Here is a 1,127,712-nt window from a genome sequence, read left to right on the forward strand (position 1 = left end):
TTCAATGTAGGACAGCCCAGGTAGAATGGAAACTGAGGAGAGCAGACAGTCATGCACTGTGGAAGCCCAAACAGATACAGTGGTACCTCGTGTTACATACGCTTCAGGTTACATATGCTTCAGGTTACAGACTCTGCTAACCTAGAAATAGTGCTTCAGGTTAAGAACTTTGCTTCAGGATAAGAACAGAAATCGTGCTCTGGCGGCGCAGCGGAAGTGGTGCTTCAGGTTAAGAACAGTTTCAGGTTAAGAATGGACCTCCAGAATGAATTAAGTACTTAACCTGAGGTACCACTGTACTGGTGGACACAGTACTGCCTGTGGGCATCAGAGTGGTAACCCCGCCCCCAAGCTGAATCACCAGATCCACCAAAGATCCACGCCTGTGATATTTCCTGCCATTTCCACAAAAATGAGCAGGTGACCCAGTGAGCTTCATTGCTACCATGATAACCTATGCTGTCAAACTGAAGCTTTTTTAGTCAAGATTTCTTCTTTCTACCCTTCCTGATAGCCTAACAAGTTATTGGATGAGAGCGTTAATTATTAAGTGGGGTGGGTATTTGCAGCAGAATATAAGCTGTTCCCTGAATCAAGGCACAAGTCTTTAAAATGTGCCTTTTCCCATCAAGCTGGAGGGTTTTGTGGTGGTATACAATTCCCTGTATTCTGAAATTAACTTTAACTTATTACATTTTATTAAAGCCTACCATTTTACGTTTAAGCTTTTCAAAAATATTAGCAATGGTCCTTTAAGGCTGCAATCCTAGACTCTGTAGCTAGGGAGTCTATTTAATGCAATGGGAGTTATTGCCAAGCGTTCTTGGGATTTTGCTTTATGTGATGCTATACACAATATAGGCCATTTTATTGCAGTTCTTTATTGATTTTATTAATTAAACCTCTCAGCGTTCAATAAATCTTTGAAGTCATTAACAGCAGTAGAGTCAAAAATAATGTACAGAACTAGCATCAAGAGCTTCTTAGTGTTGCTAAGCTCAATGTCTTCAATGGACTGCGTAGAGAGGTTTGCACTCTGAATAGGGAGATGTGGGTTCAAATCCTTACTTGGCCATTAAGCTTGCTGGTGTTGATCTTAGGCCAGTTACCACCCCCCACTTCATCCTCACAGTAATCCTGTGAGGAAGGCTAGCCTGACCAACCTTGTAGGATTATGAGGATAAAAAGGAGGAGAGGGCACATACTGTATCTGCCACTCTGAGATTCTAAAACAAAGGTCAGATGAAAATGTATGTGATGGTTTAGTTTAGGATAACAGTTTCAATAAATACAATTCTTAATTTTTAATTAATTTTTGACCCTTAGTTATCAAACAGGTTATCATTAAGTGCTTACCTCTTTAGGTTGGTGGAAAATCCAAGTCTCCATAGCCCTTGTTGCTCAGCATGAACCACCCCTCTCTTATTTTTGCCACCTAATGCAATCGTTCCTGATTAAATCCATCTGCAGTTCTTCAAGTCTCCGAATGGAATTGCAGGATCAGCAAGCAATGTACAACTTTGAAGATACGCCCAAGCAATTAAATTGGCATATCTATCATTTTACCCATGTTTTCAAAGGAACGGTTATGTGCTACCTGTTGTTACTTTGCAAAGCAGGACTCAGTCTTCTGCTGAAAAGTACAGCCTTTATTTTGTTGAACAGTTCCCAGTACTAACGCATGGTCTCTGTGGTTAGTCAACACTAACACAATACATTTTTCTTGACAAAGGGAGGGGGAGTGTCAATGTCTGTGTAGAATAACTATATGGCTAACCTTCAACTATTCCCCCTTCCAACCAATCAGGGTTGCAATGATTATTCAGTTAAAAAACACACCGGGTAGTACTCAGCTAAGTATTACTCAGAATAGACTTATTTAAATTAATGACCCTAACCTAGTCATGTTTGATAATTTCAGTGGGTCTACTCTTGAGTATAACTTTGAAACCGCCCATTATGTATACATGCACCATCATAGAGAACCTCCAGACAGGCTTCAGAGTGGTTTCTTCAGCAAGGCAGGGAGACTGGTCCAGCGCATATCTCTGCACCCCACCTTCCAACACACCTATACACTGTATGAATTGGATTTTGGTCTAATTCAAATCCTGTCACCCTTGATGCACTTGTTTTGGGTCCGTCGTGACAAATGGGGAGATGTAAACAGGTATGAATATTCTTTCCTAATTCCTCAGCTTGTTTTTTTCTCTCTCTCTCTTCAAATACTGCATTCTTTCTATCTTTGTAGCCTGGAATCAATTTAAAGATTTTATGAATAGAATCCTTGGTAAAGAGAATTCCGCCTGTGTGTCTATCGCTGGTCTGGCCTGGGCTTCTGTGTGAATTGTGAAATGGAGTAAACGAAATGTGAGGCTGCTGTGTGACTAGGTTAATAGTAAATTTGCATTTTTTCTATTGGAGTGTGAAAGGAGGAGGTGAGAAGCATTGTTAATTCCCCCTCCTGTTAAAAAGTGCTTAGGAAACTAGTCAGTTATCTCACAACTTAACATTTTCCATTGCTGCTTAACATTCAGCCACAGTAAGTAAAACCCAGCAGTGGCTACTATTGTACTTATTAAAGCCAACAGAGCATTGCAGAAAAAGATTTACAGTTACAAAAAAAAAAAAAAAAAAAAAGAGTTCCCAGCCAGAATTATTTGAAAAATTAAATAAGCATAAAAATTGCTTTATTTGGTGGGTGGGTGCCATCTAGTTCATTTGTAAGTGAAACAATGACACACCCAGGAAACATCTAGTGTGTAATAAATAAACTGCACACAATAATAATTATTTTTTCCAGATATTTTTTCAAGTGTCTTACCTAAGAAGAACTGACTGTATTTTTATCTCCCCACAGAGTGAAATAAAGGTACTATTTGGCCTTAGTTATGTTAGGTGCTAGAGGAGACTCTTGAGAGTCCCATGGACTGCAAAAAGATCAAACCTATACATTCTGAAGGAAATCAACCCTGAGTGCTCACTGGAAGGACAGATCCTGAAGCTGAGGCTCCAATACTTTGGCCACCGCATGAGAAGACTCCCTGGAAAAGACCCTGATGTTGGGAAAGATGGAGGGCACTAGGAGAAGGGGGCGACAGAGGAGGAGATGGTTGGACAGTGTTCTCGAAGCTACCAACATGAGTCTGATCAAACTGCGGGAGGCAGTAGAAGACATGAGTGCCTGGCGTGCTCTGGTCCATGGGGTCACAAAGAGTCGGACACAACTAAATGACTAAACAACAACAAAATGTTAGGTTAGGGTAAGAATCTAAAGAATAATTGCTGACTACCGCTGAAGTCCCATACCTACTTATCTGGGAGGAAACCCAACTGAATTCAGTATGACTTACTTCTGAGTAAGCATGCACAGGATTGCATGGTGAGGATTGATCCACATGTGCAAATACTATACAGATACAAATGCAGAAGGTCAGAGTCAGACAGGTCACAAGGCTCCTGTATCACGGGGCTGTTTTAAGCAGAAATGTATTCCTCTGCAGAATGGGAAAACCCCCAGAAATGATCCCCCCACATGGGAACTACTTTTCCATAAAAGGCTCCTATCTTGTGTGGCTAGCGTAATGTTTATGATCCAACCATGTCAGCAGGGACTAATCACATGACCTTTTCCACTGAATTGTTATTTTCCCATCAAAGTATTCTATGAACAGGATCCATAAACCTGCCTCCGCTGTCATGGTTATTTCATCTGAATCTTGCTGTGTGGGAGCTGCTTGTGGAAGAACAGTCCTTATGCAGATAGGGTTACACAAGGATATTTGTGGCTGCTCCCAGGCAGGAGTTTATTATGAAATTGGTGCTGATCATGTACCCACACAATATTAGAAGCACCCACGCAATATTGTTGTCATCAAAATGTCAGCCTGTCTTCTTGTTTGTTTGTTTTTTTGTTTGTTTACATTTAATATACATTTCCCTCTTGCCACAAAAATCTGATAAGTAAAAACAACCCCTTACAGTCACTGCTGGTGTGGAAGCTCGTTAGCACATTTGGGGTAGGAAGTGCGTAATATGTGTTGCACCATTTTCTTTGGTAGCCTCTAATGCCACACCCCTAGTCCCATTTCCTCCTCAGATGAGCACAGACTCCGCATTGTGTTTCCATTTCACAAAACTACTACAGTACTTCTACTAATTGCTACATGCTGAGCACATGCTCAGATTTCAACAACCCGATTAGGAGGAGTTAACCTCTCAAGATTTCCACACGGTACTTGTGGGGGATTACCTGGGAAATTGCAATTGTAGTACATACTTTAGGCATTAAGGCATTAATTTTAGCATACAGTGGTACCTCGGATTAAGAACTTAATTCGTTCTGGAGGTCTGTTCTTAACCTGAATCTGTTCTTAACCTGAAACACCACTTTAGCTAATGGGGCCTCCCGCTGCCGCCGTGGCGCAATTTCTGTTCTCATCCTGAAGCAAAGTTCTTAACCCGAGGTACTATTTCTGGGTTAGCGGAGTCTATAACCTGAAGCGTCTGTAACCCAAGGTACCACTGTATACCTCAGGCAGAGGTTCCAGGCCAGGATTTGATTTCCTTGGAATAAAGGTCAGCAGAGACTGTGGTTGTCAGGATGCTGTCAGTGGCTGGTTGCCCAGGGAAGTATAAAGACAAGGAAAAGTTTCTTACTGTCCTTTTTTATTTCACTCTTTACAGAGAAAGACTATAGAACCCACCCTCTGGGAGAATGGCGTTGTCCCAAGTGACTCTCCATCCCGTCTCTTCCACTTACTCATTTGTCACTTCTATGGGTGCTGCTACGTGCCCTGTCTTGGTGCTCTTTGCTCTTCTACTTTTAAGGCTCACCAGGTTCTGGGAGATGGAGGATGTGGAATGCTTTCTAATGACAATGTGTCAACCAGCTGCTACTCTGGTTCTGCCTGCTCCTCCTTTCTCATTGTTTCCCAACTTTTCCCCTCATCTGCCTCTGAGCTGTGACCTCCCGCAAACCACTGTTGTAAATCTATACTGTCTTCCTCTTCCTCCTCCCTGGGAGGGTCAGGATGGGGAGGCGATCTCCACCATTCCTCCTCTGCCCAGTCCCTGACAGTGGTGTCTTTAGGATATTTGGTTTTATTTACACATATATACAATCTGAGATGGAGGGACTCACAGCATTAACAGCCCAACAAACTTGCTTCTTAATTCATAACAAGTTTGGATCCAGCACAGAGCAAGCATATCTCTGTGTCTCAACTTCCAGCCTGTTTTCTGCATGCTTCCAACTCACTCACAAACCACCCTCCTATTGTTCTTCTACCTAACAGCTAGGTTGGGGGGGGCACCCATTCATCCTATGGCACAGAACAACTGATTTGGTTGTGCTAATCATGGTGATTAAGTAGCCAGCCACAACAATTGTTTAGAAAAGGGACTGGTTTGTTAAGTTTCCTCTCATACCCCCACAGATACAGGAACTCAAGAATTGGAATAGACTCAGGGCATCCTGCAGACTGACCCTTCAACCTAGCTTATTTATTCTAATTATTCTTACAGAAGGTTTGTGCAAGGCCTCTTTATCATTTTTGTTAAAGCTTAAGAATATAAATATAATTCTTGTGCAAGACCTGTTTTAATAGTTTTAAAAAACAAATGGAAATGGATAGTGTTGGATAGATAGGTTAATCACATCGTTTGAGAATCAAGGTCCTATAGTATTTTCATATCCTACCTAAAAACATTAAAGTCCAGCTTAAGTGTCTCATCAAGGTTATAACCGATGCAACCAAAATTTGAAGAAGAACAGGATAATCTGGCTGGCTCTACCAGAATCATAAGTTTCCCCACTCAATAAGTGTCAACTCTACACCATACAGCACCTATGTCACTTGCTTTGGATAAAAAGTTGTGTCAGCTAATTTGAACATTATCAGGATAACAAATTAGCTTTTACTCATACATGCTGATGCTCATACAATAATTACTGCAGGTTTATAAGAGGAGACATTCAGATACAGATGGGAAACTTGGCATCTAACCGCAACTTTGGCTTTATTTAGTAATAGCTGACAGGCAGGTAGCCAACTTGGGTCATGTGGGGGGGAAGGGATATGCATTTTCTAAAGTATTCTATTAAAATGCTGCAAGGGTAGACCTCAGGAATGTCAGCATGTGTGTACATAATCGTCCTACATAGCACTAAATAATTCAAAGGACTGAACAGGAGGGATTCAAAAGGTTAAGAGCCCCTTTCCACCACACCACACCCCCGCTACAAAAAACAGGATTGCTATCTACTGCACATATTTTGTCACTATAGAAATGAAGTGTTCTTCCATAATCCAGTGCTTAGAGAATCATAGTAATATTTATAACGTACCTGGAGCATCCAGTTTCTAAAGGTAAAAACTTTGTTCCCAGGCTTATACTCCAAAAGTAAAAGAATGAAGGGGAATGGCTGAGACATAGGATAAAGGGATTGCAAAGATCAGAACATAAAGCTCTGGAGAATAGCTGCTGTTTAAGCGCAGAAAGAAAGAGGAATACATGAATATGTGGCAATGAATTCCAAAGCTATAGTATGGCAAAGAAGTAAAGGCACTGGGGAATAAAGGGGTGGTTTTAGGTTTAAACAGTTGAAGATGAACACAATCAAAATGAAAGAGGAGAATAATACAACGGACTGAAAGAAAGGAGTAATTTAAAGGCAAAACAATGAAAGCGAATACAACAAAGAAAAGAAGCTGATGTACATAATAAAAAATATGGAGAGATACGGGTAAATCAAAGACCAGAAAAGCAGAGGAATTAAGCAGAACATTTCAGCGAAGAGAGATCCTGAAATATAGGATATGAGCATCTCAATATATTTTAGCAGGGCCAGCCCTGGTGACAGTCAGGTGACAGTCGCTTGAAGCCAGCAGCAACAACTTTCTAATTCCCTGGTTGTGCCACATCTGTTGGAGGGCTGAGCTGTACATGCCATGTGGCCTGTATTGCACTCCCATAACTAGCCTGCTGCTCTCTGGTGTGGTGGACACTATCCCACTATCCCACTACTATTATTGTTGTTGTTGCCTGTCCTGAAATAAGAGTAACTGCCAGTCCAATTGGCTTCTGTACATGGATTGGTGGGGCAGCCATCTTTTCCTTTGCCTCAGACAGCAGTACTGTATGGATGGCTAGCTGTGTCTAAGTTTCCAGAGGGTGCAACCAATATTTCCTTTTTGCAGAAATCTTGTTATTAACACATCCCAGTGCATTAATGTTGCTATTCAAAATGACAGTGCACAAGGATTAACATCTACTGATAATGTTGCATTGTGAGAACGCTACCTAAGCCACTTAGAAATTATTCATTACCAAAAGAAAAAAAACTCTACCAGAAAATTCAAGGGGTTGAAAATTGCACTGGTGCAAAACAACACAACTCTAACTCTAGTGCTGTAATGTATCAGCATCCTGGAAAGAAAAGAAGGTAGCATCGTATGTGGTCCCTTGCCAAACAGAATCAAAATAAGAGGCATGTGTGTTTTCCATCATTGGTGTACATCAGATGTGAACTGGTGCACATACAAGAAATGCAATTCTATATGCACATTTGCTTCAATGGCAGTTGTTGGCATTTGCTTGTTTCCAGAGTGCGCCTCGGGGGCGAAGTGACTTTCATGGCAGTAAATCAAAATAAATTCAGTGAGACATCTGAGTTAACTCAGGATTGCTTTGGAGCCTGTGAGTTCACTGGAGAAGGAGGATCTCTACCCTCAATACTCAAGCTGCATATTTTCTTTTCCTCTGTCAAAAATGGAAATAAATAAATGATGGAGGACAAGTCTGCTAGCCAGGATGCCTTATGTTCTACCTTCAGCATCAGAGGCAATGGGCCTCTGAACACCAGTTGCAAGTGGGGAAAGGGGTGCTTTTTGCCCATGACCTTCTTGTGGCTTCTTATGGCTGCAGGCTAGCGGGCTTACGTGGGCCTGATCCACCACGGGCTCGTCTTTACATGCTGCCCCTTGGGACTGCGGAAGGCCATTGCTTTTAATAACTTTAGGATCGCCTAGCTCTTGCAGAGGATCGGGGCTGCAGCAGCCCCCCTGCGCGTGCTCCCTCTCAAACTCTCTGAGGGGAACATCCCCCGGCGCCCCATGGGGATTTAATTCCGAATAAACAGCCAGGGCAGGATCCCTGCCCGTGTTTGGGCTACTTCGGAGTAAACATCCTCCCCCCCACTCCCGCTGCTTTTGTCTCCTTGAGTTTAAAGGGTCACCGAGCGGCCAGCAGCCCCGAGAGAAAGTGAGGCGGTTCAGTGCGCGGCCAGAACGAAGCCCGCTCAGTCTCCTCCTCCTCCGTCTGGGCGAGAGGCTGGGTCTCCCTCGCTCCCTCCCCGCCCAGGGAAGCCGCTTTCCTGCGAGAGAGAGAGAGAGAGAGCGGCTCGGCTCTCTAATGCGCAGATGCGCCGGCGGAGCCCCTCCTGCCCGCCGGAGGAGAGCGCTGCCCGAGACCGGAGAGCAGAGGAGGCCGGAGGCCGGCGGTCGTCGTCGTCGTCGTCGCCTCAGCAGCCGCCTCAGCCGCCCATGGCTCCCACAGCAGCGGCGGGCTGAGCAGAGAGCGACGCGGGAGGGAGCAGCCAGGGGGCCGGCGGGGAGTCTTGGCCGGCGAGGCGGCGGCGGCGGCGCTTGGGCCCTCCTCCCGCAGCGGGGATTGTGGCCGCGGGGGCTCCCGACTCCTGCTCTTTCTTCTCGCTCTCCCCCCCGTGGCGGTGTTATGGCCCCTTGCTGGAGCGCAAAAGGGTCCCTTGCTTGGAGGTCAGCGCAGCTCCTGCTCCTCGTCGCCTCCTGCTGTGGTAGGTACCAGCCTCTGGGAGGAAGGAGAAGGGGGCGAGGAAGCCAGCCAGCCGGCTCCATTGCTTCCTTTGTCGCCCCCGTTGGCCTTCTATTAAAGGGGCGCGAAGAGACAAAGCAGGCAGCCTTTATCTCTCCTCTCCCCCCCCGTTTGCTTTTTAGGAAAAAGGCTTGATTTGTTTTTGTTTTCCTCTTCTGCTCCGCTTCTTGGCTGACCCCCCCTTTCTTCCTTAACGCTGGGTTGGGGGGTGAGCGAGAGGCGCCCACCCCCAAACAGCCCTTTTTTCATTCTGCTTATTTTTGTTCTTCGGGCATCAGTCTTGCCAGTTTTAAAGCAGCAGGGCTGAAGACGACGACTTCTTCTTCCGCCGGGGTTTTGTTTTAAGCCGAGGGCTGGGACCTTGGCCCAGCTAGTCCGCCTGCCTCTTTGTTTTGTGTGTGTGACCCTCTCGCCCGCACGAAACAACGTGCCCGTTGGGGTGTTCTTGTGTCTTGTTGTCAGGGCGTAGGAGTGGGGCTGGTGGGAGAGAGGAAAAGAAGTTCACAGTGGAAATCTGTATATGCTCAAAGCCTGCTGGTTTAAAACAAGTGGGGCCCGACTGAACCATTTTCTTCCCAAATTTAGTTTTGTTCCACCCACGCATATTAGGAAGAGAGGAAGTGCTTTTGGCCCGTCTAGTTCAGCACTGGCTGGCAGCAGTTCTCCAGGATTTCAGACAAGGGCTTTTCTTCCTGCCCTGCCCTGGAGATTCCAAGAACTGGACCTGGGACATTCTGAATGCAGAACATTACTAGTGGTCCAACCAGTGATATGTGGTCCTTAAACACTTTTTAGTAGGCAGCTATATAAGATGTCAACATAAAAATGGTTATAGTTAATTTGAATGAAGCCCCGGCTCAACAGCATGTGCCTAAATGTCTGAATGATTTGTCCCTTCATTTGTCACCTTTCTTGGATGCCATTAGCACCACAACTAGGTTCATAACCAAAACATGCAGTTTCATAAAACTTGTAGCTAGAGTAACCCCAGATTTTGAAATTCCATTGGCCTTGTTTGTATTTTTATTAGGTGTTCTAGCCAACAATTTGCCTTGGAGTGCAAACAAATGAAGGCCCTAAATTGTCAGGTTCCACTGCATACTTGATTTAAGTGGATTATGTGTATTTGACAGTGGAAGATATATTCATATGTCTTAATATTATTGAGCTCTACAGCAAAGGAAACTTGGTGGTGGCACCATACGTTTCTTTGTACAAGGAGGGACCTACACTGTAATGTGCAACAATGCTCTAGGAAAAGCTTGCTTTTACAGTAGTACCTTGGGTTACATACGCTTCAGGTTACACACTCCGCTAACCCAGAAATATTACCTCGGGTTAAGAACTTTGCTTCAGGATGAGAACAGAAATCGCGGTGCAGCGGCAGCAGGAGGCCCCATTAGCTAAAGTTGTGGTTCAGGTTAAGAACAGTTTCAGGTTAAGAACAGACCTCCGGAACAAATTAAGTACGTAACCCGAGGTACCACTGTACTCTACTTAGACTACACGTAAAGAGATGGCAGTTCATGTAACTTGTTTGTATGTTGTCTAACAATTTGTGAGAGTTGCTGTGGTCCAACAAGTGAAGGCCTGGGTTCAGTTTTGTTTGTGGGATTGGCTTACAGGAGTAGTGTCAAGATGGTCATTCAAGGTTTTTCCAAATTGTGAAAGTTCTCTCCGATTTTTGTTCATCCACAGATCAGATGTAAGGGATTGTATGACTGAATAATATTAAGTTTATTTTAGATCTGGGCATACTGGTTGCTGTCTGAAAGTAAAATCCAAGTTTGCCATTTCTCAATTCACATATTTCCTGAACAAAAGTGAAATTTTAATTGGTTGCTATAACAATCAATACATTAGTATTAATTGACTAAATAAATCATTTATACTACACTAGGTAGTATAAACTAGTCATTCATCTCACATGTCTTTCACGCTATATAATTATATCTGCTTACAGACAAGCTCATAATTAGGAAATTAATGAAGTTCTTCTTTTTCTGTACATATGCAAGGGTGCAAAACAAAACAACTTGCTTGAAGAAAAGGGTCACAAACCAATACAAAGTTAGATGGCAACTAAGTGTCCAGAACTGTCAGAAGAAAGACTCCTAATTACAAGGCAAAAGTAGTGTTTCTCATTAAGTTAGAAATGTTCATGATGTCTGGTTAATAGTTATAAATAGTTACAACATGTTGAAAGAGAAGTTGCTCACTCAGTAGGGTAGAGCTGCAGTTATAACCTCCCAGCAGCAGTACTGCTGTTGTGTACATGGATGAGTGAGGCACTGATGAAGTTGGAACTGTATGGATGCGCTGGTGGAAGCATTTAGTTCTGTCAATATGACTGTTCATACCCGACCTTGCTGCTGTCTTGCCCCTGTGGTGCTGATGCTGCTACCCAAAAGTTATAGCTGTGGCTCTACCCCACTGAGTGAGCTGCTTATGTGCTGTAGTATTAGTAGTAGTAGTAGTAGTAGTAGTAATAATAATAATTTTATTATTTATACCCTGCCCATCTGGGCGGCTCCCAACAGAATATTAAAAACATGATAAAACATCAAACATTAAAAACTTCCCTAAACAGGGTTGCCTTCAGATGTCTTCTAAAAGTCAGATAGTTGTTTATTTCTTTGACATCAGATGGGAGGATGTGCCACAGGGCGGGCACCACTACCAATAAGGCCCTCTTACCAGCCTCACTTCTCGCAGTGAGGGAACCACCAGAAGACCCTCAGACTAACTGTATGTGAGTAACTATTATTACATGACCTTAAAAGTCAAGTTACTGTTCACTGCGACCCCCACCCCTCTTAGATAGAAAATTAGGCTTCAATTCAGTGTATTTGGTGTAGGACCATGGACTCAGGTTTAAGTGATAAGTAACTCATTTCCCCCTCCAAAAAGCATCATTTGTCTTTCAACACTTTCATAAGCCATAGTTTACCAGATATATGAGAAGGAAGGGTGCATTGTATATCTGCAAGTTGTGCTGTCCATTGTTTCTTAGACTTTGAACAGCCTGGAGGAATGAGAATGTTGTATCTGTTTTCGCACACTTGATGTGGACGTGGTAGGTAACTCACTTGGGCTTTATCCATACCAGATTTAAACTGGTTTAATAGTAATTAGCTTTTCCAAGGGAACACTGATAATTATTCTCTGAGGGAGCAGGGAAGCACTAAAGATTGCTTAACAATTTACTTTAAACAATTTACCTCAGTTACTTTATTCCTTTTTAATGTGCAACCAAAGTTGAAGCAAGCAGTCCTATTGTAGCATACGTCCAAAATTGGTTATGGTAGTTTTCCTCTAAAATTACAGTGATAAATACTGACCACCTTATTTTGCAAACATCACGAAGGTCATGTTGTCCCTGGCCTGCTGACTACATTAAGTACTATTTCTTCATATATAAAGGGAAATCCTGTCTCAATATTTAAAATACTTCTATAAGAAAAACAGGATAACGTAGATAAATTTTGGTTTTGAACTTATGCTTACCAAAACAAGATGCATGACTTACTATGACTGTAAAGAAACAAGTATGCAATGTGATCACACTTAATGCAGAAAAGCCTGGCACCAGTAAGATCATATCCATTAAAACTTCTTATGTATAAAAGGCCTCAGGGATCTCCAAAATCCATAGGAATCAAGACTTGTGTTAAATAGTATTGCTATTCATACCATTGGCTAAAGCCGTATATCTGTTCTTCATATTAAAGGAAACAGGAGCTTGGTTTTTAAGAAACCCACTGTTTTCCAGAGGGACATAAAGTAAAATACAATTATGTTCATAGACCTAGAAGCATTCCCATAGATCATTTTAGTCTCAGCAGGGCACAAACAAAAACATTTACTTTCTTGGTTATTGTTTTCTTAATCTGTTTGACCAGTGTTTTTCTTGAATTGAAGTGCTTGGAACAGACACAGCTCACCACATTTAAACTTAAGGAAGTGCTTTACATGTCTAGTCTCTGATAAAGTGCTTTTGTTAATATACAGAGGATGAAAAAATATAAAACATAAATATATGCAGGGAACTAAATCCAATGTTAACTGCAGGGCGTATGAGAGGAAGTTATGTTTGTGCAAACAGATTTATTACTCCAGCTGACCAGTTTTTCTGAGATAATTTTTAAGATTTAACACTAGCCTTTCTTTACAGTGGGTGGTGCCCAGTTAAATTGTACTCAGAGTAACTTTGGTTTCAGAGAATGACTTATTTGAATATCACTCACTATGTTAACTATTTACTGTTTTTGTATCCTCTACTGTATGTATGTGAAAGTGTGCAGGTTATTCTCATCCATCCATGCATTTTATTTGTATGCCACCATAGTTAAAACCACGCTCAAAGCTGCTTGCAACATGAAAAAGATACATAATTACAAATATAACAAAAGTAGTCAAACAATAAATAAAACACATAAAAAACATACAGCCAAACTGAACAGTTGCCACATAAATCATATTAAGGTCTAAAAATATATGTACAAAAAAGTAATATCTAATATCAACAAAAACAGTACCCCACAAACAATACCCCAGTCCAAGGGTCTGTTCAGCAGCCTCAGCTTTTTGATGAAGACCCAGTTGCGACCATGTGGAGCACCCGCATTAGTTAATTAGGTTTGCAAGACTATTAATATGGTGCTTGTTTTTAAACCTTCAGTGGAATTCACCTTTTAGCAACAGCTGTGCAATTATTAAAATTCTACTCCTTTTTATTCAAGGAAAGCTTTTTTAGCCTCTTACTGGGATCTCTTCTTAACTTCCACAGTGTGACCCTACTTAAACCCATGTTTTGATCATAATCCTCAGTGCATTATGTGAAAGTAAATATTATCAATTTCTATAGAAACAACATCCAAACAATACCTTTAGGAACTGGCCCATTCATAGCCTACATTTTAAACTTTGCATATAACTATGTTCTGTACATCTGTTAAGAGGCCACCCCATCACTGCAGCAGTGGGAAAATGGTCATGGGTGGCTTCTCAGGAGATTTTTTTTTCTAAATATAAATAGCAAACTACGTATTTCCTGTTCTTATGAAATTCAGTGTGTAATTAGAAGCATCAACATAGGTTACAGTCTTAAAAGTCTAGCTCTTGAGTCACAGTCCTCAAAAGCTTTGATGCCCACCAGTGTAAGTGACATCAGCCACTTGGGAAGGAAGGAGCTGGAGAAAATGGATGCCGCACCAGGGCAGCTTTGACCATGCCATGCAGTACGGCAGGGATTGCATAAAAAACCATCTACAACTTTTGATGTTGTCCTGCATTATGGTGCTCTGTGCCAGTGACCCTGATGCTGAATAATAGAAATACAGTATGCAGGGTAGTGTTAGAAATTCCCTGGCACCAGGCACGTTTTACTATTGGTACGGGTCTAATTGTGGCTATGTGGAGATTTCTGACATCGAGCCAATTTTTAAAAAAACCCTGCCTTAGTCCATCATTAATTCCATTTCCACTCTGTGTGTTTTTCCTTCTTGCATACTGGGACTATTAAATGGTTGTAAGAGTAATGTACATTGCCAAGCAATGTAGCTCAGGTCATAGGATCAGAATTGTAGTGTTGGAAGCGACCCCAAGGCTCATCTTAGTCCCGCACCCTGGAAAATAGACATTCTGTTGTGGTAGCCACAACCTAGGTTTAAGGTGGCGTTTGGCGCCTAGCTTATATATCTGAGTTTATAACACAGCTGCAGGGATATATGGCACAGCCTTTACACTGATTTCCTTAGTGCTCACTTTCTTCTCCCCTTTCACAGCACTTCTCTCACACAGTACTAGTCTGTCCATTCAATAAGATCTGTAGATTAGGCCCTCCTGGTTGTTCTGGTGGCTGCAGGTGTTCATGGCAACAAAGAAGGTAGCCTTTTCTGTTGTGGTCCCCAATCTTTGGAATTCCCTTCTTGCCAAGTATGACGGACACCAGTCTTACTTGTGTTTCCGCTTCTGTTAAAGATGCTGAATTTAATGCCTTGCTTTTAGTGATGTGCTATTATCATTTCAAGCTGCGGTTGTATGATGATTTTTTGGTGCACAAGGTATTTTTGTCTCCTTAGATGCTTGAAGTATGGGTGAAGAGGGATTTAACAGATTGTGATTGTACGTATACTCACAATGTAGCTATAGCTCTTGAATTCTACCATGTAAAATATTTATTTGCCTCCTCTCTGTGAATAGACTGTGCTCTTTGCAAGCAGATCAGACTCCCTGCCCCCTTCTAATTAAAAGATTTGAAAACCCTCCTTCATTCAATGAATGGAATAGCTTGTTCTTAAATATTTTTGGACAAGGGTGTGTTGATAGCTAAAGCATATGTAATTAAAAAAAAAAAGAAAATATTCACCTTTTTAGTGAACAGATCTTTGTTGATTGATTCTAGCAAAGTGGCCACAAGTGCAGGCATTGACTGGAAATTCAGCTACAGTTTCAGTGGTAGGGTTTTGTGATATTTGAGGCAGTAGGCCCTGAGCACAGATACTTACATTAGTGAGGAGGAAACTTAGGTCAAATTTTATTAGTTTACAAAACGTTAGCTGTGGAGAACAACAGGGGTCTTAAATGTTTTTAGGGTACCCAGGATTCCCATTGACTTCAACAGTTGTTCTCTGTGGATGAAAAATACAAGGCTATAAGTCTTTTAAAGTGCTCCTATAAAAATCTTAAGTGTTTTATCTGTTACGAAGCTATAAAAAATTTTTTTTGAATGGCTTTATACCCTGAAAGCTGCTGAAAATGGATTCTGCTGAATTAAGCCAGAAAATGTCCCCCCTCCACCCCTGTTGACACCTCACTTGTCAAACTTGTTTTGATAAGTTGGTAGGCAGCTAAGAAGGGACTGGGCCAGTGTCTCAGGGTTTTCTTTATTTCAAAAGGAGCTCTCAGATATTGGTATATTGATTGTAAATCAAATTCTTAAAAACTTTTGACTGTTTTTGCAAAACAGGAGTCCTTGAGACGCCTAAGAGGTGACATGATAGTAAATAAAATTATGCATGGCATGGAGAAAGCAGACAGAGAAAAGTATTTCACATAATATAATACTAGAACTCATTGACATCCAATAAAGCTGAACGTTGGACAAGAGGAGGTATTTCATCACACAGCATATAGTTAAGCTATTGAATTTGCTCCCACAAGAGGCAGTGATGGCCACCAATTTGGATGGTTTTAGAAGAGGGTTTGACAAGTTCCTGGAGATAAAGGCTATCGAAGGTGGTTTTGTTCTGCCTCTAACATGCTTCTGAATACCATTTACTGGAAACTGTAGGAGGAAAGAGGGCTGTTCTGCTTAGCTCCTGTTTGCAGGCTTCCATCCATCTGTTATTTTATTTGTATTCTGCTTTTCCATAGTTAAAACCATGCTCAAGGTGGATTACAACATGAAAAAAATTACATAATTACAAACAATAAATAAAACACACAAAAATGCCAAATAAATCATAACAAGTTCTAAAATAAAAAATACAAATGAATTAGTGTAAACAATACCCCTACCCGACAGTCTGTCCAGAGCAACCTCGGCTTTTGTAGCTTGAGTCAGTCAGGGTCCTGTTCTCCCAGGTCAGATGGGAAAAGGTCTGCAAGGCAGGGAGCAGATGTTCCAGGACTCACAGCTAAGATGGTTTCCTACAAGCATCTGGTTGGCCATTGTGAGGCAAGGTTGCTGGACTAGATAGGACAGGGGCCTGATCCAGCAGTGCTACTCTTCTGTTCTTCTCTTTCATTTTGTCTTGGCTTTCTCAAATCAACAACTTAAGAGTGGTTTTCAACCAGTTCTTAACTTACTTAATGATATACCTTTTTTCATGCACCACTATAGACTCCTTTCCAGTGTAGGAACAGAAATGTGAACTGTTGTAAATACCAATTGTAAATGTATACAAGGAGTTAACAGGAATAAAAATATTAAATTACTTCTGTTGACAAATGTAGCAAATGTAGAGATTGCTTGATGACAGAATAAGGCCAAATTATCTGGCAAGTAAAAATTGCATAGACAGGATGAAGAGTTAACTCAGTAGCAGGAAAAAATGAAACTAGAGTGGCTCAGGAAAGTTTTGGTGATACAAAGGATTCCAAGGAGGTAGCTTAATGCTATTTATAGAGGAAGGCAGTTCCATGGCAAAAGAGAATAAAGACAGTTGATTCATATCAAATTAACTTGCACAAAGCAGAGAATGTGGGAGACACAGAATAAGGGAAAACGTAGGACCGATTTCACAGGCTTGCTCCTAAAGGGAAGCCTCTTTGTGCTTCCACTGACTTCCAGTTCCCATACTAGTGTAAACATACCGTATTTTTCGCTCCATAAGACGCACCAGACCACAAGACGCACCTAGTTTTTGGAGGAGGATAACGGAAAAAAATATATTCTGAATCTCAGAAGCCAGAACAGCAAGAGGGATCACTAAGCGGTGAAAACAGTAATCCCTCTTGCTGTTCTGGCTTCTGGGATAGCTGCGCAGCCTGCATTCGCTCCATAAGACGCACACACATTTCCCCTTACTTTTTAGGAGGGAAAAAGTGAGTCTTATAGAGCAAAAAATACGGTAAATAATATTCTGTACATTGTTGTCTCTTTAAGAGATTAGTGTATAGAATTAGCGATTTGCCTCTGTCTCTTTCCTTTCTTGTGGTTGAAGAACTCCTTCTAGTCTATCCTCCTTACAGATTGAGAGCCACTGCCACCCACTCTCCTTCAAAGAAGTCCCAGCTTTTCCTTGTTAGAGAGAACAAGCTGTGATTAGTATTGAGGACATGGACAAAAATAGAGCTAAACTAGAAGCAGGAAAACACTTTCCATTTTTGTGCAGTTTGCTTTTCAGGGTGTATGGACCGTAGTTCCAAGTTTGATAATAAGTGGGAAAGAAGCAGTCTGGCAGACAACGTTTCAGTGACAGACATCCTCATACTGACAGAACTGGATGCCAGTATAGGCACACTGAAGTTTCTGTACAAGTGGTGCCTCATTAAGAGTATAATAGTGAATTGGTCAAAAGAGATATGATAAGAAAGATTAAAAGCTTGAAAGATTAGAACTTGACTTTCGTTGGAAGACAGAACATAGTTCAAAGACATAATGAGAGAGGTGTCATGAATGTAGCAAAGGTGTTAGCAGAGGCATTCTATATTGAACTGAATGAAGTGGGACAAGGGGAGGAACAAAATATAGCAATACTTTGGAGAATGGCCTAAGGGTACATTACAATATTACATTGCCAAAGGACAGTGTCTGGGATTCTGTTGTGAACTATTTCTCAAAGCAACAGCAGAATAGAAGCTCTGTAAGTCTCATAGGATGTTTTTCCCTTCTACCCATTCCCCATCTGACATAATATTGGAGTCCAGTTTCCATCTTTACAAGACAAAAAGATCAGCCAGAATGTATATGATTCCACCATGGAACTTGTTTTAGATTGTATGTGACCATTGCATATCATAGAATCATAGAGTTGGAAGAGACCACAAGGGCCATTGAGTCGAACCCCCTGCCAAGCAAGAAACACCATCAGAGCACTCCTGACATATGGTTGTCAAGCCTCTGCTTAAAGCCCTCCAAAGAAGGAGACTCCACCACACTCCTTGCAGCAAATTCCACTGTCGAACAGCTCTTACTGTCAGGAAGTTCTTCCTAATGCTTAGGGGGAATCTTCTTTCTTGTAGTTTGGATCCATTGCTCTGTGTCCGCTTCTCTGGAGCAACAGAAAACAACCTTTCTCCCTCCTCTATGTGACATCCTTTTATATATTTGAACATGGCTATCATATCACCCCTTAACCTCCTCTTCTCCAGGCTAAACATGCCCAGCTCCCTTAGCCGTTCCTCATAAGGCATCGTTTCCAGGCCTTTGACCATTTTGGTTGCCCTCCTCTGGACACGTTCCAGTTTGTCAGTGTCCTTCTTGAACTGTGGTGCCCAGAACTGGACACAGTACTCCAGGTGAGGTCTGACCAGAGCAGAATACAGTGGCACTATTACTTCCCTTGATCTAGATGCTATACTCCTATTGATGCAGCCCAGAATTGCATTGGCTTTTTTAGCTGCCGCGTCACACTGTTGGCTCATGTCAAGTTTGTGGTCAACCAAGACTTCTAGATTCTTTTCACATGTACTGCTCTCAAGCCAGGTGTCACCCATCTTGTATTTGTGCCTCTCATTTTTTTTTACCCAAGTGCAATACTTTACATTTCTCCCTGTTAAAATTCATCTTGTTTGTTTTGGCCCAGTTCTCTAATCTGTCAAGGTCATTTTGAAGTGTGATCCTGTCCTCTGGGGTGTTAGCCACCACTCCCAGTTTGGTGTCATCTGCAAATTTGATCAGGATGCCCTTGAGTCCATCATCCAAGTTGTTGATAAAGATGTTGAATAAGACCGGGCCCAAGACAGAACCCTGTGGCACCCCACTAGTCACTCTTCTTTATGATTAATTATTGTACGGTATGGTATGCTGGAAGTGACAGATGCATAGATACGATTCAGCATATTGAGCAAACATATTTTAAGTGATTATAGCTGTGTATAGTGTATTTAGCACTTGTGGGATGTTTTCAATATTATGGCAGATGGTAGTAAATTCAAAGGTAGCAAATTTCTAACAAGCATAAACTTTGAACTGAACTATTAAGAATTGGATTTAAGGGATTGTTGAAGACTCCACCTTAGCTATGTATTTATTTTGTGGCTTATTTAGTAAGTTGTAGATTAGGCACTTGAAAAAAAATCAGAGTAGCTGATTTTAATTTTATTCATAAGCTACTATCTTCAAAAGGCGAAATCAAAAGTTAAGTGAGGATGTCTGTTTTGGCATTCCTTTTGTTCAACTATTATATTAATTTATTTGCCAAGTTTAATTTTTTTTACTGTCAATCTAAGGTGGCAAAATCCCTTTTAGTATATATGTATTATCAATAATAGAATAATTGTGTGCAGGACTTGCTTGACCATGAAATGACTGAGGGCCCCACATTTATTGGGTCATTCAAGAAAAAGAATGATGTATTTTGAGACCTGCTGTACAGAGAACTTGACTTGGATTTGACACAGGTCCATTGTGGCTTACTAATTTTGAACCCAATTAAGTTTATAAAGTGCAGGGGAAAACTAAAGTACCATATAAATGTTTACTACTAGTAGTAATCACTGCAACTTGAATATGAGCATAAATAGCTTTAAAAAAATCATTAGGAACAGTCTGTCAGTGGATTCGTGCCAGAATAATCAAAAACACTTAAGAACTTTCATACAAAACACAGCTGCTGACTCAGGGTCAGCAGCTGACTCAGCAACTAATGGTAGTCTAGCTTAGCCACCATCCTGATCTCATGAAGTGTATTTCTGGTAACTGTATTCAGAGAATGCTGAACTAGATGAAGCATCAGTGTGATGCAGTGTGGCAATTCCTGTGTTATTATGATACATTTTGCAGAGAAAAGAGACTTCAATTTGGCAAGATAAAATCAGTGATTGGTATCCAGTTGTGATATCCACTGGCAGGAAGCATCTTTCAATGGAGTGGGAGGGGGGAGAGACATATTTCAGCAACTCTAAGCAATTTGCAATATAATGACATGTATAAAACTGTTACCTATATAAAACCAATTAAAAACAATTTCAATAAAAACTAATTTAAAAAACTGTAAATATAGAAATAGTTTTAAAACAACAATACATACATAAAAATTCAAATCCAGGACAGCTGACAACTGGGATAAAGATTTTAGAAGACTTATTGAAAAGCAGATGCTTCAACCAGTAGATGAGACACCATAAGGTACAGCCATGTGATTTTAACATCACAATGCATAATCTCTGTCTCGCTGAAGGAAAGAAACATCAATAGGGAAAGACTGGACTCTTCTGTAGAACCACTTCACATTTGTGTGAAAAATTAACTTGTTCCATCCTTTCAGTGTTTTGCTTTGCCCACTGAAAAATTCTTGCAGGTGCCCATGTGGAGAGATCTATGTGTGGTGTGTATGCAACAGAAGGAAGGAATGAGAATTTATGAGTGTGGTCTGTGAGAGAGAGACATATTTGAAGTGTGTGTGTTTCTGTGAGTGGTTGTGAGATGTATGAGTGTCTGCATGTGTGCAGGAGACAGTGTGTGATATGCGGACTGTACTTTCAAGTGTAATGGCAATGAAAATCTGTATTTCAAAAAAGTAAAATTTCTTTAGCTTCAAAAAGCTGTTGCATAATGGTAGTTCATCCATCTAGTCTTTAGTCATTGTCTGTAGTTACTAATTAGAACAAATGCTGTGTTCAGGGAGGCTCCATTAGCGAAAGTGCGCCTCAGGTTAAGAACGGACCTCCAGAACGAATTAAGTTCGTAACCTGAGGTACCACTGTATTGTCATGACTACATTTGTTAGTACTTCCTTCTGCACTTCCAGTTTAATGCTAAAACACAATGCCAGCACATAAAACTCTGGAGCCTTTTAAGGTTGTCTGTTAAGAAAATAATTCCCGTGGGAAACATGTCACAGTAAACCATGGTTTAGCAAACATTCAGGAGCAGGAAGGATCTGTAGCAAACCTCAGACTCATGAACGCTCAGCTCCCTCCACTTCCTGTACAGATGGGAGGAGGTCTTCAGCAGTGTTTACTTTCAGTTTCACTCACTTTAGGCTTTCTTTGTAATGTGGAACAGGGTTCATAGGTTATCCCTCAAAATACCTAATTTCAGTTTTGGAAACTGGCCATATCTGGGAATAAACTACTGTAGACAAGCTGAGATTCAGGAAAACTGAAATTCACTTCTGCTGAAGTTGTCATCCTGGAATTGGGAAATGGAAGTGTAGGTGCATGTGAGCTTGAGACATGCTGTGGCTTGTTCTTGCTTGTCCACATCTCAGTAAACAATGGTTTAGCATAACATGAACATGACCACCACTATAGCTTGCATAGCATTGGGCAGCATACAAGGTTTTAGTCAGTACCTGTACAGTTCCAAACTGCTTTCTGAGCCTCACATTACTTTTCCTATTGGTCACTCTCTGTAGCCTTTCCAATGGTTGTCGTTGTCGGCATCCTTCGGGGGTCAAGATGCCAGCTGGCTAGCCCCCAGCTGGATCATGCCCTTTCAGCCGTGACAAACCCCCGAACTCTGGTGCGACGTAAATCAGCGACTCAGACTTCAGAGCCTGAGCACACTATATCAGCAGAGCATACTGCGCAAACAGAAGAGGCAAGAGGCGAAAGGCTTGTGGAAACATACTAACAAGCTACGGATTTATTAAGCATAAATCAGGACAAAATAAATATGTCATCTCTCGTTCCGTTTCCTCAGAGAGAGAGGCAAAAGCAAAAGCTATACACAACGGAAGTTCCCAGCAAACTGTGCTGGAATGTAAACAGACATGTGACACGTAACAGTTCCATGTCTGCAACTAAAGGTGGAATGGACATTTTCAACAGTTGTATGTGTGCTACCTTAAACACATCTGAATACCTCTATACAGTACTTATCAAATTACTTAGGAAAAGCAGTGAAAAACATGTTGCTGAGAACTAGAAATTCATCTTGAGAAACTAGCTATACAAAGTCAGATGCTCATACTTCTGCTTTGATTCTTTGAGAATGCTTTGAAGTAGCTGATAAAGGATTGCCTAGAGGAAGCTGTGCAGTCTAGTCTTCTTGGCACACAGCAAACTAAAGTAATCAAAACTTGCTGATTTGATTCCAGATGATGAATCCTCTCTCACCACACACACATTTAAGAATAAAAACTCTCAGAACTCTTAACTGATTAGCAGTTTTTAAAAGTGACTCTTGCTGATAGCATGTTTTTCAACTGCAAGCTTGACAAATACTATTTTTTTGTATTCTTTACATTAATTAGCTATTTATTGATTTTCATAATGGTAAGTAAAATACAAGGGAAAATAAATTAAAGCCTTGTAAAAATGTGTGGGTGGTGCTGTGGGTTAAACCACAGAGCCCAGGGCTGGCCGATCAGAAGGTCGGTAGTTCGAATCCCCACGACAGGGTGAGCGCCCGTTGCTCGATCCCTGCTCCTGCCAACCTAGCAGTTCGAAAGCATGTCAAAGTGCAAGTAGATAAATAGTTACCGCTCCGGCAGGAATGTAAACGGCGTTTCCGTGTGCTGCTCTGGTTTGCCAGAAGCAGCTTAGTTATGCTGGTCACATGACCCGGAAGCTGTACGTCGGCTCCGTCAGCAGGTAAAGCGAGATGAGTGCCGCAACCCCAGAGTCATCTGCGGCTGGACCTAACAGTCAGGGGTCCCTTTACCTTTAAATATACAAAGGGAAGGGGCTACAATAACATTGCAACAACAAAAACAACAAGATTGTAACTATAACAAAATAATAAAAATGTCCAGGAGATAGAAAAAAACAGTTTTAAGTTTCCTATGTTTCCAAATACAATTCTGTCTTACACAGAGTCAGTCCATCTAGTTCCCAAACTTATTTGGCCTACTGCCCCCTTTTCAGAAAAAAAATCCTCAGTGCCCCCCTGGAAGATGAAACATGTACGAACAGTTTTTCAAAACTATGCTTTCACTGCCTCCTTATTTTTATTCAATGCCCCCTATTGAACCTGAGGATACTACTGCCCCCTGAAATGTTTCAGTGCCCCCCTCCAGGAGGCAGTATCATCCACTTTGGGAAACACTGATCTAGTTCAACATTGTGTACATTGACTAGCTGTGCCTCTCAAGGATTTCTGATAGGGTTTACTTCCAGCTGTGGTGGGAGATGCTGGGGCGAATTACACCTAGACCCTGCTCCATGCAAAGCTCTGCTACTGAGCTATAGTCCAACCCTGATATTATTCCAGATAAAACATCTGGCCAATGTGGCTCATGAGGAGTTTCTTTTAAACAGTTGTTTTAGCAAACCTATTTCAAGCAAACCTACCAGTAAAGCAGAGTCTGTAGTGTTCTTAATAAAATATGTAGTTTTGTTCAGTTCTTTTGACAAGCAAGTAATAGATCAAACTTCAAGTAACTTCAAACAAGTATTATATCAGTTTTGTTTAGAATAAAACTCACCGTTTTTTCTTTTAAAATTGTGTAATGCAGATTTTTATAGAATTTAAATTTTTTGAAGTAGATATTGCCCTCATAATTGGCAGCTGTATACACTTCAACAGCAAAATGCATTTTTAGATTTTTTTTTGTTTTGTCTAGGATTCTTGAATGTACAAGTTTCTGTGTGAAAAATGTCCCCAATGCATTAATTCTATAATATGAGGAATAGATTCTGACTTCGGTTTATGATTTGGGAGACAAGGAAAATTGTAAAATCATTGTGGGTGGCATGAGAGAATGCCGATACAGTGGTACCTCGGGTTACAAACGCTTCGGGTTACAAACCCCGCTAACCCGGAAGTAGTACCTCGGGTTAAGAACTTGGCCCCAGGATGAGAATGGATATCGTGCGGCAGCGGGAGGCCCCATTAGCGAAAGCGCCCCTCAGGTTAAGAACGGACCTCCAGAACGAATTAAGTTCGTAACCTGAGGTACCACTGTATTGTCATGACTACATTTGTTAGTACTTCCTTCTGCACTTCCAGTTTAATGCTAAAACACAATGCCAGCACAAGCATAGGAAGCTGGCAAGCCCTTCCTGAGCTGCTCAACTTTGCTGCTGAAGAAAAGCTTAGTGAACTGAGCTAGAAATATATACGTTGCTACAATTTCTATGCTTTTTTGAAACCCGTGGCAGTTCCTGAATTGGAACAACCTGGCTATGATAACTTATGCATTGGTAACCTCAAGTTTGAATTATTGCTCTATGCCCTGTATGGGGCTTCCATTGACGTTGGTCCAGGATCTGCAGCTGGTGCAGAACCTAGTGGCTAGGCTGACTGGAGCATCCAGCCACAAGGATATGATGCCATTGCTTAACGCATTGGACTGTCATAGCACTTGTTACTGAGTCAAGTAGCAACCAAAGGCAGGACCTTCTCTATAGTGGCACCCAGTCTTTGGAATCATCTCCTTCCTAGATGCCAGACAGGTACCAAGACCTCACTGAAGACTTATTTTACTCGAGTATTTGCTACTTCCGTTGCCTAGCTTTTAGTATTTCTGGTTTCCTGCTATGGATTTTTTAATTTTCTGGTTTTATTTGTATTGGTGTTTATGGTGATGGATGTAAACTACCTTGGAATTTTCAATGAAGAGTGATAGATAAATATGTCAATAGATTATTGTCAACAATCTACTTGAAACAAATATTTTCCAGCTGTGCTGTTCGATTTTGGCAGACATTCTCTTCTAAAAATTCACAATTGCTACTTCTGAAAATAGTTTACTAAGAAATGTGTATCTGGGAATTATTTGGTTTCTTTCTGGCTTATGCTAATTTTATTTGAACAGATTTCTGAATCCTTGTTTCTATTTAATAATAGTACAGATAGTGGTACCCATTTTGTACCCAGTAGAAGTTTTATGAATTTGTTTCCTGATGTTGGTTTGTGATATTGTCTACAAGTCTGCTATTTTTTGGTAGCTGATGTTTGCAGTGGTTTCACTTTCACACTGCACTTAATTTGCTTGACATCCTTCTGATGATTTACCAACATGTATGAATTATGAAAGTTTTCCAGTCTAATATCCTTGTCTTTAATCTGCAATATAAATAAGTTCATGCAAGCCAAAAATCATGTCACATCACATTCTCCCACAATGATATTACATAAGATTATTTTATTTCTAGATCTCTTTTGGCATTAGTGCTTATTTAGTGTAATTCCTTTGCTGAATTTTAGCTCTAGATTATTCTTCCAAATGCAGTGGTTTGTTTCTGTCTAAAAGCCCCCCCTTTTGGCACATTTCCTGTCCTATTTTTATATTGGATTCTGTCCATTAGATGTAATCAACCAAGTTGTGCATTGCAGGTATTAAAATGTGTGTCGGTAGTTGGAACGCTCTTGGATATGAATGCCATAAAATTCATAATTTTTATGGAAAATACATCTTTTTTATGTATCAGCCAAGTAATTTTTTATTTTTATTTTGCAAGTGTGCTAAGTATAGTCGCATACTTATTCGGAGTGAAGTCTGTCAGAATGAAGGTGGGTCAAAACAGTTTTGTTTGTTAAGAAAAAAAGTTAGGTTTAATGGAAAATCGACAGTACCAGTTACTACCTTATTTAGATTTCTAGGTGACCGCACTTCTTTCTGGGACTCAAAGAGTCTTGTTTGTCTCTTGTATATCAGTAACTGTGTGAAATACAGAAACTGTAACACAATGTTCGTGGTAGTTGCTTTAGGCAAATTTCCGTGTTCATTTCCAAGTAGCCCTTAAATGTGGGAGACCCTTCTGTAATTAGGAATAGTGATAAGTGAAATATTGTGTGTGGGTTGCCCCATTATAGGCCCTGTTCTGCCTGATAGCACATGGGACACACAACATGTTCTGCTTTTAGTGAATAAACAATGAGAGGGAAAGAAAGCATCCCCTAAAAGTGTCAGCCCTGATTACTGGTTCTACTATCAGAACACACTAAGGTAAGGGAATCTGGCTCTGCTTTTTACAGCAGAAAAGAGCAGGAGAAGCATAAGTTCTCTGGGAGGGAGCCTGGAAATTACAAGTGGGTTAGCGTAATGTCTGTCTGTAGAAAACTGGTAGAAAGTATCGTTGAATGACCGAGCAGTTGGTTAGAGTGTGGTGCTGATAATGCCAAGGTTGCAGGTTTGATCCCCATATGTGACAGCTGCATATTCCTGCATTGCAGGGGGTTGATCCTCAGAGTCCCTTCCAACTCTACACTTCTATGATTCCATGATTCTGTGGTAACATTACAAAAAATAAATGATGGATGGAAATTGTGTCCTAGGACACACTGCACTCCACATAGTAAAAGGGGATCTTCAAAGATAATGTCTGGGAGTCTTATTGAGTTATTATTATAGGCAGTGTGATATAGTGGTTAAAGAGTTGTACTAAGTCCTGGGAGACCAGAGTTCATATCCACATGCAGCCATGAGCCTCACTGGGTGACAAGTTCATCTCTCAGCCTAGCCTATGTATTTTTTTATTATTATTTATGCTGACGGTCCACCGAAGTCTCAGGCTCGTATTAAGACACGGCGATATAAGAAATAAAAATTATTTAATATTGAAAAAACAATATGCAGAATAAAATGCAGCTTGAACAGGCTGGAAGATAAGAGCCGGAATTACTGAGGCTGCAATTCTGTGCAGAGTAACTTTGGGGGTACTCATCACCTGTGCTGTTTTTCTAGAAAAAGAGGTGCTGGAACTCACTCTTATAATGACCATGGGACCCACCTCAGAGGTGCTAGAACCAAGTTCTAGTGAGTTCCGGCTGAAAAAAAAGCCCTGCTTCTCACTGAACTTGGGGAATTTGACCCCAAGAAACAGGGATGGCTTTGGGCTGCATCTCCGCTTTCTCCGCATCAGCCATATTTCATAGTGCACCCTTAGATACCACTATTCCAAAACTGTTGAGTTAAACAAACAAACAAATGCATGTTCTGGCTATCACCCAAGTGAAGACATGATCCTGGAAAGTAGACAGTGCACATAGGCAACTGCATATGTATTGGTTACCACCCGATTATTATTATTATTATTATTATTATTATTATTATTATTTATTTGTACCCCGCCCATCTGGGGCAAAAACTTCCCTAAACAGGGCTGCCTTAAGATGTCTTCTGAATGTCAGGTAGTTATTTATCGTGATTAATTATTAAGTGATTTAATACTGCTTTTCTACATAGCCAATGCTGCATGTTTGCTGGCCCTGTAATAAAGTACATTGTGGTTGTTTCACTGTGCTGGAGGGGGCCATTTTGGTTACTGAGGTTCTCTGCACCCCCTTCTGTTATCTTTATTTAACTCACTCTGCTAACCTCTGTTATTAGATGGGAGGGGAACAGAATTAGAAAAAATCTTGAAGAGAACTGGAAGAAGAAACTACTGGACTAATACATCTTAATTCCTTTAAAATCTTTTAGGAGGTAATCAAGCTCTGAAGCTGCCTAGGTTCTCCATTTAGCTTGCTCACTGTGTGACAAAGAAGCCATTTGTGTCTTGATTGTATAATCGTTTTATTCTCTTCCTCCCCGCCCCCGCCCGGCCTGGCTTTATTCTTCATTTAAAAATGTAGTGGAAGAAGCCTTGGGATGTAAAGTATTTGAATATTAAAAGTAGCTTGGTTTTTGTTCTTTTTCTTTTCTGTAGTACTATATCTGAAGAATTTTTACAAATTTTATCTTGGAAATTAGTTTATTCATTATGTTTAATTTTAGGAAACAGTGCTCTTGCAGAACGTTCTGAAAATGTGCATATTTCAGGAATCTCAACTGGTAAGTCATTTTTTTGTAATGTTTAAATTTCATGCATGACTTAAATAGTAAATATTGAAAGCCACCTGGTATCTTATGAAGAGATATTTGGCTATAAAAATTATTACTGCCTTTTGCAGCATGTAATAAGGAATGAAGCAACTGGAACATGGACACATTTTCATAAGATAAATTTGATACTTCCATGCTCATGAACAGATCATTCCTTTCTAATGCTTAATTATTTCACCATACAGACATTAAAGAGAAAAGTTAGCCTAACTTGATTTTTCCTACATTAAAGTTTTGTAAAATGAAATTTATTGAAAGATTATTTTAAAAGTATCAATAACACAAGCAGCTTTATTACACATTTTGTTTGATAAGACTTGAAGCAGCATCTGAAACTGCGGTTCACCTGATTACACAGTTTATACCATGAGTAATCTCACGTGGCACTAATGGAACCCTGGCAGAATCCTTACGGCTTGCGTCTCTTCTTTGCCAGCAGGAAAACAGGTGGATTGAATAGATGGCTGAAGGTCAGAACCTTTGTATGCTGTACATACTGCAAGCACATACGAAAGAATTGCTTGGATCCTAAGATTAGTTATTGTAAGGAGCTTTGGTGGGGTGGAAGTTGTAAAAAAACAATATTGTCCCTTTCCTCTCCTCTGCAGTCACCTGTGACTCTGGAATATCCTCTTTGGAGGGGCAGGGCTGGCCCTCCTGAAGAATGTGGTCTGGGGTGTGTGGGGAGCAAAATATGAAACCAGCATAAGGTGGAAAAGCCAATTTAAAGCTTCAACCTGACGTCTAGCATCTTGAATCCACCCCCAAAGGCCAGAGAAAAGAAACGAGTCTTTAAGACTGCTTGTTAAGGGTATTCTCTGGCTTCAGACAAATGCAAAAAAGCAGATTCTCCAAGAGCCAGTCTTTATCTAGCCAAAACTGCACCCCCAACCCCACAAGAGGCAGGTATCAGCTGACTGGCTTTGGGAACAGAAGTAAAAAATGAAGGTAAAAACCCTAATGTGTTTAACACCAAAAGCAGCCCAGTGAGGACTAAGGATGGGTAGGGACTGCAGAACACGGAATGTCTTGTGGGTGGGGAATGGAATAGCTGGCTGACTGAAACCCTGAAAAAAAGCACTACACACGACAACATTTTATTGCAGGCTGTGTGTGTGTGTGTGTGTGTGTGTGTGTGTGTGTGTGTGTGTTTTATATCTCCATAGCTCAAAAAGTTTTGTATTTAACCTTTGGGAAGGCCAAAGGCTCTTTCACTATGATAATTTTTCTTCCTTTCTTAACAAATTTAGGTGCCACCCTTCACCAGAAGGCAGTTTACAACATAATCAACAGCATAGCAATCATACAACACAAAAACTTCCTCAACAGATCTCGTAATAAAGGAGCAGTGTCAAACTGTTATAAATTTATTCCACTGTAGTTACAAAGCCTGCTGGAGGCCTAGTTTATTTTCAAAAAATGTACGATTAAAAGTTTAAGCTTCCACCAATTTCAATAATAATAATAATAATAATAATAGTAATAATAATAATTTTTATTATTTATACCCTGCCCATCTGGGTAAGTGGCATCTTCCGTTCCCTGTTGATGTGTTAAAATCCTATTTATCTGTTTGTTTGTTTGTTTGTTTGTTTGTTTGTTTGTTGCATTATAAATAACCTATAAAGCATGAATAATGATGTTGGTTGATGTTGGTGAAATTCAAAGAACTGTAGGGTTGCTTCTAGGTTCATTGATGCCTTTCGGCCTCCCTCCCCCCAAGCTCCCAAAAGCCAACCATGAGGGTCAAGATACCATTTCTGCATTTGACAAGAGTGTGAGGGAATGTAGCCAGAAGCAAAGTCTGTAAATTATTGTGTGCTTGAGGCATATGTATGGCTGGGTCTGCATCCTAGCCATTGTAAGATTTCTTACATAATATTTTTTTCTAAATAAAATAATTATATTATTTTAAGGAATTGTATACAGGTATGGACGCGGGTGGCGCTGTGGGTAAAAGCCTCAGCGCCTAGGGCTTGCCGATCGAAAGGTCGGCGGTTCGAATCCCCGCAGCGGGGTGCGCTCCCGCTGCTCGGTCCCAGCGCCTGCCAACCTAGCAGTTCGAAAGCACCCTCGGGTGCAAGTAGATAAATAGGGACCGCTTTCTAGCGGGAAGGTAAACGGCGTTTCCGTGTGCAGCTCTGGCTCGCCAGAGCAGCGATGTCACGCTGGCCACGTGACCCGGAAGTGTCTTCGGACAGCGCTGGCCCCTGGCCTCTTGAGTGAGATGGGCGCACAACCCCAGAGTCTGGCAAGACTGGCCCGTACGGGCAGGGGTACCTTTACCTTTACCTTATGGTTTGTGAGCTGTCTTTGTCGACATATATTGCATTCTAGTTGTTATAATTACACTACTTTAGTTGCACATTATGTAAGATAAATTGGTCTTTGGTGTGCTTCTTTTGCAGATTGCATATGCAAGTCTGACTTTCTAAAATCCTTATGTGAATTCTCTTATAAGCACAGCAGTAAAGATCACATGGAGATTTAAATTTCTTATCTATAACTGCATTGGCAGTTCTTTGTGAGTTCAGTAATTAACCCAGCCTTTATCATTCACACTTTTGAAGTTAATATTTTACAAAGCAGAAGGAAGTTGTCAGTAAAGGTGTCTTCCAAGGGTGTAAGCAGTAAGGAAAAAAAATCACGTCTTTCTTAAGCTCCCTTGTCTTGGAAACATAATATAACGATGACTGGTGTTTTGTATGTACATGCAGTTTGACCCTAGGAAAAGAATAGCAGCAGTGATTTAAATTCTGTTGTTGCAGTTTTATCCTGAGCACTTCTTAGATTCATAAGATATTTATTTAACTATATTTGTATACTACCTTTCCTCTCTGGCAGTGCACATGGTTCCCCATCCTTCTTTATATCCTCACAGCAACCTTGTGAGGGAAGTGAGAATGAGTGACTAGTCCAAGGTCATCCACTGAGCTTCATGGCTGAGTGGGATTTGAACCAACCACAAAACCGGGGTAGCATCACTGTCAAGCAAAAAAAGCACCAGCTATTTCAGCAGCGTCTGCATGCGCTGTACACCTGAGAAGTAGGTGGAGCTTTAGAGATCATAGTAGGGTGCAAGAGGGAAAGACAGTCTTTACTTTAAAAATCAGCTGAGTTCTTAACATAAATAGAATCATAGAGTTCGAAGGGATCCCAAGGATCAAGTAGTCCCAATGCCCTGCAATGCAGGAATATGCAGCTGGCCCTTACAGGATTGATCCTGTGACCTTGGCATTATCACCACTACGCTCTAACCAATGCTGGTAATACCTGCTGTTTACAGCCTTTTCCAGTCTGGTGAAATGCTGAACTGTTGTTGTGCTATTGTATGACTTCCAGAAAGCTTGGAGGTTATTTAAAACTACAATAATAGAAGCTCAGCTGTACTGTCGATTAAGAAGGGTACCACTCAATCCAATATGCCATTGTGGTTAACAAGCAGAAACAAGGAAGCTATTTGACAAAGAAGGCTTCCTTAGAAAATGGAAGTCTTTCCCAAGTAAAAGAGGATCTAGGAAATTATACACATATTAGGTTGATAGCTTGTTCTGGATAAACTGATTCAAAGCATTACTAATGGTAAAATTATCAAGCATATAGGAAAATAAGTCCTGTCTCACTAACCTATTAGAATTATTTGAGAGTGTCGTGAGTATGTGGATGTGTGACTCAGGGAACATTATATAGCTGGGGTAGGGGCAGACCTTGGTAATACTGCGCCCTGTGCACAGCCAAATTTTGACACACATTGCTTGGGGGCAATTGCTGAGCGAGTGCTAACTAGGCTTTGGGAAGGAGGAGGGAGGACTCTAGGACTCTGTCGAGCCCCTGCACCTCTTTCCCAAAGCCCAGTGCTTACTAGGCTTTGGGAAGCAGGCAGGCAGGAAATTTCCTAATCTAGCTATATACCGTATTTTTCGCTCTATAGGACGCACTTTTTCCCCTCCAAAAATTGAGGGGAAATGTGTGTGCGTCCTATGGGGCGAATGCAGGCTCCTTGGCTTCAGCGATAGCAACGCTAAGCCTCCGAAGCGCAGAGGGAGTGCTTCCTCCGTGCTCCGGAGGCTTCCCGTTGCTTTCGCTGAAGCCTGGATAGGGAGAGGTGTCAGTGCGAACCGACCCCTCTCTCCAGGCATCAGGGATAGCCGCCTGAAGGCCTTCGGAGCGCAGCGCAAGTTCCCGCTGCATTCCGGAGGCTTCAGGTTCCTTTCGCTGAAGCCAGGAGAGTCTTGCTCTCCCGGCTTCAGCAAAAGGAACCCGAAGCCTGAAGAGTGCAGTGGGAACTTCTGCTGCGCTCGGAAGGCTTCAGGGATAGGCACGCAAAGCCCCTCCGGCAGGGAGAGGTTGCGCGAGCCTAAAGAGGCTTGTACCATAGCCGCGTGCAACCCCTCCAGCAGGGAGAGGCTGCACGGGGCTAAAGAGGAAGCCAAAACAGCTAGCGGGATCCATCACGCTCGCTGCCTTGGCTTGTGCCATAGCTGCGCACAACCCCTCTGGCAGGGAGAGGTTGCGTGCAGCCTGTACGCTGCTCTTTGGGACCGGGGGGAGGGGAGATTTTTTTCCTTGAGTTCCCCCTCTAAAAACTAGGTGCGCCCTATGGTCCAGTGCGCCCTTTGGCACGAAAAATACGGTACTTCAGAATGTAAAATGTCACTATGCTATGGTTGGCGTGGCTGCCAGTAGGCAATCATGCTAACTGCGGCGTAGGCAATGGCAGCCCAGCCCGGGCAAGTTGTTTAATGAGGGGAAAGGAGCCAGGAGTGGAAAGAGCGGGGGGTGGGTGGGCGTTGAGAGGTGTAAATCAGGGGTCAGCAACCTTTTTCAGCCATGGGCCGGTCCACTGTCCCTCAGACCATGTGGTGCGCTGGACTATATTTTTTTTTTGGGGGGGGGGGAATGAACAAATTCCTATGCCCCACAAATAACCCAGAGATGCAGTTTAAATAAAAGCACACATTCTACTAATGTAAAAACACCAGGCAGGCCTCACAAATAACCCAGAGATCCATTTTAAATAAAAGGGCACATTCTACTCATGTAAAAACACACTGATTCCCGGACCGTCCGCGGACCGGATTGAGAAGGTGATTGGACTGCATATGGCCCCCGGGCCTTAGTTTGCCTACCCCTGGTGTAAATGGTGGAGAGTTGGAAGAGGAGCAGGGGGTAGGTGGGGTTGGCAAGTGTAGCAAGCAGGGATGCAGCCTCTAGTTTCACATATGCTGATGTGGTCTGAGCTGGCAGTGACTGACTAGGAAAGGGATCTTGCGCCACGGTGGGTAGCTCAGTGAATATCGAAAAGGGTATTGCAGAGCTGGAAAGATGCAGAAAAGGGCAACCAAAATGCTCAGAGAGCTGCTCCAAAACCATAAAGATTCTGCCAGGTTTCAGAATTGGCTGTAGTAACTTTAGAGGTCTGTTAAATCAAAGTGCTGAGCCTTTTCCAATTAAGTTAAATTCTAATTGATAGAGCTGGCTGAGAGACTGAACTGCAAGTCATGAAGTCCCAGATTGACTTGTGTGTCTTCCATATTCATTAAGTAGACTAGGAAAGCCACTTGCCCTCTGCTCCCAATCCCAGCACCTACAGTAATAACTCTTGTATTGTTTTATAAATGTATTTGCCATGAAGAAGAATCCTGCTTTTCTGTGTTTGAGATTTTTTTTAATGAGTTAGCTTTTATAATGTATGTTCAGTTTTAAAAACATAACTCCGTGACTTTTTTTTTAAAAGGGGGAAACATTTTGAGTGCCATGCATTGACATTTACATATATAAATGTTGATATTCTGCCTTTTTTGTTTTTGCAATATTTATCTGCTTTGTTTTATAACATGAATCTCAAGTAGGAGGTCGCTTTGTTTACATTCAGTCCTATGAATGTAGAATTCCAAAGAGTAATGGAATAAGAGCACCACCTAATGGGTGACTAAACGAAAATAATAAATCTTCTGTAAAAACCTATCACTCCTGCTGAACTGATGGAAAATCTGACTTTTAAATTTTGAGGCTTTTCCCCCATTTTTTAGAATTGTCATATTTTATTAAGCAGAAACCATTTTTATTTTCTTGCAGATAACAAAATAATTCTTCATAATGGAAAACCGTAAAGTCGCTCATTGTGTCAATATTTTATTTACTTGCAGATTGTTCCCTTTACATACAACACCTTTCCTGCATTGGTATATTTTCTGTCATTTGTGGAAGAAGCAGGCATATATGCTTTTCCAAGTGTTTGCAAGCTGCTGCAGTTGTATTCATTTTGTTTACATGTCATGGCTGATTTGCCCATTTTACTTTCTGCTCTTTATAATACAGGCATCCATATACTGTGTGTTGGATTTTTCTGCAGAATAAAAGCATGAATAATTATTCAAATCTATAAATATACTTTGCTGGAAAAAGATATCATTGCAGTGCTTTGCCACATGATCCAGTTGCTCATAAACCTCTACTTTTTTTTAAAAAAAGAAATGATTGGTTTTTATTTAATTTGTGTTATATAACAACAGTGTTTTGCATCTTCATTCAGATGAACCCATCTTCCAAGGAATGGTGTGTTCTTGCACTAAACTTTTGGAACTGTTTGTAAATCTGCAAAAGTGCATCTATAACTAAAGACATCAATTTATATATTTTTCAGCTTGTGGAGATATCCCAGAACAAATTAAAGGTCCAAGTGGGATCATCACTAGCCCAGGTTGGCCTCTTGAATATCCAGCAAGATTGAATTGTAGCTGGTATATCCGAGCAAACCCAGGTGAAATTATTACAATAAGGTAATTTGGGTGCTGTACTTTATAAATATATTGTGGGAAATGTAAGCAATTGTCTAAAAAAAAATGTACATGTTTTACTAAATGTAAATTTAGTCCTTGTAAACATTCCATTTTCTAATTTTATTCTGCTTCTTGACTTTATTGAATTAAATAGCCAGATATATAGCAGCGCTAAATTATGTCTGAGTGTCAGATCTTAAAACTAAAATTTGGTTATGGGTGTCTGGGAGCATTTCATTGAATTTTACATACTAGGTTCTATAGGGAATACTTAATATGATCCGAAGGTTTAGGAAATATATGTTTCCTATATAGAAACTTATGGCAGGATCCAAAAAAGGTTGCTTAGGCTCATTCAAGGACTTTTACTAGCCTTGTGAACTTGTGACTTCTTTCTCATGAAAAAGTCAATCCCCATGCAGTCACAAACTGCTTTTGAAAGTCCTCTTTTTCAGTACAAGCAAACAAAAACACACAACAGTTTGTTTGTGCCTCTTCTGCTATTTGAAAATATCAAGGTTAAAATTCCTTGTGGAAGTAGTTTCTCTAGGTTGGATCCAAAAGTGCCTTTAGGAATACAGGAGGTGTCTTCCATGCATGTAAGTGCTGCACTAAACCTCTCAGTTAAAGTAGCACAGAAGCTTTTGCATTGTTGGTTTTGCTACCTGCAACTTGGAAATTCCTGTCAGGGTTGAAGAGCAGAGTAGAAATACCGTATTTTTTGCTCTATAAGACGCACCTAGTTTTTGGAGGAGGAAAACAAGAAAAAAAATATTCTGGATCTCAGAAGCCAGAACAGCAAGAGGGATCGCTGCGCAGTGAAAGCAGCAATCCCTCTTGCTGTTCTGGCTTCTGGGATAGCTGCGCAGCCTGCATTCACTCCATAAAACGCACACACATTTCTACTTACTTTTTAGGAGAGAAAAAGTGAGTCTTATAGAGCAAAAAATATGGTACTTGGAAGTTAACAGGGCTTTGTTTCAGCTGGAACTGAGTTCCAGCACGTCTCAGGTAGGCGCCATTGGCATTACAAGAGAAAAAGGGAGGCACGCATAGTGAGTTCTGGCACCTCATTTTTTAGAAAAATAGCACTGGAAGTAAATAAAACAAATGCAAATAGAAGCTAAATTGGAATATGTTCTTTCACTTGTAAACTCTTGTGCCTGTGGAAGCATGCAACTTGCTATAGAACCTATGATATGAAATGTGGTATTTGACAATAGTGTTTCAGGTTGCCATTTAGGAAAAGGGCACAAAAAAAAGATGTATATATGAGAAAAGGTTAAAACGTCTGTGCATTGGCTCTGATTTTAGTGGCAAGCGAGAAGCTGAGAAAGAGAGAAAAGAGTCTTCCTAATATACAAATACATGTAATAGATGTATCATATCAGTAGTTCATATTTAGAAATAATTAATAATAATTATCTGTGCTGGATTAAAAACTGTTAAGATTTTGAAATGTATTTTTCCAATTGGGGAGGTAAAAATTAGGTCTTGTTGAACTTCATTGTCTGTCAAAAATTTAAGGATATGTATATTAAATAGTTGTTTGTTAAGGGATTATACTAATATTTAACAGCAACAAAAAAGAAATATAACTCATTATTTACCTTGTGTAGTTTTCAGGATTTTGATGTTCAAGGATCACGGCGATGCAGTTCAGATTCCCTGACGATAGGGGCATACAAAAACATGGAAAATTATAGAGTGTGTGGGTCTTCTATTCCATCTCCATATATATCTTCACAGGACCATGTTTGGGTCAGATTTCATTCAGATGATAGTATATCACGAAAAGGATTCAGACTGACTTATTTTGCAGGTAAACTTTAAATGTTGTAATTAAACATTTTCTAGATTTAGGGGCAAATCTTTTCAGCGTTTTTTTTTAAAAAAAACAAAACAAACCACGGTGCATCAATTAATGGAAGCTTAAGAAAGAGATGATGGTTATTAATATTCTTTTTATTTTAAAAAATGTAGAAAGTAGGACTGCAGTTGCTAACATCCATACGTTGCCATTTCAGACCCATTGTAGAGACATTTGAAACACTACTTAAGGCATTTGTAGTAGGTATATTGAAAATATTGACAACTGTTCTAAAGCTCAGAAAATGAACCCAGTCCTCCAAACAACTTTCTAGAGAGACACACCAGATTTTATGCAGTAGATCCTTCACTCTTGATGGGACATGTTATACATTTTCATGCACTCTTCATCCATGAAAGAACATGCAAACATGTTATGGGGTACAAAATGTTAATCAGCCAAAGGCCTGGTTATAGAGCAACATTTTCACCTGGTGCCTAAAGATGTACAGTGGTACCTCGGGTTACATACGCTTCAGGTTACAGACTCCGCTAACCCAGAAATAGTATCTCGGGTTAAGAACTTTGCTTCAGGATAAGAACAGAAATCGTGCAGCAGTGGTGCAGCGGCAGCAGGAGCCCCCATTAGCTAAAGTGGTGCTTCAGGTTAAGAACAGTTTCAGGTTAAGAACAGACCTCCATAATGAATTAAGTACATAACCAGAGGTACCACTGTACAGTATAACGAAGCCATTACAGAAGAAGGCCTATTCTTGTGTTGCCACCCTCTGAACCTCTCATGAAGGAAGCACACAAAGAAGGGACTCGGATGATGATCGCAGAGTCCAGGTCATAGGGAGAGGCCGTCCTTGGGGTATTGTGGTCCTATATAAATAAAACCGTATGGAGCTGCTCAAACTGTGTGGTTGTTTTTTTTACACCAGTATAGTTCATATTGTTCCAGATAAACTGTTAAAATACTATTTCCAGCTGACTGATTTTTATTGATTAGTGCAGGGCTAGCCGACATAGTGCCCTCCCGAAGTTGATGTGCTGCAGCTCACACCATCCCAGATAACTGGCCAATCCTGGCTGGGGCTGATGGGAATTAACAGTCCAATAACATCGGGGGGGGGCATCTGTATTGGGTCCCAGTACATTTCAGAGCACAATTCAAAGTGTTAGCGTTGTCCCAAACAGCCTTGTCTCTGTATACCTGGAGGAGTGTCTTTGTCCCCAGACACTGAGGTCCAGTTTCTGAAGGCCTTCTGGCAGTTCCTTCACTGCGAGAAGTGAAGTTACAGGGAACCGGGCAGAGGGCCTTCTCGGTAGTGATACCCACCCCATGGAACACCCTCCCATCAGATGTCAAACATAAACAGCTGCACAACTTTCCAAAGACATCTGAAGGCAGCCCTGTATCAGGAAGTTTTAAATGTTTAATGCTTTGTTGTGTTTTTATTATGCTGGAAGCTATCCAGAGTGGCTGGGGCAACCCAGTCAGATAAGTAGGCCATTATTATTATTATTATTATTATTATTATTATTATTATTATTATTATTATTATTATTGGCATGACACTGTAAGATAAACAAGTAATAAATGTAAAAGTGGGCATATGAGAATTTCTTTAATGTTCATTTTTAGGGAAATCCAGCGAACCAAGCTGCGACTGTAACCAATTCCATTGTGCTAATGGGAAATGTATTCCAGAATCTTGGAAATGCAATGACATGGATGAATGTGGAGACAACTCTGATGAAGAAATTTGTGCCAAAGCTAGTCCTCCAACTGCTGCTTCCTTCCAGCCATGTGCATACAACCAGTTCCAGTGTCTGTCTCGTTTCAATGTTTACACTTGCATTCCAGAATCCTCAAAATGTGATGGAAACCTTGACTGTCTTGACTTGGGAGATGAAATAGACTGTGGCATGCCAACATGTGGGCAGTTGCTGAAATATTTTTATGGTACTTTCAATTCTCCCAATTATCCAGACTTTTATCCTCCAGGGAGCAACTGCACATGGCTGATAGACACTGGGGACCACCGCAAAGTTATTTTGCGTTTCACTGACTTTAAGCTTGATGGTACCGGATATGGGGACTATGTCAAAATATATGACGGTTTAGAGGAGAATCCACGCAAGCTATTGCGTGTTTTAACTGCTTTTGACTCTCATGCCCCTCTTACAGTTGTTTCTTCTTCTGGTCAAATCAGAGTGCATTTTTGCGCTGACAAAGTGAATGCAGCAAGAGGATTTAATGCTACCTATCAGGTTGATGGCTTCTGCCTGCCGTGGGAAATTCCATGCGGTGGAAACTGGGGTTGTTACACAGAGCAGCAGCGCTGTGATGGCTATTGGCATTGTCCAAACGGAAGAGATGAAACAAACTGCACTATGTGCCAAAAGGAAGAATTCCCTTGCTCTCGGAATGGTGCCTGCTATCCACGCTCTGATCGCTGCAACTACCAGAACCACTGCCCCAATGGCTCGGATGAAAAGAATTGCTTCTTCTGCCAGCCAGGAAATTTCCACTGCAAAAATAATCGGTGTGTGTTTGAAAGCTGGGTTTGCGATTCCCAAGATGATTGTGGTGATGGTAGTGATGAAGAGAATTGCCCGGTTATTGTACCCACCAGAGTAATAACTGCTGCTGTCATTGGAAGTCTTATTTGCGGGCTGCTCCTTGTCATTGCACTGGGATGCACTTGTAAGCTGTATTCTTTGAGAATGTTTGAACGAAGGTAAGATTTTCCGATTACAAAAGAAAAGCTGCTATTTTATTGTTCCCGATTAACCAGAAAATACTGTCTAAACAATTGTCTGTGGGTGGCTACTTTCATTGAGGAATGCTAGACATTTTCTTTACCGTTCAAAAAAGTTGTCTTAGTACGTAGCTATAAAGCAGCATGGCTGTGAATGCTTCAGATATTCAGGGGGTCTTCCAGTGCCTTCAAATAGGAGTTTGATTAGACTTAAGTAATTAACGCTAGTAATTCAAATTGGATTCACATATTATATAGGTAACAAGTTTGTGCAAGCACAGTTCTTCCTTCCGTAAAATTGTATGAGGGTTGTTATCAAACTGTTAGGGCTGTTGTTATTTAGTAAATTATTATTGTAGCACCATCAGTGTGCATGGCAATTTAGAGGATAAGGGGATAGATGCCTCCCCCCATGAGACTGCAGTCTAAAATTTGACTCCAATGAAACAACAGAGAAAGAAATCACTGATACAGTGGTGGCGCTCTTATTATCTATGAAAACTAAGTTGCAACCTGTTTATGTTCTTAAATAGATCTTTTGAGACACAGTTGTCTAGAGTCGAGGCTGAGTTGTTAAGAAGGGAAGCACCTCCTTCCTATGGACAGTTGATTGCTCAGGGCTTAATTCCACCAGTTGAAGACTTCCCTGTTTGCTCACCAAATCAGGTAAGAACTTTCATATTAACTAAAAATAGATTACTATGAATAAGAAGTATAAAATCACAAAGTACTGGATCAGTTAGCTAGCCAAATGCCTTATTGCAGCAGTTTCTGCTCACTTTCAACAAGTTGATAAAAACTTTTTGCAGATCTTTGAATCCCAGTCTCAATGTGGTAAGTGCTTGTGAAAAAAAGTTACTGTGTACAGCACAGCATCTGTTGACACACTATGTTTTAACACCACATGGTGGCGCTTAACAACCTTGTCTAAGACTCCCTAATTAATACTGTAGCTTGAAATTCAGTGATCGCTCTTAATTCTTACACAAAACACGGGCAAGCTGTTTCTCTTCCTTGGTCATAAATCTGTGTCATCATATAAGATTGTTTTTGTATTGTCACTGGATATAGCTTTCTGCAGTACAAAGTATTTTTATTGTCACCAGAATAAAAACATACTTGGTTGGAAGTCAGGTTTTTTAAAAAAATAAAATATAATGGGTATATCATCAAACTCCACATTAGGAAATTTTGCCCTGCCTTTCTTATCCAAAAGCATTTAAGGAATTGGTAAGCAGCAACTTAATCCAAAATCACTTTAAAAGCAGGCTAGTGATTTGGGGTACCTAAATGTGGATCAGTATAAGTAATTTTGCTCACTTGATAAATGCTATAAATGGGTGCTTAATTTACGAAATGTATTAGATACATGTCATGTGTGTATATTCATATTTTTATTTTGAGAGATTTAAATGTAAACAAAAAAGAACATAAGCACTGTCATTGAACCCAGTCCTCAACTGTTAACAAAATGATTCTCACATACGTATTTAACTGAAGAACAGTCAGAAGACTTAGATTCTAGACTTGCTTGTTGCCAAATTGAATGAAGCTTATCTAGAAAGCTCCTTATTGCATTTTCCCCCAAGTTGTTGTTTCTTCATAGCATCTGCCTTACCCGTGCCTTTGTTTTCACAGGCTTCTGTTTTAGAAAATTTGAGGCTAGCAGTGAGGTCTCAGCTCGGATTTACCTCTATCAGGCTTCCAATTGCGGGCCGGTCAAGCAATATTTGGAACCGAATCTTTAATTTTGCAAGATCTCGCCATTCTGGATCCCTGGCACTGGTTTCCTCAGACGGAGATGACATTGCCAACCCGAATGCTAGCAGAGAAGGTGAAAGAAACGGCTCTCACCGAAACCTCTTTTCAGTAGAGTCTGATGATACAGACACAGAAACTGAACGAAGAGACACAGCAGGTGCCGTTGGTGGCGTTGCTGCTACTTTGCCTCAGAAGGTCCCTCCTGCAACAGCCGTCGAAGCAGCTGTTGTCTGTGGAGCTTCCTCAGCTCAGAATATCAGCAGCAGTTCGGACGGTGGAAGAGAAGCAGCGAGCGTGGAACCCCCGAGTTCCAGTCCAGGGCGCCACCAGTTCTCCAGTGCACTTAGTCGTATGACTCAAGGGTTACGTTGGGTACGCTTCACTTTAGGGAGGTCGAGTCCCGTCAGTCAGAACCAAAGTCCTTTGAGACAGCTTGATAATGGGGTGGGTGGAGGAAGAGACGAAGATGATGATGTTGAAATGCTCATTCCCGCTTCTGATGCGGCGTCAGACTTTGATGCGAATGACTGCTCAAGACCTCTTCTTGACCTCACCTCAGAACAAGGACAAGGGCTTAGGCAGCCTTACAGCGCGGCACATAACGGGATGCGCTCCTGTAATCGAGATGGCCCTTGTGAGCGCTGTGGAATTGTACATACTGCCCAGATACCTGACACTTGCTTAGAATCAGCACTGAAAAACGAAACTAGTGATGATGAGGCTTTGCTACTTTGTTAAGTCTAGTTTGAGTGGGTGGAAATGTATGTAAGTTGGAGCAATATTGGTGATTGTTTTGTACTTCATAATTAAGGAAAAAAGCAGTTTGTGGTTTTGTTTTTTTCATTTCAAAAAAGAATCCAGGGCAAATCATGGGACTTAAGATGTTCTTGTGCATGACTGAATGAATATTTGTCATACGGGCAACTAAAACAAATGTTTTCCCAGGTCAATATACGTAATGTACACCTGTTGCTATTTGGTTATTTAATGGTCATCCTCTGAGGGCTTTTCAAAGAAACTCCTTTTTCTATTATTAGTATTCTTAAAGCAAGTGCAAGGAAGTGACTGCAGACAGAATACCTTTGTAATTTGTGAAACACACTAGCAACAAAAAAATTTCCTTCCAGTAGCAACAGATGAGCTTTGTGGAGCCTCTCAAAATGTTCAGGCTTGTCTGAACATCTGCGTTTAAAGTGTTGCAGAGGTTTGCATCTGTAGCCAGTCCCTTACCCAAACTTTAAAGATTAATGCAGAATGAGGTAATATGAGAAGCCCTCTTGTGTCAGATAGTTTAAACATGATGGTGTAATTTAGAACAGAAACTTAGCTGCTCAACCACTTATGTCTGCCTGCCACTCACTGCAGGTTGTCAGGCTAGTTTGTACAAAATATTTATTCCTTTTTGAAATCAAAACCAACGTACTTTTGCCAATATAATTTTAACTGAATATACTAAATGCTGATTATTGCAAAAAGTATTCTTTTTCTCTCTTGTGGTTTATAATATATTTGTCTAATTACTGATTGTCATCATGCCGAACTTTTTCAGAAGGAAGAGAGACTTTCTCCAATACACTATATATTTTTTTCTTTTAGAAATTCAAACAGCAGTTAACTTAGATAAAACTGATGGCAAAAAAATCTTTTGTAGCTTTTATAACATTGACTTTAATAAGTTGGTCTAGTATGGTACAACCAAATAAGGTGTAAAAATTCAGAGTAATTTTTCATCTATCTTTGAAGATAGATATCCGAAGCAGTTAAAATATGCATTTAATTCTTGTATATAATGTGTTTTTTAAAGCTGAGATAGGTACCTATAACTCTAGAAAATATGTTCCAACTGCTAATGGATCTTCTCCCTAATAGGGTTTAAATTTGTCTGGTCTAAAGGGATTTGCACTAAAACTAGTTAAGGTCTCTAAAGAGCTTAGTGCACAAGCACTATCACTTTAAATACTAGTCTCTAATACTGCAATGAAATATATATAAATATCTAAAAAAAATATTTCCATTGCTCTGTTTTTGGGTTCTTGCTTTCTTCTGTTGTTTGTTGCTGCAACTGAATTTGCTTTACTAATTTCCTATTTATTCGTTGTATTTAAAAAGCTGGTTTACCTGGCATCAGTTTGCGCTTTTTTTAAAAGAAAAAGAAAAAGAAATATTCAGTATATTTCAAGGTTTTTATTTTTGTTACATCACATTTTGGCTGCAAAACACACCAGTGGGGAGAAAACATTCATAGTTTCCAGTTTTGTGACCAGAAAGTGGTTGTTGTTGCTACTAAATGATATCAAGAAATCCATCTTTTGAGAAGGTAAAGATTGTCAATTGCTGTTATATTTATTCTTTGCCAGTCTAAGTAGGCTTAATGATTTAGTATGAAAAATGTATTTGTGTGTGACTGTATGCTATTTATTAAATTTTCCATACATTGCTGAATGTCATTTTTAAAGCATGTTTAAAGTCTTGTGGATTTCTTGTTGTGTTATGCTGTCAGAAAAAAACTGGCAATGTTTTAAGATGTATCAAATTAAAAAATCTTACTATGTATTGAGGTACTTTGTAAAGAGAAACCTGAAGGTATATTAGTTTTCTATTTTTGTAGTTTTTAAAAATAAAAATAAAAATACACAAATAGAAAACATGGTATAAAAAGAGGGCTGCTGCAGTTATCATTATACCATACCAAGAATGGTATGGTATTAGTGTCCAAATCATTCACTTTGTACACAAGCTCTATGCCTTTGCACACAATATAGACTTTACAGTAGCACCCAGAACAATATTTGCTGAGCATGAAAAATTTGCAGGCACAGAAGGGAAAAAAACTATTTGCTAACAGCAGAAGCAGCAGCGGCCAAACTAGTAATTCCCAAGTAGGGAAAAACAGAAATTATTTCGCTATAAAGTAAACAGAAAAAATGTCATAGTGCTCAGCACATAAAGGTCACATCAGATTTCCCAAGCTTGTAGCAATCTGTTGTATGGCGCTTCATAGCATAATAGGACAAACTTGTAATTATAGCTTGCAAACAGAGTTTTTGAAATTGATAACCTGGTTCACATGTACGAAGGGGTTGGTTCTAAATTTGCATTTCACCCCCTCTATTCCTTCGTGAAAACAATACTTAATGTGGAAAGTGTGATAGTGTAGAGCCCTGGTTTCTGTCATTCCCCTAAAAATGGGGGAGGGAGAGATTGCTGCCATGCTGCAAGCCCAGCAAGAGTACAGAAGCTCTGGGCATCCATAGGGTCTTAATCTCTACATTTAAGCACCTGGCCTACAATTCCACCACATATGGGCTACTCTCTGCAGCTGTAACAACTGGGGTACGGAGACATGCTAAATATCTACTGTGCCTTGAAGCTCTGTGTGTGACCAGTCACACTCTTGCTAAGAAGCCCTTTATCTTTATGGCCAGTTTCTATGTGAAAAGGGAAGCTAGAAATTTGAGGTGCTAAGCATTCATTTAGGTACACACATTAATAGCGGAATTCTAAACATGTTTACTAAGTACTTAGTTCCACTGGTGGTGAAACTCCTTGGCAGTGGTGCAGTTAGGGAATTTCAGATGCTGGTCTAAAATGGAAGTTCTGTCTTTAGATGGTAATGTATATTTACTTCAAAATGTAGTGAGATAGTTCTGCTGTATACAGAGGCCTTCTGGCTCGTTTTTCTGACTGGGGCCTTGGACTTCTCTACACTAAAGTTCTGCCATACAGTGATACTTTGGTTTACAACTATAATCTGTTCCGGAGGTCCGGTTGTAAACCAAAACAGGTTGTAATCCAAGATGCACTTTCACCAATGGGGCCTCCCAAAAAAATGGGTTGTAATAAAAAGAAAATGGGTTGTAATACAAAAAAAGGGACACACACTTCAGGGTTTGATGTGGTTGTAATCCAAAACGGTTGTAATCCAAAATGGTTGCAAACCAAGGTACCACTGTACTGGCATCTCTGCTTCCAAGTAAATGTGATTAGGAACACAACACAAGCCTGAAATCCTACATATAAGTGCTCTTTACTGGGAAGTAGAGCTGATTTAATTCGAGATTTGCTTCAGATTGGAGATGCACAAGATAGGGCTGCATACTGCCACTGAATTTTATACAGCTCAGTTCTAAAAACATTTTTTTAAAAAGGTGACCTACTCCATAAGGTGGGATGTGAGATAATTATTTTTGGAAACTGCTACTGACGCCCAGATCCTTCAATAAATTTACCTGGTACCTTTAAATCTGCATTGACATTTTTACATTTAGTTTGCCCTGCTTTCAAAGGAAGATGGCAACGAATGTTCTGAATGCAGTAACTCTACTTAGGACTGGAGTTGCTATTCCCACTAGATGCAGTTGAACTCTTGCATTTCCAGCGCTGCATAAGCCTTGGGCTATTTACTCAAAAGTAAGCCCCTCCGGCTTGCATTTACATTTACTCCCGGGTAATTGTAAGATTTCCGTTTTGCTTCCTTTCACTATCCTGAAACGCCGCTTTAACCAGGCTCGATCCCTTTTTAAAGTAAGGCATAAGAAGCTAATTGGACAACGTACAATCCCGCAATGTGTAGCGCAATTTATTTAATTATTTTGCATTGTTCCTTTAGCCCTCTCAGATAGCGGAGATTCAGAAAGAAGACAGGGACGGAGACGGATGTGTCTATAGTCCTCGTGGAATTGGGCAAAATACTCCCAATTCGAGTTTTCAGAATGGCACAGAATAAAGAGTAAGGAAGTGGCTGCTTGGGGAAAAGCTGTACCAGCCATTTTGAAATACAGTCTTACTTAATTTAATTTCACACAAACTGCTTCCAAAACTACTGACCTAAAACCCTCATTCTAAACACAGCTGTAATGCTGAGCAGCACCCACAAACTTCCTCGTGGAAAAGCAGCGCCCCACCCACTCTTGTTGCAAGGAAAAGGCTAGTGGGGAAGTAATTAGGTGCAGGGAGAGGAAGGGCGATAGTAATTCTCACTCTTACAAACACGGGGGGGGGGGAGGAATAGGGAACAAAGGGTTAAACCCTCTCAGCCCCCGGCAGGGAAAGTTACACGTGACTGCCGGCAGAGGGAGAAAACTTTAAAAGTGCTGCTGCAACTGCTGCCACTACTTTGCAAACGCGGAGCGCCTTTCCCAGAAACTTTACGCACAGAAGCGGGAGAAGACCATGCAGAAGATTTGGATCCGAGGCGGGCGAGTTGTGAACGCGGACTGTTCGCAAGTTGCGGATGTGTACGTGGAGGATGGGAAAATCAAAGCGGTGGGGTCGCATCTCCAGCCGCCATCCCTAGCAGGCGTCCAGGTGATAGATGCCTCCAACAAACTGGTTCTGCCCGGCGGGATTGATCCTCACACGCACCTGCAGTTCCCCTTCATGGGCACGCAGTCGAAAGACGACTTCTATCAAGGGACAAAGGTAATTAGTGTTTTCCTTATTGTAACAGTGCCGGATTTACGTATAAGCTAAGCAAGCTATAGCTTAGGGCCCCACTCTCTTGGGGGCCCCCAAAAAATTAAAAGAAAAAAAAACCTGGATGTACATTTCCAAAATAAAAAACAAATAAAATAAAACCCACATACAGCGACAGTGTTTTGTGTTGTGTAGGCTCCTATTTGTTATGTGCAAATGGCTTTAGATACCAATTAGGTCCATAAATTACCATATAGCATATATTCAAAACAAAAAACAGCGACAATTTGTTGTTCACAAAGGACAGCTGGACATATAAAGGGCCCCATTGCTTTCAGTAGCTTAGGGCCTCATCAAACCTAAATCCGGCCCTGAATAAATATACATACACACACACTTAACAATGTTTATGATAGATCAGTTTAAAAGTCCCCCCCCCTCTGTGTGTGTGTGTGTGTGTCTCTCTCTCCTCTCTCTCTCTCTCTCTCTCTCTCTCTCTCTCTCTCTGTGTGTGTGTGTGTGTGTGTGTGTGTGTTTAAATTCAAACAAATTGTCCACATCATCATTTAGGATTCCCTGAATCCTTTGACTTCTCTCCACCCTTCCATGGTTACCATTATCAATCTTTTTTTCCAACTGCTTGCCTTATTTTCTCTATTTTTTTTAAGAAAAACAATCCGTTTTTGCAATAGTTTTTCGTACATTACAAGCATTACTCAAATCCTGCCAAAGTTTTTAGTTGTTTACGGTGTTCTCTTAAATACGTTATAAATTTTTTCCATTCCTTCTTAAAATTCTTCTCTTCCTGGTTTCTCATTTTCCCAGTCAATTTCACCTTTTCGGTGTAGTGTGTGTTTATTTCCTTGACACCTGATGAATGGGTGTTCCACAGGGCTGTCTATCTGTTTGCTCACCATCTTTCTTGGGGTGGTGCAGAAGGAAGAGTAAGGCCAGGCTGTGTGGCCCAAGTGAGCAAATGAGAGACACCTGTGAGGCAGCCTCTGCTTGTTCACTTTCCTCCTCTTTGGGGGCTCTTCTAGACTATCAGTATTCCAGGTCGGATTCAGTCATGTCCCAGCAAATTCATGTTGTGCAATTATAGTTGCTTGGTGTGCCCTGCACAACAAACCCACTAACCAGGAAAGTTTGGGGAAACACTTGCTTTGATGGGACAGTTATTTAGCCTCTGGAAGTGGATCAGGATGAAACCTCACCAGACAAGATAATCTGGAAGTGCCTTGGGTGGCACAGAATTGAGGATATTGCAAATTCATAAAAAAGTCCTAACATCCAGATATCTCCCTCTGGAATGGGCTCCTCCTCCTCCTTTCTGTTTAAAATCTGCCTTTTAGCAACCCTTTTCCTTTTCCTCAAAGCCTTCTGTTCCTTATCTCCAGTCCAAATAACTGGGATTTGTCCTGATATCAACACTTTGAAAGATCGCTTTCCACAGGTTTACAGGACCTGATAAATGTTTGCATAGATCTTCTTTTCTGGAATTTAATGGCTACGGATTAGTCAAGTGGAACACATATTGCCATTTCTTCACACAACTTTACTGACTGCCCGAGATCTGTTACACATTAACGAATAATACCTCACCATTTTAACACCTCTAATTCTTCAAACAACGGCTATCCAGCAATAGCTTTTTCTCAAACCCACCACACCCCATGATTTGCTTGACATGTCCAGCCTGAAGATGTGCTGGTGAACTTGACAGTTAGCTTGGCCTTGCAAGTCAGTTATTATTATTTATTAAATTTATATACACCCCAGAACGCCCCGGAACTCGTATGTTTCAGCTCCCAAACAATTGAAAACCGGAAGTCAGTGTTTCCGTTTTCGAACATTCTTTTGGAAGCCAAATGTCCGACAGAGTTTCCTGCAGCCAATCAGAAGCCACATTTTGGAAGTCGAACGGACTTCCGGAACGGATTCTGTATTACCATACTAAAAATCTTGTTAGATTTCTCCCCCAACTGAGTTAATCAGATACTTTTATCACTACAGTATTTGTACTTTTCTGACAATCTCTCCCCTAACCAATGTGTGTACAGTGGTACCTCGGGTTAAGTACTTAATTCGTTCCGGAGGTCCGTTCTTAACCTGAAACTGTTCTTAACCTGAAGCACCACTTTAGCTAATGGGGCCTCCCGCTGCCGCCGCACCGCCGGAGCACGATTTCTGTTCTCATCCTGAAGCAAAGTTCTTAACCCGAGGTACTATTTCTGGGTTAGCGGAGTCTGTAACCTGAAGCGCATGTAACCCAAGGTACTAAAGGTAAAGGTACCCCTGCCCGTACGGGCCAGTCGTGACCGACTCTGGGGTTGCGCGCCCATCTCGCTTAAGAGGCCGGGGGCCAGCGCTGTCCGCAGACACTTCCGAGTCATGTGGCCAGCGTGACGAAACTGCTCTGGCGAGCCAGCACCAGCGCAGCACACGGAAACACCGTTTACCTTCCTGCTATAAAGCGGTCCCTATTTATCTACTTGCACTTAAGAGTGATTTCGAACTGCTAGGCGGGCAGGAGCTGGGACCGAACGAAGGGAGCTCACCCTGCCGCGGGGATTCGAACCGCCAACCATACGATCAGCAAGTCCTAGGCACTGAGGTTTTACCCACAGCGCCACCCACGTCCCAAGGTACTACTGTATATCAGAACATGAGAACAGTTCTGCTAGATCAGGACAATGGTCACACCTCCTCCAATACTTGTGGCAGACCAGATACCTGTGGGAAACCCTCAAGGTGGACCCCAGCCCAAGAGCACTCTCCTCTCCTGTGGTTTTTGGCAACTAGTATTCAGAAGCGTTACTGCCTTCCAGTGCAGAGGCTAAGCCTAGCATCATGGCTAGTAGCTACTGATAGCCTTATTGTGCCCAAATTTGTTTTAAAGCCTTCCAAGTTGGTGACAGTCACTGCAAGTTCCACAGTTTAACTATGTGCTGCGTGAAGAACTGCTTCCTTTTATTGTCCTAAACCTTCCAACGCTCAGCTTCCCTGGATGATTCTGATCTCTAGTGTTACAAGACAGAGAGAAAAACTGTTCTTTGCTCATTTCCTCCAAGATTTCCATGCTTCAAAGCTGAAATTGTCTGCATACTGCACTACAGGTGCTTAGAAACTTTCTCTGGCATCCTTGGCACAGTCCGTTTTGGCTCAATGTGAACCTTGAGCTATATTTAAAGAGGTGATCTAGAACTGAAAAGCCTCGATTCATAGTAGTGCTGCGTGTGTGTGTGTGTCCCCAACAGGGACTCCACGCTTCTAATTCCTGAGTGATGGACAGAAATTGAACAGCTGCATCATTTTCAGGAGTAGTGATAACAGTAATGCAAAGAGCTGCACCTGTTCAGCTTCTGTTTCTCAGGCAGCTGTTAAGGGCATCAAGATGCTGTCATCAAATAAGAAAGCAAGCTGTCTAGCCTAGTCCAGAGAAGCATGTTGGAAAGCACTTTTAAAAAACTAGTTCTTTCCCCCCTTTTTTGTTTTGTTTTGAATGACACACACTCTCTGTATCACCAGAGCAGCTGCTTTCAAAAGCCATTTAAGAGGCCTGCAGTTTGGGGGCCAGTCTGTGCCTGGGGGCCAGTCCGTGTCTGTCCTGTGGCTATATATTCAACCAGAGATTGTGTAATTTAATTGCTGAGGACCAAAGTCCATATGACATTTGACCCGGATGCATTTTTCCTTGTTTCATAACGCTAGAATTTGTGGGCATCCAATGAAGCGGAGGATTCTGGACAGATAAAAGAAAGTATTTCTTCACACAGAGCATAGTTAACCTATGGAACTCACTGCCACAGGAGGCAGCGGCAACCTTTAAAAGAGATTCAGACAAATTCAGGGAGAATAAAGCTATGCTGGAAACCACAGGAGGGGAGAGTGCGCTTGTGCTTGGATCCTGCTTCTTCTTGGCCACTGTGAGAACAGATGAGTCACTGGCTTGACCCAGCAGGTTCTTATTACATTCTGATTCAGTTGCCTGTAGCTTTGCCTTGCTTGGCTGTGTAGGAGGCTGCAGTCTTGAGTAGCATATCTCACCAGCAGCACCGCTTCCATTTTCATTCCCACCAATGCCCAAAAAGAAAAAGGAAATTTCAATTAGAGAAAATGAAAGCCTCACAGTTGATGTTGGCAATAGCTCAGTTGGTTAGAGCATGGTGCTGATGATGCCAAGGTTGCAGGTTCATTCCCCATATGGTACAGCTGCATATTCCTGCTGTTGAATGAGAATCAACACTTATGATTCTATCCTAATTTAAACATACATAATAATATTAGGCAGTCCATATAGTTGTTTAAACAAGAGCAGTGGCTATCAGGCATGCACTGAAACATAGAAAAGTCAGTGAGATTTTCAGACCACTGAGTAGCAGAAGGTGGCTGTTTGTCCTTCCAGCCTTGCTATTTGCCACCACAAGGGCTCTCACAATCCACTTTTGTTCATCAGTGCCCTTGATACAGCATGGCTGTGATTAGAAATTAAAATGACCGATCTCATCCAGCCAGTGCAGCTGCTATCAGCCCCACTAGGAACATAGGCAGCTCCCTTATGCAAACCTACTGGAACATCTTGCTCACTGATTGGCAGCAGCCCTCCAGGGTTTCAGGCTAGGAATCTTTTGTCAGTTTTACCTGGAGATGCCGGGGATTGAACCTGGAACCTTCTGCATGCAAAGCAGATGTTTGACCCGCAAAAAAAGGGAAGGTTGACAGCTATGCCTTCTACAGCCATTGTTGCCAGGTGAGGCTGCCAGAGCCTACCAAAAGAGGAGGCACCCCAAGCAAAGTGTGTTTGCCTGGGGCCTCCTCAAACCTAGGGCCTGCCCTCAAAAAATAGACAAAGAACAAGTTCTTAAATCTTTCTTCGCTTGGCAGTGAGGTGCCGCTGTGGCAGTGGGCACCACATCCGCGACCCCTGTTGTGTGGCGCACTCCCTCTTCAGTTTTCCTCTCCTTGAAAGCATAGCTTTGCTTTCCCGTCCCCCACCCCGGATGAAGCCAAGTGGGTTTTTGAATTTGCTGTTTTCTGTGCTTTGTCTTGTATTTTGGTACGGACTTACCTTCCAATTGATTTTCTGCACAGGAGAGAGTGGTTATTAATTTTTATTCTGTTGCAAGAAACAGTGTCAGAATGCTTTGAATAGCTTTCTGAGGGAGTTCAAGGGGGTCACCAAAGCACTCCAAAAAATATCTTATAATTGGTTGGTATGCCAGCCTTGACACATAGGGTAGGTTTGCTGACTTTGCTCTTTGAAACAGATTGACTGGGATGGTGAGTTGACCCAAAGTTTTCCAAAGAAACGTAGATCAATAAATTTACTTTGGATCTCTCTTCCTCTTTAACACGCAAACACACATGCTGGAAGATTCATTGCTGCATAATGTAAGCCTTTCTATTAAAGCATTCCTTTATTCATGTCATTGCTGTAAATATGGAAAATAATTCGCACATTTTTTAAAGGAAAGTAGTATACGGGGAGCTTATATTCAAGAGCATGGCTCCAAACAGACATAGACATCTTAAACTGTGTGATATAATCACAGAACCAAAAGACCTGCTGGATCAGACTAAAGGTTCACCTAGTTCAGGTTTCGTTTTTGTTTTTTTGCAGTGACCAATCAAATTTCTCCAGAAAACAGACTGAAGGCAATAGGCATTCTTATTCCCCATCAAACAGTATTCAATTATTTACTGCTTCTTCCCATGGAGGTTTTGCCACTACAGCTAATAGCTATTGGCAGGTCAACACTTGTTTTAAAAGTGTGCAATGAGTGGCCATCGCCATGCCTTCTGATAGTGAGTCTGTGTATGCAAAGGAGTTGGCCCAATGGCCCAAGCAGAGCAAGCTGTCACTTGGAGCAAGGGAGTTTTCTATGGGAGCAAAGCAAGCAGCCCCATGTCTTGAACTATCCCTGCAGGTCCCAGCAGGAATGTAACTGCAGCAGAAGTTTAGCAAGGAAAAAGGACGCCATGGAATTCCATCAGTGAGTCTTAACCTTAAGCAGTGCACCTGCCTTATGCACCTGACACACACTGGCCTGGATTGTATAGGCCAACAGCAGAGATCTAGGGCTTTCCCCCACTTTGCTTGTCCTGTCCCTGGAAAGCGCAGGTCTGAGTGGTTTTCCACTGAGCAGTTTTGCCTTTCCACCCACTGTTTTCCCTTCGGAAAACCTGTTCCTTAGCACTAAATTATAGCAGACATCAATCTGGAAAAAACTAAGTTGACGTTTGCTCTGATTCCACAGTTAAAGACTGGGTTTCCTCGGAGCATGTGGGGAGCGGTGGGACAAGCAAAAGTATGGATGAGTCCCTATATGATTTTATTTTGAAGCAGGGGCTTGGATTAGATTGCTTTTTGCATCTCTTTCAAGTCACTGAAGCTATAGAAAGAATGGAGCAGCTCTGGGCTTTCCTGATCCTGCTTCCATGATCTCATCCAAGAGGTGAGCAATATCCATGAGAAAGCATCTAAATTTGGGGGAGAGGAGGGGAATGGGAGATGGCAGGTTTTGTATATTGCGATGTAGGTCTTCCCACCTGCATGCAGGTGCTTCTGTGTACAGGTCCCTTCAGTATTCCTTACCATTGGTCATGGGGAGCTGAGACACCCCTTCTCACACAGATGCATGTAGGCCTAATATATTGGGCATTGAGAAATCAGTCTGTGACATTTGGATAAGGTAGAGCCACTAACCTTTAAAGTCAACAGTTCATCTAAACTCAAATAAGGTTTGACATTAAAATAAACAACAAGGAACCCCACTGTTAGCAAAGTTAGTAAACATCTGCCAGCTGGCAAAGATATTCCAGGGTCAGCGAAAGTTTGACATAAGTTACACAAAGGAGCAAATCCACTGTCCACTAATGTGTGCTTACATAAATAGTATATTTGTGTAGCTGTGCTGCCTATAGATTTCATGGCAAACTGTGAGGCAAATTAAGCCCTTGTAGAGGCCATGGGTGAGGGCTTCTGCTGATTTTTTTGGGGTGTGGTTTATGCAAAAAAATATGGGATGTGGGTGGCGCTGTGGTCTGAACCACAGAGCCTAGGGCTTGCTGATGAGAAGGTTAGCGGTTCAAATCCCTGCAACAGGGTGAGCTCCCGTTGCTTGGTCCCTGCTCCTGCCAACCTAGCAGTTCGAAACCACAAAGTGCAAGTAGATAAATAGGTACCGCTCCGGCGGGAAAGTAAACGGTGTTTCCGTGCGCTGCTCTGGTTTGCCAGAAGCAACTTAGTCATTCTGGCCACATGACCCGGAAGCTGTCTGCAGACAAACGCCGACTCCCTTTGCCAGTAAAGCGAGATGAGTGCTGCAATCCCAGAGTTGTCCACGACTGGACTTAACGGTCAGGGGTCCCTTTGCCTTTACCTTTATGCAAGCAAATAAAAAGCAAATAGGAATGAACAAGGTGCACTAACCAAAACGAAGCATGGACAAAATTGTCTACCCACAAACTCTGGGATTACAACAAAAACAAGAGAATTGTTAGAGCTTTCTACCTACCTACACACACACACACACACACACACACACACACACACACACACAACCCCCCCCCTCCATCTCCATCCAGGCAAGCAATAAGCATTATCACAGTTCAAGTTCACATTTCACATACTTTAGAAGGATATGTCTACTCCACTGGTGGAGGAACAGGGGTGCGGGCGGAGTGCATCGCCTCTGGCAGCACGATCCCGGTGGGGTGCCATCGTGGCTGGCCCCCCCTCATGCTGGGCATCATGCCCCTGTGGGTGGCCAGCCATGCCCCTGCCTGCTCTCCGCCCCCGATGGAGCTTGAAGCTCCGCCACTGGTCTACCCCTGACCTGCTACTGCCTTAAATCATGTTAGCATCTCTATTAATTAAACCCCTTACATAACAGTACAGTACACTATGAAATATATGTCATGATTCCTTGTGCCATTATATGGCATGATATGTATACATGCACATACACACATTTATACACACACGGACACATATGCAAATTTATATAAATGCAAATCAATTTGCAAGAGTTGCAAAGCAGTAAGCAAATTAGGAAGGATTTAGGCTCTTTAAGGGGCCATGATATTTTCCCTAAACTGGCCCATCATTAAAGAAAACCCGAGAAAACGAGACTATATCTTGTAGCGGCCATACACAGTGAAGAGATTGCCGTTGTGGTCACCCACTTTACTCTTAGAAGCAGAAGTTCTAAGGGCACATCGCTCTCCTGGGTTTAGTTTCTTTTGGAAGGAGGACGCGTGAGGCTTATGGCATTTTCTAATGGTAGATTTTGTTTACAAATGTACAGGTGGAACATAAGTCCAGGTACATCTTAGATCAGGAAAAGCCCACTGTTCCCACTGTGAGCTGGTGTACGCATTGTACTTTCAAAGCACTTTGGGAGCACAGTTTTCCCCTCAAAGATTTCTGCACAGTGTTGTTAACCCCCCCCCCCCGGTTAAAATTCCCAGCAACCCTTAACAAACTACAGTACAAGGGAACTGACCCTGTTAAAGGTTGTCCCTGGATATTTCTGTTGCTCAAATAATGGGGAAAGTGCCAGAATTTTCTCACATGTCATTCTTAAATCTAAACTAAAAGCAATAATAATAAATGTATATTTTATGTAAAAATGTTTACATAAAATAAACATGTAGTAGATGCATGTTTTTATTGTCCTTCTGTGCATACTTGTATATTAATTGATTTGCAGCTGATATCTGAGAAGCCACACACACTTAGCTCATTGGTCAAGGAGCAAACGTCTTGCAAAAATACTTGCTTTGTCTATAAAAGTTATTGTTGCTATTATTTATTAAATTTGTATACCGCCTGTCATCCAAAGATCACAGGGCAGTTTGCAACGCAAAAATACAAAATCAGATCACAAAATACATAGTAAGACAATAACAAAAATGTAAAGTTCCAAAGTTTAGGAAAGAGGTTGTTGCAATTAACAAGGCTAATTTTAATCAGTTTGCAGAGTAACAAAATACTTTAGTGTTCCATGTTTTGCTCTGGTAAGTGCCGTTCATTAAAAAAAAAATTTAAGGGTCAGTAATATTATTTACAATAATTCAGCGAAGAAATAAATCTTGTACCAGAAATGGAAGGATCCCTGGAAGCTGGTGAATCTGTTTAGTAGACTTTAGAATAAGTGATTTATTGCTCAAAGTGGCAGAACTGGCAGATTTGCAGTCTTTGGCCTTTTCCCCATTGAGTGTTGCCATGTAATTTCTTAACATATAAACATCCCCCAGATTAATTATTTAAAAGCAGAGTAAATAATTAGAAAGGATCAGAGGGCTGAGTTTCATATCACGCCTATTGCAAAAGTGAATTTAATGTTTGCTTTTACTCTAATAATTAAAAAGTATGGCATATCTCTGTCTGCAGATATAAATATATATCTCTAACGAGACATGATGGGGTTCAAGGGCAGAGAAAGGATGGATATTCCCTTGCATATTTCCTTTAAAATGCTTAAATGCCTCTTTTTTTATTTGATTGTATGACATCAGAGGGCTGGATTTTGGTAAATAAAATCTTACTGAAAAGCAAAAGGAAATCAGCATGAAAAGGTGCATCAAGACTGATAAACGAGGCCCACAAACCTTTGCTGACTAAACATCCAGGAGCTTTTGCGCTATGCTCATTTAAGAATATTACTTTGAAACACAGAGAATTTTGGCTAAAAGCTGTAATGGGGGGGGGGGTGTTGCTTGGTTTTCCAGGAGTATCAGAGAATAGCTTTATGCCTCAACCTTTCCTTACTCTCCCACCCTAAACTGGAGACACCACCCACCCACCCACAACCAATGGATGGGTCTAGAACTTTTGTTTGGCCCTGTCAGCCAAGCCAAAAATTGGAGCCCTTCCACCTGTCAATTCTGACAGAAAGGCTGTGGGTATGTGTGCCGTTGACTTTGGGCAGTGGCTTTGAATGGTCCTCCCAACCCCCTTCTCCCTAGGGCAGCTTCCCCCAGCCCATTTCTACCCCCAGGTTCAGTTAAGACAACTAAGTATTACAGAGGCCCACCAGTCACAAAATGGTGACAGGTGGAGGCAGAGTTCGGCATAACCAGTGGCAGTTCCTGACATCACTTTCTACTGATACCTAATCCATCTCTTGAAATTGCTGAATGGTTTGCCATGGTATTTTCCTGGTGGCAGGGAGTTCCATAGCTCAGCTTTCCTCATGCGAAGTTCAGGCATTTGCTCTGGAGGTCTTGTGACAGCCTTCCCACTCAATCTGTTGATTCAGAGACCCTTAAGTGGAGAGAGTTTTTCCTTTTGCCTTTTCCCATATCCCTCCCTATATGCCTCAAAGGATGTTTTTCCCATCTCCTGTCATTTCTTCTCTCATTCTTTCCACACCCAGCTTCTACCTTAACCCAAGGTCATTCATGCCTTCTCCTTGGTCCTTTCACATATTTACTTCTTCCTCTTGTAACGATTTCCTCTCTTACCCCATTTCCTCCCTACTTCCAGTTCATGTGTGATTAATAGCAATACAATGGTACCTCAGGTTACATTCGCTTCAGGTTACATTCGCTTCAGGTTACAGACTCCGTTAACCCAGAAATAGTGCTTCAGGTTAAGAACTTTGCTTCAGGATGAGAACAGAAATCGTGCTCCGGCGGTGCGGCGGCAGCGGGAGACCCCATTAGCTAAAGTGGTGCTTCAGGTTAAGAACAATTTCAGGTTAAGAACAGACCTCCGGAACGAATTAAGTACTTAACCCGAAGTACCACTGTATTGAACTTTTATGCCACAGAAAATTTCCTTCAGCCCCTCCTGCAGCCTTTTCCCCTCAGAGGAGGGAGGCCTTCCTTCCCTCCTCTCCCCACGAGGCTCTCTGTTCTCCTGACCCTGCCAGTCGCTTGGTCCTTGGTCATGGCACAACAAAAGGTCATGGCACAACCAGAGGCAGGGCAGGCAAGTGAGGAGGTGCTGGGTGCAGGAGGTGGTGCTGAGGTCCACTTGAGCATGGCTCAAAGATTACTGGTAAGTCCTGGCTCTTAGTTTGAGAAACACTGCCCGAGGCGATTCAGGCCATTCCATTAAGAAATCAACAGTCCATGTCACTGGTGTGCATTATTCTGCATTCATTAACCCTGAGATTCATCTGCCATTGCAGTTCCCTTACTTGATCTTAGTCCCTTAAAACGCTTTCAGTTCTTTCCCCCCTGATAATCATGCTCTTCACTCTTCACCAGCTGCCCTCGGTAATTTTGGGGTCGCCTGCAGGTTACGCCATCTCCACTCCTTTGTTTACGCGATTGCCCTGCCTCTGGAGAAATATATTTCATGCCCCTTCAAATGGGTTCCTCAGCAAGCATCCCAAGGGGTGTTAGTTTCTAATGCAACACTGCTCTGTATTGCAGGTGCCATATTTCAAAGTCATCACTTCCACCTCCAGTATTGTTCTGCTGATACACAGATTTATTTTTCCAGCTCAGCCGGCACTAGGAAAACGGCCCCTGCTTAATTGAGTGCCTAAGGTGCTTCTGGCTCCCTTCCCCCCCCATTCTGCATACCATCTGCTTGGTGAGGCTCGGCAATGCTGCAGACTTTTCCATCAGGATCTTTGGTGCAGCACAAAACCTCTGGCCTGTACACACACACAACCCCACATGCAACACATGCATGCTCCTGTTTCCAATGCATTATGTCTCCGACATTTCTCCGGTGAAGTGCACTTCAGGTTAGGTTCCTGTTTGCTGCAACTAAAGCCACATATTTGCACTCTAAGACCCATTCATTTGCAGCTGTGTTTGTTGAGAAGAAGCAGTCACCTGGAAACCACAGCCAGCATCGCAGAACTAGCTGCACGGCCGAATTAGTACAGGACCTTTTTAAATAAGTGCTTCTTTATTGGAAGTTTTTGGCATAAAACACAATAAAAATCAAACTGGTCTAAATAACAAAAAGTAATAAGGGAAACCAAGGAATGAGAAAAAAGGAGAGGACCTTTCTATGCTGCCTTTCCTGCAGGGACCACCTTTCTCCCAACTATCCCCTTCCTGTGTATGTCTTCCTCAATTCAAGATAAAGGACTTCTAACAGAGAAAATAGAATAAATAAAATAGAGGTACTTCTGCCTCTCTATCTGTCAATTATATGTATTCCAATTATTCAAAGTATTTAACATATGCACTCCTGTAGTTAATACCCAGCTTTTGTATCCCCCCCCATTTGGCAAGATGGCATTTCCCCAAACTCCCCTCCCAGAATCCATGATATCCAGAGCCATACACCGGTATGCCTCCCTTTAGCCTCTCCTTCCAGTGCTTACCAACAAAAAATTGCTTTCATCCATATAATTGCATAACCCATATAATTACTTAGTCAACCTCCAAGCTTCCCAATAATCACTGAGCCCGGGCTTGACTGGCTACAGCAAAAATGAGAAAATTGATTCTCTCCTACATACACACACTCACACACAGACACAAACAAGTTACTTTCTTTAGTAAAAAAACTGTGAGACAGAGCATGATGGGAATTTATTTTATTTTGAAATAAATGCTTCAACAGTGCATGAATTTTAAGCCTTTCATATTTTGCAAGGGACTGAAAGGGTAATCGGGAGAAAGCAGAACCTTGAGACACTTCCTTCATTGCCAATCTCTTTTTCTTTTCTTTTTTAGGCTGCTGTAGCAGGAGGCACGACAATGATCATTGACTTTGCGATACCTCAGAAAGGCTGTTCTCTCATTGAAGCCTATGAGAGATGGAGAAGCTGGGCAGATCCCAAAGTCTGCTGCGATTATGCACTTCATGTGGCCGTCACGTGGTGGAGCGACAAGGTAAGCAGAAGGCCAGTAGCATGCTTGTTCCTTCCAGTGTGTCCAACATGTGCCAAGGACAGATGCCACGAGTTGCATGGAAAACGGTGTGTGTGGCATTCTTGCCAAGGCACATTTAAATTTGCCTTTCTTCCTCTTGCTTCTTGCTGGGCAGCTACTTGTGTTCATTCTGGGGGGGGGGGGGAGGTACATATTTTGTACTGTTTTAGATTGTTACTTTTCTTTGGACAGAAACATGATGGGTTGTATGAGATGAAGTTGCTGCATTCACTCATGGCCCTCAGCTTGCTCAGTGGTCCTTCCCCCTTCTTCTTCTTCTTCTTCTTCTTCTTCTTCTTCTTCTTCTTCTTCTTCTTCTTCTTCTACCTCCTGCACACTCCACAGATTTCTTTTAGGGTTTCTGCCTGCTTGCTGGAGCAGATTTGACATGGGGGTTTGTGTGAGAATTGGTGAGGAAAGAAGAGGGAGAGAAAGTTATGTTTCTCTCTCTCTCTCTCTCTATATATATATATTATTACATTTTCTGATTTACATTTCAAAATATTCATTTAAACAACCTTAAATCAATGACTTCCCTTCTTCTCTTTCATTTTGCATATAGTGCATCCCTGCATATTTTACATGAACTAAACCATTCAGTAATCCATTGTTACATCCATCAAAACTTGTTTTCACTGTTGAACTTAACTTAATGCTACCAGCATTTTTAAATATATTCAGTAAACATTTTCCAAGCTTCTTTAAACATATGTTCTTCTTGTTCTCTTACTCTATATGTTAAATCTGCAAGCTGCACATATTCCATCAGTTAGTTGCCATTCTTCTTTGGCTGGGACCTCGCTCATTTTCCATTTTGGGGCTAACAAAACACGGGCCACAGTAGTAGCATGTATGTAGTAGCATACATAAATAGTTTCACAAGCTTGCGTAAACGGGACAACTTCTTTAGCTACAACCCTTAGTATTTGGTATCTGTATTCTTTTAATTGAAGTGTTTTATGTATTTAGTATTTCATAACTTTAATTCTCTTCAAGACACTTTTGGATGTGTGAAATGATATATACATGTAATAAACTAAATTTTTACCATGCTCAGGAGCCCAGAGTTGAAGCCTTCCAAGATGGATGTGCTAAAGTAGCCAGAGGATTTAGTCCTGGGAATTTTTTAAAGAAGCTAATTTAAAAGTTATTTAATTATAAAAAATTTAATTGAACGATAATGTAATAGCTTATCTTTTTCATAGTAAACAAGAATTCCAAAAATACATAACCAAAAAAGAGTCATAGTCCCTAAAGGAATTATTTCATGTCATTAAAGTATTGTATAATTATCGGTTACAACATTTCAAAGAGAAATCTTACTGTCTCCTAAAGAATATCCTTTGAAATTTTGGTGTTCTGCCAGTCAAGTAGAAATATCTCTGTCAAATAATACACTCAAATAATTTAGCCAATCAGATGGTAAGATTTGATGCCAAATAAATTCAAGAGGATATTGTGAGGTTTGAACATTTAACAATTTTTTGTTGTGTTTTCAGGTTAAAGAAGAGATGAAAACCCTAGCCCAGGAAAAGGGTGTAAACTCCTTTAAGATGTTTATGGCATATAAAGGTGTCTATATGGTTGGAGATCTAGAGCTACACTCTGCCTTTTCTCAGTGCAAACAAATTGGTGCGATTGCTCAAGTCCATGCAGAAAATGGGGATCTGATTGCAGAGGTAATTATCTATCTCCAAGGTGACACAGGAGCGTTCATCCACCCTGTAACAGATTGCAGCAATACCTGTGTATTTAAGATTGTAACGATTTGTAAATTAGACATCTTTTGCTAACAGACAGAGGGCAGAGGGTGACTGGGCATGTTGGCCCTGCCATCTCTGCCCCTTCTGACCTCCCCACATTCAGTTAATGTCTGGAGGGGCAGACTACATGTCTTCAGCTGAAAGTGCATTGTCTTCTTATATGATTGGGAGCCCTGTGTAACTGGGGCTCTGTCATCCAGAGGAGCCTCTGTATGCACAGCCAAATGTTCACAGACCCCATTTCAGACTTTCACCAAATATTCAGTCAGAAGAGATGGAGCTAGTGGAGGATGGTGATGCTGAAGGCAGGGCTAGCACAAAGGGTCTCATGGCTTCCCCTCCAAAATCTAAGAACTGTCATTTTCAGGGTGCTGTTTGGAAACACCTGTTCCTCTCAAATGTACCATTTTCAGAGTTTCCTAGGAAGGAGGATTGATGGTCAAATCACTATGAGAATTGCATTTCTGAGAGGGGAATAGGAGTCTCCTATCAACAGTCACTGGGACGCTGGTGGTGCTGTGGGTTAAACCACAGATCAGAAGGTCGGTGGTTCGAATCCCCGCGACAGGGTGAGCTCCTGTTGCTCGGTCCCTGCTCCTGCCAACCTAGCAGTTCAATAGCACATTAAAGTGCAAGTAGATAAATAGGTACCACTCCGGCGAGAAGGTAAACAGCATTTCCGTGCGCTGCTCTGGTTCACCAGAAGCGGCTTAGTCATGCTGGTCACATGACCCAGAAGCTGTACGCCAGCTCCCTCGGCCAATAAAACGAGCGCTGCAACCCCAGTGTTGACCGTGACTGGACCTAACGGTCAGGGGTCCCTTTACCTTTATCAACAATCACTAGACTTAATATGCTGCAGTTCCCAGACTTGACTCTTTAAAGTGGTGTGATACTGCTTTAAATGTATTGTGCAGATAGGGCCTTAGGGATGCTTAAAGTAGACCCAAAAGACGGAGCTGTTCTGCCTGGCCTTTGGTCCGGGCCCAGTTTGACCCCCCTCTATGGGACCCTGTAAGTTACCTCTTTGGCCCTTTTATTGGCTCATGGACAGCTGGCCCTGATGAATACTTGAGGTTCCCGACCCCTATGGTTGTAATTTCATGGGCAGTTGTTTAATTTTATCCTGATTCTAATTTTTAAGCTGTATTTTGATCAATTGTTTGATTGTGTTTTAATGTATTTGACATTTGTTGTTAGCTGCCCTGAGCCCGGTCTTGGCTGGGGAGGGCAGGGTATAAATAAAAATTTACTTACCTACTTACTTACAATATACCGGTAATCACTGGGACCAAAGTGACATTATTTCAGTGGGTCTACTCTAAGCATAACTAAGGCTGCAATTCTAACTCCACTTGCCTTGGTGTAAGCTAAATAGAATTGAGTAAGACTTCCTTCTGAATAAGCATGGTTAGGAATGAGCTGTGAATCTGGATCCAGCCCAAAGACATCTCTGAACAAAAGCAAATTCATGTAGTTTATAACAAGATATAAACACAACATATATTTCCAAAGCCTTCTGTGTTTTTTAAAAAATGAAACATCCAGAAAAATCAAGCACGTAGGCATTTGTTCTGATAAACTACAAATCATAGCTAACTAAGTTGCTAACTATCACAGTACAAATGATTTTCAAATCTTGTACTTATCGGGGTTTCTAAATTACTTGGGTAGCTGGACCAGAGTTGCAGAGAAGTCATTAATTTTTCCACTGGTAGCAACATTAACTTCTGTGTCGCTGTGGCTGGCCTGCAGGGTGCAAAGAAGATGTTATCCCTGGGAATAACTGGTCCAGAAGGGCACCAACTGTGTCGCCCGGAAGAAGTGGAAGCTGAAGCCACGCTGAGAGCAATCACCATAGCAAACTCGGTGAACTGCCCTCTCTACGTAGTTCATGTGATGAGCAAGTCTGCAGCCACGGTGATCGCAGATGCACGGAGGCAAGGTACGTTTCTGACCCAGCTTGCTTAAAGATTGTGCAGAGGTGCTGCAGAACCGGTGCTACTAAGATCTCCAGGTTTGACATTCCATCCCTGGGTGTCAGGCAGAAATAGTTAAAACTCCAGGGGGGAAATCTGGCCGGCATAAGAATTACTCTGCCGTACACACTAGGAATTAACCCTTCCAGGATTACCTCTGAATCCAACTTGGGCATCTTTAAAAGCGGATTAGACAAATTCATGGAGGACAAGGCAATCAGCAGCTAACACCTCTCAGAGGTATTAAGACTCTCAGTTGTTGTTCTGCTCAGGTCCAGCTTTCAGAATTCCCACAGGCATCTGGTCGCCGGCCACTTTGAGAAGCAGATCCTGGACCAAATGGACCATTGGCCTGATTTAGCAGGGCTCTTCTTGTGTTCCTAAAAATAGTTGGATAAACAGGGCCTTCACACACTCCAAAGACAGCAGCACTCTGATCTTAAAGGCATTTTCATCTTTGACAGCATTCCGGAGCCCTCACGCTCAGTGGTGTGTGGTGACATTTTTCGTTGGGGCCAGAGGTGCCAGCTTGCAAGGGCGATGGGGGACGGCATCATGATGCCATGTGCACGAGGATCACACCTCCCTCCCTAAGTCTGGCAGAAGCTTCCCAGCTCTGGGAAGGAGGCACCATACTTTAATAATAATAATAATAATAATAATAATAATAATAATAATAATTTATTATTTATACCCTGCCCATCTGGCTGGGCTTCCGCAGCCACTCTGGGTGGCTTCCAACAAAATATTAAAATACAGTAATGCATCAAACATTAAAAGCTTCCCTTAACAGGGCTGCCTTCAGATGTCTTCTAAAAGTCTGGTAGTTGTTCTTCTCTTTGACATCTGCTGGAAGGGCGTTCCACAGAGCGGGTGCCACTACCAAGAAGGCCCTCTGCCTGGTTCCCCTGTAACTTGGCTTCTCGCAGTGAGGGAACCACCAGAAGGCCCTTGGCACTGGACCTCAGAGTCCGGGCAGAACAATGGGGGTGGAGACACTCCTTCAGGTATACTGGGCCAAGGCCGTTTAAGGCGTTAAAGATCAGCACCAACACTTTGAATTGTGCTCGGAAACGTACTGGGAGCCAATGTAGGTCTTTCAAGACCGGTGTTATGTAGTCTCAGCAGCCGCTCCCAGTCACCAGTCTAGCTGTCGCATTCTGGATTAGTTGCAGTTTCCGGGTCACCTTCAAAGGTAGCCCCACATAGAGCACATTGCAGTAGTCTACGCAAGAGATAACTAGAGCATGCACCATTCTGACGAGACAGTCCGCGGGCAGCTAGGGTCTCAGCCTGCGTACCAGATGGAGCTGGTAAACAGCTGCCCTGGACACAGAATTGACCTGCACCTCCATGGACAGCTGTGAGTCCAGAATGACTCCCAGGCTGCGCACCTGGTCGTTCAGGGGCACAGTTACCCCATTCAGAACCAGGGAGTCCTCCACACCTGCCCGCTTCCTGTCCCCCAAAAACAGTACTTCTGTCTTGTCAGGATTCAACTTCAATTGTTTAATAATAATAATAATACTTTAATGCTCTAATTTTCTGGGAACATTTAGGGGACTAGAAGTGTGAGGGCTCTGGGATGCTACCGGAGCTCTTGCATCTTCTTTACCAAGCCCAGCGCCTCGGTTACCCATCTTTGGGAAGGCAGTACATAAGCATGGCGGTGCCTCGCTTACCTGTCTGTGGGAAGGAGTTGTGAGGACTTTGGGAGGCCAGTAAAAAGGGTGCCCTGTGCCTCACAGCATGTAGTTCTGAGGGTTCCTGACTTTGCATGATTCTGCCGTTGCACGTGGACCCCCAAATCCGAACCCTGGTGTAAGTAGCTGGTCCACTGTACTAAATCCGTGAGTTAGGAAAACCATCTTTTCTGTGCCCTGTTGCACTGGATTTGTCCACTAGATGCCACTGTTGACAATGCTGTGGAGCCTGCTTTCTCATCCTCCGTTTTTCAACTTTGTAAAAGCACAAGAAACTGTGAAATCAGCCAAAATATGTAGGTCAAAGCACAAAATAAAAATAAAAAAATCCCCAGGGCAGTCCAAAATCATTGGAAGAGGGAAAGGTAGAATCTTTGCATGGTGTTGTGTTTTCTCGGTCTGAATTGCATACACAACGTCAACAATTCTGTAGACGTTAAAGTGCATATACTATTGAGCAGGTCTCCCCAAACCTTTGGGGGCCTCCCAGGGGCACATCTGGAAATCGGATAACTGTCTTTGTTTTCAGGTGTTCTAATAGTTTTATCATCAGTGCGTTTGCTGCCCTCCCTGGGCTGCTTTGGGAGGAAGGATGGGATATAAATAAAATAAATAAATAGTCCAACCAGGCGGGCCTGCTTCTTTAGTATTTAGGCTACAACTGCCAACATAAGTAACAGTGAAGTATCTGATTAGTTTCTCTGCCTCGGTCTGAACTTGGGCCTGGTTTTTCTCAAGCTACCATCTGCTCTGAGTGCATGGCGAGTTCAGTAAGCATCACCACTAGCCAAGCAGTTGTCACGTAACCAAGTCAGAGATCATGTCTTCCACACAGCCTCAAGCCATAGTACCTCTCTTATTTAAAAAGAATGAAGGAAAAATAATTAGCTGACGGGTAGCAGTGTCTAAACCCAAATCCAGGCTGTATCTGTTAAATGGGGTTGCAGTTTAGCCTGTTAGTTACAGATATGCAGGCCCCATTATCCTCGATGTACCAGTGATTAAGCGTGAACATTGCCATCCTCTTTTCTGTCTCAGGAGTGATCTTTTAAATTAATAATGACATAGAAATTTCTGCATCTTTGTTCCAAGAGTCCCAAGCCGTCTGGCTGTGTGATGTAACTAAACAGTAAAATTGGAAGCCATGCAAGTGGCGAAACAGGTATTTTCTGACACGGCACAGACATTATAAGGACTGGCTGAAGGCTTAAATTGACTTTGATGCCCCTCTGCCCACTGAATCATTGCAGAGAGATTGGACAACATGGTTCCTCCTGAACTTGGAAAAAGGTTCCAAGAATGATGTTGCTTTTATATATTAACAGTGTAATCATAAGCATGCTTTCTCAAAAGGAACTCCCATTTACCGGTAATTCAGTGGGGCTCCTTCCCTAATAATGTAGGGCTATAGTAGATTACTAAAGAATGGAATGGGCTAGGCGTTTTTAAAATTCATGGCCATTTCCACGACTCTGAGCCTGGAAACAGACACCTTCATTTTAGAGAATTGATAATAAGGTGAATGTGTGTAGCATTGTATCTTTGTTTTTCAGGGGATTAATAGTGCTTCAGAAACCAGTAACATATTTTTGACCAGAGGTGACAGAGTGGGATTAAATAATTATTTAGACTTTTTAAAAGTGTGTTTACATCCTGCTTTCGTTCCTTAAAGTGGCATATATGGAGTTCCTAGGTGGTCTCCCATCCAGACACTGACCAGAAATAAACCTGCTTTCTTTCAACAACATGGCTGCCTCATTTGCCCTCAGACCATAGGCAGGAATACCTCTTCATGCCACCTCTACAGCTCTCTTTTAAAAAGCAGCATCTTACAGAAGAGATGGTGGACTGGTGGCCGTCCATATATTTCTGGACTAAAATTCCCATCATCCCTGACCACTAGCTGCACTGGTGGGAACTTGAGTCCAGCAGTATCTGGAGAGCCATGGGTTCCTATCCCAGTCTACAGTGTCACTTACTGTGTGACAGTATCAAACATGCTTTACTGAACATACAGATGAAGTTTCTAGAATCTTTCTGTTAATTTGTCTCCTAATCCAGGGTTGGCTGTAGGGTACCTTCCATATTCTTTCATATGTTATTGGCATTCATACCAAACCCTGAAAGTACAGGTAAAAGGTAAAGGGACCCCTGACCATTAAGTCCAGTCGTGGCCAACTCTGGGGTTGCGGCGCTCATCTCGCTTTACTGGCCAAAGGTGTCGGCCTACGGCTTCTGGGTCATGTGGCCAGCATGACTAAGCCGCTTCTGGCAAACCAGAGCAGTGCACGGAAACGCTGTTTACCTTCCCGCCAGAGCGATACCTATTTACTTGCACTTTGATGTGCTTTCGAACTGCTAGGTGGGCAGGAGCAGGGACAGAGCAACGGGAGCTCACCCCGTGGCGGGGATTCAAACTGCAGACCTTCTGATCGGCAAGCCCTAGGCTCTGTGGTTTAACCCATAGCGCCACCTGCATCCCACAGCGCCACCTGCGTACAGAGAAGGATCAAATGCCCTTTTTCTGCTGCTTAGGGATGCAGCTCAGGGTATTGATCCACTTCTATGCCAAAAGTGACTGTTGGGTGCCAGATGGAACCTTTTTAGTCTTTCCACAGGCTTAATGATGATTTGCTTGTGGTAAAGTGAAGGCTGGGTGTTTCTCTGGTGGCACTGGTATTATGGAATGCACTCCCAGCTAAAAACAAGAGGCTCCATCTTTTTTGGCATTTCACCAGCTTCTGAAGATGTACCGTATTTTTCGCCCCATAGGACGCACCAGCCCATAGGACACACCTAGTTTTTTTGGGGGGAAATAAAAAAAAATTTCCCCCCCCAGGTGCGGGGCTGGGGCGGGGGAAGCCCAAGCTTCCCCCAACCCCAGCCCCCAGAACAGGCTGCTATCCGCTAGCCGTGGGAGAGCTGTGCAAAGTCCGAAGCTTGGGGCGTGCTGAGCTCAGCGCGCCCCAAGCTTCTGGGTGCAGGCAAGCGCACCGACCCCCCTCTCTCTCCAGGTTTCAGCGAAAGCCTGCATTCGCCCCATAGGACACACACACATTTCCCCTTCATTTTTGGAGGGGAAAAAGTGTGTCCTATAGGGCGAAAAATACGGTACCTGGTTACACAGCCATTCTGTTGATCTCTCAACCTGAACTTCCTGTTTTAGTTCTGCTTTAATGGGGAGACTTCCGGGTTGGCGCCATCGCCGAATGGCAGACTCCCTCCGAGCTCCGGAGGGAGCCTGCTCGGCAGGGGCTGGTTCCTACCGCGCCGGCGACGCGGGGACCCTCAAAAACCATGGGCGCTGAAACCCATGGACATGGTGACTCGGCTGGCACCTTTTGCGCTCCCCCCCGGCCCGCGAAGGAGCCTTTTTAAAGGCTACGGAACGGGTGACGGGGGGGTGGTGCTTTGAGTCCTCCGCTTCCCCTGCCGAGTGAAGCCGCATGCCATTCGACGGAGAGCGCTGACTTCTTCTATTGAAAATTTGGACCTAAAAGAATAACCCGTGAGTAATTGGAACCTGGACTAAAAAGGGGGATAAATTTTTAAAAAAATTCGGAGCGAGCGGGGGAGGCGCAAAAAGGAAGTCAGCCCCCCCCCCTGTTGTAGAGGAGTTAAAGCAAAGGATTTGACATCTAAGATCGAGTGCAACCCTATTTTTACAAAGTTATTAATTTCGCGACGGAAAACTATAAGACTGAGCTGGAGGAGAAAAGTGGAATTGATTTAAAAAGTAACCCCCCCCCCCGGAACCCTGGGAGCATTTTGCGAGAGCGCCGGGAGAAGACAAAGAGAGGTTTTGACAGCTGTCAAAGAGCTGTCAAAGCAGAAGAACAAAAATGAGAACTTTGTTACAAGGACTTTGCCGGTTACATTTGTTATAAATTGGATACAAATTGTTTAAAACAAGGAATAACAAGTTATTTGGACTGATTGGGGTGATCCGGAAGGGAACTGAGTTATTGCAACCCACCTAGAGGAGCCGAGGGATATTACAAGTTGTTGACATGGAATTTGAATAGAACTTTCTATCTCCTGGGAAACTGCAGAAATGGAACACTATTTTGACTACAGAGGCTGACATACTAAAGAAGACAATAGATTTATCTATTGAAAAATGGAAGGGACTTGGCATTATGTTTCGTTCCTGAATAACAGAGCCTCTGCAGCTGAATTTGAAGCTTTTGGAATTAGAACATTTGTGCAGGAAAAGAGGAAAGGAAAAAAAAGAAAAGAAAAGGAGAGAGATCAACAAGAACAACAAGAATAACAAGAATAACAAGAATTGGATAAAGTTGGAAGAGAGAACATTTGGGACATCCAGATTTGAAAGGTTTAAATAAATAAAATTGGAGTTTTTACTCCTAATGTATAAAAATCTGGATGGAAAAAATGGGCCTTTTTGAGACAGACTCCTTCCAAGATTGGACATTCGAAATTAAAGATGACTGGTAAAGGACTATGGCTTAAATAATTGTGGGAGCTCCAGGAAGACATCAGATGTTGATAAATTTTGGGAACGCAACCGGGAAAAGGGGGAGGGAAATTTGGAATCCAAAGGGTGTTAAACTACATTTTATTTCATTATATTTTAATTTGTAATGTATGTTAAAGGGGGGAACGCGTGGAAGGGAACAGGTCGATTTTAGGAGATGGGAAAATATTTTTAAATTGGGTCAATGACAATAAGTTCAAAATTTGGGATAAGAAATTGCTGAATTTATAAGTAAGAATTGGAATACAAGAGGGGGAGGGGAGGGGAAGTCCTGGAAAGATGTTATGGAAAACAAGATTTTAAATTTGGATGTTTTGTTTGTTTATTTTGTTGTAATTGGAAACTTTTAATAAATATTATTTAAAAAAAAAAGTTCTGCTTTAATGGGATTATTTTATTCTTTATTTCATTTATTTTCAATTACTACATTTATATGCCACTTTCATCTTCCAAGGAGCTCAAGGTGGCCTACATGGTTCTCCTTCTCCCTATTTCACCCCCACAGCCGGTAGGTAAGGCTAAGAGATGGTGACTGGCTCAATGTCACCCAGTGAGCTTCATGGCTGAGTAGAGATTTGAACCCTGGTCTCCCAGGTCATAGTCCACTACTCTTAACTGTAATGCCACAGTGGTTCTCAATTATGGATCATGGATGTTTTAATGTTTATATAACCATTCCTTATACTTTGTAAACTGCTTAGCGTAACTTTCTGCAGGTTTTGCAGCTGGCACTCTTCAGATTTGTGCATTCACAATCATCCCTGCCTATCAAACTAGGCTTAGACTACAATTCTAAAAGCACTTTTACTAGGCAGTAAATCTGCCATTGAATCCAGCAGGGGTTATTTCAATGTAATCATGATTTGAGCGAGTTATTTTTTGTTTGGAGGTCCTGAGTTTGCTGGTTGTGGTGGCTTCACCCTACCTGCCAAGATTATTATGGGCCGTGTGCGTAGGAGAGACAGCTACACAGGCACAACAACCTCTTTCTCTGAAAGTTGGCAAGCTTCTGAGTTTCCAAGCTTTTAAAAGGAAAACATCTCCTCCTCCTTACATAACATCAGGAGGTCAGAAAAACTAAGCAAGAGAGAAGTGGAAAGGAGGAGTCAAGGGAGCAAGGGAAATAACTATTGCCTGCAAAAACTAAACAAACCAATCTCTCAAGGGCTGCAGCACTCTTGCCATTGAGCGCTGCAGATTAATGTGATGACTGTTTTGCCATATCTCCACTAATTTAACCATTAAGCAACTTCTGAAATTTACAGGGGTACCTCAGGTTACATACGCTTCAGGTTACAGACTCCACTAACCCAGAAATAGTACCTCGGGTTAAGAACTTTGCTTCAGGATAAGAACAGAAATCGTGCATAGGCATGGCAGCGGCAGCAGGAGGCCCCATTAGCTAAAGTGGTGCTTCAGGTTAAGAACAGTTTCAGGTTAAGAATGGACCTCCGGAACGAATTAAGTATGTAACCAGAGGTACCACTGTACAGGCATTAGAAAAAAAATGTGAACATAATACAGCGTTTAACTTCTCTGTGTTTTTTCAGCTTTGGTCATCAGAACTTCCATGTTTCTAGATTCTCTGTAATAAATAATAAATTTATTATTTATACCCCGCCCATCTGGCTGGGTTTTCCCCCAGCCTTGCTCATGTATTTGGATTGAATGTATGTGGGGTTAAAGTAGTGGGGGGGGGGACATGTACACAAGTAGGCACCCTCCAGTATCCCACTGTGAACTACTCTGCTGCATGGAGGCATGAAGCGGGGATTCTAAGCCTGTACAGGTGAACAGGCTTAGAAGCCTCATTGCAATCAGGAACCCTGCACCATCAGAGTTCTGTTAGGCCAGAAGACCAATCTGTTGTCACCCTTTTATACACCATTTCATAGTGCAAACATCAAGATCGATGTGTGATAGAGCCCTATAGAATTCAATATTGGTAGAATTTGGGTATATATATATCTGATAACCAAATGTTGCTATATTGTAGCCAGCTGTACATTGTACAATATTGCAAGCCTGCATTGTTAGTTTGCTCCTCTTAATATATATATTTTCTTATCCCCCTCCACCAGGGAAAGTTGTTTATGGGGAGCCTATAGCTGCCGGCCTTGGAACGGATGGCACTCACTACTGGCATAAGGAATGGTCCCATGCCGCAGCACATGTCATGGGCCCACCCCTGAGGCCGGATCCTGCTACTCCAGACTTCCTGATGAATCTTTTGGCAAAGTAAGCTAATGCAATGTACATGTAAAATACTCATGTATGACTTCTTAGCAGCATCCGAATGCCTTAGCAAGAAGGCCATTAAACAGATGAAGGCAGCCATACTTATTTGGGCCCAGTCTGTGTGCTCATGCCATTCAGCAAATAAGTATGCAACAAGATACCTTGGACAGGGTCCTCTCTGTGGTAGCACCACAGATTTGGAAATTTCTCTCTGAGGAGATCCTTCAAGCTAACTTCCTTCTCATTTTAGAGAAGACATTTCTGTTCTGGAAGGCATCTTATAATGGACTGTTGTTGTTTTTCTGTGTTCTGCTGGTATTTCAACTTACTGTGCTGTGTGCATCTAATGCTTTGTTCATTTTTTTATTTTTATTTTTGCAGTTGTTATTGTCAAAATAGGTTTTTATCCAAGTGGTCTGCTTTGGAAATATAGTATCAGCATGGTTTAGGGATGTATGTATGTATGTATGTATGTATGTATTTATGTATTTATTCATACCCCGCCCATCTGGCTGTGTTTCCCCAGCCACTCTGGGCAGCTCCCAATCAAGTGTTAAAAACAATACAGCATTAAATATTAAAAACTTCCCTAAACAGGGCTGCCTTCAGATGTCTTTTAAAAATAAGATAGCTGCTTATTTCCTTGACATCTGAAGGGAGCGCGTTCCACAGGGCGGGCGTCACTACCGAGAAGGCCCTCTGTCTGGTTCCCTGTAACCTCACTTCTCGCAATGAGGGAACCGGCAGAAGGCCCTCGGCGCCGGATCTCAGTGTCCGGACTGAACGATGGGGGTGGAGACTGCCTTATGCTGAGTCTGACCATTGGTCCATCTGGCTCTACACTGACTGGCAACAGCTATCCAAGGCGCTCTCCCCTCTCTACCTGGAGACCCCAGGGACTGAACCTGGGATGCTTTGTTTGCAGAGCAGATACTCTGCCACAGCCCTTCCCAAGCAAGGTATAACCAGCTTAAGTAAATGATCAAAATAAAAACAGTAGCCATGTGGCAGCCCAACTGGTGAAGTCTGTTGTGTGGATACAGAAGGCAGTTTGTTCTATGGTGGCTGCTCTGCACAGGGACATCCTTAGCTACATATAGCCAAGGCTGGTCCTATGATGATAGGTTGCGCTTAAGGAGAAGAGACTTTAACCATGATCCTGGATTTGTATCTGAAGAAGTGTGCATGCACACGAAAGCTCATACCAAGAACTGACTTAGTTGGTCTTTAAGGTGCTACTGGAAGGAATTTTTTTTGTTTTGACTATGGCAGACCAACACGGCTACCTATCTGTAACTGGATTTGGATGACACGCTGAGCTGGGCTGTCTGAAAAGGAGCAGAGAGGAGCAAAGCAAGTTCAAACTCTTTGCTGAGAACCAGCATGTTTGCACGGTCACAGAAAGCTATCACATGAGAACCAAGCCAGTATCTTGTGATTGACTCTTTGTCCATCATTTGAACCAAGTTCTGTTTCTGAATGTTCAGATTTGGAATTGTTTCTTTTTCCCCAGTGGTGACTTAACTGTGACAGCGACAGATAACTGTACCTTTGACATCTGCCAGAAGGCTTTGGGGAAGGATGATTTTACCAAGATCCCCAATGGGGTGAATGGCCTGGAGGACAGGATGTCAGTTGTGTGGGAAAAAGGAGTGGTGAGTAGGATTTATTTTGCTCTCAGACAGAATGGGGAGCAATATAAGCAGCAGTGACAAATTAGCCACCTGCCTCTGAGGAGGCACTTAAATCCTCAGACACAGGGCTGTCTTAAGCATATGTGGTGCCGGGGTGCAAAGATCCACCTGGCGCCCCCCCCCCCAGTTGCCTAGTCCCAGGCGCGCAGGAGAGCAGACCCAGCTGGCCGCCTCAGCTTCTCGTTGGCTCGGTTGCCCCCGAACTTGCGGTGTAGAGCCACCCGCAGCAGATGAACCCGCCACAGCGCTCCAACCGATGGGCGGGCTCTTCCCCAGACTCAACTCTTGGGCCCCAGACTCTCGGCCCCGTACCCCTAGCACCTATGAGTAAAACGTCCTGCTCAGACACCTCTTTCACTCTCCGTAGCACACAGGACTTGAATTAGATACTTTGAAAGATACGAACTTACTGAAAGAGAGACTGCTATGACACATGCTCTGGGAACTGCCTGACTTGACTACTCTAGCATAATCTGTAAGAGGCTGCCTTGAAGGTTGTTTGGAGGCCACAGTAGCTCCAAAATGTAAAACTGTTTTCTTGTGCTAGCTCTTTGGATTGTACCACACCAGTCTCATGTGAACTCTATTGGTTAAGCAGTTCCTTTCTGAACTAGATTCAAGGTTTCTTACGGAACCAGCGTTGTTGTTGTTGTTGTTGCTGTTGTTCTTTCACTTCAGAATTGTTGTATAGAACTGTGGGCTATGAACTTTCTGAATAAGTGAACAACAGATGACTGAAATTCATTTATTATCCCATTCACTCTGGAGATTGATGGGTAGCAAATGGGATTACTTTATTTGTTATTACATTAATATGCCGTCTTTCCATTAAGGAGCTCATGGTGATTTGCACACCTCTCTCCCCCCACTTCCATTTTATCCATGCAACAACCCTGTAAGGTAGGTTAGGCTGGAATATAATGATTGTCATGAGGTCACCCGCTGGGTTTCGTGGCTGAATGGGGATTCGAACCCTCCCAAGTCCTAGTCCTAGTTCAGCACTGTAACCACTACACCACACTGCCTCTTTGTTCATTCCACAAATGAACAGATAGTTTTAAGGAGCAAGATTATCAATGTTGAACTGGTTATTCCCCAAAATAATATTTCTGTTACAAAGAGTTACATCTTAGGTGCTATATTTGCATACATCAGCATATTACTGGGAGTTTACATTTTTTATACTGAAATTTTCTGCCTAGAGGTTTTCTGGGTAAGGTTATTCCACCCGCACTCCTCAACAGAGAGTGAGTTTGCTTGTAGTAGGCTTATGTATCCCCTTCCTTGCTGATGCCTATTTTTGGTTTCTTTGCAGCATAGTGGCAAAATGGATGAAAACAGATTTGTGGCAGTCACCAGCACGAATACAGCTAAAATCTTTAACCTGTACCCAAGGAAAGGGAGAATAGCTGTGGGCTCTGATGCTGACATTGTCATTTGGGACCCCAAAGCTACAAGGTATGGTCTATGAATAATCAAATCGCACCTGTCCATCCTTCTAGGAATGCATTTTGAAGATATAAATCTTGATGATGGAATGATGCCCCATTTGAATTATTCACAGGATATATGGTGCTAGGCACAGCATATCTATGCAAAGGATTTTGCATGTTTTAAAAATGTTCAGAATGTTTTAAAAATAGTTACCTGGATTGCTGACCATGTAGAAAAAGCATAATTGCTTGTACTTTTATATTAATTGCTATTTTCATGAATAAGATCAGTGATTCCGAGCATTCTCTAGGCTAGCTCATGCCCACATAGTGATGCCCAAAAAGACCTAAATGATGTGCCAAAAACTATCACATACTTTGCTAAAAATACATTAGACCAATTACCCATGGCAAAGCTAGCCATTTTTAAGCCCAGGTTTTGTTGTTGTTGTTGTTTAGTCATTTAGTCGTGTCCGACTCTTCGTGACCCCATGGACCAGAGCACACCAGGCACTCCTGTCTTCCACTGCCTCCCGCAGTTTGGTCAAACTCATGTTTGAGAACACTGTCCAACCATCTCGTCCTCTGTCGTCCCCTTCTCCTTGTGCCCTCAATCTTTCCCAACATCAGGGTCTTTTCCAGGGAGTCTTCTCTTCTCACGAGGTGGCCAAAGTATTGGAGCCTCAGCTTCAGGATCTGTCCTTCCAGTGAGCACTCAGGGCTGATTTCCTTAAGAATGGATAGGTTTGATCTTCTTGCCAGTGGCGTAGCGTGGGGGGTGGAGGGGGGGCCGGCTGCACCGGGCGCAACATCTGGGGGTTAGGGTTAGGGGGCGCAAATTACTTGCCTTGCCCCGGGTGCTGACAACCCACGCTACGCCACTGCTTCTTGCAGTCCATGGGACTTAAGCCCAGGGAAAGGTCCCAATTCTGTGCTGGCCTCTCTCCCTGGACCAATTCAGGCTCTTCCAATAGGCTGCTGTTCTCTAAGTGCAGAAGAGGACTGGGGAGGCTAAAGTTGGTATCCACCTCCCCCCCCCCCCCCGGAATAGTCCTGTTTCTGCTATCTGCCATCCTAGATAATTATGATTACAGAAATGCATTTCTCTTTCTGGGAGAGTTGTTCACTGAATAAGATATTTGTTGGGTGTGTGCTCATTTCAAAGCTCAATCAATACTTTATGGAAGAAATGCAACTTCTGGCTTCAGTTCTGCATCTGCACGTAGCATGTTTTATCTGTTAACTTTGGAATGAATGGGGATGAAATGATGAGCAGCTTGTGAATGTTTAAATCTGACTGGTTACGTGACATTTCTCCAGAAGAGGGAGCACATGGCCTAGAAGTCATGGAAAGCCAACAGGCAGCCTTCATACTGTGTGGTGATAATTGGCAGTTATCTCAAGAGTAACCATGTTTCAGTCATTTCAGAACGATAATGATGGTGATGATTAGATTTATTATTAAAATGCATTAGTCACTTTTGGGCCACAGCAAATCGAAGCGACTTACAATGTTTTAAACAAAAAGCAAATGCATACATTAAAACAAGCCTTAAAAAAACATCTAAAAGGCAATTCTGTTTTTTAAAAACTAGATTAAAACATCTCACCCACACAAAAAGGCCATAGAGAATTAGAAGCCAAAGAGCTGATGAAAAAGGAATGTTTTTGCCTGGTGTCTAAAGATATGTAACAATGGTGCCAGATGAGTCTCCCTGGGGAGAGCGTTTCACAAGTAGGGAGCCACAACAAAATGCTGCAATAAGCAACATAGGCTGTCTGCCTCTTTCTGGCAAAAAGTACTCATGCAAGCATCCAACATAGTGGTCCACTGATGAGCATGTGTGTGCCACACTAGGAAGGAAAAAATGTTAAGAGGACCAGAGCAGGTATCCTAATATAATACTATGGTTTCTGTCTTTTTTTCTAACATTCCTTTCACACTGCAGTTCTTGTTGTGTTACAGAACTATAGCTTTTTGGCTGATACACTGGCATGTCACACCAAATCTCATTCATACCAGTGTGCATTGTGTTGCACAGTAACAAAGACCATTGGACAGAGTTGCCCCTCCTTCATACTTTCGGCACAAGCATGCTTCTGTTCCCCAATGATTCCCCCCATGAAAGTGTCAGGAAAGAACCATATGCCAGTATAAAGGTAAAGGGTAAAGGGAGCCCTGACCATTAGGTCTAGTCGTGGCCGACTCTGGGGTTGCAGTGCTCATCTCGCTTTATTGGCCTAGGGAGCCGGCGTACAGCTTCCAGGTCATGTGGCCAGCATGACTAAGCCACGAACCAGAGCAGTGCACGGAAACGCTGTTTACCTTCCTGCTGGAGCGGTATCTCTTTATCTACTTGCACTTTGCTGTGCTTTCGAACTGCTAGGTGGGCAGGAGCAGGGACCAAGCAACAGGAGCTCACCCCGTTGTAGGGATTTGAACCGCTGAGCTTCTGATCGGCAAGTCCTAGGCACTGGGGTTTAATCCACAGCGCCACCCGCGTCCCTGTATGCCAGTATACCTCCCTAAATTTCACCACATTGCACTCCCGATATTTCAGGATAATGGGATTGCAAACATTCCCCCCCCCCCCGAAAGTAATGACTAATACGGAAATGAATGCCGAATCTCCACTAGATTTCCAGAAGTGACTTCTCTGTCATGTGAAAGCGGAAATACAGTGCAGAAATTAACAGTGAAATGGGGAAATTTAATATACCACTGTGGGCATGAAGCCTTAGTTTGGCTTATTGTACTGTGTAAACCAAGTCCAAGTTGTTTGCCACACAGCTCCTAGTTTAACCATGGAACAAAAAAACAAAACAAAAAAACCAGTAAGATTGAAGTGAGCCATACTTCCCAGCTCAATTGTTACGAAAGGAGGAGAATTCACTTTACAGAAATCAAGGTTTGGAGGATGTGAGGGCATCGTAGGGGAAAATAATTAGGCTATCCCTTAACGTTGAAATTCCAGTTACTCCCTTGACAGCTAGCACATTTGAAAGAGAAACCTTCAGCATTGCTTTAGCATCCTTTTCTACATTACAAAATACAGAATAAAAATGCAAGATGTGATGGCAGCCTAAAGTGATGGGCAGATGTTGATACACGACTAGAGAGAATTGGGAGGCTTTCATTGGAAGCCTTTGGAGAGGATGTAGACATCTCTGTGAAAAATGGTTGGGGATATTATGGGACCAGCAAAAGAAATCCATATACAATCAACTATGCTTGACATTCAGGGTTAGCAAATAACACACTGAGTTCAGGCTGCAAACTTGTTTTCTTTTCTTTAACGCCTGACACAATGATCTGCCACACCAGCATATAAAAGTTTAGGACTGGGCATAATGATCCCCTTTGCGTAACAGCACAATGTCATGATTTATTGCTCTGCAGTTAAGACAGCCAGCTAGCTTTCAGCTTAATGCTAACCAGGTTTCCTCAGAAGTAAACCAAATTGATTCCAGCAGGACTTTCCAAAATCCCTAAGGCTGAAGCGCAATTGTATGTAGGCATAATTAAAAGGGGAAATAAAAAAAAGTGAAGTTCCTGTTACCCACTCTACTTACATCTCTCTCCTTTTATTTTCCATGATGTCAAAGAGGTAGTCTCTGGAATTGAGTCACCTGCTGAAAACATTTGCAATTAAATACCCTGGCAGCAAAGGGGCCGCCTCTCCAGCAGGCTTGCAGAATCAAGCTGTAGTGTCACAAGGGAAGTGATCTGAGAAAACGTATTTGCAGTTGGAACAACTTTGCTCTGTATCTGTTGGTCTCAGATCCTGTGTCTAACTCCCGGGTTTGGGTGTTGTAGGTGAAGCAGGAAAAGACAGAGTAAGTGCCCGGTTCAGGCCTTCACTCATCCCCTTTGCTCATCACAATCACTTTATTTGTATGCCATTTTTCTACAAAATCATGCCCAAAGTGGCTCACAAAATAAGCATAGCAATTCAAAACAAATACTAGAAACAATTTGAAATAACCATCTTAACAACAAAAAGATCAGTCCGTGCAACATTGTGTGAAATAATAAGCGAACATAATTTATTATTATTATGAGCCTTAATAATGACTCATCTCGGCTCGTTCACATCACACTATGGTTTATTGTGAAATCTGACCTTTTTTGTGTTGGTGCTGACCTTTAAAGCCTTAAGTGGCTTCGGCGCAGTATACCTGAAGGAGCATCTCCACCCTCATCGTTCTACCCGGACACTGAGGTCCAGCTCCATGGGCCTTCTGGCAGTTCCCTCACTGCGAGAAGTGAGGTTGCAGGGAACCAGGCAGAGGGCATTCTCGGTAGTGGCGCCCTCCCTGTGGAACACCCTCCCATCAGATGTCAAGGAAATAAACAGCTATTTTACTTTTAGAAGACATCTGAAGGCAGCCCTGTTTAGGGAAGTTTTTAATGTTTGATGTTTTAGCGCTTTATTATTATTAATTATTATTATTAATTATTATTCTGTGCAGCAGGAATTGAGATAATGCTACAAATAAACTATGTTGCACTCCCGTTTAAAATATGCTTATGTGGCACAGTTCTGTACATTTCTACTCAGAAGTAGGACCTATGGAGTTTGAGGGGTCTTGCTTCCTGATAAGTATGCAGAAGATTGCAGCCCAGATTGAGTTGATTTTAACTAAATATGCCTCAAATTAATGTGCTATGGATCGCAATAGGCACCCAAAAAGTCTTTGTTACAATGTCAATACAGACCACACACCTTAGGCTGAATAATGATTAACAGTAAACTTGAAGTAATTGCACTATAATATGACAGGGTTTTTTTTTTATTAAAAAAATGCATTTGAGGGAGGATGTATTGGAATGCAGTTTTAAAATGTATGAGAGAAAGAATTGCCTTCCCCCCGTCTATTCAGGAAATGCCAGTTCTGAAATATTCATTAAATAGCACTTAAGATATCAAGAAACCCTTCACTTTGTGGTATTTATGAATTGCCAAACAGCTTTTTTTCACACTTTGATATACATGACACCTTAAATTTATCACCTGTAGAGTGATGGAGAGCAAACCCAACAAGAAAGATTGTGTTGAGGGTGAAATGTTCTATATTTCACTCTTTACTCTATTACTTTGACCAATGTCATGAAAACGTGTTGTTGTTTTTTAATTGAACAACAACACCCAGTTTATTGGGATGAACCAAAAAGTCTTGTGGGGGTACTGCTTTGTGATATATTGTGCTCTTAGGGTGCAGCTGGATGAATCTTTAAGAGAGCCGTGTTTGGAATCAGTGATTCTCTTAAGAGCATTACCAGTGCAATCCTGTGCATGTCTACCCAGGAGTAAGTTCCCAAGAATAGGCTTGCAGCCTTAATTGTTTAGCCTTTTGACTAGCAAGAGAACGTATGAATGAAAAGTATTGAATCTGAGTGACAGCAGGGAATACATGCAAAAAATATATTTTTTTGTACATTTATATATCACTTTTTCTTCCAAGGAGCTGAAGGTGGTGTACATGTTTCTCCTCCCCAATTTATCCTCACAACAACCCTGTGAGGTGGGTTTGGCTGAGAGATAGTGGCTGGCCCAAGGTCACCCAGTGAGCTTCATGGTTGCCACTTTGATGTTGCAGTCTAAAAGATGAAACTCTTTACATTGAAAGGGATGTGGATGCAGAAATCTGCTTATTTGTGTGCTTCCTTTGCTGGTCTGACTCCGAGTACAATTTAGATCTTGTCTGCCCTATTTTTTACCGTAAGCAGTAGGCACTCTCTTCTTCTGTATGGGCATCCTTGGGAAAATCCTGGAACCTCATCAGTGATTCAGTAGATTCACCAGTGATCCTTCCCTCTATTTCCTGTTATGCCTGATCTTTTGCCTTTCCTCAGTTTTCTTGCACTTAACAGTTCAGTGTGTTTTAAAGGACACATGCTGTGTTGAAACAAACACAGCCCTTCCTCTCTTTTTTTTAAAGGCAGCAATTTAAAATAGCTGCAGCAGAAACATGGCCGCAAAAACAGGAGATACTGTGGCAGGAAGAATGCAGACCAAGGCTAGAGAGCGATGTTGGAGGATGGGAAAGGAGGCTGGCTCGTATTTTTATCAGCCTTACCCCAGCTTTTTCTGAAATGTATGTGGGTTGTTGCAGTGGGGGAAATGATGGGCAGAGCAGAAGAGGTAAAGTCAAAATCAGAAAGAGTGCAGCGGCCGCTGCGAAGCTAGCAGGCTGTCAAGATTTGGGAGGGGGGCTGGGGGCTGGCTGCCCCCCTCCCACCCATTTCTCCCCCCTCCCCCAACTTCATATAAATGTACCTGAATTTTGCAGACTCACCTGCAAATGCTAGACTTTGTGCTTAGTCTCTTCATACACTACCAAAGTAAAACATGTAATTAGGTCTCAATGTAATTTCTGTTTCAGTAAAACAAGTCTTTGCAAGCTTTATATTTACGGCGCAGTATGTTTTGGGCACACTACTATTATAAACCCGTAGCCTATAATTCTGTAATCTTGTGTGCGCTGCCTGGAATTAGTGTTAGTAAATATAACAGATAATGGACAAATATTACTTCCTTAGTATATTGTGTGTATGTGTTTAAATTTTAATTGTCTGCTACTATTTCAAGATACAGGAAATGAAGAGAAATAGGTTACTGGTTTTTTACTTATTGCGCCCATTGAATTAAGTGCAAGACTTTGATTTCCCTAGGAATTTACTCATGTAATTTCATGAAGGAGATTTTACGGCATTGCTTTTTTCTCCTGCTCCCCACAAAGGAAGATCACACGCTTTCAATCTACTTGCCCTTTTATTTTGATTAAAAGGAAGAACAAAGAACGAAGCCACAAAAGTCAGCTGCTGTGTGAACACAGTGTGCATTTCCTCTGACATGCAGTCTCACAAAACAGCTACTTTCTGCAGAGAGAAAATTCCAAGGAAGTCAAAGAAAGCAGTGCCATGTTATTTACATATCTGTAGTTCTCCTGTGCGGAAGACTCAAGTTCCTTGTTCCTTAGAGGCTAAAACTCACCTTTCCCATATTCATCCCCATTTCCCTGTGCTGTCTCCTTTAAAAAACAAAAACAAAAAAACCCAACCAATGTTTAAATTAATTATATAAGAAAGTGCAGGGGGTTCTATTTGCGACCCTTGCCCAAGCTTAATTATATCACTCCTGTTGTGGCCTTCATCAACATGGTACCCTCCAAATGTTATGGACTACAACTCCTATCAGCCACAGCAACAAGAGTTGCTGTTCAAAACACCTGGAAGGCACCAGGTGGATAAGGGCTGCCCTGTTGGGCTCAGTAAATCCCGTATCTGACTATTGTCCACTTCCTGTGCTCAGGTGCACTAGTAGTAAGGTTGGCCGAAATAGACGTTCATGGTCATAAATTACAAATTGGCAGCTGCAGTTTCGTTCAGAAGCTTTTGCCATTAGCTGAGCAATCAATACCAGCCAGACATTCAAAGCAATTGCAGGAACTTCCAGGAGCTTCCTGGCAATGCTCTGCAGCAATGAAGTTGTCAGTGATAACAGAAAACAGTTTGATGTGAAACTTTTATCGAGCTGAGCCCTCCAGAACTGTCAAAGCTGTTTTTTAATCAGAGACTGTGCTGTTCTGCTTCGTTTGCATGTCTACAGGTACTTTCTAATTGTTGTGAGTGTTGCCTGGGGTCCAGAAAGGCTAGCCCAAACTATGAAAGAGATTTCTTTTTCTAAAGAGGGGTGGTGAAAGAGACAGGTGTGCTTCATCACATATACAGCATGCCTCGTAGAGATAGGGATCATGTACCCCTCCAAGATGCTGTTGAACTACAACTCACATCATTCTTGACCTCTGGCCATACTGGATGGGGCTGATAGTAGTTGGAGTCCAACAACATCTGGAGGGCCACAGATTCCCCATTCCTGCCTTAATATGTATTTCATGTACACACAGCAAACAGACAGCTTCAAATAAAGGGTCACTTATGTTTGGAAACATGGGACGTGGGTGGCCTAGGGCCTAGGGCTTGCCGATCAGAAGGTTGGCAGTTTGAATCCCTGCAACGGGGTGAGCTACCATTGCTCGGTCCCTACTCCTGCCAACCTAGCAGTTCAAAAGCATGTCAAAGTGCAAGTAGATAAATAGGTACTGCTCTGGCGGGAAGGTGAACGGTGTTTCCATGCGCTGCTCTGGTTTGCCAGAAGCGGCTTAGTCATACTGGCCACATGACCCGGAAGCTGTATGTCGGCTCCCTCGGCCAGTAAAGTGAGATGAGCGCTGCAACCCCAGAGTTGTCCGCGACTGGACCTAACAGTCAGGGGTCCCTTTACCTTTACCTTTATGTTTGGAAATAAATCAACAAATCTTTAAAAACATTTGTGACAGACCTAGTGAAAACATCACTAGATGTAAAGCCAAGGTATCTCACCTATATACATTTATATCCATGAAAGAGCACTCAGTATACTTTGTTTAAAGCAGCCTGCTACCCTCCAGATATTTTGGACCATAAATCCCATCATGGGCTGATGGGCCTCAATAGTTTAGGACCACCCACTCTTGGAAAACACATTTGTAATAATAAAAACATACAAATAAAAATTAAAATTAAAACATTTATTACTTTGTAAAGAGTTTACATGCCCAAATGGCCTCTATTTAGTTTACAAGTATAAAATCATTTATAAAATCCTTGTGTAGTTAAAATGCACAATAAAACAATTCCATCAAATCATTCAAACCATTCATAATTAAAATTTACAATAAAACAAGTCCATCAAAAAGCATAACAATTCAAACTATTAAAAGATCAATTAAAACAATTGGATCAGGAAGTTTGAGTTCAGGGGAATGCTTGCCTAAACAGCTGTGTCTTCAAGAGCCAGTGGAATGCCAGTACTATTGGTGCCTCTTGTATTTCAGCAGGGAGCCCAGGTGGTGCTGCCCTCAGTGTTGGCTGAATCTGTGATAGGTGGCAACACCTGTAATAGGCAACAAAATATGCTGGCAGTCCAAGTGTAGAATGTCCTTTCTACACAGATCCAACCTGTACTGACCTTGAACATGGAGTTGGGCAGCTTTGGCCTCACTGACTGTCAGGGGCGCCGACTTATAAAAAATATTGGGGGGGCGGGGCCCATACCAACTTATAAAAAATATTGGGGGGGCCCAAGACCTCCAAACCGCTGCTGCTGGGGGAACGAAAGGGGCGAGCCCCGGGCTGCCCCAACCTTAAGTGAACCTGTGAGGGCCCGCCCTTTGCGGCAGCCGATTGGCTGCGGCCGTGGGCGGTGAATATTAATGAGCTAGGGGGAATCCCCGCTTCTCGCGGGGCTGACGCCAGCCCCACGAGATTGTTGATGGGTCGAGAGCCCGCAACCCCACCCCCTCTCTAGATCGGGAGTGGCTTTGTTTTAACTCATTACTGAATGTATTTTAAAAGGTAACTATCGTCAAACAAGGAAAATAAAAAATACCAACATAATTTTGTGATTTTACAAAGCATAATATAACTAATAATTTTCTTAAATTATTGGGGGGGCAGAGCCCCCCCAAACGAATTTTTGAGGGGGCTCGGGCCCCCTCAGGCCCCATGGAGTCGGCGCCTATGCTGACTGTTGTCTTTTATTATGGCACTTATGCTTCCTGGTTTCATGTAATCTATGTTACTGCATATTATACTGTAACCCACTCTGGAGTTAGATTTTTAAAATGAAGAGCAGGCTATAATAGTTTTGGCAAATGGTCATTCCTCGTTGGTAGGACATGTGCTTTACTTGCACACAAGGGGCCAGATTTGTACCTGAAGAGCCCTGTCGGTGGAAGCACTGCTCTAGGACTTCTGCTTGTGCAACAGCCTTCCCCGCTCTCCTACCCCCATACATCCCTGAAAGTGACCAGGGGTGGGTGGGTCAAGAACAGCGCACATGGAAGGAAAGTGGGAGATCATTCCATCTGGCAAACTGAAAAGCTTACACAGGTGGAACGTTCATAATAGTGAGATTGAATTCCACCCAAGGTCCTGGGATCATCCTTGCCTTCTCCAGACAAAGGAGACAAAGGAGTCGTGGGAGAGGCAAGAGCCAGTTGCCAAGAGTGTCCAAGCAGGGTTTCCACACTCTCTTCTATACAGTTGGCCAATAGTAAGTAGGCTGTGAGCCCAGTGAGGAATTGCTAGTGAACTGTGAAGATGTTTGGGATATTGGGGAGATGTGGAGAAGGCAGTGGGAAGAGAAACTAGGCTGTGGCCTGGCAAGCCATGGTTTGCATGATTGGCTGGGAAATGACTTGAGTTTTAACCATGGTTTATTAACCAAACAATGGTTGACGTTAACTGTGACTTAGTGTTGTATGCAAGCAAGGCTGCTGCCAGTTACAGTGGATATTTCTGGGCTTTAGGGACCAGTGGTTATCTGGGTGTAAACCAGCTTCACCCACTTGTCTGTGCAGGCTGAAAACTGCCCAGTGATTCCAATTCTGTATTTAAAAAATAGTTCGCAAGTTTAAAAACCCACACAAACCTCTCTCAACTTTTTAATGATACACTTGGGGTTTATTTGTTTCTTGACTCGCTTTGCATTGTTTCTGAATCCATAAATTGAATGTGCCAGTGGATTTTATATGTTCCCTTCCCTAAGGATGTTCTGGAGATAATTATACTCTGGTCCCGAACTCCAAGCATTATTAACTATTGTGACAGGAGCGCAAGACCAGAATGAACAGTGTGGCAATTATGCCGTAGCCTAAGACAGTGTACCTTGGGAAATGTAGAGGACTGCTAGGCCCCAAATCTGCTACTTGTGCTAGTTGGTCTCTCGGGTATGGGGAATCTTTTTCAGACCAAAGGCCACAGTCCCATCCGAACAGCTTTCCATTACTGCATGCACATGGTGGGCAGGGCCAAAGATGAAAGTGGGTGGAGAAATGAATGCAAATTCTTTCAATACCCACCCACCCTGCTGTCTTCTACCTCAGCAGCCAAGAGGCATTATCAGAGGTCAAGGACACATTCCCACAAGGCAAAAGTGCTTGTGGAAGTGGGGGGGGGGTGAGGGGTGTGGCCTTGAGAGGGCTAGATAGGCATTTAGATCCTGGGCCTGAGTTTCCTGCCCCTTGCCCTACCTGTAACACATTCTGCCCACTTCCAGAGGAAGGAGCCTGGAATTTGGACTCCATGAATCCCTAGTGTACCTTTACTTTGGATTCTGATTTTAAGCTGCTTTGAAAGTCTGTTTTGGTTGAAAAGCAGGGGCACCAAGGCAAACGAGGAAAGCTACAAAATGACAAAAGGGTCTGTTCACTATATCAAGGCTTGGGTTTTATTCAGGAGCACTTCAGGCAGATGAATAAACTAAGCCTGATCATTATTTTTATGCAAATGTGTGAGGCAACTCAGCACATAGATTCATGGCATGATGACAGGTCAAATGCAAATTTCCACTTAGGTTGTGCGCTCAGGTTGTCCTGCTGTAAGGAACGCAGATGGATCTGCTCCATGAGCCACCATTTTGTGTCCAGCTCCCATGTGTACTTGAAGGAGGGACAAAGCAGGGAAATGCTCCAAGGTCCATCTGACAAGGCTGAGATCCCCCAACTTGTTGGTACATATTGCCTAATATCGGTGGGCAGTGTGGCACATGTCAAAACCTCACCTTTGACCTTCAGGGCAGTGGCTTTCTATTCCCAGAATTCCAAGCAGGTAAGCTGAAGGGCTTCAGTGCTGCCTTAGCTGAGGACTCCTAATTTGTGACAGGCAAAAGCTCTGAGTGGAAGGGAGGATGGCTCGGTCCCAAACACCCTCTGCCGCCTTTGCCACCAGGCAGATGAGCTGCAGCAGTTCCTTGACTGAGGGTTATAAACTGTGAGGAATAAGCAGCTGCAGCAGCCTTGAGAGGGAAATGAGTGGACCTTTAGTAAACTAAAAGTGTTCCTGTAAGCATGAAGTACATTCCTATTTAGAGCAGGGTTCCCATGACCTTTAGTCCATCTTTAAAGCTCAGAGGTAAATAAATAATAGATCTGAATTGGGTCCTGTCCACACTGAGAATGAATGACTTTTGTTCACAGGGTTGAAAATTGTGTTTCAAAATTGCTGCTGCATTGGGTTTTGGTTTTTTATCAGGGTGGTTGAGAACTATTGACAAATTTGATGGATATAAGAGAAGACTGATTCATTTTCTTGCTTTTCCTTTTACCTCTTCAGGCCTAGAGGGGTATATAACTGGCACCCCCAAGAGATGAGCCTGCATTTAACGGTGATGGTTTGGGGAAATAGGTTACCTCCTCCAAGCCTCTTAAATAAAGAACAGTTCTTCCTCCTGCTAGAGCTATCTTTGGAGCAAGATTGATCAGGGCTCAGTTCTGGCATCTGATTTTAGCAGGCTTAACCTTGGAACATATGGAGGAAGAAATGATGGGAGGGTTCCTGAGCAGGTGCAGAGTGCATTTCGCTGTGAAATCTGCTAGTGTGTTTGTACACACATGTGTGTGTGAACACACATATTCAAGAAAAAGCTAATTTTGTAGAATTAATAATACTACTACTCTTGGTATCTTTACAGCAGAAAACAGCATGCAGAGAGAGAGAGAGAGACAGGATTGCAATTGCTCTGCTTACTTTGCTTATTGTGAGGAGGGGGAATGAAGGGGATTTAGGAACAATCAATACTAAGGTTCTTGCTCCATAGAGCTGGCAATAAGCACACTAGTTGCAATGGCAACATTTACTTATAAAAGAATAAAAGGTTTAAATGTCACAACATGCCAATAAACAATGATTTAAAAGCAATAAAATGGCTTCGTAGCTTAAAATGCAACTTTACAAAGGCATGGGGCAGGGAGGTGCAATGCCGAATTGCACAGGCTAACTTACCTGCCTGTTGCTTGGAGCACGTCCTTAATTACTATTGTGGTGATGGAGGGAAGAGGCTTGAGTTGGGTAGTTGCCCAATACAGAATTGTAAGGCGGAATCTTAGAGATCCAGTTTTGTGATGGGGGGGGGGGGGATGAAAGAATCTGGAAGATCACATGCAAAGTAGCAGTTTTTCCCATCTCACAAGACTCAGAGGTGAGTGAGATCATGGACATGCCAGAGAGAGAGATATGTAAAAGGGGAAGGAGACACAGCTGTTAGGAAGGGATAAAATGGCAGTGCTGAACTCAGGCTTGCTGTGACAGGTAGGGATATGGTCGCAGCTTTACGTTAGACTCTTGGTAGATGTGGTTAGTTGGTAGAAAGTCATCCTCTTGTCAAATATGGCAAGCAGTTTTAACAGCAGTGGCTCATCATCTGCCTTCAGGGCAAACACCCCTCTGCACAACCATTGATTCCCTGCAGTTTTGTGAATGCACTTGGTTTAAAAATAGAGGGGGGGGGCAGGAATCTTCCTCTTTTGGAAAGACTCTGGTGAGTGCCTTTCTGCTGAGGAGTTCTGACAACTTCCATTGCAAAATAACACACATAGTTCAAAGCCAAGGAAAATGTGAAAGGGTGAGTGTAGAGGGAGGAAAGGAGAGTCTGCCTGAGATAAAGCCATCTCCTGCAGCTGTCTACAGAAGTAGGGCATCTGAAAATCCGTGGCGTGGAACAACCTGCAAGGTCTCTTCCAGACAACCTATTTACTGAGCATTCATCCCGATTTGTTTGCACAAAGTTCATAGGGAGGTTTATTCAGCATTCATTGTGATTTGTTTGTGGGGACATATACAGTGCTGTTTTAAGCAATTGTTATCCCACATTTTGGGGTGCATTTCTTTTTTACTACAAAAAGTCCAATTTTGGGGAAAGGGGGTGCCAAATTCCCTTTATTTGCACAATCTGAATTATACCAGTATGCAGTTGGATCTTGCATGCAAACCCTTGTGTTATAAAAAGATGACTAAAACTAAGGTGCAGTGCATACCCATTTATAGAAAATGCTGTATTATTAAACCTCACCTTGATTCTGAAAGGGCTTTTTCACAGAGGGTCTGGGCTTGGAGCAGAGTGTCACTACATAACAAAAGACATAGTGTGTTCCTGGGACATCCTGAGTCATGCCAATATGTCTTACTTTAAATATTGTGAGGATCCAGTCCCCTTTTAAAATGTGGTTTTGGGGGGTTGTGAGTTATTGGGTTGTTTTTATTTTAAGGTTTTATATTTATATTTTATTCTCTGCACACCCCTGAGACTGGGTAATAAAGGTAAAGGGACCCCTGACCAACTCTGGGGTTGCGGCGCTCATCTCGCTTTATTGGCTGAGGGAGCTAGCGTACAGCTTCTGGGGCATGTTGCCAGCATGACTAAGCCGCTTCTGGCGAACCAGAGCAGTGCATGGAAACGCCGTTTACCTTCCTGCCGGAGCGGTACCTATTTATCTACTTGCACTTTGACGTGCTTTCGAACTGCTAGGTTGGCAGGAGCAGGGGCCGAGCAACGGGAGCTCACCCCGTGGCGGGGATTCAAACCGCTGACCTTCTGATCGTGGTTCAACCCACAGTGCACCCGTGTCCCAAGACTGGGCATAGGGTGGTATATAAATTCAATAAATAATAAAATCTCATGTCACCGGTTTAAAGGTAAGTCACAGGAGCATTTCCACTCCTCAGATCTTACTCTTACTGGTTCAGATTGATTGCACTTTTATTCCACCTTATTCTACTTCTCCTCATTTAATCCCCACAACAACCCTGTGAGGTAGGTTAGGCTGAGAGGCAGTGACTGGCCCAAGGTCGAGTGGGGATTTGAGACCGTTTAGCTTCCAGTGATTGCTTTTAATGCTGCTTTTGCACCTATATTGTTTTCTTTGTTTTTCATATTGCATTGTTGCTGTAAGCTGCCATAGAGAAATACTTTTTCTTTCTTTTGAAGGACGATACACAAATATTTAGAATGAATACATAAATATGGAAAAGCAGTGTTTTCATAATATCTGCTGCTTAGGTGAAATTAAAATGCAAAAAGCATTGAGGAGCGAACGCATTCCTAGAAAGAAATAAGCAATAAATAACCTGGTGGCCTCAACAGATGCAGGTGATGCTAGCTGCATTTTAAGAGAACAGGAGTTACAGTGGTACCTCAGGTTACAGACTCTGCTAAACCAGAAATAGTACTTCGGGTTAAGAACTTTATTTCAGGATAAGAACAGAAATCGCGTGGTGGCAGTGTGACAGCAGAGGGAGGCCCCATTAGCTAAAGTGGTACCTCAGGTTAAGAACAGTTTCTGGTTAAGAACTGACCTCCAGAACGAATTAAGTTCTTAACCTGAGGTACCACTGTATAGGAATCACCTCTCTCTCTCTCTCTCTCTCTCTCTCTCTCTCTCTCTCTCTCCCCACCCCCATCCCAAATTTTGCTATTAAAAATGAGATTGCACTTTTCTCTATTTTTGGGGAAATCCTTCCTCTTAAATCATTTGTAACTACTCAATGAACCGCTGGCAGTTGTATTGTTTTTGGTTGCTTCTAAAGAATATAGTCCAATGGCAGCTCAACCAGGCGTTTCTCTGCAGAAGCTTTTTTACATAGAAGTTAATGAGAGCTAAGTGAGACCACAGCAGAGTTTCTTCCCTAAAAGAGGAAAACTCTTGTTCAGCTCCAATTTATGTTTTCCAGTAGATTTTGCTTCAAATTTGTGATTTAAAAGACCACCCTAAACACTTGGAAGTGAGCACTGCTTAAGGCAGAGTTTCTAATGATTGCTGCCTTTGTCGCAATTCCATGTTTTCCTTAGACTTCAAAGAATCTCAGCGGAATCAAAAATTTGCTGATTTTAAAACAGCCATGGTGACAGTTTGCATCATTGTTTCATGTTCTTTCCAATACAGGACGATCTCAGCAAAGACTCACCACCAAGCCATCGACTTCAACATATTTGAAGGCATGGTCTGCCATGGGGTAGCAGTGGTGACCATTTCACGAGGCAAGGTGGTTTACCAAAACGGCGTGTTCCACGTTGCAGCAGGAGACGGGAGATATGTTACCCGTGAGCCATTCCCTGAATATGTCTACAAACGGATCAGGCAGCGGGATCAGGTGTGTATGATGATAGTAATTCTGTAAGTCTTTATGCATAATAGATTGTAGGAATCTCTCTCCTTTGACTAAAAAGTACAGCACCACCACCAGGAAGGCCCTGCTGCCACTCTGGTGCTGATAAACATGCATAGGTTTAAAAACATAGAATTTCTTACTGTGGTATCTCAGCAGGCCTCTGTTCTTAACTATTTAAAGCATGTTTTTGAGGACAGTAATATCAAATCATAATAAGGAGTGTGGCTTAATGAACAGAGGGCTCGTAATGCACATAATGCAGGGAAAGGGAGAAGAAACATGTGGCAAGGGAACATGTAGAAGAATCATCATGAGGCCATATGAGCTGAGATCTTGTACACAAATCTAATGCGGCCGTAACTTTGGCTGGACGACAACAGATCTCTTTTTTTCTTTTAATTTTAAAATAACCTTTATTATACAACAATTTACATATAACTTAGACAGTGTAATACAATACATACAATCTCCCATTTAACATAACACACTTTTGACTTCCGATTCACCTCATTGTACGCATTTCATTATTATTTTATTTTTCCATTATTTAACATGAAAGTTTTTGCTATATAATTTCTCTGTGTTTCAAGATTCAGTCTGGGTCTTTCAGGAGATTTGCATTATCACAATAATGTTTAATGTATTCTTTAAATATTATCCAATCTTTAATAACTTTCTGCTTTGAGTTTCCTCTTATTCTCACAGTCATTTTTGCATGTTGTAAATACTCTATCATTTTCACTTGCCAGTCCATTTTTGTAGGGATACTTCGCCTTTCCAATTCTTTGCTATTAAGATCCTAGCCACTGCAGTTGCTTACATAAAAAGGGGTGTGATGTTTTTTAAAATTTCCATGGACATAGCTTCAGGGTTTTTTTTAAAATGAGAATTTGAAAATCTTTTTGAGTTTGTTATATGTAGTATCCCACAATTCTCTTATCCTCTTACAATCCCACCACATGTGCATAAAGGTACCTACCCCATTTTTACATCTCCAATAGACATCTGAACTTTTCTTGTACAACTTGGCCAGAGTGAGGTACCATCTGTATAACATCTTCATCCGTTTTCTCTAAAATTGTAACATGCGGTGAACCTTATGTCTTCCCTCCAAAGCCTTTCCCATTCAATCATATACAGGTGAAACTCGGAAAATTAGAATATCGTGGAAAAGTTCATTTATTTCAGTAATTCAACTTAAAAGGTGAAACTAATATATGAGATAGACTCATGACATGCAAAGCGAAATATGTCAATCTCATTTCTGATGAGAGCAGCTTTTGCATCTCATTTGGAAACCAAGGATCCAGAGTCTGGAGGAAGAATGAGGAGGCACACAATGCCAGATGCTTGAAGTCCAGTGTGAAGTTTCCACGGTCTGTGTTGATTTGGGGAGCCATGTCACCAGCTGGTGTTGGTCCACTGTGCTTCATTAAGTCCAGGGTCAACACAGCTGTCTACCAGGAGATTTTGGAGCACTTCGTGCTTCCTTCCTTTTCCACGATATTCTATTTTTTTGAGTTTCACCTGTATATATTGTGTCCAGTATCTTGAGCCCAGCGTACCATAACCAATTTCACCTCCTCCTCCTTGACTTCCCAGTCAAGGAGGAGGTTGTACATCTTTGATAAATGTTTCCCTTTGGGCTGAATTAAGTTCTATTCTAACCTAGATGTTTCTTCAGCGAACCCTTTTTGTTTATTCATGCCTAATTTTTCATTAATTTGGAAGTATTGAAGCCAATCAAATATATACGAAATTCTTCAAAGTGCTTTAATTTTGATTTGTTACTTTTCTCTTCTAATAGCATGTTGCCCTTCATATTTTTCTTCTTCACAGCTAAAGCTTCTATGGGTGAGGCCCACCAGGGGGTTTTAGGTTCTAATAGTCCTCTATATTTACTCCATATTTGTATAAAGATTTTCTTATTATGTGGTTTAGAAAGCCTTTGTGGACTTTCACCTTATCATAAGCTAGGTATCTTTTAGTATCTTTTAGTATCATCCATTCATGGATGCAGGCCAGACCTGTTGCCTTATGGTATAGTTTGAGGTCCGGTAGGGCAAAACCTCCTCTATCCTTTCAGTCTATGAGCAGTTTGTTTTATTCTAGGTTTCTTCCCATTCCAAATGAACCTTGAAGTGTCTCTCTGCCAGCTTTTAAAACAATCCATTCCCCTTAAAACCGGAATGGTCTGAAATAAAAAGACAACAGGACAACAGATCTCTGTGTGGGCAGGAAGTGTCAAGCAATGGGGCACGGGATGCATTAAGACTGTTGGAAAGAGGGTGGATTTTTGCTGCTCAAGGCAGTCAAATCTTGAAAATCTTATCTGTCTCCCCTCAAAGGTCTCAGGTCCAAGCTTTGACAAGTCTCCAGGAGAGGGGCATTCCAAGTAAACACCCAATGAAGGTGGACTTTGCAAGCATGTGAATTCCACCCATGGGTTTTGAACTGCTGTTGATTTTGACAAGTTTCTTGAGGTGGGGGTGGGCAAGGAAGGAGAATGTGAAATAAATAAAAACGAAACATGTCGTTGCAGGTTTGCCAGCCTGTTCCTGTCAAGCGAGCACCATATGTGGGCAAAGTGATTGCAGTTGCTGCGGAGGGAAAATAATTCCCACAATACAGTTCATCTTTGACATGTGAGTGTCTCATTTGGTCATTGGAAACTGACTGGTCCCAAAGCAGTTCTGGCCCCACGCAAGTAACCTGTGGGATGAAAGTCCACACAAGGCCCTTGCCTTCACTGCTTTCCAATCCCGCACATGAAAAGTATTGTTCTGGGGGGTGGGAGGGGTCAGTCTGGGAGTGTCTTTCCGGTCTGTGATTCTGCACCAAGGAGGTTTAGAATCTAGTAGAAGCTGCCATGAAGACAGCTATACTGCAGAGGAGTGACGAAACGATGGGTGCAATTCAACAAAGCCTTAAGTGGTTTCCCTTGCGCCCCAGGGGTTCCCACAACCCTCCAGAGGCAGATTTAGATGGAACTGTGCCTTTGTGTGAACAGAGCTCATTCCACTTATGCAACAATTTAGGGACCCATCCACAGCTGTTTTTTGTTTGTCCCGCAATTTCTAGTCACAGGTCCAAAAAGGGTTTTATTTTTGTCCCACTGCTTCCCCTGAGAAAACCTGTTTACTGCAACATCAGAGCAAAATGCCAATCTGCAGAAAATCCTATTGACAATTGTTTCAACTCCACCGTAAAGAGGTCTTCCAGAGGAAAGTGGCAGGACCAAAAAACAAAACCCCACACCCTACCTCTTGGACCCATGACTAGAAATCATGGGGAAACTGTGGCTGCACACTTTGTTGAATCCCACCCGTTAGTAATTCTTATAAGCTCTTTATTCTTATTGCCTCTCTTGGTGACAGAGACATCCTCCTTTGGAAAGATTGCATCATGTTTTCTTCCTCTTGTCTCTCTAGGTCAAAAAACCAGATGAAAATAATTCTGTTTGCCCTGCTTCTGCAACCGACTCTGGAATCCTATTAGGCTGCAATTTTGATTTCTGTATGATGCACCAGCATTTTATCTCAATTCATAAATGACTATTTTCCTCTACAATTTTTACCATTGCTACCTCTTTTGAAGGTTTACAGACATTTTATATTTATATAAATAAGTGCATTTATATTAGTATAATATAAATGGAATATAAATGCAGTATAAATAAGTGCATTTATATTACTATGCAAACCTTTCCTGAGGTCCATTGTGATTTTATATGAGGACATGGAGGGGGGAGTTGCCGTGCCCCAGTCCCATCTCTGTATTATGTAGTAATCCTCATGATTAAGACATCGAACTGGAAAGCAGTCAGCCTTGCACCAGTCATCACGGAAGTCTCCTACTCCTGGATAGTCATGTGCTTCAGTTTGTAGGTAGATTATTGGCACTGTGATTCATTTTGTTTTGGGTTGGGATCATTGGCACAGCACCATCGGAGCTCATCTGAGGCTGATCTAACTTGCAAAAAAAAAATCAATCTATTAGTACACATGCCTTGGCTATCACTTCAAATTAACATAATCAAGCAATTGCTTGATTCAATACAAATAAGCTTCATAATGGCTAATAACTCCCAATTCTAGAATCCTGCAGCTAGACATACCTGGGATTTAACACAGGCCACATTATTCATTGTACCACTAAGGGATTATCTACTCTGTTGTCCCACCTATGGAGATGAATACTCGGCTCCCCCTACTACTGTCCTAGTGTCTCAATCTTGGTGCCCATGAACCCTCCAATCTGCAAAATTTACCAGTGGTAGAAATTCACGCTACCACCATAGAAATGAAGAGTTCAACCATGGCCATGGCAAAACGCAAGTCTGGAGCAGTTTCTCTGGGGAAATGACTTACTCACAGTCTTTGGATTTTGTAGCAAAGCAAAGGAGAAAAATAAACAAGCAACCCTCCAGGCATTCTGCACATTACATATAGGTCATACTTCAGGAGTGTCAGTGTTCCGGACCTTGCCAGTTTTGATTGCCATCCCAAGACAACTGGGTCAGGCCTTCATTAATTTTTCAAACTGCAGCTGATCTGATTTAGGGGATTTTCCCCCACATCAAATTCAACATCTCATTCCCTTTAAAAAAATGAGGAAGGAGAGGAAGTCCTGCATTTTTAGAATGTGGGTGGAATGGGTGAGTCAGAGGGGCCTCTGTATAGGCAGCGTCACTGGTGTACACAAGGATGGAGTGAGTTTGTGTGTGTGGAATGAGGTCACAGCACCACTAGAAGCAACATTAGGAAAGAAACCCAGTAATCCTAATTGGTTCTGAATAACTAAAACCCTTCGTTTCAAATTTGCATCGTTCATGTTGAGTCGAAAGCTAGAGTTCTTTCATCTGTGAAAAATAAAACATGAAGTGGAAGGTGGCTGGAGGGACTGATGACACTTGGGTGATGATAGATATATAGTGCCAGGCAGGGGGGGGGGCAAATCCACCCACAGAAAAGAACATTGGCAAAGATCAGACAAAGGCAGCAGAAAAGAAAAGAGAAAGAAAGCGAATAATTCTGAGCTCTCCTACTAGAAGATGCAAGGGAGGAGGCAGGTAAAGAAAGAAATATGTGAATTATGCAGTGGTATCACTAAGGGTGTCAGACCGACAAGTCTGTACAGCTTGATGACTTCAAAGCTGAATGACAAGGTGAGAGTCAGAGGTGAAAAGTGAATGAATGTAAGAAAAATCAAATGCATCAGACCGTTTATTCACTTGTAAAACCATGGATTTCTTCATAGAGATTTTCTTTGCGTCGTTAAACGCTGCCGACTTTTGCCACCTCTGTTTGTTTCTTCCTCGAACTCCTCATTGCCTGGAGGATTGGGAACCAGAAATGTAACTGAGGAAGAGAGGAAATATAGTTATATTTACAAGTGAGTGCCTACAATGAATTTGCAGGTGCCCTCTCTACCATCTTTCTCTGTCTAGAACAAGAAGGGGGAGCTAAATTTTTATTTCCTCTCTGAAGAAGTGGGGGCAGGCGAGTGGCTTAGCACCCGTCTCAAGCAAGATGGTAGCTAAACATCCACTCCCCTTCATCCAAATGGAGTTTGGTGTATATATAGTTGACTCATAATTAGCACACATTTAATTTGTGTGATTGCAGCTTTATGCACTTGGTGGCCAATCACAAAAATTAAACGCATGCAAGTCTGACGGCTTTAAAACCTCTTCCGTGCCAGGTTTTCCTGTGCAGAAAGAGCTTTTAATTTCACATAATTTCTCTGGGAAGGTCTCACGAGATCTTGCAGGGCTGTCAGAGATCTTGCAGGAGCCTCCCAGAGCTAGCATGAGAGACTCCCAGAACAAAGCCATTCCGAGTACAAGCTTTCATGTGGCCACTAATTTGGAAAAGAAGCAGGAAGGGGGGAAAAGCCCAAGAGAACAACCTACAGGAAATTACTCCAAGAGGAATCAACGAGGGGCAAATAGGTTGCCTTTCTATCTGTCACCTCCCTCGACCACTCAGTGCTGTTGCTTTACTCCCAACACATCCTTTCTTTGAGGGAAAAGGAAATTTCTAGACCAGTGGCAGGGGACTGCTGTGTGGGCCTAATTAGGGCCTGTCAGGACATTTTGGGCAAACCATGTCCACCTTTACTGCACCTGCTGCTGTATGCAGCATCTGGCATTGGAACGCAAGCTGCAACTGCGGCAAATGAATAATTGGGAAAGCCTGCCTTCCTTTGCAGTCATGGATTGGGTTTGAAGCTTCTCCCTGCTGTGGTCAGAGAGGCAAGCCCTTGTGTCACAGCAGAAGTGGGGTTGTGCAAACAGCACCTGAAGTGAGTCCAAGCATTACTTTCACAGCAGATGTGCTACCAGAATAGCGTGGGATGTTTGGCTTCTATGGTAGTTCATAAAATCCATTAAAAATATATATCAAGATTTCCCTTTCCCCATGTATAGGCAAAGAGAGTGAGCAAATCATCACCATTGCCAGAAACTACAGATAGGCTTGTGCTCTGACTTTGGTTTCACTTTGGTTTCTAGGATCAAGCTTTAAGATTTAGCTTCCAAGCTAGCCCCACATTCCATGCTGTTTGTAACTTACCGTTGCAAACGAATTCAGCTTCCTCTTCTCATTCCTCTTGGGGAGCTTTGATCTTCTCTTTAGTAATTTTGAGTGCAGATACTTTATCCGTTGCACATCTGTGCTAGGATAGAATGATGTTGCCACTAGGATTTTAAGTTGCGTAAACGTAGAGACGCACAGCCCAAGCACTGTTAAAAAGAAGATGATGACACCCAGTTGGATCCAAGTTGCTGAGTGGGGAACATTTGGTCTGGGAATACAGGCATGCTCAAAGAGAGGACTGCTGAAGGAAGTCTTATTGTCCACAATCTCCCCATGGTTGAATATGAATTTGTCAGAATTTTTCTGCACAAGAGAAGTGAAAGAAAAAAATTAAAAAGAGGTTGGTGTGAGCATTGCTTCCTCCTATGAAATACCTGATGCATGATGCTTCAAAGTCAACAAAGCAGAAGCATTGCAACTCAGCAGTGAAATTCCTTCCGGGGTCTCTGTGTGTTTCAAGTCTCCTACAGGATATTAACAGTCGCTTAACTACTGAGTCAAACCTGCTCTAGGCAATTGCTTAAACCAGTAGGGTCCCTTTGACAACCAGCTTGCAAGAGATGTGTGATTTGGAGAATGCTTAAAGGAAGGCTTAAAGCATCATCATACACAGTAGCTGAGACAGCCTTAGGTAAGGATGTAAGAACCATGCTGGATCAAACTAAAGCTCTGTCTGTTCAAAGTATAGGGAACCTTTGCCCCCCTAAATGTTGCTGAACTGCAACTCCCATCATGCTTGGCTCCTGGCCATGCTTGCTGGTGTGGGTGGGAGTTGTAGTTCAGCATCATCTGGAGGGCCAAAGGTTCCCCACACCTCGCCTATTCAAACAGACACCAGTGGAGAACCAGATGCTTATTGGAAACAGACAACAGGACATGGAGACACAAAACCCCACACTGCACCCACCCCCCCATCGATGCCCAGTGGGATACTCCTCTTTCAACCTGGAAAGTCCTTTAGGTATCTTAAAGATTTTCCCTTGGTAAACTTTACCTCTATAAATTTCCCTAATGTCATTTTGAAACCATATTAAGTGTGTGGCCATCGTCACATCCTGTGGCAGTGAATTCTGCAGGCGTGTGATTTGGGGAGGGGGGGAGGAAACCTGAATGGAGCCCATTTGGTTCAACTTCCTTCAAAAGGAACGAGTAACAAATGAGTGAATAGATATGAATGGGTTTGTTTTCACTGTCCCATTCATATCTCATTTGCCGAGAATTCACTAGACATTACAATATTCCAGTGAAGAATTGGCAGCTGTCATTGTAGGCTGTTATCTCCCCTTACTCCATGCCTGGGAACACATTTGCAAACCAGAGAAACTGTTGGTCTCATGCACACACATCAACCTTTCACTCACAACCACATGTGTGCACACACGCTGGAAACATACACGCAGTACAGCCACACAAACACAGGCTTAGGAAAAAAATGTATTGGCTACAAATGATGGTTTCCAATGCACTTAATCTGTTAGCGCAAGGATTTGCAATTCACCATAGACCTTGCCTCTGCTCCTCCACTTGCAGGCATCCCACATCCTCCCCCAAATCTGCTCTGGAGGGTTGGGTGAACCCCAGAACAGATTTAGTATGTGCACATAGGAAGAAGGGACTTTCCATTGCACAGGCAAAAACCCTTGCACTAACATTCAAAGCACTACACTCAAAGGCTTATTTTAAGCATAATTTCAATGGGAGTAGGGGGGCAAATGGTCCCTATGGGCCCCAGAGAAGACCTTTGTGGGTGTACCCATGAGCACCACATTATGACTTTCACCCTGGAACAATATAGCACTTGGGGCATTTTCTGGGGAACCTCCCCAAAAGCAACCACCACCACTAGAGTAGTAGGGCACTGCTAACTCCATCACACCATATTGCAATTTCCTTGCAATATCTGGTGGGCCACAGAGCACTGGATTAAATGGACCCTTCCCAGCATGGAACTTCTTCCAAGAGTATCATCCAGCCAATCTGATACCCTCCATACATTTTTGACCACAACTCCCCTTAGCATGGAGAAGGGTTAGGGATGAGGGAACATGTAGTTGAACAACATAGGAACCATAGGATTGTAGAGGTGGAAGGGACCTCTGAGGGTCATCTCATCCAACCCCTTTGCAATGCAGGAATCTCAACATGTGGCCCCCCACCCAATTGGAAACCAGACCGGACCCTGCTTAGCTTTGCAAATGTGCTAGCAGTTTAACTGCTGCACCACTACATCATCCATGCTGGTGAAGCCTGCTCTAGACTTGTGACCCAAGTCTGCAAGAATCTGCTAGATAAGTTTAGCACTGGAAGGCTTGCACTCACTTTAAACACACCTGATACCTAGTAGACATGCCCTTTCATATTGATATATAGTGACTGATTCTGGTTGCTCAATGGAGATATATGGGCACTTTGCCTATGCACAGAAGCACTCTTTGTTTAACACTTCACATGCCCCAGTCCTGATGATTGGCATTAAAAACAGCCTTCTGGGATCAATGAGTTACCTGCTCCAGTTGCCTCCAATATTTTCTCAGACATTCTGTTGTTACCTTCAGTCAATGCAGCTGAAGCAGAAATGTATCTGCAAGTCCTAATTTGGGCAATGGGGATTGGACATGGGAGGGCAAAGCCTATCTTTGCTCTGTGGCTTTGACTGCTCCCTAAGATGTACTGCATGGGAGAAATTTGAGATAGCAGTCACTGGGAATAAATACACACACATACACGGAGTTTTTGCCTTATTTCCCCTTTGGGGAGTAAATTACCTGACACACACATGGGAGGCAGCAAAGGAAATTTCATTGTCCAATCACACAACAGCAGGTGTTATTTAAATCCCTTCCTGTTTTGTTGTAATTGGAATTTAAGCACTAGTTATGTTGCTGAACTCAAATACCCTGCTCTCTGGAACACCTGAGATTCTTATAATTGCTTCTTGAATAAATGGTTTCTTTAGGGGAGAGAGGAAAGTTGATTGCTCAGCACAACCAGCTCTAAGAGGAAGTAATGGGAAATTCACCTGCTGAGGAGCAAAAAATTCAACGCAAAAGGAAAGAACTTGGGCTGTACTACTAAAGCAGACAAATGTCTGGATGTCTACTAGAAATACTTTAGTTCTTGAGGGTACCAAGGGAGTGTATAAGATATATAACAGAGTTCTCAGGATCCCATTTTGCAAGCTGTCCCATCTATTTCTTTGGAGTCTATTGGCGGGGTGGGGGGGTGGATATCTGAAGTGCATTTCCTCCAGTGAAAAACTTAAACCCACAAGTAGTTACTTCACAGAACCAGTTTGATGAGATAGCAAAAACAGGATAAATTTATCACATTGAGGGAGGGTCATCTGATAGCATGTCACACCAATGAGGGTTGACTCTGGCCAACCTGCCTGCATCTACAGGGGGGAAAAACCAAAATTGGCTAACCCTTTCTATGAAACCTCGATGCTTGTTTTGCCCAATGTCAACCCAAGTATTCTGCTCCTCCATCTCTGCATTCTGCACTGTACGAAAAAAAAGCTCTAATTCATTAACCATATCTTTAGAGCATCCTTTCTCAACCCTGGGTCCCCAGGTGTTGGACTACAACTCCCATCATTCCTAGCTAGCACAACCAGTGATAAGGGATGATGGGAGTTGTAGTCTAACAACACCTGGGGTCCCAAGGTTGAGAAGGGACGCTTTAAAGGAATGGGTTGCAATTCAGTGACAGAGCTTGCAAAACAAAAAACAAAACAAAACATTGTATGCAAAAAGTTACAGGTTCAATCCCCATCATTTCCAGATAGGACTCATGCCTGCAACACAAGAGAGCTGCAGTCAGTTCAGTGTTGGCAATATTGAAGTAGATGGACTACTGGTCTGACTCAGCATAAGACAGTTCTTCCCCCTCAGTTCCAGGTTTGAGGGGGTGGCGGGCAAAGTGTCATCCGGTGGGTCTCCTCTTCTGCCAGCTCTGGAGGTTCAAATCACAGGAGCAGCACTAGGCAGCTGAGTCTAGCCACCTGTTTAATTTCCCAAAAAGCCCTAGAGCTGGGCTGAAGGCATTGTGGGAAATTAACATGGCAACTAGAAAATTGGGGAAGGGGGAGTTAGGCAGAGCAACAGCAGCAGCTGCACAGGAGTTCCAGGTCCTGCATTAGCCCCACAGCACTATCCCCAAACACCTATTCTGAGCTTGAGGATAATTCCCTCTTCTTCCCGAATGGCAATCAGTTCAACCTGGCACACTATAACATAGGGTAGATAAGAATAAATCCCACTTGCATCAGCTGATGGGGTTAGATAAGCAGAGAGGCCTTCTGCCAAGCTCTCCTGGCTCAGCAGGCCACGTACCAACCTCCCCCTTCTGCCAGACCTAAAAATGATTCAGCAGCCAGTCATTGAAATCTTGTACCTTCCCATGCCATGTTACTAGCAATCTTTTAAACTAGAAATGACAGGGATTAAACTGGAGGTCTTTGGCCTGCAAATCATACTTGAGCCTTTGCTGCAACAAGACACCCAAAAGAGGCCTCCCAAATTTTGCACTTCTGTTTCCTCCAGCCACACACAACACTCAGCATAACCAACGTTCCAATCTGCCTTTTGCTGTTTTGTCATTGCTTTATACGCACAGGCTTTTTAAAGCCTGCGCCGTTCCACCACCCAACCTCATTTTAAGGCCTTCTGCGCTGTGTTTTAGCATAAGTTTACTCTGCAGAAAACTTGTATCTAAAGCAATAAAAGCCCAAGAAAAGTGCTGGTAACTGTAGCTAAGGTACTTACATGGTAATACAATTTCAAATGGACCTCTAGCTCAGGGAAATCTTGGAGATGCTTGCTCACTGAAAAAATGAGCCAGTAAAGCAAATAATCTACTGCTGCAAAGAGAGCCCAGATGCAAAGGTTAGCAAGCACAGGGAGAAAAAAGCGTGCCGTGCATTTCCTTTCTTTCTGGGTCTGGCAAAAGGATGGAACCATTGTGTACAGCTCTCTTTCTTCTTTGCTGAGGGGGAGGACGCAGAGCTTCCTTTGCTGCCGCTGCCGCTCATCGTAGCGAATAAACGCTTTCGTAATGTAAGTGTTCTTAAACTTGATGTTGTGGGGACTCAGGAATTTCCTCATGAAGTGTAATGTCCCAAGAACGATGAAAAGAACCCCCAGCAGAGGGAGCACTTTCTTGCCCAGGTAGGGTGGTAGGGCTAGTATGGAGGAAATCTGCCTGGCAACGTTCTGGATGTGGAGCCTCGTCTCACTCAACCTCAGCTTCAAGCCTTCGTCCGAAACGGCGTAAGACACATTCAGCTTGTCCTTCACTGACACAACGTCTTTGAACGGGTTGCCCAAGATCTTGCTCTGATTGTATATCCACCGTATCGCTTCGATGTAGCGGCCGAGGAAGGAGAAACGCTGCGATTGAAGGATGCAAGTGATGCTGTCTACCAGCTGATTTAGGTTGTGGAAAATGTTTTGGATGTTGCCAGCTACCACCGCCCCAGTCCCGGCAGCGATCAGGGCATTCCTTCCTTCGCGCAGGCCACAGGAAAGGAAGAAAAGCGCAGCAAAGCATCGCAGGTGCCTGGACAGAAACAAACCCATGGACAGGGCAATCCAGAGGAATGGGGGTGCGACGGCAGAGAATGTGGGGTAGTCCGCTAGGAAGGAATACCCTGCTAGGAACAGGAACACATTCACCATCAAACTGACGGAGCTGCAGATCGCAAACAGGCACGACCGGCCCTTCCAGCCAGGCTTCTTTTCGCCCACAAAACGTGTCCATATGTGCTGAGCAAACGCAGCAAAAGAAGTCATTTTCTTCAAGGGTCTGGAGATCCAGGAATGGTGACTGGGGATGAAAACAGATAGATGCCAAATTTATCTCTTAAGCAATTTATGGAGGTTATGCTTTATTCCTCAAAACTGAAAGACCTACCAGCACAGTTCTCATATATATCCAGGCGATCTGCACTAATGACACGATATCAAGCTAATTTCAGCTAAGCAGGCTGACATCTTGGAGGCAAGAAAGGAGCACTACGTCCAGGGCATTTGGGCATCTTGCATGGTGATTCCTCAGACTGTCTGACTCTCTTCTCCTTGGGGCCTGTCATGGGAGTTCACTGACCCTTTTCGAAGGGGTGGCTGTACCCTGCATCTGAAAGGATGGTGCAAACGGTTGTTTGATTACTCTGCCACTTAATCCAGGTTGTTGTTCAGTGTAAAAAGAAATAAACCAGAGGGAATTACGTAATTCAACTCAATACATTCAATAGTAATTTTTTAAAGCCATATTTACTACTTCCAAATGCCACTGGGACAATCAGTCCATCTCTTTTTAATTATAAAATAAAATAAATGCATTTAAGAGACATCAGCTACATGGTTTATATTTCACCAAGCAACACAACTCCAGCTTTCACTTGTTATGTGGAAACAATGGGAGCCAAGTAACAAGTTTTCTCTAAAGAGGCAGGCTGATTTATATGCATATTAGATTTTTTAACACAATACAATCAATCAGATTCTAATTAAACAAGATAAACTTTTCCAATTTTGTCCTGTAATGAGAGTCTGTTGCCTTAACAAATACTATTTTATAAGGATAACTTTATCTTTTGTTTTCAGCTCAGACACAGCAGGTTCCTAGGAAGTGTGGTGGATGTTTATACAGACACAGATCTTAAGATTATTAATATACTTCCCATTTGTGGATTTTATCATTATTCATGTGTCTGTATTACTATCTGCTGTGGCTCCAAAACAAGAGTAGGAATTTTCCAAAAGATTACACCCTGGAAATCAATGGACCTTGAAGAACATCTTTCCCCATACCATCTCTCCTCCCTCCCCACCCCAATTGCCTGTTCAGAGTTATCATTAGTGAAGGAGTTAATAATAGTGGTAGGCTGGAACACCACATTTTTCTGTAGCAGCCCTGAGACTATAAGAAGGTGCACTCCAAACTTGGGAAGCCCATCAACGCCTCTCTCTTTTGTCCTTGGCTTTGAATGAAGGCTAAACTAATTTACATGGCAAATCACGGTAAAGGCAGCCATTTAACAAGATGGTGTCCTCCTGGTTTCTGTACAGCAAATGTCCCTAAGGTTTTCTCCCTGTTCTTTTATATGCATTTTCTACCTATGGCGTATGACAAGGCCTTCTTGGTGGTGGCTCCTTCTTTGTGGAATGCCCTTCCTAGCGAGGTGCATCTGCCTGCCACATTAACAACTTTTAGGAGGGATTTTTATAAAGTTCCTGTTCACCCAGACATTTGATGGCTGAAATACACTGTTTCCAGCAACCTTCACATTAGCCTGTATGCACTGGTGGTAACTTGTCTTGAACAAATAGTTACCCATGTTGCTGCTGCTCCCCTGAATGTGTTCAAAGGCCCCAAGGTCCTGCAACAAGCAAAACAGCCTTGTTGGCCAAAACAGAAGCATTCTCTCAGCCCCTGATTAATCATGCAATCCTAAGCACACTTACTAATAAGTCAGTCCGATTGAGCCTATTCACTTATTTCAGAGGTAACTTCATTTGTATTGCAATGCATGCCTGCAATCCTATGTATGCTTACTTTGTAGTGGCGTAGCGTGGGGGGTGCAGGGGGGGCCGACCGCACCGGGCGCAACATCTGGGGGTTAGGGTTAGGGGGCGCAAATCCACGGGTTAGGGGGCGCAAATTACTTGCCTTGCCCCGGGTGCTGACAACCCACGATACGCCACTGTTACTTTGTAATAAGTATATTGAACATATTGGAACATATAGGTTGGGACTCTTAACATCAGTATAGAAAAAGGGGGTGGGGAGCAGGAATGTTACTCTATACATTTCTGGCAGTACCTTGATGCTCAAGTATCTTTTTGGAAAGGCTACTTGATGATGCACTCGGCGAATCCAATTTGTAATGGATATGATGCTGATGCCTTAGATCCCTTTGGTCCCCTGCATTGAGACTTCTGAATATTCTTGCACCTCCTTCCTTCTATTTATTCATAGCTGGACTCAGCTTTGTACCCTGTAACCATCAGCCAACATTCTTGTTGTTTCTTGTTATTGATTAAAACTATATTATAAAACAAACCACATTAATACTCATTGCAGCCTGCTTAAAAAGCATAATTCTCAAGATTTACTTACAGATTCTCCTGCAAGGCACATTACGATTTTTTCATGGAGTGGTGCTTCTTGATTGTGTGGGGAAGGACTGACTAGTGCTGCAAAGAAGTTTATGCTGTATCACCCCAGCCGTTCAACCCACCCACCCATCTAATGCGTCAGACCGTTCGGAAATTGTTCTTGTTTTGATGACGATAAATGTGACTGAAACAGAATGTGGGTAAAATGGGGAAGTTATTTGCATTAAGAACTGTGGCTGATCTAGGTAAAATTCCTTGGCTTAATGATCTCCACTTACAAATAAAAGATGATGTTTAGAGTGGCACATGAAGGAGGGCAAATCCACCTCTGCTAGGGCAAGGGAAAATGCTAAGAAATATTTATCATTACTGCCTCACTCCTTCCACCTTCCACAGAATAATACACTCTTGCCACTGTGCTGGAGAGGCTGTGAGGAGTAGGGTACGTTTTTTCACATGTGGTGGTTGTGTCCTGATTTTGCTGCATTCTGGAAAGATGATTTCAAGGAAATTAATAAAATTACCTTTCAATCCCTCCTCTCTGATCCACAACTGGCATTGATGCATATATTTGAAGGGCAGACTATGTCAGTAATGTATAAAGATGTGGTGGGCCCTTCTTATTGCTGCATGGCTTGTGATCACCAAGAACTGCCGTCAGCCTTTTTTCCTTGCTGGTACCATGAGATCTGGAATTTGACAATGATGGAGAAGTTAACACAGAAACTCAAGGCTTTAAGTAAAGGAACTCAATCAGATTCCAAGATACATCTTCATTGCATTTATTTATTGAGACTTTCCCACCCCCTTGGAAAGCAATGGGAAAATAAATAAGTATTTTAGCTAATGCCCCCCCCCCCGCTGCCGCCGCACTGCAATTTCTGTTCTCATCCTGAAGCAAAGCTCTTAACCCAAGGTACTATTTCTGGGCTAGCGGAGTGGAGTCTGTAACCTGAAGCGTCTGTAACCCGAGGAACCACTGTAAATATTTCTGATAAATGAATAGGGGGAAGAGAAACAGAACATTACTCAGCAAATGGTTTAGATTATCCGCAAGCTGGAAAATCTACTTAGTTACCACTAATTATTAATAGTTTTGAATAAGAGGAACATTGTGGTTGTTTTTACCATCATATATATTGGAATAACAGGGACTGCTTAGGAATTGCTAGAGAATTGAAGGGAGATGCAGTGGAATGACCTCTTCTGTTCCTAAAAGGAGGACCAGAATTTTTATGATAATTGCTTTATGGTGGAATGAATGCACATCCTCCTCCCACATCCTTCTGCTCCTCAGTGTGAGTCCCATGCCTTGAGAAACATTTCATTGTGTGAAAAAGAAGAAGTGCAACTGTTTTGTAACAGTTTGCAACGGCATTGCTTTGAAACTGGGTGTGAATGCAACTGAAAGAAAATTACTCTGTTTCTTTTGTTACATAGATACACTCCACATTTCCATCCAAAATGCCCACGGCAGCTAAACAACAATAACATGCAGAATAAAAAATAATCAAATCACCAACAAGTAAGCAATGTGACAATAAAAACAGATTAGAGCAGATAAAAATGACAGCTAGTTAAAATACAATTAAATGAGAAATGTGGGTTGAAATACAGCAGAGCAAAACAAAACAACCCAGCAGGCCAAGTGGATATTTACATTTTTTGAAGGGCTTTGCCTGTTTGCAGAAGACCATCAACAAGGGGGCCGGACAAGCCCCATCTGGTAGGAAAATCCAAAGTCTGAGGACACATTCAAGAGGTTGCTGCAATCAATATCAGTGAGTATAACTGTACGGTGCATACATTTCTAAACACATTTCCGTCTCATTCACAATTTTGGGTACCCACTTTTTAAAATTCTTAAGTGTAAACCTAAAAACACAGTAACTAAAATCCAGCATGGAGTTTGCCGTGCTTAAAGCCCTACTGATTTCAATCGTGCTTAAATGCACATACATGTGCCCTGGGTTGTGTGAAGGCACAATTCCACATGCAATATTCCTGTAGAGAAATGTGGGAAGAAGAATTTGCAGTGCAATGATTTCAATGGATCTCAAACAGGATAAGATCCCTGAAATGCCTCATCCATGATTGAATGTTCAACTGGGATGATCAAGTTCCCTACCTCATCTTACATGACCCTGGGAATAGGAGTGAAATATAAGTCAACAATAACTGAAAGTGCTTCCAAGGTTTGGGGAAATAAAGGGAAGACGCTAGAATCTTTGGTAATCTTTGGTAAATCACAGAACTAGTTTGTTGTCAATGAAAGTGAACTCCCAGGACAAACTGCAGCAGCCCCAGTCAGAGAAAGTTATTGGCACCTAAGACCAATTGAAAACAATGGAACTTACATTAGTCACGGCTGATTTGTCCTATTGATTTCAGCATGATCTAGGTGGAACTAATTTTCTCCCATTCCTTCTGCTTTCGTGGATTTCTGATCAGGTGTATACATGGAATAAGACTCCACACATGTGCTGGAACAATATATATGCCTTTTGAAGCTCTCAGGTATGGTGTTAAAGTGATGATTACTCTTTATCCTCCCTTCATCCGAGTACAGCTTCCGGGTCATGTGGCCAGCATGACTAAGTTGCTTCTGGTGAACCACAGCAGCGCACAGAAATGCCATTTACCTTCCCGCCAGAGCGGTATCTATTTATCTACTTGCACTTTTTGGCATGCTTTCAAACTGCTAGCTTGGCAGGAGCAGGGACTGAGCAACGGGAGCTCACCCCATCATGGGGATTCGAACCATCGACCTTCTGATCGGCAAGTCCTAGGCTCAGTGGTTTAGACCACAGCGCCACCCATTTAGATGCAAGCTGACCCCCAATACACAGCTCTTCGTTATTAAATATATTCTGCAATGAATAAATACATTCTGGGGGGAAATGTTATTTGCAATGAATAATACGACTAAGAAGAAAACTATCATACTGGAGTGTGATTTTCCTGGCAGCTGGCTCCTCCAGCAGGTGCTGATAACACTGGAGCAAGGGCCCATGCTGGTTCACCATTGGAGCAAGCCAAACACCCACAGTGTGGCTCTGCCCCTGCTATTTCAAGGGCATCTGCGAAACGGGATGCACAGCATGCATAACTCACACTAGTGTCTAGATTGTGCTGGATGCAAGAGTGTAATTGAATGTTGCATTAGAAGTGCCTCAGACATATATCAGTATGTCAATACAACCTGCATTCTTTTCCCTGCAAAAATCCTGCTACCTCATAAGAAACACTGCAAAGATAGCAAGTAAGAAGTACAGACTTAAGAGCTGCCCTTCATACATTCCAAAAAACAATAGTGAGGAAGGCAGGGAGTGGGGCATTTGGTGAGTCCCCCTCCCCCCCCAATACCAGCATCGACAACCAGCACCCTTAGGGAACTGTTGTGGTTCTCACCACCATGGAAGGCCCACCTGTACTGTCACAGCCCAACAGTTTGGTCTGAGAGCCACTAATTTTCAGGGGGTTGGACTAGATGATCCTCAGGGTCCCTTTCCAACTCTATGATTCTATGATTTCCCACAATTCCCAAGGTTTGGTCATTCAGCACAATTCCCCAGAGCAAATGCTATGTCAGAGGCATGGTGGGAAATTCAAATGGTGGATTGTTCACCAATTGAAGCACCGCCATTGTTGGTCACCAGGAAACACAGCAGAGACCCGCAATGTAGTAGAAGGTCCATCAGAGGACACCTCTGAGACAGATCATGAAGATACCCAGCAAAGTATTTCTTTTTGCAAAAACCTAAAAGGTCAGATGACAGCCTGAAATCTGTTTAGATTTTGGTAAACTGCAATAACTATTCTAAACATTCTAAACAGAGAGTGATTAAGCTTTCCCTCAGGTGAACAAAGAGATGAGGAATGATTGAAAGATGAACGTGAGGCAGTTTTTATGTGCATTTCAGAGTCTTGTATATATGTTCCCAAAGGTGAGTTGAATCATGCATTTTCCTGATAGCATAACAGCGTACTTCCTTCCCTGTAAGGATCTGAAGATGAAATATTATGGAGCAGAACATTTTTCTGTGGAAGTAATTTATGGATTTTAGTCCAAGTGTGTGGAGGATCAACCTCTGCTAATTTTTTGAGGCGCTCTCTTCAACTTTTCCTAGTTACATGTCATGCACACCCTGAAAGTATAACAACTTTTATTTATTTATTTTATTTATTATCAGCTTCAGCCAAACTGAACCAAGCCCACCCCACCCCATGCCTGTAGGCCCTGGGCACTCTCAGCCCAAGTTCAGGGGGACAGGTGGGTGTGAAGGACTCCCTGGTCCTGAATGGGGTAACTGTGCCCCTGAAGGACCAGGTGTGCAGCCCGGGAGTCATTTTAGACTTACAGATGTCCATGGAGGCACAGGTCAATTCTGTGTCCAGGGCAGTTGTATACTGGCTCCACATGGTATGCAGGCTGAGGCCCTAACTGCCCGCAGACTGTCTTGCTAGAGTGGTGTGTCTTCTAGTTATCTTCTGCTTGGACTACTGCAATGTGCTCCATGTGGGGCTACCTTTGAAGGTGACCCAGGAACTACAACTAATCCAGAATGTGGCAGCTAGACTGGTGATTGGGAGCGGCCGCCGAGAACACATAACACCAGTCTTGAAAGACCTACATTGGCTCCCAGTATGTTTCCGAGCACAATTCAGACTGTCTGTGCTGACCTTTAAAGCCCTAAATGGCCTTGGCCCAGTAGACCTGAAACAGCGTCTCCACCCCCATTGTTCAGCCCGGACACTGAGGTCCAGCTCCGAAGGCCTTCTGGTGGTTTCCTCACTGTGAGAAGTCAAGTTACAGGAAACCAGGCAGAGGGCCTTCTCGGTTGTGGCGCCCACCCTGTGGAACGCCCTCCCACCAGATGTCAAGGAAATAAACAACAATCTGACTTTCTGAAGGCAGTTGTGTTTACGGAAGTTTTTAATGTCTGATATTTTATTATATTTTTAATCTCCTGTTGGAAGCAGCCCAGAGTGGCTGGGGAAACCCAGCCCCAGATGGGCAGGGTATAAATGTTGTTGTTCCTAGTGTGGCCCATTTGGCTAGCGACTTGACAATTGGCATAGCGCAAAAAGTCACTTCTGACTAGGGATTATGGATGAATATTGTTCCCTTTGGACTACCAACTGCAAAAACTGAGGTAGCAATCTCAATATTCCAAGCAAACATAAGAACATTGAACCACAACACTAATGCAGTCATTCAAGGTGCCCATGCTAGCATTTAAAGCCCTCAACAATTTAGCCCCCAAAATCTGAGAGACCACCTCCTTACCTACAGACCCTCTCAAGTCTGCAGCAACCAGGTCTGTAGGAACACCATGACCACCACCAAGGAGACTGATTAGTATTTGGCATTGATTAGAATTTGTCACACTCAGCACAGACTCACTGAAATTAGTGGATTTAAGACTAGCAATTCTATCAATCTCAAGGGATCTACTCCAACTAGAACTCAGCTGCATACCATCTAACAGAAGCAGCAGCAACGGGACCTTTATGTACACGTTGTTTTATGAAGAGCAGCCCCCCCCCCAAAGAGGCTTACAACCTAGAACTGACCCAGGGAAAGAGGAAGATGGAAATGGAGGCATGGCTAGGCAGGGCATAATAATCCTTGTCAGGTCTTTCTTAGTACGTATGTCCTTGTTAGCCCCTAATAATGAGTTTATAAACAGTAACCTCGGTGAGTGTTGGAGGGCAGAGCTGGCATATAAAACTTGTTCAGGAGTGACCGCTACAAAAGGATTGGAGCTGCCAGCTCACTGCCTTGATTAACAACCCCCATAAATACCATTCTCCGCCGCCGCCCCAAACTTCACCTCTGCCTGCTGGTGCAGTGCAGCTCTGTGTGCACATCAAGGAAAGCCCGCAGTACCCACTGCATTTTTGACCTCTTTTCTTTACATTTGATTCTTTTTAATGCCATGCATAGCATAATTACAGTTTTGTCTCCAACACAAAAACCAAGCGTTCTGCCAAATATTCATTGATGCAGGTTGCAGAGAGCTCTCTCATATGCCCCCCGAGCAACCTGGCTTTGCTTTATGTAAGATTTTCAATTAATGCACAACTGAGGCAAGGAGACATTTCACTGGTGTTCGTTCTGTCTCAGGGAAGGTTTCGCCGGGTGGTCCATGGTGCATCAGGAGGAACGAACAACAGTTAACGCTGCCAAAGACTATTGCAGGCTGCAGCACATTGTCTTGAAACCAATTACATTTATTGTTCTTATCCGCATGAGTCTGTCTGAGCAAAGTCAGCTAATTGGTGACTGCCTTTTTCAGCATTCCGATTTCAGGGAGGAAAGAAAGCCCGAGGATCTGCTTTGGAGATATCAGTGCTCTGCATTTGGAAATGCAGTTTGAAGAGGAGAGGGGGAGGAGAAAGCGTTGGATGGGGTGGCGGTGGCAGTGAGTGTGTGTTATATTGCTTAATGTTTAACTTTTAAACTGAAACGAAGGCAAGAAAAATCAAGTTGTAGGGGGGAAAGCACTAGAAAAATGACTTGATTCTACCTTTTATATTGTATGTATTTACCTCAATGCTCAAATTACAATGTGCGCAAAGGTGGTCGTGTCCCCCTTAGCTACTTTTCTATGAAGGCTATTTGGGGGGGCTATGCTATGCCTAAAATTATATGGCTATGGGGAAATAAGGGGTGGGAACGGTGGGTTTCATTAAGGTCCTGCTATGTCTCCCTGCTCCAAAAAATCAAGCACTGATATACATTAACAAAAAGAAGAAAAGAGCCGTGAACAGTAAGCTCTTAAATTGCTATCCCCCCCCCCATCCCGCCTTTCTCCCAGCACAGGACCCAAAGCAGCTAACAACATAAACAAATACAACTAAGAGCAAATACAACTAAAAACATATCGATCAACTCAAATATTCTTTTTACAAAACAAGTTGCCCTATTAAAAACAGCACTGAATTTGAACACCAAAAACCATTTAAAAACACATTAAAGAAAAGGAAATGTGCAGCACTCGCCGCCCCCAGAAGACCCTGTCACTATAGCCAGAGTTAGTGGCCAAAAAGACCTGAGTTTTTTTTTGTTTTTAAAGTATTTGCCTATTGGCAAAAGGAAACATGGAAGGGAGTTACATGAACTGGGAATAGCTGCTGAAAATACTCCAGTGGAAAGGCCAGACCAGGTTTTCTACATACTGCAAGTGTGGCATTAGGTATGATTTTATTTTTTTAAAAGAAAATAGCCTCCTCAAAACTAAGGGGGAGAAGTGCTGTAAATGCAGACTGCCTCCCCCCTCTTTGCTACCCACAAATTCTGGCAGCAAAGAGCTGGCATTTAGGCTAAAAGGAAACCTAATTCCACTGTGATCCTTTAAGCTGCAAGGTGGATTGCCTATTTGCAGTTAAGGGATGGTGTAAAAGCCCAACGTGCCTGAAACAGTGGTGGGACTGAGAGAAAGGCGACCCCAGATATTCTTAAAGCCTAAGCAGGCTCAACCGGGAGATACAGTCCTTCAGAGAGCCCGGACCCAAGCTGTATAGGACTTTGTAGGCTATAACCAGCACTTTAAATTGTGCCTGGAAACGGGCTGGTAGCCAGTGGGGCTGTTGTTGTTAACAAGGGGTTTCTGTTCTATCTGTAAACGGCTCCAGTCAGCAACCTGGCCCCACTGAAATTCCCAGACACTTCCCAACGGCACATTACAGCAATCCAAACAGAATGTAACTAATGCATATATTGCCACGTCCAGATCAGACATGCCTAGGAATAGGCACAGCTAATGCACTAGTTTTAAATAGGCAAACACACATACAGTCATCTCCAAAACCTGGGCGTTTAGGCTCAGGGATGAATCTAGGAGTGCACCCAAGCTGTGAACCTGAGTTTTCAGGGGAGGAGTAACCCCATATGTTGTGGCTACTGGTCATTGATAACCTTATCCTCTGTGAATTTGTCTAATTCTCTGGGAGTGATTTTAACTATGTGATGTGTGAAAAAAGAGCATCCTTTTGGCTGTCCTGATTCTTCCAACGCTCAGCTTCACTGGATCCCCTCAAGTTCTAGTGCATAATTTTGTCTACCTCTCCTCCTATTTGTCTTTTCTCTAAACAAACAAAATCAGAGTGGAATTGCTCCATCCTGTTGGTTATTTTGGTTGTCCTTTTCTGAACCTGAAGGACTGTGTTTTATTCCAAAATGCACTGAGGTATAACAAAGAGTTTTGCATCAATGAGCACCGCAGCCCATTCTGTGCTTTGCTTTGCTCAGAACAAGCTCTAAACCATTTTGCAACAACAACAGAATCAGGACATTAAACGGTGCGGCCGTTAACATTCCTTCACACCTGAACTGAAGGAAATGGGGATTTCCTCCTTCTCCCAACCAGCATGCAAAAAATGAGAGTGGAAAGGGATTGCGTAGGTTAATGCTTTCTCACTGCCAAAGGTCAAGAGATGTCAAGGCTCATAACCCTCTGGAACACTGTAAGGCAGCCATCGCTAATCTGGTGCCCTGCTGAGCTTTTTGACTATAACTCCCACCAGTACCAGCCAGCACAATACACTTGGCCAGAGCTGGTGGGAGTCATTGCCCGCAACATCTGGAGGGCACCAAGTTGGCAAAGGCTGGTGTAAGGGATGCTTAAGCACTCCTCCCCGATTCTGTGGGTGCAGCAACTTGGGGATGGCAGGATATCTTGGACCAGCCCTACCACTAGCCTGCCCAGATCTGGCAACCATCCGAAGACAGCAATTCTCAGTTCATTAAGTTCTCAAGGTGCCTTAAAATAGCTTTCCCATTGATTTCATTGGAAGCAGGATCAATGTAAAAGGCATTAAAATTCTGAGTGGTCAGTGATTCATAACCCTGTCCGCATTCTGTATCGGTGGCTTGCATGGAATATGTAAAATCTACACGTTAGACAGAGCATTTCTATGCAATTATCCGAGTCCCCAGAGTACATCTGATGGATTATAAATTGCCAAGAAATACAGTTCCCTAGAAGCCAGTTTCACAGCGGTATCTGGGTTAATGCAAATTATTCCCCTTGCCACTAGTGGCTAAACTAATGCAGTGATGGTGTATCTCATTTCCTGAGCTAGAGTGGGAATAGAACACAATAAAGTCGTGCGCTAACATGAGCAAATAAAAAGAAGATGCCCTCTTTTCCATGCAGAATTAGAGGTGACAACTAGAAATTCTGGAACAACCCCAAATGCTTTTTAAAGGATTCAGGAGAAACAGATGCAAAGTGGATTGTAAAAACCATTGCTTTGGGTTAAAATTTTATGTCAGCTGAAAATTGTTAAGGAACCAATAATTCTTATTATTTAAGAGCCAGTGTGGTGTAGTGGTTAGAATGTTGGACTAGGGGCTCAAATCCCCACTCAGCCATGAAGCTCACTGGGTGACCTTAGTTCATTCACTGTCTTTGCATCTAACCCACCCCTCACAGGATTATTGTGAGGATAAAGGTGGGGACGCAGGTGGCGCTGTGGGTTAAAGCCTCAGCGCCTAGGACTTGCCGATCAAAAGGTCGGCGGTTCGAATCCCTGCGGCGGGGTGCGCTCCCGCTGCTCGGTCCCAGCGCCTGCCAACCTAGCAGTTCGAAAGCACCTCCGGGTGCAAGTAGATAAATAGGGACCGCTTACCAGCGGGAAGGTAAACGGCGTTTCCGTGTGCGGCTCTGGCTCGCCAGATGCAGCTTTGTCACGCTGGCCACGTGACCCGGAAGTGTCTCCGGACAGCGCTGGCCCCTGGCCTCTTGAGTGAGATGGGCGCACAACCCCAGAGTCTGTCAAGACTGGCCCGTACGGGCAGGGGTACCTTTACCTTTTTTAAAGGTGGGGAGCAGAGAACTATGTATTCCACTTTGATGGGATATAAATGCAAAATAAACAAGATCCTCCCATTTATTTCCTGGTGCCAGGACTGAACCATCCCTTCTTTGCTATATTTATTCTCACCAAAGTACTTCTTTATTTTACAAATATATAAACCACTTCACAGCCTGAAGCCATCAAAATGTATACAAGGTAAATATGAAATAAAACACAAAAGCTCCACAAAGGGTCGCATCCAGTGCTATCTCCTCTCCCCCTCAAAAAAATCTGTTCCAGATGGAGCCCCCAATTGTCTAGAGCAGATTTTGAGGGTGCAGAAGAGGCTGTGGGGAGACGTAGGGAAAGTACCATTGCATGAACGGAAGTCTGTTGTGTGCGTGAAGCAGCAGCACTGGATAAAACCCAGTAAAACCAACTCTACAAACTCTAAAACAATCAAATAATTTCTACAAAGTATAAAAGCAATAAAACCATTTTTATTTTGCAGGTGTACAAAATGACTGGGTCATACCTCAGGAAAAGCCCCCTTAAACAAGCATCTTCAGTAGGCACTGAAGATCATGATGCTAGGTACCTGTCTTAATTTCAGCTGCTTATTCCAGTGGGCTAGTGCTACAGCACTAAAAGCCCAGTTTTATAAGCTAAGCACACACCCTGGAGCATATGGTACTCTCAGCAGTGCCCCATTTGAGGAGAGCAGTTGCTGGGCTGGGATATAAAGGGCAAGGCAGTCACTTAGGCAACCTGGGGCCAAGTTGTTTGTGTGTTGTCTATCATTAGTCCCATTTTCAAAATCTGAATGCATAGCATTGGGAAACAGTGGAAAGGCCAGACTAGGTTTTCTACATACAGCAAGTGTGGCATTGGTATGAAAAAAAATTAATAAAGAAAATAGCCTCCTCAAAACTAAGGGGGAAAGGGGTTTAAATGCAGACTGCCTCCCCCCCCCCTTTGCTACCCACAAATTCTGGCAGCAAAGAGCTGGCATTTAGGCTAAAAGGAAACCTAATTCCACTGTGATCCTTTAAGCTGCAAGGCGGATTGCATCTTTGCAGTTTAGGGATGGTGTAAAAGTAAGGGAATTGTGTTGGCGTCACTGCCAAGCATCACTGTCTCCCATGGATCATTGCCATTCAGGTTCTCATTCCTGCTCACTCCATGGTGTCACTGGGCAAGTGGGATTGCTGCTAGGCAGCAGCCAGATCCCAAGCAAGGAAAGGATTATCATCATCTGATCTGCACCCTAAAATATGCTTTCTCCAAGTCCTCTTTCCCTGTGGAATTGGACCTAGGGTAAGCGGGATGTGCATACAAATAGACATCCCAGTACATCCCAGTATAAAACACAGGAAGCTGCTTTATACCAGGTCAGATCACTTAGTTCATTATTGTCAACACTGACAGCAGCACAATACATTGAGCACAAATACGCCCAGAGAGACTGTGCACACTAGGGTGTGCATCTGTGTGGGTGCCCTTGAATTTTTTTAAAAAATATGCAAGGAGTACTGTACTTCTAACTTCTGTAAATTGAGTAAAGAGTACATGAGTTAGGATGTGTGGATCCGGAACTGGCCCCCACAGTCAGTTACAGACTCACTGTTAGGACCATGTGCATAGAAGACAATCTTACTGGGCTACGAGTGATCGCCAAAGAAGAAAGAAAACATGAGTTAGCAAAAATCGTATTTTGGAACAGATCTTGTTACAAACCAACTCCAGTATAGGAAATTAAGATTAAAATACTTGGAGTATGGGTTATTGCACATGCAAAGAAAGATAATCAATTTGACTGAAAGCTCAGGGAAGGTTTTTTCTTCACTAATCCAAGTTTGAATGGGTCTTCTATTAGTTAAGTAGCTGAGATATAAATCTCCTTATGAGACTTTTCGTAAATAGCGCTCAGCACCTGCCCACCAATGTCCTAGCTTTCATATGTATCGACCAGCATTTCCATCAGTGCTTATGTAATCTCTGATGGAAAGAAGAAAACAGAATGGGTGGTTTTGATGAATGCACTTAATAGAGTTTCGACAGAGTAAAACCTGAGAAATAAATTGAATAAGTGAAGATGGGAATCCAATTCAACCCTATTAGTTCTCCTCAGAAACCCCAAATACAGAATCACAGAGCTGGACGGTACCTAAATTCTGACTTAAGAAGGGAAATGTTATCAAATACTTTGGATATTCACTGGATAAGGTGGACTGGGGGACACTAAACACTCATAGGTGTGCTAAAACATTCCTCGGCTGTGTGATAGATATACCTCTTAAGATATAGACTCATTCCCTGCAACACAACCTTGCCTTCAGATGCCATCAGGCCAAACCTACCACACGAATTCAAGTACAAATACTTCTGTGTAAACTTCTGTGGAGTCTGGAAGCACCCACTGTGTCACAAAACAAGACATTAAGATTCTGGCACTGCGCTACAATGCTGCTGACATCAGATAATGACCAGTAATATGGTTTGAATAAGGGTGCATGTGTGGAACTGGAACACAGTGTTTTCATTTGATTGTGTGAACAAAGTAAGCAAAGCTAAGGCATGGCAGTGATATGTATGTCAAGCTATGTTTAATTATAATGGAAAGGCCAGTGGAGACGGAAGCAGTGCATACAGTTTAGTTATTTCATTCTATGCAAGCAATTGCTGTGCACTTACTGTCCTATTGACAAAATATTTCTTTCCTTACGCTAGTGATCCTGTTAGTATCAGGGAGCAGACAGTTTATTAGTAATTTCTCAGCTTTCTTGACATGTCCTGCCGAAAGCTATTAACATGTGTGTGTATCATTTTGTGGTTTGCAAGTGCTTATTCCTGCATTTTACAAAAGCTTGGTTACTTTGCTCAGTAACCGGACTGGCATAATGGAAGGTATACAAAACCATGGCCATATTTAATACCCAGAGCAAACATATGCAGTCTTCGGGAAGTAGCCAACATCTTACTTGTAAATTTAACAAATTAATTACATTAGTCTCAGGTAGGTACCAGTAAATTCAATGTGTGGCATTAAAGTGTTACTTTAGTTAAAAAACAAAACAAAACCAGAAGCTTTTCTGTTAGAGATAGTGAATATAAAGATTCCAAAGGACCTTAAAAATTTGTTCATGTATGGTGTTTGCCCAGAGGTGGAAAGAACATGCTGTACCAACTGAGGAAGAGTGGATGATTAAATTGATGGATTATGCTGAAATGGCAAAACCGACAGCTGTAATAAGAAACCAAGAAGGGGGGGGGGGGATAATTAAAGAGTGGGGAAAATTTGTAGAATATTTGAAAAAAAACTCTGGCAAACAAGCTTATTGGGACTTATTGGCCTACAACTGAATTGCCATGAAGGATAAGACCCTCAGCTAAGGCAGCCATGTGCTACTACTACAGCAATCAAGGCTGGACCATGACATTTTGCTGCTTGAGGCAAATAAAAGATGGCACCTCCTTTGCATTCTAGCACAAGCAGACCGGCAATTAAGAACAAAAGAAGAGTCTGCTGCATCAGGCCACTGGCCCATCTAGTCCAGCATCCTGCTCTCATAGTGGCCAATCAGATGCTCCTAAGGACAGCAGGCTAGGTTCAGGGCAGGTTGCTCAGCACCTGCTGCCTGAGGCTCCTGCCTCACACTTCCTGATGGTAGGGCCGGCCCTGACAGGAATGAACTCCACAACTCATCCTGGACTCATCCTGTACCAGCCCACAAACTGTTTCCATGAATATTACCAAACTCTACACATTGTGGAGCTAAAGCAGTGTCTGGAAATGCCCAAGTGAATAACCAAGCAGAAAACCAAGGCTAAAGACAACTTCCTGTTTCCAGAAGGTTATTGCTAGTGATTTGGAACAATCACACCAAGAGTTCTGCTTTCCTAGCTCTGCAAATGTGATGTATCATAAAAAAGGAAGTGCATTTAAGGGACTGTGGTATTGTTAATGCTCACATGGGATACAGATGATCTTTCATAATAGCAGCTATTACTCTCTCCCCCACCACTCTCAAAAAAGCAGACTTTAAAGGCTGCACTTATGGACAAATTGCAGGTGGGGGCCAGGATCCAATGGGTATGAACACATGGAGGAGGAGGAGGAGAAAAAAACAAAGTTTCATTTGTTTGTTACAGCAGCTTCCACTGCCAAAGAGATTCCACTGTCAGGATTCAGTTAAAATACATTGCTAGCCTCTTCAACAGCAGATTGCTGCAGAGAAAACAGCTAGCAAAGTTCCATTGCCCAAGCAGTTCAGTCTCTCACATTAGACAGTTAGGATTCATGAACAGTTGTAACTTATAGGTAGGTTTGTACTGTTATATACTATCATCTCAACTTGGACTGGTCATGTTGTTCGAATGCCTGATTATCATCTTCCAAAGTAGCTACTCTATTCCAAACTTAAAAATGGAAAGTGTAATGCTGGTGGTCAACAAAAGAGGTTTAAAGACTCTCTCAAGGAAACTCTTAAAAAATGTAGTATAAACACTGAAAATTGATTGGGAAACACTGGCCTGCAAGTTCTGCAGTTGGAGAACAGGCTTTACCAAAGGCATCATGGACTTTGAATATGCTCAAACTCAGGATGCAAGGGAGAAATGTGCTAAGAGGAAGACACATTTGGCAAACCCACACCGTGATCAACTCCCTCCCGGAAACCTATGCCCCCACTGTGGAAGGATGTGTGGATCCAGAATTGGCCTCCACAGTCACCTACTGTTAAGACCGTGTTCATGGAAGACAATCTTACTCGGCTACGATTGATTGCCAAAGAAGAAGAAAGATGGCTTACGGGGAGATGTATGTAACTGGCTCCACAACCATTTTGAATCTCACACTGTGCACAAAGGAAGATAGGATACTGCCTTATAACAAGTCAGACCATTGGCTGATCTAACTTAGTTTTGTCTACACTGACAGTGACTCCCCAGGGTTTTCAACAGGAGTCTCTCTCAGCCCTACCTGGAGATATTGGGTATTGAACTTGCACCCTTCTTCATGCAAGACAGGTGCTCCACCACTGAGCTATGGCCTTCCCCCCGGCTCTGGATGGTGGATCTTGGCTTTACACAGTCCCAAAGTTTGCTTCCACCTGGGCAGAAGTAAAATATTTGTGGAAGAAGCGAGTTCTAAGGAACTGGAAGAATATGAGTCAGAATGGATGGCGCCACAGTATATAATATAAATAATGTAAATAATGAAGAAGACTATGTCCAATCTAAAGTCTCTAGTCAATACCCAAGTCGTCTGAAATTTTAGTTGTTTTTTAATTAACAAAAAAAAAAAATCGAAGTAATGCCAGCAATCAGATTGGTTGCTAGTATTGAAATGGATAGCTAAATGCTCTGCTCAGGCCCTCATCCCAACCATTACCTGTCATTAGTATAGCTACTTGGCTGGCTTGCACTGAAATATTGTTTCCAGCAAAGCACTGTCTGGAACATCCAAGGTTGCTGGACACTTTGCATTTTCCAGTATTTGTGCTGCAATGTCAGTCCTGGAAGGACTTTCCTGGCGTGCTGCGAAGATTCCTCAATTAGCTGAATAGCCAACCTCTGCTAACCTCCAATTGATGAGCACAATCTTGCTCCTGTTTAAGTCAACAGCCAATGTTCCGTTTAATAAATTAAAATGCTTGCAATAAGTCCTGATTGTTGTTGCTTGCCAACCACTCTAACCACTGTTGCCTACCCTTTGGGTTATTTTATTTTTTTAAAGGAAAGCCAGTATCCACTCATTACAGTGCTTCCTTTTTTAAAATAGCAGGAACAAATATCTTAAAATACCCTCCATGCCTCTGTATAAGAACAGTCATATTCCTTAAATTCACCACCTATCTAAGCTATAGAGCAGTGCCATAATAACAAAATAATAATAATAATAATAATAATAATAATAATTTATTATTTATTTATTATTTATTATTTATACCCCGCCCATCTGGCTGAGTTTCCCCAGCCACTCTGGGCGGCTCCCAATCAAGTGTTAAAAACAGTACAGAGTTAAATATTAAAAACTTCCCTGAACAGGGCTGCCTTCAGATGTCTTTTAAAGATAGGATAGCTACTTATTTCCTTCACATCTGAAGGGAGGGCGTTCCACAGGGTGGGCACCACTACTTAAAAGGCCCTCTGTCTGGTTCCCTGTAACCTCACTTCTCACAATGAGAGAACTGCCAGAAGGCCCTTGACGCTGGATCTCATAAGGAGAGCCCTGCTGGATCAGGCCACAGGCCCATCTAAGTCCTGTTTTCACAGTAGCCAACCAGATCTCTAAAGGAAGTTGGCAGGCAGGAACCATGTCCAACAGTGCTCCCCGCACTTGTGATTCACACCAATTGACACTCAGAGGTGTACAATCTCAGCAGCAGAGGTATAACATAGCCATCGTGGCTAGTTCATTATGGGTCACAGAATGTGGATTCTGGCCATTCCCTGGAGCCAGGATACCAAACCATATTGTGGCCAGATCACACGTTTACTTATTTCACTTATATCCCGCCATTTTGTTTGACATGCAGGCAGTTCTTTACCATTATGGGGTGGGAGCTCATAACTAATAAATGTTAACGTGTGAACCAGATACAGCCTGTAGCAATTCCCAGAAACCACTGTTTTCAAGCCTCTGCAATCACAGGGATTACTGCTAGCCTTATCAGTGACAGCCCGTGTCATGCAATACAGCTGCCCACTTGACCATATTAGAAAAGTGAAGGGCTGAGCCAACTGATGCAAGAAAGCAATTAGTGGAAAAATTCATTTTGATCCTCCCCCAGGTGTTCCTGCATCCTTTCTCAGATATCTTACTATAGATTTCTTAGATATCTACAGATATCTTACAACAAATTTATCATTTGTTGCAAAGAGGGGCGTGGGGCCAAATCTAGCCATGCTTCAGACCCTCAAAATATAATTTAAAAAAATCAATGGGACAAGCCATTTAGATACATTATTTATATACTGCTTTTGGGCTCCATGTGGGCCCCTCCTCCAAAGGCATCATAAGCATAAATGAAACTATTTTTAAAAAGTTGGTTTTAAAAGAACTTATTCAAAACTTGTTCTGAGCATCTGGAAAAGACTGGACTAAACATACTTGCTGTGAGTAGGGTTGTGTCTGCCCAGAACCTGCTTTTTTTAAAATAAATTTTATTAATTTTCATCCAGTTATACATTTTAGCCCGAATACAACAAATTATGCCTGTTTTGAACTTCCATCAGCGTCTCTAATAGTCATCCATTTTTATATCTTTAATACGCAGTCCCTTTTTTCATATTGCCATTATTCCTCCTTACTCCCATTATTTTTAATAAACAATAATTATTTGTTTTTTTTACAGTGCCTCTTGAAATCCCACTAACGTTGTGTTTATACCACATATGTTTTTCAGATAATCCACCAATTTTCCCCAGTCCTCGATGAACTTTTGGTCTTTAGTGTATCTAATTTTCCCAGTTAATTTATCCAGTTCCGCATAGTCTGTCAATTTTAGTCTCCATTCTTCTATCATCAGTATCTCCTCTTGTTTCCACTTCTGGGCCAACAGGATTCTGGCTGCCGTTACAGCATATTGGAAAAGTTTTAAGTCCTTTCTTTCTTCTTATGTCCTTTCCTACCATCTCTAAAAGAAAAGCTTCTGGTTTTTTCACAAAGGTATATCTTAACATTTTTTTCATCTCATTGTATATCATTTCCCATAAACTTTTTACTTTTTTACACTCCCACCACTGATGAAAGAACGTCCCTTCTTTATCTTTGCATTTCCAACATTTGTTATCCACCTTATACATCTTTGCTAGTTTTACAGGAGTCATATACCATCTATAAAACATTTTCATTACATTCTCTTTCAGCGACGTACATGCCGTAAATTTTATATTCTCTTTCCACAATTTTTCCCATTCCTCAAATTGAATATTATACCCAAAATCCTTTGCCCACTGTATCATTACCGATTTAACCTCTTCATCCTTAGTATGCCCAGAACCTGCTTACTGCCACCTCTGGCTCTCCCTTCCCCTTCCAGTGACACACCAACAGGGGTGAGAGTACTCATGGCCACCTCTCTTTTTGTCCTTTACCTGCAAAGGTAAGTTCCTATGGTTTTGGTGGAGGTAGAGGCAAGGCAGAGTGGGTGATTCTCAGCAAGCTTTCCCGGCTTCGTAAGGGTTCATTTGGAACACACACAAAGCATTGACCTTTTTCAGGGCGGGAAAATGCAAACATGCCTATTAAAACAGTAGCATTATAAAACAAAGCTCTGGGGAATCAGCCTGCATGAAAAGCGCATCTGTTTCAAAAAAATAAAATCTGAAAGCAGGGATAGAAGGGCCTGCACAAACCTTCTGAAAGAGAGCTTTCCACGGCTTGACATTGTGAAGCCACAGCTTGCTATCCATTTGGGGCTTGTGCAGAGCAGCTATGCAGTGAATCGTGACCAGAAAATCCTGGACCCACAGGAGGTGGTGTGGCCACCAACCTAGATGGCTTTAAAAGAGGGTTAGACAAATTCACGGAGGAGAGGGCAATCAATGGCTATGGACCATTATGGCGATGCTCTGAGTCAACATTTGGAGGCAGCAATGCTTCTGAAAACCAGTTCCTGGAAGCCATGCTCTTGTGCTCGAATCCTGCTTGCATGTTTCCCATAGGCATCTGGTTGGCGACTGTGTGAACGGGATGCTGGACTAGACATGCCATTGGTCTTGTGATGGCCTGGGACTCGGGCTCGGACTCAGAACTAGAGGAGTCTCAGTCTGCATTGGATCCTTTGCCTCAGGCATCATCTGAACTATGTCTGGGGCCTGATCCGGAGGAGTCCCAGTCTGCACAGGTTCCCCTGCAACACCAGCTGGGCCAAGTCAGGGGCCTGAGCCTGCTTTGGCTCCAGATGCAGAGATTACCTCGTTGCGTCAGCTGGGCCATCACTTACAGCTGCTCCACTACCGGTTTGGTCAGGGGAGGCTGAGGTGGCCTCTGGGTCTAGTAACCCACCAATGTCTCCCAAGCTGCAGAGACTAAGGTCTGAGAGAGGGAGAGACCTGAGTACTCACAGGAGGAGTGCTCGCCTTCGGGCGAAACAGGGAGGTGAGTCACTGGGGGATCAGGACCGGCCGCTACCCCGACAAAGATAAAAGGCTGTCGGACCCTGCCCCAGCTTGTGGGAGCAACATTGCTGTATGCTAGATCCTGCCTGAGATCCTGTACCTGTCCTTGCCTGGTTTACTGCCTCGTGTTCTGCCTTGGCCCTGTCGGACTGCCTCCTAGTGGTACCTTTGGATTTTGGACCAGTCCTGGACCACGTTTCGCGGGTTACCCCCGGGGCCAGCACAGGTCTGATCCATTAGGCTCTTCTCATGTTCTTTTCTCAACCAGCAATCTCAGGGTTGCCAGGGACAGTGTCTTTCACTCATCAGTCGTCCCCATAAATAGTTGCTTATGTGCTTACTGTGCTCAATTTTAGGTTTGGGCTTCAGGGCATAAAGCCTTGAATGGTCTAGGACCCAAATACTTGATGAGCTGCCTCCCCCAATATGCTACAACCTGGCCTTTAAGATCCGTGGTGGGGGCTGCTGGTGGTGAAGGGAGATTTCACCCAGGCAGTGACACAGAGCAGGGCTTTCTCTGAAATAAGAACCCCACTGTGGAATGCTCTCCCATTGAAGGTACACTTTATCCCCTGTTCTCTTTCTGTTGCCATCTGAAGGGCTTAAGATGAAATTTATGTAGTACTGTATACCATACACGATATACAGAGTGTGTTGAGATTATGTCTGCTGCATGATGTACTTTATGATATTTTAAGCGTGCGTGGTATTTATTCTTACTTTATGTATTTCTGTGTATTATCCTGCAATTGTCAGGGTGGTCTAGAAATAAAATGAGGGTAATAATAATAATAATAATAATAATAATAATAGCTGTTTATTAAATGTTCTATACACATTTAGTCATGCTCGTAATCACTGAATACCTACAAGTGTTGACTGATCTCAGGTGTTGACAGAAACCCAAGCATGCACCATCTTTCAGGAATTGCAGCCAGACATGCTTGTAATTTCTTTGTGCCAAAGTGAGTGTTCCACAGCCTGTTTTCAGAGCAAATGCTAGAGTTAATTAAGGTCAAGTAACTGCCTGGGAAGCAGAACAGAATGTGTTTGCCAGTCTGCACAGTGCTGAATGCTGATTCATACCACGGGAACATTTTTACAATTGTTTTGCAGCTAAATATTAAGATGCCACTACATTCTCCCCAAGTTTTTAATTTTTGCGACATGCATAATCGTGCACATTCAGAAGGCAGCCTAAACTGCTAGAGCAGTGTTTCCCAACCTTGGGCCTCCAGCTGTTTTTGAACTACAATTCCCATCATCCCTGATCCCTGGTCTTGCTAGCTAGGGATGATGGGAGTTGTAGTCCAAAAACAGCTGGAGGCCCAAGGTTGGGAAACACTGCGCTAGAGCAGCCTTTCTCAACCTGTGAGTCCCCAGATGTTGTTGAACTACAACTCCCGTCACCCCTAGCTAGCAAAGCCAGAGCTCAGGGATGATAGGAGTTGTAGTCCAACATCATCTGGGGACCCACAGGTTGAGAACTGCTGCACTAGAGAATCAGCATGAGGTGGATGGCATGTTAGGCTGCCACAGCTGTCATTGTGTCTATGTAATATATGTTCTAGCACAGCATTCTTCAGCCTGGTGCCCTGCATATGGGTTGGACTCAATCCCCCATCAATTCCTGCCTGCGGGGCCAATAGGTGATGGGATTTGTAGTCCAAAACATATGGAGAGCAGGAGGTTGGAGATGGATGTTCTGGTAAAGGCTTTCCATGCAGTGCAAACCATCTAAAATCTTTCACTGCAGCTGGAAAATTATATCCTAAATGAGTCTGGGTGAAAGCATAGGTCAGACTATGGTGGCTGGAGTTGATGCAATTACAACCTCAGACATTTAGAGGGTGTGACCCCAGGCAAGGCTGGCATAGATGATACTCTAAAACAGTGTTCCACAGACAGTGGTTTTTAAGTTGTATGATACAACTAGCATTGCCCTGTTTAATAACAATGATACAGAAGAACTAAGCACACACTTTTCTTTAACCCATCTCTGAACTAAGCATACACTCTAAGAGCAGGACCACCAGATGTAAGCCGCAGCTCAGTGACAGAGCTTTTGTATGCAGAAGGTCTTAGTCAGGTGCAATCCCTGCCATCTCCATGCAGGGCTGGAAGCGGCTCACTGTCTGAAACCCTGAAAAGCCATCACCAGTCAGTGCAGATAACTCTAGCAAGATGGACCAGTGGTATGGCTTGGTATAAGGTAGCTTCCTCTGCTCCTAAGCAACCTGGCTAATTAAACCCGTGCTAGCAGCGAGGCTTTCAAGATTGGTGAGAGTGGAGCAGCTGCATGAGCACAAGTCACTGGCTGGGATTGGGAGAGGCAGAAGGGCAGGGATATAAGGAAGAGCAATATGTAGTCCAAGCAATGAGACAGGTGAATCGTTTCGGCAGCTGTGTGCATGTACATCTACAGGAAATTTTTGGAGGTGGGGCAAGGGTACAAACATTGAAAGGAGAGAGCAGGCTAGTTTCGCACCAAAAAAAAAATTAGAATAGTGCCTGTACTATTTTGCTTCATATCTCAGGCTCTACAAATACCACAAACTTACTCTTTTTTTGATAATGAAAATTGGGAATGTGGGGGATTATGGTTCATCCAGGGCAGGAGGATTGGCCCTCTGGCCCTGCTCCCTGTGGTGACCCATGTGTGTGTGTACGTACGTATGTAGACACTGCAAAGTGTTCTGAGTTCAGATGAAGATTTGAGGGCAATACATCCTTCTAGGAAGCAGCAGACATGTGAAGTGTTAAAGCCCGTGATTATCTCAAAGGGCTTTAAGGCACCTGGAAAAGGCAGCCTGGGCTTCTTCGCAAAGCCCTGCACAGCTGAGCATCCCGACTGCATCTGCTGCTCTCCCCCCCTTCCTTTTTTAATGGTGTGCTACATTCGGAGCAATACATAAGCAGAGCCGAAACCTCCGCAGCACACAGCAGCAGCTCCTCCGCATGTGCCTGGGAGTGTGACTGCTGCAAACTGACACAGAGACAGTCAGATAGCGCTGCACGTGTTAAAAGAAGAGGCCGGCTGTGGGATTTGGAAGCATTGTTGTTAGATAACAGCATTGAAGGCAAGCAAGCAAGCAAGCATTGCCAGGGTGTTGTTTTCGCTTTGCAGTGCGTCAGGATTGGCAATAATATCAATTACTCCCCCGGTGCAAAACACGAGCCTCTCCAAGGATAAGGGGGAGAGCCTAGCTCCATCATCGCAGGCAGAGCAAGCAGAGCCCTGAAAAGCAGCTGCTCTGAGGGCCAGGCAGGCCAAGGCCGTTTGCAGATGCTGAGGCACTGAAAAGTTAATACCATAAATCCAGACTTTTAACTCCACACCTTTGCAACACAACGCCACATCGTGTGCCCTAGTCCACAGTGGCATTTATGTGTATTATTATTACCATTCCATTTCCATTGTGTGGTCACTCCAAAAGGTCACTGGCAACCTCTCCCATTATTCTCGCAGCAATCCCGTAAGGTAGGTTAGGTTAAAGATAGTAGCGGGTCCATAGCTATTTGGTGACAATTACAGCTTAGCGGGATTTGAACTTACAGCATTCTGAGCTCTGCATCACACTGGGTGTCAGGCAGGGGCCACATCCTCCTTCTCCACCACTCACTTGTTTTTGCTGATCTGCACGAGACCCAAAAGGCCTCATCTTGCTAATCTGCATGTCAAAAAGAGAAAGAAACTTCAGGAAACAACCTATGTTTCCTGGCTGACTGGGGTCTGAAAGCACAATAGCCACTAGCTTAGAAAGAGATGGTCCACTGATTCCCAGCTGTGGACTACTGCCATATAGCTAGCCAGCCAGCCAGCATGCCTGTCTTCCTTTCCTCTCAGTCCTTTTCTGCCTGCTAAAGGGCTAAATCTATTACGACCACAGCATGGTGACCTGAAAACAGCTGGTTGCTCTGTGTTGATCAACAATCTCCTGGCTAGGGCACTTCTCGATGCCCTGTTTATTGAGCATTCATCCCAGTTTGTTTGCAGGCAGATTATACTACTGTTTAATGAGCTTTTAATCTGATTTGTTTGTGGGGATGCTGGATGACCCTGCAGTTATCTCACACTTTCCCAGTGCATTTTCTTGTGACTTTCCTCACTGTAAAAAGTCTGATCTTTTGGGGAAGTGGGTTTGTTGCACAAGATCTTCCAATGAGCTCTAATTGCTCAACCTGACTTTGACGGTATGTGACTGAATCCCACCCAAAAATAGAGACATTCTGGAAGCGGGTTTCGGAGCAGGTTTTGAAAGGGTCAGCTCAGCTCAGCCGGTGAATGCACTACAGCTCTTGTGATGTGCCGTTCTAAAATGTTTATAGAAGCACTTTTACAGTTCTAAACTAATAGAAATGTGCTAAGTGGTGCTTTCAGAGCATTGGAGTAAATGCAGCTGACAGGCTAACCCCGCAGGTAGGGTGAGAGAAGCTTCAAATCTGCAGAACAATTTGCAAGACAAAGTGGGGAAGAGCAGAGCAGCATATAAGCAAAAAAGTATGATTTATACTTTTTTATAAAGGACATATTGCTGAGCTTATGCATGCCAGGTTATGTGTGTTACCACCAACACAACCTTCTTTTACTCTCACTGCAACTATTCTCTTCTCAGGGCATTTTGTTTTTCCCATACCTCCCTTCTTTCTGTTCCTCCAACCATGTGTACACATTTGCCTGCCAGTTTAGGATTGTACTTCATGCATCTGATGATGTGGAGTGTGATCCAAGAAAAGTTGTGCCATAATGCTTCTGTCACTTTTAAAGATGCCACAAGAATCTAAATATGCCCAAGGGTTTCTTTGCATCAGTTAACTTGCTCTTTGGCCCAAGAGCTCTCGGAAGAGCAGCAAGGTTCCTCAGTCTCCCATTCCACCAGTGTCTGCCTACTGAATTGGGTGAGAATCCACAGAAACACCTGCTAGAAGCATAGGTTCCCCAGAAAGGGGCAAAGTCGATAATGTGTAACTACAGGCTGCCAACATATGACTGAACCTCACTCACCATGGCATGGTGCTGAAGAGAAGCAAAAAGAGACTATGGCAATTAAATGTATTGAATGGGGTAATAAGTTTCAGAAATAATGTCTTAACAGATTGCTTTATTTGTGCATTTAGCAATGACAGAGTAAAGCATCAGAAAGACATACAGATTTTATTTGTCCACTGAAGAACCCTAAGGCTGAATTTCACAGCTTTTATACAGGATCTGGCGTGGCTGTGGTGAATGCCAGACATATGGTCTGAAACCTTTCAGAGATTTTTTGTTAATGTTTGTCCTTCATAACACAATGAGGTTGGGGACACACACACACACAACAACCAACCCCTCCTCACCCGCCACAAACACCCATGGAAAAAAGGGAAAGGGTGGAGTGGAAGCTCTGTACCATAGAGCTCAAGAATAAAAGAATCTACCATGTTATCCTTTCTCATACCAACAAGAGGGAGTTGCCAGTTCCACTTTCTGTTGCACATAGATGCCACCAGTGCTGTTGAGCTAAAGGTGGTATTATACTGCAGGCAGCTACCAGTTCAGCAGTTAGGTGGCATGAGGACTCAATAGATTCCACATGGTCCTATCATACCTCAGACTTGAGCCAAGCTTATTTGGTATGAGCAACCAGTTACTCTGTCTGCTTCCTACTATCCTGCATGCCTGCTCTGCCCTCAGATTGAGAGCTCCCTGTGCCAATTTTAATATGAACAAAAAGCCAGAGACCCAGGTACAGATCTCCCATGTCTTCTGGGTTCCACAGTTTCCCTGTTCCCAGGTCTGGGATAAGAATCACTTCTTTGTATTTATTTGTGAAGCATATATCTACTTCCCTAGGCCAAGGTTGAGAGGTCTCGGCTTGTATGTCCCTTGCATTGTTTCAAAAGCAAAACAGCCAGGCTGCAAAAACTGACTGGCTATCAGTAATAGACTTGTTTGCTTCCTGTCTGCCAAGGTGCTGAACATCACAATTATAAGCATTATTATTGTTTTTAATTTAATGCACTAAACTGATGGAAGGAAGCCCACATGGAGGACATTTCAGTCCTCTTCTTTTATTGACTGTAGGCTTGTAGGAAATGTCACAAATTAGATTGCTTGGGGATTATATACTATACCCTGGCCAGTGACTGACATGTAGCAGATTTCCTCCTCCTCCACATTAGCTAATGGACTCTAGTTGTACAACAAGCTGCATAAAAGCCACCTCTGGCATTTCCCCTTTCTCACTCCCCATCTTGTATGGGAACTTGCACCGTAATTGGATGTTACACAAGACGTGCATCGTGTACAGAACTCTGCACACCTATTTCACAGAGGCACCGTTCCAGCTGTATACAAATGTCAAACGAATGGCTGCAAAATAGGGAAGGCACAGTGGCAAATCAAGCTGCTGAAGGTACAAACCAAGTTGAGTAAGAATAAAGCAAGTAAACAGCAGCCTCTCTTTAATTACTTTCAAAAACACTCAGTAGGGGGTGTAGAAGAGGCTTTATCGTTTATGTCCAACGTTTGCTTTAATCTCCTGTAGTCTTTCTCCACAACTGCAACAAAAACAGGCTGCAATCCTAACCACGTCTCTCCATATGCCTCATTTAACTGAATGGGCTTACTCCCAGGTAAGTGGGGTTAACATTGCAACTCAAGGGTGGTATTCAATTACTTTTTACTCAGAGTAATGTGACTAATTCGGTCCATTAATTTCAATAGGTCTACTCTGAGTCCTGCAGTCCTGTGCCTGGTTTCCTGGGAGAAACTCCAATTGCACTCAGTAACTTACTTTTGAGTAGACAGTTAGGGCTGCGTAGTAAGGTTGCAATCCTGTGTGTTTTTATCTGGGAACTACCAAGAGGGTTCCCACAGATATTCCTAAAAGCCAAGAGTGTCTTTAGGAAAGAAGGTGGTCTTACAGTATTTGGGGCTGAGGGCGCAATCCTGCACCCAAGAAGCTGCTGTAAAGCAAACCAATGTAAATTAAGCCAGCATGAAGCTACACCAGATCCAGACTCCCATTCAGCTCTGCCTAAGCCTGGCAAAGGGAAAATAAGACTTTAAAATAAGTGTTCTACGGCCAGTTGCCAGGTCATGTGACCGAGCTGAACAGGCTTAGGATCCAGACTGAGTATTCCCTCTCTGTTCTGGCCTCCGGCGCACACACCCTTTTTTTGGATTTACAGGGGCCTCAGATTAGCCAGCTTTGGCTGAACTGAGCTGGGTACAATGGCAATCTTCAGCTGGGCCAGAGCTGGGAACTTAATGGCAGCTTAGCTGGACACCTGCTGCACCCTAAGCTACTCAAACCAGCGGATCTTGCCATAGGATTGCTTCCTAAATCATTTAATGGTTTGGTAACAGATCAAACATTAGTGTTTAAACACTAATGTGAGCTGAGCACCTTGAACTGGGCACCAAACTGGTTGCACCTAGATGTCAGGATTCTATTTTTAAAAAGCACAATGTAGAGCCCACAAACTCAGTTCTGTGCCCAGTTCTGCACAGTATCTATTTGCCACTCACAAATTTAACTTCCAGAAATCATGGAGAATCCCGAAAAATGCAAGGTATACTAACAATAAGTTTTCCAGGGTCCAGAAAATCAGCTCTGCCCCAGGTAAAAGGGCGCAGTGAAATCATACATTAAATCTGTCTTTGCCCCCTCAGCATAATAAAGCATTAAAAAGTATGCATATATGCATTAAATATTGTTTCAATTCCAATTAAAAGACCTGGCTTACCTTAAGTATGCCTCTGATCAGGTGTGATCCTTCTTTCAAACTTCAGGTGGCAGTCTTCCTTAGTACCACATGGAACCTGAATAAGAATTTATTTCGTCTTTGAAAAGTTATTATCACTGGCGAAGGAAAAGGAAAATAAAGCATTTCTATGCCACCATCAACTCTGACCCCTGGTGTGCAGCATCCCTCATCATTTCCCCCAATGACCTTACCACAAATTAGGCTAAAAGAAAATGAGCAGCTAAAAATCCCTTTTAAAAATTCCTGTAGAATCTCTATCAGAATCTGCTGCCTCTTGTTTCAGGTGACTCCCAGCCACCTATTAATTGGCTCGTCTGCTTAATTGGCTCCTGCTGTACCTTTCGTGGGCAGAATTACCAGTGCTCAAGGCTTTGTGCAAAAAACTCCAGCTGTGAGTCATTTGCCTTGTTGCCAACATGCCGAAGCTAGTGGTTCTGCTTTGTCACTCACCTGAGTTTTGAGTCCTGGCCCCTATTATATAATTTTTCTTCCCCCCTATCCTCCTCTATATTGCCTAGTGGTGAAGTTTTGCGCATTTATAACAGTACCAGTGAAACAAAATTTAAAAAATCCTTCCAGTAGCACCTTAGAGACCAACTAAGTTTGTTATTGGTATAAGCTTTTGAGTGCATGCACACTGGATCCCCTGCCATGCCATGAAGGAGGTTTATTTATATAAAAAAGCTATTGAATCTCCATTGGTTTCTGCCTCTAGTCTAGATTGTATGCAGGTCCCCTGTTTTCTCCCTTAATTACGTATTCATTCATTCACTCATATAAGTTTTTTTGTTAAGCTAAACAAGAACTAGACTTGGGGTGATTATATTTGCCTCTTAGTATTTTTTTTTTCAGAGGCTAACAATGAATTCAAAATTATATCTATGTCAATCTTTCTTCATATTAAACTTTATTATACTCTGTGGAAATGATAATGAATTTCATTCTTACCAAGTCAATGTGATAAATAGATGCAGCTCAGTGTTTAATACATAGGTCTCTAACGTCGGCCAGTAAAGTGAGATGAGTGCCGCAACCCCAGAGTCGGCCACGACTGGACCTAATGGTCAGGGGTCCCTTTACCTTTAACCTATCTATAAGGATAGTATTCTTCAGCTTGGAGTTTATATATCTCAAAAGAACAGGCTTTATCTTACAGAATCTCCAGTAGAAGCCTTTGGAGAAAAGGGTTGGTTGATCTGGAAGTATCTACACTAACGACTAATGATATTAATGAATGATTAGTGACATAATTTTAATCTTTAAATGACCAATTTATGCAATTTGAAGAGAATGTGGTTGTTAAGATAAGAGATACTGATTCTATATTGATTAGAACACTAGAACAAAAATATGAAAACTGAAATTGAAAGATGATCAGGTTTTACATAAAAATTAATTGTACTGAAGAACTCCAGGCAGAACAAAAACAAAACAAAAAAGGGAGAGGAAATAGATTCTTAAGGAGAAGATTCAATACAAGTGGGATATATCTTTTAAAACAATATTTTGATTTAAGCATAAGTGGTATACAGTTAAACAATGCCAGCTTACATCCATAACTATTAGGAGAACTTCATCAGATGAGCGCAACAAGAGAAGTTATTAACATTCCTTGTTCTTGAACTAAGTCACTACCTAATTCTTCTAGCGTTTATTGAATTTTGAGCAGGACACTGTAGAATCTGGTTTCTTAATCTGGTCCGCAGCCTAAAGCAGAAGACAGACAGGCCCATCCCACATGCTCATAATTTTCAAACTCTAAGGATCAGGTCACATGAAGCTATATAATCTGTAAACAGGATTCCTGACACTGAAATCAATGTCAGTTACTTCCAGGTAAATGAGATAAGGGTCCTGGCAAGCACCCTTTCTGCTGCATTTACTGATGAAAGAAACCTCTTCAGCAAGGCACTTGAAACAGGGTTTTGCTTCCCTCCCTGCTTAGCATTTAATTCCACAGCACATGCTTACGCTATATTTTTCTTTAATGGCTGCATTCTTTCTGCTTGGAGTCAAGCTGTGTTAGTAGGCATAAGCTCAACGTATGAGGCCCGTAAATAATATGCTGGTAAACCCAAATATGTTATTGCAGAAAGAGCTGGTCTGAATGTTCAGAATGATGAAAATTTCAGCTAGGAATCTCAATCATGCTTCTGCATTCCCATTTCTAAGCTGGGCCTTGTGTTCCAGAGGTCATCTGAAGCATGGATTTTGCTGTAATGATTTCCTGCTTTACAATCAGATATTCAGCAGAGCAAATTTTTCACACTCCTGAAAACCCCAGCTTTGATGCACAGACAACACACATATATTAAGAGGTGGGAAAGCCCTGGTATGTGAGCCAGAGACAGTGTGGATGAAACCTGGGTTCTACTCTAGATCCCCTGCTGACCACCAGCTGTTTGATGTTGTACAAAGTGTGCAATTGCCGCTCCTTTCTTTGCAATAACATGGGGAGTGGAACGACTAGGCTGAGAAGTAGATTTGTGTTTCTTGCCAATATGCCCAAAGTCATCCATGAGTTTTGCAAATACGGGCATGCCGTTTTTCAGGATTCAACTGCATTTTGAGGTTTGAGGCTTTGAATAGATGTAAAGCAGGACTTGAAATTCACATATGCATTGGCTGCATTGCATTTGCATTCCTCTGCTGGGGCTTGGTGAGGTTTTTCAAAACCCTTTGCTTTTATTTTACTACGAAGAAAAAAAAAAGGTCAGGGGTAAAGGGAAGGTGAAACTGGGGCTGCCTGTTTCAGTGGGAAATAGTCCTCTGGGTTTGCCTTAGTGAGAGAGATTGTGTGATTGTTTTAAGGGTGAATGGCTGTGTGAGGGCCTGACCACACCCACATTTACTTATACAGTGGTACCTCAGGTGAAGAACTTAATTCGTTTCGGAAGTCCATTCTTAACCTGAAACTATTCTTAACCTGAGGTACCACTTTAGCTAATGGGGCCTCCTGCTGCTGCCGCGCAATTTCTGTTCTCATCCTGAGGTAAAGTTCTTAACCCGAGGTACTATTTCTGGGTTAGCAGAGTCTGTAACCAGAAGCGTCTGTAACCCGAGGTACCACTGTAGAGACTTTTCTACATCCCCCTGTTAAATATGTCCTCAGAACTGTTCAAATTAAAAGCCAGCAAAATATAAAGTACAATCACAATTCTAAAGCAACCAATCACTTTTGGATCTGGGCACCCCCACTACTTGAATGCGGCCCCCAACAACTTTCCACAGAAAGCTTTCTGCAGCCCATGACTTCTGATGAGGTCAAGGTAGTTGGGAGAATCCACTCAAGGTCAATTCCCCTCAGTCTCCCTATTAAATTAGAATTAATTTTATTGTATTTGAAGTCGGCTTCTCTTTGGATGGATCTATACATTCAGTAGTCTTACCACACGATACATTTTTGTCACCCGCAGTCACATGGTGCAGTCACTTGATGTTTGGCGAGCGTATGGTTGCGATGTCCTCTGTTTAATGTTGAGCAGGTCAGAGGAGTTGAAGGAGAAATGGTTTTATTACAGAACTGCTTAGAGCAGGCCTTCTCTCCCTTAGCTGCCTTCTCCCTCTGCTTCCAGGCCTGCCTGCTGCTTGGGCCTAACTTCCTAAACGACCTATGGGAGCTGCCCTTAAAGGTATACTCACATTTATCCTTAGCAATGACGACCACAGAACTGCATTGAACCCTTTCGCGTCGTTCATATGGATCCTGCGGCGTGACAAAGGCAAAAATAGGTCAGTTGAAGCTACTAGCTGTGACTCATTGACATCTGGGCATGACAAATTGACAAATGACGCAGCAGAAGTAGGTTGGAAGAACAGGCTTCACAAGGCTGTGTCAGAGCTGCCTCTGCCGATTCCTGTTATTGGGGGAGTTTGTCCCCCCCCCCCCCCCGTTTGTAATTTCAGCTGTTGGCGGCAGCTGCAGAATTCTACTTGTTTTCATGAATTAAATGGCAGCAGAATCACTTACTGCACAGTTAGCCAAGTTCACTCTACTGCAGTGTTATCCAACAAAAAGGAAATGAATGCAAAATCAAACAATTGCTGTCTTAATTGACCAGCACATTAGCTTGCGATGTACCAGAGAGCCGTAAATAAAAAGGTTGCCGTTGTCATTGCATATTTGTTACCTGAACACCACAGTTAAGGTGCAGCTCCCCTAACTCAATGAAGGAATGCGTGAGGGGACTTGTCATGTAGACTAGCTCCACTACACTGGCAATCTACATAGCGGCCACAACTCCCACTGCCTGAGCATTTGGCTGGGTGAGAGGGTTCTCCACACCCATGTCCTGATGTATGTGTGCAGAGCTCCCCTGCTCCCCAGAATGGGCCAGGGACCCTCCTTGCCTCCAGCTCTGGGTATGTACACCTCTGTGTCCCCAAAGCCCTCTCTGATGTGCTCCAAATGTGTGGATGGCAGGAGGGCATGTCTGCTGGGCCTGTCAGTGGCAGGGATTGGGATGGATCTATTTCAATGCAGGCCAAGAAACTCAAACAACAGTTAGCCATCACACCAGTAACACCAAAACCAGTTCAGGTTCCTTCTGTTCCCTCCTGTGCTGCCTTTGGAAATAGGCAGATGGGCCTTCTAGCAGCTATTAACTTTTAACTGTCCTAGTACTGTTATTATTTTATTGTGTTTGTTTCTACGGTGAAAAACTCAATACGATGAAAGTAATAATCAGTTAAAATAATAAAATCAGAATTCAGCTAAATGCCCGCTAGAATATGTATTTCATCAGTCTTCTGTAGTTCACCATCTGATTTGAGTCGTTGTTGTGGTTATTATTATTCTGACCAGCAATTCCATACAAGATCAGTGTTTCAAAAATATTCAGTAGCAAAATGCTTGCTGATCTAGCCTATAGATGCCTAAGCAGCATATGTAGCAGTCTGACATAAGAATTCATCTAGGAATACTGCTGAGATGGGGATAGCAGTAACTGCCTGATCAACACACAAATGTGTTGCTCTAGAAGGGTGCTCATTTATGCATGAAACAGTAAGATACTATTTAGCTTCCAGCCTGCTGTATCTGATTGAATAACAATAGGAAGGTTGCCGCTTGCATAGAAGCAAAACAAGGTCACTAAACATGTTCTTAAAACACTTACAACTAAACCCACACTGCCATGACTCTAGGTAGGCTGTATTATGCATGCTGCTTCTAGTCACATGCTGCATTCTCTTCCATCACATTGTGTAAATTTATACACTGAACAGTAAGGCTTTAGCTGATTTGACAGCCATGGAAGTTTTTAATCAGCTCCAAGTTTGTTCTTTGGGTCTCTGTGCATGCTGTTTAGTTATCCCAATTATTGCACAAATATGCTTATTAAGGCTTAGAGCTTTATTAAGCTGTACATATTAGAAATAATTTGTGAGTTTATTTAATGAGCCTTCCACATCACTGTCATTAGTTCCAAGACCAATGCTCTGCAGTTATGTCTGCACTTTAAAGAAACTGCCACACTACTGAAGAATCGCCATCTCATGAATAACACATGCTGATATTTCAAGACTTTAGAGCAGTGTTTTCCAAACTTGGGGTGCCAGCTGTTGTTGGACTACAACTCCCATCATACCTAGCTAGCGGGACCAGTGGTCAGGGATTATGGGAATCGTAGTCCAAAAACAGCTCAGGACTCAAGCTTGGGACACACTGGTTTACAGCAACCTTTGAAAAGGCACAAATACCAAAGAATTCACTTCACAAGCTCCACAAAATGAGAATGGTGTCATCAGTGCTCCTACCCTCTTCAATGGGTCTTGCACAGGAAATGTTCCTGCAAAATTTCAAGTCATTGTTCTTTAGCTTTCCAAGATCATGAATGCCCTTTTTTTTTTGCAGGGTGGGGGAGATGAGAAAAAGAATCACTTACAAATTCTGTAAAGAAAATGTTTTATTTAAAGTGTTAAATACCATCACCAGAATGAATTTGATTTACATTAGTTGGTGTTCATTAACAGGCCTAATCTGCCCTTTTCTCCCCCAATGTCAATTCCCTTTACTTTTAAAACAGACTATGTACAAGACAGCTGTGGTCACTGGAAGAGTGCTATTTACATGACTAAATTATAAGTAGAGTTGCAGACATGTGAATATCTTAAAAAAATACAATCAACTTTTAAAATAAATACTGCATAATGACCAGGTATGTACAGACTTTCCATACGGTCATGTCCTTCTTGTCTCAAATAGAAATAATTTAATAATAGGAATATGCATAAAAGAATGCATTGACTGCATGTCACAGTATCAGGAAGAGAGTCATACGTCTTAAAAAATGGTTTTACTCCTAAAGGATAATGCAAAGGTATGTCTTTAGCATTCATGGGTTGCCATATACAGGTGAATGAAATAATTTAATCACCAAAATTTTACCAATCTTCTTTAACTTAATACATGTAAGTTTGGCGGGGGAGCAGTCATTCCACTCTAGTAATTTTCTTGTGGATGCATGGAAATCCCATCAGCAAGTGCTTCTCCCTTCATTTCAGAAGAGAAGCATCTCCATACCAGAGTTTTTCCCCACTGGTATACAGAGGGAATTCTAAATAGCTGCATGTGTGCAAATCACCAGGCATTTTAGCATCCGTGTCCATGGTGCTTGCGCATGGTTCGTGAATGTACTTAATGGACTGTGCTCTTAATTTTGATGTATGTCAAATTGTACCATATAAAAGAAAAGGCCTTAGAAGGGACACCTATTTTTTTACTTTTGCCATCCTGTGATGCATGTACATTTTGGGATAACACTACAGATTTTTCATACAAAATCAGAGTACTTGTGTGCATGGCCTTAATTTAAACAGTGTATATTCAAATATTATTGCAACACTTAGACATTAAACAATAGGTATGTATTAAAGGCATCTAAAGACACATTGAAAAGGATGATGGACTTGAACATTAACAAGTTACATTCCCTTTCATCAGGAAATAATAAGAGATCAGGACTTAGAATACCCCCACCTTTCCACCCCTCCTTCCAGTGGTACTAAATTATCTGATACATAGGAGACAGATGTATATGTTTCTTCAAATACCTGTGGTATCTGCATTTAGGCTCTTGGTGATGGGTGTCAAAAAATTAGTAAATTGCATGTACTTTATTTAAGGCGTTTAAAAATCAGCAGGTGAAATCCTGCCATCACTTAGGGCATGTAAATACCACTAATTGAAAGACAGATGCGGGGTTGCAGTTTGAATTGTGACTTTTAATGTCAGGCTGATATTCACTGATTTGCCATCACATAGTTTATAAAAACTGAACAGAACAGCTTATTTGCTATTTATTGTAACCCTAAGTGGGTAATAATATGTTTGGCTCAGTGCAAATTATAAGATGCTGATATTTAGCAAGACAAACATCTTGTATTTCTTTAAGACCATCCATAAATGATAGTTCAACCTTTGAATGAATGATGCTGGTGCTGAAAACAAATTTATTGAAGACATTTTACAAATGGCCACATGATTCCAGTATTTTGCTGTAGAATTTAATTTGAAGGTGACAAAAAAAGAAAATAAGTTTCCATGCACTGTACAATAAACTGCAAAAAGTTCAAATTTTTTATCAAATACATGCTGAATTATTGTAATGTACTCCCCAAGCCATGTTGCAAAATTCTTTTCAACATGCTTGAAAAAAGTTCTTAAACAATATTCTGTTCCTCTCAAAGATTTCAGAAATGCAGAATCATCTGCAACCCTGAACCAAATATGGGGCATGAGAGTAGTTAAGTCAAAAAGTAGCGGTTTCAGAGTATAATGATCATCCTGGGAGGTAGGAAGGGAATGAGAGAGCAAAAGGAGGGAGGTGTAGACAAGAAGGGGAAAAGAAGTATACAATTTGCACATATCGTTGAACTTTACAAGGCTTGTACCTTTTACATTTAAATAAATTTAATATATTACACTTATTTCTTGTCACATAAACGTAATTTTAAATATTTGCTAGAAATTATTTATTTTTCATTTATGTCTGCCAAAACACAGACCATGATTGGTTTAAAGAATGATAAACTTGGTGTGTCTTACCACCCTGTTGCATTCTCTCCCTTTTAAAACCATGCACTAGTGAAATTTATTTTTAAAAATAATATAAATTGTTGAAAATGGCTGATTTATTCTTTTTTTTTTTTTGCAAGTTGCAGCCCCAAGAAAATAATTTAAGTGTTCAGCATAATCTGTGTCCATGCAAAAAAGTTTCTTTAATTTCATACAGTACAGTATAGCCACAGAATTTTATTTTTCAGAGTCCACACGCTGGAGTTGACTCCAGCAGTAGCTGAAGTTATGAAGCCTGCCACTATAAGACTTCAACCTTTCTGATAAGGCAAGGTTCCTCTGCTGCAAATAACGGCTATGACAGCTGGCGTTCCTTTAATGGCTCTTTTCTTCCATCCTTCCGATTGTGGCATAGCTTCTTTGGGTAGCTCCATATTTCTGTGGCATAACCAGGCTTGGGTGGGGACGAGGAGAAGGGGCAGGTAAAGAAAAGGGAGCAAGAAAATAGATGTGGCATTGAAAGGGATTCTTGTTGCATGAGACAGCTTGATTCTTTGAGTTTAATCCATGGCTTCAGATTGGACTAAAACTTGAGTGTCACTGAACTCCAAACCATTCAGTTCTTTCCAGCTCCACTCCTTCACCTGAGGACTTCCTTTAGAGCACAATGTGTGCAACTTCCTCTGAGAACACAGGATCGCTTTTGTAGCCCTAGAAACAGGCTCCGAAGACACAACATTAAGCATGCAGTGTTACCAGGGTTTGCGACCTGTTAATTATTTTTTTTGTAACGCTGGTTGCTATGACAACAGTTTCACAGCTGCTATGAACGAGCATAAGAAGGTCCTGTTGAACTTTCAAGAGACGACTGGGAAGCCCTTCTCGTAAGAGGGGCTAAAGTTGGATCTACTAGGGATGAAGGGGGGAAAAGTTTGAACCAGCCAATCACCATATTGGACAATTCCAGTTCGTCTAAAAGTATCTGTGCCACTCCCATAAAGGATTTGTGATCCATGCGTCCATAGTCTCCCCACACAATAATCTGTTGAGTTAAAAAAAGAAGACATAGGTTTTAGGAGCAGGGCAAAATGAAGTAGATTCTTCACGTCAATTAACAAGATGATCTAGAATCAACAAATGGGAAGTTTCAGAATCTTGCCATTTCCTAAGGTGAGCAATCTGACAAACCTGGGCTGGGCTCCCAATTACTGTGCATGGATCCAAGTGCTGTTACACATATTCTGGGACTCTTCCCTTGTTAATCTTCTGACTGAGGTCTCTCAAACTCCAGAGAACCCTGACTTTTGGAATCTGGATTGTGGCAAGAATAGCCTCAAATGTCTCGTTTTTATTCTACTTCTTGTACAAACAAGGATTTACCCCCAACCCCAACACCTTGTAGCTGAGCCTGACAAAATTTCAACCTTTCTCTTCACTGTTTAAAGCAGCTTGATATGAACATGTATTTGGAAACCCAGCATGTGTTTGGTTTATGAGGTATCTGCTACCATGCTTGTGCATAGTGTTATTAATCTGTCCTGAGATCAAACTTAAATTTTGCCATAATTTCTGATATTCTTCAAATCTGCTTTCCACCGAAGTTCACAGAATACTAAGGCACTTATTAATGGCAGGACCTTCCTTTCGTTATAGAGGGGAGCGGAATGAATCCCTAAGAATTGCCAGCATAACATTTTCAGTGATATTCATTTCTTGGATTTAGCTCTCAGTTTGTCTCAGCAGAAAGTGCACAGAATATAAAGCCATCTCACTCAAATTATACGGAATATCAAACGCTGGATGCATCTTCTTGATAGAAATAAATAAAACACAAAGAATGATACCACCTGCTATTCATTATTCATTAACTGGCTATTTGCTCTTAAAGATTTGTTGTGTTAGTAAGATGAGATACGATTCAAAATTAGTGTTGCAGGAAAATACTAATCTGCAGATATTTAGTTTAGAATAATAGAGAGTTTAAGAGGCAGCTATGTGAGAAAACAGCATAAGGGAGCAGTCAGACTTAGGCATTTCAGTTAATGATGCTAGAAGGGAAGGGTTTTAGATATGCATGGCTAAGGGTGCAAATTACCTGTAAAACTTTTCCTTGGGGACTTTCTTCAAATGACAACAGCTGCTGGTAAAGAGGTTCCAGCGTTTTTCTTGCCACCTTTGTTTTCTTTTTGGCTATACAGACTCCATTTTCTAATAGATACACCTTTACATATGGTGCTTTGGGGAGAAAAATATAAAGATCTGTTAGTCACCAGTTTTTGCACATTAGCTATGCAGTTTTAGCACCTTATGCAAAATCCTGACATTTAACTGATAAATACTTTAATTAAACACACACTCATACATTTCATTTATGAGCATTTATTCCCAAGGCATTCTGGATAGCCAACCTCCTTCAGTTCTCTCCCTCCCTTGGCACTATGAAGCAAATCAGGTATGTTTATTTATTTATTATATTTTGCAGTCTTTGCTGAAAAGTTTTCTATACACTATATAGTAAACAGCCTGAATAATTATTCATTTAACTGAGAAAATAGTAATACAACTGTAATAATAAAACATAAAACAGTCAATTATTATTGTTTACAGCTTCATCCTGGCATGACTGACAATTCTGATTTCAAGAATTAATGGCACTACAGTGATACCTCGGGTTACAGACACTTCAGGTAACAGACGCTTCAGGTTACAGACTCCGCTAACCCAGAAATAGTACCTCAGGTTAAGAACTTTGCTTCAGGATGAGAATAGAAATCGTGCGGCCGCAGCGGGAGGCCCCATTAGCTAAAGTGGTGCTTCAGGTTAAGAACAGTTTCAGGTTAAGAACGGACTTCCAGAACAAATTAACTTCTTAACCCGAGGTACCACTGTATTGCTTCATGGCAGAATAAAGGAAAGAGGGCAAGTTTGTTGTGATTTTCAGTATTAAGAAATGAAGTTACAGTTGTACCTCGGAAGTCAAACAGAATCCATTCCGGAAGTCTGTTCGACTTCCAAAATGTTCGGAAACCAAAGCGTAGCTTCTGATTGGCTGCAGGAAGCTCCTGCAGCCAATCAGATGCCGCAGAAGCCCTGTTGGATGTTTGGGTTCCAAAGAACGTTCACAAACTGGAACACTCACTTCCGGTTTGCAGCGTTTGGGAGCCAAAACGTCAGAGTACCAAGGCATTTGGGATCCAAGTTACAACTGTAATGAGATTCTAGATGCCTGGGAACATATACTGGCTGGTAGTGGTACTCCAAGGTTTCAGGTAGGAATGACTCTCAGCCTTACTTTGAGATGTGTGGGATAGAACCTAGGACCTTCTGCATGCAAAGCAGATGCTCTACCACTGATCTACAGCCCTTTCCCTATAGGGGAATGTAAGAACTTTAACAGTAGCCTTGCTGAATCAGGCCAAAGGTCTACTCCAGCATCCTGTTCTCAGACAGGACAACCAGAAGGAAAGCCTGCAAGTGGAACATCAGTGGAATAGCACTAACCCAAATTTTGTCACACTCAGAATAGACTTATGCCCACTGATTGTGGTGGGTCTACTTTTTGTATGCCTAAGGGGTTATCAGTCTAAGAGTATTTTTATTTGGAGTTATTTAGACCCTGTCTACTACCTGAGGTTCTTGAGGTAGTCTACAATGTATTTTAGGGACGCAGGTGGCGCTGTGGGTTAAAGCCTCAGCGCCTAGGACTTGCCGATCGAAAGGTCGGCGGTTCGAATCCCTGCGGCGGGGTGCGCTCCCGTCGCTCGGTCCCAGCGCCTGCCAACCTAGCAGTTCGAAAGCACCTCCGGGTGCAAGTAGATAAATACCTTACCAGCGGGAAGGTAAACGGCGTTTCCGTGTGCGGCTCTGGCTTGCCAGAGCAGCGATGTCACGCTGGCCACGTGACCCGGAAGTGTCTCCGGACAGCACTGGCCCCTGGCCTCTTAAGTGAGATGGGCGCACAACCCCAGAGTCTGTCAAGACTGGCCTGTACGGGCAGGGGTACCTTTACCTTTACCTTTACAATGTATTTAAAATGCAATAAAGTAGTTATGAGTTACTAGGGGGGTGGGGGGAGTAGCAGCGGCAAACATGTATTTGTTTCCTCTCAGTCCTCAAATGTTTCAGCATCACTCTGCAGCTGAAACAGCTGCCAAAGCTACAAGGCTAAGTTCCTCACACTGGGCAGCTGCTGTTCCATCTACCACCAAATCGAGAGAGCAAGGCTGTTAGAAATCTTCCTCCAGTCCTCAGATGTTGCTCTGATGCGGAATCTTTGAACCTCAGCTGGTCTCATAGAAAATCATCCTGGTCCCTAATAGTAAGAACTGCCATACGTTTGCCCATTGATTACGTGGGTCGAAGCTACATAGTTAAAATACTTCTACATTTAATATATGAAATTGATATATCAGAGAAGTTGGAAGGTTCAGTCAATCTGCTTTTTAAAAATAGTTGTATAGAGGTGGCCTATGAGACAAGCCTTTGGCTATTGTGGCTAGAATAGTTTCTGAACCAGAATGTTCATGTGCTGCCATGTGCTTGGGGTTCAGGTGTATTTCTCTCACCTGGCAGTGTCTTTGAACCTGGTTTTACAACAAGGCCTCGGGCTCGTATTATTTCCACCTCCAACTGTCCCTTTTTGTCCATCATTCCAACCTGGATATCGCCTAAGGAGGAAAAAGAAAAACCCATGTATTGCAAATTAAGGATACAAAGAAGTAAGGTAATTCATGGGAAACCATCTTTTCCCACCAATTGCAGCCATATAAACAAAATTAATTTCTTACCCATTGCCGGTGTTGCCAGTGTTTGGCGACCAACAAGCTGTGCAGGGCCAAGTCCATCCAGAAAGTCACTGAACTGGCTGTCCGCAGCCAATCGCACACCAGGAAAAATCAAACTAATGGGAAAACAACCATATTTTTTTTAATAACAAGTTTCTAAATAATAAAAACAAAGCTATGCATACTGTATTACGGATCTGGCCTACAACAGGGTATACACCCTGTCAGTATTTAACACCTCTACTCAGAGATCTGCACTGGTTGCCTATTTGCGATTGGGGCAAGATCAAAGTGTCACTATTAGTATATAACGCCCTTAAGCTTGGGACTAGTTTACTCACAGGATCACCTTGCCCCATTTATGCCCACTTGCCTGCTTCAAGCTGTGGAACTGGCACTGTTACAGGTGTGACACAATACCCATCCCGTAATTTTAAGAAACTGATAATTTAGCGAGCAGCACCTACACTCCCTGCCTGCTAACATCAGGCACTTGCCTTCACTCTATTTTCAGCACCTGTGAAAATGTTGTATTTGGGCCAGCCCTTATACAGACTTGTGGAAGTTAACAGGATTTATATCTTTTTAGCTGCTGTTGATTTTAATCATCTTTCGAATGTTTTAAATACCATTTTTTACTTTTTAAAAAATCAATAAGTTTAACGTTTTATTCTATATTCATTTAAATCTTTGTAAACTGCTTAGAGGTATACAGATTTTTCAGCCAGGGGCAACCTGGATTCCAGGCTGTAACTACCAATAATAATTAATTTTCTAATCCAAATGCAATTTTGTTTATGGCAGAAAAATGACCTTTTATACTTCTTAGGCATCCATTCTTTGACTGCATTCTTTGACTAGCCTGTCTGACGTAAAGCCAAATGTTTCTAGCTTTGGTTCTGAAAAGTTGACATGATTCTGGAAGTTCAAGTGCTATACAAATTTTGTTACATAACTAAACCAACCATTATGGGCATATGTATAATATGAGCTACTGCATTTGTGATGTCCAAACTCAGCAAATATCACTACTTACTCCTAAAACATGAAAAACCCTCAAGGTACTCCCACAGAATCTGTATAACTCTTGCCTCCAATTTACTTATTTTGTTCTTCATATGAACTAGAAGTAGGGAGCCTGTGATTCTCCATATATTGCTATACCACAGCTCCCAGCATCCCTGACCACTGCTCTTGCTGGTCAGGGCCAACAGAGTTCAACAACATCTGGAGGCCCAGAGGCTCCCTCCCCTTGATACAAACACACCACAGGCATATATTAACTATGTCCTTCCTTTACGTTCATTCCCCTATAAGAGAGGAGGGCACACTACAAGCAACGGCCATTTTACACTTGTTCAATGCACATGTGATCATGCACATCACTGCAACCTGGAAATGACCGGAAAAGGGTGTGTGGGGTGTGTGTGTGCGTAATGGGGAGGGCTTACACATTCTCCGCTGACGTGGGTGGGCAGAAATGCAACCCCTGCACAAATTGGGGATTACCCAGCATGACAAACAATCTGCAGTAGAAAAAGGAATCAGTGATGCTTGGTTTCTTTCCAAAGATCGGAACTTTATAACAAACGTCTCGGACTTACTTCCCCTCTGAGCTGTAACTGTTCATGCTGCCGTCTGTGGATTCCCGGCTGGCTTGACGTGTCATCCAGTTTCTCATCTCCACAGCTAACCCAGTTTCTGTGCTTCTCTGGACTGTGCTCTTTAACTTTTTGCCACCTGCTTCTAAAGAAATATAATGAAATGCTTAGTAGTATCGCATCTCTACAATAAACAGAATACCTGGAAGAGAACGACATAATCCCTATTGTGTCAGCATCTTTTTTTTTTGGAAATCATATTTTTTAAAATTATAGTTGCACCCTTGTGCAACTGAATTACATCACAAATGCTTAAAATATAGTGGTTCTATAACTTAAATGCTTTTTATGGGAACAATGAGAGGGAACATGAAAGTCTGATCTTGAAACATATCAAACTCTTACAGTTAACCAGATGTATACTGTATGCATGAAAATAACTTCGCTTAGCGACCATTTCCCTCCAAAAATTGCACCGAAGCAGCATTGTCAAAACCAAAATTTATCATGGCAGCCATTATAATAACCATTGTATTTTACTTCTATTTAGCCAATGCACAGCTTAATTTTGTACATGTCTACTAAGAAGACAGACCCACTGAGCTCAAATCTTAACTAAGCATTTGAAGCTAACCCTCCCCAAAAAATTGAAGTAGGATGTGGATGTAAACATGTCAGTTGTCACTTGAATTCATTTGTATTTGTATGCTTTCTCCTCCATGTCTTCCATTATCAGCATGACCAAAGCTCAAAAGACTTTACAGTCAATTTGTTTCATTATTGTTGTTTTAGTATGGTGAAGAATGCTTTAAATATATTCCATATAGCAGGTATGGGGAAGCTTTTTCTGTTGAGCATTGAATACCCTTGGGGTAATCTGTTCAGGGCTAAAGCTGGCAGTGGGTGGAACAGTAACTGTGTCTGCTTGGTTTCAGCCTATTATGTTCATATGCTTTAAATTCAGCGCAACCTCTGTCAACCTGGTGACCTCCAGATGTTCTGGACTACAACTTCCATGAGCATCAGCCACACAGCTGCACCTGCACCTGGAAGACACCTGCACCTGGTTGGCAGATGCTACCTTACAGTACAGCAAGCATAATGTTATTGACTCAGTAATAATAATAATAATAATAATACAGTAATAATAAATCCTTAAATAACAGAAAAATGCCAGTGGGCTTTACTGTAGGGACAATAAATGACATTCAAACCATGATATTGAGCTTTCTTGCCTCATGTCCCCTTCTGCCACTATGAGGAACAGAGAATGATATGAAATGTGCCATGACTGTAGCTGGAGATCAATTGATGAAGAAATAGGACCCCCTTTTGTGTGAGTGGAAATGCCTTCTTCTACTCATGCAAGTAGCCATTTGGAGTCAACCAACAACAACTTCAAGAACTTGGCACACCTGATCTGCAAGCAACTTGGTATACAAGATCTGCCTGATGAGGTCTAGAAAAGTGCTAAGTCTCAAACCAGTTATGTGTTCATGTTTCTCTTCCACTGCAATTTATCCTTCCAATGACCCTTATGAGGCCCATAAGATCCAAAGCAGAAATTCAAAGTAGGTTTCTACTATGCTGTCTTAGACATAGGAACCAACTCTTAGGGACCGAGGTCCCTTCGGCACCCCAAATAAAATATTTGAGTGGGCCAGCCCCCAGTTGATGGGCACTGCCTTTCAAATAGTGCGCATGCACCGTGTCATGTGATTGATTATGTGGGACAGGCCTTATGTGTTGTTCAAGTTGGCAGCCCTGGTCTTAGACATGGCCATACAACCTGTTGAAGAGAGATTCCAGCAGCTACAACAATATAATTCCAATATAAATATAATATATTTGGCCTTCTGCTTCCTACTCCTGAAGATGCATATAAGGCCTGTAAGAATTTGGAAAAACTATTGCTGCATAATGGAAACAAAGATACTGTACTGACACTGAACATCTGTGCTGTGAACAGCAATAGTTCAAGGACTTCCAAAGTCTATGCCACCACAAGGAGTATTTCTCTTCATACTACAAGCAAAAACTCCTGGATAAAATGCCTGATGTTTCTGTTGCTCTAAGGATCCTCCTCACACTTCCAGTATCAGTGGCAAGTGGTGTGTGATAGCTTACATATACAGGCGGTGACCATTTTGTGCAGAGGTTTCATGCCTGGCTCCCGTGTGCGGTGCACATAAGTCTGCTCTGCCCTCTTCTGGATCCAAAAGGACTGCATGTTGGCGGTCGCACATCAACTGGACGTGCGCAAAATGGTCACCACTGCCTGTACTCAACAATGTTGCAAAAGAGATTAATTGGCTAGGCAACTGTAAGAATCAGCACTGGCCCTGACAGAATCGGTGACAAAATCTGCAAATGAAAAGGCAGGCAACGTAAGATTTTGATGCGCCTGATATCAAAACTTTTAAGGGACTTACATTTTTTACATAACAATGCACAAAATGATTTGTGTGCTAAATGATTTTCTTTGTATTTGAGAAAGATAATCAGAGACTGTTGTATTACTTATTATTGCAATTAAATTAGTGGTTTCAAGTTTTGTGCTTTTCAGTTTTTTTCTACAAGACTTCTTTTTTTAAATCAAAATTAGCATTTGGGGGGCAGGGAAGGATTCAAGTAGGTAGCCTTGACCTGGATGCAAAAGAGCCTGGGACTGGCACTGGGGACGAGGAACTCATGGCCTCCAGATGTTGTTGGACTGCAAGTCGCATAATCTCTGATCATTTGCCATGCTGGCTGAGGGTGATGGTTCCTCGCCCCTGCCTAGAGCATATGTGCTCTGGGGTTTGGGGTTGGGTTCTTCACATGATGTCTCAGAACATTGCTGTATGTATGTCTGCACAAAGGCCACAGAGAAGTATAAATACTTCAGCTGACCTGTAATCATAGTATAAAACTGGGCAGAAAAAACCCTGCTAGCCTCATGCAGGTCAGTTGTGAGAGTCAACTCTTAATGTGACACTTGCAGCAGGAACAGATCAAGGCTGCACATCTGTACACACATACTTCAGAGTAAGTTCCACTAAGCAAAATTAGGCTTACTTCTAAGTAGGCATGTATGTGATTCAACTGCATGCTATTCTTCCAGGGGATCAATGGGCAGCTCTAGACAACCTTGTTCCAATTTGGAACTAAAGCTACATACATAAGGAGGTCTCATATGGAATAGTATTCACCACAAACAACTGCTTTAGATTTGATATGCAAAATTATTTAAGGTCATCTTCACATGATTTAATCATTATTATAATACAAGCTGTCATGCTTTGGAGTAAACATGCAAGTACATTTAATTTATATTCATTCCAAAGGAAGGTTAGGGATGCAGATGTTGTCAAGCATCATCACCCAAAAACCCCACCCAGGAGTTAATTAACAACGGCTGGTAAATATTAAGCAACTCTAAATAAATAACTACTGCTGTATCATTATTCTCCTGTTTTAGGTTGCTTGTGCATTAATTTCAGTAGCAATTCTGTAGTCCCACGGGCAGAAAACATTTCCATAAAGTGTGAATGCTGAATATCACAGGGCTCCATTATTTTGTTTAAAAAAAATGGGTTCTGAAAGTTATGTAGCTTTTTTGTTTTCATTTTGAAGGACACCATGTATTAGCTACAAATATTGATTGTGACACCTGCTGGTGCTCTCATGGATGCAAGAAACTACCACACAATGTGGCCCTAATCCAGAGGTAGCCACTGTGGAATCAAGTGTCATGGGTGACCAGCTGGGCATTTATTACTAGCACCTGGAGTTTCGAATTCCTATATGGATTGAGACATAGATAGAAAATGGGTAGGATTTCAATAGCTGTATGTGCTTGTGAATGGCCATCAGCATGCAAATATGTCTCACTGAACTGCATCTTCATATCTGAATTGGTGCAGCTACCCTTCCAACCTTACTCTAAGGGTGGAAAACTTACAGAAATTTATTAAAACAAGAGAGAGGAGAGTATAAATTAAAAGAATTTAAGGAATTATCAGGGAAATTAACAACATGGATACAATATCATCATTTGAATGAAGTATTTAAGAAAGATAGGATACAAGGGTTTGGGAGAAAATATCACAACTGGAGAGAGACCTGTTGGAATGTGATGTGAAAGTGCTGTCTAAAATGTATAAAATATTATTGGAAGAGGAGACAAAGAATGAGCAAGTAAAATCCTTAATGACACATTGGGCAATAGATATCGGTCATAATATAGACATGGAAGAATGGGAATGATTGTGAAATAGGGATATAAAATTTACAGCATGTTATGGTCTAAGAGAAAATTATATGAAAATGATATATCAATGGTATCTAACACCGAGTAAACTGGCAAAAATGTCTAAATCTAAATCAAATAAGTGTTGGAAATGTAAAGAGAAAGAAGGTTCTTTTTATCATATATGGTGGTCTTGTAGTAAGGTTAAAGCTTACTGGGAAATGATATACAGTATAATGAATTGAAAAGGATGTTTAAAATAATGTTTGTAAAAAAACACACCCAGCTTTTATTTTGGGAATTATAGGGACAGAACTACCCAAACTGTACAGAAGCTTATTCATGTATGCTACTACAGAGGCAAGAATGTTACTCCCCGCAAAATGGAAATAAGCAGAAGACCCAGCAAAGGAAGAATGGATACAAAAACTTATGGAATACGCAGAAATGGCTAAACTTACCGGAAGAATAAGAATTCAAGATAGCAAACATTTTAATAAAATAATGGAAATGGCTTATTGAATATTTGCAGATAAATTGTAAACAGATAAGAACATTGGCAGCATTATTGTAATAACTTGCAGTTTCATAGGAGTATATATTGAAAGTAGATGAATAAATGAGCAAACTTATGTGGCTATGCAGAAGATATTAAAAATAAATTTAACGAACAGCAGAAAGAGGGGGAAGGAAGTCAAGTTTTGAAATGTTAAAATAATTGTGAAATTAGTGATATGTATAAACCTGAAAAGTGTGGGGGGGGGGGGACTGGTGCAGCTAGGCACAGCCTATACATATGGAAGCTATGCATTGTACCATCCCATGCAGGTTTACAATCTGTTTATATGTTCAAACCCCCTACTGTGTAGGCAAACATTGACAAACGTGTGAGACATTTTAAAAACAATGTACTAAATATACTAAAATAGTTTGGTAGCCTTTGTTAAAATTTAATATGATAAATTTTGACCTCAGAGGAGATGGCTGTATGGAACAGATTGTACACAGCTGACCCCATTTTAAGGCCTATTTTTACAGATGGCTCTTGAGAAATGCCAGGATGTTCTCACCTGCTGTCCAAACTTAGCTTCTATTTCTCACACATCAACTATGTGCTAAAGGACTTCAGATTTTAAATCCTTGTTTAAAAACCAGCATGTCTCTACTGTATTATTTTGGCTGAAAATAAAGTATCCATATAGTGTGTGTGTGTGTGTGTGTGTGTGTGTGTGTGTGTGTGTTCTAATGTTAGATAAAGATTTTCTTGGCACTTCAGTTCATCAGCATTTGAAGTCCATTTCAGTAAATGAGAGAAATGGGTAAAAACATCCAGATATAGTAACGTGCGCGAAAGTACTGAACTAGATACAGGCAGATTATGGAGCAGCAAGCACTAAAACCCACTTAGATTGAATCAGCAATTTGAAAAGTAACGCAAAGTTGGCCTGAAAGGTGCTGAAAAAGCACCTTGTGACGGGGGGGGGGGGGTTGAGCAGTTGCAAGAGGTAACATCTGTTGGGAAATGGGCAAATGAATGAGAGGGATAATCCTTTTTAGTTTTTGCTCTGATGCAAAAAACTGTAAAGATAAAAGAAGAAAAATAAGGAAAAAGAATTTCAAAAGCAATTATCACAGTTGAAGTAGTCGTTCTGTCTATGGCATATGTAACTCAGGATAGATCTACATATTGTAAAAAATAAAATGGTTCTGTACCACTACAAAATTCAGGTTTCGCGTCTCCATTGTCTTCCAGATAAAAAAATATCTCTGCCATGTTGGAGAGAAAAGTCCTCATTTAGACACACACATGCACCATGTTTGAATGTGAAGCTCTTGCAGGACTACATTTTTAATATGGGAGAGGCATTTAAAATGTGATCAAATTTGTATTCATGTGAAGATCAGTATGTGCACACAACACAGGCCATATTGTTGCTGGAAGAGGTGGTTCTACATATTCAAGCTTATGCAAGCATACCTGCATCATCTTTTGGCAGAAATACCATTTATTAATATTCTGACCCATGTATTTTGGTAAGGCTGCAAGAGCAGCTTCAGATTTTGAAGACATCATTTGCCTTATAACCACATTTGGACTACTGTGTCCTTCACCCCTGTCCAAACCAAACAGCAGAACAGAACTACTGTCCTTGATTGTACAATAGAGCAGTGAAAACAGAGGATGACATGGATACATTAGAGGAAATGGCCTTGACCTTTCATGAGAAATTTCTGCATGATGCTAAGCAAGCCAATCAATTCAAAGAGGTCACACAGTCAAATCCATAAAACACCAACTGCCAATGAAAGAAAATGTTATTGTTTTAGCCACTGGTCATAACAAAAATACAGTAAGTTCAAAACCCACAAAAGGAATATCAGACTAGCATCCACAGATTTTACTAGTCCAGATGACCAACCTAGACAAATGCATCCACAAAGTATCAGTGGAAAACTCTGCTTTTGAACAAATACTGGGCCACCAATAGCAAGCACAGCTACCCTCCTACACTTTCTTACCTAAGAGTAAGGATCCAATGGGATTTACTTCTGGATTAACATGCATAGGCTTGTGCTGTAAAAGGTTTAATTTTGCAAATGAGGCCAGTGCAACAATTCTGGAAGAAGCCAGCCTCCTACTTGATTTATTATCAGATAGTCGATTTAACTGTGGGGGCAAATATTCAATGCCAGCAGTGCTGCATACACAACACACCAGAAACAAGACTTGCTGAAAGTCCTTCTTCCATACAACTTTTAAAAGGTTCAGGAACTCCGTCCACATTTTCACTGTACAAACCCTGGACACAGGTCAGAGTTGGTGCTGGAGCTGGAACTGGATCTAACGAGTGTTGTAGTCTAAAATATTTAGAGGGCACTGGGTGATGAAGGCTGCTATAGAACCTCAAGAAGTTCAAGTACATTTATACAATATTTTATTTCAGTTTATCTGTATGCTTAGTGCAGAGCAGATATGCACAGTGCACTCAGTGAGAAGTATCATGGAACATCTTCTTTTCCCGTGAGAAGGTGGGATCTGTCCAATAGAAATGATAGCCACTATTTGATAATACTGTCAGCCACAGGAAAATTTCAAGGTGATTAAACCTAAAGCAAACGCTTAATCACTGGTATTAAGTGCACCTATTTCTAAAGATAGTTATGGTATGCTATGCTATTCTATACTATTTGATGGAAGCCGAAGATTAACGTGGCTAAAGTTTAATAAATGAAAACTCTGCAGTTCATTAGTAAGGCTCTGTTTACAAGGTTTACAAAGTTCAGGAGCCCTGAAATCATTTCCACCTCTGATTTGTGAGCATGTCTGAAGGGTGAATCAGGGACTGAAGTGAGCTGAACAAATCCACAACCTGTCAGGGCTCCTGGATGGGTTCTTTTTCATACCCAGATAAGCAAACAGGCAAACCACTGCAAAATTATCTCCAGAGTTGTGTGATAAATATACAGAGCCTGGTGAATGAAGCAATACATATATTTAGAATGGTGCTGGCTATGTAGCTGGTGTAGTGGCTATGGCTGCAATCCTACCCAGGAATAAGTCCCATAGAACTTAATGGTCTTAACTTCTGAGTAGATGTGGATAGGATCGCACTGTGAAGAACCTGAGATGGGAAGTTAGCTAGTTCAACTCTCATCTTAACCAGGAACTCAACAGGAAGAAAGCATTCTCCCCACTTATGATTCCTAGCAACTGGCATTCAGTGGCATTCTGCCTCCTGACAGTGGAGGTAGGAACCATGGAATTGCTTCTTTGTGTAAAAACAAGACTTCTATCTCAGTGTATGAACCAGGAGAAAATATTCAACTACAGTATTCTAAGCGCAAATTAAATTCTCACATTAATGATTACCAAATCACATCATTTCAGAGTCACACTTTCAGCGACAAACAAAGGGCTTCTTTTAAAACCAGTTCTACCAATGGATTTCCAAAACACACCTAAATTATCTTACAATGAAATGAATGGAACTTTAATGTGTATAACTTGAGTTAGAAGTGTTGTGCAATGTGTCCAATACCCCAAGTCCTTCAAAAACCAAACTTCGGCGCATTTAGTTGGGAAAACGGTAAAAGGGATCTATTTCGCATATAGGAATTGACACCCTGAATTATTATGGCACCTTTGCCAAGTTAAATAACGCAGCAGCACAAACGCATTCAAGAGTCTTCGTTTAATGGCAAGGACACAATCTTACTGCCGCGCTTAGGACAAGGGCAACTGAAGCATCCACTCGGGTACTGTCAAACTCAGACTGTGCGGGGCTTGTCGGCCCAGTTTCTGCTTGTTGCTGGGCGCTGCTGCAGGGACCGTCCCGCGCCAAGCAGCCCACCGGTTGCTGCAGCGGGCGCCCCCCCCCCCGCCTGCTTTTCGCGCGCGCGCCTCACCTCCGCCGCCTTTCTTCACCTCCTCTTCCTCTTCCTCCTCCTCCAGGGAGTTCATGCAGGGGAAGTAAACGGCGAGCGCCTCGAAGGAGGCGGACAGGCTGCTCCGGCTCGGCGAGCGCAGCATGCTGCGCCCCGGCCCGCCCGCGCTCTGCCTCCCCATCCCGCCGCCGGCCTCGGCCCTGCTGCTCTTGGCGCGGGACGGGCGACGAGGCGTCTCGGCGGCCGCCGCAGCAGCAGGTGCTCCTCCGGGGCTCTGCGGGGCGGCACGCGAGCCAAGGCCGCTGGGGCTCCGCAAGGACAAGCGGACCAGCGACCGCCTTTCCCGCCTTCCCTTGGCGCCCGGCGGCAGCCGAGGGGACTCCGGTTTGTGGAGAGCGGGTGGGGGCGGAGGGCGCAGCCTCCGTGGGCGGCGAGGCCAATCAGCAGCCAGCCCGCCGCCCTCTCCCTCGAATGGCTGCCCTGGCAGCCGCCGCTCAGGGCTGCCATCCCACCAGGCCTGGCAGGACTGCAAACATTAGAAAGGGGTGGGGGGGGTGCCAAAAGCAGCGACATGTGCAATTCGCGTGCTTCGTCCCCAGATGGCTGTAATAAATATTGACTCCCCCTGAGGGATCGCAGCGGGTCTGAACAAGGGAGAACGATCACAGGCGGACAAAAACGAATCATGCAGCACAAGAAGGGAGGCAAACTTTTTGTTTCTCTTGCAGGCTCCGCTTGTTATTGGGTTAAATCAGGGGGTACCGTTTGGGGCTGACCATGGTGCCCAAGCCAAAAACTGAATCTGCCAGGCGTACGCCACCCCCACTTCACCGGCTGTTCCCAAAGAAAGGGCTGGTAAGGAGTGTGATGGGTTTGGGATGCTAAGAACTTTCAAGCTGCGCTCCCACATCAGCCTCTCGTGAGCTCCTTAAAGTAGCACCTTAAAGTAGAAGAGCTAGTGGGAAACATGCTGGATTGGGCATCACTGCAAGGACACCCCTCTCCCCCACGTGCACCAGTGCCTAACACCTCCACTGACCTTTCCTGAGGGACAGTAGCTACTTGGGTGGTGCTGCCCAAAGGTGCTGAAGGGAAGAGGGCTTCAGGCAGTGCTGTCCAAACTTCCCCTGCCTGTCCTTTAAGGCTCCTAAGCATGGAAGGTTAGTAGGGGGTGGGGTGGGGGGGTGTTTTTATTGCTTAGCCTCTTATGATCTGCATATCCAGGTGTTCATCATATAGGTGCCAAACAAACCCCAGCCTCCGTGCCAATTTTAGAGATATGGAGGTGGCGTAGCATGCTGCACAACTGTTGGATGATCTCCATCTACCTATGCAAGCTACGTACCTGCTCCTTAAAAGCGAGTCTAGGTCTAGGGCACCACCCCATAACAGTGCCTCTGTCTTATCTGGATTGAGCCTCAGTTTGTTGGCTCTCATCCAGTCCACTACTGAGGCAAGACACTGGTCTAGCACATCCACTGCCATGCCTGGAGATGCAAAGGAGAAATAGAGCTGTGTGTCATCAGCATACTGCTGACAACACACTCCAAAACTCCAGATCACTTAGCAGCTTCATATAGAGTTTAAACAACATGGGGGATAGAACTGAGCCTTGAGGGACCCCACACTGAAGGCCCCATGGTGCCAAAAACTCCCCCCAAGCATCACCCGCCGAAGACAGCCATCCAAGTAGGACTGGAACCACTACAAAGCAGTGCCACCAACCCCCAACGCAGATAACCTCTCCAAGAGAGGTCAATGTTGTTGAAAGCCGCCAAGAGGTCAAGGAGGATTAACAGGGACACAAAAACACTCCCCAAGCATCACCCACTGGAGATGACCATTCAAGTAGGACCGGAACCACTGCAAAGCCCACCCCCAACTCAGCCTGCCAAGGAAGAGACAGTGATTAATGCTATTCAAAGACACTGAGAGGTCAAGGAAGATTAACAGGGACACATTGCCTCTGCCTCTTTCCCTTCAGAGGTCATAATATAAGGTGACCAGGGCAGTTTCTGTGCCAAAGCCAGGCCAAAAACCCAGCTGAAATGGCTCTAGAAAATCAGTCTCCTCCGCTGGATCTGGTCAGTGACCAACCGCTCAAGAGCCTTGCTCCCAAAAGTGAGGTTGGCAACTGGCTGGTAATTATTTAGGTTGGTAGACAATATAAAAGTACAAACAAATGGAACAATCCTGACCTATAAAAACGCATACTGGGCTTATTCAAAGAACACTTAGTACCAACTAAATATACACCCTTTCCCCACCTCTTTCATTTGTTGTGAGAACAAATGAAACATTTTTGTAAATGAAAACATTCATTTTTTTGGTAAATGAACTTTGTCTATTTTTACTTTTTTATCATCTCTTGGCTTTAAGCAAAATCCAACATTCATTAGCATTTTCAACCTCCTTGTTCAGACTAAAAATCTCTGCAAAGTACATTGACTAATATAAGTAGGTTATCTGACTAAAAACTTCTGCATTACACAGTATTAAGTGCAAACAAGGTTGTCTCATCACCTTTAGTTACTAGTTTCATTTTTTTATGTGGCATTCTTGAATTACAATACTCAATGTGCCCTACTTATGGGTTACATTCTATTCCCCCCCCCCCCCGTCACGAGCATGATTTGGGTACTTTATGCATCAAACAGTTTTCTGTACCTTTAAAGCATTTTCTTTCCTTCCAACAATTCTGTGCACTGCTGTTTGTTAAGGGTTGCTGAGAATGACTCTGTGTGAGCCTCTGGATCAGGTCCAACAGCTCATCTAGTCCAGCATTCTGTTCTCACTGTGGCCTACCAAATGCTTGTGGAAAGCAGGCAGGCAGGCAGGACATGAGTGCCATGGCACTTTGCTAACCTGTGATTCTCAGCAATGGGTGTTCAGAGACATAATGCCTCTGACATGAAAAAATACTGCCTAAATTAAAAAATAGCTGACCACCTAGACTGATTGGTGAAGGTCAGGACAATCACCTATTTCCTGCACACAAAGCGATACCCTAATTAAAAGTGAAGGCATAAAGTTTGCCAAAGCAGTTCTGAAAGCAGGCTGAAAGCACTCAGATTGATCCATCCACACTGTAAAAACTGTAAGAACAGCAAACAGGAAAAAAATCAGAACCCATCTGAATAATACTAGAATTGAAGGCGCATTATGGGTTGGTGATTCTGTCACGTGGCTTGTAAGTGAGTGAGACATCACAATACTGGGGAAATGTCTAGCATAAACGGAGCCACGTCGCCAGCTTTTGCCAAGTTTGTCAGATAATGCATCACCAGAACCATAAGAGTTGACCATAAAGTTCCAGCCAACACATTTGGATGGAAAACAATAATCTAATCTAGGCAGATGCAAAAGTAAATATCAGAATGCATAACCCAAACACTCATGTCTGTTGCTTATTCCCCTCAAGCTGTTTCAAGAAGCAAAATAGGAGCCCCTAAGAAAGTTCATCCAAGTCCTACATTTCAAAGGGTTCCACTAGGGTGCGTCAGGAGTTGATCACCCATATACAGGAATTTACTTTAGTGGCTCAATTACTATCTTATTCCAGATTATTTGGGTGGAAGATTTTTCTGCACTTAGCTAGTGCTTACATATACATATACTGATAGTTTTTCCAATAATTGATCCTGCCAATGTATTGGTTTTGAACACCATGGGTACTCTAGAAGAGTTATTTGCTCTTCACCAAACACTCTCAACTGCAGAGATTAGCATTAAATAACTGTCAGGCTTAGTTTTTTCTTTTTTTTTAAGGACCTTTTCTAAAGAACTCTTATCTTAAAATTAACTGAGCCTGGAGTTTATGACTTTCAAGCTATTTGCGTGGTCTGGCTCCATTCCGGGGAAAAGCCTACAGTGCAAGTTATGAGACTCACTGGCAGTCAGTGGGGTGGATGACTAGGAAGAGACGGGTCCAAGCAAGGGAATATACAAGGGAAAGGCTTAGTTCCTGGAAGACAGCCAGCCAATGGCTGTACATGATGAAGAGTTTGGATTTGATATCCCGCTTTATCACTACCCTAAGGAGTCTCAAAGCGGCTAACATTCTCCTTTCCCTTCCTCCCCCACAACAAACACTCTGTGAGGTGAGTGGGGCTGAGAGACTTCAGAGAAGTGTGACTGGCCCAAGGTCACCCAACAGCGGCATGTGGAGGAGCGGAGACCCGAACCCGGTTCACCAGATTACAAGCCTACTGCTCTTAACCACTACACCACACTGGCTCTCACAATTTACTGGACCATCCTACACACAGGAAACCAGCATTAGGCTGGTTTAAATTAAACTGGAACAAGGGACACCAGATTCAGAGCTAATTCAGGAGACCCAGAGAGGAGGAAACGCCAGCTGATTGGAAATAAGCAACCAAATTGCAGAGAGCCAGTGCCCACCTGTTGACACGAAAGGAAGAGTTCCCTGGCACCTTGAGTGGATGTGTATGAACTGCAAGGTCACACTGAGATCAAAGAAAGTGGTGTGAGGCGAATGCCCCCTCCCAAAAAACCCAGAAGCCTTCCTGCTAGCTGTAATAGGACAAGAACTCACAAACAAAACAAAAAATATTTCCCTATGCAACAGCAGTGGCAAGGATAACATACCGGTATGCGAAAATTTGGAAAGAAAGGGCAATCCCAACAAGATCAGTGGTTGTTCAAACTAATAGAATTTATAGTATTAGTCAATATGATGGCTACAATAAGGAATACGGACAAGAAAATAACATGAAGTGAGTGGGAATTACTAGAAATGTATTTTTTTAAAAGAGGAGAATAATGTTAAACATACAAGTGGGGTTAGGTTTATGAACAGTAGAAAAGGGAGAAAGGATGTGTACAGAAAAAGGGGGGATACAAACTGAGGCGATGCAGCAAAATTAAATGATTGGACATGACTAGAGATGTTGTAACAGATACTACTGTATTAGATGTTTAAAAGAGATGATAAGAAAAACTAAAATACCACAGAGAAAGAAATGAATGTATGTAATGGAAAAATGCAAAGAAAAAGAAAGTGGTGTGCAGTCAACAGCCTAGGAATGTAAACAAATGGGATAGAGAGCCCACAATCTCCCCTAGCAATACAATACTCCAGCAGCCAATCAGTACACACAGCATATCACATGTGCTAGGCATGCCCACGCCACCAATCACACAGCCACACTCAACAACAGCACAGTATGGCTACACACTGAGGTCCTTCCTCATGACTCCTTATCACAACCAAGTACACCACTCGGCGCGCACCACTATCAAACACGTCTGAAATCTCATTTGCTACCTTCTTCACACCAGGGGCAGGGAGGTATGCACTCCCCCATGAGGATGTCACAGGTGTTGCTGGCGTATAACATGCTACAGAATGTGGTGGTGGTGTGACAGCTGCCCTTGGACACCAAGTCAGGTGAGCAGGGGCTCCAGGGCGCAAGGAGATGGTCAGCTACCTCCTCACCATGGCTAGGAGCCACACAGGACAGCTGCCCACAGCTACATAGCCAGGGTGATATTTGGGCCATGAAGCATCCTCCTTCTGTACCATGGAGTCATTAGATGCCCTCTAGCCATCCCCCAGCTAGATGGCAGCTCATCCTCCTTCCCCATTTGTGGGTCCGTCTCCCTTCCCCTTGCCCCAGGCCCTGTGGTGTGCAGTAGTGTTGGGCTGCTGCTTGGTTCCCCAGCTGGCGGATGGTTGGAGTGTGAGGTGTTGCTGTTTTCTTTCACTGCATGTCTCCTCCCTTGCCCCTGCTGGTACTGACTGTCCCACAGCAGGGGCTTCTGGGAGTTATAGTCAAGAGACCAGGGACCCTGCAGAGCAGCCCCAGTGGTGGGAATGCAGTCTCCCCTCCTGTTGCGACGCATGAATAAATGGGAGACAGAGCGGATGGTTGCGGACATTTGGTTTTTATTGAGCACTCTTTGAACAGGGATCCCCTTCCTTCCAAGGAGTTTCATTCACAGGGCTGCCTCTCTGCATTACGGGGCTTCATGGTGGCTGCAGCATCCATTGACTCGTGGCCTGCAAACAAAGGAGGGGAGTGGTAACACGTGGGATAAACAGCCCCTTGGCACAGTGGCGAGAAGAAGGGGTGGGTGGGACCTGTGAGGTGGGTCCCAAGTGCTATTGGCACATCAGCTGAGACTGATTTTCCTCCTTCTCCCACCATGGGCATGGGTGGGGATGCATACCTTTGTTGGAGTCATGGAGCTTGCAGGTTGATTGGGGCTCCTTGTGTTGAGGCGAAGATGTGGCTCGAATGGCTAAGGAGGGGTGGCTGTTTAGAGGTGTCATCCCCTACCTGTCTGGTGGTGCAGCTCTCCCTCCTGGATCACATCCGCTGGTGGTGCAGTTGCTGCTGTTGCCTCCTCTGTAGCTGCGTGCCTAGTAAGGCAATGGAACAGCAAGGTGACAATGAGGGCTGGTGACTGTACATGCCTCCCCATGACTGGTGACCCCTTACCTCTTTCTGTGCATTCTTGGCGCCCGTGGTGCAAGCAATGCCACATACTGTGTTCAGGACTGGGAGGTGGTGCTGGTTGGGCTTCAGTATTCCCCCACCTCTAGAGGGAGCAGTGCTCCTGGATGCTGTGGGGGCTATTTGTGGGAATGGCACCATTGTTGGGGCATCCTCTGGGGATTCCTCCTCCCAGACTCACCTTGTTTTCTGTGTCCTTGGGTGAGTGTTGCTGCTGTTGACTGAGTGCAGCCTCCGCCGCTGCCGTGTTCCTGTTGGGGAGAACCTGGGAGCAGGGTTAGCACAAAGGCCTCGTTTGTTCCCCAATTCTCGTGTGTGGTCTGTGGCAGGTGCCGAGATGCCGAGTGTTTGTGGAATGTTTCCTGAGCGCAAAGTGCTTTTCACCAGGTGCAAAAGTCTTTATATGGGGAGCTCAAGAGGCAGCAGCCCACACATGGGAGGCAAGAAGTAAAGTGAGATGAGGTTGGAGCATGCTCACTTTATATCCTCCTGCTCCTGCTATGTGAAGTTGCACTGGATCCCGAGTGCTCTTTCAGATGAGTCTGATCTCAATATCCAAGGATTGGGCCCTCACCACTGGCCCCCGTTGTGTGGTTGAGTTGCACTGTTTTTGCCAGGAGAACTTACGCCCAGCTGCCAGGTCACAGGACCCAGCTGAACAGGCTTAGAGTCCAGTATAAATTCCCCTGACCCATTCCCTCCTCTCCCCAGCAAGCTGGAGAATATCTGAGGAAGGAACGACATGACAGCAGAAAGAAAATAGTGATTTGCTGCAGGCTTGCTTGAAATACAAAATGTGACCTATATGATCATTCAGAGCCATTTCTATTGTGAATCTATCTGCAAGTGAGCATTCAAGCCTGCCATTTGTGGCTTCTTGGTCCCTGAAAAGAAGTGTGTATGTGGAGTGTGAGACCTCCAGGTATAGGGTGGTATATGAATTCAATAAATAATAATAATAATTAACAATAAGAGTGTTGTAGGCATATTTGAGACCCCAAAATGCAACTACGCCATACGTTCATGCACAAAAACATTTTTTGGTGATTTAAAACTGAGTCCATGTCATAATTTCTATGAGCAAACTTCTTGTATTTAATAGGCTACAATTTTCAAATTCCCATACAGCAGTCCCATTAAAATCTATTTCACTACTGCAAAGTGAAATGCTTGAGTATTACACAAAAAGTGGGCATATATTTTAATACAGAATTGATTGTTCTCAGAATTGTGCTTCCTTTTATACAATCTACTTCAAATCTATTTTATCATGGATTTAATGTTCTTTCTTCATTTTCTTAAAAATATGATTCAGTAGCTAGCCTGGAGAATGACATTTGAACATTAAAGCCAATCATTCAAGGACAGAATATGTGACACAGTTTGTAAGCAAGTGGTGCTAACAACCCCACTGCCCACTAGGTGTATCAAATATGAACCTTATCTTTGCAAATGTAAGTCAGTGAGACTTGCAGATACTTGATCAAGCATCCAATAGGGAATTACAAACAGAATTAAACAATATGGAACTAATTACTGTTTAAACTACCATGTACTGAATGAAAATGTTATCATAATTTGATTTCCCTTCCTATCCAATATTATGCCTCATTTTTTCCCTTAGTGAAAACAGACAATGCCAAGCCATTTTGCCTGAAAGCCAACTGAAAAATAGACTCATTCCGTCAACCCATAATTTCCCTAGTCCAGTTCTGCATTGCTTTGAGAAACTGTAACACCACAAGACGCTAATAGAGTACGTACTCTGCTCCCTGTAAATTGCTTCTGACTGTTTTAATGTTTAGAGACATACTGAAGGAGGGGATACAATATATGCTCTGGCTATCTTTCTTATTTAGCATACATATTTCAGAATTGTATGATGTTGCCTGTGCCTTTGAGAAACTCAAGTTAAATTTGTGACCACTAACAAATCTATAGAAAGGACATCTATAATCAATTGTGTTTTTGCAGATAGTTGAGGGGGGAGATATTTTGCTTGTTTTAACTATGTATTTTATGGTGATTTCATTAAGTGTACCCTAAATATTAATATTAGAACAGACTATTCATGCTTTTCTGTTCCTCCATCATCTCCAACCTTAAGGATTTCTTTTTTAAAAAAAGAGCTTTGAGAGGAAACAGTCTTCTTAGCCATTTCTCCTACGTTGTAAGATGTTCCATTACCCACCTATTTCTTTCTCAGCTTTGATATATTCTGTTTGAAGAGAGCAAGCAGCACTTAACATAGTATGTAGAATCCTTAATTTTTATTTTCTCCCATTAATTTTATAAGTAATTTTAATCATAGCCAAACCTATGATTCATAGCCAGCATGCATATAGCTTAGTAAAGGTAAAGGTAAAGGTACCCCTGCCAGGGGCCAGCGCTGTCCGGAGACACTTCCGGGTCACGTGGCCAGCGTGACATCACTGCTCTGGCGAGCCAGAGCTGCACACGGAAACGCCGTTTACCTTCCCGCTGGTAAGCGGTCCCTATTTATCTACTTGCACCCGGAGGTGCTTTCGAACTGCTAGGTTGGCAGGCGCTGGGACCGAGCAGCGGGAGCGCACCCCGCTGCAGGGATTCGAACCGCCGACCTTTCGATCGGCAAGTCCTAGGCGCTGAGGCTTTAACCCACAGCGCCACCTGCGTCCACTAGCTTAGTAGGGAGGAACAAATCATATATATTTCTGAAGCATCTTCAAATCTAATCTTATCACTCCCTCTGAATTCCTCAAGAACAGATATTACTAAGTTTGATTAGAGTTTGATGATACAAATTGTTTTTCAAAGTTTATGCGGTATTATTATGAAATAAACATTATGCGAGGAAATAAATTCAAGTATACATAAATATGCACCACCTCACCTCTCGAATTGACCCTAATTTTTAAGTTGGCAAATGATGAGAGTCTGAAAACAGGGGGAAAGAAGCCAGTGAAGCCAGTTACACTACACTATCCTCAGTCATGACCTTTCATCTCTAGGCACCTCTGTAATGTAGGACTGAAAATGCTTTATTCACAGCTGAAGGTGGTATGTGTCACATATTTCTGAATTTCAACTTCATTTATCCTAAGATTTGAACCCCGCCTTCAACACGCAAGGTTCTCCAAATGGCTCACACTAAAATTCTGCAAAGGAAAAATGAAACATCAGCAGAGCAAACAAAAACCAATTCAATTTGTGTTTTAAAAGAAGGCATAGGAAAAATAAAAAAGGTCCCTGCATGGAGCCAAAAAGGCATTAGAGGCATCCATTTCCATCTGTCGGACTTCTGAAACAGTTTCCATCTGTCTGAATTCTGAAGATTGGGGCACCAGGAAAAAGGCCTCTGATGAAGACCTAAATGAAGAGGCAGGTATTTGTGGAAAGAGAAGGCCCTTGAGGTACCCAGGACACAAACCATAAAGAGCTTTGAAGATAAGCACCAGCACTCTGAATTGTACTCAGAAACAGATCAGCAGCCAGAGAAGTAGCTTCACATGACGTGTTCCCTAGGGCTATTCCCAGTTTAGTAACCCACAAGCTATATTCTGGACTAGCTGGTGTTTTGCAAGTGTCTCCAAGGACAGTCCTATGCCACATTCAAGTCTGGAGCCATGGAAAACAGGAGGGATGACAGCAGCTACAGAAGACTTGGAAGTGCTATGCGGTATGGAACCCATTTGGACCTCAAAGGTCAAGGCTGGCTCTATCTGTACCACAGACTGTGAGCCTGAACCCTTTATGGGAAATGCAACCTTGTTCAGAATAAGCTGAACACCATCTTCCCAGGCAAATGAACCACCCATTCACAGTACCTCTCTTGTTGGGACTGTGCTTTAATTACAGATCTCCATCTTCAAAGTGTTTTCTTTATATTAGACTTTGAGCTGAGAAGCAACAGCCAAGCCTTAGGTGTGAAGCAGACTAGTTTGGCCGGTAAGGCGTGTGTGTTGCTGAGCTTCTACTCTGCAACACTCTTGAAAGAATATGGAATAAGAATCCTGTTGACAGGGCTAGCCTGATAAACACTAAACGAACACAGTAGCCTAATCCTTTATTTCAAGTTGTTGCCTGCAGCCACATTCTCAGTGTGAGAAATTCATTGCACAATGTCTGTTGTTCATCATCAGCATTATTCAACCTGTCCTTTGTTTTGCCACAGCTATCATCTGGTGGTACTCAGTGTATGGACTGTAGTAATAGTGCTTTCACTGCTGGTACCTATGACCAGAAATGGATTCTTCTCCCCCTCCCTAGTTGTTTAGGAGTAATCCCTGTAGCAATATTTATATTTCAGTCACCAAACAAAATATCAGCCAGACAAAGCAACAGCCACTCCTGAACATACAGCCTGGTTGCATTTATCCATGCCATGATTAACACCTAGACTAGATTTCTACAATATGCTATATATGAAGCTGCTTTTGAAGTCTGTTTAGAAACTTCAACTGCTATAAAATACAGCAGTTTGCTTATTAATGAAAACCAATCACATGAACCGTATCCTACCAATGTTAAAATATATCTGCTGGCTTCCTAGTACAATATGTGGCCTGTATTCTCATTCATTATTTAAACATGGAAATTAATATCTTTTGACACCAGCCTTGTGAAGTTATATTCAATTAATTGTTAAGTGGTGATTTTCTTTCAATTGTTGCTAGGAAAGGTGCAAGCTGCATCATTTTCATTCCAGATATATAGGGCTAGGATAAAACCTCTCTGAGGATGCATATAAGACGCTTTCTTTATCTCAGCTCCTTTCATTCCAACTTCACTTCTTCAAACCTGCAGTTTGTCAAAAACAATCTTTATGAGCTAATCTGCCCTAAAAAGGATTAGTAAAGAAAACATTTCAACATTCCCATGCAGTATACCCGGAGAGAGCCATGATGGGATAATTAATTTCTAGTGACAGGGCATCAACCACACCACCTAATGAAGAACTCAGGCATACTACATAGTGGTAAGAACTAGAGAATTAAGACTCTTGCCACACACACACAAAAACAAGGGCAAGCAAACTAGTTTTCTGTCCATCTTTACAAAAAGGTAACAGTAGACTCTAACCCAAACTTTGCCAACCTGGTGCCTGCCAGCCAGATATTTTGGACTATAATTGTAGTCCAAAATTGGAATTGTAATCCAAAACATATTGAGGGCATTCTTCAGTGAAGAGTGTTGTAATGTCTCTAGGGCTCTCTGGAGATACATTTCTTAATGCTTAAGAGTCCATGGACATAAAGGTTCTGGACGATCATTCAGCTAAAGATTCAACTTAACAATGTTTGCTAGTTCCTGAGGAGAATCATAAACTAAAATTCCATATTTGAGCATGATGACAGTGCCATTTACAATTATTCCTGCACAAAAGGCTGCCAAGAGATCTAGCAGAGACAAGGACGGTGATCAAGGATCCAATAAATTAACCTGCAAAAATAACTGAGCAGACTTCTCAATCCTCCCACTGTGGATATTCAAAACAAACTGGTCAAAAACTAAAAATCAGTACCTCAGCTGTATTCTTATGTTTAGGAAACTGGTAGAAAATTAACTCTGTGATATAAACAAACAAATCATATGATGTGATTACAAAACTACTTTTGTAAATGACTTTTATCAAACGGAAGGGCATAGTCACATGTAATATGCCCTCCCCTCTTCCACTAAATGTATTAATCCATATAACATTACTCTCTTTTCAGCGAACATTACCCTCTTTTCTTATGCAGTACATGTGCTTCTGCTAATTGTAATAATTTTATTATCTAAGCTTCCCTCTCATGCACTCAGTGCTCAGAAGAGCTCTGCTTAGTCACTGCAACTGGTTACCAGGGAGGTTCTGTTCTGTATCTGCTGCTGGCATGGACTAAAGCAAGATGAAAAACATCTTGCTAAAAGATGCGTATCATTCCAGAAATTCTCACAGGCTCAAGGGGGGGGGGGGTGTCAAATGAACCATAATAATAAGTGCTAGATTTTATTTGCAACAAAGCAATCTTGACCCTGGAGCCCAGTGAGTGACCAGGACACTTGAGTCAGATACAGCAGCACCATCAGTTGAGGGGCTGAAACAGGTTTCTGGGTCTGAGCCAGATGATAGTGATCAGGGGTTCACTGAATCAGGTAGGAATCATGGGTCCACTGATAGGCAGGAGCCCACTGAACCAAATCCCCCAGCACATCAGAGGGACCTTCCCCTAGTCCTGAGTGTTTTTCACATCACCTTGCCAGTGCAAAAGCAGGAGGAGATTAGGAGAAGGGTGGACAGCAGCTCAAAAGGCTACGGTTCACCTCCATCCATCAATGAAAGTTGCTCCCTAGGAGCTCTCCATGGTGCTTTGACAGCTGCTCTCCTTTGCCCTCCTTGCAGGGGGGGAGGGGGGCGTGAACAAATAGGAACAAAGGAAAGCTAGAGAAGGGTAACAAACAGCATGCAACTTTTCTAGAAATAACTGTGCCATACTCTACAACATTTGAGAAGTGAAAATAGGAGCATCCATGTAATACTTCATACTAAGAATTATCGCTCAGTATTGCTGAAGACTTTACTGCACCCACTTTATGCTGTATTCCTTTACAATAACCAACAGATCAAAGGTCATGTATCCGGACATGAGAATATAAAGATATAGTTGTACCTTGGTTCTCGAACAGAATGCATTCCGGGAGTCTGTTCAACTCCCAGAACCGTTCAAAAACCAAGGCGCAGCTTCCGATTGGCTGCAGGAGCGTCCTGCAGCCAAACAGAAGCCACAGAAGCTGCACCGGACGTTTGGCTTACAAAAATCATTCAAAAAATGGAACACTCCAGTTTTCAATTGTTTGGGAGCCGAAACATACACGTTCCAAGGCGTTCGGCAACCAAGGTACGACTGTAAACTTCTCACCTGCCTCAGGTTTTATAGTCACAGTGCCTTTTCAACAACTAGCCATTATACAGAATCAGATGCAAATAATCTAACTAATACAGAATTCCAACCAAGATAAAATGATTATAGTTTACAGATATTATGACTTGGGTAGGATAAGCACATCCACAAAAGGTAACAATCAGTCTCCTATAAACCCTATATTCTTAGCTGTGGAAAGCTGCTGGATTTGCCTTGAAGTGGCCAGAACTCCTTTTTGCAAATTCCACCTGATGATAAGGCCATGACCATTCTGGTCCAAGTCAGTGTGACCACCACCCTTCCAAGGATTAAGGGTATATTGTTGAACTATACTCTCTGTGGGGGCTGCCACTGATAATTTATTAGGAGCTTAATCTGCATTCTATTGTTGAAGGGTCTTAGTGAACAGATAGCGCCAGAGGATCTCCAGGTTACCAGGGCATTACCAGGACATACTGATTTGTTGCTGTTGATTTTGATATTAAAAGTGCTAAACAGTTTGGGCACTACATATATTAGAACAGCCTTTTCCTCTTTATATTTCACTACATAAGGAAGTAACACACAGCCTTCTCTAAGAGAATGCTATATTAACGAAATCATCTGTGCGCAAAATCCGTATCACATGTCCAAAGAGAGATGCTATTTATTGCTGGTGCAAAATTACATAATTCCTTTCCCTCTATGAACACCTTTTTTAGACCTAACTCAAAGGCTATTATTTAAGTAGTTTAATTCTTGAAAGTATATGGGGGTGAATTTAATTATATCAGTAGAATGCTGGGTTACAATATGATTTGATTTATTGTCTTCTCTGCATTTTTACTTTTGTGCTGTAACCTATCATGGGCTGTCAGGAAGGTGAGGCCTAAGAATAAAGTATATTAAATAAAATTAAGCTGCAGTCTTTGAGTTGGAGCTGGATGTTCGAGGCAATGTGAAGGAGGTGAACACATTCCAGATCAGATCAATCTTTCAAGGGACACAGACTTCTTTACAAGGAAGAATATTTATCTGTCTTTTCAGTGCCAGCAGCCAGAAGGAATATGATGGAGTAAAGAAATACAACTAACATCAGGAAAGCAAACACTCCCTGTCCAAATACACAAACCAGAAAGATTTTTTTGTTCAAGCACAAAGACTACTATCAACAAAAATGTCAAGCTTCGTAATAGTTTCACTTGAGCATCAAAGAACTTTACAAAGTGTACTATGTTAATGAGATAAATTATTTCAGTTACTGAACAGGAATCTGGAATAAACACTAAGTAATTTTCTCTGAGATGTAAAATTTCCAGAAATTTAATGCCATTGATTAACAAAGGTTAAAATTCAGGTAGAGGGATGTGTGTGGGTTGGGGGGTGGGATTGAAACATGTGCCATTGGCTCAGATGGGAGCAGTACTTTATAACCTGCCCCCTTCATGCCCCCCAAATAATGCAAAAACTGGCTTACCGATGCTCACTTGTTTACTGTAACTTTTATAAGTATCAGGGTGCATACACATCAAGCAATGAAACTTTTTGAAATGTCTAACTCAAGAGGGTTTCCTCACCAAGCTAGGGGGGAAGAACCTGGAATCTGCCTCTACCCACTGCCGTGAGAGATGCTGTGAAGTCCTAGCCTGGCTGGGGAATTTGGAACTTAGGATCTACAAGAATGTCCACATATTGCTTGAGCAGGCCTTTCAGCTACCGACTACCTGTTAGATCCCATTAACCTCCTCCTGTGCTTTGCCATAGGGACGTGGGTGGCGCTGTGGGTTAAACCACAGAGCCTAGGACTTGCCTATCAGAAGGTCGGCGGTTCGAATCCCCGCCACGGGGTGAGCTCCCGTTGCTTGGTCCCTGCTCCAGTTCAAAAGCACGTCAAAGTTCAAGTAGATAAATATGTACCACTCCGGCGGGAAGGTAAATGGCATTTCCGTGCGCTGCCCTGGTTCGCCAGAAATGGCTTAGTCAGGCTGGCCACATGACCCGGAAGCTGTATGCCAGCTCCCTCAGCCAATAAAGCGAAATGAGTGCCACAACCCCAGAGTCGGTCACAACTGGACCTAATGATCAGGGGTCCCTTTACCTTTACCTGTGCTTTGCCATAGTTCTCACAAGGGTAGAGAACACCCTTTAATTTGGTCCAAAGTACCAATCTTATCCTGAGGACACTGGTCTTATGAAGTTCACTGCAGGACTTCTGCCACAGCGCCTACTCTCTTTCTTCTCCTAAGCCTCCTTTCCTTCTTGCTAGTCTTCTTCCTCTTCATTCTTCCTCCTGCTTTGTCTCCTCCTTTCTCCTCTCTGCTCACTTCTTCTATCGGTTGTCTCTATTCATTTCAAATATGGTTTCTGTCTGCTGTACCAACCACTATCCAGGCACCCATCTGCTCCTTATCTTGTGGCTGAATATCTCATAAATTTGCAAGCTCCTGGTTCTCATGTACAAAAGCACTGGTGGGCGTGTCACTCATGAGCTTTCACTATCACTGTGGCTCGGGGAGCAGACAGATCCACCAAGTCCTGTTGCTGTCCAACAATATGCAATACTTACTTTCTTACTCATTAAACCTAAATTTATTTTAGGAACATGAAATATCACTTAGTTCAGCACTTAAAATTGTACATATTTATTACACCTAGAAGTATAAATGCCTTTCTTTTATTACAACAATAATTGCAAATATACTAAATGTTTAGAGACGAATTTGCAAGCTGCTACCCTATGAAATGCTTAAGTATGTGACAGTTTTTGCGAGTTAGGAAAATAGGGGGGGGGGGCTCAATAAATGTTGTTAATAGAAGCCATCAACAGTGTAAGAAGAAAATGGATTAGAAAAAAGTATGTAGATTGTAGTATTATCAGGCATAAATAGAAGACATCCAGAAAGTTCAGGAAATAAATACCTCTATAATGTAATTAAGTAGCAACAATACATTTGGCTATTTGGCTATATTTTATAATATTATATTCAAATGTATTTTATCATTTTAAATAGAAAATGCCACAGTATTCCAAATCATTGGCCCTAATTTATTGGAATTATACCCTTCTGTATACCAGTAAATAATATATTTTTGAAAATAGTACCATAACTCATATTTCTCTAAATACAATCACCATCTGAAAGATCCATAGCTTCCTATTCTGAATGTACACTGTGAGCTTCATTCAGAAAATGGAAGACTTGCATTAACTTTTTGACTCTTTGTTCCTTGGTTTTGTGTGAGCATTCACAAATAGTCATCAGTATATTTCACTTGATGTGGAAGCTAAAGTAATCTGAGGCCAGTAAAAAGCAAGAGCATGTTATATGAAGGCTTTGCCACCATGTTGGAGGAAAAATAACTTGGCAGACTACAAAGGTCCAATCCTGGGACCAAATAGGTTCCGAATTCTGCAACATTTGAAAGTGCATATGCTTTCGACATTTGCAAGTGTTGCTTTGTCAGCAACCTAATCAAGGGTACTAGTAATGATACCATCACTATCTAACAACTATAGAATGCACATAAATGCATTACTGTACTTCTCCATTACTGCTTCTATATATAATGGGTGAGATCCAATCTTACACTAGAGAACATGATGAGACTTCCCTTCCCCCCACTTTGCAGCCCCCCTGCCATGGCCTGCCAATTTGCTACAAAGGAGTCTGAGGCCTTAGAAACAGATGTAGGGTGGGATGGGTGTGAGCCTGTAGGCGGGAGGTGATAAAGGGGAGATCTCATTTGCATAGGTAGAAGCCTGTTGTGCAAGTGGTGACCATCTGGTGTCACCCAGTGCAGATAATCAACACTGTGCAAGTGGACTTCCACTCGGGGCAATAGGACTTCTCTTTCCTCTTCTCCTCCCCCACCCACCTGTTAACGTGGCCCATGAAAATTGGGGGTGGTTAGGATTGGGCTGGCTGACCAGATCAATTTCCCCGACCAAATCTATAATGAGGTGTGTCAGCAACACTGGAAAAAAACCCTCTGATTTCCAGATGTAACATACAGTCAAGGCATGACTTTAAGGCTAATGATGCAGCAGCTCTGCTGAATTCAAGCGGTCTGGCCAGTGTCTGGACCACTTGAAACCTCTATGTCTTCTGTCTTCAGTTCCACAGAAGAAAGGCAATACATAAATGTAATAATGCATTTTGACAAAGTAAACAAGAAGCAGAGAAATATTATAGCTCGACTGGCACAGAGACATTATTTGGAACCCACACAACTTCCGAAAAACATTTCTGTCATATTTAAAAGAGATGTTGCAGTAGTTGAATTAGCGTGTGCAGTCCTGTGCTCTGTCACATCTATGTATATGAACACTTTGGTTGGTATGTATGAAAAGGTACATTATGGAAACATCTCAAAGCATTAGATTATACTGACGCTGAAGGAGCGTTGTACTGATGTCACAAGCATGCATTTCACAAGGCAAATATTTAGAATTTGAGTATTTCTCTAATGTGGCATAACATGTTTTTGGAGTAATTATTGTTCGTTTACCCTTTGTTGCTTTTCAGCTCAGTATGTAATAGCACTGGTTAGCAGTAATATTTATAAATAAAAATGTACTTCCTATTACTTGCTTTATTCTTTTAGGGGACATCTCTTCCAACTGCTAGGTAAAGATACTCTATCCGACTTCTGTTGACTTTTACAAAAACCTAGCAACATTACCGTAATTTCCATTTCTGTTAATATAAAGAGTGACTAGTTGTTCTTTATTCCTGTTTTCTGCCTATCAAGAAACACATGTACTTCATCTAAGGATAAAGAAAGAGGCCTGGGTAAAAGCTAGTTTTTGTAATTGCAGAGACTGGGAATCAGCCATAATTATGCTTCTTCTTCCCAGAAGGCCTTGGTGTAGCCTACAATGCTCCCCAAACAGCCTCATCCATGTACCTACCTGCTAGTTCCTTTCACATTCTGCCTTAAGACTACAACCAGACGCAAATGCAAGGAATTATTATCCTTTACATATTTTACTCCCCACCTCTGTGTTTTGTTCACCATCTAGCCAGATGAACAGCTCCAAGAAACTCAAAACATTACAAATTATAATTTATCAGTCTATCTATCTATCTATCTATCTATCTATCTATCTATCTATCTATCTCTGTTGGCCTAATAAAGGTATTTTCCTAACCTGGATTTTGGAACTTACAGAACAGGGTCACTTGTTTGTTACTATGGGCCAATTTACCTCAATCTACAGCGTGTAAACACAGCCTTTGTTGACATTATACTGACATGCCATATAATAAGTGCCAAGGGAAAAGAGTAAGGGCAGATAGTAAAAGAAGCTTGCAATTTCCTGGAGCAAATGTGCTAGAGAGCGTAAAGAACTGAGCTTATTCTGTCCCAGTTTGCCCAATCAGCAGGCTATAAAACTTCTATAACTTGGAACATTTGTACAAATAACTTGGAATAAGTTATGGTACCAAGGAGGTAGTGTCAGTTGCACAACTTGGAAGTACAAAAAACAACAACCAATTATTGGAAAATATTTATGTATTATTTATATGCCCTTCTAATGTTGTGTATATTGTAATATACATAACACATATTGTAAGCATAAATTTAAAAAACTGCAATGTAACTTTACAGTGATAAATAGGAGGAAAAAAATACATCTACATAAGATATCAGCTACTGCATGCTAGTTATACAAAATTTACTTCTGGAACATATCTGCCAGAGTCAAATGATTTCATTAAGGAGCTTTCCCCTACAACATTATACATTTATTTTAACCATTAGAGCATTAAGGTAACAAGATGCTCATTGCATGGCCTGCTTAATATAAATGTTATTTATTTTAGTGTCTGGCAACATTTTCTCCAAAATCATAGACATTTGGGGATGGTATAATGATACAAAATTAAAATTTACATCATATTTATTATGCTTTATCATGTTGGTCATCCCACTGAATCCAATGCTGGTTATAATTAAATATTAAATACTATGCAAAGTGCATATCATTCAGTATATGGCACTCCATTCCTTTACTTTTCATTAAATATCCTTCCTGACAAAAAAAACTTAACAATGAAGTTCTACCCAGTAAACTAGTAATTAATATTCTGCAACTTTGTGTGCATACCAGCCCAACAACTGACTTGGAACATGAAAAAAAACCTCACACCATTTTCTTTAAAACAAAATGAGTTTTTTGGATATATGTTTGAAAGGTACATTGTGGGGAACTGTAACCCATAAGGTCATTCTGCGAAGAAACTGCAGTGTTCTTCTGTAATCAGTTATGTTTGCAGAGATTCAAAGGCAAATCTTAAAGGAAGAGTTGTCATTGTATTGAGGGATGCAAAATTGTATAGCCTGTATGAATCCCACTACCTTTTTACATGCCAACTTGACCAAAGAGCTGAAGAGTCACAGTCTTTGGGCTTGTTCACATTGGAGTTTAATACAGAGTTTAATACTGAAGTAGCTTGTGCCCCTATTTTATTGTCTTTTTATATTTTATTGCAGTACCCACACAAGACCCTTCTCATCCAAGTGCCAGGTTGCACCCCCCCCCCCCGCTAAATAAATATCTTCCCAATAATCTGATAAGGGAAGAAAATTCAATATAAAACCTCATGTTACCCAACTGTAGCATGCACTATTTATAAAATGAGCATTTTAATTCACCTGTTTAGCAATCTACATGTGGGAGACATGAAGATCTTAGGGCAGCATTAATTATAGTATGACTCTTTACAGATATGTACTGCTATCTAACTCCATCTTGTGTATTTTGATATGACTTCACATAACCAGGAGAAATGGCTAGACAGTATGATACCTGTAGAAGCAAGTTAGCATTGCTGAAAATTAATCAGAACTCAGCAGAACTTATTTAACAGTCCAAGTAACACTGCCCTCTAGAGACCTTGTCTGTCTAAAATATTCCTTACAATTACACTGCTAATTTAATCTTAAACGACTCATATTCACCTGATCTATCTAAAGATGATGCTACAACACTTGCTTTCGCACCATACTTTAAAACTACATAGCCTTAAAAACCCGGGTGGCTCTCTTAATGCTAGGTGACATGCACTATTAAGTACTCTAGTGTTCTTGAAGACATGCTAACTTTTTCTATGGAGTCCAGAAATACAAATTATACACACACACATAAATACACATTCACAAGCAACATGATTTGCTTGTGCAATAAATTCAATGTAAGGTAATAGGGCTCGCTGTATTAGCTATACACCAATGTTGTTTTTTTCAATCTCCAAATGTTGATTAGACCGGAATATAACCTGGGCATATCTAAAAGCAGGATGAATACCTCATTATAGATTTGTTTTTTTGTTAAAAGTACTTATAAATCCGCCCTTCAACTGAAGGACTGAGGGCAGAATTATACACAGTCTAAACCAAACATTAAACAAAAAATGGAAACAGTGTAAAATAAAATATAGATATGCACTTTCAGTTGCCTGCTTTGCACTTCTGTCTAAAAGTAGACTATTTAAGTATTTAAAAATGTTCCCCCTCTTCTCTAGAACACTCAGAAGTTGGAATTTATATATAGCACCTAACAATCTGGTGGCACCAAATAAATGCTGAACAGCAGATCTAACTTTAACCTGTAACCAGTTACGGTGATTTACTGCAATTATAAGTACATTTTGAAGCTGAAAAGAAATAAAAAGTAACAAGAAGTAGAGTCGTAATTTAGTGTGCCTAAAATACAATGGACAACCTTGAAGATGATAAATACTATCCCACAGCAAAAGAAATGCAGAACACAGTCATAAGACACATTTAAGAGAGGGGACAAGGGGAGAGGCAAAGAAAATGCACCGGCAGCATTTCAGCTGTCTTTCACGAACCATTAGTAACAATTCCCAGAATATAAACCCAGCAAGTCAGGATGCTTCCTGAAAGAGAAAAAAAGATTACTGCATTCAGTGCGGTCCAGTGAGCAGACAAATACGATCCACAGTAGTCCGGTCTGAATGAGGTTCTGGTTAAATAAAATGGCTTGACAAAACACTGAAAGATAATAAGTTTAAACTTGCTCAGACTTTTCCACCTAGAAATTAGTTGATAATAATAATGCAGTTTATGTCTCATGAGTAACAACACCACAATTGGGGGAGGTGGGGGAATCTTGTTCCTACCAGTTTGGCTGAGCTGGGAGGTACTCCTGCTTTTCCGCGAAAGGCCCACGATTGCAACCATCTTTGCACCAATGCTGGAGCGCCGCTTTTTGCCACCTGTCCCCACAGTGCCCACTGCTGTGTCAGATTGGCTGCCATCATTCTTCTCTAGTGTGTACATCTCCCCGCTGATGCTGGTGCTCTTAGTTATGTTCTGTCCTGAAGCGCCCATCTGTCTGCTTTGCATTTTGGATGTAAAGACACTGTCAGCCGGTGGATGGATAAACAATGCAGTAAACAAAACAAAAAGAAAGAAAGTAAAAGGGAAAAAACAGAAAAGGAAGGTTTCAGATGGAAAGCATAGGGAGGCTATAGGGACAAAGCAACTAACAGAGCGCCTATACATGTCTACTCAGAAGTACTGTATTTAATCGAATGTAATATACACCTTTTTTGGCCCAATTATGTTGTGAAAATCAGGGTACAAATTAGATTTGATGCCACCAGCAAATACTTTTTTGGTTTAAAGGGTCTGAAAATAGAGGTACGCGTTAGATTTGATGGCACATTAGGTTCGTGTAAATACAGTAAGATCCACTGTGTTCAGGGGGACTTACTCCCAGGTATATGAGTTGAGTCTAATTCACGCAGAAGGTAGTTAGCTTTGATTAGCAGGAGAAAAGGAACACTTTCAGTTTCATGCTATTGTTAGTACTTGATTGTACTTGTCTTTCTCTGTAAATCTTACTGAAAGTATTGGCTCGCTGACATTATTATAGCATTTTGTTTACACACAGTTTGTCAAACTGTAAAGACACTTTTCTGCTACACAATAAAATCTGAGAATTATACAGTACATGTTATTATATTTTTATTCCAGAATTTAATGTTGATTTTTTAAATTAAAAATAAGTGCTGATCCACTGATTATATATTTTCATTTGTACAATCTACTACTAAACAAGATTCCACATATTAAGAAACATACTGTTTAGGCAGGAGGAGTGAAACAAAACACGGGCCCTTTCTCAGCCAAAATGTTTAAGCTTCACAGAACCATTTTAGGGTTTGCACCAAATTATTGCCCGAAGATGCAATTTCTTATTATTGAAAGACTTGCTTTATTCTGATATTATATTTGAGTGTTACTGTATTATAATTATACCAGGCAAGTATGTGTGTTTGCCATATCAGCTACCCATAGTTCCATACTTTTCCAGAAATGTTTTGAATGTAACATCAAGCACTGGGGAGAAGCCTCCCCTCCCATCCATCAGTAGCCTTAAACCAATCAGCACAATCTTCCTCCTTGGTTCAGAAATCAAATTTAGCAATATAGAAATACAGAATATGAGCTCTGAATGTGAAAGTGGGTGGAAAGGTGACTTTATGTGGACCATTCATGAAGTTCAACACGTTCAACATCTTTATTTTCTTGGAATGGTGCCACACACAACACATGCACACGTGTGAACAAGAAGCTTCCTTAAACAGGATGGAAGCCCACACGTATACATGAATCCCCATACTTATCTAACTCTGGTAGACTAGATGGTACCTGAAACTGGGAAAATGCCAACTTCACTATGGCTCCATTCCCAAAGAAATGCACTCAGAGTGTGAACACAGCAGCTTCTCAACCCACAACTCTCAACATCAACTCACTGTGCCATATGCAAATTCCCTAGTTATCTATTGCACAATATAATGGTGCATCAACAGGACAATATTCCTGTGCCGGTTATCAGAGGATGGTTTCAAAGCAAACACCACTGTTTTGGGGCAGAAACATATTCAGTGGAACACTTTGACATACCTTAGGTAGGATTAGAAGGAGTCAGAGAACAGCTTCTGCCACCCAGGTAGAATCCTGAACCAGGAACGTTACCCACAGTAAAGCAGTGGCTAAGTTCAAGGCCAGGGAACTAAATCATACTTATATACCACACTTTTCTCTTGGGTTTTAAGTAAGAAGTATCATGCTTCTGTGGAAAGCTGCATTGAGAAATTCATGTAAGTTGGTTTTTGTTCTTGCTATGCTTTGTTTAGTGGGGTGAACTGTGGTGCTGAGCAGAGCTCTGGGCATCTATGGTGCATGTATACCAGCTGACATATGTATGTCCTTAACAGGCCGGTGCCAACCAGTGCACATGCACAGACCACAAAATCCACTCCATTTGGTGCTGCTACCAGGAAATACCCCCACTCCCTGCTGCTCCAGGAAGATGTGAACTCGCCGGCAGCACTGACACTGCCCTCACGCTAACATCAGCACCTTGCGGCAGTGCTGGCATCTCCACACCATACTCAATTGTACACACCTCCATCTTCCTTTTCTCTGAACTGCAAAGCCCCAAATGTTTTAACCTTTCCTCAGAAGGAAGTTGCTCCACCCCCTTGATCGTTTCGGTAGCCCTTTTCTGAACCTTTTCCAGTACTACACTAGCCTTTTTGAGGTGTGGTGACCAGAACTGTACTCCTCATAAGTGTATTTCTCCATCTTCAAGAAAAACAGGGAATGCATATATTAATGCACTGATGTACTCTGGTGGTTTCTAGGGAAAGAACGAATGATTTTTAGTTGCTATGGAAATAAATTTTAATCTGCGTTATGACTCATCAAATGAACAGACCTCTGAAGATTTCTTAATAGAGGTTTTCACACAAGCCCTATCTCCTAGTCAGAGAAGCATTTCTTTCATTGATTAGTCAAACAATGTGAATGATAACAGCATGTTCAGAACAATTATACAGCAGAAGCTACTTTTCCACCCAGTATACTATATGTGTTTTCATTGGCCTATTGGTATCAAAAGAAATGGACAGTGTCAGTTTTTAAACTATAACAATCCTAAAGTCCTCCCTTGGATAAAAACCGATCAGATTAATAGGCTTTATTTCTCATGGAGGTGATAAACCTGTGTCTGACCTGAACAAAGACTGTAGTTATGGATTCATATGATTGAATAGTCTTACATATAAAATATTTTCTCCTTCAAAGACAACTTAATGCCTGGGAGAAAAGTTCTAGTCTAGCCTCTCCCCTGACACATTTATATTGTATGTGCAGGGAATGTTTCTATATGCATGTGAGTCCCATCTGCAATCTATATAATATTCTGCTCTGATGTAGTTAGAAACCAGGAAGCTGTCATATACTGATTGGGACCATTGGTCCATCAAGCTCAGTAATGTAGTGTTCTAGCTCAGCCACCAGGTGTGGGAGACTTTAGGCTTATGAGAGCTACTTTGCTTTTCACTAAAACCCCAGAGGGCCACCAATCAGAGCCAGTCAAAATACTAGCCTGAGGACAGGGGCAGACACATCCTCAGAATTAAGGAATAGTGTGCCTCTGAACCAGGAATTAGTGTTAAGTATTGAAAATAAGATCACAGTCCAGTCACAGAAATATCCAGTCCTGGTTTTTACCCCTAACCTTGCTTCTTTTCAGCAGTCTTAGTTTGGATGAAGAGGGGGTTCTGTTGTTGTGTTTATTATAAAAATAACTGAGCTACTGCAAACCAGAGATCTACCTAACTAGCTCCTACCAGACCTTGGTCTGCACTGACTGGCAGCGGGGTTCTCTTCAGAGATTCAGGGCACTTCCAGACAGGGGCTTCATAGGAACATAAGAAGAGCCTGCTGCATCAGGCCAATGGCCCATCCAGTTCAGCATCCTGTTCTCACAGTGGCCTATTCTTCATACTGCAAATGCGTCTTTCAAATGTTGTTGGCAACAACTTCGCAACAAGTTGATTTAACTTCTCAGATTTTCTATGGGAAGATAAATTATCCTAATGAAATGGGGCGGAGTGAATACAGTATAGCATTTTGACAGCGGTGTTGTCAAAAAAGGCCTTACATGAGTAAACAACACAGATCCCACAAGAAACACCCTCCGTTTCAAATACCTGCTGAGGACTGAACCAGGGGCTCTCTGCCTGCAAAGCCTGGCTTAGTAGAACGTTTGAGAAATCCTGGCTCAAAATAATGCTATTATTACCTGGAAAATACATTTCCTCATCTTAGAAATGTAGTTTGGATTCCATTGTGTTATACATTTATGCAAACCAGGGCCTGGTTCATGCAAAACGCTAAGCCAAACCATGACTTAGTGTGAACAGGCAACCATTTGGGCTGCTGCATGAGAGATTGTGACCACTTTGCTCCTCCTCTGGTCATTCTGCTGCTGTGCTGCACTGAGCTAAGCCATGGTTTGGCTTAGTGTGCCATCTGAACCACAGCTCATAGTTTAGTTCTGTCCAAGCAAACCGCAAGCTGCAACCATGGTTTGTCCTACAGTTTACAGCTTGTGGATTGTCTGGGAGAGTTAAACCATGAGCCCTGGTTTGGACCACATACTAACCCAAGCCATGGGTTAACTTAGTGCAGAACAACCAGGGAGGAGCAAAGCAAGTGTGACCACTTCTCCTGGAACCTATATAATTGCTCATTCCTCTGTGTTTAGCTGGCATTGTGTCAGATAGGGACTAGAATTTATAATCAGAATTAGGTAATAACAACCTTAACGCAAACAAGGATCAAAAGTTTTGAGACCTTAAAATCACGCCTAACATAGGTGACATCTAACCTAATCAGTTAGTATTCAGAAGTGCTACCATGGTTATTTAGCTATAGCCCTACTGCACTTACAGCCTGATAATCAGGGAGCTTCCTCCCAGATAAAGGCCAGGTCTCAAATTAAACTGAAAATAAAGTCTCAGTTAAATCTGAAAATACCAAGTAAATGACCTGAGAGGCTGAACAACTTATCAGGCAGTAAATCATTCAAGCCATAAAGTGAGCAGTCTTTCTGGCTCAGCTTGTCAAATAAACATCCACATTTTTAATGGAGTGTCAATGACAATGTTGCTGCCATTAATTAGCCTTTTACAGGCAGAACTACTCTGCAAAACAAAAAATGAAACAAAAAGCCACCCATGCTTTAGAAGAGTGACTAAAATTATGTGCTTAGGGATATGTAATTGAGTTAGATAACTTTAATCATGAGTTCAACTCCAATTGAATTTATGTTCACCCCTAAGTGATTTTCTGAATCAGGAGAAAGAAGAATACAACCCTGCTTAAAGCTAGTAATAAATATTAAAATCAAGAAATGGAAGTAAGGCATTCAGCTGTGTTCTAAATCCAACATGACCCTGAAAGCAAACTGCAAAAAGGAGAATTTTTAATCATGTCATAAAAATGAGATAAATAATATAGAAAAAACTATTTTCACAGTGTTTCATATTGGAGGCAATGAATTGTCAAAAATATCCAAGATAAAGAGAAATCATGACACAGCTGTAGGGTAAGAAGAAACATGGTTGACCAGTTTTATTCAATAAATTAAAAGCTTGCTGAGGAGAAGATTTCTCTAATTAGCAACCACACCAGAAGTTAAGGAACATCTAATATAAATTCTGTTATGGAGAAGCAGAGTGATAATGAGTATGGAAATAACATTACAGGATGGCTAGATTTTATAATACCCAGGAATACCTTGGGTGAGCTAAATTAAGATACAACACTACAAATTAAACTATACTTGATTTTTCCTATACAAATAAAGTAATTGCCAATTAACATAGCCCTAGAATGATTTTGTATTATTTTTCATAATGTTAACATGTAGGATTTTAATTGGGGGGAGGCGGAATCATGGAAGAAAACTGGTATGCATTATACTGATTTTTAAAGGTAAAGGTAAAGGTACCCCTGCCCGTACGGGCCAGTCTTGCCAGACTCTAGGGTTGTGCACTCATCTCACTCTATAGGCCGGGAGCCAGCGCTGTCCGCAGACGCTTCCGGGTCACGTGGCCAGCGTAACAAGCTGCATCTGGCGAGCCAGCGCAGCACACGGAACGCCGTTTACCTTCCCGCTAGTAAGTGGTCCCTATTTATCTACTTGCACCCGAGGGTGCTTTTGAACTGCTAGGTTGGCAGGCGCTGGGGCCGAGCAACGGGAGCGCACCCCGCCGTGGGGATTTGAACTGCCGACCTTTCGGCCGGCAAGTCCTAGGCGCTGAGGCTTTAACCCACAGCACCACCCGCATCCCTAATACTGATTTTTAGGAGTGTGCAATTGCCATCATTCTTTGTTTTTGGATTTAAAATATATATACACTTCAGCCATTGCAATTTTAAGCAAGTACAGGGTGAGAATGCCTCCTTAACCATATCTATTTTCAATTAAAGGTCCTCCACCACCCTAATCAGTTTTTACACCTGCAGAGGAAAGGATGTACAATGTCCTTTCTCAGTGTGCTGAGAGATGGGAAAGCCCCAACCCCCTCATGGAACATGTAGCTTTGCCCTTCACTTTATACATAAACCACAAACAACTGGGCCTAGCTATATGCAAACATGTGTACAGAGTCTGTCACTACCAAGACAGAAAGAGCTTTGGGAGGCCAGAATTTGGCAGTGCATTTCTTACCTGCCATTTCTGTACTCCAAATCACTCTCTCAAACTACTTCTTCCCACTTTTTGAAACCTGCGGGAGGAAAAGCAGCTCAGGAGGGATGATCTGGAGCAGAGAAGCAGCAGGATAGGAAACGGTTGAAGCATTTTATAAGCCCTGCTGGGACAAGAGGTAGTTTAATATCCCTTCTGACTCAACTCTTGCTAGAAGGTATTTGATATAGAGCAGGGGTAGGGGGGAAGCTGCAGTTTCCCAGATGTTGCTGAATGACAACTCATATCATCCCTGATCACTGGTGATGCTGGCTGGGGTTGATGGAGTCCAACAACCTTTGGAAGGCCACATATTCCTTATTCAGTATTATAGAAAAGGTACAAAAGCCAATGGCTTTCTTCACCCTGATCCTTGAGTTATCTCAGATCTTCCATATCTGTTATGTTGGACTGGTGCTCTTCTTTCTAGACTCAAACCTAGTGTCTAAGCTCACAACTCCTTCTCTCTACTTTTTTGAAACTCTCCTATTTCTTTTCTCCCCTCTCACGCAGCATCCACTGTCCCTAAGGCTCCAGTTTATCAGCAGTTTCTGAATCCAATGCTACAGCTTCCTCTTCTAGCTATGTCCGCAGTCTGCTGTCATGTTCAGATGAGTGACAGCAGCTGTGACTAAACAACCTAGATTCTTCTTTGGTGCAGCAGGGGGATAGGAGCAGTGGCAGTAGTGGCACAACACACAGGTTCTCCTTTCTGCCATTTCTGTTTTTCAATTTTACCCTTTTAAAAAATGGCATTAGATCTCTATTATTTGTGTTTAATGCATAAAGGTAAAGGTAAAGGGACCCGTGACCATTAGGTCCAGTCGTGGCCGACTCTAGGGTTGCGGCGCTCATCTCGCTTTATTGACCGAGGGAGCCGGCGTACAGCTTCCAGGTCATGTGGCCAGTATGACTAAGCCACTTCTGGTGAACCAGAGCAGCACACGGAAACGCTGTTTACCTTCCCGCCAGAGCGGTACCTATTTATCTACTTGCACTTTGATGTGCTTTCGAACTGCTAGGTTGGCAGGAGCAGGGACCGAGCAACGGGAGCTCACCCTGTCACGGAGATTCGAACCGCCGACCTTCTGATTAGCAAGTCCTAGGCTCTGTGGTTTAACCCACAGAGCCACCCGCGTCCCCTATTTACTGTATAGTTATCCCCTAACTTTAGGGAGTTTTTAATAGAAACTTTGTGAAGAATTGGACCTATGAAATATTTTATGTATGTAAATTATTTTCAAAAGGTACTTGTCAGGCAGACAATGGTTCACATGTCATGGCAAGCCAAACCATAACCTTGCCAGGACCACACAAACATTTGAGAGGAGGCTGTAGGCATTTTACTCCTCCCCAGTCTTTGTACCCCTATGTCTTTGTACTAAGCTAAGCCATGCCAAGTTTTGGCTAAGCTTGTCATTGCCAGAATCCAGGCTTCTCACTAACCTGAGCCCAGGTTTGGAAGACACACTAAAACCTTGCTTAGCTCAGCATGGCGTGGGAGTAAAAAAAATATTCTGAATCAAGGAAAATGTCAGTTATAAAATGCTTGTGACGGCAAAGTAGAAGAACACAGATAAGAATAAAGAGATGACAGTGGGATGTAAAGATGTCTAATTTAATGGAATAATTATGACTTAGAAACAAAAAATAATCAGCGTAGGAAGCAGAATTCCTAAAGCATAAATGCTACGAATTACTTTGCTGCCACGACTTGACTCATTGAAGTGTTCATTGAAGAAACAGCACAAACACTCTAAATAGGTGAAAAGGCTTCTCTAACCCGAAGGCTGATTTTCATTTTAGCTTAAGATAAAATCTAACTTTTTTGAAAAAACAAAAAGAAAACTTGCTTTGTTCTTATGATGATTCCCTGCCCATGGCTGCAGTCTCTTCACTAGTCTCAGTGGCAGGGGGAAATCAGGGCTTGGGGCTTTTCGATTTCAGAAAGGCCTTGTACATTTCCCCATAATTTGAGCTCTGGATCAAACCCTAGCTTTCACTCCCTGTTTGCAGAGCAAGTGCAAGAGTGGTTTAACAGTTCAGGCAAAATGACACACTGATATGCCTCAAACCAAGAAGGTGGGGGGTTGGATACTGCCACATGCTAAGGATGGGAAAGCAGGGCCTCTTCCACTCAAATTTCAAATCTCTTGAGGAGGACTCTCCAAGGGAGTCTTTTTGCTGGCTAATGAGGAAAGCACTTCCTATCCATACTAGCCCTGGCTATCCGTAGAAGCCCACTTCACCAATCCTTGAGCCCTGACCCTTACTACCACATCCCTTCCCTTGTAAAAGCAGATGACTGCAGTGATGCAGACAATTAGGGAGGGAGGGAGTCCCCCCTCCTGCCTTCCCTGTCCAGTGCCCTGTGCAGTCATTAGCAGCACACTAGAGCAATTGAACCCAGTGGCCCATGGGTGATGTAGTTTTACTGAAGGTTGCTCTATCCGCAATAATGGGGGAGCCATTATCGTTGCTGCCATGCCTATCTGCTTTTACAAGAGGAAGGAAAGGAGCTTGTTTGGGAAGTGGGGAAGGATTTACGTGGCGCTTCTGGGAACAAGGGAGCATAGTGGGGATAGGTGAGGAGGGGGAGAGAACTCCCCTCCAGTTTGTACTTTAAACTCACACCATCAGAAACTATATTGTAAAAATGCAGCACTGTCCACTTGCACACCAAGAAACCACCAACATAATTTAAAAATGAATGATTTCAGTGTACTTCTACAATGTACTCAGAGTTCACATACACTTCTCACTGGGTGATAGTTCTATAAAAATCAATGGGATGTATTATACACAGCAGACTGACATAGAAGTAACTTACAGGAATGAAAAGGAACTTTAAGATCTACACACTTCTGTATCACAAATACGATTACTATACAGATGAGCAAGATCAATAGTTCCCTTCTCTTACATATTAGGCAAAGCACATATTCTTTTGCAGTGATGTCACTGGAAAAGAATACTCTAAAGTAGTTAATGTTTGGAACATTAAAAACTTCTGTAACATCCCTGTCCTCAGTACTGTAGTACTAATAATAGTACTCAGCATTTTCTATAGCACATTACTCAAACTAGTTCAAGACTCCGCATGCACCATTCAGTAGTGAATTCTTAAAACAATCAAGTATTATTGTCCCTACTAATGAAATACCAGCCATTATGGAGGGCATTAAAAAGCGCCTGGAAGAGGAACACATTGCACTCATTCATGGTGTTGCTGTGCGTGAAGATCAAACCGCCCATTGTTTAGGGTGAATATATACTGTATTCTGTTGACAGCAGAGTTTAAGAAAGCTCTGGAGTTGGCTGAAAATCACTTGCATGAGTGGCTGATTTGAACCAAGGATGCTGATTTGAACCAAGGATGCTTGATTTGAACCAAGGATGACTAGTTCAGAACTGGTAAGCTATACAGCAAGCTATACGTGGCTATAATTCAGAATTTTGTTTGCAAAAGCAGTCCACTAAACTCAACTATTAAAACATTATGGCTGAAATTAAAAATAATTGCAGGACAAAGGGAGTATAAACAACAAGCTACTGCGAGTGATGGAGGGCAAGCAAGGAATAGGGTCAAGTCATGAGGGAAGCAATGTTACGGGGATCTGTTTTACCTGAGATCATCTTGTGAGTATCGCCTTTGCAAATCCTCTTTATTTTTTGTTTCTGTCCCTTCCTCAGTTTGCTCATCTTGGGTCCCTTCATTCTCTTCTGCTTCTTTGTTCTCCTCCTTATCACAGTTCTCTGTCACCTCTTCCCCTTCCCCTTTTTCATCCTCCTTTTTCTCAAGATCCTGATTCTCCTCCTCTTCCTCAGGGAATATCTCCCCCTCCCCTCCCTCTTTTCTTTCCTCACTTGATCTTCCAAAGTTAACGAAAATTGAGGAAGCATGCAAATAAACAAAAAAGAAGACAGAAGCTTGTTAGGACGAGTGGACAGAAGCGAAACATGCATTCACAAAGGGGCAAAAGAAAATGAATTGACAAATCATACAACAAATGGAATTATGCTACGATGACAAAAAAAAGCATGCTGGTTAATTACTCGGCATAGTCGAGTGCAATAAGCTAAACGAAAATAAATAATACTCAAAATTAGTTCTTTTAAAATTAATATGGGTACTGTAGTTTCCTAACAGTTAACCGTGTGTGCGCATGTGTGTGTATGTGTGTGTATTGCACATATATGTGGACATATACACATGGAAATTCAGCTTGCATTCTGCAAGCATACATGCACCCATTCTGAAAGTCAGTGTAAGTATGAGAAGTAGAAATGAAAGTTTCACAACCCAGCATCCCTTCCGTGCTAGATTCTGCTAAGAGGCAGTCACTTGTTTCTAGTCCACTGCCCCTGGGGTTGCTTGAAGGTTACTGATGGAGTGCTGAGTCAGCTTTCCTGGCTGCTACTGCTAATCTTTCCTTCTCACAAGAGACTGCTTGTTTGTCAGCAGCACACAAGCAACTCATCCTTTGGACTGCCTATGTCTAGCTATTATAACAATGGGCCACTTTACATGTTATAACAGGTCACAGTTTCAAGCCTTGTTCTTGGCTTCCTCTCATGGCTTGTTGAAAAGAGATACAAACCACAAAAACTCATTTGCACATATCACCAGCACAGTAGTTAATTTCCTCCCTGGTCAGCAAAGGAGAAGCAGCGCAGATATAGTTCAAATTTCTGATTACTAGCTAATGGGAAACTGACTTGGCAATTTGGATAACTGTATGAATTGATCATACAGTCAGTTGTTATCGTCAGTCAATCCTTTGCAGAATGGTTAAATATGTGTTATATATACAGGGGTATATATAACACATATTTAAGGGTAGGGGAGAATCATATAAATGGGTGTGATTAATCAAAAGATGCAAAGAGATTTGAAGGGTTATGAAATGCTAAGGCTACTCTAGTCATGAAAAGGAGGATTAAAAATGGCCTCTGTCTTGGCTGTTCTGTGCAATCCTGAAAAAAATCATTTGAAACCCCTCAATCAAAACTTACTCCCTTTTCCCTGTTACTTTTTAAAAAATACATTTTAAAGCACACAAGCCTTCTATGGCAATCCCAACAGTCTCTTTAATTGTGGAGTTGGCCTAAACTACTGACCTATGGTTCATAGCTCCTTAGTTGGTTTGGAGGAATGTGAACACTTGTGATCAGCTGCGCATGTTTGTGTAATCTTCCTTTTTTTCACAGAGGAGGCTATATATCACATTATGCTGTAGGCATGCCATGAACATGCAAACATTTCATGTTTTCTTTACCACATCCATAGTAAGGTCATGTATGTACTAGATCTACAGTAGGTTGTTTCTATAGCTCCATGACATAGACTTATCGAATGCAGCAACTAAGATGTATAAATGAATTTCTAATATCTGTAATGTACAATAGCTGACTTTAAATACTGGCTTGAATTGTCAATAATAGGTTCATTTTCAATCCAGGAAAACACTCCACTGTCGCAGAAAACTAGCATAAGATTTTGAAAAATCTTTTGGGAACTGTGTTACTTGAACCAAGTGGAATCGGTGGAAAGTTGATCTGCAGTTCAAAAATACAACCTTGTAAGTCAGAGCTTTCCAAACTTTTCATGTTCGCGACACACTTTTAGACATGCATCATTTCCCGACACAGCAATTCAGTCTTACTAGCAAACTGGAGGCTAAACTAACCCCTTTCCAGCCCCAGGAGCGAAGGGAGTGTTCGTGCGACACACCTACACACTGCAGTCAACACTCTAATGTGTCACAACACACAGTTTGGAAAGCTCTGTTGGAAGTGGTCAACTTTACAGTTTCTTACCTAATTTTCTTGTTCCCTCTTGGTCTTTCTGACTGTACAGACATATAGCTAGTGCTGCTGAAGCGGGAAGCGCTACTGGTCCTCGATACAGCCGACACGTCGCTTACATCGCTGTCTGAAGACTTGTTAGAAACATTGTCAGAGCCTCGTTGAGGGTCCCGCCCTGGTCGATACTGTAAAAATGAGTATACAGATGAGTGTACAAATTTAGTCTATGTAGCCACAGTCAAACAACTGTTTACAACTTCTCTGTACCAGTACTGTTGCTGCCAGTTTCACAAAGCTCTTACAGAATAGGGAGGATTCTATTTATTCAGCAACTACCGCAATTGCAGAACCTCACACAGAAATTTATTGCATTTTGTTTACTCTAAAAGTTCTAGGAGTGCTTTTCCAAGCGCTCAGAATGGCTTCAATAAAATAAAAAAGCAATTCAAACTAAAACAAGTTGAATGATATAGTAACAGCTAAATGATCCATAGAGCTACTACTTATTATTTTTTACCATAAACAGTTTTAGTCCTTGTGCAGAAACCCTGCAAAACCTGAAATGTGTGGGATATGCACTACAATGAAAAAACAGTTCCAATGCATTTATATATTTAACCCCCTAAATGCAAACAAAATGTCAGTACATGACAAAGGGCCTATGGTGTTTTTAGGTTATTATATACTGTTTCATCAATACTTCCATTTTACAAAAATAAATGTAGCTGTGACAATTCTTTTTATTTTTTTATATTTTTAAAACTTTGTGCACCACAGCATCTGTGTAGCACAGCTTCAAGTTTTATACACTGCTTCTATGTCCATGCTAAATGCATAATCGGCACTCAGTAATTCAGTGTCTTAGGCCACACAACTTCAATATTCTAAGGAAGTGCCATATTCTCAAAAGAGCATAAAGGCAGCTGGGAATATATTTTGCCCACAAACTGATCTCCTTACAGGGTCCATAAAAAACACTGCCAACTTCTTTTTACAGTGAGGTATAAATAAATAGAACCCTGTGCGATGCCAAAATTTGGCACTCTTGTGCTCTGTTCTAAGTCATTGTTGCGGTACCCCGTGCTGCTCTCTTGGCTTGGTGCCCAGTGCGGACGAATCGTTTGCGCTCCCCTAAATCCACCTCTGCATGCGCCCAGGCATAGGTAGAGTATGACGAATTCCAAAAGTACAGTGGTACCTCAGGTTAAGTACTTAATTTGTTCCAGAGGTCCGTACTTAACCTGAAACTGTTCTTAACCTGAAGCACCACTTTAGCTAATGGGGCCTCCCGCTGCTGCCGTGCCGCAGGAGCACGATTTCTGTTCTCATCCTGAAGCAAAGTTCTTAACCTGAAGCACTATTTCTGGGTTAGCACTATTTCTGTGACATTCCTTTCAGTTGCAAACCTTTCTTTCGTTTTCCTTACAGGTGAAGCAACCTTAACCAAAGCTTGATTTACTTTGGTAGGGACACCAGGGGCCAGCTCAAACTGCTTTCGGGGCTACACCCAAACTGTCAGCTGCCAATGAAACAACCCTGCCCAACAGCAAAGAAAAACACAGCTCGACATCTCAAGGGTCACCGCAAGTTCTTTTGCTCCTCAAATAGAGCTTCATAATTTTTTGCCGCATAAAGAATTTGGCTGAAGAATCTACCTTGGCTGCAGATTGTGATGAAGGAGAACAAAACATATCTATAATCCAGGGTTCAGATAACATGCTACCCAAACCTTGGCTGTACCATATAACTGAACTAAAAGGAGCAGGGAGGAGGAACAAACCAGCTGTCATTTCCTCCCTGGGAACCTGCATCTTCATGGTAAGCCACTGTCTGGATGAAGCATTACATGTGAATACAATCTGTGACTGCCATTTTTATTTAAGGGTATAAAACACTGTGTCTGTCAAACACAAATGCACACATGCAGCTTGTTATACCCTCTGTTTCTTGGGTTTCTTCAGCCACCTATTCTTTATGCCAAGTGCTAAAAATTAAGGGTGGAATTCAAAGTAACATTAAGTATCTTGCTACATTGGCTCAAGGAATTCTCATTGTGCAATGGAACACCCCCTCCTCCTCTCCTTGACCTCCCACACTCCCTAAACCGGTTTTAGGGGTTCCTATAACTCTTTGGTGACAGCAGTCACGAAATTAAAAGACGCCTGCTCCTTGGGAGAAAGGCGATGGCAAACCTAGATAACATCTTAAAAAGCAGAGACATCACCTTGCCAACAAAGGTCCGTATTGTTAAAGCCATGGTTTTCCCAGTAGTGATGTATGGAAGTGAGAGCTACACCATAAAGAAGGCTGATCGCCGAATAACTGATGCTTTTGAATTATGGTGCTGGAGGAGACTCTTGAGAGTCCCATGGACTGCGAGAAGATCAAACGCATCCATTCTTAAGGAAATCAGCCCTGAGTGCTCACTGGAAGGACAGATCCTGAAGCTGAGGCTCCAATACTTTGGCCACCTCATGAGAAGAGAAGACTCCCTGGAAAAGACCCTGATGTTGGGAAAGATAGAGGGCACAAAGAGAAGGGGACGACAGAGGACGAGATGGTTGGAGAGTGTTCTCGAAGCTACCAGCATGAGTTTGACCAAACTGCGGGAGGCAGTGGAAGACAGGAGTGCCTGGCATGCTCTGGTCCATGGGGTCACAAAGAGTCGGACACGACTAAACGACTAAACAACAACAATAACTCTTTGGAGCAGAATTAGAGAAGGTGCCGTGTGTGTGCGGAGGTGAGCAGAAGGGGGAAAGTTCAGCTGTCAAGTGGAATTCCTTGCACTGTTGGGATGTGGTAGCTGAATACAGCCCAATGGATAGAAAATAGAAAATAGAGCTAAATAAAGCAACTATATTTAAGGTTGCAACTATATTTAAGGTTGCAATTGCTGGCCATGGGGTGGGATATGTTGCAACTTGATATAGCAGGCTCAAGTTTAAATCCCTACTCTGTAGCAGAGCTCATAGGATTCTTTTGAGGAAGTCATTATGTGTGATGGCTGTTTATCACAGCCGTATTCATCCCTTGGTCACTTAGTTTACACTATGACACTACAGTATTCATGTAACAAAACAGGGTAAAGTATGTATGCAGAATAGAGGAGGAACATAGTAGCAGGCTTCTACCCATTCTTTGAGACTTCTGCATCAAATTTTCAGGGATGCAGTTTGTATACAGTAGGCTGTCTCTGCATGATTCGGAAAGAGCTGTGCATGTGCAAGTTGTATGCACAAAGGCTCTGCAAAGAAGAGTTGCTCCTGCTCTCCCATGCATGCTTTCACTTTATCATTTGGTTGCATGAACAGAGCTTATGATGACTCACAGCTTAAATGTCTGAAATGACTCCACTGAATAGCACTGTTTATGAGGAGACATTACATTAAGTTCTAACTGCGGTGTTAGGGCATGCTAATCTCTTGGATGACTACATTCTCAGGTTTGCTGTGAAAAAGAAAAATATAAGCTGCTCCAAACCTTACATATGCAACAGAATAAGGTGATGGAATCCAGAGGTAGTCGGGTGGGCTGTGCCACTATAGCTGCTCCCCCCCACAGACCCATTACCAAGCCCATTTTAAGTTGTTAACACATAAGCATATCTATACATATATACACATACATATGTACATATATACATCTGTATATCCCTGAACAACCTGGGCTCCTCCCAAATCAATCTGCCCAGGTGTTAAAATCAGCAAGGCTCTGTTAGCAGTGCCCCTGCATCCTGTGGTTAGAGGGGAGGCAACATGTGAGAGGGACTTATCTGCATTGGCCCCAGGATATAGAATGATTTCCTCCCAGGGGCATCTTGTGCCATCACTGTATCCTTTTTTTGACAATTGGTTAAGGCACACCTCCATTCGGTTAGCTTTGTCGTTTTACTTTATGATTTTAATATAGCATATACTTGTTTTAATTGTGATATCATGCAACCCATCCTATAGCCATTTGGATGGGCCCACAGGTAGAAATAATAAATAATTTTCATGCAAATAAAAACAAAACAAAAACCCATCTAGTACATCAGGGAGAAAGGTTCTAGACCAGGTTCCTTCCTCCTATGCCACTTTGTATTTTCAAACACAAGGCAGTTTGGGAGGGGAACATTAAAAACATGACCTCGACTAATAGGGTCCACTCTACCACTTGAATTATTTATTATTTCATTCTCACATCATTTTGTTCTATGAACAAACCAGGCCTCAGTCGGACTTTATAACCGAAAACAGAATTGATGTTTGTCTAATACAATGAAGATATCATATCCCAGGAGTCAGGAGTTGTCATATGTAATTCTGGTTAGCTAAAGAACCAAATGTGTGTACATTTCTGGGTTAGATGCAGATAGCTGGTCACTGAAGGGCCTTTACAGTAGTGGCATCCTGCCTAGAGAACACCCTACCTAGAGAGGCTTGCTTGCCATTGTGGTTCAAGGTAAAGACCTCTCCTCTCCCCCCACAAGTCTTTTAACTTGGTTTAGCTTGGAGGTGGGGTTTTGCTTTGTTTGCCTTTGCTACTTGGGTCTTTTATGCTTGGTACATTTTTATTAGTATGTGCTTATTGTCATTGAATTTTAATTTGTATTCATTCATCTGTGTCAGGTGCCCTGATATTTTCTTACAGAGCAGCCTATAAACATAGCAAAGGCATTGGAGCCCAGATCAGGATAGTCCCAATCAGATGATCAGCAATATATCATCTGTTCTAGGAGGGAATGAGAAGTATGCAAGCAGCTGTCAAGGGACTCAATGTGTGAAATTATTATAGAAGTATTAAAATTCATGAGCTGAAATATATATATTTTTCTATACCAAACCCTGATATAGTCAAAACTACCTGCACTGCCAATATACAACAAGCAAGGAAGTACAGTGTGTCTGAGGAATCTGCTGAACTGAAGGGGAGATTCTAGATAAAGAATTATTAATGAGATAGCATTTAATGCACCTATCATACAAAAAGTAAAAACAAATATATGGTGCAAAAATGATACATCTAGGTGTGTATATATGTATCTATCTGGTCTTCTCAGAAATCAGTAATGTGAAGTTAAGCCAATAAATGAGCACTAATGTTTTAAAAAACCACGCTAAAGTGGTATGGCTTTTCTTCTTAATTTAGCAAGGTGGGCACTGTGTTTCATAGCAGACTTTTAATAGAGTTAGTAGGAAAGTGATAATAAACTTGGATCATTATCTTTGCATACAAGTTACTAGGAGGAGTTAAATATTTGAAGGCTCCTTTGTTCTGCTGATGTAACCCCAAGTTTTTTGTGACATCCTTAATAATTTGTCACTAGTAAGATGACATTTCATCTTTTTATCTACAGCCTGAAACAACAGAATCGTAGTGTGGACACATAAGAGGAGCCTGCTGGATCAGGCCAATGGCCCGTTTAAGTCCAACATCCTGTTCTCACAGTGGCCAACCGCTTGCCTGTGGGAAAACCTACAAGCAGGATTTAAGCACAAGAGGACTCTCCTCTCCTGTGGTTTGCAGCGACTGGCATTCAGAAGCATTGCTGCCTCAAAGTGTGGAGGCAGAGCTTACTTTCCTTTATCTGTCCTGAATCTTCCAACATTCAGCTCAATTGAATGTCTATGAGTTCTAGTATTATCAGAGAGGGAGAGAAACTTTTCTCTATCCACTTTCTCCATGCCGGGCATAAACTTCTCTCATTTTACCTCCTTTTCTCTGAACTAAGAAGTCCCAAATGCTGCAACCTTTCTTCATAGGGAAGTCATGCCATCCCCTTGATCATTTTGCCTGAACTTCTCCCAACACTACAACAGCCTTTTTGAGGTGTAGTGACCAGAACTGTACACAGTATTCCAATTACAGTCACAGCCTAGCATGGAAACTGGATTTTTCACAGCTGCTGAATGCTGGTTTGACATCGTCACTGAGCTATCTACTATGATCCCAATGTCTTCTTCCTGGTCCATCACTGTCAGTTCAGATCCTATAAGCATATATGTAAAATTAAGGGGGGGTTTTTGGCCTCAACATGCATCACTTTACATTTATATACACCAAATTGCATTTGCCATTTTACCACCCATTCAGTCAGGTTGGAGAGCTCCTTTTGGAGCTTTTGGCAATTTACTTTTGTTTGAACAACCCTGAGCAATTTAATATCATTAGCAAACATGACCACCTCACTCCCAACTCCAGATCATTTATTAACAATCTGGTTAAAAAATCACAGGTCTCAATGCAGATCCTTGGGGGGACTTGAAATTTCACTTGTCTCCATTATTTGCTTCCTGCAACCCATTCCTGAGCCACAATAGAACCTCTTCCCTTCTTCGACTGCAAAACTTACTGAAGAGTCTTTGGTACGGTACTTTGTCCAAAGTTGTTTGAAAGTACAAGTCTACTTTGTCAACTAGATCACCTCTAGCTGTATGCTTGTTGACACTCTAAAAGAACTCTAATAGTTCATGAGACAGGGCATGCCCCTGCGGAAGTCATGCTGGCTCTGTTTCAATAAGGCTTGTTCTTCTATATGCTTGGTTATATCTTTGACAATATTTTTTACCAGTTTTCAGGGGACAGACATTCATCAATATTGGCCTGTAATTTCCCTCCAGATGCACCTTCCAAAACTCCCATCATTCATGGCTACTGACCATGCTTCCTGTGAATATTGGGGACATGTACTCCAAAACATCTGGAGGTCAACAGGTTGGGAAGACCTGTTTTAGACCAAACCCTGGTGAAAAGTACAATACTCTCAGTGATAACATTTTCTCACAGATAGCATTCCCGATATATGTTCTGAATTTGACATTTAACAAATTATTTCGCCTCCTAAATATATATTAGTAATGTTTTGAAGCCAGCAGTTACTACCTGTAATGAAATCTGACCATCAGCCATTATTTCATATTCCAGTTATAAGGCACTTTGTATATAGATATGCAGTTGTGGTAGCAGCTATTACATATTTAATGACAATTGTACTTGAAGAAGCACTTCCTGCTTTCTATTAAAAGTAGTTTTGTTCTTTATTTTTAGATGGCATTTGAGCTCAAGGTATACTGTTTCATGACTGCACATTTAAAGCAGAACTTGCTTTCTCTCTCCACCTACATACAACAGATGCCAAAATTGTCGAACCTCTCTACTAATTACCATTCAAGCAAATGGTAATGGCCCAGTTTTATTCTTAGTTCTACAAGATGTTCCATTTGAAGATCCTGGCATAAGTTCGGCTCCTAATAAAATATTGTTATACCAGGTTCAGGAATGAACTGGAGAGTTCTGTGGGGTCTACTCTTTGTGACAAGTTTAAACGCTGCATTTCAATCTTGATTTTTCATTATTTGTCATTGGATATGGAATTCCAAATTCTGAAAAAAAACCCTGATGTTTGCAGTTGATGAACATAGTTGCAACAGTTGCTAGAGCACCCTAATACATACATACATAATTTTATTTGTATGCTGCCTTTCCACAGTTAAAACCATGCTTATGGCAGCTTAAGACATGAATTACAAGCAGAACAAAAGTAAACAATAAAAAGTATCAAAAAGTACACAACCAAATTGAAACAACTTCCATATAATATACTGCTGCTGATCTCCTAAGGCTAGATCAGTTAGGCATTCAGTTGTGTGAGCAGCATTTTTTGGTGGTTTCCCAATTCCTTCATCAACACACAGGTCTAGAATTTGTTAATGGTATGCTATAGTTGTTCATATATTTTGCACAGTTTTATGTGAACATGGATGGGCGTGGTAAGTGGCGAGATCAATGGTATTGTCATTACTCTTTATTAGTACTCACTTCCCTGCAATGGGAAGTAGTAATATTCAGGACACACTGAACAAACAGAAAGCTGGGAATACATTTCAGAGCTGGGGAGGCACCATGTCTAGAAGCAGCATACAATTTCCCCCTTGGTTTAAATTATTATTTTTTCACACAAAACACTAAATTCAGGGTTTGGCCCACCTTTTCCCTGTCAAGATCCACATTTCTTTGGGGTACCTTATAGAGCCCTGCATGCTGGTGGTGAGTGGAACCACCACCAGTGATGTTCTGGAGTAAGTAACAGAGAATAAAAAAAATGTCCTGTTTCACTTTGTCACATGGCTACCCCAGAGTGACCTCCCAGTCTTGTGCAGGTCTGTTCAGAAGTAAGGCACACCAGGTTTGATTGGGTTGCTTTCCAATAAATATCAATTAAGGGTTTCTTTTTTCTTTTTCTTTTAAAAAGTACAACAGGACCAAACAGCTACTGTTCTAAAGGGACAATGAAAAGAATTTATTGTTTGAGTTTAGTCAAATACCATAGGTTGACTGTACGACCACACACAGGTTCCAAAATTTGCCTTATATCTGTGCATTATAAAATATTATTTACAGCAGCCTCACTACTTTCAAAGCTCAAGGACCTAGAGAAACATAGATAGAGATATATAGGAAAACAGAACTTTAAGGTACTGGAAAGTATAGAAACAACAGGGAGAAAGACCCTCAGATGGAAGCTGAAGCACACTAACAAGCCTAGTACTTCACATAGTACCCAAAAGAAATCAGAGAGACTGCCAAACAAGACTCCAGGGGGAACCACACCAAGTTTCTCCCTTCCTGCCTGTTCTGACAGCAGAGGGTCTCACTTCCAATGAGATGGGTTGGATGAAAGGACATATATATTTTTTCTGTGAAGAAGATGCCAGAGAGGTTTTGCAACTTGTCCATGCAGTATAGGAGCTAAAAGACAGGTGCAGTAATAAATAAACTTGTAATGTTATTTTCGTTCTTCATCAGGTTCAGGTCCTTCAACAGAGTCAAGGAAGTAGACAGCCTCGCCAGAGTTCCTGAAGGACATATTTGTCCCGTGATATCTGCACATTTGTCTCATGATATCTGTCCTCTGTCTGATAGGGGCAAAAACTAGTTTTATTGACTAGTCTCTCAGCTCTGTTAAAATTTCACCTTTGGTCAGCAATTTCTTTGGCATAGTCTGGAGACATTTTCATTGAAATTTGATTTTGACACCAGGTAAACTGCCCTTTTCTTAGTCCCAGAGCAGTTCAGAAGCATACAAAAAACAACAACAATTATGAATGCCATGGATAGGTCCCCCTCAGCTGTCAAACTGCATAGGCCCCATCTGATTTTAGGCTACATAGCCATCAGATCTTTCTTAAGCAGGTTGGTCTCAAATGAAATATAATTCTTCTCCCACACCAACATTTCAGAGATCCATGTAACACACAAATTAGTCCTAAATGCTCTGCTTTCCAGGTTGTTTGTTTTGACCTGACTACTTTACTCTCTTCTGCAAGGGCAAAAAATCTCACTACCATTGTAGTGCTGCTACCTGCACATAGAAGGCTCAGATATCTACTTTCTCATTTGCGTCATGGATGCTTGGAGGCTGCTCAAAGTTGGTATCTTTGGTCATCATTTGCAAGAAAAGAATGGGGAAAATATTTTTTCCTCCTCAGAGTAGGCAATTATCAAGAACAGCTGGTGTTGCAGAAGTCATCACCGTTTAATTCACCTTACTGCCTCTTGACAATTTTTTTTTTAAATATATTTTTTAGAAATAGATGACATTAATACTTGTCCAAACCACTTTGGAAAGCAAAGTCTCTCCAAGACTTTATTATGTAACCAGGGCCAGAGCCTCTGAGTCTCCATCAGTAGGGTGGGAGTGGCCTCAGCTCAGCATGCTGACCAGAAAGCCACACCCACTTTCACCTTACACTGGTTGCATAATGCAAATCCTTTTCTAAAAACCATGGTTTGTTTAACAAGCCCTGCATTCTGTCACATATGAGCAAATATGCCATGACTTATTTCTCCAAAGCTTGGTTCATTTTCTAGTTGCTCTTGCTTTAGGCCTTTGTAGCTTGAGTAGTGTCTGAGGCAGGATGGCTCAACAAACCATGGTGTTTCTGAAACTCAAGAGTTTCCTCCCTATATGTGGTCTTTTTTAAAAAAAGAAAATTATATCCAGTGTCAATAGCTAAGTACAACAATGATGAAAAATCTTGAAGGACACTAAGTTATGTGTAAAGGAGATCATTGCATTAATACCCTTAAGAATAACATAGATCCTTCAAAACATTTTTTTGATGTTAAGGAAAGATTCCATTTTTGTAATCTACTGTTCTTTATATAAAGTTAAGTCTTGCCTTTCATTACATTTTCCCTTGGGCATATCAGCAATTCCTATGAAAATGTCAAGAACAGCTGGAACAACTCAGGGACCATCTGGCCAGTTTTTATTCCCCATAATGCAAGGGCCTCTGGGTAATTTGTGCCACAATTGTTCACAGCAAAAAGATGGGCTCATTTCTTTCTGGTATAAGACACTGAGGGATATTTTAATTATGAACAACTTAATAGACTTGATGAAGGTAGTGAAAGAGAAATAGGTAAGCTAGACTTTATGGAGGGTGAAATGCTACATGAAATCTGTTAATTCTTGTTGTTTGAAAGATTGCACTAAACTGATTAAATAGCTCAAGAGCATCACGGCACAAGACAGCCCTTGAGACGGATGTGGAAAGCTGCCTACACACACTTTGCATATGAGACTTAATTCAGCATTTAGCACCAAAGATTAGATAGAACTGCAAGTCACTGAGAGGCAAATATCATAAAGGGCGTGGGCTAGGGTCTTACAGAAATGGCATACAGTTCAGGAGTGAGTGCTGAACTGCCAACCGATGGGCTGAGTCTGGATCCCAGACAACCTACTGAAATTGTTAGTGGTATTAGAAGTAATGAAGTGGGGGAGAGAGAGACCCCAACTGTATACAGCAGGACCAAGGGAAGCCTAATGGTGGCTGCAGCATCTGAAGGGCTTACAGTCCTTGGGGTAAGATTGGGGGGTGGGGCTGAAGCCACTGCCTTCTGATGTGTGATGAGATTACTTTCTGAGCTGTTTGGTGATCATCACCAGCAGCAGGACATTATTGCAAGCAGAGAACCTAGCAGTTGCCCAAATGATCCACATTAAGAAAAGGGTTTAGTTCCCTGTACCATGACTAGCAATAGCTGCAGGAGCCCAGCAATGGGGACCTAAGAGCAATATGCTTCTGAACATGTTTGTTAGGTAGAGCAAAACTGGTTTGAAAGAAGTCATGGATAGAATTGCCCTCTCCCCCTTCATATCAGTCATCTGATGTGAGAAGAGGGTGGTTTTCAACCCCATCAGGATGCAGAGCTGGGTACCCTGATGTGGGGGGGGGGAGCTCCCTCCTTAATCAGATCAATCACATGATCATGATCATCACATCAATTGTCTGATGAGCAAGGAGGGGACCACAAACCCTGTCTTCTGCACAGATAATCAGAGAAGTGATGTGAGTCTGTGAATGTGTACATATGTGTGGCCTGTGTATGTGTTCTGCACATGTTTAATTTCATTTCATATCTGTGCACGGTGTGCATGTGGGGTATATGCACCCACTGCTGGCATGAGGCTCCCAGAAGACGAATGTGGCACCTAGGCTGGAAAAAGTTATAGCTATTCCTGCTGTGTTTTTATTTATTTAACAGAATGTATATACAGCTTGATTGTAATTAAACCTCTAAGTGGTTTATAGCCAGCTGGAGTCAAAGAAGAGGCCCAAACTCACAAAACAAGGGGGGGGGGCAGGAAGGTAAGCCATTTTGAGCTCTACATTTGTTGTTGGTAAAGCAAATACAAATGGGTTGGTAAAGTACAAATATTAACTCGACTTAACGGTAAGGGCTACCATTACTGAAAATTGACTTTTCCAATTTATAAAAAAATTACAATGTCTGTTTACAATCATAATTACAATTTTAGCATACCCCCCCCCCGAAATTTCAAGGCAAATGCATCCCAAGTAAGCACACCAGGAAAAAAAACATGAAAAACAAAACAAACACCACTTTAAAAAAAACCACAAAAAACAAATATCAAGTGTCCTGTGTAAGAAAGTGACTATACCAGCCCAGATCTAACATGGCAAGGAATGTGCATTGAGATACACATCACTCCGAAAGCAACACAGTACAAACTGGCAACAGATGTGATTTGCACATCTGATTTACATAAGTGACTATTCATCCAGCAAATGCTATGCATGCAGAAGTCTACTTCTTCATGCATATCTCCTGGGGACTGGGGCAAACATCTATGTACTTCCCTCTAGGCCAACTAGACTGATCCTTCTCTCACCACAGTGACCACATATAATCAATAGTCATATGTGAGAAAGCTAGGACAGTGACACAAGTACAGACACCATCCACATACCTGTTCCTAAATTACTTGGGAATTAGTCCTTCTACTGCCTTCCTCCCCTGTATTCAGGGAAATTAAAAATTATTCCTTTATGTGGTGAGTTCAATGATTTAAAAATTCTCCTCCCTCACTATTTCCTTCTCTTTTTCTTGCCTTGTTGATGATATGACCTACATATACTGTGAGTCCTCTAAGGGACACGAACCAATGCATACAAGCTAAGTGTTGTTAGTTGCCTTGAGGCCTTAGGGTAAATAGGACAGGAAGTAAATGAAGAATGAATGAATAAATGTAATTTATTTGATTATATTATTCCAACCATTATATCTCTAAATAGAACATAATGCAATAAAAAGCTTTCAGTCCTGAGCTTCCAAGCTACTGAAGGCTACAATCCAAACCTTCCTTATGTCAGACTATGGTGAGCTTAGATTTGAGTAAAGGGATTCCTCCACCTGCATCAGCTGGCTCACCAGGTCACTAGCACTGAAGGGACACTTGCATCACTCCACCGGTGCAGACCACCCTTATTTGCCCACCAAGCACTGAAATTCCCATTGGCAGAGTCCAGAAGAAGGTCCTGAAATGGCCCGTTCTAAGAGAAGGGCTGAGCTGGCCTGGGGTCTGCTGGCTCACAAGCCACTCTTACAGCTTATGTCAGCTGTCCATGAAGGACCTGATCTAGGGCAGAGTGCTGATCCAGCCCAATCTGTCTGCCCCACACTTCAACTGCCATGAGTGGCTGGGCCACAGATGCAGCAGTAGCTCTGCCATTCCACAGGGCCACGGTAGCACATTAGGACAGCTTTGTTAGCTATCAAGCCACTGGTATCACTATCATTTAAATATCACTATCAGAAAAGCAGTTGTAGTGCACTTTTTTGGAAGTTGGAGTTTGCTTTAATTTTTCCAAAGGACTGGAACCATAGGATCTTTGGCAGTGTCTTTAGAAAGTTAAGATAACAAGGGTTTTTTTACTACACACCACAAAGAACAATTATTTTCCCTAATGCTATTTATTGGTACCCAATATGAGAAGAGATCTAAAGCAAATAACAGTGTTAGAATAGCTATTGCTAAAAGAGCTGAGAGCTATTAGAGGTGGCATCCAAGCAACAATGGTGACATGTCAATATTGCACCGCTACGAGTGACATGGTCAATGAAAAGATCAATGGTGTAAGAATCTTTGTGAAGAGAAATAATGAATGAGCTGGACACTGAATGTCAAAATCTCATCAAGTGAAGACCCCATCTGAACAATTTCTCTCTCACCTCAAAAAAGAAAAAGTAGAAAAGGAATTACTCAAGTGAGAGCTCTGTATGATTAGGCATTGGCTTCTGGATTCATGTTCTTCCCCTCATACAGCTACTGCAACAGACACTTAGCACAGGATATTTTAATTTTATGTACTATAGACTACATAATAAGGCATCAGCAAAGCCTGCAAACTGACCGGCCTTCACTAGACTGTCTGGAGGTTTAATTTCCTTTTGTATATCCTTGCTGGTCATGCATATTAAGGGTTAAAAAGGTAAAGGTAAAGGGACCCTTGACCATTAGGTCCAGTCACGGACGACTCTGGGGTTGCAGCGCTCATCTCGTTTTATTGGCCGAGGGAGCCAGCGTACAGCTTCCGGGTCATGTGGCCAGCATGACGAAGCCGCTTCTGGCAAACCAGAGCAGCGCATGGAAACGCCGTTTACTTTCCCCCCTGGAGCGGTACCTATATCTACTTGCACTTTGATGTGCTTTCGAACTGCTAGGTTGGCAGGAGCAAGGACCAAGCAACAGGAGCTCACCCTGTCGCCGACCTTCTGATCGGCAAGCCCTAGGCTCTGTGGTTTAACCCACAGCGCCATCCGCGTCCCATATTGAGGGTTACTTGTCACCAAAATATTTCTTCGGGTGAAAAGGTATAATCGGTCTACCTGTCCTATGGAATCTCACTTTGACTTGGCAGGTGGAGACGCTCAGTTCTAGTAGGGTTGATAACCTTCTGGACATATTTCATTTCATATCCTATACTGTGATCCTAGGATCAAAAGGCAGTTTACAATATGCATTTCTGAAGGCTTTCCCTCAAATAAAGGGAGGACTCTAGTGTACAGGGATTCAGATTGCAGATTATCATTGGTCTGGGTAAAAAAAAATTATTAAGCTGCCATGGGATAAAAATTTGAGACATGCAACAAAGACATTTAGATTGGACCCTGCTTTGGTGCTTCAGAAAGTGAGCCAATTTGACTTAGGTCACTTTAGATCCCTTGGCCTCAGATGTGAAGTAGGTGCTTGCTTTGAACTTCACTGTTTCATATGTCTTCCCAGTGATTTAGTTGGGGAAGTGAACAAAAGGCCACAATGTTTTTAACTGAGATAAACTGGATGAGTTTGTACAGGTAGAGCCTTCCAAACTTCACAAATATGTGCAAGGGTTTCTATGCAATACACATTTGCAGTATGGGGTTTGTTTTAAATGAGACACCAAAAGCTAGTTTACCTCTTTGCAGAAGAGGGTTAAATTTGAAGGTATTGTTGCCCCTTCTGAGGGGATAATGACAAATTTCAGACAAAAAGGTGCAGAGGCGTTTGCTCTTAGGTAAGTAATCCATAAACTTTTAGGATAGGTGTAGGGATTAGGGAGCTATGATGAATGAAAAACCGTTTGAGGTTGTCTTTCTTTTTATGTTTTGGATTCCAGGTTAATTGACTCCCTTAAAAAATCTATTGCATTTAAATTTAAATTCTCTGCACTCACCCATGAGCAAAAACGCTTCGCTGCATTCTGTTTCTAGTATTTTCTGCTTATATGAAAATGCCTATGGATAGCTACCTTTCTGCGATTAATCAAGGAATCACCTCCCATTAAAAAAGCACCCTATTTGGCATACTGGGGTTCCAACTCAAAGAGATCTGTAAGGATTTTATAGTCCGTACCAGTACTTCATATATACTGAATCCGGAAGGTATTCAGAAACCACTGAAGATAATGGAGCTTAGATACAATATGCTTTGGATAAATATCAAAAATGGAAAGAAAGCTGCCACCTTTTGCAACAACTGAAGTTTGGGTACAACCATCAAGCAAAACCTCTATAGTTAAGCACTTTATAGTAGTCTAACTTTAAATCTGAAGTGAAGGAACAACTACAGTTGATTTAACCAGTCGTAGCTGTGGCACTTGCTAAAATCATTCCCATCCCTTCTCCACCACCAGTAACATAACCTGCAAAATGGATGGATGGGTACAGTTGCTAGGAAGTTATATCTGTCCTGTGTTTTTGCTGGTTCTGCAAATGGTGCCTACTTGGAAAATGAACTTCAAGCCCATCTGCCTCTGTGTCCACACATCCACTCTTTTGTTGTTTAGTCGTTTAGTCGTGTCCGACTCTTCGTGACCCCATGGACCAGAGCACGCCAGGCACTCCTGTCTTTCACTGCCTCCCGCAGTTTGGACAGACTCATGCTGGTAGCTTCGAGAACACTATCCAACCATCTCGTCCTCTGTCGTCCCCTTCTCCTTGTGCCCTCCATCTTTCCCAACATCAGGGTCTTTTCCAGGGAATCTTCTTTTCTCATGAGGTGGCCAAAGTATTGGAGCCTCAGCTTCAGGATCTGTACTTCCAGTGAGCACTCAGGGTTGATTTCCTTAAGAATGGATACGTTTGATCTTCTTGCAGTCCATGGGACTCTCAAGAGTCCTCCAGCACCATATTTCAAAAGCATCAATTCTTCGGCGATCAGCCTTCTTTATGGTCCAGCTCTCACTTCCATACATCACTACTGGGAAAACCATGGCTTTAACAATACGGACCTTTGTTGGCAAGGTGATATCTCTGCTTTTTAAGATGCTGTCTAGGTTTGCCATCGCCTTTCTCCCAAGGAGCAGGCGTCTTTTAATTTCATGACTGCTGTCACCATCTGCAGTGATCATGGAGCCCAAGAAAGTAAAATCTCTCACTGCCTCCATTTCTTCCCCTTCTATTTGCCAGGAGGTGATGGGACCAGTGGCCATGATCTTCGTTTTTTTATGTTGAGCTTCAGACCATATTTTGCGCTCTCCTCTTTCACCCTCATTAAAAGGTTCTTTAATTCCTCCTCACTTTCTGCCATCAAGGTTGTGTCATCTGCATATCTGAGGTTGTTGATATTTCTTCCGGCAATCTTAATTCTGGCTTGGGATTCATCCAGCCCAGCCTTTCACATGATGAATTCTGCATTTAAGTTAAATAAGCAGGGGGACAATATACAGCTATGCCGTACTCCTTTCCCAATTTTGAACCAATCAGTTGTTCCATATCCAGTTCTAGCTGTAGCTTCTTGTCCCACATAGAGATTTCTCAGGAGACAGATGAGGTGATCAGGCACTCCCATTTCTTTAAGAACTTGCCATAGTTTGCTGTGGTCGACACAGCCAAAGTCTTTTGCATAGTCAATGAAGCAGAAGTAGATGTCTTTCTGGAACTCTTTAGCTTGCTCCACAATCCAGCGCATTTTTGCAATTTGGTCTCTGGTTCCTCTGCCCCTTCGAAATCCATCTTGCACTTCTGGGAGTTCTCGGTCCACATACTGCTTAAGCCTGCCTTGTAGAATTTTAAGCATAACCTTGCTAGCGTATGAAATGAGTGCAATTGTGCGGTAGTTGGAGCATTCTTTGGCACTGCCCTTCTTTGGGATTGGGATGTAGACTGATCTTCTCCAATCCTCTGGCCACTGCTGAGTTTTCCAGATTTGCTGGCATATTGAGTGTAGCACCTTGACAGCATCATCGTTTAAAATTTTAAATAGTTCAGCTGGAATATCATCACTTCCACTGGCCTTGTTATTAGCAGTGCTTTCTAAGGCCCATTTGACTTCACTTTCCAGGATGTCTGGCTCAAGGTCAGCAACCACACTACCTGGGGTGTACGAGACATCCATTTCTTTCTGGTATAGTTCCTCTGTGTATTCTTGCTACCTCTTCTTGATGTCTTCTGCTTCTGTTAGGTCCTTTCCACTTTTGTCTTTTATTATGGTGATCTTTGTACGAAATGTTCCTTTCATATCTCCAATTTTCTTGAACAGATCTCTGATTTTTCCATTCTATTGTTTTCCTCTATTTCTTTGCATTGCTCGTTTAAGAAGGCCTTCTTGTCTTTCCTTGCTATTTTTTGGAAATCTGCATTCAATTTCCTGTATCTTTCTCTATCTCCCTCACATTTTGCTTGCCTTCTCTCCCCCGCTATTTGTAAGGCCTCGTTGGACAGCCACTTTGCTTTCTTGCATTTCCTTTTCATTGGGATGGTTTTAGTTATTGCCTCCAGTATAATGTTTCGAGCCTCCATCCATAGTTCTTCAGGCGCTACTTACACTTTGACGTGCTTTCGAACTGCTAGATTGGTAGGAGCAGGGACTGAGCAACGGGAGCTCACCCCATCGCGGGGATTCAAACTGCCGACCTTCTGATCGACAAGTCCTAGGCTCTGTGGTTTAACCCGCAGCGCCACCCGCGTCCCTATTTAAATAGTGCTTATGCCAATATGTAGGATTTCTAATTTTCACTGATCGTATTTGCTGTTTTTCATAATGTTGGTCAACAAAGCCTCTTGATGTGCAGAGAATTTTGTTCCATAGTTACCTTGGAGACGAATTCCCTCTGTTTCTCTCTCAAAATGATCAAAATAGTAATAAAGCACCATCTCTACATATACAGAGTTAGAGTGACTCAAATCTGTCCTCATATATACTCTATCCTAACACTTAAGAAAACCCCGATCTCTCTGTAATAGTTCCATGCAAATACAGGAAAGTTACATTCTGCTACATTACAGAGTTTTACTGCAAACACAAGGAGCACATGCCTACTATCGATAGGATTCAAGCCTGAATCCAGTGCCAAGAACTATAGCTTCACAGTCCCCAGGGGGAATCCTGCCATTTATGTGTCTATTTTCCAAATACAAAATTGTCACAAATTTGTTACTTTTAAAAAGATAAAGAAAAGGACACAATAGTCACTGACAGCAAAACGTTGATAACATTGTCTTTTGTAAACTGTTTGGAGGACTTAAGTTTGTGTGTTATATAAATTCTGTTAAATAAAATGAAGTAACAAAAGCACAAATAATATTTTTCACATTATATGTAGTTCAGAGAAAACTTGGCAATTGTATATCTTTATTGACTCCACTTCTATTAGAATTGTGTATACTTCTACACTAATCTCTAGTATAATACTTAATAATGGTTTCATTTCTAGTACATTCACTCATTTATTCATCCATTACTTCTGACGAGTATTGTACTTACCTTCCAGTATCTTGCCAAAATTATGTTAGCTGCTGCTAATATACTTATGACAAATTCTCTATCCTCTCAAATTTTCATTAATAGTGCCAACAACATGGTTGCAGCATATCTAAAGGTTAGAGTCATGGGGCATGCCCACAAAAGCTGTAACTAATATACATTAATCAAGTTGAATTTCCAATATTCATATAGATTTTGATAAAATATTTTAGTCAATCTCTCATTAATGCAGAAGGTATGAGATAAATGTAAATCAGTTTAAGAGTAAATTGATTAGATCACAGTTAATAGGAGAAAAATAAATGGGAATTTATTACGTATGTCCACAACCTATTTTGCCTTCATCCATCTTTCAAATTGCCTCAGCCGCATTTCCCAGGCCTTGCCTATTCTTATCTATCATTTGGTCTCTAAATGCATTCTAGCCTCTTCCTATAATCAATTTCCCTTCACAAAATCATTTAGTTTTCCTATTAGATTGTTGATGTTTTCTAACTGCTTTTGAGAAGCATTCATGGCATATATAAATTTGACAACTGACCCTCTCCTACCCACTTTATTCTTAGGAAAATACATTTCTTGTCATCCTCTTACTATTTATCCATTACTACAAAATTAATTTTATTGATGCTAAATAATATTGCTGCAGCTTTGATTATAGTTGTAGTTTGTGCTACATATGTTGCTCCTCTGAAAAGTATATATTTATTTCCCTGCTCCAGTCTCAAAATAGAGATGTAAAATAACAAGCTTACCGTGCAATCCTATACATATCTACTCAAAAATAAGTCCCATTATGTTCAATGAGAGCTTACTCCCAGTGAATGGGTAAAAGATTCCAGCCTAAATAGTGTTGACCATTAAGATGTTATAGCCTTGATTCTTGATAGTCATGGATCTGACTTGGTGGAGGTCTTCAGTGAATGTTAATCTTGCAAAGTTCAGACTCCTTTTTTCTGAGTCTTATTAAGCTAGCACTCAATAACTTTGATTGCTTAAGGTAAACAGTGTGATAAACATAGTATGCCAAAGCTAAGGTTTTCCCCTCATAAGTGAATTTACTCTACCAGTCTGCTCATTACAACTGTAGGATACCAGCTTGAATACCAATTCTATTTTCAACAGTAAGCGGAGGCCTACCAGTACTAATATATATATTAGTGCCTTTTCCTTTCCTACTCTTCATTTTAATATACATTGAACAATTTCCTTAGTAACTTGCCAGAATAAATTAGTCACTGAATAACAAAGACAAAAATGTATCAAATAAATAAGTAAGTAAGTAAGTAAGTAAGTAAGTAAGTAAGTAATCTCCAGTTGCCAGACAAAACATATATGGGCATACAATTTCTCTTGGCTTTGAAATACGACTCAATTACAAAATAGCTTTTCTGCTCCTCAGATGGGTATACTACTCTTGTGATGATGTACACCCCAGTCTAGCAATCCAGGCTAGGTGAGGGCTCCAATGGACACACAGAGCTGAAAGTACAGTTCCATTAATTTAACTGGAGAAAGAGCTTTGATGTGAACAGAGATAAATGTATGGAGCTGTGCCTCCCTCTAAAGTGAATGGGTGAGCCGGCATGCATAAGAGCTGACGGCAGAGCACTGGTATGGGCAACAATGCATATCTGTCACCTTTCTAGATATATCTGCCATCCACCTCTGCTCCAACTGTTATGGATGCAATTCTTATTCCCCATTTATATATTAGTTTTTGTTGCATTCATGTTTGATTTGATTATACTATAAAGATTTTCTGATGCACTTCAAGATCCTGTTATCAAGTTGTCAAGCTGAACATAAATGTCGGGATAAATAAATAAATAGTGGCAGGCAGCAATGTAAGGCCATTTACTCAGAAGAACAGACTCCCTATGACATTTGTTCACCTGCAGTGTTGAGTTGATTAAACTAATTACAACAACAACAATTAAATTAACTACTACAACAAATTAATTGTAGTTTGTTAAGGGTGCTGAGAGTTGTTAGGAAACCCCTGTTTCCTCCACAGAGCTACAATTCCCAGAGTTCCCTGTCAATAGGGATTGAATAGCACTCTGGGAATTGTAGCTCTGTAAGAAACTAACAACTCTTAGCACTCTTAAGAAACTACAGTTCCCAGGATTCTGCAACTGTTTAAAGTTGTATGATACTGCTTTCAATGCACAGTGCAGTGGAGCCTTATAAAGGCAAGTCAGGGAGTCTGAGCCTAAGCATGCTTCCTTATGGTAGAATGCCAATGGAGCTCTTGATGGCAGAAGATAGAGCACTCTTGGCTGCAGAAGCAGGATGACTGGCAGTGCAGAGGCAGGTGGCAGAAGGGAGGATTTCTGTTCAGCAAGCAATAAATGGCTGCTGCCTTGTGGTAAGAGTGGCAGCAGTGGATTAGCCTCAGCTGGTGCCAGTGGTGAGTCCTTCTCACCTTTCCCTTTGTGTGTTGTGTTGTATTTGTGTGGGTTTGAAAAAGAGAACTGGTTATTCTTTTTTGTTTACATTTCTATATGCGTGTCTTGACTGAGTTGGCTTTCTTGCTCTGTGTGTATGGCTATGTTGTCAGCTGGTTAGGAGAAGCATCTATGTGTGTGATTCTGAGAGGGGGGAAATATGCATTCCAATCCTTATGTGCATATTTTTATGTTCATATTTCTGAGTTGCTACTGGGAAATATGAATACAAGAATTGCATTGATTAATTCATTCCATAAAATTCAAATGATTAATCAGCTAAGATACCTTTAACTGAGTGAAAGCCCTGGTTTAGGCGTAGAGTCCTAGCAAACTCAACCTAGGAGGGATATTTCTATTTGTGTTTTCACTTTTTATATTACCAAGTGTGACACTTGGATTTGTGCATATGACTGAAATAGAAGTGAAGTAGAAGTCACTTCCTAGTGTTTGTTGATATCTTTGCCTACATAAAAGGAAATCTATTCTTAGGTGTCTGGTATATGCATACTGCATTCCTCAGCAAGAAACGTTTGGAAAAGTACCAGCGCCAGATGATTTAGAACATACATTCCAACAGAAGGAAGTTATTGGACATTCCAAAATATGCTCTAACAGAGCCATAATTTCATTCCAAGGACCTAAATATTTACTTATTCCTTTTGTTTGCTTTGCCTAAATGACATTCTTATTCATATACAAAAGTGTGAAAGCTATTTGTGACAACAAGAAGATGGGCTGCCTCAACAGAGATAGTTTCTAACAGAAGTCCAGTGGCTATCCAAAAGCAGACCACCTTGGCTGTGAGTCCTGGAAGATCCTGAAGGCCTTTTCCCAACTGAGCTGGGAGGGCAGGGCCTTGACTGTGGTGAGGCTGCTGAACAGACTCTTGGGCTGGGGTGTTGTTTAGGGAGCTGGGCTGGTGCGGGTTTGTTGCTGTTGTTGATATTAATTTTTTGTATCTTTATTTTTAGATCTTATTATGTTTCAGGTGAAAATTGTCCATTTTGGTTGTGTAATTTTGGGTGTTTTTTCTATTGCTACTTTTGTTATGTTATGTTTGTAATTATGTAAATTTGTTCCTGTTGTAAGCCTCCTTGAGCATCTTTCTAGCTATGGAAAGGAGGCATACAAACAAAATGATGAATGAATGAATAAGATTAAGCCACAGCTCTCTAGCTACAAACTTTGAAGCAAGAGAGCTTTGCAGCTCCCTACTCATGGCAGCAGCTCATCAAAAGACTTCCTGAAGGTTAAGGTCAGTTGAAGAACATGCTTGATACAAACACATTCAGGACTAAATATTAAGAAGGCTGAAATTGTCCATATTACTAATCATGCTTATTGAGAAAGTTTTGTCTTTCAAATGCCTGAGTGTGGTTTGAGGCACCTTGCCCAATCTTTTTAGCAAGCAACTAATATACAAATATGGCAATGACTTTTTCTTTTTTAGCAATACATCAAAAGTTTTATCTAATAAGATGCTACTCCAATTACCATTGGACGTTAAGAAATGCTCAATAGCAGAACATGAAGTACAGTAATTTTCCAATCATCAAACTTTGAACAGTCAGTATCCAGTTTCTGATTAAAGAATAATTTTCATGTCACATGAGATTAATGAAATCTGTCATAGTATGACACAATCTATTTATTTTGGTAACTTAGAAGAGCAATAATAATGCTATAAACCTATATAGACCCCCCCCCAAAAAAATAGCAGCACCTGAATCCACTGATATGGCAGCACCTGAAGCAACCCTCCATTTATGTGCCTGAAATCTATCTGTTCTTATTAGTAGTACCTAATAGTGAAATCCTATATATGTCTACTGAGATGTAAGCCTAAACCATGGCTTAGCACTCTGTGAATGAGCTATGGCTTGGGTTTGGCTGTTCTTTCCTCCCCTCTCATATACTACAGGAAGATGACTTTGGTTGCGCTTGCTTTCCACTTCCCCCGAAAACAGCTTGCAATTTCACCCAAGCTTGGGACTGTGATTTACAGTAACAATGATGAAACATACTGCAGCTTCAGAAGTCATAATATGACTTGTTTGGAAACTGACCATAGCTGATGATAAACCATGATTCTGGGTTTTGATGGAATGGCAAGCCAAGATTAAGGGAATTTGAAATTGCTTCCAAAGTACTCCTTCCCCTACATGAAAGGATAAATGTAAAAGCTCAAGGCTCACTGCAGCTTATTCCCATAGCATTAAGCATGGTTTATCATTACATCTGAACATAGTAAATGAGTTCAGTGGAACTAAGTTTCAGATAAGTATGTATAGGATTGCAACCTTAAATTTAAAGCTTTGTGAAAATCAGAGCTATACTGAAAACTTTAATGTATTTTATACAGCATAAGAATAAGATATAGAACATAGTAGATTTTTTTAAAAAAATGTTAATTCCAGACATGTACTAAATCAGTTTATCTCTTTACAGTTTACTAAGCTCATTTCCTATTATTGGTACATTCTATCACATGACTAATTGATCATTAATCACTTTCTGAAGCAGGCAACTACTTTACATTCTTTCTATTCTTAGCACACTAGTTCTGATTTACATTCAATGAGAGCTTGGCAAAATTAATTATAGTTTTAAAAATCTGATCAGAATCTCCTGACTGCAGTTCTATACACACTGACATGGGATTACCCTCCTACCCCCTTTGCATATGCAAGAACACAGTTTTTCCAAGTACAGAGGGGTGGGGTGGTTTTTCTGTCTGGCAATAAACCCTTATGCTTTGTAGGGTTCAACTCTTGAGGCCCTAACCTCAGGCAGATACTGCTACAAAAAATGGGAGCTAACAAGCCTTTTAGCAAAGGTCCAACCTATTGAATACAGTGGGATTCACTTTAAAGTAAACATGTCCCTCTTAATCACAAATGCTACCATGCAATGATTACTAGCATTTCACTGCCTGATTAAACAGTTACTCATTTTGCTGCTTTTCAAAACAAAATGCCCTTGCCTTTGAATGATAATCTTGCTCCAGCCTGGAGTCTGATCCTGCTACCTGTTTGTATTTGTTCATTTTCATTTGGCGATTTCTTTCTTCCACATCCATAGCACCTGTCAAATTCAAAATAAAATAACCAGTTAATTTGCAATTCTGTGTTGTTTTTGTTTTAAAAAATGACATCAATATAAGCATTTTTACTCATAATGGTGAATATTGGGAGATTGACTTAAATGATTATGCATGTTCTTCAACATAAACAATAAATACATTCTTTTGTTTGTGATGAATAAGATAGCTACAAAGGCAAAAACACATATACAAACAAAAAACCCAATCATTGAGAATTTAATTGTTTAACACCAACTGTGTCAACATTTAACATGGTTCTAATATAAGGTTTTGACAAGATTTGTTGCTGCTGCTAGACTATCCAAGAGGAAAAACAAGCAAACAAACCCATTATGATTTTTAAAAAGCAGAAACACATGGAACAAGCATATAGATTTTCAAAATGGAAATCTTATCATTTTTGAATGTGCCAGTAATGAAGGCCAGCTTAACATGATCAGTCAACACAAAATGATATTTCCTCATAACTTTTATATACTGTATAGAAGCTATCCTGTAAAATTTACTTCCAGTGAAATAAAATAATCTTGTTATGATATTTCCTGTATTTAAAAAAATGAGTATGGGCAATATACTCAGAGTAGACCTAATGGGGATTAAATGGACACAAGCCCATTCATTCCAGTGGATTTACTCTGAACATGATTAACATTGGATATCCTATGTTTGTGGGCCTAACAATTAATGCATAAAATATTTGGATACATTGCCAAATATGTTCATCTCTAGTGGCATAGAAGAACGACTTATAAGAGTAATACTTTATATCCTAACAGAAAATTTAAAGTGTAAAAGCTATTCTTAAGAGTAAAAGCTACATTTTCCTTCACTAAATATTAGCATGTAGAAGCTAACAAAATGTTTTATATTAATGGCTGTTGTATGTATTTATTTAAGAAATTCCCAACAACCATTTCTGCAACACAACTATCAAATAGTAATTGAAAATATATAAGAATGTGTTTCATGGAAGAAGTTTAGTTAAGCAGAAGGATATTGTAGTAACAATCTAGAACAGAATGAAACTGCAGTCAAGTGTCAGAAATGTATACCAAATATTATAATGGAGGGTGAGAGAACAAGAATATGAATGCAATGAGGTGCTAAAGCATTTTTTTATATATAATGGCAAATTGTTGCTCAAAGGTGCTTCGAAAATGATACAGGAAGCTTTGCTCAGACATAAATATGCTTAAGTTTCTCTGGACTGAAGCCATTGTTCTGTAGCTCTGTGATTATGAGGTCTGCTGTTCTCACTTAGTCATAAATCAGAAGTACATGCAATTATTTAAGAATATTCAAGCCAAAATTGAAAGAAATAACTGCTGCTACTGATAATTAATTTAGGAAACAAAATAAAAGAACTATGACCAAGATTCATGTACAATACCAATGATACTAACCTCTTCTACACTCTCCCTTAATTATGATAATACTTTTAATATCAAATATGGCTATGAATTAACTATGTCCTAGTTAATGTACAAAATACACATCAGAGAAACAAACTATAGAAATGCTATATTGGTGCTTGGCATTTTCTTGTAAGCTAGCTTTATTGGATTTTTATCCAACCATCTCTTAGACAATTCTGATAATACAGTTGAAATGCATTCAGAGTGGTGACAGCAAGCCTTTGAAACTCCCTCCTGCAACATATCAGTCAAACACCATCACTATTATTTTTTTGGTGCCTACTGCAAACCTTCCTTTTCAGCAACACTTTTAAGTGGAGATTTTTTTATCCCAATCGGTATCTGCACTGGAATTTATTTATTTTTTCTATATGGAATGGTTTTAATTGCTCTTATATACTAAATTGTTTTATACATTTTTATTAGTTATGTTATTATTGTTAGTCATTCTGAGATGTTTTATAGGAAGTGGTTAATAAATAGTGTTAATCAAATCAAAAATTTGTTGATATGCTTATTGTTGTTGTTGTTGTTGTTAATATCTGTTTAAATGAATGAACATATGCAAATGAGCAACCCCTTTATCTCCTCCACTTGCAAGGAAGGCAGGTCTTACATGGCAATATTTAACCAAAAAATTATTTTCCAAGGAATGTAAGCCTAGTATTTAACTCTTAAACATTTATTAAGGAAGCCACTGCAATCCGTGTAGTTTTGTCAGCTAGACAGATTTCTATGTTATATTGTTCTTGGGATCCCAATCAAGTACGCCATGTCAAAGATGCAACAGTTAACAAGAGAAAAACATTTCTGCCATAGGATGACACTTGTATTTTGTTTTCCAAAACAGATTTTCAAGTTTGTGACAAGGGGAAGAGGGATTGTTTTTGTTTTGTCTTTAAAGAAAGACACTATGGTGATGAGACAGATGTCCATTGTACTGCTTACCCCAAAGCAGTTTTCCTGAATACAGCCAACTTCACTATTTTTGGAAAATAGCAGCTGGTGAAACATACCACTGCAGCTTCCATTTTAAACACTGAGTTTCTAGCCCATTCTAGATTCAGGAAAGGTTTGAAAATACTGCCTCTCTTAAAAGATGAAGAGATCAAATGTCTACCCAAGGTTCTATACCTGAATAACTGTCATTATTGTTTTCATATAATATTCTGAATTTCTATGGTCCCATCATCATGAGTTAACCTGAGTTGACAACCAATACTACTCTTGTGGCAATATACTGTACAGAATATTTCAGTCTCTGACTGTGTGGCATTTTAAGGAAAGTCTTTTGTATCCCCTTACTCAAAAAGATTTGAGCACAATGCATACTTATACCATGAAGTAGGTAACAAGTGGCTTTGTTGGAAACTTAAGTATGATCCCATTTTTGAGACTATAAACCATCACGTTGATTTCATATGAATAAAATATATTTAAAAATACATATGCAACAGATGCAGGGATCTAGAATAGGTATTCAAGGCCTAAAAATGTGTACAAGTGAACCGGCCCATAAACCTAGCATGATGCCTCTGTAATTCCTTAGACTATGACATTCCACAAATGCTAGCTTCGAAATGCCCCTTCCTACACACTTGTTTGATGATAAAAGCACTGAAGCAGCTGCAGCCTCAATCTGATGAGACCCAGCTCATGGTTCAGCATGCCCATGGCATAGTGGTGTGAGAGCCAGCATGGTGTAGTGGTTAAGAGCGGTGGACTCATAATCCGGTGAACCAGGTTTGCTTCCCTGCTCCTCCACATGCAGCTGCTGGGTGACCTTGGGCTAGTCACTATTCTCTCAACCTCACTCACTTCACAGTGTTTGTTGTGAGGGAGGGAGGGAAAGGAGATTGTTGGCCACTTTGAGACTCCTTAAGGGGAGTGGAAGGCGGGATATCAAGTCCAAATCCTCCTCCTCCTCCTCCTCCTCTTCTTCGGCCTGCTGGCATGCTTCATTGACTCAGCTAAAAATATTACTGGCTCAAGTGACCAGCTAAGGTTGCTCTTGCCTGGCTTAGGACAATGATGAGATGTTAAAACTAATGACAAGCCTGATGGGAGATGTCACTTTCATGACCATTTCAAGGAGCATAAATACCAGGTAATCAGTGTAATTAAGCAGCTGCGATGTGTGGAGGTTTATTTTGAGAGCTAATAAAGTGATTTCCATTCAAAATTCCACCTTTCATACAATTTAAAAGGTCTCTTGCTTCAATAATAATCCTCTTCAGCTTCAATTAGAAATGTAGCCTCCCTCTGGGCATGATTGTTTTAAAGCAGGGGAAGGGGAGCTTGTTTTTTTCCTGCTTACTAACCTATGGATATCCTATTTCCTGTTGCTTATCAAGGTTTTTGTGTACTTTTAAGGCTTTTTACCTTTAGGGTCAAAAATTCTTATCCTCTTAGGTTTTACTCTATGTCATAGCAGGCAGAGCAATCCAAATTCCCTTTGTGACAGGATGGAGGGGGATTGGGCTTGTCTCTTCCCGCAGAGTGACGCCAGTGCAGTCATTAGAACTGCATCAGGTCCTGTGTGATCACGTGACAGCCATAGAGCCAGCTTGGGAATCCAACAGATCTGAGGCTGGCTCAGCCTTGCTCACCCTGCCCCTGGGAGGCCTCATTTTGGTCCTGCTTAAAAGTCTGACTTACTGGCTGTGCATCTGTTAGGCAAAAGAAGGAATCGAGTAAAGGTGTGGTTTCCTGGGCTTCATACCTGATCAGGTGGTTGTGGTGGGGCCTGTATGTTGATGTGGCCATGGCTTTTCAACTAGCAGCTTTATTTTGTTTTATTGTGTTTTTATATATGTTGGAAAACACCCAGTGGCTGGGGCAACCCAGTCAGATGGGCAGGGTACAAATTAACAACAACAACAACAACAACAACAGTTGCATGGGGAGCCCATGAAGTGCTGGTAGGCTATAACCACAAAGAGGGCTATTTGAGGCAATCCTTTCAAAACAATATTTTCAGCCCAAAGCATACAGTCAGTAACACACTGAAGACTATCATAGCTACAGAAGAAATAAAACAGTCAATAAACTGCCCTACCTTCATCCCCATTCTCTGGCACTGCGATGTGTTTAAAAAAGGGAGAGAAAATGCAAAAATAAAAATGAAGATATGGCAGAAATAATGGATTTTTAAAAATAAAATAAGCATGAATAAAATACAACAAAACATTTTTTTTTCTTTAGCTGGTCAACCATAGCTGGTGCTCCATTTTTACAGATGTATCCACATCATTGGCAATGTTCCTGGGTCTCATTTATAGGCTTATCAGAGGAAACTCATGGGCATTTGTTCATTTCTAGAATCATTAAAACTGTCTTCACAAAAAGCAGCACAGGAGGCGTCAGATACAGTTAGCTTATGCTTCTTTTCTCTAGAATGACCGGTGAATGAAAAAGAAGCATGAATGCTATATTTTTAGCACAATCTGTTCAATGGTTAGCCAAGCTGGACTAGCAGAAAACTGAATGATGCAGAATTGTTTCCAATGGCTACTTGAAGCATTTTTGTGGAAAATTAATTTATAGCAAGGCTTCGCCTTCAGTGTTGACTGTGATATGGCTTTCCCTGTAGTGTGAGTCAGCCATGTTGGTTGCACTACTCAAGATGCTTTCCTATATTTTATTTTGTGCAATATATGCTTTCAAGTCTTAAAATGTATGTCACTTAGGAATTTCCATACTTTTCAGCATACAAAATACCTATCAACCTATCAACCTATCAATCAATCAATCAATCAATCAATCAATCAATAACAGTGTGAATAATAATTAGCTGTGTACAGTTGGCTGACCAGCAGACACAGTTCATGGGAAAAGGCAGTGAAAGCTTGGGCAGATATATGGCTATTAAAATGAACAGATGGAGAGTTTGTCCAAAATTCCTTTGGCATACAGAATTATTGGAACGCATTCTTAATTTGTATGGGATGCAAACAAGAAGTATTGCCAGAGCCTGGACTTAAGCACTACATAGTAGGTAGGCTACAAGTGATCACCAAAGAAGAAGAGGAAGTAGGCAATCTTGAATTATGCTGCCTGGTTTGTCTAAATCAGGGGTAGTCAACCTTTTTATACCTACTGCCCACTAATGCATCTTTCTTGATGGTAGAATTTCCTTACCGCCCACCAGTGCTCAATGGAAGGCAGATTCAGCTTGTGCTGTAGAACCCCCTACCATTCTCCTGGAATCCTGAAACGCCCACTAGTGATGCCAGCAGTTAAGGTTTTATGTAGCCAGAGTGAGTCCTTTACATATGTTACAATATGTAAGAGACTCACAAAACACTATCCATGGAAATTCTCTATGCCTTAGTCACACCTTCTTGGGAATGCTGATGTGAATGCTTTGCACTTGATAGTGCTGCAGTACTGAGTCCCTTATATTTGTGTATAAACACACACACACACACACACACACACACACACACGTATACATGCTCATGGAAGCAGAAGGATGAATGCTTGTTAAAAGTGGTAAGTTTCCCCATTCACTGTCCAGCACACAAAAGTTACATTTTTTATACAAGGAGAGGGAGCACAGATTTCTCCATGGATAAAGTGTACATTAGAAAAGCATTTTATGAGAGAAATGTGCTCCTAAGTATTTCATTCTATCAAAAGCACAGTACAGTAAGTCTTTATAAGAACAAATAGCAATGGCTATCCGGAACACTAAGGGTAATGATGCACTTTTCATCAGGATTAATCGTAACTATAGACATATTTTGTAAAACTCTTCTTTTGTTATGTCAGCATCCCATTTTTAAACCTAACAGAACCAGATGGTGAAGAATATACAGATTCCAATTCAACTCTAGTCATGCACAAAAATTGTCCACTGGATGTGGAGGAACAGCACTATCAAAAGATACACATTCACATGAGGTATTTGCATGGGAGATGGATTCCAATGGGGATCTCGTCTTCTGGATTGTAACAGCAGCATTTAATTGCAAACTTGCAAACTTTCAAAAAAGAGGCAGAGAGTAACTAGACAGATTTTTATATATATATAAAAAGATCAAAACATGAAATAACCCAGTAACTCAATAACACGTATGCTTTCAAGAAAGCAGAACATGCCAAAATGATACCTCAAGGAAAAGAATCCAAATGAAAGTCTTGAGGTTGCTATAAAAGTAAGTTTTCACAGCTTTTCAACACCATTATGTGTCTTAAAAGTAATGTCACGCTAATTCAACCCATACAAGCCTGCTTTATGTGTCTAATGAAGGGTAAGCTACACATTGAAAAAAACCTGACAGTATAGTCCTTTTTAACTATACCACATCAGAATGCAGGTGAGAAAATCTAATGCAAGTATTTTGCTGCCTTAGGATAGACAAGATGGCATGCCTCTCCTATTCCATGTACCAAAGCCAACTAACTAATAATTGACTCTTACTTCAGCACTGGTGAGGGGACAGCATGCTCCTCTACACCTGAGGGCAGTGAAGCAGGACGCAGCTGCCTCACTCTGCCTTGCTCTGATCCCACATTTGGATGCTCAAAAACTACATCAAAACTGCATGCCAACAGATAGGCTTGGATTCTTAGGAGGAAGAAAAAGTTTTGCCATGTGATTTTCCTGCATCTGTAGACCAGCTGTAAGAACAAAATAACATGTGAAACAGCATTTCACCAGCCTTTTTGTTTATATTGGGATGGAGAAATTTGTTTAGACTGCTCATGAATGCTCATGGGGAACATTACGGGGGCTACATAAAAATGGTGGGCAGGGCCAAAGGGGAAAAAAGTGCACTGTCTGCTATATTCTACTCACCCAAAAGCTAGATCATTCCACAACACATCTAATCTCCAGCCGGGCAAAGAAAGAGGCATCACCATAGTTCAAGGACACATTTCAGACAGATGAAAGAACACAGGAGGGCAAAGAGCAGGACAAATGAGGACCATGGCCCCAGGATGGGGCATGGCTGGGAAGACTCTTAAAGGCTGGCTAAGAAGGTCTTGAGGGCTGCATTTGACCCCCAGGCTTGAGGTTCCTCAGCCCTGATTTAAATAGCAGGAAACTGTAGTGGTTTTGCTATTTCATCTCTTCTGCACATTCAGAAAAATCACATGGCACAGCTCTCATTGGTGTACATGATTTTTTAAAAAGACATGCCAATGCTTCAAAATGTGAGTCTGTAAGATTTACCTGCTAAATACAAGCTTGCTAGAACAAATTTTTAGCAATAAGAATCTTTTAGCCTTTGGAAACATAATCATCTCAGAGTGGAAGAATGGTTTTAAAGGAATAAAAACAACAATGATATAAATGACCAATGAGACTTTTAACCCTTCTGTTTCAACTGTAATTAACCATCATGATGTAGTTAAACAACTTTTCCCACCATGCAATTGGGCGTCCATCTCAGAAGCATTTAATAACTATGGGTTGTATCCAACAAAGTTGTCCCATCATTAGCCTCATATTCTCTATCTCTCCAAGTGTCAACCGCCACCAGCATTGTATAAGCTGACAGGTTATTTGTCAGGTAATTTATGAATTTGAGCACATTGTCATACATACGTAGTCCCACAAATATGCAGAACATGCTACATTATTGCTTGGTAATATTTTGTTTCCAAACCAACAGGCACTCAACCACCTATGTTCGCTATTAGAGGCAAGGATGATCTGGGTAACGTGACTATGAGCCTTCAATATTTCATAAACAGTCTGGAGTATAAACTACAGTATATATGAGGCATGTAAGAAGAAATTGTTCTAAAATAAAATACCTTTTCTCTGGAAATATGACATACTTAAAGGGAAACCATAACTCCTCCAGAAGACACTGTTATTAGGAGAAGGAATTACAAGCAGCAAAGAAATGCCTCATAAAATAAGTAGAATCTAGGAGAATAAACAGCCAGAGTGTAACCTTTTGTGTGTGTAAGAGTAGCTCTATTTTTCTAAGCTCAAAATGCAGTAAGTCATCTCCTACCCTTTATGAAAACCACAGTTTATTATATGTGACCCTTCAGATTCATTAGACTCATCAGCACCAACCAGTATAGCCAAATGCCAGGATGAGAGTTTTAGTCCAGCATCAACTGGAGGGCCAAATGTTCCCATGCTTGACCTATGTATTTGTTCTGTAAACTTAAAAGCACGCATTAAAAAAAAAAGCAGGTCTTAACATTAATAAAGATTAAACCAAACTCCTGGTAAAAAATATGAATGATGAGACTAAAAAGAACCCTACAAAATATTTAGGTGTATGCTTAATGACAAATAATATAAATTTGTATAAAGATAACTATTCTAAATGTACCTGGCAAGGAAAAAAAACAGAGAATAAAATATAAAATACTGATAGATACAAAAGAGAGAGGAGGTTTCTCCCCGCTGGATATATTATATTATGAAGCATCTTGTCTGTGCTGGTTGAAGGAGTGGTTGTTATTGAAGAATTCATATATTTTAGATTTGGAAGGTCATGATAATATTTGGGGTTGGCATGCTTATTTGTGGTATGAAAAGGCAAAAGTACATAAGGTTCACAAACCATATAATTAGGAAAAAATTGTATAGACTATGGGATAAATATAAAAACGTATTGGAGACTAAAACACCACTTTGGCTTTCACTTTTGGAAGCCATAGTGATGAAAAATAAAAATATGATGGAAGGTTGGGTGACATAGAAATCTGCTAAGAGAGAAGGGTGGAGAATTTAAATTAAAATAGTTTAAGAATTTATCAGGGATGTTAACAACATGGTTACAATATCATCATTTAAATGAAGTATTTAAAAAGGATATGAAGCGGGGGTTTGGGGAACAACTATCACAACTAGAGAGAGACCTGTTAAACTGTAATGTTAAAGTAATATCTAAAGTGTATAAGATGTAATTGGAATGGGAGACAAAGGACAGACAAGTGAAATCTTCAATGTGTAAATAAACCATATACCACAGTCGCTGTCATCACTCATTCTGAGGAAATTGAACACAGGTGAAGCACCTGGAACCTCTGGAATTTCACATTGCTCAGAAATTGGGGTGGTGTGCAACAATATAATGCTGCCATGGGAAAGAGTGGGACAGCCAATTCACTTTGCCACAAATAAGGGATGGATTGGACATTACTCATTTAGTAAATACTCCTCAGGCTGGGTCCAGAATATATCAAGGACCACCTGATCCCTTATATACCTGCCTGATCGCTGAGGTTTTCGCTGTTAGTCCCCAATGGCTCAGGTGCATGGCTTGTATCCACCAGGAGCTGTGCATTCAGTGTGGGTATTTGTTCAGTGGCAGGGCACATTCACCAACTTAGGCTGGTGCATCAATTGCAACTTTCCTTGGACAGAGATTGTCTTGCTGTTGGCATCCACTTCCTTGGCTACTGTAATGTGTTGCAAATGGGACTGCCTTTTAAGATGGCTCAGAAAATGACACAGAACAGAAAGTAGCTGCTAGTTTTAACTGGGAATGATTACCGAGAACACAACTTGCTGGTGTTCAAAGAGCTCTCTGCCTGTTTCTAAGCACACACCAATGTGCTTGTGCTTATATATAAAGTTCTACACAGCTTAGAACCCAGGTACTTCAAGGTACCAACTTCCATATCAATTTTCCTCTGCCCAACAACAATCTGTTCATGCTCCTCTCTGAGCGCCCAAGACATTGGAGGTGAGGTGAATGGCAATCAGAGGGAGGGCATTTTCAGCTGCAGCACCCTGTCTGTGGAAATCACTAGAGACACTTGCCTGACACCTATTTCATTTCCATTGACAGTGATCGCTGAATATAAATCTATGCCACACAGTATTCCTGAATCCCATTTGACAAAATTATTTTTTGTTAGTTTTCTCTATGAGTTTCTATTATGGTTTCTAGGCAGGAAAGTCTTGCTTACTGCAACATTAGAAGCCTTTGATGCTCAGTCATTTCAAGGCTTGATGACTGAGGTTAGATTAAGACCCAAAGCTTTTTTTTAAAAAATGATGATGTTGATGAAGATATGGCTTAAATCTGCTGTTAGCCTTGCCATTTTGTTTAGGCTAGAAGCTGTTTAGATAGACAGCATCTGCTAAAAGACAGAGATCCTAACCAATAATGGATATAGGATTTTTGTTTTAAGCACATTGCTTGAACTCATTATGTTTAGATTCAGTCGTGATGAAAGGGTGAAGGGTTCTGTGTTTTTGAAAAGGGGTTTTGAGGCAGAACAGATCTAAGTGTCTTGGCATATGCTTAGGTAGCAAAACCATTCCTAGCGCTCAATTGAAAAACCAAATTGGGGGGCAGGAGCATTATGTGGGAGTTAATATTAACTGATGATTATACACTTGGAGGCTATTTTTTCAAAAGCTTTGGGAAGACATGCTACTACCAGGCACACAGTATCCCCTTACAGCTCACTGAAAAGAAAAGAAATGTAAGTAAGTGTCAGAGTTTTATTAGGTTCTCACTTTACTTTGGCCAAGTAGATGACAATAAACATCTCATAAGTAGGTTTTTATAGCAGACAATCTGCAACATAAGATGACATAGGAAAACTTTAGAAACCTTAATTTATCAGGGTTCCATAGGACACTTCATTGTACAAGCCTTAGTTAGAAAATAACACTCAGTACAGTGGTACCTTGGGTTACAGATGCTTCAGGTTACAGATGTCTCAGGTTACAGACTCCGCTAACCCAGAAATAGTACCTTGGGTTAAGAACTTTACTTCAGGATGATAACAGAAATCACGCGGCGGCGGCAGCAGGAGGCCCCATTAGCTAAAGTGGTACCTCAGGTTAAGAACAGTTTCAGGTTAAGAACGGACCACCAGAATGAATTAAGTTCTTAACCTGAGGTACCACTGTATTATTACAGTCATACCTCGGGTTACAGACGCTTCAGAATGCGTTTTTTCAGGTTGCGGACCACCAAAACCCAGAAGTACCGCTGCGGGTTGCGGACGCTGCGGGTTGCGAACGTGCATCCTGCACGGATCACATTTGCAACCCGAGCGTCCACTGTATTAGTAGTAGTAAGAATAATAGTAAAGCAACTACCAATGGAAATGAATGCCCATATGAAACATGGTAACTAAGACCAGTAACACTTACTCTTGTCCTCTTTGCACCCCTTAACATTTTTGTTGTTATATAAAAAGTGCATGGGTACAAAAAGGTAGAAACAAAACCCTCTGCATTCATTCCATCAAACCACCCATGGGGTTTATGGCAAGCAACGGAACACCCGTGACTAAAAAATAACCAAGAATGCACGGAAGCTACCATGCCAAACATGCCCACAGAAAAATTGGATCTGAATCATCCACTTACAATTTAACATCTCTGCCTGGAAGTAGCTACAGTGGAACCTTAGTTCTCAAACGACTTAACTGAAGAACAAATAGGCTCCCGAACGCCGAAAACCCAGAAGGAAGTGTTCCGATTTTTGAACATTTTTCAGATGTTGAACGTCTGATGCGGCTGTCAGCTATTGTTTCTGGGGTGCCTGAGCCAATCGGAAGCTGCGCCTTGGTTTTTGAATGTTTCGGAAGTCAAACAGACTTCCAGAACAGATTACATTCGATAACTAAGGTACCACTGTACAAGTAAACTCTGGCAGGAGAAGTACTACTGGAATAATGTGGCTGCTTCATGTATGTATGTATGTATGTATGTATGTATGTATGTCCCACCTTCCTCTCCAAGGAGCTCCATGTGGTGTACATGGTTCTCTGCTTCCTCCCCATTTTAGCTTCCCAATGAGCCACTGGGGTAAGTTAGGCGAAAAGGCAGTGACTGGCCCATCAGCACACAGTGAGCTTCATGGTCAGGTAGAGTTTTGAACCCTGGTCTCCCTGGTCCTAATCTGACACTCTAACTAACCACTATACTTTTACTCACACACATGATCACCTGTGGGTCACAATTTATTTATTTATTTATTTATTTATTTATTTATTTATTTCATAAAATGCATACACCTCTTAACTGTAAAATCCCTTAAAGCAGTTTAGGTAAAGGTAAAGGGACCCCTGACCATTAGGACCAGTCGTGGCCGACTCTGGGGTTGCGGCGCTCATCTCGTTTTATTGGCCAAGGGAGCCGGCATTCAGCTTCCGGGTCATGTGACCAGCATAACTAAGCCGCTTCTGGCAAACCAGAGCAGCGCTACCTTCCCACTGGAGCGGTACCTATTTCTCTACTTGCACTTTGATGTGCTTTCGAACTGCTAGGTTGGCAGGAGCAGGGACCGAGCAACGGGAGCTCACCCCGTCATGGGGATTCGAACCGCTGACCTTCTGATCGGCAAGTCCTAGGCTCTGTGGTTTAACCCACAGTGCTACCCGCGTCCCTTCAAAGCAGTTTACATAAAGGTAAAACAATTAAAATCAAGAAAAAATTACAGTCATATTTAAAAGCATATGAAAGGTAAAATACGAAAATAGATTCAAATTTCCTTAACTTTCAAAGCATCTGTGAAGGCTTCTCTAAACAAGAATGCTTTAAGCAAGATCTAGTAGCTCACCTACTGTGAATGGGAAATGCTGATGCAAGATAAACTCAAGATATATCATACAAGAAAGTGCTATTTTTGTTCACTAGGAAGAAAGTTCTAGCCTCATAGAAAGTGTTTCTGTACATATAAGAAATCCAACAAGTGGAGCTGCTCATACGTCAAACAATCTGAAAAGATGTAAGTTTTGTGGGAAATGTTGATTGGGGATTCTTTTAGCGTTGTTATTAATTACTACTACTACTACTTACGCTACTACTACTACTACTTACAGGAAAAAACAAGAATCACTAAAAACAGTAATAGTATCAAAACTATACACAAATATAAAGTCTGTTTAAAACATACAAATAATTACAATGAAAACTGTATGGCACCACCCGTATTTAGTTGACATATATTTAGTAAACAAAATTGATTATGTATGCCATGCTAACTTTACATGCTGTATAAATATCTCAAAAGTTTTTCCAACAGCCAAAAATATTTGAAATGAAACATTTGCATTGGGGAAAACTTAATACTTAATATGGTTTTAGTGTTATATTCAGATATATTTATTATGTGAACCACCCTGAGACCCCCAGTTATAGGGCGGTATATAAATTCTAATAATAATAATAATAATAATAATAATAATAATAATAATAATAATATGGAAATAATTCTATTGTAATAGTTGTATTCACATTTTCCTTCTATTGCCCAAAGGAAAAATGACAGTATTTTATACCAGATTCAAGTAGTATTGAATCAAGTAGATTCAAGTACTCCCCACAATAATCTTCCCCTTATCTTCAGTGATCCTTATATAATGTATTTGAATGTTTTAATGTATTTTATACTGTTAATGTTAATTTAAACATGCTCAAAGAACTGGTTATCTCTCTCTCTCTCTTTCTCTGTGTATTTCCTAGATTTATTCATCCCTAAAACAGTAAATTACAACTTTGAAATTGCCCGATTTGACTCATATCATAGCGATTCACTATTTCCCTCCCTTAACTTTGAAGCTGATTAAAGACAGGTTTTTACTTCCTTCATGAAATCCATCTACATTTTGTGTCTGTCTTTTAGGAAGTATTGAGTTTTGCTGAGGCTTGCTGCTAAGGTCAGCATGCACTGAAATAATCAGAACCCTTCAAAGTCACCAGAACATAGGGCACAAACCTTACAAAGTTCTCTGGCAACACAGTCCTATGCATGTCTACTCTGAAGTAAGCTCCACTGCCTTTAATGAGGCTTACTCCCTGGTAAATTTATATAGGATTGCAGCCTAACACTCAAACCATAATCTTCTAATACATACTCAAAATTGCTTAATGAATATAATATACTGCTTAAGGTGCTGGTTTTAACCTTCAAAGCCCTATATGGCCTAGAACACTCTGAAGGTCCCAGGCCCCAGGAAAATTAGACTGGCCTCGACCAGAGCCAGGGCCTTTTCAGCTGTGGCCCCGGCCTGGTGGAACGCTCTCCCACAAGAGACTAGGGCCCTGCGGGATTTGACATCTTTCCGCAAGGCCTGCAAGACTGAGCTGTTCTGTCAGGCCTTTGGCCAGGGGGCAGTCTGACCTATTTTCCTTTATATAAGAACAAGCATGAAGGAGGCCTCCCAGCCTGTGCACAGGTCCTTATATGATCAGTGAAAACAGCTGGTCCTGGCAAGTATTAACCGCTCTCAGTCTTAACCATTTGTCCAGATTTTAATTAATTTTAAGATGTATTTTAATTAATTGATGCCTTTTTTATGTATACTGTGTTATTTGTATGATGTTAGTCGCTCTGAGCCTGGCTTCGGCTGGGGAGGGCGAGGTACAAATAAAATTTACTATTATTATTATTATTATTATTATTATTATTATTATTATTATTACAAGCAAGGTGGTTAAAAAGCACATATTTTCCCCACCTTTCAATGTAACTCATGTGAAATGGAGATTCTAATGTGCGTTATTTGTCATAAATAAATATCCAGAAAATTGCAGCTGTATTAACAAGTTGTGTGTTCTTGTATAGGACTTTCCGACCTTACATATACTTTAACACAGATCACTATGGTGCTACCCCACAATAATCTTCCCCTTATCTTCAGTGATCCTTATATAAAACATCACTGCTCAATACCCTGTTTTTATCTATTCCCTGTGCGTAAAATTCAATGAGGCAGTTTCTATTTGGAAAGCAGACTATGACTATTTTTCTAGCAGACACTACCTCATTCAGTGCACAGGACAGACAGTGCTCAGAGTTGCAGAGCAGGGTCACCCATCAAATACTCAAGACATTACGAGCTGACAGAATTAAATTTGCATGTACAATTTAAGACACAGGCAATGCTTCCTGATACAGTTCAACTAATAAGGTAATTAACCATGATGCTGGTGAATAAGCTGCAGTAACCAAGTATATATTAGGGGTTTATCTTTTACAGTGACTTTCAGAATGACATTGTTGTAATTTATAATCTGCATGTGCTGCAAGAAGCTTTACTGTTGAATGCTAAAGCATTCTGAAAATGTAGTACATATTATTCATTCAATGCTGAATAGTCAGACAACCCTCCCCACATTAAAATGACTTAATGTCTCACCACGCCTCACCCCTCACTGGCCATCCTCTGATCCCTCCTTGAGTGCTTTTGCTTTGACCTGTAATAATGCCTCTTGCCTGTGTTACTGGAGGTGGTGTGTGTGTGTGTTTATGTGTGTCTGGATTGCTGCTTACTGTACAAAGGTAGGAGTCATATACACCACCCTTTGTCTCTTCCACTGGCATGTGCCCCCCGCCCCCCGAAGGTTGCCCATGAGGGAACATGGGCCTCAGGCTGAAGAAGACTGATTTGTCTTAGACTAGATCTGTGTTTGAAGCTTTTGCTTTTAGAAAAATGGAAACAAGATGAGGCGATGATAGGTGAATTAAAACAAACAGATGCTGCTGGGGGGGGGGGCTTTGTTAGCATTAAAGATAGTTTCTGACATTTTCTAAGCACAATTTCTCATCCAATTAATCCCACATAGAGGTGTGAGATTTCCAAATCAGAAATACAGATTTTGAGTAAGAAAAATCACAGCCTGACCCATGAAACCTATTCATATGAAGAATAAAAACACAAAAAACATGTTTTGAGTAGTCCATACACATTGATATATTTTGGAGAAACAAAGTTTGTTTGGGTTACGTAACCAACTTATTGAATTTGAAGACGACAGTAAAAAAACTTTCTTGAACCTAAAGCACTTTGCCACCAACTAAGCTGTATTTTCCAACTGCTATGCTACCACACTCCAAACCACAATTAAACACCAGCACTGTTGATGCAGTACCACAAATGTTTAGGTGGGGTATGTAAGTGTTTCTGCTTATCAGCTACTGTGCTGCAAGAAAGAGAATGGGGTAACCGTTCATACTTCCTTAAAATAACAGTGTAAAATGTATGTCACCCTAATAAATGATATATTCTTATGTGTGCAATTGAGGCAGGATAATGTAATGGGGCTATAGACCAGAAACAAAGAATTCAAGAGTAGTGAGAAGAGTATTCATGAATGAAGAGGCTCTGTAATAAGGTCCACAACATCTAACAATGGAAAAACATAAGTAAGTACCAAGGTACCACACACTACTAAAATAAAGATGCAGCATTAAAGCAGGAATCTGACAAACCTTTGGATATACTTTGGATATACTCTTTAGGAGAGAAACTGCGGGCAAAGTTTATACCAAATCTTGATAAAAATTGGATAAAACTGGTAGAAGCCAGATAGCATACTGCATTCAGATGATGTGCAACCAGTTAGCCACTATGGGGAAAATTCAACACAAGATCCTCCAGGCTAAGCAGTTTAGGATGAAGCAGCTTAGGATGAAGCCAGCTGCTTCCTGGTTCAGGTGGCATTAAGTGTCCAGTCACAGCTCAGCTGCAGATACACCAGTGTAACTTGCTCATCCTAGCTCAGCTGGCTGAACCAAACCTAAATGAGACGAAACTGGTGTAAGTCCCCCCAAAATGGGTGTTCTGGTAGTGTGGTGGGGGCACGGCAAGAAAGGAGGGACTTAGGTTGCTTCCTAAGCCCACTCAGCTTGGTCATGTGAATTGGTAACCCAGCATGGAACAGTATTTTAAATGCTTGTTTCCTCTTTGCCAGGCTTAGGAAGAGCAGCAGAAGCAGCCCCACTGCTCAATGGGGTTTGGGTCAGGCATATCTTTACACCAACTTAAATTATACTGGCTTGCTTCATGCCAGCTTCTTGTGAATAGAATTGCTTCATTTATAAACAAACCATGGGAAGTCAAAGTCCACTAAGAGCTATCAATCATACTATTTTATTTTTCGTTATTTAACAGAATTTGTACACCACTTAATTGTAAATGAAGTATCCAAAACATTCTAGCGTTAGGGTCATGTCAAGGTCTAGGTCTTTTATTCTGAACTATGTAAATGTTTTGAAATGGAAGAGAAATCAAACAAAAAAATCTAAGGAATAAAGGGACACAACCATAGGAAGGAGAGGATGGGCTGATGGAGAAGTTTTTCACTTCTATGTGTGGTCCAGGGTGCATAAAGCAAACCTGGCACCTGTGCTGCACCAGGAAGCCAGGGATGCTGCAGGTAGCTTGGCCAGGGGAGGTCCTGCCGGGAGCCCACAGGGAGCATGTCTCCTCCACCTACATAACAGACTTCATGATCTGGCGAGAGCACCTGCCTTTTGACCCCAGCTGCTGCTGCTTCTGACACCACCAGCCCCATACCCCACCACTTCAAGGACTCAGAAGGCCAAGAAACAGGACAGCGAGTTGGTGGTACCCACTGCCCTCCTGGAAAAGTTGACCAATGCATCAGAGATGCTGAGGAACATTCAGCAGCTTTCCCTCTCCCTCAACCTGCCCACCTAGAGAGGCTCCTCAGATGCTGTTGAACTGGGAAGGAAAACTAGCAGCTGCAGCAGTGTTTCCCACTTCTGGCTACAAAAAACAACAACAGCCATGGAACATACTAGAATGGATCATTTCAGGTACAGGGTCCTAGAAAGCAATTTCCCAACATCTTCTATTGGAACAAAGCATGCCAGCAGATAAAAAGACCAATATCGTACAATGAAGAAGCAGTGGCTTTTTAACCCATAAGAATCCAGGAATCTTTAGCCCAACATGGGGCTCAAACCCACAACCCAGAGATTAAGAATCTTAATCTATTTAGCAGCAGAGCTATTGAGAAGTGTTTAATGGTTTAATTGTTTATACTAATAATTTTATTGTTTTATTATTTCTGTAAACCACTTTGAAGTTTTTTATGATCAAGCAGTATAAGTTAAATAAATAAATAAATAAATAAATAAACAAAGGTGCAAATGTGAACCATGCCACTTTGGTAGAAGCAGGAATAGCACCATGTGTGGGAAATTAAACTTCTACAAAAGGTGAAATGGTATATTATTTAATGAGATGTTTGGAGGCACCTTGCCTTGCACTAAATGCTTTGTGCAAGTTTTATCATATGCTGAAACTTGTTACAAGGGTAGCATGTTCAGACACAGAAGTATCATACTGCCCTCTAACAGATCTGTTCCTCTGAATTCTATCCGTGTGCACATAGAGTTGCCCTTTATTATATGGCATAATTCAGATTAATAATGGGCAAGTATAACCACTCTACTTTCCTATTATTTTGTACTGGAAAACACATAAGGAAGAACTGGGCTTCTTTGAACCTTTAATCCTTTTTACATCAGCTATTCTTCTTCTAATTTCCTTAGCCAGTGGCTGCTATTTGAAGTACATAGATCATGTTCAACCTAGTTTTGTGGCCAATGACCCTCTTCACTATGGCTAGAGAATATTTTAATTAACAAATTGTCCTATAGCTAATAATTTAAACATAAATCTTATATAGATGAGTTGTAACTGTTAGGATTACCTAGAAATCTAAATAAACAGAATATAGTGACAGCCAGCTACAAATAAATACAAATGAAAATGTTTTCTCCCCACATTGTTAATGTAATACATCATGAAAATGCCTGCTTTAATTTTCAGTATATTTAGTACCCTATCCAAAATAATTAATCAAATAGCAAACACCTAAGGTTTCATTCTTTTCTAGTGATGACAGAATAAGGGAAAGAAAGTTATGTATGTGTACATACATGAGAGAAATGTGATGTGAGAAATGTAATGCCAAAAATCACAGGACAAATTAGAAGGAAAGTAGAACAGAGAAAACCAATAGAAGAGACAGACCTGGGTTTCTTCTCCTTGATGAGTCCACTTCTTCTGTTATCACGTTGTGTAATGGACAGACAGAGACACAAAGAAGATGGACGTGAGAGGATGTACTCAGAAGGAAAAACTGACACTGAGGGAAAGGGCCACAATTGTTTGAGAAAGAAACCTGCAGCGCATAATCAGTCAATGGGAAAAAGAAAACACAAGAAACACCAAAAGGAACAAAGTATTCATTTGAACCAGAAAGGAACAGAAAAATGTTAGTGATCGGGGGAGAAAAACAGTATTTAAGCTGTCCAACCAGTGTGGCTAGGAAAGAGGAAAGAAAGAGATGTGTTCAGTCCACGAATATTCAGCTTACCTAAAGATTTATTCTGGGATAAAATTAAATGTTAGCTCTGATTTTTTTATTCATTTTCACATTATTAAGTAGTTTAGAAACTTTATATTGTCTATTTTGAATGAAGATGAACCATCTTCCTTACATAGCAGGAAAGCAGTGAAAAAATCACATTTTCGGGGGGGGGGGGAATCCATGCTTTCTAGAATGCCCAGTTAGAATGAATATTAATTGAACAAATGCATATATATATTTGAACTATTAATCAAGCTAAGCAACTAAAGGCTGAAAGACAAGGTAAGTTAAAACTGGCAGCTTGACCGAGTGCAATTGGGCTTACAGGAAGATAGAATTCAGATCATGCATGGCTCTAACCTAACCAGAAAATTATATTTCCCCTCAATCACATACTTCATACATCTGATTTAATGATTAGCAATTAATACAGATGAAGCAAAAACAGTATGGGAGTCCAAAATGTGGCATTAGACAATTTGAAACTAAATTAAGAACTACCCACTTAAAGCAATACAACTGACCTGGGCAGCTTTTCACTCCTTTTTTTATTAAAGTCAGCATAAATTACCAAATAATTTTGAATCCCATAAGCCATTCATATATTCAAAATCTTCTCAGAATTCATCAGCCCTAATATAATCTTAATTCACAGTTGCATCTGGTCCATCAAGGCTCTGCCTGCCCTCTTCCCCAAATGCCTGGCTCTTTAGCAGGCAAAGTGAAGCTGCATGGAGCAGGGGATATTCCCAGCAGACTAAGGTTCCTACAACATTAATGGCTTAAAATACAAAGAGGTTGATTCCCCCCAGGCCCAGATCTGCCACCTGAGAGGACTGGCTCACCGTGCTTCATAGGTAGGCAAGCCCTGGCACAACAGCACTCATTGCACTGTTGATTATCAGTAACTGGTATTCAGAGGTATGTTGCCTCCAATATTGATAGCAGTATATAGCCATCATGGCTAGTAGCCACTGATAGCCTTATCCTCCATGAATTTGTTTAATCCCCTAATCTTTTGGCAGCAAATTATATTGTTAAAGAAGCATTTCCTTTTGCTGTCCTGAATCTCCCAACACCCAGCTTCATTCTAGTTTTATGAGAAAGGGAGAGAAACTTTGCTCCATAGACTTTCTCCACATTATGAATATTTTTATATATAGCTGTCCTGTCTCTGCTCCTTACTCATCTTTCTCCCCTAAACTAAAAAGCTCTGAATGTAATCTTTTCCTTGAATGAGAATTCCTCCACTCCCTTGATTATTTTGCTTGCCCTTTTCTGAACCTATGCCAGCTCTACAATATCCTTTTTGAGATGAAGTGGCCAGAACTGTATACAGTATCCCAAATATAGTCTCACCATATGTTCATATGATGACATTACGATATTGGCATTTATTTTCAACCCCTTGCCTAATGATCCTTGGCATAGAATTAGGCCTTTTTCACTTGCTGGGCCAACAGCTTCATTGAGCTATCCACTACAACCCCAGTCACCACCAGTTCAAACCCCATCATTGCATAGGTGAAGTTAGTATTATTTGTCCAACTGTGCATCACTTTACACTTGCATTCATTGAACCACATTTGTCATTTAATGCCCATTCATCCAGTTTGGGGAGCTCCTTTTGGAGCTCCTTGAAATTCCCTTTTGTTCTTATCCAAGTGTCATCAGCAAACTTGGTTCCCTCATTGCTCACCTCTAACTTAAGGTCATTCATGTGCAAGTAAAAAGCACAGGTCCCAATACATATAGTTGGGGAACCCCACTTCTTAAATCCCTCTATTGTGAGAACTGAGACTTTATCAAAAGTTTTTTGAAAATCTAAGTACTGTATACTGTACATTGTTGGATTGGATCACCCCTATCCATATGCTTATTGATACTGTCAAATAACTCTAAAGGGTTAGTCAGGAAGGATATATTCTCTTGGAAGCTACACTGGTTCTGCTTCAGCAAGACTTGTTGTTCTATGACAATAAAGATGATATTATTATTATTATTATTATTATTATTATTATTATTATTATTATTATTATTTTGGTAATTCCATTTTAATAACGCTTCCCATCAGTTCCACCAATCAGTTGGGTGGAACCTGTCCCCAAGATCCCCATTTTGAATACTTAATAAAGGAATTGTAAGCAGAACCTTCTCCATAGATTTCAGCTGGTGACTATATAGAGAAAGATGCCTCAAATATGCAAGGCCCCTGACTTAGAATCTTTCTTGCAGCTGGTGCAGCTACCACACTTGGACATGCTCTCCACATCCCATGCTTGATAGTCAGTGGGAGCCTGTATCTTATGCTACCTGAAGGTTCTGAGCATTAGTAATCAATGGAACACGTTACAGTAGCCAATTACTAAGATTACAAAAGTTTGGCAAATGTTAAATAAACACCCATATTCCAGATAAAGTTGCAACAAGCAATTTCCTCCTACGGTATAAGTACGGTAGTCTGGTCTGCTCTTTCAGCACAGTCCAGTAATGTGTTTTGCATCACTCAAAGGCATGGGAGATCTTCAGTAATGTAGTTTATAATCACCTTTATAGATAGTTATCATGTCTCCACACCTATGTACAGTTGATCTAAAAAGGGCCTATAGATCAGGCAACCTTGTTTCTACTCCACAAATATGTCCAAACATGATTATGTCTCCAGATCACGAGACTTGGAAGTTATATTAAGATAGAACAGAAAGGTCAGTGGGGTTTTTAAGAAGGTACTAACAACACATAAACAAAGAATTTATATCTGCAAGGAGGTTGGCAATTCTGAATTGGTCTCAAAACAGGGCTCAGTGTTGAGCTATAAATTAATTGCTGACAGAATGGAAAGCTAGTACTTTGACAGTATTTCTCTTTTTTACTTCACTTATAACCCACATCTAAAAGTGAGCGATGGCAGAGGAACATTTTGAGAGAACAAGAGTACAGAGGACTTTTAGTGACACTATCTGGGAAAGGTAGCTTCCCTTACACTGTTATAAACTTGACTTTTACAATCTCATATGTATCCTTGAGAGTAGGAGAAAGCTGCAGACCTGCAAGGAAAAGCAAGGAACTGAATGCAAATAATTCTTTTTCAATCAAATGTATCCCTCCTGGCAAATGATTGCTCATCTATTCAAGTAGATACAATCTGACAGAATAATTAAGGCATATTGGATCCATCTTTTGGGCACAAATAGTCAGGCCTTCTAACCTACTCACAACTTGTGGAATGCTATCAACTTTGCACCAGTTGATGGAACTGACTTCCCCTTCCTCTACTTTCCTTACAGTCCTGCACATATTTCCAAAATCTGTTCCAGAGGCTCCCCCAAGATTCCAGAACACATTTTGGGTATCACATTGGGGGGCAGTAGGGGAGAGAGACAAAGTATGTTGCAAAAGTAGTCTGATGTTGGATATCACCCACTATCCATACATCTAACACAGCATATGTTAGATCTTCACATTCCACACCCCTCTCAGCAAACAAGCACCCCGTCTGCCCCAAATCCCAACTATATAGCTTTCAAATGTAACAATGGCTGATTTCTAGCCATTCAGATTTCCCATTTATTGCATGCATGTTTTCCCATCTTCTTAGAGAAAGTTGATTCCTTTTCAGCATGACTCTTACAATCCACTCACTTCCAAACACCATTGTTTATATATTTTGCTTTCATAATAACCCCTTTCACCAACACCTTGTTTTCTATTCCCCCTCCCGCACTCTTTTGGCTCCACATTCCTTCGCCACTTTGTCATTTACAACCACATTATGCCCCTTTCCCCCATAGTAAAAATAACCCAGACCAACCTCCTAAAACCCTCCTGGCTTTGGTCATTTAATACCCTTGAACATGTTTAATTCCTGATTTTAAAATGTATCAATTATGACAAAAGAATGGAACATTTTTGTAAAAAATTACTAACTTAAGCCAAGCACGTTTTTTAATTAATGGGCTTTCTAACACAAGTGGCTCTATTTTCGCTACTCTAAAAAAAGAAACTGTGCCACATGACTAATCTAAATAATTGCTACAAACTAAAAATAAAAATAAAAATCACAAAGTGAAAAAAGGTACATTAAGCACACACTCATTACAAAAGCATGAAATGTAACAATTTTATAGTCTCATGCTTTCAGGTGGTTTTCCAAACCCTGACAAACCTGGCTGAGTATGATGTTTCTTTCTTGGCAATGATTTGTCATCAGTTATTGTACCATTCACCTTTTTCTGCTGGTCTTCCCATGTAACTTCTAGCGTAAACCAAAAGAAATCAGAGCTTGTCAGAAACATTAATTAACTTCTGTAAGATACCTAACATCATTTGATGAAGTTCAGTCTAAAGTACAATCACTGGTAGGGCCAGAACTAGATTCTGTTTTTTCTTCGTTGACCATGTAGTATTTTACAAGGATTAAAGTATGTTTAGGTTTAGAGCTTCCTACTACAAAAAAGCTAATATAATATATAGCCAATATAATTCTTAAAAACAGCAGTTTTATTTGTATGTTTATTTTAGTGCTATTAATTTACATGACTCTTTATTGTTAGGCCCCTGCACGAAGGATCTTACGATCTAAAATTTGACATAAGGGAGGCAACAGAGGAAGGGGTATAGTCAGGGGTAAAAATGGGGGACATAAAAATTATTTCAGTAACACAAATGTTGACTTAGTAGCAGTAGGCTCATTTATATTTGGCTTAATTATTTAGGCTTGCTTATAGCAAAAGCCTATGCATATTTACCCATAAATAAGTCCCATTGTGGGGCTTACTCCCAGATAAATGTGTTTAGGATTGCAGTATTAGTTATTTATAATGGTGTTCTCCCCCCATCCCCAATTCAAACTAACCAGTATGTCCCAAAATAGGTAGAAAATATAATATATAATATAATGCACATTTTGGAATTCCTTGCTGGTTTTACTGCCAGCTAACAAATTACAAACTACCTTGTTAGATCAGATCAAAGTTTTCAAAAGTGGCTACTCAGAAGACTCTGGAAACTCACAAGAAGTCATGAAGATTATAGCCTTCCCGCTGTGTGTCACCACTGTCTGTGGCTCAGAGATTTACTGGCTCTGAACATAAAGGATCTATTTAGCTGCTTGGCTTACAGTCTTGATATACCCATTCACCAAAAATTGGTTTAATCTTTTGTAAGGACATAAGAACACAAAAATAGCTTTCTGGATCAGGCCAATGGCCCATCTAGTCCAGCACCCGGTTCTCAGACGTTTTAGTGTTCCAAAGTGCTATACTATGCATTTCTACTCAGAAGAAAATCCCATCCAATTCAATAGATTTACACAAAGTAAATGTGCACTGGATTGCACATACTGTACTTGCAGATAAACTGTGATACCTGGATAGCAGTGAAGCAGGAATAAACTTCCCTATGTGTAAAATACCTCTTAAATTTAGGACTTCATGAACAGAAGTTCCAACAAGAAGGAAGGTCTGATGCTATAATGATTGTTAGGCAACCCAACTCTTTTGAAAACAAAACAAGACATAAGTTTCCTCATCTCTTTCATCTGCCTCTCTTCTCTTCCAAGCTGAAAGAAACATTAGTGTATGGCATGGTACTGCAGAGATGCTTAACTGACCACCTGCAGCTACTTATCAGATGAGAGAGGGGGAGGGGCAAAGCACAAGGTGGGGTAGTGGAAACACACTGGCAGGGGCACTGGATTTGCTCCATTAGTGTGTTTGTACCCATACAATTTACTTTCCTTTTTTTCTTCCTATCTCTTTTTCCATTTTGTACTTTTATCCATTAGAGTGTTTGCCATTATTTTAAACCAGTGATGGCCAAACTTGGCCCTCCAGCTGTTTTGGGACTACAATTCCCATCATCCCCGACCACTGGTTCTGTTAGCTAGGGATGATGGAAGTTGTTGTAGTCCAAAAACAGCTGGAGGGCCAGGTTTGGCCATCACTGTTTTAAACTGTAAGCAGCTGTGAGTGCATTGGCAGAAAGGCAACATATAAATATTGTAAGCAAAAAAGCCAAATAAATAAATGATTTGGCACATTAATTCCTTAACACTATAATTTGCATTTATTGTTTTGATTAGATTAACTAGGTTTTATTTTGCTTGCACATTTTAAATAAACTCAACGAGGAAAATTCAACATTGCTTTCTTCTGTATAGATAGCATAATAGATTTGCACCTGTGTTTATATTCTTGTAACAATGCGCTCATACAGAGAGAGAGAGAACCAGCAAAATATACTTGAGTTTTGCAGCTTTTCAGATACCTCCCTTCTAAACACTATAAGCATGGAAATAGGCAAAAGTTGAAAGCTTGATTCTCAGGACCATGAAGAAATTAGACTAAACTTGTAATGGGTGCTCTTTCCTAATGTGGGTGCAGCTCCCATTGCTGGAGTGATGCCGAAAGGGCTCATCAGAACCCTGCTTCTCTCCTTCCATCCCAAATTATTCCAAACTTAACTAGCTTGCACTAAGAGTGGGTAGTGTAAAACAGGACCCTACAGGGATCACTGAATCCATAGCAAGGAAGATCATACACATACACCAGGCTTGAGTTCACTTAATTTCTCTTGGCCTCCTCAGCTTCAAGTGCATTTCAAGACTGTAATCTTGCAGACAGGCTGCTTAAATCCCATCTGTCCCAGAAGATTTAAACAGCTTAACAGCATACAGGATCACAGTCAAAATATTCTAGCTGCTGTTGCATATTGTCCTTTCTGTCTTACATAGTGTACACGGCAGGCCCATGTACATTGTAGCTGTGGGGGGGTGCAGAAGCAGGCAGCAAATGACAACACACACACAATTACGCTGGATTCAATTAGGCTGTAACTTCATTGATTACAATGCAAGAGGTTTAGGGTAGGCATTGGGCATGTATCCATGTGACCAACCAGCCTGCCTGCTTGTTAATGAGCTGTATTTTAGCAGCTGAGGCTGACCACTGCTGGGGTTCACCACAGTGTGAACTACTTCTGCCGAACCTCCTCTGGCCACTGGTGGGGGGGGTGCAATGGCCTGTCAGCACCTGAGCCGGGCTTCTGGACAGAAATTTCCACCCTCCAAGGTCCCTTAGGGGGATCCACCGTTGGGCTGCGGCCAGGTGCCCTTCCTCTGTCCCTCCCTCCTAAGGATCCAGCCAAATGCTTCTTCCGCTGTAGGAAAGTTTTGACAATTGCTGTGAGGTAAGCAAAAGCCCACAGGAAATGATCGGTCTGCCTGTGGGTAAAATTTCCACCCCATCCACCCCACCACGTCCTGAATCCAGCAGCCAACAAATTGTCCATAGGAATGCACTCATTTTAAACAGTGTAAAAATCTGGAAAATGGAATCGCAATTACAATAAATACAAGTAGAGGGTAGGTGGGAAGATTGGCTGGAAGCTGTGATGGTGGAAGCTGGGCAGGTCTGCCAGACTTTCAAAATCTGCACTTTGGTTTGCCCCAGAAGCTCTGCCCCCTGAGGACCCAGCAATGAATCTCTCAGCCTCACCCACAGTCTCTGCTGTCTGTGTCGTTGCAAAGAGTGTAAAGCACTTTGCAGCAGGCATGAGGTTCCAGATACGGCTCCCTTCTTCCCCAACAGCTGTGCTGGGTCAAACGAGCATTCCCGGTTGCAATGTGGGATACGTTTTGCAATAGGTGCAATAAGAAAACTGTTAATATTATTCCCAATAATAGAAGTTAAAGGTAAAAGGTAAAGGACCCCTAAATGGTTAAGTCCAGTCAAAGGCGACAGAAGATCAGTGTATGACAATAACTAAATATTAATGCACTGTTAACTAAGCTAATAGACAACATGCAACATAAACTACAAGTAATATAGCTCTACACAAACACAATCTAGTAGTTATGGCATGAACTTGCCTTTCCTCCCACTAACAGGTGTATGATGTTTTTCCTCACAATCTTTATGGCAATAAAAACAGAGAGTGAAAATTAGTAATTACATAAGAGATGACACAGTGTTCTTCCCAAACCACCCAAGTGTTAATACACAGAAGCAAACACAATCCTCATGTATCATTTGCAATAATAATAACACACAGAGCTTCACACTTGTTCTACTAAAATCTTCTTAAATCAATGTAACCCAACAATTATATCAACAAAGGTAAATAATAATCAATTACAAGGTCCACAATCAAAACAGTTATTTATGTGCAGGTAAGGGAAGTATCATGGGACGCAGGTGGCACTGTGGTCTAAACCACAGAGCCCAGGGCTTGCTGATGAAAAGGTCGGCAGTTCAAATCCCCAAGACAGGGTGAACTCCTGTTGCTCGGTCCCTGCTTCTGCCAACCTAGCAGTTTGAAAGAACGTCAAAATGCAAGTAGATAAATAGGTACCGCTCCGGTGGGAAGGTAAACGGCATTTCCCAGTGCTGCTCTGGTTCGCCAGAAGCGGCTTAGTCATGCTGGCCACAGCTGTCTGCAGACAAATGCCATTTCCCTCGGCCAGTAAAGCGAGATGAGCACCGCGACCCCAGAGTCGTCCATGACTGGACTTAACGGTCGGGGTCCCTTTACCTTTTAAAGGGAAGTATCAGGGCTGTCTCTAGACCTCAGGCACCAGATGTCTATAGGGCCATTTTGATCTCTTCATTGCCCCTCCTCTTAGCCTTCCATTGCAGCTCATCCTCCTCATCCACCAACAATAAGCCTCACAAGCACAAAGCCTGATTAAATCACATTGTCGAATATGGACAGTGCTGGTGGGGGCAACAGAAAACCTTCCAATATCCTACCCACTAGGAAATTAGAAATAGGTCCATATTTCTCAAATTTCCAAAGCAACAGAGTTGGATTCAGAGTTGTGTGAAAAATTTCCCTCGAGAGTTGGGGAATGTTCTGGAATGGTGCATAATATAATATGAGCTGGGGATAAACCTTATGAAAGGAAAGAGGTTTTTCAGGAGTAGCAGTGTGGAGAAGGTTAAGTCCTACTGCATGAGCAGCCTTCCATTTGCTATACTCTCTTCTCTTTTTATATTCCTTTAGAATGTCACTGTTTTTTGGGATGGTGTTAGAATGTTTTTTCCAGTCTATACAGTACTGGGCAAGATACTGGGTATTGGAGAACTAAAGCTTTGGAAGGTCAACTATAAGGACACTGTTGCTCAGAGAGTCTCCTCTCCCCCACTAGCCATCTTCATCCCATACATCCCATATTAGCACCTTGATGATGACCCTCATCACATTTTTCTCAATTAAAAAGTCAAAAACAGTATAACCTTTCCTTGTAAAGAAGATGCTCAAACACTATTTTGGTGCCCCTTTTCTTCATATTTTGCAGCTCTATAACATCCTTTTTGAGATGGGGTGAACAGAACTGTACACAGTATTTCAAGTATGACTGCACTATACATTTGGATAATATCATTCTGATACTTGCAGTAAAATTTTTGATTCTAAAGGCACAACAGTCAACCATCTAAGTCACCCACCAACTATAGATCAATCCATGCAAACTAGATAACAAAGTGTCACAGAAATACTTAGGGAGGAATAGCTCCAGATCAGGTCAAGTTCTGACAATTATCAAAGTTCTGGTGGCCCAGCAGAGACTTAGTAAAGCTCTCATTTTCAGTGGCTTCCCAGAACTGCAAAAACAGAGGGGATTGGTTTGGTAAACACAAGCTAACGGGCTCATTCAACTTGATTCATCACTAGTTGGACCTATCTGCTCCAAATCCAAGTCACACTGCTGGAGAAGGCAAAAATCCAGAAAACCCACAAAACATAATCTATATAACTTTTTAATAAAATTGTTTTAATAATGGTGTTAGAACTCTGGCCTAAAAGTTTCAGATGAATGCGACTGAAGGACATTTCAGCACTGGAGATATTTAGCCATCTATGCAGTAAATAAGACCGCTTCTTAAGAAAACATCCCCAGATTCTGAAAACCTAAGTAATTGCCAGCCAGTTGTCAATCTCCCTTCTGAGGGGCAAGGTCTCGAGTGGGTGGTTGCTGAACAGATCCAGGCACTCTTGAAAGAGACTGATTTCCTAGACCCATTTCAATCAGGATTTTGGCTTGACTTTGGCACAGAAACTTCCTTGGTCACTTTATATGATGATCCTTGGCAGGAAAGAGACAGGGGCAAAGGGCAGCTCTATTTCTCCTTTGCATTACAGGAATGGCAGTGGATGTGCTAGATGGCTTGCCTCGGTAATGGACTGGATGAGAGCCGACAAACTGAAGCTCAATCCAGATAGGACAGAGGCACTATCAGTGATAGTTCCCTAGACTGGATAGCTGGGAGACTGCCTGTTTTTGAGGGTGTTACACTCCCTCTTAAGGAGCAGGCACATAGCTTGGGGGTGCTACTGAATCCATTACTACATGGATTCAGTGGCCTCAGTGGTGCAGAGTGCCTTCTGTCAGCTTTGACTGGTGGCCAAGCTACACCCGTACCTGGACTGGGATAGCATTGTAGTAATATTCAATGGGAGGTACCAGGCCAACAATAAAACGGCTAAATACTATTAAACATATTTAGTGTTAATGATGTGCTTGGTGCTGAAATACAACATACATACAACATGGAAACTAATGCATGATCATTGTATATTATGTGCATAGTATTATGAGACAAAGTTAATTTGGGGTTTGTTCTTTCTGAGCAGCAACTTCCATGTCACATGACAAACTCCTTTTCAAATACAGGAATATTTCAAAGGGATTTTTTGTGATAAGACAACATATGTTCAGAATAAAAACCGTTCCACTGAGATAATTCAAGCATGTTGTGTAAGTCTAAGTGCTTTTTTGGAACATGGTGAATGTATACATATAATATATACAATGTCATTTAGTTAATATGACTTTACCATGGTCCAGATATCAGGGCACAGGACTACCTCCCATTGTTAAGTTGTCTGCATTTTGAAGAACAATGAACTTTATTACCTTCAATCAGACATATCTATATTTTCATCTGATACTTAACGTTTAACTGTTACAATTGTTTTCAAAACACAAAAGACAACACAAACTGGGATGATGATCTCTGAACAAACAGTCTACTGTTTCAATAAATTAAATTTTCAAAGTCCAATATACAAAGAAAATGGAAAATCGCATGACAAGGAAAAATTGACTCTCTGTGACTGGTGCTGGTGCGTTTAGTGAGTGCTTCGTAACACAGTTGTGGATACCAAAATGGTTACATCAAAACTGATGTGTTTAAATTCTGTTACGTTGTTTTCTTTCTTCATCCCACTGTGACAGGTTGCTTTTGACTGCTTATCCCTACATATGAGCATGTGTATGTGTAAATTCAGTCTTAGGCTGCAATCCTAACCCACCTACGTGGGAGTAAGCCCTATTAAATTCAATAGGATTTACTTCTGGGTAGACATGGTTAGGATTGCACTGTAACTATTTGTTATTCTATTTAACTATGAACCTGCTATATGATCCTTGATTCCAAAGGGTACTGTTATGTATCTAAATAATGTAGTCTAACAGAGTTTAATAAGTTAAGCTGTTGAATAGTGCCATAGCTCTGTTGCTATTTATAGAAAGCTAAGTTACAAAAGGTGCAGTGGATGTTGGTACATGCCTCACTAATGTAAAATATTTTAGAGTCAAGGTAAAATCTATACAATTCAGTAGCATCAATTGCAGCAGTCCCCCCCCCCCCATAGAAAGCCTCCTATGGAATAAAAAGGCTTATACCACAAAACAAACCCTCCTTTCTATTCAGACCTTCTCCTTGTCTCCACTGTCTGGGGGAAATTAAAGTAAAACAGAAAAGGGAACCAATGCATGGGATTAAAAAAAACCCATAAACCCCATAAAGTATACAAAAGGTATAAAACGGATCTTCATTTGTAGGCAGCGGAAGGAGTGCTCATCTGGGCAATTAAACAGAATTTTGTAGGAATATCTGAGAAGTCTAATTGTAAATGCTGAAAGTGTATTTTATTTTCATGTCCTATAAGCATAAAAATTCTCCCTCCCAAAATTTCGAACAGGACTCAAACGGTGGAAAGCATGATTCAACCAAACATAATTGAGGCATACGTGAGACCTAAACAATTAAAATTAGCTGTTGCCAGAATCTGACAGTCTATCACACTCAAGAAAAATTTGCTTAGTAGCCAAGGCTCTCCATCAGTCAGGCTTCATATTTTGACCAGATGGCTGATACTGCATAGGAACTTTATATTTGAGAGGTAGTGTCAAGCCATTCATAGATGTCAAACTGCTTATAATGTGGGCCTTTTTCACATAAGAGTAACCTCTGTGGGCAGATGCAGCATGGCCCATTTGGCTAGCAATACAAACACCCATCACTCTTCTTTCTCCAACAGCCACCAATAAACATCTCCCCACAAGTCTCTGGAGGGAAGGGGGAAACTACATGAGTAGAAATGAACATATGACCATAATATGCAGCATAAACTAAATGTCCATCCATAATGGTGAGCCACCATCTTGTGTTTAATCATTTTAGGACTGGCATCATAGAGGTACTTCCACATTTCATCCTTTATATTTGCTTTAATTATCCTTATTTACGAAGAACGTACCGTATATAGGGCCATTGTGTCACATTTTATGGTCCTGCATTAGCTGATATTCCTATGAAATGAATGGGATTAACAAACACTTGCAACCTTTTAGGATGGTGCAGTTTATTATAAGTTCATCGTTAGAAGACTTTACAGATTATGTTCTAACTTATATTTTGATTGCAATGAAGGTAGGATGAATCATGATCCACGTATTAATTCTATAGTTGTGATGACAATTATAGAAACCAATACTGTACAGAGCTTTAAAAGCTATTGAAACAAGTAATGGGCAATATAGAACACATCTCTTGCCAAAATCCAGTTCAAAACCTTAGAGGCAAAGGTTTCCATTCAGCGCTATTACTTTTATATTTAGCAACAACATCTCTGAACTTTAAAAAGCTCACTTACTTCTCTCCAGTGTTCCCTTGGGTGGGAGTTGTGGCAATTGTCTACCCCTGCGTCCTGCTACTGGAGTACCTGATGGGCTTGTTTGGACAGACCCCGTACGAGCATGTGACCTACAGGACACAGCAAAAGAAACCATTAACAGTGAAATAGATTTGTTCCTAGGTGTCTGAAAAACAAATAAACGAGGAATGGTTTTTGTACAAGTTGAACCTTTGTTAGCTGTGGCAGCTCGGCCCTATGCGTTTTAGAAGGCATAGTTATTGCTAAAATGAAGGTTCATCTGAGGAAAAAGCCAAAATTATGCAAAAGGATGATACATGTAATGTTTAAGGAATTGCATCTGCAAATTGTCTATGAAAATGTATGTAGATATATATATGCACACAGATGCAATAACACATACAGAAAGAGATACACATAAAATTGTGTGTATGTATATGTTCTATATTTTAAAGTCCAGCAGAAAGATACGTATGGTTTCAGAATTCAGTTAACATACTGAATTAGTGTTTTATTCCGCTATGAATATAAGGCAAGCAATAAGGCAGATGTACATTTCAGTGACTGAAATGGAGTAATATGATTGGTCTTAATCATCCTAATTCACCACTAAAAGACAAAGAATCATAATATTTTGCTAGAAAGTAATTTCTGTGGACACAATCAGCTCCACACATTTCTATGCTATGTCCACTGTACTTTTTGTCAAAACAGTTTACTTATTTCAATACTGTTTGATCAGAAATACATTACTTAGACAGGAACAATGCAGGACATGCACACAGCAAATCAGAGAAAACAGCGGTTAAAATCGTACATACAATTAATACAATCAAATTTAAGAAACTGTTTTTTGAAAGAAAAAAAAAGTTTCATTTGATGTTATGGTGATAATTCCATAAGCGATGTCAGATGACCACATACAATTTCTCATTCTGTAAGAGAAATACATGGCAGTTATGAGGTGCACATGGTGTGAGAAATCACCCAGGATTCCTGATAAATGAGAAATCACAAAAACAAATGTAATTATTTATGTCATTAATCATTGTTAGTAAACAAATTAGAATGGCAGCCACACCATTATATCCCCTGTGGAATATAAATAGTGTCTTGGCGTTGGCAGGGTTAGTATCTACGGCTACTGGTGATCAGTCAATGATGAAAGGCAATACCATTGAGCTTTGGGGAAAATAAAAAGTGAGCTAGTGGGGCAGGATTAGTCTGATTGGCTTGTCTGTTTCACCTCGATAAGGCAGGTGAGGGAGGGGCAGATCTTCCCGTCATTAATGAAGGCATCGATCTCATGAGATTTGAGTCAGGACGCTCAGTGGATCGAGAGCGGGGGCTGGGCCGCTCTACCACAGGACGCTGTTCTGTTGATCTGGATCTTTGATATGGTAGTCTAGGTCCCCAATTCCTGTAATGTTAGTCAAAAAGCAGCTCAATTGACCTTTATCTATAGTTACGCATTATGCCACATCATACTGGGTTCGGAGGTGATCAACATTATGTACATTTCTAACAGCTTTTTCATTCTTTGTTTTAGTTAGCTTCCTGATAACACAGAAGACGTATGAAGGGAGTTTGTCCCTTTATTAATAATTTGGTATATGAAAACATTTTAAATGGGTTATAATGTCATAATCTGCAGCTTGTGTACTAGGATATCCTGCATTAAAATGAGTCATTTACTGTTTTGTGAAGACTCTCTGAATTAAAAATAAAAACCATTGGCTTGACTAAAAATAGCAAGCCAAGTTAATATTTTTAAAAGTAAGGTCATAACTTGCACTCTCAGTCAGTAAGGTTGTCATTAACGTCAGTACACTTGATTAGGATAACTGAATATGAGTAAAAGACTTCAAGATTTTGATATTTTCATTAATAATGTTTTCCGTTCAAAAGATGCTGGTGTCAACCAATAGGCTTAACTTTAGTCAAGGAAGGTTGCTGGTTTTTTCCTCTCTTTTAAAGCAGATGAAAATTATCTGCTACTGAATATGACCTATGCAGGAATACTAGTTGCACTTCTGAGGGAAAAATATAGATCACATCAAATGGAATATGTTAGTATATCAGCCTAATGAAATAATACCTAAAAAGTCAAAACAAAAAGTTTTCAAATAAAGTTATTCAGAAATGTGACCACACAAAACCATTTTTTAGGGTTGTAGGCTTTCAATGAGGTACTAAATAAATGCCCCACAGACAGGTTCAGAATAATACCATCCTCCAATAGCCTTAATCTAAAGCACGTAACAAGCAGATACTGTACGCTGGAACACATGATCAGCAGGAGATACTAACTATCAGGGAGGTATCACAACTAGCCTCAGACAAACTCACAAAGATTACCTCATGTTTTCTTCTGGGTCTATATATTCACTTTCTGAATAGGAAGCTTGATCTGCCAATACATCCACTGTTTCACTTCTTTAATGTCAAGGATAAACAAAAAAAGGTCACCTTAGCTAATGCTGCATTTAACAGAGAGGTGTATATTTACGGGGCAGCAAGGAAGTGTCAAGTCTATAACTACAGGTCTTGATGGAGGGGGGGGGTTTCCCCTTAAAAAATCTTTTATGTAAAATTTACTTAAGAGCCGCTTGTCATTTTACCACCACAGTGTGGGAGTTTCTGCAATTTCAGAAGCCCCAAGGCCATAGGAGAGAATCTGTGGTTCCTTTCCACATCAGTGCAGTTTCCAGGAGGAGCTCTTCTATAGTCTCCTCTTGTGTATTCTGGGACTTCTGGTGTCATTCTCATGGCACCAAAAGCAATTGCACTGCAGCAGCTCCAACACTGGAAAGGTAATGCAAGAAGACCCCCCACAGCCAAAGGCTTTCTTTTTCCATCTACAGGACACTAAAAGTGATGGTCTAAGAAGAGCGAGACCTTTTTAAAGACACATTTTACTAAGGTACTCCATATATGAAAGAGATAATGCTCTTGAGGGCAGGGTTCATAAAAGGATCTGTGAAGATATAGATTCTATGTTCTCTAATGCAGCCAACTTTTCCTGAGTCATTTATGGGTACATTATCAATCAATACTCTTCACACTAGTTCAATATCCAACCTATAGCTCTTGAATAGCTCTCTGAATTATAAAACTCTTTATACTTTTCAGTGGATCATCCTTGCCTTGTCACATGTTAAGCTTTTCAAGCACGTGTGATTAATTTTAAGTCATTCTAATGATATTCAGTCACACAACTAGTATTTCTTTCTTTAATTGCTGAAAGCTATGTAAAAATAAAAGTAGATTGCAATCACAATGAAAAGTAATACCCAATATGTTTTCAAACTCTTTTTGCATTACAGACAAGTGTTTGCCATCCCACTATTTGAACAATAATTACTTCAACATCAATCTTTACTGGAAAGAACCCTCACTCTATTTTTTTGTCAACTTGTGAGAGATCCAAGTACCGGTACATTATTTCCCTGTACACTGACTAGAGCTGAGTTTCTTAACCCAGCAGGTAGATTCTGCCTATTTTTACTAGGCCAAATGTCATCATGAACTTGGAATTTACAAATCCACCAGACATACAGTATCAGAACTAGAACTTAAATTACATTAGTTAAGATGTAACCTGACAAGTTAAAATGATCTATTTGTGTCACACTGCAATAATCTTGTCTAAACAAAATCTTTATGTACACCCTAAGCTGATTAGATTCACATAACTTTTAAACATAAGTAGAAAATGAATCTTGCACATCAAAGTTATGTATAATTAAGGGAACTCCATTAACATAGAAAGTTTTAACATTATATATATTGCTACAATGAGCAAATTAGGAAACATGATGATGCATGAGCACAGACAATTCATTGCTTCCTAGGCCAGGTGCTATCTGCTTTGTTAGACACAGTATTTGGTTTTCTGTCCATAGTACATGACAAGTAATGGCAGCAGCCAGGGCTAAAACAATGAAGCCACTTAAAGCAATGAATGTGTCAGTGACAAAGAAATGAAAACACAAAAATGCAGCATGGAAATGGTGCATTTTAATGACCATTTAAGGCTTCCTCTACTTCTAGAGACACTGATTGCACTGCAACAGCAATAAAAACAAACAAATACCTAAGAGTAACAAGTGCAAGGCTATACTAGCTACTTTTTACTGGAAGTACCTGTCTGTATCTGTGGAAGGCTGTTGGATCTCAATCCTTGGACATGCTATTCTTCTACTAGCTATTGGAAATTTGCTGTTTGGTCACAGACACAATATCCTTTGTTAGCATACCATCTTTAACCATTGCTACACACAAACAACTCATATTTCTATTTTTTAACCAAGGTAAAACACCAGTATTAAGCTATCAACAAAACAATTTTAAAATAATTACATACTGAGTAACTGAGATTTCATTTTAAAGCAGACCACAGTCACTAATACTGCATAATATAATCATAAAATTCATATGTACTAATATTATAAAATTAAGCTATCATATATGTAATATAAGCAAAAGTATGCTCAGATATACTGAATATAGAATTGAGATAATAAAATAATGTCATAAAGAGACCATATATGATGAATGTATGCTATGGCAAACCAGAAAAAATGAATCTGTTTGCATAAGATTTCATTTTCACCATTATGTACTTGTGATCGCTTCTAAGCAGTATATCCCAAAAGTCTATGATATCAGTAAATAGTTTTTCCAAAATATCTATCACAGCAAGCTATTCGTGAAAATTCCTGATTTCTAAAGTATTTCTAAAAGCTATAAGAAGTATTTCCTCCATATTTTCTTCCCATGAAGTTAAAAACCCCAACATAAACTCTGTTAAATCCAAACAGCTAATTAAATAGGAAGGAAAAATGTGGTTTAATTTTAGGAGTGTTTTAAAAATACATAAAGTGTTTCCTAGATTAGTTTTAACAAATTTTCCACCATTTACTTCAAGGCTGCCTATAAGCAAAGTCAGATATTAAAAATGAACAGATTTATGCATCCAGTCTCTATGTAAGGCAGAGAATATGATTCTTTCCTTTCCTAGTATCCCACCTCTGCACTGTTTCTGTACATTTTATATGCTATATGATATGTAGCATTTTGACTTTTTCTTAATCATCTATTACAGAATGCTCCAGTCTCAACACAAGTAGTAAAAGACAGTCCTATTTCTTCCCAAATATATTTAATTTTCCTTATTTCTCATTCACCTGCCAGTTAAGTAAAGTATAAGATAACTTATAGGCCCAATAATGAACCTCACTGGGTTGTAAGCTTGGGCAGTGTGTATGAAGGTCCTGGGCTGCCCAAACAACAAGACCCCTCTCTCGGCCTCACTGATGCAATATGTTTGGCACCAGCTTGGCTGCAGGAGTTGCCAGGAGGCAGTATACAACCAGCTGTCTTAGGGGCTCCGCTCTGGATTTTCTCTGCAGCATTTACTCCTTAGCCTCTTCGTCTCCTGAAGATATTCCACAAGGCAGCGGGGATTTAGGAACAGAGTTTTACTTCTCCTAGATGGGCTACCTTCCCAGGTTGATGAGCCCCATCTACCGCTCACTTCCCTCTACAGCATGTGCAGAAACTCTTCCTGACTGTTGGAACCACTATTGGTCTCATCCGCTCAATATGCCAGAGCCTGTCTTTGCGTGCAAAGGAAGCTCCTAACTCACCAAGGATGAGAGACCCATTTGTTACTCCCACCTGGTTTGGTTGGCCAGTCGAAACCATTCCTGGGTGTGGCCACTGTCTTATGCTGACAGCTTCTAGGAGCCACAGGCAAGTGCAGGGTGGAGACCAAAGGTGGACAAACTACCACAGAAGGAGCACGATGTGTCCCCACCAGTGGTATTCCCCCTCCCCTAACACCTCATATACCACATTGAACAAAGTTGGTTTTATTGTTAAGCTATGTATCATAATATTTGGAAAGAAAACGATGTAGCCAAGTGCCATGAAAAGAAACTACAACAAAAAACTCAAAAATATCCAAAACAAACAAAAAAAAAATTCCTTCCAGTAGCACCTTAAAGACCAACTAAGTCAGTTCTTGGTATCTGAAGTTCCAAGGTATCTGAAGAAGTGTGCATGCACACGAAAGCTCATACCAAGAACTGACTTAGTTGGTCTTTAAGGTGCTACTGGAAGGAATTTTTTGTTTTGTTTTGACTATGGCAGACCAACACGGCTACCTATCTGTAACTCAAAAATATCCAGTTATTCTAGCTGCATCAAATGCTGTTTACACTATCTAGGGATGCATGAAATGAGACCCACTAAACAAAATCTATTGCTTCTTCAATTTTCCTGTTCCCCAAGCAATATATCTGCATGGCAAATCTATCTGGCAGAACAAAATTAAAAAGGATCGTAACTTCTCTTGAATTGTTTTTTTGGTGGAGCAGTTTGCAAACACCTGCCAGAGTGGACTGTCAACATGTTAGTGTGCAGATCCGTTATTCATTTTTCTCTCTACTGAAACACAGAAATGGGCTACTATATAAGCTTTTGGTGGCCTATAAACGAGTGGCATAAAGTTTGGAACTATTCAGAAGTTTACCAATAATGAAAAAATGCAAAAAAAAAAAAAAAAAAACCAACACCGGGGAGGAAAGGTAAATTATAGCACCACTACCACATAAATTGCAACAAAAGGCCGTTCACAATTCACAACTTCCTTCTTGGTATGAGAGCCTTTATCATACAGAGCAGAGGCATTTGGGTTTCCAACAGACTGCTGTTAATCAGAAAATTCCAAAGTTTTCTGCTGTTGATTGACCACTATCAGCTGACACTACAATCACAACAACACACGTAACTGGAGATGGACAGTGTTTCACCTGAAGAGCTCCTACTATGCTGCTTCATTTTCACTGCCTCTAGACTGTGTCATCTGTCTTCTATGAAACTTTTTCCAATTAAAAACCCAGATTCATATAAATATTTGAAGCATATTTGCTATTCTCTCTCTTCCCATGATGAGGCTGAAACTAACTCTGGAAATAAGGGATACAACGTGACTTATTAATTAATTTAAATGTAGTGTCAGTGCACAGGTAATTTTGGATTAAAAATGAACAGAACATAATCTACGAAAGAGGGTCAGATACAGGGACACAACGTGTACATATGCTTGTGTATGGAAACCTGCTCAAAGAAAACAGGTTTGCTTACCTGTAACTGTTGTTCTTTGAGAAAGATCTACATACAATTAAACAAACTATGTGTGTGATGCAACATGGAAAGAAGAAAATAATGGACATGTCATATTAAAACCTAACCCTCCTAGGTCTAGTGAAAAAATTTACACTTATCAGGTGTGAAACCCATTAATAAAATAACACTACATTTAAATTATGAGTACATGTCTTTAATTATAGAAGTGTAACACTACACTCTTTACTTACCCATAGTTTTCAGCTGAACCATTGACTACATGATCTGCCCATGAACTTGCACCATTGTAATACCTTTGCAATGCAGTTAAAATAAAGACATGTTATAAAGATGAAGCTATTTACATATCAACACTTTTCATGAAAACATATTTTTGACTGACTAATCTGGCAATTATTTCCAGTGTTTTCTGTATATCTCTTTCAATGAATGGATGTACATCTCTGTTCCCCCTTAACATATTGGTGCATTGAATCACTGTCAGCCCATTTGACCTATTATCTTCTAATATTCGGTCTATGGTTTGTTTGTTGGTTTTCTGTGTTATATTGTTTTGATAAGACTTGTGTTTTACGGAATATATTCAAAGAACCCTTTTTTTCTTTTTACTGTTAAAATATGTATGACCAAACAGCCATTCCAATCAAATATATGCACCAGACCATATATCCGTATCACCGACATTATAGTGCTGTGAAACTGAGAGCCACTTCATACTCTATGGGACAGCAAATTATTCTGCCAATTTCTATGCATGTAGAAGGAAGCCATGGCCAATCCTGGTTTGTATGCCACGTGTAACTATGGGATACATACAGGATACATACAGATGTGCTGGCAGCAACAGCAGTGTATAAATGCTTTGCATATATCCATGAAACACATAATAATACATTGCATTTACTGGTGGCATAATAATGTGTATTCTTTAGCCTAACCATACACACATTGTGAGTAACAAATATTTTAACTGGGGTAATTAAAAATATATAACATTATGTGAATACTGTTTGCAAGAATAGTGCATTTTATACAATATAGTGGATTTTTTTGGGTCATATTCAACTAAGTTATATTCACAATAGGCCCAGGGAAATTAATGGACCTCACCAAGTTATGTTCATCAGTGTAACTTATGCAGCATGGCTGCAATCAAACGACTTACTCAAAATTGTAAAATTTTTATAAGATGGGGAAAATATGGAAATAAAGCAATGACAAGAAGATATGACAACAGATGTGATTTGCTATGTCTACCAACGGCATATTACTGTTACAGAAATAAGTAGGTTGACTTATTTCAGAACCACGTGCTTTCATGAAAATAAAATTCAAGAATGAAGTAATTTAAAACAAGATATAATGAATCTTTAAGTGTGTGTGTGTGAATACCTAAATATGTACTTTTATGTTAGCAGATAACAGGAGAAATCCTCAAAAGTATTCAGAAATAACCCCCCCCCCTTTTTTTTACCATGTCCAATGGTAAATAAGCACTTTGGGTATAGGGAAATATCTCTTTTGGTTTAGGAATTGCATAAGGTGTGATGTTTAATAATAACAGCAAAAAAATCAGAATAATGAAACTATTATGCAATTAGCCAAATCATATAATAATTACTCAAATGTACAGATACAGAATTCTCTCACAATAGTGAAACAGCATCCATGTACAGGATACTATTGGGGTGGGGGAACATCCTTAGCATCTTTAGCAGTGGCTAAGACTATCAAGGCTTGCAAAAACTACTTAGCAGGCAGCTGAGAAAGTGACCCGTTTCTAATATTAGTGCATTAGTCTCAACTACCCATAAACTCTCATCAACCAAACTGATACAAATATTAGAACAGGCATGGCTGGAGGTAACCTTCAAGGGATAATAAGCAGCTTCCTGCTCATCCTCCTCCTGTCAATCCAACCAACTATCCTGGAATTGGCTGAACAGCCAGCTGACCATCAGTGCTTCAGTGCTCTGTCCTTTTCACAGTACTTGTGCAGCACCGATTAAGTCTTAGACTGGGAGAAGCCTATGTTTAAAGAGAAGTTTCACAGACCAGTAGCATCACTACACATACTTAGCTCCAATGTACGAATAGATCACCCCTATGCAGAGGTCACTGTTATCTCCTGTTTCTGCAAAATCTCACTTTTGCAGCTATGCATGCAATGCAGAAGCACAGAGCTTTGGATTGATTCCCCAAATGCCTACATAACCCTAACCCCTGCAAATAAGATGCTTAGTAGGGATATCCAGGAAAAACCCAGAGATTTGTGACATTGTTACTTGTGGGGGGAAAGGTATGGGCATAAGAGAAAAGTAACAGTGTTAAGAAGAAATTGGCCGCAGTGCACACATTCTACCAGCAAATATCTTCTGGGTGAAAAAGTACTGTGCGGCTCATGCAATACTAAACTACTCACTGCTAGTTCAAGCCTTTTATAACAGATCACTTGGAATAATATATTGCACAAAGAACACAAGTATCACAATTCTTAGCTATTTCAAAATTCTACAGCAGGGGTGCTCAGAAAATGCTTTAATACAGATTTTTATCTACATCTACTATATGAATCAAAATACCTTTCAGGAGTAGGGGAAATATCAGTGTCATCATAATATGTTATAGGCACTCTTCCCTCCTTTCTATTCCTCCTGAACATAAAATAAACAGCAAAGATATTTCAGACATTTTTGAATTGCCTTAGGTGCTCTATGCTTTTTCTTGCTTTATCACAAAAGATAATGACCATTATGTAATGTTCATCCAACCCTTTTCCTGCTGCATGAGGCAGTCTAGCAAACATCAAAGATACCTAAAGGAGGAAATGTACAATAAAAAGAACAAGTACTGTGCTGAAAACAGCAATTTCCTCTTCTCCTCTGTTTCATCTAATTTAAATTTTAATCTAATTTAAATTATCATATATTCTGATGTCATTAATAAAGCTCACATGACAACTTCCTCAAAGGTTCAAAGTATAACTGAGTCTAATATTCATTTTTCTACCATTTGCAGATGAGTGTGAAATGAAACCACCTCTGACATTTTTCGGAGGGAGGTGAAGAGAGAAGAAATCCCCCCCCCCAAAAAAAAATTTCATGGAGAGGTGCTGCTACTTACATTACTTAACCATGTAATGTGCCTGAGGATTTAAATGTAACCTTGGGAGTGATGCAATGCAACAAGATGTCACTCTCAAAACATTCCAGGAAACATGGATGGTGGCAGAATGCAGAGAGATCTTCATGCTGCAGCCACTTTGCAAGCTGCAAACCTCCCTGCCCACCACTGGGGGAAAAAAACCAGATAAATTCCCTCTGAAAGGCAGAAAGCTTGTCCCTGTTTTTTTCATGGGGAGAATATTTTTGGGAAACTTTTGACAGCTTTTGGCACGGCCATAGTTGAAAGCATCTGTGAGGGGGTTGCATTGACTAGCCTTGCCCTTCCATTGGCAATTTGTGTGTCAGTGACCATGTTAAAGGGCCCCATGTGCATAACAATGTACATGCATAGGGCTATTCCACACAAGGGGGACTGATGGGTATGTGGCTTGCGGGTTGTGTGGCTGGCATGGATAATAATGACAGTAGCAGGGTGAAGCTTCAAGACAGGGTGCCAACTCACCCTTGGGATTGTGGGTGCCCACCGCAACGCGGACATGCAATGTCACATGTACATGCCTGCATGTAGTGCAGACAGTTATCTGGAGCAGGGAAACACATGCCGTAATGAAATCAGGACTTGGCATAAGTACAAAACAGTTACATTTACCCTTAACTGCTGTTCTGGGAGTAGCTGCCTGTAAATTCACTCATATAGGATCTCCATCTGGATAAGCCAGTTCATAGAAACTTCTAGAGTTTTTAGAGAGTAAGGTACTCCTTCCCAAATTGTCAACTAATGCATTTTGCTGCCAGGTCAAAAGATGTTCAAATCCTCTGTATGCTTAGCTGTTTGTAGAGAGGTCAGCTTAGAAATAAGTGGGTAGGGATAGAATGAGCAGAAATTGTTTTGCATAATTAATGCACCCAATGATAAGAATCCAATAGTCCAACACAATGTTGAGCCCTTGATCATCAGCTTACCTATAGTGTTGGAAAAGCCATGGGTGTTTCAGTTTCTTGGTAAAGCATCTATTCCCATAGGAATGGGGACTACATTCCAGCAGAAAAACATGCTATTTGCATCAATTTCCACTGGTAGGGGGGAGGCCCTTCAATGGTCAGAGGGTCTTATCTCCAGCAAAAATTGATGTGAATAGTATCATTTCCCCATGCAGTCCTATTTCTAGTAGCAAAACAGGCACTGCTGGATATCTGGAGTGCCCAGTGTTACCTCTGCTACCTTCTTGCTGCTGTATGTTGATGCATCTTTGGGAAGAGACAACCTGGCTAGTAGATGTTTATACTCTTCCCCCCATATGTCTGCAGCTGCATATACACTGAATGTATATGAAGCCTGAATCAGCCAAATCTCTCACAATGAAACTGTAATGAAATTGTAATTCTTCTTGTTGGTTTATCAGATCTGAGGCCTTCAGATCCAATGGTGGCATGGATATCTGAGCTGCTTGGTCTGGGCTACCTTATTCTCACATCTTCAAACATTTATCAAAGTAGTTTGAGTGCCACAGATGCCAAATCCTCAATGAACGGCCTGCAGAGCTACAGATCCCATCTGTGGAACTACACAGAGGCCACAACAGAGAACTAGATGTTAAGGGGGGGGGGGAATCATATAAAACATGCATCTAATGTTTTTGACAACAACCCTGTACTCTAGGTAATGTAATGCTTAACTTGAAGTTCCATTGGAAAATCAAAGGAACCAAACAGCACAAGCCCCATATCTGCCCTGAGTGATCTAACCATATGCCAGGAAAGATTAGGAGATGATGAAAAGTTATTGAATGATCATAGTCCCATTCAGATGCTGCTGCCCTGCTATCTTAACAAGCTATGGTGAGCCTCAAGTTTGCGTACTCTTTCTTCCCCCGCTTTTGTGGTCACAAGGAGATATAAATTTTCTGTTTTCACTTTTTAAGAAACCATAGTTAGCTATTACAGTCAAACTTGGGGAACTGGTTTGCATAAGCTTAATTAGAAAACAAACTTGAACCAGAACCACTGTTTGATCTTGAATTGTCTTGATTTATTGAGCTGAGAGGAGTTTGCTCATTTTTTTCATTTTTCTGCCTAGCAAATTGTCAACAATATGGTAATTATGTGACCACAAAACAACATCCATCTTGCTAAAACTGATAAATTATCTTCCAATTTTCTGGATGTGGAAGGTTCAAGACTGGTTTGGCAGTAGTTAGTTCATGAGTCACTAAACAACTGGCAGCACCTCCAGTGCAAATGCCACTGCTGAAGTATGTAGAATGCAAGGGTGTACTGAAACGTAAAGCATCTGCAACCACTACATTCCATCACTCTTACCTACCAGGGATGTTGTGTAAAAAGCAATCTGCTTTACAATGTGGGCACATTTATTTTGGAAAATATTTAAGCTATCTCTGGAATCCCTTTGTTACTGGAAAGAAGATTCCATGGAGCCTGATCTTTGCTGAAAAACAACTCTTATTCTTCCTTTCTGAGATAGAGGAAAGGATAACAATACTGGGCCTAGGTATCCAAGGCACATCCTTAATGTCCAGGTATTTGTTTCAATGGATTTGAAAGCAGTTTAGCAATCTACTTTTATCCAGCTCTTTAAGTGAAACCTAAATGGCATCAAATCTTTTCTTTCAGGAATTAATTCTGCTGGATATAATACTGGCAGTTTCCACAACCTCTTTTATTCAGGGATTTTGGAAGTTGTCTTCAGATCCACATCATTTAGGGAAGTCTTATATGATCCTTTTCAAGATTTCATCTATCTGAGGGTCAGGATCCATCTCCATCATAGCCTCTCAGCTACCGTGACTCCCAGGGAATTCAATAATGGGGATATAACTGAAGTTTTCAGATATACCGTCTCTGAATGTGCCAGGACTTTTGCCCTCTGGACAGTTTTAAGTTTGGATTATCTAATTGCCCTGCATTTTTGTTTGTATGGCTTTTTTGTTTTTTTGACTGTGACTTGTTCTTCATTTTATGGGACTGACTTGTAACTGTGACTTGTGACTTTGATTTGGGGCTGTGGCTTGTGACTTCATTTTTGTGACTTGCTTTTGTGACTGTGTGGAACCCTGTTCAGCTACTGATTGATTGATTGATTGTGACTGCAGAAATTGATTTAAAAAACCCATCCAAACAATGACTATCATCAGTGCACATAAGAAAAAAAATATAATTTTAATTTTTATCATCTACAATACTGTCTTATTTATTTTACAGTACAGTATATTGATTATTGCTTTCATTTTGTGGATCAATGGTCTCGTTAGATAGTAAAATTCACGTTAAATTGCTGTTTTAGGGGTTGTTTTTTAAAGTTGGGAATGGATTAATCAATTTTGCATTACTTTCTATGGGAAAACACGCCTTGGTTTTAGAACGTTTTGGTTTTGGAACAGATTTCCAGAACAGATTAAGTTTGGGAACCAAGGTACCACTATAAATACAAAAAAGCTAAAGAACCAAGAAATGAAGAAAATGAAAGAACCATGTTTACAATTTTAATCCTAAAATTGGAGTAGCTCTATAGAGTGACTGACATGGTAGTCTGAAGACAGAGCTCTAAATTAAGGATAGGAGGATTTATATGTAGCTATGAAATGTAGTTTGGTTCTGACAAGAAAAAAATGCTCATAACACAAGAGTGCCACAAGACATAACGAGCCTTGAAATTATGCAACTGATATAGCTAGGGGGTGAAAAAAAGGCACAACATGAAAGAGTCCTAATTAGTCCCTTTAAGCTGTGGAATTCAACAAACGCCATGGTTTACACACAACATCACAACAATATCCTTTTTTCTGGATGCCATTTATGTAAAATTAGGTTGGTATGATACAGCAATACCTGTAATTTGTGCAAAAGGGAGAAAATCAGCTTCTATATTATTATTTATTTGGCCAAATTAATGATTGATACCAGTATAAAAAAGAAAATTTCTGCTCTCTAAGAATAAAGTAAATTCCTAGAATAAATTCTAGGAGCAATGCAGATGATAATATTTTAAATTTACAAACAAAAATACATGATAAAATTAAAGAGAACAGTGACAGTCTATAAAGCAAAGGAAACCTTACTTTTTTTAATCAGATTTTTTTTTATCAGATTACTTACTATTTTTTGATCAGATTATCTTCACTAATCTAATGGTCATAAAATAATATCCCTGTTTAGTGAGTCTTGTTATGTATCCAGTTGGGTATGTTCATTTTTATGATACATTTATCTCTGAATATGATTTTTATTAATGAATTGTTAATGGGTGGCATGTGGATTTTGTTTTTAAGAGTCACCTCAGAGAAAGAGTTAATATCCAACACATCATGTATAATGTATTTTGTGCACCTTTGGGGAGACCTCTCCTTTTACTCCTGCATTTAGTGCCTTTTCTTCTTTCTTCCAATGTACCATTTAAAACTTAAATTGCAGATTACTGAACATCAGAGTACTGTTTGCTTATGAATGATGTGGGAGACTAAACAAACATGCCACACCAATTATACCTCTCAAATTCATAGTAAGCACCCTCAGAATAGGTACGGCACATCGTACGGGATCGAAGTAATCTGATTGCATCTTCACAAAAGATAGGATACATTGAGTGATCCTTGCTGCCAAAACATAAGGGATGAACATGAAGCTACAGTTAAGACATGTACACAAATGAGACACAAAGGTAAACACAGAGAAGCAAATGAAAAAGAAAGGGGAAAAAAAGACCAATTCAGATGTACATATAAAGCATGTTAATGTATAAATGTTTATGATTAATGCAAAGCATTCTCAAAGTGATAATTAAAGCACTATCATGGTTTTAGATTGTAAGTCTAAGAATAAGAGAAACTCAGAACAGTTCCAGAAGTGGCACACAAGTGACTTTGGTGATAGTCCAATCAAAATTCACATAGGCAAAATTTACTAACTACAGAAGTGGTAGCTTGCACAAGTTCCTCTGCGTAAGTTCACCTTCAAATATTACAAGAAGCACTGCCATCCAAATGCAGAAGTAGGTAGTAACTGCATTTGTTGATGACACTTCTTCAATAACATCCAAAGCTACTTTCAGTGCTGACCTTGATGTAATGTTCTCTGATTCACACAACTATCCCACTCCAGGGAGATATAAATTTGTACCTGCTGCTACATCCACAAGATACAAACAGCATTACCAGTGCTAACTACCTATTTAGAGACAATAACTGCATGACCCGAGTCTGAAAGACTTCTATTCCTTTCTAAGAAGTGTTCATTACTGTCAGAGGCTGACAGTGAAAACCATTATGTCAAGCTACAGACACATGCAGTTCATGAGGCACTCTGCTTGCATCCCAGTCTCTGGAATAACAATAATTAAGAATAATAATAACAACAGCAATAACAGTACACAACATTTATATAGTACTGTAGTTTTGAGGGCTGAAAGGACTTCACATGTACCATATTGCAACAAACCTTACAATTATTCTGTAAGGTAAGTAGCATTATTAGCCCCAAACTACAGCTGGGAGCACTGGAGCTAAGAGACAGATGTGCATGTAAAGCTACCAACTGAGTTCATAGCTGAGATTCCAGCTAGTCTTTCCTGGGTCACAGCTCACCCATTTAGATAACACACTACACCAGCTTTAATACTTGTCCTTCATGTAACATCATTTATTCCTTCAGTATGGAAATTAACCTACTTGAATGTTGTCAACACTGCCTGGGATAGTGACTTTTTGAAATGTTATATATAGGTCTAGAAACTACACACACCATACATTTTAAAGCACGTGGCTTCAGCCAAAGAATCCTAGAAACTGTAGTTTGTTAAAGGTACTGGGAACTGTAGCTCTGTGAATTCTTTTGGGGGAAGCCATGTGCTTTAAAGGTATATGGGTCACATCCACAAAATACACTTAAAATACACTTAAATATATGGTGTGGGTGTGACCCATATACCTTTTCTGGAATGATCAATGACCTGACTCTAACATTTGGAAGTTCAAAGAGAAAACCTCATAAATCAACTGCTATTTCATGTATGCCAATAACCAGAAGCGGGTGTTATCAAGTAGAGTATGGTTAGGCAAACAAACAGCTGAATGTTTTCAGTCTTTAAAAATAACACCTACTAATCTTCTAAATATTTGCCTATAAAGCAATCCTGCAATACCCTTCAGTGACCTGAACAGAGTGAAGTAAAAATATAGGTGCAAGCAGGGACATGCATTTATACACACAGAGGCACACACACAGGAAAACAGATACCTGGCATTTCTATGGTGGTAGTCAATGGACTGAGTGTGTTGAGACCAAGGCAGACTGACATAAGGACTGAAAGCATAGCAGAAACAAAAAATGAAAATGTAAGACAATAAAATGAAGACCGATGAACACACATCCTAAAAAGGAAACTGAAGGACAAACAACATGACAACACAGCAGCTACAAAATCATAGTCTCTAATCAGTATAATTCTATAAACATCACAAAAGCATGGAAAAAATGCAAAGAATACCGAAAAACTCTGAAGGAAATGTTAATGGTATTTTTATCACCTAGAGGAACAATTTATAACTTTGCTATGCTGCCCTGTGATAATCTTTCTCTATTGAACATCTGTAAACCCTAGAGATATGGGGGAGCTTAATTCTATGCACTGAGCCTCTTGGGCTTGCTGATCGGAAGGTTGGCAGTTCAAATCCCTGCAATGGGGTGAGCTCTCATTGCTCTGTTCCAGCTCCTGCCAACCTAGCAGTTTGAAAGCATGCCAGTGCAAGTAGATAAATAGGTACCAACACAGCGGGAATGTAAACGGCATTTCCGTGCACTCTGGCACTCATCACGGTCGTCCGTGCGCCAGTAGTGGTTTAGTCATGCTGGCGACATGACCCAGAAAACCTTTCTGTGGACAAACACTGGCTCCCTCAGCCTGAAAGCAAGATGAGCGCCGCAACTCCACAGTCACCTTTGACTGGACTTAACCATCCAGGGGTCCTTTATCTTTACCTTTTACCCAATCAGCCCACAGTTCATATAGATGGGGGCATCAAATTCAGCAAGTTTAGGCAGGAGAAAGAGGACATTCCCAGAGTGAGGACTCAAGTTGTGATGACTGCCATGAAGTAGGTGGAAATCTACAGGACCATGCCAAATTGCCTGGAAGCAAAATTGCTCCCTGACCCTGAAAGCAGAGACCAATGACAGTCCATAGCAATGTCCATCGAGCACTATCCTATCCTTGCAAGAAGGCAAGTGTTAAAGTACAGAGAAGAGGATGGGAGGTTAAACTGGCTGATAACCAAGTGAAAAAGAAAATATCTTCTCTTATATGCTCCAGGAATGTACCTGACAGTGGGCAGTCTCCAGTCAGGTCCATTCCTGAAGCTCTGCCCCTCAGGGAGCCAGGCTGAACGCTGGTTGGCTTCCCTAGTTTCGTTCATCTCTCAACCTCCTGCATGGCTGGAAGGTACACAAAGCGCTTCCCAGTCACATGGGAAATCCTGTCACCAACAGTTCCCCAAACTCCACCACATTGGGCTGTAAATGGCACTCCCTAGTAGGTGGGGCATTAGCATTGTCCGACCCTCAACCTTTCTAGAAGTAATTAAACCCAACGGTCAAGATCTGAAGTATCACAAGGAACCTTGAGAAATCCGCTATTTGCAAATTCTGATCTGAACTCATCTGCACCCTCCTGGACTAATGTCTAAATCAGTACTTAGTTAGCCATCAGATTTTACACTTCTCAAATATTCCACTGTGGTTCTAGGCTCCAAAACATATTAAAATACATGTAGAAATATGCATTAGGAAAATATGCATTTAGCAATAGGTATGTCAGGAGAAAATACATTTTATAAAATGTAATTCTAAAATAAAAATCAAATATTTAATTTGTGAATTTTTTGGTGTGTATTTAAAAATATATTCACAGATTATTATGGAAATGAGATGAAAAGGATTTATGAGTGAATACATGTCAAACTGACACAGACTAGAAACAAACTGATTCACCCATTGCTACTCATATACCTAGCCCTTTTTATATTGGCTAAAAGTGAGAAACAAATATTGAATGTTCTTTTCTTCATGATACAACAAATATTGTAGCAATAACGGATTGAGTATACAAGGTACCCTTTTATGGTATTTCCATTAGAAACAATGGTGGTGGTGCAGGGGAGAGAACAAGGTGAGACTGTAACAAATAGAAAAATGCATAATTCAAGATACCCCACTATCAACGTTTCTAATGTCACCATTCATCTCTAGAGTTATAAAAACAATATTTTCATTTTATATTTAAGACAAAGTGAGATGGGAATATTGCTAGATTCAGAATAATTTATGTGCAGATTAGGAAAGGCGACCCAGAATCAAAATATAGCTGTACATATCAATTTAAATTATTATAACACTTTGCTTTAGCATCATTCCAGTGGCAACTATTAAGAGGTAAGCTGGTTTCAGTCTTTTTCTATTTTGGAAAGACTATCACAAAACTTTTTCCCCAGTTTGGTACTGGTTTTATGAAGGTGACTTTTTATAGCAATTTCTTTCTCAAAGCATAAATTGTCATGGATCATGTCGTAGTAGCCTGTCATTTCAAAATTTCTCATTTTGGCAGATCAAAATCAGTAGCTCTCATCACAGTATGAACAGCAATGCAGCATGATTTGTTGGTCTCGGGAGATACTTAAAGCTAAAGCTTGCATAGAGATTAAGCTCTGCCATTCTGCAGGACTTGACTTGTCTGAGTCAGGAAAATGCAACCTCAGTATATATCCTGCCTTTATCAAGATTGAGCATACCATAACGAGGACCACTATATTCAAGAAATTACACTGGGCAGTAATACAATTCTGTGTTTATGCAGGTAATTTCCCATAGATTATTGGATTTGTCAGCTCTCCCAGTGAAAACAGTTACTCAGAGGACTGATGCCTTAGCAGAGGAAAAATAATGAGTTCACTTAAGCTGAACCCGGCAGGTATGGGTGATTTTGTTCCTCTTTCCTTTCCTGATACCTTATCCCTATTATAAATAAATCAATTTGAGACTTTATCAGCAACATTCATAGCTCTCCTGATCTTATTCTGACTTGAACTTAATTTGCACCTAACTAAGCTTTTACTGAATCTGTGAATATCGGACCTAGAGACAGTTCTGGAGGACACGAATACTGCAAATATGCATTGTTGTAGAGAACAGCTACTGCTACTTTTTCAGGTTCGCATAAGCTAAAACACAGCAATTTGAAATTTTAACCTATATTTCTTCTCATTACAAGAGCACACCATAAATCTTTGAAAGTTAGCATCCATTAGTATTTCTTTTCCCTGGGGATAGCTAAAAGTCAATCCCACCCTTGTTTATTCCCTTTTGGATCCATTCCTAAGGTAGGTTGCAGCAGCAATAACATGTAAATACAAGCTTGGGGGCGGAGAAAATAGTGGGTCCCCAAATTCATGTATGACCTAAAGCTGGGTCCTGGGACTGGAAAGGTTGAAGGCAATGCAGCACAATGATGCCCCCAATAGTAGAGAGAGGTGTTTGTGTTGAATTAAGCAAGCAGAGTGTTACAGTGCCTTCAGGGTGAGTAGAAGATGCAAACTAAGGTGCCATTTTAAATTGATGACATCATCATTCCCACTCCAGGAATGTTATTTCTGAACCAGCCCAGAGTTACTGATACATTTGAGAAGGTTCAATTGTATTAGGCATGAGACATAAATAGTGAAGAAAGGTACATGAAAATATTCAGAGCAACGCTATTGGAGGACCAACTGTACTAATGCTTCTTCCCAAAGAAAAGCTATTAAAATGTGTTAATTTCATTCTGATTTCATGCATCAAATGGAGCGTGCCTCAGTTTTGTGAAATTAATACTTGGTAAATGGAAATATATTGTTTTGTAATATTCACAGAATGCCTCATAATTTCCTGCAGAATTATATTATACATATATGAACAATGTCTGCCCATTTGATACACACAGTCAGTGTACCCATTTTGGAAATATCAGGATATGCCAAAAATCAGTTTGGTTAAGAAGATTATGGCAACTGTGGAGAAATTCACATGAAATTTTCCAAGCCTCTAAAAATCTTAGCTGAGAACCCAGCTGAAAATACTTTCCCCCTCCCCACATTTGGGGAAGCTAAACTGTCAAGAGTAAGAAGCAAATGTTTCTTAGTAGCAAATCTGACTTTCTGGAATAATCTTTTCCAAGTGTCAGTGATCCTCCTTTCGGAACAAACTCCTTCAAAAATCCTATCTTTCCCAAACCTCTGGATTGACAGAGGGGGAGAATGTGTTTTGGGTTTGGTGGTGCTGTTTTGAGTTTTAATGTTCACAGTTTTCTGTTTACGAATTTGTTTCATTCTATGAAATTGGTTTAAAGCTACTTTATACAACTGTGGAATGGAAGAACATAACAGTTTTTAATAAATAACAAACTAATGTCTTGTATATTTCCATATAGAATGAGACAATATTGGATTCACGCTATACAGATTTAGTAGCTTTTGGTGTAACCTGTAATACTAAATTTGGATGCTTTAATGGGCAAGAATCCACTTTGTCAGATAAACAGCTAATCTGCTAAGTACAAGGCTTTGTGTATCTACATACACCACACATGTATAGACTGAAGAGAGATGTTATTACCAAGAGATACCTGTGGACTCATCAATGGAAGAGACAGGTGTGACCTATTACTATGTAGAATGGAATGCAAACAAGTTCTAGGGTAAAAAAAATCCAATTGAGAGAGTGTGACCTTACTAGTAATAAATTGGCACAGCAAAGTGGTGTTTGTTGTCTATTCATCTTGATTTGCCAATTCATTACCTGCAGGAATGGGTCACACTCAAGCTAAATAGACCATTTACCCTTTTCACTGGACCTTGATTGCATTTCACTCTACAAAGTAATAGGACACTCTATCCTTTATCTTCCCCCATTGTATGTGCATGTCATTCTGTTTATATCTGTATCAGAGAATATCGTTTCATGCATCTGGAAAAGTAATATTTGGACCACAATAGGTTTTGCTACAGAAAATTTGTTAGTTTGGGATGCCACAAGATCCTTCAAGGGATAGGTGGCCAATCTGCAAGGGACAGTGGCTAATCTGCAGCATGAGTACCACAAGAGAAATGGAGAGGGAATAATTCTCCAGTGCTCTGCTGGCTTGGAGCTGCCCCGGTTCATCAGAAATAGCCAACAGGGGCCAGAGGGTAATATATATACAATTAAATCTGGATATTTCTGAGCACATTTAGACTGGTTCAAAAATAATCATTTCTTATGCAGAAAATAAGACATATTTAACCCTCAAATACTTTCTGTCATGCTTTCTTCTCATATATAAGAATGTATATTAATATTGTTGACAACGATGTCTCTTTATTTCACGTTGTTTCCCAGTTCAAAATCACTTAGTTCTTCATTCAACATGGGGGGGGGGGAATCCTATAATCTGGAACTTAACGGAACTGTAAAAGCAGGAAACTATAAATAATTACAACATCGACACTAAAATCAATGAGACTTACTTCTGATAAGATATGCAGTCTAATTCTCGTGCTGCCACAATGAGCTAGCAATTTAAAGGGCCAAGTGTTGCTTCCCAGTGTAAGCATATAGCCACTTACCCTTTCAGCCTCAACTTCAGAACTGCAGCAAGAAGCACATGCGACTTAAAGAGGAGAAATACCCTCAGAACTTTTGCTGCAGCCAGACTCTAGAATTAGCGCACCAATGCAAACATATACTTAGTTAAACTGCTAAATGAAACAGTATTTTATTTCTTCATTTTGTACCATGTTTTTCTATCAGAGTTCCCAAAGTGGTTACGTAATGCTACACACTACAACTGCTCAGAAACTTTCCAATAAGCTTTTACTTGACAAAGTACTGACAATGTCAATTTCCCTCCTTTATTCTGGAATCCTAGCTCTTTATACTTTAAGGCCAAAAACAGATGTGACAACAGCAAATCCTATTTGTTTAGACTCAATTCTGCTCCATCACAGATAAATCTGTCTCAGTTTCAACAGCAAAATTAATATGCTTGCCAGGGGAGCTAAACACCTTACGTCCAATTATTATTATTATTATTATTATTATTATTATTATTATTATTATTACTGCTGCTGCTACTTTATTTATTAATCACCATACACTGTGAAGTCTTAAGGGAATTAACATCCGACAGACAACAAGAATAAAAATACAAAAAAATATAAACACAACATTTTAACCTCTACATACCTCAGTAAGACCATCAATTAAACAGCCAAATAAACTACACCAGGTACCAACAACCAAACAACCAAACATCTGGGAGCAGAGATATTTTAAACCTGGTATTGAAATGATGACAAAGTTGACACCAGCTGAGACTCCTTGGAAAGAGCATTCCACAATCAGGAGCCACAACAGAAAATGTCATCTGCCTAGTAGCAACCCTCTGCACCTCTCTCAAATGAGGCATCCTTGCCTCACCCCACCCCAGCTGAGCTCAGGGGGACAGGGGGATGGGGGGACAAATTTAAGAAGGTAAACTGCTCAAATTTTGCTCTCCTTAAGGAGAGCTTTTCCATGTCTCTTTTGCTCTATAAAGTGAGTCACCCCATTTTGTAGACAATTTGGGCAGCACCATTTAAGCAAATGGATCCTTTGAAAACTCTTTGGTGTGGTGCACTCATTAGAGTGCTCAATTTAGACTGGATACACCTGTCTTCAAATTCCCACTAAGCCACAAAGGTTACTGGTGTCAGCCTAAACTACCTGACATGGTTATTTTGAGGATAAAAGGTAGGGGGAGGCAAATACACCAAACTAAGCTCTTTGGAGAAAAGATAGTATAAAAAATAAACAGAGAAGCTGGCCGTTTCATCCTTCAGCTAATGCACTATTAAATGAGTTTTGGAACAATAAATATCTCAATGCAGAGGATATTTGTAAATACATTTTTAATGCACACTAGAGACTTTTCAAGCTTGATAACTTTTAGGAAAATATACTGTTTTAAATTATGGTGCTTTCAGGCTCATAAAACTATTTTGAGGTAATGATGACCATGAGAGTAAGTAACAATCTTTGAAAGTTAGTTTTGGGTGTCTAATGGCAGAACAACAGTACCATATATTCCAATCAAGTGCCAGATTATTGGGACAAAATGCTCTTTTTCTGTCTCTTTCTGGTGAACTGATTTTTGTTTTGCCCTTTCTTTCAGTGTCCTTGAAGAAAAAGGAAAGGGGTTGAAAAAGTCCCTGTTGACACACTTATCAGTATGTGCAGCACTGTGGCTGCATCAGTTATAAAGAAAGTCTGATACCAGGCTTGCAAAGAATACTCAAAACTATCTGTTTAACTTTGGTATATTTTGTTCTGATGGCCCCAGAGAATAAGCAGTAGAAGAACAAATAGGCAAGCTATTATAATTTACCGGGCCAACAACAGTGGCTTAAAGAGTATGCAGTTTCTGGTTCACATAATTCTGTCAAGCATCTGCCTGAAGTCGAGTTTTTAACTCAATTGTCTGCATACTCTTTCAGCGGCATGAGTTCATCCATTAAAAGATAGCATCTTACCTAATGCCACACCATCTATAAGTGATGGCTTAAAAGAGTATTTCGGTGCTCTAGGCCACAGCTTTTTAAATTGAAAAGAACAGCAGAACGTATCAGTTCTGGAATGTGTCTCTTATTTTGGAAATGATGCCTAGAATCTGCTACCCATAGTCTGCTATTTGTTATTTTAAGAATTATGTCTGTCTGTCTCCCTCTCTCTCTCTAACACATGTCAAAAAAGCCAAAGATTTAGCCAGCTTAAATTTGCCTGGTCCAGTTTAACGTGCTAGTGAATCAGGCATTTAGCATTCTAAATTTAAGCACAATGGAGGAATTTGTGTTTAGGAAATTTAATTAAAGCTAAACAGTTCAAAAGCACAATCCACTTCAAATTATACCATTTTAAGACTGAATTACTTCAATAGAGAAAGACACCTTAACTTTACCTCAAAATCAACTGTCATGCTGTTTAAATTCTTAGTTAGGATCCAAACAATCTTTTATGTTTTACTATGTTTTTATATGCACTGTAAGCCACCCAGAGTGGCTGGAGAAACCCAGCCAGATGGATGAGGTATAAGTAATAAAATTGTTGTTGTTGTTATCATTACGCCTGCACTAGAACATTTGCTGCATCCCTCTTTCCACACAATATCAGGTACCTTTAATAGGGAGTACTGTGGGATTTGGTAGATCAGAATTTTTTTTTGGGGGGGGGACTGGTATTTCAACTAGAAGAAAACAACTACAGAGCTCCTGTGAATGCATAGAAGCACTTCAGGAATTTGGATAAGGATTTTTTGAATCCCTGCCAGACAAGAACTTTCTATAAAACGTTAAAACTTGCTACTAGCTGTTTCTGTCATTTATAATTAGAAATTATAGTAAATGATTCGGGCAGTCTGAAATATTACTTTTTGTTTGAAAAACAGAATCAGAAAAATTGTTAATGATATTACTCTTTTTTTTTAAAAAAGCAACTTTAATTTTTGTACATGTAAGATTGTGGAAGATATACTGGTATCTTGTTAGGTAAGGTGTTAAAAATACCGAAGTGCAAGTATATTATGAAACTGGGGGAGGTAAACATTTCAAATTCAGTTTTCATTAACACAAGTTAATGAGGTGAAAAATGTCCTGTCTATTTTTTAAAATGAAAGCAAAAAATGCCTCAGGTAATGTTGCAGAGTAAGCAACATAAGCCAACTACAATCTCTGCTTCACTTCTATTTCATTAAAATTCCAAGATGTCAGTAGATCTCAGGTTGCTATAGAAAAGACTTCTCAAGCAACACTGTTTAAAAGGTACTAACAAAGTGTACTTCCCCATAAAACATATCCCCACCCTCCCCCAGCTCTATATATTAATCATGTGTCCAGCTAGAGCAGGCATCCCCAAACATGGCCTCCAGATGTTTTGGGGCTACAACTCCCATCATCCCTAGCTAACAGGACCAGTGGTCAGGGATGATGGGAAGTGTAGTCCCAAAACATCTGGAAGGCTGAGTTTGGGGGCGCCTGAGCTAGAGGTTTCTTTGAAGTTTTCATGGAAGCAGAGTTCTGACACTGGGAGCTGGTAAAGAGTGAACACCTTTTTAAAAAGCAAAACCCATCCATTTGTGCATGGAAGGGGTGTTTGCACAACAACCAAGTGTAGCATTATAATAATCAAACTGGGAAATCCTTGGATATTTCTACTCTCTACCAATACAATAAATAAATCCAAGTTTTCATTCTAACATGTGATTATTGTCAAAGGTAAAATAAAAGGCCCATAGAATTGATTAAATTATTTGGCTAAAATGTTCTTCTTGCATGCTTTCTTCAAGCTTTCCTGACCGGTAGATGCAAACTATGGGACTATTTATATGTAATACAGAATAATAATAGCAGGAAATAGCATTAGGCAAATTTAACTATTTCACTTTTGTAAAGTGGAGGTGCTGAGGCTTAAATATCAATCTGAATTGATTCTGTTTTGTCTAAAATGTATTATGATTGTTTCCATTGTTTACTCTTTTACATCTGAATATCTACCTCTCTCTGTCTGGGGAGTTGTGGTCATCCATTATTCGATGTCTATCCATTCGGTTCATGGTATTGTAATGTGCAGGAGTAGATCGGGTCCCTCGAGACCCCTGTTCCACATTCCTACTGAAGAAACAAAACCATCAATGTCATGAAGGCGGAAATGAGCAGTTCTCTTTAAAATGAGCCCTGTTAATGAAAATGTTAGCTGTAACCTTTAACATCCTTGACTCTGACAAAATCTGTTCAAAGCGGATATGATTGGTTGCCTATGCATACATCTTATATAAAAATTGGCATGTACTGCCTTCTCGCTGAGGGGAAAAAAATGAAGAAGAAAAAAATCAAACTCAAGGTAGGGGAGAGGTGGGAAATCTGCTCCAGGAATATTTTCACCCCCTCTGTCATGATCCACAAACAATTCACTGCAATATTTAATTTTACTGCACGTCACTTAGCCAATGCCATCTAAAAACAAAATGTGAAATCTACATAATTAACATTCCATTTCAGACAAAAGTGTGCAAATTGGAAGTATTTATGCAAAATAACCAACATTTGCCAACCAAACACTTATTAAACCTGAAAACCTGGAGACTTATTAGTTATTGTCCATTTCTTGACCATGGTTAAGGCAGGAAGGGAAGGAATGCGCAATCCTGTGGCTGGTTTCTGATCGCTTAGCCATCATTAAAAGTGCCAGTGTTGCATCTGCACCAGTACTAAGTGTATTATTTTATTTGAATTATACAAAATATGATTTAGATGTTTCCTTATGCTGGATATTTTTAAGAGGAGTACACAACACTCAGCTTTTCATATTATCTTTCTCTCCTTTAGCAATGACAGGTGGTTAAATGCCTGTCAGTTTAAACAATAACCACGGCCATCCCAAATTAAGGAAGCAATTTCTAAATACTCAGGGTACACACTGAGGAAGCATAAGAAAGAAACAGCCCTGTAGGCATCCAAGACATTCAGAATAGAGATAAGGAAAAGCTAAACTAAGTCATCTCATTGTCAGAAGGGGGAATTTCCAGGTTCACTATGGACCACAAATAAGGAACTCATGTCTGCTGCTACCTTTTGGTGTGGGAGTCTCCCACTAAAGCTCTGACCAGACTTGCTTAGCAATAACAAGGTGGTTGCATTATGTGTCTTCAGATCATGGCTGATTACTAAGAATGGCTTAAGCCTTGAGCAGAAGCAGTCCTGTAAATTTGGATACTTTGTCACTTTTTCCTGATACCCCCCATAACACTAGCATCCAGTTTGCCCATGTACAGGAAAAAATAAACTAACTCATTCAGATACTGTACTTCCTAATCTAACTAAATGTGGCTGTGGAATCTATGGTCAAAGAGGCAGGGTACAGAAGTCTCTCCATATATTGACTTAGCTGCTGTATCACAGAAAGTTTTAGAGGGAAAGTTTCACACAAAATTTGGGGTGGTTTTGCTTGGAACAATGAAGATAAGTTCAGATACCCAGAAGAGACTCTTCCATTTACATCCCATAGACAAATCTTTCAGGGTTTCCCAAACTTGGGTCTCCAGCTGTTTTTCGACTTCAACTCCCATCATCCCTAGCTAGCAGGTCCAATGGTGAGTGATGATGGGAATTGTAGTCCAAAAATAGCTAGACACACAAGTTTGGGAAACTCTGTTAATTATATGATATTTTTTTAAGGTGGTTTGGGACCTGAATTTGATTCAAAAGAAGGGCATAAGTAAGTCTAATAAATAATTAAGACTGCACTCTAGTTTCTTGTGTCTATTAACATTTAGTGTTGCTAGTATGATCTGCGGGGAATTAAGAATAAATTCTTTAACATACAAACATTACTTTCTGTTGAATGTGACTGAATGTGATTCTGTTGAATGTGATTTTGCAAGCTTCCAGTTGCTGATATATAATTACAAGTCTCAGTAATTTATGAGTAACTGACTATTTGTATCTTTCGCTATTTTTATTGTTAGGTAGAGAGAGAAAAAAAGTATCAGTTTCCATGTTGTGATAGATTGATTTATACTAATAAAAAATGGTTGTGATCATGGTCCTCAATAAAGAACTTATTTTCTAGCTTGTATGTTCAATGAACAGAAATCTTCCACCTTAACCATATCTAATATTCCATGACAGGCACAATGGATGCTAGGGTAGGTAAGGAAGTCTATCAAGATAACCAGCCACCGGTGGTTCTACAGGTTATTAATATTCCAACACAGGTTATTCTTTCCCAAATGAAATATTGCTATAAGCTTTCAAGAAAAGGTTACAATAATTTTATACATAACATAAAAAACTAGGCTTAAAAATGGATAAATAATAGAGGCTAATATCAATATGAAACTCCTAACTGCACCGTTGCTCTAAGCTGGAACAGACTGTCCTAAATCTATATTTTACATCAATGAGCTGAAGATTTTTACATAAACATAAGGCCTTTCTTTGCTGAACAGAATTCAAGTGACATTTTAAATGCTAATATTGCAAAAGTCAGACCATATCTAACAGTTGGGGGAAAATATTATTTCATCAGTTTCATCGGGATATGAACCCATATAGGCAGCATAGGATGGCAAATTAGTACAATACATAATCTGTATAAAGCTCAATAGTTACTACATCAGTTGCTAGCAAGGGTGTTTTCTTAGGAAAAAACACCACAGGGAGGTTTTTGTTTTGTTTTGTTTGAATTGAGGATATAAATGAAAGAGCGATCATTCTTGCTCTGAATGGAAAGAATTACACTGTATGACTAGTCATTTACAAAGATAAGTGACAAAACAAGAGGTAAATTATTAATAAGTCCATGACTATAAGCAAAAATATCTGTGTTACTACAGAAAAGCAATTGAATTTTCATTTTCTCTCACCCATTATCTTGAGTTTAAAGGAATAATTTTAGTATCTACATAATTTCATGTCATATTCAAACAAACAAACAAATAAACCAACAAACTCAAGCCTAAATCATTACAATAATTTACCTTTGTAGAGGAGGGACACTGGGAGACCATGATCTTGTCCTTCCTATACTGTCTCCACGGTGAGGGGACCCTGACCGAGAGCAGTGATTGGATGACATCACTTGTTCTGGCACTGATAGTGTTGAGCTTTGAAGATCTCGCCCATTATGTCGGTAATCTGGGAGCGGGAGGGAAGGTTGAGAGAGCTGAACTAACGGTACAGGTATGGGGACATTTCACTTTTTCTGTTTTGTTAGATTTGTACAGATGGCAGAAAAGTTGCACCCTGGAGAAAAGATGTCGTAATATATAACGCTGTCAAATTTTAAAAAATAATTACAGGTAGAATTTATACACCACTTTTCAAATTGCTCACAGTGCTTCACATGTGCTGCCAAAAGTAAAGACACTCATAAGGGCATAATGAAAGCCAAAGGGACATCTAGTTCAACACCCTGTTTCACACAGTGACCTACCAAGCACCTATGGGGAGCCCCAAAGCAGGACAAGGGTAATAGCACTCTCCTACTAATGTTCCCCAGTGAAAATATTCAGAGGTATGCTGCCTTTGTTCCTGGAATATCAGAAAAACGAGTAGCCGTTGATATTGTCCATTAATTTCTCTAAACCATTTTAACGACATCAGAGTTAGTGGCCATCATTACATCCTGTGGTAGAAAATTCCATAGTTTAACTATGTACTCTAAGAATAAATATTTCCCTTTGTCTGTCCTGAATCCCCCATCATTCAGGTTCATTGTATAACTCTGGATTCTAGTACTTTGAGAAAGGCAGAAAATCTTATCGCTATCCAACTTGTTTGCCCCATGCCCGTTACTTGCTCTTTTTCTAAACTAAACTAAACTAAACTAAACTAAACTAAACTAAACTAAAACTCTCTAAAATCTTTTTAGTTTTTCTTTTACTTTTTTTCTAAACTAAAAACTCTCAAAAGTTGTAAGAACTTGTTCTTGACCTTGCTTTTCCCAGCCTCCCTCCCATTCCTGCTCCTTGTGTGTCATAGCTTTTTAGTTTGTAAATCTGAGAGTGGCCACTCGGGAAGACTTTTTGGCTAAAGGGTAGGGTGTAAATGCCTTAAATAAGCAAGGAAATAAAATAACATTTCTTATAGAGGACTTGCTCCAGCCCCTTGATTCTGCACCTTTCCCAACTCCACAATATCCTTGTTGAGATGTAGCAATCTCCGTTTTACAAGTATGGTCATAATATAAACTCGTATAAAGGCATAACAATATTAGCAGTTTTATTTTTAAACCTTTTGATACGTTGCTCCCTAACTCGCCTTTTCACAGCTGCCGCTCACTGTGTTGATGTGTCAATTGTGCTATCCCCCATAATCCCAACGTCTCTTTCCTCATCAGTCACTGCCAGCTCAAACCCCATGTTTTGGGAATTTTTGCCCCAATATGCTTCTCTTTACACTTTCAATGAACTAAATTTGCTTTTTTTAATGCCTATTCACCAACTTTGCGAATATTCTTTTGGAGCTTTTCATAACCCCCTTTTGTTTTTATTACCCTGAATAATCTGGTACTGTCAGCAAATTTGGCAACCTCACTCCTCATCCCTAACTCCAGACCAAGCCCCAATTCAGATATTTGAGGGGTCCTGCTCTTTACACCATGTTCAAAGATTTTCCATAGCCCGGCATTCTTATTGGCTCTCATTTCAACTCCATGTCAAACTTTTCTTTAAAACAAACAAACAACCAAACAAAACCTTGTTCAGCCCACTGATGACTTTTGTCCTGTTTTCTTGAGCCACAGTGACTCCCAAAAATATTCCCTAATGGAATTTCTATATGCATCTCCTCCACTTTTGCCAACAACATGTGGCTTTGGTGCTTATGTTCTATCTGAGTTTTAAAATAATTTTCTCCTTTCCTCATTTTTAACTTTTCCGCAGGCTCCCTTTGCATATTTTGTCCCTTCCTTAGCCACCATGACTTAGGCCTACTGGTCCTATAATTTCCCTATTACACTTCCTCTTCCCCCATATAGTTCTGTAGTCCTCAGCATATTTAAACACAGTTCTTCCTGTCCCTATAATTCTGAGTGGTTTTAATCCCAACCAAACTTTCACTTTTTAAATAAAAGCTGGGCTGTTCATGAACACTGTACAGTACTGTTAAAAGTTTAATTAACTCTGCAGTTGAAATGCCACTGAACATTCCATGACATCACAGAATTACCGCTAAGATGGGTGGCAAGATGACATATTCCTAGCCCCATACATCAGCCTTTGCCAACAGAGATTGTTCCAATAAACAGTATTGTCTCACTTATTTTGAATCATTTAATTTCCTGTACATCAATATCCACTATGACAATTAAACTAAACATTCAATAGTCAACATAAAAAATATGGGGGGGGATTCATGGAGGTTACAGTAAAGTATGAATTCAAATTTTCATTTATCAGGTTTAAAATAAAGTGATCCCTCACTTGGAAAATACTAATTTGTGGTATGTTACAGCTAATATGCTCATAATGCATTTTCACTCGTTCCATGGGAGAGCCCATTAGCGCTGCTAACACTTAGTATCTTAATTAAAAATCTGGAAGGCGGGGGGAGGTTGAAAATATGCCCATTCAATGTGCTGATTATATTATACAGGGAGCTATTACAGAGACAAGGGAAGACAGAAAAACCATGAGACAGCCTTAAGAGAGCTTCAGCCTGTAAAAATGCAACTTGATACATCTAAGGCATAAGAATCAGCAAAATTATTTGCAGGGCAGTAACCATATCCATTACCTTTAGCAGAAGGAACAGATTTACAGCAGTTACTAAATTTATAGGTTCTCAGTAGCTGTTAAGAATTGATTTTGGAAACTGCCAGTCCAATGATACATTACAAACAAAAGCGCTTTAGGTGGGGGCAATTTGGAGCAGAAAAGTAGCAGGAAATACTGCTTCCCTGTTCCATATTGCCTCACTCAAGCCACTTCTCCTGCCATGGGATTGCAAACTGGAAATATAGCTTTGAAGAGTGATTTGGAGTAGAGAAGCATCAGTCAGGCAAAGAGTCAAGCACTGTCTCTCCCTGCCACATGTAATTCTGCAAACCTGTCTCGGCCCCAAATGCTTCTGCTAAATCTGGGTATTCTAATGTGAGGTGGGTAAGGATCTGACACAGCAGTGGTGAATTAACATGGAAATAGCCCAGCAGACAAGCACTCACTTGTATAAGGTGCAATCTGGTGAAGCAATTGTTTCCTGCATAGCAAAAAATCCTGAACTATATTCCAACATTTTAAAGTAGACATGGGGGGGGAGAGAAAGAAAACATTTCAAAGCTCTATTATTATCTTGTTCACCTCCTTCTTTCACGTTTAATTTATGGCACTCCAAGGAAGAACTACAGAGTCTCATCAACCATTTTGTACAGGCATGGGCTCCGTGCATCAGCATTGGTGATCATATGCTTGAGATGGTAGACAATTTTGGTTATGGGTTCCACCATAACCAGCAACCTCTTTATCGACACTGAACTGGACAATCATATTGGCAAGGCAGCCACGATAATGGCTCGTCTCTCCAAAAGAGTATGGGAGAATGTGATGCTAATAACCAATACCAAGATGAAGGTCTACAAGGCTTACATGTTGAGCACACTGCTTTATTGAAGTGAGTCATGGACAACTTAAACCTGCCAGGAAGAACACCTCAATTCCTTCCATGTGTGCTGCGTCAAGATGATTTGCAGGACAGAGCCCCAAACAAAGATGTGCTGTCCCAATCCCACTTTCCCAGCATGTTCACACTCCTGTCTCAGTGATGTCTATGCTGGCTTGGTCATATTCACAGAATGGAAGATGGCAGGATCCCCAAGGACATGCTCTATGGGGAATGATCAATGATCATGGCCAATGATCACAAATAAGGGAGCTGGAGTCTCCAACAACATTTGGAGAACACAATATTGCCTACCCTTGCCTTTTGGCATGTGCCACCACTCTAGAAGTCAATCCATCACTTTTAAACTTCCCCTTTTCACATAGCATAGGCCTTTAAATCTCCCCCACCCCCTAAATTACTCCCTTGAGGAATCCCAACAATAATTGGGAGTACAGTGAGAAGGGGTATTTATCTCACTTCACCCCATGGCATGTTGTCAGAACCACACCCTGGGCTCAGCTGCAGCCTCTTAGAGGTTTCTGCAAAGAGTCCTCCTCATGAGGAGGGCTGCTCCTGAATAGTCCTTTACTCACTAGGAGTCCCCTTCTGCAACAAAACACTCCTGACTGTGAGGGTGTCAGTCTGCCTCTTGAAGCTCCGCCATTCCCAGGGCTTGTTCTGTCTCTGCTTCAGATGCTGAGGTCCCTCTCTGTAGAGAGGGATTCTTGCCAGTTTCCCTTGAGAGTCCTGGCTCGTCCTCAATTGCTGTTCTGGGCTATTCCTAGGTATCTGGGGGCTCCAAACATTTCGCCAGATCATTCTTGGAGGAGGAGTCATCTGGTGAGGGCATGGCAGACTACCCACCCATCTACAGAAGGCTATTTAGATTCCAGAGGTCTGGAAGCAAGCTGAGAAATTCCAGCACAGAAAGAAGGAACAATGAGGAAACAAATGTTTGTCAGCATCTCTACAAAGAAACTATTTTCAAAGTGCTCTCCTGGCACAAAGACTATTGAATTGAATGTGGTTTGCACTGACAGAATATTTCTTTATGTAATATTTGCTAAGAAATACAAACTAGATGGGTACAAACTAGATGGGTTTTTCAAACAAATAAAGTATAAAAAAATTAACACATGCCAATCAGTACTGTATAAAATCCCTCATCCTAAACATCCTAAACTATTTCCTAGAAGAGCTCTCACCTCTAAGCTTTCATGAGTATTTTCTTCTGAGCTGTTATCTTCTGGACTGAATGTCATACACACATTTCCTCCTTATGGATGATAATGCATATCAAAATATGGCACAGCTATTTGACACTAACAGGGTAAAAGCTGTCCAGTTTCCCATTTCATGGCAATATGCTACTTTTAGTGAGAATGAATTGCAGATATGGTCACTGTACTACATGAACCCAATTTGAGACTGATTCTGGAACTAGCACTCTGTTTTATGACAAAAAGGAACGATGAATAGGTACTTCCCATTCTTTTAACATGATGATTTAGAGACCATTTGTGCAGTGTGCCTAGGTCCTATAAACTGATCTGCTTTAAACATGCTACTAAAATCCAAAATGGATGTAACATCTGCTTACTAAATATGCTCAAAAGGAACTGCTAACAATAAAATGTTCTTTTGCCAAATACCTATATCTCTCTATGATGTACTTAACAAAGCTCAGGCAAAAGTGAAGCTAACAAAATCCCAATAGGGGATGACAGCAGTTATGATGAGCTGCCTACAACCACTGTGGATAGCATATTTAGTTTGTAGCTGTACTTGCTGTTGGGGCTCCTGCATAAGATAGCAGAGTTGTGCCTTCCTATATTTCAAAGTGTTAAACTATTTACATGCCAGAAGAGTAGAGGAGGGGGAGGGGACAGAAAAAGCACCTTGAAGTAAAACATACCATGTAATACCTACACTCCTTAGAAGGAATTAACATTTCTGCCTGTTCAACACTTCTGTTGGGATTCCAGATCCCACTGGCATGCCAAGTTACCTCATGGCATGTCTAAACAAGCAGGAAGGTTTTTAATTAAAACACAACAATGAAAGAGTAAGTCAATCAACTTATATGACAAATTATAAATATAAACTTTTTCAGTGTTAAAATCTTGTAAATTTGTTACCTGACACTACTCCTATTCCATCATCACAATCATAGTCTGAGACTTCACTATCACTTATTCGTTTGGACCCTGCCAAAAGAAAGAGAGGATCATAGGATTAATTATAGCCGTTCTATTAAATGAGTACTACATTTATTAAGGCTTGCTGATCATTGTTAACAAGGCTCAATAGCTTTCCATGTATGCTTTTGTCTCCTATAAAACAAATTATAGCTGTGAAAAGCAGAGAAAAGCAGTATTTTATATGTTAATGGAGTGATCACAATACTTACCAAAATAACTAGAGCTTCATCAGCAAAAGCTGGCCCAAAGTCTATTATTAGACCTTAACAGTAGGTCACGTAAGAAAAAATTGAGACTCTGGTTTGATTTTAAATATGCTTACCCACTTCTCGGTTTCTTACACAACAGCAGGCAGATATTGTTCAACAGTTTACAACTTCATTTAACCTATTTGTCAACAATAAAATAATCCTATTGGACAGGAGGGGTCACTTTAGTCCTCAATGAGTATACAAATAAGATATGAAAGGACTAAATCATAGAGCTGAACAAGCTAGTAAAGATAGTCAAACTGATGATATTGAACTTGTATATTTTATATACAGTAGAGACGTTTATCTCCCTCAGCTGTTGGTTATTTTCTAAATATAGTGAAATTAAGCAACAGGTAGCACAGAATAAGCTCCTCTGCTTCTTCCATTTTTGCAAGGAGCAAGGGTACTGTTATTCACTGTACACTGAAACACAACATGACCTCAATAAACATGTCCTTCCACTTAAATACCTTGCCTTTGTTTTGACAGCACAACTGTTCTGTATTCAGTGTACAAATAGAGCTCAATACTTTGGGTATAACATAAAAGCTATTGGAAATGGAAAACACAAAGAACGGGCAACCAATTTTATATGATTGATATTCTGAGGCTGAATTCATGAACTGAACGTGCTGCATTTGAATTGGTATGTAACTCAGCTGATGAATTATACAACATGCTATAGGATCCACATTAAGAATAAGAAATACTTAAGCATTCATGGAGCAGAAACAAGAGCTAAAATATCTGAAGAACGAACATCCTACTTATAATTTCTCAAAGCACAAAAGGAAGACAGACTACAGAACCAGCATTCTACAGTTATTTGTACTAATTTTAAAGCAACCCTTTTGTAAGCCCCTAAAAAGAAAAGAAAATTAATGGCTAGCAAAAGCAAACAAAATCAAAACAATTTGATTTTCTTCTGTGACTAAAGATAAAAGTAGCAAATGCAATGTAGTCTGTCATTAGCAAGACTTTTGGATTGGTTTTACCTCAAAGTTTGAGCTAGAGAACACTGACCGAAAGATCTTGGCATCAAATTAGTGGTATCAAATTACTGGTATCAGCTTGTAGAAATTGAACACTAAAATACTATGAATGGATGGTGCAATTGAGAAACCATATAAACTCAAGTCTCAGAAGTATTATTGCTGGGCCTTATTGTTGTTCAACATTGTTAATGAGTTGCATTAACGGAGAGTTTGCACATAAAGTGTGCACATGGCACAGAGTTGGAAAAGACGACAACTATTTTTAAAAGTAGACTTAAGATCCACTAAATGTAAACGGAAAACCTAGCTGTAAAGGAAAAGGATAAGATCCAACATAATGTTAGCACAAGCTTGAAAGTTGACATCATTGTGCAAGCAGTAGCACACCAACTTATCTCTCACTAAGAAGAAGAAGAATAGTGTTTGCACAACATGATTTGCAAGCATCAAAAACCCATTAGAATTGGCTCTTGTGCTATGCTAACAAGGTTCTGATGAACAGACTAGCTGTTGTGTGAGTGGACTGCGACAATTGTATTTTTGACATTGTCAGTGCCAAATAAAAAATGAGAATAGTGATTTTTAGAAGAAAAATACTGATTAACCAGTCATGAATCAACTTTTATGCAAAGGATCTGGGCTGTTTATGAAAGAATATTGCTAAAAATTAATGATACCAGCTGCTGTACAAGATTCAACCTGTTTCATTTTTGTACTATTTGCCTTATGACAACTTATGCAGTAAGTTTTGCTTACCATGAGGATTTGTGAAGGAAGATATTCTAGGGGACAAACCCTTCTCTCTCTCACCCTTCAGTGGGCAAGAAACAAATAAAGCTGAGAAAAGCTGAGAAATGCTCTGTACTCCCATCGCTTAGCAGCCTGCCCATCCCACCTTATTTCTCTTGGTAGGGTCAGCCTTTTGTTGTGGTGGTGGTGGTACTTTTAAAAGGAACCATGGATGCATTACCTTTGTCAATTATGTGAATTAAACCTGGTTATGGTATTCCAGTTTTGTTCTAACCAATATAATACAATATCACATTTCTTGTGAATTCCAAAATACTGAAGTTATTTTTTCGCTTTTACTTCAGCACTTCATTGTCAAAACCTTTTAATATGGGATGGCATTCAACCAGATTTTGCTCAGAGTAGACCCATTGAAATTAATGGATATCAGTAAGTTGGGTCCATTAATTTCAGCAGGTCTGCTCTAAGTAAAACATAGTTGAATATCACTGATGGCTGTCTCACCTCACAAACTGTATACCAGATTCAACAAATCTACTAATATTATTATACTGTATACACCTTCACATGGCGACAAAACAAATAAACAGTCCAGAAAAACATTGGATTTTTTCAGCAAATGCTTATAATACTAAGCAACTAAAATTAGAAATAACGCAAGGGCAAGGGCCTATCTCTGAAAAGCAGAATAAGAAACCCACAGCAGTTGAACTGGTGCACAACAAGCAGCAGAAGCATTTTATCAACAAAATAAATGGTGTATATGAAGCAAGCAATACACAGCATGCTCATAATTTACCTGAATTATATGAATAAATGCCTTTATCTGGAAAAAATGTTAAAATGAAGTGATATCAGAAACAAATACATGAGGACTTGACATGCAACAGGCATGTGTATCATCTGGCAACTTAGTTTTGGATAACAGTTTTATGTGGAACAGCTAGTTAAATCTTTACACTACAATCCTATGCATGTTTTTCTTAGATTGAAATCTCACTGTGTTCAATGGGGCTTACACTGCATTAAGTGTATTTAGAACTGCAGCCTAAGAGTGAGTTTGTTTTTTAAATCCATACAAACCAGAAAACGATAGTTCCTGCAAACTGAACCACAAATGCTATTCCGGCAACTATTATGATATTATTTTCAACATATTATAACAAACAATGTAATCCTATCCTCAAGCTACACCACCAAGCAGGGTCAGGGTTGGTGAGGTGGGCCCCCGCCAGGAGCGCAGGCGATGGGGGGGCGGTGGCGCAAAATCGGCTACAAAATATGTCCATAAATATAAATATTGATTATTGCCTCATAAGAAATGGTTTTAAATAGGGGGTGAATTGAATGGGGGGGTTGCAGGAGAGGTGGAAAGAAGAGCTAATTTGTCTGTGGCTAGGGGGCACAATCTGGGCGTTTCTGCCAGGGGCGCAAGATCACCTAGCTACGGTTCTGATCTTATGACACCAAAAACACATCAAGATCAGTCCTGGGCAAGTCCCCCTGGAGAGGACGTGACAAAGTTAGGATCTTACAACTGAAAGGACTCTACTTCCAATCAATACCCGCCTTATCTCTGAAGGCAGGAGGAACCTAAGAAGGCCCTTGTTGTTTTGAAAGTTTATACTGGAGCAGGCAGGCCTCAAGGTACTCAATCTCAAGACATCTAGCACTTTGAAGATGAAGTCCAACACTTTGAATCATTCTTAGAAATGAGCTGAAAATCAATGAAGCAGCCTACAGAAATGCTTGTAATGTTTTCCATAGGCCTGGTCCCAACCAGCAATCTATTTAAAGCAACTGAAGTTTTCTAACAGGGCTGTCCCACATGAATTTTCTTTGCAATAAGCTACCCCTGTTACTTTCTAGGAGTCATATAGCTGTCACAGGAATAGGACCCTTAAAAGAACAGAAAGGTTGCAAAGCCTTTAGATATGTTGATTTCAGACTCCATTCCCCAGCTGACATAGTTCATTAAAATCTGTGGACATCTGTCTCTGCTTCTTTGACCATGAGCAGAGAGGGGGCTTCCCCTTTCCCTTTTCATCCCACCTATCTTCACAGTTTTGTTTTAACTTTAACAGCCCTTTAACATTCTTTCTGATTTACTGTTCAAATCCTATGTATATGCTGTGCATGTTTTCTCAAAAGTTCCCCAAATTCAATGTGATTTCCTCCCAAATAAGTGTGCATAGGATTGCAGCCTCAAATAACTTATCCGTGCATTACAATACAAATTATAGTCATAAACCTGCGAAGAAACCATTCAAACATGCAAATTAACAAAACATGCCCAAAACACCAATTTCATATAAGAGAAAAAATATGTGGACATATGAAGAAGAAATAATGTATATCATTCTTTTGCTTTGGCCAAAGATCTAGCTAGTTTAGCATTCTGTTTCCAACAGTCGTCAGCCAGATGTTTCGAGGAAACTTACATGCAACATCCCTTCCAACTCTACAATTCTATGATTTCATATGAAACCCTCCCCAGTTTGTTGCAAGCAACTGCTATTTTGTTGCTGCTGCCTTGTAACATGGGGTTCCATCTCAATACCATGTCTAATACTTTAGCACTTCCAACATTTTGAAACTACCTATCCACTGAGGTGCATCTCATCTCAAAATTATACTTTTAGGAGGAAGATGTGCCCTGTTCATCAGGCTTTGGGAGGTGAAGTATAACCTGTCTCAGGTTAGTTTTGTACTGAACTCCTTGAAGTTGCAAGTTTTCTTGTTGTTTTTTAGGGTTTTTTGGCCTTTTCTACACATGCAACACAATGATGTAGTCAATGAACTGTAAAGTCCTGAGATGGTAGAATAGAACATATCAAATATGCAGGTGACGGTCACATTTTATTGGTCCCCATGTAAAAAAGGGGGGGACTTGTAAACAGTCAAGAGTAATTTTTGCATAGAACTTTGTTTATATGGGGGCAGATTCAAAAATGTGACTCATACCCCTGCAGTCTGAGGTAGTATAATTGACTGTATCACTTGAGGATTTCACGTCCTCGTTCTGCTCAATTTGTGTGTGAGGAAATCACATATAGAAGCAGAAGTCTCATTTAGGAAAGTTGCATTAGAGGTAGATTAACTGTCTGTTTAGTAATCAAATTTCAGCATATCATGATTTGAAGCATTCTATTCTCCTGCAGATGTTTGTGCATGAATCCTCAAATTATATATATTCACCATTATGAAGTGCGTATTAGCTGTTGCAAAGGCTAATGAATGATATACGAAATACATTATATCAACATTTTTCATACATGATTGTATGGCTATGAGAAGGAAAAGAAACCAGGGGAGGCAAGCATGACACTCCATCAATAAAGTTCAGTAAAAATACTGAAATCAAGAAAAGATCAATATTTACAGATGCTGGTTTTTCATTGTATTCCACATAGAAATTAATATGCCTTTAAGAGAACAGAAAACCTACTTTGCAACCTTCGCGTGGGACTCTCTCCATGAAGCTGTCGGCGTGGCAAATACGGTGAAGGGTGGGGAAGTGGCAATGAGGAGACATCATGTGTCTGAAGTTTGTACCAATGAGGCTCATCATCCAGCAGTGCTGTTTCTAATTCAATTAGAATCTAAAAAGAGAATAAAACATGTCACAGTGCAAAGCACCACTTGCACCATAAATGTTTCATAAAGTCTACATTACGTTGTAGTCACATATTTCCAGCATATCGTGAAAATTTAATGGCCACTTTAGTTTCATAACAAATCTCTGTATTAGAAATCAATACGAGGAACAATGCAGTAAAAATGTGTTTAGGTTAGAAAGAGTAAATGTGACTAAAAGTGCAACCTATCCTCAAATTACCCCAACTAGATGAGGATTACTGATGTTGCCAAAAATTGTATTTATCTAGCTCAAAAACTGAACTTAATTACAAATTGAGCACTATATTCTCAATAAATTATTCTCTGGCTTAGAAAGTAAATTGAGTTTCCGGTTAGATTACTGCAATGCATTATATGTAGAGCTGACTCTGTAGATGGCTTGGGAACTTCAGCTGGTGTAGAATTTGGCAGCCAGATTGCTCACTGGGGCATGATGGTTTGAGCATATTACGCCAATCCTGGCCTGACTACACTGGCTGCCAATTAGTTTTGGGGCCCAATTCAAAATGTTGGTTTTGACCTATAAAGCCTTAAATGGCTCAGGAACGCAATACCTCAAGAACCATCCCTCCCCATACAAACCAACCTGGACCCTGCAATCATAATTAAAAACAAGTACATTTTACATTAAATAATATAAAACTACCCATGACAACATAACACAGGACCACAGAACAGAGCAGCAGTTCACAGAAATGCAGAACAGGAGAAGAAATCTCAGTGGCTGTTTATGTCAACAAACCCACAGGGTTACTCTGCCCAACAAAAATTACATTAAATATACTTTTGATTCCCCCCCCCCAACAACTCTTAATAGTCTACTTAAAATGCTTTGAATACCTCTCCTAAAAATTCACTTTCTTCCTCACGAACACGTGCTTGGTCCCAAAGAGTAATTTCCAACATTCGTTCTCGAAATTCTCTCCGATGAACTGGAGAATAAATGAATGTTTGGTTCCATTTGGGCTCCAATGTTTTCTTTACTGTTTTTGTTCTTCTTTTGTTCTTATCACTGTAATTGAGAAGTATAGATTAAGTGTTGCTATTCCATTGAATATGTGATTTATAAAACAAATGGCTGCCAGAAGAAGATTACAAAGGCTTGCTTGAGACTTGCCTTCAGAAAGTTCTTTGCAAATATATACAGCAAATACAAATGAATGCTCACAAGGCCCCAATACTTTTCTTTATGTAGGCATGTTCCTTATATTGTCTGAAGTAATGCTTTTAGGCTGAAATCCTTTGAGTGTTCAATGGGGCTTACCCCCAGTTAGTGGGTTCTAGCCAAATAAACGAGAGCAAATCCACTGAAATTAATGTACCAGTACCTATGTTAGTCATGCCTATTAGTTTCATTGGGACTACTCTGAGTACGACTAACACTTAATGCAACCCAGTGTGCAGGGTAGCCCTCCAGATGTTTTCAGATTCCAAATCCCAGTATGTCCAAACACCATAGCCAATGGTCAAAGGTGATGGAAGTTGAGTCTAGTAATATCTGGAGGGCAGCACATTGGCTGCCCTAGTGTGCAGGACTGTATATGACTGTGCTGTTAATTTAATACTGCATAGGATTCTAGTGTTAGCTTCATATTTCAGGCACAGGCCAGTATCCAAATAGCGTTTTTACACATATCTAATGACACTATTTTACTTGTTTCTTGAAGCAGCAGACTCAGGTGACATACTAGATACAATTAACATTCCAGTTCCAAAAATGGTTTGCCATTTGGCACTTGGGAGTGCTTTTTGAGAAATCCAGTGCGAAATCCAGGTATGCAAAACTAGTGTGCAGTCCTTTGGATCCAATCCTTGGTCTAGTTGTTTACACAATGAACATGCTCATCTTTATCTCTTTATTTGTAGGGTAATTTTCCACAGAACTGTGCCCAAAGTGGCTTACAACATTATTGCAGAGTAAACTTTCATGCGTAAGTCCACATAAAATGCAGTTAGTCTTTAAGGAGCCACAGAACACTCTTTTAGTATTATTGTAAGAGATGAACATGGTTCTTCCCTACTGAAATTGCTAATACACCTATGTATAAACTTCTGCTAAGTTTATTTTTAAAACAGCAGCTCAAGACAAGGTTTATTATCACTGGCACAACTTAATCTAAGTTGATAAAAGAACTGGCTCTCTGGATCTTACCCAATAACAGAATCAAACAACTTACTTCAGAGTAGCTCTCTTATTATCACTAAACTCCTTTGGAATATGTGGATTTTTTAATGTAGCCTTAATGACTTTATTTTAGACACTAAAGATTTGTTTACTTTGGAGAATTGAACTAGGTTATATTGGACAAGTTTCTCCTGTATAATTTGTTTAGTCAGAACTTCACAGCCTCACCTAATTAAATGCTTGAGTTGTTTAATTGCACTTTATTTCTAGCAGGTTATTTTTCCATATAAAAGAGATTTATTTTTGCCTACTAAGCTTATTCGGGGGTGGGGGAGGCAGGGGAGAGACTGCTTCACTGTTAGAAGAAAACAAATTCAATAGAACAAGCTACTTTTACTTTTGAACTTGAAAGGAAACACCCAGAGTAATTAAAGGAAAACATCTACACTATTTGCCTTAAAAGAAAAGCAACAACTGTGAAAATTATAAAAAGGAAATATGCTGCACTATAATTTCAAAGTATGTACATTCTGGCACTGTCTTAATAATTAATAATAAACAAACTGCATTTCTTCTATACATACATAGTATACATATATGATACACCTACAGATGGTAAATTGCTTGGAAAAAATGCTTTCTGATAAAGATATCATAGCAGTGCCTTTTAACTAGCCCACTTTTAAAATATATTTTGGAGGGGGGTTATATGAACACCGACAGCATATTGCAAACTAGTATCAAAATTACCACAAGATTCAAAAACAAAATGTCATAATTTTGTCTCATGTTTAAAATGCCTAATTTGGATAGTTATAAGAATTCATAGTTGGTTGAAAATTGCATGTTCCGAGAAATATGGATAGTTCTAAAAAACTGAAATCACATGCAAAGCAAAGCAAAGCAGGAAAACATCTAAGTGACCCTGTGCTCTTCCATTTTTTCCATTTGCACAAATATCTCTGCTTAGCCATTAGAATGATTCTCCCTCTCCTCCCACACCGCATGCTGTTCAAGGGGTCATTCTGACTCTCTCCAGATACAATTTCAGGGCATGTGGGGAGAAGACAGGTGGGGAAAACCCTACTGAACAAGCAGAAGTTCTTACACAGGGCTTTCAGTGGCAGGGCTGGTTAGATTAAACCCTACTACAGTTAATGCAGTTATACAAAGTTATTTTTTTACTGATCACTGACCATAATAAAGAGGTTGATCAACTGATGGTTATATAAATAGGGAATTACTAAGATTTGGCATCTCTCCCCCTCCTGCCACAATTTATTTCTCTTGATCAAGTTTCTCTTGGGCTTTAGCAAAAAGCACTGCCAAATCCAAGGTGTTCGGACTCTTGCAGCGGGTTCAAGGCCAAAGGGACTCCACTTTCTCCCCACTGCTTCAGCTCTGGACCCATAACAAAGATCATCAAGCATTCCATCTGCTCAAACTTCTTCGATGACTTCAAGGTCAGATAGCAGACATGGTCTTGTGCTTGCTGAAGAAAAACAAGCAGTAGGCCACTTGCATTCATTCTGCCACTCACATTTCTAACTCCACTAGGAGGGCAGTGTGCATGTGCAGCCTTTACCAATCTAGAAAGCCTGTAGGACAGCGAGGGGTTTTTTCTGAATCATCATATTTTTCTGCCACTAAAGACCCTGTAAAATATCTCTGTAACTCTCAACATCCACTCACAAATTCTCATTAAGGGTTATGGAAATATATAAGATTGTTTATTGGGTTAACCAGGATTACTGCAAGCTACCACCACAGTCAACATTCCTTTCTCAAATGTCTGAGAAAAGCATAGTTATTATGACTTAGATAAACAATGGTAATCTGAATAGGCACATCATTCTGTGTATTATTATTTATCTTCTCCTGCTTAAAAGTTTCAAAATTTATTGACCATCATTAATAAGATCATCATTTATTTTTCCCTGCAAAGAAGCTAACCCTTACAACTTCCTCAGATATTTGATCAGGTGTGCTCCTTGTCTGGGATTTCTTCTCTGACAAAAATACAGTAACTGAGATATTATGATCAATACTAGTTACCAAACATTACTATTTTTTCACAGAAATGTAATTTAAAGTAGTTAAGCCTTTTTTTTTCATCCTACCTTCTGTCAGGAAGAAAGTAAATCTTAACATAGGGATTCCTCGGCCTCCCATCTTCCCTTGAAGGAAGATCCTTTGCACCCAATATTGTGACTATCAACTGGTGACCAACCTTGTCATACCACAGTTTTATCTGTAAAGAGAAATTATAAATTAGTCAATCTACTTCTTTCATAATACAGTTATCCTTAAAAGCAAATGTAACTTTTAGACTTCCACTGTATCTGTTTTACTATTACAGTATAGGTAAGTTCATGGCATTCTAATTTGTAGCCTTAAGGCCCAAAATGATAAATGTGATGAAATTTATTTTGTATGTATAATCTGTTTAGCACTACATTACATATGTAAAAATATGCAAAATTGTTTACTTTTGTTATGTATATGCTGTAGATGTGCATGTGTGGAGCAACAGATATCCTAACATTTTTATATGCAATATGAATTCATGAAAGACTACTTCAGATTTTGATTAGTATATGTAGAAAGACCATGAAATAAAGTTGTGTACACTACAGACCTGTTCACATTACAGTAATTGACCTGTTAAGGCATTTTACATTCAGTTTACAGAAGTCTTCTACATGCAAGTATATGGCAACCAACTTACTACTTCAACTCTGCACTGTACTTAAAGGTAATATGGCATTCACTCAGCCTTTTTTATTTCAATCTTTATAAAACAAATTCATCTCCTAGATTTGGAATAGCTTACAATTCCTGAAAAAAACTAACCAATAGAATGGGGAGATGACAGAACGGAGGTATTTAAGACTGAGACTATCATCTGGTGATCTATGATTATTATTCTCACATGTCATTTGCCATTTGCTTCGTTTTGATGGAAGCAGGAACTTTCTCCATAGTGCTGAGCTGTGGCCCACACTCTTTGCAAAGAAAGACTGGCCAGCTTGTCAGGGCCATGCCATTTCGTATTTACTCAAAACAATGCTAATTCATTTAGATATACCTTTAAATGTAGCAATAATTTTAGGAAGTTATAATCGACTAAGAGCGTTTACATTTGTAGAAAATCAAGAAAATGCTATATTGGTTTCTTGATTTCTATTTCAATGCAGATAGGATATCCATACTGCTGAGATGTAGTCTGATTTGAACGATATTGTCAATACTGGCTAGATAACTTTGCATTACACAATGGGACTTCCTCTCCTTGCTAACAAAATCTGCTTCAGGGTTTGTCTCAATTCTCTGGAGTAGATTTTTTAGGTGAGGGGTGCAGTTGGAGGAAAGGGAGGGGGAGTGCCGTTGAGCAAGTGGAAGTCTATTCATGCAACACTAGATATCACCCATTATTTTTTAAGATTCTTTTCCTTCGATCGGGATTTTAGTTAGGGAGCAGGAGCTTGCAGGAGCTGAACTGGAACAGTTGTCTGAATACATCTTGATTAAGATACATCTTAGCATTCCCCCATACTGTCCACCCAGCACAAATTAACAAAAATTCTGTTATGAAAATGTTTGCAAAAACATGCCCTTATTTTTATTCTGAAATAATAATTTTGCATTTTAGTGACATAATAAATTCTGAGAATGTTATGAGGCTTAATGCTAGCCAAAGAATTGAGAACGCATTAGGATTTGCATGTAGACTTGACTCTCTGTCTCCCATTAAGTTCTCTGTGGCCTGTTTCATGTGGTTATCTTTTAAAATAATAAGTGCTTTCCTTTCTAAACAATAACAAAAACTATAATTCATGTAACTCTGAACTTTCAATTTTTATATTTTCTTAAGCAGTGAAATAGCATGAAAAGAATAAGCTTATACAGCATTTATACAAATGATGAGCATTTACACAAAAATATTTTATAACAAAAGCAGGTAATGTTCTCTATACAAAAATATAAATAAAATGGTAAGCATGCAGCAAAGCAAGATAAGCATTATGACATTCTTACAACCTACAGTTGGGTTAATCTACAGTACCTTAAGGGATTCCTAATGAAAAAAGGCAAACAACTTGTACCCAAATAAGATCAGAATATAGTCATCCCTAGTAGTAATGGGAAATTATTTTGTAATCATTATTGGTTTTAATATTTCAACTAATGTGTCAAAATGCAAGCAAGGTACACATTCCTTAGACAAGGTACAAATTTATTTGCCCGTCTTCTGCTCAGGGAACTACTGTCATTTGGAAAATGCAAAAAAGGAAATTTTGTAATGAAAATGTGTGATTTAAAGAGACACCAAACTTGATACAATGAGGCCAAACATCCAAAGCATAAGATCAACTAATTCTAGTTCAAGGTATGTAATTTATGTAACACACAGTTATTATCATTGCTGAAATCTGTGCTTGTTTAATTAGATATAGAAAAAAAGTAAAACTAAAAACTAGTTGTCTCTTTAAATTTTAGTTTAGTACAGTATTCTAATCACCATGCAGTTTCAAGCTGCTCACAAGACAATATGAAATTTGTTAATATGGCTTGAAGCAACACATTAAAATTAAAATGGGAAAATGGATCAAACTGTGACATTTCCCTACTATGCATTTTCCAAGTCAAACAAAACGTAGGAGAGGGGAACACAACTTTAGTTTCTGTCAGGCAGATGAAGCCTTTACCTGAACCCTAGGAACAAAAGGCGCTGTTCTTCTACTAAGGCTTTGGCTCTGGTAAGCAAAATTAAAGAAAAAGCAATAAAACAAAACCAAAAAGACAACACGCTGGAAACTAAAAGACCAAAAGTAAAACAAGGACACACAACTTTAATAAAACACTGCTTTACACCACGAACAAGTTTATCTAATGAGAACTGTTAAATATGCAGTGCATAAATAAAATCTGCAATTGCATTATTAAAAAACTAAAATTCATGTATGATCCTCCACCAATCATACTTTCAACTGAATAAGAAATAACACAACCTGCTTCACATAGTGAGTGGCTTGCATTAAAAGCTGCCTTATTTAGAAGAGGGAGACATTTGTCTGTGTGCAATGTCGGTTATAATAAGTTAAGACAGTGGTGGGAACCTGTGTTCCCTCCAGATGTTGTTGGACTCTCATCAGCCACTGGCAGCATAGCTAGCAGTCAGGGATACAACAACATCTGGTGGATCACAGGTTCCCCACCATTAACTTAAGGTATAAAAAACTAAGGTTACAATCCTATACACACTCATCTGGGAGTAATTCCCATTGGACCAATGGGACTTAGTTCTGAGTAGACATGCTCAGGATCGCACTATAAGAAAAACTGAGTGGAATTCAACATGCCACAATTACAAACATTCCACCTGCCCCAGCATATCTGCTTGCCAGACATAATGACCCCCCCCTCCCCCCCGATGCTGTTCTCGGGGTTATCTCAACCCCCCAAGGCAATTTCAGGGGCCACAGGAGGGCGGAATGAGGGGAAGCCCTCTTACACAAGTAGAAGCTCTTGTACAGGACTCGTTAGGTGAATCTGCCCATAATAACCAGTATAAAATGATGTATCAGAGACATAGATGCAATTCATTAGCAGATCTAAGACCATATATTTCATCATTTCTCATCAACGTTTTTCTTTATGGTTTCAGTCAATGGTAATGGGGGGGACTGTGTTTGTTGTAAGCACTTAGCATTTCTAAAATAAAGCTATACTACTCCAAGCTTATCATAATTAGGGGCAAAGCACAGCTAATGTTAAGATTTTCAATGTCTGAAGAAGTAACATAAGACTACTCCTGAGATTATACAGAATGCATTTTCTCTAGCACTGAGCAACCACAGATTGCATGGATTTTAAAACCAGGGTTTCCCTGCATCTTGAGCTTAAAAATAAACCAATGCTAAAGTGGGAAGTGGCAATATAGATATCTGGTTGAAAAGAAAATCATACAATAGTGGTAAATACAGCTGTGAATATATACTCTTCAAAAATATGCTGCATTTCATAGGAGAGAGCATAACAATATTTAAATTTTCTTTTAAAATAAAGTTTACAAGTTGAGTAAGCATTGTGGGGAGAAACAGAAAAGCAAGCACTGTTGGGGTGCTTCCAGGCGAATTTACAGCAGAATCAGTGCTACTCATGCACACTTTTTTGCACCATCCACACAACATTATCATGCTCGAAATGCCAGTCTGTACTTTTTATTGGTTAAATCCAGATTTACCCATCTGATACAAAATCTAATGACTAAAAACAACCTGTTATACACCCACAGTCATTGCTGGTATAGCTAGCCCATTTTAATGGGCAGTTTGTCACCTGTGTGGCAATGTTCTGGTGTATGACCTCTAACACCACATCCTTACTTTCATTTGCTTCTCACCTGAGCAACAGCTGGCCATTTTGTTTACAGTTGACCAAAGGATACCAGGAGCATGTGAGCCTCAATGTGTTATGTCAAAAGAATGGACCCCTCTGCTGTCGTAGCAGTTTCCCCACTTCCCATCCACAGCATTGGGAGGCAGCCAAGCCAATATTTAGCTGCTCAACCACAAGTGGGGGCAGTGGGGGGTCAATGGTTGCATATTTCACAGGCAAAATTGCCCTAGCATCTCCCGGTAAAATGTTGTGGGTCAGTACAGCTGGGAAATGTTTTATTTTACTTAAAGCATTTCTATTTTGCTCTTCAATTTCCAAAATTCCTAGAATGTCCTATAAGAAAAGTGTAAAAAGCAATACAAAGTGCATATATTATGGGGAATAGAATGTAAGCTGGGTGGTTAATGTGAAGAATCAGCAATTATGCTCATTCACTGGGTCCCTGAAGAGTGTGCAGATAATCTGTCTGCAAGGAGAAAATTCCACACATTTCCAAGTCAATGTGCACCTATCAACTGGCTCATAGTGGTTCTGGTCCTTGAACTCCAAGGGAGGGCTTCTTTCGGAGCAGCCTGTGACTTGCTGCCTTTTTCATGGTAAGCATCCTTATTCCCAAAATAATATCAGGACTGTACTTCTAACTCAATTAAATGCTTCTTAATTCATCTCCTTTTGCCCTCTGCCTGACCAGAAAAACTGGTTTCAATTTAAGGTTCTTTCTTGGATGCAGATGATGATGGTTACTATTTAAATTTGTATACCGCACTTTATCTGAAGATCACAGGGCGGTTCACAACACTCAAGATACATTGCAGATCTCACTAATAAAGGTTGTTTTGCTACACTTGCTAATTAGTTGTCCTTCAAAATGTGCTATATCAACATCAAAAAGAAGAATCAGTTTATATTGAGTATATTTGAGGAATGTTAGTCTATTTACATAGCCTGTGTGTATGGATAAACCCCAAAGTAATTTAGTTGTACCAACAGAGAAACAAACATGCTTTGAAATGGTTTAAAGTTTCATTACAGTCAAGAGTGCATAAATGTTGTGAAGTAAATAATAAAATACATGACCAAATGGATTTTACATTTTGTTGTAAAATGCATACGCTGGTAAATAAACTGTACAAAAGTATTCTGAATAGGATTAGCTCTAGTCCTAATCAGAGCCCCATCTGAATTCTTTTTGACTTCATGATAAGGCGAATATTTTTCATAACTATTGCTTATGCTAGCAAACCAACAATACATTTCTGTTCGTTTCTTGGAGATCAGTACATTGCTAGTAGCTCTTCTGACATTACAGAGCAGTTATATAATTTTAATTCATTATGAATATTTTCTTCTTTACTGATTATTTTTCCTCACACTTCTACAAAGATTCAAAATGAGCCAATGCATTCAATAAATAAATAAATAAATATGTAAGAATAAGTATTTGAATCTAATCAACTAATTAAACAATATAATCCCTTCAAACCACAATAATCATCACCACAACACCAGCATCTCGAGATTAATTCTGGTCACTGAAGGTTTGCCTTTTGAAAAATGTCAGGAAGAAATTCCACAATTACGGACAGGATCTCACACAATAGTACAGAATTGGCTCAGTTTTAGGAGGTTATGACAGTAGAACAGAGCGCAGAATTGCTCTATTAAGTGTGTATATAGCTGAAGCAATGTCAGCTTTTAAAAACAAAACCAGAGGTGTACATTTCTTCCAGGAGACTACAGTAATGTGCTTCCAGATAAGCACTTCACAGTTAGGAAGTCATCACATACTGTGTTCACTACAATTTCTGAACAGTTTTAAAAGTCAGTGCCAAGTGGAACAACAGTCTAATCCCCAAGGTTACAGAAAGCTGCCTTATCAGACTAAATTAGTGAAAAGACCCTTTGCCAATATTGTAGTTTCAAGTATCATGAGAAATCCAAGAGTATGCAAAGCAATAATACAAGCCCAGATAATAAGAAATCAAAATATGAGTATTTCTATCATTCCTGTGTTTCTGGCTTTAGTTTCTATTAAGCTTATCTACATGAACACCCACCCCCCTTCGGCCGCCCCTTATTCTTCAGATTTTTGATGGCTGCCAATGGGTGACAAAGTTGTTTTCACCACTTTTTATGTCAGTCATTATAGATGAACAGCATATGTGTCAAAGAACCACTTGGAGCTAAAAGATTGTCTATCCACCATCTGTGTTTTCAGGTTGAGCCTTCATAACAGAATTGTTCCACACGTGTTGGTAATTTAACTGTTACAGTTATTTAAAACTTTGTTTATACATCTCCCTTGCAAGGTTCTTAATGATGGCCTACAGCAAGTTTTTGCCTGAACCACAAGGAAGGAAGAGGGAATCCAGTGACTCACTTGTACTCAAGGGAACAGTGCACAGTTCATTTGTGGTTCCTGAATACAACTGCAGCATATGGGTCAGATGAAAAAGAATGCAGAGTTGTGAGTCATCTAAATATTGACTCCACTTCCATATTATGCAAGATTTCCCCAGCTGAACAGTAGGATGAGCAAGATGGACTCCTGCAGTACTTCATACGGCAAATTCCTCTGCAACCACCCCCTGCAACCTTTTGAGACATTTCTGCTAGGGCCGACTCGAACTAATCATTTAATGAAAACCACTTGGCAGGTCTCGACATCAACATGTTGATATTTCAATATCAACACTGTTAAAAGGTATCAAAAAGTCCGAGTGGACAACATCAACATCAGGGCAAAAATCCTAGACCAAGGCCACAACTAATTTCAGTCTGCGGTGCACCCAAACCTACTGCAGAAGACAAACCAACAGTATCAGTAAGGCCACTTCCCCAGAATAAAAACTGATTCTAATAGGTTTTATTCAGTGTAAGCTAGAGGCGCGCCAAAGGCACTTTAGAATATTCTTTGGTATAGAACAGGGACTTGGGAGGAATGAAAGGTTTTACAAAACTGCTCGCAATGCATTTTTTTGCTACCCCTGTTGCCTGTTCATATGGTCCTAACAGCAGAGGTTACTCTTTCCATTGTTGGATCCTGGCAGAAGTTATATTTTGCTCCGCTGGGTGTTGTTTTATTCAATATTTCTGTCATAAGACATCAGAATGAGGGTAGGAATCACTACCTTCTGTTCCTGCACTCACTCTGATTTGGCTTCATGATGATGCCATGCAGAATCTGGACTTGCTCTGAAATGCTGTAGATTCCATATAAAACTCAGTCACGTTAATGATTTTATACCACTTCAGCTCATTTCAAATAGATATTGCAGAAAAAAATCCTCCTGGATTTTTAACTTTCTTCTTGAAAGGGCTAGTCTTTATAAAACATAGGGCATGATCAGCCAAAACTAAGTATTGGAAGTATTATGCATTTGTTTCAATTTCTCCTGATGAAATAAATAGGTCTTAGAAGTGTTTAAATAAAGCTGGTTGGAACATACACTTTTTATCTTTCCAAAAATATATTCTGTCAGGTGGATTATAGTGAATTAAAGACAATTTGTGGGACACACGTGCTAAGAGAAACTTAAAAACACACATCAAGTTTGGTCTTTAGTGACCAAATTAATGGCTGTTTGAAGAAAAAGTGTTAGGGACACCTGAAAATCACTACACTGCCTAATGGGTGGGATACTTTCACTATGAAATGCTCTTGCACTGGTAGCCCAAAAGATACAACAACATAGCAAATTAACATTGGCTGTAGTGACAGATGGTACTGTAGTAGTGGAACCCCTGTAACAGGGGTAGGGAACTTTTTCAACCCAGCAGGCCAAGATCGTATCACCACAAGCCCCACAGGCCAAGTCTGCCAGGAGTGCATGGCCATCACCCATCACCTGACATCATAATCACATCAGGTGACAAAAATGCTACTGAAACAGCTTAGAAATGCTGTGCAGGCAAAGTGCAGTCCACACTTTTACCTGACTCCCACCTGATGTCACACAGGATGACATAACAGGGTAGATGCGTGTGGCTGTGGGGGAGAGAGAATGATCTCACAGGCCAAATTAGGATTCCTGCTACACCTAGTCAGGCCTGTGAATGGAAGGTTCCTCATCCCTGTCTTGCACTGAAGGAACATTGCCAGAACCAGGGCAAAATCTCAGTGGAATTGGGGGAATGATGGAGGAATAGCAAAATTTAGTCCAGATACTATGCTCAGGTGAAGGTCTGGTGCAAGCCCCAGCAAGCCCCAGCAATGACAGGATGTTATACCTGCAGAAAAGGTGATACAAAACACTCACACTAAAGTCAGTGTGAAGGCCCAGATGACTTTCCTACCTCCTCTCCCACTGTCCTCAAAGTCACAATGGGGAAATAGGATTTTAAGTAAATCAGCAGCAAGTCATGGCACACCAGCTGATCACCCTCCAACTAGGGAACACAGTACACATATCAAGAAGCATGGACTAGTGTTATATTAAATTTTCCATGTTTAGAAAATTATAAGCACAGAAGGGAAAACCTAGTGATGGAACACATTGTACAAAAATGGGATCACTTTAACAAGAGGTCAGCAGCCAGACAAAACATATATTGTAGATGAATCACGCTTATAGTTAACAGGTACTAAACGTATCTGTCAGGACTGCCGCTAGGTCCCAGCTCACAGAGGACCAACGCCCAGTGGATATTATATACAAAAGTCTTTATTGAAGTTTAGTTTCCATTTCCAAGCTCTGGGCGCGCAGACCCACGTCTTAACGCTAGACCGGCTAAGTCCCCTCTGACTCACTGCTCCACCCACACCAGTTTAAGATTCTAGCCCGGCTCCACCTCTTGCGCTGCTCTTTCCTGCGTTGGGTCCTTCTGCCCTCTGGGGTTCCCTCCTTCCTGGACTCCTCTGACGCGGAGCCTCCTGAGTCTTGCCCCTCCCTCCGGCGGGCTTTAGGACCTGGCTCCCTTCCCGGGCTCCCCGCTGTGCCGCGCTCCTGTACATTTGAACTTGGCGCGCGCGCCCAGCCGGTGACTTTCCTTCTGACCGTTTCCCCGCTTCCTGATGTGGGTGTTGCCAAACCTGACTCCTCTCCTCCCTCTGGTGGTGAAGACACTGGTCCCGACTCCTGGGACTCCCCCTCCCCACTGCGCTCTGGTGGAGACGCTGGTCCTGATCTCCAGCTGCTGCTCAGGGACTCCCCGCTGGCCCCTCCCTCTTGAGGTTTCTCCCTTGGAATCTCCCTTGCTCTGGCCACCGGCGCTCCCTTCTGTGAGTCCTCCGATTCGCTAGAGAGGCTTGTGGAATAACTCTGGCCACTGTCACTGCCTGCGCCCCCCTCGTACTCCTCCTCCTCACTCTCCATTTGCTCCCCCTCCTGTGTCTCTCCTTCTGAACCCCTGACAGTATCAAAATAATTTAGAGATAAACGCCAACAAGGAACCTCAGCCCTACTTTTTGCAAACAGTACTGAAAAGACAAGGCACCCAACACTGATAAGCAAGAGAAGGAGGATCACTAGTGAGAGAAACTATGCAAAACAGCATGACTTCTACACACCCTTCATCCATTATTTTCCTTGCGAAAAAACACATGTGTGCACTCAAATACCCATAACTCACCCATTTTGGGAATTGAAATACAACTATCCTTCAAAATCTGAACTTTTCCAAAATTTGTATTGTACTTCTCTAGCCAACATGTACAAAAACACATATGTTAGGTAAAGGTGTGCAGAACATGGATACATTAGTTAAAATAATCAAAAATGCATTATTTGGGGGGAAGTTCCTTTAAAAATCTATTTATTAGCCAAAACTGCATAAAAAATGTGTGTACAGGAGAAAATCACACTAAGATGCTGCCAAATTTTCATGAGGGTTTTAAAAAATCAATGATAACAAATTGCTGCAGAGAGACTTGAATTTAAGACTGAAAAATGAGAAATCAAGAGAAACAAACATTTGCAGATTTGTCTACACCAGGGGATAAAATGGATGTGAACAACAGTCTACTGTTTCCTAATGTAGGGTGAGTAAGTGCAGCTTCTCCCTCCAGAGAATTAGGTATTGTTCAAGCTTTTACAATCTGATTCCTATGTCTATTGAGGACTATAATCCATCATGTCAGACCAAAGGGAAAAGTAAGCTATGCTACTACAAGCTAGTTCCAAGAGAATCAGAGTCCTTGTTCTCGTTCTGTCACAGTAAAACTCTAGTGGTTTCAATATAAGCAATGTGGGAAAACACATGGGAAATTATTACTATTATTATTATTGAACAAGAAAATCTCAGTCCCTGCCAAAGTTTCCCATTCTTCAGCAAATCCCAATGTTCTTTGTCAGAACAAGTTCCCGGTGGACTGCACATCCTGCTGCCAAAGAAATTGCCTTCCAATTTCCCTATATTTTGTGTCTTCTCTTGACATAAATACATTCTGTATTCATTCTCTACCTGCTACCAGTTAAACATCAGCACTTCCGAAATTGCTGATCATCATGCTCACACTTTTCAAACTAATATCACTCATTAATATTATGAACTGTTTTACTGGAAGCACTGGTGTAGATTTCAAATGTCACACACTTTTGAAAATCATTTTCGCGCTTCCAAGGAAAAAGAATAGGTTCACAATCGCCAAAATGCTTTGTTCTCTGTGTGAAATCTTGTGCCACAGTGATAATTAGTAGAATGAATATGATCAAGAACTAGTGGCGAGATTCTCAGACTAGCTCAGGAAAGGGCTGCGGAAGCTTGTGCTTCAGTTCTTTCAAATTATTGAAGACATGAATAATTTTTCAGGCCCTTACATGGGACTCTACATTTTCCTTGAATATGTTTTATAGAATCTGTAGCCAACAGATTGTGAATAGCTGTAGCCAACTGTGCACATTCATGATTTACATATGGAAATGAAAAATATAATTCTACAAACAGAAAATATTAGATATAAATATCCTGAATACAGGAGGAGATTGTAATTACAGGCAACTCCGATTTTGCATATATTTGATGCATGCACAACTGTGCACCATGTTCAGCACCAGAAGAGGGTGGAACAGGGCCAGGAACAAAACAGGGTGGGGTGGCCTTATGCATGCTCCACCAATGCACACAATGACTTGGAACATAACCGCTGCGTAAATGGGGGTTGCCTGTAATTCATGTTGAGAAATAGCTGAATAAAATAATTAAGGATAGTAACAACTTCAGTATATAGTTACCTGGCATTTTTCCATTAACAATACATTATTACAAGCAACAAAGTAAATAAGAACAAACTGAACAAATGTTTACATACTGAAAGTTGTCCAGATAAGAACTGTGGAACATCCCTCAACATGCCTGGACTCATGGGAGAAGTGACTGAAATAGAAGGCCGGTCCATTTTTTGAGATTCAAACGAACTAGAACCTGAAAGTAAAATTTATTTTACTTTATTAAACATATTCTGATTATATAAACATTAAGAAAAGGATCATTTGAACAAAAATACATGAATACACAGTGTGTTGAAAAGATAACAGATAATCTTAAAATTTGATTTAATCTCTAAATATGAACACGATGAGCAAAACAATGGGTATAATTTAGCCAAAGCTAAGCACTTAAAGATCCATTATATTAATGGAAACTTAAACATATGCTTGAATCATTGGGACTGGATCGAAGTCAAATGCTCTGTATCTTGAGGACTGCAGCTCAATTGCTATCACCTATATTAAAAACGCTGCAAAACAAGAACTTGTTTCTGAATATTTGGGTTTGGCAGGATAAAGTCTCCTCAAATAAATTGTTTGCTTGTTATATTATTTTTAGAGTAAGTCAAGGAAATAACATTTTGCATCTTGAAAAAAATATTTTTGGTTACAAGCTTTTTTTTCTCCAGTAAGAAGATGCTATAGGGGGTCTTAAAATCATTATGGTTTTTACATCCAACAATAAATTAATGGCTGATACAATTAATTATGGGTTGTATCCAATGTTGTACAAGTGGAAGTCCAATCATGCCTCCAGATGGTCAGGGGGACGAAATGAGCATTGTGGGCTTTATCTTCCGGGGCTGGAGTGGGAGGGAATTCAATCCAAATGGTGTGGAAGAATCTGCCCTGTTTGGGATGATTCCCCCAACCAACACTAAAGTGAAGAAGAAAACAGCATCTCAATCTTACACAGCTGCGCAGATGAATCTGCCAAAACTTAAGGTTTTGAGCTGTCACTCCGACGTTGCTGTTGGCATGCTCTATTCTTGATACCTGGCATATACCAAAACATTAATAAGATCCATAAAGGCCAAATATTCAATTACTTTAAAATATTTGTATGGTGTAGTATTTTCTCTAAAATATAAAAATAATGATTTTAAATATTGAACATAATGAAATGCATTTTATTTAATAAGGCTGCAGCACACAGCATTAACAAAAAAGCAGGAAATTGAAGTTAGGATTGACGTCAATCCTATTTTTACCCACTAGGTTGTTCTTCCCTTTTTAATAAAGAGAAGAGTGAATTTATAAAAGAATGCCAACCCCAGCATTAGATTTCCTGACTTCTGATAGTTTATTATTGAAGAATGATAGAAAACATAGATAAGACACATAGAAGAGTGATACCTATACAGATACAGACAAAGAGGCAAAATTTAGAAGGAACACAAACATCTTTTCAATTTCCAGCTTGCATCCAATCGAGAAAAATGAAACTTACTGGACTCCAACTGTGCATGTGTACTGTCAGGTATTCTGGGAATATCTCTGCAATTATGAAAAACAAATCATGTTTATACTTTATGGAACTTGAAGATAGAATATTACACTGCAAAATCACAGAAAATATACTGTTGTTTTTTCTATAAATATATAAATATTTCCATAGGTGTAAATATGCAGTTGTAAAGTGTGATAGAGATAGTTGTATAACATAAAAACTAACAAAAATATCTTGGAAATTTATTTATTTATTTATTTATTTATTTATTTATTTATTTATTATTTATTTATTTATTTATTTATTTATTGTCTACCCTTCACAAACAGACCCCATGGTAAATTACAATAATTCAAAATTCAAAACAGTCAAAATGAATTACAGTCACAAGAACAGTGTACAACTGATGAAGTACACTCCAACTTCATATATATGTAGCAGGTCCCACAAATGTCTACTAATATCCGATAATGGGCAACATGTCAACAAAACGCACTGAAAGTGATCCAAGCAAACCATCTAAGTTGGATATTTTCTAACAATGGCATCCAAATCAGGTCAGAAGTGAGCAGCATTTTTTGTTCCGGCAAACCAAACTACCTCTCACCTCTTCAGCTCTCTCTACAGCAATATGGAATGATACACACACACACACACACACACACACAATATGCACAAATTCTATTCATTTCAATAAGACGCAACTCTGCTTAGATTTTATTTATTGATTTAGTTCCATAAATAATTACATCTAGAGTTATTTAGCTTTTGAATGTAACTCCCTAGCTCTGCAATTTGAATGGTCTGGTTTACATGTAACAACAGGAAACTATGGTTTCATTAAGAGAACAAGCTTGTAAAATATTCTTGCCTACATCTTTCCAATCCCCTCTGGTGAACAAAGCAGGATATCAAACCATGGTTTCAGTCTGCTTGGGGCTTTCAGAATGCTCCCTGTTGTTGCCACTGTCACCAGACCAGGGGAAGGGGAAGAAGGCAGGATGGTGGCCCAGGCAGATGGCACAAGCAAGCAGACTGGTGGAGCAGGCAGGCACGCACACACGCAGTTTAGGGCAACCTTCCTCCACTCCCACTATTGTAATTGTTGTTGTTGCCACCACTGTTGTGGGGATGGGAATGAAGAGGATAAAGACTTTTGTCCTTCCATGTTGTCACTGTGCCCCTACCAGAAAGAAGCCTGGATTTTGCAGTGTGGTGGTAGCTGCAGGGTGGATGGGGTGAGGGGAAGAAAGGCTTTGTTCTACCAATGGTAGAAGGACAGCGGGTTGGGGGAGCTGTGAGGAGATGGAGAAGAGAGGTATGGAGCAAGGTATAAAAGAAAGGGAGGTGGCTGGCAATGGGCTGGTGTGGTGGCAGGAAGTGGATGCTGATAGGCAGTTTCAGCAAGCAGCACAAGCTCTAATCTATAGCTTTAGGCTTACAAATGAATCAAATGAGGGACTATTTGCTTTTTATACTTAAACCAAAAGGGGGAATTTGGGTTTGAATTCCAAGAGCTTATTCTTAGGGAAATCATTAAACTCATCTGTGAGTTTAAACTCATATGGGAATAACTAGTGGGATGAGAAACTGATTTTATTTATTTGCTTAAAATGTATAGTTCATTTTTATACTATTAAACTATCCTCAGAGTGACTAAAAAAAATCAAACAATTAGATACTCTAAAACTGATGTCAGAGTTGCCTCCAGGTCCCAGCTCACAGAGGACCAACGCTAGCCAGTAATAACGTATAAAAGTCTTTATTGAAGATTAGTTTCCATTTCCAAACCGCAGTGTGCAACTCTACGTCTTAGAGCTTAGATTGGCGAAGCTCCATCTGAGTCTCCGCCTCCTAGACACCAGTTTAAGACTCTAGCCTTACTCCACCTCTTCCGTTGTTCTTTCCTCCTCTGGGTCCTTCTGCCCCCTGGGGTTTCCTCCTTTCTGGACTCTTCTGACGCTGACCCCCCTGAGTCTTGCCCCTCCTTCTGGCGGGCTTTAGGACCTGGCTCCCTATCCGGGCTACCTGCTGTGCCGCTCGCCTGTACATTTGAACTTGGCGCGCGCGCCCAGCAGGTAACTTTCCTCTTGACCGTTTCCCCGCTCTCCGATGGAGGCGTGGCCAATCCTGACTCATCTCCTCTCGCTGGTGGTGAAAACACTGGTCCCGATGCCTGGGACTCCTCCCCCCCACTGCGCTCTGGTGGGGAAGCTGGTCCTGATTTCCAACTGCTGCTCTGGGAGTCCCCGCTGGCCCCTTCCTTCTGGGGTTTCCCCTTTGGCACCCCCCTTCCCCTGGCCATCGGCGCTCCCTTCTGTGAATCTTCCGATTCGCTGGAGAGGCTCATGGAATCCCTCTGATCACTGTCACCGCCTACGCTCCCTTCGGATTCCTCCCCCTCACTCTCCATTTCCTCCCTCTCCTGTGCCTCTGCTCCTGAGCCCCTGACAACTAATAATACAAAACTAGAACCGCCATTCAGAATAAATACCGACAGAGTCACATGAAGATTAAAAGCCGTCGGTGTTCATTAAAAGTTTGGGTAAACAGGATAGACTTAGCATGGTACCGGAATGATTATGATACAGTCATGTCATCAGACCAGACTTCTCTGGATACCAAATTCCAAAATGTGAACCGTCACAGAGGCCCTCTCTCCAAAAACCATTTGCATAGCCTCCAAAGATGGAGAAATATGGCCTTAGAAGATTTTGTTAATCAGAAGTCATGTTTGTGTGGAACATGAAGGGCTTCAATCTCAGTCAAAAGCAGCACTTTACACTCTGCCCAGAAATAAATTGAAAACTAATTCAGATCTTTCAATATTGGCAAGATATGATAAATTCTAGGTAAATAAATCTGGCAGATAACTTTTGAACTCGTTGATATTTCCAAGCACTTCAATAATAGCCCCCTATAGAACAGACTGTAGTAATCAAGAAAGGTACCAAAGGAAGAAGGAAGAGGCAAGCTGAGATTAAAGAAGCTGATTCATTACGGAACATTCATATGTACAGAAACAAAGCTGTGAAATTCAGTTTGGAGCCTGATTTTGTAACGCCTGTGTGTGTTCTAAACAATTCATGGAGGGAACCTATACTTACCCAATTGGCCTTGAAACTACAAGTTCCACTTGTGGCTCTGGTTTGGATTCTAGAATGATGTTGTACACTTCTTCAAAGGTGGCTCCTTGTAAAAGCCTTCCATTCCATTCTAACACTTCATCACCTGCAATGGTAGCCATAAGAGTTTGTTTCAGAAGGAAAACTTGCCTGTAGGTTGTGTTCTTGCTGAATTGCTCATGTCTGACTCTTTTTTAATCTAGAAAAGTTTTTTTAAAGTTATGTATCAGCCCAACATTAACTAATAACACAGAAATATAATTCAACCCAAATATGAATTCCTTCTAAGAGAATATATTATTCTACAGGAAAATGTCTGTGAAGAAACACAGTTTTCCTACTGATGTAAATTAAGAGAATAGCCTCAAAATAGAACAGCTGCTCCATTGGTTCCCTTCCTATTGTTCACCTTCTCTTATATTCTACAGAATAACCCAACTGAATTTGAAGGCATCCATTTCTAGATTTTTCAAAAATGAACACACTGAGATAATAAGCCATCTGTATGTTAAACAGAGATGTAACAATCCTGTACCTGTGGGTGAGACCATCAAGTTGGGAGCATAGTTTAAGCAAGCTCCACTTAGGTTGAGAACTAGAAACAGTATGTATATCTTCAAACAAAGGAAAAACTGTAATTGGGTCCCCCTAACAAAAGAGCGGGAATCCTTGGCATATGACTTACATGGTCTATATATGAGGTACTTTCAATCTGTTTTAGTATTTTAACTTTGGTAATAAAAAAGGGTTGTTAAAGTAGAGTTGTAATGTTTTCTTGATTTTATTGCTTTATCTTTTGTAAACCACTATGAGGGTTTTTTTTAAACAATCAAGCAGTATGTGAATTTTATGAAATTAAATAAATAAATAATATGACATCCCTGGGGGAAAGAAAGCAACAGAATAGAAATTGGTATAAATTAACATAATAAAAAATGTAAGTAAGCTATGCCACAGAAGCAGAACAACTCAAAGAATGGATAATCTCAGCTCTTCCAAAGGAATATAAGGTTTGATTTAAAAAAAAAATGTTTAAAATACAACCACAACTTTTAATCCTCAAATAAAATATAAGAATTAGAATAGATGAAGAGATTAACAGTGTTCTCAACAGCATAGAAGTAAATCACTGCATTTAAATCACACAATGCACCAAAAAACAATCATTATTGACACTGTCCAGTTACATAATTCAGCTGAATGTTCCTCTCATACCTGGCCTAAGGTGTCCCACTGTATCAGCTAAACTTCCTTTTTTTACTTTGGTGATAAATGCACATAGCCGACCTGATTCAGTCATTTTCCCTCCTACAACCTGTTTGGGAGAAAGAGGGGTGGGGGGACACAGCAATTATTCATTCACTCAATTTCTAGCCCATTCTTCCTCTCAAATGAGCCCTTCAAAGCAAAACACTTTTATAAAAAATTTAAAGCATTTTAAAAATCTGAAAACATATTAAAACAATCAAATATATTCACTGCTAAGAATTTCAAGAAATAACTCCAAGTGCCCCAACTCACAACCCTCTAAGTTCTTCTAGAAGCACACTATGGACAATTGTATAGAATGTCACAAAAGATCAAGGAGAACCAACAGGTTACAGCCTACCTTCTTTCTCCTAATAAAGGTAATCAAAAGGCTGTTTTGGTGCTAAAACTGAGTCTGAAACCAGACCTATTTCCTCCTGGCGCCTGTCCGCAGCTGACTGGCTCCTACACTCTTGATAACCCAGGAAAGGCTGCACCCTGACTCTTGAAAGAAAGTGGGCATAACTGCCTTAAAGAGTAGGAACGAACTCTTCAGGCCCGAGAGAGTGCACCTCACAACTATGGGTAACAAGAAATGGTTGGGCGACATTAGGCATGGCCTTTTGGAATGGCTGTCAGATTGTGAAGGGCCTTTTCAGGTGTAAGTACCGTATTTTTCCTTCTATAACACGCAGATTTTTTCTTCTAAAAAGGAAGGGGAAATGTCTGTGCGTGTTATAGAGCGAATGTGTGGTCCCTGGAGCCGAAAAATCATGCAAAAATCAAATCGCGGCGATGCACGCTGCACGAAGAAACGAAACCTGAAGAGAGGAAGTGGCTGCTTTCCTGCATTCTGCCTCAGGGTCTTACTGCCCACCCTCCTCTGTTTCGTTGCTGTCTTTGCTGAAACGGAACAAAGAGCAGGGAAAGCCCCTCCCCTCCAGGCAAGCTCCGGTGCTGCTGGGGGAGAGGGAGAGAGAGGGGGGAAGGGAGAGAGAGAGGGGGAGGGGGAGGGAGAGAGAGAGGGGGGAGGGAGAGAGAGAGGGGGAGGGAGGGGGGAGGGAGGGAGGGAGAGAGAGGGAGAGAGAGAGAGAGAGAGAGAGAGAGAGAGAGAGAGAGAGAGATGGCTGGCTTGGGTGGGGGGAAACTTTTGCCTTTCTTTCCTCCCTCCCGTTAAATCCCTCTCCTGCATTCTTAGCCAGCTGCTTCTCTGCACACCCCTCTAATGTCCCTTCTTTGTTTTTCCTTCGCTCCCCACTTAAAATGTGGTTACAAAGCATGGATCCTCAGGATCTTTGCATTGGGTCACCCCAAATTCACCATCAGATCACATAGCATGTCCATGGCTACAGCCTGCACCAAAAAAATCACGCACCCACTGTTGCCTGGGGCTGCAATGGTGCAAAAATGTGGTTAAAAAGCATGGATCCACAGGGATTCTCAGGATCCTTGCATTGGGTCACCCCAAATTCACCATCAGATCACATAGCATGTCCATGGCTACAGCCTGCACCAAAAAAATCACGCACCCACTGTTGCCTGGGGCTGCAATGGTGCAAAAATGTGGTTAAAAAGCATGGATCCACAGGGATTCTCAGGATTTTGGCATTGGGTCACCCCAAATTCACCATCAGATCACATAGCATGTCCATGGCTACAGCCTGCCCCCCCAAAATCACGCACCCACTGTTGCCTGGGGCTGCAATGGTGCAAAAATGTGGTTAAAAAGCATGGATCCACAGGAATTCTCAGGATTTTGGCATTGGGTCACCCCAAATTCACCATCAGATCACATAGCATGTCCATGGCTACAGCCTGCACCAAAAAAATCACGCACCCACTGTTGCCTGGGGCTGCAATGGTGCAAAAATGTGGTTAAAAAGCATGGATCCACAGGAATTCTCAGGATTTTGGCATTGGGTCACCCCAAATTCACCATCAGAGCACATAGCATGTCCATGGCTACAGCCTGCCCCCCCAAAATCACGCACCCACTGTTGCCTGGGGCTGCAATGGTGCAAAAACGTGGTTACAAACCATGGATGCACAGGGATTCTCAGGATTTTTGCATTGGGTCAGCCCAAATTCACCATCAGATCACATGTCTGTGGCCACAGCATGAAGCACAAAAATGATACATCCACTGTTTCATTCAGAATGTTTTTTCCCTTGTTTTCCTCCTCTAAAAACGATGTGCGTGTTATGGTCAGGTGCGTGTTATAGAGCGAAAAATACGGTAGTCTTGGCGGCGAGACTGCGATTTTGCGGTCTCGGATGGTGGTTTCAGGCCTTGGGCGGAATCCTTTAGTCTATCTTCCCTAAATGGGGGGGGGGGTAAGTGGTGGCCCACGCCCCCCCTGCGGCGGCGATCCCAGGGTTCCCTGTTAAAGGGGTTGTTTTGAGGGGAGTCATTGGCCATACGCCAATAGGTTGTCAGTGGTCTCTCCTGCGTTGCAGCAAAATGGGGGGCGGGGTCTCTACTTAAACATACGTTTTCCAGAGTCAGCCCAATCCCCACACATTTTGGATAACCTTGATGTTCCCCAGATCCCCGGCTGGGGACTGGGAGGGATAAACGCCCAATGCCTAAGCCAAGGTCTCCCTACATCTGAATCTTTAATAAAGTTGTGGCCAATTTTAATCCCATAACACGTTGTCATGAGTTATTATTCCACAAGGAGTCGCTTGGGGTTGGGGGGGGGGTCTCAGCCTCTCCATACAAAGAGTGAGGTGTTGTATCTTATCCCCTCCTACCTGATTTTGCCAGCCATGATGAGTAGGGATCAAGAGGGCACATAGTTAGCCTTACTGCTGCAAGTGTCCTGTCCATGTTCTCAAGCAGCAACAACTGAAGCTATAAGAAGATATGGACCTCCAATAGATCTGCACAAATTCTGGCATCAAGTTTGATATAGATCGAAGTGATTTTGCCCTCAAATTGCTTCGCATATCACGCACAGCAAGCTATTGACTGAACTATTGTTAATAATACCAAATACCATAGTCATGCAACCCAATTTCATTGAAATGGATGTTGCCCAAAATTTTAGTAATGTATGAAAAGGTAATATGTCTGTATAATGTAGGTTTCTTGCATCAGAACTATACCTTTAACCACTAGCATTCAACTGATAAATATATTTAAAAGCTCAGTTACCAACCTTCAATCCAAGCATTGCTCCAGAATCTCTAGGCACACTTCCATCTTTTAGTCGCTTGTTTAACAAAATCCGACCAATTAAACGGTCTCCATCTTTGGATGGTTGCCAGGTTACAGGATGCTATAGAAATATAGTTAACAGAGAGGGAAATCAATAGAATTCAGTCTCTGAAAAAGTCTCAGTATCAACTTCATTCCCATTTGCCAGTTTTAAGCATTGTGAAATGGCTATGATTACACCACTACTGGCTTTATATTTATATGTAAAGAATTAGAACTGATATCAACCTATTAGGTCATCCAGTTTCTCCTTAAACATTTTACATGATTTTATTCCAAATGTGTCTACACCAAAGCTCTACTCTAAAGCAATTATCAGTGAAGACAGATCATTATGGATTAACCATCATGTTATTACTGTTCTAGATGTCACATTCCTTTTGTATCTATTCAAAATATTATATTTAAGCTACATTATGGATTACGGATTAAATCTTAATTAAAGAGATTGAATTAAAATTTAATTCAACTGAGATAATCCAAAAGTGTTTCATTACATTTCTTTTATTTTATATTTTTGTTATACTATACTTAACAGCCTAAATCCAGGCATCCTTGCCTGAAATAATTCCCATCATAATTTTTGCAGAACTTGCTTCCAACTGCAGGTACCTAAGTTCACAGTCTAGTATCAATTTAAGTTTAAGAAATGCACAGTAATTTCATTATTAAATACTTCATTTACCACACACTCTTTACTTTATAGTGTATGGTAACTTAAAATATATATTTTAGCACCTTTGGTTTGTGTAATCATAGCAATTTTTCACAGCTGTCTATCAGTTTCATGCCCTCACACATGCAGAAATCAGCATGCACAAAAATTATCCCTCATTAAATTTAATAACACTAAAAAGCCTCAAATAAAAAGTGAAAACAACAACCAAAAACACAAAGCAGATGGCAAGGACAAATACTACCCCATGATGCACAAAAATGACATGGCAACAAAACAAATGAACAAACATGACATTGAAAGGGAAAAAAGAAAAACAACTTTTCTGTGTAAACTTATGTAATTTTGTCCCCACCCATTTTTTCCAACCTGGGAATTAAACTATTAATTTAATTTCAGCCCCAGGGGCATTTAGCAGTAATCAAACATGCCAATCCAGAGGAGATCTCATTTTTTTAAATCACTTTTCTGGTTTAAGGTGATGATCACCAAATACTATTGTGTGACCATAAAAGTGATGTTTATTTTTAGTGCCTAAATAATGTTTTCTCCTTATGCTTCAAGATGTAGAAACAAGAGAGCAATCCAGTGTTTGTGGTTTTGTTTTTCTTTTCTGCACCTGAAGAAATGTTAGATTAGACCTGCCTTATTATTACTGATCTGGTTTAATGAGTGACAGAGAGCAAACAAAGACCAAATGAGCAGATTAAAATGCAGGCACCACAAAGCCAGTACCTTTTCACTATGGCTATGCTCCTCATTTAGAGTCGTGCTACTACAGGTGTCTACCCCAGAGTCTTTAATCTGAGGCTCAGACCATTCCAAGTCCTCTTCCAAAGAGTGGCCACCAAAATACACCATTTTCTTTTGTCTTTCAGATAAGGTGTTAGAGTCCGACAAAACTGCCTGCTCACTAGTTTTTCTTTTTCCCCTTTGACTGTCCCCTACAGGTGTGGGATAAAAAGGATACAAAAAAGAAAACATGCAGAGATGTAAATAAAACAAAGGAAACATGAAATGGTAAAGGAAACTGAATGGTAAGGCTCCACATGTCTCACCAAAGACATTGGGGATGCCTCACTGCTATGCCAAGACGTATGGTCCCAGTTGTAATCCATGTCTCCTGTGAGGATCAGACAGACAAGATAGTGCAGTAACGGAAAAGTGAAAGAAAGGACAGACAGATATAATAGACTTTGCATTTGTGTATCATCCTGCCTTTAGAGGTTTTGGCTCACTACCGTATTTTCTAGAAAAAAGCAGAAATTCCAAAAGAATGAAGCATATAAAGTGTGGAAGACAGTTAGTGAGAGTGTGCTTGCACATTATCTAGATACATGGCATGTCAATGTGAAAGATTTGGTGTTTCTAACATCACTTTACATTCCAAATTTCACAAACGTGTATGAGAATATTAGAAACATTATGAACCGGGGACGACGACTTAGGGCTGATATCATAGAACATTGTAAGTTTTCCATTTATTTCAAAAGGGCTTACGCTTAGGTGTATGTGCTTAGGATCAGGATATTTGGCTGTGCTTCTTAGATCATTAAATTGGAAATAAGCTCCACTGAAATCGCTGGGATGTAAACAGTAGAATGAAACAGGCTGCTGCCAATATAGGTTCATGACACAATTGGTTAGCACAATGCTTATTTATTTTATTTATATTAGTGACAAACCAATACAGCAATGCAGATGTATTAGGGCGGAACATTGGATTTTCTGCCACATACGCAGCCCCTCTAGGAGGTGTGGGGCAGTTTCTTTACCTATTTTGTTGCACCAACACCAGGCTGGCACAGAATATCAGATTCCTCTCCCGGATAAGGTCCAGCCCTACTCTGTCCTCAAAATGTTCTGCCACAATTTTAGCAGGTGAATCAGGGGCCTTTGCTGTGGCCAAGCCCCATCACTTACAGAGCCAGCAGAGGAATATCTCCACCAAACCCTAACACCCAGAAGCAGTGTGGATAGATTAGTATTAGTCTGCCCTTCAGCTGAGATGTATATCAACTTTGTTAACACTGAACTAGAAAATAGCCTTAGAAGAAACTTTTTAAAAGTCATGTTCAAACTTTTTTCCCCTAACAGCAATAATATAATAATAAATATAAACAACTACAATGAGGGGTTTAGAAATCTGCTTGGTTGAGAATGTGCTTTATAAAATATGGCTTCTAACACCTGACAGATTCACCGAAACTTTAGTTCATCAACAGTTACATTAGAATAAACAGCAAGTTTATAGCTTTCATGGTTGCCAAAGCAAACCTGAAAATAAGTAGACAGCTTTTACAAATTTAATTTATTTAAATTATAATAGTGCCATGGTGGTAGGGCAAGTGGGCTCATGCATGGGACTCTCTTTACTTTGTACAAGTCTTATTCTACTGTACACCACACCCCATGTAAGCAAAATTACCTGCTTCAGTTCAGAAGACATATATTTCAAATTTTGGTTAAAAACATCTTTCAGGTGATGCAACAAAAATTAGGTCATAAGATGTGCAATATATCTTTCCAAAAGCCACATTTTAGTTTAGCAGTAGTGGAATTTAGGGATTTTTTAAAAGTGCGGATATCTAAACCCCTTAACTATAACAATACATCTAAATAATGTAATGCTATGCTACATCCCACTATGCTGCCAAAATGTTTTCAAAATGACATACCTGCCAAAAAATGATAGACTGTTAAGAAAGAGTACAAAATAATCCTAGAATTAAATTTTGTTAAACTGAACATCAGCATTCATATGCTAAATTATAAAAATTATAAAACTGTTTTTAATCTAAAACAATCTTTAAAAAACTATGTAAATATTATTTTATTAAGACAGTGACATAATTCTATGCATTCTTTCATGTTTCGTTCCTCTTCTCCTTCACCTCTTTGTGTGGATGCAACAAGCTCTAAGTAAGGGATGGGGATAAACATGTGGAGGGAGCTGGAACAAAGAGAGGGGAAATAGGAAGGAGCAGAAGACATTTTTAGACCTAGCACTTTGACAACAAAAACATCAAATGTTATTGTATGTGTCAAAGGTCACTTCCCTCTGCAAAAGATCCACCATATTTTCTGCAGTGTTCAACAGGGCTACAACCCTGCATTCTAGGAGATTTAGCTGTTCAGGCACAGTTGAGACCTGTAATAAAATGTAGTAAGCAGTGCTCCTGTTTGCAATTCCAGTCTGTGTAATACTCGCTTTCCACCACCCACCATTCCCACCCACCCCATCACTTAGCCAACACTGCATCTCTATTGCATTGGGCTCTTTTGGATCCCTACCCCTAAATATATTTTCACTTCTATCAATTTCCTGGCTCTCTCAAACCTGCTGATACCTTCCTCTTCTCCATGGGTGGTGCCCTTTCAGCTGCATAAGGATTCACACTTCGGGAATACGTTTGCTTTTAGTATGTAGGAAAGTACTAAACACTCTAAAGTGTGATTTCTGGGACATTAAACCTTCTGAATTTAATTCAGTTCTAAAAATCCTGTGATGGTAGTCAGAGGTAAGAAAGGAGAGATTTTCACTTCCCCATAAGTTCTATCCTCACCCCTAAACAATTTTCTGCTCTAACTTTAATGCTAAAGGGAAAGCTTGAAGACACCAACAACAACTCATCAGTCTTCAATTCTTAATTGTGCACAGGATTGTGGTTTTGTGGACTGAAAGTTGTACAGAATTCACACGCAGAGGATTTATAACAAGGACCTTAAAATTGGCAGTTCAAATATGCAACAAAGAAAAATGAAGAATAATTTGGCTTCAAAGATACAAGGCAATAAGGGTGAAGTTCTACTCAAAGGGGAAATACAACTTGAAACCCAGCCAGACAGGCAGGGTATAAATATAAATAATAAAAATTATTATTTAAGAAATCTGTTTCAAAAAGACATAACTATCGTGAATAAAATCCTGTATTTGTACACATAGGACTAAACTAGGTGTGACACTAAATGCATCACTTGCAGTTACATTTTCTTTTTCCACTAATAGAAAGCCTGAGAGCCCCCAATTTAATCAGGATCCTGTCACATGAGGAAAGGACTTTAATACTTTCCTCCATTTCCACAATCCTGACAAAAAATGCCCCTCGGAGAACAGTCACTAAACATGCTCTGCAGCCCTAACAAAAATCAGAGCCCCCACACCTTACACACACACCCTTGCAAATGATGGATTTAGTGTCCTGTCCAGTTTAATTCCGAAAGTTATTTTTAGCTAGTACAGAAGACAATCATCTGAAGATTACTGAACACAAAAAATTGGTTGAATGGGGAATACCTGACTAGGCAGAAGTACACAGATCTCAGGACTGTAGCTGAGTCAGCAAAGTGATACAGCTGCAAAAGCAGGCTAATGTGATTTTAGACTGCATTAAATAGACCCATATTTTCCAAGTACTGTAATAGTTACACTTTATTCAGCACTAGTCAAAACTTCATCTGAAATATTGTATACATTTTCAGTTGTTGCACCTTAACAAGGACATAGACAAATTGGAATGAGTTGAGAGGAAGGCAATGAAGAAAGAAATGGTGAGTAGAAAGAAAAAAACAAATGTTCGTTTGTGGATACAGCTCATGGTTAGTGAGAAAAGAGCTCAACCACAAATATGGGTTTGGACAACATGTTAAACCAAACCTTAGCTTAACTCAGGGTGGTGGACCACCAAAAAAGACCAAGAACAAAGAAAGCAGCAGTGAGATCCTCTTCAGGAACTTGCACGTTCATATGGTCCCAGAAAGCCACAATTTAGTTTACCATGTGAAGTCCATTGATTAAATAAAATTGAAAAAAGAAAACCTAATAATTTCTATAAAACTAGTTGTAAATCCCAAATATTTACAAATTTCCTAAAGGTATTGTCAGGGAACTGCCATCGGAAGAACAGGTGGTAGAAAGGCTCCAGGAGAATAGGAGAGACTCTGCAGCAGAAGAGGGAACCAGTAGGGGGAGAGCAGGAGCTCAAAGGGAAAGGGAGTCGGAGGGGAGGCTCTGGGATACTTCCAGTGAGAACAGTGAGGAGGTAACAAGACCCCCTTTAGCAACCCCCACCCCTTGCCGGAAGCTGTCACGCAGAGAGTCCAGGAGGCGCATGTCCGTCAAACAGCTTTTATGTTGGAGTAAGTTCCGTAGACGCCCACTGTCGGATTCTACCAGCGACTGACGGAGTCATGCTTTGGGGGGCTCCGTTAGAGACTTAGGTTGGCTGACCAGCCAAAACCCGGAGGGATCAAGCTTTACGCACAAGCAGCTCATTATCCCATCACAGCAATCCGACAGTCTTTGAAAGCAGCTTGTGCAAGCAGAGGGCATCATGAGCGAACCAGCCGGAACCAGAGGAGCAGGAACTGGAGCTGGAGCGGGTCCAAGCCTGGAAGAAAGGTACAGGGCGTTGGAGGTCCAGCTCGTGCTGCAAACGGTGAGGCTCGAGGAGAGGAGGGCTCAAGATGTGGATAAGGGGAAAACCACCCCACTTGCCAGAAAGGTGCCTGGATTGGTGCAGAAATTTGGGGGGGGGGGATCCCAGGAACTATCAAGCCTTTAGAACAGAGATGCAATATGCTCTCAATCTACTGTTTGATGACTTCCCCGATGAGAACTCTAGAGTGGCGTACGTTATTGGCCATCTAGAGGGAGGGGCGAAGGACTGGATTAGACCCCTGATGGCAGCCAACAATGAAATCTTAAAGGACACGAGGAAGTTTTTCCGCGCCATGGACCTGATGTTTTCCAGCGAGATTGAGCAGGGAGTGGTGCGCAGGCAGTTAATGGCGTGTAAACAGGGGAGCCGATCTGTAAGTGAGTACTGGACTGAGTTCACCATGTTGATACATAGACTGGGGTGGGACCTAGCGAGTGAACCTATTCAAATGCTGTTTGAAGAAGGGCTCTCTCCGGCAGTGAAAGATGAACTTTCCTGGGCGCCTAGGGCGGAGTCTATGGATCATCTGACTAAATCTGCGCTGTCCATAGGAGCGCGCCAGGAGGCAAGAGCTTTGGAAAAGCGGGAAGGAAAGGGGGAACGTTGGAAGGACTTCCGCATTCCAGAGATTCCGGAGCAGCCTTTCCCGCCAGCAGAGCCGATGGAACTTGGAACAGCGCGCGCGCGCGCAGTTTCAAACACCAGTGAAGGGCGGAGGAAGGAGGGAAAGAGTGCCAAGAAATGTTATCTCTGCCAACAGCCAGGTCACTTTGCCAGAGTCTGTCCGCAAAGGAAGGAATGGCAAGGGATGGCGGGAACTGTTGGGGGGAAGGAGGAAGAAGAAATCAAGGAGCAAGTAAAAGCCAACGCCTGGCTGCCAACATCAGGGCACAGCAGCCAGGCCAAGTAGTAGTGAATGTGCCCACGCCGGAACCTCCAAGACCAGCGCTTGTGATAGAGGTGTTGCTGGAACTGTCAAACGGACACCCACTAAAGATAAAAGCGCTATTGGATTCAGGCAGCTCCTGTAATTTCATGAGTAAGGAGTTTGCAGCTGAACACCAGATACAGACTATCCCTTTAAGTAAGCCTTTGCAGGTTACCACGATTGATGGGAGGGAACTGTTGGGAGGAGAAGTGAGCCAACAGACTGTGCCAATGATAATGAGGGTGGCAAGACACACAGAACTGATAGCGTTTAACGTAGCCACCTTGGGAGGAGCTCCTATTATTTTGGGGATGAGCTGGCTGGCACTACATGATCCGCTAGTAGGCTGGCATCAGAGGGTGGTTTCCTTTGGATCAGCACATTGCCTAGAACACTGCAAGGAGGGAGAGGCTCAGGCAGGGGCCAGGGCCACTCTAGCAGGGATGGAAGTGATGGACAAGGGGAGGGTGCCACGACAATACGCTGACTTGATTGACGTATTCAGCGAAAAGGAAGCAGATAAACTGCCCCCGCACAGACCCTTTGACTGTCAAATTACCTTACTCCCAGGAGCACAATTGCCAGTGGGCAAGCTGTATGCGATGTCAGACAGTGAGATGCAGGAGTTAAGGGAGTTCATTGACAAGAATCTCAAGCGAGGTTTCATCAGAGAGTCACGAGCGGTGGGGGGCAGCCCAGTGTTCTTTGTGGACAAAAAAAAAAATGGGTAAACCCAGGCTTGTGTGTGATTTCAGGGCCCTAAATGTAGTGTCAGAACCAGTGACTTTCCCTATGCCTAGAATTGATGATATTCTGACACGGGTGAGAAAAGGGAAAATTTTTACCAAGCTGGACCTTAGGGGGGCATATAACTTGATACGTGTGAGAAAGGGGGATGAGTGGAAGACCACTATGTTCACCCCCTTGGGGGCTTTTGAGTACCTGGTTATGCCTTTCGGATTACAAGGGGGCTCAGCCTGTTTTCAATCATTCATGAATCACGTCCTGGGGCCATTGCTGTACAAGAACTGCGCAGTGTTCTTAGATGACGTCCTGGTGTACTCTGAAAATGAGGAGCAGCATGTGCGAGATGTAAGAGAGGTACTGAGCAAACTGCGAGAAAACCGGCTGTGGGTGAAACTGGAGAAGTGTCAGTTTCATACCAGGGAGGTGGAATTCCTGGGGTACCGGTTGTCTGACAAGGGATTGGCCATGGATCCCAGCAAGGTTCAAGCGGTACTGGAATGGAAAACACCAAAGACCAAGAAGGACGTGCAAAGGTTCCTGGGCTTCGGAAACTTCTATAGGAAGTTCATCAAAAACTTTGCCCATTTAACAGCGCCCGTCACGGATTGTCTTAGCAGCAAGAAGAAATTTGTTTGGACGGAAGAAGCACAGCGGGCGTTCGAACGCTTAAAGCAGGCGTTTGCGTCGGAAGAGCAACTTTTGCACGTGGATCTACAATAACCAATGAGAGTGGAGACTGACGCGTCAGACCGAGCGGTGGGGGCCGTGCTTCTCCAGCCGGGAAAAGATACGTCTGAATGGAGACCGTGTGCATTCTTCTCGTGGAAGTTGAACAAATCCGAGAGGAACTACACAGTATACGACCGAGAACTGCTCGCCATTCATGAAGCATTCCGGAAATGGCGGCACTTGCTGATTGGGGCGCAGCACAAGGTTCAAGTCAGAACTGATCACAAAAATCTGGAATACTGGAGAACAGCCCGAGTGCTGAACCAGAGACAAGTGAGATGGGCCCAGGAGTTCTCCAAATTCCACTTTGAAATTCGTTACGTGCCAGGCTCCGAGAACGTAAGGGCAGACGCTCTTTCCAGGAAACCTGAGTACTTAGAGGGGGAGGGAGCGCCTGAGGAAAGGCATGTAATCCCTGAGGACCACTGGGTGTGTGGGGCGGCTTTGGTGGGGCAGATGGAATTGATAGCGAGTACTGAGAATGATGAATACGCCCAAGAGAAACTAAGAGAACTCAGGAGGACAGAGGAGAACACAGGGGGGTTTGAAGAAAAGAACGGGGCGTTGTATTACAAAGGGGCACTGTACATACCTGATGGGGAGCTGAGGGGCAGAGTACTAAAGCAGTTGCACGACAGCCGCACAGCGGGGCACTTCGGGCAGCACAAGACCATGTGGTTGGTTACCAGGGAGTTTTGGTGGCCCAAGGTGAGGGAGGACGTACGGGAATATGTCAGGGGGTGCGACAGGTGCCAGCGAGCGAAAGGGGAGAGGCTGGCACCGGCGGGGCTATTAGAACCCTTACCCACACCAGAACGGCCATGGGAGGCAGTATCCATAGATTTTATGACGGACCTGCCAAAATCCAAAGGCAAGACAGCGGTCATGGTGGTGGTAGATCTATTAACTAAGATGTGTCATTTTATAGCCTGTTCACATGCGGTCACAGCGGAGGAAACCGCCAAGTTGTTTGTAGAGCATATTTTCAGGTTGTATGGCGCCCCCTTGAGGGTGGTCAGCGACAGAGGGAAACAGTTTACTTCCAGGTTCTGGAGGAAACTCATGAGCTTACTGCACGTGGAAATCAATTTTTCAACTGCCCGGCACCCAGAAACAAATGGGCAAGCGGAGAGGGCAAACGGGATTTTACAACAATACCTGAGGTGTTATGTTCAGGACAGAGAAAATGATTGGGTAGATAAGTTACCTCTGGCAGAATTTGCCTACAACAACGCAGAGAATGTGTCCACAGGGATGAGTCCCTTTCTGGCAAATTATGGGTGTCATCCCCGGGCTTTTCCAGGAGAGGGAGGGGAGAGGTGGAGCGTGCTGGCGGCGGAAAATTTTGTTGAAGAGATGGAAGCGATCCACCGTCAGCTCCAACTCAACTTAGAGAAAGCCAAGGAAGAATATAAGAAGCAAGCAGACAGAAATAGGAGAGAAGGTGAAACTATAAGGGTGGGAAACCGGGTGTGGCTATCCACCCAAGGACTACCGTTCAAGGGAGGGAGTAAGAAATTGAGACCCAAAAGATTGGGACCCTTTGAGGTCATACAGCAGGTCAACCCAGTAGCATTCAAACTCAGATTGCCCAGTCACATGAAATTGCACCCAGTATTTCACAGGTCATTACTGTCGCCGTACCGAGAGGGACGTGAGTGGGGGGAACGTGAGAGGGAGGTCACCCAAACGCCCGTGATATAAGAGAGAGAACGCGACATGAACGTGGCAGGAATCATTGATTCCAGGTGGAAGGGGAATCAGGTGGAATATTTGGTAGAATGGGAGGGGGAAGTAGAGTCAGAAAACACATGGGTACCAGCAGAGGCAGTCAATGACGAGATTTTAATAGAAACGTTTCATAGGCGTTTCCCAAGGAAACCGCAGCCCGTGGCACGATTTAGAAGGGAACATTTCGGGACCACCGATGAGGAAAGGGAGTTTGAAGGGTTCCCAGAGTCAGGGGTGGATGAGGAAGCAGACTCCGACGAAGAAGAGGAAGACGGGGCAAGAGACGGTAAGCCGTGGCAAGAAGTGTTTGAATCCACGGACGACGAGGAGAGTTCCTTCAGGGGCTTTCTACCCTCACCGCCAGTGGGAGAGGAGGCGGGAGGGGGTGAAGGGGGCCCTGGGAGGGAGGTGGATGTCAGGGAACTGCCATCGGAAGAACAGGTGGTAGAAAGGCTCCAGGAGAATAGGAGAGACTCTGCAGCAGAAGAGGGAACCAGTAGGGGGAGAGCAGGAGCTCAAAGGGAAAGGGAGTCGGAGGGGAGGCTCTGGGATACTTCCAGTGAGAACAGTGAGGAGGTAACAAGACCCCCTTTAGCAACCCTCACCCCTCGCCGGAAGCTGTCACGCAGAGAGTCCAGGAGGCGCATGTCCGTCAAACAGCTTTTATGTTGGAGTAAGTTCCGTAGACGCCCACTGTCGGATTCTACCAGCGACTGATGGAGTCATGCTTTGGGGGGCTCCGTTAGAGACTTAGGTTGGCTGACCAGCCAAAACCCGGAGGGATCAAGCTTTACGCACAAGCAGCTCATTATCCCATCACAGGTATATATATATATTTAATTATCCTGCAGGGAAGCCTAAATAATAGTTACTGAAAAATAATACCAGTGTCATTGACACAGATGAGTTAATAGTCTGGTTCGCGCACAACTCTAAACCATGGCTTATTAAATTATGCTTTGTTCATCTGAATCCTGTCTAGTAACTTAATTATGGTTTGTTTACTGTCAACAAACCACAATCTGAAGCCATGGTTATAAACAGTTCAGCTCCATAAAAGCAATGGATTTCAACAGACATCTAAAGCACAGAATAGTAGGCACCTGTCTAATCACTGTAGACAGAGTTCCATAACGCTAGTGCAACCACAAAGAAGGCCTTGCTGCTGGTAACCACACACTGAATTGTGTGCAAACCAGTCTAATATGGCTGGATCTTGTTTATTTCATAACATAGACTTTCTAATTTACTAACCTTTTTCCATGAGTCTGACTAGTATGGACAGCATAAGAATTACAGCAGTTATACAAAATATTAGTCCACTCACATAAAGATAACTGAATTATTTACTACAGTTGAAAATTAATTCATGTAGCTAACTTTATCATTATCAAAGACATTGTGGTTTCTCTGCTTCTGAAACATTTACTTAAGAAAAAGAAAAGGAATTCCATCTTTTTTCTGTTGTCAGCAAGCGGATGCATTATGCTTTCAATCTGCCCCTCATTTAAAGGATTTACAAATTAGCAGACAGCAAAATTCCCTGTTCAGGTAGGAGAAGCCGAAGTCAAGCAACTAACATGGATAGCAGTTGGGAAGGTCCCATTTATCCTTTCCTTATCCCCATCCAAACTCCCAAAATGGGAGTGATAAATTATCACTGATAATCCCTCACCTGGAAGAAATGCTAATACCAGCCAGCCATGCTTCTTCACATACTTTCTGTCAGGAGCGGAGGCCCAGAAGCAAACACTATTTCTACTGGTCAAAGATGTTCATAAGAAGATGGCAGGCAGCAGAAAAGCAGAAAGACTGCCTGGACTGCCCCAGAGCAATGAACTGTTCTGTTCAGACTGAGAAAGCAGTCAAGAATAAACTTTACTAGGCCAGACTAATACCTAGATGGCACCATGTGTAACCTGATTCCTGCAGAGATGGAAGCGCCAGCGCTATTCCCATCTCCTGCATTGATGTACCACAAGTGTACCACAATTGTGGTCAGACCAGCAGTTGGATGGATAGTTGGCGGTTGGAGGAGGTAGGTGGAAAGATAGTAAAATACTATTTGAATGCGGATCCAAGCTTTAGAAGTTTGGGGTGATTATCTACTACACATGTTCACAGGAGCTTAAAAAGATTGTTTTCTAAATCTACAATCTGTAATGCATATCTATTGTCAAAACATTACCTCAAACCATGTTAAACCATAATAGGTCCTTAGAGGTTTTTTTATACTACATTAAATTTTAAAAATAACCAGAAAAGAAAACCAAGAGTTATACACCAAGATAAGTTTTATAAAAAGAGATAGTTCTTACATAGAAGTGTTTGCAAGTACAAGAGCATCATCTCTAGAATCAATTCTCATCTGTAACTTAATAGGCTGCCTGTTCATTGTAACTGAAGATCATCAAGATGTTTATTGACTTAAATCATGTTTCCCACTCTCGTCCTTTTCCCAATCACACTTAGTGATTTTTGCAACCAAAACTAGAGGATAATTGATCTTAGAACTAGGCTTGTAGTATGAGGTAACCAGCCAACAAATCAAACAACTTCAAAGTTGATCAATGCAACAAACAATTATATACTTTCTAAAAATCAGTATAAACATTTAATATATATTTTTAAAGCAGATCCAGCTTTAAGCAAAATCTTAAATATAAATAGTTCAACAATTTCAGATTGGAAATTACAGCAACCATTTGCTGCAAGGACTTTAATGGGAAGAATATACAATTTATATGGCCAAACATACATACAGTTCTGTGTGATTTTCCTCCATGGCCCCCCTCCCCCCCAATGAAAAGCTGCCTCACTCAGTTGTCAGTCTGAGCAAAGAAAAGCCGCATGGGTAATGGTTTATATCTTAAACCTTTCCTGTTGTTCTTTAATACATGGCGGAATAGATATTGGTATTCAGAATCTTTTCCCCATGGGAGAAAAAGTGGCCTGGGACAATTATTTTGACCTGAAAAAAATGATGAGAGGGGAGAGTTGAGAAGCAGCTTATTGCTTAGCGTTTGTTCTGGGCAAACTGGAAACTAATTTAGGCACCTTTTGGTTACAAAGCACAAGGAGGAAAATGGTATGGAATTCTAGATCTACTCTGACTTTTAGTGGCAACTACTGTGAAGCACCTTCGGGACGCAGGTGGCGCTGTGGGTTAATGCCTCAGCGCCTAGGACTTGCCGATCAAAAGGTCGGCGGTTCGAATCCCTGCGGCGGGGTGCGCTCCTGCTGCTCGGTCCCAGCGCCTGCCAACCTAGCAGTTCGAAAGCACCTCCGGGTGCAAGTAGATAAATAGGGACCGCTTACCAGCGGGAAGGTAAACGGCGTTTCCGTGTGCGGCTCTGGCTTGCCAGATGCAGCTTTGTCACGCTGGCCACGTGACCCGGAGGTGTCTTCGGACAGCGCTGGCCCCTGGCCTCTTGAGTGAGATGGGCGCACAACCCCAGAGTCTGTCAAGACTGGCCCCTACGGGCAGGGGTACCTTTACCTTTTTTACTGTGAAGCACGGGCATTTATATTCTGATTTTCCTGTTTTTGATTTCCAAACTAATACAGTAAGTGACATGTAATTCTAAAATTTTGCCTTGCAGACCAGTAGGCAATACAGCTGCGATGGTATGTATTATATGTCTACACAAGAGTAGTAGTTCATCGCACAAAGATGCCATTTTTAGCACATTCGTCCGGTAAAATAGGGACATTCTATTCTAAACCAGTGTCATCACCCCACCCCCTATATACGTGCACTGCTGATGGAATACGGGGAAAGTGAAGGGCTGCCCCAATGGCTATTACCAAGACGAGTATATAGTAATACAATACAGGCAAATGTCTTGGCTATATGCAGGAGCCTTAGAATATATATGGTAAAACCATGAGGCTTCCATCAGTTTGCCTTGGGCGTCAGAGGATGCACCCACACCGGATGTTTACAAGGCACCACACCAGCAATATAGTCTCTATGGTCAGTGGCTATGACTTCTAAAGGACCCCGTGCGCCTATGTGATCCAGGTACCTGCTGCCACCATCCATCACCGTAGTTGGATGCGTTGAGCACTACCAGCTGGCAGAGCTGAGGAGAACAGCAGCAGCAATCTGGCACCTTGCCCTCTCCCCACCCCTCAGGTGCCACTGTGTGGGGCCAGGCTGCCTCCTCCTTCTCCCCACTCCCTTTCCCCACTTGCAGAATTTGGGACTTTGCATGACCCAGTGATAAACTGTGGTGGCTTGAGGGGTTTTGTGGCTGTCTCAGCATTTTCGGGGCAGTTGGAGACTATGTAATCACAATCCCGGCTACAAATGACACACTAAGACAACGCTTCTCTTTGAGAGCTCACTGTGATATGCAAACTAGACTAATGTGTCACAAACTGGGTTGGGCTGAACAAGTCCAAAGAGGGGAAGTATTAATTGTGATGGAAGGTGCTGGAGGGTATTCAGTACTACAGGGTTCATTACAATTCTCTGTTGCTTAACATACCCACCAACTTAAGTCTAGAAAGCCACTAAAATAACCTTCAAATTTTCAAAAACCTTCAGATTTTTCAAAAAAAGTGTCTGATTTCATAATTAATGTTCTACCAGTGGCAGCAATTATATTAATGTGTTCTAAGCTAGCAGGAGCCATAGGAAGCATTATACGACTAACAGCACGTTGTTAAACAAAATGCCCATTATCCATCAGTTTAATTTCCTCCATGTAGCAACTCTTATGCTCTATTTTCTTCTCCTGTGGTTTCAAAATTAGTCACATTAAATATTGACAAGAATTCTATCATAAAAAATTAAAGTCCATCAACTGCAATAACAATATGAAGCATCTAGCTAGGAATTCATTTATTTATACATTACTTTAAATATTTGTATCTAATCTATCAATACACAGGACTGGAAACCTTGTATTAATGAGCCTGTACGAGTAGAAAAAAAACCTATTAAATTATTCCCAAGGTTTCCCAAGGTTAATCAAGAAAAATGGTTACGGGCCTATGCACAATGCAGCCATGTGGTGTGCGAGCAAGCAATAAATAAGTACACACACAACTTTAGGTTGCATAAAATTAGGCCATGCATTGGGCATGCATCCATGTGATCAACCAGCTTGTCTGCTGGTTGATGAGTTGTCTCTCATTAGCTGGAGTTCACCACTGCTGAGGTTACCAATGGTGTGAACCACTTATGGAGTACCTCCCCTGGCTGCTGGTAGTGGGCAACATAGATAATCAGTCCCTGAGTTAGGCTTACAACCAAAAATCACCATCCTCCAAAATCTCTGCCCCCTCATCTAAGGATCCATCTTGATGCTTATTCTGCTGAAGGAAAGTTGTGACAAAAGGAAATGCCAAAATTACAGTAATTAGCGTTATAAGGTGGGTGAGAAGCTCACCTGAAGACTGTGGTGGAGGTGTCAGCAAGCTGGCCCCTTATATGCTCCTGTTGTAGAACTAACTTCCAAAGTCGTCTTCTGTCAGGTCTACTCCAGAAGCCCCATCCCCTGGGAGCCTAGCTGATTGAATCCCAGATCCATTGCTTGGCTTTGCATTATGCCCATAACTCAGCTCCTGATTTGTCTTGATCCTGACAAACCACAAGCTGTAAGCTTGCCATGTTTTGGTTTGGTTTAGTGTTGTGCATGAACAGGACCATTAATTTCAACAGTTAATGTTCCTACTCCTACAGTAGGAAACTTAGGAACTGGCTTTCATATTAGTCTAGCCAAATCTGAGGGGCAAAGATGTATCCAGAGAAATCTGTAGCACTGACAGTACACATTTATAAACCTAGATGCCTAAATATTTAATGTGGTGCGCTGTCACTGGGGAAAATAATAAAATGATGGTGGCCTATTATCATAAAGTAGTCAGAAAATGTATGAACTCCGAGATTAAGTCTGGGGTCAGAAATATACAAGTTAAGAGTAGAACATGGACACTCAAGGTAGCTATAAATTATAAATTCTCTCTCTGGAAAACAGGAACTAGCATTCTAGCATTTAACATGTTTCTGTATTACATGTGAATCAATGCAAGGCATGGTTAGCACCTAAAAATTGGAGCTTTCGTCCTGAAATGGGTTTGCAAACCATGATTATGAGGGGAACCTAGTTTGTATTAGATGTATGGAAGTGAGAGCTGGACCATAAAGAAGGCTGATCACCGAAGAATTGATGCTTTTGAATTATGGTGCTGGAGGAGACTCTTGAGAGTCCCATGGACTGCAAGAAGATCCAACGTATCCATTCTGAAGGAAATCAGCCCTGAATGCTCACTGGAAGGACAGATCCTGAAGCTGAGGCTCCAATACTTTGGCCACCTCATGAGAAGAGAAGACTCCCTGGAAAAGACCCTGATGTTGGGAAAGATGGAGGGCACAAGGAGAACGCGGCGACAGAGGACGAGATGGTTGGATAGTGTTCTTGAAGCTACCAGCATGAGCTTGATCAAACTGCAGGAGGCAGTGGAAGACAGGAGTGCCTGACGTGCTCTGGTCCATGGGGTCATGAAGAGTCAGACACGACTAAACGACTAAACAACAACGAAGTTTTAATAATAATAATAATAATAATAATAATAATAATAATAATAATAATAATAATTTATTATTTATATCCCGCCCATCTGGCTGGGCTTCCCCAGCCACTCTGGGCAGCTTCCAAGAAATATCAAATACTGTAATAACCTCAAATATTAAAAGCCTCTCTAAACAGGGCTGCCTTCAGATGTCTTCTAAAAGTCTGGTAGTTGTTGTTCTCTTTGACATCTGGTGGGAGGGCGTTCCACAGGGAGGGCGCCACTACCGAGAAGGGTCTCTGCCTGGTTCCCTGTAACTTGGCTTCTCGCAGTGAGGGAACCGCCAGAAGGCCCTCGGTGCTGGACCTCAGTGTCCGGGTAGAACGATGGGGGTGGAGACGCTCCTTCAGATATACTGGACCGAGGCCGTTTAGGGCTTTAAAGGCCAGCACCAACACTTTCAATTGTGCTCGGAAACGTACTGGGAGCCAATGTAGGTCTTTCAAGACCGGTGTTACCGTATTTTTCGCTCTATAACACGCACCTGACCATAACACGCACATTGTTTTTAGAGGAGGAAAACAAGGGAAAAAACATTCTGAATGAAACAGTGGATGTATCATTTTTGGGCTTCATGCTGTGGCCACAGACATGTGATCTGATGGTGAATTTGGGATGACCCAATGCAAAGATCCTGAGAATCCCTGTGGATCCATGCTCTGTAACCACGTTTTTGCACCATTGCAGCCCCAGGCAACAGTGGGTGCGTGATTTTGGGGGGGGCAGGCTGTAGCCATGGACATGCTATGTGATCTGATGTTGAATTTGGGGTGACCCAATGCAAAGATCCTGAGAATCCCTGTGGATCTATGCTTTTTAACCACGTTTTTGCACCATTGGAGCCCCATGCAACAGTGGGTGCGTGATTTTGGGGGAGAAGGCTGTAGCCATGGACATGCTATGTGATCTGATGGTGAATTTGGGGTGACCCAATGCAAAGATCCTGAGGATCCATGTGGATCCATGCTTTTTAACCACATTTTTGCACCATTGCAGCCCCAGGCAACAGTGGGTGCGTGATTTTGGGGGGGCAGGCTGTAGCCATGGACATGCTATGTGATCTGATGGTGAATTTGGGGTGACCCAATGCAAAGATCCTGAGGATCTATGCTTTGTAACCACATTTTAAGTGGGGAGGGAAGGAAAAACACAGGAGGGACAAGGAGCAGGAGAGGGGCGTGCAGAGAAGCAGCTGGCTAAGAATGCAGGAGAGGGGTAGGGAGGAAAGGAAGGCAAAAGTTTTCCCCCACCCAAGCCAGCCAGCCAGCCATCTCTCTCTCTCTCTCTCTCTCTCTCTCTCTCTCTCTCTCCCTCCCTCCCTCCCTCGCTCCCTCCCCCCCCTCTCTCTCCCTTCCCCCCTCTCTCTCCCTCTCCCCCAGCAGCACCGGAGCTTGCCTGGAGGGGAGGGGCTTTCCCTGCTCTTTGTTCCGTTTCAGCAAACACAGCAAGGAAACAGAGAAGGGTGGGCAGTAAGACCCTGAGGCAAAATGAGGAAAGCAGCCGCTTCCTCTTTTCAAGTTTCGCTTCTCTGTGCAGCGTGCAGCCCCGCGATTTGATTTTTGCTTGATTTTTCGGCTCCAGGGACCACACATTCGCTCTATAACACGCACAGACATTTCCCCTTCCTTTTTAGGAGAAAAAATCTGCGTGTTATAGAGCGAAATTTACGGTATATGGTCTCGGCGGCCACTCCCAGTCACCAGTCTAGCTGCCGCATTCTGGATTAGTTGTAGTTTCCGGGTCACCTTCAAAGGTAGCCCCACGTAGAGCGCATTGCCGTAGTCCAAGCGGGAGATAACCAGAGCATGCACCACTCTTGCGAGGCAGTCCGCAGGTAGATAGGGTCTCAGCCTACGTACCAGGTGGAGCTGGTAAACAGCTGTCCTGGACACAGATTTGACCTGTGCCTCCATGGACAGCTGTGAGTCCAAAATGACTCTCAGGCTGCGCACCTGGTCCTTAGGGGCAGTTACCCCATTCAGGACCAGGGAATCCTCCACACCTGCCCGCCTCCTGTCCCTCAGAAACAGTACTTCTGTCTTGTCAGGATTCAACCTCAATCTGTTAGCCGCCATCTATCCTCCAACCGCCTCCAGACACTCACACAGGACTTTCACCCCCTTCATTGGTTCTGATTTAAAAGAGAGGTAGAGCTGGGTATCATCCGCATACTGATGAACACCCAGCCCAAACCCCCTGATGATCTCTCCCAGCGGCTGCATGTAGATGTTAAAAAGCATGGGGGAGAGGACAGAACCCTGAGGCACTCCACAAGTGAGAGCCCAGGGGTCTGAGCACTCATCCCCTACCACCACTTTCTGAACATGGCCCAGTAGGAAGGAGCGGAACCACTGTATGACAGTGCCCCCAGCTCCCAGCCCCTCAAAACGGTCCAGAAGGATGTTATGGTCGATGGTATCAAACACCACTGAGAGATCCAGCAGAAATAGGAAACAGCTCTCACCTTTGTCCCTATCCTACCGGAGATCATCAACCAGTGCGACCAAGGCAGTTTCAGTCCCATGATGAGGCCTGAATCCCGACTGAAAGGGATCCAAATGGTTCGCTTCTTCCAGGCGTGCCTGGAGTTGCTCGGCAACCGCTCGCTCAATCACCTTGCCCAAGAATGGAAGATTTGAGACTACGCGATAGTTGGCCATCGTGGCCGCATCTAAAGATGGTTTTTTAAGAAGCGGTTTACTAACCGCCTCTTTCAGCGGGTCTGGGAGGGCTCCCTCACAGAGGGAAGCATTCACCACCCCACGAAGCCCATCGCCCAGCCCTTCCCGGCTAGCTATTATATTATATATAGCTATATAGCTATTATATTATATATAGCTATTATAAGCCAGGATGGGCAAGGATCAAAGAGTGGTTGGTTTCACTCGTCCAAGCAGCCTGTCCACATCCTCGGAGGTAACAGATTGGAATTGATCCCACACAACTTGACTAGACAGGACTCTAGCACTCTCCCGCCCTGGCCCTGCTCCCACAGTGGAGTCTACCTCTTTCCGAATCTGAGCGACTTTATCTGCAAAAAACTTTGCAAAATCATTGCAGGAAATCATGTGGCCCATACTGGGCCCCGATGGAGCAGGTGGTTTCGCTAAATTGCAAACCACATGAAAAAGTCTCCTGCTGCTGTTTTCTGCAGATAGAATAGAGGCGGTGAAGAAAGTCTTCTTCGCCGTCGCTACCGCCACTTGGTAGGCTGACATTGAGCTCTAACCCGTGTCCGGTCAGCTTCAGAATGAGTTTTCCGCCACCGGCGCTCTAGCCGTCTCAACGATTGTTTCAGTGCCCTCAGATCTGTGGAAAACCACGGGGCTGTCCGGGCTCCATGCAATCGGAGAGGGCGCTTCAGAGCCAAACAGTCAATAGCCCTGGTTAACTCCACATTCCAGCGGGCCACCAGGGAATCAGTATTAACCATTGTTAACATGAGTGTGCATAGAAAGGCAAGTGGAAATCACCCTGGATATGGAAAGGAGGGAGTACTTATACCTAAGGCTCCCTACCAGGTTTGCAGATAGATTGCAGTTCATTTCATTCTGGCCCACAGTCTACATACAAAAACAATTTCATACTCTCCCACTATCCACAATGCTTGGGTGTTCACAGTATAAGTTTTTAGCAATACAGGTAGATAGTTTGAAAGAGAAAACATTTTAAGCAGTAAAACAAAGGTGCAGTATTATTCCACGAACATCTGAGGGGAAGGAACTAATTCAGATACAGGGCATCTACCTCTACAGCTTGATCTGCATTTAATTAGATAATAAACTGCACTGAGTTGAGGGTATATTTGAATAGCTTCATTGTTTTCATTGGGCTGAATATTATTTCCACTATATAGTGTTTAATACTGAACAGATTTCATTCAGTTCTCTCACTTTGGAGAGTAACCTGTTATTCCGTAAGAATATGTGAAACATTCAAAAATTAAGACAACGGCAGAACACCATTGTTTTGCAGAAACAAACAATCCACAGAGATGATGGGAGACAAGAATTAAGCCCAGCTTAGTAACATCTGCTTTGGTTTTATCCAGATGATTACTCACACTCATAAAACCTGTTGATTGAGCATACTCCATAGTGGTCAGCACTTTAAAACCAAATTAAACAGTACTGCAACCTCTTAAATTTGTTCAGGCCATGTTAGTGATTTTTTTTTTCATCTGAGTTTCCAAATAACAATAACAGTTTTACAAAGAATGGAGAGTTTGTCTTTGGGCGTGGTGCTTCTCTTTTCAAGAAAATTATTGCCTAAAGCAAAATTATTTCATTTCCATTTTGCCTCCACATTAACTTTATCAATATGAAACTGCAATATAAAACCATATGAAATAAAATGTAAAGATTCAGCATGCCGCTTCAGAAAATTAAGCTTGTTAAAATTAAGCTCACAATCTGCTTGTAACTTTCCCTGAACAAGCCTAATTGAAAATAGGAACTACAATACTGCCGACACTGTTCTTGAGCAACTTCTATTTCTTTCATCATGATTTACATAAGATGTACTCCCATAGTAAATTAGACCGTATATTGTCTTACTATATTAAAGAAACACCCCCCCACACATATTTTCTATTTCAAATGTCAGCTAGTATCGCGCTTAAATGAGTGGGACTAAGCTGAAAGTGACGTATCATTCATATGCTCATTTAAATAACAATTAATCCACCCAATAATTGAAAAATGTATGTGCATAAAAGAATCTCCTATTATTTTCTGCCAGTTGTCCTGTCCCTTTCAATAAGAAAATGGTTAAATTCTAAATATAAAAAAATTATCATCAATCTATTACTTCAAAACATCCCCATAAAGTTAGGCAATCTTTACTCAAAGTGACATAGAATAAAGATATTCCAACCTGGATGGCATTTAGACCCAAATCTGCATTATTTCTTCCTTCTTCCTTTTAAAGATTATATTCTCAGACATCCTTGCCTCCAGTTTCCATAAATAACTGTGTAATAACAGTTAATATTCTTCCTTGCTCTGTATTCTGCAGTAACACACTGTACTAGATCCTGTTCTGATTTCACATTCTTCATATAAAAGATTTTTTTCCCAAGGTTAATCAGGGGGTGGAACTAAGGATTAGATGCTTCATTCACTGATCCATGCCATCCATTTTGCTTCATTAATTCTAGAAGCTAGTGCTTCTAATTCCACCTCCAGTGATGTTGCCGAAAGTTGAAATTTATGCTAAGTTGAAATTTGCTCAAACATACAACTTATGGAAAGTTCATCTTCCTTTTTAGGTCAAAATTTAAATACTGCTTTTTCTCAGTCTGTGTTACCTTTAATAAAGTGCTACTTGAAAATGGCAGTAAACTTCCTTGCTTCACTGACATTTTAAATTCCTAGCCTAAGCCAAGCTTGCAGCCACTCCACAAGTTCAAGTGCTCTGATTCAGCAAGCTCCTATTCTTTCATCCTCAAACCTCTATTTTCAGGACAGAACTACTAATACTGACCTCCTTCACTAGAGGGTTGTTGTAAGGATAACTTTGTGAACTATTTTGAACACTTTAACACACTGTGCAACTGCTAAGTACTGTTGTTACACCCTACAATTGCTAGTCACACAGGGTTGTGTTGATTCCCCCCATGTCAAAGACCAAATTGGGAAAGTTGTAAAGCCAACACTCATGGCAAGTCGAAAGGTGAGAATGCCCTGAGATTGTGGCAACAAGTCCCACCCCCCACCATGTAACTTTCTGTCTCTCTTATCTCTTACACACCTCTCGTTTAGCACTAATGATGATATGAGCATGACGCTTGCAGGAAGCAGGCTGACCATGTGCCCTCCTGATCCTCGCCCAGTGATTAAGACCTCATTACAGAAGTAGGAGAGGTCCACTGCACTGAAGGAAGCAGTAGTGCACCTCCCCTCTGAGAAGACTCTTTCATTAGGCGGCACCTACCACCTAGTTGCTATATTCATTTTGGGGGCAGGCTGATTGACTGTGTACTGGCCTAGCAACTGCAGACATACTTGGATGAGATGGATTGTGAGTCCCTTCTTCATGTGCCCCCTCCACGAGACAGCCAGAGGACAGCAACATGTGAATGGGCCTTTTCTACAGTGGAATGCTCATCCCAGGGAGGTTTGTCTGACACTTTCATTACATATCTTTAGGCGCCAGACAACTCAGCAAAGGGGTGGGGTATAAGTAAAGAAGAAGAAGAATGGCTTCTGGCTTGCATGCCCTGCTTGATTATTGGGAAAGAGATCGTAGGACTGGTTTGCTGTTGATTCTCCTTGATCCCTCAGCAGCATTTGAGACTATTGACCACTGAATCATCCTGGAATGATCTGTGGGTTTCCACTCCTACCCTCCAGGGTTGCTTCCAGATAATAGCACTGAGGGATCACTGCTTGGATCCCCAGGACTTTTTATCTTCCATGTTGGTCAACATCTATATTGGGGTTGGAGGGAAAGCTCCAGCCCATTGGCCAAACATAGTCTGATAGGCCTTCTCATTTGGGGAAACCATGTCCACTTACCCTATGCCTGGTACCATACATAGCCTCAGGTGTGGGTAAAGGTAGGACTTCAATGGAACAATTGGGAGTTTAAAATGAGCTCTGGTTGCTCCTTTGCTGAAGCAAGGTGTGCTAAAGGAAGTGAAAGCAGTTTCTATACAATGAAAATCACATCTCCCTCCAGGCGCTGCTCCTTTATACGTAGATGAAAAGCAGATGTTTAAAGGAGCAGCACAAAGCACTTGCAAAGGCCTCTGACCCTTTTGGTGCCTTACAGCCATAACATTATAGGATTCAAACGGCCCCATGCTGCTCCTTTAAACGTCTGGAAATAAGAAGTCCTGATGTCAAGTAACTGACAGGTAAGTGGGGCCGTCCACTGGTCAAATTTGGTCTGTTGAGGTGGAGACATAAGGAATTTAGAGCCATTTTTTAATTTGTCCAGCCCTTTGGAAAGGGATAGGAACATTCAGGCACTGTAGATTTTAAAACTGTCATTTTAATTATTGTTTGAAGATACAGTCTTATCAGATTTTATGCTGTTATTCAGTCTGGACACAGTAAGGAAAGGAGGATATAAATTAAATAAACAGATAATAATATGACTGCTGTTGTTAATGACCACGGCTTATCTTATACATATGCATTTGAGCTTCATGTTGAAAAGTAATAGACTGTAACCCTGTTCTCCATTTCAAAATCAGGAGAGACTGAACATGCAGAGTTGGAGCAGGACTTATGCCCACAGGCCACACCTCTGATCTCCACACATTCAAACCCCAGGCAAGAATTCAACCACACATTCATCCACACATTCAACCCCAGGGCTGTTGATATGATGGAGAAATGTGATCATACCACAAATACAGGGTTTTTGCTTGTATCCAATATAGTGCTAAGTAACCATCCCATCAGTGCAACGACTTCCACTTGCTCAATGGGACTTTCTCTCATTCTCCCCCCCCCCAATGTGTTCTGGGGGTTCCCCCAACCCTCGAGCAGATATGGAGAGGGTTTAAGGCATATGTGCTGGTGGTGAATTCCACTGCAGAAGTGGAAATCCTTGCACTGATGGGACAGTTACTTACACACAATGGCTTTTATCTGAAGTAGTGCTAAGAGGCCATTTGGTTGAATGAACAGCTGGGGAACAGGCAGCAGGCAGAATCCTGCTCCTGTTCCCCCTCCACATATGAAGAGTTTGTATTTGATATCCCGCTTTATCACTACCTGAAGGAGTCTCAAAGCGCCTAACATTATCCTTTCCCTTCCTCCCCCGCAACAAACACTCTGTGAGGTGAGTGGGGCTGAGAGACTTCAAAGAATTGTGACTAGCCCAACATCACCCACCAGCTGCATGTGGAGGAGCGGGGACACAAATCCGGTTCACCAGATTACAAGTCTACCACTCTTAACCACTACACCACACTGGCTTCTAAAGTAGAGAACAGAATTTATGCCTCTTGTATTTTGTGTCCTTCCAGCTCCAATGTTTATGATTCCCCTGTACTGTATATCAGTGTATATACATCTGCCATCCACAGTAACTATGTATACACAGCTGCCAGCTGAAAGAACACTCCATTAGTCTGATGAAGTGGGCTTCAGTCCACAAAAGGTGATGCCTCAGTAGATGAGTACATCTTTAAGGTGCCAGAAGACTCTGTTGTTGTCATTAGGGCTCAGAGGTAGAGCACCTGCTTTATACGTGAAAGGCACCTGGTTCAATCTCTGGCATCTCTAGGTAGGGCTGGAAATGTCCCCTGTCTGAAACCCTAGAAAGCCACTGCCAGTCAGCTCAGTCAATATTGAGCTAAATGGATCAACGGTCTGACCAGGATAAGGCAGCTTCTAATGTCATTGTTTTAATTTTAATTTTTGTTCCAGAAGCAGTAAACATACAGCAAAGAAGATTGTGCACACAACATATACTATTCTTTTTAATCCAAATGAAAGCATATACTGTAAGCGAGAGGACAGGACACACCTAGATAGCCGGTGCTGCTTTAATGCCTGGAGCCTGAGAGTTGCCTTCAATCTGCAGAAAACGACAATCTGGCCTTAGTTGGAAAATATGGATGAATGGAGACTTAAGCTATAAGCAAGCACAATCTGTGAGACTGTATAATGTGTTTACTATTTATGTGGCACAGAAATTAAGTTGCCTTAATTGACAACTTTGCTTTTTGTTTTGTGTGTGAATTTCTAAAGCTTGTAAAGTATACCTTAAACTGAAGTTTTTTTGATCCTAGAATTATATCTAGCACTGTATTGCACTTAGCTGCCAAAATGGCAAATAGATTTTGTTTTAATGAGATGCTGTACAAAAGTTCTTCCTTTTTTTGTTACTGACAATTTTTTTATATAAAAAAGGACCATAGAGATTGTGATGAAAACTGCAGTATGACTGTAGTTCATATTATATAACTGATGTCCACATATTCTCCAATTTCCAAGTAAACAGATTATATAACTAGAGCCCTCAAAGAGAATCATAATCTAAATGTTCACTAAGGCATCAAATGTAAATCTCAAAATATTTTAAATTAAATGTCTGTTAACAATATATTTATGTTACAAATATGTGACAAAGCAGAGGGCAATGAAATCATAGCTAAATTTTCACCCTCATATATTCACTTACTTCATCTTTTATCACCGCAATTTTTTCTAAAATAAAATCCTGACATTAATGTACATTAGTTAGGTCAGGTTTCCAATTGAAATGAAATTAAGAACATTATATAAATGATAACAATCTATACCCTCTGGAGTAATCTATACAGGTTTAGACAAACATATGAGATCAGTGTTGTAATCCATTTGTTGTTGAGAACGAATGAATATGAAACAGCTGTTTTTGCAGCAGGGAACAAAAAAAGCCCTGATTCATACATTAACTAGGGATGAACGGACCTGTCAATTTCCAGTCCATGTGAATTTCACATGTGTTCATTTATAATGCATTCTGCCTCCCCCTTCTTATTTATCCTGGCTCTGGAACCCTTAGCAATCCGAATACGATCAGCCACATACATCAAGGGAGTGGAAATAAAAGGCAGAACCTATAAATTAGGGCTCTTTGCAGATGGCCTAATGGTCACAACACCAGACCCCATAAGCACAGCAACCTCCCTAATCAGAGAACTCAACACATTTGCAATGGTGTCAGGCCTACAGGTAAATTTTACAAAGTCAGAAGCTATGTGCTTCAGCACCCCTCCTAACACCCAAAAAGAACTCACTAAGGTCACCAAAATAAAATTTTGCCACACCAAATTCAGATACCTAGGGGTACAAATAACCAAAACCCTCAATAAATTGTACCTCCATAACTACAAGCCTCTGTGGCGACAAGTTAACAAAGACCTAAAGAGATGGAACAGCATGAATTTCATTCTCTCAGACAAAATAGCCATGATCATGATCACCCTCCCAAAACTAACCTACCTATTCCAAACCCTCCCAATCTAGATTCCCCCAACCCAACTCCGCAGATGGCAGAGAAAACTACACTCTTCTATCTTCTCACATAAAAAACCACGAATAAGGACCAAATACCTGCACCTCCCCACCTCAGAAGGAGGAAGGGGAATCCCCAACATGGAAGCTTATTACATTGCCAACCAAATATGCCATATAATCCCATGTATACTAGAAGATGAGACAAAACAATGGGTACACCTAGAGAGGGATACAATTGAAAATACCTGCACCACAGCGTACCCACTCCTCCCAAACAAACTAAAGAAAATTCCCACAACACTTAACAGGTACGCACAGACCATGCTCAAAGCATGGCAAACAGAAATAGGCAAACTATCTCCAACCCCATCCCCACTAATTCCCCTGGCATACCACCCATTATTCCACCATGCAGCACCAAACCTCCAGATACAAACCTGGCAAACCAAAGGCTTATATCGCCTAATAGACTTTTATAAAAATAACAAACCTTTGTCAACACAAGAAATACAAGACAAACTAGAAGACACCAAAATGCCCTGGTTAACACAACACCAATTACATGCCCTCTTAAACAACCCAACAGTAAAATCAGCAGCAACTAGGCCCCTGACAACCTTCAAAAACCTCCTCCTAACAACAAAGGGAAATGGTAAAGGGATGATATCCGCAATATACAAAATACTACTCCAAAATCCCACAAACCCCCTAGACGCAATCAAAAAACAATGGGAGGATGACATAGGCTATGAAATTAACCCCACTCAATGGACCAGAATGTGGTCTAAACCCCCCTTTAAATCCATGTCAACAAAAAGAAAAGAACTCACTCTGAAACTCACCTACAGATGGTACCTAACACCAAGAAAACTAGCGCTAATATGCCCAGGAACCTCACCAAAATGCGGGAGAGGGTACACCTCCACAGGCACATACCTCCACATGTGGTGGGAGTGCCCCAAAATCCAACTATTCTGGACAACAGCCATACAAGAAATATGTAAAATAATTAAGCAAGTATTAGAAATCACCCCAGAATTGGTCCCACTAAACATATTCCAATACAACAATGCCCATTTACACCACAAAGAACCCACCTGCTTTCAGCAGCTAGAAACACCATAACCAGACACTCGAGAGACCTGTCAGGAGTAAGCATGGGCCAATGGTACCAAATAGCATGGGAAACAGCCCTAATAGAAAAATTAACCAATAAATTGAAACTGACACGGGGACAAACAGAAGAAGACGCCTTTATCACATACATAGCCCAACAAGACAATGACAATAATCCACCAACAGCATACAAATCAATATGGCTAACCTGATCCAAAACACCCACCCACCCCACTCACACATGAAAACAAAGATCACCACAGCCAATCACAAACAAACAACCACACCCAAGGCCAACCCCAACCTCTCTCACCACCAAAGGAACACAAGTGAACAGCAAAGAAACTGCATGAGCAACGCTGACACCAAACCCTACATACATTAAGCAAAATAGAAACATCACCACCCGACCCCAGCCCCACCCATCTTCCCCCCTCCCCCCTTTTCTTCCTAATGTCTCAACAAATGAAACTGATTTGTAAAAATGTTACATGGAAAAAATATAAGAGACATTATACATACTTCTGTAAATCAAAAAAATCTTTAATAATAATAATAATAATAATAATAATAATAATAATAATAATAATGCATTCTGCCCTGCTTCTGCAATATTTTTTTTTAATCCACACAAGCATGGTAATTTCCCACAAAATACATCTTTAAATATGTATTTTACTTATATACCACTCTCTCATAAAATATCAGGGTGGCATACAACAATAAAAATTCCTTCCAGTAGCACCTTAAAGACCAACTAAGTTAGTTCTTGGTATGAGCTTTCGTGTGCATGCACACTTCTTCAGAGCACACGAAAGCTCATACCAAGAACTAACTTAGTTGGTCTTTAAGGTGCTACTGGAAGGAATTTTTTTTGTTTTGACTATGGCAGACCAACACGGCTACCTATCTGTAACTGGCATACAACAATGTAAAAAACATCATAAAACATTAAAAGAAGTACAGAATGACCATTAAAATGACTAGTAACTCAACAAAATCTTAAACCCTATCCAGTGCTTTTCTTCTAGAAAAAAAGTGGTGGTATTCAACATGAAGTTGTTAACAGTAAGTGCCATACTTTTAACCAGTGCTTTTCTTCTTGGAAAAAAAATGTGCTGGTGCTGGGTACCCTTGAGTACCCCCAGAAAAAAAGCATTGTGCATAGGCCTGTCAACATATGAAAAGTCTTCAAGACACAGTCACAAGCAAGGTTGCCTGCTGAATTTCTGCTGGATACAACATGGGACTAGTGTCATTAAATGCCTTCACGTCTGGTTGAGGCCAGTTAGGCTTTATAACTTGAGGGAGAACTAAAAGCATTCCTCTGCATCTTCTCACTTATAAGGCTGGAATATAAGGGCTCAGATGGTCCTTAAGATATCCTGGACCCAAGCTGCTCAGGACTCTGAATGTCAACACAAGAACCCTGTAGCATATGGGCAAACGGCATACACGTTTTAACAGAGATGTCACATGGTATTGGCCAACTGCCTCCACCAACAGTTGAGCTGCTTCATTCTGTACTAGCAATAGCTTTCAGAATAGGCCCAAGGATAGCCCCACATAGATTGCACTGGAGTACAGTGGTACCTCGAGTTAAGTAATTACAGTGGTACCTCGGGTTACATACGCTTCAGGTTACAGACTCTGCCAACCCAGAAATAGTACCTCAGGTTAAGAACTTTGCTTCAGGATCAGAACAGAAATCGTGCTCTGGCGGCGTGGCGGCCCCATTAGCTAAAGTGGTCCTTCAGGTTAAGAACAGTTTCAGGTTAAGAACGGACCTCCGGAACGAATTAAGTACTTAACCCGAGCTACCACTGTAAATAGTTCCGGAGGTCCAATAAATTGTTCCATATAGCCAGGGTCCAAAGGCAGACTCAGAGGAACGTGACCGGTGTGGTCACCCTGGTGCAGAGCTTCTGGGGCGTCACAGCAGGCACCGCGACTATGACATCCTACAGAAAGTGAGAGGCGAGGAGGTGCCGGACTTCGGCGTTGCACAGGGCACCACTAAAACTTGATATGCCAAGGTCTGCCACTGCTGGGTCTACGATATCTGAAGGAATATTTGCTTTCATACCTACTTCCAGCTGCACAATGGGATTCAATCAAAAGCAATACTGATTTCATCCTTGAATAAAGCTTTTTCAATAGTAGCACTGCATTTAAATAAACTCCTGCCATCTGAGATTTGCCAGTTCCAAGAACGTGGTCCATTTAACCACAAAAATGAAACTTTTTTTAGATAGAGGTACTAGTGGCACTATATTTTAAACTCTCCTGTTAGCTGCTTATTTTATTATGATTTTTTAAACTGTTGTTTATTGTTTTAAATTATATTTTTATGTTCTGTTGTTCCTCACTTTTTTGTACACTGAAAAGCAGGTTCTAAATTTTCTAAATGTATAAGCAAATGTATTTTATACATATTTAGCTTAGTCTTGTGTTCTATTTTCTTAGTGGATGAGTAAACTACCTTCTTCTTAACCATTGCATGACACATTGGTTTAAAACAAATGATGGGATGTGTTATATTTAAAATTCCAGAGTCAGGGAAATGTCTCTTTTAATGTAGCTGGTATCTATTCTGTGTCAAAACAGATTTGTCTGTGGAATTTTACAAGATAACTGTCTGGAAGTTTACAATATAATTTCTTTAATTGTTTTTAATACAGTTGTAGAGCTGGACCATAAAGAAGGCTGATCGCCGAAGAATTGATGCTTTTGAATTATGGTGCTGGAGGAGACTCTTGAGAGTCCCATGGACTGCAAGAAGATAAACCTATCCATTCTTAAGGAAATCAGCCCTGAGTGCTCACTGGAAGGACAGATTGTGAAGCTAAGGCTCCAATACTTCGGTCACCTCATAAGAAGAGAAGACTCCCTAGAAAAGACCCTGATGTTGGGAAAGATTGAGGGCACAAGGAGAAGGCGATGACAGTGGACGAGATGGTTGGACAGTGTTCTCGAAGCTACCATCATGAGTTTGACCAAACTGCGGGAGGCAGTGGAAGACAGGATTGCCTGGCATGCTCAGGTCCATGGGGTCATGAAGAGTCGGACACGACTAAACAACAATACAGTTGTACCTTGGTTTTTGAACAGCTTAGTACTTGAACATTTTGGTTCCCGAACACCACAAACTGAGTGTTCTGGTTTGCGAACTATTTTTTGAAGCCAAATGTCCGACGGGGCTTCCGCGGCTTCTGATTGGCTGCAGGAACTTCCTGCAGCCAATCAGAAGCCGTGCTTTGGTTTACGAACATTTTGGAAGTCAAACGGATTTCCGGAACAGATTCTGTTCGACTTCCAAGGTACGACTGTATAATGACTTTTGTCAACAGGCCTAAAGGAATAATAAAATCCTATTCTATTGTTATTGTTATTACGACATAATAATTATCTTCTGTTAATATGTAAAATTAAATATCAAGTTTCAAATGAACATGTTAGTTCTTCTACATAGATGACACAAATAAGAATAAATAAGTTCAACATCTTAGAACATACTGTCATACTAAGAGAAGACTGTCAACTAGTATCAGAAATGGGAAGCAAAATTCTTCTCCATTCCATTAATAAGCTTTAATAACTAGATTATATTGACATATATTAAAGTCAAGGCACAAACTGAGGAAATCGTAGCAAAAAATCCACATTACAAGCTCTGGAGCCCACAAAATCAGAGATACATGGAAGTATAAATCAACCATATTGCCCAGTTGCCTTACCTAATTTAATAATATTCATTTTTAAGCATGTAGACACTTAGAATGCAAAGTGTAACTATCTTTAGTAGACACCCTTGGGGCCTAGTATGTTCTACAGTGGCTTGTACTGAAAAAGGAAGCAGGAAAACAGGATTTCAGTGATATGCAAATGCTAATGTATGTTTACCCTTCTATACAGTATACTTATATATTATTCATATGTATTATTGGCTCTCCACCAGTCTCTACAAGGTGTATGTCACTGACAATAGGTGAGAAAAACGATATTATATTTTTTCTGAAATTTATTTGTATAATGCTTCAAACAAATGGTCTGAATGAGATTATGAAAATCATAAAGTAAAATAAACAAGAATTATGATGAAAAATATGTAGAGAATCACCAGTTTATGAACATGGAAGAGACAGTATGGGAACCACACTTCTGTGTGGCACCATCAGTTAATCTTATGCTCTAAAATAGAATAGCCATCTGCAGTGATTTTTGAGGATCATTATGTGGGATAACCAGCCTCATTTAACCAACATCCTTAAACCTAAGTAATCCATGAAGAGTTAATGCCACAGAGTAAACTGTCCTGCCAGGCTTAGCTAGGTCACTCCTCCTCGCCTTGGGAGGAAGGTAACCAAGCCTTTTGTTTCCCTCAGTCTACCAGAGAAGCTCAGCAGGTGAGGAGATCTTAGCTGGTTGCTGCAGCTCCAGCAGCACAGCTTTTACAATTTTACACATAACTTGGGAAGACAGACGAACTAATATTAGTGTACTGGAAGAAGCAAAGATCACCAGTGTTGAAGCAATGATTCTTCAACATCAATTTTGTTGGGCTTGTCATGTTGTGCGGATGCCTGATGATCATCTTCCAAAGTAACTACTCTATTCCGAACTTAAAAATGGAAAGTGTAATACTGGTGGTCAACAACAGAGGTTTAAGGACTGTCTCAAGGCAAATCTAAAAAAATGTAGCATAAACACTGACAAGTGGGAAACACTGGCCTGCAAGCGCTCCAGTTGGAGAACAGCCTTTATCAAAGGTGTCGTGGGCTTTGAAGACATTCGATCTCAGGACGCAAGGGAGAAACATGCTAAGAGGAAGGCACGCTTGGCAAATCCACACCGTGATCAACTCCTGCCGGAAACCAATGTCCCCACTGTGGAAGGACATGTGGATCTAGAATTGGCCTCCACAGTCACTTATGGATTCATTGTTAAAACCTTGTTTATGGAAGACAATCTTACTCGGCTACGAGTGATTGTCAAAGAAGAAGAATAATTTAGGAACTTTCACCACTGTCACTAAACCAAGTTTTACTGCCTGTGCAACTTTTTCTGAATGATGTAAGTAAAGCACATGCATCTGACCTTTGGAGAGTTTGTAAGTAAATTATTTTTAACTTAAAAAACATATGGTCTTATTAGTGTGGTTGAACAATAGCTTGTAAATGAAGCACTACAGAACTGCTGTGTGGCATCAGTTGTTAATACACAGATATACCACTGTATAAATGGACACAGGAGAAAATACAGCTCTAGCTATGACACCAATTTTACACACTAGATTAACTACTGCATTCTTAAACACTTATCCTTCTGAACTTATTTTTCTGATGTGTAGATTCATCCCCACATTTTTCATTGATACTTCCACTGCCATGTAGGTAACTATTCCTTGAGCTTAGCAGAAGAAGATAAATTCAGATTCCATAGATTTTGCTCAGAGATGGTCCACTATAAAACACTCAAACAATACTGTATAGCCTCTCAATATATCTCACTGAAAGGCAATGAACACCAGTCAGTGGTGGATATCAGAAGACACAAAACACATATGCAAGAGTTGAAGGTCTTTGGAGATGGATAAATATAAGTTGGTACCATGCCTTATAGCAATCTGCCATAATTTCAGAAACGGGGTGAAAAGCATGTAGTGTATACATTCAGTTTCTTCCCCACATTCTCCTTCCTTCCTTCCTTCCCAGCCCTCAAACCACAGCTAATGCATGAACCAAGCAACAGAAAGAGGGAATGTAAAAGAGAGAGAGAGAACAGTCACCAAAGTCTATGAGGATACAAACATACCTGTGAATGACCATGTTCAGGTGCAACACTAATTCACAAAGTATGGTTTGTTTAGCCATACTGTGCATGAACTGCTTTTTGATCACATAGCTTAGAGTGTTCCTGCTTCACTTTTCCCTTACTCAAGCAGGGAAGCAAACCACAGAGCAGCTGGTTTAGCATTACATCTGAACCAGCACTTGTGGTTTGTTTCTCCAAAACAAATCACAGTTGGGAAGCCAATTAAAAAAATATTGTCTTCGAGTAGTGGTTTGTTTGGAGAGAGAAAAACCACAGCATTGGCTCAGATGAATGTGACCAGTCTGTCCATGAGAGAGTGTGCATGTATATTCTAGGGGCAAACCATTTGAAAGATGGCAGTTTGGGCCACATTAAAGAAGAAACGAAGTCCACAGCACTATATTACAGAATAAAAAATGCACCACTTCCATATCATAAAGAGGACAACCATCATTTCTTTAAGACTGACTTCAGACCTTACAAAATTATTTTATACTCTGTGTCTGTTTTTGATCTAGAGAGCAAGGTAGAAGAAATATGACTGTAAGAAAAAGATTGCAGTGCTAAGCACACTTGTTTAGTTAATAGTTGTTTGTTCATTTAGTCAGTGTTAATCACTGCTTCTTTTCCATCTGTGTAAACTGGTCATTATTTATCACTAAAAAAAACCAAGTTTTCATTCCCATTTCCAAGAACACAATGCTTAGAATCCAGTTTAAACATAAAATACAATTATAAGACTGACAGTCAAAAGGATGAGCTATAAAGTCCCAATGCTAGTTACAATATACACATTTTTGCTAAACTGTCATGTGTGCATGTATGTGTGCGCACGCTCATGTGAAGACCCATACGAACTGAAACTATGACCCACTAATTTTCCTCCTTTCATGTACTTAACCAACACTAACCATAACCTGCGCTTTATCAATGAACAAGAACAGAGCAAATGTTTCTATTAAGTGTTCTTCTACCGTGTTATAATTGTGTTCTTGTTTTAATCATCATGGAAGATCACACGACACTTTGATGTGAGAGATATGTGGTTGGGCCTCCGGATTTTTCCATTTTCACTTAAAAGTAGCCACAGGGAGTGGGCTAAATTGGAACAGGAGATTGTTGTTAGGGCAGAGGGTTTAAAAAAAAAATTGTCCACATCATTTTGCAGATTGAAATCACCTTCCCTGAAACTAGTATTAATCCTACTGTAAAGAACTACATTTGTATTTGTTTTCCTCCCCAGAAGAGCTAATAGTACCTTCTTGTGGTGTGTATGTGTGTGTGTGATGGGGGAAGAAAGTTAACACAGTAAAATAGTATGAAAAGGAGCAAGTGAGGGTTTTCAAACAGAAAATACCTTAGTACAATTTTTTGATCCAAATATATCACTCCCACCACTATGGTTATATTTTTTAATAAGTATATAGTTAGAAACATGAATATTTAGTGCATACTTCAGTTCTTAGACTTTAGACTAATTTGTAGCTTCATCTACCCATGCTGATCAAAGGGACTGTATGTGACCCATAAGTGTAAAAACAAAGCAAAATACCCCCCACCAAACACCTGAGGTCTGCAGCAGAGATGCTTCTCTTTTACAGAATTAGAATGTACAGAAAGTCCACCTATGCAGTAAAAGCAAAATTCTTACCTTTCTCACTAACACTTTCACTTTCAATCTCTACATCGTCACAGCTGGTATACTCTGGAGTAGAGGCCAACTCTTCCTCAGAGCTGCTCAGTGAAACCTGACGCATTTTACCTCCTTTTTTTGTTTTATGAGGCTTTGGTGGTGGAGGCCTAACTGATTCAGACTGATCTGAACTTAGTGAATCATTTCTTAACATGGTTTCCATTTTTTCACGTTTTGTTTTCCGTACAGCTGAGCTAGGATCCAAATGATGCTGTTTTCTTAATGAATCATTTCGCCTCATATCTGGCCTATCAAAAGGAATGGGACTCCTCCTAGGTGTTGGAGGGCTGTGATTTGTGTTTCTTTGCCGATTGGGACTTGGTCCCTGAGTTCTTTCCATTGAATATGAACATTGGTCCATGGCAGCTCTGTGTTCAGATGCAGACCTTTGCCGTGATGGCCGTTCCATTCTCATCATAGATAACCGGGAATCTTCCAGTTCAGTATTTGCCAAAGACACATCACTGTGCCTTCGTTCATGACGTGCGCGGGACACCTCAGCATGAATACGCATTTGTTCCTCATATGGTTGTGGTTTGACGGGATAACGAGCCAAATTAGGATCACTTCGGTATCGTGCTTGGTACTCCTCTTCCCGCCGTTGCCTCTCATATTCCTCTCTATTCTGCACATCATCTTCCTCTAAAGGATATTCCCTCGAACGCCTGCGACTTCTCCTGTTCGCATCCCTGTAGTCATCAAGTTCAGCTTCTTCATATAACTGAGATCCATGTTGTGATCGTCTGTCCGTATAATCTGATGGTGATCTTGGCATTGCACTGTCTGATGTTGCATACTGTGAATAGTCGTCTCTCTCCTCCTGTTGACTGAATCTCCTGTTCTGATCTCTGGATATTGATGGGCTTCTTTTTCTAAGTCATCAAGAAAAACAAGAAGTAAACATTATCAATATTTTCAATGCTTACAATTTATTTGTTACAAACTAATTCCAAACTAATTATTCTAGTTGACTGAACTATAATAACTGCACTGGCTTCCTAATAACCTGATAATCACTCACTCAGATGGAAGCACATTGTTTTAAGTTGAATTTGTTTTCCAGAGCTGATATATGTAGCATAGTGGCTAAGAGAATGCATTATGAATCAAGAAATCCCCAGTTCAAATTTCATCTCTTCCAGGAAACTCACTTAGGTGGCCTTAGTAAATCCAGTATCAGGCTCAGCCTCCCACTCACATGGCCACTGTCTGCAATATGCTGATAATGATACTTGCAGCATTGTTTTAATGGTTACAAGAGGATAATGTATCTAAAAAATCTGAACATTCAAAAAGTGTTCTATAAATATTAAATAATACAATGAGTTAATTAAACAAAAATACATTAGTTTAATCAAGTAAGTTGTAATTCTCCTATTTTTTCATACCACATTTGTTAATTTAAGTTTATTTTATTATATTTATATAATTGCTTTACACATCTAAAAGGAGAGCTGAAGCAGGACAACAAAAATACAAAATACAATATGCAATGAAAAATTAAGCTAGCAACATGTTTTAAAACATATCTGTTTCATATTCACATCATGATGTCTGCATCACTCACAGATAAACAGATGGACTTGGTTCCTACGTGGGTTAACTTAAGTAAGTTTCCACACCTTCCTCCTTCCTGCAGCCCTGGCAGAAACCTTTCCCGAGGGTTGATGACCCTCCTAAACTACATGGGATATCAGTAGCATTGGGAGGGGGGGAGTGCCCCAAATTGAGAAGTCCACTACCCACTTTTGGCAATTCCCTCCTCTGTACACCAGCCCTCTGGAATAAGTTTCATGTTTCACTATGTACAGGATTGCACTGTAACTTAATTAAAATTAGGCTCCAAGCCATAATTAATTAAAAGGGGAAAATACAAAAAGAAATTATGAAAGAATTATCCTTACAGAGCTTATTCAATAATTCAGGGCAGGATTCTTATTTGCATTGTTTATATCAAGTAGCCACTTAAGTAAAATAAAATTAACAACAAACAATATGCATCTTCTGACAGTACAAATGTTCAAATAATTTCTTGTAGGACAGCTACCTACTATATATTTTATTATTTTCAGCCATTACTTATCTGCCTTACAATATGTCCCACCGTAGCTAAATACTTTTTTAAAATAAAATGAGCTAAGTTCAGAACAGAATGAAAAATCAAAATCAAAGCACAAGCAATTCTCGGATAAGCTAGAGCATCAGCTCTTACTGGTTCGTTTCACATTTTTATTGTTTTATTGTAATATTGGGTTTTTATCCTGTATACAACCTTGTATTTTATGTGAAGTTGTGGTTTATAAATATTTAATTAAAGAAATAAAATATGTACGTTTCCTTCTTTGCTGCATTGTAAACTACCCTGTGATCTTTGTATGAAGGATGGTATAGAAATTTAATATATAATAAATAATAAAAATAATACTTCTTTTGAAAGTTATAATCTAAAAAAATATTTTCATTAGCTTGTTTACTTCCATAAATCATATCATCATTCACAAGTGACGAAGCTAAATATTGAAGAACTGTATATCTTGTGTAAAATTCTGAATATATCCCAGGTTATGGAAGTATCGTGATTAGAGCATAGCAAGCTGAGAGCCAGAATGCAGTCTAGGGCAAACTATGAATGACATCCTAACATATGTAACAACATTCCATCACCTAAGCATGCATTCCTTCCTTCTAGTTTCTCTGTTCTAAATTTCAGCCAGGTGACTTTGCTTTAGAAATAACAACAGTAAGCCAAGTTACGGCTTACCACAGGTGTGAGAATGTGTGTGCCCCAGAAGAGAGTTTGCAGCTACTTTGTTTCTCCCAGGTCCTTTTTACTGCTGTGTCATGCTAAGATGAACCAAAGTTTGCCTTACCATGCCATTTGAATCTCAGCATACCAAAACACAATATATGGCAAGCAAATTACAATGAATGTATTCGTCACAATGTGCCCACTATTACAAGGCATACAGTACATGCAAGCGGTACTCCAGAATCATCAACATAAGTACAATATTACAATTACTAATGTATTTCCCACCAAATGATATGCATGTAGAAGCCTGCTTAGATGATGTGTCTGCGTAGCCAGATTGAGACAGAAGTCTTCAGTCCAGTAAACCTATCTATTGCCTTGGAAATCTCACTAAAATTCCACTGAAATCCACAGGACTGTTTCCATTCACTGTATTCTCATCTCATTAATCTATTTCAAGATCCCTTTGTAAGCAATATTTGACAAAAGTGTTCTTGTGATTATCTACTTGATTCCATGTAAGAATTCCCAAAGCACAAATTAGGACAATAACAAAAATGATACAAATTGCTTATGCAAACCCCCTAACTAAATAAATCATGTTACAGATGCTGTATTACTGAGGTGGGAAAACTCAACTGCGTTTTCAACTGCTCGTTTCCCCCTCCCCAAAAGATACAATATTACATTGTGAAACTTATCGCATTTCAAGAAGAAATCAAATAAACAGTGTAACAGTGTAAATAAATCCACGCATTGGTGAAAACTTCAAGAAGTACTTAAGATGTGCAAGAAAAATGTGGAAGTTTTCTGCAATAAAAAATAAAAAAGATTGTTTTGGATCTTGCTAGCTCCATTGATAGCTTATCATCTCATAAGCATCTCACTCTCCAATACCTGAAGGCATTGACCCCATTGCACTTCAAAACCTGGGTGGATGAACTTCTGGACCTGGAAACCAAAAAACAAATAATATTTCGTAGATGTGATGCTAGGACTAAATGCAATGGACTCTTTGAGTCCTGATTTCTTCACCCACATTTATTGGTGTCTCTTCTAGTTCCCCTTCCCTCCCCCTCCCTATTTTGCTAAGTTTTCATCATAGCTTTGGAGGGAAGGATATCTGGGGAGGTGTTTACTGCCGTAGGTTCTTTACATACAATCTTTCAATAAACAGTAAATAAAATGATTATTTAGCATACCAAAGTTATTTCTTTAAAAACGTATTATATAGAACTACATCATTCACTGGGGCTCTTCTGAAGACATTTACTCATTGGCCAGGATCTAAAGAGCTTCTTTGTGGATGCCCAAACACAGCGGGGAATTAATTGACTTCCCCAATTTAAGCAACAAGGAAGTCCCATGGCTGTTTGCAACTTCCTTTTGAAATGCCCTTAGTTTCAAAAGAAGTTTAACATGTGGCTAAAGAATCTGCTACTTGAGGAAACACAAGTTCAAAGCCCCATTTGGTGAGGAGAATAGGACAAGATGAACATTTTTCACATCCATGCCTAAATATATGCACATTTCTTTATTACTCTGAAATGAAATTCCTTAGTGGTTCAGAAATCCACCACCTCATTAGTAGAACTGGATCCTTTGTTTGGTTCAGTGTTTTAAAACTAAGTATTAAAAGTTCTGCAATTTAGTGTTTTAAACTGATTGAACATTAAACTTAACATGCATCAAAATGACATAGTGGTTTTAATATTATAATTAGCTTTGGGCTAAATATTTACTAACGATGAAATTGTAACATCTAGTGCAGATAACATGTTTTATTTCACTTTGACTTCAGATGTTTTTACAACTGAGTTTTTTAGGGCCCCACAAGACTTGGCTTCTTTTGCTGTTATCCCTCTGGATATATTATTACCATTAGTTAAGTTACTAAACACCAACTATAATACAAAATGCTTTCCTAAAGTATTTAGTACTTTAAATAGCAAAGTAGTTAAAATGCAACACACTTGCCATTTCAGACAGAAAATGGGATGATCCAGATAAAATAACTGGATGATATGCAGAATTACTATTTTTGTCTCGTTAATCAAGCAAATAAAAAATCAAGATAGCAAGATATCAAACTGCACTGCAACAATACTAGCTAAGTGACTCAAATTTACCCTTTTAAGAATCACAATCACATTCTAAAGTTTATAAATCTATGGATGGTGATATTCTGCTTAAAAGCCCGGATATTAAAAATCTGATATACTAGACCCTTTAAAAAAAAACAAAAACCTAGTTGTTTGTCATAAATAATTTAAAGCTCAATTTACTTTTTGAAAGTTTCTTAATACTCCCCATAAAACCAATAATGTAAAAATTTAAAAGTCCATTTATTATTTCATTCTTTACCTTTTGATCAGCCACTGCACATCTGGAAAGTCAGGAGCATCAAGTTCCCGAGAATGCATCAATTTCTGTGCAGCCTACTGCTTCATTTAATCCTTGTAGCTTTGAGGAAACCATGTGAAATGTCACTTCAATTTAGGAGCCCAGATTTCCAAACAATTTCTTCATAAACCTTTCCTCACCTCCAAATACAAAATATAATGCATCTGGGAGAGGAAAGGTAAACTATATAAAATAAAACTAAAAATTATTTGGGCCTAAATGCTGACCCAGTAGAGAAGCTGTGGAGAGCAGGAGAGAAGGGTTACAGTTTAATGCTGTTACTATGTGCTGTATATAGCTGGAGGTCAAGTAAGAATTTACCCTATAAGGAGGATTATGGTACTTAGCTGATTAGTGCCTTGCTACAATAGTATTGACTGCAAAAAGGACATCACTAGGCATTTTTAAACTGTTCAAAATGGTCTAATTCGAATGTTATATCAAAATATTTTAATATGTTTACACTCTTGCACTGAAACAGGTTTAAAATCCCTACTGGTGAAAGAGCTGAAAAACATTTTTTAAAGCTTCTTTTCTGAATAATCTATGGCACACTGAACTTATTTTTCCAAGTTAGAAGATATGGGTAAATAGAATTTGGGGGGGGGGGTTATGGAGATGAGCATGAAAGGCAGTAAACTTTCATATAAGGTAAAGCAAAGCAAATGAATGTATAGCCTATGCTCTGGGCCTAAAAAAATTAAAATATCCACACCTTCTCAACCTCAAATATCCAACCTTCCCACACTTGTTTTAAAAATTAAGGAGGATCTAGTGCAAAGACAAAGTGGAATAAAGGAAAACACTACACTTTACTTATGCTTTTATGATGACCCCAAAGCAATTCTCACATGAAACATTTGCTTTAGGGGAACTGATCCTATTTATTTCTTATTTCCATATGTGTGTTGGTAACCACCATATAGAAGGAACCATATTCAAAATACCACACTGATATTTAGTAATACGCCTATGGGTACCACACCAGAGAAAAGTGCATGGACTTGGTTAGAAGTTTCTAAAAATAGTGTGTGGACAAAATCAGATTGTGACCATGCTTCTGTCTGTATGACACTACCAACAAGAGAGACAGGAATAAGCCAAACAATCAAGTGCTGAACGTGCTCCTAAAAATAACTTAAGAGTTCTCTTCAATATTAGGCTCAACCCTAGTTGCTTTTCTAGGCAGGACTAAAACTTGCGCCACTAGCAGCCCATGGTGTGGGGCGGAGACATCATCCTGATACAGGTGTTGCTGAAACTTACCTGGATGAGTTGGTGTGGGACAGGGTGGTGGCAATGTCAGGGCTGCCCCACCCCAGTACAGATGAACTGCCATGATGCTGGTTTTAAGATGGCAGCTCCATGGCTCCCATCCACCACATGGACCGCTATTGAGCAGCACAATGCAGTACACATGTCTGACGGCAGTGAAAGCTGCTGAGAGCCTCAGCAGAACTAACAGATATACACTCCCCTATACACTCTGCTGAGAGGCTCAGCAGAACTGATAGATATACACAGCAAGCATAGGTCATCAACCAAGATGATCTAGACAGTCTCAGTCCCAAAACTGGGCTGGAATCTGGAAACTGGACAAAAAATGTTTCACTAATACACAAATGGGACCTGTAACAAAATGTTGCCAGTGCCACAGGAGTATTTTCTGTTCAGAGTCCAACCACTTCATTCCTTCTCTAGGTCTTGGCATGGACCCATCCCAACAGTCAGCATTCCATGTCCACTGCTTGGTCCTCATTGGGCAGTGTGACGTAGGACCTGTCATTGACACACACTGTTGTGAATATCTGCAGGAAACTTCCCCTGCAGTCAAGGTCAGGATAGAGGGCACACCTTCTCTCGCAATGTGCAGAGATGAAACAGAAACACTGAGACAGAGGTGGGGGCTTGAAGTGGGGAGAAAAGAAGAGGACAGTTGAAGATATGGCTGCAGGAAAAGCCCTGCTGTGTTTTGTCCACATACAGGCAAGGATGCAGCAGACAACCCAATACTGACAGGCTAAGTAGAAGATTGGCAACCTCATTCTCTAGGAAGCCAAAGGGAAGGATACAAAGATGATGAAAGACTAGGAACCAGACTAGGAGAAGGGGGGCTAGAATCTAAGCATAGTTGGGTAGAGCTGCCCATATAAATTATGAGAACGAAGAGCTCTCCAAGTCTACTCTGCATAAAGAGTGGCCCAGCATTCTGAAGAACCTCAATGTGGATAGAGGAGAGACCACACCACTGTAAAGGTAACACAGGCAGGTGGGTGCGTTTCCCCATTTAAGGAGTTTTTCCTTAAAATAAATATGCTTCTGTAAATCTTGAGATTCACTTGACCATTCTGATATCTTTCTCTTGCATGGTGTCATTGTAGCTACATAAGAAACACTACTCAATAAACTGAGATCACTACTAGCATATGATAATACCCAATTATAGATGTGCTGCCACCAGATGCTTCAGCATCTCAACCAAAAATATTCTTCAGAATGAATAATTTTTTTTATTTTTTTATTTAAAAAAGAATGGAGGAGTTTGGTGAGAGCTCCTTTAACATATATCACCCCCTTGCCCCCCGGTCGCATAAGAAAATCCGTATAACATCCATCATTTTAGACATTCTTCCTCCAGAATCTTTAACCAAGATGGCAAAAGTACAGAGCATTTGCTTCTGACTGCCAAGGACCTTCTTCACTTCCTCAGGCTGAACAAATTCATAACATAACAGGCACTTCCTGGGCATCCACAGACTGAAATGCTTCATGATTACTTTAGCCATTGTCCCTGTTTTTCAACATTGTGCCAAGCTTCATAGAAATCCATGAAGTCAACAGGCAGGAGATCACCCTTAGAAGCAACTGTATTAGCTAACTGACTCATTTCCACATTACAGAAGTCAAACAGAATTTTGACAGAATTGCCAGTCCCCGTAATAGAGAACTCACCCATCCCAAAGGCTCTCAGTAATCCATCCAAATAGCCAAGATCCAATCATATGAATAGGCCCCCAACCCACTGGGAGTCCTAGAGAATATAAATCCTATCAGGTCTATGTTTCTTTGATGAAAGAATTACATTAAAGTCCTTCACTCACGGATTACTACCATCCAGCCAAAAGAGATAGAAAGTCAGAAATACACCTTGCAGCATGGATGGGATGGAAATCAGTTTTTCCAGATGCTTCTAGATTGCTGGCCATCCTGGCTGGGGCTGATAGAAGTCAGGCATCCAACAACTTTATACTGTAAATGGCCTTGTGATCTTTGGGTGAAGGGCAGTATATAAATGTAATTAACAACAACAAAAAATTGAAACAGACCCATTGCAAACATGGTGACCGTGAAATCGTGAGCAATTTTAACCAAAGGGGCCTTGATTATTGTACTTTATTTTATTAATTTATATATCACATATGTCAAAATGGTCACTACAATCACCCAAAACAACCAACACTGGGAAATCCATTGCTATACCATGTGAGAGGACTTGTGCATTCATGCTGTTTGTGTACTTTTGGGGGACATGGGCCAGCCATTGTTAAATGCATAAATGATACTAGACTACATGATCCCTTGGCCTAAATTCAATGTAACAGAGTGTGGGCATGGGTGTGTAAAAAAAGTCCTTCTAGGCTTAATCCTAAATTCAATTTCATTGCCAGTAAATGATCAAATTTTATGATGGCTAACAAATACCCTACCCACTTTGAAATGTGATCTTATACTGCCTCTGTTCTGACTTCATATTGAAATTATCTAGCTGCTTCTATTGAGTGGAGTTTCTTGAATCCCAATTCTATGCAACCTCCTCAAAAGTTAGCCCCATTCAGTTCAATACATTTAATCCAAAATAAGTGTGCATAAAATTGAAGTTCTAATTAATTATCTCCTCAACCATCAAATTAAGCAAGTGATGCTTAGATTAAAATTTACAGAATGTGAAATTTTTGCTTACTGAACATTTTGGGGGATATGAATGAAATAAAAACAAAAGATGAATTATACATTTTGACTTTCTTGTATTTTAATTATGACAGCAGTAGTGTAAGGATGGTGGTGGTGACTTTCTTTCTCCTTTGAATTTTCAGAACCCAGGAGATCAGGGTTAGATGAGGCTTGACTACAAAATGAAAACTAATTATAAAAGATATGGACACTTAAAGTGGGCCTGCTGATCAAATATTTGTTAACTAGTTGAAAAAGAATACCTAAGTATTCACTTCTTGGCTTCACATAAAAGAGCCTCTGGCAGTCTTGCTAAACAAGGAAGTCATGTCAGCTTTGAGATTGGTAGTAGGAGGTCTGCGGGACTGAATAGAAAAGAAGATGGAGGAGGTGATGAAACATGCTTATTTATCATATAAATACTACAGCCAACTTGAAGTTTCTTAAATATTTTTCAAAATATTTCAAAACATAAAACACTTTAAACTAATAGATTCAAGGTTACAATCCACAAAACGAACACTGAGATGTGCTGCTAGTTCTTTAGTATCTAACATTAGATGAAAGGCATGACACTGCATCTATGAACAGCACCAGTGTAGGGGCATCATTGATCTCCCGCTAAAGCAAAGGATAAGAAGATATGAATTTTGAGCATGTGCTGCTGCTAAGCAACCCAGTTGAGAAGTAAAATCCACATCTTCTCCCTCTGAGTCTTTTCTCCCTAGGTCTCCGTGGAGCCTTAAAAGCAGCCATTAGATTGTGCGGGGTGGAGGCAGGATCTAGAGATGAACAGGCATTGGAATCTACACAACAGCCAGTTGCTGATTGCAAGTCTTTATATTAAGGCAGTTTCCTACTACTGTCAATTGACGTCGGAGTCCAGCTGTCAGGTGTCAGAACACACAAATAACCAGAAATAACTCAAACACTAACTTGGAGGGAAAGCAGCTGGCTGAGTGAGTAGAGCAGTATGAAATCTGGGCACTGTCATTGAACTAAAGTCCAGCAACTGGGGACAAGGCTCTGGCCCTGGGCCTCAGACAAGCTCTGCATGGGCCTGCTTGTTGCAATCCTGCCTTTTGACCTTTGTGTGGTAATAACCCAGATGTCAGTTCCCTACTCCATATCACTGTCTCACCTGCTTCCTCCAGGCTCCCATGCACTCATCTTTGCCAGGGCAGGAGCACCCTGGGAAAGGACAAGTGAGCAAGTTCCTACCTTCCTCTGCAAAGGTGCAGAGAGGAAAAATACCATCCCTGCAATTAAGCTGGGCTACCAAGTTCCTTTGGAGAGTGCCTAGGGAAGGCAATCCTGTCCTCCTTTCTGGCTTCTGAGTTTTTTTCTGCCAATGTGATCCTCCAGTGTTCCAACTACCTTGGCAGTGCAGTGTAACTGAGAAACAATCTCTCACCCCTTGTCCAAGATCCAACAATGGAACAGGAGATGAGGTTATCCTCATGGCCAAGAAAAATATGTCATTAAGTGTGTGGGGGGGGGGTGTCCGATAAATCAGGTGTTTGGCTGACTACTAAGGTCAGTTAATATTTGTAGTAAATTACAAATTACAAGAGGCATAATCTTGTGTTGCTTTTCATTAAAGTAGATTGTTTCAAATATGTTATTTTAAAAACTCAAATAAAGTTATCTTTCTCATTAATATCTACAGGTTGTGGACATATTCTTACATAAGTATGCCTACGGAGAACAATGATTAAATTACTAAATGCAGAATTAACTATTGTGCGGATAACTTTTATATTAATAACTAATGTTTACTTACTTGGACTGACTATATGTACAATGACCGCTCCCAACATTAAATGGGGGGAGCCTTTTGCGTGGTCGCACGCAGCCCTCCAGATCCCAGTGCGGCTCCCCGTAGTACGGGCTGGCTTTGCCCTCCTCAGGCTGGATACCTGGAGGTCCCCCCCCCACCTCAGCCAATCGCCCAAACCTGCTTGGGGAGGCGTTGCCCGGGGATCGGCCAGGTAAGGGGAGGGACCGCCCTGCCCACACAACGGAAGGTGAATCTTATCTGTGAAGTGTCAGTTGGCTCCAGAGCTTACTTACTTACTTGGGCAGAATATATGTACAAAAAGAATGCATTCTCTGTTTACGCTGAAACTTGACATTTGAGATACATATTTTAAGACCTACCTATTTTTGTGATTGTAATTTGTTTTTAAGTCTTTTAATGCTGTATTTTAAATTGTTGTAACCCACCATGGGGCCTTAGGGTAAAGCAAGGATAATATAAGAACAACAACAACATTCAAATATTTTGGATAGAGTTTGAAAGGAGGCAAGAAAAGCTCACTTAAAATATTTATCCATAATAAGAGTTCAACATTAAGATACAGAAAGAGAAAATGGCCATGCAATTGGAAAAAGGAACCTGCATGTGTTTTCTTTTTTCCTCTGCTGTTACATATGCCAAAGTGGTTAAAGGAAAATGTTTTCACTTTAGAATATAGCTTTTGCTAGCTGCTTGTAATGCTTTAAGCTTGGCCTCTGTGTTAAAGACCAGCCCTACTGATGACTCAACCAGCTCAAATGCACAGGCATATGTCAAATGCCATTTTGTAACAGTGAAAGACAGTTATTTCTATAGATACACTCATGTCTCCTGCTCTTGGAGAAATACGAGTATCCTCAAAATTAATCATAAAACATCAATATTGACTTAGCTTACAATGTCAGAAGAGTTGTTCAATTCGGATATCATATTTTCTCATCCCAGTCCTGTGAGGATTGCGCCCCTCCCCTCCCCATGTTCATGTTCTATAACCAGTTTACTATTGCAGTTTAATCAGAGCTGACTTTGTTAAAATAGAGTTGGAGGGATCCATCTTGAGGGAAGTGGATAACAGTAACCTCTAATTAGTTTTCTGTTGCTAGGTTTAATGGCATTTCAGGGGGCAGGTTTAGATGGGGAAAACAGTGCAGAGGATAGAATTAAACTCCTCCCACAAAACACGGCTGCTCCGCATGCATATCTGTGGTTAAAGCACATAAAGCATTTAAAAACCATATTGTCAGGAAAGCATTGTTCAATGTATGGATAAGATATAAGGACTTATTGGAAAATAAAACCCCAAGGTGGCTGTCACCAATGAAAGCAAAAGCCCAGAAAAAGCTCAATATGGAGGCCAAATGGCCGAAATATTGGGAAATTTTGGAACAAGAGGGAGATAGACTGAAACTGCAGAGTTTTGAGAAACTAAAAAACAAAGTGCGAGATTGGCTTCATTATTATCAGATAATGGAGGCATATAATTTGGACAAGAAAATTGGCTTCCAGGTGGAAAAATCAAAATTAGAAACAGAACTGTTAGAACCCAAAACTAAGATTTTGTCAAAGATGTATAACTTGCTGTTGAAATGGAACAGTGAAATTTGCTATGATTAAATGGATGAAACGGTGAAATTTGCTATGATTAAATGGGCACAAGATGTTGGACATAACATTATGTTTGCTGACTGGGAACAGTTATGGACCACAGGTATGAAGTTTACGGCGTGTAATGCCTTAAGAGAGTATATCATGAAGATGATATACAGGTGGTACATGACCCCAGTCAAGCTTGCAAAAATCTATCATTTGCCCGATAATAAATGTTGGAAATGTAAAGAAACTGAAGGTACATTCTTTCACCTTTGGTGGACGTGCCCAAGGATCAAGGCTTTCTGGGAAATGATCTATAATGAAATGAAAAAGGTATTTAAATATACCTTTCTGAAGAAACCAGAGGCCTTCCTTCTGGGCATTGTCGGCCAATCGGTGTCAAAGAAGGACAGAACTTTTTTTTATGTACGCTACAACAGCAGCAAGAATACTTATTGCAAAGTATTGGAAGACACAAGATCTACCCACTTTGGAAGAATGGCAGACGAAGGTGATGGACTATATGGGATTGGCAGAAATGACTGGCAGAATCCGGGACCAGGGAGAAGAGTCGGTGGAAGAAGATTGGAAGAAATTTAAAGACTATCTACAGAAATATTGTAAAATTAATGAATGTTATATTGATGTTGGATAGAAATTAAGTGGTTTCCAGCTGTAATGCTTTAAGAGAATATGAAAAAAGGGTTATAAACAGGTAAAAATCTAATGGTAAGGATTTGCTGAACCAACAATTTGAAGTGGAATACATGAGGAGGTCCGGGAAACAAGCTAAAGGAAAACTAGCAATAGAAAATCTGTGTGTTTTTAACTATTTTTATTTTGTATTTGTGTTATTTTTTTCATTTTTATTGTAATACTTTAAAAAATCTTAATAAATATCCTATAAAAATAAATAAAAATAAAAAACACGGCTGCTCCAATAAAATTCAGGGCTCCACATGGCAGCTTTGAAACTAAAATTAAAATGTCATGAGATCTAATCAAAGATCTCACATGTCACATGTAGTTTGGTCCTACTGCTGATGTTTAAACACGGCAACTGGAAAAGCAAGCATATTATTGTGAGGCACGGAATTTCATTAGAAGGGGCCATTTTGATTTTATTTTGATTATGTATTTTAGTGATTTTATTTTGTGATTTTATCTTGTAAACTGCCCTGAGACCTGTGGGTATAGGGCAGTAAGTAAGTTAGTAAGTAAGTAAATGGTAAAGGAGACAGGCAACAGATGATGAATTTTGAGGCTTAACAAGGAGAGTGCCAGTAGACCAAAGACAAAGGAGTATTAAAAAGGGGGAAGGGGTGCATAGGAAAAAAGGAGCAAGGCTGTGAAATGGCCATTTACTATTGGCTGCTTCATCAGTATCAGGTGTAACATGGCTGCACTTCAAGGTACATCAGTTAATGGGGAAGATCATATTTTGTTTAGGAGTTTGGGGCAGAGAATAACTTCTGGTTACCAGGAAATTTACATTTATGCTAAGGTTCTATGTGGGCCAATCAGAATGTATAGTTGCATTTTTATGTTTAAAACCCAATGGCTTGGGATAATCTTCAAACATATCTCTAAAGAATTGTTGCTTCACAGAAGATGGATTAGGAGATATCGCTGGGAAAATAATAAAAGAACAGCTTTTCACATAAATCCCAAATTTCTGGGAAGATAAAGTTGGACAAAAGGTTATGCTATGTTTGATACAATGCAATACATAATGCTTGTGAAAATAATGTTGTTGGTGTCTAGCCTATGCAACAAAATTTGATAGATCTTTTACAAAAAGTTGCAACTATGCAAATTTATACTTGAACAGTCTCAGTGACCTGGATCACCTGGACCATGAAGACAACTTCCACTTAAAATATGGAATTGTAAGAAGTGAAATATTTTGTACCTATCTAATGCTAAACTTCTGCATTAGTGGGAGAAATCAGCAATGTGGTTATTTCCTCTGCCAAACAATTCTCTTTGGAGTAGCTACACACTGAAATATATGGCATTATCATTCCCATTGATTGAACAGCACTTTGCTGTGTGACCACACTATTAACTCATATTTTAAGGGTAGCTTTTCCATTGCAAAATGTCATCTTTAGTTTCAGATGGCATTTGTATTAAATCTGCATAGCAGTTTTTGAAATCAGCAATGCTTCAATAGCTTATAAATAACTAATAACACACTTAAAGCACAATGAAACCTGAATAATGCCTTTCTTGATCAGTAATTATAAAAAGCACTTTGTTCCCCAGCAGAGCTGAACTGAATACCATATATGAATTTTAATTTTGCACATTGTTGCTGTTGATTGAAAATTCTATTCAACCATCCAAGCATTCAAAATATGTGTTAAGTAAAGATCATCATGCAATTTGTTTGAGCTTTTTGCCCTTCACAGTGAAGATTGTCAGGTGAATATTTTTATCTCTATGAAAATAAGCTAATACTAAAAGAGAGAAATCAAATGAACATTGTCATACCTCTATAAACCATGTTTTTACATGCAAAAATGTTTCTTTTGCCATAAATAAATGTACACTTTATCAAGCACAGTAATGACTCTACAATATTATTTTAGTTATATAACTGATTCGTTATCCCAGCAGTATTGCAAACAATTTTTGACACCTATGCATTATTATCATATACATGGCTAGTGATCTCAGTTCTCCAAGAGTTTGTCCATACATAGCCAAATGGTACATCCAACATAAGAGGGGAGCATCAGCAGGCTTGATTTGAAATAGTTAAAAAAGAAGCTGTATCAGCGCCTCCACTGTCCCTTGCACTACTCTGCCGAGGAGCCCAGAGTAGCCTGCATGCCTCACCTGGCTACCCAGAGCGGGGTGGTAATTTGAATATGTGCAGCATTCGCCTTCTGAAATTCTTCCCCCTAAATAGGCAAATGAGTCCTGTCCCATTTGAGTTCCAATTTGGACTTCCTGGATTAAGCTATGGATTAATGGTTTTAGAAGTGGGAGAATATCCAGTTTTTCACACATTTTCAAATATTTCCATTCCTTCCTACTTCCTTCCAAGTGAAGACAATAATTCCTCTTACTAATCCGGAGGGTTTGGAAAGGGTACTCACAGTGTGAGGAAACCTTGCAATGGGTCTGCCCTAAAACCAGGAAGCAACAGAAGTCAGGAGAATTTGTATTCAATGGAGAACAACTGATTAACAACTTGACATGGCAGGTAAGACTTACTGCACAGACAAGACTAAACTTCCAGCTAGTTGCCACGAAGGGAACAACACCCAGAGAGAGGAGGGGAGTTTGTTGCAGACTACGTATGTTTTTTATAGAGACAAGTCACATTCATTATAGTTCATAGTTCAAAATGATTGCACCCTAACAAAACTACAGAGAATACACACACCAAGTTTATCAAGATCTGATACTTATTTTAATAGAACCATATTCCTTCTGTATGTGCAGTCTTTCTCACTGATCCATATTTCACTGAGGATTAAAAAAGACCCTTCCAAGAAGCATATTGAATAGAGGCAGTGTTTGCTAAATGTCTGATAACTGCAATACTTTTCCTCTGAAGTAAAATTAGGCACACTTCACTTTTATACTTCCCCAAAAAAACTTTACTTTGAAGGAAACTGACAGTACATATTACTTGCCCTAAAACCTAGAGCAATTAGTCAGACACAACAGGCAACCTAGTTCAAAGGCAGGCAAGAGTACAGTTTCTCTGTGCTGGAAATTATTGCATGATCCAATCACACCCAGTGCAGGAATAGGACAGAATTACACATCAACAATGGAAGCTGATTGGAAGGAGCCAAGGGCAGAACAATGAATTATGCACAGATGTATTGGAAAGTCTCTTTTGCAGCTGAGCTCACATCAGCCTTACTTATTTAATTAACGTATTTCTTGTAGCACAATAGCTGTCCTCTAGCACACCTGTGTGTTCCAATACAGAGTTCTGTAATTAATACAGTATTATAAAGAAGTACTTAATCCATCCATAATCATGCTCCACAACTTTATACAGGAAATATCTTGTGCAGCAGGGCAAAGAATATCTAAAATTCCTCTGTTTGCCACATACTTCAGGTCTGAAAACACAGCAGGAAAAGGAAGGAGTTGCATGGCAGGAAATATATGGTAGTTTCCCATGAAGTTTAAATAAAGAGGAGTGAGAAAGACTCTCCTCCTGGAAGAGAGGGGAGTGGTTGTGGGCGGGACTCCCGAGCTCCACCTCTAGCAGGGGGCGTTAGCCCCCTGCCTTCCACTCACCTGGCTGGTGCCCATGCAAATGTAGTACTGTACCGGGTAGAGGCATTTGTATGGGGAAATTGGTGGACATGGGAGGCACTTAATCATTCTCCTCCCCCCGCCTTTTCCTTTCAGCTGGAGGCCAGCTGAGGGAAAACAGGTTAAACATTACTGGAAAGGGCTTTAAAAATGGTTTGTTTATAAATATTTGTAAACCAACCTAGGATCTCATTTGATGAAGGGTAGCTTAAAAATAACATTAGTATTCAACTAAATTTATGGGAGGCAACCAATGGCTAAGCAACCCACATCTATCAGTTGACATTTCTCTGGAAATGATCTGCATTAGTACTGCAAGGCAGACATGGGGTTAGGAACAATAGAAGGCAATGTGTAGTTCCATCCCTATTTTAGCCTTGCCGGAGAAGCAGCAACAAGGTTTAACACCTCCCCAATTCTCAAAGCCTGATTCACAAGCACCATATTACAGTGGTACCTCGGATTACATATGCTTCAGGTTACAGCCCCATTGGCTGAAGTGGTGCTTCAGGTTAAGAACAGTTTCAGGTTAAGAACGGACCTCCGGAACAATTTAAGTACTTAACCCAAGGTACCACTGTATTTATCTACTATGTGCAAAACAGATTTCTTTGTTTTGTAACTGCCTTCAGAAGTGACTATGGCCAGATCTTGAATATCTTCCCAAAACAAGTGCAGAAACCTTGATATCTGGTCTGTATCTAGATAACTTCTGCTTGTTTGTGATATGCCAATGCCATTAGCTCTTAATTAGATGAATTCAACTTCTTGAAACTGGGCAGTTCCATGCTAGACACTAATTAAGTCTGTATCACTACCAGGAATTCTGAGACCCATCATATTCCTGCCTACAACTTAGCTCTATTTCTGCCTCAGTTTCACTACTTGGCTCTCACCCAGCACAGCTATTGACTCTGTCTCTGGATTATCTCTGACTTCCTGATTCTGACCCTGCTTGACTCTTGTCCTGGCTTGTGACTGCTGCTACATATTTCAGTAACCCCTGACTCATTGGCTCTGAGCCCTACTCCTGTGCCAGGTGGTAGCTGGAGTTCAATTACCACTGCTCCTAAAGGAGGCTTTCTATGGCCCTGACAGCTTGTCTCACTGTGTTCCATCAAGCAAGGTTTTGAAAGAATAAAAGAAAAGTCAGTCAGTAGAGCCAGCAAAGAATACACACCAACATAGCTCAATGCTGATTTAAAACCAAAAGAGCAGAGATACAAAAGAGATCTGTGTGGAAGAAAAATTTCCATTTGTTTAAGCTAGTCTGGATTCTTAAGGCCCACAACTACCGTTTGCAGTAAACCATCTTTTCATTACAAAAATGTTTTAAGAATGCACTTCCTTTTCCATTATATCTTTTTGCCATGATGCAGCAAAGTGAAACAGCAGCAGAAGCTCCATCCCTTCAGAGTGCTGTTACGGCCTTAGTATTATGTTGCATTTGTCTGTTGTGATAAAATTTGAGTCTACTGACAATACAATTTATAAATGAAAATAAGATATGGAGGAAATAAAATATCTAAAAAATTCACAGGTGTGGGGACATAAAGATCAACAGTTAGGTGTTTTTTTACAACTATCAAAACCAATTCCTCTTCCCCCAAAACATTTGCTTCAACATAATAGTTTTACAAAGAATCATACTTTTGAGTTAGGGCATTTAAATAAAATCCCTAGTCCTGGTACTCTTTCTAATGGGTATTTATACTCTGCAACTTCACACACAAGGTATGGTGAGTTCATCCCTGCATTGCACAACCCTCTAGGAGCTCTGATAGTTCCAAAAACAACAACTACAACTACTACTTCTTCTTCTTCTTCTTCTACCACCATAAAACTGTGCCTCCAACTCAGAGACAATCCAGGAGAGACCCAGTAGAAGTAATGGAATCATGCTTCCCCTGTCTCTTCCACAGCTAAAGTCATTCATCAGGACAACCAAGGCTGATTCCATGCCCAAATCAAACCTGAACCCAGATTGGAATGGTTTCAGCTAATCAGTTCCCTCCAAAAGTGTCTGCAGATGAGCCATCACTACCCTCTCAATTACCGGTATCTTACCTAAATAAGGGGTTATTGGAAGACACACCACAACCTTCTCCTTCAAGCTGGTGGGGAGCACCCTAGCATGCAAGGTCAGCTCTCTATTTGCATAAGCAAGCCAAGATGAGCAATGGTCAAGAAGGCTTAGCCACAAGCACTTTGCCCATGTTCTCAGTAACTGGAACTGATCCCACAGAACTGAATAGAATGACTCACCAGATACTAACTGTGGCATCAAGATCAGCATAAAGATGAGCAAATTTGTCCCCTAAGTGCCTAGCAAACCTATCTGAGCAGGTCTTTGATTCTTTCAATGCCCTATTAAGTGGGGCAGGCAGTAACAACTTTTTGACCTCAAGAAAGAGCTCTGCTGGGCAGCTACTTGACAATGCTCCACCTGTTTCACAATGGATTATGCATCACTTCTGCTCTAGCTATAGCCCTAGACTGCTTTATCTCTCCTAGCTCTGAGGAATACCAAAGACTACAATAAGCTCCAGTGTCACAGCATGCAACCTAGTATGACCATGTGAATAGCTCTCCTCAGCTCAGTGTTCAAAAATTAGGTAAGGTCCTCAACAGATTCAGCAATTTTGGCTACTGGAAAATCCCCCAGAGCATTCAGGAATATATTAGATTCCATAAGTCTCCAGGGGCAGACCACTGTGGTGGAGAGGGGACTAAGGCCATAAGCTCAAACTTTACCAGATAGTGGTCTGACTATGACCACCTTCCAATATCCAGACCATAGCTGTCAACTTTTCCCTTTTCTTGTGAGGAATCCTATTCGGGATAAGGGAATTTCCCTTAAAAAAGGGAAAATGTTGACAGCTATGATCCAGACTATCCCATGTGCCCTGAAGTGAAGACCAAATAGAAGATGTGCCCCTCCCTTTGTGGGACAATCCCGTAGTTGTGCTGGTGGCCATGAAGATGTGAACTAGTCCAGGCAAGGTCTCAGCATGAAAATTAAAGTCACCCTGAAAAGTCTAAAGTCATCTGGGGATTCTCCAACACCACACTTGATTCCAGCTTGGCCAGAGACATTGTGGTGCAGAAGGGTAGGCAATACACCAATCTGTTTCATTGTCCTAACAACAGGTACAGGCTCTCAAGGCTCACTAGAAGTGAAAGAGTTTTCTGCTAAACAGAATAGATGTTCTATAGACCACAGTGACTCCACTCTCCCACTGTGGATAGTGCTGCACCAAGAACCCCAGCAGGCAGAGCCGAGTCAAATCCACTCTACGCAGCTTGCCAACCTCAGTCTCAGTTGTATAAGCCAGGTCAGCTCCTTCATCAATAATTAAATAATGGATGAGGGTAGTCTAATTACCTGGCATTGAATAACAGCTAGGGACCTCAATAGCCAAGTCACTAGTTACATGCAAGGTAGGATCAGTAGAAAGGATGGCCTGAAGCCATTGTTCCTCTGTTTCTCGGATCACCATGCCATATCATACTCTCTTGGAAATAACTTGTCGCAGGATGCCCATAACCACCACCCTCACATATCACACTGCTTGTTCTGCATCAGACATCATAGGTTTCACCACAATCAGAGTACAATATTTGACACAATAACCATAAAACCAGCACACCAATGGCAACACACACAATTAACTAGCTAGCCACTGGCTAACAGCTAGCTAGTTAGCCAGAATAACCAAATGATCCAATATTGTAACCAAGAACTCATCATTGAAACTCTTGTCAAATTTGTTTCCTTCAGTATCCCCCACTCACACTTTACACACTCTTTCACTCCTGTCTCTCACTCAGCAGCAGCTCATCCTCTCCAGAATATTAGAGGGTGGTGCCCATACTCTCATTGCTCCCCAAGTATCACTGCTTTCAGAACCACCCCACATGGTGTTACCTCTACAAGGGTGACATAGCAGTAGCAGCCTACTGCTCCTTTGTGGTGGCGCCTTTTAAAAGGCTATGGTCAAATTAGACTGAAAAAGGCCATCTGTTTCCAGCCTTCTTCACCTCCTCTGAGGTTTTACAACAAATCAAGGCAAGTGGGTTGTGGGCAATAGGAAGGGCCAGGTGAAAGTCTCCCCCCCCCCCCGCTCATTTCTCACCACCTAGTGAAGAGTTCCAGTAGTGCCCTTCTAGGACATGGTATAGCACCATGGTATAGCACTATTAGCACCATGTATTTTGAGAAGTATAAAAAGATTATTATGGTGAAATAATATGAAAACAGTGCACTGAAAATGAGGCCATGTTAAGAGTGTTCCAGTTTTATGCAATAGTTTTGAAGATACAGGTTAAGTACTTAATTCGTTCTGGAGGCCCGTTCTTAACCTGAAGCACCACTTTAGCTAATGGGACCTCCTGCTGCCGCTGCGCCACCGGAGCATGATTTCTGTTCTCATCCTGAAGCAAAGTTCTTAACCCGAGGTACTATTTCCGGGTTAGCAGAGTCTGTAACCTGAAGCGTATGTAACCCAAGGTACCACTGTACAACTTAAAGAAAAGAATCAAATAGTCAGTGCAATACTGCAGGTCTCTAATCAAATGAAAATAGTGGCAATACACTTTCAGGAATCAGAGTGACACAAGAAATAAAGTGAGTAAAATACAATGATTTCAGCCACAACATTTTTAGAAGGATCAGACACTTTACTTATATTCTTTTTCACAGTTTAGATACAGTTCATTGTTGGATTTGTTCAAAGTGGACTATCCTTATACAGTAGTTTCCATAACCACTACTGTTGGTTCATGGTGCATTTACATTGTAAACATATAAGATGTGTGTAAGAAGCAGTTCATTTTGGTTTTTTTGTTTGTATATAGAAAAACATATTTTCTACAGAAACAGAAAATTGCTACGGAAATATAGCACAATGACAACACTGTACTGGATATCACATTGTAACATTGTTATGAGTCAAAAAAGCAGTGACGTTTAGAGTACAGTGTTTTGTCATTCTTGTTGGCGTCCTTCTGTCTTAGAGACACGGGAGTGCGCCTCTGGGGGTGAAGTCAAACTGCTGTGTTAGTGGCACCAAAGTGACCCGCCGGGGCGCAAGCCTGGGCAGTGTGTATGGCGATCTTGAGCTGCCCAGATGACAATCCCCCCTCTTGGCCTCGCTGATGTAGTCCAAAGTAAAGCAAAACAATATGTTTGGAACTAGCTTGGCTGCAAGAATTGCCAGAAGGTGTACAAGGTGTCATCCAACCATCTTAGGGACCCACTCCGGATTAGCCTTTGCTTCTCCCAAATTAAGTAATATTATTATTAACATAATAATCCTACAAGGGTAATCCAGTATTATTTTCTCCCCAAGGCTGAGTCAAATCACTAAACAACTGAAAAAGAAGCATGAAAATTCATAGTACAAGGCCAACCCTGTGGTATTTTTTAAGAAACATGTCTTTCTTTTCAATAGAAAGACTTTGTAAATAAGAAAACATCAAAACAAAGCTCTCTGCTGCTTCTCTGTCATGCACAGTGCCTAAGAATAATCATTTGACTTTTCTCTGGAACCATTAGTTGTCTTATGCCCCTCTGTGGCCAAACATGCACCTTCTCACTGTTAGCAGCAGGAATAAAAAAAAAGAGATGAGAAAGAAAGCTGGGCATTAAAGGCACTATGTTTTCATCCTCAAAGGACAACAAATGAGGTCAAATGCAAAATGCATAATTAGAGTTAGGTTCTGTACAGTTTGTAGCAATTTTCATCACCAAAGATACCCATTCTTATGCAATGATACATTCATCTGAATATGCCCAAAGCACTTCTGAACTCCATTGCAGTGCAAAGAATACTGCTGCAAATAGAGCTTCTGACAACCCAATGTTAGCTGGGTTTTCATTCTTTGATGAAAGACTAGCATTCAGAAAGGCCAGTAAATATAACCAAAAATGAAGGGTTTTCTGAAAACCACTTTAATTAAAATTAAAGATTAAATAAACCAAAGCCCACAGGACATTAGCGTCTTACCAGAGAATCTCCCTATAAAACTATATTGAGGCAAATGCAGGCACTGAATTAGGACCTTGTTACAATTCATTTTTAGAAGAGAGTAAGATAATTATTCTATTTTCTCCCCTTTACCACCTTTCATTTCCATTGCAACATGGGAGACGCAAAAACAAGTTCATTCTATGCACCAGCTAAAGCAAAGACATCATTCTTCCAACAAGGGGATTTTATAATAAAATACAATGACTAAAATAAAGAATACATCCAAACTAGTGCACATTATTAGCATGTGTGTGCAATTGCCGTGGGCCTGTGAGCAAAATTGTGCTGCTTCAGCAAGATGGAGTTAGGAATGTTAGGAAAGTGACACATGTTTGGGAGTGCACGGCATACCACAACATCACATGCATGCAGGCCAGAATAGCAGTATATGCAGCAGCATTGCAGTGTAGTTAATAGAAGCAAAAGGATTAGCTATAAAAGAAAGCCCCCAGTTAAATATACAGCTAATAAAAGAAGAGCCACTCAGTAAGCTTCCTAACTGTGGAGGAGGAGGCACTTTAATAAATACTACTGCTAGCATGCAGTACGTGTGAGAAGGCAACACATATTCAGGATTCCACAAAAGACAAGCGTGTGTGTCTGGCACACTCCAGGAAAATAAAATTTAATGCTACATTACCAGTACAAAGCAAGAACATGCTGGCTGCACAAATTTTGTATTAACATTTTTTTATTCAGTGCCTACCGGTCAGCAGCGCGCTCGCGCTCTCTCTCTCTCTCTCTCTCTCTCTCTCGTATAAAATACTAGCTACAAATAAAATCAATACTGTCAAGGAACCCTTCCTACTTAAGCACTAAAAAAATTAAAAGCTACTTTCTTCTACAATTTGAATATAAATAATTTGTTAAAAGCATTTGCATGTCCCCCTGTTAAATGTTTTTTTTTAAAAAAAGAATGCAAGCTACTCATTAATTAGTTATGAACAAAGTAACAACTAACAGCACAATCCTAAGCATATTTACTTAAAGGTAAGTCCCACAGTGTCCAGTCGGGCTTACTACTAGGATCATGTGCATGGGATTGCAGTCTAAATATATTTAAAGGAGAAGGGCTGCACAATCAGAAATAAGAAATGAATTTATTGCAATAGTAAGCAGAAAAGCGTAACAAATATGATACATGTAAGTTGTTCATAATTGTTACTTTAATTCAAAACAATTTACCAACAAATCGATATGTTCTTCAGTTTATTATTGATAATAAGACAACTGAAATAATTTATAGTTCCTTAAGTGACAGGATAAGAGTTACTTACATATGTAAGTCTTTAAAAGTTTTCAACTACTGTAGTAACACTATAAAAATGCAATCACCATAGCAGGCAGACATGGCTCAGCTTGTTCCTAATACTACATATATACCATGGGGGGGGGGCATAAAAAGAGCTTCTTCCCTAAAGCACAAACTGACATGGACAACTAGCTTAGAATTGTTTGAAGAAGTAAAATAAGCCTCAGACTAAAATATAAAACTAAGTTTAAGGCCACAGTTCTTCTCTTATTAATCATTCTCATGAAATGTGCTCACTGCTACATCTAAAGCTATTTTAAACACAGCACAAAGATTTACAGACAGAAAAAGCATAGAGAGAAAAGGAATTTGTCTTTTTCCAAAAGCAAGCATGCAGCCTGCTGAGTGGGAACTGCAACAACACACATGAGCAGAACAGAATAGGTTTGTGGGTGCCTGAGAACAGTCAGCTAGCCTGCAGGCCTTGTGATATGCACTTTAGATTTATGGAGTGTTTTAGACTAATAATCTGTAGTTCAACCATTTTTTATTTCAATTTGTCAAGTTTTGAAGAAATGACCAAAAAAAAAAAAAAAAGCCCAGGGGGAAAAACTCTACAACTTGTGATCTTCTAAACTTGCAGCACAATTTACTAAAACCTGGCTGCATCATTGTGAAAGCTTGTCAGTTTAATTATTGGCAATAAAAAGTGATGCAAAACTTGTTTTGAAAAAGAACCAAAATGATGGTGGGTAACAGAAGAGGAAAGTGCTAAGGACAATAATCAATAATACCATAATAGGCTTGTAATTAACAGCAGTTTGTGCTGTTTAGGGGGAAGTGGAACATTTCCCAAAATTCTTTCAAATAAAAAAGATGAAGATTCCTTTGCTGTTCAGAGTATTACTTGCTCCCTATTCTAGAACACTTATGACAATGCATTGCTAATCTAAAACTATTGCTTGCTTTCTCCCTTGTTCACCTTCACACATCCTTTCAGCTAAATATTTTTTACTTGCCTCATTAAATACCTAAATATTTTTTAAAGCTCTAAATGCCATTTATGCAGGGAATGCCTACTGATTGTCACAAAACATACCAATTACTAGAAAATGCAGGATAGCATTAAATACATGTAAGAACCCAAAACAACCACCACTCACTTTAATCAACAAACCTTTCTTCCAATCACTTCACTAAAATAACAATGAGAACCCATAATGAAATAGTGTTCAAGACTGGTTGACCTGCTGCAAAACATAATCTAATCATTCATAATGGATATATTTAAGATAGTTATGGAAATGTGCTAAGCTCAGAAACAACCTCTTTCCCTCCCAAGCATATTCCTTCTGCATATTTTTGCTAAATGTATGCAGGACTGCTAATTTACACCCTATAGCAAATTATTTACGGTCAAGTGGTCACAACCTTGTGCATTGCCATTTTCAAACAGCAATGATTTTGCCTCACAAATATTCCATGAATATTTCATAAGTGTGTGGGATCTATACTTACTGCTACCTATCTGATCATGCTAGTTAAAGTGCTTCAGAATGTACCCACATTGCAGCTTGCACATTTTTATTGCAGTAATGCAGTCATTTAATTCCTGCATAACAAGTTTCATTTAAATATATTATGCAAAGCAACAGATAACTAATGAAAGACTAATTTCTGCTATACACATCTTAATATTTCAAGGTCTGATTATGTGCAATTACTAACTGAAAAGCAAGCACATGCACATACTGCTGTCATGAACGTTCCAGTGCTGAAGGGGGAAATGCTACAGTCTTACTTACCTAGCATTATCCAACGTTTGTGCAAAAATATCATTTTGTAAAATATTTGGAGGAGATGAGAAAACTCCATGAAAATGCGATAATACAGAATTGCAGACCTGGCGCAATGTCTCAAATTGCATTTTTCTCTCTTCCCTTCTATTCCTCCTTACCACCTGTGCAAAAACTCATCTGTTTTGCAGTCACCATCAAATGCAGACATGCCAATCAAGTTCCATATTTCTCCTGATTTCGATAAAAACTGTGACTTAATGAGCAAGGGTTGATAGTTAATTGTACAGTCATTATTCTTTTAATTCAGTCGTGGAAGATTTAGCACCCGTACTGCTTTCTCTTCACGGTAGCAAGAATTCCAAACAGCAGTGAGCTTTCTGGGCATTCCCAACTGAAGTGTGAAGCTGAGCTGCTTTCATGTACTCTACTCATATTTCTCTAAGCCTCTTAAAAACACGCAGTGAATAGATGCTGTCGTCAGGAGTTTCTGCACATCTGGCTGCCAGCAATAAAATCTCAGAAGTAATAAAAACGAGGACAAGGCATCTTCACACAGTTACTACTGCCTGAGAGGAGGAGGAGGAAAGGGGGGGATTTCTGCAGCTTCTCCTCCTCCTTTCCTCTCCTGTAAAAATGACTAACACCAATGACAGCGTACATAGGTCTCCCCCTCCCAGCAGAACAAGGCAGAAAGACCCCTCTAAAAATAGCAACCATATTCTTCAAATGATAACATGTAGCAATGAGAATGTAACAATAGGTTCTTTGTCTTCACTTTTTGAAAAGCTGCATCATATCTTGCATAAGATAAAAGGCAATTCTGTCCTTTGCCAGTTTAATTTATTCTCCGTAGACAGCTAAAAGTACAGCACACAGCCTACTCTTCATTATTGTTCTATTACTTACTGCACATACTGTGCTCCAAGCATTGAAGCAATGATTTATCACACAGATTTTCAAATTCTCCCCAAATAATTTGCCACTTAAATATACTGTGGGCTCCGAAAGCTCCAAAGGCAGAAACCTGCAGCACATTTTGGATGCTTGCTGCATTCTGTTCACTAATGTTAACAGCAATCAAACCAATCAAGTGCTCTGTACCAGTCTATCCGCTTAGCAAACTATAGGATTGTAGACCTATCACTCCAATACATGTACAGTGCAGCAAGGCAGTGACTTGCCTGCAAGACTATTCATCTAATGGAACACAGTTAAAGGTTTTGTAGTGTGCACAGCAGAGAAAATCTAAAATACAACCATCCATGAATACAAATTATCATTCCACTGCTATTCACTCTTCTTCTGGACCAAACTGAAGCTTATATATGCTATCACTATCATAGGGGAGTATGCCAATTAATAAGATTTGCCTTATAATATTAAATACTGCATGCTGAAAATCAGATATTCTATCAGCCACTTGGAAACTCCCTATATAAAATAAAATACAGTGAGGGCTATTATGAAAGCCTGTGCACGGAAAGCAATTTTAGCCCCTAAGGAAAAAAGGAATAAGCAGGTTTACAGCTAATTAAGGAAGTGCACTGATAGGCTCAAAAGGGAACCCCTGCAGAGCCAAATGAATGACAGCCACAATGCTCAGTGTTTCAGAGTGAATATGGAAAGATGAGGGAAACACAGAAGAAACAGGAATACCCAGACCATGAAAACTAAGGTATTTACACTAAAACATGTTAAATAATATATAATGTCACATTAATCAGTTAACTGAAAGAACTAAGTTATTGATTTGATTTTCTAGCAGCATGTTTTAGTGAGTCATGTTCATATTTACCAGATGAAGGTTTGTTAAATAAAAAGTGAGCGGGTCTGAAGTATAGTTTTATTTGGCCCTTGTAGAGGATCAACACCGTGTTTTAGGTAAGCTTGCATTTTCTCATAATGATACTGAAGCGAGGCAATTTAAATGTTCAATACCATTGCCAATGTTATTAGCATTCCGTGCACATGGCAGGTAGTTCCATTTTGATAGCGTTCAAACATTCCTTATTAAAAAGTAACCACATATTTTCTTAAAATTCTCCAATAGTAAGTTGATCAGATACCCATCTGCAGCAGGAGAGGAGTAGCAGCTGGGACAACTGCAGAGGATGTTAGACTTTGACCATCTTTCTGCTCTGTTTTGCTGCTGCTCTCCCTGAAAGGAGGAGATGTCAGACAATCTCTGGAGGACCCAGGACCCCTGATTTAAAGCAGTTGGTCTTGACACCTGACTTTGGGGTGGGGTGGAGTGGTTAAGAAAAAGAAATCACAAGTTTGATATGAACTAGGGCTAGGGAGTGGGGTGTTGGTGCTGAGTTTTGATGTTTATCTGCTAGTGAGTAGGGTTTGTTTTGCTTTGTTTATTTTTGAGTATTGCTAAAGTCACCCCCCCAATAGGTTGTATAGGATATTAATATATTATAGGATCCCCTCTGTTTATGGTATAATGTATAATATATACGATTTTCAATATAAATTGCTTGGGGACCCTTGGGTGACAAGCGACAAACAAGTTAAATAAATAAATAACTAAAGATCATTTCCATTTTTACATTTTTGTCTGCATATTATGAGCACAGAGAAGTCATAGTGATCTAATGTCTACATGAAGTCGCTAGTAGAGATCAATGGGCAGTGTAAGTTTATTGTCTATTTTAACTTTTTAATGTTTTAAATTATCATTGTTAATTATTTTTATCAATAATTTTATTGCTTTACCTCTTTTTTGCAAACTGTTCTGAGGGTTGTTTTTACAATCCCACAGTGAACAGATTTTATGAAATTTAAATAAATATAGATTGAGGTCCAATTTTTAATTGTTTTAAGTTCCCATTAAATCAATAGGACTTTAGTCATGACTAACTTTTTATATAGATTTCAATGGGAACCCAGTGCAACTAGTCCGGCTCCAATCCAAAGTTTCACACTGGGGGCTGACGGAAATATTATTGTATTGCTATTTCTTAAATATCAAATAGACAACAGATTTAATTATGATCAATTAACAAATATCTGCATACCACAGGGATGGTTTAAGTGTGGCTCGAGAGACATAGTGTGACTCACCAATCATTCAATGCAATTCCAGGGCAATTTCAGAAAGCAAATCTAACGTAGTGTTCTCTTTTTGCCCTCCTTACTCTCCCATTCAAATATTTGTGAAGAAGGTAAAACCAAAGACGAAATGAAAGTAATATATGGAGGATGCAAAGTAGCTGGACTCTGGGGAAGAGAAGCAAGAATATTCTGGCTAGAAGAGAGAAAAATGGAGCTCTGGTACTGTTGGGGCAAGAAGAACTGAGGAGAAGAAGAAGAAGAAGAAGAAGAAGAAGAAGAAGAAGAAGAAGAAGAAGAAGAAGGAGGAGGAGGAGGAGGAGGAGGAGGAGGAGGAGGAGGAGGAGGAGGAGGAGGAGGAGGAGGAGGAGGAGTTTGGATTTGATATCCCGCCTTTCACTCCCTTTAAGGAGTCTCAAAGCGGCTACCATTCTCCTTTCCCTTCCTCCCCCACAACAAACCCTCTGTGAGGTGAGTGGGGCTGAGAGACTTCAAAGAAGTGTGACTGGCCTAAGGTCACCCAGCAGCTGCATGTGGAGGAGCGGAGACGCGAACCCGGTTCACCAGATTATGAGTCTACTGCTCTTAACCACTACGCCACACTGGAGTTATTGGGGTGGGATGGGAAAATAACATAAGTGAAATGCTTTTTGGACAAAGGAGCAACAGCAAGAAGACTCATATTAGCATTTTTGTACAGGTCTATAAAATTTGGCCAGTCATATCAATCAGTTGTTACCAGAAAGTAAAGACAATTCTTAAAAGCTACCTACAAATGCATTTTTCCTTTTACATTTTCTGAGGTTACAATTGTCACTAGCCTACAAAAATACAATAGAAAGATGGTTGTGTTTACCCAAAGTTAATTAGAAATTGATTTGGTAAGATTAGTGTTCAACCTAACTATTCTACTTTCAAAAGCCACTTTATGATTTTAAAGCTTAACTGTTGTGTTTGAAATTATCCCAACCCTATTGCATGAGATTTTAGATTACACACATGTATTTAGTTGAATTTCAGGGCACACAGTCCTATTTAAAGGGAAGTTTTTCTAAGGAACAAAGCTGAGGTAAGAAAACTTTAAATAAGAAACCAGTAGGAGGTTTGCCTAGTGAATCGTTACAAAATTTGGATCTAAAATATATGTATTGTAATTGATATACAAAATTATTGAGAAGTCATCCAAGTAGTGAAAACAGGTGAAAGTTAATTTGGCCACTTCTGGGCATCAGTATATACTGGTCTAGTACAGTGGTACCTCGCAAGACGAATGCCTCGCAAGACGAAAAACGCGCAAGACGAAAGAGTTTTACGTTTTTTGAGTCGTTCCGCAAGACGAATTTCCCTATGGGCTTGCTTTGCAAGACGAAACGTCTTGCGAGTTCTTGCGAGTTTGTTTCCTTTTTCTTAAAGCCACTAAGCCGCTAATAGCCGCTAAGCCGCTAATAGCTGTGCTTCGCAAGACGAAAAAACCGCAAGACGAAGAGACTCGCAGAACGGATTCATTTCGTCTTGCGAGGCACCACTGTACATATATTCATTACTTGTGAGACCAATTCATTCAGTTCAGTGGCAGAGCCCATGATTTGCATGCCACAAGTTCTGCATTCAATACCTGATATTTTTAAACAATCAGGTAGCAGGTGATGTGAAAGACTCCTGGTGGAAACAAGAACAACTAATCAATTGAGATTAGATTATATTGGGCTAGGTCAGGGGTCTGCAACCTTTAAGACAAAAAGAGCCACTTGGACCCGTTTCTGAAGAAAAAAAAAACTGGGAGCCGCAAAACTCGTCATTAGAAAAATAACTTTTTTGTCACTTTTTTATTATTTCTTTGTTTGACCCCTCAGAATTACTCCTCCTCATAGAAATAAACATTAAATTAACAAGTTACCTTTCGTGTGTGTGTGTGTTCTTCACTCCCCTTCAAAACAGTGACCAGCGTACATGCCCCCTTTCAATGCAGTGACCAGCGTACATGCCCCTTACAATGTAGTGGGCGGGCGGGAAGGTGACGTCGGGACGGTGCGTGACTAACGCACACACCGCCCCCATGCGACGTCACAGCCAGTACAGCGCCCACCACAGTGGGGAGTGTCGGGGCGCACAATGCGCCTCCTCCCCTTGCTAGTATCCGCCCCAGAGCCGCGGCAAAGGTGTAAAAGAACCACGTGCGGCTCCAGAGCCGCGGGTTGCAGACCCCTGGGCTAGGTGGACAAATATTCTGACCTGGTATAGAGCAGATTACTTCGCATCTGATCAAAGTTCCTCCATCAGATGGCTGAAATCCTCATCAATCACTCAAGAGTTGTTTCTAGATTCAGGTAGGTGGCTGTGTTGGTTTGATGCAGTCGAAATAAATAAATAAATAAATTGTCCAGTAGCAGGTATCTGAAGTGTGCATGCACACGAAAGCTTATACCCAGAACAAACTTAGTTGGTCTCTAAGGCAATATGGACAATTTTTTAAATTTTTATTTATGTCAAGAGTTGTGTGTGTGTTTTGTTGTATTTTATTGTTTTTTAGTCTTTCTGCTAGATCTGGCTCATTACAGTTATCGGCCTGGTGACATGATTTGGATAACCAGGAAGAACATTAATTTGTTCTCTGCCCATATCCAGAATTGAATTAATTTGGTTCTGACTTGTGGATCTGGTAAGCTCTCTATTAACCACCACTGTTAAAACATCTGTTCCAAAATGGAAAGGCATAGCACAGAAGGAAGTCTACCTAATGCATGGCTCAGTGGAAGAAATCAAAGCAGAAGGCTCTGGGGCAGAGAAGGGTGAAATGCTTGCCAACAGTTAACACACTTTTGCTTCCTACATATTAGATTTTGTGTAATTGGGCTACTATCGACAAATACTGAATGGTCAGGGCTAACTCTAGGGTCTTCTTTTCCAGTTTACGAGGAGTCTTGCTCCTTCAGCACCTCCAACTACAGAGACAGAGCTTTGGCTTACACTGCTTTCTCACTCGAAAGCTCTGATGAAGAGGCACTCTACTTCCCATGAACCTTTGCACCTAAGGAACTAATGACACTAAAAATATTTATGGAAGTTCTGGGCAACATAGAAAGATCAAACAGCAGTTCCATATGCTGACAATACCATCAAAAGTACCTATGCAACAGGATGGACATGCTAGAATGTGCAAGTACATGCCTCTAAGGTGCTATACAAATGACTGCTGGTGCAATGGGCACGACCTCAGAGACAAAGCTCAGTCCTGAATTATTGTGTTTGGGGAAAATGGCTATAACTTAGCAGTAAAGCACACATTTTGCATACACAGTGCCCTCAGATCCAGTCTCTGGTATCTACAGAAGGACTGGCTAACAGCTCTACCTGAAGCCCTGGAAAGCCACTGGGAGTTAGTGTAGACTAATGTTTTTCAATGTTGGATCCCCAGATATTGTTGAACTATGACTTCCATTGACCCTGGCAACCGCTAAGGTGGCTGGGGATGATGGGAGTTGCAGTCCAACATCTGGGGATCTAACACTGGTGAACATTACTGTAGAGAATAGTGAACTAATTGGATCAAAAGTCTAAGGCAATTTTCCTTATAAGGTTTCAAATCATCCTTATAATTTGCATGCTTGCAAGTGTTTGAGTACGGCTCCTTTCCAATATATATTGGGGAGGGTTTGACACTTTTCCATGGCCCCAGTGTCCAATAGTCTCTCAACAGACTGTCACAAGAAACAGTGTTTTTCATAACATCTGAACCAAGAAACTGTTTTTCAGAATTTGAAACCAGGATATGAAAACCACTAGAGAAAAAGTGGGGAAGGTACATGACCTCTGCAACAATTTGTTCATGTGGTAATCAAGAAACAAAACCTTTGTATACAACATCTATAGTAGTGAGATCTTTGATAGGTCACTCACCTCTCATGATCTGAGTCATAATTGGAATCTTTTAGCAATGTTGGCACCATGGCCCTGACAGAGAGGCATCTGTCATGTAGGCAAGCTGCCAAAGACAGCTTATTAACTGTGAACTGTGGCCTGATATGGCCCTATTTTTCCTCCTTAAGACCATCTAACTAGTTGAGAGGCCTTAAGAACTATGGATGAAGCAATAAGATTCTGATGAGGGAGATCTTCACCTTCCTGTGTGTCATCTTTGGGCAAGCTATCTTCCTTATGATAATAGGTTTGTGCTTACTAAGAAGAATATCTGCCATCTACTCTGTTCACATACTGTAAACAAGCTGATTTGCTTTTGAGGAATGTCACCCAAATGACTTCTTTTCTCCTTTGCCACACTGGACGTTTCCCTATGACCAAATTAACTTATTATTTTCACATTCACACCAAGCAGTTAAGAGTATTTGCAGACATTCCACAACCTCAAAGCAGCTTAGCTAATACCTATGGGCTCTCAGTAGCAACAGTCAGGTTTTAGCCTATTGTATAGAAGGTTAGCCTTGGTTATGGATTTCCCTAAAAATCAATTAATGTAGATTTCAGATAAATCTCAGAGGGCTACTCTGGATCATTTTTTTTCTTATTGAAGTGAGACAGCCAGCTGAGCTTTATTACATCCTGCACTTTTGCCCTTCCATAAAATATGATGCCAACACCTGACAACTAAAGTTTCTGGGTTAATTTTTAGATGTGATAACTTAACCATGAGTTACATTTTACCTAATGATTTCAGTCTGGAAAGGCATACCATTTCATTTATATTAAAACAGTATCTTATCTAATTAATAAATTTATATACTGCTGGATTATTAGCATTTCTAAACAGTGTACATAAAAATTATGCCCAGGAAGTAGGACAATAAATAATTATCATAAAACTGAATGTTAGCTTAAAATGTCTGCTGGAACAAGAAAGTCTTTGTCATGCACCTGAAGTTCAGTAAGGAAGGTGCCTGTCTAATCTCAGGAGACAGTTCCACTGAATGCAAGGCTTAGAATCACAGAGTCATAGAGTTGGAAGTGCCCCAAACGGTCATCTAGTCCAACCCCCTGCAATTCAGGAATCACAGCTAAAGAATCCCTGACAGATGGCCTTCCAAATCCTCTCCTTCCAGTGAAGGAGAGTCCATCACCTTCTGAGGTAGTATTTTCCACTCTTATCATAAAAAAGTTCTTCCTGATGTTTAGTCAAAATCTCATTTCTTATAATTAGTTTGGGTCCTACTCTCTGGAGCAGCAGAAAATCATGCTAAATCTTCTCCTTCATCTCTATCATGTCATCTGTCACCACTTCTAGAAGTCATGAGCCATACATCTGAGCAATGGCAAACCAACAAGAGAGACTCCCCCAAAGTTGACAGTGATCAGGATATCACTGATCATGGACCCATGTTGTTCAGGGCCTTGTAAATCTACACAAGAACCTTGGGTCCTGGCCCAATAACACATGTGGAGACAGTGCAACCTTTTAAGAATCATACTTACGAGCTAGTCTGCCCCCATCAATAGTCTAGATCTCAGCATTTTGCACCAAGTGGAGCTTCCACACCAGGTGCAAGCGTAGTCCCACATAGAGCACATTACAGTAAGAAAGCATCAAGGTTTACCAGTGCACGAATCACTGCTGCCAGGCTATCCCTTGTTGGTGACATGGGGAAGTTAGTTGGTAGATCATCACACTCTTGGTGAAGTCCGGAGCTAGCTTCAGACATGTAAACTCATGCTCCTCCCCACAGTTCACTTAGCTGTGAGTAGAGGTTGTGGGTCTTACCATTAAAATGACCTACACATCAATTATATTTCACTTAGGAGCACTGTAACAACTTAAAATGGGAGTTGTAATTTTAACTTTGTTTTTATTTTCTCAGATCCTTATACTAAATGAACAAAATTCAAAGTGAGAAGATAGTGTTGAAAATGCTGTGATCATCTGCAACAAATGTTGCCACAGTGGGCAGGGGGAGAATAAGATACTTTTCCTACAGCTAAAACATTTGGCGGCGGGAGGCAACAAAAGTAAACACCACTGCAGAAAGAGGCAATGATTTTTAAACTGTTAGAAAATGAAATGAAAAACAAAGTAAGCACCCCTTCCCAGAAGCAATTTGGAATGCTTCCCCACCATCATGAATTAATGCCCTTATGCTGGGCTTTTACCTGCAGAAAAGAATCACACAAAGCTATAATTAAGGAGAAAGCACAGCTCAGGCCTAATTCTATCCAACACACTCAAGTATTAAATCCTACTAAGGTGATTTTTTTTAAAAAAATTCTTTTTAAAATTTTCTGATTTCTCATAAAAAATATTAGCAAGTTAACTGGACCATGGGCTCCATCCTGTCTGTCTGTCCTCTATTGTCTTCTAAGTTGACATCCTATCAGTGAGTCTATTGTATTGTTACATCTAAGTCATATGCTTCAACAAAATAGCATCTATGGCACCCTAGTACACCCTCTCCCCCAATTTTTAAGTTCCTAATGTGAAATGTCTCTTTGGTCCTAACTCACCTTTAGCTTGGCTCTTTGACTGGTTTATTCAAGGTACAACCCTTTAGGCAGACTCTGTAGATAAGCAGCCCTGTCCCTCACCTTGGCCCTGAAGCTCTTTGGCACAGGAGCCATGAGTCTTTCCTTCTGCTTGCCACCACTCTTTCTTTCCATACTCTGCAGCTACACTTTACACCCATTCCCAACAACTGTAGAAAAATCTCCATCTCAGTTTTGCTAACCTTCCAGATTGCCCCACCAGCTAGACCCCCATGTCTGATTACCCTTAAAAGTGCTAGGATGGGGTGAGGAGATAAGGTGGGTCTGGTCTCCAGATATGTTGCAAGTCAGGAAGATGGAATGTACAGAAGATCACAATATTAAACGATGGGGCACCTAAATTCTTCAAAGCAGAGAAAAATGGCAAGCAGAGACATTAATAGACTTCTGGGAGTAAGCATCCAGAGACAGCAAGCCTGTCAAAATGTTTTTCAGCTGGGATAGCGTCTGGCAAGACAGAAAGAAAAATTACCTACCAGGCATGAAAGAATGTTGATGATCATGACAAAGGTCACAGCAGGGAAAATGACACAAAGCCACACACAGTTAAATTCATTTCAAACCTACTGAAATCATCAAGAGTCACCACTAACTTTGTACTGTATTGTTTTCAAAAGACTGTGAAGCATGAAACAAAGCACACAAGACAGGTTGGGGCAAGAAAAAACTAACACTGTAAATGTTCTTGTAAGCAGAAGAGGAAAAATTGGAATATAGGTTGTTATACAGCTTGACATGATGAGCACTGAATGGCTCTAAATTTACTCATGTAACTTATCTCTACTTTTCAATGCATAATTTCTCAAACTTCACTAATCTGTAAAATTATTTTAGGCATTGCATTGCTCGCACGCCAGGCAATGAACTTTGCTTGCATGGAATGCTGAAAGTGATTGCTACAAGCTGCCCCTACACAAAGAAAGGGCTGAAGAGAATTTCAAATGCTGCCTCACCCTTCACCGTCCATCCACTTCTGGAAAGAAAGGAGCTGTACCATCTTTGCCATTTCCTGAAGCTAATTTTTTCCTCCTGCTCCATTTTCTCAACTGCTAGGGCAGCTTAGCAGCAACAGGAAGGAGAAAGTCCAGGCAGCCAGCAAGGGCAAACCCAGACTTCCTTTTGTGCCACGCTTAGGCACATGTTCAGGCATGAAAGCTCTATGTCCAAGTGGTGGTGGGTTTTTTGGTCTCAGCCAGAGGCGTCACAACTTTTGCTCCCCCAAAAAAGTCAAACCATTTTTGCAGGCAAAAATCAATGGGGGGGTTGATACCACCGGGTACCACCTAACCTTGCTACACCACTGGTCCCAGCCCTTTCCACCGGGAAACCCATGTTTTACTGCTGAATCGGAGCAAATGACAATTGGGTTTTCAGTGGACTGCTGTTTGCTCTGATTCAGCAGTCAAATGCATGTTTTCCCAGGGGAAACAGAGGGACCAAAAGAAACAGAAAAACACTCAGATACGGCGCTTTAAAGCGTGGACCTGTGCCTTGAAAGTGCAATACAAAATGAAGTCTCTTCTTAACTGCTCTGCTAGAAGTGCTCTACTCCCTCCTTCCTTGGAGCACAGGAAGAACATAGATTTTGCATTTCTTTGTTTAATTAAATCAAGTTAATGTACAGTGTAATTAAATAAAGAATGGAAGGCCCTTTGCCAGCTTTAGGAGAGTTTTGTACATATTTCTTAAACCTTAAGTGGAAAAACTCTTTATTAGAATACTCAGTTGTTCTGTTGAGCTCCTGATTGGAAATGGTACTAATTCATATCTCAGTCAAAGTGTAACATATAAAAAACTTTTATTTGTTTTTACTTTGATAAAAGGTAATTCTCTAAGACTAGCTATGACTTCCAACCCTGAAGCCACTTATTTAAGAGTAGTCTTTAAAAATGAGAACTTCATGCCTAAAACACTCAAATATCTCAGCATGCAACATTCTTCTTCATTTGTTATGCATGTACTAATATCACCAAAAAGTACTTTGAGAATATCATGCAGGTCAGCCTAGTAGCTATATCTTTAATAGCTATGTTCCCATTAGAGAGCACACAATATAAAAGTACATAATGGACTCAATAAATATTTTGACTTTTCTTTCAGCAGCAATTTAACTAAAAAGCAACACTACTGCTATTAATTTAACTATTATGCAGCAACTGTCTAGTACAGCAACTATCTAGTAGCCTGTATGCTTAAAGCAAACAGCTTCCTCCTTTTTTCCCTTTTTTAGGGACTCGGCTGATGTATTTTTTGGGTGCAGAGAGGCTCACAGAACAAGGTGAAATTCCACTTCAGAAGATAGAAAGCACACAGAGTATGATTGGCATAAATAAGATGAAGGTTTTTTTATATTTCACTTAAGATAAAGTCTTTGCAAGGTGGCCTACAATATGAGTTATAAAAGCAATACTAAAAATAAGAAGAGCCCTTCTGGATCAGGCCAAAGGCCCATCCACAGTCACCAACCAGATACCTATGAGAAGCCCAAAGGCAGGACATGAGTGCAAGAGCAGTTTTCCACACTCATACTGCCTCCATTATTTGAGATAATATATAGTCACCATGATTAGTAGCCACTGGTAGCTTTCTCCTGCATGAATTTGACTGATGCCCTTTTTAACAGGGAGGGCCCTATAATTAAGCGTGATGAGACATATGTCTCAGACGGCTGATCACAGAAGTCCATGGACTGCTGAGTCACTAGTCAGTCTGCCTCTTGTAGAAGCAATTGCCATCACATCCACAAATGACTGGCTATCTGCCTGCTGTGAAGTGCAGTCACCTGTTGCGGAGATTTGGATGGCGGCACTCCAAAAGGGTTATCTGAGCCCACCATTCCTTACTGTGAAATAGGGGCCCTTCCTCAGAGTGAGGTATTGTGATTAAGGTGACTATGGAGAGTGCCTGCATCACTGCTGCCACTTTGCCACTAAAGTGGCAAACACGTGGCCATCTTAGTTTAACTTGGTTAAAGTTTGAATTATTTTTGCTGCTATAGTGGCAAAGCAGCAGACATTCTCTGTGCCTACCTAAGCCACAATGCCTCATTATGAGGAACAGCCTCATTCCTGTAGAACACAGCACTAAGAGGTATGAATGGCCCTGAACTGGAGGTGGCAGTATGGACAGGAGGAGCAGGAAGAGCAACAACCGCAAGGTGGTGGCAGGCAGGAAGAGGAGAAGAACAAAGGAAAATGCAGTGAGGTGTGGAAGAGGGGGGAAGCAACTGCTACCCACTTCAGGTGATGGACTGTTTTGTGCTGCTTTTAAAGCAGTTTTAAGTTGCATTGAATGGAAGATCATAGAATAAGCTTTAAATCAGTGTTTCAATTCAGAGTTAGCATAAAGACCTTAAGATTGACTCATAAAAAACTTACAGGTCTTCACAACACTTCTAAAGACAGCAAGAGAGGGGGCTTGCCAGATTGCCCGGGGGAGATAATTTCTGGAAGCTCTGAACAGAGTAGCTGCCTCTGAAGCACTCCATCAACCTTATACAAACCTATCATTTCCTCTCAGGTTGCCTTGAAGACTGAGCTGGAAGTAAAAGTGGGTCAGGCCAATTCAGTGATATTTGAAGGGCTATTCAAGAAAATGCATTACTTATTTGTACCATGTTGCAATGAGAAGAGTAGATGTTTCCAAGTGGAGCCACAGAGATGGGTAAGAGCCTCAGACTCAGAAAAAGTGGCAAATGGTGCAGTAATTGAATACATGGCAGCAACAGCTTCCCTGAAAAAGTAATGGTGCCTTGCTGCAGTTATCTCTGCCCCAATCCATTTTGTGTAACTTACTACCAACAAGGTGATCAATGCTCTTGTGATCTTGAAAATGTGATTTCAAAAGGGAGACACTGCTGGTCAGGGAATATGTGTGTATATTCAGAAGACCAGGCAGGGTGATGGAGTGCAAAGGACACTATTAGGCTCTTCCAATCTTGTTCCCTTAAGCTTCTGAATACCAGGCTGGAGAAGGCTTGTGGAAGTCTCTAATTTAATACTGTTGAGATTAAATTTCATGATCTGCCAGCCAGAAACAAGCTGACTTGTAAGATGACCCAGACTAAGGATCCTGGTGATAACACTGAGGACCAGGCCAGCTACCCAGCTTTCCCAGTGCAGAAATCAGTAGGCAAAAACAGAATGTGTTCCTTAGATACAGAACACAAACTGGCAACTTATGTTAAAAGAATGTATTACTCACTGAAGACTCTCTGAAGTAAGGTGGTTATCTCATTGCATTGCATTGCATTGCATTTCTTTTTCTTTTTCTTCATTTCCCACCTGTCTCACACAAGAAAAATCTCTATTAAATATTGATATAGTGAGGGCAAAAACCTATTTAATCCTATGTACACTTAGCTAGAAGTAAGCTCCATTCCACGCAGTGGGCTTTACTTCCACATAAATATGCATAGGATTATTCTGCAGAAGTGTTTTTGTTTTGTTTTTTACTATTTCTGTTCAACAATTGTATTTATGTTCAGCAAAAGACTGTAATTTAATATATGGAATTTCCTGGCTGGTATTGATTTTGGTGCTGTTATGTTTTATTGCTGTTTTGTCTAAATATTTTAACTGGAAATAGCTTCTATAGTTATACATTATGATTACATGTAGAATAATCTCTCTTTTGTTTTAACTCCTTTGGTCACTCCTTGGTCTTTGTGCTAAAAAAAAATACATTTCATAAAAAGTGTAGTGATTGTTATTTGCCATTTGAAAGCTGTTGTTCTATATTTCAAAGTCATTCACTTTACTTTTTATTGAAAATTATTTTATTTTGGATACAAAACCAATTGTTAGGCTGGAAATAGAATGAAAATAATGTAGTAAGGTAAAAGGTAAAGGACCCCTAGACAGTTAAGTCCAGTCAGAGGTGACTATGGGGTTGCGATGCTCATCTCACTTCAGGCCAAGGGAGCCGGCGTTTGTCCACAGACAGCTCTCCGGGTCATGTGGCCAGGATGACTAAACCGCTTCTGGTGCAACGGAACACCGTGACGGAAGCCAGAGCACACGGAAACACTGTTTACCTTCCCACTGCAGCAGTACCTATTTATCTACTCTCAGAGTTAACCTCACTTAGAAAGAAGAGTACAGTGGAACCTTGGTTTTCGAGCAAGAAGATCAAACCTATCCATTCTCAAGGAAATCAGCCCTGAGTGCTCACTGGAAGGACAGATCCACCTCATGAGAAGAGAAGACTCCCTGGAAAAGACCCTGATGTTGGGAAAGACTGAGGGCACAAAGAGAAGGGGACGACAGAGGACGAGATGGTTGGACAGTGTTCTCGAAGCTACCAACATGAGTTTGACCAAACTGCGGGAGGCAGTGGAAGACAGGAGTGCCTGGCGTGCTCTGGTCCATGGGGTCACGAAGAGTCGGACACGACTAAACGACTAAACAACAACAACAAAAGTTTGAAAAAAGCCATTTAATTTGTTTGCTGGTAAGTTAAGGGTTAGTTAAGGTGTTTAATTTGAACTCTTTGCCCTGGAATTTACAGACATAACTCAGCATAATATTGATTTATAAGGTAAAGGTAAAGGTACCCCTGCCCGTACGGGCCAGTCTTGACAGACTCTGGGGTTGTGCGCCCATCTCACTTAAGAGGCCAGGGGCCAGCGCTGTCCGAAGACACTTCCGGGTCACGTGGCCAGCGTGACATCGCTGCTCTGGCGAGCCAGAGCCGCACACGGAAACGCCGTTTACCTTCCCGCTGGTAATCGGTCCCTATTTATCTACTTGCACCCGGAGGTGCTTTCGAACTGCTAGGTTGGCAGGCGCTGGGACCGAGCAGCGGGAGCGCACCCCGCCGCAGGGATTCGAACCGCCGACCTTTCGATTGGCAAGTCCTAGGCGCTGAGGCTTTAACCCACAGCGCCACCTGCGTCCCCCTTGATTTATAAAGTTACTTATAAAATCACCTAGATAGTTATATTAGCGCTGCAAGTTGCTCTTTTTCTCATTGGTTTTCTATTAATTACCATGGACAACAGCATCTGTACAAGCTACTTGACAGACAAAAATGAATCCATCAACTCACAGCAGAGGGCTTACTGGTACCAGTTTGCTTATAAAATCATTATGGGTCCCTAAACTGTAAATACTAAAAAAACCCAAAAAAACCACATAGCTCATTATTTTGATTCATTCTTGCATGATGTTATTTCTGTAATCATTTGTATCCATAAAGAAACCAAAATGCTTCTACTTCTACTTCTACTTCATTATATTATTTTCAAATTCAAATAAGGTATGAAGTATGGGGGACTGTTTTTGGCACTATTTTGCCACAAATGTCACTTATAATTTTGATGTACACCAAGCAACCATCACTGACAACTAGGGTAACATTTTGAAATTAAGATTTCAGAATAATTTGTCTACACTATTCAGTTTATTTAACAATGTGAACACTCTTCCTAGATTGCAAATGCAAACATGAACTTGATTAAGTTCTGGTATTGCTTTTATTTTTGGGGGGGGAAATGTTTTGCCTGTAAACAAATTTCACCTCCAATGATATGTTGTCAGCAGATGTCTATAAGTGTACAGAACTAATCTCTAATTAATGACTACCTTTTAATTGTTTGGAAGCTTTGCAAAAACCTTCTGACAGTTTTGTCTATACCATCTGAAGGAGTAGATTCCTTGTTCAGCTAGCAGTAGAAAAGTACTTACACAGCACAAACAGGAATGTTTGTCATGGAACTCCATCCTTCTCCATCTTTGTAACCATCCTTTCCCAGATTAGTAGCTTTTCCCAAAGAAGGAGACATTTCCAACTAGTAAATTATATTACCTTTTTTTCTTTATTCAAAGAGAGAAACTGTGTGTTATTTTATAAACGTTATATATGGCAAGAGAGGGAGATGATACATGGAACAGATTCAAACGTAAATCATTTTTTTTTCAAAAATGAGAAACAGACAATTCTCAGCTGAAATTGTTTATCTTCTAGTTCTATACCAAGTTTTCACACTGAAAGATATTCAAACATATTACATATATAGCTAAATGAAACAGAACATACTTCTATGCATAAGGCTTTATTCAACATATCTAATTAAGGGACTCCAAGCAGTAGGGCAGAGCAGTCCCTTTGCCTTAAACACTGCAGAGCTGGATCTGAAAGATATTGCCAATCTGGGTTGACAATACTGAGTTGCATGGATCATTGGTCTAGCTCAGTATAAGATAGCTCTTCATAGCCTTGGGTATATGAAACACATTTTCCCGATTACTGACTCTAGCTGTAGCTGGAGGAATGTATTCCAGGTCATCTAAAAGCACTTCCCACTGGTTAACAATTTAAAGTTTGAGCTATACTGTCTGCTTCAAACATTATGAAATTTTTGAATAAAAATAATTTTCACATGGAAAGCTATGTGCACCCTCCAACATGCATGGCAAATGCATACAAATCTATTTTGCTAGATAAGCACACTACATAAAAACTGTAGTTTCCTACAGATATCTGATCTGCACATATGAATTCATCAGACATGACGGAGTTTATGTAGGGCAGGGGTTCCCAAACTGTGGTCTGCAGATGAACTTCATTCAGATAGCTGTACTTTTACAGACATGATTTGGACTAAGGATCATATAGCATCTAGCACCTAGCACAACAATTGCTACAACAGGCAGAAAAATCACCAAGTGCTCTGCCAAGACCCTCAGCAATTTTCAGGTGGTCTGTGGGTCAGGATTGGGAACCACTGGTGTAGGACACATGAGACATATATTTCTGTTTCTGTGCATTGTGCATATGATGTGGCCCACTAAACAACTCTTTCTGTCTTGCTAACTTTTCTTTTTTTTAAGGTACTTTGAGATTTTATTCAGAAAGGTGAGGAGGAATCAGCATCTCTCAAAATTTGGCTTATAATAACATGTGTCATTTTCCTATTTTATCTGAGAATAAATAGCTATTTCATCATTTGTACATGATTATCACAACCACACATTTCCTATGCATAGAGTGCCAATGGGCACCCCAGAGTCATGTCCATCTGTTAGGATGGATGTTTGCCTGCTTCAGGATTAGCAAGGTCTTGCTGAAGTTATAAATGGTAAGCAATAACGGCTTGTCATGAGCAGCCTTTGCAATACTGGAAATGCTATCCTTTTTTCTTTGCCAAGACTGAATAGCTAGAAACACATATTATCCTATATTTAATCTTGCAAGCACTTAAAATACTGCACAGTTTCATCAAAACAATTTTAGGGAAATTTTGCTTCTGAAACACATATTAACTGGTCTCCTGTTTATAATTGTTTAGGAAAGAACTAGTTGTTTGCTAGGCTTTTTAATATTCCATTCTGACCTGAGGGCTCTATGGAGCTATGTGGCATGATATCTCTTTAGAAAATAAACTTATTTCTGCCTCCATTCTGAACTCCCTCTCCCCTCACCCATCTGCACTACTCATCTTGTCTAATATAAGACTACAACTTCTCTTTTCTGTAAAGCACACGACTCACTGCTAGTATTTAATATATATTAAATAGTAGCAATACAACAGGAAAGCAAAGAAAATATTTTAATTCTGAACACTTCAAGTTAATTAAACCTTTTGGAGACTAAGTGAAAAATGGAAGTTCCACTCCTAGTTCTGCTTTAAAAATTGATGTGAAAAACATATGACTGAGGCATCCTCCAGGTTTAGGATACCAAACTGATCTCTCATTCACCATCTGTCAAATTCCAATTAAGGCAATCTATTCTCACCAGATTTTTCCCCCTCTCTCAAGCTTAATTTGATTCATGATAAATTATGAGACTTCCTTTCACCTTTATATTTCCTGACTCACTTCCATCATAAATGTAAAGCTTGCCATTTTTTGTGTTTCCTCCCAAGATTGATTTGTTTTTCAACAAATTGTTGTTTGACCCTGAACGATTAGCAGTTCTCACATGGCTATGCATGGTAATCTGGCATGTATGCAGTTCCCACTTTGTGAATACAATGTGTTCCCTGGAAATCACTTGTTAGGCGAAAATTCACATAATGAGTCAATGATTTCTGTTCTCATAACAAGTCAACAATTTCCATTTAATCCTATGGGGAAATTTATAATGTGTTCCCGAACACGGAATTTGCAGTGCATATAGAAATGTTTGGATTCCCTGTCTCACAGCAAGCATTCATAGAGTGGGACCAGCATATATGTTATATCTATCTAGCTATCTTGCATTCTTTGTATTCCTAGTAAGTTATGAAGCTTTCCAGAGGGCATTGGATAAGTCACTGGATGCATTCATAGGTAAACCCTGGTTTATCATTGTAAGAATGAGTTGCAGTGAGCCTCTGGGTCATGTGCACAAACACACACATACACACCTTCTCCTTTGCTAGCACAGCTGCAAGAAACACATAAGCTTTCATTCTTGTTTTAGATTAGCCATGATTTAGCCATTTTTAACTATGAATAATCTTAGCTACAACTAAATGAAATAACCTAGCTTTATAAACCATGATACTGGTTTCTTTCAACATGTCATAGTTAAAACTGATCACAGTTTGTCTACATTCAGATGTCAGGACAGGTTGGTTAACCTAGAATCGAAGCAAAATTTGCTAGACTCCACCTTGTGGTCACATACAAGGAAGGAAGGAAGGAAGGAAGGAAGGAAGGAAGGAAGGAAGGAAGGGTGTATGCAAGATCAATATTAGCTGCAGCTCACTTTCGTAACACTAAACCATGTTTTAGCATTACATCCAAAAGAGACCACCGTCTCTTAATCTTGTATACAAGAGAAACTAAAGCCCTGCTCTCTCTCACTCTCTATTATTTAAAGGTGCTCCATAATGCTTCATGCAAGTAGTAATGAAATATTATTTGTGTTCTGTCTCCATTTATTATTTACATTAGCTCCTTTTTTGTTATTTGTTCAACTACAGAGATAGTGACTCTGCATGTGATGTGTATATTTTAAATGAGCCAGAATGATAGGTAAGCTATTTGGCTCTGAGACAAGAACAGACTGACAAAGCATGTTGTGACTATCAGGAACCAAGAGTCCAAAATCCTCATTTAGGAAAAGAAATATCTATATTTAGTTCTATATCACTCAAGAGGTTATTTTTAACACAATAAATTATCGGTTAACAGTTCAACATCCACAGCTATGTGGACAAAATGATACAAGGAATGATTGAAGCCAAAACAATTATTTACATCCCTTTCATTTAAGTTTATTTTTGGGTTCCTCAAACCTTTTGCTCATTCCTGCTTTTCTTTTGATTCTTCTACCTTCCAGATTCTGAGCTTCTCTTACTTATTTTTCTATAATCTGCATTCCCTGTGTGACTTAGTGCTTCTTTATACCTTATAGAATCTAGAAGTTTAGAACAAATGAATACAACCCTCTAACTTTCAATCTACTGATCACAGGCAGTACTAAATTCCAAGTTTACATTGTATACTATACCAAATTAAAGTCCCTCATAATGAAAGTCCCTCATAATGGAAGAGATCTCAAGAGTCATCTAATCCCACCCCCTGCAATGCAGTAATCACAGCTAAAACAGTCATGATATCCAATCTCTGCTTAAAAACTTCCAAGGAAGGTGAGTCCAGCATCTAGTGGGAGTCTGTTCCACTGTTGAACAGCTCCTACTGTCAGAAAGTTCTTCCTGGTGTTTAGTCAGAATCCCATTTGTTGTACTTTGAATCTAGCCTCCAGAGGAGGAGAAAACAATCTTACTCCATATGTGACAGCCCTTTAGATATTTGAAGTTGGCTTTAATTATCTCCTCTCAGTTTCTTCTTTACCAGGCTAAACAAATCCAATTCCCTCAACCGTTCCTCATAAGGCTTGGTTTCCACAACCTTGATTATCTTTGACACCCTCCTCTGCACATGTTCCAGCTTGTCAATATCCTTCTTAAAATGTGGTGATCAGAACTGGACACAGTACGCCAGGTAGGGTCTGCCCAAGGCAAAATGTTGTTGTTTAGTCATTTAGTTTTGTCCAACTCTTCGTGACCCCATGGACCAGAGCACGCCAGGCACTCCTGTCTTCCACTGTCTCCCGCAGTTTGGTCAGACTCTTGCTGGTAGCTTCGATAACAATGTCCAACCATCTTGTCCTCTGTCGTCCCCTTCTCCTTGTGCCCTCAATCTTTCCCAACATCAGGGTCTTTTCCAGGGAGTCTTCTCTTCTCATGAGATGGCCAAAGTATTGGAGCCTCAGCTTCACGATCTGTCCTTCCAATGAGCATTCAGGGCTGATTTCCTTCAGAATGGATAGGTTTGATCTTTTTGCAGGCCATGGGACTCTCAAGAGTCTCCTCCAGCACCATAATTCAAAAGCATCAATTCTTCGGTGATAAGCCTTCTTTATGGTCCAGCTCTCACTTCCATACATCACTACTGGGAAAACCATAGCTTTAACTATACGGACCTTTGTCGGCAAGGTAATGTCTCTGCTTTTTAAGATGCTGTCTAGGTTTGTCATTGCTTTTCTCCCAAGAAGCAGGCGTCTTTTAATTTCTTGACTGCTGTCACCATCTGCAGTGATCATGGAGCCCAAGAAAGTAAAATCTCTCACTGCCTCCATTTCCCCTTCCATGAAGGGGAAGGCAAAATAGAAGGATACTATTACTTTCCTTTACCAACCATTATACTTCTGTTAATGCAGCCAAAAATAACATAGGCTTTTTTTGCTGCTGCATCACACTGTTGTGACTCATTGTAACCTTGTGGTCTTCCCACGAGTACTACTAGCAATCCAGGTGTCCCCTATGTTACATGGTGCAGCTTGTTATTTGTCCCTATTGAAATTCATTTTGCTAGTTTGGCTCAGTTCTCCAATCTGTTAAGGTCATCTTCAATCACAATTCTGTTCTCAGTAGCAACTAGCTGCCCCTCTCAGTTTGGTGTCATCTGAGAATCTAATGAGCTTCCCCTTAATATCTTCATCCAAATCATTTATAAAGATGTTGAACAACAGGTCTAGGACAGAACCCTGTGGCACCCCACTTGTCACTTTTTTCCAGGATGACATCTGTTCCACAAGGCTCTGAGATTACATCCGCAAGCTCCTTTAGTACCCTTGGGTGCAGGTCATCAGGCCCTGGAGATCTGAATCCATTATAAATTGCTCGATGTTCCATAACCACCTCTGTTCCTATATTGGACTGCAGCTCCCTCCTTGCATTATTTATTCTGTTATCACCATGTTGGGCACTACTTTCCTTTTGGCTCAAGACAGAGGCAAAGTAGGTGTTGGGCAGTTCTGCCTTCTGTCTTGTCACCCAATAGCATTTCTCCATTTTCTACACACAAGGGACCTACTACTTGCTTGTTCTTCCCCTTGCTTCAAACATATCCAAAGAAACTTATTATTATTATTATTATTATTATTATTATTATTATTATTATTATTATCCTCCTCCTCCTCCTCCTCTCTTGCAAGCCTGAATTCATTCTGAGCTTTCACCTGCCTGACCTTCTCTGTGCAACTGTTGGCTACTTGTGTATACTCTTCTTTGCAGTTTCTCCTTTCTTCCATTTCTTATAGAGAAATGGAATTTCTCTATATATACAAAATGATCCATGCGACGGTCATCTCCAGGCTTGACTACTGTAATTCGCTCTATGCGGGGCTGCCCTTGAAGCTGTCCCAGAAACTCCAGCGGGTACAGAATGCTGCAGCAAGGCTCCTCATGGGGTCTCTGCCATGGGAGCATATTCACCCAGTGCTTTTCAAGCTGCACTGGCTCCCGGTGGAGTACAGGGTCAGATTTAAGGTGCTGCTTTTGACCTTTAAAGCCCTTCATGGCCTAGGACCCTCGTATCTACGGGACCGCCTCTCCTGGTATGCCCCACGGAGAGCCTCAAGGTCCATAAATAATAACACCCTAGTGGTCCCAGGCCCAAAAGAAGTTAGATTGGCTTCAACCAGAGCCAGGGCCTTTTCAACTCTGGCTCCGGCCTGGTGGAATGCTCTGCCTCATGAGACCAGGGCCCTGCAGGATCTGATTTCTTTCCGCAGGGCCTGTAGGACAGAGTTGTTCCGCCTGGCCTTTGGCTTGGAGCCAATTTGATTCCCTCCCTCTCTCTCTCTCTCTCTTTCCCCCCCCCTTTCTTTCTTTTCCTTCTCCTCCTGCGATGAGCCTACATTTTAATATTTTAATGTTCCATTATTTTAATGTTGTATTTTATTTTTGTTTTTAAGTTGTAATCATCCATCTTGTTTTTATTATTGCTTGTAAGCCGCTCTGAGCCCGGCCTTGGCTGGGGAGGGCGGGGTATAAATAAAAAATTATTATTATTATTATTATTATTATTATTATTATTATTATACATTCCCTGCTTAAATCTCAGCTCCTCTGTAAGCTCCTTTCGTAGCCACAGTAGTTTCTTTAGGCTGACTCTTGTGTTGACATCCTCTGGACCTCTTATGGAGGAGGCACATGAAAAAGGGCCTCAGGTGATGATCTTGGGATCATGGAACAGAACTTTCTCACCCACCCCTTCCCTCTGCAGTCTCCTAGGCTTACTGAAAAGCTAGGGAGTCCATTGTAAAGGCATAGGATATAATGTGAGGAACATCAGATGAAAGGGAGAGTTGGTTAACTCTCTCCGCCCCCTCCCCATGTGAATGAAGGAGCAACTTCTAGTGCAATGCTATGCATGTCCACTCAGAATCAAATCCCACTGAATTTACAAGGCTTACTCCCAGGTGTATATACAACTGCAGCTTTCAAATCCAAGCCAATTAATTTATTATCTAAGTAGGATGAATTCATAAAATTACTTGCAAGTCATACTCACTTCCAGCAGTAATCATCACATTAGCACATAGGTGGAATCTGACAACAGCATTTCCCCTTAAAACAATTAAGATTCAGAAGTACTCTGCAACTTTCAAGTCTTTCTGCTGTCTAGAACAAAGCAGTGTTTGTTTTGTACATGCTGAGTATGGAATCAGTACCTGCTGCTTGGCTACTGTAGCATGTAACTGAATTCAGGAAGGACAGCTGTAGCACCATAGAGAATGAAAAGGGTCAATTGCCAAAATCTTTGCCTGGGAAAGGTTCCTTTGCATCATATTCTGGGTGCAATAATATCTATTCATGTTATTTCATATTCTAATGATTGGGATGTTGTGACCTCAATTCGTAAGTCAAACTGTTTAGGCAGTAGTCAATCTGCAAATGGTGCAATTGTGATACATCTTTGTATATTGCACTGCCAGAGTGATATTTAAGATAAGATATATTTCTCCCAACATAATTTTCAAAGCAACAAACGTAGTTCTGACAGTACTCAGAAACAGATATTTTTATTTCTCATTAATTTAAAACAACTAGACTTAGGATAAATTTATATATGCATTTTCTTATGTGATGTGTATAACCTGCAAGTGTGGAGCATCATTTACCAGATGACAAAGCAAGTTTTGATGTTGTCCAGTATCACACGTTATTTTTCAAAGTGTGATTTCACACATTCTTTTTGAAAAAACTGCATGTTGTGTGGTAATATATGGGTGAATCTTTGCACAGTGTGGTACAACACAGTTTTTAATATCAATGATCCTGCTATGATGGATATATTGTACTGTAATGCCTTAAAAATAATGGAGCAGGAAGAAACTGCAGACGGTAGTGACAAAGAAACCAAGTGACACTCTTGCTTGGCTGTGGTTCTTTGCAGGACATGCCAAAAACTCCATTCATTAACACCTTCCTCCAGGCAGGGAGAGCAGTTTGCAATCAAACTGTCCCATAGTGGGATCCACAAGTCAATCCCCCACCATCATCCGTTAAGGAGAAGGCTCTTGGAAGGTGAGGGGTGCGAGTTCTGCCTAGTTCAGACATAAAACTAAACTATAATTGCCTAGCTTAACTCTGGTTTGTTTGTATGTCCAAACTTGATCAGGCTCATTAATTATAGGTTGTTTGGGACCCACATATCACAGTTCAAAGTTAGTTTGTGAATCTCAGCTACTCACAACATCCAAACCCAATATTTTGGTTTTATCTTAGTTTGTTGTGTCATTCTGCTCCTTCAAGCCTCTCATATCCACCCATTCATTGACACACTTCCTCTTAAAACCTGTTTCTGTAACAATGTACCACCCCCCCTTTATACCATATGAACCCAAGTTATTGTTAACATGTGTTCTGTAAATGTTAGTACTGAAAATAAAAAAAACATGCCTTTACTGAAAGAGTGGCCCCAGTCATGGGAAGGGGTGGAAGGAAAGGATTAACGAAGATGGCCAGTTTCAATGAAAGTACCTTGAAACAGGATACAGCGTGGGGGGGGCCTTCAGATGTTGAATAGATAAAGAACTACATAATGTTGTAGGCTGAAGGCAGCCCTGTATCAGGACGTTTTTAATGTTTGATATTTTATTATGTTTTATATATGCTGTAAGCAGCACAGAGTGGCTGGGGAAACCCAGCAAGATGGGCGGGGTATAAATAATAAAATTATTACTATTATTATTATTTGCTCAAGTATCCTCAGGCACCACAAAAACCTTCAATGTAGCAGCTAGATAGTCACAAGGCGAGGAGAGAAAATTAACAAATATTGTTTGAATATCTGTGAGTGGGATCATGGTTTATTCAATCAGCCATGTTTTAAAACAAATTATTTCTTTAGATAGTTGATTTGTTATTATGTTGTGCTTTTTGCTGTTGTTGGTTTTGTCTACCTATCTTTAGGTTGTCGGCTGAAGGCCTAGTTGCTTCATTCTTGTTGACTTTCAATATTTGTAATGGTTCTGTATTGTATACTATTATTTCATGGAAACTTCTACTTTTAAAGGTGGCACATAAATATTTTAATTGATAATAAAAAATGAACTATGGCTTATAGTTGCATCCAAACTAAGCCTTGGCTTCATATAATGAAAAGTCCATGTATGTGAAACCATCTCGATAAACATTCAAAAAGAAAAAAATCAGGGATAATATTCCAGTGGTACCTTGGTTTTCGTACAGCTTTCATACAACTTGGAACCTGAACGCTGCAAACCCGGAAGTAAGTGTTCTGGTTTGCGAACTTTTTCGGAAGCTGAACATGCTCCATTTTGAGTGTTACGCTTCTGATTTGAGTGCCACACTTCCGTTTTGAGTGCAATGTTTCCATTCTGAGTGCCACACTACCATTCTGAGTGCCATGCTGAGGTCTATCTGTTTTTGCTATTTTGTGGTTTTGTTTTTGCGTCTTTTGTGACTGTGTGGAACCCAGTTCAGCTACTGATTGATTGATTGATTGATTGTGTGACTGTTGAAATGGATAAAAGCTGGAAAGCCAAGAGAACCATTAACAGAACAACAGTAGAGGTAAACTGTTAAGTTGCTGTTTTAGGGGTTGTTTTTAAAAGTCTAGAATGGATTAATCCATTTTGCATTACTTTCTATGGGAAAGTGTGCCTTGGTTTTGCAACAGACTTCTGGAACAGTTTAAGTTTGAGAACCAATGTACCACTGTATAGGGAAATATTGGTACCTAGACAGCATCTTATAAAACAGAGACATCACCTTGCTGACAAAGGTCCATATAGTTAAAGCTATGGTTTTCCCAGTAGTGATGTATGAAAATGGGAGCTGGACCATAAAGAAGGCTGATCGCCGAAGAATTGATGCTTTTGAATTATGGTGCTGGAGGAGACTCTTGAGAGTCCCATGGACTGCAAGATCAAACCTATCCATTCTGAAGGAAATCAGCCCTGAGTGCTCACTGGAAGGACAGATTCTGAAGCTGAGGCTCCAATACTTTGACCACCTCATGAGAAGAGAGGACTCCCTGGAAAAGACCCTGATGTTGGGAAAGATTGAGGATACAAGGAGAAGGGGACGACAGAGGACAAGATGGTTGGACATTGTTATCGAAACTACCAACATGAGTCTGACCAAACTGTGGGAAACAGTGGAAGACAGGAGTACCTGGCATGCTCTGGTTCATGGGGTCACAAAGAGTCAGACACGACTAAATAACAACAAATTTTACATTACAAAAGATCCTGAACTTTCCCCCATCATTTAAGTATCCAATGTGATATCCTCTAGATCGTGTTTGTTGGACTACAGCTTCCATCACTCACAGCCAGTATAGCCAATTGTTAGAGAATATAGATGTGAAGAGTATAACATCTGCAGAGCCAAGGGTTAGCCACCCCTGCCTGCATCACACAGACTGGGTTATTTTTCTGCAAATTTGTAAGCCATGGTCAGTTTCAAATTATCAGGATATAGCTTTCCATTCTCATATTTATAATAATATTTGTATACCACCCTCTCATAAAAAGTATCAAAGCACTGTAGCAATATAATAAGAAAATCATTAAAAGCAGTAAGGAGCAAGCATTCAAAATTTTAAACTGCATAGACTTGTCATCATAAACAAAAGTCTTCAGAGACACCCAAAAATCAGAAGCAAGGACACCCGTCAAATCTCTGCTGGAAGATTGTTTCACGGACTAGCAACACTAAATGCCATGAAGCTCACTGGGTGACCTTGAGCTAGTGACTGCCTCTCTACCTAACCTACCGCACAGGGTTGTTGTGGGGGTTGAATGAGGAGGGGCTGAACCACCCACACCCCCTTGGAGAAAAGATGGAATATGAATGCAATATTTAAATAAATAAACACAAGGGACAACTAAAAGCACTAGGGAGTTAAGAAAAGTGGCTTAAAATCAGACTTTAATAATCTGGATAATTAGATAATAATTACTTGAATACATATTGCCTGTAGAATTAGTTAATCCATTATCAAAATGTACTGGTTTATAATTTAAGGTTTTACTGATGTTGACCTTCCAGTCTAAAATAATCTCAATCCATTTTCCCATGTCAATCTCAGAGTGGTCACTTGATGACTACTGTAACAAAGTAGAACCAAGCTGTAATTGTTAACAACTGTGTCTGTACAGAGGCATATTGAGATTTGTACCCAAGAGTATTAGGAAGGTCTTAAGCAAACATTGTTGGTTTCTCCCCACAACAGTTCTGTGGTCTCAGTCTCCCTACAATAGTTGAGACAAAGCACTTAGAATTACCGGTATACACTTGACAGCTCCGCAGTCTCTCTTGTAAAAATGAAGAGCCCACAAGATTCCATCTTCTGTACATATTTAAGAAAAATATTAGCTATGAATAGTATTGTGCTATCACCCTTTAACAATGAATTCAGCTGCCAGACACCATGTTGTGTCTCTCAAGACAACGAATATAATTAAGGAGCACTTGTAGCCAATCAGTATTTGACCTGCCAATTTAAAATGAAGCAAAGGACAATGAGCAAAGAAGCAGTTCAATCTGGTAGGTTCTAGTAAGAAAGCTTGATTTGCTTACATTTTTCAAGAAATGTATTTTATGACAATCACAGTTAAAAAGGAACAAAAAATTTATCTAAGGCCACAATCCAAACCCCATTTATTCCAATGAATTCAACAGGACTTAAGTCAAAGTAAACATAGTTAGAATTGCGTTAATAGCCAATCCAGATTTGAAAGGCTAGAAGGAGTTTGTTATTTTAAAGATAAAGTATCTAATTTAATCAAAGCTAAAAGTATAGTCAGCATTATTTATAAACTAGATGTAGAGCATGAGATAGTTCATATAGCCTACAGATGCCTATTTGAAGTCCAGAGAATTCAAATGACCATTCTTAAAGTTAAATTCTTTACATGTCTAGTCAAAAGTCCCACTGCGTTCAATGGGGCATACTTTCAAGGAAGTGGATACAGAATTTCAACACTATTGTGCCATTAACTTAGTAGCGAATGAATAGCACTGACCACAATGGGACTCATTTCTGAGTAAACATGCATAGGATTCTGCTGCAAGTCATTATATCAGCATAGGTAAATTTGTAAATGAACAGTAAATGAATTTGTAAATGAACAGTAGTACAGTTCAGGAAACAATGAGAAAATTCACTAGGCTTTTCAACTTGTATGATTCCTAGACACATATACCAATATTTTAATAGGGCTTAGAGGTATTTTCCACCAGTGTGAAATATATTAATTTAAGAAGAAGAACACTAAGAAATAAGTGCAGAACATTCATAAACTACAGTTTGAGGAAAAAATAATTTAAACTGTACCCAACTAAAATATGCAGATTAGCAGTCCCCTTTGAGCAGTTAATGTATTTCTGATTTAGGCCTCAGATGTATAAAATCCATTCTCTCAGCACATACACAGATGTAGAAAGAGAGATAAATCTCTGACACTTTGAACTAGTGAAAATTCCAATTTTTATGCATCTTTTATCTAATTCATGCTGCAGAATTAATGGCCTAACTTTGGGCTTTTTTCATTCCACAAAGGCAGCCCTTCCTAATTTACAGAAAAGTGTATGCTCACTTACAGAATCATCCCAATATAAATGGTAAGGAAATAATAATGCAGACCTTGCATACTTCTGAAAATAAATGCTTCTTTATATTCTGCTTAGACGAAACTTATTAAACATGAAAAAGAAATGCAAAGATAATATGACTCATAAACATATGACAACTCCTTTTTTGAAGTATAATGAGCCAATTCCTTACCTGTCTGCCGTGTCACCTGCTACCTTCCCTCCTGAGCCATTTATGGAGTCTTGCCTTGTGAGCCCTTGAGATCTACCTCGTTCCAACCCTGATATGGATTGCTCATGCAGCTTTGCTTTTTTCTCCTGAGGTGCTTCTTCGTTACGTAGCCCTCTAAAAACTTCTTGATCAGGCTTCTGTGGTGTATTTGTTCCACTATTATAAAACCAGGCTCCGGATTTTGTGAGGATTTCTTGTTGTTTTCGGCACGAGTTACATACCCACATTACCTATATATAAAGTAAGAGAGGAAATGTGTATTAGTTTCCCAGAAGGTGGAAAACAAAGGCTATTTCACACCAAATATATGCCAAATATAGTCCTAGTTATCCAGAAACAGCCTCTTAAACACCACTTCCTCATAATAGTCATTACAATCTTAACAAAAATATATAGGAAAATAATTTAACCCAGAAGTTTTGCAGTGTGTTTAATCATATTTTAGATCACACACAGGTGCTTCTTAGACCATCAATAAAATAACAAGTGTTTTTACAACAGCGCAATTCCATGCATGCTCACTAAGTAGAAACATGCTATTTTCTATTTCTTTCTCAGAACTGGCACTCTGCCTAACCTTAATGGCTCACAACATAGTATCCCACTGATAAGACAAGCAGCAGGCCTGGGGTAGGCGGAGCTCCAGTGCCCTTTTCATCACTCTCAGCTGTTCCCCAATTAGCTGAACAGCACAAGGGGAAATGTAGGCCACTATTAAGTGTTGGAAAAAACTTAATAGCAGCATGGAGCCAATCATCATGGGAATCACAGGGGAGAGAAGCTTTAGCCAGCTGAGGAAGAGTTAACCAGCAGGGGGGAAAGGGCTGGGAAGTATATAGTGTGAAGTGAATGTGTACTCTCTCTCTCTCTCTCTCTCTCTCTCTCTCTCTCTCTCTCACACACACACACACACACACACACGAACAGACTCCACTGAGAGATGGTAGACTCTCCTTCCTTGGATATTTTTAAGCAGAGGATGGGTGGCCTTCTGTCATGTATGAGCTAGTTGAGATTCCTGCATTGCAGGGGGTTGGATTTGACGACCCTGAGGGTCCCTTCCAACTCTATAATTCTATTATTCAAGGCACACACAGTTGGGAGGGGGAATTCTAACCAGCAAAGTCAGAAGGAAATGAAACGCAGGAAGTATTTATGGTCACTCTTAATAACCTAGTCATCACAGTCTGTACTTTCTGGGTTTCATTTCCTTCTGACAGTTTGTAATTCCACCCTCGACTGTGTGTGTTTGAGTTACACACCTGTAACTCAAAGTAATACTTCTGATGCAACTGATATACTGTAGTCTATGAAAGTTGATACTATAATAAAGTTGTTAGGGTGTTTCCAGGTTGGAATGGCATATCACAAATGGGTCATTGACAACGGGACCTGGCATTTTGATGCCAAAAACATTGTGTGGACACTGAAGCCAGTAGGAGAACACTTCAATCTCCCAGGACATTCAATACAGGCTCTCAAAGCAGCTGTCTCATTACAAAATAATTTCAGAAACAGACTTGAAAGAGAAGTTGCTGAATTACAACTTATTACTAAAACTGACGCTACCAGCATGAGTCTGACCAAACTGCGGGAGGCAGTGGAAGACAGGAGTGCCTGGCATGTTCTGGTCCATGGGGTTACGAAGAGTCGGACACGACTAAACGACTAAACAACAACACTAAAACTGAAAACTATGGAGAGACCTGGTCTGAATAGAGATATTGGATTCTTGTCTCATTACATATGCTAAAGCTATTTTTGGTCATCTGCAAACTATCACTTGTCTTTTCCTGTAGGACTAATTACAGTCGTTAACAGTCGTCATAAGAGTTTGGATTTGGATTTGATAACAGTCATTATGAGTTTGACCAAGCTGCAGGAGGCAATGGAAGACAGGAATGGGGTCATGAAGAGTCGGACACAACTAAACAACAACAACAGTCGTCAACAAGTTTACCACACCCATTGAGTCAATCACCCATCTCCTACTACCCTTCTGAGGAAAACCCCACCCCACCCTCCCATTATTTATAAGGGTCTGGTGACTTCTTCAGTGTATCTGAAGAAGTGTGCATGCACACGAAAGCTTATACCCAGAACAAACTTAGTTGATCTCTAAGGTGCTACTGGACAATTTTTTTATTTTTTCCGACAAGATTCTCTGTTGTTTTTTCTGCAGTAGATTAACGCAGCTAATGCCTCTGGAAATCCATATGTACATTCATGCAGTCTTTACCTCCTGATATTGAACAGTAATGGATAATGTGTTTTATTGGATAATCCTATGTGTTCTATTGGATTTTTAAAAACAACAGCAACATAGGAATTTGTGAATGCATGCTGTACATTAAATGTTCATTAAATGTTTGGAAGCACTACAGGCAACTAGAGCATACTTCTACAGTCCCACTATGCAATTTGTTCATACACTTTGTCAAGCATGGGCATAGGCCCAGATTCTCTCTATTCCTTCTGTGAGGCATTAATGTTTATCTCACATACTCACATGATGCTGCAAAGCACACTATAGCCACATTTTTACTTTGTATAAACCCTCCCACAAATCCATCCAGCACTAGTGGAAGAATGGTGAGCTCTACATAATATAGGTGAGTTTTGGAATGGATGTATAGTTGTGCAGCTTGCTTTTATTTTTTGCCCTTTTTTGCTTTTTTTACTGGAGGGAGAATACTCTAAGAGCTGGAAAAAGTTGGACACACAAATTTTATGTCTTGACTGAACAGCATCACTTACACCTGTGAATATGCCTTTCAATTTCACTTCTATCAAAAGCAGAGAAACAAAACCAACAGGACTCTTCAACAGTATTGTGAGAGTGAAAAAATGAAAGAGATGTCAAATGAAACAAACAAAATGTGTGAAATAGAGAACTGGAGCTGGAGCTACACAGCATACAAAGAAGAACCAGGGAACTAAAGAACACCTGGTGATTCATGGAGGACAATCTTACTTGGCCATGAGTGATCGCCAAAGAAGAAGAAGATTATAGATCCATTTCAACCTAGCTTCAACTTGACTTCAGGTTCAACTGTTTAGTTGGCATCCATCTCAAGAGAGAGCCAATGGAAGAGTGTGCCATTGGGGATAAAAGCAAACCGCTGGAGAGTTGCAGTGCCTACTGAGATTGTAGAGACCTGGAAAAGATACTGAGGCAGATGAAGGCATCCAGTTTTTCTGTTACAAATGCACCATGGCTTTTCTTCTCCCTACACTTCTCTCAGTGGTCATTTCTTTTCTGGTCACTGCTGTGGACCCACAATCTGACTGTGTCTCCAGGCACTGTGACCACCTGCAAGGATTCCCATATAGCAGGGTTAATGTTGCCAACCTTCATGTCACATTAGCAGACATCTTTATAAAACATAGTTGGTCTGCCAATCTTTGGGAATCCTGCCATTTTCAATTTTGTGCAAACATGCTGGGGATGTGGGCTTGGGAGAACACATCTTTGTTTGGAATTCTGTCCTGCCATGTGATGCCCCAATTCTTCCTGATGCAGCGCATGTAGAAGGCATTGAGGCATTGGTTCTGGTGGGTGTAAGTTGCCCACGACTCACTTCCATAAAGCAGCATGCTCAACATGCAAGCCTGGTAGACCTTCATCTTGGTATTGATAGTTAGCAATACATTCTCCCATACCATTTTGGAGAGGTGAGCCATTGCCGTAGCTGCCTTACCAATATGCTTGTCTAACTTAGCATCAACAGAAAGGTTGCTGGTTATGGTGGAACCCGGGTAGACAAAACTGTCCACCATCTCAAGCTTGTGGTCACCACTACTGATGTGTGCAGTGCTGATGACATCCTGACCCAGGATGTTGGTCTTCATTAGGCTGGTGGTAAGGCCAGACTCCCTGCAGGCTTGGGTAAAATGAGTCAATGAGTCTCTGTAGAGCTTCCTCTGAGTGCATTGTCAAGGCCATGTCATCTGCAAACAACATTTCTTGGATAAGCACCTGCAGCACTTTTGTAGCAGGTAGAACAGACCCCGTCAGTCCTCAAATGAAAGTACGGTACATACTGTACATGAAAGTACATGAAAGTCAAACTGGAGGCATATGAGAGCAACAGGGAGAAGAATATGCCAAAGAGAGTTGGGGTGAGAACACAGCCCTGGGGTGAGAACACAGCACCACAAGCCAGCATGGGACATGGAGGCAAGGTCTTTTCCCAGGCTGCTGCAACACCAGAAACTGGCCTTTCACCAGCCTGGGAAGTGGGTGCAAGCCTGCCCGATATTTTGCTAATCATGGGTGGGCAGGCTACAGGACTCCGCCCAAGGGCATATTTAAACCCAGGCTGCCTCCACCACCTTGTCCGGCAGTAAATTAACTTGTGAAGATTTTTTTGTCAAATGAAGTCTATATATAGTATAAAGAAATAAATGAATGGATAAAACACACAAAATTGTATGAAAAGAAAATTATTGTTGTTCATGTTATACATTTGCCGCCTTAAATTTAATTATGTTATAACTTTTTGTATTAAAGCCAAAAAAAAACCTGATTAAATTATAGTGGATATATAAATTTTAAAGAACCTATAATGTGGTCTGTTTTAAAAAGCAAACACCTCCTGCATGCATACATTTTGAAGCATTAAAATGTTATAGTAAAGAGAGGAAGCTATTCATGGCACAGGCTGGAGCACCACCTTGTGCCCAGTACTGGTATTGCTTTGTTCCTGGAGAATGCTGAAAGCCAGTTTCAATTCTTCCTTCATGACACACTTCCACGGCCTTCTCTTGCAGTGCTGGGAACAAGGATCCATGACACAAGACATGTATGACTTCAGCATTGTGACCTTCTACAAGAACAAAGGTGACCACCAAGACTGCAACAACAACGGTGGGATCTCCCTTTTGAGTACTGTGGGGAAAGCCTTTGCCAGTGTAGTTTTCAACAGATTATAGCCACTTGCTGACAGGGTCTATCTTGAGTCACAATGCAGCTCTAGAGCTCAGAGGTCAACAGTCAACATGATATTCTCACTGCACCAGCTGCAGGAAAAATGTTGAGAAGAGAGACACCCCTTGTTCATTGCCTTCATAGACCTGACGAAGGCCTTTGACCTCGTCAGCTGAAAAGGATTATTTACAATGCTCAAGAAGACAGGGTGTCCACTTAAGCTTCACAAGGTGATTGTGTCCTTCCACAAGAACATGTGCAACACCATCTAACATGATGGCTAATCCTCAGACACCTTCCCTATAAAGAGCGGTGTGGAAAGGGACTGTGTTCTTGCTCCAACCCTCTTTGGCATGTTTTCCCCCCTGATGCTCTCATATGCTTTCAGCTCAACTGAAAAATGTGTGGACATCCATACAAGGAGCAACAGGAGTCTGCTCAACCTGGTACATCTCTGTGCCAAGACAAAAGTCCAATGGGTCCTTATCCAAGAGATGTTGTTTGCAGATGACACAGCCTTGACAATGCACTCCAAGAAAGTGCAGTGAGTCTACAGAGACTCACTGACCATTTTGCCCAAGCCTGCAGGGAGTTTGGCCTCACTATCAGTATGACAAAGACCAACATCTTGGGTCAAGACGGTGCAAATACCCCACACACTTGAGGTGGTAGGCAATTTTGTCTACCTGGGTTCCACCATAACCAGCAATTTCTCCATCAACATTGAGCTGGGTAAGCATATTGTCAAGGCAGCTAGGACAACAACCAATACCAATATGAAGGTATCACATGGCAGGACAGAATTCCAAACAAAGATGTGCTCTCCCAAGCCCACATTCCAACATGTTTGCACTCCTGTCTCAGTGATGTCCACACTGGCTTGGTCACATCCACATATAAGATGGCAGGATCACCACGGATGTGTTCTATGGCTTCTGGCACCAGGCTAATTGGTAGATCAACTCTGTGTTACAAAGATATCTGCAAATATGAAGGCTGGCAACATTAACCTTGCCACATGGGAATCCCTTGCAGATGACCACAGTGCCTGGAGACAGGCTGTCAAGTCATGTATCCATAGCAGTGACCAGAGGAGAAATGACCACTGGGAGAAGCACAGAGAGAATAAATGCCATGGTGCATCTGCAACAGCACAACTGGATGCCTTCTTCTGCCCCAGCTGCAGTCAAACATGCCTCTCCCACATCGGTCTCTACAGTCACAGCAGACGCTGCAACTTTCCAGCAGCTTGACCTCACCCCCAAAGGCACACTCCTCCATTATCTCCCAAGACAGACAGATGCCACCAATGCCTGGCATTATTTTTTTTAATTAAAAAAGCCACCCATTTATCAATTTTAATATACAATTTTCCATAAATACATTTGTTAAATTTTCTTTTCAGTGGATGTAAGATTGAAGCAAAGCTCCATCACTACTTTAAATTCACTTGGAGGTTCTCAGTAAAGATGCAGGCAAGACTGAAGTTAAAATCAAGGAACAAGTAGTTTGTACAGTATAGATGTACAGTATACTGAATTCAAATATTATATGTTGGAGATTGTGGGCAGGATTCACCTAATTAGCACTGTCAGCAGAAGCTCTGAGGAAGGATTTCTGCTTATACAAGACTTTCCCATTTCTCTCCCTGCTGTGCCCCCTGCAGCCCCCCCAAATAGCTCTGGGGTAGCCAGGAGAACCCACAGAACAGTGTGCTGGGAAAGAAGGGGGATTGTTCTGTCTGACAATCTGAAATGAAAAAATTGGAAGAGTGTGACATTGAATTACACCCTATACTGCATATTGGTGATGAGGTCTAAAATTGGCTATGACTATACGTGATTTTTTAAAAATTATCTGTAAAAATAATCCTCAATACAAATAAGGATCTTTACTAATAAACTAGTGCACATGGGAGGAGAGAAGGCTTATGCAGCCATGGATGGTTGTCTGAATGTAGTTAGAATGTTGAATTTAATGGACCTTTGATCTCATTCAGGAAGGCAATTTTTAGGTTATTATGAAGAGTGTCCAGTGATAACTACAGTTTATGCTCTATTACTATTTTACTCCAAAGAAAAAAGGGAGGGATTATGGGGTGGCTACACTATATGTGAAGCACCAATGTTCCCAAATAGAATAATGACCTTTGCAAATGATAACAGGATACAAAGAAACATTATGTGATCTTTAAAATTCTCTGTTCACCTTTCCATGATCAAAGCGATTAAACAAAGGTTGCAAGTTTTAATCAGATTATTCAAATATTAAATGATTCAACTATCCAGTGAAGTAATGGAGGCGCTACACTCCCCTTTAAGGATCAAATGTGAATATTAAGATACTATTAGATTTGACTTTGGATACCCAGATAGCCTCTAAGGAATACAGCATCCAGGTCGGATTACTGTAATGCATTGCATGTGGGACTGCCCTTGTAGATCATTTGGAAATTTGCTAATTGAGCAAGTGGGTGGGATCCATTTCCCAGGCAGCAAGCTCAGCCCAGAAGCTTCCTTTGCTGCCTAGGAAACTGTCCCATCCCTGGGGCTTCCCTGTTGGATCTCCTTGGGTGGAGGAAATGACGGCCCACAATGGTGCCCACCGGGAAGAGTGAGCGCACTTCTCCAACAGGTTGTATACTGTCCTGGACCACATGCTGTGTCTAAAACACAGCATGAACAGAGAAGACTCTCCTGCCCCTCTCTCCAGATCTAAAGTTGGCTCTAAGGGGGCAGAAAATAAGCACCTCCCTCCCTCAAAAGTTCAGACTTGGAAGGAGGCAGAGGCTTATTCTGCATCTGCACCCAACAGGACACAGAAGAAGATTAAGCACATGCCCCTTTACCTTTCTTATCCAGATGAGAGCTGGAAAGGATAAGCAGGGGTATGTGGGCTTGATCTGCCCCTGCAGATGATCAGCTGGGCACAGATGCAAGCTCACACGCCTCTGCTCTCCCTCTAGCTTTGAGCTGGAGATGGCAGGAGGCAGCTTTTTATCGCTCTGCAATTTCACCCAGGAGGTGCAGGGCCCAAACAAATTCCAGGCTTCAGTAGAACTCTGGGGCAGAGAAAGGTTCATCTGTCTCTAACTCCAGGTTCAGAAGTAGTCCCAGGCTCACCTCACTCACTTGAACCTAATTCCCCTGATGCCATGGTGAGGGTGGTGCACAATATATATATTTTAGTAAATATTTTTATTTCAATTTTCAGTAAGTACAAAACAAGAAAACAATCAGAACCAAGTAATGCAAACATAAAGCACTAAACAAAAACAAAAAAACTATATCCAGGCATGTAGAATAAGTACATTTGTTCATAGAGCAAGCATTAGAGTCCATATCAGGAAAAAAAGATCAGTATTAGGTATATAAAACCCATAGAAATTATATGTCCATCAAGTGTAATCCGAAATCTGTCATGCTTTTTGTGATGGCTGCCTTGCTCTATGTGGTCTGGAGGCAAGGAGGTATGTAAAGAAATAACTTCTTTCATCTGAACCTTTCAGTTATTTAACACCATCTTCTGAAAGTCTGTTCCAAGTGTCCCTGAGATACTGGTTGTACCCACTATATAGGGTTTTTTCTGTGGCTGCACCCCCACATACAGAAACAAGTTTGGTGCCAAATATGACATCTTTGAGGCACCAAATTAAGGCTGTTCTCTTCTCCCAAGTATTTAATGGCTGGTTGATTTATCGCTCCTATTGTTGTTCATATCTTAAATTGTACTGATTTACTGCTCCTATTGCTGTTCATATCTTAAATTGGATTTTAGGTTTGATCTATTAGATTTGGATTTTATTCTTGATGGTTTTATAAGCAGAAATGCATCAAATATTTCAAAGAAATATGTATAAAAAAATTGAGATGGAATTTCCTCCTTATAATAAAAGGCAGTTTTTAGTTTTTAAGATGGTCACAATCCCTGCAATATCTCAGAAAAGCAAAGTACTGTATTTAAATGTAATAAATTGAGTGAAAGACAGCAGGTCAATTAACTGTACATTTTTTCTATCTATTGCAATCCCTAATAAAAATTGCTATCAACACTTAGCTGCTATAATAATCATGATGATGATGATGATGATGATGTTATACTGGGCTGGGGTGGATTAGGTGAAGGTGTCTTTATCCCACCTCTTCCAGTCTCCTGCCAACCTCCCCCTTCCATCAGCTGAACATGCAGACAGGCAGTAGGCCTGCTGATGTTATCTTCATTAGTGGGAGCTAGCAAATAGCGGGAGCCAGCAGAAAGCTCCAAAACAGAGTGGGGAGAGGCAGGTCTGAGCTGGCACGAGATCTGCTGGATGCCAAGCCAGTCTTGCTGCTGTCACATGACCTCATTAGGGCTGGTGTGGCACCAATGACTTAACCAACTAGTACAGTGGAGCTAGTGCAGCAATTGGGTCACAACCAGACTCAGTCATCCCACCCTCCCCCATCTTCAGCTGTGGCTGCCACCTACAGCAGAGTTGTAGATGAAGCAGTGGCCCTGTCACTCCACAAAGTCCCACTGGAGGAGGAGGAGGTACTTGGGATTACACCCTATAGCACAAGCAATTATTAAAATATATCAAATGGTTCTGATATGGTGCTTCCACAGTCCAGGTCTGTGTTACTCACACAGTGAAGAGTCAAAAATGACAAGAAAAAGGAAAATCATACTTCGGCACAAAGTTAAAGGAATTACATCCAAAATTCAATATTCCAGCTAGGTATAATGGGGCATCACCTATGCAAGTGATAGACAATTTCTGTGCGGATAAATATTAAAGTACTTCCTGAGGTTGAAGACTAGACATTCAGGATTTGAAACATACCTCATATAATGAAGGCTTACAGAAAAATCTTAGGTTGTAACTCTGTGTGAAGATAGGAGGAAAACAAAATAAGAGGAATAAAGACTGCTTCAAACAGTGCAATCCTTCAGGTGTCTACTGAGAAGTTAGTAGGAGTTTAGTAGGACTTGGACTTAAATTAGTATTATATAATAGGATTGCAACCTGAAAGGCTTGAGACCTTCTCCTATATAAAGGAAATTTGGGTAGCTGCGAAAAAACTCACAGCAGTGCTTCTCCAAGGGGCTCAACCATGTGTCTGGAGGCTCCTTTTTCACTAAGCAATTTATAATGCAGAAGTGGTTCCTATTTCCTGAGCAATTTTCTAAGTAGCCATAATACAAGGAAAGCTCTCTCCTACTGTATAGATGGCATTTGGCTGTTGAGGAGAGGAAAGTCCAGGTGACTAACTGAAACAGAGGACAGGACTCCTGCATCCTTAATGTAGAAGAGGAGATTTCAGCACATGGACCTGGTGGTTCCTGATATTAGGAAACGTCATATTACTTGCAAGATCTGTGAGTGGATTTCCTGATTTTGTTGTTGTTGTTTAAAAGAGTCGTGGAAGGAATCCAGATTTGATCAGAATAAGATCAGGGAGCAGTTAAACACTTTCTATTCATACTGTTTCTTGATCTAAATTGTGCTACTTCCCCCATTGCTGCTTGCTCTGATGTGGGTTAAATATGGTACCCTTATTTTCCTCCCATGGGTATTTATATTTTCCCACATATGACAATCAGTAGCTTATGAAGGGGATTTAGATTGAGAAAATGGCACTGGATGTGGGGAATCGTTAACAGTAACACCTCTACTCTAGTGCCATTACTCTTATAAATTAAAAGCCCCTCCCAGATGCTTTCAAGCAAGAAGATAATTCAGAAATCAGTCAACATTGGCCTTGCATTAACTCTTTCTGGTTTAGTTTGTTGTGTCCAAAAGCTGTGTGCAAGGCCATAGAGATATGGTGATTTAGACCCTCCTTTTAAAATGCACCATTTCATACAATGGTTTGCCAAGTGAGACATTTCCAAGTGGTTGTACTCACTGGCGGAGGAAGGGGGTTGCAGGGGGTGCAGTCCGCCCTGGGTGTCATCCCTGAGAGGGGTGACATCGCCGCCCCACCCCCTGGGACACTTGCCACGGGCTCCGCTCCCCCATGGGACACTTGCCGCCCCACCCCTGTGGGACGCTCACCATCCTGCCCCCGGGGGAGGATTGCCCCGCCCCTGGGTGCACAGCATGTGTGCCGCTCCAGATGCTGGAGCCGCTAGCTCCACCTCTGGTTGTTTTTCACATATGTCAGGGGTCAGCAAATTTTGTTAGGAGGGGGCCGGTTCACCGCTCCTCAGACCTTGTGGTGGGCTGGACTGTGTGCACACGCAAGCAGCGAAGGGGGGATTCTCTCTCTCCCTCTCCCCCAGCCCCTCCCCTCCCCCTGCTTTCCTACCTCCTTCGCTCTCTGCCTGCGGTTGGGAGCCAGCAGTGGTGGCGGCGCCTCTCCTTTCCAGGCCAACTTTCCTAGGCGCCAAGTGCGGGGCCAGCAGGTGCACCAAGCTCCAGCCGAAGTCCTGCAACATGCCCATCACAATGCCCACAGCACGGCCATGGACGGAGAGGCAGGCTGGCGGGTGGCGAGTCTGGGTCACACCTCAGTGTGCGGGTGGCAAGGCTTCGGACTGGCTGGCACCAAAGCCCAGCTCCCTTCCTCCACAGGGCAGGGAGAAGCCAGGAGGGAGGGAGGAGGCGCTGCTGCCGTGTGTGGGGGGGGGGGTGGCACCCGAAGAAAATTGCAAAAAAATTGGCGCAGCCAGAACAATCACGCTGATCCAAGTGGTGATTCCAGGACTGTCCGCGGGCCAGATCCAGAGGGCAATTGGGCCTGATCCGGCCTGCGGACCTTAGTTTGCCGACCCATGACATATGTGAATGAGACATGTGTAAATCAGACTAACACTTTACCAGTCTGGAATTCCAGAAAGTGTTACACTCTTAAAGAAGCAATAGGCACAGTTATAATTGATATCAAATGCTATACTGGCTAAATAGTAAGTGTTGTTTACAATGTTAGTCATTTTTCAGAATAGACCCATTGAAATCAGTGGACATGACTAACTTAGCTTCATTAATTTCAATGGCTCTACTGTAAGCAGAACTTTGCTGGAAACAACCCTTAACATTTAAAACCCAACTTGATGTGTTATTTAAACAGGGACTGGACAGCCACTTATCAGGACTGATGCCATTAAATCCAGCACTGCAGATCATGTATGGATCAGGGAGTTGAACCAGATGGCCTCCAAAGTTCCTTTCAATACCTACTCTGTTATTTTACGATTCTATGTTCCTCACACAACACACTATTGCAAAGAAAACCATTTTGCCGTAATGATAATCCATAATAAATATTATTATTACTCAGACCACAACACAACCACTTTCTTATTATATTTACTCCATGGAGATAACAGGAAAAAGCCTTTATTCATTTATTTTTTATGTTACACACAAATCTACAGGAAAATTTCTCCTCTTCTATTCTTTCCCTAAGCCACTAGTCTGTGCTGTAGTACTTTCTTTCATATAGTAGTGAGGATACCAAGCTGGCCCAATGCCAGTTCTTTTATGCTCATTATTTGTCATACATCCATACTAATGCATTCAGCAATTCCTCTGTGCCCCACAAACAAGGGGAAACCTTAAAATAAAATTCAAAAAGCCGAGAAGCTCAAAATTGTTTTCACACTGAACCTAAGGCTCTTGAACTATGTCATAGTTAGTTCTTTTAATTATAGATCAGTCTTATCAGCCTCATCTGTAGTCACATGGAAGGAAGGATCATGCTACAAGGTGAAGCATAGGGAATGCTACAAAAAAATGGGTTCTACCACCAACTACTACAACAATGTGAGGTGGGTACACTGTCACCATCGCTGAATCCTATCAATAATATGAGGTCATCATGCTGCTGTTTCTTACAGCCCTTCTGACCCTTTCAAAATGCATACAAACAAGTGAGCCTTACAACAACATTTTGCAGTGTATCCCCCAATGGGGAAGTGTTTTTGTTGAGGATTCAGCCAGCCTAGAAGCCTTGTAGCTCAGGCCTCACTGGAATGGGAAACAGAATATTTCATCTTTCCCACCTCATTGACGCCTTCCCCTATATTGCTAGAGGCCTGTCAGTTCCAAGCCTGGGAATTTACTGTATTTTTCCATGTATAAGACGTGCCCATGTATAAGACGCCCCAAGATTTTTAGCCTTATTTTAAAGTAAAAAAAAAAAAAACTAGTCTTATACACAGAAAAGTAAGGTAATAGTTATATAGCATTTGTTTTATAGCTTAGAGGTTCTATTTATGATCAAGTTGTAGAGATAGATAGATGATACATAGATGATAGATTAGATAGATAGATAGATAGATAGATAGATAGATAGATAGATAGATAGATGATAGATAGATAGATAGATGGATGATAGATAGATGTTAGATGAAGGAAGGAAGGAAGGAAGGAAGGAAGGAAGGAAGGAAGGAAGGAAGGAAGGAAGGAAACATCGCTTTATAGAGCAAGGAGCAGTTTTATAACCTTATGGCATGCACACACACACACTGCAAAATACTTACTATAACCTAGGGTTCCCATATTTCCTTTTTTTAGGAAGACCCCAAAAGTAGTGATTTTAAGCTTTTGGAGTTGTTGTCTTGGCGTTTTCCATCACATAGTCATACACCTGGGTTTCCCCTGACATTTTGCTGATTCAGCAAAATTCCCCCTAGATGTCATTTTTACACCCAAAAACCAGGACTTGTCAGGAATTTTCCTGACGTATGGCAAGCCTATATAATCTGTCTATGTATGTTTTGTTTTGCTTTCAGCTGACACCCTAACATCTCTGTTGGAACTACTATCACAGAAAGTCTGGGTTCACACTTTCTGTCTTTTAGAGTTTAGAACATTTCCCCCCTCTGTCTTAGGGTTGACAGCTTTTTTTAGCAAAGTTGATTAGCTTTTTTGACAAAATCACAAAAATATGCCTTTTTAAAAACTATTTTTATGGGACATCGGCAAAAATGGCACTGCCAACATGGACTGCCATACATCCGTATTTTCCCGGGCATTTTCGTCGATTTCCGCCCGGACACTGCTGTCGACTGCAGTATTCCGGATATGTCTGGGAAATCCCAGATGTATTGCAATCCTGCTCTGTCTATATAGCTGGGGTGGGGAACTGGCAGCCTACGGATTGCTTGTTGTCTGTAGCATTGTTCAGCTCACCAGATGTGGCTGGCCCACTCTTAATCATTGGGGCTGGAGCACCTGGGAAGAAGAGGAAGTGAAAAGGAAGAAAGAGATGACAATAATAGACCATAAAAGACTATAGAACATGAAGAGAGAGAGAAAGTGGTGGGAGCAGAACTGTCACAGAAAGGAGGAGGAGATCTGGGAGGACAGTGGAAGTATAAGGAAAGTATAAGGACAGCCGCCTTGCAGTGAGCCATGGAGTAGGGGAGCCTAGATAGCAAGAAATATAGAGGGACATTGTGAACCTGGAGTAGGGAAGTGAATTAGATAATTCCTAAAGGTATAGTGGGATTATTCTGATGGAAGCTATATGACTCACTACCTCTCACACACCTTTCCTCAAGAGCCAGTCAGACAGATTTCATCAGAATAATCCCACTAGGAACTAGCCTATCTGGGTCCTTACCTCACCCCCTCCCTGCCCCCACTGCTGCCAGCACCAGCATCACAACTGTACCCTCACCTGCAGCTTTGCCTGCACTGCCACCACAACACAGCAGCGGCAGTGAGGACAATGGGACTGTGTTGGTGGTGCAAGCTAATCCCCTGCAGGGCTGGTAGCCGCACAACAGAGGGGGTTGCATCCTGAAGCAAATGACTTCCCTTCGCCTAATGGACAAGCCACCCCTATGCTACAGCTAACACCAAGATACTGTTAAAAGTTTGTTCTGTGTTACCTCAAGCACATGTAAAGGTAAAGGGACCCCCAACCATTAGGTCCAGTCATGACTGACTCTGGGGCTGCGGCGCTCATCTCGCTTTATTGGCCAAGGGAGCCGGCGTACAGCTTCCAGGTCATGTGGCCAGCATGACTAAGCTGCTTCTGGAGAACCAGAGCAGCGCACAGAAATGCCGTTTACCTTCCCGCCAGAGCGGTACCTATTTATCTACTTGCACTTTGACGTGCTTTGGAACTCCTAGGTTGGCAGGAGCTGGGACCAAGAAATGGGAGCTCACCCCGTCGTCAACCTTCTGATCAGCAAGTCCTAGGCTCTGTGGTTTAGACCACAGAGCCACCTGCGTTCCCAAGCACATGTACTGAGACAAAATTACTTTCTTGACTTCTTAAACTGATAAAATATCCAGAGTTTAATTAGGGTTGAGCAGCCTCTTTTCTGGCAATGATAGCATTACCTTGTGATGGGGAGAATCTTTTAGGGACTGCATAATGGTTGTGAGAGAGGCTAGAACCTGAAATTGGTTGGGCCAGACTAAAAAGAAAAACCTCTGCTACCCCTTTCTCCAGATTGCTCTCCCTCTTTGCAACTCACATGAAATCAGGGCTGCAAGTTCCCCAGCCTTGCAGTAAAGCAACATGGTGGGTTAATCTGAAATTAGGTACTACTTATAAGTTATTTTATTTGTTTTTTTGTTGTTGTTTTTTTAAAAAAACAACAACAACACATTTATATACTGCATTCATAAGAATATCAGAGTGGTTTACAACAATAGTGCATTACAACAAAAGTGCTAACTAGGCTTTGGGAAGGAGGCCAGGGGAATCTAGGACCCTGTCAGAGCCCTCACACCTCCTTCCCCAAAGGCCAGAACCTCACTTACCAGGATTTGGAAAGGTAGCAGAAAGCCTGGGGGGGGGGGGAGTTAAATGTTGCCATGGGTCGCAAACTTGAGAACCATGTGCATTCATCGGGCCAGGTGATAGACCACCCTGATCTAGATAATCAGTCTCATCCAGGAATACAATTTCTGCACAACCAAGTATATGCCCCACCAGTCTTAAATAAGCCAGGATATACAAGGAACTATGAGCAGGTGGTCAGGCACATCATTGCAAGTATCCTATACCCAACATAAGACCACATTAACTGGACACGATCCCATAACACTGTGCTTGACATTGTGTTGGACTTTTCAGCCGGCCCTGTCACAATAGCAGCATCTAAGTCACTACAGAGCCAAGCAGCTTTATTCTTTATGTCTTTAGACATCTGGTTACACTTAGTCACCAGTGCTCCAGAGGTCTGCCCCCTTGGTCATAAGTAACCAACTTTCAGACCACAAAGAACAACTCTGCTGGATAGTTCCTAGAGGATGCAACGGAGGCAGTGAAGTAGAATCTCTTTGCTGCTCTCCCTGCCATGTGGTAGGATGTGTTATGAGCCTGAACATGAGCTTGGTCAGCTCCTGGGTAAGATTTACACCACTTACCCTCCAGCCCTCTCCCGGTCTGTTTCATCAGCTACTTAGTATACCAAGGAACAAAATGGACTGCACAGCACTGGAGAGGGCCTACAGAAATGATCGTGTCAATGGCTCATAAGTATCACTATCCCACTAGAACCACTACCTACTGGGGGGAAACTAGAGCACTCAGAAATCTATCATCTCTTGGGGTGAACCATCCTAACTGATCCCGGATCCTTGCAGGGGAGAATCATTTCTGCAAGTCCAAATCTCACCAGAACATGTCCTTACCATGATAATGGAGTGATATCCATCACCACCCTATTTCCAGACCACCCTCCTTCCCACATGGTGTGAAGACTAAACCAATGGTATGTCTTGTTCTGTGTGTTGAGCCGTTGACTATTTGAGACAGGTCCATGGCTGCCATGGATATATTGAACTCCCATGTCAGACCTGCATCAACCTACAGTCATGTTACAAATAAGAGCTTGGGCTTTTGGGTATCTGTATTTTAAAAAATACAAAGGTAAACTTGTGCCACACACTTTTATTGGTTGATTTTAAGTATTATTCATGGAAGAGACAAACCTAGGGGTTGCTTTAGTTGCAGTGTCACACAGTAAGATTTAAACTCTTCCTCCTAAAAATGGCAGCCTCACTGTAGCAAGTAGGGCAGAGGCAAGCAATGGATAACTCAATTGAACTGAAGTAACTATGATAAATAACAGAATTCCACAAGAAGGAATGCTACTGGTCACCTCCACACTTCCCTTGAAGGGATTCCTAGTATTGAAACATGAGGTGAGAGCTGCTTTTATACTAATTCTCAGACCTCCATGAGTAGTGGGCTCATGGAATTGAGTTATATGAACTGCAACAGCATTACAGTCATACCTCAGGTTGAAGTAGCTTCAGGATAAGTATTTTCGGGTTGCACGCTGCGGCGACCCAGAAGTAACGGAGCACGTTACTTCCAGGTTTCGCCACTTGCGCATGCGCAGACGGTCAAAATGATGTCACGTGCACGCACAGAGGCGGCGAATCGCGACCCGCACATGCGCAGACACATGGACATGGGTTGCATTCACTTCTGGATGTGAACGGGGCTCCGGAACGGATTCCGTTCACATTCAGAGGTACACTGTATAATGTTTTGTACCATTCAATTCCACAAGTAAAATTCAGCTCCAAATGCAAGACATTTGATTGAGCCAATGGATTGAGAATTTTAAAAAGTTATTTTTTATTTCTAACACATGCAGCCAGAGGCATTGAATGTTATTTAGAAGTTCTGGGACATAGACCCATAGGCCACAAATCTGCATATGCCAATTTATTTGCAGAGATGCAAATTTAGAAATTATTTTTGAAGGCTTCTATACTGCTTTTTATGGCAATTGCCACACAAAATGGTGCACAAGTCATGAGAAAAATAAATAAAGAAATAAAGCAATAAAACCCATTACATTTAAACAAGAAAACTGACAAAAACTGATTACAAGAAATTATTGCTAGAGTTCATTCACATCACAAAAAGTAAGGCAAACCAATTAAGTTCCTATCCAAATAACACCCAAAAAACTCACCCTTGCTTAACCTATCCCCAAGCTGTGTCCTTGAACTGTGATGATGTTTATTCTATGCCTGGATAGAAAGCTGTATTTGTATGCATGTACAGTATGTAGTAATATCCAGCTTTTGCATGCTGAAATAAAACTGACTGCACCAAAGTACAGTCATACCTCGGGTTAAAGTTGCTTCAGGTTGAGCATTTTCGGGTTGTGCTCCACGGTGACCCGGAAGTAATGGAACACGTTACTTCCAGGTTTCGCTGCTCATGTATGCACAGACACTCAAAATGACATCACACGCATGCACAGAAGCAGCAAATCGCAACCTGCGCTCACGGAGACGCATGTTGCGTTCTCTTCAGGATGCGAACGGGGCTCTGGAACAGATCCTGTTCGCATCCAGAGGTACCACTGTAAAGAGAGGCATTCACTGCTCCACCCACTTTTGTCTCTGGCCCACCCACTACTGGCATGTGGTTCCTGGAAGGCAGCTCATGAGGGAATGCAGGCCTTGGGCCCAAGGCACTATAATGAAAAGGAGAACCAACCATCCCTGAACTACAGCCACCAGAGATAGTATTGACTATTATTTATTATCCCCAGATGAATGCAGATACCCTGATTCTTCCAGGAATAGTTGGTTCTCCTTTTCATTATATTCAGCCTATAATTTGCACCCTGAACATGTAAACAAATCAGTGTTGTTAATTTCCCAGCAAAAGCTTAGGCCAAAGCAGTGGTCCCAGCAAAGAGATGGGCTTGGGGATTAACTAAACACAGCTAAGTAGAACTAATGGGGCAATTATAATCCTCAAGTGCTCAGCTACTTCAGCAAGTACAAAATGGTTCTTTTCAAATTACAGATATGCCAGAATTGAGAAACATACCAAGAAAAAAGCACATCAAGAACTCAGGCCAATGTAAGTTTCAATAGTGGGAGTGGTCCCTACTCACAAGACAATAGTCAATAGTAACAAAAGCTAATCCATTCAAAAGTATGTATTCTGACAAGAATTACAAACTCAAATAGTGCGACCACTCCCACTATTGAAACTTACATTGGCCTGAGTTCTTGGTGTGCTTTTTTCTTGGTATATTTAATAACAAGAACTCCAACTTATTTAACATAAGAATTGAGAAACATACACTATCATTCTGTAATGGGATAGTGAATGGGCATTCTGACCTGGATTATTAGACTGCATCTCTTCAAGCTTTCCTAATGTTTAATCTTTTGCTATACTTACGCATTGCTGATATTTGCTGACATAATCTGTTTTATATTTTTTTTAATGATGTAGTAGTCCACTATAAAGGTATAACATCTTTGAAAACCAGTAAAAGGACAAAACAGATATACATGGTTATTCAGTAATAACTATGTTGCAGTTAAATTAACCTGACAGTTTACTTTTTTATTTCACAAACAAATATATTTCTGGATTCTGGTAGGTAGCTGTGTTGGTCTGACGCAGTAGATGTGTGTGTGCGTGTGTGCGCGCGCGCATGCACATTTCTTCAGCTATATCTGAAGGTCTACTGGACATTTTTTTATTTTTTTAAAAAAAATTCTGGTTCTTCTACCATAAGTAATCATACAAAATATGTAACAACTACATGATTTACATCCCACAGCAAATTCTAAGTCTCTGACAACTGAATCGTATAAGAAAAGGAATTGATTGAAACTATTTTACCCCTTTGCGGCAGAGAGAAACGAAATATAATCTTTACGGAAAAGGAGTACTTACACCACTTATCTACAAAATGCTAGTATATAGTATTATTTTTGCAACATTATAGAAAACACTACATCTATGCAGAATATGTAGAAGAAACCAGAAGCTGACCAGACACCTAACTAGATCCTTGTTAATCAAATGATTCAGCAAATTAGCACCAGCAAATCCTTAATTAGTTTATTATTATTTCAGTTCAAGTTAAATGAAGAAAAAATTGTGAAAGATAAAATTACACTAATATATGTTTAACAACATTGGGGAAATGCAATTGTAAGTATACAGTAAGTAAATGCAGCTATTAAAGATATACTGTCACAAACAATTTCAGGTACAGTACCTCATTTTATTATTTTTCTGGTCATCACCCTTATCTCCAAAGCTTTAATATTTAGACAGTCCTTTAAACAACTTGTACTGAGCAAATTACCTTACTAAATTATAATACTAACAATCTTCTACAAAAACCACAAATATTAACCCACACAGATTAAGTGACTGAATTTAACTACCTGAAATCCATTCTTCTCCGCTGATCCCTTGGATCACAACTGTAGACATCTTTTTAATTTTAAAAATAGTGGATTTGTAATGATCCATTCCTGATATTATGTAGCTTGTTAAAACACGATATGCATTCGAAGGGAAAAATAATGCTGCACACTTATTGTATCCAAAATCTTATCTATATCTGAGTGCAGAGTTGCTTCTCATAAACCTATGCTGTGGCACATCCAGTGTACATAATGGTAAAAGATACACTTGCCAGAAATTACCATTCAAAAGAAAATAAAGCACTAAATTACTGTTTTAAAAGAGGGTGTAATCCCACTGTAAGCAAGGACAATTCCATGTAACTCCTGAAGTTTTCAATCATCTATTTGTTATAGATACAATCCACACAGAGCTCTGAGCAAGCAGCCAAGAACAAAAGAAAGTCTGGTTATACTTTCTACTTTACTCTCTTAATAGCAATGTCTTCATTATTTATATATATCGGCACTGGTTTCCAGCAGCTGAAGCCAAATCTATCTGGTTAAATATTCATTGTCTCCTCCTGTGCCATAATGTCCAACTGTACTCAAAAGAATTCTAGGTGTGCTGTTACACACCTGTGGCTAAAAGAAGGGATTTGCTTAGCTAAGTTTGATAAAAGGCCTATGTCTGAAACTTAACAGCACTTGATATGGTTTCTGAATGCCTCACCAGCTGGTCAATATAACATAACACTCAAACACAATTTAACATTCTGGCTCTGCATCTGAAGAGCTTTTAGAGTTCGCCTCAACTGATATCGTGATGGAGGGGCTTTACCTCAGCTCTGGAACATGTGCTTTGCATATATAAGGTCCCATGTTCAATCCCTGGCATCCAGTTAAGGAACTTATGTAACAGGGCTGAAAAGATCACACCATGAATCCTAGAGAACTACAGAATATCAGGGTTGGCACTACTAGGCTACAGGGACTATTGATCTAATTCCGCAGGTGGCATTTCCTTCATGTTCATTACTTATCACTATATCAAAATGTGTTTGAAGGATGGTTGATACATTTGTAGATTGGTATTTAAAGAAAAACTTTAACAACCTAATCAAGAGTTATTTCAATGACACAACACCACTCAGTATTAGGTTATAGGATTTCAGCACTGCTATACATTCCCTAGCTGTCATGCCACTCTGCTGGGGAGAGGGCAACTCTATTCAATCCTCTTGCATTCCAACCTCATGAAAATGCATGAGTGACATCTCCCCCTTTGATCCTTTTTTGGCAAAGGGGATTGAGCTGAAGCACCCTTCGGTGCCAAGATAGTTGAGGATGAATTGGACTCCCAGAAAAAAATATGCTCTGTGCACAATTCACTTTCTTCTCAGGATCCTTTGGGCGATAAAGAGCAATACCCTTTTCATCAAAAGCATAATGTGGGATGAGGAGGAATGGCTATGTATCTTTAGATCAATGTTATTCCTTCCTTCATAATCACTTTTAGGCCCTAACAAGACTAGCATCAGTATAAGCAAAGTACTGTCCCATTTCCAGTCTTTCATTCTAAATAGGGAAGCAATCCACCAGAGCCAAATGATTCACCAAGAATCAGAGGGCTTGAGACCCATGTGCTGAAGGGTAAAATAATTGTCCATCCCCACAGACCAGCAAGATTCAGGAAACGCAAGCAGCTTGGAGGCTGGAGTACAGAGGATCTGTCCAGCAGCATCAGCAGCCTTCGTCAGCGATTAGAGGTCTAGTGCTGAACAGTCTGTCCAGATAAACACTAGAGTTTGAAACCAGAAAATGGGATAGAATTTTGGTTCCACCAGTTTCCTGAGAGCAACAAAAGGATTTTAAAATCAGCCTGGCCGACCCATACTTCTAGAACACTTATCCTGACGACTTTTAAAAGGATATCATCTCCTGAGTAAGATCCAAACACTGGGTGCTCTGTGCTTCCAAGCAAGTGTTGCACCTTCTCATATGCACTTGTGGAGTTGCTAAGATTGCCAAGGGCAAATGATCTAGAGCCTTCAGGGTTTGGTGGATGGAGAGTTTGGAGCAGGGGTGTATTCTTAGTTAGGTGTTGTGGTTTCCTTCTGGGAATATGACTCTTCCCAGAAATTGCTGGTGCCAGACTGGAATCTCCTTTTCTGAGGTTTCACCCAGTTCTGGTTCTGGACATGGGCCGGCCCTGACATGCACATCAAAACTTGCGCAGTGTGTTTAGAGGCATTTGGTGGGGATGACAGAGGCCTTTCTTCAGTAGTATGGATTGTCTACCATGGGAGTAGTACCTCTCCTACCTGGTTATTTTTGCACTACCTTCCACTGCTCACACATGGACTCTGCACACATACCCAACAGCAAACTTTGGGATCTCAAAGGAATGCATTCCCCAAAATTCAGAAGAATTGGGTAAATGACCATAATAAGGACTAGTTAGTAATTATTTCCCTGGTGTAAATTCACTTATTTAAGGAAGCTCCAAAAATGTACCCCATGGAACTGAAAAATCTGACTGAAATCATGTTAGAGCCATTATCAGCCATACAGGGGGATTTTACAGTTCTTTCTTAAGTTTTCAAAAGCTGAATAGAGAATCCCTTGGAGAACTAATTTGAATTTATATTATATTTATTTTTAGAATTTATATCTTAGCTTTCCACAAACATTAGAAATATAATTTGAAACTGGTTGGGGGGGGGGGCTAGACAAAATTTCTCTAATCATCAAAGCAAATGTATTAAGAACAAGTGATGCCATACAAATTACAGGCTAATCCAAACCTCAGAAGCAGAATAATTTATATTAATGCTAATTTTGAGGGCAATCCTAGACTTCCAGCGTCAAAGGAAGATGTCTCATTTCTTGCTGCAATGATGAGCGGTGGTCAGTAACTCAAAGAATTTCAGGCAGCAAGGCTGAAAAAGATCTCTCTCTTCCAAAGATCTTGAAGAGCTACTGCCAGTCACAGCACTGGCCAAGAGAAACCAGTAACACAATAAGGGCAACCTTATACAAACAGTGTGTCAAGCAAGTGGTACATCATTTTAAATTCCACTTGGAAGCCAAAGCTATAGATAAATAAGAACACTATTGTTTTCAAAAGAAGCAGCAATATTCCCCTCTGTACAGAAGTACAGAACAGTATCCAATGGAGCACAATAGTTTGCAGTACAAAGGGAAAACCAAGAACGACCCTGTTAATCCATGGAAGGTTTCTTATAAATTATTTTTTGAGGGAATTTATACCCCTCTCTTCCAATATAAGTCCAGTGCTCCGGGCTGCTTAGTTGATTAAAAACAGGTAGAAGAATGAATTAATACAACTTTAAAAATTAAACAATGCTTTAGAGCTTGATCTTAAGCACACTGAGTTTCAGTACTCAAATTTACATTTTAACTACCCCAGTGACTTCTAAATAACTGCATAAGTGACTTTAGGCACAACCCCCTAATGGCTTTTACTGAACAACTGTGCTCTTATGCAAATTATTTTCATTTCAAAAAATTACACAAAAGATGATAGACAGCAGCAAGTGTTTCCAGTATTTTAAAATTGTAATATTTGTAAAAGCAGCATTCTTTCTTTTCATCAAAATAAACTGCAGCAGCATTCCCAGAACATTGACTTGGATACAAATTAAGCCATGCTTAGAGGAGACCCACTAGCCTGTATTCAACACATTATATTATTCTGGCCTTATGTACTTTTTATTATTTTCTATCAGCTATTAAGCTGGGAACACAAGATTGGGAGAGTGCTCTTAAAACACCATTTACTTTTGAGTAGTGCAAACTAAGTCACAGAGTAGATCCACTGAAATCGAAGGACTTAGGTCAGTCAAAACTGTTATGATTTCAATGGGTCTACCCTGAGTATAACTTACTCAGACACTACCCTGTGTATATTAGTATATAACTCATGCAATATGGATACAGTGAGGAACTAAAATGAAATAAGCATTTAAAGAAAATTTAGGTTTACATTTATAACATTCCTTTTGTATTAATAATAAAAACCATATTATATGTGCAGTGGGACATAATGATATTAATCAATGTTTACAGATTAAAGGTCAATAAGGTCTACAGCTTTACATTATCTAACCAGCTTCTATTAGGGTTTTGTTATGTAATGGCATGTGTCTTGCAAGCTTTTGCATGCTAACTTGGAAGTATGGGTTTTATCCCACACTCCAGAAGCAGAGCTCCTCTTCTCCCCCTGTGCACCCCAAAAATCTACCCCAGAATGGGAAGAGAGGTCAGGGAAGTTCAAGTGAGCATGTGAGAACATGTTGCATAAGCAGAACAGCAGCACTGAATACAACCCAATGTATTAGTGTTCATGGGGCTTGCTCACTAATAAATTTAAGGTTGCATTTTTACCCATTAAGCTTATACTGTGAGCTCTCTGGATACAGCTATAAATATGCTGATGTACTTGCTGAGGCCCAGTTAGAACATGGGGTAAAAGAGGCTACAAATAATATAGCTATTATACAACAGATTCTTCCTCCTAATATGATCCCATATTGCAATATTAAAGAGAAAAGCAATTAGTGAGGAAGATATTATTAATTTTCAACATGCATCATGTGCAAAATGCAAAACAAATATATGCTTAATGTTAATACTTTGCTTAAGAGAGAATTTTCATATATCACAAGGTTGGTTTCCTTTTGATTAATTTTTGTTAGAAATTCAATTTCCATTGTTTGCCTTTAATTGAAAAGGATCAACTACTACTGACTTTAGTGAAAACCAGGTCACATTACATAGTATCTGTGTATCTTCCTCACCACTATAAACATATAAAGTATGAAGTGGAGAAGTTGCATCTTCAAACATGTGGTGGATGTGCATCATGTAACCGCAGCCAATTGCGGCTCCATGGTGAAAATCTTCTGCATGTCCCCAGTATCTCATCATGTGCATCTCCTCTTTAGACTTTATATAGTTTACAAAAGCAACAATAGGAAAATGACCATGTTCCAGCAGTACTGCCAAACTGACTTGCACTCATAATGCACCTCAGCAATGCAACCCAGTTGAACATAAAATACCAAAACATAAATTATCTGAGACAAAAAAAAGGTTCTAACCACTTTATCCTCCTGGAGAGCATATCCATGAAAGCAAGTAAGAAAGAACAAGAAAAGAGAAAAGAGAAAAAGAAAGTTACTTCTATTCTGAAACCTCCCCCCACCAGTAATATCTGTTAGTACATAGACTGCAAAGAAACTATCATTATAAAAGCTATATGAAATATATATGGCCAAGAGCTGTGTGTGTCTTAATAGAAATGAGTACAATAGCTCCCAGCAGTAACATCTAATATCTCAGTCCTCCAGAAACATCAGCATCACTGAAGATTCTACACTACACAGAAATTGCAGACTACAAGGAGTCAAAACCATCTAGGCATAATTCTAGGATGCAGAACTGGTCATAGAATCAAACTTCCTATGAAAGTTACCTTTCATATAAAAAGACAAAAATTAAAAAGATTCCAGACATTACAGCTTTGAAGGTACGGTGAAAGTCTGCAGTCAATACCTGCTGAAATCTCATAAATGAGGGTGCATGTCTAAATAATTTTTCCAAAGTTTAGGAGAGGGTCTTTCGTAGCCTACAGGCTTCTTGCCCATCCACAAGCCTAACAAAACAAGTATTATAAATTATACAAAATTGCTTGATTCTCACAATTTATATCGAATGAAGAATTTAGGTATATTGAAGAATACGGAATACAATTTTAGATTGCAGTCCTAGACTCCAGCTCTACAATTTTTATGATTCTATGCTCCCACTGTCGGCAGCTCTCCCTTCTTTGCTAGCTTGAGCAAATTTTAGTTTATGTGGAGTTTAATTCAGGCAAACTATGATTTTCCATAAAAACATACCTGAAAACCATGGTTTGAAATTTGCGTTCCATGCATAATATTTTGCCTATTTTGGCCTCTGTTGCAAAATACAGTATGGGAAGTATGCAAGTCCAAAGTCCATTCATGGCATTATGGCTGAAGAAGGCTAAAGTCTGGTCAACTTTCATTTCATAAGAAACCCAGAACTGGTAAAGCCTATTCTATGCCAGTATTTGCACATATATTCCATTCCTTTTCCTGATATGCTGTTTGTCACAATTTGTTCCTAGCTAGGGCATATCTGGAAGTGTTTTGTGGATTCTATCTGCCTGATTTTGTGGAATTCTCCCATTTGAAGTGCTAACCCTTCACTACTAGGCAGAAGTACCTTGCTCAAACACATTGTATTATGAATACCTTAAACAACTCCTATGGCTATGCTTCTTTGCTGTTAATGTGTAGGAGGGTGCAGAGTGGTCAATTTTTTCTCTATCCTGAGTTTTTCACTATTAAAAGAGCACAAGGTTAAGATTGGGAAATCCAGTTTGCAGCTGCAGCTTCCTACTATAGGGCAGATGCTTGTCCCTACGCCTTTTTGTCAATAAGATTCAGGTCTCATAGGGTTCACTTGTCTTCCAGCCTTTGGGAAATGGCCCTTAATTCCTAGAACTCTATACTTACTCAGTTATGTATATGGGCCTCAGCCTTCATTTCCTCCTGGGAAAAGTACATTAAAGAAACATTTTCTAAAATGATAAAATATTTTACACCATCCACAATGTGGAAAATGTACTGGGATTTTAAACTTGTGAGCTTTCACTTTGCTGTCCACTTCCTACATGCCACTATGTCACTAGCCTGAGGTCAATCAGTACACGCCAGTTGAAAATTCATAAATCCTTTTGCCATTTCTATTGGGAGTATGACCTATATACTGAAAATCATTCAAAAGTGTGAAATTTGTTGTGAATTTTAGAAACACAGCATTATTGAAACAGAGACAAATCGTGTCACATGATCAGTATAGAAAGTGCTGTTGACTTATGAACTTTGGTGAGAAGAGTCTCACACAGCAGTCTGCAAGTATGGCAGGATATTTTTCAAAAGCTATGGTATGGTAAGCAGACACGCACCCATCTCCTTGAATGTGTGCCAAAGTTCTTCACCCTACTCACCCTTTTCCACAGGCCAATTTGATTTGCACCCACCGACCTTCAAATTACAAAGGAGGGTGGAAGCTGCAAAAAGTTCAAGAATTGGACTTTCTGCTCTTTCAGCTGGCAAGCCAGATGCATGTTTGATCTAGCCAGCTTTCCTGTTGCAGCTTTGTCTATTAAAAAGGAATGGGCTGAATCAAATATGGTTGACTGCCAGTATGATTCAGAACAATAAAAGTTAGAGAGGGTAGCAAGTAATAGGTGGCTGCTAACTTTGGGTTAAACTATTGAGTTATAAATGATAAATATTATAAATATATGTAGCATTTCACCTTTTTTGTAGAATCAATGGCTGTTGACTAATTGTTAAAGATTTTTGACTTTCAAAAGTGCTAATGCTAAGATTTAACTCAATTTCCCGTGGTATAGCCAAAATGGTACCATCTATGTATAGCAGGAAAATCTCAAGGTCTGCAAAAGTCCAAAAATATTTAGCAAAAATCCTTAAGGAGAGCAAAACCAAGACAACGGGGACTAAGCATACTCAGAAGGCCCAAAATGCTGATTGACTGCTGTGGTGAAACAGAAAACCAGGCAGAAGGGACAATGGAGTGGCTATTCTGTCCAAACATTGGCCTTAGCAGTTCAGGGGTTCTGACTAAAGACAAATGTTCATGGTTGGAGAAGCAGAGCAAGGCCAAGGAGGGTGACCAAGATGATAGAGCCTGGAATCCAAGCCTTATGAGGAACGGTTGAGGGAATTGTGTATGTTTAGCCTGGTAAAGAGAAGACCAATATGATAGGTAAAGGTAAAGGGACCCCTGACCGTTAGGTCTAGTCGCGGACGACTCTGGGGTTGTGGCGCTCATCTCGCTTTACTGGCTGAGGGAGCCGGCGTACAGCTTCTGGGTCATGTGGCCAGCATGACTAAGCCGCATCTGGCAAACTAGAGCAGTGCACGGAAACGCCGTTTACCTTCCCGCTGGAGTGGTACCAATATGATAGCCATCTTCAAATAGCTAAAGGGCTGTCACATGGAAAATGGAGCAAGCTTGTTTTCTGCCACTCTGGAGGGTAGGAACCAAACCATTGGATTCAAGTTACAAAAAAGGATATTCCAGCTAAACAGCAGGAAGAATTTTCTGACAGTAAGAGCTGTTTGACAGTGGAACAGACTCCCACGAGGTGGTGGACTCGCCTTCCTTGGAAGTTTTTAAGCAGAGATTTGATATCATGGATGTTTTAGCTGAGATTACTGCATTGTAGGGGGTAAGAGTTGTTTGACAGTGGAATGGACTCCCTCGGAAGGTGGTGGACTCTCCTTCATTGGAGGTTTTTAAGAAGAGGCTGCGTGGTCATTTATCATTTTCAGTAAGAAAACAGCTGGTGGAGAAATGGTTAATCCTCCCTCCTGCCAGGTATTGCCATGATCCAGATGCCTAACCTTGTACCTTTGGCCAAGAGAAGAAATGGACTTAGTACACTAGCTTTTCAGATACTTAATCAAACCTTCCAAATAAGTTCACAAAAGCCAAAGGCCTCTCACAAAAACTTATTTGTTTACTTACCCACTCATGTGCCAGGAAAGACAGTTCTTTAATTTAACCTCCTACCCTTAAAAGCCATGAGTGAAATAGCTGGTCTGCAACTATCATGTTATTTTAAAAATATCTGATATGCATTTCTACCTAGAAGCCAACCCTGTTAAGTTCAAATGGACTTAGTCCTTTGTAAATTGGTATTAAGATTCCCAGCTTAATCCATGGTTTCTGAACAAAGGCTGCAATTATTATGTGGAAAAGGTATTTACAGACACTAATTCTTCCACGTTATCACTTAAAAATTAAGACAAAACAATCTGATGTGGACCTCACACATCTGGAATAACATATATTCTCAAAGTAATAGAAATAAACAATACCAGAATAAAATATCAGGAATATACATTGTAATATATTTTCTTACCTTGTTTGAGCGTAACGACACTCTTCCTCCACAACGTGCACAGAATTTAGTTTGGCAATATGAACAATTATGGCCACAGCCATCGGCAAATTTCGTTTTGTGGCAGATACCACAGGTTGGAGCATCACCCTTCTGCTCCTGGTGTTGCTGTGATTCTTCACCCATCTTTTTCACCTGTTCTTTATACATTTCAAACTGTTGATGCAATTTCCTGCAGAAGCAAACAGTAGAAGATTTATAATACAAAGACAGCAATAAGAAAATAGGTCTGTCAGTGATTACATTTTAAATATTTAAATATTTTATTAACCAACTAATCACATTATTATAGCACACGCTGCATCAACATATCAGGATTAGTTGGATGTTATTTTCTCATTGTAGTTCTAATTTAACTAAATAAAACATTCTGAGCCAAATATACCTGTGCAACTCTATGAGACTTAGATATGAGAATTCAGCATGCAGTTTAGGAAGAAGACTAATGGTAACTCCTTTTCAAGACACAGCACAAAGCATAGACTACCACTGAGCTACAGCCCTTGCCCATAGGTAGGTACACTGTTGAGGGTCCCACTCTCATCTGCTCTGGGTGGCAAAACAGAACAGTCAGACTGCTACAGCATTGGTTCCAGTTTGCTGAACTTCAGCCCATCCTGTAACCTTAAAAATAACAGGAATAATTTCTGAATTGGGAGGTGGCAACCTGAGCATTAAAAAGAGCAAGGGAATGGAGTTTGCAAGTGTGTGCCAATGCCTGTTGCTTCACTACTAACCCACAACAGAGAAGCACAAGGAATAGTGGATTTAGTATTTTGAGCTTTTAAAACTATATTAGGTAAATGTACATAAAGAAAAAAGGCATAAAATCCATTGAAACAATAATATTTTACTAATGTGGAAATTATAAACAAATTTTAAACTAATAACAGCCTTCTGAAGGCAACTGTGTATTATGAAATCAGACCAAATAACTGAAAGAGGAACTGGAAGAAGAAAATGAATTGTTTTGGCAGACCTGCCTGCTTGCCCTTTTTGTTCACAATGTTCAGTACTGAATAAAGTTTGTCTTTGTTTACTAATCTTGCAAGTCTGGCTCCCTGCCAATATGCCATCCAGCAAGTGCTTTGTAAGTACAATGTTTAGTGTGGGACTCAAAAGCAAACGTGTAGAAGAGAACCATATAGTCAATTAAAATTGTGAGACCAATGCTAAGTTACATATTATTCTTTATATATTTATGGTGTAACTATGATTTGCACTTATTACTGTAAGCTTCCTCAGAATGCATACATCTGTTTTGATCTCTTCATTAAAGTCGTTTCATTGCTTACTTTTTCAGCTAGAGACACCATGAGAATTCTTTACCTATTTCAAAACAGAATTTATCTTGTCCGGCTGATAATACTTACCTGCATTACATATCTAATGCTGTTTACCTTTATAATTAGTATCTATCTCTCATTGATATTTACGACCTTAGCCATGCTATAAATCTTAACCAGTTTACTTAATGAATTTCATCACATTTTGACTTATATTTGAATTGAAACTTTACTTGTCCATAGAATCCAAAAAAGCATTAATCAGAAATTTCTTTTAAAATCAATTAAGAAAGTAGGCTTAAAAAAATTCAGCATGCAGAAATTTTACTTCATATGCATAACTTTGTACCTCCCCACCCAACATGCTTTCAGTAAGCTATACTTTTAGTGTATTCATAAAGTGGTTAACCCACTGTAAAAGTGTCACAATATTTAAAAACTGATGGTGCAAAAATAACAAAATTAAGCATTAGTGCATTTATGAAAAGTCTGTCATTTCAGCTAATATATTATGTACAGCAGATAAGAGCCATCTGTTTGAAGCCAAAAAATCTGTTACTACTGAGAAGATATTACCCACACTAGTAAATGCAGAATTAACTGTCTGTAAGACTTCATCTCACGTGACAAAAATAAACAAGTGCCAAATAATAGATCAGTCTACCTTAACTCAGAAATATAACACCCCTGGACATTACAGTATCAGGATTAGAATGAGTTCATTCCACATCATTTACAACATTCATGAGAATGTTCAATTATTAAATAACTTGTATCCTTTTACTGCTGCAACAGTATTGTTCTTACTTGATGGCTTTCCTTTTTAATGAATAGGAGATAAGCATGGACAATGCTGGGTGTGCTAGCATAGTCAGGGATCAGGAGTGTTTACCACTCCATCATCTAATCTTATGCTGTTCAGAGCTGTGTATGTGTGACCAGGGGGGTGGGGCGAGGGGGAGGCCTGGAGTAATACATGTTGCTTTAGCCAATTATGCCCTGCACTTGTACAGTTGGTGATGCAATGATTTTAGTGCAGCAGATTAAAATTGTTTCTATAATTAAAACAAAGTTTAAAAAATAGGGCAGAGGCACTGGCAGCAAACAATAATACAGAGAGAGAATTATTTGACAACAGGGGGCAAAACATGATAAAGCCAAGCTCTCACATAGTGAGCGAGATAGGAAAATAAACTTAGATCGGGGATAAATGTCTGACCTTGCTACATATTGAAACAGCAACTCCCAACCACAGATAAAATTATACCACAAGTACAATTCAAGCATTTACCAAGCCACTGAAAGTCTTTACATTGTGTGGTGAAAGATGCATCTCGTCACCTCCACGACATAGACAGTACCATGTATGAACCAGACACTCTATACAGAGACCCAACTGTGCAGATGGACAGTTCACATGATCTTCAGCAATCATGGTCAGGGGTGGTAAAAGTTGTATTCAAATAACATCTGAAAACTACAGGTTCCCTACTCCTACTCTAGCAGCTACCAAGCACAAGCCTCACACATTATAGGTAAAAGATAAAGGACCCATGGACAGTTAAGTCCAGTCAAAGCTGACTATAGGATTGCGGTGCTCATCTCGCTTTCAAGCCGAGGGAGCCGGCGTTTGTCCACAGACTGCTTTCCATGTCATGTGGCCAGCATGACGAAACCACTTCTGGCACAACGGAACACTATGGCGGAAACCAGAGCTCACGGAAACGCCATTTACCTTCCCGCCACAGCAATACCTGTTTATCTATTTGCATTGTTGTGCTTTCAAACTGCTAGGTTGGCAGCAGCTGAGACAGAGAAATGGGAGCTCACCCCATTGTGCAGACTCAAACCGCTGACTTTCTGATAAGCAAGTGGTTTAGATCACAGCGCCACCAGCTCCCGTAACACATTATAAAAAGGTAAAGGTACCCCTGCCCGTACGGGCCAGTCGTGTCCGACTCTGGGGTTGCGCGCCCATCTCGCTTAAGAGGACGGGGGCCAGTGCTGTCCGCAGACACATCTGGATCACGTGGCCAGCGTGACAAGCTGCATCTGGCGAGCCAGCGCAGCACACGGAAACGCCGTTTACCTTCCCGCTAGTAAGCGGTCCCTATTTATCTACTTGCACCCGGGGGTGCTTTCGAACTGCTAGGTTGGCAGGCGTAACACATTATAAGACACTGCTACTAAAGGTGTTGGGGGAACATACCCAAAATGAGGATAAACCATTAATTTCATTTATTAAAAGAATGCAAACTTGTTACCCAGGTGGTATAGCATCTGCTTTGCAGGCAGAAAGTTCTAGGTTCAATACCCTGCATCTCCAGGTAGGGCTGGGGATGTTTCCTGTCTGCAACCATGGAAAGTCATTGCCCGTCAGCATAAATGCTGAGCTAGATGAGCCAGTGGCTCTAACTCAGTTTAATGTAGCTTCCTATGTTCCTACCTGACTTCTTAATTACAGCCAGTTCCGGCGGGTGGCACCACCTGTTAGCTAACTCCTCAATATCAGTCTGTAGAAAGATTGGAGCAAAACTAGATTAAGTTGGCAAGTAATTGATTCTGTTAACCCTTCTGCCTTCTACCCTACCAGTTCTAATGGGCACCAGCCACTACAATTCCAGAATATGTATCACTTTAAACTTGCTTAAATTAAAGCACAAAGGTGCTCTTGCCCTACAGCCTGTTTAACAGAGTCTCCATCCCTTGGTGGTTCCCATCAGGGAAGATTTGTGGCCCCAGTCCCTGGTACACACTGTCTCTATTCCCATCCTTTTTAATGATTTTATTTAGGTATGCAACACACAAGAAAGAGAACAAATGGGAAGGGGAAGAAAATCCTCCCAATGGCCCACCCCACACAGTGTTAACAGTCCATGAGTAGTTCACAGAAGTTCTTTATTGAAGTCTACTTTAATGCTTATATGAAGTCCAATATTGTCCAGTGGCAGGAGATGTGAACCAAGCAAGAAGACCAATACATACCCTTCCATCCACCATGTCATGAAGGTCTATTTTCCCTTTTGGTTAGATTCTGCAGGAGCCTTTTCAAAACTTTTGTTAGTATGAGTTGAAAATATTGCTATTGAAAATGAGGTACATCATGACATCTCCAGGAATACACATATAAATGTACCCGCAGAATGAAGGAATCTACACAGATACAGAAACCCAACACAAGGGGCACGTCCAGACAGCCACTATTTTCAGGAGGGATTCAATCAAATGCTGGTAAATTAAGGCTGCTCAATTAAAGCTGATTTGGAACTCTTGTGCCACAAACCTGCTTCCCCAAAAGATTGGACTTAAAAAAACACCAAAACTTCAGAATAGTTTCTAATTTTCCACATGAGTGGCTTTAGATATCATTAAGTGTTTCATTACAGCCTCACAGTACCACCCTTCTTTGCTTTGTTTGAATACGTAATGAGTAATAGATTGGGACTGTGAATATGTTAAAAGAAAGAATACAAAATCATATGGATGGGAAAGAGTTGCAAGCATTGACTTTTTATTATAATACTTAATTTAAAATGTCCATCTTTCTATGAATTTGTATTGCTGATTATTTGGAATTCTTATCAGATATGTCCATATATTCTGTAACCACTCTTTTAATGTTGGAGCCATTTTTTTTTCTTTCCAAAGCTGACCAATGTATAATCTTGGTCCTGGTAATAAACTAGCAACCAATTTTAAGTTGGTATTTTTCACTTCTGTTTTTAATATACACAAAAGAGTATTCTTAGAGCTTCTTGACATATTATATCCTTTAATTTCCTGAACTGTGTTGAGAACCAAATTCCAGATTTGGTTTGTTGTTGTTTTTTACACAACTCCAGAAAATATGAAGATAGCCCGCCCTTAATCTCCTACATCTCCAGCAAAATAAGTTTATCTTAATTTATGGGGTGTAAGATACCATTGATTGGTGGATTTTTAAAAACTTTCATTTAGATTAGTGCTTATTAATGTTTTTGATATTGTTTTAAAAATCCATATCCACTATGTTTGTCTTATGGTCAAACAGAAATTTCTCAAATCCCTTTTCCACTTTCTTTTACATGCAATCTTTGGCCTCTTCTGCAGGCTCAACTGCGGCTGCCAACAATCTTCAGCCACTTTATGGCCAAAATTCTTTGGCTACTTGCTAAGTCTCTTCAGGAGCATCCAAGCTTCCCAACACCCATTGCCAACTGTGATGCTGAAAGCAAGTGCAGCTGGTTTAAATGTGCTTGAGAAAGATCTGACTCAAGTCTACCAACCGTAGGCTTCATTCTGCTCTGCACCAATAGTTCCACCCCCTAAATTGGCTATGATTGGCCAGTTTGACTTTGAAATTAAGGAGAGTCCTGACACTCCCCATGGTTGGCCAAGGCTCATAATGACACCAGCCAGCTGTACAGGAAGGCCAACCCTGGCTTGCCTACAGCCATGCCAGACCACAACTGCTGCCAAAGTGGTAAGAGGTATTTTCTTTACGTTAGCATGTACCATTATACTTTCAATTTTAGTATTCTGACAGTGTGGTCTATATTTAACTATTATTTGTTCCATAATGTGTGTAAGTTGCAGATATTGAAACATAGCCAATCTTGTCACCTGGTTATATGAAATTATATGCCCAAATTTCAGGCAGTTGACCACATGCAGCATCTTTTGTTGGAACCAGAATTGTAAGTTTATAATAGAATACAGTTGATTCTCTGTAAACTCATTTATTAGCATGGAAGTTAAGTTAAGGGTGATAAACTCAGTACCATTTTCTATGGCAGGGAAAGACTTTGAGATACAAAAAGTGATGGGAAAATGCATTGTAATGTGTAGGATAACATTGCTTTGACACAATGTCATCTAACCTAACTGCAACCAAATAAGAATGAATGCTCATTAAACAGCCATTCTGCTCTTAATCTCCCCACAAACAAAGCAGCACAAATTTCAATAAACTGATGATCCAGAAACACGCAGACATACATGGTTCTAATATTTACTAAGCTGGTAAGAGTGTTCAAGTGACTAAATACAGGCTAGCCCCTCTACTCTCTACAAACCAGAGAAAGTCCATATGATCCAGGTACTACATATAATACACTACAGCTTGTGAAGTTCAGTTAGAACTTTTGATAAGATATTACAGGAAAATATCTGTTTCTAACCAAAATAATAAATAAATCTAATATTAAATCACAAGACTCAGAAACCCAACCCTGTGCAGATTTACTCAAAAGTGAGTCCTGCAAAGTTCAATGGGGAGTTTACCCCGAAGTAAGTGTGTATGGGATTGCCACCCAAAAATTACTAAACTGAAGCAGAATAAATCTCGTAAATGAATACAGTGTGCAGCAGGTAGAAAAGAGCTTACAGTAATGTGTAATGCGGGTAGGTCACACTAACAGCCTGGTTGTGAAAATAAGTACACAAGAGTGTTTTTGTTTTCATAAATGAACTGTGGGAGGGCATATTATGTCATAATATCAACACATATTAGACATGGTCAATGTACATGGCCCAAGATAATATGGGTAAGCTACTGGCACAGCTGAAAAATATAATTAAACACATATAGTATCTTCCTTTCACTGTTAGCAACAGATGTATTTCCACAGCTAATACTGACAATCCCGTAGAAGTACCGTCAGCAATGATGTCTCAGGGCTGAGACTCTAAATGTATAGGTTAGGCCTAGGAGCCAGAATAGAAAACACACACATTTTTTGGCAAAGTGATAGGCACCATTGTGAGCCAAGAAAAGAAAGCCAGGAGAAATCTCATTATATTGCACTGAATAGAATTGTCTCGACTAATCAGAACACAACAATGCTATTTGGTTACTGACCCACAGACATATGGCTCCAACTCTCTGCTTTCACTATAGCTTTGGGAGTCTGGTCTGCATAAGTCTAATATCATAATATTTTTATGCACATATATGGGGCTTCTTCGCACTTTTTAAGTTCACACTTAAACACACAACATGAAATTAAAAATTTATAACGTTTTCTACTCTACTTTCTTTCCCAGATCCTTTCTTTGAAGAAAGAAAGCTCCCCCCCCCCACCCCCACCCATGGAAAAAAAAATATGGGATCTCCATATCTTTTCCCATTCAGGACAAAAAGTAGCTAAAGCGGCATATTGAAGAGAAAAATGGTTCACCACTCAAAATCCCCACTTCAAGTCACTTGCAGCTACTTTGCATTAACAAAAACTCTGATGAGAAAATCAGTCGTGGAATTACAAGCACAACCATAACAGGGCCTTAAAGCTTTGAATATTAACAATAAGGTGGTATATATTATTCCTTTAGTTTGGAACATATATGCGACACCACAATAACAGAACCTTGGCTAGAATGTATACCACAAAATAGGAAAGGTACGATGGGGCCAAGAGGAAGCCCATGTGATTAAAGATCAGAGGCAAGAAGGTTTCCTTGAGAATTCCAAATAATAAAAACATAATCCACAAACCAGTTGTTGCTGCTAGCTATATATTCTTCTCTATTTAGTATAATTATTCCTGTTGTTCATTGACCTTAGCCCTTTGCAAACAATGTTCACTGAATACATGGAATAGAAGCAGAATCCCCATGTCTGGCCTCCACACATCCAAGAAATGAATAGAACACATGCATGTACAAGTTGAACATGTGTAGTCTCTTTCTATGACATTATGAACCTTACAAAAATACATCTCAGATCCTGCATGCAGAACTTAAACATGTATAATTGAATATACACAGACTCTGTTCAGACGTCCAGCTAAACATACAGAGATCAGGGACAGGACAGGAGGCACAATACTGCACTCCTCTCCATATGTGTGATTATCACCTTAGCAGATCATGGTCTAATGCAGTGTTTCCCAACCTTGTGCCTCCAGATGTTTTTGGCCTACAACTCCCATCATCCCTGACCACTGGTCTTGCTAGCTAGGGATGATGGGAGTTGTAGGCCAAAAACATCTGGAGGCACAAGGTTGGGAAACACTGGTCTAATGGTTCTTTTGGAAGTACATGAGCTCATCATGAGAATCCCAATACCCATAGCCCCATGGAGAATCCCAAAATGCAGATAGGTGTGACAATCCATTTTATTTATACATAAAAATAAAAACAACTGCACATAGCTGAGCCAGCCCACCCAGGAAACAAGGTGAGGCAACTGCCTCAGGTGGCAGTATTCACAAGGACAGCAGATCCCAACACAGATGTTTACTGTGTCCCACCTTGATAGTGATGTAGATCTTCACTCACCCCTTCTTCCCTTGTGGGGAGGGAGGTGGGAGTTTATGATCCGCCTCAGGTGCCAAAATGTCTTGGCCCTGCCCTCGTACATAGCATAATATTCAGAGGACAAAGCTAAAATGGGTTAACTCTGCTTGTCATTGGTTCTGGCTCCACCTACTGTTGGTTGGTTGCCTTACATGCTACCAGTTTCAAGAGGCTCTAGTAACCACTACATAAACCTGTTTATATCACATCAGCTCATACAAGATTCAGATTTTAGTCATTTAGAATAATTAACATAGAAACAAATAAGATTACGTGTTTATCTAACTCCACAATTAATCCATATGGCATTAAGAATGACTAATTTCAAGGGAAGGGACGCAGGTGGCGCTGTGGGTTAAAGCCTCAGCGCCTAGGACTTGCCGATCGAAAGGTCGGCGGTTCGAATCCCTGCGGCGGGGTGCGCTCCCGCTGCTCGGTCCCAGCGCCTGCCAACCTAGCAGTTCGAAAGCACCTCCGGGTGCAAGTAGATAAATAGGGACCGCTTACCAGCGGGAAGGTAAACGGCATTTCTGTGTGCGGCTCTGGCTCGCCAGAGCAGCGATGTCACGCTGGCCACGTGACCCGGAAGTGTCTCCGGACAGCGCTGGCCCCTGGCCTCTTGAGTGAGATGGGCACACAACCCCAGAGTCTGTCAAGACTGGCCCGTACGGGCAGGGGTACCTTTACCTTTACCTTTAATTTCAAGGGAACTTCCAAGTTGCTTAGGAATGTGGTTTTATAAAACAAACTGGAAATACAAGACATGCTAAAATGCTTTTCTAAAGAAAGAATTAACACCCTGTGATTGTTGAGTAGCTAATAGCAACCCGCAGTTAGTCTCATATTTCTGAATATTTTAATTCTACAGTTTTAGCAATCTGAACCAACATACATCAGGGCAAACTAAGGTCTTTCAAATTTTACTGAGACCCTGTGTAAGGCCACAATTCACCTTCAGTTCTGTTCAATTCACTACATCATAGTTGCAACATCCTGTGGCGCCTCCTAGGCTTGGTGTCCAGTGTGGAGGAACCCGTTGCAATGCCTCAAATCTGCCTCTGCAGATACATTTGCTTACAGCTCTGGTTTAATATTCCTGAACTATCATCGTAATGTATGTTTTGTTTCACAGCTCTGATGGAAGCTGTTGGTATACCCCCAATTTCATCTTAATTCATGAGCACTTGGCGCATGAAGGAAGAGATGGACTATTCTGCTCCCAACCAGAGGTGTAGGGATTATTCTGTTGGGAAGGTTGGGGGATTAGGGCAGGGGGAGGGAGAGTTTGAATGTTGAAGTTAATCCCTGTTGGAATTAATGGCATCTTTATTTTGTACTGATGGAATATGATAATAACACTGAAATTACTATGATGCATAATAGATCTATTGCCTGGTATATGCTGTGCAATTTTAAATTAATCTCATAGCGCCACACTTAACTGAAATAACTTGCAAGGTAAATGACCTGAGTACACCAAATAAAAGAAGAGGGATATGGTCTGCTTTAAAGTGAGATAACCCACACCTTTTTTTTTTTTTTACAAGACACACATTAACTAAATAATAATAATAATAAAAAGAAACACAATACTGATACAAAATCCTTCCTCCAATGCAGAGGTGGAGATTGGTATACTTCATGAGATACTTCCAAAGATACAGGGTCAGCAAATTTGAAAGAGTCATAAAAATGCTTTAAAGATATCACATTGCTGTACATGTGCCCAGACAGACTATATGGAATTAATCACAACATATTCAACCTTTGCTAGTGGGAATGCAATTTCCTCGGCTCTCTAGTACACACATGTGGTGGTTCAACCTCAAAATTATTCCCTTTTGGGAGAACATTTTTCAACTAATTAATTTAAATGATTGGGCAATCGCTACAACCAGACCCAAAATAAGCCCTATTATCTTATTTTACTTCTCAGATTAATAACATAACCGATAATGACTTCATCCCCCGTTTATTAACTGCAGCTACATTAATGATTGCAAAAAAATGGGAAAACTTTAAATGCAAATCTTTTTGAGGCCTGGATTTCCTAGGTATGAGATATCTTGCTTTGAACAAATTAACCATTTCACAAAACGAATATTGATCAAGTGGAAGAATCACACCTTCTATACGACATGGTATCCTTTTATTGACTTTGTTAAGACAATCGAAACATGCTTTTCATCCTTCATCAACTCATGGAAACTTATGGAGAGACATTTTCATTTGATTGCCGTTCTTGAAACATCTAAAACTACAGCCATAGCCGCTATTTTTCTTTCTTTACTGTGCAGTTACTAAACTCTGTTTTCCTTGTATGGGTATGTTTTGTTATTTGGAATTAAGAATCAATTAAAAAAAAGAACAGACCTTAAGGAATGGCAAAAGTTAGAAGGGTAGTTCAGTGATAAAGTTATAATCAAATTTATAGAAAACAAAAGATTTTCAAATAAATTCAGTATGAAAAAAATCACTAAAAGATATTAATAGGCTTTCAAAAGAATCACTTTGCATTAAATCAATAACATTAAATTGAGGCTTCTCCATTGTATAGCAAGAAAACTAACAGAACTTTTATCTGTCTCAGTCAAACAATAAGTACACTACCTGCATGTAGGACTCTAATTCACAGCCTGAATTTTTAATTATAAAAAATTATTTAAATACAATAATCAAGTTGCAAAGCCCAAGTAATATACAATACAATCAACCATGTTCAGGAAGATCCAAGGACAACTCTCACACACCAGTAGAGGTGTGATGGGGAAAACATTTTGTCCCATTTCTCTTTAGCCTTTGTATTACTAGCAGATAAATAAATAATATTGATGCTTCAGAATAGTTATTTGGTTGACATAAGGGAGAGAGAGCGCCATTTAAATAAACTTAAAAGTAATACTCAATGTACCCTTATATGTTCAGTTTTTAATATCCTTGATGTATAATTCTCCAACACTAGATTAAGCTTAAGTCTGAGTCTCCGAACTTTGCCATTTCTGTCACAACCATCACATCTTTAAATTAAAAAATGAGCCATTTTTTATATGGTTCTCATTAAGGGAAATCCATTTATGCATGATGGTAAACACAGAAGACAATATCTGCCTTGCAACTTGACAGATATTGTAAAGGAATGACACAGTGATGATGTAGGTAAATATGTGTACATAAATATTAGGGGCATTCACACAACTGATTTGAAAATTCAAGCTCTTCATGCATATCAGTCATCTTAATTTTGAAGGAGTTCTGCGCATGAAGTTCATGAAAGAAGCTGGTCCCCTACAGAGCAGGAAGCATTCCTAACCAACCAATCCTGAAGCCAGGTTCAATTTCCTTTTGCCAATTAAAGATTGAAAAGCAGAATCAGATATATAGCTAATCCTATAGATGCTAACTGAGCAGTAAGTCACAATGAGTTCAGCAAGATTTACTACCCAGCAAGCATGCACAGGATTGCAGCCTCAATTTGAAAGATGTTCTTATAAGGATGTTATATATTATTTAAACATACTCTGTGGTATGTTTTAATGCTACAGCAGTACTTAGTCTACAGATAGCGGCTTACTTACGTCTGGGGCTCCTTTTCATTTTGTTGTTTTTGCTGTGGCTGAAGAACGTTATTTACCAGCTCAGTGATCCCACTAAAGGGAAACCACCTGTTTAAATAAGCAAATAATGTGACTGAATAACCAAATAAAATCACACTAGCATAAATGCTTTCTTACCCAATAATAATAGTCATATAAAGGCAGAAAAGCTAAAGCCAATGGGAATGTTCACTGCAATTAAGTCAGCCACTAATAGGATGTAAGGGGAAATAAAGTTTTACATTTAAATAGTCCAGAAGCAGGTAGCAAGAAACTACATCCAGCTAATATGTGGATGAAGTAAGAAGCCGCAAGCAGCTCTTACAAGCCAATCAGAAAGCAGATGACTACCAGCAGCCTATCAGATATTAGTGAAACCTAATACCATCAAAAGGTGCAGAAAGCAGAATATGGCAAAGGTAGAGAAGTCAAGCCCACTACACTTTTAAGATTTTTTTACTTACTGTGTCGCTTGTGGTTTTTGTTCTTCTTTCACCCTAAAAAAATAAGTTTGTGCAGCTGAGTGCAGTGTACTAGAACACAAATCCTATCTGCAGTCCTCACCCTTTCACTCGACAGGCAACAGAAAGAATGCTGTCATTTCCCTGTTCACTTGCCAAAACTTGTATCTAGACAAGTTTTCCACTAGGCTAATGATATTATTACAATATCACAAAGATCTTCAGATGAAGGATGGTATACAAATTTAATAAATAAAACAAAATAAAAAACACCTAAAATTCTTAATTACTGTTGTGACATTTCATAATGAACACCTAGTTCTTTCAACAGAATAAATTTAAATAATGAAAATTAATTATTTTAATTAGCTATGTGACCTACAGCATATATTGAACCATAAACTAATATATTAAATTTAACATTATTTTAGTCACTATAAACAATAAAAAGGGCTACAAATAAAAATATTTTTAAAAATTTAATGAAACAGAACAAATTGCAAGTATTTTGCATCTCTTCACATATTTGTAGAAGAGTTAATCACTAAGTAATCTCTCTGTTTCTCTGTAAAGTAAATACATTAAGTTTGTGATGAAATGCTTGGTTCAAACTGCTTTCAGCCTGTGATGATCCTTGTTGTAATAATCATCAGAAGCACACAACGGTGTACGAATCCTAAGAGCAAGTAGATAAAAGCTAAATTTCATCCTCCACATGAAATCTAATCAAACAAGTGTGAACAAGACTAGTTAACACATTCCCTAGTTTAACAAAGCATTCTCAAATCTAACAGACAACTTCCATTTATATTTTGTTATTTTGTTACACTTTTCATATGAAATGTTTTAAAAATTCAATGTTTCATTAACAATGTTGCAAGCAAAATATTCTAAACACTGTGTGTTTAGAGCCATACCATATGCTAGGTCAGCCTTCCCCAATCTGAGAGCACCAGTTCAGGGAAGGCTATGCTAGGTCATGCTAGTCTTCATTTACTGAAATCCAGTCACTCTTCCTGTACAAAGAGTGCCAAATGTGTCCCATGCTTCTGCCTCAGAAATGTAGGAAGCTCCTTAAGTGGATGTAAAATTCCAATTGTTGTTTGTACATGATGCTATGAGCTAGCATGGCAAGTATTGCCAACATGCTGCCCTTCAGATTTTGTTGGAATTAGGATCATAGAATTGTAGAGTTAGAAGGGATCTTGAGGGCAATGCTTCAATTCCCAGCCAGCATGATCAGTGCCCAGGTGTAATGTAATGCATGAGACTGTCAAATTACATTTCTCAACAGTCTCTTCTGTGAGCTGTATATCTGACCAAGGGAACAGAGTTGTATTGCTGGAAAAGGGAGGGAAAGCAGGGAGAAAGACAGAAAACAGACAATAAGTCTTTACTGTAGTCTTTGACACCTAAGATGTATGTTTTTAGGATCCATCCTATTTTTGTTATTGCAAGGTGCTTTATATTGGTTTTAAATTAATGTAACCCAACCTGGGACCTTAGGGTGACAGGGGGAAATCAATTTAAGCAAGCAAGCAAACAAACAAATAATGTAGCTTGGGAGCAGGCGTAGGAAGGCTAGTGAAGCACCAGTGGGGACTCAAAATGTGAAAAGAAGAACCATGCTGGCAGTTTAGATAGAAAGGTAGCCTTGGGTTTGTCGCTAGTTAAAGTGACTCTCTGGGAAATGCCCTGAAGATGTGGAGCCTCACTTAGTGCTGAAGCTGAACTAATGAACAGGAAAGTCTAGACTGTTTCACTTTTAAACCAGTACTTTTATCATACCATCCCCTAAAGTGGCACCAAGTCTTCCTCTTTACCTACCCCACCAAATCAACTATTAATTCTCAGATACAAGTCAGTGTGATTTTTGAACCTGATGAAGTACCTTTAGCTACTGATCTGAGGGAGAGGCAGCAGGGAGGCTGATGCAGTGCAAATCCATTGGTGGAGGCTATATGGCGCTCCTGCGGGTGTATTTGCGCCACACCAGCCTCCCTGCCATCTTGCCGCTCCGTCTCCTTCTTGGTAAGCAGCAGCCACTCAGCTCTTGGAAGGTCGAATGAACACCGTTACCCCACCATACCATCTGCTACTCAATATACCCCTGAGGTTTTTTTTTGGTGAAATTGCACAGGGCAATGGAGACAATTACTACAGCAGCTTATTTTCATGCTAGAGGGATATGGAAATAGTCAAAGCTGGGTCAGCTGGAAAAATCACGCTGAATGAGTTACACACACAAATAACTGGAATAAGGCCATCAAGCTTCATTTCCTTGATTTTCTACTGCAAGGCAAAGCCCAAAAGATATTCAGAGGCCTAACACAAAGGGATCTACAAACCTACACCTCAGTTCAGAATGCATCGCAGCAAGTGGGGGGGGGGCTCCAATTCATAAGCTTAATTAGACCCACCGGGCTTCTGAATTTGGCCTCTGAAGCCATTTTGGTCAAACCATGATCACTAGTCAATCACATGATCTACTTACTCCAATCTAAGCACTCAGTGCTAACATCTTAGATTCCTAAGCCTCTTCCTGTTCTTTGACAGTAAAAGGCAGCAGGCAAATGTTTCTCTCCTACCTTAGCGCTGTGGTCCAACAACGCCAAGATCAAAGATAATAAAAATGTTGCCTGATCTTTAAGAGTAAGAGGCAGCATTTCCACAGAAGAGGGGGGCATGCTGTTTTTCACTCTTAAAGTCACTGCCTGTATGTGTCTGTCTACCTCTAAGTCTGTGTGTGTGCACACCTGTCTGCTTTATTTTATTTTTATTTATGTTTTTGTTTTGTCTTTATCCCTGCCTGCTTCCTGATTAGAGTGACAAAAACAAACCCCTGTGTTGCAATAACTTTATGGTTTCAGCTTGCGTTGTGATGCCAGATTTGATATACTGTACCTTTAAATTTTCTTACTTTGTTCTTAATTATTTGTTATTTGACACACCTGTGAATAACTAAGTTCTTCTAAAAATTACTTTGTATGTATTCCTTATTGATTATTTATTCATTATGCAGGTTGCTCAGTTTTATTTTTGTTAGCATTCATTGTATGTAATGTATTTAATTTCATCATCAGCTGATGAAGAGTCATCTTCAAAACAGTTGATCCAATCCAGATATACTGTTCCGCTTGTTTGCTGATTGCTATTGAATTCGTTATGTTGGAGCACCCACTACAATACTTCTTGGACATTGAAAGGCATCCTGCCTACATCATGGTGTTCCTCGCCAGTAACTCATTACGTTGACTACTCTTTGGTTATGGACTGACATATATATTATTTGGATATTATTTGGAAATTGTAAATTTTGGATGACATTCCATTAGCCACATGTTGCCGTTGTATTTGAGCAGATGCTTCCTTATTAGAATCAAGCACCTTTCAGTAATGAGAGGCAAGCAGAAAAGGAACCTCTCCAAAATTTTGGATATTCCCTGAGACTCTAGTCTGCCAATTTCCCCAGACTATAATGGCAGCTTCCTCACTAAAAGTCACTTTATGGCCCATGTAGCTGAGGGAAATCAAAAAAGCTCTCTATATGAAGGAAGTCACTGAGATAGTCTCAACGTTAAACATACCCTAGAAACACCTGATAACAGCACCACTTCAACTGCAAAAGTGCATGAGATGAAAGCAGAAACTGCTGCAGCTACAGGAAAGTCAAAACTCCCAGAGTTGATAAATACATGAAAGCAATGTAGTGTGTAGCATGTTATCAGCGAACTGAAAGCAGCAAGAAAACCATGCAGACCCAAAGAGGCAGAAAACATGAGGGCAGGCCAATGGGACAAAGCACACCACCACAAACAGTTTCCTGGGAGAAACGAATTAGAAGACTTTTACTGAAAATCTAGCAGGAAATATCATTTTAAACATAAGCACCACAGCAATGTAATTTAAAGATGCCAGGAAACTTCACCAGGTGAGAGTTATGAGACGACTTTCCACCTGGAAACTGGCAAGCCTCACTTAATATATCCTGCAAACCAATAAGATAGAGTCAAAATAAAAGTTATGGACCTCCATCTTATATTTTGATTGATTCTGGGGCATTTTCCTTGTGTATGCACAATTCTAGAAAGCACCACTAAAGATGACTGGCAGAAACTGAAGTCTTTGCAAACCAGACTAAGTTCAGAGTCATGTGAATATGGCAAACCACCAGCATCCTAGACATGTTGTCTATCTTGTGAATGTTTGGTCACAGCTTTCAAAGAAACATAGTGGGAACTGAATTCCCCTAATCAGTATGATGTTGACCTGAGTTTTAAGGACCTTTGTACTGTGTAGGATACAGGAGCAGCCAGCAGGTGGAGTAGTACTATTGAGCCATCTTCCCAACACTGGCACTGTTGCCTGCTACCCAGGCAGGACATCAGGAAGATTAGGGCTCTATGGGTGTCCCGTCATAGCCAATCTGGTACTTCTATCAGTGTGCCCACACAGTCCCAAACTCACCACGACCCCACCCTTAAACCATTCCAGAAAGCAGTAACAACACCAGTGTTGGGAGTGTGGCTTCACAGAACTGTACCAGCCACTTCTGGAAATATAAAATGCTTTCCACGACACCCATTATGAGGTAAAGTAGAGATAAAGAGTTACAATGGAACAAACAATATCCTCAAAAAGTGAAATATACTTGGAAGAGGGTGGGAGTGAGAGGAAGGCATATCATTAGGCCCACATGAATTTCTTGTTGCCCAAACCATAGGCAGGATTCAGAAAGACTATATCCCAGCACTAATGTCTAGTGTGACAACAGAATCTCAAGTTGTGCATTGGGGGACAAATCTGGGAGCATTCCATTCAGTTGTGGTGGTTATGAAGATGTTGCTGCCAAAGTACTAGCAATATAGCCAAACATTGGCACCATACTAGCATGGGCATAGCCAGGATTTATTGTGGGGACAGAACTGAGTTATCAGTGACACAACAGGTTAGCCAGCCAAGTATTTTTATTTATTTACTTTATTTAGAGGGGTGGCTGACACCCCTCCCCCACTACACCCATGCATATTAGAGGGAAAGGGGAAGATTTTGCAAAGACCAAAAAAAAAAAAAATGACATAAACACCCATGGCACACTGAAATCTCCCCTTTCATTGGCGCAAAGGTGGAACTCAACAGTGCCACCTGCTGGGAAGTGTTTTTTTACAGAAAAATATGTTTTTAAAAAACATGCTAAATTGTTGGGGGGAGGGGCAGATACAGCTTATAGGCTGCAAGTTTGAGTTTGACACCTCTGCCCTAGACCTACTTGCAAGTGTATATTGATTCTCTATCCTGGATATGGCCAGTGGCTACTGGTAAGTAGAAGGAAGCCCTGATGACTGACGGAAGCTACTAACAAGCAGGGATTTTTTTATAATTTATGCCTTTTGGATTCTAGCACTCTTTGAATATTTCAAAGATTGGTGGTTGTTGTCTTGGTAAACCTACAAGACATATATTTCCTAGTATATATTGATGACATAATTGTCATTGGGAGATCTTTTGAAGAAAACCTGCTGAAAATTAAGCCTGTACTTGAAAAGCAAACTGCTACTTGTTTGAAATGCAGTAAGATACCTAAATCGTATAATCTCCAAAGATGGGATACAATAGACCCTGACAAAGTAGAAGCCATTTGATCTCAGCCAACACTGCAGTCAATCACTAAGGTATGGAGTATTGTTATCTAAGTTTTTATTATACACTTATTGCTAACTGCCACAATTGTTTAGCAATTACACAAATTATCAGAGAAAGAGCAAATGTACCAGTAGAACTTAATAAGAAGTGTTCTTAAAGTTAAAGCAAAGGCTGTTTCTGGGTTACCCAGGCCTTCCACCTAACATTTATTCAGGGTACAAATGTCAGTGACTGGTATTGGTGTGGTCCTAATATAACAAGATGGTGCAATAAGGAGAGAATGGCTGCATATGCTAGCAGAATCCTCAGGAAAGTTGAAACCACTCCACTACAGAGAAAAAGCTGCTGGCTATAGTGACATTTACTTAAGATTTTCAACATATCCTCAGGGGCGGGGGGAATCTTGCTAAGGGCAGATCACAATTCACTTCAATGGCTTCATAACTTCCATGAGCCACAGGGACAGTTGGCACATTGGCTTGAACACCTGGCTCAGTTCCAGTACCAGATTAAGCATTGCACAAGAAAACAACACAAAAATTATCATGCTCTGTCCAGATGGTCAATTCTAGATGATGCTAACAAGGACTCCCGGGACATGGGAAAACATACTGATACTTTAACCATAACCCTGACACCAGGAGAAACCACTGCTGGAAGGGAAGGAGGAATCTCATGATGGTGATGGTGATGATGATGATGATGATGATGATGGAGGAGGAGATGGAGCCACCGCCTTAAAAGAAGCCCAAGTCATGGATTCAATTATTCCATGCCTAAGAAGCTGAAAGGCGGGAGGACCCTGCAAGAGTTCCATGTTGAGGCACCATGTAACCCAAATTTGCTTCAGTACAAAAAGGCTTTGCCTGATTTATGGCTATAGCAAGGGCTACTAGTTAGGTGTCAAAGGGCACTGAGAAGCATGCCTTTTCATACACTAATAGATTCCACAGGGATCAGTCCTGAATATCTTTGAAGCACTAAACTGCAGCAAAGCAGGAGTATATTTGGGAATAGAGAAGCTATCCCAAATAGTCCAAAGTCAGTACTACTGGCCTGGATGGTTCACATCTGTAAAAGACTGGGAGAAGGTATGCTATACCTGCAGAACTCACAAAACAACTTTTATTACACACATGGCTCCCACGGTGACCACACACACAAACAGGTAGTCCTCTAGAGCAGTGTTTCCCAACCTTGGGCCTCCAGCTGTTTTTGGACTACAATTTCCATCATCCCTTGCCACTGGTCTTGCTAGTCAGGGATGATGGGAGTTGTAGTTCAAAAACAGCTGGAGGCCCAAGGTTGGGAAACACTGCTCTAGAGCAAGTCACAACAGATATTCTGAGATACCTGCCTCAGATGGAAATGAGGAACAAATGCATCCATTATTGCAACTCATTCTACACAGGCAAATTACTGGCTGGGGTTCCATTTAGAACTCATTTAACCTGTTTTAACTTAGCTTCACTGGTTCCCAGTTCATTTATGGAATCAATTCAAGGTTCTGAGCCTTTAAGTTGCAAATATCTGAAAGACTACCTCCTTCCCTACATACCTTTTCAGTTGTTAAGACTGGATAATCATAGTGAGAACACAGAAGACTCCACTGGCTTGATGACTATCAACTGGATTTGCTGGAGCATAAGAAGCTGTATTCTAGCAACTTTTCGAAAGCAATACACTAGCTACCTCAGAGATGCTATCATTAGGCAATCTAGGCAGCCTACTAAGGCCTGAGTCCTGACCTCAGAGGGGCACAGTACTGACCTTTGAGTGGCACAATTTTAAACAGATTAGATTTTGTTATATCTTCTAAACTTCTGATAATATTTTTCTTCTCTTTTATATTTTGAAGAATTTTATCATTTTTTAAGTAATCCATATATTAGAACTGTTAGACCATAGAGTTGATTAGAGGTTATGTGATTGATTGATTGATTGATTGTGAAAATGCACTTAATTTTAAATCTTCCAGTCATATCTTAATCTTATTTAGAAAGTGTATTCATTTTTCTAGTGAGCTATGGCTGATACAAAACAACCATCTGGAACTCAGTGCCACAAACAAAAGGAAGAAAAACTAAGGAGCAAGTAAAGCAAGAGGTGTTCTTTCTGAAATATATTTGTGCACAGAAAGCAATTGAAGAACAAGCATATGACTACAGTGGTACCTCTGGTTATGAACTTAATTCGTTCCAGAGGTCCATTCTTAACCTGAGCTACCACCTTAGCTAATGGGGCCTCCTGGTGCCACCACGCCGCCAGCACATGATTTCCGTTCTCATCCTATGGCAAAGTTCTTAACCTGAGGTACTACTTCCGGGTTAGCAGAGTCCGTAACCCGAAGTGTTTGTAACCCAAAGCATTTGTCACCCGGGGTACCACTGTATACTGTTGTTGAAACTAGCACTGAGGGAGCTAGATATGGTGCTCCTACTACAAATAATAAAGACAGAAGATTTGCAAATATGGGGATACACCCAGAGGAAAAAGAGGATGTCAAGAAAAGTGAGAGTACTGCAAAGTCTGAAAAAGATGGTATTGTGCCTGACTCTGTTAAATGGACAAAACTATTGTGATAATTTGCAACAGTTTATCATACAGCATGCACCACTGCAGGTTGCAGGAGTACCAACTAGGCCCCACAATGGTGGGTGCCCCAGGCCATGGGTGCCATGCAGTGTGCATGGCCCTGGCACCAAAAATTGTGGGTGCCCGGCCTCTTCATGGGAAATTTTGTGGGTATTCAGGCACCCAGGGCCCCAGGGAGTTGGCACCTATAGCAAAGTGGTATCACATGATTTCCCCAAAGACTAAGAAACAGAATATTTTATACTGTACCCTACAAAGGGAGACTATATTCAGTCTCAAAAGATATGGGTTTTTTGGGGGGGGGGTTGCTGTAAGGTGTTCAGCAAAAAGAAATAGTACATCAACCCTACAATAAACAGGTTCAAAAGACTAGAAGAACATTGGAGCAATTCTGTTTTTACATGAGAGGAATTCTGACCACTTAGAAAACTATCAGACCTTGAAAAAAATTGAACTGTGCTTATCTAAAGGAAAAACAATTGATGATATTAAGCAGCCGAAAATCGGGCAAGACTAATAATATTGGTGACAAATCTTGGGACACTTGAATGCTTTGTTCAGAGTTCTTGGCATGCAAAAATTGGCATTCTGTGGTGCAGCTGAAAAGTTGTACAGTGCTAGCAATGAATTTTTCTTTCGTAGAATATCTAGCCCTTTTTGATCCTATCATGAATCAACTTTTGCATAGAGTTAAAGAGCAAGAAACAATGGTTCGCTACCTAGGGAAAGATATCCAAAATGAGCTTATACAGCTTCTAGCAGGTGCTATAAAGCAGTACATTTTAGTGCATGCAAACTCAGCCAACTACTATTCAGTTATTCTGGACTGCATACCTGATGTTAGTCATATTGAACAAATGACAATGATTGTACGTTATGTTCATGTAATCAAACCATTTGATAATAAGATGTCTGACCCTGAGGGTATCGTAAGAGAACATTTATTGGGATTTGTTTCAAATGATAAAATTTTCATATTTTACATTTCAAATTAAACATCTTTCATTAATTATACCATACAATCAATGGCTTCCTTCCTTCCCCTTCCAAGGTTCTTTTACTTTATCTATCTATATATTTTAATATATCCATCTGCTTCAGTTCTCCTATCTTGCATCACTTTTAAATATGTTATGCTGTTGAATTTTCCTTAATATTGCCAGCATTTTCATCTGTGAACAATTATTTTCTACATACTCAATTAAAATTTCCCACCCCTCTTTAAATACCTAAGGAGTGGAAAATTTGGATTTGTTCCATTAAACAAGACTACAGGTACTTTTATGACTTATGAACTTACAGTAATAGCCTGAAGATTTCCAAAGTCTATGCCACCACAAGGAGTACTCTTCATACTACAACACCTGGATAATGTGCCTAGTGTTTTTCTTGCTCTAAGGATACTTCCCACACTTCCTGTGTCAGTGGAAAGTGATGAACACAGCTTCTCAAAGCTCAAACGTATGACAACTTACACTCAACAATGTTGCAAAGAGACTAGTAGGCTTGGCAACAATATCAACTGAACATACCAAAGCATCAGCACTGAATGAATTAGTGACAAAAATTCCAAAGGAAAGGCATGCAAAGTAAGGAGAGGGGTTTGCCAAAGCCTTTGCAGGAGCTACTGGAGAACAACATTTAAGAGCCCATTCACGTTTCCATTTGTCCCATGAGTTCAAATCACAGGTCTGGGAGGTTGGTTGGTTTGCTTGCTTTTCTTGTCCCACTGCTTTCCCCAAGAAAACCTGCTGTTTACTACTAAATTGGAACAAACGTGAATCGGATATTCTGTGGTTTGGCGGTAAAGAACCCCTATAGGCAAATCGATATAACATGTGAAAAGTGTAACTGCGTTTCACAGATATATTTTTAAAAAAATAATAATTATGGAGGGATCAGGGTTAATAATAATAATTGTTGTTGTTTGAACCCATCTGGGTAAAAACCCATCTGGCTGGGTTTCCCCAGTCACTCTAGGTGGCTCCCAACAGAATTTTAAAAACACGATAAAACATCAAACATTAGAAACTTCCCTAAACAGGTCAAGACTTCAGCGTGTTGATAGAGGGGCGTTAAACATCTATCCCTTTGCACCAAAGTCCTGACAATAGTGGTCCCCTGTAGCTTCCCTCTCAGGGCAAATAGTAGCTTTTGAGGGACCAATTTTTGTCAGAACCAATGTTGGTAAAATATTAAACCTCATTCACCACAGTCTTAAACCTGATCAGGCCCCTCTGCCTCTTTCTTTCCTGTTATTTTAAATAAATGTGAACTAAAATAACATATTCCACATATCATGTGTTTTGACCCTATGTTTTTATTTTGTGTTGTTTTTTTAAAAAAACGCACACGCACACTATTCTTTGCTTTGTGTGAGTCACCTGGTCAGTCAGTCAGCTGAGCCCCTGTCTCAGTTCAGAAAATGGTCCCTGTTAATTAGATGCTGACAGGATGTTCTTATTGTGGACAGAAGCAGAAAGTTCATTGATTGTGTTTCTGAATGATGCAGTGGAGTGCATATGCTTGCAGAAAAATAAAGAAGCATTTCACAGAGCAAAGGGCTCAGTGCTGATGCAAAACAAAACTAAAGTCATCTTTGAAATCATGGGAAGAGTTCAATAGCATGCTGATAATGTACATTTGTAAACATAACAAGGAAACATTTTCATTTCTCTTGTGACTATTGAAGCTGCCACCTAGCCCAGTATTACTATTCCGATTGGCGCATGTGTGTGTGTGGCCGCGCATGTGCGCAAGCACGCACACACACAAACAAAAGAAAAGAACTGCTGGGTCAGACCAAAGGTCTATCTAATCCAACATCCTGTATGTAGTAGCCAATCATAGGCCTTATAGGAAGCCAACTGTTTCTCTCCAACTGTTATTCAGAGGTATACCTCCTGATTATGGAGTTGATACATAGCCAAAGATAGCTTTATGCTCCATGATTGTCTAATTCCATAGTTTAACTATATATTGTGTGAAGAACAATTTGGTGTAACTAGCGAATTTGGCCACCTCACTGCTCAGCCTAATACCAGGTCATTTTAAAAAGGTAAAGGGACCCCTGACCATTAGGTCCAGTCGTGACCGACTCTTGGGTTGCGGTGCTCATCTCGCTTTATTGGCCGAGGGAGCCAGCGTACAGCTTCCGGGTCATGTGGCCAGCATGACTACGCCACTTCTGGAGAACCAGAGCAGCGCACGGAAACACCATTTACCTTCCCGCCGGAGCAGTACCTATTTATCTACTTGCACTTTGACGTGCTTTCAGACTGCTAGGTTGGCAGGAGCAGGGACCAAGCAATGGGAGCTCACCCCGTTGCGGGGATTCGAACCGCTGACCTTCTGATCAGCAAGTCCTAGGCTCTGTGGTTTAACCCACAGCGCGACCCACGTCCCACCAGGTCATTTAGGAACCAGCTAAAAAACCCAGAACCAAACACTGATCCTTGGTGAACCTTACTTATTATATCTCTCTATAGTGAGACCTGACTGTTCTCTGATATTCTGCCTAAATCTACATTGCTACAACTTACATCCATTCTCCCCCGCTCCAGTGGCCCTGTTAGAGTCATTCCTTATTTGTCACTCCTCTGAATTTTCTCTACACATACACAAAACAGAAAGTAGGTTAACTTCTGTCATCAGTTAATCAGTTCCTTTGTTTCAGAGCACCTCCAGGTGGGTGGCAACAGCAATTGCAGGGAACATTACACTGCCAAAATCTGCATAAGTTTAGAAAAGTTGTGTGCTTGTTAGCTTGTTACTTCAATGGTTCCGGTGTTTCTAGACAGATTCCTCACTAGCTCCAACTAGTATGGATGTTTAGGATTTTTTCTCACCAGCTACAACCACCTAAGCCAGATCTTTTATATCAGTTCTGGTATTCATTGTGAATGCCTTCATGTCCTTTAGCCTTTTAATACTACAGCGTGGTCTGCATGAGACTGATAGCCCATGAAGACTGCTCAGAAACTTTCAGTAGGACAAAAAACTTCCTGACTTGGTGAGTTGTTGCAGCATCTTCACTGGTTAGCTGTAGCATTCTGAGGCACATTTCAAGGTGTAACTTCTTAAATGAGGCAACTTGAGTCTTTCACACCTTAGTAAATGCATCCATACTTATATTCCATTGCAGGGTCCCACTAGGAGTCAATAAGAGTCTCTGGAGACTACCACTTTAAGGGTACCCTAGAGGATGGTGCATGCTGAAAAGCATTTTATATGGCTTATACCAAGCTCATAAACCGTCTTCCACCAGAAATATGAAGAAGTCTCAGCCTGATATTTATTTTACTAGATACTTCTAACCCACTTTTAAATACATATAGCTCCTCAGGTGGTGTTTTTTTTATCTTATCCATAATTTAGATAAATTCAGTTAGATGTCTGAAAACAACTTTGAATGATGAATGAACTGAGTGAAATGGTTCAATAACCATTCATTTTAGACTGCTGTAATAACTCTATACCAAGTAACAAGCAGTTAAACTTGGTAAAGGAACAAAATTGAAATAGTGGCATTCAAAAGACATCAGAGGTACATGTTACCCTTGTCAACAGTTTTTGGTGTTGGTGTTGGTTGGTTTGTCTTTTTTGTCTGCCATGCAGGAATAGCAATTATCTTCATTACTAGCTGACAGTCTAATCTTTCCCTCCATACCAGTGGGCAATATGCTCCATTTTCTAAGAGAACATGCCATTCCTTAATTATTATTTCATCTATCTGCTCCTAGACGTATGCCTGTACATAATGAACTCACTCATTAAAGATTTCCAGTTCTTGAGGAAACAAACAGCTGGGAATTGCTGGAAAGCCATTAACATGTTAGAAAACCAGGACCATCAGGTGCCAGAAAACAAATCTGTTATTTTATTTTATTCCCTGCTTCTTTTCCTGATGGGACTTAAGGCAGCTTTAGGTTAGAAATCTATAAGCTCATATTGTAAACCGCTCTGTGATCTTCAGATGAAGGGCAGTATAGAAATTTAAAAAATTAAAATCTACAGCCACACAAATGGAAATGAGAATACAGATTCATCCAAGTTATAACAGTGGGGGTGGAGAGAACTCTTGAATAACATATTGGATGAGGTGTTGTTGTTGTTTTAAGTTAATGACAGTCAGTTGGTATCTGCTATGAGGGAGGTCAAGAGCAAATACCGGTACTGGGGCTGCTGAGATGGTGGTATGTGTGACTATATGAGTCACTTGGCCAGCCTTCTCTGTGGTGACTGACTGGGGGAATGACATGGACCAGAGTGCCAAAAAATTTGATGTCATCTCTGCCCAGGGATGCAAAAAGGGACAAAGTCTAGAAGACCATTCAGCAGAAAATTTTCTTTAGGTACATTTATATATTGCCCTTCTTAATATGTACCCCAAGGTTGTTTCTAACAATGCAATACTGAGATGGTTAACAATCAGCGCAAGTTCTGTATCTAAATGCATTTTTGTTTCAAAATTCTTCAAACAATAAGTGATTCATTCCTGAATGTAGTCTGTGAAACTTGAGTACATAAATTTGAGAAGCACTGGGGCGGGAGAGGGGTGTTATAAGATAGTTAAGTAATGCAATTTAATTATCTTCCAAAAATGTACTTGTTAACGTTCTGTTTGGTAATCTAATTGCACCCACTTAATAATTCATTAGATTGATTTTAAATCATAAAATCTGAAGTTTTAAACAGACAAAAATTTTTTTGGTAAAATTTATTTTATCAGAACAGAAATGTAACGCTAACTCTGTATTTCATGTTTGTGTGATCCACTGAGCAATGAGGCATTAACTTTCATATGAAGAGGATTGCTTAATGTTTAATAACTGAATGGATCCAGAGTCCTAGCTGCAAAGACTATTTATTTAACAAATCATTGTTCTAAAACAGGAACTCAATGCTCTTGTTACCAGCTAATTAGGAACATTCATTCATGTTTGTTTGCAGTTGGTGTATTCATTTAAAATGAATAGAACTGTCATTCATGAAGAGAAGTATGAAAGCATGAGTCTGTAAATACAAAATGCTATTAATAACCTCCCCCTGAAAACAATGCAAAATAACAAAATATGAAATTACACTGAGAAGAATTGATTTTATGAAGAAATTTAAGATATTCTTTTCTTTCCCAGATTATATGTTTATAAAGGTTCTGTAAAATATTCCAATTTAGAATAAGCAGTACATGAGATATTACTAACTCTACAGTAAAATACCAAAAACAGTGCAGAAATGAATTCAATTATTCTACAATATATAAGATATTACAGAATGAATTCATTTGGCCAGATGGGTGGGGTAAAGAAGAAGAAGAAGAAGAAGAAGAAGAAGAAGAAGAAGAAGAAGAAGAAGAAGAAGAAGCAGCAGCAGCAGCAGCAGCAGCAGCAGCAGCTGTTGTCATCATTGTGCTGTTGTCATACACTGGGTCTACCTTTTGATTGACCTAGATCTCATTGCTAGTCAATCACTGTCAGTGCAGACCCCATGAGCACATATGTACATTTTTTTATTTATTTATTGCCCCGGTGTGCATTACATCACACTTTTTTAATACTGAATTGCATTTGGCATTTTACTGCCCTTTCGCTCAGTTTGGAGATATTACTTTAGAGTTCCTCACTTTCCCTTTTCGTTTTAACCACTTTAAAAAAATTGTTATCATCAGTAAACTTGGCTAGCTTACTGTTTACTCCTAAATCCTGATTATTTATTAACAAGTTTAGAAGCAAAGTTCGCAATACCAGTCCTTTGGGGACTCCACCTTCTACATCTCTCAACTAAGAGAATTGTCCATGTCTTCCTACTCTCTGTTTCCTGATACTTAATTACTAAACCATAAGAGGACTTCTCATTCCCTGGCCTATGAAGCTTATTCAGGAGCCTTTGATGAGGGAATTTATCAAAAGCTTTTTAAAACCCTTAATACACAACATCAACTGGATTACCCCTATCTATACGCCTGTTGACACTAAAACTAGTAAGAAAGGATTTACCCTTTCAGAAGCCATGATGGCTCTGCATCAGCAAGACTTGTTCTTCTATATCAGAGATCCCCAACCTATCAGCCCCAGGCACCATATTGGTGTCTTTTCTGTACCTTAAAGCTCTTTGAATTTTATCCATTTTTAAAAATAAAAAAGCAGACATTTCCTTCATCTGTGCAGCAGCTTTTCTGAATGTGGCAGGGAAGCACAAGCTGGGCTGGCCCAAGACACTTTACTGCCTGAGGTAAACCAGAAAATGACACTCAAGGCTACTTTAGTATGTTAAGGGTGATGGGTAGTGCATGGATAGGGAATATCATGGGATGCAGCCCTCCAAGCCTCTCTGTTGGGGCTCAGGCCACTCCTCTCCAGTCCTGCTCTGCACCCTCCTTGAGTTATTTTTAACTGTCTTTGGATGGAGAGAAGGTACTATGGTGGGGGGTGAGTGCCCACAAAAAACATGCCTCCTCTTCCCATTCCACTGACTGACCTCATTCTCACCTCTGCACTATGGCTTACTGCCTGGAGACTGAAGCTGCTTTCTTGAAAAGCTGGAAGCCTACCCATCAGGAGGCAGCTGCGGATGCAGCACAGAACTTGAGTGGGATTCTCAATGGTTTGATAGTGAAACAGAAAGGAAGAGAAAGTAACATGCTATGACATGGGGAGAAATGCTGTACTGCAGTGAGGAGGACTAAATAGAGAAGGAAATGGGGTAGAGGGAGGAGAGGGAAAGAGGAAAGCCACAACATAATGGAAACAGACTGGAGAAGGAAATGGGGGGTGCAGGAAAGCTGGAAACAAAGCAAAAGTGTACGTGGCAGCAGCATCAGGGGGCACAAAGTGGATGAGGCAGCCAACAAGCACCAGAGGCGGATCTGCTGCCTCTCACAGCTGTGTGGATTCTGCCACCCTGAGGCTACTGCCTCACCTCACCTCATGGGTGGGCTGGCCTTGGACACAAGTATGCTCTGTTTGTGTGGATGATGAGAGATATGTACTTTGGTGGAGAGAGAAAGGTGTAGTGTGAGAAAGGTGTAGTGTCTGCTTGTATGTGTGGTCTGTGAAAGATGGGGAGAGATGCATGTATGACTCTATATATGTGAAGTATATAAATGAAGTGTACGAGAGAGAGAGAGAGAGAGAGAGAGAGAGAGAGAGAGAGAGAGATTTATATGTGTCTGTGATCGGTCTGTGTGCAGTGAGAAAGAGTGTGTGCGAGAGAGTGTGGTGTGTCCACCTTGTATATTTTTCCTGGTACCGGACAATGCTCCCTGTTATTATTAGACAGCAATGGCATTGGTGTGTGTGTGTGTGTGTGTGTGTGTGTGTGAGAGAGAGAGAGAGAGAGAGAGAGAGAGAGAGAGAGAGAGAGAGAGAGAGATATCCATAATCAGGACCAGCAACACATAGGTAGGGGAGAAAACAACAGTGACTGTAGCCACTGGTCCCATCACCTCCTGGCAAATAGAAGAGGAAAAAATGGAGGCAGTGCGAGATTTTACTTTCATGGGCTCCATGATCACTGCAGATGGTGAGAGCAGCCACGAAATTAAAAGACGCCTGCTTCTAGAGAGAAAAGCAATGACAAACCTAGAAAGCATCTTAAAAAGCAGAGACTTAAAGCTATGGTTTCCCCAGTAGTGATGTACAGGAGTGAGAGCTGGACCATAAAGAAGGCTGATCGCCGAAAAATTGATGCTTTTGAATTATGGTGCAGCAGGAGACTCTTGAGAGTCCCATGGACTGCAAGAAGATCAAACTTATCCATTCTTAAGGAAATCAGCCCTGAGTGCTCACTGGAAGGACAGATCGTGAAGCTGAGGCTCCAATACTTTGGCCACCTCATGAGAAGAGAAGACTCCCTGGAAAAGACCCTGATGTTGGGAAAGATGGAGGACACAAGGAGAAGGGGATGACAGAGGATGAGATAGTTGGACAGTGTTCTCGAAGCTACCAGCATGAGTTTGACTAAACTGCGGGAGGCAGTGGAAGACAGAAGTGCCTGGCGTGCTGTGGTCCATGGGGTCACGAAGAGTCAGACACGACTAAATGACTAAACAACAACAACATGCTCCCCACAACAGCAATTCTGTGACTGACACCCACAGTACTTTCTCAAAATTCAAATTGTGCCTGCTGATCCAAAAATGTTGGGGACCCCTATGGGGGCCCCAAGACACCACTTTAGCTAATGGGGCCTCCCGCTGCTGCTGCACCGCCACCGCACAATTTCTGTTCTCATCCTGAAGCAAAGTTCTTAACCCGAGGTACTATTTCTGGGTTAGCGGAGTCTGTAACCTGAAGCATCTGTAACCCGAGGTACCACTGTATATGCTTTCTTATTCTACCTTTAATAAAGTTTCCCCCAGTTTTCCTGGAACAAACATTAAGCTAATTGGCCTGTAAATTCCTTCTTCAACAAGCTTTGTAAGTAGAGATTTTATCCAGTCTGTATCTGTTTTGAATTTGAATTTGAAAATGTTTTAATGTTTGTTTTATTGGTAGTATTTATTATGAAATAGCTTTGTGGTGTTTCATGAAAAAAGATACATAAATGAAATAAACAAAATTACCTACTGACCTTCTCATCAATATATCTGAAATTTGTGGAAGGAGGAAGTTAGAGAAAGAAGAGCATTTCTTCTTTTTTCTGGCTTTCCCCTTCATCTGCATCTTCCCAGCTGCTGGGAAAAGTAATGTTTGCACACTACTTTACCAGCTACAAAGCAAAAGAGCATACTGTACTTCATATTTTTGCAACACATTCTACTTTTCTTTTACATCCTTAATTGAGTAATGGTAGTTTTACATTATGTAATGGTTAAATAAATACACACACATGTTATTTTGATATTAAGATACCAGGGCCCACTGAAGAACAAGATTGAGAAAGACCACACTTATGTCTAGGATCCATTATAGGGGCACTTTCACTCATAATGGAGTGAAGGCTCTCAAAATGCATTGCTGGGCCAAAAGGGTCAATCTGTCTAAGTAATATGTGGAGTAGACATGTTAAGCAACCCATGATCAGCTGCAAATATCCCCTTCTTGGGCAAGGAATTGGGGGCGGGTGACCCAGTTGCAGGCATGCTTTGAGGAAGAAGATTCTCTGGCCCCATTTCAAGCTGGTTTGGGGCCAGATACGGAACCAAAACAGCTGTGGTCAGTGTCAGGAGAGAGATGAGGGAGTGTAACACTGTTGATTCTCTTCAACCTCTCTGTGGCTTTTGATACCGTTGACCATGGTATCCTTCTGGGAAAAAAATTGTGGTTCTGAGTGTAGGAGGCACCACATTGTATGGTTCTCTTCTCCCCACTGAATCGTAGAATAGTAGAGTGGGAAGGGACACCAAGGGTCTTCTCTGCAATGCAGGAATGTCAACTAGGGCAGGTTCAATGGGTGACAATGGGGAACCACAGTTAGGTACAGGGCTCCACCTACCCCTTTTCACAAAACTTTGCCAGTGCTTTCCACTGCACCACTGAAACAAGTTTACTATTGTTTTTCTTATAGGAAAACAGAATAACAAATAGAAAAAAGATTTTTTAAAAAAACACAGTATGCTTAGCAAAATAGTGCAGCCTGCATAGCAAAAGCTCCCTTCTCTCTTCACCCTTTGTTCTTTGCGGGTTGGCACATGGGCTTGAAGGGAGCTTTCATGGAACAACATCAATGACTGACTGCAGCTACTACTACTACTACAACAACAACATACTGGGAACAGGTAGGTTCCCAGTGCTGCTCAGTATAGTGGAAGATATGGCTTGCAAAAGCTAAATAAGGTAAAGGGATCCCTGACCATTAGGTCCAGTCGTGACCCACTCTAGGGTTGCGGCACTCATCTCACTTAATTGACCGAGGGAGCCGGCGTACAGCTTCCTATGACCAGCATGACTAAGCTGCTTCTGGCGAACCAGAGCAGCGCATGGAAACGCCGTTTACCTTCCCGCCGGAGCGGTACCTATTTATCCATTTGCACTTTGACGTGCTTTCGAACTGCTAGGTTGGCAGGAGCAGGGACCGAACAATGGGAGCTCACCCTGTCGCGGGGATTCGAACCGCCGACCTTCTGATCGGCAAGTCCTAGGCTCTGTGGTTTGACCCACAGCACCACCCACATCCCCTAAATCTAAATAGTGCTAACCAAATTAACATAACCCTATTTAACTATGCATGTAATGCTAAGAACTGGAAAAGAAATTCTCATTGATCTCCATACAGATTTGTATTTTGATTTCTTCTGACAAGCAACATTACATGTTTAAACATTACAGGAGATTGACAGAATGATTATAAGACTCTTTAGCTACTGCATGCTCCATTGTAGAAAACAGGGTTTGTGCCAGAAAAGCATTTCAAAATCTGACTCCTAGGAATGAAACGGAAGCAAAGTTCACTTTCACAAAGATGATTTTTTTAATCCTTCTGGATGAAGCTGACTCACCATCCCAGCACTCAAATGAGCCATTCAGCTCAGTTTATTTTTAAATCAAACCTTCAGCAAAAAGTTGCTATTTTTATACTTTGCTGTCAATATAAATAAAGCCTTATAATCAGTAGTCCAAAACACTTTTGAACATACAAATGGACTTCTCTTTGCTTATTTGAACCTGGAAACCAACAGCATTCCCAAAACTCTTTTGATTTGGAAATTATTCAGAACATGTATTTATACAAAGGTTTAAATTAAACCTTTCACATGATGTTCTGAACAATGAACCTTGTCTCCTTAAAACTAATTTAACATCATTAAACCAGATTAATTTATATGTGGAACAAAAATCAAACCCTTTGTTGGGCAGCTGTAACCTATGGCACCTATGGAAGTCACAATTCATATCAACTTATTTCCCCTATTCTGATCACATGAATTGCACTTCCTCTCTTCCCATCACAATGATAGATAGCTGTACAGTGACTAATGGCTTATAAGTTTCCTTTGTTTTTATGGCTTCTACATTTATTTATTTAAAATGATTATATATCATCTTTCCTCCAAAGAGTTCAAGGCAGCTAACATAAGAAATCAATCTTAGTTTGGCCAGCAAGATTACATATATACACATGGACAATTTTTTGCATGGAGGCTGTGTACACACTGTTGCCAGACTATTTCTAGCAGTTGTCAGACTATTTCTAGCCCCTTGTGATGATAGAAATGCAGGACTTACTTTTCTGCCATCATTGCACACATATAATCTCAACAGCAGAGCTGATTGGAATAATTAATTAATTATTACATCACAGCTTGATTCATTGGAAAAGCTGGAACTCTCAGTGCTGTTTTGCAACGATTTTACCAAATCCTCCTTTGGCCAAGTACTGTTGGATAAGCTTCAACTGTTGGTTGACATCCAAGGATGCGGACAGAATACTTGGTTCTGTTCACGCCCTGACTTATCTGCTTGAGCTTTGTCCATCCTGGTTCATTTTGGCAAGTCAGAAGAAGCTGGTGGCTCTGGCAACAATTATAATTAATGCCTCATTAAGGAAAGGAGCAATGCTTTCCTAACGTAAAGGAGGCTCTGATGAAGTTTCTATTAAAGTAGTTTTCTTAAAATACAGTGACAGGAAACCTGCAGCCCTTCTGATGTTGTTGGACACCAACTCTCATTAGCCCTAGTTATCATGACCAATAGTCAGGGATGATTAGAACTGTAGTTAGGTAATGGCGAGAAATTCAATGCAGTTCACATTTAAAGGTGAAACTACCTAATTCACACTTTCCAAAACATCCTTCACAATTTGCACTTCTTAAAATTTTATGATGCAGTAATTCAGCCAAATAATGTGTAGAAAAATGAATATATTTGTGAAATTAATATTCATAACTGCATTATTTTAGGGAAATTGCTTTGCAGAAATATGTATATTAGGTAAATTTGTTTAATACTTGAGGGAACATCTTATCTTTTCCCGCTTCTTCAGATTTAGCACGAATATTCTGATAGGCTCCATCTTCTAACAAGTTGATTGCCCCTACCAAGAGGATTTTCTTCATGATGGTTCCCAAATTATGTAATTATTTGCCTACCAAGGTTTCAGACGTTGGACCTAAGCTTTTAAGAAGTAGTTATTTAGACCAGTTTTTTCTGCTTAATATGTAAAGCGAGATGAGCACCGCAACCCCAGAGTCGTCTGCAACTGGACTTAACTGTCAAGGGTCCTTTTTACCTTTATTGGCCCTCCTTTCAAGGAATCATGGTTTTGTCTCCCAGTAGGAACAAATGTGTAAGTGGGGTTTATTTCCCCCTTTTCCTTGTGGGTTCACTCACCTGGAACTAAAGGGTCAACTAGGACCCCAATCTCCACTTCACACATCTGGATGCATCCTGATTTGGCATAGGGGATTCTATATACTGTCAGTCAGTGATAATAAGCTTACCAGCACCTGCCTCCTGAATCTAGGCATTGGTGGATTCTTCATTAACTCAAGACTGTATCTTCAAAGGCACTAAACTTTACTACTCCCAGATCGCAAAACTCATAATACTCCCATCTTTATTAAGGTTTTCCTATTATTCTCAATTCTTCACTAGAATAACCTAGAATTTTTAGTCCCTTTCATAAATTAAAAATAAAACATACTTTCAAGAATCAAAGAAAAGTATCAGTGTCTCACAAAACGTGCAAAACAATATAACACCAATATTATACACAGCATTCACTCATATGCTGGCAAACGTAATATAAAATAGTAAAAATCAGAAATAGTTAATTAAGATAAACAGGACTGAGCTCCTTATTAAAGCCACAATCTGAACACGGAGGAGAAATAAACATAATAATGTCAGGGACATCTTTTTTAAAAAAATATTTTAAAATATATTTATAATGATACATTATGTGAAAACTTTAAAATAGCACATTGTACTAAAAATTTTAAAACACATTGCCAGTAAGTGTTCTTACACAAAGCAAAAACACATCTAAACAACCTGTTATGCCAAGCAACCTGACAGGTGGTTTGTGACAGATGCCATTGATCATTCTTTGTTTAACATAGAACAAGCTGTTACTTAGTAACATGGTGAACAAAACATTTCTAACACTCGGTGCACACAAAATGTATTGAAAATGGCAGGAAGTAGACCAGCTGCCTTTTTTGTGTAATTATTTCCTCTGGTTTTCGTTGTCTAAAATATCTCTGAAATAGCTGCTCTGTCACTTTTGCATTAAATAGTAAACATTATCAACCCAGAGGGTGAGGTCTATAAGCACATATGGAATCACAATAGCTGTTACACTGCATGCACCACAGAGCTGCAATACTGACGTTGCAGAAGTAGCTAGGCCAAAAAAAATTAAGTCAAGAATTGAGTTTTGGGCCCAGGTACAACGATGATGTGGAAGATAAATAAGGCACAGAACAAAGGTATTGGGTTCAAATAGGCCACAACTTTATTGACTACAGATTAAGTAGGTTTTGGTGAAGGCATTGGGTATGTATCCTGAATCAAACATCCTGCCCGCTAGCTGATTACTTTGGCTGGGTCAACTCTGGATTAAGGGGCCACCTATGACATACATCAAATCAGGCTGATCCCTCCAGGATCGCCATTTTGGAAGAATGCTATTGCCCATCAGCCCACATCAGGGCACCTGGACAAAAATATTCCCTCCTGGACCCCTTTACAAGAGTACTTATTTCCTGTAGCAGTGGGGGATAAGCACCTAACTTCCACACCACCTAGGCCAGTGATGGCCAAACTTGGTCCTCCAGCTGTTTTGGGACTACAACTCCCATCATGTCTAGCTAACAGGACCAGTGGTCAGGGATGATGGGAATTGTAGTCCCAAAACAGCTGGAGGGTCAAGTTTGGCCATCACCGACCTAGGGTAAGGATCTATCCCAATGCCAATCAACCAAGAATTTGTGACAATTGCCCAATTTGTCTGATGGAAAATTCCTCCCTGGTCTTGAATACAGCAATCGAGTATTTCCAGAGCAAGGTCCCACACATAACCTGTCCACTTTCAGGCAGGATAAAAGTCTATTGCACAGGGTAGGAGGATAGGGGATCCATCTCCAACTAAGCTGGCTGACTCTGACATGGCTTATTTAAATAGAAAATACACAGACCTGAGCAAAGACTTGGGATTAAAATCTTCAGTCAGGTCTGACGCCATGGCCATGCCCCCTTCCCTGCCTATGACTGGCCCATTCAAACAGGCAGGCTCCCCACACCCCATGCAGCCATGAGAGGAGGTCCTGACATCCTCCAATGGCTGTGCAGGACAGGAAGATGGCCCCTGGCTCAGGCTGCAGTCACACAAACCGCGACTCCTCAGCATCCGATGCTAAGTGGCCATTCTCATCCTCTAGGCTCCTAGAGGATCTACCTTAGCTCACCAAGAGCAGGTGAAGATTTTTTCTAATGACTTCTATTTCTAAGCAGAGAATTAATTAATGGAACTTTCTCCCAAATAAGATCTTAGGGGCGGGGGCCTGCACATGTGTGTATGTGTTTTTGTTACTTTTGTATGCACGTGTGTATCTGAAGAAGTGTGCATGCACACGAAAGCTCATACCAATAACTAACTTAGTTGGTCTCTAAGGTGCTACTGGAAGGAATTTTTTTATTTTGTTTCGAATACAAATATGGTATACTCCAGCATAGTTGGAGCACATACATAGGAGTCCTACAAATTGGTATCTAGAGTCCTTACATTATATACAGTAGTATTTATAATGTGTGTTGTATATTTGATATGTTTATGAAATTGCGGTATATAAGTATTTTATAATATTTATTAAAAATGACATGAAAGTGTGCTTTTAGCAAACACTGCATGAGAGCTAACCATTTTAAAACAAGATATTCACAACAGATGGTTCACTGTCCACTAAACTACCGTACTTTATTCCACTTTGTTTACCTCAAAACACAAACTACTCCAAATGAGACCAGCAAATACTCCCTACTGTTCCTAGTGCTTTTGAAATAAGGGGAAACATTGTGCATATCCTCACAGGCAATTCCACATTGACGCTATTCTCTCCCTTTTTGTAAACACAGCATGGTACACAGTGTCCAACAATTTATTACCCCATCTTGTGCATGGTTTTTCTAAATATACTTCCTAAAAATAAATTAAGCTTATAATGTAAAAGTGCTCTATTCTTGTGTTCACAGATTTTTCAGCAACAGATCCTCTAAAACAGCACAGTGCATAGGAAAGCACAAAGTTAATACACATAATAGGCCATGCCAGAGCAAATCAGCTAAATGATGCTGTAAGATGCTGCGTGGAAATGTACTAAAGAAACAATACTATCCTTTCAGTGTTGATGGCTCATGGGAGATAGGACAGACCCCCTCTCTGCTTCCTCAGCAGGTGGAAAGGAGTGTCACAGATGAGGGCTTTACAGTTGTAGAGGTTTGGCCTCGCAGTCCTCCTGATGGAAATATCCAACATAGGGCCCTAAAATGGAGCATTTGGGGGTTGTGGTGAGGGCAGAGTTGGCCTGGCCAAGGTTTCACTGAATTCTATACCATCTCATGGCTAGGTAAGAGGAGTAATCGGGACCCCTCTGCTGTGCCATCCTGGAGCTGGCACATTGAAAGAGACAAGAATACTCACATCCACATCGTCTGCCTTGAGCACAGAATGCAGCAGTGGTTCTGCTGCTACAGCCATCCCTAGGCAGATTTAGGATTGCTTTATAAATTCTGTATAAGGACTGGATAGGATACACAAGCATCTCTGAGTTCACCCTGAAAGTAGTCACAACCCTGTATGTATTTAGAAGAAATGCACACAAAACCTTTGTGTGTACTGTACTTAAAAAGTGCCTGCTGACACATGTGAGAAACAAAATAACAAATAACAAATGTGAGTATTTTTTTTAAAAAAATCTCCCTTCTAATTAGTTTGATCTCATTTAAAAACTGTGAGTTAGTCGCAACTAATGATATTTAAAGAAACAGATTATTCAGGTTAGAATATTAGGAACAGTAAGTGGCCCTCAGATTTATAGAAACTCTTATTAGCAAGTCTTATCAGTTGTAATCAGAGCTAAAAGCATTAATCAGTCAAACTGCTTCTCAGACACAGATTTAAAATCTGGTGTTAGGCATACAAGCACCTTTCCCCCCTTTATAACAGACATTTGCACAGTATCAAAAGAAGTTTGGCTTGTTGTGCCAACACAGCAAGACACTATCAAACAGAAGGAACTTCAAAGTGCATGTGGAGTTCAGCATGAGATTCTTTGGATCCCAACATTTATTTTGAGTAATATTTTAAACAGAATTATCCCAGTTAAAAGTATACAGTGCCGATTGCTGGGTTAAACAACATTTTGGATTAGTTCTAGTATGGAAGCCACCTGGGCCACCCTGATAGACAGACAGACAGGAGGAGGACAACATCCCTATTTATTCTTCTTGACTTCTTTCAATATCATTGCCCATGGTATCCTTCTGGATTACCTTTGTAAATTGCAGGGCACAGTGTTACTGTTGTTCTGTTCCTACCTGCATACCAGATGTCAGAGTGCAGTCTTCAGGGGCAACTGTTCAGACCCATAGACTTGTGTTTTACAGTATCATGGGGTTCCATATTGTTCCACATGCTATTTAACTGAGGCAAGCGGAGGCTCTATTTCTTTATGTCATGTAAATCAGGTGGGGGTTACAGAGGAGCTCAATCATTGTTTGAAATTAGTAATAACATAAATGAAGGTCAATAAATTGAACTTGATTCTCATAAGAAGGCAGCAGTATGTGTGGATGGAAGGATTTGACCTGTTTTGAACAGAATTGCAGTCCTTCTGCTCAGGTTTGCAGTTTTGTGGTACTTCTTTATCCTATGTCACTTTGGAGCCGATAACCTCAGAGGCACATAGGCTTTTCTACCAACTAAGGCTGGTATACCAACTGGAACGTCTCTTGTGCAGAGATCATCTGGCAACCATGAACAATGCTCTGGTAACTTGTGCAACTGCCCTTGAAGATAATTTGGAAGTTGCAAATAGTTCAAGATACAGTAGCCAAGATTTTCACTAGGACAGTTTTCTAGGAATATATTTCACCAGCTTTGCAAAATCTACACTGGTTACCAGTTTGCTTCAAACCCAATTCAAGGTTTTTAATTTTAAATCTATTCACAGCTTGTGAGCTCCTAATATCAACCTGCCTGAGCACCAAGATCTTCCACCAAGGCCTTTCCCACAGTGCCACCACCATCAAAGATTATTAAGATGGCAATGAAGAAAAGCACTTTCTCATTTGTAGCACCCTAGTTGTAGAATTCCTTTCCTAAAGAGGCTAACCTAGCCTCTTTCATGATCTTTCAGGCATCAAATTAATACATTTTTATTCTTTTAGGCATTTTAATGGTTTGTAATTTAAGAAAGTATTGGGAGAATGCTACATTTTAAAACACTGGAATTGAAGCTTTAACTTTGCTGCTTTAATTGCTATTTCAGTTGTGCACTGTACTAATTATGTAATTTATTACCTTTAATAGGTTTATTGTATATTTTATTAATATTTTGTTTTGAATTATACTGTACGTTGTGTGAACTGACTGGAACTGATGGAAGTTGTATTATTTATAATACTTGATCAGGAGAACAGACAAAATATAATGCGCAGTGAAGCATACTTGTTCCTCTGAAAAATTGAAGCACACTTAACTGATTGTACCCAATTACTAGTTTGTATACAACAGTATTAGCTTATAAGTAACAGCCAACTTCATTGAATGTTTGAAGTGTCTTGAGTTTGCAGTAACCTGAGATACATGTGGCATGAAATACATCAAAAGATGAGCTAACTCCCCTCAACAAAATTACTTGACCACTTTAAGTATTATATATGAGTATCTACTAAATGGGAAAAAGTCATGGCTTAATAGTAGAGCACATGGCTTGCCTGCAGAATGTCTCTGATTGGACTGGTTAGGTGAATCCAGCCCTTGGCAGTTTGAAAATCCAGGTTTGACTAATGCTGCCTGCTGAACTGCCATTATACAACAATGAATAATTTTATCTCATGTTAAACTAGCTATTAGTGTATATATAGGTATAAAATTTAAACTACCCACATCAATATTGGAAACATTTCTGACTTAAATGCTTCTTTTAACATATTCCCAGTTCTTTACCACGTATGACTAAATTAGATATATTTAACTCTAAATTGTATTCTATTTTTGTCCTTCCCACCCACAGAGATTTGCTCCTTTAGGGACAGTCACTCACAGAGTCTCAATATTAAAGAGGATTTGGAAGAAAGATACCGGAACAAAGATAACTCATGACGGAGATACTGGTACTTATTTCAATATTAGAGAGAGTACCCTAATATTATATAATTGAAGGTGCAGGCCCTGATTCAGATACACACAACCTTTGTGCACACAAATTGGTTAATTTGGGTACATCAATGCTTCTTACCCCAAACCAGCATCTTGTGCTGCATAAGCTGTGAGCATGGCAGCCATAACAACCTATTCTTTGGTTCGTATATTGGACTAAGGAGTTGGCAAGGCCCATGTGATATGCTGTGATACCCCCTCTTTGACCTTCACTCACGTTTCGTTAAAGGTAAAGGGACCCCTGACTGTTAGGTCCAGTCGCGGACGACTCTGGGGTTGCGGCGCTCATCTTGCTTTAACTGAGGGAGCTGGCGTACAGCTTCTGGGTCATGTGGCCAGCATGACTAAGCCACTTCTGGCAAACCAGAGCAGCGCATGGAAACACCGTTTACCTTCCCACCAGAGCGGTACCTATTTATCTACTTGCACTTTGACGTGCTTTCAAACTGCTAGGTTGGCAGGAACAGGGACCGAGCAACAGGAGCTTACCCAGTCGTGGGGATTTGAACCGCCGACCTTCTGATCAGCAAGTCCTAGGCTCTGGTTTACACCACAGTGCCATCCACATTTCCTTACATGAGTTTAAAGACCAGAGCTTTGACTCTGGGCTGCAATGAGGTCAGAACAGATCAGGATTGGCAATACAAAGGTTGACCAAATGAAGACCCATAACTGGAAAAATATATTGTACCCTTAGGAAACAGACCAGATAGAGAAGCCACTGAAGTGTAAATTATGTTAAACATATGGGCAAGTAAGTAGAAAAATATGTGTTTACTCCAGATTTCTTCAGAAACTAACATCAATTGTATCACATAGGCAGAATGGTAATTTCAAAACCCATATTGAAGGGAATTATTAAACTTTTAACTTTTTAAACCTTATCCTCTTCCAGAAGACCTCTCCTTACACTTCCTTATTCCCCACCATCACCATATACCTCCCTCTTCCACATGCTCTATAAGACTCAAAATCCAAGAAAAATAACAGATTTTGGCCCCTTACACATCACACCCTCTTCTTCTCCTACCTACCTTCAAACATTGAAAACACATCTGCACACTAGACTAGACCAAGAAGCAGGTAAAGGGTTCTGTTGCCTTCCTGAGATCCAAAAATGTTCGGAAATCATAGGCACAGAATTCCTAATCCTAGCTTCTGGTTCTGACTTCAACACACATGCACACACAGAGTTACATGGACACTCAATCAGAGCATTCCTCTTTCTTTATTTTGTTAATATTGTGCTCTCCTTTATATCTTAATAATATATTTTAATCTTTAAGGTTATGAATGTATTAGGTTGGGAGATAAAATACACTTGTGATCCAATATTTATTCAATATTAATGTGTTACATCACATTTAGTAATATATTTTCCATTCTCTATTATTTCAGCCTGATTTTTTTGTTATGGATATGGATCTTTGGGTTTAAACTTCCTTAGCTGCATTCTCAGGACAGCATGCAGTCTACCCACAAAAAGAATCCCACCTCTCTAGTAAACATGTTTTAAGAGCTCATGCAGGCTCTTAGGGATGCATATGACAAGGGCTTTGACAGCTCTCCCAGTTTCAGAAACTGAGGTAGTTCTCTAGGAAAAGCTAAGTTAAAAGCCCTGCTGCAAGTGTAAAATACTTGCTTGAATTATCAGGATTGACATCTATTAGATGAAGTTAGAACATGGAACTCTGATGCTACATTGCTCTATTCACATTTTTTAAATTCAGGTAAGGAAACCACCTGAAAATGTTCTGATATATTTAGCAATTTGAACTTTACAAAATAATGTATGAGACAGACACACAACTTGAAAGGTCTCTGGAAATTTCGTATACTGCAGTTCATATATCTCTTACTCACAGCTAACAGTTCCAACACTACATGGTTTTCTAGCAGACTTTCTAAATTATGTTTTCAAATGCTAATAGAAGAACAGAAACAACAAAACACAAAGCAGGGTAAAAAAAAGTTCATGTTTATTAAACAGTTACATATGAAAAGTGGAGCTTGTCTGAGCAGCAGCCAAGTCAGCGACTAATACATTCAAAATCTTCTATAAACATACTGTTGTAGTTTGTTTTTATAGCAGATCCTGATTGAGTATTTGGAAGTATCTTATCCTATAAGGTGTAAAAGCATCAAACACAGAGCAAAGTGATAACAGGAATTCAGTTAATGTTTTAAATCCATCTATCAACCAAATTTTCCCTTTGTATTGGATGTTATGTATCTATGCAGTAAAAATTTGAACTATTATGTTAGGTCTCATCTTAATCAAAATGCACAATTTACGTCCCCAACTAAGCTTCCTATGATTTAAGCATACAAGCAAGTGTGAAATCTTCTTGATGCAGCACATGTGGAACGTGTTGAGGTGTCACTCCTGGCAGTTGTAAGTTGCCCACACCACTTCCATAAAGCTGCGTGTTCAACACACAAGCCTGGTAGACCTTTGTACAGTGGTACCTTGGGTTACATATGCTTCAGGTTACATACGCTTCAGGTTACAAGACTCCACTAACCCAGAAATAGTACCTCCGGTTAAGAACTTTGCTTCAGGATGAGAACAGAAATCGTGCTCCGGCGGCACAGCGGAAGCAGGAGGCCCCATTAGCTAGAGTGGTGCTTCAGGTTAAGAACAGTTTCAGGTTAAGAACGGACTTCTGGAACGAGTTAAGTACTTAACCCGAGGTACCACTGTATTGGTATTGGTATTGGATGTTAGCATCGCATTCTCCCATAACGTTTTGGAGAGGTGAGCCATTGCCGTAGCTGCCTTTCCAATACACTTGTCCAGCTCAGCATCAATGGCGATCTTGCTGGTTATGGTGGAACCCCCAGGTAGACAAAATCTACCACCTCAAGCATGTTGTCAGCAATGCTGATTTGTGGAGTACTGGTGACGTCCTGACCCAGGATGTTGCTCTTCATTAGGCTGATGGTAAAGTCAAACTCCCTGAAAACTTGGCCAAAATGGCTGAAGAGTGTCTGTAGAGCTTCCTCAGGGTGTGCTGTCAAGGCTGCATCATCTGCAAACAACATCACTTGGATAAGGACCTACTACATTTTTGTCTTGGTGTGGAGCCATGTCAGACTGAACAGACCCCTGCTGCTCCTTGAATGAAGTACACACCATCTTCGGTCAAGCTGAAGGCATATGAGAGCAACAGGGAGAAGAATATGCCAAAAAGCTGGGGCAAGAACACAGCCCTGTTTCAAACCGTTCTTTATAGAGAAGACATCCAAGGATGAGCCACCATACTGGACAGTGCCATGCATGTTCTTGTGGAAGGACACAATCATCTTGTGAAGTTTAGGTGGGCATCCTATCTTGATGAGCAGTGTAAAGAGTCCTTTTCAGCTAACAAGGTCAAAGGTCTTCATCAGGTCTATGGAGGTGGTGTACAATAGGTGTCTCTGCTCTCAGCATTTCTCCTGAGCTGGCACAGAGAAAAGCATGTCTCACTTATGATATCACACCTTGCTAAAATGTCAGAGAAAGCGGTGGCCTAGGTTCTCCTGGATCAGAATTAATATAAGAAAGAAAAATGAACAAGTCTTCATGGAACCAGTCACTTTTTATTTCATCTCTGGGTAGTTTATATTGCTGGGTAAGTTTGTCAGATAAAGCTTCCTGCTATAACCAGTCATACCACCTTTGCAGGTAGGCTGCTGTTCACTTTTACAGAGAAATGCTATCTCTATTCACTCAGTGAGTCATGAGGAGATGGATCATTAGCAATTTACAGAGAATACCATTATTTGTTTCCAGGAGAGAGACAACGGGGCCAGTCCCAGATCCAATTCAAGTGTAAAATATCAGAAATTACTCTAAATTACTTATTAACAAACATTCCCACCAAAACTGCTTCGAGGGTTTTTTTTACAATCAAGCAGTGTATAAATTTTATGAAATAAATACATACATGTGTACCTTACATTGAACATCCCATCCAGCAGAGAGGAGACGTTGTCCCATACATATATGACGCAGCTTAGCAAATGTTAAGTACCATCTGTGAATCACCTTGAGGGCATGTTCCCTTACTGTTGCTGAGGCTGATTTAATCAGGTAGCCTGTCAAATTCTTTTCCATTCATGTTCAGGGACTGGGGTTTTGTTGAAGGATTTTGTTGCAGGGGGGGGTTGCTGTTGATTTTGGTATCTTTACTTTAGTTATTGTTGTGATTTATGTGGAAACTGTTCAGTTTGGTTAAGTATTTTTTTAAAGATTTATTTATTGTCAAGTACTACTTTTGTTATGATGTAGTTACGTATTTTTTCATGTTGTTTGCCCCTTGAGTGGAAAGGCGGTATACATATAAAATTATGTATGTATGGTATATATGTCTGTTCCAGTATTTTACCTTTTTTGTTGTTGTTGTATATTTATTTCCCAAACATTTCACAATTCTCCTTTATCCTAGTAGCCAGGGTAAGTTAGCATTTTATATATGTCAGCTGCTAACCCTATAGATTCCAGATTAGTTAAGTATAGTTTTTCAAAGCAAGTGATAGATGTAGCGCCCCATTATTTCTATTATAGGCAGAAGCAATTGATAATACCTGTAATTTCTGAAGACACATAACTGGGGGGATTTCTCAGTAGTGGTCTCACCCCTGTGGAATTCCCTTTACAGGAAAATATATATGGTCTCATCATTGTTGGTATTTCAACAACAACAAAAACCCTCTAAGAATACATGTGTGCATGTGGATGAATGTTGCATTTGTATTTTCATGTGTTTTAGAGTCCCAGAAGCTGCCTTGTGAAAGCACAGCGCACCCTGAAATATGGGTTTTTAAATCTCTTAAACTTTATTAACAAATAATAACTAATTTTGCTTTCCCCAATCCTACTGAGTATGTGTAGTGCTGCTGTGACACATCTTAATTATCCTTTCAAAAGGGTTAAAAATCTCACCAGTCAGCTGCTTGGTCTGAATCCAGCACTTTCTCCCATCCCAAGTAACTGATCAGTAGGTTGTTAACCTTTTGGAAATGGCACCCTGCCAGTGTGCACAGCCCCAGTTGCTGGATTGGAAATCACACACAAGCAGTTTCCCATCCATCTCAGGATCCAAGCTCAGAAACCTGCGTAATTTCCCTAGGTTGATTGTGGTGCCTCACAGTCAACAATCCTCAACCAATCCTGGATGTGCTTACTCTTTTGCTCTGGCACATGAGAAGCTTGCATTAGCAAAATAATTTCCAAGATTGGAACATGCATTTCAGCAACTGTGGGCTCAGACCCAACATTACGCTAGTCTCAGAAGAAACCCAAAACATCCTAAAGAATCACATCAATATACTCTCCTTATTGATACAATTAGCTGAATTTCAGCAACACCAGTTTCAGAAAGTCAGATTCTGGGTTTCTGAGTGTCAGAGGAAATTTATGGGGTAAAGAAATATGGGTAAGAAACAGTCTAAAATATAGGAAAGCTGCCTTACACCTGTTCAGACTGTTGGTCCATCTGGTCCAGTATTCTCTACTTCAGTGGTTCCCAGTCTTTTTGGTATGGCAACCTATTAGTCCAAAACTACTAACTATGGTAACCCATCAAATTATTGTCACAAGAATTCTGGACCCTAGGTCTTTGGCAGCATCACTTTTGTGCATTTTGTGCACTTCAACTTTGCCTCTTTTATCATCATGATCTGAGACAACCAAGCAAAAGTTTACTTAACACTCTTATTAATATGAAATTTGTTTAAGTAGGTATTTATACTTGCAAAGTTATTCGTTTTTGTGAACAAATGAGACCAAATAAGGGTAACTGTAAGGAGCAGGGAGTGTACATTTCTCACTCCGAAGGAAAAAGAATGAGCTATTAGAGAAAAATCAGTATTTTCTTCATGGTAGCTAGAGTAGGCTACATGGTCAAACTAACATGTTCAACTCTTTCTAGTGCTGATCTTTTGTATCACCCCCTTCAACACTAAGGGCATGTGTCACTGTCAGAGGACCAGCCTCTGCCTCACCCTCCTCATGTCCTTGAGACCCACAGATTTCATGACCTCCTTGCAGGCCACAATCCACAGGTTGGAAAACACTGCTGTACTTTGACTAGCAGTGGCTCAGGCAGAATTCTTTTATATCACCTGATTATTTATTATTTTATCCAGTTGAGTGATGCCTTTGACAGACTTAAGAGCAATTAGTCTGGTAAACAAAAATGTGAAGGAAATTGGAGGAACATGTATGTGATGACAAATAGAGGAAAGGGAAGTTTATCATCTTTCCATTTGCTCAGCCTGAGTTTATCTTCATTGGCTGTCTGTAACAACAGTGACTATCAAAAGAATGGTTGGTAGGAAGGTTCAAGGGAAACAAGCTCAAGGCAAGCACAATCCACTAAAGGACCAGTTTGCAGCTTAAAGTTACCTCCTCACAAAATTTGCTCCTAGACGCTTAAGTTGTGGCTGTGGCCTGCAGCATCTTTTATCAGTTAAAGCCATTTAAGCTGGCACCATTTCCTTGATAGCTGGGACTAAGCCACTGTCCTCCATGCTCTGATAACCTCTTGCACTGATTAATGCATTAAAGTGGGGCTGCCCCTAAGGACAGTCCAGAAATATCAGCTCACAGAGATTTCTGTTGCTCACTGCATGACTGTGGCAGATTACAAATAGTACGTTACACTGATGTTTGTTCATATCCATTGGCTGCTCATCTGGTTTCTGAGCCCAGTTCAAGATGCTGGGTGTTACCTATAAAACCTTGAATGGCTTTGCTCTAATTCCCCTATTTCAAGAAATGAGATCCGTTGATGCTCTGAAACTATAATTGTGGAACATCCTTCCTAGGAAGGTATGATAGGCTGTCTCATGGTGAGTGAGTGACACTGAGAACCTCCCTTTAAATGCCTCATACTTTGGGCTGGAATTTTGGTCTTAAACATAATGTCTTTTAAAATGTTTTGAACTTCATAAACATTTGTATTTTAACTTTTTGTGTAAATGTTTATGTTTCTGCTTTTACTATTCTATAGAAAGACAATTTGTTATAATGATAAATAAATAGAAAGAGCTGGACAAGAGACATATGTTGGGCAGGGTATGTGTGAGGAATGAGCAAGGGATGAAAATGTAATGAGTAAATTCGTTTTTCTGAACCACCCACACTTTATTAGTGTAAGGATCAATATGGTGTTAGAGAAATCACAGGTATCATGACCTACACAGTAATGTGTGAAGATTCTCATCTTCCTTCAAGTTAATCCCCCCTTCTCTCATCCTCATTACATCTGATGACATCCTGCCTTTTCCCTCATCTTAATCTTGTCCAGCTTTCTCAGATTGCAAGCTCTTCAGGCAGAAGCTGTAGCACGTCTGTACCTATGCATTTTTTAGCAGAGTGATGGTTCTAGATAAGCATATGAAGATGCCTTTTGCCATCAGAATATTGGCTGATTTATTAATTATTTAATAAGATTTATACACCACTTTTTATTTAAAAAAAAAACACAGATCAAAGTGACTGTATCTCAGTATAGTCTGTTCTAACAGGCAGCAGCAACTCTCCCCTTTATGTACAAAGTGTATTTATTGTTTCCTACTCCTTTTTCAAAATCCAAGACAATAACATCTATCAATATATCTACACAAAACAATCTCAATATGAAAAACACAGAACCTTGAATTGATTGTAGACATCAGAGAAGTTGCCACAGAATAAGTGTTTTGTTTGTTTGTAGTTTTTCTATCACACTCAAGCTGCTCCTCCAAGGGGACAAGCTCCAACATTCTACATCAGTTGAAATGTCCAAACCATCTCCAAGGGCAGCCCCATGAAGAAGCACATTACAATAGTTGTTCCTTGATGGTACAAAGGCTATTTCAAGTGTAGTGCCCACTTTATGAACCCTTTCCCACAGGAAACCCAACAGACTCCTCCTGTGAGGGTTTTTCCGATAAACCAAAAAACACTTTTTTTGTCACACCTTTGGCCTTAATTTTCTGTCACTCATGCTGTAAGTTGGTTCTTTGTTGACTATTTTTTTGCTCTCCATGTGTTATTTAGATGTGTGTTCTTGTGTTTGCTTTTTTAATAATTGTAAGCTACTTTGAGGGCTGATTTGACTGAAAGGCAGGGCATAAATTTGTAGATTGAATAAATAAAATGATGGTGGTGAGATCTTCATTGACCTTTATGCCAATTGCACCTCCACTTGGAAGAGAAAGCTGAAAGCGGGGCAGAAGCTCACCAACAAGTTCATACAGCATTTTTATGTGATTCAGCTGGTATACTTTACAAGAAAATATAATACCATCATCGTAAACATTTTTCTAAGATTCTGTTTCTTCCATAGGATTTAGAAAGGGACAACTTGGGAAAAATATGAAAGAGATATCATTACTGGCCTTGAAAGGGTGACAAGAAAACATTACTATACTATTTTTCAGAATCCTGTAATTTGGAGATACTCAATTAAAAATGTGTGGATCCTATAACATCTATTCCTGAAGACCTGCAATGGCTCACTATATGCTACAGGGCCCAATTCAAAGTTTTTGTTCTGACAAATAAAGCTCTGACAGGCTCAGGACCTTGCTAGGGGCACTCTCCTATATTGTCCTGCCGAGTCTTTGAAATTTGTTGGGTAACCCTTCTCGCAGTACCATTGAAAATGAGTTTAGAGCAGTGTTTCCCAACCTTTTTCCAACCATGGCTCCAAGCCAGAGAAAGTTGTTCTAGGCAACTGCACTGCTTATTTAGAATCCGAGTCATGGGGTGAGCTCTGGTTGCTCTGTCCCAGCTTCTGCCAAACTAGCAGTTCGAAAGCACACCAATGCCTAAATAGGTACCACTGCGGCGGAAAGGTAAACGGCGTTTCTATGTGCTCTGGCTTTTGTCACAGTTTTCAATTGCACCAGAAGTGGTTTAGTCATGCTGGCCACATGACCCCGAAAGCTGCCTGTGGACAAATGCTGGCTCCCTTGGCCTGAAGCAAGATGAGCGCTGCACCCCATAGTTGCCTTTGACTGGACTGTGGGTTAAACCACAGAGCCTAGAGCTTGCCGATCAGAAGGTCGGCTGTTCGAATCCCCACGACGGGGTGAGCTCCCATTGATTGGTCCCCGCACCTGCCAACCTAGCAGTTCAAAAGCACATCAAAGTGCAAGTAGATAAATAGGTACCACTCTGGCAGGAAGGTAAAAGGCATTTTGGTGCGCTGCTCTGGTTTGCCAGAAGCAGTTTAGTCATGCTGTCCATATGACCCGGAAGCTGTACGCCGGCTCCCTCGGCCAGTAAAGTGAGATGAGCACCACAACCCCAGAGTCATCCGCGACTGGACTTAATTGTCAGGGGTCCCTTTACCCTTTACCTTTAACTGTCCAGGGCTCCTTTACCTCTGTCTTACCTTACTGCTTATTTTGATGGCTTTAATTGTATATTATGGCTTTTGTCCACCGAAAGATCACTTGTGATGAAGATCAGGATATAAATATTAGAAAGAAATAAATCTTCAACAACTTTAAAATGAAAATATAACTATGAAATGCTATATCCATAACAACTACATGAAAATCAAAGATCCAGACAATTTTATATAAAGCAGGAATACTAATGTATATTATATATCTGTTTGAAATGTTTTAATGTCCCTGAGATACTGGTGCAGTTTCATGACTTGCCACTGTTCCAGCACAACTGTTGGTGCTGCAGGCCCTGCATATACATGGGAAATGTGAATGCTGATGTACTTCCTATAACACAATGCAACTGAATGCATTAACAAATCACACCATCTTACCAACCCATTATTATATTTTATGTTGGAGTGGATTTATTCCCCATACTTTCAACATAAACACAATGCCCACAACAACTTCATTTTACGTTGTAGGCATGGTAGTAGTGAATGAGTTTTCATACTTAAGCACTATATCTACATAGAACCCATGTATGGCCTGGGACCTCTAAGTGAATAAGTCCCCTACAGTATCTTTGTCTCCTCAGCCTCACAGAAGTAACATGTCACAAATAAAGTAAGGACCCTTTAACCAGCCAGCCAGCCAGCCCCTCCAATGAGCCTACTGCATCCCAGGTCGTGTCAGCCTACATAAGGTTTCTGCTGGATCCAGACTTAGAAGAATACTTCAGCCAGCAGGTGACCCTTGAAGCTGTCCAAGATCTTGCTCATGTCTGCTCTCTGGTTTAACCTGCCTTTACCAACACTGACTGCTTCTCTTGCAAGCCTTGAACTCCCAGAGAACTGGACATAAATAAAATACATCTGGACCACTAAAAATTTAGTGTTATATGAGAATAGATTTTCATAAGGGGTGGAAATGACATATATACCAGCATTATCAGACAGCTGAGAATCATCACACAACTTTTAATATAATTATTTGGTAATGGCTTTCACACTAGGCATGGGAGTCATATTGGAGCCTGTCTCTCTTTTAAGACACAGAAAACTGAACCAGAGCTCAAGGGGATGTCTTGCCTCCTGTAGAAGTTTTAAGAGAGACTGGCTCCCAGCCCCAGCGAGCATCAGCCCCAGTGGGCATTAGATTGCCTTGTTTATTCAGGAATCCTAGAACCTCTTATATCTCTTTTAGGCCTATATTATAGTCAACAAGACCAAGTGTCCAAGGACCAAATTGAGCTAAGTAAAAATGAATAGTAACAATTAGTGAAACTGACACATGGGGGGGGGGGGAGATCCAACATAATATAGCATAAGTAGTTTGAGAGTTGACGTTGTACAAGTAGTTGTGCAAACTGTATAAAAAAGAGGTAACACACAAAGCTTAATTGTCACAAAGTATAATAATAGCAAATGCACTAGAGGTTGCACAACATCTTTCACAAATGTATGGCATGCATTGTATTTGGCTACTGTACTATACTAAATACAGGGCTCCTGCTAGCAGAATGGCTGTTGTGAGAGCAGGCTGCCACAATTTATTTATTGGATACCAATAAACAATTGGATATCACCCAAGGTTAATAGCAATATCTCGTTCTCAGATATTCCATATATAGGATATTTTTAGAGAGAACAATCCCAACAGCAAGAGAATTCTGGATCACCACACTAAAAACCCATGGAAGTCCCTCCACAGGAACACTGCATGGCTTCATCCAGTGCCTTCACAGGACATAACCTGCCAAAAGCAGGTGTCTCTGCAAAATGGTCAATTCACATGTCATCTACTTCCAGCAAATCACAGCAGGAGTGGCTGCTGACCTTATCAATATGAACTCCTGCTGATTCTAACTCGGCACCACTTCTCTTTGTTTCTTCAAAAGAAGCATAGGAGGAGGAGGGGCTGTAATGGGTTTAAGGATGTACAAACATACATATATAAGCCTATGAATAATTTTGCCCTGGGAAGAGGAAAGGGGGGGAATAATTGATGTGACAGATGATAGTGACACCACTGAATGCTCTTCTAGTATGCACGTCAATACAATAACGACAGACTCATTAGGCAATATGAATAAAATAGAAATGGCATGAAATAAAAATATATCAGAGAGAAACTAATGCCCAGCTGGTTTCCATCCATTGTTTATATCAAACACTGTATAATTTATCCTTTACATACCTAGCAAGTAAGTTTTTTAAAGAACTCTGAGAGTTTCAGTTCTATTTTCAAAACAAGCAAAATATATACTTCTTTTTGGTGAATACTTTGCCACATTTACTGAACAGCAGTTCCAAAAGTTCTATATGATACAGAAAATATGCTTGGAAGCTACTTCCCTTGAAGGATATGCTTAGACTAGGAGCAACAAAACTTACATTTGCAACTATTATTAAGAAACAGAAAACTCAATTTCCATTCAATCACATCAGCCTTCTTCAAGCACCAACATACTGTACTATTATTGTAAACTTAGGAGCAACATGAAGCTTTTAAAAAACACCCATCCTCCAACAATGAATTCAACCAGGAGGGGAGAAGATTGAAAATATTTTGAGAAAGAAAAAGGATAAATCTTTTGAAAGAGCTATATATTTAAGAACAGTACATCACTGCACTAGCAAATCAGAGGTCACAACTGCCAAAATGATAAACATATGTGAATAAGGTGTGGCATTGCACCAGTATCATATGCATGCCCAGGATGTTGTAGCAACATAACAACATGTGTGAGCACTGCAGAAATCACTACTTTCACCATAAGCGATTTAGTGTCATCATGCAAAATTGTTACTCCACACAGAAATGAGTCATAGCACGACAGAGGGTGGGACTAGGTACAACCCAGCTAACAGATGCTAAATATTTGAGCCATTGTGAAGTCTGCTATATCAGAACAAACACTATTTCATACTAAGGAGTTAGGATGAGATTACCACTAACACGCAGCAAAGCATGATGGACTCCCCACTTGCCTCACACTTGTTGCTCTGGCTACATCAGCACATGCCATTCTTTGTACTGTATCTATCTATCCATATCATCAAGAGATGGCAGTCTAAGATATCTTAAGATCTCATAAGCAAACACAAACTGACAAATTACAGTATATATATTATCTGCCTGATCCCAAGCCAACTTAAAATGATACTAAACCACAATTAATCCATGCATACTATATTTTTCTCCTATTTTAGGAGGGAAAGTTTTCCTTATTTCTCATATCTAATTATATTGGGGAGGTATGAGTGTGAAAGACATGTCAAATGCATATGATTTTGTCTAAAAACAGAGGAATGTGTTTGTGCCTATTAACCAAACTTGCAATTAAAAACAAATAAGATATTCTAATATAAAAAAACAAACTTATTTTAGTCACAGAGATTATGTATTTAAGCACAAATGTTACTAGAAACATGGTAAATACATTTTATAATGTTGATGCCACTGTCCAATTATCTGTTTTAACTATTTTTAATATTGCAATTTTTATATTATAGTTGCCCACCCTGTGACCTCATGGTAAAGGGCAGGTAAAGTATATTATTAATAACAATAATGCCATTGCTTGTTTGCATATTACATTGTTTTTAATGCATATTTTAAGATATAATAGCCAAAGGCATATAAATATATGTTCTTGGTATAAATTACTTTAAATTATTAGTTAGAATTGGAATTGCAAAAGGTAACCTGACTTTTGTTAATATAAATCATGCTGACTTTCTTCAAAGCACAAACACATTTCATCATTATTGTTAAGTGTGAATACTTTAACCACCTGTTTCTCTTTACATCAAGATAAAAATTACAAGAAAACAATAATTTTTTGTTCACTGTCACATTGCTAATGATACACACTGATTCCAGCACAAGTCATCAGCTCAGCCCAGAAGCCAAGAAGCTTTCAGCTGCAGATTTTGAATCAGCAGTTCAACAAGACAATGGGTTAACATCACTATGATTGCCTAGTAATTTGGCTGGATATTTTTAGCAGTATTTAGACTCAGACGCATTTACTCTGACCCTGTGACAAAATGTTACATAGTATCCATTACTTAAAATTAAACACAGCAGTATGCATTAGAGCACTACTTCATAAAGCAGTGAATAATAATTTAGAGGTCAGTGTGGCCATTACATAAGAAAAATGACATTTTTGTGATTACATGATGTTTGAGAAACATAAAAAAGTCAAACGCAATCTTGTCTACAAACTTGATCTTAACAGGCAAACAGTAGCTACTATGATAGACAAAAACATGCTAAACATGTTACAAGATCACAAAAGAAGCTTGCATTTCAGCCAATCAGGTAGTCTTGCCATCCACAAGGCATATATGTAAGAAACAAAAATTCAGAGAAAACATGGAGCTTCCTGACATCACTGCCCAAATGGATCAGAGCTAAATCGCTTTGCAAGAGAAAGGGAGGTAACACAGCCCAGGAAGAAAGGTGAAATGTCATCAGAACCAGAAGCAATTGCCCTGAGCCTGCCTGGACAGCTCCGTGGTGCTGAAGTTACAGAGCAGCTCGGCAGCTTTTTCTCCGTGGCGGCTTTTGCCGCCTGCGAGGCCTCCGCCCTCCATGCTGCTGCTGGCCAAGTGGCCCACAGGTGAAGGGACAAGGACTGCTTGCCAGAACGCAAGAAGCCGGTCAATGTGGGGTGGGAGGGCTACACGTTGTTGCAGGAAGATGGCGGCTCTCGCAAACCCACCCCGACAGAAGGCTACCGAGGCCTCGCCGGGACATCTCCGCTCTGCCCGGGCTGCTAAGAGAAGGCAAGGCAGGCGGCGAAGGAAGGCCACTTTGGCGGTGGCGACTGCGGAGAAAGGCCCACTCCAGCTGCCACCAGATTCTCGTGCGCGCTTAGTTCCTTTTCCCAGCCATGCTGCCTCCTCCTCCTCCTCCTCCTCCTCCTGAAACCATCCGCTTCCTACACACCGGGTTACAACAGCACCTGTGCGGCCATATTGGGCGCCTGGCCCCAGTCCATGCCTGGCTGAACGGCGAATAGGAGCCTGGAAAGCGGGGAGGGGAGGGAAACGCTTGCTCTTTTCCATCTCCTGCAGGGATGGACCGAGGCAAGAGGCAATGAGGAGCTAAATGCACTGGCAAGCAGCCTCCGTGGCTTCCCCTCAAATCGCTCCTCTCAGGAGTCTACCACCTCACACAAATGCACGCTAGCCAGCCAGCCCCAAGCAATGCCCTAGGGAGGGGTGGAAAGCGAGGGGCTCGGCGGCCTCACCCTTCCTCCTTCTGAATGAGCCACACAACCGTGGGAAGAGGGGGGGGGGAAGAGAGAGGAAAGTAGCCCTTACTTGAGCACGGATTGTTCCTTCTCTTCTTCCTTCTTCTGGCGATCCATGACGGCCTGGATGATCTTCCTCTCTTCCTCCGTGAGGTGGCTGAGGTCGGGCATCTCGGACTGAGGTGGAGGCGGCTGAGGAGGAGGCGCAGGGCCGCCCCGGGGCCCAACAGGAGCCGACATATTTGGTAGACGGAGCTTCAGCAACACTCTATACTGGAAAACACTGGGCTAACTCAGGCGGGGGCAGCGGAGCAAACAGCCGCCGCTGCCGCGGAGTGAAATACATACAAATCAATATACTTTGGGAATCAATCGGCCACCTAATTAATGCCCTGCTGGGGAGGGAAGGGGAAGGATCAGCAGCGTCCGTGAAGGGGGGAAAGGGGGCTTGCTTTGGGTGAGATGAGAGGGGAGCAACAATAAAGGGTCCCCCCTCCTCCTCCGCACACACAACCCCTCTCACCTGCTCAGTGGTGAGGAAAGGGGGGAAGGGGTCGGGCAGTAATGGTTTCTGGGGAGGGAGAAGGATCTTCCGAGGGAAACGGAAGGGGGAGCCCGCACTAGGTGGGGGAGGAATGGGGTCGGGGTGAGGGACACCACAACACGGAGGAGCCTTAAGGGGAAGAGCCGGGGGACGGTAGTTGGTGAGGGGTGTCCGTTGGGCTCTGGCGGGACGGAGTGAGGGGCAGTATTTGGGGGGTGGGGGGCTTCTCACTCCAACCGAAGGCGCCCCCTGCTTGCGACCGGAGAGGAGGAGGTGGCCGGGCGCCCGGGCCAGGGGAGCCCTGGCGAGGCGGCGGAAGGGCCGGGGGCTCCGGGCTGAGGGGGCGAAGCGTCGGGGTGTCGCGCGCTGTAATAGTAATGGTGGTGCCGATGGTGAGAAAGGAGCCCCGCCGGCACCCGGAAGCGCAGAGCGGGAGAAAACCCCTTGGGGTGAGGGCGAGTCCCGGGCGCCAGCAGCTCCCGCCGGCTCATAATTCCAACCCGCTGTCCATGGAGGGGACCGTGGGGCAAAGCAGCTCCCGCCGGCGGCTTCCTCCTCCTCTGCCGCCGCCGCCACCAGCAGCCGCTTCCGCCACCGGCGCTTCAACAAGGCCTCGCCGCCGCCGCCTCTCGTGGCTGCCTCGCTCGGCTGCTCTTCTCTCAGCTCCGCTGCTGGCGACGAACCGCCTAACCCATCGCATCGCGGAATTAAGAGGAGGGAAAGGGGAGCCGGGCGGGGACGACGACGACGACGACGACAATAGCGGGAATCACGGGAAGGGACTCCTCATCTTCCTCCCCGAATCTTCCCCCTCCCGCTCTTTCTCTTTTTCTCTCCTTTCCCCCCCTCTTTCTTTCGTCTTCCTCCCCCTCTCCCAGCCCGACAGCGACGTTCCTGCCTTGTCGCCTGAAGGCGCGGGAACGGAGCGCGGGGCGGGGCGCGCTGAGGAGAAATGCGGGGAGCGTTAAAGGGAAAAGCCGCTCGCTTCCCACACAGCCTCGAGACGAAGCCTCGTGCGACACGACGCGCGTCGGCAACGTCGGTTGGAAGGGGGGGGGAGTGAAGCAGGGAGAGGCAGGCTGTGAGGGGAAGACGTTGGGGAGGGGGCGGGGAGGCGGAGCGGCGCGCGAAGGTGGGGAGGGGGGCAGGAGAGAGAGAGAGAGAGGAGTTGCGTTTGTTTATTTATTTATAAACGCACCGGGAAAGGCGCGCGGGGGTGGGGGGGGTAAGGAGGCGAATGGCTGCGATAAAAATCACGCGAGGCAAAAGGGGGAGGAGCCAAGTGGCACCGGGGACGCGCGCAATTGAGAGGACTGGGCCTAGCCGCTCCAGGGAGGCCGTGCGAACGGCCGTGAGGGAGCGGGCGGGCGGGCGGGGCGGAGAGCGTGACAGACAAGCGCCCTGCCTGCCTCAGCCGTTATTTCTGGCGAGCTATGGAGGCGCGGAGAGAAAAGGTGGCATGGAAGAGAAGGGAGTCCACTTCCCCCCCCCCCCCCACATACACACACACCCGAAATTCGGGTGAAGAAAAGCATGGCTGAGCCAGGGGGAACCCTGAGGAGAAAGAGGTACAACTTCGCGGAGAAAAAGAGATGTGCTAAGGTAGTTTCCTGGCTCGTCTGGACCCAACGCGGATTTGTTGCTCCCTCGGTAACTTCAACTCGCCCTGCTGCCACATTCACATGGAGGGAGATGTAAGCGAGTGGCAGTTGGCCAAGGGGCAGGGGAAGCGCTAACAGGGTGGACAGACAGCTGCAGCTGGCTATGGGTTAAAGTGGGGGCTGTAATCTGTGTTTGGGATTACATAACCAAGGAACGGTTGCTATTTTAGATTCATTTAATAAGGGGATATAAGGGCCTGGACATAGGTATTTGGCTTTAGGGCATCTGTGGCCAGCCCTTTGGGCATGTAGGCATGGGGTCGAGGGCAAGGGATGGCCACACTGCTACAGGGCACACTGCAGAACATAGGCAGCTTCCCTGTCACTGGCTCCATTTGGGATGGTTTCGCTTCTTCCATGCTGAGCTAGGCAATCGGCAACACAATGTAGAGAGATGCAAGGTTTGCGGCTCCTCTTGTCACTTGGAAGCCACCTGTGCCTTCAGTTGGATAACTATAATGTCTCCATGGGAGGGGAAAACATCTGTAAACATTACAGATGCAGTACTTTGTAGTACTGCCACTGTGGCACAAAAAGAAGGATTTTCATAACTTATTTATAGAAGGTCTCCCCAAATCTTGCATTCATCTGTGTAGACTGCATGGTATAAATCAAGGAGCCAGCACTTTGTGGCATCACTAAGGCACAAAAAATGGATCCCATATATTAAACTTTGTGGCTCTTATATTGACTTCACAACAAGCACAGATTCAGATGTTAATGACATTGCTATGGCACGAAAAGATGGTTGCAAGACTCAAGTCCTTGTGCTTTTTACACAAAATTAACCCCCTTTCCACCATCAAATCATAGTTCACATCAGTACCTATGGGCTTCGTTATAAGGATTATAAATTCCACCTTGTGATGCAAAATCCTAGATGCTCCAAATCCATTTAATTTGTACTCATGATGACACAGTAACTCATAAAAATGAGTTTAATCATTTGTAGTGCACCGATCCTGGAACCTAGATTTGTAGCACATCTTCTCATCATGTATCCTTTTTTAAATAGAATATTGAAATTCATTATATAATCACAGTTCACCTACACTATCCAAAATAATCTTTCCAACATCATCTGGCTTTTTGCATGGGTCCTCATAGATCCTTGTAAGTTTTACATGTATCCTTACATCAAACCATATCATACGGTGTAGCCATGGCTTATCCCTTCAGCATAAAGAACACAAATTCAATGTGTGCTCTGTGTGTAATCCACATCAAGAGATCAGACTATAATGGGTGCACATAGTTTTCCCATTTAAGTCCTATAAGTTATTAATTTTATTTTTAATAAAATGAATATTTAAAAAAATGTATCACAGTTATTTTTTTCTCAGCTTTCCCGAACCTAGTACCTTCCTGATGTTTTGGACTACAGCTCTCATCACTAGCCCCAGTCTGTAATCCAAAAACATCTGGAAGGCAGCAGCCTGGGGAAGGCTGAAAGCACTTCCTAAACTTATACTAATATCAGATCACTGCATTGTAAAAATCACAATGCTAGTGAGTCTTTTCATTACTGTGTCACAAAAACTGGAATTTGGAAATGATACTTCCCAGACAGAATGGTTTTTCATTCCAACAACAAATTATGCTTCACATATCATAAAATATATAGTTCCAGCTCTTCCTAAATACACTTACCATTTGAAGCCTCTTAACTTAATACATTCATATCATAACATTGTACCAGATGGTTGTAAAAAATGTTTATAGACAAGCTCAGATACGGTTCAATACAGTTATGCCCTGGAAACTGGTTATTTGAGAGACTAGCTGGTAAAATTGTTTTTTTTAATGCATTCAACACTACATAAAAATCTGTACCTCAGATTTAGGTTTTTATGATGCAATATTAACTATTAGTATTGGCACTCAATGTAACACTTTCAAGGGTTCAAAGTGCCTCTGAAACAGGTTTTTTCCAATCTAGATTTTTGCTCCACAGTAGTTCCATGAATGTTACATCAATTCATTTACTTTTCTTTTTTTAAAAAATGTTGCTCAACTTTGATCAGTGCCAATACGAAACAGTACAAGATGACATAAATTAATTTAAAAGCCATCAATAAAATAGATTTTTTAAAAATCCTGCAAACAATGGTCACTAGAAACAGCTGGACAAAAGCGGTTAAAACAGTAACTCATTAAAAACCTACAAAGCTGGAGTAAACATTTTGAAATGCAACCTGCTATTTCTGCTATGCCCAAAAGAAGGTGTCACAAAGCACTGTGTTATTTGTATACTGTGAGTCTATGCAGATCACAAACTCTAATTTGATAGTGGGTTGGAATTGAGGTCCTCCATTTAAAAGACATGAGGATCCATGATTATAATCTTTGTGTTTGCACCACAATGGCAGTATAAAGTACAGTACTGGATTCATGGTTTTATATTTTAGGCTGGCTGTGGACAAGGATGTGAGTGAATTGATGGCAGCTTTGCATGGCCTATAACAAAAATAAAATTAATTCAACAGATTCTATTTGTATTATGCTAGATCAAACTTTTTACTATCTGCTATCTGCGTAAAAGTCATGGTGGAGACATGTAGGAGAAAAAGACAAATAAGGTCCACTGTGACTGTGCTTAGATGAAGGTCCCCACCAGCGACCAACACATGTCTACTATTTCTACTATTGCCAAAGCAGAAAGCTTTGCACCTAGTCCAGCTAGGAATAATTTGAACATGGAATAATTTCCTATGTAATATAATAATAAACAGCTGTGAAATAATTTGAAAATGTCTGTGTCCAGCTTAGAGTATATTGTCCAATATATGCATTATTTGCATTTAGTGTATTAGGGTCATTGATTAGCTAACATCTAATCCAGTTTCTCATTTCTTACTCCTTCTAAAAAATCTAAACATTGTTTCAAATAATTCAACAGAAACTTATTATTGCCTGATTGATTTCCATGAAGTAAAGAACAATCACCCAAGGAACTATAGTAAATTAAGTTCTATAGCAGCTAGCTACTGGGTTGAAATGCTAGGGGCTTCTTTCAAAATGAGTTAGCACAACTTCAGAACTGGAGGAAGCAACTAGATATATATCAGAGCAAACTGTCTTGGTGGCAAACATGATAGTTTTCCATGACCAAGAAGATCACATTTATTAAGATGTTTGTTTGTTTCTTTGCTTTACTTATATACTGTTTTATAGAGACTTTCAAAGTGACTTGCAACAGATTTGTACATACAACACAATCACATTCAAGGATAGTATTAGCAATAGAAATACCTTGGTGTCCATATGGTACCAGGATTCTCCAGGCAGCATTTCCCTGACTTCATCTTTGGTCTTCCGTAGTGTTGCCAGGCAGCAAAGCCACATAGAGACTTTGACATAACAGAGTGGACCTCTGTCACTCAGTATATGGTGCTTTCAAGTCTTCCTGTGTTGTCAGCATCTATGAGTAATTGGTTTGGGTTTTCCTTCTTCAAACATCTGACAAGATTAAAAAAACTAGCTGGGAATTGCCCACACACCTGGTACCTGACCACACATCTATACTGACATACCAGCTACCTTCCATGTATTCTTTTGAAATTGAGAGAGAATTACTCTTTCCTCTGGCTCTTCAGCCGTTGGTCTATGTCCAAGAAGAACAGATTCAAGACTGGTAGTTTCCCAAGTGGGCTATGTCTGGTGAGGATTTCTTCGTAAGAGAATTAAAACCTCCTTCTTGAGGGAAAATAAAACCTCTACCCTATCACAGCAATGAATGAACAGTATTCTCAACAAGTAGGATGGTCTTCCCAGAATATCATATTTTCCAAGGACTATGATACTCATTTCTTGGAAAAGACTATGTTCTCAAATTGAGTGTGGGATGAAATTGAAGCCAAGCAATTGCTGTCTGTTGAAAAAGCAGACTTGGTTTTCTTGGTGTATGGTCACTTCAGATAGACAAGGGAGAAGACGAATGAAACTGTTGCTTGACTAGCCCATTCCAACTAATAAAAAGTGATCTAGCTATTACTAGAATGTGTGGGTCATTGTAGATGACTTTATTACCAGGTAACAATATAATTAACATCTTCTAAGTGAGCAATTGATAGCTAGAGGCACAGGGTTCTTGATCTCTTACTCCCAGTCTGAAGATAGCATCTTCTGGACGCTGTTTGTTGACCCAAGCCAACCTGTATATCTATAAATAAAGAGGCTGCGACAAAACAAGTGTTTTGTCAGTAGGTGATACCCTGCTGCTGTGGTATTTCCTCTTAGTTAAATAACACCATGCACATATCATTATACAGAGTACACAGTGTACAGAACTGCCATCTTAAGGGACAAAATCCAGCATATCCCGCTTCAGATAGTGGCTTGGAAAAAGGGAAGGCTAACTTCTCATACCTAGGCACCAGTCAGTACACAGCCACAGGGACACAAAAATAGTTTGCTTCCTGCCTGTGCCTACTTGGACTAGTGCACTGGTACATTGTTAATAAAATCAGTACAGTGGTACCTCAGCTTAAGAACTTAATTCGTTCTGGAGGTCCGTTCTTAACCTGAAACTGCTCTTAACCAGAAGCACCACTTTAGCTAATGGGGCCTTCCGCCGCTGTCACACAATTTCTGTTCTCATCCTGAAGCAAAGTTCTTAACCTGAGGTACTATTTCTGGGTTATCGGAGTCTGTAACCTGAAGCGTATTTAACCCGAGGTACCGGTACCACTGTATTCTAAGATCCCCACAGCTAAATAACGGTGCCTGTCTAAAAGCCACCTGAAACAGTTTTCTGAAAACATTAAGGAGGATCTAAATTCTACAAAGGATTTTTGCTTTGGGCTTCTTCCATTTTCTATTGATCTCACTGCTTTAGAATAAGAGTCAGCTGTGCTAGTTGAATGATCTTGGCAAAGTGATACTCAGAGTTTAATTTCCATAATGAGAGCTGCTTGGATTCTATAAATTTCAATTTCTCCCTTAGGAGTTCTTAGCTGAGTTGTGGTCACTAAATGATGTTTGAACTGTTTTCTGCACGTGACATGGGGCATGCTTTACGGTATTTCATTATATTGTTGGGTATACGAAACCTGCCCCAAAATAAGGCTCTAGTGAAACTTCAGCTTAAATGAACCCCTTCAGCTCCTCACAACCAAATCCCCAACAACTTTCATGCCTATCAGTTTGAAAGAAATGATATGCTAACATCTGGTTGGAATCAAACAGTGCAACTATCACCAGGTTGTCCCAAGTGCTAAAGAAAACACACAAGTGTTAAGAAATCAACCAGTATGGAATTTGGTTTTCAAATTTTAATTCTTAACAATTTAAAAGAACACTTAATATAATTTAAGTATTTTAAATAAATACATAAATTATTGGAACCAAATCAGCAACCACCCACTATCTCCACTCTTTTTCAAGTCTGCTTCAACTCACTGATGCCTGCATGAACAAAACCTAAGCCCTTTATACCTGCCTCCCCTCCCTGCTTCTCAGGCATGCTTGTTGTTTTCTTCAGATTAGTCATGACCCTAGCAGGCATAAGCCAATGTTATCCCAAAAGGAAGGCTTTTATATTTCTGGAACTTTATTAGGGACCCCTTCAGCTGCTTAGGAAGATTCTAAGAAACCCAGGGTAGTGAGATTTACTTCAAGGGTAAGCTAACAAGGATGTCCACCCAGTCATCACCTCAGCCTAAAAACCCTTTTTCTGGATATTTTGCTGTCAATGGTACCCAGGCCTGTTTCTCCACCATACAAGGTGTGTTTAGCCTTTGCCAGGAAGTCTGGATTCAGCAGTGAGCATATGCTTTCTCTTTACTCTCCCTTCCTTGGCACAGGTAATTATTAGTGTCTCACTCCTTCCTCTTATCTATACCTTTCTCATTTCCCTCATCACATTGTCTCTGAACCTACGCATTACTCCAAACCATAGTCATTTGCATTTGAGCTTTCTCTTCTGGTGCATGTAGGCTGCAATTTTGCCTGGTCCTCTAGTGCCCTACTCTATTCCGTATAAAGCACTCTCTCTCTCTGCAACAGCAATTATTTAAGCTTATAGTCCTGACAACGTGAATGTGGATAGCCTATATAATTTGTAACGGCTAACCATCTTGCTATTCTACATCTATGCATGGTTGGTTCAAGACAAAAGCCATTTCACTCAAATGTATGCCAATACACATGCCAAATGAAAATAAACTACATTTGTTTATATTGCCATTTACTCGCTAATTTTCTCACCAAAGCAAGACAATACTGTGTTCCTAAAGTAACTGTGCCCACTGCAATAACCCCCTGTGTAAAGATGCCCAAAGTAATACTTTTGTGAACATGTCTGTAAGATAATGGGGTTTTGTGTGCACATAGAGAGTGACGAGGGCCTGCTCGCCATAAGAAATAAATCAGCCTCACACCAATGATATATTGAATAGGCCTAGCCAGCAACAACTGAGCTGAACTGAGCTGAACAGAACTGATCAGGCCCTGAGCATGCTCAAACTGCTGCGGCCTAGCATTTTATTTTTTCACAGAACATTGTATCAACTCAACAGTAAAAGACAATGCCATATAAGGAAAATCACACCACTATCAGGGCAGGCTGTGTAGACCAATCACAGGCCAGCATGGGGTGTCCACGCGCTGATCATGCTTAACACAGCCTGCCCTGTCAAAAGGTCATGCTGTAGTACATTTCTACCCGTGCGCCCATTTTCCCTATAGGTAAACCAACCATATTCCCACAAGAGAGAGATGCAGGCTAATCTGGTACCATAATATTATACAGTACGATCACATCTTATGTACATGTAACTTCTGCAATTTCAGCAATACATGACTGAATGCTAGCTGGTTGACATCCTGTAAATTAAGCCAGCATGAGGAGTGGGCCTTGCTTAGGAACCAAGGCACAGTTTAAAAACTCTTTTTGTACTGGATTTTCCCGGAATAGAAAGAGTTTTTAAGCTCTCAGCTTTGCTTCCGAAGCAAGAAGAGGAGTTTGGTTTTGATATCCTGCTTTATCACTACCCAAAGGAGTTAACATTCTCCTTTCCCTTCCTCCCCCACAACAAAAACTCTGAGGTGAGTGAGGCTGAGAGACTTCAAAGAACTGTGACTAGCCCAAGGTCACCCAGCAGCTGCAAGTGGAGGAGCGGAGACGGTTCATCAGATCACGAGTCTACTGCTCTTAACCACACCACCACACTGTCTCTCTCCAGGTCTGTGATGCTTCTGCAAGATTTCATGGGAACTTGGGACAGCCCTGAGAGATCTCGAAAGAGCATTCTGGGGATTCTGGAGCCAGCATGCCAGTTCCAGAAATCCTGGGATGCTCACACAGGGTTTCGGAGTATTTGCGTTTTTGGCATGTATGCAGAAACCTTGGCTTCAAGTGTATTATGTATAGAAATTACCAGTGTTTCAGAAGCCCTCCTTTCTTTCTCTCAACACATACAACCCTCATTGTTCCAATAATTATGTTCTGTCCTTTTTACCTTGCTTATAGTTTTCGTCCATGGTGTTATTAATACCTACGGTACCTGGATGAGTTCCAACTGAAAGTGTGCATTAATGGAAAACCTCCCTGTGCACCGAGTACAAATAAATTAACACATTGAGAACTGTTCATTAGAGGATTAACAAACTCTAAACTTCCCTTAGCAAAATCCCATTATTTCTATGAAACAGAATGTCTATGCTAGAAAATGAACTATTTTGCAATCAGATGGTGATGCTGCCATTTTAATTTCCCCCAACGCCTGGAATTACGTTTTTGGTACCGGAGATTTTCACTGATATATGAACCAGATGGGCATTTGCCAATGGCCCCTTCAAACCTGGCAATGGCAAAACTCAAATTATCTCTCAATATCCTAAACAGTTCTACTTGGTGATACTATGCAGATATGAATAGTGTTGAAGGTCCTGACAGGCTTATGCTGAGGACGGCGGGAGTATGCCGTTTCTGATATATCCTGGTCCCAAACCATTGATAAAGTATTCAATGCACATTTTTGTCCTTTCATCCGCACCAGTGAAGAAAGAACACAATAATCAAGCTTGCTGTCTCTTCTCTTCCCAACCAGCAAATGTTTGTATTTGTTGCCTTATATGTTATTCAAAAAATATTAAAAAGTTAATTCCCATTCATGTCTATGGAATTCATACAAGAGACATTCCTCTGGGATTTTGCCTTTGTATAATGTAATCTCTCTCACCAGTGCAGTGCAGCAGGTAGAAATCTTTCAGCCATTGGTGTCTTAACTCACTTTGCCCCATCTTTTCACAATAACAGGAATGGTTCAAGCAGTCTCTTCCTCCTCTCTCAAGAGGGGTTGTCATGTCATCAAAGCAGTTTCCCAACAGCAGCAATAAATTTTGACAAAACAGCATTTAATTTGGCATTCTCAACTGACAAACATAATTTAGGTAGAATTACACTGCAAGACCAATGCTATCTGATTCATGGATATGATGAATTCCTGTAATCTGAGCTTTGGCACTTTGAAGAGCACCACTTTAGTCATGTTCCTGTAAGTTTGCTAATTCTCATTTTATTGAAGTGAGTTTGCTCTGATTATTCTCTCAGCCCAGAGCAAAAGGGCAGCATTGACCATAAAGTTGATTCAGACTTACATGGTTTTCTTCAGTTACAGATAGGTAGCCGTGTTGGTCTGCCATAGTCAAAACAAAAAAAATCCTTCCAGTAGCACCTTAAAGGTGTATCTGAAGAAGTGTGCATGCACACGAAAGCTCATACCAAGAACTGACTTAGTTGGTCTTTAAGGTGCTACTGGAAGGAATTTTTTTGTTTTGACTATGGTTTTCTTCAGAAACCAGAAACACCAAGAAATGTTAACTATGGTGTGTGTGTGTATAGAGGCACTTCCCTGGGGTCACATTATATGCTGTTCAAATAAATCAAGCCAGGCATGGGGGAACTTTTCCAGCCCAATGGCCACATTACCTCATGGGAACCCTTCTGGGGGCCACATACCAGTGATGTGTGTGGCCAGAGGTAAACACGGGCAGAGCAAAAAATGCAAAACAATAAACAAAACCCCCAAACGTGTATATTATACTGGGAAATCCTTTTACTTTCATATATTTGAATAAAATATTTGAAAAAGAGATACTTTACATAAACTTTCCCAACAAATGCATGCCATTTTGTTCTACATTTTGAGATTGCCATTTTAATGCAGTTATTTACTCTATGCTTTTTTTGCTGATGTTTTTGGAGCTTCAGAGACAACCAGAAAGAGAAGGATTATTTTGAAACACGGGTTTATCAGAAACATCTCAGTATTTTCTGATTGCAAATACTCTATTGCAAAAAGATGCAGCTGCAAATATTGTCCATGGATTTGCTCACAAAGGTTAAAATTTTGCCTTAGCAAGTTCAAAAAAACCCAACAGGCTCTATTCCTCAAATAGCTTATCTATAAATACACCTTTATTTATCCAGCTGTACCAATTAAATGTTTCTCCTTCAATTTTAAAAACTAGATTACTTGCTTTGTAGGAAAAATAATTTTGGCTTATTATGTCCTGAATGCTTATGGCATGAGAAATCATTTCCTGTCATCAACAGAGTCTGGTAAAGAAATTTGCTGATGTGCTACTTCTATCTCATCTACGATGCAGCATTTTCCTATGGTCAACGTCCCCTTCCTTCTTCAGATCTTCTGTTCCTATGGATAAAATCCTCTGCAGAGCTCTGCACCCATTAGGCTCTCTTCAGAAAAATTAGCACTTAGGACCATGCTGATCCTACTCCTGTCACTTAAGATGCAAGAAGCTCCTTGCTGAAGGCTCAGATACAGATCGTTAACCCAATCCCACAATTAGAAACACTTCTCCTAGAGAAGCCGATTATAGCTCACTATGACTCGACACAGGGAATAAGTAGCAACTGATAGAACTGCAAGTAGGTAATGAATAGCACACACAATGCAAAGTTCCAGGCCATCACCACAGGGCTTGATGATAATTTGCGGAGGAAACTGCACAAATATTTTGTGAGCCATAACTACAAGCAGAAAACAAGGCAACTGTTAGTAAATGTTTGGCCAGTTTAGTATCAATCGATGCCCCCCAGACGGTTTAAATTATTGCAGAAATCACAGAAACAAAGTCTGCCTTAAATGAAGTCAGTCTACTGGTCCATTTCCCACTGATTTCACTTATTGGCAGAGCTTCTTCAAGTGTTTCAGTTTCTTTTCCAGCATTACTTGGAGATGCAACAATATGGGATCAGTACTTTCTGTCTCAGGAGTACTTACTGAATTATTCCTATGGAGGACATCACAAATAGTCTATGTGAATTTTTCAAGAAAAATCTGAGTAGGGCAGAATTTTTACTGGGTCCTGCTCCTGGATTTTATTTTGAAGTATCTTTATAGGTTTTCAATTCCACACAGACATTCCACCACAATACTTTCTAAAGTTCTTCACAATCTACTTTAAACTATCCTCACATCACATCTTGCAAGTGGTGAAGTCTATTGCGTGCAGGCTATTTACAGTACTTAAAAGCTGAACATGTGAGCCAAATCAAGGAAGACTTATCGCTAAACACTTTAAGGAAGGAAACTCCCAATTTACTTCTCCCTCTACAAAAAAGAATCTGTTAAATGATTTAACTTATTTGCTTCTCCCCAGTTTTTTCTGCTTTCAACATGGCTGTGACTGAAAAATAGTCTTTACATTTTCTAAATATCTCACGCCGAAACTGAAGAGCTGCAAGAGTGTAAACAAAACCACGGCTTCTCTCACATCTTTCTTGAAAAGCCATTAGTATAATACTCTTAATTTATAATAAACAAAATTTCTAGTTGATTTAATTGATCTCTACAACAATGAGCTTAGAGCCAATTCTATCTGGCCACTTAATGATGAACTATGCTGCTATAGCTCAGGTAACAAATTGAGAGGGCAACAAATGAATCACACAGTAAACATGAAGTTAGCTTTCTTTTGCATAGTTAAGTAGACTCAATATGTACTTCATTTCACACCCTCTCCTCCATTCTGCCCATTTCCAAAGCAGAGCAGGGATCTGATCTTACACCTCCATACCAGACTGGAGTTCCCCGCAGGGCTCCCCACGCTGCGGATAGCAGCCTGCCGCCCAGAGTGTCCGGCACCCTGAAAGCAGAGCGCCTGGCGCTTCGGGAACACATCCGCAGCGTGGGGAGCCCTGCAGGAGTTCCCCGCAGGGCTCCCCACGGTGCGGATAGCAGCCTGCCGCCCGGCGGGTGGGGCGCCCTGAAGCAGAGCGCCCCTCGCGGCAGGCAGACATCCGCAGCGTGGGGAGCCCTGCAGGAGTTCCCCGCAGGGCTCCCCACGCTGCGGATAGCAGCCTGCCGCCCAGAGTGTCGGGCACCCTGAAAGCAGAGCACCACTCGCGCCGGGCACAGATCCGCAGCGTGCGGAGCCCTGCAGGAGTTCCCCGCAGGGCTCCCCACGCTGCGGATAGCAGCCTGCCGCCCAGAGTGTCGGGCACCCTGAAAGCAGAGCGCCTGGCGCTTCGGGAACACATCCGCAGCGTGGGGAGCCCTGCAGGAGTTCCCCGCAGGGCTCCCCACGGTGCGGATAGCAGCCTGCTGCCCGGCGGGTGGGGCGCCCTGAAGCAGAGCGCCCCTCGCGGCAGGCAGACATCCGCAGCGTGGGGAGCCCTGCAGGAGTTCCCCGCAGGGCTCCCCACGCTGCGGATAGCAGCCTGCCGCCCGGCGGGTGGGGCGCCCAGAAGCAGAGCGCCACTCGCGCCAGGCACAGATCCGCAGCGTGCGGAGCCCTGCAGGAGTTCCCCGCAGGGCTCCCCATGCTGCGGATAGCAGCCTGCTGCCTGGCGGGTGGGGCCCGCTGAAGCAGAGCGCCCCGCGTGCCAGGCAGACATCAGCCAGCGACACAAGCTCGGGGGACAGCAGGGAGGCGCAGCGCCACTATCCCGCTGTTCCTCGACCTGGTTCGGTTTCCCTGACCTGCTTTTGGGGGGGAAATAAAGGGAATTTTTTCCCCCTTTATTCCCCCCCCCCAAAAAAATAGGTGCATCCAATCGTGCGAAAAATACGGTACTATTCAACACAAATCTTTGTTTTAATATCACATATTGACAACTGCCCAATTATGTTGGTGGGTGCAGTAAGGAAACACAGGCAAGTGTCATAACACTTCCTAAATTATCTAGCCTATGAAGAACTCTTCATAGGATTTTAGAAATTACATGTCGAATGCTTATGTAGTCTCTAGTAAAGGGAAAGCTGTTTGTTGCATAGTGAAGTTGTTCATCCTTTTTGGCAGTGGATACAACACTGTGTCTCTTTTTCAGGTGACACAAAATTGGATTGACAGAAGGTACAACAGAATATCTAGATATGCTACTGATATAGTTTAGGTCACAAAATTAACCTAAACTATATCAAGTAGCATATCTAGATATAAAATTTTAAATGCCTTTTTAATGCAAAATCCAAACATTACAATAGTAATGGAGACGTTTAAAAAGTAAAAGTAAAAGGATGTGCACATTGTCTTTAAGAATTCAACCAATAAAACAGGCATTATATAAACTATTATTTCACTACAGCTACAATGTGTTTCTTCTTCTCTGACACAAGCGGTACAGATCCAGGCTTGCTATGTTTCCGGCGATTCATTTCCCTAAAATAAGAAACATCAAAATTAGATTATTTCAGCCACAAGGGGTATAATTTTATTTTTTAAAAAAACAAATTACTTAACTGACCATACTCTACATTGCTTCTAAAAAACAATATACTGAAAATGCCCTACTGTATTTGGAAAATCACTAAATGGCTGCTAGATCATAAACTTGGGCAGAAACTCATTTTGAGTTGCTTCTTTTAGGCAACAGATTCAATTAAAACAAAACTGAATAATGTATTTTATAGTGTTCAAAATATTTCTAAGGATCGTCTATTTTGTTCCATGAAGAAACCACCTGTTCCTTTTCTCTTGAACGTGAGTATTTACCACCACTTTGCCTTCCCCTTCTACCCCATTGCCTCATGCAATCTAATTGCTTAAATTAACAAATAAATGTTACCGAATCATTTGCAAGAACCAATACATCATCTAGTCCAACTAAAATAATTAAAGCTTGCCAATAGACTCCTGTACAGATTTCTTTCATTTTGGTAAAATTTCAATAGAAAAGAGTAAACTAAACTGCTCTTCAAGTTAGCAAGTTTCCTCTAAATCTATTCAAAAGTGTTGCTGGGCTAACTGAAAGAATGGCCCAATATAACATGTAATTTAACAAGGTAAAGTTAAGAAGTAACATACTTTCGCCGACGAGCTTCTTTCATGATGCGTTGCTCTCTGGCCTGGCTGTAGATCATCTTTGGCAAGTGTCGATGGCGACTTATACGTTTGATTTGAGGGTGGTGCTGGAATTTCTCTTTCAATTTCTCATTGTAGTTCATAGCTGCTTTTTCCCGAGGAAGAAGCTACAGAAACAGACCCTTGTGTTAAAACTGAGCAGGTAGTAAAGATGACTTATTCCATAAAGCAAGACAGAACAGTTTTAGAAGTGTGCAATTCCACAAGAAGTATTGTTGGTTCCCGTGTGTCTGCTAACAGGTACAAAACTGTCACTGCCAGATCTCTAAGAACCTGGCAAATATCAGCTAAAATTGTGCAATCCACACTGTGCAAGCATGAGAGAAAAAGAATCTGGATTCTTTAAAAGATGTACTAGAAACTGTGTATTCTTCTCCCATCCCCCACAAGTGGACTATTCAGGTTGAGGGAACAGAAAGAGTAGTAAGAAGGAATAAAACATCACATGTTAAATAACCCTCCAATTAACTGCAATCACCCTGCCCATTAGAAGAGGCAGCAAATATGAAGTAGTCCCTGTAGTGGATTAATTGTGTATTTCAGAGGGAAGCAGAGATACCATCAGGGCCTATGCCAGGCAAACTACCCCCTCCCTGCCATTTGCCAAAAAACATAATTTGCCTCGTGAGAAGGAAGGAGGGGAGCTGGAGGAAAGGGGCTGTTCATGCTTCATTTTTAACTGCAGATGAGTGAGTGGCAAAACTGTGTAACTGTAAAACTCCTGGTGTGCCTAGGCAAAAAGGCGGTATAGAAATCCAATAAATAAATAGTTCGTTCTAATAGCAGTGGAACAGAAATGGGCAAAAATGTAGTCAAAGCTTATTGGACGCTCAGAAAAACCAAGAACTAGTAGAACTTGTTTTCAAGTAAGTCTGCTTAAAAGTGCTACCTAAAACCATTCTGGGAACCCATCCTACTTACATACTAGCTACCATCCCCAAGTTGCTCAGTCCAATGCAAGCATTAACATGACCTATTTTTTCTTTGGATTTTTCAGCAGGCATCTTAGGGCTCCAATAACCCTGTGAGGAGAGTTCCACTCACAGCACCCACTAATGGAAGGAGTGGGGAGAGGAGGTGATTTTTACAGATCCCCCCCTTCCGCCTGAAATTTTGCCCCAGAGGGTTGAAGAACCCTCTTCAGTGTGAGAGATGATGTGGATAGAAAGTTGCAGGGGAAATAACTAGAAGTCACATTCTGCCCAATTTTGTTAGCAGGTACCACAACTGGAGCAAAGTCCATCTACGAAGGTCACCTTTGGATCCAATCACAAATGGATAAATACTTGCACCTGAAGTTGACGCAAGAACTTACATATTTATTATTTAAGTTTGCCATACTTTATAAAATGGCTGCCTATTTGTTATCACTTTACTGGCAATCTACGCAGAATTTCATCCCTCCAGTGTTTTAGAGTAGGAATAATTTTTTGCTGGAAGCAAGGAAGCAGAAGCCCATTCTACTCAGCTGCTTAGTTAGGGATAGCTTATTTTATTGAGTAGGACGGTTTCAATTAGCCTCTCTTCCTGGACACCTTGATTTTTTCCCTTCTATATCTATAAAAGGGTCTAGTGAATTAATGGGAGGCGGGTTGTTCACCTATAGAGTCAAAACCTAAGCATCTTGATGCCAAACCCCTAATGATTTCACCAACATACACGAATAAAGAAAGTCACCTTTTGGGGCTCTAGAGGAAAACATTTGATACAAATATCCAGCTGGAGTTGTCTTAGCTCTCAAATATAAAATATTAAATTGAATCAATGTTAGCAGACATTTACAGGAATGAAATACAGTAATCCTTTACAAATTACATGCGTTATTTTTCCTTGGTCATTATCTCAAGACATCCCATAATAGTTTGTTTAGTCAGCAATACATTCCAGGCATTCCTGCAGTGCAAATTGTCAATGCAATCCAAATTAAAAGGCTTTCATTTTAATTAAAGGCAATTACTTTAAAAAATGGTTGCTGATAGAACCCTGCTCCTTCTGCAGACAAAAACAATATTGTGAGTTTATATGCACAGCACTCCTGAATTACTGCGTAGGTGAATGTGTGCAAAATCAGGAAGGGGAGGAGAGGGAAGGGAGCTTGGAATAGGAGGAAGTGACAGGGTAACATCCATGATGAGAGGCATTCATACAAAGGTCAGTATAATATAAAATATAGCATGAATTTTCACAAAATGGCAGTAGAGCAGAAGCCAGGGGCATGTCTCAGGATTAGGCATGAACTGCACCTGATATTCACATTATGTTCATAGCCCCATCATGTTATAAACACCTAGAACAGAAATCTCAATATTTCTTTTTTTTAAAGCAAATGCACAATTGTATCATCACCTCCCTAACCTCAGTTCAATGCATATTGACAACTTGCTCTTGTTAGCACAAACAGGCCAGACTAAATTCCTCCAAAGCATCAGCTTTGAGGGCTGTCCTGGGCTTGTGAGACTATGATCCAAGATTAAAGATGATTCCTGTTATTATATAGCAAAGGCAGAAGCAAAGGCCTCACACTAGCACTTCAAATATTATATTTGTGCCTATATGCTACTACTTCAGACAGAAGCTCAAAAGGACTGGGCTATAAAAGCTCATTGAGTTACTAAACCCCATACTAATTGTTATACAATCCAAGAGAGTTCTACAAAACATTACAATGAGTGAATATTTCTAATTACTAGTTCATTTACATTATCATGACCACAACTGTAGCTTTCTCTTTGTGAAGAAGATACCCAAGATTAGCGTGCAGCGTGTCTAAATTGTATCAGGTGCACCGCATTAGATATTTAAAATACCCATCTCATGTAACTTATTCAATTGCGTACAACTTTTGCAATGTAAAAGCAGATTTGCTTTCACAAAGTCTGCATTACATAGATGCAGAAACGTAAAGTTTCTATTTTGGAAAGCAGCACAGTCCTTTTTAAAGAACACTCTCCTGCAGCTGTAACAACTAGATGTCACTTATCTCCACCACAGTTACCCAGAATATCATAGGCTTAATCGTCAGTGGAGTGTAGACAGGGTAAGCGCCTCTGGCTCCTGCAGAGATGCTGTTCTTGCTAGAGTGTTCCACTGATTTTACGTAATGAGTTCAACGCCAAATACATTAATGAAGCAAAGAAAACATGAATGTCAGAAATGATGAATACTTGAGCAGCCTCAGTGTCAAAGTACAACTACCAGTCAAATAAACACTCATCAACTATGAAAGCCACAACCTAAGCAGTGTATTTAGGTCTAATCCAAATGTCAAGTAAAATTGTGCAGTGCATCTCTGACAGAGAATTCTGCAATGATGGAGAAGCTCTTATTCATATTGGTTTCTTTTTTTATAAATAAGGTTTAGCCTACATGACACTTCCTATGCATTAAATATTATTGCATTTTTTTTCTTCAAAAGCTTAATCTTTGGCAGTATCACATGAGCATGGAGCTGAATGATCAACTGTACTCTCAAAGAGCATTTAGCCAAAGAGCTACTTCTGCGCTCCTCCCCCCAGTCCTACTGCTGCATTAGCCAGTGCTAAACCAGTCTGATTTAATGTGTCATAAAAAACTCAGGCTTATCATTTGTCTCGCTCCTGACAAATCTGGAGGAGACAATCTGGAGAAAACAAAGAACAGGAGCCCCAGGTACTGCCGTGGAAATGGGAGAGGACTGCAGTGGCAGCAATAACCTCTCTGAGAACCCACGGCCTCATGCTAACACATTGTTTGCTCTTAGCAGTACATGTGAACCGAGCCACTGAACAGTTATATTCAATTGATAGAAATATATACCATAATAAAGAAAATGAGCAAACTCAAGGCAGGCCAGTTGCAATGAAAGATTATCATGCATACAACTAAGCCAAATTAAAGATCAGCATTTTAAATACAAAAATATATTTTAGTCACCTTAATTCACTTTAAAAAAATATAATTTGAATTTACTTACCACACCAAGTTTTTCAGAAGCATTAGCTTTCCACAAACGAATGTTCATTTCATCAGAGCCACACAAGATATATTTGTTGTCAGATGTCCATTTAACAGTAATGACATGCTGCATTCGCTTTGTATGATAGACTTCTCTAAAACAAACAAACAAAAACACCTATTAAATTGGAACATTTATATTGATGTTTTCTTTCATCATGCATTTTCCTTTCAACACTGGAAAGTGTTATTTTTTATTCATAAAAGGGACCAATAAGTTTATTTTTAACGTATACAATGTGTACTGCAGACAAATTAAACAATATGTAGCACCACCTAAATCCTCAGAAATTACTAACTGCATACAAAAGACTCAAAAATAATGATCTCTGGGGCTCTTACCCAACACCTCAAGAAAGATGTCTGTTACCAGAATACACAGATGAGATAAACAGTGGTCATGCGAATCACCTCTGTGCTAATAATGACAACTTCTAGCCTGTTCTCATGACTCTGAGCACATGGAAGACCAAACTGATTTTTTTTTTGGGGGGGGGGGGGTAACTATCGGCTAAGCTTCCATTAACTAGGTGTGCAGTTGGCAATACCAGGCGTTGAAGCTGCTATATAGATCAGCTTTTGACATTCAGTCAGAAACTCAGTCAACACCTGCTTGGTTGTAGTTCTGCTTAAGTGCAAAAAAACCCTGAAACATATGTCATTGAAAGTCACATGACCAGTTTGGCTTGTGGCAGCAAAGATGAAACTCAGCAGAGACTATCTTGATGAAACCTAGATGATACTGTGAACATTTTTTCTCCAACAGGCATTCCAAGCTGGATGAATGCGTCTCTGCTAAGGTATCTGATTTGTATTTTTAAAATATATATCTGCTGGTGTTTTCTCTTTTGGTTTTAACTGAGGTTTTTTAACAGTTCTTTTCTTGTATCTTGCACATTGGCTTGAAACGTGTGTAAGACAATTCAATAAATAATAATAATAATAATAATAATTAACAACAACAAGCAGCAGCAACATTATTCCAAAGGGTCCCTCAATCCACAGGAATAGCTTTTTGTGGGAGAGAAAAAAGGAGCTGCAAAAGCAATGTTACGCAAAATGAGTTCCACTCTTCGATATAACGCCTTAAATTAGAGCAAGTACTCTGTTCTGATTTAAATTATACTCTAAAATATTTACAAAGGCACAGAGTACCCATCTTGTAATTATTTAACAACTATGTACAATTTACAATTATTTTCATTTGGTTATATTATTTATTGTAACCTATATTTTTTCTTCATTCAAGTCTACTGTTTAAAAATAAATACATAAGACATAGAACAGCTATAGATGATAATTACTACTTACATGGAGACTTTGCTTATGTCCCCAGTAGTCTAATTTGTTTTCAATTAAGATCGGAATACAACCAAAGCACATTACAATCATGAATACATATTCATAGCTTTATTTTATTATTCACTGCCACCACAGGGCTACTAAAAAAACAATCTTGCTCTGAGGTGAAGGGAGATGCAGTTTTGAAGTATGTCTTGGCCATTTTATTATACAGATTGATATCATATAGTGTTATATAATTTTAATTGGTGCTTATAGTTTCAACTATAAACAGTGGGCAACATCAAACAATATTCATCCTCTAGTTGATGGAAACCTGCTTGTGTAATTGGACTTGTGGTTTCTCTTCTCCCCTTCCAGTCCCTGCATGCCCCAAAAAAACTGCCCAAGAGGAGTCTCCCAAAAGCACCAGAGCAGATTTTGGGGGTGCACAGGGGGTTGTAGTGGATACCCTCTTCTGCTATACTGAATCTCACCCAATATTTTCAGTGAGGTTTGCCTGAAAAGAAGTATGTTCATATGGGCATGCTTATATATGAGTTTAGGAGGACCTCACAACCAAGCCAGAGCCCCATGAGTCTTGAGCTGTGCACACATAAAATAAGGTTATAGTATGATAACAACCAACAAATTCAATTTATTGAGATTAACTGTTTTTCATATATTATGTAGACAAAAGAGAGTAACTAAAGAGCAAGTCTCCCATTTGCTTAAATTATTAGTTTTTTAAAGAATGGTCCAATCACTCCTGAACATATTAGATCATTAACTTCATGACATATTTCACAGCTGTCATGCCATTCTGATAAAAGTACAGAAAAGGCCTTTATTGGTGCCTTCTACTCTCCTTATTGATCTCTGGAAGAAAATAATTGTATGCAATTTCAGATGCTTCTTTCACCTAACCCTTTCTTTTTTAAAAAAAATATTTTATTTGTGCCTTTTGCTTCTGTCACAGGTTTTGAAAAATCACTCTTCTGAGGACAAGAGCAATACAATAGCATATGGGTGAATAACTTGATTCTTTCATTTAATCACACAAACATCTGGTTCATTTGCCAAGGGCTTTTAATGAACTTAATAAACAGAGTATCTCTTATTTCTTCCGTCTTCTCAAGTTTCACATTCAGGGCTTAATTAGGAACACAAAATATGCCATGGCTTATGAGCCCTTGGGACTGTGAAAGAAGCCTCCTGGATTAGACAAATAACTTCAGCAATGTGCCTTTGATAAGTAAAATATTACTTCTATGCAAAACTCATGTTTTTTTAAACGATCTCATTAAAGAGGTTATGTGGATCCTGGAAGTCAACTAATACACATACACATTATTTTCTGAGTTTGAATGACTTTACTGTGTCTCAACACAGTCTGTCAATACTGTAACTGTTTCCTTTAATTATGTATTTTTATAGTATCTTGAACTCCTGAGAAGCAAAGCTCTATTCTGAAGGAAAACAGAGCTACTTTATATAAGTAGGGGTAGGGAAGTGGATCCTGCCAGAGGGTCAGATGTTGACCTCCCCCAGCCCCACAGGAGAATTTGACAGATAACATAAGAAATAAGGTCACTCCACGCAGAGAAAAGTGACTTGTTTCTTGAGCAGCTCACCATTATACATGACACAAGATTCTTGAAAGAGTGGATTTGCAAAAGCAAAAATCCCACTGAGTGAGCCTGTCATTAAACTAGTCTAAAGTAGCATTTAGAACCCAATCAATTTTAGTTTGTAAATTCAATATACATTCTAACGAATAGGAAGTACTGAAATACTGGACAATTCAACTGGAAATTCAACAGCTGTGAATTATTATTTTTTCAGTGCAAGCAACAAACAACTACTGGTAGGAGGATATATCCTTCCTCAAGATAATACACACATTAAATAAGTTTATGAGAGCATTAAGAATGGTGGGAAAGGAGGAGGGTGTCCCAAGAGAAGCCTATTTGTAAAATCACTGACCTGCTGTGACCTTTGTCTACTGGAAAAATGCGAATAGATTTATCAAAGCTGGCAGACACAAATTCTTTCCCAGTAGGAGAGTAATCCACATCAAGGACTGCAGACACATGATCCATATGAACCACTACGGGCTTGTCAAGAAATCGCATATCAAAAGTATATAAGCTGCAAAAGAAAGGATGTTAACACTTTACACTTTATTCCATTATGTTCAATTGCTCAGGTAACGCTTCATTTCCAGGTGCTGAATACTAGCCTAATCAAATGTATTTTCAAAATCTTTGGACTCACATGTCTGACTTTGATACAGCATTTTGCTTGTATCATGAAGTGTCATAATAAAAAAAGGAATTTATAAGCATTGGAGTAGTTTTTCTATTTTTGTATTTTTTCTTGTACACTCCTCTGAACAAATAAATTACAAAGCAAGCATGGCAGGTGCCCATTGGACCCCAGGAGTACATTTTGCCCTTAGAGGCCAATTCTGCTCTGAGTGAGCTTCACGTTGATACACGTGCAATGATCTATCGAACCCCCTCCTTATCTATGAGCCCAGTATTTCATCCAGGCATTGTTTGTTTCTGCTTTGCTTTTTGTTCCATTGTCCTCCCCCGAGGGTTCCTGAAGGAATTGTCAAATTGATTGTCATATACTGGACATCTTGAAGGTCCACACAGATGGAAAAACCAACAAGTAAAAATAATTTAAATAAGTAGCTCTTTGGATTCCAGATAAAATCCAACAGCCTCCTTGTAACTTCTATAAAAATCATATCCTTGCACAAAGCAGAAGTCAAAACTTAAAATTACAAATGTTCTGAATAACTACAGAAGTCTAAATAGAGAGCAAGTAAGGCAACAATAATTCTTACTTGAAGTCCTCATTTGCAGCAGTGAAAATGAAAGCTTCCATGGGATTCCAGCAAAGCGTATTTGTTCTCATATCCAAGATAACCTGAGAAAATTTAAATATTTTTCAAACATTTTTCAGATAACCACTAGAAGTTATACAGATGTATTAACAACTTGTACAAGTTCTACAAGTTCCCAACATGCCTGTGCAAGGTGTAGAATATGCTGGTGTCAGCATCAAGAATTTCCCAAAAACAAAGTGTATGTAAAGAAACTGACAAGTAAAAAACAAAACAAAAAACTACTCAGGATGCAGCCCAAGAACTGCAGATTCAAAATAAGGTACTCATGACAAGATATCATCAAGTGTATTTGTTCAATGGATTCTTGTTCACAAAAGCCAGGACTACTAAAAAAAATACAGGTCCCATGATCTCAAACTCACCTAGACTTCTACAGCTATCAGGAGAACTATAATGCACAATATTTTTTTCTCATATGATGACAATTCCTTTACTGAGGTAATAGTTCACCAATGAAATGTACATGTAGTTCACCAATGAAAACTACAGGCTTGGACACTCCTCTTTTACTTGGGGTAGACTTCTATGGAGGGTAGATATTGTGAAATTATGTTAACTGGTTTAAATGCAGACCCTGGAACATACTGGTAGTAATTTGCTTTGCTGATCAGAAACTCTGTAACAAGGCTTGAAAAAAAGCCAGATGGCAATGAAAAGAGACTGCCCTGATCCTCTGCTGAAGGGATAAAACTGACAACTTACTCTAGCCAGACCCCTACTTGGCAGAAGGCTGATTAGTTGAAAAGTCTTTAGCAGTCCATATGCTGTACGGTCCCACTCTAAAAGGCAATAGTAGCGACAGCTGGGAGATATTGTAAGCCAAAGAAGGAAGTTTGTTATCCTCAGTCAGTGAATACCTTTCACCTTTACTGAACCTTGAAGAGGCTTCGAATATCTCCTTTTCGGTGGGGAAACTATTTGCATACCATGATCTTGTACCATTTATTTACCAAATAACTGAACAAACCACACCATGAACTGAACCACACCAACAAAATTTCAATTGTGTTGTATGATCTATTCTAATCCACAGACAATGTTGTGTATTGAAATGTTCCATTTCCACAGCAGTGACATTTCGGAAAAAGGGAGCCTAAGTGTTTTACACAGGTTTAAAAAAGTCAGACTCCAGCTTGCTGACTCACAACCTAAGAGAAACAGAAATTAGTACAGTGGTACCTCGGGTTACATATGCTTCAGGTTACAGACTCTGCTAACCCAGAAATAGTACCTCGGATTAAGAACTTTGCTTCAGGATGAGAACAGAAATCGTGCAGCGCTGGCTTGGCGGCAGCAAGAGGCCCCATTAGCTAAAGTGGTGCTTCAGGTTAAGAACAGTTTCAGGTTAAGAACGGATCTCCGGAACGAATTAACCCGAGGTACCACTGTATAAGGAAGTGTGACACATAAGGGTATGGAGAGGTCCCATGGTACTGTCCTTTTCCAAATCCGCACTATTTTAATGTGTGTACACACCCACCCACCCCACTTGATTATAAAAACCTCAAAGTGGTGTATAAATAGGTAAAACAATAAAATCAAAAAACATATACAGCAATACTGAAAAACCTTTTTTTAAAAAAGGATACTAAAACAGATTATAATGACCTCAACTTTCGAAGCTTCTGGGTAGGATTGTCTAAACAAGAATGTATCTAGCAGGCGTCGAAAAGAGTGCAGTGAAGGTGCCTGCTTGATCTCAACAGGCAAAGAGTTCCAAGGGTAGGTATTGTGTTCAAAGCATTCTTCATACCTCCACTATCTCCCTACAGTAGTCTAAAGCAGGGGTGGGGAACTGGATACAGCCCAACAGGTGTTCCCCTACCCCGCCCCCCCTGCAAAGGCCACTTTTGATAGGCGGGTGCTCACCCATCCATCACCTGACATCACCATGGCATCAGTTGAAAGTAGACCAGCTTGAACTCAGGCCAGCTTGCAATGAAAGATCCCTTTAGTTGATCCTCTGCTTTCAACAGGGATAAGATGCAGTCGGAGCTTCCCAATAGGCAACTCTGGAGTGCAGCCAAACACGGTAGGGGTTGCTGTCAGTATAGATCAGTTGATCAGCAATGACTGCAAGCCCCGCTTTCTGCAGGGATTGGTTGTGCGTGGGAGCTCCCCAGTGGAACCAATCCCAGTGTCAAATATAAAATGTACCACATTATTATTTTATTATTATTATTATTATTATTATTATTATTATTATTATTATTATTTGCACTATCATTAAATTATTAATCGCCTTTTAAACCACCACCTCAAGGCAATTTACATAAAATTTAAAACATTTAAAAACACAAAAACAACAAATACTTTTAAAACAAGACTTAATCCCTAGCAAGTGGAGACTTGTGGTAAAGACCCATTTATCCAGCTAGAAAAGTCCTGTTTATCCAAAGGAAATCTCCGCTTGCCAAGAAACATTTGGGAGCACATTTCAAGTCTGTCAACTGTTCCTTTGTAGTCAAATATTTATCTGCCTTATTTGCACACCTTATTTGCACCTTATTTGGGTGTGATGTGGGGGGAAACAGCCTTGTGGGCAAAGGCTTCTCAGAAAAGCTACATTTTCTATATGCTACATGTCAAAGAATTCTATATTAAAAGAATATTGCACCCAACCGAGAACTATGAAAATTATGGAGCTCCTTAGCAGTGAAACTTAATAGATAACTTCCCTTCCAAAATGAAAAGGCGTGTGCAGGGAATTCATACACAGACACTTCAGTCACAGGATCTTAAAGATTTTGCATTACCTTCTTCAATGCCGTTGATTGTCTCATGTCATATAGCACAATATTCCTGTCTGAAGCACAGCTTCCCAAAAGGTACATCTGAAAAATCAGTTGCATATCAAGTAATGTAAATATCGTCAAGCAAAAAACAAAAACAAAAAATTCTTAAACAAAATTGTTAACTGCTAACTGAAAAAGGTATAATATATACAGGACTTGTTTAAACCAGCAGTCCTATCTTTTAAACAGTGTAATTTTCAGCGGCAGTACATAAGCTATCTTATTTAATCTACTGTTGCTAAAAAAGAAGAAGATAATGTGGAAGGGATAAAGCTCAAGACATTTCCCAGATCTCATGCTTTTAAACTGATTTTAAAACCTAGGAGAATCTAAAAGTAGTCTGAGTGGGTGGAAGGAATGACAGGGGAACTCTTAAAACTGCTCAGTGTATGTAATGAGTGCAATCCTTGGATATGTATAGTTAACAGATGCTCTTTTTAGGGTTCATGACCCCATCTTACTTTACAATTGGGAAATCTAATACTTTTAGTTTTAAAGATCTCTACCTTTGTGTTCTGCTCCCTTTGCCTTTTCTGTGTCCATCTACCCCCACCTCCTCACTGTCCATCAAACTATTTCTCTCCTTCCAAAATCCTTCCTCACAATCTACTTGCAACAAGCACAGACATGGAGTTCTGCCATCGCCTGTGCTTTCTGCAGTCTTTTCAACCTCCTCACTCATTATCTTCCTTCACCTTTAATTACCCAAGTTATCCTCCAACTCCTCTAAAAGGATATACAACTGCATTTTATACAGCGACGCTGACTATGTTGCTGGTACTAAAACATTTAGTGACAGTACTTACAGTGGAATATACCGTAAATTTCGCTCTATAACACGCAGATTTTTTTCTCCTAAAAAGGAAGGGGAAATGTCTGTGCGTGTTATAGAGCGAATGTGTGGTCCCTGGAGCTGAAAAATCAAGCAAAAATCAAATCGCGGGGCTGCACGCTGCACAGAGAAGCGAAACTTGAAAAGAGGAAGCGGCTGCTTTCCTGCATTCTGCCTCAGGGTCTTACTGCCCACCCTTCTCTGTTTCCTTGCTGTGTTTGCTGAAACGGAACAAAGAGCAGGGAAAGCCCCTCCCCTCCAGGCAAGCTCCGGTGCTGCTGGGGGAGAGGGAGAGAGAGGGGGGAAGGGAGAGAGAGGGGGGGAGGGAGGGAGGGAGGGAGGGAGGGAGGGAGGGAGAGGGAGAGAGAGAGAGAGAGAGAGAGAGAGAGAGAGAGAGAGAGATGGCTGGCTGGCTGGCTGGCTGGCTTGGGTGGGGGAAAACTTTTGCCTTCCTTTCCTCCCTACCCCTCTCCTGCATTCTTAGCCAGCTGCTTCTCTGCACACCCCTCTCCTGCTCCTTGTCCCTTCTGTGTTTTTCCTTCCCTCCCCACTTAAAATGTGGTTACAAAGCATAGATCCTCAGGATCTTTGCATTGGGTCACCCCAAATTCACCATCAGATCACATAGCATGTCCATGGCTACAGCCTGCCCCCCCAAAATCACGCACCCACTGTTGCCTGGGGCTGCAATGGTGCAAAAACGTGGTTAAAAAGCATGGATCCACAGGGATTCTCAGGATCCTTGCATTGGGTCACCCCAAATTCACCATCAGATCACATAGCATGTCCATGGCTACAGCCTGCACCAAAAAATCACGCACCCACTGTTGCCTGGGGCTGCAATGGTGCAAAAACGTGGTTAAAAAGCATGGATCCACAGGGATTCTCAGGATCCTTGCATTGGGTCACCCCAAATTCACCATCAGATCACATAGCATGTCCATGGCTACAGCCTGCACCAAAAAATCACGCACCCACTGTTGCCTGGGGCTGCAATGGTGCAAAAACGTGGTTAAAAAGCATGGATCCACAGGGATTCTCAGGATCCTTGCATTGGGTCACCCCAAATTCACCATCAGATCACATAGCATGTCCATGGCTACAGCCTGCACCAAAAAATCACGCACCCACTGTTGCCTGGGGCTGCAATGGTGCAAAAACGTGGTTAAAAAGCATGGATCCACAGGGATTCTCAGGATCCTTGCATTGGGTCACCCCAAATTCACCATCAGATCACATAGCATGTCCATGGCTACAGCCTGCACCAAAAAATCACGCACCCACTGTTGCCTGGGGCTGCAATGGTGCAAAAACGTGGTTAAAAAGCATGGATCCACAGGGATTCTCAGGATCCTTGCATTGGGTCACCCCAAATTCACCATCAGATCACATAGCATGTCCATGGCTACAGCCTGCACCAAAAAATCACGCACCCACTGTTGCCTGGGGCTGCAATGGTGCAAAAACGTGGTTAAAAAGCATGGATCCACAGGGATTCTCAGGATCCTTGCATTGGGTCACCCCAAATTCACCATCAGATCACATAGCATGTCCATGGCTACAGCCTGCCCCCCCAAAAATCACGCACCCACTGTTGCATGGGGCTGCAATGGTGCAAAAACGTGGTTAAAAAGCATAGATCCACAGGGATTCTCAGGATCTTTGCATTGGGTCACCCCAAATTCAACATCAGATCACATAGCATGTCCATGGCTACAGCCTGCACCAAAAAAATCACGCACCCACTGTTGCCTGGGGCTGCAATGGTGCAAAAACGTGGTTACAGAGCATGGATCCACAGGGATTCTCAGGATCTTTGCATTGGGTCATCCCAAATTCACCATCAGATCACATGTCTGTGGCCACAGCATGAAGCCCAAAAATGATACACCCACTGTTTCATTCAGAATGTTTTTTCCCTTGTTTTCCTCCTCTAAAAACCATGTGCGTGTTATGGTCAGGTGCGTGTTATAGAGCGAAAAATACGGGATATAAATAAGTTGTTACCTCAATTGGATTGAATTTGACACTGCTTATGCTATCGACTCCCCACGTCAAAGAGCATAAAGGACTGGTTCTCTGTTCATCCCAGATATCAACTTGATGACCACAAGTAGCAAAAACAGGATCCTTCCAATGGTGATCAATTCCAGTGTACACAGTCTTTAAAATGCAAATATAAAAAAACAGTACCAACAATGAATTGCTGGTTTTATACTCGGAGGGTTTTGTGCTTAGTGCCAATGCCAGGAACTGCAAGAGACATCTAAAACAGTCAGAGTAAGGAAGTCGTGCTTCAGCAACCATTGCTGAGCAGGATTTATTTCTTCTGAAACCTCCTGTGACCCAGAAATTCAGCAGCGGAGTAACAGCTGGAACATCTGAAGTCAGGGTGGAGGCTTGTAAACACCCTTGCCTCATCACCCTCTTGCATCTAGTGCCAGCAGGTACAAGAGACAGCAGCAATCTCAGTAAGGAAACCCAATCTCATGAGGGACCCTTAAGGTCTCAATTGTCTGTTTTATTTATTCAGACATTTTGCTAGTCATTTCCAGTAACTTTGGTTAGGAAGAACAGTACAGCATAGCTATTTTTTTTTAAAAAATACAGTTAACCATGGGTACAGCTCTACAAGTACTTCAAAAGTTGCAACCATTTTTTCCCCATTTGTGTGCACAAGCTTTTTTTATCACATTTTCAAATAAAATCCCACCAGAGGCAACAGGATAGCAAGTCACTATACCTGAGTGGACCTATTTTTTAAAAGCTAAATGGTAGCTTAATCCACTATCCAGAAAATTTTATTACGGAAATATCACACCTATTTGCTGAACTTTAAGGAAATTGGATTAATTATCACTAGCATGAATATATGCAGCTGAATTCTACAACTTACTGCACCAGGGCACAAATACACAAGAGGTATGGCAGGAAATTACAACCTGATTCTTTCTGCAGCCTTTTCAGTGGTCTTTCCGTGCCTAAATCTCACCCTTAGTATTCTTCCAGATACTGGGTTGAAAACTCATCTTCCTGCTGAATTTTTAGTGGCTGACAAATGTGACAACTCAAATTTATGGTATTTTATGCCAATTATGTAATTTATGATAATTATTTTAATGATTTTGGTTAAGGTGTTTTATGCTTCTTTTCTCTTTTTTTTTGTAAAACAACCCATGACCATTTTTGTTGAAGGCCAGTATAAAACTCTAATAAATAAACTAACTCATACAGAGGCTTTGTACCAGCATTGCAAGGGCACTCAGCTTATGGGAATATTTTCCGATAACGGCATTCAGTGACACCTACATCATCTTTGACACTACAGATCCAAGGTCAATAGTTTTCTGCTCGTATTCAAGTAAAACAATACCTTCATCTGAATCTTTAAACACAGAAGGAAAGGGAGAGCAAAACAAGACAATGAATAAAGTAATACCTTTCCAAGAATCGTATTTAGTGGTTCTTCTGCTTCCCCATAAGCTGGCGCCTCCATTTTCCAGTGCTTCACTGTTTTATCATCACCAACCTAATGATTTTGGAGAAAACATTGCATTCATAGTAAGAGAGTTACAATTCAGTCCTTCTGACGTTTATGTGAAAGTAACAAGTGTGCATAGTCAATCTTAAATTTACTTCCTGGAGGAAGAACTGTGAGGGGAGAGACTTCATCAGGGAGGCCTTTTTCCACCTGCCTTGCCCCACCCTCCAGTCTCTCCTTCTCAGTTTGTATTGTATTATTTTATGCACTGTGATTTGCCATTGTTTTATTGATTATAGTTCAGAAATTATTTATTATAATTGTTAAGAGTGGATTTCTGTTTAATTTTCATATGTGATATTTAATATTATTCTATACTATTCTAATGGATTGTTGAATATTACTTTGTTTGATATAGGTTGCTTATTTTCAAGTTATGTTTTATTATCACATTTTTGTCTTGGATTAGATTGTTATAAGGTGTACATTCTTTGTTTCTTCAACCTGCAAACCACCTTGGGTATTGTAAAAATAGAAAGAAGGTACAGTATACAAATTAAAAGTGATGATAAACATGGTGCCAGATTGCATTTCTTGCAGACTGAATGACAAATTTCTCACAAATATATATATATATATATATATATATATATATATATATATATACACACACACACACACACACACACATTTCCCAGTCATTTACAACTTCCCCTTCCCTGGTTCCTTTAATTTTCCCATCCATCCCACCTATTCTTGTATATCCATTTAGCTCCCTTATTTCTTTATTATTCCTTTGTTTTGTGTTATATTGTTGAATTTACCTTAATCCTACTAACGTTTGCACATGTTTACAGTTGCATCCAAATACTCCACAAAATTTTTCCATTCCTCTTTATATACTTGATTTTCTTGTTCTCTTATTTTACTTGTTAGACCCGCTAACTCTGCATATTTCGTCATTTTTAATTGCCAGATCTCCTTATTTGGGACCTCACTCACTGATTGTGAGTGACAAATCTATTGTTCTTCCAGCTGCATGCCTAAACATGTTTAAAGTTCTATGGAAAAGGGCTATAAAAGCAACTCTATTTCTGTGAATAACATAGTGAACACTGCAAGTAAATGAAAAAGTAAATGAAAAAGAGTTATTATCTCTAACAGTGTTGCAAATATTCCCACACATCTATCCCAAGACTGAAAGCCAATGCAAGTACTCCAGTGGGACTTACTTTTGTCTAAATACAAATTGGATTAGGCTGCACAACAGGTATTAAAAAATACCCATAAATTTATTTTAAGTCTCACAATAGTCACCAGCAGATAGGTGTTTGTACTAAAGAGGGATTGTATTTAACTATGCTGAAGTGCAGTGCAAGGACTCCATTACTTTATTGAACTGTTTGTAGAGGCAAAAGAATTACTTGTACCGAGTGACTGGACTTACAATAGTGACAGAGGATATTTAAATAAGAGGATATGTAAATCTATAGCTTTTTCGAACAGAGAACACATTTGTTTGAACATTGTGCCTGCTCTTCAAACTCAAAGAAAGCAACAGATTTCTGAAATAGCAGGAGTGGTTTGAAGAATTGGCTTATCCCTGGGCTTGCTTTATGCTCCAAGAAAGTAGCATTAGTATGGAAGAGTAAAACCTAAAGAGGTGGGAAACCTTCTTCTGTCTGCAGGATCACATTCCCTCATGCTCAACTTTTTGGGTAAAGTCAGAGGCAAAAATGGGCATAATAACTCTCACCTTTGTACAAGAGGTTGCATTCCACCCACACAAAAGTCAAGAGGTTTCTATGAAAACACTTCTACCTCCAGACAGGCAAAAGCTTTATTGCAGTTCAAAGAGATTTCAACCAGGCAAAAGCACTTAAGGAGAGTGGGGAGAGACCCAAGGGTCAGTGAAAGAAGGCTGGAAGGCTGCATTTGACCCACTCCCCCAAGCCTGAGATTCCTTGTCCCTGAACTAGATAAAAAATAAGCTGCTGTAGTAGTAAGTGAGAGTCATAAAATAAAAGTACTTGAGTCTATTATTTAGAAAACACAATGCAGAATGGGGGAAAGTAACAAAGAAAAAGAAGTATACCAAGCATTTGAATCTTTTTCCGTAATTCCCACTATTCTACTTACAGTGAAGAAAGAAGTACCACAGAAACGGGTACACATTCCTCTCACAAAGCCCTCATGTGCCTGCAATGTACGGGTGCATTCACGCTTCATCAAGTTCCAAATTCTAACCTATTGGAAACAAACAGCAGCATGTTGTTATTGAACAATTCAGCGTTAATACTGTTTTTTGAAACAATATTACAAAATGGCGTGATGCCCTTTTGAAATCTAGAGATCAGGACAGTGTGATCACAACTTATGTGAAGGTTGTATTCCTGGGAGTTGCATGTAAAGGTAAAATCATACAAAGTCAGAATGAGCCCCAGAACTGCCCAGCCACCCGACATCTCAGATGGCCCCACAGTATATTGAGTGAGTCTCCAGAGTCCAGTAAACCCTTTACGGAAATAGCTTTTAAGCCCTCCACCTTGCTTGCTGGGCTCTGGGACAGTCACATGAGGACTCTGGAGATTTTGACTCCATGAGATCTTGGATGATTCCATATGATCTCGCGAGAGCATCCAGAGCCCAGTAAGCAAGGGTTTCCAGCCCCCTTTCTTCTTATTTGTTGGCAAATTGCATTAAGATCAGATCGAATAAGTAAAATTGGTGATCCTACTATAACATTATTTCAATATTTCAGTCAGCAAAATATAGGAAGTTGCTCAATTGTGGATAGAAACTAGAAATTACTGACATGTATAAATTAAGAAAATACAAGAGAACCAGGGAATGGAGTGGGGGGAAGTTGAGGGATCTAAGTAATCCTGAATTATGAATTTATTATGGTGTGAAAATGTTTTATTTTCATTTTCCTATTTTTTATTATCTTCTTTTTTGTTTATTTTCTCTTTTTATACTTGTGTGATGATAATGTTTAATTGTGAAAATTAATAAAAAAAAATATTTTAAAAAATTGTGGCTAGAAACCAGACAAATAAAACAGAGCATTTTGCCCATAGGAGCTTTGAATGACTTGTGTTAAACCGGTAACTTTTAATTAGTGGTTCAGTTTTTAAGACTTAATGTTATAATTTAGCTTTTGGACAGGTCCCAAAGGAGGTCAGTGGGATTTACTTCCTAGTACCTGTATATAGAATTGCAGGACTAGGCACCTTCCATGGCTATATCCACAGGCAACACCAACTGAAACCAACCCAGTTACTGTTATTCAATCCCTCATGCTATGATTGCATCATTACTTCCTGAAGTCACAGGTTTCCATCCTACTCTTCTCCCCAAATACCTTGTCTCAAGATTAAAGGAGAACATACACTAGGAAACAAGAGCAATAGTTGAAGTACTGTATCCTTAATCCAATATAGCTTGTTTCCACTAAATAGGCCTTTTTCCAGGGCATAGCACCTAAGCACTAAAACTGAGAGTGCAGTCTTGCTCATAGTTATAGGCACACACATAACTGAAATGCAAGGTTCTATTTCTTGCAGAATTAAATAACCACAGTAAAAACATGATCTGACACTTTATGGTTGTTGTTTTTATCCAATTATACATACCTCTCCATCACATGCTCCAGACAAAACTGTAGACAAGCTGTTCGGATGCTTAGCCATGCAGTTAACACCATCCCTGTGGCCATCTAATGATGCAACAAAAGGCTTTGCAAAAACACGGTCTAATTTTGTTGCATTTAGTGCCCGAGTATATTCCCGTGGAACCTCAAAGGGATGTAATGCAGGATCATAATTCCGTGGAACTATAAACCAAATAATCATACAAACATACAAAACAACAGAGAAGATTACTGTTACAAAGCTTCTTTTTGCCTTTTATGTAGCTAGTTAATAAGACACCCTTATTACCGTATTTTTTGCACCATAACACTCACTTTTTTCCTCCTAAAAAGTAAGGGGAAATGTCTGTGCGTGTTATGGAGGGAATGTCTACAGGTGGCATGCCTACGGAGTTTCCTCCTCTAAAAACTATGTGCGTGTTATGGTCGGGTGCGTGTTATAGAGCGAAAAATACGGTAGTTAATAAGATCAGCCTTACTAGCTTTGAGTAAATTAAGAATCCTGTTTAAATGAACATACATTGTTCATAAACAGCCCTCAAGTATATTTTTTAAAAAATATATGTTTCTATCAGTCACTACATACACAATCTATTTAATGTAGTAAATTGAGATTTCCCCTTCTGTTGTTAGATGTATTGGTTTTTATGTTTCTGTGCTTTTAGGTTTGTACATATTTTATGGGCTAATAGCCGTAAATAAATAAATTTGATTTGATTTTGATTTAAATTGAGATTTCAATAAACTGGTGATCAGGCAAACAACAACACTGCTCAGAGAATGTAGAACATGTTCATGAATTATATCCAATGTTTCAGCAAATTTCTTATTTCTTTTTGTTAGTTACATTTCTAAATCACCATTCCTCCCAAGAGTACCTAGAGTAATATACAATAACATATAAAACATAAGACACGTATCATATATAAAATATAATAACCAACATACAAGATATCCAGAAACCTGAGAACCATTATAACGCACCAAAAAATCATCTGCAGCTCTGAAGTATTAAAACAAAGTAACTTCAATTCAGGAAAACCAGACAAAAATGTATTTAACGGACAACTACCGTATTTTTCGCCCTATAGGACGCACTTTTTCCCCTCCAAAAATGAAGGGGAAATGCGTGTGCGTCCTATGGGGCGAATGCAGGCTTTCGCTGAAGCCTGGAGAGCAAGAGGGGTTGGTGCGCACCGACCCCTCTCGCTCTCCAGGCTTCAGGAGAGCCGCAGCGCCAGTCCCACAAGGTCGGGGGACAGCGGGGAGACGGAACGCCGCCATCCCGCTGTCTCCCGATGTGGTTTGGAGGCTGACGGCGGGGAGACGCGTGCTTCTCCCGGTTGCCAGCCCCGCAAGCTCCGGGGACAGCTGGGAGGCGCAGCGCGTCCTCCCGCTGTCCCCGGACCTGGTCTGCAGGCGGGCAGTGGGGAGAAGAGCGCTTCTCCCCGCTGCCGGCCCCAGAAGCGCCTGGGGGGGGGAATAATTTTTTTTTTATTTCCCCCCCAAAAAAACTTGGTGCGTCCTATGGGCCGGTGCGTCCTATGGGGTGAAAAATACAGTATTTATGTAAAGCAAGGAGGGGGACAAACAGATCTTCAAGCTGAGGGCTTTCCAAAGTCAGCATGCCACTAGTGAAGGCCCTTCGGAGGTCCATGAAAAGGGTGTCTGTCCCCGCCCCCCCGGGCACCATAGCAATGATCTTATGGATCAAATTGTCTGGTACTGAAAAAGGCACTCCTGCAGAGTCGGCCTCATAGGCCAGTACCAGGATGTTGTTGAGCCTGGTAGCACATAAGCAGTCAAGTGCACTGCTTTTAGGATTGGTGTTTCATGTATACATCTTGCTGTCCTGGTTAACTTATCAGGCTGCCGCATCACTAGTTGCAGTTTCAAGTCTTGGAGGGTAGCCCCACACAGAATGCATTGCAATAATCCAAGTGCTCTGCGCAATGAGATTAGAATTTACCATAATGTCACACAAGCCCCAGATTGTGCCAGCAACCTGGGCAAATGGCACAGGCCTTATCACTGCAAACGGGATGCAACCCAAGTCACAGGAAGGGGAGGGAGAGGAAAGACCCCTGTGCTCAGTGCTCCATAGATTTTCTTCACCAAATTTTACTTCACACGTATAAAAGAATTCCCTCCCCAATTTCGGTCGTGGTTTTTGGATAATGGGCGGAGTGCAAAGCTATGTACTAACCATATTTTAAAAGTACAGAACCCCCCCTTATCCCACCGCAAGAAAAAGGAAGAAAAAAAGAATAGGAACCGCAGTTTGTCGCTACAAGTCCCAACACCCTGGACAAGCTACAGTTCCCATGACTCTCTGGAAGATGCCATGTGCAGAACAACTCTGAGATCTCTCCCAGCCTTAAGAGGCGCACGATGCAAAAAAGAGAAAAGGAAAACTCAGCCTGACTCGGGAGTCGCCTTCAGGTGATGGAAGCCGCTCCGGCATCGCAAAGGGAACCAAACTTCGCTTCCTAAGAATCGACGCTCAACACAAACCCGGCCGCCCTTTCGAATAACTCCCCTTCTCACCTCGCTGAAGGTCCTGCTTGGTTTCCCGCACGTAATCATCCGGATTCCGGCTCAACACCTTCACCTTCATCGTCTGCGACTGAGGGCGTCCGGATGGCGATGACAGAAGAAACGGTCCTCTCCGCTACCCTCCGGCAGCCCTCATGGACCAGGCAGAAACGAAGCAAAGCCAGGAACCACTTCCGGGTCGAGAGAGCCACTGCGGGCACGAGCGTCTACTAACGGGCGGATGAAATAGGAACCGGCAGCTCCCTGGTCACGTGAGCAAGGGCGGGCTAAAACACTAAACCCACCCACCGAGGGAGGCACGGCCGTCCGATTGGAGCAGCCCAAGGGGAGGGACCGGCTGCTGCTCCCCGATAGGACGAGGCAAGTGCCTCGCAGGTCAAAGGGCAGTTTACCTCAGCCGACTCACGTTACCGGCTAAGGTCTGCGTAGAGGTTTATTATTTATTGCAATTGTTATTAAATCGATATATAGCCTAGGAGTTTTCCCATGAATCCCGCTGCCGCCGTCCCAGGCGCGCAGAGCCGAGCATGCACCGTGGCGGGGTCTGCGTCGACGACGACGACGAGTTCGGCACCACCAGCGCGGTCTCTCTTCAGGCACGTGCATTTCGAGAACCTGGTGGCCGGGTTAAGTGGCGGCGTCATCTCCACGCTGGTGCTGCACCCGCTCGACCTGGTGAAGATCCGCTTCGCAGGTGAGGCGCTCCGTCTTCCTTCCCGCCCTACTTCCCTGCGCCGCACCGATGGTCGCTGACGTCATCGGTCGTACCAACGGTCACGACGCCCACCGTCCGTGACGTCATCGTCCGGCCCGACGGCCGGGGACCCTCCCCCACAATTCCTCCCGGCGCGACGTGGCAGCTCCGTTTCCCGCCAATAGAGGGCATCGATTTGCACGTGCTTGTTTGTACAATACGCGTAACAATTTATAGAAATAATTAGCGTAGTTTAAAATAGAAATTGCCGGGGAGGATTTAACTCTGGCAGCGAGGAGGCTTTTAAGGGTACTCAGCAGATTACACGTGGAATCCCTCTTCAGATATTCCCATTAAATGGGTTAGGGCAGAGTGTCTGCTTTTCAAGTGTGTCATTCCATTTCCAACCCACATGGAAATAATAACAATAGGTCATTGGATTTGCCATATTCGTAGCAACTGCAGCGTCTATAGCTAATTAACCTTTTCACTCTCAAAAGATCTTCCTGCAGTGCCTCACTTTTGCATACTGTGTTGTTCACTTAGTAATAATAATAATAATAATAATAATAATTTATACCCCACCCATCTGGCTGAGTTTCCCCAGCCACTCTGGGCGGCTCCCAATCAAGTATTAAAAACAATACAGCGTTAAATATTAAAAACTTCCCTGAACAGGGCTGCCTTCAGATGTCTTTTAAAAATAGGATAGCAACTTATTTCTTTCACATCTGAAGGGAGGGTGTTCCACAGGATGGGCGCCACAACCAAGAAGGCCCTCTGTCTGGTTCCCTGTAACCTCACTTCTCGCAATGAGGGAACCGCCAGAAGGCCTTTGGTGCTGGATCTCAGTGTCCAGGTAGAACGATTGGGGTGGAGACGCTCCTTCAGGTATACAGGATCGAGGCCGTTTAGGGCTTTAAAGGTAAGCACCAACACTTTGAATTGTGCTCGGAAACGTACGGAGCCAATGCAGATCTCTCAGAACCGGTGTTATGTGGTCCCGGCTCATTCAGAAATGCACTTTCTTCAGACTAATCTCCGTTGTTTTTTGTGCAGTGAGTGACGGCTTGGAGCTGAGACCGAAATACAATGGTATCCTGCACTGCCTGACAACCGTCTGGAAGCATGAAGGTTTACGTGGCTTGTATCAAGGGGTCACGCCAAACATGTGGGGAGCAGGGGCCTCTTGGGGCCTCTACTTTTTCTTGTAAGTTTAAACTACTTTCCATTGTTCTGGTCAATATTTGAAAGACTAATACTGAATATTTGAAAGGCTAATCTTGAAGGACCTTTGTACCAGAGGCTGCAGTTCACTGGAGAGTTTTTGAGCTAGACTGGTAGAGCAAGCAATGTAAATTTGGCTGGGACAAGGAATACCAGTGTGGCATTTTAAATTAACCCTAATTGAATGAAATGAAGTAGTGCACACTATGTCATAAGTATCTTATCCCTACAGTTAATAGTGAGGGAAGCTGGGCATCTGCTATTAAGTTCGCTGGGCCTAGGGTCAAGTCTGAAGATTGCACTGAGCTAATCTTTTAATTATCAACAGCTTTTACTTGTGTGACTTCTGTTGCTCACTTCTGTTGCTCTGGATTACTGCTCACCAGCCACAGCCAAATCTTATTACAATCACACCTAGAGGCCATGAGGTTATTGTCTGGTGTGTGTGTGTGTGTGTGTATATTTGCTGTTGTTTATAGTATAGAAGTTTGGTATAATAAAGGCTACATTAATACACTTTGGAATATTGCTTCCTTATCAGCATGTTTGCAGGTTTTTACAGGTCCAGTAGCAAAATGAGCTATCTCTTAGTCGCCATTGAATTCTAGTATTAACTGAATATGAGCTGTTAGCAAGGAGGGGGAAGCAGCGTAATTACTTACAGATACAGCTTTTTCTTTCACAACCTTTGTAAACCTTTTACAGTATTTACATCAACATACAAATACACAGATACATGCACATAATTATATATGGTAAAGATAATAGCCTAATATTTAAATGCTTTATATTTCAATTATAGTTGTAAAGCTCATTTTTTAAAAAACCCTCGAAGTAATATTAATTTATGTATAGAATACTATGATTGAATTCCAAATAACCAAACTTCTAGTTTCATATATCCATGGGATTTTGGACTCTAGCCCTCTTGGAAAGTTTTAAAAGCAGTTTGTGATATGGCATATGTAACACCTGTTCAAAGAAGAATGGGGAAGAGCCTTCTACTTACTGATGTGTGCCCATGGGCTTGCAAAGTACATGCTTCTAGTCTATACATTGTAGATAAGCATGTGTCATTTTTGTTAGTTCAAATGTTTATGTGTTACTTTGTGTGTTGATATACAGAATGTATTTCACATATTGGTAAAACAACTAATCAGCTTTAACCTTATCCCAACATTTCACTCTGCAGCTATAATGCCATTAAAGCCTACAAGACAGAGGATAAGCTGGAAAGTCTTGGACCAACTGAACACTTAATGTCAGCTGCTGAGGCAGGTGAGGAAAATAACAGTGGGATTAGTGAATACTTTCAGCTTTTCCATATACTGTGTTTTGTTGTTGTTGATCAATATCTAGGGAAGAGGTTGGCAACTAAAGCTGTGGGCACATTGGCAAACCAGAGACATTGGGCAGCATGTACTGCAACCATGCACACATGAGTGCACGAGAACTGTGCCTCTGCACAAACACACTCTGCCTCCTGTTAAACAGGCTTTAAAAAGTGTTTTTGATTTTTTAAAAGCCTAATGGAGTGGGGGGGGCATACAGCTGGGGAGGCAAGAGTTAACCTGCAGTCCCCAGGAAGATAACTCCCTCGACACCTAGGGTGATTCCAGAGCACTTAGGATACAGCTGGAAAGGGAAGAGTTGACCCTTTTCCCACCCCATCCAAATTGTTCCTCCTGTGTTATAATTAGGTTTGCAAGCAGTCTTCTGTTTTAGCCAACTGTAAACCAACCCACTCCCAAAAGCTCTTAGTGCTGGAGCTGGGCTTTAAAAAATTATTCCATGGCTACAGTAGCAGACTTTTTTCAACCCTAATTTCAGCAAGGGAATCTTACAGGCACCAAGCAAGGTGTCTACAGGCTCATGTGTTTCAGTGGGTGCTGTGTCGGTAACCCATGATATAGGGAGTCAAACAAAAGTATTTGGTAGAGTGCACACTGTGCAAATACCCTGTACTATTGGTCCATTTCTTTAGCAGAATATACTTTTTATCTGCTGCTCTGGATAAGTGCAGAACAACTGCTAAATCAACCTGGAATGTTAAATGCCAGCATAAAACTTCATTGACATTAGAAATTTCCAGGTTTGTGTAGGAGTGCCTATGTGTTGAGGGGATGTTGTTGAAATGCTGTTTTTGCACAATGCTAAAGTGTTGACATTAAAATAACTGTCGGCTCTCCATCTGATCATAGGAGCAATGACTCTGTGCATTACAAACCCAATCTGGGTAACAAAGACCCGGCTTGTGTTGCAGTATGAAGCTGGTGTTGACCCATCAAAGAGGCAGTACAAAGGGATGCTTGATGCCCTTACCAAAATATACAAGTATGAAGGTGTACGTGGCCTATATAAGGTAAGATAAGTCAAAGCCAGGAGTTCTGGTATTTGATTTGGGTATGACAGTATTTTACCACTGTGTCCAAAATCAGTGAATGGTTATTACATGAGTTTCACTGGAATAAGGTTGCTAGTGGGCTTTATTATCATTATCATTATCATTATCCTCCCTCTGCCTCTTTAGCATTTTCAGTTCTCTTCTCACAGAGCCATACTTCAGATAGTGGGAATTTTGTGAGGAGTTCAGTCTAAACCGAGTCAGGATCTGTCCTTCCAGTGAGCACTCAGTATTTGGGCCAGTATGCCTGAGTTAATAGATAATTCTGTTCTGTAGTGGGAGAACCAGTAGGGAGGAACAGATGGGTAGAAGGAAAAGACATACTTGTGAGTAGACTGAATAGAAAGTAGTTTTTGTCAGTTCATGATGCTGCAAAGTGAGGGGCTTCTGATCTGGCAGAACTGGGAGCCCTGCCCTCTTGCTAGATCAGTGGACTGTCTTTAGAGGATGAGGTGCTTCCTGACCACAGACGACTGGTCCACAGACATCACCAAACTGGAACTGCATAGTAAAAAACAAAATGCCAAGGGACCCAGGAATGAGGCCCCTCCATGGGGCTTTGGATCCAGTTAGCACCCCCCTCCTCAAAATGCCCCCTTTCTGCGCTTTCTGAACTGAACAGGTGAGCAGCAGCCTATTACCTGCCTGGGCCTTCTCCCTCCGAGGGTGGAAATCGTTGTGCTTTCTTAGATCTCCTAGCCATTGACTTGGTTGGAAGGATTTTTGAGAAGTTACAATAAAGTATTTATAGTGTGTGTAAAAATAAAAGGCTATATAAATATGTATAAGATATTCAAGCCACACAATAACTATCACAATAACAATAGACAGATTAAGCGATCACAGGCTTTGAGATAGTACTCCTTAATTTGTGTCTGAGCTTCATAAAATTCCTACATTTATTATTTTATAAAAAATTTACATGGCTTGATTGTAAAAAAAAAATTAATCCTCAGAGAGGTTTACAAAAAGATAAGGCAATAAAATTAAGAATAATTTACAACCATACTTAAAAACATACAAAAGTTAAAATACTAAAACAGATTAAAATTACCTTAACTTTTTAAGCAACTGGGTAGGTTTGTCTAAAGAAGAATGTTTTTAGCAGGCACTGAAAAGAGTCCACTGAAGGCTCCTGCTTGTTACCAATAGCCAGGAAATTCCAAACTAGGTGTTGCCACACTAAAATACTGGGTTTTTACAAACTTAGAATGACTATTATGTGGCACCTGTAGTAGTGCCAATTCCGTCAATCAAAGTGTTTGATTGGCACATGTAGGGTGAAGCCATCTCGTAGATAAACTGGTTCCAAGTTATTAAGAGCCAGTGCAGATCTCTGAGCACAAGTGTTATATGCTGACAAGGCCTCACTCCTGTCAGCAATCATGCTGTAGCATTCTGCACTAACGGCAGCTTCCAGCTCAAGCTCGAGGGAAGCCACACATAAAGCGCATTGCAGTAATCCAGTCTTGAAGTAACCAGTGCATGAACTACTGTCGGAAGGCTTTTCTGGTCTAGAAATTGCTGCAGCTGTCACACCAATAGCAGTTGGTAAAAGATACTTCTAGTCACAAAGGCTACCTGAGCCTGCAGTGACAGAGCTGGATCCAGAAGTAACTGTGAACCTGCTCCTTCAGGGGGAGTGCAACCCCATCCAGGGTAGACAACTAACTAATTTCTGAGGCAAAGGAACTACTTACCCACAGTGCCTCCATCTTGCCAGGATTAAAGCTCAGCTGTTTTGTTTTTTCTTTCTTTCTTTTGAAAAATGGTTTCCATATATTTTCTTCTCTTACATGCATATTTTTCTGTGTTTGGCCATTTCAACCAGTATCCACATTCTGGCATTATAAACTTATAACTGTAAAGTTATATTCCATTGTTTATATACATTTTGTGTCATAGGTTGCTCAGCTTTTCACATGAAACTGCATTTTAAATTGTCTGAAAAACTCTGTTCAGGGCTTTGTACCTGGTCTGCTCGGAACATCACATGGAGCACTTCAATTCATGGCATATGAAGAATTGAAATCAAAATATAATAGACATCGAAACAGGCGATCGGATATGAAATTGGTAAGACATCCTGTGAAATGGAAGTAGCTACTTAGAATTTAAACTTAGTACTACTAACACTTGTATAATGATAGAAATAAGCAGCGTCAAATGTGAAATTTTGTTTTTTGTTCTTTTAGTGAATTTGTTAGGAGCTAATATCGATACCATTTTCTTTTTAGAGCACTTTAGAATATATCACAATGGCAGCACTGTCAAAAATTTTTGCAGTTTCAACTACATATCCCTATCAGGTTGTGAGAGCACGTCTCCAGGATCAGCACAACAGATACTCTGGATTGGTCGATGTCATCCGTAGGACATGGAGGTAGGCCTGGAGATATAAAGCTGGTGTGAAAGGACTTCCTTTGTTATCACTGATGTACTTGGCATTCTTAAAGACATCAAGCTTTCAACTTTTCCTCTCTGTGTGTTTCCTCTCTCTGTTATATCAGCTGGGTAACTTTATAATTATTTGAGAGAAGTTCAAAACAAGCATGAATGGGTTTGTGAGAGCAGCAATCCTAAACACATTTGCTGAGATTAAGCCCCATTGAGTTCATTGAGTAAACCTAATTTGGAATTCACTGTAAAAGTAGTGAAGTATAAACAGGTATGGATATTCCACTAAGACATACTCAGATTAAAATTTATTGTAAGCCTGTTGAGTTTCATTGTTGAGTTCCCCAGCCCCATTTTTAACTGCTTTCCTTGGCAGGTTGCATCATCACTCTTACCTATGGATAGGCAACTGTTCCATCATTCCTCCACCTCCCGCTATAACAAGCAGGTCTCCAGTACTATCCCACAACAAATTGGGTGGAGGGTTAACAGAAGGACTGTGGAGATATAATTTACATGTTTCAAAAAAAATAGAGGAGAAAATTGCCTGTCACATAAAGTCACAATACCCTAGATATATTGAGAAGTGTTGTACAAGGTGAAATAGGCCATGTGTAATCCTTTGTCAGGGTATGTGCCAGAAAGGCTTAGCCATGAAACCTAACAGCAGAGGTTTTCCACAAAAAGCAAAAACAGACAAGTGCTCTAGCAGAAAAGATGTGGGGTCAGCATGATCAAATCAAAAGTGAAATGAGTGTTAAGAAATCACTTGAGAAAAATAACTTTGTATTGTTAGCCAGTATGGCTAAAGTCAGTTTGGCAATTTGTGGACAGTCTCTCTGTTTTCTAGGCATCCAAGGCGATCGTATCACTTCTCTGTGCAAATAAGCTTTCAGTATTATTTCAGTATGGACTTTCAGTGCTTTCCTGAATTAGGTATTGCTTTAGAAATTCAGTTTTCATGTTTCAAGATGGTCTTTGTAGAAGTGTCACCTAAAAGATCAATTTAGAATAAAAATATGTGGATAATTATTTATCTATATGGGTTGCATCCAGCCAAGTCAAACTCAGAACAGACCCATTGAAATCAATTGACCTATTCTGAATATCACTTAGTTGGATTCAGACCTGCTTTTATACCTTGCCTTTCTTTCTATCGCTGATACTCAAGACCGCAATAATTTAATTAAATAGAATAAGAACAATAAAATCAGAATAATGTAATTTAAATAGGCTGAATGATTTCCCCCTATAAAATATGTATGGAAGTTGCAAGTAAATTCTTTCTGCTTCTCCCTAGGAAAGAAGGAGTTCATGGATTTTACAAAGGAATTATACCTAATGTTCTCAGAGTCACTCCTGCATGCTGTATTACGTTTGTAGTATATGAAAAAGTATCCCAGTTGTTGCTTAGCCTGAAGAATGGTAACTAAATATTGGTGATTGCTTCAGGAAAGGACATCATCACCTTTTGGCTCTGCAGCAAATCAGATATTCAAGACAGCTGTCTGGTTTATTTTTCTGGTATTCACAGAAGATGGAAACTAGAACTCATTTTTTTGTACTAGATAAATCTTTTCTTTATTGAATCTTCAATCTTTGCCAGGAATATTACCTCATCTGAACATTCTGGATGAGAAAATAGATGCAAAATGTGGTTTTAAAATTTTGTTCTAGAGTGAATTGTTCTCTCTTAGCCCTGCTATATGAACACAGTGGACTCTTAATGTACAGTGGTGGGTCTCTGGTGTAAAAAATATTAGATGGAATAAGTTCCCCAACAATGTTTCAGATTATTGCATATCAGTCTCTACCTGATACCTCACCAATAAATTGTGCATGTATTTATCCACAATGAATTCAGCTTTCCAAATTCTTTTATTCTCTAACTAGCAAGGATCAGTTACAGATAGGTAGCCGTGTTGGTCTGCCATAGTCAAAACAAAAAAAATTCCTTCCAGTAGCACCTTAAAGACCAACTAAGTCAGTTCTTGGTATGAGCTTTCGTGTGCACGCACACTTCTTCAGATACACTGAAACAGAAGTTTCCAGACCCTTCTATATAGTGAGAAGGTGGGGAGGGGTATTACTCAGAAGGCTGGTGGGAATGGGTGATTGGCAGATAGCTGTGATGAGCCTGTTGACGACTCTTAACGACTGCAATAGGTCTTACAGGAAGAAGCAAGGGGTGAAAAGGTGAAAAATGGCTTTGTCATGTATAATGAGATAAGAATCCAAGGTCTTTGTTCAGGCCAGGTTTCTCCATGGTTTTAAGTTTGGTGATAAACTTAGCAAGGATCAGTGTAATTGAGAAGCTTTTGGATTCAGTAGTATAGAACTGGAAAAACATGTTAGTTTTGAATGCATAATATGGCTCTCAGCACACTACAAAATGGAGAAAGTGCTAAAGTACTATGTCGTCTTTAAAGCAAAAATTTATTATGTTGCCTTGCTGGTATCAATGTTATATTTTATATCTGAATACATGTAACCTTTCTTTACAGCTTTTGAAAAATAGAATGTTAGAGTTCAAGCGTGTAGCCTGATCTAATGCAGGCCCAGCATCAAAACTTGTCATGGTCAGGCACCACCAACCAGAACCCTACAACAAAGCACTGTGGAAGGGCCTGTCACTGTTGGAAAGCTGTTGGATGGGCAGATGCTTTTGCCACCACTCCAGACTCCCCTTATCCATCATTCACCATCCAACAGCCATTTCACCAGTCTTCTTGCTGCTGCTGTATTGCTCCTTGCCAAACCTACCCAGCCTCTTCTGGGCAAAACATTCCAGAATCAGCAAAGTCCCTGCTGCTCTTCTTAATTCCAGTCTCTGGCTGCAGTGGATGCTCTTTTGGCCCTGTGGCTGAGCAGGCTTATATATGCATTCCCAATTCCCCTTATTGCTCAAACCTTGCGGAAGCTTCAGAATGAGAAAGCACAGTTGATTCTGGTGGCTTTATTTTGGCCTTGCCTTCCGTTGATTTTGGAACTCCTTCACCTGTTTATATCAGCCCCATGGCCTGGATCCAGAGTGGTTGCAGCTGTTGATGTGATTCTTGAGCAGCAAAGTCCAAAGAAATCTGGATTATCTTCAGATATTATTGATACCATCATGACATTCTGCAGACCATCCAATGTAAGAATCTTCCAATACACTTGAAAACCGTTTGCCCACTCCTGCACTACCAAGAGCATATGTTCCTGCAAGAGTGTGCTTGACTTTCTTCAGGAGGGTTTGCAGATGAGGCTGATAGTAAACACCCAGTAAACTGCCTTTGAAATCGAAGAGAATTTCAAAAGTGTTTGATGGGATATGGACATCAGCAGTTCAAAGTCTACAGTTATGCTACCACAAGCCCCATGGATTCCAGTCTATAAATTCTTTTGATAAGATACAGCCAGTGTATAAAGCACTTTTACCCATATCCAGTTTAAATCCTTGGCAAATTAGAAATAGTTAAAATGGTGCTTGGATAGAAATTACTGGTTTTTTTATTCAGATGGGCTTTGTATCAGTACATGAGTGGCTTTGACTAGTGGCCCTGCCTCTTCCTCAGATGGTATGGTGAAAGCTAGCCTGGAAGTGGGGGCAGGCAGCTTGATTTACCCTCCTTGCAGTGGCTGGGAAGCACTGCTCCAGCTGCTGGTTGCCTTGAGAGTACAGAAGCAATGGGAAAGGGTTCTGTGGCCCCAATCATTGGCCCAAGGAACATAAGCCACCAGTGTACCAAATCAAGCAATATAGAAGATTAGCCTGGCCTCAGCTGGATATACATGCCAACTCTTGTTTTTCACTGTTCCATTATCACCCTGAATAACTAATCCTCTGTATTCTCCTACTTACCTTCATTTTGCATATTGCCTTTTTGATTTGTAAAACTCATGTCTGGGCCTCTCATTTTTTAAATGGACGCGAGTCTCATGAGGAGACCATGCTTGTCTGAAAAGTGAGGAGATACAGCATGGTTTTAACTATGGAAAGTTATCATACAAAAAAAATATGAAAGTAGGTATCCCCAAATGGCAGAAAGGTCCCTGCATGCGAGGGAAATGCTACATGGTATACATTCAGCTTATTTTTGTAGTTTTATTTAATGTTTAAGTTGGAACAAAAGGGCAAGAGAAATTCTGAAAGCCTTGTGTATGAATTTCCTTGTAATCGTAGGTTCTTTACTTTCATTCTTTAATCCGAGTAGTACATAATGTACTTGAACCCCCAACAAAATAGACATGGGTTGATTAAAAACGTGTCCAGAAAACCCATTTTCAATGCCTAAGAATATTTGGCAAATGAGGATCTTGCATGCATATTCCACATTGCTTCCTGAGCATGTCATATAGAACCATCTATGAAGATGCTGTACTTGCAAAGTCTCACCTGAACTCACCTGCAATGCTTTTTATATTAAAGATAGTTCTTTGAGAGGGTGACATGTATTTGTGAGATTTATTGGTGCTGCTAACTCAGCTTGACCTTCCATTTTGCTTAGAGCAAAAGTTCCATGTATTTTTTCAGCTTGCATGGGTCCTATGTGAGTAATCATTGCCATTCACTACACTGCAGGTGGAAGTTTTGCATACATAAAGGAATGAACTTGTGGCCTTGCCCTGCCTTGAAAAAGGAAGAGTGTGCAAATGCTTATCAGAGCCCCTAAGCCTGAAGTAACTATTTTCTAGAAAGCAATCAGAATTCAACTATATTAACATTACAAGTGGTTTTTCACCCACACCCCTTTCAATGCAAAGTTGGTGAGATTTTAATTAAAACTGTACTGATTTGTAGTAGTAGGTGTAGGCGTGAGCAAATTCTGTTTGATAACAAAAATTAAAATTCCTTTCATTTGGCTATTTCTAAAAGATTGTCTTTATTAACAAATGTAAGAATTGTCTACAAATTGTACAAAAGTAGTACATAAATCCAGAAAGTGTAGAAACCCATAAACTATACTTTAAAAAAGAGAAATCCTTTGGTTACAGATATTTTCTGTAGAACAAGCTTGTGCGTTATACTCAAGTACTTTGATAACATAGAAAAGTATAGATTTAAAGCATGGAGTTAATATGTAAGGTATGAAATATAAGTGGTCAAAGGGGGAAGAGAATCTTTGAAAGAGCTCTATTTTGGCAGTTCTTCTATAATGATGCGAGAGACTGAGTTCCATCCAGTGGAAGCATCTCCAGGTGGGTAATCGGAACAAGTACCAACCCAAACAGCAATATCCACCAGGCCAGCGCTGATCCCTTCACAAAGCCCTTCCACTGTATGAAAGACAAAAAGCATAGTGGTTTCGCCCAAAATAGAGGGATTGAACCTGTGCCCACCAGGCACTGTTTCATTCACCTCCCATCTTCCCTCTATTACTTTCAAAAATTAATCATGTTCATTATTTTCAATGGTTCTACTCTGTGTAGTACTAGCATTGGATGCACCCTTGTATGTCCACACAGAATTGCATGGAAATAATAAAAAGTTTTAGGGGATGTTTGTAACAGCACAACTAATAGGCAGGGAGTTCCAAAGGACTGGCATCTTTAAAAAGAGAAGAGCCACTTTTGATGCTGATTACTGTGGTTCATGTTTATTAACTGTCACCAGGAGGAATCAAGACCCCTTATAACTCATAAATCTTTTTTGCTTGGTTATTTTACTTAAAATGCTGTTATTTTCTGCCTTATACACATCATTACTCTATTTTGCTTTGGATCTGGTGACCAATACCCATTATTTGTTTGTATTATTTCATGTTATATTATAGACATAAAAAAGAGGAGAACCATTCATTGTGATTTGGGAAGAAATGGCCCCGTGCTTAGGTTTTGGTTTTGTTTGTTAAAAACAACATCTCCATCAACTAATGATAGCTGTCAGTAAACAAAATCAATATTCTGTGAAAAGGTGCTCTCATTTTAATTGAAACTTTAACAATGTTCAGTTGTCTACTCATACTTTGTGTGTCTGGGCAAATTTAAAGGACAATAATTGGGTTAGTTTTTCACCTTTGCATTCTGGAACAAATGTTTTTCTGCTATAGCATCCTACAATTCAGGGAAGAAGCTGAATGGATCAGCCATCACTAGCAATTTGCTGCGGGGCAACATTAATGGCTTTTACGCTCTGTCAACCTTCCTTCCAGCTGCAGGGCTACCAGGTGGTGTCTAGAGTTGGGCTCTAGTAGCTGCATTTATAGCTCTATACTTTCTTCTTTGACAATCACTCGTAGCCAAGTAAGATTGTCTTCCATAAACACAGTTTTAACAGTGAGTTCATAAATGATTATAGAGGCCAATTCTGGATCCACACATCCTTCCATAGTGGGGACATAGGTTTCTGGGCCGTAACTGATCATGGTTAGGGTTTGCCAAGAGTGCCTTCCTCTTAGCACGTTTTGTCCTGAGTTCGAGTGTCTTCAAAGCACATGGCACCTTTGGTAAAGGCTGTTCTCCAAATGGGGCGCTCACAGGCCAGTGTTTATATCTCTATACTTTCTGGCTTATAACTGGGTGGGCTGGTCTAAGCCTGGAGGAGGTTTGATTCTCATCTGTCTGATCCTAAACCTTAGTTCTTTATCACCAGAAAGGAAAACTCTGAAGTACCTATTACCTTATTATTGTGTTTATTTGCTACAGGGAACCAGGCAAGTAACGCGATCTGCATCTCACATGTGCCCAGAATTTTTACAGTGAAATTATTGTTGGTCTCACAAGATTATCTTGATACGTACCTGAAGAAGTGCGGTGTATGTTAATGGTGGAATTTAATTCCGGACTTCCTTGATCTAAATAAATTATAGCTTCAATGGGAAGTGGCCCAGAGCATTCAGCTCCATTAAATGTAAAATACCATCTCTGGCAACAAGCGTTCCTGCATTTTAGTCTAAGTGATCCACTGAAGAGGACTCTTAAAGCACTGTTGCTGCGCATCTTTGTGAATGTGCACTCCTATTACAAAACAAGAAAAAGTTGTGTGTTAAAGTGGTTGATTATTTATTGACTTGTCATTTAAAAAGAAATAGTTACTACCTTCAAGGGACAGCTGCCTCAAAAAAGCTTATGCCATAATAATTTGGTTAGTCTTTAAAGTGCAACAGACTCCTGGTTATTTCTTATAGAGTTAGCCAAATAGCATCCCTTCTCCAGCAATCCTCTGTGTCCTCTGCTCTAGATTTTTATATTTAAATCCTAATACCAGAGCTTGCTTACAGTATCTTTCATCAGTCATTTGAGATGCCTCAGTGGGCCCCCTTAAGTGGACCTCTGATTGCTGACTGCAGTAGGCCATAGCTGCTAGGAATAAGGAAGCCAAAGCGATAAGGAAAAGAATTATCACCACATCTTTGTACCCTCACCCACCTCTTTTGCTGTAATATACATTATAAATGCAATGGTATTTGCTTACTGCAATTTTTCCAAGGTCTATGCCATAGTTCAGAGCACTCCATGAACACTGTTTGTAATTGGGTGTCCAAGATTCCTCAAAGCTTTCTCTCATGCATTCTCCTTTTTCTCCTTTTAGTCCATCTCGACCCGGGATCCCAGGTGTTCCAGGAATTCCATTGACACCAGGGTTTCCGTCTCTTCCAGGAACACCATTAGGTCCTTGCAAACACATCCCATTATACTGAAAATCAAAATTATTCCCATTTTATAGACACATAGTTATATATACATAGTTGTTTGAGCTTGAAACAGTAAACCAATAGCCACATTGGTTATTTTGTTGTTGCAAAGGAACCATTTTTTCTCCCCCGCCTTGTCTCTCATACACACACATAAACCAGGCATTGCTTTCCCCAATGGACATATTACTTAAAGAAATGTGGTGAGTTACAGCCACAGCCTACCAAGGCCAGCTCTGCTTCTGTGTCCAACGTGGCAATGAATGGCTTGAGTGAGGAAGAATGTTTTAAGAAACCCACTAACCATTTCCCTAAATATTCATGCTCCGTGAGTAATAACAAAGAGCGGAGGAGATCAGTCAGATTACTCATCCTCTGCAGCCATAATGTCCCACCACAGCAGATTACACAGCTGTCTCTTTTGCAACCCTGCAGGCAGCTGTGAGTTTTACGTTAGCAGAGAGAAAGGCTGTATGCATTGCCAGTTTAACACACAGGTAGGCCAAAGCTGGTTTGGGGGGAAATGCATAAAAATGCAGTATTTCATAAGAAACAACAGGCTAGATAGCATCAGGTGTACACCGCTTCCCAAATGAGAAGTGGAAGCACACTGGATGAAGAATAAAAATCTGCATGTTTAAGTACACAGCCCTTGAGATCTCAAGTTGTAACAATGAGCACAGCACAGCTCCCATTCCACCCCATCTGCAGACTTTACGATTACTTTCCATCAGTCAAGCTTTATTTAAACATGATGCCAGGTAAACAGTAAGGATTTATCTGCATAGTGTTGTTTGAACCTGGCATCACATTATGTATACAACACTAGCATCCTGTTACAGTATGGCCCCTGCTAGATTTTGCCTCCCTTGCACACTATTTGTTATTTTCTTACCAAACCCAGAATTGCTTAACGTCAGCAACATTAAGCCTTGTGTGCTTTTGGATGTGACGGCCAGGCAACCCAGTTTAAATTAGAAACGGAACACATGCACTGGTAAATTATTCTAATTGTGCACCATCATATCTAAATGTGGCTTTAGAGCCATTCAACATTCAGAAGGATCTTTGCAAGTTTTCAGAAACTAGTAGAATTCTGGAAGCGGACTGCATCTTCCGCCCAGCTGCGTTTGATAATAATGCTCCTTCATTTGTTCCCTCCCCACATCCTCTCCTTTCCCAGTATTGTGTCTGTCAGGTTTGTTTTCTTAATCTTATTCAGCTGCTAGAAAACATTGGGGGCTTGGCTTATTCTTATCTCCTTACACGTTGTTTGTTGCCAGCATGGTGCAGAGGTCAGACCCATCAACCAGGACCTGGGAGACCAGGGCTCAAATCCCCAGTCAGCCAAGAAGATTACCGAGTGTCCTGGAGCCACTCAGCCACCTAACCTACCTCGCAGGGTTGTTGAGAGGGTGACATGGAGAATGCAAGGTAGAACCAGGTAAGCCACCTTGAGTTCTTTGGAGGAGATCACACTGCAGTCCCCTGTGCTCCTGGACTCCCCCCATCAGTTGATGCTGGGCTATTTTAGCCTGATCTAGCCAGGCTGCTACTTCTTATGATGGGATAGAAATGAGTAAGACGGGAGGTGGCACGCCAAGATGCAGGTGGCGCTGTGGTCTAAACCACAGAGCCTAGGGTTTGCCGATAAGAAGGTGGATGGTTCGAATCCCCGTGACAGGGTGAGCTCCCATTGCTCGGTCCCTGCTCCTGCCAACCTAGCAGTTCAAAAGCATGTCAAAGTGCAAGTAGATCAATAGGTACCGCTCCAACGGGAAGGTAAACGGCATTTCCGTGTGCTGCTCTGGTTCGCCAGAAGTGGCTTAGTCATGCTGGCCACATGACCCGGAAGCTGTCTGCGGACAAACGCCGGCTCCCTCGGCCAGTAAAGCGAGATGAGCGCCGCAACCCCAGAGTTGTCCGACTGGACTTAACAGTCAGGGGTCCCTTTACCTTTACCAGCCAGGCTGCTGCTTCTTATGGTGGGATATAAATGAGTAAGACAGGAAGTGGCACGCCAAGAAGAGGGCTAAGCAGGAGGTCTCCGTGAGGGGTGTACCTAGGGGTTGGAAAGGTTGCCCCCCAAGGGTGTGGCCCAGGCATAGGAGCCAACTCCTAGCCCCCCCCCAGTTGATGGACAAGGCCATTCAAATGATGTGTGTGTGATGCATCTTGTGATCAATTATGTGGGGCGGGGCTTATGTGCCCCTCTCCATATTTTATTCAATGTTGATACCCTTGGTCCCAGTGGGCGCCAAAATGGTGCCTCTCCACTCTGGCTTGGAATGGCAGAGCGCCCAGCTCCTTGGCCAGGGTGCAAGGGAACCTAAGGCACGCCTCTGCCCCCATCCCATGCAATGCGCGCGCCCTCTCGGGATCGCTGCTTGCCTCCACGCCACCCACGACCCAGCCCAGCCCGAGACCCTGCGCAGCCCTCCGGGGATCGCGGCGCCCTTGCTGCGCACTCACCACGTCCACCACCTCCCTTTGGCGAAGCGCCTTCTGCTTGCCTTTGGGGGTCTCGGCCAGGCCGGCCGGGGGGCTCGCCGACAGCACCCCCAGCAGCAGCAGCAGCAGCAGCAGCAGCGCCGCAAAGGAGGCGACCAGCGAAGGCGGACAGGGCGGCAGGAGCTTCATGGCGCTGGCGGAGCGAGGCGCGGATGAATCAGGCAGTGTCTGCGCCGCGCATAAGCGAGCCTTTCAGTCCCTCCTCGGGGGGGCGGCCAGGAATGCGCAGCCCGCAGCAGCAGCGTCCGCCCGGCTAAGCGGAGGGGGAGAGGGAGAGGGGTGGGCGGAAAAGGCAGGGGGTCTCCCCCCCCAGCCACGTGCGGACGGAGGCAGGAAAAGGGGATGGGGTGGGAGGGAGGGAGGGAGGGAGCGCGCCGCACAGTCGAGGGGAGAAGGCAACTTCTGCGCCTCTCGACGGGGGCGCTGCTTTCCCTGCGCTGGCAAAGACTGGCCGCTGGGGGGCGCCCGGCTCGACTGCCCCGCCGCCGGATCTCCCTCGTCTGCTTGGATGCAAGCCAGGCGAGGAAAACGCAGCCGCTTCTTTGTCCGGAATCCGCCTGCGGATAGAGAGAGGTCTTGCATTTCCAGATGCAACGCTCTTGGCTTTGCGGGATGCGCGAGAGGAGCCCGGCCCACGCAGGCTTCCTTAGCACGAAAGAGAGAGTTGCCTGCTGATATCCCCCTTTGCATTACCAACAGATAACCATTACAAAGGGAGGGTGGTGGTGGAATGTTTTGATTTCTCCATTGCTATAAATACTCACATGCAATACATTGCCTTGTGACTGCGCGTTTTTGTTGGTGGCTGCACAGAGTGATGATGCAGTGTTAAAAGTTGTTGCAAACGAAATCCCTGATCTGGAAGTTGTGTAGAGTAGACATTGGGCTGCAGCTCCCTCCTTCCATTTACCGGTATTCTGTAATCACCAGGTTGGGCACTGCTTTCCTTCTGGGTGAAGACAAAGGCAAAGTGGGTGTTGAAAAGTTCCCTCTTCTCTGTAACCCAATAGCATTTCTCAATCTTCTCAAGAGACCTTTTGTTGTTGTTGTTTAGTCGTGTCCAACTCTTCGTGACCCCCTGGACCAGAGCACGCCAGGCACTTCTGTCTTCCACTGCCTCCTGCAGTTTGGTCAAACTCATGCTGGTAGCTTTGAGAACACCATCCAACCATCTCGTCCTCTGTCGTCCCCTTCTCCTTGTGCCCTCCATCTTTCCCAACATCAGGGTCTTTTCCAGGGAGTCTTCTCTTCTCATGAGGTGGCCAAAGTATTGGAGCCTCAGCTTCATGATCTGTCCTTCCAGTGAGCACATCAGGGCTGATTTCCTTCAGAATGGATAGGTTTGATCTTCTTGCAGTCCATGGGACTCTCAAGAGTCTCCTCCAGCACCATAATTCAAAAGCAACCTACTATTTGCTTATTCTTCCTCTTGCCTCAAACGTAGCCGAAAATAAACTTAAAAATTATTCTCTTGCAAGCCTAAGTTTATCCAAGCTTTGGCCCTCCTTCTCCATGGAGCTGTCGACTACTCTTCCATCATGATTTCTCCTTTCTTCCCTTTCTTGTGCATTCTCTTCTTCTATCTCAGCTCATCTGTAAGCTCCTTGTGCAGCCACACTCATATCTTTTAAGTGTCTCCTTACTTTTCCATCAGCAGTTGCCCCTTCAACACCTCACCTTTAAGAATAAGATGGCTTCCACCGTACAAAAGTCAAAATCAGCAGAACTGGCAAAGGGCAAAATCATAGTTAGAGCAGGAAGAAACAAATGTCAGACAAAAAAGTACTTCTTCATATAACATACAGTTAAACAACAGAACTCACTCCCACAAGATGTAGTGATGGGACCAACTTGGATGGCTTAAAATGAGGGTTGGACAAATTCATGGAATGGTTACGTGTCATGTACTACATCCACATTTTGAGGAATCATGCTGGAGTTGTTTGAATATTTCTCTTTTCCATTGGAAGGTTACACTTCCTCTGTAGCTATTTTAAGACACAAAGCTACCACAATATCTAATGGCAATTATTTCTGACAATTATTTTCTCGTACAGTATTTAGATATGGATGTGGGACCAAAGAGGTAGCCAAAAGACAGTTCCATTCCCCCCACAACTAACTCCAGCCAGTGGCGTGGCGTGGGGGGTGCAGGGGGGGCCCGGCCGCACCGGGCGCAACATCTGGGGGTTAGGGTTAGGGGGCGCCAGTCCACGGGTTAGGGGGTGCAAATTACTTGCCTTGCCCCGGGTGCTGACAACCCACGCTACGCCACTGACTCCAGCCAAAACCAGCCCTGCTCTGAATCACCACCTCATGCCTAGTTAGGAAACCAGCACTGAGTTAGGAACCCTGACCAAATAATGAAGTAACTTGGCCACTTTGGGGATTGTAGATTCTACGACTCTTTATCACTGCTTTGATGGCAATCCCCACACACTCCTACTTTTTGTTACAATTGTTAAAATGGCCAATATATATATATACCGTCATTTGTGAGCTCTCTGGCATTACTCCACATAATTGCTGGCAAATGCCCGTAGTTCTGAGTCAGAGACAAGGCATTTAATTGCTTGCCAGGAAGCTGAACTTCACTGTACACATTTATCTTTGTTACTGAGAAGGCTTGCTGGGACCTGCCCACTTGCCATTAAAGCCACTGACACAATCCATCTGGAAATATTTAAACCCTATGCACATAAATGCACAGTGCATGACTTACAAGGGAAATGCCCTGCAGCTTCAATCTATAGAAACTGTTTTACCAAACACTGTAGTGGAACACACATATGCATACACATATAAACATTTGTATAAAGAAAGGTAGGCTGTGATTCATCTCTATGTGTATCTTAACAAGCTTTGTTCCTGACTCCAGGGATGTCTGTATTGCTTATTTGTATTATTTTCCATTAAAATGTTTATATTCAGCTTTCCCATCTGAACAGTGGGGCACTCAGCTAAACAAATTAAAAAATGCAATTTTGAATTGCAGTTTTGAACATGAATCTGGGTAAATCAGTTATACCCAGAATGAGTTCCCATAGCATGTAAACCATGGTTCGTCATTACATTATAAATGGGCCTAATTACAATTCAGTATGATATTAGGATTCAATAGGATATTATAAGTCTTCCTGCAAACGATTCAAGGTGCACATCACTGTTATTCAGTTACCATAAAATCACACAACAGCTGCTTTTAGGAATTATGATTTGAACTGTGCACATACAGGCTCCAACCTTACTTACAGTGATTCCCCTCCCTTATAGTACTGTCATAGGCCAGATCAGCTTCTTTTCAGCTTCAACCTCCAGCAAGTTATTAGTTCTAAGAAGCCCAGCTGTAGAGAACAGACATGCATCAGTATGTCAATGTTTGCATAAATGCTGGAAGTTGGTTTCCTTTACATTTCTATATTGACTTAGGCAAGAAGAAGAAAAATGTTGCTCTCTCCTCTTCCATGGGTATATCAAATTAATAAAGCTCAAACAGTGTTAAGTACAGATCAGAAATCCCATTATGTACAGAATTACCCTCACCCAAAAAGATTCAGATTAATAAGGTGGAAGATTCTTATGAGTACCCAGCTTTCTTGCATTTCAAAAAGTATAAGAAAACAGGAACAGAATCATAATGAAGAGAAAGAAAAATGCAATAGGAGGATTTCACACCATAAAGCTCCTGTAAGCCATGTTGCATTTGATGCCAAATTCTCACTTTTGTTTTGTGGGGTTTTGCATGTGAATACTGCATGTGAATACTGGCAAGAGTTTTGCTCAAACAAAAAGCAGCCGAGCTTCTTCAAAGCACCACTGGGCACAGCACCCAGTGGCAGCTGATGGATGCTCAGTTTTCCTGTGATGTGGCATTTTAATGAGATGCTCCAGTGAGAGTGGGTGGTCAGACTTCAAAGAGAAATCTTATGCTGCATCCCATTTGGCCGCTTCACTTTCAGTGTTTTGCAGAAAGCTAAGCTTACCTCTCTCATTCTGCTGAAGCAGCTGAATTGGAAGGAAAGTCTAGATGAAACTTCATACCGCTGGCTGAAAGAGTCTGGGTGGAGGGGGAAAGGGGGGCCCTGCACTTTGCTTTGAAACAGGTCACAACATTTCAAACAGAAGCACAACCAACATCCTCTGCTGCCTCCTGCTCTTTGCTGGTGGCTACGGTTATGTTTTAAAGAGGTTCTGCAAGGAAGAAACATTATAATTATTTCTCTTACCAGAAGATGTTTACACAGACTTGAAATACCAACAAACATGGGGCTGTTGCCAAGAAAATCACTGTGTGCACAGAAGAACTTCTGTGAGTGCGGCCGAACTTCCCTTCCTTCTTCCCCCTCACTCTGCCGCAATGCCCACAAATCTGCTTGGGGAGGGGAGAGGTTGAGGGGAAACCCAGAGCAGATTTGGGGGCAGTGGGTGGGGAAGGTAATAGAAATTCAATTGCATTCGCACAAGGCCGTTCCCTGAACCCATCGATTCAGTGGGATACAACCCATGGTTTACTGGTGGTATTTTTCTGGTTTGAACTTTGCATAGCACTATCATTATGGAAAGCTTGTTGAATACAGCATCTTACAGCAATGAATAAAGCAAATTCAGTATTATAAAGTTCAGTGCACTTTGAGTGCTAAGAATCCTAATGCAGTTTTATCAGTATACAAATGTTCATTTGGGGTACTTTGTCAAGTTCTGATTATGCCACATGGGGAATAGTGCAGAAAATGGCAATTAAAATTGCTGGGGCAGCAATGAAGTGTGTTCTGACTGGGAAGGTGGGAGTCATGCCCTGGGGGGCTGGCTGCTTGCCAAAATGCTACCGCAGCATGTTCCTCTACGTATGTGCAGTCATACAGGTTCTGAGCTTGCAGAACTTGTGTGACTGCACAGAGTTCTCAAAGCAGTGTAGGAAAGGGAATTAAAATTTATCAGGGTTGAAGTGGAATATGTTCTCTGCAAAAAGTGGCATAAAAGTAGCCACTTTAAATTTTATTCCTCCTCCCCCCCAAAAAAAGTATAAGGAAGGCAAATATGACAGAAATTTATAAGATTAGTGATGGTGCACATGAACAGAAAGTCATGAAATGAAACTTATTGGCAAAATAATAATGAATGTTCAGAGAGTATAAATAACACATGGAACTCTTTCTATCATAGTAGCCAACTCCTTCACCCCCCAATAAAATAACTGAGGAGGCTGCCTCCCAAAAGCGTTGATGAAGAGTTTTGGATTTGATATCCCGCCTTTCACTCCCCTTCAGGAGTCTCAAAGCGGCTAACAATCTCCTTTCCCTTCCTCCCCCACAACAAACACTGTGAGGTGAGTGGGGCTGAGAGACTTCAAAGAAGTGTGACTGGCCCAAGGTCACCCAGCAGCTGCATGTGGAGGAGCGGAGACTACCGCTCTTAACCACTACACCACACTGGCTCTCAAATGGTGCTCATGCACTGCATCTTGTGAACGAGTACAGTGGTACCTCAGGTTACATACGCTTCAGGTTACAGTCTCTGCCAACCCAACCCTCGGGTTAAGAACTTTGCTTCAGGATGAGAACAGAAACTGTGCTCCGGTGGCGCAGCAGCAGCAGGAGGCCCCATTAGCTAAAGTGGTGCTTCAGGTTAAGAACAGTTTCAGGTTAAGAACGGACCTCCGGAACGAATTAAGTACTTAACCCGAGATAACACTGTATGTGGGGCAGGGCTTACCTGCCTCCCAAAATTTTATTGAAGTTGGTACTCATGCTTGCCACAAAATGGTGCCTAGGTCTATCAATGGCTACTAGTGATGGTAGCAAAATCTGGATCTTCCAATTCAGACGGCAGTATATCATAACACAAGCTGGAGAGAAATAGCGCAACAGCTTTCTCCACAATAATCTATTTGTGAACTTTCCAGAAGCATACAGATGGCCACAGTTGAAGCCTTAACATTTGGAAAAATGGGTCTCCCATCTTCAGCCAGGAATGTAATTTGCACTTAAGTTCTTAGCCACTTTGCTTTTAGAAATGTGGTTAACACTCATGTTTAGGGTTGCCTGAGGCAGAAGACAAGATGCAGAAGCCGACCGGACTACTAGTTGAATGTTACTTCCACAATGTATCAGGATGGTGTTGTCTACCATACCTGAGGACAGCAGGCTGGCTTAAGAGGTGCAGGGCAGCACATAAAGCTCTAAGCAGACAACACTTCACTGCCACATGCACCCCCAGGACTTGGAGCCCAAGGTGCCCACCTGATTCCACCTAACAGTAGGGCTGGCCCTGCTCCAAGCTGTTTTCAAACACAACACAGTTTGTGACTTTTTACGGTACAGAAAACTTTATTGACCAATAGTAAAAATACATATGCCAAATTGCAGACATTTTTTTTTTTAAATCAGATGTGCCAATAAGAGAAAAATTGTTTTTCCACAGAGAATATTTACAACTTTGAAAGTCTCTCTAGTTATAGGAAGAATAGTATGTTCTGAAAATAAGGAAATATCCAGTTAAACCACCAATAGTCTTTGTTAAAGGCAATAAGTTACAAAGTTGTAAAATGCAGAGAACATAATACATTCAAAATTCAATACATTGTTATAACAGGAAACAATTTGATCCATCAGAACTATCTTCCTTATTCAGTTGCCATTTACATTTCTTTTCTATAATATAGTTTTACTTGGTGTCCAAGACAACCAAATGATGTTGCACAAAGTGGAATGTTGAAAAACAAAGAAACTGGGAGTGCTTTCTTTAAAAAAAACACAAAACCACTTACAAAGACAGAGAGCTATAAAAACAAGTGAATGTTAGTGTCATAGATAAGAGCTCAGTTATAATCACCCTTGTCTCTGTTAGAACTACTTACCTAAGAGCGTAAAATGCAGTTGGGCTGAGTAGCCAACAATAATTTCTATAAGTCAGCAGGAATGGTAAAAAGTGCATCTGAACAAAGGCACAGTGCTTTGCTCTTTCCACTGAGCCAAATGTAATGTATATTCCTCACACTTACAATTCAGAATGAAAGGGGTGCTTACAGGACAGATTGAAAGGCTTCTCCCCCTTCCGGCATTATCCAACACTTGTTCTATTTAGAAATTCAACACTTGTTCTATTTTGAATTTTAAATTCAACAACATCAAGGCAGCTTTTTGTTTGGAACTGAGGAATGTGCAGTTAAAATAAACGAGCAGGTGCTGTGGAAGCAAGATGTAGAGAAGGCCACCTTCTTTAAAAGAGGATTAGACAAATTCATGGAGAAAATGTTGGAGGCACTGCACCTCTGAATACCACTTGCCAGGAATGACAAGTGCAGAGAGAGTACTAGTGAAGAAGTTGGGGCTTCCCACAGGCATGTGGTTGGCCATTGTGAGATCAGGATGCTAGACTAGATGGGCCTTTAGCCTGATCCAGCTACAGAACCTGAGCACACAAGGAAAATGACTAAGATGGACCAGCTACCTGCAGTTCAGTCAGAGGATTGGGGAAGGCATGGCAGATTTAGCAAGGTAGGTTTAGCAACTCATCAGCAGTGGCTGAATAGGAGAAACAGATACTTTTTGTTTAAGGAGCAAAATATTACAGCGGCTTATTGGTGCAGGCTACTGAGAAGCATTAAATTTATGGCTGCCATGGCAACAGGGGTAACTGTAATCACTGAGTCCTGACAACAGGTGAGGACTACTATCCCAAGATGGCTGCATACAAACAACTTAATTTATTTTGCGACCCAGTTAGGGCATCACAAAACATTAGCTTTCACTAGACCCACAGCAGATTAGTCTTCAAAATGCAGTTTTCAAAGTCACATTATGTAACTATTGTAAACTGCACAGTGTACCGTATTTTTCCTTCTATAACACGCAGATTTTTTCTTCTAAAAAGGAAGGGGAAATGTCTGTGCGTGTTATAGAGCGAATGTGTGGTCCCTGGAGCCGAAAAATCATGCAAAAATCAAATTGCGGCGCTGCACGCTGCACTGAGAAGCGAAACCTGAAAAGAGGAAGCGGCTGCTTTCCTGCATTCTGCCTCAGGGTCTTCCCACCCTCCTATGTTTCGTTGCTGTGTTTGCTGAAACGGAACAAAGAGCAGGGAAAGCCCCTCCCCTCCAGGCAAGCTCCGGTGCTGCTGGGGGAGAGGGAGAGAGAGGGGGGAAGGGAGAGAGAGAGGGGGGAGGGGGAGGGAGAGAGAGAGGGGGGAGGGAGGGAGGGAGGGAGAGGGAGAGAGAGAGAGAGAGAGAGAGAGAGAGATGGCTGGCTTGGGTGGGGGGAAACTTTTGCCTTTCTTTCCTCCCTCCCATTAAATCCCTCTCCTGCATTCTTAGCCAGCTGCTTCTCTGCACACCCCTCTAATGTCCCTTCTTTGTTTTTCCTTCGCTCCCCACTTAAAATGTGGTTACAAAGCATGGATCCTCAGGATCTTTGCATTGGGTCACCCCAAATTCACCATCAGATCACATAGCATGTCCATGGCTACAGCCTGCACCAAAAAAATCACGCACCCACTGTTGCCTGGGGCTGCAATGGTGCAAAAATGTGGTTAAAAAGCATGGATCCACAGGGATTCTCAGGATCCTTGCATTGGGTCACCCCAAATTCACCATCAGATCACATAGCATGTCCATGGCTACAGCCTGCCCCCCAAAAAATCACGCACCCACTGTTGCCTGGGGCTGCAATGGTGCAAAAATGTGGTTACAAAGCACGGATCCACAGGGATTCTCAGGATCTTTGCATTGGGTCACCCCAAATTCACCATCAGATCACATAGCATGTCCATGGCTACAGCCTGCCCCCCCAAAATCACGCACCCACTGTTGCCTGGGGCTGCAATGGTGCAAAAATGTGGTTAAAAAGCATGGATCCACAGGGATTCTCAGGATTTTGGCATTGGGTCACCCCAAATTCACCATCAGATCACATAGCATGTCCATGGCTACAGCCTGCCCCCCCAAAAATCACGCACCCACTGTTGCCTGGGGCTGCAATGGTGCAAAAACGTGGTTACAAACCATGGATGCACAGGGATTCTCAGGATTTTTGCATTGGGTCAGCCCAAATTCACCATCAGATCACATGTCTGTGGCCACAGCATGAAGCACAAAAATGATACATCCACTGTTTCATTCAGAATGTTTTTTCCCTTGTTTTCCTCCTCTAAAAACGATGTGCGTGTTATGGTCAGGTGCGTGTTATAGAGCGAAAAATACGGTATATCATTGTGGGGAAGGCTTTTGACTCATTTTTTATCATTATAACTGACTTGGAAAAGATGTAGGCTCTACCACATTATGCTGTGCTTGGCATAAGGAGACACCACCCTGTGTAAAATCCAGGAAATATCATTCTAAAGTATAGTAGCATCTTCTGCAGCCTTTTAGCAAGGAAGCACAACTGCCCTACTCTACCTGTGAAAGGAACAAATTGTAAAGAAAGATGAAGAGAGACTTGGCTGTGCTGCCTTCTGCTCTTTTATGAGAAGCGGCAAAGGGCAAGAGTACTGCTACAACATCCAAATTGTTTGCCTTCTTTTGCTTGATTGCTATGCACGCAACCTAACTCGGTGCCACAATACCTTAGTTACTAGGGCCATCCAGTCAAAAGGGCAAGGGGATTGGAAAGAATACAACATTCCTGAGCCACAGCAGGATTGGAGATACTGGAGCCTGCGGTCAGTTAAATTGAATGCAGAGGAAATACGATCCAGTGAAACTGCAAGTGACTTCAGCATCAAAGGGGAAATACCCAGGACAGTTTACCCAAGCCCTGCTAAGTGTAATCACACCCTTTCCTTGATAAATGTGCTGCCCTTGTGCTTCAGAGCTGCACAAACATACACTCAGTATGTTTATTTATTGAATTTGTATACCACCCTTCATTCAAAGATCACAGGGTGGTTCAAAACATAAAAATACAAACGAGAACACATAATATGTAACAAAAACATATCAATAACCACCTACTTACACAAACTTATTTAAAAGGCCATCCATTGAATGTTAATCAGCCCAAGGCCTGGCTATAGAAAAACATTTCACCTGGTGCCTAAAGAGATGCAATGAAGGCACCTTGGGGTGAGCAATCCATAAACAGGGAACTACAGTAGAAAAGGTCTGTTCTTGTGTTGCCACCCTCTGCACCTCTCGTGGAAGGGGCACACCAAGAAAGTCCTAAAATGTTGATCGCAGGATCCGGGTCCTTGATATGCACCTTTCTAGACAAGCAGCAGGGGACGCAGGTGGCGCTGTGGGTTAAAGCCTCAGCGCCTAGGACTTGCCGATCGAAAGGTCGGCGGTTCGAATCCCTGCGGCGGGGTGCGCTCCCGCTGCTCGGTCCCAGCGCCTGCCAACCTAGCAGTTCGAAAGCACCTCCGGGTGCAAGTAGATAAATAGGGACCGCTTACCAGCGGGAAGGTAAACGGCGTTTCCGTGTGCAGCTCTGGCTCGCCAGAGCAGCGATGTCACGCTGGCCACGTGACCCGGAAGTGTCTCCGGACAGCGCTGGCCCCTGGCCTCTTAAGTGAGATGGGCGCACAACCCCAGAGTCTGTCAAGACTGGCCCATACGGGCAGGGGTACCTTTACCTTTTTAGACAAGCAGCAAACCCCAGCTGCTGCAATTCAACTGAATTTAAAGAGACAAGCTTGCTATTTCCAGTCTTCTACAGGATATCCTACCAGTTTCTTCCTAAACAAGTGAAAGCAAGCTTTGCTGTAGGACTACTGGGTGTTTTTTATATCATTGCCAGGTAGGGACACGGCGCAGAAATCCCAAGGGCTAGTGGGAATAAGCTTAAAGCACCAGGGTTGGGAGCCATTAAAGTTGTCTGAATGGTCTTTACTGCCTTGACCCAGAATATCTAAGCAGCCCAGGGGCTGTTTTACAGCTCTGGAATAAGTGCTATATTATGGAGAAAGCTGCAACTATATCAGGTAGAACCAGACAGATTTGGTTTTTGTAGATTCTACCTGTAGACTAGAATAGTAGAAAGTGCTTGTTTTAATCAGTTGATGCTTCAAAGCTGATTTATCAATAAATGATCAATAAATGGACTCGGAAATCACAAAAAACTGATGTTTAAAATGCAAAGATCAGGACTGAATGACTTCTAGCAAAGAAACACACAGTTCTCCCATTTTCCAAGCTAACAGAAAACAAAAAAATATTTATAGAAGGTTACAGCTTAGATCTTCAAAACTACAAAAGGCTAGGAAATTAGCTTCATAGGTACTGTGGTCTATTTGTTCTCTCAAGGGTCTATTCTGATAGGGGAAAAGAAAGGGAAGGGAATGGGGTTCGATGTCCAATTTATACAGAATCTCACTTTATAAAATATAAGCTACTATTAGATTGTGCTCAAGCCTCAGATTTGAAAGGTACCACCCTGAGTAGAAATATTGAGGTTAAGTAAATTCCCAGGTTATTGCCTGTAATATCTAAACAGCGGTTGGCTTCACCACTCCCCACCTAACCTTAGTTGAGCATAATGACAATAATAATAATGAAGCGTGGGAGACAGGTATATAGCAAAGCATCCTGTCATGTAAAAGAAACAATTGATCTGTGCTATACTTGTATAAAAGTAGCTACTTTCAAAACTGGTTTTGATTCAAGAGTCCCTTTCCATTTCAGTGTTTAGACCATAACATAAAATATTACTACTGGCCCAAACATTTATGAGCCATTGCACCTAAGATATATTTTTTTTACAAAAATAGCTTGTCTACTAGACCCAATACAAATACCTGCACAGAAGCATCTGCACCAGTGACCACCCAGTATTATTACAATAGAGTTGTAATTCATAAAGACAGTTGCACAGCTTGGGCAGAGGCAAAAGCAGGGTCCCTACTACGTTTCTCAGCAGCATCCCAAGGGCTGTTGGACCACAGAAATCAAAAGTGGATGTACATGTGTACTTGCCAGATGTGATAATAAGAAAGGGGCATTTGAGAAATCCCCATTTCACAAAAGAACCCCTCCCACACAAATAAGACAAATGAAAAATTCAACCCCGCCGAAAACCAAAATAGGGAGATACCTTGGCAAGTTCCATGGGGTGCTTCTGAGGGAGATGTAGTGTCCACTGGCACCATACTAGAGAACCTAGGCTAAGGGTTTCTCTGGCCTGCAGGTCAGAGCTGGCTGATAAGAGCAGCAAAGGCAGACACTTCAGCCACAGGTGCTCAAGTCACTGCTTGTACTTTGCAGCTTAAGCCAATTCTCCAAGAATGGGACCGTGGTGTTATTCTCACATGGTGCATCAGCTTTCCCCTGCCCCTGTCTGACCCACCTATTTATGATACAGTAAATAGCACTGCTAGAAGGAGGTGGTAGTTTTATAACACAGCTCAAGATACCTTCCATCTCCACTACTGCAATGCAGTTTGACATGAAGGTCATAAAAAGCAGTACTTACTTATTCATCATCTTTTTCACATCAAACTTACTGCTAGCTAGGACATGTCCAAAGTTTGAAGAGGAAGCTGTTGCTAGGCCCCTCACAATGCAATTTTAGTTTTACCTGAAGTGCAACCAAGGAGGATATTGTGGCACCTCCTCGCAAAGCAGAGTGCAACAGTCATTTCCAGTGTAACACAGATTCCATCCATGAGCTGAAATGACTCACGTAGCAATTTCTCCTTTTTAAGCATTTGAACTGTGACCAGACTCCTGAGCTTTCCTTGAATCTGAAGAGGAATGGGCAAACAAGACTGACCCCTTGGGACTGCCTGGCTGGGAAACATCAAGGTGCGGATGACCAACTTGGAGGGGAAGGGATTCAATCAGATCACTTCTAGGAGTTGTCCTGTTATATGCATACAAAAGACAGAAAGAAAAAACATATTTTTTAAAACACAAGAGATCCTATGAACTACTCGGAGAATGATGTTACTAGGCAGCCTATATAACTGCTGTAAATCAGGGATGGGGAATCTATGGCCTTCTAGTTGTTGGTGTACTAAAACTCCCAACATCTCTGACCATTGGACATGTTGGGTCAGGCTGATGGGAGATGGAGTCCAGCAACATCTGAAGGGCCACAGTTTCCCCATCCCTGCTGCAAACAAAACAAACACTCAAGTTTAAAAAATGGGTCACATACTTGACAGGAATTATTAGACATGCAGTTTTCAACTAAAACTTTTGAGTAGCAGGGATGGGAAAAGCCTTTAGTAGAAAAGCTGCTATCACTCAGAACTAACAACAGAGGCTACATTTGTCTTTGAATCAGGCATCAGGATCAGTGTTAGAAATTGAGAAATGAAAGCTAGGAGCAAAATGGTACCTTAAACCTAGGTTATGGGAGTAACAATGGAATTTTTTTTAAAAGGTGTGCCTACACAAAATACAAAGCTGAAAATGGATGAACTGCAGCTAAAATACTATGTCCATTTTTCACATGGTCTAGTCCTTCCCCTGCCCACCTCCCTAATATTCTTTAGAGGGTCTCTTCTCCAGTCTTCAGAGGGGGGGGAAGGGGAAGGCAGAAAAAGGTCCTTCTTTCCTTCCACTCTGCAGTTTTAATCTGAAATCTTAGGCACAGTACTGCGCCCAGGGCTCAGAAACTGCTTGCACTTATGAAATTCCCTGTCACATAATGCACCTAGAACAATGGGAGTTTCAAACACTGATCAGGATTCTTACAGTATAACCCAGCAAACTCCAGATCCTGGTTCTGCGCCAAGAGCATGGGACCTTTGTCTTTGCTACATGATTGGCTACATTGTTATGAAAGGCTTAATGAAAATAGAATATTTGGGTATCAAGATGGACCAAATCACCACTTTAGCTTCATTAAAGTAAAATAACATTTGTTTTCATAATTTATCGGTGTGCACTGAATTTTTACAATATTTATGCTGTTTTGTGGGAGTTGAGTCTTTTTATAGATGCATTACTGAAATGTAAGGACACTGAGCCACCTTGTGCAAACCTAAGTCAGGTCTCCTAGATCCAATCCAACAGGAGTGCACAGGCTCCCACACTGGTTCAGAGTCTTTGTCGTAGCAATTCATCCAACTGGGCCCTTGATTTTCTCCTGAACTGCTTAGAGGCTAATATCTTATACTTTGGCTTGTCTCCTCTTAAATTCTAGCAAAGTATCTGAACAATTACGCCTTGCATTCTATATTCAGGTGTTCAGAGGTGTGGTGTCTAAGACAATGTAGCTACTTTTGCTTAAAGATTGGTTTAGGTGCCCACTCCAGTGCAGATAATGCAGCTCCATCGGATAAAAAGCTTTGTTTGCAAGATTTATTTTCCATTTCCTGCTATTTTAAAGTAAAATTCAGTATTTTTCTCTTCTGATGGTAGTAACAACTAGCATGCAATAGTTAAAAACACATAAAATTAAGGGAAAGGCAATTACCTTCCTTCGACCATTCTTTTCATGCTTTCAGATAAGCTGGCAATATCCTGTGTGTTGTCTGCCTTCCCTCTCTTTTCTAGCTGTTCCAAAGCCACTTTAGGGCTAGGTAACATGTGCAGTGCACTTTGTTCGCTGCAGGCAAACTCTTCCTCTTTCACTTTCTGGCTGACCGTTCCATCTGCTTCCATCTCTCTCTCAGATGTTTCAGGACAGCTTTTGATCTCAGTGAACGTGTCTTGGCTTAAGTAATCATGGTTTGCGATGGCCATGGCAGAAGTTCCGTGATTGGTTGTGACAGCTGTACTGGTCCCCATTGACTTTGAAATCACCTTCAGTTTGTGAGAGCTGGATTTGTAGTGCTTCTTTTTGTGCTTCGCTTTAGAGTTGTGCTTCAAGAAAAATTCACATGACTCTTGCAATACTCTTCGGCTTTCACTGATTGGACTGATAGGGAGAAGACAATACATGGTGATTACAACCATCCTCCATAACTATTTAGATGTGCTAATTGCATTCAGATGTGCAAACATCTTGCTGAAGTCATTGTCAAAACTACCAATTTTAAGATGTGGCAGACTGCTCTCTTAACTCATTTTTTATTTTCTTTCATAGAATTCTAGAACTGGAAGGGACCCAATGGATCATCTAGTCCAACCCTCTGCAATGCAGGAATTACAGCTAAAGAATCCCTGCCAGATGAATATTCAGCCTCTGTTTAACAACCTCCAATAAATGAGAGTCCACCACCTTCTATGGTAGCCTGTTCCATTGTCAAACACCTCTTACTGTCAGAAAGGTCTTCCTAATGTTTAATCAGAATCTCCTTTCTGGTAATTTGAATCCATTAGTTTGGGTCCTACCTACTCTCCGGAGCAGGAGAAAACAAGCTTGCTCCATCATCCATGTGACACCCTTCAAATATTTCAAGCTGGCTATCATATAAGCTCTGCTTTCTCCAGACTAAACGTATCTAACTCCCTCAACTGCTTCTCATAAGGATTGGTTTCCAGACCTTTTATCACCTTAGTAGCCTTCCCTCTGGACATGTTCCAGCTTGCCAATATCCATCTTAAAACTGTGATGCCCAGAACTGGACACAGTAGTCCAAGCTGTGGTCTGACCAAGGCAGAACAGAGCGGTAACGATTATTTCCCTTGATCTGGACACTATCTTTCTGTTAATGCAGTCTAGAATTGCAATAGCTTTTTTTGCTGCTGCATCACGCTGTTGACTCATGTTGATTTTCTGGTCTACTAAGACCCCTAGGTCCTTCTCACATGCACTGGTATCAAAGCCAGATGCCCCTCCATTTATATTTATATGGAGCAAGTCTATAAACTATTTATTGCTCCACTCCCATCTTTTAAGAGCTACTGCATTTTTTTCAAATGTTTTCATTACAAGAAGGGACTTGAGGGTGCATGATTTGCTCCAGGACATTGAGCAAGTTAACTGCCAAGTTGGCACCACAGGCCCATGTTCAATATTCTATGCAAGTAGCATTGGAGCCACAATCCTGCAAGTACAAGAAACTTAGTTCTCCCTTAATTCTTATTTACTCAGCCACTCTCTTGGTACAGAAAACACACAACTTTATCAGACACTAGGTCTGTAGGGAAGTTTTCTCCACCTGTATTTTATCTTTATCCATGTCTTCATCTCTTTGCCCTTCAATAGCTTCCCTAGTGAATCAAATGAAAGATCCATCTGGTTCTACACCATGTTACTTACGGAGGCAGGCAGATATTTTTGTTTATTTTATTTATTGAATTTATATACTGCCCCATACATGGAGGTTTCAGGGCAGTTCACAGAACCTGTGAAAAGCTCACAAGAGGGACATCAGGGCAACAGCCTCCCTCGCAACTAGCATTCAAAACAATATTATCATGATTAACATGCAATATTATCATGATTAACATGCTCCCATCATCCCTAGCTAGCAGGACCAGTGGTCAGGGATGATAAGAATTGTAGTCCAAAACCAGTTGGAGACCCAAGTTTGGGAAACTCTGCTCTACACTTTTGGCCCACTCTGCTCCTTAGTCTTCACTCTTATTGCCTGCCCTCACCACAGAATCCCAAGTTGCCTGAAACTGGCTTTTCACTTTCCTCACATAATCTCTATCATTTGCCAAAATTGTAGCCATTAATGCATTGAACTATTGGAATATTCATCAAATCACAGCAACTCACTGAGTGGCCAGAAATGGTGCTCCAGGTTTCATACTACTGCATAATATGGTTGTACATGCAAGCAATAGAATTTTTTTGTGTAAAAAAGTGCAATATTTACCTTAAAGTAACAACACTCTGGATGTGGGTAAATAAATCTGACTACCTGGGACAAACTAGCAGGGTAATAATAAGGGGCTGTACTTTGGTAGAGAGCATTACTTTGCTAAGACACACATATGAAATAGCTATACAATAATGGAAAAAGAAGCAATATGGAAAGGAATATACATCTTCATTGTAAAGGAATGTGGGCTGAAGGAGTTGAAGATAATTGCTTGCAAACCTTGACTAAAGAAATTTAAAGAAATACAGAAATCTAAAAGCCATATTAAGAATTCAGGATGCAAAGGAGAGTAATGGAAAAAAGTATTCCCAAAGGAACTTACACATAGCCTACATAAAACTGTTCAAAATATACTCCAGAAGAATTTAAACTGAAGAACAGACCACTCTGTGGGAGCTTAGAGAAAATATTATTCTCAAATTCTCCTCTTCCTGAGATCAATCTCCAAATAATTATGCAATGCCAAGCATCAAGAAAGACTGTATAAAAATATGGCATAGCATTAAAACATTCATTCTAATAATACAGGCTGTGAGAAAGCAGATACAAAATTTGACCAAGTCAGACCCCTGCTGCTCAGGATTAAACTGCTCAGTCTCTTTTGCAAAAGGATAAAAAATGGCCAGTTTACCAAGGAAGATTTGGTTTGGGAGGAAATTCAGCATCTGGCTAACTACAGCTTTAAAAAATCCCCCGTGCGAGGGCACTTCTAGACCTTGAGGATGGTATTGCCCATAAGTTCCAATTCACTGCAGGTTCACATGTGAGGGAGGGAGGCAGGGAGGCGGCACTTAAACAATGATGACAACAGGAAGTTCAACATCAAAGATGAGAGACCACATGTTTTCGGGGGTGGGGATTTTTTTTAAATGACCTGCAATCCTATGAACAAAGTCAGGAAGCAACCCAAGATGAATACTCTCTCTCTCTCTCTCTCTCTCTCACACACACACACACACACACACACCCACGGACACATTTTTAAAACACACCAATTAACAGTGCCCACTAATTTTATCTTGTTGTTTTTAAAATAAATATTACCACAAAAAATGTGTCTTACTCTCTTTTACGATTCCTGTTGAAGAAACTTGCCCATTCTGAGCAAGTCTTCTTGCTTCCCACCCAGAAAACTGGAGAGATGCCAACAATTAAAGTCATAAGGTATTTCATCAGAAACAAAATTATTTCTGGCCTTGCCAATATCTTGACCTGGAAAACAATAACCATTCATTAAAAATACAATAGAAAAATGGTTTTCCGACCCTATACTTCAAAGCAGAAAATGAATAGTGATATAGAAGTTTGCAGTTTTATATCAACTAAGCTGCACTCAGGCTTAAACAGCTTTAAGAAAATGAGAATACTGTACCTATGCTACACACTTAAAATAGCTTAATCACAATATGTTGTCATCGAAACTCCAGTAAATGAAATGCTGCAAGCAGGGATAATATGATGCTATGACACAGTACTGAATGGTGTGATTTTAATTTATTTAGAAAATGACACAAAAATAAGAAATAAGCCTCAGGGTAGGGAACCTCCAGTCTGTAGCCAACTTTGGCCTGCCAGGGGTCCCAGTTCGGCCTGTTAGGCACTTTCTGGCAAAGTACCCACACCTGCCATATTTGTGGGGCCAGTGCCTGCATGACTTCAAAGGAACAATGGCGAGCTTAAAGTGAGCTCCCCACTGCTCTTTTGCTGGAGCAAGGTGTGCTCCCCCTGCCCAGTAGTTGGTGGGGATTGGAAGTTTGCCTTGCTCCAGGATCATGATAGGGTTTGCATTGAAACCCCTGCTAGAATGGAGGGAAAATGTACTAATAAGCGAAAGAACACAACACGTTAGAATTAAGTTACTCCAGCATCAAAAAACTACAATTCCAGAAATCCCTTAGGAGAAGCCTGAAGAAACTTCTTTAGAACTTGCCTGTGTTCTTAAATGTTGAAGGCAGATACAGTTAAGTCACAAAAAATGTGGCCACCGCAGTATAGAAGGGAGAAATGCATAACAAGTGTAACTAATTCTTCTAAAGTGCTCAGTACTAACCAATTTCTTTAGTGATACTCTGTACAGTAACACAGTTGTGTCATCTGAGTACACAGGAAAGACGATGGAACTGATGGGCTGAAGTTAATTAGAGGTGGCAGGATTTTCAGAGTGGCTTGGGGGTATGTACCAGTGTCTTTTCTGCTGTTCGCTGCAAAATTAATCCACTCTTGTGAAGAACAGGCTCAAAAACGGGCAATGATATTTAACTCAAGAGCTAACTTGTCTGTCTTACCTAGTGCTCAGATTTTTATTTTGTATTAGCTTGGCCAATTCAGGTCTCTCCATTACCACCCTGGCCTATTTTTATTAGCTTGAGGATCATTAACTAGCTGATGCCAGAAATATTATTTTGAGTAAATAGCTATTTTAAAAAGCTTGGACCAAGCTGAATGTAATAAAGTAATACCACTAAAAAGGAAATGTTCTGCTATAAGTATTTTTGCTTAAATAATCCTTATATTGGAATAAATGCAGTATGCATCTAGGTTGGGATAGTCTAAGAGGTCCCTCTTGATGTTGGGGATTACAGCTTCCATAATCCCTGACCATTGGGATGTGCTGCCTGGGGCTGATGGAAGTTCACATCTGGAGGGAACTACATAAGCAGCCAAAATGAATTAACATTTCCCTAGTTATAAGTAGATCAGAGGTTGCTATCTACAAATATAAACTTCTCTTTCCATTTTTTTCCATTTCTGAGTGACTTAAAACCTCACTTTAATATGCAGTGTAGATAACTTTCCCATCTATTTTAGTGGGAAGAAAAGCATGTTTTAAGCAACAATATTAAAAATGACTCTTATCTTCAATATGAACAGATGGGTGTAAAATCTGAAGGATTATTGTCTAGCAGCATATTAGTTTTGCTGTTGTTTTTAGACAGTCTTTTTAAATTTTCTTCTTAGGAAATCATAGCTAGAAGTCACTAACATCTTCAAGGAGGGTTCTAAAGATAAAATTATTCCATTGCTTTTTTCTCAGAGTTTATACTTTCTAGGACAATACTGATTGGAGGAAGACTGGATTCCACATTGAACACTAGGGTAGGACCACTCAGCGGCTTTAGTAGCACTGAAGAACAATAGACAAAGCAGTATCACAGTTGTTGCTGCAGTCAAATCCCCAGCATTGCATACATGTGCAGCAGCAGTAAGAGATATCAATATTCTTAGTTATTGAGGTATAAATGGTGAAAGTATTTCACTCTTACCTGATAAGGGCAAGGTATATGGAACTTAACACAATGGTCATAAACCCAAGTGGTTTCCCAGATCTTCCTGTACACCTGCTCATAGATATAACATCCCAAGAGCATCACTAAAGGTACCAGGTATAAGCCACTGAAGACACCGATTCGAATCATGAATTTCTTCAGCTTTTCTTGATTCCTGCCATCATTCTGTATAACTTGCCGCACGTGATTTAGAGAAATTATGCCTGCTAAGAGGAGAGACAATCCAACAAAAACACAAAGGCACAAAGGCAAAAGGACAAAGTATCTGGAAGCATCCAGGTCATAGAGGCCAACGAAACAAACACCGCTGATGTTGTCACCTTCCACTTTGTTCATGGCAAGAAGCATAATGGTGAGAAAGCCAGGCATGCCCCAGGCAATTGCATGGAACCACATTGCCTTTTGCTCAATAGCTTCACAGCTCCATTTTCGTCCGGCAGCTAGGAACCAAGTGACTGTGAGGATCACCCACCACACAGTTCCAGCCATGGTGAAAAAGTACAGAGCCATAAAAACAATTGTGCAGGCTTTGTTCTGAGAACCAAGAACAACTGTCTCTCCAAGCTGCAGTTTTTCATCTACCTTATTACAGGCAGTTCTGTTTCCCAGGACAAACCCAAGGAAGTATACCAGAGACACTATGCTGTAACAAACAGAATAGTATATTATTGGCCTCTCTGGATATCTGAACCGCTTAACATCAATCAAAAACGTTAGGAATGTGAACAGAGTTGCGCAAAGGCAAAAAATTGAAACGATCCCAATGAAGCTTTTGGCGACGTCTAGCTCATGATTACTGAAATACATGTTGGGACAGGGGGGTGCACACTGATCAATTCCCAAAAACTTGTAGCCTTGACCACTGGAGGTCTGCAGATGACGTGGACACCAAAATCCATAATCCCTTCTGGGCTGTCCTGGAGTCTTCTTAGTGTCATGAGATTTTGTAGTGAGAGAAGGAGTGACAGCAGCAGTTTCATCACAATCCTCCAACCTAGAAAGAAAAGAGAGAAAATGCAGAGGGACCACTCAGTGCTATTTGCCTAGAGGCTCAGAGCACATACTTCAGATGCTTGGTTATCAAACTAGACTGGGACTGGGATCGCAAAGAATAAAAACAGATTTTTTTAAAAAAGGAAACATAACCTCAATTACAAGGGCAAGGACCCTCCAGCTTGCAAGCCAATCTTGCTCCATCAGGGGCTCCAAGATTGCACAGCCACGGCAGTAGGATTCAGTCCCTGTTTGCCAATTTGGCAGGGATTAAAGCCCTGGAAAGGGGGACGCAGGTGGCGCTGTGAGCTAAAGCCTCAGCGCCTAGGACTTGCCGATCGAAAGGTCGGCGGTTTGAATCCCTGCGGCGGGGTGCGCTCCCGCTGCTCGGTCCCAGCGCCTGCCAACCTAGCAGTTCAAAAGCACCTCCGGGTACAAGTAGATAAATAGGGACCGCTTACTAGCGGGAAGGTAAACGGCGTTTCCGTGTGCGGCTCTGGCTCGCCAGAGCAGCGATGTCATGCTGGCCATGTGACCCGGAAGTGTCTCCGGACAGCGCTGGCCCCTGGCCTCTTAAGTGAGATGGGCGCACAACCCCAGAGTCTGTCAAGACTGGCCCGTACGGGCAGGGGTACCTTTACCTTTACCTAAAGCCCTGGACAAAAGTGCCCTTTGAAGCAGTGCATGCCCACAGATCTGAGGGAGCAGGGAGGTACATATGAGAGGAAATGCTTGTCTATGCAGACCCCACACCAGGCAGGTTTTTTAATAGTTTTCATTAGCACTTTGTACAGGGCCTAGAAGCTAACCGAAAGCCAGTACAGGTATGCTAAAATAGCTGTGGCCTTTGCCAGTCAAGAGGCAACCCACAGCATTCTTCCAACCATCTTTCAAGGCAGCTCCAGGAAGAGTGAACTGGAGTGGTCTTTGTAAGAGTTTTCCAAAGCAAGTACAGCTGAGGCCAAACACTTGCCTGACAGATGCAGCCATAAAATCATAGAATTGTAGAGAAGTAAGGGGCCATGAGTGGTGCTGGAGGAGACACTTGAGAGTCCCATGGACTGCTAGAAGATCAAACCTATCCATTCTTAAGGAAATCAGCCCTGAGTGCTCACTGGAAGGACAGATCCTGAAGCTGAGGCTCCAATACTTTGGCCACCTCATGAGAAGAGAAGACTCCCTGGAAAAGACCCTGATGTTGGGAAAGATGGAGGGCACAAGGAGAAGGGGACGACAGAGGACAAGATGGTTGGACAGTGCTCTCGAAGCTACCAGCATGAGTTTAACCAAACTGTGGGAGGCAGTGGAAGACAGAAGTGCCTGGTGTGCTCTGGTCCATGGGGTCACGAAGAGTCGGACATGACTAAACGACTAAACAACAACAACAAAGGGGCCATGAGAACCATCTAGTCCAGCCTCCTGTAAATATGCAGCTGTCCCATACAGGGTTCAGACCTGTAACCTTGGCATTATCAGCACCATGCTTTAACCAACTGAGCTACCCAGGCATGACTGGCCACTGCTTCCATTGCTTTATGTGTTGTATAACACATAGATTTTTTAAAAAGTATTAAAGCTATTTATAAATGTTTTTAAAATAAAGTGGCCTCCAAATGCACATGTTGTCCTTTATTGGAGATATCATATTATGTGCTTGATGACCATGGCAGAATAAATGGCAACAATAAAGTTCTCCTTTCAAAGTGCTTCAATTTTGAGGAGATGGGGGCTCAAGGTATGAGTTTTTCCTAATTCTTCAGAGTCTTCCTCACCTCAACTGCTGTTTACCAACTACCATGCATGCTAGTCCTGTAATGACCTCTGTTTCCTATATGGATGAGCAAGAATCCAAAGCACTAAAGAGCTTGTACAGAAGGGAACAGAAAAGTTGAACTGTCTAGGTTGAAATATATATGCAAAGCAAATTTGCTTATTCACTTCATCAGATACACTTGGTCCAAGCATATGCATAAACCTGGCAGTGCTCCTCTCCCCTTGAAAGAGCAGGCACACTCTTCTCATCACCAATAATCTTGGGGAGTCCAATTCACAACTATTCCCCCTAAGAAAAAGGGGGGAATGGAAGAACCGCATGCATTCGGGGTGATGGGTGTCATCATACAAATGGACTGCAACAAAGAGCATCCGTTTATACAGAAGATCATCTGTGTGGAGGAGGCACACACGCTGATATGTAACAAGCAAAGAGAAGTTTATTGCATGAATGTATGGATTAGGACTTTGTCTTAGGCCAGAGTAAAATCCATTGGAAAGAAAGAGAATTAAAAACACTGTACCTGCTGCATTCAAGTTCCTCATTCCAATTAATTCCAAAAGTGTTTATCACTTGTTTACAGTCAGAGTACACTCTTTCACAGAGACTTCGGCATGGGTGAATCACACGCGATTGATCCAAACAGGCAGGCACAAATGCTTTGCAAAGAAATGCATGAATATCTGGTGAGCACTGGACATTCAGAAGAGGAAGGAAATCCTTTGGGAGAGGGAAAATGATACTTTGATTAGCACATCTACAAAGTTTTCTTGTAAAACTGACACTGTCTTGTTACAGAACTTGAGTTACAAAAGATTAGTAAATCATGAGATTTCAGAAGTGGAACAAGTGTTTAAATGGAGGTTGAGGGCACTCCAGCTCATCTTCTCTCATCTGCCTTTGCCAATAGCCATGTTTCACATTTCCCCATCTCTCCTACTGCTGCTGTTGCCCTGCATAGGGAAACACAGTCTTCAAGGCAATGCCAGATTCCTAGAGCATCTTGCTGAGCAGAGGAAAGGTAAGTTTGGAAGTATATATAAAAAAACTGGAGTGTGCACCAAACTGAAAGATGTGACTACAAAACACTGAATTTGGACATTTGCACCTTGCAAGCTCTTTCCAGTTAGATTCATGCAACTCCCATCTATCTTTAACATGGTCAACATAAAACTTTTTAAAACATCAGGAAGCAGTTGGCTCCAGGGAGAACCACAGAAGCCCACTGCAGCAGCTGCTAAAAGCCCATAGACTGTGCAAGATTTCTGGAATTTAATTTTGACAGAAATGATCAACATTACTAAAGAAACTATTGTTTCTTGTCCAAAATTAATGTTACTGAATATTTTTTATGAAACCAATGTAAATATATTGTCAAAAAGAATTGGTCCTATATGATCTTGGCAGCAAGAACAGTCACTGCAACTCAATGTAAAACAGCCCAAAATCTTACACTGGACACGGTACCACTCACCTCTGGAATATATGTATAGTGGGGTAAAACCATGCATAATTTGAGATTTCAACAAGGACTATAACTTCCAGACACATTTTATATGATTTAGCATATAAGAACCATCATTTCCAAGACAAACCTCTTTGAAGACAAGCCTGGTAAATCTAGAACTATACTTGATAATCTGATAACGCTGATAGTCTTTACCTGGACTTTGTTATTTTAACCCATGAGCAACTGTACTCATGCCTATTTTATAGTTTTGTTTTTCATCTTTTAATTTTCATCTGCTGTTATAATTGTTCTCTTTGCTCTATATGCATTATAAAATGAAATAATAAAAAACTTGACCAAAAAAGCAAGCCCACAGAGCAAGAAATTCAGCACCAAAAGGCTTTTGAGAGTTTCATTCTATAGGCATATATAGACTCTTTGTTTAAGGAATGTACGCATAGAATGACTTCATCATGATCAAGGTGTTTCCCCTGCCAGGTAAGTAAACATTCGAACTAGTTTTATCCAACCCATCTTATATAAGTTCCCTGGGTGTTCAGAACAACACAACATCTCCCTATTACTATAGGACGAAAGCCCAGAAGTCACATATTCAATCACCAGATTTTGCGCTGCCATGATAGATATTTGTCGAAGGATGGTCTATGCTACAATTCAGTCCTAAGTTGAAGGCCATATTGTTAGATCCACACTTCTGAAGCCTCACCCCATATAGCTGTTTTAACTGGTCTTCCAGTTTCAATTCCAGGTTTCTACTGTGAATACTCTAGTAGTCACATCATATTTTGTTTCTTGTAACCATGTTACATGTTTAATTAAATATCCAGAGCCCTATTGCTCACTTTGCATTTGGTAATTTCCTTCTGCTAGTTGTTAAAAGTGACAGATGACGCTTTCCAAAGTACCAGGTTCTATACTTACCTACATGAAATAATTTTATTTTGCTTATTATATTCAATGGCCATCTGGAAGATGCATAAATAGACATATTTTCCCTCTACTGTTCATATACATTAAATAGGCCAACTGGAAACTTTCCATAAACATGGGAAGTCCACATTTCCCAACAACCATCAACAACAAGAGCAGAGGAAAACACATTCTCTAGTTGAATTGTTAGCATGGAGAGGGTGGTGGAATGCACAATAACTGAGATCATTCCTCTACAGGAAATTAAGAATTGTTTCTTAAGTATTTAAAGAGGGTTTTGTCTCTCAGGGTCTGGGGAAATTTGGTGTTCAAATTACTGCTCGCTAAAGGAAAGAGGAGAGAATGGGAATATGTAGATTATGGCCTGCTCCCAATTTCTCCCAAGTAGAAAAGTACTCCTAATTTCTCCCAGGAGAAAAGTACATGACTGAATGGAAGAGTATAGGTACTTCTACTTTTTTCATGGTTTCTTGATAACAGAATTCATCATGGGATGCAGAGAAGCCAACTTCATTTTGGGGAAGATGGGGGAGCATACATGTATTATCAGGTATAAATGTTTAAACCACACTGCACTGCAGACTGTACACTGCCTCAGCAGCAAGGCCTGAGGCAATCAATAACCATTGCAATAACTTAATTTAGGTTCCAATCTTACCCCCACTTATCTTAGGACAAAGAAACAGAAAGAAACCATGGGTTTTCTTTTCCCCAGTAGCCCTTGGTGCTACTGAAAATTTGGTTTTGTACCTAACAAAGTTTATCTAATTAAGTCCACAAACATGCTCAAGACCACCCAAAGAGCTTCATGTATATGTATGGATTTGAATCCAAACTTCTCCTGGCTAAAACCAGCAAATTATTCCCTACATTTACACCACACTATCAGGATCAAGATGATGTAATTATTGCAGCTTTCAACATTTATACACTGCATATTCACAGATGCAACTGCCTTGTGATCTTAGAACTTGTGAAGGTGTTTCTCTGGGTTTAATGCAAGTGAAATCAGTTGAAAGATTCCAATCAAATGCCAGGGAGGCCATATGAGTGACAGACAAAACAATTACTTGCCTTAGGCTAGAGTCCATTAAAGTTTCATTGTCAAACCATAGTTTTGTAACTGAACATTCAGGAGCGTTCTTCCCCTTCCCTTTTGGCTCTCACCCTCTCTAGGTGTAGCAGGAACCCCCCCACCCCAATCATTCTGTTTCTATAAACTTCACACACACACACACACACACACACACACCCACACCCACATTTCTGTTATAAATTCATAGAAAATCAACCATACATTGGATTTGCACTGTTCCATTTTTATTTTACTCCATATGACAAGAACTAACAAAGGGGGGTGACTTAGTCCTGGTCAGCCATAATCCCTTCACTGTCTCAGCACATAAACAGGAGCCCTGCCCATGCCAACCCTGATGATCCCAGACAGAAGACAATCAAGATCACAAAGAACTTGCATATGGGAGTGGATTCAACATGGACTGAAACAAAGGACAATGATCAGATCTTCCCTCAGGGGGCAGGAAACTGTGGGGAGGGGGAAAGGAGGAACCAGCCAGGTGACAAGACACTCAGGTTACCACCAACCCCTGCTTTCTGTAATGTATGCATGATGTTACCACCACAACTCCTCCCTCAGCCCCTCCTTTCTGTAATGTATGCCTCCCTCAACCCCTCCTTTCCGTAATGTATGCATGATGTTTCTGGGGGTGGGCTAGACCTAGAGGAGGGGAATTTCAAAAGTTTTTATAAGACCTTGCACACTATTCTTCTGGGTCTTTCCTCTCTCCTGCAAGTGAGGGGAATACCCTGTTGCAACAGTTCAATAAAGGCCAAGCCTACAGGCTGCTGTTTTGCTCCAAGTTATCCTGGTTGGTGTCTTTGTTTTGTCCAAGGGAGCCCTTGGATTTTTCCTGTAACATAGGTCAGCACCTCAGGTCCTTGTCTCTGGTTACAAGCCAACTATGATTAGTGGTAATGCAATCATGCCACTTAGATGTAACACTGACCTCAATTAAAGCTAATTAGGAAGGGCGAAGGAAGAGGAGTAGGCAAGACTACAGCGTGCTCATCATTACCAAACTACAGTCTGGCAACTCGGCACCAAACCATACCAATAAGTCACCAGCAAAATTACTGGATCCAAGACAGCAGTATGGGTTTCTGGGTGGAATATAAGATATGTCAGTCTACTTACATCAGCCACTGCAACTAGAAAGTTGTGCGCACAGGCACTGCACACACCAAGGCCACCCCTAGTGTCCATAAGAGAACCTTGACACCTCCCAATCTGGCAACAGGAGTATCCCTACCCTCCTGCTGAAATTAGGCTTCAAAAATCCATCTGTGGTAGCCCATTGAAGGCTTTTTCAAGCCTAAGTGCTTTGGCAGGGGTGATGAGTGGTGTTCCACAGCAAGGTGAGAAAAACCCTTCAAAGCTGTGAGCCATAAAAAAATGCTCCCTATGCTACAATTGCTGTGGCATGGAGGAGGGGTGGTCTTCCTGTCAACTGCAGCTGGGGAGAAAGCTGAACAATATGGCCTTGGAACTTCCCTCCCTAGCTGCACTCTCCAGAAATATCACACTCATCCTTAATTAGGCTTGGGGGGAAATTAACCCTTTTCAAGTCTAACTGCTTGGCTGAGGGGCAGTGTATGTGCGCAGATGCATGACATGTGTGTAAACATATGTATGCATATAAGTGTGTCTGTGCTGCACGTATGTGCATGGATAGGAGGGGATAATCTCTTGGCTAGGCAGCTAGTGCACCTTTCAATTCTTACAAAGGGTGAGAGGAAGTGTGACTGGTGCCCACAACCTTTTCTCAGAAGTCTACCTGCACCCACAGGCCCAAAAGCGTTGGCAACCCCTGGTCTAATGTTTTAAAGTTAAAACTGGACTTGGAAGCTACACACATTCAGCAAGACAAGTCACATTTGCGTGAACTGGAGGCGCAGCAACATTCACTTTCTCCAAAAGGAAAGAACGATGTTTAAAAATAGCTTTTCTCTCAATCACATGTGTTATCCCTTTCTAACCTATATATATGCATTACTTCACATAAAACAAGCCTGACTTCCAAGCTAGCTTTTCAAACCTCTACAACTTAAGTTAGGGGACATCATTCTGCTTTGCAATTCAACTTTATAGTAAGCATGTAACACATTACCTAATTAAGCTGCTTGTTAAGCAACTGTGACAGTACTGCACATACAGACTGCTAGTTATATTTTAAATTTAATGGACCATGTCCCAAGAGAAGTTTCAAGATTCAGAGCAGCTGGAGCACTCGACTTTGACCAGGGAGAGCCGAGTCCATAGCCCCGCTCAGACTGAAGAGAGTGCAACTTTGGGCAGAGTCACAAGTTTCTTGCAAGGTTGGGATAACTCCATGCATACAATGAACACAGGGGCCATGGGAACATTTAGAATTTTGACAAGAGTGTTGCAGTCTCCAACCCCACTGGTTCCTTCTCTCACCCACCAACCTTATACAGAAAGAAAAAGTATGCCTGTACATCTACCAATAGTATCTCTAAACATGGAAGTGGCAACTTCTGAACTAAAGAAATAGAACAGTATGCCATAGGATTTTAGGTGGGTCATATCTGGTTTGCATTTTTATCTATGATTTTAAAACAAGGCCTTTATTTGTCACTGTGGCTATTAAACTATGTCTATGACATGAATTACAGCTTTATAATCCCAAAGCAGCTTGTATTAGAACTGACAATTGAAAGGGAGTTGTTGTTTTCCTGGAAAATAAAATTATTAGGTTCTCTTTTTCGGTAAGGAAATTATATAAAATATTCATTAAAAAATGAATACCAAAGATTTCCTGGCATAGCACATATATTTAAAATCCGTAATATTTTCACCTTCTCAACAAATCCGAGCAGGAGATCTCATTCTCAGACCGGGAACTATTGTTGAGAAATGCGACTCACACAAGGCTGCCCATCAGCTACTTTCCATACCCAGAACTAATTTTAAAAAATTCATCTCCATCGTTAAGATTCAGTTATGTAAAGCAGACAGCAATGTTCAGTTGATACATTAAAATGCATTTGCAGTTATCTTAGCAAACTGATGGGATAGCACATCAATCCTTAACTTCAAGTGATAATTTAATTCTCCCTACTTGCAACTAAGTTAGAAATTCATTTGGTCAGAGAGAACCGCTAAGTACAGATTTATGAGTAACTGAGGAGAGTCACTTGGGTGTGAGTTATGAGGCACCATTAGCAGTGGTTTTAGAGTTTATAATACTCATGGTCATGGCTCTGAACACTGACTTCCAAGTAGGAACTCAGATCTAAACCATTTTCAATCTAGTTATCAGATGGCATACTGAACTGCAATTTGATGGGATACATGTGAAAAGAGCTATCCTCTACTTGCGCAAATACAAAACCTTAGAACTTTTTATTTTTCTTGAGAAGCATCCTTAGATTCATTAAGAAAAACACCCCCAAAAGGTGCAAGAAGTCATTTTTTCCTCCATATCAAGTGAGCATACAGGCTGCTTGCACTAGCAGCTTATCTTGCTATAATACAGGGATGAGGAAACTTTCAGTCAGAAGAGCAGCCCCTCCCATTTCATTACCATCCTAAGGCAAAATGGGAATTGCTGCCGTGTGCTCCACTACCGCCCCACCCCCTCTCACCACTTCTGTCACTGCACCCCCCACCACTGCCGGAGCAATTCCACAAAGAGTTGCTGCTTGGCTTCTCTGCCTAGAAATAGGGAAGACAAGGTGCAACACCACATGCTGGAATGCCTCCCGCTCACTGGCAAGAGGGGAGGATATTCTGGCGATGGTGGAATCAGTGGGGTGGGCGAAACACTGCCTCTTGTGCTTCTGCCACCTGAAGTGGGCACTTCATCCCACCTCCCAAGCAGGCTGGCTTTGGTCGGAGGGCTGCATTCCCTTCTGGGAAACCTTCCAGGGATCACAGGCAAAAGTGGGCAAAGCAATGGACAATGAATATTTTATTTGTACAGTATACTAATTCCTACATACCCCTCTCTATCTTCTATTCAGGCAGGCAAGAAACATTATCAGAGCTCAAGGACACATTCCAGTCAGGAACAAACACTCAAAGGAAGGAGCAAAGCAGAGCCAATAACTGAGCTATTAGTCACAACTAAAAGTGGACTGCATTGATTTGGGATGAAGTAGTTTCATCACCAGTATGCTGATGCCACTGAGCTATTACAATATAAAACTGGCCGAGGTTGAAGACTGCTTAAATGTATGACAATTTAGCCTGACCGAAAGCATGATGCAAAGTTAACCTATCTGAAACAAAGAGGCATTATAGAAATAGTTTTTGAGGACTATCAGGATAGCAATTTCACAGTAGCACTGCATTGTGCAGAGAATTATCTTTATAGATCAAAACAGCTTAAACCTATTATTTCAGTTATCAGTTCTTCTACTTGTTTAATTTTCCCTTTCTTCATGCTTCCATCATGTGCTCTCTCTGTATGTGTTGGTCTTTAAGGGGTTACAAGACTTTTTGTTGTTTTCTCAAATAGTGGCAGGTGGATACCCTGGAAAAGCTCACAATCAGAGAATGACGACAATGGCTAAAGACATGAAGACTTTTAAAGGATGAGTCACCATCATCATGCCATTATCACTATAGTTACCATTTTCTGTACCTTTTCAAGTTCTTTTTGTAGGACTACACAAAAGTTGCACAATTTATTCTAGAGTGGGTACACTATATTTTTATATTGCTGTACTTACTGCTGCTTTCAAATCCTCTCCCTAATAATTCCAACCAAAAGCATACAAAGTATTCCAAAAGCAGGTACACCATAGTTGTATATAATAGCATTACAAAGTTTCAATGTTTTCTACATTTTTTCAAACTCCCTTCCAATAGTTCCATCACTGAATTTTACTTTTATCACTCATAAAACTTTCCTATGACACTGAGGCTCCTTACACAGCCTGTTTAGACTTCCATCTAGCATGAGTTTTGTTTTGTTTTTGTCTTAATGTTACCTTACTTAGCACTTTGTTCATTAGCTCTGATGGATGCTCATATACAGAGCTAAAAATCTGTCTACAGTCCCATGCAAGCTTACTCGGAAGCAAGTGCCTCTAGCTTCAATAGGATATGCTCCAAGAAAGTGTGCTTAGAACTCCAACATTAGAAGACATATCCTTTAGAACACTGAATGTGAATCAAGTTTTGTTCTCCATTCCTACATGCACTGACTTGTCACGGTTATATTACAAGAGAATAAGGAATGCTTCAGTGCAATTTCTAATTGCACAGGTACCTTAATTTTCCTGTCACAAACAAATATTTGCTTGTGTTTAGAAATCTTTAGATATTAGAAAACACCACCAAAATATATACCACCAAAACTAGAAGTGTCTGACAGAAATCAGAATAAGGATTCAACAGTACAGATGGTTGAAGGATGCACATCTTCCTTCCAGGTGAAATGGGAGGGGAAGTGAAGGATGAAAATACCAATGTGCCCCTCACTCGTGTTCTTATTCCAAATATCCAAAGTCTACCTGGGATTCACAGTTTAATGCTTTTGGAGACTTATTATAAATGTTTAATATTTAAAATAAACACTAACACATACATATTAAAACTGGCAAACACTAAACAGCAATCTCTTCTCCTTTCCCCTGCTCTGTAGCAGAGGCTGAAGTGCAGGAAGGAGGAAGAACATCCTAGCCAGGAAGCCCACAGAAACAACCCTCAACACCTCCTCCATCCACAAGCAAAGAAAAGCAGCAGCTGCTCCCACTACCTCTCTTGCTCATGGTATAGACACTGACATAGGGAGGACTGGGCCCATGTTACCACTTGGCAAGAAATCTCAAGAAGTTGCCTCTGCCAACTTGCTTACCCATCTCTCTGGGCAGTGCAGCAGAGACCTCTAGTCATGGAAGGAGCAACCACTCGCTAAACAGCACTCTCCCTGTGGATGGCAGGGTGTGTGGGTCCAATTTTTGCCGCAATACTGCCCAGTAAGCAGAAGTGGTGACTGCTCCTCCAAAGAACATCAGCTGCTTTGCTGGCCCTAATTCTTCCTGCTCCAGCACCCAAAGGAAGAACGCATGAGCAGGTATAGGCTTCTAGAGGGAGAGGATAATTGGGCATTCAGAGGCAACTATCACTTGCCCTAGCCTTGACCCTATTGTCTCTTCATGCTCATGCTCTCAAAGCTGGTGGAATGGTGAGGACAATTGGGCTCATTCCTCATCACTGTACCATGCAGAGGGAGAGTGCAGGTGATCACATGAGAGATAACTGCTTTTTCCATTACCAACGCTCTATAGCTGCACCACCTAGAGAGAAAGGATCAGCAAGCAGGCAGATGTGCTTAGTCAAACTATTAAAATATTTAGATCAAGAAAAAGACATCCTACATTTCTTCAAAATTGTAATTAATGTTCACTACAATTACTGGAAAGCATTGTACATAGTAATCACCACTATTTAAAAAAGGTATTGCCTTCCATGACAGAAAAAAAGAATTTCTTCTGACACAGCCTGCTGAAAAATATGCATATTTTTAAAGTACTTTTTTCTTTAGAAAAAAAATCCCATGGAAATTTATGCACCTTCTAACAATTCATTGATTAATTAACTCAAACTCACATGGTTAAGTTTCTTTTTTAGAAAATTAGATTACATCCCTAATTCACAGGCATGTTTGGTCAATTGCACCATGGACAATTGTGAATGTCTAGTGTGAAGGAGTATTAAAAAATTCCTTCCAGTAGCACCTTAGAGACCAACTAAGTTTGTTATTGGTATGAGCTTTCGTGTGCACAGACACTTCTTCATGCACACAAAAGCTCATACCAATAACAAACTTAGTTGGTCTCTAAGGTGCTACTGGAAGGAATTTTTAAATTTTGTTTCAACTATGGCAGACCAACACGGCTACCTACCTATAACTGAAGGAGTATGTTAGAGACAAGAATAAACTTCAGAGAAGCTTAACACTCCTTTCATTTAGCATAATGAACAAAACTTATTTGAGGAGTTACTACACCTATGCTTTTATAGTTAGGAGATCTGTGGAAGAGATGCATCTCATATTTTAGAACTTTATGGGCAGCAATGAATTTTTATGCCAACTGCATGCAGATGCCAGTGGCCTGAGGGGATACAGCACAAGGTCACCTGCTATAAACAGTCAGGAAGCTCAGATGACTAAACACTTTGAAGATTTAAAAAGGTAACACAGAAGATCTTCTATACATTTATTCAGACAGGATGTAGGAGCTCTTTTGTAAATTTTGAGGCTCAAACCATGTAAGAATAGACCCTAAAATCTGGTCACATGCCCATACTATTATGTTTGTACCTGCATCTCTCTATGATTTTTAGGCGTTTGGTAACTATTTCAAGTCTTGTTTCAGAACACTAGGTTTTTCCTCATAATGTGTAATATTGAACATGTCTTACCTAGAATTCTTTTGTACATATAACAGAAAAAATATTTATAGCATGTACGGTAGAGAAAGAACAACTCACCCCCATTCTGGCAGCTGCAGTTTGCTGATCATAGTGCCCCATCACATTGGGAAAAAATGTCATATTGTAGGCCATTCCAGAACATCTTGGGATAGTAATGGGTTCACATGTGAATAAGCTATGCCCGTGTGTCAAGTTTAAGATTAAGCTCAAAGTCAGAAGTACAAAGATACCCATCTTCCCAGGCATTTCACACTTCAGTGTTGTGTCATGATCAGCTTCTCCACAGGATACTTTGTTCACAGTCAAAGTAAACACATATTCCTTTTTTAATTTCTCAGAGACTGCAATGAAATGGCAAGACTGGATTTCCTGTTTCTCTTCATATTCTCATCTGCCTGTCTCGATTACTTGAAAGATAAACTTCGCCATTTGCGCACTGTAAAGGAAAAAAGAACAGTTAACAATAGCTGTAACTGCTTCAAGATATTTGAAATGCATCAAATAGAACTTTAAAAGGCAAAAGCTTACAAATACTTTTAGAAATAAGGTAGGCTATTATTACCCTACACCTCCTCAAGGCAAAAGACAACTGGATCAGTCGTTGACAGCAGTGACAATCAGGATAGCTCAGCTAATAATCAGTTACTATTCTGCACAGTACAAGCCTATGCATGTTCATTCAGAAATAAGTCTCACTACATTCAACGAAGATTACTTGGGATTGGAGCTACAAAGACATACTACATGTTACGAAGAACTAAACCCCACAGGGTAAATTTCTCAGAAACACCATCAGAAACTTGAAAGACACACCCCAATTTTCAAAATGTAGGTCAGTCATAACTTCTAAACATATAATTTAGACATCTTCCATATAAGCAGCAAACGTCAACATACAAGTTTACAGGAGGGCCCTCAATACAGCCAATACATTTATAGTTTACAATGTGGTTTGCAAAAGAACTGTTTGCATTGCTGCGCTGACTGGAGAGCTCTGAAACTTCTTCCTCATCGCACAGATGAACCAAAAGAGGGAAAGATGCCTACATACCAATTAAGCTGACGGCAGACATTTCAGAGGGGAGAAAGCTCACGTTACAACGTGAATAAGAGAGAGAGGTACGATCTATTCTAACAGGTACGTTTTAAGCCCGAATCCGCCCACACTTTGCAACTACCGAGTCTCTCTCCGCCTCAAAAACCAACTCCCTTCCTTCCTTTCCTCCACAATGCCTCCACAGCTTGAACTGCAGCCAGCATTTCCCCTCTTTGCTTTACCACCTTAGAGACGGCCTGCTAGAAAGGCTCTGGAAAACTCACACCCCGTTTCGTGACTTTCCTCTTGTCCTCATACAGCTATTTCATGTGGGGAAGACTTGAAGCGAGAGAGCCCGCCAACGACTTTGCCCTGAAAGCTCTTCGAAGTGGCATTACCTGCCATGGAGCATTTTTTTCAAGATGCTGAGGACGTAGAGAGGAACAGAAAACCCGGATTTAATTAAGTCCTCCAAACAAACGGCCTCTTATACTTCTCCAACGCCGCCCTCAGCGCAGGAGAAGAAGAAGAAACACTCTCCAACCTGCCTCTATTCGGCGGCCGCCCCACATGCCAACACAAGGCGTCGTCGTTACCCCGTCCCGTCGGGTCCCTCAGACGGGAAGAAACCACAGCGGAGGGGGCGGGCAGCTGGGCGCCAAGCCACGCCCCCGTCCCTCACCTGAGCCGCTTGGCAGAGAGCCGGCGCCTCACCTGGACTCGCCTCAGGGCGCCAACGGCCGCGCGGGCTCACGGGTCCTTTCGGAGACAGAATGCAGGGCCAGCCGAGAGAGGGAGGTGGTGGTGGTGGTGCTAGAAGAATCGCGCGATATTTGAACGACCGGTGAGAAGGGCGAGGGGGCGGTGCTGGCGCACCTTCTTCGGGCCACCCGGATCCCCTCCCCGCTCCCGCCTCCCCCTCTCTCCTCTCCGCCAAGATGGCGGCGCCTCACCAACGTCTCTTCCCCTTCCCCTCGTGGGGGGAAAAGGGGTGGAAATGACCACGAGAGAGGAGGAATCGCGTTTCTAATGCTCCTCCGTTTTTTGTTTTTTTTTTTAAAAAGGCAGATAAACCTCTGAAAGTAGGAAATTAGCTTAGTGGAGAGGGAGGACTACGAGATCACAAGCTTATCTTCCTTCTGTGCTATTTCTTTGTTTTTTTTAAAGGTGGGCAAATAATATTATTCACCTGCATGCCAAAATGCCAGGGTGCATTTTTTTTGTTAACCCGCACACCGACGGTGTCTCCTCATTCTGCATTTTGTTTCAACCCAGCTTGGTATTGGGCGAAATGTTGGCTCCCGGTGTCAGCAGACCGGAAAGTGGAAACATCTCAGATGCCTATTTGTCATTGAAATCAAGACGATTGTTCGCTTATTTGTTATGATTATTATTTTGAAGTAAATCTGTTGAGAGCGACGTAGAGAGTGTTTCTTTCTAAGACTAAAGGAAATCTTAGCCGTAGTTCTGGTTTGGATAAATAGGAATGTAGTTCCAAATGTAAATAGGATGCCAGAGAAATTAATTTAAAACATTTGAGATATTAAAATATATTCAACTTTGGGAACCCACACTTTTAAAGCATAATAAAATAATAATATGTTGAGCCCCCTTCAATTTAAGGACAAGTAAATAGGAACTGTTCAGCCTCGTGTTTCGTGGCCTAGGGGTAAATCCAATTTAATTCAGTGGGATTTACTTCTGAGTAAATGTACAAAGGATCAGGCCTTGTGGGTTTCCCGTGCCAGCCTCTTTTCTTCTGTTCTGCTCTGTTCTTGCAGTGCCTCCTAGGCCCTGCACCCAGTGTGGTGGAACTGGTCATGCCACCCTAAATCCACCTCTGGCGGTTCTCATTCATCCCTTTCCTCCAAAAATGTCTCCTTGCTTCATCTTTGCCTTCAAATTTTGCCCTGAGAGGATGAGAAAGACAGAATAGCCTGGAGAGCTGCCCACTATCTATCTCAATGTAAAGTGCTGGTTTTGATCATGGCTTGGAACTTCAGTATCTGAATGAGCACGTCTTCTTTCCGCATGCACCAGTGCAGTCATCTGAGAGATACGATGAGTGTGATGTCTATCCCAAATACGCCTACCTGACACCTACCTTAACATTATTTTAGAACCAGGCAAAGCCCTTACGTGCCCAGATGGTTTAAATTATATTGTGATTCTAACATTATTTTAGCCCAGTTTTTGTTTATTTGTTACCTTTCATTGTAATTGTGATTATTGTATCATTTGCCACCTAGGGGACCTTTGACACAAAGGTCGGTTAAAAATATCCAAAAACAGAACAAAGAAGCCCTCTCCCAAAAGGTCAATGGCATGCTAAACTCTCATTGTTGCAATAATTATCACCACAAAACTGAAATGTGAGGCTCCTGTGTTGCTCAACCAGTTCTGCCACAGACTTGTTGTGTAGCCTTGGGCAAGTCACACAACTGCCATTCTGTGCCTTTATGAAATGTGAATGATAATAATTTTATTTAATACCCTTACAAACCTTCATTAGCATCAGTATAGTGCTTTGAGATCTGGAAAGAGGCACTCCAACACATAATTACAAACTGGAAGGTGATGGCACTGAGACAAGATTATTCAGTGCCAGAGCCTTACCCAGGTCAATTTGGGACTCACAGGGCTTGGCCTTGTATAGATGGGGCTGATGCACACAAGTAAGATGATGGTTGTAACATTTATAGACAAGATAATTTATAGAACTGCAGAATCACAATAAATATATTATTTTTCTCCTGCTTTGCCAGCAACCGAACCATGTTTTAACTACAGTAGTGCAAGTCCTTACTTTGCACTACTGGGTAGCTAAAACCATTTTTAAAGATTTGGCTGTTTAGATAATAAAATGTAGGGATGAGAAAATTAAGACCTAACAGAGGAGCATTATCTGTTGTTTTGATGGCTTTTATTTTGATTGCAACTTAGAAATAGTGGCATTTCTTACAATAGTTGTTAATGACTGGAGTTGAGCAAGGAATAGATCACCAGTCTTTTTGAACTTGTGGGCACATTTGGAGATTTTAAAAACTGTTGTGAAATGGCTGCCATGGCCATGGCTAGTCACAAAATGGCTGTCATTTTGTAAACATTGCTAATCTCAAGGCATAGCCAGGATCTGAGCCCCAGAACACAAAATCACTCATCTGAACCTAGTTTTCTGTCCAACAGGACACTCCTAAGACAATTAATTTGCTCTTATTACCTATAAATGAGCTCATTTCCCCCAATTCCCTCTCTTTTTCAGAATTATTCTGCACACTCTTTCACACATGGACATCCTTTCATTAACAAACACAGTGAAGCCTCAAGTCTACTTTATTGGGTATCTACATCTGCAGTAGGGTGCAGCTGGGTACAACTACATACCTTGTTATGCCTATTGCAAAAAAACAACAACCACAAAGTCTTGTCTCCTTTTTCCTTATGGCAGATCCTTTTTAATACACAAAACAAAAAAACTTATAATCTAATTTAATCCCAATGTTATTTTAATCAATTTGTCATTTAGGCATTGCTTTTAATTTCTCTAGATTCAACAGAAAAACTTTAAAGAACCAGTAGGTGGCACTAATAAATCTGCTAAATGTCAGCTGCAAAGCTGAACAGACACTCAGTTTTTGTGTTTTGACACTCAATTTTTCTGTCACATTTAAGCTGCAACCCAATAACCACTTACCTGTGAGTAAGTACCATTAAACTCAATGGGACCTATTTACTTTCCCCATAGTATTATCTCTCCAGTTTTTCTTTTATTTTCTCCAGCAGCCAGGCAGTATTTTGTAGACCCTGAATATATTAGTCCTCACTGAGTTGTTTTTGCTAACTTTTCCTCTTTAGGTTTTTCCGCTGACGTTTTAGCACTTCTGCAAACCACAAGTTTTTCCCAAATATGCCAATACCTTCCTATTGTGTATGTGTGGTGCTGTTTTGGTTACACAAGGAATGGCACCGGGGGTTGAAATAATTTTTTGTATATTGTGTATCTTATATTAAATTAAAACAAAAAAAAACAAAAAGAAAATTGAGGTGTGTGTGTGTAGTATAGTATAGTATATAGAGAGTTTGCTCACAGCTAAAATCTACACTAGTTGCATGCAAAGCAAGTAAATGAAACCAAACAACCCGAGGATAAAGAAAAGTAATGCTTTTACTGCAGTATATTGTAGACTCTGGTATTGACAAAGCTTTGCAGTTCTGTTTTGTAGCTTGGGAAGTACTAAAAACACACACCAAAATCAGGATTTCTGAAACAGAACAATCAATACAACATTGCTTTGGGAGATAGCCAACACAGATGATGCCAGAAATGATCAATATTTTGTCTTTTCAACACAAATAGCAATAAAACCCTCCAGCTGTTTCTTAAGCTCCTGAGGATCTGAACAAATTATAGAAGAGGCTTCTTTTAGGTAAAGGTAAAGCTCTCAAGAGCCACTTTCAGTGCAATTCCGAGTCATTTTGCATTTCACACTTGTGGTAGCTTTACTCACATGCAATATGCCATTTTGAAAAACTGTTGCCATATAATGAAACTTAGGAAAACTATCTTTAAAATGATACAGAACAAGTTAACAATCTATGAAAAATAAAAATGAGTGTGTAGGTAGACATTTTCATGGAATTGCCTGAGTGTCTACACTTGCTAGAATGGTTATCCCCTAAACATTTTACAAGCCAAGTTCCCAAATTATATTCTGTCCTTACTTTGCAACCCATCTGCTACTTACAGACTTACTTAGTAAATTGTTCTGTTTTAACGCCCACTTGGAGCAACCTGATACTTCAAGCTCCTATGGCAAACTGGTAGAGATGATTGGATTCACATTACCAAAGCTTCAGTTTTTGCATGTACTGTAATGTTTGGTTTCAAGATTTGGTGTCATTGGTCCATTAAATGCCAGTATAAAGAGATGGCCAAAATGTGAGCATTTTAATAGGCTCCTTACTATCAAAGATTCATGCAGAAGAATTGTAGGGTGAGGAGTTCATGCCATCTGCTCCCAAAGCAGCCACTGACAATGATCCTTATCTCCCTTTCCATGAAATACCATACGTAAAAACTTTGATATGAGGAAAGTTGAAGAGAAGAAGCCCAAATCAGGACTCTCATACCATCAGCTCCCAAAGAGATCACCAGTGGCTGACAGAAGTCTACTGTTTTATTATTTTGTCTTTTGTAACTTAATCTTTAATGCCTTATCAGGAAGGTGGTCTATAAATGCAGTAAAGAAAACAAATAATGTGTAAATAAATCATCTGATAGAAAATATATCCCACACAGGTCTGGACTATAACATGCCACTGGAAACATATGATCTGAGGCACATCTGACTACAAAATGCTGCTTCTGACAATATATGTGTGTATCTGTATCTTTGTCATATTATTTAATATTTCTATTTCCGTGCTAAGCTTTAAACAGTAGCCACGACCGTAGTCCTCAGATAATTTACTTTCTGTGGCCCCTGTAAGTGCCTCTGCCGGATTTACATATAAGCTAAACAAGCTATAGCTTAGGACTCCACTCTCTTGGGGCCGCCCAAAAGATTTAAAGGGGGAAAACCTGGATGTACATTTCCAAAATATAAGATAAAAAACAAATAAAATAAAACCTACATACAGCAACACTGTTTTGTGTTATGTAGGCTCCTATTTGTTGTGTGCAAATGGCTTTACATACCTATTAGGTCCATAAATTACCATAGCATATATTCAACACAATAAACAGCAACTATTTGTCGTTGACAAAGGACAGCTGGACATATAAAGGGCCCCCTTACCTTCAGTAGCTTAGGGCCTCTTCAAACCTAAATCCGCCCCTGCTTCTCCTAACTCTGAATTCCCATTGTGCCAGCAAACACAGCCAGGGGCTGCACATTTGCCAAGATAATGTCTAGTTCTGCCCAAGCCTTCCCTGAGAGCATCAAATCCTAAAATCAATTTTGGAGCAAACACAGAGGAAGTACAATAAGAACTATATCTGCAAAACACGAAATCTTAGCTGTGGCTCGTGGGGGGCATCAGAGAATTGAATAAAATCCTTAAACCTTGCTTGAGAAGCTGTTTACTTAATGAGCATAATAAATAATGAATACGCCTTGAGAAACTGCTGGAAGCAGATTGCTTCAAAATCTGGAAACACCACAGGAAACTGGTCCTGTGTGTTTTTTAGAAATAGTTTGCCCATCTATTCCCCCTCCCAACACAACAGAAAAGACTATTAATTTATTTGATACGATTTTTCTGACATTTTGGGTATGTTTTTTTCTAAAAAGTACTGGTGAGGTGATGAAACGAGAAACAGAAAATCCATTCTCATTAGATTTGCCACAACAGGAGCTTCACGGTTGGGCATCCACCACAGTGTTCTAGCAATTAAAACCTGTATTTCAACCAGGCAGTTCAAAGGTGTTAATTATGCTAAAAGAATGCTTTAATAATTATTTTATTAGGTTGATTTAAAACACTTTAGCTGCATATTAAAATCCCTTCAACTTCCAATAAGCCTGAGAAGATGTAACATTTTCCAGATTTAAATCTCTGAAAAAATCAGAGCTGTGGCATCACTAGCCACCAAGGGATATGCCTGCAATACCTTTCTGTGTGGTTCCTGGATCAAGTGATTGACTTGATCCATTCCCAATCCCCAGGATATCGGTAGCCTTTGGCAGCAACACTGTAACTAGATGTTTCCACTGCCCTGTACAGCAGAGACCAAACGGAAGCAATTCAACATGAAATTTTGTGCCTATTTTTTGGCTGAATTTGCTGTCACACCTGATTTTAAAAAAACAAAGAACTTGAAAGATGTGCGTTTGCATACAGCAAAAAAATAAAATAAAAAATCCATAGTTCTGCAGACTCTTAGAGCATATTTTAAAGGTGATTATCCTCCTCCAGTTTTGAACCCTGACTTAGCATTACCATAAGTAAGGCAAAGGCTATGTGCTCCACAACTGTCAGTTCTTTTTTTCACTGATGTTTCTGGAAACCATACATTATTGAATTTTGCGAAGAAAATTAGAAATAATAAACAAGAAATAAAAAGAAATAAACAAGTTCCATAACCTGGCTCACTCCCATTTTAGCCAGTCTGTAGCCCTTTAAAAACAGTAGCTCAGCGGGCTACTAAAAATGATAAAGGGACCAAGCCCTCTCTGGCCATCTGTGATTCAAGCAATAATGGAGACATCTGAGTCCTGGAAGACCTGCTCCCTTCCTTGCAGAACTTTTTGCACTTGGCATGGGAGGGTGGAATCCTGACTGACTCAAAAAGAAGAAGCAGCTGAGGCTGGTGAACAGACTCTTGGGCTGGGATATTTCAGAGGGGTTTTTGTTGTTGCAGTTATTGACATTATTTTTTTGCATTTTTATTTTTAGCTCCTTGGTGCCGTCTCCCCGGTCTAGGTATCACAAGCCACCACTGCTACAATTCTCTGGGCACATGAAATGACAATGCAGCAGTTTAAGCATGAGTTGTAGATATATTCAAAGAGGTGAGAAGTAATATCCGACACTGCAGATTCCTAGGTTGCCTCTCATGGCCATTGTAGCCAAGTGACCATTAATATTACTGCACCAATGGAGTAGCAGGCAAGTATCCAACTGCCATTTTGCTTTGTTTACTGCAATTACATTTGATACAGTCTGCCCTCGGAGCAACTATTTAGACCCCATTGGGCATTGCTGTGTATGAAAACACATGCAACGAGGGAGATCTGTGTATTGAAGAAAGCTTTCATGTGTGTAGTGGATGCACACACGCACCTGGATCACACAACCACATTGCATTGCTCACCAAGGCCCTGCTGATGGGTGGATGTGTCCTTTGATGCAGCTGGCATTGCACACCCCCACCCAGCCCCACCAGCTGTTATGCACAATTAAGAGCTGGATCAAGGCCAGAAGCAATTAACAAGTTCTCCTGCTGAAACTTCACTTGTGAGTCTGTCCTCTCAGAACACAACACAACACTCCCTTCTTGGCCAAGAGATGAAAGAAAAGAATTAGGAACATTCTTACACTTTGGAGCACAATGAAATAAAACCTGGGAACTTTGGGAATTGCTTTTGGGGGAGGAAATGTTTATTTCTTCCTGCTGAACTTTACTCTGCCCATAATTATAAAGAGCACTTAAAGGCCAAGGATTTGCAACCCCAGGTGGAAAATGTCCATTTTGAAATGAACAGTTGGGTTAAGTACATACAGTTCCCAATGCATTTTGAGGAAACTAGAAATAGCACCACTTTCATTTTGATTACCCCAAATGTTTACAGTAGTACCTCAGGTTACATATGCTTCAGGTTACATACGCTTCAGGTTACAGACTCTGCTAACCCAGAAATAGTATATTGGGTTAAGAACTTTGCTTCAGGATGAGAACAGAAATCGTGCTACGGTGGCGCGGCGGTAGCAGGAGGCCCCATTAGCTAAAGTGGTGCTTCAGGTTAAGAACAGTTTCAGGTTAAGAACGGACCTCCAGAATGAATTAAGTACTTAACCTGAGGTAGCACTGTACATGTAATATAGTTCACCTGTCAAAGTGAATTTTATTTGTAGCAGGATGTGACCCATGTTTTCTTTTGACCATGGAGGAAATATTATATGTAATTTTGTTTCCTAAATATGTTAGGTTGGATGCTGAATCCCTAAGAATATATAAAAATGGAAATGTTTAATGCTTCTTCATTAAAAACTGCTCTGGACTGGTGTTTATAAAGAAACATGAAGAGGCCTTTGAAACATGCAGGGAACCATATTTACTTGTGCATCTGCCCATTTTGTTTTCCAGAAAAAGCAGCTACCATAACTTGCACATGGGGTTGTGTGGCATTGACCTTGTAGCCCTTCTGTTCTTGATCAAATTCCATCAGCATCAGCCAGCATGAACAATGGTCAGGGATAATGGGAATTGTAGTCCAATGACATCTGGAGGGCTACAGGTTCATCACCCCTGATGTATGATTTTGTCAGCAGAGCAGCTGTTACAGCACAGCATCATTATAGTGATATATAGAGGGGATTTCACACTAAACCTAGTCCAGTTTAATCAGCATTCAACCAGGATATGCTCATATAATTACAAATTCTCTACCATAACCTCCCCTTCAGTTTGGCTGTTCTCGCAAGGCATGTTTTGTTTTAAAAGCCCACGTGCTCCTGTGTGGTTCACTGCAGACTGAGACTTCATTGTGTTTCCTTTTCTCACCAATTATTTTATTTTGGCACTTTTGAAAACCACCACTTTGCAGTATTAATCCTTTTCAACAACAGACAAGTCAGTTGCTTCGTCAGGTCTCTGGGCATTGAATCAAAATAGGAAAAGACAGTCTGTCAAGTGTGTTCTGTGCATCGGTGATTAGAAGCTAGCCACAGAAACTCTTTCAAGCTATGGAGAAGAAATTAATTATCAAAGGCTGCATATATACATAGAGGAACTATTATATGCTCATTGCAACTACATTGCAGTAGATTTGTGCACTATGGGTTGTGGACATGTTCCCCTTGGGGGGTAGATTTCTGTCTTTCTCTAACTTTAAGATTGCAGTCTAAAGTAAGAAATGGGGAAGTTGGTGGGAGCAGTGATCACAGAGATACGGGACAAGGGGAGGCTATGAATATTTCCCTCTTATTCAACCAACAAAGTTAACTTTTTATTTTATTATAGATATGACTAGTGTGTCTGAGATTAGACAGGCACCCTCCTTGCTGAGCTTCAGGTATATGACAAGTGCTTTCTTATTTCAACAGGCATTTTAAAGTGGTGTTGGGTTTATTATGATTTTTTAATTGTTATTCTATGCATGGTTTATTTTTTTTGGTAATTTTACTTGCACTGCTTAGAAATATTAATCAGTATATAATAAATACAATAAATAAACACACATTCTAAATTGGCAGATATGACATAATCCATAGAATCATGTGTTCTAGGGCAGTGTTTCCCAACCTTGGGTCTCCAGCTGTTTTTGGACTACAACTCCCATCATACTTAGCGAGCAAGACCAGTGGTCAGGGATGATGGGAAGTGTAGTCCAAAAACAGCTAGAGACCAAAGGTTGGGAAACACTGTTCTAGGGCTTACTTCCAAGTAAGCTTGGAGAGTATTGCAGCTGCCAACTTTGAGCATAAGCACTCTTGAAGCATCCTGACTGCAGCCTAATAATATATGTTGCACACAGTTGTAATTTGAATTTATCACTCTGAGAGTAGACAGGTCTTAAGTAAAGTCTACAGCAGCATAGGCAAACTCCAGATGTTTGGGACTACAACTCCCATCATCCCTAGCTAACAGGACCAGTGGTCAGGGATGATGGGAGTTGTGGTCCCAAAACATCTGAGAGCCAAGTTTGCCTATGCCTGCTATACAGGGTTCTATGATTCAATGGTTATCTTAACTTAATAAGCAATCCTCCAACAGTTATTAAGCCTAGAAACTGAATATGGATTTCAAACACTGAATTTTCATCTCAAGCAATTTCTTTAAGAAGTCAAACAATTTACAAACATTTTTATTAGTTACATTTTTTTATTTGTCTCAATGGCCTGTTCATCTGTGATTGAAGTGCCTTTTCTATAGATTTGACACCAAACACTAACTTTTCATATAAATTTTATTAATTTATAGGCCAGAAGAACTTTTTAAAAAATGAAGTTGTGTCCTTCAGATTACTATTTGAATAATTTTGCTCTCCTTCAAAACAAATCTGTTTGTTTAAAATTTAGAGACTTCAGTAGCAAATGTATACACAAATTCCTTTTGAAAATATAAGTGATAAAGGAGAAACAAGATCAATTGCCTTTTTTCAATGAGTTGTGGGCGATCCCAATTTTGAGTGATAGGATATTTCACCCTTTTTGCAGGCATATCGTTGCCACACAGTGCAAAGCTGCTATATGACACAGAAGCAGGCAGAGTTAGAGTACCACAGTTCTTACATGTATTTCAGCTACATTAAACCTATCTATGCCGTCACAAACCTTGGCCATCAGTTACATCGTAAGTCTCATATGGTATAGCAAATCAGACCATTATTATATGGCTCACCCAGCATGCCACTGAGATAAACAACAGAACCTGCAAATCTGTACACAGCCATTGTAGTGAACATCTTTAGGATCAGGATGGAAATCATTTGATGTGCAAACTGAACTGAAGTGCCAACCACAGAAAGGCTGCATGAAAGCTCAACTTTCATATAATAATAATAATAATAATAATAATAATAATAATACCCCGCCCATCTGGCTGTGTTTCCCTAGCCACTCTGGGCAGCTTCCAACAGAATATTAAAATACGATAGTCTATTAAACATTAAAAGTTTCCCTAAACAGGGCTGCCTTCAGATGTCTTCTAAAAGTCTGGTAGTTGTTTTTCTCTTTGACATCTGGGCGGGTGCCACTACCAAGAAGGCCCTCTGCCTGCTTCCCCTGTAACTTGGCTTCTCACAGCGAGAGAACCACCAGAAGGCCCTCGGCACTGGACCTCAGCGTCCGATCAGAACAATGGGGGTGGAGACACTCCTTCAGGTGTACTGGGCCAAGGCCATTTAGGGCTTTAAAGGTCAGCACCAACACTTTGAATTGTGCTCGGAAACATACTGGGAGCCAGAGTAGGTCTTTCAAGACCAGTGTTATGTGGTCTCGGCAGCTGCTCCCAGTCCCCAGTCTACCTGCTGCATTCTGGATTAGTTGTAGTTTCCGGGTCACCTTCAAAGGTAGCCCCACATAGAGCACATTGCAGTAGTCCAAGCAAGAGATAACTAGAGCATGCACCACTCTGGCAAGACAGTCCGTGGGCAGGTAGGGTCTCAGCCTGTGTACCAGATGGAGCTGATAAACAGCTGCCCTGGACACAGAATTGACCTGCGCCTCCAATGGACAGCTGTGAGTCCAGAATAACTCCCAGGCTGCGCACCTGGTCCTTCAGGGGCACAGTTACCCCATTCAGGACCAGGGAGTCCTCCACACCTGCCCGCCTCCTGTCCTCCAAAAATGGTACTTCTGTCTTGTCAGGATTCAGCCTCAATCTGTTAGCCACCATCCACCCTCCAACCGCCTCCAGACACTCACACATGTACCTAAAAACAGATGTGTCAGGTGCAATTTGTGAGGGATTGAGTGTTCCTGAAATATTTTGGTATACATTTTTATGTGATATTAATTACTTAAATGGCAATGTATATAATCCAAACATATTGTGTTCTAATTGCTGGCCCAGCCTCACCAATATGGCAATATAGAACAAAAAGCGTCCAATGCTGGCAGCAGTTTAGAGCAAGGATAGCGGTTTTTCCAAAGGCACTCAGCAGCAGATGTCCACTACATTCAGCATGAAAAATAAAACATCTTGAGATCTTCACATTAAGTTATCAGTTAAAGTGCAGCAAAATATTGCAGAATTCAGTCATCTTCTCCTTTGGCTCTTTTAATTGACACAGTTCTTTGTAATTCTTCTGTTACTAATTTGTCTTATTGTTTTGGTGGCGTTAATAGCGACTTCTTTTGTGACGTTTTTCTTGTTGTCCCATTTAGCCTGTTTAAAAAGAGTGTACAGTAAATTAGTTTAATGCAAGATGCTTAGAAGATGTTTCATAGAAGTAAACTTCCTAAACAAGGAGAAAAGACAAGAGTAAAATAAAAATTATCAAAATATTCCAATCAAAACAACAAGCAAAACTCAGCAATATCTCTATCCTGATCTTGTAGTAATCTTGTAGTAATCGCCAGTCAAATTGTTGATACAGTGGCATTTTTACCCAGCAAACAGGAAGTAAAGTAATTGGAAAGTAATCACAAGGAACGTACTCCCTACCACTCACAAGTGATCTCTGTTTAACTGGTGTTATTTAACTTGTTTATAAAGGATCTGAAGTCAGGGATGAGGAGGAACATGGACTAGTTTGTAGATGACACCAAGTTGTGTTCAGGATAATAAAGACCTCCATGAACATTACATTGTCCCCAAATGGACAAAAAATGACTAGTGAAGTTCAAAGGAAGTATAAATGTAAAGCGGGGTGGGAAACCTCCAGCTCCTGGGCTAATCTTGAGACTATCATCCTCCAATACTTTGCTACCACAAAGTAGGTCCTAACATGAGATCTAGACCATGTTCAATTGGATTAATCACCAGTTTTTCTTCACAGACGCTCCGCTGGATTTTATGGATGCTTGGCAGGCTCAGAGATGCGACAGGAACACCCAGTGGGCAATAGGAGATATGTTGCACTACTTGTAACATTTACTTAAGCAGCTCATGACTAGTCTTCAAAATAACAGCAAAGCAGTATTAATATATTCACTTGATTCTTCTTTATGTCCTTAATTAAAACAGGTTCAACGCATGCCATTATTCCCATTAGTTACTGCTTTGTCATGAGCCTTGCAATATGAGAAATGTATTCATTGTGACTTTAAAAAAGAAACACTAGTTTAGAAGGTATGACTTCGGTATAAAGGACACAGGCTTAATAGCCCTGTGACAGGCCTTTAGCTGAGGAGAAACAGCATTAGCCCAGCTTCAAGAGGATACCAGTGTGTACAAGGAGTCACTCGAAATGTAGTTCTGCACCTACCTCTGTGGTTCTAAAGCCATTTTGTTGTTTGTGTGCTGAAGTTCCAGTGGGGTGAACTGTCAGTTTTGTACATTGTGTACCACAGTGAGCTCTCATTTCAGTACTACCTATTCCACTTGCAGCTGAGGACTTTCCGGTACAAGTCTGAGTTGATTTGCTATCCTCCAGAATTCCTAAGAACACACAAAATCGCATTTTGTTAAGTCAAAACATTTACTGGTGTTTTACACATTTTTCAAGTTAAAGAGATATTAACAAAATGAGTCAGTTTCACAGAATTGTTTGTGAACAGTTTGTATATGCCCAATTACCAAAAGATGGTTTTTACGTTTGCACATTCCTATCCCCCTCCAGCAAATTAGAAACTGAACAGAAGTTAGGAGCACGAGATCCTGAATTATTATTCAGAGAGACATAAGCAAAGCAGACATGTCTTTGAAAACAAAAATAGAACACTGATTTTTTTTCTTCTTCTCCTGCTCTATTCCCTTTTAAATATAAATAGTAATCTGTTGAATACCATGGCTAATAGTTTATGTCCTGTTTGACTTCCTGCTTTTGTGCAACCATACTGCTGTGGAAAAATACGTTGTATGGCTCAGAACATCCCATACTGCCTCTCTTCTATTTCTGTGAACTTTTGCTATAAAATCGTTCTCGCCATCCTGAGGGCAGAAATTATGTGTAGTTACATAATTTCCTCCCCCTGCTTTTTTATCGGGTGAAACAGCTGTGGGCACTGGGGAATTGGCAGGGGGGAAAGGCCGGTTTTCCTCCCCATCTGTTTGATCTAGCTCTTCACCCAGCTGTTTTTTTTCTCTCCAAAAGATAAAATATACCAGGGCCCTTCAATCATCATATAGCATGTCTCAGTGAAACAACATGACTGTGTGCAACCTGTCAAAGAAAGCAAGCAGAGCCATCTGAAAGTTTCTGTGGTAAGCCTTCATGGTTTGGGTAAAGAAGGGGTTGCCAACATGGCCTTTGTGGGCACCATGGTGCCTTTGAAGTCCTATGGGGAATGCACTGGCAAGTCAGACTCCTCCCCTCACCCCTATGGGTCAACTGCCCACCTCTCATCTAAAGTAATTGTGATGTCAGATTGACAGGTCAGTGGCCTCGCTCACGTCTCACCCAAGTTGGCCCACAGGGTTTGGGAGAGAGAAAAATCTGGCCATCTGGGCCAAGAAGGTTTTCCACTCCTGATCAAGCCAATATTTGATGTGTCTTCCAGCTCTATGATTCTGTATCAGGGATGCTGTGGCAGCATATGTCCTGCATCAGCAAGAGGCCGATGGCCAGTTTGCTTCCCTGAGCTCCTTGGGGAGGAAAGGTAGAAGAGTGTAAATTCAATCAATCAATCAATCAATCAATCAATCAATCAATACCACCTACAGAACATTTTGCACATGTCTCAAGGTTTTCTGGCCAAGTACCAAGCCTTATGATTACCGATGCTACCACTGATATGAAATATATGTGAACTTTGGGGCCAGCTCCTTCAGTTATACGTGTCTATCTGCCACATAATGAACCTTTCACATGCTCTTATCAGTTAATCATAGCTTTTGCTTCAAGCCCCGCATACAGAACCAAACAAAGCTGTCGATAAAAGGAAATACGTATAATCACTGGGGGTGGTTTTTGTCTGCATGATTCTTGGTTACATATATGCTTCACGAAAAATTGAAGGCATTGTTACTTTGTGTCAGGTGACTGAGAGCAGCTGCAAAAGCAGACAGGAGATAACGGCACAATTGGCTCAATATATTCAGCCAACCTCTTTATGCGACTCCCTCTGAAACAAGAAAATTTTTCGGTTTTCTGCCCAAAGCAGAGTGCTGCTTAAGTCTATGCTGTAAACTAGGGAATGGTAAGGAACGCTGCTTGGTATTTGGAAGTGATACTGTGTTTCATAATCAATGAAGTCTAACTCACATGAGACCAGGCATTGCATCAATATTTCTATTTTGTACACATACTGCATCCAGAGCAAACGCCAATTAGATTCGACATGCAGCCTAAATATTTTACATGTATCCCTTTAAGCATTGATACCCTGATGGAACATATCAAATTTGTCAGTAGTTGTAAGTGGGGGGCGTGCACAGCACAGACATACCCAAGTCCTCCATAAAACGGAATATTAAAGGGCTGTCTCAAGTTAATTTCAACATCACTATTCTTGCAAGTGCTATATTACCAACTAAATAGCATTTGTAAGGGTGCACATCACCACCTACATGCAAATAACTAGAGCAAGAAGACTGCACGGGAAGTCTGTGATCCTTTTTGGAGACCTCCTAAAAAATGTTTATGACGAAAGACTCTTTATCAAAGCAGATCCTTGCTTGTCCTCTGTATATCTGCAATGCAGGGAAAGGAAAACAATTGGTTCAGTCCCATTTCTGGTGCTAAAAGTCAACGCAAGATTACAGGATGCTCCTCCCACACAGGAGCATCTAGAGGGCTAATGAAGTATTCTTTAAGCGTCAAATCATATGAATGAAGCAATATTCAAGCTTTGTGGAAGAATGCACTCCAAAAAACTGCAGGGGAAAGAACAAAAAAGGAGGAAAGTACCAAAAATAGCATGTAAAAATTACGTATGCATTCATATTTATCTGTTCAAGAACAAATAGTCTTGAAGTAACAGCACGTTCCTTTCATGCTTTTTGATCATCTGTGCAGGAGTTTTGAGGCTTCACACAAGTAAGTTGCACGGAAGCTGCTTAGAACGGCATTCAAGTGAATAATGCTGCACGGGGTCAGCCATTCGCCTGCATGAGCTTGACATTTGGCCAAGTCTGTGCTACACCATTGTTGCCATGCTAAAATAAAGCCGTGATGGGTAGGCTGTGTGGCAACATGGAGATGGAAGGCAAAATGCATAGCTGGGATGCATAGTGCATGCTTATGTTATTTTTAATTTGTTTTATATATCACCTTATGCCAGTTTCATGGGAGAGGGAGATTGGGTTTGTCATTAAAAGATGGCTCCTTCCATTTGCCAGGACTCACCTTCCTGCCCTCAAAGCTTTCATGAGGGAGCTGGTGATGGAAGAAATGTGTGTGTGTGTTTTTGAAGGGAAGGGGGTTCCCTTATATTTTGAGTCTAGGTATAAAAGTTGTGGGTGTAGAGTTGCTCGGTACTAGTGGCGTCACTTGGGGACTACTGTAGAAAAGAGTAACATGCTTGTGGCATCCACATAAACTATATTATATTTTACTCTCAGTAAGCATCAAACACATATTTGGTAGCTGGCGGTCATAGATTTTGAGAAAGAAGTTGTGCAAAAATACAGACTGCCATCAATCTAGATATTATGTCCATGCTCAGTCCATGGTTGTCCCCTGTCTACCTGCAATGCAGGGAAGAAGAAAAAAATTCTAGCAGTTTCATTTATGGTGTTATCTAGTCAAAAGCAAGAACACAGAATGCTCCAGTGCAGATAGTCCTTGCACATGTGATCTAGAGAGCTAGGCCAAGTGAATTAGTATTAAGACAAGTGTCAAATGATATGACCTAGTAATGGTGGGATGCTATCAGTTTTGGGCAGGTGTTAAGCTAACAACTCTGCCTTCTGTAGTCCATAACAGACTGAGTCACAGAGACTTGCATATCAGCTTCACGAGAGGACTATGTTCTGCCCCAACCCTACAAATCTACCTGAATGTTACATAATATGAGAAAATGTTTTTCACAAGAGAGAGAGCTCATATATGACTACTCATAGGAAACAGGGAAAGGGTGGGGAAGGAGAATCTTCAGCATCCTCTCATAGCACTTGAGCTGGTGCTAGAAGTGGGATAAAAGGCTAGGAACACACAAAACCCAAAGTCATGCTCTGTGGTGGCTCTCCATGCATGTATCTATGTGGGGCGGGAAGTTGTTTATCTGGTTGGTTGTATGTTGCTTTGGGTTGGCCTTGGCAAGATAAAGCAACTAACAAATTCAAAGAAGAAGAAGATACATGACGATGGACAAGTGTTGGACACAATGCAAATCCAATGTAATGGGTTCTTTAACATGCATGATGAATCCATGCACATCTTATTAACTTAAAGTGCATGTAAGAGACATGTTTACTTGCAAGTACAGTACTACACTGGGGACGTTATCTACATTCATCTCCAAATATATAGTAATATGAAGCTGACACCCAGTTATGGGATTTTGGCAAAACAGCAGTCAAGTAAAACAATGATGGTGGTGGTTTAGATTCCTTATGTATGTAGGTGGATATATATTAGTTCTTCAAACGGCAAGTGCTTCAACTAGCAAGAATCGGAGCAAGTGTGGTGTAGTGATTAGAGTATCAGACTATGACCTAGGAGACCAGGGTTCAAATCTCAGTCATGAATCTCACTAGGTGACCTTGGGTCAGTCAGTGCCACTCAGCCTAACCCACTTTGCAGAGCTGTTTTGGGGATTAAATGAGGAGAGGGAGAAACATGTTGTATGCAGTCTTGAGCTCCTTGGAGAAAAAGATGGAATATAAATGAAATAAATAATCTCGTAGACATTCCTTAACAGGTAATAGAGACAGGTGATTGGGGTAGTACATCTGCCTAAGTTTAAGTAACAGCATGACAAACTTCTAGATAAACACTCCAGTACTGTGGTAGCAAAGCAAGCAAACGGTACAGCCTTGAAAGACACACACACACACACACACACACACACACACACACACACACCACTTAAAACCAGAAGATCAGCAAGTAAATATTTCCCAAAATGGAGCATGTATAAATGTCATTGCCTATTTACAATATAAGGGGCATAATGCAAAATGCATCTGTGACTCTAAAACCATATTTCCCCACATAGCACTTGGAACAGCATTAGAAGTACTAAAGGTAAAGAGACCCCTGACCATTAGGTCCAGTCGCGGACGATTCTGGAGTTGCGGCGCTCATCTCACTTTACTGGCCGAGGGAGCCGGCGTTTGTCCGCAGACAGCTTCCAGGTCATGTGGCCAGCATGACTAAGCCGCTTCTGGCAAACCAGAGCAGTGCACGGAAACACCATTTACCTTCCTGTCAGAGCAGTACCTATTTATCTACTTGCACTTTGACATGCTTTCGAACTGCTAGGTTGGCAGAAGCAGGGACTGAGCAACGGGAGGAGCTATAATACATAACAAAATGTTGTTTCAACACAGAAAAATATACCCTTAAGAGTGTTTTCGGGGGGCGGGAAGGCAATGGATCCTATACAATTAAGCAACTCCCTCTAAAAGGGTTGTGATTATAGAGATTGCAGATCTCTGGCCTATGGAAAAACTAATCCAACTGTCAATAATACTTCTGATAATGCAAAACCTTTCAGTTCAATAGTTTGCTTTGATTTTCTAGATGAAGCTAATGAAGCAGAGTGACAAGACTGCTTTTAAAACAGCAATACATAATTTTTCTAGTTTTAATAGTCTGTGAAAGGAGGATTTCATGCTACATTTTCTCTTTCAATGGAAGCTTTTAGGAGCAACTTGAACTACTGCTAAATTGTCCTCCCCTCCCATTTTTTTGAGACCATTCACAAAAGTATAGCACCGTTGCTGGTCTTTTAAAGGCTTTGCCTTTTCATACCACCCACCCCAGATGACTGATATCGCTACACCGGTTTTTGGATATTTCTTCTTCACCAATTGTTTGGTACAGGTAAAAAGTTCCACGGCGGGTTTAAGTGTGTTGCTTACTACTGAGTACATTAAATTCTGTTATGATCTTAATGGAAAGGTCTTACAGTTTCTGTATTTCAAACTTCTGTTTATAGCCATTATTGCTCTTTTCAGTTTACTGTAGAAAAAATCACCCTCTGCTGCAGTTTGAAAATTAAGATAAAAAGGGGATATGAGGAGGAAAAAACGAATAGAAGAAAAAAAAAATGAGTGGAGAATTATAATATTGGATAAGATCCAGCCAAATTTAGGTGTTTGGCTTTATACCAGTATTTTTTTTTATTGTCACATTTTGTGTGGATTGCTTTTTTATGTACGCTGCTTAGAAATACAAGTAATTAAGCAGTATATAAATGTCTAAGAAAAATAAATGTTTATGTCCCTTTGATTTCAGCTGAATGGTTAAACTGTCTCCTACTTTATACAATAAGACTTGCAAGCAGTTAACTTCTGCTAAATCTTAACCATTGCTTACTCAAAGACAATAACAAATATAACCAAACTCAAATATATTAAAAATGTATAGGTGGTTCATACACAGGCTACAAAAATCAGAAGGCAAAATTGAGAAAACAAATTTTGAGGTTGTAATCAATGCTAGTCCTGCTCAGTGTTAGTCCTAGTCAGAGTAGACCCACTGGAGATTATAGATATGACTAACTGAGGTTCATTAATTTCAGTGGGCTGCTCTGAGTAGGACTAGCATTGGTTATAACCCATGGATTCATTCTGAGGGCTAGGTTAAAGAAGAGTTCTGCTACCCAGCTCTACCTCTCTTTTAAATCAGAACCAGTGAAGGCGGTGAAGGTCCTGTGTGAGTGTCTGGAGGCGGTTGGAGGATGGATGGCGGCTAACAGATTGAGGTTGAATCCTGACAAGACAGAAGTACTGTTTTGGGGGGACAGGAGGCGGGCAGGTGTGGAGGATTCCCTGGTCCTGAATGGGGTAACTGTGCCCCTGAAGGACCAGGTGCGCAGCCTGGGAGTCATTTTGGACTCACAGCTGTCCATGGAGGCACAGGTCAAATCTGTATCCAGGGCAGCTGTTTACCAGCTCCATCTGGTACGTAGGCTGAGACCCTATCTGCCTGCAGACTGTCTCGCCAGAGTGGTAAATGCTCTGGTTATCTCCCGCTTGGACTACTGCAATGCGCTCTACGTGGGGCTACCTTTGAAGGTGACCCGGAAACTACAACTAATCCAGAATGCGGCAGCTAGACTGGTGACTGGGAGCGGCCGCCGAGACCATATAACACCGGTCTTGAAAGACCTACATTGGCTCCCAGTACGTTTCCGAGCACAATTCAAAGTGTTGGTGCTGACCTTTAAAGCCCTAAATGGCCTCGGTCCAGTATATCTGAAGGAGCGTCTCCTCCCCCATCGTTCTGCCCGGACACTGAGGTCCAGTTCCGAGGGCCTTCTGGCGGTTCCCTCACTGTGAGAGGCCAAGTTACAGGGAACCAGGCAGAGGGCCTTCTCGGTAGTGGCGCCCGCCCTTTGGAATGCCCTCCCATCAGATGTCAAAGCGATAAACAACTACCTGACATTCAGAAGACATCTGAAGGCAGCCCTGTTCAGGGAAGTTTTTAATATGTGACATTTTAGTGTATTTTTCATCTCTGTTGGAAGCCGCCCAGAGTGGCTGGGGAAACCCAGCCAGATGGGCGGGGTACAAATAATAAATTATTATTATTATTATTATTATTATTATTATTATTATTATTTCAAACTACACGTTACACATAACTGAAATGTAGGGGGGGCTGGATTTCCTTGCAGCAGCACTATGATTTCAGTTAAAGAAATAGCATAAGGGGAAGCTCTGCTGCTATAAGCAAACTGTTCCCTACACCTGCATTTCAAAAAATAAAAGTAAACCCATCGGAAGATCCAAAGACTGATGTCCTAGGTAATTGTAGCTTAGTCCTAGTTAGCAACAGCAAATGATATTTCCTCAGTTTATGGAGGAATGCAATAGCATTTGGGTATTACCTTCCCCCTCCGCCACCATGCCAAAATTAAGCAGAATGTGACCATAAGTGCACGTTATTTCAAAGAGTCAATTCACAAAACTCCTTTGAGGGCTTTCCCCCCTGTTTTAAATCTGCATGGTAAGCAATTCCACCAGGATGTTCATGATGGATTGTGAATAAAAATCCACATAATCTATTACAGGCACACACCTCTAAACTGGTCATATGGCTGACCACCTATCATGTACACATTCACAGTGATTTGACTGGGGTGGGAAAAATCAACTACTTTAAAACACATGTATACATCCCTAAGCTGGGCAGAGAGCTTGGTGCTGGGTTGCTTTGAAACCAACAAGACATACTTCCAAAGACAAATATTATAGCATACATAGCAAAATCTATGTTAATTAATAAATAACAGTAATATCCCCTGGATACCTAGCCCATTTCACTAAATACTATGTAATGAAATGATGAGGAATTCAACAGGGCTTTAATGCACACATCCCAGTCTCTAATGCAACTCTGCCAACCTTATTCTTGCTCTCTTTTTAATCATATATTTATTTTTTTTAAAAAGTCCCACCCTTAACCAAATATATTAGCCTGGGTAACAACTACATAAAGCAATATATCAGTGCAATAAAACAAAACATTCTTTAAAACTACAGCAAACCATCTCACAGCAGCATCTCAGTGGCAATTTTCCAAAGCCAATGTAAAAAAGAAGACATCTTAGGACTCACCCACACTTCTGTTTCACCAGCTGCTCCCCTCCCCCCGAGAAGCCCATAATTTAGCACTGGATTGGAACAAATAGCAATCACGTTTTCCATGGATTACTGTTTGTTCCAATTTAGAGCTACTGAGTGTGTTTTCCAGGGGGAAACAGTGGGACAAAAGCATAGCTGCTCGGACTCATGCTTTCGGAACAAGTGGCAAGCCTCTCGGACCCGTGCTTTCAAAACATGGGACAAAAGGGAGCGGGGCAAGCCCCTAGATGTCCAGTCCCCTTAAATACCCAAATGTTTTCATGATTCAGACAGCCATCTATCTCTTTTGAATTGTATTTAACATGTTGCCTGGTGTTAGCTGACAGGAAACGAGTGGTGCTGTTTTCAATGAACAACATTTGAACTCTTAATACTGCAAACCTCTTATCTGCAGCATTAGTTCTGAAAACAGAGCAAATCTTCTATTCCCCACTTGTGAGGCTCTCACTGGTTATGGTCAAGAAGAGTTCTACCTACCCTGCAGAGATGCTAAGGCGTTCCTGCTGATGCTTTTAGTAAGCAGCTGCTAGGAGAGTTGACTTGGCACAATGCCATAACTGGTGCAGAAGTCCTACCGTCTGCATTGTGGCAAGTGTGTTCTAGTTACAATATTTCATGTTCTTCTACGTTGCTAAGTTGATATGGTGCTGCTGGCTAAGCATTAGGACTGTCTTGTATCCTTGTAAGCACAAGCACAGCACAGCATCCATCTTAAATGGACAGAGACCAAAGATGTTATGTTTGCAACTGAAAATGTGCAACATGTAATTGAAATATATAACATTCAGTCATGATTTCAACACTATGAACTGCTAGCTTGACTAAAGCACAACCCTAAATCTGCATGTTCACAGATCAGACAGGTTGCTCAGACAGCCTAATCATCCAAATATGTGAAGCCCTGTTCACAACAAGCCTCACAATCCTTGTGCCACTTACTACATGGCACAAACTGGTAAAGCACAGGATCTATAGAACTGAGGCTACAATCCATCTTCGTTGCGCACTGGTTTCCTTTCAGCAGCAACTCCCTTTTGCTGACTGTTGAAGAGCCTTTCCTTATAACAGCAACAAAAGGTCCCTCCCTGATCTTTCTGTAATGTCACACCAGCAGCATCCTATATAATACGGACAAGGTCTTGGACCAAAAAAACAAAACAAAACAAAAAACGCATCACGATACTGGCATAAGGTTAAGTTACATGAAGATGTAAGTTAAGCAGAGCTGCATATTGCCATGCATTCTCTTTACATTGCAGGGAGGAAAAGTTTTAACCCTTCTCCCTGCTTAAAAATAAAAAGTCGCAAGAGCGATAATGGTCCAAAAAGAACCCCGCCCGTGACTGTGTCTTCACTTCTCTTCTGAATATGCAGGATCTAATAGGGTTGCATTGCAAGCCACCGCACAGAACGAGGAGCAAGGGCTGCAAATACATAAATACATGAGCGCAGCTCAGACGACAGAACTTGAAATGCAAAGCCACTTCTCTGAAATATGTCCCAACAGGGAGGTGAGGTGTTCGCCACCTGTTCGCTGGCCCACCTCTCGGCTTCCTCTGGCCAAACCTTTGGCTGTGGAGAAGAGCCCAGAAGGAAGCGAGGCGGAGGACCGAGCGAGGAGGCGGGAAGGGCCCGGGCCGCCTGGCTCGCGTTTCCCGCCACCACAGCCCCGAGCTCTACTCACCGGGTTCCCTCAGGCCAGCCTCGGCGTGGCCGCCCTCGGGGCCAGTGGCGGCGGCGGCGGGAAGCGGCTGCTGGGGCTCGGCCTCTGTGTTGGTCAGCCAGGTGGACTCGGTCTCCCTCGTCCAGCTCTCGTAGTAGCGCGGCTCGATGGCATCGGCTCGGCTCCCGCCGCAGCCCATCCTGCGGGGCCTCCTCCTCCTCCGTCCCCCTCCGCGCCAGCACCGCGGTCAGCGGCCCGGCCAGAGCAGCATCGCCCTCCCGCCTTCCTCGCCCAGCCTCCGGCCAGGCGCGGGAGAGCGGCGGGAGGCGGCGCCATGGCTTCCCGCCTCCTCCGTTTCGCCCGCCTCCTCAGGGCGGCCCCCTGTCAGTCCTGGTCGGAGCTTCTGCTCTCTCCTATCTCACGTTCCCTTGCCTCTTCTCCTCCTGTTGCCTTCTTCCATAAGAATTACGTGTCCTCTTCTTTCCTTTCCCTTCAGGGTTTTTCTTCTTCTTCTTCCCCCTTCTCTGTTCCCATCCCTTTCTTCTCCTCAAATTTCCTGGGAATTTAGAATCCTCCTCGCCAGGCTGTGGGCTGAAGGCTGTGCAAAGAGCCTGAACTGATACTGCCTTTAATATTAATACAGAAGCGGGACTGGCTGTTTCTTTTTCCTCTAACAAGACATCTCTTCGGCACGTCGATTGAAAGTAGAGGCATGATACTGAACAGTTTGGTGCTAAGGCTGGAACACATTCTCCTCCCAGACCCAGGGAAGTCTCCTTGTCTAATTAATACTGAATTGGTTAATTAAATACATTAGTTAGTGCTAATCCATTGCAATGTAAAAGGAACGATTCTGTAAATACACAAGATTTTGGCTAATTGCAACCCTCTCTGCAGTGAATTCAAACCCTAAAGGGACTGGAGTTCATTGAGCGCTGGATGGTGGCGAATGCTTTAGATGGCCATAAGCAGTTTTGTTGTTATTATGACGATGATGATGACGATTAGTTTTTGTTAAAAAACTGCACACACATAAATCATAAAATAACAAGACTAACAAAAAAATGGGTCACTAGGGGGTAAAATACTAACCGCTAGGAGTGAACCTAATGAATAGTGTCGGCTTATTTGCGCCATATTGCAATATATGTTGTAAGTATTTCTCGTCCATGTGTTGTTTCATTTGTATATTTAGTAAAATCACACCCTACAGTGCAACAATTATCTTGTTTTCTCTCTTCCTTGCCACCTTCAATTTTTTGCCACAGGTTTTCCATTATGGCAGTTTACCAGACTATTATTCCAGTGATCAATATTCATTAGTTGCAAAGTTTTCCAAGTTCTATTACCATTCTAGCTGCTGTGTTATTAATTCCTTACTTCTTAATTGGTTCATATATGAAGTATATAAATTAAATAAGGCTAAAGCTGGAGTTATTGGGATTGTCTGAGATAGTTCATTAAAAACTTTCAAAATTGTTCTATTTGTGGACAGCCATATGCAGTTGTGAAGCACAGACAGAGGTGGCTCTACTATGAAATGAATGATACAATCTTCAGAGGCCCTGTTCCCAGAGAGGCCACATAAGAATCTTTAATCCACATTGCTTTAAAAAACTGAGAGTCAGTAGCACAGATGTAAAGGTGGAATGTTGTGGTAAACTAACTGCTCTGTTGTGGCTGATGTATTCTCTCCCCCCCCCCCCCCGTTTTTAACAGAGATCTAGACCCTAGGAATAATGATGAGGTCAGGTCACAAAAGTACTTAAGCAGATACCCAAAAACACAATTTGTGGTGATCTGTTGTGGAACAGCCGAGTTGGAGAATATAACAGTGGTTTCCCAGACCTCATTGCTGGTTGTGAAGGGGCCGCCTATGACAGTTCAAGCTTCAGGGACCCCCCAGTGTAGGTCCACTATAGGTGTCTAGTATCTTGATTACGTAAGCAGTCTTTAAATATGAGGAATACAGCTCTAAAATAGAAGATCTAGATAACTGGTTCAAGAAGAATGGCCTTTACATGAGAGCCCTTCAGTTCACTAAAATTCATTTGCATTGTATAATATGTGCATAACAATTGGTGCTCTGGTGTCTGTTTATTAGGGATTCAGTCTTTAATTGATTAATTGGCGGAGGCCTTTGCATGCAATTTAAAGCACCTCTCCAAATAATAACTACACTTAATCAGCAGAGAAGGAGGATGAGGTATGCCTGTGAAATTGCAGTGCCCTGATGTATTTGGAGAGGGAAGGGCAAGCTTGCTGGATAAGACTGAGAGCCTGAACAATTAACTGATGGGGCTTACTTAATCATGTAGCAATCAGTTGAAATGTAAAAAATTGATTTCAGTGTATTGCCATGCTTGGTCAGGGCACACATCTGAAAGTTCTTTTCAATGTTCTTGGACTAAACCCTTTTGGAATACAAGTTAGTAGTACCAGCAGAATATTTTCCCTCTGATAGCCTTGGATGTATTTTGCTTGAGGACAGGCTGTTGCGGCATAGAGCTGTTCCAGAAACTAATATATCTCAAACTATAAAGGAACATAGCATAAATTTAAGACCCATGTTTGGGTACAAAATCCCATCACAAGGTACCCAGGAGGGAATAACAGAGACTACACAGGAAAATTTTCCAGGAAAAAAATAAGCTTTATTGATAATTACAAGGTAGATTACTGAAAGCTTGCCCTAGAAGGGAGAGGGAGGGTAAAATAAATGAAAAAATGGTAAGGAGGTAGCAGTGAGTCAAGAGCAGCCATGTTCTGGGAAGCTTAAGTGTTTCTGGGGAGGTGGGGGTCAAACTTATAGAAGCTGTAAAGTTTAGAAAGGCAGAGAGAATAAGTTGGAGAATGAAAGATGAAAATTGTTTACCCTACCTTATGATCTGTCTGAAAACACATCAAAGGAAGATGGGCTGATGACAGCTTCACTGAATAGGAATTTGGTGCAGGAAATCAAGCCAGGTAGTGTGCACTGAGTGGAGACATCTCTGCCCCCTTCTCTGGTGTATACAATATAAAATATAAAAACATGGGTAAAAATGACCTTGCTGTGTTTTAAGCCTCATAGCCTCATTCGCTGGGTAGGTCATTCCCTAGTTCACACTAAGGAGCTATTTCTAAATGTGCACAGTGAGAGCTGCCCTTAGGCATAAATGAAGAAATCAAATATTTTAATATAGTTGGGACTGGGCAGGAATGCTCCAACTTCATTGCCAGCCAACCCTTCCCCAAGCAAGCAAATGAGATAAGCTTGTCAGTGGAATGGGCTGTTTCAGAAGCTGATGGTTTTTAAACAGAGGATGAATGGTTATCCACCAGCGATTCTTTAGTGTTTCCTGCATTGCAGGGGGTTGGACTAGATTATTTTTTGGGTTCCTTCCAACAATTATCTGATTCTGTGATGATTGAGTATGTTTAGTGGGCACAGGGTGCTGACTGGCTGTTGTGAGGGGAAAACAGAGCAGTGGGGAGGAAGAGGAACAAAATGTCTAGAACTCTGAACAGAAGCAGTCTGCAGTACAGTACAAGGTTTTGTCTCAGAGACCCAAATGCTGATGTTTAGTTTAGTGGCAATGTCGCTAGAATGATGCTACACACACAAATAGAGAGAGGGAGAATGGGGAGAGAGATGGTATCAGAAGGCTTTTTCAGCCGGGGGCCCGTCCACTGTCCCTCAGACCTTGTGGGGGGCCAGACTATATTTTGGAAAAGAAAAAAAAAACGAATTCCTATGCCCCACAAATATCCCAGAGATGCATTTTAAATAAAAGGACACATTCTACTCATGGAAAAACACACTGATTCCCGGACCATCTGTGGACTGGATTTAAAAGGCAATTCGGTCAGATCTGGCCCCCAGGCCTTAGCTTGCCTACCCATGGCTTAGAGAGGAACTGCAAGGTTTGCAGGACTGCAGAGGGGGGAAACTGAGGAGGAGAGAAGGGCGTAAGAGAACAGCCCAGGACTGAGCATGTCCAGTGACTATGGAATGCTGACTGACTGCTGGGGGTGTGTGTGTGTGTGCAGGACTGAAGGACTGGGGAAGTGGTGGTGGAGGGGCGGAATGGAATGGGGTGTCCGGAATCCTGAACAAAACTCCATGCGGCAATGTTCTGCTGAAAATCTCACTTGATGTTGTTTTTGCATTTTGATCTTCTTAGAAAAAAAAATGGGAAGAGAACCATGAGCAAACATATTATCGTTTGCCTTTTGAAAATCTCTCTCGTGTGATCAGCTGTTCAGAAAGAAGTTTGAAATCCTCAGATACAAAGGTTACTCCAGCTGCAGATTTGGATTACCTATGTCAACCTTTTGAGATATAACCCATTTTGGTTGTGTACACATCCCTGACTCACTGGTTGCTGAGCAGTGGAAGTGTGCTGCCGGGTAACAGTGCGAGCAGAGAAAATGAACGATACTGTTATTACATAAAATCATCTCCCACCCACTGAACTGACTCATCAGAGCGTCACTGAGTAGGTTTTTGCATCCGTATCAAAACATGACACAGTAATCCGTTCTTTCCTTTCCCCCATAACATGATATAGCATTACTCCTTAATTCAGTGTGGGATAATGATTATAATTTTATTTCCTGTAATAAAATACTGTTAGCATGTCAAGGGGGAGGAAAAAGTGGGGTGGACTTTTTAACCTCACCGAGAAGCAACATAAGCCATTCATCTGAAATGTGGGTTTGAATCTTGCAGTCCTGGCCAAGAGAGGAGGAGCTAGGGGATGAAGAAGAAAAGGGTGCAGCACTAAACACAGGTAGCAAAAAGAGAGGAAAGCCTCCAAATTGTATGCTTTTGAATTATGGTGCTGGAGGAGACTCTTGAGAGTCCCATGGACTGCAAGAAGATCAAACCTATCCATTCTTCAGGAAATCAGCCCTGTTTGCTCACTGGAAGGACAGGTCCTGAAGCTGAGACTCCAATACTTTGGCCACCTCATGAGAAGAGAAGACTCCCTGGAAAAGACCCTGATATTGGGAAAGATAGAGGGCACAAGGAGAAGGGGATGACAGAAGACGAGATGGTTAGACAGTGTTCTTGAAGCTGCTAACATGAGTTTGACCAAACTGTGGGAGGCAGTGGAAGACAGGAATGCCTGGCTCTGGTCCATGGGGTCACAAAGAGTCAGATACGACTAAACGACTAAACAACAACTTTGAGGCTTTACCAGAGTAGCTGAGGAGGCATCAGGAACAGTCCTTTATTGCTCTTTAGGGAGAGGCCATAGTTCAAAAGAGAGTTTATTTGTGAGATTGCCTTACCCCATATATGGCTATTTTTCTGCTTTGATCTGTTGCCACATAATAATTGTTCTGTAAGAAATCAGTCTTTCAGTGTGGCAGCACCTACCCTTTGGAACTCCCTGCCCTTTGACACCAGGCAGGCACCTTCACTGCACCCTTTTCAATGCGGGCTAAAACCAATTGGATTTAGAGAAGCCTTCCCAGGTGTATAGAATGTTGACATGTGCTTCAACCTTATTTTTTAGCTTATTGCTCATTTAAGAAAAAGGTAATGTTTCACATAGCTATTTAACTGTTTTTACTGATATTTTTTATTGTTTTATTGGTGTGGTGGTTTTTTTTTTGCAAACTGCTTTGAGAGGTTTTTAAAGTTTTTTTGAGGATGAATATGCCAACTCTTGGCAAAGTACCAGGCAAGCATTTAAAAGGCTGAGCAAAGTGTGGGGTGCAAGCAGGAAGAGCTTTGTAAAGCCAGTGATATAATTTATTTTTAGGTGAGGCAGGAAAATTTCAGGAACAATGCCAATGCAGGCAGGTTTTCTCTGATACAGAGGGACAATTGAACCTTGCTCTGCAGTTCAGGGAATGCTTTGTGAATAGAAAAGCTCGACTCAAACCCAAAAATGCTTTATAAGCTGTGAGGGCAGAATAATTTAACTGAGCTTCCTTCTGCCTTGAGTTTGTATAGCATAACTAATGTAAAGCACATTAACTGGAAACTCTCTCACCTGAACGCATGCAGAGATTTTACTGTGGTGAGTGTGGTATACTATCATATGGAGAGCAAAGGTTATTCTCCTACATCCTGCATACTTGACAAGTACCTTTATCATCCTTTCTAGTACGGAAAAGTAATTAAGTGAAACAGCTTTATGCATCTGTTTGGGTGTTAACTGGAAATTTTCAGAGGAAGAGAACCAGTGTAACTAGAAGAAAGGGAAAATGCTTAATTATCCATGGCAGCATGTGGCAATATTTTGAATAGATGGGATTTGTTACAACCACTTTAATTAAATCTAACCCACCCCCGTGACCATCCTGTATTATACATCAAAGGTGAGGAACCTGTGGCCCTCCATATGTTATTGGACTCCAGTCCCTCTGGCTCTTCAGCTAGAATAGCCAAGAAGATAATGGGGGTTGTAGTTCAGCAATATTGGGCGACCGCCTTATCCCTTGCACACCCAGCAGATTGCTGCATTCTGTAGGAGTTTCTCCTGCAAATTTCATAGATCTCAGAAGCCTGCTCTGCAGAAGCCCAGAGCAAGGGCTTTTAGTACGGCTGCCTCCTGTTCTGGGGAACAGCATTTCTGTCGAGATAGCATGTTGTTGTTGTTGTTTAGTCGTTTAGTCGTGTCTGACTCTTCGTGACTCCATGGACCAGAGCACGCCAGGCACTTCTGTCTTCCACTGCCTCCCGCAGTTTAAACTAAAATACCCAACAGATGAAGTTAGACAACAGATCAACAGAGCCAGACTGATACCCAGAGAGAACTTGCTGCAAGACAGACCCAAAAAAGAAAATAACAGAACACCTCTAGTCATCACATACAGCTCCCAAGTTAAAACAGTACAACGCATCATCAGAGATCTACAACCTCTCCTGGACAATGACAGTTCTCTTTCTCAAGCTCTGGGAGGAAGACCTTTCATTGCCTACAGACAGCCACCCAGTCTTAAACAACTCCTATCCCACAATAATACTACAACCAGACCTAACACGGACACTGGCACCAGAGCCTGCAATAAACCCAGATGCCAACTTTGCTGCCACATACACCCGGACAACACCATTACTGGCCCCAACAACATCACACATACCATCTCGGGACTATTTAATTGCTCATCGTCTAACATTGTGTATGCCATCAAATGCCAACAGTGTCCTTCAGCTCTCTATATTGGACAAACAGGCCAGACCTTACGCCAAAGAATAAACGGACATAAATCGGACATCAGGAATCACAAGACAGAGAAACCAGTAGGAGAACACTTCAATCTCCCAGGACATTCTATACAAGATCTCAAAGTAGCTGTTTTACTACAAAGGAATTTCAGAAATAGACTGGAAAGAGAAGCTGCTGAATTACAACTTATCACCAAACTTAAAACCATGGAGAAACCTGGCCTGAACAAAGACCTTGGATTCTTATCTCATTATACATGACAAAGCCATTTTTCACCTTTTCACCCCTTGCTTCTTCCTGTAAGACCTATTGCAGTCGTTAAGAGCCGTCAACAGGCTCATCACAGCTATCTGCCTATCACCCATTCCCACCAGCCTTCTGAGTAATACCCCTCCCCACCTTCTCACTATATAGAAGGGTCTGGAAACTTCTGTTTCAGTGTATCTGAAGAAGTGTGCATGCACACGAAAGCTCATACCAAGAACTGACTTAGTTGGTCTTTAAGGTGCTACTGGAAGGGACTTCCGGAGGCGGCGCGAAACAGCAATGGCGGTCCTCTTCGTGCTGTGAAGAGGGGCTCCGCGAAAAAGGGTCGTCCGCTGCGGCAAAGCGGAGACCCATCAAGAAAAACCGCAGGCAGAGCGAGCCTGCGGCCGTGGGACTCGGCGGGCGCCTTGAGCCCCCCCAGAAGCGGAGAAGGAGCCTCGTAAGAGGCTCCGGAACGTGAAAGGGGGAGCGGCGCTGTGAGTTCATCGCTCTTTTCGTGGAAGCAAAGCCGCGCTGCTGCTGCTGATGAGCGCTGACCTTTCTTCTTGAAAATATCGGAATTGGAGCAACATACCCGTGAGTAAGGGGTTTAAATTCTTAATCTAAATTGAAGAAATTCGGCTGAAAACGGGAGGCGAGTAACAGGAAGTCCGCCTCCCGACTCTGCTAATTAGATCAAAGCAAGGGCTCTGAAGCGAGCTGAAGTGTTTAAAAGGGATTGTAAAACTGGAAGAAAGAGTGCATTGATAGACTTTGCATTTTGAGGATAAAAGGGAAAGAATTGTGAAACTTATGGACTTTTGCTTTCTGGAACTGTCCCCCTATCTTTGAGCTAAACGGAGTTGAAAGGGATAACCCCGTCATCGGGCTGCCAGTGTATAGAAGAGAACTGTCAAACTGCTGTCAAATTGATGACATTGTTGCAGAAATTTAAACTGTTGCATAGACTGAGACATTAATGTTTAACATTGTTGCTTGGGCCTCTCTTGACACCTTGTGGCTGGATTCTAAGAGACTGGAAGCTTTGGAAACCTTCCTTTTGTGTTTGGGAACTACAAAAATTTAACATGGGGAATATAGGAACTTCAATGGCGGAAAATAGTTCCTTTCTTCTTTGAAACTTTGAAATACTCCCCCTATAGGACTGTGGAAGTATAGTGGCCTGGGAATTGAACTTTATTGAAATTCTTTGTGGTTTAATTTGTTTATACTTTGGACTTGTCTTTCCCATGGGACAAAAGATCATTTGACCTTGAACAGAGGCAGGTGTGGAATGAGCGGCTCAGGGAGAACAAGAGCAGCTAAAGCCAAAGATAAAGAAAAAGAGAAAAAATCTGGGCAACTCATGCAAACAACTTTAACTCATCACCGCAGATCATCCGTCCCAACTGTGCTGACAGCACAGGAGGTGGAATTTGTACAGCCTGCTGCAGAAGATATGGCAACTGGAGGATCTGAAACAGTTTTGAAACAAATTTTGGAACAACTGGCAGTTTTAAATCAAAAAGTGGACAATCAAACATCAAAAATTGACCAAGCTACATCCTCTATTGGCAAATTAACTGAACAGGTTTCGCAGCACACCCAGGCAATTGAGAAACTGCAAGGAGCTACGGCAGAAAACTACAAATTAGCTGTGGAAGCCAACCAAAAAGCAGAACAGGCGAATATAAAGGTTGATGAAGTTAAAGGGGAAGTAAGGCCTCTGAAAAGACAGGTAGGGGAACAACAAGCCTACCTGTCATTGGTTGAACTGAAAAGTAAAGAAAACAATCTCAGGATAAGGGCTATCCCGGAACTGGAGAAAGACAATTTAGAGGGATTTCTGACACTTTTGTTCTCCAAATTCTGGGGAATTGAGGAAGAAAAGGACTTTAAAATTGTGACAGCCTTTAGACTGGGAAAATCTGTAAAGAAAGACAAGTCCAGAGACTGCTTAGTTGTTCTGAGATCAAGAGAAGAGAGGGATAAGATATTAGGCCTACATTTCAAGAAATCTTTGGAGATAGAAGGCAAAAGGGCCGAAATTTACAGAGATATACCCAAATATCTCTTGGAACTTAGGACTACCTATATAGACCTGACTAAATTGTTGAGACACAACGGAATTCCTTATAGGTGGGAGTTTCCACAAGGACTTTCATTTACTTACAAAGGAAGGAAAATAAAAATTAAATCACCTGAGGACCAGCAGAAGTTCCTACACGACCACGAGGAGGACCTGCAAAAAGGAGCTGCAGCTTCTTGGCCTCCACCACCACCGGGACCACCTTCAAGAGTCATTCCACCTGGATCTGGACCAGCACTACCTCCTCCGGGATCGGAGGGAAGCTTAGACACCCCATTGTAGAACCCGTCAATTGATTCAGGATGTCTCTGCAGCTTCTCAGTTGGAACATAAATGGCGGAAATTCCCCGGAAAAAAGAAGGAAAGTTTTTCACATTTTGAAAAAGGAACAATTGGACGTTATCTGCCTACAAGAAACACATGTGACAAGGCTCCACAGAAAAGTGCTAATTAATAAAAGACTAGGCCAAGAATTTATTTCTTCGGACAAAGTTAAGAAAAGAGGAGTGGTGATATATGCAAAGGAGAGCCTGTCACCGAAATTCTTATTTAAAGATGAACATGGCCGAATTTTGGCGATTGAAATACAGACACAAGGAGAAAAATTTTTGATATTAGGAATATATGCTCCAAATGAGGGAAAATCGGAATTTTTCAGGAAGCTGCATGAGACTATGCTGGATTACTTGGACTATAATAACATCATTATGTTGGGTGATATGAATGGGGCTGTGTCTGTAAACATGGATAAGTCACAAAGTGCCAACATATCGAAAGATGGCAGACTACCTAAAACCTTTTTTGAAATGACTGACAATATGGACTTAGTCGACATATGGAGGGTTAAGAACCCTCTAGGGAAAGAAGGGACTTTCTTTTCTGAAGCTCATCTGACAATGCGTTTGGGTGGCATGCATATTTGTGGTATGACAAGGTTAAAGTGCACAAATTGTTTAAAAATCATATTGTCAGAAGAGCAATTTTGATGGTCTGGACAAAATATAAAGACTTATTGGAGAGTAAGACTCCGAGGTGGCTCTCACCGGTGGAGGCCAAGGCACGTAAGAGACTTAACATGGAGGCCCATTGGCCTAAATATTGGGAAATAATTGAAAAAATTGGAGACAATTGGAGGTTGCTGAGCTTGGAAAAACTGAAAACTAAGGTGCGAGACTGGTTGCACTATGCGCAAATTCAGGAGGTCTTTAAAATAGATAAAAAGGTTGGATTCCAGGTGGAAAAATCGAAACTAGAGACTGAATTGTTAGAGCCAAAAAGTAAACTACTTTCGAGAATGTATAACTTGCTGCTTAAGTGGAATACACAGGATGAGACAGTCAAATCCGCCATGATAAAATGGGCGCAGGACGTGGGGCATAACATTATGTTTGTAGACTGGGAAAGGTTATGGAACACCGGTTTGAAATTTACGGCATGCACTGCCTTGAAGGAAAATATTATGAAAATGGTATACCGGTGGTACATGACCCCAGTCAAGCTAGCTAAGATATACCATCTGTCTGACAATAAATGTTGGAAATGTGGAGAGGCGGAAGGGACATTCTTTCATCTCTGGTGGACCTGCCCGAAAGTGAAGGCCTTCTGGGAAATGATCCATAATGAACTAAAAAAGGTACTGAGATTTACCTTACCTAAGAAACCAGAGGCCTTCCTTCTGGGCATGGTAGACCAGAGAGTGTTTAAGAAGGACAGAACCTTTTTCATGTACGCTACCACAGCAGCAAGGATCCTGATTGCAAAATATTGGAAGACACAAGATTTACCCACGCTGGAGGAATGGCAATCACAGTTGATGGACTATATGGAATTGGCTAAAATGACTGGCAGAATCCGAGACTTGGGAGAAGAAACAACTGAGGAGGACTGGAAAAAGTTTAAGGACTATTTGAAAAAACACTATAAGCTGTATGAATGTTAAAAAAATGCACCTTTCAGGAAACTCTAGCTTCAGCAAATGTAAGTTAATGAAATGAAAATTAAGACACAAGAATTTAGAGGTAAAATAATGAAATAACTTTATTGTGTTTAATACAAAGCTTATAAGAATTGGGTTATAGTAAAATTGAAATCAGGGAACATGATAAAATGGAAGATACAATAAGTTTTGAAATAAGTTAACAAATTGCTGATGTTTTATATGACAGAGAACGCAGGGTTTGGAGGATGTGGGGAAGTCCTTTAGATTGGATGGAAAAAGAACATGGAAATTTGTTACTCTTCTATTCTATTTTCTTATAACTATCCTTTATTCTTTTTTCTGTATCTCTTAAAATTAATAAAAATATTTAAAAAAAAAAAAATAAGGTGCTACTGGAAGGAATTTTTTTTGTCCCGCAGTTTAGTCAAACTCATGCTGGTAGTCAAAGTCATGCTGGTAGTCAAATTGAGATACCACAGGTGCCCGCTATCTCCACTTTCTGGAAGGTTGAAGACATTTTTGCTCCGATGGGCTTTCCCAGTTGGATAAATGGGTCATTACCACGATTACCCACTTGTTAAGGTTTTAGTCTTGTTTTAAATGTATCTGTTGTTTTTATGTATTTAACTCTTTAATTACCTAATGTGTGAATCACTTTTGAGTCGATTGTTTAGAACGCGATTAATATTTTTTCTTGGTAATAAGTAGCATAATCATCTAAAGGGCCACAGGTTCCTGCATTCCCAAGTTACGCCAGTCACATTTTACGCAGGCCAAAATCAATGATTCATCCATTGCAGTGAAGTCCATAGAACTGTTGTAATTTGAAAGGTGGCGTATTAATGGCACTTTTACATTATCTAGCTCCCCCCCCCACACCTTTGAACTGGAAATAATTTTTTTCCCCCATAGCCAGCTGATTTTATTTGCTGCTTTTGTTTTTTTATTATTCTACTATTTTGTGTGTTTTACATTGCTGTTAGTAGTGGCTTTGAGGTACTAGCAAGGAGGTAGGCATATAATTTTTTAAAATAAATATAAAAAACAGAAACTGCCTGCAGATGGTAAAAAAAATAAGCCTGCTACTGCAGTTCAGAACAATATAGCCAGGTTAAGCACTGCAGACTCTGAGGAGACTTCATTATTTGATAAGAGAGCATTCACATCTACTAGCACATGGAACCCGGTCTGTGTGGAAGAAAGTGTTGCTTAGCAACAGGCAAAAATTCTAAACAGTAACCTCTGTGAAAGTGATAGGTGTTGTTTGTTGAGAGGCATGTGGTGTGGAAGAAATTGGGATTTGTTAAAAAATGGAAAGGAAGCGCAGGAGCATGAGAGGCAAACCTGCTTCCTTCTAAGTGAGAAGCCTTCAATATATATATGTATAAAACCCATATGTCTATTTAATCACTTACAAGACATAGGAACAGATGGGAGTATCTGCCAGCAAGATGGTCTCTGCTTTAAGGAGACTTTTCAGTCTTCAATGGGAGTTGCCCCAGCAAATTTTTGTTGTCCAACCCAGGGGTTCCAAACTGTGGACCGTAGACCACCAGTGGTTTGGAAGCCTCATTCTGGTGGTCCATGTCTGTGAAAAACATTCGGTGTTCTTAGATCTTGGCAGCTCACCTGGAGAGTGAGTGGGACAGTCTGAAAGTGACAATAGGAGGAGGCATTCGAAAGAAGCAGAGATGATTTAGCAGATAAGTTACTGGAAGGCTAGAATCCAGAAGTTCAATCTTTTTTTCAATTAAAAAAAAATCATACACCACCTAGCACAGCTATTGCTACAAGAAGCAGAAAAAGAATTAACTGGTCCAAGACCATAGGCAATTTTAAAGTCATGTCCCTTGAAGTGGACACTGCACATCCCCAAATCCTGAGGCCCAATGTAGACTCTCAAAAAATCAAGTTATAGCAAAGAGACTATTACGTGGTATTAGTTTTTATAGACATTTTTTGCAACACATTTTAAGCTGAGCAACATGCTTCCTTCAGAAAGCATGCTTCTTGAACCATTGTGCTGGCAACAAAGAAATGTCAGGTCACCTGCATGAAAAAGCACAATAATGCAGGAAACATGTTTAACTAATATCAACATATTTCAACCAATAGGAGAGATGCTTAAGCAGTGAAAACCTCTTTAAGTGCCTGTGTTGCCCAAATGTAATGGGAAATGAAAGATACTTTCATAGTCTCTGTACATTTCCACCCCCCGGGTGTGGTTTGTATTGGGGGTGGGGTTGTACTCTACATCTTGTTTGAATTACCGTACTTTTCTGTGTGTGACTGTTTTTTTTTTTTACTCTAAAATAATTTTAAAAAACGGGAGTCGTCTTATACACAGTGGTCATCTTTCCACATCTTCGTAAATCTGTGTCCCCCAAAATTGGGGTCATGTTATACATGGGAAAATACGGTATTTCACTTCCGCTGGGGGAGATTTGTCTATCATAACCCAATCCCTCTAAGAGCACCAGACAAGTCACACTTCAACCTTCTTGCTTTGCTTAATTGGGCAATTATCAGCTTGCATGAGCAAAATCTATTTTTTCTTTGCAACAATCTACTCCTAAGGATGTAGTCTGTGCCAGTTCAAAGGTTGCTTTTAGCATTTTCAAGAGTCCATTAGTTCTAGTAATGTGATCAATTCACATGCTGTGTAGGTCTAACAACGCTGTTAATACAAAAAAAAAAAGTTCACAATCTTCATTACAGAAGCCTCTTATATCTATAACATGCAAAATGTTTTTGAATGTATTGCAGCAGATAGAAAGGCTTTGTGTTTTGAGTAAATTAATACCTGTAAGGTAACTGTAGATGCTAAACAAGATGTTCAAATGACACCTCCGTTTGCCTTTCTAAATTTGTTCACATACCAAAACTTGCATGTAATGAAAAAGGACTTGATAAGCCATTTGCTCAGTGCAGCCAGGATAACTATAGCTAGGGCATGAAAATAATTATCAAGAGGCATGGCACCAAGCGCAGCTTATAGCATTATTGGAAAAACTTGCCCATAAGCTAAGACGTATAAATAGACAACATAGGTGAGATGCATGTATAGACACATGGTGTGATTTTATTGTTTTCACAAATATACCAGAACATATTCAGGCTCCACCTATACACAATTTGTGGCAGACGTGAATCAAGTAGCATTTGATTCCATGAAATATGTTGTACCCACTACCTCCAGGCTTGCTGAGAGATGATAATGAAATAATAGTCAATCAACACTTCTTCAGATGTTATATTAAAGAAACTGGTCAGATCCTCTTAAAGGACCCATTCCAATAATAATTATAAGAACTGCGTTTAATTGTATTTTTTAATGTGATTTTCAACATACTTCTTAATATTTTTCCGATTCTCCTGTTTCCTGTATCCCTCTCACATATTCCCTAGTAAAATGTTCATGTTGCTGTTTATTGTTTTTATAACAATCTTTTTTTTTTAAAAAAATAAAAAATGTAAAGACAGGTGTTAGGTGTTTGGAAGAGACTCGGTTGATGCTGCTATCAACTGTTGTTTAGTGATGCTTTGTTGTTTTAATGGATTGTGTTCTCTAAAATAAAGAGCAGTAACTGTAGGTTGTGTTCTGTATCCATCAGATTATGTAAGCAGCAGTTCTGGCAACAGGTTGAACTTTCTGGAAGCTGGGTCCTGGCATTTTGCAGCACAATTCGAACAGCACTGACAGGCTGCATTATTTTCAAAAGAACAGTTTTGAGCTAGGCTACATGTTGACCTCAAGCTGCATCCAACTGGCACCCCAGAAGCTGCTGGAAAGTTATTTGATCCAGTGGAGCCTTCTGTCAGTGGAAAAGGGATGGAGGTGATCTTGGGTGGTCCTCCCTCCTTCCTGCAACTGCTGTGACACGGCCCACATTATTCCAAAGTGTTCCACAAATTTGGGGTGGCACTACCCTAAGGAGTCTCAAAGTGGCTAACATTCTCCTTCCCCTTCCTCCCCCACAACAAACATTCTGTGAGGTGAGTGAGGCTGAGAGACTTCAGAGAAGTGTGACTGGCCCAAGGTCACCCAGCAGCTGCATGTGGAGGAGCAGGGACACGAACCCGGTTCACCAGATTACGAGTCCACTGCTCTTAACCACTACACCACGCTGGCTCTCCAAAGGAGAGGAAATTGCTGGATAGCTTTGTTCTCTGTTCTGCTTAAGGCTCTGCAGGATCAAACAGCATTCAGCGAGTGGAGGAACACAACTGGATACAGTGGGTTCACTGTAGCGTTTGACCTGCAATCTTCTACTATAGCTCAAGGTAGAAAATAAAGGTGTGCAGAATCTGCAGAACAAGGTAATGGAAGTCTGGCTTATTCCTGGCACTTAAAAAATATCATGCTGTTTTCCTAACACACTTCTATTAGAAGAAACCAGTTTATTACTGAAGCTCTCTTTCAAGTTCTCCTTTTAATATTTTGCTGATACCTGTTGTTACATTTACTGTAATATTGTTTGTTTGAAAGTGGCACAAGGGTGCCCTCTGGTGTTCCAGAAACAAAAGTGTGGTGGTAGTGCAGAAGCTCCAAAAAGTTTTAAAATATTCAAGCAACAGAAATAAAGAATTGGATCTGACCGATAAATATGATAAAATTATTCTTCGTAATACCAAAATGCATGTTAGAATCAACCAGCTCTTTAAAAAGACCCATCATGGGCCCAGCAATGAAGATACTCTTATTGATTAGTGTCCTGTAGGTCTTCATCTATTCTTCCCTTGCCAGCCCCACCAATTCCTTCCAGCGATTGCTCATTATTGATTGGCTTCATTTATGGCCACCACAAATCTATTCGCTTGCTTTAGCACCCAGCGTATGAATCTCACCTCTCAAAATGGTTCCTACCAGCTTTTGACAAAGTCATACCAGAGTGAGACAAAGCAGTCAATACAGTAGTACAGGTGCTTTTATTTTTCTCCTGTGAATGTTTCCTGTGCATAAGTTTAAAACATTCAGAAAGCACAGACTGAATATCAATCTCCACATATTTTACATCACAATTCAATAACAATGTTTACAAGTTTTATATCTATGAAACACAGTGAACAAAATGGCATTAAGTTTTCTCCCCACAATCTTCCTTTGTAAACAAGTTCTTCCCGGAGGATAGTCAATGGAATTGATGCAGACCACGGTACGAAAAAGGAATGACCCTTTAAAAACTTTTTTTTTAAATAAGGACTATTTATAAATACACTCTGATTCTCTCAATATACATTTACAGACCTGATCAATTTAAAAGCGATACTTACATTTCTTTTTTAAAAGAAAATGTCAAAGAGATGGACCACGATGGGGATTATTCTCCTACGCGAGGGAGGAAGCAAGCAAGCAATAGGTTTACAGGAGAGAGTTAGGAGCATCACCATTCTTCAACCTTTTCTTCTTGGACACCAATATTATGGGGGGATGGTCAGGGTCAGAAGTAATCTACTTAAATTCGAGCAAGTTGCAGTCTATCTTGTAGTACACATAGGGGTAGTATTCTTGCTGACTGAGGTTCAAACCTGGAATATCCATAGTTGCCTATAAAAGACAAGTTTATTTTTTTTAACTCAATAACTAAGAGTTTAGCAGGAGAGTTAATGGCCACATATTTTCTTTAAACATATGCAAGTACTATTGCTCAGACTCAGACAAAAACCACCTGAATTTTATCTTTTTGGTACATTTTAAAATTTCCTTCCCACTGGGGAAGGGTCATAGCTTTGTGACAGAACATATGCTTGACAAGCAAGATTTCAAGATTTTCTCCACTTCCACACAACACAAGTGATAGCTGGGAAACTTCAGAATTTAATGAGATTCTCAACCACTCCCACTAGCTCCGCAGAGATTGATAAATGACATCATCTGCCTCTATCAACAGAGTCTCCATGGCACCAAGTGATGCTGAATGGGAGATGATTGTTCCAAATCTGTCATTGTAGCACTCAAGACATTGTGATTACTGTTTTAGTAGTTGGCACAGGGCCATCCCTTCTAGCAGGACCTAAGACCACAACCATGTTTCTACTTTACCAACATCAGGGCAAACTTATAAACTGTCCAATCAGCACCAGCTCCCATGCTGGTAGATGTGGCTGAGCCAGATAGTGTCTCCTTGGTGTAAGAAAATTCTCAGTCAACGCAACTTCAACAATTTGAATTGTAGGTGGACATCGTAAAAATGCGAGTTACTTACATCAATGATTGCTGCTGCGCTGCTGTCAAGGTGCTTGTACAAGTCATACAAAACCTCTCTCAATTTCTTCATTGTTTTCTTGTTGGGCTGAAGGAGCATAGCCTGGAAGTTCACTGGCAAACCATACCTAGAGGAGCAAAGTAATTTTAAGAGCTGTTGGGGATGTGCTTCAGTTCTGAGACTTCTGGAATGCAGTTGTCACCACTCCTGCCAGTTATTTTGGAAATATACTATTACGAAGGGGCAGCAATAGTATATTGGATGTTGAGCTCTGCCGTTAATGAAACCCAAGAGTCGCTGTACCAGTTGTTATTTTCTGTATTGTTTAGAAAAAATGTCAATAAAAATCAAACATTAAAAAAGTTTGTGAGTAAGCACCTGTTCACTCTTTGTGCTCCAAGCCTAATTAACAGGCAGGAGGATAAAACAGGTATCTGAAAGTGATAACTCTCTTATTTTGGAACACTTGTCTTATTCAAAGGTTTTGGAATCATCTTTGGACCATATTGGCTGTGAGTTCTGGAAGACCTGCTCCTTGGCTTGCAGGCTTCTCCACCTGGCCTGGGATGGCAGGGGCCTGACTCTGGCTACAGAAGCTGAGGCTGCTGAACAGACTCTTGGGCTGGGGTGTTGTTTGGGGTTTTTTTGCTGGGGAGGGTTGCTGTTGTTGTTTGGTATCTGTATTTCAGATCTTGTTGTGATTCATGTGGAAATTGTTCAGTTTGGTTGTGTATTTGTTAACTTTTTCTTTATTGTTTATGAATACTTATGATATTTTTTCATGTTGTAAGCCACCTTGAGCATGATTAGAACTGTGGAAAATTTATGTATGTATGAAATCAAATTTCTTGCATTTGCTATCTCAGTTTAAGAATCAGCAGTCATAAAACTGTTATAGCATTTTACTGCGAATCTCCTTACTGCACTACATTGCCTCTAGCTCTTGCGAGCAGCAGCAACCGATTTGATATATGTCATGTCCCTCTGCTGAAAGAAGGCACTTTGCTCCAGTGGAGGCTCCCATTAGTGAAAAGGCGAGGGAGCAGAATTTTCATCCCTTCTGCAGCCCACTGTGCTACTATCTGCCTCCCCAAATATGTTCCAGGGATGCCCTTTAGAACATCAGACATCCAGAATAACAGCAGAAACAAAGTAGCACATCAGACTGCAGGAAAAGGGGAAGATTTGAAGAGCACCTCTCTGCCTTGTGGATTATGGAAGTATCTGTAAATTGGCCTTGTTCCTAGTTAATGCGTAAATAGTAAATTTGATTCAGATAATCCTGTTGTCTGTGCAAGAGAGCGCAGCTACCAAGATACCACAGACCAAACATGTGGAATGCTAGTGATTCTTGAAGGAATGGAGCAATAGCTCATCTATAAAGAAAAATACCTCAAAACTGATTCAACGAAGACTCTCAGCGCTTTCACATGAATCCACGCAATGAAAGCTTCACTGAAATTTACTTTCAGCCATCGTACTAGAGGCCCCTGTATTTGGAAAGGAAAAGCAAGAAGGCATTTTAAGCATCAGGAGACTTTGCACTGTATTCAAATCTGTTTTGTGTATGGCAACGTTACTGCAGCTGCTCTGCAGAATGAACAGGCCAAAGCATGCCAAGAGGAGATAATGGAAGCATCATTTGGCTGGGGAAACTGAGATTCTGAACATCAACATCTTGTCATTTTAAGCATTTATTTCCTGCCTTTCTATATGAAGACAGAGGAAGCTTACCTAAAACTATAAACTATCAGCAATAATATAAAAACAGCAGAAACAAAAATACATACAACAATTACATAAAAGACCAAGTCAAGGGTTCACCTAGTCACAGATTAAAATGATGGGGGGGGGACCGTCTTCACCTGGCATCAAAAATTCATAGGACCAGTGCTTTTTTCTGGGGGGGGGACATGGGGGTACGCATACCCCTAAACATTTTGTGAATCTAAGTTTGGCCTCATTGAGAATCAGTATTTCAATATGAGTAGGAAAATGAGAGTACCCCTAAACATTTTTTTAAAGAAAAAAAGCACCGCATAGGTAAAGGGACCCCTGACCGTTAGGTCCAGTCGTGGCTGACTCTGGGGTTGCGGCGCTCATCTCGCTTTATTGGCCGAGGGAGCCGGCGTACAGCTTCCGGGTCATGTGGCCAGCATGACTAAGGCGCTTCTGGCGAACCAGAGCAGCGCATGGAAACGCCGTTGACCTACCCGCCAGAGCGGTACCTATTTATCTACTTGCACTATGACGTGCTTTCGAACTGCTAGGTTGGCAGGAGCTGGGACCGAGCAACGGGAGCTCACCCCATTGCGGGGATTCGAACTGCCAACCTTCTGATCGGCAAGTCCTAGGCTCAGTGGTTTAGACCACAGTGCCACCTGCATCCCTTTTACTGCATAGGACAGTATACAAGGCTGCAGTTGCACCGGCACAATGCATTTCCATGGACTCAGTGGTGCTTTCTCTCCTGTCCTCATCAGCACCCCCCTCTCAAAACCAGCTCTGGAGGGCTGGGGGAAGATCTGGGGAGCCTCCAAAGATGATCTTACTGGATAGGCAGGTTCATATGGAGGGAATCAGCTTTTAAAAAGTCATGAAATTATTCAGGAAAATGTAGACAGAGAGAAAACGGAACAAGCTTATCCACTGGCATGGATCTTTGTCTTTCAGAAATTACATAGGGCACCTCCAGCAGGAGATGTATGCAATGCATTCAGAACCACAGAAATGGTAGCAATCCTCAATACACTGGGCACTGCACAGAAACACCTGAGAGCTTACATGTAGGAAGGGACCCACACAACAAATTCTCCTTCTCTGGAGGTAATGGGCACTGGGTGGGAGCTGAGTTGTCTCACAGCCTTTGCGGACGGTTCTGGGGCCCTGACATATCCCTATGCCATCTAGAAAACTAAATAGCCAAACAGTGGAAAGCGTAGCCCAAACTGTAACCTACAATTACTAATAACAGCTTTCATACTGTCAAAGGCTGCTTTGCTCGCTCTGCATTTACTGCAATGTTTCTTATATCAATGAATTAATCTCAATAGTCCCTAAAGGCAGATGTAGGGAAGGAAAAACTATTTGGGGGCGGGAGTGTTGAAGAATTATCTTCAAATGTATTTAACACACATTGAACTTACAAACTGTTTCTTCTTATCGGTAGACAGCCTGTTCATTTCTTCCTTGTCTGCCTTCATCTCTTCTTCATTATACTGAAAGTCGCGGACCATAAACCTGCATCGGGAGAACAGCAGACCATTGGAGGTTGCTTTACAATTGCTGTTTGGTAGAAAAACAACCTGGGAGGAGGACCACTTACTTGTTTTCCCTGGCTTTGTGCCTGAACTCATCCACGGCCTTCCTGAACAAGGTGACATTACAGAGATAACTATCCTGGTCCTCCGAAAGAACGCTGCAAAGAATGAAAGACACCAGGGAGCACAGGTCAAAAAATAAAGGAAGAGACATACTGCAATAAAAACTGTAACCTGTAACGCAAGACCAGCAAAAACAGCTTATGTGCTGCTGCTGCTGCACAGTTGTACTGCTTCAGATTACAGTGCTAGGCTTACAGATGGTGTACCTCTATTAGAGGAGTAATTGCAGCTCACCTTTGCCATGCTTCACAGGAGAAGTGCTCAAGTCGCATTTCACATTCAAAGCATTGTCCTTTCTGAGCAAAGCTAGCTGCATTAAACCCGCTGAGTGCAATTTAAGTGTTCTCTCAGAAAATGACCTCAAATTTGCAACACTACTTAACAGCTTTCAGTAGCTTTCCCAATCTTGCCTGCTTAGTAAAGTGAATGGAGCATTAGAACTGAAGAACTGATACTGCTTCAGAGGAGGGGCGGGAATGAGAGTTGTACCCTCCCTTGCCCCATAAAATGAATTCTCTGCAAACCAAAGGTTCCTCTAATGCAGTTGGGTCAGAATAAGATTACTGGACTTTCAACCTTCAAGTCCAAATGAGACCATGACAAAAAGATGTTTTTTTGAACATCACCTCTCCTAACAATTGTACCATGTGGTTGGGCTGTGGCCAACAGTACAGCTGGCTGCACACATTACTGGGTGTTACTGGAACCAGACTCAGTATAAGGTGGCACCTGTATTCATTGCTCAGGAATGCAGTTTCTGGGGAAACGGACCTGATTCAAAGACTCAAATCACAAGGTGGTGAAAGAATTCTAAAAGAGAACTAACTTTGGGGGGGGCGGGTAGAGTACTGGGCAAACCAAGTCTCCAAAAGCTGTTTCTCCTTTTATTTTATTTTTGAGTACATCAGCCTATTTTCAACTGTGTTCCTAAGTAGAATCAAACTTACTTGCTGGATCGTGGAACTATCATATCCGTTAAAGTTTCATACTGCTTCATCCAGTCATTATAATTTATCCTAAAGATGGAAAAAGTAAGCATTAGTTGCCTTAACAAAAATCCCTGGGGAGGGGAGCACAAAGTTCTTTTTGCCACTGTCAGCACCACGAGTGTTTTCAGGATACACTGGGTGTACACACAGGATACACCCAGGATCCAAGGAGCCATCTGATGTGTCCTCCAGGTTTCTCCATGAATACACAGAGGGGCTGCTTAGTTTCCTTTCCATCTACAGAAGAACTTAGCACTGCATCAGATGTTGCTCTGTCAGCTCCTAAGTCAGGAAATAGTTTTATAGCACTATTGTATGTATCTTTACTCAATTTACTCTGAACTCCAGGGATTCATTCCCAGTGGTACGTACAGCTTAAGACTTAGACAGACTTAAGTTCTCCAGTGCAGCTTTAAGATCATACCATTGACCCAGGACTTGCAAGGAATTTGTTGTACCTATTGCAAACTCTTGTTTTTATTGCATAGGAAAAATCACTCCTGGTTTTCACAGGGTAGAACATTGTGCATTAGAGCAGAGATCAAACTTCTAATACTTGATGATGTTCTTAGATATGCTGCAAGTCACTCAGAGTGGCTGGGGAAACCCAGCCAGATGAATGGGGTATAATAACAATAACAACTCAAAGTGCATATTTTTCATTGCCTTTTTATGTACACTTACTTTAAAAGCAAATATGCTAAGGTTTGTACTGCAAGCCCCATTCAACGCCCAGAATAAAGCAGGCATGGGGTAAAATTAAACATAGAAATATAAAACTAAGTTTTTGCTGTGTATATAATTTTAGATGTACAGAATGTTCTACATAATTAAGCAAGAAGCTAAACTCAACACCTTGTTCTTTAGTTTCAACTCTTTATTGGCCTAAAAATGTCTTTTTCCCCCAAGACAATACCTTTTTAGCAAGTATTTTCCGTTTTAATTTTTTTAAAGCTAGTAAATTTCCATGAGCTACCAGCATCCTTTGACCAACTCAGATACATCCTCAACACAATTTACTTTGACTAAAATATTATTACAAAGAATAGCCTCATTTGCCTGGCCTGCTAATACTTTACTAAGATTGCAGACTAATATAGAGAGAGTTAGGGCAGGGAAGATAAATGCAGTGATAAGAAGCAAAATGTTGACTGACTTGTGTAAATCCAATTTACAAGCTAAACACTTCAATAGGTTAGAGCAAATCAATGAGAATTTCTGAAACCTGGAGGTCAGTTTTCGCAGCTTAGCTAGATTTCTCGACTGACTTCATAAATGTACAGATTTTGCAGTGCATGTGAAAGGGCTTCAACTTACAATGGAAACACTGAGTGCTTTTGCTGATGTTGAGACGATGTAAAGAAAATGTCTGTTCCCCTGTCCCTTAGAAGTGGATTTCACATTTCCACATGTGCCTTTAATTGTTCCATGGTAACATAGCAGTTTCAGAAAACAAATTATTCTGCGAAATATCCCTTCCTCTTAATACATTCTGTATGCTTGTCTTTACGTTTCAGCAAGGATTCTTTTTGGGACCAGGAGACAAACTTACTTTGGTACAACCACTAACAACGTAATCAAATATTCAGAATCAAGTACAAAGTCATCTTTCTTTACAATTTCAGCCAGACTTCTGGTTAGCAAACTTCCCCTGTTAAAGAACAAGAAGATCAAGAAATGAGTGTATAATTCTTATATTTAATTTGATCTGAATAATAAGACTTTCGGCGGCAAATAGCTACAATTTTTATAATGCTCTTGATGTGATATAATCAATTAGACATGCCCCAAAACCAACTGACAAATCGCCAAAATCTCAATCCAAGTGACTGGATAACTTAAGCTTGGTAAAGTATGAAATCCCAAGTTTTCAGATAAACTTGCAAGATATGCAGAACCCACCACTTAATTTTTCTATTATAGCTGTGATGTGATAATGTTATCTGAAAAAAAAAGATCAGGTGCTGTGATACTAGACTGACAAATCGAGCTATATGGCTGGTTGTTGTACAATTCTCTGTATGACTTCAACATGATGGCAAATATGTTTCTTCCCTCTTTTTTTCAGGTTTTTTCTTAGCTTGTTTCAAATGTGGCTTTACCTCCACCATTATCTTGTACAGTATGTTCAAACCCAGAGGTAGGGCAATCTGCTAATTTAGGCCCTTGCCTGAGAAATGTATGAATTCAGAAATCAAAAGTCATATGTGTTGTGTTGTACTGTTGTACTGTTTTATTGTTGTTAGCCACCCTGAGCCCGGCTTTGGCTGGGGAGGGCGGGATATAAATAAAAAATTATTATTATTATTATTATTATTATTATTATTATTATTATTATTATATTGAACATATCAAATTCATCAGCCTGCTTTCAGATTGCCTTACAGAAGAAGACAACTCACGCATTCTTCCTTTCCAAGTTCTGAAGGTTGCCTTTCAGGTTGTTGTATGCAGACGCCCTCGCCTTCAGGTCATTATCAATCTGAGTCACTCCCTTTAAAGGACAAAATTCAGAAGCAAAACTATATCAGTGTTTTCTAAGAAGCATTTAAATACTGCATTAGACTTTCCTATAAAAATGACAATTATGTGCAAATGAATATCAGGCTAGGAAAATAAGACAACATTCAATGGCCAGCATTCCAGCTGTTACCCTCCAGATGTTTTGGACTAGAGTTTCCATAAGCCCTTGGAGGACACCAGAATGAAGAAGGCCACAGATTATCACTTACACACAGTTTCTTAAAGAAGTTTACTATATTAGTAAACTGAGTTCGAAAAATCTGTAATTCCCTTAAAAAGGATTATGACTTGGAATCCCCTTTTTATGAACTTTTTTAAAAGACAGAAAATTATTCTCAGAAGTAATGAAATAGCATTATTTTGTAGCATATATGACACATTTAAACGGAGCTTACACTTGGCTAGAACAGTCACTGAAGTTGCTAATGATGTGGGGGTGGGATCCAGAAACATACTTGAGGCTTACCCCAGGGTCTCCACACACCCAGTGGAATTCAAATTCCTTTCCCTTTGGACATTTAACCTCCATACACTATCAAATCACTCTTGAAACTCCTCTCTGTTTTAAGTGCACCTTAAGAGGTACTGTTGCCCTGGACTCCCAGTTTTTTTCTGGCAGCCTGTGGGTCTCAACCATAGAGTTTTCCATCAAAGATTATTTTTTTAAATTTATTTTTAACTTATTTTTTTAATTCTAACTAGGTCTGGTCTTGGATCCTTTCTGGAAAACCCATGTGGATTTTCAGCCTTGAAACAACTTTTTTCCTAAGTTGTTCCAATAGAATAGTTTCAAAATCACAGGGCTATATCCAATGCTCATCCTACTCAGAGTAGTCCCAGTTAAAATAATAGCCATGGCTAACTCCAGTCTTAATTGGTCCTACTCTCTGTAAAATAGGGGGATGCCACCCACTGTGGCCCATTTAGCACATCACAGCAAACAATTAATGGTTTACTGTGAACTTGGGTGGCAAGTTCCTGCTTCAACCTTAACACAGAAGGACTATAGAAGCTTGTTCAAGGAAGTATGCCTGATTTGAACATCTAGCAGATAAAAGTGGTATTTAGGAGCATCTACTGAAAGATCTGGTAGTTAATGAATTGCTGCTCAAGTAAACAGCGCTCACGGTGAAAGGGAAAGGCATCACCCAAGAGTTTTCTGAAGGACTGGAAACAAAACTGATCACAGAGCGGGCAGGGAGGGACTATTTACTTCCTTTTACAATACAGAATAGTTATTGTTCCCATACTTATGTGAAGCTATGAAATATTTGGGGAATTACTGCAGGGAATTGCCAAGAGGCCAACTAGAAGAAAAGCAATGATTTGGCTGTGGTGACCACCCAGGGAAAGCTACAGCTGCACGCCTCACTATCCACAAATGGCACTTTAGTTGGCTTTATCTTCCCTTTCCTCTTCAGCACAATGGCACCATTCATCACTGGTGATGATTTATTTAGACAGTTAATCTACCAGCTATTTCACTAAGCAAGATGAATCTCTTCCTAGAGAGCAGTCGCCAGCCGCCCTGCAGCTGGAAAAAGAGCTTCCCTTCTTTGAGCTATTCCCTAATTAGAAGCTATTCCCATCCATTCCCAAATATCTATAGGAGAAACAAGCAGGGCAGTGGGGATGGGAAGAAAAAGAAAAGGCTTGGGTTTTTGTCAAGGGCAAATGCCATATAGAGGAGTCTTAGTCACAATTAGTGCGGTTAGGAAACAGGATTGCTACATCCTGCCAGTTTGGAGAGAAGGCATAAGTTGTGGGAGAGAACAAGCTTTTGAGTTAGGACTGTGGGACTGTGGTGCAAGGCTGCACAGACAGACAAGAAAATCAGATCAATAATATTTTCAACGAGATAATCCACACTTGCCAGTATAGGACTGAGCCTTCATAAATGGGCAAACTATAAACGAATACAGATTTATGGTCTTGTAGGTTTGCACTGAACAAGACAAACATGACAAATCTGGAACTATACTTGATAATCTGCTAACACTGATAAGTCTTTACTTGGACTTTGTTATTTTAACCATGTACAACTGTCCTCATCCTACATGCCTATTTTATATCTTTGTTTCCATTCTGTGTTCATTCCTCTGAAATGTCTGATCAATACCAATTTTGTCACTTAAAAGTATTCAATATTGTAAGATGCCCAACTGGGTTGCATATCTATATTTTATTAACTGTATTTACATTTCCAGAGTATGCAAGACCCTGATGAGAGGTCAGTCTACTACCTGACCTTTTCCAGGTTCCCCCCTTTCTTAATGTTAAGGTAAAGGGACCTCTGACCGTTAGGTCCAGTCGTGGCCGACTCTGGGGTTGCAGCGCTCATCTCGCTTTATTGGCCGAGAGAGCCGGCGTACAGCTTCTGGGTCATGTGGCCAGTATGACTAAGCCACTTCTGGCGAACCAGAGCAGCGCACGGAAACGCCGTTTACCTTCCCGCTGGAGTGGTACCTATTTATCTACTTGCACTTTGACGTGCTTTCGAACTGCTAGGTTGGCAGGAGCTGGGACCGAGCAACGGGAGCTCACCCCATAGCGGGGATTTGAACCACCGACCTTCTGATCAGCAAGTCCTAGGCTCTGTGGTTTAACCCACAGCACCACCCATGTCCTTAATGTTAATAGGACACAATTTTCCATTTCCTAAAATGTCAGGTCAAGGTTTTCATTGATGTGCCTGATAAATCACTGTATGCTTTTATGGGGGGGGGGGGCTTTTGCACCACAGAAGCTTTCTGCACTTGTTTGTCACTTTGGGAATTTTTGATGGTTTCTTATTTTTTTAAAAAAAGAACATCAAAGAGACTAAAAAGCAGAAGCAATTTTTACCACACCCTGGTGCATGGTCTATCCAGTACCACAGAGATTATAACACAAGATTTATACCTCTTTGGATAGTATAATCCTACCTTGGCAATTATTTCTGAAATATTCTTCAGAGACTGCTTGATTGGATACTTCGCCATGTCCCACTGGAACCTTGTTATGTAAGTGACCAAATCAACTGTGAACACAAAGACTGAATATTGGTATTGGCAAACTAAGCACAAAATTGTGCTTTGTGAGGTGTGCTGGCTCCCGGCCGATTTATGGGCACAATTTAAAATTCAGGTTTAACCTCAAAAGCTCTGAACTTGGTCAAGGCTATCTGAAAGACCATCTTCTCCTCTATGTACCTACTCAGACCTCAAGTTCCTCCTCAGAGACCCAGCTCTGGCTGCCCCCATTGAATGAAGTGTGGTGAGTCACTGCTGGGAGAGTGGCATCTCAGTTATGGAACAGCCTGGCTTCATATTTCTTATCCTTAAGAAGACCTTTCTGCTCACTTTTAAATCATTTAAGTAATCTGGCCCATTTTTCAAAAATCTGTTTTTAACTTTAGGTAGGTGGAGTTCCGTTTGGTTTATTGATCTAGGGTTCCCATCTTTTAAAAACGGCTATGTTTGCCTGGAATTTCAGTTGCTTTTTTTACACAACTATTTTAAGCCAGCTTTACGTTATGGGATAGCGCACAACCTGCATGAATGAATAAATACACCTACCAAGCAATGCTCTTGGAGACTTTATATAGATGTTTGCCTTTTAAAACACAGGAAAGACTATCTGTAGTATAAGAAAGTTTAGAAGCCATTGCAGCAAGGCCATATTAAAAGGTATGCTGTTTGGGATGTTTCTTTTCATATATGAATTTTGTGCACATACATAATTAGAGTGGATCAGAAGCAATAAGAGGATGGAGCCCCTATTACCTTTAGTTGCTGAGAGGGGGGCATTTCGACAGGGCATTGTTGTGACAGTACTGCAGGAGCAGAAGTGGCCCCCACCAGACAATTTCTTTCAGCATAATTAAAGATACTGGATTGCTGTGTTCCATTTATTCAGGTCACCTAATGATAACCTAGATTTACAGGTGGTAACCAACAATAATAAGCTACTGTGGGACAGCTTAACACTTATTTTGGCCAGCCATGATACACTGGTTTAGGGGCGATGAAACGCTTGTTAGAACAGGGTTGAGGAACCTGCAGCCTTCCAGAGATTGTTGGACGTCAGCCTCAACCATTGGCGAAGCTAGCTAGGACTTGCTGGGAGATTGAATCCAACATCTGGAGGGCCACAGATTCTCCAACCCTCTTTCAGAAGTTACTTTAGTAAACTCTGAAGGCATATTAGACACATCACATCAATTTTTTCACTGGTGTTCAGAAATGGCACCTCTACTCTTACAAAAGCATCTGTGGTGTTACTTTTTTAAAGGACCGCAAGGGAAAAAATAGATCAACATTCCAACAGGGCATCTTTCACACCATTCTTTGGGTATGACAGTATTTTTCATTTCTTTTTGATACTATCGACTCAGGGTGATGGCCAACTAAGTTGCACTGAGATCAAACCAATTGAAAACAACAGACATAAGTATCTTGCCCTTGTTCTCAGCTGGGGCTACTTTGAATATGCCTATTATTAGATATCACACTCAAAGATTTAATGGACAAGATCAGTATCATGATAATTATTTGTATGTCTTTTTAATGCAATGAACATATCTATCTATTTCAAGGATGTTTAAATTAGCATACATGAAAAGCTTGTGCTTAATGTAACTAAGGAGAAGACACTGATCACATAAAAATCTAGAACTATAAACAAGGTAGGGAAAGCAGAACTGCAGCTGAAGAGCAAGCTTCCTTTTAGATATTATATTTATAGGTTGGTTTCTAGGTTTTCTGCTTGCTTTGAATTCTTGCTATCACTTGTGCTGCAGAAAATGCTTTCCTATTACTCATATGCATCACTTCTGAATTCATGCTCAAACCATCAACTTTCAATGTCACCCTTCACAGAAAGCTAACATTTACCTCCATTGGCCAGAAGGTTTTCCTGAACTTTATCTTTACTGTCTTCCAGGACATCAGCCATATACTGTGCCACCTTCTTGACAACACTGAAGAGAAGAGAAAAATTAAGATAAAAGAAAGCAGATCCCATTCATCTTTCTGTCTGTGGACTAAACGTTTCAGCAACTTGGGGGCTGTATCAAATGAGACTCACAATTAGGTCACAATTCATTTCACAGAACTGTTTCAAACTGACAACAAATTGTCCCCCATGATACTCTCCAAAATGCTGCTCATGAAATTTGTTGTGGTATAAGATCTGTTCTTTGCTCTTCAAAAGCTACGGGTCATTTAAGACTGGGCACTTTCTCTGATTTTTGTCAGTTTTACTCAATTCAAAGAATTTTTCATTGCTTTCTGTTAGGCCAATATCTAAAAATCTCTCCCGTGTCAGGCGATAAAGTGCACTAGTTAACTCTAGGATCAGAGGCGGTATGTCTCTGAAGATTAGTTGCCGGGGATATTTTTTTTAAAATTGAATTTATATACTGCCCTATACCCAGGGGTCTCAGGGTGGTTCACAAAATAGGAGGTGCTGTTGCACTCCTGCTTCTTTAACTTACTCTTTGTACCTGTTTGGCTACTGTGAGAACAGAATGCTGAACTGGATGGGCCTTTTATCTGATCTAACAGGGCTCTTATGTTCTTAGAGATCATTTTAGCAATGCAGACAGTCAAAGAACAATCACACGTTCCTAAACATGGCAAAACTGCAAGTACTTAAGACTAACACACTGGGTTGGTTCACAGGTAGCATTCCTGAGCCTCCAGATGATCCTTGTTTTCACCTCTTTCCCCTCCCTAGCAAAGCAGGATTGGAATTCGTTGTTTGACGCTGGTTTCCATACCTAGTTTGGAGGGCAAACTCAAACCACTGCTTGCGAGTTTGGTTGTTGTGACTTGTTATGGTTGTCCAAACCAAGAAGTAGCTAATTAACCCAAAATATTGTTGGAGACTCAGAAATATGGCATAATAAACCATACTGTGCACGTAATCTGATTGCTGGCAACTGACAAAGTAAAGAAAATAAGACAGGGATAGCTTTATCATTACACAAACTCAGGACTGTGGTTTGTTTGGCAATAACAAGCAAGGATTGGAATGCCAAAAGCAAACTGCAACTTAAAGCTGGCTAGCTATCCTGGCGTGTTAGGAAAACGCAAAGCATATCCCTGGGGTTGGTCACAATACTAAACGGCCCCTTCCTTGTTTAGTTTATCTGCTTATACCAGAGGAGGTACGTGGGAGCGATCAGGCTGCCTGCACAGTATGGTTTATTCCACAAAGGTTCTTCACTTTCCATTATGTGCTAACACTGACAGTCATTAAGCTGGTTAACCTAAAAAACAGACAATTAGCAGGCAATACATAGGCTTCTATATTGCAACAAAACGGAAGAAACGTGAGCAGTGATATTAAGTGGATATTAAAAAGTAGTTACCTTTCCACAAATGTATCCAGTTTAGCCAGCTCATCAGACAAGCCAACTAACACATCAAGGGTACCAACCTATAAAGGAAAGAATGAGAATTATTTTAGATAGGACATATATAACAAGGTAACTGTAAGAAGGAACTATTAGACTAACAGTGCAATCCTATGCATTTTTAATAACAAAGAAGTCCCACATTAAATACAATGGGATTTATTTCTAAGTTTGCATGCATATGATTTCAGTCTAAAAATTGTCTTTTTTAAAACAACAACATTGCATTGAAATTTAAAGATAATCATTTTATTTATCATCTGCCAGCAACTACAATGTTAAGAGATTATCCATGCCAGTACATTGGAATAGGAGTCAATGAATCTCAGCAGGGAATAGATATGGATTTCCAAGCAGGTCTAACCATTTGTTCTATATCACAAGTACATTCAGCATTAGCTTGTGATACTGCATTCAGGGAGGCAACTTAAATAAAATATAATTTGGAATTTTTAAAAAGCCTAACAGCCCCCTTACTGTACAGTTCCAGTTCACGCTGTAGAAGATAGGAGCATGCACTCCACAAATTCACAAGTTAGGTAAGTGATTTACGATTGTGTCATTTAGTAAGCAAAGTAACATTAGGAGGCAAATATTCTTTGGCAATAGGAGTGTGCTAGTTAGTTACCATCATGTCTCATTTCCCCTAAACTTAAGGTGCAAACAGTTTGAATACAAAACCATGTGCTTTTGAATGGGTATACCTTTAAATCCGGAATGTTAAACTTTGCATTGGTAGAAAGGTTGTTATTTTTTATGGTTGCAGCACACAGCTTCTCCCATGTCTGCTGACATGTTTTTTCCCCAGGAGCAGAAATCAGCCAGAACTCTGTCATTTTTGCCACTTTATTGCGACGCTGATGATTTTGAAAGATAGAGGTAAAACACTGGGGAAGCGAAAGACAGGGGAAAAAAACATTTAAACAACAATAGAGAACAAGGTCCTTTCAGAATATATAACTTCATTTCTGTTCCACCTTTGGGCCACCGGTGTGGCACACTGTTCTATACAGTACTGCCCTCCCGGCACACGTTTTAACACTTACTTGAAAGCATTTCTAAACCACTTCATATTTTAAAAGTCTCTAAGCAGTGTGCCTTACATACAATAGTGAAACAATATCCATTAAAACAAAAATACAGCCTAAAAATCAATAAAACTGCATGAAAACAAAAAGCATTTAAAACTGATTCAATGCATTAATACACATAAACCAGGGCCTAACCTGGTCAGGGAAAGCCTGTGAAAAAGATCTCTTTTGGCTCCCAGTACATTTCCGAGCACAATTCAAAGTGTTGGTGCTTACCTTTAAAGCCCTAAACGGCCTTGGTCCAGTAGATCTGAAGGAGCGTCTCCACCCCCATCGTTCTACCCGGACATTGAGGTCCAGCACCGAAGGCCTTCTGAAGGTACCCTCACTGTGAGAAGCCAAGTTACAGGGAACCAGGCAGAGGGCCTTCTCGGTAGTGGCGCCCTCCCTGTGGAACGCTCTCCCACCAGATGTCAAAGAGAACAACAACTACCAGACTTTTAGAAGACATCTGAAGGCAACCCTGTTTAGGGAAGCTTTTAATGTTTGATGTATTACAGTATTTTAATATTTTTTTGGAAGCCGCCCAGAGTGGCTGGGGAAGCCCAGCCAGATGGGCGGGGGTATAAATAATAAATTTTTTATTATTATTATTATTATTATTATTATTATTATTATTATTATTACTTTATTACATATAGAATTATGTAGACTTCTATTTTGAGATTAGATTTTTTGTGATGATGAATGGTCAATTGCTTTGTAGTAATTTCCCCCCTTCTTTACTAATATCAAGTGGTTTGTATAGGAAGCCCTGTACAAAATATTTCACTTGTGCAATGGGGCTCCTCTCCCTCCTGCTGCCCATAATCCAGAACGAGGCAGTGGGGAGGGATTGTTCCATCTGGCAAGCTGATATCCACATGGATATCAGTTAAACATCCATCAGTCATTTTATTTGTATGCCACCTTTCCAAAGTTAAAACCATGCTCAAGGCAGCTTACAACATATTAAACAATAAACAAAACATCAAAAAGTACACAAAACTGAACATTTTCCACATAATAAAAACAAAAATATAAATATAAAAAATAACATTAACAATAGCAACACCACACACCCCGCGCAAAAAACCCACCTTCCTAAACAATACCCCAGTCCAACATAGTGCCATGTTGCCACTCCTACCATAAACAGGCAAGAGGGTTCTGAGACTGCTCTGCCCAGCTACAAGAAATCTTTAATCTGTATAATCTGAGGGCAGGGTAATTGGTTCCACAGTTAATATTGCTGCGTTGTATGGCGATTGTGAGCATGAAGACACTGTACACTATATGATGTTTAGTTTTTCTTTTTTATAAAATATATTTTCTATTGTTTCAGTTCGTATAGGTAATATAACCATTTTAAAAAGGAAAAATTATTAGTATATTTATACTGCGAAGAATACAGTTTATGACAGTCACTCATCCCCCTCTCCTCAAAGTTTGTTTCTTGATGAACCCCTAGCTATGGAAGTTTATTTATTTTCCCCCCTACTGTATAATAACTTGCATTTAAGCGGCCCTTCCAAAAATGTAATGCTATTTCTCAGGACACCTATCTTACTAGGCAACAGAACCTTGCATCAACACAAAGCACAAGAAATTCAACTGTAACCTTCCTAACATCTATTCACATAGTTTTGAATAGTAGCAAGCCATGTAACTTCTGATGTTGTTGTAGAAGCCCAGCAGAACAAACTTACGCAACCTGCCTGATATTCATATGACTAATACACTTGAAAACGTAGGACTTTAACTTCCTATCAGCTCTTATAACAAAATGAGTGTACGAGACTGTGGAATATTTTAGGCTACTACTTGCTATATTACTGAATTGCGAAGCTTTGCTTTTAGGGCTAATTAGGCTTCATGAGAACTATTAGCACATTGTACAACACTTCCACAACTGCTTAATCAGCAATAATAGTAAAGTTCTACTCAAACAGTTTAATAAAATGCTGAAAATGTGAATTGAAAATGTGCACCCAAATCAAAATCCCCTTTTCTTATTCCTCACAGGACTGATACTACATCTCTTAAGAAGTATACAGTGATTGATTCATGTCTAACCAAAATAGAACACACAAAATTATGGCTGTTTTTTCTTGGATGAACTCTCAGGGTAACTGCAAGTGCATTCTCTGCAAAGATGTGTCATTGACATTGGATGGAGTTTTTTTGGGGGGGAGGGGAAGAAACTACTTCAATTGTTCTTAGAGTTTGCACAATGAACTCTATTCAGAATAAGGAAGTACTGAGATTGATTTCAGACATTACTTATACAGTTTGCACAGGAGAATGAAAAAAGGAAGAGAAGAAAATTCACATACCATAGCCTAGAACTTTTAAATAGGGAACTTGTGTTAAAGGTGTCAATTTCAATTGTCAACTTGCAGTCTACTCTGCTGATTAACGTAGGTCTCCTAGCACCAGAGCTGTGTGAAAAGGGTCTCTGGATCTTCTAGTCACTTCTCCCCACTCACAATCCTTGAACTTAGGGGAGGGTATGGTCTATGTATCCATTATCAATAAACCTTTTTCCACTGCTCTTTACAGAAAATATTATTTACCAATTCAATAACATATTAGATCTTCCTATCTCCATTTCCTTGGTCCTAGCAAAAGCAGCCTTGCATTTAAATAAACCAGAATAAGATATCCACACATTTAAAAATGCAAGTGGATTAGAACTAAATAGAAATAGGAATGAGTAATCTACATATAAGAATTGGTGTTTTTGAAATGAAGAGAAATGCTTTTTTTAAAGAGTGCTTATCTTTAGAGGAATCACTAGTATTAAGGACTACCATAAAAGCACCAGTAGTATGTTAAACTGAATAAACCCATTAATTCAACATTCTTCCATTTGCTTACACTAAGCTTACAAGGTGGTTCAGCTATGCCTGTTCTTTATTGAGCATTTGTTTACAGGACGGTTACATGACAAGGAGAATTCATCCTAATTCACTTATGGGGTGCTTGTCTTCCTGTTAATCAGTCGTTTATCTCACTTTTCAGTGCATTTCCCTTCCATTTCCCTAACCATAGAAAATGGATTTCTTGTGCTAGAGTGACATAGCACTTTAACCGAACAAAACTAAGTTCCTGGTATGTGCCTGAATCCATCCCTCCAAACAGTGACAGCATAGAGGCAGTGGAACCCTATATTTGGCTAAGCACTAGATAAATCTAAGGGTTAAGTTCTGATAAACCAACTCAAATTAATCTACCTATACTGAAAAATTTAAGACAAACTGTGTTGCAGAACAATGCTGAAGGGAACTTACAGAAAGCAGTTCTTTTTTAAGGAGAAAGCAATCTGTTTAAGGAACAATATAAAAATATTTCAAACCAAAGACTCCCAGGCCAGGGGTGAGGAGTCTGTGGCCCTCCAGATGTTGTTAGAGTCCCCAACCAGCATGACCAATAAGTGTCATGGGAGTTGGGCTGCAACAACATCTGCAGGGCCCACCCTTGATCTAGAGGACATCTTTTCACATTGCTGTCACAAGACTCAACAACAGACAACGTGCCAGCAAAGTATTTTTTTATATAGATCTGATTTATTCTGGGTGACAGAAGTTGAAGGAACAAAGTCGTAAAATTAACACACAAATCAGCAAGATGAGTTTGGTATGTTAGCATGATTTAAAGAATTGGAAGGGGGGTGGGAGAATCAGTACACTTAACTAAACTGCAATGTGACTGGATATCCAGCTCTTTGAAGAGACCCTCCACACGGAAAAAATAAGCACACGTTTATTTGTGAAGGGTTCGTCCTCTGCTTCTGCCTTTCTCCTGTCAACGTGCGAGGAGCAGGATTTCGCTTCTTACTACCCCCACATACGAAAGCTTAGGTCGGCAGTTTCGCCGTGGCGCCAGCTTTTACACACACTGCACGATCTGAGGAAGTGGGATCTAGCCCGCAAATGACCGCCGTGCCCCATTGACGCCGCTAGTCAATAATAATAATAATAACAACAACAACAACAATTTATTAAGAGACCACCAATGGGAAGACCTGAGTGGGGCGCGGGGGAAGCAAGCTTGAGAGCACCCATTAAAAACCCAGCGGTCCCCAGGAGAGAAATTCGCCCTCCGGCCCCCCTCTTGGTAAGGAGAGCCAGAGGTCAGGGCGAAGGGAAGCGGGGAAGCTGCCTCTTTTCCGGACGAGGCACCAGGGGCCTAGTGGCCCAGCCTGCCCGAAGGCGGCTGCCGCCGGGGCCTCTCACTCACCGGCGTCCGCGGAGCGGGGTACGAGCGGAGCGGCGGAGCTCAGGCGCGGGGGGAACCGGCGGACGCCGAAAGGGGCCCTTCCCGTCACTCCATGGCCTTCGCGGGAGCAGCGGCGCCTGTCAGCACCATCACGTGACGACCGGCGGGGAACGGATCAGCTGACCAGGCGCTTCCCGTTTGGGAGCCCAAAGCCAGCCGCAGCTACCCCGGATGGAGAGGGGCGGAGCTCCGAGAGGGAAGCCGGAGAGCGAGGGGCGGCGGGCGGGGCTAAGGGTTACCTTGGAGCCGGAGCTCGGTTGGTGATAGGTGGAAAACGCTTGGTAACGACAGCGGACGGCCGCTAGGGGCGCCCGTGTCAAGGGAAGAAGAGCCCGCGCTCTGCTCTCCCACTGTGAAGCTCAGATTTATGTCGGGACCGCGAGAAAGGTTATTCCGCAGGTATGATTTAATTAACAGTGCAGTCCCATTCCGGTCTACTCGGAAGTAGGTCCTGTCAAATTCAGCAGGGTTGATTCCCAGGTAATGGGATTAGGTTGGCAGCCTAAATTATGATGAGGAGGAAAAAATAAATAAATCAGAATTTACATATAATAATATTCGTTTCTTGGGAACCAGGGCTAAGCCTCGGCATTCGTTCTGAAAGCCAGGACTATATGATGAAGTCAGAGGAGAAGGCATGAAAAGTGACAGGTTGATTCTGTTAAATGAACCAATGCAGCAGTAACGTTGGAGGGCAGTACTTTAATTAGGAACATCCAGATATTAGGGAAAGAGTAAAGCATATTATTTACATTCAACCTCTGATACCTGCAGTTAGGACAGAGGAAGACTCCTGTCTAAAAATCCCTGGAGAGCTGCTACTCCCGTATCAACCAGTGTAGAGTACTGAGCTAGTACTCTGACCTCTAGTTTCACTCGGTATGAGGCGATTTTCTGATAAACTAATATTTTTCTTCTTCGAATGTGGAGTTTTCTGCATGTTATGAAGAAGGGGAGCAGTAAGGAGTTGAGCCTTGTGGAAATTCCAAGCACCGCAGGTTGTCATGTTATTAAGAAAACAATGCCGCCATATTAAGAGCACGTGCAAAAGGAGTTGTATAGATTTAAAGCACAACTCTATGCGTGTTTCCTCTAGAAGCAAGTCCCACTTTCACTGTGTAGGATGAAGCTTAAAGGTAAAGGTACCCCTGCCCGTACGGGCCAGTCTTGACAGACTCTGGGGTTGTGCGCCCATCTCACTTAAGAGGCCAGGGGCCAGCGCTGTCCGGAGACACTTCCGGGTCATGTGGCCAGCGTGACATCGCTGCTCTGGCGAGCCAGAGCCACACACGGAAACGCCGTTTACCTTCCCGCTGGTAAGCGGTCCCTATTTATCTACTTGCACCCGGAGGTGCTTTCGAACTGCTAGGTTGGCAGGCGCTGGGACCGAGCAGCGGGAGCGCACCCCGCCGCAGGGATTCGAACCGCCGACCTTTCGATCGGCAAGTCCTAGGCGCTGAGGCTTTAACCCACAGCGCCACCTGCGTTACTTCCCAGCAAATGTGCATAGGACTGCAGCCCCAGTTTGATCATCTTGGATGAAAAACAGGTTTCACCAAGGGTTGCTGGGACAAAGAAACATCATGGTTGCTCCTCTCCCAACACCATTTATTTCATTAATTAATTACTTTGTCCTGGTAGCCCTGGTGAAACCTGGAATCTGTTTTGTGGCTTGCAGAACTTAAGCTAATGAAGTCTGCGCTCCTATGCAAACTTGCAGGGATATAAGCCCCGTTGAACATAGTATGAGATACTTCTCTGAATAAACTTGGATACGATTGCACTGTAAATCTGCAAAGTGCCTCCCCTCCCACGTTATCCAGGAGTTCAGGAAAACTAAGGAGGTTGGTCACACATTTATGACCTAGGCTCCTTTGGGAGTGGGGATGGCGAGGGTGAGATGGCCTTACAGCCAGCACTTGACAGTATTGGGCCCAGTCAGTACACAAGCTGCAGGCTGGCGGAGCCTGAAGCAGGCTTTTGTCTGTCTCCTGTCCTGCCCCAACCAGCATGAATGACAGGGTTGTGGATGGACTACTAGCTACACTGCTCTGTCACACTCAGCTACTGCCTAGCCATGGTTTCAAGTTGCTCTGCCAGTCGCCAGATAGGGAACAAATAAATTCAGTGTTCTTCACGACAGAAAGAGAGGGAATCTAACAGCCATAATAACGTGTTTGCCAATACAGGTCCAACGTTCATTTCTAGATTGTGGTGATTAACTGCAAGTACACATCAATAAACATTAGGATGAAGCAGAATAACAAGGCAGATATTATCCGACTCAAATGGAAGCCAAATGTAGCAGAACATATAAGACATGCAAGAAATACATAGTGCTGTGAGTACAGAAAAGGTAAACAAATTTGAGTTTGCAATAAATGGGGATACCACTTCAGTGGCACCAGCTGTGATTTGCATGATCCCTACATGGATTGTGGGTGAACAACCACCAGCTAAACACTGCCTGAAAGTACCTTGTAATCTAATCTTGCACCTTGATACTTAGACATTAATCCTTGAAGTTCCAATTAACCCACAATTCTTTCTTGTGTATTGTTCTGTGCGCACAAAACTTGACAAAACTAAAGTCATATCCACGCCATATGGTTAAAACACATTTAAAACACATGGCTTCACTCCAAAGAATCCAGGGAGCCACAGTTTATTAGTAGCTCTGTGAGGGGTAAATGACAGGAAAAAACTTAAATGTGTGGCACATTGTGGTCGCTACATATGTGGAGCACAGCACATTCAGTTGCCTGCAGTGTAGCCTGGCATGACAATTAAATTGCAGGCCAATCAGTCTTCATGGTTGGTGATAACTCTGGAAAGTGTGGCAGGAGAATTAAGAGTTCTACTATACACTCATATTCTGTGGGGTCTGCCACATTTCTAGAACTTTGTATACTGGTAAGTAATTGCTGTTGGGGAATGGGATTCAATACCAGGAAGGCACCAAGATACATTGTGATAATTGGTGGAGTAATATCCTAATTTAGGAAGGTCCTTCTTTGAATAGTACTGCAACGGCACTCGGCCACTAACTTTCTTTGGAATACTTACATGCATATTTATCAGAGCTGCAGTATGTTGTGGTTTGTTCGCTCTTACAGAAAATGATACATTTTAATGCAGATTAAAACTTGGTTTAATTTTTAGACCTGCATTGATAAAGGTTATAAGAGAAATTGTTATGGGTCAATCGAAGTCTGTTTTTATTGTCTGCTCAAATACATTTATACTCAGAAGTAAGTCCCATGGCTTACTGGGGTTTTGAAGTACTGTCTCCCCAGTTCAAATCTAACACTCCAGTTAGCCTAGGATTTACTGTTCATACATGTGTATAGGATTAAAGCCCTAGTTATAATTTTGTGCTTCACAAAAAGCAAACACTACTCAGTCAACACAGGTTCGAATCATATGTTACAGTGTGCAGCACAATGCATGCTTACTGAGAGAAGTATCATCAAGCCATATTATTTAAATTAGGTCCGAATAGTCTGCAGGTGCTTAAGACTAGTAATAATCCATTATCGCATTCCTATTTTCAGGAAAAGTCCTCTATTACAATAACAGCAGCAGCTCCTTTCTCACGGAGTCTAGATTGGGAAGGTAGCAAAGACCATCTACCTATTTTCCTTTCCTTTTTATCCTATCCTTCTTCCAAGGAGCACAGGTAGAATACATGGCTCTCCCCTACCTGTTTTATTCTCACCACAATCCTTGCAGGTTAGTTAGGCTGAGTGAAAGTAATTGGCCATTTTTTAATGGCTTAGTGTCAATTTTAATTCAAATCTCTTCAGTTCTAGTATGGGGATATGTACACATCTTGCATCTAAAGCTCCCCCCCAAAGAATCCTGGGAACTGTAGCTTACCCCTCACAGAGCTACAGTTCCCAGCACCCTTAACAAACTACAATTCCCAGGTTTTCTGGGGGGTGTACTTTAAATGCATGGTGTCTATGCAGTCTAACTGCTACAAGCTACATCTATTGAAATTTGCTCTTCTACACAACAATTAAAGCGGCAAAGTCTTGTTCCCTTTTGCATCTTACTACCTTACAGATCAATTGATGCAATCCTGAGTGCACGGTGCCACAAAAAGTATAAGTACCGTACAGCTGGGAAGGGAAATCAGATGTTCTTGGAATCCAGTTCTCATTAGTTCCAGCCAGCATGGCCAATGGTCAAGGAAAACGGGGGTTTGCGTCCAATTTCATCTAGGGGCTCCATACCTGCAGGCACACCATGCTTGATAATGCTGAAGAAAGCACTTGGCAGTCTGAGTCTACTGAAAATTCCTTCCTGGCCCCAAATAAGGTAGTCAGTGAGGCACCTGTTAAGTAAGCAGAATTTTATTTGGTGCCCGACATCCAATGTCACCCAACATCTAATTTCTGCATGTAGCAGTTTTGAAGCAAGTGGGTTTAATTAATAGCTTATATTAAGGTTACCAGATGTCCCCGTTTCCCGGGGACAGTCCCTGGATTTACAAACCAGTCCCCATACAAAATCCATTGAAGTTGAAAATTGTCCCCAGATTCAGTGAAAAAAGTCTGGTAACCTTAGCTTATATACAAGGGAAGGAGTCGTTTCCTGAACCCAATAGGCTACCACATCAGAGATATAAAAAGTAAACCACACCATCATTATCTTTACAAATAATCCTGAACATCCGTGATTATGACTATCCTACAGGGGTCAAGCAGAGGTTAGATCATCATCACTCACTTCAGAAGCATTGGCCAAGTAGGCTTGCTATACGTCCTCTTTTTCCAGGACATGCCCTCTTTTTCAGGGGAAAGATTTCTGTCCTGGCGGATTTTTTGATTTTGCTAAAATGTCCTAGTTTTTTTTCCCCTTTGGTACCAAACCGCTCTCTTCTTCTTCTCTCTCTCTCTCCTTTTCATTTTCTCCTATCCTCCTCTCTCTCTCCTTCCTTCCCTCCCTCCCTCCCTCCCTCTCATTCTCTTCCTTCTACATAAAAAGCCGCCATTCCTGGGCTTTTTAGTTAATTATTTTGTATGCCTTCCCATCTCCCCACGGACACCCCAGAGAGGGGGAGGCAGATTTCTTTATATTTACATGTCTCCCCCCCCCCCATTTTGCATGCACAAATTTTGCTGCATCCCTCCCTGGCACCCTCCAATGTTGCTCCGGCGTGTGCCCTGCCCACAGCATGCCCTGGTACACGCCAACTCCTGTTCACACACCCCTCCCCTCCCCAGGCACCAGCAAATGCGTCCTTTTTGCTCTTCAAAATACAGCAACCCTAAAGTAGTGGTGATTATGAGTATTGCCTTGCAACAATGCATGCCTAATCAAGTCAAAAGGATTCTACCCATTCTCTATAGGTGTCTTCCTGTAAAATAAAAATAAAAAGGGGGCTGCCACCTTTTCCTGGTTCTGCCCAGTGCCTTTGATGGCAGCGTGGCTGAGGCTGATGGGACCAGGAGTCTAACAACATTTGGTGTGCCTGTTCTGTATTTGTGTCCAATTGCACCAGCTGTGGGTGTTTGGGGTGGGTGTGTGAGAGACCTAAGTGATTTTGTATGTGTTATAGAATGGTCAAGGGTAAAATAAATATTACATATAGATCAAGCAACAGTGTTATTACCGGTATATATGTAAGTCAATTTTCCTTCGTTATACTTTGGTATTTACCAGCTTCTGATTAACTTCCTTCACCCATATTTCAACTAGAAAGGGGATGATCCTGTGTGGAATAAACGGCTACTCACGGCCTGTTTGCCCACTGGCAACTTCGTGAGGGAGAACACACCTAGGGATCCTGTTGTAGAGACTTTTTAAAATTTCTCTTTTTGAAAGCCACACATTTTTTTTTAAATTATATATTTTAAATTGTATATATAATTAGAAAAGGGGGGCTGTTGGCAGTTATAAGTGGGGGGCTTATTCTTAACAATTTGTAGATTATCTTTGAAAATATTCTTTCGTACCTTTTGCAAGCTGCTCTATTGACAAATTCAGTTACTATCTAAAACTTTAGCTCTTAGAAAGTTGCTTACTTTCAGGGATTCTGTTGATGATGAGACAAGGTTTGATAGAATGATGGCAGCCTTAAGACAGATGGTGACTTCATAATAAGCAGTTCTAGACTTTAGAGTTTTGGAACGGTGAACTGCTGTTTATTTCACAATGATATTTCCAGTTTTCATTGTATGTTGTGCAGCTAATAATGACATCATTCACACCTAACATAGCCATATACTGACTTCACAAACAGTATTTATTTTATTTGCAAAAAAAATCTCGAATACAGCAGATATTGCACTGGAGGCAGACTTACCGTAGCTTGCAGTCCCCACCATGTCTACTCAAAAGTTAAGTCCTAATGATTCCAGTGGGGCTGGATCCCAGGCCCATGGAATTAGGATTGCAGAAACCATCAGGCATGGAACAGAGCCACTGAAATCAATGGGACTTGTGAGTTTAATGTTTAACAAATCTACTCTTAAGCACAACTAAGTGTGAAATCAAAATTTAGAAATATGTAAATTTACAGAAACAAAGAAGATCGTAGGCATTGACACGGATTACTGTGAAAGTTTACCAGGGTTATACAGACTGTGATCAGGAAAAGAAATCCAGACCACAAAAGGGAAAGGTATAAATCAGTTTTATTGATTTCAAGGGCAGTGCAATTTTAGCAGACAATTCAAAACAAACACCCACATGGCTTTAATCACCACAGGGGACGTAGTTTACTGCAACATAACTTTACAATTTCAGTAAAGGAAGGTGGCCAGTTTTCCAGGCTTCAAGTGGAAGCAAGTCTTGGATCTTTTCTAGTCTCTCCAATGCAAGTTTCACCAATGGAAAAAAGGAGACTGTCCTGCTGTCTGTTGTCCAGGGAGGTCTTCTTCAAAGCCTTGTCTTCATTTGACACAACTGGAACTAATGTCACATTGTTCTCACTTACTTACATTTTGCTTTCCCCTTTATCCTTATGCAAGAATTTTTCCATCTCCTGTGCTTGCAAAAATTGATAAATGACCTCACAGTACTCTTTCATTATTTCTTCGACTACATACTATAGCTGCTACATGAATGGTGTGGTACCTGCATAAAATAGCCTTATAAGTTTCTGGCTGAATGTGGAACAAAGCCATAAACTTTAACCTATTTTACTAATACCACAAGTTGTCCGGCTTGAATATACTCGCCATTGTTCCCTTGACCTTTCCTCCATATACAAAGTACTTCCTCTTAGGTTTCTTCCAAATTCTGTAAATGCTACGTGACCTTTCTTAGTTTAGTTTGGAGCCAGGCTTGTCAGCATCCAATAAAGATATGATCTGCACATTCTGCCCATCTCTGTATACTGTTGTTAGCTGCAAGCATAATAATAAATCATCATAGATCCAGAGGAAAAAGCCTCGCTCAGGTTAGACAACCTGGACAACCTTTCAAAATGCCACTGACAAGTAATGGCTTTTTTTCCCCTTTTAGGGGACAGTCTCAGGCCTTGGAGAGATCCAGCACTTCTGTTGCAGGATCAAGACTTCTAGTATCAAGCAGCAGAACGAAACTTTGTTCCCTGGTTAGTTATGTAGAAGGCTTCCTTGACTACAATAGGAGACTTCTTTGAAATCTAATTACAATGGAGGAGAAACAATTTGGAAGGGTTGCAGTGCACGCTGTGTGTGTGTGTGTGTGTGTGTGTGTGTGTGTGTGTTGCCATGAGTACAAGGTGCCTGCAACAGTTTTTATTATTTGCAAATGTGCCCATGCCCCTCCCCAGACTGGTGACCTATGATATAGCTTGATAAACGGGTTGGAGAACTTGAAAGCTGGCGTCCTATTTTGTGACATTTCAGTTTTCTGAATAAAGGTCTTGCTCTAATGGACTTTGAAACATAATAAACAGTGTCAATACATCTGAAAGCAACCATATAAAACAAGCATACAAACAAGATAATAAACATCTAACCATGGGCATATCCAGGATTTATGTTGGTAGGAGCAGGCTTTATATGGGGGGGGGCAGAACTTCAGTTAAGTATTTTTTATTGGTCTTGGCCACCCTGGCTACACCCATGCATCTAACTCACCTGTTCACAATGCATCAGGAGAAGCCTGAGAAGAGGAGGATTGGGACTAAAAGTCTAAGGAAAAGCGTGGCCTCATGGAGTCCAAGTCGTGAGGGAGCATGATATGTGACACCATAGAATGTGTTCACTGCATGCTTACATGGCATAGATGTTAAGTTTAGGTGCCTTCACTTGCAATGCCTATGCTTTGTATAATGAATTTATAAACACACTATACTTTTCTTAGGATGGAGCGGGGAGGGAGGGTTATCCTAAAACTTTATTGTTTTGTATTTTTAAATAAAATTAACAGAATTATATAAGATAATTATAGCTTCCACAAATACAACGGCTTAGTTCCACAAGGAGTAAACCATCTAATACTTGTGATAGCTGCCATGGGTTTCCAAATAGTGTAAACATGTTTCTAAAAGGGAATCTTATCTGTTTCTGAAAGATTATTTTTATTACTGTGATTAGACTTTCATCTTATAGAACCAAATAAGTCAGTTTAAGATTAGCTACTATTGCCAAATCACATTGAACATAAAATGTGCAGGGCCCTTCATTTCTGTTTTCACAGTTGGCAAGTTTTTCTACAGAAATAGCATTCCAAAAAATGAAAAGATTGGATTGTGCAAAACTGTTTCTTGCCGCCAACAACCTCTTTACACACATCACCAGAAACTTGCTTTTCCAGACACAGTTTAAGGAACCTGAACCAACAGGCTTTAAGCCAGTAGATAAAAATATTAATGAACCTGTGCTCTCACCTCAAGTGGAAAAATTCCCTTCTCCATTCTCAAAGAGAGCTAGTGATGTCTAGTTCTCTGCATAGGTCAACCAAATCTATCTCTGTCCCATAGCTAAGCCTAAAACAAGATCAAAATGGCTCTAGATAATCAGTCTCTCCTATATGGAAGCCATAGCTGCTCTAACTGGCCCATCCCTCACACCCTGCATGCCTCCCTCTGTCTTGGACTGCTCTGACCATCCTGCCTCCTGCCTTGTGGGTGGTGCCAACCCCCATAAATCACTGTCCCCCCCTCTCCTGGGTCAGTCCTCTGGTCCCCTGCTTCCACACTCTTCAGAGCCCTGCCTGGCCCTGGCAGAAACACACAGAGAATTAGGCAAGAGACTTTACCTTGTCAGGATTCTGCTGTAAAGTGTATCAGGTAAGGACAGATGAAGTGACTCTGAAAAGACAAAGAGTACGTTTCTCTCACCACTGAGCAGCTACTGAAAGTTCCCACATGTTAGAGGAACAGCCTAGTATGGCAGCTAACGTTGGACCTGGGACCTGAAGTCCAAGCCCCACAACCCAAGAGGCCCTCAAATGACCACCCAGAGAGTGAAACGTGAGGGCAATGGCAAACAGATTCTGCATTCGCACTCTGGCTGACACAAACATGCCACAGGCTTCCAGCGTTTATACTGCTTGCTGCAGCACCCCATGAAAAAAAACACACAACCATGTTATAGCCAGGGGGCAGTTAGCTGTGCATGCATATGCTGTAGTTACAGATGCTCATTTTATTAATTTTGCTTTTAAAATATTTTCCTTCACAAAATATTGCTTATTCCCAAGTAAATATGTTCAACATTTGGGCAGCGGAAGCAAACTCATTTTTATTCCTTGTGGTCATGATGGTGCTATGATTTAACCTTGCTTAAAACTGCACACTGCGAAGTTCTTTAAAAAGAAAACAGGATTGACTGTTGTTGCTGCTCCATTTTGTTCGAACATATCATGAAGGTAGAGGCAGTGGTAAATTATGGAACGGGTGGTGGTGGAGGAAAGAGGAGAAATGTTAATTGTGTCAATTAGGTGCTTTGCGACTGGAGATCTCTGTAAGAAAGACCATTAAGTCCAGGATGTAAAAAGCACCCAGCTGCACCACAGGAGAGGCTTTCCAGATCAGAGACTGGGAGGGGGGCAGTTTTCTTTCATATTTGACCCTGACACATATTTCCATACACTCCGTAGAAATTAAAGTCTCTGCCAAAGAGTGGAAACCTTCCTTGTTCCAAGTTGGCCTGTGGTTGTATAAGCACTGCTGCTGCTGTTTTCCATCTCTGCTCAAGGCAATAATGGGAACTATGTGCATAGTTTGAATTGTAGCAGTCAAAGGCAAATATCTTGGAACTGTTTCACCAATCCTCCCTAAGTTTAGGTATTTAAAACAACCTGAGCTTGGTAGCCCATAATCCTGGTTCTCGTAGGCAACCGACCATTTGGCATTATTTATGTTTTTTAAATACATGGTGATGAATGAATTCATACAAAGGGGGATACAGCCCTAGAGATTCCACTTTCGATCCTGGCGAATTCCATTCTTAAAGAATACCAATACAGACACAGCAGCTGTGGGATCCGGCTCCTTTTTCAACCGGGGCCAAACAGGGTTTCAAATGACATAAGCAGACTAAAGTTTCAAAGCAGCACATGCCTGGAAGGACATTCTATTCTGCCCAGATAATTCCTAAAATATGATCTGCAATGAATGGCTAGTCAGATGGAGTCTCTCAAGAATGCTGTGTGTTTGAGTTGATCCATTGTTTATGCAGAAATCCTCAGGCAACAAGATTACAGAGCAGCAATCCTATATCCATTCACTGGGGAGTAAGCTTTGTTGTAAACTCAGTGTGACTTACTTATGAGCATATAGGGTTGTGCAGAAAGAAAAAACACTTTCCGCAATATGTTTCAAGGTCGTCCTTTCCCTTAGGCACAGCAAGCATCAGGCAGCAGATGGGAAGGTCAGAACAGGTCAGGTGGGGAAGTGGCTGCAATGGCAGAATTGGTAGTGGTCTTCCTTGCATGCCCTAAGCTAGCCTACAGGTCTCAAGTTTAGTGGGGGAAGCTGCCCCATCACCAGTGTTGACATAAGAGTCAGCTGCCGATTTGGTCCGCTTCTGTATGTGGAATAGTTAGGAGGGAGTCCCTGTCTTTTCCTCTGCTCTGACCAATTTGCTTAGAAGTACAGTTGTACCTCGAGTTACAAACACCTTGGGTTACAGACTCCGCTAACCCGGAAGTAGTGCATCAGGTTAAGAACTTTACCTCAGGATGAGAACAGAAATTGTGCAGCGGCAACACCACGGCAGTGGGAGGCCCCATTAGCTAAAGTGGTACCTCAGGTTAAGAACGGTTTCGGGTTAAGAATGGACCTCCGGAACGAATTAAGTTTGTAACCAGAGGTACCACTGTAAACACTTTCTGATTCTGTGGGTTTTCCTTTCAGTAAATATGCTCAGGACTCTTAGCATAAGGATATTTCCTCACATATATTTTCACAAATAAACCTAATACTACCTCATCCACTTTACTACCTGCCACAAAAATCTGTTTTTGCACAAGACTGGGCACCTAAGAAAAAGGACACGCAAATCAGTAACCGAGGAAGTGGCAACATAAACGTCTACTGAAACCGGATTCCAACAAAAGCATTGTGGGAGAAATCTGGTAGGCTGTATTTGGAGTCATTTGTTTTGATGACAGCCGTTTTCTGATATCTGAACTGTCCCTTATAAATTTATTATTAATCCTTTCCCCTCTCCTAACAGAATTGTTGTGTATTGCATTACTTTTTCATTGCCACAGGCAGCTTTGGGATCAATTTTTCAACTAATGACATTTTGTACTATACTGTAACTGAATTGCTGATTCACACAATTGCATTGAATTTTGACATGGCCAAGTCACTACAAGGCACCACTATATCCTGTATTTGTTTCTATGGTTCTTGGTGAAAAAGCTGTCTTGCATTGGGTGCCTCTGGCGTGGAAAATCATTGCTTACCATAGTCTGATCACTTTTTGTCTGTGTGCACACATTTTTATAGTCTACATTCAGTACACATGGAGGTCTTGGTTCTTCTACCAGATCTACACAGTTATTGCAATTATTGAAGTTATATCCCACAACTGCAATTATTGACGTTATATCCCACAACTGCAATTATTGTGTTGGAGTGAATGGGAAAGGCATGGAAAACCACATCAACAGGATGATTTTCAAACAGATACCATGTAACTACACTCACCTTTGTTGATGGCAAGACCTAGAATACATATAGATTGAAAGCAGTTCATTAAGGAGGGCTGCGTATATATCAGACCTTTAAAGCACCGCCTCCCTGCATAGAGGAGTTAAAGTTTGTGTAGGCTGTATTATGGATGTGCTTTAGAGGCTGACTATATGAACAATTCTGCATTCTGATAAACCATTCCTTTGCACTCTAGATGGATAGGTGTGTACACTGCCTTAATTTCAAAAGAACTGAGGCCAAGCTACCCAACCAGGCAAACTCAATCTTTTTCTAACATTCATCTTTTCCCAGTACATCAGTATGATAATTCTAAATGCAAGACACTATAAATCAGCAGCTATTATTTAAAAAAAATAATATCAGCCATTCTAAACAACATTAAAGCAGTAATTTTCAAACTTCATATCTGCAGGGAACCCATCCCTCTGTTGATTTGTCTGTAAAGGTGCCTCTGTGCATTTGCTATACAGTCCTTCAGCATTGTCAAGGATCTCTGTGAGTCTTCACATTCTCAGTTCATATAGTTAGGTCTCATAGTTATGCCTCACTAAAATTGCAACGTAGAACAGATTAAACCCACCTCTCTGGTTTCACCTTGAAGGGGAAAAGCCATAGAGGTGGGAAAGCTCTATTTCAAAGGTAACTTCATCTTTCAATATATACAGTAACTGATCATCTTAGTGAAGTACCCCTCAAAGTTTAATGTTTATGTTCACTTTAATATATTTAGAGAGAGGAAATGTTGCACTTCTGCTTAAAATACGAATGAAAAATAAATGCTAATGAATGAGCAGGAAATGTAATGACAAAGGTGCAAGCAGGTAACAATAAAAATGGAAACAGGAAAGCAGGGTTGGGGGAAACCACTATGCCAATCTGTGCTTGCAAGGATTGAGCTGCAAAAAAACAAACTACTAAAACTGAGCACTTAAAAACAGCAGTGGGAGAGGACAATTGATAAAACAGAGGAATGCAATGGTGCAAGGCTTTCTGCATTCTCTGGATTAATTGGGTGAAAAAATGGTATCAATTCCAGAGGAAAAAGCTAGTGTGAAAGCTAGTCTGACTTAATGTGAAAGTCACATTAATATAGCCAAATGATACCTAGCTTTAACATGTAGCAACATGAAGAATTACAGTAAAAATTACTGCAACCAGAGGGTGTTTCATGTTGGCACTTAATAAAATGTACACATAAAATTATTCCGTTTAAAAATATGTTTGTCTGGCTTCCAGCTGGAAACTAATTACATGTTGAATTCTTGCCTTCTGCAGATCGAATTATGTAATCACCTTATACTTGTACAACCGCGCAGTAAGCCATCAGTAAGTAATTGAAAAAATAAAATAAACAACTGGGTGTTGTTGTTTTTAAGCGTTTCCATCTGAGCTCATGAGCAAAGCAACAAAGCAAATTCATGAGCATGGTTGGCCTTAGTCTTGTGACATTATGGGCAAAATGTGCAGAATAATTATCTGATAGCTGAGGGCTACTGTCAGTTCCAGAGACCATACCTGTCCCTTTAAAATGATGGAGTAGCAAGAGAAGATGTTTCCCCTGCACCACCTGTGTCAATACCCCACCTTTGCCCACCTTCCTTTTCTGCCTGTAGTGGACCAAAACTCAGGTCCTGCATACTACAGCACTTGAGTGTGGGGATTGGTGGACCGGTGGATTAGGAAGCACAGTAGTGTCTTGTAATTCACTATATTTTGAAATTAAAGGGAAAGGCATGATCTCTGATTCTCAGCTGGCATCTGTAGTGGTGGTGTCCTTCAGAAATACGTCCAAGAGCTTGGCTTGCTCTTCTAGAGTACAGATCAGGCAGGAAGCAAGAAGGCATCACATTACCAAGAAATGAATAAATCCATCTTTCAGTTAACTGTTATAAGCTACATTGCAACCAGGGGGGCCATCTTGAATAAAATATTGTGGGGACTCAGGTAAGTCCCACCCTGCATAAACAGTCACATGATGAAGTGCACACACACCATTTGAATGCCCATCAACTTTGTGGTGGCTCAGCCCCCTCAGATATTTTATTGTGGGGGGCCAAAGCCCCCACAGGCCCCAGGGGTTGGCTCCTAAGATTGCAACTCCATCAGTTTACAATCTATAGCAGGGGCAACTAACTTGGTGCCCTCCAGATGTTGCTCAATTCCAACTTCCGTAAGCCCCCCAACACAACAACCAGGGATGGTGGAAGTTGTAGCCCAAAACATTTGGAGAACTCCATGCTGGCCATCCCTCATCTTTAGTGAGTTATATTGTCATAGCAATCCTATTCCCATAAGGGTAGCCATGTTTTTCTTCTGCAGCAAAAACTAACAAATTTATTAGAGTATACACCAACAGTGTAGCCTCAGGGCTAATCCACTGCATGAAGTCTTTCCTACCTGCTGCCATCGTTCTACAATTTTTTATGGTGGCAACCTTTTCTTCTAGACTCTGAACCTTTGGATTCAGTCCTTCTCCCATCTCCTGCTTCTAAGGCTTCATGTACTCCCCAAGAGCCCGTGGAAGGTGAGGGAAAGTACACAGACCAGCATATTACAGTGGTACCTCGGGTTACAAACACTTCGGGTTACAGACTACCCAGAAGTAGTACCTTAGGTTAAGAAATTTACCTCAGGATGAGAACAGAAATCATGCACTGGCAGAGCGGCGGCAGCGGGAGGACCCATTAGCTAAAGTGGTACCTCAGGTTAAGAACGGTTTCAGGTTAAGAATGGACCGCCGGAACAAGTTTGTAATCAGTGGTACCACTATACATCCACTCACACGGCTGGCCTGCCTCCAACCTGAAGCATCTCTTCACTTAATCCAGGCCAGGGATCTTTGTATGTCTTAAAGGGGGGGGGGGTGTGTGAGAAGCATGGCTGGCAGGCTGCTTTCTGATTACGGCACTCTGGACTGGGAGATTTAAAGACTTCCTGTTCCTTGTCAAAAACAAAAAAAAAGCAGCAAAAGAGTTATGCAGCTGCCCTAAAAGCATGTGTCATTTTCACAGCCCCTTTTTACTCAAGGAAAGCTTTTCTTATCACAGAGTCAGTGCGTATGTGTCTGTCTCAGGTGTCCCTTGCACTGGAGGTCTGCTGCCTGGGTATGGCTGCAGCCAGGAGTTGCAACTTGCTACAGGGCACTTTCCTGGCCTGAGTCCACTTTATCAGATGCAACTGATTAAGTGGATTCTAGAGCATGAAAACATGCACCACAATACATACGGCATTCTTTTTAAAGGTGCCACAAGGCTCTTTGTTGCTTTTGCAACAATCATCTGAAGTAGGCCGCTATATTATTTCCTTATTGCAGTTAAATAACATATTAATGCCTCCATCCATTACAACACTAGTCTCCTCCCTCCACTCAAGATTTGTCCAGCATGTTCATTCTTCCCTCTTCCTGCCACCCGGCCGTAGTATCACAGAAGAAGAAGAAGAAGAGTTTGGATTTGATATCCCGCTTTATCACTACCCGAAGGAGTCTCAAAGCGGCTAACATTCTCCTTTCCCTTCCTCCCCCACAACAAACACTCTGTGAGGTGAGTGGGGCTGAGAGACTTCAGAGAAGTGTGACTGGCCCAAGGTCACCAAGCAGCTGCATGTGGAGGAGCGGAGACGCGAACCCAGTTCCCCAGATTACAAGGCTATCACTCTTAACCACTACACCACACTGGCTCCCTGGTTCCTCAAGTCTATAGGGAAATGGAGGTATCTCCATACAGATCTGACCTGCTGCACGGTGACCTGTTTCCTAACTAGAGCAGGGTTTGCACTGTTTCTGGTGGAGATACAAGCCATACAACAAATCCAGGAAATTAAAAACCAAAACATCAGCGAGTAAACTCATACTTTCCTAACGATGCAGTAAGAAAGGCAAGCATCAAATACCATGACAAGAAGAAAGAATAAGAAGTAATAATGAATAATAAAAAGCAACATGGAACATATAGCACAGCAGGCGAGGCTAGTAGTGTGTATGACAATATGTTAGGATCAATGTAATTGAGAACTAAGTCCCACTATGTCCAATGGAGCTCACTCTTAATTTATGCACAGGACTGTGGTGCTACTGTCTTCAAAGTTCTTTATTTAAAGGACCAGCTTTCTTCAAATTTTATGTTTGGGATTATCCTGGGGGGAAATTGTTTCAACACAACCCTTAAAAATTATAAATTTGTCTTGGTTTATAGCATATTAGATTTGCTAAAGGCAGAGAAATTAGTTAACTTCTTAGAATGAATGATGCCTTTGTAGTAAATAAGTTAGCATGCCTGCCAAATAAATAAACAGTAGAACTAATGCTGTCCCATTGATCCTTGGCTTCTTCTAAGCAGCCTTGTAATCTAACGGAGATCTTTACTACCTTCTGAGTCCAAACAACATCTACAGTGTTTATAGATAGTATTACTCCCCAGGGCACTAATGAGATAACTTTGTACTTGTAGGATTCAAGTTGCTGTGGAAGATCTACATGATTTGCTTTCTCTGTTCCTCTAAAGGGTAGAAAACAGCTGCTTTTGTCTCATGCAGAAGAAAATTTCTCAAAATGTTAATAGACCACACCTGTCTGCATAAGGGTTACGAAGCAGCAGCCTCCCACTGATGTGGCAATATAACTATGTTGAAACAAGTTTTCCCATTGGCGTTGTGTTGGACTTCACCAGCACAAAAGCAGTTTAGGAGTAATCATTTGCTTTCCAGCGAGCAGTGGTAAGCATGATAGCTTGATTTCCCTTGCAGAGGCTCTGCTATGAGCCCCACATTGGGCAAAATATTTCTGCATTGCAGGGGGTTAGACTAGATGACTCTTGTGGTCCCTTCCAACTCTACAATTTTATGGTTCTATGATTCCAGATCAGTTATCTGGAATATTATCTTCTGACATGGTGCTGAAGTGAGCATTGTGCAAACAATTTTGATCAGTGACACTTACTGTGAATCTCAAAGAAGACAACACTCCAGCCATAGAGATATATGATATGAGTATAATTAAGTTTACATATACACCTTAGCATGCTCTCTCTTTCACTCAAAAAAGTTTTCTGCTTGAACTGTCTTTCGAACTTTTGTGTGGATAAGAAACTGGGATTTACTATCCAGCTTCAGAATTGTTTACCTGACATGGCTGTGGGATCAGATGGAATGGAAGTTAGTAGATCTCAGAGGTTCTCTACTGACTCTAATGAAAGTGTTTTTATAGCATCTCTTTTGTGGTTTAATCTTACAGCATCATCGGAGGGTGGGACCAACTCCTGAGCAAGCCCAGGATCTAAACTAAGCCCCGTGATATTTGCAAACATGCTCAGGCTTTTTTTTCTTTGCACTTGCACTGTGCCACCAGGGTAGGGGGTTATGCAGGTGGTGTATTTTTTAATTAATCTTTATTAAATGTTAAAACAAAAAGAAAGGAAAAAATACCACAGCTGTCAAAACATTATATACTTCAAAGAAACAAACTGACACAACATAAGATTGGCAGCCGATAAAGTACTTAAGAAAGAAAGAATAAATAAATAACACAAAAGTAGGTAATTATTGAAAATGAAACAGGACGTGTGTTAACTGGTGTAAATGTGGTGCAATGCCAGCATAAACACTTTGCATAACTCCAGGATAGGATCTTACTATTATAAAATATTGTGTCCAAAAGGATTAGTACTTGATACATTAAATATAAGTTTTTGGGAGAGGGTGGGGGAACTGATTTGCCTGCCAAGAGAGGAGAGGACAATATATGGCAGATAGTATCCTGCTTGACAACAGACGGTTTTGAAGAGACAGGTAATAATTTATTTTATTTTTTTACTGAGCACTGATGCGTCATGTCACAGAGGTTAACAAATTATAATGATGTTACACCTCTTGTGTCCTTCCCAGATTCATATTTATGACCTAGAGGTAAAAATCTGTGTAACCTATAATGGGTAACCTTAAGTATACCTTGAAGTTTGTATCAAATTATTTTGGTTGGTACCTATATATGTATAAATGCAATTTGTAAAGGCAAGAACAACCTTCATTCTGCCGATTCTCTATGGAAAGGCCCCCCATTTCAGGTGGAGAAGCTTTAAATGCATTTGCCTGTAACACAACTTTTCTTGATATACATTGTCTGAGTGTGGTCTGAAAAAGCAGGGTTGAGTATTAATAGCCAGTTCATAATTGCAGAGGATTAAAACTGTTTGGCACATATTATTTTGCTCATACTAGAATCCTATAATTGGAGAGAATCTAGTCCAACAACAGCACCCCTGCTTGGTGGCCATCCAGCCTCTGCTTAAGGACTTTTAACCAAGGTGAATCTGCCCCCTTACAACTCGATTTGTTGCAGCAAGACAACTTGCATTGTTAGGGTGTTTTCAGGAGCCAACTCCTAGGGGTTGAAGTCCCTTCGCCGCTGTCCCCCAATTTAATATTTGATTCCCCCCCCCAGCTGATGAGCATTGCCATTCAAATGGTGTGTGTGCACTGTGTCATGTTTCCACTTATGCATGGTGGGGCTTACCTGCTCCCCCCATATTTTATTCAAGTTGGCACCCCTGGCAGGGCTTGAGCTAGCAGTCGGGAGGGGTGGATGGATAACCGGCCAGCTGAAGCCCATGCAGTCCATGGCTCAAACACCCTCAAGCATAGGCTGCAGTCTTCTATACCTACTGATCTGGGGCAAATCAAATTGAGCTCAAAGGGGCTTCTGAATAAACATGTGTAGAATCACACTGTTAATTGGTAGGCTTGCAGTCTGCATGACCTGGCTCCTTTAGGATCTCCCACTTCCCTCCCTGTGATGAATGGGAAGCTGCCTACAGGAAACAAGCATTTTAAAATAGTTGTGATTTGTCAGCAGTATATTCCGCTCCCCACCCACCACAAAAAGGTTGTAGCACAGACGGTAGTTCATACGGGCTACTCTATGTCCTCATTTACTACAAAGGTATAATTCTAAGAGGTTAACTCTGTGTCTTTGAAATGCTGTAGCGTGGACTGTTTCTATTGAGTTCTAATCAGCCAGCTATGCGCTCCACAATAGGCCATGCCATTCCCCGCGCCAAAAAAAAAAAAATTAGTCAGCATTCTTTTGCCATTGAGCACACTCAGTTCTCAGGGTTTCAACCCCACTCCAGGGTTTCCCCTTAAGGTTTTTTTTTGTACTTCTGCTAACACTGAGGCTCCCTCCAAGACAGCTGATAGTTCCCTCTTGTGAATGGATGATGCCATTTTTTTTGACACAAAAGCAAGGGCACACACACTTGAACATCAGAAATGGAGGGATATTTCCCGTTTTGCATCCCAAATTAGTCCTGGAATGTAAGAAACAATCCCAATTTCATACTTTTAATGCAAGACGGGCGTTTTGTAATCCTGTTATTATTCCTTGTGTTACATAAATATACACTCTGTTTTACAAATTATCAAACCTTTCAAAACACTTCTCTCTTTTTGATCTTTTATTTTATTATGTAAGTGTTTCAAGCTCCATGTGGGATGTTTAATACGGTACAGTGTGTACCAATGTATTCTCACTGTTGTACTAAGATGACCCAAAGCTACCACACTGGGAGGTTATAACACATGCTTGTTCTCAAGTCCCTTTCTCTCCTGTTGTCAGTTCTGTAAATACTGGCAGCAGTCTAGCATGTGATCTGTCAAGAAGACCATGTTACTTATGCTAAGTAGCAGAATATATTGTGTGGGCTAACCTAAGTGTAAGAATAGGAGCTGCATGCATTAGCCTGGTGACATTTTTTTTAAAAGAATGAAAAGTAGTGGAGAGAATGAAAAAAATCTACTTAACCCTTTCGCTTCCTGACATTTTCTGCTCAAAATCCTGCTTCCTTCAAAGGGAAAGATGCATGAGTGGGAAAGCTGCTTGGGTGATTTCAAGTAAATTAAGGACAGAAGGGGGAAATGCTAATCAGCCCTCTACCTTCCTAGTTCTTCCTCTGCTCCCAACTGAAGCCTCTGAGAGTGCTTTCCTTAAAAAAAAAAGTTAGGAAAAAGTTACTTTACATGGCTCCCAATCATGGGTATAACCAGGATTTTTGTTGAGGGGATGACAGGCCTTTTTGGGGGGGCTGCAGAACCGTCATGATTGGTCAGTTAGTTAAGTATTTCTATTGTTATATTGCTGCCCCTCCCTGCCACCCCCCCCCCCGCTATGCCCATGGCTCCCATGTAACATTAGGTTTGGTCATCAGTCTATCACTGAACCTGAAAAAGATTAACATTTAAAACACTGGAAAGCTAAATGTTAGGTTCCTTAGACAAAAAATTCAAAAGGCAGGTATGGTTTCAATCCTATGTTTACACAGTGTGGCCTACTCCCAGGTTAGTGGGGTTAGGATTTCAGCAGTCACGAAGTTGCATTTTTTTCAATAACCAATTTTTAGAAACAGAACTTGTTTGTTTTTCATAAGTTTCTGTCAGACTCCTTGGGAGATATACCTGCCTTTTCCTGCAATGCTTCCAGTTTAGTGTACTGAGTCAGAAGCACAGCTGAGCTGTCCTACAGACACACTGTTATTTCCATGCCATATACTGATAAGGTACAGAAGAGTCATGAGGCGTTTTCCAGAATTCTCCTTTGACTTGTTCTGAAAGAGTTCCTATCCCCCAGTGCCTGGGAAGAATGTAAAATGCAAACAGACAGGTGAAATTATGCAGTCCTTGCCACAGATTAAAATGGTGGCAAGGCAAGTGCTTGGCAGAATGACTTAAACCAATATTAACTTGTACTCATTTGTTCCATTTGTACATAAATGTTTACTCAGAGGTAAGCTCCACTGTATTCACTAAGGCTTACTGCCTACTACTCAGAGTGCTTAGGAATGCAGTGCTAGAAACATGAGTGTATTTCAAATATTGTGGCACACGGAAGGAAAAAGAGCTAAGTGTGAGAGCGGGTACAGAACTAAAATAAGCAGTCATATGGATATCAAGCAAAATAAACAGCATTGCAGACTGTGGCATAAAAACAATTGTTTCTAATTAATCCCTCCAGAAGTACCTAAGGTTGGTTTTGTTGGCAGAAGAGCTCTCTTTCACACAAGAGTTTCAGGCACATAAATGCTGCATTTCTTGACAGAAGAATGCCTTGCCCTGGAAGGATGTACCGTATCATCTCCTGGGTTTCGGCCTATTATACAGCTCTTAAAGTGCAGAGCGCCTCTAAATATTATGGGCTCAAAAAAACAGCAAAGTATACTAATTAGGAAGAACAAGAGACAATTTAAATCCGTTTTAGTCTTTTAACTTTTGTAAGTTTTGGAGTAGGATTGTACATTTCCCCCGATTTTACTGTTTGATCTTTTGCAAACCGCTTTGAGGGGTTTTTGTTTACAATCCAGCGGTGTATAAATTTTGTGAAATAAATAAGAAGCACATTCTAGACACGCTCTCAGCGCCTTTCCGTTTGTGTATTACTTCATACAGTAGGCCAGACCCCAACCAAATACAGCACGCCTTTATGTGTCTGTGTGCGCTTTTAACGCGGGCTCCGAGGCGACTTCCTTTAGTAAAGGGCGAACTTCGGCCTCCTCGGGAAGAACCACCGCCACCTCCCCTTCCCTCTGCGCCCTGCGTATGTGGCCTGCTGCGCTCATGCGCAACGCCTTCCTAGCCCCGAGGAACTGTCACTCACGTTGGGAAGGAAGGAAACGAGTCGCAAGGAGAGAGAGAGCACGCGCGCGCCTTCGCTCCCCCGGCGAGGAGGGCGGCGAGCAGGCGCCTCCTTCCTCGCACGCTTGTGACGCGTGGCTCCGAGCCCCGCCTATAGCCCGGCTCCTCCTATAAAAGCTCCGCCGGCGCCCCTTCTTCCTCTTCTTTTGCCATTTCCTCCTGCCTGCCTTCCTCCTCAGCGATCTTGCTTGCCGCGCCGTCTCCCGTCTTGCGTGTGTTTTTTCTTTGCCCGCCCGCCTGCCTTCCTCCTCTCCTCCCGGGCTTCTGCCCCGCGCCTCCCTCGCGCCTCCTCGCATTTTTGTGCGCGCTCTCTCTTATTTTTTCTTAAGCCTCGGCGCAACTTTGCGCTCTTTCCTCTGGTCGCGCCGGCAGCCTATGGCCCTGGAAGGCGCCGCTGCCGCCTCCCGTATTTCTGCTGTAGGTTCCCACATCCCTCTTTAAAAATTCCGCCTAAAAAGAGAAGACGATTTACCAAATCTTTCGGGCCGTTGTCCCACGTGAGTACTTAACCTACTATATATGATTATGATTATTTATTGGGGGAATATGTGTATTGAAAGGGGACGCCACCCACCCTATGCAGCGCTCTACTTCCCTGCCTTGCGCGGGGGCCTTTCCAGATCCACCTTCAGCCCCAGCGGAGGCGGGTGATGGCGGAACCGGGCGCAGGTGCCTCGGCCTCGGCCAAATCCAGAGAGGCGGCGGCGGGGGGGGAAACAGTCTCCTTCCTCCTCGGTCCTGGCTAGGCGGCGAGCGCCATAGATGGTGACTCCTCGGCACAAAGCTGCTCCGAAAGGAGGCGCGAGGAAAGAGCGATGTCCGTCGCGCTCTGCGCGCGCGCGCGCTGTCAGTAGGTCTGGATCCGTTGGGAGCCCAGTAAAGAAGATGCCTCCCCACCCCCATTATAGCGCGCTTCGGGGCTCTGGGGGGTTCCCATTACACCAAGCCCGGAGGCGACACTTATTCCCCCTCGAGGCGGGGAGAAGAGGAGGGAGAGAGCCGAGCTCCTGGGCGGAAGAGCCAGAAGGTTGCTCCCCCGAGCGGACACCCCTCTCACGCCGGCGGCTCGCTCAGGATGGCGAGTGTGCGCTCTTCCCTGCTTCTTCCCTCAGCGCTCAGGGCGGCCAAGGAGCCCCGACCCGAGCAGGTCAGCGGTGTGCGAGAGAGAGGAGGCGCGGGGCTGAGGAGCTCCTAACATGGCGGACGCTCGCGTGCGAGGGAGGGAGGCAGGGAGGGGGCTGCCGCCCGACGGGCTTCGGCGGCCCCGTTCCCCCGCGAGTCGGGCATTTGTGGCGGCGGCGGACGGGGCCGGGAACCGAGGCGCGGGGAGCCCAGAGGACAACATGGCAGAGGGGCTCCTCGGCGGCTGTTCTAACATGGCGGATTCCTGTAGAGGGGAGTGGGAGGCTGCCACCGCCTGTGTGAGTGAGTGAGTGAGTGAGTGAGTGTATGGCTGCCTCAGAACTGGGTCAGTTCATGGTGATAAGCTGCGGGAAGCAGCAGCAACCGTTTAACGCCCTGCCGTTGGAGATGGAGGGGGGGTGGAGGTAGGGGTGGGCGGCTGCACTGGAGGCCGAAGGCGAGAAGCAGCGCTTGACGTGTGCGAGAGGAGGAGGAGGACTCCTTATTCCCCTCGGAGTGGCCATTGTCGCTGGCTGGTCACTTGTCACCTGCCGCGCTCTGGGTGGGTGGGCAATGGTGAGTTGCCTCAATCCCTAAAAGTGAAGCCTTCATGTGACTCTGGGAGATCTGGCTGGGGGCATTTAGGCCTCGCGACCATGAAATGAGTCATTGGAAGCTGGTGACATGGCAGAGGTCGTCCTCTCCCTCCCCCCACCTTCTTTTTCATTTGTAGGTGTGCTGTGTGTGTATATAGAATTGTGACCAGCTTTCCGGGTTGTGTTGTTGTCTGGCGCTAACCTAAGGGCTTTTCCTTCTCCTGCGCCTGGTGAGCAAGGAAGGCCACCCTTAATGCCCTCTCTTCGCATTGGTGGATGGTGTCAGCAAGGAGTGGCTGATGATTTTACCATGTCTCTGAATGGGAACCAGCTGCTTTTGTCAAAGCCTGTAAGCAGTTGCCAAGGTGTATGAAGTGGTGCAGGCCACAGGAATGGAGGAACATGACAGGTGTCACTTACCTAGGATGTAGAACATCTGCCATGGTTTGCCTCAAAATGATTTTGCACCCATTGTTTGTGGCTATACCATGTTTATTGTTGGTAACATAATTTGACACTAATACTACTGCTGCTTTCTTCAAAGAACAAGTAATTTATCTCCATCATGGCTGGATGAGAATTATTGGAGCTGCCCTTTTTCTTGGTGCTAAGACATATCTTAATGCTAGTATAACAAGGAATGGGATGAAGCAAGACCTCCTGTCCTGTTCAATTGTTGCAATTCTCCTGGGGCACATGTCTCTTAAATATTCCTACTGGTCCGACAGACGCTTGCACAATATGTACAAGAACAAACATTTTAGTTTTTAAATACTCAGGAATAAACACAAACCCCTAGGTCTGTACAGGCAATCAGCATTGCAAGTTTGTCCCTAAGCATGTGTGGAAGGATTTGAGAAAATCTGTCCTGATTTGAAGGTGGCAGGGTTGCAGCTTCTTGGTTCAAACTATTCTACTTGACATCATTGAGGGGAATGTGGTTTGTCTCTAGCACACTTTGGCTTTTAGAAAGTTTGTAAAGAGTTGTACATATTTTTTCGTATGTCGGAGAAGTGACACAGGTGGAACTGTTTGGATATCTGACACCCATGCCTCCAGCAGAAGCTGGAATGGTTATTTGAATTTAGGAAAGACCACATTCTTGCTCATCTGTTGGGAAAGTTGCAGTTTTTCTAGCTCAACCAACTTTCGGGGGGGGGGGGGATGAGTATTCTATGAATGCTGCTGAGTTCTTTGAAGAGGATACAAATGTGACAAAACATCTCCTTTTTCTTTGTGGGGAAGGCAGTGGGAAAAGCTCTTAGCTGTTGAATGGTACAGGATCATAACTTTGGCCATCTGTTAATATGGAATAACTGCTACCTCTTACTTGTCCGACAATGTTCATTTGCTTACATTTATGCCCCATCTTTCTTCTAAGGAGCTCAAGGTGGCATACATGGTTCTCCCTCCCCATTTCATCATCATCAGGAACCCTTTGAGGATGGTTAGAATGAAAGACTGTCAGAGGTCACCCAGTAAGCTTAATGACTGAGTGAAGATTTGAACCCTGGTCTCCAGAGTTCCTCTAAGTTTTTTGAACTGGTAGTGGAGAAGTACCTTTTGTCATACCTTATCTCCCTGCTTCTTTCTGACCAAAACAGCACAATTACTGGTTAACACAATTAATGCATTAGAACCAAGATTTAGGTGTTATGGGAGCATATACTTATCGCAGTGTGTTTTTCCAACATGCATGGTACTACAGGTCCAGTGTGTTCGCATTACAGTATATCTCAACTGCGTAGTTTGGGATGCGGCAGAAGTACAGGGAAAGGCGGAGTCGGGCTTTGCACGCGGGGCAGGAAAGCAAGCCTTTTGAAATGCAGAGGATCCTGCACATATTTGGCGCCAGTATAAGGGACAGTTCAAAAGAGCGCAGGTCTCGCCAGACCAGCCTGCAGCCCCCTTTCGGAGGCAGCGCTGTCATTGGAGGCTCGAGCTAGCTGCTTCAGCGTCACCATCCGCTGTGACCAAGCTGACGCGATCGTCCTCGGGGCCCCTTCCTCCTCCCCTGCATGTGCGCTGGCGACCAGCTGCGAGCGCCCTCCTGCAGCCCTGCGGCGACGGGGTCTTCGCGGAGTTGCGCCGCGAAGCATGGCGTGCTGGCAGGGGGAGGAGGGTCTGTTCCAGTCTGGACTGGTCCTGTCTAGTTCTTCGCTTCCTGCCTGCCTGCCATGGTGTGAACAATGCTATTGCTGCTGCTGCTGCCGCCGCTGCGGTTTGCGACACGGCATCCCCCGCCCCATGCGCTTCTTCGGAGTGCGAGCCCCTCCCCTCCCTTGTCTGCCCAGCTACAGCCTCGCCAGAGAGCTGCTGCTGCTGTCGTCCACATCAGGCGCATTGGTGTATCCCGCCCGCCCGCGGGGAAGCCCGTAGCCTCTGAGCTTTCCCTAGCAGCCTCCGGTAGACGTGGGAGGGAAGGCGGGCGGGAGCTACGGCGGCGGCTGGAATAAGCTGCAGGGCTTCTTGGTGGCGCACAATGGAAGTTCGCTTTGGGTTGCTGATACTACCAAGGCAGTTCAGCCATCCGGGTGATCGGCTACTCGGCCTCCTTTTTGGTCGCCCCCGTTCCACGTGGGGGATGTTCTGCTTTATAGCTTGAAAACGCGAAGAGCTCATCTGTGGCGAAGGAACTGCTGCTTTGCACACGCCTTAAAATGAAAAAGGCAACACAACTGTACTTGAGAAAGCGGCTCCCAGACACGTGCCTTTATTGTGTGAACTTGTTTTTGAAGCTTGTTGATTTTATTGGTACGTCATTATAAATATGTTATGCTACTTTATGTAAACTGCTTACAGATGTGTTGTTTTGATTAAGTTGTCTGTAATTTTTTAAAATGGGTAGTTATGTGCATAAGCATGGAGAATAAAATAACTGGTGTTGGCATCAATAGATTTTAGAGTTTCAGGAACGAATATCCTTTAGGAGGGAAAGGACTAATTCACAGCCATGATAGCACTGAACTTTTGCGAAGTCCTGCGGACACGGAGGAATATTTATTTTAGATTTTAGAAGAGCTAAGTGGATAGTGCTGAACAGGTGAAGCACCCACTTACCGGTAGTAAGGAACGTCATCACCACATGAACTTGTGCTAGTCTCTTCACTCTGGTTAACTTGTTTCTTGGGGGTTATCTAATGAAAATCTCTTTGCAGAGAGAACAGGGCACAAATATGAGAAATAGATATATTGTGACATAAATATTCAATCAGTCTCCTATTTCCAAATGTAATGTAGAAAGATTTTTTTAGGTATATGTGGTACAAGTGAAACAAAGTTTTGTAGCACTTTAAAGAATTAATAAATGTATTATGGGATAAGAAATTGTTGAACCACCTCATCAGATGCATAGGTTTGTTAGTCTGTTGCTGTTCTGTAGAATCTTAAAGACTAACATGGTTACTCACCTGAAGCAGTTAAAATGGTAGAAATGGAGGTGAGTGAGTTTCACAGTATGTTTAAAAGGTGTAAAGAATGCAAGGGAACATAAGGTGTGTTCCAATCTGATAAAGTATACACACCAAAATAGGTGTATTCCACTTCCACCTCTGCCAGAGGGTATGGAGTGCACTAAACAATCAACTGTTCCAACTTGGACCATTTTGATCCTTGTTGGGCTTCTTGGAGACATTAGGTTGAAACCTTTTTAAAAGAGGTTTACAGGATGAATACATAGAATTTCTGCATAGTTTTGTGAAGTACTTGCTTTCATGTCTGGATGCCAAGCACAACTAATATAGTCCTGTCCTCAAATGCCTGCTTCTTAGGAGTGCTGAGGAAATAAAAAATTGGACCAACACAGAATAATTTTTGTCTGCTCTGTGGAGCTAGGATACCCAGTCTGCCGGATTACTCATTTTTTAATAGATGAGTCCTGCAAATGTTGTATCAAGAATGGTGAGGGTACTTATGCCTTTCGAGGTCTGGATTAACTGGGGCACAGTGTGGTCGTTTTTGATAAAACATGAAGAATAACAGTGAAGAAAGGATAGGAATAGAAAGATGACTGCAAGGATTCAGACTGAACAGATGCACCAGACTGCCCCTCCACCAAATGCACATTCAAAGCAGATACATTTTTTTCCCCTGTGGCTGCTCATTGTCCTGCAGCACAGCTGTTCTGGAGAACAGAAGAGAAGTAGAATTGTTTCACTTGTCTGCCGATTGCCTCAGAAGGCTATTGCCATCCTTGGACAATATTGTTGTTAAGTAAAGGACTACCACTAGGACATCTATCTGGGGACCTGAAAGACTTGAATTGTGGTTTTTAGTGGGCTATACAGCTGTTGGTACAGGGACTGGGTTCTTTATTTTCCCCACTGCTGGCTACTTGCGCCGACGTTGTGCTTGTCTCTGGACCTTATCCCTGATTAACTAGAACAAGATGTGCCCACAAACTAGCCTGTTGGTGGATTTAATGTGTAGCGTGAGGGTTTCCTTCAACTACTAGTTTTAGGCTTCCTTACTGCCTCTGCTCAAACTTTCATGTAGGTTTTGGGTGTTGACAGAGTATGGTAGCCCATTATGTCCCTGCTCTATAATCTTGCCCTTGAGGGATTCCTATTCCGAGCCATTGTGGGCAGGAGTTTGCTGCTGTTGATCTTTCAGTCTGCCACTTTTCTCCCTGGCTCTTGCCAGAAGATTCTCGCTTTTGGACCTGAAGTTGTGCCTATAGCCTAGGTGACTGTGATTCTTGTCAGACTTTACATTTGTAAGATTTTAATATTTGCTTGATCAAGGCGTGAATTAGAGTGTGGTGATAATGTTAAGGTTGTGGGTTTGATCCCTGCATGGGACAGCTGCGTATTCCTGCATTGCAGGAGGTTGGACTAGATGATCCTCAGGGTGCCTTCCCTTGATACAGGGGTACCTTGGGTTACAAACTTAATTAGTTCTGGAGGTTCGTTCTTAACCTGAAAACATTCTTAAGTGAGGCGTGCTTTCGCTAATAGGAGTGGCACACGATTTCCGTTCTCATCCTGGGGCAAAGTTCGTAACCCAAGGTACCACTTTATAGACTTTGTACCAATGTCACTGTTCCTCTAAAATGTAGTCTAGATGCAGTTGCCAACATAGCATACGGTCTGCTGATGAAAGTGATCTGTTTACACTAAGTAATTTAATTGCTAAGGCGTAGTTTTTCTCTCAGCAAGTGTTCATAAAACATATGTACACAAAAAGCCATCTAATGTAGCATCTAATGTCCAACTTATGTCTCAAGAAAGGTGAGCTGTTATTTGTAACTTGCTTCCTTGAAAAATGTTTCCATCAACCAGAAGTTACAAAAATAGAGGTTCTGCTAATTTAATCTACATTCTATATGTTTTCTATAGGATGTACAGTATTTACCTTTCTTTCACATCATTTCCCTTGGAGAATATTACACTCAGCAGTTCTCCATTTTTAATAATTCAGTCTCCATTTTTAATCTAAACTTATTCCTTCTTGTTGAACTTGGATGATGTGCAAGTGTGTTCATCACTTATCTTAATTCTTTGTTTTCATTCTTCCCTTTTTCTCAGAGCTTAAGTAGTTTCCACAGTATAGAATTCTGGTTTCCTTTTCTTATTACCCTGTTTACACAAAGTGCTGGTCAGATCTATTGTGCCACGTGAGCAGAACACACAAAACTTTCCTTATGATTACATACTGTAAGGGAAGTTTGACAGTGGCAACAGAGTTGGTCAGGACAGCTCTTCTGCTGATCCCCAAGGCTCCCTGAACTCAGTTTGACAGCAAATGGTTGATAAGCTAAATATTTTAGTACTTAGTCAGCATGTTCATTTATGCTTCTGGCTTGTAGTTGCTATGAAACTGCTTCTGCCTGGGAGCCTTCATACTGCAAGCTGAATGTTGTACAATTCTGGTGAAGTTTGAATTGGCCTTCTCAGTCTGTGTTCTAACCTGAATGTATGTTTATCAATGATCTAAACATACAGGCAGCAACCATTTTAGGCACGTCCCATAGTGCATGACTGTGCCAAACCTGGAAGTGACTAAAAAACATCATGGGACAGGATGGGATGGGATGGGGCAGGATGGGCTTATGTGGGCCCCACCAACATGTGTAGGGGTCCAGAGGGTAACCTCTGCACAAATCCTGTACTGTATGCTAAACTTCCTCTTTTTTTCTTAAGCACAATTGCTGTATTGCAATGGGTGTATTTGAAGATTGGTTTTGTAAAGCTAGACTTGCAACATTACTGTTGAATATATAATGGATATTCTCCTCTCCCCCCCTCTTACAGGGCAAGCTCTCTGACCAGGTGTACAACTATCCAGAGGGATTAGGAGAAGTGCTTTATCGGGAACAGTTCGACTTCAACGCTGAGCCACCTTGGGAACCTAGCTGATGATAGTAGGGTTCCATCTCCTAACTTGTCCATGTGAGTCTTTTCCTTTATTTTTACAGCTGTGCCCTTGTAAATTCACTAAGTTTTCCCTCCTGGAATTTGTTTTATGAATTGTTCCAAATGATAGGGAAATGTGTGAAAGCCTGATCTTAATTCAAGAAAAGCTGTTGGCCTTAATCTGTGTTTGTATGAGTTTACATATCAAGACCTTAAGATGCCTTCCCTTAAATTAAAGGCATACTTTTTATAAATCCTCTGTGTTCATTTGTAACCTACCTCAGTATGCTAATTGGGAGATAATGGCTGTTTAGAATAAACTTTAATTGTCTTATTGATGTGTTACATGTAAATACCCATTGCTAAATCACTTCAGCACTTTACTTGTAGAGCACAGCCTCCAAGGCATGTCTTGTTAAGTACCTCTTGCTTTCCATAAGTTAGTTTTTCAACTATAGGAGATTTTTGGATTCTGTCTTGGACAAATGATTTGTACTAGTTACAGTTTAAATTATAGAGGAGAGAAATGGACGGTTCTGTATCACCACAGCAGGAAATCTGGTTTTGCAGACTTGGTGCCTTATCAGACATCTTCTAATAATATATTCTGGTTATCATTTTCGTTGGAAGTAAAAATAATTTAGATTAAACACTACTGAAATAAAAAAACATGACTAGTTGAAGCATGTCCCATTACATAATAGACAGCATTCTTGCAAAAGAATGTACCACATACTAACCTGCTGCTGCATTTGTGTACTAATATAAGAGAAGCTGCTTCAAGCAGTAATTCTATTTTATTATGGAAAAAGACAGAACTCAAGCAAAACTTGGAGGATGTCACCTTAATTTTAAAAAGACTAATCTGTCAAATAGACTTGAAACAAAAGTTATGCTTGCAGGTTTTGTTTCCTTTAGCTAAATTGTTGGTGTTTTGAATCAGCCTATTTGACTAGCCTGGCTGGAAGCCTAGCTCTGACCTGACTTAGATATATTGAGATTGTAGGTTTCAAACTTGTATACTTCTTCTTGCATCATCATCCTCTTCCTTGCATGTTCATATTCCCATTTTTTTTCTAGTTGAAGCAAATATAATTTGCTCTGATGTCTAAATCAGGCAAACTGTGGTTTACGCAAGCTGTAGTTTGGCTTCCAAATCAGAATGAGAAATTTCTGTTTGAACTTTGAGAGACCAACTATGGGTTGTACAAACATAGTGTACCTGATTTGGACATTACAGCATACTGTGCTTTGCTGAAACCTGGAAGGAAGAACTGAGTCTGAAAACTATTCTCAGCAGCCAAACTGTGACTTGCCTGTTACATTTGAAGACCTATATTAATTACTTATTGTTTGATACTCTGAAATGCTTTGATAATCTGCAGAGAAATAAAGAACAGTGGGTGTGATATTTCAAATCATGCTGAAATGCACCCACATGATCCTTATTAGTAGTTAAATTCTGGCAAATTTACTATTTGTGCTGTCTCATCTGTAACTGCTGCAACTGGTTGGCTGAAGCAGTTGAAGCTTGGAAGCTGTTTCAACTGTTGTCACAAAGACTAGCAGCCTTGACAGGCTTTGCAACTACTGAACCATGTGGTACTTTGGGTTTCCCTGGGCTCAGCTGGCTGCAGGGTAGACTGTGCTGGAAAAGGAGAGTTTGTGAATTACTCTGTTTATGAATGCAATTGTAATCTTGCCTTGCCTTCATAGTAGATTAATAACTTTCCTTATTTCAGTCACTGAGGATTTGGAATGTTTAATTCTTACGATACTTTGATTTGGCAGCCTTCCCTACCAGGGTTTATTAGAGTTGCTTTGAAACGAGTGCTTAGAACAACCCAATACACCTCAAATTTACCTTAATCTCTTGGATGAAATAATTTACTCAAAAGAAACATGATTGACTATATTTCCGTGTTTGTGACAGCTTTTCCTCAGTTCTTTGTATTTTCCTTGTTATAGGCAGGTCTGACATGCTGGGATCAAACTGTATGATCCTTGGAGTTATTGCACTTGCACAGCTGCTCCATAGGATCAGGACATTTGTTTCTTTAGTACATGTAGCCTCTTGTCAAAATTAAATTGATTGATTTTTAAATCTTCTAAAGTTGGGTAGATTCTCATATTTGTCTTGCCAATAAATTGTATTGCTGATAAATGTTTGCCTGATGAATTGATGCCCATCTTTAAAGCAACCTAAAAGTTTTTCATGCTGGCATTCCATACTGTTTTCCTTAATGATTGTGTAGTGCCTAGGCACTCTAAGCTTTTATTTTGCAATAAGATTTGTTCTGCTGTGTACAAATATTTTAGATTAATCATAACTAGTGAATTAAACCTTAACCATGCAACTTCATAGAAATGCTCACCACAAATATACTTACATTTGGGGTGTGCCAAAACTTAGAAGAGCCTTGACACACCCAGATTGTTCGTGTGTGAGAGAGCTGACTAATAGGCACCTTGAAGTTGTGCTATAAAATGTTTTATTGAGGAAAAAGTCAATTAGATGTTAAATATAATGGACCCTACTAGGAACAGGGTATTAATTAAAATTGGTTTGTCTGGGTATAATTTTAAATTCTTATTAAAAGTGGTCTCCACCTTCAGCTGACAGCTGTAGGAGAAAACCTGCTTGAGCTCTTGCCTCCGGGACTAAAACCTACCTTACTCTTGTCAGCATAGCTCTCTGGGACAGGCAGTTCTTCAGAGAACCTGCCTGGTGTGCACATGTTTCCCCAACACCCTTTTGGAAGACAAGTGACACATAGGTGTAACCAAATGAGAGAACTGGAGTAGACTAATTGGAGGTTTGTTCTTTAGCCCCCAGACCAGAAAAGTCTGGAGAAATGTTTCTCTGACTTCCCATCCCCCATTCCTTCAACTTTGGAGCTTTAAGGGGTTTGTGTGCGTGCGCACATCAAACACTTTAAGAACTTCAAATAACTATTTTGCATGCTAAGTAAACATACGTTCATTGTTTAATTGAATTATTATTGGATGACATGTCAATATTACATTGGTACATTTATTTTGCATGCTAGCCTACTCCGTAATTAAATGATCACCCCTCCCCACTAAATGGCTTTAGTATTTTAAAAGTGGCTCTGACCTCTTAATGTTTGAGATTATTAAGGAGAAAAGTTAATGTAAAAGTAAAGGTTTGGCAAACTGTCTTTCTGTATGCCTACTGCTTCCCATAGATAATGAATACATTTTTTTAAATCACAAAAAGCTTTCTGCAGTGGAAAACTAGCACATGGGGTGCTAATTTGCTAGGGGCAGGGAACTTCTTTTCTGTAGAAGGCAGCATTCCCTCAGTGGTAATCTGTTGACAGCAATGGGTGGGGATAGAGCCAAAAGTGGGTGGCGGGGGTTCATCCCTTTTCTGTCCCTACCTCTCTATTTCTGTCACTCCTCTCCTTTCTCACTATGCATCAGGTCAGGAAAGAAACAGATTGCTCTTGCCAGAGATAGGAAATTATTACTTGCAGAGGGCTTTTTCCTCCTCCTCCATCACTGCATCCTGTTTGTTGCCCTCTCCCTGCCCCCTCAGTGTTTTCCCCCTTCTCCCTTTGGGCTCCTTGCATGAAAATAGTTGAAGGGCTGCAGGATGCCCACCCAATTTATAATCCAATTTTGCTGAATAGCTAGCTTTGTTGTTTTGCTTTCAAATTTAAATAAGCAGCATATTTACACTATTGATAGCCCCCTGATCTCTGTGTGAGAGAGCATGGGTGGGGAAGGAGAAATTAAAGCTTTCTAAAAGGCTGTGCTGCGATTGTAATTTTTTTATTGTCTTCTCTGTCAAACAGTTTGTTGCATAGCTTAAGGACCCGGATCTAAGGCTTTGTGGCCCATCCCTTGTGTTTCTTGGTTTATGACTGTCGGCTTTGCGGAATACGGCTGAGATGAAAGGATTTCTTGAGGATGCAAACTACTCCATTGGCTTACTGGATGAAGGAGTAAATGTTGGAGATGTCATTGACAACTGCATTTATGAACATACTGTTGTAAGTGTTCCATTTTCAGTATTTTTATTTGTATTTTTATATTGCAAACAAAAAATAAATCTATGCAGTTGTATAGGACTTCATTTAAAAGCAAAAAACACAAGAGTAACATTAAAGCAAAGTAAAGAAACAGAAGTAAAGAATGGGTCATCTGAAAAAAATAATCACAAAAAACAATCATTTTGATGAAGGCTTGGTTAAAATAGTGGTGTTAAGATGGGGCCTAAAACCTATGACATATGATACTAGCTTGATTTCATTAGATGAGCCCCATTACCACCATATGAAATGCACAATTGTCAGACTTGTCTGAGTGACAGATCACAAAGATCAGGCAGGGGTGTAGGGAATAAAGCAGCCTTTTAAGGACACCAGATTATGTCTGTCTTTATAGATTAATAGCAAGAATTTGTAGCTTGGTAACATACTGGCAGCCCAAGAGGCTCCCTTAACACAGGTATTACATTTAGAATTTTGCACCAGCCTCAAGGGTAGCTCAACATAGAGTGCGTTACAGTAGTCTATCCTTGACGTTACCATTGCTTGAACCATCACAGTTAATTTATGCAGGAACCGTTGCAGCTGTTAAATGCACTCCTAGCCACTGAGGTTTATCTGTGCCTCAGATGACAAAGTTGGACTTAGGAGTACCTCCACTCTGCATAGCTACTCCTTTAGGGTGAGTGCAGCTCCATTCAAAGCAGGAAACTGGCCTTTCTCCTAGACATTGAAATGGCACAGCCATAGAGCTTCAGTCCTGCCAGGATTCTGTTGTTGTTGTTGTTTAGTCGTTTAGTCGTGTCCGACTCTTCGTGACCCCATGGACCAGAGAACGCCAGGCACCTCTGTCCTCCACTGCCTCCCGCAGTTTGGTCAAACTCATGCTGGTAACCTCGAAAACACTATCCAACCATCTCGTCCTCTGCCGTCCCCTTCTCCTTGTGCCCTCCATCTTTCCCAACATCAGGGTCTTCTCCAGGGAGTCTTCTCTTCTCACGAGGTGGCCAAAGTACTGGAGCCTCAGCTTCACGATCTGTCCTTCCAGTGAGCACTCAGGGCTGATTTCCTTCAGAATGGAGAGGTTGGATCTTCTTGCAGTCCATGGGACTCTCAAGAGTCTCCTCCAGCACCATAATTCAAAAGACAACAGGCCAGGATTCTAGGCTCCGTTTATTGGCCCTTATCCAGGCCACTGCTGCATCTCTAGACACTGGTTCAGAACTTGCACAGCTTTACCTGGCTTAGACATTGTACTGCCGATTTTCAGATTTAGAGGCATTTCAACCACAAATAAAGTTCAAAAACAAGGTTACATTTTCATGGTATGCCCAGGGAAAGTGGAAGCAAAATGTCTGGGACAGTAATTAACAAAATGGAAAATGCCCCCTATGACTGCCAGCTACTTACTGTATATCTTTGTAGTTATTGTAGTCTTTAACTGTAGATTCACTGTTTTTCTTTTTCTTCCTAGACTGGAAACAATACTTTTTTTGTTGGTGATCTGGGAAAGTTGATTAAGCAGCACATCCACTGGCAGAATGTGATGGCACCAGTAAAGCCATTTTACAATGTAAAATGTAACTCCACTGTTGGTGTACTTGAGATAATGGCAGCTCTTGGAACTGGATTTGCATGTTCAAGCAAAGTAAGTATTTGACATCTTACCTAAACAAGTCTTCTCCAACCTGGTGCCCTGCAAAGGTTTTAGACTACAGCTCCCCTCAGCCGGGACAGCCATGCTGGTGGAAGCTGTAATCCAAAACATGGAGGGGACCACATTAGGGTAGGGTGCTGTGAACCCTAAACCTCTAGTAGAGGATATCTATAAGAGCTTGTTCACTCCTTAAGAACAGTTTCGGAGGTTTGGCTTCATGTGCCTCTGCCGCCAGAACTTTGGAGGTTGGAGACTAGAAATAGTCCTGGTGGTGATCCTGTTTATGGAGTACCCACCTCCTAGGCATGATGGAAGCTAGTTCATTCTGTGTGTGTTTATATTCTTAAAGTGGCTTACAACAGATTAGAGCAATAAAACAAACAATCCAGGAACATTCCGCTGGCTGGTTGCAAAGGTTAGAATGACCTTCCCCTCACTGCTGTGATTGTAGGCCAACTAGCATTTGGAGCAGAGTGTTCATTACAGAAGATAAGGGGTGAGCAAACTCCCTGCAGTTCATTCTCAGGCCGGTGGCTGGAGCCAGTTCATCTTCCCAGTTTTATGAAGACAATTGTATTCTCTGGTACATTCAGTGGCTGGGCCTGGTCTTTTTATTCTTAATGCTTGTGCTGTTGTCTGTTTCATTTGGTGTCTTATTTTATTCTAATGCTGTATTGGGTTTAATATTCTAAAGCTTTTGTAAACCACCTTGGGTGTGTTTAAGTTGGAATTTAAACATCTTAATATTTGTGGGGGGGGAGAGATATGGAATGCATTCTTGACGGTATCATTGCTATGCAGAGGTGTGTGATACTGCAAGCATATAATATTATTTAGGACCATAGAAAGCTACTATATACTATGCCAGACTTTCTCCAGTTAGCCCATTGTCTGCTTTGACTGACAGTAGCTCTCCAAGATCTCTTTGTAACTTGAGATGCCAGGGATTAAACTTAGGACCTTTGTGGAAAGCATGGGCTCCACCACTGAACTGTGGTTCCTCTCCAGCCTATGAACCTTCCACATATTGAGATTTTTGTACCCAACTTTGATGCTCTCATAACTGGAGTAAATAAAAATAATCCAAATACTATTGTGATGTAAGAATGGCGTGTTTTATTAGCGTAACTTGCTTAGCTTGTTTGGACATTATGTGCATGTAGGACAGCTTCAGAGCACCAAGCATTAGAAACTTTCAAAACTTTGTAAGCCTCCCCCCCCTCCCTCTCTCTCTCTCTCTCTCTCTCTCTCTCTCTCTCTCTCTCTCACACACACACACACACACACACACACACACACAGCTGGCTTTGAGTTTCTAGAGGTAAACAACTTAAGGTAGAATTTTCTTAGCCTTTGGGACAGGGCAGCTTGCAAACTTTAACTTTGGATAACAAGTCTTGCATTAGGTATTACTCCCCCCCCCCTTTTTAATACCACTATTGTGATTTTTAAAAATTCCAACCTTATATACTCTAAATCTTCTTCACAACCTTTATTTGCCTCTAACCTTGTTCAAATGTTTGTTTTTTCAGACTGAAATGGCATTGGTTCAAGACCTGGGCATTTCTCCTGAAAACATTATATTTACAAATCCTTGCAAGCAAGCTTCTCAGATAAAATATGCAGCGAAAATTGGAGTAAACATTTTGACATGTGACAGTGAACTCGAATTAAAGAAAATTGCTAGGAACCATCCTAATGCAAAGTAAGTATACAGAAATGTTTTCATTTTACTTACCATTGTGGGAAGTTGGGATTACAGTATACAATTTTAAAACATTATTGTGGCATCTTAGAAGACTAACAAATTGTACTATGGCATAAGCTTTCATGAACCAGAGCCCACTGAAGTAAATTTAATATATGCATATAATGAATTATCTCTAAAGGGATAACCTTCTGAAATACTTCTTGCAGAGAAGTCTCCTTTGGCTGTTCTAACATGCAACTCTTTAAAACTTGAGAGTATACCTTGATGATGATGATGATAATAATAATAATAATAATAATAATAATAATAATAATAATAATAATATCTTTATTGTCATTGCCCCCTCTCAGGGACAACGAAATTACTTGGCTGCTCCATCCACCCAGATAGGGCCCAATTGATGACCCAAATACTAGCTAGGTGTGTTTGACAACATAGTTTTAAGCTGTTGCTTTTGAAGATTCTACTAACTTACCCTGAAATTGCTTTATCAAGAGACCTTAAAACTTCTTTTGACTCGGAAGCACCTCCTGCCTGGGTTATGTGGGCTGGCGATATTAAAACATGAATATATCTATGTATTTACACACACCATTCTCTGCTTGGGACTCTGGCATCATGATGAAATGTATCACATGTTTGTTCAGATCACCATCTGTGAGAATTGTCTCAAGATCCCTTGAGCTGGTCCAGAATTTTTCAGGGGGGGAAATCAAGTACAAATCTGGAACAGGCTGCTATATGCTGCGTGCCAGAACTGTGGTGCTGCACCAGAAGTGCACATCAAGTTTTCTTCTAGTTTACTTGGGGTAGCATCAGCATGAAGGAGGAACAAATGTATGGCGGTGGATTATCTAAAACAGATAAGGCAGTTAGTGGGTAAGTACATGCCCCTTTGAAATAATAGAATATGAAGGCTGCATGTCAATCTCTAGATTGTATCAGTAATTTAATATTCTTGCAGACTTCCTGGGCCTTGAGAGAAGAGTTCATCCAGTAAATGTGTCATGCAATTGGGCACCTCCTTCCTCATTGTCAATCTTTGTGTAAAAAAGTTGCTGGAGTTTATTATTTTAATAGGGCAGTGATTGCCATGTGTTCAAGAAATATTATATATTTGCTATATGCTCCTACACTACTAATCCATACTATGATCCAAACTTTTATCATCAGGTATATTGATCCTTAAGAAAAAGGCTAATATATAGTGCTTCAGTTGCATGTTTTTAAGGGCAGATCTGCGTGAGTGCTGTGGACCTTATTTTGGGGCAATATAATACACACTTGGAAAATATAAAGATGTTAGCTTCCCACTCGTTCCGATACCCAGCACTGGCCATGCAGTCACTTCTGTTAACTGAATCAGCAGTCATTTGTGGAGTATGACATTTGCAAGGCTATTAATGCATCCAGCTCCCAAAGTAAGGTTTGGTAGACTTGGCCCTAAGGATGTTACACAGACATTTAGAGTGAAATTAATGTATCTCTTTGGATTAATATTAGCAGCTAATTGATGCTCAGGTTTGCAAGAAATGACCCATCTTTCTAGAAACCAAGGACTCATTATGCTCTCAGTCATCAAGTTAAGTTCCAGTTTCTTGTAAGGGTGTAAGTCCTGTTACCTTCAAATGAAATGCTGCCCACCAGCTTGTTCTGGCTACTACTACAGGAGGAAGCAAGCAGTGAAGCTAATAAAACTGGAATTAATACTTCAAAAAAGTACCCAGCGGGAGGGAAAATCTGGGATGCCTTCTATTTCAAATCAGCCATATCTTATCAAGCAAACAGTATTCAAAACCCAGTCATAGACATGGCTTGCATGTAAAGGTAAGCTGAACCATTAGCTTGCTGTGGCTGCATGGGCCCCTGTAGAGACAGTTGCAGCTGCTTTGCTGTTTTGCTCCTGCTATGAAGCTAAGCTATGGTTTGGCTTAGTATGTTGTCTAAATAGTGGTTCATGATTTGTCTCGTCCCAGACAAACCACAAGCTGTAACCAAGGATTGTTCTTGGTTTACAGCTCGTCTCTTCCAGCCAAACCATGAGCCTGAGTGTGGATGGCATGCTGACCAAACCACATCTTAGCTTGCAGCAGTGCAGTAAGACTGGAGAAGGAGCAGCTGTAACTGTCTCTCCAGGGGCTATGGTTTGACTTAGTGTTACATGTGAACTGAACCATATTCAGCACATTTTGCAAGAAGTTACCACTGAGCAGCTTTATGAAAGCCATGATTACATCCAAGGTAATGTATTTTTATTACAGCAGTCAACAGGTTTTCTGCTACAGCAGTTATTAGCTGCTGCATTTCCAAACCACTTATCCTTTTTGACTCCATATTTAGGCCCTAATTGCTAGTTTTCTCTCTGTACAGGATTATTTTTATTAGGTTCCCTTGACTCGTCCATCGGTGGAACTGGAGTATTGGCAACATAATCAACATACTTCTGACAGTCTTCAGGCTTCACATGTGCTGATGCTGCTGTAAACCAACTGTGCCCCAATCATCTTCCCCTTCTCTTAGGCTCTTGCTTCATATTGCCACAGAAGACATTAATGGAGAGGAAGAGATGAACATGAAGTTTGGCACCACCCTGAAGAACTGTCGGCACCTCATGGAATGTGCTAAGGAGCTGAATGTCCAAATAGTTGGTGTTAAGTAAGTAACCATGTCCTTTCTCCCTCATCTTCCCTTCACATTGCTGCTCTTTTCAATGTGAAAGAGGAAAGCAGTGGACCTAAATGGTATAGTCAGTCACTAATGTTGAAATGTTCATGTTAGGAAGGTATCCTGAATGTCTATAAAAGTAGCCACAGTGTTTCATAACTATGCTTCCAATTATATCTCATACATATTATTAAAATGCTATATAATACAGTGTCTTGTTTCTGTGCACCCAAATATTTGGGAAGAGAATATAGGAAGTATTAATACCAGAGAGAGAAAGAAACTGAACTCTTTAGGGATATTAGTTCCCAGGCCTCTAGAAAATTATTCTTAAAAGTTTGTCCTATATATGGTGTACAGTACATGCATTTCCTGTGTGATAAAATTGACCTTTTCAGTTTAAAGCTGTAAATTAGTTCCTAAAGGGGGCCACCTAATTTGAATACATATGGCAGATGAAAGTCATTTAACATGTAAGGCTTGATAGGACAAGCCCATTTCAAACAAAAGGTAAACGTTTAGAAATACATGTATGAAAGGCAACAGCAATATTCAGAGCAAAGCAATTCGCTACAGCTTTCCCATAGTCTCAACTATATAACGCCACGTCCCTAGTAGCAAATATTAGACACCCATAGCATCTAATACCAAGAAGATGATTATAGTGAAAACAGAGGTCTCCTGCCTCAAGTGTCAATATACCTCCGGGTATAGGGTGCTATATAAATTCAATAAATACTAATAAATAAATAATAATTTTGGGCAAAAAACTATAACTAGTGAGGATTGGGAGTAGAACTTCAATGCTGAATGATATTTCAGTAATGTAGAGAGATCTCTTTTGCTAATAGTGTACTGTACTCCATCTTCTTGTTTACCCTTTGTATAAGTCCCATATTTATTAGCAAGAAATCCTGTTGCTTTCAGTGGAAGCTTCTTCTAAGTATGTTTAGCATGGAACACAGATTTGATTGGCTGGGTAATTCTCATCATGTTTATGGTCTAGGCTTCAATAAGTGCAGAGAGCCATTGAGAGAATGAGAGAATTGTGAAGCTAATTTATTGCAAACTTTGTGAGTTTGTCAAGCCAGAGTAAATCGCATAGAATCTGCAGAGTTTTTTAAGTTAAAGTTAGTCTTTGTTTTTGTTTGTTTCAGATTTCATGTGTCAAGCTCTTGCAAGGAAACTCAAGTATACAAACATGCTATTTCTGATGCTCGCTGTGTGTTTGATATGGCTGTAAGTGAATTATTGGACTTGCACACACTTAAGTTCACATGTTGAATATGTTCAGTACAGTGAACCCTTGGTTCTCAAACGGCTTAGTTGACAAACAAATCAACTCCCGAACACCGAAAATCTGGAAGTGTTCAGGTTTTCGAACATTTTTCAGAAGCTGAGCGTCCGACGCAGCTTCCACTTGAGTGCAGGAAGCTCCTGCAGCCAATCAGAAACCAAGCCTTGGTTTTCGAACGTTTTGGGAAGTCGAACGGCTTCCGGAACAGATCCCGTTCGAGAACCAAGGTACAACTTTACTTAATTCCATCACACAATTGTAGATAGTTTGCTATTTATTTTTGACATAATATATGAAAATTAGTTGTTGCCATTTACTGTATAATCGTTTAAAAGGTAACAAATAAATCAGCTTGTCTTGTTATAAGAGCTCAATGTTTTAAGAGTCTATATTACAAAACAAAAAGGGCACCTAATACCTTGTAGATAGTAAACTTTCTGCATTTTTATTTTAGGAAGAATTTGGCTTTACCATGAACCTGTTGAACATTGGTGGTGGTTTCACAGATTACGAAGCTGACCTGGAGGAGGTACGGATTTTTATTTAGCTTTTTCCTATAAAACTGGCTTATTTAGTTATTCAGTTAGTTGAGATTTGCATTTGCAGTGGATATACGTATGAAATAGGTAATGAATACAGAGATGGAGGGTGGATTGATAGTCTTCAGTTCCAGTTCAGTCATTGAAACTTGAGTTCACAATATATTTGGATACAGAGCAGCCTTCCTTAACCTGGTGCCCTTCAGATAATTTTGCACTACAAGTTGCATCAGCCACAGCCAGCACATTTGGAGAGCCCCAGGTTGAGGAAGGCTGACTTAGAAAATAAGAGTGGCAGACTGGTTTGATCCTGGCTTGTTTAACCAAACCAAAGTATAAAATAATCAGCGTTCCTCTGAGTTCAGACATAACAGAGAGCACTGATTAGTTTTAAAACAAAAGTTTCTGAACTTGTTGCTACACCAAAATTGGAAATGGGAGCACAGTAACCTGAGGCTTGTTTGCACAATAGTAAGACACATTTTCTTGTTGCATCCAAAAAGGACTTTGAAAATTTTAATATTACAGAGCTTCTGACGCTTTTTAAAATGAATATTTTTTGGAAGAACTTGTGCAGTGATAAGAAGTTACACCGTGCAGGCCAGGATCCAAGGAACTGTTGGATGAAAAATCAGATGCAACTTGTGTAGTTGATTTGTTCAAGTGATATTTTGCACAGTTTAGCTAACTCTGCTTATAGCTTCATAACTTTCTCAGTGCTTCTGTATCCATATGTGCTATGCATCTTAAAAGGTGGCCTGGTTTTCCTAATGAGGAAAACAACCACTCCAAATTTGGAAAGCAGATTTCCATATGTGGAAGCAGATCTTTGGGTCCCAGTCACATTTTATTATAGTGGCATGTGCATCTGTATGACCTGTTTTTGCTACAGTGCTTTCTAAAAGATATTGTGCTGTATGAGTATTGCTGCAAGTGTATTTTGGTCTAGTTGCACAAATGAGAAAGCAATGTGTGTGAATTGGTTCTCCAGTTTGTGCAACCCACATGCTGGGAGTTACTTGACTGACCTAAAATGTTTTTTGGATACAGGTTCACACTGAGAGGGAGGAGAGGAGGAACACACCACAATTGTGCTAATTTAAAACTACAAGAGTCTAAATATCACAACAAAATCAACCATTATTTTCAAATTACCCAAGATTTTAGATGGCTGCTTTTGAATAGACCTAGATTATTTGAAAACAAGATCATATTTCGTAGGATTGAACATTGGGAAAAACAGCCTGATAGGAGCAGTTGTAGTCCTCTATCGGTAATGTGCTAAAATTTATACAATTCACTTGATTTTAATAGATCAGCAATAATACATCATGTATCCTTTTTATTCTGAGGTAAAATTCAGACGAACTATGCAACTTGTTTGGTTCAGATTTTCCCCCTCCCCAAGTTGTGATAGTGAGTGGCACTATTTCTCCCCTTAGCTTTCAACTTGACAAACGTTTCTCTAGGAACAGACTTAAAATTTGAACTAAAATTGTAAATTATAAATTGATACAGGCTTTTAAATAGACATTCCCCTTCTATCTTCAAGGTTAACCATATTGTCAGTCCATTACTTGATACCTACTTTCCTGAAGAATCTGGTGTGAACGTGATTGCGGAGCCTGGATGCTATTATGTTTCTTCTGCATTTACTCTAGCGGTTAATATCATTGCCAAGAAAGCTGTTCAAGATGACAAACCTCTTCTCTCTAAAGGTAAGCAAAACCTGTTCCACACTTAAATCAGCATAAAGATTGAAGAAACAACAGCAGTGCTTTGGATCCTAGCTGAAAATTAAGCCTCTAATTTAATAGCTTATATTCTCTTTTATGTTGCTGAGAAGCTTTTGTTTATTTCATTTGTTAGTGGTATTTATATACGGCCTTTAAGGGAAACCACACAAAGCAGTTTGTTAATGCTTATTGTTCCAATATTTTAAAACAATCAAAGAAAGCAGTAAAAATAAGCTATTAAATTAAATTTCTCTCCTTGAAACAAGATGGTCTTTGGTCAGTCCTGGTGGCAGCTGGGAGAATGGGGGGTTTACCTTATCTTGAACATTGGGACAACCAGGCTGTTGTTTTCTCTTTTTCATCTCCTGAGGTATTGTGTCTCTTCCAGTATTTGAGCTGGTTTCAATTTAAAAGACAGTTGGCTTTTTTGAATCAGTAAGGGCTCAGCCCTCAGGAGGAAAAAATATTTACTATTTGTAAACTAGAACATATTTTCAGTTTCCATAGAAACATACTGTTTCAGGCTGAGAGTTTTGCCTGGAGGGTTACATTTCAATTTTTGTTAAGCTTTAAGACTTCAGGTTTTGACTTGCATAGTACTGCTAATTTGTATGGCAGACCGAGGGCATACCTCTGCAGTATGTCTGTGTTCAGACTGAATTAAGTGAAGAATCTATCTTATTTAATGTGCAATCTTAAGAATGTTCCAGGTCATGATTCATATTTGTCTCAGGATACATCTTATATCTGATATTCCTTCATCATGTTTCTTGTTCATGTGCATGTTCCATATGCTCCTGAAAAACGTAGGCAACTGTTTAAGAAAGGGCTGTAAATGGAAACATATTGTGAAACTGTTATTAAAATGTAACATCTTTTGTTACAGTGGAACAAATAAGGAGTGATGAACCAGTCTTCATGTACTACATGAATGATGGTGTTTATGGTTCTTTTGCACGCAAATTATCTGAGAATTTGACTACTATTCCAGAGGTTCACAAGGTAAGAGCACCTTTATGTACTATAAGCTGCTATACTCAACAAGAATTGCCAAATGAAATTATCATTGCTTTTGTATGTGTAGAATCATACATGTATAAATTTAAATCTAACTGTCAGAACTGTTTTCATGCAGAAATACAAGGAAGATGAGCCTCTATTTGCAAGCAGCCTTTGGGGTCCATCCTGTGATGAGCTTGATCAAATTGTGGAAAACTGTCTTCTCCCTGAGCTGAATATTGGAGACTGGCTGCTCTTTGACAATATGGGTTCTGGTGCTTTGGGTGAACAATCTGCTTTTAATGATTTCCAAAAGCCACCAGTTTACTACATAATGTCAATCAGTAACTGGTAAGTTTATATTGTGTTGTACTTTATGATTCAATCTAACTTTGACAAAACACTATGTTCAATATTTTATGAAGGAAGGTGAGCTATTTCTAAGAGCATAGACATCCCAGCAAAGTGTGTACACCTTTTGAGAAACCCAAACTTCCTTTGAAAATTGTTGCAGCCCGTCCCCCCAGATGCTTTTCCTTTTTCACCTGGCAACACATGCTCACTTTTAAATGAGTCATGACAATAGCTAGAGTGCTAGATTTGGACATGGGGAGACCCATGTTCCTACAGTGGTGCCCCGCAAGACGAACGCCTCGCAAGACAAAAACCCGCTAGACGAAAGGGTTTTCCGTTTTGGAGGTGCTTCGCAAAATGAATTTCCCTATGGGCTTGCTTCGCAAGAAGAAAGCCCATAGGGAAATCTCCGGGGACCTCTTTTAAATGCTAGCGGTGGGGAGCAAAGCCTTTCCCCCCCCCCTACGGCCTTCAGAAGAGGTCCAGGAAGGCCGGTGGGGGCCGAAAGGCTTTGCCCCCCACTGCCAGCATTTTAAAAGCAGTCCGGGGAAGCAGGGAAGTCCTCCGCTGTCCCAGGGTTTTTAAAATGCTGGCGGGCGGCAGCGAAGGTTTCGCTGCCGCCCGCCAGCATTTTAAAATCGCCCCGGGACAGCGGAGAAGTCTCCGCTCTCCCGGGAAGGCAGGCGGGGGGGAAGCAAAGACTTTCGCCCCCCGCCGGCCTTAAGAGGTCGGGGGACAGACTGTCCCCGGACCTGGTCTGAAGGCGGTTTCCATAGGAACGCATTGATTGATTTTCAATGCATTCCTATGGGAAACCGTGCTTCGCAAGACGAAAAACTCGCAAGACGAAAAGACTTGCGGAACGAATTAATTTCGTCTTGCGAGGCACCACTGTATTCAATGCAAAGTTTGTGTTCAACTGATCTCACTAGATACAAAGGCAATAAAGCATAATTTTATCTAGATAGTGCATGTGTGTTAGCTCTTGTTTTGTAGAGGCTGTCCAACTAGCTTTGCAGATCCATATTTATTTATTTTTTAAAAATTACATGTCCATTCATACCCATGCTAAGGTCACATGTAGTTTAGGTGCTAAAAAGAAAGTATTTCAGTGCAACCGCAACAGTGGTACAGTTCTCTCCTTGGGGTAGACCCTTAAAGTGTATGCTGGGCCAGCCCAAGCCTTGCTACATGAAGCCTGGCTGCCTCTAACCAATCACTATACAGTACTGCACTTGCATGCACTGCTATCCTGGTCTATAGGTAACACACCAGTTTGGGCAAACTGTAGCCTTGCAGATGTTAGATTCCAACATAAAGTGGTCAAGGATGATGGAAGTTAGACTACCAGCTTCTGGAGGGCTACAGGTTTCCCTTTCTACTTGTTTTGTCCATCTTGCTAATTGGCCAGGACATAATTTGGCATTAAGTGAATGGAAAGTCAGCTTGTGGAAGAAGGAACAGGTTGATGTGGGTATCTAAATTCATTTTATCAGTCTTGCAGATTGATGGGATTTTATATATGCAGGCAGCGGCCATTTCATGTTGGGGTTTTGTCAGCAGAGCACACACAAGCACACCCTGTTATGCCCTCTTCCAGGTCGAAAATGACCCACACATTGGCGATCGTGCCTAAATGGGTTACCATCTATACAACTGCATTACTCGTAAGATGAAGTATAATGATCAAAAGTGCACAAAAAGTACCACCTATACTTTTAACATAATGGCTGGGAAAAGCTAAAATTAGGCAATTTAATTTGCTAAACTTGCAGTGTTTAGAACAGTATGCAAAATAGGAAAGGGCGGTGCTACAGTGCTAGGAAAAACCCCCAAATGAAATCTTTCTTCCCCTATTTTGCCTGAATATTGTGTGTGCTTTCCATTCCAGGTGTGAGATGCAAGATGCTGGGTTCACCTCTGACACACTGATGAAGAACTTCTTCTTTGTGCCTTCTTGCATTCAGCTGAGTCCTGAAGACCGCTTTTCTATTGCAGCTTAAACAGGCACTAATGCTTCAATTAGCCTTGCAGTTGCATGTCTGTAGTCTTGTCTGGTCACAACATTCCAGTTTGGAATTAAAATGGAACAATCTTGAATGAATTATTGAAACTTGAAATCATTTGGGACCAGGCAAAACCAGCTACAACTACAATTCACTGGGGGAGTAAAGGTTAAAAAACAACATTTAAACTTGTCAGATCACTCAATCCCTCAGCATTTAAACGAAATATGCAACAAAATGGATGACTTAGTTGAGATGGAAACCCATCACTTGGGTTCTCTGTTAAACAGTTTACATACAAGTACAGTTTTTATACTAAGGATTTCTGTTAGTCTTGTAAAGTTGTCTTTCCCTCTGATATCTGAAATGTCAGTGGGAAACAAGTGTGACTTCATTAGCTATGTTTAGTGTATTTAGAACGTGTAAATTTGTGCTTTGAACTGTAGTTTAATAAATGTAAAATTGCATCATAGTATTTGTTGTATTCACCTTTGCAGTACCCACCCTTGTACGATTGCAATAAAATTTTGTGTAGACTTTACTGTTCTCCCCCACCTACCCCCTCCCTGCTAATACAGGGAAGAGATCTAAGCAACACCGATAGTACAAAAAGGTGTAGGGTTATTATTCAAAGACTGATTAAATTGACAAAATTTTAAATCATGATTAAAAACTAAGCTGAAGTGCAGTCTGCTGCTTTCCTCGAGCATCTAATTTAAGCTAACTCCAAAACATGCAAGCAGACAGGTGCTGCAAATCAATTCACAGGAAGTAAAATGCACATAATAAACAGAAAGCTAACTTATTGCTCTCTTTTGTCTAAAAAGCAAGACTTACTTTGCACACTGTTGAAAGTAAGACCCATTAATCTTGCAGGGGCTTACTTTCCACAGAAACAAACATAGGATTAGGATTTAAAAGTCTCAGTATTCCAACAAAGTTATGATTAGCATTTTGCTCTTTGACCGGATGTCTACATCAATCTCTAGGAACCAGATCCCTGATGTTCTAGATATACTGTAGCAGCTAGACTTAGCAAGCAAAATATAGAAGCTTTTACTCATTGTTGCTTAGATTCCTCCTTCCCCTTGATTTATCACTTTAATTTATTTTGCTAACCTAGTAGCCTTGGATGTGAATTTTGAAATGCACCAAGCCAGAGTTAATTTGAAAACGGAGATTAGTATACTTAAATAACTTGGTAATGTAAAATGGGCTGCCAGATGCACATGCATTTTATACTAATGCCAGTTGGCAGGAAGCTTTCTCTTCTCTCTGCCCCCTTTCCAGTTCACTGGAGCTAAAACTGCATACTTGCTAGATGAAGGGGTTTGGGAAAATTCCCTTCAGCCTGATCCTTTTAAAATAACAGGTACTATATGCTTTTAACCATATGAGATGCTTTTAATCTGCATGAATGCTTCCTGCAGCTAAATCTTAATAACCCTGACAGTGGAATATGGTTGTGAACGTTAAAGCACAAATGAAAAAAGCAAAATCAGTTTTCCAATTAAGAAAATAACATCACTTTACAGAGTTTTGATCCAGTATCTGTCAGGGTTCTATTAGGAAATTAAAAAAGCAGGGGCAGTTGTCATATCCATCATCAAGCCTCTCTAAAGATACCAAGGATTCTGCTCTTAAGTTTATAGAACTGTTGTGAGTTAACCAACTCTGTTGTAAATGGTACAGTCACCTTCGAAATGTCTGTATTGTATTTGACAGTTTGCCATAAAAGCTGGTTTGAACTTGGTATGTATTTGAATTTATATGCTAAAACCTATCTCTTCTGTTTACAATATTGTAATATCAGTTTTTGAATAATTCAAATATAAAACTGAATGATTTCTATATAGCAAATTAACTAATGGGACTTTGTCTTGTGTATAGTATAGCTAGTTGCTGAGAGAGACTGTTAATTTGAATGATTACACATGAAGACCTATAGCCCTGCCCAATAGAACTGCTAAGGATGGAAGCTATGTTTAGATGCACCAAACTGCTGACATTTTAAATGAGATTCCAGTTGGCAAGATTAATGGAAAGGAGGACAAAGGGACTGTTCCATCTATTGCATGGGTTTTATTCTCAGGTGCAGTGTTCATTGGACATGTAATGTAACTCCATACCTGTCACATATTTTAATATTTGCACAGTAGCTTGTCACATGAGGGACAGAAAACAACACTTCCCCTTTGGTAAAACAGGCCCAGTTCAGGTTCCAATTTGGCCCTCAAGTCCATTCCCCACAAATCACCTGCCTAGTCTGTTACCCAAGGTACTACGTCAACAGGAGCCCAATCATGCTAATTACTATTGTCATGACAGAATTGCAGCAGACAAACAGCCACAAAGGAAGATAAATGCTACCCTCAGTTTCATAGGTTTCTATCATTCAACCTCCAAGCAGTCTTTAAGGTCTTCACATCCTGTTCAGTGTTCAAGAGGGTATTCAGGGAGCCTACTAACCCTGGTAGCCTTCCAAGTACAGTGGTACCTCAGTCTACGAACAGCCCTGTTAACGAATGCTTCGGACAACGAACTCCGCAAAACCAGAAGTAAGTGTTCCGGTTAGTGAACTTTGCCCCGGAACACGAACAGAAGCCAAACACCAGCGGCAGGAAAGCGTGCACCTCTGTTTAAGAACACTTTGGTTTAAGAATGGACCTCTGGAATGGATTAAGTTCGTAACCTGAGGTACCACTGTACACAACATGCAGGTTCTCAGTCCCACAAAGAGACAGGAGTCATGCACATGGGTCTGCCATTCATTCCAAAAATGGATTTAGCTTTTCACCAAATGCAAGAACAGATTCTTCCTTTTGCCCCCAAACACTCTCACACTCTACATAAAGGTGGCATAAGCTAGACATTTGCAGGACCCTTAAGAGTTGTTTCTTCCCAACCTAGCTTTGTGCTGAAGAAAGCTTCAAGCACTTTGAGTGCTAAGCCTTTGAGGTGTAATGTTTTCCAAAACCACAAGTGATTGCTACTCATTCCAGCAGCCTAACATTTCCCACTCACACTTTTCTTCAAATCTGCAGCGCAGCAGCATGAAAATAATCTTTGGCGTTCACTAAACGTTTTAAGATGGATTCCAGTGCATCTGAGTTGGCCATTGGCGGGCACACTCTGCCCCTCTGTCTTCTAAATAACTATCCAAATTCCCATTCTAGGTTCTGAGTAGCTTAGACATATTCTACTGTAGGATGCCTCTGCCCCAAACTAAGTCAACACTGGGCACTTACCATGGATGTTCTTTCTTGTTTGGGGTAAGCGAGTCTTCCAAGTGTTCCCCTATTTTGATGAATAGTCTGCACAAATGGACAGCTTCAGATGTTGCCTCTGATAGATACCTCTAGCAAGTGCTGAGTTTCCTCTGTAGCACTGGAGGCTCCTCTTGTTTTCCAGGCTTCTTTCCTCTAGCTGTAGTTATTGCTACAGTGAACTTTGTTTCTAGCTTTGTCAAGAGTGCAGGATATACCACCAACAGCTTATCAGGTGCTTCTTGTACAGTTGGAGTATGTGACCCATTTATTTGATGCTTCATTCACCCTAAACAGGAAAGGACATTCAAAGTATGTGCCCAGCTTCCCTATCCCAGGGAGTGCATTGGTAACTTTGAGGCTGGATTGTTGCAATGTACTCTATGTGGGACTGCTCCAAAAGCTCCAGCTAGGGCAGAACACAGCAGTTAAGACTGCTGATGGGGGCAGGCAGCCAATAGTATGTCACATCTCTGCTACCAGGCCAGGTCCAAGTGTCTACTACACCCTGAAAAACCTGGATCCAATATACCATAAGGATTGCCTGACCCCTTAATTTCAAACACTGAGATCGTCCAGAGGACTGTTGTTAGTTTTCTCCATATCACAGAGAACCCAACTGGCATCAACTAGAAGTCTCACATTTAGTGTCGCCAGTTCCATGCTGTGGAACTGTTAGAGAAATTTAAAGGGGTTCCTAGACTGGAAGTATCCCTTCCTGAAACCCAAAGGAAAAGGATTTAGGCTCCAACTGAAAATATTGGCCTTTACTGAAATGCCAATGCGCATAGGGACAGCCTCAAAAATGAGGAGGCTGCAAAGAACCACATCCAAAGCAATGTTCCTTACACACCTCCAGAATATACATGTGATTTCATTTCACAAATCAAAGGATCACAGTAATCTTGGCAGTTGCAACCTAATGTCATTCTGAACCAAGCAGTGTCATTTAGCTCTCCAGATCAGCTCTCCTCAGATCATGTGATTACATACAATCGATTTTAAGACTTTGACTAATTTTCCAATTCATTAAATGCCTTCTAGTATCCTATTTCATCTACCTACAAAACAATTCAGGATTGATCACAATTGCCACGGCTATTTTCATGCATACAATGGCCACCATGGATTCTAAGAGTTTATTATTTTCAGTATGAATATTTGCTACAGACAGTACCTAAATGCAACTAGTTTTGTACTGGAAAAGGTAGGTAGCCACAGGCCTTTCCAGTTTAGCTAGGCCACAGACTCAAAAGTTTTATGAAATTATTATTTTATCCACCAGAAACCTCTTCCAGCAGAGATTCAGTAAGCATCTTCATACAACATATTGTACACACATCCTGGTATTTTATGAGATGGCAGCGTATATCCACTTTATATAAATGAACTACTTTTATATAAAGTAGTTTTATAAATGAACAAACCCACTATTTCCAGGTTGAATACCACTCAGCTGGGGAAACAAACTTCAATACTGTCTGATTTAAGTCTTAGTTTACTGGTACTAATCTAGTTCATTACTGTGCCTCGACACTGATTCAGAAAATCCACTGTCTCATCTGGATTTGATGAAAAGGAGATAGAGCTGGGTGTTGCTTCAGTCCTCTGCATGACCTCAGTGTAGAGGTGGTGAGAGGGAATGGTTTGCATTTAGAGCAAGGACTATGCAGTTGCTTTACAGTAGGACATTTCCCCCCAAGATTTAGTTGCTGCACTAAATTTTATTTAAGAAAAGTTATGCACTGCTTCCTCTAACAAAGGAACTCTTAAAAGCCTTACAAAAGACAAATCTCAGTTAAAAAATACCAATGAAAGCAAACATTAAAAACAAGTTACATGTTTTTTAAAAATATATAAAATAAAAACAACTACGCTTACTAAAAATCACATGCTAATGCAGCTTGCTAAAATTATATGCCAAGGTAGGCTTGCTGAAACCAAACTTTAGCAGTGCCACTTTAGCAGTGCCAACAATACAATTAATGGGCAGTGTCACACTAAATGATGAATTTATTGCAAGTGTGGAACAAACATTATTTGGCACTTGGGGGGGGGGGAGTGGAAATGTTGCATGCCGATAGTGTCTCACTTCTGTCAGCAATTACACTGCAGCATTCTGCAATAACTCTAGCTTCTGGACCAAACAGAAAGAGAGTGTTACAGTAATCCAGTCTTGAAGCTACCAATTCCCAGAGTACTGAGATCAAGCTGTTCCAATCCAGGAATGGCTGCAGCTGACAAAAGGCGTTCCAAGCCACCAAGGCCACTTGGATCTCCACTGACAAGGTAGGATCCAGAAAACATTTCCAGACTGCAAACCTGTTCCTCCAGTGGGAGCCCAACTTTCCAGGGAAGGCAGCCAGCCATTTCTCAGACACGGGAACCAGGCACTCACAGAGCATCCATCGTGCCAGGATTCGGCCTCAGCATCTGAGCAGAGGATCGGGAGTGATCATGCCAACTGTCCATCTCATTTCTCTGACCAGAGAGATGATACCTCCCCCCATTTCTTAGTGTCAGCTGTGGCAAGCCCAACCAGTTCCAAGGCTGCCTCTTCTCAATGTCCCAAGCAAGCTAGCTATGTTTCTAGATTCATCTCTGGGCATTTTCGGCTCTAAACTAGGATCAGCTAGGAAAATATGTATTTTGGGATGTTCACTCTTATCAGGTGCTGTTCAACCTTCAAACAATGTAAGCATAAGAAATATTAAGTTCTACTTGAAGAAAAAAATAATTTTGTGTACTAGATTTGCAAAATCTGGTGTTGGACACAAAATAGCACAGAAATATAGGTAGTCTTTTTTTCTGCAAGTTAATGTACAGTCGTACTTTGGAAGTCAAACGGAATCCGTTCCGGAAGTCCGTTGACTTCCAAAATGTTTGGGAACCAAAGCATTTGGCTGCAGAAAGCTCCTGCAGCCAATCAGAAGCCACGCTGGACATTCGGCTTCTGGAAATCATTCAAAAACCAGAACACTCATTTCCGGATTTCAATCGTTTGGGAGCCAAGGCATTTGAGATCCAAGGTATGACTGTACTAAAAATTAACAAAATTGAAAATATGTGCCAGATATTAGTGCGAGAGTTGTAACTTGGTAGTTACATGCAAAGCACCCTGAGCTCAATCACAGACATCAATAGGTTGGGCAGGGCAAGACTCCTGTCTGAAGCTCATCAGAGCTACTGCCAGGGAGTTAAAAAATAGAGAGCTAAGTAGACCAATGGTCTGACTTGGTACTTTCCTGTATTATAGATTCCCAGTGCCCTTTTATTCCACAGCCAAAAACAATGGTAATAGAGGACCTTTGGCTGACTACACAAGTTTTTCTTCTCTGAAAGGAAAAGGATTTAAAAATTATGTTTTTCTTAATTGAACATCTCAAGCAAGGATCTGAAACATCCCAGAGGCAGCTACAGCCTTCCTGGGTACATTGGAAAGAATGGAATACATATACAGTGGTGCCTCAGGTTACAGATGCTTCAGGTTACATTCACTTCAGGTTACAGACTCGACTAACCCAGAAATAGTGCCTCGGGTTAAGAACTTTGCTTCAGGATGAGAACAGAAATCGTGCTCCAGCGGCACAGCGGCAGCAGAAGGCCTCATTAGCTAAAGTGGTGCTTCAGGTTAAGAACAGTTTCAGGTTAAGAATGGACCTCCGAAACGAATTAAGTACATAACCAGAGGTACCACTGTATAGATTTCAATTTGCTCGTATAACATGTGATCCACAACATTGAAAGATAAGCATTTCTATGTCCTGAGGTTGCCTAGAGGTGGGGTTTAAAAGACAAACAAAATAAACAAATCCAATCAGTGTGGATTCTTTCAACCTGGTTTCTCATGATTTGCCACATCGTTAATCTCAGTCCCAAAGTGTCCACTAGAGGTCATATTTTGCTTGTCTATTTGATTTGAAGAGGCTGGAGCCAACCACTAAACTCTGGGCCAAACTACAGGTTATTCCAGGACAGGAGATCTATGCCAGCTCTCTAGACATTTTTTTAAAAACACACTGCGGTGCAGTGAGGGGTCGTGTGCATGTAGGCTGCCAATTACTTTAGAACAGCGATAGGATGGGAAGGGTGTTTAACCCTTTCTTCCTGTACCATTCAGGTACCATTCAGCCTGCCCTGTTTGCTCCAGGAGGGAAAAGATACCTGGAAACAAATTATTATAGGTAGTGGATATGGGGAGCCCACAAAGTAGAAGAATTTTAAAATAAGTCCCAAGTTCAAAATAAGTTTGAGGTACTACTGGTGCAAGAGACTCATAAAAACAACAGCTTTAACTCAAAGGGTCAAATCCTTGCTCTTCCTCCTTTCCCTGCTAAAAAAATATAAATCCTCCTGGGATCCTTCTTACTAAGGGAACAATATTATGTTTTCCAGTTTGAAATGTAGTGTGTCATCTTGGTGCCAACCATGCTATGGCCCGTGTTAATCATTTACACTGTGACGCCCTAGAATAAAAAGACAATATCTTGTGACTGACATCTTAAGTGCAGCACAAACAACTTAGGGCTTACGTAGCCAGTGTTGCCTGGACTGAGTTTTTCCATCTGTCACCCCAGTCCAAGGCTTTTTGCGCAACACCATATTTTACCTTGCTATTCACTTTTATGATAAAATGGTGTCAAATAAACAAGGCTCTGTAACCAGTGTTAGAAACTGAGATATGAAAGCGAGGAGCTAAATGGCACCTTAAACCTAGGTTATGGGCGCAATAATGGAATGTCTAGGCACACTTTTTTAAATAACAAGAATACAAAGCTGAAAATGAATGAACTGCAGCTAAAATATTATGTTCCTTTTTCATATGGTCTAGTCCTTCCCCTGCCCACACCCCTAATATTCTTCAGAGGGTCTCTTCTCCAGTCTTCAGAAAATAGCTGGAAGTGGGGAGGCAGAAATTTTTCCCCCTTTCCTTCCACTCTGCAGATTTAATCTGAAATCTTAGGCACAGTACTGTGCCCAGAGCTCAAGCTAATGCTTAAGCTAATGTCACAAAATGCACCTAGAACAATGAGAGTTTTGAACGCTGTCTGCAAGACACAGACTTTTGCAAAGTTAAAGACATGGTATTCAATGAAGTTTAACTTAGAGTAGACTCATAGAAATGAATGAATATGACCATGTTAGATCCATTAATTTTGGTGGGTCTACTTAGTAATTTGTGTGTTGGGACACATGTCGCAATAAGCTAAATATCTAAAGTTGTTTCAAATACAGTACAGTGGTACCTCGGGTTAAGTACTTAATGTTATTCTAAAGCAGCAATGCAGCAGCAAGCAAAGGCTCTAGCAGCTCAGTCAGCTGCTTGTGGCTGGAAAGCCAAACAGGAAGTCTGTGACTGTTGCCATGGGAACAAAGGGGCAGTCCATTCTGTACTGAGCACCGGATGTTAGCTCAGAGTGTGTGTCATATGACCTGTACTGGAAGTACATGGGTGGAGTTTATTCTTACTGCTGTGGAGTGCAGACATGTTTCTCTGTACTGATGTAAGAGACAGAAATAAAAGATGTAAATAGATTTCTGTCTGCTTCTTTCCCCTCCCTGGGGGACACCAAAGGGGAGTGAGGAAGAACGGTGTGTTCCTCTCACACATCTGAGAAGAATCGCCGAAACCTCGGCTGCTTATCAGCAGAGTGAAGCAGCGGGGAGGTCGCCAAGGAATATCTGCCGGTGCCTGGAAGACTGGCACATCCCTCTGACTGAGGCAGAATTCCAACACTTAATTCGTTCCGGAGGTCCGTTCTTAAACTGAAACTGTTCTTAACCTGAAGCACCAGTTTAGCTAATGGGGCCTCCTGCTGCCGCCGCACCGCCGGAGCACGATTTCTGTTCTCATCCTGAAGCAAAGTTCTTAACCCGAGGTACTATTTCTGGGTTAGCAGAATCTGTAACCTGAAGCGTATGTAACCTGAAGCATATGTAACCTGAGGTACCACTGTAATAGCTGAGTATTTATAATATTCAGCTGTTGGTATGCATTCAAACAAAAAAGACACCCTTTACAAGCAACAAGATACATGCTTTTCTCTCACACAGGTTCATTTCCTCATTAGAAATAGTAATGTATGAAGAAGCTGCATTAAAATTATCTCATTAGCAGGTCTTCTTTTCCTTCACTTCTCATTCTTAGCTTATTAGCTTGTCTAATAGTGGCCTCTCAAGGTTTTTCTGCATTTGCCCCTTACTGCGAACTTTTAAAAATTAATGTGGATTGACTGCATATCCAATTGGTGCCTATATAACTCGTCTGAGCACAGTGTAGCCTTTGAGAAATTTCACTTAGCTTGCCAAACTGAAGACAGATCAAGTCACACTGCTTCAATTTTCAGCAAAAAAAAAGCTACTGTGTGTACCCAAGTAATTCATTTAACTCTGAAAATCTGCTCTGATGGTTGTCACATGGAAGCATAGCTATAAGAAATATGAAATAAATAAACAGTGTGAAAAACAGTACAAAAAAATCCAATCAAACCTGGTTTCACATCCATTATAAAGAACATTCCCAAGAGACTACACATTGAATAAGATATTCCAACAAAAACCAGCCTCACAAAGAAAGCGTACGAAACAAATGTTAGGAATAATCAATAAAGCCATATTTCATTGGGACGTGCCATCCCTGTGATTGGCTTATCGTATGAGTAACAAATGGCTGACAAATGGAGACAAAATCCATAGGTTTAGCTGTAACCCAAGATACCTTTAGTTTATATGTCAATTCGTCATAAATAAACAATACTTTATGGAACCAAATATTTATATAAAAACCTGAGGACTCCTTCCAGCCCTGTGATATGCCCAAACAAGCAGCTACTAATAGAATAAAATTAAAATTATACATTATATTAAATTGTGTTATTAAGTCGAGTTACTAAAAGGACAAAGGAACTCAAACTTGTTGTCCATAGTGCTCCTGGCTGGAAGTTGTTTGGAAAAGCCCCCCCCCCCCAAAAAAAACCCCTATAGAAAGACTGTAAAATAATTCAGCAGGAGTCATTTTCCTCAGCAAGGAAGTAGAAAAAAAGGGGGCAAGAGACTCATCTCCCCCACCCTCAATCAAGTCCAGCTGACCAGGTCATGACTTTAAGAACAGCACAAGCAACTGGGAAGGGAGAAGAGAAATTAAGGGGAGGGAAATATTTACTTGGGAATTCATGCTACTGGTTTTCAAGTGAGCAAAGAAGGGTGTGTGGGTGTGAAGGACACTTTGATAACAACCCACCGCACAAAAAGAAATCTGTGATGCTTATGTTCAAATCATGCAGTTTCTTCTTGCAACATTTCCACAAATATGACTCAGACAAATGTTTCCAAGGCAAACCTTTCTACAACTGCAGAGTAATGTGCTAAGGTCCAAAGGCAGAAACACCTGTACATAGTTTTATGAAGGAACTTGCCCTTCACATGATCCACAGTGATGGAAATTTGAGCTAGAGCATTCAGGGACACAGGCTAGCCCTGGCACCTTGCCTGCTTTCCTAGCTAGCAAGTGCTGCGTCAGTATTTAGGAACTAACCTGAATACACAATGAGAAAATACACACTGTACCTATCCGACAAGTGCAGGTAGAGGATACTAGCAGGCACATATTAAGACAAGTCTCAATACACTAGTGGCAATTAAACACTGTATAAAATAAGAAGCTTGAGGACAACAGATTCAGAGTTTGAGAAGAAGGGAAATATGGAAGAGATAGCAAATAGTTATGGGCAGGCAAGTAACAATTACCAATAATTTCTAAGCTAGTTTCAGTGTATTTGCTAGAATTATTTTAGCCTTGTCCTTCTCTCACTTGGATGTTCCCCCTCATTGTTCTCCCTCCATCCTTCAAACTCCTGGATTACTTGAGAGTGTTCACATTTCTGTTCATTCAGCGACAGCTCCAACAATTGCTTCTATCTTTGTTGCAACTCAGAGTGCCATTTTAAAAGAAGGAAGTGCCATTTAAAAGAAGGAAGTCTGCCACTGCAATTTCAACATACAGTGGTACCTCGGGTTATATATGCTTCAGGTTACATACGCTTCAGGTTACACACTCCGCTAACCAAGAAATAGTACCTCGGGTTAAGAACTTTGCTTCAGGATGAGAACAGAAATCATGCTCTGGTGGCGGCAGCGGGAGGCCTCATTAGCTAAAGTGGTGCTTCAGGTTAAGAACAGTTTCAGGTTAAGAACGGACCTTAGAAAGAACAAATTAAGTACTTTACCCGAGGTACCACTGTATTGAGGATAGGAGTGGCATTTCTCTTTTCACCTCTGCTTTCCTTCCCCACCAAAGGTTTTGGTCTTCTTCACACCATCAACCAATGGTGGGGTCCAGGTCACCCGGTGCAATTTTTCTAGTTGCCTACCATATTTCTTCTTCATCTCGTAATCCATATCACATTGCAGATAAAGCTGATTGTGTACACAGGGCCACCTTCCAAGTTTGATAGCCGTAGCTTTAACTGGCCAGATAAATGACTGCAGTCCTCTTTTCACTTTGAAACTATCTGCATCAACCTCATAAAATTCTCATGGACCTTGACTTTAACACATGACCAAAGAACATCATCATGATATGTGGAAAGGGGAGGGGGGAGGCAATATACTGAAGGAAAGGAGAAGAGGATCTAAGGCAGGAGAGAAAGAAAAATGAAGTAAAAACAAGCTCTGATGTACCCAGAACCTGTTTGGAAAGCGTGTAAACTATGTGCTTTCTCCCTAGTAACACTCTGTAGCATGACAACAAGTACCCAGACTGTGTCATTCTGGTGCAAATTGTTCTGCAACAGACTCCAAGGTTTTATTTAGAGTTAAAGGTCAGTCCTTAATTGCTTCTGCTTAAAAACAAAGCATGCATGCATCACATCACTAAATTAAGGCAGGAGGAGAACAAGCGCAGCTGGGTGTGTAGCTAATCTGTGAGAAATACCTGAAACATTAAGTCCAGAACACTGCTTTTTTTTTCTCTGCAAGACTAAACACAGTATAAGAAGAAAACAAAGTTTAGGATTATGGCTGCTAACACATTTACCAGGGAATAAAGCCTGTGGAACTTACTTCTGGGTAAACATGATTCAATTGTACTGTAAGTATGCTTTCTAGTTAGAAGCTTGACAGGCATAGGCAAACTCGGCCCTCCAGATGTTTTGGGACTACAACTCCCATCATCCTTAGCTAACAGGACCAGTGGTCAGGGATGATGGGATTTGTAGTCCTAAAACATCTGGAGGGCCGAGTTTGCCTATGCCTGGTACAAGACTCAAGAGCTGGGGTTATAATAATTAGAAGCAGTGCATACTGTATACAACTTTTGAGTCACACTTAGCTGGTATGTAAAGCAAAAGTCCACTGCTACTCATACATATATGCTCTATTTATGTAGGTCTCATTCTTCACATGCCTCAAATCCTCTTCTCTCCTCACCAAGTACCAGGGAAGCTAGCAGCTTATCTTATGTAACAGTCCTGCTTCCCCCCTTATGGACAAACCAAAGCAGGGTTTCAGATCCAGACTTGGGATATGACACAAAGGGTTTTGAATGTTGCACAAACATGACATGTTGTGCTTCCCTCAGAGCAGCTTCCTCTAAACTACCAAAATATTGTAAGTACAGTACCTTAATTTTAAAGAACAAAATGCTAGCCTGGCGCTGAATGGCTAGTGGAGAAACTCACTGCTTAGGCATTTGCTGGGGGTTCAGTTGACGATGCCAGAAAAACACTAAAAACATTAAGTATGCCATGTTTGATAAATTGCACTCTTTGAACAACAGGAAACATGCAGGCTAACTAAAAGGGCATCTGATTTGGCTTATGCATGCTGGCAATCAATATTAAGAGATGACTCTGGAACAACATCAACATGGTCCATAAAGTCACGAATTTTAGCCTTGGTTCTGCCCCAGATCCATCATGGATTCATTAACTATCTCAGACAAGTCACCATCAGCCTTAATTTTTTTTTGTTAGGGAACAGGCTAAACTGGAGATTAAACAGGCGGGTTGTAAACAGAACTCCTGGCTTCTCACCACATAACCCTGTACAAATATTTCTATCTACTTTCTCTTGTTTTGCATCAGTCCCTGCTTCCGTGCTCGTGCGAATCTTGGCAAAGCCTACTGAGTGCACATTTATCTGTGAAGCAGATGTATTTGCTTAGCAGGTAGACAACAGAACCATAGAATAATAGAACTGTAGAGTTAGAAGGGACTCCAAGGGTCATCTAGTCCAACCCCGGCAATGCAGGAATCTTAGCTAAGACAGATGTCCACCCAACCTCTGCTTAAAACCCTCCCAGGAAGGATACTCCACTGCTCCTGAGGGAGTTCATTCCACCATCAAACAGCTCTTACTGTCAGAAAGTCCTTTCTGATGTTTAGTCGGAATCTCCTTTCTTGTAACTTGAAGCCATTGGTTTGGGTCTTAGCCTCCAGAGCAGGAGAAAACAAGCTTGCATCATGTAACAGTCCTTTAGATATTTGAAAATAGCTATCATATTTCTTCTGTGTCTCGTCTTTTCCAGGCTAAACACACCCAACTTTCTTGACCGTTCCTCATAAAGCTTGGTTTCCAGACCTTTTTTCATCTTTGTGCTCTCCTCTGCATATGTTCCAGCTTGTCAATATCCTTCTTAAATTGTGGTGCCCAGAACGGGACACAGTATTCCAGGTATGGTCTGACCAAGGCAGAATAGAGCGGTTCTATTACTTCCCTTGATCGGGACACTATACTTTTGCTGATGCAGCTTAGAATAGTATTATCTCTTTTTTTGCTGCTGCATCACACTGTTGACTCATGTTGAGCTTGTGGTCTATGAAGACTCCTAAATCCTTTCCACATGTACTTCTGGCAATCCAGGTGTCCCGCATCTTATATTTGTGCAGCCAGTTATTCCAGCCCAAGTGCAGAACCTTACAATTGTCCCTACTGAAATTCATTCTGTTAGTTCTCCAATTTGTTAAGGTCATCTTGAATCCTGATTTATTTATTTTTCAGCATTGGCTGCCCCTCCCAGTTTGATGTCATATGCAAATTTGATAAGCATCCCCTCAATTCCTTCAGCCAAGTCGTTTATAATTATTCTGTGTTTGAATCTGAATAAACATTGAAGTCTAGGATCTCTCTCACACACATACAATTTTGAGAACAGTTTTCTTATGTGGAACTATTTTTTACCATGCCTTAATTAAAATTTGATTGGGCTTCTGGGAGCAAGATAAAATTGCTTTGTCAACAGCCAGTCTGCCATTCATAATTTAAGAAGCTGGTGGTATCATTTGTTCAGTAGTCAACATTAAACTTGGCAGTGAACAGTAACAGTCTCCATGCAACGTTTTTAAATGCTGCTAAAGGAAGGACCCTAGCTAGAGAAATCACAGAAAAGAAACAACAACAATGGTATAGTAATTATTGTTTTGCTACAAAACAAGCAAGAGACACTTTGCTAAGTGCTGTTTGATCCAGAACCAAAACCCAAAAGAGGAATGTCTTACCAGAAAGGATTAGCAAAGTATAAAACATACAAAATAGACAGGATGCACCAAGCAACAACTCCTAGAGTGTGGCATATCAACACTGAACTGGAACTGTGCATCTGAGTTGCTGGTTTCTGGAAGGGGTCTGCTATCTAGACCCAGAAGTAGTCACATTTGCAACATGGGATGATTTCCCCCCAACCTTAAGGAACAGATTTAATGGAGGGGCCAAGAGTGCGGGTAGGAAGAAGAGAAGGTGGGGAAATTACACTGGATAGCTAAAAGTTGTTGCACTAATGTTTAACTCCTTGACTGGATATTGCCCACTGTACTTACTTCCCCCACTGGGTGGTGGTGGTTGATAATAACTGAAATCACAGGTGGGGGGGGGGGAGAGGAGATTTAACCCTTTCCTCCCGAGGATCGGTGTCTCATGACACCTAATGGCACGGTGGCTGTGTTTTTCACTAGCTGCAGCTTCCAGAATGTCCTTAACAAGCATACCCCATGTTGAATGCATTGCAGTAATCAAATCGAGAGGTTACTAGTGCATGGATTACTGAGGCCAGGCTCTCACGATCCAGTTAACAGTTGCAGAGGCAACCTGGATCTCAACTGACAGCCTTGACTTGAGGAAAACCCTTATTGTTCTTTTTGGGAAGTGCAAACCCATCCAGAGCAAGCCATCTACCAAATTCCAGGACTTGAGAATCACCTACAGCTGCGATCATCATCTGTGGGGCCCCATCTTCCTGTGCCCCCTCCATCAGAGTCTAGTGGGTGGCAACAGGAGAATGGGCCTCTCCTGTGGTGAATCGCCTGCTGCCTTCATTACATATATTTAGGCACCGGGCCAAATCATTCCTCTTCTCACAGGCCTTTGGTTAATTAAACAATCTATGGCCTTTTCAACTGGGGGGGTAGGGGTATTGGTTTTGTCTGTTACTATGTTATATATTTTTGTGTTTTTATATTGTAAACTGTCCTGTGATCCTTGGATGAAGGGGTTATAGAAATTTAATAAGTAATAGTAGTAATAGTAATAATAATAATACCTTCAGCACCTGTGTCTTGAACAGATTCAGTTTATTGGTCCCATTTGGTCCATCACTGCCTCTAAGCATCGCAACAACACCTGCACAGCCTCTCCTAATCCATATGGAATGGAGATAAAGCAGAGTGTTTCTAGCACCTCAATGACCCTGTGCCCCAAATTGCCAGGTTCCCCTCTCCTCTCCCTTGCTCTGACCAGTGTTGGATGCAGACATGCTGCCACTTTCTCCAGCTTAAGGCACATGCCTGGAGCTTGTTATACTGTAAATATAAGTATCTTGCCTGCATGGTTCTTACTGCTACTGTTGCTGTGAACCAATGCATGAATATAAAGTAAGTAAATCCTATTTTTAAACTTACTTCGCAGGTTGTTGCTTAATTCTTCATTAAGCAGAATAAGAAAGGGGGACACCTTGCTTCATAGGTGGACTTGCTCAAAACAAGGCTGTGTCGTCTAATTCCTATGCTTTTATTGCCAAGGATGGGATTTTGAAACTCTGATCAATCAACACACATGGGAACCTGGAAGGATAAATCACAATTACTATATCCTCTCCTCCCCACTACAACCCAGTCCACAGTCAGTCCTTTCACTTGCAATCATACTGTGAATGTTGCTTTATTATGGCCTGATGTGTTCACCAGCGGCGCCACATGGTAGGAGGGAAGGTTGGCATGGCTACCGAATATTTGTTGATTGAGGGATGGTTCAGAGTGGGTGACGGTTTCCAGTTTTCTGTTAACCCTGTTCTTTAAACAGCACGGCTGCACCTCCCTCTGCCCATCACCCTGTTAATTACGTCAGCTCAGAGCTCCCTCCCGTCTCCACATATTATCCACACATATCCACACAGACACATATTATGTCCTTGAGGGTCTCAGTGCAAAATACAGGGAAGTCCATTTACAGTGGGTCTAGCATGACAAAATTCGCCACAGTGCAGAAATATTAATAAAGTACAAATGCAAACAATAGCAGCCTCCTCACAAGCAGCTTATTTTATTGCACAAAGAGCAATGTAAGTTAACAGCAGACCAGATATTCAATGTGTCCCCCTATCCCTATCCTCCTCTCTCAAAGCTCCACTCTCACCAGGATTTCACCTACTTCCCCAGCTTTCTGTTCTCACCAAAGGGTCCTAGGGATGGTGCAATACTCACCTCATGCAATTCCCCCAGTCTCTGACTCCCCCCCCAGACAGCAGTCTTCCCTTTTATATGCCTTTAAGCAGAAAGGGTCAAGCGCCTCTGCACTTTTATGGTTTCTCCATCCACTTTTGCTGCTCTGCCTCTGACTCAGGAGCTGCAGTTATCACAATGCATAGATCTGTTTATGTTCACCCAGCTGGCCCAGCACATTCCAAATTTCCTTGGTATATTATCTTGACAATTCCATGGCAATTCAGCATTGCTACATCAATGGAATGCGACCTTGAAGGCGAACTTGTGGCTTCCTGAGAAAATATGGAAGTCAAAGATATCGACAATAATTAAAGTTACAGATAGGTAGCCATGTTGGTCTGCCATAGTCAAAACAAAACAAAATCCTTTCTGAAGAAGTGTGCATGCACACGAAAGCTCATACCAAGAACTAACTTAGTTGGTCTTTAAGGTGCTACTGGAAGGAAATTTTTTTGTTTTGACAATAATTAAAGTGATCATAAGTAACCGAAAGCAATAAATTCTGCTTTCTTAATAGCTAATAATAATAATAATAATAATAATAATAATAATAATAATAATAATTCGCTATTAAGAAAGCAGTTTAGGTCTCATCTCACCAAATATGGGGGCACTGTAATGCAGTGGTGAGGACTAAGCCCATTCAAAAACAGACGTGTGTTTATAAGGGGCCCTAGTGCAGCTGTCAGGCAACCAAGAAAGAGCCAGCACAAACAAAAGTGTTAATCAGATGCGAGATGTATTAGTTAAAATTCTTACTCTGGCAAAGGCTCTCTGGGTGGCCGAGGACAAGCCAGATTCCCAACTAAGGCATGGATGGTACCACAGCACCCAATGAGTCCTGGGCTGAGACAGGATTCTAACAAACATTGCCCACAACCAAATTTAACATTCATTGTGCTGGCTCTTTTCCTGATTGGAAAGACATTAACTACTAGTTTGATCTGAACTTAGTGCATAGAAGTATCATGTCAACTCACACTGTGTCCTATTTAGCCAAAGCTGTGGATTCACATACATATTCATACTAGATGACAAGGCGTGATCACAGGAGCAGCACACTTGCACTGCAATTGACACGCTACCACACAGCTATCACACCCTTCATCGTTTCTCCTCTTAGGGGCTTACTTTTCTTTCTTTCTTGTTTCATATCAGAATGCCAAAATAAGTGCACATGCAGCTCGTAGTTCATATACTTTCAGTATAAAAAGCATGTACAGTCCTCCTGCTCACCAGCATAATTGAAAGGAAGCCATGACTCATCTCCATTTTGCAGAAGTAAAATGAAGCTGAGTCCAGTGTTTCACCTGATGTTTCTCTATAACTTTGTCAGATTATAATCCATGGTGTTTCAGATGTGTTTGTGGAAGGGGGTTATTGGTTTCTTTTTGGTTTTTTTGTTATGCATTGTGTGCTCTCATTTTGTATATGTATGTTGTAAACAACCCTGTGATCTTTGAATGATAATAAATAGAAACAAAAAGAAATACATTAGCAGAAAAATGAATCTACCTAAGTACAGTGGTATCTCAGGTTAAGTACTTAATTCATTCTGGAGGTCCGTACTTAACCTGAAACTGTTCTTAACCTGAAGCACCACTTTAGCTAATAGGGCCTCCTGCTGCTGCAGCGCCGCCGGAGCACGATTTCTGTTCTCATCCTGAAGCAAAGTTCTTAACCCGAGGTACTATTTCTGGGTTAGCGAAGTCTGTAACCTGAAGCGTATGTAACCTGAGGTACCACTGTACAATCATAGGACAGATAAAAGAGCCACACATTTTCCACCGTGGAATCCAAGAACATTTCTTATCCAGACAAAACAGCAACATCTTACTTAATACCACACTAATAGCCAAACAGGAATGAATCCTTATTATGAGCAATGGTAGTGGCAATTAATAGGGATTTAAGACACTCACACCGTAGTCATATGTGTAACATATGGACAGGACTTGTGGCACAATCCTAGCCGTGTTTACTCAGAAGGAAGTATCACTTAACCTACTTCAAAAACAACACTTTGCATCTCTTCATTTACATGTGTCAGAAGTTGGGGGCACCTAATTCTGCATTGAAAACTACAGGCAAGAACAAGGCACGTAGACCAGAATGATAGAAAGCACTGATATGTTTGTTCAGAGATATTAAGATCAAAGAGAAACAAATGTAAACAGTAATAATTTAGGGTTAACACTGCAATCTGAACTCTTCTGAAGCCAGCATAAACAAAAACTGAACTCTGTTTTGGATTCTATGTATTACAGCAAACAAAGAACAGAAAGGAGGACAGGAATACCTGAGATTAAACAGGCTACTTCAACTTTTTCCACAGAATATGGCAAAACATGTTAGATATTCAGAGCAGCATGGAGTGGGTGGCTGTGATGTCCATAAAAACTGACATGGATAGTCAGCTAAGATTTTTTCCAGAACTTGGCTCAGCCAGGAGCTGCACAACAGAATTTCCACACGGAGGCTAAGAAAGGGAATTAGGTAGGCTAAACTCAGGAGCGAAGTCGTCTGCTACTGCTGTTAGCTGTATTATACCTTCATTGCTACTGATAGTACTATTTATGGCTCGCTCACCTTGCAACTGTACAGCCATCCCCACCTCAGCAGAGACAGGCCTTTCATGCAATCCCTAATGTTGATGTTTTCCCTATTCCTTCTGATACAGGAAGAAAGCCAGTGTGGTGGAATGGTTAGAATGCCAGACAATGACCTAGGAGAACAGGGTTCAAATCCCCACTCAGATATGAAGTTCAATGGGTAGCCTTGAACTAGTTACAATCTCTCAGCCTAACCTACCTCACAGGGTTGTTGTGAGGATAAAATGGAAAGGGGATATATGTCACCTTGAGCTTCTTGAAGGAAAAGCTGGTATATAAATTTCACAAACAAACAAATAAAAGAACAGAATTTGGTTCCCTGCCTCCCAAGCCTTACCAGAAAATTTCAGGTCTTAAAATTCTCTGAAGTCTTAATTGCCAAGCTTCTTAAACAAATTATCACACTCTTCCTCAAATAGGTGAATAGTAAACAGTGCCCAGTCCTAAGCAGGTTCTAGACAGGCAACAAAAGAGTTGTCTGGCACCTGAAAGATTACCAAGTTCATTGTGGCCCATGAACATTTATGCTGCAGTAACTCAAAGTGCCACAAAACTCTTGTTAGTTTAGGGAAAACAGGAGTTTTGTGTCACCTTAGCTTATTGTAGCATAAATTTTCATGGGCTACAGTGAGCTTGATAAGTGCCAAAGGATTAAAAACAAAGAAATAAATCTGTTGTCTCTGATGCTGCTTAAAAGCTACACTCAGTTGCCTAGCTACTGGTTCCCTGTGGAACAATATTACCACCCACATTCATGGTTACTTCCTGTTATATGCATATCTTATCTGTATAAGACGATGGAGCCGAATGGGGAGGGTTAAAAAATAAAATGAAATTCTTGCATGCCACTTTTACCACCAGCTGTCTTAGTTGCTAAGCACAAGATCCCTGCAGCCCACCTCGCCTCTCCCACAGGGATCCGGTGAAGGGGAGGGGAGGAGGGGCGGGGGCGGGAAGAGACGTGACACTGACTCAGCCAGCAACTGGGACTTATCCGAAGGCTGCGCCGGGACACGCTGCCGGGTTTGTGTACACGCCGAGATGACTTTGTCTCCACGCTGCTGGGCAGCCGCTGATCACGCGCAGCCCCCGCCCGCTCATTGGCCAGGGCCTCACACACCTTTGCAGGCGATTGGCCGCGCCTGGCGCCCGCCTTTGCTCGCGCTGCGCTGGGGAGCCGCCACCTGAATGAGGAGCTGCCCGCGAACAAAAAGAGGAAAATAAAGACAGCGGCAGGCAGAGAACGCCCGGGGCGGGGAGGGAACTTGTCAACAGCTGCAGCCTCGCTGGTTCAGCATCAGGGCTGCAGCCTGACGGGGGGGTGGGGGAGAGAGAGGCGCCTTCCATCGGGGGTCATGCTGAATTTTGGAGTGTCTCCTTTCCAGCTTGCTGTAAGTAGATCTATCCGTCCATTGCAAGAGTCAGTTGGAGCGGTGGAGTGGATTGGGGGGCGGGGACCAAGCTTTCAGCTGGGGAAAAAGTGCTTCTGGCGGAGAAGGGAAAGATGCGATTTCTGTTAAGAGATGGAAAAGGCGTATTTGTTCAAAAGGGCAACGCAGAGAGAGATCCAGCCAGCTTGAGGTGTGTCTCGGTCAGAGGCTTTTAAGAAGCGAAAGACCTGTTGGGGAGGAAGGAAATGGGGCTTAGTGGAACCTTTTTTTTGCAAGGGTGTGTGTGTTGTGAAAACGAATATTTGGTTGATAAACGGGTGTGTGCAGCGAGCTGTAAGGACTGGGGTGCAGTGCATAAATGTTGCTACGCAACACAATTGGATTATATATATTTGAGTTTGAAAGGAGCTTTTTTTGGGGGGGGGAGGCGAAGCTCTTGGAAACTGCCTGGGAGTATGGCTATAGGGGAGCATCTGGTGCGGCCCTCTTCGAGGGGAAACCTTTTGGTATGTGGCCTGAGTCTATGGTGAGAATCCTGTATTGCAGCAGGGGGTTGGACTAGATGACCCTGGGGGTCCCTTCCAATTCTATGAAAGGCAACTCTTTGAGTGAAAACTCTTTGAGTGAAAAGGAAAAAGCGGGCGGGGGGAGGGGAGGGATTGAAAGAGGCTTAAAGACTGCCGAGGAAGAACAACTATTGTGGAATTACCCGGGAAATAAGAGATCGAAAAAGAAGCTGGTAGAAAGCAACCCCGCGTGTGGAAAGAGAGGTGAGGGAGGTCGGGAACTGAAGAGGCGGCATGTGGCGGCAGGCAGCTCGCTTAGAGAGCCCCAATGCGAGGAAGGGAAGCAGCAAACAAACGAACAGGGCGTGAGTGAGACCCAATGTGTGGGTGACGGGGGGCTCGGTGAAGCGGTTTGGGGGGCGCCAGGACTTGGGTGGGTGGGTGGCGGCGGCGCTGAGGGGGGAGCCCGGCCCCGGGGTGGGTCATGGTATGACTGGAGGAAAGCGGAAAGAGGCCGGGCGAGGGCGAGCCGCATTCCCTGAGCGGGCGAGGCGGGCCTTCCAGAATAAAATGAGGGCGCCAACCGCTCGCCCCACATTCCTCCGGGCGAGGCTCCCGCTTGGCGGTGTGCATTCGCCCCTTTCCTTCCGCCTCCTTCTCTAGCAGACGAGCCTGGTCGGGAACTTCTCTCCCCCCCCCCCCCCATTTTGCAGGCGGAAGCCGCTTTCTGTCCCCAGCAGAGCGCGTTGGATTCGGGGGCGCCGCGCAAGGGTAGCGCTGCAGCCTCGAGGGCTTGGCTTTTCTGTGTGCGCGCGGCTTCCTGACGCCCATCAGGTTGCAGGAGGAGGAAGCAAACATTCGCCCGGCTGTTGGTGCCTTTGGGGGAGCGGGCCAGGCCTGCCCAAACCCACGCGCAGGAAACGGGGGGGGGTAGGGGGCCTCCCAGAAAAAAATGTGCGTTTACAGAAGCCTCAAGGACCGGTGGGGTGGAAGGGTTGGGGCGCTGAGTTCAAGGCTCGCCCCCGCGCGGGAGATACAAGGGGACGAGCATCATCAGCTTTTCCCAGCAGCAGCAGGCGAGATCTCTTCCGGCACGCACAGATGCTCGCTTCTGCTCCTTTCGCCTCCAGGCGTGGGAGGGGGAGAGTGGGCGGGGCCTGCGAGAGCTCGAGCCGCCCCTCCCTTCCCTGTCTCTCGCATTCTAGAACGCGCGGCAAGGAAGTAGGGGAAAGGTCGCCGAGCGGCAATTCCCAGTCCTCGTTCCCCGAGCGCCGAGCAACAGCCGCTGATCACGCTTTGTTCACATGTCCCCGCCCACTGAGCCTACACTCTCTCTCGGGTGGGGGGGGTAGCCGCCGGCCAATCGTCTCCCGCGGCGCCCGACGTTGGCGGCCAATAGGCGGCGGGCAGGGCGGTCCTTCAGGAAGCGAGTGCGTGCTGTTTGGAATGGGCGGGCGGGGCGCGTGAGTCACCGGCGGAGGCTCTCTGAGGTGAACGTGGCTGGGCTCCAAGATCCGGCTGCCGGCGAGGATCTCCCTGCCCCCGCCTTCCTTAGGCCTTGTAGTTGCCGAGCGGCGGCGGCGGATGTAGCCATTCCCTTTCGGTGCTCGGCCCTCCGCGCCTGTATGGCGGCCTTGCAGCGCGCGCTTCAGGGCGTGACTTATAGTGGAGGGGTTGCCGCCGAAGACAGGCATTGGCGGGTTAGCCAACTTCATGGGAAAGAGATCTTATGCACGGGGCTTTAATAAAGGCGGGTAAAAAGTGCTGCACATAAATTCAAAACGCATCCTTCAGACCTCTGGCTGGGCGCGTTTTCCGCACGCAGGAAACGAGCAAGGAATTTGAGGGGTGGCGTGTTTTTTTTGGGGGGGGGAGCAAGTTGTTCACAGGAAACCCTAAGCCACAACTTGGAGCACCTCAGGATAGCCAAGCTGAAGCCCTACAGAAACAAGACTTGGTTTTAATTCCCATGTGTAGGCCACGCGTTTTTGAGAGAAGCACAGCTCCCTTGTTGTGTTAGTAATGGAATGAATTAGCACAAAGCAAGTACTTAAAAACACAAGGCTGTGTCCCTAGCTTGTCTAAAACACAATAGTAGCAATAAAGGAACCTTGAAGGCTGAAGTCAGTGCATGTTTGCCTGGGGGTATGTGCCACCAAACTCCAGTGACAAATGACTTTCCGAGCATGCTTGTATAGGATTGTGCTTTGGAATAGCAAAGGTACACCATAAAAATAATGAAATAAGAGTGTAGTAGTAAGTATCCCTGCCTGTCACGCAGGAGACCCAAGGTTCAGTTCCCTGATGGGAAGACTCAGTTTTTGAAACTTGTTTTAACACTTGAGATAGCTTGGTTGCTGGAGCATAAGACTCTTAATCTTAGGGTCATGGGTTCATGCCCCATGTTGGGTGCAGGAGGTTGGAACTAGATTGTGCTAGTGGTCCCTTCCAACTACAATTCTGGGAAAATGGCATAGGACATCACATAGGTGTCTATAGAATGATCTGGGAAACATTTTAAGTGTTTCTACATAACCTTGCAGACTGATCTGAATCCAATTGGACTGAAGTACTTTGACATAAACTGTTTTGATCGAATGAGATACATTGGTTTAACTATAAGCTTAATTGTTTTGTGGACTGAGTTTCATTGAGGTCAATAAGATTTCATTACGCTTGGCTGATTACAGTTTTCATGGTATCCAACCTAGGAATAAATAATCCATTCAAAGGAGGGGTATAGGAAAAAGGAGAGGCTCTTAAAAACACTGGAGTTACTACATATAATCTGTTTTTTTAAATATTTGATGAACATATAAGCTTATATTTGCTGTTTGATACTGAAAAGCACCCTCTCTTTTTCATAGCAGGAAGGAATGGAGGTGATAACTGAAAAGCGGCACATTAGGAGTGATTTTGAAGCAGTAGAAGCTTTAATGTCCATGAGCTGCAGTTGGAAATCAGACTTCAAGAAGTACGTTGAACTGAGACCAATAACACCAGCATCAGATACATCTGAAGAAATTGAGGACAACCTGCTACCTGCTGCTGACTTTCAAATATCAGCCTTTGTAAGCTTTATTCAATTATTATAAATTTCTTATTTACAACTAAGTCCTATGCATGCTTCTTCAGAAGGAAATTTACTCCATTTATTGGCACTTGCTCTGAAGTAAGCATGTGTAGAATTGCAGCCTGAAGTTCATAGATCATGCTAATTAGTTGTGTTGCATAGAGAGCTAATTGCACCATGTTTTTATTCTTCCAGTGCTTGACTCCGCCCTACAGCCCTTCTGACCTTGAAATGGCTCAGTCAGTCCATCCCATTGCACCAGCGCCACCTACTGTAAAGAGCAAGTCACTTGTTGACACTTCTGAGCAGGGCCCTCCAACAGCTTTTAAGAAGACTGAAAAAGTTTCAGAATCGAGAATGCTGAAAGCACAGGCGACAAGTGTCATTCGCCATACAGCCGATGCTCAGCTTTGCAGTCACAGAATCTGTCCAGCAAGAACAGACAGCATTTTGAGGTGTCGGGATGATTACACAAGGGAAGCAAGGCAAGAAGGCAATGCAAAACCGAAACAAAATCCATCTTGTGAAAGCGTGTCACCGGCTGCTGCAGTGTCTGAAGATAAGTGGCCCGATGTGAAAGAAGAAAAACATTCAGTGTTGGCAGTCAGTCCAGTGCCTTTCATGCAGACCACACTCAGTAGTCCTCTGCCTGTTCCTGGTTCAGCACAACGCTCTTCCCTGGTAGTTCCCACATCTCCTGTGCAAGCAGGGGGAGTCCCTCCTGTGCCATTGGTTTGCCAGATGGTTCCGCTGTCTGCTAACAACTCTGTTGTGACAGCAGTAGTACCCAACACTCCCTGCAGTCAGTTGTCACCAAACCTTTGTCAGCCTATGGTGTTCATGGGAGCCCAAGTTCCCAAAGGAGCTGTTATGTTTGTTGTTCCACAGACTGTTGTTCAGAATCCAAAAGCACCTGTGATCAGTCCCAATGGCACCAGGCTCTCACCTATCGCTCCTGCTCCAGGTTTTGCTCCTGCTTCAACAAAAATCACTCCATCCATTGACTCTTTAAGAATAAGAAGCCATGTGTGCAGCTATCCAGGATGTGGAAAAACATATTTCAAGAGTTCCCATTTGAAAGCACATGTTAGAACACACACAGGTAAATTTTGCTTGAGAAGTTGGAAATTGTTTTGTTTGTGTGTGTCTGCATTTCATTCATGTAATACTGAGGTTTCTCTTTTACTGAGTTTTGTATTGTGGAAAACATAACGGAAAGCCCAAAGTTTTCCTCAACATTATTTCACCTGCATAGGAATTTTTCACTAATAGTGCAGATCTATGCATATTGAGTTTAGTGGGCTATTTCTCCCTGATATATATGTATAGGACTGCAATCTTAGCAAAGGCTATTGCATTTTTATCTCACTGCTGAGGTCTAAGCATATGTTTCATTCTGTCACTGTTTTGCTGTTTTAGAATGGCTAGTGAATCTAATAGTGGTACAGTAAAGCTAAATATAGTAAAAGAGAGGTATTATGTAATTATGCACAAATGCAATCATGACCAAACATTTCAGTAATATTTTGGAGCCTGGCAATTTCCAAATCCAATATTTTGCATAATCACACTTTCATGAAGGTAGGTTTTGAGACCTCAGATTATTTGTGTAAATTTAACCTTACTGCAATATAAAACTAATGCTTTATTTGATGGTTTGAATGCCCATCTTCAATAGTAGTTGTCTGCCCATGTACTTTGGATAATAACGTTGATGGTCTAGGGATTCTTCTAGGTTTGTGATTGGAAGTCTGAAAGCTTAATTTGAAGTACCGTATGCTTTTTGAAAAATGGCTGTACAGGTTGTGGAATTACAAAGACAGTGATTCTATAAGGTTTTGTCTGGTCTGTGTTGACAGCGCAGATGAGGATTTTTCTTAGAATACGTCTTGTTCTGTTTCTTGAAAATGGGTGCAACAAAAACTGTATATTCTGTTGGTAAATAAATGCTCTGTTTCTACCATTTTGTATTTTAGGAGAGAAGCCATTCAGCTGTAGTTGGAAGGGCTGTGATAGGAGATTTGCACGTTCTGATGAACTGTCTCGCCATCGCAGAACACACACAGGAGAGAAAAAATTTGCCTGTCCAATGTGTAATCGCCGATTCATGAGGAGTGACCACTTAACAAAGCATGCACGTCGCCATTTGTCAGCCAAGAAGTTACCAAACTGGCAGATGGAAGTGAGCAAATTAAATGATATTATTGTACCTCCTGCTTCTGATCTTGCACAGTGAAATAACACCAACTGACAATACTGTTAACTAACTACTGTCACTGTGGTTGGAGGTTCATGGTGACACAAAACAGCTTGCAAAATGTCTGTGGTTCTGCACTGTCATCCTTTGATGGTGCAAGAACAGACGGAGAGGCAATGGCTGGCTGTACTTCTGAGAGCAGCAGTGACCAGAAGGGCTGGAGGTTTCCTTTGTACTTGGAGAAGTGGAAGTGTCAATGCCAGCACAAGAATGTGGCTTTAAACATGTGGAAAACTATTCAGCTGCTCAATGCATCAGCTAGGTTTAAGCCAGAGTTATGCAGGTGCTCTGAAGAGGTGTTGTAAACAAAATACATAAGAAGTACCAGTTTATGGAATCAGGGATGACCTGTTTAAAGCAGAGTGCTGTAATTTCCTTTTGGTTTATTCTCTGAGGCCCAATTATGAAAGATGATGGAATTCCACTAGTGTACCTCCATATCTTAGCATATAAACTATAGCTGTTCCAAACAACTGTTAAGTGAGAGATGCCGTATGGTTCCAGTTGATCTATTCAATTATTACTACAAGCAAGTCCAATAGTATTTTTACTATACCCTTAGAAAACAACATGATTAGTACCATTAGCTGTACCAGCATCTTTGAATATTTCTGCTTTTAAGTTGTGTATTGTTTCCTGTATACCTATACAGTTCTATACCACTGAATTTTTCAAAACCTTAATACAGTGCACTTTGTTTAAAATATAATCCTTAAAGAGTAAACTACGCAGCTTGTATTCAGAAGGAAGGACAAAGGTTGTATGGTATGCTACTTTCTGAACAGTTACTCTGGAGGATAGTTTATGATAGAAGTATATAAGTTGCTTTTATATATTGAAGGTATAGTTTAAAATTGATTAAATTCAGTAAAATGGGGGTTGTGTAGGAAATGGAAAGAGTAAAGACACCAGCCCCAAATGCCAGAATTATCCAAGCATTTTTCTGCTTTATATTGTACCATACTGAAGAAAAGTGAACTATTGGAGAATGGTGTAATATCTATTTTGTGACTACTTAAAATTTTTTGCACAATATTTCTTATAATGTACTTTATACCTTGTTTACAATAAAGATACAGTTTTCTTTAATATAAAATGTGTGTGTTCTCACTTAATTTTCCAAGCAAATGAAAAAATTAACATTAAAACCTAAATGCAACATTCATTAAAACATATGTGACCTTTTCTAAAGGCACCCCCCCACACACAATCATGCAGTGTATAAATGTTACGATTTATTTTTTTAAAAGATTATCTAGAGCAGTGTTTCCCAAACTTGAGTTGCCAGCTCCTTTCGGACTACAATTCCCATCATCCCTGACCACTGGTCTGCTAGCTAGCAATGATGGGAGTTGCAGTCCAAAAACAGCTAGACACCCAGGTTTAGGAAACACTGATCCTAGAGCATGGTACTGTGCATCAAAATTTGTAAGTCCATATATGTTCCCTTCAGTAAGTGCCTGTAAACATAAACCCTGAGTCTTAAAAATAATGTTATATATTTGCAACCATACCATGGACCCCAACATGAAAAATCTTATTTGCAGCATGGTTGATTAAGCCTGCCTGATTACATGCAGGTACCTCTGTGACACTCCTCCCACCCACACCTTTGCTGGTCCCTTTAAATTTTGATTTGTTGAAAAACAAGGGGGAAATCCATATTTCATATTTCTGATTGCTGGAGTGGGAGGTTGTCCCTTGCTCTTTCCTACATTAAAATAAAAGCTTCGTGGTGTGTATTCTTGCTTGTAATTTTTTTTAAGAATGTTAGCAGCTTCACACTGGCCAGCAGGCCTGTGCAGAGGGGAAAGGCAACCGGGTACACTTGCCCTGGGCCTTGGAGGGCTAAGCTGGTCAGTGGGGGTGCCTGCCAGACTTATGCTGTCATGCCAAGAACACCCCGTGCCTCCCAGACGCCCTTGGGCCTCAGATAAGCTATGCACAGGCCTACTAGCCAGCTTAGCTTTATTATGCTTGTGTTTGTCCTTCATTAGGCATTTCAAGGTGACTGTAGAGATCTGAAGTGTTCTGGATGGATCTTTCCAAGCTAAACAGCATATTTTTTAAAAAAATAAAAGTTAAATGAACCCTTTAGTTTCTAAAAATAAAATTCTGCTGGACTACTTTAGCATCGTATCAGCATTAGCAGCATCATGAATTCAGAACTCTTAAGTGTTCCACAGACCATGTTCTGGACATCCTTCTTTCAAAGTCCATGTGCCTAAAGAAACAGACAGGACACCAGAGAGAGAGAGAGAGAGAGAACAGTTTTTATCCAAATGCGATTTTGGTTTTAAACGCAGTGTAAGGTTGTCTCTGTGGGAGTATATTGTATTTAATTTTGGGGGATCAGTTTTTAGGGGGTTAAACAGGCTGGGATAGAGGGCTTGTTGGTCTTTGAATGTCTGATGTAGATTTTTTCCAATTTCGTTGTTCTGTATGGGACAGTGACAATAAAGATTATTGTATCGTATAAAGCAACACAATTTGTCCCCATATGGGACGGCTGCATATTCCTGTATTACAGACTAGATGATCCTCAGGATCCCTTCCAACTCTACTATTATGTGATTCACGATAATCTGTGAGGGCTCTGATTTGACTTAGGTCAAAATACAAGAGCTGCATCACACCTCGATAAAATCATGACCCCACCCCACCATACTAGTGTTTAGCACCTTTTAAGAATCAGACTTATTTAGTATCTCAGCAGTCACGGGACTGGCCCAATGCACGTAGTCAGATACACTCTGGACAGAAAGAGGGTGAGTGGAGAATTTTACCACCATTCTCTTATCACATAAATCTGACATCAGGAATCACAAGATGGAGAAGCCAGTAGGAGAACACTTCAGATCTCAAATCAGCTGTCTTATTACAAAAGAATTTTAAAAACAGATTTGAAAGAGAAGTTGCTGAATTACAACTTATCACTAAACTGAAAACTATGGAAAGACCTGGTCTTAATAGAGATACCGGATTCCTGTCTCATTACATATGCTAATCATCTGCATACTATCCCTTGCTTTTTCCTGTAGGACTAATTGCAGTCGTTAACAGTCCTCAACAGGTTTACCATACCCATTGAGTCAATTGCCCATCTCCTACTGAGAAAAACTCCACCCCACCCACCCACCATATATAAGGGTCTGGTGACTTCTGTTTCAGTGTATCTGAAGAAGTGTGCATGCACACAAAAGCTTATATCAAGAACAAACTTAGTTAGTCTCTAAGGTGCTACTGGACAATCTTTTTTATTTTTTTATATATTTCTCTTATCACCTTTTGGTGTTCATTAGTATAATCTGCCCCCATAAGCTGGCTTGGGGGGGGGGTTGTTCCCAGCTGATATGGCTGGTGGATCTGGTGGACCTGTGGAACGCAAATATGACCCAGGTGATTCACATGATTGCTGCTGAACACACACTCATTTCCCTAGGAATTGAGATGGTTCTGTGGTGTACAGCTTGAATGCAATGAAGCGCTAGTGTTGTGCACTACTTGTTCATTATTGAGCCTACTCAATGGCCTACAGAAAGAAGAGCTTCTTTGCTACCTCCATTACATCTTCTGTATGCCATCCAGCTCAGCTTTTCCATTTGTTTTGAAGCCTTTTGTATGCTGGCCAAAATGAGGCACTGGACTCTTGCTTTGCCTGCTGTGACTCATGCACAAGGCGTTTTGAAGATATCTGTTAGGACCTGGGCTCCATTCTTGCAGCAGCCTAGCATTGAGAGACACCCAGAACTCTGTCTGGTTCAATTTTGTTAGATTAGTTGCAGTTGGTACTGCTTAAGGATTTGGACTGGAGCCACTTGACTGTCTGACCTTTGACCTTTCCATACAGCATTCAGGAGAAGTTGCACAGGCAGTAAAATTTGGCTTAGTTGCAGTTGTGGTATAGGAAATCTGGCCCAGCTGCACGGGCTGCCAACTCATTTACAAGTCCAATTCGAAATGCTGCTTTAAAGGCAAATAAGGCTTGGGACCACAAGACTTCAGGCATTAACTTTCATTATATTAACCTACCTGGACTGTAATTTGAGACCCTCCAAGTGAAGTCTCCATAAGATGGTAGCAAGAGAATGGACCCTTTTGAGTGGCAGCCTCCGCCTGACACCAGCACTAATTTTTTTTGTGCTGGGTGAAAATGTTTCTATTCTCCCAGGCACCTGGATATTACTGTATTTTTCACTCTATAGGATGCACTTTTCCCCTGCCAAAAATTAAGGGGAAATGTGTGTGCGTCCTATGGAGCGAATGCAGGCTCCTTGGCTTCAGCGAAAGCAATGCGAAGCCTTTGGAGCGCAGCGGGAACTCACGCTGTGCTCCAAAGGCTTCAGGGATAGCCAGAGGCTTTGGGTTCCTTTTGCTGAAGCTGGGAGAGCAAGACTCTCCTGGCTTCAGCAGGGAGGGAGAGCTGCACAGCGCCCCTTCAGCCAAGCGGGAGGAGAAATGGAAGGGGCTCCGTTTTTCCTGCTGCTTCACTGAAGGGGTGCTGAGCAGAGAGGGGGAGAATTTTTTTTTCTTGTTCTCCCCTCTAAAACAAGGTGCGTCCTATAGAGGGAAAAATACGGTAATTGTTGTGTTCCTTGTGGCCATTTTAAATACATCTGGGTGTTCATCCTGATGTTGTGTGGAAGAAAAGTATTTGTTTTCTAATTTATTATGGTGGATAAAAACTTAGTGTGCTATTGTTTTTAATGGATTCTTATTAATTGTATTACTGTGTATTTTATCGTCACTTGAGACTTTTTTTGGCGGAAAGCAATTAACAAATTGGAATGAAAAACAACAACAAACTCCATGCAAAAAGTCAAAAGCCCATGCACCTCCCAAATTAATTTCATAATAATAAGATTATCTCGCTCAAATCGCTTGGATCGAGGCAGCGATCACATTCTCAAACATCGCCATGAGGTCCTTCCTTCTGGAACAAGGCTGCTGTCCTGCTTCTAAATCAGGTAAGCGTTCGAAGCATCCAAAACATAAGCACATTGCCAAACTGAAAGGCTCCGTGATCAAATGGGTCAGCCAGCCCTTAGGGCTATTTTTAAACAGTACAGACATGTTGACATACAACACTGAGAAGTGTAAATATCTTTCATTGGTAGTCCTCCATTTAAAGTGACTAGGAGGTTCATAGGTCACAGGAATGGGCAAGTGACCCAGCCGGTTATGTGATTCTGCTATAACATTGCACTTCTGAGAACTGACCTTTAATATTCATAGCATACATTCTCGACTGGTAGAAGATGCCTTTCCTTTCCCTCTAACTCTAAAGTATTTTTCTCTAGTCCTAGTTACAGATAGGTAGCTGTGTTGGTCTGCCATAGTCAAAACAAAAAAAATTCCTTCCAGTAGCACCTTAAAGACCAACTAAGTTAGTTCTTGGTATGAGCTTTCGTGTGCATGCACACTTCTTCTCTAGTCCTGTTATGTTTTAAATGTTCTGCGTTCCTCCCAAATTGATAACTATCTGTAGGCATAAGCGTCAGTTCCCTGGGGTCCTGGGTGCCTGAGTACCTGCAAAATTCCCCATGAAGGGGCTGGGCACCCACAAATTTTGGCCCCAGGGCCATGCACGCTGCATGGCAGCCATGGTGCCGGGAACCCATGGTCGCAGGGCCAAGTTGGCATTCCTGTCTGTAGGGATACCCTGGCAAGGGATAGGTCAACTTCTACATTTTAGGGCCTAACTACACCTGCAAGATATTCATGGTTTGATCTCTTGATTCATTTTTTTTGAACTTTTTTTTTTTTTTACATAGGAAGCTGCCTTTTACGAAGTCAGGCCATTGGTCTTTTCATCACCAGGTAATCTCGGAGGAATTTCCATAATAACAAATAAAACTGGATTTTATTTCTATTAGCACAAGGACTTTTGACTGTGCTATGGAACTTCCTCTCCACGTATGTACCTGCTAAACCCTTTCTGGGAGTTTCTCTAATCCTGCAGAGCAGATTTAAGAAAGGGCTAGGGGTGCAAGGGAAAGGAGGGGGAAGGGAATTTCTGTTATGCAGCTGGAAGTCCTTGTGTTAGTGGAACTACTTTATTGGATTTCGCCCAATAATTCAAAGTGTTGGTGCTGACCTTTAAGGCCCTAAATGGCCTTGGCCCAGTATACCTGAAGGAGGGTCTTCACCCCCATCATTCAGCCTGAACACTGAGGTCCAGCTCTGAGGGCCTTCTGGTGGTGTAGCACCCTGCTTGTGGTTAACGCTTAGCTGGAATGAAATATTCAACGCAGCAACAGAGAAATTAAAATAATAATTTATTTGTCAGACAAATAAATGATAGGCACAGTGGTATATGGTTACCAAACTCTGCCTGCTCTCCAGCCCTGATGGCCAGCACTTATATTTCCTCAACCCAGCCCCCCTTGCTCCTCCTTTGGCTGCCTCTGTCCTATCAGCCTGGTTGAAATTCCTATTGGCTGTTTGCTAGAACCAATCATAACAGATACACCCATTTCCTATTACCTTTTATGGGAGACAAAGAGCTATATTTCCTTCTATCCATAAATGGCAGACAAGTAGCCATATATCTTACATTTGCCTCGACAAGGCACCTTAATTACCAGATCACCTTTTGCCTGTTGCCCCTGCATTCCAAAACAAATGGCTAAAACAAATGGTTTGTGGTATTAAGTTCTATCTAAACAGAGATCTTACTATCTTACTACTCTTAATTAGTGTTTTTGCAGCTTAATTGTATTCTGTAATATGTAGGGTCAGTGTAACCTTTGCTCCCAGCCTGTATTTCCCTTTTCACAACTTTGAGAAACTTGTCTCCTGCTTCTGCTATAAATCAGGGGGGCCCTTGTCCTGGAGGATAAACAACTGCCAAAGTACTTAGCCAGCTGCTTTTCTGCCTGGCATGAAGCATTTGCAAATCTTTAAGCTCATTTTAAAATACAGGCCTTGATCAGATGCCTCAGTGGTTCCCTCACTGCGAGAAGTGAGGTTACAGGTGTTACAGGAAAAATCCGAGGGCTCCCTTGGACAAAACAAAGACACCAACCAGGATAACTTGGAGCAAAACAGCAGCCTGTAGGCTTGGCCTTTATTGAACTGTTGCAACAGGGTGTTCCCCTCACTTGCAGGAGAGAGGAAAGACCCAGAAGAATAGTGTGCAAGGTCTTATAAAAACTTTTGAAATTCCCCTCCTCTAGATCAAGCCCACCCCCAGAAACATCATGCATACATTACAGAAAGGAGGGGTTGAGGGAGGAGTTGGTGGTAACCTGAGTGTCTTGTCACCTGGCTGGTTCCTCCCTTCCCCCCTCCCCATGAGTCACTTCAAGGAGACAAAGGGGAGTTTGCAGTTTCCTGCCCCCAGAGGGAAGATCTGATCATTGTCCTTTGTTTCAGTCCATGCTGAATCCACTCCCATATGCAAGTTCTTTGTGATCTTGATTGTCTTCTGTCTGGGATCATCAGGGTTGGCATGGGCAGGGCTCCTGTGGATGTGCTGAGTAAAATGGAGTAAAATAAAAATGGAACAGTGCAAATCCGATGTATGGTTGATTTTCTATGAATTTATAACAGAAATGTGGCGTATGTAGTGTGTGAGTGTGTGCGTGTGTGAAGTTTATACAAACAGAATGATTGGGGTGGGGGGTTCCTGCTACACAGGGAAGCAGGCAGAGGGCCTTCTCGGTAGTGGCACCTGCCCTGTGGAACGCCCTCCTATCAGATGTCAAGGAAATAAACAACTATCTAACTTTTAGAAGACATCTGAAGGAAGCCCTGTTTAGGGAAGTTTTTAATGTTTGATGTTTTATTCTGTTTTTAATCTGTTGGGAGCCGCCCAGAGTGGCTGGGGAAACCCAGCCAGATGGGCAGGATAAAAATAATAAATTGTTGTTGCTGCTGCTGCTGTTGCTGCTGCTGCCGTCAAAATTGTGTATAGTCAAAACAGATTGGATTCAATGTCAGATGGGATTGCCAACGTCTTTTTCCCCTGGATCCCTACCGGCTTTCCACTACCTTTTAATTAAAAAAAAAATTTTTTTTTTGCCAAGCACATAAAGCACACAAGTTGGAAATTGCAAGGCTTACTGCATTTGTAAAGAAAAGAGAAAATGTCTGACAAATATTTTGCATGAACTTTGTATGGCAAGCACACTCACTTTCAGACTACAGTTCAGATATTGAAATGCTATATATATTTAATTGCAAACAATTTCTATTGTTATATACACATTAGTGCCTTAGAATGCAATAAGATCTGCTGCATTTCAAGTTGGATTTGTACATTGCTATACACACCAGACAGGGGACTGGGATGTCCTCACTTGTGCACATTCCTTGTTTGGTTTCCCCACCCTGGCAACCCTCCTGTACTCTGTGCAGAGGCAAATGCCGTCTCAAGTTTACATACCGCAACTTACTGTGAAGTGAACCTAGCTTACATTTTGAAATCTGATGGAAGCTGGTTTGGGGGGGGGGGGGAGTGCATCAAACAGCACTATCTCTTAAGGAAGTACAGAAGAGATATGGATTGTGGCTAATGTGTAACTAGCTTCAAATACCAGTGGTGGGAGCTCACAAGTGCCATAGCAAATATTAATGTGGACATAGCCTCAGAGAAACATCCACACATCAAATTGTTCACATTGCCTGCATCCCAGTAATGACATAGCAATAGATGAAAATTCCTAAACAGACAGACTCATGCACGAAACTGGAGACTACTAGCTGATAGTGTCTCCTTAAATGACCTTAACCACAAGTACCATATTGGCCCGAATATAAGTCGCACCCATAGGCGCCGACTCCATGGGGCCTGAGGGGGCCCGAGCCCCCTCAAAAATTCATTTGGGGGGGCTCTGCCCCCCCAATAATTTAAGAAAATTATTAGTTATATTATGCTTTGTAAAATCACAAAATTATGTTGGTATTTTTTATTTTCCTTGTTTGACGATAGTTACCTTTTAAAATACATTCAGTAATGAGTTAAAACAAAGCCACTCCCGATCTAGAGAGGGGGTGGGGTTGCGGGCTCTCGACCCATCAACAATCTCGCGGGGCTGGCGTCAGCCCCGCGAGAAGCGGGGATTCCCCCTAGCTCATTAATATTCATCACCCACGGCGGCAGCCAATCGGCTGCTGCAAAGGGCGGGCCCTCACAGGTTCACTTAAGGTCGGGGCAGCCCGGGGCTCGCCCCTTTCGTTCCCCCAGCAGCAGCGGTTTGGAGGTCTTGGGCCCCCCCAATATTTTTTATAAGTCGGTATGGGCCCCCGTCCCCCAATATTTTTTATAAGTCGGCGCCCCTGGTCGCACCCCAAAATAAGCTGCTCCTTTAAATTTCAAGAGGGGGTGGGGAGAATGCCCACAATACCCGAATATAAGCTGCTCCCTTAAAATTCTGCAGGCACTCACACCTGTTCTGTTTTATCATATGTCTGTTTCAGCAGCGATATCGTAAAAGCCAATTTTTGTAAGGTTGCGAATTTAGCCGCACTTTAACTTTTCACGGTTGGAATTTGGAATAAAAGTGCGGCTTATATTCAGGCCAATACGGTACTTTTAAATGTATTTCTAACTGCCCCTGATAATGCTTCGAGCGCTCTCCTGTTGGATATGTTGTCATTTCGTAATCTTTAACCTCACTAGTGGAGCGAAGTCATACTTTTATCGGTTGTGCTATTGTTGGTGTTGCTTACTGATAACAAAGAGAGGTTTTATCAGCTTTGCTGAGGAGTTTATCAGAAGGTTGAGGTCATCAAGACTTAGTTTGTTAAAATAGATTAATAACTATTCTTGCAGAATTAAACAGCGTTTGAGCCAGAAAACCATTTGCCAATGAGGCAATCCTGATTCAAAACTGTTGAGGCTTTGGGAAGTATTTTTTTAAAGGGAATTTTGGTTCAACATTGTAGTTTAAACTTACCCCAATGACCCTGGCCTCTCTTTAAAAAAAACAAAACCCACTTCCACTAATGAGGTTGACTGACGTAAGCAAGCACTATATTTGTTTTTACCTGCTGACATAATTATATAAGTTGCCGTTTTAGATGTTTACATTTGTTTGGAACTTTTCAGTGTTAGCACCAGTTGGATGGGTTACAGATTATTTTATGGTGTGCAACTTTGTGCAACCAGCTTCTTGAGGAATCTTCATCACGAATAGGAACCAAGCATGCAAATTCACTGGCCGAGGAAAAAGAGCAATTGGTTACGAGGTTTTAGCTGACAGTATGTAGCGATGTTGAGGACTGTCCAGTGGGGAGCCATGAGGGCTGGTGTGAGCATGATTATCCAATTATTTAATTTCTATATCACTTAATAAAAACAGCTGACTGAGAAGAGCATGTGGGGTTCTTCCTCAGAAGAAACCTGTGGGGACAGGCTACTGGTATAGAGATAGTTCTGCATTTATAATTAGGAATAGTCAGTGCTTTTTTTCCTAAAAAAAAATGTTTAGGGGTACTCTCATTTTGACTCAAGAAAACCACCATTTTATAGTTCAAATCGGGGGAAAATAAATACAGTAAATGGACAGAAGTACAAAAATTCACAAAATGTTTAGGGGTATGCGTCCCCCCAGAAAAAAAGCACTGGGAATAGTGTAAGTCGAACCTGCAACAAAATGTTGCAGCGTGGAGGGCTTCTGTTCAGGATTCCAACCATCCAGACAAGCTCTTTAGGATACACCATTAAATCCCCTGGTTTCCTGTTAGCCCTCCTCCCTAAATAAAGTGAGTTAGTGTTTGGTGGCTACTGCGCATGCTGAGTCCTCCTTGGAATCCTCTGTGAGGGTCTCCTCCTTCATAAAATAAATAAATAAGTTTGTTGCAAACCTTGGGATTCCCCCCAAATCTGCCAATAACTTGTGTATGGATGGTGCCGGTTTGGCTATATAAAGATCCACACTTGGAGAACGGGTTCACTCTTAGGATATAGGATGGCAGAAGGTAAAATAATTGTGCTATCTGAAAGTATGATGTCCGTATATGCGTGCGAATGAAGGCTAGGGGTGATTTTGTTCTCACTGTTCATCTAGCAGCGCATGGGATAAGCAGGGAGTTGCACAGTAGTTTGGAGTGGTTTAATGTTTCAGGAGTATCCGTGGCCCACTTAGGGAAAATCAATACCCAGTGCCAACATTAGCCTGATATGGGAAGGGAGCAGGGGTCATTTCAGGCTGTGCTTATTTCAGCCTGTGAAATTTCACCTGCCAGGAAGATATAAATAGACACAATGAGGTCTTACTTTAGACAAATATATGCCACCTAGTGGTAAAAGTATCTTCCAGTGTGCCTCTCTTAAGCCTGGAGAGCAGGGAATGGGAAACTAGATGTTTTTGGCTTCAACTCCCATCATCTCTGACCACTGGCCATGCTGTGCAAAAAGTGTTTGCGGGGAGCACAGGCTTCCCATCTTTGACCTAGAATATCTGCAACCACTTTCACATAGAACAAGCAAGTTTCTCAGCAGAGGCAGCTGCTGATAAGATAGCACCAGTCCCCTTTTTCGGGTGGCCGGGGCGAAGTAACTGCAGTGGATCCAGATGGCATAGGATGAATTGCTTGATGTAAATTTGACATTTTCTTTCCTACCCCCCCTTTTTGTATTGCGTGGCTTATTTGCACCAAACTCCCCCCCCCCCCCGCCCCAAGGATGAGGTTTATTCTTCCAAGTTAAAACTGAAAACTGTGAAGAATCCTCAAGGATTACGGCATGTTTACCATTCCCCAAAGATAAACTTCAGCTAATTAAGATCTTTACACCAGTCCTCGCAATAACAGGAAACCAATTTAGAAATCTATGTACAGCTTATTTATAAAAAGGTTCCACATCTGCGCTGCCTGCCATGCAAGGGAATCTTTTTCTCCATCAGGATTACTCCTAACGGCCTATGATTGTGTATTCATGTAGTAACGCAAATACAAGTGGCTTAATGTACAAGCTCCAGCATATATATTATTTCCAGAACTCATTATGTAGGAATCAGCTTTCGGAAGCTGAACAAAAACCAAGGAATAAGCAATGACATGGATTTTATAGCTTGTACTTTACTTTTCTTTTTAGCTCTGAACCCATGTTCACACTAATTGGATAAAGTACACTTTAGATGTTGAGAACAATGATAAACACTTTCCAAAACGTTAATGAACCATACAATTTCCTTTAGATGTGTGCTCTTATTTAAGACTCAGCAATGTAGTCTGCTGCTTTGGCCAAGGAACGTCACTTGTCAGGCAGGATCAACAAGGATTTCAGCCGAGAGCTTCCTATTGTGTGTGCTGAAGGCTCTTATAGCAACTCTCAATTGCAACATGGAGTCTTTAATATTTGCATTTTTTTTTTTACTAGGCTAGGCAACTGCGGTGTGCAGATCTTGAACAGATATTTTAGCCAAGTTTATAATTTCCAAACAATGTGACCCTGTCGTTCTGTTAAACCTTTACATACTATCACTGGCAACCCTACAATTCAATTGGGCCAAGTCCTTCCCATCAACTAGGAAAGATTATTCTACGTTGAGTGGCGGCTGATCCTTCAGGACAAATGGAGCAGTGCCCCGTTGAGGCATCTGATCAAGGCCTGTATTTTAAAATGAGCTTAAAGATATATTTGCAAATGTTTGTATGTTTCATGCCAGGCAGAAAGCAGCTGGCTAAGTACTTTGGCAGTTGTTTATCCTCCTGAAAAGCCCCCCCCCCCCCGATTTATAGCAGTAGCAGGAGACAAGTTTCTCAAAGTTGTAAAAGGGAAATACAGGCTGGGAGCAAAGGTTACACTGACCCTACATATTACAGAATACAATCAAGCTGCAAAAACACTAATTAAGAGTTGGTAAATAGTAAGATTTATTGTTTAACAGAAAATAATACCATGAGCCATCTGTTTTAGCCATTTGTTTTGGAATGCAGGGGCAACAGGGGCAAAAGGTGATCTGGTAATTAAGGTGCCTTGTCGAGGCAAATGTAAGATATATGGCTACTTGTCTGCCATTTATAGATAGAAGGAAATATAGCTCTTTGTCTCCCATAAAAGGTAATAGGAAATGGGTGTATCTTTTATGATTGGTTCTAGCAAACAGCCAATAGGAATTTCAACCAGGCTGATTGGACAGAGGCAGCCAAAGGAGGAGCAAGGGGGGCTGGGTTGAGGAAATATAAGTGCTGGCCATCAGGGCTGAAAGGGGCAAAGCTTTGGTAACCATATACCACTGTGCCTATCATTTATTTGTCTGAAAAATTAATTATTATTTTAATTTCTCTATTGCTGCGTTGAATGCCGGTATTTCATTCCAGCTAAGCGTTAACCACAAGCAGGGTGCTACACCGTCAACCTCAACCAGGCCCAGGGAGAGGCACGGCCTGTCAGCTTCCTCCTCAGGTATACCCCTTACGGAACTCAGCAGGGAGGATAGCCTCTGTGTGTCATTGGCTCTGGTTCCCCATACTGCATACCTTCCAACTGTCCCTATTTGCCAGGGACATTCCCAGAATTACAGAAGCCACCCCGGCTTCTGATATGAACCCAAAATGTCCCAGGGACGTTTGAAGTGGTGTTGCTGACTCGCACAAGACCAAGGCACCCAAAGACGCGCATCCCAATTTTCGTCAGAGGACCTGGAGGGTATGTTGGAGGGTATGTTACTGTCGGTCTCCCTGACCTCTGCCCTACCAGTTCCAATTTATTATTATAAGCCATCCCAAACTCTGTGTTCATCATCTGATGCCCTTCTTTGAGTGCCTCCTCCAGGTGAAGTCCGGAGGGTGGCAACAGAAGACTGGGCCTTCTCTGTAGTGGCTCCCCATTTGTGGAATGCCCTTCCCAGGGAGGTTCACCTGGTGCCCTTCATTATATATTTTTAGGAGCCTAGCGAAAATGATCCTCTTCAACCAGGCCTTGGGCTGATTAATATTCTGTGGGAAAGGGGTGTTCTTGTTTTGCTGTTTTGTTTTATTCTGTGAACTGCCCTGAGACCGCTGAAGTGCGGTATATAAATCTAATAAAGACATAAATGTATTTTTAATGACACTTATACACTGCTGGATTGTTAAAAATCCCTTTGAGTGGAATGGGGCTTGTTCTGTTTTTACTGCAGTACAAACTACAAGTTTACTTGCTCAGGGGCAGAATAACCTGTCTCCTGCCAGGTCAACCTATTTAGCCCATCAAGCTCTGAACTGTACGTTGACTCGCTGCTGCTTTCCAGGGATCTCAAACATAGCGTCGTTCCCCATCCCTTGCTACCTGATCCCCAAAGCATGTGATCTACTACTGAGCGAGGGTCCCTCCCCATAATTTCCAGCTCTGCAGCTAAAAATAAACAGGAATGGCATTCCCCAGTGCTGGATTAAACCCTGTAGAGGCCACTAGGCAGTCAAAATCTTGGGGGAGCCTCACACTGAACTAAGAAAGCTTGATTGTAATTTTATTTCAAGATCAATATTATTTTGATCCATTGTCGCAGGCCCCCTAAAAGGCATGGAGCTTATACGCCTGTGGCTATTCTGGCTATTTGATAATCCAGCATTGCATTCCCCTTCCTGTGGCAGCGACCGGCTATGAAGACACCCTTTAAAACACAACTTGGAAATAAAAACAAACACAGTCACACCAGCAGATGCTCAGCATTGTCGTTGTTGGAAGAAGGTTCGCATGGACAGCAACACGTTTAAAGGGCGATATTAAAAAAGAGAGAGAAAAAAAGGAACCAAACACAACCATTCCCCTTAGGATCCACTGAGGTCGCATCCAGATGCTGAACAGCTGCCAGAGCTGATCATCCAGTGTCTTCTTCAAAGCAGGCTAAGCAGGCAGGAAGGGACACAGCCTGGGGACTCTATCCTCACGAGACTGCAGGGTCCGATGGTATAAGTGACTTCGTTCTCACACACCCCTGGTGGCAAGCAGATCTCCTTGGTGACGGTTGAGTAGTTGTACTCCTTCCCTCTGCAAGTCTTAAATTCTTCCTCATGCTCAGCCGACACTTTAATTTTCCCATCTTGTACCCTCACTGTAATGTCTTCCGGGTCGAAACCCTTAACGTCCATTAAAGCCAGCAGCTTTGGGCGGCTACATGCTGCCATCATCTTAGTGATCCTTCTTCGAATTCTGCAAAATAATAGCAACAGCAGTAGTAATAATGGTTACGATAATAACATAGGAAAGAAGAACGAGCCAAGCTGCTTCAAGCGGCCGGAATCCCGCACACAGGATGATAATAATGATAATAATGATAATGATGATAATGATGATAATAATGATAATAATGATAATAATGATAAAAAACCAGAGCCTAGGATTTGCCGATCAGAAGGTCAGCAGTTTGAATCCCCGTGACGGGGTGAGCTCCCGTTGCTCAGTCCCTGCTCCTGCCAACCTAGCAGTTTGAAAGCATGTCAAAGTGCAAGTAGATAAATAGGTACCACTCCGGCGGGAAGGTAAACGGCGTTTCTGTGCGCTGCTCTGGTTCGCCAGAAGTGGCTTAGTCATGCTGGCCACATGACCCGGAAGCTGTACGCCGGCTCCCTCGGCCAATAAAGCGAGATGAACGCCACAACCCCAGAGTCGGTTTCTCCAGCCACTCTGGGCAGCTTCCAACTAAGTATTAAAATACAAGTGGTATTAAGACAACAAAGTATTAAAATACAGGATGAGAAGTGGAGGCTAAATCTGTTGATAAATAGGCATGATTCGACGGTACATTGTGTCAGTGGATTCACATTATGTGGCAGTGGAAACCAAATGGCTGCAATACAGTACATCAGCTTGTACCAGTTCACAGGAAATGCCACAGGGTTGAACTCATCTATATCCTTGTGTTGGTAGAACTGGACGGTGACAAATCTGTGATGTTTGCATTAGACTCTAATCATTTGCCAGTGGCCTTCTCTCTCTCTCTCTCTCTCTCTCACTCTCTCTCTCTCTCTCTCTGTTTGTGTGTCTGTGTGTGTAGGGGTGTGTGCAGTGTTAGAAACTAGCCAGGCGCCAGGCGCGTTTTGCAACTGTTGCGGGTCCAATTGCGACCATGTGGAGATCTCTGGATGCCAGGTTGGCGACTGACATCTCCATCGGCTGGCCCCTCCAGCTTTCTTAAGCAAATAAGCTGAAGAGCTTATTTTTTGCATCTAGCTCTTTCTCCAAGGGGTACATAGTTAATTCCGTACAACAACCCTGTGAGGTGAAGATGCCATGACTGGCCTAAGGTCACCCTGTGAGCTTCATGACTGAGTGGGGATTTGAACCCTGAGCTCCCAGGTCCTAGTCCGACACTCTAACCACTACACCACACTGGCTTCCTAGAGTACTTCTGCTATGGGACAGCTATATAAATTAAGGAGGTAAATAAATCTGGGAAAAGCGAAATGTCCCTTAGAGAAGGATCGGAAATATTTTCCTTGAAGCTTGCATTTGTTTTATTCTAGATTGTTTTATTGAATGTTTTAATGTAAATTGCTTTGAGATTTATTTATTTTTAAAAATAAAGTGGCATGGAAATGAAATGAAAAATCGTTACAAAAAAGAGCAGCCTATACATTCCATTGTAGTGACTGTAACTAAGGCTGAAGGTGCCATTTGGCAATTAGCTTATATATAGGAGATAAATATATAAACATTATCTAATGCAGGACATTTTATAAGCATACTAAAAATCTTGCAATCTAGAGATAGTTAAAAGGAAGACACATAAAGAAATGTGGCTATGTAGAAAAGGAATACACAGTTGGAAACAAGTGCTGAAGGAAAGCCATCCTTCAAAATTCACACTTCTCCAAATTTTGCAATGCCGCTCTCCAGTCATGTGCACAAAAAAATAATATACTAGGGTAAAGTGTGCATTGAAATGCACGTATATGTGACAATAAGACACAAAAATACATTAAAATGTGTTCATTAGGAGAAATTCACACTAAAATGATGGTAAATTTTCACGAGAACCTTTTAAAAAAAATCGCAAAGTGATTTGAATGTAGGATTGTGAAAAAATAGAAACTTGCAGGTTTGCTCATACTTGCTCTTGAATGACATAGGATCCTGGGTATTTGATTTGATGGAGCAGCACTTATCAATGTCTCCTCCCTCGCCCCTGAGATCAGCAGGAAAGGCCCTGCTTGTGGATCCACCAATGGACATCTCTTATTGTGAAGGGGCCTGGAGTAGAGACTTCTCTGCAGCGCTCCCTCTTCGTGGTGTCAAGAGCAGACACAGCACAGATGGGGTTTTCAATCACCTGCTGAAAACACTTCTTTCTCTAGCTGTCACAGGCTTCTGTTAGACTGTTTTTGAGCTTGGGGGTTATCTTTTATTATAGAAGGGACTATGAGTGTCATCTAGTCCAACCCTCTACAATGCAGGAATATTTTGCTTAATGTGGAGCTTGAAACCACGACCTTGATTTAAGAGTCTCCTGCTTGACCAAATGAGCTATATTTTATTGCACAGTCAGAAGTCTTTGTGCTAATGGAAATATTTTGCTAGATATTGCCCATGGATTTATTTATTATGGAAACTGTTCTGAAGTTACCTGGTGACTAAAAGTGGTATAAAGGTAAAGGGACCCCTGACCACTAGGTCCAGTCATGACCGACTCTGGGGTTGCGGCGCTCGTCTCGCTTTATTGGCCGAGGGAGCCGGCGTACAGCTTCCGGGTCATGTGGCCAGCAGGACTAAGCTGCTTTCTGGCAAACCAGAGCAGTGCATGGAAACGTCGTTTACCTTCCCACCTATTTACCTACTTGCACTTTGACGTGCTTTCGAACTGCTAGGTTGGCAGGAGAAAAGTGGTATACAAGCACACAAAAGGAACCATGAACACGGCTCTTTTATTCCACTTACAATAGAAATCCAAACGCCACTTTCAGATTTGCTGAAACGTGAACATGCTAAATGATAAATGATGCAGCGGCAGGGCAGGTCATTACATATTTGTAGTGCACCCTTCTGCCATGACAACATGACAACATACATGGAATTTCCTATTTTATCCTCACGGCAACCCTGTGAGGTAGGGCCATTCCTTGAATTTATTTGAGGAGTATGTATTTTGGCCAGACTCAGTTCTGTTATCTGCCTAACTACTGGCTGTAAAACTTTGGTTTCCTGTGTGGTGCTTTTATGAGTCTCAAATTATATACAGTACAGCCAGAGACCATCTTGGCTGTGAGTCCTGGAAGACCTGCTCCCTGCCTTGCTGGGTTTTCCCACCTGGCTTGGGAGGGCAGGGCCTTGACTGACTCCAACTACAAAAGTGGAGGCTGCTGAACAGATTCTTGGGATGGGGGACTGTTTAGTGTTTTCTCGTTGGGGTTTCTTGTTGCTGTTACTGATATTAATTTTCTGCAATTATTATTTTTAGACCTTGTTAAGATTTATGTGGAAATTGATCAACCTTCTTGTGTGCTTCTTGATATGTTTTATTTGTTTGACTGTTGTGATACTAACAAGGCCCGCTGGATCAGACCAAAGGCCACCTAATCTAGCATTCTGTTCCCATAGGGGCCAACCAGCTACACACAGGGAAAAAATGCTATAAAAAAGTCAGAAATTAAATTGTTATAACAAAAAAGGAGGAGGAAACGCTATGGAAAATGTCAAAGAAAATCTTTTTGCTCTCCAGCGCCACCTGGTGTTGCATGTTTATAAATTCAAAGCACTGTTTTTTGACTAATGTAGCTGAGTCCTAAGAGTTGCATTGAAGGGGAGATTATCCCATGCTTTGGGAACAATTATCCCAGGGGCTTAGTATTGCAATGGGTCGTTGTCAACATTTTCAAAACAAACAAACGAGAAACTTAAGGGATTTTCTGTTAAATGGGTAAATCCAGATTAAATGGGAATACCCCGCTGGCATTTTGATGCCAACTACGTTGTGCAGACACTGCAAAGGAAGTGCATGCTTGAGATCCCCAGATCCCCCAATGAATGCCCACCTAGAAGCACTCTGCAACCTCATGTAGCCATTGCTCACCCCTGGTGCGGATAAGCCAGTCGCAGGGTAGAGTTCAGACACTCTGCTGGAGAAGGAGAGTGCCTGAGGCAAATAAAAAGATTGGGTTGTATTCAGCCAATGTTCACTCAGAGCAGAACCCCATGAATGGGCCTGTTAGCGATGGCTACTAATTTCAATGGGTCTCCTCTTGATAAATGTTGATGGAGTACAAACGATTGCGACCTCACGCCAGGGAGAAAATATAGCAGGGGGGCCCAAACCTTTTTCAAACAGGGCCAGATTTGATGAAGTGAAGAACAACTGAAGTTGTTGAGCTTTTTTTTAGGATTGAAGTTGTTGAGCTGTTACCCCAGGAGATAAACTGCCACGGGGGGGGGGGGGGGGGGGGAGGGGCAGATTAAACCGGCATGCCTGAAATAGTGTCTTTGTTGGTGTACGTCCCTTGAGAGGGCATTCCAAAGCTGTGGTGCCTCCACAGGCTTTAAAAGTACATACAGTGGTACCTCGGGTTAAGAACTTAATTCGTTCTGGAGGTCCTTTCTTAACCTGAAACTGTTCTTCACCTGAAACTGTTCTTAAGCTGAGGTACCACTTTAGCTAATGGGGCCTCCTGCCACCGCGCAATTTCTGTTCTCATCCTGAAGCAAAGTTCTTAACCTGAGGTACTATTTCTGGGTTAGCGGAGTCTGTAACCTGAAGCGTCTGTAACCCGAGGTACCACTGTACATAATGCACTTCTAAGAGCACAAGAGAAGCTTGCTTGATCAGGCCAATGACCCATCTAGTCTCACAATGGCCAACCAGCTGCCGATGGGAAACCCACAAGCAGAATCCAAGGCAGGAGCACCTCTCCCCTCCTGCGTTTTCCAGCAACTGACATTCAGGAGCAGTATGGCCTTCAAGGGCAGAGTCAGAGCATAGCCATCATGACTGGTAGCCACAGATATCCTTATCCCCCATGAATTTGTCCAATCCTCTTTTAAAGCCGCCCAAATTGGTGGCCTTCGCTGCATCTTGTGGGAGCAAATGCCACAGCTTAACTACACCACTGTGTGAAGAAGCAGTTCATCTCTTCTTTTTTTTATTCTGAATCTTAAAAAAAAAAAGCAGGGTGGGGGTGGGGAGGGTGGCAGGGCTTGGCTCCATCCAAGTTGGTGATCTCCTAAATAACTTTTATGTTCTGAACCGCCCTGAGATCTATGGGTTTAGGGTAGTATACAACTTTAACAAATAAGCAATAAAATAGCAACATGCAGTTTAAAACAGACCTGGAAACTGCAAATGTGCTTCCTTTTCCTCTTTCGTAGGACATCTATTGCTGCAGTGGTCAAATTACAGAACTAGATAAAGGTAAAGGTAAAGGGACCCCTGACCGTTAGGTCCAGTCGCGGACGACTCTAGGGTAGTGGCGCTCATCTCGCTTTACTGGTTGAGGGAGCCGGCGTCTGTCCGGAGACAGCTTTTGGGTCATGTGGCCAGCACGGCTAAGCCGCTTCTGGCGAACCAGAGCAGAGCACGGAAACGCCGTTTATCTTCCCGCCAGAGCAGTACCTATTTATCTACTTGCATTGTGTGCTTTTAAACTGCTAGGTTGGCAGGAGCTGGGACCAAATGGGAGCTCACGCCGTTGTGGGGATTTGAACCACCGACCTTCTCATCAGCAAGCCCTAGGCTCAGTGGTTTAGACCACAGTGCCACCCGCGTCCCTTCACAGAACTAGATACACAGGAACAAAGGCTTCCACCCTTTTAACACCTTAACAATTAACACCTTAAATAATTACGCAAGCGACAAACTGGAGAAACTCGTTTACCTGGCCAGTTCTTGCTCAGCTTCTATCTTAGCCCTGATAGCTTTACGCTCCAAAGGTGTGAGGCAAGGCGGTCTACAGGGACGACAGCATAGGATGTCACACAGGCAGTGTGGGTAGGGGTGGAGAAGACAGCAACAATGCGGGTGGAGACTTATATCACAAAGGCAGGTTGCCTGGACTTCGCAGGATTTAGGGCAGCAACTCATGTCCATAAGCCTTAAGCGCTTCTTTATTTCTCTGTCGGTTCGCCTTAAATCTCGCCTTACAGCTTCGAGGGCGTTGCAGAGGGTTGCCATGAGTAGGCATTAAACCATATTAACCGACGAGTACAGCCTTCAATAAAGGGCACTCGTCAGGGGGAAAAAAATTGGTCTTGCAAGCCCCGGCCAGAAGTTTGCATTAAGGAGCAAGCAACTGGTGTTCTGGCTGTATTCCAGCATGGCGTTTATGACATCATTGCTCTGCAAATATGTCACAGTCTAGCCATCGCCACGGGAACAGTAAACTCTGGTTGTGTCTCAGCTGCTGAATGTAAAATGCCACCCCAATGAGGCATCAAGGTCATTCTTTCATGTACAATGAAGTCAGAAAGCTCCAAGTTTGTGGTATTTGTTAAAAGCCATTACAGACTTCTGTTAAAAGCCCACATTACAGACTTCAGAATTTCTCAGGGGGGTATCTTGTACTTTGGCCTCTTGGTAGGAAATGAGTGCGATGTGGGTGTCTTAATGGTGTTGTGATAGGAACTAAAGATTGGTTTGGGCGAAATACTTGGACATTGTACAATTGTCCTTATAAACACAGAAACATAAAACATGTAGGCAGAAAGCAAATCAGGCCCATATCCTGAAAAGCCAAATCCACTGATGAATAATGTTTCATAATATTACTATTGGGGGCCAACTATTAAATTTTAACTCAAAATTTAGTTCAGGAACTATTTTATGTTCAGAGTGTGGCCTCCTAAGAGAGATCCCTCAAACTTTCTGAAGATCTAATTCCTGGGTAACAAGACTGAATACGTCTCCACCTCCTTCAGAAATAACACCAAGTTCCCTCAGATGGTTTTAGTTAAAATACACTGGGATTCAGTTTTCTGTGCCCACTGTCTCCTACTGCTTGTAATTACTCTGATATTATGAAATGGCCATTATGTCACAGGTTTCAGGCGAGAAATATAAAAGGCTCAATTTTCAGACATTTGCTTTGATCAGGATGACCTGAACTATGGTTTTACAAAATTCTATGAATCGGCGAAGTACTTTAACATCCTGCTTTGTATCCAGTGGTAGTCCTACTCAAAGTAGACCCAATAAAATGAATGACTATTACTAACTTGGGCCCATTAATTTCAATGGGTCTACTCTTGGGTAAAACTTAGTTGGGTACAACTCCCATCTTTAACAATGCTTTCAGGGGGTCCTTTAGGCAACTGTTGCGCAGGACGGTAAAAAGTTCATCCTATCGCAGGGTTTAAAGCCCAAAAGCCAATTGCAGAGGTTTTACTACAATTCAAGCGGTATATAAATTTTGTTCTAAGAAGTAAAAATAATGCCTTGACTAAATTTCACATGTACCCTTAGTGCCACCTTGTTTTCTGGATAATGTAGGCTCACCTTTTGCTCTCCAAACTGCCTCTCTGAGAAGCACATCCTCTTTTGCTGTGTGTGAGAGAGGAAGGGAAATGTAAGAGACTGAATGGGGTGGCACAGAGAGAGGAGGAGCTATGTAATGCTGCAAACTCCACCATCTTTTGGTCCTGGCTCTGCCTGCTACCAGCCGTAGTCCCCGACTTTTCAAATCACCTCTTGTTTAGGGATAGCACAGCTCTGGTTTTGGTGCAACAGCAGATACAACACCCACTTCTTGGTCTGCTAGTTTCTGTGGACTAGCAGCAATTTACACCAAGTAGATTGCACGCAACTGGAGCTCTGACTCTGAGCAGCAATCACCACACCCTGATATTCTGTAGCTATCTTTTTCTTACCTCTATCTAATACACAAGAGTTTCCTGACATTATGACACTTGTATCTGGGAGTACATAGTAGGCCAGTAAGCATCCTAGCCAACAACTGAAATTGCGCTAGGATCAACCTGCCCTTGCTAGAGGGGTCCCTTGTGGAGGTAGGGCGGGGTGGAAACCCTCCTCAGAAGATTTTAATGCATGGGAATATGGTTTCATTTAGCTGATTGCAGCAACAACATAAATAACTGTAATTATTGATTCTCATTACACTAAAACTCATTGACCCACCTTTAAGCAGGCACTAGTTGCAATCAGCACTGCAGATAACAAGGCCAGTGGAAGTGATGGTATTCCAGCTGAACTATTTAAAATTTTAAAAGATGATGCTGTTAAGGTGCTACACTCAATATGCCAGCAAGTTTCGAAAACGCAGCAGTGGCCAGAGGATTGGAGAAGATCAGTCTACATCCCAATCCCAAAGAAGGGCAGTGCCAAAGAATGCTCCAACTACTGCACAATTGCATTCATTTCACACGCTAGCAAGGTTATGCTTAAAATTCTACAAGGCAGGCTCAAGAGTATGTGGACCGAGAACTCCCAGAAGTGCAAGCTGGATTTAGAAGAGGCAGTGGAACCAGAGACCAAATTGCAAACATGCGCTGGATTATGGAGAAAGCTAGAGAGTTCCAGAAAGACATCTACTTCTGCTTCATTGACTATGCAAAAGCCTTTGACTGTGTTGACCACAGCAAACTATGGCAAGTTCTTAAAGAAATGGGAGTGCCAGATCACCTCATCTGTCTCCTGAGAAATATCTATGTGGGACAAGAAGCTACAGTTAGAACTGGATATGGAACAACTGATTGGTTCAAAATTGGGAAAGGAGTACGACAAGGCTGTATATTGTCTCCCTGCTTATTTAACTTATATGCAGAATTCATCATGCGAAAGGCTGGGCTGGATGAATCCCTAGCCAGAATTAAGATTGCCGGAAGAAATATCAACAACCTCAGATATGCAGATGACACAACCTTGATGGCAGAAAGTGAGGAGGAATTAAAGAACCTTTTATTGAGGGTGAAAGAGGAGAGCGCAAAATATGGTCTGAAGCTCAACATCAAAAAAACGAAGATCATGGCCACTGGTCCCATCACCTCCTGGCAAATAGAAGGGGAAGAAATGGAGGCAGTGAGAGATTTTACTTTCTTGGGCTCCATGATCACTGCAGATGGTGACAGCAGCCACAAAATTAAAAAACGCCTGCTTCTTGGGAGAAAAGCAATAACAAACCTAGACAGCATCTTAAAAAGTAGAGACATCACCTTTCCAACAAAGGTCCGTATAGTAAAAGCTATGGTTTTCCCAGTAGTGATGTATGGAAGTGAGAGCTGGACCGTAAACAAGGCTGATCGCCAAAGAATGGATGCTTTTGAATTATGGTGCTGGAGGAGACTCTTGAGAGTCCCATGGACTGCAAGAAGATCAAACCTATCCATTCTTAAGGAAATCAGCCCTGAGTGCTCACTGGAAGGACAGATCCTGAAGCTGAGGCTCTAATACTTTGGCCACCTCATGAGAAGAGAAGACTCCCTGGAGAAGACCCTGATGTTGGGAAAGATGGAGGGCACAAGGAGAAGGGGACGACAGAGGATGAGGTGGTTGGATAGTGTTCTCAAAACTACCAGCATGAGTTTGACCAAACTGCGGGAAGCAGTGGAAGACAGAAGTGCCTGGCGTTCTCTGGTCCATGGGGTCACAAAGTGTCAGACACGACTAAACAACAAGAAGTTGCAATCAGAACTGGCTCATTATCCCTTAACCAGCCTCCAGGTGGCAGCAGAGGGCAGCAAGAGGCAATTTGAGCAAATTATAGGAGCAGGGACCTCCTCACTAGTTGCTTTTAATCAGGCTTTCTCAAACTCTGCCCTCCATGTTTTTTGGCCTACAGCTCCCATGATCCCTAGCTAGCAGGCCCAGTGGTCAGCGATGGTGGGAATTGTAGTCTCAAAACTTCTGGAGGGCCGAGTTTGAGGAAGTCTGCTTTTAATATATCCTTGAAGGCTTGGTGGGTTGATCTGGATAGAGTTGCATTGGATCCCTTTCCAACTCTGTAGTTCTCAATATTTCTGTACATAAAGCTATGGGTGTGGGTTCCCCCAAGGCAGTACCTCTTAAGGCCTTACAAAATCTTCCCTGCAGGGTGAGAACATTCTGAGAAAAAGAGCTTAGTAGATGCTCCTCCAGATTTCACAGGCCTTTCCTGTTCCATAAATTAGCTTTGAGATGAACAGAAAAGTTAAATCACATTGGAATAATAACAACAGCTGAACAGTATACATCTTTAGTACTGTGGTACCTTGGGTTACATATGCTTCAGGTTACATACGCTTCAGGTTACAGACTCCGCTAACCCAGAAATAGTGCTTCAGGTTAAGAACTTTGCTTCAGGATGAGAACAGAAATCGTGCTCCGGCGGCATGGCAGCAGCAGGAGGCCCCATTAGTTAAAGTGGTGCTTCAGGTTAAGAACAGTTTCAGGTTAAGTACGGACCTCCAGAACGAATTAAGTACTTAACCCGAGGTACCACTGTATATCTACTGAGCTAACTGCACTATTTGATTTTCCAGACTTCACACACTGTGTACAAATCATACAGATGTTTGTGGGCCTGAGCCATTCTTTAAGAGGAGCCTGCTGGATCAGGACCAGTGGCCCATCTCGTCCAGCATCCTAGTCTCACAGTGGTGAACCAGATCCCTGTGGGAAACCCTCCTGCAACTGATATTATAGGCAGAGCAGAGCAATCAGGGCTGATAGCGTTTGATAGCCCTCTTTCCTGAATTTGTCTAATCCTCTTTTAAAGCTGTCTAAATTGGTGGCCTCAATGCCTCATGTGGAAGCAAGTTCTGCAGTTTGTATGTGCTGTATGAAGGACTTTCTTTTACCCGAATCTTCCAACATTCAGCTACGTTGCTGTCCAAAAGTTATTGCGTTAAGAGACACCACGGCACTCATTTTAACAGAAACTGAAATGGCCAAAATCTTATAGTTTAAATACCTTGTATTGCGCATACTGTTTTTTCTTATAAGACTCTTAAATTTCAAACTTCATCTTAAGGCATTACGTTTCCTAGTTTCCCAGTTCTTAAAACTCCCAACTGTTTTGAGAAAACAATGATCACAAAAGTAATTCTTACATTATTTAAATAGTTATCTACTAGGTTTTTTTGCTCTCTAAGCAAAAAGAGCAGATAGCATTAGTATTTGCTAATGGGGACAATAGGAGAGTGAAGTGAGAGATTTGTCACTTACAAAGCCCTTCTGGCTTGTGCCATCGGCATGTTATCAAGGAGAGCCCATTGTGTGTGCAGGGGGTCTCCAACTATGGGGGGCAGAATGCCCATTTGAAGACCTAAGAACTGCACCACAAAACACCCATTTCGTGGAAGAAAAATTGGTGGTGTGCAGAACCTTTTCCACCAAACAAGCAAAATACTCATCTCATCCAAAAGCTGTCCTTAACTTGATTGAAGTTCTTTTACAAAGATTAAAAACTGGCTGTACCCAGTGGCCTTGGTAAGCACCAATCAGGGTGTTAAACGGCCTCGGTCCAGTATACCTGAAGGAGCGTCTCCACCCCCATCGTTCTACCCGGACACTGAGGTCCAGTGCCAAGGGCCTTCTGGCGGTTCCCTCACTGCGAGAAGCCAAGTTACAGGGAACCAGGCAGAGGGCCTTCTCGATAGTGGCATCCTCCCTGTGCCACTCGCCCTCCCACCAGATGTCAAAGAGAACAACTACCAGACTTTTAGAAGACATCTGAAGGCAGCCCTGTTTAGGGAAGCTTTTAATGTTTGATGTATCACAGTATTTTAATATTCTTTTGGAAGCCGCCCAGAGTGGCTGGGGAAACCCAGCCAGATGGGCGGGGTATAAATAATAAATTATGATGATGATGATCAAGGGAGCATGGTGCCATGAACACCATGTTGGGGACCCCAGCAATAGTGTCCCCCCTCGTTAGAGATCTTCATGACTCATCAGTCAGGAGGGCAGCAACACCTACAGACACAAGCTTACTCAGAGGTTTAAAGACTAAACACAGCCAGCACAACTCTACAGCCAGTTTGGCAGGTAAACAGCCAAGGCCAGCCAGAGGAATGCCAAATGTAACAGTCAGCAGCATGGTGTGAAGATACACGATGTGATATTATTGATGAAGCCGACCAGGCCCAGGGTGTGTGAATGGGGCACTGTGAGGGAATCCTACACATTCTTACTTTATTTCCACCATGGGAAGAAAGATGGCATGTAAATGTAGCAAATAAAACCCTACAGCCTACTGGTCATCCTGGATAAGTGATAGGTTACGGGCTTGCCAGGAAAAGGACGAAGTCCTAATTTAGTGCCACTGATTCCACACAGGCAATAATGTTCAGAACAATGCCTATATCAGGAGTACAGTGGTACCTCGGGTTACAGACGCTTCAGGTTACAGAATCCGCTAACCCAGAAATAGTACCTCGGGTTAAGAACTTTGCTTCAGGGTGAGAACAGAAATCACGAGACGGCAGTGGGAGGCCCCGTTTGCTAAAGTGGTACCTCAGGTTAAGAACAGAACTTCAGAACAAATTAAGTACTTAACCCGAGGTACCACTGTATGTTTGTTTATGTGCTAAGAGGAAGCAGCAGCAAGAAGAGCTACTGCAAACTTCCTGGTAGCATAGTAGGAAGCAGCAACGAAATTGGAAAGGTGTTCCTGCCTGAGAGTCATAGATGTTGCAGTCACAAACTACATTTTTTGGGAATCCTGATAGGTACGTATTTTAGATGTTAAAAAGAAGTTGCAGCAAGGTTAAAGCTCAGGCCTTTGACCTCAGAAAGTTACACACAAATCACATAACCATAGGTTAATAGTTCACGATGGGGCTTCTATACTCTAGCTCAGGGAAATGGAACCTAAGATCTGGAGACCTTCCAAGCCTCTATTTCTGGCTCTTAGGACTCTTCCCAGGTCACACCCTTCGGTGGCCCTGTTTTGCACTCTACTTGAGTGGTTTGGTGCCCTTGAGCTCTGAATAAAGCTACTTGCTTGCTTGAAGTGTGCATGTAACTATCCAATTGTAAGGTAAAGGTAAAGGACTCCTGACAGTTAAGTCCAGCCGCAGACAACTCTGGGGTTGCAGACCTCATCTTGCTTTACAGGCCGAGGGAGCTGGCATTTGTTCGCAGACAGCATCCGGGTCATGTGGCCAGCATGACTAAGTTGCTTCTGGCGCAATGGAACACCAAAACCAGAGCAGCGCATGGAAACACTGTTTTACCTTCCTACCGTATTTATCTACTTGCACTTTTTGGCATGCTTTCGAACTGCTAGGTTGGCAGGGGCTGGGATCGAGCAATGGGAGCTCACCCCGTCACAGAGATTCGAACCACCGACCTTCTGATCGGCAAGCCCAAGAAGCTCAGTGGTTTAGACCACAGCGCCACCCACGTCCCCTATCCAATTGTACAAAGGTACAATTCAAACTTGTTGTTTTTCCCCAAGCTGGATCAGAGGTAGCTACAATAACCTGCAGAGGGACGTGGGTGGCGCTGTGGATTAAACCAAAGCCTAGTACTTGCCGATCAGAAGGTCAGCGGTTTGACACTCTTTACCTCATGGAGAAAAAGAAGAGGGGTGGCGATACAACCAAACGAACAGCCAGTGAACAGAATTAAAACCACTATCTTCAAGTGTGGTAAAGTGTAGGCCTAGGATTGTGGAGACGGGACCTTCAGCTACAAAGCCTGTTGGGTGACTCACTACTGGACAACTATCTCACAAGGTTGTTGTGAGGATAAAATGGGGGCAGGTCAGAGGAAGGAAACCTGTTATTGGCATCTGTCTGTCTTGAGAGACAATGGATTTCACTTGCCTATCCGTCACGCACGGAGGGCCCGCTTCACACAAACCGCAGTAAAGGTTTCCCCGGGGCTATTCCCAGGCAAAGCTGCAAGTGCGCCGTTCACACGTTCGCGTGTTCCCTCCCCGCCACCCCAACATAGATTTTAGCAACTCCTACAGGCAGAGTCTGGCTGGCAAGTCAAGGGAAAGCCTATGGCGCCCTGCCAGCCTTCCCCACTCGGGGGCTTTTGCCTTCGCGAGGCGGATTCCCCGACACAGGGTATTATTCCCCGCCCTCCACGCTAGTCGCTCGGTCTGTTCCGGCGGAGGAGAAAGACGACGGCTCTTTTATCTCCCGCTCTCCGGGAAGGCCCAGAAGACGGGCGGCCAAGGCGGCAGCTGCGGCGCTACCGTCGGGAGAAGGCGGCGCTGACGCGCATCTCCGACGCGCATCGCCGCCTCCTCCCCTCTCCGCACTGGAAGCGAAAGCGGCGCGCGCAGCCACGCCGCCCTCCCTCTTCCCCAGCCCGCGCCTGACGCAACGCACGCCGGCCGCCGGCCAACCCTCGCGAGCTTTACATCGTCCCGACGGCCGCCCGCTGCTGAGCGGCGGCCTGCCATTGGCTGCGGGGGGCCGCGGCCCCGCCCCGTCCGCTCTCTCCCCGGCGAGGCGCAAGGAGAGGGAGGGAAGAGAGGGGCCGCTGGAAGTTAAGATGGCGGTGCGTGTGAGAGCGGGGCGCTGACCGAACCCTTTCCCGCCGCCGCGAGCTCCCCGCTCCCGCGCACGCCGCTGACCAGCCTCTCGCTCTCCCCTCGCGCCGAGCGGAGGCTCCCGAGTGTGAACGAGACACCCAGCGGCACTCCGGAGGGGGCGCCAAGCCCTCCTGCCCTCCCTCTCTCCCCCCCCCGCCCGCCGTCGCCCGTCCTTTCTCCTCCTCCTCCTCCTCCCCCCCCGCACCCTCCATTTCCTCCTCGCGCGCCCGGCCCCTGCCCGCCTCCCTCGAGGGAGGGGGAGCGAAACATGACATCGATCCACTTCGTGGTGCACCCGCTCCCGGGCACCGAGGACCAGCTCAATGACCGGTGAGGAGGGAGAGCGCGCGAGGGGAGGCCACTCGGGGGCCCCGGGATGGGGGGGGGACAGAGGAAGCAGGAGAGGGGGAGGAGCCCCCGTGCGTGAGGGGAGGAGCCCCGCGTGTTTGGTTGACGGGAGTGAAGGGTTGGAGGTGGAATGTGGCGTGGGGGGGGGGACACTTCTCCTTCACCCCCTCCCCGGGATTTTGTTTATTTCCCCCACCCCTTTTCAGTTTACACGTTGTGAGCGTCAACAAGGTTCTCCGCCTGGGTTGTGAATGCAGGAGGCGCCTCGTGCATTAGGACGCTTAAAATTAAACAAAAAATAACCGATAAATAAATAAATAAGTGAAGCCGCCGGTGTCAAAATGAGAGGCACGGTCCCATGCATGCTTACCCAAGTGCAAGGATCCCGTCGGATCCTGGGTAAACGTGGGTACTGTATACAGGATCCGGCTTGGAAACGTGTTGGTTTTGCTTTTGTCTCTTGGGTTTGCAAAAGGTGGGGTTGAGCAGACTCTCGGATCTTCTCTTCCCGGCATTGAATAAAAACTTCGACTGACAGTGCGATTCCGCGTGGGGTTTCACGCTGTAAGCATCGTGTAACTTGGCGTCTTCTGATGGTGTGTATATTTTAACTCTGGCGCTACGGGAATCTTGACCGCAATGGAAATTTAGCTATTTCGAACGTTGCACACCATCAGATAAAATTCTCAAGGACTCTTCCATCTTATGTCGAAGAAGCTGCTAATCTTGTCTGTCTTAAGCGTAGAAAGCAAAGGAGCAAGACTAGGTTTTGAATTAAATATGCTTTTAAGGGGACTTAAGGGGGAATTTGCGACTACAAATTAGTGATGGGAAAGGGATAGGGAAATCAGTATGTTTATTGTGGCTGGTGTTCATGCAGGGTAGATCTATGAAATAGGCTTGATTGCATTGAGGTTGACAGTCTTGAAACTGCTAAATGTGTATGATTGGGAGCATAATGGAAAGCCTAAATTGCAAGCAATTTGAGATTTCCAGTAATCTTTAACTTTCTGTATTACAACACAAAAATAATTTTGCTACAGTTAACATGTAGATATATCTACTACTTCTTTTTAAAATAGCAACAGAGATAGTAGACATTTTTTCTCTCCTATTGTACTCTCTGGGCCTTTATTAAATTTGATTATGGTCCAAGTCTATGCTGTTATTGTGCAGCACAATCTTAAGCATATTTACTCAGAAATAATACCCCTGTGTTTTGGTGGGGCTTATTCCCAGATGAGTGTGCATAGGATTGTATGCTTATCTAAGAAAGATGTCTGAAAAAGGTTTCAGTAGAAAATGAAAAGCTAAATATTTAGCAAGTAACGTACATCAATGTGAGGATTACATCTTATCCAAACTATTACGGGCCTGCCTGTCTGGGTGTGGTTTCTTTCTCTTGAATGACCTGGTGACACATTTAACACTGCAGTGAGTGTCATGTGCTAAGAGAAATACCACCTCAGAGATTGGCTGCAGCCTCAGTAATGTCTATGAATTTGGCATGTTTCTGTCATAGAAGGGTGGAGATAGTACATTAATAGTGTGAGGCAAGTACACCAGCATCTTCATGTAACTTCTACAGCCATGTTCTAAATATGTTTGCCTAGATATATATCCCACTGGGTCCCATGGTATTTGGTTTCTTCCTGGTGACACTGATTATGGCTGTAACTTTAGAATCATAACCAAATTGTTCATGAAGTTGTGATAGTGAGGAATGCCAATTTTAGTGCAGACTTAAATGTACAAAACACGTTATAAAATGGCTGTTGGTAGCTATAACTTCTTAGCAACAAATGATTATTTCATAAATTCATAAAATTATTTCCTAAATATGGGCATTTGTTTTTGAATTGTTAGTTGGAAAAGCATAGATTTGGTTTCATTTATGCAAACACTTTTAAAGGACAACTTTATTCCGGTTGTTCATTTTTACTGACGTAATAACAAATGCTCACAAGGATAGAACATGTTTGACTATTGCAGAGCTTTTTGGTCTGATTGTAGAGAAGCTTAGCTTGGCATACATGATTCTTCCTCCCCTTTTTATTCTTGAGACAACCCTGTCCATTAGGTTAGGACAGGGGTCAGCAACCTTTTTCAGCCGTGGGCCGGTCCACCGTCCCTCAGACCATGTGGCAGGCCGGACTATATTTTGGAAAATATATATGAATGAATTCCTATGCCCCACAAATAACCCAGAGATGCATTTTAAATAAAAGCACACATTCTGCTCATGTAAAAACACGCTGATTCCCGGACTGTCCACGGACCGGATTGAGAAGGCAATTGGGCCACATTTGGCCCACGGGCCTTAGGTTGCCTACCCCTGGGTTAAACTGTGAGGAAGTGACTGGCTGAAGTTCACACAGTGAGCTCCATGACCAAGTGGGGATTTGACTTAGGGATTCCCTGGCCATTGTTAGACACCTGATAGCTACTGCACACCATGTATCTGTTTGCACTATCAAAATGGCTCCCACTAATTAATGATCACAATTTGACTGTTGGAAAAATCAGGTTATTTTTGTGTACCTATTTCATTGCTGTGTGAATTGGTTTTTTTATGTTGATCACATGAAACCAGAAGCAGATGAGTAATAAATATTAATTTTACCTTTTGGGTATATATTTTCTTCTCTGATGTAGAATGGCATTAATATCAAATACCCTTTTGAGTCGACATGCTTGGTGCCATAGCACTTGTGACTTGTAATCATGGTGACTTAAGAGAGGGGAAGCTCTTCTATATTTAAAAGGTGTTGAAAAGCCTCTCTACTCAGGAATTAGGGATTCAGAACGTCTCCCTTGGTGAGGGTAAGCAGGATTTTAGTTCTGATTCACAGGGCAGAAGATGGAATACAGTACAATTTAGGATTGGTAAACCAACATTTAACTGCCTCTTACTATCCCGCTTTTGACCATGTATTTTGGTGTACAGCATCATAAAGGGATAAAATAAATTAGGACCACAAGTCCATAGTTTTCCTGTAACAGTGGTGTACTATCATGTTTTGTGACACTGCCTGGAGCAGCTGTTTATTTGCGTATCTGCTGCTTCAGCGTTAAGATCTAACTGTTAAATCAGGCCATTCTTTACCGATTAAAAAGCATGTGCCTTCAGTAGAAGATTGTTCAAATTAGAATCTAGATATGTTTTACTAAGCTTTGTTAATATGTAATGTGTATCAGTTCAGTTTACTGTGTCTAGCAGACAGCCATTAGACACTTAAAAATAATAACAAGAAGAATGCAACAAGAATACAAATATCTGCCGTTGTAATGTTTTCCTTCCCCTACCAGCCAACAAAACTGTGTGGCAGGGAAATTAAAAATGTCATGTTTATGAAACATGGGCTAAGTATTATACATTAAAAGGGAGCGATGTCCAGCATGATCTGGGAAGGTGATTTTGGCAACAACTCTGTGTTTCCGCTTGTGTGTACTGTAGTGCTTTTGGAACTCTCCCTACCTTTCCAAAATTCCATTACACTATTTAAAATATCCTCATGCTTAGCTAGAACAGGGTATTCTGCAGTTATCTAGATGCTGTAGATTGGATCTGGACCGAGTTAGTTAATCTTAAGTCCCATTGAAATTAGAGAAGGTTAATTACTTGTTCCACTGATTTCAGTGAAACATACATTCAGCTATTTTTCTTTGGATTCAACCCTATATATTTTGTTGAAATCTTACATAGTTTGAGGTCTAAACGTTTGGAGCTCGCATTGGGCTGTGGCTCCAAGAGACAGCACCCTGAGGACAAAACATTCTCAAACGGTTTTAAAGGAGCATAGCTGGGAACCTCTACTCTATGCTTTCAAGAAGCTATAACAGATAAGGATGCAGTCCACAGTATTCATTAATTTCAGTGTTACTCTTGATTTCTGCTCCAATTCAGTTGAAATGATTGGAGATTTTATGCTACAAATACCTGGCATATTGATGTATTGTTCTGCTCCCCCAAGAGTTTTGAGATATATACTCTGGACAGTGTTAGTTTTAGTTTACTCACTTATTAACTCCCTGGCTCCCAAAGTTTGTTTACAAATAGATTCATGAATGTGTTTAATAAAGATACACACACACACACTTCCTCTCAGTGGTCACCTAAAAAACCCCAAAATACAACTTTGAACCTGCCCAGTTTCCCACTTCATAATAGATCTCTAGATGACATTAATGAACTTGAAACAATATATGATGTGGCTTTGGAGTGTGCATGTGACACATGGGTAAGTGGGGCCCATCCCAGAGTTTAATTAGTTTGTGCACATCAATCCTAATTTTTCAGAGTCCCCTACAGTGAAGAATCCCTGCTTCTCTTTAGGCTTATCTCATGATTATTCCACAGCCTTTACTATTCTCGTCGTTCCCTTCTGAGTCTTTTCTGGTTCGTCAACATTTTTCTTTAATTGCAACACTTAAAAGGGAACAGGATACTTTAAATAAGGTATTGGTGGCACTAAGTAATTTTACTGTTTCAGGGACTTGGATATACAGTGGTGCCTCGCAAGATGAAAAGAATCCGTTCCGCGATTCTCTTTGTCTAGCGGTTTTTTCGTCTTGCGAAGCAAGCCCATTGACAGCTTAGCGGATTAGCGCTACAGCGGTCTAGCGGCTTCTAGCGATCAGTTGTTAAGCGGCTTATCAGCGGATCAGCTGTTAAGCGGCTTAGCGGCTTAGGAAAAGGGGGAAAAAGAAAAAAAAAACCTCACAGGGACTCGCAAGATTTTTTCGTCTTGCGAAGCAACCCCATAGGGAAATTCGTTTTGCGAAGCGCCTCCAAAACGGAAAACCCTTTCGTTTAGCGGGACTTTCGTTTAGCGGGACAAAGTACAGCAGGACTTTGGGGCATTTCCCAGGTGGGAAAATGTCCATGGAATTATGCTGTGTCCAAGTGTGGTACAAAAACAAGCCTGCCTTTTTTGTAGTGGGAGCTGTAGAGGAAAACTTGTTTTGGTGATGCCCTTCAGAGGTGTGTGAAGTACCTTGGAAGTACAGTCTTTAGCTTTCTTCCAACTGTGTGGGCTGTGAAGGGAGTCTCAGCAAGCATTGCCCTGCAGTGGTGATCCCTGCCCCCTCTCCAGATTTGGAGAAAGCCTGGGACTTTCCACACTCACCAGCTAGAAAAATGCTAGCTGCTCAGAGTAAGAATATGACTAGGTGGAAAGAGCTTCATACATTAGAAAAGTATTGGGAAAAATATTTACTTTCATTTCGTGTGCGGGTGTGGGTATGTGGGGGTGTCTACACATATGAGTGTTTTTCTATGCAATGTTTGGGAGGAAATAAGATGGTAAATACCAAATAACAAACTAAATATTGATGTATGTAATTTTTGTTTCTTGGTTATGTTTGGTGGTAGTATGGCTGTATTTTTTTTGTAACATAAAATCATTCAATAAAAATTAATAAAAAGAAGAAGAAAAGTATTGGTTCCCCCTTCCCTCCCCCCAGGCCACCAGCCCATCAGAAGTGGAAAGTGTGGGAAAGGAGGATAGTAAATTTGAACTTATTCACTCTGGCATTGTCATGGTCCTCCATGCACCAGTATTGGTTTAGTCATGCTGGCTCCACAACCCAGAAAGCTGTCTGTGGTCAAGCGCTGGCTCCCTCAGCCTGAAAAGTGAGATAAGTGAGATGAGTGCAGCAATCCCATAGTCTCCTTTGACTGGACTTAACCGTCCAGGGGTCCTTTACCTTTTTTTTTAAAAAAACAAGGCTACTCTTCTTAGTGGTTTTATTTCCTAACCTTTAGTGAATCACAGTCTTCCCCTTCTCATCGTGAGATCACCTTGTTGAAAGGTTAGCAATTGTATTGTTGAAATGAACACAGAGAGAAATGTATTACCAGTGAAATGTATTTTTGATCTAATTGCAATTCATGTTAACTGCTCCACTTCTGATTTCCTTTCACTTCTTATGTAAGGCAGGTGGTTCAGAGTACAAGTACAGGAGCCTGTTTTGTGAGGGGGCTTACCCTATATGTGCACAGAACAGAAAGGGGGGGGGGAACAATGACACAAAAACATGAAGCACAAATGTAATCCACATCGTGGAAAATACTAAAACACTTGCAGTCATTGCCTGTTGCAGCAGTGGCTAACTTTATTAGCCTGGAGTCTGGAATATGTCTAGCCAGACTGCTTGAGGCCCAGCCATGGCATAATGATATCCCTTCCCAAGTAGTTTGCACTGATAGAGTTTGGCTTCTCAAACTAAATAACCTTGAAAATTGTCTTCACATTGCCTTAGGTGGCATGCTTGGTGTAAATGGCATTCTTGGACTGGTAGTGTTGCCTCCTGAGAGCAGTGCCGATGATGCAGATGCCTGTAGGGCAGCCTCGTCGCCAGCTTTCCTTGTTAGGTGGGGCAGCCACATTTCAAGATGGGGTGTTTTGGAGGGGCATAGTGCTAGCCAGTCCTTCTTCACGGATGGAGAAGAGGTGAGGGCCAGTCCAAAGGAAGGAAAAGGCAGGTTAACTTACCTAATTGGATATGTAAAGGTCATGTTAACAGAGCATTTAGTGTGAACACCAGGAATTAGATGACTGGCATATTTTTTGTTTGACCTGAGGGATAGCTCAGTCAGCATTAGACTCTTAATCTCAGGGTTGTGGGTTATTGGGTGAAAGATTCCTACATTGCAGGGGGTTGGACTAGATCAGGCTTCTTCCAACTCGACCCTCCAGATGTTTCTGGCCTGCAACTCCCATGGTCCCTAGCTGGCAGGCCCAGGGGTCAGGGATGATGGGAATTGTAGTCTCAAAACATCTGGAGGGCCGAGTTTGAGGAAGCTTGGACTAGATGATCCTTGGAGTCTCTTCCAACTCTATGATGCTAAGGATGTTATGGATACAGTGAACAAGGCTATGAAAAGGTGTAAAACAAAATAGAATAGTTTATGCTATAACTTAGAAAGTAAAAACTTGTGTGGAGTGGTGCTGAGGACAAGTCTTGAGATCTTATTAAGAAGAGTAGTATATTCATCTAATAAATAAGCTCAAAAGCTTGACTTTGCCAATAGCTACAGTCTTCTTTCACCTAATTCTTCATGAACTGAGCTACTTTGGACAAGGCAGTGAGTTTAGCTTTAATGCTGGATTAGGTGTCTCAGCTTTAGATTCCATAATGAAAAACAAACTTTTCCATAGATCTTCCTTTCTGTTGGACGGTCAAGGATCTTTTGTTTACTGTTTGCTATATAAAGGACTAAAAGGCTAACAGTGATTGGAAACTAATTGTAGAAATCCATTGGATTTTTATTTTTACTGGTTGCTGGATTGATATTTCTTCCCAGAAACCTTGGAAAGGCCTCATGCTGAGCTGCATGTACTGGGAAAATCAGAAATTAGGCCTGTTACAGCAGAGCCAGCCAGCCAGCCAACTGTAGATTGCACAGCAGTGTTTTTATTCCTCTAGGCTTGTTTTCATCCTTTGCCGTCTAGCATCACAAGAAAAAGAAGAAAAAAATGATTTTGAGTATATTGAGTGCTTTAAAGGACTGAAGAATTACTTGGGGTAGATGTATTTTAGCTTGCTTTAGGTTGCCTCATTATTTCACCTTTTTGCAATAAGTGCCCAGTCCTCCTCTACTCATCGTAATAACTGCAGAATAAACTAACCCTCACTTCTTACAACAAGCACTCAAACATTCTTCTTGATGGCTGGCTGGGTAGACAACACAACTAAAGCTGAAAAACAGAGCAAAGGAAAGTCCAAGTGGTGGAATGTAACTTTAGCTCATAATACAAATTTAAATATTGATCTCTTTGAGTTACTGTAGGGGCTGTTTTTCTGCAGGATCACTTAATTAAAGGGTTATTGTGATCATGAAGAATCTACCCTCAGTCAGGGAAAGTCTTTGGGGGCTTTTCTAGATGAGGCTTTTGTTGTGTACTCATCCTGCTTTCTTCAGTGAGTTTTTCAGCAGTCCTGTCTTAAATTGCTCCTGTCGTTAAAATGAGCTTTCATTCTTTAAATAGAGGCTGTCAATTGTTATGTCACAAATTTTAAATTTTTCTTTCTTTCAAAAACATATATCCTTGGAATGGAGTGGGAATAAAGCAGAACTCTGGGTGATGGTGCGCTTATTTGCCCCACCCTGGCTAGAAGGCTGTTGTAAGACAACTGCTCATTTCCCAGTGGCAGGGCACTTGCTGCTGAACAGGCAGACATGTTAACAGTAAGGTTGGCCCAAGTAGGTAAGGAGGGGCATACATAAAATGAGGCTGAATTCATTTGTGCACAGTGGTTCCGGCTGGGGCCAATGGGAATTGTAATCTAAAACAGTGTTTGGAATTCACCAGGCACATTTTGCACCTGGCTATTGGCTACTTGCGACCAAGTGAAGATGCCCGGGCACCAGGATGGCACCTGATGTCTTCACCATCTAGCGGTCCATGCCTGGGGATCCTTGGATCTTGGCTGTTTTCACACACTAGCAGCACATCCTATCCATTATATTTTATCTGCAGCATCAGAGTGAATTTCAGGAACCAAAAAGTTGTATTGAAAAATATGACTGTCAAGTCGCCTGGCCCCCAAATGACAACTAGGTACCCCATTTTAGTGACTGTAACCCTGGTTTAAGGTCATGTGGGTGTCCCAGCTCCTGCCAACCTACGAGTTCGAAAGCATACCAGCGCGAGTAGATGAATAGGTGCCGCTATGGCGGGAAGGTAAACAGTGTTTCTGTGCACTCTGGCACCAGTCACGGTGTCCCATTGTGTCAGAAGCGGTTTAGTCATGCTGGCCACATGACCCGGAAAGCTGTCTGCAGACCAACGCTGGCTCCCTTGAACTGAAAGCAGAGATGAGTGCTTTACCCCATAGTCGAATTCACCTGGACTGAACTGTCCAGGAGTCATTTAGCTTTACCTTTTTACCTTAAGGAGCCATTTGGTGTTCAGCTTATATATCTGAGTTTCTAACACTCACCTGGGGGCTACCAAGTTGGCAAAGGCAGGTGTATCGTGTGATCAAACCAAAAGAAAGATGGGTACATTATACATGCTTTACCTCCTTGCAAATTGTGTGTTTCAAGGTGTGCTTGAAGTTACTTATGCAAGAAGTCCAGTGCATAATGAAGAAAACAGAAAATATCCATGGTTCAGCTCTTATGTTGTCTTGTTCATATAATGCTTTGAATTTATATTGTGCTTTATAAAGTAGAATACGACAGGCTCCCTTCTAAAACCACTTTAAGTTTATCACACAAAGTGAGGGACGACGACGACAAAGTAAACAGGGGAAGAACATGCACTTGTTTCAATTGTATGTACTTGAGTTTAGTAGTATGGCAGCCAAGGGATTTCGACAAAGACTTCATGCAAAAGGTGGACTTTGTGGAGGAATTTGAAGGAAGTCAGGTTGGCATCAGACAGGTACGAGGCACTGCAAGAGGACAGAGTTTGAGGCACAGGAGAACTACAGATAATGGAGTGCTAGAGCTAGAAGAGCAAAGAATATGTTGGCTAGGAGAGTGGTGACATAAAGGGGTGCTCGGCAACCCTGGTAGATGAGTCCATTTTTAAAGCTGCTAACCAAATGCTATTTATGCATTTGTTAAGGTCATGGTCTGAAGGCACATGAGGCCTCTACCTTGGTTTGCAACTGTTTTGGATTACAACCATTCTGGATTACAACCACGTTAAACCTGGAAGTGTGTGTCCCTTTTTTTGGATTACAACACGTTTTTTTGGGAGGCCCCATTGGCGAAAGTGCGCCTTGGGTTACAACCTGTTTTGGTTTACAACTGGACCTCCAGAACAGATTATGGTTGTAAACCAAAGTACCACTGTACCTTGCTTACGCTAAGCATATCTGGCTCTTTTCAGTACCTGGATGAGTGATTGCCTTGGAATCGCATGTATTGGGTTGCAAGACAGAAAATCAGTGGAATATAAATGGAAGAGAATTAGAACAATATTCATAACTTGACCTGTCTCTTGACAACTGGAAATCTCAGCTACTAATCTGGTTCTGAGGTTTCACTCACCATGAGCATTTGTTGTATCATTATAAACAGATCTATTAATAGCCAAAGTAAATTTTAGTCAGAAATGTGTTGCTTTGACTGAAACTTATTAATGCTAAAAGATCCTTTGTTTTCTCTTGCAGGTTAAGGGAAGTTTCAGAGAAGCTCAACAAATACAACTTAAACAGGTGAGATAGTGTTATAGGCTATAACTTCAAAGGAAGAGTAATTTTAGGGCAACCTTGCGTCCCCCAGAATGTTGTTGGACTGTGGCACCCATCATTCCTAGCTAGTATGGCCAGTGATAAGGAATGATGGGAACTGTAGTCCAACAAAATTGGAAGACCTGAACTTGGACAAAGCTGCTTAGTTGTTCAGTGTTCGTATTCACCATTTCCAGAATTAGTAATTTTGTCTCTACATTGGTTTCGCAACTTGCCTAACTACAGTGGTGCCTCGCAAGACAAAATTAATTCGTTCCGCAAGTCTTTTCGTCTTGCGAGTTTTTCGTCTTGCGAAGCACGGTTTCCCATAGGAATGCATTAAAAATCAATTAATGCGTTCCTATGGAAACCACCTTCAGACCAGGTCCGGGGACAGTCTGTTCCCCGACCTCTTCTGAAGGCCGGCGGGGGGCGAAAGTCTTTGCTTCCCCCCGCCTGCCTTCCCGGGAGAGCGGAGAAACGCAGCGCTGCGTTTTTCCGCTCTCCCGGGAAGGCAGGCAGGGGGGAGCAAAGACTTTTGGCCCCCGTCGGCCTTCGGAAGAGGTCGTCGGCCTTCAGAAGAGGTCCAGGACCTCTTCCGAAGGCGGGCGGGGGGCAAAAGTCTTTGTCCCCCCTGCCTGCCTTCCTGGGGGCTTTTAAATCACCCCGGGACTGTCCCGGGGCGATTTAAAAGCCTCCAGACGGCTTTTGAAGGCAGGCGGGGGGGAGCAAAGACTTTTGCCCCCCCGCCCGCCTTCAGAAGAGGTCCAGTACCTCTGCCGAAGGTGGGCGGGGGGCAAAAGTCTTTGTCCCCCCTGTCTGCCTTCCCGGGGGCTTTTAAATCGCCCCGGGACTGTCCCGGGGCGATTTAAAAGCCTCCGGACGGCTTTTGAAGGCAGGCGGGGGGGACTGTCCTGGGGCGATTTGAAAGCCTCCGGACGGCTTTTGAAGGCAGGCGGGGGGGGAGCAAAGACTTTTGCCCCCCCGCCCGCCTTCAGAAGAGGTCCAGTACCTCTGCCGAAGGTGGGCGGGGGGCAAAAGTCTTTGTCCCCCCTGTCTGCCTTCCCGGGGGCTTTTAAAGCGCCCTGGGACTGTCCCGGGGGTCCAGGACCTCTTCCGAAGGCGGGCGGGGGGCAAAAGTCTTTGTCCCCCTGCCTGCCTTCCCGGGGGCTTTTAAATCGCCCTGGGACTGTCCCGGGGCGATTTAAAAGCCTCCGGACGGCTTTTGAAGGCAGGCGGGGGGGAGCAAAGACTTTTGCCCCCCCGCCCGCCTTCAGAAGAGGTCCAGGACCTCTTCTGAAGGCGGGCGGGGGGCAAAAGTCTTTGCTCCCCCCCGTCTGCCTTCAAAAGCCATCCGGGATAGCGGGAAGCGCTTCCCTGCTATCCCGGACTGCTTTTAAAATGCTGGCGGTGGGGAGCAAAGCCTTTCGGCCCCCGCCGGCCTTCCTGGACCTCTTCTGAAGGCCGGAGGGGGGGGAAAAGGCTTTGCTCCCCACCGCTAGCATTTAAAAGAGGTCCCCGGAGATTTCCCTACGGGCTTTCTTCTTGCAAAGCAAGCCCATAGGGAAATTCGTTTTGCGAAGCGCCTCCAAAACGGAAAACCCTTTCGTCTAGCGGGTTTTTCGTCTTGCGAGGTGTTCGTCTTGCGGGGCACCACTGTACATAAGTCTTGTTGCCCAATTAAATGCAGAAACGAAGAGCTCCTGATGTACTTGTGATGGTCAAAGTGCCATGTGGATGTGGTTTTCTATTTCATTGGTATCCAAATTAATTATTTGATCTTGGGTTTTTTTTTGTCTTGTTTTAAATGTCTTGTTTGTTTTTCTGTTCTTAACTGTTTTAATTTATGTATATATCACCTAAGACGGTTGTTTAGAAGGTGATTAGTAAATCAGTATTGGTGATGATGATAATGATAATTGGAGTTTAGCATTAAAAATAAGTTTAGCACTTAAATGAATTGAAGTGCATAGGCAGGGTTAAAACTTGCTGCTGTTGTATATTTCACAGCTATTGTTAGAAAATAGCACTTGGGGAACACCGCTTCATAAAGATATGTATTGGAAAATACATTATTGAAATATAGTATAATGTTCCCTGGTGGCTTTTAACATTTTGTTCTTTTTTGTCTTATGGCTGAAAATACATTGGGTTGCTGCAACTAATGTTCATCTTTAATCAGTTTCAGATGTTACAGCTATATTCATTATACATTCCATATTCCACTTGGTTTATTTCTCAGAGTTAAGGAGTCTTTAAAAATGTTACCCATGCTTGCTTTTTGTTTTCAGCCACCCCCCTTTGAATGTATTGGAGCAGGCCACTATTAAACAGTGTGTGGTGGGACCAAATCATGCTGCATTTCTCCTTGAGGTAATTTGTTCAAAATATATTTGTCAAAAATATTGTGCTGATATTTAATTCATATAGTTAAATATAGTTTTCCCAATTTCAATTAGACCAACTTGACCCACAGCTGAAAACTTTTATTTTTTGCATAATTAAAGTTTAGTATTGTTTCAATATTGGACACTCTCTCTTTTAAATCTAGGATGGTAGAGTCTGCAGGATTGGCTTTTTAGTTCAGCCAGACAGATTGGAATTGGGTAAACCTGATAATAATGATGGGTAAGGACTACTTTTGTTGTGTATTTAAGAAGTATCTAACACATTTCTCCTGGTATTTTGATTCTGAACCATCCACAGAATTGAAAATGGAAACGGGAGGTGGGAGAACCATGTTTTGGGGTGTCTTGCTTTAGCAAACTGGTAATGGCTGTACAGACCTTAGCCAAAATTAAGGCCAATCTAATGACATATTTTATATTAAATGATGAGAACGGAATCTTACAATCCTAAATATAAGTGCCATAACGAGTTACTTCAGATAATTTATTTCAGTAATCGCTCAAGTTTGAGCTTACATTTTTACATATTTACCATTTGCCAGGGTATGTTTTCTGGATCTACGTTGTTATTATTTGGCTCAAAATTAATTTTTTGGGAACTGTTATCTGATACGTTTAATGTTTGGTTTAAACAGGTTTTTGGGCATTACATTAACTCACGATTATATTAATTTATAATCTAATGCATATTCATTCATTTATATAGATACTTCACAATCTTACCATAATTCCTGACACCGAGTTGTTGTTTTTTTAAGTAGGACATCATTTTGTCAACCACTAAATTCATTAGGCATGCTTCACATGCCTTTTCTTTTTTCATATTAGAACATCATATACTGCAGCTAAGTATGGAAGATTCCCCAAGGGTGTTGCTTAAGCTGGTGTGTTACCAGACTAAGTCCCTGATAATTTAAACCTGGGATTCCAGGCTTTGTTCGTAACCCATTTGGGATTGTATTGTGACTGATCTACCATCTTTTACTTTCAGTTCAAAGTTGAGCAGTGGCTCAGGGGCAGGAAGGACATCCAGGCCAGGCAGAACTAGTGATTCCCCATGGTTTCTGTCTGGTTCTGAAACTCTGGGCAGACTGGCAGGCAACACCCTTGGGTAAGTTTTGATAGGGTTGAGGCTACCATCTGTTTGCGCTTGGTTATGTGTGGCTACACATAACATTGTCTCCCGTATGTATAAGACCACCGAAATGCAGAAGTAGTTTAGCTAGCTTTTTGTAAAAATGCTATTAAGCTGTTAAGTTTGGAATGTTAAATCTACAATTGCAAGCCATCTAATTTACTTTAACCGTAATAAAAACATGTCTGCTACTGTGGGTAGTCCTTTTAGATTTTTTTTTCCTGAATAACAATGACTTCATTTTAGGGGAACATAATTGACTCAAAATGTCGCATGAATCTGCTTTGTGGTACGGGATTAAAATTAAAAATACAAATGAAAACATTCGTAGGAAAAATATCTGCATGTGTGTCATGACCTGTATTTGAACATTTTTGTTATTTACCGGTATGTTGTTGAAGAAAGTTAGCATGATTTAGAAGTAAACAGAGGATTTCTAGTTAAACCTGCTGCATTTGTATCACATCAGCAACAATAAATGATATCCTACATTTCCACTAATACAAATATTTCAAAATAAATTACCGCTTATTATTGGTAAAGATATTTATATTGTGCCCTTTCTTCCAAAGGAGATCTTTACTGGAAGGATGACTATTTCTGAAGCAATTCATAATTTTAACCAATATATGGCCATTAAGATGTGGTAGTATTTAAATGTTTTGCATAGAAAATGTCATATTTAATAGGGGGAGTTCTGTTTTAATTATTTATAGTGTAGCAGTCTGATTCTGTAACTCAGAACGTATGGCTCTTGGATATGTAAACATAAGCATATTGATCTTTTGCACATGTATGCAATGACTTCATTGTTAATAATTTCAGAAGTTGCTGGAATGTAGAATAAAAATAAAAGCTGAAAGTAAAGAAGTGCATCTTAATGCAAACTAGCTTGTGAATTTATATTCTTTGGAGTCTTTTAAAGAAATTGCATTTGCAAAACTGCTGTACAGAAAAGATCCCATTGTATCAAACATTCTAGCTTCATTTTAAAAGGCTAGTGTACATGGCTAGTGTACTGTGGTCAACAGTTAAATTCAGATACATGATAGCTTGTGAAATAGCTCAAACACATAAATCTATTGCCGTTTTTAAAATTCCTCAGGAGTCGCTGGAGCTCGGGTGTCGGAGGAAGTGGAGGAGGATCCTCTGGTAGATCATCAACTGGAGCTAGAGATTCCAGGAGGCAAACGCGAGTTATTCGAACAGGACGGGATAGAGGATCTGGGCTATTGGGTAGTCAGCCCCAGCCAGTGATTCCAGCATCTGTTATTCCAGAAGAACTCATTTCACAGGTATGAATCTTTCTTGTGATGAAATATTTCAAATTTGTGGAAAATGAGTAACTGGGAGATGCTTGCTTATTTATTTCTTTATTTTGCAAGTTTCTTACATATGTGTGTATATATATTGGAGGAAGGTGGAATGCTTCTGTGCCCTTAGACGTTCACAATGTTTGGAAACATGAGAAAAGGCAGAGTATCTGCATCAGATTCATGTAAAGCTAAGGTTGACTGTGAGCACATTTTGGTTTGTGGTCTTGGGACTGAAATATTTTGAGTCAGCCTTTGAAAAACACCTGGCCCAAATTTCAGTGAATAAAGAAATAAACACCACCCATAATGCAAGTCACTTAATTTTCGAAAATTTGAAAACACATTTGTGTTGACTACTGTATTCTCTAAAGATTAGCAGGCAGACTACAGATTATTGAGAAGGAACAATTTCTGTTGACATCAGGGTTAGCAAGAATGTTGACATGAGGGTTAGCAAGAATTTTAAAAGTAGGTTAGTTGGTTAGTATTTCTTTAGTATTGTGTAAAGATGATGGAGCTTGTTGTTCAGGCCTTTGAGAGTAGTCTAATTGGCCCTGGACCCCCAGGGATAATTGATAATTGCTCTGAGATTACTTTCTGTTTCCTATAATGCCTGTGGGTAAATTTCTTCAGACACTGCACATGTTTGTATTATTTTTGTGCCTTCTTTCTGTTGGACTCATCCTCCACCCCCACCTGGGCACTAGAACACTTTGATTTTATTCACATTAAGTTGTTAACTAATATTCTCTAATGGTAAATTCACATCTTCCTTGTAAATTGATAATCACTTTTCTAATTTTTAATTTTAATATATTTATAAGAGGCAGACTTTGTGCTATATGACACACGCTGACATATTCAGTACAGCCAAGGAACAGAGAAGCACAATAGTCCCTGAAAATCATTTTTATCTGGCAGGATATTTATCCTTGCCGTATCTGTACCGAGTTACTGAAATGGCATACTTCATTAAAAATGAACTACTATATAATCATACTTTAAAAAACCAAACAGCAAATATCCAAAAGAAATAATGTGTCAGGTAAAAATATGTCAGATGAAATATCTCCAGCCTCTTAGACCAAAGCCTCCCTGAACGACATTTTTTCTTCTTCAAATGTTGCATAAGTTTTTATTCTGGGTGAACTCACTTCCTTGTGCCCCAGCCAGCCTCACCTCTGAAGCCACATGAGCAGAAGGGCCTCCCCTGGCAATTTGAGCAAATGTTTAATGTGGTAGGAGATGATTCTTCCAAATTCTGGACCGTGTTCTCACATTTGTTACCTGCCTAGCATGATTTGAAAGTAAATATACAGCTGCTGTCAGAAGTTTTGGCATGCCCATTCTCCTGGCAAGGGGCTCCAGAGGTTTGGCTTGGCAGGGGTCAGAATCTCACTCCTTCCACCTACTTCGAGAGGAGTCCTGAATCACCCATATATATACACTGTGTGCCATGAGCTTTGAGGCGAGGGTGGCATGAATCCTTCATGTCTTTGCTGGAGGCTTGTTCCTGGAAGACTGGGTATAAGAAAGTTATTATTAAGGATGTCCCCCAAAAGGAACATCAGTAGCCTCTTTAAAAGTAGCCTGTGGAGTGGAGCAAAGGAATGTTTAAGCAGCAAAGAATAGAAATAAGCAATAGATTTTTATTTTTACAGATTTATAAACTGCTCCACAGCCAGAAGTTACTGAGACTTCACATTACTTACTAGCATTATCCAAAACCAGCCTGTTTACCTTTTCCCAGTTAAACATGATATATGCTTATATTGAGTATATTGTTGACTTCTACTACTCCAGAAATATTTGGTTCTGTTGATGAAAATTACAATGTTACATTGTTTAAAATGCATTCTATTTTGTATAGGCACAAGTTGTTTTACAAGGAAAGTCTAGGAGTGTAATTATCAGAGAGCTCCAGCGGACAAATCTTGATGTAAATCTTGCAGTCAACAACTTGCTGAGCCGTGATGATGAAGATGGGGATGATGGTGACGACACAGCGAGTGAATCTTACCTTCCTGGAGGTTTGTATTGGGCAATGTTTCCTTGTTTTCATCATTAAAAGCAATATTAAGTTATTCTGTCAAAGTGCAATAGACTTTCAGTTTGCAGTACTGGTAAAGAGTTATCCTTGTGTTCTTTGTTATGTGCCCTATGGAGATACAGAAATATTGATTGCTCTTTGGTTCCAGTAAATAAGAGAGAAAGTAATAGGCAAGACAAAAGTAAGGTTAACTTGTATGGAAGTGAATGTCTTGAGTTAAGTTATTGGATTTGAAGCAACAGTTCAGAGGTCTGGTATAACGAAAGCTTGTACATACTTTGACCATCATCATTTATCCCTGTTTAGGGAAGCTTTTAATGTTTGATGTATTACAGTATTTTAGTATTTTTTTGGAAGCCACCCAGAGTGGCTGGGGAAGCCCAGCCAGATGGGCAGAGTATAAATAAATTATTATTATTATTATTATTATTATTATTATTATTATTATTATTATTACTATTATTATTATTAGAGGGTCTCCCCCCAAGCGTAAAGAGCTCTTATTGCTAAGACCTTCTGTTTTGTAACTATCAGGAGACAGTTATGCTAGAACAGCTGTACACTTAAAATGTACCAGTCTTGAGTAAGTTGGCATTTTATATAATTGATCGGCATTCCTATTTGGGGCATGATTTTCCATACCTCATATGCACTTTCACACAAAGCCTCTATATGTAGATCTCTAGACTGTATTGCTCCTCAAATACTGGAGAATACAAAGGGCCACAGTGGGAAGCTTATAAAGTGGGAAGACTGTAAATAATTTGCATGTTTGTTTTGACAAGCGAAGAATTAGCAATTTTGTTTTAATATTGACAGCAGTTGACATTACTATTGTTGTGAAAGGCTAGTGATTCATAATGTGCGATATGCCAGGGACAAGAATTAACCTGGGTGCTTGTTAGGCAAAGGGCCTATTTATACAATGTAACTTTGAGCCATGTGAAGCTCTCCTTGATAATGACTGGATACCAACCTGTGTGAACTGTTCCTGGTGGCTGTTTTTAAAAAGGTTTTTAAAAATTGTTGCATTGGTTGGTGTGCAAATTTTTGCCGCTTTGGGCCTTTTTGAATGTGTAAAGGGAAGACTATAAATATATTCGGCTGAAATCCTAAACTAGGGAGAAAGTTCTGTTGATCATAGTAGGGGCTTGCTTCTGAGTAAGCAGTCAAAAGTATTGCTCTGTTAATGCATCCAGCTTTCATGTTTCTCATTCTATAAACATGCTCTGCCTCTTGGCTTGTGCCTTGCCTTTGAGATAAGGAACTATGGCAATCTCTAAACCTAGATGCTAAATTTCATATCTTCCATAGATGCCTATTTAAAATATTAATAAAATGCCCAAGCAAAATCTTCCCTATCTGCTCCTTTCTTTCAGCTAAAGTTTTTTTCATGTCTCCATATCTCATTCTTCTTGTCTTGAGCTTCTGTGACAGACAAAAGGAAGGGGGATGAGAGTATCTCCTACATCCCCAACCCCTTTCAAAGGGTAGTGTTCTTCTCTTAGACTGTATTTTGTGGGGCTTGGTTTGCTTGTGTGATTTCTTGTTGTTGGGAAGAACTGAGCAAGCTCAGTGGCAGATGATTCACAGACAGGTAGACAAAGCACCACTGTTTTTACTCATTGAAATACATATTTGAAAGCATGACTATTAAAAAAAATCCTTTATTCCTACAAAGTGTGCTTACAGTTGTAATGCTTCTGTTGCTTTGAGACATTAAATATGAATTAGGTAAAATTTACTAAAACAAAACAAAATTTACACAGCGATACTTTTACCTCAAATAGACTTGACAGCACTTTGGGGTCAGGGAGGTTTATCACATCCCTTGTAAGGTTCAATAGATGCTTAGCAAGTCCCAATTTTGAGATACAAGGCGATGGTATTCTAGGTGCACGTTGGGGCACGTGCATCTCTCCCAAAAGGTAACTGCCAAAGTTGTCTCATGTTGATAAAATATGGACGTGAAACAGTCCTGAGGCTGCATGAAAAAGGGTGCTGCTTGGAGAGCAAAGCCTTGCTGTTTAGTATTTGCCCACCTTTCCTGGTATTCTATATACACGGAATTTTCCAGAGTTCAACATTCTGGTTTCTTTGCTTATTTATCTTAACTTTGTGTTCTGATGGCCATTGTCACGGGAAAATACTTGGCTTCTGAGCTGCAGTAGTAGTTTTGGTGTGGCTTTGGAATCTGTGTTGCAGCACTGAAGCAAATTTATTCAGCCAGGTTACTCCATTGTTTTACAGGAGAGTTCAGCTCTACTGTTTATTTTTAATGTGACCGTCAAATTCTCAATCATCACTCTATCGGGGGATTTCATATGAAATAAGCATCTGTTGGAGGCTTTGAACAGTGCATTAGGAAGAGGTCAAGTGGTGGTGTGCCCTATTAGCTTTAGCTTTGTCTAGGTATATTTCAGAGGTAATAGTTCACAGACAGATAGTGAAATAGGTGTTGTTGTTTTTAGCATGTTTAGAATGCAGTTACATATGTATATTTATCCAGTTGGGTATTTGGTGATATCTGTGTAAGGAATGTTTTGTTTGGTACATAGTACCGGCACCTCTTTTTGTTGTTGTTAAAAAGTGTGGCACTTAACTGTAACAGCTTCATGGTGGATACCAGCACCTATTTTTCTAGACAAAAAGCACTGGTTACTAGTAATTTAAATTTTCAACCCTTTTTTTAAGAGCAAGGGTGGGGAAGCTGTGGCCCTCCAGATGTTGTTGGAGTGAAATTTCCATTGGCCATGTAGTCCCAACGTCATTTGTAGGGGCACAGATTCTTCATCCTTGTTCTTAGAGCAAGGATTCCCAAATCATTGTCTGTGGACCACAAGTGGTCTGCAAGCTTCATTCAGGTACCCTGTGATATGTGAGTAAAAACACAGTTACAAATCATATAGCATTGGGCACAGCACATTACAGTTGCTACAACAGGCAGAAAAATTATGAAGTGGTCTGCCAAGACCCTCAGCAAGTTTCAAGTGGTTTGTGGGGATTATTTTGGGGGGCGGGGAACTACTGTTCTAGAGGATGCCATGTGCAGAGAAGCTGAAAGTAATTAGTGTTGAGGTTGTGATTCTTAGGATGGACGCTGAAAGGATTGCATAAACCTATGTTTCCTTGTCTTAGTGGAGGGATCCCTGGGATGGTGCAAGGTACCAGTGAAGGACATTTTAGGTGAGGGAGGAAAGAAGCTGAAAACAATTTTGCATGTTTAATTAGTATCAGATGTATGAAAACATCAGGGTTTCTCAAAGTTAAAGTGGCAGTCTCAATGAGATTACCAGTACTTTAAAAGGGAGATGTCCACGATGGGTGGACGCATTCAGTGCACCTAGATGAGTACCCATAGCAAGGCTTGTGGTTGGGAATGTCTATGGAAAGCCTAGTTAATGTAAGAAGCGGGGTGTGATTTTATAGAGCTTGAAAAACACTGCCAGAAATAAAAAAATATATCTGCTGTCAATGTGGACAGCATATCCTGCTTTGTGTTGGAAAATAAATTTAATAGAATTTAACAGAAAGTCAGGAAGGCAGATTTTTTTTTCCAGCACCTAAGGTAGGATCTTTATCATCTCAAGATAGAGTATTAAAAGACAGGGCACTGTCCTACCATTAAAATCAGTTACTTCATGATAGAAAATGTAGAGTTTGTTTGGGGGGGGCATGCTTATGAGTTCTTTCAGACGTTATCAGTAGATTCTATTAAAAATGACATTTTCCAGTTTAGGAAGTTATTGTCTTAGTAATAGGCAAACATGAGCTTTATTCGCTTTGGAGGAAGTCTTTTTTATCTGCTTTCTTCTGGAACATAAACTTATTGAGCCTTGTTCTTTTTATATTGTTTAACCGCTTCCAGCTTTGAACCATGTCTGGATTAGTTTAGACCAAGCAGTTGATATAGCTAACACTGGTTTCTTAAATCAGGACATTTTGCTTGATCGCATATGTGAGCAGTAGGCAATACATCCGTACGCTAGGGAATCTGAAGAACAGAACATCAGTTTTTGTTGGTGGATTTGTCTTGTTTGGTGATGGTCTTTCAAGATGATATTTCAAGTAGCTGATAATTCACCTCAGATCCTTGTCTCCTCTTATAGAGGATCTTATGTCTCTTCTGGATGCTGACATACATTCTGCTCACCCAAGTGTCATTATTGATGCTGATGCTATGTTTTCAGAAGATATTAGTTACTTTGGTTATCCATCCTTTCGGCGCTCATCACTTTCCAGGCTAAGCTCGTCCCGAGGTAATTTTGCACCTTTTTTTTCTTTGTAAATAAGTAGCATTGCTGTGCAGTACACTAGTTATAGCACATGCTGGTGATTTTTGTCTTTAGTTTTGTGTGTACAACCCTTTTCTGTTTTAAATATAGATAAATAAAATTTCTTGCATTAAGCTGTAAAAATTGTATGATGTAAGTGTGTGAAATTAATTGCTAGCAGTATATTTGAAAAGTTTGACAGGTAAAATCTGCACGAGGCTTTCAAAAAGCAATCTGCCAATTTTTAAAAAACCATGCCTACTTAGGGAGTACTTACTGAAAAACTCTATGTTTTTCTCATGCAACATTCTGAAAGGGAGTTCAATTGCTCAGTATCCATGGTACACAGGGAATTTTGTGCCTTCCTGAGTCTGGAGGCATAACTAATAGTATAGTTAGAAGTCTTACATCTGTTCCAGTAGGTAGCATTGAAAGCTCTTCCACTGCTCCTTATGCACTGCTCTAAGAGTAAACATTTTCTTTGCAAAGCGTAGTAATAATGACATACTCAACAGTAGGTCAGACAAGCTGGAATTTAACTGCATTATGAAATGGCTTGCAGTGCTCAAATTCCATGTCTGTTATTCATAACCCATTGCAATGACAGAATACTTTGTATGGCGTCAAGTGCTAAGCATGACTTGAAAAGCGTATGAAATGTAATACCAGATCTGATAGTTAGTTATTCCTTCATAGCTTCTTAAAAATAACTATTATGCGTATCCATAACATTTTGCCAATTGTTAATCCAACCTCTATCATGATCTTCATGGAGTATTGCTCTGCCCATTCCAATTTTTTTTCTGTTAGATATTCCAATACCTGAATATCTAAGTGTTATCACAAGTTAGGATCAGTAAAATGATTGCTGTACGTATTAGGCATAATTTTAATTTTCTCGACATGTTAGATTTATCCAACCTAGCGTCATAAAAATATTTATGCAGTTTCTGTAGGTGACGTAGAGGATTAGAACAAAATACCTTGTCATCATTCTTGAGACATGGTTCAGACATAACGTTGAAGCTAGGGTTTAGGTGAGGGGTCGGCAACCTAAGGCCTATGGGCCAGTAGCGGCCCACGGGGCTTGTCTAACTGGCCCATGGTGACCCCTGCCACTTCCCGCTCTTACCAGTGCGGCACGGGGACCAGTTTCCGGATTGATGGCGCACAGGCGCTCCTCTGACCCAGAAGAGTGCGTGTGCACACACGCTCCGGCCCATCCTCCAACAGATGGAGTGTAGACCGGCCCATCTTCTGGTAACCTTGCCGACCCCTGGTTTAGGTGTTGAGTGCAGGCTGCAGGATCACATGCATCTTCCTGCTACCTCTCCGAGTGCACACACTTTGTCTTCAGTATCTACATTAAAAGAGAGACAAAACTATTAGGGTTCTTGGAATGAGTTTATTACATGCTTGGTTTCATCTTAACTTGGATTGGCAATGGCCGCATGTAATTCCAAAGCTGGAAGGAGGAGAGAAGAGGAATTTATGCAGAAGGTGGTGGGGAGAAGGTTTACACGATCCTCTAGTCTACGCTTCATCTCTAAAAGCTGTTTTAAATGTATTTAAGTTTGACCTATTTGGCCCATTTCCCTCCAGTGATCTTGGGGATGGGGAACGGGTGGACTTAGAACAGCCAGAGTTGTCTTTTGAGGGGGGTGGCATATTGGATGATTTTGGGGGGCAAGAGGGCTTCCCTATACAATATTGAGGTGTCTGAGGGTTTCCTTAATGCTTTTACTATTTGTTCATCTTTTTTTAAAAAAATAAATTAGCCCCCCCCGCCAAGTATACCCCCCCTTTCCCTAACCCAAAGGCATAGTTCTGGTGTAAACAATGGCAGTAAAATTCATACAAGCACAGAAGTGGAGAGAGACTGAAAATTACTGATATCAGTATGAAGGAAAACGTTATCACAGCTACCTTTTTGTTCAAATGGAAGATTTTTTTACTGCAGTGAACACAATTGCTCGTCATGATTTAGTCATTCCTATTTAGCATTTTATAGGACCTATCAACAGATGGTCAATTGTAGCTCAATTTTGCCAATTGTTAATCCAACCTCTATCATGATCTTCATGGAGTATTGCTCTGCCCATTCCAATTTTTTTCTGTTAGATATTCCAATACCTGAATATCTAAGCAGAAGGAAACCACCTTTGTTTCTTGATTAACTTTTTTCTTTTGAAGCATAAGGAACCCTCCACCACCTCATATCGTAGAGGGAGGCCTTTCTCAATTTGTTGAATTTGCCTTACCAGCCCCAAAGGTTGCAGAAAATATCCACCAAAACCTTTCCATGGGGCATGAACACCACCATTAGGGTGGGAGATGATTTTTGGCCCATCATTAGTCCGAATAGATGGGTCATGGGAGATAAAAAGAAAAGTTGTTAGGAATTGAGCTGTAGAGCAAAGGGGGGGGGGGGGGAGAAGAGAAGTAAGCTATGTGGAGATTAGTTTTGAAATAAAGGAAGAGAATGACATGACAGATACCAGAAGGAAAAAGAGAGCAAGGAGGAAAGACGAGAGATTTGTTCTTAAAAAGTTTATCAATACAAATGAAGACTCATATGTTAAATGCATTATGTGCATGTACGTATATTCAACCTCTGACTTTTCTTAAATCACTCCCTTTTTCCTTTCTAAGGTTATTTCTATGTTAAGCTGAAAAAATCCTTATTTTCCATGTATGTTTGACTCTTGGATATTTAGCTTGATTACCTGACTTAAAATTTTAATTGTATGAGAGAACTGGAGAGTACTGGCTTTAGACAATTTTAGGCCAATTGGAGGGAAAGCATTTTGGTAAGGAACATTCTCCTTCAAAAATCTTTTTTTAGAACGTTGTCTGACTACAAAAATTTTCAGTTAAGCAACTTTGCCACAAGCTTTTAAAAATCAAAGCAAGTCCTATATGTTTGTTTAAATGAAGGGGTTGGATTAGCAAATGTTACAGAAGTTTAAGATTGTTTTTTAACCTTTTCAAGTGGTGGTGGTGGTGGTGGTTGGGAAAAATTCTGAGACTCTCTAATAAACACTCCTTTTTGGTTAGCTTAAAAAGTCTCTAAAAGAGACATTGCCTTGTTTGGTGGCATCTATTTTTCTTGCTGTTCTTTGATAAGATCACCCACAATATACTCTTTGCATATGGTACTATAAAAATCTTAAATCACCTTTTATCTCATCCTAAGTAAACAGTGAGGTATTTTTTCCCCTTCTGTTAATTCATTTTTTTGAGTAGCTTGAAACTTCAGATTTTGAACTTTATTTCTAGTCTCATTCTTGCATTTCAAATTATTTTGGCAGTACCAAAGTACATATGCTTGAAAGGGTTAATATTTTGAGTGTTGCATGTCATTTTTATATTTCCACTTAAGTGAAATCTATAAGTAGATTTTAACTGCTGTTAGTTGCATCCTGAAGGGTCTTTACTAGAGAGTGGCTTACTTTTATCCCACTGGTGTGACCCAATTGCATACCAGTTCTCCTTCTTCCCTTAGAGAGAGACTCTGAGCTGTTGCGTGAACGTGAGTCCGTTTTACGTTTGCGTGAAAGAAGGTGGCTTGATGGAGCCTCATTTGATAATGAAAGAGGCTCTACAAGCAAAGAAGGGGAGCCAAACCTTGACAAGAAGAACACACCTGTCCAAAGCCCGGTCTCTTTAGGAGAGGACTTGCAGTGGTGGCCGGATAAGGTATTTTGGTTGTATTTTATTTTTATTAAAAATGCAAAATTGGAATATATTGTATTGTCTGTAAATGTGGATCTATCTCTTTCCTCCCTCTGCCACCTTCCTCATGAAACGCCCCTGCATGTAAATCCTATATTATGGACATGTTTACATTGAATGTGGATCATTCGTGTTCATGTCACTTCGGTTTTGACGTGTTGCTCAATCATAAACTCATTCACTTGGAAAATTAAGTATTGTTGAATTTAATAGAAGGGAGTTGCTTGAATGGAAGTATGCACAGGCCTCCTGCCTTAAGTAGTTTATAGTTAGCATCCCTTTCACTTGGAAAGAAAATTGTGTCAACTGATACTTTTTGGGAGCCTGAACAAGTACTCTTCTGTCTTTATCAATGCTTTTGCCGTCCTTTGAAGCAGTGGGGTGATATATTTTTTTTAAGCTGATCCTTTGCGTTTCTTCTGTCTATTCTTTCCCCTTTCACCAGTTGGTTCACTTGTTTTCTGTCGCCTTGCGGATGAAAGAACTCATCTTCACACTGTTGCTGTTATTTTCCTCCTTCATTCGAGAAGTGTGATTATTTGTTAGTGTCAGCTGAAAATGATTCCTTTTGCTCTGATGGTATAAAAAACAGCCATGAACCTATTTCTCTTTTCCTCCCTGCCCTTCTAAGGAACAAATGTCATGAAGAGTGGGTGGGCCATATGATATATATTTAGCTTAAAGAACTCTACTATTGCTAGTGGTCCTATTTGAATGGACATGAGCTATTTTGTCTTTTAAACTACTTCCTATATTTGTGCCTTCCTTTCCCAGAAGACTGAAAGCCAGTCTGGACTCTTAATTAGTGTAGGCAAGTATCTGCTCCCCTTCATTATTTGCTTCCAATATTTTGGGGGTACGTACTGTGAAGTAGCATTTTCACAAAGCAGGAGATATAATTAAATGGGTATCTGAAGTGCAGGAGAGTCTTGAGAACAGTGGAGTCTAGAGGAAGCTGCAAATTTCAGGCAGGGATCTTTTCAGTCCTACCTGGCAGGAGCTGAATCGGGGACCTCTTGCATGCAAGCCATGCACTCAGTTGCTGAGCTACAGCTGTTGTGAATTAGCAGAATCTTACTCGATGCAGTGGGCTTATTTTTTAACCTGAGATGCTCAGCACAGGAACATTAAGCGGTGGGCCTGTTTATTCCATTCTCATCTCTCTTGGATTTGTATTCTCCTGGGTTCAGTTTAAGACACGCGTCATCAGTCAAGCTTCTTGGCTTGCTTCTTCTTTGGAGAATCGAAGACTTGCTGTGACATGATCTATAATGCCCCTGCCTAGAGCAAGGCAAGAGAAGTGGGACGAGAGAACTGACCACAACTTTATGTGCTTTAAACATTTTTGGAGTACTTGCAGTTAATTGGCGGGGGAAGATGGAAAGGCAAGATGTAAAACGTGTGTCCAAAGTTCAGTCGAGTCTTTTGGATTAACAGAATGCATCACTAATCCTTGATGATCAGGTAGAATTTGGATCAAAATATCTTATGCTCCTTTGAAAGGTCACAGCATTTCACCACACCAATTCAAGTGGTTATCAGAAAGCTGTTAGGCTGGATGTAAAGGTAATTCCAAAATAGGCTCTCAGTTTGTTTCAGTCATGATCAGTTTCCAAAAAGATTATCTGCCCCTTGATGCAAGCATAATATGTGTTCAAAACTGCATAGCACCTGGTTTTCTTTTGCTGCTTCCATTGTTTATATTCTCTCCAAATCTTGGAATTCCATGGTTTCTTTCATCTTAACAAATGACCTCCTCACTTCATGCACAATAGTCCAGCAATTCCTATCATACCTAAGCCTGGTCTTTTTTCTTCTTTCTGAAAATCCTGACTTACTCAGCAGCTTTGATTTTAATAATTAAATAATTTGTTCAAAGCACAACAGCATTTCTTCAGCTTCTCCAGATGAGGTTTCTACAGATGACAACAAAACATTCTGTCATTTCTTTTGAATTAAGCAAATGAAGACTAATTTAAATTCAGGTGGCCACCAAACCCTCCTTTGTGACACCTCTTCTATATTACTCCAAGGATAGGTTTCTGTATAGGACACTTCTCAGTCCTAATACAACTAGAAACTCTTCCACTTGTATAGCCAGTGTTAGAGGAATGACCATATAATCTACTACACGTGTTCCTTTGTTTGTAAAACCTTTCTCATTTCTTCATCTACAACCATTGAACCACTGAGTATACAGAAGTTAACATTACCTGATAAATGTTTCAAGAGTCACTTGTGCTGTTTTGGTTTTAGAGCCCCTTACATTTCAGTTCTGGAATTACACAGAACCCACTAATGATACAGCCCAAACCCTATCAATGTCAAAAATAAAATACAATCTATAATAATTATTTTTACCAAATATAAAACTATGTCTGATAACCTGTCAACTTCTCACAGACACCAAATGGTCTGAACAGCTCTTTTTCCTTGTGATGAATTTATAATATATGTGAGTGTTTAGCACTCATAATATTGAAGTTTTAAGCTTCACTTGTTTGCTTTTATAGGATGGGATGAAATTTATTTCTATTGGTGCTCTGTATTCTGAGCTTGTGGCAGTGAGCAGTAAAGGGGAGCTGTATCAGTGGAAATGGAGTGAATCTGAACCTTACAGAAATGCACAGGTATGTCTAGCTATGTTCTGTAAAGATGTGGTAATCTCTTGTATACAAAAATGTAGTTGCTTTAAAAAAAGTACAGAGCTTCCTGTGCATCTTTAAAAATTCTTATTACAAACTTTATTGAATTTTTAAATAAACAATTACCCAGCATAGTGTTGTCTTGCAGGACAAATACACATTCAGAAGTTCAGTCTTGTGTGCAGTCATCCACATGGTATCAAAGCAGATGTGGAAAATCTTTTACATTACAGTTGTTGCTTTGATTACACTTCAGTGTGAATAGTGAGCTCTCCGCGCCTAGTGCTGGATCTGGAAAGCCACTGCCAGTTCCTCTTCCTTAGCAGCTTCGCCATTTTAATTGAAGATTTCAGTGGCTGGGAGAAAGTCAGTCAGGAAAGGTTTGCCTCCGGCTGTGCTTGAAATTGTGCATCTTTCCTCCTTCCCCTCAGCAGCAGCAGCAACCTGAGAGCTGGAGAGGAGCAGCCATAGCAAAGTGGTGGGGCTCTTTGATGTGTTGCTTGGCTTCCTTGTAACGTTCTGTCATATATGAATAGCGCCCATTTGCTTCTATGGCAAAAGGTATACCATTGCTCTTGGTATGGGGTAATGCCTGTTCCCTTGTTATGACTTGGGAGAGAGACAAAGACTAGGTCTCCCTCCCTGCCAAATGTTTGGTAGCCACAAGTGATATTTCAGTGGCGGCATTTTAAAATATTGTCTGCTTCATTTTTGTTTCAAAGAATCCTTCTATACATCACCCACGTGCCGTGTCCCTGGGATTAACTAACGAGAAGATCGTCCTCCTTTCTGCAAACAGCATCAGAGCAACTGTTGCCACAGAAAACAATAAGGTACGAAACACTGAGGATAAAATTCAGTGCTTTTAATCTCCCCCTTGCATTGCTATTCTATAGAAAAAGATTACAGCTGGCCTTGAGCAAATCATTTGCAGAGATTGGTTTTGTGAATAACCTTGAAGCAAGAACTTTTCATCACAAAAACAAGCCAGGGCGTGCTAGGAAGAAGATAAAGGAATGTTTTGACTCTGTTTGCTGTTAAAATTGAGGAGACTTTGGCCTAGTAACAAAATTAAAGAAACTTTCCTTCTTTAGAAGAATAATCCATAAGAAAAAAATGAAGCTGCTGTAAAAGTAGAGAATGTGTAAAGCAGGGGTGGCTATCCTGTGACACTTGAGAAGTTGTTGAACTAGAGCTCGCATCATCCCAGACAGTTGGCCATACTGTCTGAGCCCGACAGGAGTTATAGGCTGTCAAAATCTGGAGGGCAACAGGGTAGCCATCCCTGATATAAAGCAGGGTCTTGAGTTATTCTTGTCCATGTGTCTTAGAAAGCTTATTTTCCATAGAAATGTAGCACTTAAGGTTTCAGAAATAGGTTTGTCTTCCTTAATGACAAACTTCCCCTCGGTCTCAAGTGAGTAACAAGTAGTTAGTCCATTGTATTAAAAGTTGCTAATCCAAATATTCTAGCATAATATTCTGAGATCAAGATTTCTAAATAAAGTCCAGGCACTCTGTCCTCTCTGCTGGATGCATATCGTGGCTCCACCTACGAAAGCTTCCTGTTCTTTTCAAGGAAGTGAGGAGTGACTGTCTACAAAGGCTTGCAGACATGGGTACAGTGGGGGAGTTCTGTGATAATGTGAACTACTTCTGGCTTGATAAAATGGTTGCAGCAGGGCCAAGGCATGCTTAGAACAAAAAGGATTGAAGCAAAACTTCAAAGCACTATACTGGAAGTGGTTGCACCTGAATAATCTCAAGATTATATTCTCATTGTTTTGTATCGTGCCCTGCATGAATACAAAGTCATATTTGTGTTAAGATCCGCTCCGGGGCTGTGCTCTATTCCTTTTAGGTAGCTACCTGGGTAGATGAAACCTTGAGTTCTGTAGCTTCTAAACTAGAACATACAGCACAGACGTACTCTGAACTTCAAGGAGAGCGGATAGTTTCCCTGCATTGCTGCGCTCTTTATACCTGTGCTCAGCTGGAGAATAACCTGTACTGGTGGTAAGTGCATATTTCAGTTTAGAGTCCAAATAATGGTTTTTTGCTCTTTGAAAAACAATAGAAGAGAAGTTGACATCGGCCTTGTTCACATGCATGGTAAGCAGCAGTTAATGGTTTACTAAGAATGTGCTGATCTTGTCCCCTGTGCTATTGCCTGACTAATGAATGGGAGAAACAAACCATGGACTCAGCTACATTAGTCAAGAAACAGCATTTTGAATGCGTTATAAACATGCAACACCAGGTGGTGCCAGAGAGCAAAAAAAATTCTAAGCGATTTTCCATAGCGTTTTCTCCCCTTTTGTTATAACGATTTAATTTCTGACTTATTCATAGCATTTCCCCCTGTGATTTCTCCATGATTTGTGGTTTTGCATTATGTTGAAACCAAAGATTATGGTTTGTTTGCTTCAGACTACAACCTGTGGTCAAGGTTTGTTCTTAGCTCCCTAAGCATTATTTGCTTGACTGAAACTAACCATTATCCCTAGTTTTGACATAAAGCTAAGACAGTGATTGTGGCTCATACAGGAGCAAAGTGGATAAGATTGGCATGTTAACCAAATAAGCCAATAACTGGTTTACCATGGTGTGAACTAGGTCACTAAGGTACATTGAATTTACCCATCCTTGTTCATATGCACCTTTCTCTTTTTTTAATGAAACTGAATTTTCCTTTCTAGTTAGAATTCTTAGGAGGTTACATTGCTTTGAAGAAAGGACTGTTCTTGGATCAAAGAGAAACAATGCATGCTCTTGTCCTTAAAGCATTGAAGTGACTTGATGCAGAATTATTTTAATGAATTTTGTATTTAGGATGCTTTCAGAGTTAGAAGAGCTAATGCTTTATTACTGTAACAAACCTTCACAGTTATACGACAATAGATATTCCACTGCATATGACATAAAATCTGTAAATAAATGTTTATACAAGGCTGATACCGCTATCGGAGTTGTCTAAGACACAACTGTGATTATTATAGTTGAGGTATTTCATCACAGGTGGTTAAGCATCTTCTGTAGGATCAGTCCAGTTTTGTATGTCAGTGGGTGACTACATAGGTATTGTGTCCTTTGGGGGTTTCACTTGCAAAAATATGTTTAGAAGCAGGGGTGCAATATAGATGCTCTAACTGCTTAATTTTACTTCCATTCCTTCATTGGGGCCTGATGTCTAAACTAGCACAAAAGCCAAGTTGCATATTAATAGTGCTAGTTGATTTTTGTAAATAAGATTTTATGTGTGATAAGCGTGTCAGTTTGATAGTGCAGGGAGGATATTACTCTGTAACTGTCTAAACTCTTCTGTGCTTTTGCCAGGCTGTGCAGATTTGTAATGGCTTAAAACCTTTATAGATTAAGTTTTCCTAATTCTTCCAGACAATGATTAAAGAGGTGACTTGAAATTGACCATGAATGTATTCCATATCAAGTTGTATCAAAATTTTAATAATGTTACTTTGTTTCATAGTGCATATTGTATACATTTGTTTGAAGAGGACTTTGTCTGGAAATGTAGCCTAAAAAATCTTTTAATAATTATTAAATTAAATCAGATTAGTAGTGCAGGAGAACCAATGTGTCCTTAAATGATTCAACTGTTTGAGTGGCATTGGTCAGCAATGGTTGGTTATGAACAGTCCCACTGGCTGCACAGATCATAGCAGGAACCTTCTAGAAAGTTCTGAAAGATTAGGAGTGCTTTCCCCCTCCTGCCCCATGGACTGCCACATTCCACACGTTGGAAAAGAGGTGAAACCATTGCCTTCCCTCTGTTTCTTTCTGGTCACAAAATTTGAACCCTGAATACAATTGCTTGTTTTTTGCTTTATCCTTTTTATGAAAACTATTTTCCACCTTTCTCCCCAGTCAGTAAGGCTCTGCTTAATTAGGGTTGTGAATGTGGTAGCAAGATCTCAGTCAGATTTTCACAACTCCTTCTTTGCTTTCTTAGGCAGCACTCACAATTGTTGAAACTTGTAGTTGGCTCTGAATGCTTTATGCCTGATGTTGCTGTATTGTTTTATTGTATTGTATTCTTGCCATGTTAAGTTTTATATGCTGCCCTTGCTTGAGTTAGGATGAAGGGCACTTTAAAAATACTTCAATTAAGAAATCAATTTAAAAGCAAGTCTTTGGTCATGCTGTATACAATGGTTTGTTGGTAGAACTAAGTGGTAAAATGTTGCCTTTGCCTCCTTGGCCGATGTGTGGAAAGCTGCTGTGTATGACTGAGGGTTGGCAGCATCTCTGAGCTTTCAGTTTTTTCAGACTTTCTTGGAGGGACCTGTTTGGTTTACACAGACACATTTCCCATACATATGACTGCATGGGATACTCACTGAAGGAACCTGTAAGCAGGAATAATGTTTTTGGGAGCTCAGCTTCTCAGATCTTATTTTATTTTATTAGCTCTGGAAATAAACATTTGAAAATGCACTTTCCCCCCCTTTTAATCAATACCACATCACCTTGAAAATCACATTTATGGATAATAAAGATAACACAGCTCTTTTTTTTTTAACCTTATATTAGTATTTTTCCTCCTAGGGGTGTAGTTCCTTTTAGCCAAAGGAAGAAGATGCTGGAAAAGGCTAGAGCCAAAAATAAAAAGCCTAAGTCTAGTGCTGGTATCTCCTCAATGCCAAATATCACTGTTGGTACTCAGGTATGTAGAGGCTTACTGTGTGACATTTTAAAGCTTTGAGAAGGAACAAATCCACCATTAAGACCCTTTTTATGATGCAGTGACATGTGCAAATAGTCTGCAGATAGACTCTAATGTAAGTGCTCCCATAACCTGAAGTGACAGAGCTTAAACCACCTGTTCGTACGCAGCTCTGTGCTGTGAACTAGCTGTAACCATATTAGGCTCTTGCCTTTCTTCTCTGCGTTGTCACTGTTGCTCCTAAAAAGTTTCCGATATGCTGGTGTGCCTGTAGTTGCCCTTTTGCCTTAACCTTTTCCTTCCCTTCAAACCAGGTGCCCTTATTAGGAAACTATGTGGTAGGAAACAAGGGTAGCCAATGTGGTTCCCTCCGGATACTGTTGGATTACAATTCCTATCAGTCCTAGCCAGCATAGCCAATTGCTAAGGAGGATAGGAGTTGTAGTCCAGAAACATCTGGAAGGTGCACCCTATTGGCTACACCTATTCTAAGACTTTTGCAGCTAAGATAGAGATAATATTCCATATGTCACGACTAAAAAACCTGGTCAAAATATATTAAGTACTTAACCTCTTCTAAGTGTTGTTTTGCTTACATAGTTTTGATTCTTCATTGGGAATGAATGGGACTTTAGGGTGAAGGGTGGGTAACAAACAAACAAATAAAAATACTTGTTTACCTCCCTTGTTGATTGATTGCAGGTGTGTTTGAGAAATAATCCTCTCTATCATGCTGGAGCTGTTGCTTTTTCAATTAGCGCTGGGATTCCTAAAGTTGGCGTCTTAATGGAATCTGTTTGGAATATGAATGATAGCTGTCGGTTTCAGCTCCGGTCACCAGAGAGTTTAAAGAACATGGAGAAAGCTAGTAAAACAACTGAAGCAAAGTAAGTGTTCTAAACTTTTGACAGGGACACAGTAGACGGTGGCTGAAAAAGATATTAGATTGTGGGTCTCTGTACTCCAGCTCCTCACTGTTTCCATAAATGAAACAGTGCAATAGAGGGCTGTAAATATTGCTCTGAAGACTGTTTAGCAAATACTTGAAAGAAGCAAGTCACACAAAGAATGTGCTCTGCATTGCCTTTTCATACTGACAAACCACATACTTAAGAGTATGTTGATTTCCCCCCAATACAAATTAATGATTTGAAAATAGCCATAAACAGTTCTTCTGTATATTGTTGCAGTATATGTTTGCTGTTATATTGCATCAGCAAAAACTTCTGTTGACTTAAGAAAAAATTCAGAAGTTAGTATCTCTGTCCAAAGTTACAGATAGGTAGCCGTGTTGGTCTGCCATAGTCAAAACAACAAAAAATTTTTTTCCTTCCATGTATCTGAAGAAGTGTGCATGCACACGAAAGCTCATACCAAGAACTAACTTAGTTGGTCTTTAAGGTGCTACTGGAAGGAAATTTTTTTCTGTCCAAAGTGTTAACTAGTTTTCACATTGTATTCATGGAAAATAAATGTAACAACTGCCTTGTTTTTTTAAAAAATAAATCCTAGGCCTGAAAGCAAACAGGAACCAGTGAAAACTGAAATGGGTCCACCACCGTCTCCAGCTTCTACCTGTAGTGATGCTTCTTCAATAGCAAGCAGTGCATCAATGCCATATAGTAAGTCATATGGGGAGGTTTTGGGGTTTTTTGCCTTGTTGAAATCCACTGTGGTGCAACGTCTGCCAATTATATTAATGTAGCCATATTTAATTCCTGAATAATGTAAGAAACAGTGTTCCATAGAGGAATACTTAAAGGTAAAGGTAAAGGTACCCCTGCCCGTACGGGCCAGTTGTGTCCGACTCTAGGGTTGTGCACTCATCTCACTCTAGAGGCCGGGAGCCAGCGCTGTCCGCAGACACTTCCGGGTCATGTGGCCAGCGTGATGAAGCTGCTCTGGCAAATCGGCACCAGAGCAGCACACGGAAACGCCGTTTACCTTCCCGCCAGTAAGCGGTCCCTATTTATCTACTTGCACCCGGGGGTGCTTTCGAACTGCTAGGTGGGCAGGCGCTAGGACCGAGCGACGGGAGCGCACCCCACCGTGGGGATTCAAACCGCCGACCTTTTGATCGGCAAGTCCTAGGTGCTGAGGCTTTAACCCACAGCGCCACCCGCGTCCCCAGAGGAATACTTACAGGATAAAATTAGCAAAATACCAACTTAAGTAGATGGTGCAAACTTCACAGAAGGCACTTCCTGTGAAAAGTGACATAAGTAGCCATGTGCTACTTTTTTAGACATAGAATATGCATGTTGCAGACATGCTACAAAGGAGACTTTTAATCTGTTACTTTTTTCTTAAGAGCGGCGGCGATCTACACCTGCCCCCAAAGAAGAGGAGAAAGTGAATGAAGAACAGTGGTCTCTTAGGGAAGTTGTGTTTGTGGAAGATGTTAAGAATGTTCCTGTTGGGAAGGTTTGTATAAAATAAGCTCTCTTAGTTTCCTTTCATTTGCTGTGTACCAATCCTTTAAAAATGGATAGACGAAAGCTGTTTTACAGCAAACCTAGCCATAGCGGTTTGAAATTATTGGTGAAAATGTGGTTTTGTGTGGTGGCACTGCTTGCTTTTCTGGATGTTTTAAGTACAGTGATTTTAAATACAGTGATTCCCCACCCACCCCCTGCTTCACTTCAGAGAGTTTTATTTCTGCTTCAACACTATGCAATATGTTCTCTTTTATAGGTACTGAAAGTGGATGGTGCTTATGTTGCTGTAAAATTTCCGGGGACATCTACTACTGCAAATTGTACAAACAGCTCTGGTTCGGATCCTGATCCATCTTCTCTTCTCCAAGATTGTCGGTTGCTCAGGATAGATGAGCTCCAGGTGTGTTTGCAATGCCAAGACTTTGGCCCTTGAAGCTGTTAGATTATCTCTGCTGTGGCCACAGTTTCTAGAGTTTATGTTCACTTCCATCACTCCATCTCAAAGAGGTGTCAGATTTTGAGAATATAAGAACCAGAGATATTAAAAGTAAAGTCTTCAGAAGTTGCATATTTTTTAGTTTAGAAAGACAGACATCTAAGGGGAGATGTAAGGTAGATTTTAGAAATTACACACAGAGTAATTTTTCTTTTATAAGAATCTGGAGTCTGTGACATTAGGCAGTTGGTTCGGAACAGGCAAAAGAAAGAACTTCACTCAACACATAAATTACTTTAAATACATGGCTGGGATGTAGTGCTGGTCATTTGCTTAGACGGCATTAAAAAGTGTAGACCAATTCATGGGTTGATCATTGTCTATTAGCTATGACAGCTAAGTGGAACCCTCACATTAATAGATGGCATACTTATGCTTATCACATGCTGGGGACAAAAAAGAGGGGATAGCCTTCACCATCATGCACGGCTAATGAGCTTTTTAGGCATCTGGTTGGCTGCTGTTGCAGAAGAATCATAGTCTTTTCAAGCAAATTGTACATTCTTAAAGAGGGCGGAATTAACCCAATTCTTTAGATTACATTGGAAATACAGAAATCTGTTTTTGTTACAGGTGGTAAAAACTGGTGGGACACCAAAAGTTCCAGATTGTTTTCAGAGGACTCCTAAAAAGTTATGTATTCCAGAAAAAACAGAAATCCTAGCTGTGAATGTAGATTCCAAAGGTAAGGATGAAGGGTTTTTTCCTTCTCATTTTATCTATTGCTTGCTTTAGAAAAAAGAAAGGTACTTATCCCAGTAGAGAATTGTTAAACTAGTCATCTTAATTTCATTAATCAATATTTGCTAGTTTAATGGTTTTAAATATTTTTTTGGAGCAAATAGTTTGTTGGTCAGTGTTCTTTTTTGCACTCTTTCAGGAGTACATGCCGTCCTGAAGACCGGGAACTGGGTTAGATATTGCATATTTGATCTTGCAACTGGAAAAGCAGAACAAGAAAACAATTTCCCCACTAGCAGTATTGCTTTCCTTGGGCAGAATGAGAGGAGTGTTGCTATTTTCACTGCTGGGCAGGTTTGTTTCTTCTCAGCTTCATCCGTTTTCGGTGTTTCCTAGAACCCTAAAAGTACCTCTTTAATGGGTTACTTAATGTTGATAAATGATTACATTAAACAAGATATATTGAAAAATAAATCTTCATGGCAGACTTAACTTGACTGTCAGTGTTCCTGATCCCTATTTGGTGAAGGAAGTGGTAAAGAAAAAGAAAAAGGTGGGTAGATCAATGGTATAGTGAGGGATAAGGCTTTGTAAGCTACTGACACAAGTTAATGGTTCTTGGGAAGAATCCCTCCTCTTCTCACTTGCCTTGCAACCTAACTGCAGAATTTGAAGAGACACGACTCGCCAGTGTTTTATCCCCACACAATGAAGAGAGGGACACAACCATGCATGCTTCTGATACTAGATATTGTAGTAATGTATATGTATTCCCCTATTCAAACTGCACTTAGAAAGCATTTGAACTCGGTCTTCTAGTCCATTCTGGATATTTGCAGGAGTGTTCGGTGAGGACGACAGGTACTACACCTGTTGTCTGACACAACCTGGAGGGATGCGGGTGGCGCTGTGGTCTAAACCACTAAGCCTCTTTGACTTGCCAGTCGGAAGGTCGGCCGTTCGAATCCCCGCGACAGGGTGAGCTCCCATTGCTCTGTCCCAGCTTTTGCTAACCTAGCAGTCCGAAAGTATACCCGTGCAAGTAGATAAATAGGTACGCTGTGGTGGGAAGGTAAAGGGCGTTTCCGTGCGCTCTGGTTTCCATCATGGTGTTCCATTGTGCCAGAAGTGGTTTAGTCATGCTGGCCACATGACCCAGAAAGCTGTCTGTGGACAAACGCCGGCTCCCTCGGCCTGAAGCGAGATGAGTGATGCACCCTACAGTCGCCTTTGACTGGACTTAACTGTCCAGGGGTCCTTTACCTTTACCTTACCTTACCTGGAGGGAGAGGTATCAGGTGATGGAGACGTCAGCACTGTGTGGGCATATCAGCAGGAACACCAGACGGGCTTCATCAGTGCATCTATGTTGATATGTCAGGTGATAGAGCTACAAATCAATAACGAATGAGAAAAATAATGACAAATTGAATTCTATAAAAATCTACTTTTTTCCCAGGAATCTCCAATCATTCTACGAGATGGAAATGGCACTATATATCCAATGGCAAAAGATTGTATGGGAGGAATAAGAGACCCTGATTGGCTTGATCTTCCACCTATTAGCAGCCTGGGAATGGGAGTTCATTCCTTAACAAACCTTCCTGCCAATTCAACCATCAAAAAGAAAGCTGCTATCATTATAATGGCTGTTGAGGTAATTCATATATATATCTGTCATACTCTCTCGTAGAGACATTATCCTGCACCACCTGGATTACTCAGCGTTTTCAACTGAACTTTTCCTTTTTACAAATATATCTAAACGGTAATTTTAGATATGAGAGCTCTTTGACAGAAGTAGCTTACTGCTAGTTACAAAATGCAGCTGCCTAAATTGATACTTCTAGTATAAAGTCTACTTTTTGTTCAAACGTTTGCTATTACTGTTTATAGGTGTTCTGGACCTAAACTCTCTTTAATACAGGGAGAAAATGTGATTTTTTAAAAACATAGCTTAATCCAGATTTCCACTTTTAAGTGGGTCAGGAAGGGCAAGCCTAAAAGAGCCCATAGATTCATAGAATCACATGCAAATAGTTGTGTACATTCATCTTTTCTCTGTTTTACTGTGATAGCAGTTTTGGGACATCATTTTTGGATGTTGTGATTTATTTTAAAAAATTCATCCACCCCAGAAATTAACTTTAAATAACAGTTTTTAATAAGATGGGATATCTAGGTATTCAAAATGCTTTTAAAAACAATGCTAAAATAGGTTATAGTCCTTTTTATTTAAATTCCACTAGCAAATGAAAACTTTTCTTTAAAACAAGCTTTGATTCTGTTGCTTTAATATTGATTTCTAGTGCTAGTGTGTTTACTTTTTAGTTGCTTTTTAAATGTTGTTAATTTGTGTTTTCATAACTGGATTATCGTTGCTTTTATGTTTGCTTTTTATTTGTAAGCCACTTTAGACAACTTCTTTATGAAAGGGATAAATGGGATATAAAGATTTTTAAAATGTAAATAAATGCATAAGTAAAATTTGTTTGCTACATGTTCAATTTTAAAAGCATTGTAGCTGGGATATAGGATTCCCAACCTGCCTGTCCTCAAATCAGTTTGTTGATCCTGCATTTGACAGCTAAAATCTTAGTTTATCATTTAAATATATAGTACTTTTAAAATGTTAGACGATCAGTTTTAGGTATTTATCTCATTTGTATCCTGTACTTTGTTTAGGTCAGGATAAAGTACTGATGCTAAAAGAGGCTGCAGAATGTAGCATAGGGCAAGGGAATGTTGCTTGCTCTTGTTTTATTAACATCTCTCTCAATTTTTCTGAGCACAGAAGCAAACTTTAATGCAGCATATTCTCCGATGTGACTATGAGGCCTGCAGACAGTATTTGATGAACCTCGAGCAAGCTGTTGTCTTGGATCAGAATCCACAAATGCTGCAGACTTTCCTTAGTCACAGATGTGATGGAAATCGAAATATTCTGCATGCTTGTGTATCTGTGTGCTTTCCAACCAGTAATAAAGAAACAAAAGAGGAAGAGGGTGAGTTCAATGATCTCATGCTGATGAGATTATTCTGAGAGCTTTTGCAAGAAGGCTAGTAAGATGAGTCAGAATTGTTTAAAACCTGTTCTGAAATAGTTACACAAACACAGACACAGGTACACACACACACACAGCAACTTCATTAGTAATGAGATGTGTCATAAACCAGCAAGGCAATCCGGTTGGAAAATGCAGGAAGAGAGTATGGTAGAAAGGGAAACAAATGTCCCAATTGGCAACAAGTTTTGAGTTCAGCATCACATTTTCCACTTGGTAAATTAAGTCACTTGGAAATAAGGGTGGGATCTGAAATGCTGCGCTCAATGTTCCATGCGTGTATCAGGCTATTTCAAGGCTCCCTTCCCACTGCAGTCTTCCAGTCCTGAAAAACTGCTTGGAGGTTATGGGACCATCTGGTGCAGTATTCAAAGCAGCACGGAGAAGCTAGTGCCAACTCCATTGCCTGCATGTGTGGAAGTGCTTGGAATCCAGCCATAATTCTTGCCTCTAATGTACACTGGGGGAAATTAGCAGATGACGCTTGCAGAAAGACAGGAATTTCAAGACGAAACAGGCCATTGTGAACTTGAAGCATAAGGTCATGGCTGTTGAAACAAAGCAAAAAAGAAAGAGAGAAAGAAAGAAAGAAAGGTGGAAAGGAGAAATTTATGTCAAAAAATGGCCCGTATGATGCATTAAAACTGTGTTTTGCAGCATGAACTGGAGATCTACAAAACTGAGAATCCTATTAAACTAGAAATATGGAAACATCTATGTATACTGTATATGTCTGCAGTGGGGCAAAATACATGAAGTTTTTGAGGAACTAAAAGCAGAAGAAAGTGAACTTTCTAAATCATTTAAAATACATTTCTACACCATTTACACCCTTCTCCTAACTTGCTCAAGGCCATGTACAATTTTAAAAATAATAGCATATAAATCTACCAAGCATGCTGCAAAGGAAATAGGGGTGAGGAAGTAGAGGGGAAAGCAAGCAAATTCATTTACCAATTCTCTAAAGTACATACATTTTTCTGAACCTTTGAATGTGTTGTCCAACAAATGAATGATTTATGGGGCTGCTTGGAGACTGGTTTCCTTATTTAGCAAAAAAGAACCTAAGCTTTGTGTATTTGTGTGTTATGTGTTTTCCAGTTTAAATTGTCCTGTCTTTCTCTTCTCTGCTGGAGGCTTTTTGCTGTTCAGTAATCAAACCCATCGTCATTATACATTTGCATATAAATATTGAGAAATTCCATGTTGATTTCATATACAGAATTTATATAAAAGTGACAGAGAAGCTTTCGGTTCTTTAGTGTTTAATATCTCTGTAAAAAACAGATGCGAAGTTTCTTCTTTATGCTTCAGAAGCAGAGCGCTCCGAAAGGAACACATTTGCTGAAAGGTTATCTGCCGTCGAGGCGATTGCAAATGCTATTTCAGTGGTGTCAAGTAATGGACCGGGAAATCGTGCAGGATCCTCTAGCAGCAGAAGGTAAGCTAGTGGAAACTTCTCTTTTTGCTATTGCAGTATTAATTACCGGCAAGACATTATGAATTAATGCAGGCCAGGATCCAAAGAGCTGCTTGGGAGGTCCCGTGGCTCAGTGATAGAGCACATCGTCCACATGTAGAATGTCCCAGATTGACTCCCTGGCATCTCCAGTTAAAAGATCAGGTAGCAGGTAATAGAAAGAGAGTTTCTTCCTGAGACCCTGGAAAGGCGCTGCCAGTCAAAAATACTGGGTTAGATGGGCAGACAGCCTGATTATTATAAGGCAGCTTCTCATGTTCCTAAGTGTGTGCAGGTTAGATTTCTTTGAACAAGAAAACCACCATACCGTATCACAAACTACTTTTCAAATCTTTTGATGAGCAACAACAATAAATATCCTTTTCCAGTAAGCATGGGAGCTCGCTTCTTCTTTCCCTGACTTACTGCTTTCCCGCTTTCTGCTTGTTTCTGATAGCACCCTCCATCTAACCCAGGGTTTGGCTGGCAGCAACCCTCCAGAGAGGCATAACTTGTATCAGGTGGACAGGACTATGTGCCCTTTTCTCTGGTTTCAGCCACAGTTCTTTCATATTTGGCTGGGATTGACGACAGTCTTTCCTTAACTCCTTATTAGAGGAGAATTGGAATTTGTTTCTGGCTCCAGTCTTTCTAAAAGCAAGATAACACGATGACCAAATACAATGATACAATACACTCTTTATATAATATGAAATATATGAAATCACATAAACAGAAAACTTACGAATCTCTGAAAATCACAAAATATGCACTCTTAATGGATTCTCTTGAAAACATAAAACCAAATGAACATAAGTCTTATAAGTCTCTGAAAGTCTTTGAAGACTATGCAAGTCTCTGAAAGAAGCAATTTATCAGATTCTTATCTGGTGAAAACAGGCTGAAAAGCTTTGTTTATGGCATCCAATGTTGCTGAAGTAGTTCGCAAATAGACGTAGTGAACAGTGATTCCAGATATACCCACTGTTTCGTGGAATTCTTCTTCAGCACAGCAGAAGGATACAGAAATGCTTCATAAACCCATCTATATGGTGAATGGAAAAGTATAACAACAATTGCTATGGAATAGTGGTCATAAAGTTATGTTTTCACCAGATAAAGCCTGTTTTCACCAGATAAGAATCTGATACATTGCTGAGGAGTTTGGTTTTGATATCCCGCTTTATCACTACCCTAAGGAGTCTCAAAGCAGCAAACTTTCTCCTTTCCCTTCCTCCCCCACAACAAACACTCTGTGAGGTGAGCGAGGCTGAGAGGCTTCACAGAAGTGTGCTAGCCCAAGGTCACCCAGCAGCTGCATGTGGAGGAGCGGAGACGCAAACCCGGTTCACCAGATTACGAGACTAACGCTCTTAACCACTACACCACACTGGCACCCTGTACTCCTACGTTGGAGCCCATTCACTTGCAAACCACCTGCAATGTGTTTTTGGTTGCTAGTTATTCCCCCTTCTCCCCCCATCTTGGGGGGGGGCACTCGCTTATAAATTAAATGCAAGAGCAGCTTCAGGCTAACCGCAGTTACGAGGAGAATGTAAAGTTGAATTGGTACATTGACAGTACTGTGTCTAAACTACGTGCCGTATTTCTTTTTCACATTTAATAATTGGTGTGGCATTTATATTGCTTTCTTTTCCACATATTAGTTATAAATGCGGACAAAAGTTTGTTTGGCATTCTCGAACACTAGGTTGCCTTCATTATGCTTCTTGCGCAAGCATTAGTTTTAGGATTTTCTGTTTGGTCTTAGTTTGCGACTGAGAGAGATGATGAGAAGATCTCTGAGAGCAGCAGGTTTGGGCAGACATGAAGCAGGGGCTTCATCTAGTGATCATCAGGATCCAGTTTCTCCTCCCATCGCTCCTCCAAGCTGGGTGCCTGATCCTCCTGCTATGGACCCTGGTAAGATTTTCACATGCACTTGTGCATAAGTGTAAAAGTAGATATAAATTGCCTTTTGTGTGAACTTGTGAAAGAGCGTAGGAATAAGAAATGCATTGCATCAATGTTATTACAACTTCAGTGGTGCAAAGCATTTAGCTAGTTAGCCACTTCTGTGCTTTCAGGTGAAAACTGAGTGTTAAAATTTTCTGATTACAGCTTGTAGGCAGATGTTGCTTATTTTCAATAATGTGACTTGTTATCTGCTATAATGTTAGCTGCACTTAACAGTAGTTTCATTGAATAGCCTTTGGAAGGAAAGAAAATTTAAAGATATAGTGTGGTTAGTTTCTGTGGAGTGCGCATGTTGCCAGGGATGTGTTTTATGTATTGATGTGCATCCTACTGTTCTGTTTACTAAAAGATGGTGACATTGATTTTATCCTGGCCCCTGCTGTGGGATCTCTTACCACAGCAACAACTGGCACTGGCCAAGGACCCAGCACTTCCACGATACCAGGTGAGAACATGCTATTTTGTACACTTGCATATGACTTAATAAAAAGAAATGGCAAATGCTCACTTCATACATGTATTTTAGTGCAGCTTAAATGTTCCCTCCTATAACTTGAAGGTGCATCTTCCCATCGTTCTGTATAATGAATAAGGGTGCTTAACATATCAGTCTGTTTGTCCTGTTAAACTATTTGGAACTGCTTCACACATTAAAATATGTTGGCCAATATTGGTTTCAGGACATGAAGTTTCCAGTCCTTTACATACACTCAAATTCATAACTTAGCATCAGGTTTCTGACATTGTGAATGTGTTGGCTAATCATAATAGCTTGATACAAGAATCCCTCTTCCTGTCTAGAATGTTTTAAGTAAGTGAGCTACTTTTGTAGGCAGCTATTTTTCACCAATACTTTTCCAATTTGCAGGTCCTTCTACAGAACCCTCTGTAGTGGAATCGAAGGATCGGAAGGCAAATGCTCACTTCATATTGAAATTGTTATGCGACAGTGTGGTTTTACAGCCTTATCTTCGGGAACTGCTATCAGCCAAGTAAGGGGTCTTTATGTGCATGTCTTGTAGTGTTTTCATCTACTTGGGAAGCCAAGCTTTATGAAGAATGGTTGAGGGAATTGGGTATGTTTTATAAAGCTGCACTGAGCCTTGATATAAACAACAAGAAGTTAAAACTGTTTCATTTTATGTTCCATTTTGTATTTGTTAATATATTGATTTTTCCATTTTGGTTTATGCATCAGATCTGTCACCTTCATTTTAACCTTAAAAGTTGAGGCAGTACTAAATCAGGCTCTTTCTGCTAAACCTAGAAGACTGCCTTTTTAACTTAACTGAAAATGATACTGACATATTACTGTTTTTTAGGGATGCAAGAGGTATGACACCGTTTATGTCTGCTGTAAGCGGCAGAGCATATCCTGCAGCAATTACCATTTTAGAAACTGCACAAAAAGTTGCCAAAGGTATGTGAATACTGTATGTGGTTCTTGCTTTATGTATGCCAATAATTGAGGGCTTTCCCCTTCCTAAATCTCTGGATTAGACATTGGAATAAAATGTAAAATATTGAATTAATAGAACATGCCAGTCTTCCTGCTGTCCATGAATAACTTCCTGTTACCTTCTGGGTTTTAAAAAGTGTCTGATTCAATAGATACAGTTTCCTGTAATAATTTCCCTGTAGGAGGCTATGCTTTGATATCCATTGGTTTTCGTTTCTGTGAAAATAGGTCAGGGCAATTGTTGATAGAAGGTTGCGAATAGTGGCAGGTTTCAATGAAACAAAGATAAAAACCTGTTCTCTATAGAGGAGGAATTTTGTTTAGTATAACTAATACAATTTGAAGTCATTTTGGAGGGAACCATGAGTGCATTCAGTTAGCTGATGTGCAGTGTGGTTTAGCAGTAATGTTAAAGTGCCGTGACGTTTTGTTTTCTTCATAGAGGACCTTTGAGAATTATTTGAGAATTATTACCTTAAGTTGCTAGCTCTTCAAAGAGTATGTATAACTTCATTTTAAGCACTATCTTTCTCCTTTTTTAAAAAGCAGAGGCAACTTCAGGTGAAAAAGAAGAGGATGTGTTTATGGGAATGGTTTGTCCAACTGGCACAAACCCAGATGACTCTCCTTTATATGTCCTATGTTGCAATGATACATGCAGCTTTACATGGACTGGTGCAGAGCACATAAATCAGGTAAAATAAGGGAACTTAATTGGTTTTTTGTGGTAGGTGTAAAGACAAGCTCATATTCCTGAGCTTTTAAGCATAGATTTTTAAATGCTTGCCTTTCTCTTACTGCTGGGTTTTCTGGGGAAAGGGCTGGGTGGGGGGAAGCTTCTTACTGCTCTCTTTGGCTTAACAAGAAACCATTAACAAGAAGCTTAACATTATTTTAATGTAATCTAACTTGAAAACTCTTGAAGAATAAATAAGGCTGCAATTTTGTGCATACTTACCTGCGAGTAAGTTCCATTGAACTTGACGATTCTTTACTTATAAGTAGTCATATATAGAATTGTTAGCTACCACTTAAAAGCAGCATTGTAAAATTATACATAGTATTCCATTCCCCCCCCCTAAAATGCTCAATTTTCTCTTTGTAGGATATATTTGAATGTAGAACATGCGGTTTACTGGAGTCTCTGTGCTGTTGCACAGAGTGCGCAAGGGTGTGCCACAAAGGTCACGATTGCAAGTACGTGTGTTTGTTCCTAACATCGAGACTTCTGTAGGTTGTTGTGTATTTTCAGGGATGATTCAGTTTCATTTTGCTGGAAAATGCAGTAGATTTTTATTTCTTTTAGTGCTCTGCTTTACCTAAAATTTTTGTTAGTGAACAGATTGATAAATGATTGAAGGAAGCTGGAATTGCAACTTGGGCCTGGGTCCACAGTGTAGGGATGGGGAGGGGAGATGTAACTAGCTAGGTAGCCTCCTCTCCAGCAGTGTCAGAGAGAGGTGAGATAAATCAGGCATTTGCTTAGGACTGATCATAGGGGGAGAAGCTGCTACCCCATTTTCAAGGCCACCATTTCCTCAGACTAATGTAGCCTTTCATAAACAAGAACTGGAAAATGGTATTTAGATGAAAAACACTTCAGTTGAATTAGCAGGGTTTTTAAAAAAATTATTATGGACATAGTGAAACTTGTAGTGTATATTGATATGGAAACTGCTGTTTTTAAATTTAGAAATTGTATTTACACATTTTGTCTCTACTTTCAGGCTCAAACGCACATCCCCAACAGCCTACTGTGACTGCTGGGAGAAATGCAAGTGCAAAACATTAATTGCAGGACAGAAGTCTGCTCGTCTTGATTTGCTTTTCCGGCTTCTTACCACCACGAATCTTGTCACCATGCCAAATAGTAGGCAAGTGTCCCTTGTATAGTGGGATTGCTCTGCCCCACAAAAAGCCCCAGTGTAGTCTCTATGTCAACTCTTGGTTTGTTTGTATGTTTACAGGGGGGAACATCTTTTGCTCTTCTTGGTGCAGACAGTTGCAAGACAAACAGTAGAACATTGCCAGTACAGGCCACCAAGAATTAGGGAAGACCGTAATCGTAAGACTGCAAATCCTGAAGGTGGGACCCTTTTCTCATTTGCAAGATTTTTCTCTTATTGTAGCAACTGCTGCAGCAACTGCTTACATTCTTTTCTTTAATTCCTTGGCTTTAGATTCGGATATGCCAGATCATGATTTAGAACCTCCACGATTTGCACAGCTTGCCTTGGAACGGGTTTTGCAAGATTGGAATGCACTGAAGTCTATGATCATGTTTGGCTCACAGGAGAACAAAGACCCGTGTGTATTAATGAACTAGTTATGTGATTACACTTTTGAGCACTGACTTTGTATCATAGACTTGGCAACTTACATTATTTTCCCTCTTCCCCTGCTTTCTTTTGCTTTTTTCCAAGTCTTAGTGCAAGCAGTAGGATTGGTCATCTGTTGCCTGAAGAACAAGTGTATCTTAATCAGCAAAGTGGAACTATTCGGCTGGACTGTTTTACACACTGCCTTATTGTAAAGTGTACAGCAGACATACTGGTAAGGCATATTTAAATAACACAGTGCCAAAGAAATTTGTCCATTCGGTGCTTATGCGCTTAGAAGGTATGAACGTTAATGTGATTAGCAGATCTAAGTTGTGGCAAGTTTGTCATAACTCTTCTGTATTCAGTTCCTTTGCACAAGAATTTGCATGGTTGCGTAGCCATAGTAGACATTTGCTCCAGTAAACTTTTCTTTACAGCTTTTAGATACTTTGCTGGGGACACTTGTAAAGGAACTGCAGAACAAATACACTCCAGGTCGCAGAGAAGAAGCAATTTCTGTTACAATGAGGTTTCTGCGTTCTGTGGCAAGAGTTTTTGTTATCCTCAGTGTGGAAATGGCTTCCTCAAAAAAGAAAAAGTAAGCTTTTTTTAATATAAAAAAACTTAAATTACTTCTTGGGGCAGTGAAAGAAAATGCTTAAGATTTGTTATTTATAAAATGCTCCTCACCAGTTCAGTAGCATCAAGAGTAGCTATATGCTCTCAGACTTCTCCCAAATGCCTGTGTGAATGAAGCAGTTTTCTAAAAACGGTGAGAGGGACAACTTGATCCCCATAGGGAGGGAGTTCTGCAAGTGCAAGGCTACCCAAAAAGACTATCCCATGTCACCCCCCGCATAGCGAGCTATGCTCACTGGTGTGTCTACAAAATGAGCTGCCTCCAGCAGATTGCAAGGCCTGGCTTGGCAGATAAGGAGAGAACTAGTAGGTAGTGAGGTCCTAAGTTGTTGGCGCTTTAGTATATAAAGACCTTGAGTTGGACCCAGCACCAAAAAATAGGTAGCCAGTGTAGTTCATGCAGGATCGGTGTTGTGTGGTCCCATCTTGCTGTACCGCTCTTGCCATGTGGCCATGTTCTGCACCATCTGCAACTTCCAGATCATCTTCAAGGGTAGATGTCATTGTATTTTGTAGGTGGTGTACATGTCAACTGGAAACAGTCCTCTGGAGAGTGAATTCAAACCATGTTTCAGTTAGTACAATGAAATCAATACGCACATCTGTGTCTACAGATAGCATTATTACACAGAAACCTTGGGGCTTTCTCATGCTGTGTATCCTGAAACATAGGAACAAATGGGGATGCATGTCTCCATACAGCATACCACATAGTATCACTGTCCTCTACCATCTGTAAGCCAAAGCCTGCCATGGTTGTATAACTTGGGTACCACACTATGCCTCTGATTCATATTGCTATAAAGACTGCAGAGTAAATAAAATGCTTTGATTTATGAAAAGCTACATGAATGGGTTAGTCATCGTTTTATAATTAAGCTTGTTGTGTTTTGAGTCTTTCCCCATAAATGTAGTTCTCCAACTGTATAATATACTTCTAACTTTATTTCAGTTTTAAGGTAAAGTTCAACATACTCTTTTGTATCCACTGGGCTGCTAGTGGAACAGTAGGCCAACCACTAGACTAGAGGTGGGGACCAGAATTTTTGCCAAAGAGACAGAAAGAAGGGCTGTATTTTAGCAGTGTTAAGAGGGAAGCAATGCAGCTTGACTATTGACTGAACAGGATGAACAGAAATAGTTGTGCGAATACAAAACCATTAAACAACCTGTTCTGGTTTTTGTGTATTCTGAACCTTTTTGAATGTGGCTGTTGATGTCAGTGTTTTCGCTTCCCACGTCTTGTTTCCAGTAACTTCATTCCGCAGCCAATTGGGAAATGCAAGCGTGTATTCCAAGCTTTGCTACCTTACGCTGTGGAGGAATTGTGCAATGTAGCGGAATCCCTCATTATCCCAGTCAGAATGGGTATCGCACGTCCTACGGCACCTTTTACATTGGCAAGCACTAGTATAGATGCTATGCAAGGCAGCGAAGAACTGTTCTCAGTAGAACCACTACCTCCCCGGCCGTCATCTGATCAATCCAGCAGGTAATGCTCCTTAATGTTTATCATTATAAATGCATTCTTGTAAATCATATATGTTTTGGCCATCCATCCCCAGACATTCACTATGGTAGAGAGGCGCAAAGCAGGAGCAGCTGGCAGACAAACCAAGCTTTGGAGAAACAAGCTGAGACTCCTTTGTTCATCTGTGAGATGGCTTGTGGTTTTGTTAAACAAGCCATGGGTAGAACAAGGTGTGCAGCTAACATGGGAAGTGGACTGGGCTGGTAGCTCAAAATAACTTAAATGAAGAAGCTATCAAAAACAAGAAGGGAAATCTATTATATTCAACTGACTATTTTCAACAAATGTTAATATACTTATGGAGGTTCTTTTGTCTGCTGTATTCAAGTTGATACTTTTGTGCGAAGAAAAGAAAATCATGTGCGATGGTGCTGTGTAAATATATATAATTATATTTTTTTAAAAGGCTTATTTCTTTCTTGTAGTTCCAGTCAGTCTCAGTCGTCCTATATTATTAGAAATCCACAGCAAAGGCGGATCAGTCAGTCTCAACCAGTTCGTGGCAGAGATGAAGAACAAGATGACATTGTGTCAGCAGATGTTGAAGAGGTTGTTGTCTTAATTGTTTTCAATGGGCAACTTTCTATTTATTTTAAAGTAGATATCAGTGCAAGTGTTAAATGAATCTAGTACTAGAATGCAAAATAATAAGTTGGCTTGTAAAGTTTCAGCTGTACTGCAATTTGGGATGTAAATGAGTGTACAACCTTGGTGTTACACACTACCAAAAATCAATCCATGTTAGCCTCTAGCAGCAGAAAGTCCTGTGGTACGTTAGGGAATGGCTTTGTCTATTGTCTGAGCTGGGAGTAGCCAATTTGAGGCCCTCTTTCCCCAACTTTTATGAGTATGAGCACCACTTTTTAGCCTTGAATTTCTATTTAATTTAGAAAATACATAATAACAAAAAGCTATTATGAACTCAGCAACACTTTTCAATGTGTTCACTTTATATTCATCGCAACAAAAAATGTATATGTTTGAAAAATAGTAGAGCATCACTTACTTTTGACATTCTACAGCAGATATGTCCCATCACCAGTCTTAGAATAAGATTCAACTATCAGTATGCCATACTTCTGTAGGTGGAGTTAGGCGTGCGAGGTACTATTTTGTTATTTGCCTAAGGTAGCAACATGTTACAGGGCTGGCCTGTATGGAATGGAGCGCAAAATAAGTGCATTGAACAATATAGAAAATGTCTAAAACAGCCATAGCTTTGAGAGCTGTATTTACAAAACATCCTTGAAGATCGTAAGCATTTACACGGTGTAAAAGAAAAAAAATCTTTTTGTTTCAGGTTGAGGTGGTAGAGGGGGTAGCTGGGGAAGAAGACCACCACGATGAGCAAGAAGAACATGGCGAGGAAAATGCTGAGGCAGAAGGGCAGCATGATGAGCATGATGAAGATGGTATGATACGTGGACATGTTTATTAGTCATTTTAAGACATGCACAGGGTTGGATCCAGAATAAGTCCTCTGTACCTCAATGAGTCCTATTTCCTCTCACTTTGGTCCCATTGAAAGTAGTGATGGCTGACATTCTACATTTATTTCAGTGGGACCTAAGTGTGGCTTAGTTTGGATGCAACCTGTAGGTTTTGCCATACACAAGGAACTGTAAGTTGTACCTTCTTTGGGTTGATTAGAAACGAAACAGAAAGCTACTGCAACCCCCTATTCCATTCTAACTTGTATTGCTATACGTGTTGGTAATTGTGCATTAGTAATATTGGTATCAGGGGACGCAGGTGGCGCTGTGGGTTAAAGCCTCAGTGCCTAGGACTTGCCGATCGAAAGGTCGGCGGTTCGAATCCCTGCGGCGGGGTGCGGCGGGGTCCCAGCGCCTGCCAACCTAGCAGTTCGAAAGCACCCCCGGGTGCAAGTAGATAAATAGGGACCGCTTACCAGCGGGAAGGTAAACGGCGTTTCCGTGTGCGGCTCTTGCTCGCCAGAGCAGCGATGTCACGCTGGCCACGTGACCCGGAAGTGTCTCCGGACAGCGCTGGCCCCTGGCCTCTTGAGTGAGATGGGCGCACAACCCCAGAGTCTGGCAAGACTGGCCCGTACGGGCAGGGGTACCTTTACCTTTACCTTTAATATTGGTATCAAAAACAGCAAGCTGGTGAGATAAATGTATGGCTTTCTGAGGTTGAGTTAAGCAGTAGTTAATGTACTACTGGAGTGCCTTAATCTTCTCAACAGTTGAGCAGTGGGAGAGCTTAAACTGAAAGATAGCTTCGTGAAGAATCTGAAATATTGTATCATGCAGACCACTGTGTTAACATAATTCTATAAATTTGTTATTAGGAAGTGATATGGAGTTGGATCTTCTAGCAGCAGCAGAAACTGAGAGTGATAGTGAGAGTAACCATAGCAACCAGGACAATGCCAGTGGGCGCAGAAGTGTTGTCACTGCAGCTACAGCAGGATCAGAAGCAGGTAATATTCTTTTTATCAGCCTTCATTTTTATGTATTTTTTTTGGGGGGGAAACAATATATTGCTGTACATTATTAAAAGAATTTTAATGTGTCCCCTAGTCTGAGAGAGGTTGATGGGCAAACCTTGAAGTCTACAAGTTGCTTATTTTTTAAGTTACCTTGACTGTTTTGTAGGAGAAAATCAGAAATGGTTAATTATTATTGTTAACAGAACTCTTCACCATAAGCTCCTAGACTGGGTTACAGCAACAAAAACAATTTAAAACAAAATAAAATCAAGCAGCAACTGTCAGGTTAATAATGTTGCTATGCTTGCAGCCTGAGGGATGTATAAAGGTGGGGTTGCATCTGCAGCTCTGTCTTTTAAAAACACGTTGAAAAAACGCAAGGAAGGAAAATATTTGTGTGCTTCTTAAAAAGTTTTTCTTACTTTGTGAGTGCCACAGTATACTTTGGATTTCTGGTCTAATAAATAAAGCTCTCCCTGCTCTCTTATCAGTGACCCTCATAGTATATCTTTTCCCCTCAGGTGCCAGCAGTGTTCCAGCATTTTTTTCTGAGGATGACTCTCAGTCCAATGACACCAGTGATTCAGATAGCAGCAGCAGCCAGAGTGATGATATAGAGCAAGAGACCTTTATGCTAGACGAGCCTCTGGAGCGAACAACAAACAGCTCTCATGCCAATGGTGCTGCCCAGGCACCCCGCTCAATGCAGTGGGCTGTACGTAACACTCAGAATCAGAGGACTACTAGCACTGCTCCATCTAGTACCTCTGCTCCAGCAGGTATTATAAAAATGATTTTATTTATTTTATTTTTTTACCCCACTGGGCCTTTCTTTTTTCTGATTTCCTACCCAGTGAACTGATTTTTGATTTTGCTTTTTCTTGATCAGAAGGGGTACAAGTAATTTATGTGCATCTTCTCATAAGCTGCTGTGAAGTGCTTTGTTATTTTAAGAATCATTTATGGACTGGGTAGGATCAAATATTGATCACCTGCTTTGTGCTAATACTGGAGCTCACTTCTGTTTAGCTGTTGACGTCCCCTGAATGTGTTTCTTTCTACTTTTAGCAAGTTCAGCAGGCTTGATTTATATTGATCCATCAAACCTGCGTCGAAGTGGCACCATCAGCACAAGTGCGGCAGCAGCAGCAGCGGCTCTTGAGGCTAGCAATGCTAGCAGCTATTTAACATCAGCAAGCAGTTTGGCGAGAGCATATAGCATTGTGATCCGACAAATATCTGATCTGATGGGCCTCATTCCCAAATACAATCACCTGGTGTACTCTCAGATCCCAGCTGCTGTGAAGCTGACGTACCAGGATGCAGTGAATTTGCAGGTAAAGTGCAACAAAGATATGCCAATTCCCGTCTTTAAATTTTGTCTTTAATGCAAAATATGGCTTTAAATTCCTTGGTATAGTCACAGTAAATAACTACTGTTTCATGCTTATTATCATTCTTCTGCCCCCTATATTGGCCACCAGGAAGGGAAATTTCTCCCCTCCTCCAGACCCTAAAACTGGTGGATGGGGAACTAAGTAAAGGTAACAGTTGAATCTGAAATTTAGGGGAATCAAAGAACAAAGTGGATACATTGTGTAATTGGTTCAATGGGGTATGGTTCAGAACTTGTCTGAATTTTTTATGTTTGTGCGTATGTATACAAAATGTTGATCACATTTGATTTAGAACTACGTTGAGGAAAAACTGATACCCACGTGGAATTGGATGGTGAGCATTATGGACTCCACCGAAGCTCAGTTGCGCTATGGTTCTGCCCTTGCCTCTGCTGGAGACCCAGGGCACCCAAACCACCCACTTCATGCATCACAGAACTCAACCAGGAGGGAGAGGATGACAGCGCGAGAAGAAGCTAGCTTAAGAACTTTGGAGGGCAGAAGGTATGCAAATGTACCTTAATAGTTGTATGTTAGTTTCCCCCCTTAGGTAACCACAAGCCAAAAATTTAGTGCAGTTGTCCACACTGATATGTAGCCCTTGGAGGGTTGGCTGACCAAAAGATTAGCCACCCCTGGTCTAAAATGCAATGCTTCCATGTCCCAAAACAATTTGTTTTGTTTTTTATCATTACAGGCGTGCTACACTGCTTAGTGCTCGTCAGGGGATGATGTCGGCAAGGGGGGACTTCCTAAATTATGCCCTCTCCTTGATGCGTTCTCACAACGATGAGCATTCTGATGTTCTTCCAGTTTTGGATGTCTGCTCATTGAAACATGTAGCGTATGTTTTTCAAGCTCTCATTTATTGGATTAAAGCAATGAACCAGCAGACTACCTTGGATACACCTCAGCTGGAACGGAAGAGGTACGGAAGCCAGTTACTCAATGGAAATATAGCTAGATTGTGCACGGGCGTTGGTGTCCCCTTTGATTCATAACACTAATGCATGTGTCTTGTGGTTATATATGTAGCATATGCAGTAGATTAGTATATATGTATAGCTGAAGATGATGCAGTTCTGGTAATCAAATATTGTGTTACCTGGAATTTAGCTATTGCAATTCACTAGAAATAATGAACATTTTCAGTTTGGGCATCTGCAAAATGAAGGAGGGAACGTTATGGACCCCCAGTACCAAACCAGAAAGGTGGTCTAGAATGATACATTGGTCAGAGCAATAGTATTGATGGTCACATGCCTCCATTCCTCTCCCAGGATATATTCATAGCTCTTTTACGAAACCAAAGTTCAGGCACTCAAGCTCTTTCAACAGGAAACAACAATTTAACAACGTACCAAGAAACATAATAATTTCATAGAAGCCAATTTACAAGGACCCACATACCAATCCTATTATTTCTCTTTTGTCTTTCAAAGTATTTTTTGAAAGGCAAGTGAAGCATTCATCATAATCATAAACACACTATTCTCCCAATTATCCTTTTCTTAGGAAATGAATGTTGTTGCTTTGGGTGCTTCAGTTTGTTTTTAAAATAGTGGAAGGATTTAAATATATTCAGCTTTTTGGATTTAAACTACCCTTTTCAATTTGTTGAAAGGTGTTACACACAATGATACAAATAAATATGTTTGGCACTAAGCCTTCACTTGCATTTATAGTTAGAACATTACATTATAAAAATATGAGTACACTATACATGTAGGTCTTAATTTTCCAATTACTTATACAAAATTTCATTTATCCAGACAATAAGAATTTGTACCCTAACCTCATTACATGAACATCTGAATCAGATACCCGAGCAGCAGAACCTCTGTGTATACAAATATCTGAGAATTGCCTCTTTTAGACCTGCCAATTTACTGAGCTCAGGCTCTTTATTGGATTTATTTCCTTAGTCACAGCTTGGTGGGGTGGGATGGCGCCTCAGGCTGCAGCTCCGGTCAGCAGCTGGACGTGGACGACCCTTCTCAAATGAAGCTGTGACTGAGGAAATAGGAGCACAATAAGAACCCTGATCTTGGTGAAAAAGGCAGCTTTACAGGAAGTAATTCAGGATGGAGGGGCAAGCAGTAGGCCAGCAAGCCGTGGGAATGCGTTGGGATTTCCCCCCATAGGAATCAATGGAAATCATAAGCTTTTTATGCAAACACTCACTTAATGAACGATTTCTAAGGAAAGCGGGACCCGCATGTGTATGGTATAGCTGTAGGACTGTAAAGCTGATACAATATTTTTAATAATTTTTCTTGTGTAGCACTAGTTGTAAATTTTAGTACTACGTGCCATCTAAAATAACCTGTCATCCACTTTTTTTTTAAGGACCCGGGAACTTTTGGAACTTGGTCTTGACAATGAGGATTCAGAGCATGAAAATGATGATGACACAAATCAAAGTTAGTACTTGTACAGTTTGGGGTTGTGGGGAGCTGGATAGAGACTTGATCATATCTCTGGATCTTGGGTTTAAATGATTCACGGACATTGATAATTGTTCAAGCACAATAAAATTGATAAAAATGAAGTCCTAGCTGGTTTTTTCCAGGGGTCAGCTGTAGGACCTATTTCAGTGCCAGGGTTCAGTGCCTTTGAAAATGTTCATAGTGTCTCTTCTGCCACTGAATAACTTACCTAGTCAGCTTCTGGGGTTTATGGTAGTGACGGGTTCACCTGCACCAATTCATCTTGTATTCCTAGTGTGGTTTTTAAAAGAATCTTCCAAAAACTCCTAACGTTAGGGCACCTGGATGAGCTCCCCACTGTCCCTCTCTGCTTGTTCCTATGCTCTCCTTTCCCAGATTTAACTTTGTGAAGCTAGGAAATAAGGGCTTGTGGCAGTAGCAATACCATTTTAAGATGTAGGCATTCACATGGACTGCACTTCATTTGCAGACGCTGGAAAATGGAATTTCTAGTGGGCTGAGTTTAGAAGGCTTTAGAAACTCAAGTTTTCAGTCTAGCCAGCACAGGTTTATGTGGGTACTAGGATCCTGTATTGTCACCCTTCTCTACTTTTTGCTTCTCCCCTGAAAGTAGGGTGGAAAATTCCAGTAGCTTAGTTGCAAAAAAGTGATTGTGTTGTTGGATGTGGGCACCTGAGAGAGAGTGAGAGACTGAAAAAAGAAGACAAATTGTCTGCAGAACTGCAGTCTGAATAGAAATCCAATGAGTAATCTGACAAGTTCAGCTTTGAAGTATTTGAAAAGAATAAAGGAACTGGCTGCAATCACTGTTACGATGCCGAAGTTTCCTTCGGGGGGAATGGAAGTGAAAGAGAGGAAAGCAACAAGATTGGAGGAAGATAGAAAGATAAATGACAAGGAAGAGAAGTAAATGGTAGAAAAGAGGGGAGATTAAAAAATAGACAGGGAGTCATAGTAATATTTTAAAAGGGAAGAGTAGTTGAATGCTGTTCCTTGTTTTTATATAGCATTTTAAACTTGCAAAAGTATTATGGGTGTTATTTTGTTGGAAGCTGCCCAGAGTGGCTGGGTCAATTCAATCAGATGGGGAGCATATAAATAATAAATCACAATTAGTATTTTTAATAATTTCAGAAAAATGTAAGCTAATAATCAAGAAGCAGACAAAAGTGGAAGCAGACAAAAGTGGAACTTCTGATATTTTGTCCTAAAAAACTGGAGAAGTGTTAGCATAAAGTAACAGAGCAAATCTGTATCAAATAATCACTGTTATATTGTAATGATTTGTTTTAACTGGACACTTTTCAGGTGCTACACTTAATGACAAAGATGATGACTCCCTTCCAGCTGAAACAGGCCAAAATCATCCATTCTTCCGACGATCAGATTCCATGACATTCCTTGGCTGTATTCCGCCCAACCCTTTTGAAGTTCCTCTAGCAGAGGCCATTCCACTAGCAGACCAGCCACATCTGTTACAGGTAATATTAACTGAGAAAGCTTAAATTGCTTGATTCCTAAGCTGCACACACAATTTAATACTCCAGACACATTAGCCATTGTTAAACAATTGTGAGCAGATTGTAAATCAGCCACAACTTCTGCTAATACATGCAGTAGGAAGTTCAGTCCCTTATTGTTCAATATGTCAATATTGTTTTTGTTAAGATACAGTACACTATTCCAATTTCCGTCTTTCCAAACAACAGCTTTTTTTGCTTTGCTTAGTTCCCCCGCACCCATTACAAAGCAAGCTAACTACCCAAGTGCCTTAATCAGTCTTGTTCTAATGTTAGTGAAGCAAAATATTCCTTAAGATTAAACCCTGTAATAGTCATTTGGAGTGCCGTTCCTGGGCCTGGGTAGCTAATTTGCTCAGATGCAGGACAGGAATTGATACAGCCAGTAGTTTTTTGGCATGTTACTCTTCCTCAAAGCATGGTGGCATGTGAGGAAGAAAAGAAATTCTCACTGTAGAGAAGAGATGCATGGATCAGCTGCTTACGTTGTGATCAGGAAAGTTGCATCTGCATCAGTGTTGGCTCACATGTAAATTACCTCTGGGTTTTTTTCAGCCAAATGCTAGAAAAGAAGATTTGTTTGGTCGGCCAAGTCAGGGTCTATATTCATCCTCTGCCAATAGTGGAAAGTGTTTAATGGAAGTGACTGTGGATAGAAACTGTCTTGAGGTATGAATTTATTGTGATACATGTTACAAATTCATAACATTGCTTCTTTCCCTCTCTGTTCGTCCACTTTCTCTTTTCACTCTTATTTTGCTAAAAAAATGAGAGCAAGTCTATATATCCATATTTCTTTATCCACTACTCTCAATTCCCTTCCAGGCCTGCTAAGGACTTTACCTTGCCTTAAAGAGCCACAAGATTACCATAGTATTCATTTCAGACTCTGGAAATGCAATTGCAGTGGCTGGAAGGCAGGCCTTACCCAAATGCAGTTGCTGCCTGCTCCTCTAGTGAGCAGTCAGATAGATATTAACTCTTTCTCCAAGAGGGAATGCATAGAAGTTCTTTTTAAAAAAAGCTTGTTATATTTTTTTTGATGGATGCATCCACAATGGATATTTCCAAATGTTCATGGCTATTGGTGTGGATGCAAAGTTAAATTTGGAAGAGAAAAGGCCTGCTCCCATAGAATATTAGATCTGAAAATTCCACATTGCTATTTTAGAGAGCTTCTCATCTCAGTCTATAATACTATGTATAATATATTATCAGCTTGGACATTTTTAGGGCTTGCTTTGTTTCAGTGGAGAGATCCATGAATAAAAATTAACATTGATCCCACTGATTTCTATAGGACCAGTCAAGTTAATCCAGACTCTGACTCAGCTAGTATTAGACTTGAGGTTCTTGCACTATAGTGACCTTGTTTGCATGTCATGATGACATGAATTAATGGTTCACTATGGATGCGTTAAGCTGGGCTGTAGCATTATGTCTGAACCAGTGACTGGGGTTTGTTTTGCTCCAAACAAACCATGATCTGTAGGCAAAGTTTGGTCTTGATTTACAGATTGCATTTGGTTGAGTGAAACAAACCAGAGTCCCTGGTTGGGATATAATGCCAGGTTTGTTTCTCCTGCTTGTTGTTGGGGCAGAGCGAAGAAGCCAAGATCAGCTCTTTCATGATAAAGTTGACAGTGGTTAATGATGATATGCAGACTGTACCAAAATAGTATTGCAGACGAGTCTAGAGCATGAAAATACCCTGCAGTGTTTTACAAACCTGTTTCAATGCCCTTTCGTTTAGGTTCTTCCAACCAAAATGTCTTACGCAGCAAATTTAAAAAATGTAATGAGCATGCAGAATCGGCAGAAGAAGGAAGAAGAACAAAATGTGCCATCTGAAGAATCGGAGAGTTCTAAGCCAGGCCCTTCAGCTCATGATCTTGCAGCACAGCTGAAAAGCAGTTTACTGGCAGAGATTGGACTGACCGAAAGTGAAGGTCCACCTCTGACATCCTTCAGGTACCATTACTTACGAAACAACACCTTTACTTTTACTCCTTTGTCCTCAGTACTGCATAGCCAGGAGTGTTAGTTGCCACAAATGACTGCTTGGGAAAGGCAACAGCAGCAGGAAAGAGAGAGAGGAAATGGCTGTGTTGTGAACGCAGGGTTTCCATCTTAGTTCTTATTCAATTTTTGCAATTACCATTGCTGTTTGGTATTTGCATTGTTTTCGCGAGTGCCACTTTTCTTTGTACGTTACCTTGCTATTTACCGTATTTTTCGCCCTATAGGACGCACCATCCCATAAGGCGCACCTAGTTTTTTGCGGGGGAAATAAAGGGGAAAAAATTATTTCCCCCCCAGGCGTGGGGCTGGGGCGGGGGAGGCCCGAGCTTCCCCCAACCCCAGCCCCCAAACAGGCAGCTCTCTGCAAGCCGTGGGAGCCCAGCGCTGGCTCCCGCTGCTTGCGGAGAGGTCCGCGAAGCCTGGAGAGCAAGAGGGGTCGGTGCGCACCGACCCCTCTCGTTCTCCAGGCTTCAGCAAAAGCCTGCATTCGCCCCATAGGACGCACACACATTTCCCCTTCATTTTTGGAGGGGAAAAAGTGCGTCCTATAGGGCAAAAAATACGGTAATTCATGTGCTTGTGATCAAGATAATCTTTGATGGAAACTGCAGAGAGATTGTTACTTGACTCTTCCTGCTAGAAACTTTGAGTTGTTTGGCAGCAACTGAACGCAACATAATCCTAATTTTAACTTGCTTAGTATATAAAAGTAATCTCTGTTCTCCTGGTTCTTTTTAAATTTTTGTCTGCCAGGCCACAGTGCAGTTTTATGGGGATGGTTATTTCTCATGATATGCTGCTTGGACGTTGGCGGCTTTCCCTAGAGTTATTTGGAAGAGTGTTCATGGAAGATGTAGGAGCGGAACCAGGATCGGTAAGTATCTTCTTGAATGAAGACAGCTAGATTGTTTTGTAGGCCTTTCCTTTTACTAATACATTGTTTCTCTTTGTAGATTTTGACTGAATTAGGTGGGTTTGAAGTAAAAGAATCTAAATTCCGCCGAGAAATGGAAAAACTGAGAAACCAACAATCTAGAGATTTAACACTAGAGGTAAGAAGTTTCAGTGTTATCTTTTTGAGTTTAGCTAGATTTAAAACATGAACAGTTGTGGTTATCCTGTTGCTCTTGCAATTAGTAAATTAGGATGTAAAATGGTGGCCCAGCCATCGCTGTGTATGCTGCAGCTGAAGGATGTTTTTGGGTGCTAGTGTGGCTGTAGATCATATTTTCATTCTTTAGCTTGTCTGTTCTTTACCGTGTCCTCCTAATGTGTTTTCTAGGTTGATCGGGATAGAGATCTTCTAATTCAGCAGACGATGAGGCAGCTCAACAATCATTTTGGTCGCCGATGTGCTACAACTCCAATGGCTGTCCACAGGGTAAAGGTCACGTTTAAGGATGAGCCAGGAGAAGGCAGTGGTGTAGCAAGAAGCTTTTACACTGCCATTGCACAAGCTTTTTTGTCAAACGAGAAGCTGCCAAATCTGGACTGTATTCAGAATGCCAACAAAGGGACACATACAAGTAAGTATATTGTAATAAATGTGTTATGTATAACATTGAAGACTTGGAACAGTGAAGCAGGATGAGGGACAAGAAATTATGCAGGGTTCTGCATTATCCTCAGGTTTTCAAATCATTACGAGGGGCACATCTGCTTATTTAACAGTAAATCTGAGGATCCTGAATTTTGCACTCATCACAAGTCTGTGCACTTAAGGTGGTCACAATACACACAGTTCTGATGGGGGGAAATCTGTATTCTCCATCAATCCTTCATTTAAACATAGTGTAGAACATTTTAGCATGAAATAAAGATGCCTGCAGATCACTAAGAGAACATTGGGTGGGTGCGTGGGTGGGAACAGGAAGAATTGTCAGACTGCCAGAATTCTTGCTTGGTTCCATATTATTTCCATAGAATACAAGATAACAGATTCCTGCCTTGAGTCTATATGCTAAACTTCATCAAAGGGGAGTCAACTGAAGAAAGGAAAAGTAACAGGCAGGACTAAACAGGGGAAAGCAAATGGATTTTATTTTAGTTACATGTATTTGGCTTGTTTTTTTAAGGCTTCAGCCAGTGAAGGGTTACATTTTTACTTTGTTTCCTTCAAATATTTTAAGGTAAACTTCCAATATTGTGTGGTGGTAGAAAAGAACTTGATGAACAAGCCTGATTTATATATGTCTTTAAATCTTAATTTGGAATTGTGATTCCAGGCTAAATTTTGTGTTCTTCTCCCTCAGCCTTGGTTTCCACAGTTTCATGATCTTTCATAGTATTTGTAAGTGAGCATTGTTTACAAACCATAAGTATGTCTTGCCCCTTTAAGGTCTCATGCAGAGATTACGAAACAGAGGGGAAAGGGATCGGGAAAGGGAGCGCGAAAGAGAAATGAGGAGGAACAGCAGCGGCTTGCGAACTGGCTCTCGGAGGGACAGGGATAGGTAAGTAGCTTTCTTTTGAAGTTAACTTCAAATCAGGAGGCGATTTGGAATAATAAACTGCTCGTTCTCACCAGGAATTTCATTGAAAGGCAGAAAATAAATCTCTAAATTAGCTGCTGCTCAGAAACGGGGCCTCAAAAGTGAGCAAAAGAATTAACTAGGAAGCACCTGCCACTTTACTGGGACACAAAACTAAAGGTGGGGAAGGATGGGTTTAGCGCAGCAGGAGCGTACCCTGTAGTGCATTTGATGTGGACCTTTCGGAGAGCAAAGACAATTTCTGATGAATTGCTGTTGTTTTTAAGGGACTTTAGAAGGCAGCTCTCCATTGATACCAGGCCTTTTCGACCCGCATCAGAAGGGAATCCTAGTGATGACCCCGATCCTCTTCCAGCACATCGGCAGGCCCTGGGTGAAAGACTTTATCCCCGTGTACAAGCAATGCAACCTGTAAGGCTAATGTTCTCTTCTGTCTACTGTGGCAAAAATCATTCTTGTTTCTTAATATGTACTGTATTCCACTTAAAAATTGGGTTTGTCTACACATACTTGACATGTTGGTGAATAGTGAATAAGCTGAAGAATACAAAAAGTTTTGCCTTAGACCTGCAATTCTTTGTAGTTGTAGGGCTCCGTTGAGGATCCTGTACTCCCCTAGGCATAGGGCTTCAAGATGTATTCCAGTGGAGCAGCAGTTAAATATGTAACAGGATCCATACCTAGAGCGTCTGCCTCGCGTTAAATAAATGCAAAAGCCCACAAGCATAAATTACAGCAGGGGGCTGAATCTAGGGCAGCTGAAGTTTCCCGAATCTGTAATTTCCACGCAGATGGAGAAGACTAGGGAAAAAATGGAATATAAGATATTAATTTCTTGTTTCCAGGCATTTGCAAGCAAGATCACAGGCATGCTGTTGGAATTGTCTCCTGCTCAGCTGCTTCTGTTGCTCGCCAGTGAAGATTCCCTTCGAGCGAGAGTGGATGAAGCTATGGAACTCATTATTGCGCATGGAAGGTAAACTAACGTTAGGGGTAAATCCTTAAGGGAAAACTTTTTTAGATTGCGCCTGGCTTTGAGCTGTCACAGGGGAAAAATTGAATTAGATCTTTTGTATGTTGTAGCTCCTCTACAGAATTCCTGTGGTTTTGTACTTGTTTTTCCTTGTTTTCCCACTGGAAAACTATTCGTTGGGTATTCAGAATATTGAGAAAGGAAGACAGATCATTTAGCAGCTAGTAAAATCCATCTGTGCCCGCTTTCCATATTTCTTGAAGGACAAAAAGAGTGATTTATTTTACTAAATTACAATAACATTTAAATTGAATTTTAAAGCATGACATTGACTCTGGTTAAATATTTTTCTTTCATTCTGTTCAAAAGGGAAAACGGAGCTGACAGTATCCTAGACCTTGGCTTGTTGGATTCTTCAGATAAAGTACAAGTAAGACAAATGTTTTAACAGTGCCTTTATTAGTTTACTGTTATGTGCATGGAATATGTTGGACTGTTTGCAAGAGGGAAAGATTCTTTCAGTCTAGTACTGTGGTGATGAAACTAAATTTTATTTAAACTTTCCCCTTTAACTAAGTGTGCAATTCCATTAACTTTACCATTTGTTTAATTCCCTTTTTTTACTTGGATGTGGTTTTGACAGACAACTTGTAACAGTGAAGAATATTTCAGTCTTCATTAGTGTGCAGAAAAAAACACCCCTTATTTACTTCTCTTTTTTTTAAAAAAAGGAAAACAGAAAACGTCATGGTTCCAGTCGCAGTGTGGTAGACATGGAATTAGATGATACAGATGATGGTGATGACAATGCACCACTGTTCTATCAACCTGGAAAGCGTGGCTTTTATACACCGAGGCCTGGCAAAAATACAGAAGCCAGACTAAATTGTTTCAGAAATATTGGCAGGTAAAATATTCTCAAGATTTGTGTGCATTGCTTTGTGTGAAAAATACTAGAATGTGTATAAAAGTAACTGTCACGAAAAGACGTAAGATTTTGCAATTCAGCACCAGGTTTACAATGATTTCAACTATACTTTGAAAATATACCATATTTTTCCGTGTATAAGACGCCCCCAATTTTTGGGGACTCCAAATTAAGAAAACACCCCTCAGCACTACCTGTGTATAAGACGAGCCCAATTTTAAACCTAATTTTTTTGGTTAAAAAACCTAGTCTTATACACGGAAAAATACGGTAATTGATCTCATTTGCTTAGGTGTTCTTCTTTTGACTTGGTTTCTTCATCACTTTTTCTTTTTTAAAAAAACAAAACTTCTTGTTCTGATACGTTTTTGTCTTCAGAATTCTAGGTTTATGCTTGCTACAGAATGAACTTTGCCCCATCACGTTAAATCGACATGTAATAAAAGTTCTTCTTGGCAGAAAGGTAAACCTGCATATAAATCTTAAGAATAGTTAATTATAGGGCTTCAGTGTTATTTGATTAAAATTGTGGTGCTTGGTTTAAAATGTAGAGCTTGGTTAATTGGATATTGCCGCTATGTCACCCAACCTTCCATTTAAAGCAGTGATTCTTCCTCCCTCTGCTGTGTACTTTTTCTACCAGAAAATGGGAACTCCCTCCAGAGTTCCATGTTCAGGCTTCTTTGAGCATTAGGAAATTGTACTTTGTAGCCACCTCCAGGGCCCCTCAGGAAAAACTGTGATGTGCAAACCTATTTCAAAGGTGTTTCGGATCGTTAACCTGTCTTAACCATGGGCATAAGTTTGAACGGAGACATAGGCCCAGATCAGACATGGCATAATGTGAGAGAAAGCAGTGTGCCCTCCCTCCCTTATGGTGCCCTCTAGGCTTACCCTGATATTGTGGCTTGTATTCAAAAAAGTTTCCTGGTATGCACATAAGTAGTAACTGTAATTTGGAAACCAGTGCCAAGGTCAAGTGTGCAAGGAGGGAGGAGTGTTGTGTCTGAACTAGGCACATTTGTTTCCTTATGAAAGAACAGAAGATTTGGACATAACCATAGCTGTCAACTTCTCCCTTTTTTTAAGGGAAATTCCCTTATTCCTGAATAGGATTCCTTGCAAGAAAAGGGAAAAGTTGACAGCTATGGACATAACACTTCTCCTGACTAACTTGCTTGGTATAGCCTTCAGAAAGCTTTTTGAAGTTCTTAACAGCAAAACAAACTGCTCTACTGAGTAGCTGTCTTGGTGAGCTGACAAGAAAACTAAAAGTGATGTTTTACATGTGCATTTTATTTTCAGGTTAACTGGCATGATTTTGCTTTTTTCGATCCGGTAATGTATGAGAGTTTGCGGCAACTTATCCTCGCTTCCCAAAGTACAGATGCTGATGCAGTTTTTGCAGCAATGGACTTAGCATTTGCAATAGACCTATGCAAAGAGGAAGGCGGAGGACAGGTAAACAGCAGTTACACCGTTACTCAGACCATTCACCCCTTTTTGCTGTTAATTGGAAATGGATGAATGCATCTGTAATATTAGTGGCCAGTTTAACAAAACATATGGCTGAGGAAAATTCCCCTTGGAATATGTTTCCATTATGCGAGGTATTTGTAAGTATTTTAAGAAGTTGGATTTTTTTTAATATTAAAAATACCACAACCTTCAGTTTCACAATATTTTCCTAGGTTGAACTTATCTCCAATGGTGTAAATATACCAGTCACTCCTCAAAACGTTTATGAATATGTCCGAAAATACGCAGAGCACAGAATGTTAGTAGTTGCAGAACAGCCTCTACATGTAAGTAGTACGGTTGAAAGGCATTGGTTTATTTTGATGTTTTCTTACTTACATTTGATAATTTGCATAGAACTGTGTCTTTGAATTGATACATCACAATTTCTCCGCAGTCTCTGAAACTGAGCAAACAATGGTTGCAGGAAGGTTTCTACTGCTCACCTGCTGAGTGTAAGGCCCCTGTGAAATTTACAAATAGCACAGGAAGTGCCGCTCTTCCTTGTGATTTGAGTGTGAGCATATTCTTCTTCAGGCTCTGCTCTTCTAGTTTCTCCCCTTCTGGAGGAAGGAGGCCAGGTGTTTTGTTTTTTTCTGGCTGCCACTTCTGACAGCTGGTGCAAGTTGACTTTTTAGTTTGGCCATTCAATCAGGAAAAAGAGTAGAAATTTTGTAAATGAGATGAAAAAAGTATCTCACTTGATGTTTGTGATTATAATAACTTTCTGGGTGGTGAAGGTGCTGCCTTATTGGTCCGTGATTCCTATGCAGAAGTAAACACAAGCCATGTCGTGAGGAACAAATAGGACCCCTGCTATAACTCAACATGCTAGAAATTGGGTGTTTGCAAATGTTGGCTGACCTTAATAGCCAGGCCAAAGCTTGTAAACACCAAGGGTTGGAGCCAATGTTAGTAAAACTTAGAATAGACCCATGGAAATTAAGGGGCATTGCTTACTTATGTCCAGCAGCTTCAATGCTCAAGTAGAACTTTGTTTGCTGCAACCCCAAGATTCTGCCTCTCCTCTTGTTCCTGACCTTGCTCTGTCTCTCTACATGAGGTCATGTAAAGTTGTCAGTTCTCCTCCACAACTCAGAAAGCCCAGTACAACCCTGTCGCCAAGCTCCATCTTCCAAGTGTAGGGCTTCCTTCATGATGCTTGCCAGAGGACAATAGCTCACTTGCCATGACAAACAGATTTATCTGCCAGTCGTTGGTTCTTTCCGTCTAGTTGTGCAGTAACCAGCCAATATGCAGTTCCTGGTAGTGTTTAAATTAAAATTATTGTGGCTTTTTCAGGCAATGAGGAAAGGTCTGCTGGATGTACTTCCAAAGAATTCATTAGAAGACTTGACAGCAGAAGATTTCAGGCTTCTCGTAAATGGCTGTGGTGAAGTTAATGTGCAAATGCTAATCAGCTTTACGTCCTTCAATGATGAATCAGGTATGAAATTCCTTGTGTAATCTTTTAGTGATGCAGCAGTAATATTGCTCCAGACTGCTCCCCCCCCCCCCCCGCATATTGGTTAGACAAATGCAATGTTTCCTGAAGCATGCAGACTATGGGGGAAATTCAGTGTGAGCAACCATTTGTGTTGCTCACACTGATGGAATGATCTCCCCTCTCATCCTGCCACATGCTGATCTAGGGGTTCTTCCGGCCCTCCAGAATAGGTTTTGGGGGACTGAAGAGGGAGAGAAAGCCCTGTTGCCCTAGTGGGAATCCTTGCTCAGAGTGCTAGTAGAATGGGTTGGTTGCATCCAGCCCCGTGTCTCTCCATTGTATTTGTAGATTTTTGCAGATCTACAAAAATCACAGTGCAGATGGCTCATCCGTTTCTCCTTCACACCAGTCTCTTACTTGCATACTAAAAGTAGTCTAGTGAAACCATGTCCTTGGATCCCTCTGTCTGCTCTTATTGGCATTTTAATTCACAGTTGGTTGTTGCTATTTGCACAACCAGAGTATTTCCATTAAATCCACTTTCTGATATCCACAACTAAATGTTATTATCTGCTTGCTCTTCTGTTAATTTGTTTCATTTTTGAACAGGAGAAAATGCTGAAAAGCTTTTGCAGTTCAAACGTTGGTTTTGGTCTATAGTTGAGAAGATGAGTATGACTGAAAGGCAAGATCTAGTAAGTATTCTTTCTTTTGGTCAACATATGGGATTTGTTAATCCCTGTTGGTACTAGATGACTCCACATTGGGGAGAAAAACAGTTTCTTATTTTGACTACCCCAGTATGGTATCATTTCCTCCTGGGCCCAAAGAGCAAGTTCAGTCACTCAGGAGTTTGGGATTTGGGGTCTCTTCAAGATTGGTTTCTCCTGGTACATTTCAAACCTCTTTTGAAACTGATGGGGGAGTATTAAAATCAGGCTACAATATAATACAGAGTCTGCCATAAAAAAAGAAAATCAGTAACATTTCCCCTTGGGCATTAGTTCTGATTTCAACATTTTAGTTTTTTAAAAGACTGAACAATGAGAATCTCGAGTAGATTACTTTTAGTTACTCTCATAAAATTAATAATGAGATTGTCGTTTTCTGAAATGCTTCACATTCGTTATTTGAGCATTGTAGGTTTCTGTTACTGATTATTAACCAATTCAAGCTCTGTGTTAATTATTTTCTCTACCATAGAACTCCATTATTTGTAGAAAAACAAAGAATCAAAGATGGCGCTGACAGATAACATCTTAAATATTGTTTGAATCTACAGGATTTTGGCATAAAGGGATGTAACATTAGTAACAACGATGTGTGGACATGAGGGACTAGGCTAGTGCCTTAAATGTTCCCAGTAAATTAGAGTATTAAAGTATTTAAACCTGGCGTCTGCTTCCCAAAGCCCAGAGCACAATGCTCTGATGGGGTCCAAGAGTCCTCCCTTCACATTCCCAAAGCCCACCGATGCTCACATGTGTGAGGGCAGGACGTCATGCATGCAACGTCTCCCCCCCCCCCAATCGCCCTCGCAAGCTGGCGCCTCTGGCCCTAACTGTCCCCCCCTACGATAAATTTCACTGCATGCCACTGAAATATAAAATTGGCATGTGAATTCCCCCCTCCCCAAATCATTAACAGGTCACTGTTTATTTGCACCTTAGGTTTATTTCTGGACGTCAAGCCCATCCTTGCCCGCTAGCGAAGAAGGATTTCAGCCCATGCCATCCATCACAATAAGGCCGCCAGATGACCAACACCTTCCTACAGCGAACACTTGTATTTCTCGCCTTTATGTCCCTCTGTATTCTTCTAAACAGATTCTCAAGCAGAAGTTGCTACTCGCCATTAAGACCAAAAATTTTGGTTTTGTGTAGAGTATAAAAAGTGTGTATTGCTGTGTAATATTAATAGCTAGTTTTTTTGTAGATTTTCCATTTGTCTATAAAAGTTTATGAAAGTTAATGCTGTCATACTCTCCCTGCTGGTATTGCAATGACTAAATGCAACATTCCTGTACTAAGTTTGCAACCCAAGGGGCCGAAGGAGCACTAGCAATGTCGGACTGTAACCATTTGCTAGTTGCCGGCTTCCTGGCCAACCCCAGCCAAAGATGACAGCAGAACAATATAAATTACACTGTGATTTAGCTTTTTGCCGGGGGAGGGTGGGGAAGGAATATGTAAAATGTTCTAAGAAAATTCACTGCTGCCTTTGTGGAAAGTGCTTCAGCAAAGGTTCTTGTATAGAGGGAGTAGGGAATTTCAAAATAAAAGATGAAGTATGTTCTGTGTTTTATTTTAACTTTTTTTAATGGTGTTTAATTTTGTGGTTGGCTGCAGTTGTGCATCATGTATATTGAACTTGTAAAAAGTTCTTGCCAGTTAGAGCTAAGAGTTGAAATCATTCACGTTTGCTTACAAAAAACCACTGCCATTGCAAGTTTTGTCTCTTTGCATTGGACTCTGGCACACAAATACCACCACTAATGTTTTGCATGTAATCTGTATACCTTAGTGAGGATCTTTTTGTACATAACAAGGAAGCCAATGCACAGTATTTAATCGTTCACAATCAACATTTTTGTATCCCTCTTTCCTCGAGCAATCAGTCAGAAGGTTGTTCCACTTCCAACTCCAACCTGGACACTTGTTCTGCTGTGTCTCAGACTGTTTAAAATTTCAGCCTAGGCACTACCTGGTAACTGTAAAATGTTTATAAGATCATGATTATTTGAAGGTACATTTTGAAGAAATTTAATGTTCGTGAGCAGCTTAACTACTTTTGTATCTAGCCTTTTTTAAGTATCTTGTTACAGTTTTTAATAAATTACAGACAAAAGTACAAAGTCATACTGAAGAAACAATAGTTTTTATTTATATAGCCTGTATAATCCTAGTTATCACCACACACCACAGTCATTCACTAAGCCACTCTAAATTTCATAAGTCAATAAAACTCATTCTCATCTTCAGTCGAAATGGAAGGAGTTCAGCCCACATTTTACAGTTAGCAGAACTGCCCTGCCCTGGCAAGCTCTCTTGTTTTCACCAGGCTGTACAAGATGGAGGCGTAATGTAGTTTTGTTTAATCAGCACAAAGAAAAGTTTGCCAAATGTATTGTGGTGCGCTGAGTGCTTGCTTTTTTTTTTTTAATTAAACATTTTTACAATGAAGGGGAGAGAGTCCTATTGTATTTCAGTACGCCAGGGTCCCGTTTTGTTTAGTTCTTAAGTGATGTATGAAAGGGGGAGGCTCTGTGTTGCTTGCTTGCTCACCATCTCCTACTAGACATAAAACTCTTTCCATTATGATTGTTGGTTTCAGTTGTTCCCCTGTCCCCATGGTTCTTGGCTGGGGGGGTGAGTGGGGAGAGAACAGCACATCGCTGCAAACTTGCTTAAATTTCTACCAAAGTGGAAAACTGCTGCTCTCCCCCACTCACCCTTAACAACAGCATTCAAGCCCCTTTCTGCCTTAGCTTAAAAATAGAATGGCTGCCTTCTACAGAAAAATCTAACTCTGACAGGCCTTGGAGAAGCTCGCTAGAGCACATTTCTGACCTCCATGCAGTAGACTCTGAAGACTGTTTGTTCTCTTAAAGGTGACTGTGCCAGACTTGTATAGTTAGGGAATAACTGCAGGTGCTTTTTAAAAATATTTCCCCCCCCCTGCATGTATTGATGAACTAATTAGTTTCCCCCGTGACAGCCCTTTGAGGGATAAGGATGGAGTTTCTGGTGATGTATTCAGTGGATATAAAGTTTTGGATTCTGTTCCTGAATCTGCTACTGGCTTTTATGGCAAGTTACTTACTCTGGGCCTCTTACTCACATTCTGTAAAATAATGATAGCTACCTACCTCACTGAGGTGTTGAGGCTTAATAAGGTTAATCTCTTCCAGAGCTCTCTTATGAAAGGCTGTGTATATTGTAAAGTATTGTTATATATAACCTGTGTATATATAGCATATCCATATGTTATATGTATAATTATGTATATAACATAGCTGTTTTACAACAATCACAGCAGGATAAAACTACACAGTCAACAAGCCCGATATAGTAGCCTAAAAAGAAAATATATACATGTAGAAAACACTTTGCTGATACTCTAACCGAAGGGGAAAGCTAGAATGATTTATGCTGTAGTCATTGACTCAAGATGTATATGTAGCTATATAAATAGCTTTTCTCTGTATATTTGAACAGTATCAAGCTTTTCATAAGAAATGTTTATTAAAATTGTACACCACATTGCTGTCTGGCTTAAGTTAGTTTCTTTTAAATATGTGGTATAGAGTAAAAGAAAAAGCAAAGCATTAGGAAAACACTAGTTCTTTGAAGCTAGAAGTATAGATGTGGTTTCTCCAATTGTGTATTGCAACACACAGTGCTGGTTTGAAAGCTGATACTAATGCTCCCAGATTTCAAAAATGGAACTGGGTTTCTTCTAAAGCCTGTTTCCCTGGTAGTTATTGAGCCCATTGGCTTGAAGTTAACATGTGTGAGTCACTTTGTGGGTTCTTGGTCTTCTACCAGGAGATGGTATCAGGGGGTGGGAAGGGGTCGTCAGTCACCATCATCCACAAGGACAATGTGAGAGAGGGTCAAGCACCGCAGCCTGTTTGTGCCACATTTTATTATTGTGTGTTCATAATTATTCACTGTATATTGCTTGTTTTTGTTATTTTTCCATTAGTTAAGCCTAACCTGAGATGGAGTGAGCAGCAAATGTTAAATGGGGCCTCAGTCTTTCAAGCAGACATACAATGCAAAAAAATATTTTGCAGGCAGCAATTTGAAACTAAATATAAACTTGTTTAGATATCTAACAACTGCTATCTTACATATCCTTTACTGTTTGGCAAGCAGGCTTGCGCTACCCAACAGAAACAGGCAAATGTAAGAGCAAACATAATAATCACAGTACGAAGGATTTGAGATGGGACATTTCATAGTAAAGACACCAGTAAATCATCACATGTAAATCCCTGAAATAAGCATCTTGGTGAACTGAAAAGTACAGTACAAGTACTGCAAAAAAAAAAGACAAATAAGAATTATGCGGCAAATAAGCCTTCACCAATGCTAAGATGGTTTGGAATACAGCTTTCCATTCACCCCTGCCATTATGTGCCAAGGGGTATGTGAAAGTTGCAGGAGATGGCTATTGTATTTCACTCTACCAGGCACCTGCAAGTAAGTGTGATCTTGAAACAATTGAAATATACATGAAATCCATTTGTTTTAAGGCTCTCTAGCTTCCTAGGTGAACTGATTTTCACGGTTTACTCTGGTCTTGGTGGAGTTGATTCTTTACTTATGCACCTCCATCTATGACATCATCTTCAGTGTACTGCATGACCCACAAAAGTGCTGCACGAGTTTTAGGATATATTTTAAAAAAACAAGTCTGGTATGCATTCCAGATAAATGTTTGAATACCACCGGATGAAATCTTTTGAGGCTCCTTACGTTGCAAGAATTTCAACACAATCTTCCAAAAGCTTTTTTGGCTGGCCAGACACTGAGCAAAGGTCAACTTTGGAACCAAAGAGAGGTCAACAACAGATGGTGATTATTGCCGAATGAGTTAATGCCCAACCCTCTCCTACTTATACCTAAGTAAATACTTTTAGTGAAGCAGTGTCCATTCAAGTTACCTTGGAGGCTGAGATGGGCATACGGTTTTGCTATGACATCTTTCAGCGGAACATTTTTTGAGTCATCCCTCTGGCTTGGATTGCAGTCATTAAGTTATAAACAGGATGGCAAATTAATCCTCTAGGTTTACGGCTTTATGTGTAGGCTACAGACATGTATATAGCCTACAACTTTGCAGGGCTTTGAAGGTGGTAATAGAATCAGAGGGTAGAATTCACTGTTGCACTATTACCATAGCTCCATCAGCACAAGCATTTCAGCTTGCTAGGTGGAACGATCTTGCTGCCCTCCCCCCTGTGAGTTTTGAGAGCTCTCCTGACCCCCTAGAGCTGATTTGGGGGGCCCATGGGAGAGGAGAGGGGAGATTGTTCTTGTACTCGTGCGCTCCTCTTGCTAGCGCAACTGTTTAGCTGAATCCATACCACAAAACCAGAGAGTTTGGAAGGGACTTGGGCGTTTTGTCTAGTCAAACTGCCTCCCAATGTAAGAAATGCACTGCTTCATTTCAACAAAATATTACAATTATTCTGAGCAATTGATCATACAACTGAACACTACCTTAAAAAGCATACTGGAACAAGAAAGTTTTAGTCACGTATCTGAATCTCAGCAAGGAGGGGCGTCTGCCTAATCTCAGTTGGCAGGGAGTTCCACAGGTTTGGTACCACCACACTGAAAGCAGTGTCACTGCAGTTCCTCCGCCTTGGATGTTCTGCTCCTTGGTGCTTGAGTGTACTCTTGCTACACCCTCTCCTGATAAACAAGTAACAGACCACTGTGATACATGCCCTACTAACCTCAAGATTGCACTGCCCTTACCATAGGCCTGCCTTTGAATGTTCAGAAATGACAACTGATCCAAAGTGCAGCAGCAAGATTACTAGGCATGCCAAAGAGACCGCAGGATACCAGTCCTGCTCTGGTTACCAATGAGGTTCCAGGCTGAATACCAAGTGCTACTTTTAACATATAATCTCATGCCTTCTTCCATATGTTCTCTGCTTAAAGTTTCTCTTCACACTGTCAGTTGATTTCCAGTAAGGCAGCTTACCATTGAAAGGAGAGCTACTTGAGTGCTTTGTAGGATTAGGTCCCTACTTTCACTATTGTTATTTTTACTATTTGTAGTCTCTCTGTTATCAAGTCCAGACCAGTTACACAATGGTTATGGGGGAGGGCAACGCAGTGGTCAGCCTCTTTAGAATTGAGGGAGCTATTTCTGGTCGCCAGAAGCACCAACTCAGTCAAAAGAGACGTTACCTTTTCTAATTTGCTGTTAATTTCCTCCACTGTTCTTGCAGTCATCAGACAGTGGTTCGCGAGTATTTCCGCATTGAGCGGTGCCCCCTCTGATTCATGGGATAGTTCATGCGCGCTCGTCTCAGCAATCTCCCCTGGGTGATCTCCACCCATTACAGCATCCCCACCCACCTGGGAATGTGCTCTGTTGGATGTGGTAGGTCCTGAATTCTGTCCTTTTCTGCTTGCACTTCTGCTGTGGGCTCACTTGTGGAGATGAGACCAGTCGCTTCTTTTTCCTAGTCATTTTCATGGAGATGCAGCCACTACTAATTTCTGCTGTAAATCGGAAAGCTCGGCGTCCTCCCAAAATAGAGCAATTAATTGCCACTCCTCCTGATAATTAGTTGGTAGACTGAGTCGAGCTGAAGCTAATTAAAGCTTTCCCCGAGACTTTCCAGGACTTTCTCTAAGACTTTTAACTTGAGCTTTTAACTCAAGCTTTGTGAATATATTAGTTAAGGAAAAGCTGCCAAATGTTGTAGATAAAATACTGAGGCTGATAAAAACTGAATAAAAACTGATAAAACTAATAAAAACCGCACAGCTGATGCGGAGCTCAAGTCAAACTAATAAAAACTGCACAAGTGATGCTCAAGTCGATGCTTCCATTAATGACGGTACTCGGGAATGGTGGAAGGAGAAAGAATTTGCCCATGTGAAGACCATCAGATGGAAACTCTTACACATATGGTTCTTAAATGTAAACTACCATATTTTTCGCTCCATAAGACACACTTTTTTCCTCCTAAAAAGTAAGGCGAAATGTCTGTGCGTCTTATGGAACGAATGTGTGGTCCCTGGAGCCAAATTGCCCAGGGGTAAAAAGCAGATCGTGCTATTTTTTTTAGAAAGAGGGAAAGGGGTGTTGAAACAAAGCCACTGATCAGCTGATCAGCAAGCGATCGGGAGGAAGATAAGGGACTCTAGAGATAAAGGAGGCTGCCTGGGAGGGGGGAGGTAAAAGCACATGGGTCCTCAGGATTTTTGCACTGGGTCACCCCAAATTCTCCATCAGATCACATAGCATATCCATGGCTACAGCCTGCACCAAAAAACACACGCATCCACTGTTTTGTGGGGCCGCAATGGCGCAAAAACATGGTTAGAAAGCATGGATCCACATGGATTCTCAGGATTTTTGCATTGGGCTACCCCAAACTCACCGTCAAATCACATAACATGTCTGTGGCCACAGCATGAACCACAAAAATTGTCTGAAGAAGGTATCTGAAGAAGTGTGCATGCACACGAAAGCTCATACCAAAAACTAACTTAGTTTGTCTTTAAGGTGCTACTGGAAGGAATTTTTTTTTGTTTTCACAAAAATCATACATGTTTGGTTCAGAATTTCCCCCCCTTGTTTTCCTCCTCTAAAAACTATGGTCAGGTGTGTTTTATGGAGTGAAAAATACGGTATATGTTGATCTCTGCCAGCAGTTCCTAGATCAACCCTGCATCCCAAATGGAAACCAGAGTTAGAGGTCATACATTTTCTATTGGGAAATAATCAGGAGCTCACCAAGTTAGTGGCTAAATGTCTTTATCTGGTTCTTTGTCATCGAAACACATTGCAGATGTCTGATCTCCCTGGAGACCTAGAGATGTAATGTTAGACTGCTTTGCCTCTTTCATTTGACAAATGTTTTGTGTCATTGGGAAGGTGGGAATTCTGTATTGATTTGCTATGGATGTTTGTATGTGTTGCCAATAAAAGGTATGATGATGATGATGATGATGATATGTTCTCTGTATGCCTTGTGATCTTCAAATACCCTTTTGTGCATATTATCTTGGCAACTGATGCTTTCCAAGAGAGGCTGTCCATTGAAATAATGACCATCTAGCAATGAGAGGAGCCAGCTTCCAGATCCTCATAAGTTTACTGCACTTAAAACAGCTCAAACTCTATCCCTATATATTACTTATATGAAATCACATTTGCCATTCTGATGTCCATTCACCCCGTTTGGAGAGATCCTCAGGAGCTTTTTGCCATTCATTTTTGTTTTGACCACTCTGATCCCTTCAAAGCACTTTGGGCCCTGTAGTTTAACACCACAGAACTACAATTCCTTAACAAACTACTGGGCCCGTAATTCTCTGTTGGTTGAAATGTGCTTAAAATGGGTTTTAAAGATATAGGCGCGTACACATCCTAATTTGGTCAAGCTTGGTCAAGTTCAATCTCTGCATCTTCAGGTAGAACTAATAAGTGCTCTTAAGGGGGCAAGATGCTCTGGGATGATCAGTTTAGCATAATAACAGATCTCTGGAACTGGAAGGGAGTCCCACTGTCATCTAGTCCAAACCCCAAGCAATGCAGGAATCTCAACTGAAGCACCCATGGCTGATGGGTGAATAATGCAAACTCGATTGCATGTTAAAACATTATTTTACATACCTTCTAGTTCACATTTTTTTAAGCTTAAACTTCTTCCCGGCCACTGAGGCGGAGCGCTAAATTCAGACGGGTTATTTATTAATTTAATTTTTGTTTGTCTCGACCTGTGTCTGCGCCTTGACGACGAGGAGGAGGAGAGACTCAGTTTTGCAGAGGGAGCGCGAGCATTTGCCTTCCCTTTCGGCCGCACACAATCCCGCCTCCGGGAGGAGGAGCCTCCGAGTCGTGGTCTCTTCCGACGCCGCTGCCCTTGCAGGTCCGCCGGTTGCTGCTGCGCGCAGGTCCCCGTCGTCGGCGCCGCCTTCCCCTCGCCGGCGTTGCTCCCGGGCCGGGCTCTCTGCGGGGCCATGGGCGAGCAACGGGAGCGCCCTGCGTCGTGCGGCGCTGCTAGGCCGCAGGGGGACGAGGTGAGCAGGGCAGATTGGGATCTCCATCTCCCCGGATGGGTGCGCGCGTTTCCTGGGGATCAGGCCCCCGTCGAACCCGGAGGCCCTTACACCCGAGCAGGCGCACGCAGAATCGGGCGCAGGGGGGCAGGATCGAGCTCCAGGGCCGCGATCCTATGCTCGCGCTTACTCGGGAGTCAACTGCGCCGCGCTCCGTGGCTCTGACTTCCGAGTAAAACTTAGGTTATATAATACGTCATTGAGTTTTCAGCGAGGCGGCGTAGAAAACCAGCGCACCCTCTACGACTCTTGTGCTCGTTTACTTTTTGAAAAATTATTTATTTGGTTCTTCAGATAGTTTTACAGTCACATATGCAACATACATCATAAAAACAAGATTCCCAAGAATCTCATGGACTTCCCTCCTCCCCTTTCTGGGTCCCAGTGTTAGTCATTTACTCCTGCATCTTTTTTTATAATAATCCAGATCTTTTACATCTCCGTTATATTCAAAATTCACCATTAAACTACAAGTGTTATTCCAATCCTACTAACTATTTTAACTGTTTACAATTATTTTTAAGATAAATTATAAATTTCCCCCATTATTAAAATTTTGGTCTTCCTGATTTTTGATTCTTCCGGTCATTTTTGCCATTTCGACATAATTCATCAACTTAATCTGCCATTCTTCTCTGGTTGAGACTTTTATCTTCTTTCCATCTCTGGGCCGATGTTATTGACTACTCGTCGTGTTCTTGCTTTAGAGATTGTTGCCGTCTTCAGGCGAGACTGAGGATGGTTTAAAACTGGGCGAAGAGCCTCTTTTAAGGAAAAACCCTCGCCGGTTTGTCATCTTCCCCATCCAGTATCCAGACATTTGGAAAATGTACAAGCAGGCGCAAGCTTCCTTCTGGACAGCGGAAGAGGTGAGTGTAACAACATAGAGAGGTAAGGGTCTGTTTGTGCGTGCAGGTGTGTATTCTGTGTCCTGCTGTGTTAGAGGCGTCACAGTTTCCACAATGACAATGGGGTTCCTATGCAAACCAAGCAAGCCTAAGTCTATGCTCGACTTGCGTAGTTCAACACCACTTTCAAGACGTTTCTGAAACATTTCAGGACATTTCAGAAGAGGAGTCGGCTGGGTATCCAGTTCTCAAGAGGCTTTTGGTTGCTTTTTGAAGAAGTTCCACAAACACGACAACTGCACTCTGATGCTGCTGTTGCCCAGAAACAGATATTCAGATATTAGGGCCGAACACAGCCATCATGGCTAGTAGCCATTGATAGCCTTAGAATTTGCTATAATTCTTAATGGATAGTTCTAAGAATTTGCCTAATTCCATTTTAAAGCCACCCAAATTGGTGTCCACAGCTACATCGTTTAGTGAATTCCATATTTTGACTAGGCACTGTGTGAAGAAATATGCCCTTTTGCCTTGAATATTCCAACATTCATCTTCATTGCATTACATCCTGTTCTGGTATTATGAGAGAAGAAGAAAAGCTTCTCCACAGAATGCATCATTTTATGTTCCTCTACCATGACCACCCTTACTTGCTTTTTTTCTAAACTAAAAACACCTCAAACATTGTATAGGATTTTTTTCGTAGGGGAGTTCCTCTAGCCACTTAAGCATTTTGGTTGGTATAGGAGAATAAAAAGAAAGGAAGGGTCAAGAGACCAAGGAAAGCCAGACTTTAGGGACAGCTAGGAGAGAGGGTGATGAAAGACTGACTCCATTCACTGATGTCACAACTACACCATACATTTAAGGCACTCTTGTACCACTTTAAAAGTCATGGCTTCCCCCAAAGAATTCTGGAAGCTGTAGCTTGTAAAGGGTGCTGCGAATTGTAGATACATAACTAACACTTGCCCCAAAGAGGCTCACCTGGTGCTGTCATTGTCATCTGTTTGGCACCAGGCAAAGACATTTGTCTTCTCCCAGGCATTTGAACACTGATATGGGCCACTGATAATGTGCTGTTTTAGGTAGTCTTTCTGGAAGCAGCTGGTTCATCTTTTTGTGTCTGACTTGTTGAGTGTGGATGAACTTTTAGCATATTAATAAAAGAATTATGTGGCACCTTAAACTCTTAATACATTTATTACAGTGCAAGCTTTTGTGGACTAGAGAAAGGAGAAAATGGTAAGGCGGTAACTGAATGGCAATAAGATACAAAAATTGCAGTCAGTGACCCTGAGAGCTCAATATATGTTAGATAGATACAGCTGTAAAATTTTACCATAATAGATTGATGATAACTCCCGAAATGATTGTATTTACACCTGCAGTGGGGCAGGGAACAGTTAACAAGAAATGATCATAGATAGCGCAGATATCCTGGCATATTTAGTGTACTGTTTCTTAAATTAATTCATTTTTAATTGTATTGCTTTTGTGTTTATTATTTGTTATTAGCCATTTTGCGACTTTTGGAGGAGTGGTGATAATAACAAAATTAATAACATGTCTTTGAACAAGTTATGGGCATCCTCTTTCCCTGTCCACTTGCAAACTATCCAGTCCTTGCAAATGTCTTTAAATGAAGCACAAGGCATCGTGGAGAGAAGCTTTGTAGGAGCTATATGAATGCGGCGGGTTGGTAGATATTGGTTTGTTTTGGTTTTGTTGCTCTTGTTCTTTTGTATTTTGTGTTCTTATCTTGTATCTTTGTGTTGTGAGCTGCCTTGAGATCTACAGATGAAAAAACAGTATAGAAAATTAATAAATAAAGAATGTGCCATTTCATTTCCCTCAAGAATTTCTTTTGTCTTACAGAGTTATTAATGAACCACTAAAGTATAAATTTGCAATGAATTGTTCTTCTTCCTCACAAAGGTTGACTTATCAAAGGATCTTCCTCACTGGAACAAACTGAAACCTGAAGAAAAATACTTTATTTCACATATCCTGGCTTTTTTTGCAGCCAGCGATGGAATTGTGAACGAAAACCTGGTAAGATACTTTGTGGGCTGCTTTTCTAACCCTGTGCTGACTGCCTTATTTGCTATTTCAGCACCTGCAGTCAAGCTGATGAAACACTTTGGCATTTGACCTCAAGGCTTATTTGCCATTAGTGTTTTGAGCAAGCAGTTCAAATATTTAAGGTCCTTAGATAAGTTGGCACTTGAGGATTGCAGCTCCAAGTGTTGATAGGAAACACCCATTCCCTTGGCCATAGTTTCCTGTCGTCTGATAACTACATCAAATGTAGTGCTTTCCAGTGATGGTAGAATCATGCACCCTTCTATGAGTTGTTAAGAATGTTTATGTGTGAATTACCTCTAACCTTCTTTTGTTGTCAGGTGGAACGTTTTAGTCAGGAAGTGCAGATCCCAGAAGCTCGCTGTTTCTATGGCTTCCAGATACTAATAGAAAATGTTCACTCAGAGATGTACAGTTTATTAATAGACACTTACATCAAGGATCCTGAGAAAAGGTAATCACCGTAAGTATTGCCACAATATAGAGGATTTCTGTATTGTGTTCTTTCCATACTGAATGACTCTGTCCTGGTTCAGACATAACAGGAGAGATCACTACAGTTCGTTCTGGAGGTCCCTTCTTAACCTGAAACTATTCTTAACCTGAGGTACCACTTTAGCTAATGGGGCCTCCCACTGCTGCTGCGCCGCCGCTGCACGATTTCTGTTCTCATCCTGAAGCAAAGTTCTTAACCTGAGGTACTATTTCTGGGTTAGCAGCATCTGTAACCTGAAGCGTCTGTAACCCGAGGTACCACTGTATAGCATTAAGCCACAGTGGGACTTGGTTCCAACTTTCCTCCCTTCCTTCTATGAGGAGGAGGTAAAAACATCTACTTTTTCCTTTCAACAAACCACAGTTCACTGCGACTTCTCAGCTTGGAAATTGTGGTTTGTTTAAAGCTAAACTGGTTAGGAGAGGATGTGGGTGGCGCTGAGGGTTAAACCACAGATCAGAAGGTCGGCGGTTTGAATCCCCGCGATGGGGTGAGCTCCCATTGCTCGGTCCCTGCTCCTGCCAACCTAGCAGTTCGAAAGCATGTCAAAGTGCAAGTAGATAACTAGGTACTGCTCTGGTGGGAAGGTAGATGTCGTTTCTGTGCGCTGCTCTGGTTCACCAGAAGCAGCTTAGTCATGCTGGCCACATGACCTGGAAGCTGTATGCTGGCTCCCTCGGCCAATAAAGCGAGATGAGTGCCACAACCCCAGAGTCCACCACGACTGAACCTAATGGTCTGGGTTCCCTTTACCCTTTATGGTTAGGAGAAGTCAGAGCCAAATCATTCTTTCAGATGATTCCGACGTTTCCAATCTCCTCACAGGTATGCTTGCGGCAAAGGTTCATTGCAGCTCATTATCATAGCAGGAGTTTCATTAAACTCAGAGCAGTATGTGTTTTTGTGCTTAAAAATAGGAACCAATATTCATCAGAGTAATCCAAAATTGAACTTTTTTTTTAAAAAAAACTTTCTTCTGTATAAATGATACAAGTTAAGAAACTGCATGCATTGGTTTAATTTGAATAATTAAGTATGAGAAAGAGCAAGGAACTGCATGGTATTGAGGCCCTCTCATTGACTTCTAGAAATATAACTTCCGAGATTCTACAAAACACCTTCAAGGCTCATGGCCGGTCATATGGACTAGAAACATGATTTTAAAATCGTGATTCTTGAAATGCTGGGAATTCTGCACCAATTAAGGCTTCACACAGCACTTTCATGAAATCGCAGAATACATGCAGCCCTGAATAAAATTGTGCAAAATTACAAACATGGAAAATGTGTGTAGCTAGGATAGAACGGTGAATAACTTTTTCCATGAAGGGGCTGGATGTGAGAATGAGGTAGACCGGTAGAAATTAGTTGAATACTGGTTTCGTCTCTCTCCCCTATCCAGTTCATATGGTTTTATTTATTTATTTAAAGACAGACCAGTCACTAAGTTCACTAGTGGCTTACCTGGACAGGTGTCCAGTCTGTCCTACCACACCAGTCACTGTTGAACAAAGGGTGACTTTTCCTTCAGAATTAATGTGCTGAAATGAAATAGCCTTGTCACTCAGGCTGTAAATTACTCAGTGGTGAAACGAGTTAATATTTCCTCCTAGTTTGAAGGCAGGCTCTGAAAAATGTTTGTGCCTTAACGTTCTTCAAGAGGCAGAAACTTCTTGTTTTGCCATAACATTCACACATTCAGAAGATCATTTAGTCATGTATCTGTTACGAGAGGATTGAGCCATCTGTGGGTGACCCCCTGCTTCAGATACGGCTGTGTGAAACCCTGTTTAAACTTGCGGTCAGGGAGGCGGTGGAAGGAGGCTGCTTGTATCATCTCATTTTCCCCACACTTCTTGCCATTTAGGGCTGCACAAGGCCCTGATCCTGTTCAGGTTCTGAGTTTGGCCCAGATTAGGCTGGGCCCCGGAGTGATGTGGTGGAACAGGGCCTGATCAGGATTACCAAATTGGGTTCCAGACTGTACTGGGGTGCCTTGCACAGCCCTAGGGTGGCATTCAACTACGTTTTACTCTTGAGTAGACCTGTTGAAATGAATAGCCCTAGCTTAGTTATGTTCATTAATTTCGGTGGTCCGCTTTGGGTAAAACATAGCTGAACCACCCATTTTGTCCAATGCACGGATGTGATACTGGCACCTCAGATTCTTGCTATCTTTTGGTTTGTTTTTTTCCAGGGACTTCTTATTTAACGCTATTGAAACAATGCCGTGCGTCAAGAGGAAAGCTGACTGGGCACTGAGGTGGATAAGAGACAAGGAAGCCACTTTTGGTAGGTTGCTTCTGAGTAATGCATTTCCACTATACGTGCCTTAGTTGAAATAATGTTTTTGAGTGTTCTGAAGTTGTTTAATACCTCTCAGTGTAAGAAACTGAACTGGTATAGAGTAAGACTCTACCTGAGTGGGAGACCAGGAAGGAGAAGCTATGGTGTTGGTTTGTGTTATCCTGTGGCTGAAGGTGGTTGAATGAGCTGGTTATAAATTATGCTTAAGACTGCCAGGATTGGGGCGTTTGTGGAGAGGAGGGACACTCGAGTTCATACTGCATTTTTGCATTTGATTTTTGTGTTCTCTAAAAAATATTTTCTTGTTAATTATGTTGCTTTCAGTGCAGATTGTTACTGTATTTGTACTGGATTTTCCTCTCCTTTTATATGTTGCAACATTCTATTTTACAGTTTGAGGGGTTGGTGTCTGTATTTTGTAACCATAATGTGTGTGGGTTTTTTTATCTCCCCTGAAACAGGCGAGAGAGTGGTTGCTTTTGCTGCCGTCGAAGGGATCTTCTTCTCTGGTTCTTTTGCGGCTATATTTTGGCTCAAGAAAAGAGGACTGATGCCAGGCCTCACTTTCTCCAATGAACTCATTAGCCGAGATGAAGTAATGTGTGTGGGGGGGGGGGGGGCTGATGTTCAAAATGTCTTGTTCTCTGAAAGCAAAACCGTCCAAATAAAAGAGTCACAGATACTAGAAATCCCCCCCTGATTGATTTTTTTTAAAAAAACAACAACAACCAGTAGTATCTGAATTGTTGAAATAGTGTAAATAGTGTAAATGTATAAACAGTGTAAATGTATTTAAAATAAACTAAATAAATACACTAAATACACTAAAATTGTGTAAATGTCTCACTTTAGATTAAGCACAGCTCATTTTAATAAGAATGATGTGTTTCCCCCAACTAATAATGCATGTTGCTGTCTTGAAATTTTTAAAATATGAAAAATCAGGGTGTGTGGATTGGAAGCCAACTTGGCCCTGTCTGTACTATACATTTAAAGCAGTATCATACCACTTTAAGCAGCCATGGCTTCCCCCAAAGAGTCTTGGGGACCATAGTTTGTCAAGGGGTGCTGAGAGTTGTTTTAGGAGACCCCTGTTCTCTTCTTTGCTGCTTTATATTGCTATCTTATCAATATCTTCTGGCTAGTTCTATTCAGTTTTTAAAATTGTGGGTGGGTGTTGCTGTAAAAAGCTTGGCCCTTTTAACGTTTACTTTAGGATGATGGATATATTTATGTATGTATTTAAGGCACGCACGCACGCGCACACACACACACACACACACACATATATGCACCTTAAATACATAAATAAAAGTGGGAAAAGAGAGTTTTTGCTGCTGGTTTGTAGAAGCAAGGTGAGCGTCCCTTATTTTCCATTTAATTCTCATTTTTCAGGGACTCCATTGCAACTTTGCCTGCCTAATGTTTCAGTACTTAGTGAATAAACCTTCAGAAGAAAGAGTCAGAGAGATTGTTGTCAATGCAGTTGAAATTGAACAGGTGAGCAGACGAGTCTCCGGGTTTCTTCTTCTGCACCCAAAATACTATTCCTCTTAAAAAGTCAGGTGCCTGCTCTACTTCACTTTTGCACCAGTCACTGTTTGTCACTGCAATTGCTTCAGGATGGAGCAGGCACCTTGACATACATCTCCAGATCTCAGCGTGTTGTAGCTGTGGCTCTCTTTAAAGTGGCCTCTGTTAACATGGTAATCAGACTATAATGGGTTATTCCTAAGTAGCTGGATTTGTGCTCCTCCTAAAATATTTTACCTTTTTCTAATTTACAGGAGTTTTTGACAGAGGCCTTGCCGGTTGGCTTAATTGGAATGAATTGCACTCTGATGAAACAATATATTGAGTTTGTAGCAGATCGGTTACTTCTGGAACTGGGCTTCTCCAAGGTAAGGTAGCTCAGGAAGATATAAACATTTAACACTAGTCTCCTTACAATGCAATCTTAACAATGTATTCTAAGAAGTAAGTCCTGTTGAATTCAATGGGGCTTACTCCCAGGTAAGTGGGGTTGGGCCTTAGGAAATTTTGCCATAGTCATTTGTTTCAGGGTTGTGCCTGAGCTCTGTAAGCATTTGGAAATAAAATATACGATGTATAGAATAAAACCAGGAATGTTTTGACTAGTCCTTCTTTGGTCAGGTTGCCTTGCAAAATCCTGTACATCTTATTTACTAATTGTGTTATTTATTTATATCGTTTTGTATCATTTATTTATTTCAGAAAATTTGTATTCCACCTTTCTGCAGCAAAATAAATAGTGTGCAGGGTGACTTGCAGTGTAATGTTACAAGTAACACATTGTTAACAAATAACGTACAGTGGTACCTTGGGTCCCGAATGGCGCAAACCGGCGTAAGTGTTCCGGTTTGCAAATGTTTTTCGGAAGCCGAACGTCTGACGTGGCTTCCACGGCTTCTGCGGCCTTCCGCTTGAGTGCAGGAAGCTCCTGCAGCCAATCGGAAGCCGCACCTTGGTTTCTGAATGGTTTTGGGAGTCGAATGAACTCGCGGAACAGATTGTGTTAGAGAACCAAGGTACCGCTCTATGGTAAAAAAAAGAACACAAGTAAAATAAAACAACAAAAGAGACAATAGAACACTCACTGAAATGTGAGTATCAGACATTAGGGCCCAATAAGTCAAATTAAAATATTGTCTAAGAAGTTATGACTTGGAAGCGGTGGCTGCTTCACCCACAATATACCACTGGGTGAAGCAGACACCATGCTCTGATTCTCATACCAGCCCTGAGCGATGTATTGATTGATACATCGCCCAGGCTTGGTTCATGTAATGCCAAAGTGGGACTTGTCATTCTGTCTAAATGGCCTCAGAATATGTGTTGTCAGTTATGAAATTTAGCTTTGGTAAAGGTGCCTGAGAAAGTGGAAGAGGCGATAGATGTGCTGGGAGAATGACGCTAATTCAGGAGCTGCCATATAGCAGGCAGATAAGTAACTGCAGAAGAATTAAAGCTTTGTTGCCTTTGCTTGTGCCCAGGCAAGGCTGTGGGCAGAATTATTCTACTTGTTTTTTTATTAAATTTATATACCTACCTTCATCCAAAGATCACAGGGTGGTTTACACTTAAAGCATAAAAATACAAAAGCAAAGCACAAAACAGCTAACATAACAACAACAAACCCTTCTCCACAAACTTATTTAAAAGGCCATAGTTGTTTAATCAGCCAAAGGCCTTGTTATAGAAGGGTGTTTGGGTTTTTTTGCTATTAAGAGAAAGGAGTACTATCTCAGTAGAAAAGGCCTCCAGCAGTTATCTACCAGAAATTTGTAGGAATGTTGTCTTCCTTAGGCCAGTAACTGCAATTTAATAATAACTTTGCTTTTTCTCAGGTCTTTCAAGCAGAAAACCCTTTTGACTTCATGGAGAACATCTCGCTGGAAGGAAAAACCAATTTCTTTGAAAAGAGGGTTTCGGAGTATCAGCGTTTCGCAGTTATGGCTGACACCAACGATAATGTTTTTACTCTGGATGCTGACTTCTAGGATTGCCTTCTTCAGAAGACGAGTGTTGCAAAAAATGTTCACGTGCCACTTACCTGCTTGAAAAGCTGCTATTTCTTCTACTGGAAGTAGAGGGTTCTGGGAACATTTTTCCATGTTTCCGCACATGATGAAGTTTTTTATATGACATATTTATTGCAGATGGTGATGTAAATGACTGCGTGTGTGTGGGGGGGTCCTCTTTACCAAAAGTCCCTTTGATAATTCATGCAACTTTTCTACTTAACAGTTTTTGAGTAATACAATTGTGGCATTTGTGCAAGCCTCAATTTGCTGTTTTATGTAGAGCAGTAAGGCTGCAGTCCTCAAGATGGCCCAAGCCACCTTAGGATGCTGTGTAAGTGCTGCTCAGTGGGTGGAGAGGAGTTCCACTGGCAGAACAGTTCTTACACTCCCAGTGCACCCCTAAAATTCTCCGTTAGTGTACACGTAGCGTTGAAGATGTGTTGTGGTAGGGCTTGAAACAGGATGGATTGCAGCAGGCCTTTGGATCTGCAGGATCGAATGGCCCCACAGAAAGGGTCCTGGAATAGACATAGTGATTCTTCCCCGCTCCCCTTCTGGCTAGAGCAAGCAGCAGGGGTTAGGCAGTGCCACATCCTTCACCATGGTGCCCTCCTTTATCCCATGCCGCTCCCTTTAGAATTGCTTTGGTCAGCTGTGTGTTGAATCACGGTAATAACTAAAGCTTTCGTTGCACTGAAAATTTGTTCTTTCATTCTCTGGATTCATTGAGCTGAGATGCACACACACTCTGCATTTGAGCAACCATATAATCTTACTAAGCCAAGATATGCACAAGCCTTTTACATATACAGTACAAGCAGTTCCCTCGTTCCTGAGCTATGATTAAAGCAGGCCAGCTCTAATTAACCATGATTCCCTGTTTGGTTTGAATGGGAAACTAGAACTACCTGCTTCTGAATAAGCCAGGGTATTAAACCATATATTGAAGTTGGTTTGATAACCTGCCTTGTTTCAAGGCAGGTAACTGAAGTTTCTCAGTTTCAGTGAGACAGGAAGCTGTGGTTAATCGGAGCTTTCCTGGTTTAATTGGGGCTCAGGCAGACAGGTTTCATGTGCAAGCAGAAGGCATGTAGCTGTGATCATCTGAGCTAGACCAGTCCTTCAGAGAAGCGAGCAGAGATCACTCCAGGAGCATTCCTACTTGTATCAAAGAGTATGGAAAGCAAGTTTGAAGATTGTCTTCCAATCTGTATCCAAGGCCAGCAGGTATTTTGCAAAATCAAAGTCTTATGGCTTTCTTTCTGCAGTTAGCCAGGATATGGACTGAAGGCACGTAATGCAGTTAGCTTTTTGAAGCTAAGTAAATAATAATAATAAATAGGTCTGGGTCTTGTCCAGGGCGTGGATAAACAACCACTTGGCTACTTCATGTATGTCACATTTTGCTCTTGAAAGGAAAAGTGGGATACCTAAATAACACCAAGAGCCAAAGGCAATAGATGTTCTTACTGCTCAGTTTGAAATCAGGGTGCCTGTATCCTTGGCATGTTGTTTTGCCATTGCGCATGTGCCTTTCAAGGGGTACAGGCTTACAAGCAGCTCCTATTGTGCTGTGCCACATTTCTGTGACTAAGAACAGCAGCTATACAGAAATGGAAAAGGGTTCAGTGGTAATGGAAGAGCAGTGGGGGGAGGGGTAGGCAGGTTTTTTTTTACACTGCCATACCTTCTTCATAAAAGGGACGTGGGTGGCGCTGTGGGTTAAACCACAGAGCCTAGGACTTGCCGATCAGAAGGTCGGCGGTTTGAATCCCCGCGACGGGGTGAGCTCCCGTTGCTCGGTACCTGCTCCTGCCAACCTAGCAGTTCGAAAGCATGTCAGAGTGCAAGTAGATCAATAGGTACTGCTCCGGTGGGAAGGTAAATGGCGTTTCCGTGTGCTGCTCTGGTTCGCTAGAAGCGGCTTAGTCATGCTGGCCACATGACCCGGAAGCTGTACTCGGCCAGCTCCCTCGGCCAATAAAGTGAGATGAGCGCTGCAACCCCAGAGTCGGCCATGATTGGACCTAATGGTCAGGGATCCCTTTACCTTCTTCATGAATGGTCTTAAGCATTGAATTGGATTGTTTAACCCTGAAAGCAATACAGTATGTTGGAAACTCCACTGAATAGCAAAAATTATTTTCACTCCACAGAGTATAATATATTTTCTTGACTGCTTGTTGCGGGCGGGGGGAACACTTATTTCAATTAACAATGTAAGTGGAGCATACAATTAACGAGTGCTCAGTTAAGTTGGAGGTGAATTCATGTCGTATGTAAACATATCCCTGGGATGGCGTCGTTGGTAGAACATGAGACTCTTAATTCCTGCCTTGTGGGTTCAAGCCCCACGCTGGGCAAAAAAGATTCCTGCATTGCAGGGGGTTGGACTAGATGATCCTTGTGGTCCTTCCAACTACAGTTCTCTTATGACATGAAGATTTGCAGCGCATGGCAGAGCTATAGTTGTAGCGCTGACGACTGCATTAACTGTTGTTACCACATTTCAAAATAGTGGGGCTATACCAGTGTGGACAGTTAGACTGAATTGCCCTTAGAGAGGCAGATGGCTGTAGTGAATAGAGTTTTGGATAGAAACTGGATATCTGGGCTCAAATCACCTTTCAGCTATGAAACTCACTAGGTGACCTTGGGACAGTCACACACACAAAGCTTTCCGCTGCACCTCCCTCGTAGGGTTCTTGTGATCATTTTGGGCAATGCTTGTAGCTTTGAGTTCCTTGAAGAGAGGACATGGAAGGAGTAAATAAGAAAAATAAGCAATTACTTCTACATGACAGGGAAGGGTGGGTTCCTTCCCTGGTTTAAGATTATTTCATTTTAACCTTCTCAATAGAGGTTTCTGTTAATTCAACTATTTTTGCAACGAAACATGGTTTAAATTCATGTAACTTATAAATCATGTTTATGTGTACTTCAGAAAAAGAATATGACTGGCTGTTTTAACACTTTATTTTCTTTAGAAACCATAATTCTGGTTACTCGAAACAAGTTCAGCTTCTGCCATAACGTGCTGCAGCTGGACTAATCATAGAGTCTGAAGACTTCTGGCTGGAAACTTTGGCCATTTGTTCACTGTAGCTCTGACTGCATGAGTGCCATGTGGTTGACTATGTGTCCTATAATATGTCTTGAGTAGATGTCACAATACAATATCAGAATTGGGTCTTTTGTGGAGTTTTTTAAAGCAACTTATCTTCCTTATACAGCATGTACTGTAAGCATCAAAGCCAGAAACTGCCTGGCCACAGTAGTGAATGGGGGAAAGAAAGAAAAGTTGAGGTTGAATATCTGAAAAGGTTTCAATCAAGCCAACCCTGTTTGATGAACAGTCAAGTCCATTTCGGCTTTTAATATTTCTTAGCCCTTTTGCGTTACCAAGGGCATTCCAGTCTTTGTCCCCAATTCAGCTCTAGTCAATCTAGTGACTGTATGTAAGGATGGGTATTCCTATTTGAATAAGAACGTCTGAATGGTTCAATGGATCCCAGATCATAACTGCAGTGCGAATGGCCAAATGGCCAGATGTCTTCACAAGGACGCAAATCAATTACGTTGCTGGATCCAGGCATTCACAATGCATCTTATAACAGACCTGTGAGGGCTGGTTAATCCTTTGCCTACAGCAAATGAGTAAAACATAACACAAGATGGATTATATAGAAACTTCATGACACAGCCCATCATTTTTGAAATGCCTGCAAGCAGCTTTACCTGCTCATTCCTGTGAGCCAGATGTATTCTCCGTTTGCAGCTGTAGGAGAGTATGTCCTGCGACCAAAGAAATTACTGTAATAAGGGCCCTCAGTATGTGAGGAGGACAGGTGTACTAAAGGGGGACAGAAGAAAAAGCTTCCTGGTTTGTATAGAAAAATATACAATGGCACAAATAAAATTTGCAGGAACAGCCTCTACCACCTGTGCTTTTCATTTTGCAAGTTTTCTCTTATTTCACAAATAATAGTGCATATTACTTTTGTGTAAGCTCTGGTGTACTGTTTGAAGGTACCATCTCCCAGTGGCAGGCTACGTTCAGGGCATGCAGGCAGTCTGAGGTCCAATCCCTGGCATTTCCAGATAAAAGCAAGTGGTGGAAAAGGTGGGAGATTCTGCAGAGCCACTGCCAATCCAAGTACACAGTGCTTGACTGGATGGACAAATGGGGCAGGATTCAACCACCGTGTCCCATCAATGCAAGGATTTCTGCTTGCACAATGGGACTCCCTCCAACATGCCCTGCATCCATAAGAAAAACATTTTGGCTGTCCCTGTTCAAATCTTTGGACGCTACTGTGCTTCTGTGCTCAAAGAGCTCCTGGCTTTTTAAGATACAGTACCTGGCTAAAATCTTCCCACTCCTGAATATGTAAACGATTGGCTGCATTACTTTCAGATTAATGAAATGTTTAGAAAAGAGGTTGCAGAAAGAGGCTATTTTGAAAAAGAATCTAGGTTTCAACAAGAAGTATTGAATAATGAAGTTAAAAATTTATCTATGATGTATAAATTAGTGTTGGAATGGCATTTGAAGGATGAAGAGGTTAAATCAGTTATGATTCAATGGGCCAAAGACTTTGGATATAACATTCAATTTGATGATTGGATAAAATTGTGGAAGGAAGGGATGAGATTTACAGCATGCACCACAATTAAAGAAAATGTTATGAAAATGATATATCGATGGTATATAACACCAGTTAAATTAAGTAAGATGTATGAGGTGAGTAATAAATGTTGGAAATGTAAGGAGAAAGAAGGGACATTTTATCATATGTGGTAGGAATGTAAAAAAATGAAGTGCTTCTGGGAAATGATATATAATGAGATAAAGAAAATACTGAAATATACATTTGTTAAAAAACCAGAAGCATTTCTATTAGAAATATTAGGTGGTGAAATAAAAAGGATCGATCAGAAAGTATTCCTGTATGCAGTAACAGCAGCCAGAACTCTTTTGGCCCAGAAATGGAAACAAGAAGAAATGCCTACGATTGTAGAATGGAGATCGAAATTAATGGATTACGCGGAACTGGACAGATTGACAGGGAGGAATCGCAACTGACGAGACCAAAGATTCACTGAGGACTGGAGTAAATTTACAGAATCTATTAAAAATATTTGTGATAATGATATAACGTTTGTAAGTTTTCAAGAAGCTCTGTAAGAAGATTTGGTAGAAATATTGTTTAAACAACATGGTAAGATAAGATATATATAGTGCAATATAAATTAAGAAATGTGAAGATTTGTGATAATTACGGAAAATTATCAGACATGTTGATGGGAGTCTAAAAGAAAAAAAGATGTGATGAGCTTTTGATGTTTAATGATGTTATAAATTTGTCTTTATTGGAAAATTAATAAAAATCATATTAAAAAAAATCTTCCCACTCCTTAGCCTTTAATGTTTGTTGACGCTGGTGAGAATTTCTAGCCGGTTGTTGTGATGCATCTGAATTGCAAAATGAAACCCCGGTTTGTCCATGTGATGGAGCGCTTGAGCCACTTAATGTTCTTAGTAGCTGGGAGTGTGCTACAAAAAACATTCTTTCAGAGAACAGAGATTCATTAACACAATATTTTTATGCCTAGTATTGCAAAGGCTTCATGTGCACACTGAGCTTCTTAACCTGTATACAAAGGGACAAGTGCCATCTACATTATTATCATTAGTAATTAAATTGGTTGGTTGCTTTTTCTAGCCCAGAGCAACCCAAAGCAACTTAAAAGCAGACAGACAAAGGACCCCCCCAATACATTAAAAAGGCCAAAGGCCTGGTTATAGAGGAAAGTTTTTGCCCAGCCCCAAAGATGGCATTTGGTAAGTCTTGTGGTAGTTACATCTATCCTACCCTTAGACTAGAGACAGGTTGAAGAGGAACTTCCAGAAGAATCTTGCTTATTTTTTTTATTCCAAGCATGGGGTACCTGTTGCCCTCCAGATAATGATAGACTCCAAAGCCCATCAGCCTTAGGCAGCATGGCAATGGTCAGGGATGATGGAAGTTGTAGTCCATCAATATCTGGAGGGTCACACATTTCCCATCCCTGCTTTATGGTAATTCTGATTCAGTTACCTTGAGTTCTAGGGGAGGCCCATTTTGCCACCTGTGGTGAAATTGGAATTATCCTCCCACTGCCCCCTCACTTCTGCCATTGCCAGAATGTGTAAAGGTAAAGGGACCCCTGACCATTAGGTCCAGTCGTGGCCGACTCTGGGGTTGCAGTGCTCATCTCGCTTTATTGGCCAAGGGAGCCGGCGTACAGCTTCCAGGTCATGTGGCCAGCATGACTAAGCCGCTTCTGGCGAACCAGAGCAGCGCATGGAAACGGAGCAGTACCTATTGATCTACTTGCACTTTGACATGCTTTCAAACTGCTAGGTTGGCAGGAGCAGGGACCGAGCAACGGGAGCTCACCCCATCGCAGGGATTCGAACCGCTGAGCTTCTGATCGGCAAGTCCTAGCCCCCCCTAAGTTTGGGAAGAGTTGGGGTGCTCCTCAAGGCACTGCTGCTCCTTTTCTCTGTTCCAGGGGCAGAGAAGAGGAGTGGCAAGGCCACTCGCTGGTGAGAGGTGGGCCAGGGCTTCCACACCTTGAGGCGAGTGCTTCATCCCGCCTCATTGGTGGGCTGGCTCTGCTGAGTCCTATTGGTTATGTAGACCTGAGGTAATTCAAAAGCTTGGAGAAGTACAAAAAAACTTCAGAAATAAAATTCTTCTACGGTGATAGGAAACCCCCAAAGTTCTCCAATGAGGACTGAGCATGCCCAGTGACCCCAGAATGCTTATTGGCTGTTGGGAGGGTTGGCATTTTGTTTTCCTCAGGAGACAATGGAGGAGTGTGTTTGGGGGGCGAAGTCAAACTGTTGGAAGCTTACAGCACTCTCTCCGATACAGGAGAGACATGTTTTGTTGCAGCTGGGGCATATGAAGGCGTCTGGTTGTGCTGTTGCAGATGCTCCATGGCATTTCTTCTCCCCATGCTCCTCCCAGTGGCCATTCGTTTTCTGGTCACTGCTGTGGCTGCACGACAGGACTGGCTCTAGGCACTGCGGTCGTCTGTAAGGGATTCCCACACGGTGGGGTTGATGTTGCTAACCTTCATGCCACGTTGATAGACATCTTTGCAACACAGAGTTGGTCTGCCAACGAGGCTGGTGCCTGAAGCCATCTCCCCCTAGAGCACTTCCTTGGGGATCCTGCCATCTTCCACTCTGTGTACATGACCAAGCCAGCATAGATGTCCCTGAGACAGGAGTGAGAACATGCTGGGAATGTGTACAGTGGTACCTCTGGTTACGAACAGGATCCATTCCAGAGGCCCGTTCGCAACATAAAAAGAGCGCAACCCGCAGTTGTGTGTCTGCACACATGTGGGTTGCGATTTGCCGCTTCTGCGCATGTGTGTGATGTCATTTTGCACTTCTGCGCATGCGCGAGCGGTGAAACCCGGAAGTAACCCTTTCCGGTACTTCCAGGTCACCGCGGGATGTAACCTGAAAGAACGTAACATGAAGCAAATGTAACATGAGGTATGACTGTACTCGTGAACTGTTGGGAAGAAAACAACTGAAAGCTAGGTGGGGAGTAGAATGGAATGGAAAGACAAGAAGGTAGGAGGAACAGATAAAGGTAAAGGTAAAGGTACCCCTGCCCGTACGGGCCAGTCTTGCCAGACTCTGGGGTTGTGCGCCCATCTCACTCAAGAGGCCAGGGGCCAGCGCTGTCTGAAGACACTTCCGGGTCATGTGGCCAGCGTGACATCGCTGCTCTGGCGAGCCAGAGCTGCACACGGAAACGCCGTTTACCTTCCCGCTGGTAAGCGGTCCCTATTTATCTACTTGCACCCGAGGGTGCTTTCGAACTGCTAGGTTGGCAGGCGCTGGGACCGAGCAACGGGAGCGCACCCCGCTGCGGGGATTCGAACCGCCAACCTTTCGATCAGCAAGCCCTAGGCGCTGAGGCTTTTACCCACAGCGCCACCCGCATCCCTTAGGAGGAACAGATAGCTACATATAATTTGCCCATTCTGTTGTGGTGTTGACAGCTGCTGGTTGCCACCTGCTCCCTCATCAGCTGGGGAAACCCAGCCAGATGGGTGGGGTATAAATTATTATTAGTATTATTATTGCTCAATCTTGGCCTGCTCCTTCCTGAGAGAGGTGAGCTTTGAAGGCTCCCTCTCAGCATACACGTATCATTTTGTTGCAGTGACCTGATTCTGCTGAGTAGCCACAGGTAGGCTTTCAGCTACGAAGAACCTAATAACATAGCAGTTACATTAATAGATAAATTAAGAGGTAAGTAAACACCTGGGCTAACAATTGCTTTGACACCCTTTCCTGAAGGATGGCAAACATTTAAATCCCAATATTAAATCTGTACTTTTTTGCTATGCAGATTAAATCTACTTTATTGCTAAGCCTGTCTATGAATTCTTATGTGCTGATACTTATTTGGTATCTGGATTGAACTGGTGTTGGTGTTAACATCTACAATTGGAAGCAGAGACAGATATCATGCTGTTTGGCTGACTCATTCCTCACCCTCTGAGCAGTTACACTCTTTCACTTGTTCATTTTTTAAAAAAACAACCCAAAACACCAAGGTGCCTATAAAATGTTTAGCTGTTTTTGAACAGACTTGTTTTCTAACCAGTCCAAACCACAGCTTGGAGGAATAGGAAAAAACTGTGGTGTACAGGTGTCTGTCTCCTTCTTTCATGTGTTCACCTTAATAGAATATTTCCTCATTTGTCAAACCACGGTTTGCTGTGATGTACAAATTGGCAAACTGTAGTTTAAGTGAGTCCTGCAAAACAGGATCAAGCTTGTTTTTTTCTTCCCCACTGGAATTCTTTGTGACTTTGCTTTTAGTAACCACCTCCAGGAATGCCCACACATCTTGAGCTCCTTTCCCTGTTATTTAATCAAGCCACGGAACCGTACCTAGCAATTCTCTGATCTTATTAAAATGAGCTTTCATGAAACCCAAGATACATGTTTGGCTTCTGTAGTGGAGCAAGGTATTACTGCTCAATCTACAGACAGCTTTGAATTAATGCAGTGAATATACCAGAGCTAGTTATCTCTAGGTGTTATTGGACCAGCTCCCATTATCCCTGTCCATTGGCCATGCTGACTGAGGCTGATGAGATTTGTAGGCTAACAACATTGGATAGCACCATGTTGGCTACCCCTGGGATGCACCAAGGACTTGCCAGTTTCTCCCACACCTGCAATGAACTTTGAAACTTGCACTAATCCTGCTTGTCCCCAGCCTATTCTTTGGACTAGCCGGATAAGCACAGGAATTAGCACAATTCCTGCATGGTTTGTTGGTGACACTGTGCACGACACTCCCAAAGCCTCTGTCTGAAAGCAAACTAAACCAAAACTATGCCAAAACTAGAAGCGTCAAGTACAAAATTCAGAGTGCTATATGCAGTTCCAATATTCCAGCTGCACCCAGTAGGTGGCTCTAAAACATACCATAAACGTGGCTTTGCAAGAGTTAGGTGCCTTATGGCACCTTGTCAAATATCACGCCTTTGCAGCGATTTTTGTTTTGTTTTGCTATTTTGGGCAGTTTTAATCACCAGATCATCTCCAATTATCTTGCCTTTTATCCGGAGATTTAATAAATCAAACCTGAACATTTCTGCCTCCTCCAGTTATAGGGTACGGCTGATCAGTCCCATTCTCTCAAAATGAGCAGCAGGTGCAGGAATAAATGTCATTAAATGCCACTTTCCTTCCTCCACTTGGGGTTGAGCCGCGAGGTTGAGATCAAATGGCCCCTCTCACTCTGAAAACATGACTTGTGGAGCTGAAATGGCAACCACTTTCTGACAGGTTTTATTTCTCTACCAAAAAAAGCCAGTGTGCTTTCTTTAAGGTTGCAGGGTCTTCTTCTTTTATAATTCTCTGGACAATCTTCAGCGTGTGAGAGGAGTTGGAAGCCATTTTTGCAGCTGACCCTTTTCACACTGTGCACAGAAGCGGCTGCCATTTTGTGTGTGTGTGTGTGTGTGTGTGTGTGTGTGTGATGCTCCGCTCCCTGCTCCCCATAGCAAATATTTTGTGACTGGTGCCTCCAGCGCTCTCCCAAAATCTGAAATGCGGCCATTGGTCCCAAAACGTTGGTGACCCCTGTCTTAGTTGATCAGCATTTTTTTATTGATTAAGCTAACCAATTATTTGATTAAACATGTCAACCATTAATATCCAATAAGAGGTTGCTCCTGAGTGTCTGCACCATCACACAATGTGTGCCAGTCGTATTAGCCAGCCAGTTTCATTAGTCTCAGTTATTTTGGCACATATCTGTATCTGTATCTTACACTAATAAACCAAGAGGGAAACGTTGCCTGAGGAAAAGCAGGCTCATCAGCAAGAATAGTCTAATGAACACTACGATGTTGGCTGGCATATGAATATTTATCAAGGAGACATCTTGTGATGTGTGCAAGATGCTAGCATTAAAGAACTCGACGCACACTATTTTGTGCATCTCTGGAGATCCTATATGAGGATGAAAATGGACTGTCAAACTCCAGTTCAGTGATTAGCTCCTGGATATGCTGGATTTGAAGTTTCTGTACTTATCATAAATCTGGCATTCCTTGATTTGTTTGCTTGGCGCTTCTGCTAAGTAGAATTGGACCAGTCACAACTCAGACATTGGTTCCAGCATGTCAGTGCTGGAAGGGATGCATTTCACTGTTAGCTACAAGTGAAGTTTATCTGTTAGTGGCTTTCTTCCAGAGGTAAATAGTACAGTGGTACCTCTGGTTATGTACTTAATTCGTTCCGGAGGTCCGTTCTTAACCTGAAACTGTTCTTAACCTGAAGACCACTTTAGTTAATGGGGCCTCCCGCTGATGCCACCACACGATTTCTGTTCTCATCCCGAAGCAAAGTTCTTAACCTGAGGTACTATTTCTGGGTTAGCGGAGTCTGTAACCTGAAGCGTATGTAGTCTGAAGCGTACGTAACCCGAGGTACCACTGTAACTGGATAAGTAGAGAAAATTCAAGAAAATGGATCACCTTGAAACCTCTAAGGTGAGTATTAAACTAATGATCTTACACTTGAATCAATTTTGCTAATTTTCACACAGTTCCATTTCACTATATATTTATTTCCTGCTCCCCTCAGCCCCCACTGCGGACAAACTCAATGCATTTTGCAGACATGGGTGATGTGTAAAAGTCAAACCTATTGGAAGGCCGCACTGGCTACATATGGAGGCTACTTAAGGGTTCAATCTCCTGGAATGCAAAGTAGGGGTGTGGCTCAGGAGGGAGAGCCTTGAGGAGCAGAAATAGAGAGTGGTTGGAGAACTAGATTTGGCTCCTGGGCTTGAAGTTCCCCATCACTGCTCTAGGCAATTGGTTCCACTGTTCTCAATAAATTTCTACTAATGTTCTACTGAACTCTACCTTCCTGTAACTAAAGCTCCTCTACTCTTGTCTTCTCAGGCAACTGAGAACATGTCATCTTCTATGAGTACCAGCAACCTCAATCCACCCCAGCTTCTCTTCCTTAGGCTAAACATTCTCAGAAGTCAGGCTCACTAAACACCATTCTCACCACCCCCAGTTATAAATGTTCCCAAAAATAGGGGAACTATTATTATTATTAACTATTCTCATCCCTCCTTCTTCATTCAGTGTCATGTCAAGGTTATGTTCCTGTATCATGAAATTATTGTGGAAGTAAGTATGGAATATTCAGTTTGTCGATACCCAATTTTGAGCACTTGTCTGGTATATTTGCATTTAAGTGCAATGCTTTTTGTAATTCATTCCCTTGAAACCTATTGTCAAGCCTTTGCGAAAAATTGAGTCAGATACACTTAATATACATAATGGATTTGCTTTTGCAAAAAGGTCAGGTGGAAAGAGCTTTCCCACCATTCATAAATTGCTCAAGGGATTAGATAAACAGATAAGAAACATTTCAATAGTTCAACAGATTTTTTCAAGTGGCTTTGGAGCATTCAGTACAATGGCCTTAATTGTTGGACAGAAAGAAAGGTCAGAGCTACCTGAAGCAGAACTCCATTAACTTCAAGGTCAGGTTATTTCTCAATATCTATGCAGGAATCAGTATTTGTCCTAGGTCTGCTAGGTCCACTGGAAGAGTTCATCACGATGCAAAGCAACGATTTGTGAAATAGTTGTTAAGGTGTGCCTGGCCATTGAGCATCTTACGTTACAGAAGACAATCTACCCAGGTAATTTCAGCCAGTAGATGCCACAGATGTTTCTTGTTCTCCCCACTCTTAAGTCCTTTCCTGTGCTCTGCACAAATAAAATGTGGTGCCGCTGTGCAAAGCCTCATCATTGCATTACTTAGGTTGCCACGTATTCTTAGCTCGGGGCTACTAATTGGGGTAGGAAACAGATGACCCTCCTATCTACCCAACAATGGAACTTCTCAACCCAATGTGCAATGATCACCTCCCTTTCCACAAATTGTTCCAGATTTTAATCTCCACATCTCCTCTGGGTTGCCCACATTGTTGTACTGAGAATATGTGTGCTCCATATTAAGACCAGCTCATATATTTTTTTTTATTGGGAGAGGGAGGCGTGAGATTGGCATGGAGCAAAAACACTAATGGGAGCAGTGGGTTGGCTCTGCTGGTGTGTTTGAATCATGCTGACCTCCTCACCTCACTCTTTCCGCTCTGCATCCCAGCAGCGATGTGACTAACTGGAGGTCAGGTGAGAGCCGCTATCCTGTCACACCATCTGTGACTCCTTTTCATAATGGCATGCTTTGGTGTGACTTTTTGAAAATAGGAAATGCTGTTTACTCCACCGAGTTGCTATCTAAAGAATGGTTAAGGGAGTCCAAGTTTGCATTCCACGGCTGCTGTGAAGAAATGGTCTCTTCCGTCTATCACAGCAGAATATGATCTGGAATACAGAGGGCAGTGATAATACGGCACTTTAAATATTCTTTGACTGAGGTTAGCACTAGCAGGACTGTATGCCATTTATTCTCTTGTGAAAAACGTATCAATGAAAATGGGAGGAAAGGATGCGGGGAAGGTACTTATGATCTGTGCTGCTGTAAAACTTGCATGCGTCACTTTACTGGCAAGAATTGTATCAATGGCTAATGGTTGAATGGAGATTTGAACCAGCACTCTTAACCACAAGCCCACATCGTCTCTCTCATTCAAAATACCGTGTTGTGCTGCTAAAGAAACCTCAAATTCCAGCAGCCCATCCCTTTGCTTTAAGTCACTGCAACTCAGTTTAAAACACACAGGCCATTAAAAATTGTGAGAGATGGTTGCTTTGGCTGCCTTATTGCAGACCCTCATTAATATATTGTGAGCAGCCTCTGAAGGCAGAAGGTTAGGCCGGATAACATACATGATAGGACAATTATTTTTGCCCCCATCAGGAAATATTTGTTGAACTCGGAAGAAGCATTCATTTTTATAGCAGGAACCCTTTAATGTTATCCCTTATGAGTTAGGCTGGTGCAGGAGCTGAGGACGACGAGCGGCGTAGTTCAAGGGCTGTGAATGTTATAAAACACGAATGGACAAAGTGATTGGCTTCATGTTACCAGTTCATTAGCCTGGCATCATGCAGACATCACAAACCATGTATTTCTAGGTGAATTTCATTTTCTTGTCTCATTAGTGAAGCATGTGATGACTGGAAGCCTCGACAGAGGGCGCCACTGTACACTCATTGATGTCAGCTCTACATCCCATGCAACAGCTAGCTTCCTCTGAAACCATTGGATAAACCTTGAGATAAAAGGGGCCACCTGGAGGGGTACCAATCTGTAAGCAGATGAGGTGGAGCAATTTCCTAGGCTTCTGAACTATTCAGGTGACTGACAAAGACTGGTAGTTGCTACCCATTTCTAAACTCAACCACATATCCTCCAACATTTCTTAGATGAAAAGAGGGGCATCCTGTTCCTTGGGAATAAACTGGAATCATGACAGCCTTCCCCACTACAGCTTCAAGAATGCACCAGCCATAGGTGCTTGCTAGGAAACGAAGATGACAGGACCGCAAATGTGCTTGTAAGTATGAAACAATGATTCCAAAATGATTCCCATATGTTAACTTACGGGTGAGTCTAAACTGTTGTCCTTCGTCCTTTACAAATAAATATCCGTCTGCTTCTGCAATTGAGAATGCAAAACTATACTTTAACATTCAACCTTTTTTATCTTTAAGTTTTATTTAATTTTGTTTTGTTTTTGAAAATCAATAAAAAAGTAATAATAAAAAAAGAGAACGCAAAACTATAGACCTAATGAGATGCAATACAAGAGACACTGATTAAGTACCATTCTAAATCCTGATATTCTGTTAGCAACAAGTTTATGTGGAGGCTTTTTTAAAAAAAATTACAAACACATTAATGGATGCCATGTGTATCTGCTGCTCACTGCCCCCCTCAAACACCCACCTCCCAGAGGGGGTGGGATTTTCGCAGAAAAAGGCACTGCAGGCATTGTTCTAGGTGTGTCTGCATGAGGTGTGAACCAAGCTAAAACGTGCAAACCGAGATTTGGGAAAGGAAACCTTCATTCGCTGAAATGACAGAACAAAAGCTTATAAACCACATTTTAGTGTTAGTGCAGTGTTCATTGTGCGTGCACGTATAGAATTGCGGGTGCATATGATTATCGTCCCAACATATTCATAACTCTTAAACTGAAGGATTTCGGACACCCCATGAAGGAGAAGGAAAAGGAAGTGTTGAGAGTACAATGGTCTGTCATACAAATTCCGAGGGATATGTTGTTAAATTCTATCTTTTTCTGGCTCAGATTGAGGAACTCTTTACTAATGGAGGGAAGCAAATGTTGGGAAGAGCTCTTATCCAGAAGCTGCACAGAAGACACAGGAGTGGGTGCCTCATGCCTGCAAACCTCTCTCTCCCACCCCCCCCTTCAAACCCGAAGACTCAGAAAACCCTCTTCATGGCCTGCAATCCAACCAGTGCTGTCCTTGTCGTGAGCACAGAGTGAAAAGATGCAGTGAAGCTCAATGAACATTTCAAAAACTCAATGTTTAAATATATTCTTACTTGCAGGCCCAGGACACGCACGTCTCTCCCCCCCCCCAACCCCTCAAATTAAGGGTTTCAGTGATGTCAAAAGGAAGGGCGTTTGGTTGTGAGAATGTTTATTCTTACCTTCCTGAGAAAATGGGGAGCATCTGGTTTTTTTAATGACTCATCTCTCTGCCCCCCTGGGCAGATGTGCAGCCTGGCTTTGGCTGTCTTAAAACCTTTTAGATAAATAGCCATTGATCTACTCCTAGCTTTGTCCTGAATAATGTATAACTGGGATAAATTCAACTCTAGTCAGGGGAAGAGCTTAGCCAACAGGACTTGACAAGAATCTTTCAAAGGCCTGAATTTTGCCAATGCTGCCACCTCTCAGGTGGGCGCCATTGTCATTACAGTACAGTGGAACCTCGGGTTAAGTACTTAATGCGTTCCGAAGGTCCGTTCTTAACCTGAAACAGTTCTTAACCTGAAGCACTACTTTAGCAAATGGGGCCTCCTGCTGCTGCTGCGCCGCTGGAGCACGATTTCTGTTCTCATCCTGAAGAAAAGTTCTTTACCTGAAGCACTATTTCTGGGTTAGCGGAGTCTGTAACCTGAAGCGTATGTAACCCGAGGTACCACTGTATAAGAGAACAAGGGAAGTGCTCATTTTGAGTTCCAGCACCTCTTTTTCTAGAATTAAAACAAAATTGCTTACAGGAATGCTGGGCACGTTGCAAAGTGCAGACAGCAGCCACCCATCATCTTAATTTGCTCAGGGGTGTGTGTGTGTGTGTGTGTGTAAATGTGTGCCCTGCACTTGCGCCCTGAGTCTTTTAAGTACTTAACAACACTGCTGCTTGTGGGAATGCAAGCAGGTAAAGGTAAAGGGACCCCTGATCATTAGGTCCAGTCGTGACCGACTCTGGGGTTGTGGTGCTCATCTCGCTTTATTGGCCGAGTACAGCTTCCGGGTCATGAGGCCAGCATGGCTAAGCCGCTTCTGGCGAACCAGAGCAGTGCACGGAAACGCCGTTTACCTTCCTGCCGGAGTGGTACCTATTTATCTACTTGCACTTTGACGTGCTTTTGAACTGCTAGGTTGGCAGGAGCAGGGACCGAGCAATGGGAGCTCACCCCGTCGCGGGGATTCGAACCGCCGACCTTCTGATCGGCAAGTCCTAGGCTCTGTGGTTTAACCCACAGAGCCACCCGCATCCCCTATCCATAAAAAGGGGAACTTTGTAGCAGAAAGCTAAATATCAGGGCAGAATGAGCCAGATTTTCTACTGTTGCTTGTTTCTTCAATAAAGAAAAGAAAGTAACAGTAGCTGTGGAGCATGACAGCACAAATCTGAGTCATGGTGTCTGGGGTGCAATAGCTGTTCTGTCTGATGTTCATGTTTGAAATGCCCCTTATAGTCAGGATGCTGTGAGATGGCATCATCTCCAGAGTGCGCAAGCATTGCATAAACCACTTACAGCCACATCACCACTTTTGGACATACAATATTGAGAAGTCCATTGAGACCAACATTTCACGATGTTCTGCTACAGCAGTTTCAGTTGTCTGACTAGCCTTGCTTTCAGGATTTTAGTCTCTACACGAAATAGCTACTTGTTTTTATTTACAATTTCAGCTGTCACTGAATTGCCCTTAATCACTAATTCCCCTTAATTCCTGCACCTCCTTAAGAAGGTTCCCCCCTCTGCAGAAATTACATAGACACGGCAAACAATACTGACCTCGCTGATTTTCATAGATGCCAACTTCCAATGTTCTAGAACAGTGTTTCCCAACCTTGGGCCTCCAGCTGTTTTTGAACTACAATTCCCATCATCCCTGACCACTGGTCTTGCTAGCTAGGGATGATGGGAGTTGTAGTCCAAAAACAGCTGGAGGCCCAAGGTTGGGAAACACTGTTCTAGAAAAGTGTTGAAAATAGAATGCAAATGACAGGTGTACAATGAAGTAGACTTTCCAAGGACAGGAGAAGAAATGAGAAGTAAACCTTGGAGTTTGTTGTAGCAAATAAATCAGCTCACAGTGTGATACCTAGCTAGCAATCAGAAGACAGAAAAACACAACAGCTCTAATATTTAACTAACTCATCAGGAATTTTCCTTCTGGTGATACTTTCCCTCTGTTTTTTTCCTGAAAAGCACCATCATCACCTGAGGTGCAGATGCTAAACATACTTCAGCGAGGATTAGCATTCATATAATCGCACTGCGAACCAGTGAGATGTGCGCTAACACTGGCGACCTTTGAATCACTGAAGTAGGAATATATAAAAGAATTCATTGACAAAAAATATGCTATTGACTTGCAGCTGAAGGTGTTCTTTCCCTGGAGATCCTAATGCTTTTGAATTCCTTAAAATCTGACATGATACGACCCAGTCTAAACAGACGGATGAGCTGCTTTGATGGCCTGCTGGCATATTGCGTGTGGCTTGGAGTGCAAGAGTGACAAAAAGAGAATAAACACAAACACAAGGAGAAAATAGGTAAAACATATGCTATGGGCCATATTTGCATAGTGGCAGTTTTTAAAGCTGCCTTATACCATGTCAGAGCATTAGTCAATGTACTGTGGCTCTGTATTGACTAAACTGAGTTTCCAACAGGAGTCTTTTCTAGTCTTAACTGGAGGTGCCAGTACTGTGTGACATGGGGGGCTTGTTGTGTGTGCATGACATCACATGTGTGACACACAGGTGTGATGTCATGTGCTTCAGGAGAAGGCCACAAGGCCCGGTGAGGCCCTCTGCCACAGTGGGGCCTGGTGAGGCCTGGACCCACAAGATTGGGGGAGCTCAGCCCTGTCCCCACACACTTTGGGTGGAGGCTGAGCAGTCCCCAGCCACATAGAGTTGGTACCTATGATGCTAGTAAAGGCCCCTTTGCATGCAAAATATGTACTTTACCACTGAGCTATGGCCCTTTTATAGCTTTTTTGAGGGGTTATGTAGAATTCTCCACAGAACCTTTTCTGGCAAGCTTTCACAGAGCTGAGTGAGTCCCAATAAGTATCTTATTCTCTTGAGCACTGCAACTGATTGCCTACAGTATATCAACACTGTCACATTATGGTTCCAACCCAGATGATGAGAAACACCAGCTTATCATGCAACTCATATTACATCAGCTAGCAGCCTGCACAGATGTTTCTAATGGAAGCAGTTATCAGTGCTTTGAGTGGCCGTGTGACAGGAAGGAGCCTACTGCTGCTGCTGACTTTGTTTTGCCATTTTTAGGGGCACTATTGGAAATGACATTAATTGTAATGAGCTCACCCTGGCATACATAATTGGAAACACTGTGTCTTAATTAAGTGCTTTGTTTTGCAACCCATACATCTCTTTCCTTTTCCTAATAAGAATTTGCTGTGTCATTTCTAAGCTAAGCCAAAGGGTCGTGCTTCTTGAGTAATGATGGGAGATTGAACAAGATGGATTCTGTCATAGGAGGAGACCTCTTTTTTTTTTTTTAAACTTAACAGTTTTTCCTCTGTTCTTTGATCCTGATCCAACAATATGTACGTATGTAGCCCCAGGAGGCAACCAGCGGCTGCAGCAATTGGCTGTTCAAGCTTAGGCCAGGTCTTCAGAAACTTTTACTATATTTTTCTAAGTTCTAAAAACTTTTACTTTTCTACCTGCGTTTTTCTTGGTGCTGCATGGGGAAAAAAGGTATGGACCAGACCTTTGATACGTTTGTAAGAAAACTTCTTTTAAACTTACCAAGCTGTGTAGTCTATTCACCGTAAAAGGGGGTAAAAAGGGGAAGTCACTGTAAGTGATTTACAACGAAATATTTAAAAGGTCTATATTCCAACGCTTCACTCTGCTGCATGTTTTGTGATTTAAAATCCCTGCTGGGGCTCTCTCTGACCAAACAGTATTCTGCCCCATGTTTGGATGTAGGGATTCATCCACATTCATTTATATTGACACATACCACACTTTTAAAGGGCTTGCTGTTCCATCTGCTCCCTGGGATCTCGCTGTGTTGCATGAGAGTTTGCGGCCCCACAAGATCTTGAGAAGGATTTGTCCCAAATGGCGAAACTTACTGGAAGAATAAGAAATCAAGATAACAAGATAACAAACTTTTTTTAAATAAAAGAATGGAAATGGTTTATTGAATATTTAGGGGCAGTTGGAGGGCATGTCATGGTGGTGGCAGCGCCAGCCTGCAAGTCACACTGAACCGTGAATAGGACCACCAATGTATCCTGCTGCTGTACGTGGGGTAGCAATATACTAGGTCAACAGGCAGCCATTGTGCACCCACAAACACCAGCTTCTAAAATAAGCAAGGACAGCATGTTTGAGCAATGCCGACAAAGTCTGAGTTTCTAATTAGTACTAATCAAGCAAACATGGTCTTAAAATGCAGCTAATCTCCATAATTTGCCAGGCCAGGAGAAAGCAAAGCGAAGAATAGATGTTCCGTTTGGGGACTGGCCAAACACTCTGAATCATTCTAAAAGAAGTTGTTGTAAATGCTCTTCTAAATAACAGTTGCACCTATATAAATCATTTTATTTCATCTTGGGCTGGGCAAACCCTTCAGCTCTTGCATAATACTTCTTGGTAACTTCGTAAGCCTATTTTGTTGAGGAAGATAACTTGGCAAGTGGCTTTTCCCTCAGTCCTCAGTTCCTGGTGGTAACCAAACAGCGATAGCTGTTATTAATGCAGACCCAAGACATTAAGGGGAAAAGTGCCATTTTCAAATTCTCTTCATTAATGCGCCGCAGGAAATTACAGGCTACTTCATTAGCAATCTCAGAAATGCACAAAGCCTTCTTGCTTTGTTAATGCTCCCATAGATTTGTACCCTCATAGCTGTGTTAGCTGTTCCATCAAATTCAATACAGGTCTTTCTATAGCACTTCATCCTACACACTCTTCAGATTTACTCTTTTGACACTGTAAAAATGATTATATGTAGCTCAATGCTAACAGCCCACCAGTATGGCAAGCGTGCTTATATAACTCAAGATGACAAGCAGAAGTCTTGACTGCTAAGCAAAGGCTGTTAAAGAATTGTTGCCTGACTTAGCCAAGCCAAAGTTCTCTTTCCCCAAACTCAACACCTCCCAAAATAACCCAACCCACATAAAACATTAAAAGAATCCTTCTACCTTTCCTCAGTTAAAAAGTAATTAATTAAAATTTAAAACCTTTAATTGAACATGTATACTGAGTCAGGCCATTGCTCCATCTAGCTCAGTATTGTTTACACCAGTGTTTCCTAAACTTGGGTCTCCAGCTGTTTGTTGGACTACAACTCCCATCATCCCTAGTGGTCAGGGATGATGGGAATTGTAGTCTGAAAACAGCAGGAGACCCAAGTTTGGGAAACACTGGTCTACACTAACTAGCAGTGGCTTTCCAAGGTCTCTCCACCCCTACCTGGAGAGGCCAGGCATTGAAACATGGACTTTCTGCATTGAAAGTGGGTGCTCCACCACTGAGCTATGGCCTTTCTGAATTGCACTGCATTCATGTAGGTTAATTTTTAGTGCAATATAATGATCAATGATCACCATGATAGCTTATTCTCATTGTCTTCTGTAAGGCTGGGATACAAAGAACTGCAAGGTGCTTTCTTTGCACACCCAAGGAATTTTGCAGTCCCCCCTTCCCAACAATGACCCCCCCACCCGAAGAATGCAATTAGCAGGATGCATATGGGTGAAGAAGACAAATAATATTTCCCCCTCCTTCTCACATAGTACTAGAACTTTGATCAGGGGTTGGCAAAGTTTTTGTGGTTTGGGTCAGTTCACAGTCCCGCAGATGCTGCAGTGGGCCGGAGTGTGTGTGTGTGCGCACACACACATATGCAAATGCTATTTCTGGCACTCGTTCTGGCACAGAGGAGGGATGCGCAGCTTCCTGCAGCCAATGGGAAGCTGGCCAGCATCATGGAAGGCGGTCCCTGCTCTGCTCCATGCTGGGTGGTGGGGGTCCCCGAGTGGGTGGCGGGGGTCCATGGGCTGGTTAAATGACCCCCATAGGCCGCTTGTGGTCCATGGACCTTAGGTTGCCAACCCCTGACTTTGATGGACCTTTGGTTTGACCCAGCAAGACTGTTCTTCCGATGCATGTTCTTAATGTTGGGGACTAGGAAACTCCAACAAAGACTGCAATTCTTACAAACAAGGATGTGCTCACAGTGAAGAAGCAGGCTAAGATTAGAAGGTACTATAAGGGCTGATCCTATGACACAATATGCAAGAAGATAATGTAGAGTTCTGGCATGACTAACAATTTTGCATGGATGTTGTGAGCTAAGAAATGACATGGAATGGGAATCAGATTGTAACTGTGGTAGTTAATGAAGAATATTCCTTTCCTCCTTTCCTTACTAATATCAGCTGAGATTACTGTTATCACACCTAATATTTGTTGTCAGGAGGGGTTAAAACTATTTGCAAAATGCTATGCGAGAAATTATTGCTCTGTGGAAACAAAATGTAAATATGTGCTATCTACTTACATCTTTGCCTTGATGTGCCAGGAGCTGTGAGAGTTCAGCTTTGGGTTTTGATTTTGGCAAAAAAAACAACAACAAAAAACACCACCCCAATTTGATGTGTGAGACAGATCTAATAGGAATGCTATGGGATGACATTTTTCATTGGAAAATGAATTCACAATTTTTCATTTGGAAATGGGAGGAAATAGAAATAGAGTCATTTAATTAAAGTGGCAGAAGTGAGATGGTACAGCTGGACGTTAATGAAACCGCTGATTCACAGGTTAGTTTTATTCACCCCCCCTCCCCGGTTTTTAAAGTTTGCCAAAGATAGACAGAGGAGGCCAATTAACTTTAGGAAGGTCAGTGGTTCAGAGATTCTCCAAGAGAAAGAAAGTATTGCCATTTCTTGCTTTCAGAGAAAGTGAAAGGTAGCCGTGATGATCCACAGGAACAAATCCAAACTCTGTATGAGAACAATACCTGTACAGAGCCAGCCAAAAAGTCACAAAATGGTGTGCAAGCTTTTGAGTGCTCCAGAACTTTTAATTAGGCTAGATCAGAGGTGGGGAACCTGTGGTCCCCCAGATGTTGCTGGACTCCAGATCCCATCACCTCTGACCATTGGCTATGCCAGCTTGGGCTGATGAGAACTATAGACTAACAACAGCTGGAGAGCCACAGGTTCCCCATTCATGGGCTAGATCAGCCTCTCTCAACCTTGGGTCCCCAGATGTTCTTACACTACAACTCTCATCATCCCTGACCACTGGCCATGCTAGATAGGAATGATGGGAATTGTGGTCCAGCAACATCTAAAGACCCAAGGTTGAGAAAAGTTGGGCTGGATGGTAAAGCAGGAGAAGAGCTGGGTGAAAGAAGAAATTATTCAGATTCCATGGCTTCATCTGGTCACAGTCCTAGGCTGGACCAACTTCATGCAGGTTTCTCCTACCTCCTTCCAAATAAAAAGGACTGGGCATTTAACATAAAAAGAAGAAGAAAAAAAATTCAGGAAGGAACTTAGAATATTGTCAAGGGCGGCAGGACCCTGTCAGCTCCTCCCCCGCACAAGGAGGATTGTACTGTTTTGAATGTGTGGCATGTGTTAAAGAAGCCAAGTAGTAAACCTGTGACAAAGAAGAGATTGGGCGTTAGCTAAAACAAGTGGACTTGGAGTAGAATGTTCCAACTGGAGAATGTGGGCTGGAGTGCTATTCAGAGACTTGCCAGCTAGGCCCTTTTCGGGATATTCTGTTCCACTCCAAGCCCCATCCCTCCACCACTCATTCAGCATTCCATGTCCACTGAGCATGCTAATTCCTGTTTAGACTGTTTTGAGGTTCCTCCTGTCAGGAGCTCAGCCTACACTCAAGTAGGACCCTGGTAGAGACACACGCCTGACTGGCATGTTCTCTCCCTCCTGGTCAATCGTTCGGGAGCTTCATAAGCTTTCTTCAGCCTGAACATCACCGCGACCGATGCCAACAGACACCGGCACACTTAGGGATCCACAGAGTCTGTGCAGTTCGTGTGACAGACCTCAGCAACTCAGCATTTTGGCTAATCAACTTTATTTACATATAAACACAGATGGAGCACTGCAACATGGCTCCCTCTCTCTCTAGCATCAGACAGCAAAGAGAAAAGACAACAGTCCCACTTCACAGAACACAGTAACACAAACATCCTGTCTCTGTCACTTCCCACTTTGTGGAGTAAAAACTATACTGTCATGTGATAGACAACAATCCCATGACTGTAATCATGGAGCAGGAATTCTAACACCTCCACGGAGTCTCCACCTAACTTTTTTGTACTTCTGCAAACTGTGTGGTTTACCCAAGCCTGCTGAAACAACCCTCTTCTGCATGGTAGATGGTGGTGTTTGGCTTGGAAAATCAGTTCTCTATTACTATATACAACAGGGAGAAATCGTTGTATTTATTACTACATTGACACTCCACATTTGACCCAATGAGCTGAATCCAAACAAGAATCATGTGAGCTGGTTCAAGCTGAGAGAGAGTGGCTGGTCCAAAGTCACCCAGTGAGCTTCATAGCTGAATGGAGATTTGAAAACTGGTCTCCCAGGTCCAAGTCCTGTCAGTGCTGCATTTAGGGCAGTGCAGATGGTTGCCCCACACAGAGCCAGTGTGGTGTAGTGGTTAAGAGCGGTGGACTCGTAATCTGGTGAACCGGTTTCGCTTCCCTGCTCCTTCACATGCAGCTGCTGGGTGACCTTGGGCTAGTCATACTTCTCTGAAGTCTCTCAGCTTCACTCACCTCACAGAGTGTTTGTTGTGGGGAGGAAGGGAAAGGAGAATGTTAGCCGCTTTGAGACTCCTTCGGGTAGTGATAAAGCGGGATATCAAATCCAAACTCCTCCTCCTCTTCTTCTACCAAGTCAAGAGGGCACAAAATTGAGAAGATCCATAATGGAGAAGATCCATTTGGGGGCGCCAAATGCTGGCCTTGCACAGAGCGCCATATTATGAAAGATTAGCAAAGTCCCTGGTCCAGCCCTCTAACCACTGCATCACTCTGGCTGTGACACATTTCGTGGATGTTGTATTGTGCGTAAGTAAGGACTACCAGGCTCACTTCTGCAGTGGGAAGAGGAAAGAAGGAAGGAAACAATTCAGCTTGATTCAGCTTCAGAGGATACAAGGCTGGTTCTCAGCTGCTTTCCCAGTGAGCATGCAGAAAGGGGTTAGGTGACAGGGGGGAATTGTTTAGGAAAAGCATTTCAGGTTATTTTTAGATGGCTGCCAAGCAGGATGTGTCATGCTTGTGTCAGTCAAGGAAGTTCATCAGGTCAATGGCTGCAGGCAATCATCAGATCTGCCTTACAGCCGGAAAAGATGGTCAGTATATTGTTCTCACATGTTTGCCTTCAAGAGATATTTTTAAGCTGCAAGATCTTATTTTTTCTCCTCACCGATAAATCTGCTCCACTTCCCAGTGGGGAGGAGTTGCGGTGGACCACATGGCCACCCACTCCCCACTGGGGGTAGGGGACTTTGTCCCCCATTGCCCGGGGGATCCCGGCCATGTCAGAGCCCGGCCAGCCAATCCGCTGGCCGGGGGTGTGTATGTGTGGTGGGGACAGTTTAAACCGAGGAGTGAGCCAGTTAAATACTGTTAGGGTTGTGGTTAGCATTGTTTGACCTTTGGGGGGGGAGGTGGGATCATGCTTAAGGGTATTCCGTTAAAGGAATCTGGGGGTGTTGATCTTGTCCGAAGCCCGGCTGGGGGCTAGGGCCTTGACACGACCTCAACGGGAACACCAGGGGGAGCTTGAGTTGATTCGCATTGACAGGCCTCCCCCTACCGGTGGCTTACCCTTACTGGACTTCCTGCACAGCGGGCAGGAGTCAGATATAGTCAGGTCCAATCAATGCCTAAGCCAATAATGCTCACATTCTGTAATTCAATAAAGTTGTGGCCAAAATTTGCCCAATAACATAAACCTAATATCTGTGTCCTGGTGTGAGTTATTTCCCAACGAGGGGGTGGCTGTGGGGTCTCGACACACAACCTCTTTTTTAGGAAGAAGGAAGGAAAGCAGCAACCCATAGCTTCCATGAAGGGTTGAATTCAATGATGTGCTATTACGATCATTCCACCATCACAAGCGTTTCTGCTTGGCAGATGGAACCATGTCTCCCCTCCTTCTTCCACATGATGCTCTGATTACTCTCCCACTGCCACCAGAGCAAAAACAAATTTGGCGGGTGGGTGGAGAGAGGGGCAAGGCCCATGGTGCTAGTGGGTCTCAATGCTCCAGCTCCTGCTAGTGCAACTGTTTAGTTGAATCCAGACCTGTGTTCTGCAATTTGTAAGAATGTGAATATGTCCTGTGGGCAGGGATGTAACAAAAGGAAGGATGCCGGCCTGTGTCCCTCCAGATATTGTTGGATTACAACTCCCACCATCGCTGTTTACTGGCCATGCTGGCTGAGGTTGACAAGAAAGAAACCTAAACAAACAAAGAACTCCAGCTGAATCAGTGGGAATGAATTACTGCTCATTAAAGGTTCTGTTGAACAAGACAATTGTCTTGTGAAAATTTAGCAGGGAAAGGGTGAGATGGGCCTCTCAAAGAAAGGAGTTCTGGGGCTTGGGTGCTACTATCCAGAAGACCTTGTCCCACACATACTTAGCAAGTGGTACTCAGACATGAGGCAGAAGCTCTTGTTTTTAAAAACTGGATATAGGGGCAAGAGGATCTGGTTGGTTATGGAAGTTGGATCAAGAGGTAGAAGTCTGGTAAATGTCATTTCCCTCATTATCTGTGGCCTTTTATTAGAATCCTGATCCCTCACCTTGGTTTAATTTAAATGGTTAGCCCACATCATTTAGGTAGACATGCCTAAATTCTTCCAGACCCAGTCATTACCATCAGAAGGAAGAGCTGTGGTTTGTACTGGTGACATCAAGGGTTGCAGTAGAAGCAATTTTACCTTTAGACTGATTTTTTTAAAAACAACCACAAACAAACAGAAAGCTCTGAGGATCTCAGCCCTTACATCAATAAATGTTTCCTACAATCCATCAGTCTTGTGAGTCAAACCATAACTGTGCTGTTACAAAAAAATGGGATTTCTTCAAAACGGAAGTTTAGGTCTCCATGGAACAGTTGAAGCTGTTAATGAAGAAAGGCATCTGTGAGCCTTCAAATTTATTTAGAAAGTGAAAAGATCTGGAGTCTTTATCTGTAGAATTTTTCCCCCCGCAGAATGATTGTGCAGTTTTTATTCATCTGTTGTGGGGATTCAGATTCCCTCCTCACCTCAAGGCAGAGTTTTAGCTGTGGAGATTTAGGATGATAGCCAACTAAATCATGCTCAAAGGAGACCCACTGAAATCAATGGACTTGTGTATGACTAATATGACTAAGATTGGACACTAATCATCACTTAAACCACTGTAATGTGTTGCCCAGGGTGAATGATTTGCTATCCAGACATCGTATCATTCATGACAAAGAGTGCTGTCTAGCATTGGCAGTCCTGATGCACATTAATGCTCCAGCAGGGAATTTGTACTTGATGACTTATGAGAGTCTTCCCATCTCTATGGTTTCAGACTTAGTGCTTCAAAACCATTTTTGCCATAATCCTTTTTGAACGCATTGCAGTTGGGACGATTGCAAACCTGATGCTTTCCGAAATTTCAGTTCATAACTGTAGTCTCATTAGTGTTGTGGAGCATGTCTGGATGCCTATTTTTGGCTAACATTCCTATAAAAATGTAAAATGCTTTTCCCAGCATGTGTTCTTAAGAGCTGTGGGTCTTGCTGAGCTCTAGACAAAATAGACTGGAAAGTTCCTCCTCCTCTAATTGTTTTAGATGATTGTGGCTGTTTTAACTAGGGATGGGGGTGGGTGCGGAATGAGTTCAGTTCACATTTTAATGTGAACCTCCAAAATCCTCACTTCCTGGACCAACACACCTGCAAACACATAGCTCTTGGAATTCATACTTCTCTGAATTTTGTGGTGCAGTTCTCCAAACAAACATTGCATACATATGTACATATTGGTGAAAAGTGCAGGCAAATAAGTGTGTGTATCTGTGAAGATACAAATGCATTCTGTTAGGGGACTGTTTGCAAACATGTCTATACTTGGTAATATTGCATACACAAATAAATGAATTAGGAGGAATACACATGAAAATGTCTTCAAATTTCCATGCAAGCTCCATCAACAAACAAACATAAGTAGAAATAAGGCAACCTGAACAATTTGTATACTTCTTAATTACCGTATACAGCGTACCGTAGAAGCAAGGCAATAAGACTAAAATTGCAGCAAATTTTACTGGAAAAGGTAACAGAAAGAAAAACTCTGCAGCTAGAATAATGGTGGCCATAATGGTAGGGAAAAGCCTACATAATAATCAAATTTGACAGTTAACATCTCATTATAATACTTCTTCCTTGGGAGGTTCTAATGTACCGTATTTTTTGCTCTATAAGACTCACTTTTTCCCTCCTAAAAAGTAAGAGGAAATGTGTGTGCGTCTTATGGAGCGAATGCAGGCTGCGCAGCTATCCCAGAAGCCAGAACAGCAAGAGGGATTGCTGCTTTCACTGCGCAGCGATCCCTCTTGCTGTTCTGGCTTCTGAGATTCAGAATATTTTCTTTCTTGTTTTCCTCCTCCAAAAACTAGGTGCGTCTTGTGGTCTGGTGCGTCTTATAGAGCGAAAAATACGGTATTTATGAATAAAAACTCCCGTGTTTAAAGGAAGCTACGCAAATGGCCTGCCAGTGGTTTATCCTCTGCTATATTTTACTCTGGAGGAGTTGCAGTTAATTGACTACTTTTTCATGACACACGTGCTGCTAGTTGGTTCACAGGCAATCTTTGTTTGTACAGTTTTGACTTGTCACAGGATTGGGACCAAACAAGTCACCCAAGTCAGGAACTAGGCATTGTCACAGGTTAGCAACCAAGAGGTTTGTTCTGAGGACAAACAGTAAAGAAAACAAAATAAAATTGGGGCAGGGCGATGGAAGGCCAAGGAAAGCCTAGTTCTCAAACACAGCAGGTGATGTTCTAAGTTTGTGTGTCTGCAGGTGGGGGAACATATGAATGAATGTTCCTCCATGGGGAATTCCTGCCCACCGCCCCTGCGCATAGAAAATAGGTGGCAGAGGGGAAAGCTCTAGCCCAGGAGTAGGCAAAATCCGGGCTTATGAGCTCTACTTTCTTTTTACTAGATCCCCCATATCCATTAACCTCATCGTCTTAGAGTGGATCCCTGTGTGGATGAGCCAAGAGACAAGCAAATCCTGGCATGACAAGCCAATAAATTGAAGCACCATTTGAAAGGTACTGTACTAGAAGATACATCCAGAAGAGGTGGGTGATGCTTATTCTAAAAAACTCTTCGTTGTGGAAGCCCAGAGTCACAGGTATGTTGAGGGTTAGTCTTAGAGATGGGGGGAATCTGCCAATTTTGGTTTCTCTTTTTATCCCTTTTCCAATCTTAAAGTTCACTTCTCTATATTTCCACATCTTCTTAAAGTACTTATGAAAATCAATTTGTGATTATTAAAACAAATGAAAATCAATGGTAGTGCATTTCAGTGCCCATCTTTCTTAATGTAACACATTTTTGTAAGCAATTTTGTCTGGTAATGCACATTTTTGTAAGCAATTTTCCCTAATACAATATTTTTTGGCATGCTATTTTCACTAATACCTGCAATTTTTATATGAACTTTCCCCTGCTATATACATTTTTGTATAACTGGCCAGAGAACGGCACTGCAAAATTTGGGGAAATGTGAATTTTGAAGGATGGGTGCATTTTGGTTTGTGTATTGTTCTGTGACAGGCAAATTATGTATGCTTGCCTTTAAATGTGAAGTGAATCCTATTTCTCCTCCATTCCTAGTTAGACCCCATTTTAAATTGTTTTTGTGGCCCATTCATTTACATGGACAGATATTTTGAAATACGGCTCTTATCTACAACTCGATGCCCTCCAGATGTTTTGCACTAGAACGCCCATCAGCCCTAGCCAGCAGGGCCATTGGAAAAGGCTGCTGTCTATTTCACAATTTGTGTATTTACTATTTCCCCACCCCTCTTCTATGTGCATCCTGCTCTTCTTTGAAACAGGTCAAAGTCTTCTTCACTTGAGGAATAGAACTACATTATATGCATTATAAACATTATATAAGGGACACGGGCGGCACTGTGGGTTAAACCACAGAGCCTAGGACTTGCCGATCATAAGGTCTGCGGTTTGAATCCCCGTGACGGGGTGAGCTCCCATTGCTCGGTCCCTGCTCCTGCCAACCTAGCAGTTTGAAAGCATGTCAAAGTGCAAGTAGATAACTAGGTACCTCTCCGGCGAGAAGGTAAGCGGCGTTTCCGTGCGCTGCTCTGGTTTGCCAGAAGCAGCTTAGTCATGCTGGCTACATAAACCCGGAAGCTGTACTCTGGCTCCCTCGGCCAATAAAGAGAGATGAGCGCCGCAACCCCAGAATCGTTCACCACTGGACCTAATGGTCAGGGGTCCCTTTACCCTATACGCTTTTCAAGCCATTCTCCGTGTCGTACCACCATTCTTAGGAAAGTGTGAGGCAACACGAGTTAAATGTCAAAATCAGTGACTCTTTTGCTGAGTGCCTTTGAATTCTTTTCTTTTAATGAGGCCGTTTTATCTGCATAATTGCACGGACTCTGTGCATTAATGAGCCATCCACTGATCTCCCCAAAGGAAATTGTCCCACTCGCTGTCGGTCACCAACAACATTTTACAGTGAGAAGACAAGATAAGGAGAATATGCTTTGTGATATCACAAAGGAAATGGCCTTCATTAGGTGCTACTAAAAATATTAGCGAATGAGCATGCTCAGATTACTTTCCCAGCTGCTCTTAATGTAGCTAGTTAATAACAAGCCCTGTCATCTCATCCCCTTGATGCTCCAGAGCTAGAAATTTGAATTAATACTCTGTCCATGTCAGGCTTCAAAGTGCAGATATCTTTAGGCCTGTATGTGAGGGAATTTCTCTTGTAGCATTTCCACTTCACCAGCCCTTTGGGTTATAAGGTTCTGAATATTCAGTGTGGATTGATGAAAGGCATTTAAAGTAAACTGAGCATGGCTTCCCCTTGCCTCCATCTTTGAAGTTTCTGCATGTCAACTTTCAGCCTTCGCCCCCCCCCCCCTTCACCAACTTATGAATAATTTAAGATCAAACTGGAAGTATTAGCAAGTATATGCACGGTTTCTTCCCTTTTTTTTTTTTTTTGAAAACCTCAGATCTGACATTAAATGAATCTTCCGTGCAACACTTGACTGATCCAGAAATACTGAAGCTTCATTTTTATGCTCTCGGTTTGACTGACTGATATTCCAAGAAAGACCGTTAACTGGTAGACTGGTATATGTTTTATTCCATTCAGAGCTTTCATCTTCTGTGTTAGAAAGACACTGAAATAGGCACAAATGCTATAATCTTTTGATAACATCGAAAAATAGGGGGGAAAGGATCATACAGCATATTGTCTGCTTATGGGGACAGAAATGAACCTTTTTTTGTCCTCCAGATAACTGGGGAAATCTATGAATGCACAAGCTGCAGGGTTATGATTGACAGGTGAAATTCCAGCCCAATTCAAAATACTGGTTTTAACTGTTAAAGCTGTAAATGGTTCAGGATCAAATTACTTAAAGGACTGCTGGAGCAGTAAAAAGGTAAAGGACCCCTGGACTGTTAAGTCAATTCGAAGGCGACTATGGGGTGTGGCACTCATTTCACTTTTCAGGCCAAGGGAGCCAGTGTTTGTCCACAGTTTTCCGAGTCATGTGGCCAGCATGACTAAACCGCTACTGGCTCACAGAGGATTGTGATGGGTGCCAGAGCGCATGGAAATGCCATTTACCTTCCCACCACAGCAGTACCTATTTATCTACTTGCACTGGTATGCTTTCGAATGGCTAGGTTGGCAGAAGCTGGGACAGAGCAGCAGGAGCTCATCCCGTCATGCAGATTTGAACTGCTGACCTTCCTATTGGCAAGCCCAAGAGGCTCAGTGGTTTAGACCACAGCATCACCCACGTCCCTCCCAGACCAGGAGTGCAGAAAGTTTGGTCCTCCAGATGTTGCTGAACTACCAATCCCATCAAAATCTTCTCAACATCCAAGTGTGGAGCTATAGGAGAACAACAGTCTGATGGCAACTTAGCAATTTTGTTTTACGTGGGAAAAAACGAGAGCTGCTGTTGCTGCATATTCTTTCGTTGGCTTACAATTTATTTACAGTGGTACCTTGGCTTTCAAATGTAATCCGTTCCGGAAGACCGTTCTGAAATGTCCGAAAACCAAAAACTCAATAGTCGACAGCTAGGCCTCAGGATCTTGCACTCAGTGGAAGCCACGTAGCATGTTTGACTTTCGAGGCGTGTTTGAAAACCAAAGCATTTACTTCCGGGTTTATAGTGTTTGAAAACCAAAATGTTTATCAATGGAGATGTTCAAAAACTGAGGTACCACTGTATTTTAAAAGACAGATAGGAACTGCACACAAGCTTTCTTTTCAGGTGGTAAATGATAGCACACAAATCTTTCCCATAGCACAGCTATTCATAACACACAGGCAAGCTTTTGCACTTCTGTGGCTGTGGATGAGACATTCAGAAGTATCCGCAAAGGTAGAGAAAAGTTAAGATGCGCTTTGTGCAGAAAGGTCCTTGGAGCTCAACAAGTAGGAAAGTCTTGCAGGGCTAAGAAACTGTGGTAAGTCTTGATGGGGCTGACAGCTGAAGCTGTAAATTCCTGGGAAGCTGGAACAAATTCATTAACAACTCTTCTGCTAATTTAATTAGGAAATTAATGCTGAAAGCTGTGTTGCTTGACTCATTAGTTCTTCTTTTGTCAGTCACAGCTGTTAACATCTTCCTTAACATATGTTAAAATCCTTTTGGGTTTCTTGCCCTTAGCTTGTAAACCCTACATATTTCCTTTTGTATATGCTTTCTGTGTAATGTGTTAAGTCCTTAAGCAATATTAGTGCAGGGAGTTTGCACAGCAGATCTGTCATGACAAATTTTCCCTCAGAGAAGGGAAAGCTTGAGGCTCATTTTGGAAACTTTATTTAAACAAACAAACAAATCCAACAACACTTATTTGGTTTAAGCTTTAAAATAGTGATTTGGGCATTGCCTGGACTAAAAGGGGCTTTTCAAGAATACAAAGCGCTTTTCTGGAAGTATTCAAGCAGATGTTGGATGGCTGTCTTTCAAGAATGCTGTCAGCTGCAAGATTCCTGCATTGACAGAGGATTGTAGTAGATGACCTTAAACAGGTGTGGGGAACTTTTGGTCCTCCACATGTTTCTGAAATAAATTCCCATCATCCCTGATCATCTTCTGTATTATTAACAACTCCCCCACCCCACCAACCCCAACAAAAGTCCTTGGAAAAACCTCTTGGTTTAAAATCCGACTAGAACTGTTGATAGATTGACAGGTAGAAAACCGAGTTCTTATTAAATGGCAATTCCAAGTCAATAACAGCTCACTTTGCAGGAGCAACTGACAGATCGTTAAAGTCTAATGCTATATGTTGTCAAGGAGATCCATCTACTACAGCAAGTTTTTTTGTGTACGTGCATGGCCATCCAGGAATTATGCTTAAAGTAAAGGGTTTCTTATCCCAAGCGACTTGCAAAAATAGTGGATAGTGTTGCTGCTGCTTTCTTTACCATCTTAATGTTGCTTTTCAAAGAGGGACTCCCTGGTTATTTATATAAAGGTAAAGGTAAAGGGACCCCTGACCATTAGGTCCAGTCGTGGCCGACTCTGGGGTTGCGGCGCTCATCTCGCTTTATTGGCCGAGGGAGCCGGTGTACAGCTTCTGGGTCATGTGGCCAGCATGACTAAGCCGCTTCTGGCGAACCAGAGCAGCGCACGGAGACGCCATTTACCTTCCCTCCGGAGAGGTACCTATTTATCTACTTGCACTTTGATGTGCTTTCAAACTGCTAGGTTGGCAGGAGCAGGGACCGAGCAACGGGAGCTCACCCCGTTGCGGGGAATTGAACCGCTGACCTTCTGATCAGCAAGCCCTAGGCTCTGTGATTTAACCCACAGCGCCACCCGCGTTTATATATTTATATTTATATAGGGGATGCTTAAATTAAATTTCAAAAAGCCACATTAGGACAATACCTATATGTGGTGAACTAAAATGTCACCAAAGCTTCCCAATTTAAGTCTCTGGGGGTGTCGGTAAGATATGATTCCTGTCTCACCTCTATGCCCATGGTGAGATCAGGGCTGGGCTTCAGACTTGTGCTACAAAGGTGCTGCCTTTAGCACACAGCGAGGCATGAGAGAATGTGTTAGCTCTACCCTCCCTGCCACAGGCACCGGCTCCTAAGGGCTGAGGCACCTTTGCCCCCCTGGTGGTTTTTTTTGAATGAAGTTTGGATCTGGCGTAACTTTATGTTGGCATACATTACACCAGCTTGTATTCTTGAGCCTGGGATTGCTCTCTCCCTCTTTTTGTACACGGTGTATAGATTTTTTATTTCACAACCAAGTGGTATGTAACTATTGTTAAACTAAGAAAATTAAACTGGGGAAGCCGACGAGTGAAAACAAGATAGCTATGTCGCAGCAGAAAGTAGAGAGCCGGTAGCTTGGCCTGATGTTCACCACCAGGCTGTACTTCAAAACGCATTCCTACCTCTCTCCCGAGCATGAAAATTGCTCAGTGGCGATCTGAAAGCAATCGTATTGTAGCCGCAGTCTGTTTCGTACAGAGCAATAGCTGTGGGTTGCCTTAATCCCCCAAAGCAAACAAGTGAAAATTGATAATCTGTTTTGCAGTTTGGATTTATTGCGTTTATGTCCACAGTAACTTGATTTGCGAAAGAACACGATTGTTGCCTGAGCCAGTGGGTGCATTTATTTTAATAAAATGCAATTAAGCAAATGTTGACATTGCCGCCAGCGACTGCCTGAAAAGAAGACAGACCCATTAAGCATTAAAAAAAACCACCTAGAATAACTGGAAAGATTTTAAAAGTTCCCCAAAGGGTTTGTCATTATTGGTGCCATAGACACTGTTCAATAGGGTTCCATGCATGTGTACTCCATAAAATGCTCACAATATAACTATCAGTTCACCATTTGGGCAAAAATATTATATTCCTACCACAGAAATAGTGTGGTATGGAACATGGAAAGAATTGTTACCGGCATAAAGGGTGGGCAGTCTTAAGGAAAGAAGTATGGGTTCCAGACAAGAATAAATGAATAACTTTTAATGCACAGAAGCCCATCTATTTCATTGAGCTGGCTCCAAAGTGTTTCTATTCTTCTCTCTCTCTCTCTCTCTCTCTCTCTCTCTCTCTCTCTCTCTCTCTCTCTCCCTTTAAATATCTATTTTTATTTATAGTTATCCAAAGATGTACAAAAGTTCATACCCAATAGAAATTATATTTTTATAAAGCAACAGAACAAAAGAAATACTTTTAAAATCTAATTGACATGTTCTCTCCCTCCTGGTTGATCATTTGTGAGCTTCATAAATTTTCTTCAGCCCGAACATCACAGCGACCGATGCCAACCGACACCGGCACACTTAGGGATCCGCAGAGTTTGCGCAGCTTGCGTGACAGACCTCAGCGACTCAGCATTTTGGCTCATCTACTTTATTTACATATAAACACATACGGAGAACTGCAACATGGCTCCCTCTCTCTCTAGCATCAGACAGCAAAGAGAAAGAACAAAGGACAATAGTCCCACTTCATGGAACACAGTAATACAACAAACATCCTGTCTCCGTCACTTCCCACTCTGTGGAGTCAAAACATATACTGTCATGTGAAAGACAAAAATCCCATGACTGCGATCAGCGATCAGGAATTCTAACACTAATTAGACAAAACCAACATGGCAGACCTGTCCTGGGAGGGCATTCCATATTTGCAAGTAACAGAATCAACTTCTGCGAATGACAGCTCCCAAGGAAGGATCGTTTGGTAAAACAGTTGTCTGTATCCTCCCTTCATCATGCTGCTATGAGCACTTAGCACCACCCCCAAGGGTCACTGTGGCAGAGCCTTTTGCAAGTAACTGATGAACGCTGTCAATTAGGGCATCTGATCAAAGCAGCTTGCAGAGCCTAGGCGGGGATAGAGGCTTAGGTCAGAATTGGCCAAGGTATCTCGGAGGAATACTAGAACTATATGCAGTTGGGTCACAGAGGCTGCTGAAAAGGGGGCTGCATTGCAAATGAGCACCAGCGGTAATTATTTACAGTACTTTTGATCCTGTCTGTGAATGCTATTTTTGGCTCTGCTGTGTTTCCAACAAGCCTGGAATTGTTTGTTAATTGAAACCACCTCCACTTCGCTGACAAGAGATTACCATATTTGACAGACTCTTTATAAGCAGTTCCCGTTTAACAGTGGATGCTCTTTGTTGTTGCTAGGCAGCTATGCACATTCCAGCAGCGAGATGCTGCTCCCTGGGCCATGGCTAATTTTATAGTGGGTGAGTTTTTCAGAGCTACAGTACGCTACATTTTGTTTTGCCCCTCTGGTTTTGTTTTATATCTCCTGTTTGCCTGCTCTGAATAAAGATGTAGTTGGGATGACGGAAAGGCTAAAACAAATGTCATTAAAGGATCTAAATATAATTGATGAGTTGCTATACTGTGAAATCATTCATGACTGGGGTAGTGATTAATGGTGCATTTCTCTTTATATTACAATTAGCAGCCTTTGCCCAGGGATTATAAGACCCCCCCCAAAAAAACACCCCAGCATAGTTTTGAAATCACTGCAGTTTTGAAAGGTTCAGCCCACCATCTTGATTCAAAATGGCACCCAATGGTATCTAAACATAGATGGAAACCTGCAGTTTGATTTCAGGACCCATCAGGCAAAATTTGGTTATGATAACTTAAGAAGTGTCCATATGCATAGCTAGCAGACAAACCACTTTAAAAAAGACTGCATATAGCAGACTAGTGGAAGGTCCTCAGCATTGGTCAAGAATTCTGAGGAACAGGAAAACACTGAGAGTTGTAAGTGGATAATGTCACTTGTTAGTTTCCTGCCAAATATGGTTAAAATCAGTGGAGTCTGGAACAGTCCAGTCTGCCATCTTGATGTGAAATGGACATAATACGACCAACACACCAGTTCTTATAAAACAACATAACCGAATGACAACGTTAACAACAGGTGGTGTTTTGGTGTCTACAGTATATTTAACATTAGCTTATCTTATAATGTTCATGGTGTAGCAAAGAATGACTTCAGTTATGTTTGGAATGCTAATCTAAAAATGGGTGGAATTTAGTGCTGGTGAAACAGTGAAATGATCTATAAACCATTACAACAGCAAAATATCCAGCTCTTTCTTTGATGGCTAATTGGGTTTTATTTTTTTTTTTGGGGGGGGGGCGACGACAAGGTAATACAGTTTGCATTCTAAAAGCGTAGATATTCTCCTGGAAACTATCCCTTCTTTAAGTTTTTTAAATTCTCCCTGTTATCAAATTGATATAAATCTGTTTCTAATTTATAATTTATAAGAACATAGCTGTTGTATTGCTTTTGAATTATGGTGCTGGATGAGACTCTTGAGAGTCCCATGGACTGCAAGAAGATCAAACCTCTCCATTCTTAAGGAAATCAGCCCTGAGTGCTCACTGGAAGGACAGATCCTGAAGCTGAGGCTCCAATACTTTGGCCACCTCATGAGAAGAGAAGACTCCCTGGAAAAGACCCTGATGTTGGGAAAGATAGAGGGCACAAAGAGAAGGGGACGACAGAGGACGAGATGGTTGGATAGTGTTCTCGAAGCTACCAGCATGAGTTTGACCAAACTGCGGGAGGCAGTGGAAGACAGGAGTGCCTGGTGTGCTCTGGTCCATGGGGTCATGGGGACACGACTAAACGACTAAACAACAACAAAGCTGTTGTATAGAAACCAGCTGCCTCATAGCTGAGCTGCCATTTACCAGACCCATGGTAGCATGGATTTTGGACTGGAGTCTTGCCCAGTCCCACCTGGAATGCTCGGGAATGAATCTGGAACCTGAATGTAATGCTTTGCATTGCCACCGTCTTTCCTCACAACCCACATACTGTAATGCATTTTGTTGTGCTGTAACCCTTCACCGTTAATAATGAAAAAAGAAATACATAATTGACTACAAACTTCACTTGGTCTAAAATGGGATCTCCTTTGCCTGCAGCAACATTTGCCAAGCGACTTCAAAGCCTAAGTCCCCACCTTCCTGGAGAAGTTATCTTGTCAACACCATCCCCTTCCTTTCACAGTGCTGTAGACAAGCTGCTTTGTCATTTAGCAAGCGCTCAACATCTCTATGGCAACTGCTGTACGGCAACTGAGAAGGAATGCATTAGGAAAGGGTTTAATGTGATTTTAGCTCTTTCTAGTGATGAGCTGCATCAACTGGAAACATAATTAATTTTAATTTAACATTGCAATTTCCCCCCGTCCTGTCTCCTTAAAAACAGCCTATGGCGGGATGCATAATATTTTAAAAACATTGCATTATTATAGAAAATATTTAGCATAACAAAGTAAATGAGCACACTCTTTTTGCAAGGAAGATAAATGGGACTGGTTTTGGCAGGCCATCAGCAAGATCACAAACACCTGTGCACTGTGATCTGAAACCAATGTCTGCTGAAAGTTTTGTTCCAGTCTCAGGTTGCTTCCAGATGCCATTGGCTGTTTACTAAGCATTCATCCTGATTTTGTTGCAAGGTAGTTCAAAGGTACTGACTATTTAATGAGCATCTGTTTTGATTTGTTTGTGGGAGGTTAGAGGTTATCCCACATTTTCCAGTGCAGTTGTAGGATGGCAGAGTTGGAATGGACCCCAAGGGTCATCTAGTCCAAAAGTCAGGGCGTTTTGTTTCTGTTTTTGCAGGACGGGGAAGAGGTTTGTTGTGCAAAGCCTGCAAACCAGTCTTAATTGCAACAACCAGAATTTGATGATCTATAGCTGAAAAAGGGAGGCGGGTGGCTCTGTGATCTAAACCACTGAGCCTAGGGCTTGCCGATTGGAAGGTCGGTGGTTCGAATCCCCGCGACGGGGTGAGCTCCCGTTGCTCGGTCCCAGCTCCTGCCAACCTAGCAGTTCGAAAGCACGTCAAAGTGCAAGTAGATAAATAGGTACCGTTCCATCAGGAAGGTAAACAGCGTTTCCGTGCGCTGCTCTGGTTCGCCAGAAGTGGCTTAGACATGCTGGCCACATGACCCAGAAAAACTGTCTGCGGACAAATGTCGGCTCCCTTGGCCAGTAAAGCGAGATGAGCGCCACAACCCCAGAGTCGTTCGTGACTGGACTTAACTGTCAAGGATCCTTTACCTTTACCTTCTTTAGCTGAATCCTACCTGACAAGAGCAACAGTCTGGAAGTGTCGTCTGTGTGAATGGCTGAAACAGGCAGAACAGCGGATAAAAGCACTTAAAATATGCTAGGTGCGCTCTCTCTCTCTCTGTGTGTGTATGTATGTATTTATGTATGCATGTGTGTATATATGGTTTGGCCACTGCTATAAATCCAACAATCTGAAAAACTATGAAACAAGAGGAGATGGCCCTTAAAGGGAAGAAGAGAAGATGGAGATGAAATAACAGGAAAGGATGAAGGTGACATTACAAGGAATTGAAAAGGAGTCTTAAGACAGCAAATTCTCCAGATGTTGTTGGAGACAACAACAGTCAGGGCAAAGTTGGCACAGTGATGTTACAATTTGTAAATTATTATTATTATTAATTGTTAATAAAATATGATAGCACTATTCAACATGTTTGTGTTGTAATACATTCAATACATTGTTCCTAATTCATACTGGTTATGGCATGCAAATACTAATAATAAAAACAATAATTTATACAGGTAGGGATGGAAGATAAAATTGATTTTGTTTTCATTTTAATGAGAAACTACCTAATCTGTACTTCTTGAACCACAGCAGTTGTCCTTTGAAATGTTCCCTTCTCTGAATTTTGTGATGCAGTTTTATGACCGAACAATATATGCAAACATGTATACAAAGGGGGGAAATCACACACACAAATGCATCTATTCATGAAAATAGGATACAGAACATTATTAGGGAAAACTGATTTCAGAAATGTGTATATTAGTTAAAAAGGCGAACAAAAATGTCTTAGGAGAAATTCATTCTAAAATCCTGACAAGTTCTTTTGTGGATTTTTTTTTTTTTTAAGAATTTGCAAATTGCTGTCGAAATGTGGGAAGCTGGATATAAGACTGGAAAAATAAGAAACCTAGGGAGCGATCGTATAGCAAGTTCCTCCAGAATGAGCAGGTTTGGATTCAGCGTAGCTCTAGCTTGGCCACCAGAGCAGTCGAGCTACATTCTTGGCTCAGCTAGAGGTAGGCTAGCATACCTCTCCCATCCCGGCCAAGACCAGCTGACTGAGATGATGTAAGCCCTAAAAAGGGGGGCATATGAGGGGCAGGATGGAGGCGGGAGTGGAGGATACTAGGGCGAGAGGGGGGACTTAGCCTGGATCCTAAGCATGCCTAGCTCAGTCACATGACCTGACAACTCAACGTTTTGTATCATGGTGCCATTTTGTTACTATTTTTTTTTATTTAACAAGTTGGTATGGACCACTTAATAGAAAAGAAAAATGGGTTACACTAAAGAGTGTAGAATATTTATTAGAAATGTCAGTGAAATCAAGTTTTAAAACAAGGAGGGCTAACAAAGTTGTCAAAAATATAGATATCTACAGAAATTAGGAACAAGTTTATATAAACATAAACATAATATATGCAGGTTTTGGTGTCCTCGGGTGTCTTCCCGTGTAAAAGTTGGGGTGTCTAGGCGACGTTTCGACGAGGTCTCACTCGTCATCTTCAGGCTGGTGCTTTCGGCTTCTTGTTACTGGAACAGAGCGGGATCTCAATGTTTGAGTTCCTATAAATACTGTAGAGGGGGTGTGGTGTCTAGCCTCCAATGTTCTGGGCAGAGAGGAAGTTCCCAGGCTAGTGTGCCTTTTCTTCTTTTGTTCCTTAATTACTTGAGAGATACCTTGAGTGATTTCTTGAGTGATATCCTGAGTACCACTTAGGTGGGTCATTAGGTGTGGATTAGTTGCTAAAGTCTTTGTGTCTTGACCTCTTGAACTTTGTGAAGAGTTTTCCTGAGAAGATGGCTGTATTGCACTTAGTTGTGCTTTGGCTTGGCTTCGTGTATAGGGGCGAGCTGTGGTTTTGTGGCTTGTGTCAGCCAGATCTGTGTAGGGATTGCAGGGGGGTGCAGCATCCGGAGGTGCCACCATGGATTGGCTACTGGATGGTGTCAGTAATTCATCTGTGGAGAGGGTCTGGGTTTGGGTCTGGTGTGGTTGATTGGTGTTGGCGTTCTGTGTGCCTCTGGATCTGGTGTCAGTTTTTGTGGGGAGGGCTAATTTCCAGATGTCTGGCAAGCGGGATGTGTCGTCACGCTTGTTCATGTTGTGAGGGTGTTTCTCTATCTCGATGGCTTCCATGATTATTCTCTTGTGGTGATGTTCCGTGTTAAAGAGCAATTTGGAATCTGCAAAATTAATTTCGTGTCCTGTTTCTTTCATGTGTTGGAAAAGAGAGGAAGTTTTTTCTTCTTTTTTGACGGCATTCTTGTGTTCTGCGATACGTGCATTTATTCGTCTGTTTGTTTGTCCAATGTACGTGGCTGGGCAGACTTTGCAGGGTATTTCATAGATCCCTTGGTTTTCCAACTGGATTTTATCCTTGGGGTTTCTGAGGATATTGGCTATTTTTTGGTTGGTGCAAAAGGCTGTTTTGATATTGTGTTTATGGAGGATTTTGCTAATTTTATCTGTAGTGCCCTTGATATAAGGAAGGAGGGCCAGAACACAAGTCAGAACACAAACCCAAACTTTGGCTCAGATATGTTGACGACACCTTTGTAATTTGGCCACACGGGAAGGAAAAACTGGATAGCTTCCTCACACATCTCAACAACTTACACCCCAAAATACAATTCACTATGGAAATAGAAGCCAACAACCAACTTCCCTTCCTTGACGTCCTAATCTACAAAAAACCTGATGGCTCCCTAGGACACACTATCTACCAGAAAAAAACACACACCAACCGCTACTTACATGCACAATCACACCACCACCCTGCACAAATAAACTCCGTAGCCAAGACTCTCATCTCCAGAACCAAACGCCTGGCTGACAAAGACCACTTGACAACTGAGTTACAGAATCTCTCAAATGTGTTAATTGCCAATGGATACCAGCAAAACAGGATTACGAAGCTAATCCAAAAGGAAACACCCCCCAAAAACCAAGACACAGAAGAAAACAATGGCATGGCCCTCCTTCCTTATATCAAGGGCACTACAGATAAAATTAGCAAAATCCTCCATAAACACAATATCAAAACAGCCTTTTGCACCAACCAAAAAATAGCCAATATCCTCAGAAACCCCAAGGATAAAATCCAGTTGGAAAACCAAGGGATCTATGAAATACCCTGCAAAGTCTGCCCAGCCACGTACATTGGACAAACAAACAGACGAATAAATGCACGTATCGCAGAACACAAGAATGCCGTCAAAAAAGAAGAAAAAACTTCCTCTCTTTTCCAACACATGAAAGAAACAGGACACGAAATTAATTTTGCAGATTCCAAATTGCTCTTTAACACGGAACATCACCACAAGAGAATAATCATGGAAGCCATCGAGATAGAGAAACACCCTCAAAACATGAACAAGCGTGACGACACATCCCGCTTGCCAGACATCTGGAAATTAGCCCTCCCCACAAAAACTGACACCAGATCCAGAGGCACACAGAACGCCAACACCAATCAACCACACCAGACCCAAACCCAGACCCTCTCCACAGATGAATTACTGACACCATCCAGTAGCCAATCCATGGTGGCACCTCCGGATGCTGCACCCCCCTGCAATCCCTACACAGATCTGGCTGACACAAGCCACAAAACCACAGCTCGCCCCTATACACGAAGCCAAGCCAAAGCACAACTAAGTGCAATACAGCCATCTTCTCAGGAAAACTCTTCACAAAGTTCAAGAGGTCAAGACACAAAGACTTTAGCAACTAATCCACACCTAATGACCCACCTAAGTGGTACTCAGGATATCACTCAAGAAATCACTCAAGGTATCTCTCAAGTAATTAAGGAACAAAAGAAGAAAAGGCACACTAGCCTGGGAACTTCCTCTCTGCCCAGAACATTGGAGGCTAGACACCACACCCCCTCTACAGTATTTATAGGAACTCAAACATTGAGATCCCGCTCTGTTCCAGTAACAAGAAGCCGAAAGCACCAGCCTGAAGATGACGAGTGAGACCTCGTCGAAACGTCGCCTAGACACCCCAACTTTTACACGGGAAGACACCCGAGGACACCAAAACCTGCATTCCTGTACCCGTGAAAATCTACGAAAGCAAACATAATATATATATATATAATAAAATATAAATAATAATCTTGCCAAAACAAGATTAGTTCCCCCCCATATGTAACTATTGATCTTAATAATAACATATATTCCAAAATCTGAGTGTTGTTGATGTTGTTGATCTTTCTCAGCCACCAGCAGCTGAGAATGTGAAACGACTGGAATAAAAGCACAAACCAGCAGTCTGATTCGTCTCTCGAGTAGCCAATGCCATCTGCAAAAAGGATCATCACTGTTGTGCAGGCAGCTGTACTTCAACTCTTGGCAGCTGCAGCTTCATTCCACCTTTTTCAACCTTCACACGTTAGAGAATGAATGCACCGGTGCTGAGGAGGATAAAGAAAACAAATCCAGAAAGGACGCTGAAGGCGCCAGATTCCGTAAGAAAGATTGAACAGTTTTGTTGCACTTTCATGCACTCCTTGAAACTGGGTCAAAACATGATGTCTAGGTACAGTACTAGGGTGTGATATGGAGGCGAACAAATCAGACCAAAATATTAATTACCGTATTTTTTGCTCTATAAGACTCACTTTTTCCCTCCTAAAAAGTAAGGGGAAATGTGCGCATCTTATGGAGCGAATGCAGGCTGCGCAGCTATCCCAGAAGCCAGAACAGCAAGAGGGATTGCTGCTTTCCCTGTGCAGCAATCCCTCTTGCTGTTCTGGCTTCTGATATTCAGAATATTTTTTTTCTTGTTTTCCTCCTCCAAAAACTAGGTGTGTCTTGTGGTCTGGTGTGTCTTATAGAGCGAAAAATACGGTATTTGTTAATTTCCCCCCCACAGTGAAAGAACTTCAAAATGTGCCAGGAATCGGCTGGCCAGTAATTTTTTTATTATTATTATTAATTTTCTGCAGCAAAGGGCAGGGTTAGATCTCTGCCCCAGCCTCTTCCTACTCCCTAAACCCAGCTGCCTTTACATTTTCTGACACGTCCACCTCCTCCAGTCTGCTCCTCCTTCTTCCTTTGACCATTCATTGTCATCCCACCACCAGTCCACCGGCTCTGAACCTTCTTCCCCTGGGGGTTCCCTTTAGGGGTCCCCAACACGTGCCTCCTACCACTCCTCAGCATCCAGCCAGTCCATGACAGCTGCAGGGGGACTCAGAAGACGTCAAAGGAACTCTGTCACCCTCTGCGTACACATGGAAGATGTAGTAAGTTAACAAAGCACATGTGACATTTCGCAAGGAGAGGTCCCAAGGAGCCGCACACATTCTAAACACAGTAACTAGCTGATGCCAAAACTAGGCGCGGTGTTCAGCTAAAAGTGTAAGGTTAGCCCTAGTGCAATGGGACTTCATTGAAAGACCTACATTGGCTCCCAGTAGGTTTCCGAGCACAATTCAAAGTGTAGGTGCTGACCTTTAAAGCCCTAAACGGCCTCAGTCAAGGATATCTGAAGGAGTGTCTCCACCCCCATTGTTCTGCCCGGACACTGAGGTCCAGCTCCGAGGGCCTTCTGGCGATTCCCCCGCTGCGAGAAGCCAAGTTATGGGGAACCAGGCAGAGGGCCTTCTCGGTTGTGGCACCCGCCCTGCAGAATGCCCTCCTAACAGATGTCAAAGAGAACAACAACTACCAGACTTTTAGAAGACATCTGAAGGCAGCCCTTTTTAGAGAAGCATTTAATGTTTGATGCATTACTGTGTTTTAATATTTTGTTGGAAGCTGCCCAGAGTAGCTGGGGAAGCCCAGCCCGATGGGCGGGATATAAATAATAAATAATAATAATAATAATAATAATAATAATAATAATAATAATAATTCCTCTCCATATGTATGCCCTTCACTGTACCCAGATCTGCTCTGGAGGGTTGGAGGAATCTCCAGGACAGATTTAAGGGGCATGAAGTGGAGGGGAGGACAGTAACATTCCATTGCAGAAGGAGAAATCCCTGTGCTCTTGACAGAATGTTTTCCTTAGTTCTATGTTGAATACAGGGATGCAGGTGGTGCTGTGGGTTAAATCACAGAGCCTAGGGCTTGCCGATCAGAAGGTCGGCGGTTCGAATCCCCGTGATGGGGTGAGCTCCCGTTGCTGGGTCCCTGCTCCTCCCAACCTAGCAGTTTGAAAGCATGTCAAAATGCAAGTAGATAAATAGGTACCGCTCCGGTGGGAAGGTAAATGGCATTTCCATGTGCTGCTCTGGTTCTCCAGAAGCAGCTTAGTCATGCTGGCCACACGACCCGGAAGCTGTACGCCGGCTCCCTCGGCCAATAAAGAGAGATGAGCGCCGCAACCCCAGAGTCGGTCACGGCTGGACCTAATGGTCAGGGGTCCCTTTACCTTTACCTTTATCTTCAATACAACCCTAGAGTAAAAAAAGAAAAAGAAAAAGTTGGTGTTTGGAGGTGAACTGCCTCGGCAGACTTTCAGAACATGAGAAACAACCTGTGTCCTATTTCAACGGTGGTAGTATAGATTTTCTGTATAAATAATGGAATTTAATCGAAAAGCGTTCCAGTTAATCCTATTACGCAACCCGTTTGCAAGCATAAACTCTTTGGATCTCCCAAAACAAATTGAGCCGTTTGATCTCTGCAGCCTGCTGTGAGTAAAATTTCATTAGCAATAACTGTCTTTTATTTAGCAAAATAGCATGGCAGTTACAGAAGAGTTCTTTAAGCAGAAAGCAAATGCTCATCATTGTGGAAACAAGGTTTAACCTGGAGTTGTGCGTGAATGGCTTCTTGTAGTTTTCAAGCCTGACTGTGGGCAGAGACACATGGGGAACCATTGCACCGAATTTCTCCGCAGAGAGAATTTTTCCAGCAGTTTCTCAAGGGCGGGGGCGGCGGGGGCGGAGGTTCACCATTAGCTTTTGCTGAGCCTTTGGCTATGATTTTGCACCCTCCATAATGCCCCAGACTTAGGGATGTGCTGTGGCATTGTACGTGTGTGAAATAGCAACCACTGCAAAATATTAACAGGAAAATGGTGGAGAGTATTCTGAGTAAATTCTACAAAGTGGACATCTTTTTTCTAGTGGGGTGGGGGTGGGGGGACATCTCTGAAAGCTTCTCAGAAGTTGTTGAATTCCAACACCCATCAACCCAGTGGTCATAGCCAGTGATCAAGAATGATGGCAGTCCAACAACATCTGTAGAGTCAGAGATTCCACTCCCTTGGCCTCTTTCTAGGAGGTTGTACTGCCATGAACTGGAAATATTTATGATATTTCCCAGGTCCTGCCCTTCAGGATGGAAAGTCACACTAATTGGAAGGTGTTTACAGACTTCTGGAACAGGAACCATGTCCTCAGAAAAGCTCTAGAAGGAAGGACTTGTCAGAGAGGGAAGCCACTTCTAAAGGGTAGAATGTGCATCATGCCATGCATGGCAGAAGGGTGAAACATCTGCTTAGTGGGAAATATGGGTTATGCTATTGCACCATGCAAGAAGATCAAACCTATCTGTAATGGTTCTAGGGGTTGCTCGTGCGTAAATCGTCGCCACACCTGGCTGGGCTACCTGGGTGAACCCTTTCTGTCTGGACAGCCACTCACCCGTGGCTGTCTCAATCGCTGGCAGAAGCTGTCAGTGGGCGTTTCTTGAACTTCTTCCAGCAAAGAAGTTCTTTGACGCCAAGTCTCCTCCTACTCTCCCTGCGCGGAAGTCTTCTGCGCAGGGAGGGTGTGGGCAGTGGAGGACCCGTGCTCTCCTCGCTGGTCTCCGGCGAGAGTCCTGGAGCCCCCTTGCCGATTCCACCATCTGCTCCCCTTCTCCACTGGTGCTACGCTGATTTCCTTCCCCAGCAGAGGGGCTGCCTCTCTCCCTACTGGGACCCTCTCCGGCATCCCTCTGGAGCCTTCCCTCCACCTCTGGCTTTGATGGCAGTTCCCTGACACTATCCATTCTGAAGAAAATCAGCCCTGAGTGCTCACTGGAAGGACAGATCGTGAAGCTGAGGCTCCAGTACTTTGGATGGTTGGACAGTGTTCTCGATGCTACCAACATGAGTTTGACCAAACTGCGGGAGGCATTGGAAGACAGGAGTGCCTGGCGTGCTCTGGTCCATGGGGTCACGAAGAGTCGGACACGGCTAAATGACTAAACAACAACACAACATTGCACCATGGTTTGTTAATGCAATTCAGGCCTCGTGATCCCAAAAAAGTAAGTCTGCAAACCTCTTTATGTCATGGTCTCTTGCTAGCTGAAAGTGGCTAAGCTTCTTTGGCCATGGTTTGGTGCACTGTCTAAACCGAGCCAGAGAAAAAATTCTTGGAAACAGTTTGATCGTTTCCCTTCCTGTGCTTTGTTTGTGATATGGAAAAGTGATTTAGTGCAGAGGGATGTTACGGGGGGGAAGGAAATCCTTCCCTGGTTCTAAACACAACTCCTCTTCCTTTCTTTGTACTAAGGATGTGTAAAGATTTTGCATGTTAATATAGAAAAGTAATGTAAGAAAGCTGGAAACTGGCCTCCCTTTTTGACGTTGGAGTCTTTGGGTGCTATTTCTATTTTGGCGCTAAACCTTGTGTCCCAAAATGCAATTATTAAGCAGATGGCTTAACTACAGGCATTCACTCCCAGAAGCTGCAATGATGGCCAACAATCTTGGATGACTTTAAAAGGAGATTAGAGAAATTCACAAAGGTAAAGGCCACTGTGGGAACAGAATGATTGACTAAATCAGTGTGAATCAGCAGGGCTTATCTTATTGTCAGGACTGCCGCTAGGTCCCAGCTCACAGAGGACCAACGCCCAGTGGATATTATATACAAAAGTCTTTATTGAAGTTTAGTTTCCATTTCCAAGCTCTGGGCGCGCAGGCCCACGTCTTAACGCTAGACCGGCTAAGTCCCCTCTGACTCACTGCTCCACCCACACCAGTTTAAGATTCTAGCCCGGCTCCACCTCTTGCGCTGCTCTTTCCTGCGTTGGGTCCTTCTGCCCTCTGGGGTTCCCTCCTTCCTGGACTCCTCTGACGCGGAGCCTCCTGAGTCTTGCCCCTCCCTCCGGCGGGCTTTAGGACCTGGCTCCCTTCCCGGGCTCCCCGCTGTGCCGCGCTCCTGTACATTTGAACTTGGCGCGCGCGCCCAGCCGGTGACTTTCCTTCTGACCGTTTCCCCGCTTCCTGATGTGGGTGTTGCCAAACCTGACTCCTCTCCTCCCTCTGGTGGTGAGGACACTGGTCCCGACTCCTGGGACTCCCCCTCCCCACTGCGCTCTGGTGGAGACGCTGGCCCTGATCTCCAGCTGCTGTTCAGGGACTCCCCGCTGGCCCCTCCCTCTTGAGGTTTCTCCCTTGGAATCTCCCTTGCTCTGGCCACCGGCGCTCCCTTCTGTGAGTCCTCCGATTCGCTAGAGAGGCTTGTGGAATAACTCTGGCCACTGTCACTGCCTGCGCCCCCCTCGTACTCCTCGTCCTCACTCTCCATTTGCTCCCCCTCCTGTGTCTCTCCTTCTGAACCCCTGACACTTATGTTCTTAGATCTAACTGCATCAAGATCAATGAGATTATTTATGTCCAACGCAAAATCTGTTTCTTTTTCCAGCTGGAGTGGTTTTGCTTTCATTTTCTTGAGTCTTAACTCCCGTCTCAATAAAAAATATTGTCCTCTGTGCTCTGTGGTGTGGCTCGCTTGTTTCAACGGCCTAGTATGTTTCCACCAACATGAGTCCATCACACTTTGAGTTGGGCTGGAGGCTCAAGCTGGTACAAAACACTGAAGCTAGACTGTGGATGGGAGGACAGGCTATTATCAATGCAGACCTCCAGTGCTCAAAAGCTCGCACTGGCTGCCCACATGCTATCGGATCAGCTTCAAAATTATTGTGTTAGTGTGCAAGGTCCTTAAAAACTGGGGTCCAAGATACCCAGCTGCCTGATCCTTTCCATCCCTGCCCAATCACTGAGGTCTTTGGGGGAGTCACTGTTACTGACCCCACATGGCTTGGATGCATGGCTCATAACCACCAGGAGTTGCACATTCTGTATTATGGGCCCAGTTTTATGGAACTCCCTTCTGGTTGAGGCCTGCCAAACTCCCTCCCTGCTGAACATTCAGCACCTATTGAATACTGTTTTAGAGCAGTCATTTTAGTTGAAATCTAATTTTATAATTTAATTGATTTTTAACTCTTCTGTATTGTATTATCAGTACACCATTTAGAGATAATGGTAGTTAAGTGGAATGTTGTTGTTGTCATCCCACAAGGCGGTTCCTTATAAGTTTGGCAGCAGCTGTTCATCCTATCCTGTGTGAATAGGTCAATAAGAAGCAATGGCTATATAAAACAGGATGTGCTGATCTTGGCTAATGATTATAAAATATTTTATGCTAGAACAAAGTTAGCAATGGAACAAACTGCATAAAGAAGTTGTGGAGAACTTTAAGTGTAAGCTACGCTATATGGAAACAGTGTTGGACCACACACAATTCTGAATATCTTGGAATTCTATTACTCTGTTCATAGGGGATGTCCGTTCAAGTGAGATAGGCTTCTTAATGCCCCCAAATTCTTAACAGGCAAGCCTATATCTATCTGTAAGATGAGACTAGGGTATGATTTGTCTAAGGTACAGCCCGTCAGAGGAGTACAGGAGATATGGGGCTCGTTCATTTGAAGTGTGCACCCATCAACATAAAGTTTGACTGTGACAGCTTTGCTAGCACATGTATCTATACAGGTAGACTCACCAGAGAGCGACAACTGGCTTCATCTCATTGGTCAGTGTTCCTAGGGTTGCCACCTTTGGTCAGGCAAAATACAGGACAAGCTGTGCAAAATAAAGGACAGGTTGGCCGTGGGGATTGGCGGGCCCCACACTCATGGCACCAAATCCTCCCCCCATTTGTGGGTGTGGGGTTCCCCACATTCGGCCTCCCGCCTCCCTCACCACCCTGGCCCCACTGTTCCCCTCAACTCATGTAGATGGGCAGGGGTCAGGGGTAGACAGCTGGCTCCCACAGTCGACTTGAGAGGCAGCTCCAACTGGAAGAGACTCAAGTGTAGAGGAAGAGGAGGGGGAGCAGAGGTCAGGTCAGGGTGGTGGAGGGGGGCAAGTGGCAATGGACCCGCTCCATGCTGAGCAGGATCACCCACAAGAGAGAAGGAAGGAGGGAGAGAGAGAGAGAGAGGAGGTTGCTCCTTTTCCCTTCTCTCTGTTGTTGCTCACACTGGACTCTGCTCCTCGTCAGCCACACCAACAGTGATGCAACTGCCATTTTGGGCCGACTGAGCTTGAAGACAGGAAAAAAGTGTCCTGTTTGAAGTTAAAATGGGAAAATGGGACATGGAACACTTTAGTCCAAAAACCTGGCAGTCCTGTTTTTCTAGGGACAGGTGGAAATCCTAAGTGTAATTTGGTGGCTAACCTGGCTTTGCTTCTGTATAAAATGGCCTAAGGATTTTGCTTATTCTGAAAGATACTCCACACACACAGCCAGGTAGGCAGATCCTCGCCTATTATTAACTGAGAAAACATTTTAAAAATATTGTGTTTTCTAAAAAGACAAAACTTTTTAAAAATTGAATTGTGGTTGTTAAAAACGAAACAATCCAGGTACTTTCTTCTTCAAAGAAAGAATACTGTGCCTAACAGTTTATAAGATTTCCTTGTTTGTATTTGGAGACCGGATCTTCGACTTCCTCTTTGGATGGTTGTCCCCTGGAAACAAACATACGCTGCCAAAATATCCCACCTTTTCCTGAAAGATTTAATATTAATAGCTCTAGCAGAATGTTTTGCAGTTTAGATGTCTAGATGTTAGTCTTGGGACAAAACGTACCGGCATAACACTCCAATGTTGGGTTGAATTAACATGGACATTCAGAAACTCTTCTCTACTCCAAGTTCGAGAGTGTAGAAACATGCCAAACAATTCTACCTTAACAATCTGGTGTTAAACTTGATTTTAGATTCTAAATTAAGCTGGTTTATGGTACTGCTACTGCCACTATTTTCTGGTTATATTATGAAGTGCTATAGGAGAGGTGGGGGGCCTCTGGTATGCAGGGATATTTAGGGCTGGCACATATTTGGTCTATGATGTCATTGCCCAAAAACCATGCTCACCTGACCTACACCTGTATGTATGCATGAATGTATGTATGTGCACGCACACATGCATGCGCACACACATACACACACCATCTGCCAAAATTTGCTACCCCTGTCCACAGAACAAAACCTGAAAGCTTTTAAGAATGGATAATAAATGGTTTAAGAATCAGCTTTAATTTAGACTAAGAATTCTCCAGTTCACTGAAAGGCCTTGATAAGTACAAAATCTTGAGGTATGGTACTAAAACCGTTTCCCAACTTTGTTAGGGTCTAGCTGTGCTGGTTCAGAATCAGTCAGGTTCAAACAAGAAATTTGCCAGGCAAATTTGAAGCAAATCAGCAGCTAGAAATCCTGACCGTTTATTATTGCAACAAGGTTCCAACTCCCAAGCAAAACAAGGAAGAGTAAGCCCAAAACAAAGGGCACACGGGTTCTTAAGAGTTCCCACAATTTCTCACAATACATTTCCCACAGCATTATCAAAATATCATATGTGTGTCACAGAAAAGGTGTGGTGTCAGGCAGAAATCTGAGGTCCAGACACGACCCTGTCAGTTATGCATGGTTCAAGTACCCACTTCTTTTTTTTATTTTATATAATATTTATTAAATTTTTGTTTAACAATAAATGCATATAATAACATACCAATTTCAAATATCCACATTTCATAGACATCCTTGGACTTCCTCACACCTCTTGTTCCTGCTCTCTAAACTCATAAATTTTACCAGCAAATTATTAACTTAATTTAATTTATCTAATAAAATTTTCCAATATTCAGATCTCAAATTTTAAGATTTAACAACTCTCTTATTGAAGATTAATTATAGAATAATATTTATCTAAAATTTGTCTTGTTTTTCAATTGCGTTCACTTTTATACACAATAATTACTAATTTGTTAGAGCCATGTTGTTACAGATCTTACATTTTTCTTAACATTCATACAGTTTACAATGTTTTTGTAAGTAATCCTTAAATTTCTTCCAGTCCTCCTCCTCCAATTCTTCTCCCTGGTCTCGGATTCTGCCAGTCATCTCAGCCAGTTCCATGTAGTCCATCAGTTGCATCTGCCATTCTTCCAGTGTGGGCAAGTCTTGAGTTTTCCAGCATTTAGCGATGAGTATCCTTGCTGCTGTTGTGGCATACATAAAAAAAGTTCGATCCTTCTTTTGCACGCTCTGGCCGACAATGCCCAGGAGAAAGGCCTCTGGTTTCTTAGGGAAGGTATACTTAAATACCTTTTTCAGCTCATTATAGATCATTTCCCAGAAAGCCTTCACTCTAGGGCAAGTCCACCAGAGGTGAAAGAATGTTCCTTCAGCTTCTTTACACTTCCAACGTTTGTTATCCGACAGATGGTATATCTTTGCAAGCTTGACTGGAGTCATGTACCACCTATATATCATTTTCATAACATTTTCTTTCAAGGCATTACATGCCGTGAATCTCAAACCTGTGGTCCATAACTTTTCCCAGTCAGCAAACAAAATGTTGTACCCTAGGTCCTGTGCCCATTTTATCATTGCTGATTTGACCGTTTCATCCTGTGTATTCCATTTTAGCAGCAGGTTATACATTCTTGAAAGTATCTTAGAGCTGGGTTCTAACAATTCTGTTTCTAACTTTGATTTTTCCACCTGGAATCCTACCCACTTCAAGCAAGCTAATGAAAATATCTACATATCCTTTTGTGAGGAGGATATCCCTTGGCACCTTTATATGTTCTTCCTGGGTCTCATTTCCCTCTGACAATACCTAGTCTGGTCCCTTTGTCAGGGCTGTTAACACCTGGTTTGGCAGTTGGGAGTGGTATCCTGAGTACATGATGATACATCTTGAGGATTATGGCATCCATGCTCCTATTCAGTCAGGTCCCCTCTCCTTCATCCCTGAATCACAATTTTCTATTACCTTTTGGAACAAAATAAAACCATCTATTTGGCTATTTTTTGGTAAATTTCAGAAAATGGGTTTTCCTTGCCTTATTATGGTGCTGGGAGCCCTGTATAATGGAGGATGTATAGAAATCAGTGGTAGTGTGTGCATATAATGCTCTGTAGAGGAGCAATCCCCTTTGCTCTGGAGCTATGCTGTTGTCAAGTCCTTACAGCGTAGAACACAAGCTCAGAAGGCCAACGCTTCTGATGTTTTGGCTGAATACCCCCCCTCTTGTCCATAACAGCCTACACTAAGTTACTCTAGTTCATTTGTGGGTTGTTTTTTTAAATTGTGCCTCGTCTATTTGACTTGGCTATCTAAGATTGCACTAGTTCCAGAATGCAGTAATGCTGATAAATGAAGACTGTTCTTGAAAGGGATCTTCTTCCTTAAAAAAGGAACAAAAAACAAAATGAAGAGCACTGCTTTTTTCTACGAAAAATAATAATGTTTAGGGGTACTCTCATTTTCCTACTCATATTGAAATACTGCTCTTCAATGTGGCCAAACTTAGATTCACAAAATGTTTAGGGGTATGCATACCCCTGCTTCCCCCCAGAAAAAAAGCACTGATGAAGAGTATCATTTGGTCTCACTGGGCCATGCCTCTAATAAAAACATTTGAATTCAAGGCCAGCAAGCACTCCAGTCAAAGGACTGTTTAACGTAACTTCTGTCTACCTTCAGACGGTCCTGTCAGGTATGCTGTGACAATATACTACTCTGAATATAATTTATTTTTCAGATGTCCACTGAGAAGCCAGCAATTTTCAAGTGGTCCAAAGAAAAATGAATAAATGAGGTGAGGTGACCTACCTAGGTCACCAGTGTTGAAGCAATGATTCTTCAACATCAACTTTGTTGGACTGGTCATGTTGTGTGGATACCTGATGATCGTCTTCCAAAGCAACTACTCTATTCCAAACTTAAAAATAGAAAGTGTAATGCTGGTGGTCAACAAAACAGGTTTAAAGAGTGTCTCAAGGCAAATCTAAAAAAATGTAGTATAAACACTGACAACTGGGAAACACTGGCCTGCGAGCGCTCCAGTTGGAGAACAGCCTTTACCAAAGGTGTCATGGGCTTTGAAGACACTCGAACTCAGGATGCAAGGGAGAAACGTGCTAAGAGGAAGGCGTACTTGGCAAATCCACACTGTGATCAACTCCCGCCCGGAAACCAATGTCCGCACTGTGGAAGGACTTGGAAACCGCCCAAAAACCAATGTCCTCAGTGTGGAATTGGCCTCCACAGTCACTTACGGACTCATTGTTGAAACCCTGTTTATGGAAGACATGAAACCCTGTTTATGGAAGATATTGGGTCAAGCCATCAAGATGGCACAGTCTGGTGCTCTCTGGCTAAGAGGGGTCTTTCACACTTGCTACTTGGGATCCTTTTAAGACTAGAGGTGATGGGAGAGTTTGAACTTGGAGTCTTCTGCATGCACGGGGGTCTGTTCTACCGCTGGGCCATGTGCTTAACACAGAGAGCTTGTTAGCTAGCTGGTGACATGCAAGCAAATTATTCCTTTTGCTGCAGGAGCTCAGTCCAAAATGCTCCATTTGCCCTGAAGTAACTTTCCAATTACCTGACTGTTTCACAGAAATGCTTCTTCTTCTGCATTAGGCAATTCACAACCTCAGAGTAAAATATTTATCTCTTTCTCTCACTCTCGTTTTAGATGGGCTTTGTGAACCAGAGGGGTCCCCCGGCTTTTTGATATAATTGTCTTCTTCCCTTCCTTTCGCCGCATGCTGCTTTTGAGCAGCGCAGTATTATCTCCCCACAAGAGCCTGCTTGGCACAGTGTGGCGCCGTTTTAATGGTCAGAGAGCATTCTGCCGCTGAACTGAATGACAGCAGGCTTAGTAGCGCCACGCAACATGCACTCTGCAATACTTGCAAATGAAAAAGGGGTGTAAATTTGGAGCAAACTCTTTGGGGGTGACGGCAGAGGCACTGGGGCCTTGCTGCATCGCTGAGTTTTTCTGCAGTCCCTGCGCCTGCATTTGAGACATGACTTTTATTTCAACAGACCCAATCTATTCTTCCAATCTCTATGAAGAGGGTTGAGAGCTCCTGACCAGGTTCCTGTAATTAGGGTGACGATGTTTGGTTCCATGCCATGGAAAACGCCCAAACGTGTCTCCTCCTCTCTGCCCATGAAGTCTGTTAAAAGGCAGAGGAGTAACCCAGGGCTGCTTTGTTGTTGTTTTTCCTGGCCAGTTTGCAACCTAACTTGGAAAAAAAGATTTAATCCACCTTAGTAGGTTTAAACACAGCTGAACATGATATGAATCATTGTTGGGCTCACAGCCTGGTGTAGGCTTACTCACATAGAAGCCAACTCCAGGGGGCCATGGGTGCTTAAAGGTAAAGGGATCCCTGACCTTTAGGTCCAGTCATGGCTGTCTCTGGGGTTGTGGCGCTCATCTCGCTTTATTGGTCAAGTGAGCCGGTGTGCAGCTTCTGGGTCATGTGGCCAGCATGACAAAGCCACTTCTGGCAAACCAGAGCAGCACACGGAAATGCCGTTTACCTTCCCGCTGGAGCGGTACCTATTTATCTACTTGCACTTTGATGTGCTTTCGAACTGCTAGGTTGGCAGGAGCAGGGACCGAGCAACGGGAGCTCACCCCGTCGCGGGGATTCAAACCGCCAACCTTCTGATTGGCAAGTCCTAGCTTCTGTGGTTTAACCCACAGCACCACCTGCGTCCCTTCATGGGTGCTTGGGCACCCACAATAATATAATTGTGGGGGCTGAGAACCCACAAAGTCAATGAGAAAAGCCGGCAGGCAGCAGCAGTGCTGCCTCCGAGAGAGAAGCAGTTCATCTCTGCCCTCCACAGCCAACAAGCAAGGCACCCTTTTGAGGGGGGGGCTCAGACACGGGCGCAGGGTCTCTCTGTCTCTGAGCCTGAGCCCCTCTCCTCAAAAAAAGGGTGCCTCACTGGTTGCGGAGAGGAGGAGGAAGAGGACCTGGTGCCACTGCTGGCCACCACAATGCGGAAGTGTGATGTCACACACACATGCCTGCACTTAGTATGTGTGCCATCACACACACTACCTGTAGGCGTGTGTGAGAGAGAGACGTCACAGTAGTCCATGTTGCGGTGGTAGGCACCCACAATCCTGAGAGCAAGATGGTGCCCCTACTTACTCAAAAACATCCCATTGATTTCAGGGGCAATTATTCCCCAGGAAGCATGCATAGGATTAGGTCAGGGATTGTTTAGTTGTGATTCCTGCATTGAAGACAACTGAAGACAATTTGATTAGATGACTCTTGGGGTCCCTTACAATTCCACAGTTATATTATATGACAACATGGCAGTTTATTCCATTTCCATTCCATTTCCCTAGCTATTAATTTCCACGTTACAAATGAACTTCCAAACAATGTAAAAGCCAGCTCTGGAACTATGGTGGCATATCGTGGACCTATTGTGGAATATAACACAATATTTGCAAATGGATTTTCCCCTGGAAGCAAATAACATGGAAAAGAGCAGTCAAATTGCGCAGCATTCCACTATAATTCCAGAAGCGGTTTTTAGATTGCACGAAAGCTCAAACAATAATGTGGAATTTAACAGTTAGGGAAAAGTTGTGAAAACAGAATAAACTGCCATGTGACTGCAGCCAGAGTCTGCTATTTTGAGTCTGAAAAGCCTGGGCAAATACACACACACACACACACACACACACACACACAGCATTTGAAGCAACTGATGGCTGCTGTTGTACGTATGGCAGAAAGAAGGGCATTTCATAGTAGAGGTGCAATGGAAAGAAGATGCCTGCTATTGAACCTTAAATGGACCGCCCGGAATGGCTGAAAGACCGATGTTGTCTGGGTGGATCACATCTTGTGATCCAGAAGATCTCCACTCCAGAGGAGGAAACACCCCAGAGGATCACAGCTACTGCAGAGCTGTATGCTCTTGTTTGAAAGTGTGATAGCAGTTGCCTGCATCTCTCTGCAGGCAGTGCTGGAAAGAACTATTCAACTGACAGCTAATTGTTGCCACTGACTGCTGCTCTGACAATGTTGTTATAGCGAACTCTGCTTCCTTGAGAGCAGCTGAACGAGGAGAAATGACATGAGGTGGCGTCCCCTCAATCCCTTGTTGTTGGATATTACATGTATAGCAGATGCGTCGTGTCGTGTGGGTTCACTGCTGTCATTCTGGCTCAGATCTTTTGCCACAAACAAACAACACAAGCCTACAAAAATACGACATCATCCACCGTAAGACAGGTCGGTGCTAAGAAGACAAGCTCAGAGAAGTGGAAATGTTTGCTTTGCCATCGATTGGGCTTGGCAGAGGGGCTGGTCACCTGCTCTGCAGCAGGGCTAGACCCAATGTAGAATGCTAGAGTAGCAAGGGTTTCTGATTCAAATTTGTTTGATAGTAGCAGCAACCCGCCTCCCTAAATTAGTTTGCTGAAATGGAAAAAGTGCGGGGATGTGTGTGTGTGAGGACTAGGGATGGGCAAATATATCATTTTCAGTTTCTCATTTTTCCAATCTTAAGTTCAGTTCTCCACATCAGTTTGTGATTTTTTTTTAATGTTCTTGTGAAAATTCGTAAGCTTTTTTTTGGGGGGGGGGGCAATTTTTTCTTAGTGTACACATAAGCATTTTTTACCTAATGTAATGCATTTTTCCATGCTGTTTTCACTAACATATGCATTTGCATACTCATGGTAGCATAGCACAATCCTTTTTCCTCCACACCATATTTGGCTGGAAAACTGCATTGCAATGTGAATTTCGAGGGACGCCTGTGTTTCGGTTTGTGTGTCGTTTCAGAAAGTGCAAATTAAGTGAGGTTGACTTTAAATACAAACTGAATCAAATTTCTTCCCCGTTGCTTGTGAGAGCCAGGAGTAGCTTTTTCTGTGAAAGGGCAGTGAACTCAGGAAATAAATTCCTAAGATGACCATGTGTTTGAGAGGCATGCTGTTGTTTAACCTTAACAGTGCAATCCTAATGCATGTCTAGTCAAAAGTAAGTGCTATTTAATTTAATGGGACCTACTCCCCAGTGGTGTGCATAGGCTTGCAACCTATTGATTTTATTTATTTGGACATTTATTGACTTCTCATTAATAGTGCCCTCTGACAGTTTATACAAAATTCAGAAATAATCTTGCAGTCCCTTTAAAAGGTAAAGGTACCCCTGCCCGTACGGGCCAGTCGTGTCCGACTCTAGGGTTGTGTGCCCATCTCACTTAAGAGGCCGGGGGCCAGCGCTGTCCAGAGACACTTCGGGGTCACGTGGCCAGCGTGACGAAGCTGCTCTGGCGAACCAGCACCAGAGCAGCACACGGAAACGCCGTTTACCTTCCCGCTATAAAGCGGTACCTATTTATCTACTTGCACTTAGGGGTGCTTTCGAACTGCTAGGTGGGCAGGCGCTGGGACCGAGCAACGGGAGCTCACCCCGCCGCGGGGATTCAAACCGCCGACCATACGATCGGCAAGTCCTAGGCACTGAGGTTTTACCCACAGCGCCACTCGCGTCCCTTTAAAGACTAACAAATTTATGATGGAATGAATAATATTTTTATATATTTAATGTCTTATTGAAGCACAATGTCTGTTACTGACAACCCAAAAGTATGGTTGCAGGATACAAATACTATGACATTCATTTGTCTTTAAGGCGCCTCAAGGCTCCTTGATTGTTTTTGCTGCAACAAACCGACATGTGTACTCTTCTGGATTTCCTTTTTCTTTTGCAAAACTCAAATGACATCAACAAAGGCAAAACAGAAAAATCAATGCAACGTCCATATTTTTAAAAAACAGCATTAGCTGTTTAAGATCATTCCAAAAACAAGAACTAAAACCAGGCTGCACATAATTTGTTCCAAGGACTGAAGTATGGTTCTCAAAGGCCTGTGGTAATCTTTACTTAGCACTGAAAAATTTTAATATCGGTGCCAAGTGAGCTGTTGTTGTTTTTAGTCGTGTCCGACTCTTCATGACCCCAAGGACCAAGTGAGCTGTAGGGGGAGGGTCTTCCATCATTAGGACACCACAGCTGAAGAAGACCCTCACTCTAAGGTGAAGCTGCCTCACCAGTTAGGCAGGAGAACCTGTAGAAGGGCCTCCAAGGAAGATCTTACAGTCGAGGCTGGTATATTCAGGGGGACACGATCCTTTGCATGTACATCCACAAACCCCAAACCACCATTTTGCACTTCCCTGTAGCTGATGGGCTGCAATGATCCAGTACAAAAACAAAGTGCAAAAAACGAAGGTCTCCCCACCTCCGCCCTACAGCCATCTGAAAGAGCAAACAGGGGAGAGAAGGAATCAAACAAATGATTTGAAGCTGCCACCTTGTGATTGTTGTTTGTCAGGCGTAAACTGAAAAAAAAAATGAATTATTTGAGATTCAATTAATATTCACGTCTTGGCTGTCAGGAAGATTTAATTCTCTGGGTTCCAGGCATCTTTTCTGAAAATAATAATTTCCCCTGCTGATTATTATCTTGCTTCAACTTGTCTAATTTCTTGCTCTGCTGAAGAAGAAAATTGGGGGAACCATTTATTGCCTAGTCAATCTGGTGTAGCTAAAACAATTAACATTGAAGCGATTAAGTTAATTTCTCCACAAAAGCACAGGATACTTTGTTTGTAACACCCAGCCCCATCTCCTTCTGTGGGGACAAAAGGACAATGAGATGGAAATATTATTAGATCTTGGTCTGCTTTGGCTTTTTTTAGGGTGAAATTAACAAGTAAGGGCACATGCTGTGTGAGAAACCTCATTGCATTAGGGATGCATGGCAATTAAAGAGCTACTACAACTGATGAGGGCCAGGACAGCGCTTTCACTTTTATAGAATTGGGCCTTTTAGAGTTTACAGCTAATTATATATTTTTGCTGGTGGCGCTGTGGGTTAAAGGCTCAGTGCCTAGGACTTGCCGATCGAAAGGTCGGCGGTTCGAATCCCTGCGGCGGGGTGCGCTCCCGCTGCTCGGTCCCAGCGCCTGCCAACCTAGCAGTTCGAAAGCACCTCCGGGTGCAAGTAGATAAATAGGGACCGCTTACCAGCGGGAAGGTAAACGGCGTTTCCGTGTGCGGCTCTGGCTCGCCAGAGCAGCGATGTCACGCTGGCCACGTGACCCGGAAGTGTATCCGGACAGCGCTGGCCCCTGGCCTCTTGAGTGAGATGGGCGCACAACCCCAGAGTCTGGCAAGACTGGCCCGTATGGGCAGGGGTACCTTTACCTTTACCTTTACCATGGAGAAGGCAGTTAGTGTTGGTTCTGTACAGTGTGGATTACAGTTCTGCTCTGAGACATGGTACAGTAATACGAAAAGCTTTTATTGAGAAATCTATTTCCTTAAGCTCATGACTCTGTAGCTGGGGGACCTTTTTCAGTCTGAGGGGCAAATTGCTTTCTGGAGTCCAAAATGCCAGTGCTGAGTGGGGCCAGAGGAAAAACGGGTGGAGCCGTGAATGCAAATTTTACTTTTGGACAGTCCACGAATTTCTACAGACTCCCACCCGCCTCTCTATTTCCCCCTCCATTATTATCAGAGTTCAAGGACACTTTCCAGCCAGCCAAATATTCTTGAGGAAGGTCAGAAGTAGAACCAGAAGGGATTGTGGCCTGGCCTTGGGGGATTCCCAAAGGTTAGACAGAAAAGCTTAAAAAGGTAAAGGTACCCCTGCCTGTACGGGCCAGTCGTGACTGACTCTGGGGTTGCGTGCCCATCTCGCTTAAGAGGCCAGGGGCCAGCGCTGTCCAGAGACACTTCCGGGTCACGTGGCCAGCGTGACGAAGCTGCTCTGGCGAGCCAGCACCAGCGCAGCACACGGAAACGCCGTTTACCTTCCCGCTATAAAGCGGTACCTATTTATCTACTTGCACTTAAGAGTGCTTTCGAACTGCTAGGTGGGCAGGAGCTGGGACTGAACGACGGGAGCTCACCCCGCTGCGGGGATTTGAACCGCTGACCATACGATCGGCAAGTCCTAGGTGCTGAGGTTTTACCCACAGCGCCACCCGCGTTGGAGGACCATAATTGCCCCTCCAGGTCTAAGGTTCCTCATGGAAGGTGTTGACCCAGCATGTGGCAACTGAGCCAGTGTGGTGTAGTGGTTAAGAGCAGTAGACTCTTAAGTAGTGGTTAAGAGCAGTAGACTCAGTAATCTGGTGAACCAGGTTCGCGTCTCTGCTCCTCCACATGCAGCTGCTGGGTGACCTTGGACTAGTCACACTTCTCTGAAGTCTCTCAGCCCCACTCACCTCACAGAGTGTTTGTTGTGGGGGAGGAAGGGAAAGGAGAATGTTAGCCGCTTTGAGACTCCTTCAGGTAGTGATAAACCGGGATATCAAATCCAAACTACTACTACTACTACTACTACTACTCTTCTTCCTCTTCTTCTTCTTCTTCTTCTTCTTCTTCTTCTTCTTCTTCTTCTTCTTCTTCTTGGTGGATCCCATGCTAGGAATCATTAGCAAAGGGATAGAAGATATAACTGCCTATACTGCAATTCCATTGTGCAAATCTTGGAAGACTGTGTACAGTTTCGTTCAGCTCCCTTTAAGAAAGGATATTGGAGAATTTGCAGAAAAGGGCAACCAAAATGAAAGAGCCTGTGAGGAAAGGTTGCCACGCGTGGAGCTTTTCAGTTTAGAGTAGGGTTTCCCAAACTTGGGTCTCCAGCTGTTTTTGGACTACAACTCCCATCATCCCTAGCTAGCAGGACCAGTGGTCACGGATTATGGGAACTGTAGTTTGGGAAACCCTGGTTTAGAGGAAAGGTGAGGAAAGGTTTAAAAGAGGATTAGACAAATTTGTGGAGGATAAATCAGTGGCTGCTAATGTAACTCCAGAGTCTTTTATGTTCTGCCTCCACAATTGCAAGCACTGTGCCTCTGACTACCAGCTGCTGAAACTGCAGGAGGGGAGAACGCTGTTGCATTCCAATCCTGCCTGCCTGCATCTGGTTGGGCACTGTGAGAGCAGCAGGCTGGACTCAATGGGCCACTGGGGTGGTCCAACAGAGCTCTCTACTTGTGTTCTGTAGGGCAGCTGAGGGAAGGCCAGTCTGTGCTTTACAACGGAGCAGCACAATTTATAATCCGCTAAGCTGATTAATAATAATAATTTAATAATAAAGTATTATTTATACCCCGCCCATCTGGCTAGGTTCCCCCAGCCACTCTGGGTGGCTTCCAACACAATATTAAAATACAATAGTCTACTAAACATTAAAAGCTTCCCTAAACAGGGCTGCCTTCAGAAGTCTTCTAAAAGTCTGGTAGTAGTTGTTCTCTTTGACATCTGGTGGGAGGGTGTTCCACAGGGCGGGTGCCACTACCGAGAAGGCCCTCTGCCTGGTTCCCTGTACTTGGCTTCTCACTGTGAGGGAACCACCAGAAAGGCGTGGAGATGCTCCTTCAGGTATACTGGACCGAGGCCGTTTAGGGCTTTAAAGGTCAGCACCAACACTTTGAATTGTGCTCGGAAACGTACTGGGAGCCAATGTAGGTCTTTCAAGACCGATGTTATGTGGTCTCGGCAGCCGCTCCCAGTCACCAGTCTAGCTGCTGCATTCTGGATTAATTGTAGATTCCGGGTCACCTTCAAAGGTAGCCCCACATAGAGTGCATTGCAGTAGTCCAAGTGGGAGATAACCAGAGCATGCATCACTCTGGCGAGACAGTCCAGATGGAGCTGATAAACAGCTGCCCTGGACACAGAATTGACCTGCGCCTCCATGGACAGCTGTGAGTCCAAAATGACTCCCAGGCTGTGCACCTGGTCCTTCAGGGGCACAGTTACCCCATTCAGGACCAGGGAGTCCTCCACATCCGCCCACCTCCTGTCCCCCAAAACAGTACTTCTGTCTTGTCAGGATTCAGCCTCAATCTGTTAGCCGACATCCATCCTACAGCCTACCACCCATATATTGAGGTCTTCTAGATGCTTGGCAACACTCCCCCCCCATCCAGCAGCATCTTGGCCATGATACATAAACTGTGTTTGGCTTGATGGGCCACAAGTCACGCAGGCTTGCTTTGCTGCAAGACGTGGCCTGGTTAATTCAAAAACGCATGCAATTACAGGGCTTTTTTTATTGCACTAAGCCACACACACAGGGCACTCTCTTGAGGCTTTGATGTTTAATCTAATTCCCATCCATCTTTTATTTAGAGTTCAGTGCAGCAGAGCTCAACTGACTTCAGGATGATGAACAATAAACAGTCACTTTTGCTCTGCCGAGCAAAACCTTGAGCCAAAAAGTGCCTTGATCATTAAAACAGCGTGGAGAAATGTTGGCCTCTTCTGCAAATCTCACCTTGGTTCTAGATCTTATGGGCAGTGGCGTAGCGTGGGTTGTCTGCACCCGGGGCAAGGCAAGTAATTTGCACCCCCTAACCCGTGGATTTGCGCCCCCTAACCCTAACCCTCAGATGTTGCGCCCAGTGTGACCGGCCCCCCCTGCACCCCCCACGCTACGCCACTGCTTATGGGTAGCCTTGGGCAAGTCTGTTCCTCCTAAGTTCACTTCCACATCTGGCAGGTACAAACAAAAGTTGTAAGTAACGATCAAGAGATTTTTGTAAGTCACTTAGAGAATTTTTTCTTCTGTGTTAAGCAACTAACAAGTTAAATTTTCGTATTAAGAATAATAATAGTTTTGCTTGCTCCTTTTTCTGCTCCTTGCAATAACGGTATGGACATCCAAGAGTTTGGTGAGCAACTGACAGCTTAAGGAATGCAGAGTGGCAATTTTGTGAGAAGCAGATTCTTTTGCTGGCTGGCGTAGCTGGTGCGAAGTTCTGAAATGAAGCTGTACGTAGGAGTTCTGCCTACTGGTTCTTTCCATATAAGCTGCACTGAAAATATTGGCGCATTGTTTTAAAAATAAACGGCACTCAAAGCATTCCACAATCAAATAAGGACCTAGCGTGGGCAGAACCTCATGTTGTATTAGAAGTGATGAACTACATCTCCGCTGATGTGTCATTTAAGTGGTGGAGGTGACGCGAGATAATCCACAACAAACAATGCAAAATGTCTGCTTCACCTGGAAGGGAAAAGCTTTTGCAGCCTGAGGGCCACATTCCAGCATGGAGAACCAGCTGGGGGCCACATGGTGGTGTTGGGCAAGACCACAGGGGGGACATGGGTGGAGCAATGGATGTGAAGGCTCTTACTTCCATACAGTAGACTACATGCACTGTCTTTTGTGTCTTGAATCTTCCAATGTTAAGCTTCACTGGACGGTCCCAGGTTCCAGTATTATGGAGAGGGTGAAAAAACTACCTCTGCCCCCTTAAGCCACACCATATGTAATATTGTTATAGAAGCTGGGTGCCACCCCCACTCTCCAGGGGTAGCAAGACTCCAGGAGGTTCCAGGTGCTCATCCAGGGTTTGTGCTCCTTCGGAGAATTAAAGATGCGGCAGAGACTGTCGTAGTTTTAAGAAATATGATTTGTTCACATATTTAGACCTTCAGTTTGCATGGAGGGAGTCCTGATCTTACAGCATTGTCACCCCAAGAAGAACTAGTTCCCATAGCAGGGCAGCACTGGAACTGAAGGCATCTCTGCCAGCCAGCCTGCCCAAAATGGAACTCCCCATGTTCTCTCTCCCTCCCAGCACACCTTGCTACAGACCATCTTTGCCTGTGACTTCACACCCAGTTACCCTGGTAACCCTCTGTCTGCTCAGGTCCAAGATGGGCCATCAACACCTTTTGTCATGTTAATCCATCTATCCCTGGTGATGTCCTGGCATGGAAAGGAAGCTAAGCTTGTATTTTTTCCACTGGCATGCAGTCTTCCCTCCAAATAATCAAAATCCTACCATTTATTAATTTCTAGGGTTTAGGAGGGTCTCCCCAATCTATAACACCATTATACTTCATGCCACCCCCTACTCACTGCCCCCCAACCAAACAGCCCCATATGTTGCAACCTTCCCTGGAGTTGCTCCAGCCCCAATTCCTTCAGCTGATCATTTTGGCCGCAGCTTCCTAGCTCTGTGATATTATTTTTCATGTCAGGCTACCCAAGCTGCCCACACACTATTCCAAGCACGGTGGCACAGTAGATTTGTACAGCGGCATTGTGATATTGGCAGTTCTATTTGCAATCTCTTTCCTAATGATCCTTAACACGGAATTTGCCTTTTTTCACAGCTGCTGCACACGGGCTCGACATCTTCATGAAAACTCATGAAAAAGAGCATCTGATGCCATTTCTGTGCGTGCGATAGCAGCAAATAATCCTGTGAGTTCTAAAGGCTGAAAGGGAGAGGGAATCTGACACCCTCCCTTTTGCTGCATTAAAGCAGAAAAACAGTTTCGAAAAGGCTTTGGACTTTACATCCTTGGGCACAAATTGTGTGTGGAAACGTTTTAAGGCAGCGAACCTCTGCTCTTTGCAGAAGGGGACTGTTGTCATCAAGTTCCACAGCACATTCTCCCCCTGCCCTGGAAAATATATGTGTGAGATGATCATAAAAATCATGCCAAAATAATACAATTTTGTATCGATTGGAGACAATTGATATGCTGTTCACTGTCCATTTCCATAGAGATGCAATATTCACTTTCTATTGCCCAGTGGCGGAGCTGCATGCTCTGCTACCGGGGGCGGAGAGCAGGCGGGGGCGTAGCTGGCGCCCGCGGGGGCAATGTGTGCTGCCTGTGGGGGCATGGTGCGGATCCCAGGACATGGTATGCCACCTGCGAGGGCATGGTGCACAGCCCGCAGGGGCGTGGGGCATGTTCTGGGGGTGTGACACGCTGCCTGTGGGGCCGTGGGGCCCGGCATTCAGGGGTGTGCGCAGCTTGTGTCTGGGGGGGGCCCCGCCACGATGGCACCAGAATAGTGGTGCTGGGGGCAGTCCGCTCCCTTCGCACCCCTGTTTTCTGCCAGTGCTATCGCCTCAGTGATGTGTGGTGTTTGTGCGGCATTTTAGGCATTACGCAGAAAGGCAAGTCAATATTTTTTTTAAAAAAGATAAAAATAAAATAAGCTTCATGAGGGAATTCCATGCAAGCAAATAGCATCTTCAAAGGAGGAATTTCCCTCAGGATCACAGCGGGAGAGGAAAGTGTTAAATCCCTCCTTCCTGCTTTCTGTGATTCTGATCATTGCCAGTGCCCTCCATTGAATGCTATTTGCATTTTTAAAAGGTGCATGTTAAATGCAAAGACACATTTAACATTGCATCTGGTTTCACCCTCATCCACACATTCCAGACACTCATGCAGGACATTCACCACCTTCACTGGTTCTGATATAAGTGGAATATAAATTAACAAACAAACAATAAAATTCACTGGGACACATTGTTTGCACATGCCTCAAACTTTTCTTAAGGAGGGATCTCTGAGCTCATTCCAAGCAGACAAAGCAAAAGCAACCTGCTGGTGGTTGGAAGGAAATCAAAACATGGACCTATATCTGACCAAAGATCATAGTTTTTCTAACTTCTTAGATCTGAAGCAGCTTTGGCCTTGGCCCAGCACACCTGAAGAAGCCACCCCAATTGTTCAGCTCTGACAGGGAACCAGGCATAGGGCCTTCTTGGTTGTGGCACCTGCCCTGTGGAACGCCCTCCTATCAGATAAACAACTGTCTGACTATTAGAAGGCATCTGAAGTTAGCTCTGTATAGGGACATTTTTTAATGTCTGATGTTTTACCATTTTTTATGTGCTATAAGCCACCCAGAATGGCTGGGGAAACCTAGTCAGGTGGGTGGAGTAATAATAATAATAATAATATTCCAGCCTCATGTCTCTCAGATATTTTTTGGACTCCCATCACCTCTGACCATTGACTATGCTGGATGTTGAGAGGTGTATTCCAAATGCATCTGAAGGGCCTCAGGTTGGATTAAAAACCAACTTGACTTCAACTTGCTCCACTCTTTGGGAAAAGGAAATGCTAGCACTTCCTTAGTAAGCTTTGTTTGTTGCCATAACAGACTTTACAGACGAGTTGCTGGGGCTGTTATGCAAGTATGGGTTATTGCCCAAAGAGCTAACAAATGGTTGTAATTATATCTATTCTGTAGCTTCCCAGCGGTGGCTCTGACAGCACGGGCAGATTTTTCTGCACATCAAGTACTCCAGTTCTATCCCGCCCCCTTTATTATACATTGTGAGAGCCTTTAAACCCAGCGATTTCCATGGTCATCCAAGGAATTTGTGGGAGGCGCTTTCTGCTGAACGCTCCTGTTGCTGCCGGCGAGCCAGTTGCAAAATAAATAAATAAATTGGCAGGCTTTTATTATAGCCGCGTGTAAATAGCATGATTCCTCCAGCAAATTATAGTGTGCGCTCTCAAATTTCCTTCAGGTCTCGCAGAGCTGTTGTTGAGGATGCATTTTTCCTAACCCCCCTCCACTTCACGATGGAGTTTCAACTTTGGAAGGCTCAAGCAGCTTGCAAGTGAAGGAAAGAGGAAAAGGCAGGATCGGGGCAGGATTGGCTTATCATGTGGAAAAGCTGATGTGCACCAAACCTGGAAAACTACAAACAGGACATGCTGCAACCAGCAGCCCATTAGAAAAGTCTGTTCCATACAATGCACAAAAAGTTGAGAGGTCTGAATTGCCTTTTTGGAACCCTTCACCCATGACCAGAAGACGTAGGAGAAGTCACAAAGCAGGGATAGAAGCTTCTCCAACGAAAGAAAGAGGAAATAGAAACAGAAATAACAAGATCCTCGCTCATCACTATATCATAACATGGTAGCTTTTCATGTACAGTGTTGTTCATGCGTGATTTTTTTATTTCCCTGTCTCAGTGCCCATTAAGACCAGAGAAGTAATATCTATTATCCCCCCAAGGCTGCTGCCGCTTTGCCGTGTGTTTGTGGGGAGGGCTCTTCCCCCTGCTAGCCCATTCTCCATCTTGGGCTTGGGGACGGGCCCCATACTCCACCTCAGCATAAAAGACTCCAAGGAGGCCCGGAACACTGCTGCTGCCGCTTTGCCGGTGAGTCTTGGGGAGGACCGCTCCCCCTGCAAGCCCATTCTCCACCTTGGGCCTGGGGGCGGGCCCCAGACTCCACCTCAGCATATAAGGCTCCAAGGAGGCCTTGGAACACTGCTGCTGCCGCTTTGCCGTGCGTTGGTGGGGAGGGCTCTTCCCCCTGCAGGCCCACTTTCCATCAGGCCAGGGGGCGGGGCCCACGCTCACCACTGCCGCAGCTTTGGGGACACTAGTGCTGCTGCAGCGGTTGTTTGAAGTGTTTTTATATGTTTTAAACTGTTTTTATTTTTACTTTGTTGTACCACCATAAGCGGTGGTTTTTATCCATGTATTTTTATTTTGTTTTGATTTATTTTGGGTTGGGGTTGGGTGGTTGTGGAGTGGGGTGGGGATTGGTTTTGTTTTCATGTAATTGTTTTTTATTTGTTTGCTTTTATATTCTGTAAATGGAGGCGAATATTAGGCTTGGGATTCCTACTGTGGAGGGGCGAGGGAGGTATGGCGGTGGGGGCAGATGTCATAGGCGAAGGGGATCGAGATACGGATATGCTCGTACCCCTTCCAATCTGCGCCCCATCCCGAGAGACGAGGGTAGGGTGAGTAAGGATTACTCACCTCCGTCACTGGTGTTGTGCAATGCCAGGTCTATAGGCAACAAAACCGCCACCCTGCGAGATTTCTTCACCTCGCAGGGGGTTGACCTGGCATGTGTGACTGAGACCTGGGTGCGCGAAGGGGATACTGTTACCTTACGAGAGATGGCGCCCCCGGGTTTCTCCGTCCTTCACCAGTCGCGGACTGTGGGCCGGGGGGGAGGGGTGGCGTTATTAATCCGGGAAGATTGTTCTTTCAGGGCTCTACCATCGCCATCGATCCCCGGCATTGAATGTGTTGGCCTAGTGTGGGGCTCCGAGGTGAGCTTGGCTGTCTGGCTGGTGTACCGGCCACCTAGCGCACCAGCAGCCACCCTGTCAGGCCTGCTGGAGGCGGTGGCCGGCTGGGCCTTGGAGTTCCCTAACCTATTGGTATTGGGGGACTTCAACATCCATGCTGATGCTACTCCCTCCTCACAGGCTCTGGACCTGGTGTCTTCCATGGCGACACTAGGGCTCTCCCAGTTTGTTTCGGGCCCCACACATCAAGCAGGCCACACGCTGGATTTGATCTTTGGCATCGGTATAGATGTGATCATGTTTCCTTCGATGAAGGTGCCATGGTCTGATCACTATGCTCTGAAAGCCAGGATTGACGTTCCACCCCCACCCTGCTTGGGTGGCGAGCCAATTTGGGCTCGCCCGCAGAGGCTGATGGACCCTGATAGATTCCGTCAAGTCTTGCGGGACCTTTCTCCCCCTGGCGACTCATTGACTGAGCTTGTTGAGGCCTGGAATACCCAGCTCCTAGCAGCCATCAATGAGATCGCACCTAAGCTCCCTCTGCGACCCCGCAGAAACCGGGCTCCCTGGTTTACCGAGGAGCTCCGGAAAATGAAGCGGGACCTCAGACGGCTAGAGCGAGTATGGCGGGGTGCCCGTGACGGAGCTTCAAGAACATCTTATAGGGTTTTTATGAAAACCTACGAGATGGCAGTGAAGGCCGCTAAGAAGTCCTACTTCTCGGCCTCCATTGCATCCGCTAGCTCTCGCCCGGCGCAATTATTTAGTATAATTCGGTCTTTAACGTCCCTTGAAGGACAGCCAAATTTAAATAACAATTTGACACACAGCTGTGAGGCATTCGCGAGCTTTTTTGCGGAGAAGGTCTTGTTGCTCCGCCATGACCTCCCTGCCAATTTGGATACAATAAAGAAACTGGAGGCCCCTCGACTGTCCTCGGGTTCAGTATTAGACCACTTTGACTGGATATCCCCAGCCGATGTGGACAGACTCCTCCGAGCTGGAAAGCCCACCACCTGTCCTCTCGACCCGTGCCCGTCCTGGCTGATTAGAGCGTGTCCAGACGAGGTGCGGGCCCCCCTGGGGGATATCATCAATCTGTCCCTTGGCACCGGGACATTCCCAGGGGAACTGAAGGAGGCAGTGGTGCGCCCGCTCTTAAAGAAAACATCATTAGATCCTTTAGATCTATCCAATTACCGCCCAGTTTCGAATCTTCCATTCCTGGGTAAGGTGATTGAGAGAGCGGTTGCTGAACAGCTTGGTAGGTTTCTGGATGAAACATCAGCTCTGGATCCATTCCAGTCCGGCTTCCGCGCTGGTCATGGGACCGAGACGGCTCTGGTCGCCCTAACAGATGATCTCCGCAGGCAGCTGGATCGAGGCGGGTCGGGGCTGCTGATTCTTCTAGACCTGTCAGCAGCCTTCGACATGGTCGATCACGAACTCCTGGACCACCGCCTTGCCGACGTGGGGATCCAGGGCACAGTCCTTCAATGGCTGTGCTCGTTTCTCTCTGGTCGGGGACAGAGGGTGGCGCTTGGGGGGGAATTGTCATCCCGCCGCTCCTTGGTGTGTGGTGTGCCCCAGGGTGCAATACTCTCCCCGATGCTTTTTAACATCTTTATGCGCCCCCTCGCCCAGCTTGTCCGGAGTTTTGGGCTGGGCTGCCATCAGTATGCTGATGACACCCAACTCTATCTGTTGATGGACGGCCACCCAGACTCGGCCCCAGACACACTGATCAGATGCTTGGAGGCTGTGGCTGGATGGTTTCGTGGGAGCCGGTTGAAGTTAAATCCTTCGAAGACAGAGGTCCTCTGGCTGGGACGGGACGACATGGGACTGAGGGGGCAACTCCCATCTCTTGCGGGGGTGCAATTAGTGCCAGCACCGTCCGTTAAGAGTTTGGGTGTAATCTTCGATACCTCCCTCTCCATGGAGGCGCAGATTGCAGCTATAACAAAGGTGGCATTTTTTCATCTCCGCCAAGCTAAGCAGTTGGCTCCTTACCTCTCTCGCCCTGACCTAGCCACTGTGATCCACGCGACAGTCACCTCCAGACTGGATTATTGTAACTCGCTCTACGCGGGGCTGCCCTTGAGACTGACCCAGAAACTCCAGCGGGTGCAGAATGCCGCAGCGAGACTCCTTACGGGGTCTTCGCTTAGAGATCACATTCATCCGGTGCTATATAAGCTGCACTGGCTCCCGGTGGAGTACAGGATCAGGTTTAAGGTGCTGGTTTTAACCTTCAAAGCCCTATACGGCCTAGGGCCCTCGTACCTACGGGACCGCCTCTCCTGGTATGCCCCACAGAGGAACTTACGGTCTTCAAATAAAAACACCTTGAAGGTCCCAAGCCACAGAGAGGTTAGGCTGGCCTCAACTAGAGCCAGGGCTTTTTCGGCTGCGGCTCCAACCTGGTGGAACGCTCTGTCACAAGAGACAAGGGCCCTGCAGGACTTGACATCTTTCCGCAGGGCCTGCAAGACAGAGCTGTTCCACCTGGCCTTTGGTCAGGGCGCAGCCTGACTCCCTCCTTTGGCAATCTTTACAAGACTTTAGTTTATGGTTGCCATTAATTTTGATTTTAATTCATTTTTATAATGTTTTATAATGTTGTACTGTTTTAGTGTTGTTAGCCGCCCTGAGCCCGGCTTCGGCTGGGGAGGGCGGGATATAAATAAAATTTATTATTATTATTATTATAAGGCTGGAGGGAATTCCAATAGCCTGCTAAACATAAGGAGCAAACTGCCTGTAGAAAGGCCAAACTCTTATGTGTGGTCTAAATCAGGGCTGGGCCTCTGAGATGTCATAGGACTCCAAATCCCATCATTCCCAGCCAACACTGCCAGGCACAAGGCATGATGAGAATTATAATCCAACAACATCTAGAGCAGCCTTCTCAACTCCCATTATCCCTTGCTACCATGACCAGTTGTCAGAGTTAAAGGGAGTAGTAGTTCAAGCTGGGGACCCAGAGGAAAGCAAGCACCAGCAGAGCTGCCCCTTTGCTGGCCAATCAATGGGGTCAGACTGACCTCCTACTTCCCACGATGTTCTCCCTGTGAGGTAGGGGGTAGAGGCCCCTTGGTGCTCTGGCTGGTGTCTTCAGAAAAAATTGGGTGAGGATGCAGGGCATGGATGCCTGAAGGAGTGGGGAAAGTCCCTTTGCAGAATCAGAAATTATTGTATGGATGTGATGTGCTAGATACATACTGCCCAAGAGAGTAAGGGAGCCAGTGTGGTGTAGTGGTTAAGAGTGGTAGACTTGTAATCTGGTGAACCGGGTTCGCTTCCCTGCTCCTCCACATGCAGCTGCTGGGTGACCTTGGGCTAGTCGCACTTCTTTGAAGTCTTTCAGCCCCACTCACCTCACAGAGTGTTTGTTGTGGGGGAGGAAGAGAAAGGAGATTGTTAGCTGCTTTGAGACTCCTTAGGGTAGTGATAAAGCGGAAAGCAAATCCAAACTCCTCCTCCTCCTCCTCCTCCTCCTCCTCCTCTTCTTCTTCTTCTTCTTCCCAAAGACCACAACAAGCTTCCTTTGGTATAAATGCTGCTGTCTTCTCCTACAGCAAATTCAAATATCTCTGTGGAGTCCTAGAAGGATAAAGATAATATGAGATCTATTTCAGATAAAAAGTTCTGCTACTGCTGATAACCCTGGGCTACAAACCAGCCCACAGACACATGTGCTTAAGACAGCTTGGAAACAAAATGACTTGAGAGTCAGCGCCTGGTGGGGCAGATAAAGATTATAGTCCTTATGTCCCAGATTAATTCTGCATCTCCTCACCAAGTTGCTAGCTCTCTGCGTGTCTAGAGGATCTCTGTAAAGATATCCTTTGATCCGAGTGTTACTAATCCTTGTGACTAATGCAAAAGTGCTTTTTCGAAAGGAGAAGCTGTAATTTGCTTGCTATGAAATCTAATCAGAGAGGGCCGGAATGTAACTTTATAGCAACCACAAGGAGATGGAACATTCTACAAATAAGGGATCCTGGGACAAGCTACTTAAGTAATTCAATTTCGGAACCAAAACAGATTACGCTGTTTGGAAGAAAACAAAACTGCTGTGAAGGAAAAGGTCCAATCTCTCCCCACACCCTTTCCCTGTTGCTTCCAACTTTATTCTAGAAGTGGAGACTGGCAGCAGCATATTTCTAGCTGAGACGTTTGACTAGAAGCGATTATTCTTCTAGGTGACATTTCGCTGTAATTACACGGTTCTTCAGTTATACTGGAGATAATCATCAGCGTGACCTTCAAGCGAGGGATGTGGAAAGTGCCTTATAAAAAATGATAGAATTTCCGGCTTTAAACTATTCTGGGTATGGAAGCCAAAACTGAGGAGGGTTGGGGGACATCTACTGCTTACTGCTGTAAACCATTAGATGAAAAAGATATATAAATATGAACTGAGAAGACGTGAGGGATTTGTTTGTACAAATCATAATGTCTGTAACACATCGGCCTCCCTGTATTCTGGGCAAGGGAGAGAAGCACACTGAAAACATGGCCTTCAGTTTCCGTGCTTCAGCCTTTTGTGCTGTGTTGGATCATGCGAGGATAAAGGTAAAGGTAAAGGTACCCCTGCCCGTGCGGGCCAGTCTTGACAGACTCTGGGGTTGTGCGCCCATCTCACTCAAGAGGCCAGGGGCCAGCGCTGTCCGGAGACACTTCCGGGTCACGTGGCCAGCGTGACATCGCTGCTCTGGCGAGCCAGAGCCGCACACGGAAACGCCGTTTACCTTCCCGCTGGTAAGCGGTCCCTATTTATCTACTTGCACCCGGAGGTGCTTTCGAACTGCTAGGTTGGCAGGCGCTGGGACCGAGCAGCGGGAGCGCACCCCGCCGCAGGGATTCGAACCGCCGACCTTTCGATCGGCAAGTCCTAGGCGCTGAGGCTTTAACCCACAGCGCCACCTGCGTCCCTGCTATCCATGCGAGGATAGTTTTTCTTTATTCTCTGCCTCCACTACTCTGACCAGGAGCCCATGAATTCACTGTTTTATAAAGGGCACACATGGTACAGTCCCAAAGCCAAGCACATTGGTAGTGCCTCTGGTGAGGGACATGTCGTGCTCCTTCTGGGGTCGTTTGTCCATCTTTGGTCCCCACCCTGCACTCAGCTCTCACCTGTGGCTCCTAGAAGCTGACAAGATGTGGCAGTGGCCACATCCTGGGAACGGTTTTGACTGGCAGGCTAAACCAGGTGAAGGTAGCTGATAGGTCTCAAACCCTTGGTGAGTCAACGACTTCACTTGTGTGCGAAAACAGGCTCTGGCAGGTTGAGCAGACAAGACCAATAGTGGGTCCAATGGTCAAGAAGGCAGCTGTAGAGGGAAGTGAAGGGCAGGTAGGGCTTGTCAACCTGGGAAGGCAGCCCGTTTAGGAGGAAAGCTCTGGTCCTAAACCTTAGCTACCTTGTGGGATGCCTTTGGGAGAAGAAATAGCTAAGGAGGAAAACCTACACAAATCTGGAGCGGAGTCCCTAAGATGGTTGGATGGCGCTTTGTATTCCTCCTCCTGGCAACTCCTGCAGCCAAGCTTGTGCCAAATGTATTGCTCTGCTTTCCTTTGGACTATATCAGCTGAGAGGGGGGATCTTGTCATCTGGGTAGACCAGGACCTCCCTACACATTGCCCAGCCTTGCATCTCAGGGAGGTTGGTGCTGCTGACACAGTAGTTTGACTTCAACCCTGGAGGCGCCCTCCATTGTCTCTCGACACAGATGCCAAAAAACACAAGACCGTCCATGGAATTCAATCCATAATCTCATGTGATGTTACAACATGGTCAGTGCTAAATGCTGAAAGGTTTAGTTACCACTGGCAGCGGGGGCAATAGCATACTATGGGCTCCTGCCAATCCTCAAACAGAAGATGTCTGAAGGGCCACAGCAGAGGACGTTCCTCCCCCACACGAGCACGGGAGCCAAGGGGGCACCTTCAGGCCTTCTTCTCAAAGCCTAGTTAGTGCTTGCCCAGCTTTGAAAATGAGGGCTCTAGGATGCTGCCAGAGCCTTATTCCTCTTTCCCAAAACCCAGTGCCTCCCTTGCCTATCTTTGGGAAGGTGGCGAAAGGGCTGCAGGTGGCGAAAGGGTGTCAATTTTTGGCCACACACAAGGCGTCATATTATCAAGGTCCACCCCTGGCCACAGGTTCTCCAACCCCTGAAGCAGAATAGAGCTGGAGTCAAGGAAGCAGATCTGCTACCTCATATCAAATCCTGCATATTCTTGTTATAAAACTACTTTGAGGGATTTTAAAAAAAGTGCTGTATAACTTTTATGAAGTAAGGAACAATTATTATTATTATTATTATTATTATTATTATTATTATTACTATTCCAGCCCTTCCTCTCAAAGGAACCCAGGGCAGCAAACAACAAAGTAGTTCAACAATTCAATTTAAAAACATATTTAAATAATGAAAAAATAATCAGTAACAAAATCAAACCATCACAAATTCTCCCAGTGAATAGTGTCAAAGTTGCGAGAACAGTAGTTGATTTAGAAATCAAGTTCTCCAGCAATCAAATTAGACCTTTTCATTGCAACTCCAAAAAAGAGAGTTGGCAGTACCCTGTTGAAGGGGAGGGATGTCGGAAAGGACTGATAAGATGCTTCGTGTTATGTGTTAGTCTTCCATTACAACAGAAGCCTGCATAAACTGCACCCACGGAGGTTTAAAGAGGGTCTTAGAGCACTCACCAGAATGATAAGATGCTTATGAAGAAGCAAACTTCTCTCCCCACCCCCACCCCCCACCCCACCCCAGTTTGTATTAAGCTCTTGCCACCCTCAAACAACATGAAGGATTTGCCAGAGTAAAACGGGAAATGAACCAATAGAGAACATTAAAGAAGAGTGATTTTCAGTTTGCCGAGGTGGGTGATTATCTTCTAGCTGTAAGCCAGCAAATAAGGGGCACAACTGAGTGCTTCCAAGTCCCGTTCATTCCATTGTTATCAATGGCACTTAAAACATGCTTGGGAACCACAGGTGCAACACAGGTGCATAGGTAATGCCAAGAGCAAACTGGATGCATTGATGTAGCTGCTGGACTGCAGCCTTAATCTGTGCTTTCACCTGATCACATGCCTGAGCTCCTCCTCTTGATTTCAGTAGGTTTCAAACACCTGCGCACACATACCCAACCTGGGGTTTAGGTATTCTGGAGAAGCCTAGCCAAATGGATGTAGGAATGTCATAACCCAAGCATATTGGATATTTAGGTGACTGATATACAGGCTGAATAGTAGGGGACATTTGGTAACCCAGTCAGGTAGAATACCTAATTTGAATGCATGATGTCTGAAGCCCTGGGATTAAATATAAATAAATACAAATTTACATATCCAAGTATGGCTGCAGCATCTTTTAACTTGGGCCTGGTTTCTGATATGGACTACAGAAATGGTGCAATAGCTCCTTGCTTCTGACCTGTGCAGAGGGGTAAAGACAGCCTATTTTAGTCTGCAGCTGTTGGAGGAAGGAGGCCGATTACTTTTTCATAGCCATGATATTGCTTAAAAGACTCCAGCGGTTCCTCTGCTGAGCCTTTGTTAGATCAACTGCACTTTTCTTTATGTATCATGATGACTACGGCCGTGGCAAATTACAGTCAGCTTGCAGCTGTGTGGAACAGAACGTTGAAATGGAAATAATCTGCAAGTGGAAAAAAATTATTTGCTGGGGGGGGGGGAAAGTTGTTGGCTTCTGAATTGTATAAGGAGGTAGGGGAAAAAATATATCCAATATAGGAAAACAGGCCTCTGAGCTACCTTTGTTCAGCAGTGCAAACTTGGGGGTGGCTGCATTTCACAATAGCAAAAATGAAGTTCTCTTTATTACTAATGTCAGAAGAAGTCAGACATTAAAATAAGTAGATAAAAACATGGCATTAATGAAAGGGCGGCTGCTTTCAATTATCTGGTAGATCTTTTCCTTGTCTAATATCCCTGGTGTGATATATATTTTGGTATGTAGCTCTGTGCAGAGAGCCAATGTGGTGTGGTTGTTAGAGAGTTGGACTACAACTTGGGAGAACAAGGATCAAATTCACACTCCCTGAGTGAGCTTGGACTAGTCACTGCCTCTCAGCCTAGCCCACCTCACAGGGTTGTTGAGAGGATAAAATTGGGATAGGGGAGAGCTGCGTACACCACCTTCAGCTCCCTGGAGGAAAGGTGGGGTATAAATGACATAATAATTAAATAAATAAAATAAATAAAATGGAGGCATGTATGTGTTATGTTCCCAGTGGTCTGTGTTTGCCTGAGCTTGAGTCTAGACTAAGGATTCGGGGCGCCTGTGTTCTGATTCGATACATGATATCCAATCACAGAACATTTCAGGATTTGGGCCTCTGTAATTGGCCCTTAAACTCTGAGATATGATTCGCAGCTTGGAAGTTTAGACAGTCAATCACATTGGGAGTGGGAGTGGCCCAGGCCTTCAGAAATATATATAAGCAGTTGCTTTGCCCCTGTTGTCCAATTCTATTATTCAGTAAAGGTTCTTGCTGTTATTACTGTGTCTTGCCTCATGGGAACCCACCTACACTTCAGTATGCATTGGTTTCCCCGCCTCTGTTCCATTATAAGTGCCTGGAGTCATCAGCATTTCTTATTGCGATGTACTTGCTGCTCTCTGCTGGTGGTGCTCTGTGGTCTACATTGTGTTGGTAGATAAGTTGTGGGAAGACTGGGGAAGGAGGAGAAATTTTGCTCTGTTCACATTTTGATGTGATTTGCACTTAACTTGCACTTCCCAAGCCAACACATGAACCGAAATGCAGCTATCTCCTAAAAAAACCCCCCACAGTTCTCTGAATTTGGCAGTGCAGTTCTGTAACCCAAAAGGGTGTACATTTTGGGCAGAGTGCACCGAAAAATGCATATCTTAGTGCATGGTTTGACCACATGGAGATGTGTAGATTTTAACTGCGAGCAGTGGTGGGATGCAGATTCTTGTTCAATTGTATACTGTTGTGAAATATACTCAGAGTCGAGTGTGGATTTCATGCTCTTTATTCACCTCATAGTAGTGAGGAATGAAAGTTCCTCCAAAATATCTGCTTTATATACATTATCTACACAATGGGCCGCACGTGATTGGCTAATTCTGGGATTCTCCTGTAGGTCAATTAGGTTGTCGATTCACTTCTACCTGGAGCTGGATTGGGTGGCTCCTGTGGACCAATCATACTGCTGCATTGTTCTAGGACCAATCAGACTGCTGCATTCTGAATCCTATTGTTCTAGGACCAATCAGACTGCTGCCTTTTGGATCCTATTCAACTCAGTACATAACACCTTGCATAGAAACCACTTCACGGATGGTGAGAAGTTTTACGGATGTAGGGCCTATGAAGATTTGCTTTGCTTTGGAGAGAGGTCACTGAAGGATTAGTAGGATTAATGCACCTCTGTGTATTTGTGAATATACAGGCTGAGTCTGGGTGGAGGCACACCACTCCAACAGACAACCCAGGTCCACTGCTTGTGCATCCGATCTCCAAAGAGATGCCCAGAATCCCAAGATGCTTTTACAATATCCCAATCCAGCTATGTATTTTATTACTATGCCATTTCTTTTCATGCATGGGCCACAACATTCTTGACTGGGAAGGAATCTTGCCCTTTCTATGATCATTCCCTCCATTCAGAATATACCCCAAAGATGATATTGCATCAAGAAGCAATTGGCTAACTGTTTAGCTCCCACGCCACCTATATTTGTCACCTGTCATGAATGCTTTAGCTGAGATTCCTGCATTGCAGGCAGTTGGTCCCTTCCAACTCTACAATTCTGTGAAAGGGATGTGCCAGAGTTTCTGTATTAATCCTTTCGTGTCCACCCCGCCTAAGCCTACGCCACTTCTGATTTCATGGCCTATTCATATGGAACAATAAAAGAGACAAGATAAACCTGGCAATACCTGAAATAAATCTCTGGGCTGCGTCCAACTAAGGTCTACTCAGAATAAACTCATTGAAAACTTAGGTTCAAAACAACAAGGAGAGTGGGTTCCACATCTCAGCTACAGCCATGGGAAAAGGCCCCTTTCTCCCATTTCCACCAAATGAGCTTCAGTTGCTGATAGGACTGAGAGAATGGTCTCTGCAGTAGACCTCACCACTCAGGCAGGCTCATATATGTAAGAAAATGCCTAGTTCCAAGGCAGCCATTTTGAAATCTCTTCTTCTCCCATTCGAAAGTGGAAATGGCACCCTTGTCTTAACCATGGACATGCTATGGAATCTTGAGCTAGGTGTCACCTCTTTCTGCCTAAATTTTTAATCTGTAAAATTAGAACTCTTTTATCTCATCTGATTGTTCTTAGGGTCAAGAAGAGCAACATGTACTCAGATCTGCCCTTTTAAAATTAATGAGGCTTAAATGCAGTTCAGCTGTGTTGGTTCATTACCAGAATCGGTGAAGTATTTTGAAAATCACTGGTGACTTAGATATGATTAATAATAATTCAGTGTAGCCAATGCTGTCTTGCTGTTCTTTTCTTGGCCTTTAAAAAGAATTTCCTTAATAATTCTATTACTAGATTATTTATATTTTGAAATGTCCGTCATTCCCCCCCCCCCCTCTTTAAATCAGCTCATATCTTTATTGGGATGCAGCAGTTACAACTTAATGGACAAATTTAATGGAGGTCAGAAGCACACTGTACATTTTTAGTTTCACAGTGTTCACAAACCAAATAAATAAATAAATTAAATGTATCTGGAAAAATAAACACAGTTTAAAATTACATGCAGCAGTCATATATAGATAAATCTGAATCAGTTTGCATTCAAAGTTACTTTGCAGTTTCCCAAAACATTGTGAGAACAGAAACACAGCCATTCATTGACATGTACACTTCTCTGAATTTGACAATGCAGTTCTCCAGCCAAGTCATGTGTACAAAAATGCATATACTAGGGTAAAATGTGCATATAAATGCATGTACAGCTGGCCTGCCGCATGGGCGGGTGTTTGGTTCTAAGGGTAATGTGTATATGTGAAAATCATGCATAGCCAAAATCACGTTACTCTTGGAGCCACCCCATAGCTAGCTAAGGAGGCACCAGAAGAAGCCTCAGAGCCAGGGAATTGGTGGTGGGACAATGCTGTGTTGTCAAAGGGAGAAGAGGGAACAGACTGGGAGGAGGAGATGTTGGAAGCTGAAGAGGCAACAGCATTTAGTGTGCAGGAATAGGCTGTGGCAGAGAGCAGTCCATGCTTAGAGACAGAAGCAGAGGCTGAAGAGGAGGGGGACGAAGAGGCAGCAATGAGGCAGGCTGCTGAAGAATCCAGGGAGTCTTCTCCACCTGCTGAGACCAGCTCCCCTTCCCACTGGTCTCCCAGAACACAGAGAGAAATGAAGAAGGCAGAGCAAAGAGAGACAAGACGAAGGAGCCTCAGGTTGCTGGGGAAGGACCCAGGGGAGGAGCCGTAGAGAGCGGTGGGAAGACGGAGGCCTTCAGTTCTCGCAACTGCCTCATTGGAATAAGATGTAATGGGAAGAGTGCCTGGGATCACTAGGCCTGAGCTGCTTGGTTTCTTTGAATAAAGAGACAACTTCACTGACACTGATGTTTTTATTACTGACCTACTCCGGTCTCTGGCTCCTGACACAAGTAGGCCTTTCCCAGAAGCTAGGACAAGCACATAAAAGCACATTTGTGTGTGTGTGGGTCCACCTGGGATAACCTGTGTAAAAAGCTCTTGGCCTTGCTTCTCAAGCAAGGCATGCTCAGTGTGCTAGCTCTGGAACTGTTAGGGATGCCAACACAAGACCTTGCAGGACAAACTGGTTTCCCATGATATCTCTTGAGAGCATCCCCAGCACTGCTAGAGATGGTATACTGAGTAGGGGAAGTAAAGCCCTTTCTGTGCTGTGTTCATTTGGTGAACTATTTCTGAGGAAATATGATCAGATTGCACAGCTGATTGCACTCTACCTGAGTGCTGGCTTTTGGTTTGGAAAAGATTTTGAACTCTCAGACACCCATTAAGGACTGCAGTTCTTTTATTTTGACAAATCATTAGAGACTTCATTTGGTCGATAGCATTCCAGATTTCCCTTTGTCAAGTTCAGTGGCCTTGTTGAACAGCTGCAGCAACTGTCTTCAAAAAATGAATAGGCTAATTTTAGATCATGTATATCTCTGGAGAAAAGTTATTCAATGTTTATATTTAAGTGAGAATACTCAATGCTATCAAAGAATCACTGAACAGTCCTTATTCCAATGGGAAGTGCTGTGCTAGGCTCATCAAGGACCAGTTTTATTATGCCTGAAAGTACTTAAAAAGAACACAAGCTGCTGAACTGCCACGGGTTCAAGGAATATTAACATCTGTGTGCTTGCCTGTTCCTTGCTGATAGATGAAAACTTTAGATGAAAGCCTAATTTATTCATTGTCTTGTGGAGCATTTTATGAATTGTGGAGCAGAACAATTTCACCTTTGGTAGTCCCAAAACATTTTTTAAAAAAATCATTTAGGTGATTTTGGCACGGGAAAATGTCTTGCCTTCATAACTTCAGGAATATCAGATAATGTGACCAAGTGAATGCAGCGTACCTTTCATGTTTCGCATAGGCATCTGGGTGGCCACTGTGAGGACAGGATGGTGGCCGGATCCAGCAGCAGTCTCCTTATGCTCTTAGTTATGGAGGTAGAGGAAGAGTTGGCCACTAAGCCCAACCACCTGCTCAGGGTCAGAACTAGAGCACACTCAATGGGTCAATGTGGCCATACAAAGACAAGCTATACTGACAAGGTTCACAAGGAGATTTCTCAGTCTGAGACTTGAAATGGATTATCATTCTCCAACACCATCCCACAAAGTATTGAAAGTGGTATGATATGGAGCTATCATTGTATGTGACATGTGCCCTGGCCACTTCCAGGCTGTCATTCAATCAATCATATGGTGTTCAATTATATGCTGGCAATGTTAAGTTTCACAATTAAAGGTAGATTTGGTACTCTTGCGCTACAAACTCCTTTAAAAAAAACAGGATATTTTTGCAGTAAGGAAAGTGACAGAGAAATTCCCTGTAGAGTGTAGGGCAAGAATAACTTGACACAATGCCATCTAGCATCTGAATGAATGAATAAAAGAATGAAAGCGCAATAAACAGTGGACACATTGTGAAAACAAACAGGACAGACACTTTTGCATAGTGGAACATATCCCTACTGACCCAGACACTGACAATGCAATCCTAGACATGTCTATTTAGACGTAAACCCCACTGAGTTGAATGAAAGACTCCTAGGAAAGTATATAGCAGGGTTGTGGAACCTGTGGCCCTTCAGAAGGTGCTGGACTCGAACTCCAGTCATCCTCAGTCAACATAGCCAATGGCGAGGGATCGTGCAAGCTGTAGTCCAACAACATCTGAAGAGCCACAGGTTCCCCACAGCTGCTCTGATGGACCAGCTTTCACCTTTGGACTTGACAGCTTGAGAGACTGGGTTTCATTCTCTGCTCAGCCATGCCATGAAGGTCACTGATCTTTGGCTAATTGCTATCTCTAGCCTAGTCCATCTACCAAGACTGCAATGAGGAGTAGTGGCACCAGAAAAAGGGGAAAGCACAGAAGGGTCAAATTATATTTCTAGGTGTGTGAGTTGAGCTCCTTGTTGGGAAGGCACTTGCCCTCCTGCTGCCTTCTGGGGCCACCCATGAGCAAGGTTAAAATGTGGGTGGGTAGGTGGGTGGGTGTGGGTTGTGGGTTGCCATATATGCAGTGGTGGAGGAACCCTCTCCGGCACCCGGGGCTGGACGCCAGGGGGCAGGGCAAACTGCTTGGTGGCACATGTACGATGTCTGTAAGGACTGCACACGTGTGGCATCCCATACAGAGTGTGCATGAAGGGGTGCTGCATGTGCGCACTCAGTACGGGCTGCCGCACGTGTGCACTCTGTATGCGCTGCCACTTGCGCAGTGTCCATATGGGCTGCTGCTCGTGCACGTCTTCCATCCGGGTGACTGTATGGGCTGCCGTGCAACCGGCATCGCGTATGGAGTGCGCATGCACGGCTGCCCATACAGACGCCTGTATGGATGGCGCGTATGAGCGGCAGCCCGTACTGTCACCGTGCGAGTGGCGCCCATACTGACTGCACGCGCCCTTGGCCACTCTACAGCTGGGGGGAGGCAGGGGCCATCTTGTCACTGCCCCCAGAGTGGCACCCAGGGTGGCCTGCCCCCTCCGCCCCCCACTTCGTACGCCCCTGCATATATCTTGCTTTGAACATCTTGGAGGAAGGCTAATAGCTATATAAATAAAATTTCCCTGTGAAAGGTGCCTTCATTCCACGTGCCCCTTTACCATCCCTTTGAAAATTATAGGAAGACATCTGAAAACACAGCATTTTTCCTTCCTAGAGTTAACCACTCTTTGCAGTGCGGATTCGACTCTCAGCTCATCATTCACCTATAGAATCTCCTCGATTCAAATGTGTTGCTCTTCACGGCAGAGCAATGTGTGCTGCCTACAATGTGCTGTTATGCAGGGCTCAGTTAATTCTTTGTCTGCCCCTTTTCCTTTGGCAGCTGACTGGTGAAGTCCCCGTGGAGTTAGTTCCATGTGGTGTGATGCATTGTCATAGGACAATTGTGGCCTCCTTTGTCCGTTTCTCAAGCTGTCAAGTTCCCTGCCTTTGGGGCTTTCTTTTTCTCTTGGAGTTTCCATTGTGGCCTGGTTGCCGCTGAAGATCTCACAAACCCAGTTGTGCATATGGTGTTTACACAGGGCCAAAGAAAACCCTACATTGTTAATACTCAGGACTTGACAGGTCCCTTTGTGCAACTAGGTCTTGAACATTACATTGTCTTGGGTGAATTGTTGTGCTCTGACCGAAGCCCTGATTGGTTTCTTGCAAAGTGTGAAATCCAATTCTGCCTGGTTTCAGAGCTAGATACATTTTTCTTTTCTATGGCTTCAATTCTTAAACGGCTTTTTGTGTTCAGGCCAATTGATTGCGCTGGGACTGGAAGACGGGTCTGAGAAATGAACTTTATAGATCTCCCTGAACTGCAATCTTGAAATGTTATGTTGCATTTTTTCTTTCTTTCTGGAAAGAGTTCCTATTGATTCTGCTTCACTGAAGCCATATATGGAGTAAATTCGGTTGGTTGTGTTTTCCCAATACCACAAAACCGTGCAACTTATCTGCTTCTCGGCTGGAAGTACTTAAACCAAGTTAAAATCGCCTTCTGCCTGCACTGAGGTTCTGTAATCAAACCAGTGGTTTTAAAGGCACCTCAGTTTCACCAGTTCTCTGAACGCACTGCTGTACTTATTCCAGACTGCCCTGGAGTGTCTACACCTGTCACGTGTCATAACCCAGATTGCTGTGTGAGCACCATCATCACACACATACCACAGAAGTGTAGATAAGATTCATATTCAGTGGTACCTCGGGTTACAGACGCTTCAGGTTACAGACTCTGCTAACCCAGAAATAGTACCTCGGGTTAAGAACTTTGCTTCAGGATGAGAACAGAAATTGTATGGCGGCAGCAGCGGGAGGCCCCATTAGCTAAAGTGGTACCTCAGGTTAAGAACAGTTTCAGGTTAAGAACAGACCTCCAGAATGAATTAAGGTCTTAACCCAAGGTACCACTGTATTATCATTTGCACCGGCGCCTACGGGCCAAGGTAATTTCACCCCCAATGTTTTTTTGAGGGGGCTGCCCCCGCACAGTGTTCAGAGGGTGCTAGGCTTGTCCCCCTGGCTCCTCAAGACGTCATACATGTGATGTCAGGATGTGGTTCTTTTGCTTATTTCCTCTAATGTTGCCCTCCAGAAGGGTGCAATTTCTTCACATAACACCACATAGAAACATGGTTCCCCATTCTTTACACCCTCTCCAACCCTGGGTGAGAAGATACCATTACTCTGCTATGTGCACATGGAATAAGATACCACCCAAGTATTCATTTTAATTCTAAAATAAATAGATTCCATTTCATTTAAACAGCCTAAAACTGATTTGCTCTACCATTCAGCTAAAATGCCTTCATACTTTCTATTGCCTTGAACACTCTTTAGCCTCAGAATACCAGGCAAAGCAGACAGAATACAGCTATTAGAACGAGCCATCACTGGGCCTTACACGGAAAAATGTCTTTGGCTCTGCTTCGCTCGTGATGAGTAATGCTTTGTATGGGGACTTTAGGAAATTGAGGGCTGAAAGAACAGGAATCAGGACTTACTTAGCAGGTCCACGGCTGCGAAAACAACATTCCTGACTGTAGACTTTGTTTACTGTCCCCCTTCTAAAACAGCTCCTTTCCTCCTTCTTGATGTGTGGCTATAAAAAGGTCATATATATAAACTCAGTGGGGTTGCTGATTTCAGCACACATTTTCCATTCCTGTCTGAGTTTTTAAAAAGCTGCATTTTGCTTTCCCCTTTTAAACGTATTTCTCAAAATTGACCAATTTGTGGGGGTTGGGGGGGGAACCACACACAACAACACAAAGCATTTGACAGGTTCTTATAGTCACTGTTGTTTGGGAAGTTGTTGTGTTGGCAGGGTGACCTTAGCTGCATAATGCACTAATTGTCGGTAACATTTAATTAAATGCTCGCTGCTGATGAAGTTTCCTTGACAAGCCTCAACTTCGCCTGTTTTGTAGAACTGATTTAAGAAATTGCACAGTGTGAGACTTACAGTTTGGTCCCATTGTTTTGCACATGTCCCTGTGGGGTAGGAAGGTTTATTAATATCATCATTGCTTACCGACAGATTTTCTAAAGGACAATGACCACTAAAGACATATGACTTATATGTAAGTTTAAAAGATTGTTTCTGACTAATATGCCACAATTTATAATTCTATATCAGGCAAGGCTAGTTGTGGTGGCGTACAATTGGGGTGGAGGGTGGGGCTCAGGGAACCATCACCCCAGGTGCAATTTTTGGGGGGCTTTTGCGAGCAGTGCTGTGAGTTGGTGAGGACAAAGAAGTCTGGGTAGGGACTACTGAGCTGCTAAATGAGGTTACGATTACAATTGTGGTTTAAAGGTGGGAGAGGGAAAAGAGGAATGAAGTATGTTGACATTACATAACAGGAGGAGTAGGGGGAAAATGGTTAAGTTGCCTAGGTAACTAGTCTTCCAGAAATGACTTTACACTTAACATATGCCTTAAAACATTCACAATGCTTTTATTTTAATGAAAATTTTTGTTCTCTGGAAAGAACCGGTATACAATAGGGGTTCCAGCAAATCAAAAGGTTTTTGTTAATTTCTATGCCTCACACACCCACCCTACGTTCAACGATATGTTCTTTAAAAAGGATATTGCAAGATTCCTGTTTACTGTCTCAATCATTCTTTTATATATTTAATATAAATACTGCGATATAAACACAATATAAATATTGTGATATAAATACAATATAAATATATGATATAAATACAATTTAAAAATTCATTCCTATCCCACGTCATCAAAATAATTTTTCAATACAGCTTACTTCATAAAGCCATTTATTTATTAACAGCATTATCCTATGTGTGTCTTCTCAGAAGTAAGTTCCACTGGGTTCAGTTGGTGTGACTCTCAGGTGCATGTGCACAATAGGGTTAGAGGATAATTTATTTAAAGTACGTATAAGCCACCGTTTTAACTTAAAATATCCAAAGCAGTTTACAACATAAAGGATTATTTAGAAAAGAAAAGAAAATATTAGCAACATGCTACCTAGAAGCCATATTAAAATGGTGAGAATAGTAGCAATAATAAATGACACTTTAAAATCCTAAAGGCAGCAATCGATAAACGCAAAAAAACCCCAACACAAATTAAAATGCAGGAGCAAATGTTAACATTTTTACCTGCTGCCTAAAACTCATGATCTTAAGTCCCAGCCTATTGATCAAAGTAGGGTGTTTCACAGCTAGGGTCCTACAATGCATTGTAGTAGTCAACACATTGCTCTGCTGGTTTATTGATGTTATGGTACGGTTGTACTCACTTCCATTTGTGAGTACATTTGTGAATGTAGCTTGCATTCATTTCAGTGGGACACATGTGTATTCTGCGTAACATTTGCAGCCGAAAGAACAACAGGCACATTAGTTGGAAGAGAACAGAGAATTGTAATGAGATCCACTATGGTGTGGCGATTGGATTGCTGATTCAGGGTATGAACACCCAAGTTCATATCCCCACTTGGCCATGAAGTTCACGGGATGCGGGATGACACTGGCCAGCAACTAACTAACTCTCTCTCTCTCTCTCTCTCTCTCTCTCTCTGCCTAACCTACCTCACAGGGTTGTTGTGAAGGTACTTACAGGGAAAGAAAATCAGTTATGCTGCCTCGAGGTTGCTTGAAGTCTATATGCTATGAAAATACCTTCACATACCCACACCCAAACAGAACAGAACCTGGAAGGAAGATCCAGTAACAACTGTGCCATTGTTGCAGTTAAAAATCACTTGCAAAGCTCCCAAGTCACACACATACGAGCTGTCATGTGCAGAAGCCTTCCCTGTAAACATGTTGTGAGAACCTTCCGCGGCACTTGCAGTCAAGAGCTGACTGTTGGTGTCTCTGCTGTCATAGCGTGATCTGGTGGGAATGAATGACAAGGCAGAGACTAGGAACTGGAGCTTTAATAGAGTGCTTGAGCAGTGATGTCATCAGCATGCAGTTCTTTTCTGTTATATTTATTATTAGGACTTGGCTGGACTTCGTCAGTTTCTTGTCAAACCTAATTATCATCGTGATTTCAGCAACAGGCATCAGAGAAACTTGTCACTGGGTTCGACAGAGTTGACTGGTTTGCTTCCTCTGGCATTTCAAAAGGATAGACAACCTGAACTGAACAGGAGGACTTAATATCTTCCTGAATGAGAGTGTGGCCGCGCTTTCCCAGAATCTTTGCATATTAGCATCTTTTTAGAAAACGTGCAGAGAGTATGGGACAGAAAACAACAGTTCCATTTAAGACAGATCTTTGCTCTGAAGTGGAGGGTCAGGACACTTCATCACCTGAAACACAGCCATGCTTTGAAATTCACACTTCTTTGAATTTTGCAAGTAATGCATTTGCCAAGTAATGTGTACAAAAATGCATATGCTAGGCTAAAGTGTGCATGTTACTGGAAAATAGCATAAAGATATACATAACAGTAGGGGAAAATTGCTTGGCAAAAATATGTATACAGTGGTAACTCGGGTTAAGAACTTATTTCGTTCTGGAGGTCTGTTCTTAACGTGAAACTGTTCTTAACCTGAGGTACCACTTTAGCTAATGGGGCCTCCCGCTGCCGCCGCGCGATTTCTGTTCTCATCCTGAAGCAAAGTTCTTAACCCGAGGTACTATTTCTGGGTTAGCGGAGTCTGTAACCTGAAGCGTCTGTAACCTGAAGCGTCTGTAACCCGAGGTACCACTGTTTTGTGGAACAGAAATGTATATATTTTGGTGGGACATTAACACTAAAATGCTGATGAATATTCATGATAAGTTTTTAAAAACAACAACACAGAGAATGATGCGGAAATGTGGAGAACTGTACTTAAAAACGATGAACTGAAATGGGAAGATTTGCCCTTCCTTGCTGGGCATACGTGAAAGCTAACGGGGAGCCCAAGCCCTGCCTCTTCTGCACTGAACCACAGATCTCCTCCCACCCTTTTAAAACTTTGCTTACAGGTTCGTTGGCTGCCCTGCAAAGTACAGTGCTGGTGAGACCCTCCCTAGCCCCCTGCCATCTTCAGTGGCCCACTGGAAATTCTGTCACGGGCCAGTGACCCACGACTTTTCAGTGCCTCACAGTGCCCCTGCCCCCAGATGAGCAGAAAGGACTGGAACCTTTCTTCTACGAGAGCAATTATGGATTCCTGGCATGGCTCAATGTATCTTGCTTGAGAAAACAAGGCTGAGCTTAGCTCTCATGCATGCTAGTCTGACTCAGAAGTAAGTGTCGCTGTGCACAATGGAGCCTACTCCCAGATAACTGGGCAGAGGGTTGCAGAGTAGATCACCAAATAGTGACATGTCACACAGACACCCCTCCTTCCTCGAGTTTCTTTGTAACTTGCAGCTTCCCTCCCTTTGTCCTGCTTCTTTTGGCCTTGACCGAGCAGCTGGCTGACCTTTTATTTCGTTTTCCTGGATAGGTTGGCCTGTTGTGCAGCCAATATCCTTGGTCCAAGGGGGCCTCTTGCTATTTTTGTTCCAGTCACAAAACATTATTTCCACCCTTCCCCCTCCTTGACTTGCACTCACCCCCAGCCTCCCATGCTGGGCTGCCCCCCCCCCCCGATACCGCTTGTCGAAACAGCATCCTGCCTGACTTTTCACATTTATTTGATTCTCCCCCTTTCTTCCACGCAGTCCGCTGAAAAATCCAGAAGAAAGGAGGTGGCCTTTCTTCTCAAAAAAAGAGAAAGTATTTATTTACATATTGGCCTCCTCCCAAGGAGCAGGCAACTAGGTGTGACAGTCCAGCTCTCTCTCTCTATTCCATCCATCACAAGCAGGGGAGGTTGTGATGGTGCTGGAGCCTTGCCTGGAAGCACCGGGGGGGGCTGGATGGGGGCCAAAAATGGGGCTGAATCCTGGTAAGGTGAAGGGGGTTGGGGGGTTGGGGTTCCCACAGTCCGGGTGTTAGGCATGCTACCTGTTCTCAGAGGTGAGGTGTTTTCCTGATGATAATGCATAAGGTAAATAAACATTATAGTTCAAATTGTTGAAAATGCCAGAAGACTCACTGCTCTACTTTGATGCCCTTTCCATGTGGAAATATTTTCAATCTGAAAGAGGATGGCTAGGTACCACTAAAGAGCTCTAGTGATTCCACACTGTGAAAGCATTGCTTTCCCACAGTTAGCTGGAAGCAGAATTAAATGGCACTGCCTCCCAGTACTTAATACAGTGCTATATTGTTTAGCAATCCCACGTCCAAGTATCATGTTTACTCACAAGTAAGTCATTTACAGGAAGGGGCTTCTATATTGTTGATTAAATGTTTCCTTCTTTCAGGTTCAGTCCTGTCTGGCATGGCTGGGGGATTTGTGATGACTTGACCCTTAATTATTCATTTTCTGTCTATCAGGAAAGGACATTAATGCTGGTTTCCTTGTTTTGATATAAAATAAAGGGGGAAATTCATCAACCAAACAAATAATCCTCCCCTGGGTAGAAACTGATGAATTAAAGGGCATCACTTGCAGTTGAACGGAATAGGAAGCAATTGCAGGAGCTGAACCTGCAAGAAGGAGGTTTTTGTTTAAAGGCACAATTCTATACCAAAGGACTAATATACAAGCAATCTGGTCCAAGAAGTGCAAAATGGTCCTGAATTCAGTGGCTCTCTACTGCTGCAAATTACAATGCAGGGATGAACTTCCATTAGCCAGAGTTTCTTTACACATTAAATACTTTTTCATTGTTTATGTTGTGGTTGACGGTCAGGATCTGCTGTAAAACCTCTGTTATGTATGCAGTGCCAATATTTTCGCTTTGGCCATTGAGCTGCTTAAGGGTGGCTCTGGCTGCAACTGATTTCCATGCTTTATTCATTCCTAATTACAGGCTATTTGCATGAATACAGGTTTTCATGCTTGTAGAAGAACCGAATAGGCTTCAGAATACAATTGTCTCATTAATCTACTCAACGTAAAACAAATGTTTTCCTAATTATCTCAGTTCCCAAGAGAGGTTTTTGGAGGCAGGATAATACTTATAGGAAAACTACAGGAGGTGTGATGTATGTATAATACAGTTTATATTCCTATGCATATTGCCGGTATACAAATTAAGAGAGATATGCATATGAATTGATAGTCACCCACCTATAAAGAAATGACAGGTAATATTCATTCATTCTTTCATTTACTACCCTTTTGTCTACCTTGATCACATCCTTGGTTTTTATTTTCACATCCAAGATGATTACACTGCAGAGACTCCAATTAGCACAAGGTCTGGGCTGACTTTCCTCTTCTGGAGCTATGCATCAAAGACTTAAGAGATTTCAAAGAGAACCTTGATGTGAGCAGGGTCCTGATTGCATATGAACGACCCAACATTTCAGAAATGAAAACAGGGACTTGCTTGTAACTCTCTTAAGCATCACTGTCTGAACCACCAAAACAGCCAGCACTGTTACACATTGCTGAACCTCCGCTGTCTCTTGTATACTGTATTCATTTACCTTGCAACAGTCTGATCTCTGGTGATTTAAAAGGCAAAGCAGTGCTTGTTCTTTTGGTTAAAGATGTACTAGAAAAACATGATCTGTTCAAAAGTTGTAGCAACAACTGCAGCTGTAATAGTAGGCTGTATAACGTACAATGCTTGAGTGTTCGTAGCCATTTATACACAGGACTTCATAGCTATTTATATTATTATTTATTTATTTATTTATTTATTTATTTATTTATACCCCGCCCATCTGGCTGGGCTTCCCCAGCCACTCTGGGCGGCTTCCAAAAAAATATTAAAATACTGTAATAAATCAAAAATTAAAAGCTTCCCTAAACAGGGCTACCTTCAAATGTCTTCTAAAAGTCTGGTAGTTGTTGTTCTCTTTGACATCTGGTGGGAGGGCGTTCCACAGGGAGGGCGCCACTACCGAGAAGGCCCTCTACCTGGTTCCCTGCAGCCAGAACTTACCGGAACTCAGTTCCGGCACCTCTTTTTCTACAAAAATAGCACTGTTGTACTCACATTTGGCCAGGACAAGATGCACACACTGCCATCCTCACTCAGAGATTTGCAGTGCAATCCTATATACAACTGCTCAAATCGCATTGACTTCAGCGGGCTCACTCCCAGGTAAGTAGGGGTAGCCCAGCCCGTTTCACCACCTGAGACAAAACAAGAATTGCCATCTCCTGACCTGCCGCACTGTGCTCCACTTCTGCTGCCACTGCTGCACCCCAGCTCTTGCCAAACTGAAGGGGGTAGGGGGAGCCAAGGAGAAAATGGTGCACTGCATAGGAACACCAGTGGCAGATCCACGTGCCGGAACACCTCCCTCATGGTGGTGGAAGTGGTGAGGCAGGTGGAGAGCCACCACTTTTGCTTTTGCTGCCGCCTCTGCAGGCAAGTGTACAGTTCCCTCATCCCTGAGCATTGGCAATGCTGACTGGGAATGGTAGGAGTTATAGTCTGACATCTTGAGGGCCACAGTTTCCTCACCCCAGATTTGGTAACTGAACGGTGGAGTCCAGGGTTGTCCATTCCACGTTAAAACAAAACAAAACAAAACAAAACAAAACAAAACAAAACAAAACAAAACAAAACAAAACAAAACACCATGCATTGACTTAACATTTCTTTTGGCTAGAAGAGTCTTCTTTTCTCAGGAACTGCAGCAGCAATAGTGGCAACTATCAAGTTGTAGGTGAACATATCAGATGACACAGTGATTCTTCAGACAGCTCTTGTTTATTCACAGGCCAGAACAGAACTGAACTGAAGGGTTCCGCCAGCCTGCTTATCTAGAGCTCCACTAGAACGCAACAGTAACCATTTTCTGTAACTATCCAATCACTGAACATCACTTTCAATCCCTTATTTGCATATGTGGACCTGAGTGACAGTATCCCCCTGCTGGCCCAGGATGAGAACTTCAGTATATAACAGCAACAGCAAAAAAGAAAAGAAAAGAAAAGAAAAAGTGGGCAGTTGAAGCACCCCCAGTGTTGACAGTGAGAACCTACCAGATCTCTACTGGTTCCTGAACCTAGATTTCTTCTCTGTTCTTTCTTCTCCCTTCCCAAGCATTTTTCTTTACTGCTTGGAAACAGAACTGAGTGCACATTCCGAGGGGGAAATTTGCAAAACTACCCTGCCCCTCTCTCTCTCTCTCTCTCTCTCTCTCTCTCTCTCTCTCTCTCTCTCTCTCTCTTTCTGTGTGTGTCTATATCTGTACAAAGCTTGTGCCCTTTTGTTCAGCTTTAAGAATACATCCCAGCAGTAAAATCTGGGGGATGCAATTGCAAGAGAGGAGAGAGCCTTTTTGTGACTTTGGGGACACCAGCGACACTAACAGATCAGGGTGATTAAATAATGGCGCGTTTTGATAGAATAAAAATGCCACTTATTTCATGGCTGAAAACCATTAGTGCAGAATGCTTTCAGGGCAGACAGCTAGGAGACTTCTAGGCATCTGTGTGAATTTGTCTGCTCTTAAAATAGCTTACAGGAACAAAGAGGAGGTAAAATGACTTCAGCTAATATTTCCCATTCTCTGTCACTCATCTGGCTGATCTGCTCTGGTTCAGGAATGGTATATCTTCTGTTTGTCTAGAAATTGACTCTGAAAAGCTTTTTTTAAAAAAGAAGAAAAAAGCTGTGCTGTGTTGTTTTTGCTTGAATGAGAAGGAATAGGGAGTCTTAGTGCACATTTTCACAAGCAATTTCCCCATAAAGAAGCATTTTCAACATTATATTTTCACCCTGACATGTTAATGCACACTTATGCAGACATGGCTGAAAGTTCAAATTAGGCAGTGTTGCATTAAAATATAAACCAAAGCAGATCTCTCCCCCATCCTTAGTCTTGACCCTCCCCCCATTGCTTCAGCTGGAATGTCTGCCTTAAACAGATGAAACATTTGTTACCTTAAAAAAATACCCAGCCCATTCTAATCAAATTACAAAACTTTCTTCAGAGAAGAGGCAAGGAATTTAGTTTGTGGCACTCCACTAGGCTCTCTGCACAGCCAATTTTTGGAGCAAATTTGCAGAAATAGGTTTTTTTATGGATGCCAACTTTGGAAAAAGTTCTCCAAGAAGAACACAGTGCACACATTTTCAGACCAACCCTGCTACTCAGAGTAAGTTTTTATTCGTACACTGCCGAAGAATCACCAACTACCAAAGAGTAATTGAGGGTGTGAATGTTCAGTGAGGCGCCAGTTTCTAGGTTCTTGGAATCCCACTTTCTGTGCTGTAGCCAATCTAGTTTCTTTCTGGGTCAGCCAAGTAAGAATCAATGTTTTGGCTGCTTGAGCATTGCAGATCCCCAGCAGCTGGGCCCCAGGCAAGCCTGATTAACAAATTTAGGTCACCTGCCCCCAAGCATCAGAGCTCCAAGGGTCTGAATTTTGAAAAATTAACTGCTAACAAATTTTCATATTTTTAGCTATATCAGTGCCACCCACATAAGATGCCACTCTAGTCATTCTGTCTTGCAGTGTCTCGAAATGCAGCTGTGGTGGCGGCCTCCTCACCCCCCCCATTATCTGACCTTTTCTGTCCATATTTCAATACAGAAGCAGATGTTAGGTTCTTCCATTATTAAGTGTTGAACTGTGGTCAGTCAGAGAAGCCTTTCTTTTCTTGCCTTCAGATATCTTACATGTGTTGTCCTGAGGCCAGCTTGGCGCCTCCTTCGATATTTGGGTTTTGAGGAGATTCGTAAAGGGAAGCCATGACCATTAAAGTAGTGTAACAATGTTTTTTTTTTGAAATAATTTTTATTAACAGGCCAATCACATTACATTATCTAAATCACATTAATTCCAAATTATACAGCCAAATTTTAAATTTTGTTGGGGGTACCCATACATCAAGCTCCGAACGAGTCCAAACATCACTTATATTGCTGCTTTAATTAAACAATTCCATCCAGTTCAATCCAGATAGTCCTTTATTACTTTCTTCATCTTCTTGTTGTTATCGTATATTCCTTTCTTTGCGATCTCTGATAATCTTCACAAGCAGATTAAAAACCCTCTGTGTGGGTTTTGTGTTCTCGAAAGATCATATCACTCAGGGACATCCGCCATTCCATGCTTCCATTAAAAAATTAATCTTCGGTATGTCCTTTAATTTTCTCAGGCTTGCCAAATATTTCAGGAGGCTCTGTCAGGTTAAAATCACATTCCTTCTAATTCCAATGATCCTGATTCTCCTCCTCCTGTCTTTCTTTCTCAGGCAAGCCTGTCTTAGCGAGACGCCATTTTACACTGCGTCATAAAATTTTCCTCCGTTCTCATTGTTTACCATTCATCTCTTTAGCTATAATCCACTCCACACAGTTTTTGAATTCCTGCTTGTGGTTAGTAAAACACAACGATCTTATTTCTTTCTGGGGTGGAGGGTTATTAATATCACATGTAGTGTAACAATGTTTTAAATGTGTAGTGCAGATGTGAAACATGTCTGAGAGGCAGGCATCACAGACAGTTTTATCCTCAGTGGGGCCTGAGTGAGTGGGTGAGGTTAGAATCTGAATTCCAGTGGCTGTGAACGACTTGTGTTACATATTTACCCAGAAAATAAGACCTCCAGAATTCAGTAGGATTGCAGCCTAGGTCTGAAGCCTGAAGAGGAATCAAAACAAAATTCCATATGCTGTGAGACTTGCAGTAACACTGATAGACTTGGCAACACAAAGGCAGCGTTAAAACCTAGGCAGAAATCCTTTCCAGCACAACTTCTTAGGAATCCTTCCCAGCAGAACTTCTTAGGAGAGGTCCTGGATAAAGTCCTTCACTTGTCAGAGAGAAATGTTTTTCTCCCTCTCGTTCTTTCAGTAGCATAGCAACTTTCAGCCTTAATTTGCCAAACTGCAACTTCTGGCACTGCCGCCATGGCAAACAGTGGATCCCACGATAGCGGGTGCCAGCTGTACAGTTAATTAAGGATAATCTGTGAGTAATTATCTTTGCAAGCCCCCCCCCAAGTCAGGGGGGGAGAGCTTTCACTCACAGATCGTCCGATAACTGCCTCTCATTCTGATGGAATGCAGGGCAGGAACACAGAGTGAATAGCACTGCACATATTGGAAACTCCCCAACGCGGTCGCCATGAGCGGAGGTACTTCTGTTTCTTTTAACATGGATCTGAATTTGAACTTAACAAATAGACGTGCTCTGCATGAAGGAGAACGATAACCTGCTAAATGAATCAGCCACTGAGTGCCAAGGTTTTGATCTAGAGAGGACTCTCGTCATAATTGGATTGCTGTGTAAGTGAAGGGGAGCCTTTGTTCTCTTTTTTTCATTATATTTGCTATGCTATGATAGGGAAGTCTTCACATGAAGTACTAATTACTTAATTAATTAATTAATTACTAATGGAATGAAATTATTAATGGATTATAATTATTTATGGAATGCAAGAGGGAGTCAACAAGAACTTTATAATTTTCTTTACAGAGTACTTGAAGAAATAGGCTGTGTGAAATACTATGATGATTTGTGACCTTGCCTACTAAAGAGGGCTCTAACTTTGATTTATTATGGTTTTGGCGAGACACCAGCTTGTTGGAAGATTGGAAAGGATCAAAAGAAGACAAATGCTGGAAGTATGCCAGGAGTCACAGTCGCATGCTGGAATACTTTCGTTTTGGGAAAGGCAAAATGGAGAAATTGTGGCATAATGAGAATTGAGTCCTCGAAGGAGGGGCAATGTTGAAGAGGACTGACTGATTACAACATGAAGGATGAATGTAAACAAATATTTCACACAGAAAGCTACAGGATATAAATTCCCTTTGCAAGTTAATGGATATGGATTTGTAAAAAAGGAATGAAAGTCATCACGCCAGTGGCTGCTGAAATAAAGGATTAAGATCGGAATTGTTGTATTTGGACTAATTAAGAGAATTGGAGCAGGACCAAGGAATAACATCAACTCCTGATAACTGGAACACAAGGAGGCATCCAAAAATGTTTAATTCAGAATTGATTAATTGGCTCTTTTGATTGTACTATGATTTGGTATGATTTGGTATTGTATTAATGTGGACTGCTATTAATGAAAAATTAAAGAAAAAATTTTTTAATTGCCAAACCACTGGGCCCTGCTGTCAACATCAATGGAAGTGAAAGCATCTTTCAAGAGGAGGTTCTTACAAAATAGGGACTATCAAAGCTATGCAGTATCCTGTCCTTACAGTGTTGCAGTCAGGTCTAACCACACTTCTCATCTGGCTATGTTTGAAAATAAAAACCCAATGTTTGCTTCAGCCAGGGAAATGTGGGGGTTGTCATGTGTCCGGTGGAGATGTCATGGAGGGGATGGTCAGATCCTGAGGAAAAAGGGGAGGATCTCAGGAAGTTGGAAGAGCTGAATGACCCTGGGGGTGGAGTTCCTAGTGGTACAGGGCAGATGATATTGGGATCCATGAAGTGCCTGAGCCTCAGGAGAGGGCCAGTAATCCAGTTTAGACCTCACTTTTGGGGATTTCTGTAATAGCAATCTCTAAGAGTAGTCTCTGGGCAAATAATGTGCATTCACACACATGCACATGACCAGTAAACATGTTTTTTTTAAAAAAAACCTCACATCATACATATTGTTGTTCTTTCTCTTCTGTGGATGATGAAACTGCTCAAAGTGATCTTTTAAATTTTGATAGTTGCCACTTCACTTTTTGGTCAATAGCATTGTCCATTCAATTGTCTGCTAGAGTTTCATTGTTTATATAGGCTGACAAGGTCAGGGAGGGGGGTGGATGCACATTTGCAAAGCTGTGTCCCTCATGAGCATAATGACAGTATCCTCCAAAAGAGTTCGAAGGAACAGCGCCAACAAAAATCTTCACATGACAACATCCTGCAGGCCCTGTAGCAAAGTTACAATATGTCAAACCCTTATGGTGAGCATATTTGCATTATTTTTTTATTTAAAATGACCTTCCCTGTAAACAAATCCCCACTCTATTGTACACACATGCAGTTGAGCCTTCTGATTATGTTTTATCGCGAACATGTTGAAAAGAAGGAAAGACCAAGATTACAAATAAATGACTGCAATGGCACTAGAATCTGAGTTCAGCAGTGTGGTAAGGAAAAATGATCTGAAGTGGATACAATGCAAAGAAAGGAGTCATAGCAGGTTCCTTTCCTGAGGCAGGAGCTCACATTCGTATGACAGATGTGCTTACCCATGAAGTGTATACTTCTTCAGCTGTCAGTCTTGCCATCTACCCCACCCCCATCGTGTTTCAGAAGTATCTGTGTTGATGGAGAATCTCTACCACTTTTCAAACTTGTATTTGTCCACTTACTCAAGACTTCATGGTATGGTGTACACATACATACACACACATACATGCACACACGTATACTAAAAAACAAACAAACCACAAGTTAGGTGCCCACTCCAGCACAAAATTGGGTATTACAAAATCCCATCTCAGTAGGACTTACTTGTGACCATCTTTTGCTGAATTATGCCTTTGCAAAGGATGAGGTTTGCATGCTGGTATGGTTACATTATTTGAAATTACAGTCATATCTCAGAAGTCAAACGCCTTGCAAGTAGTCAAAACAAAATAAAAAAAATCCCTTCCAGTAGCACCTTAAAGACCAACTAAGTTAGTTCTTGGTATGAGCTTTCGTGTGCATGCACACTTCTTCAGATACACTTTGCCATTTTTCACCTTCTCACCCCTTGCTTTTTCCTGTAAGACCTATTGCAGTCGTTAAGAGTCGTCAACAGGCTCATCACAGCTATCTGCCAATCACCCATTCCCACCACCCTTCTGAGTAATACCCCTCCCCACCTTCTCACTATATAGAAGGGTCTGGTGACTTCTGTTTCAGTGTATCTGAAGAAGTGTGCATGCACACGAAAGCTCATACCAAGAACTAACTTAGTTGGTCTTTAAGGTGCTACTGGAAGGAATTTTTTTATTTTGTTTTGACTATGGCAGACCAACACGGCTACCTATCTGTAACTGGAGCCTTGCAAGTAGACCATTTTGGTTCCCAAATGCCGCAAACCCAGAAGTGAGTGTTCCAGTTTGTGAACGTTCTTTGGAACCCGAACATCTGATGCGGGTTCCGCGGGTTCCGATTCGTTTCAGGAGCTTTTTACAGCCAATCCGAAGCCGCACCTTGGTTTCCGCATGTTTTGGAAGTCGAATGGACTTCCAGAACAGATTCCGTTCGACTTCCGAGGTACGACTGTAGATGCACAAATTCATCATAACAATTTTTTTAAAAAAATAAAGAACATTATCCCTCTTTTCAGCCTGAGTGACTTACATAAAGTCAGTTAAAATAGTGTCTCCTTACAGGCTTACAACCTAAAGGCTACAACCCCCAAGGGGGTGGGGGAAAGCAAACTCAATCACTGGTTTCTAAAGTGATGTGGTTCTTATAATGACCAGCTGAAATAGCTACAGTTCTAGAGAGAGAAGAAGTCAAATGTAGTCTCTCGGCAGAGTCAACAGAGTGCAGGCTGATGGGAAATAAATTCAGGAGTAATTTAATTATCCTGTGTTCTCCCTCCTAGGGCTAATAATCTGTTGGGAGACCTTGCAGGTGGTTGCCAGACTTAAGAACTACTTTGTGTGTAGTAAGACCCTTGGGTAAAGGCCTTCCCTTTAAATAAGCTGTCTTATTATTTAGCTACCAAGATTTAGTGCTTGCCTGTTTTAATAACGGATGGTGGAGTTTCATTCTTCTTGCTGTTTTTAACTGATTTTTTTTACTTCCTTTATTTTATTGTTCACGTTACACTGCTGCTAGGTGACAGTTACGGGATGAGCCTGATGGGTCTAGACTCTCTGCAGAGCCAATGGCGAGGCCTTGTGGTCCCAATCTCTTGCTCCTCTATCAGACTATAGCGGAGTGAGAGATGGGACTGCAAAGCCTCTCAATTGGTTCTGCTGAGAGCCCAATTCCATCCGGCTCATCCCACAACTGTCGCCTAGCAACAGGCATACCATGAGGCTGTGCAGCGGAGGGAGACCAGAAACCTTTGTGTGCTCACTTCGGCAGCACATATACTAAAATTGGAATGATACAGAGAAGATTAGCATGGCCCCTGCGCAAGGATGACACGCAAATTTGTGAAGCATTCCATATTTTTAAGTTTAAAGAATATTTGAAAAAATATGTTAATATTTAAATCTTAGAATAGCTTTGGAAGTGAATATAAGCTGTAGGGTTAGAAGTAGAAGATAGTGTATTTTAAAATAGTATTATTTGTAAGTGATAAAATGTGAAGATTTTTATATTTACAAGTAAGAGTGATTTTAAAAAACGGTTAGAAATTATGATATATGTAAACTGCTAAAGATGAGGTAAAATGAAAATCAGATAGGGGGACTTGGGGAAGCCCACGTAACAATGTTTAGAAAAAATAAGGCTAAGACAAGAATTTGTATTGTTTGTTTTTCTGTTTGTGTCCTTTAGTTGCGTTATAAAATGAATAAAAAAATTTGGGGGGGGAGGGGAAGAGAGAGAAGAGAAACCTTTGGCTCCTCCTCTCCTGGAACTGTTTCCATTTCTAGCTGTTCACTACAAGAATGGGGTTTTGTTTTTTCCCTTCTCCCTCACAACCACTTTACTTCTTGTGGAGTGTTTTTTTTTCATGTTGTAAACTTGCAGGCAGAGATAGAATTATCATTAATACCTGTAAGTCGCTCTGGGAGCCTCTTTTGGCTGAAGGTCGAGATTTAAAAAGGAGAGCTTCAATTAAATAAATAAACACATCCTGTGTTATTATCGTACGGCTTAGCCAGGAAATTGAGTATAAATAAGAGAAAATGAACAATAAACATGTTAGCGTCGTTCTGTTCTTTGAACACTACTGGGCATTCCTAATCGCCACTCCCAATCTCCCAAAATCAGATATAATTTTGCTTTCCCTTGCTCTGTAAATATAATTATTTGTATTTTAAAGTAATTTTAATGAAGGAAAATTCATTAAGTCATGGCAGATTTGCCTCTGGGTTCCATTTGGTAGATTCTAATTGACAGGAGCCAGATAAGCTCTTTGACAATAAGTAAAAGAAATTGCCTTTATTAGTCTTAAATGACTAGCTGAGACAACATTGCCTCTCTTATTTTCAGCTTTGGAGTGTTTTTCGTAGCTCTTTTATGTTTAATTAGCTATTGTCAGGATCAAAGATAACCATTGTTATAGGAATACTTATAACACCATCGTGTTCATAAAAGTGTGAACATTGACCTCTCTTTTATAGCAGACCATGTATCTAGCTAGAAATATCTATCTAAAGAGTCTCTTCCTATCTGGGGTAACTTGTGACTCATTTTAACTCCCTTCACTATTTAGACCCTCATTTTCAGTTTTGCTCCTATGCTTCCTGTGTTATTGTTGCTAATCGACAAAGAGGCCAGTAATTCAATAAAACTGGCCTCCTGGCAGCATGAAACTCACAGGCATATGCATGCAGACATTTGCCCTCAGTTAATTTTTCCCCCAGCAGGTTGAATTTTGGATCTTTTCTTTATTTTTCCATTGTGTGGTTCTTAAAACCTGTATTGCAGAGGGTGAATTAACTGCCCATCAGGCAACTCTTTTTGTACCTTTTATGTATTTGTTTTTTCTGGCTTCCTTAAATGTGCTTCTGAGCCTTCCACAAACTCTCCAGCAAGGAATGAGATATTATTAAGCAAAAAGGCTTACAGCTAGCTCTATGCACAGACGAAAAATAAAAACATTTAATCAAGTGAACAAGTATATGGCAGGCTCTAAATGTGAGGGTCTGGGGCTTGTGGCCAAACACTTAAAAATGAAGTTTACACAATGGAGACCTGCAGCCAAAGATTTCAATGGACAGTTTAAATCAATGTGTGAGCCTCTCAGACTCCAAAGCTGGCTTGTCTGATCTTCTGTTCCTAGTAAAGATCTAGTGTGATATTGGTGGTTAGGTCATCAGAGGAGGACTGGGAGTTCAATGTTCAAATGCTCTCTCAGCCATGAAACACACTATCTCTCAAATGGAATCTACACACATATAAAAATGCTGTGAAAATGCTTTAATAAAAAAAAGTTTTGAAAAACATATTGAATTTGCCATAGCTCACTCTCGCCATCTAGTGTCACATTTGTATATTGCATTTTACAACACACTTAAAACATTTTATTTGCAGCTGTATAGCTGAGCCCTCAGCCTAAATGGGAACCATGTGCGGTGTCTTGAGTTCCTTGGAGAAAAGCTGGGATACAGATGAAATATTTTTATTTACTTTCTTATAACCTGCCCCTCATCATTCACACTATCCCATGGAGAGAGACAGGCCTACAGGAAGCTGCCTTATTCAAAATCAGCTCAGTGGTCCATCTTACTTCCACCCCACCCTTGTACTCACTGCATGCAGTACTTTTACCATGCCACTATAGCTTGCTTTTACTGTCCATAACTACATTATTTGTGCTCCCTGTTGTGAAACTTACATAATTTTTGTAATTAATTATGGAAATTACACCATCATTACATTATTCCACCCCATTCATTTCACTGCAAAGGACACACAATGCAAATGGGGGAGACATCATCAACTGCATCACATTTATGCACTGAAAGCTGCAACAGTAGTGAAAACAGATCTTATATGGATTGATTTCCATTCAGACACAGGACAGCTTGTTTATTTATAGCTTCCACGCATATCTCAAGGTGATGTACAGAATGCATCAAAAGCTGCTAAAAAACCAGTTTAAAACGGGGCAGAAAATAGCAGCAGCGAATAAGCGCAGTTTCCACTCCTGTTTCTGTTTCCCTGCCACTGTCCTCAGCTCAACTCCATTTTCTTCTTGACCTCTTCTCTTTCTAACCCTGCTTCTTCCACCCATTGTTTCTTCAAGTCTCTGCTTCCTCATGTCTCACTTCCTTCAAGCAGTCTCACACTTTGCTCCCAAGTTCCTCCTACTCAGCTTCTCAGGGCCAAAGTACACATCATGTCAGTCAAATGTTTAAAACAAGCATGCTTAACCCGTTCCTTTTTTATTTTACAGGGAGAGAAGTTGTGCACCACCACCCCTAATCTGAAACGTGCTAAAAAGTGTCCTCTGACTAAATGCTTTTTGCTTCCCCAAGTGATGTTTACTGCAAGCAGCACCTTGAAGGTAAACAGCAGCCAGGAAGAATGGGGAGAAAATGGTAGAAAATTCTTGTGGGGCTCTGATCTAGGTTGGGAGTATTTTCAGCATGAGGGCTGAGAACGGCTTTTACCAAAGGTATTATGGGCTTTGAAGACACTCGAACTCAGGACACAAGGAAGAAACGTGCTAAGAGGAAGGCACACTTGGCAAATCCACACCATGATCAACCCCTGCCCGGAAACCAGTATCCCTGCTGTGGAAGGACGTGTGGAGCCAGAATTGGCCTCCACAGTCACTTACGGACTCATTGTTAAAACTGTGTTTATGGAAGACAATCTTACTCGGTGACGAGTGATCGCCAAAGAAGAAGGAGGTGGCTTTTTTCGAAATAAATCCACCCAGGATAAGCACAACGGTTTGAACACATGACTAGCAACGTAAGAAGACAGTGCTTTCTGTTCTGACACGAGTTCATTTCATGCAATGTTTCCATGCCACTGCAGCTCGGCTTGCAGCAAAAACTACATTATTCATCTCACTGCTTGCTGTGAGGAAACTGTCCGCAAAGGAAACACAATGCAAATTGGGGTGGGGGTGGGACTTCATCAGCTGTATGTCATTGGCAGAATGAAAGCAAGAGTGAATACTGGTCGGTATTCCCTGGGTTGGTTGGTTTCCGTTCTGGACATTAAATGAATAATTCGGAAATTTCCACTTCCATTTCCAGTGGAGATAGCTGGCATCCCTACAAGTGACTGAGGTCACGTGAAGCTTGGCCCTCTTCTGCTTATTAGCATTCTTCAGTCTCCTTGCTGTGATAGGAATTTTGAGGTCTTAGATATATGTTAAATGTTCATAAGTGTTCCAACCAAGCATGTACATTAATCAGCACAGGAAGACCAACCTGAAACCATTTTTGATTCCCAAACTGACCTCAAATATTTCTCTGCAAGGTCAAAGTGGGAAACCTCCCCATTGTCTCTTTCCTCACAAATCCTGTCTTAAGGGCACATTTAAGATATGAATAGGCTGTGAGCCTCACCTGGCTCAGAAACTAAGCATTTATCATTACAAAAGACTAGCCAGGCTCCCCAGGCAATCCAATCAAGTGACCATTAAACAGATAACCTGGCAGACAGGAAAAACAACATTCAAATTTCTGTCTTAGACCACCTTTTCTGTGACGTGTTGTTGCTGTTTAGTCGTGTCCGACTCTTCATGACCCCATGGACCAGAGCACGCCAGGCACTCCTGTCTTCCACTGCCTCCCGCAGTTTGGTCAGACTCATGTTTGTAGCTTCGAGAACACTGTCCAACCATCTCGTCCTCTGTCGTCCCCTTCTCCTTGTGCCCTCAATCTTTCCCAACATCGGGGTCTTTTCCAGAGAGTCTTCTCTTCTCACGAGGTGGCCAAAGTATTGGAGCCTCAGCTTCACGATCTGTCCTTCCAGTGAGCACTCAGGGCTGATTTCCTTAAGAATGGATACGTTTGATCTTCTTGCAGTCCATGGGACTCTCAAGAGTCTCCTCCAGCACCAGAATTCAAGAGCATCAATTCTTTGGCGATCAGCCTTCTTTATGGTCCAGCTCTCACTTCCATACATCACTACTGGGAAAACCATGGCTTTTACTATACGGACCTTTGTTGGCAAGGTGATAACCTGGGATGTAGGTATGATGTTTGTGGGGTGGTGGTCTTGGGTTACATCCCTTCTGTGATGTATGTATGATGTATGGAGGGGTGGTCTTGATCTCCAGGGCAGGGAATTTAAAATGTCTATACAGTGGTACCTCAGGTTAAATACTTAATTCGTTCTGGAGGTCCGTACTTAACCTGAAACTGTTCTTAACCTGAAGCACCACTTTAGCTAATGGGGCCTCCTGCTGCTGCCGTGCTGCTGGAGCACGATTTCTGTTCTAATCCTGAAGCAAAGTTCTTAACCTGAAGCACTATTTCTGGGTTAGCAGAGTCTGTAAACTGAAGCGTATGTAACCTGAAGCATATGTAACCCGAGGTACCACTGTAGAAGAGTAGGCACACTTTTGTTATGGGTTCCTCCTCCCTCCTGCGTGTGGTGAGTGAGGACCCTGTTGCAACAGATCAATAAAGATCAGGCTTACTAGCTGCTTTGCTTCTCAATATTCTCTGGTTGGCCTCTGTTATTTTCTCCTACCAATAGGGAACCTACGTAAGGACTCTATATGGGCTCTTGGATACCCCATAAGGGGAAAGGGCAGATTTTTGTTTACAACATTTCCTTCCTCTAGCTTGCCAGATTTTGCAGCTTCTCCTCCAGGAACCTTTTCCAGAACCACATTCCCTTGTGGGAATGCATGCCAATGGTGTGTGGGGCCAGAGGCAAATGTGGGCAGAGCAATGGATGTGACCTCTTACCTTTGCTCAGTTGGGTACATTCCAGCCATGCAAAAGCCAGGCATTTCCACAGCATCCCTCCATCTAGGCAATCAAGGGGCTTTATCGCAGTCTGAAGACACATCCAAGTGTTATAAGTAAAAAAACTGTTCCTTTATCGCTTATGGGGTACCCAAGAGCCCGTATAGAGTCCATGTGTATGTTTTCTATTGGTAGGAGAAAATGACAGAGGCCAACCAGAGAATATTGAGAAGCAAAGCAGCTAGTATTAAATTTATTAAATTGTTGCAACAGGGTCCCCCACTCACCCCACACAGGGAGGGAGGAAAGGAACTCAGAACAATGGTGACCAAGCTCTTATATACTTTTGAAATTGCCTCCCCTGTAGCTCAAGACCACCCCCCGAAACATCATACACACATCACAGAAAGAGGTGGTCCCCAGAAGAAATTTGAGTGTGTTGCTTCTCCCCTGTCTGCCAGGATACCTGATAATGCCTTATCCGGTTGCCTTTTCTGGGTAGCCTGGTCATTTCTTTGAGATGGTAAATACTTAGTTCCTGAATCTCTTACACATATTGATACTGTGCTCAGCAGCTTAATGGATACTTGTAAGACTGTATTTACAGGGAGGTGTAAGCCCCTACAGTCCAAAGACAACTGAAAAGCTTTTTCCATTTCCTTCCTCCTCGCAGAGAAATATTTGAGGTCAATTTGGGAGAGTCAAAATGGCTTCAGGATTGTTCTCCTGTACTATTTCAGACATGTGGTTTATATACTTATGTACGTGTTTGCCTTGAACACTTATGAACATTTATTTTATATATACAAGACCTTAGAATTCCTATAACACAAGCCTTGCAGAAGGACTGGAGGCAGCAGCAGAGCAGGGCCAAGGAGACCTGGCCTGGGGGTGGGATCTTGAGGGCTAAATAGAGAGACTTGAAAAGGACGACATTTGGCCCTCAGCTCTTTTGTTCATAGCTCCTACGTTGTCTCCAACCTACCTTTATAATCTTTCCCTTTCTCCCTCAACTCTTTTTCTCCTCTCCTATGTTTATCTTGACTTCTGTCACCTCTACTTCCTCAAGTAGTTGTGTGCCACACCTGCAAGAGAAATGTCAGCTGCAATTCCATTCCCCTGGCCCAACACCACATTTTCCATGGAAAATGCATTGAGCTGTTGAGATTCTGGCCAGTCCTGGTTGCATTTCCCTTCCGTCAATATTTTATCAACTTCTTCACAGCACCTGCCCTTAATCCAGTATGCCAGACCAGTTCTCTTGTTTGTTTTGGATATCCTTCTTTGGATACCCTATCTAGACTTTAGGCTGATTTTGTGCACATGTCAGGTAGTTTTTTCTTTAATAAATAGACTCACAGGCATCTGTGCACGCCAGCTTTACTGAAGTGCCAAATATGGGGAAAGGGAATCTGAGGCTCTGTGAGATTTGGAAAGAGTATGCTATGCACAGTGCTAGGAAGGCTAAGAAAGGGCAGAAAATAAAATTTAGAAGCACTATTGTGCAGATATTTTACTTTCTATATTTAAAAAGGCCAATCTCTCATAAATTAAAATATCATTTAAAAATGAAATGGAATCAAACAAATGTCTCTTTAGGATGGCGCTCTGCAGTTCATGTGCTGTTTACATGGAATGATTACTGCTCTGCTAACTCATCCTCTGCTCTGCATCCATCCCCGTTTCAAAACAAAACAAAACCTCGAAGTGTTCATCATGGGATGCAGGTTGCAATAATCATTCAGGCAATTTTCTGCTACAAAATGAAAGAACAAGCAAAAAAGCTGGTGCAGATATTCATATCCTAAATCAAGGTGGGGAGGGGAAATGGATTTCATCCTTGCAGTTTTAAAGAATGGAGGGAGACTGTAAACATAACAAGATAATGAAGGAAATGCAGTTGCAAAGAGAAGTTCTTGCTGATAGACGTTAAGGGGATTGCAAGTGGAGCAGCTAATGTGCACAGCAACTGGCCATTGTGAGCACCCATGAGGCCTCATGGAGAATGTGCACATAACCCTTTCATGAAGAGGGACTTGTGCGCATTTCCTAGTCAGTATGCATAATCTCCAGCAGGCATGGGAAATGTGCATATTTTGGCTGAATTTTGCACATTCTCCAGCCAACACATAGTGGTTAGAATGCTGGAATAGGATGCAGGAGAACAATGTTCAAATCCTCGCTCAGCCTTGAAGCTCACTGGGTGTCCTTGGACTGTCCTAACCTACCTCACACGGTTCTCACAGTGATAAAATGGAGATCAGGGTAGAGAACCACATATGCAATCTGGAGCTTCTTGGAGGATAGGTGGGATATAGATGTAATAAATAAACAACTCATGGAGAACTCTGGAAGTTCAGGACTCTAAATCACATGGGGAGCTTACTCAAGAGCATCAGGTTCCCCACTGGACATCACAGAACAGCCTCTACCGCAGATCACAGTGAGCTGGGCAGCCTGTATGGGAGAAGACAACCATTCAGATAACCTGCTCCCAAGGTGTTTAGGGCCTTATGAGTCAAAATTAATACCTTAAACCATGGGTAGCCAACCTGATTCCCTACAGATGTTATGGACTACAGCCCCATTCCGCATGGCCAATGGCCGGGGATGCTAATAGTTGTCATCTAAAACATCTGGAGCAGACCATGTTGGCTACCCCAGCCTTAAAGCTAATATCCATTTGATTGGATTCCACATTGCTTGTGTTGTGCCTGGTACAACAAAGCACCAACAGTTATTTATTCTCTTGCTTGGCTTTTAAAAAACCTTCAAGAAATACCTGTCCACTTAGATAGCTTTCAGGGGGGTACCTACCTACAGGATACCTACCCACTTCATGCATCTGTCAAAATAGACTCAAGTCCATAGAGGTTGTTGGCTCAAAGTGAATTTTACCTTCTAAAAATGTGTTTTTATTGAAGGAGCCCCCGCAGTCTTCTTTTTGTTCAGCCACCACTCTGGAAAAGAGAATTAGTTATCTCAGGCTAGTGAATGGGTGGCTGTGGATCATGGTTTTTAGAGCCTTTTCAAACTTTTACTTAGCACTGTTTCTGCAATGAACCTGTTAGCTTTTGAACATTATGCGTAAAAATATCCTTTTGCTAGACAGTAAGGGGGATGGCTATTCAATTGACACTCCAAACCAGATGCCTCATGCTTCTTCTTCTTCTTACATTATTATTTCCTCTGTGGATTCTACATGATGTGACATTTTATCTGTTATCTTTCCAGGCGCGGGGGAAGCAAACGAGGGAGCTGATTAACAGAACCCCATGTGCAACTAGGAAGCACCGTTCCTCAAGTGCTGAGATGCACAACTGTGCTTTTCAGGCTAATTTGAATGGTGGTGATTGTGTAATGAGAAGGAAGAAAACTGAGAAACATTTATGATTTACTCCGACAGCTGGAATGTACTTATCCAGCCAACGGAGAGGGAGGAAATATTGCTGCTTTTAGTGAAGAAGAGCATAAGTCAAAGCGAAGAAAAACACAGCAATGTTGTGATCAGCACAGGGAAGGAGAAAACAGCCTCAGTTGGTTGGGATGTCCAAATTCAATACAGATGATATTTGTCTCCGTTAGCTAAAGAATGCCTTAGGAGACAGAGTGAAAGGTCAGGATAGATGTAATCGAGAGAGACAGCAGTTACTCCATTTTCTCATAATAGGGATTCCATTGATAGCTTGCTCACACATCTGTACACACTCGTTTGAAGTGATTCCAGATAATTGGCTAGGTGCTGGCCTCGCTGTGATGGAAATGGCTCAACATGGCCAAATGTTTCTCATAATGGAACGTACAGAAAGCAAAGTGTGAAAAATATCCCGGGTAAAGGGAAAAACCTTGCTGAATATGCTTTAGGTGGGAAGCTAACTCCTGATCAATGCCCTGTGAGGGCCAGTGGGGCCTTCAGAATCATAGCTTACCTGCCCGGGTGTGAACAGCAATTCTGGCAATTTGAATTTGGAGTCACTGGCCCCTCCAGTCTCTGCCGAGAGGTGCAGGATTACAGAGATTTTGGCACTTAACCATGGTTTGTGTTTCCAATGGAAAATGAGGCATAGCGGAGACTGTAGTGTCTTTATGAAAAAAATTTTTGCACATATTTACCGTATTTTTTGCTCTATAAGACTCACTTTTTCCCTCCTAAAAAGTAAGGGGAAATGTGTGTGCATTTTATGGAGTGAATGCAGGCTGCACAGCTATCACAGAAGCCAGAACAGCAAGAGGGATTGCTGATTTCACTGCGCAGCGGTCCCTCTTGCTGTTCTGGCTTCCTAGATTCAGAACATTTTTTTTCTTGTTTTCCTCCTTCAAAAATTAGGTGCGTCTTGTGGTCTGGTGCGTCTTATAGTCGAAAAATACGGTACATCTGAGTTTCGATGTGGAGAGGGTTCTGAGCATCCCAACTCCAGAGGGGCTTGCTCCCCGCAGCGGAGCAACATTCAATTCAAAGGCACCCAAAACACTATCTCTGTGTCTCCTCCATATGATTTGTACGTCCATTGGCCTGCATAGCATCTGGCTCCACCCTTCTTTTTCTCAGATCCCCTTGCTAAAATGCAAACCAAGTCTCCTGGGGAAAAAAAAAAGACTTTCTGTAGTGACATCACACCCCCTGTGACCCTGGCAACCTCCCTCTCCCGACTCTGTTGCTGTATTTTGCTAACTAACACATAACTGGGGGAGGGACTCCATCTTGTCTCCATGGTTCACTTTTTGTCAGGGTAATGACTCTGCCATCACCTCTTTTGTTCTTTGATGGTACCTCTCTCAACCGATCTCCTGAGGAAGCTGGTTTGACTTATTTTTTAGGCCTTGTGAAATCCATTGATCAAACCCTACATTGACTAGTTTCAGAAATTATGGGAAGAACCTGGCAACCAGGAATCTTAGGGGATCCTTGTACCCTGCAAACCCATTATACTAGGTAGAGAAAAGCAATCTGAAGGTGGCTCCATACTGTCAGTATTCTGGAGCGGGGATTCAAGTTTGGATTTGATATCCTGCTTTATCACTACCCTTAGGAGTCTCAAAGCGGCTGACATTCTCCTTTCCCTTCCTCCCCCACAACAAACACTCTGTGAGGTGAGTGGGGCTGAGAGACTTCAGAGAAGTGTGACTAGCCCAAGGTCACCCAGCAGCTGCATGTGGAGGAGCGGAGACGCGAGCCCGGTTCCCCAGATTACGAGACTACCGCTCTTAACCACCACACCACACTGGCTCTCAAAGTTGGTCATTCCCTGTGTTGGCGAGGCTCATTTGACAACAAGAAGAAACCAAGCCTTAGTGTCATTGACCCAGCATTGTGGAACACTCTGCCAACAGAGATTCAGCAGGTGTCTTCACGTTTCAAATGTGTGCTGAAAACATGTCTATTCCAGGCAGTTAAGAATAACTCCACAATACATAGGTGGTTTTTTATTTCAACTTTCTATATGGTTTTTATTGTATGGTTTGATGCGCTATTGTTGCAAACCACTCTGATTTTTTATGAATAGTGGTATATAAATAGTTTAATATATAAGTAAAAGCAAAAAAATAGATTGTGTAGCTGTCTATCATTCTACGTGCACGCGCACACACATACACATTGCTATTAATAACTTCTTTCTCTTTGCAACAACCTTACTGTGAGCCACAAATCTCAGAAGCAAATACAAACATATTGCCACATTAGAGACAGTGGGAATAAAGTGCTCCAGAGTGGCTTGTGGACAGCAGCCTGCCGTTTGTGACTCTTTGACCAGCCATAAAGCTTAAGCGCTGGTGCTGACCACCCATGAGCTGGTTGCAACATTTCTGCAGAGGATTTTAAAATGTTTCTCATTGCCAAGAGCTAATCTGTCTTTAAGTGCTTTAGAGTAATGGAAAGTCCTGTGCCAGAAGCGAGAAAGGAAACATAGCATAACATGCTTGGGTCTGGATGTGGTCAATTAAGCATAGCAGCTAAAAAAGGCTGCTAACTTGCTTTCTTAAAATAAAAACAGGCGATTAGTGGGCCAGTTTATGTAAGCACGCTGTGCGATGCAAAACAGAATGTGAGCATTGGGAAAATTCATAAATGTTAAGTAATACTTGCTGTTTAAATATGATCCATATACAGTGGTACCTCGGGTTAAGTACTTAATTCGTTCCGGAGGTCCATTCTTAACCTGAAAATGTACTTAATCTGAAGCACTACTTTAGCTAATGGGGCCTCCCGCTGCCGCCATGCCGCCAGAGCACGATTTCTGTTCTCATCCTGAAGCAAAGTTCTTAACCTGAGGTTATATTTCTGGGTTAGCGGAGTCTCTAACCTGAAGCATATGTAACCTGAAGGTACCACTGTAGTAGTAGTAGTAATAATAATAATAATAATAATAATAATAATAATAATGGCAACCACAAGGTGGTATTCTGGAAAATCGCTTGCCTAAACCTGTACTTGCCTATTGTGTATATATGTGTACTAGTATACTTATACATGTACAGTGGTACCTCGGGTTACACTTCAGGTTACATACGCTTCAGGGCTCAAATTTCAGTGGCAACCTGTGTGACACCAAAATTTGGTGCCCTCCTGCCTCTCAACTTCCATTCTACATCATAGTTGTGATGCCCCTGAGGCTCAGCACTAGGCCTGGGCGATGCATCAATATATGAGAAGCATATGTATGATGTATGATGATATGTATTGATGTATGAGAAGCAGACCGCGATGCCGGTTTCACTCAGCCGTATATCGCTGCTGAAACCGCCGCCGCTCCTGAGTCTCTCTGCTAGCAGCATCCACTGTAGGGAGTCAATAATTTCTTCCTCTCCAGCGGGCACTGCAAGCAGAGGAACTCTGGAGCGGCAACGGTTTCACCAGCGATATATCGCTGGTGAAACCACCATCCCACTCTGCCCTCATACAATGGAGAGGGAGAAACAAGTTGTATCGGCAAGGCTCCAATACAGCTTCTTCTTCCCTCTGCATCTTTAAACTGCTCAACGGAGGAGTGTGTAGCTGCCCCTGCCTCAGTCAAGCAGTTAAAGGACCCCCCAGTCTGGTGCTGGCTTCTGCAAGCCTGCAATGGGGTGGGGGCTCTGTGAAACTGCTCAGCTGAGGGGAGTGTGGTTACCGCTCCCTGCAGTGAGCAGTTAAAGGAGCCCTGATGCTTTGCCCGCTTGCAGCAAGAGCACCAGGGCTGTCTCACCTGGGGAGGGGGACATACCCTCCCTGCAGCTGAACAGCACAAACTGCATTGTCCCAGCTTGCAAGCCTGGGTGAAACCGACTCTGCTCTCGAGGTGAGAGCTGGGGCAGTTTCACCTGCTGTCTCATGGGCATAGGCCAATGCATCTTGTTGTTTCAACATTGTGGTGTATCGCCAAACCACGATGTTTGGTTGGCAAATACACTGCAGTGTTGAAAAGCTGATATCTCCCATGCCTACCAAGCACCCAGTGTGAACTGCTCGTGCTTCCCTAAATCTGCCTCTGCGGCCTGGCCTTGAGGAAGGGTGTGTGATACAATTTGGGTATTGATTAGGAATTTCTCTCTGCCTGTCAGGTTGAAGAGGGGCACCACCAGCTCCCCTGACCAGAAAAGGCAGGAGCTAGAAGAAGACAGTGCTGGACACTGATGGAATACTGCACGCTTGCCTGACCCAGAAAAGGGCAAGCCAGAAGCACAGGTTCGGGGCTTCCTGTTTTTGGTGGTGAGAAATGGCTGACTCCCAAATGATCGGACCTCAGTCGTGCCGGTAATTCAGGGTTGATATAGGGGTAATTAGCCCTGGCAGACTCCCCAGGGTGGGGGAGGACTGTCTTGTAGACCTGCAGTTCGTCCGAGATTGTCAGCTGGCATCAAGGTGCAAGCGGCAGGACCCTGGGTCCCAGAGCACGACATGGCTGGCACTCTCCGATGTCATTCTCATAGCCAGAAATATCTCTTTGATAAAATGATTGGATTTGGGCAATAAACAGACATAGTCTGGACCAAAGAAGACTAAGGAAAAACCTGCAGAACTGTACAGTCCCTGGTGTTTAAGTTTAAGCTCAGACCTCCAAGAGATTCTCATCATGGCGTGTGGATTACAGAGGTGTTTGGTGTGTCTTTTGTTTCTTCTTAACAGCTACAATTGGTTTTCTATGCCAAGCCTCATTAAGAAACCTTTTTAAAAAAACGGAGTACATATGGACTTCTATTTATGATTAAGTATTCAGCTGCGCAGCTTTACTTAGACTTGATAAAGATAAAAGAAGAAACAAGATGGCGCTTGTTAGTATGACGCAGCACGGAAAAATGAGAATTCTTCCCTTTTTTGAGGGAAGTGGGAAATACAATGGTACCTCGGGTTACATACGCTTCAGATTACATACACTTCAGGTTACAGACTCTGCTAACCCAGAAATATTACCTCGGGTTAAGAACTTTGCTTCAGGATAAGAACAGAAATCGTGCTCCGGCGGCGCGGCGGCAGCAGGAGGCCCCATTAGCTAAAAGAATGCCCTACTCGAGAAATAATAGTTAAGAGTAAAGAGGGTGGAGGCAAAGGAAACTTCTTATTGTGTCAAGAATGGCTCAACCTGCTATAACCTGGTTATGAGCAAAATGAAAAGCCAGGTTGCCACACCTAGCACCCCCCCCCCCGAGTGAAGAAGAAGAAGAGTTTGAATTTGATATCCCGCCTTTCACTCCATTTAAGGAGTCTCAAAGCGGCTAACATTCTCCTTTCCCTTCCTCCCCCACAACAAACACTCTGTGAGGTGAGTGGGGCTGAGAGACTTCAAGGAAGTGTGACTGGCCCAAGGTCACCCAGCAGCTGCATGTGGAGGAGCGGAGACGCGAACCCGGTTCCCCAGATTACGTGACTCTTAACCACTACACCACACTGGCTCTCAAGGGGGAGAGGCAAGGGGGAGGTAAAAAATTTTGGAAATGATTTTTATTGGTTTTACAAAATAAATCTCACAACACATTTAAGTTTTAAAATCAAGCAAGACTCTTCAGACTTCCCTCCTCCCCTCCATGGGTCCTTTGTATATCTAAACCAACTGCATATTCATCTGCATTATAGTCCTCCAAAATATCCAAAGTCTATATAACGTTGCAAGAGTTATTGAAAGCCTGCCAAAGAGCTCAAATGATTACAGTGCTCTTTTAAGTACAATCTGTATTTGTCCCATTCTCTATTGACGTTTTGATCCTCCCAATTTCTAATTTTCCCAGTCAGTCTCTCCATCTCTGCATAATCTAGTATTTTCATCTGCCAATTCGCTTTTGGCGGCATCTTATCCTCTTTCCAATCAAACGATGTAAATTTGTGTGTGTGAAATAAACAAACAAATGGCAATGATCCGGGAGGCAAGTAGATGTACCCCCCTACCTACAAATTCTTTAATATGGCATCCCAAGATGAAGAAAATAAAACAGATATGTAATGGACCACTTACATTATGGGAGGAGAATTTCTATTGAAGATTCATAAGTAAAATTTCCCAAAACACAGAGGGCACATGCTGGATTTGTGCACATCGTCCGACCCATGAAATAGAACAGGGATCAGCAAACATTTTCAGCAGGGGGCCAGTCCACTGTCCCTCAGACCTTGGGGGGGGGCTATATATTTGGGGGGAAATGAACGAATTCCTATGCCCCACAAATAACCCAGAGATGCATTTTAAATAAAAGCAAACATTCTACTCATGTAAAAACACGCTGCTTCCTGGACAGTCCATGGGCTGGATTTAGAAGGCGATTGGGCCGGATCCGGGCCCCGGGCCTTAGCTTGCCTACCCATGAAATAGAAGGAACCCTTCTAGTAGGGATACCTGTGTCTTTGTCAGATTCTGTTCTTGAATTTCTACTAAATTGGAATTTAACACCCCTCTAAGGACAGTATCTGGTTCTAGGTGGAAAGACTGTTGGACCAGAAAATTCATTGGAGAAGGGTGGATCCAATGAATCCAATCAGGTTATCAAATGGCACCAACTATGTTCTTAAACATAACCTTCATATCCCCGAGGAGGAAGAGTCAGATCCAGCGGATTGGTGGTGGGACACTTAGGAGAGGTCAGAGGGAGAAGATTGGGAGGAGGGGCTGGATGCTGAAGGGGCAACAGGGTTTAGTGAGCAGGAAGAGCCAGCGGCAGGGAGCAGTTCAGACTCTGAGGCTGAAGCAGAAGAAGGGGGTCAAGAGGCTGCTGAAGAATCTAGGGAGTCTCCTTCTCCCGCTGCAACAAGCTACCCTCTCCCCTGGTCTCCATGAAAGCACAGAATAATGAGGAGAACAGACCAGAGGCGCACAGATACAGTTTGAGACTGCTTGGAAAACATCCAGGAGAGGAGGAACCGTAGAGAGGGTGGAAGAGTGGGTTTTCAGTCCTGGCAACTGCTCCATAGGGGCAAGACCTACTGGGAATTGTTGTTGAGACCACTGGGCTGAGTTGTATGTTCATTTCCTTGAGTAGTTAACTTCATTGTCAGTGCAGATCTGCTTCCTTTATTGCTGACCTGAGTCTGACTCCAGCCGTTACACATACGTCCAGATTGCTTGATCGCAATCAGGGTCTTTTTTCATCTGAAACCCCCTGGAACTGAGTTCCGGCACCTCTTTGTAGTGTACCAGCAGCTGTATAGTGGCATGGCGCCCAGGGCTGTGTGTCAGAGGCTTCGGGCTGCACGCCGTTCATAGCTTTGTGTCAGAGGTTATGGGGCAGCGAGGCGGAGGCGACGCTTTAATGTGGCCGCAGCGGGTTGTCCATCCAAATGAAAAAAAAAGTGGGAGTTCCTGCACCTTTTTCTAGAAAAAATAATACAGCATAATACTTTTGGGAAGTAAGATGCAAGCTAGTTTGTTGACATTTATCTCAAATCTCAGGTGCCTGGAATAGCATTTTTCTGAGGGCTGCCCATCATTTCATGTTCTGTACTCCTGGTACAGATACCCACACAAAAGCACATCTAATAATGTATGTGCGGCACACGTCCGTTTAAATTCTGTCAACTGAATAAAGGCCTTCTGTCGTTGTTTTAAACCCATCCGAGGCTGATTATTTAATTTTAGGCTGTGCATACCTTCCTTGAAACCAAAGGTAACACACATCACTAACCACCTTTAGTTCTTCCTAGTTTCATCTGATCAGGCTGTGGGACATTCTATCAATTGACGTATTTCTGAGATTTTATACCTTGCTTTTCTATCTGATGCTTTTCATTCATTTCTTTTTAGATTAACATTTATAAGCCGCTTTTCCCATCTCCCGAAAAGTGCAAAGCAAGATGCAGCAGCATAGCGAAACGAAATGGGATTAAAAAGAACCTCACACACCCAATTAAACAGATGCAATATAAAAAAATAAAAAGTAAAATCTGGCTTGTACGTTCCCGACCGTGGGCTTTGGTCTGCCTGCCTGTTGGAAGACTTCCTCCTGGACAACATTTCTGGTCCCTTGCCGTGGAGGAGCCCGACCAGATCCCCGGACGGGTTCCAACGTGCACACACACCCGCGTGTGTATGTTTGTGTGTGACAAACGACCTATTGAAATGGCTTCCGCGCGCCGTGCTGCGGTTGCCACGACAACCAATGCTCTTTTGGTTTTGCATCGGGCCATGTGACAGCGACTTTGACGTCAGCCGGAGGCAGGCGATGTGGTGGGAGCTTGGCGAGCCGGGGGAGAGTGAGAATCTCTCTGCTGGCGGTGGAGGCTGCCGGGCTTATCTCGCTCGCTCTTGCGCGCGCTCGCCGCCGCCTGCCTGCCTACCTGCCTGCCTGCCTGCCTCGGGCTGCCGGAGCATGGAGCACTGAAGAGCTGCCTTTCTGCACGGTGAGGTAAAGAAAGCAATAATATTATTATTAGTATTAGTATTAGTATTAGCATTGTTCTCTCCCCGCGCGCCAGGGCAATTCCACGCCTCGCTTTCCTGCCCGCCACTATTGCGCTTGTTTCGGCCACTTGGCGAGTTTCCCGCTGGAGGAGCCGCGGAAGAGGCGCTTCGACTTCTCCCTCCACTGACTTGAACCGGCGGCGGCGGCGGCAGAGGGAAATGAAGCGGAGGGATCCCAGGCGGGACACTTCTCCAGCCTCCCGGGATAAAGCGCGTGTGTATGTCTGGGTGGGGGAAACACGAGTTGTGTCTGGAGCCACGCTTCCGCCCAGCTTCCCCAAGGCTTCGGGGGAGCCTCGGAGCTTTAGGTCGAGGCTTTCAGTGCGCGCTCATGAATTTGCCTTCCTGATCCGATTAAAGAGCCCGCTTTGGCCCAGGGCTCTCTTTTTACGCAGCGCCTTGGCGGCGCTTGCCCGAACGGGGCCCCGATCCTCGGTGTGGGGGGCTTCCTCTCCCAGGTTACGGGCTAGACTGCAACCTGACCAGGGGGTTCCTCGGGTGGAAGTCCCGTTGAATGCCCTGGGAGGGAACTTCTCAGGGCGCGCAAGTGTAAGGAGGCACCACCGGCTGATGGGGAAAGGAAGGAGGTTAGCACAACAAACGCTGAGAGCTGCATTCTCTCCCCTTCCCCGGTAGGCGAGATTTTGTTTCAGTTTGCAGAAGCATCTTATTTTTGCAAGGGGAAAAGGTGGTAAACAGGCTGTAAGCAGCAGGGAAGGGGTCTCAGGAGCAGCCTGACAGCGTAATCTGAAATGTGTGCTGCTGAGATACTAGATGAAAAGTAGTGAACTGTGTGGCTCTTTTCCCACTCTGCCAATCCCACTTGTAGCTTCGCCTTTCAAGTTCTTCTGCGGCGGAAAAGTAAGTTGCAAGAGCTAAAAAAAGGATACCTCAGTGGAACATTATTTTTCTTCTTCTTTGAATAAGTAGAAGGCTGCTTCCTCCAGTCCCCTTTGTTAAAGGAAGAGTGGGGGGAGATGGTTGTATTATGTGCAGAAATATTATTTGCAGAAACCTTGATAATGGAGGATATGGATATGATTGGATATGGGTGTTTGCCAATGTTTTCCACCTTCAGAACGGAGGAAGGCTCATGAATTAGAACAAAGATACAATGCACTGCTTGTCTTTTTCTAACCAAAAGTGTAGGGCTTTATTATTACTAGCAATAAAAGAAACCACATTTCTTTGAAAAGTCTTGTGGACACTGCATTTGAAACATAGCTGGCAATTTAAGTGTGCACGCATGCACTAGTTAAACAAAGGCGTGAAAGTAATGTGGTTAAACTTTTCAGGGATATGAATGAAAGCAGCTTTGAAAAAATTATTGCAAGTTATCTTGATTTGGTGTGAAGATTTAAGTGAGAAAGCAACTGTAGATTTGATTTTCTGGGAGTTGGAGAAATAAATGCACCGTCTTTCTCAACATGCTTATGCTGAAACTTATTTAAGTTGTTGTTTTATATTAACTTGTGAATGATGTTCTTTTTTAAAACTGCATTTTTTTGTGTTTGGCCCATTTGTGAACATTGGGGGTTGCTGCCCAGTTTCCGTGCTTAGGTAAAACGTAGCTAAGCAATCTCAATGATTGCAGCTGTTTCAAAGTACCACAGGGAATGTAATTTTACTGATCTATTAAAATTCTACATGGAGTCCCTCCAGGGACAAACAAAGCCTTTTAAACGCCCCACTGTGTGTATTAATCAGTTCCTAGACTTGAAGGCAGGACTGTGAGCCCCTTTTGCCTACAAACAGTAGACCAGTTGTTCAGTTGTAGGGAAATATTGCTTTGAATAATTGCTTTCAAGTGTAGAAACTTTATACAGTAGTCTAGCCCTTTGACTTCCTGAATTGCTGCACAGTACTTGAAATCCACAGTCCTTTATTTGCTTGAGAATAGTCTTGTTGGGTTGCATCCTCAGCCCTGTATTTACTCTGAAGTAGCCCTGCTCCAAAGCAGTGAGTTGTGGAACTGGAATGAATGTAGGAGGTGTAGCAACTAGCTCAACATTTATTAAACCTCAAGACTTCTGGGCTTGTGGCCAGACCTTGTAAACTCACACTTTTGAATACAACCACACTCTGCATCTGAAGTTCAGTTGAGCAGATGAGTTATTTGGTTTATTATTGAAATCCTTTTCGTGGCTAGTGCACATGTATGTTGTAGATTTATAGAATTTCTATCTGAAGTCCACAAAAAGGGTTCCCCTGAAACAAGGATGGGGAACCTGCTTGGGAGTTCAACACCCACCAGCCCTGACCAGTATGGGCATTGCTAAGACAGGAGCTGTCATGCAACAACCTCTGGAGTGCCACAGGTTCCCCATTCTTGAAACTGAAGTGGCTGTTTAACACAACCCACACCTAATCCCAGATTGGTCCCTTTGTTGGAGGACAAATGTTGTTGTAGTTGCTCACCAAGTGTTAGATTTGCTGGTTGGAAACAGAAGTAACTGTGGGCGCTTATGTTCTCAATCAGGGTTTCACAAACCTGGGTCTCCAGCTGTTTTTGGACTACAGTTCCCATCATCCCTGACCACTGGTCCTGCTAGCTAGGGGTGATGAGAGTTGTAGTCCAAAAAAACAGCTGGAGACCCAAGTTTTGGAAACCCTGTTCTAAATCCAAAAAGTATTCAGACACCAGAGTTCTTCCACTCTGCCAGCTCCTGTTGTATAATAACCCCAAGTTCCAATGGATGTTATGCAGGGAACATGGGACGAGTTTGTGATTTTTTTCCAGGGTTACAACATCAGAAAGCGATGGAGTGCTGTCTCCCTGGAATGGGGGATGCTGTGATGGGGATGTCAAACCTGTTGCATGTCAACCAGTCATGTCCTAGTGAAGAAGCTGGGGAGGGGAGGGGGACCATCTTAAACATACCTCCTCCTTTATCATGCAGTATGGCATGCTTGCTTGAAACATCTATTTTTGTTCTAGTATGCCCAGTTTCAAATTTAATTCAAAAACTTCTGAATAGTGGGGACCCTGTCTGGGGGGCACCATGCATGCCATCCACGTCTTGTGTGAATTCGCCCGCTTGCGTAGTTAAGCCAAACCTGGACTATTGGTGGTGGCATGGAGCCTATGCATGAGGCTGGGCAATCCAGATGGGCAAAACGATTAACTATATTGCAGCATCAACATTGCAGCTTCCAAGCCAGCTTTCACCAACCTGGTGTCCTCCAGATGTTTTGGATTACAACTCCCATCAGCTCTGGGTTCAATAGAGTTTGTTAGGGTTTTGCCCCTTGTATATCTAGACCAGTGTTTCCCAACCTTGGGCCTCCAGCTGTTTTTGAACTACAATTCCCATCATCCCTGACCACTGGTCTTGCTAGCTAGGGATAATGGGAGTTGTAGTCCAAAAACAGCTGGAGGCCCAGGGTTGGGAAACACTGATCTAGACTGGGTCTGTTTGTGAGACATCATTGGACAATAATAGACTGTCACTTGGTCAGGCATGTTCTGGTGTGCTCGATCCTCCTTAAATTCTTGTTGGCAGGACTAGATGAGATCATTTCAGTATATTTGAAAAACCTAACGATGCCACTCGTGATTATTATTCATGTATAATTCAGTTTGGTTTCATTTCCATATTGGCCACCGGCTATAATAGAAATGCAAAAACGCAGTGCATAACATTTTAACAAAATCCATATTTTACAGATTGTTATGAAGGGCAACGGAAGTGCCAACCAAAATTAATCGTCATCATAGCAGCCGCAGCTTGAATTTCAATGAAAGTTGTATGAGTTGAATGTAAGTTGCTGACATGAGTGATACTTCTTGATATCTGTTAGCTAACAAAATTAATGAGCTGATCAAAGCATGATTAAGCATGATTAAGTAGGATTAAACATGTTTGGTTTGTACTAACAAAGTAGGTGCTCTTTTGTGTGTGTGTGGAAAAACAGTCATTGTGTTGTCCTACTTGCAAGTGATTTGAAAGCAAAACTAGTCGTTTCTTTTGGCTGTGTTCACACATAACATTAAACCATAGTTAATGTTTAATTATGTTTAACTGTGTCTCAATAAAATGAGCAGTGTCCCTACCTCATTCCTCTCCAGCTCCTTGGCTGTGCTGCACCGGGAGAACAAACCACAACTTTTGGCCTGTCACGCCACTTGAAACTGAGCTCAGGGTTTGTTTTCCCCAAATAAATGATGAGCAGGAAGCCAACAACAAACTATGGCTACCACCTGCAGCTTGCTTGGAGAGCCGTAAACCATGAGCCCAAGTTCAGATAACAAAGACTCGTCATTTGTTGTTCATGGTGTGACCAAGATTGGGGGAGAAGAGAAATGGGGATATTTAAACACTATGCGCCAGCTTGCCGCTTATTCATGTTGAACCATAGCTAAACATAAAATGTTAAACTTTGATATGATGTGTGAACCATTTCATAGACTAGAGATAAGAGAGTGCAACCAACCAAATGTTATGCAACCTTCATTCACTTCCTTGGGCCTAAAATCCCATTAAAATGGGAGGCTGCACATTTGCAGTGTTAAATGGATTGGACTTGTAGGCTGTGCTTTTACATTTGAATATGCCTGTGGGGTTCTGCTGAGCACTGTTCACCACTGCCAGCACCATATGTGTTATCAATTTCTACATAATTCCAGCTAGTTATGGGGCTTTGTTACTGTGGCTTTATTGCTGCTACGATCGTACGAAACAAGCAGTGGTCATCCAACAGGGATAGAGAGAGCTGGAACAAACCAGGCACATGGCTGCCCAGCATCTAATTATTTGAAGCTGTTGCCTTAGCATTTGACCAGTTAGTTCAACTGTGAATAGAGCTATCCCCCTCTGCCCCAATGCAATGGTGGCTCCTAGGAGTCAGAAGAGTTTCTACACCTGTGTTCAAAGTGGGATGGGCTGGTGGGTGGTTCTCAAAAGACTTCAGTACGGAATAACCCCAAAATTCTTCTTCTTCTTTGGCGATCACTCGTAGCCAAGTAAGATTGTCTTCCATAAACACGGTTTTAACAATGAGTCCGTAAGTGACTGTGGAGGCCAATTCTGGATCCACACATCCTTCCACAGCGGGGACATTGGTGGGAGTTGATCACAGTGTGGATTTGCCAAGCGTGCCTTCCTCTTAGCACATTTCTCCCTTGCATTCTGAGTTTGAGTGTCTTCAAAGCCCATGACACCTTTGATAAAGGCTGTTCTCCAACTGGAGCACTCGCAGGCCAGTGTTTCCCAGTTGTCAGTGTTTATACTACATTTTTTTTCAGATTTGCCTTGAGACAGTCTTTAAACCTCTTTTGTTGACCACCAGCTGCTTCTCAGGTATAATAAGCATCAGCATTGCACAGGACAGAAATGACTTCTGGCAATCAGATTTCTTACCATATAGTGAAACCAAGTTTGTCTGCAAGTACAGCACTGGTTCCTGCAGATTTAGTCCAGGAGGCAATGGCCATGGGATAGACTGTACTTCTCAGGGGTGGCGTGTCTTGGGAGAAGAATACCACGTTGCCATCTCCCTTATGGTGCAGACACCACCTGGCAATTATGCAAATATGTACCCATTTGCCTAATGTGCATCCCTGTGTGGGGACATATTATAGAAGTCAACCCACTTGGTTGTGGCTCACCATGATTTTATAGCCTGATTTGCAAGTAAGGCTGGATACTGTAGAGTTTCTTGGAGTTCTTCAGTGGGATAGACTCCCCCCCCCCCCTCTCCCCGGTTTATTTTATAAATACCAGGGCTTGCTGTTTTGGCAAAATATTGAGTACTTAAGAAACTGGCTATTGGACCATTTAGCTCAGTGTTGTCTGCACTGATTGACAGTAGCTTTCCAGCGTTTCATACAGGGGTTCCCCCCACCCCAGCCGTCCCTTGAAATGTCCGGGGTTGAATCTAAGGCCCTTTTCAAGGAAAACATTTGGTCCTTCATAGAACTGCAGCCCCCTGGTCTTATCTAACAGGGTTCTGAAGTATGGGCACAATTCTCACACATATGGTGAAAGCTATATATACTTGTTAACCCTGCTCTTAATTTTTGCCTTCAACTGCATAATCATTCGCATCAATGGAGTCACAAAAGAATGTTACATTTAATGATTTTTTATGTCCGCATGTTCCTGTGCATTTTGGGGAGGAGACCGTGCTGCTGAGAGTCCATGGCAAAGACCTGTTAGCTTGCCAAAGCCCATACTCCAGACCTCTGAGGTGGTCTGCTGTATACCATTCTCTCTGCCACAGGGCTGTGCAACTCACCAGAGTGCGTTAGGCCTCTTCACTGAGAGTGGTTTTGAACATTATGGAATAGCAGGTGAGGAGGAGGAATTTGTATCCAATTTTTAATTTATTACTTATTTACGATATTTGAAGCCCAGTCTTCATTGAACATTTCCTGTCCCAGAGTGGGAAGGTAAAGTAATAAAAATAAACCAAAATACAAAAAAAAGATACAAAAATTACCAAATCATATAAGCAGGTCCAGTAAATAACATATTAACAGTTTTGTCCTAAGATAAACAAGCAAAACCACGACAACAAGCATTAAAATTCCCAGTTCAGATACCTAGGTGAACACACACACACACACACACACACACACACGATTCAAACGGATTAAGCAACTAGCATTCTTAGCAGCAGTTCCCACCCTGTTTTCCCCTCATGGCAGCCCACTCACTTCCCCTCTGTCTTTCACATTAAGAGGGCCCCACTCTGTGGCATCTGACTACCGGTAAATCTGGCTCCTTCTGCACTGCACAGTTAAAGCAACACCATACAACTATAAACAGTCATGTCTTCCTGGCAACTGTGGATTGTTAAGAGTGCTGGGAGTTGTTAGGAGACCCCACCCCCCCCGCCAAGCTACAATTCCCAAAGTAGGTTAATAGTCAATCCCTCGCCCCAAGGAACTCTGGCATAACAAAAGGATTAAATTTATTTATTTATTTCTTGAATGCAAAAAAAAACAAACACCCTCTTGCATTGACTTAGTGCACCAGCAAACATTACTTGGGGCAGGATTCTCCCCTTCCCCCCACACCTCTAAAATTGGCAGGGGGACCCCCCATATCAGTGTGTGGGGAGAGAGGAGGAAGAATTCTTCCATCTGGCAAGCTGATTTTCTTGCACATACAGAATGTCTGCAATAGCGTGACGTTGAATTTCACTTGGTCACTCTTCTGTGACATATTGGTTGCTCCTACCAAAGGGCTTACACTGTTGAGGATTCTATGGACCATCATGGCTGTCTATGTATTCCCCAGATAAAAACACGGTCCTCCCCCACCTTTCTATATGGCTTTCTTGGCATTATTTATCCCACAGGTTACACAAGGATTTGGCACGTGTCCCTCCCATTAGTCTTAATTCGAGGTGCACGTGCCAATCCTTTGCACGCACTCTGGGATGAATCTGCCTGCTTCACATATCACCTCTTTTTATCCATGGAGATGACAGAGTCTTAGTCATCATTATAAGAGACACGGAGCATGGTTTATAGCGCTTTCCCTTAAATAAAACATCAGCCAAAAAAACAAAACAAAACAAAACCCATCATGAAATCTCACCTGCTCTCATACACTGAGTTTATTAAAACCAGACAGAGTTTGCAAACAGGCTCAAATTCTGAACGTAGTTGATCTGGTTATTACTGTGCTTTGTTTAATACGTGTATGCATGTGATGACCTTTGATGGGGGAGGTCAGTGGCAATAAATAAAACGTCAGTCCGGTTTCTCAGCTACATAGGAAGCTGCCTTTATACTAAGTCAGACCATTGGTACTGTATAGCAGTGGCTTTTGTTGGATTTCAGACAGGAGTATTTCCCAGCCTTACCTGGAGATTCAGGGATTGAATCCAGGGGCTTCTGCAGTTTCAGCCTTTCTCCAAATAGCACAAGTAACCCACACATTTGTGGATGGGATGGAGCAGGACTGCAAGGTACCACCATGTGAGGTATAGATGGGCCTCACATTCAGTGTGCTTGGCCTGAATTAAGGGGTGAAAGGCGGCGTGAGTTAAGAGTTTCAAATGGCTCAATAGAGCCCTGTGGGGATCTGCAAGCATGTGTACACAATGTATCATCTATGTGTTGTTGTTGTTTAGTCGTTCAGTCGTGTCCGACTCTTCGTGACCCCATGGACCAGAGCACGCCAGGCACTTCTGTCTTCCACTGCCTCCCGCAGTTTGGTCAAACTCATGCTGGTAGCTTCGAGAACACTGTCCCACAATCTCTTCCTCTGTCGTCCCCTTCTCCTTGTGCCCTCAATCCTTCCCAACATCAGGGTCTTTTCCAGGGAGTCTTCTCTTCTCATGAGGTGGCCAAAGTATTGGAGCCTCAGCTTCACGATCTGTCCTTCCAGTGAGCACTCAGGGCTGATTTCCTTGTTTTAAGGAAATCATCTATGTAGTTTTATATATATTTTAAGAAGAAGCCTTTCGATAATATTTTTGTTGAGCTTGCAAAGGCAGTCGGTTCCGTACTTAGTTGCACCTGTTTCATTTATTGCCTTTTCTAATCTTAATTTTAACAAGTGTAATTTAGCATACCAGGAGAATGAAAGGAATCTAATACTTTTTTTGAGTTTTAAAAAATGAGCAGATATTTGACACCTTTCACCAACCAGTTTTAACCACAACCGGACCTCTGTGGAGTTTGCTACAATCAAGACTCACTTTATAAATCAATCCCAGATGTAATCATCTGGCATTCAGTCATTACCTCATGGTCTCTTGGAACCCCAAGTACAAAAATTGAACCCAGAATATTTTTGGTTTTCATCTCCTCAGGAGACTGTTCTGCAGAAGTCTCTGCTGCGACAGTTGATTGCTGCAACAGATTATTAGGAAAAGAGGCTGTTTGGGCTGTACTCTTGCTGCAGTTTAACAGAGCAATACCATTTTGCCAAGGCAGGAGGGAATTGCATTGTTACTACATTGATGAAGGGGCTGCCATCTCCCATACATGCCCAGGGGAAAACTAGAAAAGACCAAAACAACCATCTGCCATCCCTGGAAACTTCACCAGTGCCCACCAATCAGGAGTTATGCTGGCAATGAGGTCACACATAGTGGGAATCAGTTAACTCCTTCCTTCCTTCCTTCCTTCCTTCCTTCCTTCCTTCCTTCCTTCCTTCCTTCCTTCCATCCTCCCTCCCGAAGACCTCAGTGACTGGTCAGGCATACAAGGAATAAGGCAGTATCCCAGGCCCAAGTTATTTAGGACCTTGTAGATTAATTCAAGAACCTTGAACTTGGCCAAGAAGATTAATGTGCTGGAGACTTCTATTTTAAGTCTCCCTGCAGCAGGAGAGGAGGAAGTCCCCCTTCAATGCCACACTAAAGCCTATCGACAGGATGACACCATGAACCTGTAACCTGGCTCTCCTTGCAGCCCCTCCGCCCTGGCCATCCATGTAACCACTTGCTGTTTTGCCTAGCAGGCCAGCCCAACCACCAGTGGTGAGTCCCAGCAGCATGACTGAAGTGTTCTGCTGATGAGTTGTCTTGGCAATGGCCAAGAAACTTGGTATTTGCTTCTGCCAAATCCACCTCAGCTGGTGGATCATGAGTATAGCGTTTCATCTCCCTAAACAGTAGGGAATAAAAACTGAAGTTAGAAGATCAGCAATTTTGCAATCATTTTATACCCATCCAATAATTTATGTAGTCGGATTTGCATTTCAGACAGAGATATGTTATGGAAATATAATTAGAAACCGGAGCTCAAGGATGATGGAATGTAGCATTTCCCAGAGGAAGCCTTGTGGAGAAGCATCTCTCATCATAATATGGGCTGAAATTCTATAGTTAGAGGAAAGGAATGTGCTCTTATGGTATTCCTTTCTTTTATGTGATCTCCCTGTTTCTTTTGGCTGGTTTATCTTCATTCTTTGGGTAAACTTTACATCCACAAAATCATTTATATAACATTCAAGATCCCCCTCCCCATACTGGCATTCACCTTGATGTTTGTGACAGGATTTCAGTTGTCGCTATAGTGTTGGAGATTCTAGTTACAGGTAGGTAGCTGTGTTGGTCTGCCGTAGTCGAAACAAAATGAAAAAAATCCTTCCAGTAGCACCTTAGAGACCAACTAAGTTTGTTATTGGTAAGAGCTTTCCACACGAAAACTCATACCAATAACAAACTTGGTCTCTAAGGTGCTACTGGAAGGAAATTTTTTATTTTGTGTTGGAGCTTGTTAGGAGTTTGACTAGCAGCCTGATTTTAGCAGCTCTCTGAATACAACTGAACTATTGCAATCTTTCCCAGATTTTGCTTTGGTGCAGTGGTTACTCACTTGCGGTGCATCATCTAGACCAGGGGGAGCTAACATGGTTCCTTCCAGAGATTGATGGCCTACAGATCCCATCATTTCTGACCATTGGCCATGCTGACAGAGGCCGATGAGAGTTGTAGCTCAACAACTTCCAGAAGACACTCAGTTTGTGGATACATTGCAAGTGGGAGAAGTAGCTCTCAGAACTCAGGAAGTACAGAAGTTGTTTGGAAATTGCTGCATTAGTGCCATGGGTCTACGCCAGCTGATACCTGTATAGTTGCCCTGGGCAAGCTGGAAAGTGGATTTGTGCATGCCTGGTCATATGTATATTAGGACTGAGCAATATCTGGTTGTGATATATCACCAGCTAAACATCGCAATATACCAATATATAACAGTGTCTGACATAAGGATGCTATATAGAGGCACTGGCTGGCTTCACGGCTTTCCCCACATTGTGTTTTTATCACAACACACACACACACACACATCATGATTCACAATATATTGACAGGTCAAAAATTATGAAACCGATATCACGATATGGACTTCAAATCGGTTTTGGATGATATATCGCCCAACCCAAATGTATACAGTTGCTGCATCAGGCAGAGAGAACAATTTGCATGAAATAAATATAGAGCAGCCCTGCCCAACTTCTGACCTCCAGTCCTGAATTCAGCCCATCTGCTGTGTGCCTTCTCTATGATTTTACAACTCCTCTATGCTTATGCTTATGCTCATGCTTGCTCCAAGTGCCGGGCTGATAACACAGTAAGAATATCAAAGCCCTATACAGGGCTGCTGAGCTACGTACAGCCTTCTGGGTCAAAAGCTGGGTGGGCCTGGGATAGCAGATGCATAAAGCTATCTGCCAGTTTGGACTCCTTGGGAAACCCTGCCTTGAGTAAACATGGGAGGGCTATGGGCCGATGGATGTGAAAACCTGATGTTGCAATTGGTGTGCCTGCACAGAATGGCATTTTATCTTTTCTGCAGTCATGCTATATTACTTTTCTGGGCTCAAATCCGACATGAAACATAAAGCTAACTGAAATACACAAGAAAGCAGCCCAAACTTCTGTAGCTTTTAGTGAGTTGCAAATGTACAAATAGCTCAATGCTATCTTCCTGGGAATGTTTAAAATAGAAACATTCTATTTATTCCAGAGTTCAAAAAACAGTGGTGAACTCAAAACATAATAGCTCTAGCAGGTGCTGCTGAGGAACTAAGTATTTGCTTCATGCTGGCCTACGTGATTTTTTTTTAACAGTGGGAATCTGAAATGACACCATTAATTATAGGTATCAATTATATTATATAATTAGGCAAGGATGTAAAACAATGCCAGTTGCCAGCCCTTCTGTTGCTGAGTAGAAGATGGAAATGTTGAATCTAGATCATTGCTGAATTTTTGGTATTTAGGATTCTTTCTACTAGCAAAGGCAGAGTCATGGAAACAAATGTTCTGAACCAACTGGCAGGTGTTTTTTGTTTTAATAAAAAAAAGAGTTTTAGAATTTTCAAATACTCCCCAGGAAGTTGAGCCCTTGAAATACCGTATTTCCTTTTGAATAAAGAAATCCCTCATGAGCTTGTGTTTCCAGTGTTCAAAACTCCCATTGTTCTAGGCTCATTTTGTGACATGGAATTTCATTAGCACGAGCAGTTTCTGAGTTCTGAGTGCAGTACTGCACCTAAGATTTCAGATTAAAACTGCAGAGTGGAAGGAAAGGAGGACCTTTTTCTGCCTCCTGACTTCCTGCTACTCTCTGAAGGCAGGAGACCCTCTTAAGAATAATAGGGGTGGGTGGGGAGGGGAAGGACTAGACCATATGAAAAATGAACATAATATTTAAGCTGTAGTTCATTCATTTTCAGCTTTGTATTCTTGTTATAAAAAAGCGCACCTAGACATTCCGTTGTTGTGCCCATAACCTAAGTTTAAGGTGCTGTTTAGCTCCTAGCTTTCATATCTCGGTTTCTAACACTGTGTGTTGCGTAATAAACTCACATTGCCAGTTCCATGTTCTTGCAGAAATAAAAGCTGAGGTTGTTGATGCGTTCTCCCAACTCATTTGTGCACCATCCATTCCTCTGTTCTTTTGTGTGGAGCAACAGCTGCGTAACAGGGTTCTCTCAATCACTGGCTTTGCCGTTTGGGTTAATGCAAGTCCAATTAGCGCAATTATATTTCGGCAGTGAAGCTAGACTCTGCCTTCTGTCAAGGCCTTCCCCGCCCTCATCACAGTTGTTTGACGGGTCACTGAGAAACCATTTTGACCTCGTTGATATATTCTCATTGACAAGCTGGTTTGTGTTTTTTATACATGGTCTCTTATGGCCAAGGTCCTCTTCAAGGAAGAAAAATGGTTGGCCTTTTGTAAGAAACCTGAGCCCTGTTCATTTGTTCAAAGAATGTGTGTAAGCGGGGCTTTTTCCCCAGCTGGAACGTGCCAGAACTCAGTTCTGACACCTCTCGGGTATTTCTAGAGAAATAGCACTGCGTGGAAGTATAAAATTTGAAGGGGGTGTGATGCTGCACATGCCAACCTTGCTCCCAAGATCTCCATCTTCACCGATGGTACCTACGACCTTCCTGCATTGAACAGGAATGTCTGAAGGAGGGTTTCCTTTGTTTGGGTGGACATGCTTGCAGTCCTCCCCCTGTAATCGGAAACCCTACATTATATGGGCTCCCAGTCACATAGAGGATTCTTAGCACATCCAGCCAACTCCACAAAGAATCCCCCTTCATCTTTCCAGTCACTGTGGGACGTTCAGGGTGGTGCCAGTGAGGACAGAGTCACTGGGGGCAGTAGGAGTTTGTGTGGTGAGGGCAGAGCTGTACCTGACACTGGTGTCAATGCAACTTACCTGGATGAAGCTGAGATGGGACAGGGTGGCAGTGAGATCAAAGATCCTTGATTGGAGCTGTGATAAAGCCAGTCTACCACTCCTGCCAGGGCACCCAGGCATCCCCAAACCGGCCACCACCCCCTGCCATCCCCAGCACCAACCAGGAAACCTGCAACAATGCCGGTGTTGGGAGGGTGTGTCTGTCTCATCATCCAGGCTGCTACTGATCGTGCACAGGGATAGGCCCACTTCCCTTCCCAACTCTATGCCCCCCCCCATGACCACATCCTTTGATGAAAAGTCTCCTGCTGAAAGCCGACTCATGCAATGCTTGACTTTATTCCAAACCACTTGGGTTTTGGTTTGTCAGCCAGGCTCGAACTGGTTCATAGCGATCGGTTGCGTGAATAAAAGTTTGTTATAATTGCCTCCCAACGCAATAAGGGAGGCATAGGCTCAGGCCTCAGGTTTGTGAGCTAAGAAGAAGGCAGAAAACAGAAAGGGAAGGGGGAGTAGAGGGGAAAGGTAGGTGAGGGAGATCAGTTTGGCAATGCCGGGATGAAGTAAAAGGTAAAGGGACCCCTGACCATTAGGTCCAGTCGCGGACGACTCTGGGGTTGCAGCGCTCATCTCGCTTTATTGGCCGAGGGAGCAGGCATACAGCTTCCTGTGGCCAGCATGACTAAGCCGCTTCTGGCGAACCAGAGCAGTGCACGAAAACGCCGTTTACCTTCCCGCCAGAGCGGTACCTATTTATCTACTTGCACTTTGATGTGCTTTCAAACTGCTAGGTTGGCAGGAGCTGGGACCGAGCAACGGGAGCTCACTCCATCGCGGGGATTCGAACCGATGACCTTCTGATCGGCAAGTCCTAGGCTCTGTGATTTAACCAACAGCACCACTGGCGTCCCTCTGAAGTAGTGAGTTGTATATAGACATTTGGCTTGTAGCCTCTTGGGACCTGGCTCATATTCTCTTGCTGGTTGTTTTTGCTTGTATGGAAGCATGTGCCATACCTGGTGTCCTTGATCCTCTGTCCAGAATGTTCTTCCCATCAGACTGGGATGCAGCCAGAAGCCTCTTGCCTGTGCAGGTGGAGCCAAGTGTGTTAGCTTCTCAGCAGCTCTTTACTGGGAGGGGACAGGTTGAAATGGCAGTGAGAACGGTGCAGATTGGATTGGCTCAGCAGATGTGCCCACCCTGACCTCTCTACCACCTCCCCTCTTCCCCTCCTGGCAAACAGCAGCAACACTATGGTCTGCAAATGACACACACACACCCTCTCTCATAGCCCCTTCTGTCTTGCAAGGCCGAAAATAGTTTTATTTGCAAGTGGGGGGGGGGGTAGTGTTCCATGGTGCATTAAATCACTATTGGGTTTTCCAAGAGCACCTGAGCACTGATGTAAAAATCTGTAAAATCTCTATAGCTGATGGCCTTCTGCCTCAATATGGGATATATGGAGGCCCCAGGGCGCATTTTCACACCTTGCTGGAGATACACTTTGCCAACCTTTCCTTTGTTCTATGAGATTGAACTAGAAGCGCCATGGTTTCATTAAGGACTGCCTTGTTTCTTTATGTATTGATGGTTTATACCCACCTTTAGATCAGGCAGTTTACAACGCATTGCAACAATACAAAGCAAGCAATTAGAAATGGATACACAGCCCAGCATCTTTCCCACTGTACATTTAAAGCACAAACCTACATATCCCAGCCCCCTGAACAAACTACAATTCCCAGGATTCTTTGGAGGAAGGCATGTGCTTTAATTGTATGCGTGGATGTGACCTGCTTCCCTTCAGCTCTTTGGTCCCAGGGCAACTGGCAGTAGGAGGAGAATATTCATAGAATTGTAGAGTTGGATGGGATCAGCTCCCTGCAATTCAGGAATATTTTGCCCAACATGGGGCTCAAATCCATGACCTGGAGATTTAAGAGTCTCATGTTCTACCAACTGAGCTATCAAGGTGGAATTTCTGGCAGAGAAAAGGAAAGTCAAGCTCCCCACAGCTGCTCTGTCTCTAGCTGATGAATAGGGTCTGGCTGGTCTTCTCCTTGCCTTGATGTTCTTTCTGGGAGGCCAGTGGTTCAATCTCCCAGTGGACATTAGATCTATGACTGAGGGATGAAGCCAGAGTGTGTTTTCCTTCAGATCAGTATCAGATTTTCTTTCATGCCAGACTTAGACCCTTTGTGAAATGCTTTACCTAGTTTTCTGTTTCTTCTTACTCTTTGGTGTGGGTGTGGTATTTATTTGTTTACAGCATTTATGACCCCACCCTCTAGCCAAAAAGACTCTTGGAGTAGCTTAAAAAAAAAACTGTTCTAAGATGGTCCCTACCCAGGTTCACAGTCTTAAGAGACATGAGACATGAGGAAAAAGAAACAGGAGGGAGAAGGGAAAACCAGGCTCAAGCACGGTTTAAAGTGGCAGTGCTTAAAGTTATGGGCAAAGTCAATTGCAGTTCTGACTGTCCTGCCCTTGATAAAGAGCAGTCCCTCCCCTGAAGCACTTGCCCCCCCAGAGCAGATCCAGGAGCATTACTGGTGACAACAGGGCAGCTCCTGCCCCATAGTTCTTCCCTCTGACAGCTGACTTGATGGCAGTTACAATAGTCACAGGAGAGGACTTGTTCTTGGAGGCAACCTCCTGCAGAGCCGCTGTCCTACCTATATTGAATTGTATTGTTTTTGTGGTGGTGAAACCTGTGACTGATGGCTTGACCTGCTACCTGCTGTAATGTCACAGAACCTTCATGAATATTCCTGCTTCTCAGTGTTATCGGAATGTTTGCGTTTGGATTCTGTGAGGGGAAGTTGTCAGTTTGGCTGGGATTAAAACTCATTCAGAGCCCAGGGGACTTGAATCTGATTGTACCTCCTATGCAAAAAGCCATGGCCTTCTTTCTTTTGTTTTTCTTCTTACCTTTACCTTCTAGCTCCAGGTCATTCTAGGACTGGGTGGTGGTGCTAAGACATCATAGAAATGGGGGATGTAAAAGATAGCACCAGCACATCCATTTACATATAATTAGCATCTTTAATGGAGACATTTATCGTGTATCATGGTTGGCTCTTTTCCCAAACATGTTTCTACCTGTGGTTTCAATGCAGGCGTATACAGAGGAGTTTTATTAGTTTTGTTTGAAGATCACTTAATCTTATTTCCCTGTGTTGTGGTAAAGGGCACTCTTCAGGCGTTCTTGTTTATTGTTCTAAGGATCCACTTTAAGGAGGAAGCAAATACAGAAACATGAGCAAAGGAAATTAAATAGTATCACACCCTTTCGTACTTTGTAGTTGTTCTACAGAAGACTATTTTTAAACTTGTTGCCGTGATAGGCGTGTTTTATTCCGTAAAGACAAGGACCCAGTTCCTCATTGTCCGTTCTATTGATGTCATATAGACTTGTACTACATTGTGCGCAACTTGGTCTAACATATATTACAACAAATGACAGGGCCAATGCGTAATCTTCTGTTCTGTTTTGGCAGTGCTTGCATGTCTCTCTCTAATAAATCAGTATTTAAGTTCACAGTGAGGTGCATGATGTTATTTGCCAAAGTATTCACACCAGTACGTAGCTGCCCCATCTACATTCCTGGAAAAATATGGTCTTCCCTAATCATAACGAAAGGTTAAACAATGAGAGCCCAAGATAATGGTTTGTAGGGAGAGTGGGCTCACTACCAAGCTCAGTCTCCCTTCAGCCAGCCTCTGCCTGCCTGCCTTCTTATTTACAACCAGAAGAGAGAGAGGCACTGCCGGTTAGTTCTTTCTTCTTAGTCTCAGTGTTGCAGTGGTAGAACTGAATAGGAAGGAGGTTGGGAACCAATTTAGAATTAGTTGGCTCTGTCTGTCATTGTGTCATGGGGGCGTGTGGATCAGTAATCACCCAGTTGAAAGATGGAGTTAACTTTTTATTAGCAAAACCACAATCTCCATAGACTTGGTTGAGTGTCAGGCCTAATGAGCAGAGCAGATCATTCCCAGTGGTGGTCCTCCATGAAAATCAGTTGTGTAGATTGAAAGTCTCTGCCTCCTCACAGCCATCTAAATCCTTTCCTCTCCAAGGCCTTTTCCAAACAGTTGGAAACCATGCCTGTGTGTAGCCTCTGCTCTGCCCTTTTCATGCCTCTTCTGGTATGGGAAACCAGGGGAGAAGGCACCTTGTCACAGCAGGAGGGGGAGACACTCATGACTCTTCACCAGCCAAACTCATGTCTGCCTCTTGGCTTCCCAATCTCCTGCTTCAGCTTCAGCTTCTGCCTCTGATTCTGGACTTCTTTCTGCCACAGACTCTTCTCTGCTCTCTAAGCCCAGTTACCTCTTTAGCTTCCAACGCTGCCTCCTCCCAGTCTTCTCCCTCTGACCCCTCATCATTGTCCCACCACCACTCCCCAGGCTCTGAGCCTCCTCCTTCTGAGGCTTCCCCAGCTGGTTCCTCCTACTATTCCTCTGCATCCAACCAGTCCATGATGCATTGACTCTGACTGCATCTATGGCTGGTCTTCCTACCTTCTGCCTTATGAGTGCCAGTGGGCACCAGATGCCACTGCCAGACCCAGAGGGCACAAATTCCAGCCATGTTCTGAAACCCAAGCTTTAAAAACATTAAATTCGCCCCCCTCCATTTTAAAATTAAGTTGTTTGCAGTAGCTGCCCTGGGAATGATGGAAATTTGGAAACAATACACGACAGTGATACATTTGGTCATAAAACCTAGTCATCTGCCCTTCTGTTTCATTGGTGTGTTAGTACACATTGTTCTTTGCAAATTAAATTTAGCAGAGGCCTTTCTGTTAAGCTGACAGTATTAACAAACTTGCAAATGATTCACTGTCCATCATTCACTATTCCTTCTTAATTAAGTGTGCCTGCTTTTGCAGGTGGACATTTTTGTTGTTGTTGTTGTTGTTGTTGTTGTTGTTGTTGTTGCTGTTTATATCATATTGGTTCTAAATTCACAAATGTTAACAAAATGATTGTGTGCTCTCTCTCCTCCTGCCTCAGCATGGTGATAGTTTGCTTCTTCTTTCAGTACTTCTTCTAAGGCTAAGCAATGATACCTTGAGAGGTAAATATTAGAGATTTCCATAAAAGGCTCTGGGGGGCAAGGAAAGTACTCATTGGCTCGGGGGTGGGGGGAGTACTCATTGGCTATGATTTTATTGTCTATCCAACAAAATGGGCAGGTTTCATTTATTTAAAACATTTCCACACCACCTTTCCATAACAGCTCCCAACCCTGGAATGGAACCACAATGAAACAATAAAACCAACTGCTCAAACAAATCTATATGACAAAACGGTGCTGGAGAACATTACTCGCGAAGCCACTTCCGGTAGCCATAAACAGCTGGCAGCAAAGAGGCAGTGTTATTATGTGCTCAGACTTGTTCTGGGGTGGAATCTACACACACATTAAAAACGTTCTGAAAATGCTTTTTTTTAAAAGTGGTTTTTTAAAAAAACATATTGGCTCACCATCACCACCTAGTGTTACATTGTACATTACGCTTAAAACACACTTTAAATGTTTTATTTGCAGCTGTATTGTTGAGTCCTTAGTCTCTCATCATTGCCCAAAGACCAGGACAGAGGACACCTTGTTCTCACATGCTCCTCTCAGGGGGCGTGGGGGGGGGCGTGAGAAAGAGAAAGATAGAGAGGGAGAGAGAGAGAGAAGAAAGGGAGCAGGGCACATTCACTGCCACTCACCCTCAGGTGTTTCAATGGGACAATGTAGCCCCATGGCCGGAAAAGATTAGCCGTTCTTGTTCTAAGATATCAAGGTCCCAGGTTGTGATTGGCATTTGATGACCAAAGGTAGCACCTTGAATTGGACCTGGAAGCCAACTGTTGGCCTGTGCAGTTGCCGTAAAACCATCATACTGATCTGCACACATCTAAAGGTATCCAGCAGCATTCTGCACTAGCTGCTTACATCATAATAATGGGATATTTGGCCTCAACAAGCAGAAACAGAGGAAATCTAACTCCCCAATCAGTACGAAAACAAAACCGTGAATAAAGCCCAATTTTTAAAAGCCCGGTGTGTGGTTGTTTGGGCCTGGGGGCCAAATACAGACCTCCAGATCTCTCTTCCTGGTCCTTGGGACTCTCCTCAATGACACCCCTCACTGGTGCTGCTCTGCACCCCCTTCTAGTGCTTTAGCCTGGCTGGATTGTGTCCTTCAAACGGTAATAATGCCTCTTGCTTGGAAGGATGGAGAGTCATGCGTGGATTTAGAAACCTGTAAATTTTGAATGGCTGGAGTGTAACTGTGCAAAGGTAAAATCTGCATTGGTTGCCCCGCCCACTTCTGCCTCTGGCCCAATCCACCATTGGCATGGAGCCCCTGGAAGATTGCCCACCAGGGAATGACACCCTCAGGCTGAAGAAGAAGAAGAAGAAGAAAGGTTTTTCACCCCTGTTTTTAAGCCGTTGAAACATGACCCTTAATCTCTGCGTTGCAGCCCGCCGAAATTCGATTCCAAATACCGTTGTCTCAGACAGACAGTAGTAAAATTGCCTGTTGAACAACAGAGGAACCTTGTCCATAAAGCGTGCTTAAACTAATTGGGTTTTGGCTATCTAATGGGAACACTGGATAATTCAATTACACTCTCCCTGTAAGACATTGGCATCAGTTGGGCTCCTTTACTTTTTTGTTTGCTTCGTTTTTTTGTTTGCTTGATAATGGCTTGCTACTGAATGGATTAATAGTTGCCAACAGTACACCCCCCCCCCCACCTCCCGCCTTGGAGAAATTAATTAATTTGGGCAGTGTTACTTTGCCAACAGGAATGCATAATGTTCAGCTGCTACCTTACTCCTTGGTTCAACCAAGTTCAATTTCAGGAGTTGACATTGATTAGTGTCCATTTAAATCAATGACCCTAAATCAGCTTAAGTCCTAGTACTTTGCAGCCGATTTTTTTGTTTTTAAAAAAGAATTCAGTAAGCTGTATTGTGTTGGCCCCATATCCCTGTAAAATAGTAACATGCTTTGTGTGTTTGGACTAGAACATACCCACCAACATTTCTCTGATGAAAATAGGAACATCCTATTTAATAATAATAATGATGATGATGATAATAATAATTTGTATTCCATGCCCATCTGACTGGGTTGCTGCAGCCACTCTGGGTGGCTTACAACATATATAAAAGCATAATAAAACATTAAACAACTTCCCTTCAGATGTTTTATAATGGTTGTAAAGGTACTTATCTACTTGGCTTGGGGGTCACCTAACTTCATGCCCTCCAACTTTTCTCCAGTGTCCTAAGGAAAAGTTGGATTTTCCGGGATCAAATCAGAAACCGAGACAGCTTCTGCATATCTGGAACTTTTGGCGTTTCCAGGAGGTACAGGGGATAGGTTGGGAGGATTGAACCCCTAGCAAATTGCAGTTTGTGTGTGTGTTTGGAAAAATTTCGGGAGGGCAAACTCACCACCCTCCGCCTGGCCTCCTTCTGTTGGGTTGTGGCCAGTCCTAGTTTCTCCCCCAAGCCCCAGTGAATGATCGTGCTCAGGATGCTGTAGTACCACTTTGATAGGAGCTTCTGGTGGGGGCAGATGGCAGGTTCCACTGCAGGAACTTTGTCAGAGAGCACCTGCAAATGTTGCCATAAAAATCAGGCAAAATGTCCTCCCCATTTCACTGCCTGTAAATGGAATGGTGCCACTTAGTGGTGCATTTCGACTGGGCCCTAGTGTTAAGTGTAAACCCATCCCCCCAAAAAAAACCACCAAGCAAAGATTTGGTTTTATAATTAAAGGCAAATTGGGCACAATCCTGCCAGAATTAAGCCCTTGAAAGTCTTCTTGCTTTCAATGAGAGAATCAAGCTTTTGTGACCGTTCTCTGCCTTTGGAGTCAACGGGACTCAGAAACACTTCCCTTGGGCTGGATTGTGTTCATCGGTTTTGCAAACTTGGACAGTGCATTGTAAAATGCCACTTTGGTGCCAAGGGTTAAGGCTGTCCGGCTGTGTTTTTGTTTGAGATTACTTTAAATCCTAATTTCAATTAAATTTTGTACTAATGGCATTGCCACGTCTAATGCTCTCTAATGCTTGAACTGACACAACATGCCGACTCTTTTGACCTTTCCACTTCGCTTTGGCATGCAACCCTCCTCTTACGTAATGCTGCTTGTGCACTTCCAGTGCAATGCTGCGTTTGTTGGCTTATAATGATTAGAAGCCTGTCCGTTGGCGGAATAGGGTATCACGACGAAACCAAAATAAAAATAATTTAAGATGCATTACTGGTGCTGGGATAGGCTGTTGAGTGGCAGTTGTGGAAACACTGTAGAAGTGTCTCCATGTTTGCAAGTCGCTTCTAGTTTGTGGACTGGAATGAAGAAAAATGAGGAACCATTTTTCTGGTGTGCTTATTCTGTTTGAAACTCTAACAGTTGATGCTTTACATTCATTATTGCTAATAGAAATTTTTCATTTAGTACAGGGAGCTTTGTTCATAATTTGCCCAATTTGTTGTGCTTTTCTTATTCAAACATCTGTTGTTTCAGTCTGTCATTTTCTTCTCTACTTCAAAAAAGGCTGTTAAGACAAAGCTGAATAGATCTGTTGCCAATCTTCTCCAGGAAGACGTAAGGTGGGCCCAGGGGTCCCTAATGACTCTGTGGCCCAAATCAGATGTACTGCTACACTCATAGCATTAGGGGAATGGGTCTCTGTGAGTCTTGGGCTCAAGCCCTTTCTGCAAGAGAGGAGGAAATGTAAAGCCTCTGGTCGCTATTTGTAGGAAGATGCGGTTCTCCATCTCATCCAAATAAGAGAAACTGTATCAGAAGGTATTCTATGAGATCCAGCCTGGTGTCATGCAAAGGTGGGGAACCTCTGGCCCCTGGGCTTAATGAGGTACAACATGGATCCCAGTTTGGCCCATAAGGCCGTTTTCCCAAACTACAGCCACCTGCCCCACAAATGATGTCATATATAACATCAAGCAGGTGGAGACACAGCTGCCAATGTGCTCCCTCTTGTGCATTGGCAAGGGAGGCTTGTCCTCAGCACCAATCAGCTGATTGGTGGTGTCAGCAAGGCAGCTAGGATTGGCTGTGCTGCTGAGTTTCCCCGTGGGGAACTTGGTAGCCAGCTGGTACCTGCAGAAAAATGGAGCTTGGAGTGAGTTGATTGGTGCTCACTGCAAGCTCCCTGGGATTGGCTGCACTACAGGGTTCCCCATGGGCAACTCAGTAGCACAGCCGAACTTAGCTGGCTTACTCTCACTACCAATCAGCTGGGAATTGCTGTTCAATCAGCACAGCCCTGCTAGCGGGGGCTGATGGGAGTTGCAGTCCAAAATGATCTGGAGGACATTCGGTTGGCAAAGGCTGTGCTAGGCAATCCACAACATTGATGCTGTGTGTTGAGTAGTCTTTTTCTATCTCCGTGGTTTTCCAAATACAGTGGTACCTCAGGTTAAGTACTTAATTCGTTCTGGAGGTCCGTACTTAACCTGAAAGTGTTCTTAACCTGAAGCACCACTTTAGCTAATTGGGCCTCCTGCTGCTGCCGCGCCGCCACAGCATGATTTCTGTTCTCATCCTGAAGCAAAGTTCTTAACCTGAAGCACTATTTCTGGGTTAGCAGAGTCTGTAACCTGAAGCGCATGTAACCTGAGGTACCACTGTACAAACACAGCTGGTCCTTGCACTTCCTGCTGTGCTGGAACAGCAGAAAAGGAAAAGGCAGGCACAGCCTAATAACTTCACAACAGGCATGGCAGATCCAAACTTCCCTTTATTTTTAGACTGAAGATCCATCCGTAGTTTACCTCTCACAGAGTTACAATTCCCAGCAAACTACTCTTAACAAACCACAGTGCATAGAATTCTTTGAGGGGAATGATGTGCTTTGAGTGTGCTTTTAAAGGTATGGCGTGTGTACAGCCCTAGTCCCAATTCTCTTCGCTCACACCAGCTCTCCATTGGTGCTTGGTCCCATCCAGTGAATAAAACAAAGCAAACCGTGGGGCTTCCCAAAGCTCCTGAGCCCTAGGCTAGACTGAGGCACTCTGAAGGCTGTGCAAACTTTCTTGGTTCCCTTTCTTAACTCCCTCAGCCCCAGACTGACTGGAGAAGAACGGAAACCGGCAACTGGCTTTTCTGTTGCCAGAAAGTGGAAATACTTTTTCAACATGCATAAAAAGAGGTGGTGGTGAGTGAATGGAATCTAGGGTTAAAAGGAGAAGGAATGAGGTGCACCAGCAACCCCAAAACAAAACCTGCCCTCACCTTATTGACAGAATGAGTTCATGTTTCCATCCATTGCTAGGAGATTCAGCTGCTAAGCCAATACATTTGCTGACCTAATTCTGAGAATCACAAATGCTTCAGTTAAGCAGTGGGCGGGGGGGGGGGGGGAAGGGCTCACAGCCTCCAATTTCCCCCTATTCATAATGCTTCAGAGGAGCAGTAAACCCAGGCTTCCCCCAGGTAGCTGTTAAGCTGCTAGAATGTCCTCTTTGTTGCAACGAGGGGGAAACATAAGTCTGTCTTGCAGGAGAAAGTAAATAGAGCAGCAATAAAAAGTCCCCTCCCTTTGCACCTTAGCATCTGCTCTAACTTTTTGACAGCTCAGATATGAGAGTAAAATGCAGAGCAAAGGAACAGTAGTGGTGGTTCCCTGTGGATAAAAGTCATCCCAGGCTTCTCTCCATTCAAGATAATGGAAGCAACAATGTGGGTTTTTTAAGGTTCAGAACACAAACACTTCTGTTGTCTTCACCTTCATTTCCAACATAGGAATGTGCTGAACTCAGGCCATTGGCCCGATATTAGTCTGCTTTGAGTGGTAGCAGCATTTCATGGATCTCGTCGGACAAAGGTCTCCCTTTGCCAGGCTAAGCTGAGATGCTCTGACTGGGAAGATGCCAGACTCACCTACAGTCCACACTGGACTCAGTATACCTTGTTTATGCAAACGAGGCTTTGATGGCCAAAGTACAACTGGATAACATACCCCTCAACCATCCTGATTTGACCGAGACATTTCAGAATTACAGAAGCCATCCCGGCTTCTGATTGGATCCTGGAATGTCCCATTTTGGCTTCCATGAGAGTGTGGCCCCAAAAGATGCCTGTCACCACAGATCTGATCTAGAATGCCGCCACCCCCAGTAGCTAATTGCATCAGGCTTGCCATCGCCTCCTGCTGTTGAATTCATACATAGCATTAGGGATACCCAAGGAAGTGGATACCTGCCTATTTTGATGCATGCCTACCTGATCGGTATCTACCTCCTGGACAAAGATGCAGATGAGAGCATATGTCTTTTGGATTTTGCACTGCCCCAAATTTTGTGATAGTTCTTGGCTTAGAATACTGAAATGCATTAAAATTCATATTTTAGGATAAAAAGTGTAGAAATTCATACATACATATATGTATGTATTTTATGATATAAAGTTAAAGGTACCCCTGCCCGTACGGGCCAGTCTTGACAGACTCTAGGGTTGTGTGCTCATCTCACTCTAGAGGCCGGGAGCCAGCGCTGTCCGCAGACACTTCCAGGTCACTTGGCCAGCGTGACGAAGCTGCTCTGGCGAAGCGGCACCAGAGCAGCACACGGAAACGCCACTTACCTTCCCACTATAAAGCGGTACCTATTTATCTACTTGCACTTAAGGGTGCTTTCGAACTGCTAGGTGGGCAGGAGCTGGCACCAAACGACGGGAGCTCACCCCACTGCAGGGATTTGAACCGCTGACCATGCGATCGGCAAGTCCTAGGCGCTGAGGTTTTACCCACAGCGCCACCCGCGTCCCTTTGGGGGGGGGGGGGATTTTATGATATAGTACTTCCATAAGCAATTTTTGTGTGCCTCTAAATACCAGTTGCTGGGGATCATAAACAGGTCTGGGTGGTTTTCAACATCATGACATATCGATACATCAGGATGTCTGAAATGAGGATGGAACTACCTAGTGAACAGTAGGGCTGGGCGATACCTGTTTTTCAGCATCGTGATATATCACCAGCTAAACATCGCGATATACTGATACATCACAATGTCTGAAATAAGGATGGAGCTCTGTAGAGGGATTGGTTAGCTTCATGGTTTCCCCCACTTTTTGATTTTTTTCATACCACACACACACACATCAAGATTTGTGATACATTGCCAGCTCAAAAATTATGAAACCGATATCACGAAATGGATTTGAAACCAGTTTTGGACGATATATCAATATATAGCCCAGCCCTAATCATAAATGGGAGCATGTGTGCTCATGCCCATGTCTTCCTTGTGGGCTTCCCAAAGGCATTTGGTTGGCAACTGTGAGAACAGAATGCTGGACTAGGTGGTCCTTTGGGATCCAGTGGAACTCTTCCTACGTAGCATTGTTTTGTACCACCTAAGGCAGGGAACTGGACTGTAGCTCCCATCATCCTCAACCATTGGCTATGTTGGTTGGGGTTGATGGGAGTTGGAGTCCAACAATGTAAGAGCATACAGAGAGGCTGCTGGGTTAGGTTAATGGCCCACAGGGCCACAGGTTCTCTAGCCCTCACCTAAAAGGTCCTATATCTGTTTACATATTTTCTCTACATTCCTATTCTTTCGAAATCCTTAGCATTACCACCATCATCCACCAATACAAATAATTTTTATTTATTTATTGGTGTAGTATTAAAAGGAAAGGCATTTATTCTTCCATGTTGGTTTTTTTTTTCCTACCTGGGAAAAAATGAGATGTTTTACATTGAATAGTCATTGCATTTTTCTCCATATTGCTTAGGCTAGTGTGTCTGTTACCATGACTACAACCTTCACCATATTGTGCTTGTTTTACAGTCATTAATAAGAGTAAAAGAGCAGATGTATAATTATGCTGTTCTTATTTAATCCATTAGATTGCAGATGGCATTATAAAAACCTTTCCATTTAAAAGAATTCATTTTTGGAGGGGGTTTTTTTTTATTAAATATGGTAATTCTGTACTGACAGATGCTTCACTTAACTCCAGAAGTACTTGTAGAGAGATTTCTACATACGATGTAAAGGTGAGAGGAAGATGCAGCATAATCTGCTTAATATCCCCCCAACCCCACCCCGCAAAAAGAAAACAAAGCCTTCAAAATAATTCTCTTTTCAGATTTTGCACTGTGACTGCTAGGGAAGAATCAGTTTATTTCCAGTGAGTGTTAGTTTTGCATGCATTCATTGCCTAAATCTGGACACATCTGCACTATAAATTAAAAGAAGTATAATACCACTTTAAACACTCATAACGTCCCCCTAAGAATCCTGTTGTCTGTTAAAGGAGCTGAGAGTTGATATGACACCCCTGTTCCTCACATAGAAAGGCAATTCCCAGGGTAGATTAACAATCAATCCCTCTTCCCAGGAAACTCTGGGATGTGTAGCTCTGCGTCATAATGCCTAGCGGTGAAATAGATCCACATGACGAGGAAACAACTGATGGGCCAGCCAGAATCCTTGCTTTCTTAGGGGTGACTTCACATGTACCATCTGGGTTTATTTTTTGTCTGGGTTTCACTACTGACCATGTAGAGGAGTCTTGGTTGCACATAGGAGATACCTCACCAAAGATAATTTGCTCTGTATACACACAGAGAGACACACATACACCTGTGGACATTTGCTTCTTCTGTGAGCAAAATCCAGAAGATTTTGTGAATACGTTGGCTTTACTTATTTCTGTCTTGCTATGCTATGGCTCTGATTTAGCCAAAGCATGAACCTAAAGCCTCGTGTAAAAGGTAAAGGGACCCCTGATCATTAGGTCCAGTTGTGGCCGACTCTGGGGTTGCGGCACTCATCTCGCTTTATTGGCCAAGGGAGCCGGCGTACAGCTTCCGGGTCATGTGGCCAGCATGACTAAGCCGCTTCTGGCGAACCAGAGCAGCGCACGGAAACGCCGTTTACCTTCCCGCTGGAGCGGTACCTATTTATCTACTTGAACTTTGACGTGCTTTTGAACTGCTAGGTTGACAGGAGCAGGGACCGAGCAACAGCAGCTCACCCCGTTGCGGGGATTTGAACTGCCAACCTTCTGATCAGCAAGTCCTAGGCTCTGTGGTTTAACCCACAGCGCCACCCGCGTCCTTAAAGCCTCGTGTAGGTCTATACAATTATCCATAACTCATAGAAGGGAGAAGTTACATAAATCATCATCTGTGGCTGAAGTTGCAGTGATATTAGAGGTTCTTGGTGTGCAACTGATGAATCCCAAACTGGAAACAAAATGGAGAAGCCATCCATTTAGTGCTTATTCAACAACAGAACAGAACAATGGAAGTTAGGCAAGATTCTCAGCCGGGCAGAAACGTGAGCTTCCAACTGAATGCATCTTTATTCACTAGTAATTGGGCAACTATAATGATATATCCTATTATTAGTCTAAGCAGTAGGCAGAATGAGATGGCTGCTAATTTCAGACTGAAAGATTTTGATCCTTATTAAAATTAAAGATGCGGAGCCAAGCCTGCCATTTGGGTTATTGCTGTAACTCTTACTTCCTTCTCTCACATCTCTGAACCTAAGGCTGTGCTACTAAACATATACAGTGGTACCTCAGGTTACAGACGCTTCAGGTTACAGACTCCGCTAAACCAGAAATAGTACCTCGGGTTAAGAACTTTGCTTCAGGATGAGAACAGAAATTGTGGGGCGGTGGTGGTGGAAGGCCCCATTAGCTAAAGTGGTACCTCAGGTTAAGGACAGTCTCCGGTTAAGAACAGACCTCCAGAATGAGTTAAGTTCTTAACCCAAGGTACCACTGTATTTAAAAGCAACATCCATTACAGTAAATGAAAGCTTTCTCACATAGCTGTGCCGAGTGACTCGGGAATGTTAGGAAATGTATCAGGTCAGGTCAATAAACCATCTAGCCTAGTAGTATTTACCCCATTGCCAGCAGGTCTCTAAGATCAGTAGAGCAATTGCTCTACCACCAAACTGTGGTCTCTATGTGTGTAAGAGCAGGGACTTCTCAGTGGTGGTGCAGTTGTGAAAGAATTCTGGTACCCTGTTTGGAAACAGTATTTTTATGTTGTGTGCATCCTGCTCTATTGATGATGTGATTTTAGATGTTTTAAGTTATAATAGTATAACACTGCTTCAAGCATTTTAAGAAAAAGCATGCCAACAAAAACTAAATGCATTAATGTACTGAGGATCAGGGTGCAAAAATCCTGACTTTACTATTTTTGGAGTGGCTAAAATGGAGATACACAGACTTGCTCCATAGGACTTGGGAAGCAGCAGCAGCAGCAGCAGCAGCAGCAGCAAATGAAGTGGGCTCTTCTTGTAGGATGACTAGATGCAGAAAGAGACAGGGCACCTGCCCATTTCAAACCTGTGTAGAAGAGGGAATTTTGGCAGCTGAGGAATCCCAGGAATGCTATTTGTTAGCTTGGCTCTCTGAGCTCTTTTTTTCGTGGAGTTACTTAATTTATTATTGTAATTGGTGGGGTGACCAGGTGCAAATGAGGGCAGGGCTCTTGCACCATTAATAGTTTTTTGGAAGTATGGGACTGGCAGAGATGACCGGCAGAATCCGCGACCAGGGGAAAGAGACAGTGGAAGAGGACTGGAAGAAATTTAAAATATATCTTAAAAATTGTTGTAAAATTGAGGACTGACAAGATGTCTAGGGGTAAGAAATAGAGAATTACAGCTGTAAACATTAACATTAAGGAAATTTAAAGAAAACTACTAGAGAAATTGACTGAAGGGTTGCTAAAGAGTTGTAAAACAAGGATGCAGTGAAAGGGAGGTATGGGGAAGTCATGTTTTAAATGTTTTTATATGTTTTTGTTTTGTATTTTGTTTGTCTTTTTGTTAAAAAACCAATAAAAATTATTATTAAAAAAAAATAGTTTTTTGGAAGAAGGCATTTCAGCAGTTGTAGCTTGTCATGATAAATACAGTGGTACCTCAGGTAACATACGCTTCAGGTTACATACGCTTCAGGTTACACACTCCGCTAACCCAGAAATAGTGCTTCAGGTTAAGAACTTTGCTTCAGGATGAGAACCGAAATCGTGCTCCGGCGGCGCGGCAGCAGCGGGAGGCCCCATTAACTAAAGTGGTGCTTCAGGTTAAGAACAGTTTCAGGTTAAGTACGGACCTCCAAAACGAATTAAGTACTTAACCTGAGGTACCACTGTACATAAACAGTATACTATTAAAGGTGTACAGACCCTGACCTTTTAAAAGTTGGATTGCAGCTTTGGTCACTTTTCAGAATGCATAACTGAACTGACTTGTCACTTCCCCAGTCAAAACAACAGCCCAAACTAGATACGCTCCGTTTTCAACCAGGTGACTAAATATGAAGGATTCTGGGGCTCTTAAATAGTTGCACAGAAGAAGAAGGAAATTGGGTAAGCAGAGCTCGTCCTGCAGTATGACGAGGAAAACTGCAAAAATCATTTTTTCAACTCTGTTTTCATTTGCATTCTTCCTCACCATTTTGTTGACCGGTCTGATTGGAGATCAGCCCAGTCTTAACTTGAATTCACTTCTCACTCAGAGCAAATGATTTCGCTGGGTAGCTGTAATGGGTTTATTTATTTGCTCCCACCTGACATTACGAGGGCAACAGCTCTGCAGAAGCTCGGCGGATCTGCGGCTTGAAGGTCATGTCAAGGCTCACTCAGCTCTTGAGAAAGCAGCTTTGGCAGTTAACCTCAGACCTGGCCTCCTCCAGGAGATTTGCAAAAGCCTCGTGGGCCTCTCCTCTCACGCTGGCAATGCATTACTGCCAGGGCTTGGCAGTGCCCAGTCAGGAGGCGCCAGTGTTACAGGATGAATTTTGACCTCCATTATTCAAGTTCCCGGGTCCTCTAAGTAGGGATGGGCAAATATGTTGCTTTCAGTTTCTCATTTCCCCAATCTTCAGTTCTCATAATGTCAGCATCAGTTTGTGATCTATTTATTTTTTTGATTTTTTAGTCCTCATGAAAACTCATCAGCATTTTTGTGCAAATGTCTTCTAACATTTCCATTTCTGTGTGCAGTTTTGCCTAATATAATGCATTTTTGCCAAGCTGTCGTCCCTAATACAGTGGTACCTTGGGTTACATACACTTCAGGTTACAGACGCTTCAGGTTACAGACTCCGTGCTCTGGTGATGGTAGCGGGAGGCCCCATTAGCTAAAGTGGTGCTTCAGGTTAAGAACAGTTTCAGGTTCAAAACGGACCTCCAGAACAAATTTAGTTCTTAACCCGAGGTACCACTGTATAATGCATTGGTGCATCTTATTTTCACTATTATATGCATTTATATGTACTAATTACTCTACTACGCATGCATTTGTGCACACATTACTTGGCTGGAGAACAGCTTTGCAAAATTCAGAGAAGGGCAAATATCAAAGGATGGCATTGCTTTGGATAGTGTGATTTAGGCAAGTTTGCCTTTCCTATCTCTGGAGCAGCCTTCACCAACCTACTACTCTTGCGTACCACCTCTTCCTTTCTCTGTGTTACGTGTTTTCATTTCCTGTACTTGTGCTTCTCTCTCTCGTTAGCATGGGACAGGAAGAGGTGCAAGGAAAGAGAAACCAAAACGATGACATGAGTTAGAAAAAAGACAAATGAAGGGAGGACGGGCAGCAGAGGTTTACGGAGCAATTCTATGCACCAGGAGCTGACAAAGAGCAAGCCAGTGTAAATTAAGCTTGGTGTTAAAGGTAAAGGTAAAGGGACCCCTGACCATTAGGTCCAGTCGTGGCCGACTCTGGGGTTGCGGCACTCATCTCGCTTTATTAGCCGAGGGAGCCGGCGTACAGCTTTCGGGTCATGTGGCCAGCATGACTAAGCCGCTTCTGGCGAACCAGAGCAGCGCACGGAAATGCCGTTTACCTTCCCGCTGGAGTGGTTCCTATTGATCTACTTGCACTTTGACGTGCTTTTGAACTGCTAGGTTGGCAGGAGCAGGGACCGAGCAACGGGAGCTCACCCCGTTGCGGGGATTCGAACCACCGACCTTCTGATCGGCAAGTCCTAGGCTCTGTGGTTTAACCCACAGCGCCACCCGCGTCCCTAAGCTTAGTGTTGCAGTAGAGCTAAACCACATTCAATATCCAGGCTGTGGCTGCTGCTCTGCCTAAGCCTGTCAGAATGAAAACAAGCCTTTAAAATAGTGTTTTGTGTTGGGTTGCCAGGTCACATGAACATGGTGAATCAGCTTAGGGTCCAACCTAAGTCCCTTTCCCTCTGGTCCCGCCCCCATCACACCCCTGGAACACCCCTTTTGGGGGGACTTACACCAGACTTGACTCAGCCAGCTTCGGCTCAGGTTAACCCAGTGTATCTTTAACTGAGGTTCGGTTGGGGACTTAATGGCGCCTGAAACCAGCTGAGCCATGAATCAGCTGAATGAGTTGGAGATCCACTGCACCCTAAGTTGTTCAATCCTGTGGACAGGCCCATGCAGAGGGAGGCGGGCAGCCAGGTACACTGGCTGCTTTTTTTGTTTGAGTTTATAACCCTTTATAACCCTTTAACAAGACTCTCGGCCCTGGAAAGAGACAAGATCAATTTTTTAAAAAACCCACAGAAACATGCACAACAAAATTACATGTCTAAGCATGTGACAAAAGGGATTTTAGCAGGCTTCAAAAAACCATATAGCAAAGGTGCCTGCCTAATTTTAAAAGAGAGTAGGAGCTGCCACACTAAAAAAAATAAATCAATTTATTGCAAGTGCTGAATAAACACCAAGTTTTAGTTTTACAGATTGAAGCAGCAAGTAGGCATATCTATAAAATTATAGATAGTGTGGAGAAAATCGATAGACACAACCTTCGCTCTTCCTCTCACACAGTACCAGAGAGAGACTGAAGAAAAAAAAGTATGTAGATAATTTGTGAAATTTGCTGTCACAAAAGCCCAGATCTGGCATCCAGAATCTGTGAAGAAGAATGACATGATGGGAAATCATGTGCTCTATCAGGTCTCCTTGCTGTTTTCATTGCCTTCCGCAAGTTGGAGGGCAATGTTCTTGCTCCTGGAACATTCCAGAACTCACAGGGAGCCTAGATGGTTGGAAGGCTCCTTCTTTTCCATGCTTCAGAAGGTCGCCCACCAACTTGGGGACAAACAAGATGATGAAATGGGAGTGAGGTGGAGCCAGCATACTCATCCCTATGGTTGTCCCTTGTGTGATTACTTCACAGATTCTGAACACCTTTGAGAAGGCCAAGATGTGGTGGTGATGGCTGCTGCCTCAGAGAGCTTTAATAGAGGAGGAAGCTTCCAGAAGCCACTAGCCATGATAGCTAAATGTCCAGAGGCCATTGATTGAATGCCAGTTGTACCTGAGAACAGAAGAGACAGTGGGGTCCCTATGGGGTTCAGGGAGAAGAAGATACAGTGCTACAGAATAGAGAGAGGCAAAGCAACAACAACAACAACAACAACAACAACAACACAGTGAGAGGTTCAGAGAGATCTGTAGTGGTATAGAAAGAAGAGAGCCCTCAGGATGGGAGATGGTTAAAAATTTTTTAAAAATGGATTACAATTTAACAAAATGCCTCCCCACGCCCATGATTAAAGCAGTTGTGTTAGCACAAACACAGAATTCGCTTTCAGAGTGATCTGAGTTGTGTACCCTTTACCAACACTAATAAGAGCTTAAGGGCAGTAACTAGACAATCCGTCATTGTCATCCACAAAGTGCAAATTGTTGCTTTAGCTCATGCAAATGAATTGTTATTGTCAACGCACCAATAATTTTACTTCAGCGATGCTGTGCATTTGTTAAGAGTTCTGGGCTGATTTTCTAATTCAGTCTTTTTACATTTTTTTATATATAAAAACACACCCTTTGAGCCAGTGTCGGCTCATGGCTAGAACACAGGACATTTCCTGAAGGATTCCTCTCATATACTAGCGATTTGCAAAGGACAATATACACATTAATCTGTTGTAGCAAAACCAAGAGTGTCCTCTGGTATCTTTAAATCTAATGGGGCACTCCTATGCATGTTTTGTCAGATGGAAGTAAGGTGGTCAGAGACATACGAGGACAGGGCTCCTGTGTCTTGGATGGTTGTATAGAAGATGGAATTTCAGCAGGTGTAGCTTGCATGAGAAGTTTGCCTCTCGCTGTCCTATCTACGGATGTCAGAGAATTGTGTCAGAAACGTAAATCCCTGTAATTCACATATTTGCCCCAGTCAATAATGGAAATCTTACAAGCAAACAGTTATTGTAATATTTGATTTTTTAAAAAATGTATTTATTAAACATCAAGTTGGCATATACAGAGTATTTATACTTACATTACAGCAGCAAACTCTCATTTTGCGTAAGTTAAAACTAAATTTCAATAAAGAAGAAAAAGCAACAAAAGAACGAAAGAAAGAATAGTCTACCTATTTATGCTTCTCCTTCTGCTCTTATTATTTTGTTCAATGAAAACAGTGAACTCACATGAAAATTAAAATTTGCAGCCAGGCAAAATACAAGATGAAATGATTAAGTAGGCTTGGTCTTGCCACTGAATAGGTATGGAGATGCTCCGAATACCATGAAACTGTGGGCTTGTGTGCTATGAGATGAACTTGCACAGTTCTCCTGAAGGTTTCTTGAGAGTTCCCCAGGTTGGCTGATGCAAGGAACTAATGGTCCGGTGCAGATTACATGCTACATGTTGGCTTCAGTTGATACGCAACAGCTCCTGCAAAAGAACCGAGACATCATTAAGCACCAGAAGGAAAAATGAAGATCAGAATATTAGTAGGCCTCGAGTGTGTTACAATTTTTTCCTTTTACATTGAAGAAGAAGTTTCGAATAATGGCCTTTGATTGTATGTCTGTGTCAGACAAAGGCTTCTCAGGCAACCAAGCGGGGCAGGATTTGGGGGCAGTAGGGCTAGCTTACTACAGTTTAAGGCAAGTGAAGCAGCGCACATTTAACCTCTGAAGGGGTGGAGGGTGAGGTTCCCTGTAAGACTGTTAAGTCCAGAATCTAAAATTACCTAGCTGAACCACTGGTATTGGATCCTGAGCCCTTGGGAGTGTGATCCTTGGTCATTTGGAAGAGTTTTCTAAATTGTCTAAATCCATTCAGGTTCCTAAGTTTTTCCCATCACAGAAGCCAGAAGGAATCACTTTTTCTTCTTTTTTTAAAAGCACCTGTCAGTGTGGCCTTGATACACAGCCTTCTTTTGAAACAATGGCACAAGTCATGGCCAGCTGGAATGAGGAGAGGGGTTTTGCCAGCTCCCCTGCTGTGATCTTAACCCTCCTGCCTTTCCTGCGCTTTAGCGAAACAGACGAAGGTACAAAAGTTGTGTGCGTTCCCATCAGAGTTCCCATCATATAGTATTATGGTTCGACAGTCACTTTGTTCCCTGTAATGATCAGCCTGTAGCAGCAGATTCTATAAAAACAGCTGATTTTCTAGTATCTTAAAACCCAGCTCTCCGGGAGAGAGAAAAGCATTTTGTGTTTATTCACATGACCACATAGATTTCCTTTAGACATTGCAATGTTCTTGCTGCTTGGGTCTTAAATTCTGTTTTTAGATTGGGGGGGGGGGTTTCAACTTTGTTTTAATGCCACAACACTAATTTAGTTGCTGCTTTGTTGTGTTTTTTTATGATTGGAGTCTTTGGGTTTTTTTTTATTTTGAATATATCCTACCTTTCCCCCCATAACCAGGACTCAAGGCAGCTCACAAAAATTAAAATGCACATGGCTAAAAACATTAAAAGTTATGGTTGAAAAATAATTAAACTATCTGTGCTTTGAAGATTGCACAGTTGAAAAAGTGGCATATCGATATTTTGCTAAGTTTATCCCATGGAACTCCTACAACAATGAACAGCTCCTCATTCTATGGATAGGGCCAGTCTTGTGGAGCTACAGTCATACCTCAGGTTACAAATGCTTTGGGTTGCGTGATTTCAGGTTGTGCACTGCACCAAACCCGGAAGTACTGGAACGGGTTACTTCCAGGTTTTGGCGCTTGCGCAGAAGTGCTAAATCGCACTTTGCGCATGCGCAGAAGTGCCGAATTGCAATCCGCATGTGTGCAGATGCGACACTGCGGGTTGCGGGCGTGCTTCCTGCATGGATCACGTTCGCAACCCGAGCATCCACTGTATATCATTTGAGATCTCTCTCTCTCTCTCTCTCTCTCTCTCTCTCTCTCTCTCACACACACACACACACACACACACACACACACTGGCAGGATGACAATTTCTGCTCCATGTTTTTTCATACATAAGTTTGATTTATTCATATAATCTGTTGAAATACCTAATTCAAATATTATTAGTACTACGGTACTGTCATTATTGTTTAAATAACTGTTCTCACGAAGTAAGCATTTCTAAACGTAATGTAATCCTTATATACATTTTATATGCATTTTGGTACATTTATTCTGAGCTGAGAATTGCATAACAAAATTCAGAGAAGGGCAGAGTCTGCAGGGTAGCAGCTGTATTCTGATCCACGGGTTAGGAGTCCAGGAGCTATAGCTCAGGCCGATACACATTGGAATTTACAAACAATAAAAAATGGTTTGAGTAACCTTAAGGTCCTGCATTTCAACTTTTCAGCAGGTGCATAGGATGATCCCACAGAAAGCAGCTTCCACAGCCCAGCTGTGATATCGGAAGGGCACCTTGCTGTATTGTTAGCACTTGATTGCTCTTAGCAAGTTAAAGCTGGGCTTCATAGATTCGTTCCTGTGCAACCTGGGCCAATCAACAAATAAGATCTGCAGGCAACAGGGAAGAATTTGCTAATCTACACTTGGGAAAAGATAGTTCTATGGTGGGGGACTGGGGATCTCTAGCAGAGACTTCTCAGCACACTCACCAAACTACAGTCCCCCAAGATTCTTTGGAAGAAACCATAACATACTGGTATCAAAAGAGATACAAAATGGGCATGTTAGATGTACCCCAATGGTGATGGGCTGTGGGAACATGGGTGATTCTCAGTTGGTTGACACGAGTATTTTATAGCAGTGTGCATTCCTGCATCTCTGCTATTTTCATGGTGAGGAAATTAGAGAGCAAAATTATGTCTGAAGGACCACAACTAAGTTTTTATCCCATATGTTTGAGAGAGTAGAACAGATTTTCATGAAATCTACCCAAGCAGTGTTTGGGGGAATCAAGCTAAGCTTGTCAAGATTGAACTCTGATTATGACAATATGTTGGGGTTTTCTCTACATTAGCTTTATTCCCACTGGAGAATTTTGAGTCTGCATGCTCAAGAATGATAGTTCAATCTCCAAAAAGTACCATATTTGCTGAATGCTGGAAGGGTAGCATTCTGTTATGAAACACACACACACAGTGGCACCTTAAAAAACTAGCAGATTTATTGTGGCATGTGTTACATGAAGCTGTTATCCTCAAGCCTTTGAGTCTCACTGTTTACAGCTCCCTGACACACACACGTGTGTGTTTGTGTGTGTGTGTGTGTGTGTGTGTGTGTGTGTATCTATCTGTCTATAACACTTCATGCATTCAAGGAAATTTCATCTAGCCCACAAAAGTTGACTCCACTATGTGTCTTTTATGCTGGCAGTCCTTTAGAGACTGTTTCTTATATTTACTTTGAAATCTCGAAAATGGGATTCAATCTCCCTCAGTTAGCTGCAGAGTCTAGATTTTCATCTAACAAAAATGAAAACACTGTTAAAATTATGTGGAGATTAGGGAGGAGCTGAAATTGCTCAGAAGACGACATTCTTCTGAGAAAATTGCTTAACTGCTTGAAAAAGAAAAGCCACGCTATACAGAATATTCCTTTGAAAATTCCACACCATTTTTTGTGTGGTGGTTGCTATTCACCTCCCCTCCAATACCCCAGAGCGATGCTTGGTTTTGGCCCTTCCAGATGATGCAAAATAGTGGACAGGGTAACAATGCATTTCCTGTAAAGAAAGAATGACCACCTACAAAAAAGGGGGGGGGGGGACCTATGCCACTGCTGCTGGGAGAACTTCCCCTCTCCCTGCAGAAATTCATTTTGATTCCTACCCCCACTCATTTCTGGAGTATTTCATGAGACCATTTCAGCAAGGCTATGGTAGGATCTACAACAGCAAGAAATCAATGTGCATGTTAGGCTTTAACAAATTTAGTGTGCAATAAACTTACATTGTGAGGTGGCCTGTTTTGCTAGTGCTTGGTGCATCAGTACCAGCAATGCAAGCGTGAATGGGATTGACAATGATTTGAAATGAGCTGGTGGATGTCTTAAGTTGCAGAGTATTGCCATCCTGCCATATCCAACTGTAATATTATAGCCATGAATGAAATAATATAGTGAGCAACTGAAATAATGGGTGTTCCAAAGTTTTAATCAGAGTTGTTGTTGTTTAGTCGTTTACTCGTGTCCGACTCTTCATGACCCCACGGACCAGAGCACGCCAGGCACTCCTGTCTTCCACTGCCTCCCACAGTTTGGTCAAACTCATGTTTGTAGCTTCAAGAACACTGCCCAACCATCTCGTCCTCTGTCGTCCCCTTCTCCTTGTGCCCTCCATCTTTCCCAACATCAGGGTCTTTTCCAGGGAGTCTTCTCTTCTCATGAGGTGGCCAAAGTATTGGGGGCTCAGCTTCAGGATCTGTCCTTCCAGTGAATCAGAGTAGGCCCATTAAAATGAGCAGACATGAAGAAGTTAGCCCCATTAATTTCAGTGGGCTCCTGAGTAAAACTTAGCTTAATACTTCCCAATGTTTAATATTGTATTTTTAAATTGCTGTAGCCTACCCTTATGGTGAGGGACAGGTAAGAAATCAAATACTGGTAAATAAATAGGTCACCAAACTGATTGAGGCTGTTAAGAAATATCTTCTATAAATTGAATTGCAATAGAAAGCAAGAAATCATCGACTGCAAAAAGATTTTCAGGGGGAAAAGAAAAGTAATGGGGGGGGGGGAACTACAATGGAAAGTGCAATCACTTGAGGACAGAGGCACCAGCTTCTCCAGAGGACCAGCAGGGGCTGATGCATCGTGACGCAATATCCTCTGAATATTGATGGAGCCTGGATCCCTAAAAAATATGGGGGGATGAAACTGCCTCAGCCCCTAGGAGCCAGCACCTATGCTTGAGTGCAAACATGGTATAACCCTCTGCAGATTTTGTGCAAAACCAATCAATATGTGTTTCAACTGGAAGCAAGCTATGGGTTGTATTCGGAGCTGATCCACTGAAATTAAGGAACGTAAGTTAGTCAGGTCCATTAACTGTTCTGAGTAGGACTAGCGTTGAATACCACCCTGTGTACCTGCATCCGTGAAGTCTGAAAACTCTTTGCTACACAGTACTCAGGTGATCTGTCCTGATTCTAAAGTCGCATCCTCCCCGCTGATGAAAGCACTGCTGCTGCTGCTGCTGCTGCTGTTCCCCAGCCTCCTGCCAGGAGAGCACAAAAGAATGATAAGGAGAAGTAAGAGACAGCATAGAGCAGCTGTAGCACATCCATGCCAGAGTAAATCTAAAGGGACAAAGGCTTCTCTTTTGATGTTGGAATCCATAAACATCCCTAAGCTGCTGGTTAAAAAAAGAAGAAGATGGATGTGTGCAGCTGCTCCTGTTTGAACTATCCTCTTTTTCCCCTTCTTTTTTAAAGGACAAAGACTTGGGAGCTGGGGGGGGGGGGGGGAGGTTTGCTTTTAGGTTGTGCACAGCGTGAGCCAACATGAGCAAATAGCAATGTGCAATTTCATAGTAGCAATACAGTCCCTGCCCAGAGGAACGGTAAACATGCACACTTTTAACTAGTGGAGAATCTTTCTTCCTTTATATGATGTTACAGTCTTACTTCTAGCATTTCATTGGAGCTATAAGGGGGAAATTCTTTGCATGATGTGAATTACTGCTAAAGTCTTAATTTTAAGAACACGTTTTAGCTTTCTAAAAATGTAGTTCAACCACAGTGTGGCATTTATTGCTCTTCTGGCAGTGTAGCTGCCTGTGCTTGGTTCATATTGTGCCATTATCTAAATGTCTAGGGTAGGAAATGCTGGGAAAACACAGACAATATTTTATTACTACTTGGCAAGCTCAGCCATTGTATTGTCCTACCAAGCACCAAGAAAGGAAACCCTACACCAGTTCAGAAATCTGGAAAACAGGGACCCTGTTCAGAAGTAATGCTCATGCAGGGCTGTCGACTCCTAGGGGCCGAGGCAGTTTTGGGCCCCTGAATATATTTTTTGAGGCGGCTGGGCCCTGAGCTTCCCTTCCAGTCCCTCACAGCAAGTGAGCAGCTGAGAGCAACTTCTAGGCAGCAGCCCCAAGCAAGGGAAGGTGTTCAGTCTCCCATCTATTTATTTATTTAGCGGCAACCCTCTTAAAAGGGCCGTGCACAAGTATAGCATGTGTAATACAATATTCCTGTATTGGAATAAGATGGGGAATGACGGTAACGTTCCATTCAACATATGGCAGGAAGCTACAGATGATGGATTTTTTGTTGGGGTTATGTTCAGCGAGGCAAATTTCTGCTATGCTGGCACAATTAATACTCAAAGCATTGCAATTACGAGGATGCTAATGCCATCACTATAGGCTGCAAGAAACAAAACACTTATAATAGTTGGTTTACAATTCATAAATCCTCCTAAACTTTGCTCAGAGCAGAGCTACTGAAATAAATGGACCTACGTTAAGTCATGTTGGTTGATTCCAATGGGACCACTGTGAGCAGGATTATCGTTGGAGCCAGCCTTATATCTCCCGTGTTGCCGGCCACCATGGGGCTTGGAGTCCCAAATGTTGTTTTTTTCTTCTGGTGTTGTTTTCAATCTGCTTGTTTTTCATCCATAGCAAATGCTTCTTGTTTGCCACTTGTGGTGGGAGAAAGACTTGCCACTAGGAATGCATGGGCGTTGCCAGTGTAATAAATGCAGTGCTAGAAGTAAAAAGGTAAAGGACCCCTGACAGTTAAGTCCAATCGCAAACAACTCTGGGGTTGCAGTGCTCATCTCGCTTTACAGGCCGAGGGAGCCATTGTTTGTCCGCTCTGCAGACAGTTTTTCCAGGTCATGTGGTCAGCATGACTAAGCCGCTTCTGGCGCAACAGAACACTGAAACCAGAGCAGCGCACGGAAACGCCGTTTACCTTCCTGCCAGAGCAGTACCCATTTATCTACTTGCACTTTTGGGGGAGCTTTCGAACTTCTAGATTAACAGGAGCTGGGACAGAGCAACAGGAGCTCACCCCATTGCAGGGATTCGAACTGCTGACCTCCTGATCGGGAAGCCCAAGAGGCTCAGTGGTTTAGACCACAGCGCCACCCATGTCCCATGTTAGAAGTAGATTTAAAGTAAAGGCTTTCAATATATTATGAGATTTCACCTTTGTTAAAAGCACTTTTTCCATAAGCAGGCTAAATTCTCCTCTGAAAACACCAGGCTGGAAAATTAAGCAGACCCCCTTAAACTCCAGTGGAAATTCTGGAGTGGATCTGAAGTGCTTGTAATGGACTGAAACATTAAGTCCTGGGAAGCCTCGCCAGACATCGTTTCCAGTTTGTTAGCTGTGCTTTGGTTGAGCGCCCCTCCCCAAAGCAGAAGTGAGCAGCTGCTAAAGGTAATAATACCCTGAGCTCATGAACAGCGACAAGATAGAGAATGAGAGAGGAAACTGGAGAGCTTGAAATTTACTCCGATAGCCTGTTGTGAATTATTGACACACATTCTTTTGGATTGGTTTGCAGTGTTAATTGTCAAATGCACCTTCCTATATCGGAGAGCGAGAGTTTGTGGTGTGCAATGGCTCGATGTACTGTACATGATGAGATGCAGAGAGCATTGACTGTGTGCTGTTGGAGTGAGTCTGCATTAACGATCAAGTCCCGGAGACATCAGAATTAGAAGCTATTGGGAGAGAAAGGAAGAAGCTGTTTGAGAGGAAAATATATTGATGTCGCTAGGTGCATCGTTTGAACAGAGAAGCCATGTTGAGCATCATTAAGCAGCTCAAGGCAATTAAGTACAAAGCAGTGAATGCTACCGCCAAAACCCTCATTATGTACGGCATTGCCTAGTCTAGTTCTACAAAGGAACTGCAAGTATTTTGGAGGGGGAAGTAGAAGGGGAATATCCTACACACACTCACCCAACAAACTATTGGGATCCAAAGGAGATGGGCAATTGTCACCACAGAGCAAAATGCTTCAGAGGATCAGTCCACTCTTAAGAGGTGATGCAAGGACAGTGATTTGCTGGATTCCTGTCTGTGCCCTTTTCCTGATGACTCTGCTCACACAGTGACTCAGTATCTGGTTCTCTCCAGATTTTGTGGACTACAGCTCCCATCAGCCACAGCCAGCATGGCTAGTGGGTTGGGATGATGGGAACTGCAATTCAACAATACCTGAGAAGGCGCCACATTGACTACCCCTGTGATAAATATGGTTCTTGATTGTTGGCTGTGGAGCTCAGTCAGAGAACCATGCCTGTCTCCAAATGCCTGGTGCACTAGCTGTGATGATATCTGGAACCAAAGTTCTCGAAAACACCTAAGTGCAAATGTGTTGTAAGTGGCTGTGGCGAGAGGCTTGTGTTCAGTGTGGCCATGAGCTCCTGGAAGGAGGGGTCAGATTGGCTGAGCAATTGGCCTTTTCAAGCAGGCAATCTGTGATCCTAGGCAGTGTTTCTCAAACTTGGGTCCCCAGCTGTTGTTGGACTACAACTCCCATCATCCCTGACTATTAGCCTTTTTAGTTGGGGATGATGGGAGTTGTAGTCCAACAACAGCTGGAGACCCAAGTTTCAGAAACACTTTGGCAGAATATGCTTCTATCTTCAAAAGCCCCCTGCCTGAGATGCAGAATAAGACAGCACCCTTATTTCAGATACAGAAGATTGTTGGGTTGGCAGTTGAATCGGATTTTGACACTGGTTGTGGGCCATTCTCCTTCTGAGAGTAACACGGCAGCTTAGGGGGCAGAGGAAGGCTATTTTCCCACACTGCCCCTCCCTGTCCCGCAAGATCTGCCACCTGAAGCAACCCCCTGACTCTGCCTTATGAGAGGGCCGGCCCTCGATCGTTGGGCTCTCGTCCTGATTAAGCACAGCATTGGAGGGATGCACAATCGGAGGTACTTTAGGTTTATGTCTACACCCATTGTTTTCCTTCTAGCCTTTTGTAGTGGGTTACCTGAGCTGCCCCTGTGAGGTAGGTTCTGCTGAAACTTGGCATTTGGTTTCCTCAAGTTTCCTTCCTTTGCTGCTGAGTTTTCTTGGTTGGAGAAATGCACTGCATAGCAACCATACCTGCCCTGTCCTGGCTTAGATTAAGGCATCCAGGAGAGCCTCAATTGAAGCTGTGGCACTTACTGGAACGGCAAGCAGGTCACATCCAGGAGAACAGAGTCAAGCCAAGGTAGGCTGTGCCAGATCACAACCAGCAGCGCTCTATCTGTCCAGATCCTATGTAGGTCACTTTGGCTTAAACTCACCCACTGAGAACTTATATCTCAGTAGCATGGAGAGGCCTTACCAGTGTCAGCTGGTCTGGACCTGCTGTCAACTGCACCCCTTCTGAGGACCTTTCTGTTTCTTAAAGGTCCATTGCCCGATTCTCTAGCTTTTGGCCCAGACAGTGTGGGAGCAATGAGGATTGCATTGGGTTGGGTGTCCTCTGGGGTTGAAGACTCAAGTGTAAAGTAGGGATGCCACATTTCAAAAAGTGAAAATCCTGACGCAAAAGTTGTTGAGCTTTAAATCTCCCCCCAAAAATGAAGTTTTTGAGCTATTTTTAAGGAAATTCCAACATGGGTTCCAATACATCTGGGTTTTCTGAAGGATGAATCCTGGATATATCTGGGAAATCCCGAATGTATGGCAGCCCTAGGTAAACTCTGTCCTCTGACCTAGAATCCTGGAATGGGGGCAAGGGGGTTATGGGTGATGCCTCCCCCCCTTCTGAGTCTTCCTCTGAGCCAAAGGGGGGCATTGAGGCCAGAGGCTATGACAAGAGCTGCTTTGAGAGTCAATCCAGTTGTTGTAAGGAAGGGTTGCTGAGTGAGACCTCCAGTGGTGGTGACCGAATGCTCAAGTGGAGATAGAAAAGTTAGACAGGTAGAGTTTTGCTGCAAGCAGGGAAGGCCAAGAAAATAAAGACAGAATTTTAGCACACAACAAGATTTCTTGAGCCTGCTCTCACATACTAAAATCAAATAAATAAAAATTAAAAACCCAGTAAGAGTCGGTGTGATGTAGCTTAACGTGTCAGACTGGAACTCCTGGGCTGCAGTCTCCAATTGGCCATGAAATTATCTCAGTGACCATAGGCCAGTCGCCACTTCTCAGGCTACCCTACCTTACAGGTTTGGAGGAAAGTGGGATATTTATGGAATGAAAAATTGAAGATCTGCTGGGTGGGGGCAATTCAGTGTTTTTGCCTTCAGAGTCACATGTACACAACTTGCTGATAGTCCCCACTTTAAAATACATTTAATTATAAATGTGCTTTTAATACACAATTTGTGGCATTCATTTGTCCAATTCATTTTTTTCTGATCACAGAAAAAAAAAGTACATTGGTACCTTGGGTTACAGATGCTTCAGGTTACAGACGCTTCAGATTACAGACTCCACTAACCCAGAAATAATACCTCGGGTTAAGAACTTTGCTTCAGAGTGAGAACAGAAATAATGCTCCGGTGACGCGGCAGCAGCAGGAGGCCCCATTAGCTAAAGTGGTACCTCAGGTTAAGAACAGTTTCAGGTTAAGAACGGACCTCCGGAACGAATTAAGTTCTTAACCCGAGGTACCACTGTATTCCATAAGGTAGTTATGTCCTGGGAGATGGCAGACCTAATTACTGGGGAATAATCAGTATCCAAAGGAATGTTGTTGTGTTTTTTAAAAACAACAACAACAACAACAACAACAACAACAACAACAACAACAATGGAATTGAGGGGTCCTTTCTAAGTGTCCTGTTTTTGGAACTCTTTGGAAAATTAATTAAACTGCCCTTTAATGCAAAGAGTTTGCCTTCTGAAACAATGTTTAATGGTTGAAGGCACTGCTCTTTGCTGGACCCATTTTGCAACGTGGATGTAGCAATTTTCGTTCCATGGAAGTAGCTCTGATGATTTAATTGAAAAAATTGGATATTAGAGCTGCATTTGGGTATTTAATGGTTAATTTAAGGAAAAAAGGCTTTCCAGTTTTATCAATGCTATACTTCTTATTGGCTGGGCTTTTAAAAAAAGAGATTTTTAAAGAATCTTGCCTAAACCAATTTATAGCTACTAATTGGTTTTGAAACCTGACCCATGAGGGATATGCAGGGAATGAAAAATACATTTCATGTTTAATCCTTAATCTTCTGCCCTAATGACATCCCATAACTTTGATTTCTACCTTAAAAGAATTATGCATAAGAAAAAAGTAATCTCATGAGCTTCTGACTGTAACATTTATAGGAGCCTGATGAAGAACATAATCTTGGCATTGGTATTTGAATTAACATTCCACATTCTACAGTGGAAATGTAATTTTTACATCAGATTAGTATTGCTAGACCAATTGGTGCTTAGTATGATTTTGCAATAATTTATATAGCTGTCAAAAGAGCATAGAAAGAAGCTGCTTAAATTCTGAGTCAGACGACTGCTCCACCGCCCAGCTCAGCATTATTTACAAACTTTGCAGTGACTGGCAGTGGCCCTCCAAGATTTCCAGTGGGAATCTTCCCCACTTCTGCTTGGAGTTGCTGCAGATTCAACCAAGAACCTCTTGCATGCAAAGGCCATGTTCTACCACTAAAGCATAGAATTGAGGGGTTGGAAGGGACTCAAGGATCATCTAGTTCAACCCCCTGCAATACAGGGATCTCAGCATGACATTCAGCCACTTTTGAAACTCCAAAAAAGGAGGGCGACAGAAGACGCAGATTTGCATAAAATATGTGTGCGGATTTATATGTACAAATGCAAACTTGGAAATAAGTGCAGTACAGTGGTACCTTGGGTTACAGATGCTTCAGGTTATAGACTATGCTAACCCAGAAATATTACCTCGGGTTAAGAACTTTGCTTCAGGATGAGAACAGAAATCGTGTGGCGGTGGCAGCGGGAGGCCCCATTAGCTAAAGCAGTACCTCAGGTTAAGAACAGTTTCAGGTTAAGAAAGGACCTCCAGAACAAATTAAGTTCTTAACCCGAGGTACCACTGTAATTTAAATAGAAATACAACGTTCCATTGTAGTGAGGAAATCTCACCGGGTGACAACTCAGTCTGCTGTCCAGGGTCTCCCTGTTGATGGACAACTTCAAGGCCTTGTTAGTTGGGCTGATCCTGACTTGCCAGGCCCTCGCCTCAAGAAATTTCATCCTCTTGTATGAAGAAAGCATAAAGACTAGGGGTGGGGGGTGGGCACAGCTATTTGGCCAGAGAGAGTGAGAGGCAGAATTTTGCGCATTGATTCAAATGAGCAGTGGGGAAATCTTAGTAGCAGGCCTTAGTTTATTCAGTTTTTAAAGCTAATATTTTATTGAAGCCTCCTATATCATTGTATTATACAGGAACTTGCAATGTGCCATAATTTGCAATCAATCATTAATTGAAGTTTGGTCCACTTGCAATACATAGTGCTTTTCTTGTAAGCACCAGGAGATCCCTAGCTACTCCCTACTGCAACCTCTCATGCCCCCACCCAAGTCTCCTGAAGTGGCTTTTGAGGGGAAATAGTCAGCAATGAAGGTCAGCTTGTCTTCATTGGCAGACACAGGCCTCTTTGAGATCCTGGTTTGAGATGCTACACCAAGGGGCACCCTGAGCTGGTTCAACTAAACTGTTAATTCAAATCAACCCTTTATCAGACTGTTTGAAGGCCCACAACGTTCATCACCGGCCTCCGGTTTTGTAAGCAATTCATTAACTTGCTTTTCTCTCCACCTCCCTTCCCTAGATAAGATCCCGACTCCAACATGGGGAAACAGAACAGCAAGTTGCGCCCCGAAGTCATGCAGGATTTGCTAGAAAGCACAGATTTTACAGAACACGAAATCCAGGAATGGTACAAAGGCTTTCTGAGAGACTGTCCAAGCGGACATTTGTCCATGGAGGAGTTTAAGAAAATCTATGGGAATTTTTTCCCTTACGGGGACGCTTCTAAATTTGCCGAACATGTCTTCCGCACGTTTGATGCGAACGGCGACGGAACGATAGACTTCAGAGAATTTATCATTGCCTTGAGCGTAACATCCCGAGGGAAACTGGAGCAGAAGCTGAAATGGGCATTCAGCATGTATGACCTAGATGGAAACGGCTACATCAGCAAGGCGGAGATGTTGGAAATAGTTCAGGTAGGTGTTACTTCCAAGATGTTTGTTCTTTCCTTCAAAAAGAAAAAGAAAGAAAGAATGCCGTTTAATGAACAATGATTGAGCAATAAAGCCTTCAGTATGCTTGGTCTTCCATAGGTTTTTGTTGTTGTTTAGTCGTTTAGTTGTGTCCGACTCTTCGTGACCCCATGGACCAGAGCGTGCCAGGCACTTCTGTCCTCCACTGCCTCCCGCAGTTTGGTCAAACTCATGCTGGTAGCTTCAAGAACACCATCCAACCAGCTCGTCCTCTGTCGTCCCCTTCTCCTTGTGCCCTCAATCTTTCCCAACATCAGGGTCTTTTCCAGGGAGACTTCTCTTCTCATGAGGTCCCCAAAGTATTGGAGCCTCAGCTTCAGGATCTGTCCTTCCAGTGAGCACTCAGGGCTGATTTCCTTAAGAATGGAAAGGTTTGATCTTCTTGCAGTCCATGGGACTCTCAAGAGTCTCCTCCAGCACCATAATTCAAAAGCATCAATTCTTCGGCGATCAGCCTTCTTTATGGTCCAGCTCTCACTTCCATACTGGGAAAACCATAGCTTTTACTATACGGACATTTGTTGGCAAGGTGATGTCTCTACTTTTTAAGATGCTGTCTAGGTTTGTCATTGCTCATCTTTAACAACTGCAGGGCTGGAGAACCCGTGGCCCACCAGAGAGTGTTGAGCTCCCAACTCCCTTCAATCGTAGCCAGTATGACCATTGTTTAGGGATGACGGGATCTGAAGTCCAACAGTCTGGATGACCACAGGTTTCCCCATACCTGAAAAGTAAAACACCCAGACCTGCCTAGATCTTTGAATATGCACCTCCCTGGAGTTGTACCTGTCACTTCAAATAGACTCTTGGAATAAGCTGTGTCTTACCTAACAGCTTCCTTCCTCTGGTTCAACACATCAAGCTAATAAATTGTAAGGCTCTTTGTCAGCTAGAATTCCTATCTCTGTGACCGCAGGACAGATCTCTTGTCTGTTTCATGAATAGGGATGGACAAATCTGTACATTTTGGTTTCTTTCCACTTCTCATTTTCTCAATCTTAAATTCAGCTCTCCCCATTTCTACATTAGTTTCCTAATTTTTATTTTGAAAGACCATGTGAAAAATGTATATGCATTGTGTGTGTGTGTGTGTGTGTGTGTGTGTGTGTGTGTTTCTCCTTCGTGCTCAATCATTGCAAGCAATTTCCTCTAATACAATTTGCACTAATAAAGGAATATTTGTGTGCACTTTAAGTAATTTCCCCTCCCCCCAATCCTTAGTTGTTGATGGAATATTAATTGCACATCTGTAGAAATGATTAGAAAGTGTATTTTATCTTTATCTTTTTTTTTATCATGATCCTTTATTTTTGACTGCTTTGATGGCCTCAGACTGTGGAGCAGCTTATCAATTTGAAAAGTAAATAAAACAAAATACACTTTATCTGATTCAGAGAAAGCCATGTTACCCTTAATTAGAAAAATACGTTGTCGTTCTTGTTTCCAAATGGGAGTTTAATCAGAAAAAAACTATAGTAGAAAGCAGCCATAAAACTCTTGGTACCCTTTCAAAGTGTGAGAGCCAATGAATGGCTGTTTATACTGGTGTGTTCCTGGGTGTGCATGTAGAAGGGGGGGGAGGAATCTACTCTGCTCAGATTCCAAAGTGGATTCACCCGATCTCATCCAGGTGCACCATGACCCAGGTTGCATCAGTGGTCCATTTCGGAAACCACAGAATGCTGAACTAGATGGGTGTTAGTCGGATCCAGCGGGGATCTTTCTAACATTCTTATGTAGCTGATTCTATCCAGAAGAGTGGTACTTCGGGTTCCATACGCTTCAGGTTACACTCTCCGCTAACCCAGAAATTGTACCTCGGCTTAAGAACTTTGCTTCAGGATGAGAACAGAAATCGTGCTCTGGCAGCACGGCGGCAGTGGGAGGCCCCATTAGCTAAAGTGGTGCTTCAGGTTAAGCACAGTTTCAGGTTAAGAACGGACCTCCAGAATGAATTAAGTTCTTAACCCGAGGTACCACTGTATCCTGAACCCCATTCGGAGTGAAGACTGCTGAGCAGCTCATCTGCTGTAGATAGCAAGCCTCTCCAGCTTGTTCTCATGCACACAACGGAGTTTGTCTTGAGTTTCATTACTTTTGACAATCTGTGCCATGCTGGGTTTGAATTTAAAGGTAATGGCAGGAGCTAGAGGAGCACTGAAGCAGAGCATCTGCTCCTGCCCAGCAGGTAGCACTCACCAATCTTTCACCTGGTCCACATTGCTCTAAACTCTCTGGAGCAAGTTTGCCTATTTGGGTAAGTTTATATAGCAGTCATAGGTTGCAGGGTCACGATTTATGAAATATGCATATCTGTGTGTGTGCCAATTTAGAAAAGAGTGCTATAATTTAAATAGAAATGCAATACCTCTTGCCATGGTGGGGAAGACTGGACAGAAGAGCCCTTCAAATAAAGGATGCCTTCAGATTGCCCACCCTGATAAGTTGCAGTGGGAAGAAATAGAAATCAACATCCTCTGGATAAAACATAGTGACTGCCTTGGAATCTTCCCCCCCCCCCCCTGTATCTCTGCTGCATTTTGCTTTTGAAACTGTTTTTGTTTGTTTCGGGCCGTAATAAAGAATATATGTGTGCAATGGGAAGAAACTTAAAACAGCTCAGGACCTCAGGACCTCAGGGACTTCCTCTCTCCGTATAAACACACTGGGACTCTGTGTTCATCATCTGAGGCCCTTTTGGTGTGCCTCCTTTATTAAGTTGTGGGTGGACATAGCAGTCGACACAGATATTTCTCCAAGTGGTTCTTTATAGTAAGCTGGAACTGAACTGAACTGAACAGCTCAGCCGGCCTGCTTTTATAGGCTTTCCCGCCTAAATTAACTTACGTGGACCTGAGTGAAAACTATATACAGTGGTACCTCGGGTTACATACGCTTCAGGTTACATATGCTTCAAGTTAAGAACTATGCTTCAGGATGAGAACAGAAATCGGGGTCTGGCGGCGCGGCAGCAGCAGACGGCCCCGTTAGCTAAAGTGGTGCTTCAGGTTAAGAACAGTTTCAGGTTAAGAAAGGACCTTCGAACGAATTAAGTACTTAACCCGAGGTACCACTGTACACAATACCTCTGGTGGCCAGGGTGAGAGCTTCAATACATAACATCATTTAAATGCATTTGTAGGAGGCGGGGTTATTTTTCTTGGTTTGTTCCTGTTTTAACTATTTATTTTTGCTTTTATCGCGTCTTTTTATCTTGTGAACTGGCCTGAGATCTTTTGATGAAGGGCAGTGTATAAATCCAATAGACCGACCGACAGATAGATAGATATGTGCTCTTGAAGAGGCACGGTAGACCACATTTTACAGTAGATTTAAAGGATAGTACAGCGGACTTAAGGGGCAATCCTATGCATAAGAAGCTGGCATAAAACAAGCCATTGTAAGTTAAGCCAGTTTAAAGTTACACCCGTCCCAAACACCACTTAGTGGTGTCTCTACTGCTGCTGCTTCTGCTATGCCTAAGCGTGGCAGAAGGGAAACAAGCCTTTAAAATAGTGTTCTATGCCCCTTTGTGGGGAACTTACATTGGCCTTGGCTCAGCTAGCTGAGCCCCAGCTGAGCTGGGATAAGCAAGGTACACAGAGGTATTTTTGCCTGAGCCAGGGTTGGAGACACAACACCAGCTAAGGTAGGATTCAGCCCATTGTATCAGAGATCAGTTGAATCCAAAGTTGCTCATTGTTATGTACTGAAGTTCTCACTCTGGGCCAGCAGGGGGACACTGTAGATAGTTCAGGTCCACATATGCAAATAAGGGATCGAAAGTGATGTTCAGTGATTGGATAGTTACAGAAAATGGTTACTGTTGCGTTCTACTGGAGCTCTATATAAGCAGGCTGACTGAACCCTTCAGTTCAGTTCTGTTCTGGCCTGTGAATAAACAAGAGCTGTTTGAAGAATCCCTGTGTCGTCTGATATGTTCACCCACAACTTAACACTCATCCTGGTGGATGTTCCTTGTTCCTTAATGGAAAAGAACAGAACTCCTCATGGGTTGGAGAGCTCTGTGTAGTCATCAGAGCCTCTGGAACATGTAAGGGATAGCAGTTGTTCAAGCTGGTACAATTTTAACATGCTTAGGAGTCTTCATCAAAACAATTTTTTAAAAATTGATTTAAAAAAACACACACAAATCAGATAAGGTTTTCTTTGTTTTATGGTTGCTTTTAATTAACATATTTTGTAAGCTGCCTTGAAAATATTAATGTAATGGCAGGATAGAACAAATCCTTAAATATATAAATGCTGTTGCCTCCAACAAATAATGATAATTTTAATTGCAGAATATGCCCGTTGTTTCTGCACCTGGCTTCAATTAATGCCAATATTTCATTTGCTCATCCCACATTATTTTTCATAACTTTGGGGTGACTGAAGGAAAACTGTTGTTACAATGCCAGCAGCTGATGGAGGCAAGAGAGAAATACTTGACTATATTAACCAAGCATTAAGGTAAAGGTAAAGGTACCCCTGCCCGTACGGGCCAGTCTTGACAAACTCTGGGGTTGTGCGCCCATCTCACTCAAGAGGCCAGGGGCCAGCGCTGTCCGAAGACACTTCCGGGTCACGTGGCCAGCGTGACAAAGCTGCATCTGGCGAGCCAGAGCCGCACACGGAAATGCTGTTTACCTTCCCGCTGGTAAGCGGTCCCGATTTATCTACTTGCACCCGGAGGTGCTTTCGAACTGCTAGGTTGGCAGGCGCTGGGACCGAGCAGCGGGAGCGCACCCCGCCGCAGGGATTCGAACCGCCGACCTTTCGATCGGCAAGTCCTAGGCGCTGAGGCTTTAACCCACAGCGCCACCTGCGTCCCGTAACCAAGCATTAATTTTCCATTAAACTGATAAATGCTTTTCTGTGCACATATTGGTCCTCTCTGTTTAAAGTATAACAGGGCTGGAAGGTGTACTGGGTCGGTAAGCAGAAGTAAAAGAGCTAGAAATGTGGGGTAGTTGTGAGCTTGGTGGGAATTAAGGCTTGCAATCCTATGCACGTTTAATTTGGGAGTAAGTCCCATTGAACTCAATAGGACCTGCTTCTGAGTAAACATGCATTGCATTGCCCTGCACTTGTTCCCCAGCGTAAAGGAATGGGGGCACGGACCCCCCACATCCTAGAGTAGTCTCTGGAATCACAACAGTGATCATCACTACCTTGTGTCCCACTTCTTAGGCAATCTACAAGATGGTTTCTTCGGTTATGAAGATGCCAGAAGACGAATCGACACCCGAGAAAAGAACAGAGAAAATCTTCCGCCAGATGGACACCAACCGGGATGGTAAATAGCCTTTGTATCCTCTCTCTTTAGCTTGCTGGCCTCTGCTTGTTCTGGCCTCTCAAACACCTGCCAAACAGCTGGAGTGACTGAATAAACAGAAGGAAGTCCATGCTAATGAGGCCCCTGATATGTATGTAGCAACTGGGCTCTCAAGGATCTGTGCAGTGCTGACTGTTTACACTATTATGAGAAAGCCATAGAAGGTCAAACTATGCTTTTTTGGGTAGCTTTTGCAGGCTAGCAGTTTGGCCCATAATTTCCGGAAGCAATCACAGCTGAATAGAAGCCTGCAGGAAGCACAGGTCACAAATCAGGGCTCTGATGGCACAACAGGAGGCTGTCTTGGAGTTATTGTGCTAGAAAGCTCCTTCCTGGTCCTTCGAACCCTGGATCTGCTCCCAGGTCAGGTGCTAGGAAACCACTCTAAATGTTTTTTCCTTCTTTCTCCAATTCATCCCAAGCCCACTGTCACTCAGAGCTGAACCAAATTTTACTAAACTCTGGGAAAGTGACTGGTGCCCACATATTTATCTTACAACGCTGGTGATGTTGAGATCTGAAGTCAGAAATATATTAAAAGTCTATGAAAGGTGTAGGTGTCCTTGGGGGAGGGAGGGAGGGGGGAGGGAGGGAGGGAAGGAGAAAGGAAAGGAAAGGAAAGGAAAGGAGGAAGGAAGGAAGGAAGGAAGGAAGGAAGGAAGGAAGGAAGGAAGGAAAGAAAGAAGGAAGGAAAGAAAGAAAGAAAGTGAATTCTGGTGTAAGAGTTTTTATAATGCCTTGGCTGACTCAAAATATTATTTTTCTCCTGTATTATAGATAATTCCTAATGCAGCAGATCAGTTTCAGAAAGGCTTTTGGAACTGGGTTAAAGGTGATAGTGCTCATTGGTTTGGTGGTGGGATAAACCTTTGCGTTCAACAACAGGCTCACAAGCCACTATTAGGTTTGCTGACTTGCAGCCTGTGAGAATTGCCCAATCAGAACTGTTTCAACAAAAAAGAAACAGTGCATTTTGTGAACGAGAAGCTTTCGTATGCATGGAAGTAATCCCAGGTGCATTTACCTATGGCAGTGTCTTCAGTCTTTTCCGAAACATGGAGGAATGAATGTTGTGTGTGAAGCGGCTCTTAAGATGCTTTGTCCACTATAGAATTCCAAAACAGCATCTCTGTTTATTTTCTAGGAAAACTTTCTCTGGAAGAGTTTATTCGAGGAGCCAAGAGTGACCCATCCATCGTCCGTCTCCTTCAGTGTGACCCCAGCAGTGCTGGGCAGTTCTAAAACAGTTGCTTGGATTATTTCATGTCTCTGGGTTTTTTTTATTTCTTTTCTCTCTCTCTCTCTTTTTGCCAAAACAACATTCATGGTGGCATTGCCTCTGTCTGGCCAACTATGCCTTCTTTTGTGGCACCTTTCGCTTTCGTTGTGGCAGATCAGGTAGAAGTTGTGGTAGGAAAACACTCTCCCAAATGCATCCTGGGATACAGAGAGAGCTGCCTGCACAACTATGTCAGTTTTCAAATGGTTATACCACAATCTGCGCGGCCTGGTCCTCAATCAGTTTGCCTGGGAGCAAATCCCACTGGGTTTGAACAGGACTTCCTTCCAAGCATGCTTAGGACTGAAGCCTTAAGTTTTGATTTGTCCGTCAATTCCAAGCTAAAAAAAAGAAATGCGGAAGGGACGAGAGCCCTTTGCCAGAAGTATGTAGGGTTCTGAGGCATACATGGAGTAGTGCGCAAGAAACGTCTCCCGTGTTTCCTTCAGTGCTGGGGAATGCTGAAGAACATTCTCTGGCATTGCAGCAAATGAAGAGCTCCATGTGTGCACCAGTGATGCTAGCAGCAGGGTTTGGATCACAGTCAGACCAAGTAATTTAACATTCCTGGCGGCATTCAGCTACGTTTTAATCAGAATGGACCCACTGGGATTCATAGAATTGTAGAGTTGGAAGAGACCCTGAGGGTCATGTAGTCCAACCCCCCGCAACGCAGAAATCACAACTAAAGCATCCCTCACAGATGTCCCTCAAACTTCTGCTTAAAAACCTCCAGTGAAGGGAGAGTCCACCACCTTCCGAAGGGGTCCACACCAACATGAAATAGCTTTTGCCGTCTGAAAGGTCTTCCCAATGTTTAGTCAGAATCTCCCTTCTTGTTATTTGAATTGATTGGTTTGGGTCATGCCCCCTGGAGCAGGAGAAAACAAGTTTCCAACTTCCATGTGATCCCCTTCAGATATTTGAAGATGGCTATCATATCGCCTCCTTTTCTCCAGGCTTAACCATTCTTCACGAGGCTTGGTTTCCAGACCCTTGCTCATCTTGGTCACCTAACATGACTAATGTCCATTCCTTTCAATGGGTCTACCCCGAGTAAAGCATAGTTGAATGCCACCGTCTGTCTCCATGTTATGCAAGAGGTGGGCTGCTGCAACAAACCTCTGTAAGGTCCCTGCTTACCTGTGGTCACTGCTTAGATGTAAGCATGAAGGTTAGTAGAGTTAAACACAGCCCTTAGTTCCTAGTACAGCAGCCAAATGAGTTCTGTGCACAAATCCTAAGTAATGTGTGCCTGGCAGGTGTGAAATTTGCTGTTCTAATCAATCAGCCTCAATAAGCACAACCAAGGGGGCCATTTGATACATTGGGTGTAGATTTAACCCATGGACAATTCCTTTTGGTGGCCAAGGTGCAAGTTAGAGGAGAAGGCAGGGGGGGAAAGCGATAGGCATGACACACACAAAGGACAGCGCACCTTGCCTATCGGTGATGCCTTCACAGCGCTGGGAAGCTCTGAATGCTTCTGTAAGATGAAGGTGCGGTGGGTGGGGGAGAGAGAAGGTTGTTCAGCTGCCTTCTCTGGGTAATGCGACTGCATTTCTTCTTAAAAGGAGGACATGCATTTGGAGAGAGGGCAGAAGAAAATGCCACGCGGCAGTTGTGATGCTGGTCGTTGGTTACCATTTGGGATCAGGGATGGCAACTTGTGTATGTGGGAAACTTGAGTTGAGGAAATCCATCCCTTGGGGAAAGTGAATGTTTTGGTGGGCTGATGATAAAGAAGAAGCACCTACAACTCAAAGGCCACTTGCAGGGAAGAGAGCAACAAGGAAATGGCAGGATTTGGTGGTTAGAAGACAGAGAAATATTTGAGAAGGTGTTCTTTTTCTCTTAGACAGAAGAAAGTTGACGAGAGTCGGGTGGATCTATGGTATGCCAGCAAACGTGTGTTTCCTAAACACGTGCCTGCCAACTTTTGGGAAGGCAGGATGCAGTTTTCAGAGGGAGAATAGCTTAACTCTCCTTTCACTTGCCAATTCTCCCCTACAAACGCCCCTCCAAGGTCGTAGACATCATAGCTTCAGAAGGCACCTTGGAGGTCATATTGTCCAACTCCCTGCTTCTGCAAAGCAGAATGCAGCTCATCATCTCTGCCAGATGTTCACCCAGCCTCTGCATCAATACCTCTAGCAAAGAAGAGCTTGTTGCCACTGAGGCAGGCTGTTCCGCTGTTCCATTTCCCCCTGCCTTCTTCTGGTCTTGGAATCAGATTGGCGGAAGAACAGTGGGATCAACAGAGGGCAGCATTTGCAGAAGAGAATCAGCAGAGTTAAATTCCCCACCCCCACCCGCACACCACTTCCCTCCTGCAAATGCTCTGCCCCTGCATCAGAGATAAACTTGGTACTGGGAACCTGGTGTTTGATTTGTAACATGGTTCTGTCCTGAAGAAGCAGCAGGAAAACCCCCCACAAAATTGCATGTGGAAGAAAAGCAGTGGAGGAGTCACTTCAGCTCGAGCTCTCAAAATCACAGCACAATTTGAGCAGCTGACACAGAGGGAAGCATGTTGATTTGGGTGCGGTTTGGTTTCACCATTGCAGAGGGGAGAAAACTCACCAACCAGGTGTCTCTTTCTCCCTGGGTGTCCACATTGTAAAGTGGTCTTGTGAAATGGCTAGGTTTGTTTTGATTTCTGGTTTTCACGTGATCTTGCCATGTGGTTGCACTTTCACAACACCATCTGAATCACACCTCAGAAGTGGCTCAAAACTTATCTATATCCTGGGTTGGTTGGTTCTTTTAGGCGGGGCACACCTGGGACCATGGGAAGCGCTAGCATCCCATATTGTTCAGATATTAAATTGTAGGATTCATGCATCAGTACACCACCATGGTCTGTACTGAAACATGGAAATGGTACCATTTGTGATATATTTATATATACTTAAATATATATTAAAATATTTTTTAAAATATAAAAAACTATAGGAGAAAGATGTTGGATTTTTATCTCTCTTTTTTTGCTTTCTTTTGCCTGAAGGCAATTGATTATTTTGTTTTCCCTCCTCTTCTTCTTTAGACCTCAGATAGTTAGATGGGGAAAAGCAGAATCAAAAGAATAAGCACAATTTAAGCTCACAAACAAGAATATGGAAACCCCCCAGCTGCTCTGGAAAAGGGTTGGAGGAACCTGTGCCCCCCCCTATTTTTTGTTAGATTCCAACTCCTGTTCATTCCAGCCAGCATGACCAATGGTCAGGGATGAGGGGAGTTGCCACTCGATCAGCATCTACATTGCACCAGAATGGAGGTTGGCAGAAGGTAGATCAGGAACTGTCGGTTGATCTTGGGGTGATTTGCAGGAGATTGGCAGGTGTTTCTTCTCTCCCAGCGGTTTGTTTAACAATAGCAAAGGCTAGCATGACCCTCTCCTGCAGCCCCACCTGAAATTAGGCTGTTTTGATGAATGAAGCTTGAAGAGAAGGCAGCTGTGAATCTCTCTGTGTGTGAAAGAGCTGTGAGATCAGTCCCTGGCCCTTAACCCAAAGCATACAGAAGCCTAGCCAACTCTCCATTTTGTGCCAGCGGATGGACCTCCCAAGTTCCAGTAAAAATCAAATAGATCCATCAAGCCTCAAGCCCAGAGCCATCTGGCCAGCGGTTCTGATGCAGGGTAAGGGAATAGAGCTGCTTGATTATGGGAGCATCCACAGGGGTCTTTGGGTGCTGCATGGGAGTGCTGGCATCTGCCAAGTGCTGCATCTTTTGCTCTGGCACCTAGAGGGAAGAATGCCAGGCTCGGTTGCATCTGCAGGTGTGATGGGGGAGCTAGCAGAGTGCTGTCTTGCAGGCTGACGGGGGTCTCATTTGAGAACTATGCACAATGGGGGTGAAAGCTGGCAATGGCTCCTCTCCCTTCAGACTCTCACAGTTGCTTAGCTAGGAAAACCAGAACCCCAAACTCTGCACCACTTGGGTCACAGGGGCACCATTTCACGTCACAGTGGAGGAGAGATTCCCAGCAAGATTAGACTGCAGAAATAAAAGCAGTGAGTTTTAGGAACATTTGTTGCGGCCACAGGGTACCTTGTAAGAGAACCGCAGCTATGTTATTAACAAAAGCAAAGCAGGCATTGCCTACCTTCTTAAGTGAGGGATTCTTTTTTTGCTTCTGACTTGCAAACCTAATCCATGGGTCCATTTCATTGGTGTGATAACAAAGGCCAGTGAACTGGTCCGATATTGGTCTTCCTGAGGAATAGTCCAGTGTGATCTAAAACAGGGCACCTGCCTTTCATTTTCCCCCTCCCCATATGCAAATCTGGCAGACTTTTGAGATAGTTTGTCACTTATTGAGGCTATATATCTATAGAACTAGCCATATGCCCTGAGAGGAGGAGGAGAAGGGGCTTCCTGGGATTTGTCAAAAGTGACCTTGTGGAGACAGAGTGCAGCTGAGCCTTAATGCAAAGCAAGGTTAGTTCTGCTGCTGCTGACATTATATGGTCTATACTGGAGTATAAGCAGCAACTATTGTTGACTAGATGTTTAGTGAGACTGGCAGTGATCCTTTGTACCATGTGGGTAGCAGAACATATATTCACTCCCAAAGCAACCAAATCCCCGAAGAGATGTCCCAGTGCAATGTGTTCTTCTCTACCATCCAAGCTGCCCACTGGCTGTTTATCAGAGCCAAAACAAGGCTTCTCCCGGTGATTCCTGTCTAGAAATAACTAACAAGGTGATAGTCAAGTCATACTAAACTAAGGCAACTGCTATGCCCCTAACCTTAGGGGCCGTGTCAAAATTACTCAACGGTATAGCTAGGGGACGTTCCCCAAATACCCATCACAGATACATCCGCATGATACAACCCTCTGCCTTGCTGGTTCCAAATTATTCCTTTGCCAGCAGCTTGTGGCCATGTGACTCCAGAATAGGGTTGCCACCTGTCCTGTGTAATACAGGATCATCCTGTATTTCAGTGTAAAACGCTATGTCCTATGTTGATTCAATACAAGAAACAATTTGCCCTGGATTTCCTCTATTTCTGTTCTGTTGTGCTCTTTTGCTTTCACTCCCTTGGCCAAGTTAGGGATCTCCCTCCCCCCTGCCTCGCCCTCTTTCTTGGCCATGTTAGGGTTCTTCTCCACATGCCCCCCTCTGCTACTGCAGGGAAGTCATGGATCCAAGTGGTTTTTCTTTGGTCCCGCCATTTTCCATGGGAAAACCCGCTGTTTCCCCCTGAATTGAAACAAAGGTTAATTGGGTTTTCAACAGATTGACAATTCTTCCAATTCAGCAGTAAATGGCGGGCTTACCAGGGGAAAGCAGTGAGACAAAAAAGCAAAACTGTTTGGACCCCATCCACTGTCCTGTGCCAAGAAATTGTGGCACAAACATAAGTCTGAATGAGCCCTCAGATGTATCATGGAGCACATGTCATTGTTTCCAGTAGCTAACTGACTTGTAAAGTCATTTGTAGTGGCCACACACAAATTGACACTGGTATAATTCTAAATGAATACAGTGGTACCTCAGGTTAAGAACTTAATTCATTCTGGAAATACGTTCTTAACCTGAAACTGTTCTTAACCTGAGGTGCCACTTTAGCTAATGGGGCCTCCTGCTGCTGCTGTGCTGTTGGTGCGCAATTTCTGTTCTCGTCCTAAAGCAAAGTTCTTAACCCGAGGTATTATTTCTGGGTTAGTGGAGTCTGTAACCGGAAGCATCTGTAACCCAAGGTACCACTGTAGTTTGCATGGAGCAATAAGCAAGGCATTAGCGTATATATGTATAGATATCATTGCAGTTACGTTGTTTTTTTTTGTATCTGTTCCTGTAGTCGCTGGGAAATTCTGTTTGAAATTCCCACTGCCTTGCATAGCTTGCATGCAGCAATGGTAACCTTTTAGGCAACCGTTACTTGGATGGTACCACAGGGTTTGACTTGAGCATAGATAGCCATTCTTCATTTCATATAACGTAGGGCCAGAAACACACCCTTCATTATTTTTACATCTTGAAAACTTGTGCGACTATTATGAAATAGTAAAAGAGTTTGGCCCATCCTGTTTGATAAAATCTTGAGAGATGTTCCTGACTGCAGAGGCCTGAGTTTGGGCATATTGGTTAGTATATAGAGAATGATCACCTCTGAACCTTCCGCCAGTGTCTTCCCATGTGTTTTGTCAATACCACCAGAGTGGCAGTTGATTGATGCCACCATACACATGTTTGTACCGGGGTTACAAAACCGAGAGTCTCTTTTGTTAATTTCATAGTTCCAAATTAGACTAAAAGCCCATCTTGAAGTTGCATCCAATCTAGCTATGAAGCCACGTTGTAAACGGTGTTCCTCACATGGCAAGTTCTTCTGCTGCCTGTTGGAAAACAGGATTTTGACACACATAGTAATTCAACTAGATGAGGCGGCTGCTACAGCAGAGTTACAAAATTTGTGAAGGATGTTTCTGATGGAGAGCCTATGGTCGTTTTTTTCAAAATGCCACACATCCTCCTGCTATCATTCATCAGCAGGAACAGGGCAGTGTTGCTTCCCTGGCTTCCCAATGCAGAGGTCGCTGCTGCTAACTAAGAGGTGAGGCGGCAGGAAGGTCCATGTGGGCAATGTGGCAGAGCCGATCTGTCACTCCCGAGGCTGCCCCTTGCCCCTCTCCCCAGCAGTGACTTCTGCATTGGGAAACCAAGTAAGTAACTTGTTTGAAAATGTGCTGCGAGTGCCATCACAAAATGGCTGCTGTGGTGTGCGGCATAACACAAAATGGCTGCCACATCTAAAAGAGCGGGGAGGGGAGAGGAACACAAAACAGTGTGGGCATTTCCCCCTCAATGAGAAAAAGCATTTACACCAGCCACCTACCTCCATGATTGCTCACAGAGAGGAAGTTCTTTGCTCTGTTCTGAAGGAAGGGTGGGAATGAAATGTCATGTTGAAGGAAGCATATTCAGTGTGGGAGAAACCAAACCAGGGCAAAGAGGAATTGAACAGCAAGAGCATATAGTCTGCCATGCAGTGTGGATTTTTGAGGGGATAATTACTGAGATCCTTCACAGCTGGCATAGGAGGTAATTGTGGGCACACTGGCACCAAGTTGGCAACCGTCGAATTGATCCAATTGTCTGTTGTGTTTGGAGCACACACGCTTTTCCAAAGGTGGCAAAATTAGCTCTCAAAGTCTAAATTACTTCCATCCTATCGTAAGTCCCATAAATGCTTTAGGGTGGGATCTAGTCACATCTTCACTGATGGAATTTTTAAAACATGAAGCATAACCCTGTCATGATGTGTTTTAAAGCCCTATCATCGCTGGAGCATGAGGAAAGGGCTCTGTAAGGAGGCTTAAGACTTGAGCTGGGGGAAATTCAGTTTGGTTCTCATTTAAACACAGGCCTATGTAATTTGCACTTCCTGAAACAACGCACAAACTGATACACAGCCATCCTTCAAGATTTGCACTCCTTTGAATTTTGCAATGCAGTTCCCCAGCCAAATACAAAAGATGTATATATTATGGGAAAGTGTGCATTAAAATGCATATATTAGTGAAAATGACATAGAGGAATGTGTATATTTGACTAAACTGCATACAGAATTGTGTGTATTAGGAGAAATTCACATTAAAATGCTGGAAAATATTTCATGAGGACTCATTTGGGGGGTGGGAATTGTGAAATGTAGAGGGCTGCACTTGAGACTGGGAAAATGAGAAACTCTCTTAGTTTCTCTAAAATTAGCAGATTTGTCTGTCCATCATCAAGAATCATACAATTATTAGTTTTAACCCTAGGCCATCAGTGCAGACTTGGAAGATACAAAGTAAAGCTAATAGACCTTTAGTTGAAATCACAAAAGGCTGTGACCACAAGGCGTTGTTTCTAAAAGGCAAGCAGATGTCTTCTCAAAATGTTGCTTTTCGTCTAAGCAGCTGTGCTCACCCATTTTCTGCAACACTCAGAGAACCTTTTGGCTCAGAGCCTTGTTGCCCACTTTAGGGACACGACATGTGGTTCCTTCTCTGCTATGTTAAAACCAGAATAGAGTCGATTTTGATATTCATATGTGAAAACAGGCCAAAGGCGGAAGGCCAGAAACAGCTGCACAGAACAGAAATAGGTGGAGTTGTTTTTTACACACATTTTGCAGCCCAAGCCTATACACAATTACAGTGGTACTTCGGTTTTCGAACGTAATCCATTCTGGAAGACTGTTTGAGTTCCGAAACGTTTGAAAACCAAAAACTCAATACAGAAGCCTCAATATGGAAAACTCAATATGGAAGCTGCGTTTTATGTTCGACTTCTGAGGTACGTTCAAAAACCGAAACATTTATTTCTGGGCTTACAGTGTTCGAGTTCCAAAATGTTCCTCAATGGATGGAGACAGAACCTGCTTGTCACATGGCGAGATGTGGCCCCCCCAAAATAGTTGATTTAAAGTCATTGCTGTTTCTAGATGGAGGTTTATAGTGGGATCAGGACTCCTTTCTACGGGAGACGGGGATTGTGTTCAATGGCAACAATTTGCAATAGCCCAATGATCAGTTTGCAAATTAAGTCCCCATATGGAAGCACCCTGCAAGTCATGCCTTCCTTGTAGCAATGAATGACACTTCTCCTTCCTGTTGCATGCCCCCCACAGCTACTTTTGAGGTGGGTGACCCTCTGGAATGCCATGGGATGTGGCATGGGGGGCGGGACTATAGCAGGAAGGGAAAATGGATGCATACTGCTTGCATAAAAAGTGGTTTCTGCTAACATCGTGGGATCCATACCAATCTCTTTTGCATCTCCCCTAGTTCTCATGTGAAAATCCACAAACTATATGAAGATCCCAATTCCTGCTTTTTTAAGAGTTCATGGCCCCAGTACAGAAAGGCACATATACACCTTGCTAGCTGAGGAAGTCTGTGTGTAATGGTGCAGCACTCACCTGCCTTGGTTCAACCCATCAAACAAGGTAGCAGTAGCACCTATCAGCACTTCCAGAGGGGGAAGCATCAGACTGCATTTGGTTCCATCTCTTGTCACACTGGTAGAAGAGCTGGAGAAAGCATTTTAGCAGCTACTGGGTTGTTTCCAAGACCAACAATGAGCCCTGTCTAACTTGAAAGTTTGCATACTCAGTTTGACCTTGTTCCAATAAAAGAGATAGCTGCTGAGAATCCAGTGGGAATAAATTGCGGGTGCCTACTGACTTTCCCGTTGTGCCTCCTTGTTTCTCATGCAGCCTAAAGGCAAGCCATCAGATGAACATTTTGGAGCGCAGGCGGCTGTGTTATAGACACCTAGGCCTTGTGCAGACCCATGGTTAATTGACTAATAAATCATCCTAGCTGATGTGCCATCAGAGACAGTTGGCTCTTGATCATAGCTGTCTTTGCTTAGATAAATTGGCTGTGGTGGTGACAAAGGCTGAGGAGATGTAATGGTATTTCCCCTTCCTTCCTTCCTTCCTTCCTTCCTTCCTTCCTTCCTTCCTTCCTTCCTTCTGTGCCAGTCCAGTGAGAAAAAGCACTTTCAGGTCAAGTCTTTAGCAGTTTTGACACATGCAGGCGTACACAGGCATGTCCACACACAGGCACGCTGCGAAGACATTTAGCATTCTTTAAACAAGTATTAAATCTATAATACTGATGGTGAATAGACTTCCAGTTGTCTCTGTAGCATTTTATTAAAGCCTTTTGGAATTGCTGGTGCCGAGCTATATAGTAGGGATGTCGTTTTTGTGTGGGGTCATATGCTTCCTCCATTCTCATGTTTTATGGGCATGAACCACAAAATCACAGAGCTGCACCAGGTAGGCTCGGAAACAAACTCAGGATATAAGTCAGGCTGCTTCACGGGTTACCAGATTTCCATTTCAGTGACGACAGAAACATGCACTTAGACCCACGCTGGCCTCAACCCAGAGACACCTGATCGGGATTTTCACTGAAGGGAGCAAATTAGTCGTGACTTGGATCACCTGATCTGGATCGGGGCACAAGGGCAATGCAAATGGGGGACTGCATCTCACGCCTGAGATTTGAATGTGCATCTGCCATGCCTCGATTTGCATGTTGCAAATTAGCCATGCATCCATTTGCTCATCAATATACCCCATCTGCATAGCATGGTTCCAGATCTAGCAAGGCCTGGAAAACCACCTGTGGACATTGCTTCTGTTGGTGTGTCTCCCTTCTTGGGTCAGATTGAAGTATATGTCGTTTTTAAATGTTCAGCATGATGGGTTAAAGCCAACCTGTAGAACAAGCACGGTATAGTCAGTCAAAGAATAGAGCAGATTTGGTGAATGGTAGTAAATTCTGTGTTCCCAAGCATGGCCACTGTTTTATGCGCCCTTTTCTAGAGTTCTGTGTGTGGAAGGAACAAACTTTTTTTTCTTGTATACTGACAAATGCACTTGTATTTATTGTTCAGAGAATGACTTTGATCTGTACCTGTTATAGTTTCCTATCAGTTGAGACTCCCCAACCCCTCCCTCCCTATACATATAATATGCAGATTCTGTGCCAGTCTTACCAGTATCGGTTGCATTTTTAAGACAGTACTTCTGTGTGATCCTACTGTGTGTCGGTAGCGGCAACTTTGTTGTAAAATGTAAGCGGGCGGGGGAGAAACTTAAAACTGAATTCTTGTGTTTGTGTTTGGCTTGTTTGCTTGTAGAAACAGTACTGAGACTTGCATGTTCATCATATTGCAGCCTTCACCATCCTGAGGCCCTCCAAATATTTTGGACTACAAAACCCATCACCCCTTGCCAGCGCATGCGCTGATGAGTTTTGTAGTCCAAAACATCTGGAGAGTCCCAAGTTGGCGAAAGCTATTGTATCGATTATTTCCCCTCCTCATTGCTAGTTGTTGCACAGTTATGCAATTGTTTTCAGTTGTATAGGAAACTTGCATTCCTTGTTTGTTTGCTTGTTTGTTTTAAAATGGGGATTTGTTACAATCTAATTTTTTTTAATAATCTGTTTGATTGCGTTTGTGTGTGTTTTTTTTAAACCATACCTGCTCTTTGCTGCTCAGGGGTTGCTGCCAGGAGAACATTTTGTTCCCCAAACATGGTGGTTTTCATGGACTCCTATCTTGCATGGTAGGGCGACACCACTGCTTTGCTCAAAGTTAGAAGAGGTCCCTGTCCATGGGGCTTTGGCTCTAGATTTCCCTTGTGGCAGTAGCTGAGACCAGCCACCCTTATCAATTTCCCACAATGCTTTGGGACAGCCTTTTCTGACCTTGGGTCCTCTGGTGTTGTTGGACCTCAACTCCCATCAGCCCAGCCAGCATGGCCAATAGTCATGAATGATCGGCACTGTAGTTCCACAATATCTGGGGAAGGGCTGCTCTAGGGCACTGTGGACTATTTGAACTGGCAGGCAGGTTCACAGAACAAGGGCGAGAAGAAGGGCTAAAGGAAGAGGCTTGTGAAATCTGCTGAACCTGCTGGGGATCTCATGTAATGGCGCCAAGCCTAGCTTCATTCAACAGCATCCCCCATAAGAACGTAAGGGTCTGTTGGATCAGGCCCTTGTAGTCCAGTATCCTGATCAGACAGTGGCCAATCAGAAGCCCATGGGAAAACCATAAGCAGGGTCCCCAAAGCCCCCATCCCTTTCATGGGACACCTACAAGATCTCACACACAAATATTCCATCACCAGCCACTCAATCGCTTGCTCAGCTCTGTCCGGTCTTCTCATTCTTAGGAAGGCTGTAGATTAGAGCTGGAGCTTTCGTTCCCCCTTGCTTAACTTCTGTGGTTAAAAAAAGTACATACTTTAGGAATTGAATGCAGACTTACTGTGCTGTCCCAACCAAGCTCTATTGAATTCAATGGGACTTGCTCCCAGGTAAGTGAGACTAGGCTTGCAGCCTTAATCACAGACCCCCTGAAAACCATGAGTCTACTCTAAGTGTGACTTAAGTATGAATCCAACCTATTAAAAAGAGTTGTCCAGGGTGTTTTGCCCAGTGTAACATTTCTGAGATGTTTGCTCGGTTATTACCATGTTAACTTTTGACATGTAAAGTTGCCACGGTTATTTTTTAATCATCCCAGGTTCCTAAATTAAAGATTTTTAATCCGTCATCAGACAAGAGGCAGTATTTACAATGGGCAGGATCCAAATCAAAATGAAGCACCTTTAAGGCTACAATCCTATGCACACTTATTCAGTGGGACTTGCTGCAAAGGAAATGCATACTATGGAGTGGTGCTATGGAGTGGGTATCAGCTGGTGGGGGGACTGTGAGGTGGGCCTCCAAGTGCCCACATGCTCAACCTATGGGGAGTTTGGATCCAGACTTTTTGGAGTGGGCCTATTGTTTAATTCACCTGTTTCCACACTTGGGTGGAATCCCTTGTGGACTGCATGCTACGGTCAGGCATAATGTCTGTTGTTGTTGTTTTAAAATGTGAAAATTGTAGCCAAGTATAGCCCATAAATATTTTAAAAGCAGCAAAGTGTGTTGGTTTAAAAAAAGAAGAGGGAGATGCATTTGTGACAATGTCTTTTACAGTGCCAAACATATGAACAATATTGTTTTGAAGGAAGTTAAGACTTTTTTTACTGTATTATTGAACAAATATTGTTTTTAAATGTTAGATTTTGAATAATTTTGTATTGTAAACTTGTTTTGTGACATGGTGCTTTTTCATACTGGAATTACTGATTGCACCTGACTATAATTATTCTGTTTTCTTATATGAATACATAACCTCAAACAAATCTTTATGAAAACCAGTGTATGGCTGAGACCTGAGGTTTGCAAATATAAAGTCCTCCATAAAGCCCCTAAATGTTATTGCCTCTAATAAATATTCTGCTGCAGCCAGGCTTTCTGGAACGTTCCACTGCATTTCTCTGGGGGAGGGAGGAGACAGGCAAAGAATATAGTAGCCATTGTGAGGAAACAGCTTCATAACTCCCATGATTCTGACCCTGCCAATGCCAGTGAAGCCCCCTCTTCTTGGAGAATATAATAATAATAATAATAATAATAATAATAATAATAATAATTGTACCCCATCCATCTGACTGGGTTGCCCCAATCACAAATATAAAAGCATAATAAAACATCAAACATTAAAAGCTTTCCTATACAGGACTGCCTTCAGGTGTCATCTAAAAGTTGAATTTATTTATCTTCTTGACATCTGCTGGAAGGGCGTTCCACAGGGTGGGCGCTACTACTGAGAAGGCCCTCTGGCTGGTTCCCTGTAGCTTTGCTTCTCGCCGTGAGGGAACCGCCAGAAGGCCCTCGGCGCTGGACCTCAGTGTCCGGGCTGAACGATGGGGGTGGAGATGCTCCTTCAGGTATACTGGACTGAGACCATTTAGGGCTTTAAAGGTCAGCACCAACATTTATTGATTAATTCATTAACATTTTTATCCCACTCTTCCTTCAAAGAACTCGGAGCAACTGACATGGTTCTTACCTCTACCTCTTAAAAATAGAATAAAATCATTTCAACAACCCTGTGACGTAAGTTAGGAAGAGAGAGAGGAGAGCTGGATCAATATCACCCACGTGAGCAGGTTCAAATCCGGGTCATCTGTAGAAACTTCAGTACCGTGCCAATATGTAATTGCTCCGTAAGAGGAAAAGGAGAAATGGGAGTTGGAATATGAGAAGTCACTTACATGCCTCCTTGCTTTTGCTGCCTCTTCTTCAAGCACAAGAAGAGTGAGAAGACAAGGAGAAGGTACAGCCACCTCTCTTTCCAGCTAGTGGTGCAAGCATTAACTAAAGTGGTACCTCGGGTAAGTACTTAATTCGTTCCAGAGGTCCGTTCTTAATCTGAAACTGTTCTTAACCTGAAGCACCACTTTAGCTAATGGGGCCTCCTGCTACCGCCGTGCCGCTGGAGCATAATTTCTGTTGTCATCCTGAAGCAAAGTTCTTAACCTGAGGTACTATTTCTGGGTTAGTGGAGTCTGTAACCTGAAGCGTATGTAACCCGAGGTACCACTGTAATGTGAAGCACTTGCTTGATACAAAGTCATGAATGGACATTTTCTCTTGCCTCCAATCTTCCACTCCAGCACCTATACTCAGGAGTGTGTGGGTGTGTATTCTGTGTGCACACACACAAGCACAAACAGGTGATCTTAACTTTTGTGTTTCAGGACCAAACATGTCCAAGGCTGGCCCAACACGCCCCACAACTATGCACTGGAGGATTAGCTTTCAATTACTTAATAAAGGACCATGTGGCAAATTCAGTGAGTTCCCCATCACAAAAGTGCAAGCCCCTTCAAGCAAATCCGAGTCAATATTCAAAATGCTTCAGTGTGGAGCCGAATAATCTATCAAACACCAGAAAGAAAAGAAAAGGTGGTTATGTCTTACGAATATTTATTTCTTTCCCTCTTAAAAATGTACAAAAAATAAAATAAACCTGTATGTTTATAGATTTCCCTCTCCCATTTACAAAAAAACTATTAAGTTACACAAACTAGTTTTCTTAGAATACAATAGCACACAGTGTTTATACATGGAGCTTTCTAGCTTTCCAGCTAATGGGAACTATGCACAGATTTATTTTTTGGCACAAACAAATCCTCCTGTTTGCATCATGTCACCCTAATCTGGGAGAAACATTGAGGGGAGGCAGGGAAGGGGAAGGGTTACAAGAAAAACAAACATTTTACAGGGCTGCACACTTTTTAAAACTTTAAACAAGTCGATTCATTTCCAGTTCTGCATGATGATGCTGATTGAATCTATAACAACAGCTTTTCAGTTTCCTCTCTAATAATAAAAAAACCTCAAGCAGCTATGTTAATTTTGGAACTTTCCAACTGGTCTACAGAGATCAGAACAACAGGACCAAGTGCTGGGGGAAATGGCTTAATTCATAAATCACATGGTTCTGTGTACATATCTAAGTCATTTGTGTTTAGGAACAGACATTTGTTAGCAACAATGAAAGATGGTAAAAGCTCCCTCTTCTTTTATGCCCATCAAAAGTAAAATATGATTTTTAAAAAATTGGTAGGCTAGGTAGAATCTATGTGATTTATTTAAAATGTGTGTATAGGAAGAGGACTGAAGCAGGCCTTATTACCCTAGTAATTGTTATAGCCATGTCAATATTAGTAATGTATCAGTGGATTGATAAACAGAACATCTACATATAATTGCAGCCTGTGATAGAGTATTAACACTCTGAAATTCTTATACAAATGCAGATTATATAGGACTAGGAGTTTTCTTTCCTCTCTAGAAACAAACACTTAAGTTTCTAGCCCTTATTGACTAGAAAGGCACAGAGGGCTAAACTCATTAAATACAACAATATTTCTCTGCACCTTCTCTGGATAGATAAAGGGGGGCCCAGCCAGTTTTAAAAAATAGGCAGAGTCTTCACAGTGTAGAGCTTTATTTCAGAAGACAGCAGTAAGGGTGATTTTTGTTATGTGGCCTTCTTCAAACTTTTCACCTTTCTGAAATGTCTGGCATGCCAAGGTACTCATGAAGATTTACCCCCCAACACCAGTAAATGGTTCTGAGGCCAGTGACCTGAGAGCGAACCCTCGCGCACACCTGATCTTCCTATAAGGCTACCCATTGTTTGAGGTCATTAATGGAAGGACAGCTACCAAATTGGCCCTTGAGGACTGCTTGAAGATACTCAAGCTTCTAAGGGATCCCATTGGCTCCCCAAAACAAAGTCTGAAAGCCCACTTTTAGATTGCTTTGGAATGATCATTATGCTTAAGTGCTAAACCACAGAACAGAAGGGGTAAGTTATCATTTCTTTCTGGGTTGCATGGCAACGCCATGGTTACATAGAACATTGGGAGCTGTGCCTTTGCCAGCCACCAAGAGATGTTCAACAGGTGCAATTTTACCTATCACTCCATGATGAGCATAAAGAAGAAGAAGAAGAAGAAGAAGAAGAAGAAGAAGAAGAAGAAGAAGAAGAAGAAGAAGAATGCAATTTTTGATTTTCACTCTGCTAGGCAGTTTGGCAGTGAATTATCAGTTTGCTGTAAAAATGGCTCTGTAAGCTCAATTGATTCTGAAGCAATGCTAAATCAGCATGTTATTCACTTCAGATATATCAGTCAGCATAGCTTTACATGACTACAAGGGACACACATGCTTATGCAAGTATACACAAATTCTCTCATGCATTTTGCACACAGTGCAGATTTAGGACAACTGTTCTGGCTCCTTTCCCCCTTTAAGAATCAATATTGGTGGAACTCAGAAATGCAAGATTGTGACCAAAATAAATTGACCTTAAAACCATTGAACAAAACAGTTTTTTAAAAAAACGCATGCATCTCATAATGCAGCGTTTGGCATTTTTCCTGTAACATTTGAAACTTTGAAGAAATAGAAAAGGACTGAGCTGCTAAAAGAGTATCGGCAGAAGCAAACACTCCTGAAATTTAGGTCAAGTTAATTTACATACCAGAAACCTTTTAAGAAACATTCATCTCCATAGCACCATTTTGCTTGATCAAGGAACCTCACTCTTTGAAGCTCTGACTGTCCCAATCAAAGGAGTGCTTGAACTACATTTGCTTTCCAAAGTTATTAAACGAATTACAGGGTTTCATCTCAGATTCCTATTTCATAATCTCAGGGTTGCCTTAAAAAAAGCCTTAAACAGAGTCCGGCTGCTCAGTATCTACAGTTCCTCAATCTCAGGCCTCCAGGTGTTGTTGGATTGCAAATGCTATCATTCCTAGCTGGCTTAGGGATGATGAGAGTTGTAGTCCTAGTCCTGGGTTGAAGAAGGCTGACCAACACTGGCTGGCAGCAAGTCTCCAGGGTTTCAGCCAGAAGCACTGCTGGAAATAGTGGCAATCAACTCTTTGACCTTATGCAAGCAAACCACGTTTTGCTACCAATCTCTGGCCATTCCCAGCAGTCCCATGGATGGAAGTGCAATGAAAAAAATGTCTACTACATACCGATTAAGACAGGCTGAGTAATACGATCATACAAAAACAAAGTCTATAGAGTCAGGACTTGATATGTACATTCAGACCAAAGTCAAGGGAAGCGTATGTACATTTTTACATTTACAGCAGGACCCATCAGGGGGCGCGAGGACGTTCAACAAAATGAGCAGAGGATCCATTCATCCAAGAAATTTGTTCCATTCCTGCCACAACTCCTGGGAAGTTGAATGGAGAAGGGAATGGCAACCAGGGATGAGGTGGGTTGGGGGAGTGTCAGAAGGGCAGGGAAAGGAGACAGCAAAGATTAAAGGAGCTGAACAAGGGGCAGGGAAGCTGAGGTGAGTCCCCAGGGCATGGGAGCGTAGGCTGCATCCTTTTTCAACTGCAACAGAACTGCCCTGCCTCTCTGGCTTCCTGGGACTGTAGGGATGGACTGTAGGGATGCAGTTCCCAACATCAGCTCTTCTGAGGATGGGAGGGATAGAAAGATTCCTCTTCAGGCACATGTCACCCATCCCCATCATGACCAGACGTGTCCAGATTCCCTTTCTTGGCACCATTCACGCTGTGCACATGCATGCAGACTGCATCCCCAGATCTGTTCCTGAAATTTGTACATTGTGCGAACAGGGATCTTGGCTATTCATTGATTTCATTAAAAAAAGAAAAGGTATACCAGCAAGCACCTGCTCAGCTGGTCTCGAACGGTGTTTGCTGAACCAAATCCACCCACCTATTAAGGGGGGACACGATGGCTGTCTTCAAATACCTGAAGGGCTGTGATGAAGAAGAGGGAGCAGAGTTGAACTCTGTTGCTGCTCCGGATGGCAGGATTAGGAGCCACGGGTGGGAACTGCAGGGAACTGGATTTCAGCTGAACATTCGAAGAAGCTTCCTAATAGGACAAGCTGCAGAAGAGGCTGCCTCAGGAAGTGGTGGGTTCTCCTTTGCTGGACGATAGAAGCAAAGATGTCCATCTGTTGCAGATGTTGTAGTTGCACCTTGCAAGCTTGCATGCAGATCCTGCAATGAGCAACAGGCCGGACTCAATGACCTCCAGCTCTACGGTTTCATGTTTTTATGACTTGCTATAAATAATAATAATAATAAAGACCTTCTGGCTCAGTTTAGGCTTGGCTCCAGCTGGCCAGAGGCTCCCAAGGAAGAGGTGAGCTGAATGGAGATACATCTTCTGAAAGCCCAAAGTCAGAATCGGAAGCAGGCATGGAGGGAGGAGAGTGTTGGTGGTATTGGCACTACCTCAGTTCTTGCTGCATGCAGAAAATGGAGGGTCTCATCCAACAAGAATGCAGAAGACCACAGGATGAAATCCAAGGGTGCAAAGAAAGCATAAATATTTCAGAAACCGGAAGACAAATAATTCGGAAACTGGAAGGCAATGTGGTATCCTTGCACCAAAATGGGCAAGGGAGGGTGAACGAGACCCACAAGCTGGTGGTGCACATGTCGGATGCACCACTGGAAGGAGAATTTTAACGTTCTAATACGGATGCTGGAGAAGCCACTCAAGAAAAGGTATGGAAACGTCACTGAATAGCTAATGGCAGAATCTCTCTCCTCAGTAAGAGTTGCCCGACAACTTCTAATCCCAGGATTAGAAACAAGAGTGGCAGTAAACACATCCACACAGGTAGGAAAAATATATTATTACATATTATAAACATTATATACAAAGGTTAAAAACGGATGGTGCTTTACTTACAAATGACACGCCATCCAAGTCCCTTACTTACAGTCCTCAGTTGCCCTGTGCTGGGAAGGATATGGCTAACCTACACCTACACATTTGTTTGCTGGTAGTTTTGTACCAGTGAACATGATCGGCCACTTTCCTTGCCATGGATTAGAAGATCATATCTTCAAGCAATTTATTCCTGAAAGTTTCAATTTTAACTATTAAGTCCCAGGAGAACTAATGCAATTCCACAATTTCATTTTCTTTCACATTAACTCTTTTTTAAAAAGTCACCGTTTCTCCTCTGAGGTGGGCGAGAGGTGATGTCCGCAGTCTGCTATGTACAGATTGCAGCGTGAGGAGCAATAAATAAGGAACTTTGTAGAGGTATGTTAGTTCATCTTGAACGGACTGGTCAATGACAACTGGGCTTGTTTCCTCGCTTCCAGTGGAGTTTTGTAACAGCCTCTCTTCTTGGCATCCGTGAGTCATCAGGGCTTTAGAAGAATGGTCCCCTTCCTTAAGATGAGGGTGAAATGCTATGACTTCACTAGGCTGCGTTCTGATCTAGGCTAGATTTCCGTCAACGTGACCTTGTAGCCTTCCCCCAGGCTCTCCATGTTGAGGATGAACGTGTCTTCATTGGAATAATGTTCAATGATGTTATCATCCATATTTACCAAAATCCTGGAATAGGAAAGGAGTGTCAGTAAAATCCCCCTAGTTTCACATATCAGGATAAGATTCAGATGGCGAATCTGGCATGGGGTAAGGGATGTGTCTGTCTGTCTGTGTATTTGCCATTTGTGTGCACACTTTGACACAAGCCATAGCACAGCTCATTGTCTCCTGGAGGTTCCAGCGAGCTTTTAAGTGTCAGTGAACAAAGTAGTTCTTCTTTTTGAGTAAATATGCATAGGATTCTAAAGTTAGACATAAAATCACAGTTGGAAGGGGCCATGAAAGTCATCTAGCCCCAACCCTTGCAATGTAGGAATCTTTCACCCAACATGGGGCTTGAACCCACAACCTTGGGATTAAGAGCCTTATGCTCTACCAACTGATCTATCCAGCCTCATTGCAAAATCTCCAGATAAATCCAAACCAATGTAACCCCACTGAAACATGACAATTCAACCAAATGTTGAACTGGAAAGTTGCTTGGGCTATATGGACCAACTATTTATTACTACTACTACTACTACTACTGCTACTACTACTGATATTTGCTTGCTGCACAGGGAGCCTTTTTGGCTGAAAAGCAGGTTACAGAGGAGGCATATGAAGAAGGGCCTCAGATGATGACCACAGGCTCTGGCTTGGTTCATATGGGGAGAGGCGGTCCTTGAGGTCCAGAGCTGTTCAGGGCTTTATAGGTCAAAATTAGGACTTTGATGGCTAATCAAACCTTTCCTGGGTGTGCAGTCAGGGAAACAAGATAGCAAAGTGGAGGGGTATTAGGTGCTGGGCAGCCAATTAATACCGCAGCATACACAAATTCATTGATGTGATAGCATTGTAGTCCTACTATCTTTTCTTCCTACTCATCTCCCTTGTTTGGGGAATACTGAAACTCCAGATTACAGAGGCTTCATTTCCCCCCCTGTTGCCGCCGTTCAATCTCGGAGGTAATTAAAATACTAATTATCCTCTATTTAATTTGAAACACAACTGAATTATATTGTACTTGTCACAGACGACCTCTTCTCATGTTGCAGAAGAGCTGCTGCAGAATTGTTGTCTCTACCCAAACTGTTTGGGTAGTGTGTGAAGTCCAAAAGTCAGTACGAAATGTCCCAGGGTCAATGCTTCCCCCCTGCCCTCCCCCCACAGGGGAGGGGGAGAAGGAGCCACAAGGCAGGCTAGTCCCACCTGAGCCCAGGGCACATCACATGACTTGAGGAGTCTGGGAGGGGTCTGTGAGTTGCTCACCTAGGACACCTAGAATCTAGGGCAGCTGAGGTCTCAAGACCCTGTAAAAATTTAAAAAAAGTGACTCGGAGCCAAGGTGAGATTTTGTTTCCCTTACTTACCCCTTTTTGCTCTTCTTGTACAGCTTTGTAATCTTTTCAGCTGGAAGACCGTATTTCTCAGAAATCTGAATTTAAAATTTAAAAAGAAGAAAGAACAATTATTAAACCAGAAACTGGTACCACCAGCTTCAATTAAGGAGTGTGGAAGAGTGAGTGTGTGCCTTAAAACACCCACTCAGCACCCAACTTCTCAGCACTTCTAAAAATCAGGCGTAATGACCTGAAGAAATGTAGAGCTTCCTGCCATTTTGAAAAAGTTTTGCACCTACAGTGTAAAAATGCATTATATTAGGAGAAGTGCACATTAGTCAAAACTGCAGACAGAAGTGTGTCAGGAAAAATTCACAGTACAATGCTGAAGAATGTTCATGACGATTAAAACAACAACAACCACGTGTAGTTCTTTGCCTAAATGCAGAGAATTGAATTTAAGATTGGAAAATTGAGAAGCCAAGACAACCAAAATTGACAGATCTTTCCATCGCTACTCATAGCACATCCAAAAACAGTCTTGCACAACCCCCACTAAATTTTGTACAAAAGTCATTTCCAAAAGCGCTTCTCTCTTTGCAGATGCAAACATCTCATTAGTGTTCACATCACACCTTTCCTTGTGACTCAGCCTCAGGGGAAAGAAAGAGATCTAGGCCCAACCAAAGACACTCACAAGGCACTTGGCAACCAGCTGACTAGGAAGTCATCTTAATTTACAAGGTCTTGATGGGGGGGGGAGGAATCCAAACCACAGAAGTCTTTACAAAACAAAGCCGGAGGCTTTGGGTATGAAAAGGACTGGCTGAATAACTAGTATTTCAATCAGCTCTGAATGGAGAACATCCAATAGGTTTTATTGATATTTTCAAAGAAGTAGCGCTGCTGGGAAATTAGTTGAAAATAAGGACTCCACCTGGTCACCTGATGGCAATTTCCAGTTACCAATTGCAACAAGGCAATATGTTAAAAGCAATACTAAAAATACCCAGTTTAAGTCACTGGGTGGCTCTTCCCTGTTTAGGGAAGTTTTTAATGTTTGATGTTTTATTGTGTTTTTAATATCCTGTTGGAAGCCGCCCAGACTGGCTGGGGAGGCCCAGTCAGGTGAGTGGCGTATAAGTAATAAATTGTTGTTGTTGTTGTTGTTACCTTCTAGCGATGCAATCTTATATATGTCTGCTCCGAAGTATATCAGATAAGTATGTGTAGGACTACAGTCTAAGTGGTGTAGAAATCTCTTGATCCTTCCGATACTCCCTTGAGTATGTACCAACATCTTTTTATACACCTCTAGAACATTTCAGTTTGCTTGAACTGGTCTCTTTTACTTCACAGTCAGGGCTTTTAAAAGAAATCTTTAAAAGAAAGAAATCTGGAATGGGGCAGCTGAGAATCGGAATACATAAACAAATCTGATCACACTTTTTCAGGTCATGGCTCAGGGTTAGAGGAAGTTCTGCCCTAACGAAAGTTGCCTCTGCTGATCCTTACTTGTCAAAAATGCTTTATTCCTCAAAAACAATGTGTTATATACAGCAGCCATGCTCTTGGTCCTTCTAAGATGTTTGACAAAGAAGGATATTGTCACTGAGAGCTCATGTTAAAGAGTTGCTCTCTAAGGTGCCATAGTACTTTCTTGTCACCAGAAGAAGCCTAATTGCAAAGATAAACTGCCTACTCCTCTGGGAAATAATAGCAAATGGGAGAAGAATGAAGCAAATTCCAAATATGAGAAAATAAACAAGGGGAAAATGTGAAACTTGTAAACAATGGAACTTCCTTTTAATATGTTATGCTCTTGCTGGGATGAAAGCTTTTGAAAACAACGTTGCCAAAATGAGGCACAGGGCACTGCCAAACACAAAACATGTGAAGTGCAACATGTTTTGCACCCATTACATTTTCAAGGTATTTTTCATATCTTGCCAAGGGCAAAATCATGCCTGGGTTAATAGGCAATGAAGAGTGAGGGAAGTCAGGATGGTTCCAGTGCAAATGTTTGCAGTAGCAGAGCATGGGAGTATAAGTGAGAAACCTTGGCTCTTTCCATAAGGGTTCATATTCAAAACCTCTCCTGTGAGAGATTTCTGTTTTCTAAACTCCACCATGTCCCTTTGTGGCAGGCAAGCACATATACAGGTACCCTGATCTAGCAGGAAGAATCCATGCACTCACTGCCCTTCTAGATAAGGCTGCTTGCACATGTAAAATAGTGACGTGCAAACAAGGTGTGCAGAAATCTTCTAAGCTGGTTTGTCCTGACCCTATACCAGGGGTCCTTGAAAGGGCAGGGCTGGCTACACTATTGCCTGTGGAGATCTCTCTCCACCCCACAGTCAGCATAATGTTGGCCAAGGGTGAGGGCCTCCTTATAGCACTCCTCGTATCTACAAATTTTGAGATGCACCCCACTTTTTGACTGGAGTCCCCACAACAGCTTGCAACATTCATAAAATCCAACACTTCCTACAAAATGATATACTTTGAAATTTGAAACTATCAAAAGGAAAGATATTTGAGGTGGAGGAGGAAGCAGGAGAGCAGAACTTTAAAATCTTGATGCTCCCTTCCTGTGGCTGACCTGGTAAGGAACAGGACAGTCTGAGTGAACCAGCAGCAGGCATAGTGATGGGGCCTGTTTTTCCATGGATCTCCTCCTTATTCCAGCGTGAATGTCTTTTAAGATTTTAGATGTGAATGGGAACCCATGGGTATTGATTGGGCACATATTTTTACAGGGAGAAGGGAACCAACAAATATGCATGATAGAATAAACAGTTCAGCTGAAGAATGGGAACCACGTTATCTCTGACGCCAGGGGAGATTTGCCAGTACAAAGAAACTGAAGATTGGGCTGCCTGCTCTTAGAACTAGTCTGCTATCTCCTCTAGCATATGCTGCCTTGTGAATAACTATGGAGATGAAAAGAAACCTCAATGCCAGAATTTAAGGTGCTAGGAACATGCATGCTCACAAATTGCACCCATTTTCTACAAATGCATTGCAAGCGACCACATCCACGGAATCTTGCAAAGGCGCAATGCATCATGGGGACAACATCCACGTGGTACTTTTGGCCTTTGGAAACTTCAGAGTGCTTTTGTTCGAGAGTCCCTGGAGCTTCCTTTGGTAGTTCTACATTCTCTTCCTTGTGATTTGATCTCTCTGTTGGCTCCGTCTCAATGGATGACAAGCCCTGGTGTCTCAGTGGGCCTGCGCGGGCAGGGAGGTGACAGCAGGGAGGTGCTCTGGTGTTTTACAGTAACGAAACAGCATGGTAAGATAAGAGGCTTGCCAGGGCCACCTCGTGAGTTCACAGCACAGGTGAGATTTAAACCAGGACCTTGTACTTTACAGCTCAATCTCTGCTTTAGCTCCAGTACAATATTCTAGGTGCATCTGTGAGCTAAGGTGTTATGGGTGCAATCTCTTGGCCGCTACCCTACACTACAAGCTTTTTCAAAAGAAGGACTTGCATGCCCTAGGGTGCTAATGTATACCACAGAACCCAGAGTCCAAATTCGTGATGAATTCTGGATACAGTATTCTTTTCAAATTCTCTTCTACAGACCTCCTTTTTTCCAAAACGAGATCATTTACCTTTGCTGAAAACAAAAGCAACCGCAATGCAATGTGGCCTGGGTCCTGCTCAACTGGCAAGACAAACATTCCCATGACCTGCACTGCACAATGGAGTCCCAAGTGCAGCTCTTTACTAGCCCATGTAAATGAATGGTTTCCAGGCCAGGAATGCCCCCTCCGGACCCCCACTCCTGACATGGCAACTCTACATTGGAGGCTAGGGGCATTTGGAGGAAAGAAAGTGGTAGCCGCCCACCTTTGACTTTTTTCCTTTCAGTGCTGGGCCCTAAAAAGAAAAGAAGGTTTTGCAGGAGAACACAGGAAGAGCCTGCCAGATCAGAAAGACTGTGCAGCATCCAAACAGGTACCTATGAGGAGCCTGAAAGCAGGACCTGAGGGCAACAGCGCTCTCCCCACTTGTGAGTCCTGGCATTCAGAACAGACGCCACCTCCCAAAGTGCCTTCCTTCTTTCCTTGACTCTGGGAAGCCTAAACCTTTGCAATGAGGATTTTGCAGCGAGCTGCGATGTGACCCTGTACATCAAGGACAGGGAAACTAAGACCTTCCAGGTGCTGCTGGACTCCAACTCCCATCAGCCCCAGTGTGGCCAGTGTTCAGGGATGATAGGCGTTGTAGTCCTTTTAAATGTGTTGCCTTTTAAAAATGTGTTGGGGAGGAAGAATTGTTGGGTTGTTCTTATTTTTATTATGTATTTTGTGCATTCATATTGTGCTTTTATGTTGCGAACCGCCCTGAGACCTTTGAGTATAGGGTGGCATACAAATTTTAATAATAATAATAATAATAATAATAATAATAATAATAATAATAATAGAAATATCCAGCACGCCACAAGTTCCCCATCCCAAGGAGTCCTTGTTAACATCCAAGCTCTCCCTCTTCACACGCAAATACCCTTTTCTCATAACGATGTCGGTTTGCTTGTCAACAACCTCAGCACAGTTTTGCACAAATATAAAATGCAAATTTGTTTTCCTTTCTATGAGGAAGTTAAAGCAGACTGCATGCTGTTGTTGCTTTTTTCAACTGCCCACGATAAATGAAATTGAGATGACAGATACTTACCGCTTCCATTAGTCCCTTTACAGTGGGCGATTTTAACATCAAAGCATCAAACACTTCGTCAGCCTCTTTCCTCACGTAAAGCAGCACTGAAAGGATGAGAAGCAAATTTTTGGAATAGACACAGAACATTCCCACAAGCAAACTACTCCCTCTTGGACAGAAAACTATTCCTCTCCAACAAATGACAAGTGAAAAAGGCCAGAGACTCGTGTTAAAAATAAAACTATCCCATGTCACAGAGCAGGAGGAGCATGTGCTGATTTCAAAATATCCAGAGGAAAATGATGTGTTCTTTCCACAAACCGCGCCACCCCCACAGGAAGCAGTTGTAAACAGTCACACCCATTTTCCATTTCAGTTGGGTGATAGGCAGAGATTATGCGGAATATACTGACCAGTAAGTGGAACTAATTTCCCTGTCACGCTAAGCAACACCACAAGCAAAATAGCTATTCTCATCAAAAGTCAGAATTTCCTGGAATTCAAAGGGTGGGTTCAGCTGTTGGCAGAACCAGAATTTGGGAGTTGGAAGGAGGTCTTTCAGTCTCTCGCTTAATGGAGGAATCTTGCAAGCGCAGCATCCCTGACAGCTGTCTGTTTAGCTCTTCCTTTGAAGGACATGCCACCTTCCTCCAAGGCAGTCCGCTCCACAGTTGAACAGTGCAAACCATTAGGAGGTTTCTGTAACGTTTAGCCCTTGCTGTTTCCACACATTAATTCTAATCCTGCCTGTCCTCTAGGAAACACAGAAGTCGTCTGCTCAGCCTTTTATTTAACAGCCCCTCAGATACCCAAAGGACGCGGGTGGCGCTGTGGTCTAAACCACAGAGCCTAGGGCTTGCCAATCAGAAGGTTGGCAGTTTGAATCCCTGCGACGGGGTGAGCTCCCGTTGCTCAGTCTCAGCTCCTGCCAACCTAGCAGTTCAAAAGCACATCAAAGTGCAAGTAGATAAATAGGTACCGGCATGAAGGTAAACAGCATTTCCGTGCGCTGCTCTGGTTCGCCAGAAGCGGCTTAGTCATGCTGGCCACATGACCCGGAAGCTGTACGCCAGCTCCCTTGGCCAGTAAAGCGAGATGAGCGCCGCAACCCCAGAGTCATTAGGTTAGGGGTCCTTTCCAGATACTCAAAGACAGCTATCACGTCACTCCATAATCTTATTTAGCTCTTTCAACTGTTCCTCGTAGGACTTCATTTCTAGACCCCTCACCCTCCTCTCATGTGATGGAAGACCTTTCAAGTAGAGGTGGACACCCCCTTTACTACTTCTTTTGTGATACTCAAAGAGCAGCGCCAGCAAATAGCACATATGCAACATGTAGTTTTAGATGCAAGCATGTGCATGCTGGTGTAGATGGTCCAGAGGTAAAATGCATGACCAGTCAACTGCCTTATATGATGCTGGACTTCAGAAGGGGGTCAAATGTCTCCGGTGTTAAGATTGTCAGAGGGGGGCCTGCTTGGTAGCTCCATCACCCTCAGAACTCCAGGGTATGGCAGCGCAGAAGATGGCATTTTCTGTGGCAGCCCCTAAGCTGCCTCTCCATAGATTTGCACCTGTCACCTTCATTGTGCAGTTTTTGCCCTATGTGCCTCTTTATGGGGCCTTTGTTGTTGATCGTGTTGGCACCCGTCTGTCTCGGGAGACAATGAAGGAGTGCACCTTTGTGGGTGAAGTCAAACTGCTGGAGAGTTATGCCTGCTGTGGCTGTAGACCCTGATATGGGAGAGACATGTTTGGTTGCAGCTGGGGAAGATGAAGACACCTGGTTGCTGTGATGCTGCAGATGCACCGGGGCATTTCTGCGTTCCTCCCAGCAGTCATTTCTCCTCTGGTCAGCACTGGATGCACAACCTGACTGTCTATCTCCAGGCACTGTGGCTGTCTGCAAGGGATTTCCACACAGTGAGGTTAATGTTGTCAGCCTTCATATTCCATTTGCAGACATCTTTGTAACTCAGAGTTGGTCCGCCAACAGGCCTGGTGCCTGAAGCCAGCACCTCATACAGAATGTCTTTGGGGATCCTGCTATCTTCCATTGTGTGCACATGACCAAGGCAGCATAGACGTTGCTGCGACTTCGGCATAATTCAGAACCATATTTCCATTCTGATTTTTTCCTTCCCTCTGCCCAATGAATTTCAAATGAATTCTGAACTAGGGAAAACAGAATAAACTGGTACCTCTTTTCGTTCCTTCTTCTTTTATTTGCTTCAGCGGTGGTGAGCTGAAGTCTTCTTCTACTGGCCGGAATATCCTTTTAGCCAAGATGCTACTGTAGGGGGAGAAAAATAAGAAAGATGTACCAGATTTATAGTACTGGGGGTGGAATTGTAACCCATAACTTGCTCTCCTAATTGTAGCCTGGAGGCTGTGCTACATTGTGGTTGCACTGGCCAAGACTTTTGTCTTAGTACTTTTGACAGGCCTAATCTAAAAAGCAAGGTTACAGTTTCATTTCATGACTGTGTATTATATTGATTTAGCACTACAGCTATACAAGAAGCTGCATGTATTCTACAAACAGAAACCAGTACCCTAAGAATCTAAGCACACACAACTTGTTTCTAGCAATTATGGATCACAAAAAACAAAGTAACATATAAAATAATATACACAATATGTCTTAATTTTCATACAGTGTAAACAGATCACAAAGTTCAGCTTTCTGAACTACAGAATTTGGGTTACATTTTGCAAAAAATAAAATAAAAATGCTTTTTTTCCAAGCACACACAGCCTTGAAATAAATACCAAGACTATTGTTATATGAAGACACACAACTATGTGTATGATTAAAAGGACAACAGTTTGCATCTAGCGCAAGACAACAGGAACAAAGTAAAGAAATCTGCCTCTGCCATGACAAACGTTAAAACACTGGAATTTAAACTGCATCACAACTTCAGTACTTGATTATTACTACTATTATTTTGTCAAGGGGGTTGAAATCCTGCCTGCAAAATTTACAAGACAAAAAAATGACTTACCCTTCTCGCTCATCATCTGTGTTATAGTAAGCCTGTAAGAGCAGACAAAGAACAGATTCATTATTGTCATTTCACCAGGCGTTGCGACACAGAAGTGCTAATGGAGAGACAGAGCGGTTGCATACATGCCAATCAGATGGTTAGTACAGAGTTAGACTATTGCTCCATCCAGTTTGGTATTGCCTGGTCAAGGATAAGAAACCGTTTTTTTGCCCAAAGTCCACATTCCCTCATGGGCAACTTCCCAGAAGCCTTGTACCAGTGGTGTGGCAGGGCAAGATGCGTAAGTGGATGGAGCAAATGGATGTGACTCTCACATTTGTGCAAAAATTACATTCCAGCCATAGATCATGCATATTTCTCCATCTTCCCTCCACACCAGCAAGAGTCACTATTACAGTCCAAGGGCACATTCCAACCAGGCCTAAGCATTCAAGCTATGTGTGGGCCTAGGGAAGAATTTGGGATCAAATGGAGAGGCCCAGAGGGCTGCATTTATTTGGGCCTCTGGTTCTCCACTCCTGGTCTACATTGACTAGCAGTGGTCCTCTGGAACTTGAGACAAGAACCATTTCAAGATGCCAGAGATTAAATGTGCCCGTTTCTGTTACTTCCAGTTATTTTTCCAGACTTCAGTTCATTCTATTTCTCCATCCAATTGTGATTAATAAATAAATAAATTGTGAAAATTCACACACATTTTTGGTATACAATTGTGCCTAATTTACATTCTGGCAAACTGTTTGCCATAGCACCCTGCTTTTTTGTACATTGTTTGCACCTATATACACATCTTTATATACACTTTCCCCTAATACATAATGTTTTGGGCCACAGAGCTGTCCTGCAAAATTCAGGAAAGTGGCAAGTTCAACAGATAACTGGGCTTTGGTTCATGTATCATTCTGGGAAGTGCCAATATGGGAGGTCCATATTAAAATGCAAAGGATTTCTCCCCTGTCCCTAAGCTCTTCCAATAAGGTATGCCATACACCCCAAGGAAAGTCAGATAGAAGTCAGATGGCATTTTATCATGCAGTTATAAATCTGTATATAAAGTTATATACAGTGTTTCTTATGTTAAAACATAATTCTGGCTGAAAAGGTTGCAATGCAAATATATTTTCCCACTGCACAGAGATATATGTATGGTGCATCATGCAGTCATAAATCGTTTCATCAGAAAGCTATATGCAATCTTTCTTAGGCTAAAGCATGATTTTGGCTGAAACTGTGCTGACATCTTCTATTGCATTTAGTCTCTTTCTGTGCAGGAAAAAATATTTTTAGCTGACAGCTATTAGCACAGTGTCTAGGGTGCTAATACCTTCTAAATGATGGCTGATTAAAAGAAATGAATGGTAAACTCCCACCCCTGTCAATTTAAGCTTTGTTATGCTGAGCATTCTAGGCAGATCTGATAGCTCTGTTCATCATGTTGTCTGCCTTAATATTATTTAGACTCTGAGAGATATTAACAGAGTGCGATTAAACAGAGGGGGGAAAACTATGGAAGTAAATTCTGTTTTCCCTAGGATAGACATCACACTGAGTTCTTTGAATACAGTTTATGTATTCAGCATTATTTTAATTATTCTCTCTTCCTAGATACATTGGCTCTGCCCATCTGTCATACTTGGGCCATAGGGGGTGGGGGAGATTACAATCCAACCAGTCAGGTTTCCCACCCCTGATCTGCACAAAGAAGAAGGGAGAACATAAGAGGCTTTCGATCGTGTAAACTTATGATGCTTAAAAATTTATGATTTTTTTTTAAATTTCTTGTACAAATCAAAATAAATAGATCTTATTCACTGTTAACAGGCTATTAAGAACCATTCGTTTCAACTGCGCTGAGCAATGACAGAACAGATTATCTGTACCATGGGTAGACAAACTAAGGCATTCTCAATCTGGCCTGCGGACAGTCCAGGAATCAGCGTGTTTTTACATGAGTAGAATGTGTCCTTTTATTTAAAATGCATCTTTGGGTTATGTGTGCGATATAGGAATTCGTTCGTTTTTCTTCTTCAAAATATAGTCCAGCCCCCCACAAAGTCTGAGGGACAGTGGACCGGCCACCTGCTGAAAAAGTTTGCTGACCCCTGATCTGTACAAAGAAGGTCTCTGGTTCAATCTTTGGCATCCTTAGTAGGATCAGGCAGCAGGCGATGGTACCCAAGGAAAGGCCCTGCCAGTCAGAGTAAATAATAGTGGACAATGGAGGCCTACTCTCAGGCCGCTTCCTAACTCTCAAACTGAAATCAACAAAATACAAAAAGGGGGCTACATTGGCTGGATCGTGCACATTCAGTTCTGAACTTCCGACAGCAAAGGTGGAGAACCTATAGCCCTCCAGATGTTGTTGGATTGTAGGTCTCACCAGTGCCAGTCAGTATGGTCAATGTTCAGATATGGGAGCTGCATGTAACAATGTCTGGAGGACCACAGTATCCCCGTCCCTGCTCCACAGCATCTCAGTGTTGCAGATGTGAAAATATATCCTCCTCCAGGAGCATGGACCAAAAGGCCCACTAGGATTTTATGCAGTTCTGTAAAGAATCGGGCAGTTGCGCCTTCCCTCATTCCTTACCTGCCCAGTTCTTTGCAGGTTCCCAAAATGAACGTCTGGTATGAAGAGAACCGGCTGCGAGTCCAGGTCAGCCATGGTTTTGAAGTAGGTGATGTCGCTCTTCTTCTGGAGTGGGACGGTGCTCAGTTTCCCTTCAGCTGTTCATGAGAGATGGGCGGAAAAGTTCATGAGTCAGGGCCTCAACTAGAGCCAGGGCTTTCTCGACCGCGGCTCCAATCTGGTGGAACGCTCTGTCACAAGAGACTAGGGCCCTGTGGGACCTGACATCTTTCTGCAGGGCCTGTAAGACAGAGCTGTTCCACCAGGCCTTTGGTCAGGGCACAGCCTGACCCCCTCCTCTGGCAATCTGCACAGAATTTTGCTTAATGGTTGCCATCAATTTGATTTTAATTAATTTTTATAATGAAAGGTTTTTAGAATGTTGGATTATTTTGATTGTTGTTAGCCGCCCTGAGCCCAGCTTCGGCTGGGGAGGGCGGGGTATAAATAAAATTTATTATTCTTATTCTTATTATGAGTGGGGCAACCTGGGAAGTACAACTGAGCGCAATGCAAACCAGACTACAGTCCTGATGCTTTGGACTACAACTCGCAGCAGCCCCTGGCTGTGTAGCCATGGAAGTTGTAGCCCCAAACACCTGGAGGGAACCAGTCTGGCCAAGGCTAAAGGAAGGGCGTATCTTCCTTACCATTACTACACGGAGGTTGCGACAGCTGGCCTTTTGCTTTCTTCCTATTTTGCTTCCTTTCTTCATCCCGGATTTTCCTCTCAGCTCCCTGTCATGAGAAACACAGATATTGATGAGTCTACTGTGCACAGCGCCTCCCTCCAACAGGGATAACTGGCTCACTGCTGTTATAGCCAGCCCAATTCATTCATCCCATTATTCCTGTGCCGCTTCGGGGGGTCTAGCCCACTCAAGGCAGCTCACAATATCAGAAAGGCACCATACGCGGCGCGATCTAAAATAATCAAAGTGAACAAAGGCCACAGCATTAGCACATCTGAAAAAGGCCAGTTAAAACACTTATGACTAAGAGGACAACTAAATGGAGGTGGATTATATAACACAGCTCTCTAGAAAAGGTCGTTAGCAAAAGGCAGTTCGAAAAAGTTGGGTTCTGAAAAATGGTTTAACAATCCAGAACATGGAGGCCATTCACATCTATCAAGGGTAGCAGAATTCCAGAGTCCTGGATTACCCCCCCCACACACACACACACAGTGGGAGGGATTAAATTTGGGTTTCTGCAATTAAAGCCCATTAAAGCTCCTACTTCTTAAAAAAAAACACATTCCATGGTAAGGAAACTGAGAGTATAATATGGGGTAAGAAGAAACTGACATTCCTCCTCTGCTGCTGCTCTGAACCTTGTTTCGTTGCTCCTTCCTCCTACATCCTTTCTTTCCCCCATGAGAAAAGAGTTTAAAAATGCTTAATCCAGTCCAGCTTAGCAATGCTTTTGGCTACATCTCCTCCAGGCCCTTCTGATTTACCCGATCAAGTGGATCAATTTTCTATTTAGAAAACCATACAGAGCATGGCAGAACTAAACACCAACTCACAAGCACCATGGTTCATAGCCACCTTATTTTGCAGCCAACACACAGTGAAGCAAGTATATAAGGGAAATAAATGAAACAGGGCATATAACTTTGCAGAGAGACAATGCTGGCGCACTATCAGATTATGCCCGCTGTCCTGAGGCACCCGCTGGGGTTGTCTGCATCCAGCCCTTAATCCCCTTCCCCCAAGAGGCACAGGACGAATGTATTAATACCAGCAACAAAAATAGTCAGAGCTATAATGAGGACAATTAAGGGAGCCTGCAAACAAGTACATCCAAGCTCACAAACAAACATTAAAAAATGCAGATGTGTCCCGTGGGATTTAAACACTCTCTCTGTTGACCTGCTGAGCCATTCTGCAGCCGCTGCTCTACAATAATGTAAATACATAATGAAGGAATTCCATGCTGCTATGTGTACGATAAGGAGCTGAGCATTTAGCTGGCAATTAAACTATAATTCAGTGAAGAAGCAGAAATCTGACCTGTTCCATACATCAAAATGCTCAGAAAGTTACTTGTTGGGGCTAATACTTCTAAGACATGGGTGGGGAACCTTTGGTCCAGAGGTCTAACCAGGCCTACCAGGCCTCCCCATTTGGCCCAGATACAATTTTGGCCTAGTCACAACTAACTGTCCTACCTACACCAGTGGGAAGTGGGGTAGGGTGGCATGGTGTGGCGTGGCTGAAAGGGGATTTGCAGGCACTACAAATCAGCTGCTCATTGATGCCAGTTCAAAGAGACAGCACACTGAAAGGGGTTTATGAAGACCTGACATCAGCTGAATCGAAGACCATTGGCAGACAGGTGTAGAAACAGGGAAAATCCACAAAAAAGAATAATATGAGCTGATAGGACAGGATAAAAGGGAGAAGGGAGGAAAGGGGCAAAGCCAAACATCAACAAAATGGAAAACAACAAAACTGAATAAATGTAAATTAGACAAAAATAGCTATAACTTAAAAAGGTAAAGGTAAAGGACCCCTGACAGTTAAGTCCAGTCACAGACGACTCTGGGGTTGTGGTGCTCATCTTGCTTTACAGGCCAAGGGAGCTGGCGTTTGTCTGCAGACAGTTTTTTCGGGTCATGTGGCCAGCATGACTAAGCCACTTCTGGCGCAACAGAACACTGAAACCAGAGCAGCGCATGGAAACGTTGTTTACCTTCCCGCAGAGCAGTACCTATTTATCTACTTGCACTTTGACGTGCTTTCGAACTGCTAGGTTGGCAGGAGCTGGGACAGAGCAACAGGAGCTCACCCCGTCGTGGGGATTCGAACCACCGACCTTCTGATCAGCAAGCCCAAGAGGCTCAGTGGTTTAGACGACAGTGCCACCCGCGTCCCTTAGCTATAACTTACTTATTACTTAATTCAACACTTAACCTAAAGTCCATTATTTAACCCAAAGCAATTAATACCTCCTCCCTCCTAGTATGACTTTGGGTTCAGCCAACCCTGTGGAAGATAATGGCCAAACAACACGTATTTTTAAAGGGTCGGGGGGGGGGGGGCATGTTGAACCTGGCCTCTTTTATTTTGAAGAAAAGCACTCCGAGGTCCCCAGTCTGTAATATATTCTTAGTTGGATCGGGGTCTCATACGAGTTTCCTACTGTCAGGCTGCTATATGACCTCAATGATCTGTGTGCAGTAAACAGCACCTTAGGGGGCAAATAGCAACTGGGGAAAATATGTTTCCTGAGAAAACAGTTTACAGTCAACAGAGGGCCAACACAGCCTAGGCTGGTATCTCCGTGTTCCTACCTGTCACCTCTAGTCTGAAATATAATTAAGGATTAACTTAGGCAGAAATCTCCATAGGTCTAGACTATGGCAGGAGATGGGAGGAGGGTTTCAGGTGTGTGCTAGTTAAATCCTGGACGGTTAAGTCCAGTCAAAGGCGACTATGGGGCTGTGGCGCTCATCTCGCTTTCAGGCTGATGAAGCAGGCATTTGTCCACATACAGCTTTCTGGGTCATGTGGCCAGCATGACCAAACCGCTTCTGGCGCAAGAGAACACTGTGACAGAAACCAGAGCACACAGAAATGCCGTTTACCTTCTCACCACAGCAGTACTTATTTATCTACTTGCACTGACGTGCTTCCAAACTGCTAGGTTGGCAGGAGCTGGGACAGAGCAACGGGAGCACAATCCGTCGTGGGGATTCGAACCGCCGACCTTCTGATCGGCAGGCCCAAGAGGCTCAGTAGTTTAGACCACAGCACCACCTATGTCCCACAATGCTAGGAAGCATTGGAACGATATCAAACCCCTTCAAAGCTGCAACTTCAAGCCTTGCTGGATGAAGAAGAGTGATTTTAGAAACTATTCACCCAATCACTTCATTCTCGCCAAGTGATTCCAGGGTGCAATCTTCTTTAAGCACAGTTTTTTATTAAAAAAATATTTTCTGAACCTGGCTCATTTGCCTCTGTGTGGATGTCAAGACTCTGAAGTTCCTGATTGCAATTAACGTCCAGGGAGCCAGACACTTGATGGGATGGAGAATTTACAAGGAGTAAAATGAGATCAGCTTCACATGTAATTCTCTCTCCTGCTCCCTCCAGTTTTCTGACATAGAAACCTGCAGTACAGCTGTTCAGACCAGGGCATATTGGAAATTCAGTGAAATGAAAGGAATAGCACCCAATTGTTCTGATGGTCTTGGTTTCAGCTTAAAAATAAGATGCTATTGAGCCAGTGATCCATCTAGCTCAATATGCTGATTGTCAGCAAGTCTCAAAATTCCAGACTGGGGCCTCTCCCAGCTCTAACCAGAGATGCTGGGGAACTTGCAACCTTTCACATGCAAAGCTGATGCCCTGTTATTGAGCTACAGGGTCTCTTGCCCATAAAAACCTGCCCAAATGAAGCAAATGTATAAAAGTGCATTTGCCCATAGTTGGAAGGGACCCCCCCCCCCAAGCCATTTAATCCCACTCTTTGCTTTGAGGCAGGTCTGGGCAGTTCTAAGTCCCCAACACTAAGGCATTCAGTGTTAAATAATCCCTTTGTTCATTACCATAGACAGCAATGATATGAAGGATTTTGTCACCCATCGCCCTGTAGCGATGATCTCCCAGCTTGACACCAAAGCCTCTATTACGCAGCCATGTAATTCCGGTCTGCATCCCGCTGCCTTGCACTTTGCGTTACTATTTAAGTTGGTGCCAAATCTGCGAATAAACAAGCTACCCTTTCTGTAGCATTTTATTCTCACTTAGCAGGTACAGAAAGTGGGGCGTAAGCCGGTGGGAACCATGTGAAAATCTTATGGATTTAAGATGCTAATGCAGGTGGCGTCCGGGTGGCGTCACAGCACAAATTCTGCATAACAGAAGCTCTTCCCTGCTGAGTTTTGAATGGCTGAACCTGTGAATGCTAATATTTGTCATGCTCCGTTAGTCATCTGCGTATTATCTTAATCATTCCTAGTCCCGAGCACACTAATGTTGGAAGTAATTTTTGCAGGAATCTCATAAGCGCACATGCTGCTCCCAGCAGCTTTCCTTTTTTCATTTTTCCCTATTACTTGACACTGTAATGCACCTGGGACTATGCTTGGAGGCTATTATTTACATCAACTGTGTCAAAATCAAATCTGTTTGTAGTCGGGAGCCCATAGAATCGCAGGATTTTAGAGTTGTAAGGAAGGGCGGAGGATAAAATCAATTCAGTTTGCATTGAAAGCTTCCTGAAACAGTGTGAGAACCGGAACTCATCCATCCTTCAAAATTCACATGGAGCCAAATCTTGCAATGCCGTGATCTCTGAATAGCCTTTGGAGAGAGTCTCCCAGATGATTTGCAAAATTAGATACAGATGCATCTTAAGAACAAAAGAAGAGCCTGCTGGATCAGGCCAACGGCCCATCTAGTCCAGTATCCTGTCCCCACAGTGCCCAACCAGACACACCTGTGGGGACCCTCAAGCCAGATCCAAGCACACAAGCCTTCTCCCTTCCTGTGTTCTCCAGCATCACCATCATGGCTTGTAGCCATCAATGGCCTCCTCTTCCTCCTCCTCCATCCATTTGTCCAGTCCTCTTTTAGAACCACCTTCAATATGTGCTTCATAGTCAGAAGTGAAATATTTTAGCTCCACCTGGTACTGCGGCAAAGCACTACTGGTACTGTTCCTGGAGGCAGTATGCTTCCAATTCCAGTTGCTGGAACCACAGGAGAGGCAAGGTCTTGGTTCCCATAGGAATGTGGGTGGCCACTGTGAGAATAGGATAAGGGACTAGATGGGCCTTTGGCCTGATCCAAAAGGACTCTTTGTTTCTTCTTAGCTGGCAGTCAGAACTAGGGCTGGGCGGTTTATCAATATATTGTCCAAAACTGGTTTGAAGTCCATATTGTGATATTAGTTTCATAGTTTTTGACATGGCAATATATTGCGAATCATGACGTGTGTTAGGGCTGGACGATATATTGTCCAAAACTGGTTTCAAGTCCATTCCATGATATTGGTTTCATATTTTTTGACCTAGCAATATATTGGGGGCAGGGAGGGGGTGATGCAAAAATCACAAAGTGGGGGAAACCATGAAGCCAGCCAGTGCATCTACATAGCTCCATCCTTATTTCAGACACTGTGATATATCAGTATATCGCAATGATTAGCTGGTGATATCGGGATGTTGAAAACCAGATATCGCTCAGCCCTAGTCAGAACCTTCAGAGGTTCACGGGTCTTAAGTTACAATAGGGTGAAGCCTGCTGAAAGCATTTTTCCTACCCATGAGTAAATTTGCAGATGTGCTCATTCTGATAAAGGGCATCCCTGAGTGCTAAAAATCCTCCTTTTTAATCTGTCCACCTGACAGAAAGACAGGAGGCACAGTAGTTAAGATACTGGAGATAAATAGAGATGAAGGATCGCAATAGTTTTTATGAGTAGAATAGATCAGATCTTTTTTTAAAAGACCATAAGGTAAAGGTAAAGGTACCCCTGCCCATACGGGCCAGTCTTGCCAGACTCTAGGGTTGTGCGCTCATCTCACTCTAGAGGCCGGGAGCCAGCGCTGTCCGCAGACACTTCCGGATCACGTGGCCAGCGTGACAAGCTGCATCTGGCGAGCCAGCGCAGCACACGGAAACGCCGTTTACCTTCCCGCTAGTAAGCGGTCCCTATTTATCTACTTGCCCCAGGGGTGCTTTCGAACTGTTAGGTTGGCAGGCGCTGGGACCGAGCGACGGGAGCGCACCCCGCCGCGGGGATTCGAACCGCCGACCATGTGATTGGCAAGTCCTAGGCGCTGAGGTTTTACCCACAGCGCCACCCGCGTCCCTTCTAAAAGACCATAATAAGTGTCAAAAAGACAACACCACCCCCACTATTAATTCTACCCTACTCCCTTGCAATAGATTTATGTTAAACTGACTCAGTGTTGTGGCTGATGTTTCCTTGACAACCTACTTAACGCTATTTAAAGCATTACAGAACAGCCTATCATCTTAAGATAATAAGAAATAACTGTTCTCCAGAAAGTGCAAGGGCATCGAGGGCAGCAGGAATAAGACGGAGAGGAAGCAAATCTCAGAACCGCACCTGCCTAGTGTGGCAGAGTCAAACACAGGGAGGCAATTGTTTTGCAAATAGATTGTGTGCATATGACTGCCCTTTTAAAAAGAGAGCTTATGATCACAATGTATATTATGATGCATGCTCCTACAGGCTCTGGGCTTGGCTACTGCAACATGCTTGAAGACCACTTGGAAGCATGGGCTAGCACAAAATATTGTAGCAGGCCTGCTGCTAAATATCATAATGGGGAACAGGTGTGGAGGCAAGGCATTGTTGTCACACTGTTGTCTTGGCTGCAGCAGCGATGCCACTCAGGAGGACTGGGACGGGGCAAGGGAAACAGCAGGTACACAGGTGTGATTGCATCTTTGCCCACCATTGGCAACCTGGCTGGTTCTAAGTTCTCTGTGGCTAGGGACCCACGCGTACAAAGATTTCTCTCTTACATCAGATCTCCCACTTACTTAATCACACCAGACTTCATTTCAGTTGTTCCGAACAAACACCTGTAGCCAGAAAGGAGGGCTTTTGCAGGCATGGCTCCCAGAGTATGGAATTCTATAGAAAAATACCTTTCTTTTTCATTAGGATTTTCTGGTTTCTCCCTACAGCAGCTTTTCTGGCAGGCTGATATATTTCTGAATTATTTTATAATGCTTCGATATTTATTTATTTCTTTATTTGGTAATTTTAATTTCTCTCTGTGTGCGCACTGCGAGCTGCTCTGAAGACTTGCTGCAAGAGCAAGATATGAATTTTATTTATTAAACTCGTATGCCGCCCTTCATCCAAAGATCACATAAATATACAAAATGGCAACACAAAAGACATAATAAAACAAAAACAACAACCAATAACCAATGTTTTGTTGAAATGCTTTCAACAAAATAAGCAAGCAAACAAATATATTGGATCCACCATTCATTCTCTCTCCCTCTCTCCTTGAGATGCTTGGGAGAGAGACAGGATTGTGAGGGTAATAATTAAAATAAAATGTCCCTTATTCACGTTGCAGCTTATGCAGCCATTTATTGCCCTCGATGGAGGTGAGTGAAAGAGCTGGTTGTAATTTGTATTTCGTATTGTAAGTAACCCACGCTGGGACCCTTATGGTGAAGGACGGGTACAGAATCTTACATAGAAATAAAGTTGGCATGGATTTTGTTTTTAGACCAGATGTACACTTTGTGACAAATGACTGCCTGGGAATTGGCTTTGTTTTGGGTATGGCTGGTAGGAACAGCTGAGAGCATGCGGGAAAGTGCTAAGGATGGGTTTGGCAGATGTGTTAGTAGCAGGACATATGGGTGCAGCTTCTATCTCCTCAGCTGTTTTGATTTAACTGCGAATGAGGTTTTAATCTGTGATTTTTGTGTGTGTATTTTTTGCATTTGAATCCTGCTTGTCATTTCTCCCCCCCTTCTAAGATAATATTTTGCTTCCTTGCTAAACATGCTGCTTCAAATATGGGTCTCTACTGTACCTTGCATTTCATTTGTGATGTTTTATTTTGATATTTTGCAACATTTATGTGTCTAAAGAGATGTTGTGAACTGCTCAGAGATACCACCTTGCACTCAGAATGGTTAAGAAGTATACTGAAATGATCTAAAGAAAGAAAGAAATCTTTAAAAGTTGGTCTTTGCTTATCAAAACAAAGAGCATTCTCATACAATGCCACTAGATGGCATAAACAGACTTATGGAGGTAAAACAGGTACGTTCAAAATTGGGCCCCTGGCCTGCCAGAGGCTCCACTATCCACTACGCTGACTCCTAGGGTCACAACAATTCCTCTGAACTGTGTGTCAATGCAGTTGGAAAAGCATCAGATTAACATGCTCCAAAATGGACCAATTCTGCCAAGGCAACAGCATTCTGCAGCCAGTTGCAGTTTACAAACGCTCCTCAAAGTCTGCATGCTGCAACAGTCTAACCTGGATGTACCAGAGCACGTGGGACGGGGGGAGTGGCAGATCTGCCTTCCCAAGAAAAGGGAGCAGTTGGGGCAGCAGCTGAAAGGGACAGCTAAGCATCCGGGAGCCAGAGGACTTGAGAAGGACTCCCACACTGCACACTTGATTCTTCGGAGGAAACACTGTCCAGAGGAAGAGGAGAAATTTCCCCGTCTTTCTGCCACAAGTCCTGAGTCACATTTTAAGAGCATATGGTCTGGAATACCCGCTGCCTTGTGCACTTAAGGATTTGGCCTGAAAACTCTCAGCCTGAGGCTGCTAATGTGAGAGAGACTATAACTGCACATTATGGGGGAAGGAAATGTAGGACATTCTAAGGATGCTTTCACAGCTGTTTGCTGTCCTGGCCTCTCAGCTTAATGAACATAAGAATGCAAGAATAGACTGCTGGATCAGACCAATGGCCCATTTAGTCCTCACAGTGACCAGAGCACTCTCCCCTCCTGTGGTTTCCAGCAGCTAGTATTTAAAAGTATGGCTAGTAGCCATTGATAGCTGTCTCCTCCACAAATTTGTATGACCCTTCTAGTGATGCTTGGCTCAGAGGAACAGGTGGGAAGTTAGTGGAGGTTGTGACAGCAGCAGGTAACCGGAGACTTCAATGGGACACTTTTTGAACCGAAAGCCCTTTTGAACAAAGAGCATCACGTCACTTCTGTGACTTACACAACTTCCAATCTGATCTTTATCATTTTTACTGAGAAATAAGCCAGATTGAATTGGACTTTACTTCCTATGAACTTTGCTTAGCATGGAGCCCACCGGCAGGTGTGGAAACCTATTTAAGCCCAAAGGCCAAATTAAACTCATGGGCAACCTTCCAGTGCTTGTATGTCAATGGTGGGTGTGGCCAGAGGCAAAGTGGGTGGAGCAAGGGATGTGACCTTTTACCTTTGTGCAGTAGGCTGTACTGCAGACACACACAATCCAGATTTTTACTTATACACACACACACACACACACACACACACACACACACACTCCCCATCCAGGTAAAGAAGAGACCTGGAGAAGAGGCCTGAGAATCTGAGTTCCCACCTGTTATTCTAGATATTAGGTCCAGTCATGGCCGACTCTGGGGTTGCAGCGCTCATCTCACTTTATTGGCCGAGCGAGCCAGCGTACAGCTTCCGGGTCATGTGGCCAGCATGACTAAACCAGATATGGTGGTAAACAGTAGTAAATATCTGATGATACTCCGTTTCACCATTGGCCCTGATTTACACAGCCCCATTGCAGATAAGAGTTGAGTTTTAATTGTTGTTCATGACTGTTTGCTCTCTGGGACCACTTCACTGGGACTGCCAGATGTTGTTGGACTACAAATCCATCATCAGTTGCTCAGTTGGTGTGGTGCTTCAAATCGTGGTGTTTTTGCTGCAAAATTCTGCAAAAACTCTTGCCAGACTTTGGCACTGGTTTGGAGTGAACTGGACAACGTTGGGTTTTGAGCTAATAACTATGGCCCTAGGTTTGAGTAGCAATTGCTCAGTTAGTGGGGCACTGCAAAACACAGAGTTTTTGCTGCAAATCAACACCAAAAAACCCTTCAAAACTTTGGCACAGGTTTGGAGAGGATCCCAAATTGTGGGGTTCATGGTTAATTTTCCTATCATCTTTGTCCGTTAGCCATGCTGGCTGGGGTTGATGGGAGTTGGAGTCAACAACATCTGCGAGGCCACAGGTTCCCTATTCCAGTTATAAACTATATTTTATTGCCATGTTCTTTAAGGCAATACTGCCCAGAAAAGTTATCAGCTCCCGATCACTAGACTATGGATAAAAATAAACCAATAACAAGAGGTTGCAGAATGTTACAGGTAGAAGCAATCCTTAGCCACTTGCTGCCTCAGGCCAGTGTTTGCATGGTTGACCGCATATATCCTATTTTAAGACTCAGTGAGCTATCCAGGCTCCAGGTTTGATAAGGGTAACATTTTAACTACTCCTGTGCTCTTTTCTCCTACTTTTAAGATGGCTTTGATTAGATCTGTCAACACTCATTTCCTTCTCCCCAACCATGAAATGTGAAGTATCAATTAAACGGATAGATAGTCAAAGCGATGAATATGTATAATTCAAAGGGCTCAGCTCCTTGTTGTCTGTAGGTCACTCCTGATGGGGCCCATGCTCTTAAGATCTTTCTTCCCCGCCTTCCCCTCATTACTTTTCAAAAACTGGCAAACTGGGTGGGGAGGGAGCCCCTACTCAAGCCTTTGAAATTTACTGAGATTTTGAGCAGGCAGCTGTATCTTCAGATTACTACAAATATCTGACCTTTACAAATGATAATATAGCACTTAAAATTCATTGCTTCAATATATATTTTTAAAGGTTGCTAATCATGGCTAATAAGGAAAGAAGGAAGATCTGGCTGTTTGCACAGCACACTTTTTTTTTGCTTGTTCCCACTAATATCCTTATATTGAGGTTAGAGGACTTGCGTATTAAACAACACTACCAGACCAGACCAGAGCCAAAGAGGTCATGTCCAGAGGAAAACACAGAGAGGCCTACTCCCAGGCCTGAGCCTGTTTTAGATTTTATGGCTTTCTTCATCTATTTCCCACCCCCCACCCCCCAGTTTTGCAATGATATTGTTATATTTTTATAATCGCGGACGCCAAAGGAAGCCAGGAATAAAGCAGCTTCCCAAGACATTCTAGGAAGTTAAAATGGCAGCCAAACTAAAAAGTAGAAGGAAACAGCAACAAAAGTAAAGGAAAATGAATGCAATGAAACAAATATACAAATAAATGAACAAATGAGGTCTTTGATGACTAAAATAATTGATAAGCGAACAAAAAAAGTCCTGCTCACCCCGCTCCTCTTTTCAGCACTGAGTAACGTATCATCTTACCTTGTCACAGAAAACCTTGATCTGGCAGAAGGCACGATGGATAGGTTTATTGCTGCGATTATTGTAGCTGTACGTGTCAATCTGAATCATCAATGGAAGCCCCTTGACTCCTTTCTGAGAAGAGAAGTCTGTGCTCAGGCAGTTCACCGTGATGAAAATCTGATTTAGAGAAGAAGAAAGTTTAAAGTTAAACTGGTACAGAAGTGGTTGTTATCCATGATGAGAATTCAATGAAGTCCTGCCTCTATTTAATATTTAAACTTCCACTTGAAGCACCATTTGAGAAATCGATCCCAGCTCAATAGAGGTTTGGAATTATTGTTTTAAGGGTTTTTCCAACAGTGAAGTGATTTGATGAAGGCAACTCAGCTATTCAGCTCAACTCACCTGTTCACACATGTGATACATTAGAATCAATAAAAGAATATTATTATAAGAATTGGCTGACTCATTCTAATCAATATGTGAAATCCCCACCTTTCTCCACAACCATTTCCTGATCACTCAGCACTATGGGAACAGTCACCATATGCAGTCTTTTTCTGTACAGTTATTAAAAGGTGCAACTTTTTAAAAGGCCCAAACTCTAAGCCCCATAGCATTTTGGCTACCATATTTTTCGCTCTATAAAACGCACTTTTCCCCTCCTAAAAAGTAAGGGGAAATGTTGTGTGCGTCTTATGGAGCGAATGCAGGCGGGAGGCTCTGCTGAGTGCTTCCTTTAAAGAGCCGCATGGAGCGTGTGTGCGGCTTTTCCTTGAGGAGGGAGAAGGGCTGCCCCCAATACACTCCGCGCGCTCTTTAAAGGGAGTGCGGCACTTGGGGGAGCCTCAGCCGCGCACAGCCTCTCACGGGCAGGGGAAGAAGGCTCCCCTTGCCCGGGAGAGGCTGTGTGCAGCCAAGCAAGTAGCCAGGACAGCCAGCGGGATCGCAGGGATCCCGCTGGCTGTCCTGGCTTCTTGTTTAGCCGCATGCAGCCTCCCCAGCCCAGGCTAAACAAGAAGCCAGGACAGTGAGCGGGATCGTGCGCTGAGATCCCACTGGCTGTCCTGGCTTCTAGCTTAGCCGCACGAAGCCTCCGCAGGGCACGGGGGAGCCTTCATCCCCGTGCCCTGCGGAGGCTTTGCAGGGCCATCCAAAAGTAACTGTCTGAATAGCCCTGGAGCTGCCAGTCTACAATACTGAGATAGAAGGCTCAATGGTCAGATTCAGTGTAGGGTGGCTTCCTACTTTCCAGTGGGCCTTATGGCGGCACTGCCAATGCCTAAGAATACTAGCAAAACACAGAATTATGCAAAGACTTAAGAAAACCCACTTATATTTTTTCCCTATGCAATGACATTTGTTCAGAAAATGAAAAGATGTGGAAAAGATTGGAAAAGATGTGGGGAAAGGAAGACTAAAGAAAAAAGAAGACGGATCTCAGGGAGATATAGCTAATGTGCCTTACAGGGAGAAGTTAACAGCATTCATCTGATTACAGAAGTCGATATTACTGTCCGGTTTTTTATGGTGCAGCCGTCTCAGCTTGTTTGCTCGACCCAGCTAATAGCACAGCGGCATTTCTGTACCTGATGGTATCACAACGCTGTGCTTGCAAACAATGCAGTTGAACTTTAACTGATGTGAGGGAAGTGGTCTGGGAGAAATCCACTTTAGTGGGACGTGCAAAATGGACTGCATTTCCTGTCTTAACGTAAGCCTCGTGCAGGGATTTCTGCACGGATGATGCACTTTTGAAGAAGTGGGGCAGCAAGACTGTCCCCTGCCCACATCCTGCATTGCACTAAGCATGCCCCCTGGTTGTCTGCATAGGGAAAATGAAGGAGCAGCCTTCAAGTGGCTGGAACACTGTGAGGTCATCCAGTGGGAGTGGCCAGTGCCCCAAGGGATGCTGGGCCAGCACATTCCTGCTGCCCTCCTCTCCACACATAGGATTGCATGCATGCAGAATACCTGAATGGGGCTATACGGAGGTGGGGATTTTTCTTTCCCCAGTCCAAGGACCACATTTCATCCAGAGGGAAACTTTCAGGTGGCTAGAATGCAAGGCTGAGCAGAGCAAGGACTATGACGTTTACCTTTCTACAGCAGGCTACATTTCTACATGGCAAAGCCAGAGGTTTAAACACGATGTCTGTTCAACCAGGGATGGAGAACTTATGGCTCTCCAGATGTTGCTCTATAACCTCAACATCCCTGGCCATGCTAGCTGGGGTTGATGGGACATGGAATCCAACAACATCTGGAGGGTCTCCCCATCTGTGCCCTACACATTATGAGAACAGCTTATTATAATTCCAACCATCTCTGACTACCAAAGAATACATGCTACATATGTGAGGATACTGTGCATTGGGTCAAAATGCCTGAATCTCAAATACAGGAGCACTAACAAGAGGAAAATTCAAGCAAGAAACTTTCAGATAGCTGCCCTGAGCTTGGAAAAACAGGATACAAACCAGTTAGACAAATAAATTCAGCTGCAGCAAAATTATATTGATGGAGAAGTGGAGATAGCTGAGTGATGGTAATTGATGACTACAAAAGGCCATCATTTTAGAAGATGGAATATCATCCTCCTGACACCTTAATAGATCAAGTCTCTTTAATAATCAATAATTTTAAACTTATGGCAAGCCCCTACACACAGAGGGGTGGAGGCAAAAGCTGTTGTATCAGTATTAATGCTGTGTTATTTTGCATTATAGGAACTGGGCTAGAATTAAGGAAGACCAGTGACTTTTGCAAGGTTTTATGCCTCGCTACACTAGCCTCCTTTAGAAACAGTGGGGAGAGAGGGGGCTTTTAACTCGAAAAGGCCATTCACAAGAATGTGACACTGAAGCTATAAAATATGCTTTGAGTGTGCTTTTAGTTTTAATTTAGCTTCATGGCCAAGATGACATCAATGCTCTATCACCTTTCCTTCTGAAAGATGACTGATGCTCAATTATCTAGATTCTCAGGAGCCTTTCAGGGATGTCTCAGAGCATCATTTATTCTCATGCTTCAGAAATCTGCTCTAGGTAGAAGGGCACTTTGATGCCACAGTGACAGATGCTCTGGAATAAGGAAGGCTGGAGGGAAGGTGGCAGAGATTACAACAACCAAACATCACACTAGTCAACAGAGAAAGATGTACCTCTGATCGCAAAATACGGTGGTACCTTGGGATGCGAACTGGATCCGTTCCAGAGCCCCATTCGCATCCTGAACAGAACGTAAGAGGCAACTCTCCGGCTGCGCATTTCGCCACTTTTGCGCATGCACGTGACGTCATTTTGACCATCTGCGCATGTGGCGAAACCCAGAAGTAATGTGCTCCGTTAGTTCCAGGTCACCGTGGAGCGCACCCGAAATTCCTCATCCTGAAGTGTATTTATCCCGAGGTATGACTGTAGAGATAGTGAATAATTACGTGCCTTTGATAAAATTCTTTTCCCCACTATTCCACAGCAAATTGTGCATGTTCTAGGGAACATTTATGATCCATGGAATAACACCACAGTGGTCGTTGGAAATGGCCCACAATGGGCAGAGAGGAGAGAAGTAGTCTATCCAGCAGCCATAGTAGAGAATGCAGACATGTTCTCTCCAGAATTTTCTCTGCAGGAAAATGCATGGACTCCTTCCTACTATATGAGGAAAGAAAACAATATGGGGCACTGAGTGCATATTGGTACAGAAATGGACACCCAGCTGCAATACTTTTGCTATGGCTGTCATCACTGGGTTGGGTCAAGTATAGATTATAATAGAACATAGGCATTAGGAACCTAGGAAGTTGTACTGTACACTCTGACCATTGGTCCATCTACTGTACTTAATTTTGTCCAGTTAGCACTGTAGCTGCTCTACAGGGTTTCATCCCTACCTAGAGACTGAACCAAGGGCCATCCTGCTCCACCCCAAACTTCAACTGCTGGGTCCAAAACTCTGGCCTGAAGTAGTCATACATGCTCAGGCTCAAAGACGAATAGCTGAGGGCTTCTACATGGAGAAGCCTCATTTGAGGGACCATGGATTCTCATCCCATGCAGTGGCAGAAGAAGGGGACTCCCAGAGGACTTCCCCCTAAAGGCAAACCTGCTGCAAGTTGCAAGCCTTAAGGTTACACTGCACAGCTTCCGTCTCTTTTCCTTCGAAAGCAGATACTACAAGGCAGCACGATGACAAGTGTTGGTATCTAATCTGCAGAAGAGAGATAGTCAAAAGATGTATGTGGGTAATTTCGACTCTCAAACGTCAATACCCAAGCTCCATTGCCTCAGGGCTTGGCACTAATTAGAGAGATAAAGGTAGGCAGTAAGTTTGCTGGCATTTGAAAAAGGGGGAAAAACACTGAGAAAACAGAGACAACGTGTACAGATGGGAGAAGAGATAGGTTGGATTTTGGCTCGGGGCACTGCAGATATATGATCACAGGGCGGAGTGGGAGAGAGATCCACATATACTTATCTCTTGTGTGTGAAAATACAGTCTGCTCTATTTAGAATCTAAACTGTATAAAAGTCTTAAGATTTAAATGGCAGGAAAATAGCAATAGGCCTTAGGTTTCCTTAGGCAATCTCCCATCCTCATTTGCAATTCTTAAATATAAAAAGGGCCCTGAAAATTCATATTATCAGCAGCAACACCTTATCAGTTGAAATGTGGCACTTCCCCAATCTGAGCCGTGCATAACGTGCTGACAGAAAGAACAGGTAGAGGCTAGAGTAGCCACATGTTATTTAATAATTGTATTTTTTTGTATTTGAGACACTTTAATATACTGGTTTTATATACAGTGAAGTCGCTGGCTGTACAGCAGGCTTCATAGTGCCTTCCAGATGCTTTGTTTCCAGATGTTAGCTTAGTGAGGAACAACTCACATACCAAAACTGATGTGGAAGTCACTGTCAGAAGTAAAAAAAGATAGCTAGGAAATGGTTTTGACAGACTTGCTTTGCTTTCTCATTCAGAAAATCTCAGTGTTCCCACGTTTCAGCTTATTACAAGCTGAAACCAATGAAGTTGGTAACATCAGAAATAGGGCCAGAAATATTACAACACAAGAAGAAGAAGAAGAAGAAGAAGAAGAAGAAGAAGAAGAAGAAGAAGAAGAAGAAGAAGGAGGAGGAGGAGGAGGAGGAGTTTGGATTTGATATCCCACTTTATCACTACCCTAAGGAGTCTAAAAGCGGCCAACAATCTCCTTTTCCCTTCCTCCCTCACAACAAACACTCTGTGAGGTGAGTGGAGCTGAGAGACTTCAGAGAAGTGTGAGTAGCCCAAGGTCATCCAGCAGCTGCATGTGGAGGAGCGGGGAAGCGAACCCGGTTCACCAGATTATGACTCCACTGCGCTTAACCACTACACCACACTGGCTCTCAAACTGTTTTGTGTTTGATTTATTACAGTAACAGATGCTGTTCAGAGGATTACATTTCTGACAGCATGCCACATTTAACAATAAATATAAAAACTCTGAACTGAAAGTGGTTTTCCCCCGCTTTCAGAATTTTTCTAGGCAGAGTGTCTCCTACATCAGTCTTTAAAAAAAAATTATAGGCCTTCAGTTATAATAATAATAAAAAACACCTTAAACACAACCTTTTTGCTTATTTTCTTAAATCAACAATCAGCTGCTTAAATAATGAAGAAGAAAATACAGAAGGCCTAAATGGTCTGGTGTAGTAAATTCCTGAGATAAATTTCAGACTAGTGCCTACGGTTTGGAAACATAGGAATCTGCTGTTTACCAAAGGCGACCATTTATCCATCTAGCACAGTATTTTATTCTCTGGCTTCCAGTGGCACATTGCTTGCTGTCTGCAGGAGCTCATGTCTCCCAAGCCAAAGCAGGAGCCACTTACTGGGAGGACATGGGAAACACGGAGGGGGGCTGTGTGAGTGTGCTGGTAGGAGCACTTGACCCGCTTCTGAAGTCTAGCTCTGAGGGCCTTCTGGCGGTTCCCTCCCTGCAAGAAGCAAGGTTGTAGGGAACCAGGCAGAGGGCCTTCTCGGTAGTGGCACCTGCCCTGTGGAACGCCGTCCTAACAGATGTCAAGGAAATAAACACCTATCTGACTTTTAGAAGACATCTGAAGGCAGCCCTGTTCAGGGACATTTTTAATGTTAGATGTTTTATTGTGCTTTATTTCTGTTGGGAGCTGTCCAGATGGCCGGGGCATTAATAATAATAATAATAATAATAATAATAATAATAATAATAATAATAATAATATCTGCCGAACCACCCTTCTCCCGCAAGTAGCAATGGTGCCCCTGCCAGCAGGTTGCCACTACAGGCAAGATGCTCCTATTTCATCTGGGACCTTCATCACACTTCATGAACCTAGGACCTTCTTCATGCTTAAAACAGCAAGGAACTCGATAGCCCATCACCTGTTCCAACGTTGTTGTTGTTTTAAAGGAGAAGCTGTATCACCTGTATAACAATTATTTATTGTTGCAGGTCATCTAATCAGCTCCAAAAGTACAATTTCACAGGACTGCAGGGTCAGGCACTCACAAGATGCTTTAAATATATTTTTGCCTAAAAAGAATGACTCTGTTCAGAGTTCAAGCCAGCCATTGCCTCTAAGCAGGGCATTCCATTTCACACAGACACATGTTGCATTTTCCTGACATTACCAGTTGAAACGATTAGCTGGATTTGTCTTGGTCTTGAATCAACGACTAGGCCATTTCTCAGGTTCTGGACAAGGACTAAAACAGACTAAGATGGATGTTGGGCGGAATTGCTGTGAAACTGAAGTAGCCTCCTCCTCAAACTAGGTTTATAGAAATGTGTTGATGCTGTATATTTCATCTGTAGTAAGCTAAGTTGTTTTTCAGGATGAGGGGCTGGAAAAGGAGGATTTGGCAGGTCGTGATATTTATTTAACTGTTCTTATCAGGGAATTCCTTGTGTTTGTTTTTTACAACTTCTTTCTTGAAATAAAATTATGATGATGATCAGCTAGCAGGTGGTGTAAAAGGCTTCAACCCTGTAACTTGGAGAACCACTGTCAGGCAGAAAATATAAGTCAAAGATAGATGGACAAATAGTCTGATGCGGCAGAAGGCAGCTTTCCATGTTCCTAGCAACTTTTGTATGTTAAAAACAAGCATCCTTTTGTTTGTTTGGACAAAAAACTGTATATTCGACTCTAGGGAGTTCTATCTTCATGCCATAAAATAAATTAAGAGATCCACTGCTAACACTTTAAATTTTAAACAAAACTATCAACCCATTATATTTTAATCATTTGTTTTTGTTTCTGGTTTTCAGAATCTTGCTGCCAGTCCCGAGCCCTAAACACTGGGCACAGTAGAGCTTTAAATAAACAAAACTCCTTTGTGCAGAGTAAGTGCAGCTTTTATAGTTTCTTTTGACATCCGTTACCTTATAAATTCATGCAAAGTCAACGCCTTTGTTCTAGCTCAATACCAATGTCTCCAGCAAATGTTTACCTTTCCCTTTAAGAAGCTTCCTTTACCCTGCACCACACCCCAGCAACTACATAAAAACTCGGTTTGCTGCAAATGGTAGGTGCACACCTGTTCGGCCATTCGTATACCTTGCAGTTGCTAGATGCATTGCAACTACAGCGTTTTATTTAAAACACCCTGCTTTATGTGCCACTTAAAGAGTAATAATAATAATAATAATAATAATAATAATAATAATAATAATAATTTATTTATACCCCGCCCATCTGGCTGGGCCCCCCCAGCCACTCTGGGCGGCTTCCATAAAAACCCTGGCTCTCAGCCAAATTCTACACTAGTTTTGGTAGTGGTGTTTATATACCGTTTCTTCTTTTCTAATTTTTAAAGTACTAAATGTTAACGGAAATTATACGTTTTTGTACATGTTAACAAGAAAAAATTAAATACACACATGTGCATAGCCGCACAAACCAAAGGTTGCAAATTATGAGGTTCTGCAGGTATGGTAGGGATCTCTACTCATATTAGAGGCTGCTTACCCTTGCAAAACTACAGGGTCAGGAAATGCTTTAGCAGGGTTGATCACACTGTTAGGCAGAATGAGGCAGCTGCATCAGGTGGCAGCTGCTGGGGGGCAGGAAAAAGCAGTGAGGGGTTGGAGAGCAGAACTCTATGTGCCACATTGCCTGTCTTGACCCCCTCTAAATTAGTCTACTGCCTTGACATGTGGCGGGGCACTGGTGTTGAAATTCAATTCAATGCCTCCGCCCTGCTCCCATTACACCCTCTTCTGGGTCTGCAAAAAGCACAGGTGTGCACAAGGTTTGAATGCACATAAAATGGTCATTCCCTGTATGTGGAAGTGTGTATCTGTGTGCATGCTCATAAGCTCCATGTTATCCTTTGCCTCAGGCAGCAAAATATATTTGGCCAGACCTGAGCTTAAAATTAAAGAGTTATCAGATGTATGATGGGTTTATACACACATACACAGGTACCGGGCAAAGGGAAGATGTTATTACAAAGCGAAGACCAAAGGCCCAGCAATGTTAAGGGTGCAAGAATTGTGTCACAACTCTCCATTCAAAAGAGCCCATCAGAATAAGAGTTATCGACTGCCAACAAAACAAGATGAATGGTGCACTAAAGACCAAAATAAGAACATTTATGTTTCTTCCAAATATTGCCCCTTGCAAGGGTTGCACATGCAGGCTTCTCTGGTGCCGCCAGCAAACTAGTCTGGTGCCAGGAGGCAGCACAGATGTGCTAATCTTGTGACAAGAGGGTACGAGTTTTGTGGGTGAAAAGGGAAAGGAAAAGGATACAGTTCCTCTAAGGCTGTCTTTCCCAATCTGGTGCCTCCAGATGTCTTGGACTGATGGAAGGTGTAGTGTAATCCAAAACATCTGGAGGCACCAGGATAGGGAAGGCTATTCGAAGGCCAATTCTCTCCCTCCCTATGATTTCTCATGGGTTATACATAATAATAGGGCCAAGGTCAACTATGGAAACAAGCTTTTTATCAAGGATGGGGAACACACGCCTAATCTGGTGCATGTGGCTCTAAAATATTCTAAAGCAGTGCTTCTCAACTTGTGATAGTTCACAGTATGGGTCACATGGCATAGTGCTTAAAAAGATCCACAACAATCTAAAGATCTAAACAAGCCACTCTGCCCACATGGAAGTAGCTTCCCTATGGTATGGATGAGTCCCAGTTGGTTGGATTTTGTATTTACTCATTATCTTTATATAACATTTTTCTTCCAAAGAGCTCAAGGTGTCATACTAGGTCCTCCCCTCCCTATTTTACACAGAGTAACCCTACAACACCCATTCCCAAACTCAGCCCTCCAGCTGTTTTGGGACTAGAATTCCCATCATCCCTGACCAGTGGTCCTGTTAGCAAGGGATGATGGGAGTTGTAGTCCCAAAACAGCTGGAGGGCCGAGTTTAGGGATGCCTGCCCTACGAGGTAGGTTCAGCTAAGAGGCAGTGCCTGGCTCAAGACCATCCCGCGAGCTTCACAGGTGAGTGGGAATTTGAACCTGGGTCTTCCCAGTGCCGGCCCGAGACTCTTAACAACCACAACACAGCAAAGTCCATGACCTGTGTTATCAGTCTGGCTCGTGTGGATGACACATTCGCACATGCCTCAGCACTCTTGAGACTGCACTATATAGGCTTCCATGTCGCTAGGAGTGTCACCGAGCACAGTGAATATCACTATGAAGATCCCTTCTCCTTCAAAAGTTGCTAGGATAAAATATATTCCGCTTTAAGTGCTTTTTTTCCACATTCAACTCCAGGCGGTGCTCTGGTATGCTGAGCCTTGAATCTTAATTTCCGTAAGAGAGGCCTTTGTATGGGTGAAATTCATTTTAATCTCAAAATTGTGGGAAAAGAGGGAAATGGCCCTGGAACAATGGAGCCAGTTTAAAAAACTATCCTTAAGGGAGGCTATAATTAAAGCTTCCAGCTCTCTGGAGTGAGGTAATTGTGGAGTGGGGTGGGGAGCCTCCTACTCAGGAGGGAATCTTATCTGCAAATGACTAGATGAGCGAGAACGAGTTAATGCCCAGATATGGAAACAGCTCACCATGTGATCTTTCAAGCATTATGCCTCACATGAACCTATGGGAGGTAGGAATAGTATTGCAGTGTGAAGGGTGAGGAACACAAATCAATGGGCGTTTCCTTCCCCTCCACTACCTGCAACCCTGAATTATTATTATTACGAGCTAATTCTTGTCAAAATACTTGGGGTATCAGTGCACACCTGTAGTCAGAGATAGTTGATACCTATGAAAATAATGTTCACAAATTGCTGTAAGAAGATGCTATGGTAGAAATGGCAGGCACTTCGACCGCCACAACTGCTGGTGTCAGGGTGACCAAAGGGTAGGAATGTCAGAAGCTGTCTCATAGGGTTCATCTAGCTCAGGATCGCCAACACTGACTTGTCAGCAGCTCCCTCTGATTTCAGATTTTCTCCAGCCCTACCTGGAGAAGCCAAGGAGGAGGAGGAGGAGGAGGAGGAGGAGTTTGGATTTGATATCCCACTTTATCACTACCCGAAAGAGTCTCAAAGCGGCCAACATTCTCCTTTCCCTTCCTCCCCCACAACAAACACTCTGTGAAGTGAGTGAGGCTGAGAGACTTCAGAGAAGTGTGACTAGCCCAAGGTCACCCAGCAGCTGCATGTGGAGGAGCGGAGACGTGGACCCGGTTCCCCAGATTACGAGTCCACCGCTCTTAACCACTACACCACACCGAGACCTTTCGACTGCTAAGCAGATGCTCCTCCATACATTAGCCGCAAAATAGCCTGAGCACTTAAGTAAAACACATTTTAAATGCCCCAACAATTGCTCAAAAATAAAGAGACGCTCTATGCTGCTAACGAGGGAGAAAAGTGATGAAGGAAACAGGACTGGTGTTAGGCCATGTGTTAAAATGAGGTACCTCCTTCCCTCAGAACCTCTGGTCCCTCCTCGTTCAATCTCCCCCAGGCCTGGCAAGGTCCACTGAGTTCTCCATCAACCCAGTCCCATGGCTGCAACATCCATTTGTTGCTTGCTGTGCATCCCTACTCTGCTCCCTTCCTATGCTTGTCTCCTGAGGAGATTCAAGTGAACAGCTGAACATCATGACACAGGTGGAGCCATCCAGCAGAGGCTGTGTGGCTGTACTTGCCCAGCTCTGCCATGTGGGAACAGCTCTGCTTGCCACCCCCCTTGCTTGCAAAACATGTCAAAGAATACTAGGAGGAACAAATCTCTAATCACATCCCTTGGCAATGAGTGTTCAGTGCACTTACATAAACTGTCACCTATGCTCTTCCATCTGAATTTACCTTTAGCAAGCTCTGCCTATTTGCTGCAGTAGGTCGACAATTAGCAAAGATTTATCATATGCAGTGGCGTAGCGTGGGTTGTCAGCACCCGGGGCAAGGCAAGTAATTTGCGCCCCCTAACCCGTGGATTTGCGCCCCCTAACCCTACCCCGCAGATGTTGCACCCGGTGCGGCCGGCCTCCCCTGCACCCCCCACGCTACGCCACTGATCATATGAATGATAATTTATGTTGGAAATGTAAAGAAAAAGAAGGCACCTTTTTATCATATGTGTTGGATGTGTCCTAAGGTTAAGGACTTCTGGGAAAAGATTCAGAATGAGTTGAAAAAAATGTTGAAAAATACATTTGTTAAGAAACCAAAATAGGAATAATAGGATTGGAATTGCCCAGAAAAGATGTTAGATTATTTTTGTATGCCACTACAGCAGCAAGACTGCTATTAGCTAAAAATTGGAAATGTCAAAAAATACCAACGGTAGAAGAAAGGCAGATGAAGATGTTGGAGTTTTTGGAGTTGGCTGACCTGACTGGAAGAATCCGTGATCAGAAAGAAGAGGTATATTAAGGAGATTGGAAGAAATTTAAAGATTATCTAGCTAAATATTGTAATATAAGATAATTAGAAGGTACTTGAAAGTATCAAATAGGCCTAGGATTAGAATAAGAATGTTGTATAGTAATATGTATTTAAGCCAATAAGAAAAGAGATGAAGATAGAAAATTGAAGGAGTTAACTGTATTAGAAAGATGATCTTGGAGAACTGTTACAAAGGTGTTACAATGAAATTCAGTTAGGGGGGAATAGAGGAAGTCAGATAACAATGAAAGTTAATTTGGATTTTAGAAGTATTAAGTGTTTTTATTTATTTATTCCTTTTTCCTTTTAGTATTGTAATGTGTTTCGTTTTGTGTTTCTTATATGTTATATTTGTTATAAATGTTGAAAATTAATATTTTTATTTTTTTAAAAAAAAGACAATGCCCAGCCTCGCATCAATTCCCAAACCTATAGGGCCTCTTTGCAGGTGCTACAGGGCTTGTACTAGGACCGTGGCAGATCATGCACTGGTTCCCTGCTGGTTAGAGGGTGCAGCTACAGGTAGTTCCTGCTGAAACTTTCAGACAGCACTCCATAATCCTCTTCACTTGTGATGTCAGGTGACAATAGTGGAACAGTCAGGTGCCTCCATGGGAAAAGCATTCCAAAGGTGAGATGCCACCAATGGAAGCACTCTCTTCCCCCACCTTTGACTCCCTCACTTCAGAGGGTGAGGCCACCCAGAGGACAATCTGCAATGACCGTAATGGGCAGGCTAATGTGGCGGGTGCGATCCTTGGGGACTCAGGTCCCAAATCACATAGAGCATTAATGGCAGGCACTATTACCTTTATTTGTGCTCTAAAAATGGACAAGGAGCCAGTGAGACTGTTGAAACACTGGAAAAATACTCCCCCCCACCCGCCCATTGCCTGGTTTGTTAGCAGCCTAGCTTGTTTTTGGACTACCGTAACTAGGTGGCGCTGTGGTCGAAACCACAGAGCCTAGGGCTTGCCGATCAGAAGGTCGGTGGTTCAAATCCCCGCTATGGGGTGAGCTCCCGTTGCTCGGTCCCTGCTCCTGCCCACCTAGCAGTTCGAAAGCACGTCAGAGTGCAAGTAGATAAAGAGGTACCGCTCCGGCGGGTAGGTAAACGGCGTTTCCGTGTGCTGCTCTGGTTTGCCAGAAGCAGCTTTGTCATGCTGGCCACATGACCCAGAAGCTGTCTGCGGACAAATGCCGGCTCTCTCGGCCTATGGAGCCAGATGAGCGCCGCAACCCCAGAGTTGTCCGCAACTGGGCCTAATGGTCAGGGGTACCTTTACCTGTTTTTGGACTAGCTTGTTTTTGGACTAACCCAGCCTAGCAGGGTTTTGGACTAACTGTGGCTTCTGGGCAGTCTTCAAAGGCAGCCCCACAGACAATGCTTCACAGTAGCCTAAACTCTGCTGGAAAGGACTGTGGGACAGTTAAGAGTAAAATCCCACCAGTGTTTCTCGAACCAGGATAATACTTCATTTTCAACCAATAAAAAAACCGTAATAGCAACTGCTATTTTTGTTTGGTGAGTGGCAATAGGTTACTAAGACTTAGGTTCCCGCAGGATATTTGCTTCATACTATGGAGACCAGGGTCAGGCTGACCTGGGCTGCAACTTAATAGCGCTGATTGAAGTAAAAGGCGTTTCAACGGCAGGCCTGCAATTTCTGGTTAAGACTATTAGCCAGCATTTACCTGCAGGTAGGAATGATCTGAACTGCAACCCTGCAGACAAACACTGACAACGGCGAGGCAGGCCGAGGATGCTGTGAAGCTAGAGTTATCCAGGGGGAGGAAATGCACAGAGTAATGATGTCAGGCTGTGTGTTATGTCAGGCTTAGATGCTTCAGTAAGAGTAGAGCATCCCTCTGTTTCTTGTAATGTTTCCTTTTGCTTTAAAGAAGGATGGAAGAAGGCAAGTTATACACACATGCTAAGGGCTACTTTGTTTGTCCATTCATTTTGTAGGAAGCGGGTAATAGTTTAATTTTTTTTATTATTATTATTTTTTGATGCAATGGACCTAACGGTCAGGGGTACCTTTACCTTTACCTTTTATGCCCAGCACTTGCAAAGCTTCCCTCCTATGTTATTAACATCTTTTCAATAAAATGCTAACATTCTTCTGCAGGCAAAGGACAATGGGGGATTTGTCTCACTAAGCACAGCAGGATGTACTCTTTCATCAGCAAACATCAATAGCCCAAAATCACTCAGGCTATCAATGAAAGCTTTTCTGAACTCTTCTGCAAATGGACTTCCTTCGCTCAGTATTAAGACAGTCCTTCTGCTCCTAGTGTCACAATGGGCTGTCTTCAACCCTAAGCCCATGCAGAAATACAAGGATCACATTTATCTTCCTTATATGCAGTCATGGCTACTCTTACTGAAAGGTCAACGCATTACATTGTCACTGGGTTTTCCCTCTGGTTCCAAACTGTTTTCAGCTGCTTTTATTTACTCTAACAAAACAGAATGCAGCAGCACCAGATCACCTTTCCTTTCCGTTAAATGGGCCGTCACTGAATCCTCACAATTTGTATCAATAATTACGACACTTTCTTGGATAAAAGGAGCCAAAAATAAAGTAAAAATCACTTTTACAGTCCTCACACACATTTTTATATAAGTTTTGACTAATGTACATAGTTTTGCAAGGAATGTTCCTTAATATAATGCATTTTTGTATGTCTCCCCCCACTAATACCTTCACTTTTATGCACATTACCATAAATATTACCAATGCAGTTCTTGTTGTGGAAGTGCCCAATCACAAGATTTGAGGAATCTTCCAGAATTCCTTTTACAACTATCAGCTGCTGATGGTTTGTTTACCAAACTGATATATTATCAACATCCATTTTTGTATGAAAAGGTCTAAATTTATTTCTCCATAGGAGCTGAATAGCTGTTCACACAATTTCTACTTTTGTCCTTGCTGTTTGCATTAGGGCTGGGAGAAAAGCTTTGTCTGACACTCTGAAGAACAGCTGCCCATCTGACCTAGTACCTCAGGTGGCGCAATGGGTCAATGCATCTGGCTGTTAACCAGAAGGTTAGTGGTTCAAGTCCACCCAGGGACAGCTGTAGGCAGGATTCCTGTACTGCGGGTTGCTCCCAGCTTTATGATTCTATACCAGTTGGTTTCCTGGACCCTTAGTGGAAGAGAACATTTCAGCAGCCCTTCAAAGTAACATTTTATAAAATAGTTCCCAAGTCAGAATTCCCTTGAATTTCAGTAAAATATCAAAACCAGATATTTCTAAGCTTTAAATCAAGCATGACTACAAATCCTATTTTCTGAGCAGCCCTAATAAGTACAAGTAAAAGGTAAAGGTAAAGGTAAAGGAACCCCTGACCATTAGGTCCAGTCGTGGCCGACTCTGGGGTTGCGGCGCTCATCTCGCTTTATTGGCTGAGGGAGCCGGCGTACAGCTTCTGGGTCATGTGGCCAGCGTGACTAAGCCGCTTCTGGTGAACCAGAGCAGCGCACAGAAACGCCGTTTACCTTCCCGCTGGAGTGGTACCTATTTATTTACTTGCACTTTGACGTGCTTTCGAACTGCTAGGTTGGCAGAAGCAGGGACCGAGCAACAGGAGCTCAGCCTGTCGCGGGGATTGGAACCGCCGACCTTCTGATCGGCAAGTCCTAGGCTCTGTGGTTTAACCCATAGCGCCACCCGCGTCCCTAATAAGAAAAAGTACATTTCAATTAAGTTTGCTAGGGGGTGATGCCTTACCTTTGCTTCTTCATTTACATCCCAAGTAAAAGATATGGCATTATAAGCAATTTCTTCTATATTCCCGATTGTGTTAAAGCTCTCCTTGTAGTCAGCTGCAAAAAAGAGCAGATCACAGATCATTTTCTAAAATTTAGATTTTTGTGTTTTTACCCAGGCATGTTTTCACATTCCACATCACTTGAGTTTCACTTATGGTGACTACAGTATGTTACAATATCTATACGTATGTGTCACTTGGCTGATCACAATCCAGGTGTAACTTCTGTTTAATTCCTTTTGTTTTACTGAAGATGCCCTGACGCCTCCTCACAGAACTACATTTCCCCATGATTCCCTGGGAAGGGGGAATAACAATTAACACGATTGCATCGCCTCAGAAATAAGGCCAATTGTGGTCACTGGGAATTGCCAACTAAGAGTGTGCAAGATTGCAGCCAAAAACAGTTTACAGCTGTGGTATAGATAAGCCCCGAGTCCTCAAGTGCCTTATCCTTATCTCATTTTGCACACCCAAAATCCATGCATAAATATCACAGGCAATATTGTATGCAAAAGCACAAAACACCCACTTAATAGCTCTTGGGTGGAAGCATCTTGCATGACATTAAATAGGAAAATGATATCCAGGACAACATATATAGTTAGGTTGTGCTGCTCTGACTCACACAGGACAGCAAGATCTGTTCAGTTTAGGTCACTCCAACTGAGAGTTAAAATGTGACAAAAGTTTAAGAGAAAGGCTGATTACAACTGATACATATATAGCCTAGGGGAAAGGGAGGGTACAGTATGACAGTATCTTTTAAATATGTTAAGATTGCCATAAATGAGGGGAAGAGCCATGACTAGTGCCAAAAGCTAGGCAAGCTGAATAGCCATGGGGCATCTCTGCTCTGAAAAGCAAAAATGGGTACAATTCTGCTCAAATGGTGAGGGAGAGGTCATGGGGAGGAAAGAGAATGGGGGAGAGAAAATGGCTGATGGCCCAATGCCCTGGTTACTCCCAAATTCTGAGCCTATTTCGGGGGGGGGATTAATAATAATAATAATAATAATAATAATAATAATAATAATAATAATAGAGATGGGCTGATAGTTCATTGCCCTGAAGCCAGAACAAGGGATAAAAACCAATGTGTGAGTAAGATATAACACGAGCCAAATAATAGGAAAAGCTTCTGAGAAATGCAAGCCTACTGAATCACTGGTTTTCCGTTGACGTGGCAGGACTTACAAGTGAGTTACAACATGATCTAAAGCAGGTCGTGGCAATACTACTATCCTTATCTTTTGTTTACATTTCTAAAAAGAAGGAGAATGGAGAGGAGAAACAAGAGGCAACAACAAAAGAGAAAATGTACATGTAAGCTTGACAAAAGTCAAGTGGGTTCTATGATGTAAGTCAGCAATAAAGTTAGAAATGAATTCAGTACAGCACTGCTAAATGCAACGACTGGACCAGGGCGGTCCAATACCAAACTTGCATTCAGTGACCAGACTGGGGTGATCCAACAGCAAACTGATGGGTCACTAATTGGCTATCCCTGCTCTACAACAAAACAACTTTCTGGTGCCTGCACTTATTCCCCTACCAGAAACCTCCAATGTTACAAAAAGGCACCAGTGAGCATGGATGCTCACAGGACTGCTTTCTCACTCACCAATGTCAAGGACCCTTTGCTTTGCTGTGTGCTGCCGAGAATGCCAGTATTTCCAATGCTTCAGCTGTTCGTCGCGGTTTTTATCCTCGCTGAACACAACCATGATCACACTCTGGAAAGACCACAGTAAAACCTTAAGATGGTTGATGGGGTTGACCAAGCATGAATGCTAAGCAAGATAAATCCTTAAACATTTTTTGTCTTGCCATTCGTACCTGCCTGGAGTACATTTTGCTCCTATTTTTCTGATAGGGAAATAAATAAATAGCTGGACTCTCACATCCACAGATGTGCCAGGGAGGGACTTGCAAGTCTTAATGAAACCACATTCAACTGTCATGGCATTTGTGACATCAGCAAGCACAGAGATCTCCCATAGGCTGCCTCCTGCCTCCTCTATTCACTTATTCTAAAACATTATATATCTCTTTTCAAAACAAGTTTCAAAGAGGCATACCGGGGGTGGGGAGTGGGTGACCCACCAATACCATCAAATTGACATTTAAAAAAAAGAACAGAAAATCAGGATCTCAGCTATTGAAAGCTTCTTGAAAAGGTCTTACAGCCCAAATAGACATGTTGTGTGTCACCCTTGAATACAATCACCCATGACTTATTTCTAGAAATAAATATATCAGTGGGGTAGGTTGAATTCAGCTTGGGAGTTCAGGCGCTGGGTGAGGAGAGGTTAATTCCCTCCTCCACACTGTTTTCCCAGTGAAAAATGCCCTATATGGCGTCTGTATGTTTTGTCCCATTCGGCAACTAACAATTTCATGTTTTCATGGGGGAAACAGCGTGTGGGAGGGCCGAGATTAAAACCCTCTCATCCAGTGCTGAAGCACCAAGCTCTTAAAATCCATTTTAGAAACGAAACAGGGAGTCCTATGCACATATCTCTCTGGTCACATCTAGTCTTCCTCCCACGCCTTGCCCTTGAAAGCTCTTTTTAAAGTCAATATGCTTTTATCATTACTTAGCATTTGTATGCTCAAAGCACTAAGGATTGGCCGTATCCAAGCTGCTGCAGCATGGAGGTGCAGAAATCCCCCTGGGCGCTGTTACGCTAATGCCTGAGGCAGGTTTTGATGCAGCACACCATCGAAACTGATTGTAACCAATGCCCTTGTGCTGACTTTGTGGCTTTCTGTGGATTTTTAAATATTTTGTCTTGTTGTTGTTTTACTGTTCAGGACTACAGTGGTATCTCGGGTTAAGTACTTAATTCGTTCCGGAGGTCTGTTCTTAACCTGAAACTGTTCTTAACCTGAAGCACCACTTTAGCTAATGGGGCCTTCTGCTGCTGCCACCACGCCATCGGAGTACAATTTCTGTTCATATCCTGAAGCAAAGTTCTTAACCTGAGGTGATATTTCTGGGTTAGCGGAGTCTGTAACCTGAAGCATATGTAACCTGAAGCATATGTAACCCGAGGTACCACTGTATGCTGCCCGAGGAGCTTTTTTAAACTGAAGGATGATCTCTTTCCAATAAATAAACAAATGGGAACGTAGATAACTTAGTAGTCCATTAAACTTTGCTAGAGGAGTTCTGGTTTTTTTTAAAGAAAAAAGCAGATCCAACCTGTTTCAGCTAACTGCTTCGTAAGTCTGTTGACAGAAATGAGTGACCATGTCAACAAAGTGTGTTTGGAGGCAGGGTGAACACACACACAAACACACACACACACACACACACACACACACACACACAGAGCGCCATTAGTTTATCACTATTACCAATCTCATAAAGACCAGCCGTACCCTGACTTTGCTGATGGGATGTCTGAAGCATTTGTTGTCTCCAGTCTCGCTCAGAGTTATGGCATAGAACTGTCCTTTGTTTAAGTACGTCATTGGTCCTTCTCCTTGCTTTTGACGCAGGGATTTGGTCGCTTCCAAAGTATAACGGAATGTGCTGCTATGTGAAGAAAGTAAGAACACAACACCAACAGAATTAATAACAAAAGCCACTGAGTTCTAAAACACAGATATTAGGCTTTTATGGAGTCATATAAATGGCCGCAGTTCAAGAACTAGCCTGACACAGCTAGCCTGGAAATAGGAAATACAGATTCAGCTCTGCCATCAGGTGTGAAGCTCAGCTGGTGACCTTGAAAAAGCCGCCATTCCCTCTCAGCCTAACTTACCACACAGGGATGCAAGGCTAAGAAGAACAATTCCGAGCCCCTTGGAGGAAGGAGAGGTGTGGGCAGAATAAAAGTGAAACAAAAATAAACAAAAGGTCTAGGTAACTGCCATGGTATTTACGTCAGAGCCTGTAATGTTGTCATAATGGAATTTATTGGCCACAAAGCAAACACAGCACACACCCATCCCTAGAGTGATTTATTATTGCATTCCGTATTTTTACATAGATAGAAGTGTTTATTTTATTTTATAAAGAAAGGTGGGGGGGTATGGTTTGTTTGTTTGTTTGTTTGTTTGTTTGCGTATTTATAAGCTGCTTCCCAACAAACGTTTCTGAAGCATTGCACCACTAAACACACACATAGCAAAAATATATATGTGATAATCTAAGAAGCATTGAGAGTTGCTGCCATTCAGTGTATACAATATGGAGCAAAATGGTCCAATGGCCTGACTCAGAATGAGGCAGATTCCTATATTCCTACGGTTTCAAGGAAAATTTATTTACTATGGATAATTTATTTACACTCCTGTTTTCAACAGGAACGCCTGGGCTTCTTGCGGTACTACTGTGTTGTCTCTTTTACAGAAGCCAAAGTGGGATGGATATATATATATATATAATAATTTATTATTTATACCACACCCATCTGGCTGAGTCTCCCCAGCCACTCTGGGAGGCTTCCAATCAAGTGTTAAAAACAGTACAGCGTTAAATATTAAAAACTTCCCTGAGCAGGGCTGCCTTCAGATGTCTTTTAAAGATAGGATAGCTGCTTATTTCCTTCACATCTGAAGGGAGGGTGTTCCACAGGGTGGGCGCCACTACTGAGAATATCTATCTATCTATCTATCTATCTATCTATCTATCTATCTATCTATCTATCTATCTATATCAGCCTCATCTATGCAACTGCTGACATACCCCTTTCTAAGCATCAATGCCCTGGCACAGCAGATGTTAGAAAAGGGCTGCAGGAGTCCAGTGAATGCAGAATATTACGCAAGTGAATCAAAATTTCCTCTCTTTTTAGTACTGCATTTCCTAGAAACCAGCTTGCGTGACGTTTGATCACCAACAGGCAACATGCTGCTACTGGCTGGAGAGGAACAAGAAACGGCAGCCGCAAGCCACGGGAGGTGACCCCTAACTATTCTCCCCCACAGTGACTTGCTGTCGCTCCCGCTAGGACAAAAATTGAGCTTTGAATGTAATGCTGCAGCTACAGGAAAAGGAGCACGCAAAAACTGCAACCCCAAGGTGTCAGAGAGGCGAAAAGGTAATAAGCAGCCTGCTGATGCTATACAAGGGTTTGTGGCAGGCCCAGAGCTAAGGTGACATATAGTGGCAAGAGGTGCCAGATTCCAGGGTTTGTGATTTCTTTTGGAACTGAGGCACAGAGGAGACTGGGTGTCTTTATTTAAGCCTTGGGACCTAAATACCTATAGGAGTGTCTCCATCCATACTAAAATAACCATGTGTTAAGATCATCATGGGAGGCCCTGCTGCTTATGCCGCAGCCAATGCAAATCTACTAATTCGGGAAAAGGCTTTCTCTGTAGCGGCGCCCCAACTATGTAATGCCCTCCCCTCAAGAGATGAAGCAGGTGCCAACTTTTCTGAACTCACCAGCAGCCTAAGGGCTACTGATTTGCCCAGGCCTTTGTAGGGTTTTGTACCGGATCAGTTGACAAGCAGCTTTATTCTGTATTAATCTGTTTTATATTTGGCAATGCTTGATGTTTTAGCCACCCTGTTTTATGAGACTTATTGATGTGGTTTTACCTATTTTTGGGCCCCGCCCTTGGATAGCTGTGTGGTGATGAACAGCGGGTGAGAAATACTTTTAAGCAAACCAACAAACCAGCTCTTAAAAGTAACACAATTGATTTGCTGAAAACTGACACTTGATCTTCACATGCTTTTTGTGAGGCCTTCCCTTTCTCAAATCAAAGTCTTCAGTTTTAATGCTCTAAAGGAAACAATAATTCAGGAAGGTTTGGAGCACAAATTCCTAAAACCTCTTCCTACTTAAACGTAAGAGCTTCATCCGTAGTGTTTGGAGCATAAGCCAGGACAGGGTTACGCAATAGCAAATTCGGTTGCTATTTGTGAACAGACTTTTCTGACAATGTTCTTAAAACTCAGAATATACCTGACCAAAATTGTAATCTCTTTCCCAAAGCACAAGGGAAATTTCTTCCATCCCATTGATCATGCCCTAGAGTAGGAGGAGTTATACAGAGAGCAATTCCAAATTTATATTATTTTACTCTTACCTGGCTGCAAGGTCTAAGAAGCCAGTGTAATTCAAAATCAGCAGAAATGCCCCCTCTAATCTTAGTGGGTGTTGGATTCAAACTTTGCTCCTTTTTTAAAGTGAATAATTCATTTTTGTCTAGGAAGGTACTAAAACTGTAAGGCTTTAAACTTTTTGCCTCACTGTGTTAGGGTTCTTTGAAGATGAAGGTTTTTTGGCCAATGGAGGGGAAGGGTCATTTCCTCGTAATCAGCTTCATCTTGCATTGGTGAGGTATGAAAGGTTATCCTTACATTGCTATCTCTCATGTTAGCATGGCCAACCAGAATGCTTTCCTAAGGCACATTTCACACACACCCTTTTAAAAGTTTATTGTTCTCGCCAAAGGCCTGAGTGTGAATAACGCAATCATGGAAACAGAGCCAGTCACAAAGGTCTGTCCTGCCTGATCATCACCCTTCTCCCTGATGGGGTGGCGTCTGGCTGTGAAAGAGCTTTGCAGGATACACACCTGTGAATAATGCATCCACTGTTCTTATTTTGGCATTTATTTGCTTAGGCATTTTTTGCTTAGGCATTTTTAAGCATCCTTCATTATTGTTTTTTCCCGCTTTTTAACTGCCTCTGTTGTCGATAAGCTCATTTTATGGTTGTTCATCTACACGTAGTTTGCTTATTTTAAGCTGTACCATGCACTGCAGTCTAGACTGCAGAAAGAAGAGATGTAGATATTTTAAATACATAAATATTGAGTGCACCAGTGATGGCCACTGTCACAACATAGACATGAGAAATGAAAGAGCAAGAGCTTTAATAACACCACATTTTCAACATTATTTATACTAACTGTGCCTTGAAAGACAAGTGTACCAAATTTCAGCCTCCTATTCACTGAGAAAGCGCCTTTACAATTTTGATACTTCCACCGGCTGGCGAGAGAGGCACAAGGAAAAAAGAAGGAATGCTGAAAGGAGACCATCACACTTTCCTGGATGATAGAGTAGGCACCCAGGATGGGCCCTGCATGCCCTCTGTTTACACCTGACGCAAACCAGGAGAGTCCAGTGCACTGCTATTACTTACTTGGCTGTTTGTTCGTAAATGTATTCCTCAGGCCCCACAGATCCACTGCGGTATTTCTGGAAAACACAGAGGAAAAGAGTCAAATCAAATCACTCGCGTTTTAAAAGTCAAAGGATTACTGATACGGTTAATCAGGTACTTCATTAACTACATTTGCATATGGCTAAAACAACATTTGTACACCACAGTAAGCCAAAGGAGGGCTTACTACTGTGACCATGAAAATGTGCAGGATTCTTGAGACAAACTTGCCTCTGCTTTGCTCCCTGGGCTTTTAACCCCATCGCAGTGCAGCAGCTAAGCCAAGTTTTGGCTGACTGTGTCGTTCAACCTGGTTTTCTCCACCTGATCTACAATCTGTAGCCATAGGACAAACCTTGTTTACAGATCACGATTAAGGAAGAAGGACCTTAATCGCGATTCCCTGGTTTGGGTGACATGCCGCACGGGAGTTGAAAGCCTGGGGAAGAGCAGGAAAGTGAGCAGGAAAAGCAGAAGTGAGCTGGCTCCTGGAGGGCATGCTAAGATATAAACATGGCCAATATTTTTGAACGCCAGAAATAGGCTTTGTTTTCCATGTGAAGCCCAAGAATAGGACATTACCTCAGAAGAGGTATTCCCTTCTTTGTGGCAGAAGAGGAATTCCCTTCTTTGTGGCAGAAGAGGAATTCCCTTCTTTGTGGCAGAAACTAGGGAATGCCTCTTTTAAGCTTGGCATTTGCAGTTCTTATAAAAATAACAAGTTGGCTCCAGCCTGTTAGTTGAAATCAGTGGGACTAAGATTCATGAGTTGCTTATGATTTTGAGGACACCCAAACTCTACTGATTTCCTATGCATCCAAACAAGGTATATATAAAAGAAATCTGCTGTCCATCTATGCAGGTGACAAAAGAATAAGAAAGGCTGCAATCCTAATCCTATTTACCTGGGCGCTGTGATCTAAACCACAGAGCCTAGGGCTTGCTGATCAGAAGGTCGGCGGTTCGAATCCCCGTGACGGGGTGAGCTCCCGTTGCTCGGTCCCTGCTCCTGCCAACTTAGCAGTTCGAAAGCACGTCAAAGTGTAAGTAGATAAATAGGTACCGCTCCGGCGGGTAGGTAAACGGCATTACTGTGCACTGCTCTGGTTTGCCAGAAGTGGCTTAGTCAGGCTTGCCACATGACCCAGAAGCTGTACGCCGGCTCCCTCGGCCAGTAAAGCGAAATGAGTGCCGCAACCCCAGAGTCTGCCACGACTGGACCTAATGGTGAGGGGTCCCTTTACCTTTACTAAACCCCACTGAATTCAATAGTGCTTTTCCTCTGCTGAATAGGCCTGGTTAGGATAGTGCTGTTGGTCAGTACTGCCATACCCACAGCAGCCCAGCCGAAAGACATACCTCTGCCCCTCCATCTTTGAAAGTTTCGCTGTAAGTGCTATCGGGAGTACTCCGCTGGTCATCTTTCAGGTAGGTTGAATGGGGCATGATGCTGGGCACCTCATAATGCGCATGCTCAAATATAACACTCCTGTGCTCCTCATTTTCTCCCCTTGCGTAATGTGCCGATGGAGCCACATAAACAGGGGTGTACTCTTCTGCTTTCACCACCATCACCCCCGTCACAGAAATGGAAGTCGGGCTTCCGGATACGCTGGAACTGAACTGCTCCCTTTTCGAAGTCTCCAGCTGCTCCTGATTCAAAGAAAGGTTCACCGGCACTGTTTTCAAAACCTGGACTCTGTTTTCCCCACCGCTGGCCAAGTTGCTCTGAGCTTCACTGGTGGAAAGGCAACTTCTGGGGAAATAAATGTGAATAAAAGGTCATGGGCTAAGTTTTGTAACTACAGTTAACCGGTGTGGTGCAGTGGTTAGTGCTGGACCAGTACTAGGAGGGCTCGGGTTCAAATCACCCCTTGGCCATGAAGCTCGTTGTGTGGCCTTGAGCCAGTCTTACTATTTTCTCAGCTTTATAGGGCTATTCTGAGGGAAATATTAGCTGCTCTCTTGCTCTCTCTGTGTGCATATGTGTGTGTAGACACATGCCCAGGAAGAACCATGGACCAACCTGTGCTGCTTGGAAAAAGATGGGCTATAAATAAATAAGATTCCACTTTTCTGGCTTCATGTTTATATTGTTTTGGCTTTATATCGGGGCATTATTGCTTTTAATTGCACTGTTACCCACCCTGAAATAAGCTGAATAAAAGGCATATGCAAATAAAAAGAACAAAAAAAATATGAAAAATAAAACACGTAATATGAGGTGTAATAGTTATTAATGCATAAAGTTTCATACTGTTTAAGCTGATTGGCTTGGATCCCTAAGATGCAATTGTTTTAATTGCTTTTATACATGCAACTATTTTATAAATCTTTTTGTTGTGTTGCGAAATTGCTTTGAGATACTTCACAGGAAGCAATTCATAAATGAAATAAACAGTATTTATACTGCATGGTGAACAGGAGCAGATCCAGGGGGCTCTTGCTATGTGGGTGCCCTGCCGTGGTGAATCTTGACCCCAGCCCTGATCATAAGCCATCTTGCTACTTTTAAAAACTCATACTCCAGCAAGTATTCCACCCCGCTTAGAAGCAGCCTATTGATGTGCTTTTAAAATAATAATATAATACTGTACCTTTTATCTTGGTCTTCTTGATTATCACTCACTTTGTTAAGAGACAACACCCTTTTATCTCTAGGAACCTGAAACAACAGGATTCACATTATGCGACTATGATAGTGATGGCAGGAGATAAGATTAGCCAGCTGGACCAAATTTGACTCTCAAAGCAATCTTATCTGTTCCCTGTAAAAGGTAAAGGTAAAGGGACCCCTGACTGTTAAGTCCAGTCTCAAACGACTCTGGGGTTGCGGCGCTCATCTCGCTTTACAGGCGGAGGGAGCTGACGTTTGTCCGCAGACAGATTTTCCGGGCCATGTGTCCAGAATGACTAAGCCGCTTCTGGTGAACCAAAGCAGCACACTGAAACACCGTTCACCTTTCCGCCAGAGAGCTACCTATTTATCTACTTGCACTTTGACGTGCTTTCGAACTGCTAGGTTGGCAGGAGCTGGGACCGAGCCACGGGAGCTCACCCCGTTGCAAGGATTCAAACCGCCGACCTTCCGATTGGTAAGTCCTAGGCTCTGTGGTTTAACCCACAGCGCCACCCGCGTCCCTATTTATGTATTTAGGAATTTAGATATCCCAGTTTTTGAGGCACCTTGCAATATACGCTTAGCATACAATAAAATAAAAGAATGACAAGACAGCAAAACCCAAACAAAACATGAAAGCAAAGCAACATTAAAACTATCCAGAGCATCAAGGCAAAATATATACAACCCAAGCCCTGGAAGAATTTTTAAAATCTCAGTTATACATCTAAAGCAGGGGTGGACTAATCTGTGTCCCTTCAAATGCTGCTGAACTTCATCTCCCTTCGGTCTCAAACAGTGAATCCAATGATCAGGGATGCTGGGAGTTATGGCCCAACAACATCTGGGTGGCCACAGGGTAGCAACTCCTGGACTTAAAGGCTAAATGAGAGGCAGTTAGCCAGGCCACCATAAGAAGGACATTCACAACCTCGGTGCCACTACCAGAAAGGCCGTGTTCTGTGTCCCAGCGAAGCAAACTTCCAGAGGTTGAAAGATGGACAACACCTCAGATGACCACTATAGAGAGTGAGCAGATTCATGCAGGAGGAGGCAGTTCTTCAAATAAGCTGGCCCCAGGACACCGAGGGGTTTATAGGTCATAAAACACAAGTTGAATTTTGCCAGAAGTCAGTGCAGCTTGATTAATCCTCGTTTGAACTCCCTACCTTGTAATAATCGTACAGTAATCCAAGAGCAGCTGCACTGTCCTCGTCACCATTGATGCTCATCATAGCCTTTGTAGCTGCTGTTAAGGGATTTTCCAGATAAGATTTCCAGGCTTCATCTTCACTCGTGTAAGCCCTCCTGGTATTGAATGGAGCATCACTTGGCACCACAGTCACAAGCCGGTTTTTACTGCAGAAGGAACAGGCAAACATAAACACAGGCAGTGGTACCCAAAGAGACCTCTCATTCTGCAAAGGCAGGCAAATTTCAGTAGCACAATTCATCCTAGACAGAATAAGAAAACATGTGGCTTTTTGATCATCCAAAAGAGGCAACTTTTTTAAAATTTAAGGGGGTTACGTTAAGGACTTGAGGAAAAGTCACTTGATCCAGGGGCAGTCCACCTATATATTGACCTATTCCTACCTCTTTTTCGTAATGGTGACACATACCATAAAGTGAGAATATTCTTCACAACTGTGAGCAGGGCAGTGTGGTTGGGTAAGTGAAGACAAGCTACAACAATCAACTATAAAGTTGTTCGCTGCTCCTGCTCAGGCTGCACAGAAAAAGCATTTTGATTCCTGAGATTCATTCTGATTTCACAGATAAAATCTAAGGGATAGAATTCTACAGGATGTGTTGCTAATGTGTGAAAACAGTCAAGATCCAATGATCCCCAGGTACACATCTCCAGATGGTGGAGATGTCAGGCGCCATCCAAGCATCTTCACTTGGTTGCACGTGGCCGATACCCAGGTGCAAAATGCACCTGGCGCCTGGTTAATTTCGAACACTGAGTACAGGAGAGGAATTCTTTCGGATACCTGGGCTCCAAGTCATTTAGGGCATTATATGTCAATAGCAGCACCTTAAATACAGCCCAGAAACACAGACATGGCCAGCGAAGATCCTTCAAGACTGATGTTATCTCAGCTGGCTGCCCCAGTCAATATAAGTTTCCTGCCCATGTTTAAGGGCAGCCCCACATAAAGCACATTACAGTCATCCAAACAGAACATTCCCAGAGCTTGAGTTGCTACAGCAAGGCTATCTCTCTTTTTTCCTCCAGGAATGGCCATAATTGCTTAGAGTGGAAATACCTATTTAGCAGTACTAACTAGCATGAAATTTGCCCCCAACTTCCTACAACTCCTCAAACAAATATACTCCCTCAGCAAAATGCAGAAATAACAATATGGACTCTAATACCATAGCAATCCAAAGAGGCACAAAACAAGGATGCCCACTGTCTCCCTTCTTATTTATCCTGGCTCTGGAACCCTTAGCAATCCGAATCCGAGCGGCCACAGACATCAAGGGAGTGGAAATAAAAGGCAGAACCTACAAATTAGGGCTTTTTGCAGATGGTCACAACGCCAGACCCCATAAACACAGCAACCTCCCTAAACAGAGAACTCAACACATCTGCAATGGTCTCAGGCCTACAAATAAATTTGTATTTTACAAATAAAAGTCAGAAGCTATGTGCTTCAACACCCCTCCTCACACCCAAAAAGAACTCACTAATGTCACCAAGATAAAGCTTTGCCACACCAAGTTCAGATACCATGGGGTATAAGTAACTAGAAACCTCAATAAATTGTACCTCCACAACTACAAGCCCCTGTAGCAACAAATAAACAAAGACCTAAAGAGATGGGACAACATGAATTTCACTCTCTCAGACAAAATAGCCATGATCAAAATGATCACCCTCCCAAAACTAACCTACTTATTCCAAACTAGTGAACCTGCCATAGCTCAAGGAAAGCATTCTGTGCTTTTGAGGCTACCTGAGCCTCCAGAGATAGTGTTGGATCAAGGAGTAGCCTTAGACTATGTACCTGCTCTTTCAGGGAGCCTAGGCTCTCATCCAGAAGAGGCTGCCTACACACTTCCTGGATCCAAGAATCACCAACCCACAATGCTTCCATCTTGTCATGATTTAGTCTCAGTTTATTGGCCCTCATTGTCCATTCCAGCCCAGCACCGGAAGAGACTCCCCTTATTCTTAAGATAACAAAAAATAGAGATGGGTATCATCAGCATACTACTGACACCACGTTCCAATTAAATTGGATTGCTAAGGGTTCCAGAGCCAGGATAAATAAGAAGGGAGACAGTGGGCATCCTTGTTTTGTGCCCGGTGACCTCCCCCAGCGGCTTCCGTATATATTTAAGTATTTACAAATTCATAATCTGCACATTAACAAAAAAATATAGCAAGGAAGAGTACAACTTATAATTATGAAAAGCAGCAGAAGACCCAGAATAACCTCATTAAAAATAAATAAATACAGAAAAAGAAAAATCATGCCATAAAGACCTAAGTAAAAAGGTTTTCAAAAGACATTTGGCTTCTCTTCTCTCAAAGAATCCTGGGAACCGTAGTATGCTAAAAGTGCTGGGAATTGTAGCTCTGTTGGGGAGTCTCCTAATTAGTCTCGGCACCCTTAACGAACTACAGTTCCCAAGACTCTTTGGGAGAAATCATAGCTGTTACAAGTGGTACAAGAGTACACTTTAAATGTATGGTACAGAGACAACCATGTTCGTTTCTGGCTCTCTCTACGACTAGCGAATGCATAGCAAAATGCATGATATAAATCATGTGCCCTTGCTGCAGCGACATAATTCATAGTTTGCGGAACTGAGCTTCCCTAGATTACTTTAGTGAAATGTGCTTTTTCTTTCGTTTAGTGTTGAATACAGAGCACACACCGGTCAACAATTTCACTCAGTGCTTAAGCCTCCCCCTGCCCGCCCCCCAAAAAACAACAACACTGTACTGTCATTTTTCTCCCTGTAACTACCGAGTATTGACGCTCTCCCCTGGACGTTTGAAAAAGAGTTCCTTGCTGCTTATCTCACCATGCTTCATTGAAATAACTTTTTATAGGTACCATTTCCTGAGAGTGAGTGGCAGAAGGAACATGGGGGAGGAAGATAAGACGCGGGAGGAGATGATAAAAACGTGGGGGAGAGCCCAATGATTACATTTTCAATGGCGCTCTCCAACGGCACATTGCAGTAGCTCTGCCAAGTGCAGAGAAGGCGCGGAGCCTTTCCTCCTCGCCCTCCCTCTTCCAACAGCTCCTGCCTGCTCCATAGCAAAGGCCTCTTAAGAAGGCCAGAGATCTTGATGCAGCCAACCTCAACCTAGCCTTGACCCTTCCCCTAGGGCTAGGCTTCGTGGGCTTTGATGTAGCAGCTAATTGAGAATGACCCCAGAGGTAGATGCCAATCTACAAATTAAGAAAGTCAAAACCACTTTCAAACGCAGCACACACATACACACAAAAAACAGACGAGACTAATCCAAAGGCTTGTTGTTATTTAGAAAAATATTTCTATATCACTATTCATAAAAAATATCAGCGTAGCTCACCATGATGACACACACACACAAAATAAACAAATAACTCATGCAATAAAGAAGTTAACACCAGAAACGAGTTCACTATTACGGAAAGATGTGTTCTTAGGTCCCTGCATAAGCCTGCACAAGTTTTCAGCAGGTGTGTAAAAGCTGAGTGTGAAACTGGCAAGGAGTTCAAGAGCGGTAGAATTTCGAGAGTGACCCACAAGACAAGTTGTGACTGGGGGGTCTCTCTTGATCTCTCCGCCTGAAATTCCAAGGGGGGATTCTGAAATCTGGAGAAACCAACCACCTCTGGTGGGGTGCTCAGGAGAGGCTATTGCAGGAAAAGCAACCAAGAGACTTCTGGAGAAAAGATCTGCTCTGTTTGTCATGCTCCTCTTTGACCAGGCCTTTGGCTGATTAACATCCGGTACCCTTTTCAATGTGTTGGGGGGACGGGGGTGGGTATCGGTTTGCTTTCATTCTTGTTTTTATTATGCATTTTGTGTTTCTCATCTTGTATTTTTATCTTGCGAACTGCCCTGAGATCTATGGATGAAGGGCGATATACAAATTCAAATAACTAAATCAGTCAATAAATTAAAATAAATAAATAAATGTCAACATTTTTAATATTAGTTTGATCCGCAGGTTCTTAGGATTGCCCAAGGAGGCACTGGTCTTACACACCCATCAAACACTTGGTTGTGGGGAGCAACTGTCGAGCTCAGAAGGAAGAGCAAGTTTAAAAGAATTTGAGAAACACCATATTAATTCTTCTCAAATCACCACAGAATAGAGGTAATCAGACATTTTCAGACCACTGGAGAAAATATTCTTAAGAGCGCTGGGCAGGGCATCCTTAGAAACTCAGTCATGGCATGCTATCCTTTGAACACAGTTTCTTTACTTTTATGCAGAGCACTACCTATTTAAATATCTATCCTAGTTTTGTTTTGCAGCAGAGATGGGGAAGCTGTGGCTTGTTGAACTACAGAGCCCATCATCCCTGACCACTGGCCATGTTGGCTTGGGTTGATGGGATTTGGAAGTCCAGCAACACCTAGAAAGCCACAGGTTCCCTGTCTGTGCTTCACAGCCTGCCAGGAATGGCTACAGGTCTCAAGAGATCCTTGGCAGAAGGTCTTAGTGATCCTCAGGACCTTCTGCTTGCTTGCACAGAGCCACTGGCAAGCAACCATGCACACAAACAGACAATGGAAGCAAGGATCAGGGAGTCAAGGGTAGGTAGCAGTCTTTTCAAAGCGCCGAGACATCAGCAACTGCCTGAGGATGCCAAGGTCTAACACTGATCCTCCTACACCTCGTATTGGGAGGTGGGGCAGGGGAATTAGGCAGGTATGTGGGCAAGACAGATCATTATTCTGCAAAGAGACACTGGAGAAAGAACTTCACTGCTAACTTCTATATGTTTCTGAGCCTGGCATCATTAGCAATAAACCACTCCCTGCCTGCCAAGATTAATTAGAGATAGAGCAATTCAATAAATATTTAATTACGAGACAAACTTTTGAAAAAAATAATTACTTTATTTGGGCTGCTTGTTTGTTTCGTGGCAAGATGATGGCAGAGAAACAGGAGGAGGAAAGTGTTTAAATAAGTCTCATAAATAATAAGCTGTAAGAAAAGGCACCAATACATTTCCACCAGGGAAACTGTGAACAGCGGTTATGAGGTCACTTCATTGTTATGCTGTTTCTAGACTTGGCACGGGGGGAAAGGCAGGTGGGCTCCATCCTCTTTCAGAAAACAGAGTCTAAGTCTGGTTTGATCACTGATAGAAACCCCTATCATGGATGGCGGCTAACAGATTGAGGTTGAATCCTGACAAGACAGAAGTACTGTTTTTGGGGGACAGGAGGCGGGCAGGTGTGGAGGATTCCCTGGTCCTGAATGGGGTAACTGTGCCCCTGAAGGACCAGGTGCGCAGCCTGGGAGTCATTTTGGACTCACAGCTGTCCATGGAGGCACAGGTCAAATCTGTGTCCAGGGCAGCTGTTTACCAGCTCCATCTGGTACGTAGGCTGAGACCCTATCTGCCTGCGGATTGTCTCGCCAGAGTGGTGCATGCTCTGGTTATCTCCCGCTTGGACTACTGCAATGCACTCTACTTGGGGCTACCTTTGAAGGTGACTCGGAAACTACAACTAATCCAGAATGCGGCAGCTAGACTGGTGACTGGGAGCGGCCGCCGAGACCATATAAACACCGGTCTTGAAAGACCTACACTGGCTCCCAGTACGTTTCCGAGCACAATTCAAAGTGTTGGTGCTGACCTTTAAAGCCCTAAACGGCCTCGGTCCAGTATACCTGAAGGAGCGTCTCCACCCCCATCATTCTGCCCGGATGCTGAGGTCCAGTGCCGAGGGCCTTCTGGCGGTTCCCTCATTGCGAGAAGCAAAGCTACAGGGAACCAGGCAGAGGGCCTTCTCGGTAGTGGCGCCCACCCTGTGGAACGCCCTTCCAGCAGATGTCAAAGTGATAAACAACTACCTGATATTCAGAAGACATCTTAAGGCAGCCCTGTTCAGGGAAGTTTTTAACGTGTGATATTTTACTGTATTTTTGGTTTCTATGGAAGCCGCCCAGAGTGGCTGGGGAGGCCCAGCCAGATGGGCGGGGTATAAATAATAAATTGTTGTTGTTGTTGTTGTTGTTGTTGTTATTATTATTATTATTATTATTATTATTATTATTATTATTATATGTCCTCTGCCTGCTTTCTCAAGTTTTCTGGGGTTGCCTGTCTTCCATTCACCATTCATCAGGAGTGAGCATTAGTGGATGACGCAGGGGGGTCTTGCTGCTTACCTGACCTCCCTCTGACAAGTCAAGGCTGGAGGGAGGGAGGTCAGGTAAGTGGTGCAGGCCCACTCAGTTGAGGTTGGTTACATCTCTCTGTAGGACTGTCTTGGTGATGCTCTCACATCTATCAACAGCAGACGATATGGGAAAGGGCCATGGCTCAGGGTCAGAGCACACACATTGCCTGCAAAAGATCCAAGGTTCAGTCTCAAGTATCTCCAGGCATGGCTGGGAGAGATCCTACCCAAACTTATAGGCACATTTGGAAATATTAAGAAAATGTTGTGAGCAGCACAATGTACTGTGGTACCTCTGGGTGTGAACGGGATCCGTTCCGGAGCCCCGTTCGCATCCTGAAGCAAAGGTAAGACACGACTGCGCCTCTGAACGGGCCGCGTTTCGCCGCTTCCGAGCATGCACGTGACGTCATTTTGAGCGTCTGTGCATGCGCGAGCGGCGAAACCCAGAAGTAACGTGCTCTGTTACTTCTGGGTCACCACGGAGCGCAACCGGAAAATATTTAAGCTGAAGTGTATTCATTCTGAGGTATGACTGTATCCATTTCACAGAATAAAAGCTAGTGATGGTCAGAACACACTTAACTTAAAGCCATTTATATCACTGGCTCTACTGCTAGTATTACAAATTTCTGCTAACCCAGAAATAGTACTTCAGGTTAAGAACTTTACCTCAGGATGAGAGCAGAAATCGCGTGGTGGCAGCAGTACTTCAGGTAAAACGGTACTTAGCTAAAGTGGTACCTCAGGTTAAGAACAGTTTCAGGTTAAGAACGGACCTCCCGAGGTACCACTGTATCTGCTTTACTTAAAAGTTCGTTTTTATGTTGCAGTCTTAGAAAAGGCAGGCTATGGGGACATGACTATGGGGATTGGAATAAAGAGTGCCTGCACTTCAGAATTAACCACAACACCTTGCTAACCTCGCATTTCCAAATTCTTTCCCTACCCTGTCTTTGTTGCCTGCTCACCTCTAGCCCTGCTAAACTGTAAGTTCCTCTAGGCAGGGGTCCACTTCCCCCCCTTGTGTTACTCGGTAAATCACTGTGTAACGTGACAAAATTTTTTAAAATGATTTCTTGGGATCTTGAGAAAAAACACTGTGCTGTGCTTGCTGGGCTGATGGGAATGGCTGTCCAAAACGTTTGGAGGGCACCAGGTTGTCAAGTGCCAGGTTGCCAAGTGCTGCTGTGCAACAGTGTTCTCCAGCATTTAGTCCACCAGTGTCCCAGTCAACTAAGCCAGGTGTACTCCAACAACACCTAAGAATGGAGAATAGCACTCCACAGTATATTAGTACATGGCTCACATGCTACACTTGAGGCTGTGGCAAGACTCCAGCTTCCCCCAGGAAGTATGGCAATGCTTAGGAGGCAGGGAAAGCAGTACTTTGAGTTTAGATCATGGGTAGGCAAACTAAGGCCCGGGGGCCGGATCTGGCTCAATCGCCTTCTAAATCCGGCCCGCAGACAGTCCGGGAATCAGCATGTTTTTACATGAGTAGAATTTGTCCTTTTATTTAAAATGCATCTCTGGGTTATTTGTGGGGCATAGGAACTCGTTCATATTTTTCCCCCAAAATACAGTGGTACCTCTGGTTACGTACTTAATTTGTTCCAGAGGTCCGTTCTTAACCTGAAACTGTTCTTAACCTGAAGCACCACTTTAGCTAATGGGGCCTCCTGCTGCTGCTGCGCCGCCAACACACGATTTCTGTTCTCATCCTGAAGCAAAGTTCTTAACCCGAGGTATTATTTCTGGGTTAGCGGAGTCTGTAAGCATATGTAACCTGAAGCGTATGTAACCCGAGGTACCACTGTATAGTCCGGCCCCCCACAAGGTCTGAGGGACAGTAGACCAGCCCCCTGCTGAAAAAGCTTGCTGACCCCTGGTTTAGATGATGGTTTGTATTGGACTACCCAGCAGCAAGTCTCTGTAGCCTAGCAGCAAGCCTTGCAAGCGTCACACATGATAAAGTGTGAATGACACCTGCAAATCTCTTTGCCTAGAAGCAGCCAAAGTGCAGGAATCATCTCTGCTCCCTTCTCACCCCTGCTTTAGCACTACCTTTGCTCACCCGCTGGAGTCAGGTTTAAATCGTTTAAAACTGCAAAAGGAATTCAGGCGAGACAAGTTTTAGACTGCAGGGCTCCGATGAAGGAGATACCGTCAAAATAGCTCCAGGGACAAAGCCATGTTTCCTTATCCGAATAGTGACAGAATAGAAATCCTTTCTCGAGGGTTAGAAGGTTTCTCTGTGCTTTCCAGGCTTGTCTTTTAAGCTTGGGAAATTGGGAAACATCTAGAATGCACTGTTTTAAAGTTTGTTTGTTTCTGTGTGCATGGGGGCAGGGACTATGTTTCTTGTTTTAAAACCTCTGGGCCAGAAATGTACTTCTTCACACAAAGAAGTGGGGCTATAAATATTGGAGATTAAATATAGTGGGGAAGCCACCCAAATATGAGCAATTTCAAGCAATCATCTTCAGTGAACCCCAGTAAAAGTTGCGAGACCAAAGCAAGACAAGCTTTGTTGTAGCAGCTTAAATTCCACTCAAACTGAATACACATAAAAAACTAGAAGTACGTAAGGAAAAGTTGGACCCTCCCACTTAAAATATGTACAGACAGATGATGCGTTTCAAAATGCCCTGGTTTCACATATTTTGTTTGTTGCAATTCTTTAAGCAGCCTTCCATTCACGGACCTTTCGCTGGTATTTTGGGCAAAACTCGGATCTGAATAAAGCAGGGCTTCCAATTTCAGTCGCACCAGCATCCCAACTCAAACCATCATCCTCATCCCCATATCCTATTGTCACTATTTATTGATTACATTTATATCCAAGAAGCTCAAAGTGGGGTACTTGGTTCTCCTCCACATTTCATTCTCCTGACAACACCTTGAGATAGGTTAGACTGAGAGAGTGTGACTGGCCCAAGGTCACCCAGTAAGTTTCATGGTTGATCAGGGATTTAATGGTTTCATGGTTGACCAGACCAACACTCTAACCACTACACCACACTGGCTCCAACTAGCAACACAAAATTATGGAAGTTTGGTCAGGGGTTCCACTGTGTTCAGTGGGGCCAACTACCCAGTAAGCATGTCTGAAGATATCGTGTCCCTGTTTTCCAGGGAGAGTCCCATATTTACAGAAGCCATCCTAGTTTCTGATATGATCCCAGAAAGTCCCAGTTTTCCTTAGTACATCCCTATTTTCATCAGAGAAATGATCATTGGATAAATGTTTCATCAGAGAAATGTTGGAGTGCATGAAGTTATCCGACCCCTAAGCCATCTGAAGGCAGCCCTGTATCGGGAAGGTTTTTTAAAAAATGTTTAATGTTTTTGTATATGTTGGAAGCCGCCCAGAGTGGCTGCGGCAACCCAGTCGGATGGGTGGGGTATAAACAGAAAAAATATTATTATTGTTATTATTATTATTGAATAGGATGTCCCTATTTTCATCAGATAAATATTGGAGGGCATGCAAGCAGAGGTAACAGAAAGAAACACATATACTTCTATAGCAGATTCCTTCTTCCATGACCCTGCCCTTCCTCCACAGGTCTCCCCATATTGAAATTTCTGTGTTAAGTTCCCTGCAAAAGCTGTAAGAAGTTTCCAAATATCTGCAAAATACTACCTTTATTTGCCCTAGAAGACAGGAGGTATATACAATTTTTGCTGTTTGAACTTTTCAAAATATTACATGAAAGAGAGTATAACATTTTGAAATGCTGATCTAAATCTCGCTCTGCAAAACCTTTTTCTGACCTCAGTGCTGGGCTCTTTTTTTTATCCTGCATTCATGTCTTCCAGTCTGTTTCTTACTGCCCTCAACCATCAACACTGACGCCTGGAGTATTTCATAATATACAAAGACAACCTCAATTAAACGGACGTGAACTGACATGACGGTAAGCTACTACTCTCTCTCTTTAAAAATTCAGGGTTCCATTCCTTCCCCACCCCAAATAAACGCTATAAAGAAAATGCTATTATTTGGATGAAAACAAAGATATGTTTTGTGCATGATACATTATAACAACACGGTTACCAACAAGACACAAAATATTTTCCTCTACATGGAAGCACACCACAGCACCAAACCTATCCCAGTTTTTCCCACTTAGAGGTAATTAAACATATATACCACATAACACTATAATTGCTCCCCTGCAGTATGTATTTATTTATTTATCTCTCTCAAGGGCAGTTCAAATGTACATAACATTTCCCTTCATGGGAGAATTTAAAAAATAATTCTCATGGAGGAATTACTATTACAGTATTATGGAAACATTCAAACTGATTTGGAAAACCTTGGTAGCCTTGCAGCAAAGATTCCCAAGCAGGATATTCAATTCCCACTAGCTTCTGGTATTGGATTATTCCCCCCACCGCAGTAATTCCACGTGAATTAAAATTCCAACACAGTCTTCTACTCCCTTGCACATATCAAGAGAGTAAGTGTGATCTATTGGATCAAAATCTGGACTTGAATTTGGGCACGGTGCCGCTAAAGTTAAGCACTTGTAAATCTCATTCAATGGAAGAGAATTAAGTACATGCTTAACTTCCAATTTCTTTAAAAGTTTGCTTACTTCAACTGTGCAAGTTTTAAAGAGGCATTGACTGTGAGGTCAAACTTGTGGAATGAAGTACAGAAGAAGGGAGAAAAGCAAATCCAGAAAGGAGAAAATGCTGCATAAAGGCCTCCATCCTTATGCTGATTTAAGAGCAAACAAGTCAGTATAAGAGCCTATTACAGACCCGCCCTCATTCTGTTTTTATTTCATGCTTTTCATCCATGAGGTCACCAAATTCTATTGACTTTCCTAGTTTTAATTTGGCTTTCAGTTCAAAACAATCAAGCCACTAGGAGACACAAATTCAGAAACCTCCAGCCAATCTTATCATATATACCTTCAAGCAGTCTTTTAACAAACAATACTCCTCCCACCCCGGATTGGCCAAAGACATCTTGGCACCTGACACAGACCCCCAAATAGCTACCCGTCAACTAAGAAGGGGTCAGGGAAGATCTGCACCAGGAACAAGGGGGTAAGAAGGTTCGACATCAGGAACTGCTGCTCTGGTGGGACCCTTCGCCTTGCCTCATGGGCAGGCTGGCCCTGCTCCCAACCCCAAATAAATGAATGAAACCCCTTCTTGAGATGATTGCCCCTGTCCAGGATATCACAACTGCTTGGTACAAAATGTGCACCCCTCGGGTCCTAACACAATGTAATGGTTTCCACTATACCCTATATACAACCATGAAATGATCGCCTATAAAAATAATGGCGTTCATATTTTTTGTTTGGTGCCAGCAATGCACATGGTGCTTTGCAAAGTATGAGAGCAGGTCCCTGCCCCAAGGAGCTCACAATCAAAAATTCAACACAGAGAAATCAACAGAGGAGGGTGAAGGAGTATGCAGTTGCTTCAGCTGCATGTGACAAGACTTAGTTACATGGGCATTATGGAATTATGCCAAAAGCTTCGTGGAAAAGGTGGGTTTTGAGAAGGGATTTCAACGGGGCTTTTTTTCAGCTGGAACTCACCATAACTCAGTTCCAGCACCTCTCAGGTGGGTGCCCTTGCCATCCAAAGCGAACAATGGAGGCGTTCATGTTGAGTTCCGGGGCCTCTTTTTCTAGAAAAAACAGCACTGTATACACCTTAGTCGTCATCCCCCCACCGTTTTTCTAAACTGCTGACCCCCAAATCTTGCAACCCTTCCTTATAGGAGAGTTGCGCCAGCACACTGATCATTTCCACCACTCTTTTCTACAACTGCAGGATCTGTCCACGTTCAGGATGAAAGATACCCACTCCCTTGTCCTGCAACCTTTGACAAAATATGTTGATATGTTATCTTTCTATTGAATATATCCATTCTCTTCCATTCTCACAGTCTACTTAGAAGAAGAAAGATGGCGCAGCCATCTTCTCAGATTGTCACTTTTGTACAATTTATTTTTTTCTGGCAGGGCTCTTTGCCTTTCACAGCAGTAGGAGAAGCAGAAATTCAGCAAGTGAAGCTTCTTCCAGCATACAGATGTAAAGCACATGCAGATGTTCTGCAGAACATTCAAAACTTTAAAATAAATCTGACATATACCTTAAAGTGCCACAGTATTCCTTGTGGGTTTTTTTGCTACAACAGACTAACATAGGTAGCCTCTTTGATGCAGCAATGGGAAATTCACCTGTCATGCAGGTGTTAAGGTTTGAAGCTTTCCCTAGAAAACAAATTGGCAACGTCATTGCAACTCAATGCACACCTAAATGTATTTGATGGTATTCAACCCATGTGGTGAAATTGTCCAGTAGCAACTGGCATTCACTCATCAGCACTCAATAAGGTTTATACACCTTTACCTTGCATCACCATGTAGGGATGGGCAAACTGAACAGTGACATCAGAAAGCCACCTCTTCATGCAGTCAGGTTGAATGATCCACTCAAGCAGCCTATCTACATGAAAAGAGTTGTGTAAATCAGCCTTTGTTCTCATCCCTCTGTTCCTCAGCTCTCTGGTTCTTTCTGTATATTTTCCAAGAGGTGAAAAAGGCCAATAAACATCATGGGGGGGGGGGGAGCAGTGCAGAAAAAATAGCTTTCACAAAACTAATGCGTGCAATCACTTTGAAAGATATCACAAAATAATGCATATTATATTCTTAGACTGTGGCTTTTCAAGTAGTGCATAAGACAAGAGAATTAACAAGCAAATTCTGAAGACCTTTTCAAGAGACAAATACATATGATAATTACACTAAATCCCCCCCCCCCCATCCAATCCACCCATAGGCATAGCCAAGGGAGGGCAGGGAGGCAGCTGCCCCCTAAATCAATAAAAATCAATACAAATCTGAGGTTCTGCCCCCCCCCCCACAAAAGCCTGCCCCCCAACAAAACTCCTGGCTACAGCCATGAATCCACCACTTAAATAGTTGTGCCTTGACCTATGGCTTCAAGATCTGCTGTGAGTGCGGACATAGCAATGTCTATACTCTACCTAACTTCATTTCCCTGCATCCTTACAAGTTCAATGCAGCTGTACCAGAGTGCAAAAGAAGCTGATGTTTAATTCAGAAGCCTTTCAAGATGCTTCCAGTGAATAAGATGATGGAAGAAAATGTGGTATCCATCATACAAAGACTAAGAATCTCTACTGGTACAACCAACCTGGAATAGGTGACAGTGAGCATAGTGATGTAAAAATCATCATGTGAGATTTTTATTTTTACCACTTTTTTCAGTATAGTAATATGAAAAGAATTCTATGTGTCTTACCGCACATGCAAATAATTATAAATACTTGATGGGCTAACTGAAAACATTTAGCACCTTCATGAAGTTAAAAAAACAACAACATTTCTCTAATAAAGAAGTATTCAAATCTTTGTATCAATTCTTACATCAAGTAAATGAAAACTCCTTAATGGTAATATATTTCTGGCAAACCAATCCTGTGCACAATTATTCAGAAAGTCCCACAAATGCAGTGGGTCATAGTACCAAGTTAAGTAATCAAGGATAATGCAGCCTAAATGCTACACAAATTAAGTTTTGGCACTAGACCAAAATGTGTATCATGAATATATGAATGTCCATAGCCATAGTCACAGAGGGTGAAATGCACTATACTGTATTTCAAAAAACAAACCAGCCTACACCTGTTTCTTCCCTTCTACCAAAAAGAGTAGAATGTTCAAAACTCTCAATACATTTTGACTGACTCACATTTGAGCACATTTCAGATATGCACGTTCCAGATACTGATCAAAATCCTTATTTTAAATTATTGTCCCTCATACCAGAACATAAGGGACACAGCTTATTTTGTAACACAAAAGTACCACAGACCAAAACCATCAACTTCCAGTTGTCCCAAGGGGTGATGAAACTGTATACCCCTTCATTCTGGATTATGAAACCAAAATTACCATCACCTTTCAGCTTACAATCTCTAACACAATTTAGTCGGTACCATGTATTGAAATGCACACTTGAACAACCTTCTTATGGAGTTCTTTAAAAAGTGACAGTGCAACAAAATGCAGTTGAGTGGTCGTAATACACCCATTTATTTTGAAACTTTGACCATACACAAGTAAATTCCCCAACACAAACATTGGGCAGAGGGGGTACAATACAGTTATTTTCTTGTTACAAAACTTCATGTGCCTCGGCTCTCAACCCAGCCAGTCTCCCCCAACCTAACAACCTTCTCATGTTAGAGATTTGTCAGATACCGCACCCTCTGTCTGTGGTCAGAACCACCACTTTGCTTAATAACACCCTCCCTCTTTTCTTCCTCCCTCTTTCCAGATGTATGTTGTAGGTCAGCCTAGGCCACAGCTCCAGTGAGGGACTTTCTTCCCACTGTACATGTATGTGTGTAGCAGGGAGGTGAACAAGCTCAGAACTGACTTAGTTGGTCTTTAAGGTGCTACTGGAAGGAATTTTTTTTTGTTTTAAGCTCAGAAGAACAATTCAAGGTAAATATATATCTATACTACTCCAGATCTTAAGTTCCAGCCCACTGCAAGGTGCTGGCCTCTCCTTTGCATCAAGAGCATGATCTGATCTGAAGTCACCAGTAAGAAAGGAGCAGCAATGTCCGCTGAAAAGGAAAAAGAATACAATTGGGGTGGAGGAGGAGAAGCGGCCTATGAAAAACTTCCTATCTTTCCTCACTTTGCACATGCAGGTAAGCAGGAACAGGCAAGAGGCTAAAGGAGAAGTAACTAGATGAAGCCAATCTACAGTGTGTACACACACACATGCACACACTAGTCCCAGGATCATGATGTCCTTCACAGTTGCTATGTTAAAGTTCAAGGAAGCTTTTATGCTAACGCTACTTGGATTTGTTTTAAACTTCCTTAAGCACTAGGCTGCCATGCTTATTTCAAGGTGTCCTTATGTTATGATTTCCCTAACCATTCCAACTTCTTTAATCAAGACCCACTATGTACGAATCACAAGTGTGCTGGCTTTTAAGGAAGAGAACTTTACAGAAGTTTTCATCTGGTGTAGAAACCCTCAATGTCATGCTGATTGGGATTTTCCCCCTTTTTTTAATGACAAGCAATCTGTTGAAAAACGGAGACAAAACTTTTGCATGAAATCACTTCCTCTTACTGCGTATGGGAGAACAAGACACACGGTCATTTTTCCTATGCACCCTTCGACAATGCAGTTATTTTATGATATTTTCACACACACACACCCCAAAAAAAGAGTGGCTTGGAATAAAATGATTTCAATGAGCTCCATCTTCTACTTCTTTCTGTCCCACAACACAGGTACAAAAGTGCCAAGAGAAGGGGAAGAAGATGGCCGTGTTTCTGATCCGGTATATAAAAGCTCTTTTGTTGCATTCACACACAAAAGCCAAGAATCGCTTTTCATCTCTAGGCCCTGAAGGAAAGGGAAGAAATTGCAAAAAGCAGCAGCAAAGTTCTCCCAAAAGTTTGTGAAGGGACATTGGGAGTTCAAAACGAACAACAATCAATAAATAAAAAAGATTGGAAAAGGAATGGGGAAAGCAAGGTGAAATCCAGCAGTTCTCCTGTGGGTGCAATTCAACCTCTTTTATGCCTTGTATAAAAGAGGAAATGTAATCCCAGTAGGTCCACCACCGAGATTGCTTTTTTTTTTCTCTCCTTCCCCTTTCTTTTTAAGGGGGGTTAAAAAAAGAAAACACAACCAACCAGTTGATCCGTTCAGGAGCAGCAAAAGTAGCAAGCTGGCTGTGATCACTTACTTGTCCGTCTCTTGTGACATGTTTGATCCAATGAACTCTCTCCCCTTTTCCAGATGCCTCAGTCTCTCTGGTGAAACTGGACTTTCAAGTCTGTGCAGGTAAAGGTGTGTGTGTGCGCGCGTGAGCGAGCGAGCGAGCGAGAGCAAGCGAGCGCCCGGGACGGCAGAACCAGAGCTACTGGTAATTCTGCTTTTCTTCCCCCCCTCTTACTTCTCCCTCAGCCAGCCGCGGAGGTAGGAGTGGGACAGGTAAAGCCCCCTTCTGCCCGCCCCTCGCATGTGAAAAGGAGACTGGCTAGGCTCGCCTGCCCGCCCTCCCTCCCTCTGCCGTTTAGGGCACCGCGCCGGGAAGCAACAAAAACCCAAAGGCGCCTACAGGTAAACTTTCCCAAGAGGACTTGGATTCTTTCACTGAAGGATACAAGGCAAGAGGGACGAGCTGCGAGCTGATTGGGCCGAGCGGGGCCTCAGGTGAGCAGCCATTGGAAGAGGCGCGCTCAGGTAAGGCCCTTCGCTTAGAACGCCGAGCGAAGCCGCCTCGTTGGGAAAGCGGCGCCGGAATGGTTGAGGGAGAGTGCTAGCTGCAGGCCCAGAGGCGGGCTGCGTGCGGGAGCCATGCCGGGGCACGCGAGGCCTGGCCGGCTGGAGAAGGCTCTCGGGGCCGCGCTGGGAGCCTGACGACGCTCGAGGGGAGGCTGTGGAGGCGGTGGGAGGGGAATAAAGGGGTGCAAGGGCGCCTTTGAGATACATATGCGAAGAAAGCCCTCATGAGCGTGAGGGAAGAGCGGGGCTTAAAGGCCCTTGCGAACTCTGCCTTGGCTTGGGCCCGTTTTCTCAGGGCCCAGCGGCCGCCTCCGCCACCCTCGCCCAGCCTCGGGGAGGGAGGAAAATTGCCGACCAACGTGGAATCTACCGAGAAGACCACAGCTGACCACCATCTCGCTTATGGACCTATGCAAGAGGGGTTGTGGGACAGAAACGGCCGGGCCTAAAGCGCCTTTCTTCCACAAGTCGTTACCTCCTTGTAATTTGGGACTTACAAGGATTTGCTGGCCTGCCCAGGGCCATAAAAGGCCCCAATGAATACTTCTGCTCAGCTCTAAATCTCATTTTGTATGGAGTGGCATGCTTTGGGCTGCTAAAGCCAAGGAAGAGAAAAGGAAGCCAATCTCATTTCCCCCTATTCTTGAGTTTCTCCCAGGCTAAGAGAGAATTGAATTTATTGCATCTCTCTCTTCCTCTCGCAATTTCAGTAACGTTTTAGTTGGTACTAAGCTCCGAGGTTATGGATGTGTGGCTGAAATATTATTTGAAACGTCTATATCCTGCCTTACTGCCGGACAACAGGCTTCCAGTGTGGCAGACAATAAGTGAAAATCAATGCACAACACAACTTTAAAGGTAGTGTTGACATATGAAGGAAAATGCCCACTCCCCAAGGGTTTTGATTCTTACTCTGCACCTGTCTGCCTTCAAGAGTACAGTATTCACTAAGTGCGCATTTCTTATTTGTAAATGTTTTCATGACCTGCCAATGAAATACAGAGTTCCCCCACATTTTTTTTTCTCCAAGAGAGGCAATTTTGTTCTGGCTATATCAGCCTTCTCTTCAGGCAGAGGCTTGGCAGTCAGCAATTCAGCCTGCAATTCTGTGCCTGCTTATTTGGGATTAAGCCAATTTGAATGCAGTGAGACTTGCCTTTCAGGAAAACATGGATAGGTTTAGGGTGCATTTATTGTAAATAGTCACTAACTAGCTCACTGATCTGTGGTGCATAAAGATAGTCAACAAAGATAGGGAAGGCATTGTAAACTTAATGAGAAAGAGGGGTTTTTTCCAGACTGTTTGCTGATGTGCCACAAATGACACAAACAGGTATTCTTTATTAGGTGGGCTTGTAAAAATGTGGACTGTTAACTTTTATGGTCCGGCTTGCAAAGCAGAAGTAATTATGAAATTTACCACCCCAAAATGTGCTAGTGGTCACTGGTTGGATTTTTTTTTTAAAAAAGGATTAGACAACATAGTGGGAGTAGCCTTGTAATTTGGGGGTTAAATAGAAACTAATGGAACTTCACTTTATAGAGACAGTTTACTTCTGAGTACCAAACACTGGGGCCAAACAAATGGGGACAAAGGATTGCATGCTAATCCTACTCAAAGTAGACCAATTGAAATTGGGAAACCTAACTCATGCCCATTAACTTCAATGCGTCTACTGTGACCAGGACTAGCATTGGCTCCCATTCATCATACTAATTTGGGTGGCTTTTTGGCCTGATCTATCAAATGTTAATGTGTTTTTAAATAAAATTAAACTTTAATTCCAAACATGTTTTATTTGGAAGTGAGATCTGTTGAATTCAGTAAAAGATGTTTCCAAATAATGTGAGTTTAGGATCACAGCCTAACACCCTAATCTTAAACACATGTGGATGAAAGTCCCATTGAAATTTAGGTTCCATCTGCTGCCTGACTTTAAATACTTGTTGATTCATGCTTCAAGTTGTAAATCAAGAAAAGCTGTACAGTGCAACTTTCCTTTCCAGAAGTCTACCACATCCCTGTAACTTTTTTTTTTTAATCTGCCACTGAACCTGCTGCTCAGTAAAGTAAACATTTTCTCACCGGAGTGAGTGCTGCAAGAGATCAACTAGTAGAGTAAGTCTGCAGTCCTGTGCATGCTTCAGGTGGGAGTAAGCACCAATAAAGAGAGCAGGACTGCTTAGGAACTGGTTGCACAAATAAATTTGCTCTTCCGGTTCACAATCATTTATCATACTTGCACTTTGTTTTTTGTTTTTTTATAAATATTTATTAAGATTTTTTGTAAAGAAAATACATAGATAATAAACAACATTGCTTATATCATAACAAAATTTCATAACTTGTTTAGACTTCCTCACGTCTCCTGCTCCCACTTACATTGTTGAGAAGTTTTTTTCAAGCAAATTATCATCTTGTTTACAATCTTATATCCACTCATTTAAGTATAGTCTAACAATTCTCCAAAAGGTTTGTATTTTCCTTGATCTCACTTATCATCAAATTCCAATCTAATTTAGTGGTGGCCAATTATTTATGATCAAGCATCCTTCTTAACATTCAACCAGATTACAATATTTTTGTAAATAAATCCTAAATTTCTTCCAATCTTCTTCAATCTTTTCTTCTCCCAGGTCTCGGATTCTGCCAGTCATCTCCGTATCATACTTGCACTTTGGCTAGTTTCTTCGACGAACATCTGTAGCTCTGCTGTCACATTGCTTTGCTGAAAGGAAACAAGTTAAAAGGCAACTGTCTTTACACATCAGCCTACTTTATGTGTGCCTATTTTGCTCCATTTAGTAATGGTATTGTTTGGGCTTGGCAGTTGAGGACAGAGAATCAGGTATTCAAATAAGGTTTAACTAAGGTTACAGATTATACTTATAATTATAAGCACCTAAAATTATGTGTTATGAAAACTGCTAAAACAAATCTATGGGATAACAGGTGCTAATGGCTTGTGCTTGTATCAAAGCAATGCTGTTAACAAGTTCAATGCAAAAGAGCAGATGTTTGATGTTGCATTGTCTTAGTGCTGGGGGAGGCTTATCATGTGTTTGCACGTATGATAGCTTTTGTGCCAGATTTCAGTTAGGAGCACCAGACACAAAGCCAGCTGCTAATTTTGCAACAGGTAGCACTTACTGTTAATCCTTCCTACATCTTAAAACTTAGCAACCGTCTTTCTTTATTATTAGGGACTTCTGTGACTCATTATGTCCAAGATGGGCTCGCTCGCTCGCTCTTTCTTTCTTTCTTTCTTTCTTTCTCAGATGCATTGCAGGGAGTTGGACTAGATGACCCTCTGAGTCCCTTCCAATCCTATGATTCTATGTAAGCTTGACTTAGTTTCTCCAGTTATATGATCCTTGGTAACTCCTGCTTTCAGGTGTTGTGGCACTCATAAATTAACCTGGGGGATGGGAGAATTATGTATCTGCTTCTGACTTGGGGAAGGGCAAAATGTCACATTTTAGGATTCGATCAAAGCATATTTACATAATTGGTTTAGATATTACTGACTTTCTGTCTCATCCTAAAATGTTTACACAGAAATAAAACCCCATTGAGCATTTCCTAGTAAATGGATTTATGACTACAGTGTTGCTCTGTTGACTTTTGTTGTCCCCATATGCCTAATCAAATACAGTCAAGTATCAAGGGAACATAGCCAATTTTTTTTTTAGTTCAGGAAGAACCACTCTATTACAGTGGAAACACTACCATTATTGTTGTTTCTTCTGCTTTTATATTGGACGAGATTGGCTTTCTCAGTGTAAGAGGTAGACCATATAAGCATTAGCATTAAAGATTGCCCTTTATGGCAAATTGCTACCTGCATTTGTTTAATGAAAGCAGCTGTATATAGAATGTGAAGACTAAAAGTGGAAATGTATTTTGGTCATAGATATGAGCAGAGGTATCAGGAAGGCTAAAAAAAAAAATCATGCTAAAAAATATGCTAAAAGGGAGGAAGGCATAGAAAGCATCAGGCCTCCTCTAGTCAGACTGTCCCTCCCATCTCCCTCCCCCAGGACCAACAGACACCATGGTGGATGCTCTTTAACTGCACTCTCGACACAATCTGAATTTTTCAAGCTTCTTCTTTTTTAACTGAGTAAATCCTTTAAATGCTTTGTCAATAAACAATGACGCTATTGAAGGATTTGCTTCCTTATTCCAGTAAAGAAAGCAAACACCTCAGAATAAACATGCATATGTTTACACTTTCCACAATTCTTCTGCCTCTACATTCGATTATACATTTTAATTTCCCAGGATTTCTTGCTTGGTTCATGTAAATGCTTTGTTTCTCCTACACATAAAATTAGTTTGATACATTTCTAACCTACAGATATTCTACACATATGTTTTTAGTCTACTTAATTAAACAGGTGGGCAAAGCGATCCTAACCCCCAGTCTACACTGCTGGAGGATACTAGGATGCGGCAGAGGTTTCTTCTGCTGTAGACACCCCCACTGCAACCACCAACAGCACAGCCTGTTGACAGGCCACCAGCCAGTAGAAGGCCCCTAAATATGCCAGGGCAGCCAGTTACAGTGGTACCTCGGGTTACATACGCTTCAGGTTACAGACTCCGCTAACCCAGAAATATTACCTTGGGTTAAGAACTTTGCTTCAGGATGAGAACAGGAATCGTGCAGCAGCAGCACGGTGGCAGCAGGAGGCCCCATTAGCTAAAGTGGTGCTTCAGGTTAAGAACAGTTTCAGGTTAAGAACAGATCTCCAGAACGAATTAAATTCTTAACCTGAGGTACCACTGTATTTGCTGGATCCTGCCAGAGAACTGCCTAATCTAGATAGTCTTAGTACTCCCATCCATCACATTTAGTTAAGTAGGGGAGCAATCCCAGCACCACGCATTTGAATGCCTTACAGTCACACTGACTAGGACAGAAGGTATGTGGGCGAGGTCTTAATGCTTCAAGTCTCATAATGCAGTTGATGTGCATATAAATCTGTGCACCACATTGATTTCAATAGCCTTTCAATCTGGAATGCTGCAAGTTGTACAAATTTGGCAAAACTTGTTTGCCACTGCAACAGCCCATGTGTGAGACAGCAAGCATGATGCCTTACTGGCAAGACATAATTTGTCTGCTGTCAAGTATGTCATACCCATGAGTTTTAGAATTATTTTCTCTAGTCAGATAACAGACAAAGAAGCATACTTGTCCAGCTTTGAGCTTACAACATTGCCAGGTGTTTCATGAATTGTTCGGTTCTTTATTTGTGTCTGTGTGGGTAATATTTGCAGTGGCCTAGAGCGTTTGTGGTGATTCAAGCTTGCATCTTCTTTTTTATTATTTACTTCATTTCCATCTCACTCTTTTGCCATAGAGCTTAAAGGTTACACATGGGTTTCTTAACTCACCTGCCCCCAAACTTCATCTTCACAGTAATCGTTTGGAGGTTAGGCTAACCAACTGTGTAGCTTTGGGATGCAGTTGGGGGAGTTCTTTGTTTGAAAGCACTTGCATGTCAAAAGTCTCCATTAACATGGACAGTTAGAAGGTTTCTAGCCTAAATTTGCATCCTGCTATATTAGCTTCTGCATACAAACCTATTTTTCTATTTAAATAATGGGGGCTTATTTAATTTATTCATAAGACTTCAGCAAAGCTTCCAGGGCAGTTTACGAAAAGAAAATTCCTATAGTTCCATCTCAGCTCGAAAGTGATAGCGGGAAAGATTCCTGAGTATCTGATGTAAACTATACAGATTCTTATTTGCCTTTTTAAGAGGGGAATGATTTCCAATGGGAAATACTCAGAAACCTTTAGGCAAAATTAAAGGGGGTGTGCTCAAACCACATGAAACATGAGAAAAACTGCTTGATTCTTTTTTAAGACAACACTTAAAAGGGCTTGGTCATAATTTTCTTGGAAATTGCTTTCCAGCTATAGTTAACAATAGCCTGACACTAAGTTTAGAAGTCAAAGTGCCTCTGGCCTCAGTTGAATATTGTTTCAGCCATCTGGAAAGATAAGCTGCCTGCATGGCATACAAATGGGAAATGAAGCTATGCTGGGAGAGATGACGTAGATAAGACCGCACCGTAGGAACATGGGGTCCTTGGTAAACATAGTGATAGATACACCATGTGACTGTTGTTGGTTGGGCAGAGGTGAACTGCTTATAGTAGACTGTTAGCAAATTACACCATCATCTAGCATTAGGATGTTCTGCACTGCAGTCTGTTGAGAGTGTTTGTCCATGGCTGTGTCTTTAGGCTTGTCCACACTTCACTTGTCTTGTGTCTGGAAAGCATGGAATCAATAGGTTTTCATTTTTGTCCCATGCTTTATAGGCACAGGTCCAAGAGGTTTTCTGTTTCCCCCCACTGCTTTCTCCTGGAAATCCCACAAACATCAATTCGTAGAAAACTCAGTTGATGTTTACTCCAATTCAGTGGTAAAGAGCGGCTTTTCCCAGGGGAAAGGGGCAGGACAAGTGGAAACGTGAACGGCCTCATTCGCTGTAAAGGCCGTGTGTGTGGAAAACATGTGCATATTTGTTTCTACTTTCAACTGTGCTTGGATCAATCTCTTCTTGGAAGTTCCATGCATGAACAAGATGTGTTCCTTCACTATTTACATAACATTGCCTTCTGGCTGTCATCCAGAGACAGTCAATTTCTCCTCTGTTTTTATTTTACTTTTGTTGAAGATAAATTCTGAAGTCTGTCTCTCAGGTAAGTGTACTTCATATTGAGGTGTCAGCTTAGTAGTTTTAAAGACATAGCTCCCTGTTTTATATGCTATGCAAATGCACTTTAGGAGCATATTATTCCTACTGCCTTCAAGCGACCACTAGAGTATGGCAATTGAAGTCATTGGCATACTCTGGAAACAGCAATGTTTACTGTTAGTCTCCTCTGAAAATCTTTAAGATGAAATTGTATTTGAAGGATTGATGTTTTTATTATGTTTTTAGATATGTTGTAAGCCACCCAGAGTGGCTGGGGTATAATAAAATTATTAATGTTATTATTGTTATTACAGTGGTATCTTGGTTCTCAAACTTAATCCATTCCGGAAGTCTGTTTCAAAACCAAAGCGTTCCAAAACCAAGACGTACTTTATCATAGAAAGTAAAGCAAAACAGATTAATCTGTTCCAGACTTTTAAAAACAATCCCTAAAACAGCAATTTAACATGAACTTTACTATCTAACAAGACCATTGATCCATAAAATGAAAGCAATAATCAAAGTAGTGTACTATAAAATAAATAAACCAGTACTGTAGATGATAAAAATAAAAATTATTTTTTCTTCTTACCTGCACTGATGATAGTCATTGTTTGGATGGGGGACTTTTACCCATTTCCGCAGTCACACAATCAACCAACTAACCAATCAGTAGCTGAACAAGTGTTGTGATGCTAATTGGGAAGTCACAAAATGATGCCTTGCTGATGTGTGGGAATTTCATTCTGTGGGATTAGTCACTAATTAGTGACTGACAGTTGACTGTACCTCTCCCAGTCCCCACCTAAACCAAGCTTAGCACACTCAGAGAGGCCCCATGTGATCCAATATTACCGTTGCTAAGAGCAATTAAGCAAATGCATTTTGGCAACAGAAAACTATAGTGTGATTGTGTGAATATTAAAAGTGGGTTGCAGTGCCCAAGTCGCAGAACAATGAACTATATAATTAGATATGGTGCTAAATGTTTACACAGACATTTTGCAACTTCAAAACCATGGGGAATGTTCTGCAGTAGCAAAGAAACCTCTTTGTCTGCAAATCCAAACAATTCTTCCTTCTCCCCCTGTTTTGTAGCTTTAGAATGAAGTAGAATATATAATACACATCAGAAGAATCTAAATCTGAAACTGGATTTTATCCAGAATAAGAAAAGAACATACGATCATAATTTTCAGCACTTGCCTAAAACATTTTTGTTTAGGCAAGCCTATCCAGACACACAGATATTTATGTGCTTTCATCTCTTTTGCTTTTAATTACTTTTAAATGTTTTATTGACAATTTTAATATTATTGTAAGCCACTTAGAGGTTTTTGTAAAATCAGGCAGCATATAAAATTTGTTAAATACGAATAGAACCGCTGTCTACAGTAGAATTACTGGTATTCCCTCACGCTTGAGTGATTGACCTCTAGTGTACATGGAAATTGGTGTGTGGCCTCATTTAAATGGGTCATTGGGTCTGCAGAAATGATCTGCAAGCTCAGGGTTCCCTATCCCTCTCATTTTAATCAGATCGGCAGTCCCTTGTGCATGCTAGTATTTGAGGGGACGTGCCCTGGGGACATGCCTTTTTGATGTGCAAAAAGTGTGCAGATATAGGATGATAATTTTTAAATATGGCATCAGCCATGTAGGCCTGGGTGGGGAACCTCTGGCCCTCCAGGTATTGTTGGACACCACCTCTCACCAACCTCAGCCAATGTGGCTAATGGTCAGGGATGATGGGAATTGCTGTCCCAGAATATCCAGAGAACAGCAGGTTCCCCACCCCTCATACTGACACTCCACGCCAGATCTTCTTTTCAGCATGCCCGGTAGTGCTTGTAAAATCAAGGCTTATTATGGGATTCACCCGGAGAAACGGGGAATTTGAAGAAATCCAGGCAACTTAATTCTACATTTGTCTGCTCAGCAAAAGCTGAGCATCTACATTTCCATACCCACATATAAAACCCTATCAGGATGACCTCTTAGGGTGGCTACTGAAGCATCACAAAAAGAGGAAATGTATCACCCCAAAATGAGAACAGAGTAGGACACATCTTGTCAGGGAACTGCCGTTGGAGAGTCAGGTAGTGGAAGGGCTCAAGGAGGTTAGGAGACCCTCGGATGCTGAGGAAGGAACCAGCAGGGGGAGAGAGAGAGTTCCCGCAGAAACTCAGTCGGAGGGATGGCTCCAAGATACTTCCAGTGAGAACAGCGGAGAGGTTTCTGGACCTCCGCTGGGGACGCCCACTCCGCGCAGGAAACTGTCACGCAGAGATTCCAAAAGGAGGGTTTCCTTTAAGGAACTCCTATGTTGGCGTAAATTCCGGAAGCGCCCACTGACGGATTCTGCCAGCGATTGAGGCAGCCATGCACCCATGGCTCCGCGGACGGGGAGAGTTTAGAAACTGATTGCAGGAGTTAAGAACTCAGCCATTTACGCACAAGCAGCCCCTTAACCCATCACACATCTGCATAAATATTTTGATTTATATATATAGGTGCCAATTTAGAGAAGATTACTATAACTTACATAGAAATACAATATTTCTCACAAGAGTGAGGAAGATTGTGACTGGGTGATCTCTTTGCCAGCTCAGTCTGCTGCTCAGGTGCTAACTTCATGGGCAACATCAAGGTACCTGCTTTGTGGGTTTTGTTGTTGTTCTCTTAAACCAGACTTGAACCAGGCAGTCCTTCAGACAAAAGAACTGTCCTTTTAAAAAGTAGGCTACATGGCCCCTTTAGATCCTATTTCAACAATACTAATATAACCGAACTCTTGATTATCCAAGGATGGTGGTATCTGACTATTTGCACTGCCTCAAGATCTGTTGGATAAACACAGTTAAACAAACACATGACTAATTTAGTCTTCTCTTGATGTACAAATACCAGCATAAGCATTCGTGGATCCAGGAAGGATGGTACAGCCATGTCTTAGCACTATACAAAATCCAAAAACTTTCTTTGTTTTTCCCAACTCTGCATGAAACAATTCATGTGTCAGCCTCTCTAGGTATGGCTATTGCTATGTCAGCAAAGATGATCTAAAATGTTATAGAGTGCTCTTTGTTTGAATGAAGCAAAGCAATCACCTGGATCCTCAGTAAAATGAGGGTGAAAAAAATATAGAAGAGATGTTGTTGTGTAATACCTGAGTAAGCATAATTGTTCCAGCATTAGGTGCTTTCCATCACGTTTGATGTTTTACAGTCTTGTCTGCTTTTCACAGTCTTAATTTAGTCCTCCTGCACCTTGTAAAAAGCACTCTACTGATCTCATATTGGGATAAAACGGGACCCAACTAAAGCATTATAGGGATCCCTTAAGCCCAAGCAGCTCCTGCACATCTAGGGCACCATTTAAATAATTCACGCAGATTGAACCTGGCCATGGCATCTCCGATGGAATTGGCATCCATTCCTTCAGATCTGGTGCTGATTGCATGGGGAAATGTCATGCAGTTGAAGTCCTGCCCACATCACAGAGCCATTGAGTATTCTCCCAGCCATGCAGGTGGCATTGTGAGGTACTTAGAGGCCCATGGTGCAAATTTGCATAAAATTTGCACATGCTAATTTATAGCTATGGATCCAGATTTACACTTTGGAGTGAATTAAGATGGTGGGTGACTGGTCTCACAAGCACTGTGCTTTGCAGTATGTCCAGGCCCACAGTAAGCAGTGTGTTTGTGTGTGTGTGGTTTTCTTTTAAGAAAGGAGGGAAGGGGCCACCTCTTTAGTATGCCCCTGCTTACAGATAAGTGGCTTTCAAATAGCTAGGAGGCAAGCTAAAGCAGGGTTTCCCACACTTGTGCCTCCAGCTGTTTTTGGACTACAATTCCCATCATCCCTGCTAGCTAGGGATGATGGGAGTTGTAGTCCAAAAACAGCTGTGAGACACAAGTGTGGGAAACCCTGATCTAAAGAGTTCTGCACTCATAGTTTAAGAAATAAACCCAGTGAGGCAGATTTGGGGAAGGGCAGTAACCCAGTGGTAGAGCATGTGCTTTGCATGTAGGTCACAAGTTCAGTCCCTGGCCTTTCCAAGTGGAGCTAAGGAGGACTCCTGTTTGAAACCCTGGAAAACCACTGCCAGTCCTTGCAACTAATACTAGCTAGAGTGGCAATTAGGTCCCATTCTATCCAGTATTTCATTCGTTGCTTAACAAATACCACTGGCCTGCACTTAGACCTCATATACGTGCTGCTTTATTTGACGCTAAAGGAATTGTTGCCCTTATTTTTTGATGCACCTGCATTCAGAAGTGTATGCAGACCTTCATACAACGGGCCCACTTTGCTTCCCCTTAACTGCCAGGTACCACGTTGCATTCCTGTTTTTAAAATGGAACAGAAAACCAACTGCACAATAGCACACCTATTGCGTAAGTCTCCGTTTGGAAACCCACTTCTTCTGAGCAAGTCGATCCTGTTGTTCTGTTGCTTTCCGTCGGACAAGCCTGAACTGGAAGAAAGGAAAGAACAAGAAGTGCCTGTTCCACCTTTCCTAAATGCTGCTTTGTAGCAGAACTTGTTCAGCCGCAGGAAACCTGACAGATTTGCACCGCAGTGTCAGTGAATCAGACGGAGGAATCAGATGCTGGTCGTTCTAGCCGCAGCCATACAGACAATGAGCTTTGGTTTCAGAGAGGACTGTTATTATCATGCTTAGCAACTGGCTGCTCCTTTCTGGCAGGCTGTGGTCATGCCACGCTTCGCTCTAGGAATGATTGTGGGCAATTCCATTTTTGCCACAGGTGGAAACCAAGCCTTCTCTTGCTACCACTCAAGAGTGTAGTTGCTTAAAAAAAACAACACCCAAAAAACCAGCCCTGGTTAAATTCATATGTGGCCCTGCAGTGAGGTCAAAGGTTGGGAGGTTTAGGATTTCATGGGAACATGCCCTTGTTTGGACTTGGCCCAAGAGCTTAGTTTACCTGTTTGACAGGTAGCAATTAGAGAGTAATAGCTTGCCAAGCTGGAATGTCACTGCTGAGGCCCTTTGCTGAGGATCTGGTTTACCTGTTCAGCAGGTGTGGGCTGTAGGGCTCAGATAAGTATGTGCACACACAGCATTCCAGAGAATCAATTTTCTCTTAAAAGACACAGCCATGACTGCAGGGCACAAAAGGGCTGGGCTAACTCCCACTGGAAGATGGTTGGTTATTTGCACGGCAAAGAAGCAAAATAAATAGTGGCACAGAATATAAGCAAAGGCAAAAGACTGATGGCAGCACAAGGCTCTTTTCTCTCTTCCTCCTTTTTCTTCTTGTCTGGCAAGAAAAACAAATGTTTGTATAGTGAATGGAACAAATGGAAATCTCGGGGCACTTTTCACGTCCTACGCAGAGGATTTACATGGTACTTTCTTCTCCCCATCCTTCACGGATCTGTGAACATCTTCCCTGAGTGGAGTTTTGCAGGGGCGGTGTGATCTTGTCCTTCTGAGGACAAGGTCACAAAATTGGGCAGTTTAAATGGCATTGATGGCGAGAGTTAAATTTCAAAATGTTTCTAATGCAAGAGTTAAGCTTGTTGTTTTTTTTTAAAGTATCCCCTTTCTACTATTTTGATAACATTTCTATCCCATTTTCTCTCCGAACATGTTTTTGCTCTTTTCATTTTATCCACACAAAATCCCTGTGTGGAAGGTTGGACTGAAAGTGACTAGCCCTTGGTCATTATGGCTGAGTGGAGATCTGAACCTCAGTCTCTGTGGTCCTAGTCCAGCCCCCTAGCCACGACACCACACTGCCTCATCATCACTGCTGATGAAGTAAGACATCTTGTCTTACAACGGATCTATCACCATTTCGTGTGCCGCAAAAATTCCAAGTTGAATGTCAAAAGGAAAATCTGAAGATGTGTGAAGTTTGAATACTGAAACTCTTCCACATGTGGAATTCTGTGGCAGCTATTGTTGAAATCAGGTTCATCTAGAAATCCAAATCATGCACAAAAGCTAAATTTGGGGTTCTTTAATATGCACATGGTAGCTGCAGCAAGGAGAATGTATTTGCTCCTGTCTCAGAAAAAGTAACATGGCGAAGGCATTATGTTGGTCACACATCTCAGTGCTATGAAGAGGAAAAATACAAACAGATTAGAAGGACATATCATTTGCAAGATGCCTTTCCAATTGTTTTCTGCTACTGAAAATTCACATTTTCTTTCAGTGAGGATAGAATGACAGAAGAAGTTCAGAACGAGTCCATATGGTGGCTGGAATATCCCATTTTCAACTTCAAAGACTGGAGAAGCTGCACAGTCAGTGTAAGCCAATGGTGAGATACTAATGGCCCTTCAAATACTGGTGGACTTCAAGGCCCATCAGTCACAGCAAACATAGCTAATGGTTAGAGATGGTGAGAGTCTAACAGGTTCTGGAAAGGCCACAGGTTCACCATTCCTGGTGTAAACAAACTGAGCAAATGAGGCTTTCATTTTTTCCGTGCAGATTCTCCGACTGGAATCCTAAGCAGGCATTTTTCTGGAACTGATTGGATTCAGATAACATGTTAGAGAATCCACATTCTGTTAGCAAGATGGTTGACCCAACCATACTGTCAGGCAAGAGATAGTATGTTGGGTCAGCGCAGTTTGACGCCTGCTCCCTGTGGAAGCCGCCAGTCCACCCTAGAATCTCCAAGAGACATTGCAGGTGTTGCGGAGTATCAGTTTGTGTAGAGATGCACTTGCCTTACACTGCTGCTTTCTGTACCGCAACACCCTAGCTGGTGTGAAAGAGCCAAAGTCCCTACTACCTGGGAGATTTTGTTTCAACCGAAATGTCACAGCGAGGTGCTGCTAGGTTGTTTTGGAGTAGAGAGGAGTTATGAGACACCCCCACCACATGGCTTTCCTGGTCAAAATTGTCACCACTGCAAACTGATGTTTGCAATTTGGGAGAACATTTTGGGGCAAACAGCAGCTTGCAGTTGGGTGCAAATTTGCCAGGGAAATGCACAGAGGGGAAATGTTAAAAATCCTTCTGCACCAGCTGTTCCTCCAAACAAATGCAACTGCATTTTTAATGTGTGCATTAACATCGGCAGAACTATTCTGGATCTGCCCTGTAATGTGTAGTTTGAGCCATGCAGTACAGTCATATACACGTTTGCTGAAAAGTAAACATGAGTTCAATGGGCATTACTCCTAATCCCAAGTATGTAGGAGTGTAGCCTAGCTCTTAGAGCCTGGGTTGAACTATAGAACACAGTTACACAGGGAGGGAGGAATCCTGTTATGTTTTATAAATTGACATTTTAGAAGTGAAATGAACCACCAGTGCGTTTAATATTGCCTCTCCAAAGCCACTTGAGACTTGGCTTCGCCTTTTAATTGCCTTAGAAGAAACCACAAGAGCAACTGTTTGCTTTATTTCACTACAGCAACTGGAGAAGAGACAATGTTCAATTGCTCGGGTGTTTTTCCTCTTCCAAAAATGCTTTCGAAAAAGAATGCTTTTAAGGCTTGCTTCATACGATACTTTTTGTACTTAGTTACTTCAAAGTCCCCTTCATGGATCACAATAGTCAAAGCTATTGCCTGGCTCAGTTATGAAAAGCACATAAATGTCTAATTTGGAACATATCCCTTCCAAATAAAGAGCACAGTCCTTCCCCAGCAACAAATTACATAAGTGTGAAACTGCAAACCTCATGGTCTTCATAGATCAGTTGTTCACATATTGTAATTTATTGACCAACCCAGACTGAAGGCTCAAGTTGGCTATGAAAACCAGCCCTAAGGTCTTCAGAGGAGGTCCTTCTCATAGTTTCACCATTGGAAGATACATCTTCTATGTGGAGATACAAGAAAATGTCTTCTCAGTGATGGCCCCCTGGTTGTGGAGCCTCCTCCCCTCAGAACTATGTTGGGTACCTACTTTTCTTTCATTTTAGCACGAAGTAAAAGCCCATTTGTTTGCCCAGGAATTTGTAGGATATCAATTTAAGTCAGTTCATGCCTGGAAGTTGTAGACTGCTTTGTGACTTAAATGTTGTCTTTATGGTTTTCGTTGTGCTTGTTTTATCTGTTCTGGTTACTATTACTACTACTACTACTAATAAATTTTATTATTTGTACCCCACCAATCTGTCTGGGTTGCTGCAGCCATTCTGGACAGCTTCTAATAAAATATAAAAAACACATCAAACATTAAAAATATTAAAATTCAGTGGACTCTTTAACTGAGGTTTTTTTAAAAAATTGACCTGTGTTTTAATTACAATTGTGCTCCAACCTGAGTTCAGCTATAATGGAGGGCAGGGTAGAAGTATACTAATTTAATAACACACATACATTCCGTCATAATAGATTAATCAGATTCATTGAAATTTCGCCACCCTGTCCATACTCAATCCCCAGCGGCTAAATCAAAAAGCGGATTCTTATCTTTATTAGATAGACTCTTATAAAATACCATTATGAACTGGCGCTGTCACCCAATTAAAGTAATCCTAGTCAATTAAATCAAATGTTTTAATTGATGGTGGAATCACAGCGTCTAACTCCTGCTGGACTCACACTGGCCAGGATGGGAGATACGGGTCAGATTGTTACCTTTTTCTTCATTTTTACTCACCAGTTTTTTATTTCCTTTTTTCTTGGTTCCAGTGTAAGGGGAAATAATTTCAACTACACCAGAGCTAGTCTAGTTTTATGCCTCTTCTGGGGACACACCTGGGCAATTAGGGGGCTTTAAATCAAGTGAAGACATTGTGCATAAAGCCCAAACTCAAAAGGAAACAATTAGGTAGAATGCTTTGTAAATGCTAACTCAGCAAAAGGCATGCCTCCTCTGGCATGTTATTGCATCTCAACTTTTTTTAATGAAACTTGTTTCCAAGTGAGCATGCTTAGGAAGACCACAGCCTTAGAGAGACAGTATGGTGTAGCAGTTTCAGACTAGGGCCCTAGGAGATCAGAGTTCAAAAGCCAACTTAGCCATGAAGCTCACTGGGCCAGTCACTGCCACTCAGCCCTACCGACATCGCAAGGTTGTTGCTGTGGCGATTAAATCAGGAAGGGAAGAAGAACCATATACGCCACCTGCCGCGCCTTGGAGAAAAGAGTGGGATATAAATGCAGAAAATAAATCTGATTTGTGTCAATATGGTATGACTGAGGCAAATCAAGTTCCTGCAAAGAAGAGAATTGACATCTGCCCACATCCTATTAGAAGGTGGTTGCTGAAAGGACAGGCCTAAGTGAAAATAGTTGCAGGATCCATTTTACACAGGAAAAGTGTTCTTTTTGGCTACTGAGGCTTTGCTTTCATTTTGACATATGTGTCCAGAATTACCGGTACCTAAATTTAACCTGTGATCTCTGGGCTCCACATACCATACTAGGCACATAATGCTGTCTACGTCTTGCTTAATCAATCCCTTCTTTAGTCTGAGAGACGTCAATTGAACAAGCCTGAGCTTATCTGATGTAGTTACCTGTAGCAAAGAGCATTGATTGCTTCTTATTTTCTTTTTTAATCCTTTTTTCTACTTTTCCGCCCGCCCCTCCCCAAAACCAGCCCATTTCCACCATGTCAGACCTGTAATCCACAGGGTTTCACCTGGGCTTAAATCCTGACACTTCAGGAAAGAGAATGGCTTCCCTGCATTCATTCACAAAAGAGGAAGAACGGGTAAAATAGCTTCATGTCAGCATTTCTTGCAACCCACAGTCTTTTTGTATTGCCTCCAAAGCTACTGTTCTGTAAGGGGGGTGGCACAGGTGCCTTTATGGAAAGATGAAACTGGAATAAAATAAAGCAAATATTGGTATCACCAAATCCATATTTCCATACCTAGAGTATCCTACCTATAAAAGAAAAAAAAAGCACCAAAGTTGAGCCTGGAGGAAAGTTCTGCTAGGTATGAATGCTGGGTGTAGTAAATCAAAACCTAGTATCCTTACATAGTGAGACTTACTGCCTGCGAAATCAGTTAAAGATTTCTAGTGACAGACAGCCGCCATGTCAGCTGACTAGAGATGGAAGGAAGAAGCAATCCCGACCAGAGAAGAATGGCAAACCAAGTTGATGGACTATGCCGAAATGGGAAGCTCAGAAATCAAGAAGACAAGAACTTTAAAAAAGAATGAGAAAAGTTTATAATTTATTTACGAGACCACTGTAAGCAGGTTAAAACATTATCAGGGTTTTAACCACACTTGTGAAGTAATGGAAAGTATGGATGATTTAGAAGGATAAAAAATTGGATAAGTATTGATATGCAGTTGTAAATATTACCATTAGGACCCATGGAAGGAGGGGAAGGAAGTCAAGATTCAGAATAATCTCAATATTTGGATTTTGAATTGTTTTTTTGTTGTATGTTTATATATATAGTGGTACCTCGAGTTACATACGCTTCAGGTTACATACGCTTCAGGTTACAGTCTCCGCTAACCCAGAAATATTGCTTCAGGTTAAGAACTTTGCTTCAGGATGAGAACAGAAATTGTGCTCTGGCAGCGCAGCGGCAGCAGGAGGCCCTATTAGCTAAAGTGGTGCTTCAGGTTAAGATCAGTTTCAGGTTAAGTACGGACCTCCGGAACGAATTAAGTACTTAACCCGCGGTACCCCCCCCCCTCTCTCTCTATATATATATATGAATGAATGAATTATAAGTGACAGACCAAAGCCAAAACCTATGAAGGAATCTTCACAAGTGCACAGATGCTTTGAAAGGGTTTGCATGCAATACACCTGCACAAAAATGCTCAAGTTGCAGACAGTATCAGGGAAGGATATGCAGTCCGTATGAGTGCATCTCCACTTATCTTTCAAAGAGGGGAGAAAAGTACCTTCTCTGCTTTCCATTATTCCTGTTGATTGTGGTATGCTGCCGTATCAATGGCGGGCCCCAAGGGCCAGACAATCAATATATTCCCAGTGTGCTGAGATCCTTTTGCATAATCACCAAGCGCTGGGATTCCATGGCAACAAGGTTGTTTGAAGGGATTCCATCTTCAGTGAACACCGCTCCAGTTATTTCCGCAGTTGTGTAGGAATTCTGCAGAAATGTCATTGGCTGAAATAGTGGTGGCAGTGCGTATCTTGATCTACGATCGCTTCCGGCCTGTTGAATTCTGCCGCTTGTTGAAGGCATTGCACAAAATGGTGCCTTAAATGTGTGCCCAGAAATTTGACAACTAAGCTGGCAGTCCTTAACCTGATCCAACCTGACAATAAAATCCATGTGAGTTATTAGCCCACAGACACGTCTATTAGTCCTCCTGCCCACACACATGTTTGTGTGGGCTATTTGTGTCACATGGACAGTCCAGAAAGAAGGGGGAAAGACCTATCGAATAACTGTCTTCACTCCTATAAATAGGGCTGGCTATTTTGAGGGGTCCACGTTTGAGGGCTCCCCTGGCAAAGTCTGCCAAGAGTCCCATAACTGCCCACTGGTAAGAATGAGAGAGGGCCCCTCAAAATATTTACTGTACTTTTTTATTATTTCATAAGATAATGCATTTGGTAAATTTATTGTGAGCCACTGGTGTGTATTTGTACAAAAATACGATGTATAAACATTTTAAATAAAATATTTAAATGAGCTATCCAATCAGCTTTAGATTTATTTTCAGACCTGTGTTGTTTTCATCGTGGATTGTCTTGGTTGGTTTTTATTGCTAGCCAACATGGGAGTCATTGTGGCGGAGAGGCTGTCTATAAACGCAGTCAGTAAAAAATGAATTAACATCTCCAGCTGGTCACCTGGCAGGGATCCTTTCTTGTCGCAAGGAACAACTAACAGGGGTGGCCAACTCCCAAGAGATTGCGATCTACTCACAGAGTTAAAAACTGCAGTGATCTACCCCCTTTTGGGGGGTTTGGGTCAAAGTTGTTGAGTTTTTTCAGGGAGGAGGTAAAATGTTGAGCTTTTTTTAGGGGAGCCACAGTTGTTCAGCTTCTTTGGGGGGAGCCAGTGATCTACCACAGAAGTCAAGTGATCACAATCTACCTGTTGGACATGCCTGAACTGGGTGAATGGCCATTTGCAAGCTTGCAAACATGCTCCAAAAAAGGCCGTGAAGTTTTATTAACCAACGCTTTCATGGTTATCCCAATGAAGCAGGATCTAGGACGCAAAAAGAATCCCTTTGCATGTTCCAACATGTAGCCCTCAATGCCTGAGACACACAGAGGCAGAATTATAATGTAAACATTCTCCTTTCCAAAGCAAAGTTAATCATAGTGGCACCAATGCGAAAAAATATGTGACACGGCCTTGATAAAGTCTGTTCTCAAATGCAGATGTGATGTATTCAGTCCCATTATTCTATCTGATCTTTGATTTTTAATCACCTTGTCTAGAATGAGCTGTTTAAAATATACAATCTATTACTTCAGAGAAAAGGGAGGTCATTATTTTCTCTCCCTCTTCCCCTAGTGCCCAACAGGATAGACAAAATAAAGCAATGTAGCACATACAGTATTTGACTTGCAGAATTAGCTTTCAAAGGATGTGAAAGTGACTAATAATAATAATAATAATTTTATGATTTGTACCCCATCCATCTGACTGGGTTGCCCCAGCCACTCTGGGTGGCTTTCAACAAAAATAAAAGCATAATCGCTTCCATTCGTAAACATCATAAATGTTTTCAGGATGTAATGTTATAAATGTTACTATTCTACTTGTATGTGGCTTTAGACCAGGGCAAGGGAACTTGCAGCTTTCCAGACATTGTTGGATGGGATGATGGTAGATGTAGTCCAGCAATATCTGGAGAGCCATCAGTTCCATATCCCTGCTTTGGACAAATTCACAGAGGACAGGTCTATTAGCATTAGCTTTTTGTCATGATAGCTAAATGGATCTTCCCTATTTAGAAACTGTCCCTCCAAATATCAGTTAACTGGGAGAGACTGAGTCACACTGTTGGTCCATCCTACTGCCTACATTGACTAGCAACAGCTCTGCAGTTTCATTTAGGACATTCTCTGCTCTACCTGGAGATGTCAGGAATTTAACTGAACTTGGAACCACGTACATGCACATACATGTAAACTATGGCCCTGTCACCTTCATGTCCTGCTTATAGACTTCCCAAAGGCACTTACTTGGCCAGTGTGGGAAATGGAATACTATACTAAATGTCCCTTGTACCGATCTGGAATATGCTTCATCAGGGCACATGTTCTAGACATGGAGCAGTGTTAAGTTGCTTCGCCTTATCCAGGGATGGACAACCAGATGTTGTTGGACTACCACTCCAATCCTCCCTGACCGTAGGTGATGCTGACTGGGGCTGGTAGGAGTTGGGAGTTCAACTGTACCTGAAGCGTCACAACTTCCCCATCCTTGACCTAGTTGGGTGTCTTGAGCAATCTGCAGTGAACAATGATAATCCTCATGGTTGATTTATGTTGGGCACCATAGTTGTAGCAGCTGGAAGGAAGACCATAAACAATGCAAAAAAATATGGTTGGGTCAATGAAAAGTTATTGTAGCTACTTTAATTTTATTCTTATGATCTAGGGTATAACCAGCCCAGTGAAACTTCTGTAGAAGCCTTATTGAAGAAATGATGGAGTGCACTAAGGCCTGCACCAGCAGTTGGTACTTCTAGGAGGCTGGGGAAGAGACTTCCCATTATTGCTCTCCCCAACATTTGCATTTTGATGCTGTCAGCCTCCTCTGGAGGAGAGATGATAATAATAATAATAATAATAATAATAATAATAATAATAATAATAATAATTTTATTTTATTTATATCCTGCCCTCCCCAGCTGAACCTCCCTATGGCCCAGGACCTCCAAGATGTTTTTGTTTGAGGACCATAAGGTCCTCCGTGGGACATACCACGTAGGAGACAGCTGTATCTCATCTACTTCTCTGCTCTGAACTGTATTCAAACCAGGTTCCTTGAAGGGCAGCAAGACCCATACCAGAAACTTTATTGCTTTATATTTATGTACTCAAGCTTAGATTGTTTTTTTTCCCCTTTGGTAATATTGAATTTATTTTGTGTTTGCTGTTGATTTTTGGTTGTTTGGAATTTACTGACATGTTCTGTATTTTATACATATTTTCTCTGTTTTAATGTTTTGAATGTTTGCTGTAAGTAAAATCAAATTGGCAGGAGCAGGATTGGGAAGGTAAGATCAAAAGACATGGGTGGGAATGTTGTTGGACTATAATCCAAACAATCATCGGAGATTATGGGAGCTGTAGTCCAATTTATGGAGGGAAATATGGTGGCTACCTTGGACGCAGCGAAAGGCTTTCCACAACAAAGTAAGATCTACAAATTTATGTACCTATAAGAACATCAAAGTAGTCCTGCTGCATCAGGCCAGTGGACCAACGAATCCAGCATCTTGTTTGTTTTTTTAAAATAATTTTTTATTGGTTTTTTTCAACACAGATTTAAACACAAAACAAAACACAATACATAAACAAACAAAACATATAAACATATATAATTTCAAACCTCATTTTCATAAACCTTACTTCGCAGACTTCCCCTTACCTCCCCTTTTCTGCATCCCTATTTTGAGGTTTTTTCAACAACTCACACCAATTGTCTAATTACTTATTTTCCTTTTTAACTTCTTCTCATTCTTAATCAATTATAGCTATCATTCAATATTTCTTTTTCCTTGACATTTTAGCACTCTTCAATTTTACAACAGTTCTTAAGATATAGTTTAAATTTCTTCCAATCTTCTTCCACCGTCTCTTTTTCTTGGTCACGGATTCTGCCGGTCATCTCCGCAAGTCCCATATAGTCAATCACCTTCGTCTGCCATTCTTCCAGTGTGGGTAGTTCTTGTGTCTTCCAATACTTTGCTAAGAGAATCCTTGCTGCTGTAGTGGTGAACAAATCCAGCATCTTGTTCTCACAGTGGACAACCGAATGTCCATAGGTAGCTCACAAGCTGAACCTGAGCACAGCAGCAGTGTCCCTTCCTGCAGCTTCCAGCAACTGATATTCAGGAGCATTACTGCCTTCGACCATGGGTCTTATCTTCCCCAGATGCAAAGTAAAATCATGCATCTAATATTCCTCAAGTTGCAAAAAGAAGTCAGACACTCTGTCCAGAACGGAATCTTCTGTTAATTCTCAAATGCCTGCTGTTGCCTCATTAGAACTCTTAGGATGTGCCTTTATTCCTTAAAAGAAAGGCTAGTGCCTCAAAATAGACTGGAAGTAAAAATAGAAAATAAAAACTGATTCCATTTAATCATTCATCTCGTTCCAGAGGAATGCAAAGGTTAGGCTAGCAGCTAGAACATGTTCGTCGCTATGAGGGAGGAGGAGGAGAGGAGCCAGCCCTTCTGGCAGCAGATTTTATTAGCAGAGTCCTTTGAAATGACTCAGTAGCTTAAGGTAAAAGGGTGGCAAGGCTTTGATTTGGAAAATGAGGCAGTCTGTTAAGCACAGCTACCAAACGGTGGACCATGGTCTCATGCGCAACAAGGAAATCTTACTAACTTACTAACGTAATTTTTAATATAAAAAAATTGAATTCCCCACATTTTTTTTTTAAAAAACACACTTTTATTTAGGTTTGTTTAATTTATTTAGAGACCGGCTTTCATCACAAAAGATCTCTGAGCAGTTTGCATAACTGTCAAAAAAAGTACACTGGCCTAAAATCAAACGGAACAAGACACTATTTGAGAATAGCAGACTAAGTTCTAGAGTCTCTAAAAGGCCTGGGAATATAAAATGAGTTTTGCCTGAAGCTGGGATAGCTCAGTCAGTAGAGCATGAGACTCTTAATCTCAGGGTTGTAGGTTTGAGCCTCACGTTGGCAAAAAGATACCTGCAGGGGGTTGGATTAGATGACCCTCGTGGTCCCTTCCAGTTCTATAATTCTGGTAAGAAGAAAAGGGATTGTGAGGCATTCCCAAGGGATCCCTGCAAACTGGGTAAATGGGCATCATAATGGCAAAAGTGATCCAATGTAGGGAAAATTGTGTTTTACTGGTTTCATTCCTTAGGAGCATATACTTTTAATGTCTACTGCTTAGGATAAAGTGCTTAAATTAAAAAGTAATATTCCTCATTCTGTCTAGATGCTTACTATTGCAGTTGGCTTGTTTGATAGCTGCTGAAAATCTTGACCCTTTTTGCTGATGAAATCATCAGCTTTACTGTGGGCACCAGAGCCACAGGCACCTGGTTTCATTTAGTTGCTTTTCCTTTTATTTTGCAAATGGACATCCCACTGGTTTCAGTCTCATCATCCTTGCTAACAAAGGAACTAAAACCAAAGATCTTCGGAGATTAGGAGATTAGACTCCGTGATGCAATTAGACCATAGATAGTTGGGGATGGCGACTCCCTCTTCACTTCCTTTCTTATGCCTAGAGCAGCAGAAATAAAGGTCAGATAACCAAGTCCGTACACCTTGGGGGTGAGTTACAACAAAGGCAGGTTCAGGTATTTTGGAAAAGTTTATGTATATCACTTTGATCTGGCATCAGCCTAGAAGACCCAGGATAATGGCTTTTTCATGTAAAACAGTTATTGATAGTGTAAGTAAATACACTCACACACACAAAAAACAGAACAGGCAGGGTGGGGTGAGTATCAGGGTGAAATAAAAACTTGGTTCACACCTGCTTTATGCAGAGGTGGGGGTGAAATGGTTTTCTTCCCAGGTTTTGATAATGTGTAGGGATTTTTTTTAATTGTTTAACGTTTTGAAATATGCTGGAAGCCGCCTGGAGTGGCTGCAGCAACTCAAGTCAGATGGGTGGGTTGTTATTATTATTATTATTAATCGAATCCAACGTGGTTACCATCTTGAATTAAATTCAGTTACACACACATTAGGGGAAACTGCCAAACTAAGCTGAAAGTATGTGCATAAGCCTGCTTTGAGACTTGTAAAATCCAGGTGAGACTATTATGATTCACTGGTGTTTCATTGCCACATCCCATTCATTGTCACAGGGTGGATTCTCTGCTAACGAGGAAAAACGAGGAAACCATGTCCAAGGAGTGTATCCTTCACATGGACTTACACCTGCAGGGCAGCCAATAATATGGAATAAGTGATAACACAAAAAGTGCAATACCCATTCAGCCAAGGCATATTAGTTTACACCAGGGGAGGAGTAATGCATGTCACTGTTAACATTAGAAGTAGGCTACATTCTAGCCACGCAAAAGCCAAAGGTTTCTACATATCCACATGACTCTCCATCTTTCATCCAAATCAACAAGAGGCATCACAGTTCAGAGACGTATTTCACTCAGGCAAAAACATTTGAGGGGGGCACGGAAGAGGTCTGGTGAGGGGTGTGGCCAGGGTAGGAAGGTTGTGGCCTGAGAGGTCTTCCTGCAGTCCATGAGCCTGAGATTCCCCACCCTTGCATTGCACTTATGCTAACAGTGATGCTCATTCTGAGTGTCAGTCCTTATGCAGTCGGAAAAGGCATCACACATGCAAACACACACAAGCCCCATGCATAAGAGGGAGGTATCAGCAGGCTTGGAATAACCCCAAGGTTTGCAGAATTATGAAAACATTTAGAAAAAGAAAATTTCAGTGGTTACAAAGCAAACCCTCAAATAGCCCAAAGAGGGCTGTGCATGTTCAGTGGCATGAAATGCTGATTGTGGGTTGGGTGGAAAACCAGGTGAGGCATAGAATGGCTGGGTTCCTGAACAGAGAGCTCCAAACTTCAACAGTTTATTGTACAGTGCCAGATTGCCAAATAGGCAGAGCAGGCACTGGCCTATTTCGTTCCTGCTCCCACCCCGCCATCTTGCCCCCGGTCCTGACATCCATGCTTTTTAGGGGCCCAGCGACAATGGATCAAAATAATACTGATTTGATCTGAAAGAAAATTACAATCAAGCTATCTTAGTTTTAGGAGATAAGATAATTTCTTAGTTTTAGGGGAGAATTTTCAGAGATTTATTTCGGCTCTGTTATCGTAGGTTCCTCTTGCTACACCACTGGGTAGTCTACTTGGGTATTGCCCTACCAAATGAGATTTCAAGCAGTTTTTTTAATTAAAAAAAGTATTCTCCAAAGTATTCCTGCCCCACACATACTTATACTCACTCTCCCATTTTCTGGCCAATCAGCTCTCTGCACCACTCAGCCAAATTGATTCCCAAACTGTCTTGCTATGGCCCAGATATTCTTGAACTCCAACTCCCAACAGCTCCAACCAGCTTGGCCAGCGGTCAGGGATTATGGGATCATGTTGACTCCCCCTAATGTTTTCTTAGACTCCAACATAATGTTTTCTTAGACTGATAGACTTTCCCCCCAATCATATACATGGGAACTCATTTAACGTTTCCTGGATGGATACACAAACAGGGATGGATACACAAACAGGACCCTCAATTTCTGTTGCACAATTACTTTACTAGAAATGTTCCTTGCAAAATTTGTCCATGAGAAAAGAAGCTCGGGTAGAGAATTACAGTTACAGGACAGGTGACTCACTATGGTTTGGAAGCGAATTCTCAGCCGCTCTGGTAAATATCAAGACCTGTAGAATCTTCCATAGTAAATATTTGGTGATTGCACAATGCTTCCAAAAGTTGTTTAACTCCCAGAGGCATTTTTAACTTGTGCCCCATCCTGCTTTGCCAATTTCCCTCGCCTCTCATTATGCATACCTGAACTCTGCATGTCGTATCATGATGGCTAAGCCCATTTTTGCTGTATTTCTGCGAGTTCTTTTCCAGATGAACTAAAAAATCACATTCTTTACTTAAGCAGGAAATCATTGAAGGAAAACCCAGGATCTTCCTCATAGATTTTGCTGCTGAAACCTGTTCAGAATGGAGAAGCTATAAATTTGTGCATGTACACTACACTTCTGTGGGCCTTTACTGAGAATAGATTAATACATTGTATGTGTAAGAAGCACATCGGTTTCTCATTTCTTTCACAACATTTAAGGCGGTTCTTTAAGCAGCTCAGTCCAGGCTGTTTAGGTCAAAATGAGATCCGGTTGGTTACATTTGTGGCTGTTGTATCACAGGGATGGGGGAATCTGTCGCCTTCCAGACTGCTGGACTCCAGTTGCTATCAGTCCTGGCCCACATGACCAATGGTCAAGTATACTGGGAACTGTAGTCCAGCAAGGGCATACATTTTACACATAAAACAGATATTGCCCTCCTGTGAAGATTAACTGGACCTGCGGTACCGCAATCATTAAGAGATCTGAGTATGTTTTTATTCCACCAGGCTTTGGGAGAACTAAGACTGAAATAGTAACATGAAATTATCTACAGGTGGCATTTGTGACTTTTGTACATACTGTATGTTGCAAAAGAATATTATTGTGATGCTATATTATTGTAGAAGTCTTTCAGGGCCCCCATCACCAAAAAGCAGCCTGAAATCTAATCAAAAAAGGAAGAAGGGAAGAAAGATTTGAATGACCTGCATACCCTCTAGAATTCAGAAGGGTAGATCCAAAGGACAGTTACACCAGGCCCTGGAAAGAAAATGCAAGTAGGTACTCATGCCTCCAATGCATTTTTCGGGTGCTTTGTAGTGCTAATGAAAATTGTATAGGTTCTGGTAATCATCAACATGTCAGAGTTTTTAATGTGCAGAGTTGACTGTTCAAACAACTGAAGCACTGAAAGAGAACCTCAAATGAGTCAGGGACAACAGATTGCCCAATCCTGAACCAAACAGCTTTCCAAGACTATTACTATGCAAATCACCAAGTAAGAGTCATTTTGTTCAAGCACACACACGTCCTGCAGAGTAGCCACAAGCTCACACGGACCCGAATGTGCTATCGCAGTTCCAACAGCAGCAGCAGTTCCAGGGCAAACTAACTTGAGAATCATGAGTCTCAGCGTAACCAGAGCAACCATTTCATTTCACTGAGAACCCAGCAATCTGCAAATAAACTATATTACTTTATTATCTGCTCCTGATTCACCATAACCCAAGAGCGTATTTATTAGCCAAAAGGCCCATACAACTCATGTCTGTCGACTCACAGGTAAGTCAATTCAGCAAGGCTTACATCCGATTGAATGTGCATCGTATTGCAGCCAGAGACTCTCTTGAAATTCCCTGTGTAAATAGAGGAAGGCTTGCCTCTGTCATGGACTGAGTATGTTTCAGCTGCTAAGCCCCACTCCCTTATCTTGGAGGTCCTGTGTTATCTTTTCTTCCTCCACGGCCAGAGCCATTAGGCTTCTGAAGACCAGCTGCTGGGAATGTGCTCATGTCAGGCTTGTAGGCTTCTCACAGGCATCTGGTGGACCACAGTGAGAACAGGACGTGGGACTAGATGGGTCATTGGCCAGATCTAGCAGACTCATCTTCTGTCCTTCATGAGCAGGGGTGGCTTTGACTTTTAGAAGACATTTGAAGGATCTCCCTGTATAGGGAAGTTGTTAATGTTTGGTGCTTTATTGTGTTTTTAATATTTTGTTGGGAGCCGTTCAGAGTAGTTGGGGAAACCCAGTCAGATGGGTGGCATATAAATATAATAATAATAATAATAATAATAATAATAATAATAATAATAATAATAATTCCAAAACTGGAAGGTGTCACCACTTCCCCCCACCAAAGCCTTGCTTACCAGGGTCATGAATGGTTAGTTATCTCATGCATTTATCCTGCCAGGGAGGCACATGTGGGGATTTTTAACCCCAGGTGCCAAAATAGCTTTCCCTGCCTAGGGTTCTGTGCCCCTTGACTTGCAAGAGGGGGCAACAGCTGCTCTGCCTCAGGCAGCGAAATATCTTGAGCCAGCCCTAAGTTTCGCAGAAACAAATGTCAATTAAAATACTTGGAATATATTGTTGTTTGGCTTCATGCCACTGAAAGAATGTGTGCATTGTCTGCAACAATGCAGATTTTTGAAGCCCCCCCCCAACAAGACACTGTCACACCCACACCATGCATTTAAAGCACTTGGCTTCTCCCCCAAAGAATCCTGGGAACTGTAGTTTGCTAAGGATTCTGGGAACTGTAGCTCAGTGAGGGGTAAACTACAGTCTCCATGGTTCTTTGCAGGAAGCCATGTGATTTAAGTATATTTTAAATGGATGGTGTGGGTGTGACCACAGCCCCTTATAAAAAGTCATACAATCAACCCCAAGTAAGATGGCCTTTTTAACATTTATTATAGTACACTTATATCCCACCTGTTCTTCCAAGGAAGTCAAGGTGGCGTACATGGTTCACCTGCTCCCCATTTTAGCGTCACAACAACCCTGTGAGGCTGGTTAAGCTGAGAAACAGTGACTGGTCCAAGGCCAGCCAGAGAGCTCCAAGGCTGAGTGGGGATTTGAACCCCCGTCTCCCAGGTCTCAGTCCAACACTCTGCCCAACACCCATATGTATCGTCCTACATTATTTGTTTACCATTGGCAGCTCTATTTCGGATTCCTCGATTCTGAGAGGCCCAGCTGGCAGCTACCAGGCACTGCCAAATGCAGCTGCCTGCCTATTGTTTTAGGGAGAAAGAAAGCTTTGTCATTCGAAAACAGCTTACACAGAATTTATATTTAATGGAGGAGCTGAGGCTTTGTGGATTAATGGGTACATTTAAGATACTGCTAACTTCAGCCACCGCCGCCACCCTTTTTGATATTTTACTTCTCTTTTACACACCATTCTAACCAGGACTGTTGAAAGGAAAACTGACAAGAACCGGGACTCTTCTTGCCTGATTGGAAGGCAGTTTCTGTTCCAGGTGTGTTGGGCCTGGAGGAAACTCTGGACCACAAAAGGGTTGTTTGAGTTTCACATTGGTGGGTGCGTTTTACACCACTGGCGATTAACTTCTTAAGCTCCATGGATGGACTGACCTTCAGCTGAGCGACATTTGTTTCTGCCAGCCGTTATTCGGCTGAGACAGAGTCACAATAAAGAGTTTCTATGGCCCGTGTCCTTCACAGATATCGATGTCATACATTACAAGGTGTAATGGGTAACCGGATGGTCACCTGGAGGTCAAGGCCCCTCTTTATTCCACACACTTCTGAGGTAAAAGAGTGTGCTTGAATTCTTTAGCTAAATAGCTTTCCATCTTCAATTAAGATAAAATGAGAATAATTTCTGGCACTGAATGTGCTACCTAAATTTCCCATCTGGTTTTAAAATTATTACTACAGTATTACTATTTTCAAGTATTTGGCCTGATCTTATGTTCCTCCATCAGTGAACAAAAGCTTTATTAGTGATAACCATGGAGACAGACAGTTCAATCAGTTGGGATAGGAATGAGCCACTAGTGAAAATGGTGAACTTCTGTAAGATGGAGAATTGCCCTGAGGTATCAAGGAGTCCCATTTATAGAAAGGATCATCAACAACTACTCTTTTAGCTTCTTATTTGGCTCTCCATCATCTCATTTAACACTTACCTTGATATTCTGTCGTGCCCAATCTACGTTCAGTGAGGTTTGTTTAAGTAACTAGCCACAAGGAGATTACAGTGGCTCATTCCTAGTCTTGGCTCTGATTAGCCACTTGTAGCATCAGTAAACAGCACAGGTTTCATGTAAACAACTCAGGTATCCCATGTGTCACAACTGTTTTACTGACAACAAACAAGATGCAGGATGAAAGTGATGCAGAGAATTCCGTGACATGGACTCTCCCACTGCTCCTCAGCCACTGTTTGGTTTTTTCTCCACTAACAGGAACAATTAGGCTGCCTCTCACTGGAGTTTTCCAGCACATGAGACCATACTCAGGGCCAGCCCAAGACTTTTTGCTGCCTGAGGTAAAAGGCAGGGCGACACCTTTCCCTTCTGTCCCATGTACTGAAAATTCAGCTGCATCTTTGACACTGGCAATGGGGCAGCCTCTTCCACTGCATCTGAAGACAGATGGTTCCCTTGGGTTACGGTGGGGGTGGGGAGCCTCAGGCCTGTGGGCCAAAAGCAGGACATGAGTATCACAGTGCTCTTCCCAAAGGTGATTCACAGAGACTGGGATTAAGAGGCGTATAACCTCTTGATACTGGAGGTAGTGCTTAGCCATCATGGCTAGTCCTCATGGCTATCCTTAGGTAAAGGTAAAGGGACCCCTGACCATTAGGTCCAGTCGCGGACGACTCTGGGGTTGCAGCGCTCATCTCACTTTACTGGCTGAGGCAGCCGGTATACAGCTTCTGGGTCATGTGGCTAGCATGACTAAGCCGCTTCTGGCAAACCAGAGCAGCGCACAGAAACACCATTTACCTTCCTGCTGGAGCGGTACCTATTTATCTACTTGCACTTTGACGTGCTTTCAAACTGCTGGGTTGGCAGGAGCCAGGGACCGAGCAACGGGAGCTCACCCCATCGCAGGGATTTGAACTGCCAACCTTCTGATCGGCAAGCCCTAGGCTCTGTGGTTATCCTTATCCTCCATTAAATTGTATAGTCTTTTAAAGTCAACCAAGTTGGCGGCCATCACTACATCTTCTAGGAGCAAATTCCATTGTTTACCTATGCACTCTGCAAAAAGGACTTCTTTTAGTCTTCCCTGAATCTTCCAATATTCACCTTCATTGTGTGTTCCTAAATCCTAGTATTATTTAAAAAAAAGGTAAAGGACCCCTGGATGGTTAAGTTCAGTCAAAGGCAACTATGGGGTTGCGGTGCTCATCTCGCTTTCAGGCCGAGGGAGCCGGCGTTTGTCCACAGACAGCTTTCCAGGTCATGTGGCCAGCATGACTAAACCGCTTCTGGCACAACGGAACACCATGACGGAAATCGGAGCACATGGAAACACCATTTACCTTCCTGCTGCAGTGCTACCTATTTATCTACTTGTCCTGACGTGCTTTCGAACTGCTAGGTTGGCAGAAGCTGGGACCGAGCAATGGGAGCTCACTCCGTTGCGGGAATTCGAACTGCCGACCTTCCGATCGGAGGGTTCATCCATAGTCTTACGTGTCAGAAGCAAACACAGATATTGAGCAAGCTGCCTACAGAACCAGCTCTACACAGACTCAGTGAGGGTGATCAAAGCTTACTTACCACTGAGAAAAGATGGTTGCTTTGGTGATCAATAAGGGCCATGATCCTTAAATACAATATAAATAGTGGCACTAAGCAAACAGTTGTGTTTAGGCCTCTAGTTTAATATGTACAGTGGTTAAGTATCGTAAGCTGAGCAGGACTGAGAGATTGCAAACACCCTCTATTCAATCTGAGCCAATATCCCGAAGCGAATGTCTTGTTTGCATTCAGTTTCCCCTCCCTGTCCTTCATTTCATAACAACTGCCCCCAAAGATGCACCAAGCAAGGTGTGGCTAACAGACCGCAATCTGCCATGGGGCAGCAACGGAGTCAGTTCAGCAACGAGGGGGGAGCAGAGAGGATGCATGAGACCCAAATGCCTCTGCAATGCTGGAACAAACGAAGTGGAACACGCATTGCCCTTCTTAAAGACTCTGAATTTCTTGAGAGGATGTTGCAAGTGCAACTGAACGAGCCAGAATGGCATTGCCCTAGGAATAACTCATATTCTTCCAGCACTTAAACCTTCACCCAAGATTCTGGATGAAAAATAAGTCTTACACACACAAGATATGTCTGAAGCAACTGATGATGGCTGCTTCATATGTTGCAGTTGGCAGGGTATTCCATTGTAGGCTCTGGATATACTAGAAAGACGCTGGGCAATGTTTGCTGAAATCTCAGAGGCCAGATGATGGCTAATCAAGATAGTCTGCTGGCTGGGTGTGGAGTTTCAGTGTCTGAGCCCTTCCCCATCAGTCGCAAAACAGGATAAATTATGCAAAATAAGAAATCGTATTTAAATTTGCACAATTGATTCAGACCACACACAACTGAGCTCGCTGCGGAATTCAATCCCACTGTATGCATTTTATTTACTTCTCCCCAAAAGGTGAAACCAGGGACAATGATTTACTCAGGACAGAAACCAGATAATAGGGATTTTTTAGGACAGTTGGAATATATAGCACAAATAGCCTTGCCTGTTGGTTGTTGAACAGGGGAGGTGCACCCCCAAGCCTCTCCTCTGTCTGCTCCGCACCATTTTCCAAAGCCTGCTGGTTTATTTATGCCTTCCCATATTTCAAACCTTCAGAACAGAGTCCCAGGGAGCCCAGGGGCAAATTAAGGGCCACGTAATGCTCATCAAGGGTCCTCGGAAGCTGTTACAGTACAGTTCCCTCTTCAAAGGGCAGGGTGCCATCCCTTCGCTTGTGACACATTGAAGGATGGATGTGCACTTGCATGGTGCTAAGATCAATGCATGCAAAAGGGGGGGGGGAATGTGTATTTTCAGCCATAATAAATGGCTGCCTAAGGTCCAGAGAGTCTAATGACTAACTGGTTGAGATGTTACAGGAAGTATAATAAACAAAAGCTACTAGTGAAGGCCATATTTAATTGTGGCCATCTTCATTATTTTCCAATTCCATTAACATATCAGAACATTGATAGTGCAAATATAAACAAGCGTATGCATCACTTCCAGCCCCGCTTGGGAAACCTGATCCCCACTGACCAACCAAAGGGCTGTGAGAGGTGGTATAAAGCAGCACCTATGAACCAGAAAGTCCCCCATTTGCATCTTCTTATAGCCAGGAGTTCGGGAAGCTGCTTTCGTACTGCCTCAGCCTCACACCAGCTGTCTGCGACATAGGGATAAAATACAGGCCAACCGTATGGAGTCTCTCCCTCTGGCCCACTCAGGATTACAAGAGAATATTCATGCTAAAATAAAAATACCCAATACTCCTGGGACCAAGCAAGGAGTAAGAACTGGGAAGGCAAAACAAGGCAAGAGTCAGAGCCAATGGAATTTATCCATTCCCAGGCCAAGTCTCAGCCTGAACAGGGAAACCTTTTTAACCCTTCCTGGGAAGTAGCCAGCCTGAGTGGGCAGAGCATTCCTGTACCTGGGATCCATTTGCTGCCCAAGGAGGTGCTCCAACCTGCAACCACACAATGACCCAAATTTAGCAGCTTCCAGGTCTAGCCCCAGCAGGCCCTGAGTGCAACCGACAGATATTTCGCCATGTATTGGCCAAGAACCAGATACTTCATAAGAATGCTGCCTTGTAGTACAGAGTAATTGGAGGTACTGTTGCCAGCTTCTATTAGTGTAGAATGCTGCAGCGTGATTGTTGCCAGGTTCTTATTGCATTCTTATGAGTCTTTTCCAGCTCTACCTGTAGATGCTAGAGATTGGACCTGAGATCTGGACAAATAAACAGTTTACACTCCCTCTGTCACAGATCAACAAGCCTTACCTCTTTCTCAGTGTGTAGAGGCTAAGGCCAGTTTTATATAGGAAGTGGCTTTGCACTTTGGGCCTATGTGTGTTGGTTCCAATGCACATAACAACTCTGCAAACAGGATGCCCAACACAGGGGTATCTGGTGTCAGAAGTGAGCCAGCAGTAAATCACACAGAGTAGGTGAAGTTAACTCTTTATTAGAAACAACCAGGATATGCACAAGAGTGTCAGGCCTAAGGAGCACGGCGACTCAGCTCTGATAGGTCTTGTCCCTATGCGGCAGTTGTGGAGACTGAAGGTTCCTGCCTTCCCTCAGCTGCCTAAGTGTCCTCCTGTCCAGGCTTTCCCCAAGAAATCTGAGACTGCCCCAGCGTGCCTTCCTTTGCTCCTCCCACTTCATACCTCTCCTGGTCCTGAAAGGCAAGAAAAGAGGGCAGCTTATCTCAGCAGGAGGGGGAGACACCTTGGCTTCTTCACCAGCCTGACTCACCTCTGCCTCTTGGCCTCCCTCCTCTCCTACCAGTCCATGACAGGTGTGGAAACAGGACTTAAACACCCACGACGTATGGCTGGGAACTACAGTCCCACATCTCCATCACACGTCATCTCCTCACACTTGGAAACCTCATAGACCCATGAAGCCCTATATAAGAGGTAGGCGACTATTTTAGTTCTGAGGGCCGCACTCGCTTATGGGAAATTTTCTGTGGGCCACACACCAGTAGCGAGTGGATTCAGAGGTCAAAAGTGGGCAGAGCAATGAATGTCAACAGTACATTTGTATACAATAGGCAAGTTTCCACACACCCACACCCCTATAATCACCATCAAGGAAAGTATCTGGATACCATCAGAGTACAGGGACATATTACAGTCAGCCCCCCCCCCAAAGCCCCTCAGGGGGTGAGGGAAGGTTGTTGAGGGATGTGGCCTGCAGGGAGGTGGTGTGGCCTGCCTGGGGAGAGTCTCAGGGGCCAGACAGAGAGGGTTATAGGGCTGCATATGGTTCCTTGGCCCGCAGGATGCTGCCTGCTGAGAAAGTGAAACATTCTGTGCTCTGTTAAGGTAGTAATAGGCAGGGAGCAAAAGCAGGGTGCTCCCAGGATGAAAACTGTGGGAGAAATTCATCCTTCAAGGTGCCTCTGACATCACTGCTTTCCTTCTCTGCTATGGGTCTGCATTTAAATTTGCACCTCTTTCCCCTACAGGCTAAAGATGGCTCTGTTCCAAGCAAGTTTTGTCTGAGAAAATAATTAGTATATTGGGGAAAGCATCCTGGCGTCTCCAGTACATGTTTATCTTCCCACTCCTTTTCATTCTTCCTTCATGCCTCTCTGGGGCTCCCGGTTCCCAACTCTCCCTTTTGCTCCTCGCTCGCTGCTTGATGAATGAGTCAGGCTTCTTTCTTCTCATTCCCTCCGCTGCCTGGGCATTATTATTAAGGAGCAGGTCATCTGGAGAGGTGTTTAATTGCGCCAGCTAATGGAAGCAGCAGTGGGAGGGATCACGGCCATTTGCGATGAGCGTATTTGGTTGTTTCTAAAATGGGTAACTTGCTTTTCTGTGGAAAGGGACCATTTGATAGAACTGAAGTAGCTAATGTTGTCCCCCCCAGAAATTGCTAGACTGTAACTCCCAGACACCCCTAAACATTACCCATGCTGGCTGGGGCTGATAGGAGTTTGAGTCCAATAACATCCAGGGGGCACCAGGTTGGGAACAAGCTGTCCAAGCCCAAGAAAGGAATCAATTAGCTATAAGCTCATGAAAGCAAATGTGAAGATTTTTCAACAACAGCATGGGGGAGAATCAACCAAACACACACACACACACACACACACACACACACGAAAAACACCAACAACAACCTGATCACGCTTGCCACAGGTTGGCTCAAAACAAATCTCTTTGTCCTGTTATAATGAAGCTGGAAACCACAACTGTGATTCTTCCCTTTACATGAGCAAAAGCACACAAGACACCCTATTAGCAGGGAACTGTGGAGATCTCAAGAGCAGCTGGCTCCAGCTCCCTCCTGGATTATAGGGTGATTGCCCTTTAGATTTGCAGAAGAGGATGGCCACGCTCCACCTCCCTTCCTTCTTCTTCCACATCCTTCCCCTCCTTTCCCTTCCTGCTCAGAAACACACGGCTCAGTCCTGCAAGAACAGCCAAAGTCTGCAATCTTATTCTGACTTGTCTGGGAGCAAGGCTCCTCTGAACTCAGCATAACTTCCTTCTGAGCAGACAAGGCAGCAGAGGCAGAAAGATATGCTCTCCTTGCTACCACCTGCCATATGGTAGGAGCAGCTACACACTTGTGCCTCTGCTTCGGCAGTTTTGCACTGGGACTTTCTCCAACTGCACGCTAGCAGGCGTCCGACCTGCTTCATTGCTTGGACCAAGGACTCCCCATGGCCAGAGAGGGCGCTCAGGAGCAGGCCAGCCAATGGCCTTTTCTAGCTCACCACCCCACAGGGAAATTGAGCAAAAGCACCAGATGTTGCTGGACTAAAACTCTCTACATATGTTATGCACAGGGCTGCCTCTGAAGATGGTTTGGGAGTTTCAGCCAGTGCAGAATTTGGCGGCCAGGACAAGACAGTTTGAGCCTATTACACTGATCCTGCTCTGACTGCACTGGCTGCCAATTAGCTATCCTGGGCTCAATTCAAAGTGCTGGTTTTGACCTAGAAAACCTAAAATGGCTTAGGCCCGCCTCTTCCCATATAAACTAACCTAGACCTGAGATCACCCTCTGAGGCCCTTCTTCTTGTACCTCCTCCACGAGAAGTCTGGAGAGTGGCAACACAAGAACGGGGCCTTCTCTGCAGTGGCTCCCCATTTGTAGAATGCTCTCCCCAGGGAGGTTCCCTGGAGCCTTCAATATAGATTTTTAGGCACCAGGCGAAAACGTTCCTCTTCAACCAGGCCTTGGGCTAATTAATATTCTTCAGCCTTTTAAATGTGTCATTGAAAAGCGGGGTACTGCTTTGTTGCTTTTGTTTATTTGTGCTTTTACTCTGTATTTTTAACTTGTGCTCTTGTGATGAAGGGCTCTAACAAATAAATGAAATAAATAAATAAATCCCTGACCATTGTCTGGACTGGCTATTGCGGACAGAAGTTGAAGCCTTCCCACCCCTGTTTTAAGCTGTTAGACTAAAACCAGGGGGAGACCCAATTTCAATTCCCCACTGAGCCAAGGAGTTCAGTGGGAAACCTTAGGCTAGCCACTAGTCTCTCAGCCTAACCAACCTCACAGGGCTGATGTGGAAAAATGAGGACAGAATAATGTGCATTACCTTAGAGTGCTCTCTGTCTCTCTCTCTCTCTTAAACACACATACACTTTGCATGTAAAGGGTTTGCTTCCATTGGCATACGTAAGTATTACACATAACCCCATACTGATGTTTATATTGTGATATCCGGTGTGTAAAACTAATTAGCTGGACAGAGGGACTGCTAATGAAAAAACACAAAGGAGGTGACTACCTTCCCCTCTCTATTAACCAGAGGTGCCAGCATCGGCAACGGTCAGGGCTGATGGGAGTTGTGCCCTTGAAGAAGAGTTCTGTGTGATTCGGCAGCTTGCTATTTGCATCGTAAACTCGAACTGGCCCCCATTAAAGAGATTGCCCCACTTGCTTTTTGCATCTTGTTCTATGATGCACTAGCATCCTCCAGAACCATGCAAATAGCGCTAAATCAATTAATTATAAGGGTGGGGGAAAGCACGACGACTGTTTCCTCAACAATGATTCTGATTTATCACCTCAGGGCTGTTGGCCTTTGCAGTTCAATACTTTGTAGACTATCGCAGTCCAAGACGATGTCATTTCCAGCAGCAATATGTCCACAAACAGAGGCATTGTTATGGAAACAAATCCTTTTACCTCCGGCAGACAGTGAAAACAATGGAGCCAGTGGTTCCTGGTGGCACAATGGCGCCATCTTCTGGATAGAGGGATAAAACACACTTTCGCTGCTGCATTGGGACGGTTGAGCAAAAGGCTAATCCACACTTTTCCATCCAGCAGTGATTGACTCCTACATTCCTGGAGCAGAAATTCTTCACTTTTTCCCCAACAACTTTTAGGTTGCACTAAGATAATACTGGGGACACGGGTGGCGCTGTGGGTAAAAGCTCAGTGCCTAGGACTTGCCGATCGTATGGTCGGCGGTTCGAATCCCCGCGGCGGGGTGAGCTCCCGTCGTTCGGTCCCAGCTCCTGCCCACCTAGCAGTTTGAAAGCACCCCTAAAGTGCAAGTAGATAAATAGGTATCGCTTTATAGTGGGAAGGTAAACGGCGTTTCTGTGTGCTGCGCTGGTGCCGGCTCTCCAGAGCAGCTTCGTCACGCTGGCCACGTGACCCGGAAGTGTCTCCGGACAGCACTGGCTCCCGGCCTCTTAAGCGAGATGAGCGCACAACCCTAGAGTCTGACACGACTGGCCCGTACGGGCAGGGGTACCTTTACCTTTAAGATAATACTGCACTATGTATTGGGCTCTACTCAGATCAGATAAGGCCTCAACCGGAGTATTGTTTGGGTTAATATAGTGCCAGAATGACAAGTAAACTCAGGATTCACTGGAGAGTAAAGATTTTAATGGATTTGGAATGCGCTGGTCACCGAAGAATTGATGCTTTTGAATTATGGTGCTGGAGGAGACTCTTGAGAGTCCCATGGACTGCAAGAAGATCAAACGTATAGATTCTGAAGGAAATCAGCCCTGAGTACTCACTGGAAGGACAGATCCTGAAGCTGAGGCTCCAATACTTTGGCCACCTCATGAGAAGAGAAGACTCCCTGGAAAAGACCCTGATGTTGGGAAAGATGGAGGGCACAAGGAGAAGGGGACGACAGAGGATGAGATGGTTGGACAGTGTTCTCAAAGCTACCAGCATGAGTTTGAGGAAACTGCGGGAGGCAGTGGAAGACAGAAGTGCCTGGCGTGCTCTGGTCCATGGGGTCACGAAGAGTCGGACACGACTAAATGACTAAACAACAACAAGTGAGGTAAAGCACATAGGACACGTGTGTCTCCACTCTGCCTCTTCTTCCTACCCACCCAGCAGAATGCTGAAAGAAGGACATACTGCTTTTCAGAACTGGACCAACAATGAGGCAAGGTGAGTCGACTGCCTCGGTCGGCAGGATCAAAAGAGGCTGCCAAAGAATGCATCGCCTGCTGCCACTGCCACACATTCCAGATCTGCCGCCTCCTCAGCAGCCTCCTTCCATGCTGCCTCTACAGCAGCCTCTCAGCTGCAGGTTTCCTCTCTCCCCAAGGAGAAAGTGCTCTCTGGGGTCTCCTGGGTTCTGCCCACACCAGCGTGATTCAGAGTGGGGAGGGGGCCATGACAGCCTTTGATTCCCATTTCAACCATCAGGTAAGATGAATTGATTCCCCGCCTTGTTCCCAAAGTAGATCTGTATTACCTCCTCCTTCCCCTGCAGGGTATGTGTGGTTCGCCTCAGGTGCCAAAATATCTCTTGATAGAAATTTGAACCCATCACCCGCAGAGGGCTTTCAAAATTGGGCGGGGCTGCATGTCGCCAACCTGTCCTCTCCTGTCTGCTCCAGGTAGCAGCAGACTTCCTCATGCCACATTAAAGTAGGGTAACATCCCAGAAAAGGGGGATACAAAGTCGCCTGGTCCAGGAGGGGACTGTGTGTAATGGTTGTCTGTCTGAATGGAATCAACTGCAGCACCTTGTTTCTCCCCTCTTTGGCCAAGCAGGGAGGAACGCAGAAATCAATCCTCTTTCGCAGTCTGACAAACTGAATAAGCAAAGCCAAGAGGAGGGGAAACCTCTGCCTGGAACATCATCCCTGAAACGCACAAAAGGCGACAAGATCCATTGTCTTGGAAATCAAAAGCAGAAGTATTCTGTGCTGAGTCACTCTCTATCGAGGGGCAATGGGAGTTGAGAGGCCTCCACCCAGAGCAGCTTGAAGCAAACAATGAACTGGGTGTTCGAATGCAGGGGCACCAGGAAGAATCCCTCACCATCTGCTATTCTGCTTGAACAGTTTGCCCTACAGCAGGGAAGGGGACTGTCATGGACTGGCTAGATGCAGAGGAGTGGTGGAAGGCACCAAGGGAAGAAGGCTCAGAGCCAGGGAAGTGGTGGTGAGATGATGGTGAGTGGTCAGATGGAGAAGACTGAGAGGGGGAGGTGTCCGAAGCTGAAGAGGTAACAGGGCTTAGTGAGCTGGGGGAGTCTGTGGCAGATGGAAGTTCAGAATCAGAAGCAGGAGAGGAAGGAGGTCAAGAGGCGCAGATGAATTACTGTATTTTTTGCTCCATAGGGCGCACCGGACCATAGGGCGCACCTAGTTTTTAGGGGGAGGGAATCAAGAAAAAAAATCTTATTTCCCCCCAGCCCCAAAGAGCAGCGTACAGGCTAAAGAAGCCATAACCCTGTGCAGCCTCTCCCTGCCGTAGGGGTTGCGCTTGGCTAGAAACAAGCCAAGGCAGGCAGTGGGATCCATCCCGCTGGCTGTTTTGGCTTCCTCTTTAGCCATAGCCACGTGCAGCCTCTCCCTGCCGGAGGGGCTGCGCGGGGCTATCCCTGAAGCCTGGAGAGTGAGAGGGGTTGGTGCGCACCGACACCTCTCGCTCTCCAGGCTTCAGCGAAAGCAACGCGAAGCCTTTGGAGCACAGAGGGAGCGCTCCCTCTGCGCTTCGGATGCTTAGAGTTGCTATCGCTGAAGCCAAGGAGCCTGCATTCACTCCATAGGACGCACACACATTTCCCCTCAATTTTTGGAAGGGAAAAAGTGTGCCCTATAGAACGAAAAATACGGTAGTCTGGTGAAGAAGTCATGGTGTCTCCCCCTCCTGCTGTGACAAGCTTATCTTTCCCCTGCTCTCCCAAAACCAGAAGAGGCATGAAAAGGGTGGAAGTGCAGTCTCAGATTGCTTGGGGAAAACCCTGGAGAGGAGGGGACTTAGATAGCTGTGGGAAGGTGGTGTCCTTCAGTCTCAGCAACTGCTTCATGGGGGAGCAAGACCTGCTGGGAGTTGCTGTGCTCATCAGGCCTGACACTATTGTTTTGCTAATAAAGAGTTAACTCCGCCTCTCTTGGTGTGATTTACTGCTGGCTCCCTCCTGGCAGGGAGCCCTTTTCAGCTTGAGGGCCACATTCTCCTCTGGGTAACCTTCCAGGGACCGCATGCCAGTGGCAGTTGAGTGGCAAGTGGCAAGCTTGGGCAGGGCAACAAATGTGAATTTTATCTTTGTAGACTAGCTCCTACATGCTCACTCTTCCCTCTCTATCCTCTGTCCGGGCAAACAGGAAGCACGATCAGAGTTCAAGCAGACATTCCAGCTTGGCAAAAAGCATGCAAGGAGATTGCAATGCAAGGAGATGGAGTGGGTGGTCTGGAGAGGGTCCCAAGGGCCAGGCAGAGAGGCCTGGAGGCCACATTTGGCCTTGGTGCTTCAGGTCCCCCTACAGCTCCTATTGCGGGTCCTTCACAGGATCTGTCTTCTGCAGAGGGATATTAACAGCAGGGGAACTCCGTATCCGAAGCAGCAGCAGCAGCTCCTGTTAAACTTGCAGGGAGCTCTGCTAGACCACACACAGCCCTCCTTCAGGGCTATCTCTGAAGGGTGCTGGGTTTGTCCCAGCAGTGGATGTTTACAGAAAAAAGAAAGCGCCTTGAAAGGCAGTCTGGTGGCGAAGAGGAAGCAAATGGCTCGGAAAGAACAGTCTGGCGTGGACTCTTGGCTTAACTATCTGGAAATCTGTCCTTTCCTTGTCTCGAGGCAAATCGCAGTACCAAGATGTTGCTGCTTACTGATCTGCCCAACACTGGAGCCAACGGACCAAATCAAAGAGGCTCGCAGGGACTTTTCACTCCTTTTGCCAAGACAAACTAGCTCCCATTAACTCCCCCAACGATAGGTTCTTCTAGGCACCGGTTAAGGGTGCAACTGGACATGACACCGTGAGAGGCTCATGATCAGAATGGCTCCTGCCATTTAAGAAAGAAAGAGAAACCTGTAGAGACACTCAGGATAGATTGAGACTGCCAGGACGAAGGGGTAGAAGTTTAACCTTCGTCCAATTTTGTGGGCAAGAAACGTATCCCAGATGCACTTTTAATTGTGGAGTGTATGCATAAGTAAAGCTACAGGGTAGTCTTTCTAGGGCACTGTTACAAATTTGTCACCTGTACAACATCCCCAGGTTTCAGCCAGTTCCCATTTACTGCAAACAAAAAAACCACCCATATCATAAAATGTCCCAGAAATGCACTGAGTTTTGCCATTGGGGTCTATTTGTTTACCCCAGCCAATGTAAGCAGATTGGGGTCATAAAAATAGCCCATTGTTGTTTTTTCCCCATGGAAAAAAATGATAAGTGAAACCTGTCAAGAAGTTTGTGTGGTGTCAGAAGTGTGTAGGTTGGCACAAACCATATAGTGTCGTTTGGGGGCATCAAAGAAACCAAAGATGGGTTTCTTAACGGAAAAACACCCTGCAAAACTGTCCGTTCTCAGTTTTATTCTAGAGAGTTTGCAGTATTTTCTGGGCATTTTTACTTTAAACTATAAGTTTTTCGTGGTTTGCAATTGAAAATAAAAATAATGATTTATTTAAGGAACATAACTTGTGTTGTTTACTCAACATGCAAGGGCATATATTTCCTGCAGATAAATTTTTTACCTTCTCCGAATTAGCGTTTTCTGACTCTGGGTGTTTGGATGTTGTCAAGCACACTTCACCTGATGCCAGAGCCACAAATATTATCTGAATATTCTACGACACCATACACTGGGAATATCATTGTGGTATAAAACACCCCCCCAAAACTGTTGGTGTGGTTGAACCAAGGTGGGAGGTAAAAAGAGGAAAACAGCTATGACAATGCAAAACAATACATAAAGTAGTAAACTGATATTATTAATAAGAGTTTGCCAGTGTCAAAATGAATCGGAGTCAGAAAAACAGAAATAACTTAACGTAAGTGTTAAACAGAAGCATGGAAACAGTATAAGAAGGGTCCATTCTCCAAACAGTTTTAACAAGCTTGGCTTCACAGTACAGGAAAGCCACACAATTCCTCTATTCATGCTGCCAGGGAGTTGTGTAACAGCTCATTCATACCTAGTGGCAAGATCATCCCTGAACATGACTTCCCTTTTTAAGCACTGAGGAGAAGTCTCTTGGTTTAGAAAAATAAAAAAACCTGTCTGTTTGCTATGCAGCGCAGGCAGGCCAGCCTTTCAAGGCCGACTAAGATTAAAAGCCACCCAGAAAAATACAACCCTCTGCAGCTGGCACCTCTTACAGATATACTGGTCACCCACCTGCTGTGTAAGGTGATAAAGCAACTCCTTTCCCCTGCCCTAATTAAGTCCCTTGAGCATCTCTGCATTTGCATAGGCACAGTGCTTTTTTCCAGGGGGTACTCAAGGATCCGCAGTACCGGTAGCCCTACGCAGTGGTGTAGCATGGGTTGTCAGCACCCGGGGCAAGGCAGGTAATTTGCACCCTCTAATCCATGGATTTGCGCCCCCTAACCCGTGGACTTGTGCCCCCTAACCCTAACCCCCAGATGTTGCGCCCGGTGCGGCCGGCCCCCCCTGCACCCCCCACGCTACACCACTGGCCCTACGTCTTTTTACTTACTGTAGCAACTTCATGGTGAGTACGGGCACCTATTTTTCCTAGGGAAAAAAGCACTGCGTACGCATGAGAATAAAATAAAAGAAACTTGTAGGCATAAGCTTTATTCCAGCCCCGTGCCAACGCTTCTAAGGATATATCCATGTTGCCTGATGAGAAAAGGGGGTTTTCAAGCCCCTGTACTTGACTTGGAAGAACGGCTAATTAAGTTATCAAACAGTAATCCTTAGAGTAGCTCCTTTCGCCAACGTAATCTGCAGACAAATTATAGACAGATCAAAGGGTTGTATATTTACAGATGCTCACAGCAAGATAACTGTTCATAAAAGAGGTGATTGGTGTCCTCTCTTCTCCCCCCACCTGCCCCACATATTCATAGCCATCACCTGATCCAAAGTGGGTCACAACAACAGCCCTACCACCACCTTTAAGAAATGGGTCCCAAATGCACGTTTGGATTAAAAGTGGGTCCTGGGTCTGAAAACATTGAAAATACTTGATCCGGACAGCCATATTAGCACAACACCAGGATGTGTGTTTTGTTGGTAACCATTTGACTGGCTTCCCATATATACTCAAGTGGTAAAGCAGGAATGAAAAATGCTGTCTGTCCTGTCCATCATGCCCTGCTTACACAACCTTCTCTGACCATTGGCTGAAGCTCCTGGGAATTATAGTCTAACAACATCTAGAGCCACCACGATGGCTGTTCTTGACCTATGTGAAAGCCCTTCAAATATTTGAACACAGCTCTCTTATCGCCTCTTAATTCTCTAACCCAACTCCTTCAACCTTTTGTCATTGGCCATTCTTGCTGGGGCTTATGGGAGTTGTAGTTCACCAACATCTGGAGGGCCAAATGTCCCCTGTGCCTGTTGTAAGGGATACGTGTAAAGGCGTTGATTTAGAAGGGGAAATTCAATCTTGTCCCCAAAACCTCTGTCTGGAGAATAGCATAATCTTTCAAGAAATGGAAGTTGGCTATAGGGGGAAATAATAATAATTGGATACACTTATTGTGCAGGAGAACTAGTTCTGCAGATTCAGATTTATCAGACACAACGTTTTTTATGTGGGAAAGGACACCAAAATGATAAAAATTTAAGCTCGGTGTCTTCTAGGTGCCAGGCCAGTGCTGAAAAGCAATATAGAAATATCATCCTTGTCAAACAGTCTAAACCACCTTGATGTTTGTAAAAGTCATATCCTTAATGCTTCCCTCTCAAGAGGATTCCTGCGGACTTTCATCTCTCATCTATTGTGCCCACACAATGCACCGAGCTCCAGGGAAGCTGCTGGCAAAGAGCTTTAGTGTCGGGTCTATAAGAAAAGAGGGCTGCTTGCTTATAGTGTTCTATGACTAAGGCTAGGAGAGGCATGAATATATACAGATCTGAAGCAGCAGGGCTGCTGTTCTCACCAGGAACATTTGGCACCTGTCAAGGGCAGGTCTCAAAAGAGGGCATCAAGCGCCACTATCCAGGACCCTCGCTCTCCATGTCACCAGAGAAGGGAGCTGCTTTGCCTACTCTGCTTCAATGCCACCATGGCAGATGAGCAGGGCCAGTGCTCCCATTAGGCAAATGGAGACGTTTGTCTCAGGAGGAGTGGACTGGCTCTCAGCCTACCTCAGAGCCAACCATGACCTGCTGACCTACTACTCAGCCATGCGCAGCTTTGCCTCCCCCAGCCTGTCTGTTGTTGCCCCCCAATGCCTTTCTCTGGGGAAAGGCCTTTCTTCGGGGTGAAGGATTGTGGGAGAGGGCCTGCACTGCTACTGCCACGAAGACTGCTTAAATGAAGCAGCCGGTGGCTCTCTGAGGTCGGTTTGCCCCAATGCCTCAGTCTGAGGAAGGACCCTATGGACTGCTGAGTGAAGTTAGAAAGTGCCTATATGTTTGCTGATCTTAATCAAGGACAGGGGAGGAGACAGAGGGACGGGGGAAAGCATCTCAGGTGGCTAGGGGTGTTGCAGATGGTAAGAAAGTGGAATTTCAGTCCATGGAAGCATCAGGGGGGAAATTGGATAGAGAGGTGCAGAAGCCAAGATCCCCCAACCTGACTTAGAGGTGAGCTCCGCTATGTCAACCTAATAACTCTGTTTAGAATTGCAGTCTAAATATGGCAAAGATGTTGATTCCTGTAAGTTGCATGTTTTGAAATTAACAGTCATGGGGTGGGTAGGGGAATATATATCAAATCCCAGATGTTGGGAGTTGCTAATTTAATACGAGTGCACCCGCTTCAGTCTCATAAATGTTGGAGTGTATAATCTGGATCAGTTATGTGTGAAATTCCAGCAAGTACGCCGATATTTAAACTTCTGTTTTATGCATGCAGGAACAGTATTCAATTAATTCTTCAATTTCACACTCCTGGCTAGAAACAGTAGGAGAGCTTGGGAGAGATCACCTTTGGCACCCAGTGCAGAAAACAGAAGCACAATCCTGTGCTTTACAGGAGAGTAAGCCCCACTGTGTCCAATGAACTCACTGCCAAGTAAGCTTTTGGTTTTTCGTTCAAAAGCTGTTTTAAGAAGATGCATTTCTTGCCCTATTAATATCTAATTCCCACCAATATGGCTCCCCAAACACAAAATGTAAGATCTGAATTTCACATTTGACCCTTGGAAGAAGAATAACTATATCCAAGTACCTCGTCTCAACATGAGATCATGCTGTCGTTTTCTCAGAAGTGTTAGATTTGCCATCTGCGACATTTAGAAGCAGTGGACAATCTGGACTCATTTCCAAGAAGTCACAGAGCCAGTGAAAGATCTTGCAAAGAACACTTCTGCTACAGCAACAACAAATTATGTAACAGGAAGTGTAGGTGATTGGGAGAAAAATGAAGATGGAGCTTCTTTAATAATTGTGCAGAAGAGGGGATTCCACAGGACTTCCGGGTTGGCGCCATCGCCGAATGGCGGGCTCCCTCCGTGCTCCGGAGGGAGCCGGCTCGGCAGGGGTTGGGTTCTACCGCGCCGGCGATGCGGGGACCCTCAAAAGCCATGGGCATGGAGCCCCATGGACATGGTGACTCGGCTGGCACCTTTGCGCCCCTCCCCGGCCCGCGAAAGAGCCTTTTTAAAGGCTAAGGAACGGGCGCCTGGGGGGGGGGTGCTTTGAGTCCGCCGCTTCCCCTGCCGAGCAAAGCCGCATGCCATTCGGTGGAGAGCGCTAGCTTCTTCTATTGAAAATTTGGATCCAAAAGAAAAACCCGTGAGTAATTGGACTATGGATTAAAAAGAGGGATAAATTTTTAAAATTTGATGCGAACGGGGGAGGTGGAAAAAGGAAGTCAGCCCCCCCTTTATTGTAGAAAAGACAAAACAAAGGACTTGACAACTAAGATCGAGCGTAACCCTATCTTGATGAACTAATAACTTCGCGAGGGAAAATTATAAGTTTGAGCTGGAGGAGAAAAGGAGAATTTGCATTAAAAAGCAACCCCCCCCCCCCCGGAATCCCTGGAGCGATCTGCGAGAATACCTGGAGAAGAGTAATGGAGGTTTTGACAGCTGTCAAAGAGCTGTCAAAACGGAAGAACAAAATAGAGACGGTGTTTTGAGGACTTTGCCAGTTACATTTGGATATAAATTGGATACAAATTGTTTCAAATAAGGATTAACAAGCTACTTGGACTGGTGGATGTGATCTGGAAGGGAACTCAGTTACTGTAATCCATCTAGAGGAGCTGAGGGATATTGCATGTGTTTTTGCTAGGAAACTTGAACAGTTGAACAGAACTTTCAACCTCCTGGGAAACTGCAGAAATGGAACATTATTTTGTCTACAGAGGTCTACATACTACAAGAAACAATGGATTTATCTGTTGGAAAATGAAAGGGACATGTTTTGCTCCTGAATAACAAGCCTCTGCAGAGGAATTAGAAGCTTTTGGAAAAAGAACCTTTCTGCGGGAGAACAGGGAAACAAAAAGGAGGAGAGTGACCGACAAGAATAAGGAAACAACAAGAACTGGACAGAACTGGAAGTGGGGACATTTGGGATATCCAGATTTGACAAGCTTATGGAAATAAAATTGGAGTTTTTACTCCTGGATACAAAAATCTGGATAGAAGAAATGAGCCCCTTTTTGAGATAGACTCCTTCTAAGATTGGACACTTGTGATTAAAAATGACTGGTAAAGAATCAGAGAGATATGGGTTTAGTGAAATGTGGGAACACCAGGAAGATATTAGAATTGGAGGGATATAAGGAACGCAACAGGGAAAGAGGGGAGGGAAATTTGGAATCCAAAGGCTGTAAAATTATTTTTTCTTTCTTTTTGTATTTTCTTTTCATCTGCACTATATTTGAAAGGGGGGAACTCGTGGAAGGGAAGACAGATCTTAGGGGATGGGAATTTGAAAAAATTGGGTTATTGACGATGAGTGTAATTTGGGGATAAGAACTTGTTGAATTTAATTGTTTATTTAGAAGATTTGGAACACAAGAGGGGGGGAGGGGGAAGTCCTGGTTATTGGAAGAAGTGTATAAATTGGATTTAATTTGTTCTAATTTGGAAAATCTTAATAAAAATTATTTATAAAAAAAAGAAGAAGAGGGGATTCCACACACCCCCGACTGTCCCATTTTAAGCGGGACACCCCGGATCATAGAAGCCAATCCCAGCTTCTGTTTGGATCCCAGAACATCCTCTTTAAAGACTGACACCCTGGCACGAGCCAGGACACCTTATGGGATTGCTTTGGCGATCTTCAAACAAGAAATTGACTTTTTGCGTTTAGGAAAGTGAGGGAGAAATGTAGTAGAACAAATGAACAATTCACAGGGGAGGCATAGAAATACCTTGCAAACAAATCAGGATAAATGCAAGTTAAATGCTGAATGTTAAATCCATGCCCTTACCCCAACCAAATGAGAATGGATATTGAATAAAGATCAGGCATAGTCTAATCTTGGTGTAAGGTTTGTGCAACCAAATCAAGATGAATTCATGTGACTTGCATAATCATGTTTTTTAAAAAATCTACCTCAGTATCTTTTCTGGTGGTTAATCTTTATTTAAGCAATCAGAAGCCAAACAAATTAGATATTGTAATCCTTCTGAATGTAGCTATTAACCGATCATTGCAATTTCCACGTTTTCTCTCCAGGTAAGCAACTTCTTGCATCTTAACTAGTAAGTTAAAAGCATAGAAGGCAGTTCCTAGAGCCTGATTCACTGGGCTCTTTGTATAGCTCAGACTTCAGTTCCCTGTATAACTACAAGTGGGTCAGTCCCATTGAAATCAGACAGCCTTACTTCCAAGTAAACAGGTTTAGGACTACTCTGTCTGTACGTACAAAGTCAGAACAAAGTTTTTATTTCAAAACCACCCTGGAAAAAAACTAGACTGAGTTAAGAGGAAAAAGCTTGAGCAGTAAGATGTTTCTGACTAGGCATACATGCTTAGGGATTTGGTGGGTCCCTAAGGCCAAAACAGCCCTGCAAAAGCTATTTCAAGTTCTCCGCATGCTTTTTGTCAACATGAGCAATTCTGACAAGATCCTGGTCTTTAATCTCCTTGTCGAAATCTGAGTACAGATGCTAAATTTCAAAGATACTTGGAGCGCTCAGTGTCCTTTCCCGGATCCCAGGACTTCAGCTAGCAGATGCAACGTTTCGTAACAAATAACAGATAGTGCAGCTATGCTTCTTAAAACTTAATAGAAGAGTAATAATAGAAAGCATATTTTAGCAGCAGTCTGAACCACAAAATTCCATAGCCCTGCACTACCATCAGATTACCAGCGAGGTTACATGGGATAGCTTTCTCTTGTCTGCTTATCATTAGTGATATATAACATACAGCTATATGCAGGAAATGCCAAGAGTGTAATGGGTAAGTGTTATGTACTGAGTTGAATAGGATCCAAACTGCAGCAGTCTGATTGGTCCTAGAATTATAGGATCCAAAATGCAGCAGTCTGATTGGTCCTAGAATAATAGGATTCAGAATGCAGCAGTCTGATTGGTCCTAGAACAATGCAGCAGTATGATTGGTCTGCAGGAGCCACCCAATCCAGCTCCAGGTGGAAGTGAATCCGCAACCTAATTGACCTACAGGAGAATCCCAGAATTAGCCAATCACGTGCAGCCCATTGTGTAAATAATGTATATAAAGCAGATATTTTGGAGGAACTTTCATTCCTCACTACTATGAGCTGAATAAAGAGCATGAAATCCATTCTCGACTCTGAGTATATTTCAATAAGCGATTCGATAATGATCCTAAAGGACAGATGCTCCCCAGGACCTCCCTTATGCCATTTCTTGCACTGGCAACAAGAGTTATAGGGAGAGGGCCAACAACAGCACTTTCTCCTCAATGCCACCAAAACCACTGTCCCAGAGAGTTCTAGATGCCATCTGCTCAGAGGAGCAGCAGCAGTAAAAGCAGTGGTAGCAAAACGCTTGGTAGGCTGAGAAGAGGACTATAAAGGTCACCTCTTCCACATATGGGGGACTTGACACCTTTCCGCAGGGCCTGCAAGACAGAGCTGTTCCACCAGGCCTTTGGCCAAGGCACAGTCTGACCCCCTCCTTCTGTAATCCTCATAGAACTCTAGCCCAATGGTTGCCATTAATTTGACTCTGAATTGATTTTAGAATGAATTGATTTTAGAATGTATTACAATTAATTGATTGTGATTTTATGTAAACTGTGTTATTTTTACTGTTGTTCGCCACTCTGAGCCCAGCTTCGGCTGGGGAGGGCGGGATATAAATTATTATTATTATTATTATTATTATTATTATTATTATTATTAAACATAAGAGGAGCCTGTTGGACCAGGGCCAATGGCCCTTCCTTTCTTTTCTCTCAAGTTTCAGGAGCAATGGCTATCCTGGCAGGGCTGGGAGAGTCTCTGTTCTGAAACCTTGTCAGTGTACACAGCACTGAGCTACAGGGACCAACTGGTCTGACTCGGTATTAGGGATGGAAAGATTTGTCAGCTTCAGTTCCCTCGGTATCTCATTTCCCAGGTCTTAAATTTGGTTCTCTGAATTTTGCAGCTATTTGTGATTTATATATACCCCCCCCCAAGTGTCCCATTTTAAGAGGGACATCCCGGATCACAGAAGCCAATCCAGGCTTCTGTTTGGATCCCAGAATATCCTGTTTGCTTTGGTCCATTCTTCTGGTGCTCATCTGCAGGGCTGCACCACAGCTCCTTCCAGCCCATGCATTATTTTCACTAATATGTTCTTTGTTTTGCTGGAGAACTGCAGCACAGCATTGTGGTAAGTGTGAAGTTTTAGGGATAGCTGTGTTTCGATTTGCTTCAGCATATGTAGCTGTGTTTCGATTTGCTTCAGCATATGTAGCCTGCAAGGATGGGATGCCCGGCTTTTCATTTTTTTGCGGGGTGGGGTTCATCTTAATAAAAGGACATAGGGAAACCCTACCACCTTACAAGGCATGTAGCAAAAGATGTTTCTGTGTGGTTATTTTAATCCCTTCTGGTGTGGGTCTTGTTCCTTTAAGCCAGTGTCTCAAGACGCTTTTGGAATGTTGATGATTATGCCTCATGAATATGTATGGCTTGCTTCCTATTCTTCTGCCCTCAATGATTGAAAGGTAAAGTGTCTTCTGAAAGGTGGCTCTCTAGAGAAGGCTACAGAAAGAAGCTGGCATCAGCTGCTGGAGGGAAGGCAGTGGTGAAGATTCTGACTTCTTCCTTGGTTTTGTATATCCACTTATGCACAAGATCTCCACAGTCGATATTTGGGGCCATCCTTTCCAGCCGTCATAATGTGGTAATCCTGAAGCAAAGCCAATTAATTAAGGCAATTGCTGAGGGATGCATTCAGCCAACAATGCATCCGTGCCCA

At 42.0% G+C, this 1,127,712-nt stretch overlaps 17 protein-coding genes and 7 long non-coding RNA genes across 108 annotated transcripts; 14 read left to right on the forward strand and 10 right to left on the reverse strand.

Annotated features, from left to right (window-relative positions):
• The first annotated feature begins 8,262 nt into the window (after positions 1 to 8,262).
• On the forward strand, positions 8,263 to 43,909 carry LRP12 (LDL receptor related protein 12). Its single transcript, XM_083749075.1, has 7 exons — positions 8,263 to 8,815; positions 28,131 to 28,187; positions 34,885 to 35,020; positions 36,640 to 36,842; positions 38,478 to 39,576; positions 40,131 to 40,263; positions 41,236 to 43,909. The coding sequence occupies exons 1-7, from the start codon at positions 8,416 to 8,418 to the stop codon at positions 42,094 to 42,096; spliced, it is 2,889 nt and encodes a 962-aa protein (XP_083605201.1). The 5' UTR covers positions 8,263 to 8,415; the 3' UTR covers positions 42,097 to 43,909.
• Positions 43,910 to 46,403: 2,494 nt separating this feature from the next.
• On the forward strand, positions 46,404 to 94,494 carry DPYS (dihydropyrimidinase). Its single transcript, XM_083749247.1, has 10 exons — positions 46,404 to 46,779; positions 59,428 to 59,586; positions 61,125 to 61,304; positions 63,144 to 63,333; positions 71,650 to 71,806; positions 73,320 to 73,461; positions 74,816 to 74,958; positions 90,699 to 90,906; positions 93,467 to 93,569; positions 94,356 to 94,494. Exons 1-9 carry the CDS (start codon positions 46,531 to 46,533, stop codon positions 93,539 to 93,541), a joined length of 1,503 nt encoding a protein of 500 aa, XP_083605373.1. The 5' UTR covers positions 46,404 to 46,530; the 3' UTR covers positions 93,542 to 93,569; positions 94,356 to 94,494.
• DCSTAMP (dendrocyte expressed seven transmembrane protein) lies at positions 91,310 to 136,145 on the reverse strand. 6 transcript variants are annotated; one of them, XM_083749264.1, is made up of 12 exons: positions 135,971 to 136,144; positions 132,308 to 132,383; positions 128,133 to 128,247; positions 125,447 to 125,557; positions 107,304 to 107,386; positions 106,772 to 106,855; positions 106,168 to 106,332; positions 105,348 to 105,522; positions 103,437 to 104,904; positions 102,290 to 103,349; positions 97,500 to 97,826; positions 91,310 to 96,284 (listed from the first exon to the last, which is right to left on the reverse strand). In XM_083749264.1, exons 10-12 carry the CDS (start codon positions 103,313 to 103,315, stop codon positions 96,201 to 96,203), a joined length of 1,437 nt encoding a protein of 478 aa, XP_083605390.1. In that variant the 5' UTR covers positions 103,316 to 103,349; positions 103,437 to 104,904; positions 105,348 to 105,522; positions 106,168 to 106,332; positions 106,772 to 106,855; positions 107,304 to 107,386; positions 125,447 to 125,557; positions 128,133 to 128,247; positions 132,308 to 132,383; positions 135,971 to 136,144; the 3' UTR covers positions 91,310 to 96,200. The 6 variants fall into 6 exon arrangements, 1 of the variants encoding a protein (XP_083605390.1); XR_014566783.1 differs by lacking the exons at positions 106,772 to 106,855; positions 107,304 to 107,386; positions 125,447 to 125,557; positions 128,133 to 128,247 and having other exon boundaries at positions 91,310 to 94,892; positions 96,147 to 96,284; positions 104,859 to 104,904; positions 135,971 to 136,145; XR_014566784.1 differs by lacking the exons at positions 106,772 to 106,855; positions 107,304 to 107,386; positions 125,447 to 125,557; positions 128,133 to 128,247; positions 135,971 to 136,144 and adding an exon at positions 135,718 to 135,912 and having other exon boundaries at positions 91,310 to 94,892; positions 96,147 to 96,284; positions 102,290 to 103,698; positions 104,859 to 104,904.
• On the forward strand, positions 104,951 to 105,587 carry LOC310849332. The gene is made up of 2 exons (XR_014566867.1): positions 104,951 to 105,091; positions 105,247 to 105,587. It is a non-coding gene; the product is annotated as an uncharacterized lncRNA (long non-coding RNA).
• Positions 136,146 to 138,216: 2,071 nt separating the features above from the next.
• Positions 138,217 to 486,651, reverse strand: RIMS2 (regulating synaptic membrane exocytosis 2). Of its 30 annotated transcripts, XM_083748869.1 has the most exons (41): positions 485,074 to 485,774; positions 442,805 to 442,837; positions 442,323 to 442,409; positions 430,148 to 430,358; positions 426,264 to 426,275; positions 401,093 to 401,361; positions 346,100 to 347,013; positions 312,134 to 312,342; positions 310,664 to 310,783; positions 307,470 to 307,569; positions 306,237 to 306,360; positions 303,130 to 303,176; positions 301,721 to 301,833; positions 292,779 to 292,826; positions 290,190 to 290,320; positions 286,785 to 286,956; positions 285,754 to 285,907; positions 283,105 to 283,131; positions 280,244 to 280,312; positions 274,484 to 274,640; positions 271,500 to 271,616; positions 262,147 to 262,212; positions 260,400 to 260,507; positions 255,355 to 255,426; positions 253,003 to 253,065; positions 249,764 to 249,838; positions 247,976 to 248,053; positions 246,864 to 247,037; positions 245,618 to 245,727; positions 240,546 to 240,587; positions 236,841 to 236,930; positions 217,658 to 217,678; positions 213,110 to 213,165; positions 189,100 to 189,272; positions 186,906 to 187,151; positions 176,843 to 177,084; positions 146,734 to 146,875; positions 145,133 to 145,245; positions 144,911 to 145,012; positions 142,441 to 142,580; positions 138,217 to 141,387 (listed from the first exon to the last, which is right to left on the reverse strand). In XM_083748869.1, exons 1-41 carry the CDS (start codon positions 485,241 to 485,243, stop codon positions 141,169 to 141,171), a joined length of 5,616 nt encoding a protein of 1,871 aa, XP_083604995.1. In that variant the 5' UTR covers positions 485,244 to 485,774; the 3' UTR covers positions 138,217 to 141,168. The 30 variants fall into 30 exon arrangements, with proteins under 30 accessions (XP_083604995.1, XP_083605011.1, XP_083605006.1 ...); XM_083748885.1 differs by lacking the exons at positions 186,906 to 187,151; positions 249,764 to 249,838 and having other exon boundaries at positions 213,065 to 213,165; positions 485,074 to 485,742; XM_083748880.1 differs by lacking the exons at positions 283,105 to 283,131; positions 292,779 to 292,826; positions 426,264 to 426,275; positions 442,323 to 442,409; positions 442,805 to 442,837 and having other exon boundaries at positions 213,065 to 213,165; positions 485,074 to 486,651.
• Positions 486,652 to 486,751: 100 nt separating this feature from the next.
• LOC310849317 lies at positions 486,752 to 506,934 on the forward strand. Its single transcript, XR_014566847.1, has 3 exons — positions 486,752 to 487,241; positions 505,300 to 505,333; positions 506,794 to 506,934. It is a non-coding gene; the product is annotated as an uncharacterized lncRNA (long non-coding RNA).
• On the reverse strand, positions 499,251 to 522,182 carry DCAF13 (DDB1 and CUL4 associated factor 13). 2 transcript variants are annotated; one of them, XM_083749282.1, is made up of 11 exons: positions 522,042 to 522,182; positions 519,478 to 519,677; positions 517,982 to 518,089; positions 515,801 to 515,890; positions 514,369 to 514,524; positions 511,491 to 511,568; positions 508,672 to 508,754; positions 507,801 to 507,965; positions 504,493 to 504,628; positions 500,484 to 500,647; positions 499,251 to 499,838 (listed from the first exon to the last, which is right to left on the reverse strand). In XM_083749282.1, the coding sequence occupies exons 1-11, from the start codon at positions 522,109 to 522,111 to the stop codon at positions 499,751 to 499,753; spliced, it is 1,338 nt and encodes a 445-aa protein (XP_083605408.1). In that variant the 5' UTR covers positions 522,112 to 522,182; the 3' UTR covers positions 499,251 to 499,750. The 2 variants fall into 2 exon arrangements, with proteins under 2 accessions (XP_083605408.1, XP_083605409.1); XM_083749283.1 differs by lacking the exon at positions 522,042 to 522,182 and adding an exon at positions 519,929 to 520,097 and having other exon boundaries at positions 519,478 to 519,775.
• A 354-nt stretch (positions 522,183 to 522,536) lies between these two features.
• SLC25A32 (solute carrier family 25 member 32) lies at positions 522,537 to 530,631 on the forward strand (the record flags this gene model as incomplete). Its single annotated transcript, XM_083749357.1, has 7 exons — positions 522,537 to 522,744; positions 523,804 to 523,954; positions 525,164 to 525,249; positions 526,173 to 526,333; positions 528,338 to 528,451; positions 528,613 to 528,758; positions 530,073 to 530,631. The coding sequence occupies 7 exons, from the start codon at positions 522,537 to 522,539 to the stop codon at positions 530,203 to 530,205; spliced, it is 999 nt and encodes a 332-aa protein (XP_083605483.1). The 3' UTR covers positions 530,206 to 530,631.
• Positions 530,632 to 533,607: 2,976 nt separating this feature from the next.
• Positions 533,608 to 543,085, reverse strand: CTHRC1 (collagen triple helix repeat containing 1). 3 transcript variants are annotated; one of them, XM_083749416.1, is made up of 4 exons: positions 542,883 to 543,085; positions 536,169 to 536,390; positions 535,495 to 535,711; positions 533,608 to 534,031 (listed from the first exon to the last, which is right to left on the reverse strand). In XM_083749416.1, the coding sequence occupies exons 1-4, from the start codon at positions 542,889 to 542,891 to the stop codon at positions 533,889 to 533,891; spliced, it is 591 nt and encodes a 196-aa protein (XP_083605542.1). In that variant the 5' UTR covers positions 542,892 to 543,085; the 3' UTR covers positions 533,608 to 533,888. The 3 variants fall into 3 exon arrangements, with proteins under 3 accessions (XP_083605542.1, XP_083605544.1, XP_083605543.1); XM_083749418.1 differs by lacking the exon at positions 542,883 to 543,085 and adding an exon at positions 542,152 to 542,218; XM_083749417.1 differs by lacking the exon at positions 542,883 to 543,085 and adding an exon at positions 538,861 to 539,357.
• A 5,634-nt stretch (positions 543,086 to 548,719) lies between these two features.
• FZD6 (frizzled class receptor 6) lies at positions 548,720 to 574,380 on the reverse strand. 5 transcript variants are annotated; one of them, XM_083749155.1, is made up of 8 exons: positions 574,252 to 574,380; positions 572,559 to 572,937; positions 562,136 to 562,332; positions 558,822 to 559,839; positions 556,622 to 556,770; positions 553,257 to 553,700; positions 549,469 to 551,693; positions 548,720 to 549,095 (listed from the first exon to the last, which is right to left on the reverse strand). In XM_083749155.1, the coding sequence occupies exons 2-7, from the start codon at positions 572,745 to 572,747 to the stop codon at positions 551,531 to 551,533; spliced, it is 2,160 nt and encodes a 719-aa protein (XP_083605281.1). In that variant the 5' UTR covers positions 572,748 to 572,937; positions 574,252 to 574,380; the 3' UTR covers positions 548,720 to 549,095; positions 549,469 to 551,530. The 5 variants fall into 5 exon arrangements, with proteins under 5 accessions (XP_083605281.1, XP_083605284.1, XP_083605285.1 ...); XM_083749158.1 differs by having other exon boundaries at positions 574,220 to 574,328; XM_083749159.1 differs by having other exon boundaries at positions 573,936 to 574,259.
• Positions 574,240 to 584,940, forward strand: LOC310849311. Of its 4 annotated transcripts, none has more exons than XR_014566836.1 (4): positions 574,240 to 574,381; positions 575,787 to 575,853; positions 580,936 to 581,051; positions 583,223 to 584,940. It is a non-coding gene; the product is annotated as an uncharacterized lncRNA (long non-coding RNA). The 4 variants fall into 4 exon arrangements; XR_014566838.1 differs by lacking the exon at positions 583,223 to 584,940 and adding an exon at positions 574,705 to 574,905 and having other exon boundaries at positions 574,259 to 574,381; positions 580,936 to 581,882; XR_014566837.1 differs by lacking the exon at positions 583,223 to 584,940 and having other exon boundaries at positions 580,936 to 581,878.
• A 1,026-nt stretch (positions 584,941 to 585,966) lies between these two features.
• Positions 585,967 to 598,127, reverse strand: BAALC (BAALC binder of MAP3K1 and KLF4). Its single transcript, XM_083749494.1, has 3 exons — positions 597,249 to 598,127; positions 587,133 to 587,305; positions 585,967 to 586,090 (listed from the first exon to the last, which is right to left on the reverse strand). Exons 1-3 carry the CDS (start codon positions 597,424 to 597,426, stop codon positions 585,983 to 585,985), a joined length of 459 nt encoding a protein of 152 aa, XP_083605620.1. The 5' UTR covers positions 597,427 to 598,127; the 3' UTR covers positions 585,967 to 585,982.
• A 15,453-nt stretch (positions 598,128 to 613,580) lies between these two features.
• Positions 613,581 to 639,576, reverse strand: ATP6V1C1 (ATPase H+ transporting V1 subunit C1). 4 transcript variants are annotated; one of them, XM_083749270.1, is made up of 14 exons: positions 639,486 to 639,576; positions 637,761 to 637,861; positions 628,876 to 629,058; positions 628,127 to 628,194; positions 626,646 to 626,731; positions 624,696 to 624,790; positions 621,651 to 621,742; positions 620,801 to 620,899; positions 619,207 to 619,275; positions 618,202 to 618,294; positions 618,023 to 618,116; positions 616,269 to 616,366; positions 614,877 to 615,003; positions 613,581 to 614,218 (listed from the first exon to the last, which is right to left on the reverse strand). In XM_083749270.1, exons 2-14 carry the CDS (start codon positions 637,773 to 637,775, stop codon positions 614,123 to 614,125), a joined length of 1,215 nt encoding a protein of 404 aa, XP_083605396.1. In that variant the 5' UTR covers positions 637,776 to 637,861; positions 639,486 to 639,576; the 3' UTR covers positions 613,581 to 614,122. The 4 variants fall into 4 exon arrangements, with proteins under 4 accessions (XP_083605396.1, XP_083605397.1, XP_083605395.1 ...); XM_083749271.1 differs by having other exon boundaries at positions 639,555 to 639,571; XM_083749269.1 differs by lacking the exon at positions 639,486 to 639,576 and adding an exon at positions 638,920 to 638,941.
• On the forward strand, positions 633,853 to 641,396 carry LOC310849306. Of its 2 annotated transcripts, none has more exons than XR_014566827.1 (3): positions 633,853 to 634,002; positions 635,712 to 635,878; positions 640,279 to 640,405. It is a non-coding gene; the product is annotated as an uncharacterized lncRNA (long non-coding RNA). The 2 variants fall into 2 exon arrangements; XR_014566828.1 differs by lacking the exon at positions 640,279 to 640,405 and adding an exon at positions 640,999 to 641,396 and having other exon boundaries at positions 633,869 to 634,002.
• A 13,874-nt stretch (positions 641,397 to 655,270) lies between these two features.
• Positions 655,271 to 682,223, forward strand: AZIN1 (antizyme inhibitor 1). 7 transcript variants are annotated; one of them, XM_083749274.1, is made up of 12 exons: positions 655,271 to 655,806; positions 663,279 to 663,416; positions 667,202 to 667,399; positions 668,871 to 669,044; positions 670,586 to 670,758; positions 673,285 to 673,419; positions 674,586 to 674,667; positions 675,180 to 675,254; positions 676,817 to 676,982; positions 677,887 to 678,002; positions 678,136 to 678,350; positions 680,245 to 682,223. In XM_083749274.1, exons 3-12 carry the CDS (start codon positions 667,298 to 667,300, stop codon positions 680,354 to 680,356), a joined length of 1,350 nt encoding a protein of 449 aa, XP_083605400.1. In that variant the 5' UTR covers positions 655,271 to 655,806; positions 663,279 to 663,416; positions 667,202 to 667,297; the 3' UTR covers positions 680,357 to 682,223. The 7 variants fall into 7 exon arrangements, with proteins under 7 accessions (XP_083605400.1, XP_083605404.1, XP_083605401.1 ...); XM_083749278.1 differs by having other exon boundaries at positions 655,447 to 655,806; positions 673,135 to 673,419; XM_083749275.1 differs by lacking the exon at positions 655,271 to 655,806 and adding an exon at positions 656,161 to 656,456.
• An 18,781-nt stretch (positions 682,224 to 701,004) lies between these two features.
• On the forward strand, positions 701,005 to 708,272 carry KLF10 (KLF transcription factor 10). Of its 5 annotated transcripts, none has more exons than XM_083748758.1 (4): positions 701,005 to 701,340; positions 704,714 to 704,917; positions 705,115 to 706,021; positions 706,896 to 708,272. In XM_083748758.1, exons 1-4 carry the CDS (start codon positions 701,305 to 701,307, stop codon positions 707,153 to 707,155), a joined length of 1,407 nt encoding a protein of 468 aa, XP_083604884.1. In that variant the 5' UTR covers positions 701,005 to 701,304; the 3' UTR covers positions 707,156 to 708,272. The 5 variants fall into 5 exon arrangements, with proteins under 5 accessions (XP_083604884.1, XP_083604885.1, XP_083604886.1 ...); XM_083748759.1 differs by having other exon boundaries at positions 704,717 to 704,917; XM_083748760.1 differs by lacking the exon at positions 701,005 to 701,340 and adding an exon at positions 701,350 to 701,530.
• Positions 708,273 to 721,769: 13,497 nt separating this feature from the next.
• ODF1 (outer dense fiber of sperm tails 1) lies at positions 721,770 to 728,340 on the reverse strand. The gene is made up of 2 exons (XM_083748806.1): positions 727,913 to 728,340; positions 721,770 to 722,261 (listed from the first exon to the last, which is right to left on the reverse strand). Exons 1-2 carry the CDS (start codon positions 728,206 to 728,208, stop codon positions 721,946 to 721,948), a joined length of 612 nt encoding a protein of 203 aa, XP_083604932.1. The 5' UTR covers positions 728,209 to 728,340; the 3' UTR covers positions 721,770 to 721,945.
• Positions 728,341 to 729,471: 1,131 nt separating this feature from the next.
• On the reverse strand, positions 729,472 to 736,226 carry LOC310849070. Its single transcript, XR_014566764.1, has 3 exons — positions 735,538 to 736,226; positions 732,938 to 733,037; positions 729,472 to 729,573 (listed from the first exon to the last, which is right to left on the reverse strand). It is a non-coding gene; the product is annotated as an uncharacterized lncRNA (long non-coding RNA).
• Positions 736,227 to 736,394: 168 nt separating this feature from the next.
• UBR5 (ubiquitin protein ligase E3 component n-recognin 5) lies at positions 736,395 to 805,428 on the forward strand. 19 transcript variants are annotated; one of them, XM_083749757.1, is made up of 59 exons: positions 736,395 to 736,849; positions 746,999 to 747,043; positions 749,350 to 749,431; positions 749,610 to 749,686; positions 750,458 to 750,577; positions 751,707 to 751,896; positions 753,788 to 753,947; positions 758,077 to 758,226; positions 761,729 to 761,940; positions 764,490 to 764,606; positions 765,344 to 765,454; positions 766,483 to 766,637; positions 769,188 to 769,305; positions 770,008 to 770,192; positions 770,818 to 770,927; positions 771,617 to 771,729; positions 772,000 to 772,143; positions 772,813 to 772,924; positions 773,120 to 773,274; positions 774,380 to 774,577; positions 775,715 to 775,925; positions 777,300 to 777,426; positions 779,216 to 779,367; positions 779,771 to 779,866; positions 780,290 to 780,413; positions 780,744 to 780,841; positions 781,427 to 781,575; positions 781,986 to 782,077; positions 782,608 to 782,754; positions 782,848 to 782,966; positions 783,061 to 783,187; positions 783,310 to 783,433; positions 783,639 to 783,799; positions 785,093 to 785,332; positions 785,797 to 785,920; positions 786,672 to 786,783; positions 787,683 to 787,814; positions 788,345 to 788,602; positions 788,892 to 789,160; positions 789,513 to 789,724; positions 789,918 to 790,148; positions 791,570 to 791,643; positions 792,979 to 793,151; positions 793,746 to 793,859; positions 794,944 to 795,161; positions 795,966 to 796,086; positions 796,166 to 796,264; positions 796,495 to 796,738; positions 797,551 to 797,665; positions 797,971 to 798,115; positions 798,550 to 798,680; positions 799,047 to 799,107; positions 799,409 to 799,584; positions 799,984 to 800,068; positions 800,911 to 801,066; positions 801,297 to 801,410; positions 802,426 to 802,570; positions 803,180 to 803,265; positions 804,241 to 805,428. In XM_083749757.1, the coding sequence occupies exons 1-59, from the start codon at positions 736,788 to 736,790 to the stop codon at positions 804,451 to 804,453; spliced, it is 8,391 nt and encodes a 2,796-aa protein (XP_083605883.1). In that variant the 5' UTR covers positions 736,395 to 736,787; the 3' UTR covers positions 804,454 to 805,428. The 19 variants fall into 19 exon arrangements, with proteins under 19 accessions (XP_083605883.1, XP_083605887.1, XP_083605888.1 ...); XM_083749761.1 differs by having other exon boundaries at positions 797,980 to 798,115; XM_083749762.1 differs by having other exon boundaries at positions 736,420 to 736,849; positions 761,747 to 761,940; positions 783,304 to 783,433.
• A 6,727-nt stretch (positions 805,429 to 812,155) lies between these two features.
• RRM2B (ribonucleotide reductase regulatory TP53 inducible subunit M2B) lies at positions 812,156 to 825,610 on the forward strand. Its single transcript, XM_083748815.1, has 10 exons — positions 812,156 to 812,352; positions 813,099 to 813,260; positions 815,178 to 815,294; positions 815,645 to 815,778; positions 818,018 to 818,112; positions 818,589 to 818,722; positions 819,523 to 819,627; positions 819,915 to 820,028; positions 821,496 to 823,352; positions 823,711 to 825,610. The coding sequence occupies exons 1-9, from the start codon at positions 812,293 to 812,295 to the stop codon at positions 821,646 to 821,648; spliced, it is 1,074 nt and encodes a 357-aa protein (XP_083604941.1). The 5' UTR covers positions 812,156 to 812,292; the 3' UTR covers positions 821,649 to 823,352; positions 823,711 to 825,610.
• A 31,229-nt stretch (positions 825,611 to 856,839) lies between these two features.
• On the forward strand, positions 856,840 to 888,513 carry LOC310849559. 2 transcript variants are annotated; one of them, XR_014566975.1, is made up of 3 exons: positions 856,840 to 857,026; positions 886,406 to 886,496; positions 888,294 to 888,513. It is a non-coding gene; the product is annotated as an uncharacterized lncRNA (long non-coding RNA). The 2 variants fall into 2 exon arrangements; XR_014566976.1 differs by lacking the exon at positions 856,840 to 857,026 and adding an exon at positions 884,724 to 884,780.
• A 49,428-nt stretch (positions 888,514 to 937,941) lies between these two features.
• NCALD (neurocalcin delta) lies at positions 937,942 to 991,311 on the forward strand. 4 transcript variants are annotated; one of them, XM_083749860.1, is made up of 4 exons: positions 937,942 to 938,129; positions 984,261 to 984,657; positions 989,908 to 990,013; positions 991,197 to 991,311. In XM_083749860.1, the coding sequence occupies exons 2-4, from the start codon at positions 984,280 to 984,282 to the stop codon at positions 991,292 to 991,294; spliced, it is 582 nt and encodes a 193-aa protein (XP_083605986.1). In that variant the 5' UTR covers positions 937,942 to 938,129; positions 984,261 to 984,279; the 3' UTR covers positions 991,295 to 991,311. The 4 variants fall into 4 exon arrangements, with proteins under 4 accessions (XP_083605986.1, XP_083605985.1, XP_083605987.1 ...); XM_083749859.1 differs by having other exon boundaries at positions 937,943 to 938,134; XM_083749861.1 differs by lacking the exon at positions 937,942 to 938,129 and adding an exon at positions 938,509 to 938,822.
• Positions 991,312 to 997,019: 5,708 nt separating this feature from the next.
• Positions 997,020 to 1,004,160, forward strand: LOC310849558. The gene is made up of 2 exons (XR_014566974.1): positions 997,020 to 1,000,000; positions 1,000,032 to 1,004,160. It is a non-coding gene; the product is annotated as an uncharacterized lncRNA (long non-coding RNA).
• A 1,505-nt stretch (positions 1,004,161 to 1,005,665) lies between these two features.
• Positions 1,005,666 to 1,086,075, reverse strand: GRHL2 (grainyhead like transcription factor 2). Of its 5 annotated transcripts, none has more exons than XR_014566957.1 (17): positions 1,084,599 to 1,086,075; positions 1,060,747 to 1,060,936; positions 1,059,555 to 1,059,622; positions 1,058,317 to 1,058,713; positions 1,056,937 to 1,056,992; positions 1,053,206 to 1,053,362; positions 1,051,443 to 1,051,554; positions 1,049,779 to 1,049,873; positions 1,034,163 to 1,034,321; positions 1,022,913 to 1,023,000; positions 1,022,224 to 1,022,360; positions 1,019,631 to 1,019,662; positions 1,018,824 to 1,018,915; positions 1,016,639 to 1,016,724; positions 1,011,976 to 1,012,040; positions 1,008,702 to 1,010,629; positions 1,005,666 to 1,008,652 (listed from the first exon to the last, which is right to left on the reverse strand). XR_014566957.1 is itself a non-coding variant. In XM_083749801.1 (16 exons), the coding sequence occupies exons 1-16, from the start codon at positions 1,076,762 to 1,076,764 to the stop codon at positions 1,010,515 to 1,010,517; spliced, it is 1,866 nt and encodes a 621-aa protein (XP_083605927.1). In that variant the 5' UTR covers positions 1,076,765 to 1,076,880; the 3' UTR covers positions 1,005,666 to 1,010,514. The 5 variants fall into 5 exon arrangements, 2 of the variants coding, with proteins under 2 accessions (XP_083605927.1, XP_083605926.1); XR_014566958.1 differs by lacking the exon at positions 1,084,599 to 1,086,075 and adding an exon at positions 1,076,745 to 1,076,880 and having other exon boundaries at positions 1,053,206 to 1,053,359; XR_014566959.1 differs by lacking the exon at positions 1,084,599 to 1,086,075 and adding an exon at positions 1,076,745 to 1,076,880.
• Between the last annotated feature and the right edge of the window lie 41,637 nt (positions 1,086,076 to 1,127,712).

The sequence above is a fragment of the Podarcis gaigeae genome (assembly GCF_964106915.1).
Source record: "Podarcis gaigeae genome assembly, chromosome: 7".
In the NCBI taxonomy this organism is placed as follows: Eukaryota; Metazoa; Chordata; class Lepidosauria; order Squamata; family Lacertidae; genus Podarcis; species Podarcis gaigeae.

Coding starts and splice junctions, on each gene's coding strand:
- LRP12 (XM_083749075.1), top strand. CDS start 8,416: ATGCGCAGATGCGCCGGCGGAGCCCCTCCTGCCCGCCGGAGGAGAGCG. Junction 36,843..38,477: donor CAGACTGACTTATTTTGCAG/GTAAACTTTAAA, acceptor GTTCATTTTTAG/GGAAATCCAGCGAACCAAGC. Junction 39,577..40,130: donor TTGAGAATGTTTGAACGAAG/GTAAGATTTTCC, acceptor GTTCTTAAATAG/ATCTTTTGAGACACAGTTGT.
- DPYS (XM_083749247.1), top strand. CDS start 46,531: ATGCAGAAGATTTGGATCCGAGGCGGGCGAGTTGTGAACGCGGACTGT. Junction 46,780..59,427: donor ACTTCTATCAAGGGACAAAG/GTAATTAGTGTT, acceptor TTTCTTTTTTAG/GCTGCTGTAGCAGGAGGCAC. Junction 59,587..61,124: donor TCACGTGGTGGAGCGACAAG/GTAAGCAGAAGG, acceptor TTGTGTTTTCAG/GTTAAAGAAGAGATGAAAAC.
- DCSTAMP (XM_083749264.1), bottom strand. CDS start 103,315: ATGACTTCTTTTGCTGCGTTTGCTCAGCACATATGGACACGTTTTGTG. Junction 97,827..102,289: donor ATTTGAAATTGTATTACCAT/GTAAGTACCTTA, acceptor TCTCTTGTGCAG/AAAAATTCTGACAAATTCAT. Junction 96,285..97,499: donor AGCTGAATTCGTTTGCAACG/GTAAGTTACAAA, acceptor TCTCTTCCTCAG/TTACATTTCTGGTTCCCAAT.
- RIMS2 (XM_083748869.1), bottom strand. CDS start 485,243: ATGTCGGCTCCTGTTGGGCCCCGGGGCGGCCCTGCGCCTCCTCCTCAG. Junction 260,508..262,146: donor TACCACCATAGAAATGCCAG/GTATCTGTTTTC, acceptor ATGTTTTGGCAG/CAAGGATCACTCAATGTATC. Junction 187,152..189,099: donor AGAGGGAACAAGAAAATTAG/GTAAGAAACTGT, acceptor TAACTTTGGAAG/ATCAAGTGAGGAAAGAAAAG.
- DCAF13 (XM_083749282.1), bottom strand. CDS start 522,111: ATGAAGGTGAAGGTGTTGAGCCGGAATCCGGATGATTACGTGCGGGAA. Junction 518,090..519,477: donor CTGGAGCATGTGATGGAGAG/GTATGTATAATT, acceptor TGTTTCCAATAG/GTTAGAATTTGGAACTTGAT. Junction 511,569..514,368: donor TCAAATTCAATCCAATTGAG/GTAACAACTTAT, acceptor CTGATTTTTCAG/ATGTACCTTTTGGGAAGCTG.
- CTHRC1 (XM_083749417.1), bottom strand. CDS start 539,028: ATGAAGCTCCTGCCGCCCTGTCCGCCTTCGCTGGTCGCCTCCTTTGCG. Junction 536,391..538,860: donor AAAGGGAGGTGGTGGACGTG/GTGAGTGCGCAG, acceptor TTTGATTTTCAG/TATAATGGGATGTGTTTGCA. Junction 534,032..535,494: donor CATACACCGCACTTCTTCAG/GTACGTATCAAG, acceptor TCTTTCATACAG/TGGAAGGGCTTTGTGAAGGG.
- FZD6 (XM_083749155.1), bottom strand. CDS start 572,747: ATGCCTGGGAAGATGGGTATCTTTGTACTTCTGACTTTGAGCTTAATC. Junction 553,701..556,621: donor AACAGGAATCGTAAAAGAGA/GTAAGACACATT, acceptor TCTCCCTATCAG/TCCAATCAGTGAAAGCCGAA. Junction 551,694..553,256: donor AAAAGAATGGTCGAAGGAAG/GTAATTGCCTTT, acceptor TGCATATAACAG/GACAACTCCTAGAAGTGATC.
- BAALC (XM_083749494.1), bottom strand. CDS start 597,426: ATGGGCTGCGGCGGGAGCCGAGCCGATGCCATCGAGCCGCGCTACTAC. Junction 587,306..597,248: donor GGCTGGCCTGAGGGAACCCG/GTGAGTAGAGCT, acceptor GTGTGTTCTTAG/GAATTCTGGAGGATAGCAAA. Junction 586,091..587,132: donor ATGGCTTTAGAACCACAGAG/GTAGGTGCAGAA, acceptor CTTTTTAAACAG/GCTAAATGGGACAACAAGAA.
- ATP6V1C1 (XM_083749270.1), bottom strand. Junction 628,195..628,875: donor TTAACATTCCGGATTTAAAG/GTATACCCATTC, acceptor TTTCCTTTATAG/GTTGGTACCCTTGATGTGTT. Junction 618,295..619,206: donor ATAGTTCCACGATCCAGCAA/GTAAGTTTGATT, acceptor CATTCTTTGCAG/CGTTCTTTCGGAGGACCAGG.
- AZIN1 (XM_083749274.1), top strand. CDS start 667,298: ATGAAAGGATTTCTTGAGGATGCAAACTACTCCATTGGCTTACTGGAT. Junction 669,045..670,585: donor GATTTGCATGTTCAAGCAAA/GTAAGTATTTGA, acceptor TTGTTTTTTCAG/ACTGAAATGGCATTGGTTCA. Junction 675,255..676,816: donor ACGAAGCTGACCTGGAGGAG/GTACGGATTTTT, acceptor TCTATCTTCAAG/GTTAACCATATTGTCAGTCC.
- KLF10 (XM_083748758.1), top strand. CDS start 701,305: ATGCTGAATTTTGGAGTGTCTCCTTTCCAGCTTGCT. Junction 704,918..705,114: donor ACTTTCAAATATCAGCCTTT/GTAAGCTTTATT, acceptor TTATTCTTCCAG/TGCTTGACTCCGCCCTACAG. Junction 706,022..706,895: donor ACATGTTAGAACACACACAG/GTAAATTTTGCT, acceptor TTTGTATTTTAG/GAGAGAAGCCATTCAGCTGT.
- ODF1 (XM_083748806.1), bottom strand. CDS start 728,208: ATGGCAACCCTCTGCAACGCCCTCGAAGCTGTAAGGCGAGATTTAAGG. Junction 722,262..727,912: donor GCTGAGCAAGAACTGGCCAG/GTAAACGAGTTT, acceptor ATTATTTTGCAG/AATTCGAAGAAGGATCACTA.
- UBR5 (XM_083749745.1), top strand. CDS start 736,788: ATGACATCGATCCACTTCGTGGTGCACCCGCTCCCGGGCACCGAGGAC. Junction 753,948..758,076: donor TGAATCTTACCTTCCTGGAG/GTTTGTATTGGG, acceptor CTCCTCTTATAG/AGGATCTTATGTCTCTTCTG. Junction 798,681..799,046: donor CTCATTATTGCGCATGGAAG/GTAAACTAACGT, acceptor TCTGTTCAAAAG/GGAAAACGGAGCTGACAGTA.
- RRM2B (XM_083748815.1), top strand. CDS start 812,293: ATGGGCGAGCAACGGGAGCGCCCTGCGTCGTGCGGCGCTGCTAGGCCG. Junction 815,779..818,017: donor ATCAAGGATCCTGAGAAAAG/GTAATCACCGTA, acceptor GTTTTTTTCCAG/GGACTTCTTATTTAACGCTA. Junction 820,029..821,495: donor TGGAACTGGGCTTCTCCAAG/GTAAGGTAGCTC, acceptor GCTTTTTCTCAG/GTCTTTCAAGCAGAAAACCC.
- NCALD (XM_083749860.1), top strand. CDS start 984,280: ATGGGGAAACAGAACAGCAAGTTGCGCCCCGAAGTCATGCAGGATTTG. Junction 984,658..989,907: donor AGATGTTGGAAATAGTTCAG/GTAGGTGTTACT, acceptor CCCACTTCTTAG/GCAATCTACAAGATGGTTTC. Junction 990,014..991,196: donor GATGGACACCAACCGGGATG/GTAAATAGCCTT, acceptor TTTATTTTCTAG/GAAAACTTTCTCTGGAAGAG.
- GRHL2 (XM_083749800.1), bottom strand. CDS start 1,076,764: ATGTCACAAGAGACGGACAA. Junction 1,056,993..1,058,316: donor TCAAAGATGGAGGGGCAGAG/GTATGTCTTTCG, acceptor TGTGTTTTCCAG/AAATACCGCAGTGGATCTGT. Junction 1,016,725..1,018,823: donor AGAAGAAGGAACGAAAAGAG/GTACCAGTTTAT, acceptor TCATCCTTTCAG/TGCTGCTTTACGTGAGGAAA.